Consider the following 1,153,433-nt stretch of genomic DNA (forward strand, 5'->3'; position numbering starts at 1 on the left):
TTGCTGGGTCAAATGGAATTTCCATCTCTAGATTCTTGAGGAATCGCCACACTGTCTCCCACAATGGTTGGATTAACTTACGCTCCCGGAAGCCATCATTCTCAGCAAAGTCACACAAGAACAGAAACTCAAACACCACATGTTCTCACTCATAGGCAGGTGTTGAACAATGAGAACACATAGACACAGTGAGGGGAGCATCACACACTGGGGTCAGTTGTGGGGTGCTAAGGGAGGGACAGTGGGGTGTGGGGAGGGTGGGGAGGGTTAACGTGGGCAGAAATGCCAAATACAGGTGATTGGTGGATGGAGGCAGCAAACCACCTTGCCATGTATGTACCCATGCAACAACCCTGCAAGATCTGCACATGTATCCCAGAACCTAAAGTACAATTTTTTAAAAAAAGCAGAAACAATTTTCCAGCCTCAATATCAAGTATGAAGAGCCCTTTGTGACCCTGCCCACCTGAAATCTAAAGTTCACTGAACTTTTCAACCATAGAGTTGGTGCTCTATTGAGATTTGTAATAGCCAACACCCAGTTGTATGAAGAATTTATCATATCACTGAAAGTTTTGCTTAGTTCTGCAACTGATTGAAAAGAAATGGATCCGGAACATTGCAAGTTATTTTGCTAATGTGGTATTACCAGTTTTCAGTCAATATAATTTTTTAAAATAAATGTTATACATATTCATGGAAAATTTAAATGAAGAAAAATCTAGTTCCATTTTCCATTAATTTTTAACATAATAACTATGTTTACTATGTTTTTTTATGTTAAAATATGCTTAAATTCTTGGAATAAGCCCCACATAGATGAGACATATTATTTCTCATCTATATTTCTAAATAAAATGTACCGATAATTTTTTCCAAATAAACAAATTGTTCATAAAAGTATAGAGGGAGAAAACAGATTCTGAGTAATGGATGACATAAAGAGAAAGGTTGAATGTATTTGTTGTTATCCCAGACATATTTTAATTTTATTTTTGTGTATATATATTCAAGACATTTATAATAAACATGCATGTTGGAAAAGGATATAAACGAATTAAGGTAAAGTCACTGTCCTTTTATTTATTTACTGTTTTTGAGATGGAGTCTCGCTCTGTCACCCTGGCTGGAGTGCAGTGGCACAATCTCCGCTCCCTGCAACCTTCACCTCCCGGGTTCAAGGGATTCTCCTGCCTCAGCCTCCTGAGTAGCTAGGATTACAGGTGCCTGCCACCACATCCAGCTACTTTTTTGTATTTTTAGTAGAGACAGTGTTTCACTATGTTGGCCAGGCTGGTCTGGAACTCCTGACCTCATGATCCACCCTCCTCCACTTCCCAAAGTGCTGGAATTACAGGCATCAGCCACTATGCCCAGCCTCTCTCCTTTTATAGCGTTGCTTTAGGGCTTATAGTTTATATGGAAATATTTTTTGAATATAATTAAAAGAAGGAAAAAGATAATGACAATACAGCATGCATATCTAAAATGATCTAATTTTATTTAAAGCTGTCCTGCTAACAATTAAACTCAACATTCATTGAAACATTAGAAGACATATACTATCAATTCTTTGTGTCTCCAACACCTTTTTCTTTCCCCATTTCTCACTACTCTTCCCCCGCCCACACACATAAATATTGAAAAGACAATTATATTCCTAGTACAGCTTCTTTGTAAGCTATCCCACAGAAACAGTTAATAAACAGCTATTTTCCTTCTGCCAGTGACCTGAACATGGCCCATTCATTCATCTGTTAATTTTTTTCTTTGGTAAATTTATTTTGAGCAGCCCCACAGCTCTAGAAACTATTCTAAGGACTGTGTGTACAGCAGTCAGGAGAATATGTGAAAAATCAGCTGTGACAGCCTGTAAATTGTATGTTAGTGGTAATAATTGCTACAGGAAAAAAGAAAAAGACGAAGACTGTTAGAAATGTGTAGCTGAGCCTGCAGGGTAGAGTAGAGGTGAACAGAAAAGGCCAGGAAGGCTGGCACCTGAGAAGGCCCCCAGGGAGTGAGGCCAGCCAGGCACAGGATGGGACAGGCACTGGGAGTGGCCGGCTCTGGCAGGGTGCATGTCTTGGGTGTTTTTGGAAAACACAGGGCTGTGAGACTGAGGTGGTAAATGAGGGGAGTGGTCAGAGATGAGACCTGCCGTGGACAAAGTGAGTCCTCAGATCCCTTTGTGGAAGCCCTAAGCCCATGGGAATATATTAGGAGGTGAGACCTTGGGGGGTGATTAGGTTTTGGTAAGGTTATGAGGCTGGCGCACCAGGAATGGAGTCAGCAGAGAGCTCCCTCCCTCTGCCACGTGTGACTTGACAGCCAGCAGATGGCCTTTCGCAAGCCAGGAATGGAGCCCTCCAGGGAGAGGAAAAGGTGGGAACTCGATCTTGGAATTCCACCCTCTAGAACCATGAGATCCTTAACGCCTGTTGCTTGAGCCACCCAGTCGGTAGTATTTGTCCCGCAAGCCCAAGCAGGCTAATTCTAGATCTGAGAGTTAGCGACAGCAGGTTACGTGGAGCGTAGAGTTAAGGCAATCATATTCCCAGATCATGCCTGGGAATCATTACCTTATTCAATGGTAACTATTGATAACGCTGCGTTTTTCCTCAGAAAATGAACCAGCATGAATAGAAAAGCTGTTATCTTACTTCTAGGCCATTGTAAGACTTGTCTCTTCCTTGAGGTGGGTGATGAGTGGTTTTCAGAAGCGGCATGATTTTTACTTTGAGCAGGATCATTCCCGGTGATGTGTGAAAATAGAACACGGTTGGCAAACTTTGGCTTTTTGTGCTCTATACCACAGCTGCGTAATAATCACTTCAAACTCAGCGGGCTGGCCAGATGCAGCGGCTCACTCCTGTAATCCCAGCAATTTGGGTGGGCAGATCACTTGAGGTCAGGAGTTCCAGATCAGCCTGGTCAGCATGGTGAAACCCTGTGTCTACCAAAAAACACAAAATGTAGCTGGGCGTGGTGACGCATGCCTGTAGTCCCAGCAGCTCGGGAGACTGAGGAACGGGAATTGCTTGAACCCGGGTTGCAGTGAGCTGAGATAGTGCCACTGCACGCCAGCCTGGGCGAGAGACTGAGACTCCGTCTCAAAATAAATAAATAAACAAATAAAATACAAATACATAAGTAAATAAACTCAGCAGGCTGGACCGTCTCTGTCGTAAGCGACTCAACTCTGTTTTGTAGCAGGAAATGTAGCCATAGGCCATCGTCAACAATCAGGTGTGACTGTGTTCCAAGAAAACTGTATTTTTGGATTCTAAAATTTAAATTTCATATAAAATACATGGGTCATAAAATATTCTTCTCTAAAAATACAGAAAACATTACTGCCAAGGGCTAAACACACGTAGTGAAGGCTGCGCCTGGCCCAGAGGCCAGCCTCTGTCGCCCCCAGACCAGAATGGAGGGAGCAAGGCAGAAAGGGAAGGCCGGGCAGAGGCTGTTCCAACACGGCCCTGAGGGGCTATGGCGGCTTGGGCATGGGTAATAGTGGAAATGATTCTACATTTAAAAAAAAAAATTACACATGGTTTGAAAAACTGCTGTTGGAATTTTATGAGTTTGGACGTCGAGTACGAGCAAAGGAGCAGTTCAAAGATTGAAGGGCCTGACAGGGCCGATCTTCCCAGGGTGGTGGTGGAGACTGCAGGTGGAGGGAGAGAGGAGCACAGGGCACACGGGGCTCAGCACGCCGATGGCCTGACAATTATTTGATCTCCAGGTGAAGGCGGGAAATGGGTAGCTGGACGTGTAGATCTGTAATGAATGGCAGAATCTCAGGCTGTCAGCACCAGTGGGGAAGCCGTGGACATGCAGATGATCTAGAATCAGGGGCTGAATTAGAGAGTGAATATCATGAGGAAAAAAAGTTATCTGACGACTGAGCCCTCCTGCATCCTGAGATCTCCGGCATCCCAGGGTCCGTGAGCACCAACCAGTGAGGTCCAGACCGTGGGAGGGAAGATGTCTGCGGAAACATTCTGACCCAAGAACCGGCAGATGTTCAGTGCTGCTTTTGTTTAAACGAACAAAGCGTTGAGAATTAACCCTTGAATTTAGCAGTGTGGAAATGCCCCGTAACTGTGACAAGAGGAGTTTCGATGGGTCATCGAGGAAATGGGTTTAAAGGAGGCTTCAGGAAGGACGGAAGGAGGGTGACCAAAGACACCGTGGACACGGGTCCCTTGAGAAGTCAAGTCCGGTGGTTGAAAGATGTGCTGAAGTGAAGATGTTTTAGGATTTACTTATTATGAAGTAGAGAAAAAAAGTATTAAAAACTCTAATGTGCCTCTCATATAAATTCAGCCATCATCATAATTTTGCTTTACTTGCTTATCTTGTTTTTATAATTTTTAAAGCAGTGTAAAGCCAATCTTCCATCCTTGGTCATTTTATCCACACATAGGTGTGTCTAAAGATAAGGACAGTTTATTCATCACAAGGCTTTCCTAGGCCTGAAGAAAGTAATACAGCAACCCACATATTCTCGATTTCACCTTCCACAGTTTCAGTTACCTGTAGTCAACCTCTGAAGTTCAGAAATATTAAATGCAAAATTCCAGATGTAAACAGTGCATAAGTTTAAATTGTGTTCAGTTCTGTGCAATGTGATGAAATCTCACAGCATTTCACTCAGGATGGGAATCAGCCCTCCATCAGCATCTCCACCCCGTCTATACTTCCTGCCTGTCACTCAGGATGAGAATCAGCCCTCCTTCAGCATCTCCACTCCGTCTACACCTCCTGCCCATCACTCAGGATGAGAATCAGCCCTCCTTCAGCATCTCCACTCCATCTACACCTCCTGCCCATCATTCAGGATAGAAATCAGCCCTCCTTCAGCATCTCCACCCCGTCTACACCTCCTGCCCATCACTCAGGATGGGAATCAGCCCTCCGTCCAGCATCTCCACCCCGTCTACACCTTCTGCCCATCACTCAGGATGAGAATCAGCCCTCCTTCAGCATCTCCACCCAGTCTACACCTCCTGCCCATCACTCAGGATGGGAATCAGACCTCTGTTCAGCATCTCCACCCAGTCTACACCTCCTGTCCATTACTCAGGATGAGAATCAGCCCTCCTTCAGCATCTCCACCCTGTCTACACCTCCTGCCCAATACTCACCTAGGAGTTGTCTCGGTTATTAGATGGAATGTCAAAGTACTATCGTGCATTTGTAGTGGACAACCCTTATTTTACTTCATAATGAGCTCAAAGCACAAGAGAAGTGATGCTGACATATTGTTATAGTCATTCATTTTTGTTATTTGTTGCATTGGTCAAGGTTTTCCAAGGGGCAGGACCACTAAGATCTATGCATCTATACAAGGGAGCTTAATAGGGAGAAGCGACGCATGTGATTACAAGGCAAAGTCCTACTCAAGCTGGGGAAAGAGAGAAGCCGGCAGTGGCTCAGTCCAAATCCAAAAGCCTCAAAACCAGGGAAGTCGACAGCACAGCCCTCAGTGAGGCCGACGGCCCAACAGCCCCAGGAAGCCATTGTGCAATTTCCAGAGTCCAAAGGTAGAAGAACCTGGAGGGTGAGGTCCACAGGCAGGAGGAGTGGAAGCAAGGGTCAGGCATGGGAAGAAGAAATAGCCAGAAGACCCAGCGAGCACACTGACCTCCTCCCTCCTCCTGCCTTGCTCCAGCCATGCTATTAACACCTGATGATACCCTTCACTAACTTGTTATTCTTTCACTACGCCTAATGCATAAATTTAACTTTATCTTAGACATGTACATAGAGGGGATACCATAGCATATGTGGGGTTTCCTATGAGACACAGTTTCAGGCATCCACTGGGGATCTTGGAACTCCCCCCCATGGATAATCACAACCGCACAATGTTCTCAGTGCCCTTGAACACTCGGTCATTGAAGACAGCGTCTTCACCTCCTCTGCCACCCCTCATAGTCTTACATGAATGCCTAAATATGTGGACTCTTGCAAGAGTCAACTAAGGCTTAGGATGTTTTCTGCAGGCTCCTTATTCATTCATTGATATGTTTTAGACCATCTTCCAAATTGACATTTTTCTGCTTTTAAAACATCTTTTCATTGTGGTTGCTAGGGTTTTTTGTTTGCTAAATGTGTTTGTTCCCACTTTTTTCTTCTTTAATTTTTGTAGACAGATGTAACTATTTTCTTCTGTATTTCTTATTGTACAAAATATTTAGAAAGTTGAACCTTTTGCAAAAATCATAAAAGACACCACGTGTGTCAAATTTTGGTCATTTTAATCATTACTCATCAAAATTAAAGTCTTCATTCTACCTCTAACTTCATTCAAAAAAACACTTTTTTAAAGTGCCTTAGGTTCACAGTAAAATCAAGAGGGAGCTACAGAGAGTCCCTGTATTCCCTCCACCCTCACACATGCACAGGCTCCCCAATCATCATCCCCACACAGCACGTTTGTTACAATTGATGAACCCACCCAGACAGGTCATCATTACTCAGACCATAGCGTACCTGAGGGCTCCCTCCTGGTGTCTTGCTCTGTTGCCCAGGCAGGAGAGCAGTGGTGTGATCATGGCTCACTACAAACTTAACTTTCCTGGCTCAGGTGATGCTCTCACCACCCCCCAGTGGCTGGGATGACAAACATGTACCACCACACCCAGCAAAATTATTTTCACCTAGCAAATTTTTGTATTTTTGTAGAGACATGGTTTTACCATGTTTCCCAGGCTAGTCTTGAACTCCTGGACTCAAGTGACCCACGTGCCTTGTCTCTTAAACGACTGGAATTACAGGCATGAGTCACTGTACCTGGCCAAGCAGCTTGTCTTTTCTTCTGTTAACATTGACTATTGCAGAGCAGTAAGTTTTAATTATAATGAAGTCCAACTTATCAATTATTTCTTTCATTAATCATGCCTTTGATATTATACATGAAAGGTCATCACTAAAACCAAGGTAATCTAGATTTTCTTCTATGTTATTTTCTAGGAGTTTGATAGTTCTGTGTTTTACATATGGGCCTGTGATCCATTTTGAGTTAATTTTTGTGAAGGGTGTAAGGTCTGGGTCTATAACCATTTTTTTAAGCATGTGAATGTCCAACGGTTTCAGCATCAGTTTCAGCATTTGTTGAAAATATATTTTTTTTTTCTCCATTGTGTTACCGCTGCTCTCTCACTGAAGATCATTGACTATGTTTGAGTGGTTTACTTCAGGGATATCTGTTCTGTTTCATTAACTTGCTTGTTCTTTCACTAGTACCACACTGTCTTGATTACTGTAGCTTTGTAGTTTGTTTTGAAGTTGGGTAGTGTCAGCCCTCCAACTTTGTTCTTCTTATTCCATATTGTGTTGGTCATTCTTCATCCTTTATCCTTCCATCATCTGTAACTTTTTAAATATAATAAATAGATGGAATAACTTACTTATTTTTCCCAAATTGCTAGTCAGTTATTGCAACCACATTTATTGAAAAAGCCAACTTTGTGACACTTACTTGAACAAAAAGTTACCATTCCACACATCCAGTGTGACAGTGCTTATGATCAACTCCTCTATTTCCTTCCAGGCTCTCCACCCCACACTTTCACACCTGGCTGGACATCATGCTCTTTATGACTCTTTACATTTCAGAATGACCCAGGCTATTTGTACGTGTCTTGAAAAATCATTAGAATGTATTTTAATTTCCAACTAATTCTAATAATACTAAATAAATTTAGTTAATCTGGAGTAATTTGGTATACCTGCAATATTTTACTTTTCTACATAGGGACAAGTTGTTTCTGCTTTTGTTTTACAATTCTACCTTCTATGACAATTTTTATATTTGTATTTACAGGTGAAGCATCTCAACTTTGAAAAATATGAAATCCAAAATGCTTCCAAATCTTTTTTGAGTGAAAACATAATGGTCATTGTTACATTTCAGATGTTTACATTTGGGACAATCAAAATATTACAAATATTCTAAAATTTCTAAAAATCCAAATCACAGTTTGTCCCAAGGACTTTAGATAAGAAATACTCAACATGTATACAGAAACACTATTAAATAAAAATTTTACTGATAAGAATTTTAGTTTTGTTTATTGGAATTGTAAATGGAAACACTTACTTCGTTACACTTTTAAATTTGAGATGGTGATTACAAGAATACTTGAGTGTGTGGCCTGTTTACCTTATCTCTTGCATTGTTTTAAAAGGTTTTCCAGTCATTTATGCTGGATACGACATCTATAACTTGTTTGTGTTAAAATAAGTGAATGATTGTAATATGTGTTTTCCTCTCTGATATTTCTTGTTTTTTTTTTATCTTTTTATAATGTGTTGCTGAGAATTTTTCTAAATAATATGGTCTTAGTAAGCAATATTGTATTCTTATTATAATGAGTATAATGAGATTACTCTTTAAGAATAAAGACAAATGTTGGGTTGAGATACATATATATATGATGAAGCAATTATTAATAATTAATATAAATATGTACATAAATACATTTCTATTAGTAAAGCAAATATCCACTGAGTGCCAACTAGACAAATACCATCCACCAGCTTCTTCAAGGAGAGAGAAAATAAGAATGAAGTTTTACCTGTACCACAAGTTTAAAAATAGTCCCCTACCTCATTAGGTGACACCTGCTGGAGGAACCGTGAGTACCACGGAATGCGGCTCCTACAGGATGGAGGGACCTGGGGAGACTTTGTTAAAAGAACTTTCAGGATCATGAAATCTTCATCAAACCAAAGGGCACAACAGTACTGAGAATGTTTCGGGCAGAGAGAGTGATCCGTAATCCAGAGAGGAAGTTATTCGGGACTGTGCTTGATGATGGAGCATAATTCACGTGGGTGGGAGCAGAAGTCGGATACAGGAGAGCAGCAGCAGGAGGACCAGGACACTGTACTATGGCCACGTTCCAGCATCTTGGAGACAAGAATGATCTGTTTAACTAATTTAGTCATCAGTTGGGCATTACTGACTGTTTGATAGTGTAGTCATTACCCCACGGCACTGACAGTTTTAATTCTCTCAATGACAGTTTTAGACCAGAACAGAAACAGAAATGACAAGAGATTTCCGAGAACCTCAAGCATTTCTGGAACAATCTGTCATAGGCTTTGGATACTTAGGAAAGTGAATGTAATAGGTGAGGGATTTAGGAATCTTGGGATCAAATTTGACAGTTTGATCATGCTTTAGAACTATGAAAAATACTAGATTTTTAATGCGTCGAATTATGACCTTAACATGATTCTAAAACCAAAAGTGCTCTGTTCTCTGATACTGTCTAAATCTACTCTTCTGTAAGAAAATAGCATGTTAATTTTATTATTATGTTTTTTATTACTAAACCTCTTATAGATATTTATTCAACAATGCCTTCGTGGAAGATTACAAAGAGATTTTAGTTTAAAAAAGAGAGTTTGATGTATGATGTATGTTACAGCAAAAGAGAGAGAGAGAGAAATTGACCTTCACTAAAAGAGTAGTCAAATTTTGAAATACTGAGAAGATATAAGAATAAATCTATCATCATATCAAAAGATATATTTTTCTCTCATTCACATAGGCTAATACTAATTGATAATCACAAGCATAATGATATCATTCTGAAAGTCGGCAATAAGAATTAACTGCCTGGCCAGGTACAATGGCTCATGCCTGTAATCCCAGCACATTGGGAGACCGAGATGGGTGTATCATGAGGTCAGGAGTTCAAGACCAGCTTGGCCAGTATAGTGAAACCCCATCCCCACGAAAAATATAAAAATTAGCCAGTCGTAGCAGCACGTGCCTGTAGTCCCAGCTACTCAGAAAGCTGAAGCAGAAGAATCGCTTGAACCCAAGAGAAAGAGGTTTCAGTGAGCTGAGATCATGCCACAGCACTCCAGCCTGGGCGACAGAGTGATACTCCATCTCAAAAAAAAAAAATGGAATTTGTTGTCACGAAGTGATAACCAATGATGTTAATTCCCAAAACACCTCTATAGCATATTTTGAAAATGTGTATTTTAATTCACAAGTGCTCATAGATTTTATTATTGCAAGAGAAAGGAATACTTATTGTTCATGCAAATATGAACAATGACAATGTTACGTACATTCCATTCTTGCTAGGAATTATATCTTTATAGATTTCATAATGAGTTTTCTTTTCAGTGTTTTTGTTTCTGTATCTGTCTCTTTTGACATATATCTTAATATGCCTTGAAACTTCATCACCTGAAAAAGAACCAGTGTTCATAATAATCTGGTTTTCTAAGAAGGAAGAAATAACTACTCTGAACATTTTAATCATCCATAAAATCATGCAAATCTTTAAATGACAACTTAACTTTAATATGGTTGTTAGAAATAGTTAAATATCTAAGTCAGTCGCAGTTTCAAAAACATCATGAAATAAATTCACTAACGTTTTAAATAGCACTATTCTCTGACAAATTTATTAACTTTGTATGCAACAGTGAGAAATCGCCTGGAATTCTCGGGAAAAGCCACAGCGTTGGGGTCAACTCCTGGCCAGCTGTTAGTGTGGATATATTTTCATCACAAATCTCCCAAATAATGATGCTTTTCTATGATCTTATATTCTAGGGCATTATAATAAAAGTGTGCACACACACACACAATATAGATTTAGCAGAACATTGAAAAGAAATATGATAAAGTGATCATATTATAGCTTTTCAGTTAATTAAATATAAAGATGAATGTTGAAGAACATGGATTTTTCTTATCACATTGCAACCAGCCTCCAGGTTCTTTAATTTCAGAAATTGGGCAACGCAGGATTCTCTATGATGAACAATATTTTTAGTGAGATAATAAAAACACTGTGTAATTACATACTGTTTTTAAGCTGAGCGCTTGGCAAGAAGACCTAACAGCAGACTGCTGAGTTGGCCATGCTTTTCATTTCATCTGGAAATGCTCGTTTATGAGTGCTAAAAAGAATGATAATTTTTAGAATATATGATGATAAAAGTAGGTAAGCAGAGGGTAAATATAAGTCTTGCTGATTATTTTTCTAAGGAAGAGCAAATATGCAATTATGCATTTCTTTATATAGAGAGTGGCTCCTATATCCTCTTCTGTTCATTTATTTATATGTGCATTCAGCAAACTTCAACTGAGTGTCTACCACATGCTAGAAATGTTTATTATGTGTAAGGCAGGACACGTTAGCTGCTAAAACAAACAAACAAAACAAAACAAAATGACAACAAACACATCTTAAATTCAGTCTTAATAAAACAAACAAAAAAAAGGCTTTTTTTCTCACATATTCCAGTGCCTACATGAGATATGAGGACTCACTGTTCCACATGGACGTTTCTCCCACACTGGAGGCCCCAGTCTCTCTGTCTCAAGGTTTTCTCACTGCTTGAAGAGAAGAAAGTGCATTTCTCCAATGAGACAATGCACGCTTCCATCAGGACCTGCTCCTAATGTTCTTCCTGCCCCAGGCCCCTAACCCCACTTACATCAAAACAAAACTTGGCAAGGGCCATTTCTGACAAGCTCCTGCAGCACCGAACCGTGGGCTCTGGAGGAAGGCCATGCCGTCTGCAGCAGAGAATCGTGCACCTCTCAGAAGACAGCTCCTGAGGCACTACTCGGCCTTGACCGGTCAGAGCACCTGACTGTGAGGCACCAGGCGAGCTCAGCCCTCTCCAAGCTGGCTCTATCAGATCCACCATGTTGCAAGGCCAGATGGGCCCAGCAGGAGTCCATCATAAGGGGAGAGTGGTGTGTCCAGGGCCATGTATTGATACGGCCAGAGCCACAACTGCAGGTAGGCTACCTGCTTTTCAGTCATTCAGGCTGCCCACCCCTGGAGCACCTGGCTTTGCTCAGCCCACACCTGCAGCTGCACAGAGAAGCCATGAAGCCTGGCAGACACAGGAGAAAAACACCTGAGTGTGGTTAAGGGATCGCATAATTTGGTAATTGGTGCCAGCTGAGTACAGGCTGTGGCCGCACGGTGCCCTTCCTCACAGAAAATCTTGAAATGCAACAGCGGGAAGAGTCTTCACACTGGGCAAAGGTTTTGTGCATCCAGTTTCTATGGAAAGACTCAAAGCTAGTAGGAAGAATAGATACCCACTAACTGTCCGTGGTGAATGTTTGACCAGTTAATTGAGCCAGCAAGAAGACAGACTGGAGTGTAAGATGCAAGGAAACCAGGCATGTGGATGGGCCCGGAGGGGTGGGCACTGCCCTTGGAGATCTTTGTAACAAGCTTTAACAACACAGCCAGCATCTATCTTGGAAGAGATACTAAGTAACCAAGGAGATATCGTCCAGGTGGGAGCTGCTACAACAACCGCGTGATGGAGTAGTCATGGCGACGGGGACGGAAGGAGACTGCTCATGGGTCCAAAAGCATCAGCTGCCACTCGCCAGGGACCTCCGCCTGTGTCTGCTGCCAAACATTCAAACTTCAAGCAAGGAGACCCGCGCTTAGTTCTCGCTATGGAACCGTCCTGTGAGAGACGGCCAGGTGTGAAGTTCAGCTTCCTCTGCAGAGAAGAGGCAATCACATGCATTGGACTGCAATGGGCAGATGTCCTAGAAATGGGTCTGCCTTCCTTCCACCAGGCCTCAGCCTGGTCCACTTCTCAAGAGCTTTCAGAATGTTGGAAACACCATCCCGGAAGCCCATCCGTTATTTCACTGGAGTAGGAAGCCCACTTTAGGACGAAAGAGCTACAGCAGGAGGCAGATGGGCATGGATCTCTCGGGCCCACCAGGTGCTTTCTGTCACGGGAGCACCTGGGTGTTGAAGTGATGAAGGTGTAGGAGGCACAGGAAGAGGCCAGCTGCAAGATGATGCGGGCGGACGCACAAACACGTAGAATGCACCAAAATCTGTGACCCCTAGATGCTGCCAAAGCATCCACGTCACACAAAGAGGGTGGCCCACTCACCGTAACTCCCAGAGACACATCAGGAAACATGTGCTTCCCACCCCGGACAACTCCAGGCTCCTCAAAGAAGGAGTTCTTGCCTCAGGGTGAAGAGTCCCAGTGGACTCTGAACACAACCACTGCCCCAGCCGTTCAGGTTCTCTGTGCAAAGGAAGCAGCAGGTACATGAGTCACCTGCCTGTGGCCAGGAACAATGAGGCAGCCCCTCTCTCCACCCCTATTAGCACCAGACCACCATTCCCACACACCCCAGTAACACAAGGAAGTAAAAACTACACACTTTGAGGAGTAAGAAACTAAACCGCCTTTACTCATAAGTGCCATCATTATGCTTATAGAAACTCTCAGAGAACTTACAAAAGAGCTTGTGGAACTAATCAGACAATACCGCAAATTCATAGGATACGAGGTTAACCTACGAAAGTGAATCGCTTTCCCTACATACCAGCAATAAAGGGTTAAAATTTAAAATTAAAAAATGACATTTTGCAAAAGCTCCAAACAATGAAACACTTCTGCATAATCTAACAAACCTATGTGCAGGATCTATCTGTGGAAAACCAAAAACTCTGGTTAAAAAAATCAAAGAAGACAGAAATGTTTGCTCAGGTTACTGGAACTTAAGCTGCAATTTTAAATGTTTTCTGTCACACAGAAGTGTCTAGAAATCCATCCATTCTCCTTGAGGCTGTGCATGTGAGAGGATCAAGGCAGCAGCACCGCCAACAGCCTGTACTCACGTCTCCTACCCTCACCTCACTGGACACGGTCACAGTGGCACGCTTGTCACCTCCTGATCAGGAGAAGCCTGGAGGGCTGTGGAGCTACCCACAGGGCACACAGTTCTCAGCCCATGTAGGTCGCAACCAGCATTAGGATCTTAGACAACTAAATTGATTGCTCTGTTCCTCAGCTTGTTTATCAAATAGATTACTTTTAAATGAAATCAGTGTTTTTCAACCTGCTTTCTTTCCTCTCTCAGAGATTATGCAGGAATGACTTGTGTGTATTTTCAGTTGATTTATCACAGTTGTACATATGTACATATATTGGGGGCAACTGTGATATCGTTTATACATGTAGACGATGTGTCATGACCAAATCACTGTGACTGGGATTCTCCACCACCCCAAACATGCATCTTTTCTTTGTGTTGGGAACATTAAAATTCTTCTCTTCAACCTATTTTGTAATATATGGTAAATTACAGAATATACTTTAGAAAAGAGGTGCTAACTCTTATTTATACAGAAAAATCATTAATAGGCATAAAGTTTCAGCTAAACAGAATGAATAATCTCAAGGAATTTGCTGTGTAGTGCTGCACCTTGGTCAACAATGATGTATATTTATTTCTAAAGAGGGTAGATCTCTTACTAAATGTTCCATCACAATAAAATTGAATTTAAGAAAACATGAAGACTACGTTGAAAATATGACTTATTGGGCCTAGCACTAAAGATGATGGTTCTATGTGGATTCTGATTTCAATGCAGCCTGAGTGAGGAGTCCCACGTCTTGTTAGAAAGAACAAAGTCAGGTAATGTGAGAAAGGCCGGGTCCTCCTTTTATGATTCAAGCTGTCCTGCTTTAATGATATTAGCTTTAAAAAAAAAATTAATGTTGGGGTTGGCCTAAGAATTTGTTTGAGAATGGAATTCCATTTCTCCCAAAAATAAAATACAAGTTTCAGAACCAATGAGATAATGAATGTGAATTTTCCAGCAGAGCTTGGGTTATACGAATCACTCGATTACTTAGGTATTACTTTTGGAAGACAGATGTGATTCAATGACTTAAAAGCCTCAAATTATAAAGTGCTTTGCTCAGTCTGATTCCTTTCTGTGTTATTTATTTAGGTTAGGTTCTACATGATATGTAAACGTCCTGTCACGACAAATTGCTGGAAGCATTAAAGCAATGCAGGTACATATTTGGGAATAGTTGAAGCTAACTAGAGGTGGTGTTGGGATCAGTGTGGTCACAAATACTAGTGGCATTTATATATAATGGATAAGTTCTCAAATTCTTTTTCCTCCTTGCCTGCAGTAAGGCAGGCCTGCTGAGATGAGGAGCTAACAGCAGGTGGCCAGCCCCATGTGGAGAGCAAATGGTGTAGGTCCTGGTCAGTAAGGTAAGTTGGAATGGAAAGCTTAATTCCCCGGAGTTCAGGACCCTCAGCTGTATCATCCTGGATGAATGCATTCACCTTTCTGAGTCGTTGACCTGATTATTTTTAAGGATGCTCTTTGTTCTCCTTAACTTTCAGCATTGGTGTTTGGGCCCAACATGGGATAACTAATTTGAAGGAGATTCATAAACTATAAATACATAAAGATATTAAAATATAAATATATAAGCGTCATGTAAATGTAAGATCCCAGATTTAGAACTGTTAAAAGAAAAACTTCCATCAAAGTAGATTTAAAAGAGTATAACTGAGCAATGAATGGTTGGTGAATCAGGCAGCCTTCCCAGCCATAGTAGGCTCAGAGACTCCAGCGCAGCCACAGGGTGCAAGAAGATTTATGGACAGAAAAAGGAAAGGAAAGGAACATATGGAAAATGGCAGCGAGGCACAGAGACAGCGCATGGGTTACAGCTCAGCACTTACCTTATTTGAATGGTCGCCCCCCCCAACCTTTAGTTGGCAAAAACTCCGTGATTGGTCCAAGCGTAGGCAATGGGCTGTTTACATCTCTTTAGGCTGTGGTTCACAAGGTCCAGAGAAACCTTCGGGCCAAACTTAGAACACGTATAGAGGCCCCTTTAGGCTAAGTTTGATTCAACAGAAACTTGAAAATATTTGGACGTGACACTCTCAGGCAATACATCAACTAAAGATGAGGGAGTAACTGTAATGAAATATTGAACATGTTTATTGCTACCATGAATTCCTTTCTCATCAGGTTTGGCAGGGCAGGCATTTGCCCTGGAGGAGGCTGTGTGGTATAAAGGCCGCTGTACTCAGAGCAACATAGATGTCAGTTTGCAGCAATATCAGTCACAAAGGCCAAACAGAGAGCAGGGCAGTTGGCAATCAGGGGCACATCCAAGATGTGAAAGGTCAAGAAAATGTTCTTATAATTATTTTCAAGATTTGGGCCATATATATATATATATATATATATATATATATATATATTACTAATATATATATTTACCTCCATATACATAAGTAAATAAGTTATACTTAAGTAATAAGTAACTTAGTTATACTTTAGTAAATCTATATATACTTTATATATATAAGTAAATCTATATACACACCTATATATGTGTGTATATAGATTGATTTAAGTGCCTATTCTTTGAAAACACATGTTTATTTGAGATAACCTGCTTATCTGTTAGGTCTTTCACCACCAATTTCTTAAGACTTAGATTATATTTTATTTCTTTTCTAAATGTTTTACTTTGAATCTGACAAAATGAATATCATATAGTTAATATTAAAAATACTTACTGACTTACATTGAAAGAAACCGCATTTTCATTTGTGGAAATATGTCTTCACTTTTCTATGAAAGATAAGAAAAATCACTGACAGCTTTTTCTTTTATTTCTTTATTGAGACGGAGTCTTGCTGTGTCACCCAAGCTGGAGTGCAGGGCTGTGATTTTAGCTCACTGCAGCCTCAACCTCCCAGGCTCAAGCTATCCTCCTTCCTCACCTTCCCAGGTAGCGGGGACTACAGGCTTGTGACACCATGTCCAGCTAAATTTATTTATTTATTTATTTATTTATTTAGTAGAGACATAATTTCACTATGTTGCCCAGGTTGATTTTGAACTCTTGGTCTGAAACAGTTCTCCTGCCTCAGCCTCTGAAAGTTCTAGGATTGCAGGTCTGAGCCTGGTCACTGAGAGCTGTTTAATCATAGGTAAATACATTTATCACTGTCACTCCTCAATTAAGGCAATCTTTTGCTCTTTCCTTTCATTTTCTCAAGTTAGAGGAGGAGAATTAAAACTAAAAATTAACAAGGACAACCACATTTTCAGTAGTAAGGTGAACAGATTTGAACAGAAAGAGGAATCTCAGTTTATCCACTGCCCCGGGTGATGTTATCTTAACATGACGGATATTTTTTCAAACTTTCATCACTGCCATTCAGCTGTGAGGAGAGGATGTAATGTTTTATGTGTCGGAGGCAGTAACTGCTCACTGAAGTGTCTTTTCAGAGGGCTCCTCTCTTTCTGGAAGCTGAGTGATTCCCGCTGAGGGCTCTAAAACGCATGCTTTGTCTTGGTCATTAAGCTAGAGGGCTGGGCCACCTCAGTAATTAAAACGCTCCGTCCACTTGAGTCTAGAGGGCCTCCTGCAGCCAGCGGTGCTGGCCAGACTGCTCTGAGCAGGAGGGAAGGTTCCAGCTGAGAGAGGTTTTTAAAGTTTAGCTTAAAAACATGCTTGGAGCCTCTGATCCCACCAGGTGGCTACTTGTCAAATATGCTTTGCCACCATTAGCTGATCTGGGAAATAATTTGTCTGCCCTTCAAAAAAAATTAAGTGAGAATCCATGCTTTCCCAGGCAAGGGAGAGCAGCCTGCAGGACCAGAAAGGAAAATTAGCACCTGTGGGGGCCATTGAGCCTCTCCCACACTCAAGGAAATACCGTCTTTACGATGCTGTCAAAAAACAGCATTTTTGTCTCTATATTTTAGCATAGGGGTTGATTCTTCTTGATCTCCGAAAAGGTTTCTGAGTTTTTACTTTGTGCTTAAAAATTATTGTGTTTAAAAAAGAAAGGCTGTTAATTAATTTTTTAAAAGTCACATTCTTCACCAAAGAATTATCCTAGTAACTGTTGCAAAAATATTCTTGAACATGAAATATCAAAAATCGTCATTTAATTTTCAATAACATTAAAACAAAGTTAACACAGGGAAATAGGGTATATGCCTGTAGAGTAATTAATGATATTTATTGAGTCTTGGGTTGGATATAATGGGGAAAATGAGACACGTAAAAGTTCTCTCCACAAGGTACTTACAGACAAATTTAGGGGAAAAGAAGAACACATGGACATAATCATAGAGGAGTTAAAAAGAAATGATTTAGGCGAACAGTGACGGTAAGGGACGTCCTCAGTAAGGTTTCCCTTTCAATAAAAAGTGGCCCCTAAATCATTTCTTTTCTAACCAAAGGCAACCTATAAAATCGAGCTGAAATCATAGATAAGCAAGCTGGAAGCTTGTAGGGGGAACCCCAGCAGCGATGCCAACAGGAAAGCAGCTAGCCGGGAGCCAGGCCTGTTCAGCACGGTGACCCCATCTTCCCTCTCCTTTTCCGATCAGTGTCGAGTAAGGAGAAGACAACAGGGCCCTGGCCCAGCAAAGACCCCATTTCACCATGTGCATAATAAAAGATTAGGCAGGGGCGGCCAGCTTCCTCTCACAGCATATAAACGTCACACCTGGTCCAACCAATCTTTGGCCCCTGTGTAAATCAGACACTACCTCCTCAAGCCAGTCTGTAAACACCTGTGCACTTCCCTGCTGGCTGGAAAACCCACTCAGGCACCTCTCTCTCTGCAGGAGACAACATCTATTCCTTCTCTTTCTTTTGCCTGTGAAATCTCCATTTCCAAACTCACTCCTTAGTGTGTACGTGTTCTTGAATTCCTTGGCATGAGGCAATGAACCTCGAGCATTACCCCACGCAGCGACGCCGCTTCACTAAGAGTGCAGCAAGTTCTGGGACACCACGATGATTCCTTAACCATGTACACATTTGAAGGCCAGCGCAGTTCAGCAGAGTTAGGGGATTTTCACAGAGAACATGGATACGAACATCTTTCCTTGGGTCAGTTTTCCAAAAACTTAAAGCAAACAGAAGGGTTTGTCAGTGCAAGCTACTCTGCGTAGCTACCCAGCATCCTGGGATTTTGAACCAGGCCATAAGGGGGTGCCAAATCCAGGTAGAACACCATTAGCCTGTGAACCTCAAATACCTGAGACAGATCTCGGTCAAGTTAGAAAATTTATTTTGCCAAAGTTAAGGACGCATGCCCATGACACAGCCTCAGGGGCTCCTGATGACTTGCGCCCAAGGTGGCTGGTTTTATACATTGTAGGGAAACATGAGACATCAATCAGTATGTAAGACGTACATTGGTTCCATCCAGAAAGGTGGGACAACTGAAAGTGGGGAGGGAGCTTCCAGGTCACAGGTAGGTCAGAGACAAACAGTTGCATTCTTTTGAGTTTCTGATTAGCCTTTCGAAAGGAGACAGTCAGATACACATTTATCTCAGCGTGCCGAGAGATGACTTTAAGTTCTGTCCATCCTTGTCCACAGGGAAATTCCCTGTGAGGGAGGCATGTAGCTTTTTTATCTTCGTAGCTATGTCTTTTAGGAACAGAATGGCAGGCAGGTTTTCCCTAAGCAGTTCCCAGTTTGACTTTTGCCTTTGATTTTTTGCCTGAGATTTTGAGATCCCAAAATTTATTTTCCTTTTGCAAGTCAAAACTTCCAACATTTCCAAATCAAGGCAGAAAGCTCCAAAAAGATGACCCCTAGAAATCACCCCATATTTATCCTACAATATTCTGAATCCCTTATCCCAGGCTTTGAGGAAAGACAGTTGTCTACACTATCACGCACAGAGCACTGAACACGTAAGCATGCTGACAAGACCCAGTGGGCAGGGCCAGAGAAGGAAGGTGACCCTTCCCGGCACTGCACAGCTCAGAGCTCCTCTGGGGAGCTGAGCGGGGATCCATCTTTGGCACCTAATTGGGAAAGCAGCATTTCCACAGCAGTGTGCACAAACAGAGGCAGGGGGCCTTCCCATCCCGGAGTTTCTAAAGAGCAGTAAACGTGAAGAATTGTTTTCTTAACACATGCAAATTCCCTTTCCCTCACTATACTTTGTTTACCTAGGTATGATTATTACACCTGGTGGGGTCCTATCGTTTATTCCTTCAGGGAACATTTGGGAAGCCCCAGAATGAATATTTCAGTGCTCGATGTAGGAAGACCAGCCGCCATCTGTGCCGTGAGTTAAGGCAGGCTCCCACATGGCCCCGACACCCTCAGGAGCACTTCTGCATAGCAGTTGAAGGCTGTACAGAGGTCTCATGCAGGTGAGGAGTCAGACAGTTACAAGGTGTAAAATTAAATGACCTAATTTTAAAATTCACATAATTTGCAACAGTGTATGCTTGCTGTATAACAAGATCTCAGGGGTATACAAAAACAAGCATTGATTGCTCCCAGACGTCTTGGTTGGGGTCAGGTGGATGGAGGAGGTGGATTGGCTGGGGCAGCTGAGTTCCTCAGTCTCACACGCTGGTCCTAGCATTATGGGCTAGCCTAGGCACGTTCTGCTCAGGGTTATGGGAGAGATGCCAACAGAAATGAATGAGGCTGGGCTGGAAGTGGCATGTCTGACTTTCCTCATTCTTCCCACCAAATGCAGTCAGAGAGCTGATGCAGGCCTGTGACCTAGAAATATACCCTGCTGACATGAGCAGAGGACAGGGAAATGCTGGGTGGAAGGGGGCAGCTCCCCAGGAAAGTCCCCACCCTCAAGCCTGGAGACCTGTGGCCATAAGTGGGGACAGGGATTTCCAGTTTTGTGTCCAAAAAGTTGCCTTTTGTCCCATCATACCCCCCATTGTATACTCACGTAAACACCAAACCCCAGGCTCCAGAAGCAGATGAGCAGGTGAGGAGATGAGAAGAAAAGTAGGGAGACAGCAGAACGACGCAGCAGAGAAAGAGAGAAGAGGAGGAACGTCTGAACACGGAGAGGAGTGTGACTGTAGGCAGTTGGAGAGGAGTCCAGCTGCTGCACGGTCAGACTCCAGGGGAAAATCGTCTTCCCACTCCATCCCCATTCCAGCTCCCCATTCATCCCACTGGGAGCCACCTTCACCACTCAATAAAACTCCCTCATCAGTCCTTCCAGTCCATGTGTGATCTAACTCTTCTGGGACATGGGATAAGAGCTTGGGATACAGAAGGCTGTCATACTGGCCCTCTATCTTTGCAGAGAGGCTGAAGGTCAGCTGAACTGGTTAACGCTCAAGCCATCCATGAATGCCAGGGCTAAAAGGGTAAACCATAACACACGCCCACCTACGCTCCTCCACCTGTCCGTCTGGGTGCTCCCCTCCAGCTTCAGGGGTTAGAGCAGCAGCTGCCACCAAGCAGGCAAGCCACATCCCTGTTGTGTGTCCTGTGTGGGGGATCAGGGAACTCTCCCATTTTCCCGCCCATTAGTGAGAGGAAGCAGGAATGCTCAGAAAAGGAGGAATTTAGGGAAATGGAGAAGAGGGCCCAATAATACATACAGCACATTGTGTGTGGTCAACTCCCTTTAGACACATGAAGAAAACATCAAATCGCACATGACTGCTTCAGCACATTTACAGCTTTATTTTTACAACCAGTGGCAAAGCCAGGTCGATGTCGGAAAGCCGGTCAGTCAACATCAAACAATTTGGGAAAGCTCCCTGGAGATGACTCTGTGAAGAACTCACAGCAGTGGCACGTCGGCACTGTGGAAAACTCATGTGGGCCACAGATAAGAAACCCACGGAACATGCATGCTTTAAGATTATCGTAAACAGAAGCTGCTGCTGGCTGCCGTTTGCTCTCAGCTCACGGGTCACAAAACAGGACGCTCAAGCATCTGCAGAGGTAGACAGACACTCAGTGTAGACAAACACACAGTGTAGACAGACACTCACTGTAGACAGACACACAGTGTAGAGAGACACGTGACTGAAGAATACCCACATCTCCTGAACACACAGTGTAGACAGACACTCGACTGAAGAATACCCGCATCTCCTGAACACGCAGTGTAGACAGACACTCGACTGAAGAATACCCGCATCTCCTGAACATGCAGTGTAGACAGACACTCGACTGAAGAATATACACATCTCCTGCACACACAGACTGCAGGATGCACTGCCCTCTTAAAACACAAAGAATTAAAAACGCTGGACACCATCTGCCACGTTTAAATTCCAAACGCAATGTCGTTTTTCCCATTTTTATTTGAGTTGTACTGGCTTAACGCCCAAAGTCACGTCTGCGAGAGATTGTTAAAAGTTCAGAACACCTTTAATTCACCTTTTATTTGCATCATTAGCATAACTGCTTTTACCATAGACAGAACATCTCTTTGAGATTATACACAGTGATTTGTTGAAGTATTAGGCTAAGAACATGCCCACAAGAAAACCTCCATGCTGACTGTGAAATCAAGGCGAAACCACGTCAAGTCCCCTCTCCAATTTGTAGGATAACGGACCTCCCCGCCGATGTGCAGTTTGACAGATGTGTGCAGGAGCAGGAAAAACACAGGCTCCGTGCAGACACCAATCACTCTGGCAAGGTGGGTGAATGCTTGGGACATTCATTTAGCTGAGCTAAAAATTACTCCCTTCATGTTGTCAGAGAGGTTGTTATTTCTGCTTCATGGTCCTTTGGAAAGTCACCTCTGCTTTTGAGAGATGTAGGCGGCTTTTGAAAAGCCTCCTGCAGTCAATCTGTCTCCCTAAAGCTACTGGCACCCTCCCTAAGATGCCCTGATGTGGACTGACTCTGACCATATCCAGAAGAGAAGTTCCACCGCGGGATGAAGACGCTGGCTCCAAAATTCTCCGCTCCTCGCATTAAATTTAAAGTACACACAGGGAGGGAAACCACAGGAATCTGAAACCGCAGAATACGTCTTTAACTTTCAATTTTCTGAATAGAGGACTCTAGAGTTATGAGCAGAAAGAAAACTATTCTAATCACAAATTCACTAATAACTAATTATGAGTGATCCTAAGCAAAGCCTTTTTTTCCCTCAAATCTTTCTCAAAAAAGAGCACAGACTCCTTGATTTCTTGAAAATATTTTAGCTAAGGTTAAATTATTCTGTGGCTTAGTTTAATAAGATCACTAGCAATCTCTATTCACACACAACAGTGTTTTCAAAATGCCTCTATGATTTTGGAAGATTAACCCAGAAGATGATGGCAGGGGCAGTATCCTGCTAAGGCGTATACCATCATTTTGCTACAATTACATCTTCCAACTCTCAGACTCTTTCCCTCAAAGGACATTCCTGAACTTTCAACTTCAGCAGGCTCTTGAATAGATTTTTTTTTTATTGCATTTTAGGTTTTGGGGTACATGTGATGAACATGCAAGATTGTTGCATAGGTACACACATAGCAGTGTGGTTTGCTGCCTTCCGTCCCCTCACCTGTATCTGTCATTTCTCCCCATGCTATCTCTTCCCACCTCCCCACCCCCGCCCCTCCCCCATTTCCCCCCAACGGACCCCAGTGTATAGTGCTCCCCTCCCTGTGTCCATATGTTCTCATTGTTCAAGACCCGCCTATGAGTGAGAATATACGGTGTTTGATTTTCTGCTCTTGTGTCAGTTTGCTGAGAATGATGGTTTCCAGGTTCATCCATGTCCCTACAAAGGACGTGAACTCATCGTTTTTGATGGCTGCGTAATATTCCATGGTGTATATGTACCACATTTTCCCTATCCAGTCTATTATCGTTGGGCATTTGGGTTGGTTCCAGGTCTTTGCTATTGTAAACAATGCTGCAATGAACATTCGTGTGCACGTGTCCTTGTAGTAGAATGATTTATAATCCTTTGGATATATACCCAGTATTGGGATTGCTGGGTCAAATGGGATTTCTATTTTTAGGTCCTTGAGGAATCGCCACACTGTCTTCCACAATGGTTGAATTAATTTACATTCCCACCAACAGTGTAAAAGTGTTCCTATTTCTCCACATCCTCTCCAGCATCTGTTGTTTCCCGATTTTTTAATGATCGCCATTCTAACTGGTGTGAGATGGTATCTCAATGTGGTTTTGATTTGCATTTCTCTGATGACCAGTGATGATGAGCATTTTTTCATATGTTTGTTGGCCTCCTGTATGTCTTCTTTTGTAAAGTATCTGTTCATATCCTTCGCCCATTTTTGAATGGGCTTGTTTGTTTTTTTCTTGTAGATCTGTTTTAGTTCTTTGTAAATTCTGGATATCAGCCCCTTGTCAGATGGGTAGGCTGCAAAAATTTTTTCCCATTCTGTTGGTTGCCGATTCACTCTACTGACTGTTTCTTTTGCCGTGCAGAAGCTGTGGAGTTTGATTAGGTCCCATTTGTCTATTTTGGCTTTTGTTGCCATTGCTTTTGGCGTTTTGGTCATGAAGTCCTTGCCTACACCTATGTCCTGAATGATTTTGCCTAGATTTTCTTCTAAGGTTTTTATGGTATTAGGTCTGATGTTTAAGTCTTTAATCCATCTGGAGTTAATTTTGGTGTAAGGTGTCAAGAAGGGGTCCTGTTTCTGCTTTCTGCACATGGCTAGCCAGTTTTCCCAACACCACTTATTAAACAGGAAGTCCTTTCCCGATTGCTTGTTTTTGTCAGGTTTGTCGAAGATCAGATGGTTGTAGGTATGTTGTATTTCCTCTGAGGCCTCTGTTCTGTTCCATTGGTCTATATCTCTGTTTTGGTACCAGTACCATGCTGTTTTGATTACTGTAGCCTTGTAGTATAGTTTGAAGTCCGGTAGTGTGATGCCTCCTGCTTTGTTCTTTTTGCTTAGAATTGACTTGGCTATGCGGGCTCTCTTTTGGTTCCATACGAAGTTTAAGGTGTTTTTTTCCAGTTCTGTGAAGAAGGTCATTGGTAGCTTGATGGGAATAGCATTGAATCTGTAAATTACTTTGGGCAGTATGGCCATTTTCACGATGTTGATTCTTCCTAACCATGAACATGGAATGTTTCTCCATCTGTTTGTATCCTCTCTTATTTCGTTGAGCAATGGCTTGTAGTTCTCCTTGAAGAGGTCCTTTATGTTCCTTGTTAGTTGTGTTCCTAGGTACTTTATTCTCTTTGTAGCAATTGTGAATGGCAGTTCGTTCTTGGTTTGGCTCTCTTGAAGTCTATTACTGGTGTATAGGAATGCTTGTGATTTTTGCACGTTGATTTTGTATCCTGAGACTTTGCTGAAGTTGTTTATCAGTTTCAGGAGATTTTGGGCTGAGATGATGGGGTCTTCCAGATATACAATCATGTCATCTGCAAATAGAGACAATTTGATTTCCTCCTTTCCAATTTGGATACCCTTTATTTCTTTTTCTTGCCTGATTGCTCTGGCTAGAACTTCCAGTACTATATTGAATAGGAGTGGTGAGAGAGGGCATCCTTGTCTAGTGCCAGATTTCAAAGGGAATGCTTCCAGTTTTTGCCCATTCAGTATGATATTGGCTGTTGGTTTGTCGTAAATAGCTTTTATTGTTTTGAGATACGTTCCGTCAATACCTAGTTTATTGAGGGTTTTTAGCATAAAGGGTTGTTGAATTTTGTCAAAAGCCTTCTCTGCATCAATCGAGATAATCATGTGGTTTTTGTCTTTGGTTCTGTTTATGTGGTGAATTACGTTTATGGACTTGCGTATGTTGAACCAGCCTTGCATCCCCGGGATGAATCCTACTTGATCATGGTGGATGAGCTTTTTGATATGCTGTTGCAATCGGTTTGCCAGTATTTTATTGAAGATTTTTGCATCTATGCTCAACATGGATATTGGCCTGAAATTTTCTTTTCTTGTTGAGTCTCTGCCAGGTTTTGGTATCAGGATGATGTTTGTTTCGTAAAATGATTTGGGAAGGATTCCCTCTTTTTGGATTGTCTGGAATAGTTTCAGAAGGAATGGTATCAGCTCCTCTTTGTATGTCTGGTAGAATTCGGCTGTGAACCCATCTGGACCTGGGCTTTTTTTGGGTGGTAGGCTCTTTATTGCTGCCTCGACTTCAGACCATGTTATTGGTCTATTCAGGGTTTCGGCTTCTTCCAGGTTTAGGCTTGGGAGGATGCAGGTGTCCAGGAATTTATCCATTTCTTCCAGGTTTACTAGTTAATGTGCATAGAGTTGTTTGTAATAATCTCTGATGATGGTTTGGATTTCTGTGGAATCTGTGGTGATATCCCCTTTATCATTTTTATTGCATCAATTTGGTTATTCTCTCTTTTCTTTTTTATTAATCTGGCTAGTGGTCTGTCTATTTTGTTGATCTTTTCAAAAAACCAGCTCCTGGATTTATTGATTTTTTGAAGAGTTTTTTGTGTCTCTATTTCCTTCAGTTCTGCTCTGATCTTAGTTATTTCCTGTCTTCTGCTAGGTTTTGAGTTTTTTTGATCTTGCTCCTCTAGCTCTTTCAATTTTGATGATGGGGTGTCAAATTTAGATCTCTCCTTTCTTCTCATGTGGGCACTCATTGCTATATATTTTCCTCTAGAGACTGCTTTATATGTGTCCCAGAGATTCTGGTATGTTGTGTCTTCGTTCTCATTGGTTTCAAAGAACATCTTTATTTCTGCTTTCATTTCATTGTTTATCCAGTCAACATTCAAGAGCAAGTTATTCAGTTTCCATGAAGCTGTGCAGTTCTGAGTTAGTTTCTGCATTCTGAGTTCTAACTCAATTGCACTGTGGTCTGAGAGACTGTTTGTTATGATTTCTGTTCTTGTGCATTTGCTGAGGAGTGATTTATTGCCAATTATGTGGTCAATTTTAGAGTAGGTGTGATGTGGTGCTGAGAAGAATGTATATTCTGTGGATTTGGGGTGGAGAGTTCTGTAAATGTCTATTAGGTTTGCTTGTTCCAGGTCTGTTTTCAGGTCCTGGATATCCTTGTTGATTTTCTGTCTGGTTGATCTGTCTAATATTGAAATGGGGTGTTAAAGTCTCCCACTATTATTGTGTGGGAGTCCAAGTCTCTTTGTAAGTCATTAAGAACTTGCCTTATGTGTCTGGGTGCTCCTGTATTGGGTGCGTATATATTTAGGATCGTTAGCTCTTCTTGTTGCAGTGATCCTTTTACCATTATGTAATGTCCTTCTTTGTCTCTTTTGATCTTTGTTGCTTTAAAGTCTATTTTATCAGAGATGAGAATTGCAACTCCTGCCTTTTTTTGCCCTCCATTTGCTTGGTAGATCTTCCTCCATCCCTTTATTTTGAGCCTTTGTGTATCCTTGCATGTAAGATGGGTTTCCTGGATACAGCACACTGATGGGTTTTGGCTTTTTATCCAATTTGCCAGTCTGTGTCTTTTGATTGGGGCATTTAGTCCATTGACATTTAGGGATAGTATTGTTATGTGTGAATTTGATGCTGTCATTTTGATGCTACCTGGCTGTTTTGTTGGTTAGTTGATGCAGATTCTTGATTGTGTTGATGCTCTTTTACCATTTGGTGTGTTTTTGGAGTGGCTGATACTGGTTGTTCCTTTATATGTGTAGAGCCTCTTTCAGGAGTTCTTGTAGGGCAGGTTTGGTGGTGATGAAATCTCTGAATGCTTGCTTGTTCACAAAGGATTTTATTTTTCCTTCACTTATGAAGCTTAGTTTGGCTGGATAGGAGATTCTGGGTTGAAAGTTCTTTTCTTTAAGGATGTTGAATATTGGCCCCCAATCTCTTCTGGCTTGTAGGGTTTCTGCTGAGAGATCTGCTGTGAGTCTAATGGGCTTCCCTTTGTGGGTAACCCGACGTTTCTTCTCTGGCTGCCCTTAGCATTTTCTCTTTCATTTCAACCCTGGTGAATCTGACGATTATGTGCCTTGGGGTTGCTCTTCTTGAGGAATATCTTTGTGGTGTTCTCTGTATTTCCTGGATTTGAATATTGGTCTGCCTTGCTAGGTTGGGGAAGTTTTCCTGGATAATATCCTGAAGAGTATTTTCCAGCTTGGATTCATTCTCTTCATCACATTCAGGTACACCTATCAGACATAGATTAGGTCTTTTCACATAGTCCCACATTTCTTGAAGATTTTGTTCATTCCTTTTTGCACTTTTTTCTCTGTTCTTGCCTTCTCTTTTTATTTCATTGAGTTGATCTTCAACCTCTGATATCCTTTCTTCTGCTTGGTGAATTCGGCTGTTGAAGCTTATGCATGCTTCACGAAGTTCTCGTGTTGCGTTTTTCAGCTCCATCAATTCACTTATACTCCTCTCTATGCTGTCCATTCTTGTCAGTAGTTCGTCCAATCTTTTTTCAAGGTTCCTCTTTTCTTTGCATTCGGTTAGAACATGTTCTTTTAGCTCATTGTAGTTTCTTACTACCCACCTTCTGAAGTCCGATTCTGTCATTTCAACACCCTCCTTCTCCATCCGGTCTGGTTCCCTTGCTGGTGAGGAGTTGTGATCCCTTTTAGGAGGAGAGGTGTTCTGGTTTCGGGAGTTTTCATCCTTTTTGCGTTGGTTTCTTCCCATTTTTGTGGGTTTATCCACCTGTTGTCTGTCTCTGTCCCAGGGAGTTGGAGCTTTATGAGTTTCCGTTGCACTACTGCCTTTTTTTATTTTTCTTTCAGGTCTGACCCGCCCAGCTAGCAGCAGGCCTAGCCACTGCCTGCCCGCAGGGGCTTTGCTGAGCTGCTGTGGGCTCTGCCCAGCTGCCCTGAGCTCTTCCCTGTAGTCCTTTTTATATGGGCGTAGTTAGAACTGTCTCGGCAATGGTGGCCCCGCCTCTGTTATGGCGGACTCTCTCTGTTGTGGCAGGTTGCCTCGGCAACGGCGGGTTGCCTCGGCAACGGCAGCCTGCCTCCGTAGCGGTGGAGAGTCTCAGTAATGGCGGAAGCCCCTCACCCACGGAGCCGGACCGTCCCGGTTCAGCTGTGCTTGGTTTGAAGGGCTCAACCCAGAGGGTTTCCAATTACTGTTTTTGTTTTCGTTGTTGTTGGGGGTGGAGGGGTGGGACCAACCGAGCCTGATCACCTGGCTCCCTGACTCAGAGTCTTTTCTTTTAAGTTGAACGACCCCGCGTTCCGGTCGCTTGTTGAAAAGGCGCCGGGATCTCCCGTGCTGCGACTCACGGAGTCGGCTCGAACTGCGGCGCCGGCTCCTGGCGGAGTTTTTGCCTGGGAATCTCCTGGCCTGACTCGCTATTTCAGATGAATGGGCTATTCTGCCGTCTCAGGGCTCTGCTCGCCAGCTAAGAGGGCTCCCAGACCAGTGGCTTTTGTACGGAGAACCGCAGCAACAGGGAGTGGTCACAGCAGCCGCGCGGGCGGAATCAGCCCCGCGGGGGCCAAAACAGCCACGCCGGCTGGGACTGCGACGCTGGCGACCCCTCTGCCTGGGTATCTCCTGGTCTGTGGGCAATAAGAGTTCATCTGGAAATGCGGCGTCCACTCACCCTCTGCACTTTCACTGGGAGCTGAAGTCCTGCGCTGTTCTTAGGCGGCCATCTTCCCAGCATTCCTTGAATAGATTAATTTGAAGACTTCGAATAACTCAAAATAGGTCAACCATAACTACACTACAATAAACTCCATAACGTGTACTGTCTTAAAGACAACCTTAGTGTTGCACCTGTTCTGTGTTTACCCTTTGTCATAGTGGGATGCACTGGTTTCTTGGATAACAATATAACAAAGTTCCTACATGCACTGTAATCTCTTCATTTTCTCCTGAGACCTTGCAGAATCAATTATCCTTTCTACTTAATATCAAAGTGCATCATTAGATGTAGCAAAACATTTCTTCATGATGTTTATAGCAGTTTGGTAGTGCACCCTTGAGACTTCCATGAAGCACCAGGAGTTTAGGGCAGCCTCCTATGAAACATTGACCTCCAGACCGTGTGGTATCAGTGACAGAATATTTTTGCACTTTGAGTAATTTTCACTTGGTGGCTCACTTGAATAAATAGTTACAGATGCAATGACTGGGCCCCATTGTATTGTGAGATCCTTGTCATGAATCCTGCATTTCTGCCCAGTTGGAACCTTCTGAACAGAGGCTTGTTTGAATAACAAACTTGCCCTGTAAGCTGCAGATGAAGCATTACCCTGAGAGATTTAAGAAATGTCGTCTATGGTGAGACACCCCAGGGTGATGAAGCTGGAGATACTCCCTAACCCCCAAGGAGGGGGTTGGCTTAGATTCCAGAATAGCAAGTCATCTCTCCCAGCAAAGGAAGGGTCAGGTGAATGTGACAGCAGTTAATGAAGCATTTGGAGTGTCCTAGTTTTGGGGTTCGTGTGTTTCAGTCCACAGAAGTCCTGGGTAAACATCTCACCCTAATCACACTGTCCTGTGGGAACTGGGGCACGATAAACAACGTGGGTAATTGTTCAGGCTGCTGACTTTGCTGTTAGTCATGTTCAATTTCTGTCTCTGACCCCAGGATGTTGTGTCTTCTGTCAGAATACATGTGGGGAATTGTGACGGGCCGCTTGTTAGCTTGCAAGTAGGGCAAAACCTCAGACCCTCTACAGTTTCAGACTTAACACATTTGTGCATAAATAAAACAGAAATGCATCTATAGAAAAATATAAAAGATAAGAATTATCCAGATCCAACATAGGAAAAAGTGACTTAAAGATTTGCTTTTATTTATTTGACTATAAACATCATAAACGTTATGAATATAACCAGAGGAATTTAAACATTGTTCAAAGATTCTGGTCATTTCTGTGCTAACTGTATTTATGACATTGCTTACTAAGTAATTTTTTCAAGCAATAGAAAAAACTAGTAGAAAGGACCAGGTTGCTTGGAGTTGGAAATACTGAGGTCAGGATTTGAAAGTAGCAAATACATCTAAAGAAGCAAATCTGGAAGCTGTTATATCTAAGTTAGGCTATCGAGACAAATTTCCAATCAGAGGTCAAAATCCTGAGTTGCAAAATTCAGACCTTTAAGCTGCCCTATCACAGAGCTTACAAAGGAGACTACCACAGAGCCGCGCCTAGCACCTGGGAGCGCATTCGTGGCTGGTGGAAATCCACCTGTCTCCCAGCTCTGGTTTCCCCAGTGGATTGGTCCAACACTGAAGTTAAAACCAATACTTCATGCTTATTTGCTGCCTGAAGTCAGCAGATTAGCGAATCATAGAGATGGCCTCCAAGTTGCACCTTGATAATTTTAAGAGGGCATTCAGCTTAGAATTTTTAAATCAACAAAAATTTAATCTGGCTAAGAGAAGTTACTCTATTATGAACATTACTAACATTATATAATATTGACTCAATCCAATCAAGCATTTTAAAGCACCTGAGAAAAACACTAATACCCCCTTTGATAACATGGTACACGTCTTCTTACAAACACCACTGCATGCTTCCGGGACAAGAAATTTGCACTCATTTAGAAGTTACTTCATAAAATTTGCTTATGAGATTAACTGGAAGAACCTGAATCATTTGTTTTTCTCAATTTCTGGCTTTTAAAAAAGTACTGTGTAAGGAAATGAGTTTATTCATGAAAGCAGAAGTTCCAACTCAGTGAACGTAATGGAAAAAAACCAACAATTTGTTTTCGTAGGCTTTTTCTTCAGATTTTAATATCAATATATGTCCTTAATTTACCTCTAATGCTGAGAACTTTTTACATTGTAGTTCTGCAAGAGCAGCTTTATTTTCTAGAAAATAATATGGTTTTGAAGTCTTTTTATAGAAACTGAGTCTTATATCTCTGATAGTTTTCAAATTTTATCATATTTCAAATAATTGTCTTGGAAGATAATGATAGCTAAGGTTTATTTATTGTTTATTTGCACCAGGCACTATTCCCAGTGTTTGTATTTGTTCTCTCATTTATTCTTTCCAGTAAGTCTATGAGATAAATATCCTCATTTAACAGATGAAGAATTTGAAGCAAGAGAGTTAAACTACTTGCCTAGACTAACAAAGATAGTTTTGCAAAACTAATATCTCAACCAAGGTCAGACCCTAACTCCTGGCTTGCAATTACTGCTCTAATCTGTCTTATTTATAGGAACTTCAGTAAATGCTTCTGAATATCTCTATCAATGCCCCAACAGCAGGCTAACAACAACAAAAAAAAAAACTTGAATTGTAAAAACAAAGGCTAAAACGAAATAGACATGGATAAAATATAAAAAGTAATTTCATTCCGCATTTAAGATAACTATCAGAATTGGCAACTGATTCTGTAGACCATTTTTTGAATCAGATAGAACTGCTCAAAAGACAGGCAATCTAGCCAAATAACATACTAAAAAAAATCGATACATTTGAGACTGCCTCTTGCATCTGCAAATCTTAGAGCGGGGGGAGCAAAAAAGTCAGACCATTAAAAAATGTTGGAGTACGGCAAAAGCAATATTCCGAGAATTCATAACTTCAAAGTATATCCACGTGCTTCCCCCAGCTCATTAGTTTCCAATAGTTCATGTACCAATAAAGCTGTATTCATGTAGTCAATACTAATGCAACAGTAGAAGATTGTAACGAAAACGAAAATTTTATTTAGATAACCATTTAGGAAGTTAGAAATTAGAAGTATTATCAGAGATATACATATCTAAATCCTCATTTCTGGTTATTTAAGTGACAGAATTCCCAAGGTTTCAAGGCAAAATGTTTTTTGCTCAGTGTTAAAATGCATAGGTTGAAACTGCTGTGAAAAACAAAATTCTAATTTAAGAAACTAATTTTAAAATAAATTGAAATATGGCATCATTTAAGATTATAAAATCTAAGCAAATCTAAATGTAAATATTCCACCAAAAATATGAGGTTTATTCCCATAAATGGAAAGATGTCTCCAAGGAAATAACCTAATGTTGTTAGTCTGATCAATAACCCAATTGCAGAAGGCTCTATAAACTTCCTTTAGGGAAATGTGTCCAAAGGAGTATTAAAATTTATTTTGGTAAGGATTGAACTAAAATAACAATGGCAAGAACTTTATATGAGTAGGGAATACTGGAGAAAATAATTGGATAAAGATGTATCTTTATTGCCACAGAGGAAAAAGCTGAGGTGGAAGGAAGTTCCCGGCACTATTCAGAGTACTTGGACTTTGCCGTTGGACCATCAATGAATACAGCATCTCTTTAAAGATGAATGAAAAAGGGGGCAACACAGTACCGTAGACAATTATTCTTTGAAATTATTCTTAAGCAGTCCTTTCATGTACTATGTCTACTTCTTAACAGCTTTTGTCCACCTTGCAATGACCATGGAACCACTTCAATGACTTCTGTGGGGAATCACGACATCTGTCCTCTCTCCTGATGTTATTTTTGCTGAAGGATTCAGATATTACCGCAGAATTCTTAGTGACTTGTCATTATTCCCCTTTGTAATTATTCACAATTAGGCTTCTCTTTTTTATGTATCAGATCTTGTACAGAGCTACTAGTCCTTCATGAAATTGACCCTAAACAGTACACAAGTTTAGATGTAGGCATTATCTTTAGTTTCCTTATATCAAATTATAAATATTATACAATATTCCTTGTTTGAAACCTGTGTAAGTATATTAGATGAATAGTATAATATTGTATTTGGACTGTAATAATAGGCATTCACTCTAAATACATTATCACAGCTGCCTACATACGTTTTTACAAAGTGGATAGCAAAGGTTTAATAAAATTCATTTGACAATGCATCGTCCTTTTTCTCTTACAATATAATAACTCTGGCATTTTTGTTGTCACTTTCAAATTGAGTTTCTCTGTCCCTGGAGGCATTTCATATGATGCTCTGAGAAGCTGATGTCACTGACAGGAGGTTATTTCTTCCAAGGAGGCTGAAGATCACTTTGGACAAAGTGTTCAGTGGATGCCTCCCAGGCTGGAAAGACAAGAAAAATGGGTCAAAGATGGCGGCTGAGTTTTGCTTTCCTGTATCCCTAGGAGGGACATCTAAGGTTGTGATGCTCACGGCATCTGCCTTTCCATGTCACACCTGAGCATTCAAGCATCCCAGAGCTTTTATGGCACCTCGCAGGCACCTGATGGAGTGCGATGCCAGCTTCATCACCCCTGTTTGTAACTGTCTCACCTTGCATTGGATGAAGAGTGCATTTTATATTTTTGGTATTTTCTTAAACTCAAGTTTCATAGAAAGATAAATGGAAGCAAACTGCAAAAGCGCATGAAGAAAAACAGGCACAGCCTCAGGAGACCCATTGGCTGGACAGCAATTCCAATTCAGGCTGGGTTTTTAGAGAGTACAGACTAAAGATATCTGGGAACAGCTAGTTTGCGTCATGAGAGGACAGGCACGTACAGAGGAAGCACATATTGGAGAGACTAATATTCCCGCACACGTCTTTCCGTAGTTCACCAAGATATCTGGAATATGACCTCTACTTAACAATGTGCACTTAACTGATTTGATAAAGTCCCATTTTGAGACTTTAAGTCCCAGTAAGTGTATATTATTAAATATATATTTAATATGTTAAAAATATTCATATAAAATATATTAAATGTATAAAATAATTATAAAGTCATTAAAATTTATTCTGCCTGTGAAACCATTATAAGAAAAACTTACAAAGTTTTTATATTTATTAGTTTATATATGCTGTTTCATGTTTTTGTAGTCTTTATTTGGGAGAAGTTTATTTATAAATAAAACTGGATAAAATGTGTAAAATGTAAGAAAAATAGCTTCCTTAGCTATCTCCCCTACAGCGTTATTTATAATAAATTCTTCACTCCATTTGATTCCCTAAAATTCATCCCTGCCATGAAAGGATGGGAAAAAGTTAGTCATTTTTTACCAAAGTAGCGAAGTGTTTTATTTTTAATGTATTTTTGTTGCTTATTTATTTATTTATTTAGAGATGAAGTCTCACTCCATCGCAGTCCGGAGTTCAGCGGTGTGACCTCGGCTCACTGCAACCTCCACCTCCCAGGTTCAAGCAATTCTCCTGCCTCAGCCTCCCAAGTAGCTGGGACTACAGGCATGTACCACCACACCCAGCTAATTTTTATATTTTTAGTAAAGACAGGGTTTCTCTGTGTTGGCCAGGATGGTCTCAACCTCTTGACCTCATGATCTGCCTGCCTCAGCCTCCCAAAGTGCTGGGATTATAGGCATGAGCCACCACACCTGGCCATATCATCATATTAATAATCAGTTATAATAATGTTGACTAATAATTATATTCTCTATTCTTGTGAATATTTTAAATAAATTATCAAAAAGCTTCAAATCTTTGCTATTATGATTCCAATTGTACATATCAAAATTTGAAGACAGAGAGGTTACCCAAGACCACACAATAATCCAGGCTCACTTTAACTTATTAGAAGGGAAAATGCTTCTATCAGACACTGGGCAACTCACGGTTTGACTGAAATCTGAGGAACAGGAGTGGAAAGTGCAGAGATCAAGAACCTTCCGGGGGCTTGTGAGCAAAGAAGACAAGAACCATCTTAAGACAGGAGCCACCTCCACAGCTACGATGGGGACCTGCTGATGCCACATCACTGGTGCATGCCTGGAATTCTCCTCGAAACACATAGCATTGTCCAGGTTTGGTCAGGTTTGGTCAGAAATCTCTGCTCAGAAGGGAAGATGAAAGTTCTGTTTTCTTTAGCTTTTTGAATTGGATGATTGTACTAGAAACTACACAACCACTATATTCATACACATTCTCCTCCTCACCCCCCAAAAATAGAGTTCTAGCTGACAAGGGGAATGAAAGCTGATGAACATAGGCAACAAACATTCACTAAAACGGCTCCCAACTAAGTGTTCATTTTGAAAGACATTTATTATACATACTATCTATGATTATCATAAAAATCTCCCTGACCCCCATGTTATCATCTCTATTTTGCAAATATGAAAACTATGGCTCAGAGTAAATTGGTTCAAGGGGACAAATCTAATTAACAGCAGAATAAAGATTCACTCTGGATAGCCTGAATCCTCTCCCAACTCAATGGCAGATTTGTGTTTTCTCCTCCATTAATAGTTTAAAGCAAAGTGATGCTCTTCCAAAAAAGAAAATGCAAATGTAGCACTGGCCTACGTTTGCCGTTAACTGAGAGTTACGTATCTCATACCACCACCCAGTGTAGGCTTGTAGCTACTTGTCAACAAAGGACCTGGAATTAATTTATTCCTTGAGGAGCATTCTTATTCCCTTGGCATTTGGTTCTTCTGTCTGCACCTCTGGGCACTTTCTTTGAATTCTCAGGAGCACAACTTTCTAAGTCACTCAAACTGACATCCTTCATGAGTTGCCAAAGGCAGAGAAATAAATGCTTTTGCTATCCAGGGGTTTGACAATATGCTTTTTGAAGAAAAGCAAAGCTTTTCATTGTATGGAAGTAAAAGCAAATCACTGTGTAGTAAAAAAAATTTCTCAGAAAAAAAGGAGTAAAAATGCAATGTTAAGAACTCCATTTTATGGATTTCAAACTTGACCCATTTAATCATTGTTTAGAATAAGAGCTATAACAAAGAGACCTGTTTAGCAGCAGAACTGAGTATCTAATATTTAACCCCACTTTGAAATGGAATTTTTTAAATGTTACTAAAAACAAAGGTGATTGCTAGTTGGATCAGGGTAAATACATCTTCTCAGAAACACACAATTAGTTATTTTGTGCAAAATAAAATTTTATGAAACATTATTATTCTATAATTTTAAATGTAAGTTAAATAAAAGAATTCTATACAAATTACTAACATAAAAACATGTAGCTCAAAAAGTGCAGTTATTGCATTCTTAATTTTCTAGATATTGGTGGTAGAGGATAGAGGACAGAAATGCCTGGTTCAGAATTATAAAATTATTAGTAAAATCCAAGAGTGATTCATTTTTATAACAGCCTTAGATTTACAGAGAAATTGAGAAGGTGGGACAGGCGCTCCCCCGTCTCCTGCACCTCGGCTCTCCCATGACCCGCATCTCTCCTCCTGAGTGAGGTGCATTCGTCTCAACGATCCAATATTGACCAAAGTCTACACTTTAATCATATGTATGTAAATGTCCCCTACTGTCCTTTTGTTAGAGGGGCGAATCAGACACGAACAGGGCAGAAGGAGGGTCCCCACACCCCACCAGGAAAGTCAGGCAAGCATCAGGTGGCCGTCAGGCAGCTGCCACACTGCCTCTCTAACGTAATAACAGGTCACAGCCAACGCCAGGGAATGGTGGTCTCCCTATAGCAAGGAAACACCTGAGACTGGTGGTCAGCAGCTTCCAGATCGGATCTCAGGAGTGCCACGAATGGGCTCAACCCTGCACAGTCAGAGACGAGACGACAGAGGATGAGCTTCCGCAGGTGCTCAGGGAAGGACGCCTCGAGTGAGCAAGTGCAGGATTCCAGGAAACACACTGCGCATGCGCCCCGCCGCCCCGGCAGTCATTGCGCATGCGGACAGCCATTGCGCATGCGCACAGCCCACCCCGCCGGAAGCATCCGGGAAAAGGGACCCAAGACCCCGGAAGTGCCGACATGGAAAACCCCAACGTGCAGGTGAAACGTGCACCTGTCCTTCAAGCCACCTGCTTGGGCCTCGGCTCATTCCTGCCCTAAAGCTTTTAAATAGACTCGCTGCTGCCCTAAAACGCGCGGGCCGGGTCTCTCCTTCTGCTTGCGCCCCGGGGCGAACCCTTTCCTCTGAGGAGGTGGGAATGGCGGATTTGCGCGTGACCCGTGGGCTGCTCCGGGCCCAGAGGTTCCCGCGTGGCGTTTAGCAGGCATCCCCCGAGGCTCCCGTCAGAGTTGGCTTGACCTCGGTCATCTTGGGTGGGACTGGCTGTATATGGAGTCCGATGCGCCTTTGCGGATGTGATTGACGGTTCCTCACGGAGTGATTGGGTTACGGCGTCGTGGGAACCACAGAGAAGGGCCCTTCTCCTCCCGGAGCCGAGGCCGCTGTCTGCCGACCTCCACGGCCGGTGAGCACGCCTGTTGCTGGAGCTGTGCCCGCGAGGCTGCCCTCCCCTCCCCTCCCCAACACCTCCCCTCCCCCTCCCCCTCCCCTCCCCTCCCCTCCCCTCCCCTCCCCTCCCCCTCCCCTCCCCTCCCCTCCCCTCCACCACCCTTCTCCTTCCCTCCCCCACCCGTCCCCTCCCCTCCCCACCTACCCCTTCCCTCCCCTCCCCCACCATTCACCCACTCCCCTCCCCTCCCCCAACCACCCCCTCCCCTCCCCCACCCACCCCCTCCCCTCCCCCAACCACCCCCTCCCCTCCCCCAACCACCCCCTCCCCTCCCCCACCCACCCCCTCCCCTCCCCCACCCACCCTGCACTGCGGAAGTCGAAGTCGCTGCGCAGCCCCAGGCTCCGCCCGGTCACCATTTCCCTTCTGGAGGTCAGGGCCTCCACAGAGGTAACTTGGGTGATTTTAATGCATGGCAGCTGTATCTCTGGACCACTATTTATCTATTCGATTATATCCGTGTGAACATAGAAACACCATTTTTACTTTGGGTTGTAAACCAGTACTACCTCATCCTGTTGTTCAAACTGGCCCAGCTTTTGCCATCGGAAGCTCTTCTGGCTAACTCCTTATCCTTTTGACATCGGGGGGTGTGTGTGTGGGTGTGGGTTTGCATGCTCATCTGTGCGTGTGTCAGTCCTCTCTTTCTTCCTGGCTCTACAACATGCTCTAGGGTCAGCTTGCATATTTCTTGTCTAGGTTCCCGTTCAGCCATTTCCCTAAAACTTTTCTGACTACTTTATTGGGGACTGGTATTAGAAACCAAGATCTGGGCACTGAGTGTGCCTGTCACCTGGAGTGTCTTTGCTTCTAGGCCCTCTAGGCCAACAGAACAAAGATTCATGTGTGTGTATTGATCCTATTATAAGTCACACACAGATGACTGAACATTTCTCTCTGTACCTGTGAGTGTCAGTGAGTCCAATATATATTCAGCGCAGGAAGGTCCATCTTGGTGCCTCCAGCTCCACTCCATGGATTGCTCTCCTGCCTCATCCTCCTTCCTGCAGTGAGAAACCTGCCTTTCTCACCCATTGTCCAGTCACTGAATTCCTCAGTTCCACTTAAATGCAATCTCATGATACACAACGTTATCAGCTACAGTACACTTATTCTGTGTACTTTTCACCCTTAGTTTTGCAGACGTTTTTCCAAAATTAGAGTTTTGTACTTGTTCTCCATTTTTAACTAAAAAAAATTCCTATAACTTCTAATTGAAATGTCATTCTAGGTGGATAAGCAAGGTCACTCTTTGTTCTAAACAAACATTACATAATGACATTAAAATAAACTTGTCTTAAAAAAAAGCATACATTTTGAGAGGTGAAAGAAAGTAGCCAGAGACTTTGTCAGGACCTGGGGGCTGGATCTGGAAAACCTCCATAGAGTGTGAAGTGCATTTCTAAGACCAGGTTTTCAGCTTGAACATGAGAGGCCTGAGAGATTTAAACAAAAACTGCTAGGGAAAGAAAAACACCAAAGGTAAAGCAAAGGAAGTTAGAGCAAGGGGAGAAGACGTAGAAAGAAGAGAGATAATGACACTGTGGTTACACAAATCAAGAAATAGTAATAAAGTGAATTGAAAGTTACTTTAAAAATGCTTAGCATCGTAAAATAGGTAGAACGTCTTAAACTACACAAACAGGAAATTGTAACAGAACAAAATGGCAGACATAAGCACAGAAGAGCATGAAGAGTAGTCTTTCAGAAATCTTGAAATTAAAAAGTGTAGATGGAAAAATTAACGTTAATAAATGCCATCAAAACAAAAATTACTGAATTTGAAGATATGAGGAATTCCAATGAAATAAATGCATTCCTATTGAAATATACCAACTTTTTATCCTTTTTACAATTATGTCTTTTTTCAAAAGTTTAATCATAGTTATTTTTAAGTCTTTCCCTGTTAACTGCTGCTTTCCATGTCTAGTCTGTAAACCAAAAGTAAAATTCAAAGCCCCCTGACCATCTGCTTGGACCCCTCTTCTTGGCCAAGGGCGTTCCAAGGTTAATCTAAAAAAACTATTCAGACCATGATGGAAGGGAGGGTCACACATGCCTTATTATACTTCCTTTTGAAATCCAAGAAAAGCTGACCAGCGTTAACATCAACACAGATCTTAAGTCTAATAAGAAACATTTACAACCTGTTCTCTAAAGCCTGCTACCTGGAGGCTTCATCTATCTGCATGGTAAAACCCGGGTCTCCACATCTCCTTAGTGTAATCCAGACATTCCTTTCTACTGATAATAACTCTTTCAAGCAGTTGTCAGAAAATTTTAAAATCCAACTATGAACTATGAAAATTTTAAAATCCAACTCCCCACTTCAAGTTGCTCTACCCTTCCAGAATGAAGCAGTGTACATCTTCCATGTGTTTGATTGATGTCTCACGTCGCCCCAGAATGTCTAAAATAAAACAAGGCTATACCCTGATCACTTTGGGAACATGTTCTCAGAATCTATTTGGCTCAGAAATATCCTTTCACGTTTTTTAGAGTTCAACTCTAAAAAACTACTTGTGGACAAGTCGTTTTCTAGAGTTTACTGCACAGTGTGTATAACATGTTACAGAAACTGTTAATATGTCTCTTGCCTTCCTCTAAGTCTCGTCACCTTTTTGGCAGGCACTTGCATTACTAGTGATGCATGTTGGTCCAGTTGTGTTTAGAGAGGATCACTTCTGTTTTGTTTTCTGTGGAGCAGAGCCCTAACCTTGGTGAATAATCCTAATTTCTAGAGAATGTATGCACGACCTTTCTTTTTCTCATCTGAACACTGAAGCACTAAGCAGTCTCTAGGAGCTCTCGGGTATGCCCAGCACTCTGGGACATCTTAAATCTCTGTTAACCCTCAGGTCAGAGCCTGTCCTTGCAAACCTGCCTCTCCACCCTCAGCCACTGGTGCAGCTGCAGATGATGATTTCTTCTCATCGCCTCACCCAGCACAGCTGCTGTTTGACTGGGGCTCACTTTGCCCCCACTGGGATTTGTAAACTTCCCTCTAGGAGAAAGCTGCAGTAACAGTGGGTTTTCCCTGGGGATTCCTACCTCATATGGTCTACTGTCTATCTCTGAACAGATCTTTTTCACGTTTTGTTTGCTTTTGTAGTTGTCCATGCAGAGAGGCAGAAAGCAGGTCTAATGGCATGCACTTTGTAGTACTGGAAACTGAGATTCACGTGGGTCATGATGAAGAGGAAAACACAAAGCTGGAAGGCTTACAACATTGGCTATGGAGACACGTGCCATAGCTATAATAAATATGGCAATGTGCTGTTTGCTCAAAGATAGCTAAAAAGACAGATAGACCTGAACAATAAGGTCTGTAAACAGCCTGTATGATGCCTCCTGAGTTATACAAAAAATACCAGTGTAATATAGTAGAAAAAAGATGGTCTTTTCAACAGAGTCAGGCCCACAGAAAATCCATGGTATAAAAGCATGAATTAGGCCGGGCACGGTGGCTCAAGCCTTTAATCCCAGCATTTTTGGGAGGCTGAGGCGGGTGGATCACGAGGTCAAGAGATCGAGACCATCCTGGTCAACATGGTGAAACCCTGTCTCTACTAAAAATACAAAAAATTAGCTGGGCATGGTGGCGCGTGCCTGTAATCCCAGCTACTCAGGAGGCTGAGGCAGGAGAATTGCCTGAACCCAGGAGGCAGAGGTTGCAGTGAGCCGAGATCGCACCATTGCACTTCAGCCTGGGTAACAAGAATGAAACTCCGTCTCAAAAATAAAATAAAATAAAATAAAATAAAAGCGTGAATTGACCTTTTCCTCATTCCATACTGAAAAACTTCAAATTAAATGTTATAGCAAGACAAGCAAGCTTCTAGAATAGGGGAATACATTCATGATTTCAGATTATTAATGATTTCCTAAATAGGAATAAAAAAGTACTCCTTATAAGATTAACAAACTTCATTAAAATTATGAACTTAAGTTCATCAAAAGACACAAGAGAGAAAACAATCCATAAATAGGGAAAATATTTATGAAACATTGCAAAGGACTCATATCCTGAACATAGAAAAAACTTTTGCAATTAATAATTGCTACAAAAGAAAATTTAAATCATACAATGAGAAAATAATATTCAATGGCTAAACAAAATACCTTAACTGGTTTTCAACATGGGTGTCATATTATAATGAAAATTAAAACAACAAAGACAACCATATGTTCACCAGAATTAAAATGACTGACAAAACCCGGTGTTTGTGAAGATGTGGGCTCAGACAGTTCCACTGCTGCAAAGGAACCACTTGGGAAAAATATTCATATCTATACCACCCGGCAGTCCCATTCTTGAACATATGCCCTAAAGCAGGGGCCTCTGACCCCTGGGCCATGGACTGATGCCAGTCTCCGGCCTGTTGGGAACTGGGCTGCACAGCTGGAGGTGAGCAGTGGGTAAGAGAGAAGAGCTTCATCTATGCTTACAGGTGCTCCCCATTGCTCACATTACTGCCTGAGCTCTGCCTCCTATCAGATCACCAGCAGCTTTAGATTCTTTTTTGTTTGAGACAGTCTCACTCCGTTGCCCAGGCTGGAGTGCAAGGATACAATCTTGGCTCACGCAACCTCCGCCTCCCAACTTCAAGCAATTCTCTTGCCTGAGCCTCCCAAGTAGCTGGGATTACAGGGATGCTCTACCATGTCCAGCTACTTTTTGCATTTTTAGTAGAGATAGGGTTTCACTATGTTCACCAGACTGGTCTCAAATTCCTGGCCTCAAGTGATCCACCCCTTGGCCTCCCAAAGTGCTGGGACTACAGGCATGAGCCACCGTGCCCAGGCAGGCATTAGATTCTCATAGGAGTGTGAACCCTATTGTGAAGTGCATGTGTGGGGGATCTAGATTGTGCTCCTTATGATAACCTAATGCTTGATGATCTGTCACTGTCTCCCCAGATAATCTGTCTAGTTGCGGGAAAACAAGATCATGGGTCCCACTGATTGTACATTATGGTGAGTAGTATAATTATTTCATTATATATTATAACATAACAGAAATAGAAATAAAGTGCATAATAAATGTAATGCATTTGAATCATCCCCAAACCATAAAAATCGTCTTTCATAAAACTGGTTCCCGGTGCTAAAAAAATTGAGGACTGCTGCCCTAGAGAGATGTGTGCCTCGTTACCAAAGACACACACAGTAGCACTCATGGAAGCTATGTTCCTATGACTTTGATACTGGAAACAACACCATGGGCAACTGCTCTATGGTATAGTTGTACAATGAGACATGACATAAAAATGACTTTTCGCTCTTGGAATATAATTAACCAGGTGATGCCTACTGGTTTAAGAATGAGTGACAGAAATTAGAGACAGAAGAGTGAAAGTTGTGTCACTTCGTGGAATATAAAGACCAGGCAAAGGTAATCTACAGTCCTAGCTGAGACTATAGTGTTGGGGTATCCCTGAGTGGTGTGGGGCCCAGTCACGAATGGTGACAGGTTAGAAATAACTAGATTCTTGTACATTTGTGTTTTTTCATAATGTTAGCTTTCCTTGAGGCTGGTGTAATTTCAAAAGCCAAGAGCTATGTGGAGTCTTAAAGAAAACATTTTTTTAGTACTTTTTGTTTACTTGGTAGTTAAGGTTGCAGGGATATAGGCTCAAGTCACCTTATAAGTCAGTTAATGTTGTAAACCATATGTAATTACATATTTAATCAGTACCTAAATGTTATAGGTTAAACATTTCACAATAATTAAAGTAATATTTAACATTAAGAGGAAAAAAGGTAGGAGAAAGGGTTAAGGAATCAGTCCAGTGGGAGCGAAGGAGGGAAGGAGTCCTGGTCTGGGCCAGGAGGTCTGTGGGTCTCACAGGGAAGAGTCTTTGAGGTGGCAGGCATCTTGGGAGGCAGACGCCACGTTCTTCTCACTAGTGGCTGTAAGATAGTGCCAGTTAAGATGACTATTTCGAGCTGCTGATGGCCTAATCTTTGGTAGTCATGGAGTCCTCTGGTGAGTACTAAGAGTGGAAGATGTGCTTGTTTGTGTCTTTATGGTATTCTACCATCATGCAGAATCAGTGGGACCCTTAAGCTTGTTCTCCTGCAACTAGATGGTCTTATCTAGGGTTGATGGGAGACAGTGACAGATCATCAGGCATTAGATTCCCATGAGGAACACAACCTAGATCCACTGCATGCACAACTCAGGGTAGGGTTCACACTCCTTTGAGAATCTAACGCCTGGCCAGGAGCAGTGGCTCATGCCTGTAATTCCAGCACTTTGGGAGGCCAAGATACCTTTACTTTTTTATTTGTTTATTAAACAGAACATATTATTCCTTTTGGCAAAGTGCCCCATGAAATAACATATAAAATAGAGTCTCTAAGATGGAGTTTGTTGTGTCAAGGGTGCCCTGGAGTTCTCTGGGTTGCTAGAAATTGAATGTATATTGCTGTGCCTGGTGGTTACATGATGTGCACATAAGAACGTATTTTTCTGTACTCTGAAGGTTAGTGTTCCATACTGGATATATCACACCTTATTCTAATAATAATTAATGAACAAATAAATCAGAAACAATTTGCTTAATAATTTACAATAAATTTTTCCTATTTGTCAATTGCATTCGTATCAGTAAATAATTCAATTGTAATTAGACACACAACGTGTGTATTAGGAAGACCATAAAGCAGAACAACACCTGGAAGGAATGTTTTTCAAGTCCTCAGAAAACAACAACAAAAAACATTTCAAACTGCAAATTAATTATCTGAGTTCCTACTAATGAATGATTATCAAATCAGAAGAATACAATTGCACATCCTGATACCAACAGGGTAGCTTATTTCTAAATCATTTTAATTTTTCTCCTGGAAAGTGTACATACAAATGAGAACAACGACAGCAGAAGCAGACCTGTGTATTCAGCTGGGTGAGAGAGGGAGGAAACGCAGACCTCCGGGTGTGTAGTTGTTTCCCGAGCAGCAACGCTGGCAGGACACACGCAGGACTGTGGAGGGACGCCTGGAGGAGAATGAAACCCGGGACCGGGCAGCACTGATGCAGACCAAGCTGGTGGTAGAGCAGAAAGTAGCGCAGCTTTCTTAGAGGCACTGTTACAGCTGTGGTGACCCTGTAGCTCATGACTGCTCCTGCAGGGCAGGGCTCCCCCATAGACAGAGGGCAGCAGCTCAGGGCAGGGCTGCAGTCCTGTTTATACCGTCTTCCAGTAACATGCAGATCAGGGGCTGGTTTAGGCAGAAATCTCTAGGGAAGGGGGAGTCACTTTGGGGTCCCTGGGCCGTCCCGACTGTTGACCTGGCACCCAGTGGACTGCCTTTGGAAAGCTGTTTCGTCTCAGTCCTGTGTTAGCTGATCCTCAGTTTGGTCCAGTGTCCGAGCCCCACCTCTGGAGTTGATCCCGCCTCTCCTCTCAGCATCAGCAGGTGTTCATCCCCACTTCCTTCAGGAACTGCTGTGTATGTGGTACACACTGATTGGAGAAGGGCTGATTAGAGAATGGATGTTTCCAGGATCGCAGCGGCTGAGGAGACCCTCGGCAGCCTCCTCTCCAGAACAGGGCTGAGGGCAGCAGCCACCTCAGAGGAGACACCAGGACTAGAGGCACAAACCCTCGTGAATCGGGTGTGGCCACAAGAAACAAAGTGTCCCAGGATAGAGGGATCCCATGTTACATAAATGAGTTTTTCCAACAGGAGTAAATATGTAAGGAAGCTGATGAGCCGAGAAATCTGGAAATTCTTTGCATCACCACCTCTTCTTGACTGTGCTTCTCAGAGGAAAGTTTATAAAATGAAACTTATTTATGTGTGAATTTTAAAAATAAATAAACATAAATACAAACATGGTCTAGGACAAGCTTGTTCCATCCGCAGGCCACATGCAGCCCAAGGCACTTTAAATGTGGCTCAACACAAATTCATAAATTTTCTGAAAACATTATGAGATTTTATTGTGATTTTTTATTAGCTCATCAGCTGTTGTTGGTGTTAATATATTTTATATGTGGTCCATAACAATTCTTCTTCCAATGTGCTCAGGGAAGCCAAAAGATTGGACACCTCTGAGTTAGGACAATCTGTAAGAGAGAAAAGCAATGCTCCTTTATATTACAAACATGTCAAAAATTCCACAGAGAAAATGAAAATTATAGTCTGACACTCCAACGTGAATTAAGAAACACGTTATTATAACACAGTAAAAGACATGTACAGCACAGTGTAGAAATAGAAGATCTAAACAAGGACAGTTTGAGAGCAGGATGTGATGTCTGCACAACATGGGAAGGTGAAATGCGGGCTGATGGTCTTAGGAGAAAGTGTGGATAAAGACAACGTCATCTCAGGAATGAAGGCTGAACACAGGAGCTCAGGGAAGGGGTGAACCGTCGCCACCACCGCCAACTTCAGCTGCACAGTAAGTCGGGGGCTGGGATGGGAATGATGGATGGACCCAGAAAGAAGGGGTCCCAGACAACAGATACACAAGAAAGCAAGCAGGTACAATGGACAACTAATTTAATTTATTCAAACAGACAACCAGTTCAGGGAAACAGAATAACAATGCAATGAAAAATTCAAAATATATTCTTAAAATAGAAGACTTAACTCAGCTTACTGAAAGAGCACACCATGGTCTACTGAGAATTGACCAAAATAATCGTGATCATACATCTTATGGATGTATAAGTAGAAAAATTATGTGACAACTTTGAAAAAGGCCCTTGAGGAACAGACAAAAAGGTCAAGTAGATTCAAGGGAGGGAAAATGGGTCTTTTGTCAGTTGTTGACAACCACCTTTGATGACAACGGAAGACGGGGAAGGAGCAGCTGCAAAGTGCTTGTGGAAAGGAGGTTGCATTGAGGATCTCATACACAGCTAAAGTACCTTTTAGCTCTAAAGGCCACACTTACAGAGTGATCATCAAATGGTAAACTCAACACTGCTCACAGGAATACCAAACATTCCTCATAGGAATACCAAATGTTGCTCACAGGAGTACCCAACATCGCTCACAAGAATACTGAACGTTACTCCCAGGAATACCAATTGTTGCTTACAGGATTACTGAGCATTGTTCACAGGATTACTGAACATCGCTCATGGGAATACCGAGTGTTGCTCACACAAGTATTTTTGAGAAAATTGCTAGAGAAAGAACTGAAACCACCAGGTGAGGGCAGGATTTTTTTAAGAAGCCAGAATACTGCCAGTGAGCATTAAATAGGCCTAAGGCAAGACTCAAATGAAAGCAAAGCAGAAAAAGTGAAATTATGACCATTGCTTGGTATTTTCCAACAGTACAGAGATTAGGGAACAAAAATTGGGAGAAGAGTGAGCGAGAGATTTTTAAGGATGGCTTAGCTTATGTATTTCTTAATTTGAAAATCATTATTTTCTTGGAGTAACAATGCAGTTACACAAAACAACAAATATTGTATAATAATGTAAAATTACAATGATTTTTATAATTCCTGCATGTATGTTATATTCAATCATTTTAAATTTTAAAAATATAGGTAGGACTCTAATTCATAATACAGTAATTGGCTAAACCCAAAGGTTATTTTCGTGATGTGCATCGAATCTTGTGGAAATAAATGCATGGAAAATAAAGGGGCACCTTTATAATATAAGCAGAACTGAAGTGGAATTCACTTCTGGCACTGTGTGATGGCGGGGACTCGGCAGAGGATGAGATTCAGGGGGAGAAGAGCAGATCACTCCGAATAGGCTTCAAAAGATCTTCAATGGAGAAGACTCAGATCCCACTCAAGAACAAGGGATAAAGGTGGAGAAATGTTAGCAGTCATCAACCTAGGACCAAATCAGAGGGTTCACTCGCCGGCTGGTTTATTTAGGGTTATAGAGATTGGTAACAAGGATATACGGTTATTCTGTAGATCCATCTGTTTAGGGTTATGGAGATCAGTAACGGAGATACAGGTTTATCCTACCTGTCCATCTGTTTTTTAGGGTTACGGAGATCACTAACTCAGGACTCACTTAGACAATGTGAAAAGAAAGTCCTCTTATAACCGAGCTAGTGAAAGACAACCTGTGAATGTTTTGGATTCTACACATCTGAATGTTTCCATATATATAAAGTGTGTGCATATGAAGTGTATACACATATGCCTGGGACAGTTCTAGTAATGAGATCATTGCTTGATGATTGTTCGGAAACTTACCTGGGCTTCAGATTCTAGCAGCTTATGAGCTTCTGGCATTTTAACTCAATTAACAAAACCATGAAAGGGGATCTGAAGAGAAACCCAGGAGGATGTCCCAGCTCTATATTCTGCTTGCCCCACTACTGTCTCATACAATTGGTCATGCAGAGTAAATCCTACTCCAGAAATTTCCATATGTGGCTTTATGGAGATAAATCTTGCTTCTCAAGGAAAAAGATAAAGTACTTCATTTCCTTTTTAAAGTTGCACGTTTAGTAAAATGCTTTTTCACAATGGGCCGTCAGTAAGCACTTGCTCAAGTGACCCGTGTGGCTTCTCTCAGCTGCTGAGGCCAACTCATGGCTCCCTTTCCTATTTGAGAGCTAGTCAGAGATCAAATCTTATACGTAAATGAAGTATTAGCTTCAAAAAGTCAGGGGTTAAAATACATTTAATTGGATGCTTTGTGAAATTTCAGAACCTTAATGCTATCTGTTCTTGTGAAAATAGAAGAAACAGATAATTAGAAAATAGATTAATATGTCATACTTTTAAGATGCTGAAATTACCATCAGTCAGTAATAACTATAAAGGACAAGAAAAGTCACATACATTTATAATTTTTAGCTTGCTCTGAGGTCAAAACTTCATTATTATTATTATTATTATCATCTTCATCATTATTTTGAGATGGAGTCTTGCTCTGTTGCCCAGGTTGGAGTGCAGTGGCTTGATCTTGGCTCACTGCAACCTCCGCCTCCCAGGCTCAAACAATTCTCTACCTGCCTCAACCTCCCAAGCAGTTGGGACTACAGGTGCATACCACCACACCCAGGTAATTTTTGTAGTTTTTTAGTGAAGATGGGGATTCACCATGTAGGCAAGGCCAGTCTTGAACTCCTGACCTCATGATCTGCATGCCTCAACCTCTCAAAGTGCTGGGATTATAGGCATGAGTCACCACACCTGGCCCCTAATATTATTATTGTTATTATTTTCAGACATAGTCTTGCTCTGTTGCCCAGGCTGGAGCACAGTGGTGTGATCTCAGCTCACTTCAACCTCCACCTCCAGGGTTCAAGTGATTCTCCTGCCTCAGCCTCCCAAGTAGCTGGGATTACAGGTATCCACCATCATTCCCAACTAATTTTTGTATTTCTGTAGAGATGGTGTTTATCATGTTGGCCAGGCTGGTCTTGAACTCCTGACCTCAGGTGATCTGCCTGCCTTGGCCTTCCAAAGTGCTGGGATTCCAAGAGTGAGCCATCATGCCCGTAATTAGTTATTCTTAAATGTCTCATAGACCATACATAAAATATTAAAGACAAAATTCTTTTTGAAAAGTTAAAATGTTACTATTATTACTATTATTACAAGTTAATGAAACAATTTATTGATATTAAAATGAGATCTAAGATTTGTAATGTCTAGAAATAGCTTAGGGCAATTTCCTACGATGTTTTATATATTTCCTATGATGTTTTATCTTTTTCATTATTAAGGTTTACAATGATGATTGAAAATCCTGATTTACTTTAAGAAAATTTCATGGTTGGCAAAATGTTACCCGAGAATATGTACTTCTTGAGTAAATTACAATTTAAAAACATACATATAAACTCTATACATGTATGTGTGTATTTTATTATTTCTTCTTTACATCTAAAATGAATTATATTAATTTACTCTTGTAAATTTTCTTCCTATCAATGTAGAAAGCCAAGAAAATGTACAGTACTGGGATGCAGTACTTGTTTCTCAGTGTTGCTGTAAAAAATAAATTATTCTGAAATATCACTGTTGCAAACCCAAGGTATTATTGCTTACATGGACCAAATAAGAGAGAAATGCAAAAACCTTATTTCAAAATGAACCTAATCCTCAGTAAAAACAAAATACAAAATTAAAGCCTCCATAGTAATTTTAAAAAATTGTTTTGACCAATGATTATACATTTTAATTAAAGAATTTTGAGTTTTTGCATTACAGGCACACCTGCAGGCTATGCACTCAAAGACTTATTTTGTTTCCAGTACTCACTCACTGAAAAATTCTAAAAAAGATCATAAATCTATCAATAGGTGGAAAGAAAGGGGGCTGGTTTATAGGTTTTTACTCATTCTGGTGACTTCTCAGGAGAAGATACTCACCATATGTCCAGTCTCCATTAAAAGCAAACCGTTGCTTATCTTCTGTTTTATAAAATTGTGTGTGGCAGATAGAAAGAAACAAAAGACATTCCCAAAGCAAAACCAATCCAAAAGAAAACCAAACAGAACAGGACAAAATAATACAAATCCTAGCTGCAGACCAGGTAGGAGTGCTGCATCGTAAGCCGTGGAGATGGATGGCTAGTGAACACAGAATTTGAGGGAGCTTTATTTTTTCCATGGGAAATGATTTGGGCCAAATGCACCAGATTCCAGCCAACCATCCCCAGATTCTATCGTTTTCCCAACAGCACCTGGCCCGGGATTGGCTGCTACAGCCAAAGCTTATAACTCTAAAACAGAAACAGTTTCTACAAGGACAAAGCAAGCATCCAAAGGGTGGGGAGATTGGTCGTTTAAAAGGATTTTTAATAATACTTCCCCAGCTCTTCACATAATTGTAGCCTTACTATCCATGCCCCTATAGTTAAGCAAATGTCGAATTTGTAAGGGGAGGCTTTCTAAAGCCCAGTGGGGTGTTTTATCATCCCAAATGTAGCCCCACAATCACGCCTATTCCTCATTATTGTTCATACACACAGAAAAGCGATCTTGCACCAGATCTGAAGGTGTCATTACAGAACAAATGACATTAATTATCACCTGATAAAGTGTTCTCAAATAGTACAGAATTGTATACTTTATAAACTGCCATCTCCTAAAATTGAGTTACAGACCACATATGTCCAGCCAAATGAAATGTCGTAGTGTATCTGTATTAACAGCTCAAACTTTAATTTTGTAGTTTGCTCAGCTCCTTATAAATTTCAAAAGGACATGCTGATTTTAAATAATAAAAGAATTTCACTCAAATGATTACAAGTACGTCTTGTATTTTCTCTTTCCCTCTATTTCCTCAAACTGCAATGGATAATATTCAAAAAAATTCACTGTGTGTGTAAGAATACCAGAAAAGCACTATGAACCATCAAACCAAGAGTATTTAATCTCAGTATGGGGAGGAGGGTAGAGATGCTGGAACACGCTCGGTCTTACAGCAGGAAATCCTACGCCCTGTGGTATAGTTTGGATCTATGACCCCATCCAAATCTTGTGTTGAATTGAAATTCCCAGTGTTGGAGATGGAGCCTGGTGGGAAGTGATTGGCTCACGGTGGTTTCTAATGGTTCAGCACCTTCCCCTGGTGCTGTCTCATTCTCACAAGTTCTCAAGAAATCTCGTTGTTTAAAAGTGTGTGGTACCTTCTCCTTTGTTCTCTCCCTCCTGCTGGCCATAATTGTAAGTTTCCTGAGGCTTCCCCTGCCATGCCTTCTGTATAGTCTGTGGAACTCTGAGTCAATTAAACCTCTTTTCTTCATAAGTTATCCAGTCTCAGATAGCTCTTTATAGCAATGTGAAAACAGACTGAGTCACCCAGCCATAAATATTCTCCTGGGAACAAAGAACGAAAACACCAAATTTCATTGCTTTAGCAATGCACTGGTACACCTAAGGAAATCGTCCTTAAAGGAACAGACCACAGGACACAAGCACCTTGGGAGGGCTCCAGTCTCCTGTCCTAACACACACGCCCATTTCAACACTTTCAGAATGGGAAAAAATGTCTTTAGGGCATAGTTTATATCCTTGTCAAAGACTGAGAAAGTCTGTCAAGATGGTGCATGTCCTGTGTAAGATGAGAATTTGTGAGATAGAAATTGTATGTTTGATGAGTAAAAGTCCAAATCTTCTTTTATTATATTGTGTACAGAACATTCAGTGCAAGAAAATCATCAAATCTCTAGGTTTGGGACATACACATTAACAAAAGGCACCATCTGTTCCTGAAGGAACTAATGGGATGGCTTAGTCAAGAAGTGGACATCAGCTGCAGTGACAAAAATCCCCACGTCTGAGTGGACTCATGACAGAAGTGTATTTCCCTGTCATGGTGCACGTCCAAGTGGGATGATGGAGACGTTTAGCCCATTAAAGACACTTAGGGACCGTGGCTGGGGACCATCTCAAGACATGGTTTTCATTGTCCAGCAGCAGAAAAAAAATAATATGGAAAGTCCTTCCTAGCACTTTTAAGTGACCCTTTAGAAAGGACATCTCTCATGCTTGCTCACATTTAACTGGAAAAGCAAGCCACGTGGCTGCACCCAACTTCAGAGGTGGTAGAGTAGACATGAAGTTGTCAGGAGCCCCAACAAGAAGATGTCAACATTGGTTTCTAGGCCACTGCAGAGGGCTCTCCCCTCCCCTGCTCTCCTCCCTTCCTCTCCCTTCCTCTCCCCTCCCCTGCCCTCCTCCCTTCCTCTCCCTCCCTGTCCCCTCCCCTGCCCTCCTCCCTTCCTCCCCCTCCCTGTCCCCTCCCCTGCCCTCCTCCCTTCCTCTCCCTTCCTCTCCCCTCTCTTCTGCCCTTCCTTCTCCATCTCCTCCTTCCCTTTCAAGCTACAAAGGACACATACTTTTAAAAGTCAAAATATAAAAGTTAGAACATAAATAGAAAACCTGAAATCATTTGTAATAGACAGTGTCCTGGACACAGACGCCCTCTCCTTACTGGAGTCTGTCCTGAGGGCAAGGTTTACCAACTGCATGCCTTTACTGTTTTCACAAGCTGTGATTGTGAAATCTGAATTTGAAAAGAAAAAAACATTCAAGTAGTTAGGCCTGAAAGATTATTTCAGGGACCACCTGTAAATATTTATTGCTACTGGTCTGATTCTGTAATCCATTTCTTTGGGGAGTTGATTTTGGCATCACCCTCATTTTGTTGCTCCTCTTCAGGAAGGCTCTGTGTCCGTGGCTGCCCCACACGCCCTCTGCAAGGCTGCCCGACCCACAGGCACCACCTCATATCCAATCCAGGTCTTTCCGAACCAGGTTCTCAGTCTTCTCCAAAGCCTCCACTTACTATCTGATAAGAGTATAAAAACCGTGTTTGCATTTAAATCTGCAATGGCTGTGAAAAACCATTTAACTCTGTTTAGAACATGAGGTTATGGTTTAAGACAATCTAGCCCTATAAATGTTCAAAACCATAAGTCTCACTAAGCCATTTACTCAGACACAGACTGTGGGAGGTTAATCACCAATAAACTGATGGCATCCAGTGCCTCCACTGGGAAAGAGGGAAGTGTCAGAGATGAAGAGCTGTTTTTTCAAACTCGTAGAGGAAAAAAAATGTGAAGGAACAGAGTCCTAGAAAAGAGAAGAGTACTCAGCAGAAAATAATTTATCTAAGAGTAAAAAATTGAACCTGTGACATTAAGAGTTCTGTTTCTTAGTAACAGTGACTAGGAAGGTTGTGCTAGTGTTATGTGTCAACACGGGTACTCTTTCAAAAACCACTAAGAAGAAAATGAGCTGGAAGCAAGTTAGATTCATTTGAGTGGATTGAAATGATATAATGCATGTTTCATTAATGAAGAACTTGGGGGTGAAAGTGGAGAAGAATGGAAAGGACGTTGAGTGTGTGTCCTGTAAGTATAAACACTGACTTCAGAGGTACAGGTGTGCACAGGGGAGCCATAGTCTGCAAGCCCTGACAGCAGAATGTGGGCAAGATAGAACGTAAGAGGATATAATGGACTGGTGTTAAAAAATAACCGGTAATAAGTAAATGCTGGTAATAGAATAATAAATGTGTATAGATGGCAAGCTAGGAGGAGGTGTTGCCATAGAAACAGAACTTAAGAAAAGAAAGGGTTAGTAACGCCTCTTGAAGACGGTAGAATGATTAGGCTGAAAAGTGTGCAGGTCACTAAATGCAGCCATCTTCATCTCACCACCCATATTTCCCACACCTCCCGATAGCAGCACGGACCTCCCACACATGCTGGCACAGGAGAAAGAATTAACAGCAACATAAAATAGAAGAGGAGAAGAAAGGGAAAACCATGCCACATGGATGAATGCAAAGAGAGGGAAAAATTTATACTGAAACAACTTTATGTCTGTAAACTTACCAACTGCTACCTAATTTTTAGTAGAATAATAATTTTATTATTAAATGGCATATACTCACTGTAGATATTCAAGCAAGACAGATGATAGAAGCAAGACACAATACATTATCCCCAAATCTAGTACCAGAATTTTTATTAAGTAATTTTTATTCGGTAACTATTAAGCAAATCTCTGTGTGTGTGTGTGTGTGTGTGTGTGTGTGCTTGAGTTTGTGTAAATCAAAATTTACAGGCAGGTAGATAAATGTTGTGAGAAACAAAGGAAGAGCCATTCTTCAATAACGAGGAATTGGAGTCTACATGGTATTTTAATATTTGATTTTAATTTTACTTAAATTCTACATTAGGACAGAAATTAACTTAATTGAACGTTAAGGAAGTGTTTCTTCCCAACAAACTACTTCCTGAGTGACCATTCTGAGGACAGAAGGAAGTATCAGGAAGAACAGAAAGGTGATGGCCAGGCATGGTGGGTAACTGTGACTCCAGAACTTTGGGAGGCCAAGGCAAGCAGATTACTTGAGCCCAGGAGTTCAAGGACAGCTTGGGCAACAAAGGGAGATTTCATCTGTACAAAAAAAAAAAAAAAAGCCGGGTGTGGTGGTGCACACCTGTAGTCCCAGCTACTTGGGAGGCTGTGGTGAGAGAATGGCTTGAACCCAGGAGGCTGAGGCTGAGGCTGTACTCCAGCCTTGGTGACAAGAGCAAGCCCCTGGCTCAAAAAAATAATAAATAAATAAATAAATAAAATCGTGAATTACATGCATTGTAGTTATTAGTTTCTTTACATGTGTGATTATTGTTATGGAAATTCAGGACATTCAACACCTAACCCTTTCTCCCCTTCTCTGTAATTCCTGAACTCTTGGTTCTATTATTTTGTTTACATTGTCAACAGGCATGAAATCTGTTATTTCTGTGACTAAATGCCCTTAATTATCCAGGACAGCCGTATGTTTACGAGCTCAGTATTCATCTCTTTATCACAGTTTCTCCAATCTGAACTTGAGTTATTCACTGGGTTTAATCAGCTGGGGTTTATCACTGGGTTGCAGCTTCTAGGTGTAACTGATGCGCCTTCGCCTGTGATTCTCTGCAGTGGAGAGTGGCTGCCTGCTTTGCTGACACTTCGAGCCTGGATGAAAACCTAGCTGGATGCAATGTGCCTGCACAGTCGTGTGTAGTCCTCAGAATTACGTCGGGGCCGATCCAGTCTTCTGGCATAGACTGCTTCTGGGAAACGTCAGACCTAAACCAACCCACCCCTCACATGCCAACGCTGCAGCCTAATGGAAAGTTAGACAGTTCATTCATTTGCTAGGTTAGCCAACGAAAGAGCAGCACAGTCCCAGCAGCTGAAATGGCAGAAATGTATTGTCACACAGTCCTGGAGGCTGGAAGTCTGAGATCAACGGCTGGGGAGGGCTGGATGCTCCCCAGGTGCCTCCTTGCCTTCCAGATGGCATCATGTCCCTGTGTCCTCAGAGGGTCATCCCTTTGCAAGTGTCTGTGTCCTCATCTCCTGTTCCTATAAGGACACCAGTCACTTTGGATTAGGGCCACCCCAACAGCCTTATTTTACTTCCTGTTTCAAGACCCTATCTCTGCATAGGGTCTCTGAATGAAGTCACATTCTGAGGTGCTAGAGATGAGAGCTTCAATATTTACACTTTGGGGGACACAGTTCCACCTGTAACAAGGAGTGCATGCAATTGCCAAAGGGTCCTCAATTTAGCGAGCAGAGAAGACATCTTGTGCTATGAGCTTGTCTGTCTGGAGCCTAGTCTGATCCATATACTGCAGCACGTGGTTGGGGCTTACGGAAGATTCCCCCACTCCCAGGCACCTGCTCCCCAGGGCACATTCCTCCACTCCCAGGCACCTGCTCCCCCAGGGCACACTCCCCCACTCCCAGGCACCTGCTCCCCAGGGCACACTCCCCCACTCCCAGGCACTTGCTCCCCCAGGGTTTCTGTCTTTCTCCTTGCTGGCAGCACCTCCCATTCGTTGCTATTTCATTGGTTGGATCTGCCATGGTGATCTTTAGGGCGTGCATGGGACTCTCTACGTTGTTTCATCACGTCATTTTTTAAATCTCTTGCTCACCTAACTGCATCGTAATATGTTTTTATCAGTAACTGTGCTTGTGGATTTCGTTCTAATTCTTGTTTTATTTTTTTCGGTTTTATGTAATGAATTAATTTTATTTTACCTGCTTTCGTTTTTTTTTTGTTGTTGTTGTTGTTTTTTTTTTTTTTCAATTGTGTTTCTTTTTCTACAGTACGCTCACGTAATTGACAAACCACACTTTTCATATTTCCGAGCTTGGGCAGCTGTGTTCAGACCATCTTCATCCTGCGTCAAGATTCATTTCATGTAGGCAACATTGCCTGAAGTTCCCAAGGCCTTGAGATGTGTTGCCCATGGCTTCCGCCGTCTGTTCAGTTTAGTCGGAAGCTGTGGACGCCTCAGATCAGCCAGAGCGCCCCTCCCACGAGCACTCACCTCTGGGTCCCTCTCCCTCTGTCACTGCTACCACTACAACTACCTCATCGGAGAGGGCAAGGGAGGACACTCGGGTCTTCTTCTCAGATTTGGGTCGATTTACAAAAACTCTCAAATGATTTTTACTGTCTAGGGACTACATGGGCTTTTATATTTTCTTTGGTTTACACCAGGCTTAATTTCATTAGTGAGTTTTGGAGCAAATGTCTGTTTTGTACCTTTATTTCAACTTCATTCTGGGAAACAAATAAATTACTATATTCCATCCTGTTTACATATACCATTTATTCCTCACAATGATTATATTTCATAGATATTAATTCAGCTTAGCAAATAAAAAACAGCCTTGTGGATCTTGAATAACTTACTCAGAGACAATTGTGAGGTAAATGAGAAAAAAAAAAAAACTGGGTACTGTTTTGTTCTAAAACTTCTGAACTGAACCACTACATTAAGAGCATTCTGTCTGAAAAAAACAAATTTAAATATATGGTGTTTTCTGTTGTACATTGGAAGAATTTCTAGTGGGTGCAGTAAAGTTGTTTTCTTGCTCCGGTAGTAAAGGGTACTGTTAGCAGAATACTGATACTGATGTTACTTATAATAGTAAGAGCCATACTCCATTTATTAAAATAATGATTCCATGTGGCAGAACTTGGAGTGAACTTTTTTAATATAAATAGTTGTTTCATGACTCAAATAATTACCACTAAAAATAATAAAAGCGTTATAGTCATAATGACACCAATTTAATACACGTTTTAGAATATAAAATTTCACATTGGGACAAGAAACAGATTTAATAGATATACAAAATTCCTCAATGGAGTGAGGATTTTTTTTTTACATTTTCTTAAATTACTCTAAAGATAGTAGGAAATCATTAATTTTATAATTATGAAAAACAAAATCTTACAACTTTACACAGCATGCTCAAGTTATAATTTGTATATACATTTATAAATTTTGTTTTATATTCTCTCCTTTTATTTGCTGCATAAAAATTGTACAAGTAGGTTTTAAAAAGGTTTAATTCACTAATTAATTAAAACTTGCAAATCACATTAAAACCAATCTGAGTCGTTGTGCTACACACACACACACACACACACACACACACACGATGGCTTATGAAACCACTTGTAAGTTCCTACAGACATGTTCCTGTGTTTCAAAACAGAAAAATTATAATGCACTTGCAATTTTCCTGTTACAGATTGACTAACACAGTATTCAAATCCTTTCTACTTTTTGTTCTGTGAATGTTTAGGTCTCTGGGTCAGCTGTCTTGCCCTGTTCCCCAGGCCAGGCTCAGGCACCTGCACGAGTGTTCTAGGCTGACCTCCTCTGAGTCCATCCAGCTGGGCTCCCTGTGGTCCCTCCTCCTGCAGCCAACTCTCCGGGAGGAAGGGTCACCAGCAGAGGCCAGGCCCACATGAGAGCATGAGAGCACACGAGACCTGCAAGACAGCCAGCGGAAGAGAATGTCCTCCAGAGGCTGGGTGTGGACATGACCTCGGGACACTCACAACCATTGTGTCGTCAAAGCAAGTCCAAGCCTGATTCACAGGTGAGGAAACAGAACCCCCGTGGGACTGGAGGAGCTGCCCCCATTGGAAAGGGTTCATCGATTATGGCTATCAAAGCAATTGATCTGCTATCATCCACCTCTGGCTGTAACCACTCACTTTCTGTGTTGTAGTCATATGTTTCCCAGACCTTCAAAAGTCCCATTTAATTACTGTATCAGGAGGAAGTTTTGAGATCCTGCCGTCACCATTGGCCACCTCTCTGGGGGAGAACAAGCTGATCTCAGCAGTGGCCGATTTCTGTGACGCAGCCACCTCGAACGTACAGTGGTGAGACAGAATAACTACAGTAAGGGCCTCCAAAGAAAGGAGCACTTGCAAGGATGAGGAATGGGAGCACAGAGCAGTCACTGGTCCTTAGTGATTCTGAAATCAACAGGACAAATGCTGGCACATCCCAGAGAGTACTGCCCTTTGATGAGGACCCTGCTGACCCCCAGAGCCATTCCCCAGTCCATTGGTCTGCACGGCTCCTAGGTTCACACACAGAGTGTCTGCGTTACCTTACGTGGCGTCTGGATTTCTGAGGAAAGGAGCTATGTCAGTGGCTCCATACCCCAAGATAATCTGGAAGCCTGCCGTTCTTTGTGTTTGGGGCAATTTCGGTGCCTTTCAGTCCATACTGTTGTCCCTAGAGCCTGTGCAACTCCCAAGAAAATCCTGCAGACTTCTTTGTATTTGATTCCGTTTCAATCCACCTGAAAACAGACAAACTCATCATTCGTTTCTAGACAGACTTCGCTCTCTAGTCTTATCTGTGCTGCTTTGGATGTGTCAGGCTTCTAGGGACATCCCTTTGAAGTTTTTGTGTGTGTGGCTGCAAGTGTCTATTAGGCACTGCCTCAAACCTGGCAGAGCCCGTCACACAGGGTCACGCTGCCACACCACTGATTTTGTCTGTGCCTCCAGGCTATAGATTATTTTGAGAGTCTTTTGCTTGCTGGAGAGGGATGAAAGATCAGAAACGGCTTTATTTTCCAGTCCCACAGGACCAGTCAATCTCTATCCCCTCTAAATTCTGGTACAAACTAGGCAATGTTTTACATCACTCATCTTTTTTTAACTTTTGAAACCTTATAATAAACAATAGAGATCAGGTAGCTGGCACTTTCCATGTTAGGGCTGGAGATCTCATCGGTCACATCCGAAAGTTCAGCAGGCACCTTTCTTCCTCCCAGTCTTTGCTGATGAGGGAACTGTGATCATTTCTCAGCCACCTAACGGTTCACTTTTTTTTTTTTTTTTTTTTTTTTTTTGCCTCCAGTGACAATTTCCTCGGTATTTTTCCTCAACAATTTTCAGTGATTCGTGCGCAATTTTCTCACATCCCCATCTCCAGTCCAGAGGCCAGGGCTACACAGAAAAGGGTTTTGTTATGTGAAATCCGTGTTCTTTAGAACCAACCTCTGTGTCCCTTCACCAAGGTCATGAGCCACAGGCCTTCACTAGTATAAACAATCAAGGTCCATGGTGCCTCTCAAGTTGGCTTTGTGACTGTGCCCCTCTGGGCTGGGAACAGCTGATCTTAAAGGTCATTTTTCACTTGTGAGCTTCAAAGAGCTTGAGACTTTGGACTCTGACTTGAGGTAATCAATCACCAAGAAATGCCACAGTGTCCCCCAGGTAAGCTGTGCCCACCTCCCCCCTCTCCTACCATGGTGACAAAGCAGCTCTGACTTTGCATTCCGGGTGTTGAGGACTCCAGGTGTTCTCTGTAACGGTAACCCCCACTGCGTTCTGTCTCCATTGCTCACAAACACTCAATAGTCTTCGGTTAAACAGCATGTTTCCGACGCAGTAAGCGCGAGGTAGAAATTAATGCGTGATTGGGGGCTGATGGTAGCTGATGGTTAATGAGTGAGGTGGGCTGGCTATCAGCTGGTGGAGACAATCCCCAGATGAATTTGGAAATCTGGGAATCACTCTTATTATGGGCTGAGCTGTGCACCACCAACATTCATCTGCAAGTCCCCAGGACCTCATAATGGGCCTGTATTTGGAGATACAGGCCTGATTTTTTTTATTAAGAAAAGTAGTTTTGTTAAAATGAGGTTATGCGTGTAGGCCCTAATCCGATAGGACTTGTGATCTTGCAATAAAATGAGATTAGGACACAGGCACACACAGAAGAGAGATCTTCTGAAGACACGGAAGGAAGGTGGCCATTTCTAAGCCATGGAGAGCGGCCTCAGGAGGAACCAATTCTCCCCAGACCTCGGCCCTGGACTTCCAGCCTCCAGAACTGTGAGGACATGCATTTCTGCTGTTGAAGGCTCCAGCTTATGGTATGCTCATACGGCATACGGTTCTAGGGAGAACACTAATGCACCCGTGATACTTAAGAAAGATGAGGACAGAATGTACAGCTTGTCAGGGAAGATGTATGGGTAAAGTATCAAGCATATTTACATATTTTAATATGTAAGTTGGAATACGAGTAAATTATATGTGTAAATAGTTTACATGTTAAAATAAAATAGGATGGGCCTGGTGGCTCATGCTTGCAATCCCAGCTTGAGGACAGGAGTTTCAGATCAGACTGGGCAACATAGCAAGACCCTGTCATTACTAAATAAATAAATAAATAAATAATAGACTTTGTAATCTCAATTGTGTTGTTGATTTTATAGAAATATCTGATGCTGATTAAATTTGTGCAGTTTAAATATGTATACTATAGTGGCTTTAATCAGACTTCAATAATATAGAAATAAAACAGATTTTATTTTGTATCCAAAACTAGTGATACAAAAACATATTTGTAAATTTTACATTTTTGCCTTTGAGCACACATCATGAAATAATCACATCCTTATATAATATACTTTCTTACTTTATAAATCTTCCTTTTCTTTATTTTCAAATTTTTCACTTGTATCTTTTTTAGGTTAGGTCTTGTTCATGGCATGTTTTATATTTTTCTGTTAATCATATCTTTTGTGTTCTGTTATTCTTTCCCTTGATCTAGTTGTAAAATTTCTCCATAAGTATTTTCTACTATTCCTATGTTCCTACTGGCTGGTTTTATTTATGAGAAAAGCATAATTAAACACGATTCAAGAACTATATATTAATTCAGACCAGGATCCTATCCCATCAGGAGACTTAACAAAATTTTAGCTTTTATTCTCCTATACCCATGACTCTATTAGACTTACACAGACTTTTAGCTCTAAGTAATTGCTAATTTTAATAAGATATTTATTACAAAATTTGACACTACATTTTTAATAATGTCTTTAGATTTAAATTGTTACTTTCAATCTTTTCTAAATCTGGCTCCAGAAGATGCTATCATTCTCAGGGACGTTCTTCATCCTACCACTTTAGCCCACCTCTTCCACTTACATTCCCAATTCTGTATTTAATGTCACAGATTTCAGATGCTTCTTTTGCAAGTGTCTACTGTTCTGAAAGTGTGTCTTATTCCACGTTTGTGTGAAAATGTCCTTTTTCCTGTGAAACTATGAAGGACGCTTGAACCTGTTGCAAAATTCTAAGAGTACAATCCTGCAGTCTCACGGTTGGGCAAAAACGAGTTCGCTCCTCGGTAGCAATTACTATTTCAGTCATAAAAAAACACAAAATGTGTATAGGACCTTATGTTTACAAGTCATTGAACTAAAATCTTTACGTTGATTCAAACTTCACAGAACTGTGGAGTAAATGTTGTTATCAAAGTTTGTGTTTCTGGTGCTAATGTGGCCATTTCCTTGGAGACGATTTATTTTCTCTATTTGGAACCTTGTTTAATTCTTCAATTTTAGAATTAAGACTTTTACTAGCATGTGTCCATCTCTTTACTTTTTGAATCTCTCCTAGGCTCAGTGATCCCTTTTGAGATGGAAACCTGAGTGTATTTTTATTTCAGGAGAATGTTCTTTTGTGACGTCTTTGATCACTATCTCTTTATTATTCCTTTCTCATCTGGACTTCCTACGGAGAGTGGACATGCAATAGTTCTGTTTTCTTTTATGACTCGTGGGTTTTCTCTCATAATATTCATTTTATTTAAAATATTTCTCTATGTCAGAGACCATTTTCCCAGCACAGCCTCCTGAGTCACGGCATAAAGTCTCACTAGGGTCCTTGTGTGAGTCACAATACTCAGAGACTTGGTACAGTTACTGTGCCTTTGTTTCCAGTTATTCATGTTTCAGAGTTCTCCACTTTTTCAGAATAGCTTCTTATAGTTTTAACTGTACAAATCCTTTTTATCCGATGGAAAATATGCATTCAAGGTTCCTCTTTATGGTTCGTGTCAGTGGAGGAGACAGAATCATTTGATCTCTCTCACTCTAGATGTTCACTGGCTTCTCCCCCACGTGCCAGTGCTCACGACGGAGACGGAGCAGCTTGTCTGCGCCCCGAGCAGGTGCGAGTCTGTTCACCTGTGCGTCTCTCTCTTACGGGAAGCTTGGGCAGAGGTTGGCCTGCCATCATATCCAGGAAGAAAGGACTCTTCTTTGAGCTGGATGAGTAATAAATGGACCTGCAGGCTTGCTCTTTTGATGAAATAGACGGCCACTATGTTCACCATTTTCTCCTCGGTATGGCAAGTGGCTGAGTCAGCCCTCCCTGGGATGTGCAGTGGAGGCACCTGCGGGGCTGGCTGCTCCGTGGCTGCGGGGCAGAGGACAGGGGCCCAGGCTGGAGGGTCGGGGCGTCCCTGCTGCTCAGACTGTTGCTGTTGTCATTTTCGTTGCAGGACAACGCAGGCAGCCGGGACTGTGTTAGGCTTCTCCCTGCTCTTGACAGCCCCATCTCCAAAGCTCCAGGCCCTGGGCGAAGGTGGCAGCCCCGTGTCCTTGCTGGGGTGCCCCGGGCCATGGCACTTGGAGCTGTGCATGCTAGATGTCTGTCCCGGCGCTCCCTCACTCTGGGTGCCGAGGGTCTTCCCTGAACTATGTTCTCCGGAGACTATGTTCGCTCTCACTAGGGCAACAAGCCCCGGGTGGAGGGTTTTGGAGGATATTTGTTGGAGGATGGAAGCAATGAAGAAGGTGCAAAAGAAACATTCATTTCTTCTTCACAATTTTCCAATAACTCATCTTCTCCGTTTGAACGTCCTTGACAAAGATAGAAGCCCATATTGTTAGGAGCTAAGAACGTTTTCTGTGATCATCGTTTCTTCAGGCTGGGCCACAGGAATGGACGCCCCCTTCAAAGTAGCCCTTAGCTGTCCTGGCTTCCCAAGTTCTAAACTCAAACTCCTGGGGTTGCCTTCAAGGCCCAAGGCCAGGCCCACGGGTCGGCCGTCCAGAGTCCTGAGTCCTGGACCCACTAGGGAGGTGCACAGTTTCAGGCGCGGCTTCATCGGGGTGCAGAGGAAGATGTTCCCCTCAGAGAAGTTCAGGCAGGACTTGGGGGTGCAGCGTGGGGGCTGGTGCAGGGTCGGGGCTGGTGCAGGGTGGGGGCTGGTGCAGGGTCGGGGCTGGTGCAGGGTGGGGGTTGGTGCAGCGTGGGGGCTGGTGCAGGGTGGGGGCTGGTGCAGGGTCAGGGCTGGTGCAGGGTCGGGGCTGGTGCAGGGTGGGGGTTGGTGCAGGGTGGGGACTGGTGCAGGGTCGGGGCTGGTGCAGGGTGGGTGTTGGTGCAGGGTGGGGGCTGGTGCAGGGTCGGGGCTGGTGCAGGGTGGGGGTTGGTGCAGGGTGGGGGCTGGTGCAGGGTGGGGGCTGTTGCAGCGTGGGGGCTGGTGCAGGGGTGCACTTTGCCACTGCCCCTCATCACACTGCTCCTAAGCTGCTGCCTGGATGTCACTTCCTGACTACAGGATGGGTCCGTTAATGGAGTAGTTTTTAGATTTCAGCAGGAAACAAAGTGCCTGCAAGTTATTTCTGAGTATTAAAATAGACACTAAATGTGGCAACTCATTTTGCGTACTGCATGAACATATTTTTATTTAATGTGTTGGTTCCATAATATCATAGTTCCCATTTAACTGCTAAGCACACAACCTAGAATTTCTCAAGCTTTGAGATCAATGGTGAGAATGGGACTGAGGGTCTGTTTGCCCCCCTTTAAAGCAAGATTCCGTATGTTTTAGCCTGATCAACTTTCATTCTTCCTCTGCAGAATTACATGGTACAAGACATTTGGAGATACCAGAAACCTAGGAGAAAATGTGCTTTAAACATAGATAGCAACATAACCGAGCTAGAAATGAGGAGTCGTGGTCTGCTCTATGTTGAGAAGCATGAAGGCGAGATGCATGAAGCTGGCAGAAACAGCATGATTTCAAAATGTATGCTAAATACTAATTTGTGTCATGGATATTTTATCTCTTCCTCCTCTCCCTCCCCTTAATCTTTCCTCACAGCATGCTCAGGCAGAAGAAGATAATAATTAAGCCCATCTGCATTGTCTTTCACTGTCTTTGGAAATTTATGAAATGAGACAGAAGAATAAGCCTCCAAAAAGCGCCTTTCTAAACGTGGCATGGTATTCACGTCTTCTGAATTTAAATAAAATTCACGCTGCCGACCCTGCTGCCCCAGTGCAGAGCTGTGACTTTGCAATGTCACACCAAGGTTGCAATGTCCCCAGGTGGCAGGATGGAGCTGGACGGCGACTCTGCTCAGCTGCAGGGGTGTGACCCCCAGAGCTGGCGGTGCCCACTTTTATACAACAGAAAGGGATACGGTTTCTATCCTCTCAGGGTGTTGCCGTACAGGCTGTGGAGATAAAAGGTTAGGAACTGGGAAAGTTTGGGAATCTCCATGGGGTGTGTGATCATTATGATTTGAGTAATTCTAACCCTCTGAAATTAAAGACACCCAATGCTAGGCACAGTGACTTATGCCTGTAATTCCAGCACTTTGGGAGGTCAGCCAGGAAGAATTGCTTAAGGCCAAGAGGTTGAGACTAGCCTGGGCAGCACAGCATGACCCTGTCTCTGCGAAACAAACAAACAAAAATTATGCATTAAAACAATTACATTTTATGCACAGCTACATATATCTTCCTTGATAGATTCTTTCTGCATAACAGTTCACTGTCTACGAGTGGAAATTTGCTTAGTGATGTAAGTCTTACTGAGGCAGGTCATTAGCCAATGACTGCATTGACCAAGGTTAGGCTTAGTTTGAAAATGTGAGCAAGGGCAACACAAACAGAAAGCAAACATTAAGATTCAGGATACAGGGAACCTGATGCAGGAAACCTAAGTTAAAAATACAGGATAAGATCATTGCTGCGATGATAACATTTTTTTTAACCCTGTCCCCACTGGTCTAAGGCAGTAAATACATAACAGTTCGAAACAATTTACCGTATGTGTTTAATTCTGTTGTTTCCCAAATTTGACTGAAACAAACATAAAATGCACCAAAGGGATGCAATTATTGTGATTCTAAGAGTGGGAATGTGGGCACCGGTAGACAAGCTATTGTGGCAAATTTGTATAAGATAGAAAATAGGGTTTTACTAATAGATACATCAGAGAAGAAAGGACCCTTCTCAAACACAAATTCAAAGTGAGAGGGAGTGATTCCTGAGGAAGATCCCTATGGATTGCTTGGCATTTGGAGAGGGCAGATGTGGGTATGGAGTCCGGGTGGTTACTTAATTAATTAATGGCTATTTGCAGATGACCTGTGAGGTCCTCATGCAATTTCATTACTCAAGTTCAAGACCAAGTTCCTGCACAGAGACAAATGATATTCCAAATGTGCCAGTTGATCTGCTGAGCTGGGCGATGTTCCCAGTGGGGAATGCACCTGAGCGTGGCACCTGAGGGGTCTCATCCAATTCTCCAGCCCTCGGTGCAGCCTCCTTGAGCTGAAGCTTAGCTGTTTACTTCCCAGCCCGTCATCAAAGCACTTCTCCAATGCCACCCTATAGATAATAAATGTCTGATTTACCAGACTGTGGGTAGAAAAGGAAAATACATATATAAGCATTTTATACTAACTGAAAGAGTCTTCATTTTGAGGTATGAATACACATCAGTAAAAACACGTGAGGCACTATGAAAGAAAACCGTAAATAGGAACAATTACAGCAGAAACTGCCGGCCATCGGTACCGACAGTGGAGAACCCAAAAGCACAAACCCTACAAAATCAGCACATTTGATTTTATTAAGCATCTTATAGAAAATCATTTCAATGAAACACCTTGCAGAAAACTTGACGGAAGCCACTTACAATGTAAGAATAGGCTGCTCTAATAACGGAACCATGCAGAGATTATAAAATCAGTCTTGCCATTTGAAGTATAATCATTGCCATTTGAAATTTAATTATTACAATGTAAAAAACCGACAGAATATCTGTAATACAAATCTAAAAACACTTAGAGTATTAGAATACAACAAAAAATCTAGAAAACAGATGAGCACGATGATGTCTTCAAGCACAGCCAATGATTCAAGACCAGCAATGCATACTTTATAAGAGTGGCAGAAAGAGAGTGGAGAACATGACATGGAGGATAAACTCTTATTTTAAATAAAAGCTGCATTGTTACAAGCTGAAGAAGGGTGACTTTTCATGCAGAAGGGTGTACGGAGCAACACAGTCTGACTGCAGGAGCTGCCCGTGGAATGCAGTGACGGAGGGACACTCCCAAGAGCTGCCCAGGAAGAAAGAAAGGGTGGGTTCCCTTCAAAAGCCTCAGAAGTAGACCAGCATGGGCCACGTTCATTCTTAAAGGCGGTGGAATGTCATCTCAATTTCAAAGGAAGGTAATTTTTAAGATAGAATCCCATATCAAACCAAATTATCACTCCATAATTTCAGACATAAAGCACAGTTTCAGACATAAGATAATTAAGAAAAAGTGTCTTGCTAACCATCTTTCAAGAAAAAATAAATCCAGGATGGTCCTCGGCAGAGTTGAGGCTGAATCTAATCAGGATGAAGACCTGAGGTTGAGGAGCAGCGGAGGGGCGCGCTCTCCGGTGAGGATGCCAGCAATACTCAGAGTCAGGTATGAGTCCAGGTGAAAATCACATCTGTAAAGTAAAGACAGGACACAAAGTGGGAGATTAAATGTGGATAACTGGATTGAATAAAAAAGCATAATGAATACAAATACTTTGAACTTCGACAAGAAATTTTCTTTCAATTTAGTGCCACAAGAATTTGCTACATATGTGACACATAATATTCGGATGACCATAATACTGTTAATATTGCTTATTCAATTTCCGCTTTTAGAATCATCAAATCCATACATTGAATGGTTGGAAATTGCCTATGTGCTGCCATTTTTGGTCAACAAAAGCAGTGGTGTGATCAAGTCTAACAGGAAATATAGACAGGAAAATCAAAAGGCTGATTATGAAAGAGCATTTGCGATTAAAAGGTAACAGAGATAAAACGAAAAATAAGAAAATTACAAAAAAACACTTGGGAAAGAGAAAGTGGGACAGAGAGAAAATGATACGTTGTTCTTCTCCAATCACAGCTGACTAAACAATCAGGATCAAGCTGATTTAAGGGATTCCTCTGTGATGAAGTCAACCTCAGGACAGGGCGGGTCCATGCGGACTGAAGGAGGGACACAGCCCGAGGCTTCCAACTTCCATTTAGGATCCAATTGTATTTAAAGAAGCAATTACTAAAATAAGAAAACAGCCCCAGATGCCCACAGGGCCGTAACCATGGGATTCTTCACATTCAACACCCTCTAGTGTCTTCTACATCTAGAAAGTTTCCAAGACTTAAAAGTAGGGTTGATTTTAAAAAATAGTCTCTGGGAGCTTCACTGAAAATAGTAATGAAAATGCACAGCCATGCGCTCTTCCTAAAAATCAGGAGAGGCCACAGTAGGAATAGTGGTTTGAGGACTGTGCACCCACTTCCCAGAGAAACAAAAAGTATTTTTTTAAGTGCTTTAAAGTCTTTGGAAACATCCTACGTGCATAGAGCAACAGAAAAGTGTCCACTCGAGAAAGTCTACCAGGTCTCTGCAGCGATGGGAAGGGTGTGTGGCCCTCCCAGCGCGGCTCAGCAGGACACAGCTCCACTCGGGGTGGCTGCAGGGGCAGGGGCAGGCTCCCGCTCCTCACGGTCTTCTGGGTCCGGTGATTTTCTGTGAGGAGCAGGGCACCAGCTTCCTTACTGCCCCTGGCTGGGTGTCACTGAGCTAAGTCCCAGGTGACTTCTATCGCAGGAAGCAGCTCTTTCTCTCCCCCAGCCCTGCCTTGTAGGGCAGAAGCTTCTCCCAGGCCCTGAGGGCTGAGCGTCCTGGGCAGGTGGCCCCTGGCCCAGTTCGCTGGTGGGTTTCACACTGACAGCGGCAAGACCAGAAGACCAGGGACAGCTTTGACACCAGGCACCCAGCTTTCGAGGCAGGGCCCCCCTGAGAGGCAGGTCCCCTTTGTCCCCAGCCCACCCCACGTCCGAGTTGGTGGCTCAGGTTTTGCCCAGGCAGAGGCAGACAGTAAGAACCAAGGCTCCAAGAACGCTCTGGGAGAGCTGACTCTATTTAGAACAGAGTTGGCAAGTTCAGGCCGGGCCCCATTCCCCAATGTAACGGAGATGGTGGTGGCCCGCAGTCAGGAGGGTGCAAGGAGCTCTATGAGAGCAGCAGTATCAACGCCAGGCCAGCTACCTTGCCAGGGAGGACGCGGGAAGGGCCTGAGCAGAGCTCTCCTGAGGTGGGAGCAGGTTCCGAGATTGGCTCTGAGTGGGGGATCTTTGTGCTTATGCTGCTTGGAGACCAGTGAGCTTCTTGGAAGTGTATTAGTGTTTGTAACCAAAGTTTGGAAGTCTACAGCCATTATTTCTGTGAATACATTCTCTTATACTTTTATTAATATTCTCAATAAATTATATATATTTATTTATTTAGTAACACGCACACATATAATATATACATATTAATATAGAGACAGAGAAAGAAAAAAAAATCTCCAGAAAGAAAACAGTTCCATGCTTGTTTTCAGACCAGATCCTCTGCAAAATGTGTACATTTACATAAACCAGAATAAAGCATAAAATCTAAGAAAGTTTTAACAGTGTCTAAGGAAATATAAGAAACAAGAATTCACCAGTATCATTTTGAAACAAACATCAGTACTTGTTAAACTTTTCTTAACTCAAGAATTACAGAAGACAGCTATAACAAAGAGAATTCCAAAACTATTAAGTATAAACCATTAAGAGATAATACACCAAAATAAAAGCATCATGAAATACACCAATCTGTTGTTCCATGTTTATGCTGAGAACATTTTGACCACATCTCTTTATACTCTCAGATATAAGAACGGCATTGTGGGCCTTTTTAAACAGGAAAGGGTAAGTTAGCTATAAAAATAACAAGCAGAGATGAAAAGTGAGTTGATTGTGTTAAGAAAAGAATGAGAAAAAAACATGGTACAGCATAAGTCACAGTGACAATAGACACTGAAAGGACATGAGACCCTCCTGCAGAAGCTCCTATGAGTGTACTGTGAATAATGACAGTCATACTTTTTTTCTTTTAATAGCATGAAGCAAAGAAGGAATCTTAGAAATAAAGCATACATCATGAAAGAAATCTTTTTTGAACTGGAAAAGAACCTGACTCTATAAAGCAAAAACCCTAAAAAATAGAACTCCTTCTGAATTGTGGAGCCTGCATTCATAGGAAAGTTGGCCTCTCCCCAAGGCAAAATTAATCAGAAAGAAGTATGTGTGGGCACACACCGAAACTCCCTTAAATTATGTAGGTTGTGTTTTATAAAGTTTTCAACAACAACAAAAAAATTGTTCTGTAAAAACATCAGTTTTATTGGTAAAATTGGGGTTAATTCTAGCAAATTTAAGATTCACCAAGTTATTTTGCACTACAAGAATTTCTACTAAACATGGCTTGGAGCTCACACTCTTGGCATTACTGCAGAACCTCTGTCTTTCCACACAACAAGGCTTAACTCGAGTTTCACCTCTTCTGTTCTTCTCACTACCGGATCACCAAAACGGTGCTTTTTATATTTTCTTTAAAATGTTGTACCCTTTACCAGGACACAGCACACATCTACTCAAGCCCAGCAGCTGTCCAGCGTGCCGCAGCTTTTGTGCCATGCTGACTGGGGCTGGATCCAGATGGGAGTGTTAATTACTGATTTCAATTGCAGTCTTACTAATCGCAGTTCACAAGATACAAATCTCACTCCCTAATTAACTGACGCACTGCGATATATTCAGTCCATGTTAGGAAATCTTACTCCCTCCAATAAAAACCTGTATTACCAAACCAAGAGAGAAATCTTTTTGCCCCTCTACTAATTTAAGACTGTGAGATAACTATCAAATCTCTAAAATTGGGCGGGGGGGGGGGCACAGTTCGGCTTAAAGATTTTCTACATTATTGCATGACAAGATACAGAATAAGATCTGCAGGATTATGAGGAAAATAAATTTGACCCCTAAATCATATAAGCAGCTGCATAGATCACAGCATGAATTAAAATAACATAAAATAACATCATACCCGAAATACCTTGACTTGATCATTACCCATTCTATGCATGTAAAAAAATCACATGTACCTCATAAATATGTAAGTATTATGTACACATAAAACAGAAGCAGTCCAGTAAAAATAAGACTAATTCAGATATTCTAGAGCCTAATATGTGTGCTAAGCCTAGGCTCACGCTGGCCATCTAACCTGAAGTTATATTCCAGCTACATGAAGTATAAATTGGAAGACTATCGTTCTCACTGCTTCTTTGTGAGTTGGTTGGTTGATTTTTCAGTGGCATTATTATATCAAATTATCGGTGGTGAACACTGTGAACAATTTCTATGTAAGTTTAATAATAATTCATGTCAACCTCTTTTGAGGATCTGCTGTGATCAAGTTCTTATTGAAAGCATTTGATGAAGATTAATTCATTTACTCTTCAAACTAACCTAATATGATCATATAAATGTTTAAGAAATATTTTAAAGTTAAATGCATAATACCACTATCAATTTCACAGTAAAACAATGAAGAGAAATCACATATCTGCAGGCAGTAGATATTAGGAAATATTATTATGACAGTCTCTTAATATTTTATAGAAAATAACTGCAATTTTATTATATTGAAAATTAGAGCAATATAAATGTTAACACGTATCTATGATATTTAAATGCTGAGATAGTACGCTTGCAAAATTACTGGAGGAAAACTATACAAAGGAAGACAGGATGTCAGGTAAAAAATAAGCAAAAAGGAAGATATTAAAATATGAAATAAGTTAACAAATTACAGCCAAATATTTTTAATATTACAATAAATGTAAATGGGTTGAATAGACTTGTTGAAGAAAAAGCACTCTAAGCTTACTTCTAAAAATAACATCCAACTAAATGGAGTATTGCATTTCGATATACCGCTAGCAAAGAGCGGGAACCGAATTTAAAACACACTTCACTTCCAATCACATGAAAACGAAATACTTAGGTATAAGTCTAACAAAACACAGAAACGGTTTATACGTGTTGTACAGGTCAGCTCTCAAACGCCAAGGTTAAGACGTGACTTGCTCCTCCCCGCCTTCTGCGGTGATTGCAAGGCCTCCCCAGCCGCGTGGAACTTTGAGTCCATTAAACCTCTGTCCTTTGTGAATTGTCCAGTCTCACATATGTCTTGATCAATGGCAGGGAAACAGACGCGTTACCTTAAGATGTTTTATTTTTTATTTGCTTTTCAACAGTTTTACTATTTATCTAGATATAGTTCTCTCTCACACTCTCTTTCTCTCTCTCTCTCTAGTAGCGTAGTAAATATACACAATTTGAAGGTTGAAAGTTACAATATTTCTATTGCATTATTAATATAGTAGCCCTTAGTAAGCTAAAAGAAGAACCACATGACCTTGGTTGTAGGTGACAGAGCCATAAGAATATAATAAATTATAATATAATTGAGATAGTCCATGAAAGTCAGAACAAAGCGAAGATACGCACTCCTTTTTAAATATTGTGGAGGAAGTCCTAGTCAAAAAATTACATACTAATAATTGTATGCATGCCTATTTTAAAGGAGAGATTATTTTTATTATTATAAAATACATTAATTTTCATTGATATTGTATTTCTTTCTCATTTTTTTTTTTTCTCGTTGTTGTTGTTGCTGAGACAGTCTCACTCTGTATCCTGGGCTGGAGTGCAGTGGTGTTATCTTGACTCACCGCAACTCCACCTGCCGGGTTTAAGCAGTTCTCCTGCCTCAGCCTCCAGAGTACCTGGGACTACAGTCATGCACCACCACACCTGGTTAAATTTTTTGTATTTCAGTAGAGACGGGGTTTCACCATGTTGGCCAGACCAGTCTCAAACTCCTGAGCTTAGGCTACCTGACACCTTGACCTCCCCAAGTGCTGAGATTGCAGACACCAGCCACCACGCCCAGCCAATTTCCATTCTTACTGTATTTTGTTGTTCTGCAGCAATGTCAAGGTTGTCAGCTACAAATCATTTTCAGTAGAAATTCCTGCAGTGAAAAATAATGTGGTGAGTCTTAAATTTGCTAGAATTATTCCCAATAGCGCCAGCTGCATGGTTCCTCCTTTTTAGAAGTCCAAGACCAGTCTCTGAAGTCCTCATCAGACCCCCAAGGATACCCATGGAGCTGGGCACTGGCCCTTTGCAGGTGTCTGGCCCCAGTCTTGAGGACACGACTTGAACTTTCGACATTCTAATAATCTCAGCTTTTCCCTTTTTTTTCATTCCCCGCAGCCGACTCTCTGAAGTCACTCTCTGTTTTAGCACAGTGTTTTAGTTTTGTCTTTTCAATTCCCAAAACCCATGAACTCGATTACCTAAACTGAATGTTCTCAGTTAAAATATTTCTTCCTTAACTAACAGCAATATAAAGGGCCCAGGTATATTTCTGTTTGTATTATTTCTTCTACTGCTATGAAAGCTATTTTTTCTCTAACAATTTTGAATTGAATACTGGGAAAAATATAAAACTTTTACTGCTTTTTTACTTTGCAAATTAATAGTTATTCAATATTGGTATTAAATCTAATAATTTTTCAATTATTTTACATGAATATTTTAAGCAGAAAATCAGTGTATTCTATCATAATAAAATAAAAATAATTTCTTATCAACAATAGGCATGCATATAATTATTATGAGTTTTTCTTGGCTAGAACTTTCTCCACAATATTTAAAAAAAAAAAAAAAGAAGGTGCGTATCTTTTCCTGGTTCTGACTTTAATGAACTATCTCAATCATTTTACATTTAATTATATTTTCATGGCTTTGTTTTATATAATCAAGTTAATGAAGTTCTTCTCTTAGCTTACTAAAGATCGTAATTTATTTTATTTTTAGGTTTCCTAATGTTGACCAATTATTTTCTTCCTGGCACAAGTTTTTATGTGTATGATGATTCAGTTGGCTATTATTTTACTTTGGATACTCCATGTTTTATTAGAACATTACACACACACATACACACACACACACACACACACACACACACATTTATTCATATCTGGGGGCACAGCATCCAATGTGGGTATTAGAGTTTGACAAACCGCTTTTTAAAACTTGCATTGTTTCCCTCTGCATATTGTGTACAGGTATAAATAATTTAAGAAACATTTTTTCTTGAAATTTAGTACAATTTCTACATAAAGTAATCTCAATTAAGGGCCTCTTTGGGCTACAAGATTTTAATACTTTCCAAATATTTTGATAATTGTTTGATTTATTCAACACTTACAATTATATGTGAAGTACTATGAAAATTTTTTGAAAAAAATGGTGTTCATTTTATTTAGATTTTCTAATATGCTGGTGTAAGGTTGTCCACAGTAGCCTCTTCCAGCTTGAAGTTTTAAATTTGGGGTCATATCCCCCATTACATTACTATTAATATTTATTTCCATTTTTCTATATTTCAAGATGGATTTCCAGAAAATTGTGTATTTTTCAAAGAACAATATTATTAATAGTTTTGTCCCCAAATTTGTGTATTGTTTTTCTAAGTTCTGGCCAAATACTTTTCTTATTATTTTAAATATTTTTTATCTGCCATTTCTAAGTCTCTGTATTTTTCCTATATATAAAAGTTTCTAAAAGTAATGTCATTAAAATAAAATCAGAGTATTATTTGTTTTATTCCTTTTTTTTTTTTTTTTTTTTGAGTTGAAGTCTTACTCTGTGGCCCAAGCTGAAGGGCAATGGTGAGATCTTGGCTCACTGAAGCCTCTGCTTCCTAGGCTCAAGCAATTCTCATGCCTCAGCCTTTCGATTAGCTGGAACTACAGGAGCCTGCCACCACGCCCGGCTAATTTTTTAATTTCAGTTGAGATGGAGTTTCACCATGTTGCCAAGGATGGTCTTGAACTCCTAAGCTCAGGCAATCTGCCTACCTCAGCCTCCCAAAGTACTGGGATTACAGGCATGAGCCACCACACTGGCCTTTGTTCTTAATATATAATTAACCATTAACAATGTGAGTAGAGTTTTATTTTATACATTCTCACTGACCTAGTATGTAGCATATGTATGAAAACTGAAATTGCCTTTTATTACTATGCAATGTGTTTTGACCATCAACATTGTCATTAATCTTTTTGTGTTTTGACATACACCATCCATACAATGAAAGAAAAACAAGGGAAGATGTTATAAAACCTATTGGGTTTATACATCAGAAAGTCAATTTGTCTACACATCATGATAACTGCCCTGCCAGTACTGACTCCTGTATTTTATTTTGTCTCCCATTTGCATTGCCCATGTTTTTAAATCAAAGGTAAAATTTGTACTATAGAAAACACTTTGAAAAATAATATTCCTGATTTTAACAGAAATGCTTCTAGCATAGTACTTTACAAACATTATGTCTTAAATCTCTGGTCCCTAGAGATACTGCTTAAGAAAATATTCAGCGATAAATACATTTGGATTATTTCACACCATCTTGTTTATTTATTTATTTATTTATTTATTTTTTATATATATTTTCTTCTCTTTACTCACCCATTATTTTCCCTAGGGATTAGATAAATATACATTTGGTTTTCCGTAACTCAAGTTTCACATCTCAAATGTTGATGCCTTTATCACTTGCATGAATGACTCATTCGATGCTTTGGATTTTCAATTCTGTGATCAGTTCATTTCTCCTGACGTTTTCCTTTTTCTGTCCAGCTATGATGCTGCAGAGTGCTGTTGTGAATCCGTAAGGGCGGTTCCACTGTGCACCTGCCTGAGAGCTGTCAGTGTTCGTGGTCCAGTAGAGGAACTCAGGGCAGGAGCTGTCTCTGTTCCTTTCCTCTTATGGCTCTTCTCTTTGATTGAAATCCCTTCCCTAGCCTCTCTGCTTTTGTTCTAAGGCATAGTTTATCCTCGTTTTCAAACCTGGTTCTTACTGGAGCAGCTCTGTCAATCACCCTGGGTAAGCTCTGCCATGTGTCCCGTTTTCTGAGTGTTGGAGCCACCGTGGGATCCCTCGATTCCTGGTGCTGCTGTGATTTACAGCCACATGGAGCTGTGACATCTGCCACATTCCGTCCTTTCTCAGTCTAGGAGGGTCCCTCTCTTGGTTTTCTGAACTCAGCATGACGAATGAGGACTATAAAATGCCAGGAACGGGAACAATAATCTCATGGTATATCCGTGTATCTGTTTTTACAGGTCATGTTTTACAAGTAGTTTTAAAAAATAAGTTAGATCGTTTTATCTAAAATGTCACAGGCCTGTTTGTAATATCTGACATCCCATTTTTCAGAAAGTTATCATTTCCCGTTTTTCAGAAAGTTATCCAAGTGCTGTTATGGATGATACAAGTGGCCAAACTTTAGAGTAAAATGTTCCTGTTCTTGAACTTGATAATAAACTTTAAGGAGTCTGCTTGAAATGCTTATTATATTTCTTAATAAACAGTATTTTAAATAACTTGATGTGAAATATAGTTGACAGAGGTTTTTTCACCAATGGTGACAAACAGGTGGAACTCATATTCAACCCAGCTACTCTTAATTTACTAGGACCCTAAGCTTCCATCCTACAGGAGGAAAGAAAAGTAAAATCAATGGTTTAGATGTAAATGTTTAAATTGTAACTTGATTTTGGCTTTTTACTTACCTGATGGATTTTTAAATGTTTGGGTGATTCTTTACGAGGTCTCCTAGTATAATTCCTTCAACTTGTAGTTGGGACCTCACATTTATTTGTTCTTTGCAACTTTCATTTGTTTATTTATTTTGGCTGATATTTCTTTACTGTTGACATTAATTTATTTGTTTATTTTTGGTCTGGAATGAGTTTATCCATTAGGTATAGTTTAAGTTACACAATAATATTCATAAATCAACTTTATTCCCATGGAAGGAATCAACTGTGTAGCACATAATTACCAGCTTGAGATTAACTATTTTTATCATAATTTAATCTCAGGGTCTCCTGAGAGTCTCAGTCCCTTCCCAGCTCCAATCCTTCAGCCCTTCCCCCCCCCCCCCCCCCCCCCCCCCCGCATGGCTTCAGGTTCTTATCTAGTTCATGTATTTCCAAAATGCAGTCCTCTGATCAACAACATGATAGGATTTGGGGTGTTTTAAAGGTGAGGATATATTTACCATAAAATTTCTCCCACAAAGTCACGTTTTTGATTCAAGGAATAAAAAGTCTACATATTAACAACTTCTCAGGAGATGATGACTTGCTCTGTCTAATCACAAGTCCAGAATAAACATTTGAACAAAATAAAATTGAAAATCGTTGGGATTTTGTAATTCATTTTCACTTAGGTTAGTTTACTCAGTTTTCAACACAGTCTCTGGCTATCAATAGACTCAAGTAGGCCAGATACTAGTAACAGTTCCTGAAGATAGGAAAACGAGGTCATGTAGATTAGTCGAATTGTCCAAGACCTCTCCGCCACAGTCCTTTAAGATAAAGGCACACGTAGTCTTCAAACAAAAGTGTTTCTTCTTTCCACTGTGAGGCAGTGCAGGAAACTCGGGGCCAAGTGCAAGGGAGGGGGAAAGGCACAGCAAAGGCCCCTTTCTGCCCCGCAGCGACCATCAGCACCTGCCCGGCGGCGGCCGCTGCTGACACCATCGGGGGCTCCCCAGTGCTGGGGTCCGTGCATCCTCTCTGGGCGATGATGTTAGCCCATTTTAAGATAATGAGAGGGGAGATTGGAGAAGAGGAGAACATGGTTTCAGAATCTATGTGTAGCAAATAACAGAGATAGTATCTACCCCTGGGAGTGTTTGACTCCACGGTTCTCGCTCTTGACATTTATGTTTAAACTACAGAGATTCGTAAATCAACAGGATTCCAGTTCCTGCTGCTCACCCACTAGGCAGCCACACCCTCTGCCTAAGTGTGTGGGGCTTTCCCTGGGCACTGACGGAAAAGCTCCCAGGATCACAGGTGGAGTCCCACGAGAGTCTGTCTGCAAGTTGAGGAGCAAGAAAGCCAGTAGTGGGTCAGACCGAGTCCCAGCACCTCAAAAGCAGGGAGCCGACACTGCAGCCTTGTCTGTGGTTGAAGGCGTGAGGGCCCTGGCAAGTCACTCGTGTAAGTACAAGAGTCCAAACGCCGAAGAACTTGGAGTCTGGTGTTCTAGAGCAGGAAGCATCGGGCGTGGGAGAAAGATGAAGGCCGAAGACTCCGCTGGGCTGCGCCTCCATCTTCTGCCTGCTCCATTCTAGCTGCACTGGCCGCTGAGCAGATGATGCAGCCAGCGGCAGGTGGGCCTGCCTCTCCCAGTCCACTGACTCAAAGGATAAGCTGCTTTGGACACACCCTCGCGGACACACCCAGGATCAGACTCTGCATCCTTCCATCCAATCAAGTTGACAATCGGTATTAACCATCACACATGTAATAGTAATTACAAAAATAAGACGACAGCACCACAATTTTATAACCACCCCTGATCATAATCTCAAAAAGATAAACTCTCAGTGTAGAGGTAGAGAGATTTAGGCTGAAGGTGTTGGGCAGAGCCATTCAGATGACCAAGATAAGTAAATGGAAGTCATCAACTGTTCATTTAAGACATTTTAACGTGTACAAAGCCACAAATTCTTCTGTTACAACGTTTCCAAGTTTTAGGATGATGAGTGCATTTGAGAATGTTTCCCAGCATTACAAAGGTGCAATTGTCACTAGGTATTATTGTATCTATTTAAGGTGCACATGGACCTTGTGAAATGATTGCTACAGTCAAGAAAACTAACATAGCCCTGATCGCAGTTACCTTTCACATGTGTCATGGAAGTACCTAGAATCTACTCTCAGCAAATGTTTAGACTACAGTGCTACTAACTGTGGTCCTCATCCCTAAATCATATTCATCCGAGTAGTTTAATCTTTCTATACTTTGAGATATCTCTTCTCAAACTCCAGCCCCAGCCCCTGGTATCAATTCTACTCTCTGTTTCTACATAGCTCAATTTTTTTCTTTTGTTTTAGATTTTGCACATAAGTAAAATCATGCAGTATTTTTCCTTCTGTATTTCTTTTTTATTTAGCATAATGCCTTCCTTTGGTTTACCCCAAAATCACTACCTTGGTAAGAAGATATAATAATAATAATACAATAATAAATATAATAATAAATATATCTGCACCTTCATGTTCAGTAAGCATTATTCATAATAACCAAGACATGGTGCTTATCCAAGTGTCTGTTGGCAGATGAATGGATAAATTGTGATATATATACATACACAAACATGTATGCAAGGAACACACACACACATAAACACACAATGAAATATAATTTAGCCCTAAAAAATATCACTCTGGATAGTATTTTTACCCATATCATGTGAGATGATACTACAAGAAACTAAATGAATTGCCACATTACTCATTCTACACTATCAAAGTGAGAGATTTTCTCCTGAAATCAAAATATTAAACAGAATGTCAACTAACCAATATAATTGCGTACAAGTGTTCCTGAAATCAGAGGGAATTTGGAACATGGATCTTTTGTTCTCTGACATTCTGAAATGGACAGGCATGATCCAGCATGCAGCTGAGTTGACTCAAAAATAAAATCTGGGACAGAATAAAAAGGACTAAGATAAAACTCTATAGTGATTTGATTGTTTATGGAGATTTAAATTCTGAGAAGAGCTCAGTCACTTCTAAAAGCAGATGTGATTTTAATCTAAATTCTTCTGTTCCCAAAGGAGTGCTGTTTTCTAATCTAATATTTTTTACTCTCATCACAGAAAAAAAATTAGAAGCCCATATATATTTCTTCATCAAATTAATTACATGGGCACATGTTTTGACTCTAAATGACTGTAATTTTCACTGTGATTTCTCTGAGTTTCTAAACTCTCATGGGAAGCAGTCGTTTTAGAGAAAAACTTCAAATTCCATAAATCAAGATGGAATAGCAGAATTGTTTGCTTCTGTATGTGTTTGTATATTTAATGAAGCTCTAGATAAGATCATAGAATTCACTTTTGATTCACATTCAGAGATATTTCTGGGCCTTCCACCATCAGCCTGTGATGATTAATATATCTGAAGTAGACAGAGACACACACATATAAAATCGTAAATGCTTAAATAAAAAATGTTATATATAACCATATAATTTAAATGTTCTGTTTTTTTTTGTCACCAATAAAGAGGTCTCAGAGAATGTTCTGTGGCTAAATATTGGACAGAAGGCCTTCTGAAAAATCCAGGGATTGCTGTCAGAAAGCAATTAAGCTGAAGAAATTACATTAGAGGAGAGCAGATGCCATATTCAAGCCAGTCCCCTATTTTTCATGCAGTTGGGGCTCACGGGTCTGTTATTTCCTAATAAACGAAAGATTGACAAACACCTGTCCTTTCCCTCACCAGGTAAGGTGTTTACTCGGGGGGTAAAGGCAACATCATGAACAAGTGAGCTCTCTTCTACGTTCATTTCTGATGAGCATTAAAAGAAAACCGAGGAATTTTGAATGTTTATTCCCTTTTAGATTGAACTCCACCAACAGCCTCATGCAATTTTTACATGGTCTTTTAAAGTCCATTGTCCTCGCAGAGGGGGTCCTACGCTGGCAACAAACTTTGTCTAGTAGCAGCGACCAATTTTTCTTATCTATTTGTGCTGTCTGCCAATCAAGCGAGCTGATTTTTTTCTTCTTTGGGGTGATCAAAACATGAACAAAGCACTACGCATAATTAGACAGAACCGTGTTTTAATTCATCCCAGAAATCATATTTCTCTAATTTTCTCATGCACTAAATCCACGGATGCCAAAAGTCAAGTGCGTTTTTAAATTTCAAATTTTATCATCAGCAGGGTCCTGGATGGTGTGCACGTGTGTGCTTTTTACCTTGCCATATTTTAGCTTTGCAGATTTTTTGCTCTTGCACTTCTCTATAGAAATGTCGATGACTTTATCTCCTCTTTGACACTTTAAAAATGTCTTTCTGTTTTCAATTTAAGGATTCATTTCACCATATGGTCTGTTTAGCCTGATAAACCCTCCTGCCCATTATGAAATAATTGTAGCTGTAGAGAACCATCCGTATCTCTGTAGGTGAGGTTATGCCAGGGTTTTTATGTGCACTGACCTCTTCTCCTATTCCAGAAATTTATCACTGAGCAGTCAATTTGTTTTAAATCTGCAACCTGGTGTATAGGAGCTATTTGCCATGATGTTCGTAGCCCAGCAGATCATTTTTGTTCACAAGTGTGATTGTTGTACTCAAATCCATTCTTCTGGGAAGCTGACATAAGGCAACCGTCTATGTTCCTTACGGACGGTGTCACAAGTCAATGCGATGGCGTTCTCTCAAATTAACACATAATTTAGCATAAACTGTTTTTCAAGAGGCTTCTAGCTGCATAGACATTCAGAGCAACAATGCAGAAGGCAGATTTTAATGTTGATGATGGGTAGTAACACCGTTGCATGCAAAGATTTTATATTCTTGTGTGTGTTTAGTTTCTAATAAAATTATTCTGCCTCCTACATGACTAAATTTGAAATTCTTGTTGGATTTTGCTATTACACATGTTCATTTCGATTTAGGTCATAAACACATGCCCCTAAAAAGTTGTAAAATGTTGCACATAGTGAGAAAAAGCAGAAATGCTTTTGGAAATGCTCCGTTCTGCGAGGTCCCTCACTCCGGTCCTCCCGGCATGCCTTGCATTCTTCTCTTCCCTCACAGAAGCACATGTGTCTTCCTCACCTTGCCCCACGCCATCCTCATTCTGCCACCTGGCATAGCTCCACCATCCTGTCCATCAATCCTACCTGCTTCTTAGGGCCCAACTTTCTGATGAAGATAAATAGATCCATGAATTATAATTAGCCATTTGTTCACTTGCTTATTGAATGCACATATCACACCTGATGCACAGCAAAGCTTTCTCTAGGGGATGGGGTTCCTTCCTCAGGGGTCCCATGTTCTACTGTTTGGGAAAGAAGAACATCTAAAAATATGACATAGATATATTTTATCTAAAATGTTTTCTATACTTACATCACTAAACAAAATGAGGAGACGTAAATTAGTCTTTTCCAACTGAAATAAAAGTTGGAAGAGGAAGAACACGATGTTCGGTCCCAGTTGGAGAAATAGCAACATCCTGTGCGTGTTATTGCCATTCTTGTCGTGACTGTGATTTCTTTTTTCTTGTTGTACTTTAGATCCTGGGGTACATGTGCAGATCATGCAAGATTGCTGCATAGGTGCACTCATGACCAGGTGGTTTGCTACCTCCATCCGCTCATCACCTATACCTGACATTTCTCCCCCTCCCCCGTTATCCCTTCCCACCCTCCTTTCCACTATCCTTCCCCTAACCCCCACCATGGACCCCGTGTGTGATGCTCCCCTCTCTGTGTCCGTGTGTTCTCACTGTTCAACACCCGCCTATGAGTGAGAACATGCAGTGTTTGATTTTCCGTTCTGTGTCAGTTTACGTAGAATGAAGACCTAACACCATAAAAACCCTAGAAGAAAATGTAGGCAAAACCATCCAGGACATAGGCATGGGCAAGGACTTCGTGACTAAAACACAAAAAGCAACGGCAACAAAAGCCAAAATAGACAAATGGGAACTAATTAAACTCCAGAGCTTCGGTACGGCAAAAGAAACAATCGTTAGAGTGAACCTGCAACCAGCAGAGTGGGAAAATATTTTTTGCGATGACTGTGATTTCTAATCAGTTGATTGATTGTTTGTTGTGGCATTTTATGACTTAGAATTTAGTTAACTCAATGGTTTCTGAGATTTGACCCAGAAACTCAAAATGTGCATGAAAAGGAAGCCATATTTTGCTGAGTATTTAGAATAAACATACCTGTATTTTAGTAATAAACAAGTACATGGGATTCAGAAATTCATATGTCCAGATTTGACTATTCTCAAGCAACCACAGGTCTAGGAGAGGCCATTACGTCGGTGTCTGAATGCACACACTCTTTGGTGGTTAGCCAACGCCACTCACCACCCAGTGCCTGCATTCCGCTGAGACCCCGCCACCCCAGGCCATGTCACATGGGTGTGCATGCCTACCGGATAAACAACACCTTGTTGTGTGTATAAAAAAAAATGGCACAAAGAACTCAACCTCTAGTGAGGGTGACAGGAGCAAAGACAGCATCAGAGATTTTAAGCAGTTGGTGGTCCTGTGCCAGAAAAGAGAGATGTTCCATTAATAAAACGTCAAATGACTCAGTAGCAAATACAGGTTAGTACACTATATCCTTGTAGGACAAAGGAAAATGAGTATACAAAATGGTTACTTTTGGTGACAAAAGAAGAGTCATGCAAAAAACAGGATCCTTTTGGAAGCTGAAAAGGCAGTTCAACGTGGGTTTCGAATCCATCAGAGAAACTGAGTAACAGATGGAGACACAGCCAGGGCAAACCGGAAGCATATGCAGAATTTTCCTGCAGTAAACAGCTTAAAAAAGGAGCCACGAGCAATTATTAGTTGTTTGGAAATGGCAAGAAACACTTCTCTCCCTAAAGGATTCCTGAAACAATAGAAATAATCATTGTAACCGTGTTAATAGCAAGAGTGAGAAGTGTGATAATGGCACTGCATGTAGTCTCATGTGCCAGCCACTGTTCTAAGCTCTTCATACAGAAAAAATGCATTAAATATTTCATGATTAGGAAAAGAGTTATAATTGTTGTTGCAGCTCTAAACATCCAGGCAAATTCAATTCTAATATACGCTGCTACCATCTGGCTGCAACCACCTACAATACCAGACATCACAGCTACTCTTAACTCACCTTGCCCATGACAGTCACAGGGATCGTCCTTCTCCACATCTTCCCTCACCAGATTCTTACGGCAGCACGATCTGACACAAACTGAGCAGGTAATGATGTAATGCATTACTGAACAATCACAGGAAAAACGTATATTGAACATCTATAAATAATTCATACAATTAAGCCTTTATAAAGTGATTGTGTGTACACATTGCTTACCACAAAGTCAAGTGCCCTGTTGTTAACGTTCATAACACTCTGCACCTCCATAGTTCTCATCTGAATTTTAATCACTTATTTTTCCTTTGTTCAATTTATTTCCCACTCCATGTTTCTATAAACGCCATAAAAAAGGGAACACGTTTTCCTTGCCATCTTTGTGTCACCAAAATCTATCAGAGGCATGATGCACTTTTTACCATCTAAGCATTTTTAAGTGCACAGATCAGCAGTGTGCGGCATATCCCCCTCTCTGCACAGCAGAGCTAAGATCCTTTTCATCTTGCGTAACTGAAACTTGGCTTGCAGTAAACCAAATCCCCCCTGCTTCCGCCAGGCCTTGGCAACTACCTCCCTGCTTTCCATTTCTATGATTGTGATCACTTTAGGTGCTTCGTAGAGTGGGACTATATGCTATTTGCTCTTCTGTGGCTGGCTTTATTACACTCAGCACAATATCCATCCATGTTGAAGCACATGACCAGATCATTCTTTTTTTTTTTTTTTTTTTTTTTTTTTTTTTTTTTTTTTGAGACTAAATAACATTTTGCTGTTGGGAGTCAGGGCTGGAAATATCACCAGTTCACTTAGGACTAACTATAATGGAGGGACCAGTAAGGAAATTAAGAGAAACAAGTTGGATATATAAATCTTGAGTACAGGGAAGGGTCCAGGATGAAACTATAATTTGGAGACTCATCAGCATTGCATGCTATTTAAAACCATGACAGTAGGTGACTTCTCAAAAGAATGGGAGAGAAGAGAGAAGACAGGAAGTCTCAGGGCTGGATTTTGGCACATCTTACCATTGAGGAGATGACGAGGATTTAATAAATCGGATTGAACGAGAAACCCAAGATGTCTTTAATGATGGTACAAAATGCATATAAATATGTAAATAATGTTTCTGCAACTCTCAAGATGTTCGTATGATTATACTTATTCACTGTGACAATGTGAATTATATCAACTGATTTTTAATTAATAAACCAGTCTTACACTCATGATCCAACAACTCCTGACCTTAGCCTCCTGAGTAGCTGGGATTACAGATGCCCACCACCATGTCTGGCTATATTTTGTATTTTTAGTAGAGACAGGGTTTCACCATGTTGGCCAGGCTGGTCCAAACTCCTGACCTCAGGTGATCCACCAGCCTTGGCCTCCCAAAGTGCTGGGATTACAGGTGTGAGCCTCCACACCCGGCTCAAGGGCAAGTAATTTGCACACATTTCTTTCTCATAGCACTTTCCAAATATAATTATTTACTTATGCGTAATTATTTAAGAGCCTCCTCTTCTACTAGACATGAAGTCATCAATTACTGACTTCATGAGTTCTACTCCTCCCTGTGGTTGTATTAAGTTTGTGAATTCTTTTCATCTCTCATGAGTGAGATAAATTTCCTTTCCTGTGCTCCCCTTCAGAGATCCCAGCACCAGAAAGAAACTGGCCTTGCGAAAATCTGTCCAGACACCCCTCTTGCTTTTTGTTTATTCACTGAGTGTATTTGTCTGAGACGAACTTTTTTCCCCACTGAAGTATTTGGTTCCATTGCCTGGTGAAGCCATCTGCACTTGGAAATTTGTGTGGAATTCCCCCCTCCCTTCTCATGAGATAATTTTAAATTGTGGATTTAATTTTTGAAGTTGTTTTGTAATTTTCTAGTTTTTCTGGTGTTAGTTTTGCTAAGTCATACTTTGAAATGCCTTTTGCATTGAAATTGTTTTTAATGCACTACATCTAGTTTTTCAAATGTTCCATCTGTAATCTTTTTAAAGATTCCAAGTGTTGGTATTTTTTTCTTCTTGACATTGTGATTTTGGACTTTCTCTATTTATGCTACAACTTTCTTTAAACCTAATTTTAATTGGAAATTGTTGTCTCTCCTCTTAGCAATGTAATATACAAGCTTTGTTCCATTGAAAATAAATTTTTATATCAAATGTAAAGCTTTTTCAAATGTTGCAATGTTACAAAATTTTGTTTCTCTACTACAATTTCCCACTTTCTAACCAGCACTGCTTAGTAGCAATGTTCAGGATTACAGATTATTCTACAGATGTGCTGGACGCTGAGGCAAGAACTGGCCTCACAGGACCATTGAGCCCTGGAAGTGGGTGGGTGTCATTATTTTTTTTTAATTATTTCATTTTAATTTATTTACACAAATTTAAATAACCACAAGTGACTAATGACCACTGTATTGAACTTTGCAGAATTCTCAAAAATCAAACACGTAAATAAAAGATCAAACTAATCAATAATTATTCATTTTGAATTTTAGAATATTGAGCTGACACTTGAATTAGAATAATAAAATAAATTGCATAATACAAATATGTTTAGTTAGCATGGATAGAGAGAAATTTATGCTGCCGTTTTTTAATATTTTAAATATTAATAATTTTAAAACCATTGACATAAGATTTTTGCTCCAATCTATCATTACATGAAATGATATCTCTTATTTATCAGGTGGAAACATATGTCTGAAGTGGAGACTTACAGCTGGAAAAAATCCTTATCTGCATCCTTTTGAAATTAAAATTTCTCAATCATTTTGATGAAAGTCCTTATCTCAAGTCCTGTCCATGAGAGAAATGCTTTTGTAAGACAAGTGACTCTGTGTGACTGGAGGTATACAGCTGCTGGCCTGTGAGACAGCACAGAAATCTCAGGTGCCAAGGTGCCCTCTGGGCTCGCCTGTGGACGGCTTGCAGCCGCCTTGCTTACTGCCTGGAGGATGAGAGGATGCTGTGTCCTCCCCGCCAGGCCCAGCCTTGCCCTGGTGGCCCAAGAGGTCTCCTGCTCACACCTCCTGCCACCAACACCAGGCAGATCATCCACTGGAAGGTGGTGTCTAGGTCACTCAGAGGGCAGGGTCCAGCGGGCAGGAGGCCCCCTGAAGAGTGCTGGCTCTCACACTTCACTGAGGAATTGCAATGGCCCCAGCCAGGGTCTCCAGCAAGTTACCGCATGAGCCAGATAAGGTCTGCAGGAGAGGGAGGGCAGGGACAGGCCCCTGTGCGGAGCCCCAGTGTGGAGAGGGCAGGAATGGTCGAGTCCCCTGGGGCCTCTCTGCTCCCCACGCATTAATAATATGAAGTTAGAGTTATGTGGTTTCTATAAAATCGCATCATCAGCACATAATGACGGTTTTCTCTCTCCCCGTTTCAGATCACTGCATGGCTGATCGGGAGGCTTCTCTGTCATGGCAAGCTCTCAGAGGATCTCGCCAGGTCCGGCTGAAACAGAAGCTATGGTTTTCTGTTTCTTGCTTTTCTTCTTCAAATCAGTTGCTTTCCCGTTAGTAGAAAATGTATTAACTTATTCTTGTGTCTTGCGTTGCTTTAAAAATTATTTAGGATTTCACAAGTATAAAATAATTCAATAGCTTTTCTACACACAGGAAATAATCACCTAAAGTAAAGCACATGAGAACCCATCTATGAAATAAACAAAACAAGTACCTTAGCTTGAATAACCTCCCTAAACTATGCAAATGAAACTATGGAAAATACAGTAAAATTTGGCTTTACTGAAATTTTTGACATAACACTCAAGTATTATGCAATGATTTAGTTCAGAAAGAGCAATTATTTTTAAGAGGGAAATTCTTCTCAAATCATGTGTATTTTAAAAAGAAGAACTTGTCCTGACAAGGTAGAGTAAAATAAGAAGACGGGGAAAAAAACCCTAAAATAATCCTAAAACATGCAAAAATAAATTGAATAAAAAATGTTTTAATACATACAATCTCTTCATTCTTGTTCTCTAGTGACTCACCTTTTGTATAAAACTTATGTTAAGTAGATGCTGCATTGTATATACAAAAGGAAACAACACAAAACAGGACAGGACTTGAATTATTTAATAAATGTGTCTAAAATATTTGTATGAAAAAATATGCACTTACACTATTCATCATATAATTCTAGATGAGTTAAAGAAATAAAGGAAAAATCAAACCATAAAAAGAGAAGGAAATGTTGTTTCATATTCATCTGATTCTAGACGTGGAGAGCCTGCTGATGTTAAATGAATGAAACTCGATTTCCAACATAGATTATTTCCCGTGACTTTCAGCTGCTCGGTAAAAACCCAGCTTGGGAACAGGGTGGCAGTGGGGGACCCCACCAGGAAGGAAAGGGCTGAGCAGCCCAGTTCTTTTCATTGAGGACACAGCCCTGTCTCCTTTGTGATTAAAGAGGAAAAGGAAAAGTAAAACAAGATGTCCATTAGGTACCACTTTAGCAAAGACTGGTTTTAAAAGATACACAATTCAGTGACAATAAGATTTTAGTATAAATTTTGTTAAATAAATATTGGCAAATATTACTGTGAGATTCTGTTAAGAGTTTCAAAACTGGCTGGGCACAGTGCCTCACACTGTCATCCTAACACTTTGGGAGGCTGAGGTGGGTGGATTGCCTGAGGTCAGGAGTCAAGACCAGCCCGGCCAACATGGGGAAACCCTGTCTCTACTAAAAATACAAAAAATATCTGGGCATGGTGGCATATGCCTGTAGTCCCAGATACTCAGGAGGCTGAGGTGGGACAATTGCTTGAACCCAGGAGGCGGAGCTTGCCGTGAGCTGAGACGGCATCACTGCACTCCAGCTTGGTTGACAGAGCGAGACTGCATCTCAAAAAAAAAAAAAAAACCACAGAGTTTTTAAAATTCAGTCTGCTTCTGTGTAGGACTTAGACAGGTCTTCTTGGACCTAATAAACTACTTGAGCTAAATATGCTCATCTTGGGGCAAGCCATGCTCTTTCTGTAAGTCTCTAGAGGCCTTCTACAGAATCCTTCGTTATTTCTGAAAGTGACGGATGAGAGGTCAAATACACAGCAACTTCCTTTCCACGGAAGTTGCCAAGGTAACTTTCTACCATGGGAATTTTGAGAAAGATTATTTTACTTTATGTCTTACTGTTCATAATAAGCAGATACCAAAACAACGCTATTTAAATATCTTTTCTTTGGGGGGATAACATAAAGAATAAATGTCTCTTTTGTCGAATTTCATAAAACAATGTCTACCACACTGGATATAGGTAGACAAATGAATAATTAGGAAATAATCCACGGAACCTGAGCCGTGGAACTAGAAGAGGTGGTACTTTCCCATCTTGTGCTGGAATTTTGGTGCAGGGGATCCCAAGCCACATCTCTGTGTGAGCAGCGAGGGTGAAGTCCTGGACAGTGGGGGCCACTTGTTCAATTCGGCCCTCAGGACACTTTGCATCTGAACCGCTCCCTTTTCAGATGAAGAAGAGAGGCTGAGTCTGTCTTGACTTTGGTGCCCAGGGGGCAGCTCACAGGTGAGCCCACAATTGTGGAATGCCACAGCCCCAGCCCTGCCCCTCACTGCACACCAGTCCATGGCCTGCTTTTTCCTCCTAGGCCAGACAGGTGGGAACCAGTGCCTGGCAGTCAACTGTTCCCCCTCCTGCTTTCCAGACAATGCCCAGCCTGGGCTCAGCTCGCCACTGTCCCCCGTGGACCCCATGCCAGCCTTCGTCTCTTCACCTCCCCTTGAGTTGACACAAGATCCAGAGTGGCTCCTCGCTCTCTCACTCTCCATAAAACTGTGCCCATCTGCCTCATCAGCCAGTGCCCAGGTGGCAGGAACTCGGATGACTCCTGTACGTTTTGTTAATGACTAGATTGTCTTACATCATCCCTGAATTATTCCAGGACCTTCTGTTTGTCTTGCCCTAAAAGAAAATGACTGAACTGATGCCTATTTAGAGTTATTTTGTGTACCTAACACAATGCCAAGCAAACGCTCACTGGGCAAATCACTGATGGCTGTTTCTTCCTCTGCTTTCAACCCACACATGCAGTGCCTCTGACTTCTCGTGGCCTGATTTGGCCCTGTTCCACCAACAAAGTTTATTTCTGCTGACTAAAGGTCCAGGATCTCCTGAACCCTTTACTGCTCAGATACACCTGGGCAGCTTCTGAGTCAAAACCACACTCTTCCTAATTCCCTGTGAAACCCCCACGGGTCGTATCCCTTCTTTTCCCCATTCCATTGTAACTGTCGTCAACTGCGGAGGGTTCTCCATGTCTTTATCATCTGCAAGATCTCACATTTGTGATAAGAAAAAACTAACATTTTGAATCAGGTAATGTTCGTCGATGAATGTGCTCCTGCCTCCCCGAAGTTTCCAAGGCTTCAGCCCCTTCCTGATTTCTACATGAAGAAGCACTTTGGTGCACCATTTTGGCTTCAAGGCCATTCAATGCCGCTGGAAAGTGCTGTAAAATGTTAGTGGTATAAATTTAGTAATAATGACCCAGGTTGCATGGTGAAGAATGATGATGGAATTTGGGTAAGACTAAAAAAGAAAAAAAAAAAACTGAAGTGATTTTAAAGCATTTAATGTATTCTTGATGCTCAATAAATATTTTATCTTTTCTTTGGGTGAAAGTAATGAGGACAGTGATGCATGCTGCCTGAGGACAAATATACAACACGCCTCCATAACAAACATTTACGTTTAGAACCTTTAAATAGATGCACTATGTGCTGCTAATCATACTTTTGCAGGAAATATTTGCTGGTGATGTTATTTTTGAAAACAATTGATATTATTATTGGAAAACTTAAACCAATTCAAATCTTATATCATTTATTGATTTCAAGCTCTGACTTTATGCTGTGGTATACTCTTAAATCTATCAATAAAATGCTTATGATGTTTCATTTTGACTTTCAAATATCTTTGCATAGAAGATACAGCCAAAAATCCTAAGGTAAGATTCATCCTCACCATGGGAAATATATTTTATAATTGCTTAGAATAAAGTAACTGTACAATAAATAAATAACTTAGGATTCAGAAAATTTTCAATGTATATGAAATAATAGTTATTACAGGAATATTACACATTAGTGAGTTTGCAATCGCCTATACCTCTTGCCATTAATAATTATTATTACATTCATAGCATGCCCAAAAAGATAGTGTTTATTGATGCAAAATATTAAAGATGAAACTGGTTAAAGTTAGTCTATTATATTAGATTTGATCACTTCAATCATAGCATTTTTCCCCAAATATTGAATCTACATCATATAATCTAGGCATTAACATGAACTTTGCAAGAAATCTGCTTGCTCTTATAAAGGCATACTATATATAATTGATTTTCACATTTGAGGAGATATACTTAGTGTATTTAATATATTTATATGGTTTCTGCATGTGTGTATACACCGCTACCCTTTGTATCCATGAAGAATTGGTTTCATGACTCCCAGTGGACACCAACATTCTCGAGCGCTCAAGGCTCTGATCTAGAACAGTGCGGTATTTGCGCACAACCCATGCACAGCCTTTCCTATACTTCAAATCACCTCTAGATGATTTTTCTTTTTTCTCACATGAAGAAATGGGATTTGGTAGCATCTCCAAATGAATCCACCACTTACGTCCATGGGAAAGTGTGAGCACAGGTTACATTAAGTAAAGAGGACTCAGGCTATCCCTGCTGTGAGGCTAATTTTAAAAGCCGCATTGACCATTTTGGGTTGAGCCACTGTCTTCTGCCACGCACAGGATTACTGAGTCACATTCTCTGGACTCTTAGCTTCTCAAAATGCTGGAAAGTGCTGGGTTAGGAGCAGAAAGGAGAAAATTACACTGAGCATAAAGTTGGCTATCCTCTCTGCACAAGATAACACCCCCCAAGAATGCTGACCTTTTCAGAGTCACTGTCCTCTCCTATAACTTGGTTGTAGTTGAATTATTTTTAAGAAAAATAAATTTCTTGAGCCAATGCTCTTCTTTGACCTCTCTCAGCTGTTTTAGACATGGCAGTCATGAAATAAATGTCATGGAACTCTGAGGTTAGCCTTACCAACACTTGGCCAGAGAACAGGCAGGGTGGCTGGCATTTACTTAAACATTTGCTACAGTACAAAGGGGGACTTCAGTCAGGCCATGAAAAGCCAAGTAACAATGAGAATACTTAACCGAGTACAAAAAGCAAAGACACACACAGCTATATGGCACGATTCTAATATTTAAGCATTATAATACTATTTAGAACATAAATAAATGATATATTTAATTCCAGGACTTCTATAAAGACAAATTTAATTTATACTCAGTTGTTATTCTAATGTTAAAATTCATCTGAGGAAGGAAAAGTTGCAATAATGCGGTTTACTATTATACAATTAAAATCACGGTGCAAATAAATTGGAGTGCTATTCCACTGAAAGAGTCCCAGAGATGGTTATAGGTTTCTCAGTCAATGCAGTGGCCGTCTCAGACTCCACGACACTCACGTATTAGCCAAACTGCATTTGTTATGGCTTTTTACCAACCCATGCAACTCTGGTTTAAAGTCATGCATTCTAATGTGTTTTGACAAGTAAATTGCTTGACTTCTTTCCATGATAGCCAACTGTATAAATAATGCATGCATGGTAATAGCTGCAGCAATAATGTAAAAGTCAAGCATGAAGCACATGCAGCATGTTAATGGTAAAGACGCCTCAGCCTTTGAAAAGCAAGCCACAGTCCAAAGAAAGCACACACCTGAGGCCACATATTCCTCCCACACTGTGACTAAGCTCATAGCTTTACGCTTTTCTCTCTCCTCCACACCTCCCCAGTTTAAGACCAGAATACTTTTTCTCAAGAAATATCAAGATTCATGATACTGTTCTGACTTTTATATAATAGTTGATATTACTTGGAGTTGTTTCCTGAATAATGTTCAGAAACAGAAACGATCCAGAAACAACTTCAGTTGTTTCTAAAATAGAAAACAGATTCTTGAAAATGATAATTAAGGTAATTGTACAGAAGATAATTTTATCTTGAGGTGGTTTTTCTTCCCCCTCAGCACATCTCCCACAGTGGTCCTCTTCCTAGACACCAAGCCAAAACATGAAGCAAAATGGAGTTGTCAGTAATTATTCTTCTAGATATCCTGTTGTGTAATTGATGCTGCACATTTTTTCTTCCTTGTAAACTCTACTTTTGTCTTCAGTTTCACATTCTAGGTCAAATTTGAATTAAAATAACAATACACACATGCATTCACGCCAACCATCACAATTACCACCATCATCATCATTACCATTTTCATCATCATCTTCACCACCATCCCCATCCCCATCCCCATCACTGACGCCATCATCATTCTCATCATCATGTATCATCATCCACTATCATCCTCATCACCATCACCATCGCCAGCACCATCATCATCATCATCACCCTCATCATCACCAGCCCCATCAATATCATGTCACCATTGGGATCAATACCATCACCATCGCCACCGTAATTGTGAGGATACATCGTCATCATCATCATCTTCACAATCACCACCACCATCACCATCATCACCGTCATTGCTGGCACTTAAGGCAAATCTGTGCAGAGTCCCACACTTTTATTGCTAATTTCTGGTTTTGTAATATATGTAGCTCCAAGGAAACAAATTATACTGTATTTGTCAAATCACTGTAGTTTCCCCTCTTCCCTTATTCTTTATTAATCTTAGAGTAGTCATGTAGAAATATTAATATCACCAGGTTTTTCAGTCTGTGCAGTTAAACGAGACCACATGTTTGAGCTGGTCTTAGAGCAGAAAGGATGAGTGTCATTCTTAAGATGAAGGCATCCAGTCAGTCTGACTGTTCTATAGTTACAGCATGCCCATTTAGATCTCTGAGACAAAAAGGGGCACAGTCTGAATTCTGAGTTATAGTTTAGAAAGGCACTACTGAGGAGAGCCACTGGACCTACAGGAGATTTTGTGTGAGTAAATAATAAACTCAAATGTATTAAGCTTCCAAAAGAAAAGCATTTGTGTGCCCCAGCCAAACCTCTTAAGTAAATTATGAGTAATCTTGTCACTTATGTCCCTAATAGCCAAGTGTTATTTTACCTGTAGCCAAAGCCATCTTGGTCTTGCTTTCATAAAAGAGGCCACTTACTACTACAAGTAGTGGTTTATTTGGGAAATTCTAATTATTCCCACTTAAGTTTTTATTAATACTTTCCTTTCTCTTATTGCAGTTATCACAATCATTATTATTTTTTACTCTGTCCCAAATAATATGTCAAACAAATCTAGTAAGTATTTATTTGGAAGAAGAGGAAACTGAGATGCAAATATCTTGAATGACTAAGCAAATATCTTACAGAAAGTTACATGTAAAGTCACATCTCCTGAGTTTCATTCCAATATGTTTTTCAGAGCTCCTCATGTACCCTCTATGCTACCCAAACAATGCGTTTGTCATACTTTCCAGCATTTTAGAAATCTGATTTTCCCGTGTGAAAAAGAAAACCAGGAAACTTCTGGGTTTCCTTACAGCATGTGAGGAAATGGGAAGTCATCACTGCCGTCCTCACAGAAAGAAAAAACTGGACAAGCTGAAAATTAATACCTCTTCTTAGATCTGTCAGAGAATTGATATCACAGTGCAAATAGCTGCCCCGACGCTGGAGAAAGAGACAGATACAGGGAATCCGAGCTCACTGGAGCAGAAGTCTAGGAGGAAAACTTCAGTGGGACTGAGGGAGGAAAGCTTGAACAGCAACCGACAAGTTGCTGGAAGTGGGGGACAGACATAAAAGAAAAAAAAAAGAAAAGAAAAGAAATCAAACTCCAGAAAAAGGGAGGCTCACTTTTAGGGAAGCTTGAACCTTTGTGAATTTTTCTTCCAGGAGTTCTACCATGTTCAGGCTGAAGATTGGAAAAAAATCCCTCGTGTTTCCAGGAGGAGGAGGTGAAAGTAGCCATTTTGAAATAAGCCAGAGCAGCCTCTTAACACGGTCACCCTCAGGAGAAACTATTTTACGATAGCCTGGCCTGTCAGGATGCTACCAGAGCCTCACCACCGGGGCAGAGGGAAACTCCTTACTCCGTTCCCTCAGGCTTCGTGTCACACCTTAGCATGACGGGGAGAGGCCTCTGCAAAGGTCCCATCTCAGGGGCACCAGCTCATGATTAGACAGAAATCTAATCATGGGGCTGAGGAGCTCTTCTCTCTCAACGCTCACACTTCACCACCTCATCACTAAGTGCCCACATCCAGTATGCCATACCCAGCTTTCAGGAAAAAATTACCAGGCGTGCTGAAAGGCAAAGAGTACAGTGAGAAGAAACAGCACAAGTAGCAAAACCAGTCTCAGATGCGGCAGGAACGGTGGAATTATCAGACTGGAAACTTAGAATAACCATGACTAAAATGCTAAAAGTTCTAATGGAACATTCAAAAACATAATCTAGACCTAGATTTTATACCACCATAAAAATTTAGTCAAAACAGACTGTAAGTTTAAACGTGAAACACAAAAATGTAAAACTCCCAGAAGATAACAGGAGAAAATGCGAATGACTTTGAGTTTGGTGATGACTTTTCCAATAGAACAGCACTAAAGGCACATACAGGAAAGAAAAAAAATTCCATAAACTGGATGTAATTGAAATTAAAAACTTCTGAGACACAGTTAAGAGAATGAGAAATGAAGCCACAAATTGAGAGAACGTATTTGTAAATCACATATCTGATAAAAGACTTATCCAAACAATAAAAAGAATCTTAAATCTCAACAATAAGAAAGTGAACAATTTAAAAATAGGATGGCTGGGTGTGGTGGCTCACGCCTGTGATCCCAGCGCTTTGAGAGGCTGAGGCAGATGGATCACAAGGCAAGAGACTGAGACCATCCTGGCCAACGTGGTGAAACCCTGTCTTTACTGAAAATACAAAAAATACGCATGGTGGTGCGAGCCTGCAGTCCCAGCTACTCAGGAGGCTGAGGCAGGAGAATCACTTGGACCCTGAGGCAGAACTGCACTCCAGCCTGAGCGACAGAGCAAGACTCCATCTCAAAAACAAACATACAAACAAACAAAGATACCAAAAAGGGCAAAAGGTCTGAGCAGACTCTGCAGCATGCATGATAGACAAACGATCAGCACATGAAAAGATGCTCCACGCCTAAGTCATAAGGGAATTGCAAATTAAAACGAGACACCATTATGCATCCATTAGAATGATGAAAGCCCCAAATGCTGACAAAACCAAATGCTGACAAAGATGTGGTATAACAAGAACTCTCATCCACTGTTGTCGGAAATGAAAAATGCCATAGCCACTGAGGAAGACAGCTCAGCAGTTTCCTGCAAAACTAAACATACTCCAACCACGCAATCCATACACTCTTTGCTGTTCGTCCAAATAAGTTGAAAGCATAATTTACAGAAAAACCTGTACAAAAGATGTTTATAACAGCTTTATTTGTAACTGCCAAAAGTTGTTATCAAGTAGGAGGTGCTCCAATTGGTAAATGGTAAACAAGCTGTGGTATATCCGTACAAAGCACTATGGAGTCTGGCCTAAAAAGGAAGGAGTTATGAAGCCCTGAGAAGAGGTGGAGGAACGTTACATGCATATTCCTAAGTGAAAGAAGCCAGTCTCAAAGTCTGCAAACTGTGTGATTCCAACCCTGAGACATTCTGGAAAAGGCAAAACTATAGAAACTGTAGAAAGATCCGTGGTTGCCGGAGGCTGGGGAAGGGTGGGATGGATAGATGGAATACAGGATTTTCAGGGAAGTGAAACGACTTTCTATGATACTGCAGTGACAAATACATGTCGTCATACGTTTGTTCAAACCCATAGACTGTACAACACCAGGATGAAACCCTGTTGTAAGCTATGGACTTTAGGTGATGATCCTGCATCAGTGCTGTTGCAAGGATTGTCACAACTGAACCTTCCTGGAGGGAGATGTTGATGGTGAGTGCGTGTGTATATCTGGAAATATCTGGGAGGGGGTAGGTCGGAGCTCCCTGTACTTTAGATTATTCTGTGAACCTAACCCTGCTGTGAAAAACTGAGACTATTTTAAAAAGAGAAGCTAAAGTACAAAGCTTCAGAAGTCTAGCTGTTTTTTTGAACAATGAACAAAGCACACATTTATAATTCATAATTAGACTATATTGATCTGATAGGAAAGCAGTGCATTTTGATAACAGCAGTTTTTCAGAAACTAAAATGCCATTTTGATAAGTGTCTGACTTTGATTTTTTTCTTGTTTTTTCTTGCTTTTCTCACATGAGTTATGCGTTATGAGATCTGGCTTAGGAGAGTATAGTTTGTATCACTCTCACAGCATGCCGTGCTACATTACATAATGATACTGAGGCTACATCTAGCTACAATCTGTTGTTTCAATAATAACAAAATGCATTAAGCAAATGGACTAAAATGGAATTATCACTGCAGATGCTCAGTTCTCATTTCTTTTTATTTTGCATCTTATTACAATATCAAGCTGCAGTGTTTGCCTCTGATCAGGTTGATCAACTAATAATTATAAGTCTGTATTTAAATGTTCACATCCTTCTGCAAAGCAGTAACTCTAAGTTTCTCTATTTAACTCTTTGAAACATTCAGTCAGTAAACTAATTCATTACCTTATCAGCAAAATTCCCTACTGAATAACACTGTGTTTCGACTCTTACAAAATTAGTCAAGTGCAAATTCACTTAAAATAGATCCATCATCTAATTTATTCAGCTAAAACTGTAGGCCATTTGTGCTTTATTCAAACTGATACACAGATATTTGATGATTTATTTGTCTTTGGTAAATTGTTCCAAATAAAGCTAATATGTGTTATCTGACATCCACCAACCCAAAAGATATACATACTCTGACTTAGGGATTATACGTGATAGAATCAAGACACCATGGCCAGGAGTAAAAATGTCATATGCATGCCTTTCAACAGAATTTTGAGTAAATACCAAGAAGGATGAGATATCAAGTTTTGTTAAATGATTGTTAAGTTTATTATACCAGACAATATTGAGAATTACAATAAAATTTTAGATATGTTGTTAAATGGTTTAATCTTTAATTCATTATTATTCTTTTGATTATTTTCTCAAAATTTTGTAGTACGACGACTGTCATATAATAGAAATACAGTAGAAAAAATAAATTTATTATTTCAATGCACAGACATTTGATGTATATTACCCCATACTTATTTAAAGGTACAATAAAAATTGTGTTTTTTAAACATAGAGCTATATTCTTTCATCTTATAGTTTGAAAGTACTAAATTTCAACTAGAAAATCTGCAGCTCGTGGACAATGACAGTGCCTCCCCTTTCAGCCCCTTGTGGATAATGACGACTTGGTCAGCCCTGACTATGGCTCGGCAACTTCCTGATTATTTCTGCAGGATAAATGTCTAATTTAGACTCCAGGGAGTCCATTGAGCAGGTGCAGTTTTAACACTTCAATATATATCGTTAAGTTGTTTTAGTGATTTTGTGGTGTATCAACTGGAGCAGGCAGGCAGGTGTCTTGGAACCCCTTTCCCTGTGGGCTTCTGGTTTAGGACTGGCCGCAGCAGAGGTGAAGTCATCTCTTGTGGTTACCGCAGTAACCAGAGTCTGTAAGAGGCGGGCACAGGGCTCTGGTCGGGCTGCTCTGCTCAGTGCTCAGCTTTTTTGTGGACTGGAGACCAGTTGACCAACCACCTGTCGTAGGCTCCATGCTCTCCACTGCCTGCACCCCACACAGCTCTGGCCTGGGTTCTCAGATTGTCACAAGCTCTGAATGGACCCTGCATGCCCGTGCCTCAGGAAGACTGCCTGGTGATTCTCCTCTGACCTGTGATGTCTACAGCCAAACCTTTCTTCCCCAAGCCCTCCCACCATCATCTGAGGTCTAATAATCATCTAATTGCTGTAATAAATCCTATGCTTTCCAATACTCATGATGATTCTGCATTTCCAATCAGTGAGTGTCAGACAGAGTAGCTGTCGCAACAGACACCTGACCCGTCCCATGAGCCTGGCTCTGGGGCCAGGCCAGGCAGGGTTGTGAAGGGGTAGGAACAAGAGTGCTAGAAGATTCAGGAATGGCAGCGAGAAGGGGCCCTGGGAAGGCGGAGAGAGGCAACCCCTGCAGCCAGCATGCTCACATGTGGCCGTGGGAAGCCAGAGCTGACCTAAGGCTCCCTGGATCCTGCCAAGGAGACAGCAGGGCAGATGTCGCTTCCTTTTAGCTTCTTAGGAGGAAGTGCAGGAGGAGAAAATGATTCACAAATACCACCGTTCACTTTCCAGGCAGAATTAGAGAAAAATACATTCAACCCAAGACTTCCGGGCATAAAAACTGTTTTTCATTTTTTTTTTTTTCTCATTTCCATTCTCCTTAACTTGTGTAAGAATCACATGTTAGAAACAACCTGAAGGCCAAGATCAAATCCAGATCTCCCCCAGGGCATATGGTCTTGGTGTTTAGACAGATCCAAGAACAGCTCTGAGGCCTTTGTGACGACCTTAGAAAGGTGAACCCTGGGCTGGGTACGGTGGCGCACACCTGTAATCCCAGCACTTTGAGAGGCCAAAGCAGGAAGATCACCTGAGGTCAGGAGTTCGAGACCAGCCTGACCAACAGGGTGAAACTCCTTCTCTACTAAAAATACAAAAATTAGCTGGGCATGATGGTGTGTGCCTGTAATTCCAGCTACTTGGGGAGCTGAGGTGGGAGAATTGCTTGAACTAGGGAGGCGGAGGTTGCAGTGAGCTGAGATCACTCCTCTGTACTCTAGCCTGGGCAAAAGAGGGAGACTCCATCTCAAAAAAAAAGAAGAAGAAAGAAAGAAAAAGGAAGTAAGGAAGGAAGGAAGGGAAAGAAGAATGAAAGAAAGGATAGAAAGGAAGAAAGGAAAAAAGAAAGAAAAAAAAGAAAGAAAGAAGAAAGAGAAGGAAGGAAGGAAGGAAGGAAGGAGAAAGAAAGCTGGAACCCTGTGCCTTAGGAATTCTTTAGTAGAAAGAAAGGTGCCGTCTTTAAGAGCGGGATGCATATGGTCAGAGAGACCCAGTTTAAAATGAGAGGAGTCCCGCCTCAACCTTCTATAGGCTGAGGAAGTTTCTAAGCTGCAAAAGAGGACCGTTTCCTCTGCAAAAGGAGGAACGATTCAGAGAATGACTCCACTGACTCATTTATTTCCTTAATAAACAATTCACTCTGATCTCACACTGCAGTCCAGGCTGTATGCAAGGTGTAAGAGTACAAAAATCCATGCATTTACAATGCCTACTAGCATAACGTACAGAGTATGTATGTAGGCTAAGAAAAATAGGGAGACTGCTTGAAAGAATAAAGTTTATTTCAAGTAAGAAAAAGAATAATGTTGATTCCAAGTAACAATCAAAACTCACAGAAATGTTCTAGCTCACTTTTTAAATGCCCGAGCTATTTTTGGAATGTGTATTCCCTGTGCTTTGGAACGTTGATCACACCTCCTACACATCTGGGTTGTGAGTGGCAGTGTACACTCACAGAAATAGAGGTCTTCACGCTTCATCTTTAAAAGTGCCACTGTAATTTACAATGACATCATTTTAATTTTGGCATCTTAATACCGTCTCCCTAGGTTTGCTTTGACAATGTTTTGTTGTGTTTTGACAGTATTTGTAGTTTCATTCTAAAGCCTTAGAATTTTAATTCTTTGTTTCACATCAGAGGCATGACGGAAATCAATTAAGATTTTTCCTGCTTCTGGAATGGAGAGAAGGACCCTGAGACTTGATTGATGATTTTTACTTTACTGCCATGGGAGATAAGTATAATTCACATATATGATCATAACAGATGTTTGGGATTTTTAAAAATTCCATTTACAAGTAACTAAACATTAAAGATGGAGAAAATAATATTCAGCCGTGGTTTCACTTCATGATTTAGGCTTGGAACAGGGAGGTCTCAGAAGGTGGAACGTGGTGAATAATGATTTCTCTAATTGCCCACATAGGTGTAAATGAACTCCCACTAATGGTCGAGGTACATTTTCACATGTGTTTACGTTATCATGTGCTCCAAATGGAGTAGTCCACAAATCGACCTACTCTTAGAAGCGGGTTGTCCAGCATGATGCCGGCCACCGCCTTGAGCCTCCTGGCCATGCGATGAAGATCCCTTTGTATGCATTTATGCTCACGACCCTTCAAATGAGAGCCTCTCATGGTCAAAAGGGATTGAAGGGGTAATGACCAACTCCATGTGCACTGACGACTAAGCCTTGCTTAAATCCCATCTACAAGGAACTTCCATCCTGCAAAATTGTTCAAGGAGCCACCCCTCACATTTACAGCTTTTCATGCTGTGGGCTTGTGTGTGCTGACTAGAGAGTACCCTACTCCTGTGAAACCACGGAAATAAAATCTATTGATAACTCACAATGTAGTCCATGTAACATAGCTGTTCTAGTACCCACACCTTCTCTTATCTGGGCAAAATAATCCACGCATTTTTTTTTCAGTTCTCAGTGTGATGTGAGCATCTATGTGATGCCCAGGGGTCTCCCACCATCCCAATGGATCTTCTCTGGATATGCCTTTACACCATCACATTTTTATGTTTAAAATATCTCATTGTGATGATTGCATGTGTCTGTTTGACCGGGCTGAGACACCAAGATAGCTGGCGACTCATTGTTCTGGACATATCTGTGCCAGTGTTTCCAGATGAATGAGATGAGCATGAGAATCCATATCTGGTTAGAGAGCAGATGTCTCCAGATGTGATGAGCGTTTGAACCCATAGGCTGGATAGAAAGCAGGTGTCTCCATATGAGAGAGACGAGCATTGGAATCCATAGTCTGGATAAAGAGCAGATGTCTCAAGGTGAGATGAGCATTTGAACTCTTACGCTGGGTAGAGAGCAGGTGTTTCCAGATGAGATGAGTGTTTGAACCCAATAATAATATTATTGAGGCTCGGTAGAGAGCAGGTGTCTCCAGATGAGATAAGCGTTTGAACCCATATTCTAGGTAGAAAGCAGGTATCTTCAGATGTGATGAGTGTTTGAACCCATAGCCTGGATAGAAGGCAGGTGTCTCCAGATGAGAGAGATGAGCATTGGAATCCATAGTCTGGGTAGACAGCAGGTGTGTCCAGGTTAGAGAGCATTTGAACCCATAGTCTAGGTAGAGAGCAGATGTCTCAAGGTGAGATGAGCATTTGAACCCTTACGCTGGGTAGAGAGCAGGTGTTTCCAGATGAGATGAGTGTTTGAACCCAATAATAATATTATTGAGGCTGGGTAGAGAGCAGGTGTCTCCAGATGAGATAAGCGTTTGAACCCATATTCTAGGTAGAAAGCAGGTATCTTCAGATGTGATGAGTGTTTGAACCCATAGCCTGGATAGAAGGCAGGTGTCTCCAGATGAGAGAGATGAGCATTGGAATCCATAGTCTGGGTAGACAGCAGGTGTGTCCAGGTTAGAGAGCATTTGAACCCATAGTCTAGGTAGAGAGCAGATGTCTCAAGGTGAGATGAGCATTTGAACCCTTACGCTGGGTAGAGAGCAGGTGTTTCCAGATGAGATGAGTGTTTGAACCCAATAATAATATTATTGAGGCTCGGTAGAGAGCAGGTGTCTCCAGATGAGATAAGCGTTTGAACCCATATTCTAGGTAGAAAGCAGGTATCTTCAGATGTGATGAGTGTTTGAACCCATAGCCTGGATAGAAGGCAGGTGTCTCCAGATGAGAGAGATGAGCATTGGAATCCATAGTCTGGGTAGACGGCAGGTGTGTCCAGGTTAGAGAGCATTTGAACCCATAGTCTAGGTAGAGAGCAGATGTCTCAAGATGAGGTGAACATTTGAACATTTATGCTGGGTGTACAGCAGGTATCTCCAGATGAGATAAGTGTTTGAACCCTTAGGCTGGGTAGAACAGATCCATCCTCACCCTGCACGTGGGCAGCATCCAATCCACTGAGGGCTGAGTCAAACAAATGTGGAAAAGCGGAATTCTCTCTCCCCTGGAGCTGGTGCACCTTCTCTTGCCCTGGACACCTAAGCTCCCAGTCCTTGGGCCTTGGGACTAGGTCTGGGAGTCACATTGTGAGCGCTCCTGGCTCTCAGGCCTCTGGACAGAGGCTGGATGGCAGTTTGGCTCTCTCTGGCCTCCGGCTTGGGGAAGGCAGAATAGACCGTGGGACTTCTCCATCTCCAAAACTGCTTATGTCAGTTTGCATAAGAATCTCCCGTTACTTACCTATTTATATCCTATTGGTTCTGTTTCTCTGGGGAACACTGACTAATAATGTTATTCATAATTCTTTCTAGAAAACATTGACTATACTATTCCAGCTCATGGTCCTGGGCTGTCAAAGCCGTGATGAATACTTACTCTGCCAAATATTATGTGCACTATTTTTAAAAAACATGCTGTTCTCCACAGATTAAATCAGCAGGACCCCAGTCTTCACTGAACCATGGTTGAAGAGGAGGGACCGGGCACGGAGCTGTGCAGTGTCCAGGCTGCTGTGCTGGCCCCAGTGGACCTCGTCCTGCAAGGCCTTTGCTCAGATGCTGCTGCTAAGCCACCATGAGGAGCCACCCCACCACCTGCAGTGCCCTGTTTTACACCAAGGCCTTTCTCCAGTTTCTGAATAATTAGGCTTTTTCTTGTCTTTAACTTTCATAGTACAGTACTGAATAGCTTAACTCACAGACATACACGTGTGTGCGCGTGTGTGTGCGCACACACACACACACAACGTTAGAAACATCTGAAAAACTAAGTCGTGGCTGGGCATGGTGGCTCACGCCTGCAATCCCAGCACTTAGGGAGGCTGAGGTGGGTGGATCACTTGAGGTCAGGATTTGGAGACCAGCCTGGCCAACATGGTGAAACTCCCACCTCTACCAAAAATACAAAAATTAGCCGGGCATGGTGGTGCATGCCTGTAGTCCCAGCTACTCAGGAGGCTGAGGCAGGAGAATCGCTTGAACTTGGGAGGTGGAGGTTGCCATGATCCAAGATCGTGCCACTGCATTCCAGCCTGGGTGACAGAGCAAGACTCTGTCTCAAAAAAACAAAAACTGCATTGCCCCTCTGCGCAGGAGGACATGGATGTGTCCTAGAGGCTATGGTCAAAACAAGCCCAGAGTGGACACGTAAGGCATGAGTACATTACCTGTAATTTCTCCGTCTACTGAAGCGTCACACCAAGTCTTCCACATGTGACAGGATCCCAAGGATGCATGTGTGAGCAGGCTTTGCATAGCATGTGCACTGACTGGTTTTAATTATGAAAAGCACCACACTGAGGATTCCCAGCAGACAACAATAAAAGGAATCCCAACACAGGAAGGAAATGTGGTCCCCCACACTCCCACCAGCCCCTCTAGAAGGAAGCCCTGCCGACTGGGTGACGGCTTCCCCGTCTGATCTTTCCACGCACTCACACTTCTGTGTAGTCACATGCCACCATGTAGTCTTCTTAGGGAAGCCGATTTCCAGGCCTGCCCATTTGACACTTCTTTTGTGATGAGAGGAGTGGTCATTTTACATGTTTAAAAATAAGGGCTTCCATGCTTGAAGGATTTTTTCGCAGCCAGCAGGCGGAAGTGTGACTGCAAAGCTAACCGTGATTGTGCAATCCAAGGTACTATTTTTAAAGAAATATATGCTAATTAAGAAATTTTAAAAATTGAAGACATTAATACTAATTTAAACTGATTTATAGCCTTCCCTGGGTAAGTACACACATGAAATTTGATTTGTAATTTTATACCATGCTTCCGTGTATTTGATTTCACAAAGCCTCTTCCTCATTGGGGGTCTTGCTGGCAGTGTACCGCCAAGGCCTTTCTCAAGTCAGGTTACCATTTTCGTATATGCGTCTTTGTGATCTTTTTTTATTCCAGATATTTGAATAATAATTATTCACTTTCTACCATTTACATGTTTCTTAAAAAAACATTTATGGGACATTTGGGCTAAAGCCAGCCAAGTGCTAACCCTGTGTTTTCTGAGCAGAAATATTTGCTGCACCAAAAGAGACGTATTGTGACAACATAAATAGTTCCTATTCAGAAAACCCCGATCTGTGCAGGCATAGAAAATGTGACTTCCTAGTTCTCACTTAATAAAGATGATACACACATATGTTGTTCAAGATGCGCCGATTGAGAAAGGGACCATTTCTGAAGCATTTAGACATATGGTTTCCGTTTTTTGTTGTTGTTTCCAGAATAAATAATATTGTTTAAGCTGGCAGGCAGATATACATTTCCATTGGCCGACTGACCTGGAAACATGTTTGAAAGTTGTGAAGTAGGTCCCAGGCTGGTGATTGGAGGAACACTTAGAGTCAGGTTTCAAACATACATTTTCCCACCTCTGCGTTGGGCAGCTCTAAACGTCACTTAATCCCTCAACAAAGAGGGCGACGTGACCACCTAGAGAAGCACACAGAGGTAGGAAAGGGCGTAAGAAAGAATAGACAGGTGACACGATTCCGGGAGGAAGTGACATGGCGTTTCACTGAAAAGATCGCAGCGGAACCTCCTAGTTCCGCACTCCCGGGGCTTGAAACCAGTTTTCCACTAAATTGCTGCCAGTTTCAGGCAATCGTGGTATTTTATTACCCAGCTAAATAGGTACTAAGTGTTGGCCCGAGCTCTGTTTTTGCCACTTCATGCTCCTAAATTGGGTTTTGTTTGTTTTCCTCATGGAATGTCCTACCTACCCAGGTTACACTTAAATATTTCTGAGATAACAATATTTTATTCACAATTTTCTGAAATAAAGGGTGAAGCAATCGTGTGTGTTTGTTGGGGCTTTCAGTATCACACAGCCCAGACCAGCGACCTGGAAAACAGACATTTATTCTTTCACAGTCCTGGAGCCTGGAAGCCAGAGACAAAGGTGTGGTTGGGCTGGCTCCTCCTGAGGCCTCTCTCCGTGGCCTGCAGCTGGGCCTCTTCTCTGTGTGTCCTTGCAGGGTCATCCCTCTGTACATGTCTGTGTCTTCTTATGTGGACGCCAGGCAGAATGGATTAGAGCCACTATCATAGACTCATTTGATTTGATTATCTCTTTAAAGGCCTGGTTTCCAGATGGAGTGACATGTTGCAGTATTGAACATTAGCACTTTGACATGAATTTGGGGGTCCCACGACTAAGCCTCCAGGAGCAATATACTTGGCATAGGAGCTTTGAGCTACTTTATCGTTCAACATTGACAACAATCATTTCTTCCATCCCAGTTTCTTCAACAATGAGACCTTGCCCCTTTCCGTGAAATGTGGTTCCCTCCTTGAGCCCAGGCAGGCCTGGGACCTTTCCACCATAGCACAGAGCAGAAGCAATGTGACATGACTTTTGAGGCTGGGTCACCAGAAGAATAGCAGCACTAGCAGACCTGAGCCACCATCCGGGAAGTCCCTACACTTCTTGGCCACCACAGGGTGGGCAGAGCAGGCCAGGATGTGAAGCACGCCTGGTGGACATCCCAATGGATGGTGATGGGAGGATCCCTGGGTAATGTCCTGATGGATGGTGATGGGAGGAGCCCCAGATGGACATTCCAATAGACAGAGACGGGAGGAGCCCCAGGGGACATCCTGGTGACCCATAGTCTTGCATCACCATGGCCAGGCTCCAAAAGTGCAACTAAAAAAGAAACTCAGATAATTCCAGCCCCCAAACCAAAGACAGAGGGTTTTGGCTTGGACCCAGAGCTAGAAGGACCATGAGCAGATGTTAATGAGAACCAGGGGCCAGGGAGTCCCCAAAGGCTCCAGAGAGGCCCTGGTGCCACATGCAAGGCCAGTGGTGAAGGTGGCACTGGTGCTGGAGGAGGCTGACCCTCCTGGTGCCACGTCAGGACACTGGCAGCCACTCTCAGAGGGCACAGGGGCAACAATGATCTGGGTTAGAAGACCGGGGCTGAGTGACAGTGGCCACCATGAGCTAAATAATGATCCATTCTGTTTTTAGGCAGAATTTTCTGGATATGCAAATGAGCTAAGATTTGCTTGGTCTGAAAATCAAATTATTTTTCATACCCAGTTACTCCCTCAAGGAAAAAAAAGTACCAAGGTACACAGAGAAAATCCAGGTGAAGATGTGGAGAGGGTTTGCCTGGAAATGCACCCACATTCTCCCTCATGGACACTTGCAGACAGGATCAGATCCAGCCAAGGGGCTGCATGTGCCTCTGACGCCTCCCCCAAAATTCAGGGTTTGTGGGAGTGTCAGGGCGCAGTGATGAGCTGTTCCCAGGAAGAAGGGAAGGGCTTGTCTGGAAGAGTCTCGCTCTGGCTTTTGCCCATGGCAGCCCTTGCTGCTCCTGGAAAATAGAATCTCAGGTGAAGATGTGCTGGTTAGTCCAGTAAGTCCGGGGGTGATCTGTAAGACATCAGGAACAATCAGATTGCAGCTGCTGTTTTCTTGGTAATAATTTTATGAAAATGGGTGCAAGCGACTTCTGGATCTCGCCCTGTTCTCCAGGTGGAAAGTTCAGGTACCTGCCTCAGAGGGTGTCCAGGAGGGCAGCTGGCTGAGAGGAAGGCCATGTTTACAGTCTAGTTCATCTACGAATATTTTCCCTCTTAACACACAGGCCCCTACACATGCATGGCACACACAGCACACACATACACACACCAACACATACAAACATATACCTACATGCACACAGACACACATTCATATGCATACACACACCATACTGCAAACACCCACACCCGTATGCCATGCAAACACACACATAAACATGCACATACATACACACTTGTATGTACACATGCAAACATCATACCAAACACGCCATGCACACATACAAACATATGCACGCCTGCACAATCATACACACACATACAGGTAGCACATGCATACACACAGTTCAAGATCCTGCAGGAAGAAATGCAAAATAATAAAAATGAAGGAAAAAAACACTTGGTTTTTTAAACAGCTCAATAGCAGAACATTTCTGCATTCGCAGCCCTCTGCCAATATTTCTGTCATGTCTACTAAATGTGTTGCATGAATGAATGAATGATTCTTTTTTAAAAAACGTTATCATGAGCTTTCTTAGATTCTACGCAGCACAATTTCTTCTGTAAAATGCTTTGGTGTTAAAATTACACTTTATTCTGTTTTGAGGTTTCCGTGCTGCGTAGGCCCTGTTGACCTGGGCGCTCTATGATGTGTGTGTGCTGTGAGATGACAGTGGCTGCCCTGACCATGGCAGGCTCTGTGTATGACAGGAACTCAAAGCACATCGACACCAGCCTGCCTCTGTCCGGGTTCGGTGATGGGATTATCTTTTTTGTGTCCAAAAAGATGTGCAAACAGTAATTCAGCAGTTTTAATGGGTTAATGTGACAATGCATTTATCCAGAGGCATAATTCACCACAAGTCTATATTATTATCTATTTTTGTATAATCAGTCAGCAAAACTTGACAGTTAGAATTACTGAGGGAAGTTGTGATAACTAGAATAATAATTCTTCAACATTATGCATCTTGGCATTGGTTTTGATATGTGCACCTGCCAACAATTACTTTTCAGCCCAGAGAAAAGCTTCACTCTAATTACATGATATACTGTTTAAAGAGGGCTCTTTGCCATCCCTTCATCCCCTATTAGATCAAACTACCCTCAGATTCACAGCAAAGGCCGATGGATGCATATTTGCGCACACATTCAGCTACCATTGACAGTTTGCAGAGCAAAGTAACACACAGTAGGTACCCAAGACAGAATTACTGAATTATTTCATTCCATTTTTATCCACCGTATTCTTGTTCTGCTCGGCAACGCTCTTAGTTTACGATAATGAGGGGGAAATTATTGGAATATGAAACACCTCAACATTGTAAGACCCTCCCTTTGGATGCCGGGATTTATTTTGTTCTCAGTCTCAGCATCTCTCCTCTGCATGGCATGTGGTGAACTCTGCTTCCATCAGGACATAACATGGTTTTCCCAGTTCAGGAGGGTTGTAAACAGAGAAAGAGGAAAGAGGAGCTGGGTGGAGTCACATGAATGGTTGTGGACCAGACAAAATGAGAATCCAGTTAAACAAATGCAAGAATTGTGCCTCTTAGTCCACGCAGCCTGCACCAGACCGGACAGCTTCCGAAGCACAGACATTGATTTTCGTTCGCTCTGGAGGCCGGAAGGCCAAGATGAACGGTCTCGCAGACTCCGTGCCTGAGAAGAACTGCTGTCTGGTTCGGGCTGTGCCTTCCTGCTGTGCCCTCACTTGGAGGAAGGGCCAGGGAGCTTGCTGGGGCCTCCTTTATGCAGACGGGACTCTCATTCTCAGGGGATCTGCCCTCAGGTTCTAAACACCTCCCAAAGGCCCCACCTCATATACTCATGTTGGGGATGAAAACTTCAACATGGAATTTGGGGGAGCACAAACATTTAGACCACAGTAAGCCCCAATAATAAGCTAGTGTCCACCCGAGTTTAAATTGGGTTTGTTATTAAAATGTAAAACCCAAAGGTCCTATAAACCGGAGGCTGCACTACTAAACACACACAAACGAGGTCTCATGCCTCTCCCATGCATTTCACACCAACAGGGGCCTCTGCCTATGACTCTGTCATGAAGTCCCTTATTTAGTGAGATATGAACGGACTCCTGTGATTTTACAGAGCTTAACATGATCAAAATTAGCCCTGTGGACCAAAATTGCTTAAGGAATTCTCTGTTCGTATAACCATACCAGCATATGACAAGCTGCCATTTCCTGCCATGCATTGATTTTGAAAAATCATTTTACTGTGCTAAAAATATACCTAATATAGATGTTCTAAAAAGATCTTTTTCTATGGAAAAATTGGCCAAATCATCTTGTTCATAGATTGTTGCAGCAGACCCAACTGAAGAATACACCAACCACTGTAATCAGACGCAGAAAAAGAACAGGCTCTCTTCACCGGACCACTACCCTTGACCACCAAAGGACAGTTCGAGTTCATTTGGAGTCTCAAAAATTTTAGATGTGCATCCACTTTAAAGGTGAGATTATATTAACAGCAAAGTTTAAAAGTTACATTATACACAAAATTAGTGAAATCTTTAAATATAAGCGGAAAGATCAATTCAGAGCTTTATAAACAGCTGAGGAGAAAGATGGTACCAGAATGTCTTCCTGGTTTATCTCAAGAAAGCCAAGTAAAAATTCCAAGGGGCAGGTTCAGATGTCAGAACCTCTTAATAAATCATATGATTATCTACCTCATTTTGCTTTGGTAACCACATGATTAAGTGAGCTAAAATTAAATGTTACCTTCCTCCTTATGCTGAAGTCCTTCTGATTATTCTAATAATATGCAAATTACATCACTAGAACTTAAACTGCATAATCACCTGAGTGTTCCAGTTAGAATTCAACTTATTAATTACATTAAAATATATTCAATTAATTAAAGCCAGCTCATTGCAATTATAAACCTGCAAATAAAACACACACACACACACACACACACACACACACACACACAAACGTTCCTCAGAAAAGTAAGTCTGTGATTGAAAAGAGAGACACCATGGTTGCTTTTAAGTGTATTTATCAAGCCATTAGAATTCACAGACTGCTTCGTACGGTGTCTCCCACGACCTCTTATTCTGGACGGATTTGAATCAAATGATAACGCAAAGACTCAAAGGAACTTGTTCTAGCAGCTAAGGAACAGAACTTCCACCCACAACGCTTGCAGACTGACCGTCGTCTTCCATCTGGGGTTGCGTGGGCGACAGGCCACTCAGCATCCAGAGCGGGGATCTGATGCACTCCCGCCAGGAAGAAGCCGTGTCCTCTGCCACACTCTGCTGTCCCTGGTGTTCTCGGCTTGCGGCTGCACCTGTCCAACTTCTGCCTTCATCTTCATGCGGTGTTCCCCTGCGTGTCTTCATGCCTTCTTTCCTCCACACGGCCTTTGTGTCTAAATCTCTCATTTTTATAAGGACACCAGTCACATTGAATCACACCCACCCTAATGAACCCATTTTAACCTGATCCGCCATGTAAATGCTCTCTTTCCAAATGAGGTCACATTCTTAGTTACTGGGGTTAGGACTTCAACATACTCTTTTGGGGGATTCAATTCAACGTATAAGATACCCACCAGCTCGTGCTCTTCCCGTGTGAGAAACACACGTGCCCCTCCCAGCGTCCCCAAGGCCTTCCTCATTCCAGCCTCTACTCAAAGTCTCAATTATTATTTAAATCATCCAACGTGGTTACGAGTGAGCGGCAGAGTATGATTCATGCTGGGGCAAATCTTTTCCCATCTGTGAACCTGTGAAACCTGATGTCCCATACTGACTTTTGGGACACTGGTGGGGACGTGCAGGACAGGTCCCCACCCCAAGCAGCAGAAGGAGAAAAGGGCCACAGGTTCCCAGCACATCTGAGACACAGCAGAGCAAAGCCCCTGAGATTTTAAGGCTTGAGAACAACCCTCAAGTCTGTCCCAGGGCTCTTGGTGCCCTGTCTTGAGCCCACCCCGGCTGGAAGCACAGCTTCCTGGAGCAGAGGAGGGAGTGGATTCGCCGCCGGGCTGCACCCTCTGAGCCTGAGTGGAGGCCGCAGCTTCACCAGCCTCTGAACCACCCTCGAGGTCTTCCCTGTCCGTGAAGCCTACCACACGTTTGCAACAAATTGCTCCATTCGCCCTGCCCGGGGAATCTTGGCTGTGCAAGATTCTCCCGTCTCCATCACTTCAGTGCAAGCTGGCGTCGTCTCTGCTGAACACATCGACTGGATCCATGAGTCCCACACATCATCTCTTTGCCAAACAGGTGTCCAACCACAATCTCGGTTTTCTCTCCAGAGTATATTTTCTGAGTTTTTGCTGGATGGGTAAATGGATAATTTTCCAAATCTTTAAGTTCTGGTTTCTATTTTCTTAGCAATCTTTTCTTCAATTTACTTTTTCCATCTCTCACAATTTGCTATGAGCAGCAAGAAGAAACCAGGCTCTTCCTTCAACAGTTTGCTCAGAGATCTCCCCAGCTAAATATCCAGTTTTGCCACCTGCAAGTTATACTATCCATGCAACAAGACACAATTGTGCCAAGTTCTCAACCACTTTGTGACAAACATCATCTCTCCTCCCCTCCAGTTTCCAATAGTATTTTTCTTATTTCCATCTAGGCCCTCCCCAGAATCCCCTTTAACACCCATATGTGACCAACTGTATCTTCAGAACGATCGAATACTCCTCTGACATGAATCTGAAAACTCTGCCTCTAACCATCATCCAGTTCCAAAACCACCCTGGCATTGCTAGGTGTTGGTCACAGCACTCCCTTCCTCAGAACCAAATCCTCTCTTAGCCTGCTTAGGCTTCCAGAGTACAGGAACACAGATCAGGGAACTTTAAGCCACAAAAACCCACTGTCATAGATTTGTGGGGTCTGGAAGTCCAAAATCACAGGGCTCACCTATGCCTTGTGATCTAAGAGGGACTCTCCCCTGCCTCTTCCACCTCCTGGCCGCCTGAGACATTCCTCACCCTGTTGATGGGTCCTAATTTCTGCCTCTGACTTCACGTGGATTCCTTCTACACGTCTGTCTCCAAACGTCCTTGTTTCATAAGGCACTTCATTAGGCATTTCGTTAGGGCTCGCCCTAGCAATTTCACTTTGAATTATTTGCTTAAGATCACATTTTGAGGTAGTAGGGGTTAGGCTTTCAACATAGCTTTTTTTAGATGAAAATTCAAAATTCATACAAAATTCAACCTATAAGAAAGTCATGCTATTACTCGCTATTACATACTCAACCTATAACAAAGTCACGCTACTAACTCACTACTACACACTTAGTATAGCAAAGTCACACTAGTGCTCACTACTACATACTCAACCCATAACAAAGTCATGCTATTACCACTGCATAACTCACCTATCATGAAGTCGTGCTATTGCTCACTACTACATAACCAAACTATAAGAAACTCATGCTATTGACTCACTGCTACACACTTGCTATAACAAAGTCCCACTATTACCACTGTATAACCAACCTATTACAAAGCCATGCTATTAACTATATAACCTCAGTACTACATAACCAACCTATAACAAAGTCATGCTATTGACTACATAACCTCAGTACTACATAACCAACCTGTAACAAGTCATGCTATTGACTACATAACCTCAGTACTACATAACCAGCCTATAACAAAGCCATGCTATTGACTACATAACCTCAGTACTACATAACCAACCTATAACAAAGCCATGCTATTAACTATATAACCTCAGTACTACATAACCAACCTATAACAAAGTCATGCTATTAACTATATAACCTCAGTACTACATAACCAACCCATAACAAAGTCATGCTATTACCACTGCATAACTCACCTATCATGAAGTCATGCTATTGCTCACTACTACATAACCAACCTATAAGAAACTCATGCTATTAACTCACTACTACACACTTGATATAACAAAGTCCCACTATTACCACTGTATAACCAACTGTAACAAAGTCATGCTATTAACTATATAACCTCAGTACTACATAACTAACCTATAACAAAGTCATGCTATTAACTCACTACTACACACTCAACCTATAACAAAGTCACAGTAATACTGCTGCATATCCAACCTAGAACAAAGTCAATGCTCTTACTCGTTGCTACATAACCAACCTATAACTAAGTCACGTTATTAACTACATACCCTCACTACTACATAACCAACCTATAACTAAGTCACGTTATTAACTACATACCTTCACTACTACATAACCAACCTATAACAAAGTCATGCTATTAACTCACTAGTACACACTCAACCTATAACAAAATCACGCTATTACCACTGCTACGTACTCAACCCCAGATTTACAATTGGAAGCCTCTGCTGGTGAAAATGTAAACGCTGATACTGAATGTCCCTTTCCTTGCCACAAAACTGCCATAGTACAGAGGAGAGAACTTACCAAGCAATACCAACATGTTAGTTCTTCAAGAAAATTATCAATTTCCTCATTTTGTAGATAGTCTTCATAAATCTTTTCTAAATTCCATTCCATATATATTTTATTCTCAATAAAACTCTTATTTTTAATTTTTTTCAAACCATCTCAGCACTGTTTGAAGTTTCTTACTTTCACATCAGAAAAAGTCCTTAAATGCTTCAAGTCAGAATCACGTTAGATGACACCCTAACCTAACAGCATAACAGGAATGAAGTAAAATATCACGACGCTCTAAACACCATAAACATATCAACACGTCGGACTCCTTCTGAGTAGCTCGCACCCTGCAAAGATTGGGTTTTCTCAAGGAAGAAAATGTATTTGTCAGTGACAGATTCACCTTCAGATATGATAATCTTCTTTCTCAGGAACATTTCTATCTTAATACAAGTGACATCGCCCTAGCAGCATTTCCCATTTCATTCTGAAATCACAATAACCAGTACTATTGGTTTGAGCAAAAACATTAATATTTTAACATCATAGGATCAAGAAACATTATGGTGTATATTTCAAGACTGTTCTATTTGTTTAAGGCCTGTAATTTTGGTTTCCTTACTTTTCATATGAACAAGAATCATTTTAACAGATTTTGCTTTTCAGACTGAGCTGCTGATCAGACATGCTAGTTTCTGACTCCAACAGCCACTGGTTTGTGATTTTCGAGTTCTGCCCTGATTCCACAGCCAGCCCGGGCCCTCAGCAGTCAGTGCCAAGGGCCTGCTAAGACCGGCTTCAGTCTCTTTACACTCTCCTGCCTGTGGTGAAAGACATGACGCATCTGCAAATTTTCTCTCCAGCTCCAGAACACTCCTTCCAGAGCATCTGGAAATGTTGGTGAGATGATCCTGGGCTGGGCCCTTCCCATCCTCACCTCAGCTGAAGAGAGCCAGCTCCCAGGTGGGCCCCTTCCCTGGGCAGCCCCTGTGCCAATTCTGCTGTGTGAGGCACCTGCCTGAGTCCCCTCTCCTCAGAAGATGACTTCAAGGTCCACACCAGCTTCAGAGCTCCTTGAAGGCCTTTCTTGAGACTCTGTGTCTGTTCAACTTCTCCCTCTACCCAGTCCTGCTTCCTCCGATTCCCCGAAGATGTGCGTTCATCTTGAAGACATCTCAGGCCTGATTCCCAGATACTGTTTGGTGGCAATGCCTCTAAATCCTAGACGTTTTGGTGATGAGAGTGGAGATGAATTAGTGATCGTGCATGGCCTATTTTACAGATGAGGAGTGAAAGTTACCATTTGGAGCATATTTCAGTTCTTTTAGCACTATTGATCTTGGTGACATTAATCCTTGCTGAAATAACTACTGATGAGACACTCCCATATAAGGAGGAAACAAAGCCACCTCTCATTCAACGAAGAGCATGCTGTTGGGAATAATCGTATTAAAATTGAGATTGTCTAACAGAGGATTTATGTGACCTCCTCACCCTCCAAATGGCTGCCTGCTTCTTCTACAGGTAAGAGGCAGAGAATGCTGAGATCTCCTAAATCCCTCACAGCTGTGCCATTGCAGGCAACCTTTGCCCCCTTGTCAAATAGAATCCTTTGATGTGCTTGCTCTGCAGAGATGAAGACTTTCACCTAGTAATTGTGCCAACACAAGTTCTTTGGGGTTTTTCACTGTGTTTATTGTTTTGTTATTTTGTTTTCTGTTTTGTGTTTTTTCCAACACTGAAAAAGCAGGGTGCTTTTCTCTTCCTCCATCTCATCAAATAAAGGTGCCATACCGAAATTTTCTGCAGTATGTTTGTCAAATTCAGTATTGATTGATAATGATTAAGAACAAGAGGAATAAAACATCATAAAATCTCACATAGGATGAAAACCCAAGGGAAAGAGTTTTGCAGCAACAGCGTTGTAGCGAAGTTTTATTTTTTAATACAATGCGTATTGGTCATAAAGGTGCACCTATCAGCACCAGGAGAACCTCAGCTCCGGAACACGTGAGGCCTGGCACTGCTGCTGGGAGTGGTGAGCCTCCCCCGCAGGTTCCTTGCATTCGTAATGTGGGTGCTGGGGTTGAATACAGATAGAAATCCTCCCCTGTATTTAAAGCCATCAGTTAAGCAGACAATAGTACCATTTGGGGCTATATTGCCCATATAAGTGGCTATTGAAATTTAAGTTTATTTATTAATTTTTATTTGCTTACTTTTTTGAGACTTAGTCTCGCTCTGTTGCCCAGACTGGAGTGCAATGGTGCAATCTTGGCTCACTGCTGCCTCTGACTCCCGGGTTCAAGTGATTCTCCTGCCTCAGCTTTCTGAGTAGCTGGGATTACAGGTGCCCGCCACCACACCCACATGACTAATTTTTCTTTTTCTTTTCTTTTTTTTTTTTTTTTTGTATTTTTAGTAGAGATGGGTTTTCTCCATGTTGGCCAGGCTGGACTTGAACTACTGACCTCAAGTGATCGACCTGCCTCAGCTTCCCAAAGTGCTGGGATTACAGGTGTGAGCCACCACGTCCAGCCCATCACTTTCTTTCTATGTCCTCATTAGACCTCAATAAGACACCGTGTTGACTCATACAAAAATATAATTATACTTTCTCTAAATGACATACAAAACAGCACATGCATTTATTATATATAAAGTATTAATATCAGAGAATCAAATAGACCAGGATTAATATGCTAAGATGCACACGTCCCCAGATGCTAAATTTGTGAATTACTTTTTAAAAAGCATATGTGTAGACAAGTTTATCAGCACTTTATATGTTCACGATTTTACTTCAAATCAGTGTGGATAAGGGATTATTCATTAAATAACACTGAAACTTGTAAGTAGGGATGTTGAAAATAAATATAAATTGGCAGGTATTAGGGTAATCTAATTATCATAAACAACCTCCAAATCTCAGGATGACACAACAAACAGGATATATGAGCATGCTGGTTCCACAGCCGCTCGGGGATGGAGACTGTTGGAGGTCCCACCAAGTTAGACCCCCAACATCCCCGGAAGAACAAATCCAGCCAGCAGGCTGGGAAGGTGGGATTCTACAGGAAATGTGAGATTCACTTCTGGAATTCTGATCCCTTGTCCTGTCTGTCTTCCTCTGGGGAGAACTCAATCTCATGACCCCAGTTTTACCCAAGGGCAACTTGCAAAGGCTGTTTGCTTCAGTAATGAGAAGTAAAATGTGTTAAGGGTGCTGTGGGTGTTACTTTTTCTGCTATGTGGGGGAAATATCTCACATTTTATACCAAATTACTTCCAGATGGAAAAAGGATTGCTGTAAATATAAAGTCATTAACATTATACTGCATTGATATTTGAGATTTTAAAAATGATATGAAGTTAGAAAATAATGTTTACCGACTGACAAAATATCCAAAAAGCAAGAAAGAATACTGATACATTCAACTATGCAAAAATCAAACATTTTCGCATAAAAAAAAAAAAAAACACTTTAAGCAAAGTCAAGAAACAAATGACAAACTGGGATGAACGATTTGCAGTGCACCCTAGAGGAAGGGTCAGGGTGCAGAACTTGAAGGAGACTTCTAGGCCTAAATTAGAGGTAATTTGATTTGCTAAGTTGCAGGTAAGAGAAACATACTCATATAACAATCTTTGCTCAGGTTATGGCACAGATATTTAGAGGTATGTTGTGTGGATTTTCATCTGTACTGCTGTGCTGAGCCTCATAAACATAAGAATAGCAATACAAATTTTCAGTAAAATGAACATTATTGAGAGTTTTGGGAATTATTGAATTAAAGTGAAAGATTTTTTTCTTTTTTTAAGAAATATTTTAGTGAAAAAATAATTGCTGTTTTTCCCATCACTCAGTAGAAAAAAACTGCTATTACTTTTGCATCAACCTAATATTTTTTTCATGTGGATGCAATTTTAATTATATCTAAAGGCCCTACCTAAAGCTTGAACAAGCTAAATATTTTATGTTAGCCATGTTTTACCTAGAGCTGATGATTAGCTAATTCTGCAAACTGAAATATTAAATTAAACCAAAATTGAATATTAAGCTTCAATTGAACTCAAATTTTTTACCTCTAGTATGTTTGATATTTAAATGAATAATGTATCTCACCGCTATATTTTTGTACTATATGCATATTTTGGACACACCATTCCCTCCTCCCACATTGGAAAGGGGAAAAAATTAAAATCTGTCAAAATCAAAATTTTCATACACTTTTAATAAACATAGATCAAGATAACATACTCTATTAAGACTTTTTTGCGTTATATGTCTATTAGTATCTAAAGATAAACAACTTTTTAAAAGTCCATGCTTGTTTATACCATTTCACAACCCTAATTAGAAACCTGTGATCAATGTCTCATATTTGAAGGAGTAGATGGTGAGAATTAGAGAGAACAGATCTCCGCTGATACACTGTAATCTTTATGTCTGCCTAACAATTGTGAAGCCAAAGTCCATAACCAGCACAGAATAACCTCTGACATTTTAAAGAGGTTTACATAAATATTGACAACCTCCTATGGCTGGTAACTAGAGCCATAAACTACTTCAGACAGCACCAGGACCACCGGTGTCTTGCTAATCCTTTTACTCCGAGCCTTGTACTGTCTTTAGGGTTTCAGTTTGCTTGCTGATGGGTTCATTTTGCTTCCATTCTTAAACTCCCGAAATCTTCTGTAAAAACAGGTCCTTGGTGAACCAATTTATGGAAATTCTTTCCACTAAATATACTTCTTGATATTTTTCAATGCACTGAAGTTTCTGCTGGGATTACAGGCATGAGCACCGCATCCAGCCATGTTTATTTAATTTAAGCTTAATTAACTCAGCACATTGGGAGGCTGAGGCAGGTGGATCACCTGAGATCAGGAGTTCAGATCAGCCTGGCCAATATGGTGAAACCCCGTCTCTACTAAAAATACAAACAAACAAACCAAAAAAAAAAAAAAAAAGCCGGGTGTGGTGGAAGCCGCCTGTAATCTCAGCTACATTCAATGTTCTTACAGTGTGTCCCAGACAGGTGCCAGCACAGGGCTCTGCTTTAATGCTCTGTGGATGGAGTTCGAGAGAGATGAGAAAGGAGGAGCGTGATGACTCCAGTTTCTTACAGAAAGCTGTGGGGCTGGAAAATAGGAATTACGTCTGGTCCGACCAGATCAGCAAGTGAAAAAATGTTACCGGTCCCTTAGTACCAAGTGGCCCATGTCCTGGCTATTGTTAACTGCTAAGTTTAACAAAAGATGTGAAATGGCAAGTGAGTAAAATATTGATCAACCGCTTCCAGAGAAGATGTTTCGCAGAGAATGCCAGAAAAACGCATGAGCACTCCCACTCAGCAGAGGCCTTTAAAGTCTGACTCTCATAGGAAAGCCCCATTATGATAACAAGGAAAAACAGATCATCTTCCTTGGTCCTGTAGACTATGCAGAAGGCAAAAACAGGGTGTTTGTCACTAGGGCGGAGAATGAGAAAAAAAAAATTGAGGTCAAAGAGCGTGACAATTGCTGAGTCCCTAGAGCAGCTAACACCATGGCGCGGGGACACACCACAGGCCTGGAGAATCCTAACAATACTTGAGTGAGGTGAGATAACGAGAAATCTTCAGGACCCTCGAGGATCCTGCGGATTCCCTCAGACTTCCACTTTGTATCAAGTGATCGTGGTTCCATTTTAACATTTGTTTCATCCCAAATATCAGTAAAATACAGAAGCAGGTGCTGGAAATTCCTGGGCTTCCTTATCCCTGTAGCTGCTTCTCGCTTGGGGCACTCTATGTAAAATACTATGTTGTGGAGAGAACAATCGTAAAAATAGTATTAGAGACTCTTTGCTGATGTTGGAATTTATTAAAACTGTTCTAACTACCATAATTATCAAAACTTCAATAATGGTTTTCAATTATTATCATTAGGTTGTAGCTAGCAATGATAATAATGTTTATTTAATATGATAATATTTATATAATATTATATAAATAATTAATCATATTTAATAAATTAAATAATGAGCTCCAATAACATAAAGCGATATAGTAAAAACTGATATATCCAATGCATTCCAAATAATTTCCATACTCTTAAAATTATAAAGTAGTTTCAACAACTATAATCGCTGAGACTAAATATTACTTAATTTTTAGAGTTATGTTTAAAGCAAACTTTGATGCATACAAATACCCTCTGGGCAAAAAGCTACCTTTTTAAAGTAAAACATTTCTAATATTTTTAGAAACTTAGTGATTCACATGTTTCTGTGTTAGAAAGAAGTATATTCACATCGGATAGCATATAATGAAATTGAAAGCACAAATAAAATTTAGCTAATAAGGAGGGTAAAACTTTATTAAACTCAATTCTCTTTCTCCTTAATGTATCACTCAGTGAAATACCATATTGAATTTTATAGATCAACAAGCCAACTCTTCACTACTCAAACGTTTTCATGTAATTTAACAAAATGCATTTCAACCTATCATAATTAAATGTTCCGTAATTAGCACTCCAAATAAGATGTCATTCTAAAGTGCAATGATTGCATTGCTATCAATAATAGTTCGCCGAACTAAGATTTTGTTATCTCTTTTTCTGACAGTGATTTGGGAGATTATTTTGATAAAAGTTTCTAGTGAAGGAAATACTAATACATATTTTTTCTAGTATGACTTGTGTGTGTATGATGTAAGTACCGGGCACTCAGGCTGAAAATAAATTTGCATATCTCAAAAAATTGCACTGGATGTGTATCCAAAAATCATGTATAGAAGAGATTCCTAAAACCATGGCATGCTTTTCGTTGTTTGAGATGTGGGATCATCACATACCCTGTTTCCAGTATTTTAACTTCCTATAGAGAATACACTGAAAGTGTGCCACTGATGGCTTGGAGCATTCGATGCCGTCTTTGTGGATGCTCCTGATCTCTGAAGCATCCCTCACTCCCAGCCTCTGCAGCCCTGCCTGCACACTCCTGTCTGACCTCTGCTCCCTGCAGAAAGAGCAGTGTGCAGCAGGCTCTCCTCATGACAGTGCACGACCACAGCTCCCCAGGATGCCAGTGGCAGGGAAGAGTGCTCATCGCCTGGAAGCCTGAGCCAGGCAGCCTGAATTATGAGCACTCGGGGTGGGGTGGGGGGGCGATGGGCTGGGTGGGATGTGAGAGCCTCAGGCTTTGGAAGCTAGGCCCAATCTCACCTGGGACAGGAGAAAGACCATCACCCTTCATCTCAGTGCAGTGCCTGTGAAGACCAGAGCGGGGGGCCCTGAGAAAGCCCCCATGCATCTGCAACCTCAGAGCTCCTGGTATGCTTTCAGAGAATGCACCCTTCCTGATACTGCAGTCATCATTTTCTTTGACAACATTTTTCTTTTTTTTTCCTTCTTTTTTTTTTTTTTTTGACTTGTAATCTCACTCTGCTGCTCAGGCTGGAGTACACTGGCACGATCTCGGCTCACTGTAACCTCTGCCTACCAGGTTCAAGTGATTCTCCTGCCTCAGCCTCCCGAGTAGCTGGGATTACAGGTGCCCACCACCATGCCCAGCTAATTTTTGTATTTTTAGTGGAGACATGGCTTCACCATGTTGACCAGGCTGGTCTCAAACTCCTGATCTCAAGTGATCCACCCACCTCAGCCTCCCAAAGTGCTCAGATTACAGGTATAAGCCACGTTCCCAGCCTCTTTGAAGAGATATCTATGTAAACATCCATCCAGTCTTTTAAGATGCTACCTCACGCACATAGTGCATCAAGTACACATTTGAGAAATATTTGACAAGTAGAAGAATCAGCAAAATTTCTCTTGAAGACTACTCAGAACTCAGAGTTGAGCTAAGCTTTGTGACAGTTGTAATGACTTTCAATGCAATACCCTCGAGGAGTTAACAATGTATTTAAGAAGATGATTATAACATATGACACAAAAGTGAATATAAGACGGCATGTAATTGAGTGCTAAATTGTGTGAAACATAGTCTCCGTACTGTCAAAGTTGGAAGGAGACAAATTAGTGAGAACTGAAATAGTTGGGAAAGGCATAGAAGGAATTGAGTGATGTCTTTAAAAACAGGGTTTGGACGGATGCTGTCAGAGGAAGACACCCTGAGCCCAGGAACGAAGAGGAAGACAAGCGAAGCTCACTCTTCTCACAAACTGATAAAAGGACTGCTCTGCATGAAGTGCTGGTTCAGCCCCCAGGGGAGATTCAACGGTAAGTCTAAAGCACTAAAAATAACTATCATGCGTTGGCTGGTGGCTCAGGGTGAGATGTGCTTTTTAAGTGATTCACACGGGTTTCTTCACTCAGTTCTCACAAAGCCACTTGAAGTAGGCACCATATTATCCCATTTTAGAGACAGGAATTGAAGCATGATGACATCAAACTATTCAACAACATTGTGTTAGTCCATTTTCACACCGCTGTGAAGAACTACCCAAGACTGGGTCATTTATGAAGGAAGGAGGTTTAATTGACTCAGTTTCATATGGCTGGAGCAGCCTCAAGAAACTTACAAGCAAGTGGGAGGGGAAGCGAGGCACATGTCACATGGCCCCAGGAGAGAGAGGAATCAGGAAACACTGCTGAAGCATCAAAGCCTGTGAGAATCCACTCACTACTACAAGAACAGCATGGGGGAGCCCGGCCTCAAGATCCAATCACCTCCCACCAGACCCCTCCCTCAACACATGGGATGACTGTTCCAGGTGAGATTTGGGTGGGGACAGCAGCTTGCCTCCCCGGAAACGGCCTGCCTGTGGTGACGATTATCGCCCTTCATGAGAATCGTGCCTGGGGCTGAGCAGAGGGAGCACCGGAATGCACAACTTGAAAAATGACTTGTCATTGTTGGAACGTGATGAGCCATAGCTTTCTAAAAAGTGGGAAAACAGCAAATCTGTTTAGAAATAAATGAAACACGTCATTATTCCATTTCAGAATTGCTGGTTTAGCAGTCATTATCTTTAATGGTTGCCTTGAACAGCTGAACAAAAACCTAAAGGGGCATATTTAAGAGATCTGAAATGATCACTTCTTCATCTGTCTCTTGCGTAAGATGCACGGCCTTCAAATCACAACAGAAGAGTGTGTCCTCAGTGTGCATCAGGGCGCAGCAAGCAGGCAGCCGTGGGATGGGTGTCCTGGCATCCAGCAAGGTGGAGCCGAGCATTGCATCCCCTGGTAAACACCACAGAGTGTAGTATGGGAACAGCAGAGATAAAGAAAAACCATGTTCAGATTTAATTGTTATCAAGAAATTCACTGTCCTTTTTCATTTTTAATGACTCGTTTTGTTCCAGAGATGCCGCTTCATTCTGGAGAACTTCCCTGATATCTGACACCACTCCAGTATTTCTTGAGGTGGGAGGAAAGTCTGGGCATTTTCACTGGATGGTCCCTCATCGTGAGGATGGTCCCACATACTGCAGGACTTAGACCCTTGGTTCTCATCCTAAATGCCACTGGCATTGCTCAGTAATCTAAACACACACACACACACACACACACACACACACACACACACACACAGACACACACACCCCCACACACACAGAGTCTTCAGTTTTAAGTTGAGTTGGGGGTCAGAGTTCCAGGCAGCAGAGTGTGTTAGAATGCACTGTGGAAAACGGAAGGTAAACTCAGTTCAGAATTGAAAGTGGGTCCTCTGGGTGCAGAGAAGAGCAAGAGCCAGCACTGAAGACCCCGGGCCACTGCAGCTGGGCTATGAGAGGCCTCAGGCCATGTTCAGGTGTTTGCAATTCATCCAAGCTCCTGGAGTTGCTTCCTGGCTTCCCACACTTACACTAGCTCTTTGCACTTTCAAAGCCCGCTTTTGGTCATTGCTCTGCTTTAAAAAAATCACGTGGAGCAACATGTCATGGGTGAGTTCATGAGAAACACCCATGCATGTCACAGGCGAGTTCATGTGAAACACCCATGCATGTGGGCTGAGCCCACCATGTCTCTTCACGCCATTATGCGCTGTATTAGAGATTCGCCGTTCACGACTAAGCCTATCTGGAAACAGCATTAATGTGAAAGTTAGTTTGGAAATTTATTTTTTATTTACTTATTTATTTAATTTGAGACATGGTCTCACTCTGTCTCCCAGGCTGGAGTACAGTGGTGTGTGATCATAGCTCACTGCAGCCTGGACCTTCCGGGCTCACGAGATCCTCCCACCTCAGCCTCCTTAGTAGCTAGGACAGGAGGTGCGTACCACCATGGCTGGCTAATTTTTTAAAATTTTTTGTAAAGATGGGAATTTCATTGTTTGGCCAAGGCTGGTCTCAAACTTCTGGCCTCAAGTGATCCTCCCATCTCAACCCCCAAAGCACTGGGATTACAGGGGTGAGTCACGGCACACTGCTTCAAATATTTGTATTTGTAATATCTGTAGCCTTTGAACTCAGCTCTTATTAAATATGACCTTATGATATAGTACTTAGCTCAGGATTTTTTAGGCATATATATGTTTATCTCTATCATCTCTAGTATCTATCTATCTATATTTTTCTGTAGCTATCACTCTCTACCTACCATCTGACTGTATCATCTATCCATCCATCTATCATTATTTACCTGTCACGCCATCACTAGCTCCCTATCCTGAATCTATCTATCTGTCTATCTACTGTCTATCTACCTACTTGTCACTAGTTACCTATCATCTATCTCATCCATTATCTAGCTAGCTGGCTAGCTCTGTTTACCTACCATGTATCTCTATCATCTGTCAATCTACCTCTATCTATAATCTATCACTATTTACCTATGATCTATCTCTATCATCTAACCTACTTATCAATATGTATCTATTATATACCTATATCTATCTATATCTATCTATCTATCTATCCATCTATCTAACACTATTTACCTATCTTCTATCACTATCATCTATCTAGCAAGATACTTATCACTATTTGGCTATCATCTATCTAATCTATCTCTATCTGTCATCTCTATCTATCTATCTATCATCTATAAGCCCTACATATTTCTTCTTTTCTTTTCCTCTCCCTGCTTAGCAATAGAGCTCAAGATATGGACCAGTCTAAATCTCTAAAAATAAAATAAAATGTTTTGTCCAGAGATGAGTCACTAAAAGAGCTATTGAGAAAAAGTTTAAAGTATGTTCTGATAAGATCAAAATCCCACCGCGTGGTTTGTAAACACTTTCTTCTAGTGTTATGCACAGTGATGATAAATTCTCACTTCATATTCCTACCCGAAGTTCAACTCTAAATCTTTGGGGACTTTTATCAAGACATGAATAATGATTGTAGACTTTCATTCAGAATATTCTTATGTTTTCGTCTTAACAAACTAAATTATTTTTGGTTTATGTAACAGGCATGCTTTAAAATATAACATGCTATTTTAAAAATATTAAGATAATTTGATAATTTTCAACAGGACAATGTGCTTCCCTTGGTGAGGAAAAAGTAGAGCCAATAGTAGTTACCTACTCTTACTCTGAGCACATGCTGGGAATAACCCAGCCATGAGAAGGAGGCCGCCTCTGATGAGGGGGGTTCGGAAGAGAGGCAGCGGCAGTGTTCACAGTGGATGGGTGGAGTCACCAGGCCAGGAAGGAACTGCCATGGACGCGCTCATTCCGGCTGGGACGAGCCACTGCCAGCGTGAGCCCTCGTCGTCTGTGGCGAAAATAGTCATTAATCATCAGTAACTTGCCAAGTTCTCCCTTCGCATATTTTCTAGACCCAGGTAGCAATTAACACCTCGTGACCTCCTTCTTCCAGGCAGTGAGAATCCCGTTCCTTGTTCTGTGTTTAGCACCTGGCCACCTACAGACACAGAAGCACATGCTTAGTTCAAACGTCTTGTCTATGGGCCAAGACACCAGGCAAATAATTAAATCAGTTTTTAAAAATAATTTAAAATCAAAAGGTAAGATATTTCAGACACTGAGTTATAAAATAGACTTCCTTAGAAAGAGGACATAATCCTGTTGAGATCTGCCCTTAGGTTTTCAGATATTAAATTGAAAGCTGGAATGAGAACACTCATTTGCAGGATTTCACATAGTCGTAGTGAACTAACCTCCATCCCCTTCTCCTCCGTCATGTTAGACAGAGTTAAACTTTTTATCTTTCTCATTTCCTCTTAAAAACCTCTACGTTTTGTTAATAATACCAGAAAGTCACCACTAATCAATTCTGAGAAATCTCCAGTGAGATTCGTCTGTTTCTACTCAACTTCTGAATTCTGCAGTGCTCAGCCTTCTCTCTAGAGAGTCTGACCCGGGCTTTCCTGTATGCAAGTGTTAGAGCTGGTGCCTCCAGCGGCTAGCCCTTCCCTGGACTCCCGTCTGACTTCTTCCACTTTATCTTGTTCAAAGGGCACAGCAGGCAAAGAGGGTAAAATGGACGCTTTGTAACAGACCCCTGAAATTCCAGTGACTGTCCTGCTCCTTCCCTCTTCAGCACCCTCGAGAAACTTAGCCAACCTCTTTAAAAATCCAATTTCCCCAAATGGCAAAATAGGATGATCATAGTGACAGACACACAGATATTTTATCCTGGGTTTATTTCTCCTCTTGTTTCCTAACTGTGGATTTTCCTTAAGATTCAGTTTGATATTTCTTGAACCTACCTTTTGGAACTTTATGGAGAGCTTTTTAAAAGCAAGCATGTGGGGTTTTAAAATGAACAGCTCTACTAAATGATAATTTATTTTATAGTAAAGATTAACTTTATCACTATTTATGCGCCCACATTTTCTGTGCTTAATACCTATGCAAATAATTGATAAGATGAATGAATGAGTGAACATTATTTCCAAATGAAACCCCAAAGAACAGGTTGTATGTGTCTATAATATCTTTATTAGCAAATTCATAAAAGTTGAGCACCATTACTATTTTACTCTGTTTAGCAGAATATGTATTTCAATGATGTGGCTTCACCAGGTGAATCAAAGTATTTTGCCAACTACCCGATTTACAAGGAGTCAATGAGGGGAAAGTGCAGTGGCCCTTTCACAGCCAGATTGGTGCACAGCATGGCTGAGTGCAGGCTCTGAAGCCAGACTGAGTGAGGTCAAATCCCAATTCTGCTTTTCACTAGATGTAAGAGCTTAAACTAATTTCTTACCTTCTGCTTCTTGATTTTCTCATCCACAAAAAGGGCAAATGGGTCCAACCTCATGGGGCTGTTGAGAATCTAAACACACATCTGAAGCCCCTAGGGCCAGTCTGGAATAAAGTCTGTGCTCTAGCCATTATTACTGATGTCATTACCATCATTGCATAAATGGTATTCCAGATAATCCCAAAAGCGTGATACCAGAGTATGGCACCCAGCAGGTGAGGTATAATTATTGGCGAGTAGCAATGTGTTGTAATGCAGCCTCAATGAGCAAGACCACGTTTTAGAATTATTTCTTTAAAAAAAAAACTAAGAAAAGATATATCCATTAGGAAAACTTGTGAACACACTTTATGTATTCCTTTTGTGACTGTGCAGACAAAAGAGGCCTTGCATGAAACAGATTCAAAATATTCCATTATTAAAGGCTCAGCTCCATTTCAAAGCCCTTGTTGCCACTGTCTTTGCCGTGCTGAACTTTACAGGGGTGGGTGTCCAGGGCATTCGTTGACGAGAGACCTCTCACTCTGTGTTATTCATGGTTGTCAGAATCAGGGGCTCAACAAGCCATGTAAACCAAATATCAGAGAATCTGATGTTAATGGCTACAGAAAGATGTTTTAAAAAGAGCGTATAAGTTTGGGGGTGAAAAAGACATTATTTTCTACTCCTCAGAACATTTCAGTGGACAGAAAGGAAACAAGAGTGGGGAGTAGGTGACAGAAATGTGAAACACAATAAAAAAGGTTTGATACAAGGGTAATTAGAAACTTAGAAGCAGAAAAGAGAATGGGACAGAAGAAATATTTTTTAAAAATAATTGTAGAGAACTTTTCAATGTAGATGAAAGACATTGATACACAGATTGAAGAAACATTTTGTCAGATGTATGATAAATATTGCACTTTCGAACATATTGTATGTTGGTGGGGACAGTATTTTTTCCTTAGTTCCTTTTAAGATTTTCTCTTTCTGTTTGTTCTTTGGTACTGTTCTTTTGTTCATGTGTATGTGTGTGTGTGTGTTTGTGTGTGTGTGTTTCATTTTATCCTGTTTGGGAGGGTTTTTTTTTAAATTTTTTCCTCTCCCAAACCTTTCATTGGAGTTTCTCTGTATTGACCAAGCCTCATCAATAATTCACAGTGATGCCCCTAAGGAAAAAAAAAGGATAAAAATTTATCAGTTTCCTTAGAAATACTTTATCTTTCTTTGGAGTTGTAGTTTATTTAGTTCTCCCTTCCACAGCCTTCAACTATCTGTTAGATAGGAGAAACAATAAAGAAAAACAGTGAAGGAGAAACAGTAAAGGAAAAAGGAAAAAAGAAGATAATCATTTTTCACTTATCTTCATCTATTTGTTCTTCCTTCATGGTGTAATAATTCTTCTTTGGAGATGGCAGATATAATCTAGAATAAGCTTTGTACCAGGAAACATGAACTCAGGGTGTTCACCTTCAGCATCTGTTATTCTCTGTCTGATTCTGTGTATACGTACATGAACTCCATACAACATTTGAACATGCTACATATAGGCACTTGGTTTTGTTCCAAGTTTCCTTCTCTATAAAGTGCAAATAATGTGTCTATTATTTCTCACAGGTATTATCAATATTCTTGCCCAGTCTTCCCTCAAACACATGATTTTCTTAACTTTTCAACATCAAGGTGACTCTCAGAATGCCACCAAGTTTTCTTCATTCTGTTCAGTTTGTTAGGCTACAGATATTTTAGTAAGCATCTACAAACAGAAGAGGTAAAGGGAAATCATCCCACACACTTTCCATTCAGCCCTGCTGTCAGTCTTACGGGGTTAAGCCTCACTGTTGCATTACATTTAACTCATGTATGCATTGCAGCACATCTACCTCCCAGATCTGCCTAACTGCAAAATTCAGATGGAAAACAAGAAACTAGCCTTCCATAGCCTTAGGAAGAAAATTCTGAAGCATATAGAAGTAACATGTGTGAAATGCGTAATGCTGTCACAGGCACTAAGAAAGAGGAATAATCATTTTTCTATTTTTTCTTAGCTTGAATTTGTTAAGTGACTGCTTCTACCTTATAGTGTTTATACATTGATGTAGAGAAATACTTCTAACGTGAATGGACTCGATCTCTGGGGCTTAACATGTCCACATGTATAACTATAATATCCCATGGATAATTACATTTTATTAATTTAATTATTTATCATTAAAATATTTATTGTTTAATTTCTATAACAATTTAATAAAGTAATCTCTTCTTTTTATCCTTGAGAAAACTGAGACCAAGTCTGATCAATTTTTGATCAACTTCCCCAGCTTACATCTCTAGCGTGTGACAAAACGTAGCCTGGAGCCCATGGCTGGAGATTGGAATGGTTCCAGTGCATGCGTCCATGTATCTCTATGGAAGCTAGGGGATCACACATGCTAACCGTAGCCTGGAGCCCAGGGCTGGGGACTGGAGTTCCTGTGCACACATTCATCATCTCTCCAGAATCTAGAAGATCATACATGCAAAACATATTTCAAAGATTTTTGATTGAAAAGATATATTGTTGTAATGTATTGCTATTATTGTGAAAAACAGAGGAACATCACTAAGATTCCTTTTTTCCCATTATGTTAAGGCTTCATTAGAAACATTATCAATCTTCAAAAGGTATTCACAAATAAATTGATGAATAAAGATTCTAGACTTGATCTTGATCAAGTTTAATTTATAGCTCAAAATACAGCTATTAGGTTGCTGCAAAAGTATTTGTGATTTTTGCCATTAAATATAAAATAATGGCATTAAATATAAAATAATGGTTCTTCAGCAACTATTTGCTAACTTAATTACAATTTTAAGTTAAGAAAAACATTGAAGATAAATATTTACTCTGACTAAGATAGATAAATTGGGTGGCTGGTAAAGTGTCTCATGAAAAGACAATGTTTACGTTACATAATGCAAGACATAAATTAGATAAAGTTTATGGCACTCTCTTTATTAAATGAATTCTATTTTAAAGTACTTACTAATAATTGGTTTAAAGTAATATAGTAATGGTGATGTTGATGATTGCGCTCTTAACAATGACTGTCAAGGTCTAGAAAGTGTTTGAAGTATATCTAGAATCATAAATAATTGCATTGAGTTCGTGGAGAGAAGCAGAAGAGCTTATAGATTAAATTAAAGACCTGTGTTCTAATCTTTATTTTTCCACTTAACTGGAGGAATTATTCTGAGTGAATTATTGATCTTATAAAGACTATTTTCTCATCTGTAAAAATTAGAACACCATGTAATTCTCTGGTGGAAATTAAATACTTTAATAACCATAATATGCCTAGCACAATGCCTGGCCATATACTTAGAACTCAGCACCTGCTGAAAATTAAGTATTTATGAAGGAATGCCACACACTTCTTCCTGTATTTGCTAGTTCTCCTCCTTTTCATTCTAATGGGCTAAAAAATCCATCCCCTTAATTTTTCCTAAAACAAAAATGTTTCATTAAAATAGGAGTATTTAGTGATAGATAAGTGAGTTAAGAGCTGATGGATTGACTGAAATTTTTAGCCAGGTGGACTGATGTCATGTAGAAGTATTTTCCCATTTATCCACCCACAACACATTCTATCAAAATCCACCTTCTTCTTAATAGGCAATAAATAGGAAATAGGTGTTCTGGCTTATTCTTAAAACTGTGAATTTTAGCATCCAAGAAATCTTTTAAAGTTCTGCAATCAGAAATGCATACATCTCAACAATTAACCAGAATGCATGCACAAGTTGTGTTTAATTTTATGTCTCTCTCATGAATATGGATGAATTGTTGAGGATCACCAGCCATTGGAGTCAAAGTTCCAGCAAGAAAGACTGAGATCCAAATAAAGCAACAGAATATAGCAGCACTCAGAATAAAGGGAATTAATGTAGACGGCAGAATAACACTTCAAGACTACAATCCTCTCAGATTCAGAATACTGTGATAAAGAAAGCTGGAGAACAAACAAAAGCTCTTGGATGTTACAAACATGTTACTGGGAATTTAAAGAAACTAATAAAGATTTGGAAGGTAGAGTTAGGGGTCATATCCCTAAATCAATGACAACCTAAAGATTTAGTAAGGAGATGTTAAAACTATTTTAAAGAACTGAAAAGCTTTATTTAATTAGTCTGGAAAATATAACAAATAATATTGGAGAAAAAAGAATAAAGAGTGAAAGCGAATCACCAATGAAATCAGATGAAAAATAACTAAAAAGCTGGAGTAGATGGATTTTCAGATTTAATGTATTAAGGCAAATACATTTAAAAATGACTTACACCAAGGACATTATCATTAAATCCAAGTACTAGAAATTACACTGGTAGAGAGCGAAAAGAAAATAAAAAATAAGACAATAGGCAAACATGAATTTAGAATAAGAATGGCATCCAATTTCTCAACAACACTGCAATCTAGAAAGAAAATGCAGAGAGATATTCACAATTCTCAGGGCAAATTATTCTCAAGCTAAAATTTTATACCAGCAAACTGGTAATAAATTATTAAGTTAGTATGTGTAATTAGAACAGTGCCTGGCATGAAATAAGTGCTTTTTCGTGTTTGAAAAATTAACAGAATTGATAAGCATAAGAAAGACTTTTTTATACATGAAAGGTATCAATAATTATCTTCCATTTGTTCTTCCACCAGAAGCAAATGTGGACCACAGAACAGAGGAGTAAATCCCTCAGAAGAAAGATGTTGGCTCCTTCAAGGACTGGGGCTTACACAGAGACAAAATCATCCCGGAAAGATGCAAAAGGCTGTGGGGAGTTTGCCTCGGGACACAGAATGCCGGCCACCAGGAGGCTGGGGTTAGAGTTCCCAGGAATGCCTCCTCCGGGATGAGAGACTGGGAACTCACAGATTACCTTCTTGTTTTCGTCGTATTGAAAAACATTTTAAAATATGGATTCTTCTAAAATGCTGAGAATCAATGGCAGATTTGTCTCACACATAAAATATAACGTAAAAGGAAAAAAAGAAGCAATTAAAATATGTCAGAAAAAGTGGATTGACTATGCATAGTTTTACGAAGGTAAACACCGTAAAGGATTTACGAAGGTAAACACCGTAAAGGATTTAACCAAAACTGATGACTCAACTAATTTGGGAATATGAGAAAGAAGTTACTGAAGTATGCATGTTTAGGCCAGAGGAGGCATTCCAGTCCTGTCTTCTTCCACAGAATGTATTACATAGCTGTGGTCTATGAGTGCCTCAGTATCCAGCAATAGAAGCAAACCACTGAGAAACCTGGAAGTGAGATTTTGTGCCAAAAGAGCACAAGTAAGACTTTTGAACAGCTTTGACTCTGGAGCTCAGCAAAGGGTGTGGGCATGACACACAGGCAGCATGAGCAATAATAGTTCACTTTCAAAATTTGCAATAATAGTTCACTTTCAAAACTGTATTATGTTAATAGCTACGTCATTTTTATGTTTTTCAAAAATATTTTAAATATGCATAAAATTGTGTCAAGCCTGTGAGAGACATGATTTTATATAATTCTCATCAAAACTCAATAAGATAGGTATTTTAATCACTTCATATATAGAATCCTGAATTATTTGCCCTGGGTCATTGACTATTAGTAAAAGAGGATATTATATATGAAGTTTTTAAAATCTAAGAGTTCCTGATATCTACAAAATGCTCAGCAACAATAAGTGCATTTTTAAAAATACAAAAGCTTGTGTTTGTCTATTTTGTGAAGTACTTGGTTTAGGTCTTCAGCATCTCTGCATGTAACCTCTGACCCCATGACCACGCCTGCGAAGTTAAGGTGATATAAAACTGCTCTATCAACTGCAGAAGGATAGGGTGAGTATAAGATGAGATTGCCTATATTTAAGCTAGTGCAAAAACTGAAACATTGTTCTGCCCTTGCCTGTGTGGCCAGAATGGCTCCTCCCTAAAAGCAGGGTGGGAAACCCGCGGCCATGCCCAAAACCTCCTTAATGTGGTGGAAAGAGGCTTAAAAACCACAGACAAATGTGAGGTTTCCGTTTTCATCCATTCCCTCATTTATTGAATCAGCGCTTGTGAAATGCTTGAACACTGCTGGTGTGGCATCCCTACTGCCAGCACTGACAACTCTCCCAGGTCCCTTGGAAAGCCTCCGAAATGATGGCAGCAATGATTCTGTTTGGCAGGTAGATATTGCTTCACCCGGTAAATCCCAGGAGCTCTGACGCTGGGCATTTACTGAGTAACAAATTTGCAGCCTTAGCGGTGTGCGTTTCCTCAGTGCACCCTCAAGTATCTTCACTCGTGAAGGCAAGAGGCACGGGTGCCTCTAACAGCAATGCCCTTTGCAGGCAAGTGAAGAATCCTGCAGCTGCATGGACCCCATCCACCTGGCCTCTGCTCCAAAGGACCTGCTCCTTGTGCATTTACATTTAATATCTTAGGAAGGATCTTCTCACATCTTGATGGATAATCATTATCACAGGTCATTCACTTTCATATTTTATTGTGCCAAGCACTTTTCTAAGCATTTTATGCACATTAACTCATTTATCTTCACAATGATACTCTAAGGCAAACATTATACTGTCGTGAAGGTGAGAAAATTAAGACAAAACACAGATTAAGCAATAAGCACAAGGCAAGCTAGCTAGTACCTGAAGAAAGTAAGATTCAAATGCAAGTACCAGAGCTCCAGACCCTGTGTTTCTGGATTGTATGCCTTAGAAATAAAGAAGAGTTAAATATGGTGGATCAGAGAGTCTGTAAATATACAATTAAAAACATACATTTATCATACTGAAATTTATGTGGTTCAGAAATCCAGGCACAGCTGAGCTGGACCCAGGGTTCCTCACAACTGTGGTAAGATGTGGGCCAGGGCTGGGGTCTCATCTGAAGGTTTGCCTGGGGATGGACCTGTGGATGAACACATTGGTGGTTGGCAGGAAGTAGCTGCTGCTGGCTGTGAGCTGAGGGACTTAATTCTTAGCTGCTCTTGGCTGAAGGTCATCCCCAGTGAGGATGTAAGGTGAGAGGCAGTAAAGGGGGTTGCTAGCCACACGGAAATTGCAATTTGAAGTGTTGCGATCTTACGTAACCCATCACCTTTGCCATACTTGTCAGGAGCAAGGCACAGGACTGACATGAAGGGAGGGTTGCAGAAGGGCATGAATTCCAGAGTGAGGCATCATCAGGGCCATGCAGAGACCACCTGCCACCCAGCCCGAGCACTTCGTTTTGAGGATCATATGCTGAGGACTAATAAGGGAATCTGCAGTTAGTTAATCTCAAGTAGTAGAACAAAAGTCTATGTCTCCTTGTGGGTGATGAAACTTTTATGTGCAAGCCATAAAACTAAGGTGGTAGTAGAGATGTGAGTTTAAAAATAATAGGCTGGAGAAAAGTTTTCTATAGCACTGAGGGATTTCTCACACTCACGCATGTAGACAGGACAAACGTATGATCCTGACCTTATACACAAGGGTTTTTGTTGTTGCTGTTTGTTTGTTCTGTTTTCCCCATTGCAACAGCTTTCTCAGGTGTCAGCTTCAAAGAGAATCATTGTGTCTTGACTCGCTGGCCAGGCAAAATCACTGCAGTCATACCTCACAGTGTCTCCCTTACCCCAAACTAAAATACACATATGAGCTCATATAAAGGCACTTGCTGTACACACACAGCCATACTCTTCAGCCTCACGAAAATGCAATCATGACTTCAGGAAAGAGTTCTATGCATGTCAGCCTCTCCTTATATAATATTTGACCCCAGCAGAATTATTTCAAATACACACACAGAAGCATGTATACAAAGAATTAGATGGGCTCGTTTCAAAAACAAAGACGTTAATATAACAAGCAATTGATTAGAGATGCATCTGTTTAACTGTGCTCCAAAATATTTGACCTGAAGAAGGAGTGTGTGGATTCACCATAAGGACATAACACAGCTGGTGGGCGTCTCCCTGAGATGTGATAAGTCAGCCACCCTCCGGAACAGAGAGCTATGCTTGTTGTTTTTATTAATGGTCTTGTTACTTGAAATGAAACAAAATCACAAATACATAGACTTTCTAGGCCTAAAACAGAGCTGTGAGATTGGAGTATTATGGATTAATGTGCCCTTCTGGCTTATGAGAGCACAAAACCAAATCCAGTTAAAACAGAGATAAGAGCAGTCCTCCTCTACTTGGGATAAACAAATCTGCTTCTTTTAATCTCATCCAGCTGGTGGGGCTCAGATTAACACAGATTCCACCCAACAGGCTTGGCCAATTTATTTCCAGTGATTAAGAACAGCCTCACCTGATGCAATCTGCTGGAAAACCCTCCTGATGCCTTTTGGCCAGACTCCTTCCACAGAGGAGCAGTGCATGGCACATGGTATAAAGACAGACATGCTTACAAGGGAAGAGGATGTTTAGAAGCTTACCCAGTGCGGGAGAGAATGGGAGGGACATTTCAAAAGATGTCCTATATATTTCCGATGTTTTTCTCACTCTGGGGTAAGTGGTTGGAGATTGAATTGCTTCCTAGAGAGAAAATCCCACTCTTAGCTTACTCCTCTTTTCGTCTGAATTTATATTTATAAGAGCAGTCAGAGCGCTGCGAAGAACTGAAGCATGGCTGAAAAGCTGAACAGACACCATCTCCGAATCATGGTTTCGCACACCAACAAAGTGATTATTGGATCCAGTCTCCATTCGTAAGAAGAAGCTTGAGGAGGTGAGCACATCGAGCCTGCCCTGATTTTGTCATAACGTGGACCTAGAAGACTGCAGAAAGATGGTGGAGAAACTGTGGCCTCAAGAAGCCAACCAACCCCTGCTCATGAAATTTAACTGCCTTCAAAGATTATCAAGTCTCGGCTGGGCTCATGCCTGTAATCCCGACACTTTGGGAGGCTGAGGCAGCCAGAGCACCTGAGGTCAGGAGTTCGAGACCAGCCTGACCAATATGGTGAAACTCCATATTTGCTAAAGATACAAAATTAGCCAGGGATGGTGGTGGGCACTTGTAATCCCAGCTACTCAGGAGACTGAGGCAGGAGAATCACTTGATCCTGGGAGGCAGAGGTTGCAGTGAGCCAAGATCCTGCCACTGTACTCCAGCCTGGGCGACAGAGTGAGACTCTGTCTCATCAAAAAGATTATCAAGTCTCATGGAGCATAAAAATGGCATTAATACATATATAATACATTAATACATTGAATGAGGAGTATTAGTAGATTAATATGTACAAAAAGTGAAATGCAACTGACCCCTAAATTGTAGGATGTATTAGGATAGTATTTTTTTATTGAAAAAAATCACCACCATAATCCACCTGATTTGTAAAATAAGCTGTCTTTTTTTACTATAATATACCAAAATGTAGGCTATATTAGGATATCTTTTGATTAAAAAAAAACCATGATTTGTAACATAATTTCTAATTTATTTTTCTATAATTATTGTTTGCCTACCCAATCAAATCCAGGAACAGGCATGAAGAAATGATGTATTCTTCATAATGTATAATTATATATAATCATATAATAATGATATATAATGATGTTAATTGATTAATTGATATATTAATTTATAGCATTTAGTGAATACCTGTTGTTAGACAATCACTGGTTTGATAAGAGGCTTCAAAGTCAGTAAGAGAAATTTAGGCTCTCATTTCATCCAGTTTATAGTAAAATATGGACAATAAACTATAAACTAGAAATTAGAGTATAAACTCCACTACAAGGAGAGAGAGAGAGAGAGAGAGAGAGTGTGTGTGTGTGTGTGTGTGTGTTTGGGTGTGTGTGTCTCTGCATACAAATATTTAAGTAGCCTGAATTTGTTATATACATGTGTGTGATTCTCTATTGAAATATTTGTGCACTTAATTACTTTGACCATTAAGGATCAAGAACTTATTATTGTAACAAAATAACTACAGAGATACAAAATGACTTTTAAAAACATATGAGTCTTCCAAGCTACAAACTCAAGCATGCAAAACATAATTTTTATACTAAATGTAATGTCTACATTAACTCCCATTCCCTGATCTTGCAGATTTTAATCTTAATTAATTCAGAAATGTCTGAATCACTTTGTGGTTTTCTTAGTTTGGAATTACCATTCCAACTCACTTTTCCTCAGGCATACTATCTTTCCCTCTCAAATTTCTTTCTTTTTTTCTAACCAACTCCTAATTAGTTCATCCCTAGGGTGGAAAAAAAACTGATGGTCAGCTATATCAAGCATTCGGCCCAAATTTTTGTTTTTTCGCTTATGACAAAAACTGTGATATTGATCATTAAAAACAAGGATTTTGAGGTTTTGAGACTCAATTCCCCTTTTATCTACAGCTCTCCAGAGAACTTCAAAATGCAATTCTGAATCTCAAAAGATTACAAAGAATTCTTCTTCATTTTGTTGTTCTGCTGTGGATTTCCTTTTTGCACCTGTGTGTGGAAATAGAGCCAGCTCAGAGAGCTGCAGAGAATCACAATGATCCACGCAAACTCACTGGCCAGCAACCCAAATGGTCCTTTCAACAACCTTATTTAAAGCAGTTGCCTACAAATCCCAGAGGAGGAAGAGAGTGAACGAATCATGGCATAAACAGAAAAGGGGATGCTTCTCCATTCTTAAAGTTGTGGAAGCTTATTCGGTGAGTTTAGAAATGTTCATTACACATCACGAATTATGAGAGCAATTGTGCAGCAGGGTGGGCCAGTGCATTATAACAGTTGGGGAGGCTGGGAACAGTATCTCCTGCCTGTAATCTCGGCTACCTGGGATGCTGAGGTGAGAGGACTGCTTGAGCCTGGGAGTTGGAGACTGCACTGAGCTGTGGTGGCACCACTGCCCTGCAGCCTGGGTGACAGAGTGAGACCCTGTTTAAAAATAAATAAACAAACAGTTGGGGTAAGTACTCTATCCCCAGCAATACTTGCCTCTAGGTTTTGTTAGGCAGACTTTCTGAAGTTTCTTTTTTGACTGTTTCTGTATTTTCCAAGTTAAGTACGGTCATTTTATGATACTTAGGTATTAAATACATGACACATCATTTCTTCCCCAACGTCTTATGCTACAGAGAGTTAGCATTACCTACTGATACGGTTCAGCTCCCTGTTTCCACCCAAACCTCATCTCGAATTGCAATCTCCCTATGCCAAGGAGGTACTTGGTGGGAGGTGATTAGATCATGGGGCAGCTCTCCCCATGTTATTCTTATAATAATGAGTGAGTTTTCATGAGAAATGATGCTTTCAAAGCGTGGCCTTCCGTCTCTCCTGCCGCCATGTAAGATGTGCCCTGCTTCCCCTTTGCCTTCCACCGTGATTGTAAGTTTCCTGACCTTCCCAGCCCTGTGAAACTGTAAGCCAATTAAACCTCCTTTCTTTATAAATTTCCAGTCTCAGAGAGCATCTTTACAGCAGTGTGAGAATGGACTCATAAGCTTACAATCCTACTACAAGGCATGGCGTCTGGGGAGACTTCTTAGTTGATGTGTAGAATCTGCAGCAAAGAATCAAAGTGGGATAGATTATATTCTTCATCATAACCACTTTCATTAAAAAAACAGAGAGATTATATCCTTCATCATGACCCCTTTTCATAATAATAATTTAAAAAAACACAGCTGTGGAGGATCTAAGAAAATCCACAGGAAAGCAAACTGATGAAGGTTTCACACTGATGTAAAAGACGGTTCCCATTTTATGTGACTTATTTTAGACATACCTTTTTTTTTAGCTAAACATTTCTGAACATCATCAGTTCTACATTTAGTTTAACCATGTAATTATAAAATATATTTCCACACAGAAAGCATTCACTCTGAATTGTCATGCTTTGTCATTAGTGTGGGACATTTTAAATTGCATGTGCCAAATGGTAAACTTTTTCCTTTGCTTTACCTAGAACTAGTTGTATGGCTAGCAGACTAAAGTAGCATATCAAGTAAAAAAAAAAAGTAACAGCCAACTGCGCACTGATTTTACTTGATAATCTACAAAAATATCTTATTTTAAAAATAAATATAGAAAATATATAAAAGCATATTATCGTGTATATATATGTGTGTGTGTGTGTGTGTGTATTTTTTGATGGTTGGTTTGCTTTTCCACAGGACCTTATTTTAAGTGGAAACTCAGGCATACGTAAATCTAAGGAAGGGTCACTCGATTCATGGTACTGGTGGAGGAACTCACAATAGTAAGAGACTGGTCTATGCCTTGGGCCAGGCTCTCTGCAGCAGAACCCAAGTGCTATTGACTAAGGAGATGTTTCTGTGGTTGATTAAGGAAGTGTCCACATCACTGACTGAGGAGGCAATCTCCCCCAAGAAAATGGAAGAAGGCAGGGAAGCGGGCCGAGAAGGGGAGGAACGTAAACCAGGGTGCTGTCAGAGACCAAGTTCGCTGTGGAGGAGGGCTGCCGTGGACCTCGTGCAACGCTGTGGGTAGAAACCGCCTCAGACTGTGCCTCAGCGAAAGGAAAAGTCAGGTGTTCTGTGGGCCTGCACAGTCCTTCATAAGGGGTACCCTAGAACTTGCTGGCACCCCGCTGACATCTACAGATGAGGCAGCCGTCAGGGCAGCAGGTGATGTCTGTGAGAAGTCGGAGTCACAGCAGCCTGGTGTGCACAAAAAGAAGGCCACAAGTCCGAGTCACGGGCCAGGGGCCTCAACATCTCAGGCTCACTCTTTGCCAAGAACCTGGAGTAACTCAACCACGGAAGTGGAGCCACTGGGAGATGTCAGCTCTGCGGCTCTCCTAGCCCAGGGTGCTCTCAGCACATTCTTTTCGAATGCCTGCTAAGAAAAGGAAAAAACGAAGGAAATTGTGTCGAAATGTCTTGATAGAGTACGTCTCGTGAGGGCCCGTGACCCTGCATGTTACACAAAGCCAAAGGGGGCACTGAGAATGTATCTTCCGTATTTTCTTCCTTTTTCCCCCTTTTCTATCGTTCTAATTACATTAAACTCGCCATGAAATTCTACACCACTGCTTCCAAATTATCTGAATTCTGGAGAGATAAATGTTCAGAGGTTACAAACACAAGGCAGGAATCTCAGCCAAGATGCTACGTGTTGCATAACCCCTTGAGATCACAGAAGTTGTTGTGGAACACAAATTAACCTAAAGAAAACCACAAGTTTCACAGCGTAGAAAACTATGCTTTTCAGGTAAGACCCAAAGAACCAGTGTGCCATCAACTAATCCGTTATTTTTAGTTGTAGTCAAGATAATACAAGTTGAATAACACCTACCGAGTCACACTTAATCACCACCTCAGCTCGAAGGGGTATTTACACAACGGGGTTCACAGCACTGTGAGCATTCCCCACCTGTTACATCCCTCACACACCTGACCCACTGCAGCTGACATACCAAGGCATGGACTGACCCCAAGCTGCTCTGCGTGTTTTTCCACCAACTGTGATTCAAGATGCGATTGCATGCCAAGCACACGGCTCCGACCGAGCCAGCTAACACTGAGAGACGTGTTAAATTACTCTCATCCGTGACCACTGGTGGCTCTCAGGAAGGAGAAAGGACCCTGGGGATTATTCCTGGCTCTGTTTTAATGACTCTCCTATAGCTCCACTGATGTACGGTCATTAAAATTTTTATAGGAAGTGATTAAAGTGGAAGTGGGTTTTCTGAATAGATATGGGACTTATAAAATGCTGTCTTTTCTGAAAAGATACTTTGAAAACCTTCTCAAAAATAATAATTTGACCCACAGGACCTAGAAAACGTGGCCAAGCCTCCCTCTGTAAAGCCAAGAAAAGGGATGGGAAAGGAAGGAGGAGCTGGCGAGAAGCTGAGACGGACTTCCTTTTTCTATCGCCCCAGAATAACCCAGAATTCCTCGAGGAAATAGAAGTGTCAGCAAAAGAAAGTGAAGCAGGAAAATTACCAGCTGGACATCTAATCAATTTGTAAACAAACACTGGATTGGGTTGAGAAATGTTCAACTCCTCAGCAATCGGTTTTTCAGAATTGCAGGTAGGAATTTAATTAGTAGCGCTCTGGAAACAATGCAAGTAGGTCTGGGGCAGAGATGGTGGCTTTGCTTGTCTTTGCTTTAAAAAAGCCTCACTCCTAAGTGTTGGACAACAAGAACACATGGACACAGGGAGGGGAACATCACACACTTGGGCCTGTCGGGGGTGGGGGGCTAGGGGAGGGATAGCAGGGGGTGGGGAGGGCTAACATTAGGAGAAATACCTAATGTAGATGACCGGGTGCAGCAAACCACATGGCACGTGTATGTCTATGTAACAAACCTGCACGTTCTGTACATGTACCCCAGAACTTAAAGTATAAAAAAAAAGGCTCCTAGACCTTGGGCCACTCTTCAAATTCTCTGAATGCCCTCAGTGACCTGGGAGAAGAGGTGGCTTGTGTTGATAAAGCTCCAGCCAGCCTCAGATCTGAACTCCTGTCTGTATTCCAGCTCAGGCCACCTTCCGTCTCAGCGAGCGACTTCATCTCCTGGTGCCTCCCTTTTCCTCATTTTTAAAATGAGAGTAACAGAAACACCTGCTGCACTGGGCTGTCTTCTGGACTGAATAAAGTAACATTTCCACGTATTAGCAAATGTGCTGGAAAATAGTTAATGCTCTACAAAAATGGCCAGTCAGTCTTGCTATTAATTGTGATACATACAATTATTTGTCTATAAAAGAGGAGGGTAGCTGAGGTCTCTAGGTACAATGCAATTCAGAAATGTTATGATACTGAGCAGCCAATAACTGTTACATAGCAAATCTTCTGGAAATGCCAAATTATGAGAGAAATGATATACACTGTTCCGCATGGCAGAGTAACTAGTCACTAAATATCAGACATCACTCTCCTTGAAACAAACCATTCCTCTAGTCCAAATGGAATCTCAAGCCCTGTTCTGAAATGTGCACATCTTTTGGTATCCATTAAGGAATCTATTCTGCAACCTATTATTGGATTTTTGCATTTTTATATAGTCTTATCAGTTCTGCGATGCCTGGTTTAGCTTTTGGCTATAGCCTAATGCCAAGTTCAGGCTACAGTGCCTTACTGCAAAATTTTCAATGAACTAAATAGTCCCATGCATAAAATAATTAGATTTTGCATTGTTTAGAATGTACAACTCTTTGTATCTTTTGCCCAAATGAATCTGATACTATTTTGGCACATGATTCTTATCTTTATTAAACCATTTAAAGGCCATTTGGACATCCTTGCTTCTCCTAATTCATAGCACAGAGCAGATTGTGTTCTCCATAACCCACCATGGATAAAATTTATTCCCCACTGACCCACCCGCTGAAGTAACATCCTCAGTGCAGCCGCACTCTGTTAGAATTCAATCCTTCCACCTCCTCCAAGAACATCCATCTCTTCTGATGTTGTGGACATAGGTTTATTTTCTTAGGGAGTTGCCATGAGAAAGAGATTTAATCATGAACATATAAAAATACACATTGTGAAACGCAGCAGAATGATCCCTAAAGACTAAAGCAGGCAATGTCCATGGACAGTGCTGGGGAGCGTTCTGGTGGGTCCAAGTGCCTGCTCCTTCCCGAGCAGCGGCTGCCCTGGCCACGTGAAAAGCACAACCCACATACCCCAGAGGCCCAGCTGAGAACAATGATTCAGAGATCAGGCCATGATGAGCTTTTCGATAAAATCAGCTTATGGAGTTAAAAGACTGGCTTCCGACTGATCTCCTTAGGATAAATTTAATCCCAAAGGAAAAGTCACTGGTGAGTGCCAGCAAACTACTTGCATGATAAGGAACTTTTAAAAATAGAAACACGAGATCTTACAGGGTAACAATCAGAGTCGAAGCTGGTCTAGTTTATGAGTTATTATATATTCTTAATCCAGAAAGCCATATACACATGGCTAAAGAGAATGTGAATTTCGTGTGTGCCACTGTCTTTCTTAACTTAGCAAAATCTCTGGTCACTCCCAGATTGAAGACAATTAAAGCCAACTCTTTAAAACTAAAACATGTTCAAACACTTTCCCTGACTTCCCCCTGTAGCTGAAGGGATTTTACCATTTTTCTTTCAAATGTATCTTTCCTGTATGACGTTTCCTCTTTCAAAAGTCACTTTCCTTTACAAACATATGTTCATCCATTCCTATCCTTCCTTCTTTTCCTCTTCCCTTCTTTGAATGTTTTCCAATTTTATTCAAACTATTCAGATTTTCTTTTGCATTTCATAATTCCTGCACTTCCTTGGGAACACGGGTGTCTGGGATGCGACTCAGTGAGTGATGTGTGTGTTTCCTGACATCTTCATTTATACGGTCACTGCACAGCCTCGCGGTGAGGTGCGCTTCGCCTTTGGTGATTCTCCAATCCTTCCTTCAACAGCTGCATATCCTTTTCTGTCCCATTCTTAATTGTGTTCTAATAATTATTATATCAAAGAACTGACAGAATAGCAAACTGACCATTGTGTGCTCTGTTCTATCTAGGCCTAGAGGAAAAAACAATACAGCTCTCAAATCGTCTTTTCCTAGATCAAAGCTAATTTCCTTGCATTCCGTTTTCTCAAACATCTGCTTCTCCCCATATAACAGGACGGAATAAACATGATTTGGGGGAGGGGGGGCATTTCTAAATGAAATGCAGAACGGAGCAGCTGGATTCTAGGTCTTTTCTTCACTGAGAGCCCTTGCCCTTTACCGTCCCCGTTGCGCTCCCCTCTGCTGACCTAGCACCCAGCAGGGAGACTCCGGAGCTCTCAGCACCTCTCAGCTCCCTGGGAATAGCACCAGCAGCTCCGAACCTGAGTAAAGTGAGTTTCTTCCCTGGCGCTGAGTCCTGCACCACACACCCCAGCGCCTTTGCTCAGGAGCTGTTGGAAGGAGAATCTCCAACCCTCAAGCCAGTGATAAGGGAGCTGGATGTCTTCCAAAACCCAACATCCTAGATTCACCCGTTCCAAAGAATTACCACCAAAACTGTTCAGATTCTCCCAGGAAGCAGGCAGAATGAGTCCTGTCTCCTATACTGTGCCGAAATTTCAAAGAATTTCTCCAAGTTTCATATCCATGATGTGTTCACTTAGCGCACACGTGCTCGCTTGCTCTCGCTCTCGCTCTCTCGCTCTCTCGCTCTCTCTAGTTACCCCACAGGCGGTCTGAAGCCCCCTGCATTCTTCTCTATGTTGTTTTGGGTTTCTTCCTGCCGGACATTCCATCCTGAGTTTTGCAGCTCTGGAAATCTTAAAAATTCCTACAATCTTATTATTTTATTTATTTATTTATTTATTTTTTTAACAAGATGTGTTCTTTCCTTGGTTCCTTAGCTTGATTTCTTCCCCTGGAGTACACACACGTCTTGCCCCAAGTGCATTTCAGTTGCCATGCTTGCCCTCCGTCAGGCCCAGCCCCTGGAGCTCAGGGGCAGCAGAGTGCGCCCTTAACCCCCGACGCGGCCTGCGGGCCCTTTGCTCCCGAGAGACCGAGCGGGAGACGCACCGAGGCCCCGGCACTCCTCACTGCTGCTCCTGCGTTCATGAAGGATCTATCTACTCCCCGAGCCCGTTTTCCTTTTGATGGGTGCCCTCCTCATCCATGAGGAGCTTTAGACTTCGCTGCACTCCAGGCAGCTGGCCCTGAACCAGTGTCCGCCCCCGACCCCTCTCCAGCCGCAGCCAGGTCCTGCTCCCAGGTTCCCACGGCAGCCTCCTGGGGTTTCCTTTGTGTTATTTCTGTCATTCATACATTGTCTTCACAGCCATCTGAGAACCCAAATGGTTAACGCGCTCCAGGCTGGGCAGGGGTCTCCTGGGGTGTCCTGGGTGCCACCTCCCGCACGGCTCTCACTTCAGCACTTCCTGGGTCTCCAGTCCGCGCCACCTTTATATTGAATTATGTGCGTTTTAAGAACCCACCTAGATTTTTCCTGTGGCCAATTATGCTGTCATCCTGTATTCGAGCTTTGTTTGTTAAATGAATGCATGAGTGAATGGAGGGAAAGGAAATACCCCTCAACAATTCCAAAAAGCACTGAAGATTTCTGTAGGTACACAAACATAAGGAAAATGAAGAAAACTCTACAGGGGTTTTACTGACATTCCTGCAAAAAAGACAGAGAAGCAAAATTTGTTCCACATGAAGATTACTTTTAAAGAAGAAATAACATAATTTATTCAAATATCTATCAATTTGTTAGATTTAAAAAAGGATCTTGTGTTTCAATTTACCACTGTTAATGAGGTTGTATATATTTTACATGATTAAAGATGGTTTTTACTTGCTCTGTGTGAATTATCTCCCTTTATGCATTATTCTTATTATTGAATTGGACACTTTTATATAATTTTATATGCTCCAAAATCATTTATACTGGCCAGAAAATTTTCTGCTCCTGGTAATTTCATAACAGTCTTTCCACAAATCTGCTGGAGTCTTGAAACTCAAATCAATTCTTGGTTTGTCCATTCATTCAACAGATGTCTGTAGGGCAGATATTAAAGTTCCAAGCTTAGAGTATTTAAAAAAAAAAAGCAGAGCAACTAACAACAAAAATTAATACAAGTCCCTCGTGAGGCTCACATTCCACAGCAGACAACCCCTTTGTATGTGTGACACCAAGTGGTAACATGTCACGTCATTCGTGGATCTAACAAGCAGAACATTAATAAGAATTATAGTTAATCTGAACAACAATGGAAATTAATGTGATCTATATGATAATTGAAGGCAGAAGATAGAATACTACACATAACAAATAGCAGAAAATACATTCTTCTCAAGGTCACTGGGAACATTTACCAAGACTGTGCACATTTTGGATGATGAGACACACCTTAGCAAACTTACAGGAAGAAAACAGACAAAATGCATTCTCAGACCTCAGTGGAATTAAATTACAAATTAATAGCAACAAGATAGTCAAACCATCCTCACAAATTCAAAATTAAAAAGCATACTTCTCAATGATGCATGTGTCAAAAAAAAGTCTGAAGAAAGTTTTAAAAACATTTTGAACTAAATAAAAATCAAAACACAACTTTCTAATTAAATTTTATGGGATAAGGTAAAGTGATACTACAAAGAAATACATTTATTAGAAAAGCATTATTAGAAAAAAAGATCTGAAATCTAAGCTTACATTTCAAGAAAATAGAGGAAAAAAAAAACAATTTAAGCTTAAATAAAGAGAAGAAAAGAAAAAATAAAAATCAGATTAGAAATCAATGAAACTGAAGCCAGGAAATTAATAGTAAAAATTAAGAAAACCAAAAGCAGGTTCTCTGAAATCATTTTTAAAATGATATACTTCTAGCCTGGCTAACCAAATAAAAGAAAAAAATACTCTTATTACAAATACCAGAATGAAAGAAGAGGCATTACTACCCATGAGCAATAAAAGGGAATAAAGGAATATTATGGAACGCTGTATGCCCACAAATTTAGCAACAAATGAAATGGATCAATTCCTAGAAAACACAAACTGCCAAAACTCACACAAGGAGAACTGAGTAAAATGAATAGACCTATGTCTATTTCAGAAATTGAATCAATAAGCAGTAACTTTGCAAACAGAACACTACTAAATGTTTAAGAAAAAGTAATACCAATTCTCAATGATGTGTTCTAAAAAACAGGAGTGAAAGAACACAGCTAATTCCATGAGTCCAGCATTACTCAAACGTGGAAACCAGGTAAAGACATTGAAAGTGAGGAAAAATGCAAAAAACCAAAATCTCTTATGAACATGTGTACAAATTCCTCAAATACAGTAACAGCAAATAAAATTCAGAATGTCTAAAATGAATTATACACGACAACCAAGTGAGATGCTTTTCCATGTATGCAGGGCACATTCCACACTTAAGACTCACTTAATGTGGCTGGCATGGTGGCTCACACCTGCAATACCAGTACTTTGAGAGGCCAAGGTAGGAGGATCGCTTGAGGCCAGGAGTACAAGGCAAGCCCGAGCAACATGGTGAAACCCTGTCTTGAAGGAAAAACTAGCCAGGCACTGTGGATGTGTGCCTGTAGCCCCCGTTACTCAGGATGCTGATGTGGGAGGGTTGATGTGGGAGAATTGCTTGAGCCCAGGGGGCAGAAGTTGTAGTGAGCTGAGATTGCACCACTGTACTCCAGCCTAGGAGACAGAGTAAGATTGGCTCAAAACAAACAAAGAAACAAAGCAACAAAAAATCTCACTTATTGTAATCCACCACATCAACAGGTTAAATAAGAAAAACCATACAGTCATATCAATAAATGCAGAAAAAGCATCTGACAAAACTCAACACCCTGCATGAAACAACTCTCGGCAAACTAGAAACAGAGGAATACTTCATCAGCTTGACGAACGGCTACAAACACCTACAGCCAGCATCACGTTAGGAGCTGAGAAGTGGAGGACCTTCCCCTTACAACTGGGACCCAGGCAAAGGGGTTCCTTCTGTGGTTGTTACTCAATATTCTACTGAAAGCCCTGTATAAGGCAGTTGTATATTTACAGCCTGTATATAGATTGTAAAAAAGAAAGTATACTGTGTTTGTTCCCAGATTATAGGATGGTTTATGTAGGAACTCCCAAAGAACTGACCAAAAAAACAATAATTCCTGGTCTAATAAATAATATAACAATGTTACAGGATACAAGATTAACATACATAAGTCACTTGCTTTTCTGTCTATCATCAATATAAGCATTTGTAATTTGAAATTAAAAAGATGATACCAAGTCCAATAGCAGAAAAATGAGATAGACATGCATAAATTGAATGGATTATGTACAAGATCTGCATTTAAAAACTACAAACCTCTCTGATAGAAAACAATAAAGAGAATCTAAATAAACGGAGAGATATTCTATTTTCATGAACAGGAAGATTTTTTTGGTTAAGATGTCAGTTCTTCCAAACTCGTAGATAGATTTAGTGCAATCCCAACCAAAGCCCAAGCCAGTTATTTTTTTGGAGATCCTTACATTGATTCTGAAGTTTGCATAGAGAAGCAAAAGACCCACAATGGTGAACACAATATTAAAGGAAAAGAATGAAGTTGGAGAAACAACATCATGCAATCAACTTTAAGACTTACAATAAACCTGCATTGATCAAGACGGCTTGGCATTAGTGAAGAAACAGGCAAACAGACCAACAGAACAGAACTAAGAGCACAGAAGTAAATCACCTAATATAGTCAACAGCTCTTTAACAAAACAGCATAGGCAATTCAATGGAGAATGGGTCATCTTTTAACAAAATGATGGTGGGAAAATGTGATGTTCATGTGAAAAAAATGCAAGAATAGAACATTCATATTTCAAAATAATATCAAAATGTATTACAGGTCTAAATATAAAATACAAAACAATAAAACTTTTTGAAGAAAACTTAACAGAGTATCCATAAGATCTTGCTTTGGCCATGAGTTTCTAGATCCAATACTAAAGGCGTGATCCACAAAGAGAATGAATGACTGTCCTTTTCTAAAATCATAAACTTCTGCTTGGTATAAACACTGCCAAGAGAATGAAAAGACAAGCCATTGGCTGGAAAAATATCTGTAAAACAAGTATCCGATAAAGGACTGGAATGTACTTGATGCAAATAGCATTCCAAGCTGAGCAATAAGAAGACAAACAACTCAATTAAAAATGGGCAAAAGGTCTGAACAAACACCTCACCAGGGAGGATAAACAGATGGCAAACGAGCACATAAAATGCAGTCCACGGTATTTGTTTTCATGTCATACCAAATTAAAATAAAAAAATAACTCCATACCTGCTGCCAGCTAAATCCAAAATCCTGTCAATAGGAAGTGATGGTAACGTTGTGGAACAGCAGGATGCATTAGATTTCTTCTCGCAACACCCAAAGTGCTGGTTTCTGTTTCACTGAATCATTCCCAGCTGGTACTGTGTGGATCGTATAAATTGGAGCTGCTGATCCAAGTCAGAGTTGTCCTAAAGTTACTATTTTTATTTTTGAGACGAGGTCATTCTCTGTCTCCCAGGCTGGAGTGCAGTGGTGCGATCTAAGCTCACTGTAACGTCCACCTCCCTGCCTCAGCCTCCCAAGTAGCTGGAATTACAGGTGCACGCCAGCACACCCAGCTAATTATTATTATTATTATTATTATTATTATTATTATTGTATTTTTAGTAGAGACAGGGTTTCATTGTATTGAAACCCTGTTTCTACTAAAAAAAAAAAAAATGCCAATATATTTGGCTAAGAATGTGAAATTCAGACATCATCTCCTATCAGCAAAATAGCTGCGTCTGGGTAGGTGTCTCAACCTCACATTCAAGCTGCACCACAGCTCCTCGACTGCTCATATCTGTGGCTGAGACCCCCTCTTCCTTCAGCAGCTCTGGAGTTCCAGCAATCCAGCCGCCCCCACACACACCAGGACTCAATGTTGTTCATCTAAAACTTACTTTTAATAACTCACTAGATTCCAAATTCATTGTACAAAATTATGATTGTCAGGAGATGTTTCAGGAGAATAAATTATAAAATTCAATAAATATGTATTAAGCCACAGTTTTCTATCCAATGCTCTGTTAATTGCTCTGAATACTAGAAAATAATTTCAGGGCAAGCATTGCCCTTGAAGAGCTAACAGATTTAAAGGAACATTTTAGTGCATCATTCATATGCAGTCCGTAATAGAAACTAAAAAACACATTTGGAATGTGTAATTTTCAAAGATGGTCATCCAGACGATCCAGAGAGCATGCAAGCATGGGGATTGTTCTGAAAATAAAATTCCTCACCTGGGACGACCCAGACCCTGTCCTCCTCAACTCCCAGCAGCTCTGGCTTCTCCAGCACATTGTCCAGCAATGTGCCACCTTCCACATCGACATTGCCCCCTTTGTTTCTTTTTTTTTTTTCTTTTTCTTTGTTTGTTTGTTTGTTTGAGATGGAGTCTTGCTGTCTCCCCAGCTGGAGTGCAATGGCACAATCTTGGCTCACTGAAACCTTTGCCTCCCGGGTTTAAGCAATTCTCCTGCCTCAGCTTCCCGAGTAGCTGGGATTACAGGCATGAGCCACCTTGCTTGACTCCTAACTTTTTTTTTTTTTTTTTTTTTTTTTCTGAGACGGAGTCTTGCTCTGTCACCCAGGCTGGAGTGCAGTGGCGTGGTCTCAGCTCACTGCAGTCTCTGCCTCCTGAGTTCCAGCAAGTCTCCTGCCTCAGCCTCCTGAGTAGCTGGGATTACAGGTGTGAGCCACCACACCCAGGTAATTTTGTATTTTTAGTAGAGACAGGGTTCCACCATGTTCCAACATGGTCAGGTTCAACCTGACCATGTTGATCAGGTTGGTCTCCGATTCCTGACCTCGTGATCTGCCCGCCTCGGCCTCCCAAAGTGCTGGGATTATAGGCGTGAGCCACCATGCCTGGCCTCCCCCTTTCTCCCACTCATTTACAGCAGTATGAAACTTGTGATTATTTTTCCAAAGTCTTGAACTCACTTCACCCACCACCTGTGACTGCAGTTTTTCTGTGCTGTGAGGACACTTCTCAGGGCCTCCTGCACCTGTTGTCTGCGGATTGTCCCCCGTGTCACACCTCCACCCACTCCATGAGCGTCATCTCCACCAAGCCTCTCCTGAGGTCACTCACGCTTCCCCACCGCCACATCCAAGGGCACATTCCAGCCCTGACCTCCCTGGTCATTTCAGAGCATTTTATAGACAGTCCTGACGTCCTTCAGTGCTTCCTTCCTTCCTCCGTGTTCCAAGAGGCCACACGTGGCCCTGCAGCCATGTCCACGGCGGATCCCACTCTCTTCCCACGCCCCTGGACACTGCCCAGCCCGCGTGCCCCTTCCTCTCTCTGTGAACACTCCTTGCTTCGGTGACCACATCCAGTCTCATGGCTTAAAAATCACGCCGGTGTCAGGGTCGCTGAGTGAGACAGCAGGCCAGAGTGAGGCCACAGAGCAGGCTCCATTCATTGCTACAATGATGTGAGCAGGAGTTTCGGCCTCAAGGCCTGGCTCTATTTTCCCCTCAGAACAGAGGCAGGTGAGGGTGCTGGGTGTCAGCACAGAGCAGAGAGGGCCAGTCATGAAACGGTGGACAGAGCCCTGAGGAGAGGGCCAGGTGTTATGGCTCTGGGATTCCCGGGGAAGGAGAGGAGAGGCGCTAGGAGAATCTTCTTCTTCCACCCTAGCCTCACCAGGGGGTCTTGGCAGAGGTGCTTGAGGAAAGGACCCATTGAAAAGGCCTCAGAATGGAGGTGTCAGGCCAGGGGTGGGGATAGGAGCGCAGCCGGCCTCCTCCTTACCAGCCAGCTCCATCCCTGGCGGGCCCCAGGGCTTGACTGTGCCCCCAGTCTGTGTGGAGACGGCAGCGTCTCCAAGAAGCCCTCCAGGAAAAGCTTTGTCATCACACGGGGTCAGGGCTGAAAACCACATACAGGTTTTTAACCAAGAGCCAGGATTTCATCCTGATATTCCAAGACTGCCCAGCCCAGCCCTACGTAACCAGCAGTCTGCTTGGCTCTTCATTCTGACGTGTCCTGGATATCTCAAACTGAATGTGCACAAAAGTGAGACCCCACCACCCAAATGGGGCGCCTCGCCCTCCTCCCCATTCCAGTGGCTGGTGTGTCCTTTTTCCCAGTTGTTCAAGCCAACAACTTTGATAGCTTGAGAACATTCATGAATTTTCTCTTCTTCTCCGACGCACACCCAGCCTGTCAGGACATCCAATCCACTCCATATTTAACTCTTTCCCATGACCATTCCAGTGCTCACCAACTGCGGCGCCCTGATGCAAGTCACCACCTTCTTTTAATAAAAACTTCCCACACAAATTGAACACTTCTTAAACAGGAGTCAAGGGAAACCTGTCAAACAGCCATAATTTAAAAATCATGTAGGCAAAATGTATTCGGAAAAAAAGGTGGTAAATTAAACTAACATGTATAGAGATCTTTGACTGGCATAGGGCACGTTTTGCAATCCTGCAATCGTTTGATTTCTTTCACTGTCTTGTTTTTTAAGCATCACCTAGATCATAAGTATTCCACATCTGTGCTTTCTCCAGGGGCTTTTTATGTGTCTGTTGTACAAGCATTCTAATTTTCACCCTCATCTTGAATAGCCTGCTACCATGGCTAACTGACTCATCAAGGTTAACCATTCTTCTTGCCACCTTTAAAAATTACATTCTTAGAGGAATTGCACAACCAAGTCAGACACTGTGGGCAAATTTAATTAACTAAATGTCAGAGACCGTCGTTGTTACAAATGACATAAAGGGAAAAAAACAGCAGAGGGCATAACCTTGAGAGGCGTGTTGCTGTTGCTGAGGGTTTTTAAAGGACTGTTCACTTGGGCAGAATACTTGCAGTCCCAAGAGCACTGAGGAAAACCATGAATATCTCTATAAATAACAAATAACCTCAATTCTCCTATAATTATGTTGAGACAACATAAAAGGTTAAAAAAAATAATAAGTGAGAGGCTTTCATTTTTTTTTTTTTTTTTTTTTTTTTTTTTTTTGCCTCTGCTTTTCTCTGGAATGTGAAGTTGTGCATCCAGCTGATCCCGTCTTCAGAAAGGTTGCTGGATCAGCTGCAGGCTAATCAATGGTCACATCTGGAGGCTCTGCAGACAGAGCAGCAGCTCTCAAACCAGCTACAAATCGTTTTCACCTTCCTAATCCAACACAGCCATAGACAGCAGGATTGCTCCTTGCACTAGGAGAAAATAAATATTGCCAACATCTTCCTCACTTGTGGAGCCCACTTTGACCTTGCTACTAAATATCCACGTTTGGCCCCATCTTGCTTCTGTGCCACAGCCACGCCCCTCACTTCTCAGCCTGGCCTACTGAATGCAGCCCAGGTCTCACGTCCGTCCGCTGCTACCCAAGCTCTGACTAAGAACATTTGCTGAAGGGTGTGAGCACTCCCTTCCCGACTCCTACTCTGATTGTGTTGGATTTTACCAGTCACACGAGACTTCCTCCTGGCCTTCCAAACTCTTGACCCATTCCAAACATCCAGAGCTGTCTTCAGCCTTCAGCCGGGGTGAACAACAGAGTTTCAGCCAGGACACTGGCTTATGGAATGAACACTTCTTGGCTACTGAATCTGAGTTTCTTTTTTGTCAACTATTATAAACTCAACCCTACCACATTTCCGGCATGGGACTTTATTATTTCAACTCTATTTCTACCAGAATAATACTTTAGAAACTCTCCAAATGATAAACTTTTGTCAAATTGTCACCATTTTATTTTCTCATCTGCCTGCTCTTTTTACTGCAACAACACTGCAGCAAACACGAATGCTTTTAACTAAAAATATTTAGATTGTGCATTTCCTTCTGGCTTTTTATACCCAACAATCCAACCAACATATGTCAAGAGAAATCTGTCATCATCTGTGTTATTTCTGACAGACTGCACGCCAGTGAAGGAACACTGTAAAATGAAATGTTTTTTACAAAACTCAGACTCCAAACTACTGCCTTCTACATTTGGGAAAGAGCCATTATTAACTAAGGAATTCATTTACTTCGAAAGCGTATATCTTAATTTCCTTCTGTTCAGGTGACTTCACTAATTCTTTATCAGCCAAGGTGAATAGGAATCCAGAAATGGATTGTTTCTTTTTCTCAGCTACCCTCTAACATGACTCAGTGACAGCAAATACTAGGACCTAACAATCTTGTGGCCATGTGTTACATGATATGTGTGTATCCTGATTGAATTCTCATGAAAACCTCATGAATGCACATGTCTGCAGCCTCATTTTTGGAGCAGGCAGCTGAGGCATGGAGGCTGGGGGCGTGGCTCAAAGTCCGTCCTCAAGTAAGTGTGGAACTATGATTCCACCACTCAGGAAAGTGGAGATGGCCAGTGTTGGCTCCAATGCAAAGCTAGCATCTGCCCTGGGTAAGTGGACGTCAGTCCAGGCTGGAGATCCACGGACGTCAGTTTGGACCCCTTGTCTGGGAGACGCCCACTCAGGGGCGCGTGGGAGCTGGAACCATCATGCACCAGCTCCCTTAGGGTTGTTAGTTTGTCCATTCTCAAGGGCTTCTGCGCTAGTGGGAACGGGGAACCCCAGGCTCTGGCAGTCAGGCTGCTGTACACTGTGGCCATCACTGAGGGGCCCAGGGTCTTCAGTGGACACCCCACAGCCTGCTCCAAGAGCATCAGCTGCTGCCTTTGTTGAGCAGAATTCTCCTATAAAGCTTAACTGTCAAAGCCATTGTTTAAAAATAAGTCAGGGCACAGAAGCATTAAGTTAAAAGGTAGGTTAAATTATTTTAAAACATGTGAAATCCTTAAAGAGGCAGCCCTGGGCAATTGCCATCAGGAAAAAAAAAACACAGAAAAACACGGCAGTCCAAAACGTACATGAATCCAGAGCTTGGCCTGGAATTATTTTCCATGTCAGAAGGTAACACATCAGCCCGGGGTTAGTTTTCTAAGCCCCTCCGTGTCTGTGTCGCCCCCATTTTAAAAGCTGCTTCTCTTGGAGCCCAGATCCTGGAAGCTGGCACTGGAAAAGCACCTGGTATTCATGGTTCAGCATCTATGTTTCACTATTAAATCCACAGTCAGTGTTAAAAATTGTTTGTTTGGCTGGGCGCGGTGGCCCACGCCTGTAATCCCAGCACTTTGGGAGGCCGAGGTGGACGGATCATGAGGTCAGGAGATCAAGACCATCCTGGCCAACATGGCGAAACCCCGTCTCTACTAAAAATACAAAAATTAGCTGGGTGTGGTTCCCAGCTACTCGGGAGGCTGAAGCAGGAGAATAGCTTGAACCCGGGAGAAGCAGGTTGCAGTAAGCCAGGATCTTGCCACTGCACTCCAGCCTGGCGCCTAGAGACAGAACAAGACTCTGTCCCAAAAAAAAAAAAAAAAAAAAAAAAAGGGAGGGGGTGGATTGTTTATTTATTTATTTATTTTTGAGACTGACTCTCACTACAACACCCTGGCTGGAGTGCAATGGCATGATCTTGACTCACTGCAACCTCTGCCTCCTGGGTTAAAGTGATTCTCCTGCTTCAGCCTCCTGAGTCGCTGGGATTACAGGCATGCGCCACCATGCCCAGCTAATTTTTTTGTATTTTTAGTAGAGATGAGGTTTCACCAAATTGGACAGCCTGATCTCAACCTCTTGACCTCAAGTGATCCGCCTGCCTTGGACTCCCAAAGTCCTGGGATCACAGGTGTGAACCACCGTGCCTGGCTTCAAGGTTGCTTATAAACTTCTTTTTTACCTTGTAACCATTGAACCTACTCCCAGCTCTTCCTCTTCATGCCTCAGCTTCTGGAACTGACAGCCACCTGTGTGCATCTGGGTCCTGGGCCCTAGAAACGTGCCAGGTGGGCTTTGCTTTGGCCCGAGGAGAATCCACAGGTGTCTACGGCTCCCCAATTTGCTTGGTGCTTAGGGCAAAGGAGGCTGCACCCCAGCCTCTGTCCCTCAGGGCTAAGGCCTCCCCTTCTTACCCACTTCATACTCCAGGGCCCAGTTCCTCCACATTAACCAAAAATAACTAAGTTCCATGAAATTATGTCTACAGTTTGGAACTGTAAAGAAAAAAAAAAAAGGAAGCAATTATCCCTTGAAAACTCCTTCAGAGTAGCTTTGAGAAAAGTTTGTGATAGCAGACACATGCCGAGAAAACACAGTTGTCTGTCTGTAAGTCATGTTCCTCCCCTCGACAGGCTTAGATGCAGAGTTCCAGCTCTGCATCTGTAAGACGCATCTGTTCCATACTTACTGCATCTCTGATCAGTACGTATCGACTGATTGATTAATAGATGAACAAATAAGTCAATGAATGAATTTCCCAGCCAGCCAGTGGGAAAATTTTTAAATGGTAAAAAAGGAGAGGTTAGATGTGTCCGATTTTACTACTTTCCAACAACGGTAAATGTGTGGTCGATTTGTTAATGATTCAAGAAAGAAGGAATAAAGCATGACAGAAAAATCAAAGGTTTTCAGCACAGAAAGGGCATGTTCCAGGTGACGCACTGCTGAGGAGGGGCAAGAGAAGCAGCACCGGGTGTGGGGTGTCCCCATGACGGAAGGCGTCAGGCACAGGAACAGAATCAATCACCTTGTCCTGTGGCGACTGAGATGTAGAGAGAGTTTTGTAGGTTGCTCGGGGAGGGGACTTCTGACTATTAGGGGCCACCTGCCGGGGTAAAGGGAGAAACAGAGTAAATTATATGGTTAAAAACACAGAAGTTGAGTTAAGCCCTGTTTAAAGGATCCCCGAATGATTCCTGGTCTCCTCTCAAGAGATACGAGGTCTGTGGGGTTCACCATGAAGCTGCTGGAGGTTGTAACTTGGATGGTGGCTGTAGGGACCCTTTCAGAGGGGGCACAGACACAGGCTGACTCTGGCTGGGTTCGCGCGTCACACGCCTGAAATCTCCACCTTCTTTCTACATCCTGACTTCTGCCCCATAAGCCCCTGCCCTAGGGAGGGCACTGGGGTTGTCGTCAAGTGCAATGGGAAAATGGTGTGAGGTTTAGCTGAGACAACAGCAGCAGCAGCAACGAAAACCTGGGCTAAAGAAAAAGTGCTGTCCTCCGAAAACACGCCTTACCGTCTCAGCACGCAGATGTTTTACCCATAAATTATGGATGCCGTTTTTCCTAACTCCCTTCACAGAAAACATGTGAACATTTTAGAGCTCTGTTAAAATGCGTTTGGATTTGTCAGGAAAAGTGTGATTATTCACTTTTTCTAGTCTAATAATGTTTTCAGTTTGTCTGTAGCACGTAGACCGCAGAGAAGAGGTACTTAAGCATGTCAACAAAGCAGGGTACACTTACACCCATTAAAGACCATTCGAGATACTAGCTCCTGAAACAGAAGCCGCAGCAGGATTAAAGAATTAATTAAACTTCACAAATAGAGCTTCAAGTCAACGTGGAACGGCTGCAAGCACGAAAAACAGGATCTTCAGTACTCACTGGTTTCTAAGAAAAGTGAATTAACTACTTGAAGTGAAGAAGAAGAATAATCTCGAAATGGGTAAAGAACAAAGAACTATGAGTTCTAACAAGAAATGGGTAATTGCTACCATGCAGCCCTATACGTGTCTGAATTTAGAACACAATCTTAATTGCTACATACAACCAACACTTGGAGTAATTCGGTAAAAGGAAGGTTATTTAACTAGAAAAATGGATACTGGAAATTTTAGTGAGAATGTTCTCGGATAATTGGGATACATGTGACCTAAATCCAGGAAGGAATATTTTGCATTGTTTCAATGAGGTTATGGAAATCAAATCACAATAATAAATCACTTTTGAAACAGACATTAAGGAAACGACTTACTGGTATATGACCCTATGCTTAAGAACAACCATGGGAGAAGGGAACTCAAAACATACTTCCTGTTGGTCTCAGAGTTCCTGGAGTGTGCATGCTGGGTTTCACCGACGGCTGAGGCGTCATCCTGAGAACGAATTCATGAGCAATATCCTTTCACTCCTCCTGGGAGGTGTTTTAATTACTTTGCTTTACAGATCTGTTAAGAAAGACACAGTGAAAGCAATGTTCCCCTCATCTCTGCCCTAGAGGCATGATGTCAGCAGAGTTGGCTCTGCAGCTGTGGGAGATTTTAGTTTGGATCAGCAAGCTGGAGATTAGAGACATAACCTTACACCAGGTCAAGCGCTCACAAAAGGATGCAGCAACCACTCATATAGGGAAGGGAAAAATCACCTAATTCCCATCAGAGTTGACCTACATTATGTAGTTTTATTTAAGGTCCTGTAATTATTTGATATAATTCATGCAATGCAATTATTTGATATTGCTACCCAACCTAATATACTAAACATATTGACAACATTTTTTCTGGGATAGTTCCTGCTAGGTTTAATGTTACAAGCTGTTGCCACCATGTGAGTGCAAAGATGAGCCCGGCAATGGGACCCAGCACAAAGGGAGCACCCTCGGGCACCAGCTTGTTCTCTGGAGCCCCACAGGAGAGAACCCCACTATTGACCATGCACTTCTCACACCACTTGTCTGTATTTGAACTGCTGTGAAATCTTGATCTATAGAGTATGTCGTGACATTCTTTGGCTTTCTTGTGCCCCCCAAAGAGGGCATGGTTTGCATATTCATTTCACCTCTGTTCTTTTCTTGCCTTTCCAAGACAATTAGGGTAGTACCACTCACTGGTACTAAGTCACTTTTTTTTCCTTTTTTTCTTTTTTTTATGAGATAGAGTCTAGCTCTGTCACCCAGTCTGGAGTGCAGTGACATGATCTCAACTCACTGCAACCTCCACCTCCCAGATTCAAGTGATTCTCCTGCCTCAGCCTCCCAAGTAGCTGGGATTATAGGTGCATGCCACCATGCCTGGCTAATATTTTATATTTTTAGTAGAGACGAGGTTTCACCATGTTGGTCAGGGTGGTCTTGATCGCCTGACCTCGTGATCCACGCCCCTCAGCCTCCCAAAGTGATGGGATTACAGGCGTGAGGGCATGAGCCACAGTGGCCTGGCCATCAGTTTTTTCAATAATACTGATTCAAAGTCTTAGACAACAGTCATAATGCAATGAAATACTTTTTAAAATTATAAATTACTAAAAATAGGTGTTGTACATTAATAACAGCAAGAAAAATAAAAGCTCAGCCTGGTACACACAGCAGCCACATGCATCCTCTCAGATGCTGATTCTCCCTGAGTGGAGGCTCACTGTTCCCTGCCTCTGACTTGGGGTTTGGATGAGGACCCCAAAGCCTCACCCACGCTCCTTCCCACATGTTTTACCACATTACTCTCTGATTCTCACCAGAAAAATAAAAATAGAATTAGGATTTGGGCCATCACCGATGTTCAGAGCAATAAATGCATGCCTGATGGTCAGGAATGGACCCTCCCAAGTGTAGCTTGCAGTAGAAGACCGCTTGCAGAAAATTCTCAGAGGGATTAGGGGTCGCAACTGGTTTTGATGCAACACCATGCCCTAGCGAGTCCAGGGGGGAGGGAGATTCTGTGAGTAACATAGAACCGACAGCACGGGCCAGTCCTCCCTCCCTGCCTTGACAATGTGATGCAAAGAGAACTGGGTACATACACGCTTGCTTTGCTTCACCTTTCACTCTTCAGGGCTTCGCTCTGGGTTTCTCTTGGAATAAATATCGATAGAAGACAGAACCACCCACTCCCACCTGACTTAAAAAGTGGCCTCCAGATTGCCACAGGGAAGAAGGAAATAAAGGTAAATCTTGGGCTTGATGTCGGGAACTTGATGCTGTGGTGGGAACATTAGGGACCAGTGTGAGGACTCCGAGAATATGAATTGGTGACTTCGTGTGTTCCCTGAGAACGGAAGCTACAGTGAGGTGGCAGCCAGACTCCTTCAGCAAGGATATGCCTGAGAGTCAGTTCTGAAGCCCAGCAAATGACTTTATATAAGCCCAGCAAATGACTTTAATCAAGTAGAAAGAAACTCAGAAAGAGTAATATTTGAAATATTAACATAATCGTAAACATAAAACGTGTTTATTCTCATTAGCTGGTGAAGCTTGAGACACTCCATTTACATCCCAAATATTTGTTGACTAATGGTTGTGCCATCTTCAAGCTCGAAGAAAACAAGTCCTAGAAAGAGTGGAACCGAGCTCTAGAACACAGGCCGAAGCTGGGACAGGTCCGTGTCCATTTCGTTTCACGTTTCTTTCCACTTTTCTGTATACGACATCAATCTCCCCCACTCATTGAACGTGGAGAAGTTCAGGGATACCAAGTGCAGCAGGCTTTCCCCGAGGCAGCAGTTTGATCGTGTGTTATTTTTGGTGACATAAAGGCCATGTTAATGGCACAAGTGGAAAAGCCCATGGTCAGCAGGCAGGAGCCGTCAGCACCTCCAAGACTCGCCGCTGCACAAGGCAGTGAATAAATATTTAACGAGATCCTTTTCATTAAAAATAACAGATTGCACTCAACTCTAAAGGTCATTAAATTCTATGACTCTCAAAGCACCAATTTAAAAAACATTGTGAGTCTCTTGTTCCCAGAGACAGTGATCAATAATGGATTCAAATGATTTAAATTTTATTCAAAATCATAATAATCTCAGGCTTTTAGTAGAAGAGCTCAAATGCACAATGCAATGGTGCCCAACTCTGCTTCGCACCCTTCTGTCAAGGGGCTTCTGCCCACATCACGTGCTCCTCCACGATCCTGCAACACGCTTAACCTCCTTTTCATCACTTAGTTGTGTAGTATGTACAATCTGTAGTTATAGACAAACGCAGTCTTTATTTTTTTATTATTAATTTTTGAGACAGGATCTCACTGTGTTGCCCAGGCTGGCATGCAGGCATATGGTCTCTGCTCACTGCAGCCTCAACTTCCCTATGCTCAGGCGATCCTCCCACCTCAGCCTCCCAAGTAGCTAGGACCACGGGTGTATGCCACCGCACTCAGCTAATTTTTGTATTTTTTGTAGAGATGGGGTCTTGCCATGTTGCCCAGGCTGGTCTTGGACTCCTGGGCTCAAGAGTTCCACCCACCTCAGCCTGGGATTACGGGTGTGAACCACTGCCCTGTGCCAAATGCAGTAATTTCATCCAGTGCTTTGGCATTCATCTTGATTTTTCAGGGTCCAAATTCTGTTGCTTATTTTTGCTGTGTGTTTTGAATAACTGTCTTATTAATGTCAGTGGGTCCAGCCTATCCCATGATTACACACATGGAGGTGGGTCCCGTGAACACAGAAGAGGCTTCTCAAAGCAAAGACTATTCATTAAAAATGGGCACAGGGGCCAGAATTGGTGGACCACACTTATAATCCCAGCTCTTTGGGATACCAAAGTGGGTTGATCACTTGAGTCCAAGAGTTTGAGAGCAGCCTGGATAACATGGTGAAACATCATCTGTATATACATATATACAGAAATAAAATAAAATATGCTTTAGAAAAGGGTACATGGGTCTTGGGAAGTTAGAACCCTTGCTTCTGTGTCTCCTCTTGACACACATCTGTTCTAATGGCTGCACCCCTCTGTGTCATTACCACCCTGATGAGTTCCAGCTATCATAATAGATACACCAAGATTATTTTACCTCTACTAACATTTGAATAAATAAATGTGTATTTATGGGGCAAATTCAGATGCTGTTTGCTTACAACACAAATATTCAACATGACTAGGAAATACAAAATTAAAGGCAACATATTCTAGATAGAAGACAATAATTGTCCTGTGTGTCTCTCTCTCTCTACACACACACACACACACACACACACACACACACACACACACGCATGAGAAAACAAAACGAATAAAAAAGAACAGCCATGTGCCCCGTCAGAGTTCTGCCCAGGGGGGATTTCCTTTGGCCGCTGTCCTTCAGGAATGCCTCACAGACGTTGGCACTGCCAGCGTCCACTCCTGTGTGCTGCCTGCATGCCGTGCAGAACCACCTGTCACCCAGGCCCGGGTCTTCTCTTCCTCTGTCAACAGATGCTGGGGACCTCCCCATGAAGCCCCCAGTGCAGGCTTGTGGAGAGAAGGCAGCGCGGCCGCAGCGGGGGCCCAGGCACCAGGGCCACCACTTCCTGTGACTTCCTTGTGCCTTCAGGACCTGCTCAGCGCCAGGCCTTCACTGCTGCTTCTGTTTGAGGCTGGAGCGCGGCTGTGCACACCCAGCTTTAGAGCTTGTCGGGTCAGCACCCCCGATTTATGCTGGGCAGCCCAGGTCACAGAGCAACTAGGTGGTCCCTGGTGAAGCGGCCAGCCTCTCTTAAAACCCAGTCACAGGACAACACGGAGCTGTCTCTCAACGGGAGAGCAGTCATCTGGGATGACGGCAAGGCCTTCCTCCAGCTCCTAAAGGCCTTCACTACCGTTCAGCAAGGCCCCATGCGCGTCCCTCTCCACTGCAGACAGGAACTCCAGGCTCCCCTGGGCCTGCAGAATCATGTGGCCGGGGCAGCAGAGCAGCTCACATGGAGCTAGATTGGCTACAGAGACTTTCTTATTGTTCTGGGCCCCGGAACATACACAGGCACAAACACAAACACACACCCACAGGCGGAGCGAGGTCTGGGGAGACGGCCAAGCCCTCACTTCCCAGGAGAACCCAGTCTGCACTCAAGAACTGCAACTACTTGGAGGAGGCCCACCCACACCCACCTACCCAGGCTATTCATGAAGAATAACCTGCTTTGCTCAAAGGCCACGGATGCAAATGTCAATCATACCACAAAATGTCTTCAAAGCCATGTCTAGACTGTTGTTCGACCAAATGGCTGGACACCATAGCTCAGCCCAGTTGACATATAAAATTAGCTGTCACATAACTCTAATTCAGAAATGTCAAAATTTGGCCAGGCACAGTGGCTCATGCCTGCAATCCTAGCACTTTGAGAGGCCAAGGCAGGCTGATCACTTGAGTTCAGGAGTTTGAGACCAGCCTGGTCCATCTCTACAAAAAAAAAAAAAAAAAAAATTACAATAAATTAGCAAATGGTGGTAGTTGCATGCCCTGTGGTCCAAGCTACGTGAAAGGCTGAAGCAGGAGAGTCACTTGAAGCCAAGAGGTCAAGGCTGCAGTGAACCATGATTACACTACTGCACTCCAGCCTGGGCAACAGAGTTGGACCCTATTTCAAAAAGAAAGAAAGAAAGAAAGAAAGAGAGAGAGAGAGAGAGAGGAAGAAAGGGTAAAAATTAAGGCTAATACATCAAATTCAAATTAGAATTACCTTAGCAATGCAATAATAATTCAAGCTAAAAAATACATTAGTTCAATTTCACATTAATGAACTTGAATTAAAATGGCATAGTCACATCTTTAGATCAATGGATTTAGAGAAGAAAACGAGACCCCTGGGGCACAGCCTGGTCTCTTCGGCTGTGTTTCAGTCCATCCACAAGCAGATGACGGAGAGCCTGAACCCCGGCCCGCCTCAGCCACTGACCCTCATCCGTGCATGCTGGGTACGCTCTCATTCTCTTAAGCCATTGAGCTTCATGGCAGCTCTCTATGCAGCACGATTTGGGTGGTAAATGATGGACACGCGGTGCTGTACAGAAAGAAAGGAGTCTCTTGACCTCTGACACAAAATATAACAGAAAAATAAGTAACAGGTGGTCTATATAGCTACATGTGAAAGTTGATAAAGCTAACAAAATAAAATACTTTCATGACATCAGGGTAGGTACAATTCATAAACAGAAGCCAAAGCATGCCAACACTGAAAATTGTTGATAAATTAGAGTGCATGAAAATTAAACATCTCCATTTATCAAAAGAGAATATCAAGGGAGTAAAAAGTCAAGCCACACACTAGAAGATTTTTCGAAACTTAAAATCAACAATGACTAGTATTCAAAATATACAAAGAGTTTTACAAAGCAATAAGAAGCTAAATAACCTATTGTAATGTAGGGGAAATTCATGCAGAGAGTGGCACAAAAGGCTATGTTCATGTGCCCGATAAGTGCACATAAAAGTACTCAAACACACTATCCCTCAGAAATGCAAATTAAAGCTGCAGAGACATAACAAGCACACACCTGCCTCAGTGGCTGGAAACACAAGAGCTGATAATACCAAGCGTTGCCTGGAGGTGAACACGGGAAAAGTTTCCCACCCACAAGAACACACAGCACTTGGCTGGGAAGGACCCTTCAATCTGGGAAAAAAGAAGACGCATTCTACAGCCGTGTACTTTTCCATTCTCATCCAATATTGCAGACCCGAACAAATCCATTTCGATAATTACATCATCTCATTCTTCCAGGCCCACCCCATTTTCAAGTGATTGAAGAGAGATCAGAAATCAGCGTTACGACACCGTGTTTCAAGTGTGAAAACGCAAGTGCAAGGATATGTGGTGGTTCTGACCCAGCCTGGCAAAAGAAATAAAATTGAGTGGGTGGTCTGGAGAAACACATAAAATCAACCCGCTGCGTCCGGCTGGGTGGGGGCTGGTGCCAACAGCTGATGCATCTCCGTGGGCGCTCAGGATCTGTGAAGTGCTCGGAGCTGGCAGCTTAATGAATCTGTAAAGCCCCGACCACGCATGGGACATCGGTGCCCTAGGGCTCCAGCCCCGCTTCTTTCTCTGTAATTAAAAAGTGGGGAATGCACAGCCACGTATCACGTTGGCGAGAGCCCCGAGCCCTGGTGGGTCTGCGCAGTAGCCAGTAGTCCTGGGTCCACTCAGGCCCCAACCCAGCCTCTCTGGACTCACGTCAGCCCTGGCCCATCCTCTCCCTTGGCAGCTGTCTTCCTGCTTCCATTTGGAGCAGTTGGATGAGATGTAGCCCAGACCAGGGGACCTCCAGGCCGGCCTCCCCGACACCCTAAGTTCTGCGGGCTAGAGCGCAGTACCCGGCGGGCACCTGGTTCCCCTCCCTCACCGGTTCTCCTACTCTTATTCAGTTTCATTTCCCAGCTTTAAGTCCATCCACTTTAAAAATGTTGCTGTTCTTCCCTTCCTTAAAACCAACTGCGGTTTTGTGGCCCTGGCTGATTTTTACTTCTACTCTCCTTCCTCCCTCTCTCTCTCTGGCCCCCTCCCTCCCTCCTTCGCTCTTCCTCTGTCTTCTTCCCTCCTTCTGCCTTTCTGCCCTCTCTTGCTTTCCCCGACTTTCCTTCTCTCCTTCTCTCTCTCCCTCTCTCTCTCCTTCCCTCCCTTCTTCTGTCTCTACCCTCTTTTGCTCTCTCCCTCCCTCCTTCGCTTTTTCTCCCCTCTGTCTCCCCCGTCTCTCCCTCCTTCTCTCCTTCTTTATACCTCCACCTCTCTCTCTCTCTCTCTCTCTCTCTCTCTCTCTCTCTCTCTCTCTCTCCCCCTCTGTCTCCCCCGCCCTTTCTCCAGATAGTCACTACCCACCAGGCTGTCTGGGATCCAGGGCAGTGAGGGAAGACAATGACACTGGTAACATTTCTGAAACGAGGCCAGGTGCAGTGTCCCACACCTGTAATCCCACCACTTTGTGAGGCCGAGGCAGGCTGATCACCTGAAGCCAGGAGGTGGATACCAGCCTGGCTAACATGGTGAGATCCCATCTCCATCAAAAACACAAAAATTAGCTAGGCATGGTGGCACGTGCCTCTAATCCCAGCTGCTCGGGCAGCTGAGGCACAGTCTCCTGAACCTGGGAGGCAGAGGTTGCAGTGAGCCAAGATTGCACCACTGCACTCCAGCCTGCGCAACAGAGCAAGACCTGTCTCAAAAATAAATTAATAAATAAAATTCCTTTAATGGACATTGGTATTTCATGTACTATACATCACATGGTTGCTGACTGAGTGGGTATTTTAATAAAAGAAGTAGTTAGCTTTTTTTCTGTTTAAATCATGGAGCCGAGCACAGCAGACAGTGCCCCCGGCCACGGCGGGCTTCACGTCTTTCTTCCCTCTCCATACTGCCTGCCGGCTCCTCTCACCTTTTCCTTAATGTACCGTTCATGTCTGCTTTCCTATAATCCCCAAAACTAGAGCCATATTTGAATAGTCTGCTTATATGTTGAACAGTATAGTGACACTGTTCAGACTCATCTTAAAAACTTTTTAAGTCTAAAAAGATGATCATTTTGAAAGCAGTTTAAGCCTCTGATGGCAACGTGTCCTGAAAGAACATTTGAAACGATGCCAGATATACAAGGCTGACAAGTGGAAAAGCTATCGTCACAAAAAGGCGCATCTACTGGAAACAAAAAAGATTTTACTGTAATGAAGAAAATTCATCGGCAAAAGTATGCAGCAAATGACAGCAGTGACTGACTGTTGCCAAGGCGGAAAGCAGGTACAGACACCTTCAGCCACCTCTGTGCTCATTGCACGTTTATTAAAAATGTGTAACTTTTACACTGACGAAAGGAGTAGAGATGATGAACGTTCATCCACAGATAACGAACAGAAGAGATCTCAGTCTTTCTCCCCCTCACTTTAAACACTGACGTTACTTTTTATTTATTTATTTTTTCTGAGACAGAGTCTCGCTGTGCCATCCAGCCTGGACTGCAGTGGCACAGTCTCAGCTCACTGCAACCTCTGCCTCCGGGTTCAAGCAATTCTCTTGCCCAGCCTCCAAAGTAACTGGGATCACAGGTGCCCACCAACACACCCGGCCATTTTTGTAGAGACAGGGTTTTGCCATGTTGTCCAGGCAGGTCTCAAACTCGTGACCTCAAGAGATCCACCCATCTTGGCCTCCCAAAGTGCTGGGATGATAGGAATGAGCCACCGTGCCTGGCCTGGTATTATTTTTTAAATATATTTTTGTACTAAAAGAATGTCTATTATAGTTTAAATAACATAAAGCAATGTATTTCTTTCTTTTTTTTTTTTTTTTTTTGAGATGGAGTTTCGCTCTTATTACCCAGGCTGGAGTGCAATGGCACGATCTCGGCTCACCACAACCTCCGCCTCCTGGGTTCAGGCAATTCTCCTGCCTCAGCCTCCCGAGTAGCTGGGATTACAGGCACACGCCACCATGCCCAGCTAATTTTTTGTATTTTTAGTACAGACGGGGTTTCACCATGTTGACCAGGATGGTCTTGATCTCTTGACCTCGTGATCCACCCGCCTCGGCCTCCCAAAGTGCTGGGATTACAGGCTTGAGCCACCGCACCCGACCAAAGCAATGTATTTCTACTTCAACATCTTATCACCAATCTTCAGTTTTATATCTAAAAACTTATGATTAGAAACTATGCAAGCAGAAGTGAAAAGAAAGTGACACAGGGCCTCACGGTCTGCACGTTTATGGCTACTGGCCTCTTCGGAAAATTGCATATTTTCAAAAATATTCAGAAAAAAAACTACATACAACCACATATTACTGAATTATTTTTTCCCATCAGTACAAATTTTACGTGTATTATGCTGTCTGATAGAATAGGAAATAGTGATTAATTTTACAACAACGCTCAGATTTAAATTCTTGCAAAATTTTCTACATGTTAGATGGTAATCAAGCAAACAATTCTTTTAGAACTTAGTGAACATTTGCCATATTTAACATGGGTTTTTTTTTTATTAGGAAGCATTTCCCTCACTACAGTGGAAGCATACAATTATTTTGCAGAGAAAATTGCATGCAGACTTGATTACAGTAAGTCACAATACTTCAATATTTTAACAATCGAGTCCCAGAGTCAGATAAACTCCTTATGATATGGTAAAGGCACTTCTTTTCAAATAAAATCAGTGGTTGCCAAGAGACGCTGTGCTTGCTCAAAAAGAAACTCTAATCATATCTTCAGTTTTATTAGCAGTAAATGTTTTTAGTAGTTTCGTTAGTCATTCAAATAACCTCAAACCTGCGTTCAAAGAGTCCCTCGGCTTCTCCTCTCCTCCCTGCAGGGCTGGCACTTCAGGTGTGTATGCAGGGCTTTTATTAGGTATTTAAAATGAATAGCAGGCTCTTGTCCAGAGCCACATTTGCCCTTCATTCCAACAGAAAAGGGAAAAGTAATAACTTTCAGTTCTAAGCAAGAAGCAAATGGCATAGTTCTTTTTCGAAGGGGACGATCCCCACTCCGTGTAAAGGAAGTCTGTGAGCGGCTCTCCTCACACACCCTTTAGCCCAACTTCCGCACAATATCAACATCAGCTTGGGGTGAATGTTGTTTTCCCAGAATATGAGAGAGTCACCAGCCTTCCTGGGAAATTCCACCTCACAACCTCCTTTACTGCATTTTAGTGCAAAGAGCATGAGGACAAGACAGCCTGCCCAGCCTTTTCTTCCCCACTAGCCAGATGTGGGGCAAAGCTACCTTGCGTTATAAGGTTTGATGTTCTTACCTGCAAATCAAAAATCACACCTCCAGGACCACGCTTGTTTAATTTGTGAATTAAATTATTTTGGAAATAATAGACAGTTGCCTAAACAGACGTTTGTTCACTCCACAACCCTGAATCTCCCATCCCTAGTAGATCCCAAAACACCTGTTTCAAAATGTTTAACATTTATAACCCTTTCTGTTTTAAGTTTTTCTGGAAGTTGCCTCCACCTCTCTCAGTGAGGAGGAGAAACAAGTGTCTAATTCGTGATGACCTGTTTAGCATCACAGGTGTGCTTCCTTTTGTTCACAGCCCACCACCTGTCCACCTATCCACCTTCTCTGTGCAGTTCAACACCTGTCCACTAACTTGGTGATTTTTAAGGATACAGGATATAGTTAATTATTTTTTTTTTCATCGGATTTGGAGTCCGTATTTGGATTCCACACTTGGTACGATAAGGATGTGAATGTGCCCCCACCTGCGTTCACCTCGTCTCTCTCTGCTGACTTTGTATTTTGTCATGTTAATTTCAGTAACTTTCCCTTATGCTCCGGAGCATCACTCCCTCTTATTTGATCTGCCGTTGATTCTAATTGAAGATACAGAGCTTCGTAGCATTGTGTCTCAGTGTTGCTACAGACGAAGATAATGATTCAACAGTTTCCTAAGACGAAATTCCTTTCTCCAACAACTTCCTTAAATGCTTCTTGGCTTTCACATTGACATGATATTTAGCAATGTTCTTGAATTCCTTGCTTTCGTCATATGACTAATTTCTTCCAACAGTTCATTACACTGTCTAGCCTGGAGAACTCTCCCTATACAGAGCTCTCCTTCCTGGGCCTCCTCCCTCTGCTCTGACAGAAAGCACTGGGTCTGTGCCCACAGCCCTCAGCCTGCGACCTGCCTGCCTCTTCTCCTGGCATCCCAGGGTTCCTTTCACTTGGCCTGGGCTTACACTACTTCCCAGGAGAACCACCTCAAACGGTGCTTCCAGAACATCTGCAGGGGGGGATAAACCCACCAAGGCTTGAACGTTTCAGTCTAGCATGCCTAGCTATAGTCTGCTCTTCACGTCTTATATGAGGATGTGAAAGTATCAGAAGCTCACTGTAAACTCGACCTCCTGGGCTCAAGCTGGGCTCCCACCTCAGGCTTCTGAGTGGCTGGGACCTCAGGTAAAAACCATCCCCAGCTGATTCTGAAAACTTTTATAGAGAAGGGGTCCACCTATATTGCCCAGGCTGATCTGGCACTCCAGGGCTCAAGCGATCCTCCCACCTGGGCCTCCCAAAGTGCTGGGATTACAGGCGACAGCTACCAAACCCAGCCCTAATACCTCTTTTAATATATGTATAAATAAGCAAGAAATGTGAAATGAGTTACACCATTTAAAGAAAAAGCCTTGTAATGAGACTGAAATAATAAAATTTCACTTTGACGCTTTTGTGTATACATAGGCACAAAATCATAAATAGCCAAATCATCTACAGTTGATTTCAGTACAAGTGTTTCCTGCATATCACCATTGGTTTAGTCATTTTTTTGTGTTTCAAACATGAATTAAACTCATTATTTTTATCCACTGTACTAGGAAAATGGTATTCAAAGATGACAAGAAGCTCAGATTCTAGTTAACTTGATTAACGTTTCTTCTTTTCATAAATAGCTTTAAACAAACATCAGTTGTAAAGTATTTAATTTAAATCATTCAAACATAAGCATCTGTTATGTGACACATTTTCTTCCATAGATTCATATACGGTTGACTTTACTAGACTCTGAAAGCCCATGAGCACATTTTATTAGAGATTCATTTTTTTCATTCATGTATTCATTTAATTTGCAACGCTTTGAATTTAATAAAGGCTCAATTAATGTGTGTTAGCAGAAAACACAAGCTTGGAAGGAATATAAGACTTCATAACATAATTATGTAACTCTTTACAATATTCCAGGCAATTCTTCAAAAATATTTGGCTTCTAAGGTTGTTCTTAATGTCTTCATGATCAAGTTGTTCTGTAGTTTGAGACTGGAATAGCAAATTAAAACATAAACATCTCTCCTGGTAGAAAAAAGGATGTAAAATATAGCATTCTAGTAACATAAGAGGGCAGATTAATTATAAGATTGGCTAGACATCTAAAATAGATCATGCCCCTTGACAAGGACAAACAGAAAGAGGTAAAGGAGTGCTTGCAGGCCAGAAAATGTCCAGAACGTGGGATTCTGGTCCAGAAACTGCACTGAGAGATTTTGAACAGCCACAGTGAAGTGGAGAGAGCACGCCTTCACAGGGCAGAACATTTCCTAAAACAGAATATTTTGTACCATCTAAAAGTGTGTATCTCATTCTTCCCTAGAGAATATTATTGTAGCTCTAGGTAAATGTTGGAGTTAGGTGATAATTAAATATATTTAAGTTAATCTTGACTCAACATAAATGTTGGTAAGAAAGTTACCTTGTTTTTCCTAAAGAGCTTTTTTATTCTGAAAAATTAAGTCCCTGCAAAGCTATTGTGTATGAAAAGCACAATGAGTGTCAAAGATCAAGACAAGGGAATGACTCGATGTATTTAATTTCTCAATAAATTTACTGTCTAGATACATACGAATTTGTTTTACACAGATAAGGCTAAGAGCTAAAGTATTTGATTCCTAAGTCAGTAAATTTGAACTATAGAAGATTTATGAAATCTGGCATTTTATTCTTCCATATTAACTAGCCTTACATTAAAAATGGTAACACTTATTACACATAAATACCCAATCTCCATCAATCATATTGACTTAATAGCAACTAGTTTTAAATGGAAAATGATCCTTGTTCATTTATATTTCCACTGTTTCCTTACAATTCTATTTAACTTCCATTTCAATTAAACAATATTTTTATCCTGGAAACTAATGAGTATTGCCTCAGGTTTTTATAAATAGAAACGTGACCACCTTGGAACAGGAACTCTAATGACAGAAACAAAACAGTGACGAATGTGAATCTTTAGATTTCAAACTGAAACAAACCAAAGCATTTGTGAATTAAGAAAAAACATATATCAGGGGAATTTTAGCGGAACCCCATCAGTAAACACAAGACAAAGCAGAAACTGCTTCCAAGTAGGACGGGGGGGCACGCATTCTCAAAAGGCGGTATATGGAGTTCCAGAGCCCCAAACCCCAGAAAAACGGCCACACTAGTAAAAGTTACATAAAAATTCTTAAGTGTCCAAAAAATCATCCTGAGCGTATGGCTAATAAAGAGACATCCATTCATGAAACCGGCTGAAATTTGCAAAAGCAGCGAGTCTGTGCTTCACTCCTCTGCCCAGCCCTCAGCTCAGTGAGGTGTGAGCCTCCCCAGGCCTGCGTGCAGAGGACATGGAACAGAGCACACGCCACGGAGCCCCTCAGGGGCCTGGTGCCTCCGTGGGAGGGCATGTGTCCAGCCTTTCTCACCCCCCAAAGCTCTGTGAGGAACAGGACAAGTTCCTCTGAGGCTGGGGCTGCCTCATCCCCTGCAGGGCCGTCTCAGGGGACAGGGGCTCTACTCCACGGAAGACAAGCCAGGAACATCGGACCTCAGGTCCCCTGCACCCTCGTGGACCCTGAGGTGGCACACAGAAATGCAAATTAGAAAGGTGGCAGCCATGTCCCCTGGCCCATGCTCTGCCCATACAGCAGGTGTCACTTTGAGAGAAGCGGCCTCTGTCCCTGCACTAGCTTTGGAGAAGTGGCTCAGAGATTTTCCCAGAAGTAGAGGCAGGCCCTGAGAACAGAGAGACCCACACTCTCCCCAGAGGAGCCAGACTTATTTAAACAGGGTGTGGGCATTTCCCTCTGCAGGAAGTCAGTTCAGACTCCTCCACAAAGCAGAGGTTTTGTGTGTCATTGCAAGCCTGCTCAGTCGTGTTTTTAAGAGATGAAATCCACTAATTCCCTTGGGGGCACCAGTCACTTTGGCAAGTACTAGAATTAAAACACAGAAGAAAGTCTCAGCTCTCCAGTGATTTTTTAAATCTGACTGAAAGAACAGCATCCATTAGAAAATAAATACAGTGACGAAAAGGCATCTATGTGATTGCTCCTAGGCATTCATTGAGAAATACGGTGGGTGTTAGGAAGGCTGTTGACCTGCCCCGGCTGAGTGAGGACATTTTATTTATTTTTTAAATTATACTTTAAGTTCTGGGGTACATGTGCAGAATGTGCAGGATTGTTACACAGGTGTACACGTGTGCCATGATGGTTTGCTGCACCCATCCCACAACATGGACATTAGGTATTTCTCCTAATGTTAGCCCTCTTCAATCCCCCAGCCCCCTGCTATCCCTCCCCTAGGCCCCCCACCCATGACAGGCCCCGAGGGCAGGACGGGGGAACGTGGTGAGGGAGAGAGCACATGGGCTAGAAGCCCATGAAGGATTTACGCAAAGGACTCAGCCCAACTCAGCCTGGTTTCTTCACCAGCCTGTTAAAGAGAAAGTAGTGATTTGCATGGACATGTTAGAGAAAGAATTTAAATCCCAAGAGACACAAAGGTATATACAATCAGTCAATTACATAATCTTGCTGCAATTTATAATTTTGAGTTCAGAACTATACATATTAATATATGTTATTTTTATGGTGGCCTCTCATTACACATGAAAATAAAATATTCACTAACTGACCAATTGTACTTAATTCTGAAAACTTACCATCTTTGTTTTCATAATGTAGATGACTTTTTGTATACATGCGTGGCTTTTGCAATATTCATAAATATGTTTCATGTATGTCTGTGTAAAGGTGAGAAGAACAATTTTTATTAAATGACTGTCTCAACATAATCAAAGTGGTTGTGCAGTCTATATAGATTGTTTTTATACCTTACAGTGGTGACTTAATGCTTCTTCTATTACTGTGCCACTCTCTGTAAATGAATGGGAAGACCATGTTTCCCAGCTACAGAAATTTGTTTTATCAATAGAGCAATTACATGATGATCAAATGGAAAGATTATTCAATCACGTATCTTGTGGGATTGGGAGTAGGGGAAAATGCAATTTGACAACCGAAGCACAATTTAAAAAATCATGATCTTCATGTATAATTTCACTAAACAACAATGTCAAACTGCTGAATTAAGAAGACCCAGCTGGGCACAGTGACTGGCCTGTAATCCTGCACTTTGGGAGGTGGAAGCAGGGGGATCATTTGAGGTCAGGAGATCGAGACCAGCCTGGGCAACACGGTGAAACCCATCTCTACTAAAAATACAAGTATTAGCCGGGCATGGTGGCACACTCCTGTAATCCCAGCTACTAGGGAGGCTGAGGCAGGAGAATTGCTTGAGCCCAGGAGACAGACGGAGGTTGCAGTGAACCGAGATCATGCCACTGTACTACTCCAGCCTGGCTGACAGAACTAGACTCTGTCTCACACACATGCAGAAAAAAGCGCTAATAGGTCGTGGTCTGTAAAAAGGCAATTAGCAATCAGTGGCATTTAATAAAGTTGATTTTTCAGGGTGTCTACCAGAGCCATAATTATTTTTATAATTAAAGTAGGTCACATTTTATTCACTGTATTAAGAATGATCCCAATGTTGTCAAGCTGATGAATTTTGATGAAAATATTCAATGCACATATGGATCATCAGTTTGAAGACCAATCATTAACATTTCATGCTCCCTAACATTAATTTTCCTTCAAGCAGTAACAAATTGGGGAAAGTATGCGAATATGAGCTAGGCAACAGCTTTCACACAATGCCTTACTTTTCATTTTAATTGTATTGCATTTATATTGACTGACGAAATTATTTTTTTATCTCCTTAAACATGACAACTTTATTCAACTTTAATTTTGAAAACTGCGTCGACACTGAATTCCATGATGATGTAGGCTAAGAATTTGAATATATTCATTTGGTCTTAAAATGTTGAACCTTGAGGTTTTCCTCAGTACTGGCAGCTCCCAAGGTGTGTGTCTTTAATTAGTTCAATGCTTTGCTGGTATTACCTAAGCGTCCGGAAGCACAGGACCAGTGCATTCAGCCAACCGTAATTACCCGTCGCAAATTGTCTTTTATAGAACCTGATGGAGAGATTTTGCAAAACAATTTTCAGAAATGCAATTTTTATCATCTTCTTTACTATCCATCAATATAATTCATAGCTGTCATTTTAAAGCTTTAATTTCCTGGTGGGCATTGCATTATTGCACATCCAGGATAAAGGATTAGAAAAGGCTCCATCCATTAACGTGAATGTTCCGGCAGACAGAAGTTTGCTTTTCAGAGCTTTGCTCACTAAGCTGATCTTGCTCAATCCCATGCCATCCAAAAGCTAATTTCCACACCCTCTTTCTCATGCCCATCCAGAAAGGGGTGCAGGTGCTTAAAACAAGGAATCATCTTAAGTGAATTTCCATGTCATTTAACTCTTGACTGCTTTGCTTTACTTGCCATTTTCTTAAAATTGACAGATAACTCAAATAAAATGAAAGCATATACCTAAAGTGTACATTACATGTACAATCTCAATGTGCCTTTTGAGTTTTTTATAGTCTAATTTTCCAGACAGATTTCTTTTCAAATAGTGGAACATCTTTATTTTTTCCTTGAAATTTCAAAAACATGTAACACAAAATTACACTGAGATTTGTGACAATATCTGAGGTCCCTATATGGGGAAATAAAAACAATTGAAAGAATAAGTACAACTTTGATGGGAAGACGCTGTAGGGGAAACCCTGTCAAAGGGGCCACTTGACCACTTCTTACCCAGTTATTTATCACTCCCATTTCCTGACTGCATCCAGGTAGCCTTGCCCTTATTTATGTGATATATACATAGACCCAACCCCAGTCCTGATAGAAGAAGAGTTCTATTGCCTAAAGATGGAGACCCACAGCAGGAATTTCACCATATTGGAAGTAAAACATGCAAAGAAAAGGTTCTCTTGAGATTGTGAGAGATAGCAGAAGAGCTGGATAACTCCAGAGCTGGACACAGCACCTGCGTGTGGACCCCGAACACTCAGTGAGCAGCTGGAATGCACTGAGACTTCCGGTCAGCACCTCACAGCAAGGGAGGAGGTCAGTGGAACTCATCAAGGAATAGAATTAGGGAAAAGATCAAAATGTGTTCAGCAGTCAGAAAAATTCAAACAACTGAGGCCCACACAAGCTGAGAATAAATAAATACAAAACTATGTGCCGACAACCGTACTATCAAAAGTATGGTTTTAGACGGAGAAAAACAAATCTTGGTGAAAAACATTACAGAAAATATTTTGAAGGACGTGACACTGGGGTTCGGGCTTAAAAATGGATGGGAAGCACTTTAATACATCACGAGCATGTACTTCCAAATGTAAATTTGGACTTTACATTCTCAGCCCTTCTCCTTTTCAGAAATAATTGGAGTCATGTAACAGTAAGAGACACATAAAACTAAGAAAGTTTAAAATTGTTCTGACTTTCTACCCAATAATAGAGTTATAAACATTGTTAAGGCATTGTCAAAACTAAAATTGTATTTATATTTTATGATATTCATAATGAAATAAATTGTATTATTGTGTTATTTAGCTACGGAATCAATCAAAGTGAAACAAAAAATCGTGTAGACGGTAAGAATTCAATACAGCGCTGACTTAGAAAAACCTATCCCAAATCAGTCGCTTTCCCACGTGTCGCAAATGATGAGTTACAAAATGCTACGAAGAGGGCGTTTCTCAATCTAAATGAAATGGAGTAGACATGTTTCTCGTATTTCTCCCGCTCACTATAGCTAAAACACATTATGTTAAACCAATCAGGAAAGCTCTGAGCCCATTCGACTGAGAAGAAAGTGGACTTGATGAGGAGCCGGATGCTCAAGGAATAACATGGCGACGAGGTTCTTGGGCTTCCTTTCACCTCTTACGTATCATGGATTGCATGCAGAAGATGTCTACAACCCCTAAATATTAGTAAGGCAGACTTTAAAAAATAGCCCCAAGAAAAGCCATTTCTCTTGCACCAAAACAACATAGAAGGGGCAGTCTAACGAGACAAAACATTTTTGGCAATAATTAGCCCATGGCAATCTAACATCATTAAAACACAATGCAAACATTAGCAAAAGAAAGAAGCAATGGGCATAGTCACAGCAGATAAAGTAGGATTCACAGCAAATTCCAAAAATAAATTCAACACCTGTGGGATGAAGCCAAAGCAGCTTTAAGATGGAAGTTTAGAGTGATAAATGCCTCCATCAAGAAAAATGAAATCTACTTTCATACCTCAAAGAACTAGAAAAAAAGAACAAACTAAGCCTGAAGTTTCCAGAAGGACAAAAATAATAAAGATCAGAGAAGAATTAAATAAAATAGAGATTAGGAAAACAGTAGAAAAGATCACCAAAACTAATAGGATTTTTTTTTTTTTTTTTAAGACAGAGTCTCACTGTCACCCAGGCTGGAGTGCAGTGGCGCGGACTGCAACCTCCATCTTCTGGTTCAAGCAATTCTCCTGCCTCAGCCTCCCAAGTACCTGAAATTACAGGTGCCCACCACCATGCCCAGCTAATTTTTATATTTTTAGTTGAGACGGGGTTTTACCATGTTGAACAGGCTGGTCTCACACTCCTGACCTCAGGTGATCTGCCCGCTTCAGCCTCCCAAAGTGCTGGGATATTATTCAGCCAAAAAAGGATAAGGGGGTCTACCATTTGTGACAACGTGTATTAACCTAGGCACATTATGTTAAGTGAAATAGGCCAGGTGCAGGAAGGCAAACACCCACCTATATGTGGATCTACAGAAGAACTCACAGAAGCAGAGAAGTTCCAGAAGCAGAGAGCAGAATGAAAGTTACCAGGGGCAGGGGATGGAGAGTGGGCAGTTGTTGGTGGAAAGGCATAAACTTTCACTTCTGAGATGAATAAGTTCTGGAACTCTAACCTATAGCGTGGTGACTGTAGCTAGCAATTGTGAATGATATACTTGAAATTCACTTCAATGTCCTAACCACAAGGCAATGCAAAATAAAACAAAAAGGTAACTGGGTGAGGTGATAGATGTGCTATTAAGTACAATGATGACAGTGATCTTTTCACAATATATATTACCATATAACACATATAAAGTCATCATGTCATAGTTCTTAAAATCATATAATTTTATTTCTCAGTTATACCTCAATAAGTTTGGAAATGTTTTTAATTAAGAAAATTAATGGAGATATAAAAGTTTTAAAATAATCTTTATATTTCTAATTATATTCCAATAACTGATCTGTTTTACTTTATACCTTTTACTGTATATTTTTTATTTGTAATGGTTTATCTTTGTGTTGTAAAGATGACACTTGAGTTTTAATAATGTGGTGTTACTCATACAATCTGTATAATAAAAAGTACACAGAACAAGTTACCTTCTGTCACTATATCAGAACATCTATTAGGACTAAGACCATGTCTGTGCTTCCCTCACCACCACATTCCCTGTAACTAGCACAGGTCCTGGACCCACATTTACACAGCCACCTGCTGGAGTGAAGTATTCTGAAAAGCTCTATGAAACTGTGATAATCAAGTTGTTCAACAATTTGGAGAATTACAACAAAGAAAACAGATAAAAATGTGGAGAACTTCTTCAGGGACTTGGAATTTAGAAATAAAAGTGAAATTTTAGGACTGAAAGTGCAATAACAGAAATAAAGTCACTTGTAATAATGTATTCAACAGTAGATGAGACAATTTGTGAAATGAAATTTGGAACAACAGAAAACATTTTAGTTAAACAGAAAATAAAGAATGGGTAAGAAGAAGGGAATGATCAAGATACATACACACATTTGAAAAAGATCTAACATACATGCAATTATAATACACCAGGAGAAAAACAAGTAAATGATGCAGTGTACTATTTGAAAAAAAAAAAAAAATAGCTGGCAACTTTACAAAACCAAGGGACTATACGGATTCTGCAGTGCACAATGCTCTGCAATCTCCATTATGATCAGTGCAAGGGAAACGTGGGTGTATAATAGACTGATCTTGCATGTTCATCACATGTACCCCAAAACCTAAAATGCAATAAAAAAAGCAACAGCCAGAAAAAAAAGGAATAATAAAAAATAATTTTAAGATGCTATCATTAAAACTAAAAGCTTAATACTGAACAAAATTTTGGAATAAAGAAGACAATGAAAAGGTTTCTCAAAGTCCTGAAAGACAGTAATTGCCAAAACAGAATCCATAATATCTTTCAAAAGTGAAAATGAAATAATGATTTAATGACAAAAAAACTCATAATTTTTTACCAGCAAACCTACACTAAGAAAAATATTAAAAGTAGTTCTTCAGGCAGAAAGAATATAAGCTAAGAGACTTAAGATAAAATTATAGGAAAGAATAAAAATCAACAGTGAGAATTATTATGTAACTACATAAAATTGAGAATTGGCTAAATATTGGCCTTCAAAATTAATAATATTAATGGCCCTATGGCGTTTCAGTGCATGGCAAAAAATGCAAAAGGTAGAGGGTGGTAAGTTGAGATAAAGTATCACCATCTTAAGAATATAAGTGAAATTCCAAACTCTGACACAGTAGTTCGTAACCTGAAACTGTAGAGTGCTGACAGATTCCTGATATCGTTGGACAGTCACCAGGAATGTGGGTCTGTTCAGAGAGAATGATCAAAGAGACAGAGGTTTAAGGCCTGTGTGGTAGGAGATAACAATCTCCAGTACTGCAAATGGTTTTGATTATTAGATATCAACATTCATTTCCTCTTCATGCCGAAGTTTGCATCCACATTCACTTTCGAAAAAGGAAAAAAAAAAAAAAAAAAAAAAAAAGCTGGCCTTTGTTTCACAAGCCCTTTGAAAACATACACCTGCTGTTCTACAAATACGAACTTCAGTTTGAGATAAACTGTATTGTTAATACATCATTCAAAAATAAAAGTATTCTTTGTAAGCCTAAAAAACATATTTAGCTTCTGTGTGGTGAGGTGCATGTTAAAATCTTTACTAAAATGGTAGACAGAATCCACAAGTAAAAAATTAATGGAGAGAAAAATCGAATACATATTTGACTAAAATTACCCAAAACTGTAGGAAAGAGAGAAATGCTTTGTTTTATGAAATAAACATTTTGGGGAAAAATCTACTTTAAAGTTTTGCTGAATTAAGTATTCTAGTGAAGAATCAAGCGAGTCAGATGAGAAAAGAATAATGCTATATATTATAAGGCACAAAACTTAAATATAGTACTTGGTAACGTTGACAGTAAAACCATAAGGAAAGGTGTGCTGCAAAAACACTAACAAAAGAATCCACGTTACTCATATGAACAGCATATGAAGAACAGTTCAATTAAGGAAGATGACAACTTTTAACCACACAAACTTAATAGTTAAAAATAACCATGTACTTTCAGACACTTACAATTTACTGAGGCTTAAAAGCAATATTAATATCTAGAGCTTTACCTGCTTTAAAAATAGGTGCCTATTTTTATGAGAAAATTAAATTTTAAAAATCAACAATTAAGATAGTGCACTTCCTGTAATAATCTATGAATACTTACTTCTTATAAATAAATGTGTTTAAATAATTTCCTTAAAAGGTAAAATTCAGACCTTAAGATAATTTCATTTTTCTAAACTTATGGAACTGAAGGGATCAATGTATGAAATTATATATATCGAAGGTTTGTTTGTGCTTTAAAATTTCCATTGGAAAAAACTATGAGTGAAATCATTATTTTTAATACTACCACTTTTAAAATTCAGTAAACAGTTTTACTAATGCTATAGACAGATGATAGATAAATGTGTGAACAAATGTATAGAAAGACATATAATAGATAAGATAGATAGATATATGAGAAGATAGATTAGATAGACAGATAGAGAGATAGAAGATAGATAAGATAGAGAAGATAGATTAGATGATAGATAGATAGAGAGAGATATAGGAATAATTTTGGAAAAAGGAAATATCACTTTCTGAAATGACTTTTTCTCAAAAAAATAAAGCCAAAGAGAAAAACAGATGAAACTTCAGAGTAAGAATTATATATTTGAAAAATAATCCAGGGAAGCTATTAATACTAAAAGTATATCTTGATGTATTGATTACTTTGAAAATGCTTACTTCTTTAAATTCTGCCTGTGTTCCACAGCTTTTTGGCTGCTAGAAAATGAATGGTCCTTAAAACACATGTGTGAGCTTTTGTCGGTTATGTTGTGGCTGGCTACATTGAAGTTAAATAATTATATGATGAATGTGGCTTCAAAAACTGTGTGGTCTGCAGGAAACAAAACCATGTCACGACACCGTAAATGGGCAGTATCTGGAGAAGTTTGGGACAATTTCCTTGAAGACGTGACACTGGAGCCCTTCTTTCCGTAACAGTAAAAGTTAAAAAAGAAAAATATCTTTCATGTGTCATATTTTAGCATAAACATTATAAAAGCGTATTAGTTCACTGTGGAAAACAAAGTCTTCTCAGGCAACGTTTCAGAGGAAATGTTTTTAACCGTGGATTTGTCTCTGTCTGAGTGCGGTTGATCAGGGCAGCAGCTGGTGTCCTCAGCCTCGTGTTCCCTTAATCAGCTGGACTCAGAGAGGGTGAGATGCCGGGGCCATGCTTCCAGGCAGAGTGTGGGATCGAAAACACCTGACCTAACTAGAAGGGGGGAAACTGAAAATAAATAAATAGTCCAATTTCGAATGATCTCATGTGGCTTTTGATTTGAACCCTGGAAAATGCAATGCACAAGACCGAAATAGATTCTCCAAGGAAGAAGCACGTGCCTCAGCTACCCGTTATGTAAGGTAAGATGAATCATTATTCTCATGAACAACGTACTTGTCTTGACTAATCAAATGTTAGTCTTTTAATAAATCAAAACTACGCGTGACCGTCTTTCAATTGTATGTCACCATTGAATTCCAAAGAGTCTCATGGCATCATGTGTGAATGTTTAGTAAACAAACTAAATATCTGAGCACCAGCTAATCCAAGTTTAAGACCTGCATTTCCCTGGGCACCTTTATTCAAGAAGCATCTCTCAGAGAATGTCAAAGCCAATGGGGAGGGAATTATACAAAGATCATCCTAGAAAACTGTTCCCCCGGAATCCACCTGAGTCCAGTGGAGATCGGTTTGGGACGCATTTACCCCAGTTATAGGGTTCTTTCCCATGAGAAAATGTATTCAAATACAATTTTAATAAAAGAACAAAAATTAATTAACCTATACAACAGCATAGATCCTCCAGAGTTTTGTACTTAAATATAATTAAGTATCCCAACTGAAAATAGCTCCCACTTATCTCAATTTTGAAGACTAATCTAGTTCACTATTCTGTGTCTCTGGATAGTTATTAATTATGTTATTATTACTCTCATTAACATTAGCAGTGTTCCTACAATTTGAGTTTCCTCTTGCCTTTCGTAAGAAAATGCATTTGTGCGTTTTTTCTAGATAACAATAAAAGAATTTGTAGAAAATGATTTGTGTAACACATCTTCCTTGACATTCACGACACATCACTCATGGTGGTAGCACCATGGATATCCTACTTTGGAAGCTGAAAAATAGAATCTCATGATTGAAATGGTAGAACTGTCACATTTTGTAAAATTCATGTATGTCCCCTGTGAACCACGGGCACAGTTTTCTATTACTGTCATTGTTAAACTAAACAACATCAAATATTCACCAACGTGAGAGAGAGGAGAGAAAGAGAGGGTGAGACATAGTATTACATATATAAAATATATATGACATTATATATATATGATAATGTACTAAGTTTATGTTATATGTACATATGACAATGCTCTGCAGGTCTCTGGGAATTCCTGTGTGCAATATTCCTCAGGAGGTACCATTCTCATAGATCATATAAACAAAAACACCAGAGTTTATGCAATTTCCAGCCATACGGTTGCATGAAATTGTTCCAATAATATGTAATGTAACACATATGATTTATATAATGAAAAATGCAAGGACCTCACCTTGAGGTGTACATGTGTTCATGGAAAGCTGCACCTCATATTTGAGGGGGCAAAAAGCTTTAAAAATCTTATTGACTTTAGTTAATCCAACGCTGTTCTTTTGCAAATTTATCAGCAGAAAACCTGTCGGTATAGCTAATGCTGTTCATGAATCTCATGCCTGGTGAGTGGTGCCTGTTGTCCAGTGTTCATGGCTCTGTTATGATCTGTTTAAGATGTAGTTGTAGTTTTCAGACCTAACAAATTCATGCAACTTATACTCAAAGAGTGATGCATTGGGGTATTACCCTGACCCACCCTTTATTAGATAATCTGATTGATATTCTGTTCCTCACTGTCATTGTTTTTCTATACAGAAAAAAATTGATTTTATCCTGCTGCTCAAGCTTCTGAACCAGGGTAGGTCAGAAAACAAAGTAAAAGAAGCAAATGTGATAAATGACCCAAGGCTATGGAGAAAATCTTTTAGGAGAGGCAGAACTCACTCCCCACTCTCCGGCAGAGGCCACTGGTCCTCCTGAATGAATTAATATCTGATAATATCCTCAGATTCACGGGTGAGGCCCCAAGGCATGACAGAGCAAGATATATACTCTTAAAATACTTTCTCATAGGACTTTTTAGAATCTGCTACATTACGGGATTTGGGGTTTTCCCTGAATATTCAAGGCTAACTTTCTCTTGAGAACACTTGGAATACAAATGTCGTGTGCACTAAAGAGAAAGAAGCCAGGCCACTGGCAACTGAGGAGTGATTCTGGGGACAGTTGCAGAGATGTTTAAAGAGAAAATAGCTCAAACTCTCCACGTCTTGTGCGAGGCATTTTTTGCTTCTACTTTCCCATGAAGTATTCAGTAAAATGTCCATACTCATACATACATGGCAAACATTCATGTATTTTGGGAGTTGTGGCAAAGTATTGAGTATATTCTCATGAAATAAGGGCCCAAGGATTCCAGTTAATTAGCTGAGGTTTACCACAATTAATCTGAATCTGCCAATTTTCCCCTTTTGCCATATAATCATGTCCCTTCTGACTTTTGCAAAACTTCTTAGACAAAATTTCAAAACAACAAAAACCAGAGACAATTGTTTTCCATTGTCACCTCCATTATCAGAAGCCATTTCCATACTCATCCTTGTCCACCACGTGCAAGGTCTGCTCACTGCCCTCTAAGAATTACTCCAATTCCCATTGTTCACTCCTGGGTAAGTATTCACCAGGACTAAGAGTAAAATTATATACGCAATAAAAAGTCTGCATCGAGATACCAAAGCGAGGCAGTCTCAAATTACCAGCATTCCACTTTCTGTCCGCATATTGTTTTAAACTTCATAAACTTCAGAGTTTTGTGAGATTAATAGAAAACCAGGCAAATGGTCAGGGTGAGCTTGTCAGTACACATTAGGTATGCAATAACTAGGAAATTCAATGACGATGAGAATAATTATGATCATTGAGGCATTCCTGCTGATGGGACAATCACGAATCTCACAATATTTGAAAATTTCAGCATGATGTTTGTATTTAGCGATCATTTCAAATGCTAAAATTCTTTGACATTCTAAGAATGTTGCCAGAAAACAGAGTAACAAGTGATCAGGCACACTTGGGACAGGTTGATGAATAAATCTACATTTCTTATTACACTGGGTCTTCACTTTCTTTTCAGTCTACAGAGAAAGATGCCAATAATATCAAGACTGATCCGAACAACACGTGGAGTTAAATTTACTTCTGGTAGAATCATAAGGAAATATCCTATGTTATCCAGATATTTGTATTTCTTCTCATAAAGAACAACGGCATTGGCAAATGTGGATTTGGTTTTGCCTTTTCTAATTATAGGAAAATCTTTGCTATCCTTGGACTTCATTTTTCCACTTTCCTGATGTGTCTGGAATGGAAGGATCAGTGTCTACTTTGACATTAAAAACTTAATCAAAACATAAACAGGTGTGTTCTCCAAACTCTGTGCAGCATTCCCCACACTTTTTAGAAGCATAGGTTAGCAGCTCTACTCATAAACTCAAGTGTGACGAAACATAGTGTCATCTAATTCTTAACAGTTCTTCCTCTGGTTTTTCTAGAATGAGGAAGTACACTGGGCCTTTTAATGTATTGATATTCCTTGTGTTTCTGTACTTAGAAATCTAAAGCCAACAAAAATTAGTACCAGTTTTTTTCACATGGACAAAACATTTAATTTCTCTGTTTTGCAAGGACAGCATAGAAAGACACCATTTAAAATTATGCCTCGTTTAAAGTGTATTAATTTCTGTTGTGCAATGGGGTATCATCTGTCTCTGTGACTCAGCATTTACTATTGGGAGAACATAATGCGTTCAATAATGTGTTAGCCTGAATTAGTTTTCTAAGCTTCAAGAATGTCTTCCTTCTCTGTCTTATTCTGTTAATTTCACCAGTTGGGTTTTTGTATCACATTAGAACAAATGTGTCAAAGAAAGTGTAAATAAAAAAAATAAATTTTATTTTTAATGACATGTAGAAACGAGGAAAATTGTTTCACCATGTATTTTCAACTGCTCTCCCATGCAGGATACACAGAGGTGGCGAGACCAGAATCTCATCTCCTGACGTCCATTTTCCCCCTGTTTTTCCTTCCTCTCCCTCCTTGGAGTCCTGAACTGTGGGATTCATGATCACTATCTGTCAAATTGCCTCTGACTATCACACCTTCATCCCTGCCTTCCTTAGTGCTTAGAATGGGCCAAGAATGGCCTGCTGCCTGCCACATTTCTCTAGGTGATTTATCAGGAATAAGGGATCGGTCTTGACTTTGACATAAAAAAACTTAATCAAAACATAAAAGAGTGTGTCCGCAAATCCTATGCACCCTTTCCCACACTTCTGAGAAGCATAAGATACCAGATCTACTCAGAAGACATGACCTATGTGCCCACAATGAATCCCAAGTGGTTCAGCCTTGCTTGGGTACCTACAATTTACCACAGGAAAAAAATCAGATTTCAGCTGTGGAGAAAATGTGTATACATCCCACCAGAAATTTGATGACTGTATAGCTATAAGCCATATTTTACTTTACTTCTCTTACTATGGCTTTTTTAGAGTTTTAATTGTTTAATCATGTTTTTACTTGTTTATTCCATTCCTTTAATATTCACACTCCTCACGACGTCGCTTTGTGCCCAGAGCAGGGTCCCAGGCTTGTTTCTGCTCCCGCCACGTCGCTGCTCCGGACGCTGCTATTTCGTTCTAACTTGATCAATGGCACCACAGCTGTGTAACTGATCGTACATCAGACAGCATAGGCATCTTTGATTAATCTCCTCCTGGTAGGTTTAAAAGACGAAAGCCCCTAAGGGTTCCCATTTGCTCTCCTTCTTTGCAGAGATCAGAGACAAATCGTCCCTTCCTATGTTATTCTTGTCTTGTGTAAAGACGGTTTGTACAAGAAAGCCCCTGGTGTAAACAGTACTGAAACATTGTTCTAAAAGATTAAAGCCCCTCTAATGATCCGACCCCGGAGTGTGTCTTCTTGCAGGCTGCGTTGACGGAGCTGGGCGCAGGCCGCTGCAGGAAATAAGATTCAGCACATGGAATGGAAAGTAAATAAATAAGTAAAAACCGAGACAATCACAACATTGGGTTTGCGCCAACCTTTTACCGTAAACACAAGAGAATTATAGACAGTATATTGGAATACACACACATATACCTGCGCATAAGGTTAGAATGTATGCATGTATGTCTACATTTGTATAGATATACATATATTAGAATATAGGCATGTATACCTATGTGTTTATATATTCTAATATATGTATATCTATGAACATAGATGTAAGTGTAGAAATTATACATACACTTATATCTATACACAATATTCTCATATACATGTTATAGATATACATGCATCTGTTCTAATTTTAGTTGATATATTAGGTATGTGTAATGAATCAACTAAAATTAGAAATAAAATGCATCCCTAATATATTGACGAAAATTGGAGATTTGACTAAAATAGGGTGTTTTTATGGGCTTTCAGGGCATATTGAGATAGACAAATCGGACTATTAAAAATAGGAAAAGCTAAAAGAAAAATAAATCAAAATATAGGCTCAATGAAGTAACAACACTAAAATTTGGAAACACGTCCCAGCTCTTCACTTTCGGACTTGGAGCAACAGGATGTTTTCCCGCTGCATCAGAAAGTTGTTCAATGTTAGCTTTTATTCCCCAGAAGGAAAATTTAGTCTGACTGTCACAATAATCTCTTTGGATCAGTGAATCATTTACAACTTAATTTAGCAGAGCACTGCTTTTATTTCCCACCCAAGGTTAGTAAAGAAGACAAATGTCTGAATCAGGCTGTGACCCACTGAGCTGCCTTTTAATGCAGTTACAATGGCCCAAAGATTACAAATAAAATCTAAAGATTACAAACAAATTGCTGCCCAAGACAACACACTTCGGCCCATCTGCTCTGCCCTGGAGCGCGCGGGAGGCGAGGACAGCCAATTACCGCTTTGCAGACGCGGGTTCTATCACAAGAAGGGAACACTCAGCTGACCTTTCAAACTAGACTTTCTCACGGGAAAGTTAGAGTCGAGGAAGGTTCATATGAATAATCTTTTTTAAAATGTCCTTACAGAATTCAGTGTATTCTTGACAGACTCCAACTCAGTACAGCTTAACCCAACTCACAAGTATTAATTGAGAATATTGCGAGAAGAAGATCACTCACTGCCACTCCTTGGCACTATTTGAAGTGCCACATTTTTTTCCGTAAATAAGCACACCATAAACAAGCATACCTTAAAATGTTTTCCATTTAAAATGCCACTTGAAATGGGGTCCTGTGGGTTGAAAAAAAAAAAAGCAGGAAACTTTGGATTTAAGAGGGTATGAGAGATTTCTTCACCCTGGGGGTTCCAGGATTCTGTAATATACTAATGTGCCTTATGATCTGCAGAAGGGATTACATTAATGTGTGTGTGCTATAAACTGCTCAAGTGATGCCTTTGGCTATTTCATGAGAGTATTAAGTGCTCAAACTGGATTTAATTTGGATGTCAATTATTCAAATGTTATCCAAAACATAGTATTTGATCACTGGATGTCTCACAGCAGGGTTGAAAGGTTTGGCTCGCTGGCCAGCCTTACACTGCGTCCCAATCACCACCAGTGTGGCTCAGGGTCTCAGATGACGTGAGCTGGGGATGGGGTCCTTCCTCACTTTCTACAGTGGTCCTCACCACCGCGTGGGTCGTTGCAGTCCCTGTGTCCTGTGAGTCCCTCCAGCTGCTATGTCACATCATCAGCATTTAGCGCTGATATAGATCCGCTTGCAGGTTTCCTCCAAAGTGTCCGCATGGATTTTTAAATTTCTAGAGCACATCATGATGAGGATGGTGTCCTATGGTGGGTTTGCTTTTGTTTTTGTTTTTGTTTTTCACTTAGCAATAACTTCTACCAGTAAAAAGTCACAAAGATCAAAGAGCAGTAAGGTTTTTTTTTCCAGATTTGCCTCCGTTAGGATTAAATAGAATTTTAAGATACCACTTTTTGATTCTAGAAGAGTCTTTTTCTTCACTCAGTTCCATAAACCTCAGGAATAGTATCATTATTTTTAACTGCTATTTTATTTCCCTTTTGCTGCGTGTGTGTGTGTGTGTGTGTGTGTGTGTGTGTGTGTGTGTTTTAATCTTCCCATGATGGCAACATGGGCCGGAACAGCAGTTTGTAACCCTCAAGCCCATATCAGCCATGCTTCCTGCGACTGTCTAACAAAGATCAGCGAAAACAGACTATCCCAGTCACAGGATTCCTCCAGCCACAGAGGAAATACTTATTTTTTAAAATTATTAATGTAATTAGGTATTAATTTTTATTAAGTATTCTGAAACATACAGCAGATAAGCTGTTCAGAGCTGCATCCTTACAAAACTATCTTTTCTATACTCCCCAACTCCAATTATGCAAAGTCAAGAGAAAGTAATAAGAGAAAATAATAAATTTCAGTATAAAAAAGGCTCCATTTCGACTGCTGCAGCTGAACTTTGGTTTCTGTTGCCATCAGCTCCATCGTGAGCTGCCAGCGGCGTGACCTCCCTCGTCCTCACTCACGTCCTCCAACATTAATTAGTTTGCACTTTGTGACTGGTGCCTGCTGCCTAGGAGCCCAGGAGTTAATCACGGCACGAGGGAACTTGTGTTCACTCAGAGACTTCATATCACAGCACTAATTGTACAATTAGTCTGAGGTCAGGTGGGCAGAGGCAGCCCGTGCAACCTCATGCTGGGAGAGGACCTCATGAGTATCCACTGGACCAGGCACCTGGCGGCAGAGGCTCAGGGAGGGCAGACAAAACAAGGTCTGGATGGCACTCCCCACCTGCCAACTCTGGATAGGGTGGGCAAAACATTGGTAAGGTGGGCGCTTGCTGAGTGTTCAAGGGTAGGATTTAATAAAATGTAAAATTCCAGAAAAATGTGGGGGAGAGGGCACTGTAAGCTGCCGTCTTGAATCATTCCATGCCAACGAGGCAGGCCAGGGAAGATGTGAAAAAATGCCCCTGTGTTTCTCCAAAAATTGTATGCAATGAAGTTTCAGAAGACCCTGAAGCCCACAGGACACCATATAAATGGGATGGACACACACACACACACACACGTCTATATATATTACACAAACATAATATTAGCATTTTGTATAAAATTAAGCTTGTTTAAAACAGGGAGTAGAGTGCCAAATTTAGATTAACTTTTAACGTAAAACGAAGGAGTTCTAATGCTTTTGATACGTGGTGCGATTCTGTCCACGTCATCCAGCCACAGGGGCAGCCTTTCCCAACCAACTGCCATACTTGTGGTTCAGTGGGAATTCCAAGAGAAACTACTTAATGGGTACCGTACATGTCATGTGGATGGTGGATATCATAAATGCCGTGACATCACCACTGTGCAATCTGTGCTTGTCGCAAAATTGTACCTGTACACTTAAAAATATACAAATAACAATCTTAAAAAGAATTGCATGCATTCTAATCTGTTCTCCATCTACAAACATCATGTCTGATACAAAGTTGTATCATTTACACTTCAGATAGAAATGCTTGTCAGTTCCAGTTGACCTACATTTTTGCCAAGATTTATTATTAGTATTTTTAATCATTTTAGTTTCACACTGTAGTATAAAAATGGGAATATCTCATTGTGGTTTTAATTTGCAATTTTCTGATGATTAATGATGTTGAGCACCTTTTATTATTTTATTTGTGTAATTTTATTTTGTCTGTTAGCCATTTATATGTCAACTTATGGGAGGTAACTGATTAAGTCTTTTCACCATTTTCTACTTATTTGATTATCTTTTAATTTATGATTAAAGGGATTTCTTGTTCGTTTGTTTTTTTTAAATACAGTTTCAATCTTGAGGGATTTTATTTATATATATATACATATATATACATATACATATATCATATTTATGACTTCTCTTTCCATTTCTTACAGTTTCTTTTGATAAGCAGGAATGTTCACTTGTGATGAAGCTAAATTTATCTTTCTTGCTGTATGTTCCGTGCTTTTCTTCTGTGCTGTTTGTTCAAAAAATTGTGCCAATCTAAAAGCTGTGAAAATATTGTTTAATGCTGTCTTCTACAATATTTATAGTGTTAAATGTCTTAATTCCAATTTAAATTACTTATCTATATGGCAATTTTCTTCAAAATCCATATTCTTTTATTCCAGCAACAATTGATTGTAAGAACTTCCATTTGCTAATAAATTATGGTGGAGATTTGGTTGGGAATCAAACAGGCAAATAAACCTTGGTATATTTTCAGACTCCCCATTTGCTATATTGGTCTAATTTGCTAACTGTATATGTACAATATACTCTATTATTGACTATAAATTCATACTAAGTCATGAGATTAGACAGTGTAATCCCTCCCATTCTTTTATTTTTATGCAAGCTTCTCGTGGCTATTCTGAGTGCTTTGAATATCCATATAAAATTATAGACTCTGCTTGTCAATGTCCACAAAATAAAGCATCCTGGGACTTTTGTTTGGATTGCATTAAACCTGCAGATTCATTGGTAGAGAATAACATCCTAGCAATGCTGGGTCTTCCAACTTATGAACATTGTATAACACTCAAATACTTAAGATTGTTTATGTTTCCCTTCAGCTTTATTTTCCAGTCTTTTGTGTAATATGCTCTAGCTGTTACTAAGGAGTTTTAAAGGTATTTAGTGTTTTTATGCTACTATGAATGCTTTTCTAAATGGCATTTTTCATTACTCATTGCTAATATAAGAAAATGCAATTGGTGTTTGTATAATAAATTTATATCCTGAAACTTTGCTAAATTCATATTAATTCCAGTAGATTGCATTTTTAAATTTTTTCTGCATATCCAACTAAGCGACATGCAAATAGAAATTTTAATATTTATGATCATTATTCCTTATTCTTGCCATATTGCATGGGCTAGAAACTTTGATCCTATACTGAAGCAAAATAGTGAGAAATGACATCCATGCCCTGTACCATAACTTACAAGAAATTTAACTCTGCCAAATTTTAGCTGTAAATAACTCATAGAAGTCACTTATCATATTGAAAAAGTAAGCTTCTCTTTCTTGTTTGTTGGCAGGTTTTATCATGAACAAATTTTGATTTTCTCAAATGCCCTTTTTGACTCTATTGGGAAAATCATGCAGCTCTTACTTAAAAGTCTATTTAATATGTAGATTGAGGAATTTTCAAATGTTAAATAAAAATTACATTCTTAAGATAAACTTTCTCATAATGGGTAATTTTTAATATAGCTGGATTTGCTGATCTAAATTTTTATTAAGGATTATTGTATCTATGTTCATGAAAATATTGGCATGTAGTTTGCTTTTATTGTTACATGTGTTTGCGATTTTTGTTAACAGGGTAACACTGGCCTCATTAAATGGCTCCTTCTTAAGTCTTCTGTGTTTTGGAAAAGAATATATAAAATGGTATTATGTATCCTTTATTTATTTGTGAGTGTTCACCAGTAAAGCCACTGGGACTGGGACATTTTTAAGAAAATGATTTTAGTGATTACTGTAATTTGTGATTTTGTTTATTTAATAGGTCTAGAACAAGTCATACTCCTTTTCTGAGTAATCTTTGGTGGTTTGTTTTCTTGACCAAGCATTTCACGCACTAATTGGTAAGCTTACTATATATCTGATGCAACCCAAAATATCTGGGTTTAAATCTATTATCTTGCTCTGCGGTTCTTTTTTGTCTCATGTGACCATTGCTTATTTTTCCCTGTTTGCATAGGAATCAGTTGAAGGATTTTAAGATTAAACCTGACCTCCAAGGATGGCTTAACAGGTACACCTCTTTGTTTTTCAGTGGTGGCACTTGAGTTTGCAGTATTCGCTGTAAACTATCTCAGCCGACCTTATCCAGTGTGGGTCCCTGTCAACACCGTGATTCCACTCCCCTGTTACTATTTGCTTCTTGGTTTGCTGTCATGCACTTTAAACCTAGATCTGTTATAAACTCAACAATTTTTTTATTAAAGAGTCAAAGATCAGTTAAAATGTTTAACAAATGAGAAATATGTCTTTGATATGTCTGCTTGTATTTACAATTCCTGGTGCTCTTCATTTCTTTCTGTTATACAAGTTTCCATCTGGTGTAAGTTTTCTTCTGCATGAATAACTTATTTTAACATTTCTTGCAGTGCAGGGCTGCTGGCAGTGTTTTCTCTCAGCTTCTGTTTGTCTGACATCATTTCTATAGCAGCTTTACTGAGATATGATATATTCTAACAAAATTCTTCAAGTTTATGACTTTAATTTGGGCACCCTGTCCAGCCTCGTCATCACCAAAACAGTCCTGTAGGATAAATGTTTCGGTCACCACCAAATTCTCCTGCTACTCCTTGACAGTTAATTTCTCACATCTACCTGACCTACACAATGACTTAGTTGTGTTTTACCACTATAGTGATGCATTGTATGAAATTTAAAACTTCATACACATAAATTATACAATATGTAATCTTTTATGTCTTGTCCTTTCACTCAGCAATGCGCTGTTGAGACTATCTCATGTTGCTGTATGGATTAGTAGTCTGTGTCTTTTTTTGGCTAAATGGTATTCTGTGACGTAGCTGTAACCACGATTTATTCATCTCTGTTGGTTTGATGGACTTTGGATTTCTCTGCAAATGTTGATTATTTAAATAAAGCTTTTTTATGAGCATCCAAATACAAGTCTTTTGTCAATGTACATTTTGATGTCTCTTGTTTTCATTTACTAATAAGTCATATAGTAAAAGTATATTTAAGCTGAAAAGAAACTGCTGAATTATGTTCCAAAATGGCTCTACTACTTTTCCTTCAAAATAACAGATTTCCCTTGCTGCTGCTCATGCTCCACCAGGACCCTCACACCCCGCTCTGTGTGGCACCTTGTTCTCTGGGCCAAGTGCACAGATGGAAGCCCCTCAGCTGCCGGGCTCTGAGCTCTGCCTCCTCCTCCTCCTCCTCCTCCTCCACTCTGCGGGATCACTGCACTCCACTGGGCTACACAGTTTGCCCCGAGGCAGAAAACTGTCCCCAGACCAAGAACCAGCATGAATGCAGAAGCCACCTCATGAGCTTCCTTTTTCTACAATAAATCCCTCCATCAAGTGGACAGCAGCACGGGGCTGTCTTTGTCCGAAGTCTGAAAACAATCACTCCCTATTTTTTTTTCTATTTTCTTGGTTGTTACGGGAGGAACTCATCTTGTACCAGTCATTTCTTCATAGCTAGAAGCAGAAATAAAAACCTTTATGTCTTTTAAAGTAAAGGGATGCATTCACGAGAGAGGCTGTTTTCTCCCAGTATGCATGATGCTTCTGTCTTAAGCAGTCACACACACACACACACACACACACACAAATACAACCAGCACACCATTCCCTTGCAATGCAGCTTTCACAGCTCATGTGGAGAAGACTTACAGGAACATCTGCTCCAAGGAGCCCCGTGCCACGGCTCTGACAGCTCAGGGTGGGGGCAGTGTCAGCCACTGCAAGCCTGTGAGCCGCTAAAATTACACATTTCAGGGATAGCTACAGCTGGTAATGTCAGCAACACATGAGCCCTGTTTCAAAAATGACTGTAATAACCCCAGAATGACAGCTTTCAGAGGACAGGCAACGGAGAGGCTGAGGAAAAATGAACCCACGTGGAGGAGATTGTTGGAAAAACCAGTGAAATTCCCGTTGTCAATGCTCAGTGTCAGGGTTTGCAGAATCGGGGAGTTAGATCTAGTTAAACAAGCAACAAACCAACCAACCTAGTTGTAGATATCTGGTCATAGCTATAGTTACACCAGCAATAAATGATCATACCAGCAATAAACAGCACACTTTATTCAACCATCATGATCTTATCTTCATGTAGATATGGGTAGAAAAATGTCGCATCATCAGTAAGGACTGGAAGAGAATTAAAGTGCTTGTTACATCACAAATGCTGAGCCCAACCTAGGAGCAAAACCGCAAACAAAGGCTCCTGTGAGAGTTCTGCCCCAGGGGAACAGGAGACAGTTTTCAGATTCTGAGTCTTCCATATCACCTACCTCAAAGGCATGTTTATCCAAACAAATTCTGGAATCAAAGAAAAGAAACAGTATTTCTCACCACATTACAAATTGAAAACATGACACATTTATTTCTCCGCAAGAAGCGGCAAAAAAAAAAAAAAAAAAAATAGCATACGCATGGGGATCACGAGGCAACCCAGGCCACGTTACAGCTCTGTCCTTGACACTGGACATATCTTGCTCCTGGCCATGCAGCGGCGTTTTCTCGTCTGCACGGTCCCCTCACACACGTTCACGTTGGCCAGCAGTCAGCAGGGACAAGGTGGCCCAGCCCACAGGTTGTCGGTCATCAATCAGGCTGCAGGTGGCCACACTCCGGCCGCAGGCAAGGGCAAGCCCCGTGGCATGGGCGCTGTGCACCACTGGGTTCAAACCACAAGGGCACTTGTCTCGTCAGCCGAAGCAAGCAGAAGGCCGGAGCCCTGCCTTGGGTGGGCTGCTCTGAGGTTGGTGTCTCTCCCGTGGGACCACAGTGCATTGATTGACTATCAACAATTCACTCTCCGGAGCCACTGAGCTGCACACCTCCCACGTGTCACTCACCCGCAGCCCAAGGCCTCATCCTACTGTAGACTTCAGCCCAGAGGCCAGAGTCTCCTCATTCCCATCGTGTCCAGATGCGACTCCTCAAATCCAACCCTTAGTCATCCAGACACCTTTGAATTAAAGGTTAGTTTCTGTCCTTCACACACAGGGAACACACTGGTGTTCTGGGTGCAGCACTGGTGTGACAGGCTGTCCCCTGGGGTGATAAAGGAAAGGAAGGTGTGATAGTCCCTGTTCCAGAACGCCCCTGGGATTCTGCCGAGGCAGCTGCTGTTTCCCTGTTAGCCGGGCTGGCAGTGCCCACATCGGGCCTGGCTCTGCCCCTGGCAGCCTGCCTGCAGAGCTGGCACTTCGGTCCTGCTGTTCCCTGCAGGCGGCTGCCTTCCCTTCTCTGCTCCCTCCAGCTCAGTTTCACCCACTGGGTTCTTCTTATACCTCCCCAAAACACTCTTCCTTCTCCATAGAACCTGCTGGCTTGGCAGAAGAGCCTTCGTCCCTGCTTCCTGCCTGTGCGAAACGGGGTCCTCAGCCCCTTCATCCGTCTCAGCCCTCCCAGCACAGCTTCATGTCACATCGCCATGAACAACACCCTAAACAGTATCATGAGCTCTTCATACATTACAAGTCAGCCCTCTACAGCCAACCAGAATGTCCCTGTTCTTTCTACCCACTTCCTCTTCTTGCAACACCACAGGTGAAAAAATTTGAGGAATCGACATATCAAGGTGGCAGAGCAAGAATACAAATTTGGAGCATCTGTTTCTCCCACCTAAAGCCCTAAGAAAATCTCAACTTTGCCATCTATAGAAGAATATCAGCGGGATGTGGGGGACTCTTGTCTGTAATTCCAGCCCTTTGGAGCACCAGGCAGGAGTATCATCTGAGCTCAGGAGTTTGAAACCAGCCTGGGCAACATGGCAAAACTCCATCTCTACAAAAAAAAGTAGAAAATCAGCTGAGCCTGGTGGTGCGTGCCCGTGCACAGTCCCAGCTACTCAAGGCTGCAGTGAGTCATGATTGCATCACCACGCGCCCGCCAGCCTGGAAAGCAGAGCCAGACCTGGTCTTGATAATGAATAAAAAAAGCAAAGAGTATTATGACTTGGGGCACAAGTGAATCTATTTTAAAATGGCATCTGTCCAAATACTGGAATGCTTTAAAATGTCATAGAACTTAAAGCAACACATCCTTCAGTTGAAAATCAAAACATATTGTTGACCTAAGCAAATCCCTGTGTGATGCAGGGGATCCTCCCCAAGTCAACCTCCATGAGATACTAAAACTTGGCATTCTAGCCTCTGTTTGAATGAAGAGATTAAGGAGCGTGTTGCCTGGTAACTGAGTTAGCATGCTTAATGATGGCATTGGAGACCTACACATCTTGACATATTTTTAGGAGGTAGCCCGAATCAGGTGAAAGTCTTAATTTGATGTTAAGATGGTTTTGTTTTCAATGGCTATCAAAATTATAATAATAATAGACTTTACCTGTGAGCTCACAAATAATAATGGCCTGTGGGACATGTGAAGCTTTCAGGAATGTTTTGGGCATCTCAGCTATCTAGTGAGTGCTCAGGATACAGGACAGCCAGTGACACATTCAAACATGCTGTGTGCTTTATTTCTCTTTGTTTTTCCAGTGCTCATCATCATATATATATATATATATATATATATATATATTTTTTTTCTTTTGTTTCTACAACAACATTCTCTTCAACTCAGACTTTTTAGACAAAAACGATGTTTGACTCTAGTGCATTTCCAGCTTCCCCCTGACTTCACCAAGAGCAATGCACATTCGTGGTTATTGGCAGAAGGGAGCAGCAAGCCCTAAAGGAGGCCGCTCTTTTCCCCCACACTCTTCTCTGATTCCCAGTCCACCATCACACTCATTTTTGTTACTGTTAAGGTTGCAAAACTGTCTGGCTTTTACACATGCAACGCTTTAAAAACTTGGACAGCTGAAGCCTTAAAAATACAGTGTAGCAATATGGCTTTTTTTTTTTTTTTTTTTTTGAGACATGATCTCACTTTGTCTGCCGGGCTGGAGTGCAGTGGCGCAGTCACGGCTTACTGCAGCCTCAACCTCCCAGACTCGAGCGATCCTCCTACCTCAGCCTCCCAAGTAACTGGGACTACAGGCATGAGCCACCATGCCTGGCTAATTTTTTTTTTTTTCTTTTTTTGTAGAGACAGATTTCACCATGTTTCCCAGACTGGTCTTGAATTCCTGGGCTCAAGCAATCCTCCCACCTTAGCCTCCCAAAGTGCTGGGACTACAGGCATGAGCCAGTGTGCCCAAAGGGTTTTGTTGTTGCTGTTGTTCATAACATCAAAATTACACCAGTTTGGTGGCATTAAAAGGAAAAATGTAGAATGATTATATTAAATGTGACAGAAAATAAAAAGTAAAACTTCTCCCATACATTTTACTGAATGATTTCTGCCTGGTCTTTCTAGGCATATTAATCATTTGATTTTATGTAGCAAATGGCTCAGTTTTTAAACGGCAATGAATGCTTACTGGAATCTCACCCTATGACTGAAAACACCAGATTAACTAAATCGATGACAATAAAACAAAGAAAATGAAGAGAAATAAGCCAAGCACAGAAAGACAAATGTTGCCTGATCTCAGTTATGGTAAGAACCTGTAAAAGAGGAACTCACAGAGTGGAGAGTAGAATTCCCGTTACCAGGGCCAGGGCTGCTGGAAACGTTCATCCAAGGGTGCAAAGTTTCAGTTATTTGGGAGTAATAGGTTTAGTGATTGATTGCACAGAATGGTGAATAGGATCAATAATAATACATTGTATATTTCAAAATTACTAAAACAATAGATGTTAAATGTTTTCACCACAAAGAAAAAGATAAGTATTTGCAGTGATGAATTTGCTAAATAACTTGATTTAATTATTCTACAAAGTAAACATACCAAAACATCACATCTTGTCCCATCAATATATAGTAAGTTAATATCTGCCAATTAAAAATTAAAATTTAATTTTAAAAATATGCTAAAAGACATACTTAAAAAATAAAAAAGAACAGGATTCAATAATATTAAGATAAGAAAAAATGATGACTCCCACGTTTATGTGAGTTTTACTTTGGAGAATTTGTGCTTTATTCTGCCTACATAAGGTGCTGCTTCTGTTTCTGTTTCAATTCGCAAGACTTGTGCTCTGACCTGCCATCCCCATCTCAAGGCCCAGGGATGTTTGTCAGGACCACTCCAGGCATGATCACAGTTTTTCTCTGACCATCAACCTTGCAAGACAGCTGATCATGCCTTGAGAGAGACTATGTTGGTGGCACTGAGCGTATTCACCCCGGCCTCATGGGTCCTAAGTCGTGACCTCAGCTTCATGATCACCATGCCCCAAGCTGCTGACCTCAGTAAGCATGGCATAACCTAACACAATCATCCAGAGCATCAGACCTTTCAATTCCGATGACACACAAATTACTTCCATTAAAAGATAACTGTTGTTATAATCTTCTTGCAGGTCTCTTAGAAAATAGATTTTTTTAATGTATTATTGTTATCAGGAGCCCTTTATTTTGAAAGCAGATTATTTATTTAAAAAAAAAACACTCTAGCATTGGCATGCTATCTGTGACAGTTAAATATCTGTACCTTACTTCTGTACAGAAAATACAGAATCTCATTCAATATAACACAATGCTATATTTTTCCAAGAATGAAAGGTATTTCTTAGACAATCAGTTTCACTTGATAGATTTTCCTGTTAAAAGCTCCTCTTGTATATATTTCAAACTTTCTCTGCAGAAAAATAGATGGGTGCCTAAGAACTGATGGTACAATCCATATGATTTCAGAATTAACTCCAAACATTAATTGGATATATTTCAGAAGCCAAAATAAACCTGAAGTAATCAAGTTTAAAATAATTGTATAGAATTCATGGAGGGAATTTGAAATTCTAAAACATGGAATTTCAGTTCTAAACCTCACATTTGCTTCTTCATAATTTTTTAATAGGCAGCAATCAGTATTCTCAAGATGTCAGTTTTTCCCAGATGGATGGATAGATTTGGGGCAATCTCAATTAAAATTTCAGCAAGCTATTTTATTGATATACATTCTGATTCTAAAGTTTATCTATAAATTTAAAAGACCCAGCAAAACAAACACAATACTGAAGGGAAAGGGCAAAGTCTGAGCACAGATGCTCCCCAGCATGGAGTTTTACTGTGAATCGATGGGAACCACACAGGTGCATTAGCAAGAGAGGGGCACAGAGATCAGTGGAGCAGAACAGGGAGCCCAGAAATAGACCCACGTAAATATAGTCCATTGAACTTTGACAAAGGATCAAGGCAGTTCAGAGGAGGACAGAGGATGTCTTCAGCTGACGGTGCTGGAACACATAGATATCCACCTGCAAAGATGAATTCTAGACACAGACTTTAGGCGATTTCACAAAAATTAACTCAAAGTCGATCACGGAGCTATATGCAAAACAGAAAACTATAAAACTCCTAGCAGATAACATCAGAGAAAATCTAGGTGACCTCGGATTTGGGAATGACTTTTCAGATACAAGACCAAAAATATAATCCACAAAAAAAATGGTGTTAGACTTTATTAAAATTTAAAAACTTGTTCTGCAAAAGACAATAGTAAGAGAACAAAAGGAGAATGGCCATCAGCTGACAGGATTAGTCAGATTAAGTCAGAGACTGGGAGAAAATATTCCCAAATTAAAAAAAAGTTGATAAATAACTGAGAACTCTTAAAACTCATCAATGGGGAAACAAAGTAACTCAATTAAAAAATGAACAAAATATCAGAACAGACATCTAGTACCAAAGAAAATATACAAATGGCATATAGGCATACAAAAAGGTACTCCACATCATGTGTCATTGAGGGAAATGCAAATTGAAATGGCAGTGAGATCCCTCTGCACCCCTATTAGCGTGGCCCAAATCCAAAACATTGACAACACCAAATGCTGATGAGGATGTGAAGCACTGGGAACTCTCAGCTGTCCATAGTGAGGATGCAAGATGGTGCCACCACTTTGGAGACAATTTGGCAACTTCTTTAAAAACTTTTTCTGAAAATTGTATTTTGCAAAGCTTTTACCCCATGATCAAGCCATCACTCTCCTTGGTGTTTACTCAAATACATTCAAAATGTATGTCCACACAGAAACCAGCACACACATATATACAGCAGCTTTATGCATAATTGCCCAAACTTGGAAGCCACCAAGACATCCCCGAGTGGGTGAATGAACAAGCCGTGGAGCTTCCGGACGATGGAGTGTTATTTATTTATAAAACAATGAGCTATCAAGCCATAGAAAGGCACAGATAAAAACTTAAATTCATATCACAATGGAAAGGAGGCAATCTGAAAAGGCTACAGACGTCACAATTCCCACTCTGGGATGTTCTGGAAAAGGCAAAACTTAAAAGGTCATGAGTTGGGGAGGAGCGATGAACAGGCAGAGCAAAGAGGATTTTTAGGGCAGGGAAGTGGCTTTGTGTGACGCCACAGTGTTGGGTACATGTCACCCATTTGCCAAAACCCATAGAATGTACAACACTAGGAGCAAACCTTCATGGAACTGTGGACTTCGGTGAACAGTATTGTGTGTCATCATGGTCTGACCAAGTGTAACAAACGTGCCACACTAAGGCGAGATGTGAGTAACAGCAGAGCTGGCAGGGTTCGTATGGGAACGTTCTACGTGCTTCTCTCGACTTTTCTGAAAAACAAAACTGCTATTTTTAAAAAGACAATAAAAGGAAAAAAAAAACTGGCAATGTCAATTTTTCATCTGAGCAGCTTCTGCCTCTGAATTCTGAGGCTTCTGAATAGCCAAGTGCCTCCCACTTCTCCGTTGTTACCAGGAGCACAGGCCTTGGGAGGAGGCTCCGGGGAGGACGTGGTGCAGCCCTTCCCTGGCACTGCTGGGGTCTCCCAGAGCTGATGCCAGCATCCAGCGGCCCTCTATTCTCCACCTGCTACTTCTGCTGCTGCATATGAGACCAGCACGGGAGCTGAGGGTTTCCCCAAGGCACATTTTGGTTTGAGTCACTTGTGTTCGGGTCAGTGATTATTTAATTTCTTTATTATTTCATCTTGTTCATGCAGTTGAAGTTCTATTCATCATGAAGTTTCCATCAATCTAAAGGAAGGAGTGAAGGACTTTCACTTCTTCCACAGCCATGAGCAAAGAGTTTGTTAGGTGCCTCTGTAAAGCTCTTATTTCATATTTCTGCCGTGTCCACTCTCCTGGGAACGGAAAGGGTCAGTGCTTCGTTTCAACCTGTTGAAATATCGGTAGTTATGAGGGTCCTCAGATAAACCCATGGCTGGATCTGGAGGGCTTGAAGGGGGCTCTCCGTACCTGGTCCTGCATTCAGCTACCTTCTCGATCTTCAAATCACTTCTATTTCATAAATACAGCCTGAGCAGAGGTGAGAAAAAGGCCAACGAACACAAGCACTCAAAGTTTGCTGAAAAAAAAAAAAAATTCAACGGAAGTGTCCCTCTAAAGGAGATGTCACCGCTGCTCAGACGTCAGCACCTGATGCATTGCCGTCTGGGTCCTGCTGCCTCCTCTGTCCCCGTCCTGTGGGAGGCAAAGAGACAGAAGCACCGTGTGGGCAGGAAGCGGATGGAGTCCATGAATACAGGAGCACGTTATGTTGGCTCTGTCAATGACCTCTTTAACCATCCTGGCTGCAGGGATAACTGAAGTTAAAGGTCATTTCAGCTAGACACTATTTCCTCCCTAATGGAAGCGCTGATGACCTTACACTTCTCTAGCTCTGCTCTGCATGGAACGGCCCCAAGCTTATTATGTACCTAAAGTAATGCACCTCATCTATCACTAACCCATCACTGCTTCCAGGAGGGAGCAAGTGCTGTTGCCTGAGTGTGCAAAGCCACAGGACACAGCTCGTGCAGAAAAGCAGTAAAAACAAGGGTTTTTTTTGTATTTTTTTAAAGAGGTGGCTTGTTCTGCTTTTCATTAATGTGTTTTTGATCCTTTGTTTTTTTTTTTGTTGTTGTTGTTGTTTTTGAGACGGAGTTTCGCTCTTGTTACCCAGGCTGGAGTGCAATGGTGCAATCTCGGCTCACCGCAACCTCCGCCTCCTGGGTTCAGGCAATTCTCCTGTCTCAGCCTCCTGAGTAGCTGGGATTACAGGCATGCGCCACCATGCCCAGTTAATTTTTTGTATTTTTAGTAGAGACGGGGTTTCACCATGTTGACCAGGATGGTCTCGATCTCTCGACCTTGTGATCCACCCGCCTCGGCCTCCCAAAGTGCTGGGATTACAAGCTTGAGCCACCGTGCCCGGCCCTTTTGTTTTATTTACAGTGAAAATTTACTTTTCAAGTTTAAACATGTTAAGGACTTAGCTGTCTTCCTAAGAATTCTAAATTTAGTTGTCTTCCTAAGAATTTAAGATTGAGACCTCAGTTTACAGCTCCACTAAGAAACAGGTCACTCTTCTGTACATCTAAATAAAAAGCATCTATGTTCCTCCTAGAGTACAAATTTTTGTGTTTAAAATTTGTCTACAATTTCTAAAGAAAGTGTATTTTGAAAAAAAAAAAGTTCTTAGCTACAATTTAAAGAACACAAAATGATGAACTCGGAAAAGAACCACGTGAATCTTACAGTTCTGTGCACCCAGGCTCCACTCACCTGTGCGCCCATTCCTTGGCATGCCTCACAGAGAAGATCTCTGTCTGTAGACAATCAGACTAGGAAGTGTGCTACTATTATTGAAAAAGTTCCTTTTGACGATTGTTATACCCACAGAGGTGGCCTCCCCTAGAAACACTTCTGGGAGAGAACCCCTTTTTCGCCAGCCTAACAACACCCCAGCACTGCGTCTCCCGGGCATACAGGGATCACTCGTCCAACACAGCTTCCCCTAAACCCATTCCTTTCTCCCAGAAGAAGCTTTAGTGTGGGGTTCCGCTCACCCAGCCCAGACCGGAGAATCCCACCTGTTCTGTCTTGGGTTTGTTTTCTCACCTGGACGCTGAGCTCCAAGGAGACAGAGGACCTCGCATTGACCCTACAATCCCACAGCCCCTTATTCATTTCTAGGCTAATCCTGGCAGCCCCACAAACGGCATCCCATTGGGGACACCCCCACATGACTGCAGAAATGTCACCTCAGCACGCATGGCACACAGCAGTTATCCACCTCACGAATATAGCTCGTCGTCACTTTCAGGGAAAGAGACCTGGCGAACGTTTTCCAGTGCCTGTGTGTTTCAGTGGATGTGGGAATCACTTCGCTTTTGTCACCGTGATCTAAAACAAATCAGAGTGTAGGTGGGTTTCATAATTCGCCAGTGAATATATGTTGAGTGGGCAAGTCAGTTGGAGTATTTGAAAACTTCAAATGAACATTCTTTCTTCTTCCTTTGCCGTGTCATTTTCTCCCTCCCTTCCTGACCCCCAGCCCCTCTCTCTCTCCCTTTCCCTCTGCTTCTACCTTCCTCTTCCATGCTTTTCCTCTCCTCTCTCGTCCCTGTCTCCCTCCCTCTCTTTCTGTCTCATCACTCCATGTCCTTACGTGCAGATCTAATTATTATAAATGGAGCAGCTCCAGTCCTGTTTTAGGGTCCCCGCTCCTGGAGCCCACTCTCCCTCTCCCTCTCTTTGTGTCTCTCCTCCTCTCTTTTCCTCTTCCTCCCTCTCCTCTCCCTTGTCCCTCTCTTGTCTCTCTCATCACTCCATGCCCTACAGACAGGTCTAATTATTACAGACTTGGCAGCTCGGGTTCTGTGTTAGGAGCCCCCAGTCACCCGGCAGGATGGCATGCAGGCTCAGGTGCCCACCGCCTTGAGCAGCCGAGCTCTCTCATTATTTACCCTAGTTATCAACTGCAGACTCTAGAGTGCTCTTGGCTTCTGAGCTGTAAATCGTGAAATGGAATAACATCAAGGCTGAAGGGGAGCAGCAAATTGAGACCAGTCCTACAGAAGAGTACAAACTAATAACACTCGTTGTCTCTTTAGAGAATTGGAATGAGATTTTATCACAGGACGTTGTTGACAATGTTAGGACAAAGCAATTTCCGCCCTAACCTGAGGGCACCATTCTCGTGGGACAGAACTGAGGTTTCTTGCATTTACATTCAGGTCAAACACCCAATTGATTTTTAACTGTCCATTTTATTGTTTTTCAATATAAAAGAAAAAAAAGTCCAATTTTAGGGTATTGTTCCCACAGGCAAGCTCTTCAGAGCGTAAAATCACATGGTTCAGCCCCAGTGGTGCGTTTCCTGCCGGCCCAGGCCTCTGACTCTGCTGACATGTGGGCTGTGGGCACGTGGTACAGGCCAGTGGACCAAGATGCCTGGGGAGAGCCCAGGACAGGGCTTGGCCGGGACCATCAGGGCTCTGCTACCTTCTTCACTGTGGAAAAGGCCCATGTGTTCACTCTCTGAGGCTAGGAGTGTGACATGTTTTCACAAGTCATCAGCCATTTGTACTGGAGGGAGAACTGTGTTTATTAGGGTCACACAGCTTCCCTCCAGGGTGGGATTCTCCAGCTGGGGCCGAGGGAATAAGGAGGCATCCCTTGAGAAGTGGTCCCAGCAATTCCCCCAATTCCAGAGCCACCTGGAGACGCTTGTTACAGTCACCGCAAACTTGTCAGCTCCAAACCACACAGCTTGATATTCTCACTGTCCTGTAGGTCAGAAGTCAGCGTGGGCTCCCCTGAGTCCTCCGCAGGGATCTCCTGGGCTGAGTCAATCCCCTGCAGGGCCGCATTCCTTACTGGAGATGCCAAGGAAGCAGGCTTTCCCCAGGGTGCTGGCTGAGTTCAGCTTTTGCAGTGGTCAGACTGAGTCCCTGCTTCCTGTGATGAGGGTATCTGTCTTCTCCATGTCCTCAGCCGGGGACTGCTCCCTCTCATGTGTCCCGTCCTCTGATGTGGGCACTATTTCCTCAGCCAGGGATTGGCCTTTCCCTCTAGAGGCCACCCACCTTCCCCATCATTTCCACATGGCCCCTGCTGCAATGGCAGGTCAAGGGCCTATCCCACGTGGATTCTCTCTGCCCCTTTCCCTGCCTTTGGCCCAGGGAAGCTGTCTGCTTTCAAAACCTGGGGCCTGCCAGAATAAGCCAAGACCACCTATTTTCAGGTTCCATAACCTTAAGGACACCTGCAAAGACCCTTCTGCCACACAAGACAACAGCATGTCCAGGTCACGGGGACTGGGGTGGCATCGTCGCTCATCCCACTGGCCACACCCTGCAGTGACGGATCTGATGCCAGTGAGCCATGCCTCCATCTCAGGGAGCGCCCGTGGTTGGGCCACAAGAGAGAAACATGTCCTGGTCCTTGAGATGCCACACAGCAGGATTCTGGTGGAGTCCAGGGATCTGGACAGCTGGCCTACGTGTCCATGGATTCTACAAAAGCCATTGCCCATATTTCAACATGAAGGTCGTTGAAAATATCTTGGGAGAAGTTAGCGCCTTGTGAGAATACTTGGAAATAATTGTGGAGAAGCAGAGTGAGGTAGGAAACGTTTTATGCCCGTCTGATTAAAGAGTAATGCACCAAGAAGAACCTTGTTCCCCCAAGGACTGGGTGCAGCCTGAGCGAAATTCCCGAAACGGGAAGATGCATGCTGTCAGCAGCAGTGGGTGTCTCTGCTGGTCCTGGTGAACAAAAACGAGGTGGAAGGAAGAGCGTTTTGTGGGGGGTCACGTGGCACCTTGGTTGGCATTGGGGTGAATTTTTATGAAAAGAAGAAAAGGTCATGTTCATTTACCAAAACTGGTTTTTAATAGAAAAGGTAAAAATAAACTTACGTTTTCATTAGCATCTATCTTAAATGTCAGATGGCTCAAAAATCATCCCCTGACAAGAATACATTAGTGATACATAATAATGCATGCTGGAAACTCAGGACAAAGACCTTTGATGAGAGACGTTTATGAAGCTTTTGGTCCTGCTTTTATCACATTTGCTAAATGTCTGGCATAAGAAGTTTGAGCTGACTAAACATATAAAGAAAGATCGCTCAGTACAGCAGAGAAAAATAAAATCATCCCCTTAGTATTTATGTGTATACATATATATGGGATGAACTTTAAATGAAGAGAAATTTTACCATGCTACAGTGTAATATTTATGTGCATGGTAGTATCTATGTGCTATTTCTGTACATTGCAGTATTTATATAGTATTTATGTACATTGTAGTATTTATATAGTATTAGTGTACATTGTGGTATTTATGCACATTGCAGTATTTATGTACATTATAGTATTTATGTATATTATTGTACTTATGTATACTGTAGTATTTATGAACATTGCAGAATAAATATGTAGTATTTATGTACATTGTAGTTTTTATGTAGCATATACATTGTAGTATTTATGTACATTATAGTATTTATTTATGTACATTGACACAGGCTCTCTCCTCAATCAAACTTTAGTCTGGCTCCTCTGTGTTCACTTTCCCATGTGACCTTGACCTTGAACCTTCTTGTGCGTTCTTCCTGAACCCAGTTTTGGCAAGAATTCTGCTAGGTCAGTGTAGCGAGAATCCCCCTGTTCTGGAAGCTTCCTCATGGTAACTTTTCATGCACAGAGCCCACACTCTGCTTCTTGACTATAAATCCCCACTTGTTCTTAGTGTGTTTGGAATCTAGTTTGATCTTTCCCCGCATTGCAATAGTCTAGAATAAAGTCATCCTTACCATTTTAACAGCTGCCAGAACTTTTTATTTCATTTAAAAGCAATATATGGTGTGGATTTATATGCATATATTATAGTTGGAATATTTCTCTACAAATAAAATGAAGTTGGCTGATGACAATGAATATTTATTTTCACGAAGCTGGTTTTAACTGCCTGTCCTCCACTGGAGAGCTTTCAGAATTACAGGAGATTGTTAAATAATAGCCATCAAGCACCACATCCCATTCACTTTATGATATGGACACTAAATAAAGAGAGGAGTCAAAAAGCGTTCTCTGAAATTATAGGTATATAATTTACATATGTGCATAATTGTATATATACATATATACATATGTTTGTGTGTGTGCATACATATTTATATTTAGTTATATTAGTATTCTCCTGTATCCACTGTGGAGGAATTTCAGACAAGAAATTTGGAAGGAGATGATACAGGAGAGGCACAAATCCTTTCTCATGGAACGTTTTATTTTATGCAAACATTTTTTGTTTTGTAAAAATTTATGGACTACATGTGCAATTTGTTTACATTCATAGATTGTGTAGTGGATGGACTATTTAATTAAATAAACTGTCTTCTACTAAAGTCCTAGCTAAAAGTAAAAAAGTAAAAATAGAAGAAAGCATAAATAAAATATGACAATGAAGTCAGCGGCATCAGATGACTCTTCCTTTCATGAAAAATTTCTCTGTGGCATGTGATGCTGTTGATACCATTTTACCCACTGTGGGATTCTTTCACATTGGAGTCAGTCCTCTCAGTCTCTGCTGCTGCTTTATCCACTAAGCCTGTGTAATATTCTCGATCCTTTGGTCTCATTTCAGTAATGTTTTCCGCATCTTCACCAGGGGTACATTCCAACTCAGAAAACCTCTTTCTTTTCTCATCCTTAAGAAGCAACTCCATGTCCATTCATGTTTTCTCACGAGATAGCAATTCAGTCCCATCTTCAGGCTCCACGTCTAATTTCAGGTCTCTTGCTACTCCTACCATCTGCAGTTACTCCCGCCACCAAAGTGTGAATCCCTCAAACTCACCTATGAGGGTTGAAAATTGGCTTCTTCTAAACTTCTGGTGATGTTGATATTTGGACCCCATTCTATAAATAACAGGTGCTACTAATGGCACCCAGAAGGGTGTGTCCTTTCTAGAAGGTTTTTAATTTACTTTGCCCAGATCCATCAGAGGAATCACTGTCTATGGCTACAACAGCCTTTTTAAAAAGGTGTTGTTGTTGTTGTTTTGAAATGGATCTGTCACCCAGGCTGGAGTGCAGTGGCACAGACTCAGCTCACTACAACCTCTGCCTCCCAGGTTCAAGCAATTCTTCTACCTTGGCCTCCTGAGTAGCTAGGATTACAGGTGAATACCACCACACTTGACTAATTTTTTTTATTTTTAGTAGGAACAAAGTTTCACTATATTGGCCAGGCTGGTCTTGAACTCCTGACCTCAGGTGATCCACTTACCTTGGTCTCCCAAAGTTCTGGGATTACACCCAACGGGAATACATTTCAGTGTCGGGAGCCACCATGCCCAGCCTGAAATATATTTCTTAAGCAATAAGACGTGAAAGTCGAAATGACTTCTGGACCCATGGGCTGCAGGATGGAAGTGATGTTAGCAGGCACATTAATAAAAACAGCATGCATCTCCTTGCACATCTCCATCAGAGCTCCTGGGTGACCAGGTGCATTGTCAATAAGCAGTAATAATCTGAAAGGAAGATTTTCTCTGAGCAGTAGTTCCCAACAGGGAGCTTAAAACATTGGGTAAACCATGCTGTAAACAGATGTGCCATCATCCAGGCTTTGTTGTCCATTTATAGAGCACAGGCAGAGTGGATTTAGCATCATTCCTAAGGGCCCTAAGATTTTCGGAGTGGGTGCGGGGTGGAATCTGAGAGAGTGACTTGAGCTGTAGGATACAACACACCATCAGAACAGAGGAACTTGGCCATTGAGCCAGAGAGAAATCAGAAAGGCGAGGATATGTGAGGGACAGAGGTATTAATCCTTGAGAAGAAGGAGAATAAAGTCACGTCGTTCATGGGTTTGCCCTCGGTCCCCTGTCTAAGCCAACCTGACTCTGAGCCGTGGCTGCCACAGGTGGTTTTCGTCAAGGGACAGCGCCCAGACCTGGACAGCACCTCCAATGAGAGGGCCTGGTGGACAACCCTCTCCCTCCCTCCCATGCTGAGGTCTCTCCCACAGCACAGGACTCAGCACGGGACTCTGTGGAGGCCCAGCCTCCGTGTGTCCCTGCACCTGCAACTCACAAAACCTAAGAACTGGAGATCAGCAGTTTCTTCTTACTCAGCCCAAACCTGCCTCCTTTAAATTTCACACATTAGCTTTAGCTGAATCTGGAGGTCCACCCTTCACATTCCTGGAAGGTATGCCGTGACTCCACCTCCCCGCCTCGCCGGGCTAGCATTTCAACTGTTACTCTAAGGATGTCCTATCATCCTGGCCACAGTTGTTTTTAAACCCCACTTCTCCTGTGCCCTTATTAATGTATGAGGCTCAAAACTGCACAAACGTCTTCATATATTGTCCAAAAAGTCAGAAGTAACGGGCCTATGCTTCTTGCCAAACCATGCTTCCAGAAATGCAGCTTTCTCCTTTACCTGGGGACTCAGACCACGTCATCACATCACACGCAGCAAGAAACACGGTTGGATCTTCCCACCTTTCCAAAAGAAAGCCAGAGACAACGTTTGCATGTTTCTGGAAGGTTATGTGCAAAGGAGAGGAAGAAAGTAACCCAAACAGAGAACATTTTATTTTTATACACATGTATTTGACTTTTTTAAAAAAGAAAGTTTCTTCTATTCTTAAAGAACTAGATAACAAAATAATTCTTCAGAACATCTTGGCCTAAATGCTATGACTAGATTGTCTTTTCATGATGGGAAGGACTTTTTAAACCGCACATCCAAATGCACATCTTGAGAAGTGACTGTTTTTTTATCTGCTGCACATACATATTAATAGGAACTTTCATAGAGCACCACCAAACTGCATTGTCATTAGATCTGAGAAATGTAGGAATCTAAATTCTTGAGGAGGTCATCACTTCAAGAAACATGAGTTGTGTCACATGCTGATGCTTTAAATGATACGGGCTGATGAAATCCATGCTCTTCCATTTTTCTGCGTAGCGTGTCCTCTACCACCCACCCGGCAGTTGTATCAAGATGCAGACTGCTGCAGTCGCTGGGCGACACCGGAGAGTTTTTGCGTAGCATACATTCTGACATCGCACACAACTGGCTGAGCATTGCAGCTCCACCACTCACTGGGAGTATGAAATTGGGAAAATTACTTAAGCACTCTAGGAATAGTTATCGTCAGCAGCAGGCTCAGGTCAGGGGAAGGGTGGTTGTGAGGGGGCCAAGAGGTACAGGGACCATCTCCTTCCTCATGAGCAGTTTCTCCTGTTTCCTATCATGAAGACCATAAGACAGGGAAACCTGGGACTTACGGAGGGTGGTGTGTTCATTCCTGCCTTCCTCTATTTATGTGCACAAGGCTACTGCCCTTTCCTGCATGATTACCTTTGTTAAAAACACCTTCCTCTTAAGCTAACTAGACTCTAATTTGGGGACACCAATCTAGAAGTAGAGGCCTGTGGAGCACACATGGAGTGCAGCCTCTGCTCCACCCTGGACACCGACCACGCAGCATCTGGGCGACCCAGAGCATCAGCCTCACCTGGAGCTCATCAGACGTTCTCATGCTCCAGCTCCTGCCCAGATCCCTTCTGGCAACCAGCACTTAAACAGGCTTCCCCAGGGATTCAGAGGCTCTGAGGAGCCTCACTCAATACCATCATGAGGGGAATGAGAAGGAGGTGAACTGTGTGGACCCACAGAACACAGAGCAACGTGAGTGAGACCCAGTAAACCGGAATTGCACACAAGAGGAATTTGTCAAAACACGGAAGTTATGTTCTACAATTTTTTTTTATTTTTTTGAGATGGAGTTTTGTTCTTGTTGCCCAATCTGGAGTGCAATGGCACAATCTTGGCTCACTGCAACCTCTGCTTCCCAGGTTCAAGTGATTCTCCTGCCTCAGCCTCCCGAGTAGCTGGGATTAATTACAGGCATGCGCCATCACACCCAGCTAATTTTTTATTTTTAGTAGAGATGGAGTTTCTCCATGTTGGTCAGGCTGGTCTCAAACTCCCGACCTCAGGTGATCTGTCCGCCCCAGCCTCCCAAAGTGCTGGGTTTACAGGCCTGAGCCACTGAACCCGGCCTATTTTCTCCAAATTCTAATTGTGGTGAGTTGTACAACTGTACAATTGGTAATTGTCATCCAGTCTGAACTGGATCTCAATATTGCATTATATTCACAGTGTCATTCTGTCTACCTTTTGGGCCACATGGAAGAAAGAAGATCATAGAACTGAAACTAGAGGATACGCAACTTTATTCACATCACCATTGTTGAGTTGGATGAAACGCGCACCTGCCTTGCGTGCGGCAGTCTCTGTGCTGATACTCAGGGTGTGTATAAAGAACGCTGTTGAGAGAATGAGGAAACCAGAGCCAAGTCACAGGAAATAAGGAAAGCCCACTGCATGTGCAGATGAAATATTAGGTTGTTTTCAGCTCACATGAATGATCTGGGGAAGAGTTTGCTGGTAGCAAGAACACCGAGAGATTTTCTTGCAAACTGATTAATCGAACATTTAACAGCTTGTTTTCATGTACAGTTTACCCAATTTATATAAGCAATTACTGAATTTGCATATACAAATGGATGCAGCTGCAACGCCTAAGGTATTTTTTTTTTATTAGATCTACTAAATTTGAATTGGAACATAGGTTTAAAAGTAGCATTTGACGTAACTGTTTCTGCTAATGACAAACAGAGACCAGCATCCTGTATTTGACAAAGGTTATTGGGAAGGTCAGTTTTATCAAATGAACTAATTGGATTTGAAATGCATGAAATCCTGTTTTACAGTTAAAAGGCAAGAATCACATCCTATCTTGATCCAGTCCTAACTCCTCAACTGTTTTAAGTTCATTATTTAGAAACAAGCCACTGGAGTCTAGGTAACCTATGGTGAAATGTGTTCACAGCCCTGACGTTAAAGCCTGTCTCAAATTATTACATCAAGTGGATCTTCTTTGTTTTTCAAGCATTTTTCTCGTGATTTCTCATTGGGATACAAAGGATGGATAAGACACTTTAATGCTGTGGTAGATAATTTTATCAAAATTTGGCATGGTACTTACTGAGATTATTTTTTTTAGATTGTATCTCCCTGATTTGTCTAAGTTTGTCTGATTTCTTATCTCTGGTACCTATTTTCTGAACTAAATAAAATGAGTTTCATATACAAATAAGGAAAGAATGTTATTTTAATTTCTGATTAATTCCAAGCAAAGAGAATATCATGGCACATCTGTATAGATACCTCCAAATTCTTGACAATATGTATACTGAACATATTTGAGGATTATTAGTAAATTCATGTTCTTGGGAGTTTTCTTCATGCTTTAAATAGCAAATTAATTCAAGAAGAATCTGCCAGATGATGTTTAAAATCACTTGTATACAAAAGTTACCGTTGTGATATTCATTTCAAGCTTTTCAAATCAGACAGAATTGTTTGAACATTCCTATATTTTAAACTATGTTGGTGCACAGTAAGCTAAATAACTTGCAACTCCCTAGCTATAAATCTAGCAGAGTCTTTCAATCTCAGATATGTCCAGCCTTTTTATCTTCATTAACATAAATCAAAAAGAGTTGAGGTGACAGTGAGAGATTGTTCAACCCATAAAACAAATCCAATAAATTTCAGCTTGTTCGAGGCATTGCCACAGAACCTAAAATACCCTTATGAGAATTTATAACAATAATTTGTTCCTTCAAGCTCTCATGGATGTTCCATTTATTGTTTCTCTTGATTTATAAATCGCCTTGGACATTTTTGGCCATGGAGTGCTGTTACCTTCCTTTTAGTGCTTCACGGGTTTCAAGTTTTTCTGAGATGAAAGTATTTTATATTAGCAGAATTAAATGACAATTTGTATAAATGGACTGATGACACATCTCCAGAGACAGTATCAGTCTAAAATTGACTTAATGATGAAATTACACGAATATGCTTGTAGCTCAGTTATTTACTCAGGTGTCAGGCATTAATGCAAGTTTCTCATTGACTACAGTTATTTTCCATAATAATAGTTAAATCAAGGTATGCTGGGTACTGTGCAAGCGGGTTTATGTGTGTTCCATCCACATAGCTTGCAACACAACCTGTGATGTAGGCATCATTATTACCCGTACTCAGCAAATAAGAAAATGGTGGGGCCCAGGAGAAAGAACAGAACTTGTTCCAGCTCATATTTAATCAGTGGTCAATTGAAGATCTAGTGAACGGGTTCCAGTAATTGGCACTGAAACCAATTTACCTACATGTGTAGCTGAAAATGTTCAAAGATTACAGGCAGGAGAGCAGGGTTTAAGTCCAAATACTCTCACTAAGCAGGAGTTTAGGCTTGACTTCAGTTTCTCATATCTTACTGTAAAAGCTGGGTTTTGTCATGGTTATGTTGTTGTTGTTGTTTTGTTTTGTTTTGAGACGGTGTCTCCTTCTGTTGCGCGTGCTGGAGTGCAGTGGCATGATCTCAGCTCACTGCCACCTCCATCTCCCAGGTTCAAGTGATCCTACTGCCTTAGGCCTCTAGTAGCTGGGATTACAGGCATGGGCCACCATGCTCTGCTGATTTTTGTATTTTTAGTAGAGACAGGGCTTTTGCATGGTGGCCAGGCTGGTCTGGAACTCCTGACATCAGGTGACCCACCTGCCTCGGCCTCCCAAAGTGCTGGGATTACAGGCATAAGCCACCACACCCAGCCCAAAATTTGGCTTTTTAACTGCTAAGCTGCGTTCCCACCAAAACATTACAGAGTCTAATGAAAACCATTGAATGTATTTTTCAAACTTTCTTTTTGGCCTTTAGATTATCATCCTGAATTTCAAATTCCAGTTTTAAACTATTTGGATTAAAATATGTAAGAGATCTGAAGCCCTCCAATTCCTCTGAAAACTTAGCTCCTTTCAAAATGTACGTTCTAGATTTTTTTTTTTAATCGAAATTTCCTCAGGTTCATTATTCACAGTTAAAACACTCATAAATACATTGATTTTCATCATTTAGTCAAGTACTTTAGCCTATCAAGATTTGGTATCAAATATGATCTTATAATTATCAACAGATATGCATATACATCTTCAATAATTCCTATGAAGAATTACCTAACTTAAATTTTCTTCCCTTTGTTTTGTTTTTTATTCACATAAAATTTTATTCCATCCACAATCCAGCCTCTACAGTTAGGTTCAAGGGATTCAAATACGGCTGAACCACTGGGCTCTGTGTCCCTGCAGGATTTACTTAGCAAAATCTGTGCCTCAAGCCATCCAGAAAGCCAGAGCAGTATGGTCTATCTGCATGCTTCGAATATTTAAATATAAGTGATAACAGATGATTGATAGGTAGATAGAGATGGACAGATGATAGAGACAGATAGATATAGACAGGCAGATAGATAGATGACAGATAGGTGAAGACATATTATCCTGAATTATGCCAAAGCCGTCCGTGAATATTAACTATTATTATTCTCATCATCATCGCCATCATGATCATCACTGAATTTCAGGAATTCTGAAGAACAAAAAGTTAAACTACCATGCCTTAAGTTTGAAGAATGTATCTCAGATTGACTATAGAAACATACAAAGATATAAATCACAAGAATATATATAATTTAATAGGTTTTTTTAGGCCCTTTGTTTCTAGGGAAACCTCGCCTGCACTCAGGAAGACTCCACTCATATTCCATTGGGCCACACTCACTCCCTGCCACATGGGTGATCTCTACTTAGTAAACCCTCCCAGGGCGGCATCTCAGAAACGGCGCCCTGATTAACATCATATGATGTTAATGGGAAAACCAAAGATGCGACTCCCCAGAGCTCCTGAACCTGCAAACTTGCCACACACAGACGTGGCTTTGGTGCCTGGAGCTCACACTGGACAAGGCACACTATCATCCCTCTCCGTTGCTGTCAAATGGACACCAAAGCCGATCAATATGCTCCCAGACCTCCCTGAAGATAAGAGCTCTCTATCTGCCCTAGTATCCTTTCTCCATCGGCTCTGAAAGAAAAGCAGAATGCCAACACCTGCACACAAGGTCTTCCTTGCTGAAACCAAGACTGCCATGCAGTTTCACTCCTAGAATTTCATTAATTTTATCAAATGTACTCAAAAAAATTGCATCAAAAGTATGTATCAAATTCCTAACTTAGTATCGAATCTCCATTTTTCAAACGTGGAATAGAACAGATGCTGATCTAGGTGTCTTATACATATCCCTCCAGCATCATTCATTCACTCATTCAATAAATGTTGGCAGAGTTTTAAGAAATGCCAAGTACTCGTCTAGGTAGGCACCATTCTTGGCCCGGGGACAATCATAGTGAAGACAGCAAAAGCACTACCTGTTGGTAATGGAGGGCAGTGGTGCAATCTCGGCTCACTGCCCTCTCTCCCAGGTTCAAGTGATTCTCCTGCCTCAGCCTCCCGTGTAGCTGGGATTGCAGGGGTGCAGCACCACCTCCAGCTAATTTTTGTAATTTTTCACCACATTGGCCAAGTTGATCTTGAACTCCTCCCCTCAGGTAATCCACCCACCTCGGCCCCTGGAAGTGCTGAGATTACAGGCGTGAGCCACTGCACCTGGCCTTGAACAGGATATTGAATATCCCACTTGGAGGCATGGAAAAAAAAAAAAGGCGGATAGAGTTTAATTTGTGTAAAGTGTCACCGTTTACAATCCACACACCTAAAACAGCAGCACTCAGACCAGGAAAAGTGTCTCTATCACAGAAACTAAAATGTACCTGTGTCCTACGAGAACATTGAAACGTCTTCCAGGAAATTAAAGATCTTGTTAAATTTATCAAGAGGAGATAAATGTGTTTTAAGTGGTCAGTAAGAAAAAAAAATAGCAAATTGAAACATTCCTGGATTTGTGAAAACTATTAAACCATTTTACACACACAGTTTAGCTATATAGAGTTTGAAAATTTTGACTTTTTTCTAGGAAGTCTGAATTTAGATTAGCAAATAATACAAAGACTAATAGCATTTCCCAATTTTAATGGCATACCTCTTGGATCATATATAAATTAAAATACAGGGAAAATATCAGAAAAGTAAACAGAAATATTTGTCATGAGCGTGTCCAAACGTAAAATCTAAATGCTAAAGACTTCATGTCATTGAAAAAAATCATGTTATATAAAGCAAAGAAAATGTTGACTTTTTTATTCTTAAATATAATTTTGTAATAGAGAATACATGCAAGGGGAAACTCACTTCAAAAGTGGAAATAACCATTATAACCCACTGAAGCTGGAGTTTTACTAGATTGTATACCACTGGAGAGGTACCTCATTTGCACCGTACATGTACATATGTGTATGTGTGTGTGCACGTGTGTATGTGTGCACATGTGAGTGCACATGTGTGCGTGTATGTGGGTCTTGTGTGTGTGCATGTATGGGGTCCTTGTGTGAATGTGTTCTATTCTCAGCATTCTCCTTCCTGATTCTTTCCACTTATCCACATATTTTGCTGTGCCAGTGCCTATAGACTTTCTGTGTTCTTTTTTTTTTTTTTTTTTTTTTTGAGATGGAGTCTCGCTCTGTCACCCAGGCTGGAGTGCAGTGGTGCTATCTTGGCCTACTGCAACCTCCACCTCCCCGGTTCAAGCAATTCTTTACCTCAGCCTCCCAAGTAGCTAGGATTACGGGCAGCCATTACCACTCCAACTGGTTTTCTGTTTTGTTTTGTTCTGTATTTTCAGTAGAGACGGGGTTTCAGCATATTGGCCAGGCTTGTCTTGAACTCCTGACTTCATGATCCACCAGCCTTCACCTCCCAAAGTGCTGGGATTAGAGGCGTGAGCACCGTGCTTGGCTGTATTACTCATAATTGTTACATAGTAGTTACTTATTTTAGAAATGTTTACTTAAAGCAGAGAAACTGAAATGTGTGCAAATCACGAGTGCACAGTAAGCTCACTTTACGAGGGGAGCCTCTGTCATCAGCTCCCCAGTCATCTCTGTTCACTGCAACCTCCGCCTCCCAGGTTCAAGTGATTCTCCTGCCTCAGCCTCCCAAGTAGCTGGGATTATAGGCACGTGCCACCAAGCCTGGTTAATTCTTCTTTTGTATTTTGAGTAGAGACTGGGTTTCACCATGTTGGCCAGGCTAGTCTGGAACTCCTAACCTCAGGTGATCCACCTGCCTTGGCCTCCCAAAATGCTGGGGTTACAGGCGTGACCTACTGTGTCTGGCCAGAAAATGAATTAAATCACACCTGGATCAAATGCCCACCCTCACCCTACCTACTGTGGCTATGATGAAGGGGTTCCTAAATGACAGTAGCTCCCATTTAAGTCGTATGATCAAAGCAAAGACTCACTTCCTTAGAGGAACAGTGGAGTAGCTGGTCCTTAAACAAGAAAGACATGATAGGTTAGAGAGCAATCTTAGGTGTTCATTAAACATTGTCTTTTACAATGGACAGTACTGTACCACAGATATTTAAGGGCAATTGCCTGAGTTAATTTTCGTCATTGGTTGAAAAGCTAATACCGGAGTCCAGAGGTCCCCATGCTCCAGGACAAATGCCTGTCTTCTCAAGGAAAAATATTTCCATGGGTTCTGATTTCCACGTAAGAAACCGCAAGTGTCTGATGCTTGGCGATTATATATCACATCACCTGTCATCATCTCCTCACTTTGTAGAGATGCATTAAAGAGATAGATCAAAGCCCCAAGCTCTTCACTTGCTGATGACAGGGCGCTCCTTGACCTTTCACCATCTTAGATATTCATATTAAATGGACTGGCTGTTTCTCTTTTATAAAATAATCAATAGGAAACAGTTCATTATAAGTTAGTCAACTAAGAATTTTTCGAACATCTGTAGACCTTTTGAAACTTGAGAGCTCTTTTTTAACCACAAAACATTTTGTGATCCAGCACATGAACTTCCCCTCATCATTCTTCAGCTAATAAGCCTGTAATTATCTGTTCCTTGTGTAAAGAGAACAGGAATTCATAAACTCCTAGTGAAAAATGTGTACTTTTGATGAGTTGACCCATGTCATGATCTTGTTTTTAATGAGAGCATTTTTTTTGTTTTTGCTTTTTTAAATATGGTTTTTATTACATCTATATGTATTTCTAAAAAGTGCTTTTTATTTTGCTTGCTCATAACTTTATAAAAAGTATATAATGCTTTTTTCCCACTTATTATATTGCTAAGATTCATCAGTATTGTTTCATTGTATATATTCATTTATTCATTATTGCTTATGCAGTTATTAATTGTGTGAATATGCCACTCTTTATTCATCCACCCTCCTGTGGTTCCTGTAGCAATTAGGTTATTCCCAGGATTTTGCTCTTGTGAACAGTGCTGCTGTGAATAGTCTTGAATATGATGCCATCAAATTTGTTCAAGAGTTTCTTTTTGGGTTATGAGTTTGAGAGTAGAATGCTGTATCATGGAAAATGTGAATTTCAACTTTAGGTGGTAATACAGTTTCCAAAGTGTTTGTACCAATTTATACTCCTACCATGTCTTTTCTTTTTTTTGTTTTTTGTTTTTGTTTTTGTTTTTTTTTTTTGAGACGGAGTTTCGCTCTTGTTACCCAGGCTGGAGTGCAATGGCGCGATCTCGGCTCACCGCAACCTCTGCCTCCTGGGCTCAGGCAATTCTCCTGCCTCAGCCTCCTGAGTAGCTGGGATTACAGGCACGCACCACCATGCCCAGCTAATTTTTTGTATTTTTAGTAGAGACGGGGTTTCACCATGTTGACCAGGATGGTCTCGATCTCTTGACCTCGTGATCCACCTGCCTCGGCCTCCCAAAGTGCTGGGATTACAGGCTTGAGCCACCGCGCCCGGCCTACCATGTCTTTTCTTACTCTTGTTATCATCAAACTTTAAACTTGGGCCTGCTGAATTGGTATAAAATAATATTGCATTGTGATCTGCCATGATCACTAATGATGGTGATGTTGAACATTTCTTTTTTTTTTTTTTCTATATTTTCTCATTTTCTTTTTTTTTATTGCATTTTAGGTTTTGGGGTACATGTGATGAACATGCAAGATTGTTGCATAGGTACACACATGGCAGTCTGCTTTGCTGCCTTCCATCCCCTCACCTGTATCTGTCATTTCTCCCCATGCTATCTCTTCCCACCTCCCCACCCCCCCGCCCCTCCCCCATTTCCCCCCAACGGACCCCAGTGTGTAGTGCTCCCCTCCCTGTGTCCATGTGTTCTCATTGTTCAACACCCGCCTATAAGTGAGAATATACGGTGTTTGATTTTCTGCTCTTGTGTCAGTTTGCTGAGAATGATGGTTTCCAGGTTCATCCATGTCCCTACAAAGGACGTGAACTCATCGTTTTTGATGGCTGCATAATATTCCATGGTGTATATGTACCACATTTTCCCTATCCAGTCTATCATCGTTGGGCATTTGGGTTGGTTTCAGGTCTTTGCTATTGTAAACAGTGCTGCAATGAACATTCGTGTGCACTTGTCCTTGTAGTAGAATGATTTATAATCCCTTGGATATATACCCAGTAATGGGATTGCTGGGTCAAATGGGATTTCTATTTTTAGGTCCTTGAGGAATCGCCACACTGTCTTCCACAATGGTTGAATTAATTTACATTCCCACCAACAGTGTAGAAGTGTTCCTATTTCTCCACATCCTCTCCAGCATCTGTTGTTTCCCGATTTTTTAATGATCGCCATTCTAACTGGTGTGAGATGGTATCTCAATGTGGTTTTGATTTGCATTTCTCTGATGACCAGTGATGATGAGCATTTTTTCATATGTTTGTTGGCCTCCTGTATGTCTTCTTTTGTAAAGTATCTGTTCATATCCTTCGCCCATTTTTGAATGGGCTTGTTTGTTTTTCTCTTGTAGATCTGCTTTAGTTCTTTGTAAATTCTGGATATCAGCCCCTTGTCAGATGGGTAGACTGCAAAAATTTTTTCCCATTCTGTTGGTTGCCGATTCACTCTACTGACTGTTTCTTTTGCCGTGCAGAAGCTGTGGAGTTTGATTAGGTCCCATTTGTCTATTTTGGCTTTTGTTGCCATTGCTTTTGGCGTTTTGGTCATGAAGTCCTTGCCTACACCTATGTCCTGAATGGTTTTCCCGAGATTTTCTTCTAAGGTTTTTATGGTATTAGGTCTGATGTTTAAGTCTTTAATCCATCTGGAGTTAATTTTGGTGTAAGGTGTCAGGAAGGGGTCCTGTTTCTGCTTTCTGCACATGGCTAGCCAGTTTTCCCAACACCATTTATTAAACAGGGAGTCCTTTCCCCATTGCTTGTTTTTGTCAGGTTTGTCGAAGATCAGATGGTTGTGGGTATGTTGTATTTCCTCTGAGGCCTCTGTTCTGTTCCATTGGTCTATATCTCGGTTTTGGTACCAGTACCATGCTGTTTTGATTACTGTAGCCTTGTAGTATAGTTTGAAGTCCGGTAGTGTGATGCCTCCTGCTTTGTTCTTTTTGCTTAGAATTGACTTGGCTATGCAGGCTCTCTTTTGGTTCCATATGAAGTTTAAGGTGTTTTTCTCCAGTTCTGTGAAGAAGGTCATTGGTAGCTTGATGGGAATAGTGTTGAATCTGTAAATTACTTTGGGCAGTATGGCCATTTTCACGATGTTGATTCTTCCTAACCATGAACATGGAATGTTTCTCCATCTGTTTGTATCCTCTCTTATTTCGTTGAGCAATGGCTTGTAGTTCTCCTTGAAGAGGTCCTTTACGTTCCTTGTTAGTTGTATTCCTAGGTACTTTATTCTCTTTGTAGCAATTGTGAATGGCAGTTCGTTCTTGATTTGGCTCTCTTGAAGTCTATTACTGGTGTATAGGAATGCTTGTGATTTTTGCACGTTGATTTTGTATCCTGAGACTTTGCTGAAGTTGTTTATCAGTTTCAGGAGATTTTGGGCTGAGATGATGGGGTCTTCCAGATATACAATCATGTCATCTGCAAATAGAGACAATTTGATTTCCTCCTTTCCAATTTGGATACCCTTTATTTCTTTTTCTTGCCTGATTGCTCTGGCTAGAAATTCCAGTACTATATTGAATAGGAGTGGTGAGAGAGGGCATCCTTGTCTAGTGCCAGATTTCAAAGGGAATGCTTCCAGTTTTTGCCCATTCAGTATGATATTGGCTGTTGGTTTGTCGTAAATAGCTTTTATTGTTTTGAGATACGTTCCATCAATACCTAGTTTATTGAGGGTTTTTAGCATAAAGGGTTGTTGAATTTTGTCAAAAGCCTTCTCTGCATCAATCGAGATAATCATGTGGTTTTTGTCTTTGGTTCTGTTTATGTGGTGAATTACGTTTATGGACTTGCGTGTGTTGAACCAGCCTTGCATCCCCGGGATGAATCCTACTTGATCATGGTGGATGAGCTTTTTGATATGCTGTTGCAATCTGCTTGCCAGTATTTTATTGAAGATTTTTGCATCTATGTTCATCATGGATATTGGCCTGAAATTTTCTTTTCTTGTTGAGTCTCTGCCGGGTTTTGGTATCAGGATGATGTTTGTCTCGTAAAATGATTTGGGAAGGATTCCCTCTTTTTGGATTGTCTGGAATAGTTTCAGAAGGAATGGTATCAGCTCCTCCTTGTATGTCTGGTAGAATTCAGCTGTGAACCCATCTGGACTTGGGCTTTTTTTGGGTGGTAGGCTCTTTATTGCTGCCTCGACTTCAGACCATGTTATTGCTCTATTCAGGGTTTCGGCTTCTTCCAGGTTTAGGCTTGGGAGGTTGCAGGTGTCCAGGAATTTATCCATTTCTTCCTGGTTTACTAGTTTATGTGCATAGAGTTGTTTGTAATAATCTCTGATGATGGTTTGGATTTCTGTGGAATCTGTGGTGATATCACCTTTATCATTTTTTATTGCATCAATTTGGTTATTCTCTCTTTTCTTTTTTATTAATCTGGCTAGTGGTCTGTCTATTTTGTTGATCTTTTCAAAAAACCAGCTCCTGGATTTATTGATTTTTTGAAGAGTTTTTTGTGTCTCTATTTCCTTCAGTTCTGCTCTGATCTTAGTTATTTCCTGTCTTCTGCTAGGTTTTGAGTTTTTTTGATCTTGCTCCTCTAGCTCTTTCAATTTTGATGATAGGGTGTCAATTTTAGATCTCTCCTTTCTTCTCATGTGGGCACTCATTGCTATATATTTTCCTCTAGAGACTGCTTTAAATGTGTCCCAGAGATTCTGGTATGTTGTGTCTTCGTTCTCATTGGTTTCAAAGAACATCTTTATTTCTGCCTTCATTTCATTATTTATCCAGTCAACATTCAAGAGCAAGTTGTTCAGTTTCCATGAAGCTGTGCAGTTCTGAGTTAGTTTCTGCATTCTGAGTTCTAACTCGATTGCACTGTGGTCTGAGAGACTGTTTGTTATGATTTCTGTTCTTTTGCATTTGCTGAGGAGTGATTTATTGCCAATTATGTGGTCAATTTTAGAGTAGGTGTGATGTGGTGCTGAGAAGAATGTATATTCTGTGGATTTGGGGTGGAGAGTTCTGTCAATGTCTATTAGGTTTGCTTGTTCCAGGTCTGTTTTCAGGTCCTGGATATCATTGTTGATTTTCTGTCTGGTTGATCTGTCTAATATTGACAATGGGGTGTTAAAGTCTCCCACTATTATTGTGTGGGAGTCTAAGTCTCTTTGTAAGTCATTAAGAACTTGCCTTATGTATCTGGGTGCTCCTGTATTGGGTGCGTATATATTTAGGATCGTTAGCTCTTCTTGTTGCAGTGATCCTTTTACCATTATGTAATGTCCTTCTTTGTCTCTTTTGATCTTTGTTGCTTTAAAGTCTATTTTATCAGAGATGAGAATTGCAACTCCTGCCTTTTTTTGCTCTCCATTTGCTTGGTAGATCTTCCTCCATCCCTTTATTTTGAGCCTTTGTGTATCCTTGCATGTAAGATGGGTTTCCTGGATACAGCACACTGATGGGTTTTGGCTTTTTATCCAATTTGCCAGTCTGTGTCTTTTGATTGGGGCATTTAGTCCATTTACATTTAGGGATAGTATTGTTATGTGTGAATTTGATGCTGTCATTTTGATGCTATCTGGCTGTTTTGTTGGTTAGTTGATGCAGATTCTTGATTGTGTTGATGCTTTTTTACCATTTGGTGTGTTTTTGGAGTGGCTGGTACTGGTTGTTCCTTTATATGTGTAGAGCCTCTTTCAGGAGTTCTTGTAGAGCAGGTTTGGTGGTGATGAAATCTCTGAGTGCTTGCTTGTTCACAAAGGATTTTATTTTTCCTTCACTTATGAAGCTTAGTTTGGCTGGATAGGAGATTCTGGGTTGAAAGTTCTTTTCTTTAAGGATGTTGAATATTGGCCCCCACTCTCTTCTGGCTTGTAGGGTTTCTGCTGAGAGATCTGCTGTGAGTCTAATGGGCTTCCCTTTGTGGGTAACCCGACCTTTCTCTCTGGCTGCCCTTAGCATTTTCTCTTTCATTTCAACCCTGGTGAATCTGACGATTATGTGCCTTGGCGTTGCTCTTCTTGAGGAATATCTTTGTGGTGTTCTCTGTATTTCCTGGATGTGAATATTGGTCTGCCTTGCTAGGTTAGGGAAGTTTTCCTGGATAATATCCTGAAGAGTATTTTCCAGCTTGGATTCATTCTCTTCATCACATTCAGGTACACCTATCAGACGTAGATTAGGTCTTTTCACATAGTCCCACATTTCTTGAAGATTTTGTTCATTCCTTTTTGCGCTTTTTTCTCTATTCTTGCCTTCTCGTTGTATTTCATTGAGTTGATCTTCGACCTCTGATATCCTTTCTTCTGCTTGGTCAATTCAGCTGTTGAAGCTTGTGCATGCTTCACGAAGTTCTCGTGTTGCGTTTTTCAGCTCCATCAATTCACTTATACTCCTCTCTATGCTGTCCATTCTCGTCAGCAGTTCGTCCAATCTTTTTTCAAGGTTCCTATTTTCTTTGCGATGGGTTAGAACATGTTCTTTTAGCTCATTGTAGTTTCTTACTACCCACCTTCTGAAGTCTGATTCTGTCATTTCATCACCCTCCTTCTCCATCCAGTCTGGTTCCCTTGCTGGTGAGGAGTTGTGATCACTTTTAGGAGGAGAGGTGTTCTGGTTTCGGGAGTTTTCATCCTTTTTGCGCTGGTTTCTTCCCATTTTTGTGGGTTTATCCACCTGTTGTCTGTCTATGTCCCAGGGAGTTGGAGCTTTATGAGTTTCCGTTGCACTACTGCCTTTTTTGATTTTTCTTTCAGGTCGGACCCGCCCAGCTAGCAGCACGCCTAGCCACTGCCTGCCCACAGGGGCTTTGCTGAGCTGCTGTGGGCTCTGCCCAGCTGCCCTGAGCTCTTCCCTGTAGTCCTTTTTATATGGGCGTAGTTAGAACTGTCTCGGCAATGGTGGCCCCGCCTCTGTTATGGCGGACTCTCTCTGTTGTGGCAGGTTGCCTCGGCAACGGCGGGTTGCCTCGGCAACGGGGGCCTGCCTCTGTAGTGGTGGAGAGTCTCAGTAATGGCGGAAGTCCCTCCCCCACGGAGCCGGACCGTCCCGGTTCAGCTGTGCTTGGTTTGAAGGGCTCAACCCAGAGGGTTTCCAATTACTGTTTTTGTTTTGGTTGTTGTTGGGGGTGGAGGGGTGGGACCAACCGAGCCTGATCACCTGGCTCCCTGACTCAGAGTCTTTTCTTTTAAGTTGAACGACCCTGCGTTCCGGTCGCTTGTTGAAAAGGCGCCGGGATCTCCCGTGCTGCGACTCACAGAGTCGGCTCGAACTGCGGCGCCGGCTCCTGGCGGATTTTTTGCCTAGGAATCTCCTGGCCTGACTCGCTATTTCAGATGAATGGCCCACTCTGCCGTCTCAGGGCTCTGCTCGCCAGCTAAGAGGGCTCCCAGACCAGTGGCTTTTGTACGGAGAACCGCAGCAACAGGGCGTGGTCACAGCAGCCGCGCGGGCGGAATCAGCCCCACGGGGGCCAAAACAGCCGCACTGGCTGGGACTGCGACGCTGGCGACCCCTCTGCCTGGGTATCTCCTGGTCTGTGGGCAATAAGAGTTCATCTGGAAATGCGGCGTCCACTCACCCTCTGCACTTTCACTGGGAGCTGAAGTCCTGAGCTGTTCTTAGGCGGCCATCTTCCCAGCATTCCGAGAGCATTTTTAAGCAGCTAAAAAAGGTCTCTAAATTTAGTACTACACCTCATATACATGAACACATCCATCTGGTTAATATGTAGCCCTTGTCTTTGAAATGATAATTGTTGGTTTTAAAAAGCAGTTGAAGAGAAATATACAAAACACATCCTCATGAATGAGATCTAACTGCAAAACTCAAGAATCCAAATGTCTTAAAGGATGTATATAAAGACATGTTTGTGCAGAATTGCTCGAGGGAAAGCAGGGCGGGAAAAGCTTTTTACACCTGAGTGCTCCAGGCCATACATTTCATTCTGTCTTTTCTGCCCTAAATCAATTAGGTGCTCTGATCTAATGCTCCCTAATATTCAGCCGTGCACCAAAACCTGCTTTAAAGATAGACTGTAATGTATATCTACCAATCTAAATCTATGTGTCTTTATATCTAAGTCCAGATGTAGATATGGATACATAGATATCAATATCCACTACGTATCTATAGATATATGTCTACCTATGCAGATATGTAGACATATCTAGATATAGATGTAGAGATAGATAAATAGATAGATGATGGATTGATAGATACATACACACACACACACAGATGCATAGGTACAAAGATACATAGATGCACACATAGTGTAATATTATGTGTTCACAATAATCCCTTAATACCATCAGCATCTCCTACAATCTTTGGGAAATTAATTGAAATTCCCTTCTCCAGTTCCCCCTCCCTGAAAGACAGGAACCCAGCATTCTGTACCCAGGTTGAGGATGAACACGATGAGACCTGCAGCCAAAGTGCGTTATACATATTTGAAATACATCTGGTACTTGTGTTTGACACACAGATGCAGCAAAGGAATATTGGTCTATAAATTCCTAGTATTTTTCCTGGTATTTTTCAAGTGTGCTCTAAATGATAAACACATTCTTCATGTTCTTAGTACATACTTCAGATGCCAACCTCAAAAAAGAGAAAATAGGCATGAAACGTGGAATACTTAGAGTTACTCAGGCTTCAGTGTGCATCAAACTATGAACTGGACATTGTGTCAAAACTAACAAATACCTTACCAAGTATTCTGAAAAGAGGGATCAATCTATAAAAATTAATTGGTATTGATCTTTTTAATTGCAATTGAGTTTGATAGTACTGTTCCAAATCATTTCTAGAAGTTAGTTGAAGAATATTGCATGCCAACCACATGAGCAATCATTTTCACAAACCCTGCTTTTCCTGTTGATTAGTTTTTGTCTCTCTGAAATATTCCCTCAGAACTTTCTGTGCAGCCCTCTGGAATCTTCAGCCTGGGCTGCAGGCATCTGGCTCCTGGAGGAGGCATAGCAGAGGATCCATCAGGAGCTCCGAGGGAGCCACTTTGGTTCATATTGAAACCCAAAGCTGTTTGTTAAAAGTCCCCACCCCCATATCCTACTATGTACCGTATTACAACAAATAGTCTGACCCCTCAAAGAGTAAGTGGCCGGTATCTACCAGAGTGTGTCGAAACCCATTCATTCGAGCATTTCTTGCACCTACAGTGAGAAAAGCAAGAACTCCTCACCACAATCAGAAATTCACAATTTCATTCTGTTTAGTGGTTTTGTAACCCTATTGGCATTATTTACGTTTAAAAACATTGTGAATCTTTGTTTTAATTTCTAAATTGTAGTTCTACAGTGTAGCCTGGGACTTTAATATGATGAGTTATTAACAACTGCGGATCTTTTGTACTCATACAGATATAAAAACATCTTCCATCCTGAGTGACGTGAGACGGGTACTTGCGGATCTAAAAGTCCTTGTTGATTCTAAAAGACCTTCCCTGGTGAGAAATTCCCATGCCCTTTTGTGTGTTACACAAAAAAATTGTCTGACACATAAAAATTGTCTATATTCAATCCACCATGTACAACATGTTTTGAAATTTGTTGAGCTAATTAACATACGTCACCTCATATACTTATTTTTATATGGTGAGAACTCTTAAAATTGCTCTTAGCAGTCCCACAGCAGTCTGTCTGCAAGCTCAGAAGCAAGGAGGTCAGTGGGGGATCAGTCCAAGTCCCAAAACCTCAAAAGTAGGGAAGCTGACAGGGCAGACTTCAGTCTGTGGCCAGAGACCCCAGAACCCCCAGCAAACCACTGATGTAAGCCCTTGAGTCCAAAAGCTGAAGAACCTGGAGTCTGATGTTGGAGGGCAGGAGGCCTCCAGCCTGGGAGAAAGATGAAGGCAGGAGATTCAGCCGGTCTGCTCATCCCACCTTCTGCTGCCTGCTTTATTCTAGCCGTGCTGGCAGCTGATTAGATGGTGCCCACCCAGATTGAGGGTGGGTCTGCCTCTCCCAGTCCACCCATTCAAATGTCAATCTCCTTTGGCAGCACCTTCACAGACACACCCAGGTCAATACTTTGCATCCTTCAATCGAATCAAGTTGACACTTAACATTAACCGTCACAGTCATCAACTATGTCACCATGTTGTCCGACGGCTCTTGCACCTGGAGGACATCCTGTTAAGGGCAATAAGCCAGGCACAGACGCTCGAATGCTGCACAGTCTCACGTGCATGTGGAGGCTGAAGATGTTGAACCTGCAGAAGTAAAGAGCGATTGTCAGCAGAGGCTGGGGCTGTGCGGTGGGGACGTGTTGGTCAAGGGTTACAAAATGTGTGTTTGACAGGAAGAGTAAGTTACTACATATTTCCATTCCTCCATTTCCTGGTCTCTAAAATGCATGGCAGAATCCTGCCCCGTGGCCAGCTCCCCTCAGGTGCTAGACGGACATGGGCACCTCCACTGGTCAGTTCCTCTCTTCAGGTCCCCGACCCTTGCCCCATAGGCTCAGGGGACAGCTGGTCCCACAACAGAGGTGCAGGTGGCAGAGGGGGCAGCAGGTGGGAAGCTGGGCGTTTCACACCCTGGCCTGCCCTGAGGGCCTCGGGGTGGGGGCCCAGGTCCGGGGCTGTGGTGGCACTGCCTCCTCCCTCTGCCGGGAACCTGGGTGGGCAAGTCCCAGTAACCTCCAGAATCCGGGTGCCTCATCAGCCTCTTCCATCACCTGCGTGACCGAGGTTCTGCTGAGTCCTCCCAGACTGAGTAACGCAGAGTTGTTCTGCTCTCTTGTCCTCCTCCCCCGTCCACCCACGGCCCCCTGTCCAGTACTGAGCTGTGTAAGCAGCAGTCACAGAAGGCCCCAGCTCCTTGGCTTCACCCAGGCCCGGGTCTCCTCTGCCACTGCCTCCCAGGAGGCTCTGACCTCCCGGCTCTCCTCCAGCCCTCGCTCCCGACCCCCCTTTTCCCCACCGAGTCTGGGACATGGACGACACTCTGTGCTTCCCTGACCTTTCCTTCTTTCCCTATTTGTGCCTTATCTATCAAAAGAGTTCTTAGAGGGTAAAAATTGCATCTTGCATTATTTTTCAAAATGACAACCCACACCTGAGTGCAATATCTGCACTGACCAACATTTAAAAGATGCAACAGCTTCGATTCTAATTGCTTTGTACCTCCCTATTATGGAGCAGCTACAGGGCCACACAGAGAAACGTCAGGGAAAGCATATGAGATCCTCCAGCTATAAAAGACACTACAGATAATATTTAATTTTTTAAAGATGCATATATAGAAAAATAGAAGTCAAGAAATGCTACTTTATTTATCTGACATGAAAGCTTACAGGCAGCTTTCCTGCTTTCCAGCCCAGTATGAATTTCGGTAAAAGAGGCATTCACCTAAGAATTTTGTGACAAAGGCAGCCTAGCCATTCAAACGGAATCATGTTCAGTTGTTTTTATTTTTAAAATATGTTATCTAGTGTCTTCCTTACAGAAAGAAAAAAGGCTCATTAGGATATTAAAGTCATCTTAAAATTATATATTATTTCAAAATACCTGAGTATCATACAAGCATGGATACATTATTCAGAAATAACTAGACAAATCTGGAGATAAATGATGGTGTGACCGCTCTTCTGTGATTATTTTTAATTATTATTTTTTCGGGACAGAGACTCTGCTGTCTAGCATCTATCTGGTTAATATGCTGCCGTTCTCTTTGAAGTGGCAATTGCTGGGGGAAAGTTATAAAATGAGAAATCAGAAAAATACAAAAACAAGATCATCCTCACTCCTCGGAGCACCGCTGTACGTGGGCTCAAGAGCACCCTCTGAGCAAGGGGGACACAGTCACACTGTGACCGACCAGCTGGACTGAGTGGATGGAGGGCTCATTTCCAAGGCGATTCTGCTGTTGCAGTGTCCCCAGATCAAAGCAAAATACTGACATTTCTGAAGCTATAGTGGTCTCAGAAATATTGTTGATTTGACATATCAACAATATTTGTTCAATTGGCATACAGGTATGTAAGACTCACTGTGTGCCCTGCAGACGCTGTCCTTGGCTCCAGAGAACAGCCTAGAGAGGCAGACAGGAAGAAGTGGGCAGGTTGCCTGGGATAGGGGCTGAGTGTCATGCCAGGCAGTGGGGCAGGCACATGTTACACCCACGTGTGTGCAGGTGGCCTCTTCCTCAAGAAGGAGACCAAAGCAGCTCCCAGAGCATCCTCCTCCACTGGCCAGAATCCTGTGCGGGAGAACAGCCCCTGGAGAAGCAAAGATTCACTCCAGGGGCTGCGTTTCAGCTTCAGATCCAAGAGGAAACAAAGCAGGTGGAGGGGGCTCTGGCCCCTCGGGATACCTCCTCCAGCCCATCATGGGTGCAGCCACAAGAGTCAGTGTACACAGATACCCACTGACTTGTAGAAAGAAAGAAAGGAGAGAGAGGGGGGGAGAGAGAGAGAGAGAGAGAGAGAGAGAGAGAGAGAGAGAGAAGAAGAAGAAGAAGAAGGAGGAGGAGGAGGAGGAGGAGGAGGAGGAGGAGGAAAGAAAGAAAGAGAAAAAGAAAAAGAGAAAGAAAGAAAGAAAAAGAAAGAGAAAGAAAAAGAAAGAAAGGGAAAAAAGAAAGAAAGAAAGAGGAAGGAAGGAAGGGAGGGAGGGAGGGAGGGAAATGCAGTTCCAGTCATATGGCTTCAAGTCAACAAACAAATACATGGACAGCCCCAGCTCAGGGCAGGGGGAGAGGCTGCAGCCAGCACACCCCTCATGGTGGGAAGCCCCCGAGGCACCACCCTCCTCCCTCGGCTCAGTGGCCAGTCAGGCCCTGAGAGACATGTACTTATCAGGTGAGTTTCTTTTCCCGGCTAGAAATGGGGTTGATCCCTCATGCTGCATTTTAAGATAAATGTTGAAAATATTAACTGGACAACAAGGAAAATGAGAGACAAGAGAAAACCAAACAAACAAATCCAATCATTTAATTTCTATTCAGAACACTACATGGTCATAGCAGTGTGATGTTTATAAGACATTTTTTAATGTGGATAAGGAAACCGGGATTCAGGCATTCACTACGTGCAGATATCATCACTCTGGCAGCTATGGGTCTCACTTCTTTATCAGCTGTTGCAATGAGATCTCAGTGGAAACAATGATTGTCAGTGCTCAAAATAGACTTAACAGTTTGCAGATGATAGAATGCCAGCACACCAGGGTGTGATAGAAACAATAAAAGAAATTTTCAGAAAATACCAGAGAACCGAAACAGGAAAGTAAATATATATATGTATGTATGTATACATATATATGCATATATATGTATGTGTGTTTATGCATATATATATATATACATGTATGTACATATTTCATCTGTACTGTTTGTAGGTCTACTTGATGGAAACCCTACAAAGGAAAGGCCTAAGAAAACCACTAATGGAAATATGAACTTAAACATTCTAAGGCATGGATGCTGAACACATTTGATGTGGTAAAATCCATCCCATGGTGTCTCAGTGACACAATTTGCACAAAGAAAATAAGACACGTTATGTGCTTCATATAATTGAGTGCAGCAAACAACTGGTTCTAGATTGTTCTATTCACCTCTCCCCGTGGCCACCAGGGATGTGTTACAAGTATCAGTCTTCCTTCCTTTCTCCTTGTACCGCATCTTAACTCAGAATAAAAACAAAAGGACAAGGTTCTAATTCCGTTTCAACAATTCTGAATTCCTCAAGACCAAGCAGTCAGAGCTGAAAGCCAAGCATCCAGAACGGCAGAAGGTGTTTGGTCTGAAATGAAAGCTGCCTCTCACCTTGTTCATTCCACCTTTTCTCTGCCGTTCTGTTCACATAAACAATCAAAGGGCAAAGCCCAGACACCATGGGAGATGGTGCGTTAATGGTAATACCATAATATGCAGAGAATTACCTTTTTTCTTTTTTTGAGAGGGAGTCTCACTCTGTGGCTTAGGCTGGAATGCACTGGTGCCATCTTGGCTCACTGCAACCTCTGCCTCCTGAGTTCAAGTGATTCTCCTGCCTCAGCTTCCCATGTAGCTGGGATTACAGGCACCCACCACCATACCCAGTTAATTTTTATATTTTAGTAGAGATGGGATTTCACCCATGTTGGTCAGGCTGGTCTTGAACTCCTGACCTCAGATGATCCACCCGCCTTGGCCTCCTCCCAAAGTGCAGGGATTACAAGTGTGAGCCACCACGCCAGCCTGCAAATTACCTTTTAAACATATTTCTGAATAAAATTTCTGGTTAGGAAACATCGATTTCTAATTACCTTTCTGAAAACCTAGGCAAGCTCCAGCTCTAAAACACACTTGGCGCACTGTAGGCTTGGAAGGACCTGCCATTCCAGTAGCCAGCCAAGTCATGTAGAGGGGACCCCACCTTCCCTCACCCTTCACGAGTCCGCTCCCACTACACTGGCACCCTGGTCCCTCAAGCACCACAGCCTTTCTGCCCCAGGACCTTGGCACTGCCCCATCCCTCGACTTGACAACGTCTCTCACTAGATTTCTGCATCTTTCCCTTCTTTGCCATTTTCTGGGTGACACTAAAATTCAGCTTTTCCAGGAAGGCCTCCCTGGACCTGGAACCAACCCAAATGCCCATCAATGATAGACTGGACAGGGAAAATGTGGTACATAGACACCATGGAATATTATTCAGTCATCAAAAAGGATGAGTTCGTGTCCTTTGTAGGGACATGGATGAACCCGGAAACCATCATTCTCAGCAAGCTGACACAAGAACAGAAAATCAAACACCGCGTGTTCTCACTCATAGGCGGGTGGTGAACAATGAGAACACATGGACACAGGGAGGGGAGCACTGCACACTGGGGTCTGCTTGGGGGAAATGGGGGAGGGATGGGGGATGGGGAGGTGGGGAGAGATAGCATGGGGAGAAATGCCAGATGTAGGTGAAGGGGAAGAAGGCAGCAAATCACACTGCCATGTGTGTACCTATGCAACCATCCTGCATGTTCTTCACATGTACCCCAAAACCTAAAATGCAATAAAAAAAAATAAAAAATAAAACAGTAGGTCCTCTATGCCTGGCCTGCTTGCCCACTTCCTCATTTTCTCTCACTAAAGTACTCACTGCTCCTTTACACAATGGATATTTTGCTAATATTTTGTTTATTTTTGTCTCAGAGTAAATATAAACTCCAAGAGAAAAGCAGTTCTATCATGTCTGGCCAATAGAGAAATTTAATGAATACCTAAATAAATTTCTATGTGGAATATCCCTCTGTGTGTGTGTGTGTGTGTGTGTGAGTGTGTGTGTGCGCGCGCGCGCACGTGCATGAGTGGGTGGGTGTGTTTGCCTTGAATTTCTAGCAAATACTACATATGAATACTGGTTTCAGGCATTCTCAACTGAACTTTAAAGAAAATAAGTTATTTTACAATTTTGATGAGCTAGCTAATGATGTTTCTTGCTAACTTTTTTCTTTAGAGATGAAGATTTGATTATCACATAGGATATTTACTTGCCATAAAACGGAAAGCTGTAAAATTCCTAGGGCTTTCATCTTTTGATTTTCTTTGAGGTGTTGTATATTTTAAGCTGTAAAAGGCCTTTCATTTCTAGTAGGATTAAGAACTTTCTTTTGTTTCAGCTTTTTTGAAATATACCTGACAAGTAAAAATCACATATGTTCAAGATACACTACTTGATGTGTTGCCATACTTTGTGAAACAGTTGCCACATCAAGTTAATTACCGTAACTCACATAGTTACTGTGTGTGTGTGTGTGTGTGTGCGCGTGTGTGTGTGCGCGCGCGCACGCGCGCGCGTGTTTGTGTGGTGTATGATGAGAACACTTTCAACAGGTTATTTCTCTGTTGAATCTTTCAACAGAGAATTCCTTGGGAATTTTATTGACACACAAACAAAAATGTTTGCAAAGTTCTGATTAAATATTTTAACTCCCCTCCTTTTAAAATTTTATTTTTTATTGCATTTTAGGATTTGGGGTACATGTGAAGAACATGCAGGATTGTTGCATAGGTACACACATGGTAGTGTGATTTGCTGCCTTCCTTCCCATCACCTATATCTGGCATTTCTCCCCCATGCTGTCTCTCCCCAGCTCCCTGCCCCCTGCTGTCCCTCCCCTATTTCCCCCCGGACAGACCCCAGTGTGTGACGCTCCCCTCCCTGTGTCCATGTGTTCTCATTTTTGTTATTCCAAGTGTCCCAATCCAGTCTCATGGAAAACCAAACACACATGTTCTCACTCATAAGTGGGTGTTGAACAGTGAGAATACATGGACACAGGGAGGGGAACATCACACCCCGGGGCCTGTCAGGGGGTGGGGGCTCTAGGGGAGGGATGGCAGCGGGTGGAGGGATTGGGGAGGATTCACACTGGGAGAAATACCTAATGTAGGTGAAAAGGGGATGATGGATGCAGCAAACCCCCATGGCACGTGTATACCTATGTAACAAACCTGGACGATCTGCACACAGGTACCCCAGAATTTAAAGTATCATAAAAAAAAGAAAAGCCAAATCTCCACCTTTCAGCCGTGGTGAGGCCAGTGGTTAAACGGCCGGCTGACGGGGGAGGCACACGGGCTGTGGGTCAAAGCAAAGCCATCCGAGAGCCCGCGACCTGCGTGCACCGGGTTCTGAGGCTGTGACACGCTTCGAATGCCCCAAGCGTGTGCAAATAACTATGGCTGTGCTTCGGGTAGGCTCTGCTCACACCAGAGGCAGCCTTCTGCACCCCTTGCCTAGCGACTCGCTGGATGAAAAGGCGCAGATCACACCCTATTGCGCGTCCATGAATATGTGTGTGTATGTGCAGGTGTGCATGAGTGCACGTGCTCATGAACACGCATGAGGTGTGCGTTGCATTTGTGTGCCTGCGTGTGCACCTGTGCACGTGTGTGCGTTTATTTTCTCACCGTATCTACTAACTTACGAGCTATTTGAAGCCTGTAAACGGCTTGACTCCTTTTATCTCTACACAATGCATGCGCATCATGCACTGCACCTCCGTGTTGAAAGCCACGGAAATCTCAACTCTGAGAATGGAAAAGGCGAACCCATAGCTGCAAGAAGATTTATGAAGGAAACATTGAATTGAGAAAATGTCATCTGGACCCTTGATAAGAAGTACTCAACGGGTAAAAAAAATCCCATATTAACTAGCAAAAAATAGCCAAGGTCTGAAAAAATCGGTGAGAACACTGAGTAATGAAGGATCATTAAGGAATTCAGTTCTCTGCGACCTTCTTGATATTCTAATTTTGGTGTCAGACATAAAAAAAAAAAAGATGATAGGGAAATGAGAAGTATCATGTATTTCTAAGACCATGACATAGTTGGGAGAGAATGCTAATGGCTGCGTCTGAAGTAATGCAGTCACATTTCTTGTAAACACTTACAGGTGGTAATTATCCTGCACCCTGGCTGTGAGGCTGTAATTACCGTCCTAACACAGCGAGTTACAGCAGCGCACAGCATGTCAGTCATAAAGGAGGCCATCGCCCCTCTCAAGTGCTCAAAATACCCTCTTGGGAAACAAGAGAGTTTCCAGAAAACTGTTGACATTTGTGCATATCAATTTTAACATATTTTCAGTTATTTTTAGATTTCAGATTCTTATCACTAACTGCAGAGTTAATTTTTACATATTAATCACACCTTTCCGTTAATTCATTGTACTCTTCTGATGTGTTTAAAGAAAAAATAAAATATTTTTATGGCATAAACAAAACTGTAACATAACTCCACTTAAAGTCCCTGGTCCCCACTTAGTGCCCTAATTATAATGCTTTTATCCAAATATGAAAAAATTGTCTTATTTTTTATAGCAAACTGGAGACATCACTTTCTATTCTCTATTGAATTAATAGTACATTTATTTCCTAAGAAATGTCTTCTTGTTTTCTTACGAGATTTCCAGTGGAAATCAAATCATTACAATTTAATTTAAGATGGCACAATTTACTTATTTCAAAGCTTTTCATTAATGTTAATTGTCCAGGAATTATACAATGAAATGTGCCAGTGAGTATAGGCACACTCAGATGTATGTCATATATAGCTCAGGATTATTTTAACTGAAAGAATATTTTGAACAAACTTTTCCACAAGTTGTTTAGAATAGGCAGGTCTGGCTACTGTTTCTCAAATTTCCTTTTATCAGCGGAGACCAGGTTTGGAACCATGAGATGAGTGTTCTCATACAGGAGAGATCCTTTTTTTGTTGTTGTTGTTGTAACCTTCATTTGTTCTAAAGGAGATTTCTATCATAACTTTAAATCAGTTATGAATTTAACTGACATAGCAAAGAGTCTATTAATGTGCAAGATGTGAACAACTGGGAAACACATTTCTTAATAATTATTTTCAATAACATTAATGATAAACTAATGCAATAGCCTAAACTATGTTAAAACTATTTTTATAAAACTGAAAGAAAATACACATAAATTTAATAGTTAAATAGAAAATACGTCATTTTGTGTTTTCTTTTATTTCCCAGGTATTCTAAATTAAACATGTTAGTTTCATAAAAAGAAAAAAATAATAAACTGTAATGTGTCTGAGAAATATTTACTTTTTTTACATTAATTTTGTTTAAGTCATAGAACAACAGAAAAAGCGAAAGGCCTTATTTAGAGTGTGAATAATGAAGCTAGAAAGATTCTTGGACATGTATTTCTGTACAGGTTTTTAATAGAAAATTCATTGATGTCTCATTTACTTAGAATAAAATGTTCTCAATTATAATGCACAATCTATTGATTTTGAGAGACGTATGCTCCTGTGGAGTCAGCACCACAATTAATAAGCAGACCTTTCTCATCATCCCCATAGTTTTCTTACCATCCTTCAAAGTAGGTCCCTCCTTGCAACTTCAATCTCCAGGAACAATCTGGCCATCCACTGTAGGAACAGAACAGTTTCCTCACCCATTCATTCACCAGTTGATGGGAATATATATTTGTTCCAATCTGGGAGTATTATGAATAAAATTTCTATGAATGTTCATGTACAGGTTTTTGTATAAGCTTTTAAAAAAATGGTTTTGCATAAATACCCAAGAGCTGAATTGCTGAATTTTTGTAAGTACACGTTAACTTTTTAATTTTCATGTCAAGATATTTTCCAGAGTGGCTGAGCAGTGGGGATGGGTGGCTCTATGCCCTCCCGACGCTGGCCTTGTCAGCCATTTTGCCTTCCCTTATCCTAGTAGTGCACAGTGGCAACTCATTGTGATTTTAATTTGCAATTCCAGAATGATTTCTAAGTGGGGTAATATTTATGTGCTTTTTGGCCATTTGTAGACTTTTCTGTTTTTTTAATTTTTATTTTAGGTTTGGGGGCACATGTGCAGGTTTGTTACATGGATAAATTGAGTGTCACTGGGGGGTTGGTGTACAAATGATTTTATCACCAAGTTAGTCAGCATGATAACTGAGAAGTGTTTTTCTGTCCTCGCCTTCCACCCTCCTTCCACCCTCAAGTGTGCTCTGGCATCTGGTCTTCCCTCTTTGTGTCTATGTGTACTCAATATTTAGCTCCCACTTCTAAGTGAGAATGTGTAGTATTTGGTTTTCTGTTCCTGCATTAATACACTTAGAATAACAGCCACTAGCTGCATCAGTGTTGTTGCAAAAGACATGATTTTGTTCTTTCTTATGGCTGTGTAGTATTCCATGGTGTACATGTACCACATTTTCTTTATCCAGTCCACTACTGATGGGCATCTAGGTTGATTCCATGTCTTTGCTATTCCAAATAGTGTGAAGTGTCTTGTGTAGAATTTAGGGAAATCACAACAACATTTATTTTGCTCATTAATCAGCAAATCAGTTAATTCTCAGCAGGGAGATCTTATCTCAGCTGCCTGACATCAGCTGGAGTGGAAGAGGATGTGGACTGGAATCTTCTCAAGGCTCACTGGTTGGTGTTTGTGGCAGTAGAGGCTGGCTGTAGCTGCAGGCTCTTAGTGTGGACTGTTGGCCCTGACACCTCCACACACGGCCTGAGCTTCCTTTCAATGTGGAGGCTGGAGGCAAAGGTCAGTTTTCTTGAGAGCGAAAGCCCCTAGTAGAGGCATTTTGCTTTCTATGACTCAGTCTCACTCCTACCACCTTTTATCAGTCAAGGCAGTCAAAAAAGGACAGCCATGTTTCTAAGAAAAAGGTATGAGAATCAGCCTCTTGGTGGGGGACCAACATGATTCAGGAAGAGGTCTGCAAGTACTGATGTGGGCACCCTGGAAAACAGGATCCACCCCAGGGATGTCCAAATCTGTTGCTCATTTTCATGGACTCATTCTGTGGACATGTTTTTATTTGTGGTGGAAAATAGAAGTAAAATTATCAAGCAATTGAATTAACTGTATATGAATTTTCCAAATTGCTTTCAAAATAGTGTTGCCATTTTTCAGTCCCACAAGCAGTGGACAGGGTTCCATTTTCTGAAAACATCACCAGCACTTGGTGTGGGCAGTCTTTCCATTTCAACCAGTCTAGTGGATATAAAGTGATGTCTCCTGGTGGTTTTAATTCACAGTTTTCTGATAAATGATGCTCAGGACTGTCACAGATTAAGTTCTCTGATGGAGTTTAAAAAATATAATTTTTAAGGGATCAACAATAGTTAAAGAAATGTGAAGAAGGTGAAGTAAGCAGAGGGAGAATTTGAATTGAGGTGCAAGCTTGACAAGGTCTCAGTGGACCTAGCAGGGACCTCCAAAGTAAACATGGAGAATAAGCTGTGTTCCCTTGAGCCTTGGATGGCTGTGGCCTCAGGCAGGGTGGCTCCTCATGGCTTGGCAGACCCGATGCCCAGGGTCTGCCCACTAACCACTCTCCTAGAAAGCGGTGGCACATGCTTCCTGAGGGAGTCCACGCCAGTGTCTCCACATGAGCCACACACCTGTCTCCATCACTCATGGCCATGCCAAGATCCTCTCTTATAAATTTACGTCTGCTGCCCAACGTCATTGGGTTGTTTGAATTTTTATCTCTCTCATGGGAATTCTTCACATAATCTGGATACAAATCTTGTGTCAAAGGTGTGTTTTACAAACATGTTCTCCGAATCTATGATTTGACTTTTCATATACTTATTATTGTCTCTTGAAAAAGTGATTTTTAATATTTATTTTCTTTTATGTATAATATATGAGAAATAGTTGACCCCAAAGTCTCAAAAATATTCAGATTTTTTATATGCACTTTACATTTTCAGCTTTTACATTTAGGTCTGTAATGTGGTGGTGGGCAGAATAATGACCCCAAAGATATCCTCATCTTCATCTCCAGAGTTCATGAAGATATTATGTTATCTTACATGGTAAAAGGGAATTTGCCAGTGTCATTAAGGGAGGCGTTGAGATGGGAGGCATTCCTGGATTTTCTAGGCCACTCTTCTGTAACCATGAGAGTCTTGGGTGGGAAGGAGGAAGGCAGGGGTCAGTCAGAGAGATGTGAGGAAGGAAGGGTGCAGGCTGCTGGCTTTCAAAGAACCTGTCTGCTCCCACCAGTGTGTTGATCATGAGATTACCTCGTAAGCCTTTTGATGTGGTAGAATCTGTTGTGATGTTCTGCATCTGTTTAAAGGGCAGCAGGGAAGTGAAGGCTTCAGGAGAAGATCATTGAGGAGAGAAGTCCACAGGACGCATCCCTGGAGACAATGAAGACCGGCCGTGTCAGGCCTGGAGCCCTGAGGGACGGTGCCTTTCACTTGGGCGGATCTGAGCAGAAAGTGGCATGTTCCTACATGAAGCAGATCATGCTGATGGCTGTGGAGAGAAGAGAACAGGGGGGTGCAGGGTGACAAAAGGAGGAAACAAAGCTGAAGCCAGCAGCTGCCATCAACCCAGTGAGGGATGCTCACCTCAGCGTCGGCTGGTCGCAGGGTGAATAGGCAGCCGTCAGACATTGCAGGTTTGGAGGGTTGATTCAACAGCATATGCTAACCATGGAGCATGGTAACTAAGAAAAAGAGAAAACCCAATAGTATTTGTGAGTTTTTGCTCAAAAAGTTGGAAGAATCAAATTGCCGTTTACTGACGTGAAAAATTTGCAAGATCAGGCTTGGCTCTATGGGAGGAGGAAGATGAAGATGGATTTGGTGGTGGACGTCTTCCATTCAAGAGGCCACTGATGAACCGAGCCGTACAGGTGTCCGGAGAATAGGTGACATCATCACAGAGGAGAGTGAAGAGAGATATCCGTGGGGGCTGGGGGACCAAGCCCTCCACTGAAGATGGAGAGGACGAGGGCCCACACTTGGAGAAAATGAGCACCCGTGGTGTGGAAGGAAAGCAAGAGAAGGAGGCTCCTGAGTCGGCTCAGGAATGCCGCGGGGGAGGGCAGGAAGCTCTGTCCAAGCTGCTGACGACTACGCCAGGGGGTGGTCCCAAGCAGGAACACTGGGTTTCAAACGTGGCAGACAACGGCGTTACTACTTGGGGGAAATATGTGAGCCGCGTTCCCTTTGAATTAACTGTAATCTTGAAGTGTGTAATATTCAGAGACTGTCCCTGTGGTTTTATGAGTCATCAAGCAAAGAGAAACCACGTCTCCTCCACAGTAGACTCACCCACACCAGCCCCTCCTCACTGCCAAGGTCTGGAAGCCCTAAGCCTGGATCACGTCCCACAATGACGCATAGCCGTTCTGGATTCTCGGGCGTTCCAGAATGACCTGGCAAAGATGAAGACTAAGCCAATCTTGAGTCACCAGGAGAACTTTCATACCTTAATAAAATCAGTATGCTCCGCAGGGAACAGCAAAAGAACATTGAACAGAGATGTGGAAGAAACGAGTTTTGCACTGGAAATGGAGATCTGAGAAACTTCTCAGCATGCTAAAAAGACAGTGCCTGCTCTCCATCAGAGTTCCAGAGCCGTATTTTCTCTTTTGTATTCACAAGAGAATATCTTTTGGGCACCAACACTCAAGATTTCTGGAACCGAGACCTACATATTGAAGATTTCAGGTTGTGTAACTATCATTATTCAATGATGCTTTCACAGCAGGACCAGGAGGTTGGCTTGATTTAAAAAATCATCTCTGCACATGCATGGACATTCTAAATATTATCACTAGATGAAAGGTGAGAATCTCTGAAACCCTTCCACTTGCAGAAAAGTTTATCCCACCCTATTTAAGTCTGTAAGTGTAATGTTTATGAACATAGATTGTTAAAAATCTTGTCTAGCTGACTTCCCTGGTCCAGCCTGCCTGCTTTCTTCTCTACCCTTCCAGCCTCTTAGTACCTAGGTTGCTATTCAAGTCTCAACTCAAATGCCACCTCTTCTACTGCTTGCTATGGTCACCTGAGCAAGCTGTGGTTCTGACTTAAATCTCCATCTTCAGGGCAACAGTATCACCAACATGGTAATAATCATATTTTGTTGGGTGATAAAACTGTTTATATTCATGTATACAAATGCATATCTTAACTTCCATGGCAGACAATAAATTGCTTCTGAGCAAAAATAAGTCTAACTTCTTGATAGCTACTTCACAACTCCAGGCACAGCGTCTTGCATATAGGTGTTCCGTAAAGTTATGCAAATAAAGAAATCTTACAGATATTGCTAATTGCCTGCATCTCAACTGAAGGTGAAGCTCAAGGTTGCTTATGAGAGGGAGAGAGAGATTGAAAAAGAGAAAGACTTGATGCTTAATGTTTAGCTGATGATGTGACAGAGTAACCATTTCTGCTGGAATAGAGAAATTGACACAAAGCATTAAACAGACGTGAAGATGAAATGATATGGAAGATGATGCTGATGAGAATAAAGTAAGAAATTCATTGCTGAAAGAGGCACGGTGGAGACTTTCAACTCAATTGATGGTTGGTGAGATCTAGACCATAAGCATGAACAAATGCCCTGCATGCAATAAAGAATTGGAGTTTGCAAGGCAGTACGCTAACAAGCAGAGAAAAATTATGTGCAATGCTTGAGGGGATAATAGGATTCGAAAAGAGAAACTTATAAAGAGAAAGTGAATGAGGCGGTGAAGAGCTGTATAAAAATTTTATCTGGAATAGTTTAAGAGATAACTTTTGTATTTATGCAAGGCAAAAAATAGAGCTCTATTAAGGTGAAAAGTTATAAATAACGGCAAGGATTTGGTTTAAACTTTCAAAAGCACGTTCATCTATCAAAGTGTCTCTTTGGATTTGCATTTTGGGATCTGCATACTCTGGCAGGGATGAGACATGAAATGGCTAAGCGAGAGGTGTGTATCCTGTTTAAATCATCTAACTCATCTCTTCCTGGAAAGAGGACAGAGATACCCAGGGCCGGGGTTCTAGGGCAATACGAGACAGTGGTACTAAGATCGTCATGCTAAAAGATCAGAGATTACCAATTTCCCTTGGAGTTTGGACATTTCCTGATGTTTTTGGACTTTAGGGGCTGGGTATTTCCATGTCACCCTTGACACCTAAGCGCACGCAGAGCTCACCTCCATCTCCCCATGTCCCTCCCCTGCTGAACGGCCTGGCCAATGTCCATGGGAAACTGACACCCTCATCCTACGTCATATTCCGGATGCCCACAGTTTCACACACGCCCTTGGATCTAAAGCTAAAATCTTTCTTTGCCGTGACATTCCCTTTGTTTTTCAGGTTGTGGTTCACCTTATATACACATCTGTCAGCCCCCCATGGGATATAGAAACTGGTGGCATGATTTTCTCCGTAGTGTCTGAAGAATCACCTCAGGGTCACCTTTTTCCTATACCTGCTCCCTGGTGGAGCCAGTTCCACACACAGGGGTCAGCTTTTTCTGGGTTCAGGACAGGTTCAGCTCTCAGAAGCCTCAGCTGGTTGGATGTATGTATGGTAATGGCAGAAGACGCAGCATACCACCGCGGCTCACTGGGTTGGCACCTGTTGTCAACGAGTTGTTCACAGCACACAGTAACTAGTATTCCTCTCCATGTTCCTTATGTTCTCCAATGCTGTGGGTACTGGAAGTCCTACAGAACACCTCGTCTGTGCTGCCTGGAATCTCTCACCCTCCTTCAGGACCATAAAGTTTAGAACCAGCTTGCTCCTCCTTAAAAGGCAATTACTTTCCTTTTTACTGTGAGTTTTACACATGGCAAGTCTGTTTATAAAGGGTCTGATATGGTTTGGCTGTGTCCCCACCCAAATCTTATCTTGAATTGTAGCTCCCGTAATCCCCACATGTTGCAGAAGGGATCTGGTGGGAGGTAATTGAATCACGAGGGCAGTTACCCTAGTACTGTTCTTGTGATAGTGAATTCTCATGAGATCTGAAGGTTTTATAAGGGGCTTTTCCTCCTTTCACCCTCATTCTTCTTTCTCCTGCTCACAGGTGAAGAAGGACTCTGCCAAAAAACAGAACTATTGTCTTTTGAAGAACAATAGTTTTTAATTTTGATTAAATTCAATTTATCATCTTTTGCTTAATTGCTTATGCTTTGGTATCTTATCTAAGAAACTCTTGCCTAATTCAAATGCACAATTTACTCCTGTGTTTTCTTGTAAGAGTTTAAAGTTTTATATCATATATTTAGCTCTTTGATTCATTTTGAGTTAATTTTGCATTTGGTGTGAATCGGAGGTCAAATTCATTATCTTGCATATGGATATTCAGTTCCCAGCAACATGTGTTAAAAAGGCAACTGCTTCCCCATAGGGTGGTCTTGACCCCCTTTATTTCCATCCTCTTCACGCTGTCCCATTGGTTCATATATCTATCTTGATGTTAGTTCCACATTGTCCTGATTACTATAGCTTTGTTCTAAGGTTTGAAATCAAGAAGCATAAATCCTTCAACTTTGTCTTCTTCAAAATGGTTTGGTTTATATTGAGCCACTTAAATTTTTATACAAATTTAGTATCAGTTTGTCAGTTTATGCAACAAAAACAGCTGGGATCTAAGTAGGATTATATTCAATCTGTAGATCGATTTGAAGAATGTTCCACATTAGCAACATTAAGATATCCGTTTCATGAATATGAGATATCTTTTTATTTATCTAGATTTTATAATTTCTTTCAACAATTTGTTGTAATTTCAAGAGAATAAACATTGCACTTATTTTGCTATAATTATTCCTAATTCAGTGCTATCATAAGTAATTTCTTGTTAATTTTAATTTTGAATTGTTCATGTCTAGTACACAGAAATAAAAGTAATTTTATATGTTGATTTTACATACTGTGACATTTCTGAAGTCATTTATTAGTTTTAATTATTTTAATAAACTTTTTAGAATTTACTATATACAATTATGTCATCTTCAGCTACACATGATTCACTTCTTCCTTTTCCATCTTCCTTTTCTATCTGGATGCCTGAAATTTCTTTTTCTTCCCTACTTGTCCCAGCCACATCTTCCAGTTTAATATTGAAAAGAAGTGAAAAGAGTGGAATCCTGCCTTGTTCTTTATTTTACTGAGACAACATTCAGCCTTTACCACTGAGTATGATGTTAGCTTTGAGAGTTTTATAGATGAACTTAATCAGGTCCAGGAATTCCCTTTCCATTTTTATTTTGTTAAACATTTTTTATCGTGAAGAATGTTGAACTTTATTAAAAGTTCTTTTTGTATCTATTGAGATGATTATGTATTGCTTATCCTGTATTCTACTGATATGGTATATTACGTAACTGATTTTAGATGCTAATCCAATTTTTCTTTTATAGGCTAAATCCCCCTTGGTCATGTTATATAATCCTTTTATAGGTAGATGGTTGTTTTGTTTGCTGCTACTCTATGAATAATTTTCTTATCTATGTTTTTAAGGCATATTGGTCTGTAGTTTGATTTTCTCACTATGTCTTTTGTCTGGATTTTGCTGTTAGAGTAATAGCCTCATGGAGTAAGTTACAAAATATTTCCTATTTTTTTCAAAGTTTGAGAAAAAATGATGTTGATTCTTAAATAAGTGTTTGGTAAAATGTAACAATAAAACTAACTTGGTCTTTGTTTTCTGGTGGGTAGTTTTGGGATGACTGATTTAATCCTTTAATCTGTTTACTAGGCCCATTCAGATTCTGTTTCCTCTTGAGTTAGTTTCAATAGTTTCTGTCTGGATGCCTGTCCAACTCATCTAAGCCTTCTAATTTGCTGTCATGCAGTTGTTCATAGATCAGTGAACTTCCAACTTTTACACAGCTAGCTAATTATATACCTTATAATCATTATCTTACAATAATTTTTTTTCCATGGGATTGTAAGTCCCTCTTTCTTTCCTGATTTGGGCACTGATTCTTTTTCGCTCTCTCTTTGGTCAGTCTAGCTAAAAAACCTGTCGATTTTCTTCATTTCAAACAACAAACTTTTAGGTTTATTGGCTTTCTCTGTGGCTTTTCTGGTCTGTATTTCATTTGATTTTGCTCTATTATTTGGTATGTCCTTTCTTCTCATGGCTTTAGTGCTTAGCTTGCTTTTCATTGACCTGATATCTTAGTATGAGGTTAGATTATCAATTAACCTGTTAAAGAAATCTAGATAGATCTTAGCTTTCTTTATGTAGACATTTTCAGCATAAATTTGTCTTTAAAAACTGCATGAGCTGCACCATCATAAGTTTTGTCATGCTGTGTCCTAATTTCATTAATTTTGAAGTATTTTTAAATGTATCTTGTAATTTCTATTTTACCCATTGGTTATTTAGGAATGTGTTAATATCCACATATGTGTGAATTTTTCAAATTTCTTTCTGTTATTGATTTCTCATCTAACCCCCTTGTGGTTAGAAAACATTATATTTTAAATTTTTTAAATTTTTTAAATTGATTAAGGCTTTTAAATGGTATATTATGGTCCATGCTGAAGAATGTTCCTATGCACTGGAGGATAGTACATATTCTCTATTGTTGGGTGGAATGTTCTGTAGGTATCTGTTAGGTGTAGCTCATGAGCAGTAAGTTATTATAACTAATTAATCATGAAGGTCCTATGTGTCCTGGAGGATACAATAGTTAAGACTGACCCCAAATTTTAAAGAATAAATAATCCACCTGGAGAAATACATATGAGAAATTGATGTTCAATAAAATACCATATTTATGCTATAAATTATGGGTCAGAAAATAATTATTCTGATGTGTCTGATACACCGAGAAATATTTGATTTGGAGCTGGGAAGATTCTGGGAGAAATGGGGCTTGAGTATCGGGCATGAAAGATGGGTAGGATTTGTCTGACATATAATCAAGGAAGGGATCAGGAATAAGCCATTACAATGACAGGGCTTAGAAATCATGTGGTTAGTATAAATAAAACTTGAGATTTACAGACAAGAAGAGTCGACAACTCATTGGGAATAAAACATAAAAGTAATGCAGGAAGGGTAAGCAGATAATTTGGAAATCAGGCGAGAATTATGTGAGAGTGATTGCTAATTCAATAATTTAATGAATCTGCACATCTAGTCATCACCTTTTGCTTTGTGGTACCAAATCTGTGTTCATATCTTTATTCTCATGCATTCATTTACATCTATTTGAATAATGCTCAATTTATTGCTTAATACCTCTAAAGACAAATATTACCTGCCTGACCTCCAAAGTTATCTCCTTTCAAGTAATGCTATTATGAAACCCAAATCCCAATTTTTAGTGTGAGTGAATATCTATGTGTTTTCTCAGATTCCCTTAAATTCACTGACCCTGATTGTTAAACGGCTATTTAGGTTGAAACCTGAAAAACTACAAATAATTGAGGGGTTTTGATGTGCATACACTTTAATTTCATGCAGTTCAACTGATTAGTAAATCCCTTACAGAACAATTCCAAAGCAGAAAGCCCAGAGGTGGCTTTGCTAGGCACTGATGTGGTCTCACACTATGTCAGTAACCCCCCCGGTGGGAGCCCGTGGAACTGACACCCAAGTGGACTGAGCCATGACACAAGAGCAGAAAATCAAACACCGCATATTCTCACTCATAGGCGGGTGTTGAACAATGAGAACACATGGACACAGGGAGGGGAGCACTACACACTGGGGTCCGTTGGGGGGAAATGGGGGAGGGACAGGGGGGTGGGGAGGTGGGGAGAGATAGCATGGGGAGAAATGACAGATACAGGTGAGGGGACGGAAGGCGGCAAACCACACTGCCATGTGTGTACCTAGGCAACAATCTTGCATGTTCTTCACATGTACCCCAAAGCCTAAAATGCAATAAAATAAAAAATAAAAAATAAATAAATAAATAAAAAGGAGTGCAAAAATGAAAAAAAATAAAAATAAAAAAATAAAAAAATAAAGCTCACGGAATCTCAAGCTTTCCTTTTCGTCCACATGCTCTAATTTACATAACAAATTTGTTCAAAATTGTTCCTGTTTGTCTCCTAACACAGCAGGTCCCTCATGGAGGCCTAATGAACAAGTTTAATGAACGCATTCGTAAAGGGCAAATTGGATTGTTATGTAAACAATCACTCCAAACATTTGTTTACAAAATTAGATATGCATAGGTCCATGGTTGAGTATGTAACTCTTATCTGCTTTGGACACATTCAGTGTCTCTGAATACAAATTAAAATTTTATTTTTCCCTTGATCTTGAATTTTTTACACTGCAGTAAAGAAGAAAATATGTTTTTTAAATGTTAGATTTATTACATTATATCTGCACACACCTCTATCTCTATATATGTATAGACATATACAATTTTATAAGTTCTTAGACTTCCTCCTCCTCTAGAATATAGCAAGAAATTTTCAATCTATAAATTTGAATGCATGTGTACAGCTGTATTTCAATAAATGTCATCAAAAATGGAATGCTGAGATGAAAATATGGTGTTTCAATAAATGTCATAATATAAACTCTTTTTTAAATGACAAGTTAGACAATTCACTGGGCCTAGTCTTAATTTTCTATGTATGGAAACTGACAATATCATGCTAACACACAGAATGGTTATGATTATACTAGTATTAAAGACAAAATGTGAAAATCAGATTCTAAGTCACGCAAACCAGAGAAAAAGGACTGTCCGCGTACTTTCTCAAGGTTGTCTCATGACTTAGAGGCTGTTTTCTGGCTTTATTGTGGATATAGTTTGCTTATAATTTCCTTTTCCACTCTAATTTCCATGACAAGTCCAAATATTTGTTTTGGGATATTTTTGTAATTTAGGAACTCTAACTTTGAAAGGTTAACAGACTTCTAACTTTGACACTTCTTGTCAATAGAGCTGTGACTAGAATTTGAGAGTCCTTTTGGCAGCTTCTCTCTTTTTCTCCTCTCTCCTCTGCCTCTCTCTGTCCCTCTCTGTGTGTTTCTCTCTCTGTCTCTCCCCTTCTATATAGAAATATAATTAATAGCATAAATTAATTTCATGTGTCAACTTGGCTGGGAGTGGCTTGCCAAATATTTGACCATTATTTGGGGGTATGGAGACTGAGAAAGCAGATTCCCCTGCTAAGGTGGATGGTTCTCACCAAACCATTGAGTCCTGCAGAGCATAGAAAGCCTGTGTGGTAAAGAACTCTCTCTCTCTGCCTGGGTGACTGAGCTGGGACACAGATCTCCTCCTGCCTTGGACTCAGACTGGACCTCACCACATGGCTGTCCTGGGTGTCCAGCTCAGCCTCCAGCATGGTGAGAGTCCAGTTCCTATCAACAATCTCCTATTGCTTCTGCTGCCTGGAGGATCCGGACTAAGATGCACGTGTGTGTATGTATTACCAACACACACATCTGAATATTCACAGCACGCGCACACACACGACAGAGATTCTGGGAGTGGTTTCCAACAGCACTCCCCACCCCTTGCTGGCATGAGAACCGTCCCTTGATGGCCGCTGTCTGTCAGAGGGATCTGGGATGACGGGATGGGACGTGAAATCACGTCACCCATGCCTAGAACACGAGGGATGATGCTGGTTGGTTTCAACTCTCACCTCACACAGCATACATAGCTTGGAAATTGATCTTATACTTTTTCTTAAAAGGAAACCAGCAGGTGTGACATTCAGTTATGCAGCATTCCCTCCTCACCGCTGGCATACCTCCTGCTTCTCGGCCTGATCCTGTCTCCACACCGTGTTGCTAGGTGATTCTTGACACGACTGGGTTTAGGTAAACATGTGGACACACACACACCAGCACCTCACCCACACTGGCTCCTCACGCTGAAGTGAAGCCAGGGAAGCTCCCCACTGTCCCCATGCCAGGAGCTTTGAGATAACTGAAGAAGTTATTTTAAGAAATTATGCATAGAAATGGCAATAAGTTCAAATTGTCTTAATGGGAAAATATTTATTTCTATTAAGAACTGGAATTTTGAGAATACTTATCGCTTTATCATGTTCTAAAATATGTTTAATGCTGAATCTTTTAAAAATGTACTTATGTTCTATAGAACTGATGCTTTTCCTTTTTCATTGGTATCTGTTTATTTTATTCATGTTTCATGAGAAAAAAACTTCTTATAGTGAATAATATTTAATGTCCTTAAATTTTAGAAATGATTTTTTAAAATATTTACTAAAAGCATCTGTAAATTCCCTCTGCTAGACATAGGGAATACGATGAGAGAGAAACCATCGTTCTGATGCTCCAGAAAATTACAAATCTTTTCTTATTACGAATACTCATTCTTATTCCACAGTGGACTTCATTTTGTTTGTTTTTTTCTAATTGTAGAATAACACATAGTTATTGTAAAAAGTGACAACAATAATAATAAAGCAGGAGCTCCCTTTTATCCATGGAAGATTCATTCCAAGACCCCGGTGGATGCCTGACATGGCAGCTGGCAACAAGCCTCCTGTAGAGGCTTTCCCTGTACTCACATATCTACAGTGAAGTGTTATCTATAAATTAAGCACAGGAAGAGCTTAACAACAATAACTCATAAAAAACACATCAAGGATAACAATATACTCTAATAAAAGGTATGTGAATGTGGTCTCTCTTTCAAAATATTTTTTTGTGTCATAGTTTGGATAGCGCATGGGTAACAGAGAAACTGCATAAGGAAACTGCAATAATAATAGGATAAAGCAAAACAACATAAACAAGTCATAAGGAAGAAAATATTCATCCATAAATATCCCACCCACAGCCACTGTCATCTCTGCCTGAGGTGAAGGTTAGAACTCTGTCTTCACTGGTGCCAAGATCTGGCTTTGGTGGCACGTATCTCATCTGTCAGGGAGGATTGCTTAGACCCTGGAAATGTCCCATTAGCGACAGTCACATACGTGTGCAAATGAGGAAGGCAGCCTGTAGAGAAAAGGCCAGTTCTGAAAAGGATGGTGGCCAAGTCAAGCTTGTCACCACCCCCCTGCACCTCTGTGCTACGGATACAAGAGGTCCATCATCAGTGATTAATACTTGAAACACCACTGAGGCCAGGAAGAGTCTCAGAGGCAGCTCACCACGTGAGAATCCCACTCCCAAAGCAGCATTTGCAGGCAGATGCGGTGCAGAGATTCCAGCGATGGCAGAGGCGGCAGGGTGCGCCCTCGGGGACAGTCATGGCACCCACAGGTTTCTCCCGGTCTCTGATTGTGAACCAATGTGAGAATGGATCATAGAAAGTAAGAACTTCCAGGGTGCTTTCCCCTGCGTTCACGTGATGTAAAAACGCAGCAGCGCTCTGAAGCCGAAACACTGAGTATTGGAAGCAACACCTGCAGCCGCGCTGGGGTGGACTCGGAGCCCTCTCCGGAGGTCTTGCTGGCCTGGCCTCTCTGGCTTGACTCGGCTTTGTCGTCTGTGGCAGAAATGGAGCCTGACACATGGCGACCCTTGGTGAGTGTGTGATGAAGAAGGGGCGGATTGCACGCATGGGCACAATAGGGTCAAGTTCCGCACACGCCAGCCGCGTCCTCAGCGTCCCTACCCCACCCGCCACCCCTCCTCCGGTCTCTCCCCAGACGCAGAACAGGCAGAGCCGTGGGAAAGCACTCCCGACTTCCCTACACGTGGGTGCAGTCGAGGTGAGGCTGCGGGAGCCGTGCCGTGCCCGGTTCTCCCGGGGCAGCCAAAACACAACCACAGGCGCGTGTCGTCTCAGCAGCCCTTGGAAGGGTGTGAGAAAGACCTACCTGCTGTCACTGAGCCCAGAGGAGGACCACAGGCCTGGCTGCAGCCTCCGTCAGGACGGCGAGCGTCTCCGACACCTTGAAGTCAGAAGCGTGTTCCCGTGGAAGCAGCAGGTGCCTGTCGGAGATTCTGTGACGACATCCTCCCTGAAAATAGGTATGTTCGGGGTCAGAAAGAGTTCACTAAACTTAAAAAAAAAATAAAACGCTGTGCCGCACCGACGTGGAGTAACAGAAGGTCTCAGACAAGCAAGTGGATATTGGAAGGACAGGTCCTTTTTAAAATTTAATCACAAATTGAAGTCATTTTTTTTCCCCCTCTTGGGTTTGTGGTTTCCGCAAACGAAGTGCACACGAACTTAGGAAGAAATTATGGGATATTTCCCACCTCATATTTTATGCAAATCATAACCATTCCATATGTTGTTTGGCTTCTTTATGAAGTTGAAGAGTAACTATTTAGAAAAACGCATGCCTAATGGGACCTGAGGACGCTTATACATTTACAGAGAAGCCCATATGTTTCTGCTCACAGATACATTTTTCCAAGATATCGATGCTCCCCAGGTGCCATTGCTTCCTCCGAAAATTAATTTCCTTACACACCTTGGCCTTGGTTTTTTATTAAGAATGCAAGATATTTCGTCTCTTAAAACAGGAATTTATATTGTATATTACATTTGGATATTCCATCCTGTTTGAGGTTTGTTAAGAGAAAATTCTTATTTTTACCAGTGTTCAACATTTGTAGACTAACATATGATTTTTTACAAGAAAATCCTGCATACATATGATTTCAAAAATATATATCTTGCTACGTGTGTGCTTATCCCACCCCGACTGTGCTTCGAGGGATGCTAACGAAACCACGCCTCCCTCTTCCTCCAGAGGTTCCTGCATTCCAGGGCTGTCAGCCTGGATACATGCTGAAGAAATGAAAGGAAGACCCTTTTGTTCAGATCCATCACAAACAGGACTGTGGGGCTGTGGGGGAGTCGGAGGCCTACCCAGGGCCAGGCTGGGCTGAAGTCGTGGCCCATTTAGTGGCTTCACGGCAGAGTGCTGCTGTTTCTGTAGCTGCAGAAGCAGGCGCTTTACAGGCCAAACTGTGACCTGCAAATCCACAGGAGAGCTGGTGCAGGAACGAACAGGTACAGCCTGGGAGACGGGGCTGATGCCTGGCTCACAGGTCTGGAAGCCCACGTAGCAGGGCCTTGAGAACTGAGGAGAGTGGCTGGGAGTGGTGGCTCACACCTGTAATCCCAACCAACAGTTTGGGAGACCGAGGCAGGCAGATCTGAGGTCAGAAGTTAGAGACCAGCCTGGCCAACACGACGAAAGCCTGCCTCTACTAAAAGTAGAAAACTCAGCGGAGGTAGTGGAGGGCACCTGTAACCCCAGTTGAACCCAGGAGGGTGAGGTGGGAGAATCGTTTGAACCCAGGAGGTAGAGGTTGCAATGAACCGAGATAGTGCCAGTGAACTCCAGCCTGGGTGACAGACCAAGGCTCTGTCTCAAAAAAAAAAAAAAAGAATTGAGGAGAAATGTGAATGGAGCACAGTGGTATAGAGACGGGAGCGTGGAGAGGAGGCCTCCGCGGGGTGCCGGGCATGTAGCTTTAAGGACCTTCGATGGCGGGCACTCACGGAGATCTGGTTGTCTTTGTATCTTGCGTCTCCACGGTGTGCCCACTGCAGAACTCACATGGCTTTATCTGTATACCTTCTCACCAGAAATCGAAGCACTTTCCTTCTTTTATTTTCAACCTCTGCAAAGACATCTCCACTCTCCCCTAGCTAATAGGGCCAGTCTCAAGCTGGCTCAGCCCTCCTTCCCCTTCACCTGCAAAGACATCTCCACTCTCCCCTAGCTAACGGGGCCAGTCTCAAGCTGGCTCAGCCCTCCTTCCACTTCACCTCTCATCCCTCTGCTGCCTCTTGCCCTCCTGCCTGTGGGTCTACTCTCAGGGCTGGCATCCTGCAGGGAGCATGTCACAGTGCACTTTCTATGGGAAGTGTTCCTTGGGGTGACTGAAGCCGCATGATGAGACTTGTCACTTACTGATTTATTATTTTTGAGGCAGAGTCTCACCCTGTCACCCAGGGTGGTGTATTGCTTTTGTTCACAAATACTATTTGTCTATGTAGGAATGTGCTCTACTTAGCAACATATTTATTGTGGGTTTGCAGGTTAAAAATTCTGTCACTGCTATTTATTCCCCTGGAATTGAACACCTAAGTAAACAGATGTTGGTGACTGAGTAATAAATAGGTATAAATAAATATGATCACAGCTCACCTCAGTCTTGGCTTCCCTGTGCTCAAGTGACCCTCCCACCTCTACCTCCCAAGTAGCTGGGACCACAGGTGTGCACCACCTCACCTGGCTAATATTTGTATTTTTTGTAGAGATGAGGTTTCAGCAAGTTGCTCAGGCTGGTCTTGAACTCCTGGGCTCAGGCAATTCACCCTCTTCACCCTCCCAAAGTGCTGGGATTATAGGCATGAGCCACCACACCAAGTCTGGTCACATATTTAAGCACTGGTAATATCCTTATTATTCTGTGCTGCCACAAAAAAACACCGTCTGAATTTATGTTATCCCCCACCATCTAAATAACAGCCTCCCAATCCCCCCTTTCTAGCACAGTGGAAACCCAAGCCAGGAAGCCCCAAAGCCCCAGTTTCTGCTTCTGAGCACTCTCTCCAAGGTTCCTGGTAACCAGCTATGCCTGGCGCCAATCACAAAGCCAGCTGCAGAAGCACCACCCTTGCAGAAACCCATCCCTCCCAGATGTCCCTGCTTTCCGAAGCTCATATTGACCACTCGGCGTTCTCTCTCTTTGCCTGCTCTTAGAAAATGTGACATCACCCCTGTTCCTTCTGGCCTGCTTATCTAACCTCACCTTATCTCTCTGTTCCTCTTTTCTTCTTCCTCTCTGTACAGCAATAAGTACATGCAACTTGTTTTTTCACGCAAAGAAACATCCCCTTGCTCTGACACCTTGGGAGCCACCAATGCCCAGGGTCTTACCTTGATTAGTGCTGAGAGTAGAAAATATTTTTCCAGACATGATTTTACCTCCCTAAAATGTATTCTGATACCTGTTGTAGAACAAAATGGTGCAGCCTCCCCATCACAAACAAGAGTGCAAGATGGAGGACAGCACATAGTGGCAAACAGTCGCTATAGATCTCATTTTTAAGTGCAATATAATTCCTAGTATTTGAATGGTGTCTACACTAAGCAAAAATAATAAAATTGAAAACCTCATTCTTCAGATTTTCTGCACTCAAAATTCCAAACAATTAACTTGTATGCTTGCATGATTTTTTTACTGAATTGGTAGAATTACAACAGTTGCTCAGGTATCATATAGAGACACCATAAGACATTCATCTTGATTTCCTTATTCCCTCAGGTACTATTTCCAAATAAATATATGCACTCCATAAAATCTCTGTCATAAATATAGACAGCTGACTCATAATGCTAGCTAACAGGATTTCAGCTTTTTCTCCAAAGAATGTGCAAAGCAATTCAGTTCCAATCCAAGTGGAAAAAAATCTCTAAAACTTGTATTTTTAGCAAGCCTCTTACTGCATTATATAAGAACGCTGAGAAAAAGTGTAAACCCACACCTGTCAGTGTAAATCATCCAGAGGGCATGACACCGCCATTTTCTTCTGCTGGGCCCTATGGCTGTGATCGCTCTCACCAAAGAATTCCTAAAATATCAGTCACTACCAATGGATCAATAAACAATTACTGAGAATCTGTTCTGTACAAAGACCTCCACTTGATGCCCTGTGACAAAAAATGAGATACAAAGCATGGATCTCACACAAAATCAAAAAAATGCACTGCAGTCCTACAGTGACACAGACACACTGTCACTGGGGCTCTGAGGCGGTAAATGGTGTGTAGCAGACCACCGTACAGAAACTCAGAGAACACAGGGATTTGTGTGCTTAGAGGAAGGAGGATGGGTGTGCATGTGTATGTGCAGGTGTGTGCATGTATGCATGTGTATGTATCTGCAGATGTGTGCATGCGTACATGTGTTCTGCATGCATGTGTATGTGTGTGAATATGTGTACATGTGTGTGCATGCCTGGCTGTGTATATGTCTGCTGATGTGTACATACCCGTGTGTGGCATGCATGCTTGTGCAGGTGTGTATGCATGCATGTGCATGCACGTACAGATGTGTGTGTGTGCATGCTTGCTTGTGCATGAGTGTGCAGGTGTGCATACATGCATGTGTATGTGTGTGCAGATGTATACAGTGTGCATGCATGCTTGTGCATGTGTGTACATATGTGTGTGTGCATGCATGCTTTTGCATGTGTGTGCAGGCATGTTTAATAACGATTATGTGTATAATAAAAATAACACATAATAAAAATAATGAAAACAATATCTAACCAGAAACAGCTTGTTTATAACAGGATGAACTTGTCTATGTTGCTCACATAACATTGCTCCCATAACTTCGGCCCCTTCCCACTGAAATCTACACACCTGCCTTCCACCCACTGACCACCAGAAGAGAGAATGAGCTGAAACCAGGGCCAGGGAGCAGGTCTCAGGGGAGGGGAGTCCCCAGGGCTGTGCTTGGTAAGGCTGCCCCCAAGCTGGCCACATCCCAAGTTCCTGGCATTCACTGCCTCCTGTGTCCAGTGTGAACATTTCTGCAGTGAACTCCAGTGGGGACAGAGAAGGACCTCAAAGCCTCACTTCTCCCCAAGGGGCTCTCCTTTGTGGCTGACTGCCTGCCAATACTTTGGATACAAAATCTGTTTCCTGGGAAAACACCTAATTCTGCATTGCAGGTGAGACAGGGCCCTCCACGGAACTGAAAGGAACCAGAGAGGGCTCCCAGGAAAACCATATAACGGCCTCAATCTTAACTTACTGGATATTTGCCAGTTACCTCAGACATGGACCCATGAATGTAGTTAGGTAATGGAAAAATTAGCAGCTCAAAAAACGAGAATCAAGTTTACTAAATGTACATGAAGCTGAAGCTCTTTAATATGTAATATGATTCTGACAACATAGCTACAACACATGCTTAATTATGTATGTTATTTAAACAAATAAGCAAAGCACAAGAACAAGAAACATTGAAAAGAAGAAAATACAAACCACAGGGAATCATGATAAGCATTAACTCCAATACAATTCAGAGTACAGGTCAAGGTAAGTGTTGGTGATGTGCTATATAAATGCCAATGCAGTGGTTTAAAATATTCTTAAAATTAAAAATGCTTAATGCAAAGTTGAATATACTTAATGCAAAAAACTAAAATTAAAATAAACCTAAAATTAAAGTTCATTAAAAATAAATTTCTGTGATCTGTGGGCAGTGAAAGTAGAAGTAGGAGAGATATGGAAGAATGTTCATATCAGTGGAAGACAAAGAAATTATTCAATACAAGGGAGGCTGATAAAGATGTTAAGGTTTCAATGCATGTATATAACTTTTAGAAAAATCCACTAGTACTATTAGTAATATAATATGGAAATCAATATTTAATCAATCAATATTAGCACACAATCAAAAGTAAGAAAACAACAAAATCAATAATAAAAATAAAATGTATTGTAATTAAAGTAATTTAAAGTATTTGTGTTTTGACAAAAATTGTAAATGGATTATATTCTCCTGTTAAAAGAATCGGTTTGATTTTTAAAACATTTTTCATTCATGTATATTTTCTGGGATGCATACGTTTAAAACAACACAGTGTTGTTAAAAATAATGGAAAGTTATGCTTTACTGGATTTTTTAAAATAAACTGTAATAAGAATATTGACAACTAAATTAAAAAGAGGTGTGTGTATATGGGGAGGAGATTGAGACATGTCAAAAGTAAGTCATAACAGCCCAAAAAAAGTAGAGAAAAGAAGCCATTTATCAGTAAATCTAATAGGAAATAAGAAACTACTAATTATCAAAGCTTAAATTCAATGAGTATGTCTGAGTGTATATGGTAAGCAAGAATAAAACCAAGTTTGAAAAATCAGTTCGTGAAATCTTTAGCACATTTTTATATTTTAACTAAGTATGCATTGCCAATTTTTCTGTCTCAAAACAGAAAACATTATCTCACAACAACCTACATTTAAATAATTATTTTCACCATATGCAAAATAGAATTCAAGTGATCTCTCTTCACTGGAAAATCTTCATTGTATGGTAGGAAAGAGTGGTGCAGGAATGTTTAATTATAAAGACTTAGCACTTCACCTCTGACTTCAAATATGTAAATCTAAACATTTTTATTTTATTCAGAGTAGATATAAAACCCACATATAGCCAATGTTGATACTGTAGGGTTCCATGTCACTGTGCAGTTGGAGAAAACCAACATTAAAAATGGTTTCCAGGATGCTTCTTGTATTTACAATAGGAACTTAACAATGAATCTCGAGTGAAGAAGTTATTATAATAACGACATGTTATTAGAGAAACCCGTATCCCTATTTAATCAGGGAAGAAGCTTTCTCTGACTTGCCTCTCCTCACTGCTCACATGAAGTTTCCCTCTACATGTTGCTTCTTTCTTGACTTTATTTCCATGTCACCATCTGCATCTTTTTGTTCTCTCTGCTCCCTTCTTCTTCAGGTCAGATGAGTTCCCATCCCTACTACCTTCTAAGGGATATGGCTTTTACGATGGCCTTGGACATCATCTATATACATCACATACATATATACTTCACATATATAGTACCTCATTACCAAATTATGTTAATAACAGGAATGCAAGGTTAGTTTGACATTGTCTGGGCTAAATACCATGCAATTTTTAATCCCTTCACTGTGTAGAATTTATTTCTCAACATGAGAAAAAAATTTCAATTGATGTTTATATGAAAATATATTTGTCTGGCAGGCCACAGTGGCTCATGCCTGTAATACCAGCATTTTGGGAGGCTAAAGTGAGTGGATCATGAGGTCAGGAGTTGGAGACCAACCTGGACAACATGGTGAAGCCCTGTCTTTACTAAAAATACAAAAATTAGCCAGGCATGGTGGTGCACACCTATAATCCCAGCTACTCTGGAGGCTGAAGCAGGAGAATCACTTGAACCCAGGAGGTGGAGATTGTGCCACTGTACTCCAGCCTGGGTGACAGAGCAAGACTCCATATATATATATATATATATATATATATATATACACACACACATATATATATATATAAGAAAGGTGAATATATGTATATGTGTGTGTGTATATATATATATATATATATATATATATATATATATATATTCCAATGCAGTCTTTTAATAATGCCTAGGAAATTGGGAAAGTGAATATATATATATTTCAATGCAGCCTTTTAATAATATCTAGGAAATGTATTGAATTATATTTTAAATAAATATGTAGAGAACCACAGCCATTGCAAATTATCTGAAAATCTTACTGAGTGCCTGTAAAGGGGCTGTGCATTCATATGGTTTTCTTGCTAAAAGAGGCCTTTTTCGTTCTGCTTAGAGCTCTCCACTCTGCCACTTATCCTGAAGGTGTTTCCATATTGTCTTTCATATTCATTATTCTTCCCTTGAATTTCATGAGTTCCAAAAACATGGAAAAAATGCTGAAGAAGAAAGCTTGCCCCTCCCTGACTGAGTGATCACCTCTGCACTCTGCACCTGCTGCAGGGGTGGCAGCAGCACATTCCCTGTCCTCAGCCCTCGGCCGCACCCTGTCTATTCCTCTCTAGCATAGCTTTTTGGTGATAAAACTTGTATGATCTGCTGTCTGTTGATCAGTCAGTTTGGCCTCAGTAGCTTGTCCTGGCTGAGGTTTATGCGGCAGGAAGGCATCCCATCTCTGCAGCATGCATCAGTCGTGATAAGGATAAGAGCTGTCCCTCACAGGCAAGCAGGGCCTGGTGTAATTGTCCTACAGTCTGTTGCATAGAGTGGCATCCAAGGTGCTGCACCCAGAACCCAGCACTGGACTCTGCAGCTACAATGTTGAACCTTCGGCAGCGGTGGTAGAGAGCCCATACTTTCAGAGCCACACAGATGTCATCCCTTCACAGTGGCCAAAAGAGCCATGTGTTTACCAGTCCACTGTGCAAGGGCTGTGAGCAGCTGCAGGAGAAGCAGGTGACCATCCAGGACAGAGATCGCTTTAACCAGCTCAGGCACTGACGACCCTTCATGCACGAGTTGGCATGTATTCCCGAGTATCTCCCTACAGATGAAATGGGAAACCACATGTACTATTCAACTCACCCACCTGGAGGGCTCCCCTGCACCCATGTTCTTTAGGGGCAATGCCAAGAGGGGCTGCAAAGCAGGCAAAGTCCATGTCAGTGTAGGAGCAACATATTGTATAAACTCTGTGAATGCCACTCAAGTCCCTTCGCGCTCTGCCAGCTGATGCTGGAAGCCGCCCACGAGGCGGGGTAGGAGAAGAGGATGAGGTGTATTCGGGACGAAGAGGCAGGTGGCATGGGCATCTGGTCTACCTGATGATGCAACGAACCCTTTCCTTCCTGCCTGGTTCCCAAATGTGTCATGATCACCATCAAATGATAACGCATTGCTGCCTCCAGGAGCCCTAGACCTGATGAGCCTCTAATGCTGAGAATTCAGATACATGCAGTCAGGTGCCGAGGAGGGCCCGGTAGCAGCCAGTGGGCAGTGCTTTACCTGCTAAGAACTGGGGCAGAGGAGTCACTCCCTCCAAGGGGCCGGTCCACAGACCTGCCTTGCAGGTAACTCAGAGCAGCAGCTTTCTTAATTCCCTCTGCTCCCGAGAAAATGGAGACTCTGGCAAAATATGTGTGCTGAGATTTTTATTAGGAAGTGCAATTCCAGCATAGCAAGACTAAGGCAAAAAAGGAAGTGGGGGCAGGAAATAAAAAGAAAAAACATCCAAGGTGGTAAAAGGCAGAAGTAGAGTTACCTTGGTAGTAACGGCCGGCGGCTCAGCCTCACGGGCTGTCCTCAGACAGGTCTTGCTGGCCTCCCCTGCCCAGAACAGAAACCTGGAGAGAGGAGTGGAGGGGATTTTTCTGCCATCCCCTTTCTGTTGCTCATTGGTCAAAGGACTCCCATGGGTTCCACTGGGCGGCTGCTCTCATTAACTGCAGGACAGTCCAGTCCCCCCACCATGCCACGCTGAAGGAAGAGGAGGATGAGGGAGCTCAGGGACCACTGTTGCAGCTGAGCTGGCCTGGGTGGACCCCGCAGTGGATACCACTGTGGCTGTGCCAAAGGCTGTTCTGCATCCCCAGTGGGCTGAAACAGCCAGCAGTGTAGACGGATGAGGCCGTGATCATGGCACCTCCATTAAACTAATGCCCTAGGTGCATGCCACAGTTGGGAGCCAGATGTGAAAAGACTTACAATTTAGATGCAGCAAAAATCAGAACAATTTTATGAATATTATAAACCATTTTGAACCAATGTTCAGTAGATACAGTTGCTTCCACTAGGCAAATAAATCCCTTTCAACGTTCTACCATATCTATTTCCATCTGAAATTCTATGAACAGAAAATAATGGCAGAAAGATGTAAAAAGAACGAAGAGGAGAGGAATTAAGCAGTGAATCTGCCACTGGGTGTCCACCACGTGCAGTTGTGGAGAGGATGGGACGTTTCACATACCTTGCCTCGTTTTATTCTCATGTTAACCTCCATGTTAGCATCGCTGCTGGCATTCTGAATGAAGAAGTGAGTGTTGATGAGATGAAGCCATATTCCCAAGGTGGCTTCCACAGCTGTAGCAGAAACTGTGCTCCTGGCTGCAGAGTCTATGTGTCCTGGGGTGGAGCCAACCAACTCTGAAATTTCAGCACCCCTCATCAGTACTACCCACCTTCCTTCCCCAAACCAGTTTATTGTACACTGCATTTAAGCATAGTAACATACTAAGTGATGTCTTTTTAAATTGTATTTCAAAATGGTATAAACTTATCTAGTTTTAAAAAGAAAAAGTGGCTGGGCGTGGTGGCTCAAGCCTGTAATCCCAGCACTTTGGGAGGCTGAGGCGGGTGGATCACAAGGTCAAGAGATCAAGACCATCCTGGTCAACATGGTGAAACCCCGTCTCTACTAAAAATACAAAAAATTAGCTGGGCATGGTGGCACGTGTCTGTAATCCCAGCTACTCAGAAGGCTGAGGCAGGAGAATTGCCTGAACCCAGGAGGCGGAGGTTGCGGTGAGCCGAGATCGCGCCATTGCACTCCAGCCTGGGTAACAAGAGCGAAACTCCGTTTCAAAAAAAAAAGAAAAAAAAGAAAAAAGAAAAAAAAAAAAGAAAAAGCACAGCCTGGTCATTGGCCAGAATTGGAGGAGACGTAGATAAAGCCAGCTGCAGATTTCAAGGAAGAGCTTTCTCTGGGCTGAGGAAGCAGCTGTGAAATGCCATGACGACCCCCTCTTTGAGTGGCAATAGCTTTCTTTCTAATATCATCCTAGAACTGCTTTGCTGTTTCCACCTAGAAATTGGATACCTGATTGATAAACTGCCCTTAACTCATGGCAACGCCTAATCCCAAATTAGTCCTCACTTTCACTAATCCCTCCAAAGAGCAGCCAATTCAGAACGGGTCCCTGGCTCCCCTAGGCCTGCATCTCATTCCCACGTGGTAACACGTCCTTCCCTTCACTGTGGAGGCCACGCACAGTTCGCCCCAAGCTCCCCCAAGCTGCACCAGATCAAAAAATCAGACTACAGATTTTTCCTAGAGTTCACAGGGAAATATGCTTAAGACAGATGTTCATAGTGCCTAAAACAGCCCCAGGACCAGCACACATGGTCAAACAATATTTGTTCAATTATGTCATCTCAACAGAAATTATCATATCATTTAAAACCCAGCATATGATTTGATTTAAGCTGACCATCAGAGGCAGCTCTTCCACGCAGTTAGCAGACCCCTTTGTGACAAGAGTGTGGCGGCTGCTGGACCTGGCTGCTCATCAAAATCGCTGACTTACAAGAACAAAAGGAACTAAAAAAGAAATGTGGTTACCAACAGTAATTCTTTCCTATTTGTTACCTTCTTTCTAACTCTACTATATATACCAAATAACTATAGTGTATGGACTTAAATACAATTTGCATTAAAACTATACAGCACTTCACAGAGTCCTTGAATCCGACATGCAGAGGAAAAGCTGATCATTTCCCAACGGCAAGGAATTCAAGAGATCACATGGCTGAAACACCCTCCTCACACGGGTAACATCACAGAGACTCGGAGTGGCTGAGCTGCCTGTCCCAGGACAGTCAGAGCCAGGGCTGGACTCTAAGCAGCTGACCTCCAGTCAAGATGCCTTTCCTTTAATATAACCTCATATCTGACATTTAAAGATTTCAAATGGGCCGGGCATGGTGGCTCACACCTGTAATCCCAGCACTTTGGGAGGCTGAGGTGTGCAGATCACCTGAGGTCAGGAGTTCAAGACTAGCCTGGCCAACATGGTGAAACCCTGTCTCTACTAAAAATACAAAATTAGCCAGGCGTGGTGGCACACGCCTGTAATTCCAGCTATTCGGGAGGCTGAAGCAGAAGAATTGCTTGAACCCAGGAGGGAGAGGGTGCAGTGAGCTGAGATTGCACCACTGCACTCTAGCCTGGACAACAAGAGTGAAACTCCGTCACAAAGAAAAAAAAAAAAGAAAGAAAGAAAGAAAGAAAAGAAAAAAGAAGATTTAAAATCATCATAAGGATTGTTTCAGAATTTCACAAAAGGTAAAATCATATTATCTTATTGATCATAGATTTTGAATTTAAAAAGATGAGCATGTAGTTCCTAATCATGATTTACTAAGAGCAGCATGTTTGATGAAGTTCTACACTGATAACATGTAGCTTCTGTTAAATAATTACCACGAAGCATTGTAAAAACATATGAATGATAGAGAATATTTTTGCTCTTGTTAATTGGAACTTTTTCTGCAGTCAACTTATATATTGCATTGCCTGTAATTTTTAGTGCAAGATTTTTATAACATATCTATTCCATGAATATAATGAAATCACACAACTGTAAAAACTAATATGAAGTAACAATAAAAGGTCATTTTAATTTTTGTTATTATTAGATTGCCAAACATGTGTCTGCTTTCAGTGTGATCACTATGCAAAAATGGCTGGTTCGTCCACTCAACTGTTATCTTACTGAACCCAGTTACGACTTAGTGAGGAGCTTTGTCGTTTTTCAAGACATAAATTAATTTCTGAGCACAGATTAAATATTTTTAAAAATGAAAACTTGAAACAGATTGTGAAAGCTTATCATATAAAAGAATCTCAATCGAGTATCTCTGGCTATTCACAAACTATATTAATTTATATTTTATCTGCCGAGGATTTTTCTAAGGCTTAAGAGTGAAAACTGTGGTGTGTGAACTTCTCCATAACTTCCAAAAGACCGCTGCGTTTTTTCTAAGTTCACTCTGTTCAACACTCCATTTCGGAAAGCCCCTCTGCTTCCCTCTAGAAGACGTGTGTGCGTGAAGTCATTTCTCCGTCTTCTTTATTAAACTGCCCTCCCACCAGTGAGAAGCCAACAACCTTTGAAAGGGGGCTTCACCGTCTCTGTGTGGCAAACCCATCCCACCTCTCCAGCCTTACTTCCTTGCAGTTCTCTTTAGAGCTACACACACTGCACACATGCACACATGTGCACATGCGCGCCTGGAAAAAGATGAGTGCATGGACAGACGTGCTCACACGTGCACCTGCAAACACACACATGCAGGAACTCATGTGGACACATACGTGGATGCCAGCATGTGTGTATGCGCACAGGCATGAACACACACACACACCTGGACTCGCACAGAGCCTGTCTTCACACCCATCGACACCCCGCCCCGGGAACCTGCTCACCGCTCGCCCAGCCTCCCCCCACAACCTCCGCTGACCACACAACCATTGTCTTCTTATGTTTAGCACAGAAGTTGGCTCCTCCATTAAATGTGAAATGTGTTCCAGCCCCTCAAATATGAAAAAAAAGTGGCTCTCTGTTCTGGGTTCTGTCATTTTTTTTAGATTCCTGTTACATTTATGGGATAGATCTCATCTCTTCCAGAGGAGGAATGACCATGTTGGAACAAAGTCAAGTCTATATCAAATGTTAATCATAAAAAGTGTTACATTATAGGTAGTTCCTCATATCTCCATTTTTAAATAAGGAAACTGGAACTTTGGGATATTTTAAAAACTTTTTTGTGCATTGATTGACAGGCTATATAGCCGAATGACCCCGAGTTCATCCCAGTGATTACAAAATACAGTTTGTTTTACATCTAAATAGTAGCCTCTTCAGAATATACTATCAGTTATTTCTGAAAGTTATTGGTGTTCTTACATGTGCCCGTCGCAAGGTGCCAGCCACTGGTCAGTGTCCTCTGACCCTGAATTTTTGGAAACAAGCCTCACCTCTGTCACAATTGTTTAAAAATAGGCAAACAGTCGTTTACATGCAGAGTGTCCCCTGAATGATCCCACAGCTGGCACTCTCCAGTGACAGGGCAGGGTTCATTCAGGGAGAGGAATGCAGGGGTTTCATTAACTGTTGACCACACTGTGGTGGTCACTGCAAACTCCTGTTGTCCACTCTCAAGCTCAGTAGGAATGATCCCAGAGCTGGCACTCTCCAGTGACAGGGTGGGGTTCATTCAGAGAGAGGAGAGCAGGGGCCTCATCAACTTCAGAGCACACCATGGGGGTCATCACAAACTCCTATTGTCCACTCTCAAGCTCAGCAGGTGCACAGAGGCTGATGGGCAAACACAAGAACCACGCAGATTCTTCCATCCCCCCACCCGGACCTCCTCCAGCTTAGGGCCCCAGCAGACTCAGGGAGGAGAGCAGGGGCCTCATCAATGTCGGAGCACACCGTGGTGGTCATTGCAACTCCTACCATCCACTCTCAAGCTCAGCAGGTGCACAGAGGCTGATGGGCACACACAAGAGCCACGCGGATTCTTCCATTCCCCCGTGCTCCTCCAGCTCAGGGCCCCAGAAGACTCACCTGCTCCATTCTTCATGGTGAAGCAATTATGTTGGCCAGGGTTCTCCAGAGAAACAGAGCACCCTGTTAGACACACATGTGCTCACTCTCTCTCACACACACACGTGTGTGTAGGAACCAGTTCACATGATCTTGGGAGCTGGTGAGTCCAAAACCTGAAGGGCCAGCGTCCCCCCTGAAAGGTCGCCAGGCTGGAAATGCTCTGGCTTGGGGGAGGCCAGCCTTGTTCCACGAGAAGCTTCACCATCCCATGAGGCTCGCTGGCGTTAGGGAGAGGAACTTACTCTCTTCAACCTACCGATCCAAACGTTAATCTCATCCCAAAGCACCCCCACAGAAACACCCAGAAGGATACCTGACCAAACATTTGGGCACCGTGCCGCCCACTCATGCCACACACGAAATGAACCTCACAGCACCCCATCCCCCGCCATCCACACAGGCTAAGGGCCAGGCCAGTGGGGGTGCCGGTGAGGGCAGCGTCGCAGCAGACGGACTTCTGCTTAAAATGCCCTTTTACAAAAGAAAAAAATCACCACCAGTGAAGAGACAAAAGAAGCTCAAATGAGAAAAATACCATGATGCAAACCCAAACGTCAGGCGTTTCGCCGTATTCTGACCCAGCATAGCATCGGGCTGCTAAGGTTTTGAGTGTTAGGATCTCGCTGTGTAGAAAGCACCTCTTCTTTGAACTGCTTAGATGGGTCTTCTGAGCCTGTTTCCTACCTTAGGTTCATTTCAAAGTAGAACTTCTCTGAATCTTAATTTCTGACTTGCTTTTTGTTTATTTTTTGCGTTTCTGGACATGGCAGTTACCTGGAAGGTGAGGGGTCTCCACAGTCTGTGACGACACAGCGTGTCCCCTGAGCCCCCCACCCAGGTGACTGGCTCTGTGTGTACAGCTCCTCCTTCGCCCGCAGCCAGGGCCCGCTGAGGCTCCTCAGACAGGAGCACAGGTGCCGACATGACCTCACAGGTTTACAAACTTCTGGCTAAATAAATAGATCTTCGTGACATAATGTTCCCTTCCTAAATATCTCTTTGGTAGATGCAATTTATAAACTGCTTTTGTCGGTGAATCATTCCGCACATTCAAAAAAAGGAATTGATGCTAACTTTTCCTTTTTGTAGCGTGAAGAAAAACACCTACAGTGAGTCGGAATAAATTGTCAGATACAGGTAACCACTATCAGTTATTTTACATGCAGCCATCTACAGCCCTTAATTAAACAGCCAGCATCTAAAGAACAAACTGAAACACTGAGTAAATATGGCAATATTATCCTCTCTGAATAAGATAGGCCCAACTGACCGCAATCTTAGTATAATTCTGCTAGGCAACCAAGCAAAGAAAGGAAAATTATATTACCTTCTCCCTCCTCTCCCTCTCTCTGTCTCTCCCTGTCTCTGTCTCTCTCCCCCTCTCTCTCTCTCTCTCTCCCCCTCACATCTCTCCAACCACATCTCTCAGAAACAACCTATGTTAACCCAGAAAATTATTAGCTTCAAGAATTATAGAGTTAATAATCTTAATACAAAAGGACTCACAAATAAAAAATAAAATATGAACACAAAATAGAAATAAATACAAATATCTAAAGAAAAAGCTTAATAAATACATTAAAATATGCACAATATCATGAATAAGCACTAAAATGCAAAAACATACCAGATACCAGAATTTACATACCAAAAGGCTTAAGCTATGTCTAAATAAGAACACTAAATCTTTGCAAAAGAGTAGTACAAAGAGAGCTATCACGCTTTGCCTATGGGAATGCAGGTGTTCGAATACTACAAATTGCCTTGGAATTGCCTATCAACATTTCTTTAAAATTCAGATCCTTTTACTCAATATTTCTGTGCTAAGAATCAATTTCGCCTTTACCTCCATAATCTGAAAGATTCAGATAAAAGACGCGTGTGTGAGTATGTTCATGATGCCATCATTTATGAGGGTGTAAATTAGAAACAGCCTCCATTGCTGGGTGTGGAGGCTCATGCCTGTAATGCCAGCTACTCGGGAGGTTCAGGCACAAGATCGAGCCCCTGCACTCCAGCGTGGGCAACAGAATAAGACTCTGTCTAAGCAAGAAGAAAAGAAAATATAGGCCAGGTGCAGTGGCTCAGGTCTGTAATCCCAGCACTTTGGGAGGCCAAGGCGGACAGATCACTCAGGAGTTCGAGATCAGCCCTCCTTACACAGTGAAACCCCCTTTCTACTAAAAATATAAAAATTAGCCAAGTGTGGTTGCACATGCCTGTAATTCCAGCTCATCAGGAGGCTGAGGCAGGAGAATCACTTGAATGCAGGAGGCGCAGGCTGCAGTGAGCCAAGATCATACCACTGCTCTCCAGCCTGGGTGACAGAGACTCCAACTCAAAAAAAAAAAAAAGAAAGAAAGAAAAGAAAAAAGAAAGAAACTGCCTGGCTGGCAGCAGCAGGAGGGTGCTGACTGCAGGAGGAGGAAGCCTTAGAACTCATGCCCTGGGACAAGCTTCTCAAGTTCCTCTCAGATGCCCTGATGTTCATCGTGAATTTTCTTTTTTCTGGGAAGAAGATGAAATCGACTGTGACAGTTGTCTATACATTTTGTTTCACCAAGATCTCTGCGTCGTTTCACCCACACACAGATTAGACCGGGGAAAGAAGCACCAGTGCTCCCGCCTGACTTAAAGTCAATCTGTCTGAAGACTATGTGTGCTTCATATTTATGTTGTTGGTTAAGAGTTTTTAAATCTTTCACTAAAGTTTTGATATGATGGTGAAGATAAGAGGTAGCAGGATGGACTATACCCCTTGAACCAATGATAAAAGAATTAGTATATTTTTGTTATTTTTTCTTATTATAAAGCAAAAATGGTATTTATGAATTATTGTCTTTAAGGTTTAAATGAATTTTTTAAAATGAAAGGTCTTTCTCTAGTTTTCATTAAAAATAAGCACATGGCACAGAAGCTGCTGGCTTGCATAAATGAATTAATTAATAAACACATGGTGATGAATTAATTAATAAACACATGTAACAATGAAGAAAATAAGTTCTTCCTCTGAAATACTAATGATGAAAACAAAATTTGGTCACACATGGTGGCTCACACCTGTAATCTGTTCTTTGGGAGGCTGCGGTGGGTGGATCACAAGGTCAGGAGTTCAAGACCAGCCTGGCCAACATGGTGAAACCCCATCTCTACTAAAAAAAAAAAAAAAAAAAGTTGGTTAGAGTAGTGTATTCCTGTAATCCCAGCTACTTAAGAGGTTGAGGCAAGAGAATTGCTTTAACTGGAACCCAGGAGGCAGAGGTTGCAGTGAGCCGAAATTAGGCCACTGCAGTCTAGCCTGGGCTACAGAGCAAGACTCCATCTTAAAAAAAAAAAAAAGGAAAAAAGAAAAGAAAATATTTCCCCCCTGCTAGGTAGCTTAAATATCTGTCCTTATGTCATTTGAAATAATTAGGAGAATCTCAAAGTATTTGTGAATGGGCACGTACTACAAAATTTCGTATCTTAATGTGTCTTCTCCATTTGGGGATAATATTAAGCTCCTCACTACCTACAACCAATATTTATGATTTGCCTTCTTTTCCCCAAAGTTCCACTGCTGGATCACATCCCAGTGCCTTAAGGGAGCACCATCCTTATGTGGCATCAGCAGGATTTGCCTCGATGAGAAGGAACCTGTGTTGCTGAGGCCATTTAAATCCCAAGGGACCATCCCCAATTTGGGGACCATCCTGGTCCTGGACCGCGATGTCCAAGGAGCACCTGCCCACCTGGCTGTTCAGAGCCTCCTCTGGAGTCAGTGTCTTCCCGGTGCATGAACGCGGAATTCCAAGATCATTGTCCTCTGCGGTCAGTGGCGTAGGTCCACGCGAGGGTTTTTCTGGATATGTCCTTGCACACGATGGTGCAGTTTGCTCCATTGGGAGTTGCTGGGCCAGTCTCCGGCAGTCCTGTGTCCTCACTCTGCAGGCATCACTCCCACCTTCCGGCTGGACAGGCAAGCCAGTGCTGCATGGAGCTCGTGACATTGCCCAGGTTTGCAGGTTTCTACTAGTTTAGAACTTTTTACATTATTTACATTGCTTGTGGTTTACATTGACATTGTGTACTTATAATTAACTGCACGATATAGACTGTAAATATTGTATCCCTGGTTTTAAAAAAGTGACTCGGGAACATATTCATTTGGGCCATAATCCTCCTAATAGTTATTTTCGTGACTTCTTAAAATCTCCTTTCTAGTTTGGATTACACTTGAGTTTACAGTTTCTTTCCTGGCATTTCTTCCTGTCTTCCTAACCTTCCTTCTTGGATATTTTTCTTCTTTCCAAAGCCCTTTTGCTAGAAGCTCCTCGGGTATGGGTCTGCTGCAGGAGCACCCTCAGGGTCCTTTTATCTGAAAATATCATTGTTTACCCTTCTTGAAAGATATATTTTTGCTGGGTATGAATCTAAGTTTAATTTTTTGGGTTTTTTGGGGGAGGTTAACACTTTGAAGATGTTCTTTCCTTCTGTCTTCTTTCTCTTTTGTGACTGAGAAGTTGGCTGTCAGTCAGTCCTTAGTAGATGTAAATGATCTGCCTTCTTGCCATGTGAAGATCCTTATTTTTTTCTGTATTCCATAGAATCACAGTAACATGCTGTGGTGTCTCTTTCCCTTTATTTTTCCTTTTGTTGGAGTTTGTACTTTCTGTGCATGTGACTGGTGTCCCTGTTCAGCTCAAGTGATGCTTTCATCCTCCTGGATTCAGCCCTTCCTTTAGGGACCTTTGCTAGGTTCCTGTTGCACGTTTTTGCTAAATTCTCTGAAACTGAACCTTTCTCCAACTTTCTATCTCTGTTATGGTCTGAACAATTTCTTCAGATTTATCTCGTACTTCAGAAATTCTCCCTTCATGTGGTCTGAATCAGGTAACTCAACTTATAATTTATTACTTATTACCTCTCAACTATTAATTCTTAAACTACTATGCTGTATATTATATATAAAAAGATAAATAGAAAAACAAAATTATCTCTAAGAATTCAGACAAAGTAGTTGGCAAAATGCATCACTTATTTAAGTTGAAAATAAGAAAAATGGACAGGTTACTGTTACATGTGCCATTTTTCACAAATATATATTAACATACATAAATACATATCAAATATAAACATATAAATAACATATACATCTTATTTTCAACTATCATATCTTGGTTATAGATTTGTCACTGTTAATCTGAGACAGTTGTACATTGTGCATTATATATACACATGTTAGAATAATACATTATATGTATTTGTGTATAAAAATAATTGTTATTTAAATTTGTATTTTAGTATATTTATATATATAGAATATATCGTAAATATTTTTTGAGTCTATATTCACACAAAAAAGGCCACCTTCCCACTCCCTCCCCCTTCCAGCTCCACCATGCCCTTGTCTGTGCCTCTGTTCTTCTCAATGTTCAGCCTCTTGTGTCTGTGCCCACTGTGCTCTTGGATTTTTATGGGCACAGGGGTGGGGGGAGCTTGGCAGACCAGAGTGGTCCTGGAAAATGCAAAACAAGACTGCCTGTTCTCACTTAGGTCCGTGGGCACAGGATGGAGCCCTAGCCAGGGACCTTGCCCTTCTCTACCCAGTACCTCCCTGCCCCTCACATATCAACGTCTCCCTAACATGTTCAAAACCAAGCTGTGCCCCGACCACTTTGGGTACATCCTTCAGGGTCCCCTGAGGGCTGTGTCACGGGCCATGTTGACTCGGACTCCACTCAGAATAAATCTTTACATGTGTTTGAAAGAGCTTGACTCTTTTCGTCGACACTAATATGTGCTTTTTGTGATTTGAAGCTAATCTATCTGTCGGTTATCTTTCTTTCCCTTTATTATAATTCTTATTAACACACAAGTGAAGAAAACAGTGAGATAAATCTCACACGTCTATGACCCAGCATCAATGAGGAGCAGCCATTCTGCCACAGCTGTGGAATGGAGACACTGTCAGCCACGTCATCAAGAGCAGTGGATGTGGCCGGGCACAGTGGCTCATGCCTGTAACCCCAGAACTGTGGGAGGCCAAGGCAGGCTGATCACTTGAGGTCAGGAGTTTGAGAGCAGCCCAGCCACCACGATGAAATCCCTATTTTTGCTAAAAATGCAATATGTAGGCAGGCGTAGTGGCACGCACCTGTAGTCCCAGCTACTAGGCAGGCTGAGGCAAGAGAATCAGTTGAACCTGGGAGTCAGAGGCTGCAGTGAGCCGAGATCGCACCACCACACTCCAGCCTAGGCAACAGAGCGAGACTCAGTCTCAAAATAAATAAATAATAAAAAAGCCCTGGGCAAGCTTCACTCTGGTTACCCTTCCACCCTCTGCGTGTTCCTTGCTTTGCCTTCTCTCTGTGGCTCAGCTAATGATGTGACTGTGGTGGCTGGATGCAGGCCTCGGCCACACCTTGAATCCCCGGGTACATATCTGCGTGAAGAAGCGTGTCACACTGGGGTATGGGAGAGGATTCCTTCTAACGGACGGTGGCCTCCGGGGAGCCCGTGCCTTCCCCATCATTTAATTGTCTTCCTGCCTGGGGAGAGCCAGTGCACACGGGTGCTGCGGGTGCTGCAGGCCGGGGGAACCGAAATGGAGCTTGCTCTTCTCCCCGACACCCAGCCCCTGGGAACAGCACGATGGAACTGGCCTGATTAACCACTTACGAGATGTTGGAAAATCACCCAACACGTTTTTTTTTGTGCAAGATTGCTCTATTTGAAAATGCTCAACTTCCCATTACCATGGAAACCGTAAAGATTCAACTGTGAATTACAGTCTGAGATTTTTTACTTGGCTGGTTGTGTATGATTAACTTTTGTCATATCATATATTTTGATACACCAGAGAGGGCTGCTGTAATACTAAGAAGCCCAAATGTACTCTATTTTAAAAGGCGTGAACCCCAAAGTGGTCTCCGGGAGACCTGGGTTCTTGTTCTAACTCGACTACAGCTGCATGGGTCAGAAAAGGGAGATTTTTCTTGGCCTAGCCACCCTTGGCCTCAGTGGTGGCTGTAGAGAAGTGGTTCAAGAATTATCTGAAGTCTGGCTGGGCCAGGCTCACGCCTGTAATTCCAGCAGTTTGGGAGGCCAAGGCAGGCAGATCACTTGAGGTCAGGAGTTTGAGACCAGCTTGGCCAACAATGGTGAAATCCCATCTCTGCTAAAAATACAAAAATTAGCTAGGGCTGGTGGCACGTGCCTGTAATCCCAGCTACTCTGGAGGCTGAGGTGGGAGAATCACTTGAACCCAGGAGAGAGAGGCTTCAGTGAGCCGGTATTATGCCACTGCACTCCAGGCTGGGCAACAGAGCAAGACTTTGTCTCAAAAAAAAAAAAAAAAAAAAAAAAAAAAGTTCTTTCCAATGCAAAAATTCTGTAAATCAATAATTGTTGTAATTGTCTTCTCTTTCAGATTAAGAACATAAGCAATAGTAATGTCTGAGCACTTTGAAGTAAATGATTCCATCTCAAAAGCCTAAACACTCTTCTCAAGCAGGTTGATTGATGTTGCAGGGAATACGAAAGAGGCTTTCAAGTCGTTGGACCAATAGACGAGTGAAGTCAGCAGCACTGAACCGATCACTAGCGTCATACTGGCAATAGTAATAATGGTAATGATAAAAATTGCTGCTCTAAGTGACTGCTGTGCCAGGCACTGCAGTTATTACAGTATTTGATGAAAATGACCTTTGACAGGCCATTATTAACATCTGTTCTCATAAGGAAAAGGAGTCGCAAAAAATTAAACGGCCAGCCCGTGACCTCTGAGGGAGTAGGCAGCAGATGGGGGTGAAATCCTCCTGCCTTTCACGGCCTTTGCCCTGCGATTTCCCTATCCAATCCTGCCTTATCCACTATGAGATACTCTTGTTTCTGAGAGCCACACTTTACTTCCCCTGACCTTTTCTTAAATTATTGTCTCTCAATTTTCTGATAAGTATGATTAAGTTTGGCAATTTATATTCAGATGAAAACATCACAAGTGATACTGAAAGCTCATATTTCCAACTCTTCCATTCATTGCACATGGCAAAAAATAATAATCCAAAGCAAGGTATCTCCTTCCAAAAATGAGTTTAAAATATCAAGAATTGTCTGTGAAATATGGCATGAAAACAGAGTGTTAAAGGCATCTCAGAGGATACTGGTAAAATAGCTCTATCCCCAATAGCAAATCCAAATAGCTCTGCAGCAAACCCACACCTTGCAGCCTCCCTCAGAGGAGGGAAGAATTCAGCGAAGCAGGAGAAGTAGGTTTAAGGCAGAGGGAGAGACGGGCAAGTTTTAGAACAGAAGTGAGAGTTTATTAAAAAGTTTTAGAGCAGGAACAAAAGGAAGTAAGAACACTTGGAAGAGGGCTGAGCGGGTGACTTGGGAGATCTAAGTGCTCCATGCAACCCTTGACTTGGGGTTTTCTGTGTTGGCATGGTTCTGGGGTTTGCATTCTTCTCCCCTGATTCTTCCCTGGGGGTGTGCCGTCTGCATCACAGTGGCCCACTAGCACTCAGGAAGGGCCACGGTATGGTGTGGTCACTGGAGTTGAGCACGTGCTCACTCCAGTGAGCTGCCTACTCTAAGGAGACCATCAGGGTGTTTTCATGGAGAGCTAGTGTGGAGAGAGGGATAGGATTCGGATATGCTAGACTGAAGCACGTGTCTCGGTCTGAAGGACAGGTAAGGATTAGACAGACACAAAACAGGCATCCAGGTAAAGAGGTGACCTGGACCACAGTGGTGATCACTGGCGTCCTCCCTCCCCAGGGCACCCAGCACGGGCAGGTGCCACAGCCACACACGTGCTCTCTTCCAGCGCTCACCATGCTTAGATTCCCAGGACACTCCTGCTCCATGTTGCAGACTTTCCCAATGTCACATGAACTTGCTGGGAGTGGGACCTGAGCCCAGGTCTGATTCCAAAGCCCAGGTCTGATTCCTAGGAACAGAAAAAGCAGAGAAAGCAGAACTGGGAGTGGCCCGGGGGCATGAACTGCACATCGTATTGCTTTGTAAACATTTCTACTACAGGTTTCCCGAAGGCCCAGCGCCGTCTCCATTCAGAAAACTGCCAGGTGGTGCTGACGCTTCCCGGGTTTCCTCTCTGGATCCAGCTGGGAAGGAACAACTTAATCAAGAAGAGAAGGCTGATGACTCTAAGGGCACACAGCCCGACATCACAGCCAGCAAGCTGGCCAAAGACTCAAGGATGCAGGAGCCCACCGTCTCGCTGGACAGAGCCTGCAAAGTGTCTAATCCTTACCTGTGCTGAACGCTCTCTCCACAGCCAGCCTGGACAAAACGCCGGACACCGATGTGACCAGACCACAGTAGACCCAGGCACTGTCCTCCCCTGGCCCTGGGCTTTGACAGATCCTTGGACTTAACAAGCGTCAGAGTTAGGAACAACCTCCCACAGCCCCTCAGAGGGGCCCATCTCAATAGTCAACTTCTGCACCTACCCATGACCTCAGGGTCACCCTCCACACTCACCTGTGACCTCAGGGTCACCACCTGCACTCACCTGTTACCTCAGGGTCACCCTCCGCACTTACCTGTGACCTCAGGGTCACCTTCCACACTCACCTGTGACCTCAGGGTCATCACCTGCACTCACCTGTGACCTCAGGGTCACTCTCCACACTTACCTATGACCTCTAGGGTCACCCTCCACACTCACCTGTGACCTCAGGGTCACCTTCCACACTTACCTGTGACCTCAGGGTCACCACCTGCACTCACCTGTGATCTCAGGGTCACCTTCCACACTTACCTATGACCTCTAGGGTCACCCTCCACACTCACCTGTGACCTCAGGGTCACCTTCCACACCTGTGACCTCAGGGTCACCACCTGCACTCACCTGTGATCTCAGGGTCACCTTCCACACTTACCTATGACCTCTAGGGTCACTCTTCACACTCACCTGTGACCTCAGGGTCACCACCTGCAATCACCTGTGACCTCAGGGTCACCTTCAACATTTATCTATGACCTCTAGGGTCACTCTCCACACTTGGTGATCCTGATCACTCTTCTCTCTGTAAATTACAGATTGTCAATGTCACCTCTCTCTCTTGCCCCAGACCAGACTTCTTATTTCACTGTTTCTAGCTCTGAATCCATCCATGGAACTCACAGTAAGCTTATTGCCAACTAAAAGTCCCAGCTTCATGCCTGGCTGCCTGGCCCCGACAGGCCTCCAGATCTGTACTTTGGCAGCTGATGTTTTGGCTGTTTCTTCTAAAGGTCAGACTTCATGGATGACCCTGTTAAATTTGCTTTTCTTGGCCTTGGTCCAGCATTGTATCTGGTCAAGGTGATTGAGGTAGGGTAAGAAAAGATGACAGTGCAAACCGTAAGAATGTCTATAAAAGTCCAAAAAGAGATAAATGCAAAATAGAGGCCTCAACATATTCAGGAAGAGCAGTACATTTCTGCCAGGCACGGTGGCTCATGTCTGTAGTCCCAGCACTTTGGGAGGCCGAGGTGGGCAGATCACGAGGTCAGGAGTTCGAGACCAGTCTGGCCAACATAGTGAAACCCCATCTCCACGGGTGTGATGGTGAGCAGCTGTAGTCCCAGCTACTCAGGAGGCTAAGGCAGGAGAATCACTTGAACCCAAGAGGCAGAGGTTGCAGTGAGCCGAGATCATGCCATTGCACTCCAGCCTGGGTGACAGAGTGAGACTCCATCTCAAAATAAAATAAATAAAAAATAAATTTCAGGGGGAGGGTCAAGGGTATAAGTCAGACAGCACTAGACAGTGGATAGGGCACAGGGTGCCGTTTCCTTCCGCCTCTGTCCAGAGATAAAGTGAGCTGCATTCACAGGGAAATGTGCCTTGTGAAAGGCAAAACACCGCTCATCAGAAACGAGCCCCATGAAAAGCAGGGCACCTCTCTGCAAAGCATTTGTCTCTGTCCTGTCTCCAGTATGGATCTTGCAGTAGCTTTAGAGATGCCAGTCAAGTAGACCGGAGCACAAAAGTGACCTGAACTTAACCGTGTTCCCTGTCCCATATCAGACACTAAAACTGAATTGTTTCCACGTATTCCCAGCTGTCCTATCATCACCTTTATTTATAACATGCATCTGGTAACGGAGGGCAAAATACATAAAACTCCTTAAAATAATTAAATGGACTAAAAATTATTGGATTTGTGGCATTATTATTACTATAAATTTTTACATTTCTATTTTTAAGTTTCATATAAGCCTAAGGGAATTTTACATTTAATTAATGTCCCTGTCTAATAAAAGTCGCAGGATAAATGCCATCATTCCAAGACCTGAGAGAGCCTTCCTTCCAAGAACAATGAGCATAAGCAGTGAAACATCCGGGCATGAAAACCTGTCAACACCAGGCCAGCCGGCATGGCCAGGAACAGCCCACATTCAGCTACCACGAACTCAAACCGGGTTTCTGGTTGCTTTTCCTCATTGTTCATCTGCCTCTCTTATTTGATTGTTCATTCATCTGATTTCTTTTTAAGCAGAATTTTATCTTCTAGTTCCAGATTGTCCCCAAATAGAAGAAAGTGAAGAGGTAGATAATTTCTAGCATCTCTTGTTTTGTTTTACTCTGACAGTAGCGGAGATCTTCACTGAAAAAACTGGGTTCTGCAGACTGTTAGACACACATCCTAACACATTAGCACCCAGAATTTCTTCATCTTTCATTGTAAGTCTGATGTCAATGCACTTAGCACGGCCCCTTCTAAACACAGTGCTCCGAAATGTTATGACTTATTTATGAGCAGAATGGATTTATTTGTGGCGATAACTCTAAGTTCTACGGGATTTGGATCACAATGATTGGAAAAACACCAACACCTATTTCAAGTTAATAAACATATTGCATGGATCAATATGATTTTGACATTAATACATTTGAATAAAAACAGATTTTTAAATAAAAACTACATTAAATATTCTCACGTGGCTGAGCGTGGTGGCTCACGCCTGTAATCCCAGCACTTTGGAAGTCCGAAGTGGGTAAATCACCTGAAGTCTGGAGTTTGAGACTAGCTTGACCAATATGGAGAAATCCCATCTCTACTAAAAATACAAAATTAGCCAGGCATGGTGGCGCATGCCTATAATCCCAGCTACTCGGGAGGCTGAGGCAGGAGAATCGCTTAAACCTAGGAGGCAGAGGTTGCGGTGAGCCAAGGTTGCGCCATTGCACTCCAGCCTGGGTGACAGAGAGAGACTTCATCTCAAAAAAAAAAAAAAAAAGTTATCTTATCTTTTCTTCCTTGCATGAGTAGAAGCAGAAGAATTTAAAATTCCTCCCGACAGGTATTTCTATTTAGGCCTAGAACTGGCTCTCATTCAACTTTGCCTATGAAAACACGAAGAGCTTGAGAAGATCAGTGCCTTATTTAGAAGAAATATCTAAACTATCCAGAACGTTTCTTCTAGATAAAGCACTGATCTTCTCAAGCTCTTATGTGCCAGATTTCAGTGAGAAGATGGGGTAGCTCTTGTCGGCCTGAGGAGGAGCTGGGGAGGAGCTGCTCAGAGAGCCCAGCACGCATCTGCGAAGGACAAGACCCAGTCAGACTGGCCGGGAGTGCAGAGGTCTCAGGAGTGCTCGGATCAGTGGTCACCCCCCGGCTGTCCGTGCAGGAGAACTGGCCGGGAGTGATGAGGCCTCCGACCAGTGATTACTAATCTATTAATCCATTAATTTATTGATCAATTAGTCCATCGATAGATTCATCTATTCATGAAGCCAGAGCCTTCAGGATCCAATCACCTCATAAAGGCCCGACTTTCAATATTACCATACTGGGGATTAAGTCTCCAACAGGGGAAATTGTGGGACACATTCAAACTGTAGCAATATCAAGGGTTTGGGCAGGTTTTCAGAGGGAGGAAGGGATTCGTTTGGTTTTGCCTTGCTTTGATTGGTTTTTTTTTTTTTTTTTTCCCTCAACATATTTGAAAAGGGAAGTGGGAGAGGCAAAAATTTGAGTGGTGGTTTCTGATTCATCCCAACACACATACGGCTTATTGAAGAGGCCAGAATATATACGTATGTGTGTGTATGTGTATATGCATGATGTAGTATAATGTATGTGACATATGTATATGTTTAAATATATATAATATAATGTGATACAGGCATCTGCATAAGTATACACAATCTAATATGATATATGTGACATGTATACATTTAAATACACATAATGCAATGTAATACAGATATCTGCATAAGTATACACAATCTAATATCATGTACATGACATATGTATATATTTAAATATACACAGTGCAATGTAATACAGGTACCTGCATAACTATATATATGTACATGATATATGTATACATTTAAATATACATAATGCAATGTAATACAGGTATCTGCATAAGTATATATAATATACGTGACATGTATACGTTTAAGTATACATAATGCAAGGTAACACAGGTATCTGCATAAGTATACACAACATAACATATGTACTAATGTGTATAAATGTGAATGTACACATACATTCACTCTTTTTTCCCGTGGAACTACTCCAGTGAATAGTGTGTGTGCTTGTGTGCCATGAGCCCTGAATGTCCCAAAGCCGAGACTGTCAAACCATAGCTGATGCCTTGGAAATCACCTGGGCTGTGGGGTCAGGAGGCCTGTCTTCCCTCAGGGGCGTGAGACTGAGAAGGGAAAGCAGCCTGAAGGGAGAACTGGAGGCTCTGGGGTGAGACAGGCAGGTTTCCTACACAGCTCCGTGATTCGAGCCGCGTGGCCGTGGATCTTCCTTCTCTGTACAGCCGTGGTGATGCATCCCCTCATTCTGGCTGGGTGAAGACTCCACAGGGTAATGGGTGTGTCATGTTTTGCCCAAGACAGCTCTTACTGAAATAAGTCAAGGGCCCTCCAAAGCCTCACCCTCTTAGACTTTAAAGTGATGGGAGGGACCAGCTGCCCCTGTCTACGTTAACATACTCCGAAGATTCACTGAATACACATAAGAGACACGGATCATTTTTCAGTGTGTTGTTAGAGACAAGAGAAAAAAAGAATAGTTAGAATTGGTCCCACTGGGGAAGGGGTGCTGAGAGAAACACAGCTATTTTTTCTCCAATTAAGAAATGGTATTTATTCCAGGTACTCACCAAATAAAAGCCACTCATAATAATTATTTAAAGTCTGTAATAGGTTACTGCTATACCAAAAATAAACACGTCCTAAGAGGGTCCCTGGAAACACTATCTGAGGAGACAGTCACATCCGTGAATTTACGCGAAGGCGGGCCACATTTAAAAATCGGGGCACACATTTTTCCCCAAGTTAGAATTTATTTCTTTTTTTTCAGGCCATGAGTTAGACTTCAATCTTGGCAGATTTAAGGGGTAATTTTTTATAGTCTAAGATGGCATGAAATGTATTTATTGACGTTTCAAATGACAGCATTTTCAATGAGAAAGATATCTAATTTTGAGCCACTAAAGCAGCATGGTGTAGTCATGTATTTCTTGCTGAATAGTAATCACTCAGATACAGGGTTCTTATTTACAGCAGGTATCTAAGATGGGAGTGCCACATACAAAAACTGATGTTAAACAGACAGAAAGTTACCATTGTGATTATTCACATGATTCACTCTATTTCAGAATGCTGGAGAATTCTGATAGTTCTGCATTTAATAATCGTGCCAGCTCAATACAAAATATGAAATCATTATTTCCTGACATTAATGAAGTCAACTTCTCCAGCACAATTTGAATAGGCAATTGAACAGTGAGACTCAAAAACGCATTAAAACCGGGTCAGCTGCTTCCTGCTTCCAACAATATGTCCACGGTTCCATGAAGGGTAATCTGAAGCCATTTTTCAGAGCAGTATGTACGTCTTTATCTTAAAATTCCAAATGTTTCAACAATAGACAATTGTTAGGAACTAGGCAATTATTTCTCAGCACCCATTGATTAATGACTTAGTCCATGTTGCAGGGAACCCACAGAACAAAGGGGTCCATTATAATAATGCACAGGCATTAAACCATCTTCATTAACAGGATCTTCGGAATTCAGCTCAGCATAAAGCCAAATATGTCATCAAGAAAGTGGAGAGGTGAGGATTTTAAATATATTTTGAAAACTCACTTGATAAAAATAATAATTAAATAATGGTACTGCCCTCTATTAAAATTCCCTCTCTCTCTCGTTCTGTCTCTCTCTCTCTCTCTCTCTCACACACACACAGTTAACCCAGTTAAAACTGTCATAAGACTGCATTTTTAACAGCACAAGAAATTAATTATACTTATACATTAATATATTCTCATTCATTAGCATTTGGGAGAAGGTACAGTATTTTATGTAATTACAATCTGTTAAACATAAAATAAGGCCGGACATGGGGCTCAGGCCTGTAATCCCAGCACTTTGGGAGGCTGAGGTGGGTGGATCACGAGGTCAGGAGATCAAGAACATCTTGGCCAACACAGTGAAACCCTGTCTCTACTAAAAATACAAAAATTAACCAGGCATGGTGGCAGGTGCCCATAATCTCAATACTCAGGAGGCTGAGGCAGGAGAACGGCTGAACCCAAGAGGCAGAGGTTGCAGTGAGCCAGGATAGTGCCACTGCACGCCAACAGCAGAGTAAGACTCCGTTTCAAATAACAATAATAGAGTGGTGAGAGCAGCCATCCCACGTCAGTAACCTTGCCCACTGTCCACGGGGTAATCCATGTCATCTCAGCAAGGACGATGTGGTTTCAGAAAACAAGATGGTCTTGGGGCTAAACTTCGTCATGAAAGTCCCACTCATGACAGAACTGTTGGAAAAGATACTATGATTATCATGTTTCAGCCTCTTCTAGAATCCTCATAGATCAACAGCTCAGCGCCCCATCCAGTGCCTTTATGTGTGGGTCTGTGGCTGCAAGAACCCAGCTCACAGCGAATCCAAACAGAGCAGCATCAGGCATAGCGTCCCTGACGTTTAGGGAGGTGGCCGCAGCGAGGCACGGCCTGAGTGGCACCATCTGATTTGCACCATGGCCCTCGGAAATGGGGACTCCAGACATTCCCATTTCCTGGGAGAAGAAACGGAGCCTCAGCGAAATGAAATTGTTCAATGTTGTGACTTTTTAAGGTGACTGCTAGGAAATGTAAAATCATCTCCGGGACTCACGTAAGTAGGTGACTAGTATTTCTATGAGCCGCTTTGGTCTGTGCCATCGTTTTGAAGTTTCCATTATTTCTGTGTCAAGTTAGTGTGTGTTTGTTATTGCTTCAAGCGATTTAATCTGAGTGAGCCACAGAGCATCTTCTGAGCGACACAGCAGGAAGCCTTCCAGATGGCCCTACCCACCCCACCTCCTGGTGCTCACCTGGGCCACGTGGGACTGCTGGCAAAGGTGGGAGCTATGGAATGCCACTTTCAAGGTGCTTGTGAAATACTGCTGCTCACTTCTCAGGTGCCCTCTCTCTGTCTGCCATCTCTCCTCTCTCTCTCTCTCTCTCTCTCTCTCTCTCTCTCTCTCTCTCTCTCTCCCCCTCACTCTCTGTCTCTCTCCTATCATTTGCTCTGGAGGATACCTGCTCCCCTGTTGTGGGGACACTCTGGCAGCTTATGGAGAGGTTCATATCATGAGAAACTAAAGTCTCCATCCAAAGCCAGAAAGGTCTTGGCTTCCCCCAACAACCACAGAAGTGTTTGGAAGCAGGTGCTCACCAGTCAAGCCTCAGATGAGATGGCATCCTCAGCCCACACCAGGAGCCCTCCAGCCACCTCTGGATTCCTCAGCCTCAGAAACAGTGAGATGACAATGCTGGTTAAGCTTCGGAGTTTCGGGGTGATCTGTCATTCAGGAACAGATCACTGAACAGGGAGGGAGTACTGGTGGGCGCTTTGTGAAAGTGTGGAGTGCCTGGCACTGTTTGGTACTCACCATTCCCCTTCATCTTGATAACAAGTCTTTGAAGTGAGTGTTGCCATCATCATTTCACAGGTGAGGGCACCTACGTTGACTGAGCTGGAGTTCTGATGGGGGGCTGGGCTGGGTCCCTGAGTACTAGAGTTGAAGAGACGGGGTCTTCTCGCCGACCTCTCTGACCTGCCCACCCGCCTTGCTGGCTCTCAGGGGAAGGCACGGGGTCTTGCTGTTTACTCTGTAGCCTGGAAGAAGCACATTGGTGTTTTCCAGGATGAATCAGTTAAGGTTGTACTTGGCAGGGTGCAGTGGCAATCTCAGCACTTCGGGAGGCCGAGGCGGGTGGATCACCTGAGGTCAGGAGTTCAAGACCAGCCTGGCGAACATGGTGAAACCCTGTCTCTACTAAAAACTCCCCTGTTCCAACCGGGGGAGAGTGGTAGCAGACAGACCCTAAAGCAAGGCCCCTGTGAGGCTGTAGGGCAGGGGTGGGGTTTCGGGTGGGCCAAAATGGAGGGGCGGGCTGGAGAGAAGGCTCAGAGGAGAGAGGACGACCTTTGCACCAATTTAGGATTTGGGGACTGCACATCCAATATGTACCTGTGAAACCTGGTCCAGCTGTTTATCAGAAGGATTCACGAGGCTTCCACAAAAGGACCCAAAGCATAGAATGCTCCCCTCTGCAGCAGCTGCTCCCCTCCGTGGAGACACTTTACCTTCTACAGAACAATCAGTAGAAGGAACGCAGGCCACTCCCTCTGCGATTGAAATCAGGAGAAGCGCTCACAGACCTGGACATGACCAGTCCACACTGGTCATTAGCCACAAGCAGGGCTCTATTACCAAAGCAACGCAGGGAGCCCCACTCCACAGCAAACTAACACGTGACCGCAGGCTGACAGCGACCAGGCGGGCTCACATTTTATACAAAGAATTGGCCATGGGGGGAGGATGGTGTTACAGTTTAATGGACTTTGGCAAATGTTTGTAACATACTATCATCCCACAAGAAAACAACAAAAAAAAAAACAACAACCAGCAACATCAGTAATGACAGCAAAAGGATCTGGTTGTGGCAGCAGGGTGAACTTTTGAAAGTACCTTTATGCATGCAGAGGATGGAAATGTGTTTGTGTGTTCCTGTGTGTGAGTGTGTGAGCAGAACCATACGAAAGATTTCCAAATGAATCAGGCTGTCGGACTGTTGTTTTAAAGCCTCCAGGTTTGGGACATTCGTGCTGTAAATTTTCGCCTTCGTATCCAGAACTTTCTCACCCTTTTCCATCTCTCCAGCATCAGCTTTAATTGAGGTGACCTAATCCCACCTGGGGGTTAATGGCACAGCGTGCAATTAATCTGGGAGGCTTTCTGGGCACTTAAGCCTGAAGGGCGTCTGCTGCCCATGCTGATCTGCCTAAGATGATGATCAGCTGCTGGTTTCTTTAGACGAGAGAAATTAAGACTTCAGGACAGCTTCGAAAAAGGAGAAGCCCTTCACTCTCTCCTGTGAGAGACAGACAAGGGTTCAACTGACAGGACACCGGAGCTGAAAGAAGGGGAGGGAGTAGGGATTAGGTAAATATCATCGAGGGTTGCAACCGAAGTGGGGTCTGCGCCACCCAGGAGGGCTGGCTGCAATCTGCGTGAGTGATTTCTTCTTCCTTCCCCAGTCTGGAGTCCTCTGTCCCCGGATGTGGACAGCGACGGCCCCAGCACCTGCAGCAACAGAGCCTCTAGATAAGGTGCTGCTTCTGTGGCCTCAGGCCTTTTTAAACAGAACCTTCCCCTTCTTTGGGGGACACACCTGTGCCCCCACTCACATTCACTCAGTCACAATCCCTGTGCCGTTCTCATCCCACTTACCAGTTTTTTGTGTGGAAACCTTTAAACAAAACTTTAATTTTAAGCTCAGGGTACACGTACATCTTTGTAATCTAGGTAACTTCCTGTCCCGGAGGTTTGCTGTACAGATTATTTCTTAGCCCAGGCTCAGGGACTGTGGCCCAGGAGTTATTCTTCCTGATGCCCTCCCTCCTCCCACCCTCCTGAGAGACCAGCGGCCAGGTGGGTGCTCCCGGAGCCTGCCGGCCTGTCTTGGGACCCCTCAGCTGGAGAAGCACCTGGCTGAGTGTCCTATATCAGTCTTCACTGTAAAGAAGGCAAGGACAGGGGTGTGTCTGCCCCGGTCCCGACTATAACCCATCACCCAGCACAGGGATAGTAACGAAAAAGGGCCTGGAAGGGAATACTTGAACTGAGAGGAACGTGCAGATTTAAACACAGATTCTCCTGTTCTCTAAACCAGCCTGAACCATTTCTCCCATGGGAAACACAAGGTTAGGTTCCTGAAAGCTGCTGGTCACAGCATTTTCATCAAATAGTCAATACCTAACCTCGTTTGGGGTGTGCTTCTACTTAAAGACACCGGATTTAATAACCACTGTGGACTCATTGGCATTGGACCCAGGGCCCATAGCCCACAACTCAGGCCTGACCAAAGCTTCTCTAACACAGACTCACCCGGGAAGGTACATCCCAGCTGCTGGGTTCACACACAGCAGGAAGCATCTCAGCTCTGCGCTGCGGTTTGCTGTGGACAGCGCGATTGACAGCAAAAGGCACCACATGGCAAAACGCAAGGCATGAAACACGTGTTTACAGCATGAGAGCTGCAGGAGGAACGCAGCCTGGCTTCCGCCAGGGGCACCTGCCCTCACTGCCCAAGCTTCCCACCCCGTGTTCCTCCTCTCTCATATGTATACCCTGATTCCTTTTGCATGCCTTACTGCACTAGCTAGGAATTCAAGTACAAAGTTTAATATAAATAACAAGAGTGGACACACTTGCCACGTTCCTGGCTTTGAGGAAATGTTCACTGTTGTCATCTTAACCGTGACGTTACCTGTCGGCTTTTCCAGAGGTTCACCTCATTGAATCAAGCAAGTAGCCTTGAATTCTCAGTTTGCTGCATTTTAGTATCAGCAATAGGCTATCGTTATAAATCGAGTGAGAAAATTTTCTTTTCCCCTCTATTTTCTGAAGGATTTGGGGTAAGATTGGAATTATTTGTCAATGTTTCACAAAATTTTGTGTGAAAGAGTATTTTTAATGAAGACATTTTTGATAACAAATTAGAATTACTTAATACATGTCATACTGAGATTTCATATTTCATTTCCATCCATATTGGCAAATTTTATGTTGAGGAAGATGTCCATTTAATCTAGCTATCTATTTCATTGGTATGAAACTGATCCATAATATTTCCTTATTGCCTTTCTGATGTTATCAGGATGTGTGGTGATTTTTTTCATTACTGCTATTGGAAGTGTGTCTTTTTCTCTTTTTTTCTTGATAGGTTTTTTTAGGAGCTTATCGACTTATTACTTTTTTTCAAGGAGCCAGCTTGCAGGATAAGCAGGTGTGAATGAACCACCACATTCCTGCTTTCTCATTTGCTCCTGGCTCCTTCTTCCTGGTGGCTTCATTTCCTTAAGTCTATTCTCTTTGACATACCATCTGCCATGGCTCCCATGGGCTCCCACACCACGTCTTCCCCGGTTCCTAACAGACACAAGCTCTTCCCTTCTCACACCCTCTCCCACTGCCCAAGCCCCAAGTAAAGAAGAAGAAGAAGATAAGAAAACACTGGGGAGAGATTCTGAGTCCTTTGCCTTGTGTGTCCGTGGGTCACGTGGACACACGTGGATGAAAGTGTGTCACGGCACTCCACTCCCATGATCCCAGCCCCTTCCCACGATGGCTCAGCTGCCTCATCCCACCAACTCTAGGCTGCCCATGCCACTTGCTTTGATCAGTGAGAGGAGACTGGAGGTGATGCTGACCACACCTGAGCAGGAGCATTGAACACCATCTCACGGTGCAGCCTCTCTTCTTTCCCTTCTACTTTGAGCACAGCAAAGCCCTAGATGAAGGCTGTCATCAGCCTGGATTTGAGGATGAGGAAGACCTTTTGAGCAAGGCCGCAGCTGACACACAACAGGGTCAGAAATGAGCCTTTGCTATCGTAAGCCTTTCAGAGGCCTGGAGTGTTTGTTACTGCAGCAGTGCCTGGCAGGTGATGACTAATACAGCTGGTTATGGACCTGGGCCAAGTGCACATGCTTTAAACCCTCATGGCTCCTGAGAGTGTTTCATTCAGGAGACAAACCAGAACCAGAAAAATGGAGGTGGGAAGGAATGCATTCCTTAGCATAGAAGCAGTATAAGAAAAAGCATTTCAAGGTGGATCTTGTCGTTGTATTGATAACAGCCAACCACTCTTTTACTGAAACATTTAAATGGCTTTGGTACAAAATAAAATTCAAATCTCCATGCCTCTATTAAAAGCCTTTCAATAACTCCCCCAGAATGACTTCCTCAGAACTCCTGAAACAAAGTGGACTATTCCCTTCCTTCTGCCTTTCAGCCTGAAATTTCTCCCCTGCCTCCAAACACATAAATCTGCAACATGAAGCAAAGCCGTTTTTCTATTTCAGGGTTATTACATACTCAATAATTGTTTATTGGATTAATGAAAACTCACCTGCTAAATGAAGAATTCTCAGAATGCCCCAGCCTTATCTGCTATTAATTCATATCTTTATATATATGTATACACATACACATATACACATATGTATGCATTTTCTCTATATATGAACACATATATGCATTTTCATATACATATATATGTAAATGCATGTATGTGTGTGTGCATATATATATATCAAAATTAGCAGAACTTGCTGTAAGACTATATAAATTATTACTTAACTTTTCATACCTTGGCGTTTAATCCTTTGATACTACACAGTTGAAGAATTACGATGTACACGTTTCCTGCAGAATATCTTGTGTGTGCCTTATCTGTGGCAGGCATTCAGGTATTTCTTGATGAGCTATGATTCTTTCTTTCTCTCATTCAGATTTACATGACTGATAACTCAATCTTGGTAACTGGAAAGTCTCAGAAATGTTTTTTTACTTTTCTAGCCCAAAGTGAATTTTTTTCCTCTCTTATTTTCAATCTTTATTTCTACAAACATGCGTGTATGCACATAATTTTTTAAACCACCTCAGCAATTTACTTATGAAAATATAGGTCTACCTATATTTTTGATAAGTCTACTTATCAAAGTGCTGAATGAACTCTAATCATTCATTCTGATACAGCAGGTTACACCAAAAAATAAAATAAATATTTTCCTTTATGCCTTCTATTCAGCATTTCAATTTTCAATTTATTTTTGCCAGGTAAGGCACAGTAATTATTATGGTTTTCAAACGTATTCTCTAAACATGATGGTGTTCCTTCTGTTCATTTGTGTGGACTTTTTTCCTTCCATTTTTGATCATTGACGTCCTTAGCATGTCGTAAAGCTTTCTTATCTAAGTTATTCTAAGGCCGAGTTTGCTGGCAGGTTCCACGGCTCCCTTCTGGAAGCTGAGCCTCTGGGCCCTGGGCGCCCGGCTGCCCCCACAGCAGGCTTCGCAGGGGGCCGCCTTCCCCAAGCGGTGGAGTCACCTGCACGCCGCATCCCCTTGTACCCAACACTTAGGAACAGATTTTCTCTTGCATTTTCTTGCTTCATTTTTTTTTAACGTATTCCAAATGAGATCATTCTGAAGCCCAGCAAGGACATCCTCAGAGGCCGACACCTTAGAGGAGGCTGCTGCCGACAGCAGGAGGGCGGGAGGCGGACCCCCACCCCGGCCGGGCCTGCGGGACCAGAGCGGCGCTCGGCTGCGACCCCTGGTGGCCGCGCGGACGGGCTCTGCCCCCCGGGCGTCGTTTGTTGGGGGGTGCGTGTTACGTGTCAGTTACATCGCCCTGCAAAGATGGCTCCCGAGGCTCTCGTGGTGCTGCACGTTCCTGGAACCCCGCGACAGAGCCCTGCCCGGCTGAGCCTCCGCGTCCGGGGCGGCCCCAGGCCCCAGCCTGCGTGGGTGCGGGCGTGAGCCCTGCCGGGGAAACGCATCTGTGACCACGAGAAGAAGGGACTCCCCGGCGTTATTCCAAGAACAAAGGAGAGAAAAGGAGGCTTTAAACAACGAGAACTCGTGGATCAGGAAGCGCTGCTGAAAAGGCGGGAGATTTTGCGCGCCCGTTGGCGGCAGCCGCGGGGCGATCTCTCTGCACCCGGGGGACCTGCGGTCCTGACGCCTCCCCGCGTGTTGTTTTCGGCCGTGGGCTTTGTTCTGCTCCCTGCCCGTCCTCGCACGCCGGCATCTGAGCAAACAGGAGGCCCGCGGCGTCCTCACCCCCGCCGGGGATCGAACCCGTGCAGCCGCACTTCCCCGGAGGCCCCGCGCCGAGCGTGTGGGGCGCGGGCAGCCAGAGCCCGGAGGCCGGGGCAGCGTGCGGCGGCGCTTCGCCTCTTTCCGGCCGCTCGGGGCTCCCCACGCCTCCGCGTCAGAGCTCACGATGGCTGCAGCCCCGTCTTCCAAGGGTGAGCAGCCGTGGGAACCTGGGGTAGCAGCAGCCTCGCTGCAAGGTGTCTCCGCCCCCAGCCCCCCAAGTGCGCCCTGGGGCTCCCCAAGGCAGTTCCTCAGTTTCCAGCAGGTCCTGAGCCACGTTCGGCCGGAGCTCGGCGCGGGCAGGCCCTGAACCCCGAGTTTCTGCTCCCCGCTGCACCGCAGGCCTGCCGTGCGGACCCCGGTGTCCCGCAAAACGCAGGGGGGCCGTCACTGCCGCCGCAGGCCACGCGGCCCGGGGCACCTGCCTCCTCCCGGGCTCGGCCGAGAAAACGTTAAACGGCGTCAACGCTGCTCGCGCTTCTGGAACACAGAACCGAACCCGCCTTACCCGGCGGCTGTTTTCAGCAGGGAGCGGAGCCGGGAGGCCGCACTCTCCTGCGGACAGAGACGTTCGAAACGTCCCAAAGTCGCTTACCTTCTGTCAAAGAGCCTGAGTCCTGCCAGTTTACCTTACCACTCATTCCAAGAGACACAGAGGATACAAGAAATAATTAAAAAAACAACTTCCGTCACCGTTCTTACCCAAAGCATGAGAGGGGAACATTGGAAATTATGCCAGAATCTGCTCACTCGGACACGTGTGGAAACGTACGTGGATGGGCCTTTTTGGTTTGTTACAGCCTTGGTGACTGAGACACAGAATCCTTGTGGGATGGGCGGGCTCCAGCCGGACATGTGAATTTCACTTTTTAATATTTTTTCTTTTCTGGAGAACATGTTGATGGACAATTGGCAAGGAAAAATACAACAGAAACAAACTAGAAAAAAAATTATAAACCTAACGTAAATAGGTATGAAACCCAGAGCAATTAATTTTTTAAGGTTGAAGATTTGGATTTATATTAGACCTGGAGAAATGTGAAAATTCTCTTTTCATTTGTTGTTGTTTTTTTTTCCCATGTGCGCCAAAAAACTTTTAAAGACAAAGTACATAAAAATAAAGGCATAATGTAAATATGAAAGGAATCACTTGGGTTTTGAGCACATGTACTGAGCTGTAAAAATAAGCCATCTCCTCTAAGGCATGAGGAGGATGGGAATTTGTTTTGAGTTATAGAGAAGAGTATTTAGAACCATGCGTCTAATATCCACACCCAGATGCAGTGGGCAGCAAATCCCAGGTGAGTGTTTCTCATGATTGTAGAAATTGTAATCTCTAACACTATTGACAGGAAGTATTTAGATTTACAGAGATGTGAATTTATTGTTTTTCCTCACGGCCATTTTTAGAAAGCTGCCTCCTTCCCAGGTCCTCTGGGACATCACAGTGAGCAGTATTGTGGCTGTCATCGTGAACCTTGCCATCAGAAACAGTCTTCAGCGTGTCTGAAATCACAGCCAGGAGACAGATTCAAACCACCTGCTGAGGAGAGTGAGCCACTGTGTCCCAGGGGAAGCTTAATGACACCATATCCTCCCAATTTTGCTTGATGGACAATTTAAATAAATACACAGTTGTTTCCTTTTTATATCAATCATTTGAACATTCCCCCCATGCCTCCAGACACACAAACACTTTACAGCCCAGTTGCATGGACAGGGTGTACGGAAAGAATGTCCCCATCCTGCCCTACCCTGCCTACTTCTGTGGACCATGCCGTGAACAGCACAGCTATCACTTAACACATTTCCACCAGTGCCATCACTCCCCACTTAGTCTTGAAGGCCACTGCCATATGTCAGTCGCTTCTTACCAATGTCCCCAATGCTTTGGAGAGTACCCAGCTCTAAGGCCTGTTAAGTACAGATCTGATGAGTGACTGAAGTGAGTCATCTTATGGGAGGAAGACCCCAGTGTTTTTCTGACATAACCACTGTTATTCCCCACATTTGGAAGGATAATTTCTCCTGTTCCCTGTGCTCACACCATAACTCTTGGATGAGACAGCCATTGGGAGTGTGGTCAATTCCAAAAAGCTTAAATAAGGAGAATATACTTGCAGTTGTTATCCTAGCTATTTAATAAGCAATTGAGGTTAAAGAATAGCATTATTAGGGTATTTCAGCTGACAACAAGAGAAAATAACATTAAACTGCCAGTCAGCTTTGCTTCATGAGTATGCTAAATTCCTCGTGCACTCTCCTTTCTTATTTGACAAGTACATGTCCTTCAGCTGTTGTTCAGAAGTAAATTGCCCTACCTAGATGGAGCAAAATGCTCTGCTCAACCCTCCAAGGTAAATGGTGCAGAACACTGGTCCCCAGTGTTCCCGTGTCCATAGAGCAGACCAGAGTACCCAGCCTTCCCATGTGATGGAGCAGAGTCATGTCCCCAACCCTCCTGTGTGATGGAGTGGAGCCATGTCCCCAACCCTCCTGTGTGTGTGGAGCAGAGCAATGGTGATTAAACTTGGCTGTGGGTTCATGTTGCCTGTGGAGCTTTCAAAGGTGTAAACATTTGGATTCCAGTCTCAGAGGTTCTGATCCATCAGTTAGGAGTCCTTAGAGTGCTTTTCTGTGTAACTGCTTTCCCCCAGCTTTTCTAATAAGTAAATGAGGTTGAGAATCTCTGATGATAAGATGGAATGACTCTGTACTGTCGCTATGAGCTTCTTCAAAGACTTCTTATTTTAGTAAATTTGGTACTTATTTTTTGTCATTTTTCTGTGGGTTCTCATAGCTAAGTACTGAAAATTGTTGTATCTAGCTGAAGGGCATTTTGTTTTGAGCTCTTTTAAAATGAAATTGAGATGTAATAAGTCAATGAACTGTATTACACTGTACCAAGCATCTATTTTTGAGTAGCTAATGTAATCTGCCAGCAGTCAAGATAATTAGTATTACACAACGTTTCAAAATATGTGCCTAATTTAGTGATACTTTCCTATTCAAAGAGACTATGTGTCCAGTATTATAAAATAATATGCCTTGCCTAAGCAGAATGATTCTCATTATAAGGAAAGCTTAGAGAATTTTGTTCCTTGTTGTAAAACATGAGCATGTGGTAAAATGTCCCTTTCCACCGGAATATCTACAAATCCTTACATGCACATATTTTTCCTTCTCTCTACTACCTCTAAAATCACAGATCTTTGGTCTAAATTTTAAATTTTGTAATTAGTAGCCTTTTTTTTTAATCTCTACCACTCGGTTTTTCTGTAAACCAAATTCTTGCTAAATCAATTCTTTTCTCTTCAGTTTCCCTATTAATATCTAGCATGAATGTGCTGCATTTTCAATTGATAAACCTACCTTGGGACATCATGATCACACAGAGTCTACAGTTGGCTTTAGGGTTTACTCTGGGTAAACATTTTATGGGTTTTGACAAATGTATAACAAGATGTGTCTACATCATTGGAGCATCACACAGAGCAGTTTCCCTACCCTAAAAGCCTTCCGTGCTCTTACTGTTAATCCCTTCCTCCTCCAAACTCTGACAGCCACTGATCTTTTTACTGCCTCCATTTGTGGAAAAAGTTTTTCCTTTTCCAGAATGCCATAGAGCTGGAATTGTAGAGCATGCAGCTTTCTCAGACTGGCTTTTTTCACTTGGTAAGATGTGATTAACATTCCTTCCTCCATAGCTTTTCTTGGCCTGACAGATTACTTTTTATTGCTGACGAGTACGGATTTCACTTATGGATATACCTGATTGGTTATCCATTCACCTAGTGAAAAATGTCTCAGTTACTTCCAAGTTTCAGCAACTATGAATAAAGTTCATGTAAATATTCGTGTGCAGGTTTTGTGTGGACTTACGTTTTGACTAATTTTGGTAAATATCAAGGAGCATGATTGCTTCATGTTATATTAAGAGTATGTTTAGTTTTGTAGGAAACTGCCAGATTGGCTTCCACAGTGGCTGAGCCGTTTTGCATTTCTGTCCGCAGTGAATGAGAGTTCCTGTAGCTCCACATCCTCACCAACATCTGACGATGTCAGTGTTTTGCATTTTGATCATTCTAGTAAGTTTGTAAGTGTATCTTATCATTGTTTTAGTTTGCAATTTCCTAATGACATATGATGCTGAATATCTTTATGTGTCTTTTTCTGCTATCTGTATATTTGTAAGGTGCCTGTTCAGATATTTTGCACACTTTTTAATATAGCCTTTTTAAAAAAATTGTGGAGTTTTAAGATTGCTTTGTATGTATATTTTAGATAGCAGTCCTTTATATGTCTTTTGTAAATATTTTATCTCAGTCTGGGGCTTGTCTTCTTCACTTTCAAAGGATAATTTTGCTGGACACAGAATTTTACATTGGTGTTTGTTCTTTTCTTTTCTTGTAATATTTTAAATATTTCATTTCACTCTCTTCTTGCTTGCATGGTTTTTGAAGAGAAGTCCAGTGTAATTCTTATCCTAGTTCCTCCTGAGGTAAATGTGTTTTTTTCTCTCCTCTCTCTATGTCTTTTAAAGAACTTCTTTTAAAACTGCCTTTTCTTTGGTTTTCTGCAGTCTAAACATGATATGCTTAGGTAGATTTTTTTTTTTTATTTATCCTTCATGATGTTCTCTGAGCTTCTGGGATTTATGATTTGATATCTATCATTAGTTTTGGGATAATTCTCAGTCATTTTTACTAAATATATATTTTTTGAGATGGAGTTTCACTATATTGCCAGAATGGAGTGCAGTGGATCAATCTCAGCTCACTGCAACCTCCATTTCTCAAGTTCAAGCAATTCTCCTGCCTCAGCCTCCTGAGTAGCTGGGACTACAGGCTCACACCATCATGCCCAGCTAACTTTTGTATTTTTAGTAGAGACAGGTTTTTAGTAGGTTTTTTCATAGAGACATGTTGGCCAGGATGGTCTCGATCTCTTGACCTTGTGATCCACCTGCCTTGGCCTCCCTAAGTGCTGGGATCACAGGCATGAGCCACCATGCCCGACCCTTTTAATCTATCTTCTTTCTGGCATTTCTCATCACAACTTTTATAATTGTCCCACGGGTCTCACATAGGCTGGTGTGTCTTTTTTCCTGTTTCAAAAAGACTACTTTTACCTTCTCCTCCCACTGCCAGAAGCAGGAAGAGATTTTTCTCTGACCTTCTCTGTGAGAACTGGTCAAGTTCCTAGAGGTAATACTTGGAAATGGGTGCCCACCGCCCTATGACTGAGTCCCCCAGAGCTTTTGTGTCTCTGACTCCCCTGCATGGAACGCACAGCCACTTCTCAAGCACAGCTTGGGTTTTCTGCTGGCACTTGTTCCCACAGAGGTGTCTGCTCCTGGAGAGCTGCTCTGGTAAGTGTGGTTCTCTATCCACCCACCCGTCTCCACAATGTTTAGGGTGCTTGTTTTCCCCATGACCTCACTTCTCAGAAGAATCTAGGAATAATTGTTGATTTTCAGGAATTTTCTTCAGCTTTTTCCTCTGAAGAGGGCAAAGACTTTTAAGACCCTTACACTCTGAGCTGAAAATTAAAAGTTCTATCATTCAAAGAGAAACCCAATATTGTTTGCACTGTTACCAGGGATCCAACCCTAATTCTAATTTCTGAAAACAAAGGGGTATTAAAATAATAACCACCTATGATTTTTTTCTGTTTCACATGGGTGGAGAGAGCAGAAAGCCCTGTGATCAACAAATGAAGTGAGACATCCACTGCCCATGACTGAAATGGGCAGAAGGTTGGAAAGTAAAAGAAGCTGGTAACAGAGGTGTCAATTTGATTTTGAAGGAAAAATGGATAAAACATTTGTAAACAGGATTATCAGATATAGCTTCTTAACTGACTTGCTTAGGGTTAGACGAGAAACCCTTCATGGCCCCAGACGCCATGAACAGCAGGGGTTCTCACTCAGTTCCCATATAGCAGCTCAGCCAGAGAATTAAGTCATCAGCCTTCCACATGCACCTGCTTTTGAACAGGAGCTTCTATGGCTATGAAAGCTTTGGAAATTCATTATCATAGTTAATCATTCAAGGCTTCCTTTGGTCCTAAACGTCTATAAAATCCATGCAATGCTATGAGGAAAATCAAATTATTTAGACAAAAGTTAGAGAAATAAAAACTCACTTAAGAGTCTAAATCCAAGTTCCCTTTAGAATTGCATCCAAGGTAGGCTGAGCTGAAAAATCTGGGTGATCCTCTCCCCAACTCTGGGTGGGCTTACCTGAACTTACTTACCAGGATGAACCAGAAAATCCTTTTGAGTCCTTCCTCAAGAAACTGGGGCTGACTCAGGCAGGGGGCCCCAGGTGGGCACCTGGAGGACATTTTCATCCCTCACCACCTGACCCTCCAGAGTTCAGATCCAGCAGCATCATGGGGGAAAATGACAAGTGAGCAGGAGGTGGAAGCACTCACATGTCACGTGATTCATGTGACACTCATGTACACATGACACATTTCATGTGACACACGTCACGTTTCATGTGACATTTGTGTACACATCACATGATTTATGTGAAATTTGTGTACACATCACACATTTCATTTGACATTTGTGTACACCATGCAATTTATGTAACATTTGTGTACACATCATGTGATTCATGTGACATACACACATCACACATTTCATGTGACCTCGTGTACGTCATGAGTCATGTGACATTGTGTACATCACATGAGTCATGTGACACCCACAGTGCTTATAATAATTGTGGGGCATGCCCTAGAAATTTTTATAAATCTTATAAACATAAAATTAAACGTGTTGTTTACCAAGATAAATAATTTTCATCAAAGATTTGTTTTGTGAAAAGGCATGTTCGTTTGGGCTAGAAACCCTAGAAAACATGGCTGCATGCTCACTCATGAACTTCACAACATGGACTTCACTGAAATATTTTTCTTAAATGTGGGTGTAAATCACTGAATGCATCACTGTTTGGAGAACGACAATGGATATGAGACCATCAAACGTGTGTCATTTGAAAAGCAAAGATACATTGTAGAAAACGTGGATTAAATGGGATGTCAAGGAGGAAGGACAAGTGTGAGATCAGCAATCTCCCCACGCAGCCTCACCACCATGAGGTGCCCTGCGTGAGTGTTTTCCGCTCTCTGGATTTCCGTATCCAGCCAGGGGAATGTGCACCTGATCTCCAGGCCATTCCGTTTCCAATTATACACGGAACATGTCCAACCTGAGAGCAGAGGCCCCACCAATTTATTTTGAGGTCTTAGCATTTTTTTGAATACACATATTACTATGTTAACAATTTTAAAGTGCCTTTACTTTCCAATTATAACTAAATTAAGGATTTTAAAAATCTAAAACCCACAATATTTAATTATTAATGCAGCAGTTTTCAGAGAAATAAATGGTTATTTCAGCCATAAAACTGAGTGTCTAGTAAAAGTACAATTAACAGCAGTGTTTAGCAATCCTGTACTATCAGTTAAAACTAAAGAAAACATCGCCTTTTGTCTGTTTGTTTTTGTTTCATTTTGCTTTGTTTTGGAGACAGAGGCTTGCCATGCTGCCCCAGCTGGAAAGCACTGGCACAGTCACTGCTCACCGGAGCCCGGACCTCCTGGGCTCAAGACATCCTCCTGCCTCAGCCTCCTGAGAAGCTGGGACTACAGGTGTGTCCAACTAATTTTTTTAATTTCTTGTGGAGATGGGGGTCTCACTATGTTGCCGAGGCTTGTCTTGAACTCGTGGGCTCAAGCAATTCTCCTGCCTCAGCATCCCAAAATGCCAGGCTAGAAAATATTATTTTAAGAAAACAAAAATACATTTACAAATCATATAAATCATGAAAAGCTACACATCAAAATTATTAAAATCCAATGCTAAAATTATTGAAATATGATTGTACATGTAGACTGCAGATGTAAGATTAGATGGTTTTAAACGGCATCTTTAAAATTTTCCCTTTTTAAAAAGAAAAACCATATTAGCATATTTCCTTTTATTTATCAGAAACTGTTTCCTGGATACGAAAGAAATGGAAAACATTTTAATAATAGCCCAAAGTTATTTTCCCTTCCCATCATTTTGTAGAAAAGCCTTGGATTCATTGTTGCTTTAATGACCAGCCTCTTGACTCCCAGCCAAGAGGAGGGGTGTTTTCGGGGCCTCAGATCCTCTGGGATGCGGCCACTGAAACCGTGGATCAGCCCGTGGCACCACAGCAGATTGCAGCGCAGAGCAGACGTGGCTGCAGGCCTGGCCTCACACCCAGCAGGCTCCACTGCCGCCAGCAATTACAGAAGACAACAGCACAGATCTGCGCCAGAGGCTGCACACCCACCCACACATGGCTGTCCTGCCCTGCCCCCACTGTCGTCTGTGAGCTCACACAGCCCACCTTCGTTCGGTCCAGCACTGGCCATGTGTCACGTCCACTGACTGCACTCGAGCTGCAATTCACATGGATCGCTACCACTGTCCTGCAGATCGGATCTCCCTCTGATGTGCTGTCGGCTGTGGAGGACCAGGATGGAAACCAAGATGACTTTCCGCAGCCCTGCATCCGCCCCACCCACGGCCAGGCTGCTCCAGGCTTCAGGGACGCCTCAGTGCCGTGACTCCAGGATGCCGCCTCCGACAGTTGGATTTCACCAAAGCACTGAAGCATCAGCGTGGACACTGCTGTTTACATGATAATATTAAACTAAGTATTGCTGGACAGCCAATGTCCAAGGACGACAGGCCCCTGGTGACACGCAACTGATGTTTGTGCGTGCCTGGGAACGTGGCGCTTCACAGAAGCAACCTCCCCTGATCCTCACAGCACGGTGAGGTGAAGATTTATGTGGACACCCCACAGATGCAGACAGCACAGCTGACGTCACGTAGGTAGCAGGTGACTCAACTGAGACGTGGGCTGAGAGGTCTGCTTGGCCCCCACACCTACACCCTCCCTGTGTCAGCCCCCACATACACACCCCTGCACACACGGCTCAGAGGACTTGCTTTTCTATTCCACCAGCTGCTTGTTTGCCTTGGACTTATTCATTTCTCTTGGAATGTGTTTGAATCGCCTTCTTTCTGCATTCTTTCTTCTTCAAAGACTGCCATGGTCTCTCCCATGACGTTTCCCAAATATGTTTTAGCAATATTTGTGGAGAAGCAAAGGGTCGATGAAATAGAGACGGCGTGAGAAAAGCTGGTTGTATTCTCCAACCTCCTCCCCATCCCAGTGAAAAATCTATCCACATAAAATATGTCCATTTAGTTAATATCTGTAGACAATAAAAGGAGACAAGCCCCCCACAGGCACATGTACAATACATTCCCAAGGTGCACACCAGATGAAAACAGACCCTCAGCACTGCTGTCTAAAGCATGAGTTCCCTGCATTTTGTTTTACCATGATATAACAAACATCTGCACAGCACCCTGTATGCCCAGCAGTGTTCTGAGCCTCACAAATGCTGACTTTCTTCAACCACATAACAACCCTGTGCCTTCTGTGGATCAGGGCATGAAGCCACAGCCCATGTGGCCAAGACAGGGAGGGAGCCCAGTGGCTCTGCCCTCTGGGCTCCGGCTGCACACCGAGCCCCTTCCTAGGGCTGAAGGGCATGAGCCCTCTGCTGCCTGTGGACCTGTAGGGTGCTCGGCAAGGCAACACCTGGTTCGTTATTCTCCAGTACCAGCACACACAGGTTTCCATGTTCTGGTAACTCTTACCAATGGTAACTTGCTTAAAAGCATCTCCACCAAAATGCTTGGAGGAAATACTGCTTCCCTGGCACAGAAGGCCAGGCCAGGGTCAGAGCTCAACAGCGGGAACTTCCCCCAGGGACGGGGTTTTGAAGGCACCGATGGCTATATAAATAATTTGAGCACTGAAAATATGAAAAAGGAAGCATGGACTTGGAAAAGTGGCTTCGTTTTTCATAAAATGTTAGTAGAACCCCAATGTCCCTAGGATGATTGTCAAGCTGAAAACCCAGAATTATGACCCAAATTGCTTGTGTGAGGCTGAGAAGGGCAGCTTCGCGGGCAGGAGCCACGGGTCAACTCCATTTCCCTCTTTTCCTCCTGGTGGGAGAAGGCCCCCCAAGTGCATCGGCCATGGCTGCAGGGCCCCTGCTATGCCATCCATCCTGGGGCCACAGCTGATGGCCTCTGCACGCAGGCACCGTTCTGGTGGGACACCTTCCTCTGCCTCCTGTTCACTTTGCTGATTCCTCTTGCAATTGTGGTGGAAGGTGCCGCTGTGTTTCCCAGAAGTGGGTGGGCAGGGTTTCTCTCCTAGTGTACACATTAGTCCTCAGAGCAAGGGTGCTCTGCAGGGACCCAGGGTTTGAGGAATAAGAGGCTGTAACTGCATTTCATGGGATTTGGCTGTCTGGCTGGCCTCTGAGTACTGGGTGGACACAATAGCTGCAAAGCAGTTCCTTCGTCACCTTCTGTTTGCACACGTCCCATCTAGTTCAGCGACGTTTTCTGCCAATGTGTGCGGTTACCTATCACGAAGCCCACACTCACTCATTTAAGGGATAATATTGCATGGTTTTGATTCACACGGCAACCTCACATCCCCTCGGCAATTGTCCATTTTACTCGTTTGTCGGCTCAAAAAGCCTAGATAGACAGTGGGGCCTACATCAGGGGCTTCTCCCTGACCCCCACCCGGAGCCCGGTCAGGCTGGGGTCTCCGGGAAGCAGAAACCCAAGGCCATCCAGCTCCTGAGGCTTCATCCTTGTGCAGAAACCAATAAGGGTTTCCCTGGCTCTTCCTCTCCCTGCTGGAACCAAATTTATGGAATTAAAATCCAGGGTTTTAAAATTAACGCTATCAATGGCCACAGAAGCCAGTTCAAGCATCAAAAGCACGCGACAAGCAGGTCCACTCAGGCCTCTGCACGTGGTACCCGGAGGCCAAGGCCAGGGTGAGAGCCGGGAAATGAAGAATTGGAGTTTTGAAAATGCACACCACCTGCATCTCAGATATCAGGAGCACCAAGGAAGCCGGAGGAGGAAACGAAGTGTTTAGACTCTAAACATCAGAGTGGAAAATTGAAATAAATTCATCACATCAGCCTACGCTAGTTTAAATAACAGAAATAATTCCTGACAAGCTTTCCTTTCTTCCTTTCAATTTATTACATTAACACCCCAAACCATTAATTCCTTCTGTGTTTTGTTTTCCTCTTCTCTTCCTGGGGTCACACAGCGCTCTGGGAATATGACATCGTGCATTTTGAAAATCACTGGTTCAAAGAGAAGACTTGGAAAGTGTGAAAAAAATTAGCTCTTTGAACCACACTTGTTTAAGACACAAAGAAACACCGAAGGTGGGCCGTGCGTAATGTAGCTTTAAATAATGGTAATTTCTATGATTCCATAAAATACTAAGGTTTCCCGTTTCAGAAACTAGCCACCAAGGGCATTGTCAATGCAAATGTAAGTAATTGAATCTACTAGGATATTGAAAAGGATTATTTCAGGCCATTATTTCTCATATCCTGCACAAATATTTAGTAGTAAAATACCATACTTTACTCCATCCAAAGGCCACAGACATCGTAAAACAGTGATCAGCACATTTTCCCTGCAGCTGGCAGAGCCAGCTCATGAACAACGTGGACCCTCAGGAAGAAATGGAATCAGCTGTTACAATTAGCCTTGAGGAAAGATTGATGATGGAGGTCACCTGTGCTGCATAACAGATGGGCCTGGGAGCTGCCGGGCTGTGGGCTGGAAGCCTCTATCTCCGAGTTCCCTCGATCTCAAAGACTGTCCTGATTTTCAGTGCTTTCTGCTGGTCACAGGTAAGTTAGTGATTAAAATCAATGCACTGTGTTAAAAGAAGGCACTGAACGTCTTAAATGACTTTGGCATTTCGGGATCATTCACAAAGAGCTTTGCATCCTTCTTTACCTTCATGGCTGTTCTGTGCCATCATCTTCCCTTGTTTTACAGGTGATGATTGGAGAGGGTTATGTCTTTCCCAACATATTCTATCCATAGCACCAACCTATGCAGAATTTGGAGTCTGCTTTTGTGATTATGCATGTAGGACTTAATTCACTTGTACTTTCCAAGTACTGTCTTTCTATTTTATTTGTTATTTTTTTGAGATGGAGTCTTGCTTTGTAGCCCAAGCTGGAGTGCAGTGGTGTAATCTCGGCTCACTGCAAACTCTGCCTCCTGGGTTCAAGCGATTCTTATGCCTCAGCCTCCCCAGTAGTGGGGTTTACAGGTATGCACCACCATGCCTGGCTAATTTTTGTATTTTTAGTAATGATGGGGTTTTGCCATGTTGGCCAGGCTGGACTTGAACTCCTGACCTCAGGTGATCCACCCACCTGCTCCACACCAAGTTCATTCAAGAAATTGTGAAGTGTGCATTTGGTGTTCTCAAACCATAGGTATGCCTCAGAGAAAAATGAACACAGGGAAATGCTAACTCTGGCAAAGGTGTAGTATAGAAAGCATTTCATATTCAAGATGCTCCTCTGTGTCCTGGGACTTCTCTGCTGCCCACTCCCCTTCACCAGCCTCCTTCTGTGCCCTTTGAAGAGAATGTGAATACAAATGCATTTGGCATAGCAGGCATATTGCACAATATTGCTTGGTGATACTTTTAGGTCTCATGCCCAAGTTCTTTGATGTGAGTTATTTAAATTTAAAAACAATGGCTGAAGATGAAAGAGTAAAATGTCCCCTTATGCTATTTCTTGTAAAAAGTCATAATTGTGTGTCATATGTGATGATAAAGTGAGTCATCAAATATAAATGTCTCCAGGGAATCCTCTGTTCTGCTCTTTTGGACCTGGTAAAATTGTCTGATAGAGGGAAGGGGATATTAACTAAAATTCTGATTCTAAAGAAATCATGTTTGTGTGTCAGTGTTTTTGTTTTGGGAAACCAGTAAGAAATCAAGTTAGCCAATTCTTTAAATTAACTGTCTGGAAATACACACATTGCATTGCATGAAGAACTGAAGTATTATAAGTCAGTATTGACCATCAGGGCTTTGAAGCAAAGAGTAATTGTCCCTATTTTTAGATGGGACAAGGAGTTGGGAGGAAAACGTTCAGGAATGGGCATAGGAAGACCTGATTATGGGTTAGGAGATGCCTCAGGAAGTATGCCTTAGGTCTCTCTTTTGCAGAAGTAAAAGATCAGGGCAGTTGTGTGAATCTATGAAATTTCTCATGGCTGTGATTTTGGGGATGGATTGGAACCTTATATTCAGGTAGTGGCTCTGCTGCTCTCTGACAACATGACATGGATCTAGATGTAAACACTTCACCTTTGTAACCTCAGTTGGAAAATGAGAATGGTAAGGTCTGTCTGCACTGTATGTTGGTTCCGAGGGAAGGAAAATTCTGATATTTTTCTATACATGTATAGATTATGCACACACATGGACTCATTTAAACTTTGAGTCACTATTTAATGTGTTTTCCCTTATCTCAAGAAGGCTTGCAAAAGTTCACAAAATCTACCAATTTCAGACTGCAGGGTAAAATACCAGCAGGGCAAAGTGGTTAGGAGCCCCAGGCTGTGCAGTTAGGATGTGCTGACTGTGAGTCCTGACGTGTAACCCATGTGACTTCTAGCAAGTCACCTAAGTTGTCTGAGCCTCTGCTTCCTCGCCTCTAAAATGAATATTCTTTCAGTCATGCTGCCATCGAGGTCTTGTGCGTTAAATGAGAGTCACTATAAAATGTAAGTGCAGAGCCGCACCTTGATCACAGCAAGCGCTGCCTCAGTGGCAACTATCAGCGTGTGCCATGCAAACATGCTTGTGTCTCAGTGGCAAAGCCACAGAGAGACGTGGTTTTGCTTCTTGTGGTTCTTGTGATCTGTGGAGAGACAGACATTGAAGCAAAATATCACACAGAAGACCTGAAACACTGCAGACCGATGCGAGCAACGTGGAGCCGGGGGAGCTGAGAAAGTCCGGCAGGAGGCCCCTTTCTGCCCGTGACTGAGAAGACTCCTCCTTCCGCACACACGTGCCACTCGGGCATGGGACTCACTGCGGGGGCAGTACTGTCCCTCCCATCCAGCCAAGGGCTCCTTTCTGTGCCTCGCCCGGGCTGCTGTGGCTTTGTGGCTGCCGCTTCCTCCTTGCAATCTCTCTGCCAGGGCTTTGTTCTGTGGGAAGAGCAGAGACTGAGTGTGAAGTAGCTGGAGACACCACAGCGACATCTCCTGATGGGCACAGGGTGAGACTGGCTTCTGCTCCTCTTCCAAGGCTGCTCATCCCGCACGCTGCTAAGCTGCACGGAGGCTCTGTGGGAACAGGCAGGAGGTGAGGAGGCTCGTCGGGGATGGCAGCTTCCCAGCACTGCTCACTCACAGCCCTGCCTGCAATGAGAGTGAGACGAGCTGGGACTGCGCTGCAGTTCACGTGCCTGTCACTGCCAGCCTCTGCTTGAAAGCCCCTCTGTGACGAGAAACAAATGCCTTCTCGCCCAGCCGTCACCCTACCAACATCTATTATGCATCGTCTTATGCAAAATAAATAAAATACAGAAAACAGCATGTATCTCTGTGGAAGCAGCATTTTCATAAATTATACAAAAATGAGCGAATTGGTGGAACTTCAAGAAATGTGAAGGCTTGCCAAAATTTTGCTCTTAACTAACTTTCAAATTAGGGTCCAAAGTCAGAATTCAAAGACAGGTTTCAGTTTTGTTTCCTCACTCCACCAGCATGGGAAGAAAATGTAACTGAGAAGGATTACTTTCCAGCCACCATACCTGCTCTTTGGGTGAAACAAGGGTCAGGGCATGCGAGTCTGCAGATAACGCCATTGCTCCGTGTGAGGATGGAGCTACTGGGGCCGTTCGTAAGTGCTGACTGCCTTGCGGGGGCTGTGTGTGTCTGTGAAGCTCGTCTGAAGCACCTTCCCTTGGTGACTCCACCTCCTGATGGGTTTTCTGCAGACACAGAAGTAGGGCAACTTTGGTGATGAGTGCAGGCGTATTGTGTGAAGCTCAGAAGTTTCACAGGCAGAGTCCTAGAGCTGTATTTCTGGATATAGTTTAAGCATTCAGATATTTCAGATATTGCAGAGAGGAGGTGGGAGGGCCACGTGCCTTCTCAACCCTGGCTGCAAATTATCAGCAGGGCCGAGCTATGCTGTTCTGGCAACAGGACTGTGGAACCCAGCACTGAAGAAGGATGTTGGTTTGATGGTGGTCCTCAGTCTGACTTGGGCCAGACAGTTCAACATTCTAAAAGGGAAGTGCAGAAGCCCTGTCTTTCTGAGGCCTATCTGTAACACATGCTCATTCTTTCCAAATTATTTGCTGGAAAACAACAATCATAAAGTTGTTAATATGTGCCAGTTCCTGTCTATACTGGTTGATACTGATTCACAAGTATGAATGAACTTATGAGGTGGGTGACATTGTGATCCCCAATTTACAGATGGGGAAACTGAGGCACGGTTTAACTTGCCCAAGGTCATAGCAGTGGAGTTAAGATTTGAAATCAAATGTCTTATGCTCTCTTATCGATGAAAACTGAGCTGCTATGTGTCAGCTCACCACGTAACACCACAGGAACATCCCAATTATTTCCAATGTTTCTCACAGGGATTATTTTTTCTCATAATAAAAATCATCTGGAAATGTCTGGGCCCATAAACAGCTTGAAAAGGGTGCACATGAAGCAGTGAATAACAGCAATATGTGTGCCATTTTTATATCAACATGTTCATGTGTGCTAATGAATTTTACAGTGGATTTTTAAAAAAAATCATTATTATAAGCTGATGTAACTTAAATCCAAGATACAGTGAAGATTACCAGATTTTATTCCTCTTTATATTTTACACAAGACTTCTAGGGTTCCATGGGTATAATCTTGAAACATAGGCCATTCCTGGAAAAAAAAAAATTGCTTGTAACCATTGCAATGTGCAACGCACCACTTTCTTTCATCCAAGTGTTACATTTGGCAACAAGATTCTCGGATGAGAGCCCCCTCTTCCTTTTGTGTCACTGTTTCCTAAACAAAGCAACACCTGAAATTCCTGACGGCAGAAATCAGACTCAGATCCCGAAACCTCTGTCTGTATGCAAGGTTTCTGTGCTGCAAAGGAAAAGGCCAGGGATAAGAAGGGAGAGAGGGAGAGAGGGAGAGAGGAAAGAGAAACCCGCGGCGCAGCCAGCGCAGCCCGGCCTCAGGCGGAGGCTCACACCCCTCCCGGCGGGCGCTGCCGGCCTCGGTCCCCGTCTCCGCATTTCTGAGACGGGCGCGGGGAGCACGGCCGCGAATTAACGAGGTAAAAGCTACGGGTCCCCGTGTCAGCCGAGCGGTCCCGCGGAGCCCGATGCTGCCGGGCAGGGTCCCCCCGGAGGCCGCCAGTCTCCCGCAGACGCGCCGCGCTGCGCCCCGGACCCCGGCGAGCGTTGCCTCGGGCCCAAGCCGGGTTCGCGGCCGCCGGGCGCCGCTGACGTCAGGGCCGCCGCGCGGTTGTGATTGGAGCGGATGAGACGCCGCGGCGGCAAATAGACGCGCTCCCTGCGTGTCGGCTTCAAAGTGGCTGGTGCCAAACAACTCGCAGAGGCGCAAAAGTGGCCGCCCCGCGCGCGCCCGGAGCCCAAACCAGGCGGCGGCCGCGGGAGCCGGGAGCGCTCAGGACGCCCGCGCCCTTCGCGTCCTCGGGGGCCGGGGAGCCGCCCGCTCCGCGCGCCCAGCCCGGCCCGGCCCGGCGGGAGCGGGTCGCCGAGAACCGTCCGGGAGACACCGGCACCGACGCGGCGCGCGCTCCTGCTCCGTCCTGCGAAGTGTCCGCTCCCGGTTTCCAGCCTCGGAAGCTCCGCGGCGGCGGCGGCGGCGGGAAGGAGGCGGCGGAGGCGCCCCGGGCTCCGCGACCCGGCGTCGGCCATGACCTCGGTCCTGGGCGGCGGCAGAGGCCCCGGAGGGCTGAGCAGCCAACTCAGATGCAAGCCCAAGAGGAGGAGGCGGCGGCGCTCCAAGCGCAGAGGTAAGGACCGCGCGGCGCGGGCCCTGCGTCCGCCCCGGCCTCTGCCGAGCGCCCCGGGCTTGTCTGTTCTGAGCACTTCACTTCGGGGCGCTGGCGGGACAGCCCCTCCGTGCAGGGCGCTGGGAGTTCGTATCCCCGTGTCCATGGTCTGAGGGCTCTTCGCGCGCAGATGGGACAGCGAGCAGCCTCTCAGTGACGCGTTTGGGGAGCCGGGACAGAGCGCGGCGAGGAGCCCCCCGTGGACCCCGCGGTCCCCACTCCGCACACGGGGCTGGCACCGCCTCCCACCTTCCCGGGGCCTAAGGAAATACCTACTTAAGCCAATGTCCCCAAAAGCAGGGGACGAGCCCTCGCGCGGGCTACCCCATCCCAGCCGTCCCCGAGGCAGGGGCGGGCGGAGCCCAGTGGCCGCCTCCCCAGGTGGGTTGGCAGCTTTGACTCCGTGGGACCCGTCGTTTTGTAAACACTGGGACCTACAGAGAACTTAGGGCTCGTCCTCGGAGACATAAGCAGAATCGAATCCCTGGGAACAGAAAGAAGCACCCCATTTTGTTAGTGGTGGGAGAAAAAAACCCGCAAGGCAGGAAAGGAGGAAAAGCAGCTGGCGGCAGTTGCCGCTGAGAAACTGCCAGGCTGCGCCTTTTTATGAGATCGCTGGGGCTGGGCCGCTCCGAAGTTGGCCAGGGCCGCAGCCGGCCAGGGCCACGCACACCAGGGCTGGTGCAGAACCGGCGACCGCTCCGCTGTGAGCGACGTCCGGTGCCACGGAAAGATGAAAAGATCCTTCTCGTGCCGCCTCCTCTCTCCCAGAGAGGACCCTGTGTCACTGTCAGCTCCTGGGGAGCCTGCAGGAGAAAGTTGAGCTCTTGGCATGATTTGAAATGTGCCGGTATTTTAAGGGAATGTAGAACTGTAAAGACAGTTGGAAAAACACAGCTAGCGCTGATCAGCTTTGCCAGCTGTTTGAAAGCAGGAGGCAATGTTCGCTGTGTTTGGAGTTGTCCGTGTTTCCTGGAGAATTCTCATCTTTGCATTGGCCTGAGATAAGTTTCCACCAGACCATTCTTTCTCCTGTGTGCCCTCTGTCACCAGGCCCTTTACTGCGTCCTCCAATAATAGAAATTATCCAGACAGTCTGAAGCATAAATGGCAATAGCAAACAGTCGTTGATTATGACCCAACGTCAGGACCACGGGGAGGGTATGGGGCCCCGCAACTTCCTCTAAAGGTTTCAGGAGGGGGCTGATGTTGTGATTCTCCTTTAACTCTCAAGCTGCTACGGTGTGTGCTTGCGATGCACTTTGTCATTTGAAATTATCGTTTTGAAACAGACCTGTTAGTGTGCTCTGAAGATAATGCCAGCACAAAGTGGCGTTGCTATTGAGAAAGTCGCCGGGTTGAATAATGAATGTGACTTTTAAAAGAGGGAAAAAGGAAGCGTCATCTCTATACTTCCAGTGTTCACGTCTCCCAACATTTTTTGCTTAGTCTATTTAGATATTTAGAGTTGACGAATGTGGAGTAATAGTTCACAATAAAGCAGTTGATAGAAATAGAAACTGGTGGGAAGTTCAGCCTTTCTCCAAATTCACTTACCTTGCCATGAATGTCAGTCGTGCTAGCTCAGAAAGTATTCAATTTAAGAGAAAAAGGCAAATCTGGAGAAACACTTCATTTGCTATAAACTTAACTTTAGCAATTCAAAATAAAATTCCTATACCAAATAGTACCATACCTTGGCTATTTTGAATATATCAGGTCCCTTAATTTTCATAGACAAAAATTAAAGCGGGAAAGGGCATTGAGGATTTGTACACTGATTTCTATTACGAAGAGATTTGTGGCATCGGGGAGAATTTCCCATGGCACCTGCCGGCAGCTGTCTTGATAGGAAAGTCAAATCAAATCGCTAAATATTCCATTTTTGGGGAAACGTAACCATGTAGATGCACCTGATCAAATTAAAAGGTGACACAGCCAGGTAAGAGACACGCTAAATAATTATTTGCATTTTACTGGGAATAGATCACTTCATCTATGATACCTAATTATTACAGATGTTGTTTTTTCTATTTTATCAAAAACCATGGCTAGTTTAAATTATGTCCTAATTGTCATGAATCTTAACAACCATAAATGAACAGAATAACCTCAACTTTTAAGCTTATATGGTATTAAAACTGTGTACTTGCCACAATTTAAAATCCATGTGTGTATGAGAGACTGTTAAGGAATTCTAGTGTGGCTCTATTGGGTACTGAAGACACTGATAGGGGCACAAAGTAAAGGCTCTTTTTTATAGGGGAATAAAGACAATTAAGATACATTCTGACCTTGTTGCCTGTGAGGTGTGTATTTCCACCTAGCCTAAGGGACAAGAATCATTTTTGAAGATGCATGATAACTTTTAGTTTCCCAGTGTGGTGAAATGTGGTTTCCTTGTCTATATGTGCACTCTGAGAGTGACTTTGGCATGATATGCTTCTTATCGGAATGATCCATGAGCTCTGAAAGCATGCTGTAACTACAGCTGAAGTGTGGTCATGACACAATACTTACATTAAGTACGATCCATCTTCCTGGAAATGATGTTCTTGCCTGTGGAGGGTGTATTTTAGTTACCATGCCACAAAGGAAGCTGTATGTATCTTTAAAAATAAAAAAATCTACCTTCGTCACAGAATATGACTTTCAGGTATTATTTGGCAGGAACCTGAATTTCTCTCTCAGATAAACTTTGAAGAAGATTCTCAGAATATGTCTCCCCGCACATCAATTCTACTTCTGTTATTTTACTGGGACCTAGTGTTGTACAGTTTTGCATTTTCTGTTTTATTTTTCAGTAGGGACTTTCTTTTAGAAATTATTCATAAATGGTTTAAATGTTTCATGTAAATGAAAAATGCCAAAATTTGACTCTTTTATGGGAGAAAAACAAGCTGCTAAAAAAGAAAAGCTGTAGAAAGGACAGGGAAAACCTCTGTCGTTTTTGTATCTATGGCAAAGCAATCTTCATATCCCATGACACACACGAGGCACGTCAGTATGTCCTGCGCCTGCCTCATTCAGAGCCGTTCAGAGAATAATAGCACTTGGAGTTTATGGAGACTCTTACCTGCCATCGCCAAATACCCATGGAGTTCATTTCTCACAGAGAGTACCAAGAGATTGCACGTTATTTTATAGTTCTTGGTAGAATTACACGAGGTGATTATGTACAAATCCATATTATGTGGTTATAGAGAGTAACATCTGCCTGTATTAGAAAATAACTCAATGTGTAAGTATTATAAAAGGATACATTTTAACAAAAAAATAAAGAAAAAGATTTAAAGAATTTTTTGTTAGTATCAGTTCAACCAGGTAGCGGAAGAGGCAGAACTCATCAAAACAGTATAGTATATAAAAATAAATCACTTTAAAATATGCCAACAAATCTCTGAACCCTGGGATAAATAACTTCACAGTAATATGTATTAGGAATTTCTTGAATTTTTTAGTTATTCAAACAGTGCAGATATTCTGTTTTGTATATCTTTTTCTTTGTGAATGTATTTTTTTCTAAAAGAAGCTTTCCATTGGCATAAAAGCCATTTTGCAAATGAAACATTTTTAATCTTCTGCCCATTACTCTGCATAATGTGTAAAATGACTGAAGTTTCTTTGAAAAAGGCTCTCTCAAGGCAAACGTATCTGGAAGTAGATTGAGAACCAATCCGAAATCAGCTGGTTCCACAAGGTGCATTGGAGGCTGGCGTTTTAGAAGCGGTGTGTCAATCTTCATAGACTGGAAAGGGGAAGGGGCTCTGGGAGTGACCGGCGATACGGCACCCGCTGTTGCCCGGGCCTGGGCCGGCCGCCTTCGGGCTTTGGCACAGGGCACCTCTTTGAGGCATTTGACAACAAAATAAGTTAACTTGAAATTCAGGTATTGTTCTAGCATGGTTGGTTATACAGAGTTTTAGCAACTTGAAAATGCATTTTGAGCATGAGGGAGCTCTCTAAAAGTAAAGCCGTGAGTCACAGGAAGGTGTGGAGAACGGGCAGGTTGCTGAATGTTGTGAAATGCAAATAAAAAGTTGGCAAAAGGAACAAAGTAAGTCGAGCAGATGGATGGCAGACGCCGGCTTGCTGTGAAATGAAAATCCATGAAAAATTAATGAAATAGAAAGATTGTGCTAAGGATGAGGGCAGAGCGGCCGTGGGCTCCTCCGCCCCTGCAGTGCCATGGCTGTCGGCACCGGCGTCACCCTGGCCGGCGAGGGACACAGCCCTGCGAGGCAGCCGGCGGAGCCCCACGCCCTCCGTTTATCTCGCTGGCCGACAGCTCAAGAGGATGGGCTGGATTTGGTGATAAAATCAAATTGATTCAGCCGTTAACCAGCATCTAATTGTGTGGTGCTTTTTTTCCCTTTCTCTTTTAAAAAAATTTGTATTAGTGCCTCTGGTTTCTAGTGACCCGTGTAATAACAGTAATTTGAGATTGCTTCAAGGGCATTAGAGATGATGAGTGAGTTTGAATGCAGAATAAAAATATGGGATTCATGTATCCATATCTAAACAGGGGTGACTCGCTTCCTGCGGAAGCACCCCCTCAGAAGAGCATTATGTAAGGAAACACAGAAAAGGAAATAGTCTTTATTTTTTGAGACGTGAAAAGATAACTTATGCCCTAAAGTCATTTAACGTTCAATTTCAAAACTATACATGTATATAGTATGATATATACACATACATAGTATATATATGTGTGTATATATATATACACACACATGTATATTACTGTGTATATGTATATACATGGTAAAGACAGCTGAAACATTTAAGCAATTTTTATACCTGCTTCTTTTTCCAAAATAGTAGAAAATGAGTGTCCCTAATTTTTGCAATATGAACAGTTTTGAACAACTTCTAAAACCAAAATTAACTATAATACTCTTCTTATCATTTAAGAATATTATGTCAAAATAGATATTGTAGTTATAAATTTGGTTCTTAATTACAAGCTCACAAAATTTCTAAAAGGATAATTTTCCACATTGTAAGCAAGACTTTAAAAGCACTTATTGCCGTTTTGAAAGAGAATATATGAATAAAGGTGAATGAATGCCAAGTGTACTATGAAAAGCCTGGCTGCCCTTCACAGAATATTCAAACTACTGCATGTTGACACCATCTCTGTGGTTATAGGATAGCTCAAGAAAGGCAGCATGGACCTGCACCTGCCGGGTGTGTGGCCAAGAAGCCTGATTCATGTTGCTAAGTATTTGCGAATAGAATGAAACTGAATTAACCTCTGTCTTTACAATTAAAAGTTTTCCTCTGCTCAGAGAAACAGATGCTCTTAAATACATGATTTTGCAAAGATGACTGTTTATTCCTAGCTCTTAATATATTCTAACTCAGTTAAGAATGTACCAATATCAAATAAAGACATATCACTAATACTCAAAAAGAGAAGAAACAATGCGTGTACAATTTTTGGTTCACAGGGACAGCAAAGTGCTCTGGTGAGACTTAAGAAAACAGGAAGGGAAGGGCGCATTGAGAAATTCAGAGACTTGGAACCAGAACCCCTCATCTGCTTGCATAGGTTACCAGCACAGTGTCAAGACCTCCCTGATCAGCAGTTAAAGTTGGACTTTTATTTACTCATTTATTTGATTTAAAAGGAATGGAGGATGGAGCTCTTTTATCTGATCGCTTGACTGACATTGTTTAAGCAATGCCCGGCTCTGAATCTCCATCTGCAAATTTATGAATGAATCTAATTTTCCAGAAACCACATCCAAATATTAGCAACATATAAACTGACATGTCTGTTTTTTGAGAGATCCACAGTCGCTCCCTCCAGCCCTCAAAATCTGGCCATTTGCAAAGATAGCAGACTTTTCTGAAGAATGATCTCTATTTGGAAATAAAGAGTTAATCTGAGTTTCCCAGGCCCTCCATATGCACTGGATATTTAATCACCTTTTATTCTAGTCATAGGTATTGGGTTGGAAGAGCAGCAAAATAATTACACTATATTATTTTATTAATGGCAAATGAATACAGTTAGTTCTGGTTTCTGGCAGGAAAATGGCTGGTAAATTCTCTTTGGGTTATAAAATACATGTATGTTGAAAATTAGTATCATCTGTTATAAATTTTAAAAATGATCAATAGTTACTACTCATTTTTTAAATCTCAAAACATAGACAGGTCGTCTAAATTCCATATTTACATTAAGGAGGGGATTTTATACTTAAAAAATAGTGTCCAATAAATCATGCATTCCTCTAAACAAAGAAAAGTAGCATATATGTTTAAGTTTGAAGAGAAATATGATATAAATGCTCAGGTGACTTCGATTTTAATGAAATTTCTTTCAGCTCTCTAAGAGATGAAATTTTTGAAAGCTTTTCTGAGCTGTATACACTTAAAATTGTGGAACTGAGGGTTGCTTCACCGAGCTGCTGCCAAGGCAGAGGGCAACTAGGACCCTCGTGTTTGTGTCACTGAACAGCTGATTCAGTTCTGATGCAAATATTCACACAGCTGAAGCCTCACACGGAACGGGGCCACTTTCCTCTCCACACCGTGTAGGAGCAAAACATCCCACAGACCAGAAAGAGAAACACAGTGGTGGCAATGCAAAGGTGGAAGAGGGTAGTTAGCCTGTCTAGCATTAAACACCGGCTCACTCGCACGGATCTCCAACTCAAAGCTGGCCACCTTCATTGCTGCGTGTCTTTTTAACGGTGCCAGTAACAGATCACTCGTTTGCAAAGCAGTTCCAGGTTTCTCTCTGTGGCTGTTGTTTTGCCATTTGGATCAAAAATAAAACAAATGTTGTTTACGATCTATTTGGGAGCCCTCTTTTCTAGGGTCTCTGGTAGATGGAGTGAATCTTAGGCTAGAATGATGACTCAACACCTTCAGGTGATTGGCACATAATGGACAGAATTCCTTTAAACCCCTTAACCAGGATGTGCTTTGGAGAATTTATCGATTTAATTAATCTGTGCTGCTCCATTTATTTGAGATGAAGCCTTTGATTCCTGTTTCCCGCTGCTGACAGACGGAAGCTCTGCCACACCGTTTTGTAATGTCTTACATGATTTCTCAAATACGATGTCTCAAAGGTGGTATTAAAATAGGATGGGGGACTCAGTTCTCAGACACTGGAGCCTACTCCTACCTGAAAATCCCTTTTTATGGGTGAAACCAAACAGGAGTGGAGGTCGTTGCTGTTTCTAAGAAGCATGATTGGGACCCATAGCAGGAGAGTTCAAAGCCTGTATCTAGGGCACCAATCATGATTAATCAAAAAGCGGGTTTTATTAGTTTAAGTCCACCAGAAGTACATGCCCTCTCTTTAAAATATTTCCTAAAAGTTTAATTGCATTTGAAAAAAAATACAATTTAATAAACATGACAGAAACATCAGAAGAATAGATTTTGACCTCCTCCAAACCCCAAGTCTGGCCGGGTTCACTCATCCCTGTCTGGAACAGATGCTGTGCTTGCATCGGGCTCATGGCTGTGAAAAGAGCTGCCTCCTTAAAGGAAGAACCTGCCCTCTTTGTGTTAGACTGCGTTCAGGCCTGAGGACGGAAACATAAAATATGTACAGGCCCAGACGCTATCTGATGTGTACGGTTAGAAAAGAGATCGTTTTTTTTTATAAATTTGGGGATCTACAAAAGATTTGTTTTCTTTTAGAAAAAAAAAATACCTTTTACTATTCCCTAGATAAAGAAAAACATAGCCTAATTTAACCACAGGCACAAAGATATTTTATTTATGCTTCAATTCCGGATATTAAGACTACAGAGAAACTTCTAAAGGACTATCCAGATTCTCAAAGAATTTAAACAGAGTTTTTAATCCAAACTATATGGTTCAAGGAGAAATGTTGAAAAATCAAATAATTTTATGCTAATTTTTTCTGAAGAAATAATTTTGAGATAAACATCGTTGTTGGAGTTGTAGGAAAAGTACTAGGACAAGCAGCAGCTTTTGAAAAAACTCCAAGACAGTAGCACGAGGAATACAGTAATTTTGACAGCCCTGAGTGATACTGAACGGAGGGCAAAAGCTGTTGCCTCTGCAAGCATAATAGCTTGGATGTGTAGCAAAGCGTTCTTCCAGTATCCTTACACTGTTTCCCTCTCAGAAACTGCAGACGGTGTATATTCAGCCCCGACTGAAATGCAGGAAAATATTTACTTCTTAAGTATTTAGGAAGATAAAGGTATCTGTTTTTAAGTGTAGATGTGAGAGTTCATATACTTTTATGTAATCGCCTGAGTTTTTAATCAAATTTCTGCTTCAGGGAAATTAAATCCTGACATGGGCTCTTGCATGTGGGTAATGAATAGAATGCATGTCATTAGCATGTGCACCTGTGTGTTTGTGCAGATGTCTAATATATGCATGCAATGTAGAGGGATGACAGGCTCAGGAGGTAAAGCCCAAAAGTATTTCTTCAAATAGAGAATGTTGAAATATCCAAAGATTCCCCAGCTCCAGAAGAGCAGCAGTCTAACACAAACATTACAAAGCTCACATAGAGAAAGGAAACTTAGCTATCGTTCTTTGGGAGGCAATGAAAAAGAACGTTGGTTTGTGACTGTGCTTTAGAGCATGGAGAGAAACAGTGATTGCTTGATTGTAAAAATTCCACAACATCATTGTTTAAAGTCTCCCTTTCTGTGTATTTTGCACCAAATGAAATAAATCTGTTTGTCTTTGACAGTAATAAAAAATAATCTATCTTCTTACATCATAAAACAAAAGAGAAACAGCAACAACACGGGGAGGAAGGGATTTTACAGGAAAGAGAAAGACTAATTTCTGAGTCTCTTCTTGTGCCTGATTAAAATTCATCTTTCTTACATTTTATTTTTTGTGGCTCCCAAGACAGAAAGGACACTTGATTTTAAAGTATGGTGCATGCTATCCAGTTCCGCTCTGTTTGCCATTTTGCCTTAAACATTCTATGTGTATTTAGACAAAAATTGTATTTGGCATGAGTCTTATTTATTCGTGTGTAACTCTGTCTCCAATGCCTGCTATGAGAGAGGCAAAGAGGAAGGCACCACAGTGACATGAGAAAAAGACGTGGCCGTGGCCCTTCCTCCTGAGCTCCTGTTGTTCATAGAGATACACGTGAAACCCAGACAGGGAACAAAAATAACCTTCTGTGATCTCAACACTGTATATATGCATAAATTGTCATCAGATGGCCTTACAAAAACTAGATTTCTGTTGTATTTCCTCTATTATATCAAGGGAAAGTTCTTTATAAACTAAACCGTTAAAATATAGACCCCTTTAGATTCAAACGTTACTATTCTTTCTACAATATCAAAATATAGGAGCTACTCAAAACCCACTGAGACAATTGATTGCATTTTGTAATAAGAATTTCTTAAAAGAAATCATCAGAACACTCTGAGAGAAGGGAACCTTTCCGGGGAAGATTGTGGAGAGTCGGGCTGAGCTGCAGTCATTTACACGCAGCGGCAATCAGTGTGGACTAGGGTTTGGGGTGGCTTCCATGAGCCACCTCTGGGGTGATGACACTAGCAGGAAGTGCCCCTTCCGTGGTTCCTGTTCCATGGCGATACCCGCAGGGGTGGGTGCTGGCGTTGCTTCCATCCTTGTTGGGATTTCTCAAAAATGGGCCCACAATACACAACGCGGTGCTCCCGGAAATCAGCACAGGGGCTGCCTCGCTGTGCGCCGTGAATGCACGTTTGTTGTGGAATTCATTATCAGATTTACCCTGCATTTGCTGAGGGCACTGTCTGGTTTATTTTCGAGTCTCAGTCATGTAAATTGGAGTCTGTCCATTTAGCAAACATTGACTTCACGCCTTTCATTGTCCGTCACTGTGCTACATGGTGGAGATTAAGAAGGAACAGAAGCTCTAGAACAAGTTCTTAAAAAGCCAGAGAGCACATGTGAATGTCGTTGGCCTTTTCTGGGGTCTCTGTGGAAGATGGTGCCCTTGCTTTCCTTCCCTGGCCCCTGAGGTCTCCCTGGAGAAGCACACCCCTCCCTCCTGAATGCACAGCTGCTCTCCAGTCTCCACACCTGCAAGCAAGTCCCAGCTCCCCATCTAGGGAGAGCCAGGCACTGCCCAGGTGCCCAGGCCCTTCTGGCTTCTGACAGCTGAGGGCAAGTGCTACATGCCTGTCTCATGGAAACCCCGGCAGCCAGGGAAACAGAGCATGGCACCTTCGATGACCAGACAGCACCTCTGTGCCTGGAGGTCACATGAAGTAGGATTTATACTCATCTGTCTCACACAATTTACATCGAGTCATCCTTAGAGTCACAGAAGGTGCTGGCAGTGCCACATCCATGCCATAATGCAGATATCCGGAAGGGAGCAGAAAAGGTGACAGTCACCAAATGTGAATGGCACCTCGTTTCTATGTCAACAGCATGTCTCTTGGTCTTCCTAATCTTATTATATAACTTTAGAATCACATCTATTACCTATCATCCTTTATCTACCGTCTGTCTTACTGATCTGTCATCTGTCATCTAAACTGTCACCTGTTGCCTCTTTCTCGCATACACACTAAGCAGGAGACACATGTGGAAGCCACACCCCAAGTGCACTGTAGGAAATAAATTCAATAATATGTGCCACGTGCCCGGGCCGCTCATTTTTGCCACAGGAATATTGGCTGCAGAAGCTGGGCAGATACTTATCTTTAGTAGTATTTAGTAATCTCTCAAAACTTAAACATCAGGGAAACTAAAAATGTGACTTACTAAAGTGGAAATCGGTCAGTACGTGGAATGCTACGTGCTGTGTGTACCTATTCACGCACAGCAAATGGTGAATTGTGCACAGCAGAACTCTGGTACAGGCACCTGTCCTCTTTGCTGTGAAAACGTTGTACGCGCAGTCCAGTGTGGCTGAGGAAAGACCTTCATGCCGCCCGCACTGGGACTCCCCTCCCTGGTGTCCCCAGGACAGCTTCGCGGGAACCTCTCGAAAGGTTAGTGCCTGTGTCATAAGTTCTTACCACTAACGTCAAAACACGCGTCCGGGGCCGAGGACATTCAAACCGCAGACACGAGTGCTGTGCGTTGCCTTCTGTCCTGGAGTCGGGCGTCTTTACTCCTGGCTCTTTCTGGGTGTCGCACTGGGGTGCCGTTCCTCCGCTGTGGGGTGTCGCCTGGGGTGCCGTCCCTCCTCTGCGGGGTCCTGGGTGTCTCTTTCTTTGGGCTGCAGGACCCACCCTCGAGTGTCCTTCGTGTGACCTTGAAGCAATGGCTGCGATTTACCCCAATGTATTTTTGCAGGAAGGAATGACGTTTTAGTCTGAGTTCATGTCAGAATCAGGCCCCACACTTGATAGAGAAGAAATAAGGAACCACGTGTGTGCCTCAGTCAGGTGACACCAGGAGCCCACTCTAGTTCAGGAGTCAGGACGTGGCCCCTACTCACATCCCAGGAAAACATATGTGCACAAAAAACTCATGAGACTGGATGTGTCTACATTACAGCATGTTCACCCAGCCACGGTTAGCAGGGAGGACACGTCCAGAAGGTTCCTCTGCTTGGTGGGGATTCTTCTTCTCTGTGGGGTCCCTGTGCTTAGGCATGTTCTGGAAGGTTCCCCTGGTTGGGACTCTCCTTCTCTGCGGGGTCCCTGTGCTCAGGCATGTTCTGGAAGGTTCCTCTGGTTGGGACTTTCCTCCTCTGCGGGGTCCGCATGCTCAGTGGGCTGTGCATCAGTGAAGTGCACCCATTTGGCTGAGTGTCCATTTGGCCCTCAAGCGATAAGAACTAGAGGTGAATAACTAATATTTCCTGAGCCCTCATCCTGTTCTAACCACTCCATGTGCATTGCCTCATTTAATCCTCCCAACACCACAAAAATGATGTTTATTGTCTTCATTTTACAGCGATGGTGTGGAGAGGTCACAGCAAGCGCCTGTGGCCACTCATCAAGCATCGTAGTAGCTGTCCACACTCTCACTGACCACACCCTGGCTTATTAAAGCTCGGCAGCCCCTTCTGAGGTTATATCCTCTTTCCCACCGAGGGTGGATGTGGCTAGGGTCACCATTCTGAATATGGAGCGGACCAATATCTTCTTTCCCTTGGTTCTTATTTTGTTGTTCAATGGGACCTGAAGCTCTTCCAGGACTGCGCCCTGTGAGGCTGTGGCTCACGGAGGCAGAGAGCACAGTGGGACCCTGGGCGTGGAAGTGAACAGCATCATAACTTTCTGTCAGTGACACAGGATGAGAGGCAGGTCCTCCTGGTACCATGCACGCGAGGAGCCTCCAAGGCTACTGGGGTTTGGGGGACTGGCTCTGACAGAGGTGCTTTTGGGGGCTTGATGCATCTGGCACTTGGGAACGAAGACAAACCAGGCAGGAGACGCGCCCTGGTCCCTCAGGGAGAGGGTCCTTTCACTTGGTGGTGTGAGAGGGTTCTTCAACACCACCAGGGGCACAGACAGCAAGTCTTAACAGTTAGAATAATTAATCAGGCAAGAATCGTCCACCTCAAGGTTTTCCGTGGGCCAGACACAGAGACAGGTGCACCTGAAAAGCCAGCAGCAGAAAGAGCCCCTATGCTGTAGGCACACAGGTGCATGCACACACTTTTAATCCTGGCCACAGGCTTTTCAGCTCTGTTTTCAGCTTCATTTTCCCTACACACCTCTTTAAAGACCCCATAGTCAAATGCAGTCAGGACTTAAACGCATGAATTTTGGGGGAACACCATTCAGCCTCACCTTTGGAAACATTTTCTGAAAACTAAAGCTTAAGGTTAGAGTATGAGCACCCTTTTCCCAGAAACATTATCTCAGCTTCTGTAAGGGCCAGAAAATGCATAAATCCCACCTTCATTCCATAGCGTCACTGCTAGAGAAACCTCAGTGTCTCCACAGGTAAGAAATGCTGGTAGAATTGAACTAGCCTCTGAGTGGGTTAAATAACGTCCAGAAAATGCCTCTTTCTCTCTCTCTTTTTTATAATTTTATTTACTTATTTATTTTATTTTACTTTAAGTGTATACTGTATCCAGCATTTCTCCCCATGTTATCTCTCCTCACCCTCCCCACCCCCCACTGTCCCTCCCCTAATCCCCGCAACTGCCCCCAGTGTGTGGTGCTCCTCTCCCTGAGTCTACATGTTCTCATTGTTCAGCACCTGCCTATAAGTGAGAACATGTGGTGTTTGCTTTTCTGTTCTTGTGTCTGTTTGCTGAGAATGATGGCTTCCAGATTCATCCGAGTCCCTACAAAGGACACGAACTCATCGTTTTTTTAGGTTGCATAGTATTCCATGGTGTATATGTGCCACATTTTCTTTGTCCAGTCTATCATCGCGGGCATTTGGGTTGGTTCCAGGTCTTTGCTATTGTTCACAGGGCTGCAATGAACGTACGAAAATGCCTCTTGATTTCTTTGCCACGCAGTGCCCTCTAATAGGGTCATTCAAAGCTGAGTGGTTTTATTTCATTTCGCCTTTTGATGTCTCCCTTCCTGGCCATTTGGTAGATGCTCATTTCTCATAAAAGGTGGCGAGGACTACAGTGATTCTAGGAAAGGCTGCTGTCCCTGGGGAGGTGGTAGGTGGATCGTTCTCACCTCCCACTGATGCTCTTTTGCCAGGTTGGGTAGGACCTGCTTCTTAACTCTCTTATGGGGAGGTAAAGGACCTAAAACATATGAACTAAACAGTGTCTCTCTCTCGTGGATTAGGGAAGTGGGCCCAAAGAATGTTAAGTGGCTACCCAAGAAAGCTGGATGCACCCATCAATGCTCTTTGCTTCAGAAGGGACCCAGGCCCTGGAGTGGAATGCAACAGGTGGGTTCAGAAAGGCCATGAGGAGAGCACAGGTCCCCAGAGGACAGGAGCACGAAACTCAGGAGCAGATATCCTCTGGACAATGTAGAGTTAATTGCCACTTAGAAAAGACTCTGCCAGAAGCTTTTCCATGTTGCTCTTAAGACAGAAATCTCAGGAACAGTGTGTTAACAGTGGCCACAGAAGCTATGTCACGGGACGGTGATACACAAGGGCCTTCTGAGGAGGGGCATCCACGCCTATTTCCAAGAAGCTGCTGAGCTGTGTGCAGCCCAGCTCACACCATCATGACCACGTGTGCGTTCACCTGTGTGTGCATGTGTATGTGTACACATGTGTATGGACATAGGCAAATATATGCGTCTAGAGACACAGTCCACTGTGCTTTTGCCTAAGTGGCATCAGTAACACACCTTTTTGATTTGAAGGTTAAAGGAAACCATAGAGGTCATTGAACTAAATTCAGATATGCAAACATCTTCATTTTTCAGATACACATATAATAATAAATTGAGTTCCAAAATATTAATTCCAGCACAAGGTAAAAATCTTTAAGGAGTGCAATGAATTAAGATGAGAGGTGAGGAAATTTTTAATTCTATTTCCCAAAAGAAAAAGAAAAAAAATAGGAAGCCAGTGTGCGATCAAGAATTGCAACTAAATGCACCACATGATTCATGCGGTAAAACCCTGGAACTAAATTGGAAAATTACAAAGTGTACTCATGAGGTTCATATTCATGCTTTTGGTTACTGAGTGTGTGGATTTACAATGAGGACCTATTGCATTCTCTTGTGTGTTCCTGTGTGTTTGTGTAGAGGATGCCCCCGTCCACTTGCCTGCATACACAGGAAGTCACTGTTTAGATTAACTAGTTTAGAGTCAGTGCTGGTAAAACACAGTAGAACGTGCCACAGGTTAATGTGCATGTTCTGTTTTAAACTCAGGGAGTCAATGAATGCAAAGTAGATTACAGATATAAATTTGGATGCACAATAGGAGCCGGGACATTTGAACTCACTCTAAGTGACTGATGCTGCAGGTGTCAATTTAAAGGTTAAATAAGTGCGACCCTCCTAAGAAAACACGTTGTAACATTGTGGCACTCCCACAATGTAACAAAGGGTTTACAGTGAAATAGTCTACACAATTTCATGACACGCAAGTTGACTAAAATAGCTCTTCCCATCTGTTCCCAAGCTTACTTATAAAGTTATTTTACATAAACACCTACAGGCAGGGTTTCTGGGATTTAAACATAGTAAACAAATCCCTGATTCTTGGTGGCATTTTATTTACAATGGGCTGGTATTAATCCCTGATCACCAGGAATGAGAGGTCCCCTCATGCCACTGAACTTAGAGAAGGGTGTGGATGGAGACATTTTCACTAGACCCCTCTCCAGTCAGTTCTGTGGACCCCAGGAACCCTGACCACGGGCTGGGACGAGCCAAGGCTGAGGGCAGATGAAAGCATGAACGCTGTGTCCCTGAGATTCAGAGCTCGGTCCAGAATAGACACGTCATGGAAACAATATTATATGTTACACTGAGGCCACACAAGGTTCTCTGTACATCTTGCTTAAATGGTCTTTTGTGAATTTCACTGCTGGTGCAATAATGCACACAATTCTTTATGTGTAAAATATCTTCCTATGCAAAGTCCCAACTGACTTCCAACAGAAATTGTTTGCAATCTATGTGCCTAAAACTGAGTATATCCAGTGTGTGTGTGTGTGTGTGTGTGTGTGTGTGTGTGTGTGTGTGTGTCTGCACGCCATATGATGCATGTACACACAGAAGGCACAGCTAATTTAGTATAAATAGAATCCCTGTAGAGGAAAACTACATGAGAAAGTATAGAAAGCAGGCCGATAGTAAGCTGTGCTTTTAAAGTCTGTTGGATACTTGTTCTTTCTGAATTACTTTATGTCAACATCAACTTTTGTTTGGTCTTATCTGAAAACACACAGCAAAATGTCACCTCTTGCAATACTTTGGTTCATATTCTTCTCTTTATCGCTTCATTTTTTTAAAGTGACTTGAATTATTTACGTAATTTGGTGATGATGAACAACTCCTCTGCTGGGGCTGGGGCCGGGGCCCTTCTTTCTGCTGACATCCCCGCAAGCAGAGGGAGGCCAGTCCTGAGCTGGAAATGTAGATTTGCTAAATTAATCTCTTGCTGCCTTTCCTTCAGACAAGTGCTGGCCTTGCTTTCAGCTGTGTTCATTGCATTCTTCCTTATAAAGTTCCACAGTTGGATTCTCTTTTTTGAAATCATCTTCACCGAGCAATGGGAAGATGCATGTTCAAGGTGGTTTTGTGCAGGGAGAGGTGGTGGGTGCCTTTGCTTTCAGAAAACCTTCCAGACAGAAGCATTGCAGTGAGCCAGTGCTGCGTGGACGTCAGGCACACACACGTTAATAAACGTTGTTTATACCAGTTCCTCTTCTTTTTCTATATGACACTAATTGCTGCCCCAAAAATTTGCCTTGAGTGAGCTTCCCGCTCCTCCAGATGTGCCACCACGGGGTTTCCACATGTCCACATTTGCCCGGAGGACCCATGTGTTCCTATGCTGTGGCTCAGAGTAGAAATCATGTCCCATTTCACACGTGAGGATTCCGACCAGGCTGCAGACCATACAGTCAGGTACCCCATCATCCATGAAACGATACTAAGTACTCCACTAAATATTCAAATTAAAGACCTCCCCAAGATTTCTGTTTTGGCAATTTATTTTGCCATATGCAAGTTAACTCACTTTTTCCTTTTTTCTTTTTTTTTTTAAAAAAGAGAAAGAAAAATTAAAATTAAATAAAAAAGAATGAAGGGGAGGAAGAAAGAGGAAGAGAAAGAGGGAGACAGAACGCAAGTGTTGCTTTATTGCCCAGGCTAGAATGCAGTCTAAAAATGGGTATTGAAAACCTCTTTTATACCAATAATTGTACTTAATAATGGAAACAGGAAAAAAATGAGGGAAGAAAATAACAAACAAGCAACCAACCAATATTTCATTTAAACCTGTAAGTAGGTGTGATGTGGTACTGATAAGAGTGTATATTTTGTGTATTTGAAGTGGAGAGTTCTGTAAATGTTTATTAAGTTTACTTGTTCCGGATCTGAGTTCAACTCCTGGATATCCTTGTTAATTTTCTGTCTCGTCGATCTGTCTAATATTGATGTTGAAGTCTCCCACTATTATTGTGTGGGAGTCTAAGTCTCTTTATAAGTCTTATGTAGACTTAAGTAGAAAAAAACTCACTTTTTTCTACTTCTTTTTTAGATTCAGGGGGTACTCAACTTGTATTTCAGATTCAGTTAACGTGTGTGAGTTTGTTCCCTGAATAAACTGGGTGCTGCTGAGATTCGGGGTGTGATCCTGCCAGCCAGGTAATGAGCATAGCACCTGACAGTTTTCAGCCTTGCTCCTTCTCCCGGCCCCTTCTGTGTTCCCAGCATATGTTGTTCCCATCTTTGTGACCACGAATACCCAGTGTTTAGCTCCCACTTACAGGAGGGAACATGAGGTATTTGGTTTTCTGCTCTTGTGTTAATTTTCTCAGGATAACGTCCTCTGGCTGCATCCATCTTGCTGCAAAGAACATGATTTCATTCTTGTTCGTGGCTGCGTTGTATTCCGTGCTGTCTGTGTGCCTCATTTTCTTTATCCAATCCACCGTCAATAGGCACCTTGATTGATCCCACATCTTTGCTGTTGTGAATGGTGCTGTGATGAACATGTAAGTGCATGTGTCTTTTAAGCAGGACAATTTATTGAGAGGGGCAGGTATGCACTGAGGAATGGGATTGCTGGGTTGAACGGTAGTTCCGTTTTAAGTTCTTTGAAAAATTGGCTGAGCTAATTTACATTCCCACCAACAGTGTCTAAGCGTTCTCTTTCTTCCATAGCTCTGCTAGCCTCTGTTATCGTCTGACTTTTTAGTAATACCCATTCTGACTGGTGTGAGATGGTGTTGCATGGTGGTTTTGATTTGCGTTTCTGTAATGATGAGTCGTGTTGAACGTTTTTCGTATGCTTGTTGATCTCCTGTATGTCTTCTTTAGAGAAAGTGTTTGACCATGTCCTTTGCCCATTTTTTAATAGGGTTGTTTGTCCTTTTCTGGTTGATTTGTTTAGGTTCCTTATAGATTCTGGACCTTTTGGGGATAAATGTTTTCTCCCACTCTGTAGGTTGTCTGTTACTCTGTTGGTAGTTTCTTTTGCTATGCAGAAGCTCTTTAATTAGGTCCCATTTGTCAATTTTTGGTGCTGTTTCTTTTAGCAATTTTTTAATGAAAGGCCACCATGTAAAATGCTTCTGATTCAATGGAGCTAAGGGACAAATTAGTTTATTCTGTAGTACTATATGTTATGTGTTCAATTTGGAAGGCATTTTTTTCTGAAATGCAAAGATTTGAAATGTTGCACTTAATGTGAGAAGAATCCGTGGTGTAAAATGATGGGACCCCAATTTGGAGAGCAAGAGAATACAGTACCTGAGACAAGACTCTAGTTCCCTGGGAAGTTACAGAAGGGAAAGGCGGCCCAGCACAGTGGCTCATGCCTGTAATCCCAGCACCTTGGGAGGCTGAGGTGGATGGATCGCCTGAGGTCAGGAGTTCAAGACCAGACTGCTGAACAGGGTGAAATCCCGTCTCTACTAAAAATACAAAAATTAACCTGGTGTGGTGACACACACCTGTAATCCCAGCTACTACTTGGGAGGCTGAGGTGGGATAATTGCTTGAACTCAGGAGGCAGAAGTTGCAGTGAGCCAAGATTGGGCCACTGCACTCCAGCTGTCTCAAAAAAAAAAGGAAAAGAAAAAAAAAAAAGGTAAAGGTAAACTTTTGGGTGGATTATACAGTTCAGAAAAAATAGGAAAATCCACCCACTACAATCAAGGTAAATTTCCGAAGTTTCTTAATTCGGAATCAATTGAGATTGAAAGGCAAAGTCTCCCATCTCACCAAGAGGCTCAGGAACAGTCCTGGCCACAAGAACCTCCGTCTGGGAGCTGGAAGCCAGAGCCTGAGCCCCTCCTGGGAGGACAGAGCCAGAAACACGACCAGGGGGCCAGCCTCTGCCTGTTAACCAGTTCGTGCTGCCCCCGGGTAAAGCAGCTGTGCAGACCCCGGCCCCTACCCTAAGGCTGAGAGCTGTGTTTCCTGCCACAATCTCTAAACACCCCTCCAGGCCTCATTTCTCCCACAGGGGCAATGCCCAGACATGGTGGTGGGGCAGGAGGTACAGGACAGCCCAGCCTTTGCAGAGAGACTCGACTGTGGACTCACATGGAGATATGCACACACAGACGGGCAAGGATGACATTCCGGTCAGCCCTGGGGGCCAGCATCTTCATTCCTCCAGTGTCTCCAGGGTAGTGGGGCCACAGGTGTCCAAGGACACTGGGAGGAAACAGCCTCCCTGCCACGTGGAGACCGGCCATCCACACGTGTGAGGGGGACCACCTTCTGGATGGTTCCTCCAAGTCACAGGCAAGGAACATGGAGCATGAGAAGAGCTCCAGAATAAAAAAAAGAGTGCGACCAACTGTAAGTTTCCCCCAAGTGTAGTGATTTTAGTTCCATATTTGCATTCTGCCCTGGCCATCCCCTTCCTGTGATGCGTGTTAGATTTTCTCAGCACGGTGGAAACAGGGACTTTCTGCTGCTGCTGTGTTTGCAGCTGTTGGTTTCCTCCAGCATCAGGGCCTCACTTAGTATTAGCAATCAAGCAATAAAATTAGGAAACACTCAAATAATTCACAACATCAAGAACGTTCACTGGCTGCTTCGTAATGGAGTTGGCTCCCAAGTGATGTACAATTTTAGCTTTGTCTGAGGCGTCTCTTGTCTAAGGATCATACTACTTTTACATCCTTCACATCTTCTTCATGACCGTCTCCAGCTATATCGGACAAATGTTGATCAGTTTTAACATTCATTTTCTGGTTCTTCAGAGTCTAAAGCACCTTTCTACCTGGGGTCGTCACAGGGGCTGCGCTATGTGTTTTTGGAGCTCAGCAGGTGTCATGGGTTGTTATCCAACCTACAGGGTGCGCTGAGGTGGCAGTCGGGAGAGGAGTGTGCACAGCAGTGTGCATGAGTCATTGTGGAACACTCGGCGTGCTCCCAGTTAGCAATAGGGAGAGGAGTGTGCACAGCAGCTGTGTGTGGGTCATTGTGGAACACTCAGCATGCTCCCAGTTAGCAATAGGGAGAGGAGTGTGCACAGCAGCTGTGTGTGGGTCGTTGTGGAACACTCAGCGTGTACCAGGTTAGCAGTTGGGAGAGGACCGTGCACAGCACCACCTTTGGCCAGCATTCCCTGCAGCCATGCCGCTGCTCAGAAGGGTATCTGGAGCTTGCACCAGCAGCTGGGGCAGAAGGGCGAGCAGGGGTGATGGAGGCCAAGGCCTCCCTGTGCGGCAAGACAGCTTTGGAATCTTCCGGAGCCTCCTGGCTTCCTCAGCTGCACCAGCTGGCCGCTCCAGGAGTGCTCTGTGTACTTCTAATACCTGCTCTTTTTGCTTAAAATGAAAGAGTTTAGTTTCAACTGTGTGAAAATAAGAACTAGCATATTATTTTCTTCTCAGGACCTTTGTAAGATAGTAGAATAAGGCCAGACACGGAAACACTGGCGAGAAGCAGATTTTGAGCCACTAGCTGGTTTCTGCTTCAGGATACTTAAACATTCCTGCATTTCCTAGATTTGCGGCTCTGTTTTCATCCACAATTCTTTAAAATCATGTTTAATATTAACTTTGAAAGTTCCTCAATTATTTAATAAAAATCTATTTGTATGGTTAAAAAAACAAATATTAAAAATACACTTAGTGACTTTCATTTTCAAACCCTACTTACTTCCAAAAAGAATTTCATAGGATTACCATAAAAAGCATAGATAAAGTGCTGCAAATAGAAATACACCTCCAGATAGAATGGAAAAATCTGGAGATAAGATGCCTACAGCACTGAGCATTGAATAAAGTGCTGAGCTTCCTGACAGCCAAGGCAATAAGGAAAACATAAGGATTTAGAGACTTCTTGTTTTATAATAAAAGCAATCAAGCCAGGATGTCAAACCACAAAAAGAAAAAAAATTATTTGACTTAGGAAAGAATAAGAGCAGATATCACTAATTGGCTATTATGATTATAAAAGCCCCTTGTTAAGCTTCACTGAAGCATGTGGCTTTTAAGTAGCTGCTTCCAATGGGCTGTCCAGGGAGAATGGGCTTTAAAAGACACACCTGGGTAGCTGAACTGCTCACAGTCTCCGGGCTCCGTGGAGTCACTTCCTATGGTTCAGATAGTCATGGATGTGTCAGGACTGCAAAGGCAAGTATTTATCTTCCTGCCTTCTGTGGGAGGAGGCTATGTGTCTAAAAAAAATGAAACAAAGTTACTTAAATAAGAAACATAAGAAGGGAGTTAGGACCCAGAGGTAGCTTTTCCTGCTCTTACCATTCAGGCTGAATACAGAGAAGACTTTCCACATTCTGAACATCTGCACAGATTCAAGAAGGCATTAAGTGGGTGTTGGCTGGTTTAGGTGCACGCCAGGAGCTTTGACCAATGAGTTAAAGGCTCCATGCAGATTAGACCTGCTCATTACGTGAATTATTTTAGCTTTTGTTTTTAATAAATGAGAGAGATTGGTGATTACTCTTAAAAATATATGTTTGGTCCTCACGCTGGTTCTAGATGGCAACACATGCGGTTCATTGAGGTGCTTCACGCCGCCAGCTGTGAACGCAATCTGACTCCTCCAGCCTTCCTCTGCCCCATGCACAATTCAGCCGGAACACTGACTCCAATCATCCAAATCCTGGCATCTGATTTTAAATAGAAACTGCTGAAATGTCCATTGGTTTCTGTTTGGTTGGTTTCAGATCCTGGTATCCAATTTTAAATAGAAACTGCTGAAATGCCCACTGGTTTCTGTTTGTCTTAGTACCAGTCTAGTCCAAGGAGTACCTTCCTTTCAAATTTTCTAGACATGTTTTCCCATCAAATCTTTTTTGAAGCGATGAAACATCTTTTAAGTGAACTCACACACAGAGTCTCTTTATGCAAAACCAGGAGTTAAGCAAGCTTTGCCCCCAGAGCTCCAGGAAGCATGTTTGGTACACCCTGGGTGCCTGGGCATCCGACCCTGACCCACACTTGTAGGGCAGATGTCATTTTATGTACATGTGTGGCCTGAGTTCTCCAACATAGCGCTCTGTGTCCTCAAGAGAGGACATGCACTACATTGACGATTCGCTTTAAAGTGGCAAGGGTGGCTTTGATCTCTCCATGTGCCCACGGGACGAGAGCGTGGTGCTTCACCCGGGAGGGCTCCAGGGGCTGCAGCAGGAGGAATCCTGGCCAAGGCGCTGGCTTAACAGGCTTCTGCCGCCCAGGTGCTGAGGTTCACTACAGTCTCTGCCCCAGGCGTCCCCAAACTTTTTACACGGGGCCAGTTCACTGTCCCTCAGACCGTTGGAGGGCCACCACATACTGTGCTCCTCTCACTGACCATCAGTGAAAGAGGTGCCCCTTCCTGAAGTGCGGCGGGGGCCCGGATAAATGGCCTCAGGGGGCCGCATGCGGCCTGCGGGCCGTAGTTTGGGGACGCCTGCTCTGCCCCTTGCTTTTTGGTCAAACAGAAGAGTATTGTGGCTTTGCAAATGCTCTTTGAAACCCCCTGGAACCCACGTGAGAAAGTCTTGCAGCACCCTGCTGGACCATTGACACCCACTGAGTGATGGAGGGCAGCTCTGTTTGTACTCATCAGGAGTCCCCCCTCCCTCCTTTCCCGCCTCCTTTGCCAAGCTCTGCCCCCTGCCCATCCTACTGTAATACCTGAGGGCAGCCCTGCCCCCCTGGACTCTCCACGCAGCCAGGACAGTTCTGTGGTGAGGTGGGTGGGTACCGGTCCGGGGAATAGAGGATTTCATTCCAAGCGTAGGATCCAGTTAAGCTTTTCTGGAACAGATCAGTTGCCTGGGACTTTGCAAGTTCTGCCTTCGCTCCCTGCTACCCACACCTTCCCAGGTGTGTGTGGGCCCCTCCCCATGCCCAGGTGTGAGGAATACCCTCCCTCCCGGCACCACCCAGGTGTAGGCAGTCCCTCCCATCACCCAGGTGTGAGCGATACCCTCCCTCCTGGAGCCCAGGTGTAGACGGCACCCTCCAGGTGCCCAGTGTCTGCAGTCTGGGTTCTGATGGCACAGGGTCCTCCGTCACCAGTCTCCTAACAAGTGTGCTTTTTTCTCAGACTGGCCACTATTAAAATCCGATGTCAGCTAGTTGACAAGTGGAAACAGTTTGATGGACTGTTTCACAGGGAAGTACACGTGACTGACGAAAACCAGCTGTCAGGGCTAAGGAGCTTCATGTTAGCAGGAAAAATCATTTTTGACCAATGCAGTTAGTGTAATGGTGGTTTCGGTCACTGGAAGAGCTTTCTGGGTAGGATGGCGGGGGGGGCTTTCCGAATCCTCCCAGGCTGCACCTCTGGCCACAGCCTGTCCAGCTTTGAGAACACCACGCAGAACACCTGCCCCAGCCTTCCACACAGCCTCTCCTCACACAGACGGCATACCAAAAAAAAAAAAAAAAAAAAATCCAATTCTGCAATGCATCTAGTCACCTCTTACCTTTATATAAAATGGAGGCCACCAAACGAGGTAATTTTTGCCTGCTAGAGCTCTGTGAAATCTTTCAAAAAATATTAATTTTTACATAATAAAAGCGGTTGCATTGCTGCTAGGCTAGGTTGCATAAAACACGTTCTGAGCGATTACTGTGTGTCAGGAGATAAGCACATACTGAGTCATAAAAAGAAAACAGCCATTGTCACTCAGGTCTTTGTCCTGGAGGAAGTTTCATGCATGAATTTGAGAATATCTGCTTTAAATACAGCTTCAAACATTATCAGCTGTTGTATTTTCTTAATGTGTCTTACACATATATAATTGGCAAGTTTATTTTTACTGGGCATATTTTGAGTAACTGAAATTATGAGCAGTTGGAGAAAGCTGGAAAATCCAAAGTCAACATCCATCTAACATTAAATGGATAAGCCACCCAGATAATTTAAGTTTTAATTCCTTATCAGGATGCTTTTGGGGGCATGAAAGCATGGTTCAGAGCTGTAGGAAATTCTAGGCAGCTGTGAGAATTCAACGACAACCTGGAATAACCCGGAAATGTCAGTGCTTCCTCTTATCCTCGTCCTTATAAAGGAGGAAGCTGTCCATGTGAATCTGCGGCAGCCTGGGCAGGAGGGAAACTCTTTCATCATTTACTTCCATGAGAAAGAGAAATAACTCATTAGTCTGGAGAGCGTTGGCAGTGCCTGTAACTCCTATTTGTTGGAAGCTATAAGACACAACTGTGTTCCTGAGAAGTGAGGGGCTGCTTCAGATCACACAGCTGGAAGTCAGCTCCAAAGGTCTCCAGCTCTCTCGTGATTCTCACCTTTTCTTCTTTGTCAAGTGGGGGAAAGCACCTTAGGAAGGAATCCCCTGTGAGACTATGTTCGATGTCGAAGAGCAGACGAAGAAACTTAGGGCCCATTACCAACATTCCTAGTGCTCTCATCAGCTGTGGTGGTGCTTCCAGGATCAGTGCTGGTCCTGGCCAGGGGTAGGAGTTTCCCAGGTGTGTCCTTCAGAGCAGGGCCTCAGCATGGCACCGGGTGTCCAGCGGGTTCCCCTCTAGATAGGAGACCTGAGTTTGTTCTCAGCTTCTCACGTTGCAAGTGTAAGTCAGCTCCCCACTGGCTGAACAGGAAGGCGTAACCCCTGGTATCCAGCCCTGGCTTCTAGATGGCACTGCCTGGCATCCCAGGCAGTGCTGAGGGCAGGTCCAGGTGTCCCCGGCCATCGTGAGCCTGTTTCGGGGGCCCAGAAAGCTCAGGATGGGCTGGTTCTCGGAGCAGCACAGGGCACTGGCTGATGGTGCCCTGAAAGTTTGGAAGAAGTGACTTTCAAACATGGAAATGCAGAGCACACGTGGCCGAGCCAAACATTAGGTCCTATAGCTTGGTCGTGTTTGAGCCCACAGTGCCGCCAGACAGGCCTGGGAAGCATCTGTGGAGGAGCTGAAGCCGCCCGCCTCCTCACACTGGTCTGAACAAGCTGAAAAATAAGACAAGGAATGAGGGTGACGTCCTGGGTGGCCTTTCTGGCAATAAAGACGAGGCTGAAGGCAAGAGCGTGGTGTGAAGCTGAGAGGCTACAGGAGCTTGTGGTCAGGTGCTCAAGGCAGCGCCTCGCTCCATTCCATGCTCATGCAGTGTGGTGTGAGCCCCCCCGATAAACTGATCAGCACCCCAGATTCACCAGCCAGCCTCGTCTCTCCCCTGCCCTGTGGGTGCCATGAATGAGTGTCAGAGAGAGCGGGAAGGAGGGGAAGGTGCCCCCAGCACCCACGTGCAGGCTGCATTCCCAGGCATCTCATCCTTATCCCTGCAGCACATCTTCTGGGCACCTGTGTCCCGGGGCAGGGTCAACTCAAACCCAGGGAGATTCATCAGTTGTGTTTGTGGCTCCATTGTATTTTTTCTAAATAGTAACGTTTTTGGAGACAGGATGGTAATTATCCAAGTCACACGAGGCCGCGGCCCCTGATTCAGTGCTGCAGGGCCCTGAAGATGGTTCCAATGCTTGAGATTCATTATTAAGACTCAGAGATGAAGAACGTAGACCACAACTAGGTCAGAAATTAAATACACTCTTCCGGGCTGAGGATAAAGGAGTAACTATTGCTGGCCTGTGAGAAGCTATAATAACCAGTATAAATCATTAACAGTGAGGACACAGACTCCCCTAAAGCCACCCTTTCTGCCTGGCTGTGAACCTGCCCAGGTTTGGGGTGTAGAAGTTTAGGACAAATGGTCCTCCACTGAGCACTTTGCAGGGAAGGTTATTAGCCCTGTGAGGGGCTGTGCTCTCAGGAGAGCTGCATGTAAGATGGCCAGAACGGAAAGGGCAGCAACTTCTCAAATTAGCATAATTAGTAATTATCTCTTAATAGCCCCACTTGGCTTTAGAGACTTGGCACTTGAAATTTCTGCTTAAAGTTCAGTGAGGAAAAACAAATTTCATGCTGAAATGTCTCAGTAACACAGCTGAGCTGCTAAGGTAGTTGTCTGGTTGAGGTAAGGGAAGGAGAGAGGTGTGTGGATGTAAGAGTTTCCTGTGAGGACCAGGCATGGGATCATGTATACAGAGAGACAGAAGGGCAGGGAGCATCACTGGAGCTCTCCCGGCTCGCCCTCTTTGAAGATACTTTCAGAATGTTCCTCCCTTGGAAGCTCAGTCACCGCCTATGCTTAGGGTCACTCTTTCTAATGAAACATAATCTGGCTTCCTTCATACCAAATGTCTCTCCAAACTAAAGACAATATGGAAAGGAAAAAGGGAAAAGAAAACCCAGCATCCATGTCACAGTCAGCAGCTAACGTTGCACAAACCTTGCTATTTGCTCATTGGAATTCAAATCCAAATAAGATTCACAACGAAATTAGTCTGGCAAGAAAACAGATGGATTCTTTCTAATTTTTATGAAGATATGCTTGGCAGGATGTGGAGAAGACATAACTACAGTTTTGCAAGACTAAACACCCCTCTTTAGGCAAGAAATGCTTTCCCCCTTATCAGAGCGAACTTGTGTTATTAATTAGCTGTGTATATTGTAGCAATTTGCGGAAAGTCCCCTTAAGAGATTGAGTGGAAACCACTCTGCACAGTAGCTTTGTTATAAAAGGCAACATAAGTAGGTCTCCACTTAGTGACTTGCGGAGACTCAGTCGGTACTGGAGCAGAAAATTCCTAGGAAGCAGCCACTCTTAGTTTAGGTCAGTGGTGTCAGGGTGTAGGCTGAGGTTTCTGAGGACCCGAGGTGACCTCCCCTCCTCCTTCCATATTTAAGATGCTCCCTGGGTGGCCTCCTCCGTTCCTTCCCTCAGGTGTGTCTTGTGTTCCCACCATAGTCCCCTCCTGTGGTTTCCACACCACGCCCTCCTCCCTCTGCTGACGCACAGCGGGGTTGTGTTCACCAGTGTGGCTTGCAGGCCGGCGGGTGGATTCCGCAGCGACTGCAGAGGGAAGGGAAAAGCATCTCATTTGTGGTGGTTACGTGGCGTGTGCCAGGCACCTCCGTGCGCACGTCCTCACTGAATCCTGGCTGTGACCCCAGGAGGGAGACGCTATTATTCCCATTTTACAGAAAAGGAAAGTCTTAACCCTGAAATGACACTGAATTTAGCAAAACTGAGACCCGAACCTGAAAGTCTCCCGTGACTCCCCGCTGCCCCCAAAGCCTGTCCTCCTCCTGAACGTTCTCCTCGCGGCTTCCTGCGAGTTCTCGTCGGCGTCCTGGCTGAAGGCCCGCGTGTCTTGCTGTCAGCCAGCGCAGGCCCTGGCCGAAGGATTCTGACCAGGAAAGACGTCAACATGTTCACACTCCCCTTTCCAGAGAAAATGAAGACACATTTAGTCAGGGCAGATTTTCCTGAGGAAATGCATTCTTCCGTCGTCTTTGAGAAGCAGATTGGGCTTTTCAGACCGAAGCTTGGTGTGGGGTCTGTCCTCAAGCCACAAGCAGGCAGCTGGGCTTTAGGAGCCCAGGGTCCCTTTTCTGCAGCCCCTTCCATCTTCTCACCTCTCCTCTAAAACACAAAACTCCCTGGAGTTCCTAAAATCTTCCACTTTGAACAGTCATAGAATGATAACCCATTAAACCAGAATCTCTGCTATGGAGAGACTGGAAGCCCAGCGGACAGAAGGCAGCCCGCACGGAGCGGAGCCCCAGATGGAACTGTGGCTCGCCCCTGCCTTCCTGCATCTCCGATCTGTCATTTCCACCCAAACGTGAGCACAAGCCACCAGGTTGTTTCCTAAAGAGACCTGTGTCTTAGGCCTTCACACGCTGTAGAACGTTAACCACTCTGGGTACGGGATTTTTCATGATGAGAAAGAACGGAGGCCAGGAACTCATCCTCCAGCCCTGCAGCCTCTCAGGCCGTCGAGAGCTGACTGCTGTGTGTCCCGGACTGGTCCCCCAACAAGTGCAGGCTAAGTCAAAGGTCTGAATTCCGTGCTGCCTGCGGGAGACAGAGCTTTAACCAAGCTTCAACTTCACAGTCTTCTGAGCCAAACGTCTTGTTTATAAACAAAAAAGAAGATGAAATTTCATTTTGAAAAAGTCTATGCCCAACGGAGCCCACAAAGGCATCCCTGTTGAGTGGTTAATCCACACTCTCCACACCGCCCGCGTCCGCCCATCCTCCCGTCCTCAGGTGAGACACAGCTGTGCACGTCACCTGCTCTCCACCTGACAGACCAGGCCACCGGATCGATTTCCAAACACCGCCTTCATCAAGTCACAAGATTAATTCTCCATGTCAGGATGTCTCAAAGGCTGCATTAGGAAACCAGGTTCAAAAAACAATGTGGAGAAAACACATGCTTGTGAGAAGGCTACCGGCCAGACAAGCTGCGAATCAAGGTTCGGATGCGCCGTCACTGGGAGACACACGTTCACAGGCAAGGAAATTCCAGGAAATGGGATGCATGGGGCTTTGAGGCCCCAGGGCTGGGACACACATGTCTCTTCCTTCCTCGCAGTCTTTTCCTGTGCTTCCTCTGACGACGTGGAGCTGAGGTCGAGGCCCTGAAAGGAGGCTCCTGTGGGCAGGTCCGGGCAGATCAGGGCGAGGTGCTGAGCTGTGCGACTATGCAGGAACCTGGGACACAGTGTGGAGGAAGCGTCCATAAAGGAATCCAGGGGAAAAGGTTGTATTTTCCAGAAACCATGTCTGCTATGATGGAAATAATTTTGATATCCATTTGATGAAATAAAATTCCTAAACTTTTTCTGTGGGGTGTACCTTCTCTTCACTCTGGACTGGGCACATGGAGAGGGGAACACATAAAACCATGTCAGAAGGCCCCGGGAAAACCCTTTGTCCCAATAAAAACCCGCTTCCTGCCATTTTCCCCTGTGGTGTCCCTGGAGAGGATAAGGGTGTGATTCTTCTGTTCCCCATCAGTCTCCTTCTGCTGTAAGGGCAGTGTTGTCTTTCTGATTAGCACGTCAATGTGTGTTTATTTAATGGAGTGAGAGCTTTGACCTCACACACAGGAAGAAGATAAAAATACCTGAGAAATCAGGCTTCAGATCCCTCAATTACCCCAGAAAGCAACACAGTCCTGCAGATTCTAGTCTAGGCCAGGCCCTCGGTTTGTTGAAAAGTAGGACTGTTTTCCTTTGAAATAAAAATACTTGGAGGAATCAAAAGGAACTGAAAATACTCTACTGGAACACCATTTGGATTGGTTGCCTTGAGAGGAAGAAATCACTGCAACACAAAATGTGTTACCTGAATACGTAAATACCTGTGGCCACCTTCCAGCTTCTGGGACAAAGACCAGCCCATGGGAGACGCAGCAAAGGAGATGAGATTTCGGAGCCCAGGGATGCCCGCCTCCTCTGCTCCTGGGCTGTTCCTGTTCCTCAGTTCTCTTTGTACCCATTTCTCACTGTTTTTCGTGCATGCACTGTTCTGCTTCTGAGAGGCAAGAAACGTGATGTCAGCCATGTCAATAAGCATGGCCTTGACCCTAGTCAGTAGCTCTACATAGGAGAGGAAAAGCATCACCCATGCTTCCAGGGAGGGGAGTGAAAACACCAGCATTTTAGCAAAGTGAATTTGAGCATGCGGCTGGTCTAAATGTTCTCCTCTGCTCCCTGATAAAAGCAGGTCCATATTCAATGCTGCTCATGTCACCGTCACTGACTGCAGCTCCACTAGTAACAGCTAATGGCTGGTAAAGTGTTCACCTCAGATAAAGAATAAAAAACAAGAAGATAAAACGGTAAACATAAATTTAAAATAAGGCATTAAACCACTGCAATTCACTTCCAACTGTCTGTCACTTTCTGATCCTGGAATAGCTAGGGAAGAAATACTTAAGAGAAAAAAAAGTCAATCAAAGCAAAATTTGATCTCCAAATTCAAGTAACTTCCCAAGTATATGTCTCACCGTCTTTGGTGAGTTATTATCCACAGAGGTGGACGGCGGCTAACCCTGAAACCCACAATATTGAGAGGCATTGCATGCTGCTTTGTAAGAACAGCTTTAGGTGGAGACTAAATATATCCTATCTGACGGGATATATTGGAGAGTTCCTGGTCTCTTGGTGAAGTGGGATTGTGTGTATTGAAGAGTGGCTGGTGTTTTGGTGGCGTGGGATTGTGTGTATTGGAGAGTGCCTGGTGTTTTGGTGGAGTGGGATTATGTGTGTTGAGTGCCTCGTGTCTTGGTGGAGTGGGATTGTGTGTATTGGAGAGTGCCTGGTGTTTTGGTGGCGTGGGATTGTGTGTATTGGAGAGCACCTGGTCTCTTGGTGGAGTGGGATTGCAGTATGCAGCAGCTGGCAGTGGATGCGTCTTTTATTTGATAATGTTTAAAATCACTGCAGTGTCAGCCTTTACCAAAAAAGGTTTTAAAAAAAAGTCATTTACAGCCAGGCAAATGGATTTACACTTGTAATCCCAGCACTTTGGGAGGCCAAGGCAAGTGTATAACTTGAGGTCAGCAGATTGAGACCAGCCTGGCCAACATGGTGAAAACCCCTCTCTACTGAAAATATAAAAATTAGCTGAGGTGCTGGTGGATACCTGTAATCCCAGCTACTCGCGAGGCTGAGGCAGGGAAATTGCTTGAACCCAGGAGGCGGAAGTTGCAGTGACCCAAGATCATGCCACTGCATTCTAGCCTGAGTAACACAGTGAGACTCTATCTCAAGAAAGAAAAAGTCATTTGCTCTTCAACCATTTCTACCTTCACTGTTCTCCTATAATTAAGTCTATTTTTGGATGTTCTGCTCTACCATTAAGCACCCTTTTACACAACACACAGATGTGCCTTTTTCCAGCATTAGAAATGGCATTTCCCATCAAGTTTTTACTCCCATGCATCTCTCATACCCAGCTGTAATAGCCCAGCACTGTGTATGACATGCTCTGTGCATGACATCAGAGGCCACAGAGCTCCCTCCAGTGGCTGAGGAGACTGCCTTTGTTGAAGGTGATTCTTGAAGGTCAGAGTGGCCTCCAAGCTCTCTTCTTCCTTCCAATGGCGATAGTGCCCCACATCCTGCACCTTTGCTAATGCATGGGCATCTTTAGTGTAGGGAAAACCTTGCTTAAGGATATTCATAAGAAAGAGAAAGAAGCAGGTACAATTTTAAAATAAAAAGTCTTAAGTCTTTAACATCTGATTAAACGTGTTGGTACATGGGGGCGGGGAGCCTGTAAGTAATTCCTAAAGAGGGAAGCCAGAGAGGGCCGTGGGAGAGGTAGAGATGTTGATTTATCAGTGTGTAACCATTTGGAAATCATTCTAACACAGGTGTATAGTTTTTCTGACATATTATAATTTAACATAATTTAAGAGAACTAAATAAGAAACTCTCCATTCCCAACTGCTCCTCACAGCCCAGTAACCTGACTTCTGCCTCACTGTCCTTCTTGGGAGGAATCTTCAAATAGGGATGGATTCACAGTTAGGAAATGAGCGAGTCAGAAGAGAAGTTGCAGGGAGTCAGGGGATTTGGGGAATGTCGGAAGAGAAGTTGCAGGGAGTCAGGGGATTTGGGAGATGGCAGGATCAGTTGAAGAATTCCATCAGGGCTTCATAACACTGTGCTCACGCAACACCCCCCCACACACACACAACACCTGGTTCTGGGCTGTTTCCTGAGCCTGCTGGGACTCACGCTGCAGCACCCCCCAGGAGTGTGCAGAAGAAGCCTATAGGTTTTTCTTCCCACCAGCCTTGTCTGGAGTCAGGATGGACACACAAAGCAGTGAATTCCTCATTAGAGAAGATTTCAGTATAAAGTGTGGGGTTTCTTTTGGAATTTGTTGGTCTGTGTGGATGAATCTTTTCTCGTTTTCTCAACATCTTCTTAGTTTCTGTCTCTCATCCAGTTTCTTCCTGCTGCCTTGCACAATGGGGCAGTTTTCAGCCACGTGATCTGTGTGTCCATCTCGCTCGTGTTCAGTCAATGTAGCTGGCTGGCTGGGTCTGAAACCCGAGAGGCAAGGAAGACAAGAGAGGGCCAGACCTGGATCGTGTTGCTTTCAAGGAAATTTCATCTGTTTCCCTGGATTTTGTTTGCTTTTCTCTTCCTAACAGAGGCTGATGCTCTTGCCACAGGGCTTTGGGGAATGTGTGTGTTTAGGGGTATAGAGGTGAGCAAGTAACCATACCCACAGCTGAGAGATCCTGCACAGAGGACCAAGCAGCCCCCATACAGATGATCAGGGAAGTGGATTTAAGAGAAGAAACAGAAATGAAAACCTTTAGATCTGGGGTATCCGATCTTTGGGCTTCCCTGGGCCACATCAGAAAAAGAAGAACTGTCTTGGGCCACTCATAAAATAAACTAACACTAACTAATAGCTGATAAGCTAAGAAGAAATTGCAAAATAGTCTCACAATGTTTTAAGAAAGTTTATGAATTCGGCTTGGGCATTCCGAGCCATCCTGGGCTGTGTGTATGGCTCACAGGCTGCAGGCTGTACAAGTTTGCTCTTGAAGCTGGTGGGGGCCGGGACTGAGGGAGGGAGCACCGGGTCAGGATGGCCGAGGGCTGGCTGCACCCCTCTTGTCACTGCCTCCAGTGTCTTTGCAGTTCGGCCCCAGCTCCCAGGTCCCAAGCAGAACGCCCTGTAGGAGGAGGCTGCCACCTGGGATCCAGATCCTGGGCAGGCCTGAGAAGCATCCGTTTCTCCGCGGAGGCTCAGGCCGACCAGGTGGGCAGGTCCACTGGACTCTGGGAGTTCAACAGGATGCAGGTCCCAGCCTGAATGTCCACCACCTCTGCTGACATCCTCAGAGTACAAAGCAATTGGACAGGGCCTTTCATCAGAGTCAGAAACGGGGCCTGAAGTAAAAGGCTGCTTAAAGCGTAAATATTGTCACTACCAAAGTAAAAACACAGGAGAAATCGTATATAATTTCCACCATTTTATTAGACATAAGTATGTGTGTATTTCTATGTAAAGTCTGTCGCAACCTCACCCACCGCACACACAATGCACATGAACACAAAACACGTGCACACATATAAACACAAAGCACAACACGTGCGCACACACACACATATACACAAACACAAGCATAGGCACATGCATACACAATACATGTGTGCACACATACACAAGCATGCACACATCTACATAGGCATATAAGCATGTGGCACACATACACACATGCATGTGTGCACATACACACAGACACGCAAATGTGCATGTACACACAATATACACATGTAGCATGTAAACACACTATGTGCACACATGGACATGTGTGCTGCACATATGCCCACATATACATGTGTGTGCATGCATATATACATGTATGCACACAGGCACACCCACATGCATGCACACGCATACTCCCTCACATATACATGTGCATCCCACACAGGCATGCACGTATGTAACTTTCATGATCCTTCACATCTACACGTGCCCTCATGTACATGCATGTGCACACGTACACATGCACTCACAAACATGTGCATGCATATATACACATGCACCCACTTGCATGCATCTACACATGCATACACACATACATGCACACACATTCTCACACCCCCCCCACAGGCACACATGTACACATTCACACACTTTCACATCTGCACATATGCACACTCATGCACATGCATTGCACACATGCATGCACTCACGCACATGCACAGGTGTGTATACACGCACCCACATGTATGCACATTCAGACACACATACATGAATGTTTCCATGTATACATGTGTACACACAAACGTACATGTTTCCATGTATACATGCACACGTGCTCACATGCGCATGCATGTTTCTGTATATACATATGCATGCACACACATACATGCATGCTTCCATGTATGCATGCACACACAAAACTACACATGGATCTTTGCTCCTGCTCTTTGCCTCTGCCTCTTTATCTCTATAGTACTCTCACCGTCTATATATATTTAGAGATTGTTTAATAAGTTCTTAATGAACAAATTAGTGACTGAATCAATGGTAATGACCCCTAAAGTGGATAGTTTGCAGTAGAAGGAAGAAAATAGTCACTATTGAGTATCTGATGTGAGCTCTGCTCCTTGCTGTGTGATCTTGTCAATGCTGAGAACAGCTGAGGTTTGGGGTCACTCTGCTCTTAGCTGTGCTGCTGGTGAGGGGGTGCTCAGAGTCCATGGTGGGTCAGGTCGGTTCTGCAGAGCCCATTCTTTCCAGGAGGAAGTGTATCCTCACTCACCACACAGGGCAGCTGGCATCTGTTTTTGTGGGTACAGAAACAGAGGCTACAAGAGGTGATCTGACTGTCCAGGGCTGCTGACGGCGAGGGAACCATCTGCTGAATGGACACTCTCATTGCAGACTTCTGTTCTTGCTGCACAAAACCTAGGAGGAGGCATATCTGGCACTGGGGGCCCATGACCCACACATCCCTGTTCATCCCCACTGCCCCTGGGAACTCATGGCAAGGACTCCCTCCCCATGCAGGTGTGGAGCTCTGTCACCTTCCATGCGGTGGCTTCACATGAAACAGAGCCCCAGGAGGCACGTGGCTTGGGGCCACATCCGCTTCCCACCCACAGGCCTCACCTTTGCAGTGTGTCATGAAGACCCCACCCCCACCCTGGGACATCTGCTCATCCTGAAGCCCATGGCCCTCCCTCCCTTGGCTCTGAGCTTGTCCAGCTCCTGCTGCTCACAAAACCTGGGCTAAAAGACATAAATGTTCTTGACCCATTTCTCTAATTGTCTAAAACGCACCTTACTTTTAGCTTCATTTCAGAATCTCTTCAATAGGATTGATCAATTGGGGTGTTGATTGGTAATGATTCTGGATACTGCCTGAGAATAAGGCGAGTCAGACCCACGCGTCCCCTGGAATGTGGTCGTGGCACACGTCACTCACACACTCTCTTAGTGGGAGAAAGTGCAACCGGTTATGGGCCGTGCATAAACAGTTTAAAAGGCCTGATCTGTGTTCAGTTAAAGACCAAGAGAGAAAAATCCACGTCCAGGCGTACACACTGTGTACACTCCAGTGAGCCTCAGAAGAGATTGTGTTTTCTACCTGACAGTTTGCAAGAGAATGAATTTGCTGCATAGCACTTTACCCCAATTAATATATGAAACTGTTTGCTATTTTAAAAAAGCATGAATTTCAAAAGCTTTCAATTTCAAAGCAAGACATGATGCTTAATCCATATTTCCATGTAGAGAATACATGCAGTAAAAGTGTACAGAATATCGTTCGAGAAATGCTCTTTGGAATTAAATCTGAACAAAATGATAACTGCTCTAAAAATTATCAGAAAAACAGGAAATTTATATGACATAAACCCAAACAAGATATATAACATCAGATTAAAATATTAAAGGCTCCAAGAAGTCGATTGGTAGAGGAAGGTTGAGGTTTTCCTGAGGCTTTTGGCTGAAGAATCATTTCTCTGTGCAATGCCTGCTGCCTTTCCGAGGAGCTGGTGTTCCATGGTACATACTTTGGGAAACCCTGTGGAGTGGGACAGTATTCCTGTCTGGCCACCTGCCTGTCCACAAGAGACACTATGCAGCGCCCTGATTCATTCTTTAAAGGAAATTTCAAGAAATGCATTATTTTTCTTTTATTTCCTCAATGTAACTACCATAGAAATTTAAAGTAATTTTTCATTTAATTTAACCTTTTCCCTACTTCGCTTCTGCAGTGAGTCTCAGGTTAGCATTATGAAGAAGGCACTATTACTATACGGAAGCTGACACGTTTGTAGCCACGGTTGGAAGAGCCAAACATATTAAAAATGAATGAATTTCGGTGTCTTTCATAAGAATTTTATCATCTGTGAGTTTACCATTAACTTGTTTTGGAAAACCATATCACAGGTTGTTTTGAAAAGAAGTAATTCTAAATTATATCCCGTAAGAAAAGTAATTTACTTTGTATACCAGATTATTGTTTTGAGTTATATTTTTATCCCTTTACTATATGGAGACGATGACAAAAATGAGAAAGAGATGAAAGAGCTCCAGGAAGAGGTTTGGGGTCCTGTCCTGCAGCCCCAGGCCTCCTACCCACCTTGACGGTCGTGCGATAGCCAAGTGGTTTGCCCTCAAGGCTAGACGTGGTGGCCTTGACAAGCCCTAATCTCCCCAGACTCAGCTTTTGCTCATCTGGAAAATGAAGAGCCAGGTAGGGATTGTTGCCAAGACCCCTTTCGGGTCAGAAATCCCTGGCGTTTCCGCTCCTCGGGGCCCTCCCAGCCTTCAACAGTAGACAAAGCCGTTTGTTCCGTAATTAGAGATAAAAGGCTTAGAAACACCTGAGGGAGCTGGCGCGTGTGTGCTGATGAGTTCCATCACGTGTAAGTGATGATATCAAATCCCTCTTTCTGGAGAGGGAAGAGTCTTCCAGAACTCGAGGCTTCAGGACTAGTGCCTGGAGAATGGGAAGGCCCGACCGGAGAGAGGCTGGAGGAGACCTGGGAGCTATTAAACCCAGCTCTGTGAGCCCCAAAGTTTGTGCACGAATAGCTCTGCCTGTCTTCTCAGGCATACTAACTGGAAGAGCCTAACGAACACAGAACCTGGAGATCAGAAGACTTCTATCCTGGCTGCACTTAGCTCGTATTTTGACTGTTTTTATCCTGAGAGTCCACAGTGCTGTTATCCATGACATTCATTCATTCATTTCTTTTTTGTTTTTAGAAAAAAATGTTTGTAGCCCTTCAGGAGCCAAGCAGAGAAGGTGTTTACTTTAGATAGACCTTGTTAGCCGTCCAGTTGATTGGGAACATATCAAGGGTCTGATGCGTGGATTGGACCCCCAGATCTTCTCCTTCACTGGCTGTGGAAACACCCACTCCGCAGTCTGCCAGCCTTCCCATACCATTCTACACCTTGAGCACAAAACTGTTGCTACTGAATTTGGAACAAAGGCCTCAATGCTTCGGACGCTCCTGCTTGTCGACGCAGGCTGAATCTGAAGTGGCCCGAGGACAGATGACTCCATGGACTCTGGCTCCCAGTGACATTCCCCCAGCTAAGCCTGACTGCCTCCGTGTCAAACCGCTTCCTGCCCCCTGGGTTTCCGGGGGCATTTAAACAAATACCAGGAGGAAATTCCTGCACAAATTAAACCAACGTCACAGGTTGAAGAAAGTTTTATCAGAAGGAAAGGATGCTCTGCTGAGATTTTTAAATGTCCATGTGACACTTTTACGTGAGATGTGCTGAGTGTGTCCTGGCCTGTGGCTGACATGTCGGGATTAAACGCCACAGGTAAGATGTTCCGTGCTGATCGTGGAGTGTGTCCTGGCCTGTGGCCAGTAGTCCCCGCTTGGATGGCACAGTTTTAAGCACAAAGAACAAGGACACAGACTCTGAGGCACAAGAAATGAGTGAGTTCCAAGAGTAAAGAGCCACTGTATTCATTTTCTGGGGCTGTCATAGCGAAAGGCCACAGACCAGGCAGCTTAACCCATGCAGATGCATTTTCCCACAGTCCTGGAGGCTGGAAGTCCAAGGTCAAGATGTCATCAGGATGGGTTTCTCCTGAGGCCTCTCCTGGGCTCGTAGAAGGTGTCTTCTCCCGGTGTCCTCACAGGGTCATCCCTCTGTGTGTGTCTACGCCGCAGTTGCCTCTTCTGGTCAGGACCTTGGTCCTGTGGGATGAAGGCCCACCTCAGCTTAACTGCCTCTTTGAAGGCTCGATGTCCAGATACAGTCCCTTCTGAGGTCCTGGGGCTTGGGGGTTCAACGTGGGATTTTGGGAGACACCATTCAGCCCAAACAGCAGATGGGTTGGATCACCTGCACCCAGGAGGAAAGGGCCACAGCATGGGGTTGAGAGGCAGCCAGGGGCTCACCTGCCTGGCGTCATCAGAGTGCCGGGCACAGGGATAGATGCGCTCAGATGAGACCCACGGTGGCCCTGGGAGAAAGGATTGTCAAGGTGCAAGAATAGGGAGGAGCATCTGGGAGATCTGGCTAAGCCGGATGACAGCGTGCATGCGTGCGTGCCTGCAGACTGGGGAGGGAGTGATGGGAAGGGCCGGCCCAGAGGGATCCTGGAAGACATCCAGGTGATGTGGCCAGCCGGCCTCAGGCTTCCTCCACGTGGGGCGTGTGAAGAAGGGCAGGGCTGCCTTCCTCCCTCCCGCCTGCCTCTCTCTCCTTCCGGTTATTTTTCACCAGCCCTCAAGAACTCCTTGCACCGTAGAAGGACCAGTAATGAGCACCCGCCTCTGGAATTCTGATGCCTGTCACTGCGTCATTATAAGTATTCAGAGCTCCATGGCTCCCTTCTTGGGACCCCACACTCACCACGCTGTCCGACAAAATGCAGAGTTTTTTATTTCTTAACACAAAAGCTTCGGGTCAGCAATTCCACACCCGCACACGACAACTTGTATTTAATATCCGGAAGCAGACATGTCATAAGTTGCTAATGTCCAAAACGGCTTGTTCACATTTAATTAGGTATCAAAGCAAGGCTTTCTGTTACTTACTGTGTCTTGTGCAAGAAAACATCGTTAAACTTCAGCTGAACACGCGCTCCCACAAGCTGAGGAACAGGAGCCGCACAGCCCTGTGGCATTAGCAGCAAATTCACAATGGAAACTCATCTCTCATTTCACTTGGCATTTTGATAGTGACTTTTGACCAAGAATAGCCAGCACCTTAATGTGCACTGCTCTGTTTTCTTCCCATAGCAATTTCTAGATGTTAGCAAACACTTCGGTAAACAGTCTTAAAGGAAAACCACATTTCTTTCTTTCTGAAATCATTGCTTCTTTAATAGTGAAGTCATCAGTTGTATTATTTTAAAAATCTCTGAGACACCTACGTAACTGTAGAGGCGATTGCTACTTGGTGAGCAGTCTAACACTATCGGATTCTGAAATCGATCTCGTTCTAGCCCAACAAGTCCATCTTAGCAAACAGCTCATACGTTTGCACACACATGCATATAGGCGGCAAATCGGATTTCGAACAAGGATGTTTATTGCAGCATTTCTGGAGAGCAAAACTTGCTGCGGACATCCTGAATGCCCATCAGGTTAGGTGAACTGCGGGGCACCATCGCAACGGAATACTTTGTGTCCACACAAAACCTTAGGCAGGTCTACGAGGTGGACGCTCTCTAAGATGCCTTGCTGAGGGTATTGTAGTGAGGTCTGTTGTTATTCAAACATCACGTGAATACAGATGCTCCTGTGTGTGTAAAGAACCACAGAGAGGGACACACAGACATGATTGACCTTGGGTCTGGGTTAAAGGGTACTATGGAGGCGTAATTAGGGAAAGCGAGTCAGGCCGGTGGGACCAAGGAAAAGAGAAAGAAGAAGCAGATAAACTCCAAGTCTGCCTTTCTTCTTGGTCCAGGGCACGTCGCCCTCCTGTGCAGATAACTCACGTAACTACGATCTTCCATGCCCAGTTTATCATCAGATAATTCGATGTACCATCAGATGCCTCAGCTGATAGAAAAATACAAGGTCACTCACTGCAGCGTGGCTGTCATGAGCATGGCTCTTAGCTCTCTCAGGCACAAGCACCGTCCCGTAAAGTCCCCAGCCAGCCTTCGCCTCCTGGCAGCCAGCTCCTCTCTTGCTGACCTGCCCGTTGCTTTTCCGCAACATATTTTCCTACTTTCTCTGATAAATCTGCCTTTTGTTGCTGACACCCATCCTGGGAAATTCTTCTTACCCCGCAGTGCATCACCAGCCTCAGATGGTCACTGATCACGTGCAAAAGGCGCTGAGGAGGTTACGTGACTTATTTTCCAATACAGACAGTTGTATTCTTTGTGAAAATATGTTTTAGTTTGTAATCATTACTACTTTTTTACTTTAAAATGTTTTGGAAGAGCTCTCCCTCTCTCAGCTTAGGTAGCAGGAGTAGAAAAACCAGGAAGGCGTATAAAAGGCATCGTGATGTCAGTGACGAGGCAGGGTCGGGGTTGAGTCGGTGCTAACGTGAGTCACCAAGCCCCTCAGACCGAGCCAGTACACCAATAGTTCCCTTCAGGTTAAATGGGCAATCACCCTCAGTTATTTTTTTATTTTTGGCAGGATGGGGTGGATGAGCACTGAGTGTGTGTGACACGAGGGTCAGGAGGCCGGGGGTAGCGGGTAGGAGGGACCCCACTGGGCCTCCTGCTCTCCGGATGTTTTCCAGCCCCCAGTGTACATTCTGTTTCCGTGGGTGCAGATCTCAGTGAGAAACGCACCTGCCCTCGGAGCCGTCCCTGAGTGTTGTCTGGAAGAATGGCAGTTCAGGATGTCCAGCCCTTCGCTGCCGAGCCCCAGGTCTGGAGCTCCAAGTAGGACCCACCTGAACCAGGTCAGGGAACAGCAGGAGAGGTCAGGGCCGGCAACAAGGATGTCCCTGACCCTGCCCACCCCTGTCCAAGGCCGAGGCTCCCGCTAGGGTCTCATCCCCGGCCAAGGGTACAGCCAGGCTGAGTGCGCCTGGAGGTGTGAGGCTGCTGGTGGGGCGGAGTAGTTGGAACCGCCCACAGGCTTCACGGGGACTGGACCCCCCAGGCCCCTACTGGCTGCTTGTCCACAAATCCGAATCAGCACTGACCGCAGCTCCCTTGCATCCTCCTGCCCAGACAGCAGAACAGCACGAAGATTTCCTTTTGGTTACATTGTTTTACTTAAAATAATTGTATTTTGAGGCATCCCTTTACTCTATATTGGAAGAGAAATGATATCATAAGCAAAGTGCCATCTGCTCGGAGCCTTTAAAATTAGGCTGTGAATCTAACGGCATATCTGACAAGCAAACATTTAAGCTGCTCTGTTCGGAACTGTCACTGTATATGCACTGGCAACTTTAATATTTTCCTATTTGAACTTCGTTAATCTGGAAAACAGTGGAAGCACTGGGTGGGCGGCGTTTCCCCTCAGCAAGGGTGAGACTCGTGTGGCACCTGAGCCCCCCCGCCAGCCCCTCGTCCCCATCACAACCCAGGGCTGGGCTGTCACCAGCTTTGCCCCCGCCCGTCCCACGGTTCCTTACACTCTTGGCAGGAAAATCCTGTTCTCAATTTTTTTGAGAGAAAAATACATGATTATTTAAATAATTTAATGCATTTATATTGTTGAAAATTCATTTTTGAATGAAATGCGTAACTTTAATGTCTTATAAAATCACTCGAAGATAATGATGAGGCTGTTTTGGTGGTGCCGAAGTTTAAGTCTGAGAGTTTTGGGTAGCAGCTTTATTATTCTGTTAGCTTCGGGATCCAATCAAGTCCCAAAGATAGCTGTGGAAGAATAGGCAAACAGTGGCCATATTTAAGAGATGACTCAAAACAGGAAACTCTTCCTCTACTTAGCCATGGAGGAGAAGCTGCTTCTGGAGTCTGCCAGAGCAGTGTCACAACCAGGCGCGGTGGCTCACACCTGTAAACCCAGCACTTTGGGAGGCCGAGGTGGGTGGATCACCTGAGTTCAAGAAGTTTGAGACCAGCCTCACCAAGATGGTGAAACCTCTGTCTCTACTAAACATACAAAAATCAGCCAGGTGTGGTGGCATGCACCTATAATCCCAGCTACTTGGGAGGCTGAGGCGAGGCAGGAGAATCATTTGAACCCCAGAGGCAGAGGTGGCAGGGAGCCAATCACATGACTGCACTCCAGCCTGGGTGACAGAGACTCCATCTCAAAAGAAAAAAAAAAGCCACATTGTGACCCCACAGGAGGCGAGAGGGACTCAGGCTCACACTTTCATTGTGCTGCCTGCAGCTGGGAGGTAGCCGTAGGATGCAAATAACCTGTTAGAAATGTAATTTCTTCATTTTAGACTTTGGCCGCGATTCGTTAGCTGAAACTGTCACAAGTCAAAGTTCAATATATTTATTGTTTGGAAGGATCATTTGCTAGATAAATCAACAATAAACATTGGTTAATGTTAATATGATACTTATAATGTATCCTTAATTAACGTAAGTGATATTCTATCATTCTTGTGCCCACCACGTAAAGCAGTCTAAGACAGAGCCTTTGACCTTAAAATGTGTACAACTTAATTAGCAAAATAATGCTTGCGTGGAGAGACAGGCTGGGGTGTGCCACAGCATCAGCTCGTTGTCAGTCCAGTGTGTTCACGGCCCCCTACGTTTCGCCACCCATGTGGCGAGGGAGCGTCCGGCTGCTCCTGGGAGACTGATGTGCTCCGTCAGCACCCACAGCCTTTGCTTCTTATCACCAACCACCGCTAGGCCTTCTTCCGCTTTCATGCAGATTAACTGCTCATCAGTTTCATGATTGCAAGAGCCTACAGCAGCTGTAGTTTTCAAGTTGCGCGTCCTTTAAACTTATTGGCTCCCACTCTCCCAGCACATGATCCTCTCTTTGTTCGACTCAATTGATTCATTCCACCCAGTTTATAACCAAGCCATTCATTCCACTCAACCGCCAGCCCAGGCCACAGAGAGGCCCCTCCAAGGCCTTGGGGCCTCCCTTGCCCCTGCAAATCGATGCCCCGGCTGTCAGCACCACCCTGAAATGAAAGGGCTGCTTCCCCTAACCATCCTCCATGGGTTTTTGTTTTTTAGAGACTTTTTTAAGAGGCAGGCGAAAAGCTTAACGGTCCTCAAATACCAAGATTTATTTCATTTGGAAGTGTGTATCCTCTCAGGCCTGATTCGATTAAAAAAGAAAGGAATAGGAAACAGACTAAGAGAAGCAATTCCAGGAAGCCTGAGACCCTGGAGTGGGTGTGGGAGTGTCCAAATCAGGAGGGTCCACACTGCAGACTGCCCTGTGCACACTCGGCCTCCCCTGGAGGTCTGAGGCCCCAGTCCACCAGCCCGGCCCCACGGGGCACAACTACGGGCTGCATTTTCCATGATGATCCCCGTCGGGACCCTGGCTCCAGCCAGCACAGGTCCAGGCAGGACTCTCTGGGTGTCCATTTCTTTAATAGGTGCTGATAAGCATCCGTGAGTCCCCACTGTGGCGCCTCCTCTTCCTTGCTGACTTTGTGCTGTAGGCCAAGTGAGAAGGGTCAGTCCACATTTTAATGTAGAATGCAAAAACCTAACGATCGCTTTGAGTTACTTCTTAACATTCCATTTTATGGGGGAATAAGAATTTATTGAATTTTGTTCCAGGGAAAATTCTAAATTTTCCCAGGGATTCAGCACTTTTACAAATATATGATGTCACTCGATGATGGGTTCGGAAGCTCCCTGTTATTTAGAGCTCCGTGGGTCAGGTGCAAGGCACAGGAGAGAGAAGAAAGGAGAAGGGCGAAGCTGCCACGATGGCATCACACGTACGGTTTCATCGTTGGTGTCGCTCAGCGCTGAGGGCCGACTTTGCCACCCAGGGAGTCAGGTTGATCTTGGTGTGGTCATTCAGGTGGCTGCTGTGTCTCCCTCACAGGCACACGTTCACACTAACTCACACACACACTCACGCACTCAACACACATGCTGACACGGGCTCACACCGAGGCTGCCATCTGGCAGACATGTCCTGTTCATAGAAAGAATGTTGCCGCTGGCCCTCGAGGCTAGAGATGATCCCGTCTGGTCTTCCCCCTCCTCCTCATTCTGCAGCCCCCACCCACCCGTGAGCATGGACAAGGACCCACACTTGGAACTCACACTTCCCTTGGCTTCTAGGTCCTCTCTGACCTTCCACCTGCGAGCAGGGATGAGGAAAAGGACCCACACTCAGAACTCACAATTCCCTGAGCTTCTGGGTCCACTCTGCTGCCCATTTATGAAGCATTTCCATCGCAACTTCTCAAACTGCAAAATCTTTCAGTGAAATCATCTTCTCCTGTTTGCCAGAACCTGACCTGTCTTAGCACCACTTCGTAATTAAAAATAAAACAACAGTTTAGGTTTTCTAAAGTAATCAAAATGAATGGCACAGAGTGGCTAAAAAGTAGTTAAAACACCGTTTCCATTTGGTAAGAGGTAGAAACCTTCAGTTTTGGGACAAGAGAAAAGGGAAATCCAGAACTTTCTACAATGCAGTTGGGTAGAAATATCTTAAGTGCCCCACTCATTCCTTCTGTTTGAAAAGCTCCAGGGACTATTATGTTATTCCAGATATAGAATGTGTGTGTGTGTGTGTGTGTGTGTGCGCGCGCACGTGCAAGTGTGTGTGCTTGTGTGTGTGTACAGATACGCATTTTTCAACACAGAGTTTTACTTTGAATCTTAAACATTTCTTCTCTGAGTTATGAAAAAAAAGCCTTTAGGTTTTCGTACAGGCTGAGAAGTTTGAATGCATTCAGAAAACATTTAGTAGCTAAGAAAGATGTCTTTAGTTTTTCCATCATCTTCTCAGAAAAGTCCTCTAAGAAAGAATCTCATTTTCTGTCGCGGGTTTCGGAGGAACGTTATTTTGGACCTTACATCGTGGAGTTTATGGATGCAGTTTTCTTCTGTGCTTTGGAGGATCACTCTGTAGTTCACTTCTCCTATTTAAATTTGTTAAGATGTGATTTTAAAGCACACTTCACTCCCTGAGAGGGTCTTATCGTTGTCTGGGTGTGGTCACAGCACACAGGCACCCACGCTAGCACAGGGTCCTGGCTCCTGGTCCTTCATCCTGACCGGAGCCACCCTTGGCACAATCCTTTGGAGAGGGCCCCATTGGGAGCAGTCTCCTCTGAGTCAGGGAGGCTCTGCTTACGGAGTGTGCCCCTCACATCCGGCCTGGCACGTGGCCCCACGGCCTTTTCATGCGACTGTTTACCTTGCCTGCATTTCTCTGCTCATCCAAACCAAGCTATCATTTCCAAGCTACGATTTCTTCAAAAACAGTCGTGATGTCTTTTTCTCTCTCCTTTCTGTCCTTCTTGGTATCTCAGAATCAGATCTGGGTGTAAGGCCAACCCACTAACATTTGCTGTGACCCACCCTGACTCAGCGACAGGGACGTGGTGAGTCTCGTACAGAAACACCCAGTGTTTCTCCCCCAGCGTCGGTCCTGGGCCCAAAGACCCAAGTGGATCTGAGGGGGAGCAGCCCCACCCACTCCCTGCTGAGTGGATCTGAGGGTCAGAAGCCCCACCCACTCCCTGCCGAGTGGATCTGAGGGTGAGCAGCCCCCACCCACTCCCTGCCGAGTAGATCTGAGGGTGAGCAGCCCCCACCCACTCCCTGCTGAATGGATCTGAGGGTCAGGAGCCCCACCCACTCCCTGCCGAGTGGATCTGAGGGTGAGCAGCCCCCACCCACCCCCTGCCTCTGACCCTCAGCCCTGTGCATTGCAGCCTCCAAGGAGCTCACCCAGAAACCAGAGCTTCTGAACCTTTCATCACAACAAAATCTCTCAAGCCACTCACCGGGGACGTGGCGAGCCCTGGACCCAGGTAAACGGCTCACTCCTTCTGCCTTTGAAGAAATTTAGACATTTCCTGTGAGTTTTTTTTGGTTTCCTTTTTTTCATACCTTGCTTCATCCTCACACGTGCTCAGTGGGGTCAGTTTCATTCCTTATGAAACACCATTTTAAATTCTCAGAAACGAGATTCAATTTAGAACCAAGAAAAGCCTGAATCCTCAGAAAAGCGAATTGCATCTGGGGTGAGACCCACCTTGGTGGGCATGCTAGTGCTATTTGTTTCTTTCTATGTAAACTCAAATATCCCACCTTTCTCCTCTGTGAGTGAGGAATCATGTCTATCCCATAAGAGAAGCATCGAAAGCACACAGCATGTTGTCTGTGAGGCGGAGTCATCTGCGTCTACGCAAGCAAAGCTGTGATGAATGGCAGCGTTCGATAACCACACGCTGTCTAACCCACCTCTGTGCTGGTGTCTTCACCTTGGGCCTTCGTGTGCTTGAAGAGCTGTCCCAGATGCTGGCCATGTGGGCATGGTGGCCTCTCGCTCTCCCATCTGCAGCCCTTGCCACAAGGTTCTGAGAACCCATCTGCCTCTAGGCCCTCGTCACTACGTACTGATTTGAATATTCTTCTGTTTTTGTAAATATGTGCAATTTAAATTTCTTACAGTCACTGTAATGTTCTCAGCCCCTTCCCGGAACACACCTGGCAATGGTGTTGGGGGACCCCTGTGCCCTCTGGTCTTGCTAATGGAGGCCGTGAATGACAGAACGCGTTTGAACCCTGAGAAACAGTTGAGTAGAGTTAACTGCAGTTGGAAATGGCGTTGGCATTCGCAGCGGAACCCAGCTTAATCCCAGGTTGTACAGAAAAGAATGGCCAGCCTACGGGAGAAAGCAGAGAGACCACCAATGTCCATGGTCCTTCTGGGGGTCTGGTTTGGGTCCTTTTTGTTCATTTGATTAGTTTCTGAGACCAACTTTCAGGGGATAGTGTTTTCCTTAAAATGCAAACAGCTTCCCAGGCTGCTTTCTTCATTGGGCAAGATTTGTTTGGTGCATCATCTGGTTGCCATTTCTCTCGGCAGGACCCTCAGTGGCTCTGCAGAAGCAAAGGAGGAAACCCGGGCTGGGCATGGACACTAGTCCTTCCTTTGCAACTGAGTCTCCACCCTGTGGACGCGCTGCTGGCTTCATGCTGAGGCCCCAGCCGGGTCTCCGACGCCCGGCCCCCTCTCGCTCCTCTGCGTCCGGGTCTCCGACGCCCGGCGCCCTCTCGCTCCTCTGCGTCCGGGTCTCCGACGCCCGGCGCCCTCTCGCTCCTCTGCGTCCGGGTCTCCGACGCCCGGCGCCCTCTCGCTCCTCTGCGTCCTTCCATCTTTGTGGAGCTCTCCTCCACGTGTTTGCACCTGACTGACTGCAACTGTCCCTTCTTGAGTCAAGTTAAATGATTCTCTGGGAAAATATATTTCAAATCGATTTTAAATGTCTCTGTATGGCAGCACCCAGGGTACGCATGGCACATAAGTATGTGTCTGTTGAGGAAAGAATGTTGCATTCCGGCTGAGAGCACTGAAGCTCAGGGAATTTCTTACTGCTGTTCCCCACCTGGCTACCCTGGGGTGCCCTCCCTTGCTGCATGGATGCACCCGGGAGCCTCTGCTGAGTGTGCTGCTCTCTCACCTGCAGCCCTGCGGCTGGGAGGATGGCTCGTGGAGAGCCACACCAAACACCCGGGACTTGCTGGGTGACAGTATTTGATTGCATGTAAAATGCATGTTATCAGGCACCATTGTGACATTGGGCTGCGCTGCTTGAGGGTAGCAAAAGCCCTGTGTGCAGCCACGAGGGCCCTGGGAGCTCTGCCCACCGGGGGATTGCAGAGCAGTGGCGCTCTTAGAAACGCCAGGACCATCCTCTGCGATTACCTCATTTTGCAGGTGGGAGAACCCTGACCCTGAGGCCAGGTTGCCAGAGCCACGTGGATAATTCAGTGCAGAGCACGGACTAGCCTCTTTGTGGCTTACGTCCTGGTTGAGGGTTTCTGTAAGCTATATGAGTTTGCCTCTTAAAGTTCTGGACTTTCATGTAACAGGAAGGAATGGAGTCATAACAGGCCTCATCATATTTCCTTTGAGAATTTTCCTCCACAAGTTGTAAGGAAAGGACATTAAGCAGCACCCCTGGTAACATGTGTTCTGGTTTAGAACAGACTGCTTCAAGGAAATGAATTTGAGAGAAATGCATTCTGGTCTGCATGGCTTGGACATAAAAATTATTTCATTGCTACTACAAGGTAAACTTTTTCTCCCTGAGCAAAATAAATCAGCAGAAAACAAGTCAGAGACGTGTCTGCAGGTGGAGGCAGCTTCTATAACGAGAAGACAGCGCCTCATTCCTGAGATGAGGTTGCTGCGCCCCACATTATTCCTGTCCAGGGGCTGCCTCCAGACCTGGGGGTCTCCACTTCCCTGAGGCCCATTTATGTCGTGGCCCCAGAGCAGTCCCTGACCCCTTGTTTATAGACACACAGCTGTCACTACTGCAGTGAAAATACTGTGTTTTACTACAGCGTTGCCAATTTCTGGCAAAAACAATTAAGATTATTATATGATCTGATGAGGATACAATTCCCAGTTGCAGGCTCCGTAGACTATAAAAGGAGAGATTTTATTTTTCAGGTGTGTGTGCGTGTCCTGAAAACTCACCCAGTGCCTGGCATGACCCACACCTGCTTGTTATGTTGAGTTACCTCCAGCCAGAAGCCAGCATCAGCCATCTCCTCCTGCACATTCGCAGGGATTTGTTAAAGCAAAACTGTCCTGAAGATTTGGGAGGAGGTAATAAATGGCAGATGAGCCTTTCTCTAATAAAGCAGTAAATCTCCTCACTCACTCCCTCAGTGCCGGATGCCGTTATCGGGAATGTCTGGTGGAGAACACTGTGGGGAAAATGCCATAGGCTCCATCTTCACCTCCAGAAGTACACGCACACACACACAGTGCGGCGTGTGGGAACTGCGGGCCCGGGAGTCCTGGAGGGTGGCGGGGTCCAGGCCTGGCCAAGACGATCAGCAGAGTCTTTATGGAGGACGCTGTACTGGCCCGTGTGTGTGTGTGTGTGTGTGTGTGTGTGTGTGTGGTGTGTGTGTGTCTGTGTGTGTGTGTCTGTGTGTGTGGGGGGTGTGTGTGTATGTCTGTGTGTGTGTGTGTGTGTGTGGTGTGTGTCTGTGTGTGTGTGTGTGTGTGTGTGTGTGTGGTGTGTGTATGTCTGTGTGTGGGGGGGGTGTGTGTGTGTATGTCTGTGTGTGTGTGTGTGTGTGTGGTGTGTGTCTGTGTGTGTGTGTGTGTGTGTGTGTGTGGAGGGGTGTTGATGGGGAAGCAGATGAGGGAGGAGACAAAGGTTGTTCCAAATGGGAGAGAAAAAGGAGAAGTTCAGGAACAGAGTATGGACGATGCAAGAGTGCTCTGGAGGCAACCAGAGCAGCAAGCAGTTTGTCTGAATGACGGATTTCAGGAGACCATGTGTAGGGAATGGAGAAGAGTAAGGTGGGTGACCCCGGCACTGGGGCTCTGCCTGGCCTGTAAGTGGCTCAGGCTGCTCTGGGCCTGCTGTTGTCTGAAGTCTGTGGAAGGGGAATTCCTGCCTTTGAACATTTCTAAGTGAGAGAAAGTGCAGTGTGCAAAAGAAACGTCAACAGATGTCAAGAGTGGCAAGCCACAGACTGGGGAGAAACGGGCCTGTCCGACCCTCTGGGCAGCAGGCATCCCGGTGCTCAGTTTCCGTGTTGAGCCCGAGGGGTCTGGTGGTTCCAGCGTCTCCTCATGAAGCGACAGAGCACAGCTGTGGCTTAGACGCTGTATGTGTCGGAACAGGCGGCAGCTCTAAGCTCTGGAAGCCGGAGTGCTCCCGGCGGACGTGCTCTGCATCCTGTGACTGGAGCTCTTCCCACCGCGGCCACGATGAGGTATTAACATAAAAACACCTCAATTAACCAGGTCACACGAAATGAGATTCTAAGGGCCCAAGAGTTGCACCAAGCGGCACCCAGTCACCTTGACTGAAATCAGCTGTTCGGTCCAGGACAGATTTCAAGCCAAAATAATAGCACAAGGGTGAATCTCTCATTACTAATTCCATTTATGCAAAATTCTAATTAGCTCTGCTTGGAAAGATATGCGTCTGATGATACAATACAGGGAGGGAAATAGAGACTCCTTGGCTATTGTGACTCTGGGAACAGATCTCCTCTAAATAGGGCGCCCACATAATTTATCAGCCAAACCAGGACACTGAAAAGTGAGAGAGGGAGTGATTAATAATGATGCCAGGACGGTCCCAGGCCACTGGAACGTGTGGTTGCCCCCCATGGATGAAGGAGAGGAAAGATCCTCGATGCCCTTTGTCTCACCATGGCTGGGTTATCTTCAGAAAGATGAAACAGCAGCTGCCCCATATTTGGTATTTAAAGCTGCCTCTCCAGAAGTGGAGCATGGGGCCTGGGCTGCTTATTGTGAGAATTGTCCCATATCGTGACTGACGGAAGCTAATGGGAAAAGGACGGGACTCATTCGCTCACATCCACGCCCAGTGGGCACTGGCCTGAATGCCTATGTGGGAACCAGCCCTAGCTCCAGCCGCGTGGCACCTCTGCTCTCTCTTCCTCCATGCTGGGATACTCAGTGGGTAAGACAGTCCCAGCACCAGGGTCCGGGGGGCATTCGAGATGGAACATTAGCAAGTGGTCTTGGGAAAGTGGGGAGCAGGTGCCAGGAGGTGGGGCTTGGTGGAGTAACGAAGCAGCTTCCCAGTGTTGGGACAGCTGAGATGTGGGAGGGAAGGCGCTACGCTCACTGCCCAGCCGCATGTCAGGCAAACTCCACAGAGGAATTACCTGCAAGCGAAGGTGCCCTCCTAAAAGAAACTCAGCCCCTGGCTGCTGCTTGCTGACCATACCAGGCCCATAAAAGGGACTCCAGGGAGGGTGGAGCACCCCCAAGTCTTTTCAAGCTCTGAGCTTTCAAGACACCGTAGAGGATAAAAGCAACTTGAAAAGGAGAGAGCCAGCAGGTGAGAGGGAGACGCAAGCCTAGGCTGCCCCTCTGCCCACCCCGAGGCCCTCCGTGACCTTAAGTGTGACCCTGGCTCGTTACTGTCCCAGATGCTGGAAGGGAAGGTGTGTGAGCACTCACCCTGAGGTCCTGTGGCATGGCCCTGGGCCTTTGCTGGGTGACTGCAGCCCCTCAGCCAGACCCCTGCTGTCTGCAGTCACCCATTCCTTTGGAATTTGCAGCCACAGGAGTTGGCCTCTAAAATCACGGGGCCTGTGGTGTAGTTCCAATTATCCCGTTTGTTCCCATGGTATCTCCTGGATGTTGTACTCCAAGTTTACAGGGAAGAATCGGAGGAAAAGGCATGCTTATAACCCTATGCTCGTTCTCTGCTGTCTGTGAAAAGACATACAGCCTTGTTTACTCAGTACAGCATACATGCTAAAAGAGCATCTGGCCTGGCTTTACAGGGAGAAGAAGGGAACCGTGGCCTGCTGGCTGGCCCTCAGCAAAAGAGGGGACCGAGCCTGGATCTGCTGGGGCCTGGCCAAGTTCAGCCTGTGTGTGCTGTGTACAGGGCAGGTGCAGGGGCTGTGGGCACAGCTGCTTTGCTCTGTGACAGCTGAAGCTGAGTGATACAAATACATAGCTGTGGGGGGTGGGGGTGTTAAAGGTGAAAAGTGAATCCAGCAGCAGGTAGACAGCTGCCTTCTCGAGATTCATATCCATGACACACCAGCAGGCCAGGAGGGGCTCTGCCTGGCAGGAATGCGGCTTTGGGTCCTGGCTGGGACACTCCCACCTTCTTCCCAGAGGGTCCCGTTGTGGCCCCTCCCCAGGGCTCCTGTCATCTGGGGCCCCTTCAATGTGGCTGGCAGCCCTGCATGCCCCTCCCTGGGCAGACATTCACCTCCTCCCCACCGGCAGCACCAGCCCAGCCACACCCGATTCCAGCATGTTCTGTCATTTAGGGGAGACTCCCTTTAAACATGTGAGGCAGAGACTGGTCCGTGTCGGCAACTCCCGTTCAAGGATGCTAGTGACAAACTCGTCCAAAGACACCAAACAGCTACAAACAGAAACTGAGCCTTTGGAAGGACACAGTGATTTGGGTCTGAATCTTTGTGTGCAGCTTTTCCACTCCAAGCCTGCTCTTTTTATCATCTTATTCTTTAAGTTAAAAACAAGCATGGCCCTGAGCCTTGCTCCTCAGCGCTGAGGCAAAGGGGATGCGTCGGCTGTCTGCTGAATGTACAGGGTCCTTGTTTCCCAGAACAGGCAGGTCGGGGGCTCCCCCTCAGATAGAGGGGCTCCCTGAGAACAGGATTGGTGCTGAACAAATGTGCAGGTGCTCTCCTCCAATGTAACCCATGAGGCCTGAGCTGCTGAGCGCTCGCCGGACCTCACCCACCCTCTCTCCATCCTCTCATGGCTCCCTGTGACCATCACTTCACTTCCTTGAAACACTCTTTCCATCTTAAAGAAAAATTAAAATGAGTAATAGGAGTGTCCGTGGAAGTAGGGACTTCAGACCTACTGCCTGATTTCAGAAGCAAAGGGCCTTGGCTCGGGAGGTTTGGGTTCAGTGGAGCCCCTTGTTGCCCCCGACACCAGGCTCCCCTTGTCTGGGAAACTTACATATTTCTAAGACCCTCTTGTTTGATTCCCATTAAACGTCTAAGCCATTGAGATTAAAATGACAGGGGGAGCCAGGCATGGTGGGGCCTGTAGTCTCAGCTACTCCAGAGGCTGAGTTGGGAAGGTCGCTTGGCCCAGGGTTCCCTGCCTGGAGAAGATGGCAAGACCCTATCTCAAAAATAAAAATGAAGGGGGAAATTCCAGGCCATTTAACAGACAATAGGGTTATGCTTATGTCATTCAGGTGCATCGATAAACTATTTTTCTTTTTTCTCTTCTTTTTTTTGAGATGGAGTCTCACCCTGTCACCCAGTCTGGAGTGCGGTGGTATAATCTCAGCTCACTGCAACCTCTGCCTCCTGAGTCAGAGCAATTCTCCTGCCTCAGCATCCCAAGTAGCTGGGGCTATAGGTGTGTGCCATCACTCCCAGCTAATTTTTGTATTTTTAGTTGTGGCAGGGTTTTGCCATGTTGGCCAGGTTGGTCTTGAACTCCTGACCTCAGGCAATCCACCCATCTGAGCCCCCCAAAGTGCTGGGATTACAGGTGTGAGCCACCACGCCAGGCCAAAAACTGTTTTTCTTTAAAAGGAATGTCTACATGTGCATCAAACATCATGCCTTAACATGTTCATGAACTTTAGTAAGTGTATAAACATCTAAGTCTGTAGAAGTCCATGGCTCACAAGCCAGAACTACCTAAGGAAGCCTTGACGGTGGACTCAGCAGTTCTGGGCGGAGGCGTCTCCGGACCCTTGGGTCTATTAACTGTACTCACAGAAGGCTTCAGGCAGATCTGAAAAAAGAAGGACTCTTCTTGTCTTCTTTGGCAGAATTGGGACTTTGAGCTTCTCTCATCATTCCCCAACCACCTAGTAACGGACTTAACTCGATACCGCACCTTTGCCAAGACCCGAATGGCAGTTTTGTTCTAACGTGCATGCAAACCTTCAGGGCCGGATCCCCAAACCCAGAAGCAGCTGTGCACAAGGACTCGGGTCAAGAGTTAGAGAAACCCGCCCTGACTCACAGCCTCATACCAAGGGCAGGGGTGGGTGGGTGCAGCCCTTACTCCACATCTTCATCTAACTGGGCTCCGGGTCTGAGCAGATTGAACGCCGCTCCACTGGGACCTCCGCGGTCCCTTCCTCTGAGCTGCCACTCAGAGCTGATGCCGGCCTCCACCCTCCCTCAGGGATCAGAGGCACGGCTTCCCTTCACTCCCTGCAAAGGCCTCCTTGCTGTCAGACCTGTCACTTTCCCATTTAAGGAGCCCCTACTAAGTGCATCTCATGATGTGCTGCCATGCATGGCACCGCTGGCGCTGGACAGAGTTCTTTGAAAGTGGTGCTACTTCACAGCTACCCCTGGGCCTCCAGGTTCCCAGCCAGAACATCCATACGTCCCTGAACCCAAACCTCCAAACCAAGGCTCTTTGCTTCTGAAGTCGGCAGAAAGACAGCAGAAAAGGTCTTCAGGGGGTTTTCCAACTTGAAGGACATAAACTTTCCCCGTGTTTGTCATTTAAGTTTTGGACTTCCCTGTGATGGTTTTCGCCTCTTTCACTTAGTGGCAGTTGATGAGTGAGTGGAACGTGACCTTAGGGAGACTGGTCAAGTAGAGGAGATGGATCACGCTGTGGTCTAAGGCGAGAAATCAAAACCAGGACGGACCCTGTGACCTCCCGCCTGCAACCAGCCAAAGGGCTTGGCACAAATAGCTTGAGGGTTTTGGCCAGCGATATTTGGGCAGTTTATCAAATCATGATTGCGACTATTTCATGCTAGGCTGTATAAACGTTTTATTCTGACTTTTTACTACAAGCCAGATCAGTGTTGGTCAAGCCTGTGTTATAACAAATAGCTCCTATTGAAAATCCGAAAAAAAACCTCGAAGCATCCAAAATGCTGACCAAGGATGTCCAGGAGGGCAAGCACAGCCTGGGCAGCTGTGTGCAGCCATCACTGAAATTCGGCATAAGACACACTCTCAAGGCACACACTTAGTACTTGTCGATTGGAGGTGGCTGGGGCCTCCACAGTTGCCAGTTTTCTCACAAGAGGTTTGGGGGCTTTAGAAAAATGGATCTTTCAAAGAATAACTTTTTTCTGAAGTGGAGAAGGGGCACACGTTGGGGAACATGCTCACCGCGCAGTGCTGATTCCCGGGCCCCCGGCCAGCTGGGGCGTTCCAAGCAGCCTCCTCGCAGCCCTCAGGTCTGACATGGACTTTGGGGGATCACAGCAGTAAACACTCTCCCACAGAACCTACTCTGATTCTTAACACATCATTCTTAGTTTTGCACATTTAGCACATATTTATGCTGACTGTTCTAACATCCTCCCAATAATCTTTCTTTAATACAAAGCATAGATGATCATTGCTTTTATTTTATGAATGAAAGGACGAAGGCCAGAAGTCAGTCACTGGCCTAGGATCCCATCCCAGAAGTGGCTGAACGGGGGACAGAGCCGGTGCCCTCCTGCGATGCCCAGCAAGGCCCGCCTGGCACTGCGTGGCACAGCGGGAGCACGGCCTGGGCCCCGTCAGCCCCGTCCCTGATCCCTCTCCACTGGGGGACCCGCTGTTTCTGTTCATCGTCTCTATAATCCGGTGCCCGCAGCATTTAGTGTTCATTTTTCACCCTCTCATCGTGTCACATGTCTTTCCCAGAGCAATCAAGTGTCTCCCACAGGGTCTGCTCCAGTGAGGTGTAAGACACACGTTTCTTTGTTTCTGTGACTACGACTAGGAAATAAAGAAATCATTTTGCAACATTTATCATTATAAACTTTTTGTTTCAATGAGTTGATTTCATCAATATTTCCCTGAAGAAAAAAACTATGACCATTCCTTTAGGATATTTTAAGTCCCAGACTTTGACCATAAGTTGCCCACTTACAAAGTGTCTCTGAATACACACAGACACACACACAACACGTATAAAACGAAATCAACAAATCACTTGCTATACCTCTGAAATATACGTGACCTGTTATACATATACACATACCTGTCTATTCACTGAACGATATTTCCTTTTTATTATAATAAAATTCATGTTTTCACCATGTGAGTTGGGGGGTCTTCCCAATCCCAGAATTAGACTTTTCAAGTTATCCATCAACTCTCAGGTCCGTATTGTTGGCTGTGGGAGAGGCTACACCAAAAGGAATGAGGGGAAAGTCGTCTGGTCCAGCTGTCAACTGTGTGTCTGAGGCAGGAACAGACGCCTCGCTTTGTCCCCTGGCCCCTTCTGGGCTGTTAGTATCTCTGGAAAATAAGTGTGGTGGCATTTGACAAGCCCTGGATAAAACCCAGAGGTTAAAGTGTTTCCCTCCTAGGGATTTGTGCACCACCCTGAGTAATTACTCTCCATTTCTAGCTCTTAGTTGTCTCATTTGTAAGATGATTTGTCTTCAGTAACTTACTCCATCAAGAAAACTAGACATGGAGGTTGCTGGATATGTGTTGGCGGGAGGTGGGCAGGGGAAGTGAGTGTGTGGAGGGATCCAGGAGCCTTGCGAGCCTGCAGACAGGGAGGGAAAGTACCTGGAGGGAGGAAGGGGAAGCCAGTGCCTGGAGGGCGGCTGGAGCTGTGGGAGCCTGCGGGGAGGAGAGGGCAGGCTCTTGGGAAGTGCAACCCGGAGGCCTCTGTTAGAGGCAGACCCTCCTCACAGACGAGACTTTGTTTCCTTTTCAGTATACCTGCTCAGAGATATCTCTGTAGTTCAGCCGTAGATTGTTGGTAATGTTGAGGCAATCAGCAGCCTTTGTTCAAGAAGGATTAATGAGGAGCCTGTGTGCCATTTAGGATGGCCAGGGTGCTTGAGGCCTCAGTGCCCTTCCCCAGGAGCCCACAGGACATCCCCTGGCAGCCCGAAGTCTGCAGGAGCCCTGAGCTGCAAAGCAGGCTAAAAGACGGGTGTCGGCCGTGGCTGTGGAGACACACAGGGAGAGGAGAAGGATGGCAGGCCGCCCACTGTCCACACCCACCTCACATACGGACTCTTGGGGAAGGGGTGGGGCTCGGCCCCCCGAGGTGTACACGAACAGGGGCACGTGAATCAAGACCAAGTATGTTCCAAGGGACATCCGGCGAGAAAGGCTGTCAGGTACAGGCTCCCAGTCCTCTCTTTGTCACTGGAGTAAAGGTAAGAAGGGAAGAGGGAAGCAGGGCATCTCCTCACGCACCTGACTCCCAGGTGCTTGGGCATCTTGGCGTGTCGTGATGTCAGTGTCTGTGGCAGATCCGCTGTGCATTACCTCAATGTGAACGGCGTTGCTGAGCGTCTCTTAATTGTAGGTTACTGGCTGTGGTACACAGGGCACAGGGTGGCAGCTGAGAAGGTGGCACCGATGCTCTGGGAGTGCAATGTTGCAAGCACGGAACTGAGGGAACAAATTGTCAGCCCTTCCCAGGACTGTAACAGGGAACGGAATCCAGAGAAGTGCCAGGGAGATGCCACCCCCTGGGCAAGCTGGCCCTGTCCCGATTCCACATCACACACCCTTCCATTTGCCCTCAGCCTGCCGGCAAATGCATGTGACCAGAAGGAGCGAGGCAGGTGTGATGGGTGGTGATGGGTGTCTCCTTCCGAGCAGCTCCAGGCTGATAGCAGGCTTCACCTCTGCGTCATCTGTAGTCAACCAGTAGGGTCAGCTTTGTAAACAGAAGAGCACAGCAGAACCACACAGGCACCCTCTCCTGGGGACGCATGCAGAGGTGCCCTGGTGGGAGGCACTGAATAGAAAGTCCCGAGGAGGGAGAGGAGCAGAGCGCAGGTGTCTTGGGCCCGGCGCGGGAGGGGGCGAGATCACTAGGGCAGACGCCGTGCCTTGCTGGTGCCCAGCGCCCCCACGCAGGCTCAGCCCCTGGGAAGACGAGAAGCACCAGGGAGGTGTTGGAGCAGGCAGCGAGCGGGAAGATGGTATTTGAAATGTGCGTGAGCAGCGCAAAGATGAAATTACCTGTATTTGACCTTTCCTTTTCTTTTCATATAAAGAATTTGAAATTCCATTTAAAAATCAAAATGGGGAAAAAGCTTGAGACGTGCAGCCGACCTGCTCAGCGGATGTGTAATAAGCGTGATTCACGTTTGGCTGCGGCACCGCGTGCTGCCCCCGTCCCTCCCAGACGTCTGAGTGTCCCATTGTCTGGAAGCATTCTTGCACAGCTCCTGCGCAGACGTCCTAATCACCTGCCCTGCTCCTTCCCTGACAGAGCCAGGCAGGGCGGCAGCGAGGGGTGGAAACCTGCCAGGAAGCTCAGGAAGCCGCATGCCGGCCCTGCCGTGTGCCCTGGCTTCGAGGGGGGTTAAGTCACCGCCTTCTGAGCCTGGGCTCCCTGAGCGACAGGGAGCGTAGAGCTTCAGTGGGGCTGCACGCTCGCTCTTCCAGGCACCAGGCTCCTTCCTTGGAGCGAGTCTTGCGGCAGGCCTGGTGTGGGTGGGGGCCATGGAGCCACTGGGAGAAGGTGGCAGCTGGTAAGCATCTGACAACCCTCCCTCGGGTTCAAGGGACCAGGAGCTCCTGATGTTTCAAGAGAAACCACTAGCCAAAATCTTACCTGGGAAAAACTCTCGGCTTATAAGCGGATGAATCATTTGACTGTTTTGAAACAATGTAACCTAAGAAAAACCCATCTGCGGCTGGGTGCAGCCCTCTAAGGACCCCGTTCGAACTTTGAGAAATATAACACATTTTATTTCTGAAATTCCATGTGCTACGAAGGAAATCTTGATGCAGAATCTTCCAAATACAACCTTTTTAACTTACTATGGCACAAACTCATATGAAAATTATACCCAAACATATTGGCTGCTAACAGAGCAAAATGCAAGTTTGACATGGGCTGGATTACAAAGACATCTTTCCAAATATTCAAAATGTTTAGTGCAGGTTTCCACAGGGCTCTTCATCCCCTGGGGACCTTGGAGCTTCACAGAGGCCTGAGCCTCAGACCGGAGACACCCTGTGCCCAGACATAAACGCTTCTTCCTGCAAGGGTGCCTGTGTGTGTGTGTGTCTAGGTGCGTCTATGAGTGTGTCTGTGTTTGTCTCTGGGAGTGTGTCAGTTGTGTCTGTGTGTGTCCAGGTGTGTCTCCCTGTGAGTGTGTGTGTGTGTGTGTCTCCCTGTGAGTCTTTGTGTCTGTATGTGTCTGGGTGTGTCTCTCTGTGAGTGTGTGTCTTTGTGTGTTTGAGTCTGTGTCTGGGTGTGTTTGGGTATGTCTCTCTGTGAATGTGTCTTTGTGTCTGTGTGTGTCCAGGTATGTCTCCCTGTGAGTCTGTGTGTGTGTCTGCATGTGTCTGGGTGTGTTTGTGTCTGTGTGTGTCTGGTGTCTCTGTGAATGTGTGTCCGTGTGTGTGTCTGCATGTGTCTGCGTGTGTCTCTATGTGTTATGCGTGTGTGCTACCTTCACACAAGTCAGGTGGGTGGTGGAAGCTTCCAGGGAGCCTGACTTCCCTTGGGATCAGCCGTCTCTGAGACCTCTGTTCCCTCCTAGGGGCCGACGCCCACCCTCCGGTGGAGACACGTGTAGCATCATCACCTCAAGCCTTGCTAGGCCTGCACAGCTCTTCGTGGAGCTGAGGGATCTTAGGAAAGCCCCTCATGGGGATCTGTCACCTGTAGGATGCCTGGGAGGGGCCGCCTCCCCCTGCCGGCCTGGGCACCTCAGCTTACTGTGACATTAGACGGCAGGCTAGGGCTTGGCTTGCTACATAAAGTATCCTCTCCATTCATCATTCCGCAGTGATTCTCCTCAGTCAGCCCCAGGGGCCAAGGGAGGACAGTCATGACCAAGCTGCCCAAGGTGAAGATGAACCAGCTACTGCACTGGTCCTTCCTGCAGTGCCGCTGCCACCACGCCAGGCTCTGTCACACATCATGTGACCTTGGCCACCAGGAGCTCTCAGAAGATGGCCCTCCTGAATATGACAGAAGCAGCCTGTGAGCAGCACAGCCGGGAATTGTTTTATTTAGGAAGAAATAAAAGAATTTATTTGAACGAAAGCTCTCTGAAAGATTAGAATGCCTTTTTCCTTCCATTAATAAATATGTGAAACATAAATCAGTCTTTCCTTGGGGACCAGGGCTTATCACAATGAAAATTGGTTCTCATAAAGTGCCTCAGAAAGGTGCACCGGGGCCTCTTGAGATGGTGGCAGTGTTTGTCCTTTTGGCGTTCAGCCCTAATTGCTATTTGCTGTTTGGGTTCTTGACCTGAGCGTTGGTGATTCGCACCACTTTGCCTACCTCCAGCGAGCTGCTCAGCCCCCCACAGCTTCTAAATTGGCTCATTTGCATGCTCTGGGACTTGGGAAACCACACATGAATGCACGCTTCTTAGATGCCAATCTAAAACATGGTGAGCTGCCTCTGACTTAGTATCTGAGGGGCTTTCTGCTGAACTAACGGCACACGTGTCAGCGCCTCAACTCTGAGAAGTATATTTTGACTGCCCCAATGTCCTTTGTGCCTCATTCCTGGATAAGCGGCATGTCACGTGGCTGGGTTCTAATGAGCTGTTACATGTGCAAAAAAAAAAGTCACATGAGACTGGTTAAGCAGAGAAGGAAGACTTCACTCGACTATTGCAACAGGAGAGAGAGATTGAGACAAGTCCAAATGCACCAGCGGCCAGTGGGGCAAGAGTGTGGATGGAATGACAGAGGGCCTCAGTTAATATCAGCAAGGGTGAGGGTGAACGTTCAGCCTCCCGGCTCAGCGGGATTCCTGCCAACGCCTGGTCCAGAGAGGGCTCACGGGACCCAACCAGCCTTTAGCCAAGGAGGGTGTCCTTGTCACAGAGAGAATTGACCTAATACACTCCCCCAACAGGCTCTCAACTTGGCCCCACAGGCGAGGCCCCACCTGCTCCATTTTCTTGTGTTTCAGGTTAATATCTACAGTTAGGATTGTTTTTTTCAGAGAGGTTATTAAACTTGAAAGATAATTCTCGCAAAGTTCACAAAGCGAATCAATACAAATGGAAATCAGAAATTCACCGTTGCATCCAGAAATCACTCAGGAGTCACCCAAAATGCCTCTAATTTGTGGCTCTTTGGGACAATTGAGCAGACTCTTGCTTGTTTATCTAAGGGCTTGCAACAAATAATTCAGGACCTATTTTGAAGGCTGCTGAGTGTGGGCTGCATCAACTGTGAAGCATCCTTCAATTATGGTAAAAACCCCTTTGAATATTCAGCTGTGAAAACAAGGACCGCTCAGTTCCACTGGGGATGAAAAAATTGCCTAGTTCACATCTTTTAAGCAACTGCTGTTTGTAAATGGATTTTTTTTCCCGGTATTATCTATGAAATTAAAAGGTTTTCATTAGCAAAGGTGCTTACAAAGAACCCCATTTTGCAATTTTGTATGCAATTTTAGGTATACTGTATGTGAGTTCAACTTAAATATACCACATTTGAATGTCTCTACAGTCCTTAAAAAATTAGCTAAATGAGAGGTTTGCATTTTTATAGCTCTTGTAAAACATGTGATTCAGTCCTGATGCCTAAAGAAAAGAGACAGAGGAAGAATCAGAAAGATCTTGGGTGTCAGCTCGCAATATCTGACTAATTATCATGTGACATTTAACTGAACGTCTGATTCATCATTCTGGGCTTTTCATGAGCAAGATCATAAAATCTATGGTTTAAAATTAAATTCTATTTGGGACAATTTATGCAAATAATTTCTCACACAAATGTACTCATTATAAGAGCAAAGCCATTTCCTTAAGTCAACCGCTGTTACGGGTGTTAATTACATAACAAGAACTGAAAAAAAAAAAAAAACTCTATATTTTTAGGTGACATCAGGGAGCCTTTCAGAGTCTACACGAATTCTGAAACTATGTAACATACATGTTTACCGAAAGTTCCTGCCCCACCCCTGAGCAAATGGGTCTGCAAAACCCTTGGTGGGTCTAACACATCGTGTCGAATAATTGTAACCATGCTGGTCAAAGCTGATGCCATTAAATGTTGGCCATCTTGAGTCTCCGAGTCTTTAAAACAAGAGTTTAAAATGTCGGAGCGTATGGATGGATGGCACTCCTGCGTAGGTTCCTGCATTTCCAGTGCCCAGTGCCCTCGCCACTCAAAACAGTGAAGCTGAAAATCAGGACTGGAATCAATGCTAGGAAACTGAGCGCTGATGAGATGGCCTCTAGCCCAACATTCAGAACCACCACTCAGCTGCAGGAGATGCTGGATACGCCAGATGGGGCGGACCACAGGGAAAGCTAAGGGCTGGAGGCAGTGTGTGTGAGGCGGAAATGCTCGGGCAGCTTTCCTGCAGGAACGTGATTCGGGGAACACACGCCGAGCTGTCTTGTAGCAAAGGTACACCTGGTCATGAGGGTCACCTGGCGAGAGAGGATGGGACATGCCGCCGGCCCCACTCCCCAGGCTCTGACTCGCACATGAGCTGCAGCTCAGGAGACTGTGGATTCAGGTGCTCGCCCTGGACCACGCTGTTCCTGGGACAGGCAGGGCGGGGGGTCCTCAGTGCCCTCGGGGCTGTGCTGTCTCTGAAGGCCCCTGGCCGAGGTCACCCTGGCACTTACTCCAGCAGGGTCTTCTTCTCCCTCCTGGGTCTACGCAGCCCTGAACCCTCTTGGCCTCCTCTCGTGGCATTTTATAGCAGTGCTGCCTCCTCCGCTCTTGAGTTCTTGGCACTTAAGTAATCCCTGCCCACCCCATCCAATGCTGGCTTCAGCCTGGAACCTCCACACCCGGCCCTGCCACCTGCAGGCCTCTCCGTGGGTCCCTGAATGTCGGGCTAGGCCCCTGGAGAGCTCCGTTCCTGTGCTGTCCTTGTCTGTCCTCTGACACCCCTGCACCACACCCTCATTTATTCTGGGCCTGGAGGCTTCGCTGAGCCCTGCGATGCTGCAAACCTAAGGAGCCCTGGGAGCATCCACACTACTGGCCTGAGGCCTCCTCTGGGGGACACAAAGCCCCACAGAGAGGGTCCTCTCCAGGGACTTCCCAGAGAAATGCCCCCTTCCTTCCCCTCAGCCTCTGCCTGTGCCGTCACTCCCTTCTCTCATGATTTCCTGAGGACGGAGGAGGTGGATTTCTCTGAGCTGCCTCATCGCGGCTGACGTTTACCTCCCAGTGGGCGATTGCCCCTTGGCAGGGCATACAGGCTGCAGCCCTGGGCTGGGCCGCAGTGAGCAGGGGCCGGCACTGCCCATGCACCATGGGCGTGGCGGCTGGGGATTCCCTCCCGGGGCCTCAGGTGGCCTGCGTGAAGAAGGCATTCGAGGAAGTCCTCTCGGGCTGGCCTGTGTGGGCAGTGGAGGCAGATGTGAGCTGTCCCCCAGGTGGACAAGCGTTCCCTGTGCCCAGGGCACGTCCTCCATTTCCGTGGCACCCCCCAGCCGTGCTTAGTGTCTGCTCAGGGCGCCCACTCATTTGCTTTTCCAACGAGCTGGAAAGGGTGGGGAAGGTTTCATATTAATTGTTATGCGAAGTCTTAAATATTAAGGAAGGATCTAGGGCAATAAGCCAGGGAGCCAAGGGAAATAACTAAAATTAAAGATGTTGAAGTTGGAAGTTAGCGGTGACCTAAGCTTTTTTTTTTTAATTATGGTTCCAATACTTCCTGTGGGGAAAATGAAAATACAAGAGGCTCTGGCAACTCCGGAGATTTTAACAACAAAATACGGGCTCCTTCCCACTTGTCCCTGGTCAGCGTGTCCACACGATACACCTTGAATCCCCTGGGTCCCCTGGAAATCTTTCTTCCGGTTCCGTGGCCTCCCAAGGGCTGTGTTTTCTTTACTTCCCTTCTCTACATTTCTTCTGCCATTTCACTCTAAGCAATCAAGCCCACGCAACGCAGTGGGGCATGGAAGAACCCGGCAGTCTTGAGGAGCCATTTGGGAACAGCGCGATGAGGGTGCAGCACACGGCGCCCTAGGGTGGGGACAGCAGGCCTCCGAGTCAGCCGCATGGGAGTCCCGAGATCCCCTTGCCGTCTGCTGACCGTGACCTTTGAGAAGTTATTTCACCTCCCCGGTCCTCAGCTACTTGTTGGGAAGCGAGGGAGGGCGGTGCACTCCTGGCACACAGACACGGAGGCAGTGAAATGAGATGATGGGCGTGAGAGACGCCCAGCACACGGCCTTCTCGCATAAACAGCAGCTTCTTGCAGACTCATAAAGGCCATTAGTGAAATGCAGTTCTCTGGACCATGAAGCCTTAGAGAGGTGCTGTGCCGGCGCGTCTGTGGGTCATTGGGTCAGTCTTTGAAGGATGTGGAGCAATAGGAATGCTCACTCATCACCGGTGGGAGTGCAGCCGCTGTGGAGGACGGTCTGGAAGTTTCCTGCAAAGCTGAAGACACTCTGATCATACGATCCAGCAAGTGCATGCCTTGATATTGACCCAAAGGCATGAAAACACGTGCACACAAAAACCTGCACAGAAGCAGATGTTCGCAGCCGCGTTATTCATCATTGCTGAAACTCAGGAGCAACCAGATGTCCTTCAGCGGGTGAAGGCATAAACAGTGGTACATCCAGACCACAGAATGATATTTCCTGCTAAAAAGAAATGATCTGGCCAGGCTTAGTGGCTCATTCCTGTAATCCCAGCACGTTGGGAGGCCGAGGTGTGTGGATCACCTGAGGCCAGGAGTTCGAGACCAGCCCAGTCAAGATGGTGAAACCCTGTCTCTACTAAAAAATCAAAAATTATCCAGGCGTGGTCGCACTCACCTATAATCCCAGCTACTCGGGAGGCTGAAGCAGAAGGATCACTTGAACCCGGAAGGCAGAGGTTGCAGTGAGCTGAGATCATGCCATTGCACTCCAGCCTGTGTGGCAGAGCAACACTCAGTCTCAAAAAAAAAAAAAAAAATTGATCTTTCAAGCCATGAGGAGACACAGAGGAAAGTCAAATGCACCTTATTAAGTGAAAGAAGTCCATCTGAAAAGGCTACAAACTGTGTGGTTTCAACTCTGTGACATTCTGAAAAAAGCAAAGCTATAGAGATAGTAAAAGATCCGTGGCTGGCAGGGGTTGTGGGGAAAGAGCGGGGGAGGGAGGAGCAGGCGGAGCACGGAGGGTGTTTGGGGGGTGGCAGTGCTCTGTAGGAGGCCACAGCACACGTATGCACTTGCCAAAATCCTCAAATCCTCAGAACACAGGGAGTAACCCAGATGTCAGTGTAGCCAATAACAGTGCATCAGTATCACCTCATCAATCGTAATCAATGTGTACACAGACGCAAGGTGTCCGCGGTGGCACAAACTGTGTACAGGAACGGCGTGCATGGGAAGTCTCTGTACTTCCTGCTCAAGCTTTCTGCAAACCAAAAAAGGCTCTAAAATACTTGATCACTTTAAAAATACTTTAATTGCACACTATAAAATGTGTCAATTTTATAAAATGTATTAACCAGATTTACCAAATAATTCAATGGAACATTACATAAATACATATGTTGGATTTAAATCCAGCTTTGTCCTGGACTATTCCTGAATGAAGCAGAGCAGCTGACCGTGACCCTGGCTACGCTGTGATCTGTGTCCGGTTCACTGTCAGTTCTCCGGGTCACGCCCTGGCGTTTTGCTGGTGCTCCCAGGCGCATGTGTACACATGTCTGGGTACACGTCTGGTCCATAGAAACCAGAGCAGGTGGCTGCTGCCCGTCAGGAGCCCATGCTCCTTCCCCTAGAGGGGCACCCCCGGGAGATGCCACCCGACTGCCTGCCCAGCACCCTGGACACCGGCATGGTCACCACAGGAGCAGAAATGACGTGGATGGTTGCGGCTGGAGCCTGCAGACTCCTCCCTGCTGTCCTCTGTTGTGGCCTGCTGGTAGCCATGGGTTTCAAGGAGCCATAGTTCACTGTAGATTCCAGCCTCACCCAGATTTGTCAGTTTTGGAGCAAGAAATGAACTCATCATAGTTATTAATAGCTGTGTAAAATTGCCACAAACTTAGCAGCATAAAGCAACGCCATTTATTACCTTCCAGTTCAATGGGTCGGAAGTCTGGACCCTCATGGCTGTGCCGAGTCCGCAGAACAGAGTGTTGCAAGGCCAGAGCCCAGGGCAGGCAGGCCAGGTTCTGCGGGGAAAGGGAGTTCCATGGGGCAGCTCCACAGGGGGCTCCGCATGGGGCTCCGCTGACTGCCCAGGTTCAGTCAGGTCACTGGCCAAATTCAGTTCCTGAGACCAGGGACCAAGACCCATATCCTCTCCTCTCAGCCAGAGCCAGCCTGGGCTCCCAGGGGCCGCCTGGATGAATTCCTCCTCACATCAGTGGACTGGGCTCCCCTGACCACCGAACATCTCTGATTCTAGCAGGAGAAAGTTGTGTGCTTTGACAAATGACTGGGTTGGGCCACCCAGGTGGTCCGGGGTATCTTCCTACTGCAGGGTCGGTAACCTTAATCACATCCTTCAAGCTCCTTCCACCCTGAGAAGTAGCATATCTGGGTCCCGGGCTTAGGGTGTGGACCTCCCTGGGGCCTCCTGGGCTGGCTGCCTGTGTGCTGAGAGGAGCGACCGCGGTGCCAGTTCATCCGTCAGAGCCTCTGCTGCTGCCTCAGCACCTGCCTTTCCCTCCCTTCAGCCTGGTATGTAGCTCTCAGCCTCCTTCCCTCCCAGCAGCAGTGCAGTTCCATGGAGGGAAGACAGCAAAGTCGCTGAGACTTGAGTACCTGGCTCTCCCCTGTCCTTTTGTGCTTTGGAGATTTAGGGCAAGTGTGTGAATGTTGGCACCTGAGTGTCTGTGCCATGGGAGTGACTATGACGTTGTCTGAGGCGGGTTTGGAAGAGAATCCCACACAGGTGCTGGTTTCTGTCGGCTCGGCGAATGCTGACCCTCATGCCACGCCCTCCCTGTCTCTGCTCTGGGCTGGTCCTGTACTCCCCATCCGGGCTCCGCTGCCACAGCTAAGGCTCACCCTCTGCTTAACTTCTCGGTACCCTAGGTGCTTTCAGGGGCCCTCCCCAAACCCTAGCTGCTGCTTCAGACAGGACAACTTCCAAGGTGCCCCATACAGTAAAGGCCACGGAGATAAGAAACCTGGCCCAAGGCAGTGCACCCTTCTAATTCTGTCCTCTACTGGGAGATCAAGATGAGAGGTTGTTGGAGTGCGGAAGAAAGGGATAGCCTATGAGACATGGGCCATCTGTGACTCAGGAAACAGTGGAAACCCACCCTCCCTCTTGCTAAGGTACTCAAAACCACAGGAAATGTACCTGACAGTGACCCAGAGAAAGTGACCCGGACAGGGCCTGTGGAATGTGCAAGAGTTAAGGTAAGAAGAAAGGAAACATGAAAAGTGGCTTAACAGTTAAAGATTTACTTTGGAGAATAAACCTGAGAGGGGCTTCTGGCTGATTTCGCTCAAGAGCGTTCTGTCTTACACACTAAGGGTATATAAGTGTTTAGGGAGGGTGAGCTTATCACAGAGTAGGAATGTTTCTGTGTGAGGGAAAGTTTATTGCAGGGTTGGAAAGTCTCTGGTCAGAGGGGAGGTTATCTCAGGGTTGGCATGTTTCTGGTCGGAGGTGGGTTTGTCTCAGGATAGACATGTTTCTGATCATGCTGGCATTCACCATTAGGCTGACATTTTGGGGCTAGATTTAGGTTTTTAATCAAGGGGAACTTGAAATGGTGGTGACTGTCCAAGATGGCGATGCTCCTGCTCTGTAATAATGTAGATAAACACACTGTGGAATGAAAGGCCAGATGTGTACTGACGCAGGTGCGGAGCAAAAGTTCTGAGAATTTGGGGCCAAGGATCAGGGCTTGGGGTGGGCAGGGGTCCATGGAGGCCCCATGACACCAGCTCCATTCTCACTCACCTGATACGCTGGGTCTCAACAATAGCTTCAGGACATATCACAGGGACATAATTATAAGACCAAGCCACCCTGTTTCTGGGGTCTTAGGCCTTATGTGTTCTGGTTGTCAGGGCAAAAACCCAGGGGCTCTGGAGCCACAGACACTGGAGCTCTTCGTTCCTTCTTGACCCCTCCTTACCTGTGGCTGGCATGACGGCCACCACTGCACCCCCGTTGAATCCAGCATGCATGGTCACACTAGTCTGTTAACTTCCCAAAGGCGGGACCTTACAACTGACTTTGCTTCACTCGTCTGAATATATTAATAATTCCTGGCACAGAGTGAAATGCTCAGTCTATGTTTGCTGAACCAAATTAAACAACACCCAAGTGCTGTTACTGCATCTGCAGTAGGGGTTTGGTGACTGTTCCTCCAGGAAGTAGCCAATGCTTTGTGAGCACAGGCCGGGCCACAGGGAGCTTCTGCTCTGCACCCTCCACTCCCCAGGCTGGAAGGGGGCAACAGAAGAGGAGGGTGGAAGACAGCCGCTGCCCCAGAACCTCACGGGACGCTGTGGAAGGAAGGCAGACACACGGATGAACCAGGAAGCAGTGTGATGGGTCGCCCAGGTGGGATGGGACCCAGAAGGAGTTCCCCTTGCAGATATGGGAGCTGTGGGCATAGGCGAGTTCATAGGGCTCTGAAAATCAGGCTGGGATTGCACAGATCTTAGTGACAAACATGCCATATTCCAGCTTCATCGTTCCACAGCAGGAGATGTGCTGAGAATTCAGACTAAAGCGACCAGGGCCGGCATTCGGGCTCTAGGCTGCTTCCCGGGAAGAGGGCTCACCCCACTTCCACTGTCTGCATCCGTGTTTCTGTGCATGTTTTTGTTTCTTAGATGTCGTGTGGGACATGCATGCGTAGTTGAGGTGCGGGGCCTGCACTGTATGTCTGCGTGCTGGCTCTGGCCTTCCCTCAGCTCCCAGGCAGGACCGGGATTTCAGCAGCCCGGAGCCTCAGGCAAGCCGGGAAGGACTCCCACTCCCATCTATCCAGCGGGTGCGGAACGGATCAGTCTTTCTATCTTTCTATCGTAATGCAGATTTACAGTGCAATGGCAATCTATTCTTCAGTGTGGTATACTGCCGCTGATAAACTAACAGATGTCAATTGACTTTTCCCTCCATCCCCTGTTTACACCTGACAGGCCTACTTTATAGCTGAGCAGTTATTTGAAGTTATAAACATTATAATTAGCAATTTTTTAATTAGGCTGACAATTAACAGGAGATTCGCAAAGCTGCTAATTTGACATGTCACACTCTCCGCCGTGCTTATGTTAACCACAACTTGAGTGAATTCAATTGAACAGAACCACAATGTCTGGGAAAAAATCAATCTCAGAAGAACCTTCTCTCCCCACTTGGCTGGCTTCATGGCACTTGGACAGAGAAGTGGAAATTCAGGGATTTTACAGGATAACGATACTGACAGCTGAACCCCAAACAATAGCCGCCTCCGTGAGGTTAGCTCCTAGCACACGGCACAAAGGCGGGTCCTGCTAATTGCATCTGAGTCTCGTGCTTCAAAGCCTTGCCGACCTAAGGCAGGTTGGAGGCTCCGTTCTCATGGGAGTTGCTCCTTAGACCTCATCACCAAGGAGACCTCGTGATGTAGACACCATCAAGGGCTTTGTGACAGAGGCTTGTCCTGTATGCCTGGAGCTTCCCCAGCAACATGGGGTCCTGTGCTGATGCCAATGGTTGGGAGAGAGATAGAAAGGGAGAGAGAGAGAATCAGAGAGAGAGAGAGAGAGAGAGAGAGAGAGAGAGAGAGAGAATCAGAGACAGAGAGAGACAGAAGAGATACACAGAGAGAAACAGAATCAGACAGAGAGACACGGAGAGACAGAATCAGATAGAGAGACAGAAGAGTTACACAGAGAGAGAAACAGAGAATCAGACAGAGACAGAGAGAATCAGAGAGAGAAAATCAGATAGAGACAAACAGACACAGAGACAGCTAGAGACAGAGACAGAGATACACAGAGAGAATCAGATAAAGACAGACACAGAGAGACAAGCAGAGGCAGAGAGGGAGACTGAGGCAGACGCAGGCAGACAAAGAATCAGATAAAGAGACACAGATAGGAGAATAAGATAAAACCAGAGAGAAACTGAGGGCAGGGAGAAAGAGGGAATCAGAGGCAGAGAGAGAGAGGGTGGGGGAGAGAGACTGGCCTTCCACCTGCAGAGAGTTCACCCCATCAGCGCCTCCCAGCAGAGGAAGCTCTGGCCGCTGCCCTGGCTCTGGGATTCCGGAGCCCTGCACTCAGCTTAGGGGACACCCTGCATTTCATCGGAGGCTTCTGAGGCGTGTTACTTGGTAACCGCCTTCTGTGGGAGGCCTCGAGAGACTCCAGGAGCGGGAGGTGTTCGGGAAGCCGTGGCTGCAGAGGGGAGAGGGACGGTGGGTGCCTGAGGCCAAGGGAGGAGGAAAGATGGAACTATTTGAAACTTTCCAGTAAGAAGAAGAGAACATGCTACATTTTCACTGCTTTTAAAAAGAAGGAATTTTAAACATAAAAAGTAGAGTTTTTCAAATTCCGTGAGCTATTCCTTGCCTTCTTTTCCCAAGGCTAAATCTCACTTCCTGTGTGCAATGAGCAAGCCGTTAATTAGAATTTGCAGCACTACCAGAAACAACTTACTGAAGTTGAGCTGTGCCATTGAGCTTTGATTAATAACTTTTTGCTGCTTTCATACTTTTTTGAAAATCTAGATCAGAAGAAATTGGCCACCTGGAGACACTGAATCTGAACCTCTTGAACTCCCCACAAGCCGGCTCGCTCACTATGATGTATGTTAAAAAAAAAAGCAATGTAGAATTTGGCGTGACTGAGTTAATCAGAAACCCTGAGCTTCATGAGCACTTTTGTAAATAATAATAATAGATGGGTACTGTTGCTTTAGGAAGAGAGAGTTCCTTGATTTTTCACCTTTAAAGGCATTTGCTTTGGTTTTCTGGCCCATCCTAATGCCACCACTTCATGGCATGCGAAAAAAATCCACAGCATTCTCGGGGAAACAGGATAAATAAGCCTTGAGGATAATTTTAAGATACTCTTCCACTACATAATAAGCATATTTTTAAGAAAATTATTAATTTCCATTATTATCAGTGATTTTATGACAGTGAGCACACTGGCCTAAAGAAGTCAGCTCGAGTCCACAGAGTGAAAGTCGGTGTGAATCTATCCCACATGAAGAGCAGTAAGATCCCCAAATCTCAAGTCATAACCAAGACCCCAGTGTGAAGAGAGAGGCCTTTTATGTCACAGGGGTGCATCATTCACAAGGCGACGCACTAGAGGAATACAGAATTGTACATCATTAGCAACTCGCTCGCTTACTCACTCTCTCTCTCTCTCTCTGTGTCTCTTTCCCCCAATCCCTCAACCAGTATGAAAGTCAAGCAATCTAATACCACCCAAAAGTATCAGATCTTGTAAAATAAGCACAATATTAGATTGCAAAGAAATGTTGATCTTTGGGCGAGGAGCGATGGTGGAAGAGACAAGTGGAATTTCTTGTAGAGCCTGGGAGGCTGGCAGGGGTTCCTGGTGGAGGAGGTGCCATGAATCCTTGGGTCTGAGGTGCAGGGCACCCCAGATGAGCATACATTGTTCTTTTAACACAAGGGGATTATTTCAAGGTTACTTTCCAGGGTTTAATTGATACCCATTTGGGGGAGGTATTGCCGTAAAAAGATGACATTATTATAATGTAGTTTCTGTTTTTAAAAGCCGGAGGAGTAAGCATTTTCAATTTTCAATTCTTAATAATAAAAGTGCTTACAATTTTATAGAGATTTTACTCTTAGATAGCTTTATGTCAGTTATCTGAAACACTAAATGTGAGCATTGTTTTGTCTGAATGAAGCTGGGTAATGAGATTTATGTGGTGGTCACAGCTCACACCTCACGCAAGACCCATAGCTTACTTCAAAACAGCTTGTAGTGAAATCCACTAATTTATAATGTACACATGAAAATAGATATTATTCCTCCTTCCAAGGGGTGGCTCGATATCCACAAGATTAACTTTGAACAGGGATGTGGCTGGAAATACTGGAAACCTCACTTATTCCGGTACTGACACACCCAAAGGGACTCACCACAAACTGGCTCCCGAAAGCCAGCCATGCCCGTGAATAAATGGGCATTTCCAGTTTTCTTTTTTGTCTTAATTCCACTTTTTCTCTCCAGAGTCGATAAAAATGCTGAACTTTGACCTAGAGCATACAATGCTTGAAAATGCAGAAGGTGCCAGCACTCTGATTTTGATGGTTAAACACACAGGACAGTTTTACAGCGGTTCTGTTAGAATAAATGGTTAATCAATAGCAAATTAGGTATAATTAAGTGTACGTTGCAGAGGTGTTTTTACCTCTAATAGACCCGATGAGCCTTGCAGAAAACTCAGCCTGGAAGAGGATACCTGGACAGCAGCCAGGAGCCTGGTGTCCCTTTTCTCTTCTGCATTAGGGCCAGTCTGGGAGTAAAACCTGCCTGGTCCCCTTAGACCATGGGGTGCCGAGTGGGCATCCACTTTCCACAGCCTGGGGCGTGGCTTTAGTTATCAACACCCCCACTGTTGTAGCGGCTTACTGTGCAGACAATGAAGCATCACAGTGCAAGCAGGGTCAGTAGCTGGGGGTGCAGCCTCAGAGCTCCCCAGGGACACCCTACAGAGAATCCTCAAGGAAAGGATCCAGGCAGGGCTGACCCTGCCCCTGTTGGAACCTCACCTCCCAGTCCTCACCCTGTACCCCCCACGTCTCCCCCAAGGGTCTGCAGGGGAAGTGAGATTCCTCCCGACCACATCCTCACCCTCGCACCTGCCCGCCGTGCTCTGACGGGTCCACCGTGTAACCGAGCGTGACTCTGGCATTCCAGCTCGCGTGGGCTGGCGAGCGCCTTCACACAGCTGAGCGTTTCCTCGCCGGCGCCTGGCATGGCCCAGCATGCCTCACCGTGGGCCTGGCTGCAGTGGCCAGCAGCCCTGAGCGAGGCTCACCTGAGGCACGCGGGAGCACACAGGGCCAACCTGGTAGAGGCGTCAGGAAGCAGCAACGTTGCTACCATTACCAAACAGCCCCCAGAGGCACCTCTGCGGGCCTGCACATCCGGATGCGTCCGTGCTGGGATCTGGCAGAGCCCTGCCCTGGTAGAACTTCTGTCTAAAGGGATGGGCGGGCAGTAAGTGGGAACCGGGGCCATAAGCCCTGAATTGCCACCCTGCAGGGAAGCCGGGGCACACTGCACAGGTGGGAAGAGGGGTTCTGGATGGGGGTCCACAGGGCCAACACCACCACGTGGGAAGGGGATTTCAGAGCTTAGACAGAAGCAGGTGACATTGGAGGGGCTCAGTGGTCTCCAGAAGCAGACCTGTCTCAGCACCCCAGGGCACCCAGTGCCATGGCGGTGGCCCCCAGGAAAGTGGCCCTTACACTGCTACCCTGGGCCAGCTAAGGTCCGTGAGGGTGGCGGGCAGTTCATGTCCCCATGGCCACTGGAACCTGTTGAGGCTGAGCCTGAAATGCAAGCCTCAGACAACTGGAAAAGTGTGCAGTCGTGTCAGGTTGATCTGACGGATTCAGGTACTGGTGGATTCATTCGGTCCCATTTCAAGTGAATCTGATGTGGCCCGTAACACCTGCGACGGCCACAGAGACCAGGGCGATGGGGAAGGAGCCGGCGTGGAGAGGAGACCCAGAGGTGGGCAGGAGCATCGGGTGCTGAAGGCGCCTCTGCTCCTCCGGCTCCACAGAGCCAGCCCCAGGACCCCCAGGACCTCCAGGACCCCTGGAACCCCAGAACCACCGGGACCCCCAGGACCACCAGGCCCCCAGGGGGAGTGTGGGGCGGCTCCCTGTGATTTTATGCTCATTCTGTTACTCCCCTGCCACAGCCACCCGGAGCCAGCCTCCCTCCCAAGGGTCCTGACTGACTTCCTCTTTGTCGCGGGGCAAGGCAGCCTTTCGGTCGCACGCTGCTGAAAACCCCATCAATAAAACCCTACTAGGGAGGGTTAACAGGAAAGAAACTCATCATCATCAATTACTCATCTGTTAAGGGTCTATTGTGTCTGTGGCATTGGGCCTGGTCCTGAATTCAGAAAATTCAGTGTACTTTGGGAGGAGATGAGACCACACAGGTCGCTCCTGTGGCCTGCAGGTGCAGGAGGCGTCAGATGGAGAGCACCGACCAAGGCCGAGTGTGGGGGACATCCCTGGGCCCCCGACGTTCCTGAGCCCCACAAAGAGCCGAAGCAGCCTCGAACCCCAGCCTCCTCACACCCCTGGCCTGTCATCAACACCCTCTGCCCGACACCAGCAGGGGAGCTTCCTTCCGTGTGTCAGGAGCAGCTCCAAGCAGTAGTTCCCGTTCCCTGCTGTCTACCCAAGTCCCTCTGCTGTGACTGGGACCCCAGGCCAGCCAGGACCAGGCACTGGGCAGCAGCAGCCTGTATGTACCCTGGACACTGACCCCCTCATTCTAGTCACCTCTGCAGGAAAGCTGGCCCTGGAGATGACAGCAGCCTCTCATCAGGCCCAGCCGCCCTTCGCAGGGAGGTTCCTAGAGGCCATTTCCAAGCATTCTGTGACCAGGTGCCTGAGGCAGCTGTCACTGGGATCCCAAGAGGAGGAGGTCTCTGTTGTCTGAGGGGCTCAGGGTCTCAGGAGGGCGCTGGCGTTAGGAGATGACCACAAGCTGGGTGGAGCAGAGAGGGGCCGTGTCCCCCTTTACATGCACACACCCTTCAGTCACCACTGCCATGGGTCGGCTGGTTCATCAGTCCTAGGCCACGACTAAGACCAGAGGGCGGTAAGAGGGCGTCTCTTGCTGGGGCATCACAGCACAGGGTGGAGTTCAGCACCGTGTAACTGCATTAAAAACGGGTAACGCGCCTCCCTTCTGATGCCGACCTGTGCTAAGAAGGCCCGTCAGGACGACTTGCTTTCATGAGGACTGGAAAGGTCAAAACAAAACCAGGAACAACAATGTGCTACCCGGCAGCAAAAGAAAATTAATGAGTAAGGAAAAATAATAGCCACAGTTCCATCAGGCAATGACTTTCTTTTGCACAGTGCACAAATTAGCTATTTATAATTTGCCCCGAGGAAGTTTCTCTTCCTCCCCTGAGAGCAGATGTCAGTGGCAGGAGGACAGACTGCAGCAGGCGAGCCCTGAGCTCTGGAAAGGAAGTGGGGTGCTCCCGGGGGGAGCACAGATGGCCTGGTCTTCCCGGGAGCTGGCGGCAGCCTGAGATGACACGGAATGAATTAAACCCAGTAGGGCCTCACTGCTGCATCCCCAGAAGGCCCGGGCACAGTGGGTGCTCAGGATCGTTTGCCGGACGGATGCCCCAGTTAAAAGCTGAGCTGGGTAGCCATGCTGAGCTGTCACTGGCCAGGACTGTGCCGCGGGGCGTGAGGGGCCCTTCTCAGAGAAGCAAGCAGGAGACAGAACCGCTTTGGGTGTTGTCGTGTGTGACCTCCTAGAACATCAAGGATATTGGCCAGCCAATCAGAGTTCATCCAAATTACTGGAATACAATAACCATAATCACAGAGAAAGGCGCTGTCCCATCCCCACGGATCTCAGCAGGGCTCTGTATTGAAATAATTTTATTTATAGTGTAGTTACTGACGGGTCTATAGTGATAGTTTTCAGTGGATCTTTCCCTAAGGTGGATCAGTGGAGACAGCAGCCTCTCCCAGGCAGGCTCAGCTCCCCCCGGACACCAGCCCTGGGTGGTGTGGGGTGAGAAGAGCCCCAAGTGGGCCCTGGGCCTGTGTGACTGTCACCTCCATGGGCAGAGAAAGCAGCACCCTGTGAGCAGGCAGCCCCCGTTTGCCCGGGAGTCATGCGCACCTCACGCTGGCAGCAAGGCCCACTTCGCTCTCTGCTGTCTTCATTTATTCTGCCCTGAATGTGCCCCTAGCTTGGCAGTAATCACAAACACAAGCAGTGTGAGCCTGAAGTGTCTCTGTGTAGGAGAGGCGGTAGGCAGAGCACTGGTGTGCCACGGTCAGGAGCTGGTTCCGGAAGTTCCGTCTAGTCAGGGAATGTGGCTGTCTCGGCATGCACAAGCAGACAAGCAGAGGGGTGCAGCTGGCGGAGAATGGGGTGCTGGCTGTGGCAGGCAGGGGTGCCACCCCTCTCCACATCACCCACTGCAGTGTGGCTCGCAGGACCCCAAGAACGAGGGAGGGTGGCCTGCCCCAGTCACCCCGACACCCCCCGGGCTTGCCAGGCCCAGCCACCCCCACACCCCTGGGCTCGCCAGAGCCAACTTTGCAGACCTGGCACTGAGGGGCCTTCACCGTGCCGGGGCTCAGATGGAGAGATAATTTATTCTGAGCTGTTTATTTAAGCACAGGGGTTCCTAATGGAGCCGTCAGACCTTGCTCATTGGCTAATAGTTTAATTGGGCCCATCTGGAGGACGTGGCGGTGAGAACTGTCCCCGCTCTGATATTGGCAGAGAGGCAATTTGTCATTCTGCGGCCAGTGACTGGCACGCCCGTCCCCAAAGCCATGCAGAAGCTGCGCCGTCTGCCTCACGAGGGGGAGCAGAACGTCTGAAGCGTTGTGTGTTCACCTTGGCACAGAAGGAGAAACGTGGCTCTCCAGTGTCCTTCAGGTAACCTTGGCTGGGGAAACCAAGCTTCTCAAGTCAGGCTGGTGTTGTGTGGCTCGCCAGCCCCCACGTGAGCTGGGAAAAGCTGCTCCACCAGGCCTGGACACGGTAGGGTTTCAGGGACGGACGGTGGGACATCTGTGTCTGCGTTTGCCAGTGGCCCTTGGCCCTCAGCCGGGGTATGTGTCCCGCAGCTGAGAAATGCCAGGCACACACATCTTCCTCAAGTGTCTTTAGGTGTCCAACCTCCTTACTCCCCTGTCCAGTATTGCGGTGGGTGAACAGAGAATTAAAGCTTCATGCCATGAAAGACCTTGTAGACGGTCAGGGTAGTCGTACACCCGTTTAATTTAAGATAGTGAGGGACAGATTAAATTAGACCTTTCACGGACCAGTAGCAAGGACTTCCGATGCAGTTAGATCAGTCTCTGACACTTTTCTGCGGGAGGTGCTGTGGAGTTTGCACAGACTGGCGGAGCTGCGTTTCTCGACGCCGTGGTCAGGTCTGGGCTGCACCCACCAGCCGTGCGATGTTGATGAGCTGCCTCCGTTCCCCACCTCCTTCAGTATCACAGCCCCTCGAGTGCTTCGCTTGTCAAAGGTTCTAGCAAAGTGTTTTTACCGTCTCGTAATGTGGATGCTGACCTCCTCCACACACCAGGAGGCTCCCCTTGCAAACCCAGCACTTTCTTCCCCTTTAAGTGACATCAACCAAGGGTAAGTCGCTTCTAGAAACATTGAAGGATTTCATACCCACAAAAGAACATAAACTAGCCTATAAATCTCACACTTTGTAGAGCTGTCACTGAACTCTATGCTTCAAAAAAGAATGTGTGAACAGTCATGAGCATGGCCAGTCCTGAACACACCACCATGGTATTCACGGCAGGCATTCACCGCAGGAACAAGAGAAAGAGCGAACACGGCTGAATTGTTCATGGATGTTTCACCTTGGGAAGACCTTCAGGGAGGGTAGTAGTTAGGAAAAGGTGCGACACGCAGCCCAGCCAGTTATAAAAGCAGGACCTCACAGTCCTCCTGGGTTCGTGGAATCACCACCCCTCGGGAAGCCACTCCCTCATCATTTTAGAAAGCGTCTCGGGTAATTTTAGAGGTAATCATGTGCGCACCACAGATCCAAGATCTCTCGTAAAGCTGGAAAGACCATGTCCTCTGCCTGAGGGCAGAGGTGTCCTCAGAGCTGTGTCATCTTATTGATAATACAGCTGACACCCAGAAAGTAAGTGGCTTCGTGAACTGAGGACTAGGGTGTCCAGCGCCCCATCTTGTGGCTGTCCTGCTGAGATACACCGTGGCTGGCCCAGGGACACACCCATCAACTAGAACACGCTCTGGTCCATCTGGCAATCTGGCCCAGGTTATAGGGTCATTTCTGGCAAGGCAGACATCAAATTAGAATTTTAGAATTTGCCATATGTGCCTAAACATTTGAGACACCCATATCGTGTAAAGAAGCTAGCTGTTAAAAAAAAAAAAAAAAAAAAAAAAAAAAAAAAAAAAAAAAAAAAAAAAAAAAGTGGACACAGGTTAGCTGTCAAATAAGCCATAGAGAAAATAAAAGGAGGCTTTACCATAGAGGGGAAAGGTCAGGAACAGTTCACTGTGGTGGAAGGAGAGGACAGGGGGGCAGGTCATGAGAAAAGGGTTTTCCCTGTGGAACATCGGGGAATACTCGATGCTGGAAGTTGCACATTAACAGTCATGAGAGACTTTGAAAATTCCAAAAGCGATTCCAATTTATGATACGATTTCAAACCGAGTACATGACTAAGGACGTTTCAAAGGCCATACAAATAAATCATCCTTTTTTTCTGAATTTCATTCCATACAAACAAACCAGGCTGATCCACCCCAACATACATGGAAAGATGGGCGTGAAGGTGGCTGAGCTTGCACCTGAGCCCTGCGCCTGGGCAACCCGGGTGCCCACACTGCCTCTCTGAGCTTCGCTGGAGCAGCCACTTGTTCGAGATCTCTATGCCAAATATGGTAGCACCCTCTGTAAAGAGCCTTGTTATAACCGCAGACGTTTGAAGGGTAGCCAGCCTGGTGGTGAGTGAGTCCAACACGCCTACTTGCCAGCAGTTGATGTTGCACCAGTTGCTGAATCTCAGCGACCCTCGGTTTCCCCTATAAAATTAGAGGCTCAAGACTGCCCCCCACAGAACAGTGGTGCTGACTCCATGGCCCATCCATGGAAGTAATGGAAGATACTTTCTAACGTAGATGGTGTCTGAGACACGCTCAGTCACCGGCCATCACTGCTGCTGCTAAGACTCTGCTGGCACTGTGACTTGACTTCGTTAGTCGGTGTAATGGTAGATTTATCTTCTGAACTTGCATGAAAATAGAAAGGCAGCTCCAACAGGACCAGAGCTGGATTGTGTGAAAACGTCTTTCCATGGGGGCCAGACTTTCTTGAGCGAACATACATGTGGACCAATTCTTACCCACATGTTTATTTTCTAAGTGAACAGGTTCTCAGGAGTATGCAGGGACAATTCCAAGCACAGCGTGATTTATTTTGTAAAACTGTGGAAGTAGTGAGGGGAAAGGCAGAACAAATATTTCCTAGAAAAACACACTTTTAAAGCAAGCAGTTCAGCCATTCCTAGCCTGTCCTTAGGCCAGTTCGAGTTCATTCAGTTTATGAGGGGTCCTGGGATGCTTGAGGAGGAGGTTGGAAATAAAGCCCACTGAGCTTCTGCCCCGTGTCCTGGCTCACGGTAAAGAACGTGGCTTTGTGCCTGATTGTGTGTGAGAGGGCTGGCGATAAATCCTGCTTTGAGGGAACGTTGCTATGGAAAACGAATTCTTTTAGGAAGCACAGGGAAAGAGCAGGACAGATGCAGTGTAAACTTCATGTAATCATCTGCAGAAGCTCAGAAGCCAGAGAAATGTTACAACTCAGAAAAAGGGAAACAAGTTTTTAAAAGTGTAACAATATGTTTTCAGTTTCCCACACTTTCTGCCAACGTTTCTGTGTTGCTTTAAACTGCAGTCTTCTTGGATTTCCCTACATTATTTCTCTCAGAGAAGACATGTATCCACTCAATTAGAATTTCTCACACTAGCGTAATGGCATTTCAGGCTCATAAACTGGAGCCTCCAGTTTTGGGCATATCCTAAGTTTAAAAGTTATATATATATAATACAATACACACACATAGCACACACATATACACACACCACACATACATAACATATACATATATACACATATATCCATTATATATACATTTACATATATATACATACACACCACATATACACATATACACAACATATACACACATACAACATATACACACATATACACACATATACACATACACAGATATACACACATACACATATACACACTTGTATACACACATACACATATATACACACATGCACTCACATACCCCACATATATATATATACACACATATCCCCACATATGCATACATACACGCTATACACACATACATGCAGACATATACACATGTATACTCACACATATATAAACATATGCAGGCAAATTTATACACACATATACACATGTATATGCACAGCTATACACATAAATACATGTATATACACAGGTGTATGCATGTGTATATACACACATTCACACATGTACACACACATGCACACATACACACATATACACACATGTGCACACGCATATACACGAACACACTTTTTTTCATAAGGGGCCAATGGTAGGAGAAATCACAGCTAAAGAAAATAGTGACTCATGCAATCCTGCAATTGTCTGTGTTTCTGCAAACACCCTAAAGCCCTTTCTTCTTTATAGTGTTCCTGGAAAAAGACTTTGTAGTGAAAGAGCCTCAGAGTATTTACCCATCTTGGCGAGGGTCTCTGCAGTTACGTGTCTTTTTAAATTACGCCTCAAGAGCAGCAGGCGCTGCAATGATAATGCCGGCGGCAAGGATGGAGCTCGTGAGTGTCGGTGGCAGCACACCTGCACTTTTCTCCTCTGGATTTTATCCTCCCAAAAACAGTAGGGCCCTTCCATTTTCTCACCAGCCCCCCTGACTGATAGCCGCCTTATTTCTAGGATCCAGAGGAACTCTCCCTTGCTGGTTGCAGGCACGCGGGCATTAGCAGGACTGCCCTGAGGGTGCGGCTCAGTTGCTGATGTCGTGTGGGGAGCACACAGCAGTCACACTCGGTGTGTCTCCAGGGCCTTTGCCGAGTTCATCAGCACCTCAGCCCAACAGAAGCCCCCTCCCGCACGTGAACACAAATGAACAGAAAGGGAGAGAGTTGGCTGAGATGTCACACTGGTGGAGAACGGATAATTTAGGACTAGAAGGGACTGCTGTGAGTTAGGGTTTTGATGGAAAGATCGGCATTTTGCGGCCAGTGGGGTCAGCATGACTGTCTTCTGTGACTGCATTGGCAGCAGTGTGAGTTCACTGCACAGCCACACCAGCTGCCCACCGCCAGCCAAAGGCACTGCCCTTCCCGATAGCAAGATCCACATACCATTAGGAGTTTTCCTTTCAATGTCTGAGCTTTTCTCTTCCTATTCAGTGAGACCACTGTTCATTGTCTGTAGCTTCAGAGGATGCCAAGAACATGCAGAAGGAGAGGCCAGGCTGGAAAACAGTCCCTCAAGATGCACAGCCTGGGAGTCATGGGGCTGGAGCTCACGTGCCGTTTTGCCGCTTTAGACAGCCCAATGTGACTAAGGTGGCAACAGTGGAGGGAACTGTCCTGAGCTGGGCTGGACCCCAGGACACACCATTTTCAGAGCACTTCAGCCATGCAGATAGACCTGGGTGTATCTTAATGGAAATCCCTCCAGGGTTTTAGGCATGCGTATCTTCATTCATCAGGCTTATTCATTCATAAACTCAATTGGTTGTATCTTCCCTCTGGGAGCCTTTCCTGGACCTCTGTGCACCTGGGAATGGACGCTGGGTGCTGTCCTCCTGTGTCCCTGGGACATGCCTTCTAACGCTGCTCTGGTTATGATTCATCACTGTCTGTCTCATGTCTGCAGGATGGTGAGCTCCACCACGCAGGGACAGACAGCGCCTCCCATCGCACCTTCCCTGTGCTGGAATGACTGACTGAGTTTATGAATGAATAAGCCTGATAAGTGAAGAAGAATGAGGGATGAAAGAGGCATGTCCTGAGCAAAAGAAGAGATCCCAAGCATTGGGGTGTAGGCTAACGCCGTAGCAAACTCTGGAGAGGAGAGGCAGACGGGGCAGCTCGACCCTGCAGAGCTTCATGGGGGAAATGAGGTATAGACGGCAGTGAGATGGGAGCAGGTAAGTGCCAGGTGTGGGCTCAGAGCAGGTTTGACGTGACAGAGTCTCCAGCTGGTCTGTGGAGTGCTTTGATGTATGTTTCCATACATTGCCTGGGTGAGTTTTGGTTTTGTGTGACTGAGGCATCCTTAGACCAGGTGAGGAAGCTGTCAAAATCAGAGTCGGACGTTAGGCGGATGCCGTCTTCTTGCAAACTTCAAGAACCCAAGTTAGGGGCTTTATGTGGAAGCAACGCAGTGGACACATTCCCTATACCTTTGCTCTGCGGTGGGCAATGGCCCTGCAGGGGCAGTGGGAGCTCCACAGCGGTGCAGGCTCCAGGTCAATGGGCCGGCATGCCTCTCTACCCTGGGCCATCTATCCTCCTAGTAGGGAATCACTCTCTGTGGGTTCCGCCACACCTGCGGCTTTGGAGCCCATCCAGTGGGCTGTGCCCTAGCAATGCCCGTGTAAGCAGCGCAACGGTGAGCACGGAGCAGATCGTGCTGCTGGCTGGTCTGACTGAAGCGTCTCAAGTGCTCGGAGCTTTGGTCCTTGCGTCATCCCACATGCCCTGCAAAGGGGCCACTTTCTTAATCCCCTGCCAGAGTCCCAGGACCTGCTGATTCTCCTCTCTGAAGCCAGTTTTCTGGGCATTGGTATTTTTTGCCAAATAACCTTCCTTTTATATACACCAACCCCATAAACAGCCTCTTTAACCAAGCGCTGGCATTGAACCGTCTCCCTCGACCTCTTTTCCCAGTGTTTGTGTAGAGGTGACATGCACCCTTGGAGGAGTTTGTGGAAATTAGTGTGAGAGAGTCACACTGGAAGAGCCCCTGGCCATCACTACTCGAAAGTGAAATCTCATGTCACAAATTTAAACATTAACAAAACAAAGCAAAAATCCAGAACCTCAAGTAGAGGAGTTCAGTGCCAGTGCAATCTCTCACTCGATCAGAAAAGTCATTTGAAAGGCTTCCCAGCCTCCTTACAAGTGTGAGAGGCATCCACAGCAGGAGGCTCCACGGAGCCTTTCTTGTACAGACAAGAAAAATTGCATGTGCTCTGCCAGCATCACGGCTGCCCACTCCGCGCAGGCGCCCGGCAGGACAAGACAAAGCTCCTGTGATAGCGGTGGGAACAGCCTGCATGCCTCTCTGTCACCACCGATGATGACCTGTGTCACCACCCGCACAGGCACGCACGTTCTGCTTTTTTAAAAGAATTCCCCATTCCTTTGTCCTTCTCCTTCTCTTTGCTTCCCCGACCGAGCCTTGATAGCAAAGTGAGGTGATAGATGTAAGCAGCTAAAATTAGTTGGTTTTGCATGTAACATACAAGCAAGTGAATAATTTTCCTCTGTAAGCAAGAGGCCCGAGGACAGGGAGAGCTTGGTGGCGGTGGCAGCTCGGGGACAGTGATGGAGTGCTGTTCCCAACGCAGTAAATCAGCAGTGGCATAGCTTGGCACACACAAACGTGGCTGCAGCCTGGAGGAAGAAAGTATCAAAGCCCTGGAGAAATACTTCCTGCATTTAAAAATTATCCTTGAGCTCTTTGTGGTTGACACAGGTAATTTGATCATTTATCCTCAGCTCATGTAAGTGGCATAACGAATGCCCATCTCCCTGCATTAGCTGCCTCCACTCCTGCCTTTCAGATTACCTGGAGTTTTTATTTATCCTGAGCTAAGGGGAGCCGGGAACGGCCGCATGGGCTGTGTGCGATTCAGTAATGAAGCCCTCCGTGAGGAAGGCTGGGGAGAGGACCGAACACCGCCCCTAGTCTCACATGACTGACCTAATGTAGCGTCCGCTTCTCTAGGGACCAGCCTAATCCACCAGGCACCTCGTCACTGTCACTCCCAGGCCCCAAATCATTCTCAGAATTGGACTTAGAGATCTGGGATTGGGTTTCTGCAGATACAACAAATTAGTCAGAATGTGTCTCTTTACAGGAAAAATAAATAAAATGTAAAAGGTTGATTTTGGAGCTGCATGCCGAGGCCAGAAGTGACCTTTGTGGTCAGGAAGCCCAGGCTCCCCTGAGGGCCAGGGCGCTTGGAGCTGTCCGTGGCCCTGACTCACGTCGCAGCCGGGCTTGAGTCCTTCCTGGCCTCTCCGAGGTCATGGGAGCTCCTCCTTCCACCTTATTCACCCACTTCCCCATACTGGTGAAGCTGACATCACTATTGCTTTTGTTTTTGGGGGGATGAAATCATTAACCCTAGCTACCCACCATCAGCCACCCTCCAGCTGACCCCGCTCTAAGAGTGGCCTGTAGCCTGCGAGTCTGGGAAGATGGAACAACACATCAAGTGTAACTGACAGTTGCCTCATCTGACATGAAAGTGAGCATGGGAAAATGAGTCATTCACCTTCTGTCTGCAGGTGGCTACGTTTATAGGCCCAGAGACTTGGTCCTAAAAACTGCAAAAGGGAAATTTTGGCCCTTTCACTTAAAACATCGCTAACAGCCTTTAGGCAAAAATCTGTTTTACTCTATTTCTTCTGTGTTTTATGGCATGTCTAATTTGATGTAGCACCTTAGATAGGAAAGACATAGCAGAGTCCATTAGAGATGAGTTTTCAATTCCAGCTTTCCTGCTGACCAGCCCTGTGGTCTTCGCCATGTGTAAAGTGGAGAGGCGCACCTACAATCTGTTTACTGGGTGCATTCCCCGAATAAATGCCCAGGCTTCTTGGTTCTGTGCTTGCACATGGTGAGGATCCATTTGTGCTGATGTCATTGGTATAGGAGGGGGCAGCAGGCCGTGTTGGCTAGTCTGGTCTCGAACTCCTGACTTCAGGTGACCCACCCACCTCAACCTCCCAAAGTGCTGAGATTACAGATGCGATTCACCGTGCCTGGCCGGGAGCATATTTTTAAAAAAGATTTATAGAGAAATAGTCTTAAAGATTAATTTGGAAAGCAGAGCGCTAGCAGATGTGGGCTGATCCATTAGGCGCAGATGGAGGAGGGGCCAGGTCTCCAGGCCATGCTCTCACAATAGAGACGTGATTAAACAGGTGCTCCCTACGTCCTTGGCAAATCAGCTTTCTATTGCTCTTTTAACTACAGATGATTTTTTGACTAAAGCTCCAGTGGCTTCTGTGTCCTAGAAATAAATACCTTTTCTTTCCTTAAAAAAATATGCTGTGGTTTCTACAAGAGCCTATGTGGTTTTCAGACCCGATATTGGGTTGTTCACATCATTTGTTTTTATGAAATTATAAAATAGCAGCTGACTTCAGTCATACTAGGTCAGCGTTTGGCAGGTCAAAGTGCTTTGATTGAAATATATCAGCTTTTAGACGTTTTTTGGAGATATTCCATGCATTGTCAATGCTGGATTTAGACATAAGTACCCTAAGATTTTTTACTGAATTATTTTGTATCATGTGCTAAATGATATAATGAGGTCTACCATTCGTAATGCATGGTGTTCATATGAATAACGGATATTTTAAAAATATATTTGTAGTTTATTTAAATGTTTTTTAGATTTAGCTAACCTTAACTAAGAATGAAGACAGAACAATGAATACTTTTTCTCAAGAATGTAAACTTTTCATGGTTTCACAAGTGTTAGCTAAGAGTGAATTTGGGATCTGGTGACTGCAGCCAGGTAAGAGCACAGGACAGCTTTTTCAGCCGGGATGAGTTATGTTCACCTCTCCATCTCATCCCAAGCTTTCTTCTTATTTCCTTTACTTTCTGTTACTAAAATTCATCATTTACTATTAGTCTCCTTTTCAAACATCTATCTTCTCACTAATATATTTTTCAAATGATATACAAAATATTTATTTCATAGTTTAGTAGTGTTTCAGAAGATTGTCCATAAAAATATTTATGGTGTATAAATATTTGTATGTGTGCATGTGTGTGTGTCTGCATGTGTGTCTGTGTGTGTTTGTGCATGTCTATGTGTGCATGTATGTGTGTGTCTGTATATGTGTCTGTGTGCGTGTCTGTGTGTGTGCATGTATGTGTGTCTGTATATGTGTCTGTGTGTGTGCATCTGTGTGTGTTTGTGTGTGTGCATGTGTGTATGTGTGTCTGTATATGTGTCTGTGTGTTTGTGCATGTCTGTGTGTGTCTGCATGTATGTGTGTGTGTCTGTATATGTGTCTGTGTGTGTGTGCATGTGTGTCTGTGTGTTTTTGTGTGTGTGTGTGTGTGTGCATGCGTGTGTCTCAGGCAACAACAGGATTCACCTAGGCAGGTTCGTTATCTGGAAAATGCTTAAGATGTTTGGCTTAACTTGTGGGTTTAGTTTAGAGCGCCTGCCATTTTTATGGTTTCTGTCTCAATTGTACTTTCCTCATACTTCATGTCAAAATGTAAATGGGTCACTTGAGCCCCTTTAACGGCAGCAAACTGCAAACTCTGACACTTGCCTTTAGCCAGAACTGGTTCTGTTCATGTGTCACTCTCTGTTAACAACACTAGAGATTATCACACTGGATAGAACCGTGACACCTACCTCTCCCTCTCCAGAGTATCCCTGTTAAAGAACCAGCATTTAGAAGGGGAGCTTCAACTTAACCCGTTCCACCTAAAGAGTAAGACTATAATTGTCAAACGAAAATGAAGGTGCTAAACTGAATTTTACAAAGGTACAATCTCTGACAAACTGGCTAAGGATTGTGTGAGTTTCCTTGGGAGAAACAGAAAAACACCGTTGGGAGAGTGAGTTCCCTATCACTGGAAATGTCTAAGTATAGCCGGTGTGCTCCCTCATCCATAGCACTGGGCATCTGTGGGCTGTGGGATTAAAACACACTTCAGACCTTCCACCAACACCCGATTGAAGCCTGAAGTTTTACTGAGTGGTTCCACAAGGAACCATAGTGCCTGTTAGAAGAGCAGGTCGTGACTTTGAGGCTTGGCCTGAGCCCTCTCCATGTTTTATGGGAACCGGACATGGGCAGAAGTCAGGGAGCCCAGAACTTTCTTAGGGCAGTGGATCAGCTGTGGTCATCAGGCTGCTTGTGAATGGCCTGGGATCCTGGGCCAGCGAGGGAGAAGAAACGAAGCGAAAGCTCACTTAGTTCCAAAGCTGATGGCATTGCTTGGGTCTTCTCTGATTCCTGGGACATTCCTGAAGGCTCTGGTGTCTTCTTTTCCAGGGCCACATGCTCACGGCACAGGCTCTGAGCACTGCTTTAGGAAGAACCATGCCGTCAGCCCGCGGCCCAGCTTCGGGACAGGCTTGGCAGGCGGCAGGAGAGCATCGTGTCTGTGGGACCACACCCCCCATTCTCCCAAAGTGCGCTGGCTTTAGGAGACAGCCAGGCATGCCTGCTCCCTGCTGGTGCTGCGCTGAGGGCACAAATACTTGTCCAAAAATGTGGGAGTGGCCTTGATGGTCTCAAACCAAGACTCTCACCAAGGCAGCTTCTTCCCCACTGGAAGGCCATGTGACCGCAGGTGGGCAGCCAAGTCCCCTCCACCTCCCTTAAAGAAAAAGAGCTACGTGACTGTCTTACCTGCACGGTACGAGCCTGGATGAGAAGTGTGTGAACGCCCAATACACTATTTTAAGCAAACAGAAGATGAGTGATGGGTGGTGACTTTGCCTTTTCTCCCAGCTCGCCGGGTCCAGCTGTGTCATCTTGTAGACACAGAGGACCAGCTTCAGTGGGAGCCACCTTTTACTAGACGAGCAACCTCAGAAAAAACACTTCATCCCAAATCTCATTCTACTCACCTGGAAAATGATGGTGATAAAATTATCTGCCTCATCGGCTTGTTGTAAGAAACTGTGTAATGCACACACGGCACAGAGGGTGATGTTTGGCCAGCAGTCAGCACTCAATAAATGTTCACCTGAAATATATATCCTTCGCTATAATTGGCCTGACCAAAAAAAAAAAGTCCTGGTGAAAATAGAACAATAGACCAAAGTACTATAAGGTCTCAATGGAGTCAAACTGTTTAAGAAAGCATGCCTTTAGCTACATTCATTATGGCTTTTATAAATGCCATTTCTGTATTAATGCTAAAAGATTTATTTGACATCAAGTTAGTCAAATATATGTACTTTTAGCATTTAAATTAACTTCTTGTCCCAAACTCTAAATGGAGAAATATGTCATCTTTTTTCAACAATCAAAGCTCATGGTTAATTCACGAGTTAATGACATTTTGAGACTATTTCCATATATTGAAGTGTAATATCTGCCTCTGTCCTCCATCTCTCCTGGAATGATTAAAAGTTGCTTCATTTATATTGGGTGTGGAATTTGACATGGTAATTCAGGAAATATAGCAACAATTAATGAGTACTAGAAAAGGAAGTTCCATTATTGCGAAGTTTCCTCCGCATTGAAAACAGCCTGGAGCATCTCCTCCCAGCTACCCAAGACCCATTTCCCCCACCCAAACCTCTTCCTTGTCTTCTGGTGGAAGCAGGTCCAACTGTCCATGCTCACATAAAAATATTGGCTGTTTTTTTCAAAGCCAGACAAATAAATCTTCCATTTTAATTTCCACTTTTCCATTCAGCACCGCGGATAGAAGTGTCTGTAGGTAGATAGCGGAGGAGGGATAGGAGGAAGCCTGGAGCGTAGGAGGTTTGCTCTGCTCACAGACTGGAGCCGCACAGACGCATTAACTTGGTGAGGAGGCAAATTATGGCGAGCAATTAATACATCACATGACACTGCAATTGAAAAGTGGCAACACGTTTAAGTTATTTATATTTTCTAGGGATGGGGTAGAAATCTAATCAGAAGAGTAATACTGTGGGAGGACAAGAATTCACCTTACAATATTTTCCCTACATTTTGCCATGGATTCTAACTTTTTGAATCAAAGAACAAATACATTATTTTATATAAAATTATTTGAAAACTTCAACACCCTGCAACTCTACTTTGAGGGTAATCATTTAAGAAAAAAAAAAATCATTGCCATCTTGTAAAAGAAAGCATATTTGCTTCTCAAGAGTATAATGGGTTTCATTAGAGTTGCATTTTCCACCAGTAATCAAGATTTGGGGAGCGCTGTATGATTATAGCTCTAATCAAGGAAGAATGCCATAATTAAAGAAGGAAGCTGGTGACAGGCAAGGCTGTGCCTTCCTTCCCACTCCGAGCTGGCAAGGTGTGGAACTTACAGCATCTGCAGAAACAGGATTGACATCATCATGGCAGAAAAATAAGTTGCCAGGGATCTGATGTGAGCTAGAGCACAGCCACTTGTGGTAAAAGAAGTCTCAGTAATTTAAAATGAAATAGCTCAGGCAGCAGCGTTCCTGTTCTGTTCGGTGTGTCTGCATCTGTTGTGTTGCGGACGCTTTTAATTCTGTAAGATTTAGACAACAGCCTTTCAATCATGAATGAGTATTAAATCATAAGGGCACTTTTCAGAAAGAAAAGAAAGACTTTTTTAAGTGCCAAAAGTTAAATGAAGGTGACCCAAAGTGTTAGTTGGAAATTTTACATGTATAGACAGATATTATATATATATTATATATAGATAGATTTTTTATATATCAATATTATATATTATATATTATATGCATATTATATATAATATATAATATCGACATATGATATTTTATATATCAATACTGTACATATATAAATATATATCAAGATTATATTGATATGCATATTATATATTGATTTATATTAAATATCTATGTATATTGATATATAGATATCAACATATATATACCTAAATTGAATACAAGTATTAGATTTTCAAAGCGTTCTCACCGACATTCTTGTGGCATCCCTCGTGGCATGAGCTGTGGTATCTCTCGCGACTGCTGGAGGGTGCGGGACCTCCCCCTACATTCCACAGGCACCATCTCCTTTGTTCTTTTACAGGGTTTCTCACTGTCACCCAGGCTGGAGTGCAGTGGTCCAATCACAGTTCACTGCAGCCTCAACCTCTGGAGCTGAAGTGATCCACCTGCCTCAGCAAGTGTTGGGATTACAGGTGTGAGCCACTGCACCTGGCTCTTTAGTACTTATTAAGAAACTCAGTCTGCCATTGACCAGTTTTGGTTTTTTTATCTCCCAGCCTCGCTTTGTGTCTTGTGCCTCCGTCAACTGGCTCCCTTGAGCTATTTCTTCTCTTGCATACTGGAAACCATTACCCAGTAGAAAGTCAGCCTTAAGAAAGGAGCATCCAAGCTCCAAAAGCATGCCCTGGAGCCACCCCCGGGAGCCCCGCCCTGATGCCCTGCGTGGACTTCATCGTGCTGTGTTTACCTACCCGGTGGCCTTTGCGTGTCTTCCTGTCTTTGTTTGTTTTGATGTCAGGTTTCTGCACAGTGTTCCGGAGAGCTCTGTTGCTAGATAAGAGGCCTCTGGGTCAGTGGAGGGGTTTTGACAGCCACACCAGCAAATGTCCAGGGATGGAATGAGGAGGCGGGCAGAGACAGCCAAAGCCTATTGCAAGGAAAAAATTAGTGGAGATAAAAGGGACCAACATGTGTCTGAGATAAATGAAGATAAACGAAGAGTAACTAAGTAATGATTTTAAATTTTATAAGAGAAATGTGGTCGGCAGATTCCAATTACAGGGAAGAAACAGAGATAAAGACAGTAGAAGAGCTTAGAACCCAATCCGAGGTGAGGATGCCCCAAGAGAGGGAAGCTCAGAGTGGGTGGGGCAGTCTCCCACAATCAGGGAGATTTCCTCACCACACTAGGCAAAGCCACCTCTCAGTAGGACCTGTTGGGTTTGGCCTTCTCCAAGGGAAAACTTGACACTAATGCTTTCGGCAAGTGCAGCGCTGTGGTCTCAAGGCTCACGCCCTCTTAGATGAAGATCCTGCAGATTTTTCTAAGTTACGCGGGACACGCAGCTGCCAGGACTGCTCTTGCCTGCCAAGTTCACCACTCCAGCCCCAGCACTTCGCTCAGAGAGTGACTCCAAAAGCTATATTTCATCAGTTAATATAGGAACATTTTGCCCTGAGAAATGATTTAAATAATGCAGGAAGGTGATCACTCTCAAGATAACCTCTTAAAATTGTGTGTTTTTAAACTGTGACACCTGTGGTTGATATTTTTAAAAGGGATTCGTGTATGTAAGATACATTAGAGATTGTAAAAATACCATAAACTCTTTCGGTGTACTTTATAATCTTTTCAATTTCAGAAATATACTTATTTTAGTTACTGTGTATTAGATCCTGGAGAAATGTTTAAGTTTATGCTTCCAAGGGCTGAAATGAAAATTGGCTTCTACAAATACAGACTGGTTTGCTTAACCACATCCAGCTGTGTCCGAGAATCGACCAGAATGAGAATGGATCAGAAAAATTAAAAAGTGTTTGTTTTGGAAAGTAACTACTGGTTTTATGAAGAGCTTATTAGAGCTCGTTAAAGCTGGATTATTAATGAATATTTGCACTTTTATATTGCTTTCAGTTAACCAGTGTTGGTTGTTCTGGTAATGAATTGAATTCAATTAAAATATTTTTATTACACATACATGTAACTCTTTAGAGTGCATCAACTGGAAAGATTATATGGATATTGTGTCGTTTCTAAAGTTCTGAAGTCCCGTGACATATAATAAACATGAATTCAGTGCAGAAATGTTGCCAGGTAAATGCAATATTTGGCAGGTTCATTTCCAAACACCGTATACACCTGGAGTGACCCTGACCTGCAAACTCCAGAAGAAACACATCCTTCCAGGTAGGAATGAGTGGCTGGAGGGAAGAGCCTCTGGAGCCTGGGCCAGCCCCTCCTCTCAGCTCAGATGGCCCCTGGGATTCCGCACTCCCAAGGAGTACTGAGAACGGCCAGGTCTGAGGTCACCTTGCCCCTGCCTCGGCTGGACATCTAGAGAGCCCTGGGAGAATCCCCTCTCTTGTTTTCTTCAAGAAAACATCACCTCTGTGTGCTGTTTCTGTGGCCTGATTGCAAAATCCAAATGTCCATGTCCCATGTTGTCACAGATGGATTAGGTCTTAGGCCACTGAGGGCACTTTCGGCTGAAGGACCTGCTTTTTGAGTCTGACTGTGGGGTGGGCGTGGCCCCAGGGGCCTCCCGGTGTTGAGGGAGGAGGAAACATGCCTGTGGGGACAGGTGCGGAGGGCAGGTAGGAGCAGACGGAGATGGAGAGGGGTCCAGGAGCCACGGCACAGGCAGGCAGCAGAAACACGGAGATGAGGGAAGGTGTGAGAGAGGGTGGAGAGGAGGAGCTCGGTGTCCCTCTCTGCTGGCAGGGAGCTCCATGGGGCTTGTGAGGTGCCATGCAGGACAGCCTGCCGCCTGGACACGCGGGTTCACGTGGTGCTAGCCCAGGACGCTCCCTCAGGCTTGAGGCTGTTCTGTGCTGGAGGAGAGGCCAGAGTCAGGGGCCTGCAGGATGCCCCAGATAGATAGATAGAGAGACAGACAGACAGACAGACAGACACACACACACACACACACACACACACACACACACACATACACAGAGGGAGAGAGAGAGAGAGAGAGAGAGAGAGTTGGGATTTGGGTTCTCTGGGGGGTTTTGGAATATTTGCACATTATACTCACCAGTTCAGCATCCACACTCTGAAAATCCAAGATCTGAAACGCTCGTGAGCATGTCCTTTGAACTTCCTGTTGGCGCCGAAAAAGTTCTGAACTTTGGAGCATTCTGGATTTCAGATATTAGGGACACTCCACCTGTGTAGGAGGAGATTTGTGATGGGAACTGGCTCACGTGATCGTGGAGGCAGAGAAGTCCCGCGATCTCTGCTTGGGCGCTGCTGAAATCAGGAAATCAGTGATGGAGTTCCGCCCGAGTCCGAGGGGCTCAGAACCAGGCAGCCAGCGGTGCAGCCCGAGTCCAGAGGCAGGAGAAGCAGGAGAAGCAGGGGGAGGAGGAAGAGGAGCGGGGAGCCGGGGCCCTGGGGAGAGGGAGCCCCGCTCCAGCAGAGGTGATCTGCCCTGCCCCCAGCTTCCGTGCCATGTGGGCCCTCTGTGGACTGGATGTGCCCACCCACTTGGGAAAGGGTGGAGCTTCTTGACTCAGTTTACCCTTTCGAATGCTGGTCTTTTCCAGAAACATCTTCCCAGACACACCCAGAAGTAACAGTTGACCAGCCCTCTGGGTGACCCCAAGCCCAATCAAGTAAGATGAGGCTTTACAGCCTGTCCCATGAACCGGGAAGGACTGTGCAGACGGGAGTAGTTCTCTGTGACGTCTCTGTCCATTCAATGCCACTCCATGCAGTCCCACAGTGAGTGGGAGGAGGGGCACTGGAATGACCACAGAGGATCTACCGTGATCATTCCTGGATTTCTCAGGGCTTTGGGGCAGTTATTTCACATCTGTTCCCACCAGACTTGGAGAATCGTCATAGACACCGTCTCTAGGGTGAGGGCCTCAACTCAGCCCACAGCCCCTCCGTGGGCCAGCCACATGAGCAGTTGCTGCATGCTCACAAGGCTAGTGCTGTGTGTATCCAGTATGTGTGTATGTGTGTGTGTATGTATGTGCAAACACTTGTGTGCACATGTGTAGTGTGTGCATGTGTGTGCAGATGTGTTTACAAGGAGTTTGTATGCAGATGTGTAGTGTGTGCATGTGTGCAAACACTTGTGTTCCTGAGGAGTGTGTGTTCCTGTGTGTGCATGTGCATAGTGTGTGTGCAGATGCATCATGTGTGTACTTGTTTTTGTAAGCCTATATGAGTATATGTGTACTGTGTGTGCGTGTGTGTACACATGAATAGTGTGTGCATATGTGTGTAGTGTGCGTGCATGTGGTGTGTATGCAGTGTGTGCATGTGTGTAGCGCATGTGGCATGTGTGTGTGGTGTGCACATGTATGTGCATGCCCACACAAGTGTGTTTATGCAGTTGGATGTTTAAGATCTGTGTTGTTTTTCTTCATAAGATATTCAGTATAATGATGAGTTTATCATCCAGTTTAGATTCTTTTGTGGTCCGAGGAATAGCTTATATTTATTAGCTAAAAACAAGGATGTCTCTAAGAGGTACACTTGTGAAAATCAACAGCATTTTACTAAAACGTCTGGGTCCTCCCATGGCCATGTTGTTTTTCCCTGGGCAGAGCGAAGGTGTTCTCCTAAGCCAGCGCGTGGCAAGCTCCTCTCTAAGACCCTGCTTCTCCACACCTCTGGATAGCAGTTTCAGATGAGAATTTTAACAGAGAGAAGTTGTTTGGAATTCCTGTGACAGTATACATTTCCAGAATAACGACGATAATCTGATAAAATTCTCACTATTGCTTTTACAAATTACCATTTAAAAAATGCATATCTCCCTTCACAACTGTGAAGCAAGCCCCATTTTCCTAGGACTGGCGGCAGAAGAACGGAAGCTTGGGCCTGCTGCAGCCCACACAGCCTTGTCCTTTACCCACGATCTCCAGTAGACAGACATCAAATCACCAGACCCATTCCTCTGCCGGCAGCTGTAACGGAAGTTCAAAGAGTGCCCTAGCGCTTCCTGGGGGTGCAAGTCCTTCGCAGGCAGCAGACAGTGTCGAAAGCGCGGCTGCTCCTTAGGGTTTCCTCTGAAGCCTATTGTGGAGCCTCTGACGGGGGTGTGGGAAGACGATGTGCCCTGGCGTGGTGCCAGCCGGCCCTGAGCCCAAACCTGCCCAGTCGCCAGGAACAGGACCACCCCATGGAACCCAAGGCCACTTTGTTAGGTCCCCTCGGGCAGAAGCTGGGTGAGCTGTTCCCAGCGCATCCAGCCCGTCTCAGTGCCTGGTACTGGTGGGTGCTCTACAGGCATCACTGAATGGTGGACGGAAGGAAGCCAAGAAGAAAGATGGGTAGAGAGGGTGGAGGTGGACATTCCTGGGTGGTGCCGGGACCCTGGCACACCGAGTATGTTGCACACCTGCCTTTGTTGCTCCATGGAAGCTGGAGCTCACTGTTGGGGCCCTGGTTTGCAGCCCACTCTCTCCAGCTTCACCACGGGGGTGAACCAGGGGCGCCACCAGTGCAGCCCCAGCCTGAGTCCTGAGGCAGGAGCACGAGGCCTGGGGAGAGAACGCCTCAGAAATTTAGAATTTCTGTGACACCAGTTTCTGGAATAACTATGATAATCTGAGATATAAGTACTTCCCTTATATTTCTATAACTCAGAAATCTGAAATGTATATCAAACTTTAATAAGCTGCCCTGTGGAAGCATGCACTGAAGCACCCACAGACTCAGCATTTTTCTGACTGAGAATTCAGCTTCTGGATACAGCACACAGCCCCCTCCACCCCACCCAGAGTCACTGTCCACAAGGGAGGCCCAAGAGCTGAGCGAGGGCAGAGACTGAAATATTAGGGACGGGTGGCTTCAGGTTGAGAGTTTACTGTGACTAGGGAGAGGGAAAGCTGCTGTCCTCCGTCCCCTCCCTCAGAACAGGCTGGTCCCCAGGGAAGGCATCACCACTGGGTAGGGATCCCTCCCTGCCCCTTTATGCCCTGTCTTGCTTCTGTGCAGCCTTGATTGCTACCAGAAATTATCCTGTTATCTGCACATGTGTCATCTGCCCCCATCCTCACCAGAACATAAGCGTTGGGAGGCCACGCTCCAACCTGTCCCATGCATGGACCTGGAATGGTCTCTGACCATGGTAGACCCTTCATGAATGTTTGCTACGTGTATAAAGAAACAATTATCTCCTATTTCTAAGGGGAGAAACTCAAAGCCAAACGACCTGGTGCCATTGCTATGTTATCTCAAAATCAACTGCAGCTCTAGCAAGCCAGGCTGGAGGCTCCTGTCGGTGGCCGAGAGGAGCCAAGTGGGTGTGCCTGGTGTCTGCAGGGTGGACAAGGGCCCAGCGGACGGCGCTGGGCCAGCAGATGAAGGAACGCACGGGGCTGGCTTTGGCAGTTTCCTCCCTCCTCACCCTCCCCTGCCCCTCGTTCCCTGTGTCTCACCTCCCTGTCTCTCGGTCCAGGTCCCTTTGTGTTGATGCTGTTTGCTGACTTACTTAGCGGCCATTCTCAGAGCAGCAGGTGCAAGGCTGTTGTGTAACCCTACAGAAGCCACACAAGCATCGCGGGGAAACTGCATCTTGGGTTATATGCTTGGAGGGGTTTAGCAAAGAGAGGCAGCGTGTTGGGGAGGGCAGTTTGGGGAAGTTTGCAAGGGACGCGGGTGAGCTGGGCTTGCACGATCTGCAGATGCCCAGGTGGGGCGACAGCCCCAGGGCAGAGTCACCCGGCCTTTCTGACGACCTTCGGGGCTGGGGCGCTGGGGGTTTCAGCTCCGTGGGAGCTGCAGTGAATTAGAATCTCACTGTAAAGTCGTGACCATCACGATGAGGAGGCCTCCAGCAGCCCCAGGGGACGGCATGGCTAGGAGCGAACCCACGCTTGTCTCAGGAACAGATTTTCACCAACTGCAGCATGGCAGGTAGAAACGGTCCCCTGCACACAGCTCACCAGGAAGTCCAGATGCCTGGGCCTTCGTTTTCTTCTCTGAATAAAGGAGAGAGAGTAAATCAAGTAACCATGAGTCTCTCAAAATTAAAATAATAATCTAAGCTTCCAAGGACCGTGTTTCTCTTGGCTCTGTGTTGCTTGCGGACATCTGAAAGAAGACCCTGGTGACCAGCTTGAGCCAGCGTCAGGCATGTCCTCACACGTCCTCGCCAAGGGGCTCAGCGCTCCTCTCTCTGTCTTCTCATCAGGGTCCCCAGGCCCCCCATGAGACAATCAAAACCTGGCCAGGTGCCCAGCCCTCACAGGGGCTGCAGGGAGGCCCAGGCTGACCTTGAGTCACAACCCAACGGACCCCAGAGAGGCCCCCCCGTTGGACGTGACACCGGCCACTGTGACTTGCTGGCCTGGAAGCGGAACCAGGGCCAGGCAGGAGGCAGCCATGAGCAAATGGTGGGGCCTGGTTTCATGCTTTTCTGTGGCTTCCAGAAGAAAGGCAGGCACACAAGGAAAGTCTCTATGCCCAACCCCATTCACAGAAGGGCCAGGAAGAAGCATCTCATTTAAAATGTAGAAATCCATGCTCAAATAGCTCCAAATTCAAATTCTTTTCTTTGAGCCTGACTGACTTCCACACCCATGGAGGCTTCTTGTGCAGAATGAAACAGGAACCCTGGGAGGCTGAGTCTCTAGTGACATTCAGCCAAGTGTCAGAAACACACTTTTATCTGCCAAAGCTGCAAAAGAAAAGGCCATGATTAGATTATTTTCATTTTGTTTAACATCTGTGTCGTTCTTGTGTAGAATCTTGGCTTATCAGGCTCCTCCCAGTGCCTTCAGAGTAACAGAATTCTGAAATGTTTTGAAGACATTCCTTAGAGACACACAATAACCTTAACAGCCTAGCACATGCAAGTGGTGATGGTAACGCAGCCTCACGTCGGCAGAATGCAAGTAATCACAGGCCCTGCCCCAGCGAGGAGGATTTGTGTGCACTTACAAAGCACTGATGAGGCCCCCTTGCTCCTTGATGATGCACCCAGAAGTGCTTTTTCCCCTAAGGGTTCCACGGAGGCCAGAGGATGCTCCAGGCAGGGGATCATGCCCGTTTGCTCTCAGCCCCTCAGACACCTGCTGCCAGAGTGCTCCAGGCTGGACACGTCTTTCCTGCCTCTCATCTCCCCATACACGAACAAGGGCAGAGCTCAGGTCAGTCACAGAGGGGCAGGTGAAAGCCTGTCAGCTGGTGGTTTCCCAGGATGGAGGCTGACTTCAGACTGGCTGACCTATCTGCAGTGCGAGTGAAGGAGGGGCCATGCTGGGGGAGTCGTGCTTCCTCCGTGGCTGTGCCCTCCAGCGCCACCTCGTCTGCTCTCCCCACGGGAAGCAAGATGCTGGCTGCTCTGCAGAACGTGGGCAGAGAGTCAGCAGAGTCGCCGTACACGCTGACCAGAATTCCAGCCCGCAGCGGAGCAGCACTGGTGGATAGAGTGGTTAGTGCCATGTGAGGTACAGCCTGGGAAAGCCACCCTTTCTCCACATTTCCACAGGCCAACTACTAAGTCATGGGTGTGACAGCAAATGATTGTCACAGTCCAGAACTTGTCAGCTCCAGATATCGGTCTCTTGCTCGTGTCAGGACTGGAGAAAACCCAAGACTGACCACTTACTGTCATCTATGGAGGGGGAGGAGCAATGGGTGGAGGGGCGGAGCAAAGCCTGACCACTTACTGTCATCTATGGAGGGGGAGGAGCAATGGGCGGAGGGGGGGAGCAAAGCCCAAGGCTGACCACTTACTGTCATCTGTGGAGGGGGAGGAGCAATGGGTGGAGGGGCGGAGCAAAGCTCGACCAATTACTGTCATCTATGGAGGGGAAGGAGCAATGGGCGGAGGGGCGGAGCAAAGCCCAAGACTGACCACTTACTGTCATCTATGGAGGGGGAGGAGCAATGGGTGGAGGGGCGGAGCAAAGCCCAAGGCTGACCAATTACTGTCATCTATGGAGTGGGAGGAGCAATGGGTGGAGGGGCAGAGCAAAGCCCAAGGCTGACCACTTACTGTCATCTGTGGAGGGGGAGGAGCAATGGGTGGAGGGGCGGAGCAAAGCCCAAGGCTGACCAATTACTGTCATCTATGGTGTGGGAGGAGCAATGGGTGGAGGGGCGGAGCAAAGCCCATGGCTGACCACTTACTGTCATCTATGGAGTGGGAGGAGCAATGGACGGAGGGGCGGAGCAAAGCCCGACCAATTACTGTCATCTATGGAGGGGGAGGAGCAATGGGTGGAGGGGTGGAGCAAAGCCCAAGACTGACCACTTACTGTCATCTATGGAGTGGGAGGAGCAATGGGTGGAGGGGCGGAGCAAAGCCCAAGGCTGACCAATTACTGTCATCTATGGAGGTGGAGGAACAATGGGCGGAGGGGCAGAGCAAAGCCCAAGGCTGACCAATTAGTGTCATCTACAGAGTGGGAGGAGCAATGGGTGGAGGGGCGGAGCAAAGCCCGACTGACCACTTACTGTCATCTACGGAGGGGGAGGAGCAATGGGTGGAGGGGCGGAGCCAAAATCCCGGCAGGTGGGCCCTGCCGCTAGGTGAGCTCAGTTTAGCGTCAGGAGATGGACTTGTGCCTTTTCATAAGGTGAGGTGAGGGCCCCGTGGCAGTGAGTCCGAAGAGTGAGAGGAACAGACGGGGAGAAACTCAGTGGGGCAGGAGGAAGGGAGAGACAGCCTTGGGGAAAGGACTAGAGGAGGCTGGACTGGGGAAGAGAAACATGACCAGAAAGACAGGTGGTCCCTACGAGGCTGTGTCTCCGTTTTATTTTATTGTGTATATTAGAGAACAGGTGATCCATTAAAAGGAAAGAAATCACTAGAGGAGAGAGTGGTGCAGACAGCTGCCGCAGAGAGAGAAAAGACAGAGAAACCCTTACTTCTGTTTGTGGCGTTAATTTATAAAGCAGCCGGTGCATCTGCGTGTCCATCTCTTACGACAAACCAGAAGTTAATTCCATTAGAAATCTGGGAACGTCAGACCTCATAGCCTTGGCTTTGCAGGTGTGGGCAAACTTCTACATAACGTGTTTACAGACCGTGTTTCTATTCTTTGATTACGGGTCTGTGCAGGGACTGAGATTCAAGTTTAAAGTCAAGTTGGTCTGATAGACGTTGAGCTGTGCCCTTTATCCTCCAACAGATGTCAGAAGGCGATGAGAGGGAGAAAACGACTAAGATAGAAAGGCAATCAATGAAAGCATGGAGGAGAATTTCTCTCCTTTGTGGGAGGCAGTCCTGATCGCACAGGTTGGCTCCGCTCTCGGAATGGGATCAAGTGGCCACGGTCACCACGGTGCTTCTCATGTCTCAAATTCTACCATACAATCTTCCGGGACTGTAATCTTCAGTCGCTTTGGCTAACACAGCAACCTCTAAGTCAGTCAGTCAATCCGAGGCTCGTGAAGCCCCTCCTTGTGCATGTCCCGTTATTAAAATGTGTAAGTCTCAGTCTCGGTGCTCAAGGAGCTAACGATTCCCCCAAGGGGCTGGCTCCAGTTTGAGTGGGTGACCAACGCGGGTGAGCCCGTGTGGAGAGAGAGGCGTCCAGGCCGGGGTGGGCAGAAAGTAGCAGGTGCGCCAGGGCCCAGGGAAAAGGTAGGACCTGAGTCAGGCATGGAGAGGAATTCTGAGGAGGAAGGCATAGGACGGATGCTGATGAGGGAGGGTAGGAAATGCATCACCACAGCAGAAACCTACACGCGTGTTTATGAGGTTGGTACAAAAGTCGTGGGGTTTTTGCATTTTTTAATATATAATGGACTCTGTATAATACAGCCTGTAACAATCAGGCAACTTCAGACCGTGTGGGTCACTTCATGCGTGGCATTAAGCGGGTGGTGACAGGCGCTGCTGGGATGTGTGTGGCCACCTTCCCTCTGCCCATGGCCCTGGCAAGTCATTCTTCCCTGTCCCGTGCCGGGACAGCCTGGTTCTGTCACTGAGGATGGGCAGCCGTGGGAGTTTGAAGGAGCTGGTCCACCTGGTGGATGGCGTGGGAGCTCCCAAGACATGTGGAGGGGAGTTCACAGCCGCAGGAGGAGGCCCCGGAATTCAGGATGAGCCTGCGGGGCCGGCAGATGTGGGGTGAGCGTCTGGGGTCCAGTGGACGCCTGTGTCCATGCAGAAGCGAGCCCAGGGTCAAGCAGGGGTGTGGGAAGCAGGGCAGCCAGGCGGGTGCACACAGAGGGCAGGAGCAGGAGGCGCAGCTGTGCTGGGTGAAGACCCAGGAGGGCCACAACCCATCAGTACACGGACAGGAGGGTCTGGCAGGCTTCGCTGGCGACACTTAGCAACCTGGAGCTGGGTCCCGTGGGCTGGAGCTGTGGAAGCTGGCATCCCAGGGCATGTCTGCTGTCTCATGGCCAGTTAACATGTGTCAGTCCCGTGTCAGTGTGATGGCACTCTTGACACTCACCGTGGCGTCCCCACTCCTCACAAAGCCAGTGGGGACTCCCGAGCAAGCTGTTCCGTGGCCTCCACTCATAAGCTGAGACTCCAAGCCACGCCCTGCACTCCCAGAGGTCTGCTTTTCCCTTGGAGGCACTCTCTCTGCCATCCCTTCGCTGGGATCTGGGCATCATTTCCATACAGGGCACTCAACACCCCACCAGCGCCAAGGGCAGACCTCAGCCCCTGACAGCTGTCCCAGATAGCTCCACCCTCAGCACTGCGACCAGCATTGGGATTGCACCCCACATGGATATTCAGATTGTAACCCACATGGATAGAGGACAGATTTCACCCCACATCGCCTGTCTGTCCCCCAGGTGTCCCTGGAAAGGGGTATTTTCCCTTAAAGGAGCATAAAGACGGCGACTTAGGCCTCAGGCTCCCCCCAGGGCTGGGCTCAGTGCCCGAGCTGACCGCAGCCTCTGCTCCCCACCACCCTCCTTTCTGCACCATAGAAAACAGGCTGGAAAACGTGTGCTCTCAGGACTCATCAGTAATTCTAAATAACTCGTGGAGGTGTTTTGCCAGTTCTGAACAGATGAGATAACTTCACATTTTCTCAGAGAGTTAAAAGTAAAATCTTTAGCTAACACAACAGTGGAAGAAGAACGTGTTGGAATGCCTTCTACGTATATATTTTTAAATTTATTTTTATTGAGCTATACCAGTGGTTTTCATCATTCACCTGCTTAAATAAATGCAGCATAACGTCATCTGTAATTTAACCTTTCAGTTTTTTTAATTCCAAGTCAAGAAAAATCTCAAGCACCCACAAAAGCTATCTTCTCTTTCTAGTTTACTTCCTTTCAAGTACTTTTTTACCTTTAAAGACTCTGAAGATAAAATTAGAAGTCATTTTGTTCCTGCATATTGGTAATGAATAATTATGCTGTCATGTGGTACATAACTATTAATTACATGACTGCCTTTTTATTTCAAAGACTTATTCAATAATTTTTTAATAAAGAGTTACATATGTCAGTCTCTTAAAAACATATCAATCAATGTTATTTTCGGAGGTGGGGAATTGTCATAACCTCGTGAAGAGCCGCTCGGTCTGTGATTATAGACTTCAAGATGTGTGTGTTCTGCTGTGCAGGAAATGACAGCAGCATCTGGGGCACACTACCCCGGGAGATGAGGCAGGATGGTGTGCTCACTGGAGCCCACAGTTCCATCGGACAGTATGGGTAGCACCCCAGATCATCTAGACGGGGCAGGACAGTACGCTCACTGGAGCCCATAGTTCCATCGGAAAATACGGGGAGCGCCCTAGATCATCTTTAGTGGTTTAAAATTGAGGCAGTCTGGATTCTCACTCTTTCTTTCCTTTTTTTTTTTTTTTTTTTTTTTTTTTCCAAGTCAGGATTTCATTCTGTCACCCAGGCAAGAGTGTAGTGATGCCTTCAAGGCCTACTGAGGTCTCAGCCTCCTGGACTCAGGTGATCCCCCGACCTCAGCCTCCCAAACAGCTGGGAATACAGGCGCGTGCCACCATGCCAAGCTAATTTTTTATGTTTTTAGTAGAGATCAGGTTTTGCTGTATTGCCCAGGCTGGTCTCAAACTCTTGGGCTTTAGTGATCAACCTGCCTCGGCCTCCCAAATCACAGGCATGAGCCACTGCACTGGCCTTGATTCTTATCCTGAATCCCTTTCACCAGCTGAGCTACCTTGAGCAAATCATTTCACCTTGCTGCACTCAGTGGCCTCATGCACAAAATGATGATGGTAATAGTGCCGAGGGAAGGGGCTCTTTGAGGATTCAATGCTGTGGGTCTCTAACAAGCTCTACAAACATTTGCTATTTTACTGTGATGCTCAACCCTCATACTGGGCATTCTTGAGCGTGAAGGCCCCTGGTCCTGTATGTGGGAGGGAGGTCTCCAATGTATTCAGGAAGGCAGAGAATCCATGCGTGTGCAGTCACACCAATGACAGAGAAGGGGATGAGAGACAAGGAGGTCAGAGAAGTGATGGGCGCTGTGGACCAGGTCTGGGGAGGCCAGTGGCAGGCGGGTTGGGGCACTGCCAATGGAATTCTGGGGGTAGTGACAGCAATCCTGTGGGCTGTATGAAATCTAGTTTAATAACACTTTCCCAAATCAACAGTGTATATTCTTACTCAAATGTAATAAAGTAAGCCGTTCAGGCTGCACAGTAGAAAGGACTCAGCTGCAATTCACGTGCTTGCTACAGTGTGACTGGCATATTTCCGGACCACAGACTCTACCCGTGTCCGGGGCACAATTCAGTCATTTTCACAAACCTAATGTTGAGCTGCCGTCGTTACCTGGGATGCCCCTCATGCCCTCTTGCGAACATGGGTCTCATGGGTGTGTGTGCTCTGTTGTTGCAGTAGGAGGCCTATTTTTCATTTGTTTAACGAGATTTTTGTGACAATCCAATCCCACCCCTAGGCCTGGGCAACCACTCGTGGGCTTCCCGTCCCTAAACATTTGCCTCTTTCAGAGATTTTTATACATAGAACCATGCCATCTGTGGTGTCGTTAGCTCTTGTTTGTTGTGAACAAGGCCACAGGAGTATTCCCTTACACGCCTTTGCGTGGACGTGTTTTCATTCCTCGTGGGTGGGTGCCTAGGTGCTGAGTTACTCTGTCATATGGCAGATATAAACAAGCTGTCTTCCAACGTAGCTGCCCGTTCTAAATGCCCAGCAGCCATGCTGAGGTGTCTCCTGTTTCCAGGGTTCATCCAACACTTGGAATTTTCCGTCTTTAATTAGAGCTATTCTAGTGGGTGTGCAGCTATGGCTCATTGTGGTTTCATTTGCATTTCCCAAATACTAACGGTGGTACACGTCTTTTGCATTTTTATTTGTCTTCTATATAACCTCTTTAGTGGCATGACTATTCAAAATTTTACTCCTTTTATTGGATGCTTGTCATTACTGGGTTGTAGAATTCTTTCTTTATATATTATAGATAAAAGTTCTTTATCAGATATGTAACTTGTAAATATTTTCAACTCGCGTTAAGGCTTATTTTTTCCTTTCTTTAATGATATGTTTTGAAGTGCAAAAGGTTTAATATTTGAAGTTCAATTTTTTAATATTTCCTTTAATGATTTGTGCTTTTTATGTTGTGTCTTAAGAATTATTTCCCAAATTCAAGCTAATAAAGATTTTCTCCTTTTTTCTTCTAGGAGTTTTAAAATTTTAGCTATGACCTTTAAGTCTATGGTTTATTTTGAGTTAATTTTTGTGTATGGTGTAAGAGAATGGTCTATATTCATTTCTTAGAATGTGAGTATGCAATCACACCAGAACCATTTCTTAAAAAGAGTATCCTTTCTCCATTGAAATAGCTTAGTACCTTTGTAGGAATTAGTTGCCCATAGATGTAAGCATTAATTCGTGAACCCGCAACTCTGTTCAATTTATCTAGATTACTTTACCTTGGTTGTAAAATTTGAAATCAGCTAGTATAAGTTTTCCAACTTTTTTCTTTTTTCTTTTTTGTAAAATTATTTTTACTATTATATTCTTTGTATTTTTATACATATTTTAGAAGCGGCTTTCTTAAAAAAAAAAAAAATCCAGGGATTCGAGATTTGGAAGACATTGCATTGAATCCGTAGATAATTTGGGAAGAATTGCTATCTTGACATTACTGAGTCTCTTAATCCGTAAACATGGAACTTCTCTTTACTTAGGTCTCCTTTCACTTCTTTCAGTAATATTTTGCAGTTGTCAGCACAGACGTCTTGCATTTCGTTGTTGTTGTTGTTGTTAAGCTTATTTCTAACATGGTGAAAACTCATCTCTGTAAATATTACAAAGACTAGCTGGATGTACTGTCATGTGTCTGTGGTCCCAGTGATTCCAGAGGCTGAGGCAGGAAAACCACTTGAGCCTGGGAGGTCGAGGCTGCAATGAGCTGTGATCATGCCACTGCCCTCCAGCCCAGGTGACAGAGTGAGACCCTGTCTCAAAAAAAAAAAAAAAAAAAGAAAGAAAAAGAAAGGAAAAGAAACTATTCCGACATTTATTTTTGAGGCTCTTGTAAATGTAACAATGTTCTTGTTTTTCTTTTTAGATTGTCAGTAGTATATAAAGAGACAATTGATATGTTTATACTAATCATGTGTCCTGTAATCTTGCTAAAATCACCTCTAGTCTCACATATTTTTTGTTGATGCTATCCAGTTTTCTAAATAGATCTTCATATCATCTGCAAATGAACACATGTTAATATTTCCTATGCTGGATGCCTTTATTGATCGGTATGTTCGTTTATTTTGTGTGTTTTGTTCTCACCTTTGCAAGGACCAACAGTAAACTGTTGGATTCAAGTGTGAAAGTAACCATCCTTGCCTTGATCCACAGGAAGGCGCGGCCGCTCGTGAGTGAGGATGGTGCTGGCACGAGTGATTCACAGATGCCTTTCATAGGTTGCAGACGTTCTGTTCTACTCAGAGCTGTTGAGAGATTTTGTCATGAATGAGTAGTGGATTTTTTTTAAAATAAAACTGGACTCCAAAAATAGGATCTTCAATAAGAAAAGCTCATAAGCATGCCTGCCATTCTAATTTTTTTTTTTTTTTTTTTTTTTTGAGACGGAGTTTCGCTCGTGTTACCCAGGCTGGAGTGCAATGGCGCGATCTCGGCTCACCGCAACCTCCGCCTCCTGGGTTCAGGCAATTCACCAAGTAGTTGGGATTACAGGCACGTGCCACCATGCCCAGCTGATTTTTGTATTTTTAGTAGAGACAGGGTTTCACCATGTTGACCAGGATGGTCTCGATCTCTTGACCTCGTGATCCACCTGCCTTGGCCTCCCAAAGTGCTGGGATTACAGGTGTGAGCCACCGCGCCCGGCCCCCTTCTAATTTACAGAGCAGTTCTGTGACTCACCTAAAGGCACTGTGTTAAAAGGCTGGAACTTAGGTACACCTGTTCAGGCAGGCAACAGGTGGCACACTCAGAGTGAGAAGTAAGAAATTTAATAAAGGAAGTCCTCTTAAAGGTGCAGAGGATGTCAGAGAAACTAAAGAGCATGTTGAAGCTCCCAGGGAGACGTGACTTGAGGAGCAGAAAAGTGGGAGCAATTCACTGAACTCAGGGAAATCTGTAGTGGGAGGAGCACAGTTGTCCAGAAAAGTTTTGGGTGTAGGAGGAGGAACACAGCCACTGACAAACAGACTGCAGGGAAAGCTGCCCCTAGACCCTCCCTCCCTATGGCTGAAACCGACGGTCAGCTCCCAGGATGCAGGGCACAGCAGGATTGTGCAGAGTGCGTCTGGACGGGCACACAGACATCCAGCACAACTTGCTGGTTTTGATCCTCATTTTTCTTTTCTTTCTGGATGAAACATTCAAGTTCTCAACAGCAGAGAAATACAAAGTTCTCCTAGCAGCAGTAGTGTTGAATGATTATTTCAATTCAGTTACTCTCCCACTGGGATCCTCTATAGAAATGTCAGCCATCATCAATGCCCTTCCTATGTGGTGGCAAGAAAAATGGGAGAAAAAGTGTAATAAATCAACATAAAACAGAGCTGCCATATTCTTCACTTCTAAAGGATGGTACAAAGCCTCCATGTAGAATCCCAGCCTCCCTCTGCCACCAACTTTGTAAAATGGGCATCGCCCTTTGCCAGCTCCTCTGCTGGTTTGATGGGTGGCGTGATCTGAACCTGCATTCCAGTAGGATCCAATTTCCAGTGGCTTTCTCCTTGTTTGGGGGTCAGTTTCCCATCGACAAATACGGTGAGCATCAGAGGGCTGGTGAATTCAGCAAGTTTACTACACAGCGTTGCTGTCCCCTTGGGTAGGAGCACCCACTTTCCAAAGGGAGGGACTGTGGCATTCAGGACACCAGCCCCTGCCCTGCCAAGTGGTGTCGGCACTGGAGAGGAGAAAGTATCCTGAGAACAGCCTCTGCCTCCTACGTACAGAAGCAGGGCCATGTTCTCCAGCAGAGGAGCACCTCCTTTGTCACTGCATCTATGAATCCAGCACACCCAAGTCCTGGGGATGGAAGAAACACATCCTTCCAGTGAGGATCTCGGTGGGAGGAGCCCAATTCCCATCCAGCCTGTGCGCTCTGTGCCTTCTGACTGAGGGAAATGGTGTGCGTCAGGCCTGGTGTAAGGCACGCTCACCCGGGTGGACAGTGGCCCACCCAGACAGCTGTGCACCCTGACACGTCTGTCCCACCATGCATCCCGGGCCTCTGGGTGGCGGCAACTGGCGATGGCAGTGAGTCCTGGGGTGCATCCAGGGCTGTGCTGCCTCCCCAGCATGGGCTGGAAGGGGTGCCCAGCTTCTCTGGGAAGGGGCAGGTGCGCTTGGATCTGGGAGGCTGCTGTGAGCACAGTGGGGCGGAGTGGGAAGGCAAGGCCCTGGGTGTTGGGTCCAAGGTGGGGCAGGCAGTGGAGAGGGAGCCTGGAGGCAGACAGAACAGGAAGCAGTGTACCTGCTTACCATTCTAGAACTTTCCTTCATACCCTGTTTTCACTATTGTAATTTTTGTCATTATTTTCTAATAGCAAAAAAAAAAAATTTTTTTTAAATGAGGTCTCAGGAAGAAGTACCTTTGTTTGCTGTTTTTTACCAAAACCCAACACATGCACTTCTCAGTGAACTGAGGTATACCCAGGGCTCATGAGCTCCTCCCCACCAAAGAAACAGCCATAAGCCCCTGAGACCAGTTTATTTTTCTAAACCCAAAACAAAAAGGGTATTTTTTCAAAATTCTTACTAAGTCCTGAAACAGACACATCCCCTCTCTGCTAACACACGTTGAGGGAACCTATTTTTCTGTATCACAGATGGGAGCTATCAACAAAATCTGCTTTCTATTTCCCTCATTATAAACCCTGAGAGCAACATCTCCCATGTTTTATGATCTTTCAGAAATTGATCCGTAATTTAGAAAAGAAAAATCATTGCTTTTTCTGTATTTTGTGAAATTCAAACTAAAACCCGGGCTGATTTAGCCAAATGTGTTCACTTTGCCTTGTTTAAAAGTCCCAATGAGAAATCAATGGTTTAAGGAGAAAACAATGTCTATTTTGCTTTTTAAAGCTGTAATAAACATTGTTTTGATGTTCTGTTAATGTGATCAGCTTTTTAGACTTTTGTATTTAAACAATAGATTTACCTTTTACCATGTTAAGTTGATGACTTCCATACAAAAATATACACTTTTCCTTTGGGAAAATGGAAATGCCGTATTCTCTCTAACAGCCTCGGTGGCTTTTGGGCCCGAATTAACGTAACTGTGTGTTGTATCGATGATGGACATTTAGACTTCAAGGTATAATTTCCAGTAAAGAAAAGCCATTTTATTTCCATCTGAATAAGCACTCTATCACACTAACCAAGTCAAACAAAGTTATTATCTGGCTTTTTGCCAAGGTATAAAAAAATGCAAAGGTCATATTTTTAATAGCTTTGTACTCTATAGTAATCGCATTGGAAAGCCAGGAGAAATAGGCTCCTTGAATCTCCCCGAGCTCCCAAGCGCAGTTAACCACTGGCTGGCTGCTGTTGGGTGCAGAGCGGCGGGCTTGCAGCTGGCTGCCCGGCCTTATCTCCATCATTAGCTTTGTACATGAAGGTGCCGTGTTCTAATCGTAAAGTGGCAGAAACCGGCTAATAAGAAACGTGTCTATTCAACTCCCTTTTGAAGACTCTACCGAAAGATAACTCTCAGTCAAATCCCAGCTCGTGGGTGAACACAATTATAGCGCGTAAACCTGGATACACTGAAGCCTTAAGAGACTACTCAGCTCTGCATGCACGAAAATGAGCACCTGCTGTTTACCCCCTTTTGTTTGGGTGAGTGCATGAGTTGCTGGAAACTGTGCGCCATTACTGCACCCTGCTGCCAGGGTGGATTCTCAAGTTCGCTTTGAAATCACAGATAATCCTGAGGATTGAAGAATGTCTCATGGATGTTGGCATCAAAATAGTAATAACAAGAAGTAGTAGAAAAAAATCATAAAGATAGCATGGGGAGAAATGTCAGATATCGGTGAAGGGGAGGAAGGCAGCAAATCACACTGCCATGTGTGTACCTATGCAACAATCTTGCATGTTCTTCACATGTACCCCAAAACAGAAAATGCAATTTAAAAAAAGAAATCCCATTGAAGAATCATAAAATTTGTATTTTTGCTTAAAAAAATCTTTTCATGGAATGGGTTTGAGGCCATTCAGCTGACCACACAGACACACACTTCAGGCGTGGCTCATGCTTGTTTTGCCCCAAAGACAGTCTGAGAACGAAGCAGCTGCCTGTAAGTAAACGCCTTTCCTAGCACATTTATTCTTCCACACAGCTTACTCTACAGATGTTAGGTAACAGGAAAGCTTATTTTTGTCTCCGTCAGGCACATGCCGGGGAGCTGTCTGTCAGAGCCTTTATAATTCCGAAGCTCTGGACGCCCACAAGAGTCATTTAATTCATGTGGGCGTTAACTCTAGAAGTAAACGAAAGTGTTAAGTTGTTCACAACCCATTATCAACAGCTTTCATCAAAACTTCAGACACTATAATTTAAAACCGAATTTATTTCAGCTACTAATCACCACAACCCAAGAATTTAAGACTGGGCCCTGCACACTTAGCCTTAAGATCAGATAGTGAGGATCGTAGGTTTTGCAGAGCAAGAGGCAAAACTAGGATATTATGTAGCTGCTTTTACAATGTAACCCTTAATAGATAGATAGATAGATAGATAGATAGATAGATAGATAGATAGATAGATGATAGATAGACAGACGGACAGACAGACAGACAGACAAAAATCCAGGCTGCCGTCTGGCTCCAGCTCAAGGGCCGCAGTTTGCTGACCCCTGGAGAAGAGCCTCAGGCAGGACAACACAGGCCTGCTGTGGCTGTATCACTGGCAGGTGATTTGGACTCGTTATTTAATGACTTTCAATCCTAATGTTTTCACCTATAAACAAGGACACTACTAGAGGTTGCCTCCGAGTTGGGAGGATGAGTAATATTAGGAATGCGTAATGTCTACTGAACAACTGCTAGCCGTGTCTTAGTCTCTATTTCAACATTTCACGAGCACCTGCTGCTTTTTAATAGGCCTGGCCCACGGGTGTTGTGACTGCCTCCATAGGTGCAACCCTCCCTCTGGAGTGAAGGGCTCAGGTCCTGGCTGGGGATGGGGCAGCCGTGGCTGCTCTGCTCTTGCGTCTTGGCTCCCACTGCTCTATTTGAGGAAGATGCCCAGTCCCTCCTGCAGGGAGATTCCTGCTTGATGCAGAAGTTTGGAATAAGATGAGGACTCCAGCCTCTTCTGAATTTCTCTTGAAGGCTGATAAGCTGTGGAGAGGCAGCCCACTCAGCTCAGCCAGGGGGAGGAATGGAGTCACAGGAGCCACAAGCTGGAAGGATCCACTCCAACCTCCCTGGTAGAGCTGAACAGACCTCATCATGCCCCCAGTGCTGGGAGCTGGGTTCTGCCTAATTCCTTGTGATGCTGAAGACAGGCCTCCTTGCTCACACTGGGTGAAACAAAGAAACGGATAAGGGCCTGGGGGGCGGGAAGAGGCCCTGACTGCACCCCCAGGCACCATGCATGCAGGGCTCATGGTTGGGGTGCCCAGGGTTCTGTCTCTCCATTTTTTTCACTGCTACAAGGGTTTCTTCAGAAGGGGAAGGGTGGATAAGAGAGACCCAAAAAAATCTCATCGCTGGGAAGATACATCATGTCACCTTGAGCTAAGGTCGTGTGAGATGAATCCTCTACTTCTGCGCTGTAATAACACCAAAGGCAAAAATGGTTTTTTCTCCCTTCCTTCAACCTAATGTGTCATTTTCCTGTGTTAGAAATACCAACCGGGGGACCGCGCCCTGTTCCCAAGGAGGGAGGAAGAGGCCAGGATGCATTAAGGATGAGGGTGGAGGGGGAGAGACCCAAGTCCTCATCCCACGAGAGATGCCCATCCCCCCGCCGGCATTCAGAGAATGGGGAGCTTCAGCGAGGGGAGTCTTGATGAGTGAAGCAGCAAGAAGGAGAAAATCAATTATTGGAGAGAGAATTTCATCCAGGCAGGTGCTTTCCAACGGAATGAGAGTGAATTTCCCCCTTGGATCAAATATACTGCCACTGTCTTAGTGTCTTAAATTATTTGTTCTGAGAGTAAGTTGAGAGGGGAACTGAGTATTACAGATTTCAGCAGCACATGCTGATTTATGGGCCCTGGGCACACTGAAGGTCCGGGGAAAAGAAGAAAGATTGGCCGCTGGAAGATGTGTTAACTCCATGCCTCCAAGAAGAGCCAGAGAGAGCCCCAGCCTGGGACACTCCTCAGCCTTTTAGGACAAAGCCAGATCCACAGGGAAGGTTTCCCCCTCCCCTTGCCCTGGTGTGTTTGGGAAGGTTTAGGACTCATTGCACACACATGCAGCACCAGGGGCTGGAAGGTGCAGGCTTGTAACACTGAAGTCACCATGTGGACCATACGCATCTCCTACCACCAATGTACAATTCAGTGGACACTTTATGGGTTGAATGGGCCCCCCAAAATTCACAAGTGGAAGCCTCGAACTCAGGACTTCAAAAGGTGACTGTATTTGGAGAGAAGTCCTTTAAAGAGGTGATTCGGGTCAAATGAGGTCACCAGGGTGGGCTGAAATCCAATCTGACTGGTGAACTCACCAGAAAAGGAGATTAGGACACAGAGTCGCCCTGAGGTCCCTGTGAGGACATGGGGGAAGCCATGGAGAGAGGCCTCAGAAGGACCCAGCTCTGCGCACACCCTTGCCTCGGGTTTCCAGGCTCCAGGGCTGTGGGGAGATTTGAGTTGTCTAAACTCTCCGTCTGTGGCCTTTGTTCTGGTAACACCAGCAAAGCAATGCCCGCCAGGATTGGCAGGTGCACATTTGAGTGAGGGAGAGCCTCAGAGCTCCTGCAAGGAGACTTGGTTGGGAGGCAGTGGCAGGCAGGGCTGGCTGAGGGGTGCCCTGAGCCGGTGCCAAGGGGCTCCATGCAGGCTGCCATCCCAGCTGAGGAAGGAGGGTCCTGGCAGCACAGAAGCTCCCCGTGTGGGGCTGATATAGGGCACACTGCCTGCCACTCAGGTGTGGGAGCCTGGGGGCCTGTGCTGGGGTCAGTCCCCAGACACACCAGGGACACCCCCATCACTGGACAGGCCATGGAAGGGCAAGTCCAGCTAAACCCTGGCAGAGTGACGCTGCCTGGGAAACACTGGCCCTGCTGAGGCACGGCATCCTCCCAGACCCACGGAGAGGAGGTGGAGTGGAATCACACTGGCCCCTGACCCACGGAACCAGGAATAGTGGCTGGTGGGCAGTCTGCTGCCCTTTCTTGGATTTTACCATCTAGAATGCCTGCAGGGCACCAAGGAGCTTCTGCATTAGAGGAAGCCCCCAGATGAGGCTCCGATGATCTGTTGCGTGTGGGTGCCCACCCTCAGGAGCCTGCACCATAAAGCCGGTGCTGCACCCACTCCAGGCCCCCCAGTTTGGCCTCCCGCACTCAGCCTTGACGCTCTGCCATCGTGGCTGGTTAGCTCTGGCCCTGAGGCTGCCCCACTCTTCATTGGAAATTGAATGTGTGTGTGTATGTGTGTGTGTGTGTGTGTGTGTGTGTGTGTGTGTGTGCATGTGATGTATGTACATGTGTGGGTCTCTGTACATGTCTGCATGTTTGTATCTCTGTGTGTCTGTATGTATGTGTGTCTGAGTGGGTGCATTTGCACATCTATGTGTGTATGTGTGTAATATGCATATATGTGTATCTGCAAATCGATGTGTGGATATCTGTGTGCCTGTATGTGTCTGCAGGTGTGTGTGTTTTGTGTGTGTGTGCATGTGTGTGTATGTGCGTGTGTGCCTGTTCACATGTGTTTGTGCGTGTATGTGACTGCACATGTGTGCCTGTGCATGTGTGCATGTCTGTGTATGTGTGTGCACATGGGGGGTGTGCTTGTGCACATGTGTGTGTCTGTGTGCCTGTGCACGTGTGTCTGTGCATATGTGTGTGTGCCTTTGCACGTGTGTCTGTGCATGTGTCTGTGTGTGTGTGCACATGTGTCTGTGCATGTGTGTGTCTGTGCATGTGTGTGCGCACCTGCCCATCTCCACGAACAGTCCTGCTTAAAGAATTCTTGCTTGGCGTTATGACTTTGTGAAATGCTGGGACACAAACTGAAAGACCCCTGACCGTGGGGCACCCATGGCCCAGGAAGCCCCCAGATGAGGCCCTGATGGGGAAGCCTCCAGTGCCCGGCTCAGCAGCTGCTGCTGGATGAGGACCCCAGCAGGCACCTGTCCTGACCCCTGAGTAAATGACTCAGGTTTGCAGGCCCCAGTGCCTGATGCTTTTCTCACTGTCCACTTGTTTTACTCAGAAAAGTGGCACCAGTTACTGAAAATGATCCCATTTTTCACCTTTGCAAAGATGTAGACTCAATCAGTGTACATTGCTGAGTGTAAGGACAGCAGGGAACAAAGCCTGTTTCTGGCCCTCATCTTTGGGTCTGAGCGAGGAGACAGGGGCCTGTATCACATCACTGAGACTGCACCCAGTTCCCAGTGAGCGCCTTGCACAGAGGCTGGAGCTGGGCATTAGAACTGCCCACGTGGGGGCCCTGGGGCTGCAGGGAGGCAGGGAGTCCACGGTGATTCAGGAAGGATCCTGAGAACAGGCTGGAGGGGGCTGAGGAGCCTGCAGTCTCCCCACATCATCTCTCCATTCAAAGCTCTCCTGAGCAGAACTGAAGGGCCTGCCTAGCTAGGGGCTCCGGGGCTGGTCTTCTGTTAATGCATCCAGAACCATGAGGTGTCCCTGGCACTAGAACCTCTGCAGAGGTGGGTGATGGTGAAGCCACTCGTGGGTCCTGCTCATTCTAGCTCGAGTGGCCAGAAAGCATGGTGCTAAATTAAAGTCGGGGGCCTCCGTTAGGATTTCTTTTGAGAAGCCTCCATGGACCCGCCCTCACCCAAGGGACGCCAGCACCTGCCACAGCTTTGCCTCAGGGACACACAGGAAATGAGAGTCACAGCACTGTCCCATGTCCCAAGCTCCCCACACACACGTGCCAGCCGGGCCGCAGAAGGCCACACACAGCCTGTGTGCAGCTCAGTCACCTGCCCGTTAGGACGCGCGCTGTCATTCACTCCCCCACGTTACGGTTTATCACTGTGCAATTGAACGTCTCTGACCTATTGGGCCTCTCATAATAAAACAATCTTAAAAAGGAAAACAGTAATAATAAAAATATGCAGCAATCCAATTCAGCAGGTGGCTGCCCAAGCTTGAAGGTCTCTGGGCATCTTTGCCTAAATAGTTTAAAACAAAATTACACTAAACGGAAGCATCTGAAGTCGGCCTTCTGCAGTCCTCACGAGGAGGGCAGACGGGGGCTGCCAGCACCCTGCTGTTCATCCCCTGCCCTCTGACGCCAGAGAAGGGTGTTGAAACCAGACACCCGGAGAGGCGATTGCTAACGCCACGTGTGGTCGTGACCACAGACACATGGAGGACACACTGTAGCCACGCAGCTCTCCTGGCCCATTAGAGCCCAGCGTGTGGTTAAAGCCACGCCCATGTGCTGCCTGTGTTGGCAACAGAGCGTCCCCAAGCGAAGCGTCTTCCTAGGGCTTTCTCTCGGGATTGCAGACAACAACTAGTAGATGTGTCTCTTAAGCACACCATTTAGAGGGCATGCATCCCTCACATTAAATGTGAATATTGAATCACCCTCTGTGCGGCCGGTCAGCTGACGCCCTGGCTTAGGACCAAAGGTTTCTTGTAAGGAAAGAGAAGACAGCCATTGGATGTATGCAGGAAAGCAGATCCGTGGGTCCTTAGGCAGGGGGGTTCTTGGCCCTGAGAACCTGAAAGGAGGAGAAGCGGGGCAGACAGGGCTGGCAGGTGGGGGTGCTGCCTCCCCAGGCACGCCGCCTCCCCAGGCATGCTGCCTCCTGGCACCGGGGCAGCAAAGAGTTAACCAGGGAGACAAACCCGCTGTGACCAGCAGGTCTCTGTGCAATCATCAGGAGAACTAGCTATTAGAGCCCGTTTAATAGCTTGAAAATGAACTCATTAGTGGTCTTTTATCAGTGGAAAAAAGTCTATTAAACCCGGACGTGTGAAGCAGCAGCCCCGAGGCACATTTCCATACCGCCTGTGACCCGAGCAAATCCGAGGAGCGTTTCTGGGAGCAGGGTCAGTCTCCCTGCAAGGGGAGCCAAGGCCAGGCCACCGGGCGCCAGGTGGGCACATGGCTCCTGGAGGTCTTTGCCTTAATTTATAGTGTGGTGGGCGTTTCGGGTCCTTTCTAGCCTTCTGCGTGAGCTGTGCAATCTGCAGGGGCAGCAAGAGGATGCCAGGATTTAATGTGGTGTTGCTGTTGAGAGGGACACAATGGGGCAGGGCCAGAGGGAACCCTACAGGAGGGGTCTCAAGACAAAGGGCCAGAAACGCAGAGGGAAACCTGTCCCAACTACCCTTGCCTTCCCTCCGGCCTTCCTCCCCTCTCCTTCCCTCCTTCCCTCCTTCCTTCCTCCCTCCTTCCCTCCTTCCTTCCTTCCTTCCCTCCTTCCTTCCTTCTTCCTTCCTTCCTTCCCTCCTTCCTTCCTTCTTCCTTCCTTCCCTCCTTCCCTCCTTCCCTCCTTCCTTCCTTCCTTCCCTCCCTCCTTCCTTCCCTCCTTCCTTCCCTCCTTCCTTTCCTTCCTTCCTTTCTTCCTTTCTTCTTTTCTTCCTTTCTCCCTTCCTTTCTTTTTCTTCTCCTTTCATTTTTTCTTCCTTTTCCTTCCTTCTCTCTTTCCCTCCCTCCTCTCATTTCCCCTTTTTCTTCCTTTCTTCCTTCCTCATTCCTTCCTTTTCTCTCTCTCCTTCCTTTTTTCCTTCCTTTCCCTTTCCCTTCTTCCTTTCTTTCTCTTTCTTCCCTCTTTCCTTCCTTCATTCTCCTGCCTTCTCTTTCTCCCTCCTCTTCTCCTTTTTCTTCCTTTTTTCCCTTCTCTCCCTCCTCTCACCCCTTCCCTCCTCCTCACTGGAGATGGGTAGACTTCCTTCGTACGCTTCACACTCACTATTTCCTGCTGCTGGTGACAGTTGAAACCCTCCTGGACAAACACCTCAGCCGCAGCACAGGCACACTGCATCTCCATGACCCCTGGGACTGAAGGACCCGGTTAGCATAAATCCAGGAAATAAACTGTCAGGCAAATACAAAAGGTCTTCTCAAAATACCTCTTCCTCCTTTAATATCTTACGGACTTTCCAAACGCTGCCCCGGACGTTCAGAGTTTCACCCTATGTCAAATCACTTTTCATTTGCGTGGATCTTTGTCTCATCAACAAGATGACCAATAGATGATGTCAGAGGCTGGGTTTTACTCCTCCTTCAGAACTCCCCTGCATCCCAGATCTGTTTCCAGTGGATGCTGTGGTCTTGGCCCCCACGGGACAGGGCTATGTTGCATTGCCCTTGCATGTTGTGTGGGATGTGATGGGTGGATGGCCGTCTCTGCAATTGTCAAGCTGGGGGCAGTGTTAAAAGCAGCCACCACTTACCGTTAGAAGCCCCTTTCCCACTCCGAGCTCATGCAGCACCTGGAGGAGCATGCCCTTAGTGCCCAGGGATCAGCTGCGTGGCGTCCAGCCCTTAGTGCCCAGGGATCAGCTGCGTGGCGTCCAGCGTGGGTGACGGCCGAAGCCCTGAGGCAGGTCCAGAGGCACTGGGCAGACACTCCCTGGAGTCAGAGGTCAGCCATGTGACGTCCCCTCCCTGAAGTCACGATTCTGTGTGCACCTCGTTGTGGGCTCGGTCCCTGGAGTTGCCATCATGCTGGCCTCAAGGGGCTCTCCTACTTTGCTGGAGGAGCGAATGCCGCAGACGCAGAGCTCCTGGGCCAGGAGTCCCTCTGGGTCCACAGGCGAATAAGGCTCCCAGGTGTCTGGAACATGGTCGCTATTATTTCTCAAGCGGGAAAGCAGCCTGTGGCTCAAACGTGTGCCTCAGCGGCAGATCGCAGCGTTAGGTGATGAGAAACCAGAGCTGAGGTCAGGTCGGGGAGCAGAGCGTGGGCTGTGTTTCTGTGACTCCAGAGCTTCAGGGTCCTTTCGACTTCTGTCCCAGCCTAAATGCCCAGCACTACTAACAGGTGACAGGGACCCGGGTCCTCTCTGACCTCCGATGGGCGGGGCAAAATTGTCGATGATTGGTGGAAGAGGGGAGGCTCAGCCCTTGGGACACCCAGCCAGGAGGAGCCGAACTTTCGCCCACCAGAGTTAGGGATCAGGCACTTGAAAGAAGAAAATTAAAAGTTTTATGCTTATTTATGTAAGTTGAAGGCCCAGGTGAAATAAATTATTTCATAGCTGTTGTTGGATTATAGACATTTCAAAAAGGGTCTGTTGTGTAGTGTTTTGCTTTGTGATTTTTTTCTTTCATTGTTGTTAAAAATCCTTACTCCCTTTAGAAGTTTCTTTAAGTAGACGGCGGAATTCTTCATTCTTTGCCTTAATTACTGGTCTATTTGCCCCACGTTTTGTCACGGATAGACAAAATCGGTGCAGAATGGCACAGCAGCACAGACCATTTCGATGGGATAATGGGAACCTCAGGTGTCATCTGCCCGACACACACCTGTTGTTGACTAAATGTGTCCTGGCTTCATTGGCCTCTGTCCCCACGCAGGAAGCAGGTACCAGCCTGCTGTGTCTCCTGTTGAGTCTGCACAGAAACTCATCAGCTCTCCAAGTGCCCCAACCTACGCTCCATGAGGTCCCTCCTACCACCGCTAAACCTGCTGGGTTAGAGGAGAAAGAATTCCTGCCAGAAAGAAATCATCCCTTCCCTGCACCTTCTCTTCCCTCGTGACCGCTGTGGGTCTCTAGCTGGCTCTCTCATGGTCTCTTTCTGACTTGGTGTGGACACGTGCGGTGGGATCATCTTAGTGTGTATTTTCCCAATCAGCCTCTCTCTAAAAGGCTAATTATCTCTTGCAGGCCCTAAACCTCCCCCGCATCCCTCCCCGGGGCTGTGAAGCAGAGCTCTCACCTGCCTGTGTAGACGGTGTTCTTTCACACCCCTCACCAGGTGTGGCCAGGGTTGCCTGGGGCCCCTGTGCCTGGAGGCCCCTCCCTCTGGTATTCAGCTCAGAGGGTCTGGGCTGGGGCTTGACTTTGCACCTCTAAGCCCCAGGTGAGGAGACCTTGGAGAACCAGTGTCATAGGGTGAAGACCGTGAGCCCCTAGAAGGTGCTGGGATGCCAGGTGATCCCCAAACCTGGGCAGCAGGAAAGGAAGGGTGGGGAAAGAGACAGAGAGAACCTGGCACCTGCCCCAGAATCACCAACAGGGATGATCTTGAATTGTGTGTGATTTTCACGGGAAAGAAATAAACATATTGCAAATGTCATCCTTTATAACTAAATCACTGATAAATTGGTTGGTAAACTTCATGACCACTAGACTCTTTGTTTAAATTCCAAAACTGTGCAGCTATTCACCCAAACGGATTGTTCTCTATGGACATTTTGTCATGAAAATCAATATTTTATTTCATTGTTATCATTGACTTTGGACATCATTTGCCAGATAATGGGCTGCTATTCCTCTCACCTTCTCTAAGTTGTCCATAAATTCATATTCTAAGCCAGTATATGAAGCCCTTATGCATCACTCTCCTGTTATTGAGACATCTAGAGCAGAAATTCCATTTCTTTTCAAAGATAAGGGCCCTCTTTAAATATGCAAAATGTCTTGGCTTCTCATTTACTAGTAGGTATAGGTTGGATACTTACTTTTTAAGAAAATATTTACAGAACATAAGTTACTAGAACTTTAATAAATAAGTACATTTTCCTCACCTGAATGGAAACTACATATATTAAAAATAAATTGCAGTTCTAAGCACAGCTGCGGCAGGAAATGGTCACCCTGGACTTTTTACTGAACCCTAAATCCGGGCTTCTCAGAGGAGACTGCTCACACCCCATTCAATCCAGAATCAGAGTTGGCATGGAAGGAGGGACCCCAATGGCCTCCAGGCCCACCTCACTCGCAGGCAGTGCCTCTGAGAGAGGGACAGTGACATTGTGACAGTGACAGCTTCGTGGAGATGAAAGAACCTGATTAAATTAGTGGCCAGCAAACCCCAAAGGTTCCCTGTCAACTCCAGGCTGAAGGAATCAGGTGTTCGGGGACCCCCTGAGACTACAAAGATAACATATGACTTGCCAGCCAGAATGAGAGGCAGGAAGGGAGGACTGTCCTGAACCATGGATTCTGCCCCGGCATTCTGTTTGGAAACAGCTTTTTCAGTCTGGCTTTATCTAGATGACATTTCATCATCCCTAAGTTATTTTCCCAACAGAAAAATGTAATATACCATTTATTACTATAACTCTATTAGATAAATGGGTTCATTCTGCTGTTACAAAGATAATTGCATGGAGAATGAGCCTTTTGAGTTCTCTGACCATAACTGCCCTTTTTCTTATCTCCTTTCTGACTTTTGGCTGTAGTACGCATCTTCGTCATAGCAGAAGTGATAAAACTGGGAGACACTTGTAGTATTACTCAGAGCTTCATGCACACAGACATCCTCGCCAAACCTATGAGGAGAAGTGAGTGTATGCCCTTTGAGTCAAGAACCAAATAAAACACCCCAGACACTCCTGTTGATTCATGGATTCATTGTAGCAGTCTCGGGCATTGAGGAGGAACAGGCTTACAGGAGAGCAGGATGGGCTACAGGTCATAGATTCCCAGCAGTGGTTTCCTTTTGATGTTAACAGTCGAGAGAATATGTAGCAGACGTAAGATCCAAAAAACAACAAAACCAGTATCTCTGTATTTTACCCCTAAATTGCGCTACAGCGTTTCTGGTTGTGGTGTGAACACATGAACGGTGACAGTGCAAACAGAACGGCACGGGGCGTCCGCCTGAAGCCATTCTCCCTCCACTCCCTCTCTGGTTCCAGGAAGTTCTGAGCTCAGGGATCCGGGTCAAATCTTCCTGCCTGTTACCAGCCTGGAGATCACAGGGGAGCCACCCACAGCTTTGACATCCGTTTTTTCTGGAAACAGTCAACCTCAGGTCTACATCAAATAATTCCTGTAAAGATTAAAATGAGGTAATAGAAAAAAAGTCTCTGCCATTTACGGACTCTGGAGAAAATACTGTTTATTGTTGACAGTTTATAAGGCCATTCCTTGGGAGCTGGAATTTATCTGGGTTCTGTCGTAGCTGAAACAAATACATTTTTTCAAAAACTTTCTAGTAAATGCTGATTGATGACTGAGTATTGACTGGATAGGTAAAATATGGGCCAGGCACAGTGGCTTATGCCCATAATCCCAGTACCTTGAGAGGCCAAGGTGGGTAGATCCCTTGAGATCAGGAGTTTGAGACCAGCCAATGTGGTGACACCCCGTGTCTAGTAAAAATACAAAAATTAGCTAGGCATGGTGGCAGGCACCTGTAATCCCAGCTACTTGGGAGGTTGAGGCAGGAGAATCGCTTGAACCCGGGAGCCAAAGCAGTTGCAGTGAGCTGAGATCGTGCCACAGCACTCCAGCCTGGGTGACAGTGAAACTCTGTCTCCAAATAAATAAATAAATAAATAAATAAGATAATATAGTATGTCACTAAGCAAATTATCAAATATTTAGGACTCAATTTTTTACTACAAAATTTGGAAATGATAAAAAATGATCACAGCTCTAAAACTGTATGTGACTGTGACACTTCCGACCACCGAAGGTATTTGTGAGCCGTCTCCTGAGCCGAACAAGTGCAGGCAGCAGCGCAGGGAGAACCCGGCGCTCCCGGCGGCCCAGGCTTCCTTCAGCCAGGGAAAGCCTTCTAGTCGGCATGGTTTCCGACCTTACGGGTGGAAGGCTAGGGGCGTTGCTACTTCAGCCCTGCGATCCTCATCTCCGGTGAGATCCCCAGCTGTCCGGATGGCAGGAATGGTTCTACTTCGGGCCTCGAGGTGTGAGGGTCCTTGGAGCAGAGCAACTGCCGGGGTCAGGCTCAAAGCCAGAACTGCTTCCAAGCCCTGGCCAGTGCGGCACCAGGAAGAGCCACTGCCGTGGGCGCCCTGAGGCAGCCCCGTGTCCTCCCGGGGTGCTGCCTGCCGGTTTACCCGAGAACCCATCTTCCTCATCCCAGCTCCACTCCGGCTACACGTGTGCATGTGTGTACAGGTTGTGTGTGTACGTGTGTGCGCACATGTGCATGTGTGTACAGGTGTGTGTGCACGTGTGTACAGGTTGTGTGTGCACGCGTGTGCGCGCATGTGCATGTGTGTACAGGCGTGTGTGCGTGCGTGTGTGCATGTGTGTACAGGTTGTGTGTGCACATGTGTGCGTGCATGTGCATGTGTGTACAGGTGTGTGTGTGCACGCATGTGCATGTGTGTACAGGCGTGTGTGCACGTGTGTGTGCACACGTGCATGTGTGTACAGGTTGTATGTGCACGTGTGTGCGCACATATGCATGTGTGTACAGGTGTTTGTGCACGTGTGTACAGGTTGTGTGTGCACGTGTGTTCGCGCATGTGCATGTGTGTACAGGCGTGTGTGTGCGCGTGTGTGCATGTGTGTACAGGTTGTGTGTGCACATGTGTGTGTGCATGTGCATGTGTGTACAGGTGTGTGCGCGCACGTGTGTGTGCACGCATGTGCATGTGTGTACATGTGTGTGCACGTGTGTGCGCATGTGCATGTGTGTACAGGCACGTGTGTGCGCGTGTGTGCATGTGTGTACAGGTGTGTGCGCGTGCGTGTGTGTGTGCGTGCACACAGCCACCACTCAGGTGCATTCTTGAGGAGATAGCTGGGACTGCCTCTCCCTGGCTGTGCATTGTGGAGTCAGTGTCTCCAGTGACAGAAGAGGCCGTGCCATCCTCATTTATCATGAAGAGCCAATGGCTGCCAGGTGGATGTGGAAAGGAGAAAAATCACAGCTTCTCCTCCTCTGTTCCTCGGGAGGGCTGTCGTCAGGAGCCGATCTTCCCTCCGTGCGTTGTGAGGAATTGCTGATTTGGGGAGAGGGACGAAGGGAAAACACAATGGCATTGAAAGCCGAGTGGACCTGGCTCTCAGGCCTCCTGGGGCGCAGAAGGAACCTCAGGGAGCGGCTCCCCCACCTGAGTGACCTGGCCGCCCATGGAGTGCATTCAGTAGGTGCCAGTTAGAAATTCCTCTTCAGCGTCTCTGGGAGTCAGTCCCCCATGTGGAGTCAGCAGACCCCGCCAAGGACAGCCGGCCATCGCCGGGTAGGGCAACGACTTCCCTGCCACCATTCACACGCAGCACCCAACGCCGTGGGTTCCCACGAACCCTCCTGCAGAGGCTTCCAGGAGTTTTCCGAGGGAGAGCCTGCCATAGTGATCGTGGACTCCGCTACGAATGCTCATAGTTTCTGCCGAGTCCTGGGTTTCCACGAAGGGAATGAGGCCACACTCACATTAGTTGTGTTTGCTTTTGTTTTGTTTTATCTTTGGCTAAGTTTTCTTTTGAAACTGAATTCTTCTCACTGTGACCCACAAGGATTGCAGTAACTGTCCCTAGGCTTTCTTTGAACAATGCATGGAAGTACCCCAGAACACAGAGCAGCGGCTGACGCTGGTGTTCAGGGTGCAGATGGCCGTCGCTATGAGCACATCATCTCTTTCCCACCCATGTTCCTTGGATACCAATCAGCTTTTTGGTTCTTTTTGGTGAGTTGCTCATTAGCTCAGCACATGTCCCTAATGTGTGTACAGCATGCCAAGTTTCACGCAAAAGGAACAGACGTGAGCCTTTTTCCTATGAGGCCAGCTCTCTGGCTAAGACACAATAGCTAAGATCGGTGTTTATTTTTTAAAGTAGGCTTTAAATCATGTTGTTACAGGAAAATTGAATGTGTTTGGCAAGGCTGACATGGAGAAATTCCTTCAGGGCACAGGAAACAGCTTAGTGCAAGAAGGGCATGCTGGCAAGGAAACGGGGAAAATTAGCTGAGACTCACGACCCTGGGCTCTGCCCAATGGCCACGTGGCAGCCACCCTCTTCCACTTGATCACTGACGCCTGGGCTCCGGTGCCCACTCACAGGCATAACGAAAATCTAGGGAAGCTCCCTCTGAGTCTCTGAGCCACACGTGGCGTTGCTGAGGCGTTAGGAGTTGGGTGTTCCGAGGAGGACGGGAACAGGCGACTGACTTTCTGCTCTGTGCAACCTGTCTGAAGGTGTGTCTGAGTACGCAGGCTCTTCACACTCGAGCTCACTTCCTCCCATGAAGTGGCCATAGCATCAGCCTCCGAGACCGAGGAAGGCCCTGCTCAGGCGTCGGGGCTGCTGCGGCCGCCATCGTCATCACTACCACCAGCTAACCCACCGGCTAACCCACCGGCTAACCCACTGGCTAATCCACTGGCTAATCCACCGGCTAACCCACCGGCTAACCCACCGGCTAATCCACCAGCTAATCCACCAGCTAACCCACCGGCTAACCCACCGGCTAACCCACCGGCTAACCCACCAGCTAACCCACCGGCTAATCTGCATTGAGGAAGCTGCATGCCAGTGCTGGCCTCTTCCTCTCCAGCAAGGAGTGTGTCTTCACACTCACCGGGAGGAAGGACTTGGCATCACCATTTTATGGAGCAGGGGCCTCGGATTTGCCCAAATGCGTGCAGTTGTTAAGTTCCCTGCCGACAGGAAGAATGGGACAGTGGAAACCAACTTGACTCCAAGGCGGAGCAGCTGTTAGGACATTACAAATTTAGTGTCCTTGCTGGTACTGTTGAATCTTTTGGTTTTTTGTGTTGTTGGATTTTGAGATAGAAGCTCACTCTGTCACCCAGGTTGGGGTGCAGTGGGGCAGTTTCAGCTCACTGCAGCCTCCGCCCCCTGCTTTCAAGTGATTCTCATGCCTCAGACTCTGGAGTAGCTGGGACCACAGGCACAGCCCCCACGCCTGGCTACTTTTTTGTATTTTTAGTAGAGATGGGTTTTTACCATGTTGGCCAGGCTGGTCTCGAACTCTTGACCTCAGGTGATCTCCCCACCTCAGCCTCCCAAAATGTTGGGATTATAGGCATGAGTCACCACACAGAGCCTCCTGCTTGAACCTTAATCTCCATCCTCTACCAGGTGTTTACACCAGGACTGGACCCTGGGCATAAAGACCAGCCGTTGCTGGGCTGAAGCATTGGCAATGCCAGTTTCCCTCAGTGTAGTCTGAGCACCTAATCCCAGCAGACACCCAGGCGGCCTGTCGTGGCTGCAGCCTCTCTGCAGGAAGATGTGCTTTTCCTGCCACTCCCATTTCTTCACTGTTTATGCCACATGGGACCTGCCCTCAGGTGAACCTGGCATTGTCACGTGGAGTCCTCATGACATTTTAAAAAGTAGAACTAATTTTCATAATCAAATTGTTTTTCAGGCCGGGTGCGGTGGCTCATGTCTGTAATCCCAGCACTTTGGGAGGCCTAGATAGTCGGATCCCTGGAACCCAGGTGTTTGAGACCAGCCTGGGCAATGTAGTGAAACTCCATTTCTAGAAAAAATACAGAAATTAGGTGTGGTGATACATGCCTGGAGTCCTAGCTACTCGGGAGGCTGAGGTGGGAAAATCGCTTGAGCTGGGAGGCAGGGGCTGCAGTGAGCTGTGATCACACCACTGTACTCCAGCCTGGGAGCCCAGGGAGACAGAGGCTGCAGTGAGCTGTGATATCACCACTGTACTCCAGCCTGGGAGCCCAGGGAGACAGAGGCTGCAGTGAGCTGTGATATCACCACTGTACTCCAGCCTGGGAGCCCAGGGAGACAGAGGCTGCAGTGAGCTGTGATCACACCACTGTACTCCAGCCTGGGAGCCCAGGGAGACAGAGGCTGCAGTGAGCTGTGATATCACCACTGTACTCCAGCCTGGGCAACAGAGCAACACCCTGTCTTCTCAAAAATGAAAAATAAGAAGTTTCACAAAGGCTTCCAGGAGAGGAAGGGACACTTAAGAAGCGAGGTGCAAATTTTTTCCTGCATTCTCTCACTGACAGGCTCCACAGTCTGTCTTTCCGCTGTGATTTAAAGTCCACCTGGGAGGGTTGCATCTTCCAAATAAATTTAGTGTTGTATCCTTTCTGGTACCGTGAAAGTGCACTAAAATATTAATTAAAGGCTGTTCAGGATCAGCCCCTCCCAAACCCATATTTCCAGTACCTCCTTCCCCGTACACAGGATTGCACGCGAGGCAGTCATGGAGAGGACTACAGTGATGGCAGTGGCGGTATTCACAGCTGTCGGTGCCCACTGATGCTCCTCACTTAACCTCTCAGTGCCTGTATGAAATTCACCCATCATCATTCCCATTTTGCAGCTCAGCAAACACAAGCCCACTGGCCAGTCTCCCTAGTGAGCTTATCCACGCCCTTTCCATCTGTTTCTACCATGCCTAGCCCCTGAAACTCTTTGTCAAGCGAGTCAAAGCTGGAGGGAGGATGGCCCGTGCCAATCATAAACTGGGAAGCTGGAATTTTATTTCTAAGTTACACTATTAGTTCACAAAACACACAAAAGAAAATTAAGATTTCTTTTGAGTCCTTCTGTTACCATCACACTCCTGGGTTGTGAGCTGCGATATTGGACTGCATGCTAACGGCTGATGGCCTGGGGCTGCCACACACCCGCAGCTGTGCCTCTGTCCAGCCACACAGCAGGTGCCCACCGAGGGCCAAGGCTCTGGGCTTCCCTCTGGGAACCCTGTGGGCTCCGCCCCCCTCGCTGGGGCTTCACTCCTTCCTGCCTGGGTGCCACAGGCTATGTCTGACCTGAAAGACCCTTTCGCTTCTGTCTGCAGATCCTCGTCTCCCTCCTGACCAGAGGCCCGTGACTCTCCCTGGTTTGCTTAGGCTTTGACCCAGAGCTCCCGGACGGCCAGCTCTCCAGGGGCCTTCCCTGTCCTCTGTTTGCTCCTCCCACCCAGGGATGCGTCCTCCCGTCCTCGCAGGGGCTTGCTGTCAGGATCTCCTGGAACTGTGTGTAACTCAGCATCAGGGCTCCAGGCAATGGGCCATGTCTACTGCAGGCTTCTGAGCAAGGCTGGTGGTAGGAATTGCTTTTGTTATTTTAAGTAATGATCTTCATTTATTTTAGTTTTATAGATTTAGGGGGTCCAGCTGCAGATTTCTTCAGTACACATATTGGATAGTGGTGGAGTCTGGGTTTAGTGCACCTACCACCAGAATTGTGAGCAGGGCACCCACCACCGGAATTGTGGGCAGGGCACCCAGCAGGTGACGTTTCCGCTCACACCCCCGCCTCCGCCCTCCTGCCTTGTGGAGTCTCCAGTGTCTACTTTTCCACTCACTGTATCCATGAGTCCCCACTGTTCAGCTCCTACTTACAAGTGGGGACATGTGGCATTTGATACATGCTCTGAGTTATTTGACTTAGGACGGTGGTCCCCAACTCTGTTCATGTTGCTGTAAAAGACATGAGTTCCTTCTTTTTTATGGCTGCATAGTATTCCACAGCATGTATGCAGTCCACCATTGATGGACACTTAGGTTAATCCCATGCTTTGCTGTTATAAGTAGTGCTGCAATTAACAAAGGAAGGCGAGCATCATTTTTATACACTGACTTCTTTCCCTCAGGTAGAATCCAGTAGTGGGATTGCTGGATTGGATGGTAGCTCTATTCTCAGTTCTTTGAGACATCTCCACGCCGTTTTCAATAGAGGCTGTAGTAATTCCCATTCTCAGCAAGCGTGTGGTCATGATGCCCTTTCCTCACGGGCTCGCCCATAGCTGTTGTTCTTTGACTTTTATTAACAGCCATTCTGACTGGCGTGGGATGGTGTCCCACTGTGGTTTTAATTGCGTTTCTCTGGTGGTTGGTGATGTTAAGCATTTTTCATACGTTTCTTGGCCCCTCGAATGTCTCCTGTCTCCTTTTGAAAATGGCTGCTCATGTCCTGGGCCCACTTTTTAATGAGGCTATTTTTTTTTCCTGTTGAGTTGTTTGAGCTCCTTATAGATTCTGCATACTGGCCCTGTGTCCGACGCAAGGTTTGCAAATATTTTTCCCATTCTGTAGGTTGTCTGTTTACTCCGTCGATTGGGAATTGCCTTAAAGATGATAAAAATCATAGTCACCTAAATATCTGCTTCATTTTTGCTGTATACACATATCCCCCTCCCCTAATAAAAGAAAAGAAAAACACCCAGAGGGCTTCACTTGAAAGGCTTTATTTTCATTTCATTACTGTCATTTGCAAGATTTTAATGAAGGCTTACAACTCTTCAAAAGAAAGACACCATCAGCATAATGTATAATTATTCCACACTCTGTGCCTATGTAATCATAATTCCAAAACAGTGCGGTCGGTAGTTCTAGTGAACTCTCTTGAGTCTTGTGGCTCCTGGGCAGGAGACTTGGTTTCTCTTTAACATCACACACCACCACCACCCTGGAGAGCCGTTGGTGACAAAGGCCCCTATCCTTGTGAAGTAACGTTTCTGTCCTGGTGCCGGACTTTCTTCTCCTAGCTGCCAATGTCATTACTAGTGTGATTAAATCATTGGTAGAGCATTAATGCCTGCAGGGAAAGGATCCAAAAAGGATCCCTGCTCACAGAGGGCATTCTCTTGATACTTGAGCCATTTTATTCCTCAACAGGATAGACTTGATGGTGGTTTCTTCCCCCCAAGTAAACGAGGCAGAAGAAACCAGTCATGCTGCAATCCGTGGCTGTCACTATTTTCCTTGTCTAGGAATGTCTTTGCCATTGAGTGCCACTTCAAACCACGTTATTGTCGTTTTTGAATGTGAGTTCTTAGAAGACAATAATCCTAAAAATCCGTGCGACCCAGCAGTCCACAAAATGCAGCCATCCAGCTCTCATGCACCTGGCTGGCTACCAGCGTGAAGAAAACCCCCTCCACTCTCTCTGAGAACAGGTCGTGAAGGGGCATCCGTGAGACACGGTTGTGCTTGGAAACAGACGGCACAGCCGTAGGCAGAACAGCCTGTCCGTGAAGCACACCCTGCCGACTTCAGAAGACACGAACGAGGGCAGTCGGCCGTGGGGCACAGACTGACCCTCCCAGAAGTGAGCTCACTCTCCCCGCAGGCTCCAAAACGCAGACTTCCAGTGCTGCGGGGCGAGGGCTGGTCTGACCTCTGATTCCCACAAACCAACTTTGAAGTCCGTGAAGACCAGCACCAAATGTTTTTAAAATGGTTCACATGGGAGGGTGTTCTCTTTCAGGGGAATGGTAGAAATGGTGAGGACAGGCACACGCGGAATGCGTCTCTCTGGTCTCTCTGGGGTCTGTGCGGAGCAAGCAGTGCCTGGGTGGAGCTCTGAGGGAAAGGCACTGGCCGGGGAGGACAGGGAAGGGTCCCAGAGCCTGGCCTCGTGGGGACAGCTGAGCTGCGGCCCTCAGCCCTGACTGCAGCCACTGTTCCCACCAGCAGATGCCCTACCATGCCCGCCTCCACACTGTTCTTTCTAATCAAAATCTGACTGTGTTGGTCCCTCCGAACGTTCTTAGCTAGTGCCCTGGGAGGAAGCCCGGCCTCCGGATGGTGCTGTCTGAAGCCGCTGTGGGTGCCCAGGTGGTCTTGATGGTCCCTGCTGCTCTTCTCTGAGACCCTCTCCTCCCAACACGGGAATTTCGTGCCAGCAAACTGTCCTCTGAGGGCAAAGCTTTTATCTTTTTCTGTGCCTTGCAAATGTCTACGTATTTTCCAAAAGCCAGCTCAAAGATTATCCACCCGGAGGAATCTCAACTGTGTTATAAGTGCACCATTTCCAAGCCGCAGCTTCTGTGTGATGCCCAGACCCCACCTGGCTCCCTGCATGGTCCGCGCTGGGTGGGCGGGTCTAGGACTGAGTCACCACAGCGCCAGGTCCCTGAGGAGACACAGCCTCCTGCACATCCTCCGATCCTGCAGCACATTCCCGGCCCCACGGTGGGTGTTCGGCGGGTGCGTGCTGGCAGCATGGACGGCTACCCTGCCGCGGGTGTGCCACACATCTTCAGCCTTGCTCTACACCAATACCACGAAGGCATGGAAGGAAGGGAGCCCTAATTGTGCAGCATCTGCAAGTCGCCGCTTACAGGACCTGATGTCACGCCGCTGGCTGGAAAGCTGGAGGCTCCTTAAGCATCCTCCAGCACAGGCCCTTGATCTTGCTCCAACTGCTTTAAATGTTGAAGCCTAAGCTGCTTTAAATGTTAATTCTGAAAAGGACCTCCTGCTCAGCCAAGGAAACGGTGAGCGGGGGTTTCTCTCAGCACGAAGATCACCGCGAAGGGTCTGTCCAAGGCCCTGTGCTGTAACCACGGTGTTTGCTCGGCCCACTCAGAGAACGCAGGCCTCTTAATGGTGAATTAGCAGCGTCTGCTCATGGCAAACACCCACGCCAAAATCCTTTCCAACAGACGTGGTGGAAAGATTCTGGTCTTGGAGAGTGAGATGAAAATGGCCCCCTCCATGGAAGACCTGAACAGAAAAATGAAGACAGAAACCTATGGCTACCTAGACAGGTGGCACGCTACCTCACCCCAGGAGGCAGTTGTGCGGACTTGGTTTTTTGTGGTTTTTGTTTTTGTTTTTGTTTTGAGACAGAATCTCACTCTGTCGCCCAGGCTGGAGTGCAGTGGCTCAATTTCAGCTCACTGCAACCTCCACCTCCCAGGTTCAAGGGATTCTCCTACCTCAACCTTCTGAGTAACTGGGATTACAGGCATGTGCCACCATACTCAGCTAATTTCTGTATTTTTATTAGAGATGAAGTTTTGGCATGTTGGCCAGGCTGGTCTTAAACTTCTGACCTCAGGTGATCCACCCACCTCAGCCTCCCAAAGTGCTGGGACTACAGGCGTGAGCCACCATGCCCAGCCTCGCAGATGCGTTTTGAGTCAATGCATCAGGAGGACCAGCTGTTATGTGTCCTGTGGCCGTCTGAGCCCCATGAGATGGGCCGGGTGTAGGATGTCATGCAGAAGCACTTGGTGTATTATCAAATTCTACTCTCAAGGGCTCATTCTTACGGAATTCCCCCAAGCCATTCCAGCAAGCACTGTATTAGGAAAAAAGAGAGAAGGGTGGAAGTCAAATAAACTTGGAAAAAATTGCCCATCATCAGCCTTGTACATGCAGTCATGATTGCAGGCTAATATTGCTGAGGAGCCTCAGTAATAAGCAAAAAAAAAAAAAAAAAAAAAAAAAAGTTAATTAATTAACTCAAAGAAGGCTTTTCCAAAACTCTTGAAATTACAGAACTCTCTGCTTTTTTAAGCCCTCACTTATTACTATTCTGCAGAAATGACGCACAATGGAACAAACTTGAGAAATTTGAATTTTAGAAATTGTCATTGCTTGAATTTCTAATTACCAGTTACCCAAAGGATGTTTAATGTGATTCAATTGAACTCAGGAGTACTGAGCGCTCGTGGTGCCCTGACACTGTTGAGCCACAGAGGACACCTGTGGAGTATGTCTTGGTGGGGGGTGGGGGAATCTAGGTGTTGGACAGGACCATGCCGCCTGGAGGAGCCGGGCTCTGTTTATATTCGTGAGTGTGTCTGAGCTGATTCTTGTCATCGAAAGGATTTCCTCCCTTCCTCGGTGTCTGGTGCTCTCAGCATCTTCTTCCAAACCTTCCTAAACAAGATCTCAAATCCACCATAAATGGATCCCACCCTGACAGGAGAGTCCAGGGAAAACCAGGGGTGTAAAACCCCCATGTGCCAGGGTCAGCCATTGAGGGGGACCCCCGTCCAGGAGGACCTGAGAGCCGCCGTCCCCAGGCTGGTGGGTGAGGCGGGGGATGCCAGCCAGAGGAATTTGATCTTGTGTTTTCCAAGATGAACTGGCGAGCAGATTTTCTTTCATTATAATAATTTATCACTTACAAGATACCAGCGCTACACAGAGATTGCTGAATAATGGATGAAATTGTGCTGAACCAAGTCTCTGCCCTAAGGACGTTCCATGTCGAGGCATAAGTGGAATCATGTCAGACAAGCGTAGCACAATCTGCCGCCTCACCCAACCAGATGAGGCGGGGGTGTCCTGGTGAGCATGTGCGTGTGTGTGTGCGTGCATATGTGTGCATGTGTGTGTGCATGTGTGCATGTGTGTGTGCATGTGTGTGTGCATGCATGTGTGCGTGCATGTGAGTGCATGTATGTGTGTGAGCGTGTGTGTGTGCATGTGCATGTGCATATGTGTGCGTGTGTGTGTGTGCGTGTGCGTGTGAGGCAGATTCACAGACAGGGAAACGGGAGATCCGTTTAATGTGGAGGGAACGGCAGCCAGGCAGCGCTTTCTGAATGACACAGACTCTAAGGATGGGGAGCAGCCCCCCAGCCCCCGATACAGCACAGAATGAACTCAGGGGCTCCCCTGAAGACCCCTACCCCCAGGTGCAGCCCCGCTGTCTCGATGCCTTCGGGTCCAGGCATTCACCAATAATGCAGCTGTAACCATCCCCACCAGCAGAACCCTTCAACTGCGCTTAGTGGGAATGAGTATCAGCGGGGGTAAAGGGGCATTTTTGAGAGGGAAGAAAGAAGGGAAGGGGTTCCACGCCCTCAGTGGGCCCTCTGCGCGAGGGAGCAGGCCTGCAGTGTGGCCGAGGCAGGGACAGCAGCAGCCCTTCCTCTTGGGTCGCCTCTGGATTCAGAGCGCTTCTCCCGCCCACACCCACCAAACTCAGGCAGAGTCCAGGACCCAGAGACCAGGCTCCCTCCATGGCCCCAGCCAGGCAAGGTTGAGGAATCCTCTTCCGAGGAACCACAAAGCATGAATTTAAAAGGCTTCCGACACAGATTCTTAGAACAGCTTTACTGAAGTATAATTGACATGTGGAAATTGCACCTATTTACAGAGCCCAGCATGGTGTTTACATGCACACATACATCGTGAAATGATTTCCACGACTGTGCTCAGTACCACGCCTGTAGCCTCACATGGTCAGTCCGTCTTACTGTGTGAGCTGAGCATCCTAGGGTCCCTCTCATCACAGCTCCCGCAGCAGATGATGCACAGTTTCTGACTGTGGTCTCCACGCTGAGTCTGGGATCTCCAGAACATACTCCTACCATCCCTGAAACCACCCATCTCACACCAGCAACCCCCTGCACCCCTCACTGCCCCTGGCAACCACCCTTCTGCTCTCTGCTTTTATGAGCTTGACTACAGTTTTTACAGTCTCTTTATAAAAAGACTGCCGTGAATCTCCAGCCTGAGCAAAGCACGTGGGTGTCCCGGGAAACACCAAGAGCCTCTCACTTAATGTCCAGAGGGAGCCAACAGTGACGGACCCAAGTGCTGCCTCCCGAGGAACCAGGTCCAGAGAAAATGCCTCTGGATGGGAGGGGAGACTGCTGCCTTGTTTTCATGTGTTTTCCCCTTTTTACTTAACCATGCGGATGTATTATTCATAAAAATAAAATTTAGAATAAAAACCACCGAGAGCCCATTCACATGAGAAGCAGCGACATTATGGAATGAGCTTCGTGGTGTGCAACTGTTAGCTTGAGCCTGTTTCTCCCGCTTAATGAAAACCTGAATTCCTGGTCTTAGCAGCCGACCCCAGCCTGGCCAAGCATTCTGGGGCTCCTAATGGTCTAGGTGCCAAAACCAAAATGTGAAAATGACACAGCTGGAAGTCGCCAAGGCCACCAACCTGCACAGGCTCCATGACACTAGCCCTCGAGATGATAGCACATGGGTGCCGAAGACACAGAGCTGCTGGGAGCAGTATGGAGGCGATGCTGCCAGCAAGCCGGGCCAACCTCACGCAGCCCACCTGGGCCTGGACACTCTCTGAGGCCCATTCCCCAAATCAGCAAGGCTGGCCCACAGCTCATAGCCTGGATCCCAGAGGAGCACCCACTGAAGCCAGAAGGATCCTTTAAAAACCACCTGACACTTTGGGAGGCTGAGGCAGGTGGATCACCTGAGGTCAGGAGAGTTCGAGACCAGCCTGGCCAACCTGGTGAGACCCTGTCTCTACTACAAATACAAAAATCAGCCAGGCATGGTGGCACACACCTGTAATCCCAGCTACTCAGGAGGATGAGGCAGGAGAATCCCTTGAACCCAGGAGGCAGAAGTTGTAGTGAGCCAAGATCATGCCACTGCACTCCAGCCTGAGCAACAGAGTGAGACTCTGCCTCAAAATGAATAAATAAGTAAAAAACCCTGAACCACGGGATGGGGGACAAGCAGCAGAGGTTAGAAGTCATCAGGCTTCTAACTCAGGGGTGGCCATGGACGGGCGTGGACCAAAGAGGTGGGGGCCCTTGGATTAATGGAGCCCGGCCCTTTCCACCACACGTTCTCCCCTGGAGGCCAGTGGTCAGGCTGAAGGTGGGTAGGTTCCCATATGGCGGGTATCAATCCTAAGAATGCCCACCATCCCTGCGCCACACATGTGGCAGAATTCAGACCCAGGCGGCCTTCAGATGTGAAAGCAGGGAATTTGGTGCACATCAGATCATAACCAGTGGCTTGACGGAGCCACGCCAGTAACGTGTGCATTAAGGCACAGGAATATTCAGAAGAGGGGCACGAGAGGAAGACAAACAGCCTCGTGTCGCCTCACGTCACATCTCCCAGCCACAGGGTTTTGGGTCTGGGAGCTTTTTAAAATGTGGATGAGGGTGCCGGCCTGTGGTTCTGGGCTGGCTGGGAACACAGCCGGCCAGGCCTCAAGCCGACGCCTCCAAGGTATTGGAGACCACGCTGCCCATCAGGGGCTCTGTCTTGGTCTGTACTGATCTTGTCATCTGCGAAGCACTCCACATCTTTTTCTCATGAATTCGTGTCTAAGCAGGTCCCTCACCCCATTGCCTCCATAATTGAGTGTGAACCCCGATGCAGGGCTTGGCATCCACCCAGGGCAGGGCTGTGTGAACCCCAATACAGGGCTTGGCGTCCGCCCAGGGCAGGACTGTGTGAACCCCGATGCAGGGCTTGGCCTCCATCCGGGGCAGGGCTGTGTGAACCCCGATGCAGGGCTTAGCATCCATCCAGGGCAGGGCTGTGTGAACTCCGATGCAGGACTTGGCGTCTGTCCGGGACAGGGCTGTGTGAACCCCAATGCAAGGCTTGGCATCCATCGAGGGCAGGGCTGTGTGAACCCCGATGCAGGGCTTGGCATCCATCCGGGGCAGGGCTGTGTGAACCCCGATGCAGGGCTTGGCGTCCACCCAGGGCAGGGCTGTGTGAACCTCGATGCAGGGCTTGGCGTCCGCCCAGGGCAGGACTGTGTGAACCCCGATGCAGGGCTTGGCGTCCGTCCGGGGCAGGGCTGTGTGAACCCCGATGCAGGGCTTGGCGTCTGTCCAGGGCAGGGCTGTGTGAACCCCGATGCAGGGCTTGGCGTCCGTCCGGGGCAGGGCTGTGTGAACCCCGATGCAAGGCTTGGCGTCCGTCCGGGGCAGGGCTGTGTGAACCCCGATGCAGGGCTTGGCGTCCGTCCGGGGCAGGGCTGTGTGAACCCTGATGCAGGGCTTGGCGTCCGTCCGGGGCAGGGCTGTCTACTGCCTTCATTCTCTGGTTCCGGGTGGTCAAACCCACTTTCTCCTCCTTAGGCCAGGATTCTGAGCGCAGAACCAGGCATAGGAAGGTTTTCCCTGTGTTTATCCAGGAGCAGTCCCCCCGAGGAGGGGTGGATCTTGGTGCTGCCATCTGCGTCTGGTTGTTCACCAGCAAATCCTCCTGACAGCAGCACCCTCCAGCCTACCTACCTCCGTCTACCAAAGAGGAATCTGTTTAAGACAGTCTGCACATTAAATTCCCATCATGTGGCCTATCAAGCCCCTTATATTTGTTGTTCATGCACCAAAAACCCAAGGAAGGGCTTTGCTGACCGACAAATGCAGGCTTATTGGATCTGCTGCAGGTCAAAAACCACTGTGACATAGCATCCGGGAATCTCAACATGGGAAGAGAGGAAGATCTAGTCAGGTTTTCCAGCCTGGGCTAGGTGGCTTTAAAGTCTTACAAGGCAGACACTGGAGGGATTGGGTAGAGGGTGTGACCCATGAGCTTGGAACCGCTTGTCCTGCGAGGTGGGTCTTGAAGTGCGTCTTGAGCCAGGGTGGCCTGGGCCTGTAGCCTGCAACGGGGTCAGGCAAGGATTTGCTGGTCCGAGTGATTTTCTCCCTCGTCATAGTATTGTTGTATTAGTCGTGCTGCTGATAAAGACACACCACGACTGGGTAATTGATGAAGAAAAAGATGCTTAGTGGACTCACAGTTCCATGAGGCTGGGGAGGCCTCACAATCATGGTGGAAGGGGAAGGGCACATCCCACATGGCAGCAGGCAAGAGAGAATGAGAGGCAGGTGAAAGGGAACACTCCTTAAAAAACTGTCAGACCTCGTGAGACTTACTACCGTGGGAACAGTACAGGGAACCGCCTGCATGATTCAGTTACCTCCCACCAGTCCCCTCCTGCAACGTGTGGGAATTACAGGAGCTACAACCCGAGGTGAGATTTGGGTGGGGGCACAGACGAACCATATCAGTTGTTCTGCACAGAAAAAAAAATGCTTGGTTTCAAACTGTTCAGCTGAAGCACAAGAAAGAGGCCAGTATTATTTCTCATGGGAACCCACGCTCTCTCCCCACACTTACCTGTATTGCTTTGTAAGTGCTTATGAAAAAAAAAATCAAAACAACAAATAGACCAAATGCATAACCGTATTCACATGGACCCACCTTCTTCTGTCTGAAACCTAATCTGGGTGACGATCATTCCCCCTGCTGAAGCAGTGGTTTTCAAACGTCTTTTCATTTATTTTCCAAGGGAAGCAAGACAGTCATATTTAAAGCAAAGCTGAGTTCTTCCATCTGGATGAGGACTGGAGCCTCAGCAGATCCTGTCTGCCAGAGCGAACCCTGACGGTCTCTAAGGGGCCCCAGGAACCCCAGAACCCAGTTACATCCCTGGAGCCTTCATGTCAGAAATCATTGTTCTTTTTTTCTTCTTTTTTGAGGTCAAAATTATTGTTTACGGACAAATCAATTTTATGGTCAAACTATGTGTACACAAGAAAGGAGACAAGCACCTTTAGTAAAGGAAATGAGTATACAAGGAGTTATATTAATTTTAGCCATAAATGGAAAAAAAAAATTCTTGAATGCCAGAGGACAGAAAATTTGCCATTCCCCAATGTAATTGAGTATACTGTTACAGACTTCATTTTTGTTTTGGAAATAAATTGTTCCACAATGGAGATACCGTGGTTAATTTAAGTTATAATTAAAAACAATCCTAACTTGTATATTGATTTTATTACATTGTATTTCATTTCTGTTTATTGTTTCAGATTTTAACAAGTTAATAAAGGATGCTTTTTATATATTTCTTTATGCTACTTACAAACCCAAACGACGTTCTGAATAAAAATCACACTTCTGCAACACATTTTTTTCTCCCCAACTACAGTAATGAGAATGCTGTTCAACTGACATTAAATAACCACAGAGAAGCCAGGAATCCATTCTGTGTTTAGGAGGGAGTAAGTTTTCCTGGTTTTCTGGGCAAAGCAACTGGAGATTTTCTTGAAAGAAAAAGGCATTGAGAAAGTTCTGACCATCACCTGACTGAGTAAGGTGAACAGATCTCCTCCAGGCAGAGGTACAGGTAATGACCTAGGAAAGTGTGGTCCTGACGGTGGCACCATGTTGAAACGCCAGCCCGCATTGCTCTCCCCACACGAAAGGCTTCACTCTGTTCTTGAAGTGAAATCAAATGCATCAGAAAATGTGGGCTGAGCCATCCCCGACCGTCCCGCCAGCTGCTCTGAGGTGTCTCATCTTCTGGTTTTGGCTGGATTTGGTGGCTTTCAGATCAAGTGCTCCGGGTCCTTCAGCCAATGTCCTTTGCTGCCTGATAATTCTTGTAGTTGCTGCAGGAGTAGAAAGCTGAAGACTAGGGGATGGAAGAACTGGTTGGACGACTTTTTGTGGCTGTTTGTTGTTAAGAGACTTTAATAATTTGGAGCTTGTGACAGCAAAATATCTGAGACAGATCTCAATTAGTTTAGAAAGTTTATTTTGTTACGGTTAAGGACACACCCACAACACAGCCTCAGCGGGTCCTGATGACGTGTGCCTAAGGTGGTCAGGGCACAGCTTGGTTTTAGATTTCAGGGAGACGTGAGACATGCACCAATATCAATAAACATAAAATGTACATCGGTCAGGTCTAGTCAGTAGGGGGCTTCCAGGTCATAGGTAGCTTTTCATTGAATACACAGTTTACATGTGAGAGGAGGGTGGAGAAGGATACATTTGTCTCAGGTGTATCCTTCACCAGTTCTGTCTGTCCTTTGCCAACAAGGAATTTCCCTGTGGGCAAATCATGAGGAAAGCATGTAGCTTTTTTATCTTCATAGCAATCTTATTTAGGGATGAAATGGAAGGCAGGTTTGTCCACTGCACCTCCCAGCTAGACTTTTCCCTTTGGCTTAGCGATTCTGGGGTCCCACCGTTTATTTACCTTTCATGGGGTTCACAGCATAATTGAGAGGTAAGTACAGAGTTCCCCTATGCCCCCGGCCCCAACACAGACACAGCCTCCCCCACTGTCAGCACTGCCTAGCAAAGAGTGCTTTTGTTACAGTTGATGAACCTACATTGACAATCATTGCCACCCACCCAGAGCTCACAGTTTACATTGGGGTTCACTATAGCCGAATGTATTGTACATTCCGTGGGTATAGACAGATGTACAACGACCTGTATCCACCATTACAGTCTACAGTCCCATACAGGGCAGTTTCGCTGCCCTAAAAATCACCCTCCTCCAACGCTGTCAACCCCTGATCTTTTCACTGCCTGCACAGTTCCACCTTTTCCGGAATGTCCTAGAGATGGACGCCTGCAGGATGCAGCCCTTTCAGATCGTCTTGCTTCTTTCCGTCAGCGGTGTGGCTTTCCGTGTCCCCCATGCCCACCTGCGGCTTCCCAGCCCGTTTCTTTCTAGTGCTGAATAGCCGGGTAACATGCCATGACCCGGATGGACTGCGGGTGATGTCTCCGTTCACTCACCGAAGGGCATCTTGGTCGCTCCAGGTTTTGACAATTACGGATAAAGCTCCTATAACCATCCCAGTGCAGGTTTTTGTGTGGACATACGTTTTAAGCTCCTTTGAGTAAATGCCAAGAAGAACGATTGCTGGATCATAGGACAAAAGAACGTTTACTTTTGTTAGAAACCATCAAACTGTCTTCCACAGAGGCTGTGCCATTTTGCACCCTCACCAGCAGTGATGGGAATTCTGCTGCCCACATCCTCACCAGCTCTGGGGTGTCAGTGCTCTGGATTTCAGCCACGCCCCTAGGGGTATAGTGGCATCTCACTGTTGTTTCTATTTGCGTTCTCTAGTGGCATATGACACGTGGCGTCTTTTCACAGGGTGATCTGCCATATCTCCTCTTTGGTGCAGTGTCAGTTAAGGTCTTTGGTGCATTTTTTAATTGGGTTGTTTGTTTTTCTATTGTTGAGTTTTAAGAGTTCTTTATGCATTTTCTCCTCATCTATGGCATGCTTTCTCATTTTCTTGATGTTGGCTTCTACCATGCAGAAGTTTTTAAATTAAATCCCATTTATCCATTTTGTTTTCATGGATTGTTTCTTTGTTGTGGTCTCTGAAAAGTCATCACCATACCAAAGGTCATCTAGATTTTCTCCTATGTCACCTTAAAGGAGTTTTATAGTTGTGCATTTTACATTGAGGTCTGTGATTCATTTTGAATTAATTTTACAAACGCTATTAGCTTTGTGTCTGGATTCATTTTTTGGCTTGTGGATGTCTGTTTATTATTGCACCTTTGCTGCTTTGTCAAAGGTCAACCCTAATCCTAACCCTAACCCTGTATTTGTGTGGGTCCATTTCTGGGTTCTCTGTTCTGTTTCACGTATCTATTTGTCCATTCTTTCACCAATTTGTGCTTCTGCTTCAGCATTGTGTTGGCCACTCTGGGCCTTTTGCTTCTCCATATAAGCTTCAGAATGATATCCACAACATCACTTGCTAAGATTTTGATTGAGAATGTACTGAATCTACAAGTCAAGTGGGGAAGAACTGACATATTAAAAACATTGAGCCATCCTATCCATGAACATGGAATTTCTCTCATTTGATTCTTCTTGAATTCTTTCATCAGACTTTTGTAGTTTTCCTCATACCTTGTACATGTTTTGTTAAATTTATACCTAAGCATCTGATCTGGGGAGTGGACTGAGTTCTTTTTTGACCTAATTATTTATTTTAGTAAGCTATTCATTTCCTTTAGGCCTGCATAACTTCGTCTTAAAAATTCTGCTTTATCCACTGCACAGGGCTATTGCAAAGACCAAATAATAAATCAAACTTGAAAATTATCTATAAAATGCAGAGCTCTGTAGATTATCCAGATCATATTTATATTAAGGGCCCTGTCAGTGTACGAAATTCTATAGCTGTTTTTATGACAGCCACTCCTCGCCATCCTCCTACTGTGTGGCATGTTTTGCTTTTCTCTGGGAAGGTGAAATTTTGAAACATTTAATGTTGAAATGTGACCTCTGTGGAGGTAGAACAGGTCAAGTGTTGATCTATGGCATGAAGTCCCAATGGCTGAAATCCTGAACAATCGTTCATCCTTAATCCAACAATTACTTCGTGATGATAGATGAAACCCCAGCCACTGGGAGAAAGAGCAGTATTGGTGACCAGAAATGCAAAGCGGATGCCTCTGGGAACACAGAGCCACAAGTGGCTCAGCCCATTCACCGGGAGAGCGTTTTTAAAGGTGAGCCTGAGACTGCCCCTTAGTGTCACTAACAGGCTCAGCAGAGCTGGGGTTCTTACAGCCCTGGGTCTGAGCAGAGGCATCATGGTGATGAAGTCAGTGCTGAGGGGGCTGCACGGAGGCTGCTGAGTGGGGTCTGGCTGACGCTGACCCTTCCGGCCACCCTGCTTCCCTGTGACGTGGAACGCATGGTAGGTTATCGAGGTGAGAGGAGCCCAGGCAGCCTGAGGACAGTAGCGTCTGCGCTCGGGTTAGGGTCGGGCCGCAGACACCAGCGGGTGTGGCTTGAGTTCACGCACCGGCGCTCACTGGCTGTGTGGCTGAGGGTGCTGCTCGGGTCTCCCACGGCACCCAAACATGACGGCAGTTACAGAGGAAGTGGTCATCGCTGTGTAGCCACAACTGTCATTCATCTCCAGTAGAGGCGGAAAACATATTAAGAAAAAAAATGCATGGATGTGTTCTTTGAAGGCCTTTCTGGTCTTCTGATCTTGCCGGGGCAACCAGGGCAGGAGGAGGGTGGCTTTTGCTTCCTCAGGTGTGAAATGTGGAGTCACGTGCAGGGATATCCTGGCTGCAGGTCAGCGCTGGGTGGACCCCAATGAGGGCTCCTACTGATCAGGGCCCTGAGACAGCGTGGGAGGCGGCGAGGCCCTCCCTCGGCCACCAGCAGATAATTCGGGGCGCGTCCTTTCCCATCGCCACTGAAGTAGCTGGGTCTGAGACAACTCGAACTCCAAATGGCCTCCTGCGTCCCAAGGTGCTCATCTACCACTTAATCCATTTCTGCATCTCATCCATCATGTAAATGAAACGTGGAACGGTCCCAAGTTCCTTCAAGAGGCTGTTAGCTCTCGACAGCAAGTATTTGAGAGCTGATTAGATTAAGGAAGTCTGCTTGGACCTCGACTCAAGGGCTGTTTGTGCAGCTCAAGTGTCAACCAAGTGCAGTGGACCACGGTGGGTGGGGAAGCCGCCTTGGGGTTGGAGGGGAGGTGGTTTCCTGCTTCAGGGTGAAGGAAATGACTACTGTGTGCTTAGCATGTGTGGGCATCATGCTGAGATTGTGAGCCCTCCACACACACACACACACACACACACACACACACACAACTTCTAAATCATCTCTATGCCTATCTGGGTGCGTCTGTGTCTCTGGGTCTGTGCATGCATATATGACTCTGAGTGTGTCCTCTCATCTATATGTGCTGATATACATTCTCCATCTATACCTAGCTCTATATAAATGTGTATCTATACACACAGGCCTGTATATATGTATACACAGACACTTAGTTCTCAGAAAATTACCCACAAGGTGGGAACTGTGGTACTACTGTTCCCCTCTGCAGGTTTATGAGCAGCCACATGTTCTCACTTATTAAGTGGGAGCCAGACCCTGAGTGTTCATGGACACGAAGAAGGGAACGATACATACGGGGCCTGCTTGAGGGTGGAGGGTGGGAGGAGGGTGAGGATTGGAAAACTACCTGTCAGGCACTATGCTTGTGACCTGGGTGGTGAAATAATCTGTACACAAAACCTTGTCAACAGAGATTGCCAGGAGATTGGGGAGAGAATGCCACCTGGGTGATTTACCTGTATCACGAACTTGTATATGTTTTTCTGAAACCCTGAAAAGTTTTTCAAAAATTAAAATTAAAAAAAAATTAAAATAGGAAACAAATATGGCACACAACATAGATTATTTGGGGACACTGTTTGCCAATAGGTTTTCTGCCTCACCAAGTTGTACATTCCTGGGGAGTGGAGACTGTTTTCGTAAACAGGGATAGTTCATGTTTACTGGGTGAACAGAGAGGACTTTAAGAGGGAGTCCCTGAGTCCTGAAAGGTTGAGCAGCTGCCAGGGACACCAGGCCTATCTGGGGAGATTGGGGACAGGATGCTGCCTGGGCACCCATGGCCTTGTCTCAGGAGATTGAGGAGAGGATGCTGCCTGGGCACCCATGGCCATGTCTGGGGAGATTGGGGAGAGGATGCCGCCTGGGCACCCATGGCCTTGTCTCGGGAGACTGGGGAGAGGTTGCTGCCTGGGCACCCATGGCCATGTCTGGGGAGATTGAGGAGAGGATGCCAGCTGGGCACCCATGGCCATGTCTGGGGAGATTGAGGAGAGGATGCCAGCTGGGCACCCATGGCCATGTCTTGGAAGATTGAGGAGAGGATGCCAGCTGGGCACCCATGGCCATGTCTGGGGAGATTGGGGAGAGGATGCTGCCTGGGGGCCCATGGCCATGTCTGGGGAGATTGAGGAGAGGATGCCAGCTGGGCACCCATGGCCGTGTCTGAGGAGACTGGGGAGAGGATGCCGCCTGGGTGCCCATGGCCAGCCTGTGCGGGGCATCTGGGCTGCTTGGAAGTCAGACCAAGTGTGACGAGGGTTTGGAGTGAGAAATTATGGGTGGTAACCTCAGAGGTGTCAGTTGGGACCAAGCAATTCGCCTTCTGTTGAGAGAACACACTTTGTCCCTCCTCTTTCTCACGTGATGAACTAGCATATTTAAATCGATGGGCTCAGATTTGGAGCCTTTTATTTAATTTTTTAGGAAGTATTTCAGCTTCACGTAGGAAAGCGAGATGCTCTGCGTCTGTGGCAGGCCGCCTCACTGGAGAGCTTTGTGAAGTCCCTTCCACCCGTGACCGTCCATTCCCTGCGTACTCTTTACGGCTGAGTCGCAGTCTCTCAAACCACAGCAACAATTCTCTTGATTCCAACCGAAGATTAACTTGCTGTTATGAGCATACTGTAATTTCCCCATTTTCATCTTTTAAAACATGCAGAAATTACTGAATTCAGCAGCAAACATAGTGTGCGGCTGGGCCCGACACAGGCAATCCTGAAAGGATGTAGATCGTGCCTTCTGTTCCTTGTGTGGCTTCACCAGTGTGGTTTCCCAGGGCTCCAAGCCTCATGGGAAACAGCCTATTTTCCCTCAGACCGGTGACCACCGTTCCCAGATGACAGGCCTGTGGCAGGTGAGGATCTTCACCTGCCTGGCCCTGAGTACTTGAAATAAAGGGCTGTGCTAAGAGGACCGCAGTTTCCTATTGGAGCTGGAAGGCAGGGTAAACTGAGGCAGCATGGGCACCTGGGGCTCTCTCACCTCGTGGTGCCCTGGTCCAGCCCGCTCCCTGCCCAGCTGCCTCCTGCCCTGATGTGCCAGGCTCACGTACCCCGTCGCCTCTGCCCCTGCCTGTGGTGTCCTCCATCTGTGTCCCATCCCAGACCCCAGCGCCCAGCTTCAGGCACATGGGAAAGCTCTCCCAGAGCCCTCAGGAGAGTGTGTGAGTGCGGGCCTGCGGTGTGATGGTGTGTAGATGTGTGTATATGCATGTGTGTGCGTATGTGGGGGTGGTGTGGCTGTGTATACGAACGTCTGTGTGTCTGTGTGTATAAACACAGGTGTCCCTGTGTGCAGTGTGAATGTCTTGTTCCTAAGTTTGTGAGAGTGCATGAGCATGTGTGTGCGTGTTTGGGGTAACATGGTATGCAGCGTGAGTGCTTGGAGAACAGTGGTTCAGTCGAGGATTTGGGCACCCGGCCTGAGCACCCACAGCCACCAGAAGAGCCTTCAGACACGCGCCAAGGCCCCCAGGAAGCCGAGCACTCACAGGCTGGGGCTGCCTTTTCACCGCCACAGCTCCCAGCTCGCTACTGCCAGCAACTTGTTCGACTTCAAGGCTGTCCTAGAAATAAAACCTCAGGCAGGTTTCAGAGTCACTCACTGTGATAAAATGAAACAAAGTCATTTATATGTTTTAACCTAAGAATGTCACAATTAATATGAACTCATTAAAGAAAAATAAGAAGAATTTATTAACAAAACATTTTTATATGTGTATTCAAAACGGGGATAAACAGGAGTGACTTCGTGCGTTGTCACCTGCTCCTTTCCACTGCCTGGCCCTCCCGCCTGTGCACGTACCCTCTGTTCTGCCGCAGGAAGTGCTGGGAACCCCTAAAGTTCACCTCGTTCCATTCCCTCCTGCAGGGTGCTGACGTTCACTTTTCCTTTCTACGGGGTGGTGACGAGGCGTAAGGAGATAGAGCACTCACCACCTTGCTTTGCTGGGTCTGCAGATGGGGCGGCTGCAGCCACAGACTTTCCTGCTCCCACAGTCCTGGAGGCTGGAGTCTGAGGTGAGGGTGTCCCCAGGGCTGGCTCCGCCAGAGGAGGCCTCTCTTCTCCCTGTGTCCTCACACGTTGTCCCTCTGTTGAGTCTGTGTCTGTCTCCTCATTTTATAAGGGCACGAGGCAGACTGGGTTTGTGCCCGCCCCAATGACTCATTTTATCTTAATTGCCTGTTTGAAGACCCCGATCTCCAAATACACCCACCGTCTGAGGTCCTGGGGGTTAGGGCTTCAGCACGGGACTTTGGAGGACATGCTAGAGTGAAGCACATTGCGCTGCTCCGTCAGGCGAGCGCAGTAGGGCTGGTGGGGGTGCACTTCGCTCTACCGGCCGCCCTCTCCCACCGTCCCCTGGGCACCACCCTCACCAGCCACAGCCACAAGGCCTTCCGATGGCATGGCACATTTGCAGGTGCCAGCTCTGGTCGGAGGCCCTGGTCCCAATAACTGTCAGTGCTAGTCTGGGGACAAGCATCATTGCTTTTGGATGGACTCACCAAACCAAATAAAGGAGACTTGATCAGACTCTAACTTCAACAAACGACATCCACCTCCTGTTCATGAGCGCATCTGGAACAGCGTTGCACCAGGACGCACCTGGGCTCCTAGCCGTGCTGTGTCTGTGTCTCCAAGGTGGGGAAAGTTGGGGAGCACTTCGTGAGAACTGCAGTGAATCTGTTAAATCAGTCACAGGGACCCAAGGGGACAGCAACTGCTGTACCGGCTGAGCCTCCCTGGGCCAGCGTCCTCCCAGAGCCTGAGGCCTGCCCTCACCCAGCCCCAGCTCCTCGGAGACACCTCACTGCCTCCAAAGCCAGAGGGGGAACTGAGGCTTGGAGAGGGCAGGCTGCTGAGGCCTGGGGTTGCACAGCAGAGTGGGGCCTGAACCACACTTGCTGGAGTCCACACGCCCCTCTCCTCATCCTCCACCTTCCACATGTGATGCAGCCATTGTCCCCAAGGGTCTTTCCCTGAGAGACACTGGGGGCACGGGTTTCAGGGCTCAAAGCTTCAGGAAATAGCTGCTTCATCTCCAACTGAGGGGGTACACAGTGCCCCTCAGCCCACTGGAGACTGAGGATCACCAGACAGAGACACAGACCTACCACTACATATCCCATGGGTCCCACTTGTAGTTCACAGGACCCTCGGTCCCCTCAGCTCCTGCTAGCATCTACAGAACCATGGCATGAACTCCTGACATATTTCCAGGAGGGACAGCAGGAGGAGCCCTCCTGCAACAGGCCCTGAGCCCTCCACCTGGGACCCTGAGCCCCCTCCTCTGACCCTGATCCCCCCTCCTGTGACCCTGATCCCCTCATATGACCCTGATCCCCCCTCCAGTGACCCTGAACCCCCTCCTATGACCCTGAGTCCCCTCCTGTTACCCTGAACCCCATCCCATGAACCCTGAGCTACCCTCCCATGGATCCCAAACCCCCTCCAATAGAGGGAGGCCCTGAGCCCCTTCCCACAGATCCTGAACCCCCTCCTGTGGCCCTGAGCCCCCTCCCATGGATCCTGAGCCCCCTATCCCGTGGGCTGTGTGCTCTGCAGCTATAGGTGCCCCTCTCTGACTTGAGGGAGCTTCACATGCTCTGAATAGGAAGGGTCGCTGAGCAATGTGTGATGGAGGAGGGATGAAGGCGGACTGGGTTGAGCTGACTCAGGACGATCCTGGCTCTGCCCCAAGACCAGAGCCACACCGCCACCCTTTCTGGGGCTCTGTGACCCCATGTGGAAACCGTGAAGCCTGGCCACGGGGAGGCCCCACAGGGTCCTCCAGCTGAGCTGCCCATCCGCCTCCATCCCAGGGCCACAGAGGCACAGGAGCAGGTGGGGAGGAGGCTGAGGACTGAGGTGAGAGAGCCCAGGTGCAGAGCCCCTCCGAGCAGCGTCCGCACGCATGTGTCTCCAGGGTGTGCAGGCAGGAAGGGGCTCCATGGCCCCGTGACCCGGCGGTGCCAACACCAAGCGCTGCATGCCCATCTGCTCAGTTTCACCAGAGTCTCTGCTGTGAAATGAGCTGCTTCGGCATCTTTAAGACCCATTATTCTCCACCATCACCACCTGTGAGGTGGCACAACGGGCATGAGTTTCCCTCCCAGAAAAAATAATCAGCAGTGAGAATACAGAATCCAGCCGCTACCTTTTTAATGAGCTGAACAGCCTGGCCTTTAATTTATAGCAGCGTCTTAAGCAGCCAGGGGAATATATTAGTTTTAATTTTTTTTAAGAAACAAAAACAGCAGAATTGCTCTGCTAGTAAAATCCAATCACAAGCAAGCCCTTCTGTGAGGGGTGAATTAATTAGCACTACTTACTAAGGTTTTACTGCTATTGATTCATTCTGCTCCGTCAATAATCTTAATTCACTCACAAAACCAATTCAGCTTAATAACCTGTACAAGGGAGTCAGGAAGTTGAGTTACCTGTTCGCAGTGTTGCAGCTCAGTTACCCTCACAGTGTCGCTGCCCAGAGTTTCTCTTTTGGCTTCTGTTTTTCTGTCAGCTCAGCCCCTGAGTCATTCCCCTGGATCTCCTATCAGTGCTGCTCAACGCCCTGAAATCACCCCTCAAATCCTCTTTTTCTCTCCGCTCTGCCCTCATAACCCCTCCTGTCTCATGTCAGGTAACTGAAATAGCTGCCTCTTCCAGGCTGTCTGTGTCCCCCAGATTCACAGGTTGAAGTCTGACCCCCAAGGCCTCAGGTGACTGGGTTTGGAGGTGGGTATTTACAGAGATGATTAAGGTAAAATGAGGTCTTTAGGGTGCAGTCTGCATGGTGTTCTTAATAATTCAGTCTGCATGGTGTTCTTATAAAAGCAGAGATTCCGACACAGACACACGTAGAGGCAGGACCCCATGGCACACAGGGAGACCACAGCATCTATAAGGGCAGGGACCTTAGGAACCAGCCCTGCCCACCTTGACCTTGGACACCCAGCCTCCAGGATGGTGGGAACAGGAGTGTCTGTTCTCTGTGGCTCTTTCTGGGAAAGTCCGAGAAGCCTCGTGCCACTTCTAACCCGTCCTGGCTCCTGTCGACTGCCCCATTCTCTTTCCTAAAACTCCACCTTTCATAACGTACTCCCAGCTCCCGGCACCAGATTCTCCATCTCAGACTCAAAGCCCTTGTCCCCGCCTGACGTCCCATCATCCGTGCAGTTTCGACTCCCGTCCTCCGGGAAAATGCCCTCAAACCTGACGTGTTCTTCATGCTGCACAGGTGTGAGAGGCTGTTTGTTCCGTGCTCTCGGCCCACGTCACGTGTCGTTCTTCCTGCTCAGCAGAAGGCTCAGCTGGGAGCGGGAGGGAAGGATGCCACCTTCCATGATGTGCAGCCTCAGAGTTCCCTGTGTGGGAATCTTGTTTCTTTCCTAAAGACCTTTCTGATACAAGACATTTTGATTTTCAAAACCTGCCAGATCCATCACGGAGTGTTGTCACTTACCTGCCTACTCACCTGTCCACGCACCTGTTCACCCTGCTGCACACGCACCTTCCTGCTGTTTGTCGTTCACAACTCCCACAATTCCAAATCTCCTCTGAAGTCGAAACTAAAGAGAATACAATTAAGAATTCTTAGCCAGGCGCAGTGGCTCATACCTGTAATCCCAGCACTTTGGGAGGCTGAGGCGGGTGGATCACCTGAGGTCAAGAGTTCAAAACCAGCCTGGCTAACACACTGAAACCCTGTCTCTACTAAAAATACAAAAAATTTAGCGAGGCATGATGGTGGGTGCCTGTAATCCCAGCTACTCAGGAGGCTGAGGCAGGAGGATCACTTGAACCCAGGAGGTGGAGGTTGCAGTGAGCCAACATTTTGCCCCATTGCACTCCAACCTGGGTGACAGAGTGAGACTCCATCTCAAAAAAAAAAAAGAATTCTTAATTGCCTTGTTTTTCTAAAACCCCAGGGTTTTAATTTTCTCTCCTGATTATTTTAAGTCAATTATAGTGACATTATTTTCTGTTCACAAAAAATTGCTTTAGCCAGATGTTAGAATTTAAAAGAATGTAGTTATATGGAAGCAAATGTTTAAGAACATATACACGCATGGAATTTTGCAGTTAAAATGGTTGTCTGTAGATACACAGAATACATAGAAGAGCTAAAATCGGTGATGTACAAGTCAACAGTGTGTCATTCAACCTCCAGTTTAGAATGCGATCACCACATCTAACAAAGTGACACTAATTTTTTAACTAATGATTCGAGTTGCTATTTCTCTCATTGAATCTGCCATCTGCTATTAGAAAATAGACATCACTCAATCACATACAATTGTTCTACTAAAAAATGAATGCACTTTCTTTTCCCCGCAGTAACCACTAAAACTCTGTCCATTATTTCCAAATCACTTTCTCACGTGCACAGCTATTGAGGGAAAGCAATTAGGATTTCATGGTACCTGGACTTTGGAGTAGCAACTTGGGAAAACAAATTAGAATTGCTAACAAAAGAGAAAAAAGAACAATGTCTTAGTACTGTTCTTTAAAGGAGACACATGTTTGGACTGAAAATGGGAATCTTTTTCTAAACCAGAACCCTGTTAGCTAGGCAAGGTGGTGCTAGCAGAAGTTACACACACGGAGAACAAAAGCTGGGTCTGTCCCTGGCAAATCCAGCGACTGCTGACCCTGTGTATGCGAAATGAGAGTGAAAGCTTCACAGGAAGTAAACCACCATATTTTCTACACACACACTCACTGTACACAGAGGAGTTTTGTTTTGTTTGCTAGACCGAGCTCAACCTAGAGGAGAAGTAACGATGAGAAAAGTATCGTCATCTCTTAACTGTCCTTCTTGGACCAGCCTACCTGGAGGCACTGCGGTCCTGGATTCCTTTGCTTGCAGAGTTAAGCTGAGACGGTGGTGACTGACAGAGTGGGGCGCAGAGCCACAGGCAGGGCCACAGCAGGCAAGGGTGCCCCGCCATGGAGAAGTGCGTGAACATGCCAAGCCTCCAACATGCAGGGCCGAATGTCCCTTCTCTCCAGGAATCTTGTTCGGATAAGATACTCATTCCTAGTACTTTGATGAAATAAGCATCTTTGGCACACCACAAATACCGTGTATAGTCAGCCTAGACAAATGGAAAACAGGAGGAAAAAAACAAAGCTGCTTGTACTCACTGGACAAAGTAAGGCAGATTATTCTAAGTGGCCAGATTATAGTATTCAAATTCTCTCTTGTCCTGGGTAGTAGAAGTCAGACGCCCTTCAAAAATGCCCCCTAATTGCTTCTAAGGCCCCCAGGAGATTAGCCCGGGTCCCTGTTCCCTCCCCTCGGCCCCTCTCCTCTTGTAGACACTTGCAGTTATATTTCAGAAATTCCAAGTATGTCCGTGGATCTAGAAAGATAGAAGGCACCGGAGAAGAGGCTGTGCCTAGAGCGGGGCGGGGCGGGGGGGAGGGCATAACATTGCACGCATACCCATGTGTTTATTCAATCTGTATGGCAGACAGTGATTATTCCTGGAATTAGATTAAAACAGAAAAAGACACAAGAGGAGGTTTCATATGAAGAACCAGAATAATGCACATAGATAGATCCAAAGTCATAGATTGAGAGACATATAAATGCTAATGGGCAAATAATAGCCCAAGCAGAGTTCATAGAAGACCTGGTGCCAGTGTATTGGGAAGGACAGGCCTGGCATCACTGTGGATGAGGAGGGTGGAGAGCCCAGCACGGGGGGGAGAGAAGGCCCCAGTGCTGCCTGCAGGTTGGACCCCAGCCCAGGTGGGAGCAGGTCTAGGGCCAAGGGCAGGCCAGAAACGCTGAAGGAGCCATTGCCCAAATTCTCTAGAAATTCGATGAATTGAGATCACGGGAATCTGGAATTCACCCTGTGGCCCACAAAGAGCTGTTAAAGCAAAAGGGATTGCCACTATTACAAAGCTCTGGGGTTTTTTTAAAGGCAGAAATAAAAAACCAAAGATAGTAAAAGTCAAATCTAATGTCCTATAGAGACAGGTCTCTCTCTTCCTCATGCCAGTGTTCTGTTTGTTCCATAAACTGGCACAATTATATTAGTGACCTTATATTCATTCAACAAAGTTTCATCAATAGCCTCTTAATATTTAAGTGGCCAAGGAGGATAAGATGAGTAAGCTAAGCTACAGCCAACAGAAAGCATCTGATGTGAGAGATGGATGCTGGAGGTCACATGGGGAGATGCAGGAACTCACATCAGCATCTTAGGGAGACCACTTTCTCACCATGGACAGCTTGACAGGGTGCAGGAGGTCACGTGGGGAGACGCAGGGACACACATGAGCACCTTAGAAAGACCGTGTTCTCACCATGGACGGTTCCATGGGGTGTGGGAGGTCACGTGGGGAGACACAGGGACACAGGTGAGCATCTTAGAGAGAGAGAGAGAGAGAGAGAGACCACGTTCTTACCATGGACAGCTCCACAGGGTGTGGGAGGTCACGTGGGGAGACGCAGGCACTCACGTCAGCATCTTAGACCACGTTCTCACCATGGACAGCTCCACAGGGTGTGAGACGTCACACGGGGAGACACAGGGACACGCGTGAGCACGGTAGGAAGACCACGTTCTCTCCAAAAACAGCTCTAAAGGATGCAGGAGGTCACGGGGGAGTTGCAGGGACACATGTCAACATCTTAAGTTAACGACATTCTCACCATAGCTCCACAGGGTGCGGGAGCTCAGCGGGAAGGTGCTTCTTTCTGGCAGAGATTAAGGAAACACTTGTTGAAGGAGAAATGGAAAAAGAGGAAGAACAGTAATCACAACTTCAATCATATGTCTTGAGTCTGTGCACTGAACAGAGACACCCTGTTGCCGGCATCCCTTACGGCCCCCGCAGCGGCCTCCCCACACCCCTGCAAGGGCAGGTGCCTGACCTCGGCTGCCCTATTGAAGAACATGAGGCAAAGAGAAGTTAAGCCGCCGGCTCGTCATGACAGGCTGGTAACGGGCAGAACCATGACTAGAATTCAGGTCTAGCCCAATGCGAAGGGCCAGGCTCCAGGAAGTATTCCAACTAGGGGAGCATCGTTCACCTTTTTAGACTATTCATTAGCACCTACTATGTGCTGCACCTTATCATAGGTGCTGGAGATGAATGAGCAATTGCAGATCAGAACTGATGCGTTCTGAGCCAGTTCTAGGGAGACAGCTCATGAGCACACTGCATGCACCCGACTTGTGAGATTTTGTCATCTCACCCTTGAGGAGCAGGTTCAGAAATGCTGGGACCCTTTTCCCCTGTCCCAGTGATGGAGTGAGACTTGTAACTAGGTGGGTCAGATGGCAGAGCCCTGGTCCTAACCTCTGCATCCTGCGGCTTTCTGAGAGAGGAGAGCGTCGTGGAGGAGGGCTGGGAGGGGACGTGGGTTGGCAACACGAGCAGAGCACACTTGCAGGGGAATGGCCAGATCTAGGGGTCCTGAGATGAGTTCTCAAGGTGAACAAAAGCTGACTGGGCCTGGGAGGGGGTCGGGCTGGGTGAGAGAGGCTGCTCCAGGCAGAAGAACCGAGGGTCCCTGAGAAGAGAAGATGCATGGTGGGTGCCCCTGAGAACCACGGTGCCAATGGCCAGAGGGAGACGGGCTCGGCTGAGGCAGGACCAATCCGGGAGGCGGTGAGCTCGGGAGCCAGGAAACTCGGGAGTGGGGGCTGCATCCAGAGGCCACCGAAATTCACAGAAGCATTTTAGCAGGATCTGATTTGCATATTTCCGGGACTTCTAGGCATCAGGAGCCAAGACAAGATGTGGCAATCCCGGTGGTATGGGCAAGAGAGAGAGGGGAAATGGAGTGAGCGTGGAGAGGGTGGCGAGGGAGCGGCGGAGCTGGGGAAAGCAGGAGGGTCCCGAGTGCCCAAGACCCTGAAGGCCTCTGGGCACGAGGAGCCTCACAGACTTCCCTGTGGGGGCAGTTCTAGGGCAGGGTGCAGGAGATTGATTTAGGAAGCTCTTATCAGCATCCAGGATCAGGCCCAGCAGCTGCGTGGGGACTGGGTAGAAAGGTCCCCATGCTGGCAGGTTCTGGCAACTCCCCCTAATCTGGGATTAAGAAAAGTCTCTGGAATGATGGTTCAGTTCTCAGCCTGGGCAATCAGAGAAGGGGTCTCATTTGGTCTTTTGTTTATTTTGTTTTGTCTTGTTGAATCTTCAGTACTTACGAGGGTGGTCAGCCCACAGTAAGCACTCAGGAAATATCTGCTGAAGAATGCATTGAATGCGGTATGAAGTCAGTTCCAAAAAATTAGACAGTCAAGGAAATCAGCAAGCTTGGAACCAATGAAAATAAATTCATTTCCCTGTACTTGGGTTTGAAACACAAGTCTGGGTCTGTGGCAGCCAGTCCCACAGCCAGGGCCCAGGTATCAATTACACCCTCAGATGTGGGCAGGTCTGGAGAGAGAGAGGCCACCAGTGACCAACACACAACACATTTCAAAGATTTCATAGAAAAAAATGAATTTCAAGTATCTCCTTGATGTCTTTGTACCGATTACAAGTTGATACGGTAAAGTTTTGGACATACTGGTATGATAATATGTGTTACTAAAATTAGTTTCACTTGTGGCTTTTACCGAGCTTCTAGAAAATGTAATGGCGCCTACATGGCTCACATTCCATTTCTGTTGGACGGTGAGTGTGGATCTGAAACTCCAGGTCAGGCATTTGGAAACACAGTTCTGTAGCACACGAGGCCCTCCCTGGAGAAAGAGAGGTGAGGTTCCCCTGCGTTCTGGCAAGAGGCATTAGGAAGAGAGGACCGTTTTCTGTCTGTGTGCCTTACTCAGAGCCACCAGTCTCCTGCGGATCTTCGCACTTGCTGCCACAGCCAGCTGCCCGGTCTGGGGCCTCGGTGTAGACAGATGACCCCGCAGTCCCTGGGGGGCTGTGTCTGCTCCGACATCCTCAGCCCATGACCCCGCTGTCCTGCGTGGGCGGGAGCGTGGCTTTTTCTTCCTTTCCTGACTTCCCTGACTTCAGTCGTATAATTGCCTGGACTTTCCAGGACTGCCAGCCTCTCCAGCTTTGCTAGAGGGGAGCTCTTCAACCCAACCTGCCCCTCATGTGTTCACAAGTGCGAGATGACCCAGGGTGCCCTAAGGTCATTGAAATGCGTCCTTCCCATCTGCTTTTCTGCTGGGTATGACAGGTCAAAGAAGCTGTTTAACTCTTTTTGCTCTGCTAAAAGGATTGTGGTTTTGATCAGATAACGTTTCTAATTAATCACTCCTGACCTCTTGGAAGAAACAACGGAGAAAGCAGAGCCCATTCTTTTCAAGGCTGCGCTTCGGAAACAGGTTTCAGTTGGGGGTCCAGAAAAACGCAAACATTTGGCTCTCTTTCCTTTTAAACAATTTTTATAGAAATGCGTTAGGGAGCTGACTAGTCTGGGAATCTTACAATTTGTGAGATAAGTAATCCAAGTTGGCCTTGGAAGGAGAAAGTCTCCTGTCTTCACCTTTATCCTGGATATGAAAATGGGTTGTTTACACTGCAGTTTTCACCTGCCGCCCACCACGCGGTGGGATTCCTCACCTGCAGAGATCTGTTGGGAGCCCAGGGTCCTTTAGCCAGCAGGAGCCCTGCTGCTCCCCTGAGGACAAGGACGCACCTCTGAGAAGCCGCCGTCTCGCTATGACGAGAATGTCACTGCGACATGGGTACCTTTTAATAAACTGTTTTTCCGTGCTTAGTCCTATCATTTCTACTTCCTGCTTCAAGGTAAAAAGACCTGTCGAATCTGCAGAAAACCCTATGAAATGTCTTAAAATGTCTAAAATCATCAGTCAACCGGGACAGGACTGTGGAGTCACTGAGCATGGTGTTTGTTTTCCTGGTCTGATTCTCACCCTGTTCCTCCACTGCTGACCTCAGCACCAGCCCCAGGCCCAGTCTCCTCCTGACCTTCTTGTGTCAAAATCTGAACTAGGATCTGCCAGTCAGCACCTGTCCCTCATCACAGTCAGCATAACTGCCACATCTCCAGAGGGCGTCTGTCCTTTGAGGCAGCCAGTGGTGGAACAGAAGCCCCCTATCTCGGGGACCCAGGGCTCTACCCAGGGGACCGGCCTCTGGAGGACCCTCCCCAGGGGAGGTGACCCAAGTCACTTGCAGGATCATAGAGAGACTCTCACCTCACCACTGATGTTAGCGTCTCGGGACCATTGACATGTTGTTGGGGACAGGTCCAAGAGCCAGCATCCACAGCCCTGATCAGCCAGATCCCATGTCTATGATTGCAGCCCTGATCAGCCAGAACCCACGTCCACGACCACAGTCCCGATCAGCCAGAGCCCACATCCACAACCATAGCCCTGATCAGCCAGAACCCCCATCCACGATTGCAGCCCTGATCAGCCAGAACCCACGTCCACGACCGCAGCCCTGATCAGCCAGAACCCACGTCCACGACCACAGCCCTGATCAGCCAGAACCCACGTCCACGACCGCAGCCCTGATCAGCCAGAACCCACGTCGACGACCACAGCTCTGATCAGCCAGAACCCACGTCCACGACCACAGCCCTGATCAGCCAGAACCCACGTCCACGACCGCAGCCCTGATCAGCCAGAACCCACGTCGACGACCACAGCCCTGATCAGCCAGAACCCACGTCCACACTGCAGCATGATCTGTTCAGCTCTTTCCTCTCACACAGCAATGTACATTTCCATAGAAGCAGTAGAGTCCTGGGTGGGGACGGCAAGGATCCAGCATTTATCTTGGAAACCGCATCTTTCTCTCCCGAGCTTGGGTTTGACAGTCCTTGCAGCTGGAGGGCATCCGTGTCTTAAAGCCTCACATGGACGTGGGCATGGATCGTCTCAGCACTGGGGCTGCGATTGAGTGACTTTACCCAACTTTCCCAAGCCTCAAAGCAGTGCCAGACACAGACATCAGGTGCACACGTGCCAGGCTCTGAGTCCAAACGTGAACAAACCAGCCAAGTGTTGGTTCCCATGGAACATAAACATCCTTGGATGAAACATAACACATGCATATGAGGCTGGGAGGTGGTGATGGCTGTGAAGGAAAATACGGCAAGATGAGCACCCACCGAGGGGGACAGAGGTGGGATGCAAATTAGGGGGGCCTGTTGGGGTCTCCAGGGAGAGGGCACCCGGCATAGCCTGGGGTAGGGAGCCATGGGGGTTCCTGAGGCAGGGGGTTCAGGCAGCACCTCTCTTCTTCGCTCCGTGCCCACTGGTGCTGGGACGTCACGCTCACTGCTGGGCCTGGGGTGAAGCCCCTGGGGCTGGGAACTAGGCTGCTGACAGCTGCTTTCAAAGGAGGGCGGGGAATGTGGCAGCCACAGGTACTGGAAGAACAGGGATTTTTTTTTTTTTTTTTTTTTTTTTTTTTTTTTTTTTTTTTAGATAGGGTCTCCCTCTGCTGTACAGGCTCGAGTGCTGTGGTGCGATCTCAGTTCACTGCAGCCTCCACCTCCCAGGTTCAAATAAATACTGTATGTTCTGACCCATAAATGGGAGGTAAACTTTGGATATTCGTGGACATAAAGGCGGGAACGATAGACCTGGAACTACTAGAGGCACGGGGGGATGAGGGCTGAAAAACTATTCAGCTCCGTGCTCAGGACCTGGGGCACAAGGTCATTCATATCCCAAACCTCAGCCTCACACAGCACACGGTGGTAACAACCTGCACACGTGCCTCCTGAACCCACAATCAAAGTTGAAATTAAAAGTTTAAAAATACCTTGTCAGTAGTGCAAACCAAAGTATCCTAGAAATAAGAGGCAAGGCAGCCCAGGATACACGTGCTGCTGGAAATCTGAAAGGACCTCCTGGTGCCCTGACCCAGTGAGGTGCCATCCTCGGGTGAGCGCAGGAGGATGACAGGTACTGTCTGTGCCCTGAAGCCGCCTCCCCCAGGGAAAGAAAGCTGGACTCCAGCGTCACAGTCGGAACTCAGGGGGATGCTGGTTGTGGGGTGGTGGAGACAGGGGCAGAGGTTCCTGTGTGTTTCTAAGTGAAGTTTTAATCTCCAGCATATACAGGAAAGAGGCAGCATTCTTTGATGGTTCTGTGAGCGCGCCACCGACAGAATAAAATGACTCTGTGCATTTAAACCAGAGGGAATTTAGTCCTAGGAGGGAATTGATTCTGTGGGCCAGGGGAGGGCTGGGAAGCCCCAAGCAAACAACTGGGAATGGGGAAGCCACAACCCCCCCAGGCTGGGTGGATGCTGGAGAGCTGAAGAGCTGAGTGGGGAGCCCAGAGCCTAGCCCAGGCCACGGGGGGCGGAACCAGGACCCTACCCTACAGGTGGGTGAAGGGAAAGAGACACAGGGCCCTGAGATGAGCCTGGGGGACCCAACAGGGGACCCAGACCCCAGCTACTGTCTCTGCCAGAGGCTGCAGGACCCAGGCCCCCTGAGAGGACAGAGCAGAGCTGAGCCCTGGCTGCAGGCTCCGAGCCTGGCTGCCTCCACCAGCCGACCTTCCAGCAGCCAGTTACAGGCCTCCTCTGTTGATTTGTATAGTTTTAGAATTGCACTGGTTCTGAGCGAACCTGGACTTCATTTACAAGCGAGGGGCAGAGGCCTGGTGTTTGGGGCAGCGCGGAAGCGTTTCCCTGCGGGCAAGTGTGGGTGTGGTTTCTGCAGTGTGTTATTCCTGCCACCGCCGCTGTGCTTAGGAGCAAGCAAGTCTTCTCTGCCTGTGCTCGAAATGCCTTCTTTATTCTTAACCTACTCTGGCAGTGCTCTCAGAAGCATGTATTTTTAGGCTTCTGGGTAGAAAGGACTGTGGTTCCTCTGGGAATAACCTGTTGGAAATCAAACAGAGAAGGAGCCAGGGTGTTTCTGAACAATGCCAAGCCGGAGCTGCCTCCCCTCGTCCATCGGAGCACGGTTTTCCTTTGATCTCCGTTTTCAGCGGCGCAAACTGCACCCTTCCTTTGAGACCTGCCAGAATCTTCTCTGATTAAAGGGTCCTCTTGCTTTCCATGGAAGCCTCTTCCTGGGAGTGGGCCGAACGTTTCTGTGAGAGATCAGGTGCCTCTGGCACTGCCGAAGCCAGCAGGACCCACTGTCTGCCTCGTCCATGCCGGTTCCCAGAAGGCGCCTGGTGCCAGAGAAGTTTGAACGGGGTCCAAAATGTGTGCGCTGTGTGGCTTTGAAAACCCAGCAATTAAAAGCAGCTAAAAACTAAGCAATTTATGACTTACAGATGTCAATTTATAACAGAAATCACTGCATATATTGTACCAGCAAAGTGACATTTATTTGGTAATTAATGATTAAAACAGTCATTTCCCAATGTTAGGAGCCACCTGGTGTCTGGTGGCGTTCGGAGATGGCGGTGCTCCCCCATGTCCCAAAACGTTTCCACCATGACTTGGCACAGACCTTGGGGTGACACGCAGTTTCTGCCTCAAAAATCCTGACAACTGTTTGCTGAGTAACTAAACAAATGAATTAATTAAGGCTTCCATTCCATAGGAGTGAAAAACCAAAACATGCAGAAAATATAGGTCAATAAAATACCTGCCAAGACCACAAGGACCCATTCCGCTTCTGCCGGGGGTGAGGGTTGGGCAGGACCCAGCCGAAGAAGGCAGTCCCTGACCCCAGGCAGCCCTTCCGGCCCTTCTCTCCCCTTCCCTCCCTCCTGGCCCTGATAGATGTGTTGACTGACTGTTCCCTGAAGCCAACCTAGGCAGCCCCTCGCTGAGTGCTGCACAGGACAGCACCCAGGTTCTCTGGGCCACCGTGGGACAGACATACCAATCCTGCTCCCTCTGGCCCCCTGGGTGAGCACTGGGGCTTTGCCTCCCACTTCTCTTCACCCACTCTCAAGAGGGCATCACCCGTGGGTCTGCAGGCATCCCATGCCCCTCACGCCCCAAGGACAGGGACCCAAACTGGCCACAGAGGAGGGAGGATGCTATGAGAGCCCGGGGCTGTGCCCACTTACGTGGCGCGGCCACAGCTGTCCTGGAGTGCAACTGTGAGCTGTGAAGGAAAGGCTCCTGGCCACAGGCCAGCTCTTCCCACAGGCATCCTGGGGACTGCAGAGCCACCTGCTCAGAGGGGGTGTGGCCAGGAGCAGCCTTTAACCCCTGATTGGTAAAGACTTGCTGGCACGATTGGGACTGGGTGCTTCCATGATTGGCTTCGAGGGGCCGTGTGCAGAAAGACGGCTTGGCCAGAGCCCGCGTGCCCCACACTGGAGGCCACCCAGAGTCCCTCAGCCTCACTCTGCCCCCGGGTGGCCACGCTGCCCCTCCTGCACCCAGGACTCCATGTGGGCAGCGTCAGGGTGGGGCTGTCCCATCCTCTCTGCCTTTCCCAGCATGTTCTGAGGAGCCAAGCTCAGCCCTCCCTTCTCAGAGCTCCTGTCTACTTGGTACCTTTTGTCCCATTCACACTCACAGCCAGAGGCCCAGCAGGCTCCTCCGATTTGGCCATCGCTGGACCTGGGGCCCATCCCCACCAGAGGCACAGGAAGGGAGGCTTGCGGGAGCCAATTCCCAGGCCCTGGCGCCTCAGGGAGCTTCCTCCGTTTCGTTTGTATTTCTGGGCTACCATGTAAGGTGTCATTGGAAGAAAGACCTTAACATTCTTTTACTTTTGCTTTTAAAAATAATAATAAAAGTTTTACAAGTTCTACAGTGGAGGGATGGCAGGAAGGGCGGGAGGAGGGACAGCCGCCTGGGAAGAGGAGGTGCGAGGCCGGCTCCCGGCGCCGTCCTGTTAGACGCCAGCCCGCCTCCTTTGTGTCTTCTGCGCCGTTGAGACGTTGTCTGGCTGCAGGTGAGAAGGACTTTACCACTGTGACAGCCTGAACGACACATTTTCTTCTCTTAAGAAGTGGAGAATAATTTAGTTGGTCCCTATAAGGCTTTCCTGGGGCTGTCATAATACCACAGCCCAGATGGCTTCAATAATGGACATTCATGTTGTCACAGTCGTTAGAGGCTGGAAACTGGAGATCAAGATGTCCAGGGGCCTGGTTCCTTCTGGGCCTCTCCGTGGCTTGTGGACAGTGACTTCTTCCTGTGTCCTCAGAGGCCTCCCTCTATGTGTGTCTGTGTGTCTGTGTGTGTGTGTGTCTGTGTGTCTTTTTGTGTCTGTATGTGTGTGTCTATGTGCCTGTGTGTGTCTGTGTATAGTCTGTGTGTCTTTGTGTGTCTGTGTGTCTGTGTATGTCTGTGTGTGTATGTGTCTTCGTGTCTGTGTGTATGTCTGTGTGTCTGTGTGTCTGTGTGTGTGTGTCTGTATGTGTGTCTGTGTGTCTTGTGTCTGTGTGTGTCTGTGTCTGTGTCTGTGTTTGTATATCTGTGTGTGTGTCTGTATGTGTGTCTGTGTGTCTTGTGTCTGTGTGTTTGTGTCTGTGTGTGTCTGTGTTCTCGTCCCCTCTTCTCATAAGGACACAGGCAGATTGGACCAGGATCCAACTATGTGGCTTCATTCATCTTCACCACCTCTGTAAAGACACCATTTTTTGGGGGGGTTGCTATATGACTTTATTTATTTATTCTACAGATATTTACTAGATACCTACTGTAGGTTGGTTCTGTGGCATTCTATAGGATAAAATGTTGGATGAGATCAAGTCATCATCCTTAAGAAGCTTACATTTAAAAGAGCTTCCCACCTAATAAAGACGTTGACAGGGGTACTTTTTCTCTGCCCTGGTTAAGGCCTGCTGGAGTTGGTAGGCAGCCCTGGAACGTGGCCTGTGTGAAGGACACGTGGTGTCCTCCGGTCTGAGGAGTGGATCACCTTCCCAAGAAGTCTGGGCACCATGTAAAATGAGATAACATGTGAGAACCCTCTGGAAGCTGTGGCAGTAGCAGGTTCAATGCGGAAGGCGTCGTGTAAAATGAGCTAATGTGAGAATCCTCTGGAAGCTGTGGCATTAACAGGTTCAATGCGGAAGACAAATTACTGGCTGTAGTGATGCCAAAGGAATCCTGCATAGCTTCAATGAGGAGAAAGTCAAATAAGGCTGACAAAACCCAGGCACCCAGCAGAAAGGATGATTTCCCACTTCCACATCTTCTTTCAAATATCCTAAAATGATAAATAAGCAGACTACTGCAGAAGTCTGGGGTCCTGGGAGTCAGGCTCCCACGTGTGAATTTCAGCAGGGCAGAATCCAAGCCGGAGCAGCCACTTCTCTGCCCTTTTTATTTTAAAAGCACGGTGCACTTTGAGTCTCTGAATTCCGCACGATTCATCGTGTCACGGCACAAACAGCCCCACGCCCACACGGTGGCTTGGGAAGCGCAGACGGCAAGGCGCCGACTCGGTGTTCCAGACGTGTCGTGTCTTCACCTTCAAATGATAGGGCGCTCGGGGTTGCAGTTTTTTGTCTGTACAGCCGAGGCAACTACTGGTCCCCAAATCCCTTCCAGCGCCCAGGACTCTAACAAATTCCAAAATCAGCTCGTTTCATTACAGAGCCACGTAGCTGCTTCAAGTGCAATAAAACCTCCCCAGTGTCCGTCTGTGTGTCTGCGACCTCCCTGAAGGGACCTGAGGTCCATGCCTTTTATATCTCCAGTAAATAGTGGCAAATTGGGCCATGTGGGCCATCGGCTTTAATCAACTGGAGAGCACCATTAGCTGTGAAAATGTGTTGACTCATTTTTCCTTGGTTTTCAAAGACCTGTGGTGGCTCAGGGGTTTCAGGAGCTGGCACAATCAGTGCAATTACACCGACACTCTCCAAAGAATGAGCTTTCTCAGAAAATAGCTGCTGTTCGCCTTGTCAGGCCAAAGGTACTGTAGGAAGGCATTTTCCATGGTACTTTGAGGTTAGCACTTCCAGAAAATTCAGGGAGAACAAAGCAACAAAGAGGTGCTTAAGAATTTGATCAGAAGCCCAGAGAGGAAAACAAACCAAATGCAGTGTGTGTTTGCCGAGTACAGGGGAGCAGGTGGCCGGGCAGCCTGCAGGGACAGGGGTTCCAGATGTGGCTGAGGTGCGGGCGGCAGGCACTCCGTTTCTCAGAGTCTATTGGAGAGGGAAAAATCTCTCGAGCCCTGCTGGGTGCGGGAAGACTTTGTCTCTCTGTGTGTTTGTCTGTATGTGTGTGTCTTACTTTTCGGGCCCTGGTAGCCTCTTATGAACAATATGGTGGGTTGTGTTTTCAAGGGGATCCCTCTATTGTAAGCTTGTATCGCATATTATTAAGAGGAACTCAGGGCTTCCTGGATGGGTACAGAGGGCTAATCTCATGCTGTAGACCCAGCACCCAGGAGAGGAGAGGAGAGGCTCTACCAGCAGCCATTTCTCCAGGGTCTCAGTTGGCTGGGAGGAGGGGTCTGGGGTTGTTCCCGTGCGTGAGCAGGGACTGGGCCATCCCGCTGTGCACCCTGTGATCGTTCCTGCTTTTCCAGGGCATCGGTCTTGGTGTCTAGAGAATGGGGACAGTGGGTTTGGCCAACTCTGACAATGAGGAGGAAGAGTGAGGAGCCATGCTTTGCATTCACCTTCCTTATTTAAGCTGTTTGACCATCGGTGGGTCTCTGAGGAAGAACAGAAGTCAGCGTCTTCTCTTAGCACCACCAGGACAAATCCATGCCACTGGGCAGAATACCAGGCCCAGGCACCCTGCTGGCCCCTGCGCCTCCTCCCACCTCCTGGCTCCCTCCGTCCTTCCGACATTTCTACTACAAATATGCCTTTGGAAGAATCAAATGAACAAATAATATGGACGAATCACAACCTACCTACTCCTAGTGCTTTTGAAAAAAACGCCTTGTGTCCCTGCTAAGCAGAAACAGTAGAATGTTTTCGAGGAAACCTGTTTGTCTGCTGAGTCCTAACTTATGCACTCGGCCTGTCTGCTGCACGCCCCACCCCGTGTGCCTTTCAGTGGGAGGAGGAGACTCCCCAGCTAACGTGGTTTCCCCCTAGTGATTCGGACTCAATGTACCGGACCCCAGCCTCACCTCCTGCCCCATACTGAAACCCGACTGCAGAATCAGACGTCTTCAGATTTCCCCACTCTTTCAGCATCTTCTGGTCGGCAACTCGACAAGCTGAATTCAAGAACAACCATGACAAACCAATGCCTGTCCCCTGAGGGGAGATGTGTGGCCCAGCCAGACCCCTCCACAGCCCACCCTCACTCCTGCCAGGCCCCCCTCGGCCCCTCACACTCTGGCCACTCACTTGTCCCTTTTAATAAAACTGTCGGCCGGGCGCGGTGGCTCAAGCCTGTAATCCCAGCACTTTGGGAGGCCGAGGTGGGTGGATCATGAGGTCAAGATATCGAGACCATCCTGATCAACATGGTGAAACCCCGTCTCTACTAAAAAATCCAAAAAAATTAGCTGGGCATGGTGGCGTGTGCCTGTAATCCCAGCTACTCAGGAGGCTGAGGCAGGAGAATTGCCTGAACCCAGGAGGCGGAGGTTGCGGTGAGCCGAAATCGCGCCGTTGCACTCCAGCCTGGGTAACAAGAGCAAAACTCTGTCTCAAAAATAAATAAATAAATAAATAAAACAAAATAAACTGTCAGCCCAGGTCACAAAATAACTCTTCCTAGGTTCCTAACTTGCCTGGTGTCCTGTGATACCACCCGCCAGCCTCCCTTGAGTGTCTGTGTGACAGAGCACAGGAGCTCAGACTCCAGCCTCCCAGAGAGAAAACAGAAATTCTCTATCCTTCCATCATTAAGACAAACTATCTGGTCAAGCAAGTACATGTCCCAGATCCTCAGCACACAAAACACTGTGACGAAGCAAGGCTTTCCCAGGCCAGCCAGGGTCCTCCCCAACAGCCCCGAGTCTTGGCTCCAGCCTCCAAAGGTCAGTCCCGTATACACCTGTGCAGCCTCCCTCCCAGTTTCCCTAGGTGCAGTGCTGTGGCCTGCACTGCCTCTGCATACACAGTGGTGACTGACACACCGCGGTATCTTATCTTCAGGTCCTGTGTCTGCACAGCCAAGGCCTCCCACCCAGGTCCCGCTCTGGACAAATGGCTTCTCTCTGTTCTTTCTCTGCCTGCTGGGCTGTGTTTCCCAGGTCTGCTCTTAGCATGCAGTGCTCACTGGGTGGTTCACCCTTTCCTCAGCACCAGCAGGTGTGTTCGTACGTCACAGACCCTCCCTTCCTGGCAGCTCTGCCTCCAACCAGCCCTCTCTGTGTTCCCGCCTTGCCCAGCATTAGCTGATGGACGCAGAGGGCTTATCTGGCTTTGCAGGGAGTCATTTGTCAGGGCCTTCTGTCGGAATGGCTATCGGGGGACGGGTAATGGGTTCTGCAGCCTTTTGACCTCCCAGCGTCGTTTTCACCCTTCGCCCAGCTGTGATCTCCTAAACATCATTAACATCCTCCAGCAGGGACCTGGCCTTTCTGCAAAGGTGTTAACATCTGCCTTAATGGGCAAGGGATGCATGGTACAGGATGGCAGTCTTGTCTCGGAAGAGACAGGACACAGGGAGAGTTGCTGCCCCTTCTCCAGTGGCTTGGGGCAAGAGCATTGTGGTTGGAGAGCTACTGTGTCCCCATGTGTCCCCAGCTCCTCAGCTTTTCTCATCCAAGTCAGGAGAAGGACAGACAGGCAGACTTTTCACTGCAAGTTGCAGGTGGTAATTTTAGAGCTGGTCAACAGTAGTAACAGAAGAGCAGGAGAGCCTTCCCACCCAGCAGAGGCCGGTCTGTAAGTGTGGGAGTCTGTTACTGAAACACCAGGGTTTGACCTACATCCTGCTGCTCTCTGCACAGAAAGCCAATCCCTGAGACAACGAGAGCTGCCAATGCAGAGGAGAGGGGAGCTCAGTCTCAAATCCATTTCCTGACCAACTAGAGTTTACGTAGCAGGGAAGAGGTGTAACCATGTATGGGGAAGCAGGAACCAGGGAGGGTTAGAAGGAGCCATCGGTCAACAGGCAGCTGGTGGTCACAAAGGCAGTCAAGGCAGGTGAGGGTCTGGTATCTTGTCCTGATGTGGTGATCTGGTGAGTTTCAGCTCCTTGGTGCTTTATTGTAAAGGACCGAGAGTCATTTCCTGAGGAAGAAACTCAGATAAGACAAATGTAATTTTCAGGCTTTAAGACCAGAATGGTCCATTTCTCTGTTCATCCCAAAAAGCCGTCTATGGGACTGTGGGGTCTGTTTCACATCTGCACTCCCTGTGGCCTCCCGCATCCTGTCCCTTGCACCGGCCACTCTGCTGTCTGCTCTGAACTCTGGAGTGTGCAGGGCACTGGCTACACGCCCTGTTCACCCTCGCTGGGGCCTGTGGTGTCTGTGCTTCTGCCTCTGCTGACCTTGGGGTGTCCTTGCTGCTTTCCATGGGGTTCAGTGCAGTCAGCACAGGCCCCTCCGCCACACCTGCCAAGGCCACCCACACCCACCACCAGGTAACATCCCTCAGCTGCTAAGACCACAGCATTCCCAGGGCCCCATGAGGACCCACCCTGGCTAACAGAGGCCATCGTCCTTACAGGAAGGGGAGGAAGGGGAAGAGAAAGTCAGGGAAGACCCAGAATGAGCACCATGTCGAGGTCACTGCCCACGGGAGCTTGCGGAAACTCTCTTCTGACTTTGCGTACAAGGAACTCTGTTCTCGCTTCTCTCCTACTTGTTCTTCTTCATCTCATATTCCAAAGAATCTGTTGTTTACTGTTACAAACATCCCCCAAATGTCCAGATCACATTGATTTTAATTATCTTGAGCTATCTTTAAACATAAGAACGATGGAAAATGGAAGTCAAGTGCAATATGTAGCTAGACTTCCAGAGCAGGACTGGTGTGAATTGCACCCTCTGTGTCTTGTTCTGAAAATATTCCCTGGTGAGATCAACACTCGTCAGGAAGTGTGGAGCCATGGCCACACCATACTACACACCCTTCAGAATGAAGTGACACCACATGACACAGATGCTTAGAGTGCCACGGCCAACAGCCACGAGACAGTTGGAGAGACAAAGCTGGTATTTCAACTCCCATTACTGGGTGTTCAGCAGAAGTCAGTTCACCAAGGCTCCCAGACTTCCCAGGGACCACCCACATGCCTGCTGCAAGGGACATATGGGGGGGGTTGTGTGTGTGTGTGTGTGTGTGTGTGTGTGTGTGTGTGTTCACCCACATACCTGCTGCAAGGGACATATACATATGTGTGTGTGGTTGTGTGTGCTGTGCAGTTATAGACGTCACATGTTATGTGGACTTTACCTAATATGTAGACTTTACATATTATATAGACACTTTGCATTATTAGACCAGATGTATTTAGTATACTTGATGTATGACATACTCTGTACATATGTACACCCCACATGTTATATAGATGTTATGTGGTATGTACACCTGACATACATTTGTCCTTTACATATTACATAAACTTTACTGTGTATACTTTACACACCACATACATTTCACACCCTCTGTACACTTGGCACATCACACAGGCTGCACCTGCCTCCTAGACGTAAAAGCAGGGTCTGCACCTGCCCATCCATTCCCACTTCCCTGCACTCCCTCCCCGGCCCAGGCCCCGGCATTATCCACCTGACACCACTGGCTGTGCCCAGCCCCACAGAGCCTTCTCCAACCCTGCAGACCCCGCTCTTTCCTGCCCTGACCACTCTGGCTGGTCCCTCAGGTGAGCAGCCAATCCATGTCCCGTGTGAAGAGCTACAGGCCCCCAAGCCTGCTCCTGAGAAGCCCGTCCTGGGCCAACGAGTGGAGCTGCCCATCAGAGCCCCCCCGACACTCCACACCCCTGGGGGCTTCACGCTGCTGCCCACCAGACAGTGACCGACGGGAGGGGCTGTGGCCACTCACCAGCCAATGCCCCTGGAAACTCAGCAGCCCTGGTGCTACCTGCCCCAGGCCAGGCTCACCCCACTGCCCCCTCAGGCCCTGGCGTTGCTTTCAGTATTCAGGTAACAACAGCATGGGTTTTCATGACCGTCGTCCTGAGCAGGACCAGAGAGTCCACCCGGACGGCCCTACTCCACGGTCGGGAAAACGCACAGTGAGCCACCACCGCCCGTGCCTCGCGTCCCTGTGGTCACCATGCTGTGTTTCACTGTCACCTGCAAATCTCTCTTTCAGTAAGAGCTACCTGTGGGCCATCACAAACACGGTCGGGTCCCATTTTGCAAGAGATAAGTTTGTAAAATACAGACAAAACTGACTTGACGAGATGAACTTGAGATTTCTGACCACAGCCGCCTCCCGTGACGGGGGAGCTGTCAGCTTCACGCGTCTTCACTCACTGCTGCGCGAACAAGCGGGCCCTGCACTGCCCTTCCCGGGGAGGCAGCAGGAGTGCAGTCCTGGCTGCTCGGGAGAGCACGGGAGCAGGTGTTTTCACCACATCATTGTTCGGGTCTGTTTTTTATTTCAAAAGCTCCCTTCATCCATTGAAGAATAAAGTTGGTGACAATTTATCTTTCCTCTGATGTTAGCGTTTCTTTTCCAGTTGAAATCTCTTCATCGGCGAGGGTGTGTGGGAGATGTGAATAGCTCGAGCTGGAATAAATGCAACAATGGCCGCAGAGCTGCTGTTGCTGTGATGTCTAAATTGTCCTTCAATTAAGCTGGAGAGGTTTGTGAGAGCTTTAATTGATCTCTTTTTTAGATACGATGAGCTATCAAAAAATGTAATACTAAATAACAGGCTTGTTGTCAGCATCTGCTATTCGAGGGAGAAGGGGGCAATTTGAAGTGTGTTCCCGGCATACTGACTGCGCCACAGACCCACCCGGAGGACGCCCTTCACAGGCAACTCTTTAAAGCTGGAAGGACCTGGCACAGCCCTCCAGAGAGGCCGGCCGAGGAGGGCAGGCAGGACGCCCAGCTTCTGCTTCTCCCTCAGGGTTTCATTTCTGGCTCTCAACACTGTCCCCCTGCGGCGTGGAGATGCAGGGAGCAGGGAGCGCGGGGAATAGCACCCCACACCATCCCGGGGTGAAACCCACTTGCTCCAACAACCCAGGCAGGGAAGCTGCAACGTCACTGTAACAGGCCCGAGGCTGTCCAGCAGCGGAGCTGCACGTGGAAAAACACACCTTGGATAAAAACCTGCTAATGCAGCTGTGATCACAGGGTCTGAACTGCATCTGAGTGGGGTGTGGACGGCTGTGGTCACAGGGTCTGAACCACATCCGAGTGGGGTGTGGACGGCGTCCGAGTGGGGTGTGGACGGCTGTAATCACAGGGTCTGAACCGCGTCTGAGTGGGGTGTGGACGGCTGTGATCGCAGGGTCTGAACCACGTCCGAGTGGGGTGTGGACGGCGTCCGAGTGGGGTGTGGACGGCTGTAATCACAGGGTCTGAACTGTGTCTGAGTGGGGTGTGGACAGCTTTGATCGCAGGGTCTGAACTGCGTCCAAGTGGGGTGTGGACAGCATCCAAGTGGGGTGTGGACAGCTGTGATCATGGGGTCTGAACTGCATCTGTGTGGGGTGTGGATGGCTGTGATCACAGGGTCTGAACCGTGTCTGTGTGGGGTGTGGACAGCTGTGATCGCAGGGTCTGAACCGCGTCCGAGTGGGGTGTGGACGGCTGTGGTCGCAGGGTCTGAACCGCGTCCGAGTGGGGTGTGGACGGCTGTGGTCGCAGGGTCTGAACCACGTCCGAGTGGGGTGTGGACGGCTGTGGTCGCAGGGTCTGAACCGCGTCCGAGTGGGGTGTGGACGGCTGTGGTCGCAGGGTCTGAACCGCGTCCGAGTGGGGTGTGGACGGCTGTGGTCGCAGGGTCTGAACCGCGTTCGAGTGGGGTGTGGACGGCTGTGGTCACAGAGTCTGAACCGCGTCCGAGTGGGGTGTGGATGGCTGTGGTCGCAGGGTCTGAACCGCGTCCAAGTGGGGTGTGGACGGCTGTGGTCGTAGAGTCTGAACCGCGTCCAAGTGGGGCGCTGCCTTCCAGGGCAAGGTGAGGCTCAGGTGTCCTGTCTCGCTCCCTGAGGCAGCCGTGCCAGGAGGCAGGGGCTGTTGCTTGGCGTACCCTCAGTGGCACAGACAGTTTCTTTGCATTCTCCTCCTGACCGTGTTGGCCACCAAGAAACCCTCTTCATTTCCCAAGTCAGATGTGGACGTGCTCGGCTCGGGAACCCCAGGCTGCCCTTTAGGGACCAGAGCACACGTGTCAGCCAAGAACAAGGAACTGCAAATAAATCCTGCTTTCTTCTGGTAGTGCTGAGAGTCAGGGCCTCGACTTGGTTCCCAGATTTTAGAAACAAGTCAGAGCCGCCACTATTCAGACAAAACCCACACTGTCTGTTACACCTCTAATTATCAGCTTGCCTTCTGGGTAAAACGGTACTATTCAATTATTGGTTTTTGTTCACCTGTCAGCCACCAAAATAATTATCGCTGCTTTCAAACCACTAAAGGAACAGAAATTCTGCAAATTGCTTTCTAAGCGTAGCTACTTCCGACCCAATACCTCTCTGCAGAGTGTCAAAAATTGTATAATGTTATGTTGCATGCAAATCATACTTAATGGGGGCTGTTTCTGTGATTTTGTTGTACATTATGTAATTTTATTGAAATGATTTCTTTTGTCACCACTTTATGTGTGGCTCATTTTGACACTTCCCACTTATCACGTAAAATATACGTTTGATCCAGCCCCTGTAAACAAAAGCGGAATTGTCAAACAGGAGTGTGGCACTTTAAATTCCCTCAAGAAGCGGAGGCAGTAACTCGCTCTCCTGGGCAATGTCAGGGTTCCGGGCACCGCAGGGGGCCTCCCTCGTTTCCGGCGCACCCTCTGCCTTGCCACTTGTGTTTCGTTTCCTATTTTAGGGACACGAGGGTGCCCTAGCTAGCCTAGTCCTGCAGAGGTGACTTACACTTCAGTGCGCACAGGCCCAGTGTCCCATTTCTGTAGCCTCAGGAGCCGGCCACACAGCAGAGGCCGATGGGTTTGCTTCAGGCCAGACCATGGCGTAGGGAAACAGCACCAGCTGCTGCGGAGTGAGCGCTCAACATCCACAAGGCTTAGGCGGAGAAGGACCCTGTGCCCCTTCATGCTTGTGAGGAAGTGGGTGGCATCCCTGTTGCACTGTTGGACAAAAAAATTAAAAACATTAAAAGACAAAGAGTTCAGGAAATGTTAAGTGAGGTGCATAGTCCCAGAGCAGCTACATCCTGAGGTCGGCTTTGAACCCGGAGTGCTGCCCCTGGAGTTTCTGTTACACCCGCTCTGCCCTTGCCTCCCCCCAGCTCCAGTCTCCTAGAGGAAACTCTGGCTTCAGGACGCAGAGACTCACATCCCAGGGCTGACGTTCATGCTGCGTGGAACAGGCAGGTCTCTGCCCCCTCTGGCCTAGGACTCCTCGTCTGTCGTGAGAATGGCATCTGCACCCTCTGAGACACGCAGCGTGGCAGAGGCCTCGGTGAGGGCGGGTAGGGCACGCCGTGCAGTGCAAACTTTGGCAGGCAGAGCCGCTCATGCTCCCTCCAGGCGCAGAGCCAGTGTCTACTGCGTATAGCAGCCGGGGCGGGCGGCGTGGGCAGCAGAGGCTTGTCCTGCCCTGATTTCTTCTGAGTTCCCGGCTTCAACTCCCACGGCCCCAATGTTGTGTGACATGCTCCGGTGGCACTAAAGGACCTGGAGCCCCCCAGCATGCCTGGCCTCAGTCTCCTATGCCCTCACCCAGCCCACGTCCGCGGGCAGAGCACTCCCCATCCACCAACGATGCCCGTCCTCCAAGTGCCCTGCGGCCTCCACTCCTCTCACTCTTCCTGCAGGTCAGAGCCAGGCGTGCATCCGGCATGTCCTCCGGGGCCGCGTGGTCCTCTGAGATAACTCACGCTGGGCTGTGCCGCAGCTGCCTGCTCCTCTCTCCTCTATCCGATGCTCGGGGACGTCCTGTTTCACGCCTGGGTCCCCTGCGTCTAATGCAAATTGAGGAGAGGGCGAAGGAGGGATCAGAGGAGACCCCTCCAGCTTGGGCTCTGGAAGGGGCTTCACAGTCTGGCCAGTCCCAGATCAAGCCCCCTGTGGGACACCCACCAGTCGGCACAGACCTGCGGGCTCCCTCCTTCCCAGAGGCCTGTGACCCCCGTGGCCACAGCCACAAACGCAGAGACTGCCAGGCTCCTTGGACGCACGCAAGAACATGGCGTTGGCCTCGAGAGGCGAAAGGAAGTGAGGCGGCCGGGGGCTCAGGACACGTGCAGCACATCCAGCCCTGCAGGAGCGCTCCTGGGACTGGAGCCCGTAACCACCCTGCTCTAGAAGGAGCTACTGCTTAGAGTTCCAATCTTTCCCTTTTAAAAAAAAAAAAAAAAAAAGCTTTTTTTTTTTTCTTTTTTACTTTAAGTTCGAGGATACATGTGCAGAAGGTGCAGGTGTGTTACACAGGTGTGCGTGTGCCGTGAGGCTTTCCTGCACCTGTCAACCTGTCGTCTAGGTTTTAAGCCCTGCACGCATTAAGTATTTGTCCTAATGCTCTCCCTCCCCTAGCCCCCTACCCGAGACAGGCCTGTATGTGATGTTTCCCTCCCTGTGTCCATTTGTTCTCATTGTTCAGCTCCCACTTATGAGTGAGGACATGCGGTATTTGGTTTTCTGTTCCCGAATTAGTTTGCTGAGGATACGTGATCTCATTCATGTCCCCACAAAGGGCATGATCTTCTTCCTTTTCATGGCTGCATAGTATTCCATGGTACACATGTACCATGTTCTCTTTATGTAGCCTATCAGAGATGGGCATTTGGGTAGGTTCTATGTATTTGCTATTGTAAACAGTGCTGAAAGAAACATACATGTGCATGTGTCTTTATAGCAGAATGATTTAAATTCTTTGGGTATATACCCAGTAATGGGATTGCTGGGTCAAATGGAATTTCTGGTTCTAGATCCTCGAGGAATCACCACACTGTCTTGCACAATGGTTGAACTAATTTACACTCCCACCAACAGTGTAAAAGTGTTCCTATTTCTCCACATCCTCTCCAGCATCTGTTGTTCCCTGACTTTTTAATAATTGCCATTCTAGCCAGTATGAGATGGTATCTCATTATGGTTTTGATTTTCATTTCTAATGACCAGTGATGATGAGCTTTTTTTCAAATGTTTGTTGGTTCATATCCTTTGTCCAGTTTTTGATGAGGTTGTTTGTCTTTTTTCTTGTAAATTTGTTTAAGTTCTTTGTAGATTCTGGATATTAGCCCTTTGTCTGAAGGATAGACTGCAAAAGTTTTCTCCCATTCTGTTGGTTGCTGGCTCACTCTAATGACTGTTTCTTTTGCTGTACAGAAGTGCTTTAGTTTAATTAGATCCCACTTGTCAATTTCAGCTTTTGTTGTCATTGCTTTTGGTGTTTTAGTCATGAAGCCTTTGCCTATGCTGATGTCCTGAATGGTGTTGTCTAGGTCCTCTTCTAGGACTTTTATGGTTTTAGGTCTTATGTTGTAGTCTTAAATCCATCTTGAGTTAATTTTTGCATAAGGTGTAAGGAAGGGGTCCAGGTTCAGTTTCTGCGTATGGCTAGCCAGTTTTCCCAACACCATTTATTAAATAGGGAACATTTCTCCATTGAAAAAAAGCAATTTTTATCTTCTCATTTTGCTTGGGACCATTTTGCTTGTCTAGAGCCAGAGTCACACTTACAGCATTTAGAACATAAACCCATAAGCTAGGTTCTAGAGCGGTGAGGAATCTGCGAGGAGGCGGCCACTGTCCGGGGCTGGATGCCACAGGTGAGGTGAGCAGTGGAGGCGTCGGTGCAGACCCCCCCACCCCCCGGTCGTCAGTGTCGTCGGGGGGTGCCACCTTGGAGGCGCCTCAGGTGTTTGGGCGACGTGGTGCCAGGAGTCAGGCGTCGTGGCGCACTCAGCTGCTATCACAAAATACGATCGATTTGGTGGTTCAAACAGTAAATGTTTATTTCTCAGTTCTGATGGCTGGAAATTGACGACCAAGGTGTGTCCATGAGAACTGCTGTGAGGACCCTTCCAGGCTTGTAGATGGCGCTTCCTGTGTCCCCACGTGGCAGAGAGCGAGAGGGGGGCCTGGTCTCTTTCTCTTCTCATTGTGAGGGACCCCGGGCACTCTCCAGCCACTGCTCATGTTTCTGGGGGGCTGGTTGCTGGGCCAGGATCTCCGTGTTCTCTGTCTACCCTAAAAGGCCAGGATTCCAAGTCATCTGTGAAACCATGGAAGAGAGGTTTGACGCTCGCCTCCCTTTCAAATGAAAGGAAAAGACTGGGGCGGGAGAGAGCTGCACTCCCAGACAGGCCCTGACCACACCCCAGCCTGCACCTCAGCAGAACAACTCTCAACTTCTGTGAACTTTCAGGGGCAGAGTTGAGGCCAGGAGGCCCAGGGCCTGCACAGCTCCTCCGGCGGCCGCTGAGAAGTCCCAGTTCCACAGGAGGCCGCAGGTAAGCGGAGGTGCCAGGCACTGGGACGGCGTGAGTTATGTCGGCAGAGCCCCCCAAGGGAACCCCGAGCCTCAGCAGCAGATGAAGCATGTGTCACTGTCAGCTTCCACCCAGGATAAATGGATGGCCCCGAATCTCGCCATCAGCGACATTGCCGTCTGGGGGAAAATGGGAGTTGAGTTTGATGTTATAAATCACCATAATTTGTTACAATTTCCAAAGACAAATATGACAGCGTGGAATTACTTTGCAGCGCTGAGGCTGTCATTCACAGAAGCCATTAAGTACCCAAGCACATCTAAGAACGAGATACATTTAATCTGGGGAAGCAGAGCTCAGTATCTCCTCGGAATATTGTGTTGACCAAGAACGTAGCTGCACCAGCACGAAGGTTTGCCAGATGCTCATTTTATTTCTCTGTGAATCACACTGACTCTGGCCTGAAGATTTTGTGAGCGGCTGCGATGGATTCTCCAGGACTTCTCACACTTGATCAGCGGGAGGAGACAAGCTCTGAGGTCCGCGTCAACAGAATCCCAGCACGCGTAACCACGGGAACCCCCTCGCCACGATGGATGACAGCAGGAGCCAGAGGGTGTCGCCTGTTACTGAGATCCTGTTCGGGCGCCCCGGGCTGGGGAGACGTGCCCTGCGGGGTGGTGTCTGGTGCTGGCTCGGTCAGTCTTTCCAGATCCGGATGCCTCTTCCACCACTTCCCTCTCAGTGATGGGGCTGACGCGTGGGCAGGGAGCCTGGACACGGGCATCGGTAGCAGCATCTGGAAATGAGGCCACGTGGTAAAATGTGCAATGCCATCAGCTCTGCCAACTAACACGGGGCTCATCTGCTGAGGAGGTGGCTTCAGGAGCATCCGGGAAGGACGCGTAGTAGGAGGAAGCAAAAATGTGGACTGCTCAGCCGGGAATGGACATCGGAACGCAAATGTGGAAATGCAGAAAGCCTCTGGGTTGTTCTGGCCTTTAGATTTCAGGGCAGGAGGCCGCACACGGTGGCTCACACCTGTGATCCCAGCACTTTGGGAGGCCGAGGCGGGCAGATCACCTGAGGTCAGGAGTTTCAGACCATCCTGGCCAACATGGTGAAACCATGGTGAAACTAAAAACACAAAAATTAGCCAGGCATGTGACGGGCACCTGTAGTCCCAGCTGCTCAGGAGGTTGAGGCAGGAGAATCGCTTGAACCTCAGAGGCAGAGGTTGCAGTGAGCCAAGATCGTGCCACTGCACTCCAGCCTGGGCAACAGAGCAAAACTCTATTTCCAAAAAAGAAAAAAAGATTTCAGTGCAGGAAAATTGCCTTCTAATCCTTCTTAACACTAGTGTCTGTCCCCTTAGAAACTAAATCAGTCTCTTTCCCTCTCTCTCTCCCATCAAAGTCATCAAAACTCAGTCTCTTCATCCTGTGTATCCATCAGATAATTAAAATCCTTTAGTCATGGTTTTGGTCATCAGAACGTTATTTACAAAAATACTCATAAACAATTGTGTTAAAAATCACTTCTCAGACTGCGTGTGTGGTGGACACGGACTGGCCTTCCTTGGAGCCATGAGGGTCCCATGCCCTGATGGAGGCAGAGGGCGGATGCTTCTCTTAGGCACAGGACTTGCTGGGCATTTCACACACTGATGTTATTCGGGCAGGAAATGGAATATGCATGAGGTCTTTCCTAAACTCCTTCTAAACCTCTAACTGTAGTGTCCTTTAGAACGTAGTTTTGGAAATATTATGCTCAGACATCGTTACTCATCTTGGTGTTCCTGAGGGCAGCATATTTTGTGGCAAAGGCAAGAACCCACCGCTCAGCTGTGGGAGGCATCCCGGAGTCAGGAACTGGCGTGACCTTGAGGCCCTAAACAGCCCCACGGTGGTGGCATCGTGGCCCTGCATTCCCAGGGGCACTCACAGGAGGCGATGCTGGAGTCACAGCTCGCAGGCTGGTGATTGAAAGGTGATGCTTACACTAGAGACAGTAATTGGCTGGCTTGTTACTCTCCAAGACCAAGCAGGAACATCTAATGAGAGTTTGGTTGAGGAGGGTGGAGGCCGCCCCTGCCCTGCCCTTCCCCTGGGGTGACACACAGGATGCGGTTCCTCCCTTCATTTCAGAGCAGGCTCATCACAGACCCCGCTGGGTGCCCGCAGGTGAGGCAGGGCTCCTGGGGCAGCCTCAGGGGTGGAGATGTGCTTCATTATCAAGATTTAAGTTCCGGGAGAATGCCCCATTCTCTGGCCTGGGTGCACCTGCACATTCAGGCTCCTGCCTGTGCCCCCACCTGCCCAAAGTGAAGGTGCTGTTGACCAACCGAGAGAAGAGGCCTGGCTCCATTCACAGTGGTCACATCCCCTGAGGAAATGTATCATTCTTGATCACGGCTGGCACTGAGATGAGAAGAGACCGATGCTGACCTCTTGGCATCTCAGTGGCCCTGCACACAGTGGATAGCTGCCATACCACGTGCTGGGGCAGCACCCAATGCCTGAGCCCTGGGAGCCACTTCCCAATCCCACAGGGGATTGCACCTTCCCCTGGTCAACCAGGGGGTGAATTTCCCAGCTACAGGCCCACAGCAGATGGACAGGGGTGCAGACCACTGAGAGTCTGCAAACAGGAGCCCATCCCGAAGGCCCCATCAGCGATCATCAAGGTCCAAGCAGGAAATCATGGCAGAGAGTTGGTTCCCAGGCTTTCGGAAGATGAGGGTGAAGAGCTGTTTTTGATACTGGTTTTGTTGGTTTCTTAAAAGAAAGAAAATCGGTATAGGAATTAGAGACAGACATTTTGACTTGGAGGGAGAAAGCAACATCAAGGAAGCATCACAGGACGGTCTGTCTTCAGGGAATGGTGCCCGCCAATATGGAAAAATGCCTGCAGACCGCACGCGGTGGGGACCCCAATAATTAACTCTTCGGGGACAGTGCCCAGGGATATTTTGCTCTGATTCAGATCACAGGCATGAAAGCATTTGATGCAAGTTTCCAGCCTACAATACTAAATGGTGTTTTTTTGAAAACAACACACAGAAAATGCACTGAATGCTAGAGGAAACCACAGTGGGGCTGGGAATTGGACAGGGGACGTGACCACGTGTGTTCTGTGAGGGAGAAAGCTGGGATTCTAGACCACTACTTTTTTGAGACTTTTTTTTTTTAATAACATGAGATTCTGTACCATGGTTTACCTCTATAAAACAGAAGTAAAGATGTGCTCGTCACACCATTATCGTCACCAGTACTTTGGCATGTCCGTAAGTCCTTCCCAAGAGCCTCACGTACAGCAGGGACTCCGTAAGTGACTGCTCATAGATTCACCTGCACTGCCTATGGGATCAGTTACATAAATATGAAACGCCACCAGGCGTTCCAAGCATCAATTCCAGTGCAGCTTGAAAGGAACAAGAAATGGGGGAACAGTATTTGATATGTCACTTTAAAGATCTGGGTGGAGGTGAACACAGGCACTCGTGGGAGGTGCAGAGTCGCTGTATCGCACAGTAGCTTCAGTGCAGTAAACTCGGGTGTGCTGGCAAAGACGCAGTCACTGGCAAGAACGCATCCCACAGCCACGGGCAGGAGCTTGGCAAGAGGCCGTGCATGCGTTCAGGTTATTCACAGCCAGCTCCAAGCGTGGAGTCCGTAAAGGGCGGGGCTGTGATCGATGGAGGCAGGGTTATATGTCTCTTAGTGCACAGATATATCAGCCTGGCATTTTTCTACTGACTCCAGGAATTGTATAAGGTACAGTTCAACGGCATTCTTGCTTAGTGAATAATTTTAATCTGTGCATCCAGAATGATAGATTTGTGAATGTTAGCGACAGCAAAGACCCATCCCTCATCCGCTTCTGACCACGCGGCTGGCCCACTCTCCTCCCCGTCATCCATCTGATGTTCTTGCCAACACCCCTTCAAACATCTCACGCTGGACGGCTCTCCTGCTCCTCTGACGGGATGTGTGAAAAAAACTGAAGAAAATTATTCTAATAAACTATCTTACCCCATCTTAGCAAACCAAATAGCCTCACATAATATAATATTTTTAACTTTCTAATCATCCTGTTATGTATATCAAATCTTTTCACAGCAGAAATAGCATCCTTCTTGCCAGATGTGTTAAGGGCATTGATTTTAATTTGGGTTTTGTGGATTATTGTGTTTGTTTGATTTAAAATGAAAATCAAGAAGGAAGAAGTTTTTAAATATCGTCAGGCAGTTTGCTGAGTTGCTACTGTAAGCAAACCCCGTAAAATCATCAAAACAGAATCCTAGACACTAGGAGATAAAACCACCGATCTATGTAGGAATGGGAATGTCTTTATAAGGGAAGTTAGACATGTATTTAAAATACTGGCAGAGTCATATCATAAATGAGATTGCCATAAGCACAAGAAGTAGGTCTCCACGAAGAATTGAAAGTGAGATTCTGTGGTGAGCACTGTATTTTTTTCTTCTTTTTTTGAGACAAAATCTCGCTCTGTCACCAGGCTGGAGTGCAGCGGTGTGATCTCGGCTCACTGCAACCTCGGCCTCCTGGGTTCAGCGATTCTCCTTCCTCAGCCTCCTGAGTAGCTGGGGCTACAGACACTCACCACCACGCCCAGCTAATTTTTGTATTTTTAGTAGAGACAAGGTTTCATTATGTTAGCCAGAGTGGTCTTGAACTCCTGACCTCATGATCTGCCCACCTCAGCCTCCCAAAGTGCTGGGGTTACGGAGGTGAGCCACTGTGCCCGGCCCAGCACTGTATTTTTAAACTGAGGAAAGTAGGGGGTGATGTTGCTGTAGGAATTTTTTCCCTTTGTCACTCCTCAGGCTCCTGACCAGTGTCTAGGTGAAAGAGAAGGACAGGGCCTCACTCGTCTGTGGTCACTTGGTTAATATCATCCCCAAATGCGGAAGCTTCCAAAAAGCTGGAGTAGGTTTTGTTTGGAAGTCGGAGCTGTGCACAAATAAGTTATTTTCTACATTTCACATAATTATAAACAAATGCAAATGAAGGTGCAGGGGACGTGTCTGTGCCAGGACCCGCCTGCGGGACCTGCGGGCTGATGATGCCAACAGTGGGTGGTTGCCTGTGCCCACTCACGACCCTCCACACACCACACGCGGGAGGAGCTGGGAACAGCTGCTTTGTGTCACCCGGCTCAGTCCGTGTGTGCTGCTAGAAAGAAACTCCCGAGGTTGGGCGATTTATAAAGGAGAAGGGTTTGCTCAGCCATGACTCTGCGGGCCATACAGGGAGTGTGGCACCAGCATCTGCACCTGGCGAGGCCTCAGGAAGCTTCAGTCGTGGCTGAGGCGAAGCTGCCTGTGCAGAGATCACGTGGAGGGAGAGGCAGTGGGAGGGGCCAGGCTCTTCCTAACAATCAGCTGTCACTTGTAAGACACAGAGCAAGAACTCATTCATGACCAGGAGGACCGTACCAAGACATTCATGACGGGTCTCCCCTCGACCCCAGCATCCCCCACCAGGCCCCACCTCCAACACTGGGGATCACGTTTCAACATGAGATTTGGAGGGGACAAACCTCAAACCATAGCAGTGTCTGTGCCATTACTTAGGAGACAGTAGACAGCTCCTGGCCTCCTCTGCCAGGCAAGGGATGGAGTCCCAGGCATGCTCATTAACACCTGCCCCACCTGCCCCAGGCCAGCTCCCCAATTTCCCATCTGTGTCCTTTCCAGATCCCAGGAGCAGCTGCGCAGCTGCGAGACTGCCCTGCTGCCTTAGAACAAGGCTTTCCCCTAAAAAGCTGTCTCTACCCAGGACCTGCCCTGGCCCTGGCTTCCTGAGCAGTAGCCCCTCAACACACATGCATACATGTGCACACACACACGCACACACAAGCATGTGCACACGTACACTCACATGAACATACACATGCACACACACCCATACATGCACACACAGACACACATGCACATGAGCATACACACACATGCACATGCACCTACATGCACATAAACACACACAAGAGCATACATGCATGCACACACCCATACATGCTCATACATGCACGTACATGCACATAAACACACATGCACATGAGCATACACACATGTACATACACGCACATAAACATGCACACATGCGTGCACACACATGCTCATACACACATGCACCTGCATGCACATAAACACGCACAAGAGCATACATGCATGCACACACCCATACATGCTCTCACACACATGCATATATATACATGCACATGTTCACCCATACATGTGCACACATACACATGCACACTCACGCAGGCCAGCTGCCTCAGCTAGCTCTGTGCAAATGGCAGGTATCTTCTGCAAGCCACCCTGGCTTCCCAGGCTGCCTCCCTCTCAGACGCACACACAACCCCTCCGAGGTAGCTGGACACACATGCATCCCACAGAGCTGTTGGGAAAATGTGGACCACCAGGTTCAGGCTGCTGATGTACTTTGAACTGAAAGGCCCCCAAGATACCCTCAGAACTGCACAGCTGAGGGGAAGAGAGACCACGAGAAACAGAGACGTGAATGTTTCAGTCAAAGAAAAAAACTAGAGAAGAATGTAGAGTAAAAAGGATTGTTGTTAAGTGAAATAAGTATTTTCAGATTTTAGATTTCAGATCCTCTCCCCTAGATGAAATTATGAGATTTCTGAAGATAATAATTGTATCAGCATTTGATCGTTTTACACAACACTTTTGATTATGTTTATTTCTAATTTTCCAGGAAAGACATCTGTTTATAACCTCACAGGCATGTGTTGAAAGGAGAATCAGAAATACCTCTTCCCCAAAATATACACAAAGGAAAGAAATTATTTAAGTCAGGTTTCTGACTTTTTTTTAATAGCTATTATTACATAAGTGTTTTCTGAGGTGGTTTCCTGGTGTGAAACTCAGGATTTATAGAATCTCTTTTTGTTTATGAAGTTATTATTATTTCATTGCTAAAGCCCTTAACTAAAGCAAGGAGGCTTACTTAAATTGGCAGCTCGCTGTGAAAATGGAAAGGTAAAAAGACATAGCAGTATGTATTTGTGGATACAAATTATCTTTAAATCTTGAGGCTCAGACAGATTTGGCTATCCTGACTATTTTCTATATATTTCATTCCAGCTAGACTGCAAGTTCTAGGCTGGAAAAATTATTTTAAAGATAGAATTACAGGCTTTAGTGTCGCTGCTCGCTGTGACCGCCAGCAGTTCCTGGAGCCCCACAGCATATGTACACGTGGACACATGCGTGTGTGGACTCTGACCCGGCCCACCACCTCCCCCTGGGCAGCCACCGGGCTACACTGTTCTCGTAATCACAGGTGGAGGTGAGGAAAGCATCTGCCTACAGCAAACACTCAGAAATAGATTCCCATGAAAAACAAACAAAAAGGCAATAGAAGGGAGAAGTGGGAGATATTAAATTTTTCATTAGGGCCGTAGCTGTGGAGCTTTTAGACTTTGGGATCAGGATAAGTGCTTCTCGCTGAATGACCCATTATCCAGTCTAGTTGGAGAAACTTGTGATGCCAGTGGTTCTGAAAATTGCCTTGAAGACCACAAAAATGGATGCATGCTGGTGGACAAAAGAGATATTAAGGAGTCTAGTTATTTTCTTTTATATCTTTACTACTGAATATTGGATGTTAGGCATGAATGGCGATTGAATTAGGGGGACCCATATTTGGTGATTACATACGCATCCAAATACCTGCTAGGCTTGAGTGCTTAGTAGTCATAAATCCCTGACCCTATTTTTGCTTGATAGCACCAAATAATTCATTGTATTATAAGAAGTCAGTACATCTCAGACTCGGCTACAAAATTTTTTGTACCTTAGTGACCATGAATTATCTACCTATCACCTATTCTCTCTCTCTCTATCTAATCCATCTGTCTGTCTGTCTGTCATCTCTCTTCATATCCCCAGGACACTGTCTGGAACATAGTAAGTGTGGAATAAATGAATGAAATGCTTAATTAAAGAATGAACAGATGAATGAGTGGAGTGGGTGGGTGAATGGATGGATGTTAAGTAGACAAATCATGTTGATTAGAAAATGAAACAAGATATTCAATACTGCTTATAAGATGCAGGTCATTTATACAGAACAGGGCATTTATAAAATAGAATAAAAGGATGACAGATTAGAAAATGAAATATTCAAGATTTGTGTTGATATGATGAAACCAGGATATACAGCATCTGACTAGATTTTAAAGAGAATTAAACCTCAAGGTAAAACATTTTGATTTTATTTCAGTGATACTCAAAATGATTGCTTGTTTCTGATAGTGGCAAGGTTGGAATAAAGTTATTTAAATGGTAAGTGGAGAACCTGAAATGTTGGAACAGGCTCATGGTCAAAATGCAGAACCTCGTGATAGAGATGAATGAGACTGAGGTGCTGTTCCAGATGGAGCCTCTGGCAGGTTCTTTAAACAAATCTAACCTGAGCAGGTGGAACAGGCCATTAAGCCTAGGGCCTGTGTTTCTGGTTTCCCTAGCTCAGGGCTGTGTGATGTGCGTGTAACGTAACCCCATAACCATGCCACCTCTAACTTCCTGATCTGCAGCACAGTGGGGTCAGTGGGGTGAAGACTATGTCCTCCTTGTGCTTACACAAAACCGTGGTTCTCATGTTATGATAAAATATTCCTTTCAATGCCTATGTTACATATCTGAGCAGATAACCATTGCTTATCATTGTTAATTAATTTGTCATCAGATTAAACAGAAATTCATAGATATTTGCCATACTAATTTCTCTGTGAAGAAACATAAAACCTAAAACTAAGGAATAGTTGTTGCTGATTTAGGATTTGTTGTGCGAGTTATGGATTTGCTAGTAGAAACGTTAGTGGTGCTTTTCTAACAAGAGGATATCACCAAGCAGCTGACTCTCTCATCTGTCTGGCTGCTGTGAGGAGATACCCATTAGAAACACACCTGAAAGAGAGCTTAAGGGCTTTAGAAGCAATAACATGGTGATCCTCATGCCTGTGAGAGAGCAGAGTCGCTACTGCCATGCAGACCGGAGCGGCAAGGACGAGGCGTCTGCTTAGGAGCTGTGGTGAGTTTGGGGCCGGCACAAAGGGGCCTGGCCAAGCTGCAGGTTGGCCTCCGAGGACCCCGGAAGTGTTCTGAGGAGCAGAACTGAAACAGTCTTTAGAGGCTCCTGAAAAACAGGGCTGAGATACACTAGTTTAATAACTAACATATCAGAGGGCAAAGGAAGAGGAAGAGGAATGATTGCTGAGAAGAGGGACATGTGTGGGGTCAGCACGTGTGTGTCAGAGTCCCTAGGACACGCTGGACCACCTGGCATACACACTAAGTGACAGAAGGAGCGGACGAGAATGCAGAAGTGGAGACATCCCCATCACAGAGAGGAGGAGGCGCCTGGCCTGGACACTCCTGGGAGCCCAGGTTTGCCCCATGGCTAGCTGGAGGCACAGGCTTCTGCTTTGCAGGAAAGGCCTTCAGCCACCTTTGTTTTACTGCTCTCTGACTCCTAGGCATCAGACACCCCACAGCGAATTTTCCTGCCATCCACCGTCCCTCTTAGAGGCAGTGTCCTGTGGCTTTCTCTCGTAGATTCTTGTAGGCCAGATTTCTGAGGCCAGAGATCAGTTGTCCCCCATCCCTGTCTATCTGGTTGTACGAAGGCAACCTCTGTTACCAGCAGCTACTTCAAATGTGAGGCTGTCTGAGAACTGAGAGGTACCTGTGTGTTTTACCAAGCAACTCTGACAATATCACAAAGGCAGCAGCTCAACACTAAAATGATGATGATAATTACTATTCACTGAATGTTTCTCTCGCTCCAGACAATTGTGTGGTTGTCAAATTCCTTTCATTTTTCTCAACAATCTCGTGGGGTAGACATTTTTAACTAAGCATCAATGAAAAGAGTCAAACTCTGTAACATATTTTGAAGAGATTTATTCTGAGCCAAATATGGGTGACCATGGCCCCTGACACAGCCCTCAGGAGATCCTGAGAACGTGTTTCCAAGGTGGTTGGGGCGCAGCTTGGTTTTATATATGTTAGACATAGAATGCTCAGTGCCGCAAAGTGAAAATAGCACTCTGGCAAAAGTTTTCTCAGTAAGGCAATTTACTTCTATAGAAGGGTGCGTCTTGCGGATGGAGCAATGGTGAGAGCGCATTGGACAAGGGAGGGGAAGGGGTTTTTATCCCTAATGCAGGTAGTCCCTACTGTTCCCCTATTGTCTAGGGTTGGACTGCACAGTCTAAGCTAATTCCCACTGGCTATTTTGAAGAGCAGGGATATGAGCCAAAGTGGTGGGGTGAGCAGTTTCCGTGGGAAAGACGGTTGCAGAGCAGGTGACTGAGGATGACTAAGGACTCTAAATGTGTGAGTGTAAAGGCTAGAAGGGGTTGTTTACTGAAACTCAGGGCAAGAGGACATAAAGAATGAGGAAGTTAAACTTTAAAACGGAGAACAAAGAACAGGGAAGCTGAGCATACTGACATATTGGTTCTTTGAAGAGGAACTCAGAACTCATTATACTTAACAATTTTCCCCTCTTGAATTTTAAAGGAAGTTAACAGGCTAAACTTTGAAGAGGAATTTACTGTATCCTACATATATTTTAGGGAGGTGTGAGACTTCAATCAAATACATTTAAGAAATATATTGGTTTGGTCCAGAAAAGTGGGAGAACTTGAAGCAGGAAAGGGGCTGGGGGTGGGGGAGGAGGGTGGTGATGGGGATGGGGTGCCCTTCCAGCTTCTAGGTAGATTCAGATATTTTCTGGTTGATAATTGGTAGAGTTTATCCAGAGTCCTGGAATCAATAGAAAGGCACATCTGGGTTGTGATAAGAGGTTGTAGAGACCAAAGTTTTATCATGCAGATGAAGCCTCCAGGTAACAGGCTTCAGAGAGAATAGGTCATAAATGTTTCTTATCAGACATAAGGTCTGTGTTGATGTTAATGCAGAGAGGTATCATGAGGCATGTCCAACCCCCACTTCCCATCGTGGCCTGAAACAGTCTCTCAGGTTATTTCAAAAGAGCCCCGGCTGGGGAGGAAGTCCATTCAGAAGCTTGCGGGGGTGGGGGAGGCCTGAGAATGTTATTTTTGGTTTATATAGGGAATATGTTTATAAAAGACTGAGATTTACAGAGAGGTTTTAAATGTCCAGGACTGTACAGGTGGTTAGGAGCTGAGTCAGAATTCACACTTGAGTCCGTTGGACTTCAAAGACTTGCTTTTAGCCACTGCACTCCATTGTCACCTGGGACACCTGGGACCCAACTCCTGTATGATGGGGGAATAGTGCCATGCCATCACAAACAGAACTTGAGGCAGCTTTTAAACACACAGTTTCTATGATCACTATGGAGTTTATACGCCACCTCACCCAACCTGCCCCGTACTTGCTGAGCACATGGGAATATTAATTCCAAGCCCCTGAAGGGCAGTCTTGGGGTCTATTCCAAGGAGTAGTCTTGAACTCAAAGAATAAAACCTCAGGATGATGGGGGGCTAGACCTAGACTAACCCATTTGATGTTTCTGAAATATATTATGTCAAATTAAACATTTTGGTGTAAATCAAGGTCTTATTCTCAGAAATGGAAGTGGTCAAGGAACTGTCTGAAAAGCTTGCATCTTAATGCTATGTATGTAGTAAATATTCAAAAATCATTTGATATGAACACTGTGTAGAAAATGGTATCCTTCTCTGAGAAACTTCAGTGTCCCCACTCAGAAAATGAGTGAAGTAATTTTTCCATAGTTTTCTTCTCATGGGGGGTGATATATATTAGCCAAAAATGCATGCAGAATGACATTAACTCAGTTTTTTAGTCTAGCCATTTGGGCCAAACAGCAGACACACTAAGCAATGTGGTTCTTACCACTTTGTATTAAAATGTCAAAAAGTAGGTGTAAGTTTAGTGATTAGCAAATGCTCACTACATCTATTAATTAATCAGCCTGAATGATGTAGCTATCATCAGATGTCAGATGGGAAAGTCTGACCCATTGCTCTTTCTTCCCTAAGTTTAGCTTTTCATTTGTGTGTTTTAAGAAATATAAAGTATGGCTATGGTGAAAGTCTAGAGAGTTCAGACAGATATTAAAAATGAAAGTGAAAAGTCACTCGTAACCCCACCAGCCAGGTATAAGTGCTTTTACAATTTTGGTTTGTGTCTTTTCAGATATATTTTTATACACATACATACATATGTTTATTTATTTATTTATTTATTTATAAACTGTAAATATGTATGCAGTTTTATTACAAAAACAGGGCCATGTGATGCATGAAGTTCAGAAACTGGATTTTTAACCTAACAATATGTTATATGAAAGTCTCTAAGCAAATGTGCTACCAAGTTAAAACTGCATATGCTCCTGTGTATGGATACACTTAATTTAGTTTTTGTTGGATATTTATTCTATGTAAATGTTTTGGTTTATGAAAATCACTAGCACAGATGCCAATATGACCTCTCTCCAAGTGCTCTGTGGAGCCTCTTCTGAAGCGGAATTCCTGGGTAAAGACAGCAAGGGACTCATTCTAGAGGAAAGGATTTGTCCAGGGTGTGTGAGCTTCTGAAAAAACATTTCCAGTTGGCAGAAGGCAGCCTACATGGCAACTATTTGGCTACTCTATGGTTACTGTTTGAAGGCATCAGAGAGAGGAAAGAGTTACAAAATCCCTGCAGGGTAAAAAATCCTCAGGCCAGTGGTTTTGCTTACTGTGCTGCGGCCAGTCACAAATCCTGAGTGGCATGAATTTTTCGTGTTCTGATAATATGCACATCACAGCAACAGAGAAGTCAAACGGACCCAAAGGTAGGGCCCTGAGCTGACAGAGTGCACCACACCTCCATTCCACATCACCTGGACCACAGTAGGGCCCCAGGGGTGATGGTTCTCTGCTGGCCCAGCTGTGGGGTCCTCCAGGGAGCTCCTCAGACACAAAAGTAGGACCCTATGATGCCTGCATATAACACCACCTGCAGAGGTCACACAGAATGCATGCATATGGCAATGCCACATGGAGAAACTACATGGAGTGCATGCATATAACCACACCACGTTCAGACATTACACAGAATACATGCATATGACCACTCCATGTTCAGATGGTATGTGAAATACATGCATATGACCACACCATGTGCAGATGTTACATGGAATACATGCATATGAACACGCCATGTGCAGAAGTTACACAGAAATACATATGACCACGCCATATTCAGATGTTACACAAAATGCGTGCATATGACCACACCGTGTTCAGATGTTACACAAATGCGTGATATGACCGCACTGCACGCAGATGTTACACTGAATGCATGCGTATGACCACACCACATGTGGACGTTACATGGAAGGCTCCATCCGGCACCCCTCAGGGGAGGTCCAGGGGTGTTTCTTGTCTCCAGGAGCTAGGACGTGCAGAGTTCCATCTTCACGGGCGACGTGTCCACAGATGAAGCAGACACATTCCAAGGCGAACAGACACAGATGTGAAGTGAAATTGGGAGCACTCACCTAGAAACTCTAGAAGTCATCACTTGTGTGGGAACTGAGCAGGTGATACAGGGAGTTCTGGAGTAAGAACATGGCTGAGCGGACCAACCTTGTGAGTTCGCCTTGTCTAACTTCCCTGCTTCTACTCAGAGGGCTGAGGCCAAAGCTTGTGTGGCCAACACAGCATCTTCTGATCTGATCGGGGAGTTCCATATCCACCACTCTTGCTGTACAAAAAAAGTAATAAATAGTGCCTGTTTTGTTTCATCTGTCTTTCTATCCTTGAGTTATTTTTACCTTCCCACTAAAAAGGCCTGTTTCAGAGTGACTTGGGATGGATAGGAATGTGAATTTTATCTCCTTTCATTCACTCAAGAAATATTTAGTGAGTGCCTGCTATGCAAAGATTTTCTAAAGGAAAACCTCCCTCCCTGTCCGGTGCTTCTGGCCTGAGCTGCAGAGAAACGGTGGCACAGTAACCTCTTTCCTCAGCGAGCGGCTGTCCTGGTGATTCACATGAGGAAGCAGAGACCAGGAAAATTAAGTAACTTCCCGGCTAGCCAATCGTACACCGGAAAACAAACTCCTGCCTCGGGATTCTCAGGGGATGCTCCGTGCAGGATTCTTCATGAAAATGGGCTCCCGCAGTCGCTGGGTCCACCCTGCCTTGGGAAGCTATCCCAGAAAGCTGCATGTGCAGCTATCCTAACAAAATGCTCATTATTAAAGTGAGACATGTGGCGTTAGCAAATTCACTTGGTGGACATTGGTGGGGGCAGACCAGGAAAGTGAGAAAAGGAAAGAAGAAATTTAAAAACTTAAATTCCAATATAGGAAAGAATGCAAGCTTCCCCATCCTTTCCCAGCCCTATCAAGAGCTGATTTACTAAACCTCCAAGTGGAATTCTAGGCTTACTACCTACTAGAGCTTGTTTCCTGATAACACCGGTTTCCTTCATTGCTTTTCCCCAGCGGAGATTACAGCATTCCAGGATGTCTCTACCTTGCTTGGCTTTTAGTGAAAATATAAAAAAGGACAAGAAAAATGTGCTTTTGGGTGTTCATTCGCCTAAATGATCTGAAGGAGAAAAAATGAATTATAATCACTTCCTGTCCAAGTTACCATCGAAGTACTTATGGCAGTGCCCTTTTCCAATACAGGAGTTCCTTCCAGGGCCGCATCAGACTGACATTCTCTCTCACACACTCGGTGCAGCTGCCTCAAACTTTGAATTTGAAATTTTCTAATGGAAATCCTCCCTCCAGTGAGCAGGTGGCCTGGCGCCAGGACCGCTGGAATCAAATGTTCCTCCTGCAGCAAGTTCTTAGATGAAAAACCAGGAAAGGACCGGCCAGCGTGGGGGAAAAGCCAGCTCTCTTCTGCTACTTCAGATAAAGAATGACTCCTAAAACCCAGCCATGGAGGCTGAGTCACAAATGCTCGAGTCTAGAGTAAGCTCCCCAGCAAGCGTCCCACGCACTGTCATTGCCTGAGACCTTTAAAATACAAACACGTCAGGTGAGGCCGTCTGCCGCCTTTCTGTGCCACCTTACAGATGAGTCTCATACTTCACCTCATTTTCCCCCATGCCTGCAGCGTCACAATCAGACGTGTGCACAAGGCCTCGGCGGGGAGCTGCACTTTGGGGGACATTCGCACGCAGCTCCAGGAAGATGTTTCCTTTCTAGTCCTTATTTACGCACGAAACGGGATGGCATTGCCATAGGAATCACTCCAAACTTCATTTTCCCAAGCACAGAGCAGCCTGCATGGTGAACAAGCAGACAGACGTTCAGTATATAGTGTGTACGTCCAGAGTGCGTGCTTGTCACGGCAGGCTGTAAGCTCTGAATCTGGCTCCACCTCGGGAAAGCAGGAGGGAAAAGCGGGCAGGCAGCCTCTTTGCACCTGTGGCCGTTAAACACTCCTGTCAGTCAGAGCCCTCCCGCCGGCCTCCATCACCCCCAGAGAGGAGAGAATAATTTTTTATTACGTACTATTATTGTATATATCTAGGGTGTACAGCACCATGTTTTGATATACTTATAAATAGTGAAATGAACACTACCGTCAAACAAATCGGCATACCCATCCCCGTCCACAGTTGCGGTTCTGTGTGTCTGTGGCAGGAGTCGACTCCCTTGGCGGATTTTCGGTATGCAGCCTCATCAGCTGTAGCCTTCTTTCCTCACGTCACTCTCCAGACCTCCTCACTCTCCTGAGTGCACATGTGTCCGGGGAACTTTAGAGCAAGCAGCTTAGCAGAGGCCATTCTCTTTACTGAGTCCTTGTTGATTGCCTGCTGAGTGAAAGGCTGGTGGCAGACACAGGTGAGCCCAGCACGGACTCCGGGTGTGTCCCTGGCGTGACGAGGTCAGCACGGTCGCGCTGGAACACGTAAGAGCCCCTGCTCCACCTCCCTGTGGACAAACAACTATTCCAGTGTTCACGCGCCCTGCTGATTGCGAAGCTCTGACCCCCGAGAGGGTGCTGTCTGGCAGTGAGAGCAGAACGTGGAGGGCAAATAATCTGCTTCAGAACCACATGCTCTGACATCCCAGCTCTTCTCCATGTCATGCGACCTGGATTTATTTGGAAATAGCTTCCACTCTTTGGACTTCAGGCTTCTCATCTATGAAATAGATATGATGATACTGACCTCATTTTGTTGCTTTGATGATTACATGGCCAACATGAAACACCCGTCTTGGTATCCAGTGCAAACGGCACTGAAGTCTTGGCATACAGTGTAGACAGAATCAACACCTTGATATCCAATGTAGCAGCCTCCACCTCTTGGTATCCCGTGCAGACAGTATCCATCTCTTGGTATCCAGTGTAGACAGTATCCACATCTTCATATCCAGTGTAGACAGTATCCACGTCTTCGCATCCAGTGTAGACAGCATCAATGTCTTGGTATCCAGTGTGGACAGCATCAACATCTTGGTATCCAGTGTAGACAGTATCCACATTTTGGTGTCCAGTATAGACAGTATCCACATCTTGGTATGCAGTGTAGACAGCATCAACATCTTGGTATCCAGTGTGGACAGCATCAACGTCTTGGTATCCAGTGTAGACAGCATCAACATCTTGGTATCCAGTGTAGACAGCATCGACATCTTAGTATGCAGTATAGACAGCATCCACGTTGTGGTATCCAGTGTAGACAGTATCGACGTCTTAGTATCCAGTGTAGACAGTATCCACATCTTCATATCCAGTGTAGACAGTATCCACGTCTTTATATCCAGTGTAGACAGCATCGACATCTTGGTATCCAGTGTAGACAGCATCGACATCTTGGTATGCAGTATAGACAGCATCCATGTGGTATCCAGTGTAATGGCATCAGGGGCTCATCTGTGTGCTCAGCCAATCCTTCCTGGGCTGATTCTTCATGCCTTTCATGCCTCTTTCACAGATGTAGCATCAGATGTTGACGTCCACACCCCACCATGCTGCAAGAATCCCTACATCACTGACTTGGCTTTTCGGCTCTCCATGCAGCTTCTCACCCCTGGGCGAATCATACACATGTGTCTCCTCCACGTGGAGCAGGAGTCACCTGCAGAAATAGTCCCCTGTTCTGGTTACTGTTGAATTCCAGTCATGAGGCCAAAGCCCACCATGGGTAGGTGCTGACTAAACATGTATTGCTTTAACAAAAAGGCATTCTGATACATAATCCATCCCTTGAACACAGAGCTTCACCCTAGCTTTTACCAATATTATAAGTGTATCCAGCCAATATGCCCACCCACCCCAGCAGCACACAAACAAATGGATTGAAATAAGCAATAGAACAAGAACTAGGTGCAGTGGTTCACATCTGTAATCCCAGCATTTGGGGAGGCCAAGGCTTGAGCACAGGAGTTCAAGGCCAGCCTGGGCAATGTGGCAAAACCCATCTCTGCAAAATAATAAAAAAATTAACTGGGTCTATAAAAAAAATTAACATGCCCCTATAGTCCCAGCTACTCATGAGGCTGAGGTGGTAGGGTCACCTGAGCCAGAGAGTTGAGGCTGCAGTGAGCCATGATCATTCCAGTCCACTCCAGCCTGGGTGACATTCTCAAGAGAGAAAGCTTTGGAATTGAGAATTCCATCTGTAATGATATTTGATTAGTGCTGATTTTGTGGAAAAAACTTTCAATTTTCTAGCCTGGCTTCAGGTTAGATCCCAGTGGAGAAGGGACAGTATAGGGGTGGGGGAGCTATTGGTCTAAGATTAACAGTAATTATGAGAGAATCACAAAGGACTATAAGGTCATTGATTCTACCTTCATCTCCAAGGCCTCCAGATAGACGTATGCATGTGAAATTCAACCAAGAAATGATTCCCACAGTTAGTTTAAGACAGCTTTCAAATTTGAGCTTTGGTTTGAAAATAACATTTGGCAATAGGTGTCCTCAGTGGTTGAAAGCAATAGCCAGAAATCTGTTTCGGTGCCGGGCGCCATGGCTCACGCTGTAATCCCAACACTTTGGGAGGCTAAGGAAGGAAGATTGCTTGAGCCTGGGAATTCAAGAGCAGCCTGGGCAACACAGTGCGACCCCATATCTAGAAAAATATCAGAAAATTTTCTGGGTATCAGGGCAGACACCTGTCATTTCAGCTATTCATGAAACTGTGGCCGGAGAGTCACTTGAGCCCAGGAGCTCTAGGCTGCAGTGAGCCGAGACTGTGCCACTGCACTCTGGCCTGGGTAACAGGGCAAGATCCTGTCTCAAAAAAGAAAGAAAGAAAGAAATTGCTTCTGCAAATGGGATTTTAGGGCAGTGGAACCTCAGAAACAATGCAAGTGTTAAAGCACAATTTTAAGAAGCTCCCTCCTTGACAAGAAAATAGCCAGGTCTGTGGTTTTGTGCCACAGATGTGGCTTTGGCTGATGCCCGTTTAAGATAAGCTCCCTTGCCAGGCTCTTGTCTGAATTCCCCTTTCCATTTCACAGCTGTTCCAGTGTTTTCCAAAAAGGCTCTGGAGCTTAATTTGGATTTGAGCACTTTTGAGCCTGTGTGGACCTAATGAGAAAGTGCGTATCAGCAGCCTGGTGCCGCTTACACATCCTTTCCTCAAACAAATAATCTAATACCTCTTCTGTGAGTCAATGAATTTATTAAAGACAAATAATCAGGCCTATCTGGAAATCCTGCAGAATCCAGCATTTTGACTAAATGACATTTAGCCAAGTTGTAACTCTAATGGCAAAGGAAACAGTAGCAGCTCGGGCTTAAACCTCTGTCCCAGGGTGAATATCATTTCCAATATCCTGCACAAATTCTTTAAAGGATTTGTGCCTGACGAACCCCCGAGGGCTTCTTCAGAATTAGTTAATAGTGAGAAAGCATCAAGCTAAATTTATTGGTTATAGTCCCCCATGATTGCATAAAAAATAAAATTAAAAGCAAGGCTCTGAAGAACAGTTTATCAAGCTTGGGAATGGTATGGTCTCCGACAGTGAGGTCATAAAAGCATATTAGTGACCCCCCGATGGAACGTGTTTACTGCAGAAGTCAAAGAGATTGATCATTTTACCCAGGAGGTGGCATTTAGCTCAACACACTGTTGCTTTTGGTCTGGAAAACACACTAATGACTGAATGCATGCTATGCAGTGAAAGCGGAAACGAGCCACAATTATGGAGGTTTTTACAGACCGCCTGGCTCCTCCCGGATGCTACAAAATAGGGCCTGTTTATAGACTGGTTTTCTAGAAAAGCCCAAAGTCCTCGTTCAGCTCCCCTAGGCTTCCTGGTGAGGCTCAGGGACAGCTCGGCCAGACGGCTTCTCACCTGAAGCCGGAGGAGAAGGAATGGCCTCAGCAGAGCCAGGGCTCAGGGCTGGGCTTTCAGGCGCTCTCCAGCCTTCCAGTGTCTGCCGAGATGTCTTAGGGACTGACGGAATAACCACAGCTGCTTTCCCCTCGGCGGGTCTGGTCTGGCTTCCTCCTGACCCCCGCACCTGCTGAGTTTCTGTCACCTCCGACGCGCCCCTCCTCCGCAGCCAGCACCTCTGAGCCCACTGCTTCCTTCCTCCGTAGCAGCTTTGCCTCCTGTCCTCCCGTTCCCGTACTTATTTACGGCAGCCCTGCCCCTCCTATGGGAAGTCACTCAGCAGCCACTGGAAGAACCACTGAGTAACCCCCTGGAACACAGAAGCACTTCCGTCCCGGCCACCTTCTTGGGCAGCTGCAGCAGCGGGGCACAGGCTGGGTGGCTTAGGCAGTGGACAGTGGTCCCTGAGTGCCACAGGTTGGGAGCCCACCATCCAGGCAGCAGATGCAGATTCTGGGGAGGACCTGCCTCCTGACATCCTGACCTCCAGCCGGCAGCTGGCCACCAGCTCACTGTGTCCTCACACAGCATGGATCACAGAGGGACGAAGCCAGGGCCCTCCTGTCTTCTCTTAGAAGGGCACGGATCCCATCACCGGGCCGCATCCTCATGACACAATTGCCTCCCAAAGGCTCACCTCCTAATACCATCCCTTTGGGGTTTGGGTATCAACACAGGAATTTAGGGGACCCCACAGCCAGTCCACAGCAGATACTTACAGCAAGTATCACCCAACATTTAATTTTCCTCTTTTATGAGATGAACACAGTAAGAATCTCCATCTCCCAGGGCTGTGTGAACAGCCACACAAGACTGTGCACAGTGGGTCACCCGGAGCCCAGATGGTCCTCAGTAGATGGAGCTGCCATTATTAGCATTATTCTGGTCTTCCTTCTAGAAAGGCATGCCTAGACAGTTGCCAAAACTGACAGAAGAGCATGAGGCAATGTCCTGCAGAGGTCTACAGGCATCTGGTGTTTTGGAAAGTGAGCCTCAAACACGAAATACCATAGTGGGGGAACTAAATGGCCTGTAGGCTTCCTGCTAGACCTGAGGCTTTGATCATCTGGAAACTTCCATCAGGCATTCTAGCATTTCCCCCCAGAAATAATACATCTCATGGGCAGCATTTCTCTATTTCAGAAGGGTTGCAGGAGACGTTGCAATGAGTCGCATGACCAAACTGAAACTTTCATAAAGAAATTCACGTGTCGTTAAATTTCCTCCTGACCAATACAACAGTATTATTCATTTCTACCTGAAAACCATTCCAAAGGATCCTCATGACAGAGAGTAGACACATCCAGTAGGTGAGGTGCACGTCGTCTCCACAAAGACACCGTCATATGCGCTGTTTCTCTTAAAATCTGGTAATAGATTATCAGACAAAATAATAACCAAATAATAAATTATGAGATTTGTTTTTATTATGAGATTTTAAGAGAAACACCAGAAATGATTAGGCGATTATTAACGTGTGCTCTGATTTTGATACCAAGAATGGAAAAAGTCGTGGAAAAGGATAAGTTGAAAGATTATTTATTACCTTTTCTGTAAGATCTCACACACACACACACACACACACACACACACACACACACACAGGAATGAACACAGAAGGTGGGTCTGGGAACGGCAGAACCGCGGGTGTGGGGAGTAGCTGCCGTGCCCGGCCGGGGCATGGTGAGGGCACAGGCTCAGGGCTGGGCGCACTAGGGTTTCAATTCAGGCAGAACCAGTCTTTTCTGAGGGAAGGTGTGTGTGGCTGTGAGTCAGACAGTGCCTTAGGGAAATCATTTCGCCTCCCTGAGACTCAGCTAACTCAACCATAAAACTTCCCTGGAAAGGAGAATTGGCATCTAAGTTATTTGTTGCTACAAAAAAAAAAAAAAAGGTAAAAAAAAGGCCCACTTTCCGTCTTCTTCAGCCTCATCATCACATACACATTTTCCAGGACGCAGGATGCGGGTTCAATGGGGCAACACGATGCATGCAGTCAGGTTCATTTGTTGTTGGTGTGTGCCTCTGTGTGTGTGTGTGTGTCATATGTGTGTGTGTGTCTGTGTTGTGCGCATGGTGTGTGTCCATGTGTGTTGTGTGTCCGTGTGTGTCTGTGTGTATGTGTGTGTCTGGGGGCGTCTGTGCATCATGTGTGCATGTATGTGTGTGTCGTGTGTGTGTGTCTATGTGTCTGGGGGTGTCTGTGCATCATGTGTGCATGTGTGTGTGTGTGCGTGTAGTGTGTGTGTGTGTGTGTTTGCATTCCTAGAACCTGGGTCCCAGATTCAGGCAGGGATTTCAGCCCAGTGCACTTTCAAAAAAGAGTGCACATGTGTGTATATGTGTGTGTGTCTCTCTGCATGTGTGCCTGTGTGTCTCTGCATGTGTGCCTGTGTGTGTGTGTGTGTGTGTGTGTGTGAGCGCGTTTGCATTTCTAGAACCTGGGTCCTAGAAATTTCAGATTTCAGGCAGGGATTTCAGTCCAGTGCACTTTCAAAAAAGAGTTCCAGGCACAGCATGAAGCCAGCAACAACTACCCCTTTCTATATTAATAGCAAAAAATGAATACTAAGAGTACTTCTAAAGAATGTTTTAAATATTGAAAAAAATATAGTTTTATAAAAATTCTACCTCAAGATCACTGTTTTTCTCCTTTTGTCATGGAGACTGTCCTGGACTGACCCACCTGCAGACTGGCATTTCATAACAGCTGGCCAGTGTAGTCAGGGAAGCAGTCCATAATATTTCCCCACCACGGTAAGAGCTCCATGCGAACGTTGAGGTCCACGCACATGGGGCCCCACACAGGGCACAGCCAGCTGAGTCAGGGGTTTCCAGCAAGATTCCCCAACAGGGCCCATTTGGGTACATAACACACATGGGTACACATCTGCAGTGAGATGTGCACTCAGACATGCTCAGAATTTCCAGAGCCAGATGCAGCATTTCCCATTAAGGAGAGGAAAAAGTAAGGGGTGGGCTGAGTTTGGGAGAAACAAAAGGACTGGCTTCTTCATGGGAGAAAACGGTGTGTGCCGGCGTTGCCTGGGGCAGAGCACGCCCGCTCGCAGTGTGAGGGCCGCTCTGGACGCAGTGGGCTCCGTGTTGAGGAATTTAAAGCGGGTGGAGCTTCAGATCCAGGACCTCAGCATGGAAGGGAAGGAACCAGTTCAGGCAATAGAATCCCAGTTCACTGAACATGGCCACCTGCATGCCATTTGTACCTGCTTCGTGAAACACTGGCAGAGTGGAGAGTTGGGACAGAGTCAAAAACTCCTACTCTCTGGTGTGTATTAGGCCATTCTTGCATTGCTATAAAGAAATGCCTGAGACTCGGCCATGTATAAAGAAAAGAGGCTTAACTGGCTCACCATCCTGCAGGCTGTACAAGAAGCATGATGCTGGCATCTGCTTGGCTTCTGGGGAGGCCTCAGGAAGCTTCCAATCATGGCAGAAGCTGAAGGGGCAGCAGGCATGTCACATGGCAGAGCAGGAGCAAGGGGTGGGGGCGGGGCTACACTTTTAGGGACCAGAGCTCACAAGAACTCACGATCACGAGGTCAGCACCAAGAGGGTGGAACCAAACCATTCCTGAGAAATCCACCTCCATGATCCAGTCACCTCTGCCCAGGCCCCACCTCCACACTGGGGATTACAGTTCAACATGAGATGGGAACACAGATCTGAACTGTTTCACAGCCCTTTACGGAAAATGTTTGCCTACCAAGATCTAAACTGTACTGTATAAAGGAAGTGATACAATGAATGTGAAGGGCTGGCAGGTGCTGGAAGTGGGACTGGAAGGGAATCATCTGCTTCTGTGCTTTCCTGTGACTTACCAAGGCCTTCAAGAGCACAGGGAGGTCTCTGGAGTCCAGGAGTTTGAGACCAGCCTGGGCAACATGGCAAAACCCTGTCTCTACAAACAACAACAAAAAAATTAGCTGGACATGGTGGCGTGTGCCTGTTGTCCCAGCTACTCAGGAAGCTGAGCCAGGCGGATTGCCTGAGCCTGGGAGGCAGAAGGTGCAGTGAGCTGCACTCCAGCCTGGGCTGCAGAGTGAGACCCTGTCTCAAAAAAAAAACAAAAACAAAAACAGAAGCCTTTCTCATGAAAGCCTGATATTGCATAATGTATGATTTTCTTCCTAAAAATTAAATGTGTATGTGTTATCTTGGGGAAAATAATTTAATGACTCAACTCTAAATAGTGTAGACAGCTGCTGTATTCTTTTAGATTTTTCCTTGAATGTGCATACGATACATGTGTTTAGGATTAATCTCATTTCTATTCCTTAATGCTTTCTCCAAAAGTTATTTAAAACATAATTAAGATAATATACTAGATTGCCACAAAAAATAAGGAAATGCATAAAACGATGACAGAAAAGAAACAGCACCACATGCTCCTGCTATTACAGAGATCTTTCCGAAATGCAGCTGTCTTGCCAAAATTCATTGAAAAATCATTCTTCCTTGCATGCTTAAAGATTTTTAATGCAGTAACCAGGCCACCTGATCCCGTTTCTTTTTCTAAGTGTTGTGAGAAAATAAATAAAGGTTAAAGTAACACAGGTGAGAATATGGATGCTTGAAACTCCGCAAGCTGGACTGCACCCTGAGGCCCAGCTCCTGCACCCGGTGACACCACACAGACTTCCACCCACAGGCCAGAGGCCCTGACAGAGGCAAGACCGAGGTCCCTGCGAGCGGGTGGCTGGTTCTTAATTGCAGCTTAACTCCTCTTTAAGTACAAATTTAGTAGACTTGCTTCTAACATGGGATGCTGTGTCACTGATTCAAGCCTCGGAGGGGTGACACAAAACCTTGCCGGGAATCTCAGGATTTGAAGGAGGCCTGCGGTTTGCAAAAGCACCATTTATCGCTCTTAAGAGACCATGGGTGCGTGGGTTGCTTGTGTGCACACATTCATACACTTCTCCAGAGTACAAAACTAAGCCTTCTTTCCTGGGGTGTGCGTACGAAATTTAAAATTAGAAATGCCCCAGGAAGGGAAGGGTCTTTAGCACGACTGGCTGGACAGCTGTGGGATATGCCACAGCACAGACACCCCGCCAGGGCAGCAGGTGCAGGAGGGGCCGGCCCTCCGCTGGGGCGGGAGAACGGGAAGCCTACTTTCTCTGTGGAAACAACGGCTGTTGGGTCAGTTCTCGACGGACCCAGGTGGGCACCATGTAGCATCCTTCCTTGCCAGTTTACCTGGTGGTCAGGTAATTTCCTCATGACTGCAGCTTTCATTTCAGATCTCTCCAGGCTATTCCCAAAGCAGTATTACCTACTTTGACCTACTTTGGTACCAGGTGCAGGGGTGACCCTTCAGTGAGGCAGAGTTCTTACAAAGAAGAGAATAAAGCCTTAATCCTGTCCTCTGCCCAGTTGATTAGCAAATCAAATGGCTTTGTTCTTAGTTGAGACACTGAATTTCTGCCCTCCAGGTTCTTGTCAGTGAAGAAAAAAGAATTCTGTTTTCTAATCCTCCTGATATGCCCAGTGGGGAGAAATGATAAATATGGCGGATTGGCTGAAGGACATGAAGTCCATAAATTTCCCCGGCTAGTTTACATTTTACCCTTGGATCAAAACAGGCTACTGGTGAGCAATGTATTTGAGCTGTCTTGATTGGGCCTCTCTGGAATTGCTTTCTGTTAAGCTGATTTTTGCTTTTTTTCATTTTTAATTGAGTTAAATATAATGTTGATAGACACATGAATTGGTTTGTGTACATGCTGGGGGATAAGAGCGAGAAAGCGACATTCTAACACAGATTCCTGAGCTCCACCCCCAGTGACTCTGATTCAGGTGGGGCTCAGGACTCTGCATTTTAGCACGCTCCCTGAGTGCCTCTGATGCTACTGGGCTGTGGGGCACACTGAGGAGAAGGCTGCCTTTGAGAACCTGCAGAAAGCGCTGGATAGTTAACTCTAGAAAAAGCATGCGTACATGCAGGCCAAATTCTGTGTCTAATTCCAGGAGACTGAAAACTATTTCCCTACACAGCTAGCAAGCTAAACTCCCCCTTTTACTGCAGGAATGTTTAAGCTGCCCAAACATACCACCATCACTTCTTTAAAAAGATGCACTAGAGAATATGTCTCTAGGTTTCAGAGACAGCACAAAAGTGCTTTTCCAGAACAGGTGGTTTGTTTTTATCCCATGATTATTGTGAATCTTGCAAAAGTCAGAATAATTTCTTTGCATTGGCAGCTAGGAAGCTCCTCTCTAAATATACAGCCCACCTGTAACAGCTGGACGAGATTAAATGTTTTTGCTGTGCACCTATTTTACTCCTCTTTTATTGGCCTAATCAAAATTTTTTTTGCTACAACTCACCCCGAAAATATTTTTACCTTTCTGTGTTATAGGTATTTAGGAAAACCTAAAAATGTAACTAACTATATTATTTTATGTTCGTAAATAAGTTAACATTTAGAATCAAGCTAGAAGTATCAAGATGCATTTGGGAATTGCCACTGTTTTTGTCACGCAGTGCTTTTTGGTAGCTATGAAAACAGAATTTCTACTGGAATAATTGCTTCAAAGTCATGCCGATTCCACTTCTAAAACTTTCCAAAGTCAGAGAAAAACACACCAGCACTTTGATTCTGTAACACTAAGGTTACAAAGTCCTTAGAGCTCAGGGAGAAAACTGAAATAGCAACAGAGAACAGACAGGTCACTGCACAGGGGTGAGACGAGAGGTGTGTAGGCAAGAACACGGTGGGATGATGGGAACAGGGCTCTTTAGTGCTGGGCCCAGGGGAGGCACTGCTCAGAAGCAGGGACCCAGGCCTGACAAACAACCCCAGCTCTTCCGAGGAACTCTTGAGTCTAGCTTTTCTGTGTAGAACTATACAAAAAACTCAAAAAGCAAATGATGCCTAATAAAATATGTTGTGCAGTCCATGTATGACCTATATGCTATCATTTTATAGTATCAGCTGATTCAGAGTTAAACAATATCAAAATCATTTATTCATGTAGTCAGAGAGGAACCTATATTGGTGACTGCGTGTTGAGTGGGTGATGAGTAATGAAGGAGTGTTGAGTGATGTGTGAGTAACAAGGGAATGATGATGAGTAATGAGTGGGTAATGAGTAATAAGTGAATGATGAGTAAGTAATGAGTGATGAGTATGAGTGACGAATGAATTACAAGGGAGTAATGAGTGGATGATGGGTAATGGGTGAGTGATGAGTAATGAGTACTGAGTGATGAGTGAGTGATGTGTGAGTAACAAGGGAATGATGATGATGATGAGTGAGTGATGAGTGGATAGTAATATGTGAGTGATGAGTAATGAGTGATAAGTATGAGTGACGAATGAATTATGAGTCATGAGTGAATGCTGGGTAGTGGGTGAGTGTTGAGTGATAATGAGTGAGTGGTGAGTGATGAGTAAGTGGTGGGTGATGAATGATGAGTGAGTGATGACTCATGAGTGAGACATGAGTGATGAATGAGTTTGAGAGTAATGAGTGAATGCTGAATTATGAGTTTGGGTGAGTAATGAGTGAGTAATGAGTGAATGCTGAATTGTGAGTTTGGGTGAGTAATGAGTGAATAATGAGTGAATGTGGGATAGTGGGTGAGTGTTGAGTGATAATGAGTAAGTGGTGAGTGATAAGTGAGTGGTGGGTGATGAGTGAGTGGTGAGCGATGAGTGAGACATGAGTGGATGATGAATGAGTTTGAATGATAGGTGAGTGATGAGTGTCTGATGTCTGAATCATGAGTGAGTAATGAGTGAGTGATTAGTGTGTAATAAGTAGTAGAGTGTTGAGTGAATGAGTGAGTGATGACTGATACATAAGTAATAAGTGAGTGATTAGTGAATGATGGGTAATGAGTGAGTAATGACTGAACAATTAATGATGAGTGAGTGATGAGTATGAATGAGTACTGAGTGATGAGTGAATGATGAATGATGAGTAATGAATGAGTAATGAGTTAGTGATGAGTGATGAATGAGTTTTGAGTGATGAATGAGTGTTGAGTGAGGAGTGAATGATGAATGGTGAGTAACAGGTGAGTAATGAGTGAATGAATTGATGGTGAGTGAGTGATGAGTAATGAGTGAATGATGAGTAATAAATGAGTGTTGAGTGATGAGTGAGTCATCAGTGAATGATGAATGATGAGTGAGTAACAGGTGAGTAATGAGTGGTGAGTGAATAACGAATGAATGATGAGGGAATGATAAGTCAGTGATGTATTTCTAAACAACATCTTTTGATTTTGGTCGTTTCTGAAATTTATACAAAAGCATATGTACGTAACTTACTGTGTTTTACTTCTTTCATTCAACGTTGTTTTAGTGACATTTATTCATGTTATTGCATGTGTCATGTTCTATTTGAGTGGAATTTGAATGTTTTGAACACATTAAAATTTTGAACATTTATTCATTCTAACATAGATGGATGATTTTCACTTTTGGTTTTCATGAACAATACGTATTTTTTGTATCCTGGGAGTATCTCTTGTTTATAAATGCATGAATGAGATTATCTTGTCATAGGCCATGTGTATTTTCACACATATGAGATCACTCCAGTTTTTTTTTGTTTTGTTTTTTGTTTTTTGTTTTTTGTTTTCTTGAGACAGATTTTCACTCTTGTTGCCCAGGCTAGAGTACACTGGTACAATCTCGGCTCACTACAACCTCTGCCTCCTAGGTTCAAGCAAGTCTCCAGCTTCAGCCTCCCAGGTAGCTGGGATTACAGGGGCCTGCCACCACACCCAGCCAATTTTTGTGTATTTTTAGGAAAGATGGGTTTCACCATGTTGGCCAGGCTGGTCTCGAACTCCTGACCTCAGGTGATCCACCTGCCTCAGCCTCCCAAAGTGCTGGAATTACAGGAGTGAGCCAGCACACCTGCCCAAAGAGTTTTCCAACAGATCTGCTGACTTATACCACCACAAGCACTGACTGAGAGTTTGTTTTTCCACATACACACAAACAATTTGATTTAATGAGATTTTTTATTTTTGCCAACCTGGAAATGTTCCTTTTCTCTACCTCTAAAACTGAGTTATCCTCTCCCATCCTATCCAGACACATTCTCTTTCATGCCTCAACTTCCATGCCCTCCAGGAAGCCATCTCCACCTCATCAACCAACATTAAACTCCATTCCCCTTCAAATCCTATGGAATTTATACTTTAAAGTGGTTACTTCTACAGGTATCTCAGGAATGTATGTGGGATCCCGTCAGCTAACTTAAAAATGATTGGAGAGTAGAAGTGACATTTATATATAATTTTATTTCCCCAGAACAAGTTGTTTATGAAATCTAATTTCAGATTGAAGACAGATTTAGGATTAGTGTCTAAAAAGTATAACTGGTGCTTGTGTCTGTGTGTCTGTGTGTACATATATTTGTCATTTATAAAAGTTTTGAATCAATTATTTATAAGAGAAATAACAATAAGTATTTAGTACAACTGAGAGGAACTAATGAATTAGAAATGATTTGTAAATTGGCCTTTATTTCAAAAAGCTCTTTCTCTAAAATTTGTCTCAATGAACAAGTGTTTTCTGCATATTTCCACAAACTTATTTAGGAATTTTTGATGAGTCTCCAAAAATCAAGAGGAACATTATTAAATGTGCAACATTTTATATGATGAAAGCAGTATAGATAAGTGGTTTGGGGCACGAATTCCCTAATCAGAAACACCCTAGTTGATACTCAGACTCCGTCAGTTAGCATCTGTGCTTCCTTGTATATTAAGAGGTCTGGATAGGTATTTATGGCACCTGGAATGCAGACTCAGAGGACCTTAGTCCAGCCCTGCCTCTAGCTGCACCTGTGACAGTGACAGTGACCCTGTCACTGGCTTTTGGATCTCAGGTATGCTCCTTAAGTTCTATAAGCCTAAGTTGTCACATCAATGAAATGGGATGATAATAATACTTGACTAAGAAGTTGTTGTGAATGTCACACAATATCCTTATTAACATCCTCATTTTGCAAGGAGAAAACAAAGCTCATGGTGATTAAGTAACGTATACAGTGTATCACCATGACCATCATCATTGCTTTCATCACCATCATAGTTATCATAATGTCTCAGCCTAACAAGTCAAAGTACACAGTGATTTCCCCATTGTTCATAACCCCGTGTGCATTGCTCTCCATATGAGGAAAGTTAGGTTTCATGATGACAATGGTGGTAGTGATGATGATGATGATGGTGATGATGATGATGCTAATGATATTGATACTAATTATGGTGATGATGACTATGATGATGATGATGGTGATGATAATTATGTTGATAATGAAGGTGATTATGATTACTATGATGATGACAATAATGATGATGGTGATGACAGTGATGATACTGACTGATTAGTATCATCAATGTTGATACTAATGATGGTTATGATGATAACTATGATGGTGAGGATAGTGATGATGATGGTCATGGTGATAATGGTGATCATGAAAATGACAACGATGATGGTGGCGGTGTTGATACTAATGATGATGTTGATACGAATGATGATCATGGTGATGATAATTATGTTGATAATGAAGATGATTATGATTACTATGAGGATGGCAATAATGATGATATGATGATAATGATTGATTAGTATCATCAATGTTGATACTAATGATAGTTATGATAACAATGATGGTGATGATAGCGATGATGATGGTCCTGGTGATAATGGTGATGATGACAATGGTGATTGTGGTGACGATGTTGATACTAAATGATGATGAAGATGGTGGTGATGATCATGTTGGTAATGATGATGGTGGTGATGATGCTGATACTGGTGATGGTGATGATGATGGTGACTATGATGATGAAGATGATGATGGTGATGACGATGATGATAGTGATTATGTTTATTCTAATTATGGTGATGATGACTATCATGACTATGATGATGGTGATGATGATGACGATAATAATGATCCTGTTGATGTGATGGTGATCATGATGATGACAGTTATAATAGTGATGGTGATGATGAAGATGATGGTGTTGATATGATGGTGATGATGACTATGCAATGATCATGGCAGTGATGGTGATGACAGTGATGATGATGATGGTGATGATAATAATGTTGCTAATGATGGTGATGATGATGACAGAAATGTTGATGACAATGAGAATGGTGATGATGACCGTGATGATGATGGTGAGGATGTTGACAACGATGTTGATGATAACAGTGTGATGGTGACGATAATATTAATAAGTATGATGACAATCACGTTAATAATGACAACCATGATCAAAGTTTGTACTTTTCACCTTATTCCAACTAATGGCATGGAACATTTCTAAAGCTCACTGAAAGCTTACACATCTTTTTTTTTTTTTTTGAGACTGAGTTTCGCTCTTGTTACCCAGGCTGGAGTGCAATGGCACAATCTCGGCTCACCGCAACCTCCGCCTCCTGGGTTCAAGCAATTCTCCTGCCTCAGCCTCCTGAGTAGCTGGGATTACAGGCACGCACCACCATGCCCAGCTAATTTTTTGTGTTTTTAGTAGAGATGGGGTTTCAACATATTGACCAGGATGGTCTCGATCTCTTGACCTCGTGATCCACCCGCCTCAGCCTCCCAAAGTGCTGGGATTACAGGCTTGAGCCACCGCGCCCGGCGAAAACTTACACATCTTAAAGACTGACACCTGCTCCAAATCTTTTCTAAGACTATGTTCTGCCAAAATGTAGCATTGTGCTGGAATTCTATTTGTCAACTGGGTATAAATGTTTAAACCCATTGCATAGTAGTGTTGTATTGGATTTATTTTCTTTTGGCAAAATAACCTCTATGATACTTTTTATTAAATTTAGAAACTATGAGCTCTCCTTTTGTACTTAGCACAGTAGAAATCCTCTGAGGAGTTCTGTTAATAAATGTAAAAGTGAACTACTTGATATACATTGCATATATTTGATATACAACTTGAATGTTTCCTCTGGTGTCAATCTTCTCACTGGTTACTTTTTATTGGTAATTATCTTAAAGCCATGTGCTTTAATGGAAGAAGTATTCTTGCAAGGTTGATTTTGTAGCAGACTTAAAGGAGTTCAGATCAGCAATTTCTACTAATAATGATAAAAAGCAATTTTCAAATCAGCCAAATCATGTAAACTGTGGTCTAAATGTTATTTTAACCAGAATCAAACTATTTAAAATTAGGGGATAATCCAAGACTTCCTACTAAAACATATACATAAATTATGCCTCTGTTTTGGTTGAGAATTTAAAGTAGAAAAAAGGAGAAAACCCAAAAAATCTTTAAATCTGTTATATTTTTAGCAAGAGATAACTCCAGATTTTCAAAATAGGACAGACTGTAGTTTGGAGAATGGGAGATGGTTTATCTTGACACTGCACTAATCCACCAGGTATAGTTCTACTAGATTGTTTATCGAGGGAGGTTTGGAGCACATGGTAGGCATTTGGGAGGTCAAACCCCCCACACACACACACAACTCACCCCTTTGGCAGAGCCTGAACTTTGTATTTAGGAATCAGACAGTAAGACTAATTCCATTTGTTTGTACAATTATTCAATCACTCTAAAATGACACGTTACTGTTGTCACCTGGATATAGTAAGTTTGCCATACTTCAAAACAAAATGTAGCTAAAGGGTACTCAGCAGCTGGTGTTCTGCCAGGCTGAAAATAACATTTAACGGGCTTTTAATCTATTGTGCGGGTTATTGTCCCCAAGAGGGCTGTTGCAGTCCACAGGTTTGAAAAATTAGAACAAAGGGTCATTTTTGCTTAGCATTCAGAGCTGGTGGTGTTATTATTGCAGCTTTAGTAACCAAGCAGAGGTTCACCAAAAGTATAGCATTTCCATTTACCATCTATGCAAATATTTACATATTTCAACGTAAATAAAAAGCAGAAATCTAGACAGGACACTATTCAGTCGAAAGTAGCTGATTGACCTCAGACCCACAGCTGCTTTTCAGAAGGAGACAAGGGCATTGTCTGTGGGCTCATTCCTTCAAGATTTTAAAGTCTATGTATAGGATAAAAAAAAAATAGAAGAAAATATACTTAACATTTATTCCTGTTTGTGGTTTTGCTGACTTTTCTACTGAATACCTAAAATTAGTGTCCTGGGTAAGAAACCATGGAAATGGGTCATTCTTGTCTCTTGTAAAGCAGCTACTATGCTTGGCATAAGAATGCCATATTATAGCCGGGTGCGGTGGCTCAAGCCTGTAATCCCAGCACTTTGGGCGGCTGAGGCGGGCGGATCACAAGGTCGAGAGATCGAGACCATCCTGGTCAACATGGTGAAACCCCGACTCTACTAAAAATACAAAACATTAGCTGGGCATGGTAGCGCGTGCCTGTAATCCCAGCTACTCAGGAGGCTGAGGCAGAATTGCTTGTACCCAGGAGGCGGAGGTTGCAGTGAGCTGAGATTGTGCCATTGCACTCCAGCCTGGGTAACAAGAGTGAAACTCCGTCTAAAAAAAAAAAAAAAAAAAAAGAATGCCATATTATGCCATGCCTAGAATAAGAATCCTTGGATTCCATGTCTCCTTTGCAGATTAAAGATAGGATCACACCGGTGTTACAGTATGGTACTCTCAGCACTGAATGACAAACAAACACTTGGTAAATTCAGGAAAGAATTAATGAATTGAGGAAATAGGCTTAGAGAGACCAGCAAGAGGACCGTGAATCAAGTGTGAACATGTACTCTCCGATTTCTTAGTTCACTCTTTGTAGCTCACAGAGGAACAGACCATTTTGCCATCATTTCGTCCTCTGAATCTTTATGTATTCATTACTGTGACCTGAATCTAACAAGGTCTAAAACTAGACTATGTCTACTTAATACAAAAATAAACCCAAAGAAACAAACAAAAAGATGGAACAGAGCTACTGGCTGTGAATTCACACTTAAAATTAGGAATTTAAATGTTTTTGTAACCTGCACCACCTAGTACTTTATAAATAGAGTAAATACTTCTATTATCCAATAGCAGAAATAAATACTGTGATAGATACTATGTTGCCAGAAATTGGAATTCCGATTTGATTTCTGAGTCTGGAGCCAATGTTCCTCATTTAATCACTGTGTGCATTAGGTGGTGACCATTCCGTGGTTTCAAAGTTCTGATGAAGCATTTTTACAAGTATTGAATAGCAACAGGAAATGTCATGTCACAAACTTTAAAAATGTGCTGTGACCTGTCCCTTTCAGGGTTTTGAAGTCACAGTCCTTCTTGGGAGCATTTCGCGTGGCCCTGCTCAGCAGGTGTGTGGAGACGAGTCGCTCCCATGGAGGCCTGAGCTCCGTGTCAGTAGCGGCCTGTGTTTCAAGCTCTCCCGGGCTTCTCATGGCACTTGGCATGAAGTCCAAGCACATCACCTCAGCCGACAAGGCCCTGCTCTCCCTCCCGGCCTCACTTCCCACCTCCTTCCCTACCTGCTCCCCTTGAGCTGTCTTGCCTACCTTCTGACTGTGGAGCACAGAGGGCCGGGTCCCCAGCACCCGGGCCACGCCCTGACTTGCATCCCTGCCTCCATCCGTGGTTCTGTGGTGTAGTCCCAGGAGACGTGCTGCACCTGTACATGGGTGCTCTTGGACCAGCCACTACTCTTCTAGGGCTGCCAACACGAAGTCCTGCAAACCTGAGGGCCTGAAACAATTGGAATTCATCCTGTTATCATTCTGGAAGCCAGAAGTCCAGAATCAAGGTGCCAGCAGGGCTGCACTCCCCTGAAGGCTCCAGGGGAGACCCTCCTGCCCTCCACTCTCTGCCTTAGCGTCATGCGGTGCTCTTCCGGGTCCCTTCATGACCCTCTTTGATAAGGACACCAGCCATATGGATCATGGGCCCACTCTACCGCAGTAGGGACTCATCTTAACCAACGAGAACCCAATATCCAAACAAACTCACATCCCGAGGTCCTGTGGGTTAGGCCATCAACATGTCTTTTCAGGGTGGGATACCGCTGAACCCATAACCATGGCTATCTCTGAAGCCCCTCCCAGCCACTCATTCTCGTTCTCATCCCATTACTTGGTTTTACTTCTCTGTGTGGGGCTTACTGTTCACTTATTATTGATGGTTCACTCTGTCTTCTGCAACTATACCCTTTCCTGTATTACCCACTACTCAGTTCCCTAAATCTAAAAGCAGAGACTGGGTGAAGAGTTGTAGGACAAATGAATGATGCTTATGTCACAAAATGATCTCATCAACAACTATTAAAGGCCAAGAGAGATACCCAACAATAATTCTAATTTCGTAGCAATTTATAAATTAGAAGTAGCTTTCTGCTGTCTGATCTTTGCTTTTTAAACAATCCAGTTAGACAAGCAGGGGAAATGTATCTACTTTTTAACACAAGAGACTGCAGCTCAAAGAGGCAAGTCACTCAGCCACAAACAGTGGAGACAGAAAGGTCTTTCCATTGCGATTTCTTTTTCTTTTTTTCTGAAATCTTGCTACAAACAAGCTACTTGCCTTGTTGAGGAGTAGTATGTGTGCATAAAAAGATAAAGAAACATAGGTGATGAGGGCTCAAGGCCAAGTCTAGGGACAGGGACTTCTCCAGACTGTGGGGCTCATTAAATCTGACTTTGTTTATGCCGTTTTTACTTTCCACAGAAACAGTGTGCCTTCGTTTGCGACTCCTTAGGAATTGGCCCTGCTAATTGTCAGGCAGGATGGCTGCGGAGCTGACAAGATGGTCAACCAAAGAATGGGCCTTTTTGAGTCGTTATCAGGATTTTCTTAACAATTCAAGGGCAGCAAGGACATTCTGTAGGCACATAAATGCTGGTGTCAGTAAGACTGTAAAACTCTGGTTAAATAAAAGGATCCAAAATGGTTCCTAAAAAGAAATAATAGGCCAGGCACTGTGGCTCACACCTGTAATCCTAGCACTTTGGGAGGCCGAGATGGGAGGACCGCTTGAGCCCAGGAGTTCCAGACCAGCCTGGGCAACGTGCTGCAACCCTGTCTCCACAAAGAATAAAAACAAATAGCTAGGTGTGGTGGCTCATGCCTGTAATCCCAGCTGCTCGGGAGGCGGAGGTGCGAGGATCACTTGAATCTGGTCGACGCTGTGGTGAGCCATGATCATGCCACTGCACTTCAACCTGAGCCACAGAGCAAGAGCCTGTCTCTTAAATAATAGATAGACAGATAGACAGACAGACAGACAGACAGACAGGTAGATAGATAGATAGATAGATAGATAGATAGATAGATAGATATGTCTATACAATTGTGAAGACTACAGAAGGCAATTCCTCCGACCAGTTATTTTTCGATTGTTCCTAATAGATATTAAGTACTCTACCATAAAGTTAACTTCAAGCTCCTATTCCCTCAGCATTGCAAACCTGTAGGGTTTAAATGTGGCATCCTGTCTGCTGATGTGTATAGTTCAGGAGATAACAGGGGTATTGAGGTTGGAAACAAAGAACGAAGTTCAGCTCTGATTCTTACTTTAATGTGTATATTGCCTTGGGTGAGCCATTTAATCGCTTATTTAAATAACAATAGCAGGCTGGGCACAGTGGCTCAGGCCTGTAAGCCCAGCACTTTGGGAGGCCAAAGAGGGCAGATCACTTGAGGTCAGGAGTTTGAGACCAGCCTGGACAACATGGAGAAACCCATCTTTACTAAAAATACAAAAATTAGCTGGGCTAGGTGGTGCACGTCTATAATCTCAGCTACTCGGGGGGCTGAGGCAGGAGAATCGTTTGAACCCAGGAGTCAGAGGTTGCAATAAGCCAAGATTGTGCCACTGCCCTCCAGCCTGGACCACAGAGCAAGACTCTGTCTCAGAAAAATTAAATTAAATTTAAATTTAAATTAAAAACAGTAGGAAAAGGGACCTCAGAGGATTTTTTAGAGGTCATTTGAACTTACCTTGTTAACAGTTAAGTGCTTACAGACATAAGATTATTCTATCATTTAACATACCACTCTTAATTATGATTTCCATATAATTTATGGTGTACTATTGCCTGCTATTACTGTCCCATTATTGCCTTTCTGAGTGATGGAATCCTGTTCTTCCTCCAGGGCAGGTTCCCAAGGCATGTCCTGGGTGAAGCCTTCCACTCACGGGGCTGGCGTTAGGCTCGCTTCTCCTCCTAGGCCTTCGCCAGTTCTGCTTCTCTTCTTAGGAGCTCCTGGTTCTTCATGTATTCTCTGATGACAGCACCTTGCTGCAAGTGTGCATGGTTGTCACTATGCGTGGTCAGGTGCATGGCAGCAGGTGCAAGGTTGTCCATGCACCTGTAGCAGCAGCGTGCGTCGGCAGGCCCTCATGATGTGACATCATGTGGTGTATAGAGACTTTTTAATTTAAATGTCCCACAGCGTTTTATCTCCCTCTCATTCAGGCTCACCAGATGTTTCACCCAAGAAAGACACCAAGAGAAAGTGTGTTTCATCCTAACACGCTAAACTCATCCAGTGTTTCTTGCATACGATTGTGTTGGAGTCTCTTCTTCCTTACATATTCTTATTCTAGGCTGCAGAAAGTGCTGGTTTGAGTTCGTCTTACCTGGAGACCAGGCAGGTCGAAATAAGTGTGGTGTCTTTTGCCTGAGAATGGTTACTCAAAAGCGTTTTCCATCTTTATCGTTTCCCTCATGATTTAAAAAACTCTGAGATTGATATTGTTGTTTTTCTTCTGCTAATGCAAACAGAAAACTCGAAACTTGTGGATCCACTACCAATGGGCGAGCATGTTAGGTCGCGGTGGTGAAGGTATTTATTCCTCTGTTAGATCAGAGGATTCTGAGAAATGTGGCCGGTTGACCGGGGCAGATCCACTGCCCTGAGTGCACAAGCTCCCAGAGACATCTGGTCATACCTTCCCAAAAGAGAAGATCAGACGCATCCGGGGCCTCCATGAGTGCATGAGAAGCCGATCAGTGTCTTACGGTTAAAATATCGAGAAATGAGCAAGTTGAGAGACACTTGGCTGCAATGCTTCACACAGCCCCGAGAACTCTGGCAGCGCAAGCCTCACTGATCTGAAGTGTGCAGTGGCACCTGCTGGCACCTGGCCAGGAGCCTGTGCCCCCTGAAGCGGCACAATCCATCTTCACCTCAGTGGAGGACGCCTTCCAATTTCTCTCAAAAAGGAGGGCAAACACTACGGTAAGCTCTCCCAGACCAGATGGGAATGTGTTCCCGTCTCATCCCGATTTGCTGACCAGGAAGAAACCACCTCCTTCTAAAACCAGGCGCTGTCACACAGCATCGTCAAGGACCACAGATATGGGGGCGTTTTCCCACAAGGAAACACAGACACCCTAGGGAGCATGGCTCTTCAGACCATGCAGGCCCAGAATTCACAGAGAAGACGTGCGTGCGGGGGAGGTACACAACATTCCAGCGTGAGGAGTGAACGTGCATTCGCTAAAAAGAAGAGTCCTCCCTTTCACATCTCCCCACTGTTCAGCTCTTTCGTGGGGTGCGGGGCTCGTTCATCACGGCTCAGTGGTCCTGTAGCCCAGCCATCCCCAGCACAGCCATCCTTTGGTGGGAGGGGCTGTTCCAGTGCTCCAGCGTCCCACCGGGGCCATGCGGCCACTTTATTTTCACGCCAATCCAGTAACGCCCTCCCTGAAGGTCACTCTTTAGGAACGGCCTTAATTAAGATTTCTGCCTGCAGCAAATTGTAGGAACGGTAATACATCACACCAGCAACCTAGACACAGGCCACTACCCACTCAGACCTGCTCATGAGGAGTGAGCAAACATTTCCGTGTTCAGTTTGCTGGGGGCCATTGTTGAATATACTTAAAAAGGCAGTGCCAACTCTGGGATGCTTGTACGACCTTTTTAAACCAAATCTGAGATAATTTCTGTATCTTTTCAAAGAAAATGCTTGCCTTAAAAGTCTACACTAGCTTATACATCATGAAATAGTCAGATGTTTAAGATTTTAATATATAAAAAGTAATAGAACGGATTCTTTACATTGACTGCTTTCACAAAGCAAACCAAGAAGCAGATATATGACCTTCTCTGGAAATTTCCACAATTTTTGAAAAATTAAAAGCTGTTATATTACTTTTTAAATTAGTACAAGGGAAAGACTTCTGTAAATTCAACGAATTCCCTTCTATCTGTTTTTCCCCCCTTTTCTTCCTGCTCTCTGGAATCATGCCAAGCTCTTCTCACAGCCGGGCACTTGTTTTAACTCTCAGTAGGTGAGGAGCTGCCACGATGCTTTTGTTTTTCTCACCGCTCTCGGCTCTTCAGAGCTGTCGATCTGTATTTAGTTCACACCAGCCTGAAAACGTAAATTGCAAAACAAACTTCCTTTTGCACATTTTGTAATACTTAAAACTTTTCCCTAAACCATGTCCATTGCAGAAAATATGTATTCTTTTTTCCTGCTTTATTTCAACTACACTTTAGGAATAAGTCAGATGTCCCAAGCGGTGTTCTAGGACCTTGTCCTCACCTGACCCTTGGCCCAAAATGAAGTATGAGGTTACGGCTTTGCCCAGAGCCCAGGGCCAGGAGCAGGTCAGGGCAGGGCATGGGTGAGCCCAGCGTCTCCACTCACCAGTGGGCACTTCCTCTCCTTCCCCTTGAGAGCTACGAGGAAGTCCAGCTCCCAGACCAGCAAGGGTCAAATCATATTTATGAGAGGTGCGAGTGTATGTGTGGAGAATGTTTAGTCTTTTGTTTTTGCTTGTTTTAAATAACTTGCAACCAAAGAGCTCAAGTAATTTAGATGTTACTGGGGTTACCACCCTTATGTTGCATCAGAATCACCGGCTAACCTGATAAACCTTCACCTGAGTCTCACCCACTCAGAGATGGATTTGAACCCTTATGTTCCATCAGAATCACCAGGCACCTGAGTCTCACGCAGTCATAGATGGATTTGGTTTGATTTTCCAGGTTTGCTATCCAAGGCCTTGGCCAAGGGGAGTGGGGCTAAAATCCAGCCTCCCCAGCGTCTGGGCACCCATGGCACCCATGCACGCAGCTAATGAGCCTCTCCGGTGGGGCCCAGGGCTTGGCGACTTTCTAGAGTTCTTGCAGATAATTCTGATGCACAATGAGCTGAGAGCACAGAGGTCTGAGTGGGAGGTGACTTAGAACAGAGATTCATGTGTTCGCTGTTCTTTTCTCTTCCAACCTAAACCAGTTACATGTACTTCATCTATCTAAATTCCAGTGATGTTCCATCTTTTCTTGGCATTTTAAATTTGGGGATCACTCGCACAGGTAAATCTAGATTTCTGTCTCCTCCTGGAATTTCTGCCAGTCCTGAATGCCTTTCCACGTGGTAACAATGAGCCGGGGTGTCTCTGGTCAGTCCGCACCTGCCCTGTCACCGAGTTCTGAGCCGATGCCTATGGCTGGCCATCATGGCCGTCTTTACCGTGCTCAATCCCCACCAGCCCTGGTCCCCTGCAATTCTCAGCCGATGCTAATGGCTAGCCATCATGGCCGTCATTGCTCTGGTCAGTCCCCACCGGCCCTGGTCCCCCCAGTTCTGAGCCAATGCCGATTGTTGGCTGTCATGACCGTCATTACTTTTGCACGGCTGCTTTTTCTTCTGTAATGATGTCTGTATACCCATATTTCCATCAAAAATAAAACACAGACCAAGGAAAACACAGTAGAATATATTTGTATAAGAGCAGCCCTAACTGCTTACTACACAGCCAGAGCAAATCAGCTTGCTGAACTCTGGCCAGACTCAGCCAGACCCTAAAGACCTTGGTGTTTTTAATAGCTTGACCTGAAATGTGCAGACTTTTTGTCTATATTGTTCGACTCTCTAGATTATTTACTTAATTATCCATCTAGAGTTACCCATGTAGAATATATTAATGATCTGGAATTTAGAGAGAGTAATGCAATAATTAAGAATTCTATTTATCATCTACTAAACAGATAAACCTGGAATAGAGGTCGTCAGAAAGCTTCTCTGAAATATGCTTAACAACACACACACAGGCATCCACACACATACACATGCACACACACACAGTCTCATCGTTTCCTCTAACGAGGTTTACCGTACAGCTTGAGGAAATTGGCCCAACCACAACACTCAAAGATAAATGAGTAGCCGATGTGGCACCTCTAGGAACTGTGCCTCTCCTCCCTTCAATACGGCCGTACACAGGCCAGAAATACAGCACCTCAGAGCTTCCACCAGCTGAAATAGATTTTAGTTCGCTGCCAGGCCTTCACAAACATTCAATTGCTGGAATCCAATGATGCAGTCAGAAGAGGGAGGGAGAGTCATATATTTTATTTCTCACTGGATGAAACGTGAGTACTCCAAGCCAAGGCCAACATTTTGTCAATTAGAATCACATCGCAAGCCTGAATTAGAATCGTTTCTGGTTTCAAACACGCAAAGTGGGTGAGACAGAGGAATGAACACAGGGATCAGGACTGCCTCATTCTGGCCTCACACAATTCTGCAAAGCCTAAGCCTTCGCTGTGGATGGAGCATTATTATTCCATCCACCAGGCACGTGTCACGACCAGGTGACAGGACAGCAATGGACGGGTTAGTGGTTCAGCCTTGTGGATCAGACCAGGGGACTCATCGGCTGCGCCAATGGGGCCTGGGACATATGGTGGACTCCTTTGCTCCCGCCCACTGCAAGCGGGCAGCGGCCGGAGACTGGCGGTGAGTCCTTGATGCAGGCTGCATTGGAGCTGCGTGGTGCCTGCATATCCTCCGCATGCTGACGTAGGTACACACCTACATGTATACCTGCATCCACAGTATATCCGTGCCTCCTACGTAGGTACCTATCTACAACTACAAGTGCACCTACAAATCCACCTACACACCTACATAGGTACCTACACACACACCTACCTACGAGTGCACCTACAAATCCACCTACATAACTACATAGGTACCTCCATGCACACCTACCTACGGGTGCACCTACAAATCCACTACATACCTACATAGGTATCCACATGCATAGTTACCTACAAATGCACTTACATACCTACAAATGTACCTACATAGGTACCTACCTACAAGTTCACCTACATATCCACCTACATACCTACCTAGGTACCTACATGCACACCTACCTACAAGTACACCTACAAATCCACCTACATGCTTACATGTGGACCTCTGTATATACTTGAATGCCAGCAGAGGCACATACCTACATGCACACCTGCATCTGTACCCACATCCATACCTACCTGTATAGATGCCTGCGTACCTACCTACAAGTGCACCTACAAATCCACCTACATAGCTACATACGTACCTATCTATGCACACACCTACCTACATAACGTACTACACACACACCTAGATAGGTGCCTACATATGCACCTGCACGCCAACACAGGTGGATGCCTGCATGCATACCTGCATCTGTACCTACATCCATCCCTGCCGGCACACCTGCACACACAGCTCCCCACCCACAGACATACGCACTGACACACGCACCTCCTCAGCTACGTACCTGCATGCATACTACCGAGACATAAAGGCAGTTAGTGCAGCTGCGCAGAGCATTTCTCAGAGGTCCCCATCAGATGAGTGGTCTGGAGAAGAATCACCATGTGGATGCCCAAGACTGTAAGAGGAGTGGCTCGGGCTTCTTCCCATTCCTTAGGCTCCACTCAACGTTTCCATGGAAATGTGACTTGGACAGAACAGACGTGGAGCCACAGGAAGGGGCAGCAACGTGGACGGAGCTCGAGCTCTGAGCTTGAGCCGCGGGCGGCAGCCAGAGGCGGCGGTGGCACAGGGACGCTCGGCTGTCCGGCGATTTCTCATTCTGTTTCTCACACACGAGTGTTTAACGTGAGGGTGCATCATGAACATGTGAGCGTTTAAAGAAAATTGTGTGCCCAAGAAATGTTTGCCCTTTTTTTGCACGCCACTTTTGAAACCAATTTTCAAGGATTTTTCTCCTTCTCAGTCAAATGAGAGAAATGAAGTCTGCACGGGAGAGATAGTATTGTCCTGGGAAATATCGAGAGGATTAATGTATCTTAACTGAAGCTAGCAGGAAATTGTGTTTCAGTTGTGCTTATGGGCTTATTGTGAAGACGTCACATCAAGAACAATTCGTTAAACAAGAAATATAGGATGTAGAAAGAGGAAGGCGAAGTAAATGGGGAGAGACAGATTCAATAGCGGCTTTGATGTGTATCAGGATTGTTATTAAATGAGACGATGATGCCCTCATTCAGGGGAAGAAAAATCCCCTGGTGCACCGGGGAGCAGGAAAGGGCGTTTTCATTTAAGTTGCTCTGCGTCATAGTGGAGACTGGAAGGGTAGTTCTAGCACTGTTGATCTGTAAATACTTTGAAAGTCAAAACAGTTATAACAAGCTCAACACTAACTTGATTAAACAACATCGTATTACAGTCTCTCCTGTAGGTGCTGTCTTCTTAAACCTGTAAATGCTAAATCTCTCAAGAGAGTCATTAAAGGGTGGCCCTGGCCCTGGGACATCAGTGACAAGAGGGGAATCAAGCGTCACCAAGAAGTCAAAAACAACGCAGCTAGACTCCATCAGTTCCAGGGTGGCTTTTGTCACTATTTTTTTTTTGTATGTTTGTTCGTTTTCATTAGTTGCTCCATCATTTTCAAACGCTTTTGTCGGCCTCACATAATAAACTGAGTTTCTGGGTATTATCAGGTAAAGAGCACCACTGAGAGACCAGGAAAAATAGTACTGTAGGATGGAAAGGACAAAGAGATTTCTAACTCGCCACAGAAGGCTGTGTTTCTTCTCAAGGAAAAAAGGCTCTTGAAAAGTATTCACTCTCTAGCGAGCTAAGTATTGTTTTCCGTGAACATTGGTATAGCTAGGACCAAGCGACTGTACTATTGTCTTGGAATTACCATCGAATTGTAAAGTTGTTCAGGATTCTGTCACTTCTTATGCCATTAGAACAGTGTGGTTTCAATAACGGGGTTTCCTAGATCCCAAAAGACCTTGAGCTCACAGTGTCCAGAAAAATGACTAACAAAATAACTACTGTGTTTGAAACAGAAACATGTTGAAATATGCCATTTTGAAATATACTATTATTCTCAGGTTTTACTTTTAGCATCATTAGAATCTGTCATTTAAATCCTATAGGACTTTTAGTAAAAAAAGGAAAACCAAGGAGAAATAAAAAGGTGTGCCATAGGTTCAAAGCTCAATTTAGTTATAATAATTAGCACAACACAGTTTACAGGAAAATTGGATTCCGTTATTAGGATGCTTTTAGTGTAACAAAATTGGAAATGAAATACACTAAAATCATGTCCAGAAACAGGAAAAAATAGAAACGTAATTTCATTGGAAAGTTAAAACACACACATGGGCAATTTACAAGTTGAGCTGCACATTTAGCATGGGGCTTCCTTGCAGCCTGAGCATAAAGAAAATTTTGACAGTTTCACGGTTTTGTCAACTTGCTCTTCATAGTGAGCAGTGTCTGCCCATGGCTGCTGAGAAACCCAGAACACAGAGGGAGAAGGAGTCATGCCTGAGCGTTCACATAAGCAGTCCTGACAGGGGATGTCGTCCTCACTGCACTCCAATGCAGGCAACAAGAATGTCACAAGATAGCTTTGTTGGGTGTGAGGGTGTTTAATCTTCTTTGTGGTAAAATACACATAATACAAAACTTACCATGTTTAGGTATACAGTTCCGTGGTGTTAAGAACCTTCTCACAGTTGTGCCATCCCACCATCCACCCACAGAACCATTTCATCTTCCAAACCGAACCTCTGTCCCCATTAAACACCAACTCCCCCTTCTCCTCCTGGTAACCTCTATTTTGCTTTCAGTCTTTATGAATTTGACAACTCTCAGTCCCTCATGTGAGGGGAATCACATAGGATTTGTCCTTTAGTGACCGGTTCATCTCATTTAGCCTGATACCTCCACTGTGCACAAATTGGAATTCCAGTCCACCGTGTGAATGAACCACACTGTGTTTATCCATTCTTCCATTGATGGACCTTGGGTTGCTTCTACTTTTTGGCTGTAGTGACTAATGCTGCTGTGAACATGGGTGTTAAACATTCCAGCCCCACTTTCAGTTATTTTGACATATACCCACAAGAGGAAGTTATGAATCATGCTTATTTTCCAAGGAACCACCACAGTGTTCTCCACGTGGCTGCACCCCTTGCATTCACACTGGCAATTTTCGAGTTTCCGTGTCTCCACATCTGCACCAATACTTATACTTCCTGTGGGTTTTCTCAGTAACAGCCCTCCTCATGGGTAGGAAGTGGTCTCCCATGGTTTTGATGTTGATTTCTCTAATAATTTGTCACGTTGAGCATCTTTTCACGTGTTTAGTGGCCATTTGTACATCTTCTTCAGATGTCTGTTGAAATCTTTTGCCAGTTTATAAATTGGGTGGTTTAAGTGTTGTTGACTTGTCTTTCCTTCTCTCTCTCTCTCTCTCTCTCCCCCACCCCCTTCCTTTCTTTTCTTTCTTTCTTTCTTTCCTTTTCTTTTCTTTTTTGAGATAGAGTCTCACTCCATCATCCAGGCTGGAGTGCAGTGGCCTAATCTCAGCTCACTGAAACCTCCACCTCCTGGGTTCAAGTGATTCTCCTGCCTCAGCCTCCCGAGTAGCTGGGTTTACCACCACCCACCACCACGCCCAGCCAATCTTTGTATTTTTAGTAGAGATGGGGTTTCACCATGTTGGCCAGGCTGGTCTCAAACTCCTGACCTCAGGTGATCCGCCCACCTTGGCCTCCCAAAGTGCTGGGATTACAGGTGTGAGCCACTGTGCCCAGCCCATATCTCTTTATATGTTCTGGATATTAATCCCTCATCAAATATATGATTTGCAAATATCTTCTCCCATTCTGTGAGTTTCTATTTCACTCTCTTGATGGTGTCCTCTGGGAACAAAAGATTTAAAATTTGAAGTACAATTTATCTGTTTCTTCTTTCATCACCTGTGCTTTTGATGTCATTCCAAGAAATCGGTGCCAAACCCAGTGTCGTGAGGCTGTTCCCTCCTGTGCGTTCATACGAGCTGCGTCGTTTTAAGTCACATGTTTAGGTCTCTGATCCATTTTGAGTTTGTTTTTGCAGATGGTGTTTGGTAAGGGTCCAACTTCATTCTTTTGCCTGTGAATATTCAGTTTTCCAAACACCACTGTTGAAAAGACTATCCTTTCTGCATCGACTGGTTGCAGCACCTTTGTTCAAATTCGCCTGACTACATATGCAAAGGTTGACTTCTGAGCCCGGTGTCCTATTCCATTGGTCTATGTGTGGTATGCTAACACCACTCTGTTTTGACTTGTAGCTTTGCAGTGCGTTTTGAAGTCAGGAAGTGAAGTCAGGAGTTCTCCAACTTTGTTCTTCTTTTCTTAAAGATTATTTCGACCATTCAAGGCCCCTTGAGATTCCATGAATTTTAGAATGGGTTTTTCTATTTCTGGGGAAAAAAATGTCCTTGGGATGTTGATAGAGATTGCATTGAATCTGTGAATTGCATTGGGTCATGTTATCAACTTAATAACATCAAGCCTTCCAATCCATGAACATGTCTTTCCGTCTATTTATGTCTTTTATTTTTTCAACAATGTTTTGTAGTTTTCAGTATACAAGTCTTTCACCTCCTTAGTTAAGTTTATCCCTAAGTATTTTGTTATTTTAGATGAGACCATAAATATAACTTTTTCTTAATTTCCTTTTCAGATTGATCATTGTACATAGAAATGCAACTAATTTTAAGTGTTGATATTATATTCTGCAACTTTGTTGAATTCATTTATTAGTTCTAACAGTGATTTTTGTTTCTCTACATATGATATCATGCCTTTTCTACATATGATATAGTGTTATATGTTATGATACCATTTCACCTCCAAACAGATCATTTAATTCTCTTTTTCCAACTTGGATGCCTTCTACCTCTTTTATCTTGCCTAATTGCTCTGGCCAAAATTTCCGGTGCTGTATTAAATAGAAGTGGTAAAAGTGAGTATCTTTCTCTTTTTGCCGTTCTAGAGGAAAGCATTCCGTCTTTCACTATTGAGTAATTATTTTTGCTGTGGGTTTTTATATGGTCTTTATCATGTTGAGAGCATTTCTTTCTATTTCTAGTTTGTTGAGTTTTTAAAGACAGCTCCTTGCATCTCGTCTGTGTGTCATTTGGGTGCATAATCCCAAACGTAATGGAGTGAAGCATGTCTAAGGAGGGCCGAGGAACCTGGCTTCAGCACAGAGTCCTCCAACATTTTGTCTTGATATTGAGAGAAGCTAAATCTTCTGTTGACGAATGAAGTGTGTGTCCTTCAAACACTCTTCTCTGTAAATCACTGCTCTCAGCTTTGATCAACATAAATCAATAGTAAAATGCATCCCTCAAGTAACTAAGAAAATTGACCTCCTGCCTGGTGTCATTGGTGGAAACCAGTTACATGTTGGAGCTGCCACCTCTCCTCTGCCTCCCCTCCCTGTAGGGCTCTGCCCTCCATATGCCCAAATCCCACCCATGTTTAGGAGGCACAAGCTGACCCCGGATTTCCTGCTCTTTTCAGCAGGCTGTGCTGGGCTCTTCTCAGGAACAGGTTTTCTATCAAAATCTAGGTTGTGAGGTGCCACCTATTCTATTCCTCCAATCAGCGACACCAAACGCTCCACCCCAGCCTCTGCTGTCCGGACCCTGAAGCCACACAAACCCTACGTGTGAGGCCGAGGGTCTGAAAGGAATGTGCTGTCCCTCACTTGCCATTCCACGTGTCATGGGTGGGCGGCTACTGCCTGGGCCCCAGCAAACCTGTCACACATCAGGGCTTCTCCCTGGTCCACGCGGCCGGTGCCTTGCCTGGATTCTAGTCTGTTCCCCGGGTCCTTACTCCACACCCAGGCCCTCTGAATGGCATCCCAGCCTCCGGCCTAACAACTCCTGCCTAAAGAATTGGACTCTGTACTGCAGCTACTACCTGGGATCCCAGCTAACCCAGACAGGTCACCGTGTGGCTGAGAGGCTGAGATGCAGTCACACATGCACAGCCAATGTCCAAGACAGCTGCAGCCCCCCCCCCAAAAAACAGAACTAACCACCCCTCTTGGCTGCTATGCCATAGACTGCTGGCCTACCTTCCAGGGACGGTGCTAAAAGCTATTGGATCTGTTGGTGAAGACCCAGCTATTTGCAGGCCCCTCCTCCTCCCAGGGTCTCCATTTTGGTGCTGTCCTGATGGTCAGCAGCTAGTGACGGTGCTCATCCTCATGTGGAGAAGCTGAAGTCTTCCAAATAATAATGTCAGTGTCTAGAATTGGGATATTTTACCCAGAAAATTTAAGAGTTGGAGTCAGGGTACTAAGTTACTTAAACAGAGATACTAAGAAAGTGTAGAGCAGATGACAGAGGGATTCTTGTGACTCTATTTACATCCAGTCATGGAAACCTCCACGCCCTGTGCCAGTGCCAGGGTGAGACACAGAATAACCACACCCCTGACGTTCGTGGCACTGTTCCCACGGCTTCCACCCATCTGTGCAGCTCCAGCTTTTACTGAGAGCACGAAAAAGAACAGCATCGCTCCTGAGTGCTGAGCACTTCCTAAGACCCTGCACGCTGTTTCAGGGCTGGAGAGGCCAGCAGGGCTCCCATGACCAGAGTCTCTGCCTGTTAGGGCGGCACTGGGGTCTTCTTTCGCTTTTTGGGCCCAGATCCTCACTCACAGCTCAGTAAAGGCTCCGGAAGGTTTGCTGCACTCAGGTTTTTCACAGGCAGAGAACCTGAGCACAGACACACAGCGGGACAGTTCACCTGGGCATGACAGGATCCCACACCAACCCTCTGAGCCCCGAGCACAGACACGCAGTAGGACAGTTCACCTGGGCATGACGGATCCCACACCGACCCTCTAAGTCCTGATCATAGACACACAGCGGGACAGTTCACCTGGGTGTGACAGAGTCCCACATGGACTCCCTAAGTCCCCCAGCAGAGGGTCTCTTCCCCAGGATGCGTGCCAGGGCAGGAGGGAGCCTCCCAGTGTGCAGCGAAGGCCCTGCCCGAGCACCTGCGAGAAGTTTTCGGCAGAGGCGTGTGCCCACCACAGGACTGTCAAAGACGTTTGTGGCCTGCAGAAGTCCCAAGTTAGCTTTAAATATAGCATGAAATAACATATGGCTATAGTCTCTATTCATGTTGAAGGGAAATCATCACAGAAGCGTTCTCTGAAAATTAAACACCGCATCCATCATCCAAAAGAGGCACGCAGGTTGGTGCTTCATGTTGGTCCCCACGGTTTTATCCATGCGCGATGGCTTTTCATTGTTTCTGCCACATCACCGTGTTGTTGTGGGTGCACTTGGCTGGGGCTAGTGTCACAGAGGGTAGGAGAATTTACCAAGACAGTCGTGGGTGAAGAAGGCAAATTTATTAGAGAAAGTACGAAGACGCGTTGCAAGAAAGCAATGGGCAGCGCAGCAGAGAAGGAGCCATCTGCGGAGAGGCAGGGGCTGAAGGGAAGCTGGGCAGGGTCATGCTGGAGGGAAGCTGGGCAGGGCCATGCTGGAGGGAAGCTGGGCAGGGCCATGCTGGAGGGAAGCTGGCAGGGTCATGCTGGAGGGCCACGGGCAGATACGGTCGTGCTGCTGGGCTACCGTGGAGGTAGGTCTTTGGGAACAGGATGTCAGGCCAGCCGTTGCCTGTGATGGGCCGTGTCTCAGAACAACTGTTCTCCCTGACCTGTGGCTCCTCCTCAATGTTGCTGACTAATCTTATCAGGACTCTACACCTGTCATCATGGCAGTCGCCTCTCCAGTAAGGAAGCCATTAGCCATGGTCAGAGGAGAAAGCCAGGATTTGCAGGATTGAGCATCCCAAGTTTCGCAGCCGTGAGAGGCCGCACTGCACGGGGGGTGGGTGCCCTTGCCTGGTTCTGGTCTGTGCCCCAGTCCTCACGCCAAACCCAGCCCCTCTGAATGGAGTCCCACCCAGCCTCCCGCCTAACTCCTGCCTTGAAGTTGGCCGTGAAGGTGCCCCAGGGATTGGATCAGAGTCCAGGCAGGGATCCGGGGAGAGTCGCCATGATCTGCCACAAGGCCACCCAGCACTTGTGTCTCTGATTGTTAAGAAAGGAAGTTCCTGTGGGCCGAGACTGGCCCCGAGCGTGTGAACTTTACGTGGCCACCCTCATTCGTGGCGCCCAGGCTAGCTCAGCAGTTAGAGCTCCCTCCACACCCTAGAGGGCCCTGGCACCGCAACCTCACGCCCGTTTCGTCCAGCCACCCTCAGGCGACTTGGATGCACCCTCGCCTCTGCCTCCCTGGATGTGCCGCCGCGCCTGGCACTTGGCGAATCCACCGTGCAAATCAGAGTTTGCGTGGCCGATGGCCTTTCTGATCTGGTTGCCATGGGAACGGTGGTCAGATGGAAGAGGATAAGGTAGGGAAGTTATAAAAAGAAGGCTGTCTTTAAAACCTCACCTCAGCTCCCCCGTCCTGCGTGCGTTTCCATGGAAGCAGAGCAACCACCCGGCGATGCGTTCAGGCCTCAGCTTCCTGGCTGTCAATCAGGCAACCCAAGCATCTTCAGGAGCCTGGAATTCATCCCCCAAGAACGGGGCTTATGCCAGCACGGTCACCACGCAGGACACTGAAAGCCACCGCCGGAGCCCCAGGTGTGGCCTTCTCCCCACTCAGCCTGGCTCTGTCCCTCGAGGTCTAGGGCGCCTCCCTGCCAAGGGCCCTTGCTAGAGACCTGGGCTGGGCCTCCACACTGGCCCTCACGAGAGGCAGGCCCACCTGGCTCCCCTCCAGGCTCTGTCCGGCAGCCCCCCTCTCTCCCTTGCCTCTCCCTCCCTCTCCCTCGCCTCTCTCTCTCCCTCTTCCTTTTTCCTTTCCTTGTCCTTCTCTCACCCCTTCAGAGGGCATTTGACTTCTGCAGAGCCGTCTCTTTAATCACTAGAGACAATTTCCCACCTTCAAAATGCATTTCTCTTGTTAAAAATGCAATGAGTTTTCACCGTTTCCAAAGCAGCTGAGAATCTTCTCACAGGAGCATTTAACTGCCTCTAAGACAAAATACTGCCACCTAGACTTGGCTGAGACAAAAATGTCCGTGTTTTATAGTGAAGAAAGCATCGTCTGTTGCCTAGAAAATGCACAGTTGTCTCTGGCTCTGGAGGCCTTTCCCTCCTCCCCACTGGTGGCCTTCACATCCCAAGGAAAGGTGCAGCCAAAGGGTAATTGATTTCACACGTTCTTTCCATGGGCCGCCCTCTCTCTCTCCAAACTTCAGTTCCAAATTTATGCAAAATATCCATCAAATGTTCATAGAATTCCCATAATAAGGTCTGACTCAAATGGCTCAACTTTAAAAAATATGCCAGAATGTGCCAGGGGAAAAAACAAGGTGTCACAGTCTCTTGTTTTTCTTCTTGGCATGTGTCTCCTCCTCTTCCAATTTTCAAATTGCTTTGGGGCAATCCCGAGGGTATTTCAAGGACCTCCCGTCCACCCAGCACAGCTCTGGAGACTCCAGGCCCCCCCTCCCCACAGAGGAAGCTGTTGAGATCGGGGATGGATAATTTGCTGCTGGGAGACAGAAAGCAGGAGGTGACAGTGAAAACCTCTGCCTTCCCTCACAGCACCTGAAATAGACTCGGAACATTAAACCGGGAAGTCCAGGAGGGAAACTGCCCAGATACACCATCAAACCCAGGCTGGGGGTAAAGTTTCCCTTCTCCACCGTAATTGTTCAAAACCACCTCAGCCCTCAGCGCAGCAGAGGGGGCCTGCCTCTGGCTTCTGTCTGGGAGGAAAGGCCCCTCCTGCCCTGGGGGGATCCTGAGTGCTGGCCCCTCCCCAGGGGTCTTCCTGCTGATTTCTCCTCAACCCTTCCTGAGCACCTGACCTCCTGGCACCCGCTGCTCTGTAGCAGCGGCCCATGGGGTGTCCCCCGGGGGTCCCACTGGTGTTGCACCGTTAGACCAGGATTCCACCCGCAGTGCGATAGATTTACAGGCAGCACTCCCTCGGGGTGACCCACAGCCACCTCGGTCATGGAGGCCCCCGGGCTCAGCCCAGCGGTGTGGCACGGGACACCCTGTGACATGCAGCCCTGTGAGCGTCCTGGCCGTCCTGAAGCCGCCTCCTCCCGGTGCCCTGCTCAGCACTCAACACACACGTTTCCATCCCGACTCTCTGCACATGCAAAGCTCATCTTCCCAAGGCCTGGCTCCCTGTCCCAGTTGACCCACACCCAGCCTGAGGCTCATTCACTCCCACTCATTCTCTCCCCTGTATCTCAGCCACAGGTGACCCAGGTCTCCCTCCTGGAGGGCAGATGACCTCACTCAGCAGATGGAGCTCAGAGCCTCTTCCGGGTGCCTGGGACGTGGCCTGTGTCATGTTGGCGTGTGTGGGCACAGCATGGCCTTGCCCATCCACTCTGGCTGCATCACTCAGTCCGAAGTCCCTCCTGGGGTGCACCCCCCTCCTCCTGGCCCCTAGAAGAGGCCTATGTGTCCATCAGCCTCTCTAGAGACACACTGACTCCCAGTGTAGACCAAGCTGCCCCTGCTCTGAGCCCAGGAGCTTCCATCGTGGAAGCCCAGCCCCGCCCTGCAGCTGTTAGCCGCTGGTGACCTCTCTCCCGCCCCAGGGTCATCCCTGCCCAGAGGGCCAGGAACGAGTTTTACACTCTTGATTTCCCTGGAATTTACACAATGATGCTGGGAGCTCAGGAGGAAAGAGCAGGGTGTCCATGGAGAAGGTGCCTTTTAATTGACGGAAGACACGTGGGCAGTGAGATACACAGGAAGGCATGCAGGAAATCAAGCCTGAGGCATTCACACAAAGTGGAGAGGGCAGCAGAACTGAATAGCAGGTGCTCGGATGGACGGGCTCCGCAAGCAAAGGCATGTCTCCCGCGCCTAGGATATCTGTCGGGGGCTCCCCATGATCTCCACACTTCAGCTCTAGGGTGGAACTTGCCACTTGTCCCCACCACAAAGATTTGTTCTCTCCTTATAATTTTCCTCCTGGTGAATACCCCAGAAGCCACCCAAATTGCCCAATCCAAAAACCCTTCTCTCCTTATCCCAGATTTCCAGTCCAGGAGTCCGATCAATTTCACTGCTATCTATAGGCAGCTGTGGCTCTGGGGACAGAGTGATTCTTTAAAATGCAGATCCAAGGGCAGGTGCAGTGGCTCACACCTGTAATATCCCAACAGTTTTTGAGGTCGAGGTGGATGGATAGCTTGAGCCCAGGAGTTCAAGAGCAGCCTGGGTAACATGGTGAGACCCCCATCTCTACAAAAAATACCAAAACAATTAGCCAGGAGTGGTGGTACATGTCTGTAGTCCCAGCTACTCAGGAGGCTGAGAAAGGAGGATTCCCATGAGCCTGGGAAGTGGAGGTTTCAGTGAGACAGGTCACACCACTGCACTCCAGCCTGGGCAACAGAGCAAGACCCTGTCTCAAAAACATATATATATGAATCCAATTATCCCATCAGCAAATTTGTATCCATTGGAGTCTGCAGCAACCTCAGTCTTTGCCTCCTCAGAAGAAAGAATTCGCCTGAGGGGCAGAGGCAGAAGGAGAGACTGAGGCAAGTTTTAGAGCAGGAGTTGAGAGTTGATTTAAAAGCTTTAGAGCAGGAATAACGGGAAGGAAAGAACACTTGGAAGAGGCCCAGGCAGGCAGCTGGAAGGATGGGTGCGTGGTTCGACGTGTGACGGGTTTTACACGTGGGCGTGCTTCCGGGGCCCACGGTTCCTTCCCCCTGATGCGTCCTCGGGGTGGGCTGCCCACATGTGCCCGCCTGAGCCCACATGCCCAGCTCCTGAAATCCTATCGGGAAGCTGCTGATCAGCTTTCAGGTGTTTTCTTTCTACTGGGATTCTGCCTTTCCTTGGTGCTGCTGTGACCAACTATTCTTGTAGAGAGACAGTGTGACCGCCGCCTGACGGCCGTCTGATGGCCACGCCACACTCCTGGTGTATGGGGAGCCCCGCCCTGCCCTGCTCATGCCGTGCCAGCTGCCAGCGGTAACACATGTTGGCATGAAGAGCGCGGCTTTCCCCACCCTGCAGAGCCCTGGATCGCCTCCCCACCGTCGTTCACTCCAAAATTACTTAATACATCATTTATTCATACGTAAAAGAGGCAGAAAGTGACTGCAGAGTGGCTGAGAGGTTATGCTGGGCCGGTTTCCTTTTCAGATGTTTCTAGATTGTGAGACCAGGAGGCTGCTGGGCCGTGGTCACCACATTCTCTAAGGCGTGACGTTTCTGTCCTCTAACTGGTCCTTCTCCCAGCACAGCCCCAAGCCCCTGGGATGGTGAGGAGGCCTCTGCTGGCCCGGTGCCCACCCATGCATGCCCCACGGCCCGGAGCTCCTCAGGCCCGGCCAACCGCCTCGCTGTGTGGCCCTCGGTCTCTGCTCGGGCAGCTCCTCCTGTGGCCGCCCTTGCCCCTCATGAGTCCTGGACAAGAGGGTTCCCTGGGTGATGCTACGGCCACAGCACCTCCTGTGAGACCCTATGGATTCTGCCAGTGCCCTTGCCACCGAGACCCATTTGCTGTAAAGAAGCAGCAAGCGAAGCTCTTCCCACGTAGACGCTGCGTCTCTCTCATCGCCGCCGTCTCGCTGGTGCTCAGCAGAGGCTCCATGTGCTTGCTGAACTCTTAGACTGCAGGGTTTGCTCTGAGGACAAGGGGAGGTCATGTGTATTTACAACATAAATGAACTTGATGTGGGATTAGTTAAATGACCACAACCAAAAATTCAAGGACTTTTTGTTCAAATGGGCATGTGCAGAGACCACTGTTCCCAGGAAGGGGGTCATACAAGCTTCTGTCTTGCTCGATGTCTAACACGTGTACAACATCTAACAGAAATTCATGAAGGCACAGGACCTGGGACACGTGCGTAATGCAGCCAATATTAGAACTGGAATGCAAAAGGATTTCACCAGCCACAATAATGTAAGCAACTAAGCAACATAAAGTTTAACAAGAAATTATACGAAGGTCTGCTCTTCGTTTCACTCCTAACTCCCACCCCCAACCAAATAAAATTGAAGAAGAGCAATTAGCTGTCTTCCCATAGTGGAGGACACGCAGAGACAGAGTTCTACTCAGTCTGTGGAGCTTCAGGAGAACGGTGGGCAGGCTTTCCAAGGAGAATGCTCGTACTAACAGAAGAAACCCTTTCTGGAGGGTTCTGCGGAGTGAAATTCTTTGTGGAATCATGAGTTTTCATTCTTTTGAGGCTGAAAAACCACTCCTTTGGGATCATTCCCCTGTAGGCTGCCAGGCTGTTAAGAAATGTGAGGTGTTTTTATAGGTTCTCTTTTCTCTGGTTCTTAGAAGAAATTGATGCCATAGATTTTCATCTATTTTTACATCTAATGATCATTTACACATGATACACTCCATGAGTCATAAAATTTACTAAAAATTAGTGTTCTTGAGTTAATAAAGACTGAAATTATGCATTTACAATAAGTCCTGGCTGTGAAGGGCTCCAGGAATTCCTGCAGTCAGGAGTGGCGCCTGGGTTAGAAACACAGCTTTCCCACTGTTTTGACTTAGCCATGGTTTTGAGTTGCTTTTCATGTTGCTAAGTATCAAGTTCTGTTAACCTGACATTTTCAGCAACCTCGTGGGATGCCACTGTGAGCCCCACAGGGTGGAGCCATGCATGTCTGCAATAGCAGCGTCTCAGCCAGTGGCATGCCAAACGTGGATTGGAAAGAGGCGTGTGCTGCCTTGAACCAGGAGTAGGAGACACACATTTTGATAAAGCACATACAGAAGCCCATATGACCTCGAGGCACTTGATGAAAACAGTTGTTTTTTCATCTGAGTAGTTTTGCTGCAGATGAGCAGAAATGGGTGTGTTAAGTGGCTCAGAGTGTCATTTACCCAGGACCACGGCTGGGAAGGCGTGAGATGGGATGGATGCAGCTGGGAGAGGGTCAGGCCGGATGGCCTTGGAAGGTCACTCCAGGGCTGAGAGTCTACAGTTCTCTGTTGTTCCCTTGACAAGGTCCAGCCTACCAGGGCTCCCGGGCACGCCGGCCTCATGCCCACTGAAAGAACACTTCGTTTGATCCAAAATGAGCTCCCATCATTCCCTAGGAGAGCCCGGTTTATTCCTGTCTCCAAGACCTGATTGTTTTTTTTTTTTTTCATCTGGTTGGATTCATTCTATGGTTTCCAAATCCTCTCCACCCGTTCGTTGCACCTGCCACGGAGTCCTTTACCATCTCTCTAGCAGGTGTCATCCTTTCGTGAACATTCGTAGCACCTACAGCTTCCTCCTGTGTTACCTTTGTCCAGCATCACAGCTCTGGGTGTTACCCACTCCTCTTGGCCCACAGGCACCCTGAGGATAAAGCACTAATTTCTTTTTCTTTCTCTCCTCGGAAAGCACCCACTGTCAATTAAGACAACTAACCTCAAACCAACCAATTCAATAAACTGATTCCTGGATGGCTGAGACAATTACTCTCTCCCCAATCTATCCTAGAGGTTTTCATAATTTGGGGCTTCTCAAGAATTTGTGTAAAAAGGTGTGGTATTAAAAATGTGGTAATTATCATCAGATAGCTCCAGTGAAATCTGGAGAATCTAGTGGTTTTCAATTTTTTTTATCATTTTTTCAGAACAAATTCTACAGAATACTGAAGAAAAAAATCAGAATAGGGAAGAGAAAAAAGATGGTAGACTTAGGGATGTGATTTCTAAATGTCCTCTGACAGCTTTGCGTTTTGTCAATAAAGGGAAGGCCGTGACCTCCCCCAGCCATGTGCAGGCCACAGCGATTTGCAGGGTGCACCGGGGAGCATTGCTCTGTTAGTTCTGCTGTAGAAACATCCACATTAAACCCAGCCCAACGTTCCCTTCTCTAATAGAAACGACTCTCCCAGTGTCTGTGATCAGCACTTTATGTAGAAAGAGAAGAAATGGATGCATCTGGGGCCCATTTCCAATTCCTGGAGGGCAATCTGAACAGGCTGAGTATCGAGAAAGTGTCGCTGTGGTAGAAAGAGTACGCGACAGCAATCAGGGACCCCATCAGCCCAGCTGGGCCACTTGGGCAAGACGCCCCGACTTTCTGAGCCCACAGTGTTCTCGTGTGCCAAATAACAGAAGTCTCGGTGTGGGTCCTGCAGGCTCCTTCAAGGTTTCAAATTCAATCATTCAAGAAAGTACAAGCTGTGCCCCACTTGGGCACGAAGCTTTGTCACTTACCATCACCTCTGCACCTGTTCTGGGTCTGCTTTGCCACACACAGGGCTGTCACTTCCATGGGTAAAAGAGAAATGTGGCCGGGGGTCTGCGTGAGGAGAAGGGAGGCACCCTTGTCCTTGGCCAGAATGGATCGGGCAGCGCTGTGGCTTGCTGAGGCAGCCCCCGGCCCCGACTGCCCAAATTACGCTTTGGCAGACCTGGAGGCTCCCCCAGCGCGAGCAGCCGCCTGCCACCTGCTCCGTTGGAGAGCGTGTGGAGAGCAGAGCTGGGGGATTCGGATGCCAGAATAACACTGTGTCCCATGAGACATCCACGCAGCAGCAACTGCACCCCGGTTTGTGGGTGGGAAGCGTTGGAGAAAGCCACACCTTGGGCCACACTAGGTAGCGTTTCCCCGTTGACCACACCACCAGGGAGCAGGAGTGTTTCCTGGAGAGAGAAGGCCACCCTCATCAGAGACCTGGACTAAGAGCCCCAGCGCACGGGGCGTGCTTTCCCAGAGAGCCAGTGCCCTTCACCTCAGGCAGCCAGCGACAGCCCATCCTGGGTCTCCGTCCCGAAGAGTCCTTCTGTGGCAAACCGAAGAGGCGACGGGGCTGGCTCAACCGGTTTTACGTGTTCGGGTGTTTTTCTTTTCCTTTTTAGTTTCGCAAACATTAAAATTTTTAAGTAATAGTATTATTTTAGGGGAGAAAAACAGAAAATAAGGGCAGGTTGATCCTGACATCCTCATACAGATGACATGTTAAAAACAGCATATTGGCCGAAAAGCACCTCTTACAAATAGCTGGCACAGAAGCTCAGCGCATTAGCGTGCTAGCCTTTTGATTCCCCTGTAATTATAGGAAGAACGTTTCAATCCCTGCGGTGGGGGAGCATTTAGAATTGCAGCAGAGGTAGTAAATTACTGGTCCTCCGTGTCCGCGTCGGACAGACTGCCTTCGTTTCAGGAAGAGGGACATATACCGTGTCTCAGCCAGCCGACCCTGGTGAGCGTGATGTGCTCCATGCAAAGGCGCGGGTGGAAGAAGGGAAGTGGTGGGAGATTTTACAATCTGCCAGCATCAACATTTATCTTTATTTTCCCAGAGCGGGGCGTGCCAGTGCTGTCTCGGGAATGCTTAGGTTACTCACTTTGATTCTGCCTTCCATGCCCCTGGGGGCAAGGCCTGCCACTTAGTAGTTGGTGAATGCTGGTTTTGCCCGGCACAGTGGCAGCAGTGGCTCCGGTCCTCACTTGACGCTGGGAGTCTTTGGATTTGTCACCTCGCCCAGACCCTGAGTCTCCATCCTGAGCCAGTGCCAGTGGCAGAAGCAACCTGGCTTCATGCGTCAACACAGCCCAGAAAAAGCGCGGTTGGAGCAGCTCTCGGATCTGCTTTCCAGCCTCAGCCTAATCTTGAAGAAACTGAGAAGGAGGTGGAGAGGGAGCAGGCTCTCACATGAAGCTGTGCACAGCTGTGCAGTGCCTTGATTAGCTCTTGAAAACCCGACTGGAATTTTTCTTGGGTTCTGCCAGAGAGATGTTTGCTCTGAAGATCTTACAGAGCGATGCCTTTTCTCACAAATGAGCTTCCTGAATCTTGCCCATCTCTGCAATGGGTAGCGAAGAGCTAAATGGATGAACAGTTACAGTATTAAAGACGGGTACAGGGAGACTGCCACGCTCACACAGAAAGCATCACAATGTTTACACGCCGGCTGTAAACCACCATGTTTCTCTCCTGGCTTACGAGATGGATCAAAGTGTGGCAGAAAAGGGGAGAGAAAGCGAGAGAGATTCTGTCAATAGATTGGAAACCAGAATCCGGAGTTCCCGGTGAAGGCTGGTCCTTCAGAATGGCGCCCTGAGTCCAGAGTGGCACCATTCGCCCCGTTCCTTCCTCTGCAGTCAACACAAGGTGCTGGGCCTCAGCTTGCCTTCCCTGGGCTCCGGTTTACGTTAAAGTAGAGTCTGTACCAAAGACCTGGGCAGCTGCTGACAGGCAGCCTCACACCCAGCATCCCGGGGAACACGCTCTGTGCTTCCAGGTGCTAGTCTTCCATAGAGAAATTGGAACTTTATCTGGGGCCTTCCAGGGATCCGACCTCAGAAAAATCTAATGAATTCTAACGGTGGGAATTAGGCCCCACGGCTGAGCCTTGAGGAAAGTACTTTTGTAGCAATCAACCCCTCCTGAGTTCCCTGAGAGTGGCTGCTCTGCTCTCTTAGACTGGGGCTGCCTGAAGCACCCTGGGCTGTGTGTCTGCCTAGCCACCAGGTGAGGCTCCCACCCCAGGGATTCCGAGAGAAATAAACGTGTTCATCCCCCGACCATGCGTGCAGCTGGCACAAGGACCTCTGTGCTCAGAGAGCCGCCCACATCCTGGAGACAGACCCCTGGCTAGGCCCCGTGAAGACCCTCAGTGAGGGCGTCTCTCTGTGCTACTCAAATTTCCCTGAATTGCCTGGGACGGGAGGGAGGAGAAGAACCGTCTTAGCCTCCTTTTTCATTCGTCAGAAGCCATTAGCAAACGGTTGTCATGAGGAGCCTGAATTTCGGCTGTGGCTGAGGTCCGGGAAACAACTGACCAGAGGCCGGGGATCCCGGGAGATGAGGTGTCCAAGGCCAGCCTCGGGCCACCCGTGGGCTTTCTCGAGGGAGCTGTGGTGTAAGAACAAGGCAGCATTGTGGGGTCAGCAGTGGATGATGTGTTTAACTCGAGGACAGGAGGTCTTGCCTGGGTCACATTTAGCTCTTCCCATTGTGGGTGGCAATGGAGAGTCTTTGGTTCTTGTCTTCTTAGTGTAAAAGAATTTAAAGAGACACACAGCAGTAGAAAGCAGTTTATTGCAACAGAGAAAGAACCCTCTGAAAACTAAGTGCAGGAGGAACACTACACTCTGGAATTTCAGAGCAGTCAGCGCAGCTGACGGGGAGTGAGTCAGCCAGGACGGCCCGAGGGAGGCTCCCGCTGTGGGAGTCCCACACCACTGTTCACCTGGGGCTGGGAGAGGTGTTGCTGGCAAGCACATTCTGGGTGCATCTGCAGTAGCTGCCCGTGCTAGTTCATACGTCACATGTCCCAATAGCATCTTAAATCTCCACCCAGCCTGTGCTTTTTCCTATTCTCAAGAGCAAAGGGTCAGTCTGAGGATAGGTGGAGTCAAAGGCACCCGCTCCCTACAGGGGACATTCTCTGCTGGAGGTGGCTTTGCCTAAGAGAGGTGGTTACAGTGTGATTCTGGGACTCATGGTGTCAACACTGTGGTCGTCACGGCCCCCGAGGGCAGAGTCACACCCCCGACCCGATCTTGCCTCACCATGGTGGGAACACCGGTGTGCCTCAGAGGGGCAGGCAGCCCCAAGCACTTCTTTGAAGCTTTCCAACTAAGAGAAGCCCCTGGCTGCTTCCTTCAGCTCAGCTGAAGTTTGACTGATGTACTATTAGCACACAGGAAAATTCGCTCTTTTCGGTACCCCGTGCTGAGTCTGACAAGCACATACGATGGAAAAGCACCATCGAATGTGAAATAGCTCCACCGCCCAAAACCCTCTCGCACCCTCTGTGGCCCGTTCCCGCTCCAGCCGCCACCTCTCAGCCCACGGCTCTGCCTCCTCTCCCCCGTCACTTTGCCATTTTGAGAAGGACGCATAACCGGAGCGGTCCTCAGGTGCCTGCGAGCCGCTGCCTGTCACCGAGCAGGATGTGTCTGCGTCCGCTGTCGGCAGCTCTTTCCTGGGCTTGGCTGGGTCATATTCTGTCCCCAGGAGGGGCCGCTTTTACTTCTCCATTCTCCCTGATATGAAAACGTCCCCGTTTCCAGTTCGGGCTTATGATGAACTGAACCAAGCCACCGTGGGCAGTCACGTGCGGGTCTTGGAGGGAGTGTGAGCATCTGCTCCCTGCAGGAGGTGACCAAGCTGGTGTCACCAGGGCCTCGGGGAGTGTGTGTCCACCCTCTTCTCCAGAACACGGGTGTGATGGTCCCGGCTCTTCCTCGTCAGCATTCCGTGCCGTCAAGTCTCTGTGGTCGTTTTAATTGTAGCCACCCTCGCAGGTGTGTCCAGGCGTCTCAGGAGGGTTTGCCTGTGCGCTTTCCTAACGATGTGGTGCCGGCTTGCTTCTGTGTTCTTGTGCAGCCCGTCCCTCTTCTTCAGCAAAGTGTCTGCTCGAATCCCTTTACCATTTTTTGTTGAGTTATTTATCCTCTTAATTTTGAATTTTGAGAGTGCTTTACACATTCTGCATACTGGTTCGCTATCGGCTATGTGATTTGCAAATATTTTCTCCCTGTCTGTGGCTTTTCTTTTCATTCTTAGTACATTTCAAAGAGCACAAGTTCTTAATAAGGCCCAAACTGTTTACATTGAATCTTAAGCTAGGTTTGTGCCAAAAATCCTTTCAGTAGCACAGAATCGTGTTTCAGTCTATTATGAAAAATAAAATAGTTCCGTTCAGACAGAATCATGTTATGGTCTATTATGAAAATTAAAATAGAACTTTCGTTGCTTGTACACATGAGAAAAAGTGAAGGCATTTTATTTGTCAGAGGTAAATAGATTCTCATACAGAGATGAATATGCACACTCTGAAGCCTGGGTTAACCACTTTCGCAGAAGAGCTGGTGGCATCCAGCCTGCTGCCACTTCCATCCATGTCTGCATCCGCGTTGCTCACCAGGACACGCTCCCCTTCGCCAATGCCACACGGAGGTTTCTGAGCAGGGACCAGGGACACAGAGGAGTGGGGAGGCAGCTTCATCAGCAGGTGGCACATGTGGGGATTCCGTGCGACAAGTGCTGGAATAATGGCCTCCACCAAATGCTGTGAACACCCCAGAGAGGAAACACCACAGACCCTCACAGTGCCTGCACCCACACACCACCCATCCCCTGACTTCCCCTGTCCCTGCTGCGACCCCCAATCCCACTCATCACCCTGGGTGGAGATCACATCCCTCTCAATGGCCCACACACCCACTGTGACCCCCGGTTATGGTGCTCAGCTCACTCAGGCCTGCCTGAATGGACACACACCCTCCCCCGGCCTTCCCCACCAGCTGCATTCCACCCCACCCAGCCCCGGAAATGTACTTTCCCTATTGCGTCCGGAGTGGAAGACACGTTGTGAGGCTGTTTTTTGTTTTAAATACATTTGTATTTATCAGTTACATCCTTCACAATGGTATATAAATGCATATGCATACACTCATGCACATACACACATGCACACTATACTGATGTACACCACACACATGCAGATATGCACTCATGCATATACACACATGCACACATACACACATGCACGCATACACTCATGCACACCACATACATGCACATATACCCTCATGCATATACACACCTGCACACGTACACACATGCATGCATACACTCATGCACACCACACGCCTGCACATGTACACACCTGCATGCACACTCATGCATACCACACGCATGCACATATACACTCATGCATATACACACTCATGCATATACATACCTGCACACACACACATGCATGCTACACTCATGCACACCACACACATGCACATACACACTCATGCATATACACATCTGCACACACACATGCACACATGCACTCATGCACACCACACATGTGTACATATACACTCATGCATATATACATCTGCACACACACATGCATGCATACACATGCACACCACACACATGCACATATACACTCATGCATATACACATCTGCACACACATGCACACATACACTCATGCACACCACACACATGTACATATACACTCATGCATATATACATCTGCACACACACATGCATGCATACACTCATGCACACCACACACATGCACATATACACTCATGCATATACACACCTGCACATGTACACGCCTGCATGCACACTCATGCACACCACACGCATGCACATATACACTCATGCACATACATGCATATGCACACCTGCACACACACACATGCATGTTACACTCATGCACACCACACACGCACACATATACTCATGCATATACACATCTGCACACGTACACACATGCACACATACACTCATGCACACTACACACATGCACATACATACTCATCCACATGCACACATACACACATGTGCACATACACTCATGCATGCTATACACATGCACACTACATTCACTGACATACACACATGCACATGCCTAGCTCTCCTCAGTTAGGACACAGCTCTGGCAGCAGGTAGAGGCTTGGGCAGAGTAGCTTCTGTCACAGGCTGTAATAATTTGCATTTTGCCACTACTTTTGCCTCTCCCCTTGAAGCTCTCTTTCACTAAAAGGCTTGCTGGAAACACCTGGCCAAGAGAACACACGCACAGGTGACATAAGGACTTCAACAGCTGAGCTGGCAGAGCCCTGAGCCCAGGGCTGCTGCCGGGTGCTCAGGGGGAAGGGGAGTGGTAGGAAGTGGGCAGGCAGAGGTGGGGAGAATGGTTATGTCCTACCAAGAGGGGCAGAGAAGCTCAACACACACTGTGATCATTTTGCTTGGGAAAGTAGAAACCTGATAGCAAAGTAATTATTAAAACAACTTTTTTTGTTCTTGAGACTGATTCTCTGTCATCCAGGCTGGAGTGCAGTGGTGTGATCTCAGCTCAGTGCAACCTCCGCCTCCTCGGCTCCAGCTATTCTCCTGCCTCAGCCTCCCCAGTGGCTGAAACTACAGGTGCATGCTACCACACCCAGCTAATGTTTTTATATTTTTAGTAGAGATGGGGTTTCACCATGTTGGCTAGGCTGGTCTTGAACTCCTGGCCTCAAGTGATCTTCTCACCTCAGCCTCTCAAAGTGCTGGGATTTCAGGTGTGAGCCACTGCATCTGGCCTAAAAATAACTTTAAAATCATCTATGATGCTTCGAGAAAAAAAAAACGATTAAGAAACTCACCTGGTAGATTAATTGGGACAATTATTTAAGGTCTATCCGAGGCTAGGTAATGCACAAGAGATCAATAATATCATTAAAGAATCCCTCTGGAAAATGTCCTTTTTCTGATCAGGGCAAATTTCTTTTTAAAAAAATTATGCACAGGGAAAGAATTAGATAAATTGCCCTTGAAATTTCTCCATTCTCATTTGGTGAGAAATAAATCATCCAAGTCAATGGTAAAAGGATTACGAGTCGGATTCTCATTTCCTCAGCCGGGAAGAGCTATAATTACAGTGACCATATTTTCTGAACCAAACATCAGGACTGCAGGCCTGACAAGCACACGTGTTCTTATAAAGACAATAGGACAAGTTATCCTAAACGGAAAATGACCTGCCAGAGCCAGAGCTGTAATGAGTGACTGACACAGAAATAATTTGATCTGGGGGCATTTGTCTTGATGTTATTGATATGGTGCTTCTTTTGGAGGTTTGAAGTGTCCCGTTGCTGCTGAAACGACTTCTCCTGCTGCCATCCCTGGCGTGCGGCAGGCACCGATTTTAAGGATGTTAATTCAGTTGACTACTTTTCTCATCTGAGTGTATCTGTGCACTGCACGTGCAGGTTTCAGAAGATCCTGTTTTGCAGAAGGGAAGTACTTGCAAGAAATTTAAATGTGGGCGCACAGAGGTCTTCCTACAGCGACCTGCAGAGATTCAGACAGATGGACGCGTGCCTAGAGAGGGGTTCACCGCAGTGACTGCGGCAGGCCTCTCCACTGAGAGAGCTTTGTTTGGCCTGAGTGTGGAAAAAGAACCAAAAGTCACATGAACGTCCATCACCTGTGCCTTTTCCAGAGTGTTTATTTAAAGGGGAAAGAGAGACCAGGAGAGAAAGAAGGAGGGAGGGTCAGCAGTGAGGCAAATGGTCACGTTCTTGGAGGCTCTAATCATGGTCAGTGAATCTACATGTTAAGTGCAAACAGAAGGGGTGCGGGAAAAGGTCAATGGTGCATTTGTCTCGGGTTCGTGGAGGGATGGTTTTGGGTCAGGTCTTTGTCCTGTACCTGTGAAGATGAGCTGGTCCTTGACATTGCCAGGGTGAGATTCCACAGAACTTGGTTTTAGGGCTAGAGACAGGGGGTGTCTATCCTGAAAGGTCTAGGGTCTCACCAGGAGTTTCCTCGTGAGCAGTTTGTGAGGGAGGCCATTGGGGGACTATGTGGCCTCTGTCACTGTGGGAATCTGGCTCAGGAATGAGGTTGTGAAATTGCAGCTCCAAGTTCGGGAACAAAAGGGAAGTGGAATCACAGGGCTCCACTCTGAAGCGTAACTTTCTCATTGGCAGAGTGAGTGTGGGGTCCCGAGATTCCATTTTCTTTCCCAGAGGCATAGCAGAGAGCCCTAAGCTACAGCAAGATGCTTTCATGCATATGGATGAAGGGGGTGCACCTTCCACCCACAGCTGCGAGAAGCCTGGCCCGGGAGCATCAGAAGACAAAGACACACCCCAAAGTGAGAAGCCACCTTAAAGCTAGGACATCTTGTCCCAGCTAACTTGGAACCCTCCTAGAATCAGGGTTAGAGGTGGACCCTGGCTGTGTCTCAATGGTCGTGTCCACCACCTTGGCCAGCAGTCGTGGTCCTCACTGCAGCAAGCTGAGCCTTACATCTAACTTTATTTCCCATTCCAGTTGCCCAGAAAATTATTCTCTGAAGATTTCCTTTGTAGTTTTGAGTGGTTTTATTTTGTTCAGGCAAAATGTGTTGTTTAGGATGAAAACCTGTCCCAGGAGATATGCCATGTCATCTCTTTCCAAGAAAAGAAATTGATCTTTCAGACAGACATGGTGGCTCACACCTGTAATTTGGGAGGCCAAGGTGGGTGAATCACAAGGTCAGGAGGTTGAGACCAGCCTGGCCAACATAGTGAAACCTCGTCTCTCCTAAAAATACAAAAAAATTGGCTGGGCATGTTGGCTGACGCCTGTAGTCCCAGCTCCTTGGGAGGCTGAGACAGGAGAATCACTTGAACGCAAAAGACAGAGGTTGCAATGAGCTGAGATCGTACCACTGCGCTCCGGCCCGGGCGAGAGTGCAAGACTCCATCTCAAGAAAAAAAGAAGAAGAAAGAAATTGATCTTTCTCAGTCAGAAGATCCTATTTTCTTAAAGAAGTCTCAATTGTTCATTTTACCCAAAGTAAAAGAGAAATATGTTTAAAGGGAAAGGGCAAGAGGAGCTGCTGGTGATCCTCTGAGCACTCCCCAGCCTCTCGAGCACACCTTGATGATTGACTGCATCTACCATCAAGTCCCCAGCAAAGCTGCCTTCAGGAGACCACTGCAGTGAGGTGAGGGTTGCAGCCTGGCTGGAGCTAAAGGGAGAAAATTAGGGTATGCTGTTTATAGGTGTTTTGGGCCTGGGACGGAAGCACGAGAGCCGAGAACTGGCTTGTGCAGGACAGAGTTTATGAGGAAACTGGGGGTTGGTAGGAAGGGCAGACATCCTCTGGGCAGGAGCCTCCAGGAGCCGCTGCTGGTGTTGAGAAGGAAGTGACCTGGTTGATTGATTCCCAGGCTTAGCTCTCAGGGGCAGGTATTTCCTTGAGAATACAGGGAAGTTTGTTTTGCTGGTCCCAGAATTGTTTAACACAGAGACAAGGAATTACAGAGGTTTCCATCCTTACTAGCAGATAACGTCTAAAAGTATTCTAAGCTTTCTCCATCACAGGTCCCTAGGTGAAATCAGATAAAGAGTATAAGTTTCATTGATCTTAAATCTTTAATTACGCATGAAGTGATATATTTAGTTTATCTCAGTTAATGTGCCTGGAAAAGCATACAAATAATTATAACCATATGATTTATTCTGAATGTGCTATTATAAGTGAAACTTTTCAACCACTCTTATCCATGAGTTCACCAAGTTATAAACTAGCACAATCCTTTAAGTGACATACATTAAAGAAAAAGAAGTGCTTTTATTGAACATCGTGTTATTTTGCTTGCGTTCTTTCATTTATGTAAGACATATTTGTGTGGTGAGAGGTGAGAAACAGAAGGGGGAATGGTTTCTATTTATAAAAATTGCTTTCTTTTGGTCAGTTCTTCCTTACAAAAATATGTCTGCAGGCCAGGTGCAGTGGCTCACACCCGTAATCCCAGCACTTTGGAAGACCAAGGCAGATGGATCACCTGAGGTCAGGAGTTCAAGACCAGCCTGACCAACATGGAGAAACCCCATCTCTACTAAAAATATAAAATTAGCTGACCATGGTGGCGTGTGCCTGTACACCCAGCTATTTGGGAGGCTGAGGCAGCAGAATCACTTGAACCCAGGAGGCAGAGGTTGCAGTGAGCCAAGATCACACCACTACACTCCAGCCTGGGCAACAAGAGTGAAACTCTGTCTCAAAAAAAAAAAAAAGTCTGCAGTTGAATGAATCAGAAATTAATTTGTATCCATGAAGAAATTTGGAAATTGACAATCATACATGGCTCAGTTCCCTCAAAAATAGTACTAGTAGAATATTAAGTTTTTTTAAAGTAATAATCCCCAAAAAAGAGCTTTTCTAATGCTACAAAAAAGCTAGATCCAACATTAAACCTTTTTAGAGAAAGAAACAGCAATACCTCCAGCTTAGCTCTGGTCAGAGCCTAACTTTCCATAAAGACACATCAAATTGTTGTGTGTGTTTTTTTTTAATCCAGGCATTATTCTTCAATTATTGCTTCTGTTTTCTTTAATTTTTTTTTATTTTTGCTTACTTAGATATAGCTGCTTAATCCATGATACATAAGTAATTCAATATTGTCATAGTCTGAATTCCCTGGCACCCTAACTTAGGAAATCTGTATTTCCTAATTATTTTGCTCATCAGAATTGTTTTAAATTAACACTTTAAATTCAGGAAGTGATTATTTTTAAAGACATCTCAAATGAGTACGTTTCTTCCAGGTGCTGCTTGATTTGCACCTGGCACAAAAACAGGGAAGCATCTGGTCCTTAACAAAGTGTCTCCTCTCACCTGCAATCCGTCCTCCCTAAAGCCAGCTGCCGACTACTTATGTGTGTAAGCAGGACGCGGCATTGCTGTAAATAAACTGTACCTGGGAACTGCTTTGAGGGGGAAAGCCCTAAAGGAGTTTGAGTCCAGTCTCGGGTTTTGTAAGCAAATTTCTACATTGTGACTAAACTTATTTAGAATTTCCTTCTTCACTTATCAGTATTAAACAGCGATCTGGCACCACTCAGTTCATGAATATTTGAAGACAAGAAGGAACCGCTTGTAAAGCTCAGCAAGGGTCTTCTTTTTTCTTTTTTTTTAATTGTGGTAAAATATATATAATGTAGAATTTACCCTCTGATCCATTTTTGAGTGTATAGTTCAGTGGCATTAAGTACGTTCACATGGTTGTGCAGCAACCACCACCATCCATCTACAGAAAGTTTTGTCTTCTCGAACTGAAACTCTGTCCCCATAAACACTAAACCCATTACCCTCCCCGGCCCCAGCAACCACCCTCTACTTTCTGTCTGTGGGTGTGAGGACTCTAGGGACCTCATGCAGGGGGCGTTATGCATTGTTTGTCCTTTTGTGACTGGCTTGTTTTCCATTGCAGACGGTCCCTGTGGTTCATCCATGCTGTAGCATGTGTCAGAATGTTCTTCCTCTTCAGGCCGAATAGTGGATATTTCACATTTTCTTTACACATTCATCTGTGTAGATGGATAGGTGCTTCCAAATCTTGTGCATCATAAATTGTGCTGCCATGATCATGGATGAATGAATTCTCTTCAAGTCCCTGCTTTCAATTCCACTGGGTCTATGATATGGTTTGGCTGTGTCCCCACCCATATCTCATCTTGAATTGTAGCTCCCGTAATCCCCACGTGTCATGGGAGGGCCTGGTGGGAGGTAAGTGAATCACAGAGGCAGGTCTTGCAATAGAGAATAAGTCTCATGAGATCTGATGGTTTAGTAAAGGGCAGTTCCCTGCACACAGTCTCTGACTTCCTGCCATGTAAGACGTGACTTTCCTCCTCATTCACCTTTCGCCATGATTGTGAGGCCTCCCCAGCCATGTGGAACTGGGAGTCCATTAAACCTCTTATTTTCATAAATTACCCCATCTCAGGTATGTCTTTATTAGCAGCATGAAAACAGAGCAATATACCGTATAACTAGAAGTAGAATCGCTCAATTATGTGGCAATTGTGTTTGTAGTTTTTTGGAAACAGCCATACCATTTTCTGGAGCAGCTGCACCATTTTACATCCCCCAGCAGTGGGCAGGGTTCCACTTCTTCCCACATTCTCACTCACCCTTGCAGGAGCCTTTCCCACGGGGATGAGGTGGTATCTTGTATCTTTGGTTTGCATTTCCTTAATGATGAGTGATGCGGAGCTTCTTTCCATGTGTGTACTGGACATTCTTCTTTGGAGAAATGTCTGTTCAAGTCCTGTGCCTATTTTTTAATTAGATTTTTTGTTTTGTGTGTGTTCAGTAGCAGGAATTTTTAATATAGTCTAGAAATCAATTCTCAGCAGATCTCTGATTTACAGGTATTTTCTGCCATTCTGTGGGTTGTCTTTTTGAAAAGGGTACCGAGACCATTCAGTGGAGAGAGGACAGCGTTCTCCACAAATAGTGCTGGGAAACCTGGATATTCACGTTGAAAGAACGAAGATAAACCCCACATTACACCACATACAAAAACTAATGCAGCCTGGATCAAAGAGCGAAAACTCTTTCTTAGAAGAAAACACGGCAAGCATCACGACATTGGATTTGGCAATGAAATTTTTGGATGTGATGCCAAAAACTCAAGAAACAAAAGACAGAAAGAAATTGGACATCATCGAATTAAAAATCTCTTGAGCATCAAAGGGCACAATCAACAAAGGGAAGAGCTCACTATTTACTTGGTTTTTCCACAGGGAGACAGGGAATGCAGATTCTCAGGCCCAACCCAGCCCCACTGAGGCCTCACACAAATCACTGTGTGTCTCTGGCTTGCACACAGCAGACACATTCAGCTCCCTCTGCTTTTCTCAAGGCTGCCGTGCCTGTGCCCAGGACCTCCCCACCGGCGCATCTGACCATGCACTCTGCCCGACCATGGTGAGGGCCAGTGAAGGCACCCAAAAGTCACCACTTTCCCACCCCTCAGCAGCAGCCTCCAGCCCATGGAGGGTTGGGTGGCAGATAATGGCCCAAATTCTGGGTCTTCGGGCCAGAACCATGCTGAGATGTGCTCTGTGCAGCCCCCAGAGCCCCAGGGGCCCCATGCATGCCGGGGCTTCCGTCTCCCCTCACCTCCCTTCCTCACCACTCACCCATGTTCCTGCCGTGACCTCCAGAATAATCCACCTGTACCCAGATCCTCGTCACATGGCTTTAGGCAGCCTGTTCTTCTTCAGTCCCCTCCGTGATCAGTTTCCCCTGGGGAAGAACCAGATGTTCCCAAGAAAAGGAGCTGGCAAAGGGTAGGTTTGAGCCTAATGAGTGACAGATCCAGGGGGGCGAGGGAGGCATTCGCAGGTGCAGGAGGCATCAGTGTGAGAGTCCGGTGCTGGGTGCTGAATCACCGCCTGAGCTGTGAGAGCAGGAGACAGGGGCGGCTCCAGGTCCCTCCTACAGCAACCGAAATGCAGCCCCAGCGGCCACAGCAGCTAACGAAAACAGCACCCTTCTGGCCACAGGAAACGAAGGGGACAGGCACCTCCATAATGATTTTCCAAGGACTGTGAATGTCTTTTACATAAGGGACAGCAATTGCATAAAGTGAGTTGTCCCCATTTTCAAAGGGCAGGAAAAGCAGACTTGTCACTGAAGACCTGGGCTATGCAGAAGGAATTCCTCCCTCTCGAAGGGAGCGTGGGGGTCCCTTCTACCTATGTTCTCGGTGTGGACACTCTCAGGAAGCTCTTCCCAGTAGGGCAGGGCAGCCACTTTGCAGCGTCATGCAGGCCACAGCCTCCTTCTGTCCAGCCAGCACCTCCGTCAGGGCCAGCAAGACGCGATTAGCATGCAGAGGCGCGGTGCCAGCCTCTCCTCCACGCCCTTGGCTAATTGAACTCACCCAGATGTTTTCTTTTCTACTCAGTGAAATGATGACATTATTGGAGGTTAATAGTTAAGGGTTTATCTAAATTAGGTATCCGTAAAGTCCTTAATTTAGCCATTGAGTGCCTAATAGAGATTAAATTGGACCTGGAGTTACTGCCTATATTTCAATCTTGGGGGAGCCACTTTGCACAAAGCACTGAGGGTGAGCCTCACCGCATCCCCTCCTTTAAAGGAATACCTTGAATTTCTTCCCCTGAGGTCCTGACTCTCCGAGATCTGCATGAGGTTTCACATGTCTTCTCTTCGGCTTCTCCTCTGGGAATCCTCTCCTTTTGAGCGTCTCTAATTTCTGCTCCAGGAGCCTTTATGGAGCTGTCTGGTGTGCTAGTGTAGAGGGTCCTGAAAGGAATTAGGGGAGAGGAAACAGAAGTCACACAAGACTTCTGGGATGAAAGGGGAGAAAATAGTCAGGGTCCCTGGATAAGGGACTTCTGAAGAAGTCATGCACATACATGCAGGCACACCCAGCTGTGTGATCAAGGTGCAATTGACCTACCAGAGGCAGCACGCCTTTGGCCTATGCTGTGCTCGCATGAAGTCATCACCACAACCCAGGTAACAGCCACATCCAAGCTTCCTGCACCTGCTTGTGGTGGCTCCTCCTTCAATTGGTCTGAAACACTTCCTGAGTGCCCTGCTGACCTCCCTGGTCTGTGGGTTGTTTAAGAGCACGTTATTCCATTCCTAAATAGCTGGAGATTTTTCCAGAGGCCCACCTGTTATTGATTACAATTTGACTCCCTTGTTATGAGAGAATGTGCTTTGTATCATGTGAGTGTTTTTAAGTTTATTGCTACTCCTCTGGCCCAGACTCCAGTCTGTCTTGGTAACTGCCCCAGGTACACCAAGAAGGGTTCTGCATTGTGCTGTTGTTGGATGAAGTGTTCTAGAAACATCTCTTGGATTAAGCGGTACTAGTTGTTCCATGAATGATTAAGAGATCGATGTTGAAATTTCAACCATATTTGTGTATTTGTTTACTTCTCCTTGAAGTACTGTAACTTTGTGCTTTCTGTAATTTTGAGCTATGCTAGTTGCATAAACATTCAGAATTGCTGTGACTTCTTAATGCACTGACATTTGTATCATCAGAAAATTACTCTATCCATGGTAACTTGACATCTACTTCATCTGATAGTAATATAGAAATGTCAGCTTTACTTTTCTTAGTTTTCTTTTTCTTCCTTTAACTTTTAACCTAAGTGTGTCTTTATATTTAAAGTGCTTTTTTTTACACAATATATAGCTGGGACTTGCTTTTTTTTTACCCAACTGCCCATTTCTGCCTTTTAGTGGAGGTGTTTAGATAATTTACATTTAATATGATTGTTTATGTTATTAGGAATAAACCCATCATTTTTTTATTTTATTTTATTTTTACTTGTGCTATCTGTTTTCACTTCTTATGCGTTCTTCTGAATTAACTGAATACTTCTTTTATTTATATATATGTATATATATAAATTGCACTTTAGGTTCTGGGGTACATGTGCAGAACATGCAGGATTGTTGCATAGGTACCTACATGGCAATGTGGTTTGCTGCCTCCATCCCCCCATCATCTATAATTGGCATTTCTCCCCATGTCATCCCTCCCCAACTCCCTCCTTCTGCTGTCCCTCCCCTAGTCCCCCCCAACAGACCTCAGTGTGTGATGCTCCTCTCCCTGCTTCCATGTGTTCTCACTGTTCAACACCTGCCTGTGAGTGAGAACAAGTGGTGTTTGATTTTCTGTTCTTGTGTCAGTTTGTTGAGAATGATAGTTTCCAGATTCATCCATGTCCCCACAAAGGACACAAACTCATCATTTTTTATGGCTGCATAGCATTTCATGGTGTGTATGTACCACATTTTCCTTGTCCAGTCTATCATCAATTGGCATTTGGGTTGGTTCCAGGTCTTTGCTGTTGTAAACAGTGCCGCAATGAACATACGTGTGCATGTGTCTTTATAGTAGAATGATTTATAATCCTTTGGATATATACCCTGTAATGGGATTGCTGGGTCAAATGGAATTTCTATTTCTAGGTCTTGAGGAATCGCCACACTGTCTTCCACAATATTTGAACTAATTTACACTCCCACCAACAGTGTAAAAGTGTTCCTATTTCTCCACATCCTCTCCAGCATCTGTTGTCTCCAGATTTTTTAATGATCGCCATTCTAACTGGCATGAGATGATATCTCAATATTGCATATATCTCCCTTGTGGGCTTATTGGCTATACCATTAGGTATTGGCTATACCTTTATATTGTTATTCTCATCATTGTTTTATGTTTTATTTTTTTTTTAATTTATCACAATCTATCTTCAAGAGATAGTATACCTCTTCATCTTCCCTATGTTTTGATACATTTTGTTTTTACATATATTATAATTCCCATTCTACATTGTTATTTGTGTTTAAACAGTCAATATATTTTATGAAATATAAATATGAAGAAAAGTTATACAAACACACACACACACTCACACACACACACACACACACATCTCCATGCAGTGACCATTTCTGGTGCTTTCTATTCCTTTTTGTGGATCAGTATTTCCATATACTATCATTTTTCTCCCACCTACCTAAAGAACTTTCTTCAACATTTATTGTACTAAAGGTTTGCTGGTAATTTTTTCAGCTTTTTTATATGTGAAAATGTCTTTATTTTGCCATTCTTGCAAGATTTTTGCTGGATATAGACTTGCAGATTTACACTTGTTTTCTTTCAAGACATTTTTGCTGGGTATAGAACTGCAGATTTACAGTTGTTTTGTTTTGTTTCAAGTCCTTTCAAGTCCTTCTTATTTGTATTTTTTCTGATAAGAAATCTGCTATTTTCCTTATGTTTGTTTTTCTGTTGTTAATTTAAGAAAATAATATCTATAAATTTGGAAAGGAGAGGAGACTTTATTTCTTGTAAAGGGTTATAGCCTGCAAAGTGGCCGTCTCACAGACTGGGAAGAACAGCTTCCTGCCAAGACCAGAAACAAGCACTTCCAAGGAGGAGGGATTTGGGCAGCAGCTCTATGCTGAATGTGTTGGCTAAACATACATATTCAACAGGTGACAGGAAAAGCTGTGGCTACTCATGAAGAGGGTCCTGATGCATGCATATGAAACAAACATGCACATATATAAAACCTGTGTTCACTGCAGAGTGGAGACTTAACATTTAAATATATTACAATTAGGCTCTGTATGTCAAAGGTCTTTTCAGGACATGAAGGCACTCAATTGCTCAATCTCTGTAAATCAGCCAGAATCAGTCCATGGTCTGTGGTCTTACCTGGAGAAAGTTACTGAAATCAATCTCTGGTCCAATCAAAGCTAGACTCATGGCTGGTGCAACGGGAGTTCAGTTAGGCATCATTTGGCTGCAAATTGTTTCACTAGTGCTTATCTTGAGGCCCGTGCTGGTTTAGCTGCTAGAGAAAAAGAAAAACCTTGTGTCAGTGAGAACACAGTTGATTATTCAGTGTGGGGTGTGTGACTTCACCCTTGCCTGTCTTGGCCTTAGGTCCTATTTATAATTTGGTATCTTATTTCCACAAAGAGTCTGTTCTGTCATTCTTATGATCTGTATTTTAATATTAATGCTGGTCAGCTGTTGTGTCTATACCATAAAAGGGAGTCTCTGACCTCCCATCTCATTATGGCTGGGAACTCAGTTTTGGGTTTTCCTGGGGTCTCCTTGGCAGGAGGATCCATTCAGTTGGTAGGGGTAGGAGTCTGTTTTTAGTTTAAACTGTACTTAATATGTCTTATTTCTATGTCAGCTTTCATTATTTCTCTCTTTTTATTAATTTTGAAATTTTTTCTTATAGACAGACTTGGTATAAGTTTCTTTTTTATTAATTTTGTTTTGAAGTTTATTGAGTCCTTGGAACTGTGGGTTTATAATTTTCATCAAATAAGGAAAATATTTACATATTATACCTTCAAATATCTCTTCTCTCCCACCCCTCCAGGAACTTTAAAATTCTTTTTTCTCACTGTTTCATTTTTTAAAGTTCAATTTTTTTCAAGCTCATTAATCTTTACATCTGCAATGTCTAATCTGCGGTTAATTCCATCTAGTATATTTTTTATTTCATATATTGTCATTTTTATCCTTAGAAAATTGATTTGGGTCTTTTTTTATACCTTCCATGTCCCTGCTTAACTTTTTGAACATGTGAAATGCAATTTAAAAACAGTTATTGTTCTTGTCTGCTAATTCTAATATCTGTCTGGGTGGGTTTTGATTGATTGGTCTTCTCACTATGAGTTATATTTATCTGTTTATTTGCAATCCTATTAATTATTAATAATTACTAATTGGATACCAAACATTATACCTTTTACCGTGTTGCCTGATGGGTAATTTTGTCTTCTATAAATAAATTTGACTTTGTTCCAAGATGCCTTTAAGTTACTTTGAAACAGTTTTAATTATTTGGGGTCTTAAGGTTTGCTAGGTGGAGCCATAGTAATGCTCTGTCTACGGGTAATTACTCCCCAGGGCTGAGACAGACCCCTCTGTGTATGCCGTGCAATCCCTCGTAAATGATCAGGTTTTCCAGCTGCTGGGGGAAACAGGTGCTATTTCCAGCCCTGTGTGAGAACTTAGCATTATTTCCCTTAGTGAATGGTGGTTCTTTCCCCAACCTGTTGTAGTTTCCAGTCACCCGTGATAAGTAGCCTGCTGGTTATTCCAGGGGGCTCGTGGTGCATGTCTGGGGGTCTCTCTGTGCACTTCTCTCTGGGTACACTCTCTTGTAAACTCTAACTGCCTGGGGCTCCCTGGACTTTGAGCCTAATCTTTTCAGCTAGGTTCTGCCTCAGTTCACCTCCCTGTGTGGCCACCTAGAAACTATCTCAGGGAATTAAGCTGAGGCAATCACAGGGCACACCTTATTTATCTACCATCTCCCAAGGACCAACTCCAGCTTGGCCATCAGGAGAAGTTTTGTTATTTTGTTCTATTTCATTTTGCATTTCATTGATGCCTCATGATGTTGTGAATCTTGTCGTTTACATATTTCTCTTTTTATTTTTATATAAAATGCCTGTCCATGTTTTTACCTATTTTTAATTAGGTTGTCTTTTTTTTATTGCATATTGTGGATAGCATTTTTTGTCAGTTGTGTGCATTTTAAGGTACTATTTCCAGCTTGTAGCTTTCTTTATATTCTCATTTATATTATCTTTTTACATTATCATGTATATCCTTAGTTTTGATTAGGTCAAATTTATCAAATTTTCTTTTCATCGTTTTTCTTCTTTTGATTCTTTATTAAATGATATAGACATTTTTAAGTCTCTTAAAATTTGTATTGTTTTTATTTTAAATTTAAGTAGTTTATCTTTTTAGAATTGACTTTGTGTTCAGTGGGAAGTAGAAAACCAATTTTATTTTCCCATACTGATAACAAGTTTTTTTCTAGAGTTTAATAAAAAATCAATATTTCCCCACTAATTTAGGATGCACTGTCTTCCATATATGTGTGCATTTATTTCAGGGCCCACATTTTTGTTTCATTAGTCTATTTTTCTATGTTTATTCTTGTTTTCTAATATATTCTCTATTTTAATATAAGAAGGTAAACAAGTTTCAGCAAATTACCAAGAATAATATTAAAATTATCTAGAACCTACCTAGGTTCATTGCCGCTTTCCACAAATCACTTTCATGACTATTACAGCTATGTCATCTTAATGAGCTAAACTTCTGCTTCAACATGTAAACTATGGCCCCATTTTCATCTTGCCCATGCTTCTCCCAGGAGTTTTCTTCTGAAAGTTTTCACAGATCACTTGCGTGGTAATAGGATGCATGGACAAGCCAATCTCACAAAGCTTCTTATATTAACATCTTTATTCCCTGCAGATTGAAACTAGAAAGACTGGTTGGCCCAGACATGTATGTTTCCCTCAGTCCAGCAGCTAAGCAGGAACTTTGTGCCTTATATGGCCTCAGAAAGGAAACCATGCTTGGTCTAAATCAACAGTTTTCCTTTGCCGACCTATCCCTGCTGGGCTGCAATACTAACTTGAAATCAAAAGGAGCCATACCCTGTGTCTCATTCACATTTGTTTTGTGGAGGTGGAGAGAGCCTGTCAGCCCAAAACCTAATCTTCCCCTCACCTCTTCATAGACATTGTCTTATATGTTTTCCAACACCAATAACATATTTCTTTCAAACATCTGTATTATACAAATCAAACACCACCAAGAATATAATTATCTTTCCCCTTTGATAACTAAAGAACATCAATTTAGTCTATAGGTTTGTAATACTGTTTTTCTAGCCCATAAAGGCACATGCACCCATATGTTCATTGCAGCACTACTCACAACAGCAAATACATTGAATCAACCTGAATGCCTATCAATGGTAGATTGGATAAAGAAAATGTGTTACATACGCACCATGGAATACTATGCAGCTATAAAAAAGAACAAGATCGTGTCTTTCGCAAGAGTGGATGGAGCTGGAGGCCATGATCCTAAGCAAACTAGCACAGCAACAGAAAACCAAATACCACATGTTCTCACTTATGAACAGGAGCTACATGACAAAAACACAGGAACACGAAGAAGGAAACTACAGACACCAGGGCCTATTTGAGGATGGAGGTGAAAGGAGGGTGGAGATCAAAAAACTATCAATCGGGTACTATGCTTATTACCTGGTGCCAAAACAGTCTACAACAACCCCGGTAACACAAATTTGCCTGTATAAAAAACCTGCACATGTACCCCTGAACCTGCAATAGCATTTTAAAAAGAAACAACCAAACAAAACAAAAACAAAACAAAAAAATTCTATATGATCTCTCTTCACTCAAAAATGCTGTGTGGCCGGACTTCTGAACTCTCTTCGCATTTTGTTCTTCCTGATGGAATTGGAGTGACATCCTTTACGGCCATCTGCTTTCTCCCCACACCTGAAAGCCAGGTTGGTTGTTAACCTGCCATGAGCCACAAGGGAAATAACTTGATCCTCACAATATCTTTTGGAAAGAGGTATAAAAATCCCATTTTACAGATGAGAAAACTGAAGCCTAAAGAGGTTAAATGATTTTTCCAGGATAATCTCAGCTATCTGTGGAGCCAGAAGCTGTGTCCTCTCTGAGCTCCTGTTGTAAAGTGCTTCTGCCTCGGCTGCTCCAAGTCATTCCACGCTGTGCTCTAGGTAGAATCCCACTGACCTGTGCATCCAAAGGCTCCTAATTTAATCCTCATCCTTAAGATACTTTGGGCAAATCTGGCATATAAGGTTATAATTAAATTCTTATCCACAGCTTTAATTAACTAAGAAGTTCCATTCGTGTTTTACAATTAAGTGATTAAATAATCAATTTTCAAGTATTTTCTAAATGAAGTCATAAGTGTCAAGAAGCCAAGTGCTATAATTCAATTAAGGAGAAAAATGAAATAAACACTTGACAATTGCATAGGTTGAAACCTTCTGAGACCATCAGCCCTCCCTGGGTCTAAGTCAGGCACTTTGAAAGGAGTATCAATACGTGAAACATGGTTGAATATGTTCACAAGAAAGCAAAACTTCCCTAAGTCTACACTGAAACAAGCACTGTAATGAGTGAACTTGCCTATGTGAACATTTTAACTGTCACAAGAACACTGTAAGAGAGATAAAAATTATTTCTTTAAAAATCGTGCAAACTGGCAGAGGGAGTTCAAGTGACTGCCCTGAGGAGCACAGTATTCACTGAGGAGCAGGAACGGGAGCCCGGGTTTTCCACCTCCATGCCCAGTGTGGATCCTGCTACACACCACCTCCCTGCACACCTCCACCCCCACCTAAGCCCTGACCTCAGTGCTCATACTTATGGGCTGTGCCACTGAAAATCTCTGCCTCAGTTTACCCATTTGTAAAGTGGGAAAAATAGTGACACCTACGTCATAAAGACATTGTGAGGATTAAATAAATTGGTACACGTAACGTGGCTTATAAATTTGTGCAAGTGTCCAGAAAGATGGGCTGTTATTTTTACTGCTATGACAATTCATGTAATGAGGTACCATTTGGGTAGTTCACAAAATTCTTTCCTATTTTCACAATAATCATCTGAGGTAGTTGTAGTTGTAATAATATTTCCATTCCAGAAATGGAGAAGCACAGATTCAAAAAGACTAAATGACCTTCCCAAAGAATTCTGTCCAGAAAGTGGAAGAACAAGGACACAGCCTTATTTCTGCCTTCTTGTCCCGGCCTGACAACATAAAGCGTTAACTTAATGACCTCATGTTTTCTTCACCCCTCCCTTCCACTCCCTGTTCTACTGTGTTAAAGGTAGAACCTTACCCAAGGGAGTATGAGCTTTACGTGGTGAGAGAGAGTTTATGCAGTCTCATTTTGGACTATAATATCAAAAGTAAAGCTATGGATTTTTCACTTGCTTTTCCTTCCCCTAAATGTTGAATGGCACACTATAGTGTTTTGTTGGTTACATTGCATAACTGTCCCATCCAAATCATCAACGTTATGTCTCACTCTTAACAAACTGCCTTCCATCACACAGGTCAGCTTATTTGCCTATTAGCTCATTTCCTGGACTCTCCAGTTACCTTTTAACTTCCTTTTCTTTGACCACTGCTGTTCTCATTTGTATCACTGAAAGTGTATTCTCTTACATTATTGGCAACTTTTAATTTTCTCAACTAAAGAATAAGCTTTTTAAAAACATGGATCTATATTAAATTTCTGATTTCCTCACAGCATGTGATTTACTAGTGAGCACATGCAACATGTAAATAATGGAAGGACAGATGGATGGATGAGTTTAGATGTATGGACAGAAGGATTAGTAGACAGATGGATGGATATAGATGGATGAATGAGTGGATGGATGGATAGATGCATGGATAGATGGAAGGATGGGTGAATGTAGAAGGATGGTGGGAAGAATGGATATAGATGGATGGTGAATACGGATGGGTGGATGGATGGATGAATGAATGAAAACATGAATGTCGATGGATAGATGGTGAGTGAGTGGATGGGCAGGTGGATGGATAGATGGCTGGATGCAGATGGATGATGGATGGATGGGTGGATGGGTGGGTAGATGTAGATGGATGGTGGATGGATGGATGGATGGATGGATGGATGGATGGATGGATGGGTGGATGAGTGGGTAGATGGATGGATGGATGGATGGATGGATGGATGGGTAGGTGGATGAGTGGGTAGATGGATGAATGGATGGATGGATGAATGGATGGAAGGATGGATGTAGATGGATGAATAGTGAATGAATGGATGTGTGGATGAATGGATGGACATATGTAGATGGATGGTGAATGAATGTGTGGATGGGTGGTGGATGGATGGATGGATGGATGAGTGCTTGGGTGAATGGAAGGATGAATGGCTGGATGGATATAGACAGATGGGTGGTGAATGGATGGATGGGTGGGTGGATGGATGGATGGATGAAAAGATGGATGTAAGAATGGGTATAGATAGATGGATGGTGAATGGATAGAGCAGTGGGTGGTGGGTGGATGGATGGACAGATGAATGAATGGGTGGATGGATGTAGATGGATGAATAGTGAATGAATGGATGTGTGGATGAATGGATGGACATATGTAGATGGATGGTGAATGGATGTGTGGATGGGTGGTGGATGGATGGATGGATGGATGAGTGGTTGGGTGAATGGAAGGATGAATGGCTGGATGGATATAGACAGATGGGTGGTGAATGGATGGATGGGTGGGTGGATGGATGGATGGATGAAAAGATGGATGTAAGAATGGGTATAGATAGATGGATGGTGAATGGATAGAGCAGTGGGTGGTGGGTGGATGGATGGACAGATGAATGAATGGGTGGATGGATGGATAAATGAATGAATGGATGGAAGAATGGACAGATGAATAGATGGACAGACAGAGAGATAGATGAGTGAATGGGAGAATAGAACTTGTGTTAACCTGCAGTAGTGGTAGATTTCTACTCCCCCATGCTGAATAGGGAACCATTTCTTTACCTTCCCTGTTTTTCTGATAGTCTCCAGAAAAAGGTAGTCCATTGACTTCAAATCCTCATTCTATTTAGTTTTTATCGTCTCTTGCAATGAATGACTTTTTCAATATTCTTAGGTAACTCTCATTTAATAGAGTTTTATTCTTGAACCTTTGATTCTCACTTAAGTCCAAGCTATTAGGAATTAGCTCTGAAATCAGCTAAATTCATACTGATATCTGAAAAAGGGGGTTTCTTGCTATTTGTAATAATAGTTTTAAGAAGTGACTTGAAAGGTGTTGAATTTTCATTGTCCTCTGGTCCCACACACAGAAGCAATTCCTTCGATAGGGAGCTGAAGGACTTGAAAACTGAAGGACACAGTTAAATACAAACACTAGTTCAGTTTGCAAGGGGAATCAATTCAGTTGTTATACATGATAGACCAAAAGCCATATAATATTTAACAAATGAAATATATTATTAACATTAAAGAATTAATTAGCCTGCATAACAGGAAAGGAAACTGAAGACAGCATCAAGGGGGCATAAATGGCAAAGAAAGGTCTTTAGCATGAACAAGGTGTGGGTTCCAGGTTTCTCACTTTCTCTCACATGAAATGGGGCAAAAGCTCTTCTAAGGAAAAATGAGTCCCAAGCAGAGGACAGAAAAATAAGCTTTAAATTTGAGTGTTTTTCCCCCTTGGTCTATGCCTACGTGGAGGAAAAATGTAAATTAGTTTGTACTTGGTCTAATCCTAAAAGGTTCCGTTGCTTGCTTGCTCGCTTTTTTTCATTCTCTTCTCCAGGCCTTTGCAACCCATGGTAGGTGTTATTTCAGTTTGGTCTTTTGTGCTGAAGCAGTTTTCATCCCTTTTTGCTCCTGTCCCATCTTGTTTACTTCACTGTCTTCTGTCTTCGTTTAAGTACAGTCACCTCACTTTTCAGACTGGCTCATTGCATTACCCCATCTTCCTTGTTTTTGCTTTTCCTCTTGTCCATTCAGCTCAGGTGGTCATACCCCTCGAACATCGCTTGGTCTGTTTATTTTATACTAGGTCAGAATTCTCTGCTTTTCCCCCAAGTTTTGTAAGAAAAAAAGCAAAAAGGCCAAGTGTTAAGCTGAACCTTTCTATTTTCTGTGTTTTTTATCATATACAGTATAACGTGTAGCCAGGTTCTTATTGATCTTTTCATTTAATTTTGTAAGAAGAGAGTTTCTCACTCTCAAGAGTATGGCTGCTGGTCCCTTCATTTTATAAAAATGTTTATTGTCGGGGTAGCACCAGGGTGAGCCTGGAATAACACTGTCATTATTTGAACCGACAGAGTAGCTATTAAGTGAAAATGTCTGGTTTCCTATTTTGTGTGTGTATGTTTTTGTTTTCCAGTTCAGCTTCAAGCACAGCATGGCCATCTCTAGCAGGCCTGTGATTTGAGCTCCACACTGAAAACATGAAACATTAACACATACTAATGCAGAGAAAACTTAAAATTTAGATTAAAATGTGAAAACATAAATTCCACTGGGTGATACTTAGTGATGGGGACACGTACAAGACCTAACCAGAGAGAAATTAGACAAAGACATCAGGACACCTCACCTTCCCAGGAGGGAAGCCCAAACTGTCTTCTGATCTTCCCAAGAAGGGGTTCTTAGAAAAGTGAAAGTATTTCTTGGGTCAGGGTAATAAGGAGAAAAGCTGTTGCAGAAATTCTGAATAAGCCAGATCTTACAAGGTTTAAATTTTATTAGCTTAATATACCCCATGGGGTATTTAGCTTTATAGTTATGAGCAAGTTAGAGAAAGATCCTATTTCAAGGATGTTTTAGCATGCATTGGTTAAAAATCAAACTGAAACTGAATTTTGTTTTGTTTTGTTTTTTTTCACTGTGAATTGGGACCAGGGTGTCGAATATCCACACATTTACTTGGGAATTGGCTTGCAATATAAAATCAAATTAGTATTTATTTCCACAGTATAAGAAGAGAATTCAGAATAACAGAATTAGCACAAGTCTCTTGATTTCTCTAAGCTCGATTCCCTCATCTGTGTAAAGTACAGAGATACATATCTTATTATCAACATTGATTTTGAAAATTAAAGGAGATTGTATAAATTATTGAGCACTGGAAGCATCAACATTCCACCAAACATTAGGATTTCTTTTGATTATTGTATTAATAGATTGTCACAGAAAAAAAAGACAAATACTTCATGAGAATAAATTAAAACGATTGATTTACTTCCTATGTGATTTTGTGTAAGTAAAGAGTAATACCTAATTCATAGGTAGGATTGAATGTGAGTTTAATGAGATAGTATGTGTAAAGGACTTGGAAAATGTCTTTAGCCATTATTATTTATTTCTGAGTGCCTTCCAAAACTAAGAATCATATGTAAACAATGGATTTTCTGCATCAAATCTTCTTTCCTCTGAAAAGTTGCCTCTTTATTCTGAAAGATTAACCACACGAACTCATCTTCCTTTCAGATATTAAAAAGCTTATGTTAAAAACAGTGCATATGAAGCAAAAACAATAAAAAAAACAGCAGACAGGAATATTGCTTTTCCAGAAAACAATATTTTAGACAAGTTGGAGGAAAAAGATTTTGCTAGAAATATCCTTTTTCTTTTTCCCCCCCACAAGAAATCTAGGATATTCTTCTCTAAATGCATAATGAGAGGCAATTCAGGGGGCAGATGTTATTAACTACCCAACAGCAAGTGAATACTGCACACATGCAAAAGCCAACATCTGGTCTACCTGACAATCCCACTTACGGAAGTGATTCAGCTACCAAGTGAGCTGAAAAACTGGTCCGCCATTGAACCCATCAAGTACAATCACAAAATATCCCGCAGTGTGCTGGTTATTCATCCCGCTAGGTCTGGCAAAGGCTGGGGTGAGGCTTAAACACATGAGTTTTCATTGTCATGTCTGTGAGCACCTACCTTGGCTAAGGTACAAAAACAGCTGTAAAACTCCCCTGAAGTTTGTGCTCATGTTCTCCTGAGGACCCCATTTCATGATTTAAAACAGTTTCACCTCCTGGCATTTCATGCATTTCTTCTGTTGGACTTTAGAAAACACACTAGGAAGTAGTTTACAATTCATACTTGGATCATAGCTTACCTTGGACCAGAGCATTGAAAGATCTTGATTGATTTATGTTAGAATGTAGACATTTTATAGGAAATCAGTTCAGAGCTGCCCCCAGGACAGGCTACAGATAAATAAGGTTGTGCAAAGCAAAGGATTAAAGTTGAGAATATGATGTGTCATTCGTTATCATGACACTGAAATTATGTCACAGTGTGAGGGTATGTTGTGGGCTCTGGCTCCAAAACGCAATCTCTGAGCCACGCGCTATGAGTTTTAAATATGCTAACCTAAAAAAAAAAAAAAAAAAAAAAAAGGCTGTTGTTGCAAAGGTGTTGAATGTTAAGGACAGGAGACATAGTATTAGATTTAATATTAGACACGGTCCACTTAATATTAGACACGGTACCATGAGGATCAGAATGACTGTCCCACAATCACCTAGATGATCAATGGCCGTGTTCTGTTTGGAATCCATGCTGTCTCTGAGCCCAGGTGCTGCTCAGCTCATCAGGCTAATGTACGGTGGAGACTTAGGAACCCCATAGTAAAGGACCTACCTCCATCTACTGAGGAGACTCAGGACCCCCATAGTGAAGGACCTGCCTCCATCTACTGAGGAGACTCAGGACCCCCATAGTGAAGGACCTGCCTCCATCTACTGAGGAGACTCAGGACCCTATAGTGAAGGATCTGCCTCCATCTACTGAGGAGACTCAGGACCCCACAGTGAAGGACCTGCCTCCATCTACTGAGGAGACTCAGGACCCCCATAGTGAAGGACCTGCCTCCATCTACTGAGGAGACTCAAGACCCCACAGTGAAGGACCTGCCTCCATCTACTGAGGAGAATCAGGACCTATAGTGAAGGACCTGCCTCCATCTACTGAGGAGACTCAGGACCCCATAGTGAAGGACCTGCCTCCGTCTACTGAGGAGACTCAGGACCCCTTAGTGAAGGACCTGCCTCCATCTACTGAGGAGACTCAGGACCCCATAGTGAAGGACCTGCCTCCGTCTACTGAGGAGACTCAGGACCCCATAGTGAAGGACCTGCCTCCGTCTACTGAGGAGAATCAGGACCCCCATAGTGAAGGACCTGCCTCCATCTACTGAGGAGACTCAGGACCCCCATAGTGAAGGACCTGCCTTTGTCCACTGAGGAGACTCAGGACCCCCATAGTGAAGGACCTGCCTCCGTCTACTGAGGAGAATCAGGACCCCCACAGTGAAGGATCTGCCTCCATCTACTGAGGAGACTCAGGACCCCCATAGTAAAGGACGTGCTTCCGTCCACTGAGGAAACTCAGGACCCCCATAGTGAAGAACCTGCCTCTGTCCACTGAGGAGACTCAGGACCCCCATAGTGAAGGACCTGCCTCCATCTACTGAGAAGACTCAGGACCCCCACAGTGAAGGACCTGCCTCCATCTACTGAGAAGACTCAGGACCCCCACAGTGAAGGACCTGCCTCCATCTACTGAGAAGACTCAGGACCCCCACAGTGAAGGACCTGCCTCTGTCCACTGAGGAGACTCAGGACCCCCATAGTGAAGGACCTGCCTCCCTTTTCTCATGGGAACCGCGTCAACCCCTTCCCTTCCTGCGTCCTCTCACTCCCGGTAACTGGAGTTACTTCCACTCCTGCTGATCTCACGTGCCCCACAGGTCCCATCCTCGGCTCACTTTAAGTTTTACTGTTTCCTGCACGTTCCGCGTCACTCTTTACCCCCACAGCTTCGCTCCAGCCTGAAACACTGGCTTCCTTCCCCACAGAAGACACCGTCACCGTCCAAACCCCACTCCCCACAAGGCTGCCCTTCGAAGGCCAGGATCCTCATCAGGGCTCAGATGCCCTCGGATCCCTCCTTTCTTCCCACAGTTCTTTTTATTAATAATTTCCCAGTCGGCTCAAGTGAGTGACTCAACTCTCTTAAGGCAGGAGATGCCGTTTAGATCAGCACAGAACCCGGCTCACAACTGCTGTGCAGAGACTTGACTCAGGTTCCTAAGAGTCTACTGTAAGCCTCCTGGCTGGAGTCACTTCTTAGTCTGTGTACCGTAACTATGTGAGTCCTGTGACTCTATGGATATATACTATAAATATGCATTAGCTGCAACTATTTATAGACAGAAATTATATAAAAAGCTACAGCTAACTTTACATTCATCCACATATATACATACATACACACATATGTAAAGTTAGCTATATATATGAATGTACATGTGTGTGTATATATGTGTGTCCATATATATACATATATACCAAATTATTTCTGGAAAACAAATTCATATAAAATGTTTTTCCCTATTTACATCTTTTACAAAAACAATTTCTAACATTTAGTTTAATGAAGTTTGTACTTTGGGATTTTTTTTGAGACGGAGTCTTGCTCTGTCACCAGGCTGGAGTGCAATGGTGCGATCTTGACTCACTGCAACCTCCACCTCCCAGGTTCACGTGATTCTCCTGCATCAGCCTCCCAAGTAGGTGGGACTACAGGCATGCACCACCATGCCCAGCTAATATTTGTATTTTTTAGTAGAGACAGGGTTTCACCAAGTTGGCCAGGCTGGTCTCGATCTCCTGACCTTGTGATCCAACTGCCTCAGCCTCCTAAAGTGCTGGAGTTACAGGCGTGAGCCACCGCACCCAGCCAATTTGTACATTTTTTACCAAAGAATTGAAGAAAACCTTTGCCCTATTGAAAATATTTTTTAAATTTCTATGAGTTCCTTAATGCAACTAACAGCACACAGTAGACAGGCTCTTTCAGGGGGACTGAATGCACTAATTCTTGTGATTGTATTTATCAAAATCTGTAACTACTATACTTTTCTGATTTTTTATCCAAATACCATGAATACAGATCTGGTGAGATTAACAGAAAATGCCAAACGATAAGAAATATAAGAATTCCTGCATAATGTCTTTGAGAAGAATATTCTCCTTGAAAGAGGATATAGTCAATAATAAATCAAGATGCTTCAGGGTTACAAGGAGCAGCTCAATTTTCATCACAGAAAATAAGACTTTTTTATTTAAATGAAATCACTCGTTTAAAGGAAAAATGTAAAACTTGAAACTGCAGTAAAGGTAGCTTCTCCCCAAGGAGAATTTAGCTGTACCATATGCGTTAACATCTTTTAGTGTTCTTCTCTAAAAGCTTTGAGAGGTGGGAAATTTTAGAAAACAAAAATTAAGTGTTCATCATATAAATGCCTTTTTATTATTACAAAGGTGTTTATAATGCTACAAAGTTATCATATAAAGAACAACCCAGTTCCAATGGTAACATTAATATTATTATTTTGAAATATCAGAGTGGCTGTTGGATGAAAAGTCCGGCATAATTGCCTTTGAAACTGCAGACATTATCAGCTTTTGCTCTCAAAAGTAAGTGCGATTGCTAAAAATCAGTGAAGACTTTCTTTAAAACAAAAAGACACCTGGACTAATCACAGAAAGAATTTTTTAGAAGTAGCTGCTGGTGTAGTATAAGTTTCCCTTGTGATGATTCTCCATAGGGTAAAATTCTAGAAAATGAACAGATCAATCCTAAAGCCTTCTGAAGAGCTGCTCTACGTGAACAGAAGTGTTCATTGTATACTACACAAGTGTGCACACATGCACACGCATACTCACACCACGCACACACACAGCCTCACAAGAGCTGCTTCTATTACAAAATGAAGTTAGATTACAAAAGGTGGTGATGGGGGCTCCAACCTAAGACATCCACCTGAGTTCTCTAGTTTGTACATAATTTCATTCCACTCGGCCAACATTTGCTTAGTTAATAAGACAAACATCGTCAGGAACAGAGGTGATGCTGACACAGGCAGCAGGCTCCAGCGAAGCGGTTTTATCATAGAGGTTGCCCCTCGCTTTCTATAAAATCATTTTCCCTTTGAAACGTTTTAACACATGTTGCTGAATGTCATATCATGAGTGACATGTGGACTAAAACCTTCCCCGTGGCCACGTCCTTCCAGCCTCACGTGGCCCCCTGGGGTGGCCGGCAGTGAGCTGGGTGGCAGCCAGGGACAGGACCGGACCTGTGCCGGACACAGGCAGACCCGAGGTTAAGTTCTCCCGCACAGGCTTTCGAACAACGCTATGAACTCTGATTCAGTCTCGCCCAGAAAGTGGAAGGAGAGACAGGGGCCTGGCAGGACGGCCACAGTGTGGATGAGGAGAGGACGCTGCAGGACAGTGCAGACAGCGGCTCAGCCTGGGGTGGCAAAAGCTCGGCCCTCCAGCAGAAGGAACACAGGCCCCCCGAGTTAATGGTCCTGGCTTTCACCGCAGCAGAGATTAGATCACGGAGGCCTGGGGACTTCCTTCAGACCCCCCATAAAATCGTTTGGTCCCAAATGGGTCCTGTCAAGAATTTCTTCGTTATCTTGTCATGCTTTGAGGCCTAGGAAAGGCCTGGGCACAACTTGTGGTGGGCTTTTGTCACATCCTAGCCTTTGTATAAGGGCAGTGGCCTTTAGTACTTAACTTCACCACGCAGTTGGTACTGAAACACTTGTGATGGAGGCCTGTGTTAGTGAGACCTGGCCTGCTATACCGTCACATCTGAGTCCCCAGCGTGGGCCAAAGCCTATATAAAGACTGCAGGTCTCGGAGAGTGAGATATCTCCATTTAAAAAGCAAAAAGGCAGAGAGAGGCAAAACGTTTTCAAATTACAGCTGATGTGAGTCTCTCATCCCAGTCTCTGTGTATGTTACCTCTTCATGTCATTTTAGATGTCTCGTTATCAAGCTACTCTGAACCTAATAGCTTCATCCAAAACTCAAACCCCTATTTAACATATACTTGAAGATATAATTTTCTTTCCGATTACATAAAAAATCAGTACCTAAATACTAAAATAGCCACATTGTTCTATAGTATGTGTTCAATATGCACCATTTGTCAAATGATACCATAATTACATATTCAGGTACACTGACAGTTAACAGTGTAATGGTAATGTCACCATATAATGTCCACTGAGATGTATCTTATGGGAAAATTTTAGACCTATATTTACAGAATTATTAAATTTCTGAAGGAATCATTTAAATTGTTCAGATAGTCAACACACATAAATAAAACTTCTTGTTCCTGGTCCTTTAAATTATGCTGTATTTCAAACTTTATATATTCTCCTTCTCCCCAAAATTTCCTGTCAGTGGGGCAGGGCAGCAGTCCTCGTTCCAACTCAGGGTTGATAGGAGGTGGTCCTGGGAGAGACACTCAGGCTCAGGGTTGGACCAAGTGGGTTCAAATCCCTGCTCCACCCCTCCGTCACCTACGGATGTGATCTTGGCCAAATGACAACCTCACCACCTGAACGTTGGCATCTGGGAGGGAGGACTCATTCCTTTCATGAGGAGGTGATACAGGAGACTTAGATGCAGCAGCCTTTCCACAGTTTTAATCCACTTCCCTGGTGGCGATCCTCCCTGCCTTTTCCTCATCTTCCCTGAGATCGATTTAAACTCAGTCATAGAGCAAACCATACGTCCTCCCTGTAGGCTCATGGGGCAGTGGGAATATGACATTGGCGAATGCAGCACTTCCATGCATGCAAGACATCCTGGCGTGCATGAGACCCCAGCCCTAATTTCACACCAGCCGCAACAATTCAGAGAATGCTGTGGCCCTGGCTGTCCCATCCTGCTCTTTCTCAGAGTTCACCTTTCCTTGCATGACTCCTCTTCTTACTTAACTTCATTTTCTCTTTGATTATGATAATTCCATTCTCAAAGCTTATATCAGAGTTGAAATGGCTTGAACTCTTTCCAGACCAGGATGTTTTTAGAAAACTGGAGATTCTTTTGGCCTGTTAGTTTTTTTTTTTTTTTTTTTTTTAAGGATGTGTGTCAGCCAGGCTCGTTGTCACCTGGGATTTCCTTTAAAACTAAGGATCCACTGAACCCCTTCTTCATTGTTCAGGAGATATTTAGGAAGAGGCTATGGCTGTGCGAGATTCTGGCCTCCAGCTGAGCAGAGACACCCTTGCCCTTGGGGGATGCCTGGGCAGCCCCAGGCTTCCCTGCCCCGAGGTGACTGTCAACCCAAGGACAATAATCAATAACAACGCAGAGCAAAGGAAAAAGTGGAGCCCTGGGGACCTTTGCATTGATTCTTTGAATATGCATATTTTAAATCTGTACCACCACCAGACAGCAAGGTCATGTTCCCAGACAAAGGAAATAAGTCAGAATTGCAACCTCCATTAAAGAGATTTGCAACTTGGGACGTTTCACTTAGATAAGTGAACGAGCATCCTAGATTAAAATACCCTCATGAAAAAATATTCCTAGCAAAAGTAAAGAGGTAAAGGTCACAGTCACTGGCTAAGACTTCATGAAATGTAAGACAAACTCTATTGCGTAAAACTGAAGAGGAGTTGGGACCTGCACTTCCCTCATACCTCTAAGTACTTTCTCCTCTAGCCAGCCAGCCCTTGACTGACTTCATGAACTAATATTTGTCAATGACGAAGACATTGCCAAGCTAAATAAATTCCATCTTGATAGTATAGGGCAGTTTCTCAATATATCAGAAGTTAAATAAGCCACCCAAACAGTTATGTTTCTGTCACTCAACTTTATCATTCATTCAGTTAATATCTGTATTTGCCATGAAGTATCAGGCTTTATGCTGGAGACACATAAAACAAGTAACATAGTCATGGAATTTATAGGATTCTCGGAGAGGGGCTTAATCAGATAATCATATGAATATATATGAACTGTGATGTGTGGTGTGAAGGAAAAGAACAGGAACTAAAGCAGAAGTGGGTGCTTGACCTAATCTGAAGTGTGACGGGGAGCTGAGCCTGAAAACTTCTGTCTTGGGAGATTTTAAATTATGAGTTCACTTAATGGTTATAAGACTACTCATGTTATCTAGTTCATCTGAGTTGAGCTTTTGTGGTTTATAGTTTTTTACAGGCCATTTCTTCTAAGTGTGGAATTTGTGAAGTTAAAGTTGTTCATAGTATTCCCTTATTCTTTTAATAACTACATGCTCTGTGGTAATAGAACCTATTTCATTCCTGATACTAGAGATTTGTGTTTTCTCTCTTTGCATATCTTTCTCAGTCTTGCAAGATGTTTTTCAGTTTCACAGTTTTGTTTTGTTTTTTTTGTTTTTTTTGTTTTTTTGAAGAGCTAGCCAGCACCACACCTGGCTACTGATTTTTTAATTACTATTTAGATAGCATATATTTTCCCATCCTTTTAATTTCAATCCACACATGTCATTGTAATTTAAGTGAGTTTTACATAGACAGCATATTGTTGAATCATGTTTTCATGGGTTTTTAAAAATCCACTCAGCCAGTCTCTATCTTTTAATTAGTGTTATAGGCCATTTACAATTAACGTAATTATTGACATATTGAGGCTTAAATCTCCCATTTTATTGTATGTTTTGCTTGTTCCTTTGCCTCTTATTCTGCTTATTTCCTTTTTACATTACTATGGCTTATTTGAACATCCTTAAGGGTTCTACCTTGATTTATTTATAATTTTTTAGTATTTGCCTTTTACAGTTTTTTTTAGCAGTCATTCTTTGTGTCTCAGTATGCATCTACACCTCACCATGATCTACTGATATCAGTGCCTTGTCACTTTGAGTAAAGCATAAAAAGTTCACTTTCACTTAGTTCTCTTACACTCCATACTTTCTAAATACCATTGTCTTAAGTGTCTTCTACATATACAGAGCACCACATGAGGAAAAGGATGGTCTATCATACTTAGCACTATTTTTACTTATTTTATCATTGCTTTTCCCATTTTGAAGCCCCAAGCCTTCTTCTGTTATTATTTCATTTCTGTTTAGAAAAGTACCCTTAGCCATTCTGTAAGAGTGGATTTGCTAGCAGCAAGGAAAGGAGATGAGGGGAGAAGAGAGAAGAGAAGAGTAAGAGAGGGGAGGGAAAAGGAGGGGAGAGGAGGGAAAGAGAAAATGAAGAGCAAAAATAGCAGGTATAGTAAAAGCAGTAAGATAAGGAAGAGAAAGCTTGTATCTAATCTTTAGCAGGATTCCTAGAGTGAAGTATTCAAAATGACTGTCTCTGTAAGCATGGTACCGACCAGCCCAGCAGGATTCATATCGAATGCATCTTCATTTAAGCAAACATATCAGCAGAATATAGAAGCTGAATAATGCTTTTTGCAAGGCCTAGAGCACACAGAGGTTGCTGCTCACAGAAAGAGTCCTCATGTGTGTGCCAGACAGAGCAGTAACCTCTGCCCTGCATTCATGTGTACAGCATCCACGTGAGTTGGGCCCAAATCTATAGACTGATATTTTACCATATTCTCTTTACAGAGGTGTCTTACTGAGAACTAGAATTTCCATCTGCATACTGAAGGCTCAGACCTGAGGTTTCAGTTTATGTTGTGTGCAGGCTGTTGGGTACACTTTTGAGTGATGAGTGTTTTGTCCTGCGGAAAGCAGGTTAATGAAATTTCATCAGCTAAAACAACACCAGAGGCACCACTGCAGTTCATGATCATGATTTAAGGCACCGTTTTGATTATGATATTTATGCAAACAGAAAACCCATATAACACTGTAAGCATTTAACAATTTTTAATTAGACTTTTAAGTTTATGGATATGCCATTGTAAGAAGCATTACAGAAGTGCCCAGAATACCTCATACCCAGCTTTCCTCCATGATAACAACTAGCAAAACTACGGCACACCACCACAGTCAGAATATAGACACCGGTGTCATCCACCCATCTTATTCAGATTTCCCCTTTTACTTGTTTCCTTATCTGTGTGTGTGTGTGTGTGTGTGTGTGTGTGTGTGTACATGCATGTTTTAATTCTATGTAATTTTATCACAGGCATAGGCTTGTACCTCCAACATCCTTGTGAAGAACACAATGTCCCATCACCACAAGGCCTCCATGTTGTCCTCTCATAAGCACACCCACCTCCCTCCCGTCCCCAGACCCCAGTCTCTAACCCATGGCAACCACTAATCTGTTCTCCATTTCTATAGTTTAGTCATTTCAAAAATATTATGTAAAAGGAATAAAAACATTTTGGAGTGGGACACAGTGGCTCACACCTGAAATCCTAACACTTTGGGAGGCTGGGGCAGGCAGATCTCTTGAGTTCAGCAGTTCGAGACCAGTCTGGCCAATATGGTGAAACCTCATCTCTACTAAAAATACAAATAAATTAGCCAGGTGTGGTGGTGTGTGCCTGTAATCCTAGCTACTTTGGAGGCTGAGGCATGAGAATCGCTTGAACTTGGGAGGCAGAGGTTGCAGTGAGCAGAGATCATGCCACTGCACTCCACCCTGGGCCACAGAGCCAAACTCTCTCTCAAAAAAAAAAAAAAAAATGGGACTGGCTTTTTTCATTCAGCGTAATTCCTAGGACATTTATCTAAGTTGTTTGTTGTGTATACAAATAGTTCATTTCCTCTTACTATTGAGTGGTATGTATGACCATGGTGTGTTGACCCATTCACTACCGATGAGCATCTGGTCTAGGCTAATTCCAGTGTGGCACTATTACAAATAAACTTGCTGTAAACATCCATGTAAAGGTTTTTATGCAAACATAAATTTCCATTCCTTCAGGATTCATGCCCAAAGATGTGACTTCTGGGTCATATGTTAGTTGCAGGTTTAGTTTTATAAGAAACTGCCAAACTATTTTTCAGAGTGGCTATAACATTTCACTTTCCCACCAGCAACATGTGAATGACGCAGGTTCCCTATGTCTTCACCAGCCTTTGATGTGGTCGCTGCTTTTCGATTTAGCCATTCTGCTGGGTATACGGTAACGTCTCACTGTACTTTTAATTTGTGTCTCCTTAGTGGCTGATGATGTTGACATCTTTTCATATGCTTATTTGCCATGTGTATCTCCTCTTCAGTGACATATCTTTTCTTGTCTTTTGCCCATTTCTAATGATATAGCCTGTTTTGTTACTAAGTTTTGGGAGTTCTTTTGAGATATGTGGTTTGCAAATACTTATCCTAATCTTGAGCTTGTCTTACCCTCTTAACAGAGCCTTCTGCAGAACTGAACAGTGTTTAATTCTGATGAGGGCTGATGTCTGCATTTTCTCTTTTATGAATTGTAGTTGGTGTCACATCTAAGAACTCCCACACCATGTTCTAAAAAGGCTACCTGTCCTCCGTCAAATTCCTTTTTCACCTTTATCAGAAATCAGTTGGGAGTCTGTGTGAGTCTATTTATGGGGGATCTAAATTTTATAACTCAATCTCAGAGACAGGTTAGAAAATCAGGCCCCTGGAACCCAGGGGAGTGTGTGTGGGCCTGCAGCGGTCTGCCTAAGCATGAGACCCTGCAGCCTCTTCCTGATGGGCCGGGTTTGGGGACGGGAGTCCTCCGGCTCTTTCACAGCTGCCTTGGGTTCCTGGCCCCACTGCATTTTGTCCAACACAAAGCTGCCTCCTTAGGAGTCTGCCCCTTGTTTGATGGGAGAAGCAGGGTATAGAAGGGATGCAGTGGTGGAGTAGGTGCCATCAGGAGTCAACCAGGGGCAAAGTGTTCTGCACATGGCCTCACTGCCTCTCCTGGGCTGGCCGCCAGGCTCCCTTGCCCAGCGTTGCAAGCAGGTGCACTGTTCTCCCAGTGTCAGAAGCTCAGCTCCATCCCTTCACGCTCCTCACCTTATCAAATGGAAGAACCTCCACCCGCCTCCTCAGGCAGCAGACTCAGGGCTGGGTGCCTTTCCTTGCAAGCCCACGGCAGGGGAGAAAGGCAGAACTAAGGCCTCCCAGGCGTGGGGATGAGACAGGACCGTCCTTCCATCATAACTGTCCCTGAAGAATGATATGTGTGCACGCTGACCGTGTTCGTTCTCCAAATCGCCACACAGAAGAGGTCTTCGGTGTTACAGCAACAATGACAAGGGAACATGACATTTAAAAGGAAAAAGAAAAGATTTTAAAAGGTCATTGCCCGTGAATAAGGCACTCCTTGTTCTGTTTACACACAGTGAAGGCGACAGAACTGTCCGTTTCAGAGAACCATGCCGGCAGACTTAATGGGGCTGGTGCTGCAGAGCTGACCTGTGTGCTGCCTCTCTCGGCCTCACAGTGACCGGGGAGCCCAAAACACCTCCCTGTTTTAAACCACAGGTTCTTTTCCATGTCGGATCTTGATTCCCCTTTCCTGTATGAGTTTGTTGTGTCATTATAGATCAAGAATAAAACATAAACACAACCTTCTGACAAATGCCACACTAGTCAAAATGATTGCCTGAGTTGCGGAAGGAAACTCTAACCTGAAAAAAACCTGTTTCCTCATTTTTGAGTAACACCCCTCCGTGAGATTAGCTGTCACCTGCTCAGCTCCACTTCGGGTCATTCTGGCTCCTCCACTTTTGCTCATCCTCCTCTGACAACTGAGTCACAGTTACAAGCCTGTGGCTTTCGGCAGGAGTCAGTGTTTCCTAATCTGTTCCAGCATGCCTGCTCCCTGCCAAGATGTTTTCATGGTGATTAAAATAGTTCCACCTCAATCTCGAACATACAATTCAGGCTACAAACTAACCTGCTGACAGGAAGAGAAGTCGGAGAAAGGCAGGGGCTGAAGGGTCAGCAAGCCAGGAGCACAGCTGATTTTTATGGGCAGGCAACTTGAGAGGCCGTAGATGGAAGGCTCTGCTTCGATCCAGCTGTCTTCTACAAGATCTAAGTGGAGTGAGTGACCCAGGCTCCCACACCGCAGTGCTCCACAGAGACCTGCCCAGGGACAGGGGACTGAGAGTATGCAAGGGAATCTCTGGAATCCTGGACAGCAACACATTCAGTATAAAAGATCAGATATTCAGGTATTGCTTGAAAGATACAAAGTTGAATTGATTCCATCAAAATAAGATTTGTTGAGCATCTATTGTGTTCTAGGACAAAGCATAGTCTCTATGCTCTGGGAAGATTAAAATGCATTCAGGGAAACAAACACCCAAATAAATGAGTGCCATTCAGCATAAAGTGTTCTGAGTATGGGGCAAGAGAGCCATGACCAGATCGCAGCATTTGATCAGGAATTCAAATGCAGCAGCACAATGAAATCTCAATTCTTGTTCCTGCAATCCCTGTCAAATTACAGGATAATGCTTGTTACCTTTGACCAGAAAGACTTTAAATACCAAGAAGCAAAGCAGAGGTCCCAGGCTCACTGAATTCTGGCCCCTCTTTCCCTTGTTTTTCCAGCTGTAATAAGGCTTGGATGCACGCACCCTGGACGTGCGTTAGAAGAGTCTCACTCTTCTGTTACAGTGATTAGCTTTTTTCATGCAGCTGCTAAATGCTTGTGGAGATCTCAGGTTGAAATTTCAGCTTTACAAAAAAGTCACAGTTGATGTTCCTTAGAACAGCTGGTGTTTCCCACCACGTACTCCCCGGTGGCCACAGCTCCAATTGTGGCTAGCCTTGTCTTCAAACATCTCGGAGCAACCAAAATGGGACAGGATGACAGATCGTCCTCTCAATGGACACTGACAAACAAATTAGCGCAAAGATGCTTTTCGTGGCGGAGCAGATGTGTTGAGCTCTATCACATGGAACAAGCAAGGAGAAGCTGTCCATGCCCCATCTGTGCCTCTTACTTTTTATTTATCTCTCACTCTGTTTTTTTTTTTTTTTTTTTTTTTTTTTTTTTTGCAATCTCCTGATGCGCCATCATGACACACAAAGCAAAGCACCAAGCTTCCATGGGCACTAAATGAGCACTTTTTGGGGCTGGCGGCAGTGCCCTGTCCTAAACTTTCTTGGGATATAATCCAGGAAATCAGACCACTCAGCAATAGAACTCTCCAGGGGTAAACAGAAGTCATTTGTAATTATCTGCGAGAATCCAAACTTTGCATCAGTAAACACAAAGAGGCCTCGGAGCACGCCACCCCGCACAGTTTTGGGAGCCGTGGCTCTGACGTGGGGTCCCAGAGGGGTGTTCAGCCTTTCATCTTGCTGTCACATAGGCCCACAGAGCGTCCATTAGGCCAGGTCAGGTGTGTACCCTAAATGCCTCTTACCTAAATGCCTCTGTGCCTAAAAGCCACAGGAAAAACATTCATATCCTCCTATCCTCCCTGAGATCAGATCAATCAGCAAAGTCTTTGCAGACCTACTGCATATATACTGGACCTACTGCACACATGTTGGACCTACTGTATATATAGTGGACCTACTGCATACATGGTGGTCCTACTGCACACATGGTGGACCTACTGCACACAGGGTGGACCTACTGCACACATGGTTGTCCTACTGCACACAGGGTGGTCCTACTGCACACATGGTGGACCTACTGCACACATGGTGGGCCTACTGCATACGTGGTGGACTTACTGCACACAGGGTGGACCTACTGCACACGTGGTGGTCCTACTGCACATGTGGTGGACCTACTGCACATACCGTGGACCTACTGCATACAGGGTGGTCCTACTGCACACATGGTTGTACTACTGCACACAGGGTGGACCTACTGCACACAGGGTGGACCTACTGCACACATGGTGGGCCTACTGCATACAGGGTGGTCCTACTGCACACGTGGTGGACCTACTGCACACATGGTCGACCTACTACTGCATACATAGTAGCATGGGACTCCACTAGGCCCTAGGAAGGTGGCAAAGACAACTGAAGGGTAGGCAGAGCCTTGGAGTCCCCAGGCACCATGAACACACAGCAGCCATGGTTCCAGGACCAAGCAGCGCTGGGCAAGGTGGCTGCAGGCTCAAGGCCAGGTGCTCAGGAGGCTGGAGGGGTTTCTAGGAGTTCTGTAAAATCCCTCAGAGAGGACAGGGGGCTTTTGCTGAGTTTTAAGGAATAAATGGGACTCAGATTAGAGGAGAAAATAATGGCAGTGATTTCAGGAAGGGAGGCAGCCAAGGGCGTGAGCAATGCTTGAAGCTGGGGCAAGCGCCTGGGCTGGACTCTATCTTAGGGAGGGCTGGAGGTGATGGCAAGGGTGAGAGCTGAGCTGGAACCTGATGGCCACGGGCACCAGCAGAGACTCAGGACTCCGAGCAGAGAGACTGCTGGCCTAGGGCCCCCTTCCATGGCGTAGGCTTCAGGAAAAACGCACAAGGCAAGTGCCTCCCTGAGTCTCCGTGAAATGGGAAAACAGGCTCACAGACCGTCTAGCTGCAGGGCTCTCCGGCCATAAAAACCAGGCAGGTGGGTGCTGCCTCTCCCAGGATCCCAGCCATCATTTCTAGGGAGACTCAGTGGGCTCCATTTGCAGAATGGAGTGGGGGGCGATGGGGCAAACCGCAGGCGGGGTTTGCATGTGGCCATAACAGGTACGCTGGTGCCCTTCACAGCTGTGTGCCACAGGCCGAAAGCCCAGTGGGTCCTGACTGTCTGCAGAGTGTAGACAGCCTGTGCATGGTGACACATCAATAGACTGGTGGTCACTGTCACAGCAGTTCATCAGAGTTCACTGGTCAGCCTTCTCCAAATAACCGGGGCACTGTGTCAATGCTGCGCAGATGTGTAGGTATCTGTGGTTTCTAGAGTAGACGGCTCCCAGGTAAGGGACGTGTGACCTGTGGGCTCCTCTCCCTGCCCCAAGACCAGCGCCGTCAGCTCAGTCACAAGCACCACCTCTCACTGCGCCTTCCCCTCTGGTGGAGTGTCCAGGTGAGTTGAGGTCTGAGGTCCACCTGTGCCCTCCTGCAGCTCCGGTCCCCCAAGCATGAGCTGCCGGTCTGCCCTGAAAGTGTTGACCCTGCCTCCCTCTCACTCATGAGCTCTCATTCCACCCTAGGACAGCTGTCTCTGTAAATAAATTTACAGGATTGGAGCACTGAAAACTCCAAGTCTTACAGGATTTATCAGAAAAGCATAAAGCTATGAAACATCCCTTGTGGCCTGATGGATTCCATACATTTTGGGTCTTTCCTTTGACGTACCTTGACGTCTCCATTCTATTCCTCCTGACCACCTTGGCTTAAAAACTCGTGGAGGTCAGGAATGGAGTCTGTTGCCAGGGACAGGTCCAGGGCCTTGATGGGGACATGGCCCACTGTTGGGCCTTTTGAGTGGGGGCTTCCTGAACTCAGAGCAGCTTTCAGATGCAGGCGCCTCAGACCTGACACTCTGCCACCAGAGTGTGGTGCCTGGGGCTGCTTCTCCTCCTCATTCTCTTCAAAGAACCTCAGATGGAAAAAGCGCACGCAGTGAGTGCATACCTCGGCTCCCTCAGCAGAGCCATCAAGGAACAAACGCACTTGTGGAAAATGTGTTTCCTCCTCCCTTCTTCAGCCTAGGGCCCTCCGAGTGTTCCAGATGGAACTGGGTTACGCCATCTCCCCGTCAACACGTTCCCTGCCCTGGGTTCACTTTAGGGGACGATGGGGTGAATCTTGCCATGGAAAGAACAAAACAAGCGGCCAACACTAACTACCAGCGGGACTCTCCTGAGTTCAGCCCCCGCAGCCCCATCTGAGCATCGCGTCTTCACGCTCAGCACGCGCATTTTATAAAGCCAGGACTTTTGTCTGCCTCGTTCACTTCTACAGCCACAGGGCCCAGGATAGTGTCTGTCCCACAGTACGTATAAATACATGTTTATTCAATGTCAATAAGATTCTGTAATGAAAGAGATTCTAGAAAAGAATAAATTCAAATTGCTCCCTGACCCTCAACCTCCCACTGCTTTTAGGAGTAAGCCAGTTGTTACCCAAAAAGATTGAGTGGCTTCTGTGAAATCGTGAGAAGACACCCTGGAACCTGAACCAGAGACTGTGAGACCCTTTAATCTTCTAACAGCTGAGTGTGGTGGAGTTAAGTCCTGTGGATCCTGACCTGACCAGCCACCTGGCCCCAAACCAAGCAGGAGGCGTTACAGAACCGACGGGCAGGGTACGGGCTCTGTGTTCACTGCAGCGCTCAGGGTGCAGGAGACCCTTTGGTCCGGGTTAACCAAGGCGGGTCTGAAGGAGCCACAACCGCCTCCGGCCTGTTCTGCAGCCATCCTGGGGACCTGGCTGTCATCGGAGCCATGAGTCACATCAGCGCTGTGATCAGAGGTAGAGGGCGGGAGGGCTTCAGGCTCCTCCTGGAGGCGAGTGTTTCACAAACAGGATGGATGGAGAAGAGTGGAGGTGCCATCCCACCTTGCGACAGCAGAGAGAGGAGAACTGAGCAGCACAAGCGGGACATCCCACTTTCACTGGGAAGCGGCCGTCTTCTTCACTTGCAGGGTTGCCTCAGGCTGTGCACAGGGCAAGCTCCTTCGGAAGCATGCCTAAAAGACACTGGCACTGGTTCTTTCAGGACAGGCTGGACTCTGTGGCTGGCCCTGGGCGGACATTAATCAACGTGGCCCTGGAGAATGGCATCGCCTCCCTCCTCTGTGCCCTGGGTGCAGGGCGTGTGTTCTGAGCAGAGGGCGGCGGCTCCCTCTCTGCCTGCTCCGAGCTCACTCCTCTCTCCCTCTGCCTCTCAGCCACGCTGTTCCTTTTCCTCTGCCTTTTTTTTTTTTTTTTAATTCCTCTTTCTGGAAGATGGGGACCTGCCATCTTTCATCAGGGATTTGATTCTTCGTCGTGAAAGCCATGTCCTGAGTCTATTTGGTAGATGGAGACAGATCAGCTTCAACTCTAAATTTTATAAACCTCTTACACTAAAATCCCTCAGATGTGAATGTGCTGTCTTAATAATTAGATGAATACACCCAACCACTGTTAGCAGCATGATGAAGGATCTAATTACATTACTTTACATGGCTGCGCTGGCCTGACAGTCCCCCATCACACATCTGTCTGTGCTGCTCTTTGTCAGCCTTACACATAGCCATCCATGTAAAAATACTTATAAAGTAACTGCTCAAACATGAAAATCACAAGGCAGGAGCTCGTTAAACAAAGAAACGGCATGAACTGTGCTGTGTACTAGATTAGAACTTTGAATATTTCCTGTTAGCAGGTAAGGTATGGGGCCTTTAAATACATATTATTATTCACATTTAATCATACACCGAATGTTCCTGCCTAATTGCTAAATGTTTTCTCTTGTGCTTAAATTTCATGCCACAGATTATTAAAAATTGACTTTACAATATTTATTTTACTTATCTTCTCAAGCCAGACTGGGCTTAGCTGATAGATTTGGTAAATTATTAATTTTTAAAGGCAATTTGTGCTACATTTTACACTCGGATGATGTCCAGAGAGACCCTGATTTCCAGTCCAAAACTTACAGAACTGAATCGCTTTGATTCATCTTTAATCTAAAGACTCTTAAAGCACATACGCAGAGATGTGAGAGCTAATGAATCCCTCTGATGTGATGTGAAAAGCTAACAAGCACTTAGTTAACATTTAGATTCATGTGATGAAGGAAGAAAACTATCATTTCCAGTAGGTTATCTGAGCAGTAGCCTTGGACTACATAATTCATTCTGTTCTATAACAAGAACTGCTTGGAGGCATCATGAGACATTAATAAAATGCACAAATATCTCTATATCAGGCTTAATTTACTGCAGTGCCAACCTTCTAGGCTCACTGTCCCACTGGGTGCTGGCTCCATCCACTGAGGCCGTGCCCTCCAAAAAGTAGTGCCTGATCTTGCTATAACTCGGTCTACATAGGGGAGCATATGGGTGAGCCAAGATAAACCTCTCAGATGGATTCTGCTGGATTTCTTTAAAGTGTATAACAGTAAGTTTCCACTGTCTATGTATCGAATTCTAGACTAAAATTATATATTAAATTGGAAGTAGATTCTTAGACACCAAAAATGTAAAATGATTAATAAAACGAGGTCAGGAGTTTGAGACCGGCCTGACCAACATGGTGAAACCCTGTTTCTACTTTTAAAAATACAAAAATTAGCCAGGTGTGGTGGCAGACACCTGTAATCCCAGCTACTTGGGAGGCCAAGGAAGAAGAAGCACTTGAACCCAGGAGACGGAGGTTGCAGTGAGCCAAGATGACACCATTGCACTGAAGCCTGGCAACAAGAACGAAACTCCATCTCAAAAAAAAAAAAAAAAAAGACATGCACATTTTTGTGTCTATTTAAGCTCCTACTTTAGTTTCATTTTTCTGGAAACGAGCATTGTCTCAATGTCCGTTTTCTTACCCACACTGTTCTTCCTCAGCCGCGCAGCCTACATACCAAACGTCCGCTCCAAAGTTATCCCGCAGAAACTTCGAAAGGCTCGAAATATTTGCTGAACTTTGGAATGCTCATTGAGTTTAAAATCACTGAGTGTTGCTCACCCTAAAACCAGCAAGGGTGCTGGGGAGGAAACAGTCTGGACGAGTCGCATCATAGGACCGGACTGCTCTGGCCCGTCTAGAGTCCTGCGTCAAGGATAATAGAGGGAATAATTTCCACAAGACCGGAGGCTTCAGAGAGCTGCTTTTTACTGCAGGCTTTTTTTTTTTTTTTCCTTGTTGATGCCATTTTAATCGTTTGGTTGGTGAGGAAACGGAGGCCTGCATGAGAACAATTAGACGCCAGTTTATTCAGCTCAGGGGCGAGATTCCATGCCCGGGGGAAAGAGGCCAGGGAAGTCACACCTGACACCTCTCAGGCCTGGCTTTATATAGGGAGGGAAGGCGCTCTGATTGGCTGTGGGGAAACGGGACGTGGATGTGGCAAGCTGCTATAGGCAGGTAGGCAGGATTTCCTGTGAGCGGTGGACGGGGCAATGCGCTATTGGGCAGGTTTGGGCAGGGCTTCTTTTAAATTTTGGCGGGGTTTTCCAATGGCTGGCTAGGTGCCGGGTGCAGAGCTGAGTGTCGAGTGCAGAGGTGGGCGTGGCAAAGCTAGATGCTGAGTGCAGATTCTGGTGACGTCATTTCAGGCGAGGAGGACGATCCCGGGTGCGCGTCGCTGTCCCTCCGCCATGCCGGGTGCGGGTGTAGCCGTGAACCTCCCTGCCTGGGCCGTCCGCTCCAGAGTCAAGTCTCCCAGACATCTTGGCGAAGGGTGTGGAATGACCTTCGTCAGTCTCTTAACGTACTGCAAGTGGCTTATTCTTTAAGACTTCTAGAGATTTTGATCTGCAAAGAAATATGCAGCCCCTATCCTCCATTTACCCTGTTCACCCTGGTGTCTGCTCTTCCTGCAGACTCGCCATGCTAGTGGTCTACACTTCCTGACCATCTGGTCTGCACTTTCTGGGCAGTAAGACAGGCATCGTGACAAGTAATGTCTACTTAGATCTTCACGGGTGACAGTGATGTCACATGTGCTACTCGTTACGACCCATGCTGGGTCTTGAGTTTGATCCTATTGTTATTTCCCATTTTATGGAGTGAGAAACTGAGGCCTAGAAATATTCACTCTGAAGGCTGTGATCACGTGGCTGGTGAGTGATAGAATCAGCCTTGTATCCAGGCTCTGTGACATGACCACCCTAGGAGTTCCATCAGTGCTGCATGCACCTCAGTGGTCATTTATGGTATTCCATTGCACAAGCCATCGTGACACTGGCTGGTCACCGCGGGGACCCACGTGACGAAATAGACCTTTCCTGCTCTGGAACTCACCTCCGTTCTGCAAGACCGTGCACCTTTTCTATCTCAGAGTACCCACTTCCCCAACCCTGTGTCTGTGTCAGGATTGGGGCTGAGATGTGATTGGGGTTGAGACGTTAGGTAGGGACCCCCTTCCTGCACCATCTTCCACCCACGTTCTCACCGGGACCCCTGCTGCCCTGGCTGGGCCCCGCACCCTCACCATACAACAGCCGTCCAAGCAGTTCCTAGGCTGTCAGCCACCTGGTGGACTCTAACACCCACATGGTGCCTGTAGACCCTGGTCTCTGAGGCTTCTACACCATTCTAGACCATTCTAGAGTATGCGTGGCTGGGCTCTCCCAAACTCCCATGGCTCCTCCGCTGAAAAGCAGCTGTGCCCAAATCCTGTGGAGCCTATAACCCGAGGGCCTATCCACCCTCCCACCAGGCCTGAGGCAGTGGGCAAGACCCCTCTCCACTGGGGTGGGCCGCTGCAGACAGACAGGGAAATAAACAGAGGAAAAGGAACCCACATTAGTGTCACAAAAACACCGTACATGATTTTCTTACTTGATATGCAAGACAACTCTATGAGGTAGCTGCTATTTTTACAGGAAAGAGGAGAAAATTGAGACATGGAGAAGTGACAGCGCTCCCCACAGGTGGTGGGGGAGGCTGAGCCCTGAAGCTGCGCCCCCCACACCCACCTGCCCCGCCCAGGTCTGAGCAGGGACGCGCCCGGCAACCACAAATTGACTCATTACATGGTCCATTACCCTCAGAAGCCTCTGTTGCTCCTGAGACGATTACCTGAAATGCGGTCCGGCCCATCCTCTGGCAGATACGAGGATTATTTTTGTGCTTTATGCATTGGCTCAAAAGAAATATTTTCTGCTATTTCGGACTTCTTTGAATGTATGGATATAATTGCTTTAAAATAAAATAGCTATTTTAAAAGAAAAAAACAGTCACAACCTCACGTAGCTAAAGCCTGGGTTTTATTTAAACATGGATTTATAGATTTTCCAAATTATTTGTTCAAAAAATGTATCTTTTAGTCAACTGTTCAGTAAAGGCTTCAAGGTGATACAGAAAACAGACAAAGCGAGTCCAGCTCTTCGGCAGGGTGTGCGACTTCCTTTTGAAGGCCCGAGTGTTGCCTGGGAACCCAGCTGTTCTGTGACCAGCCCTGAGGTCTCCTGGCTGGCAGGATGCTGCACGCTCTGAGCCCATGCGGGACCCTCCAGAGCCTCGGCTCAGCGGAAAACAGGCCCCTTGACAAGGCACAGACATCTCGACCTTGTCCTTCCCAGCACACACCCTGGAGCCCGAGAGTTTCTCAGAAGACAAGCACCCTCCTCACATTCTGGTAACCTGACCAGGGCAAGAAAGAAACGAACACACAGGCAGGCCTCTCTGCGCCTCTCAGCCCGATGCGTCATTTCTAAGTCCACTCTGCGTAAAGTTGTTTTAAATAGCGGCTTTCAGGCCTTTATGTACAGAAATCTACACTGCTAGCTGAAAGCAATGGCTTTCAAATTTTGATTGAAAATGCAGAGAAACAAAATGGCTTTTGCTACAGAGCCGCGTGTGTGTATCAAGCTCTGGGAGCACCTGCTGTATGCCGGAGCAGACACGCGTCTAAGACCTTCGTCAACCGCACCTCCCGAAGTACTCACAGCAGCAGCCTTGCAATGACTACTCTATCCGCTTCTTGCAGACGGAGCTTGCACCAGATGCCCTGTGGGGCCTCTGTGGTGTTGCTGCAATGTATCCACTCAGCACTGACCGCCCATCCCCACCACTCTCCCAGGACCACATCTGGGGTGGCTGTTGATTTAGGAAAGCCAGCCTGGCTTCAGGGATACTGCCAGAAAATCACCTGAGGAGGGAAAAGGGTCAAATTCTTGGCTTGTGGTTTACAGGGTCCAGCCATAACTTGGGTCAGAGTTAGGAGAACATTGCTTCTGGGAGCCCCAGTTTCTCCTGAACCTCCCACTGGCAGCCTGGAGAGGACGAGGTGCTGTGGGCTGGTCCCACCCCAGGCAGGTGGGGCAGGTGGGCCAACAGCAGAGTCCGCAGTGCGCTTGAAGGAGAAGCACTATGTTCCCCCGGAAAACGTTCCCGTGTAGCCTCACAGACGCATCTGTGCCTCAGCCACCATGCAGCCTGGAGCAGACAGGGGCAGAAGGCCCGAACCAGACCACTGAGATTCATTCTCCAGACGGGGGCAGAAGGCCCGAACCAGGCCACTGAGATTCTCCAGACGGGGGCAGAAGGCCCGAACCAGGCCACTGAGATTCTCCAGGCCCACAGAGGCTGGGACATAGCTCAACCCCCACCTGGCCCAGAAGAGACAAGGAAGCCAAGGGTGTGTCTGGATGGCCATGCCCTGGCCCCAAAGGCGGCAGAGAGCAAAGCGGGGTGCAGTTTCCTTGCAGATGTTGGCACCACATGGAGCAGTCCAAAGACGGGCCTTCCTGCTCTGCACCAACGCCTGGGATCTGAGACCCGGCCCCTCGCCTCCGGGAGGACAAGGTGCAGCTCGTGGAGAGGGAGAGGCCCTCACTGACTGGACTCTCCCTCTACCCAGGCAGCTGAAACGGCTGCTCACCAAGCGACCAGGTGGCACCACAGACGTCCCAAGGCAGAAGTTTAGTTGAAGAAGGTTCGCTTCTGCAAACCTGAGTTTACATGGGTAAAACTGCACCGATGATTCCTGCCTATCCCTGTGGTGAATCAAAGCACAGGCCGGCTGACCCCGAAAATGAAGGAGGGTGGGCCTTCAGACGGGAAGACCAGCGCAGCCGCCGCAGCAGACCCGAGCAGAGGCCGTCGGTCTCCAAGGCTGCACCGTCCACAGTTACTCAGACCTCAGCGATCTCCTCAGCGGGAGCAGCAGCTATTTTCAGCATAACAGGAGCGTGCCTTTAGATTTAACTGGCATCTCTGTGGTCTGCCCGCCTGGAGAAGGGAATACATCACTCCTTGTTTTATTATTTTGCTCTCAGGAAATAAGAGTACATGATCTCAGCCTGAGAAGACCCCGGGCCCAAACCTTTCCATCCCCGATACTGCGCAGGTGCGTGGAGGGCAGGGCCGAGGAGGGTCCTTCACCATGAGCAGGGCCAGGCCTCAGCACCACTGGGAACCTGTCGCCACCACCACGGCCAGGCCACACGCCCCACGCAGAGGGCGCTCAGGTGGCCACAGGGATGAAACATCTGAAAAGAGAAAAACTCTCTGTGTAGCTGCAGGTCAAGTCGAGGTTTCAGAACACGCGGACGGAGGTGGGAGCAGCTATCAGGCAGGGCTGGGCGAGGAATGTGGCGATGCCTGCCCCAGTCTGGATGCTGTGGCTCCAGGGGCCACGCAGGCGTGTGTCTGGTGTGAACAGAGCATGTCCAAGCTTCCAGAATAGACTGAGACAGGGGTGTCAGCCTGAGGAGGGAGCAGGGGCTCACTAGGTCTCCCCAGAGTGCAGCCAGGCCGGCCCAGCCTCCTCCACATGTGAGTTCATGTCTACAAAACATCCAGAAACACTGGATGCTCCCTGTATATCCAGCAATCCGGGAATGGTCAGCCATACCGCAGGATATGTTTTCATTAGAATATGTCATGTAGACATCTTAACTTGTGTTTTAAAGAATATTTTAGATAATGAAGAATGTTCACAATGTACTATTTAATGGGAAAGGGAATTACCAAACCATGTACAGCATGATCTCATTTCATTAAGAGGGATACATGCACTCATATTTACAAATTAAATCCAATCTCTATTCATCTACTATCTTACCTCTCAAGATAAGACAGTATAAAATAGTCTGCAAAGTAATTAACAGTGTGAGCCCTCGGAAGGTGGGGTTGGAGGCAATGCAATTTCCTTTTAAAATGATACATTTTTTATATTTTCTGTAATACTGAGATAATTCATTTCAGAGTCAAAGAAAGCATTGGCCTCCGGCCTCCTCACTTTTCTCTTCTGCTGGGAGGGCCTGGGATCTGTCCGCCAAGTTGCCCCCACAGAACAGAGGTGCAGAGGGGAAGGGGGGCCTGGGGACGGAGGCTGGGCGAGAGCAGCCCCCAGAACGTGCCTGGGATAATCGGCCATCCGGGAGGCAGGAGAGGGCACCACCCTGGGGAGCGGGTTGAGTGCTCTCAAAACACCATCACTCATCTGATGCCAGAATCTTGAATTCTCAGAAGCCCCATGGAGATCTTCTCTGCTGGTGCTGGGCTAGGATTCTGCTCCAAGGAAAGGCAGCCGGGACTCCTGGACTGAGGCATAATCCAGCAGGACGCAGGCTGAGGCCGCAGAAGGCAGTGGCCCCTGCGCCTTAGAGTCCACTTCCCCAGGCCTCCAAGTCTCTCCGAACCTGGAACAGTTGTTTAAGGGCAGCCGAGCCCTGCAGAGAAAAGGCCAATGGGTCACCAGTGGGGCCAGAGACCCCCCAGCCCGGCCGCTGTGTGGTCCTCAGGAGTAGCCGTGGCTCAGAAGGAAGCCGGAGACGTCAGACCCGGGACCACTTGCATCGGTACTTGTAGATGACAGAGGCCATCACAGGCGACCACATTGTCCTGCTTCCCAGGAGTCAGCAGTGCTGCCGGCTGTTCCCTCCTGTCCCGGAAACAGCAAATCAGTGGGGGGTCGGCTCAGTCAGTGCCAGTCCTGCTGCTGTGTCAGGGAACCAGGGAGCCAGCAGAGGATACTCAGTGGACTTTGTAAGCACCTGCGTAAAATAACACATTTAATTTAATGCAAGGTCGTAAAAATAAGTGGGCTTTATGGATGCTGGCTTTATGCAGCCGCACAGCCAAAGGAGGAGACGCCGTCCCACAGGGCCCAGGTCGCCGGCATTCCTCAGCCATCCTGAGGAGGGGGGCAGGGGTGGGCTGCTTCTGTCGGGGGCACAAGCTCCTCCTCTTGTCCTGCAGGCTGACGCCACTCTCCCCCTCCCCCACTCATCATCTGTGAAGCAGGGAAGCCGGCAATTCCTCGTGCAGGAATCAGGGTCCCAGCTGCAGGGCTAGTGGGATGATGGGGTGGGAAAGGGTGTCGGTGCCATCCAGACCCAATGGGCAGACCCAGATCCCCTGATACTCACCCTCTCAACAGTCACAAGGGTGTCAGGGTGCTCCCCCACCCGCCGCTGCACAAACCTTCTTTATTTCAGACAACTTGGGAAAAGAGAACATCCCTAGAAAACACAGCCCAAAATTAAATTGTCTGAGAGTTCCACCAAAGTTTGAAAGACCCATCAACCTGTGGGACGAAGAGTCAAGGCCAAGCTGATTTCTAGTGACCAGTGGCCCCCAGGTAGGGAAGCCACAAAGATTAAGGAGAAGAAAGGAGACACCTTAGGAGATGATCCTCTGTGGGTTTCATCCACCCCTCCAGCCTGCCGGGAGGTGCCCCAGGCTGCTTTCTCCTTCCCAGGTACCGAGCCCACGTGGCTTTAGAACTGGATGGAAAGCAGGTACCATGGCAAGGTGATTCATGGGCAGCACATGTCCTGAGAGTGAGGTGTGTCTTTCAGCTCCCTACCTGAGCCCCTGGGGAGGGCCCAACACACAGAAGGAAGCAGGCCCCGGGCTAACCAGTCCTTCGAGGAGGGCAGCCGGGTGAGGTCCAGAGTAATGTCCCAATCCACAGACCCAGCAGCAGGCTCACAGCAGTGAAAATTCACTCCTCCACCACGGCCGACGATTTTGAAAAGAACAACTTGTAGCCCAAATCCGCAGGCGGAGGGTTTAATAAACAGGTGTATCTAGGCGGAGGGTTTAATAAATTGGTGTACCTAGGTGAAGGGTTTAATGAACCAGTGTATCTTGGTGTACAACTTTCAGAGGCTTCAATATGTGTTGTCAAGATGTGGGTGGATTCTGGTACGTTTCTCAAGAGACACATTGATTCCTTTTTTTTTTTTTTTTTTTTTTTTTTTTTTTTTTTTGACACTGTGTCTCACTCTGTCACCAGGCTCGATCTCAGCTCACCACAACCTCTGCAGCCCGGGTTCAGCATTCCTCAGCCTCCCCACCTGCCACCACACCCGGCTAATTTTTTATTTTGAGTAGAGACAGGTTTTGCCATGCTGGCCAGGCTAGTCTCAAACTCCTGACTATATTGAATCTTGAACTCTTATTTCTGGAAATCTTTCATTTTGTGGAGGTGCTAGAGTGAGCCAGCCTGAGTTTCAGCAAATTGAAGCTCAAAATCAGAAGCACAGTAGTAACTGTAGGTAGCTCAGAAGACCTCACGAGCAGTGGTGGAGGGGACATGTGTAAGTGAATGCTTCACGCGTTTTTGAAAGTAGTCAGGATTTGGTAAATGTGAGCTCTCATTAGCGCTGAGCCTCTTCTGCATCTGGCACAGGAGCAACGCGCAGAATGGGGGCCTGGGAGGCAGAGCTGCCCCATTACCTCTGTGGTTTCTCAGCTGGGCCCTGCACAACCCCACAGGGCCTGGGAGCCCTCAGAGCAGGGAGCAGTTTCTGAGGACGGAAGAGAGCTGGGGAGCAGCCCTCCACACAGGCACCAGAAAATGTGCATGGGAGGCTTCGACCTGAGATTTAATTTATGCGTGAAAGGACACAGGGCCCTATTGCTTCACCAAGTTGTGTGTCCTCAAACACTCTAATAGAAAGGACCAATGTAGAAAGCACGAGCTCCCGGGGAACTCACCCATGTCTCCCTGGGGTGGGAAAGATGGTCCCAATATATTCTGTTCCAGCTCCCTTTTTGGGATTTCAAAACAATTGCCCATCACTTTCCCTCGGGGGCTGTCCAGGGTCCTTTGAGTCCACAAATGCCACTGCTGGCCGGTCACGTGGAAGGACCTTGCCCCGAAGCTGGCGAGCTTGTGGGTCTCCGAGCAGCTTTAAGAGACTTGCCGGGCACCGGAGAGGAGGGGGCTTTGCTGATTTGGGGTTCAGCTCTGCTCAGTGCCTGGTACGAGTGGTCACTTTGCTACCTGCAGAGCCCCACGTGGTTGTCATTGAGAAAGTCGAGTGACACAACGACACGTTTTTTCCAGGGCGCAGGCAGGGGAGTGGAGCCCGCTCAGGCTCCCGCACCCCCATCAGCACGAAGCATCTCTCTGACGGCAGCCTCTCCGCAGAGTTATTTCCGCTGGGCACTGAAAGGCAGCTCACACCTGCCGAGGGGAGACGCTCAGCCGCGTCAGCCCCCGATGGTGGGGCCTGCGAGAGCAGCCTGGGCGTGTCCCGAAGTCCCACATGAGCCTCTCCGCGCCCTTCCCTGTGTCCGGCTCTCCCTGCAGCAGCTACTCCTGCTCCTTCTGGGCCAGAAGGCTTGTGTTTTAACTAAGTCAGCAGCTTGGCCTCTAGAGCTCGTCTTTAGGAAACCACAGAGGAAGCAGGAACCTTGCGCTGGGAGCTGTTTCTCATCCTCGCTGGCCCAGAGCTTTCCAGCTGCAGGGACGCAGAATCCCCTGCCCCATAGGAAGCCCCTGACTCTAGCTTGCTGAGGGTGGCTGGGGGGTGGCTGGTGACCCTGGGGTCCAGTGTCGCTCCCTACGACTGCTGGTCTGGTTGATATTCACAGGCCAGCGCCCTGCAGACACACCCAGGTGACAGAGGTGTGCTCTGACTGCCTCCAGCTGGGGGGGCAGGATCGGAATAGTAGGAGCACTGCAGTGATGAATGAAGGCAGATTGGGGGGCTGCAGGAGACCGGGAGGGACGTGGGGCCAGTACCGCGTGCGTGAGAAAGCCTGCGGGGCTGCAGAGGGGCTTGTCCTTGCTGTGGGCTGAGCGGGTCCCAGGCTGCAGCTCTGAGAATGACAGCTTGAGGGTCCCCAGATCAGCTGTATCTGGGGCCACGGTGCCCTCCCTCAGAGGGGCAGCTTACTTAGTTTCTGTTTTACCCTGGACAGTGCAAATTCTGGAGTCCCTTCTTAACAGGAGAGTAGGATTATGCTGATGAGGTCAATCAGAGCCCCCTTTGGAGCTGAGGGGTCAGCCTCACCCACTCAGGAAGCTGGGAGGCAGGAGGGGTGGTCCCAGGCAGGACGCTTCCGCCGACCAGGAGAGGGGAGCTGATGGGAGGAAGGCAGGCTGACTCTCCACTGAAGCGGGGCCACCCCCGCCTCCATGAGAATGTGCGCCATTGTCAGCGCATCCCATCAGCCGCCTTTGGTTGATTCACACATTCGGTAATTCACAGTTTGATGTAAATGATGTAATGCACTAGCACGCATTTCCAGGCATGTGTGAGCTGAGCGGCTGCGTCTGTGCTAACCATGCCCAAAGTCCACACGGCGTTTTTTTCTCAGTGAAAATCCCTCTGTTCTGTTCTCCACCGATCCCACCACGCAGAGCAGAGTGGGCACCTGGCAGGCTACCCACGTGTGTGTGTAGAACAAATCGCTCAGAAGTAGATGAGCAAATCGCTCGGAAGTAGATTTTAGACTGTGCCCTACCCCTGACCAGACCGACATGTGCACACGTAGACACCGACTTTGGACCAAACGCAGAGTGAGAACGCCTTCCTTCCCTGCCCCTCATCCTGGAGCTCAGCCCGAGACCAAACGAGGTCTGTCTGTGCTTCACTCAGGAAATGTCTGCGGGGCAGTCCCGAGACATCACCAGGCCTCGTGACAGCCAGATGTCAGCACTTCTCCAGTCTGTCTTCTGGATCAGAAGTTCATGAGATGCCCATGAAAACCGAGTTCCAAGGTCAGGAGAGAGGCTGCTTGCTTACTCCATTTTGGAGATTGTCAAACTGTATCAGCACAATGCACATTACAAGCCCCGGGAAGCCCTTCCATGGCGAGAGCTGCTGAATTCTGTGGAGCTCAGCCCTCCACGCCTACATGCTCACGAGGTTGCTCTTGGCACCGGCACCTGCCTGCGTTTGGCAGAACAGACACTGGGAACTGCTCCCCAGGCCTTGCTGCAGTTCCCTAAAGACGAGCAAGAAACTCTGCTTGCTCAGTGGCTCATTCCTCTCTAGAGAGGGTGAGGTTCACAGAAAAACATGGACTCTGCAGAACAGAGCCTTGACCCAACTCCCAAACCGCCGTGGAGCCTCCGGTGTTAGTTGGAAATGGGGACACAGAACTAGAGTGCAGCCTCCTTGCCGGTGCCGTTTAATACACGGCGCTCAAGCTCCCAACACTGGCACAGACCAGAGGGATCTGAGTGGTGAGAGGATTCCAGGGCTGCACCCGGCCTTTGTGGGAAGGGAGCTGGGATGATGGTGATGGGCCCAGAACAGTGCTGGCACCTGCCCTCCACAGCCCATCCTGGAACTGGGGGTTCCTGAGTGCTGTGAAACCCCAGAACCCAGCCATTCTCTCTGACATGGAAAGGACCCAGACTTCCCGCCATGTGACTGAAAGGCAGGGTGTTGCAAAATCCCGGTCCCTACACAGCTCTGCAACACTTACCATCGCAGCTAACGCCTCCTTCCCATGCACCACACCTTGTGGGAAAGTCACAACCAGACCACACACAGCGGCCCTGGCCCTGGCCCAGCTGCCTCCACGGTGGGTCCCTCGGCCACTCTGGAGGCTCCTTCTCATCCAGGAGGCGGGGAGGGCAACGCTTGCCCTTACAGTGTCTGGGGCTGCCGGGACACACAATGGAAGGTGTGTGACTGTGGGGGTGCCCACCCAGGCTGGGGCCCTGTCGAGGGGTCCTGGGACTCTCTGACCATACACTTGCTCTTTCCAATTTTCCAATTATGGTCAGGGGCCCCAGCATGGGTAAGATTCTGGTGGAGAAGTGATGGTTCTCAGTCCTTCTTCACTCCTGCACTGAGGTCGTTCCCCGCCCTCGCTGAGGCCTCATCTGCAAAACAGCTGCTCCTAGAGCATTCGGCTGTGCCAAGGATCCAGCTCCAAAACCGTAAACCCTCCCACGCAGGCAGATGAAAGACATCCACATGCCACACCTTTTCACAGACTGTGCGGAATGCAAAGTAACAGCGTGGAAAGGAGGCCGTCCGTGGCGGATGGGTAGGGGAGCGGCACCATCTCACTCCTGGCACCAGCCCCTCAGTGCCACAGAGCACGGCAGCATCCCCACCCAGAGGAGGAGCGTGGGGTGGGCCGTCGCTCAGGGTGCTTTGCCGCCCGCGTCTTCGGCGCCGCGTCAGGAGGGAAAACACTCCTGAAACAAAACTAACCAGGTTTAGATGTAATTTTACCTGGCTGGAGCGGGCTGCAGATTGATTTTCAGGGCATCTAATGGAGAGCACTGCAGGCTGCCTCTCTCCAGAAAGTGTGCTGCCGTGACTTGTTTTGCTGGGAGCAGTGAGGGGCCAGCGTTTCACCGCGATGGGTCTCACTCTGTGCACTTCAGGCCGCTGTGACACGCAGTCCAGGCCCTGAGGCATGTTTGCTAAATGCACCTTTTATGGTGAAACCACTGCCGAGACTTGGGGAGACCCAGGGCTCAGCCCTGTGGTGGAATTGGCCTGGGGGAGCCCATGCCGCTATGCCAACGGATGCAGGAGAGACGGACGCAGGGAGCTGCAGGTGCTGGCTCCACATGGCAGGCAGAGCCCGGAGCCTGTCCCCTCCCTCCCACGCTCCGTACCCCTCACCACGGGGCCTCCAACCCTCCCCACCACACGCCCCAGGCCACATGCGGTTCATGCCTTTCCTCTGATCTGAACCTGCCAGTTCTCACTCCTCATATGCATCCTCATCCCTCAAAGCCAACCTCCAAAACAAGAGATGGAAATGGAAAGGCGGCTACACTGGCACCTCCCACCACAGGCCAGTGGAGGCTGTGAGGTCCCAGAAAGCACGGTCCCCGCCAGGGCCTCCTGTGTGTCCCTCAGCCAGGGCGCTCTCGAGGCAGGCCCCTGCCGGGTTTTCTTCCCTTCGTTTTATCATTATTGTTATTATCACTCCCAGTCCTAATGACGTGGCACGGATAAACTCCTCTGGTCAGTGGTCCCCCGGCACTCTCAATGATAAGCTGGTTACCCGCTCCAAATCATATTACGGAAACCCTGAACGTAGGAAAGCCCGCATTTACGAATCTGTCTCAGGGTGTAGGACGACAGAGTGTCTGTCACAGGCCCTCCTGTATCTGAGCACTCTTTAGCCACTTCCCAGGAAGCTGGGAGGCAGAGGGACCCCAGGCGTCCAGTGGGAGACCCTGCTAATTGACTTAACTTCAATCGGAAAGGCAGGAAATGCTGAATGGTAATGAAAACCAGGAGCAAAAAAAGAGATATTGTCAGCCAGATTATTTATAAACGCCATTTGACCAGTACCCACCTGTCCCATAAAACGGTCTCACCTGCAGATCTGGGATGGTGTCATCTCTCAGATCCAAATGCCATCCCCCTTCATTCAAATAGTTGCAAAGGTTTCTCAGCAAGGACGGAGCTCTCGAGAGGTGGTTCCTCCTTGCTGCCACCCTTCGACTTCTTAGAAAACAGCCAGTACTTCAGCACAGCTGCCCCAGTGCAGCTGGCCCCGGCAGGCCATTGGCGAGAAGTCAGGGCATTTCCTGCACGTCTGGATGTGGGCAGGATGACCAATCCTGGCGAATTGTCTCCATTCATTTTACTTCCTGTTTCCGATGCCCCATGTTATTCGTGTTTCATTCAGTGCACGTTTGCTGTGGTCCCGCCGAAACCAAAGCCTATGCGAGTTCTGAGGAGAGACTTCCCAGGGGCGAAGTAAGTGCTCGCTCTTGGAAGCTGCTAGAAGGCTCTTCTGTGGTTCTCTGGCAAACCTCTCTACCCGTCAAGACACCACAGGCAGAGCGGTCTCTTTCCCCCAGAGGCCTCGTGCAGGCGGCCCTGCTGCTGCGGGAGAAAATCTCTTCTCCCCAAATGTGAACCTGGCCTCTCAGGTGCCGCAGCCAACGCGGAGCCCACAGTTGGGTAATTGGAGGGTCAGAGGCACGAAAGGCTCTTCTCCATCTATGCTGACACCCAAAATTCCGCCATTAAAACTTAATCTATATTAATCCTTTGTTCCTTAGTCTATTGCAGTTTTAGGAAAAGCAGAAGGTTTATCTGGAACTGGGGTTGGGGCTCCTGGATGGGGGTCCTCACTGGAGGTCTACAGGGAGAGGGTGGGGAGGGCTTCATGTGGAGAGGAACAGGAGCAAGTGGGAGGCCCAAGGAGCGAATCCCATCCCTCCCAACCATGCGCACTTGGAAGGCCAGATCTCCCAAGCAACACTCATTCTTTCACACTGTGGCTGAGCTGTCCCCTGCTGTCCTGGGCAGCTTCCATGCCCTGGACACAACTGCAACAAGCACGAGAAGGAAGCCCTGCCCAGGGACACCCGCACTCCGGGGGTCCAGCTGGGGGATTAGCAGGTCGCCGGGGCACTGGAGGCAGTGATAGCAGGAGGAGATGGAGCAGGACACGAGCTCAGGCTGGACTCTTAGGTCCTGGTCACAGCACGTGCCTGGGAAGTCTTTGTCAAACACACGAATGACGGAAGGAATGAACGACCGGCTTTTCCAGCCTTTGTTCAAACAGCCCAAACTCACCAGACACGGGCATGAAGGAGGGTCGGCCGAGGCATGGGTGGAACCGTGCAGCTGCGATGGGTCACGAGGGCGTGGGGACAGGGACGGGAAGTTCACTTCAGCAGCACCCACACCACTGCAGAGAGTCGCATGAGGAGAGGAGTCGGCAGGCTCAAAATAACGAAACCCATCCAGTGCGCCGGCCAGGAGCTCAGTGCTGAGGAAGTAATTAGATTTAGACTTGCAAGCTCTGCTATTAACTCTCTGACCTGCTCTCTAAACAATTACTTACAACATCATAGCTCACTTTCCAGTTACTAGAACGTCTAATTCATAGAAGAGGTGAGAAATGGGCTGCATTTGGACCAGTGCTGAAGAAACACGGACTCAGAGCTGACCACGTGGCTCAGTCCGGTCAGCAGAGGACAGGGCGCCGTGCTGGGAGGGTTCACAATGCCACACTTCCAGTTTCAAAGGAGCTCAGTTGAAAATAAAGCAAAGTGCTGGTCGTGACTGGCTTCAGAAGGGCAAGCATCAGCAAGGCCTGGGAAAGCCGGGGGCGCCGATGGCAGCACCTGTGAGATGCGCTGAGTCTGGCCCGGCCTGGCCGTCACAGGAGGGCAGCCCCCACCCTGCTGTGCTCCCGGTCCTTGTTCTTGTCTCATTGGATTCCCGCAGCTCCCCAGGACACAGATGGGGATGGCCTGCATTGCAGGGATGAGGACACCAGAGTGTAGGGAGGTCCAGCACTCAGCAGGGACTCGCAGCCCCTGCACTGGAACCTGGAGCTGCCGAGGAGGCAGCCTGGGCCCTCAGGAAGCCGATGCCTCGCTGGGGAGAAGCACCTGGCAGCCCATCACAAACCCCTGGGCTCCCAGTAATACCAAGTCTGAGGCTGGGGTCGCCAGGGCTGGGGCAGTTAGAGGAGGGCAGGAAGAACCCTGCTGTTCTCTTATCAAGCAACTGCCAGGACCTTTGTGCAGCGGAGGCCTTTACTGAGCTCCGCCCAGGACTGTGGAGAGTCCGGGTAGGAAACAGGAGGGAGGTGGTCAAGGTCCCTCGCTCACCCACGCACCATGGGGCTTAAAGCCTGGCTTCTGCATTAGGCTTTGATTCAAGATGGTGTCATCAGCTGTCAGGCAGGAGCTCTGAGCAGTGAGTTCAGAAAGAACGTCTTAGGCTTGGAGAACAGCAGATCTTGGCCAGGCATGCTGGCTCACGCTCGTAATCCCAATGCTTTGGGAGGCCAAGACCCCAGGCAATATAGCAAGCCCTGGTCTCTAATGAATATAAAACAAAGAGTGAGATGTGGTGGCATGCATCTGTAGTCCTGGCTACTTGGGAGGCTGAGGCAGGATCAACTGAGCCCAGGAGTCTCAGGCTGCAGGTTGCTGTGATCGCACCCCTGCACTTTAGCCTGGGGACAGAGCAAGACAAGGAAGGAAGGAAGAGAAGGAGGGAGAGAGGGAGGGAGGGAAGGAAGGAGAGAGAGACAGAACGAGAAAGAAAGAAAGAGAGAGAGAGAGAGAGGAAGGAAGGAAGAAAGGAAAGAAAGAAAAGAAAGAGAAAAGAAAGAAATAAAGAGAAAGAAAGAAAGAAAGAGAAAGAGGAAAGAAAGGAGGGAGGGACGGAGGGAGGCAGGGAGGAAGAGCAAATGACCTGTGCACAGTAAGTCCCGGTGTCTGGGGGCATCCTTCTTCCTTAGCAGGGAGAGGAAGTGGCTCCTCCCCTTAGATGCTCCTGTGGGGTTTGCAGAATGCAAGTCTCATTTCTGGCCCTGGCTTCAAACCCTCTGATGCTCCTGAGGACCCAGGCTGGTTGTCAGTGGCATCATGCAGTGCAGGGAGCCCAGTGGAGCCTGACCTGCTCCTCTCCAACTCGTGGCCCACCTTTGATGCCCCCAGCACTGGCCATGCAAACCTACATGAAATTCCATGAGGTCATTCCCTCTCCCCTCCTGGGCCTTTGCACAACGTTCACTCAAGAAAAGTGACTTTGGCAACCAGTTAACGACCAGATCGGTGAACGAGATGAATAGGAGATTATTGCAAAGCCCAGATGAGAGCTGAAGTGGCAGGAGCAGGCTATGGAGCAGAGAAACAGCAGGAGGGACCCTCTAGAGAAGCCGGGCATTGAGCAGGTGCAGTGAGGACGATGGGCAGGCAGAGGTGACCCTTGAGCCTTGAGGCTGGACCCCGGGAGGATGGCGCCAAACGGGTCAGAGGAACAAGGACACACTGCTTCTTCACAGGACGTACTAGTCCGGTTTTGAGCAGATGGACTCAGAAATCCTGCAGAACAATCAGGCGAGCTTCCAGCTGGACGTGAGGGATTTGGCCTTGGAATCAGAAGCTGATCGGGGATGTGGCTGCCTTCAGGCCACCCGCCTCCCAAGGGAGCTTCATTCACAAGTGGGATGGCCCTGCACTTTCTCTTCTAAACCTGGGATGAGTGATTGAAAGCAAGTTCTATTGATTATTGCACCCTGAGGCAAAGCTCACTGAGGTGAGGACGCCACTCCCAGGCACAGCAAGTGTCTAGACCAGGCGTCCCCAAACTACGGCCTGTGGGCCGCGTGCAGCCCCCTGAGGCCATTTATCCGGCCCCCTGCCACACTACAGGAAGGGGCACCTCTTTCATTGGTGGTCAGTGAGAGGAGCACAGTATGTGGCGGCCCTCCAGCCGTCTGAGGGACAGTGAACTGGCCCCCTGTGTAAAAAGTTTGGGGACGCCTGGTCTAGAACTTCGCAAAGTTGGCTCAGCCTGGGCCAGTCATCGGGAAAGCTGTGAGTTTCTCCTTTGGAAGTGTGAACACACACCTTTACACTATTTTCCTAATTTAAGTACACCTTCTGGCAAAAAGCCACTTTTTCTCATCAGTCATCTGAGGGACCATCTGTGTCCGTGCCCACTGCTCACACCTGGAAGGGCACATAGAACAATCCGGTGTGTGTCCGCGTTGGTGCTTCCGCTTTTTCCAAGGTCAGCTGCAGTGCGCAGCAGATAGCTGGGTGGTCTGGGTGCTCTTTGAGGCTGTGCACAGCACCACGGTCATTGTCAAAACTCTGCCCTGTCATGAGTCCCAGCGTCAACACGGGAATGTCCCTGGCTTTGAGGAAAGCTAGCTGGGAAGAGAACAAAATGTCCTAGAAATTAAACCATGAGATGCGGAAGGTGCTGATGGCTCGTGGGTATCAAAATAATAGCTGGGAAGAGTGAAGAAGACCTAGTTTTTGATAGCACAACAGGGTGAGTATAGCCAATAATAATTTAGTTGTACATTTTTAAATAGCTAAGAGTAGAATTGGATTATTTGTAACACAAAGGATAATGCTTGAGGGTGTGGAAACCACATTTTCCAGGATGTTATTATTACACATCACATGCCTGTATCTAAGCATCTCATGTGCCCCAGAAATAGATGCACATACTATGTACCACAAAGATTAAAATTAAAAAACACAAGACATGTTTTAATCAACCAAGAGAAAAAGAAATTACACCATGAAAAAAGGACACATTCCACACAACAGTTCAAATTTGCCCATACAACTCGTTGAGAGCTCTGCTGTGAACCCTGGGACGGGAAGTCATGTTTTCACGTGCGCAGCTGCTAGGCGCTCTCATCACTGCCAGAGGCTCACTGCCACTTTCACAGAGAGATTACTTCCTGCAAATCTGGGGGCTTTGAGAAGGAAATTAGAAGTTGTATATTTTCCTTTCACACAATCACCTCTTTAAAGAAACTCTCTCCAAATACGGTCACATTCTGAGGGACCAGGGGTTAGACTTCAGCATGAATTCTCGGAGGACACCGTTTGGCTCATGGCGTCGGCATGTGGCTGACACCACAGGCCGCCTCGTTTTTAACTGGATGCTTTCAGGACCAGACCCATGAATTGTGTCCATCTCTGAAATTGCCAGAAGAGATTCACCAAAAGAATCAAACCTTCTTGTGTCTTACAAAACTCAGTGCAGACCCAGAATCTCTTTAAAAACTGCCTGAGCTCCCTGTGCTGGCCACAGGACGAGAGCTTGGAAATGGCGTTTTAAAACCCATGTCCCTGAAAACCTGTGAGATGAGCCCTTGCCTTCCCCCCGCGACGGTCCTCCTTCCTCCTGCCTGCACGGAGGTTAATTATCCTCTTGCTTCCCAGGGCCTCCCACCTGTCCACACTGGTTTGCGTTTGTGTTTAGACAGAAGTGCATCCATTGAAGACGTACCTGTACTCTGTTAGAATCTACAGCTACGAAGAAAGTGGGTCAGGCCTGAGGGAGGCCATCTGTCAGAGTGTGTTTTGGCAAAAGGAAAACATAAGAAGGGAACTTGTAAGAGAGACTGAAGTATCATAGCCCAAGGGCGCCGAGTGAGTTCTGTGGACTCCAACTGTCAGCCCCATTCCCAGTTATGTAACTGTTCAGGAGCGCAGAGCTTTGCGAAATGTGGAATGGACGTGGCCCACAAAAGGGAAAGCAGAAATGCAAACCTCACTTTCAACTTTTGAAATAAGGACAGACCTAAAGTGCTCGATTTATGTATTTTTAATACCCTAGCCTATGAAATATTTAGTGCTTTTTAGAAAGCAGAGTGTAAGATCAAATTCTGACCAGGCACGGTGGCTCATCCCCATAATCCCAGCACTTGGAGAGGCTGAGGAAGGCAGATTGCTTGAGCCCAGGAGTTCGAGACCAGCCTGGGCAGCATCTCAAAACTCCATCTCTACAAAAAATATAAAAATTGGCTGGGCATGGTGGTGGGCACCTGTAGTCCCAGCTATTCAGGAGGCTGAGGTAGGAGGATTGCTTGAGTCAAGGAGAGGGAGGCTGCAGTGAGCCAGGATCACACCACTGCACTCCAGCCTGGGTGACAGAGTGAGACCCTGTCTCAAAAAAAAGATCGAAGTCTTAGACATCCTGGAAATTATCAGTTTTATTGAAATTTCCAGCCAGTATGTCATTTCACATGAATGAGTTTCCAGAGAACTCACATATCATCATACACCAAAAGATTTTTTTTAATTTTCATCATACTTGCTAAAAATTGTTGTATAAATTATTTATAAACAAAACAGGGTTTCCATCCACAAAGTGGACTCCAAAAACACTGATCTTTTCAGTTCTCAAATCATCGTGGGTAAACTGAAGCTTCAGAGACCACCTAGGCATGTGTGGTTGGGCCTGTGAAAAACAAACTCACCCATCTAAACCAAAGAATGGACTCAGGACCTGGACAACAGCGAAAGTGAGACTGTTAATGACGGTCTTGTGAGGTCGGACGTCTGATGGGCAGGCACATTCGGCACAGTTTCAACAAGCCATTTATCCCCTGGTGTGCGGGTTCCTCCCGATTCCTCAAAGGCTGAGTACTGTGGAGTCACGGTCTTCCCAAGCATTGCCCATTGATTGTTGGTCAGGGGCTTCAGGTGTCTTTTTTTAGGGCTGTCTTGCTGCGTTTTTTGCAGCCCACAATGCATTGCAATCCTAGTCAGCTCAGGGGCTCTTCAAGTATTTGACTTATGAGCTAAGTAGCGGGGCAGGCTGATAAGAACAGACAAAATGAGCTATTTTGCAGGCTAGTCAACTTTCACCTTAGACTAAACTTCTTTGGTTTGGGTGAGGACAACTAAGGGGGTGGGAGGTTGGGCCAGCGAGCAGGCATCGGCGATCCAAGCAGGGGCCTAGGATATACTGTGTTTTCTGTAGTTTGCTAACCTAAGCTGATTTAAGGCATTTTGTCTTGGAAATGGACCACTGTATACATTATTTCCTTCAGGGCTGAGGCTCACAGTTCTGATCGCGGCTTGCAGCTTTCTGGAGCTCTTGCTCGGCCCTCGCTGGCTGTTTCCCCTTCACTTTATGTAGATTCAGTGCCTCAGTGCAAATCCAAGTTGGCTCCAAAGGACTTCGTCTTTGAGACTGTAATTCTTCTTATTGCAATGTCTAAGGCTCTTTTAATATATTTGCGCTTTCACGTCTATAAAATAGGGGGAATAAAGAGAAAATGAAAATTCTAAGTCCTGATAAGTAGAGGCACAAGCAGATATGCTTTCCTAGTGGAGATCTTCATTTAATATCTGTCATCCTCATTTCTTGTTTATAGATTCAACAATTATTTGAGGCTTGCTTTACATCATTTATTTCTTGTCCAGTCATGATTTTTGGTTTTTAAGATTTTTTTTAAATAATGGAAGTGTAATTTACATACAGCAAAATATACAAACCGCACATGTTACAGTCCAATGACAAATGCATGCACATATGTAGCACATGCCCAGTCTAAACATAGCATCTTCTCATTTCACCAGCAGAAGCCCCCTCCCCTCTTCCCCACAATCTGCAAGCACCCCTCAGAGGTGCCTGTGCTCCGCTTTCTCCAGAGAGTGCTGACAGCCTCCTGGAACTTTCTGTGAATGCAACCACACTGCACATTCCATTTTGTGCCCGGATTGTTTTGCTCAACATAATGCTTTTGAAATCCATCTATATCATAATGTAAAATTTTAATATTTTACTCATTTTATTTTGTTTTGCTGAAGAGTATTCATTGTATAAATGCACCACAATTAATTTATCCATTCTTCTGTTGATGGGCGTTTGGGGTTTCTGCCATTTTAAGCTGTGATGAATAAAGTTTCTATAAACATCCTCACACAATTCTTTTTGTGAACATATACATTTCATTTATCTGGGGTAAATATCTAGAAGGTGGAGTTTGTGTGTGTGTGTGTGTGTGTGTGTGTGTGTGTGTGTGTGAAAGAGAGAGAGAGAGAGAGAGAGAGAGTCGGAGTCTCAGCCCAGGCTGGAGTACAGCAGCACAATCTCAGTTCACTGCAACTCCCAGTTCAAGTGATTCTCGAGTCTTAGCCTGCGAAGTAGCTGGGATTACAGGTACCCACCACCACACGAGCTAATTTTTGTATTTTTTGTAGACATCGGGTTTCACCATGTGGCCTAGGCTGGTCTCCAACTCCTGGGCTCAAGTGATCTGCCTGCCTTGGCCTCCCAAAGTGTTGGGATTACAGGTGTGAGCCACCACATCTGGGCAGTCTTTTTAGTTTTAGCCATTCCAAGAATGTATATTGATATCTCGTTGTGGTTTTAACTTGTATTTCTAATTGCAATGTTGTTGAACATTTTTGGAAGTATTTATTGGCTATTTGTGTGGTTTCTGTAGTGTAGTTTCTGTTCAAGCAGGTTGCCCATTTTTTATAAGAGGATTTATTATCCTTTATTATTAAGTTGCAGGAGTTTTTATATTCTGGATACAAAACAGTCATCTTGATTGTAAATATATCATCCCAGTCTATGCATTCCTTTTAACTTAATCAACAGTATATTTCATCGAAATGAATTTTTCAAATTTGATGAAAACTAATTTGTCATTTTTTTATTTTGTGGTTAATGCTTTATATCTCCTAACTAAGAAATCCTTGCCTACATGAAAACCATGAAAGTAGTCTCCTCAATTTTCTCCTTAAAAAATTATAGTTTTAGCTTTTACATTTAGGTCTGTGATCCATTTTGTGATCATTTTCATGTACGATGTGAGGTAGGGCTCAGAATCATTTTTTTCAATATGTTGTCTAGTTTTCCTAGCATCATTTGTTTAAAAGACTTTTTCTTTCCTTCATCAACTTGCTTTGGTACTTTTGTTGAAAATCAATTGATCATGCAGACTTGACTCTATTCCTGTACTTCCCCTTGAGTTCCACTGGTACTTGTCTAGACTTACACCGTTACTACATTGCATTTGTATTTGCTCTACATTATCAATATTGTTTCTACTATTCTGGGACTTTTGCATTTCCGTGTAAACTTTAAAATTATCTTTCAATTTCAACAAGGGTACTGATTGAGCTTGAATCCTATCGATAGATAAATTAAGGGACAGCTGATATTGTAACAATATTGAATCTTGGATTCTGTGAAAATGGCATATATTTCTATTTATTTAGGTCTACTTTAACTTATTTTAGCAATAGTTTGTAAATGTGAGTGTGGAGGTTTGGCATGTCTTTTTTTTTTTTTTTCTTGGAATGATACCTAGGTATTTTATACCTTTTTGTCCTAAGAGTATTATTTTTTAATTTAATTTTCCAATTTTTCATTACTACTACATAGAAGCACATAGACTTTTGTATATTGGAGTTCTGTCCTGTGACCTTGCCGAATTCACTTATTAGTTCTGGTAGTGGTTTTAATCTCTCCTTAGGAAATCTATGTATATGATCATGCCATGAGGAGAAAGTCAGTTCTACTTCCTTTCCAAAATCTATAACTTTTATTTTCTTGCCTTATGACACTAACTAGGCACCTCCCATGCAATGTTGAATAGGAAGGGTGAAGGCAGACTTCCCTGCCTTGTTCCCAGTCCCACAAGGAAATCATTTAATCTTTCATCATTAAATATAACACTGGCTATAAGTTTTGGATATGTCCTTTATCAATTTGAGGAAATTTTCCTCTAGTCCTTTATGTGTTGAGAATTTTCACAAAGAGTGGCTTTTGTATCTATAGATAAATTAGAGGACAATTGATATTATAACAATATTGAATCTTGGATTCTGTAAAATGGTGTATCTTTCTATTTATTTAGGTCTTCTTTAACTTATTTTAGCAATAGTTTGTAAATATGAGTGTGGAGGTTTGGCATGTCTTTTTTCCAGTTTTTTTCTGCATCTATTGAGATAGTATGATTTTTCCCACTTTATTATGTTAGGGTTGTGAATTACGTTGATTGATTTTCAAACTGTAAATCAATCTGGCATTCCAGGATAAGTCACACTGGTTCATGAAACGTTAACCTTTTTACATAGGGCTGAACTTGATTTGCTAATATTTTGTTAGAAACTCATCTGCTCGTGAGGACCATGGGTCTGCAATTTGTTTGTGTGTTTGTTTTTTCTCTTATAACATCATTGATTTGTTTTGGCTTTAGATTAACATTGGCCTTATTAAATAATTTTGATGGTCGTCCCCCCTCTTCCATTTTTCTAGAAAATTTTGCATAGAATTGATGCAATTTCTTTTTTAATATTTCTTGCTATTCACCAGAGGGAGCTATCTGAGCCCAGGTGATATGTGAGGTGGTTTTTACTATGAATTAAATTTACTTAATATATATTGCACTCTCCTGGTTTTCTGCTTCTTCGTCAGTGAACTTCGATAGTGTGTGCCTTACAAAGAATTGTCCTGTTGCATCTATGCTTTGCACTGACCGGCATACAATAGTTTACATTGTTCCCATATTCTTATCTAATGACTGCAGGAACTGTAGGAAGCTTCCCTGATTTATTTCTAATTTGATAACATGGAAGTTTTTTCCTCCTTACTGTGATTAATCTAACTTGAGATTTATCAAACCTGTTCAAAGAGCCAATGTGTTTGTTTCATTAGGGTTTTTCCCCCTTTTGTTTTCCACTTCCTGTTTTGACTCCTACTCTTAATTTTAGGATTTTCTTCCACTAATATCTTTGGATTTGATGTACTCTCTTTTTTTCCTTTTTAGCTTCTGACAGTAGAAGCTTAAATAATGTTGGACATTTTTTCTTTTCCAACATAAGCATAAATTTAGAGCTAAAATGTGTCTCTCAGCATTGCTTTAACTTTGTTTCACAAATGGTAATATGTTATAATTTATCACTGAGAATAAAGAGGCTTTAATTTTCCTGTGATTTCCCTTTTAACTCTTGGGTCACTTGCAATGATGATACTGAATTTCTGAGTATATAGAGATTTTCCATATATCTTTTGGTTACATACATTTAACATAATTATATTGCGACCAGAAAATACACTTTTATGATTTCAAACCTATAAAATTTATTGAGACCCTTTTTATTTTGTAGTATATAGTCCATCTCAGTAAATACTCTATACAGATCATTGAGTCTTCTATAAATGTTATTTAGGTCAAGTTAGCTGTTAGCATTCTTTTAATTTTTTGTTCTGTACAGCTTTTTTCTCACTACTTGTTTTATCAGTAACTAAGGGAGGAATGTTAAAATCTCAAACTATGATTCTATATGTATCTACCCACTTTCACTTTGTTAGTTTTTTATTCATGTTGTTTAAAACTCTGTTGAATGCATAAACACCAAAGATTATATTATCTTGATGACTTGATCATCATGATATGTCTTTCTTAATCCCTGGCAATACTTCATATTTTGAAAACTACTGCATCTAGCCATTCTATCTTTCTTAAAACAAGCATTTGCATGGTGTATCTTTTTCAATCATTTAACTTTTAACCCATCTAAATTTTTATATGTGAAGTAGGTTTTTTGTAGCAATCAAAAATATGTTTTGTTTTTAAAATGCAATTTTAATATCTCTGCAATTTAATTGGAGTACTTAGTCCATTTACATTTAATGTAATTACTAACATATTTGGATTTAAGTGTACCATATTGCTAATTTGTTTTCTGTTTATTCCGTTTTTTGTTTCTCCTTCTCTGCCTTTTTCAATGAATCAATCATTTTTAGATTTTATCTTCTTTGTTGATGTTTTACTATACCTCTTTGCATTATTTTTGGTGACTAATCTAGAGGTTAAACATGCATGTTTAACTTATCATAGCCAACTACCTCATGATCAAAGGAAGAAACTCACAACAGAATAATCGTATTTACCCATCCCAAAGTATGCACTACTCTTTTCATATATTTTCTAAATATACAATATTTACAATAAACATTACAGCACATTGTCACTATAATATAATGTCATTATTTTGTATTTAAAGATTTGATAGTCTTTCCTTTCGACAGAATTTAAATTTGTATTCTCTCATTCTCATTGCAGTTGCTCTGTATGTAAGATGTCTTGTTTCTCTGGTGACTTTGAAAATATTTTCTCTATCGTTGTTTCCAGAAATTTGGCTTGGCTGTACATTGGTACAGTCTTCTTCATATTTATTCTACGTAAGTTTGATTGAAATACTTGGATCCGTGATCGGATGTCTAAAAAATTAAAAACTTTTAAACTATTATTTAAAGTATATTTTGTATCTTCATAGTTTTTCCACTTTTTATTGAATTCCAATTATACATAAGTTAGACTGCTTTATGCTGTCCAACAGATCGTTGAGTCTCTGTTCACTTTTTTCACCTTTTCTGTTACTCCCTGTGCTTCAGTTTTGATAGTTTATATTGATCTGCCTTCAGATTTACTGATATTTTTTGTGAAGTGACATATATAATGTTAATCTCATCTGGTTAATTTTTTCATTTCAAATATTCTGTTTCTGAGCTTGAGAATTTTTGTTATATTTATATAGTTTCCATTTCTCTACGGAGATTCCCCATCTATTTACTTTTCATGTCCACATTTTTTTTAATTCTTAAAAATATTTCTAACATCTATTTAACATCCTTATCTGCTGATTTCAGCATCACTAGGTCTTTTCACTTTGGCTGTATGCTTTTCTGATGATAGGTCATATTCTCCTGTTACTTCTCACATCTGGCAATGTCATTACTATATCATTATTTGCTGGGCTTTGTGGACATCGTTAGTGAGAATATGGATTTTGTGATGTTCCTTGAGTTTTCTTTTTGCGGGTAGCTTATTACTGACCATGGACAGTTTATTACTGACCAATTTCTAGTTTAAATGATCAACTAGATCATTTCAAAGTTTGTTTGAAGTCCTTGTTAGCATACGTTCACAGTAGTTTTTAATTTAGGACTATTCCTAGTCCTAGATTAAGTCCTCAATTAAACATGACCTTTTTGCCATCCCAAGTGAATCCTAGCTCTTCAGTGATCTATAATTCTGCCTGATCAGAATGCCAGACTTTTGGTATTGTGCCGTCACCTGAATTTTCATTCACCTCACAGGTCCCCAGCTGCTGCTATCAGTGAGAGCTGTGTCTCCCCTTCTCTTGTGGGGCAGAGTCTCAACTGAATCCTGCAATGGCCCCACCAGGGCTCTGAAGCAGCTTCCTTCTGCCCTCAAATTCTGGTTGCCTCTGCAGCACAAACTTTGGTTTCTGACTTCTCAACTTATCAGTGATGCTGTGTTCTTCTTAAGGCCTACTTTTTTTACCTCTGAAAAGAGCTTCCAGGTGGGAAGCATGTGGAGTTGTTGGGCGCACTTACATGCTTTCCTTTTCTTGGGAACAATGGTCATGCACTGAGTGGCATTCAAACTCTGAAAATGGTTGTTTTGCAGACTTTGTCCAGTTTGGCTGGTTGTTTATAAGGAGAAAGCTGGTGAGCTGCAGCTCCCTCATCCTGGCCAGAGGCTTGTCCACTCATGGCCAGTGAGCCTGCCTTCCTGCTCTTTCTAGGACTGTGATGTGGGCTCAGGATCACTGAACACACTTATGTCTTCTCTAGGCTCACTTTGGAGGAGACTGTGATGCACTCACCATTTCCCTTCTTGGTTTCAAGAGTCAGAAAGAATTTGCTAAGACAGAACTGAAAACCCCACTGTCCCTCACTCTGCTAATGGTGTTGAGCCATGGTCCTTGGATTGGGAAGGGCAGGGAACCGGCTCTCCCTCTTCACGATGAGAGAACGTTCCTCGGCACCATCTCTTCCTGGGGCATACAGTCAACCCTGGCAACTTGTTTATGAATACATTGTATGTGATTACTTCTACAGAGAGGAGAGTCCATCTGATTTTTCTATAAAATATTAACCAGGCCCTAAATTTAAATGCTTTTTGCACTTGAATTAAAAGCTATTTATTGCACTAGTCTTCTTTTTGTGGCCCTAGAAACAAAGATGCTATTCTGATTGTAAAGATATGACAAATAAAACACAGAAGGTTAAATAAAATTTACCAAAGGCAAGTCAAGGAGGAAAAATCCAGAAAACTCAGCAGCCACTACAAGCATAAACTTCTACTCTGGTAGAAAAAGATAAGAAGATGAGGATCTCCTTAAGCAGCCTTTGCTCAGTATGGAAGACAACTGCAGACTGGAAGCCTGGGACATGCTCAGGACCTTATAGATAGTCCTGGGCACACCAGTCAGCTTCTCAGTGTCTCAGATTCTTTACCTAGAACATTATAGATAGTCCTGGGCACACCAGTCAGCTTCTCAGTGTCTCAGATTCTTTACCTAGAATGTTATAGATAATCCTGGGCACACCAGTTAACTTCTCAATGTCTCAGATTCTTTAGCTAGAATAAATACATGAAGAAAGCTGAGACATGTCCCCAGTGATCATGCAGTGTGACTAATAACCAAGTAACCAGGTATCCTCAATATGTGCAGTTACTTTGATTTAGCAAAGTACACTAACACCTAATACTTCAACCACATGTTCTTAAAGCCTGATGATTCATATCAGGCATTCTGGGGAAGACCTTCAGGGGACTCAGGAATTCCCGATATAGCATGCAAAACTGTTGGCATAGCCACATGTGCCTTTCAGGGAAAATAAGCCAGTGCTTTTTTTTTTTTTTTTTTTTTTAATCATGCTCAAGGATAGTCCTCATCCCAAGATGTTAACAATAAACAATCAGTAAACCATTAACTCAGGACATTTTATTTCTAAACAAGATGATTAGGAAATCTTAAAATCCCTAAAAGTTATTCCAGTTATTGTCTGTCTCCCTCAGCCCTCAAACAGGGTAGTAGTTCTCCCAAACTGTTTCAATATCAAAAATGGGTAATAACTTCAGAACCTCAGTGCTGCAGACACCAGCTGCACTTTATGTCTGCACGTGGTTCCAGGAAAGGGCTTCTGTGCTCTGCAGATGCCCCCTAAAATACGTAAAATTGCTTCAAATAAATGCCATTGATTCCAGAGTGGGTAACAAGGTTTATATAGCAAGCGTCCTGGAACTGTCAAGTAATACATTAAAAACAGCAATCAGACCTTTCCTGAAGGTGACTCTTAACTCTTAGACCAGGGCTGGCCCAGGGCCGCTGCGGCCGCCAGGTCAGTTTCCAGCTGGCCCACATCCGATGATGGGAGGCTGAGCTGAAGAACCCAGGATGTGAGCAGCTGAGGGGTGGAGTGCCCAGCTGACCTCTGGCATTTCTACCACCCGGCCAGCCTGGCCCCCTCCTCTAGGCGTGGAGGCGGTGGTGGCATGGGGGTCCCTGTGATGCGGCTTCTCCCAGCACACCTTAAAGGTCCAGAATAGAGGCAAAACAACAAAGTATGGTTTCCTTTTTTCATCAGAAACTTGAGTAAAACCAGATTTTCAAAAGACTACAATGAGAGATATGCAAAAAATAGAATTAGTTGAATACCGGCATTCCACTCCTATTGAACTAATAGAATTTAGATCCCAATGGACAGTGGGTTCCGAGGAAACCGCAGAGGCCCTGATGTCCAAGAGCTTCTGCTCTACTTTTTTATGTTAAAAAATGTAATTCTTCCCCTCCTTTTCTAAGAACACTCTAAAGATGCAGTCTGCCCTTTCTTAGAAATGATTGCTTCTCTTCCAGAGCTTACGTGTCTTCACAGTGATTGCAGACCACAGGTGGCATTTCAGGTGTACTTGTTAGCAATGAATGAGTGCTGGCAGTTCTGCTGCCTTTCTGTTTCCTTGGGTTTGGTTTGGTTGCTCAAGCTGTCCCATGTACTAGAGGAAAGAGAATTTGGTCAGGCAGAGCTAGGAGTGCCAGATGAAATTCAGGGTGCCCGAGTACATTTGATTTTGTTTTGCCATTCATAAAACCAATGAATACATTGTTTTTTATGTATTCATTTTAATTTTAAAATGTTTAATCAACAAACAAGAGTTGAATATATTCAAGGTGTGCAAGGTGATGGTTTGATATATGCATTGCGTAGTGATCACCACAAATTAATTAACACATCTGTCACCAGCCATAATCACCACTGTGGGGGGTGAGGATGCTGAAAATCTGCTGTCTCATCCCATTTGCAGTGGACAATACATGTTATTAGCTAGAGTTCCCACGCTGCACATTAAGACTCATTCAACCTGCCACTGAAAGTTTGTACCTTAGAGCGACATCTCCTCACTCCCTCCCTTCTCCCCTCACCCCGTGGATCCTGGCAGCCACCATTCTACTCTCTGCTTCTGTGAATTCCACTTTTCTAGATTCCACAGATGAGTGAGGCAGGCATTAGTATTCGTCTTTCCATGCCTGACTTATTTCACTTAGGGGTCCTCCAGTTTCACGCAGTCTTGTTGCAAATGGCAGGATTTCCCTCTTTTTTTTTTTTCCTTTCCCTTTTTTTTTTGTTTTTTTTTTTTTTTTTTTTTTTTTTTCTTTGAGACAGAGTCTCTTTCTGTTGCCAGGCTGGAGTGCAATGGTGAGATCTGGGCTCACTGCAACCTCCACCTCCCAGGTTCAAACAATTATCCTGCCTCAGCCTCCCAAGTAGCTGGGACTACAGGCACGCGCCACCATGCCCAGCTAATTTTTGTATTTTTTAGTAAAGAGGGGGTTTCACCATGTTGACCAGGATGGTCTCGATCTCTTGACCTCATGATCCACCCACCCCAGCCTCCCAAAGTGCTGGGATTACAGGCGTGAGCCACCGCGCCCGGCTGATTTCCCTCTTTTTCAAAGCTGCCTAATCTTCTGCTTCATGGCTGTACTGCATTTCACTTCTCATCCACTGAAGGACCCTTGAGGTGCTTCACCCCAGGCTCTGGCACACGGTGCTTCCATGGATGTGAGGATGTGAGGGCACCGGTATCTCTATGAGTTTCAGTTGTCTGGGCATTGACCTGCTGTCAGGCAGAACTGCCAGTTCCCCAATTTTACATTCCCAGAGGGCTCATTTCTCCAGGTCCCCACCAACACGGTATTTTCTGGTTTTGCTTTGTTTTGCTTTTCTAATAGCCGTCCTAATGAGTGTGCGATGATATTTCATTGTGGTTTGGGTTCGCATTCCCCTAATGATTAGTGATGTTGATTCCATTTCCATGTGCTTATTGGCATTAGCACATCTTCCTTGGAGAAATGTCTATTGAAGTCCTCTGTCTTCCACTGAATTTCAGATAAACCATGAATAAGGTCTTTTAAGTATATATGTGTGTATGTGTATGTGTATACTTACACATATATACTTAAAAGGCCTATCTATCTATATATGGTGTGTATGTATATGTATATAAATATTATATATATATAAACACACACAATATTAGAAATGTGTATATACTAAAAAATTATCTATTGTTTATCTAAAACTCAATTTTAACAGATGTCCTGAAGTTTTATTTGATAAATTTAGCAACATCAGAAAGTAAAAACTTTCATAGATCTAGAACAGTCCTTAAATATCTTATAATTCTGCTAAGGTAAAGTTTGAAATAGTTTAGTGCATTTTTGTGAGTGTTTGGCTGGTAGCCCTACTTTATTAAAAAATGTAATTTCATTTTAAGATCCTCCAGACTAAATCATTTGAGCTTCACACTCTTTGTGTAACATTATTGGACTCCCTTAATGAAATTATAACTCGAGCAAGATATTTCATTCTCTTGTAGTAAATTAGCTTGGGCTGCGAGGGTTTAGGAGGGCAAACCCTTCCCTGGTTTATTTTTGTTTGGTGGAACAAAGAAGGTGCAGGCATTTTATATTTGAGTTATTTCTTGTTCTCTCTGTTGCCCATCCCTACTGAAAACAACAGCTGTTAACGGGCTCCTGAATGAATTTCACTGTGGACTCTCCTGGCCTCTGGAAATCTTGGCTAAGGAGAAAACAGGCTCGGGCTCAAAAGACAAAGAGCCAGTCTCAGGCTGGGTCTGGACACCTGAAGGCAAAGAATCCAGCAGTTCATGTTTCGCACTTGAGGCAGGTACACAGTGCCACAGTGAGGCACCTGCAGAGAGCTGTCCTTATTACAGTCTGATGTAAACTCAGTGACCTCCTGGGAGATCCCACCCACGGGTGTCCACAGCTTCCAAAGGAGAGGGAAGGATCCTGCATAGCAAAGCAGCCAATCCCACAGCCAGTGCCCTGGCAGCTTAGGCAGCAGGGACCCCAGGAAATGGTTCTGCGGCACTCTGCACTGTGTTGGATGAGTAACTATTTCCACCTGCGGCGTCGTAACCAGTGTGGTCCAGGTTCCTAACGGCACACACAAACCGCGCACTGGAGGGTGCCTGGGAGCCAGGGGCTGTCTTCGCAGTGTCTCTGTTGGAGTCTTCTCTGCAGGGCAGTGAGTTCTGCATGTGAACAAATACTCCTGAGTGTAGCCGTTTAATTTAGGGGGTGGAAATCTCCAAGATAAGGAACTTTTCTTTTGAATTCCTTTATTAGTCATTTTTATTTCTCTCGATCATACCTCAAATGCACCGTTTCTTAATCTCCCTGTTGATGAAGTAAATCGCTGAGACCGTGAGAGTGGAAAAGCACACTTGTTAGTGAGGAGCAGCAGTCCCGGTGGGATCTGCTTCCACAGCCACGCTGCACTGAGTGGTGGGGACCCAGGAGGCGGGGCCTGCTTGGCCTTTGCTCACCGGCCACAGGCTTCAGGCAGAAGCCGTCCTGGAATTCCAGCCACCGCATCAAGGACGCTTGGCCGTTTCCGGAATTACTGTGCATGCTCTGCCCGCACCTCCTCCCCTCCTCTACTTCTACCAAACGCCCACTAAGTGACAAGTCCTTTATTTTTAAGGCATGTCAAGCCCAGAAAGCAAATTCTGCACTAACCGGGGAGGACAGTCTTGGCTTTATTTGCGCCATTGTCTTTTAATTGTGAGATGGTTTAACGTGTCTTAGTTCATCTCTGTGACATGATCTTGACAGAAGGCTCTGCCCTACCCAGGATCTTGTAAACAGATGCAAGGTCGTCACCCTGGAGACAGCTGCTTAAAGTTTTAATGGATGTGGGCAAGATGAAGGGAGATGGCAAAATAAGAGGAGGAAGAAGGAAATCGTAGAGTTTTAAATTAAGTGGAGAGAGGAATTTGATAAAACGCTGTCAGATAGTCAGTACAAGACTGAACCAGAATGAAATGGCTGAAACCGAAGTGACCTCTCCACCTCCCTTGTCCAGCCTCCAGTAATAAGAATTTATAAAATCATTGAGTTTTCTGAAGCTCCATGTCAAAGGTGCATTTCCTGTTCTTTTCTTTCCAGATAAAGTGAGCCTACTGTCAGCCTTCCTCGCTCCCTTCAAGCACCCGAGTCCTGGCACCACAAACACAGAGGATGAAGACACCCTGAGTAAGCGGCTTCCCTTCCCCAAAGTAGATAAAGGCCCCTGGGTCATGTGTGCAGGGATTCCCCTGCTGTCCCCAAAACCTGAGATACCTGGAGTTATCTGGGGCTGGGGGTCCGTTTGGCCTTACCCGGAGAGACAGTAGACAGTTATCTGCTCTCATTCTGCCAGAGCCCGATCTTCTCCTGCAGCCCCACCCACACCTGCAGTTCCATCCTCACCTGGAATCCTCTTCTCATTCGAGGTCCTGTCTCACCCAGAATCCTATCTCCACCTACAATCCTGTCTTCGTCTGAGATCCTATCCTTACCTGGAGTCCTGCTGTAACCTGCAATCCCATTCTCCCCAGCAGTCCCATCCTCGCCTGTAATCTTAGCCTCTCCTGCAGCTCCGTCCTCACCTGCTGTCTCATTCTCACCTGGCATCCCTTCCTTACCTAAAGGGCAGGAAAATGTCAGTGAAGTCTGTGGGACTGAGAACCCCAGGGATTCCAAGAAATTAACCGGTTTTCTTGGGCTATTTTCTCCTCTCCTTCCTTTGTTTTTCCCTCCAAACCAGAAAGAACAATAGTCAGTGTCTTAGAACACAGATCGTACATGTATTTAACAAACAAAAGGCTGGCTAGGAGCCTTCCTGTGCAGACATTTCTGGTGCATGAAACTGGAAAGGGCCCAGGCAGTGTCCTCAGGATGGCACAGGTTGGTTTAGGAAAGGGATCTGAGTGGTGTCTCAGAGGCAGACTCCCGGGGTGGGAATCCAGGAGTGTGTGGCTGCAGAGCGAGCTGGCCTCTGGTTCACAGCAAATTGTGTGGCATTTAACAGAGAGGACGAGACATTCCACATCATGTGGACAGCTCCTCAGATTTTAACACCACCTGGCAGTTGGCTCCTTTTTCAACCAGAAAGAGGTCAGCACACACCTGTTGCCATGGGACAGGAGGAGGCGAGGTGCCCCTGGGTGGCTGCAGTGGGAGGGTCTGCAGGAGATGCTGGGCACTTTGCCATCCGCCTGGGAAACAGCCCCTTCCCAGCCCACATAATCATGAACCGCATTGGAAATAGAGGACGTTCCGTAAAAGCACACCACAGCCTTTGAGTGTCAGGACCAGAGTGAAGGTCAGTGTCTTCTCTTGGACTCCTTCTCTTCTAGACATGGAAGGAGGGAATTAGGAGGAAGGTGTGCCAGCTCTAGAGAGGGCTCAGCCCAGACTCGGTACTCCCTCCCCAGCTCACCCCCTCCTCCTTCACTTGAGTCGAGACTCAAGTGAAGCTTTGACACAGGTCACTTCTGTTCTCTGGTGAGCCAAAATGGAAAATTTCCAGACGAGTCCATTTATTGATCGCTACTTCTGAAATATGGGATAGAGAAAGTAAAAGCACACAACAGACCTGTACATGTGTGCATATGCACACACTCCAAGAGCACACACAGACATGTGTGCATATACAAACATACATCAGGAGCGCACACACACACATGCACACACACACCGGGGCACACATGCACACACACGCACATGCCAGGAGTGCACAAATACACATGCAAACACACATCCCAGGAGCACACACACACACACATACACACACATCCCAGGAGTGCACACACACATGCACACACACCCCAGGAGCACACAGGAACACACACCCCAGGAGCACGCACATACACACCCCCCGCAAGCTGAGCCTGAATGTGGACAGACGTACCTGGAAACATGTGGAAGGGGAAGTCACTGTTTCCTCCTCCCCACACCTGGAGCTGCTGGGATCCCGGCTGGAGCTGGTCTCCCTCAGGAGAAAAAGAAATGAAGCCTCAGCAAGGGCCAGAGGATGTTTGGGGCACAGAGTGAATGGTTTATAACTTACAGAGCACAGCAGCTGCCTTTCTGTAGCAGCCAGAGGCCAAGACCTGGAGAAATAAACTGCCTGGCTGCATGGGGAAGTTACTGAGATTCCTGAGAGACAGACGGACCCACCCCACATAGGCGCTTCTCCCCTCCTCCCCTGCCCCTTCCTTAAGAACCCCCACACTGGGCGGTTAGGAGAAGAGGGGGCCTGAGGAGGCCAAGACTTTCTGGAAGACTCTCATGCTCTGTCCTGGCAGCCAAGCTGCCTTGGGCTGTGAGCATTAGCTCTCAGAGCCTTCCGCTAATGGGTAGAAACGTAGAGCTAACAATAACTTTACATTATTTACAATAGTTACAACGATAGCTACAATGCTCTTGAGATGCTTGAGAAGCCTCATTTTCAACCAGTGAACTAGTTGCCCCCCGTTGTGCAGATGCAGTTTATTTATTTTCATAGATTGTTCAAAGACAAATCTACAAATGAATCTGCCCTCCCTTCACAGCTCCCCGCAGCATTCACTGCCAGTGCTGCCTTGTCCATTTGCAATCCAGATGCACTGGAAGGTAGAAAAAGGTGTGTGTGTGTGTGTGTGTGTGTGTGTGTGTGTGTCTGTGTGTCTGTGTGGTGTGTGTACATGTGTGTGCCATATGTGTGTTCATGTATCCATGTGTCATGGGTGTATGTGTGCATGTGTGGTGTGTGTGTGCTGTGTGCACAGGTAGGTGTGTGTGTGGCATGTGTGGTGTGTACACATGTGTGGCATGTGTGGGTTCACGTGTATATGTATCATGTATGTGTGCCTGTCTGGTGTTTGTATATGTGTGCATGTGGGGGGGGCGCATGTATATGGTGTGTGTCTGTGCACGTGTGCATACACATACATGAGGAGCAAGGGGTATAGTAGGAGAACACAAGACCTTGCCCTGCCACCTCCAGTCTCCGTGTTTCACACCCTATGAGTCTGTGTGTCTGGGGCCCCCAACATGAGCACAGTTCCCATCCCACCATGGCATGGATTCCACCTTTGGGGAATCCCACGGGCTTCCCTGTGGATGCCAGAACCATGGCTTTTGTCTGTGGCCGAGCACCCTCATTTATGGGCACTTGGTGGGGGACAGGCTTGCTGGGCACACACCATGCCCTGTACCTGCAGCAACTGGGCCAGGAGCCACAGGGGAAGCCCGTCACCCAGAGGCTGGTCTGGGTTGAGTTGACCAAGCAACTCCATGTTTCTAAGTCACGTCTGCCTGGGGCAGTTCACACTGAGGAGCTTTCTCTTCCAACACTGAGAAGCCATGAGTGCCTGCCATCTGTCCTCTGTCACCTCTCTGATGACCACTGCTCAGAGGTTGGGATCCAACCCAATTCTTTGGGGAACAGCTGAGCCCATGGCTGCCCAGAACAAAGGCAGCCCTGGGCCCTGGAGTTGTGCTGGAAAGGCATCTCCTGACAGCCACACCTGCTCCTTCCTGAGTCCCAACACCCCAGGGCCCAACCCCGTAGGGTCCCGTGTGACGAGTCTTTGAAGGAGGCCGTTCTGCAGCTACCCAGCCTGCTAGTGACAACTCTGCAAATGCCAGGAGCCACTGCCTCCCACCCCCGGCCCCAGCCTCCCTCCTGCTGCTTCCAGACCCTCTGCCGTGCCCTGGAGAACCCAGGCACCTGCCTTCCCATCGCTAAGCCAGGCTTCATGCAGGGAAAGGACTGCTGGGCCACAGAATAACCTTCACCAGGAACAACATTATCTCTTCCAATGTAGCGTGGCATGCTGCCTGGCTGGCTCCCAGGAGCCCGTCTGACCCACAGACACGCAGCATCATTATTAGTGATGCGTGCGGTCCCAATGATGCCGTGCAGGGGAAGCCGGGCGTGCATAACGGCCCAGCAGAGGACGAGCAGCAGGAGCCAGAGGAGAGGACGCCTGAGCTCTGGAGCCAACGCAGCCCTGCACACGGCGGGCAGAGGGCGGCCAGACCCACCAGCCCCGGCCCCACCTGCTCTCCACCAGCTAGGACATCCGGCTTTGCGCAGCCAAAAGGATGGCTTTCGCTTGGAAAGCAAGTTTCACCACAGTCATGACAATGTAAAATGCTGGCCTTCCTCCCTAAATTGCTGTCCTTCGGTGCATTAAAACTTGAAAGTTAGCAACACATTTATAGACACTTTTTATCAACCTGGCACCACGCTTACAGACACTTCGTATCAACCCGGCACCACACTTACAGACACTTTGTATCAAACAAGGTCACATGTATTTGAAGCTTAGGAGGACGCCCATGAGAGAAGCAGATGGAAATCATTTCATTTTGCATTTTCCCATGCAGATGCCTCCCTGAGTTTTCAGATTGCTCATGATCATCCTATTACTGTGGCTTGTGGTATTTATCTAATAGTTCCAAATTATTTGCCTGCTTTTCTCTGATTTCTACAGTGGAAGGACACGTGCAGCTCTCTGAAAACCTGGTGCTGCCCACAAAGACCTCAGGGAAGCCACAGTTCACAGATGCCTCATATTCTAAGAGGTCTCTAGGATGAGGCGCTTGGCTGGGGTGCAGAGGCAGGAGGACATGCCAGGGTGTGGGCAGCCACCCACAGAGTCTCACTGGGAGTAGGTTTCAATAGGAAAAGTGCTTGGAGTCCACATCAGGAATTTTCCAGGGAGAGGAAGTGTGGTGTGAGCCCCATTGATGGGCAACAGGTCAGGGAGCTACCCTGTTCCCCCAGGGCCACAATGCCATTTTGCTCTCTGCCCAGCTCCCCTAGCATTCCCCACAGGGTTGATGTATGTGTACACATCAACACACACATGCACACACACATGCACACAGGCATGTGCACACGCACACACGTGCACACGTTCAGGCACACACTGGTATGTTACACACTCAGGCACTGTTTACCAGCTGGAGCCCTCCAGGGGTTGGTAACAATCAGTTTCCAGTCTGCGTGACTCTGAGGAGCCTTACCCAACAAGGTGTGTGTGTGTGCATGCATGCATGTGTGTGTGCGTGTGTGTGTGTGTCAGAGACAGAGACAGACACAGAGGGACAGAGACTGAGAGAGACACAGAGGGAGGCCCAGAGACAGAGGGTGGTACTCTCCTCTTTTCTGCTCTTTTTCTCAGAACTGCTTTGGCTAGGCAGGGTCTGCGTTGGTTTCATATGAACTTTAGGATTATTTTTTCTAATTCTGTGAAAAATAACGTTGGCAATTTGATAGGGGGTTGTGTTGAATCTGCTGAGTGTTTGGGGCAATATGGACATTTCAGCAATATTGACTCTTCCAATCATGAACGGGATGGTTTTCCATCTGTTGTGTCTACAATTTCTTGTGTCCGTGTTTTGCAGCTCTCCTTGCAGCTATCTTTCATCTCCTTGGTTAAATGCTAAACCTTTCTAAGACTCCTGGTGTGAAGCTGACATAGCAAGTGGCTCCCCGGTGCCCTGGTGTAAGCACGTGAGCTCCTTGCAGAGCTAATCCCAGCTCTAATATACCATGAGTGTGTGATTATGACTGGCTAGAATAATAATTATTTGGGATAATAAACTTCAGAGTGGACTAAAGGAATCACCAATGCTTATATTCTATTGTGAACTGTCCATTTGAATTGTTCCAAATGTAAACAAATGCATTTTCTGAATCACACTGTTTTTATAATGCAAGCCCCTCAAACCTCATGATCCCAAATTCCTGGCACCAGCCTGGGAGTGGGCCCCACACCTCCCTCTTCGCACCCTCAGAAGGTGTTGGAGGCCAACAGTGTCTTTTGTGGTCACGATTAACTGTCATCACAAAAACAAAGGATGTGTTCTGAGGGCCTGCAACATTTGATTGGTCATGCCAAAACTTTTTTAAAATTTCATTTCATTTTATTTTAGGCTTAGGGATACACGTGCATGTTTGTCCCATGGGTATACTGCACCCTGGTGGGGATTCAGCTGCTAGTGTACCCATTGTACTGACAGCTTATTTTTCAAACCTTACCCCCCTCCTACTCCCCCTGCTTCTCAGGTGCTCGGTGTCTGCTGATTTCCTCTTATGTCCGTGTGTACCCATTGTTTAGCTCCCACTCATAAGTGAAAACATGCAGCTGCTTTTCTGTTTCTGAGTTCATTCATTTAGGATAATGGCCTCCAGCTCCATTCACATTGCTGCAAAGGACATAACTGTACTCTTTTTCTTGGATACATAGTACTCCATGGCATATATGTACCACATTTCTTTATCCATCCACTGTTGATGGACATTTAGGTTGCTTCCATGTCCTTGCTATTGTCAGTAGCGCTGCAGTAAACAGTTGTCCTTTCAACACAATGATTTCTTCCTTTGGGTAGACGCCCAGCAATACAATTGCTGGGCCAAATAGTGATTCCATTCTTAGTTCCTTGAGAAATCTGTACACTATTTTCCATAGAAGTTTAATTAATTTACCTTTCCACAAACAATGCACAAGCATCCCCTTTTCTCTGCATCCACACAAACATCTTGGGGTTTTTTGACTTTAGTAATAGCTATTCTGACTGGGGTAAGATGACATCTCAATGTGATTTTAATTTGCATTTCTCTGATGATGTTGAGCATTTTTTTTCATACGCTTGTTGGCTGCTTGCAGTTTTTCTTTTGAGAAATGTCTGTTCATGCCCTTTGCCCAATTTTTTCTGGAGTTGTTTGGTTTTTTTCTTGCTAAGTTGTTTGAATTCCATGTAGATTCTGGATATTAGTCCTTTGTCAGAGGCATAATTTGCAAATATTTTGTCCCACTTTGTAGGTCGTCTGCCGTGTGTGTGTGTGTGTGTGTGTGTGTGTGTGTGTGCTACAGAGAAGCTTGTTAGTTTAATTAAGTAGACTTTGTCTATTTCTGGGTTTGTGCATTTCCTTTTGGATTCTTCATCACCAATCTTTCACCTGGGTCAATGTCCAGAAGTTTTTCCTAGGTTTTCTTCCACGATTTTTATAGTTTCAGGCCTTGCGTTTAAGTCTTTAATCCATCCTTGAATTAATCTTGGCATATGGTGATAGATAGGGGTCCAGTTTCATTCTTCCACACATGGATAACCAATTTTCCCAGCACCATTTATTGACGAGGATGTCCTTTTCTCACTGTCAGCTTTGTTGAGAATCAGATGGCTACAGGTGTGCCACTTTCTTTGTGGGCTCTCTACTCCGTTCCATTGGTCTATGTGTTTGTCTTTGTATCAATACCATCCTATTGTTACAATAGACTTGTAGTATAATCTAAAGTCAGGCAATGGGATGCACCTGGATCTGTTCTTTTTCTCAGGACTGCTTGGCTATTCAGGCTCCTTTTTGATTCCATCTGAACTTCAGGATTGTTTTTCGTAATTCTGTGAAAGATGATGTTGGAATTTGATAGAGATTGCATTGAATCTGCTGAGTGTTTGGGGCAATATGGACGTTTTAGAAATATTGATTCCTCCAATCCATGAGCATGGATGGTTTTCTGTTTATTTGTGTCTTCTACGATTTCTTTCATCCATGTATTCTGTAGCTTTCCTTGCGGCTTTCCTCTCCTTGGTTAAATGTATTCCTAGGTATTTTATTTGTGTGTGTGTGTGTGTGGCTATTGTAAATGGGACTGAGTTATTCATGTAGTTCTCAGCTGAAACATTATTAATGGATAGAAATGCTACTAATTTTTGTACATTTATTTTGTATCCTGAAACTTTACCAAAGCCACTTATCAAGTCTAGGAGTCTTTTAGAGGAGTCTTCAGGGTTTCCTAGGTATACATACATTTATGTCATCAGGCAGCAGAGATAGTTTCACTTCCTCTTTTCCAGTTTGGATGTCTTTTATTTCTTTCTCTTGCCTGATTGCTCTGGTTAGGACTTCCAATACTATTTTAAGCGGAAGTGGTGAGAATGGACATCGTCTTGTTCCAGCTCTTAGGGAAATGCTTCCAACTTTTCCCCATTGAGTACGACGTTGGCTGTGGGTTTGTTATAGATGACTCATTATTTTGAGGTATGTGTCTTCAGTGCCTAGTCTGTTTTATGGTTTTTATCGTGAAGGAATGTTGAATTTTATCGAACGCCTTTTATACGTCTATTGAGATGATCATGTGGTTTTTGTTCTTAGTTTCTGTTTGTGTGGTAAATCGCACTTACGGATTTGTAGATGCTGAATCATCCTTGCATCTCTAGAATAAAACCCCCTTGGTCATGATGAATCATCTTTTTGATGTGTTGCTGAAATCCCGCATGCTGAGTGTCTGCCACGTCTGACAAATCGTGCTGAAACTTCTACACGCACTGTCTCCATTGATCCAACGAGGCCCATGTGGTAGTTTCCATTTCTGAACTGCGTGATGGCCCAGGTCATACTGCCAGCACCCGGCCACTGGAATCCACCTCTGTGCCCCAGAGACAATGAGCCCATTCACCAATCTGTGTCATGAGCTTTGGAGACAGCTTCCCGAGAGAAGACAGAGACAAAATACAGAAGCAGGAACCAGGGGAAAGCCCTGGGGATCACAGGCAGAGGGATGACTCAGAAGGCAGCAAGGACCGAGCTGCCCATCCAGTGAGCTAATCAGGCTTTAGGAGCCTAACCAAAGTCGGACTGACTTTTTAAAATGTATTTTATTGTGTATGTTTCAGGTGTACATCCTGATGTTTTGTTACACTTATGCTTAGTAAAGTAGTTACCACAGTCAAGCAAATGAACACCCACACGTTCCACTGCCTTTCGTGTGGGAACAGTCACTGCCATCTTCCCTGCTGGCCGGTGGAAACACCTAGACTCGGGGTGCACAGAGAAAGAGTGGGGGTTTGGGTCACAACCCAGAGGCTAGCTTCCACGAGGCAGCCCGAAGAGCCAGTTGAGTAGAGACCCTGGTGAGTGCAGGAATTGGGCTCTGAGACCAACGGTAGCTTTGCGTCAACAGTAGCTTTCCAAGTCTTGACTTAGAGGCGGGGGCTTTTCTGGTCTCCGGGCTTTTTATCTGTAAGTTGTTATATATGACAACTGAGCATGAGAAAGCTGTTAATTACATGGAGAAAAAAATGAGAACAATTTCCTGGGTCAGGGAGGGGAGTGAAACATATTTAATACCTTCGATGTAGAAGGAAAAAAACGTTAATTTGTAAAATCAGCGTTAAAGCCATGAGTGGTTCACATGCAGTCGCTACAGCGAGAGGCCAGCAGGGGCCAGGATGTGGGCCCGAGCACCTCCATTTTCCAGCAGCCTCAGAGCCCAGAGTACCATTCCCCGAGGGCCAGCTCCCGCCCCTGCCCAGCCTGGCCCCATGACTGTCATGCCACAGGGTCACAGGGCGAGCTCAGCTCCCACCCTCACCCAGCCCAGCCCCATGACTGTCACAGGGTCACAGGTCACAGGGCGAGCTCAGCTCCCACCCTCACCCAGCCCAGCCCCATGACTGTCACAGGGTCACAGGTCACAGGGCAAGCTCACCTCCCACCCTCACCCAGCCCAGCCCCATGACTGTCACAGGGCCACAGGGTCATCGCAGGGAGAGCTCAGCTCCCACCCTCACCCAGCCCAGGTGCCACGATTATCACAGGATCACAGGTCACAGGGCGAGACCGTACCCACAACTGTCACAGGGTCATGGTGTCAAGATTTCTCCCACTGGGCCCGAGGCATCAAGAAGGTGAAGCCTGTTTTTCCCTTCGTCTGCCTCAGGCACCTGCACCGTTCCCTGACTTGGTAGGTTCTGGAGGGTTTTGTGAGAACGAACACTTGCCTTGCCAACCAGAGAGAGGGAGGCATTGCTGTGTGTGGAGGGGCTCGTGCTGCTCTCAGCCCTTCTGAGGGAGCAAAACACACTCAAGGGGGGAGACACGACCCCCAGCCACAGCTTGAGACTCACAGACATGAGGCCCTGGAAACCCTTCTTCCAGGTGCCCTGGAATTCCTGCAAAGTGCACGGAGAAGCACAGGGAAAAAGATGAGCAGGGAGAGAAGCTGTGCCCAGACAGAGAGAAGCAAGCGGGTGAGGCACGGGTGGAGGGGGGTGAGAAGTGTCTGTCTCGCCATTTCCCTGCTGGGTTTTAAAAATGCATCCTATGTTCACCCACGGCTGACTCTCGCTTTGCCCATTAGATGTACTGCCTCCGTTTGTCCCTTTAAGAACTTTACAAGGCAAATATTTTTAAAATCTTCATTTTCTATCTTAAAAAATCAGTTGGCCAGACTGAGTGACATGCCCAAGGTCACACACCCTGGACGATGGAGCAGAGCCCGGAGCAGCCACTGTGCCCCCAGACCCCACAGCTCCATGCAGAGGCCACTGCTGGGAAATGGGAATCGGGGCCTGTGGAGAGGAGTCCAAACCCTAACTGGGTGATATCACCCCCAGAGGGCCCAGCTGGTGTGTCCAGGGCAGCAGGGCCCTGAAGTTTGCCCTTATTATCAATTATTGATTATTATGAAAGAGGCCCTCACACCACCGTCTGACATTCATGGTTTATGCCAGGGAAAGCTTTAATTCTGACAGTCATAGGACATTGAGTCAGGTAGAGGCGAAGTGTTGCTCTGTGCGTTCTGCTCTGAGATCCAGCAGCCACTGTAATCACACTGACAGGCTTGTCCATCCCCACCTTGAGAGAAATCAATAAGAAATTACAGAGTACCAAGCAAATTTCTACGCAATCTGGTATGGGGTGAGGGGGTCGATCATGTTGGTTTTTTGCTCCATCTTTAAATTCAGTTTGGAAAATCACATGTTTAATCGCATTTGCTACCCCTCGGCCTGAAACACACTACACAGCAGAGCTCAGTGCTGCATGTATACCCAAAGTGCATAATGATTAACAAAAGCATTTGCACTCAGCACTTTCTCTTTGGAAAGCAACTGTTTCTACTGCAATTGACTGTAAGAGAATGTCACGCACCTGTAACTTATCGAGCTCTCAGATTCACATTTTGAACAAAACTATCTCCCCAGACCTAATAACTTTTTTAGCCGCAATTACCAGAGAAAACAACAGAACCACCTCACAATTCAGAAAATTCAAATGAGAAATAGAGATTTTAGCAAACAGAGCACTTTCAAAGCAGAGCCCGCAGCCTTCTTGCAGCGGCACCCCCGTGCGGTGATAGTTGAGGCCAAGAGACAGATGTTTTCACTCCGAGCCGAACAGGCAGGCAGCGTGCAACCTGAAAAGAACATTCTCCCATGTCAGGATACCTCATGAAGATACCTGATTTTGAAAGGCATCTTTTGTGCCTTTGAAATTGTATCTTTTTGTTATTCTCCAACAACAGCGTCATAAGCTGTGAGGCGGGGAGCATGGGGCTGGGCCAGCCAGGTCTCGTTCCTGCTTGGTTCTCGGGCCACGTGGAAAGCAGGTCCGCATGTCAACATCCAGCCACAGTCAACCTCTATTTCCAAGCTGTAAAAATTGCCTCAAGTTTCCACTTAATGAGAAAAAACTCATCCACACCCAAGAGCCTCTCCCCACAGACAAGGCTGATGATCAAGGGGAAGCCTCTATGTTCTCGCCAGGGACAGGTCACCCTCCGGTCAGGGGCAGCCTGTGGGCTCAGCTTTATCTTCCTCTTCCAGAGAGCCCAGAAAAGGGTGTTATCATATAGAGGCCAAGACAGTGATAGAACTAATCCATTTCCATAGAATCAGCTTTACAGCAAGAACACAGACGAGGCCAATCTGAGATGCCTGGGACCGAGCTGCACCTCGACCAACTAACAAACTCTGCAACCTCAGTAAAGGAACCTCCTTACCGAGCAAATTGGACACTAATACCCTCCCCAGGGCAATGAGAAGCAGCAAAGTCCAGGTTATGCATGAGCCAGACCTCAGGGAGGAGCAAGGGCACAGCTCACTACCATAATTCGCAGAGTATTTTGTAGTAAACCTGCATGAAACCTTCCAGAAGCACATTCACCATGAGGGCAGTATGGACCTGGCAGGTCATGGGGCCATCCATGGCTGAGGTTCCCTAATGGAACAGCTTTTCCAGAAAACAGTGGTCCATGATGGTCAGTCCAGAAAAATTAAATCATCATCAAATGCATCCATCACCCCAGCTAGCAGATGATGATTTTGCTCAATTGACTTCACAGCATTTTCTGCCAAAGAAATAAGCAGTGCAGACGCAGGTGAAGCCGCCCCCAGCCCCTCACTGCACTTCCCTCCTGCACTCCCTGGGGAGGCCGGACTGGATCTTCATCAGCACCCTTGTCACAGATGGATGATTGCGTGAAGAATATAGAATGTTGATGTTCTTATAACTTATACTAATAATATCCCACCCTATGGGTTATTTTGCAAGTCAATTTTATTATCTAGCATGCTACTTCTTGAGATTCATCTACACTGAAGCATGTAGATATAGTCCATTAGATGCAGCTGCTGTGTAGTATTCTGTAGTGTGGTTATTTCACTGATGAGTCCCCATTCCTCTAACCATAGGAACTTGCGCACTTTTAAACTTTTCAGTTTTGTGAAAGCATGCTGCAGAGAACATCTTGTTCAGCTCTGCCTCAGTGTATGAAGGTTTCTCTGGGATACATCTCCAAGGGCAGAATTGCTGAGTAACGTGTATGTTTGTTTATTCATACCCGATGCTCCCAAAATGCTTTCCAAAGGAGCTGTGCTTGTGCTCATGACCACCAACCTGCGGTACATACCCTGAAAACACTGGGACATTACAGGCCTTTTAAAAGTGTTTGCCTGTCTGATGAAGGTGGCAAGACTCCCAGGGCAGAAACTAAGCAAGTGGCCTGGGTACCTGCCAGGGACCAGCTTCCAGCCCATCCGGGCTACCATCATGCCTTCCTCCCTACGTCTGATTTAAAATGAGAGAAAAGTGACTCCTCCTTTCACTTGACACTTCAGGGCCATTGCAGCGGTATTAAGTGGCCTAGTTTTACTACCGGGGCTTCTCAGGGAGGCCTGAGCAGAGGGAGAGAGATGGGGGACTGGCCGGTCGGTGGAGCAGTCAGAACACACACAACACTTACTAAGTTTGCCATCTTAAATAGGTGCGGTTCATGACACCCCAAGACAGTAGTAACATCAAAGATCACTCATCAGAGGGCACCATAATGGGTATCATAATGGGAAAGTTCAAAATATTTTGAGAATTACCAAAATGTGGCCAGGCTCAGTAGCTCACACCTGTAATCCTGACACTTTGGGAAACTGAGGCAGGTACATCAGCTGAGGTCAGGAGTTCAAGACCAACCTGGCCAACTTGGCAAAACCCCATCTCTACAAAAATACAAAAATTATCCGGGCATGGTGGCATGTACCTGTAATTCTAGCTACTCAGGAGGCTGAGGCAGGAGAATCACTTGAACCTGGAAGGCAGAGGTTGCAGTGAGCCAAGACTGCACCACTGCACTCCAGCCTGGGCAAAAGATTGAGATTATGTCTCAAAAAAAAAAAAAAAATTACCAAAATGTGACACTGAGGCATAAGGTGAGCACGTGGTGGTGGGTAAGTGGTGCCGATAGAGCACGTGGTGGTGGGTAAGTGGTGCCGATAGAGCACGTGGTGGTGGGTAAGTGGTGCCGATAGAGTTACTCAACTCAGGGTTACCACAAACCTTCCATGTGTAAATAACACCATACCTGGGAAGCAAAACAACCAGTGTGCCTGTATTTAAATCATCTCTGGATTACTCATAGTGCCACATGCAATGTCAGCACTAAACCATTTGTTATACTGTATTGTTTAGGGAATAATAGCAAGAAAAAGTCTATACGTTCCATAGTGATTCATCCATTTTTTCCCAAATATTTTCTCTCCTCAGTTAGTTGAATCCGCAGGTGGGGAACTCAGGAATACAGAGGACCAACCATATTTACCAAATAGGTGTGCCCAGCCTCTGGGGGAAAGGCCAGGGACTCACCCAAGGCCGCAGTGCCTCACCCGGGCGGGCTCCCACTGTCCCCTCCTGGGAGGTTTCAGGAGACAGCACCAGTCTCGCCTCTGGTTGTGAATGAGGAAGTAGAGTTTTGGGGCTGGATGCCGAGAAGCATGGACCCCGGGCGCCTCAGTACTGGGGGCGGAGGCGGGGGAGGATTGGGTACCGGGCCTGGAGGTCCCGGTAGCAAGTGGGAAGGGGGACACTCGACCACACCACCTCAGGAAAGGCCTCTCTGACTTTTGACCTTGCCCAAAACACATAAAAAGTCAGGGCCACTTGTGTGTTGGGGGCCAGCACAGCCGCACTGAGAACAGGGAGCAGGACAGCTCCGCGCCGCAGGGACACCACACCGCTCCTCCGCGTGGGCCGTCGGCGCCCAGGGGCTCGCTCCCTCCTACCCTCCTCCCTCTGGCGGCCACGGTCATTTCTCAGGCCTGGCCCGGGGGCGCTGGGGGCGATGCCCGCTCTGCCGCGCAGTCCCTAGGCCAGTGTCTGCCGGCCCCGGGTCTGACCGCTCTGTTCTTCCTCCAGGTACCAGCAGCGCCGAGGTGAAGGAGAACCGCAACGTGGGCAACCTGGCGGCGCGGCCGCTGCCCCCCGGGGACCGGGCCCGGGCGGGCGCACCTGGCGCGAAGAGGAAGCGGCCGCTGGAGGAGGGGAACGGGGGCCGCGTGTGCAAACTGCAGCTGGTTTGGAAGAAGCTGTCGTGGTCGGTGGCGCCCAAGAACGCGCTGGTGCAGCTGCACGAGCTAAGGCCGGGCCTGCAGTACCGGACGGTGTCGCAGACGGGCCCGGTGCACGCCCCGGTCTTCGCAGTGGCCGTGGAGGTCAACGGGCTCACGTTCGAGGGCACCGGGCCCACCAAGAAGAAGGCCAAGATGCGCGCGGCCGAGCTGGCGCTCCGGTCCTTCGTCCAGTTTCCCAACGCCTGCCAGGCGCACCTGGCCATGGGCGGCGGCCCCGGCCCCGGCACGGACTTCACCTCCGACCAGGCCGACTTCCCCGACACGCTCTTCCACGAGTTCGAGCCCCCGGCGCCGCGCCCCGGCCTCGTGGGAGGCCGCCCTGGGGACGCCGCGCTGCTCTCCGCAGCCTACGGGCGGCGGCGGCTGCTGTGCCGCGCGCTAGACCTGGTGGGCCCGGCCCCGGCGGCCCCCGCGACCCCCGCGGCCCCGGGCGAGCGCAACCCGGTGGTGTTGCTGAACCGCCTGCGCGCGGGGCTGCGCTACGTGTGTCTGGCGGAACCGGCCGAGCGGCCGCGTGCGCGGAGCTTCGTGATGGCCGTGAGCGTGGACGGCAGGACGTTCGAGGGCTCGGGGCGCAGCAAGAAGCTGGCCCGGGGTCAGGCCGCGCAGGCCGCGCTGCAGGCGCTGTTCGACATACGGCTGCCGGGACACGCGCCCAGCAGGGCCAGGAGGATGCCGCTGCCGCAGGTGAGGGGCGCTCGGGATGTGGGGGCCGCGGGGGTCGCGGGGGCCGCGGGGGACGTGGGGGGCGCGGGGAGCCCGGCCTTTCCCTGGGAGGAGCAGGTGTCCAGGCTTCTCGCGGAAGGAGCGGTCGCACGGGACGGAGGGGAGAGAATGTCCCCCCTGCCCTGGCCTGGGCAAGGGGACGGAAAAGCTCGTGGCACCGGCGGTTTTTAGGGTGATGGTGCAGCCCCCCGGGAGGAGACGGCGAGGCCGGGTGCAGGCGAGGCTGGTGCAGCTGCTCAAGGTGGGAGCGGCCGGGGCGCGTCTGTCCACACCTAGGCGCGCTCTGCGGGGAAGGCGGATCCGTGCCAGGCCCGGTCAGGGACTGGGTCTCTACGCAGTGGGGTCGGATGGTCGCGCCGGGTAAGATTGGGGTCGCGTTTCCAACCAGGTAGGCTGGAGAAGGCCGAGCAACAGCGAAGCGTCCCGCTGGGGCCGGCGGCCTGTGCCTGGGTGCAGCGGGGGAGGCCACCCAGCCCCGCAGGACCCAGACTGGTTTCCTGTTCCAAGAGAGAATCGCGCTGGGAGGCAGAGGAAGCCAGAGCGCGAGTGGGGGCCTGAGCCTCGCTCTGCCCGGCAGGACCCCCGTCCCTTCATGCACAGCTGCGGGTCCTTCTTCCCTGCGTTTACCTTCACTCCTTCCAGAACGTTCTTAGTTCTGTGCGTTACCTGTTGAAGGTGTCCAGGTTCTTGGTGTCTTGAACAAAGAATTGGACAAACGCACAAAGCAAGGAAAGAATGAAGCAACGAAAGCAGAAAATGAAAGCCCTCCACAGGGCGGGAACTCAGAGTCCCTTACCGAAGTTTCTGGGGTTTAAATACTCTCTAGAGGTTTCCACTGGTTACTGGGGGTCGGCCCTGTGTAAATGGCGAGGACGTTTCCTGTCACCGCTGAAGTTTTTCTATTTGATTTAGTTCTGAGAAATCACTGTGAACCGGCCTCCAGACCCTACTCTCCTGCCTTATATCTGTCAGAAGCTATTCTGATGCCATTTAAAACAATCTTATCCTGCCAAGTCTTGCAATGGCTGATTTATGCAAATTATCTTTTCTCTTATCATTTTCAGAATTATTTGTGGGCATCACTAATGTAGCAGATACAGAAAATTATCTTTATTCATTTTGGCATCAATCAAGGAAAGAAACATTTCACATAGTTAAAAAGCACTTAGCCCAATGCGGGGGCCGTTGTAAGTGTGCAGTAATTGTAAGTTACGGCTGTGGTCGCTACCAGCCTTACATGGCAACACCTAGGATAGAGCCCGTTATTTAGCCTTGGGAGATCATAAATCTCTTCATGAACGCAGGGTCTTATCAAACCTCAGATGCCACTCGGGGAGACTCCAGGGTGACACAGACCACGTGTGGTGTGGCCCAGCCCCCACCTTGAGTCGCGGCTGGGTTCCAGTGCTCACTTATTCACCTGTCGGCCAATGCTTGGTGGACTCCTGGCCAGCGTAGGGTAATGCACACCTCTGCCTTCTGCCTCTCAGGGAACCGTTCGTTCATTCTCAAGTACTTATGGAACATCCGGTGGTCATTTTAAGGAGTGGTCTGGAGGGATTTAGACCACAGTCTCTACCAGTCCTGCCATCCAAACTCACCCTCAAATAAAAACACAACCCAAATAAAAACAAGTTGGCAAACAGCAAGGACAGCTTCCACGTAAGTCCCTGGCACAATGTCCTCAAGGGCGCTGGGGCCTGCCTTGGTGCTCCTTACACCTCCTTCTTCTTTATTGCCCTCTCTCTCCTTTCACCATTTCTCCACTCTCTGTAGCTTAAACTTGCCAGCGACCCTCCTGGAAGCCACTTCATCCCTGCAGCCCCAGGTGGGGGGTGGGGGGAGGGCTGGGAGAGAGCCCTCCTGAAGCTGCCCATGACCTTGGCAGGCTCGGGTCTCCTGCCCCCTTCTCTGAGAAGCCCCAGCACCCATGGTCTGGGGTGTGGCCCCGTTGCTAGGATACCTTGCTTGCCCAGCTGGACCTGGCACTCTTCTGTTGAATCTGTTAAGCAGGAAGCATCCCTCCGCCCCTCCCTTGCCCTCTCCTGCGTCCTACTCATGTGAAATGTGAAGGATGTCAGTGAATTCTGGCTGCAATGCCTTTTTCTTTCATGTTGTCAGCCCTGAGCGCTCACGATGGAGAAACCAGGCAGTGCTACTACTTTGTAATAGTCATTTGACCCAGAATGCAGCACATCAGTTAGAGCCATGGCCGCTAAATTATTTTTCTCTGACAGTCCCTAACCACCCCGACTGGATGATGAAGGGCACAGAGCAGCGCGAGGGTTTCGGGCCATTCATCACTGCTCTGCACGCTGCGTCCCAGGAAACCATTCCCCTCCCTCACACCCCTCCTCACATGCACCCACGGCTGAGCGGGGGCTGGGAGGACAGTGGGACTCAGGGCCAGGCACCTTCAGCAGTTTATTAAATTCAAATCCTATTCTGGATGTGATTCAGGGAAATGAAATGAAAAGATTTCAGAAATTGCTGTGAATGTGGCTTTTCCTCCTTGCTCTGCCCCAACTCCCTCCCAGCCCCCATCTCTACTTCATGGACCCCCGTCTACACAACTTGCTTCCTGTTCACGAAGACCCTTGGTCCCACCACATGGTGGCTCTGGAGCTGAAGTTCCTAAAGGCCCTGAGCCCCTGGCCCTCGTCTGATGGCCCTATTAGCACCTGTGTCTCGAGGGCAAGCTGTGCATTTTCCTGGGCTGTGTCCCACACTCGGAAAAGCACAGGCCTACCTCTCGGGGGAGAGACTGCCCTGCTGGAGTCCATCCAGGTAGCCTGGAAGCAGCACCGTCTGCAGGAATGAGGCAGTTTCTACACTTGGGGGCCGGCCCCATGCATGGGTTCTCTGCCTACAGTCCCAGCTCACCCCGCGCAGGGCTGGCTTCCACGTGCAGGACAATAAACCCACCTCTGGATCCACATGGTGTTTCCAGAGAAGCCAGCAAAGGCGCGGCGCGTCTGCTCAGTGCTCTCCACCAGAGGCCAACTCCTTCTAGCGAAGCTTCGAACCATCCTGGAGGGAATTCTTTCCTTTAAGTAACAGTCAACAAAAAGAGTTTCCACTGTGATGATAGTGCATGTGAATCATTTGGATTACAGGTCATTTGAGTAGTGTGCTTAGACACCACTGAGGAGCCTACTGCAAAGACCCAATGGGTTCTGGAGGGAGGTCAGCAGTCTCCACTTCCAGCTCATCGGGTGGTCAAAGCCCCACGCTGCTGAGAACCAGTGTGGCCGGAGCCTGTCATGGTGACACTCACAGCCGCAGCCTGGAATGACGGGGCCTGCCGGGACAGCTCTCAGGAAGCAGAGCCTCCCAAAAGTCCCTCAGAGGCCCGAGTAGTGTTCCTTTAAGGGTGATCGTTGTGCTGCTCCTTGGGATTCCCAATATCAGCTTCCTCATAAACACGTGAAGTCACTCTCCGGTGATAAAGATGGCGTACTACAGACTCGGGTGCCATCTGGATTTTGAAAGAGGAAGTTCAGAAGCAGGATATTCTCATAAAGATTAAAATCACAGGTGTGGCTTCTCCGTATCTAATTTTCACTATTTCCTGCACCCAGGCGTGTTTCTCAGAATCAGACTCATCTAATCCTTCAGAGCTAGCCAGAGACAAAGTAGGCATTTATCAGATTCCTTAGAACTCATACCAGATCTAAATAGGGAGGGTTTACATTGCTGGCAGAGGGTTTGCAGGCCAGGCTTCATCAGTATCAGCTGCTAGGGTGCACCTGCCTGGCCCAGTGCAAACCTTCCTCATCTGCAGCTCACTCCAGGATCCTCTAGGTTAACTGGGTACTCGGAAGTTAGAACAAGACTGTGTCAGGATATAAATATGCGCTCTCTGGAGGCATCATCATAAAAAATGATAAAATCACAAAACCTACATCTCTCTTCAGTCACCTGCTTTGAAGCAGGAATGATCCCAGTAGCTACTTTCTCTCAGCACCTCCCCTTCTGGGTTTTGTGGCCACACACACCATCCTGTGGTCCACGCAGGAAGGCAAGCTGCTCTTTTAGGGAAGGAAAAACACTGTCCTGCAGATCCAGCCATCCCCAAACCTTCTGGCTTTCTTCACGTCCTGGGTCTGTGAAAGAGGTGCTGACAGCCAGATCAAGAGCGAGAGGTCACTAATTGCCCTTACACATTAAAAAAACTTTCAGAAAATCCCTCCTTAATGAGGCACTAGAGGTTTTTTAGATGCTTAACAATACATCTATGCATTTATACAATATAAATACAATGTATGTTACATATTTCCACAATATCCATATGTACAATGTATATGCAATGTATGCCATATATTTCCATATGTGTACAATGTATATGCAGTTGTGATTATGTTTACACAATGTCTATACAATGTACAGCATGCCTTATGCAATGTACATGCAACTACAATATATGTTTATACAATGTATGCAATGTGCAAGACACATTTATATAACAGCTTCTGCCACCCTACTTTCTACTGAGACATGTTAGGTGAAATTGTATACATGCATAATTCTAAGAGGTAACTGATATGTATTTAAGCCTGTAGGCTCCCAATGCCATGTTTGGAATTTTCAGATATGGTTAATATGACTGTTCCCTAGTTAAGCAGGGCCTGTGAGCCAAGCTTCACCGTTTGTCTGCATTTCACGGGCATGATTGCTGATAATGACAGTAGTACCGTTCGCAGCTAATATTGCCAGGCACTTAATCTGGGTCACGCATTAATCTAAGTGCTTCACATGCAGTAACCCTCATTTAAAAATTTTAGGTCCACCTTACAGAGGAAGACGTTGCGTTTCCAGAGACCTGAGTCCCGTGCCCAAAGTCTAGCCGCTGAGGGTGGATCAAGGGGAACAGCTGCAGACAGGCGGGCTCAGCTTCATGGGCCTGGGGCTCATCCTCAGGACTCCGGTCTGCCCCATCCTCCCAGCCCCCAAGGGCTTTAGGCTGATGCAGGACACAGAACACTGTTAATTAAAATAGAGGTCTGAGATTTAGCACAGCACGAATGACACAAAAAGTGTTTGTTATTCCAAACAGGGAGAAACCACAGTGGGCTGACTGGCAGGGAAGAGTTGATGGGCTTTGAAAGACTGCAGAGTTTTCTGTGTTGGGGAGGTGGGCAGTCACAGGAGGGACACCCACCTGGGCATCGTGTCCCAGTGGTCAGAGACCCCTGAACGCACAGGAGCCTCGTGGGAGCCCTCAGGGAGGTGCAAGCTGGAGCGGGTCAGGCTGCAGGGGCTTCACCACCCTCCTGGGCTGCTGCTGCCTCGGGCACCTCCATGGAGCTCAGACGCCACAGGGGCCTTGCTCCCCGTGGGAAGGTGGCTCCGTAAACAGAGAAACCTCAGCATCCCTAGGGTGGACATCAGGATTAGGAGCCCCCTTCCTTTGGGATTCATTGTTACACCAAAAAGGACAGAGGCAGCTCAAGGAGACAGTAACTGGGAAAAGCCGACGTTTAAATGAGCTAGAGAAAGAAGAGAGTGCATCCAAGAGAGGGGAGAGGATGCGAGAGAGCATACGGGGCGCTGCCTCCCACCCCAAGGACACCCAGGAAAGCCCTGTCCCCTGAGACCTTTCTAGGAGAGAGGACGTGAGAGAGCACATGGGGTGCTGCCTCCCACCCAAGGGACACCCAGGAAAACCCCATCCCCTGAGCCCTTTCTCTTTGGCCTGTTCTCACACAGGCCTCTTTCTCTTGTTCTCACAGCACCTGGGTGACTTCCTGGGCCACTGTCGCTTGCACACCTACCTGTGCCTCCCGTGGGCCCCCAGAGCTGATGCAGATGGGTGCTAGGCTCTCTGAGGGGACAGCCCTGGGGTGCATGGGCACTCAGCTCCCAGCGTTGGCCTCAGGAGCAGCCCGGCCACCTTCATGCAGTCTCAGGGTTCTCAGATGGAGTCTGAAGCCAGCATTTGGGACCCGGACCCCCTCTTGGGGCCTTCACAGCCCTGAATTCTGCTTCTCCTATGTCAGCTCAGGTTCCCTTGGAAACTGACAGCAGACAGAGCAGAGGGGGTGGGAGGAGGAGAGCAGGGCACAGGGGGTGGGGGAGGCAGAGAGCAGGGCACAGGGGTTGGGGACAGAGCTGCAGGGCACAGGGGGTGGGGCACAGCTGCAGGGAAGGCCTCAGATGGAGGCTGTGGCAGGGAGGCACCATGCAGCTGAGGGCCCCGGAACACCACCCTCTCTGGACAGTCTGGACCAACCCCGCAGGGAGAAAGCACTGCCCAGGCCAGCAACAGTCACAGGCACCAGGGCCTGGGCATCACATGGCAGGCCAGGAGTGGCAGCAGCAGCGAGACCTGCAGGCTCAGAGGCACCACAGAGGCGCCCGACCTCTCACCCTGGAAACCACACCCCAGGGTCAGATGGTAGTTCTGTTTAAGTTCTTTGAGAATTTGCCAAATTGCTTTCCACAGTGGCTGAGCTAATTTACATGCCCACTCGCTCATTCCCACTGAGCTAATTTACATTCTGTTCTTCTTTCTCCACAGCCTCGCCAGCATCTGTTATTTTTTTACTTTTTAGTACTAGCCATTATGAGTGGTGTCAAATGGTATCTCGTTGTGGTTTTGATTTGTATTTCTCTAATGATCAGGGATGTTAACCTTTTTTTCATGTGCTTATTGGCTACATGGATGTCTTCTTTTGAGAAGTGTCTGTTCATGTCCTTTGCCCACTTTTTTATGGGGTTGTTTGAAAACCTGGTTTTCATGTACAGGCTTCCTATGACTTCCTATGTAAGAAAAGCCCTGACTAACTTCAGAGAGATCTCATTTCTCTTCACCCTAGATCTGTCTTGCATGCACCGTTCTTTCTCCTTGTGTTGTTGGGAACCAGCAGGTCATGACCACACCCTGTTCTTGTGTCTGCAAAAGCATTTTTTATCATTCAATCCTCTTAAGTTGAAGTTCCAATATTTTTCTCACATTTTTTCTCCAACTCGTAGTTTTGGCTGTTCTCCGATTTGGAGCTCACTTTCTTGTGTGTTTCACAAACGAGGCTCTTATTTTTGAGACATAGGGAGGAGACCTTTGGTTTGTTCCAAACAAGGACTAAAAAGAGTAATACATGTGAAAGATGAGATGAGGACTGATGATGGCAAAACACCTCTTTTTCTAACCAGCTTGTCACTCCAGTGAGAGACAGTCAGGTGGACAAAGATGTAGGGGAGGCGGCTGAACGGTCGGGGCAATAGGCTTCCGAACTCAGAGAGCCAGGGTGCCACCAGCGTCAGGGCTAGCTCCTCAAAGGCAGGGCCAGATGAGACGGGAGACTTTCCACCCCCACCCCGCCCATGTCCCAGAACGTCCGAGGGTACTCGCCACCTGTGAGTCTGCAATCTCCAAGAGGAGGAAACAGGGAAAGACCAGCTTCCCAAACTCCTCCTCCTCCCTAGGAGTGGCCCACCTGGAGAAGACTGCAGAGGTGGGGAGTCACCGTTCCCCAAATGCTTTTTGATGCCAGGATGTTTAATGTGAGCAGACAGCCAAGCGGCACGCACTGTGATAGGGTAGGGGCCTTGGAGTCAAGACATGCGGGCCTCAGTCCTGGTTCTGCAGGGTCATGTGTATGTTTGAGGGGCTTATATCAGCTTCCTCCGTGGCGTGGGGAAGCTGAGGGGGTACATAGCAGGGTTGTTTTAATGATGAAATGGGACATCCAAGCAGAGGGTTAAAAAATCTGAAAAGCCAGATTTGACTCTCACTGTCTTCACCTTAACTCCGCATCTTTGAGAGGGAGCAAGAGGACGGGACACCCCCAGATGTGGGACCTGCCAGTCAACCACACTTACCAGCACAGCTGCAGCCTAGCCCTGACTAAATTCAGGACAAAACCTGGCTGAACGAAACACATAGCAATACCAGGATCAATGAGCCTGGGGTGCACACATCAGAAAGAACAGTGAGAGGGAGAAAGCAGCTCAGGAAAAAGACATGATCACAAAGGAGCCCCATTCTGCCTGGAGGAAATCACTGCTTCGGGGCAGGCGGTTCTCTGGTGAATGCTGATTGAATTCCAGACCCACGTGGCTCTCTGCTGTCTGGAGTCACAGCACACGGGAAGGTTGATAATCACAGGTGTGATGTGTTCCCTCTCCACGACCCACCCCCAGCTTTGAGCCCAGCCCTGCCGCTCTGGAGACACCAAGCCAGAATGCCGGAGTTCTGCTTTGAGAGTAACTTCGAAACCGTCAAAACTTCTATCAAAAGCAGTTATTCCAAACCTTCTGCATTGTACTGTTGGGAATGCATTCCTTGTTGAAAATCGGCACTTGGTCACAGGTGGGCTGGTACCTGCCGTTGCTGGATGTTTCTTCATCCTCTGAGCTCCCAGTAGGGCTTCAGAGAGCAGGGGCCAGAGCAGCCCCACACCTGCTCCCTCTGTGGATCACCGCTGCTCAACTTTTCATGGCCAGAAAATCTCTTTTCTAATGGAAGTGTTGACTTGGAGAATTTTCAGAGTTTGGCAAGAATCCACTGCAGCCTGGATGGGTTGATATTTCTGCTGTGTTTGGTGTTGTTTGATTTTGTTTGTCTGTTTTTAATCCCTTTGGTAATCAGAGCAAATGTAGGGATGTGAGAGGCAAGATGAAAGTGAAAACAGTAAAAATATAGCCAGGGTTTGTCTCCACCTCCTCACAACCTGTTACATGAATGAATCAAAGGCTCTGAGTGACTCCTCCATGTAAAAGTGCAGTCAGCAGAAATGGGACCCAAAAAAATATGACTTCTCCTTAGTCCCATAGACTTGGGGTCAATGCAGGATGCAGGATGAGTTTAGCCATGTGTGAATCATGGTCACCATGCTGCCAGCTCCAAAAACTGCAGATTTAACTCACCTTTTCAGTGGGGCAGGGTTAACCTGAGGAGAGGCTCTGCTGGGCTGTGAGGTCCGTGCTCAGCTGCAGGAGTGGTGGGAAGACATCTCCACTAAGCCCAGGGCTTGGCCGTGCAACCCAGCTAGTGGGGGTCCAGAGAGGAGAAACCCAACAGACAGGAAATGCCAGCGGAAACTTAGAAAGGTACATCCTATGCAACCAAAATGAAGAAAGTGTCTCAAGAGAAGTGATGCTTTCAGTGCAGAGTATAAGACCCAGCAGAGACTGCTGGTGTTGGAATGTGGAGATCAGCTGGGAAGATCATCCTCCAAGGTCCAAGCTGCTGGGAATGAAACAGACATTGGAGTGAGTGAGCTCACAGCTACCCTGACCTCCAGCCCATTCAAGGAAGCAGGCAGCCTGCCCTCCGTCCTGTTTCCAGAGCCTGGAACCTGGTGGCTGGTGGAGAAGAGGGGACAGATTTGTCTTCTTTCAGCCTAGAAATCCTTCCTCCACCTCTCTATCCACCATGCCAAAATGGCAGGGGCAACCTAAAGCTGGGGCTGTGAGCTGGCTCTGGTAGGAGCCACCATTGCCGTTCGTGTTTTAGATTCATTTACAAGACAGACAGAAATGGCCTAATTGAGAGCTAGCTGGTCCTTGCTCGAGGCCATCCTAAATAAAGGAAGCATGCCATTTGAAAACCCTGCATCATTCTAGACAACACTTCACTTGACCAGGAGACCAGGTTTTCTTGTTTCAGCATTTTGCCAATACAGGATCGTTTTTGCTTTTGTGGGTTTTTTTGTTTGTTTTTTGAGGAAATAATTAAAACTGAGCATTTTATATGGCAGAGATTTGAAGAAGAGAAATTGAAAATGGGGAAAAATGGTTTCAAAAATGAAGTTTATCTGCAATGTAGTTATTAGGGACCAGAAGCAGTGGACTGGGAACATCCACTGAAACTGTGAGCCCAACTCAACTGAGCTTTTGACTGAGTGAATTTAGGCATTTGGGCTGAAGCTCTGATGCCCTGGTTGGTTAAGCACTTATCAGTCAGCAGCATGAAGAAAAGGAGAAACGCCTGCCGCATTCCTTAAGACACTCTATTTTTAATGAAATGTCTGTAGAGTTTGGGCAATGTGGTTCTTCCTCAAAGTTCCTTCCACGGGGACTTGCTTCAGTGAATGCTTCTCATGTAAAATAGACGCTTTTGTTTCAAGCCATGGTGATTCACTCCAATGATTCTACTCCTTTTTGCAAAGTACCATGGCCGTATTAAATGATGCCAAGACAAGCGTGTGTTAGTCCCAGGTGACGACACAAGTTTGGCAGAGCGTCCGGCGAGTGCGGGATGTGAAGAGGGCTGGGCTGGGCCAAGACCTGGGAAGCAAATACTATCACTTCTCTTTCGGAATTGAGGACACTCCCTTTTTATAGTCTGACCAATTAGCTTAAAGACTTTACGACGCAGACGCACTGCCTTAACTTCTCCTGGTACTTGAAATGGGAATTAAATGCAATAAAATCAATATAGTAAAATCGTTTCAATAATTGGAGTGGCCTAAATGAAACAACGGGTATCAGAAATTTCATTCTAATCCCTGTGCTGCAGCTCCAGGATAAAGTTGAGGGGATAATGAAGCCTGGTGGGAAGGGATGGACAATCCCGGTGCACGCTCCTCCTCACCCTCAGAAGACCCCAAAACTTCTGTACAGAAAAAAGTAAACTTTCTCAGTCTGCTGAGGACTCCCTGTGTCAAGTGAAGTTTGATTATACTCCTGACCATGGAAGAATTGTTCACAGGATGTTTCAGCTCATTTCTTGAGCATTTCAATGGCGTCACTGAAACCAACAGCTCAGAGAAGCCGGACTACTCTGCGGGATGCCCAGCGCTCGGGGCCGCTGAGCCCAGCCTGCCACCTAAGGCAAGCGTGCACCTTCTCGGTTGCTGTCCAAGCAGGTGTGCCACCACAGCTTGCATTAGAGTCTAAATCCTAAGTGAGAATCACTCTGGGTATTTTGCCTTTCCTAATCCTCGATTATTTGGCCTAAAAATTTAATTTGGAGACTAGTACACACAAACACCACATGCTTATTATAAACACACACTATCTGGACCACTTTCTGGTTTTTTCCCCCTAGTAATTAAGTGACCTTTGGAAAAGTTCATTCTTGGTTATATCTAAAACACGCACACAAATCCTTAAATTAAAAATGGAAAAATAATTATTTGGATTAGTTATAAAATAACCCAGTCCATTGATCTCCTGTCTGTTGATTTTTCGCTGTCTGGAGTCATTATCTGTGGCAGGGCAGTGTAGTCTGTTTAGATGGGAATGCAGAGGAGACACAGGAATCGCAGCGGAGGGGGAGACCACACACGCACCTTAAAGGTTACGGCCGCTGAGAATCACAGATGAAGACAGAAAGAAATGAGCTGAAACATCCTGTGAGCAATTCTTTCCATGCTAAGGACAATAATAAAACTTCACCTGACACAGGGAGTCCTCAGCGGACTGAGAAAGTGTAATACTTTCTGCAGAGAAGTTCTGTGGTCTTCTGAGGGTGAGGAGGCTCTAAGAAATGTCTGTTCCTTGAGGAACCCCTCGTAATTCACAAGCAGCCAAACCTAGGTAGAGTTGCAAAGGTCATTCTTATTTTATAATATGAAGAAATATCCAAGGAGCCTTTAAACCCTTCATTGTCCTCCCTTGGCTATGCAGTACTCGTTCATCAGAATACAGGATGATCTGCCTACCTGTAAGGATGTTCATTTCATAAATATGGGGGGTGGGCTTCCCATGATGCTTCCTTTAGAAGTGTTGAGAGATATGGAGATGTGTGAGAATATCCTTTAAATGCTTAAAGCATTAAGTAGGCACCGGATATATAAGACACTGAGGAAACAAAGATAAACAGGAGAAAATGTATTAAGAAACAGTGAACCAGAGAAACAGACATGAAAATAGCCACACAATAACGAGATAATTGCTTTAATGGAGGTGCTACTACATTTCTTAAAGAGTCATCCAATTATTGCCAAGTGGGTAACATCTTAAACGCATTACAGGATCCCATTGTCTGTAGGCCTCCCGCAGTGAAGCCCAAAGCCAAGAATCACCGTGAGAAGAATAGACGCTGAATTTATGCACTCCATGAATTCGAATGTTTGCATTTTAAGGTTTCTTAAAATGGAGGACATGTTTAGAAATCACTGCATTCTACAACAAATTATTTTTGAATAAGAGCTAATTATGTTTACATTTGTCATGAAGAAATATGAAAACATGCTATGAATGGTCAAATTAAGCACCAAAGCCAAACGTGAAGACCCATTTAGCACTATTCAAATCCAAATTCAGTGTGAAGACACGGGAACGCAGGCGTCTCTAATTTGCATGTGCCAAGCAGGATACGCCCGGCAGTGAGCTGGTGCAGAAACAATGAGGTAATTGTGATGTGTGCATTCTGCTTTGATGACTTTTGAAATCGGAGAAAAGTAACAGAGCATCTCCTACTCGGGATAGGAATCACTTACTCTTATTTAAGACATATCAAAACGTTTCTCAGGTTTTAGAAAAGACATAAATGACTGCCAACGTTTTTAATAGCTCAACCAGTGGCTTGCGAGCAGCCAGTCCTACCTGCAAGGAGGTAGGACTGTCTTTTCACCCTCATCTGTCTTTTCATTCCTCCAACCTCCGTCCATCCATCTGTCCATCTACCCTTACCCCATTCTTTCACCCCCATCCTCCTTCCCTGTTTACCCATCCCTCTCTCTCTCTCTTGTTTCTCCATCCATCCTTCCCTCCATCACTTCCTTCATCCACCCCTCTATCCTATTTCCCTTCATTCCTCCTTCTATCCCTCCCTTCATCCCTCCTTCCATCCCTCCTTCTATCCCTCCCTTCATCCCTCCTTCCATCCCTTCTTCATCCCTCCCTTCATCACTCCTTCCAACCCTCCTTCCATCCCTGCATATCTCCCTTCATTCCTTCTTCCATCCCTTCCTCCACTCCTTCCTCCATCCTTCTATCCATCCCTCCTTCCATCCTTCCTTTCCTCCATCCATTCATCTCGCAGACATCTTCCATGAGTAATATCTATGCCAGGTAGTGCCCAGGTGGCTGAAGCACACAGAGACAAGGAAGACAAAGCCCGTGCCACTGAGAAGACCTCTCAGTCTGAATTGTAACCCAGCCACACATGAAACTTGGCTGGGTGTCATGTTTAAAATGTAGCTCCTGGGCACTTACCCCAGAGCTACCACACCACACTATCTCGGGCTGCACATTTTTTTTGTATTATACTTTTAAGTTCTGCACTTTTAATAACAGCCCCAAATGATTTTTAGGCATGATAAAATGTTAGAATTAAGCTCTGAAAAGAGTTTTAAGTGAGGACAAATAATGGCAATCCGTCTTCTGGAGCTACTCTGGAGATGCGCTGAGGGTTTTGTCAAAGCGCTGAGGAGTGAGGACCGCCTCCAGACCCAGAAATGAGGACGCTTTGCAGCAACGGCACAGCTACACAGAGGTGCTTCACAAGAAAGTTACACACCCTTTAAAAAATCAAACGTTAAAATAAGAGGCTAATTTTAACTCTATACAAATATTGTTGACTTCTTGAAAAAGCTTTATTTATAAAAGGAAAGCTTCCAATAACACAGAAAATAATTGACCTTGCAATCTTAAAGATTCATCTATTAAGGTTATAAATCTTGACCAAGGAACCTATATGTGAGTAGCCAGATTTGCAGATATGAATGATAATAAATGCATTTATATATACACATATGTAAAGATGCAAAGCTATAAATGTATTACACACACACACACATGCACCTGTGTGTTCACCCACGTGCAGAGAAATAGTCCTACTCTCTGGAAGCACATTTCTCTTTGGGAAGGGCAGTGATGGATCCATGAGGCTCGCAAAGGCAGCTTTAGACATCGCTGTTCATGGCACTTGACAGTCACAGCAAGCACGGCATTTGATAAAATATTTTCAAATGCATTTGACCAAAAGCCATGGCCTCTTCCATATGACATGTCATTATTTAACAAATTAATTATTCCCCTTTCTGGAACTCACTAAACGCCCACCTTGGCCACCTGCCCCTTCTTCCACGTTTCCTGCTGCACTGTTGCTCTGCCAGGCAGCCTCCAGCTTCTGCAATTGAGCCTGCATCCTGCCATGGCCCCTGCCTACCCAAAACGTTAAAGACACACCTTGGCAGAAATAACCTTCATTCTGTGTCCAGTCTAATCGTTCCAGCCTGTCTGAGTAACCTGCAGTGTGAGCGTTTCTATAATGGGGCTATGGGCATTTGTAAAAAGACCATTGGAGTGCTTGAGGTCTGTTTTCTTTGAGAGGTTTTTATTTCATCCATCTGGATAGCAAAGAAAGCAGGAATTGTGTTTTAGGTCTGTGCTACCTTTTCGTCACTAGGAATTAGCATCCCCATGGCATTACAGGTGAGCAGGATGGGGTAGAACTGAGGGCAGAGGCAGGCCCACCTGACACAGCTCCTCCTCACCGTTGGCCCCACGGATAGTAGCTCATGGGCTGCTGCTTCCCTTTCACTTTATTGGGCCTTGAGGTCTGTGAGTGATCAATCTTCATCATCTTTCCCCAGCCTCCTTTCTGCATGCTTTTTTTCCTGTACACAATTTTCTGTTACACAGACACATTTTACATATTACAAGTATTATGTATTAATATGATGAGAAAGAAAATTTGCTGAAGTGCAAGGAAAATTATCTTTAGAGACTTAAAAAGACCCTCAAAACTAAGCAGGGCCCATAAGAGCACAGAGAGGCAGTTTCACACAGCGGTTGAGGCTCTCAGCCCGGGAGCCCAACTCAGGATCTGAACCCTGGCTTTCCCTTTGAGGCCTTCTTTCAGCACGTGGCCCACTCTGCTCCATAAAATTTAGATGGTAAGGGTGCCCAGCTCACAGGGCCATGAAGACAAATGTGCCAGGCCTGGCACACGTTGACCACAATTTCTTCCCAGCAAAGCATCACTAGGTGCCTAAAGATTGTATAACATCAGATGACTCCAAACTAAGCAATTACGGGATCAAAGTTAATCAAAACCAGGAGAAAAGATAGAAGAAATCGAGTCAACTCAGCCAAGTCTGGGGCACTTGTAATGAGCTTGGCAATTGAATAAGAAACGGATCAAGCACTTTTCTCTGATGAGCTGAGGGATGTGTGTTCTGAGATGGCCACTTGCAATTGGAATCAAAAATCAACAGCAGGAGCGGGCCGGAGCCAGGAATCCAGGCTAACAGATGAAGGCTGTTGGATCACTGGATCTGCCACCATCAACATAAGTGTCCTTCGCATTGATTGCAGGGATGGAAAAAAGTGAACAACTCAAAATCTAGAGAAAGGGAAAACAGTCACTCTGTTTCCAATGTAATCGGAGAAATTCTTAAAACTTAGTGAAGCAGACAATTTTGTTAAACAAATCACATGAAGCTTTGGGGATTTTTCTCAAATATAGTGATATATCTTTTCTAAATTAACCAAATTAACCAGTAGTTGTGTCTGCATTGGACAGACGTCATCACAGAACCAGAATTACAACTTAGAGTGGGGATGTTGGAAGTCTCCAGCCCTGCACGTGGGGAATTCTCTTTGATGTGTCTCTCCTCTGCAGTCAGGGGGCCAACATGCTGTACTGTCTGGAATTCCTTTGAATTCTCAAGTCAAAATATCAAAAATATGCCGTTCTTTATTGTAATATTTTTAATCAACAAAAGATATTTAACTAACACCTGTCAAATGGCAAAAAAAAAAAAAAAAAAAAAAAGTAATGCTAGTCAGTGTATCCACTCTTTTCTTTCTTTCTTTTTTTTTTTTTTTTTTCCTGAGACAAAGTCTCACTCTGTCACCCAGACCGGAAAGGCAGTGGTACAATCACAGCTCAGCCTCCCAGGCACAAGCAAACCTCCCAGTTCAGCCCCCCAGGTAGCTGGGACTGCAGATGTACACCACCGTACCTGGCTAATTTTTTAATTTTTTGTGGAGATGAGGTTTCATTAGATTGCCCAGGCCACTCTCAAATTCCTGGACTCAGGCAATCCACCTGCTTCAGCTTCCCAAAGTGCTGGGATTACAGGCGTGAGCCACCCCACCCAGCAAGTGGGTCCATTCTTGCCTGCTCTGCAGACTTAAGATTTTGACTTCTTCCAATGAATATGACTAGAGAAAATGGCAGATGGCATACTGAGCCCTGTCAACCAAAGCCAAGTGTTGTAGCCAATCTGAGAACTGCAGAAGTATCTTTTCTGAAAATTTCCCCAGCTGCTCAAAGAACCACCACGATACCATGGGAAAGGAAATCTCTGAAAAACCTTCAAAGCTCTCTGAATAATTCCAAATGCATGGGACCAGAATTTGCTAGTGTAGTGTGTTAAAGTCTTCAAAATGTGGGGTATGTAGATGATTCATTGAGGTAAAGGAAGGAAGTCTAGAACTTTTACTTATACTTTGATCTCAGTATTTTTATAACAACTTTATTGAGATATAAATCAGATACCATGAAATTCATCCTATAAAACATACAATTCAAAGTTCTTTACTGTATTCACAGTGTTCTGAAACCATCATTCTTATCTTTGGATAGGAATTTTGGAACACTTTTCTGACCTCAGAACAAACTTGTTAACATTTTCCCCTCCCCTGGCCCCTGGCAACCACTGATCTTTCTGTCTCTATGATTTGCCTATTCTGGACATTTCATGTAAATCGAGTCACACGTAAGTGAACATTTGTGTCTGGCTTCTCTCACTGAGTTTGGTGTCTTCAGGGTGTGGCCTATGTCAGAACTTCATTTCTTTTTATGGCTGAGTAATATTCCATTGTATGGGTGTCCAGAATCTCGTTGATCCATTTGTCAGTTGATCCATCCAACATTTGGGTCATTTCTACTTTCTGTCTATTATGCATAATGCCTCTATGAACATTTGAATGCGTGGTTTTATGTGGACATATGTTTTTATTTCTCTTGTGTATATACTCGGCAGCAGATTTGCTTAGTTAAAATGTATTTAACATTTTGAGAAATTTCTAAGCTGGTTGCATTATTTTTAATCCCACCAGAAATGTATGAGGGTGCCCATTTCCCCACATTATTTTCAACACTTGTTATTATCTGTCTTTCTGATTGTAGCCATCCTAGTGGGTGTGAAATGGTGTCTCATTGTAGTTTTGATTTTAATTTCTTTAGGTATTAATGATACTGAGCATCTGCTAATGTACCATTTGCCATTTCTGTATCTTCTTTGGAGAAATATCTCTTCTAATCCTCGGCCTGTTTTTATTTGGGCCTACTTATTGCTGAGTTATAATGTGTTAGTATGTATTCACATATATCATACCCTTGTCAGATACAGGAGAATGTCTTATCAGTGTCTCATCAGATATATGATTTACAAACATTTTCTCCAATTCTGTGGGTTGTCTTTTCATTTTCTTAATGGTGTCCTTTGAAGTACAAAACTTTTTGATTCTGATAAAGCCCAATTTATCTATTTTCTCCTTTTGTGACGTGCTTTTGGTGTCCTAGCTAATGAATCATTGCCTAAAGCAAGAGCACAAAGATTTTCTTCTGCACTTTATTCTAAGGGGTTAATCATTTTATCTGGAACCTTCACTGCAAGGTTGAGTAAAACCATCAGCCCTGGTGAGAGCCAGCCTCCTTGCCCCGGTCCTGGTCTCAGCCTTTCCCCATTTCATGTGGTGTTGGCTTTGGGACTTTTGTAGATACTGTTTATTGGGTTGAAGAAATTCATTTTTATTCCTGTCTGAGCATATGTCACCATTTTAAATTTATGTTTTTGTATATGTTTTATAAATTACATGAATAGGGTGATTTATAGATGATCTATAAATGAGCATGCAGATGTGGAGAGAATGCTCCAAAGTACTTGGGGTGCATATCATGCAATTGAAGGTCACCAGCCCCAAGCACGGTGCCCTGAGGACAAGACCATGGCCAGCCTGAGCCAGGAGAGGCTCACAGCTGCACATCCTTCACCCACTGCCTCTCAGAGACCTGCAAGCACCCTGGGCCAACCCATGGCTAAGTCAACCCTGACTCAGCCCTCCTTGCTGAAGAAGTCTTTTTTACCATCATTACAGACAAAAGAACATGGGTAAAATGCACTGATTATCCAGGTATTCCCTACTTTCATAGAAATATCCAAAACCATAAAGTACCATGCAGGGGAAGGGATAATACATCATTGAACATGTCATCCAGCTCTGGAGAACATTCTCATCCTATCTAAACGTGTTTAAGAAAAGAAAAAACAAAGTATTTATTGTACCTGTGTTAGTTCTGAGGCCCTGATTCATAGCCCCTGGTCTGGAGCCTTCCTGAGAAGCGTCAGCAAATCAGGGTAACCACCCTCCAGCCGTCCCCACCCACTCTCTTACAAACGCTTCCGTTCCATCCTGTTTCCCAGAGTAAGCCACGCCCCCAGCTGGTGTGGGCTCCAGAATCGGGGGCCAGTGCCTGATGGGGATGTTGTTTGTCCCACACCACTGAATATGGACCTTAAAAGGAGCCATCAGAAAGGCAGAGGGATAAATGAACCCTCTAGGCCAGTGCCCTCTGGAAGACCGAGGTGGGGCTGATGGGGCAGAAACCGCACCTGAATCCAGCAAGGGTCAGGAGCCCAAGACACTCAGCCTAAGACCATTTTCTACAGAACCCAGGCACCCTGGATGTGGCTGGAGTACCCAGCCAGGCCAGGCCACAGCCTTCCCACATGGACAGTCGGTTCCGAATTTTGAAAAGTCAGGGCATTCTGCTTCCAGTCTGAAAGATCTTAAACAAGTGATACATTTTTAGAGATTTGATTATTTAAACTCTTAAGAATCACTGGAACAAATTTAATAGCAGAGGTTTTTCTTATTCTTTTATTCACACATTCATTACTGTGAATGCCTAGATTTCCATTTAGAAATAAATAGTCTGGCAATTTTCACATCTCAACTGGCAGCAGATGCAGAATACAGGCAGCTGCTGAGACGCTCTCTGTAGGGCTGAGATGTGATATCACAGTTTGTTAAACCCTTTATCTGCATACCTGCCACAGGCTGCCCAGATGTGTCATAAATTAGCAGAGTGAGTGAGTAACTTCTGCAATCCTCCTTTTTTTTTTTTTTTTTCTTTGAGACAGGATCTTGTTCTGTCGCCCAAACTGGAGTGCAGTGGTGTGCTCACTCCTCTCCTCACTGCAGCCTGGACCTCCCCGCCTGGGTACAGGTGATCCTTCCACCTCAGCCTCCCAAGTGGCTGGGACCACAAACACGCACCACCGTGACCAGTAAATTTTTCTACTTTTTGTAGAGTCGGGGGTCTCACCGTGTTGCTGCCTGGTCTCAAACCCCTGGGCTCAAGCAATCTGCCTCCTGCATCTCTAAGTGCTGGGATTGCAGACATGAGCCACTATGCTCAGCCTTAACACTGCTTCTTGGTAAGCAAAATGAAATCAAAGTTTTACATGCCAAGCTCTGGAGGGGGATTTTTACGCTGGCATAATCCCATCCGCTCTGTTCTGTAAACACTCCTGGGAGGCCGTGTCCCACTCCAGGAATGCCTGCAAAATATGATGATAAGATTAATTGAGGTAGTAATAATGTTTGCACTGTTCAAGAAGAAAAACACGCCATGGGTTTGAATGGAATAGCTGAACGTTACTTGGTTGATTTTCAGGTAGTGTCTGCTCATTTCGTCACGTTGGCACAGTGTCCGCCAGTTCCCCAAGACAACGTGCAAGCCTGTTTCTCCTTCCTTGCTAAGAGCCTTTCTTCCAGCCCCCACTGCTGTTGACCACCAATCTCCTGGATGCTGTCCCTCACTGACTAAAGCCAGGGCCTCCAGAATCCCTCTTTGCCTCCCATATAGGGGTCTCCGTGTTGCCGCAATCACTCATCTTCGTCGTGGGTCTGGTCCTTCCAACACACGTTGGCGCCTCTGTTTCAACATCTCCGTGCCTGCTGACCATTCTCCGTGTGGGCCCCACCGTTTTCCCGACTGGCCTATTGTGAGGCTTCCTTGCCTGTCACTTCCTTCGGTGCAACTTTCCTGCAATCCGTGCCTCGGAATGAGGAGGCGCCCTGCTGTGGGGAGGCTGTGTGTGAGGAGGCTGTGCCGTGGGGAGGCTGTGCCGTGGGGAGGCTCTGTTCTGTGGGGAGGCTGTGCCGTGAGGAGGCTCTGTGCCGTGGGGAGGCTGTGCCATGAGGAGGATCTGTGCCGTGGGGAGGCTGTGCCGTGGGGAGGCTCTGTGCCGTGGGGAGGCTGTGCCATGGGGAGGCTCTGTGCCGCGTGGAGGCTGTGCCGTGGGGAGGCTCTGTGCCGTGTGGAGGCTGTGCCATGGGGAGGCTCTGTGCCGTGGGGAGGCTGTGCCGTGGGGAGGCTCTGTGCCGTGGGGAGGCTGTGCCGTGGGGAGGCTCTGTGCCGTGAGGAGGCTGTGCCATGAGGAGGCTCTGTGCCGTGGGGAGGCTGTGCCATGAGGAGGCTCTGTGCCCTGAGGAGGCTGTGCCGTGGGGAGGCTCTGTGCCGTGGGGATGCTGTGCCATGAGGAGGCTCTATGTCGTGGGGAGGCTGTGCCTTGAGGAGGCTCTGTGCTGTGGGGAGGCTGTGCCGTGGGGAGGCTCTGTCGTGGGGAGGCTGTGCCTTGAAGAGGCTCTGTGCCGGGGGGAGGCTGTGCCATGAGGAGGCTCTGTGCCATGAGGAGGCTGTGCCATGGGGAGGCTGTGCCTTGAGGCGGCTCTGTGCCTTGAGGAGGCTGTGCCATGGGGATGCTGTGCCTTGAGGAGGCTCTGTGCCGGGGGGAGGCTGTGCCATGAGGAGGCTGTGCCATAGGGAGGCTGTGCCGTGGGGAGGCTGTGCCGTGGGGAGGCACGCTGTGGGTTTCATGTTCTTGAGCTTCGTGTTTTTCTTCTCTTTCTTCTGCTCCTTGTCCTCCTCCACCTTCCTCCACCTTTGTAAAGATGGTCAAATTTCATGTCTGGATCGAGAGAAAAGTTGCTTTCCCCAGTTCATAGAAAAACAATGACAGAAACGGAATTAGCGTGGGGTCATCTCCCTCGTGGGTCTCGCCTTCCTGCTGGATCACCCTTCTCAGTCTGCCCACGTCACAGAATGGTTCGAATAGTTCAGTAATTACACTTTTGCCCCTCCGTGGGTGCCCACCTGGAGTTATGGGATAGTTCTGATGTTTTCCTGGTGAGGGACCGAGTCAGTTACCAAGGAACTTCCCCAGAGCATCATAATTAATGTGTTAAAATCGGCTCAGCCTTGTGTGGTGCAGAGCTCCTAGGAGCACAGTGAAGCTGAAGATAGTGCCTTACTGTTGTCTGTGTGTTTCACTCTGTGAACAAGACACCAAAATAGATCAGTTTACCAAGTATGTGGGGAATGGTCAAATGCACTTGTGTTCAGTTCTCCAAGATGAGAATATCTTACTGCCTACGTATCTACTGCTTTAACTTTTTATTGCCTTCTCTCTTCAACTGGTTTCCTGGGAGAGGGTTGATTAGTAAATGATTTCATCAAAGCAAATGTAAACTTACAGAAACTACATTCTGAAGCATTCTCCATTTCTATAATTTTAATATTTCATAAATATTACATAAATGCAATCATGCAGTATGTATTTGGAATCATGTCTTTCCACTCAGCATAATTCTTCACAGACTCATCCAGGTATTGCATTCATCCATATTTCGTTCCTTTTCTTTGCTGAGTAGTATTCCACAATAAGCCACACTGGAATTCATCTAAGCAGTAATCTGTGGAAGAGTATGGGGCAGATTCCAGCTTGGGGCTCATATGAACACAGCTGCTATAAACATCACTACAGATTGTCTGTGTGTGAATATAAACTTCCATCTCCTCTGGGGTAAATGCCCAAGAGTTCAGTCGGTGGTTTGCATGATAATCACGTTTAGTTTAATAAGAGACATCCATCCAGAGTGGTTGCACTGTTCCCAGACAAGGCATGAGGGACCCCGTCTCTTCTCAGCCTTTAATACAGCCACTGCTTTTCACAACAGCCATTCCATGAAGTGTGGACTCATCTGGTATCTCGTGTGGTTTTCACTGGGATTTCCTGAATGACTAGTGCAATTTAGCGTCTTACCGTGTGCTTGTTCATATATCCGTGTATCCTCTTCACTGAAATGTCTTTGAGTCTTTTGCCCATTCCTGATTTAATTGTTTGGTTTTGCTGATGAGTTTTGAGAGTTCTTTGTGTAGTCTAGACACCAGTTCTTTGTCAGGCAAGTGAGTTGCAGTTATTTCCTCACAGTTGAATCTTGTTGTTCATCCCTTTAAGGCAGTCTTTCACAGAATAAAGGCTTTCCATTTTGATGAAATCAGTTTCTTCCATTTTTCCTTTCATGGGTGGTGCCTTTGGTATTGAGTCTAAGATATCTTCACCTTGGTCTAGATCCCAAAGATTTTCTCCTGGCTTTTCCCTAAAAGTTTTACCGTTTATGTCTGTGATCTACTTTTAGTTACTTTTTAAATAAGATTTTGTGTAAGACATAGAGATGTGGGATTTACAGTTTACTTTTTTCTTTTAAGCTGTGTTTCCTCAGCTGAATTGCCTTTGTACCTTCACTGGGTTCTCTGTTCTGCTCTGTGGACTCATGCATTCACCCGTCCACCAACATCACATGATCAATTACTGTAGCTATAGAGTAAGCCTCAGTATTGAGTAGAGTGATTCCTTCCACTTTATTCTCCTTTTTCATAAAGTTGCCATTTCAGTTATTCCAGGACTTCTACATTTATATACATGTTTTGAAATAAGCTTGTCTATGTCTACAAAATGTTTGCTTGTATTTTGTTAGGAATTGCACCAAACTATAGGTCAATTTTGGGAGAATTGACATTTTTTCTGTTTGACTGTTACAATCCATGAATATGGCATGTCTCTCTATTAACATAGGTCTTATTTGATTTCTTTTGTCAGCATTTTCTAATTTTCATCAGACAGATCCTAACTGTATTTTTACAACTTTAAAGTATCCCATAAATATGTGAAGTATGATGAGATGATGATAATATTAACTAAAATTTAGATAGCCTTCCTCAGATTCAGACACAGTTCCAAAATGTATTACTGAGTTAATTCATTTCACAAAATAAAAGGGCTTTCCTCCTTTATTAACCTTCGATACTATTTGAAATTCTCGTATACTTTTTAAAAACTTCCTACTAACTGACCAAAGAAGAATATTGTTTTCCTGACCCTGACAACACTGTTGTAGTAAGTGCAGCAAATTGATGTCACCTTTCTCCTCGTGCCAAATGTGGTACAGAAAGTTGAAGCAAATCTGTTCCAAGCATGGGCTATTGATGCCATCTTACTTATGTATATTATGAAAAAGAGAGCAGTTACACTAACTTGAATTTTGAAATAATTTAAAATTATACCCTTTAATGCCAAATTATTTAAGTAACTTAGGTAGAAATAATTATAAATGGCATACCTTTTCTTCTTGAATAGACTGTATCAAGTATAACATTTTTTCCTAGACCTTTCATTCTTCTGGACATAGAAGATAGCATTCTATTACAGTGGGTGATCCTGCCAATGGCTGCTATGATCTGTTTATTTTCTATGTTTCCTTCACTTAATGGCCCCAAATGGCCAAATGGCTTAAATTTCCTTGCCTGTTTTGATAATATTGTATTCTCCTTCCTCAATATTAGCCTCATAGGTATTGTCTGTTCCTTTCTCATCATTCGCCAATCTGGTAAATCTCCCTGAACTACCTAGATTAATCGTCACATTGCCTAAACCAAAGACCTCTGTAGTAAGTCATGAAGAAATATAACTCAAATACTCAGTTTGGAGAAGTGGCAAAAGTACAATTTGAGAGACAGACAGAAAGTGACAGCCACATTTAGGTTTAAACTAGAGTCCACCTTGCTCTGAAGCCTGGGATTTTTCGTCCATCCTATACTGAGTTTTTTTTAAAAAAGACAAAACAATTTCCAAGACAAGGTTCTTAGCAAATGGATTGAGTCGTTTCTACTAACAGGAAGTGCCCATCTGCAATTATTTTCATCTATCCCATCACGTCTCACTAAGCTTCCAGGGCTTCATTAAAAAGACAGCGAGGAATGTTGAGTCCTGCAGTTTCTCTGCACTGAGTTATTTAGAAATATCACCAGGAACCAATTGGTGTCTCCTGAGTCCAGGGCTGGGTGCTCGGAGGAGGAAGGAGAAGGCAGGATGGAAACAATGCAGAGGGAGCATCTCTGCGTCTTCCATGGCTCTCATCCCTCACCAAGAGCCCAGAGTCCTCCCCAGAGCCTCTCTCCTCTCCTCGTCCGTGCTGCCTCCCTCTTTATTCCCAGTCAGCTGTGGGACACAGATGCCCACAGGTAGGAACAGTGTCCGTGGAGCCTACGTGGCCTCCTTCCTTCTATATCAGAGTATAAGACTTACCAGCCCATGCTGTTTTGAACCTAAACAAAAGCCCCTGTAACTGGGAAATTCTCCCTGGAACAGAGTATGATGATTTGTTTAAGAGGAGGAGGATATTAAATAGTAGCATTAGTAACATGGTGGCTCACACCTATAATCCCAGCGCTTTGGGAGGCCAAGCCAAGAGGATTAAGGCAAGGAATCTGAGACCAGCTTGGGCAACATAGTGAGACACTCATCTTTACAAAAAAAAAATTGAAAAAAAATTAGCAGAGCGCAGTGGTGAGCACTTTTCATCCCAGCTCCTCAGGAGGCTGAGGCAGGAGGATCACTCGAGCTCAGGAGTTCAAGGCCTCCGTGAGCTAGGATTGCACCACGGCACTCCATCCTGGAAGACAGCAAGACCCTGTCTCTGAAAAATACAAATTACAAGTTAGCAGCATACTTCTGTGACTGACAACGGCAGGCAGTGCAGTGACCTTTGCTCTCAGTGGGCCGTCTTCAGGCAGGCCAGGCTGGGATCTTTTGGACGAGGCCAGTATCACAGGCTTGCTTTCCACAGGATCACTCTGGCTGCAGTGCAGGGAAGCGATTGCCATGATGCAAGATTTGGACAGTGCTTCTGCAAAGTGGGCAGGAGTAGAGATCTCTGCCACTATCACATGGGGAGAACTGTAAAGAGCCAGTGGGATGGATGTGGATTCCAAATTATTTATATTGGTTTTTAACTGCAGAGTCATATGGCACCTCAGTATGACAGATGGAAGTTGGAGTGAAACCTGTTGTTTAGGTTGTGGGAACTTGACATGCTAATGTCGTGAGAACATTTCATAGTAAAATATGTTCCCACTGAACAATGAATCCCAATGACCGTGTGCTGCCACAGGCTCTGATGCGGGGCCAGTTCAGTTCTGTTTACAATTGCAGTGCTGCACTGCACATCCACAGTGTCCCACCTCCAAAATGTTCTATTACAGTGCTTAGAGAACAGGAAAGAGGCATTCTATCTTTTGCCTGCCAGCCTGTTGTGTTCTAATATTTTTTTTCTTAAGGAATTGTTTTGTCATCTCTCTCTTCTTTTGTACCTCACCACATCATCTCTCATTATAGGAAAATAGGACCCAACAGACTGACAGCAAATCTCATCACCGCTGTTCTCTGGCAGAAGGACAGCTATAAAGTCAACACCAAAGCTACCAAATAATTCATTGTGAAAAATTCCCACTTTGCAGAGAGTTGTTAGATTGTGTATATTATGACTAAGAACTATCTGTTACACCACAGTCTGGTGGTTTTTCTTAGCCTGAAAGGAGGCACTGTGCCTTCACCAAGGGCATATGCTAAGATGTGCAATTGAGGGCTTACGTGAGCTCAGATCCTGGCCTTCTCACTAAGGCCAACTCCCCTAAAATCAAAGTGACATCTACGTGGTGTCATTTGAGAGATGTTAGATTCCAGACCCTGCATCCGGACAATCTGTTATTTGGACAAATCATTGCCTTTTCTCTTTTAAAATTCAAATACCTTTAGGAGTCCCACTTTGCTATGTTCAAGGCAGTGATGTTTGTTGGTCTCATATGTTCTCCATAGCATGTCACGGGACACCAGAATGACACCCTAGCCTTATGGGAGGGACTCAATTTCAGTGCATGCTTTCCATCTGGCCGGGAGCGGTTGGGCGGCTGGAAGCCACTGTGAGTCTAAGGATGGAGACAAGACGTGAAGATGCTGGAATGAGGAACGGGACGGGGTAACAAGAGGTGAGCTGAGGCCAGGTCTACATGAGCATAGTCCCAATGCTGCAGAGGGTGAGGGTGGTGGTAATGAACACACACTGCTGGTGGGCTGCACCTTACACAAAACAATCTGGCAATACACACCAATAACTTCAGAAACATTCATGCACGTCAGTCCAGTAGTCCCTCTGCTGGGAATCCATACAAAGGAAATCTCTATATTGGTAAGGAAAAGACAAGGTGGTGACTGTCTCACTAGCCAGGCACTCAGCTGCATCATTATATTTCTAGGTCTAATTCCCAGGGAAAGTCAGGTCCCAGAAAGTAAGTACAACAAGCTAAGGTAGGTGCTCAGATGGGGCACAGAATGCCTTGGCCTTCAAGACAAAGAGGGAAACATGTATTGCATAGTCTCCAAAACTCTGTAGAAAGAGAAATGCCAGCTATCCATTAATCATGGAATATACTCTTTTCAAGTTCTGATATAAGAGGAACTTGTGCAATGAGTTCTTATCAACCAAGATCTTGTGATTATAATCATTTTGTTTGAGGTCTTGCTAATCCATCATTATTATCTGACTATGTCTTTTATCTTGCTTTTTATTTTGATTATGATGGAGGGTTTTTGATAAAGACAAAATTTTAATTCCTAGGTAATCTACCTGTCAGCTCTATGACTTATCCTTCTGCTTTTATGATTTGAAAGATCTCCAACCCACCCCCAGGAAGTTTGGTAAACATTCATGTGTGCTTTTCTGTGCTGTTTTTTCTGTTTTTTTCTACCTACCTGTGATGCATCTTGAGGTATGATCCACAGGCGAGACCATGCTTGCTTGTGACAATTGGCCTAGAAGCCTGTACTGAACTTACTTCCTCACTGTTTTAGGGTGTTCCCGCTCTCATACCACATGCTGCATCTCTGTGTGCAAGGACGTCTGTCCCCAGGACACCGGCCCCATCCTATAGATCTGGCCTTATTCTTCACTTGGTTTTCATCACTCTCACAATGTGGTGTAGGTCCACATGTGAGCAGGTCACACGTCCCTCTTGACTCTGAGCTCCTCGACCCTTTTATCATCTCCAGCCAGGATTTTGTATGCAGTTGTAAGCAGACAACAGAAGTTAAGGCTGCTGGCCACACTCATAAGCCATCGGAGCACAGTCCACCTACCCTGGGTAATTTTCCATCGGGACAAATGCCTTTCTGGAGGCTAGCCCCTTTACCTACCACAGGAATTTTCAGGGTGTGGTCTGAGAGATGCTTTCTCCAGTCGGGGGTGGGAACTGAATTATTCCGACTGTGGCCAACACAGTAACGAGACATTCCCACACTCCCAGATATTTCTTCTGACAGGGACAAATTACACTTTGACAGCACTTTAGAGCTCACAGAGGCCTTTCCAAACACAGTCTCCCAAGACCTTTGTATCAATCCTGAGTTGAATGAGCAAGTATTGTCACCCCTGCTTGTAAATGAGGGCAGCAATGCCCAGAAAGATCAGGCAGAATCTGAACTCCGGCACCCAGCAATTATATGTGCTCTGAAAAATCCGCAAAGGCATGGATGAATAATAAATAAATGAATCCAAGCCACTCCCTACACCAGGAACACAAATGGTTCTGCTTGTTTCTAGTGAACAGTCTGGCTTTCCCACATCCTTCTGGCCCAGCCCATGACCTCTCTCACTCCTGTGGGGTTCTCAGGTTCTACAGGGAGCTGACAGTGTTTGAATTTAAAGGGAAATTCTGGTACCTTACAGGCTGTAAGAGGTTGCAAAAATAAACAGCACCGAATCGTCCTATGACAGGCTTTACCACATTCCTGTCACAGGATCCGTCACCTGTGACTGCATGCTTCTTTGTGGGTGGATTTCTCTTTTATTTGATTGATTGTGTTACTATGAAACTGACTAATAATAAATACTAGAAATTGACATAGATTTTACACTGTCTAACAAAAGCATAGTATATTCTTCATCATTCTAAATTACCCAGCTATTCAGAATGCAGGTTTACAAGTGGCCAACACTTCACACTCAGAGGGGACAGGGCATGCTCCTAATGTTAATGTTTTTATAGATCAGGGTCCAGCAGGACACCAGAACTCCTACCAGGTATTGAGGGAGAGGGCATTGGCAAGGAGTGGGCAGGCTTCAGGGAGGTGATGGGATGGGTACCAAGCCTGAGACGGGAAGGCTGAGGTGCAGAGACAGCCATGTGTCCAGCCAACCTTCCAAGCTGGAACCCCAGTGGAGGGGCATGGCCGGCCCACAGAGACCAGAGCCACACAAACTGACCCACCACACCCCGAGGCCTACCCCTGCCGGCGTCCCCTGCTGATAGGCTTTTAGGAAAACCGGGGACATGGAGGCCTCAGTGCTGCCCAAGTGAGAGGGGCAGAGGGACGCACCAGCAACACCAGGAATTGGACTTACCCCCACATTGCCAACTCTGACACCCAAACTAAACCAGAAGACAACGCCTGAGAAAGAGACAGCTTCCCAGAAGACAGCTTGCTTAGACTCCCCTAGAACCATAAAACGAAATCATGTTGACTTAGATGTTTAATGATTTCCCTTCAGCAAAAATTAAAAAATTATATGAAACCCTCAGTGTTCTAGAAAAATCCGTATGATCACTTACGAAGCCAATCAGCTATGCCTGTCAGGCTCATGGAGATTATGGGATGTTTTGTCATTATGCTTGGGATTATGCCTGATTATGTAAGTGATATTCAGTGATTAAGTCTCAAGAAACATTATCTGGTGCAAGGTATAGAAGATATGACATCATAATTATTTTGAAATCATGTCTGCCTGCCTCCATTCATTCTTTTTCTAATGTAAGTAAGACTTTAAGCACAAGTGAAGAAAATGAAAAACATAAAAATTGGCTAAACTAAAAAGTGAAGCAGAGCTAGGCTGTCAGCAAAAATATGCAGAAAGGGAGGGGTCTATACCACAGCCTTTCTGAAAATGGAATTATTTTATTTTGCCACGGCAGTGCCCATAAAAATGATTTTTCCTTCCAGCCTGAGCAGTGGCAGCTCAAGAGGAAATGGACCAGATCTTAGACCGGGGGTTTAACTGGGAGAAAAATGTCCAGGCTGCGTTTTGCACACAAGCGTGCACACGCAAGCACAGACACGCGCACACAGAACTGCAAGCCTGTGCCTCCAGAGTGAAGAGCTAAGCACATTACTCATTCGCAGAAAAATGATGGGAAAATCTATCATTTTAGTATTTCCTTCTCAGGGCAAAATTCAATGAAAATCTAGTTAAGTTTTAGCCAAATGGCATTTTCATTAATGCAAAATAAAGACTTTGAAAGCAGCCTCGTCACTTTATCACCAGGCCAGTGCCCACGGCGTGGGGCAGGGCCCGGCAGAGGGCCCTGCTTCTGCGAGCTTCCCAGGGCTTCATGCTGCTTTGTAATCCAGTAAGTACTGCTCTGAATACAAAGGATTTACAGGTTGTACCATTTTTTAAACAATCCTATTCCTGGTAGGAGGAAAATCAATAACTCCTGGAATGGCTGGGATTATTTTACATCAAAACAAAAGGGGACTCCGGAAAATAATGAGGCCATCACGGGGCGTGTGCCGTGGCCGACACTGCTGTCAGCACCGTGCACATTGCACTCACAGGAGTCCTGCAGCAACTCCACCAGGCAAAGGCTGCTGCGAGTCCACATTGTGGGTGAGGAAGCCAGGGTGAGGCAAGCCTGGGCTCAGGGAAGCTGTCATTGCCAAGGCAGAGCAGGGCCCGCGCCCAGCAGCCTGGCACCATCCACTCCCTTCCCCACTGTGCGACGCCGCCTGTCACGGATGTGGAGCTGACTTGGGGGAAAATGAACTCACTTCAGAAATTAAACAAGTGGGAGCATCTCTGCTGCCCCATCTGAGCAAGAAGGAAATTAAGAACAGCAAAGTTCACACTCAGTCTTTAAAAAAATTAAACTTTTAACATTAATTGCTCCTGAACATTTGTGAGAGCCCAAAATCCTGACATAAAAGCTTTAATTTCTATGCAAAGCAGATAGGATGATTGAGTTATAATTAAAATGGTAATTATACCCTTAATGCTCCATATTTGACTTTTCAAAAAACTGTTATGCTCCAAGAAAAGCTATTTAAAGATCAGAAGAAAATGTTTGAAAATGAATGTATTCAAGACATTTTAAATCTTTTAAAATCCAGTTATTGATTTTTACATGCTTTCAACTGTAGTCTAAAACATTTTCTTCATTTATTTTGGTCGATGGAAATAATAAAAAATCATTGGAACGTGAAAAGCTTAAATGAAGGCAATATTCTGGAGGCTGATATTTAACATGGTAAATATTTGAGATGTTGGGGTGTAGGAAAGGGGCGTCTCCACCTGCAGAGGGGCCCCTCAAAGCCCCTCCCTGGGAGGCCAGGGAACGGCCCGTTGTGGGAGGCAGGGCACCTCCCTGCCTGGCTTTCGAGGAGCCCCTCTGAGCTTGAGCCCTACAAATATGACATTTCCTTTGATCCCTCATTGACTGTTTAGAATTAAAAAAGAACACCTAAAGCTATAAATCAAATGTCAGGTGCAGCAGTCTAGTGGAACCATATCAATATTTCATGATGTATGGCTTGCTGGGAGGCTTAGAAACATCAGCCATGCCAAACACCGCACTCAGGACGCTTTGCGCTCACTCGGCCTTGCCGGGTGCTCCAGCAGCAGTCAATGAAGGCGGAAACTGTGGAGGCCATGTGCGCTGGCTGGGGCTGATGCGGGCCCAGGAGCCTCTGCAGACCCTCACCCTGTCACCTACAGCACCGGCTGCCTGGCTCAGCTGTTCCTGAGCTGCCTCCTGACCACCTGCAAAGCCCCCACCCCGCTGAAGGGAAGAAGGGTCTACACCAGTTCAAATCATCCCTGGCCTCCCCTCCGGAACCCTTTCACAAACTCCCAGGGAGACTTAATGGGGAGAGGAACTTGGGGCTTCCTGTCCAGGACCCCTTAACTGTACCCCACTTCCTCATGGTGGAACATCGGAGAGGCTTCTCTCCGTGAGAAGGGTGCTGATCAGAAAGCGGGTGTGAGGCTGGCTGCAGAACCAGTATCCTGAGGACACCCGCTGCGTCTTTCTTAGGTGAACTTCTCTGTTTCCGTTAGGACAATAAAATATATTCTAGGGAATTTTGCATAAACGTGAAATATCCAAGGCCAGAGAGGCCTCGAGTTCACTGCGAACACCACGGCGCTCGGAGCAGCCCAGGCCGTGCTCCTCCAGGAGAGCCGCTGATGCTTTCGGACAGCCAGGGGCACGTTCGTGTTGCTTCTGTTTGGGTCGTGTCTAAGAGGTGCTCTCCGGGGCCCCTCTCCCCTCAGTTGGTCAGCAGGTTATTGTCACATCTCAGGAACCCTGAGTTTCCTGAGCTCTGCGCCTTACCATGCAGTACTTGAGACCCTCCTGTGAAATCCCAAGCTCAGGCCTGTCAAGTGGGTCAGAGGTGGCCGGACAGCCAGGGTGGGTGTGGGAAGAGGTCTCCATGGAGACTGGGCCGTGGGGAGGATGGAGGGGCACTGGCCATGGAAAGGCTGATGTGGGAATGAGGAGGTTGACCAGGAGGAGGAGGAGGAGGAAGGACTGGCTTTGGGGACAGACCCGGGAGGGCAGGGCCTGTCTGCTGAGTTAGGGCCCCTAGCCACAGTCTGCTTGGCTTTTCTTCTCATAAGGGACTTCCTAGGAAGACAGGGCAAGTAGATCCCAGCTGTGCGCAGGGCTGGTTACCTGCAAGGGGAGATGTCATTGCTGGAAGGGAGGAGGTCGCAGAGAAACCTGCTCAGCTCCGCTGGGGAGCAGGCGTCGATGGCTGGCAGCTCTCCTGTTAGTGTGATTTGCAAAATGACGGTGATGGTTCCCAGATCAACAGGAAGACAGGGCCCAAAATAAGAATCCCGAATGTCAGATTCCTAAGATAGTAAGTCCTAAGGCCAAGGCCAGCCTCACTGAGCCTCAGGTCTGCGGGGCTCCTGGGCAGCTGCACGGGCTGTGTGGTTTCCACAGCTGCCTTTCCTTCCTCAAGAGTGAAGGCTGGAGATCGCCCTGCAGAACGTTCCAGGTGACTGGTGGTCAGACATAGTGAGTTTCAGAAATATTACCAGTTAGCAAAGGACACGTCGTGGGTGCTTGGCATTGCCGCCTGGCCGCGGGAGCACGCTGGAAGGCAGCACCGACAGCCACGGGCGTTTGGGAGCCCCCGAAGCCTCAGAAGCAAGGTCGATGCTAGCACGTTTCCGTGGCACCTGCGCAGTGGAAGTGTGCGGTGTGCAGGCGAGGCCCCTGGATTGACTCGGACGGGTGTGCGGGTGGCTTCCCTGCAGTGCTCTCACCCTCCCTCTGACCGGGACAGGACGCCATGCGTCCCGCCCGGGCAGAGGTGACCCTGTGCCCCGTTTTAGCTGTGTTTCTCCCGTTATCCCAGGAGGCACTGGCTCACGGTGGCGAGCTCTGCTGTGGAAGCGGTGCTTTCTGCGAGCAGGGACTCTTGTCACTACAATCGCCCCACATCTGAAAGGGACGATCACTCCTGAGTGGCAGAGACATGTTTTGGAATGGGCAGACTCAGTTCTACCACTTAGTGCCCAGAGCCTGGCCCTCAGTGAGGCCTCATGAACATTCTGCCATCTGTATCCACTGCCAAGGCCCCCTGGCAGGCAGCAGGACACCCCCAGCTGTGGAATGCCAGAGAAAGGGCATTGGGGGACAGGTGGAAGGGGTCTCTTTCAGAAGTTCAGACCCCAGCTCTGAGTCCCTTCACAGGCACTCAGGGTCCATGCCCCTTCGTCCTTCTCCCCAAAGCTGTCCCCCGTGGCCCTCCCCCACACAGGTAAGACTCTGAGGCCCCTGGACTCACCTGGGTACACCCACCCCACTCCACAGCCAGTTCCTGGCTCTCACCAGGCCTTTTAGCAGGTGCTTGTTGAGGCAATTGGTGAAGGGCCCTGACTGTATCATTGGATGTAAAGGTTGAAGAATTCCAAATGAAATTCCAGCCTCTGGTCAGGTGAAATGGTGAGAAAACCCAAGATCATGTCTCCTGCCACCCTCCTGTGTCGACTTCATCCCCCACCATCTATGCACAGACGGTGAAACACAGAAGCTCAACAAGTGGCTGTGCCCAGCCTCACGGGCAGATGGGGCAAGGCACCGACACCTGGGATGTGCCCAGCCTCACGGGCAGACAGGGGCACAGACACCTGGGACGGGGCACCGCATGGCAGTGTGTGCAGCATGGCAGTGACACCTCAGAGAGGAGAGGCAGGCAGGAAAGGAAGGCCAGGTTTGGACCCTGGTGCCCACCTGCCTGTGTAGGTTGCGCAGGCTCCTCACCTCCCTGCATCCTTTCCTTCCTCTCTAAATGGGACATGGCAGCGCCTACCACACAGGGTTACTGTGACCACCAAAGGAGAGATGGGCATGCTCGCCACCACGCCTGGAGTAAAATTCTAAACAACTGGTATGCCTGGCTCTCTTCACAACCACTCCAGAAATGAGAACTCAGGAGAGATGTCCGGGAGACAGGGGACTTTGGGTGAGCTTTGAAATCTGTTCAGTGTTGAAGCCAAAATGTGACGAAGTGCAGAGAAACTCACATTCAGGCCACAGCACAATAACTGGACCTGCCGCGTCAGCCTCGGAGCCAGCACGGCGCCTGCCAGGGGCTCACTGGGACCCAGAGGTGGCTGCAGGGGCTCCTGGAAGAAGGTATGGCTGTTGCCCTTGTTTCCAGAAAGCGCAGCCCCCACAGCCCCCTGCAGAAGCTGCATGCCCCCTGCGTCTGTGGTGCTCCGGCCAGCACCCACCGGGTTCAGGTGCTTCAAGGAGAGGGAGGGGCAGGAGTCAGCAAAACTGGCCACCCGCAAATCCGGAACATGGCCAGCAGGAAAGTTATTTTTCTGTTCCATTTCACTTCCAAGTTGAATTATTGATTTTAATACTTTATTTTCACCTGAGTTTATTTGAGCGACAGCTGCTACTCAGGTCGTGCTAGTGAAGCAGGAATGAGACTCTGGTAATTAAGGATTCCATCCTGAGGCCTCAGGTAGCAGGAGGATTAGGCTGCTCACTTGAGTGAGTACAGACTCTCAGGGATTAGGACACAGACTCAATCATTCCTTCTACTTTCCTAAATTGCACTTACGTTCTCAGGGAGGCTTAAGATCCAGCCCGTTGCCTCCAGAAAGAGCTTCATTTAACTACGCTTCCATCGTCACAGGGCAGAGATGGTAGCTTGGGTGCCAGCTTGAGGAAAAAGCATCCAGTGACGGGAGTCCGGTGGGAGGCAGAAGAGCAAGGTCTTCGCTGGGACCTGGGGCTGACAGAGCCCAGGGGAAGCTTGAGGAGCCTCGCAGGCTGTGTTCTCCCTCAGGGTCTTCACCTGCATTGTGGGGTCTCTATGGAGCAAGGAGGGGGTGCTCCAGGCACCTTGGCCAGCTCTTCACGTCTCCTCTGAGTTCAGAGAGTCTGAACATGAAAGATGCAGGTATGTTTAGATGTTAAACAACAAGAACGTTGGGTGTCATGTTTTTTTCATTTCCCAGAAGAACCCGCTAAGCATTTATTGGAGATGTTTGGGAATTTTTTTGAAGGATCACACCTGTTACCAAGACAAGAGATGGCTCACGTGGGCCCCACCCATTCCCTGCTCCTGGAAAGCCTTCTGTTAGGCTTTTTTCCCCCCAAAGGCCCAAACAAAACTGACACCAGAAACAGAAGTAATGCCATCAGTAGCAACACAACTGCCTGGTGTGGGCACTCAGTATGTGGCAGGGGACAGGGCTGGCACCAGCATGAGGCTGGTGTGCCCACCACCCCCCACTGAAGGAGAAACGAGGTTTGCTGGAGATCACACAACTGTGTAAAGGCAATGCTTGGATCTACACTCAGGCCTCCTGGGTGACCCCCAGGAGCACTGGTCTTCACCGCTCCATGCTGCCCAGCTCTGGAGCTGCTGAGGCTGTCTCACTCTCCACCTGCTTATAGCCAGATCTAGAGGCAGAGCAGTGGCAACTTCACGTGAGTGATTGAGATCCACATTTACTCCAAAACACGCATTTTAGCTGTTAAGTTGAAATATATGAGATTTGCATTCTTGTAGCTCAAAATATTGTCGGTGTCATTTGGTTCAATTTGATACTAAGTTCAACCTTTAACCTCGATTTGCTTTTAATCCAAGTTACTAGAAACTTCTTGTCTTTACAATCCTGTCTCCTCTTTCCCCTCCTCTTTCTTGGGGAAGTGAGAGTCAGAGTGAAGCAAGACAAGAGACTGAGCTGCTGGGGGCCTGGGGAGCCTCCTCCCCTCTCCACTGATCCCAGTTCAACCACAGAGATCCCCCCCAAGGGGTGCGTGAGTACCTAGACCCAGCTGGAGCGCAGCAGCCTCCGCCATCACTGCATCATTACCCCTGTGCCTGGAACAGCAGCCAGCACAGAAAGGGCCCTCAGAAATGTCTGCCCAGTAAATTAGCAAAACAATTTGTGGGTGAGGATTCTCAATTCTGTGGCCTCTAGGGTTTGGATCGTAGGTTTAGATGGATTCTTGTCTTTTCTTCCTCTGTTTTTCTTTTTTATCCAAGGAACATTATTTGGAGTCAATGATGTTTTCCTCATTGATTCCAACATCACGATAGGTTAGCAGGAGTGCCAGGGGCTTCTCCAGGACTGGCGAACATTTTAACATCTGGGCGTGTCTCTCAGCACCAGGTGTGGTGGAAATCAGAAGTTGTCCCACTGCATAAACACAAACACCTTCAGATGGCTCACCCAGCATGACAGCAGCACCTGGCACAGAGCCCCGTCCAAAACAGACCCAGTTCAACATTTGATGAGTGAATTAATAAACAAAGCAGCAGGAAATTATAGAGTCTCTGGTAAAATCAAGCACTGACAAACAGGAAGAATCGGAGAATGAAGGACAGAAGTTAAAGGAAACACATGAAGACCCAGAGAGCTTGGAAACAAAGGATGAAATTAAAATAAAATCTTGGGAATGGAAGACACTGGAGACGGAGATTCCGGGCAGAATGATGCGGCCCCAGCTGTGCCCACAGGTGCCAGTCCACACAGCTGCAGAGACTGGGAACTGAAGGGAGCCTCAGGAATGTCCCGAATCAAAACAGGGGCTGGGAGAGCAGCAGGTGGGAAGCGGAGAGGTTGCAGTACTTCGTGAGGGAAATGGTTGCACCCCAGACAGCTTCTCCCTCCTGCTGAAATCCAGAACTGACTTGTCCAGCACCACCAGCCCGGAGACTGGGGTCTCGACACCAGAGCCTGTGGCTCATCCTGCCTTGCCAGGCCCTGGACCTGGGAGGCTTGTGCTTGGCGGAAATGTTAACATGTAATTCTGCTGAAATCCCTCTTATTGAAGTGATAATCATCCATCCTGGCACATTTCACAAAGCTTTTCAAATATTAAACCTAAGCCAGAAACAAACAACAAAACACCACTCCTAGTGCTAGTGAGTTTTGCCACCACACCACCCAGGTCCACCCACAAGTCTTACAGAATCCCCAGTCGAGGAGCTGGCCCTGGCCCACTGTACAGGCCTGGTGCGTCCCAGGGCCTGCTGCCAGCGCATGCCCATCTGAAAAGGCACTTTCCAAGATGACAAGCCCACGATCAGCGTGGAAGATGCCAGTCTATGGGCATGGGGCGAGACCGAGACTCAAGAGTCAGGATCCACTGAGAGGCAACCTCGCACCCGCCAGCAATGGCACATTTCTTTCCAGATCAAGTTCGGTGCTCAATACCCACCATGGCAGGCAATGATTATCAGTCACCCTCTGGGTATGGAGCCCTGCACCCCCTAGAGGCAAACTCAGACACGTCCCAAATATTCCTTCAAGTGCAAATTCCTACAACCCAACACACAAAAATTTCCGTAGGGTTTGCTGTCAGAGGCATGGACTTAGGTTAGTCTAAATATCCATCCATTAAATAACTGAATTTTATCAAAAAATTATTGCCTTTCGGGGACTTTTTCCCTGTAGGAAATCTTAGTCATGGATCTGATGGAATTTGATCATTGCCAAAACCAAGTTATAAGAAACCGCCTCTGTTTGTCCTAGAAAACCACTTCTCCAACACTTTTGCAGCTGAGAAAATAAAGTGCTAGAAAAAATTGCCTTCCATGCTCTGTCTATCCTGTCCTTTCCAAAGAAAAATAGAAATAAAGGTGGTCCATGTTAAAGAGCTCCCTGGCCTGCCAATCATTCACAAAAATAAATCATATGATGGAAAATCAGCTTCCTGGAAATGCAAAGTAAAACAACGCTAAGACACAGTACCAAAATCCAGAACACTGATGCTGTCAGATGCCGCTGAGGGTATAAAGCAGCAGGAACCTCCATCCCTGCTGGTAGGAGGTGCAAAACAGTACAGCCGCCGTGGGAGACATGGTGCCAGCTTCTTACTAAACCAAACCAACTCTGACCATATGGTTCAGCAGTCTCACTCCTTGGTTTTTACCCAAATGAATTGAAAACTTGTGTCCACACAGAAAAAGGCACATGGATGTTTATAGTAGCTTTTTCATAGCTTTGCCAAAACATAGAAGCAACCAAAATGCCCTTCAGTAAGCCAGTAGGTAAACAAACTCTCCTCCATCCAGACAGTGGAATAGGATTCAGCACTAAAAAGAAATAAGACAGGGAAGAAACGTAAATGCATATTGCTGAGTGGAGTAAGCCCGTCTGGAAAGGATACGTGTTGTATGAGTCCATCTATAGGACACTGTGGAAAAGGCAAGACCATGGAGACAGTGAGGTGATCAGTGGCTACCGGGGGCTGGAGGAAGGGAGGTGAGGAGGTGGAGCACAGGGGATTTTAGGGCAGGGAAACTGTGGGTGTCCTGCAGTGGTAGATGCATTTTATACATTTGTCAGACCCATGCAGTGCACGACAGCAGAGTGAGAGTGAGCCCTCTTGTGAACTGTAGACTCCGGGCGGTGGCGACGTGTCACTGTAGGGCCATCAATTGTGGGGACTTTGATAATAGAGGAGGGGGTGCATGTGTGGGGTCAGGGGGTATAGGAAACATCTCTGTAGCTTCTGCCCAGTTTTGCTTTGAACCTAAAACTGCTTTAAAATGTAAAGTCTATTTGTTAAAAATTAGCTACCTGACAGGATTATACCAGAGCTGTCAGCACAAAATTCAATGACAGGAAATAAACCACAAAAATCCATAATGATTTCTCGGGGATGCCTGGTCTTCACTCTAAATTCTAAGCAGTCACCCTAGTATTTAATCAGCCAAACTAATGAACCCTGAGGAGAGAGGGAGGGAGAAAGATAGAGAGGAAAGCCGCATCAAGAAAAGAAGGAGTTTTCTGTTTAAGGTTGATCTTCTTAATGGTTTTATATTGGGCATTGATACCCAATATTCTGATGGGTTTCATTGTCAATAATATATGTAAGCTCTTCTGTTTATCATCCATTTAGGTTCTAAAATTCACCTGTTCCAGTCTATCCCCATATCAAAGACTGCTATCACCCTCTGTTGGTGGTAACCAGAGTTGATAACATTTGCTTGGCCACTTAATTTTTCTCATCCTATAAGCATTCAGCAGCTAAGTCACCTCTGTATTCTATTTTTAATGCAATTAAATAAATAACTATTTTATCTTGTTATCTTTAAAATTAGCACACACAGAGTCCATAACTGTCTGGACCTGTTAAATCCCTGCGCCATGACGTCATCATCAGTACCACAACCAAAGAGACAAGGAAGCATTTTGTGATTCCTCCGTATTTCACCAGCAGGAGGGGCCTTTCTGACCAGGGCTTATGTGCCCCATATTTGGTCAGCCAGAGAGCACACAGCGGCAGGCTTGCATCTGCATGTTTTGATTTCAAATCCAAATGCCTTTTCAGTGAATATTTACTGAGCATCTATGAAGCCACGAGGAATTTAAAAATGAGGAAGATACAATTGCTGCACACAAGGAGGCACCTAAAAAGCGTTTTGAACGGGTCTTCAGTAAATATTCATTGAACAAATGAACAAATTGTGTCACATAATCAGTAACACAGGAAAGATGTTTTTAAGTGTTATAGGAGCACACGTGGGGCGAATTGATTCATAGAGAAGGTGGTGTTTGTGTGAGCCCACAATGTCAGGAGGAGAGGCCTGGGGGTGCCCCAGGGAGAGGTAGCGTGGGGGGTGTGGAGCTGGCATCAGCCTGGCTGTGGGGTGTGGTGTGAGAGGCTGGGAGTGGCCATCACTGTAGGAAGAGGAGGGGAGTGGAAGAAGCATCCATGGTTCGAGGGCAGCCTTCAATGGGCGTTCATCTGTAGACTCCATTATACCTTGCCACCAGCAAGGCTAAAAGGGTTTGGAAGTAAGACAGATAAGAAGCAGAGAGACCACTTAATAGGCCACTATGATAGTTTTTATTTTTAAAAAATTCCAAAAGCACCAAAAAAGGGAAGCATCTTTAAACAGCTGGAAGGCAGAGGGGAAAAATCAACAAGCCGTTGTCCGTCCCGCCCTGCGAGATGGGACAGGTGCAGTGGATGTGGCCAGGACGGGGGGAACCCAGGAAAAGGACCCCTCCCTCAAGGATCCTCCCACCTGGCCCCCCTCCCCGGTTGAGTAGGTAACTTCAGCAGGTGGTTGATGGCCAGGCATGAAGCAGCCATTAGGACAACGAGCCACATTCAAAGTAGCAACTGCACCTTATTCACTTGAAGACACGGAGCAGGGAAGAGGCCAGGGCGACTGCATAGCCCCCTGGAGCACAGGGGGACCAGAACGTGGGACCTGCTCATGGCCCAGGAGCCCAAACCAAAGACTGCTGCTGCTTCATTGACCCAGGAAGCAGGACAGCACCGAGCGTCTTAGCGAGGAGCCAGGCTGGGAACAGAGAAGGAGCACATTTTTCTGGCAGTAAGGAAGGAGGAAGGAATGAGTGAAAAGAAATTTTGCAGTAGAAGACTTGAAGTTCACTTGAGCAGTTGGACTTGGACACTGGCACATCTGCCAGCATGATGAGAAGAAGGGATCTCGGGAGGGGCTGATCCAAGGGGGATGAGGTGCACATAGAATGGGCCAGACCCCACAGCACAGCTGGAAGCCAAGCTGCATGGGCCAGTCTATATCACCCCACCGCAGCCCAACCACAGACTCCTGAGTGAGGAGCAAACGCTTGCTGACTGAGCCATTGGGCTTGGGGATGGTTGTTACACAGCAGCAGCAAGCTGCTGCACCACACATAGGCCACCTTTTCCTACTAAAGTATGTGAATTAACAGGTTCTTAAAGATATTCTACTTCTCCCATATTCAATGATACTAGAGATTATTTCTCTGAAAAATATTTTGAAAGAATAAAATAAAACCATTTATCATTATTCTGTATTTTAGACTTAGGTAACTCTAAAAAGCAAAAATTCTTAATGAGCCACCCTTTCATGCATTCTGCTATTTCTGATCTCTAAATAAATCAAGATTCTAGAGGCAGATCCAAAATCTTATCAAGACAGGTCATTGAAGAAACAGAGGCACACATGTCAGCTCGGGGCCCAGACTCCCACAGCCAGGGGAGAGCAGCACTCAGGGCCCTCTCACCCTCCCTGTCTATTGAACTCTTCTTTGTCCTAAATTGCATCAGATGTCTCTGATGTTGTCCCAAACATTTTCTGGTGGAATCGTGACGGTCTATCTGATCATACCTACAAGGCTTAAAGAGGTCAAAAGTGCACAGCAATCCACTTCAACACATTCTGCCTGGGGTGCAAATACCTGTACCCCCAGCATATCTTCCTACACCCAACTCTCAAATCCCTCCCAAGATTTTGCAACACCACGAAGGTCATTTCTTGGTTTTTAGCTCCTCTGATGTTTCTTTCCCATGTCCCATGTCATGTTCACACTCCCCAGCCCCCATCGATCAGCCAGCCAAGAGTGACAAACGTTGTGTGTCCAGCTCTGCACCGGACATGACAGCATGACCTCAAACAGAATAGACCTTGTCCCGGCCTTCCAGGGACACTTGCGTTTCCACAGCTGAAGTGAGAGAACACATGTAATGAAGACGTTCAACACGTTTCACTAGGAAAGGGCGTGGGCTGTTCCCGCAGAAGCCAGCTGCCTACCGGCTGCCGGTGACTCCACTCTCCGGCTGCATGCAGAAAACTGCTTTGACAGACAGAGACGTCCTGGCCCCAGCCCAGGCATCCTATCACAGTTGGTCTAGGTTGGGGCCTTGGCAGAGGGCAGGTTTTAAATCTCCCCGGGAGAATACAATTTGCAGGCAGGGCTGAGCGCCACCGCTCCATGCTGTGGGCACATGGGTCGTCAGAACTGGGTAGTGCTAATTAGGGCTGGCATCAGGGGAGAGGCGATTTTCAGCTCAGAGAAGGTTTGACTGGAATGCCATCACAGGTGTGATAATGAGCTCAGCAAGACTTTGAAGCTGGGGACCAGAGAACAGGAAGGAAGGCAGTGAGACCCAGAGGTTATCATTGCTGGGTGGGGAAGCAAGACATTCGTGTCAGAGTGGAGCACAAGAGCTGGAGGAATCTTCGGGACGGCGTCACCGGGCCCCTCCGCCTGGCCATCGGTGGAACAGCGCAAGGGAGTGCCGCCTTCTTCGAGTCTCAGTTTCCCCGGCTGTAAGGTGGAACATCATCAGATGAGGCGAGGGCCCACGGGCTGGTTTGTGAGGGACCCACACTTGGAGTGTGCAGCTGTGGCCGACAAAGACGAGGAATTCCTCCTCTCACTGAAGATGGGTCAGGGAGGAGCCGCATCACGGGTCGTCCTGGGCCCCTGTTCCTGCACATGCCCTGCTCACGTGAGCCTCGGCATATCCACATATGGTTGGCGTTGGAAATGAAATTTCTCATAACAGAACTGCAAACACACCCGGCAGAGAGATGAGGCCGCCACGGCGCTGATCCTGCCACAGTCGTTCGTCTTTAACGGGGGGAAAGCTATTTCTTCCTCTTCTCAAGTGACCTGCTCTCGTCCCCACTGCAGCTGAGTTTCAGCCGTCTCCTCCTCGCCCTGCAGCCCACCTGATGGAGTGCTCATTGGTGGGAGGTTCTCTTCTGAGCCTGCTCTAAGTTTTTCTTTGTTTGCATTCCCAGATGACCCTCAGCGCCCCACGCCCCACCTCTCCCTAAACCACAGATGCTGTCTTTTGTTTTGCATTTCTGCTTCTAGAAAGACATTGCCCTGCCGACACTGAGAGGCATCAGTGACTGAAGTCTGTTACGCAGGCTGCAAAGCCATCTGGACTTTCTGCTGAAAAGGTTGGACATGGTTTTAGGCAAGATTTTTATCACATCTGTGAGGGAAAAAAAAAGTCTTGAACACATTACCATCTTCCGAGCTTGTGTCAGATTGTTTTCCCCTTGTCAGTTGCAAAACAAAACAAAGAGCGATGACATAGAAAGGAGTGAGAAATGAAGATACACATCTCCCGAGGAAGCTTTGTCAAAGGTAGTGGAGGATAAACAAAAAATAAATTAGTTCTGGCTTTATCAGAAACTGGACAGACTTCCACTGGTATAATAGTCTGTCCAGGATGCCTAAGCCTTTCCAGTGAGAATGCCCTTAAAATGCAAAAGAAAAATCGGAGATGCTCACAACAGAGGCAGAGATTTGCTTTCCAAAACTGATTAATAGCTTTTAAAACACATACAAGAAGAAAGGCAGAGGAGGAAGGGGCTAAAGCAGACCACATGAAGAGTAAAACTGCTTTGAAATCTGTCTCCCTCCCTCCTTCCCTCCCTGCCTCCCTCCATTCTTTTTCTCCCTCTCTCTCCCCTCTTCCCCCACCTCCCTCTCCTCTCTCTTCCCCCTTTTCTCTCCCCGCTCTTTCTTTCCCTCCCTCCCTCCCTCCCTCCCTGCATCTCTCTCTCTCCCCCTCCCCTCTCTCCTTCCCTCCCTCTCCCTTTTTCTCTCCCTCTCTCTCCATGGAAGGATGTTAGGTATCTTAGCAACAAAGGCTTTGGATTTTCCCCTCCAGTTACTGACAAGAAACCAAAATGAGTTCTGGTGTCAGAAAACTTCCTCAAACAGGGAGCTTTCTCTGGAGAACAGGCTCCAAGCAGCCATGCGCCCCTCGACCTGTTTCCCCGCTGGGGTGCTGAAGCTGGGACATCCTGACGAGGGGCCAACAGTGGGCAGTGGCCTCGCAGCCTCAGCCGGGAGACCCGAGTCCGTCCTTGAAGCGCAGCACCCGAGCCACCTCTGTTCCTCACATTTTGTCCCGTGGAGCACTGACAGGACCCATCAAGGTTTCACGGCCACAGAACTTGAGAGTGACACAGACAGTTCTGATTCCTGGGGCAGGAGGGTATGAAGAAAACGCCTACCTAATTGTGTCAGAAAAGATAGACTGAGTGTCTATGCGTGTTGCAATTTGAAAGAAAATCCCTTAATAGAGAAGAGTCTCAGGTCAAAAGCCTTTTGCCTAAGTAAGGGGGATAAAAAGGCTTCACAGTAGAGTGGCGATTACTATCCTGTGACAGTAATTTACCTAACTTTTTAATTTTTTTCTGAACATTGACTTCAACAAATATTTGTTTTGTGACTGCCCTGGGAGTTAAGAGCAAGATTCTGGCCAGGTGTGGTGGCTGACGCCTGTAATCTCAGCGCTGTGGGAGGCCGAGGCAGGAGGATCGTTTGGAGCCAGTTTGAGACCAGCTGAGACAGAAGGATTGCTTGAGACCAGGAGTTCGGAACCAGCCTGGGTCACAGAGTGAGGCGTCCTCTCCTGCGCCTTCCCAGACCCTCTGGAGATGCCCAGTGCAGATGTGGTTGAGCATGTCGAGCGTGGCGAATGCTGCTTTCTGAGCAGCTGGCGAGGTCAGAGTCTCAGGAGAGTTGGCGGCAGACGCGAAGAATGCCCGTGGCAATTGGTGTTCTTTGGATTGGTGACACAGAGGGCTGAGCTGCACTGACGTGGCCACGGCATTCCTTCTGCCACCACACAGCCCCTGACCTGCCGCAGCGCCCGGCACAAAACCTCTGCCCGGCCAGGCCTCGGGGCCCTCTCGAGGGAAACACGGGCTCCTTCTCCTCTCCCGGCTTTCACCAGACAGACATCTACCGGAACCCACACACCAGGCCCTCTGCAGGGCTGAGCTCGGCATCCCCCAGGACACCCTCCAGGAGCCGTCGCGGCTGCTCCTTCGTCCACATTCAAAGCTTCACTGGGCCAAGGTGGGCCGTCTGTGGTTTCGCCTGAGGGGTTACTTTTCTCAGGATTTTCCTGGAGCTCTGGGACCTGGCGGGGCTGTCACTCCACCAGAGGCACTGGGGATGTAAATAAAAATTAAAATGCCGCAGGATGGTGCAGGGAGACAGTGCCACAAAGGGCTGGCTGTTTTGGTGTGAGGAGGGAACATGGACCAGAGGACCGCGTTTTCTGCACACACTGAGCTCCGAGGGAGCTCCAACCCTCTCCTCCGGGAGCCCTCAGGACAGCAGCAGCACCCAATCTACCTTGGGGACCCAGGTGCATTGGGAACCACGTAGCAAATTTCATCCACTGATTTCTCTTCTCCAGATCCTGCTTTCAGGGCAGAGAAAGACTCGGGGGCAAAGTCATGGGAGAAAGGGGTCTGAGGGTCCCACCTCTGCAGCACTGGAAGCCCGCGTGACGTCTGCCTCCCTTGTGCTTCTGCAGAAGAGGGGTTGGTGTACTGTAGTATTTAGATGCTCCCTTAAAGGCTTTTCTTGAATTTAACAGAAGCTGGGAAGTAAATATTACTTTCTTGTTGGAACAACTGCTTTCTCTAGGGGAATGTTTTTCTCTAGATGGGCTGAAACGATTCTTCTTGTTTTTATCTTTTTAAATCCAGATGAATGCAAACAATCATCAATCAGCCCCAAACGGAGGACCTCATCTGTTAGCACCCTCATGTCGCACAAAAATGAGAATTTAAAGATCCTAATTAAACCCGGGCTCAAAATAGCTTCCTGAGTAGACCAGAAAGCACCAGTTTCACAAAAACAAATACTGCATCTTTCCAATGTGGTTTTTAGTTTATTTCTGTGTTTTAATAGTATTTCCATTTGAAGTTGATTGCTAAGGCAGTGACTACGGTTAATGTGTGTAAACAGATTTGAGTCTATGTAACGACTTAGGAAACCGTGGGCAACCACAACTTGACATAATCAACAGGTAGACAGACAGATATCTGAACACATAACCCTCACCCCTCAACTGTTCAAGACTGAACGTGGGATCTCTTATCTCAGGCTTGTCTGAAATCCTTGATTAGTAAAAAGCCCTTAGAAGACACTTACAACATTGTGGTCAAGAGCCCAGATTTTGGAGCTTGAATTCAAGCATCGGGATTTGATTCTGTGTCTCCCACTGACTGCCTGAGCAGTGTCAGTGAGTCAGCCCCAACTCTGTGCTGACTGTCTCATCCGTGCAATGCAGGTGTATGTACCTGGTCCCGGGGAGCCCAGCATCTGGCTTCAGCGTCCATGTCCTGCCGCCTAGCAGGAGAAAGGCCCTTCATGGCTCTGCTGCAGGTGTGGGTCACCTGCCAGTCCCTGCAGGCCTCCCCTCTCCACTGGGGGTGCCCACAAGCTGGACAGTGGCTGGGGCTGATTCACAAAATAAACAGCAAAAACGCAGAGGACAGAATCCGCTTGTCAGACACAGTCGGGGGAAAGGTAGTCAGCTCCCAACCGTGGAAAGCCTCAGGCATCAGGAGAGCCTCAGCCTCTTAGGACTCTGCTGTGTGCAGTCCTTCATTTTAAAGCCACATTTTCTTCATTTTCCCTGGATAGATTCTTTACTGTAACGAATTATGTTGGATTAAAACATGTTAACAACACAAGACCGAAATGCCTCGATGTCTGTTACCCTAGAAGCTGAAGATGTGCCCACCCAGCAGCCTATGCCAAGCCTGCTCTAATCCACCTCGGCGCACCTGTGGGAGATGCTGGGCACTCTTATTCAGCAAACACCCACCTGCCCCTCCCTGCTGTGGAGCCTGGCCAGCTCGTGCGTCCTAGCCGTGGTACACCCACCGTGGAGTGAGGGCCGGGGGTCCTCCCAGGGTCTGGATCCTGTGGGCTCTTGTCACCCAGCAGCACTGCATGGAGTGAGGCCTGTATAGACCGAAGGCAGAGGCAGAGAGAAGGGGTCCTGGCCACTGAGCCAGCGAGAGGAAGCAGGAGGCCGGCAGAGGGGGCCCTGGTCTGGTTTTCCGCCCCAGGAGGTGGCGTTGCTCGGCCCATCAGAAGCACCCTGGTCTGCCCCACACAGCAGCCGTGGCAGACTCAGGCGTCCTGACTTGGTGCCGCGGACAGAAGCCTCTCCACAAAAGTATGCCCCTTGGCCTTCCAGGCCCCCAGTGTAAACCCAAAAGTATCTGAGATAAGTCTCAATCAATAGAAAGTATACTTTGCTGTGGTTGAGGGCGCACCTGTGACGCAGCCTCGGGAGGTCCCGACACCATGTGCACGGTATGGTCAGGGCGCGGCTTGGTTTTGTGCGTTTTAGTGAGAATTGAGACATCACTCAATGTGTGTAGGATTGACATTGTTCAGTCTGGAAAGACAGGACAACTCAAAGCGGTGGCTTCCAGGTCATAAAATTTTCTGATCGGCAGTTGGTTGAAAGTTATGATCAGTAGAAAGGAAGGTCTGGGTTACCATGAGGGATGTGGAGACCAGGGTTTGGCCACACAGACCTCCGGGCAGCAGGCTTCGGAGAGAGCAGGTGGTCAGTGTTTCTCGTCAGACTCAGGTCCGTGTTATATTGATGCTGGTCAGCTTTTCCTGAATTCCGAAATGGAGGAGGGTGTCATCAGGCATGTCCAACCCTCTCTTCAATCAGCCTGAACCAGTTTTTCAGGTTAACTCTGGAATGCCCTTGGCTGAGACGAGGGATCCCTGTGGATGCCTGGGGGCCCTTAGAATTTTGGTTTTGGTTTACACCAATGTTTAGACAACCACGTCGCATGTCAGAGTGCCTGAGCTCCCTCTGTCAGAAGCCCCTATTCAGGGAGTGGCGAAGTGGCTTAGGGCCTGCAGAGGCACCATGGTCTTGATACAGGTGGCTGCCTGCCTGCTCCAGGAGGTCGGGGGTCATTTGCTCCCCTAAGCTCCTACCCCCAATTCGTCTAAGAGGCAGCATTTGCCATGGCAGGCCACCTCCCTCACTACCTGTATGCTGGGCAAGGAATTGTATTTTTCTCAGCCTTGGCTTGTTCATCTGTAAAACAGGATAATAATTGTTACTGCCTCTTAGGATTACATTGTGGATGCACAAAAGTGACACTCGCTGTTACTTAGAAGGGCACCTGATATGCAGTCAGCCCTTGGGAAATGTCAGCTGCCATTTATCACATGACGTTTTGTGTTTCCTGATTTGTATTCTAGGCTGCTTTATGTACAGGACCTTGTCTCATTTAGCCCTGTATTTCATCAGTGCCTTACACAATAAATTCTGATCGATTCTTTTCCCTGGGGGAAAGCGATAGGGGTGAAATAAAAGCAGGAATGCTTGAGAACTGGTGTCTGAGATGGCTGCTCCAGGCCGTTCTGGGCATGGCCGAGCCCAGCTGCAGTCAGGGCTCGTTGAGGGAGACTGAGTGCTCCGAGGGACACTGAGTTCTTGCCCTTGGGCATCCAGTCTGATGAGGACAATGTTTGTGTCAGCAGTCACAAAATAACACACCCAAGCTGTGAAATCAGAGAGGAAGGAAGGCTTCGGTCAGAAGGTCAGAGAGCAAAGCTTAGAGGGGCCACGCGGCCGGCAGCGTAACTCCAAATCACACGGATGCAACCTTTGAATGTGCTGTTGCCCAGGATGGTAGCTTTCCATTTAAACAGAAATAAAGGCACATGTAATTAAAGAGCGAGCAGGCAGTTTCACTTATGAGCGTTTCCTCACCAAAAATAGACTGACGTTTTCACTAAAAGTGACTACATGGCACAGCTGATATATGTGTAATTTCCTCTTAAGGTTGGCTTTGGGTCCAAAATCTACCTGGCATCTATATGCAGGGCTACAGAACTTTCATGGAAATGGAGGGGGGAAAGGCAGTTACCAGGGGCTAGGACATTGGTCAGAGGGCACAAGACTTCAGGTAGGTAAGGACAGGTTCTGGGGATCTGTCACACAGCACAGTGACCATAGTTAACATATCATATATTTCAGAACAGCTGAAAGAAAGGACTGTAAAGATTCTCAGCACAGTAAGCCTTTGAGGTGGCGGATATGTCGGCTAGCCTCATAAGATCATCCCGCAATGTGTATACGTACCAAGACATCACATTGCACCCCCTACATATACGCAATTATTATTTGTGAATTAAAAATAAAACTCTAAAAAGCTAAATATGTAGCTTGGATTTCCTTGCGATTCAACTCCTTATCCAGGTTCTTTTAAGGGGACCATCCTGTGAGCACAGTCGTGGGGGACAGCCCTCACCAGCAGCAGCAAAGTCAGAGAGTTAACCAAGACAGACAGGCAGAGCTCAGGCAGTTTGCAGGAAAGGTCACCCCAACATATGCCTCCTCTAAACTGTGTGCGCCTACATACTTCGTTATATCAAAATGTACCCTTTCAACAGGTTACTACTGAGAACACTTTAATTTTAAGGACGAGGCATGTGGGTGTGAGTTATTCCTGTAGTTTTGCTAAGAAATCTTATCTGTGCACACAGTTGGACAGTAATGGCAATAACAACAGCAGCTGGTATTTGAGTGCTGGGTGCTGAGCTCGGCAGTGCTGGGCACCAGGCTAAGCACCCACATCCACGGCCCTCCAACCTCACAGCACCCCTGACACCAGCACTGTTCCTCCTAAAGAGGCAAGTGCAGGTTCTGCGGTCGTAGGTCTCAGATGTGCCAAGACGCAGGGCCTTGGCCTTGAGGGGTGATCATGATGATGCCTCTAGGAGAGGAGGAACTGATGGCTCAGAGACCCTAACTGCCCCACGGTGGTCGTGCCGCTGGGGAAGGCAGTGGCAGAACTCAACTCCAGTTCTTCTGATCCCGAGTTTAGGGCTTTCCCACCATACAATGGCTACAATAAGGGATTTTCCTTTTCATGCCTTCATTCAAATTTGCCATCCGCCTTTAGGTAATGTAAGATTTAGAATAATCGAATTGTCAGATAATTTGAGCTGTTTGGTTGGACATTGGTTACCAGTCCCTGATTTTGAAATTAATGAGACTTTATCGTAATTGTCAGAAAACAGGGCTCATTGCGTGACACGGAGACTGCCTCTTCCACAGAAGCACAAAGGGGTATAAAGATGGAAGTAAGGGAAGATCCTCTTCCATTTTCTCCGATTCTTCTGAGGCTTCGGTTTGTGTCCGGCTGCACTTTTCTGGCACTGTTTCTCTTGCCTCCTGGGTCTAGACGGGGTGGGTTGCTTCAGAGGGGGCTCCGAGGCATGTCCCACCTCCACACAGACTCTGGCCCTGCCTCCTCCTGCCACCCACACTCCCAGGCCCCCTGTCACCTCTCCCTAGTGACGCACCACCCGCCCCCATGAAGAACAAAGTTCAAAGGGGAAAGGAGCCTGGGACATGGGGGCATCGGTCCTGGGTTTCGTGTTGCCGCACCCACATACAAATCTAACCTTTCTGATTTTTCAGCGGCATAAACCCAAAGACAGCATTTCAACAGGAAAATATTTACTAAAGGCTCTTTCCTTTATAATCTATTGATTTTAGTATCCCACCACTTTGGCTGAATGTCAATTTTACCCTGAGGACTCCTGCTGCAAATTCGAGCACATTTTATTTATTCATGCCAGTCAAAATATTAGTGTTGGGAATGAGTAACGTTTGAGTATTGCAATGTTCCCATTTGAAGTTCATTTTCCAATGTGAATATTGCTGGTAATTTCCAGGCAAAATGTGGGCAACAAGCAGTGGAAGCTAACGGAGCAGCCTCTTGCTGTGCGTTTCCGCTAAGCACAGTAACGCACAGCTCATCAAATAGGGGGACAACTCCCCGCTAACTCTGAGGCTAGAAGCACCTGAGTTCCACTATCATGTGAAATCACACTCCGTCTTCTCTGACCATGTCTGGTCCGATGTGCGGCCAGTGACCATTTGTATGTTTGTAGCTTCAAGGCTGGGTATCTCAGACCTCTGCTCTGAGGACTCCAGGCAGAGCCTAAGGGCATCACCAAAGATTCTGCAGATCCCCCACCCACCCAGTCCCACCTACCACTATCGTCCCTGTGAGAAGCCAAGCTGCCTTGGGAGGGCTCACAGCTGGGGCGCCTTTCCCCACGGTGTGAGCTCTTTCCTGGGAGGCATGAGTGACTCGTGGAAGACACATTAACCCTCCCCTGCTGCCAAGAGACCCTTCAGCAGGCATTGTCTAAATGGCTAAATCATCAACAATAATGAGTACAGCGGGATGTCTCTCTTTTTCATATGTAAAAAAGAATTTAGGCTGCAAATGACTCTTCTATTGATTACTCAGGCTTTTTGACAGGTTTTAGTCTCCCTGTGCAAGGCTTTCTATATTGCAAAGCACCATCTCACTTGCCTCCAGTCCAGCCTCTCTCTCGGGCCCTCCCTAGCCACTCACCTGTCCCCTGTAGGAGCTGGGGCATCTGGACGGCAGCCTCTGCCTTCCTGACTGCCTGGAGGGGGAGTCACTGCTGGGACCCTCACGGTGCCTCTTCTCAAGGACTGAAGGTGAACCAGACCATGAGGGTCTCTAAGGCCCACCTTCCTCTCCCACTCAGCGACTGGACTTGGACCCCACAGATGTGCTGAGTTCTTCATGTCGAGGATTTACAGCATATGGTTGGATTCGTTTTCTGAAACCTTCTGGGAACTCACCACAAAAGAGCAGCAGACAGCGCCCATGGAGATCGGCCACCACTCAGACTCAGACCTGAAACAACTCCACTTCTGCCTCAACTACGTGCTTGCTTTAGAACTTTGGCCGAGTTACCAAATCTCCCGAAACCTCTTTCTCTGAAATTATAAAACAGGACAGTTCTTCACACAGTTGTTGGGTGGATTAAATAGTGTCAGCAGCTCCCAGCGGGGATCTCCATCAAGAGTCTCGCGGCGTAGCAGCCCCAAGACGTCCTCAGAATCAGCTTACATCTCGGGTGCTTGAAGCAAAGCAAAACAACCAGCTGCTGACCCCGCCGTGACTTAGACATGCCCTCGGCGCCAGGCCTGGATCAGTGTCCTCACCAGGGAAGGCGGCTCTTCACACGGCTGCAGACCCCAGCCCTGTCGCCCTGCCGGTCGTGTGCCCGGGTGACGTCTGAGCTTCATGCAGGAGCGATTTCTGCTTGTTTCTTGTGCTGATGTATCCCTGGCAGGTATAATTGTGCGTGACCCTGAGAAGGATTCCATAAATATTTCATGAATTAACAGATGAACTCCTTGGCCGGGCATCAAGATCCTACACTCTCCTATAGTGAGTGGCCCTTTCAGTTTTTCTCATAGCTACTCTGTGTGACTCTTAGGCCAGACTGATCTACTCTTTGTTCTTATCCCAGAAACAAATGTTTCCACCTCAAAATTTCTTTAGGCTATGGCTTCTCCTAATATTTTATGGTCCTCTAATCCCTGACAATTTAGATTATGTGATTCCTTCAAAGCCCAGAAATTAACTCTCTTCCAGGGAGCCTTCCCTAATTACCCCACTCCTGGTCTCTACCCAGAATTGGCCTCTTCCTCCTGCAAGTATCTGTACAAGTCCAGTGAGCCACATGAAGGGCACAGACCCTAGGCTGTCTACACTGGTCATTCTCATGATCGTCAACATTCCACCAATGAGCCACATGGAGGACACAGCCATAGGCTGTCTGCACTGGTTAGTCACATGATGGGCAACACTCCACCTTTGAGCCACCTGTAGGACATGTATCCTAAGCTGTGCACTCTACCATTAATTCACAGGATTGTGAATAAAGATAGAGATAATTGCAGCCCCTTTACCATAAAGTGGTTTATGAGGACTAATTGAAAAAAAAAATTGCGTGCTTGCTTCGGCAGCACATATACTAAAATTGAAACGATACAGAGAAGATTAGCACGGCCCCTGCACAAGGATGACACGCAAATTCGTGAAGCATTCCATATTTTTAGAAGACATACAGGAGGCCAACAAACATATGAAAAAATGCTCATCATCACTGGTCATCAGAGAAATGCAAATCAAAACCACATTGAGATACCATCTCACACCAGTTAGAATGGCGATCATTAAAAAATCGGGAAACAACAGATGCTGGAGAGGATGTGGAGAAATAGGAACACTTTTACACTGTTGGTGGGAATGTAAATTAATTCAACCATTGTGGAAGACAGTGTGGCGATTCCTCAAGGACCTAAAAATAGAAATCCCATTTGACCCAGCAATCCCATTACTGGGTATATATCCAAAGGATTATAAATCATTCTACTACAAGGACATGTGCACACGAATGTTCATTGCAGCACTGTTTACAATAGCAAAGACCTGGAACCAACCCAAATGCCCAACGATGATAGACTGGATAGGGAAAATGTGGTACATATACACCATGGAATATTACGCAGCCATCAAAAACGATGAGTTCACGTCCTTTGTAGAGACATGGATGAACCTGGAAACCATCATTCTCAGCAAACTGACACAAGAGCAGAAAATCAAACACCGTATATTCTCACTCATAGGAGGGTGTTGAACAATGAGAACGTATGGACACAGGGAGGGGAGCACTACACACTGGGGTCCGTTGGGGGGAAATGGGGGAGGGGCGGGGGGGAGGTGGGAAGAGATAGCATGGGGAGAAATGACAGATATAGGTGAGGGGACGGAAGGCAGCAAACCACACTGCCATGTGTGTACCTATGCAACAATCTTGCATGTTCGTCACATGTACCCCAAAACCTAAAATGCAATTAAAAAAAAATTGCAACTAAAGCCTTTAGAAAGTGCCTGACAAGTATATAGTTTCAATGATCTTGGCTAGAATTCCTGTTAACCGATAGAAAGTCAGTAGAAAGAGTAACCACCTGTCCACAAGGTCTGTGGTATGCTACACAAGTATGATATGTATAGGAAAAGGAAAGACGAGCATAGCATTTATGCCAGGAAAGGACACAGCTTCAAAGCGCTGCAGGACACCAAGGGTTCCCATGCTTGGGAAGCCTTTATAAAGGAGCTGACATTCGACCTCCGCAGAGAAGCATAGGTTTGTCTGCCTTCCATGATGCAAGTTAAAGTGGACAGAATTAGTAAGCGCATGGGTTTTGAGCACCCCAGGAGCCTCCGTCGAGCCTCTGACATAGTCACTGAACCGAAAGATACCACAGGAAGGTGTAGACTGGTCATAATACACAGTGAGGTAATTGAGTCCTCCGGGTCATGGGAAAGTGTCTTCCCTCATTTTAGAAAGGGATCATGCAATATAACCTGGCCGATGTGCTCAAAACACTAAATCTGAATGAATTTATCCATCCTGTGAGACGGAATGAACCCCTCCCAGGCTCACGAGCATACTCTGCAATTTGCATGCCTGAAACTAATCAAGCACAAGCTTATTTCTGAGCACTTCAGCTGCTTCTCCTGTAAACCAAGTGCCGGCCAGGGAAGAAAACCACATTATTGCAAGGTCTGATCAGATGGGTTTGCAGTGACCAAAGCTGACTGTATATATTAAATCCCAAGTGATTCAACATTAAAAATTCCTAGTGTTAAAGAAGTATGTCTCGCTACATGCATTCTAAGCTGCTGTCTAGCTTCTAACACCCTATGTCATCAATGACAATGTCATTTACAGAAATTCAACTATAGAAAACTACATAGAGCTGCACTCATGTATGCGATTTAATTAAAAACCAATCACTTAAAATACCTGTGGTGCAGTAGACACAGTTCTGTGGAAAGACCCGGAAAGGGCTTCACTGGGGAGATGGAAGGATGCAGTGCACAAAAGCAACATCTATGTTTAAAGCCACGGCGGTTTTCAGTGAGACATGTCTGTGTGGCCAAGCACAGAGGGATCTCAGGCCTCTGAGCACCATGTAGACACCAAGGTGTTCTCAAAAGGACGGGAAGGGGAGGAAGATCTGCAATAAGGAAAAGGAACCCTAACACAACCCGTTCTAACTCCACTTCCCAGAAAAAGAGATTAATTAGGCAGTGAGGTTATCACTGCAGATGAGCTGTGCCTACCTGTGGGGACTCCAGCCAGAGGTGAGACTTGCTGAAGCCATCATGGGAAATCACACTGGTTAAATATCGAAGAGAGAAAATCTAACCAGCTCACTACAAATCTCTCTACCTTTTAATTAGTTCACCACCCAAAGTAAGGAAAGTTTTTCAATTTTTGCTTTTCTCTTTTTACATTCACCTTTGTAAAATGTTACTTGAAAAATATGCTCAATATAAATGTCAAGCGCCCCTCGATTTAAAACAAAAAGTATAAAGAGAAAAGGATTATAGAGAAGGAGATGGGGTTGGCTTTTTAAAAGAAAAAGAAAGAGTCCTCATGGAAGCTTCCTGGGCTTAGGAGTGGAGCGAGAGCAGTCACCCAGGAACCTGGTGCCACATCATCCCCGTGCAGTCCCGAGGTCCCTGAAGGGCAGGGCTGGGGCGCTCTGGGGTGACAGTCTGGGCACCCATCAGTGCTGCTCCTGATCCCTGCTGGCACCGTGCTGAGAAATCACTCAAATTGTCTTTGATCGAGGCCAGACTCACACAAGAGCCAGACAGATTCTCGGAAACAAGTGCTGAAACAATCCAATCCATGTCTTTCCACTCAACCAGGACCAACCAGCGCAAAGCTCATAGGCACCTGTTGCTTCATCTGTGCTTTCTGTTGTGTATCTGAATCCACAAACCACCAATACACAGAAATCTAACATCCCATAGGGGAGGCCCTAATAATGGCTACTTTCATAACAAAAATGTTTTCTACCGGCCAGCAGACAGTGAGGAGGAGCTAATCCCTGGAAACTGGGGACCCCCAACACATTCTCAAGACCTGCCTGAAGAGCCCCTAATTGGAGATGAGGTCATCATCTGGACCCACCAAACGTGTGACATCAGCAATAGACCAGTTCACCATGGATCCACCACACGGCAAATCAATCATGAGTTACGATGCAGAGACATTTGCTATTCATAAGCTGTAAGACATTGTACACTATCTGCATAAGTCTTCAATACGATTGCCGGGTTTCCTTTGTCTTTTTCTGATGGATTTCTCTCCTCTGTGACTCAGAGTAAATAATGCTGTTGCTGTAACCCACAACCCCCCAAAACCAATGGTGCACTATAAATAAGCCATGCAATGCTCAGCTCGTAGGTAACTCCCTCACCCTGGGCCATCCCTCTGTGGCTCCATCCTGGGGTTCTCTGAATCCAGCTTTTAGGGAGGAAAGAGAGAAACGGGGAATTGAGGAAGAAAAGGAAAAGAGAGGGGGAACACGGAGCTTCGCTTTGGAGTTTCAGGACCTAAAAATGGCAAACAGAGTTTCCTCCAACGCTCAACAGGGAACCCCGGTCACACACCCCTCCTCAACACTAGAAGCAATGAGGTGTTGTCATGTGCAGAGGAAGGAGAGGGACAGTCCGCACCCGCATGACACATGACACAGCTTCAGAAAGGGAGCTGCTCAGGTGACATCATATTTTGTTTGATGGAACTAATGTTGGTGTCCCCTGAAATTCATATGTTGAAGCCCTAATTCCCAGTGTGGCTGTATTTGGAGAAGGGGCCTCTAAGAAAGTAGCTGAGGCTACGTAAGGCCACGAGAGTGGGGCCCTGATCCAATGAGATTAGTGTCCTTGTAAGAGCTGACACCAGAGACTGAGCTCACTCACTCTGAGCCAATCAGGGGACACTGCCACAGACATTCAGTTGAGAACATCGTGTCCCTGACCTTCCCCAAATGCACATCCTTCTTGCATGGCAAATGCACTCATCCCATCCCAATAGACCCAGAAGTCTTACTTCGGCATCAGCACTGAGGTATGAAGTCCTGAGTCTCAACAAAACATCACCTGAATCAGGAGTGGGTGGGACTCGGGGTGCTACTCGCCCATCCTGAAGCTGAGCTCGCCTCCAGCTGTGAACCACAAAACCCAAACAATTTCCATGTTCCCAAAATACAACAGTGAGCCAGGCATGGAGCCAGATGCTCCCTTTCCAAGAGAGAGAAGAGGCCATAGGGAAAGGGTGGTGGGGCCTACGCAAATCCAAAACCCTGAGGAAGCAATTAAGGAAAATGAGGTCACGGAGTTGAGGCAGCCAACCCAGTGGATTAGTGTCCTTATTAAAGATGACCCCACAGGCCAGGCACAGTGGCTCACACCTGTAATCCAGCACTTTGGGAGGCCAAGGCAGGAGGACTGCTTGAGCCCAGGAGTTTGAGACCAGCCTGAGCAACATAGTGAGACCCTGTCGCTACAAAATATTTGCAAATTAGCCAAATGTGATGCCCTGTCCCTGTGGTCCCAACTACTTGGGAGGCTGAGCTAAGAGGATTACTGGGCCCAGGAAACTGAGGCTGCGGTGAGCTGTGATCATGCCACTGTGCTCTAGCCTAAGGGACAGAGTGAGACCATGTCTTTAAAAAAAATGATCCCATAGAGTCTGGTCTTGCTCTCTCTCCATCGCACAAAAGGAGAGGTCACGGAGCACACAAGATAGCGGCATCCACGTACCAGAAGAAAAGGCCTCAGAAGGAGACAGACCTGGCTGACACCTTGATCTTGGACTTCCAGCTTTCAGAACTCTAAGAAAATTAATTTCTATTGCTTAAACTGCCTAGTCTACAGAATACTTTTATGGCAGCCCAAGCAGATGAAGACAGTGTGATAAGGTGGGGGAAAAAATGCTGAGAATAACTGGTGGGGAAAATAATAAACAACTTTTCTCTGAAACTTTTACTTTTTAAACAATTCGTCCCTAGGAGTTTCACTTATCCACACACACAGTCATTCATTCGAGAGGTGCACCACTGTTGACACTGTGATCACACACAGTGCTATGGCAAGACCATGATAATCCCAAACACATCGCGCCATGCTCCCAGCCACAGAGGCAGCATCGCGTTGGAGTCACATCGTAACACGTGAACTATTAGGTGACCGTGCAGGAAAAAACAGGAATCAGCCCTACATGCATGTTGCTGGAGTTCTAAAGGCAGTGGATTGCAGGTGAGGGTAAGGACCTTCAAACAGGTACAACAAGAAACCTTTCTGGCCTACGAAGGAGTTTTGGAGACTGAGTCAGGGCAGGACAAAATGGATTGAGAAACAGGCTCTGCCATTACGAAAAAGAATGAAATCATGTTCTTTGTAGCTACATGAATGTAGCTAGAGGCCGTCATCCTAAACGAATGAACAGAAGCAGAAAGCCAAAGACCACATGTTCTCACTTAGGAGTGGGAGCTAAACACGGGGTACTCACAGACATGAAGATTGGAGCAGACACTGGGGAACACTGGTGGGCGGAGCAGGAGGGAGGGGCTGAGAAACTAACCGCTGGGTACTGTGCTCACTACCTGGGTCACTCATACACCCGGCCTCAGCATCACTCAAACCTGCACTTGTACCCACTGAATCCAAAACGTACGTTTAAAAAAAAAAAAGAACCCAGAAAAAAGAGCTGGGTGCAGTGACTCACGCCTGTAATATCAGCATTTTTAGGAGGCCAAGACTGGCAGATCCCCTGAGGTCAGAAGTTCTAGACCAACCTGCCCAACATGGCAAAAGCCATCTCTGCTAAAAACTACAGAAGAAAGATTAGCCGAGTGCAGTGGTGTGCACCTGTAGTCCCAGCTACTTGGGAGGCTGAGGCACTAGAACTATTTGAACCTGGGAGGTGGAGGTTGCAGTGAGCCGAGATTGTGCCACTGCGCTCCAGCCTGGGTGACAGAACTAGACTGTGTCTCAAAAAAAAAAAAAGAAAGAAAGAAAGAAACCGGCTGTGGATCTGGGGAGAGGAAGTGCCCTCCCTTGAGGGCACCGTGGCCACTGCCTGGAGCCGCCCTGCAGGACTGAACATGTGCACGTGGGTGCCGTGGCCTCCTGGCTGGCAGCCGTGGCCTCCCGCCTCCTCCAGCTGGGGTGGGTGGAACCTCCCAGCCAGCAGTGTCTCCACTCTGCCCTGTCTGGTCGGGGCCCTTGTCACTCTGGAAGAAGACTGAGCATCACTGTCCACCTGGCATCCGCTGGCCATGCAAACCCTGCCTAGGGAGTCGAAGAGGCCTTCATCTGCGGAAACGTGATTCTGTCCAAACGTGATTCATTCCACCCCAGCTGTTCCTCAAATGACCCCACGATGGGGCAGCCGGGGCTCAGGTCGCTCCGTTCATAGTGGGAGCCAAGGGCGGGGATCCAGGCCTGCAGGGTGTGGAGAGCAGGCAGTCAGGCTCCACCACGGGCCCCTCTCTAGGGCCACTGCCTTGTCAGGGTGCCGTCCGCCTTCACTCGGGTTCTGTCCCAGCTGCAGCTGCTCCAGCCTACACCCACAGGATGCAAAGTCTGCGGCTGTCCTTGAGTTCAGATCCTGCTTTTCCTCGGAGCAATCTGGTCACCAGTTCAGTGCAAGGGTCAGGGTCAAGACGGCTGGGCGGTGTCCCGGCTCTGCTGCCCCCTGCCATGTGACTTTGTCACATTCCTTCCATAGCTAAAAAGGAAAATCTTCTCACCTTCCTGGGCTGGCAGGGGAGACGGTACCGGGCCTGCACTTCCACCTTTACTGCAGAAGAATTAGGAGGGAGAGGGGCTAGCTTGTTCTGAGGCAGGTTTTTCACTCCTGGCAGGCAGCGCTGTTTTCATACAAACATGTTTTATTGCCTACAAGTGGGATTTGTGAAGACTAGCTTTCTTACCTTTATTAATCAGAGAACTGTGCTTATCAGCAGCAATGCCTGGACAGCATCAGCGTCCACACACTGGAAATGTGGAAGCCCAGCCCAGTGCCTGCACAGCACCCCCACATGCCTGGTGGAAACGTGGAAACCCCAGTGCCTGCACAGCATTAGCACACGCCTGGTGGAAACAGAAACCCAGTCCATCAGTAAAAGAAACCGTTTCCTGCCTCACGGATGAGCTGATTTATTGATTTGGCTGCTCAGAGGCTGGGGCAATGCCTGCAGCCACTGGGAGAAATGATGATAATGATGAAAACAGTAAGCGTTAATAGTCACGGCCATCATCTCTGAGCACTTCTACCACGTGTGGGTACTGTGCCGAGCACTTAAGAGGCTGTATTGTGTTTAATCCTTACAAAAACACCAGGTGGAAATGAAGATGATTTGCTTGTACATTAGGAAAATGGCCTCCCCAGGCTCCTGAGTGACAGAACTCAGGGTCCAACCAGGCTTCCCTACTCCAAGGCCTGCAACGGCTATGCCAGCCGCACTGCCCCTGATGAAAAGGTTAGGGCCCCAAGTCCAGGAAAAGGCAGTGATGCAACCATGGGCCCAAAGGAGCCAGGGAAGGGCGGCCGCAGAGCCACACTCTGGCTGCACCCTCATGCTACTGGGGTGTGCTGCCTTCCCAGAGACCAGGAGTCGCCTTATCACTAACCACATGTGACGGGGTGTGCAGGGCACACATGTATGTGTCTGTGTGCATGTGTATTACACATATATACATGTGTGCCTGTGCCTGTGTGTGTGCGCGAGTGTGTGCTTGTGTGTGTGTGCACGTGTGTGCCTGTGTACCTATGTGTGCGTATCTGTGTGTGCACATGTGTGCCTGTGTACCTATGTGTGCATATTCATGTGTGCACATGTGCCCTAGATGCATTTTGTGTGATGCTGTTTGCATATATGCAAATGTGTGCATCTGTGTGCATGTGCAGGAAGGTGAGAAGACGCTGTGGAGTGAGCCATAACTGGCCGTTTAGCCAGGAGACCCTGAGACTGCTGGCTGCATAGACACTGGCTCTGAGATACTCAGAAGACGATGGTGGCCCATCATCCCTGTAAAAATCTGCTTCTCCCCAAAAGACTCCTCCAGCCACTTCTCTGAGAGGCCAGGAGCGGGGAGTGAACGCTGTTTCCATGGGGAGGTCGGCAGAGGTCAGGGTTTCTGCTGAGAGCAACGCTGGGGTTAACCACTCACAAACCACTCAATATGATTCTGAGCTCTTGGAGCATACCTGGAGACAGGCCATGTGTGGCCACACAGGGACAAGGCTGTGAGGCGGGGAAGAGAGAAGGCCCACGTGTGGCCACATAGAGATGAGGCTGTGAGGAGGGGGAGGACAGTGCCCATCATCCTCTGCTGCTCCTGCTCAGCCCAACGTGGAGGCCTGTGCTTATGTCTTTCAGGAATTCGCAGACTCCATATCCCAGCTGGTCACAGAGAAGTTCCGAGAGGTGACGATGGACCTCACACCCGTGCATGCCCGCCACAAAGCACTGGCAGGAATCGTCATGACCAAAGGTAGCCTCCTCTTTTTCTGTGGGCGTTTTCATCTGTAAAGAGAGGAGCGTTAACATCTACCTGATCTCGGAGACCAAACGGTTCTCTCTTCCATACCAAGCTGTGGCAAAGAAAGACAAAATACCACACAGAGATCAGTAGCCAGAGTGTATTAGCAGGAAGAGCCATCCTGACCATGGTGCCGTAGTTAGGCTGCCAGGGCCTGGCTCTGCACAGGCGTCCCCCATCTCTGGGAGGCCTGGCCAGCCCTTCCGGAGAACCCGAGTCTCCTGAGAGCCCTGAGTCCCCTTCGCTGGGGTGTAACCTGCCCCAGAACATCCTCCTTCCTGCCGAGATTCCCCATCCCAAACTCATAGGGAAGGAATTCCACTCTGAGAAACAAGAGTGACCCAGACATAGGGGGACGCTGAGAGCCAAGGAGGCAGCCTCCCCAGTCAGCCAGGATCGGGGGACAAACAAGGGCTAAATCTGAGCGGTGGGCACTGTGGAAAAGACAAGCCACCAGCCCATTCATAACAAGCCAGCTGGTTGTCTGAATTCAACTATTTCCCTCTCCAAAGTGTTGCACGAGTGTGTAGTGACCTCCTCATTACACTCATGACACTCACACACCAGAGAGCCACTACTATGAAACAGTAACTGACTTTTGGGTTAAGTTTCACATACACGCTTGCTCTGCATGTGCCGGCAAAATCTAAGGCAGAAAAAGACCATCAACCTGATACACAACATATTTATGTTAAATAATGGTGGCTCACACCTGTAATCCTAGCACTTTGGGAGGCCGAGGTGGGCAGATCATGAGGTCAGGAGTTCAAGACCAGCCTAACCAACAGAAAGAGGCACAGCCCCCACTCAGGGTACAGCAATCTCACTGAGGAAGCAGTAAGTTTGGTGGGCCAAAACATCATCCTAGCACAGAATCCAGCCCTACCTGCACAGAGCTCTGTGACCCATGGACAGCCACTGAGCCTTCTGGGACTCTGTTCTCTCACCTTTAAAACGGGGGTAATAGTAACACCTGCCTGACCAGATTATTTTGCAGGTTAAACATGTTCATGTATTTCCAGCTCTTCGAAAGTTACCCGGCCCACAGTTAGTACTACGTGTTAGTTAATGATTGGTAATGGCACTGTTTTATTAAAAAGTACTTAGTGCCTGGCATACAATGTTCTGGGGAAACAAAAGAGACCAAGTGCCTACCCTTGTGACTCTTAGATTCCAGTGGGGAATGGTTCATAAAGAGCAATTTAAATCCAAAATAAAAAGAACTATAAAAGAATTACAGGCCGGGTGCGGTGGCTCAAGCCTGTAATCCCAGCACTTTGGGAGGCCGAGGCGGGTGGATCACAAGGTCAAAAGATCGAGACCATCCTGATCAACATGGTGAAACCCCATCTCTACTAAAAATACAAAAAATTAGCTGGGCATGGTGGCACGTGCCTGTAATCCCAGCTACTCAGGAGGCTGAGACAGGAGAATTGCCTGAACCCGGGAGGCGGAGGTTGCGGTGAGCCGAGATCGCGCCATTGCACTCCAGCCTGGGCAACAAGAGCGAAACTCCGTCTCAAAAAAAAAAAAAAAAAAAAGAATTACATACACACAGAGCTGTTGGTCCACATAAAACTTCGGTAAATTTTCAAATGTTGAGTGTTATACAGATTTCTGCTACAGATTTCTGAAAAACTCACTTTAAATTAATGTCTTGGTCTGAAAAGAAAAGGAGGGTAGGTAGTAGAAGAGGGAGGGGAAGCAGAGGGGAGAGGCACAGCCACTCTGGCTTCCTTATTGTGCAGTCCCAGAGACGTCAGTCAGTATGACCTGGAAAGTAATTTGTTTAGCATTTCTCGGCTCCGGAACTGATTGTCCAATATCTTTCCATTTCTGGGGTAACAAATCCAGCGAGTTTTAGAAACTACTCTCAAACTTCACGTGGAAAAGAGTAATGTTTTACAGAGGCTTGTGGGGAAATAATACTTCTAGGTTGCCAGAGAATACTTATGTGTACGTAATTTATCTATATGAATTGAACTTATTATATGAAAATGAGACTTCACAAGGTAGAGCTTCACTAATTAGTGACTTCTGAACATTAAAGAACTTGCCAAAATTTACTTTCCTATTGCAAAGAGATAAACATTGGTTTTTAAAAATTAGAAACGTACAAAATAACTAATACAAACACTTTCAGATACTCATTTACTTAAAGTTGATGTGCCATTTACTCTTAATTCTAGTTCAGTTACTCAAGCAAATGCCTAAGAAATTCTCAGAGTAATGCATCTTGTTCTAGTTGCTGTATATATCACGATGTTTTAAAACTAAACTTATTTTTAAATACACAATTTGATTTGCCCCTCCAGTTTTTGGTGGAATGCCAACTCACATTAATTAGCTCCTGAAAGTTCTGTTTATGAATCAGAGACCATTTCTTAGCCATTATGAGAAATATGATCACGGAAATATGTACTTGTTAACAGAATAGTTTCTATTTTTTAACAAAGTAATGCAGTCATATGGTAAAGATTCTAAAGGAGAGAACTTCTGAAAGAAAAGCCATCTTCTCCCACTTTATCCACTTCCCTTCACTCAGAAGCCACCCTAACCATTTTCAATTTGGTTCTTGTGACTCTAAGTACCATATTGCTTCTATATGTCTAGATTTTCAGTTTTAGATACCATCTATTGACTCATGCTATTAAAATTTGATACTTTTTCATTTTCCATTATTATGTTTGTAATGCACAATTATAGATAATAAATCTTATTGCATCAAATTTAGAAGATATGATTTCACTCCCTGTTCTGTGAGTTGAGGATGGCAGCCCTCAGCCTCTCCTCCACTAGCCAGCTTCTCCCAGTTATAAATGTTACATCTTTACACCACCATAACTGGTATTTATATCCTTTCTTATGTCCATAAGTCTTCTCTATTTTGTCTTTTGAGTGATTCTAAGAGCTGAACAGCATCTACCTGATGAGAGATATTCCCAGCACAGAGCCAAGCAGAACCCTGTTCAACCCTCCCAGCAGAGTCCCCCCCAGAAAGGGAGCCTGGCTACCTAGCATCAGGGCCACACAGATGCTGCCTGCTTCCACCCCAAGCTCCAAGTCATGCTGTTTAAGTTTGATTCACCTGCATTTCTAGACTTATAGTTCGCTTTTGAACTATTGTGTAGTTTTTTTTTTTTTTTTTTCTGGAATGTCTTTTTTCTTACTGAAAAAGAAAAAAAAAAAAAAAGGAAGATTGTGCCTTTACCATACATGCTAAGTCATGTGGCCTCTAGGGCAGATCTCACAGAGAGCACCTGCCTCCGTCCTGGAGAACTACCCTGCCAGGCCAACGAGGTGCGTGCTCTGCAGAGCCTGCATCCTGCTCTCCCGGTTGGACACTATCTCTGAGATCACTGTCGTCTTCCCGCTTTTTCTCCATTCATAAAAAGCTTCTTCCAGAAGCATCATCTAAAAGGATGGTAGATCAACTTTGTGAATATTCCCACATCTCAAAATGCCGTGATTTGCTTCTCATCCGTCTCAACAGGTTGTCTCAATAGGGTCATAGGTGGGGAATTCTAAACTTTCAATCATTTTCCCTTAGTATTTTGGAGGAATGTTTCCATTATCTTTTATCCAATATTTCTGATGAGAAATGTTGTGCCTGCCTCATGTTTTCTCTGCAGTGACCAGCACTCACCCCTACCTGGGAGGGGGAAAGGCTTTTTTTTTTTTTTTACCTCGGATATAAATAGATGTTTAGGTGGTAGCCATTCACCTTTCTTGGCATAGGTAAGCTATTTGTATATTTCTCTTTATATCCTGTGTCTCATGAATTCCTTCATTTACACACATTTTTCTTAAATTTTGAATGCTCTGTGTTAATCTACTTTTACTTTTTAAATTTTAGTCTCTTCGTTCTTTCAATGTTTTTGGAGATTTCTTCAATGTATCCGACAGCTCTTCAACTGCCTTTCCCTCCTAATTTTTGCCGCCTGTTTTCATTCTTTCGGTCTCTCCCTTATCCTCATTCTTCCTCTCGGGGGAGCCTCTTGTTCTGCAGCTTCGACTTCTGCTCAGCTCCTCGGAGGAGGCGCCCGGGCCCGTGTCCTGCAGGCCCGGGGAGTGGCTTTCTGTTTCGCGTGGTTTTCCTCCCGCGTCCTGCGGACGGTTCCCGTCTGTTCACAGAGCGCGCGCGTGTGCACAGGCCGTCAGACTGGCGTGTGTCCTCCGGGGCGGTGGCATGTGTCCTCCGTGGCGTGTGTCCTCCGTGGCGGTGGCATGTGTCCTCCGAGGCGGTGGCCGGCCGGTCCTTCTCCCACAGGCTCCCGCCCGGGTGGGAAGACGGCCTGGGGCCGGTTTCCATCAGCGCAGATCTTGGGGTTCGCGGGCACCGCCCCCCGGCGCCATGAGGTCGGGCCCCAGCCGCGCCCCTCTCAGGCGGTCCCTCCCTCCCTGCAGCTGGGACTCCATCTTCCGTGCTGAGCAAAGGCTTCCAGCCTCAGACGTTCTCCCCACGAAGCAGAGGCTTGGCCAACTGCTGCAGCCATTTATGAAAAGTAATCCCGGGAGCCCCACGCCAGGAGCGCCCGCTGCTGCCCCGAGACCTCCCGGTCCGCCCCCTCCGCCGCGTGGAGGCTCCGCGCTCCTTCTCCCCGTCACCCGCCGAGCCCGGCTCACCTGCCGTCTTCCCGGAGGGCGTGGACCTCGCTCGGGCCGAGTTCTGGAAGAGTCTGGCCGGACTCGGGGGTGTCCTGGGCCGTGGGCCCAGCTCAGGTCATCCTGGTCGTGGGCCCGGCGTGGGCCCGGCTCAGAGCGTCTTCCCGGGGAGCCTCACCCCCCGCCCAGGCCCGTCTTCCCGGGGAGCCTCGCCCCCCCCAGGCCCGTCTTCCCAGGGAGCCTCACCGCCCCCCCGGGGAGCCTCACCGCCCCCCCAGGCCCGTCTTCCCGGGGAGCCTCGCCCCGCCCCAGCCCCGTCTTCCAGGGGAGCCTCGCCCCCCCTCAGGCCTGTCTTCCCGGGGAGCCTCGCCCCCACCCCCAGGCCCGTCTTCCTGGGGAGCCTGGACCCCCCCAAGGCTGTCTTCAGGGGAGCGTGGACCCCTCTCAGGCCGTGCCCCGGGGAGCCTCGCCCCTGCTCCGCCGTCTTCTGGGAGGGCGGGTCCCACTCCATCACGCCGTCGTTCGTCTTTGTTCCCTTCCAGATCTCTCATTTCCCTGGAAAAGGAGAAGCAAGTGTTCTCCCCGTCCCCTTGAACCCCGGACAGCACCTATTAGCCAAGCTGTCGGAAAACTGCTCTATTTAGAAACACCACTGTTTCCTGAGAGTGATTCTTAAAGGGGCTGTTGATAGTGATGCCTTGCATGTGATATGCAGAGTTACAATTTTGACAGCATTTTTACATACACTCATCAGTTTGACGTAACCCGAGAAGTGGGGAAGGCCAGAATTTATTGATGCTTTAGGAAACGCAGACCCCAAGATCGAGAGACCAAGTGGCTTTCCCGACGTCCTGAGGGCAGGACAGTGGCGCTGCTGGTCCTTTATCCTTCCTGGCCCCAGGTTCCCTGTGGAAGCATCAAGGCATCAAGCCTAGTGGTGACCATGCACTACTTCTTTATGGGAATTACTTGTCTAAGTTTATTAAGTAAACAACTTTTAAAAAAAGGAGTTTTCTAGAGTACATTTTTAGGATTTCATGTTTAAACTTTTGCTTGTCTAGTCTACAAGACATATTTTGAAACTATGGCTTTTATAAATATTATTTCCCATTTAAGCTAAGGTGCACCTTTAATCAATCCACAAGTTTCTTGGACTTATAACTGCCCTGGAAAAATGCACATTTCTTGAAAACAGCCTGGTAAAGTTGAACTTTGTAAAAACAGCCCAGAACAACAAGGAAACCCTTCTGAGTGAAGTGATCTGGCCTGTATTATTAGGGGAAATACCAAAGTGCCAATTAATTCCACGATGGAGCATAAGTTTTCCAGGTTTTGAGATGTAGAATATGTTTTGCTGCATATGTTAGCTTTTGAACCTAAAATGAGCACATAAGGTAAAGAAATATGTCTGTATTGTGCATGCCACACTTTTGGCTTGAATCAAGAGTCGTGTAATTGTATTGTACTCGATAAAGCTGGTAATCAAACATAATTTTCCTGTTTGCACTTTAGAAAGCAGGACAATTTAAATACTGTTAAAGCTTCTCTTTTCATCATAAAAAGAACATTTGTATAAGTTCATCTTCACAAGGACCTAGGAGAAGCAGAGTTTATTCCCCCAAGTTTTCAAAACTCTTTCCTTCCGTTTTCTCCCCTGAATGACTGGCAGTCACTTGGATCTTAAAATTAAAAGCAAGGTCTTTTTATTTGCATCCAGTCGGGCATGAGGAAGATAAGCTGAAACAAATGAACTGGACGAAAAAAAAAAAAAACCCTAAACAGAAACATGCTGCCATAAGAGATGGCAAATTATCATCTGGATTTCAAGGAATTGATCTTAGTGATTGCTAAGTGGATACGGAGAAATGTGAAGCCGATGCTGTGTCTCTGTGGGTCTGTTCAGGCACATTAAGATTCATGGAGGCCAACGGCTGAGTACAATAAGGAACACTGATGGGCAATTGATTTTAAATCTTTGGTTTAAACTGTTAGGTTTAAACTATAAGATACAGGACAGATTTCACTACACCGATGCTGACCCTCGTGTAGCGTAAATGCTGACACATTTATACTAACCATCCCTCCTCAAAATGGAGAGGAAAAGAAAATCAGTCACTGACTAGACATTTGTTCCACCCGAATCCCACTCACGGCTCATTTCAATAGGTTAGCCTGGAATAATTCACAGGGTACCAGTGAAAACGCTCAAAGCTGAATTAACTAAGGAGAGGACTGGCTGCTCTGGCCTCAGCAGATGCCTTCATTTATCCCAAGTAAGGAAATGTGTAGCTGGAAATTCATGAGAAAGGGAAGGAGATTAGGCCAGGCGCGGTGGCTCAAGCCTGTAATCCCAGCACTTTGGGAGGCCGAGGCGGGTGGATCACGAGGTCGAGAGATCGAGACCATCCTGGTCAACATGGTGAAACCCCGTCTCTACTAAAAATACAAAAAACTAGCTGGGCGTGGTGGCGCGTGCCTGTAATCCCAGCTACTTAGGAGGCTGAGGCAGGAGAATTGCCTGAGCCCAGGAGGCGGAGGTTGCGGTGAGCCGAGATCACGCCATTGCACTCCAGCCTGGGCAACAAGAGTGAAACTCCGTCTCAAAAAATAAAAATAAAAATAAAAATAAAAAGAAAGGGAAGGAGAAATATTTTTGCTATGCTTTCTCAAGGTCCAATCAAAGCGGTTCACATACTTCTGCAATTTTCTGATTATTAACTCATAACTGAGCATTCAATTCTATCTTCAAGCTAATTGTCCAAAAGGCTTCACCGAGAAAAGAAAATCCAACACTAGATTATATCTCAAGGCAACACAACTAGACTCATGTTTATTCTGGTCTCTTCAACTATGAGTCTTTTTTTAATGGAAACATACCACTAAGTTTGTTGGTGAAAAAATAAAGAACGCTAGCATCCAGTGTTTACCTGCGTGCCAGGCACCGTTTGGGGGTGTGTAAAGCCACATTATCCTATTATTCAACAAGCCTAAATACTCTTATGTTTACCCTAACCACACTCTGGTTAAGCACACTTAGGAAAGAGAGCAAGAAAGAAAGAGTTAGGGAGGGAGAGAGAGAAAAAAAAAGAGAAACAGAAAGAGAAAAGGGAGGAAGAAGGAAGAAAGAAGCTTCAGGAAATGACTGTGCATTATTTGTGAGCCGGAGTTAGTCATCGTCGACAGGGCCCCCACTATGTGGCTGAAGATATAATAAAGATATTCTGAAGGGTTTGGGCTAATTAGTGAACAAATGTGAAACTAAGTGAAGCTGTAACCCTCTGAAGTATGTGTGGGCTTTCAAATGCATGTACTTGGAGGCATGGTTTACACTCCCTCGTTCCCCAGTGGACCCCATATTTACATTTTCAAGATGTGTCTGTCTGCATTAGGTGATACTGAAAAGGCTGCCCTGTGGAAACACTGGAAGCGTCTGTGGTGCTGTTCCAGACATATCCGCATTGGAATCTGGGGTAATTCACACCAAAGAAACCCGGGGTCTCATGACTTGACATAGCGAAATCGAGGACTCCTGGCTTCCTGCCCTATGCCATTGGAACCAAACTTTCCTCTCCCACCCACCTCTCCTTCACACGTACCGTCATTGCACACCCTGTGTTGCGTTGGACTTTTGAAGTCCTCCCTGCCCAGCACTCTGGACCAGCCCCTGCAGCAGCTTCACCACACTGATGACAGGAAGACGTGTGCGTGGAGGCAGGCTCCTAGGTTAGAGAGGGGTGGGCATGTGATTCCTAGGGGCTGACAATGAAGAGGAAGGGAGGCAGCGTCAGGCTGAGGAGGAGCTCCCCATGGAGGAAAGCACTCTCAGCTTGGGGGCCATCCTGGTGTCCAGTGGCTCAGGGAGGAGCCAGTCATTGACAAGGTCTGTGGAGGGCAGAGAAGGGGAGGAGAGCATGAAGCTATGAGTGATGGTGGGTTTGGTGTGGCTTCCCCACCTTAAGTCACTGCCCACCTATGTCACTGGGTCATTACTCCAGGATGAGTGCTCTAACTAGCCAGCCACATTTGAGTCCAGGGGAACTCACACCAGTCAAGAAAAGAATAAAAGTGTGGAAGGTCAGCAGAGAGGGTGTGGAGCTCACAGGGCCTGAACAAAGCTCCCCTCTAAGCTGATTCAAATATGATCGTTTTAAAAACAGAACAAAAATGAGCATATCAAGTGGTTGCTTACAGATGAAGAAAGCACTGTCACTTACGATATTTAGGCCATGAATTATTTATGAGCACTGGCTTTACGCTCTCATTATTTCTGGTTTTAGCACCAGTGAGGAGACCTTGTCAGCCATCCTCGGTGGGAAAAGGAAGAGACCGTTCATCGATCAGACCAGGTGTTTCCTATTTGTTCCTTTGATATAAAAGAATGAGTTACTAATGGGGCGAAGAGCTCGCTCGGCCCAATGCAAATGAGGAGATAAATAGGCTTTTCAATCTATTAATTGCAAAGTGTTGGTTGTCATTCTGCCTCTTTCTTGGGGGTAGGAGGAAGGCATTGAATATATTTACTAAATGTGAAATTACCATAATTATGTCCAGTGAAACCCTTGCAGTGCTGATGTTGAGGAGCGTAACTAATAACCTTCTCAGAAGCTCGCCTGGCTCCATCTTTTGATGTATGTGGTGTCCTACCAATAGTTCTAGGCATTTTGAGTTTTATCCACTAGGAACACCGCTGACTGCAGGAAGTGAGAGAGCTGATAGCAGTGTTCCAAACCACCACCTTTTTATTGTCTTGATAACCAGCAGTAGCCCACGTGCCAGACAGTGGTGGCAGGCGCCACTCAGGCCCCTGTGGTTTCAGGATCTGTAGTCCCTTGGCCTCCCCTCATCCTGTCCACTGCTGCAGGTCACACTCCCAGACCCCATCAGGGCAGGAGGAGGACATGTTCCATCCCTCAGACTTCTTTTGGCCAGTATTTTGCTACTGGCCACTCAGCTGTGTAGGAAGTAGCAGGGAGAGTTGGAAAGAGAGAGTTTTGCATCTTAGTCTCCACAGCAGAGCCAGTGAGGGAGGATGGCTTGGAGCTGGATACTCAAGAACCAACATTGGTTCAGGCATCCACAATGCCTGCTCATGTCTCCTGGAGCCTCAAGTCCCTCTTCATTACTGAGCAGTAATATTGGGCAGTACTCCAAGTTGAGCACTGTGCTGGGACAAGTGTAGAGAGGTCTGTGCAGCAGCAAATACTGCTGCATCTGCCGGTCCATTCTCATGCCCCAAAAGTATGCTTTGGAGAAGTCAAGTTAATTCAGTAGGAGAATGTGCCAGATGTGCCATTGTGATGTAAACACAATTAAGTCCCAGGGCTGACCATGGTTGTCAATGTGCTTGCTTGCCTGGACGCCGCCTGTGTCAATATCCACCTGCTTCTGCCCTCTGATGGGGCTGTAGTGTGTTTGACCCACCATGAGTCACAGACACATGTGTGACATATTGCAGGATGGATCCCTTCACTCTCACCAGGTCGCTCTGTCTAGCGAAACATGCAGCCGGCTCCCCACCCGAGGCCCACAGGAAGGTCACTGGCATCTCCTGAGTTTCCTCCCTCTCACCTCTAACCTCACCTGCAGCCCATCGGGTTTAGAGAAGTTCCATTCCCTGTGGTGGAACAACAGAGAGTGTTGACCAGCTGACTTGAGGTCTTTCGTATGTGGACATCTGTCCATGGGCTGACTCTCTTTGGGTTGTAGTGTGGGCCACAGCATGGGAGGCTGGTGCCACATCCGTGATTTTAACAGTGACCAAAAGATTCCTCTAATCACACAGTATAAGAAAGAACAGCCAAAACTTGCTTGACATCTTTTATATGTGGACATCTGTCCACAGGCTGACCCCCTTTGGGTTGTAGTGGGGGCCACAGCACCCAAGGCCGTCACAGGTGGATAGCAGCCGGCATCAGCCTGGTATAGTTTCTGAGCTCTCTCAGTGCCTTTGCCATGTTGTATTTTATGTGGAGTAAGCAGCATGTTTGATTAGTGTATAGACCCAGTGCTCACATGTGCTGGCACAGAAGGCTCAACGAGCATCAACCACACTGAGGAGGACAAGCTATGTGACATGGCACCCGGGTCCAGTGACTGCCTCATTTCCCATCAGAGCAACATGTGAATCTGTGTCTGCAAAGCAAGCACCACCCATTTTAAAAGGAAAAAGAATGAGTGTTAAAACAACAGACTTATTCATTTCTGACATTCCTGGGTCCAAACACCCGCTCATGTTTTGGCCCCATGAGGAGCTCAGAGCATTGACCCTGCTTACTTCATCACCGGGACTGAGGCCCAGCGTGACTGGCAGTCTCAGCACCTGAAAGGGAAGCTGGCATGCCCTCTGGGAGCATTTTTTAAGGAAATTAATGAGTATGTGATTACTGTGCTTATCCTGACAACTAAGTGCTGAGGTTAGGAAACCCTGGCTTTCATGGTGCGTTCACACAGTTGGACAGAGTTAGCATTTGGGGTTTACTAATCAGTTGCCCAGCATCCTTTGAAGCTCAGGTACAGCAAATGGGGACCACTCATCTGTGGATGCCCACAGAGTGAGTTTTCTTTGTAGATGCCTCTGAATCTACTGCGCACCATATGTGTGCAACTCTCAAGAGAAACTGCCCCCTGATTCAATGGTTTCTCATTCAGATTGCAAAACCAAAGCATCTGCTTCAATTAAGAGTACCTGTTCCCAAACTGCATCCGATGACATCACATAGCCAGGTGAGAAAATTAATATTCTGCATCTGCTTTTTTCCACATATTTGTGCTCCCCAAATTCACCTGGCCATAAGAATAGCCTGAAAACACTGTCTAAATACAGATTTTCAGGATCCTCACAAGGAGATTCTCATTCAATCGTTTTGGGGTTCTTGGTTGGTAGGAGGCTGGAGCCACATCTGTAATTTTTACAGTGACCAAAAGATTCCTCTAATCACACAGTATAAGAAAGAATGGCTAAAACTTGCTTGACATCTTTTATACGGAGAGTGATTCTCCCAATTCTGGTGAAGGCAACTTGGTGGACAAGGCTTCTACCCATCATCTCCACACAGGAGTACCTGGGAAGAGGGGAGACAATTTGGGTGATGCCACCCAGACAATAGAATGCCCTCCAGAAACTACTACTGCCCCACAGGCACTGGAGTTCTACACTGGTAATCACACAGGTCCACCACATCCTACCCACAGAGCCCACCTCATCCTATCCACAGATCTCACCTCATCCTATCCACAGAGCCCACCACATCCTGACCACAGAGCGCACTGTATCCTGACCACAGAGCCACCACACCCTAACTGCAGAGCCCACCCCATTCTACCCACAGAGCCCACCTCATCCTATTCACAGAGCCCACCACATCCTAACCACAGATCCCACCTCATCCTATCCACAGAGCCCACCACATCCTAACCACAGATCACACCTCATCCTAACCACAGAGCTCACCTCATCCTATCCACAGAGCCCACCACATCCTATCCACAGAGCCCACCACATCCTAACCACAGAGCCCACCTCATCCTATCCACAGAGCCCACCACATCCTAACCACAGATCCACTGCATCCTAACCACAGAGCTTCCCTCCCATGCTGCATGTTTTCATGCAGGCTGCTCCCACTCTTCAGCCACTCTGCCTTCATTACCTGGCCAGTGGCTACACACCTTCTAGTGCAGGACACAGGTCCCTTCTTTCTCCATCTTATAACACTGGCTTTGACATCCATGGTTGCTCCGTCCTCTGAGAAGGCATCCTCACAGCTGATGTAGCCCAGTCACAGTGGGTTTCTGCCATCCTGCCATGCTGCCTTCTCCCTGTCTCTGAGTATGTGCTGTGAAAGGGGCTTTGGGACTGCACGGTTTTTCATCCCCATTCCCTCCAATAAGTTAGGTGTTTAATGCCCATTGAATGAATAGTTGGGTAAACAAATTGAAATAGATTAAAATATGCCCTCGATACTTTAAGGCAAGTGAGTACTCATCCTGGAATTGTTACTTGGTCCATGGCCCAGTGCTGTGGTCAGATTTAGTGGTAAGGTGTTCTTGAGTGTGTCTTGTCTTTCAGCTGTCCCACACCAGTCCTCTTGTTCTCACTGGAAGAACATGTACATCATAGTCAATAGAAGTAATAATGGAACACGTGGTTTTTTCTGTCATTCTAGCAAGGGAAGTCACAGAAACATCCTGGTTGCAGATGGAGAAACAAATATTATTACGGGAAAATAGAAATATATGCATCATAATTGCTAGAGATGGTGGCATTTTTGCTGTGCATCAGGCACATGTTAAGAACTTCACATTATTTTCTTTAATCTTTAAAAACGTTTTCCAAACAAGACAACTGAACACAGTTAAATTCTTGCCCAAAGTCTTCAGTAAGCAGAGAAACAGGGCTACCTGTGCTCTAGAGCCTGTTAAACTCTGCCTACAATGCTTTGTCATCTGATATTCCCCAGATGTGTTGTCATTCGTAGAGCAGTGCACAAAACATTTACACATAACTTATTTTCATCCTAAAATCAGTGCCTTTGAAATGCTTCAGGAATAAAAGCCCAGGGGACACTGGTGTTTTCTGATTCCTGAAGAAAGCCATAAATCAAGACCCTAGTGGAAGAAAAATCTCCCATTAAATGCAAAACTTTCCTTTCAGTCTCAGTCCAATAATGTCCCTAACAGACAAGACATACCTAAGCCAGACATTTAAAAATCTACCTGATTTTGAACTAATTAAAGGAAATATCGAGAATGGGAGCAGAAACACCAGAAGAGAAGAAAATTGGCTTGCAGAAAAAGATTGAAAATGAAACATAGACTTTGGCCAAATCATGACTAGAAGTGGGGTTGCAGGCAGGTCATGATATTCCCTGTGAGTATTCAGAGAATGCCAACCACAAGGAGCCTGGGAGCCTTAAATATAAAGCCAGGGAGGTGGACTGAATTTGTACAGTTAGGCTGGACATTGAAGAAGCTTTCCTAACACTGAGCACTGATAAACTGTGGAAGGGTCTTTCTCAAGGGAAGATGTGGAAACCCTGTTACTGAGTCATTAAATCCAGTGGGCACAGTTCTAGGAAATGGGGAGTCAGAATTAATTACACACAACACCCTTGGGACAGTACAAATTATTCCTCTCTCTCTCAATTTTCCATGATTTTGAAATGCATTTCTTTGATGCTATTTGGTATATTTTACTTTCAATTTTCTTCTTAGAAATTTAGTGATCCTTTTCCTTTAAAAGCAGATGTAGTATAAGAAATGTACCTTCAAAATGTTGGAACAAGCCAAGAATGACTTAGTCCCAATTAAATAAATAAAAGCCCATTCTCAGAGATTGTCTAGAGATGGGTGATGTGCTGGGGCATCCATTTGTGCTGCTGCAACAAAATACCTCAGATGGAGCAATTTATAAACAACAGAAGTTCCTTGCTCACAGTTCTGGGGGCTGGGAAGTCCGAGATCCAGACATCAACAGGTTTGGTGTCTGGAGAAGGCTGTACTCTCCCTCCAGGATGGTGCCTTGTTGTGGCATCATCTGGAGGGAACACTGCATTCTCACATTGCAGATGGGATGGAGGGCAAAAAAGGGCTGGACTCTCTCTGAAGCCTCTTTTATAGGGGCATTAATCCATTTGTGAAGGTGGAGCCCTCATCACCTGATCACCTCCTAAATGCACAACCTTTTAATACCACCATTTATATTGATTAAGTTTCAATATAAATGTTGGAGAAAACACCACATTTAAGCCATATGACCCACCAAGTTTATACATTATGTCTTATTTTCTTTATGATATATACATCTTTATTTCTTCAATCAACCAAAATCCATTGTTTATGTTAGGGTTCACTCATGATGTTGTACATTCTAACTCAGGCGTCCCCAAACTTTCTACACAGGGGGCCAGTTCACTGTCCCTCAGACTGTTGGAGGGCCACCACATACTGTGCTCCTCTCACTGACCACCAATGAAAGAGGTGCTCCATCCTGAAGTGCGGCGGGGGGTGGGGGGCAGATAAATGGCCTCAGGGGGCCACATGCGGCCCACGGGCCATAGTTTGGGGGCGCCTGTTAACTCCTCTTTATCTATCTCTTCTTCCCTTCCTCCCCTCAACCCCTTGCAACCACTTACCTTCTTACTCTCTCCGTAGTTTCACAGAATGGACATTTTCCAGAATGTCCTATAGTTGGAATCATACAATATGTAGCCTTTTCAGGTTGGCTTTTTTTACTTAACTTTTATTTAACTTTCCTCTATGTCTTTTTATGGCTTGATAACTGATTTATTTTTAGTGCCAAGTAGTATTGCGTTGTCTGGATGTACCATGGCTTATCCGTTCACGTGCTCAAAGGTATCTTGGTTGTTTCCAAGTTTTGGCAATTACGGATAAAGATGCTGCAAATATTCAAACATAGTTCTTCATTTTTTACATCTAAATATTGATCAATTTGGAATTTATTCTGGTACATGGTGTCAGATAAAGATGCAATTTTATTTCTCAGATGATGTTTCCGTTGTTAGATACCATTAATTGGATAGTCTCTCTTTGCCACAGTGGTTTGAGATATGATTATTTTTGTCTTATACCAGATTCCTATAGATGTTGGGTCAATCTATGGGCTTCCCACTTTGTTCCACCTGCTTCACTTCACACCCCATCCCCACAGTGACCTGGCATGGAGCCTCTAGAACCTGCCGGATATACACTAAGTGTGTCTGCAGCATTAGTCTTCTGTTTCAGAATTTTCTGGGTTTCCTTTTAGAATCAGCTTGCCCAGTTAAAAACAAATAACTATCTTAGTTCATTTTGTGTTGCTATAACAGAATACATGAGACTGGGTACTTTATTTAAAAAAAATAGTGGTTTATTTCGCTCACGGTTCTGCAGGCTGGGAAGTTTAAGGGCACAGAAGTGGCTTCTGGTGAGGGCTTTTTTTCTGCATCAAACCATGACAGAGAAGGTTAAGGGGAAAGCAGACACTTGCAAAGAGAAAACAAGAGGGGCATCCTGGCTTCATAACAGCCCAGTCTCATGGGAACTAACCCATTTTCTTGAAGACTAATCCATCTTTCTAGAGCAAGAACTCACTGCTTTGAGAACAGCACCAAGCCCTTCATAAGGAATTCACCCCATGACCCAAACACCTCCCACTAGGTTCCATCCCCCACACCACCACCACACCAAAGACCAAATCTCAACATGAGTTTTGGCTACAAATAAACCATACCCAGACCATAGCAATGACAAAACAAAACAAAATTGTACTTCTAATCAGGTGTCTTGTCCAAAATAAAGCACTATTGCTGTTTTTTGGGGAATTCTGTTAACTTTATAAATTAATTTAGAAGGATTCATTATGTTAAACCTCCCTATCCGAAAATGTGGCATGTCTTTCTGTTTGTTTAAATTTTGTTGTGTGTCCTCCAATAGTATTCTGAAGTTTTATTCACTAAAGTCCTTGGTCATTTCTTGTTAAGCTTATTCCTATTACCTGTTTGCTGCCATTATAAATGGAGTCATTTTTCCTTTACAGTGTCTCTCTAGTTGTTGTGTGTCTATATGAAAGTTACTGATTTCTGTATATTAATTTGGAACCCTTTCACCATACTGAACGCCCTTATCATTTCTAGCAGCATGTCAACTGGATTCTCTGGAGGTTTCCAGACACAGAATTATAGTACATTCAGACAGTGCTGTGTGACCTGCCCCTCTCCAATTACCACAGTGCTAATTTCTTTCTCTTGTTGTGCTGGTCAATGGCTTCAGCAGATGTTCCCGAGTGGCTGTAGAAATGCCTGTAACGCTTTCCCATAGAGCGTGATACTGTGTCTGTGTGTGTGTGTGTGTGTGTGTGTGTGTGTGTGTGCACGTGTGTGCATAAAATCATATTGGGGGGAAATCCCTGTGTTCCACTCGATAGAGTTGAGTTTTGATAAAAACTCAATGTTTTATCAAAAGCAATTGTTGTATTTTGTCAGATGCCTTATCAGTGTCTGTGATAGTAATTATTTTTATATTGCATTTAAATTCCTTTTTGAGACAGGGTTTTGCTCTGTTACTCAGGCTGGAGAGGAGTGGCACAATCTTGGCTCACTGCAAGCTCCGGCCAGGGCCCACGTGATCCTCCCACTAGTCTCTGGAGTAGCTGGGACTACAGCCATATGCCTCCATGCCCAGCTACCTTCTGTATTTTTTGTAGACTTGGGGTCTGGTTATGTTGCCCAGACTGATCTCAGACTCCTGGGCATAAGCAATCCACTGGCCTCAGCTTCCCAAAATGCTGGGATTACAGCTGTGAACCACTGTGCCTGGCCTTAATTTTTTAATGTAATAAATTTTGACATTTCAGAAATAAGCCCACCTTGCAGCAATGTACTGTAGTGTTCTTTTCCTGTGCTACTTGATGGTTAGTATTTTGCAGAGAATTTTTGAACATTTGTAACTGAGGGCCCTCTGCTGTTTTCTTTGTCGTGTAGCCTCAGTCAGGTGGAAGTGGCAATAATGTAGGCATTCCATGATTACAACAGCCTTAAAAGACAAAGATAAAGACAAGGCTTCTCGTCTTTATATGCTCTGAACACCCAAAATAACCTTGAAACTGTCTGCTATTAAAAGGTTCTGTCGAATTCTACAAAACTAACTGTGTGTGGTGCTTTGGCAAGAGTGTAGTAACCCTGCTCTTTTGTGGGGTTTTCTTTTTTTAAAAAAATTTATTTTATTGTGTTTTAGGTTTTGGGGTACATGTGAAGAACATGCAAGATTGTTGCATAGGTACACACATGGCAGTGTGATTTGCTGCCTTCCTCCCCATCACCTATATCTGGCATTTCTCCCCATGTTATCTCTCCCCAACTCCCCACCCCCCACTGTCCCTCCCCTGGTTCTCCCCCACAGACCCCAATGTGTGATGCTCCCCTCCCTGTGTCCATGTGTTCTCATTGTTCAACACCTGCCTATGAGTGAAAACATGCGGTGTTTGATTTTCTGCTCTTGTGGTCAGTTTGCTGAGAATGATGGTTTCCAGGTTCATCCATGTCCCTACAAAGGACACAAACTCATCGTTTTTGATGGCTGCATAATATTCCATGGTTATTCTACAGAAATTAGTAGGCTTATATTTCCTGTGACTACTTCTCATGTTGTCTTACAGAGTAGTAGTTTTGCTCTCAACAGCCATTTATAAGAAAAGAGATCACCAATAGTCACTCTGTATGGAGTGATGCTTCTATAGAAGCCTGCATTTTATTAGCTTAACGGCATCACTGGAAGGATTGGAGTAATTGTTGTTGGCACCACAGCTGCCCTGTCCTGGGCTCCTGACTGTCCCCAGCTACACCAAGTGCTGGCCAAGAGCAGCCCACGGCTGCGGACTCCTCCTGAGAATGGCCCTGGCCAGTGGAAGCCTGCACATTTGGAGCACGCACAGCTTGTAATTGACACACCACACAGCCTTGCCTTATACTCTAGGGCTTCCTGCTGGGTCAGCCAGAGACTGGACCTCAGCACAGCCTCCCCTCACCCCATCCTGTCTTCCTGATTCAATAAGCCCCTGCCGGAGCATCCCCAACCCCACCTCTGCAGCAGAATGGCCTGGCTTCAGGCACGTTTTTATGCAAAGCATTGCTCATTAAGTGCAGAGCATTTTTTGTGTCCATACAGCTTGGCATGGCCTCACCCCGACCCCAGCAATCAAGGGTCTCCGTGTGGGGAACCAGAGCACTGGAAAAGGAGAACATCAGACACTTCCGTGCAGGGTCCACGCTGCCCCAAATGCCACCAGTCTGTACCTGGAGGGTGATGCCCATAAACTAAAGACCCCATTCCTCTCCATAGATTTCAGCGGCCTCGACCTGCCTATGGCCCCGCCGTGGCGACGTCACCCTCACGCTGGCTGGCCCCTGTTAAGGGGCGTTAAGGAAAGCGTGTTTATCTGAATGCTGCCTGGCGCAGTTTCTGTTTTTGACGCCTTTTGCTTGCCGTGTTTGACGGCTGCCAAGCTCTGTTTTCCGCCTCAGTGTGCTGCCTGGTGCAGATGGCCCTCGCGGCTCGAGGGGAGAGATGACGATGTCCGTCCTCTCCTTTCCCCCATATTAAATTGGTCAGCCTTGAATTCGGTCGTTCTTCATTAAAATCTTCTTATTTCTCATTTGAACTATATGATACTCAAGCACATCGTCTGGCTTCTGCCTCCCCCTCGTCCTCTGTGTAAATTTCCCGAATCCTGTGGATTCAGTGCTTGCTTTGCTCTCTGGGTCCCTCCCGCCGGGCCACTCCCAAGGGCGCTTCCTGAGTCCTCCCACGCAGTGTCCAGGCCCGGCCTCCTGCCCAGTGTCCTGGCCCCTTCTCTCCTCCTGTGCAACTCAACACTCAATCATGGGCGACAGGACTGCTGGCCCTTTCACTGATCCCATTGTCTGTTAGTGAAGAGCTGGTATCTTCAGGGTTGTACTCCAGGCCTCTGTGACTACTTTCCACTTGCCTTTGAAGCTTAGCCCACCACTGTCTCACACATCTCCGATGGGTTTCAAAGTAAGTTCATTGTCCCACAGAATGCACCTGTGCCCTTTCCCATCGCTGCCTCTGGCCGCCATGCCCATTCTGCCTAGGACGCCTCTTTCCACCACCTGTGCAGAAGCTCCCGGTTGAGTCCATCCCTCTCCCTCTCTTCCCTCCCTCTCCCTCTCTCATGCTGGTGACATTGTGTGTGCAGCACTTCGGGGACATTTACCACACAATGTATCCTGTTGTGGGCGTTTCTGACTGCCTCACCTCCCTAAGTCCAGACTTCATGTCTGCCATGTGAGGAGCATGGTGCTGGCCACAGGAGTGGGATTAATGAAAGCTGAATACGCAAACAATGCATTTCTTGGGCCTCATAATTGTGCTGAGTGTGGCAGAGCCTGGAGCCAAACAGAGCTGGGAATTAATGAGGGGTGAAGGGAAAGCAGTTGCTTTTTTCTACAGCTCCAATTTCCACAGAACCCGAAGAGGAGGAGCAGGCCAGGGCCTCACAGGCCACAGCACCTATTCCCGAAGAGTTGTGTGTTTCCACCAGAGACTGTATGCACAGGGGCCATGAACACTGAAACTCATTAGGAAATCATTATCAGCTTGTTTCCTGTTTCTCTGAATACCTGCTTCCAAGAAGCTGGAACTGCAGAGGGATTTCTCCATCATGATGGCGTCCTCATGAGCCATTTCTCCACAGTCCGCATGTCACTGACTGCCTGAGTGACACGCAGACCCTCCCCTGGCAGGGTCAGTGGCAGCCGCCCACCCCGCCTCCCTGTAGCCTTAGATCCTGGTCCCATCTGCTCCTGAGACCCCCGCTGGGAGGTAGCACCCGCCCCCAGAATGGCTGAGAGAGGAGGATGCCTGGGCCTGGGATGGGCAGCTGCTCATGAACTTTCCTAGGGAAGGAATTCAGGGGGCTGGTTGTGTCCTACTTTGATGAAAGCAGCCGGGGTGGGGAAGTCCCGTCACTTCCTGAGCTGACGGGCAGTCCAGTCCCACCAGGAGAGGGTAGTGCCTAGACAACAGGACCAGGACCACGGCCTTCTCTTTGGGCACAGAAATGGGGGAGAAGCCAGAAGCTGGGACGAGTGGGGACAGTGCTGGACAGCTTTGCCTGCAAGGAAGGAAACTGGACAGACAGAGCCTGGCTGCAAAGCCAGGGTACAGGGGTGCCGCTCGGCCTCTGCGGGGCCCTTCTCCAGCACTGGCTCCCGCCGACTCCGCCCCACGTTCTCCCTGGCGCTCACTGACAGCTGCTGACGCCTCCCTTTTTTTATCCTTCAAAGAAATATCCACGGTGGGGGCTGGAGAGGGCACATGCCCTCGAGGCTGAAAAACTAAGTGCTCACAGGAGAAAAAGTCACAGCAGAGGAAAAAGCGTGAGTAAAGTGCTCACGACATGCCCAGCGCTGTTTGTGGTGGAAAAGTCGGTTTTATCTAAAATGGGAGGTCTGCTTCTGGCGGGACATGAATTTGCCTGTCACCTCTTCCACGAAATGGTCCAGGGAACTCCGCGGCGCTGACTGCAGTCCTCAGCGTGGGAGCCTCTGTGCCGCCCTCACATGACACGGGATCGGGCCCGGTGGGCAGCTGGCCCACTCCAAGGCCCCGGGGCGCCCACAGCACACCCGCCGCCTCCAGCCAAACGGCCCGGACGACGGATTTGTTACTGGATCCACAACACTGACCCGCCTGATGACGCGGACTCCCCAGGGAGCCCCGGCTCGGGGCGTTGGGTGGAAATTCTGGCTCGTGTCCTCAGGGAATTCGCCAGCTAAGTGAAGAGCAAGTCCACATCCACACAGATACGCCGGAGCGGCTCGTGGGCTCGCAGCTTCTCCTCAAACAGAAGGATGGATGCTACACTTTAGGGACGTCACGTTGGGGATTGTTTTTGGGGTTTGTTTCCTTTTCCGTCCTTGAAGGGAGAATCATTTCGTGGGTTCCTCTGACTACGGTTAAAACGAACATCACCCTGTGAAAAGCAAATCGTGACACAGCCAGCCTCCTTTCGGTGTCAGCGAAGGGTTCGTCAGCTCCTGTCCTTCGACGATCCTGTTGGCGGGACAGGGAACAGGGCAGAGGCCGTGACAGGCGGGCGGGAAGCCGGGGCCGCAGGGGCGTGAGGCGAGGCCGGAAGCCGGGCCACGGGCGGTGAAGCGAGGCCGGAAGCCGGGCCGCAGGTGTGTGAGGCGAGGCCGGAAGCCGGGTCACGGGCGGTGAGGCGAGGCCGGAAGCCGGGGCCGCAGGGGCGTGAGGCGAGGCTGGAAGCCGGGTCACGGGCGGTGAGGCGAGGCCGGAAGCCGGGCCGCAGGGGCGTGAGGCGAGGCCGGAAGCCCGGGCCGCGGGCCGTCAGAGGCGGGCGGGAAGCCGGGGCCGGCACGGCTCCCGCTCACAGGGGCCTGGGGCCTAGAGGTGAAGGAAGCGCCTGGCACCGAGTCTGACCTCCAGACCCTGCTCCTGCGGTGCGGAAGGAGCGTGCACAGGCGTCGGGGCCACGGGAGGCCTGAGCGCTGCCTCGGCCCGCCGTGGAGCAGGCGGGAATCCCGCGGGCGGGCCTGGGGCGCGCGGAAGCCTGGCTTCCCGGCTCTCGGGACGCAGTGTTTCTGGGGGTTCCTGACCCGGAGAGACCGAGGAGGAGGGAGAGGCCCGCGGGCCCCACTCTGACGCTGTCTGTGTCCCCAGGCCTGGACGCGCGGCAGGCGCAGGTGGTGGTCCTGTCCTCGGGGACCAAGTGCATCAGCGGCGAGCACCTCAGCGACCAGGGGCTGGTGGTGAACGACTGCCACGCGGAGGTCGTGGCCCGGCGGGCGTTCCTGCACTTCCTCTACACGCAGCTGGAGCTGCACCTGAGGTGAGCGGCCGGGCCGGGCTGGGGCGGGCAGACACCGCGTGCCCAGCTCAGAACACGCTCCCCGCCGTCCCAGCGCAGGCTGAGCCGGGAAGCGACCCTTAATTCAGACCGGGGACATCCCTGGCACGGCGGCAGAGCCACCGTGCGGGCTGCGGAGATGCTGAGATTCCAGGCTTCCTCCTTACCCCGAGAGCCGGGACGCACGCCAAGATCCTTCTCCTGTTTGTGTCAGCGAAGGCGGCGGGGCCCGTGTTTACCGGGAGCTGGTTACAGGCCTGGCGCTGTGCCGCCAGCTGGGGGGGTCCACAGACAGGTGCGCCTGTCACCTGCCCTGCGTGGGAACCGGCACGGGGGAGCGGGTCCAGGGCGTCCGGGGAGCTGACAGGCTCCGCGCCGGGGCCCGGGCTTGCGGCACGTTTGCCGGGGGTCCTGGGGGAGGCGGCTGGGCCGTGCGGGGCACAGAGGTCGGAAGGCTGCTGGACGCTTCAAGCGCTTCCTGCAGAGATGTCTGTTCCGTTTCCTGCGTGATCGCAGGGTCCTACAGAACACAGTCCATCACCCACCGGGTAGAACGTGCAAATCCGGCAAGACCGGCAGAAAGCAGCCAGCCAGGAGGCAGGGGAGCAAACACCGAGAGGAAACGCAGGCGCCTTGTTCAGGGCCCGCTCGGTTGAACTTTGTGGCTGTTGGGGGTTTTGCAACAGGCCAAATCCTTCCCCATCAGAGACAGGCTGGGGCTTCTCCTGCCCCACCTGGGTCATGGCCGGATGAAGAAGGAAAGCCGTTTCCGCATGGCTCTCTATGTCCACCTGTGCTAGTAACTGAGCCCGGGCTTCCTAAAGCTCCTTTCCTCCTAATCAAACACGAACTGCCCACCTACGCCACATCAAACCCGTAGTCCACTGTGAGGTATGGCCATGAGCAGCACTGGCAAATCCCCAGAATCACACTTCTATGGACAGACAAATGTGGTTAACAGCAATGGAAAAAAATGGCTTGGGAAAAGATCATGGTGGGACCAGGCGCGGTGGCTCATGCCTGTAATCCCAGGTCTTTGCAAGGCCAAGGCGGTAGATCGCCTGTGCACTTCAGCCTGGGCAGCAACAGAGCAAGACCTATCTTTAAAAAATAATAATAATAAGTCTGACAGGTGAATGTCGAGAGGGGGCAAGAAGGCAAGGTTTCTGCCAGTCATGTGCGCATTCATGTGGTTTCATTGCTGGTGCAGAGAAAAGACCCTATGGGGTATGAAGAAGAAAAAACTTGGGGACCGGGCGCAGTGGTTCGCACCTGCAATCCTGGCACTTTGGGAGGCTGAGGTGGGCAGATCACTTGAGGTCGGGAGTTCGAGACCAGCCTGGCCAACATGGTGAAACCCCATCTCCACTAAAAATACAAATATTAGCCAGGTGTGGTGGTGCACTCCTGTAATTCCAGCTACTAGGGAGGCTGAGTATTGCTTGATGCTTAAGGCAGAAGAATTGCTTGAACTCAGGAGGTGGAGTTGCAGTGAGCCAAGATCATGCCACTACACTCCAGCCTGGGCAACAGAACAAGACTTCATCTCAAAAAAAGGCAAAAAAAAAAAAAAAAAAAAGAAAAAAACAGTAAAACTTGGGGGAAAACTCTACAAAATAGGACCCAAGCGTTCAGTAGGTTGAAACGTTTCTGGTTTGGTTTGTAATAAATGACCCCAAACCTCTTTGTGACCCTAGCACGCGGCGCGAGGACTCCGAGCGATCAATCTTTGTGCGGTTAAAAGAAGGCGGCTACAGGCTGCGGGAAAACATCCTCTTCCATCTCTACGTGAGCACCTCCCCCTGCGGAGACGCGAGACTCCACTCCCCCTACGAGATCACCACAGACCGTAAGAGACAACACTTTTACCTCCTGTAGGCCGACAGGCCCAGGCTCACTCTACCAGGGACTCTGTCCTGGGCTTTCCCAGGCCACTGTGGGGGCACCGTGTGCCCCAGCCTTTCGGTGCTGGAAGGATTGCGTCTGCAATTGGTGGAATAACCATGCCTTCAAAATCTTAGTCTGAAATGCTCAGGTGATTGGCAGAAAAGTAGTCTGAGGCCTAAAATTAGCTACCTAATTGCCGTAGTTCTTTGCTTTGTTTTAATAACTCATAAAATCCCTGCGTCCCAGGCTGGGAAAATGGAATGAAGAGAAGGCCAGTGAGAGTTAGGCAGACTGGGAACAAATTCAGACTGGCTCTGCTTGCCTTCGCTCACAGTGTTGGGGAGAAAAAGCTCAGCTTTTGTAACCAAACCAGGGATGAGTGATTCCCTGCAAAGGGGTCTTCCCAGGTAAACTATGAAGTTCCATTGCAAACCCACCCTGTGAGTGTTTATCAGTGGATGTGGGACAGAAAGCATCCACACGGCCTCCACCCCTCTGTCCTCTCCATCAGCAAAGGGCAGTGATACTGTGAATGCCAGGGTCAGAGGGCAGGGTGTGGCTCTGCCTTGATGCCACCCTTGACATCAGCATTTCCATGAGAGAAAAGGTGCTGCAGGCGAACTCCTCTCATTTTAATGATGAAATCCTATTGCTTAGTGCTGTCTGCATATGTCATACATGCATATGTATATGCCACATACACCAGACCTGTGCCACATACACTGTACACACATGCCACACACACCACACACGCCACACACACCACACATACCACATACAACACACACACCACACATACAACACACACACCACACATATACCACATACACCTGACACATACCACATACTGTACACACATACCCCACACACCACATACGCCACACACATATCACATATACTACATATCCACACCACACACTGCCTGTCCCAGGCAGGTCTTTCAGTGCAGGCAATGAAGTTAAATCTATGTGTATGATTCGGGGTCCAATCCTGATACAGGAGGAAATCTCTGGTGGGCATACATGGACAGCACACTACTACTAAGGCTTGGCTTTGACCTGACTTTCCCCCAGTGAAAAGCTACATGGTATTTTAATTACCAAGGTAAAGAAAAATAAGTGTTTTTTTAGAGCCCTTCTGTGTCCCAGGCTTGTCATGCAGCCTCCACCAAAGATAAGAACATGCGTGGGGTAAAGGTGTTTTTAATCCCACGTGAGCTTAGCCTGATTCTCCACCCCTCAGATCGGATGCTGGCCCAGAAAAACTTCTCCTATTTGCAGGCTTCCCTCCAGCCCCACTACTTTCTCCTTGGGGAATGGCTGGAAAGCGTTCTCTGTAAGTGGATTCAGGTGGCATTTCCACACCCTTTGGAAATGAGATGGGAGAATCCTGTCAAACTAGGAATGAAGAAAAGGAAGCTGGTTCCACTCAACGACTTTTACAGGAACAGCCTGCAGGAGGGAGAGAGGCAGGGGCAGCCTGTGCACCTGAGGAGTGGACACAGCCCTCCCCAAAGGGAAGTGGGCCCAGTGCGGCCCCACAAGATGACACAGAGCATCCCCCACCACCAGGCCAGCTCAGGAGCAGAGACAGAAAAACTGCCAGGAGTAGCTTCTCACCGGACAGATTCAGTGAGCCAGAGCTACATGATACGGACTCACCCTATAAAACTGAAATCTGGTCCGTTGGACAGCTACTGGGAATTCTCTTTCCATTCCTCTTGAAAGGGTTGGCATCATAAAGACCCAGCTAGGGGCCCTTAGACTCGAGAGGAGAAGTCTCGCCAAATGTTTGGGGCCAGCACTAATTCATCCAGCTTCTTCCTTGGCTAATGTGTCCCTAGTGGGAGTTGGGAGAGGGCCAAGTGAGAACAGCAGGAGCCTTGTCCATGCCAGAGACCCCGTGGTCTCCCCAGGGGACAGTTCTAGCTCATTGGGCCTCCCACGTCTCTGTACATCGATCACCAACTGCAGCCTCTCCAGCCAGCCCTCAGTTCCAACTGCAGTGTCTGTGGTTTAGAAAAACAAATACATTCTCTGAGGCACCCTGGGGTTCACTTCCAGACACAGATGTCTTTTATTTCATGTTGCTTTTAAGAAGTGACAGGTGCTGGTAGGAGAAAAAAATAAAACATTTTTGTTTCATTTTTGCAGCAAATATGCCAGGCAAAATTGAGAAACTCCTGCCTGTGCTTGCCTCTATGTTGGGCTGGTGCCGCTTTTCCGCTCTCCTATCAGGGGAGCTTGGAGAAGGAAGGCACTTGGTGACTTTCTAACAGGGACTCGTCTGCCAGAGTCACTCAGTAAAGGCAGGAGAGCCCAAGTGCCTGCTGTTCTCTGCTTGGAAAGGAGCCTTCAGAGAGCTGGCTCTGCATCCTTCGAACCCCCTGCAAAAGGCAGAGACGCTCAGGAACAACTCCTGCCATTTCCCCTGCAGAGAGTTGCATTAAGCTCCTTTATGATAAGGGGCAGGGGTCTCCACGTTGCTAACTCAGGCAGTATGTTTCCTTGTTATCCTTTAAAGAGGGTTGGGCCATGGATAAGGGGATGCAAGTGGCGAGGATCTTGCTGTGAGGGGCTCCTCCAGGGCTAGCCAAAAGCAGAGTCAATGGTGACAAGCCCCCGAAAGAAAGGCTGGCGGCGGGAGCTATATGCCTCCAGTTATCACTGTTCACAGAGGCCTGTGGCTGGCACCACCTCCCTCCTATGGGTTAACCCTGCAGAAACCCAGCAGCACTGCCCCTCCAATTCAGAGGCCAACACCCCCAAAAGAAGCCCAGGGAACCAGGAAAGCCCTGAAGGCCGTGGTGTCATTCTCACAAATGCAGAGGCCACAGAGTGCAGAGCACTTAGTCCCTTCACCAAGACATTCACTCGGGGCCAGAGGAGTTCATCTGAAACAGATGGAGCAGGTTTCAGTCTTCTCAAGTGCTCTCTGCCTCTGGCCCCTTCTGGACCTGTCCTGTGTCCTCTCACCAGCATGATGCTTGGTCCTGGTCACTTCAGCTCACTGCTTCCTCACTCCTCCATTGCATTGAACTGTGGCATCTCCACAGGGGCCACGCTTGTTAACCTCTCTCACAACTGTGCCAGATTTCTTCTCTCTCTCTCACACATACGTACCCACATATAACACAAATACACATGCATAAGCACATTTGTACATGTAAACACATAGAAAAGCACATGCACACACGCATAAGCACGTGCACACAGACGTACATAAGCACGTGCATAAACATGCATAATCACGTGTTCACACATGCAAAAGCACATGCACACACTAACATGCATGAGCACATGTGCACATGCAAACGTACGTAAGCACGTGTATGCATGCATAATCACGTACATGCATGCAAAAGCACATATACACAAACATGCATAAGCACATGTACACAAGCACACAACAGGTATCCAGTGCATCAGGATCTGTCAACATAACTATGATGTGACTAAGTCAAAGAGAAGTTTGGTGCCCTAGATTGTTCCCCCTTCCTTCAAAAATGAACACAAGAGTAGAGCATAAGAAAACATTTCTGTAGATAAGTTTAAATAATCGTTACAGTAAGTGTCATGTAACCAAAGGCCAAGGAGAGAAGCAAGTCTGATGTGGAGTTTCTAGGCGCACACTTCTGATTCCCCAGTGGCTGTTGAGCGGCTGCCTCCCAGCAGCAACCTGCTCCGACAGCTTAGCAGGACCAGGAGTTTCCGGAGCCCCAACCACCTGAGGCCTAGGCTCAGGGGCTTCAAGTCTTAGACACAACACAAGGGCCCTGGAGTTGCCATCAAGCCCTACTTCCCTAGGGTGCATGTGGCTTGAGAAATTCTAGATGTCCCCATTTTATTTTTCCCCTCAAAAACATTTGTCTAGCTAGATCATAAATTCCCCATTCCTGGAGGCCTTAGACATGGTATCAGTGCCAATTGGTCTCAGGTATTTTGGGAGCTGTGTTGCCTGTGAGCTTTGGAAGGCATTAGAGTTTGCTGTTTCCATCCCTGGCTTATCTGTCAGGGTGCCAGGGCAGTGTTTACCAATGCAGCTACCGCCATGCACTCTAGCGGAGATTCTGATGCATACAGGGGAGAGAGGGGTCCAAGGCTCTGCAGTTTTCTGAGCACAGGTCGGGTTTTGAGCCACCAGATTTGAACTCCTTAAATCGTCTCCTCAGACTGGGCATTTGTTGCCTTGCTGGCTTCATAGAAAGGGGTTGGAGGCATGGACGGCCTGGTAGCCTGTCTATCTGCAGAGGCCAGGCAGAGCCGGCTCTGTGGCATCATGGACAGGAAAGAAACTTGTCTATGGTGTATCGTATGCAGAAGAGGGGAAGCTCTACAGACTTGGTCTTCAATGTCCTGAGACCCAGGCCTACTCTGTTCATCTCAGGTGACTCAAAACTATCATATGTGTGGCTTTTCCCTGGACCTAGAAAGGCCAGGTCAGTTAAGGTAGGGACAAATGCCTGAAAGACATTTCTTCCCACAGCCAGGAGAACATGCTGTGTGTTTATGTCAGAGTCAGGTTTCCAATGACTGCTCTCAGCCCAAACTCAGAGAGGGTAACCGGTTCCTTTGTGGCCTGAGCAAGAACTCAGGCAGTTCTGAAAGGGCCCAAATGGAGCAGAAGATGCGGACCTCAGCACTTCACTGTGGTTGAGCAGCTCTTCTCCTCCCAGCCCACCAACAACCTGCCTGCAGATTCTTCCTTCTTGGCATGGTTTTTAAATAGCCTGGCAAATTCAGTTCTTACAGCCATTTTCTGAGAACTTATCCGCTTAAATTCTCCAGTCTGTATCCAGAAAATGCCAAGAAAAATAAATTATATCATATATTTACCTGCAGGTTCATGCTAAAAGCCTAGTACGTTTGTTCTAACCCAGTTCCATTCATCGAATAGAAAGGCAGTTAGAGATTTAACCAAAATCTCATAAGAAGTCAGGGAATATAAAATACAGTACCTTAAATTCCTGTCTTCAGATTTTCCTATTGAGTGACAGAAATATAGAAAATATAATATCCGTGCATTGTAGGATAATGAATTTTAATGGCCTTATAATCCAGCATCATCACTATCATCATCAATCAAATAAGGCAAAGTGCACCCACATGGCCACATGGTAACTACTGTGAATATTATTACAGTGGATACCAGCTTGCTTCACAGGCAGACTTCCTGGATAAACCTTTTGAAGACAGGTAAATCTAAAATGTACTTGGTGCTGACAAATATTTTCTTCTTTTCTCATGCCTGTGGTTTGTTTCATTTCTGGCACTCTCTCTCTCCCCCTTGTCATTGTAGCAACAATGCATCTCTCTTTAGATAAATCTTTAGCTACCCAGAGGACAATCTCTTGTTGTTTCTCTCCAGCTCCTTTTGATTCTCCCCTAAAAATAAAACATTCACTGGAATAATTTTTTAAAGCACATCCTCATTTAGAAATGAGGATCTAAAAACTAACCTTATCATTAACCAATGTTAACTAACCTTAACATTGATCTCAAAAGGTAAGGATTTTATCTAGAGTTTTATCTAGGCTAATAAACACCGTAGTGAAGAGTCTAATGACTTGCACTGTCAGAATTGGACCAGAATGTTTGGATGGCTTTTGGAGCATCTATGTATACACAGCAGGCAGGATTTTGAGATTTGACACTTCTACTGTCTCAGGCACACTCTAAATCCACAGATCATTTGAGGCCTACTCCCTGCAATTGCTAGTTGGATTGGCATTTTGTCCAGCCTTAAGTGGCATCTTCAGCTCCTTCCCGCCTCTCACAATTAGCCAGGAAGGAGCCAGAGGAAATGAGCTCTGCAAGATCCCCGACATTCAGGCCACCCTGGGGCTGCTCAAATTCATCAGGGAGCCTGCAGAGAAGGCAGCCCATGACTGAACACCTCCGAAAATAAACAGGAGTATCTCATGCACCTGGCTCTTCAGGCAGAATTAGTCTAACCCGAAAGCTTTGGGTTAACTCCTAGGAACCAGTTGTTAATTAAAGCTGGGCCTCCCTGTTATCATGGCATTAACAGGCTATGAAGTCTACTTCATGGAAAGTTAGTTGTGCAGTAGCAATTGGTAAGAATTTAGAAAGGCCTTGCAATAAAACAGGCAACATTCAAGATCTCAGAAAAGACCTCAATAGTTGAAATATTGGGAGGATATAACAATACTGTAATTAACAGAAATGAAAGGACAGCAACAGCCATATTCCCTAAGAAAATATCCCCCAAATGGAAGTGTAAAGTCCCTAATATTGTGGTAATGTGGAAAGTGTTAGGTGTGATGGCTCCTCCATGCTTTCAGTGTTACCTTCCACAGAAACTTAATGTTCATAAAGACCCCACCTGCAAAAAGTCAGTTTAAACCAAGTGTTGAGAGTTATATGAACTATTTTGTGTTCAATTTATCACCACCACCACCATCATCATCACCATCACCTTGTCATCACTATCACATCACCATCCCCATCACCACCGCCATTATCACCGTCATGATCATCATCACCATCATCACCACCACCATCACCATTGCCATTACCTTCACCATCACTCATTATTATCACCATCACCATTATCTTCACCATCACTTTCATTATCATCGCCATGACGATCATCATCACCACCACCACCATCATCTTCATCACTTTAATTATCATCACCACCATCATCATTAAAGCTGCAAAGAAGAGATTTGTGCTTTATCTGGGGAAGGGTTGGGCATTCATATCCTGTGCCTACCCCAGCTCAATCCCTCTCCTTGGCTCTTTTTTCCATGGATGACTTAAAGACCAGTCCAAATTTTATCTCATCAAGTTACTAGTAGGTTACAAAGCAAAAAGCCATCTGAAGCCTCTCAAAAGTTTATTTTCTCCAAAGAATACAGTGATCTTTCTTCCCAAGGCATAGCCTTTAGGTACTGTGAATGTAGAGTGAAAGAATGTCAGCTCTTAGAAACAATTAGGAAATACACTGCAAATTACTTGGGATCTGTAGGAGAAAGTTCCTGTATAAACCCAAGTAATAGTTAACCATTCAGCACCATATTAGTCCATTCTCACATTGCTCTAGAGAAATACCTGAGACTGGGTAATTTATAAAGAAAGGAGACTTAATGGACTCAAGGTTCTGGTGGCTGTACAGGAAGTCTGATCCTGGCATCTGCTTGGCATCTGGGGAGGCCTCAGGAAGCTCACAATCATGGCAGAAGGTGACATGGCCAGAGCAGGAGCAAGAAGTCGGGGAGATGAGCAAGAGAGGGGGAAGATGAGCAAGGTGGGGAGATGAGAGGGGGGCCATGAGCAAGGGGGGAGTGAGAGAGAAGGGGGAGATCAGCAAGACAGGAGGGAGGTGAACAAGAAGCAGGGAGATGAGTGAGGGAGGGAGATGGGAGTGAGAGAGAGGGGAGATGAGCAAGAGTCGGCGGGGGGGATAAGTGAGAGAGAGAGGTGGGGGAGATGCCACACAATTGTAAATGACCAGATCTCATGACAACCATTCACTAGCACGAGGACAGCACCAAGGGGATGGTACTAACTCTGCATGAGAAATCCACCCCATGATCAAATCATCTCCACCTCCTACACTGGGGATTACATGTCACTATGGATTTCGGTAGGGACCCAGATCCTAGTTATATCCAGTACCGTCAGTGAGAGAAAATAGGGAAATACCATTTCCACAGCTTCTTAAGGAACTTTCTAAAGAAAACTTATGTCATATGTGTGTAAATGATGGATTCACTATATGATTTTACTTATTCATATGCAAAGCACTGGGCCATTTTTTAAATATATATTTTATTGCATTTTAGGTTGTGGGGTACATGTGAAGAACATGCAAGATTGTTGCATAGGTACATATATGGCAATGTGGTTTGCTGCCTTTCTCTCCATCACCTATATCTGGCATTTCTCCCCATGTTATCCCTCCCCAAATCCCCACCCCCCACTGTCCCTCCCCACAGACCCCAGTGTGTGATGCTCCCCTCTCTGTGTCCATGTGTTCTCATTTTTCAACACCCGCCTATGAGTGAGAACATGCAGTGTTTGATTTTCTGTTCTTGTGTCAGTTTGCTGAGAATGATGGTTTCCAGGTTCATTCATGTCCCTACAAAGGACACAAACTCATTGTTTTTTACGGCTGCATAGTATTCCATGGTGTATATATACCACATTTTCCCTGTCCAGTCTATCATTGATGGGCATTTGGGTTGGTCCCAGGTCTTTGCTATTGTAAACAGTGCTGCAGTGAACATTCGTGTGCATATGTCCTTACAATAGAACAATTTATAATCCTTTGGATATATACTCCATAATGGGATTGCTGGGTCAAATGGAATTTCTATTTCTAGGTCCTTGAGGAATCACCACACTATCTGCCACAGTAGTTGAACGAATTTACACTCCCACAGTGTAAAAGTGTTCCTATTTCTCCACATCCTCTCCAGCACGTTGTCTCCATATTTTTTAATGATTGCCATTCTAGCTGGCGTGAGAGGGTATCTCAATGTAGTTTTGATTTGCATTTCTCTAATGACCAGTGATGATGAGCATGTTTTCATATGTTTGTTGGCCTCAGATACGTCTTCTTTTGTAAAGTGTCTGTTCATATCCTTCACCCACTTTGGAATGGGCTTGTTTTTTTCTTGTAAGTCTGTTTAGTTCTTTGTAGATTCTGGATATTAGTCCTTGGTCAGATGGGTAAACTGCAAAAATTTTTTCCCATTCTGTTGGTTGCCAAGTCACTCTAATGACTGTTTCTTTTGCTGTGCAGAAGCTCTGGAGTTTAATTAGGTCCCATTTGTTTATTTTGGCTTTTGTTGCCAATGCTTTTGGTGTTTTTGTCATGGAGTCCTCGGCTATGCCTATGTCCTGAATGGTTTTGCCTAGATTTTCTTCTAGGGTTTTTATGGTGGTAGGTCTTATGTTTAAGTCTTTAATCCTTCTGGACTTAATTTTAGTGTAAGGTGTCAGGAAGGGGTCCAGTTTCTGCTTTCTGCACATGGCTGGCCAGTTTTCCCAACACCATTTATTAAAAGGAATCCTTTCCCCAATGCTTGTTTTTGTCAGGTTTGTCAAAGATCAGGTGGTTGTAGATGTGTGGTGTTGCCTTCGAGGCCTCTGTTCTGTTCCGTTGGTCTATATCTCTGTTTTGGTACCAGTACCATGCTGTTCTGATTACTATAGACTTGTAGTATAGTTTGAAGTCAGGTACTTGATCCCTCCAGCTTTGTTCTTTTTGCTTAGAATTAATTTGACTGCGTGGGCTCTCTTTTGGTTCCATATGAAGTTTAAGGTGGTTTTTTCCAGTTCTGTGGAAAAGGTCATTGGTGGCTTGATGGGGATAGCATCAAATCTGCAAACTACTTTGGACAGTATGGCCATTTTCACGATATTGATTCTTCTAACTATGAGCATGGAATGTTTCTCCATCTGTTTGTGTCCTCTCTTCTTTTCTTGAGAAGTGGTATGTAGTTCTCCTAGAAGAGGTTCTTTACGTTCTTTGTTAGTTGTATTCCTAGGTATTTTATTTTCTTTGTAGCAATTGTGAATGACAATTCGTTCTTGATTCGGCTCTCTTTAACTCTGTTATTGGTGTATAGGAATACTTGTGATTTCTGCACACTGATTCTGTATCCTGAGACTTTGCTGAAGTTCTTTATCAGCTTAAGGAGATTTTGGGCTGAGACGTTGGGGTTTTCTAAATATACAACCACATCATCTGCAAATACAAATAGTTTGACTTCCTCCTTTCCTAATTGAATATCCTTTATTTCTTTTTCTTGCCTGATTGCTCTGGCTAGAACTTCCAATACTATATTAAATAAGAGTGGTGAGAGAGGGCATCCTTGTCTAGTGCCAGGTTTCAAAGGGAAAGCTTCCAGTTTTTGTCTATTCAGTATGATATTGGCCATGGGTTTGTCATAAATAGCTGTTATTATTTTAAGATGCGTTCCGTCAATACCTAGTTTATTGAGTTTTTAGTATAAAGGCTGTTGAATTTTGTCAAAGACCTTCTCTGCATCTACTGAGATAATCATGTGGTTGTTGTCTTTGATTTCGTTTATGTGGTGAATTACGTTTATAGACTTGTGTCCGTTGAACCAGCCTTACCTCCCCAGGATGAAGCCTACTTGATTGTGATGGATAAGCTTTTCGATGTGCTGTTGCAATCAGTTTGCCAGTATTTTATTGAAGATTTGTGCATCTATGTTCATCATGGACATTGGCCTGAAGTGTTCTTTTCTTGTTTAGTCTCTGCCAGGTTTTGGTATCAGGATGATGTTGGTCTCATAAAATGATTTGGGAAGGATTCCCTCTTTTTGTATTGTTTGGAATAGCTTCAGAAGGAGTAGTATCAGCTCCTCTTTGTATGTCTGGTAGAATCTGGCTGTGAACCCATCTGGACCTGGGCTTTTTTTAGTTGGTAGGCTATTAATTGCTGCCTCAACTTCAGTCCTTGTTATTAGTCCATTCAGTGTTTCAACTTCTTCCTGGTTTAGGCTTGGGAGGATGCAAGTGTCCAGGAATTTATCCATTTCTTCCAGGTTTACTGGTTTATATGCATAGAGTTGTTTGTAGTAATCTCTGATGGTGGTTTGTATTTCTTTGGAATCTGTGGTGATATCCCCTTTATTGTTTTTTATTGCATCTATTTGATTATTCTCTCTTTTATTTTTATTAATCTGGGTAGTGGTCTATTTTGTTGATCTTTTCAAAGAACCAGCTGCTGGACTGATGATTTTTTCAAGGGTTTTTTGTGTGTCTATCTCCTTCAGTTCTGCTCTGATCTTAGTTATTTCTTCTCTTCTGCTAGGTTTTGAGTTTTTTTGATCTTGCTCCTCTAGCTCTTTCAATTTTGACAATAGGCTTTCAATTTTAGATCTTTCCTTGCTTCTCATATGGGCACTTATTGCTATATATTTTCATCTAGACACTGCTTTAAATGTGTCCCAGAGATTCTGGTACGCTGTGTCTTCATTCTTGTTGGTTTTGAAGAACATCTTTATATCTGCCTTCATTTCATTGTGTATCCAGTCAAGATTCAAGAGCCAGTTCAGTTTCCATGGAGTTGTGCAGTTCGGAGTTAGTTTCTGAAATCTGAGTTCTAACTTGATTGCACTGTTGTCTGAGAAACTGTTTGTTATGATTTCCATTCTTTTGCATTTGCTGAGGACTGATTTACTTCTGATTATGTGGTCAGTTTTAGAGTAGGTGTGATGTGGTGCTGAGAAGAATCTATATTCTGTGGATTTGGAATGGAGAGTTCTGTAAATGTCTGTTAGGTTTGCTTGGTCCTGGTCTGAATTCTAGTCCTGTATATCCCTGTTAATTTTCTGTCTTGTTAATCTGTCTAATATTGACAGTGGAGCATTAAAGTCTCCCACTGTTATTGTGTGGGAGTCTAAGTCTCTTTGGAAGTCATTAAAAACTTGCTTTATGTATCTGGGTGCTCCTCTATTGGGTGTATGTATATTTAGGATCGTTAGCTCTTCTTGTTGCATTGATCCTTTTACCATTATGTAATGTTCTTTTTTGTCTCTTTTGATCTTTGCTGGATTAAAGTCTATTTTATCAGAGACTAGGATTGCAACTCCTGTTGCTTTTTGCCCTCCATTTGCTTGGTAAATCTTCCTCCATCTCTTTATTTTGAGCCTATGTGTATCCTTGCATATGAGAAGGGTTTCCTGGATACAGCACAACATTGGGTTTTGGCTTTTTATCCAGTTTGCCAGTCTGTATCTTTTGATTGGGGCTTTTAGCTCATTTACATTTAAGGTTAATATCGTTATGTATGAATTTGATCCTGCCATTTTGATGCCAAGCTGCTAGTTTTGCCTGTTATTTGATGCAGTTTCTTCATTGTGTCGATGCTCTTTACCATTTGGTATGTTTTTGGAGTGGCTGGTACTGGTTGTTCCTTTCTGTGTTTAGTGCTTCTTTCAGGAGCTCTTGTAAAGCAGGCCTGGTGGTGGTGCGATCTCTCAGTACTGGCTTGTTCGTAAAGGATTTTATTTCTCCTTCGTTTATGAAACAGTTTGGCTGGATATGAAATTCTAGGTTGAAAGTTCATTTCTTTAAGGATATTTAATATTGGCCCCCACTCTCTTCTGGCTTATAGGGTTTCTGCGGGGAGATCCGCCGTGTATGATGGGCTTCCCTTTGTGGGTAACTCGACCTTTCCCTCTGGCTGCCCTTAGCATTTTCTCCTTCATTTCAACCCTGGTGAATCTGATGGTTGTGTGCCTTGGGGTTGCTCTTCTTGAGGAATATCTTTGTCATGTTCTCTATATTTCCTGGACTTGAATATTGGCCTGCCTTGCTAGGTTGGGGAAGTTTTCCGGGATAATATCCTGAAGAGTGTTTTCCAGCTTGGATTCATTCTCTCTGTCATATTCAGGTACACCTGTCAAACCTAGATTAGGTCTTTTCACACATAATCCCATATTTCCTGGAGGCTTTGTTTGTTTCTTTTTACACTTTTTTTCTCTAATCTTGCCTTCTTGTTTTATTTCATTGAGATGGTCTTCAAATGATATCCTTTCTTCCGCTTGGTCAGTCCTGCTGCTGAAACGTGCGTATGCTTTGTGACGTTCTCGTGTTATTTTTTTCAGTTCCACTGATTCATTTATGTTCCCGTCTAAGCTGTTTATTCTCGTTAGCATTTCGTCAAACCTTTTTTTAAGGTTGTTAGTTTCTTTGCATTGGGTTAGGATGTGTTCCTTTAGCTCAGAGGATTTCTTATTTCCCACCTTCTGAAGCCTGTTTCTGTCAATTCATCAGACTCATTCTCCATCCAGCCTTGATCCTTTGCTGATGAGGAGTTGTGATCCCTTGCAGGAGGAAAGGCATTCTGGTTTTGGGTGTTTTCATCCTTTTTGCACTGGTTTCTTCCCATCTTTGTGGATTTATTTAGCTGTGGCCTTTGTAGTTGGTGACTTTCAGATTGTGTCTCTGAAAGTCACCAACTACAAAGACCACAGGTAAATAAATCCTGCAGATATCCAGTTTGTTGATCATTTCTTAGTTTTACTTCTAACACTCAGGCCCCTCTGCTGTAGGACTGCTGGAGGTCTACTCCAGACCCTGCTTGCCTGGGGATCACCTGCAGCAGCTGCAGAACAGTAAGGGTTGCTGCCAGTTTCTTCTTCTGCTATCTTTGTCCTGGAAGGATACCTGCCAGATGTCAGTCCGAGCTCTCCTTTATCAGGTGACTCTTTGGATATATTGGGGTTGAGGAGCTGCTTGAGGAGACAGTCTGTCCTTTATAGGAGCTCAGGTGCTGAGCTGTGAGCTCCATTGTTCCATTCAGAGCTGCTGGGCAGGTACGTTTACATCTGCTGTAGCAGAACTCATAACCACCTTTTTTTCTCCAGGTGCTCTATCCCAGGATGGTAGGGCTTTATTTGTAAGTTTCTGTTGTGTTGCTGCCTTTTTTCAGGGCTGTCCTGCCCAGCAAGGAGGCAGCCTAGTCACAGTCTGTCAGCAGAGGCGTTGCTGATCTGCTCTGGGCTCTGCCCAGCTACCGTGTGAATTTCCCTACAGTCCTGTTTATAGGGTTATAGTTAGAACTGCCTCAGCAGTTGTGACCCACCTCTGTAATGGCAGACTCTCTCTGTAATGATGGACTGCCTCAGCAATGTCAGGCTGCCTCTGTAATGGCAGACCACCTCAATAGGGGTGGACTGCCCAGTAATCGCAGATGCCCCTCCCCCAGAGCTGGACTGTCCCAGGTTCAGATGTACTTGCTGTGAAACTCTCAATCCAGAGTGTTTCCGATTGCTGGTTTTTGTCGGGGTGGGACTGGCTGAGCCTGATGACCTGGCTCCCTGCCTCAGACCCCCTTTTTGTTTTTCAGTTGAACAGGTGACTCTGTCTCCCAGGCATTCCAGTCACCAGTTGAAATGGTGCCCAGATTTGTGCGATTTCTTGTGCAGAGATCTGCTGTGCCGGCTGAAACAGCCATGCTGGGGGCTCATGGCACTTTTTCGCCCAGGAATCTCCTGGCCTGGCTCCGTTTCAGTCCCCCTTTTTTCCAGTTGAATGGGCGGCAACTCTGTCTCCCTGGTGTTCCAGTCACCAGTTGAAAACGCACCCGGATTTGTGAGATTTTGTGCAGAGACCCACTGTACCAGCTGTGCTGGAGACTTGTGGCACTTTTCCATCTGGGAATCTCCTGGCCTGGCTCCCTGTTTCGGGCCCCTTTTTATCAGTTGAATGGGCAGCTCTGTCTCCCAGGTTTTTCCAGTCACCTGTTCAAAAGGCGCCCAGATCTGTGAGATTTCCTGTGTGGAGACCCACTGTGCCAACTGAAACAGCCACACTGGAGATTCATGGTGCTTTTTCACTTTGGAATCTCCTGGACTGGCTCCGTTTCAGTCCCCTTTTTATCAGTTGAATGGGTGACTTTGTCTCCTGCGTGCTCCAGTCGCCAGCTGAAATGGCACCTGGACCCATGTGAGTTTTTTGTGCAGAGACACACCATGCCGGCCAAAACAGCAGCGCTGGCAACCCAGGGTGCTCCTCTGCCCAGGAATCTCCTGGTCTGTGAGCAATAAAAATCTGTCTGGAAATGCAGTGTCCACTCACCCTCCATGCTCTTGCTTGGAGCTGCAATCCAGAGCTGCTCCTAATCAGCCATCTTGGACCCCTCCTCAGGGCCATTTCTATATTATAATATAATCCAGATTTAACATACACAATTTTGGCTGGGTGCTGTGGCTCACCCTTATAATCCCAGCACTTCAGGAGACTGGGGTGGCAGAATCATTTAAACCTGGGAGGCAGAGGTTGCGTGAGCCAAGATCATGCCACTGCATTCCAGCTAGGGTGACAAAGTGAGACTCCATCTAAAAAAAAAAAAATTGTCAAAGAAAAGAAAACATAAATTTAAGCTTTTAATCTTTCTCTTGCTCATGCTCGTTCTCCAAGTAATTGTGGGGTATGGGGTCTAGGGGGCAGGAGTGTCGAGGGGACCCTGGAAAGTAGAACATGGAACACCTGAGAGAGCCAGCAGAGGCTCCATCACTTCTGGGCCTGGCAGGGCTCCTGCCTGTGGAGACCTTCAGTAATTGGGGGACGCAGCAAGAGCAGAGGCGCCCAGGCTATCCCTGTACCTTCACAGGAGCTGCCTCACCAACTCCTCACAGCTGGGGTGGCCAGCACTCCTATTACCCCTTAGTCAGAGGAAGAACCAGGTCACAGTGACTCTGAGAAACTCTCTCCAGGTTCCCATGGGGCCAGAATTGACATCTAGACAAGGATAAGAGCTGAGCTCCAGTCACCACCTATTTCTGCACAGCCCTCCTGCTGAGCATATTTACATTTTTAATGGCTGCAAAAGTGAGAAAATGGTATTTCGTGACACCTGAAAACTACACATCCAACTTCAGGTTCAAGTCTGTGTCTGTAATGAAGTACCTGGGGAGGTAGCGGCCCATGCTCACCTGAGCATGGTTTAGGCTGCAGCCGTGCTTACACAGCAGAGGTGGGTGAGAAGAGACTTTGGCCCATGAAGCCAGGGGTTTTACTCCCAGCCCAGGCCAGATGCTGTGGCTCTGGAGCCTACCCCCACACAGCACTTGCTTCTGAAGCCCCTTCCCCATGCCACATGCCCAGCCATGGCATGGGGCCCTTTGACCTCTATTGCAGCCCTTCCTCCCCTCCCACCCCCCAAAACCAAGGCAGCTTCCCTCTTCTCACTTCTCCACCCTCTTCTCTCCTAGTGCACAGCAGCAAACACCTGGTCAGGAAGTTCCGCGGGCACCTGCGCACCAAGATCGAGTCTGGGGAAGGGACAGTCCCCGTGCGCGGTTCCAGCACAGTGCAGACCTGGGACGGCGTCCTGCTGGGGGAGCAGCTGGTCACCATGTCCTGCACTGACAAGATCGCCAGGTGAGGCCCACAGCTTCCTCTTGAGGATGAGCGCTCAGCCCCCCCGGTTCCCTGAGTCCCACTTCTGGCAAGGTCAGAGATCAAGGGCGCATGCAGTCAGGGCCCTGTGCCTGAGCTGTGGACTCCACAGCCGTTCTGTGTGTTCAGTCCCACACCCTGAGCCCAAGGCACCCCAAGTGAGCAAGGCCTGGCCACCCCAGGCTGCCACTACAGAGGCAAACAGCCCTGGCCTGAGGCTGCCAGACAGTCAGGGTGGCCAAAGGCCAACGAAAAGCCAGGGCCTCCCCTCCCAGCTGCGCTTTCCAACAAAACCTTACTAACATCCCAGGATGGCCACAGGCCTTCATGTCAGCTGCATGGAACACTCTCCCACTGCCCCAAGACGTTGTCTTCTTGGAAGGAGTTTTCAGAGCCTCTGTTTGGAGGTCTCGGGATGAGCCACTTTAGCCGAGCTCTGTGCAGAGGAGCAGGGAGGTGCAGAATGGGCACCCAGCTCCTGCAGTCCCTGCCACGCCCTGAGCTCCCGAGCCCCTCTGCCTGAGATCTGCCTCTACCTTGGTCTGATGCCCCAAGACCTCCCCCACCTCGTTCTGATGCCCCAAGACCTCCCCCACGTTGATGTGACACCCTGAGAGTGCCATCCCCACTGTAGGGCATTTCTCTCACATTGGTCTGGAAAATAGGGGTGGTGTGGGGCCAGCATGAGTTTCCCTAAAAGAGCCATGAACTTCCCCCGAGCCTGATAAAAAACCTAATTACAATGTGGTCCGGAAGTCTGAGTTAAAAGTGACCCCAAACGCCCTCTGGACACGCTGGTCGTCCAGTTACTCTGTCATCTGCAAATGGGGTGAAAGCAGTGCATTCCATGCAAATGGGGTCTCTGGGCCCATGCCACCCCCAACTCCTAACCAGTGAGGCCCCTGAGACCCTCTGTAAGGACGTTTCTGTGGTTAAACCAGGCAGGAGGTGCACAGGGCTGTCCCTAGGACATGAAGAAAGGAGGCTGAGTAAGGGAGAGAGGTAGGAAGCCTGAAGCCCATGGAGGACAGGGAGCATCACCTCCGACCCTTGCATGGAGCCTTTTGTGCCATGGGATCCTGGGCTCCCGACCACCCAGCAGGATCTGGGGAGAGAAGGGAGACGGTAGGCCCAATCGGCCCCTGTAATTCTCGTCAAAACAGCTATCCTGGGATAGCTGCCTCATGAGGGCAGGCTGTGGCTCCAGTGCCCAGGCAGGACAGGGACCTCCCATGTGCCCAGCAGATCACAACCCATCCTAAGCCCAAGCACTGGGCCCTGGCCCATCCTGAAAACCCAAAGGACTGGAGGTCAAGGGGGTGACATCAGGTGGTACAGAGTGCACGAAGACGGGAGACCCGAGCCACACCTGTGCTTTGCCCCCCCCACCCTTGGATCCACACCGAGTGGCTTTGGGGGCCCCAGGCAGATGGAACCCCAGCCGCTGAGAGCAGTGGTTCCACTTTGTCATGGAAATCACAGGAGGGCTGTGAGAAAATGGTGCCTGTTCCAGGCTCTGGGCACTCCTGGCCAGGGAGCCATAGGGTCGGCTAATGAGAGTGGACCAAAGCCATAGTTTCCACATCAAAGGGAACAGGCCACTGTCAACAAATAGCTCATTTTTCAGGAGAAAATGTATTCCTTGTTATTCTCATCTCTGCATGACGGGGGAAAAGCAGTTATTTTCACCTCAACTGAAATTCTCTTGGTACCCTATGATAGCATTGGGTTTCTAAATTCACTCTCTGAGGCCCCAGAAAAACAAAGTAAATTAACACTACAGAATTGAAACTCTGCTGTCCTTAGGATCTTAACCATCCAGATGGTGGACTAAACATGGTGCAGACCCATGCAACACTGGCAGGTCTGGGCGCTCAGCGGCCACCCGAGGGGCAGGGTTTTCTCTCTGTAACAAAAATCTCCTTGAAAAGCAAATGTCCATACTGCTTCATGGCCAGGGGTTTTCAGTGTCTGGGATTTGGGGGTGATTCTAGATTCTTTTTGAAAAGAGATTAAAAGTTTGTGGAAATTGTCACACCTGTGACTGGATGGCTGGAATGAGAACTCCCAAATTTGTCCAGGAATTAATCCTAAGCACTCAAAGTATAGAACAGTGTGTGTCCATCCTCTCCATTCATGAATGCTTCATCCACAAGTCTGGTGACAGGACAGGGGCACAGTGGAAGCGGGGAGGTGCGTGCCCGGGATTAGGGGTGTGGGCAGGGCTTGAAATGCCTCCAGCCCCTGGCCTGGCCCCTCAAACCCAATCCCACCTTCTGATTTTGTGGCAGGTTCTCTCCTGTCTTAGAATTCTCCTTTTCCCTGTCCCATCATTTCTTCTTCCTTCTCTAGCTCTCATCTTCTCTGTATCTCTCTTCCTCTGTCTCTTTATCTCTGTCCTGGTCTCTGTTTCTCTGCCTCTGTCTTTGTCTCTTCATCTGTGTCCTTGCCTCTCTGTGTGCATCTGTCTCTCCCTTTCCATCTCATCCTTCTCCCTGGTTGTGCACATCTCATCTCTTCATCTCTGCCCCACTCACCTGATGAGCTCCCTGCACCTCTCCTTCTGCCTGCTCTCTCTGTGCTGATGCCTTTGCCTCCTCGGGTCCTGCCCCATGCCGTTCCCTGAACGGAGACTGCAGGAGTTCGGATCCAGGTATCATCTACTTCTGCATCTGAACACTGACCTCCAATGGCTTGCCAGTGCTGCTTGGCTGCAGAGTGCCTTCCATGGTAGGGTGCCCTCAGGGCCACTGGGCTGCAGGGTGCCTACCATGGTGAGGTGCATTCAGTAGTTCTCGATGGTCCTCAGGGGCCCTGAGTCAGTGGCCCTTGCTGGTGAGCAGGAAGGGGTGGAGGGGTGACAGTGGCCCTGATGACGACAGAAGTAGTACCACCACTCAGAGCCTCTCCTCTGGGCCAGGCACAAGCAGCAGCATTGGGACACAGCCTTTGGCATGAAGGTACCTGTGGATCTGCCAAAATCAGACTGAGCATAAGACAAGCGTGTCAGTGCTAAGGCAGGAGCTGTTTCAGAATGGAGCCACGCTTACCATTTCTGAGTGGAAGCATATGTTATGCTAACGACTCCAGACCATAAGCATCTGGACTATGCGTTATTTGTACAGAAAGACCATCTGACGATGTATATGTTCATCTGTTTTCTATCCTGTACAAAAACAAAAATTAAACCTACAGCTTAAATAACATTCAGCATAAAGGACCCTCATTCACAAAGACACATGAAATATTCTAAATCAGGGAGTTAATGGCAGTCAATGGCAGTCTCTCACTCTGGAGAGTGGCATCTGAGGACACAGAGGCAGAAGTTGCCATATGTGAAGTGGCAAGAGGATGCACGTGGCCACAGAAACAACCTCACATGAGGCACTGTGCCCACCGCAGGAGCCAGCCACGTCCTGAGGGCCACAATGAGATGTGCAGGCAGTTGCAAAAATAGGTTGTCAGAGGGGATCCAAGATGGCCAAGCAGGAGCAGCTCTGGATTGCAGCTCCCAGCGAGTGTGCACAGGGTGAGTGGTCACCACATTTCCAGACAGATTTTTATTGCCCTCACACCAGGAGATTGCCAGGTGGAGGAGCACCACAGGTCTCCCATGGCTGTTTCAACTGGTGTGATGGCTCTACGCTCAGAAATTTTACACAGGTCCAGGGGCCATTTCAGCTGGTGACGGTAGCGCCAGGAAGACAGAGTCACCAGTTCAACTGATTAAAAAGGGGACTGAAACAGGGAGCCAGGCCAGGAGATTCCCGGGCAGAAAAGCACCTCCAGCACAGCCGGCACAGTGGGTCTCTGCACAAAATCTCACACAAATCCGGGTGCCTATTCAACTTGCAACCGGAATGCCCAGGGGACAGAGTCACCCATTCAACTGAAAAAAAGGGTACTGAAACAGAGTCAGGTCAGGAGATTCCTGGACGAAAAAGCACCATGAGCCCCCAGCGCGACTTTTTCAGGTGGCACAGCAGGTCTTCGCACAAGAACTCACACAAATCTGGGCGCCATTTCCGAGGTACTCCACCACTACCGAGGTGGTCCGCCATCAAAGAGGCAGCCTGCTGTTGCCGAGGCAGTCCATTATTACAGAGAGAGTCTGACATTACAGAGGCGGGCCGCCATTGTCAAGGCAGTTATAACTATACCCCTATAAACAGGACTGCAGGGAAGTTCATACAGCAACTGGGTAGAACCCACAGCAGACCAACAATGCCTCTGCTGGCAGACTGACTAGGCTGCCTCCTTGCTGGGAAGGGCATCCCTGAAAAAAGGCAGCACCATGGCAAACTTAGAAATAAAGCCCTAACTTCCTGAGACAGAGCAACTGTGGGAAAAAAGGCAGTTATGAGTTCTACTGCAGCAGACTTAAACGTACCTGCCCAGCAGCTCTGAAGGAAAGAAACTAAGAACCTTAAAGAAAGGTTTGACGAAATGCTAACGAGAATAAACAGCTTAGACGGGAACATAAATGAATCAGTGGAACTGAAAAAAATAACACGAGAACGTCACAAAGCATACGCACGTTTCAGCAGCAGGACTGACCAAGCGGAAGAAAGGATATCATTTGAAGACCATCTCAATGAAATAAAACAAGAAGGCAAGATTAGAGAAAAAAAGTGTAAAAAGAAACAAACAAAGCCTCCAGGAAATATGGGATTATGTGTGAAAAGACCTAATCTAGGTTTGACAGGTGTACCTGAATATGACAGAGAGAATGAATCCAAGCTGGAAAACACTCTTCAGGATATTATCCCGGAAAACTTCCCCAACCTAGCAAGGCAGGCCAATATTCAAGTCCAGGAAATATAGAGAACATGACAAAGATATTCCTCAAGAAGAGCAACCCCAAGGCACACAACCATCAGATTCACCAGGGTTGAAATGAAGGAGAAAATGCTAAGGGCAGCCAGAGGGAAAGGTCGAGTTACCCACAAAGGGAAGCCCATCATACACGGCGGATCTCCCCGCAGAAACCCTATAAGCCAGAAGAGAGTGGGGGCCAATATTAAATATCCTTAAAGAAATGAACTTTCAACCTAGAATTTCATATCCAGCCAAACTGTTTCATAAACGAAGGAGAAATAAAATCCTTTACGAACAAGCCAGTACTGAGAGATCGCACCACCACCAGGCCTGCTTTACAAGAGCTCCTGAAAGAAGCACTAAACACAGAAAGGAACAACCAGTACCAGCCACTCCAAAAACATACCAAATGGTAAAGAGCATCGACACAATGAAGAAACTGCATCAAATAACAGGCAAAACTAGCAGCTTGGCATCAAAATGGCAGGATCAAATTCATACATAACGATATTAACTTTAAATGTAAATGAGCTAAAAGCCCCAGTCAAAAAGACACAGACTGGCAAACTGGATAAAAAGCCAAAACCCAATGTTGTGCTGTATCCAGGAAACCCTTCTCATATGCAAGGATACACATAGGCTCAAAATAAAGAGATGGAGGAAGATTTACCAAGCAAATGGAGGGCAAAAAGCAACAGGAGTTGCAATCCTAGTCTCTGATAAAATAGACTTTAATCCAGCAAAGATCAAAAGAGACAAAGAAGAACATTACATAATGGTAAAAGGATCAATGCAACAAGAAGAGCTAATGATCCTAAATACACATACACCCAATAGAGGAGCACCCAGATACATAAAGCAAGTTTTTAATGACTTCCAAAGAGACCTAGACTCCCACACAATAATAGTGGGAGACTTTAACACTCCACTCTCGATATTAGACAGATCAATGAGACAGAAAATTAACAGGGATATACAGGACTGGAATTCAGACCAGGACCAAGCAAACCTAACAGACATTTACAGAACTCTCCATTCCAAATCCACAGAATATAGATTCTTCTCAGCACCACATCACACCTACTCTAAAACTGACCACATAATCAGAAGTAAATCACTCCTCAGCAAATGCAAAAGAATGGAAATCATAACAGTCTCTCAGACCACAGTGCAATCAAGTTAGAACTCAGAATTCAGAAACTAACTGCGAACCTCACAGCTTCATGGAAACTGAACTGGCTCTTAAATCTTGACTGGATAAACAATGAAATGAAGGTATATATAAAGATCTTCGAAACCAACGAGAACGAAGACACAGCGTACCAGGATCTCTGGGACACATTTAAAGCAGTGTCTAGAGGAAAATATATAGCAATAAGTGCCCACAAGAGAAGCAAGGAAAGATCTAAAATTGAAACCCTATTGTCAAAGTTGCAAATGCTAGAGGAGCAAGATCAAAAAACTCAAAACCTAGCAGAAGAGAAGAAATAACTAAGATCAGAGCAGAACTGAGGGAGACAGACACACAAAAAACCCTTGAAAAAAAATCATCAGTCCAGCAGCTGGTTCTTTGAAAAGATCAACAAAATAGACCACTAGCCAGATTAATAAAAATAAAAGAATAATCAAATAGATGCAATAAAAAACAATAAAGGGGATATCACCACAGATTCCAAAGAAATACAAACCACCATCAGAGATTACTACAAACAACTCTATGCACATAAACCAGTAAACCTGGAAGAAATGGATAAATTCCTGGACACTTGCATCCTCCCAAGCCTCCAAACCAGGAAGAAGTTGAAACCCTGAATGGACCAATAACAAGGACTGAAGTTGAGGCAGCAATTAATAGCCTACCAACTAAAAAAAGCCCAGGTTCAGATGGGTTCACAGCCAGATTCTACCAGACATACAAAGAGGAGCTGATACTACTCCTTCTGAAGCTATTCCAAACAATACAAAAAGAGGGAATCCTTCCCAAATCATTTTATGAGACCAACACCATCCTGATACCAAAACCTGGCAGAGACTAAACAAGAAAAGAACACTTCAGGCCAATGTCCATGATGAACATAGATGCACAAATCTTCAATAATATACTGGCAAACTGATTGCAACAGCACATCAAAAAGCTTATCCATCACAATCAAGTAGGCTTCATCCTGGGGAGGCAAGGCTGGTTCAACGTACAAAGTCTATAAACGTAATTCACCACATAAACGAAACCAAAGACAACAACCACATGATTATCTCAATAGATGCAGAGAAGGTCTTTGACAAAATTCAACAGCCTTTATACTAAAAACTCTCAATAAACTAGGTATTGACGGAACGCATCTCAAAATAATAACGGCTATTTGTGACAAAGCCACAGCCAATATATACTGAATGGACAAAAACTGGAAGCTTTCCCTTTGAAACCTGGCACTAGACAAGGATGCCCTCTCTCACCACTCCTATTCAATATAGTATTGGAAGTTCTAGCCAGAGCAGTCAGGCAAGAAAAAGAAATAAAGGGTATTCAATTAGGAAAGGAGGAAGTCAAACTATTTCTGTTTGCAGATGATGTGGTTGTATATTTAGAAAACCCCAACGTCTCAGCCCAAAATCTCCTTAAGCTGATAAAGAACTTCAGCAAAGTCTCAGGATACAAAATCAGTGTGTGGAAAATACAGGCATTTCTATACACCAATAACAGACTTAAAGAGAGCTGAATCAAGAACGAACTGCCATTCACAATTGCTACAAAGAGAATAAAATACCTAGGAATACAACTAGCAAAGAATGTAAAGGACCTCTTCTAGGAGAACTACAAACCACTGCTCAGCGAAGTAAGAGAGGACACAAACAGATGGAGAAACATTCCATGCTCATGGTTAGAAGAATCAATATCGTGAAAATGGCCATACTGCCCAAAGTAAATGCAGATTTGATGCTATCCCCATCAAGCCACCAATGATCTTTTTCACAGAACTGGAAAAAAACACCTTAAACTTCATATGGAATCAAAAGAGAGCCTGCACAGCCAAATTAATTATAAGCAAAAAGAACAAAGCTCGAGTGATCACACTACCTGACTTCAAACTATAGCATGAGGCTACAGTAATCAGAACAGCATGGTACTGGTATCAAAACAGCGATATAGACCAGTGGAACAGAACAGAGGCCTCGGAGGCAATACCACACATTTACAACCATCTGATCTTTGACAAACCTGACAAAAACAAGCAATGGGGAAAGGATTCCTTTTAATAAATGGTGTTGGGAAAACTGGCCAGCCATGTGCAGAAAGCAGAAACTGGACCCCTTCCTGACACCTTACACTAAAATTAAGTCCAGAAGGATTAAAGACTTAAACATAAGACCTACCACCATAAAAACCCTAGAAGAAAATCTAGCAAAACCATTCAGGACATAGGCATAGGCAAGGACTCCATGACGAAAACACCAAAAGCATTGGCAACAAAAGCCAAAATAGACAAATGAATGGGACCTACTCAAACTCCAGAGCTTCTGCACAACAAAAGAAAGTCATTAGAGTGACTCTGCAACCAACAGAATGGGAAAAAAATATTTGCAGTTTACCCATCTGACCAAGGACTAATATCCAGAATCTATAAAGAACTATAACAGACTTACAAGAAAAAAACAAGCCCATTCAAAAGTGGGCGAAGGATATAAACACTTTTCAAGAGAAGACATATATGAGGCCAATAAACATATGAAAACATGCTCATCATCACTGGTCATTAGAGAAATGCAAATCAAAACCACATTGAGATACCATCTCACGCCAGTTAGAATGGCAATCATTAAAAAATCTGGAGACAACGTACTGGAGAGGATGTGGAGAAATAGGAACACTTTTACACTGTTTGTGGGAGTGTAAATTAGTTCAACTATTGTGGAAAACAGTGTGGCGATTCCTTAGGGACCTAGAAATAGAAAATGCCATTTGACACAGCAATCCCACTACAGAGTATCCAAAGGATTATAAATTTTTCTATTCTAAGGACACATGCACACGAATGTTCATTGCAGCACTGTTTACAATAGCAAAGACCTGGAACCAAGCCAAATGCCCATCGATGATAGACTGGACAGGGAAAATGTGGCACATATACACCATGGAATATTACACAGCCATGAGAAACAATGAGTTTTTGTCCTTTGTAGGAACATGAACCTGGAAACCATCATTCTCAGCAAACTGACACAAGAACAGCAAATCAAACACCACATGTTCTCACTCGTAGGCAGGTGTTGAACAATGAGAACACATGGACACAGGGAGGGGAGCATCACACACTGGGGTCTGTGGGGGAGAACCAGGGGAGGGACAGCGGGGGTTGGGGATTTGGGGAGGGATAACATGGGGAGAAATGCCAGATATAGGTGATGGGAAGGAAGGCAGCAAACCACATTGCCATATATGTACCTGTGCAACAATCTTGTATGTTCTTCACATGTACCCCAAAACCTAAAAAGCAATAAAATGTATTTTTTTAAAAAAGCAGGTTGTCAGGTTATTATTAAAAACTAAATTACATCAACTTAGAACTAAATGTTATATTAAAACAAACATATAGTACTCAAAACTCACCACTTTAAATTATTTTGCTGTTATCTCTGCTCTTGAAATTATTTACATCTCTCATATATGTGTGGTGGTTCATGACCACCCAAGCTGGCTAAGTGACCTCACACTGGGGCCTTGAAATTGGCCTTAGTGATGGTGCTTACACCATGCAAATTGGGAAGCTACACACGCGTCCTGTTTTTTTGGTTTTTGGTTTTTTTTGAGAGCTGATTGTTAGCAACATACCACTGTCTCGTCCAGAAATAACACACTTGAGGCTGCTGAGTGTCCACTGTCTCAACAAGGGGGCCCTCATCCTCCTTAGAATCCATCCTTCCCACCCAACTCTGAGCTTCTGGCAGGCAGGGACCCTATCTCATTCCACCTTATTCATTAAGTGTCTTGCACAGTGGGTGTGGGCAAGTAGCAGGCATAGATAGATCGATAATAGACGGATAGAGATGACAAGTGATACATATAGATAATAGATGACAGATGATAGGGAGATAGGTGGTAGATGTAGATAGATAGATTAGATAGATGATACAGATCATAAAAGATGATAGAAGAAAGATGGATAGATCAGATGATTGGTAGATGATAGATTATAGATTAGGTGGTTCATAGCTAATAAAAGATAGGACAGAGGGAAGGAGAAAGGAGCAATTAGAGGCTGAGCTACAGCAGGAGGGGACAAGAGCTTAAAACCCCTCACAGCATGTTGGCTACACCTAGGTGGGCTGGTAGGGAATGTGATGGAGCCTCATTGGCCCAGGCTGGCGAGTGCAACCTCTGAGTTGCCCTGGTGCTGGTTACAGCAACCCTGAAGCATTGGCTCACTTGGCTGTGACGGCTCCACTGAGACCCATCCCGAGGAGACGTCTACACCATGGGGAGCCCCAGTGCAGGAAGGGGCTGCCTCCGACTGTCCCCGCCTTTCCATCCACCTGAGCACCACACGCCAGGCATCGTTACACCCCCACAAGGTACAAAGTGCTGTACATGGTCAGCTTCCAGGAGCTGCTCACCGTGCTCTTGAATGAAGGAAACCTGCTTTGTTAGAACGGCCACGATGTGAACAAGGAATCACTGCGGCGTGATTGATGACACCGTGGGAACGGGAATGTCAGAAGACTGCGGCCTTCTGATGTGCCATGCAACAACTTCACAGAGCTGCAGCACACGCCTTCTGTCCTCCCACTAACTTCAGCCAGGGCTACAAAAGTATCCATGCTGCTCATAAATTTTAGGGATGTGCTAAAACCAGTGAAACCTGCGGATTTTCTCTCCTAGAGAGCACAAGTCTCATCCCACACGTGGCCGGGAACCCGTGGTCATGTCGGCTTCCTCGTTTCGAAATTTCTCTGTGAAGAGGCGCAGTTCTGTTTGGACAGCCATGAGAGAAATTTCTGGCTGGCTTTTGATCCCCGACTTTGTATGGCTTTCATGTAATAAAATGGGACTAAATGGATAGAACTGTATATATAATTAAGGCACAGAAAGCGTATCCATTAGACAAATTGGTAATTCTTTTTGCAATTTCCCTTTGATATCAATGAAAAAAGATCTTTTGTATAAGAGATCTAAACAAACAACACAGTGACATTACTTCCCACCTACAGATCAAAAGTAATGCATAGGTATCACCTTTCAGATCAATAGTACCCTGTAATAATATTCCTAGGTAACAGCAGGCGTTCTTCTGGGTACAGAACTCCATGAATAATAATAGATTTCATTTCAGAATGTCAGTGGTAAGATCATTTTACAGCAAAATCTGAAAGTGTGTTATAGAAACCTTGAAGTTTTTGCAGTGGCTTAAAATGGGCCATAAAACATCGTGGAGAAAACTTTTTTTTCACATTTCCTGACACATCACCTGATGTCCCCTCCATCCTCTTGAGTGTAGGCTTCTGGCGTTCTGTGGCCACAATTGTTCAGTGCACTGGGGCCTGCAAGAGCACTCAAGTGGATGTGGGCATGTGGGTGTGAGTGACTGGATGTAGGTGTGTGGGTGACTGGGTATGGGTGTGTTAGTGGGTGTGGGTGACAGTGGGTAACTGTGGGTGTCAGTGTGTGGGTGGGTGTGGGTGACTGTGACAGTGTGGGTGTGTGGGGTGGGGTGAGTGTGACACTGGGTGACAGCATGGATGTGGACGTGTGCATCTGTGTGGGCATGGGTGTGGGTGTTGCTGCGGGTGATGGTGATGGTGCTGCTATCTCCACTCCTAAGGGCCGAGGGCCTCCCTGGAAGGTAGATCACCCCATGCTGATAGGGTTGCAGTTCTTTTTTATACAGCCTCAGCATTGCTCTGGGGGTCACTGAAAGTCGTTTGTCTCTATCTTGCGTATGAGTCAGTGCCCCGTAGGGCTTCAGAGCCTCCTGAGACCCACACCTAATGTTCTCCACCATTCAGACGGATCTGGGGCTGTTGCCAGGCTGAATGCCCCTTACTGCATCTGAAATCCACTGTGGTCTCTGGGGACCCACGACTGAGCCATAGGAGTATGTCTTGAGCCCGTTTGCTGGGCAGGACCCCCACCCTGCCTACGTGTGTGCCCGACAGCACCGACAGCTCATCAGGCTCCGGGTGCCCCAGCAGAGAAAGCTGAGAGCCAGGCCCCTGCTCAGAAGCTGCTCTTTCTGGGCCAAGGGCTTGTGGCCATCTTGTCTCCCCTGACAGATCAGGCCCTCCCTGTGGTGCCCAGAACTGTGTCCTTGCATCTCAGGGCCTCAGCAGACACCACTGATGTGATGATATGTGACCACTTAGAGCCTGCACGTGAGTGCTGGGGCCAGGGACAGATGCGCCCAGGTGTCCTTGGCCTCTGTGACCTCAGAGGCAGCAGGTACTCAGAGGATGGGGAGTCTGGAGGTGGCACCAGCCACATGCCCCCAGGGGAAGCACAACCCTGTGGACGCCTTTTCAGAGCCCATGAGTGCTGCCTGGTCCCCAAAACCAGCCCCAAGGAAATGGCCTGATGTGCAGCCGGTCCCACAGGGGTCTAGGCCGAGAGAGGACACTCTACAGTCCCAGGTCCCTGAGGCTCCTCAGTCTACTGAGGGCCTAGTGCTGAATGCAAAGGGGCTGGGGAAGCGGGGAGGTGAGAGGGTAGGAGGAAGAGGCAGGGACCAGCACAGGGCCGCTGCCTGCACATGAGTGCTGGGGCCAGGGACAGATGTCCCCAGGTGTCCTCGGCCTCTTCTGTGACCTTAGAGGCAGCGGGTGCTCAGAGAACAGGGACTCTGGAGGTGGCAGCAGCCACATGCCCCCCGGGAAACACAACCCTGTGGGCGCCCTTTCAGAGCTCTGGCCTGGGAGAACATCCCTGTTTGAAGCTGCCCCACTGTGGTTGTCGCCACAGCCGCCCTAGGAGGCTGACACTGGAGGGCAAGAGAAATCACCCAGTCAGTTTTCGGGAAATCAGAGGACGTATAAAGTCACAGCAAACTCTATTCCTAAAATCCTACCACCACCACAGCCCTGGGAAGACGGAATGAACTGCAGAAAATGGGTTGTTTCACGGGTTCATGAGGATTGACCAGCAAAGACGCAAGTTAAGGTTGAGGAGCATCCTGGCAACCAAACCCTGCCCCTGTGTGGGACGAGAGTCGGACACGGCAGACATGACAACCCCGTGCTGAGGGCCCGCAGACATAGCCTGTTTCTCCAGCTCCATGGAGTCAGGCTTCACTCTCACTAACGGCAAACCCCAGGCTCCTGGAAGAACAGGGAAAACTGCAGAGGTGCTTTTAGCTTTTGTCTCAAAGTATCAAATACTGAGTGGCATATAAAACATCTAAATCTTCTGGAACTAATGTTCCCTCAGATACGGTTTCTAATTTTAAGTACCTGAGCTTGATTATTGATCACAATGTGTCATTAGATAAACAGATTAAAACTTTCTCCAAGAAAATGAACTGTAAGAAATTATAGCTGCTCTCTGGGGAATACGGCACTGGCTGATTTCTGAACTTAAATTTCAGACTGTGTAGAGCTCCGTCTCCCTCTGCCTAGACAGGGGCTGCTCAGCATTCTTCGACAAGAGCCTCTCGAGCCTCCTCCTTGTTGCCAGCCTGCCAGGGAACAATCCTGATGCCTTCCTCTGTGATTTGTTGCTGGACTTCTTGTTTTTAAAATGTTATCAACACCACTGAGGTCAAATGAGTGTTGCTCATGGTTCTAACATTAAATTGTAGATCTTCGTAACATAACTGCTCTTATTCCCCGTCTGGTTTAAAAAATATTTTTACTGATTTTAATATTATATAGATTGTGTGGTGATTTCATTATAGGTTTTAAGTGACCTCTTTTTTCTTCCCCCCCCCCCCCCCCGAGATGAAGTCTTGCTCTTGTCACCCAGGCTGGAGTGCAGTGGCACAATATCAGCTCACTGTAGCCTCCGCCTCCCAGGTTCAAGCAATTCTCTGCCTCAACCTCCCGAGTAGCTGGGATTACAAGCATGAGCCACCACACCAGGCTAATTTTTGTATTTTTAGCAGAGACGGGTTTCACCATGTTGGCTACGCTGGTCTCAAACCCCTGATCTCAAGGGATCTGCCCACCTCAGCCTCCCAAAGTGCTGGGATTACAGGCGTGAGCCACCATGCTCAGCCTAAAGTGACATTTTATAACAACTCTAGTGAGGAAAGAGGTAGTGATCAATTCACTGACACTTAACAAATATAAAAAGGAATAATGAAAACATCAGCAGCCCCTCTGCCTCCGAAGCTCTGCCCTCCTGCACCAGCACCACCGACCTTGGCCAAGGCTCCTGCGACCAGAGCCCAGTTCCTGGGGGCACCCGCCCAGATGTTGTGGAGATGACCAAGGGTGACAAGCTGGCATCAACAATGTAAGAACTGGGACTCCAGTCTGGGGGACAAGAGAAAACATGAGGCCAGCTGAGTGGGGACCTGGGATGCTCAGCAATGACTCAGTGTGAACGCCGCAAAGCCAACAGAGATGCAGAGACGGAGGCACAGGGCTGAGGCCCTTAAGTCACCAGGTGTCATCTCACAGCCGCTATCCTCATAGAAGGAACCAAAGGTCCTCGGGCTGAGTGAAACCTGTCCTTAGTCTCCAGAACCAAGAGGCCAACCAGAGTACTCTTAAGACTCTGGGAGATAAAGGTTCCACGTGAATTTTCAGGAACACGAGCATTTGGATGGCAGAGCCTGGGGTGTACACTGCGCTCCTTTCCCTGTGCCCTGACCTATGTGAGCTCCCAGGCAGAGACGACTCAGGCTGTGCCACAGCTCTGGTCGGTTGTCTCCTGCTGTGAAGCGAACCACCCCAGAACCACCCCAAAAACTTGGTGGCCCTGAAACAGCAAGCCCGTGTACTCCCAGGCCCTCCCTACAAGTTCAGGAGTTGCTCACTTCCTCCCTACATGGTGCCGACAAGGCAGCCCCCGGGCGGCAGGTCACCTTTACTGGCAGGTCAGCTGGGGTGGGTGGAGGCCCTGGCGCTGCTTCACAGACTCAGGAGTCTCTGCAGAATGGCAGATGGGGCCTAAGCGAGCACCAGGAGGTCAGGGGACCCATTCTACGCGGCATCACTCCAACCCTCGGGCTGAGACGTCCCAAGCCACAGAGGTTCAAGGCAGGTGCAGGCCCCCCTGGGGGTGTCACAGTCACATGGAGGAAGAGCCTGTGGGATGTTGCCCGGCATTGTTTCCATCTCTGAACAAAACACAGCTGCTGAAGGGACACACCATCCATCAGCTTCCTCCTACGCATCAGGCACCTCCCTCTGCACACCAGACCCGTGCTCAGCAATGCCAGGAGATTTAAACCACAGGCACCCAAGGTCTGGGGCAGGGGCAGCCCAGCAGGAGGCAGCCACGATGCCACTGGACACAAGGCAGGGACCTCAAGAGGGGACAGCCTGGGAGTCTGGTGTTTATAGAGCAATCACAAAAGCGTCCCACATGATGTGATGGGCGAAGCTGGCAGGAGCCATGAGGGGCGGAGTCTCCACGCAGCAGAAGGCATAGGTCAGGCAGCTGTGGCCTCCTGACCCCAAGGGCGTCCCAGCAAGCAAGGCTCACCTCAGAGGCACTGGAGGTGTGGGACACATGGTCAAGGCAGGCCAGAGCATCACGAACGCACCACCCTTTATTTAACCCATTCCCTGCTAAGACGGACATAGGTGATTTCCAGTTTCTGCTTTGCTGTGCTTTGTCTGCTTTGCAATTACAAACAACCTCTGCAGGACTGGCCCCATCTGTACATCAGGTGTCCATTGAGAATGCAGATGCTGGGTGAATTCCTAGCAGGCGTGTTATTGAGTCAAAAGGCTGTTGGCTTCTCTTTCGCTTAGGCCCCAGAATAGATCTGAGTTGCCTGGAAATGGGATGAGGCATTTATGCAGAGACATCTTGGACTTATTACCTGTGTTGCCAAAATGTGGAAGGAAGAAGGTGCGAGGTGGGGGTTTGAGAGTGGGGTGTGACAGAAGGGAAATGTCACCCCCCAACCAGCCAGAGATTAAATCATCTCCTGTGCTCTTGCAATGCCATTAGAGGTAGGTACGGCTATTGTGACCACAAAACCAACATGGAGACAGTGGTTCTTGAACTGAGCAGCCTCAGGGCCACCTGGAGGCTGCTGCTTAGAATCTGTGCCACCGGGCCCCATCCCAGAGTTCATGAGCCAGCAGTTCCAGGGTGTAGCCTGGGAATTTACATTTCTTTTTTATTTTATTTTTTTTTAAGATGGGGTTTCACCATGTTGGTCAGGCTGGTCTTGAACTCCCGACCTCAGGTGATCAGCCCACCTTGGTCTCCAAAGTGCTTGGATTACAGGCATGAGCCACCACGCCCAGCTGGGAATTTACATTTCTATCAAGTTCTCAGGTGATGCTGGGTGGCTAGCCCAGGCACCCCACTTTGGGGACCACTGAGAAGAGAGTTGATAAGAACAGCAAGAGACGGGTCAAATGAGGCCCCTCTGCCCAGCATCTTGACCTACATGGTTACTTGACGGTGTTGGCTCCAGAATCTGCCACTTTGCTGCGGAAGTCCTCAACCCTGGCTCACTTGAGAGTCACATGGGTGGCACCGAGAAAGTTGATGGCCACACTGACCCCCCAGTCACACCAGAACCCTTGGGGAAACCAGGCCTCAGGAGGTCCTCACAGCTCCCAGACGATCCAGCAGCAGGCTTAAGAGCCACGCCAGGTGGTGGCTGAGTACTTTGCTGCAGGCTTCATGTAACTTTAGAGTTACATCTCCTCAGAGGGCCACGTCACGGCGGAAAACCAAAGCATCCAAACAGGCGAGGGCGGTCCCTGTTCCCTGCCTGACAATGGCGCACCTACAGGGACAGCCTGAGGCATTGTCAACCCACCGCAGACCCATCTTTCCTTCTAGGAGACTGCGGCCTGGGCTGAGTGAGCAGGTTGCCGCTCCTGGCTAAAGATCAGCAGCCTTTTTCCAAGATCTTCCCGCACTTATCTCTGGTATTTCAGTGATTGACACACAGACAAAAATGCATTTATTTAGGGATTATCTGTATTGAAAACTAGACATGGGATTTTTTTTCTCTGTCAACAGTGCGGTAATATCAGCTGTTTGAACAAAAGAAGAGGTATTTTTCCATTCAATCCTGAATGCTAAAAATTCTCCAGCTCATATTCAGAAAGACATTTGGTTTTATTGATCATGTTAGCTGAATAAGTTTAACTCTGATAGCCAGGCAAGGAGAAGGTTGATTTCCTCTTTATTGTAAACGTTATCAGATGGGAACCTGATATTGAAGTTATTAGTTTTCCCAGTGTCCTGCAGCATCACAGACACTCATGTACATTCCAGAAGTCTTGTTCAACACCGGTGCTCCAATAACCTCTAACAGCACGGCATCTCTTCCAGGAATCCTGATTTTACTTTTTAACTCATGGTTTATTTCAAGAAGGTGCTTTGTTACTGATGGTGGAAACATACCTTTCCCTACTTTAATTTGTAAGACATTTTAAGACTGCACTAACAGTCTGAGAATTAACAGGCACACTAGGACCACGTAACCAGAGCCCTGGGCCCCACACGGGGTCCTTTTCAGGGCCTTGTTTTCCAGCATCTCACAACCTAAGGAGGGCCATGCTGCTGAATTTTCCCCCAGCTTTTGATCTGTCCTCTGGTCTCAGATTCAAGGGAACAAGCCAAATCCCTGAACCTCTCCTCAAAAACATTGGCATTGGCTGGACACGGTGGTGACTCAAGCCTGTGATCCCAGCACTGTGGGAGGCCAAGGTGGGTGGATCGCTTGAGCCCAGGAGTTTGAGACCAGCCTGAGCAACATAGCAAGACTCTGCCTCTATGAAAAATACAAAATAATTAGGCTGCAGTGAGCTATGATTGCACCACTTGCCCAGCATACTCCAGTCTGGATGACAGAGTGAGACCCTGTCTAAAAAACAAACCAAAAAAGACTGGGTGCAGTGGCTCACTCTTGTAATCCCAGCACTTAAGGAGGCTGAGGCAGGAGGATCACTTAAGCCCAGAAGTTCAAGATCAACCTGGGCAATACAGCAAAACCATGTCTCTATTTAAAAAACAAAACAAAACAAAAACATAAAACACCAAAGGAAAAGCTCAGTTACAAAAAGTCTCCTTTCCCAGGTTTTGTTGACATGCTCTGACTTAACAGTGAACATCAAAGAAAAAATTGACTCTGAAGAGCCACCGTTGGAGATCCAGGCAGACACGCTGTGGAATGAAGGCTTCTCAGTGGCAGGTGCTCTGTGGCCTCCGTCTCATCCTACCCTTCAGAACTCCTGAGCTCGTCCCTCAGGGAGAACCTCACATATCCAGAGGCCAGCCCTTCCCTTGCTTTCTGGGAGAAACGCTGTGACTTGTAGAAATGACCACAATATTTTTTTAAGTGAACTTATGCAAATCTGATAGACTGAAGTAAATGTTTCATAAAACCAATGACTGTTTAAATTGTAGGACTAAATTGTTTGTATATAAATATTACCTTTTATATTCCATTTGAGTTTTATGTAGATGAGCACATTACTTTAATGACCTGCATTTGCAGAGGGAGAGAGGGAGAGCTGCTCCCCGAAATCCCCACCAGCCAGATGGCTGCCTTTTCTTGCATGAGATTAAAAGATGTTTCTCATTCACAGAGATGCTTCTGAGGCAAATTAATATCACTGGCTAAATTGCCTGTGTTTTTGGAATAAAATTTAAAGAGAACTTTTTAAAGCAATTGGTGTCACAGGTTCTCCGAGAAGATTACTCTCCAGGTAGATTCGGTAATTAATGGAAAGAATTCTGTGTTAATTGACTGCTTCAGGAAGGGAAATATAATGACTCCTTATTAATCATGAAAAAAGGCGCTGCATGCAGGGACTGCAGTAATTGCTCTAACAGTGGAGAAATGTTAATTAATGAAAAGAATAATGATGTAAGAAATTAGCTGCAGAACGCTTGATACTGGTGGAGGTGGGATTTTAAGCACATTAGAGTGGAAACCACAGAACGTCGCCTTGAATAACACACGCATGGAACCTCTTGCCACCCAACTTTAACGGGGAAAAATCCCAGTGCTCTTAGTATTTTTGCTTGAAGAAGCAAAAACATTCACCCAGAGCTATATTTATTTCAAACAAAATGGCCTTGTCGTTCATCTGCAATCCGGGCTTCTAAAACCAAATCATCCCCAGACCAAAGCAAGGTCATTTATTCATGTCATTTAATTTCAACACAATAGGTCATTTTGACTGCTAAGGACAAAGGGAGTAGAAAGTATTTTTCCCTAAACTAAAATAAATTCAATTTCTAATATTTCCCAGCTAATATAAAGAAAACTTCAGATTCACTTTCGGGACAGAGCATCTTTCTTAAAACATCTAATTCTACCTCCCAGAGAGAACATAATAGCTTCCACTCTGCCTAATGACTCATTTTCAGAAAAGGGAGTGGTGTTTGTTAGCACACAGGGGCCCTCAGATCCCCATCCCAGGCGACAGTGGGTTGAGTCTGGGCCCCCCAGGTCCACACGATGGGAAGCGTGACAGGTCCTCAAGACCAGGCCGCAGAGGGGCAGAAAGGACCCAGCTCCCTGGGCTCCGGGTGGGCCCTGCTGACCTCTGGCTCTCCCCACAGCTGTAACTGTCCTGGGCTCCAGGGTGGACCCCACTAACCACTGGCTCTGCCCACAGGTGGAACGTCCTGGGGCTGCAGGGTGCGCTCCTGTCCCACTTCGTGGAGCCTGTATACCTGCAGAGCATCGTGGTGGGCAGCCTGCACCACACGGGCCACCTGGCACGCGTCATGAGCCACCGCATGGAGGACGTCGGCCAGCTGCCCACCTCCTACCGGCACAACCGGCCTCTCCTCAGTGGTAAGAACCCCCGTCCCGGGGGCCCTCGGGCTCCTTCTCACCACCAGGCCAGACGCAGGTGTGCCCGGCAGTGCCATCCCCAGGAGATTGCATCCATGTTGGCTGGTGGCAATTTAAGATTTAATGGGCAAATCCCAACAATTTTAAAAAGGAAAAACGGCAAAAGGTTTCAGCACATACCTGAATATAGGAATAACCCAGGTCTTGGTATGAATTCACAATTGTGTTGTGATGCTGTTTTCAGAATGTGTCATGATGCTGTTTTCAAAGCAATGTCTGAAGTAGCCCCCAAAACAGAATCGCTAGTGCTAGGCTCATCCGAGAGGCCCCACCTGCTCTCCTGGCCACCCACTGGAGGCAACGCTGAGGAAGAGCCAGGTGGGCGACGAGGGGCAGGGAGAGGGGGACACCAGGGCCACGTGGCTGGAGCGGATCTTTGGGACCCAGGGCCCTCTGCACTCTCCACAGGCTGCAAGCTGACTCTGCAAGTGCTGGGCCAGCTCAGCACCAAGGCTCCCCACAGCTCAGATGTCCTCAGAGACCCAAGCCTGCCTGAGCCTCCACTGCCCCATGTTACCTGGGGCCTGCCCGGGCTGCCTGGCATGAAGCCAGTTGCAAGGATGAAGAGTCCCTTGGCGGTTGTGAGGTGCCCTAGAAAGCAGGAAGTGGTCTCGGGAGGGTTTCGTGAGGGATACACTGACCTGTGGCGACTCCCAGCCTTTCACGGTGAGGCACCTTGGCGGGTTCCCGGGAACAATGAGAAGGGATAGGGTTTCCTCTTCGCTGGCAGCCTCGTGCTGGGGCATGCAGAACACCCGGCCTTGGAGTCAGCCCCCGCTGAGTGGGAGCACTCTCGGGAGGGCCTTTCTGTGCAGAATCAGGCAGAGATGTCGGGAAACAGAGAAAAGCCTTGCCCGTGACGCCACGGGCTTTGCAGGGTTAGGGCTTAAACCACATCACCTGGAAGAGAAAGCAGGAAGATAAAAGAGCTGTTTGCTGTTGCAGCTGAGAGTCGTTGGTCCTAGGATTTCTTCCCGGGATCCTAAAACTGCTCTGAATTGTGAGATCAGGGACAAAACAGGGCCTCGGGATGGGGGCAGGAGTGAGAGCTGGAAGAAATAATTTGTGCAAAGTACCTGACTACGCTGCTCGGTTCTCACACAAGCCAGTGACAAAGTTATTATCTCTATTGTTTATTCGTTTATTTATTGAGACAGGGTGTCTCTCTGTCGCCCAGGCTGGAGTGCAGGGGCTCAGTCTCAGCTCACCGCAACCTCCTCCTGCCAGGTTCAAGCAATTCTCCTGCCTCAGCCTTCCGAGTAGCTGGGACCACAGGCATGCACCACCACGCCCAGCTAATTTTTGTATTTTTAGTAGAGACAGGGTTTCACCATGTTTGCTAGGATGGTCTCATCTCTTGACCTCATAATCCACCTGCCTCGGCCTCCCCAAGTGCGGGGAGTACAGGTGTGAGCCACCACGCCCAGGCGTGCAGTACGGTTTCTTAGGGCAGGTGTCCGTGTTTCTAATCACACAGAAGCTAACAATGCAAGGCAGGACTCGACAGAGGCAGCAGCAGCTAAGTGAGGAGCAGCCACTGCTCCCACGCCGTCACCGAGACACCCACTGGCCGTCATCTCCCCCTGGCGAGGGCCTAAAGGTGTGCTTCCAATCACAGCCCACACAATTCCATGCATCGTTTAAATGGTCAATCATTGCAGTGGTTCTGGTAAAATATCACTTTGGACCCAGATTCAACCTCTTTCTTGATTTCCTGTTTCCTTTTGCTCTTTCCTCTATGTTTTCGTAAAACGGTGACTACTCCTTACTCACTGCAGTTGAACAGAAAAGACGGCTCTGGAGTGAGCCCCAAAAAGACCTGGAATCACGGGTTTGGAACTCAACGCACATGTTCCCGCACTGGGTGCCCCAAAGGCCTCCGTGCAGTTCTGAGATTTCTGAGTTAAACCTGAGAGGATCCTCACCTGTCCGGCAAGTGGCCCGTGGGCTCGCCCTTTCTCTGGGCGTTTTCCTTAGGGCATCCTCGTCCCATGTCCAGCACCTACTGAAGTGCATATTCAAGCTTGCTAAGCACTGTGACCACATCCTCCCAAGCCACCGTCCACGGAGCGGGTTTTGCCCTCCTTGGGCACTGGTGTGTCCCTGCCTCGGCAGCCAGTCTCCCAGTGCAGATTTTCGACCATGTGTCCATCTGGGAACACATCAACATAAATAAAAACAGGAATTTCCAACCATAAGTGTGAACACAGTGAATTTTAGAAAGCACAATTAGAGAAATTTGAATCCCCCTGACATCGTTTCGCAGCACAAATAATGGCCAAGCCTGCGAGACATCTGTCTGCTTCCCATCCTGGGTGGCACCTGTCCACTCCCCAGCCCAGGAGGCACCTGCCACACCGCAGCCAGCGCAGTCTGACTAAATATTTCAGCCTCCATTTACATGCTTATTGAGAACCCGGGTTTTATTATTTTAGAGATGCAAATGAGCCTAAGTCTTGGTATCTTGCCTGCATGCAACCCCTAAGCAGCCCCTGCATTGTTCTTGATGGACATTTAAAAACCAATCATGCAAATTTTGAAAAGAAATCATCAGAATCTCTTGCACCAAAAGACAGAGCAAGATCTTGCATAGGGATAATAATAAAAAGCACCTCAAATAAGCAAATGAAGTTTGCTTGAAGCTTCCCTCAAGGTCAGCTTGCAGTACTGCCTTAGAAGATGAAGCTCATGTATTAGCAGAATGAAGCCTTGCAATTTAGATATGGCCAAACCAGCTCTGAGTTAAAAAGAAGCAGCCAAGCTGAAAAAGATACCCTAGTCCACACAGTCATCGGATGCATAGTGATGTATCCTTGAAGGATATACTTGAAAAATTCTGCACTGGCCAGTCTGAACCTATGGCAAAACTTCAGGACCAGAAGCTCATTTTGAGGCTGTCTTGAACTCTGAATGCTTCAACAAAAGTTGCGTTATTTCCTGAGCACAGATAACCTAAAGGAGTTTGTCCTTGGTCTTTCTCAGTGAATTCAGTAAGATGAAAAAAATGATGGGCATAATAATTAATAAAAAGCTATGTGCTGAATAATCATCCCTTTAGAAAAAAGTGAGATGAAATAGCCATTTTGACAGCCTTGTCCTACCAAGCTGAGGATATATGCTTCTTCGAGCTTTCAACATCAAGGATAAATTTTTATTTCTCTTCATCAAGAAAAAAAAAACCAACAACAAAGGGGAAAAAATCTGGGTAGGATAAATTCATTGTTTGTGTTACCAGCATATTTAACAGATATGCTTGTCAATGATTCACTTCTTAGTCCACACTGAGGATGAAATTGATTATTTTTACAGCCCACCTCAAGGTCTTGGCAATGAACATGAAATCTGAGAGATGAACCCAGAGAACTGATTGTTGGAACCATGAGTTAAGTTTATGTTCATGTGATGAAGTACCACTGCGGTGCTGGTGATGAAATAGAGGCGAGCGCGGGCTGGCTTCCCGAAGCACACACTTCCCCGCGGTGGTGAGAATGGGCAGCTTCTTCGTCAGAAGCCCTTCAGGTGCCTGAGTTTCACAGCAACCCCATTTGTCAGAAAGAAGTGTGATACTTACTGAAATGTGTACAGACTAGCTTATACATTTTGTCCAATGCTACCTATTTTTGGCTTTCAAAGTATCTGTGGCCATTTATGTCCATATTTTTTATGTGTCCAGATTTTCAAAATATTGTCACACTAAGTTGAAGAAACTTCTATGGAGCATCCATTCTTTAATTCAGGAGAAATTTCTGAAATTAATGATCATTAAGATCAAGACAAACAAAAAGCATCCAAATGCAAATTTGAAAAGCACATTATACGCCAAGATTTTTTTTTTTTTAATTTCTCATCTCAGTGGTTAAATTGCTGAAAAATGGAGACAAAAAAAATCTTAAAAGCAGTCAGGAAATGAAAGACAAATTCACTTCAAAAGAGCTAAATCAGACTGATAATTGATTCTCAGAAGACAAAAAAAAAACAATGAAATGACATCTTTAAAATGCCAATAGAAAAACATCTCAACTTATGATCTGATATCAAGAAAAAGTATCCTTCAAAAACGAAGGCGCGATAGCATTTGCAGACAAACACGGAGATAATCTAACTCCGATGGACTCACTCAACACTCACTGTGTTATCTGGGCTTAAGAAAAATGATCTCAAATGAGTCATATGGACTGAAGAGCAATAAAAACCACATTCTTATCCAGTTTGAAACCTCAGGAGGTCACTTTGATTCGGTCAGCTTTATGATCTGTGCATGGCCAGATGCATGCTGTTTCATTCACTCTGCAAAAGTAATTTGCCTCAGTTCTTGTAAAAGTTATATTCCTCAAATGTTTTGTATAAATTTAATTTTGGGAAAGTGAGTTACATTGTAAATATAGTAGGCTCACTATGTAAAGAAATGCTGTAAGGTCTCACAGAATGCCTTTTTTAAAAGGTAAATAAGTCAGGCATCTTTTCACAGCTCTGTGAGCCACAGTAAAACTCATTTTCATAGATGAATTGTAGAGTCACCCCACAATGGTGTCGTGGTGATCACAGTGGTAGTTGAACCAGTCGTGGTAGCTGTGGTGGCAGTAGTAGGTTAATTAGCTTGTCAGAGGCCACACTGCTGGTAACGTCACAGAAGTGAGTCCAGCCTCGCTCTGCCGCCAGAGCCCACCGTTAACAGGATTGTGTGCATTTCGGCAAAAGTCGCGCCGTCTCATCAAGCTGATCTCTGTATACCAGACAACCTGGCAGAGTATTCGTGTCAAAGTGTCCGAGAGACCAGCTTCTTCCCATACAGATAAGCTCTGAAATAAGACAGCTCCCTAAATACTTTATCAAAGATGAATGGCCCATATGCTGCGTGGTATGTTTGCAAATTAATAAATGCCAACACATCCCTGAGTTACATGCCAGGTTCAACAAGCGCCTGTGAGGGTGGTTCCATTAGAGACAGCTCAGGGAGAAGCTGCTCAAGTAGCGAGGCCACTATTCCCAAGGCCACTCAGGGGCAATTACTAAAGAAAACGTGGGGCCAGACCCTGCTCACCACCAGGCTATACCATGTTTCAGGGACGTCTTTCTTCCTCACCCTTCACTTGGACTTCCTACACAAAGTTTCAAATCCAAGGTCCTCTCCGAGGCTGCCCGCACTCAGCTGGCACAGGTGCCGGGCACCCATGCATCCCAAGGTCACTCTGCACGGCCAGCCAAGGGCATGGAACTGCTCTCCGGGCAGCCCCAGGACCCCTGCCCTCCTGTACTGTGAGCCCCACCAGGTCTCATCACACACCAAAGACACAGAGGGAAAGAAACAGATGCGGCGGGAAACAACCCATGGGCTGTGGTCACCTGCAAACCCCTGTTCTGTGGTGTGGGGGGCCCAGTGGCAAGGCTGCCCCACCAGGAAGAGCACTCACTCCCTTCTTAGACCAGTCCCAAAATTCGGAGTTACCGCTCCTCGTGGGCTGGATAACAGCCCCCAGCGATGCCAAATCCTAATCCCTGACCCTGTAAATTACCTTATCTGGAAAAAGAGTCTTTGGAGATGTGAGCAAATTCAGGGTCATGAGGTGGAAGTTGATCTGAATTATCTCAGTGGTCCTGCCTGCAACCACCTGTGTCCTTAGAAGAGGAGGTGGGGAAATCTGGCACATGCAGAGAAGCCAGTGAAGATGCAGCCAGAGACCGGAGCGAAGTGGCCACAAGCCAGGGAGCCCAGGAGCTACCAGAGGCTGGGAGAGGCAAGGAGGGTCTCCCCGGAGCCTCTGGAGGGGTCACGGCCCCACCTGCACCCTCAGACTTCAGCCTACAGAGCTATGAGACAACAGACTGCTGCTGCTTTAAGCCACCACACGTCACGATGTGTTACAGCATCACCTCAGACAAACACAGCCTACAAAAGTATGACTTCTGTGTGCATGGAAACCGCGTCAGAATATACAGTACAGTTCCTGCACTGCGAGTCACTGAGGCAGAAGGTGCCCAGTGTTCCATGGGGTTCATTTTACTTGGATTTGTTGTAGCTTCTGGATGCCAGAGGTTCGCAGGAATTGTGGTCTCACAGGGCAGCCTGCAGAGCAGGAAGCACAAGACCCCCTGTGCAGGTGTGTGTACGTTTGTCCACAGCACTGAGGTTCCTTCACGCGATTTCTCGGGAGGACACTTTTCTCGTCCTAGGATCCCCACAGGTCTGTTAGTACCTTTCACTGCTGGAGATTCCCTGAATCAGCTCCAGGAGGCATCGAGTGCTGTGAACTGGGAAAAGGAGGTGGTGCCATGTGTCCTGAGTAGACCAGGTCACTAGGCATGTGCTGCGTGCTATCTTCAGGAACAGGGTGGGACAGGCCTGGGCGAGGGCACCTGCAGCTGCAGATACCCTCTGTCTCTGGGACTCAAGATCCGTCTTAAATCAGCCGATGCTCACTTCAGGAGGAATGAGCCAGGAGTTCACGCATTTTCGTATTTCCAGCCACAGGAGTTAAAATTAAACTCAGCCACGCTTTCGTTTCTAGGCCTGAGCACTCGCGTCTTCACTTTGTCCGGCTCCACCTACGACTACCATTAGCTGTGCAATCCAGCTCTGAGTTAAGAGTTTAGCCCTAACACCCTTTAACCCACTTCTCCGTGGCGGAGAGGGTGCTCAACAGGAACGCCGTGAGCCAGCAGCTGGACCAGCTCCCAGAAGACTCGCTGCATGTCTTCGTGAAGCACCTGGGAAATTGGTGGAAAATTATAAAATCAGTGCACCGTGAGTGAGATCATTCATGTATAAGCAGAAGGTTCCTGAGAAACCAGGTGGCTCCCCAGGCAAAAATAAATAAAACAAAGAAAGATCCTGGAGTGACCTGATATCCTGATGTTCAAGCATCCTCAGAAGACATCCAGGACGGGGAGTTACCTACGTGCATGTGATTTGGGCCATGGGGAATTGGAAAGAGAGTGAAAGGACACAGGAGGCCACGGCCCTTCCATGTCCATGAGGCGGAGAGGACCTTCCTGGAGCCTGGACACCCGCCGCAGGAGGACTGGGCCCATCGTGGGAAGAGGCCTGGCTGCCCGCCATGCTGGAGAAGTCAACGCCTGGTTCCCTCTGGCCACACAGGACACTCCTAACCACACTTCCTCTGACCGTGAGGGATTTGTCCACAGTAAGATTCATTAATGGCAAAACCTAATAGTTTAGGCAGACGTAAGCATTCTGTGTCTCTTTGCTCATTAGACTTGAGGGATCTGGGCCGTGGTTCCCACTCCTTGGGCTCACGTGATCAGCTGCAGTTAGTTACTGCGATGCCAGAAACAGTACTGACAGTGCGAATGTTCAGGAAACATCCCAACGCTATCTCTATATGAAAGGTTTATTTTTTAAAAAGACAAGGCAGAAGAAAAAGAAAAAGGACTGCTATTCTTCCAGGTTGCCTTGGGAAGTTTTTCCTCTTGCAAGCGAACAGAGGGTTGAGACCCTTCCTAGAAGCTCCGTTCCCTGCGGAGGGCAAACAAAGGGAACAGAACGTGTTGCCGTGAAAGGAATTCTGACCTCTGCTTGTTGGTTGCTTCCTCCGTTCCCTGGGCACAATTAGGTGATTGTAACTAAGTTGGAAACACCCGCTGTGATCTAACTAGAAACACTTTTGATCTGTGTGACTTGGAGAGCCCTAACGAACCGCAGCTGACCTTCCAATCTCCTTCAGATGAAAACAGCAGTACTCAGAGCCTGGGTGCTCCCAGCACGCTCTCATCTGTCTGCTCTAATCTTCACATTACCTCCTGAAGCAGAGAAGTCACCTGTCTTGAGCGGGTAAGTGGATGATGACCTCAAGCCACTTGGAACTCCAGCCACCTGGTTCCCAGTCAAGGGGAGAGGCCCCAGGGGTATATTCTCCACCTCCTGGGTCAGGGACAGGCTCGGATACTGAAGATTGCTCCTGGGTTTACACCACTTTCTACCTTAAATAGTAATTTATGGGGCTGTTGTACTTAGAATTGAATGATTTGCAGTGTGATTCGGGTTGTCACACGTGAGCTGAGATGTTGCTTACAGCATATGCTGTCTTCCCTATGCACACACGGACAAACAGGACCACACCCTGGCGAGCAGAAGCCCTCTGCACGGTGGGACCCTGCAGCCCACCCGCCATCACCTCCCCTGCAGCCCAGCCACACTTCTTCCTCCCGTCTCCTGCGTGTGGAGCAGCACATGCTGGGTTCATACCTGAGTCCTCACAGCCGCCTTCCTGGTGGTGTTTGGGCCTCATCGTAGCTGGCAGCCATGACCGCCGGGAGGAAGCCCCAACAGACTGCAGTTAGCAAGGGCCAGCAGCAACCTGGCCACACTGTCCTCCGCAAAGAGAAGTGAGAGGGGCCTGGGCCAGAGCCAGGACATCCTGACAAGAGACCAGGAGGTTCTGGGTAGACCTCAGGCCCCCAAGGCTTTCCTCTGAGTTCAGAGTTTGCAGCTCAGGGCCTCCGTGGTCAGTCCTGTCATGGACCTGGGAGGAGGAGGAGGAGAGGCGGCCACCTCACCCGGTATGCGCAGATCAGGGGAGCGACTGCCTCTCCCTGTGCCTGGTCACCCCTGCCCAGGCGGCCCCCACCCTGCAGGACGGCTGCAGCAGCCAGCTGGCCAGATTGTCCCTCCTGCTCTCTGGGTGGCAGCTGCTGCCAAGAATCACTTGAAGGAAAAAGGAAGAGCTGACATGAATGGGATTCGCTTGGGCATCCCACATTGCCCGTCGTGGCCAGCAGAAGGTCACCAGTGCAGCAGATGGGCCATGTGCTTGGTGTGTCCACAGAGCCAGGCTGGTAGGTGAAGCTGGGGACAGCAGAAAATCTGGGGTCTGTGGCTGTGCAGCTCCGTGGTGAGTGGGTCTCCCTTGAATTTCAACGACTTCTGCTTCCAGGAAGCCATCATGAGCTGTGCTGCCATGTGACATGGGGACAGCTCCCTCCTGGAGTCTGCTACAGCCAGAGCCCCCTCCCACCATGCCCAGCCACCAGGCCTTTGCTCTCAGACCAATCCTGACATCCCGGCATCTCCACCAATAGCCGGAGGCATCCCAGGGACCTAAGCAGCATTCGGTGGCCTGGATACAATGCCCCGGTCAGGACGCCAGGTTCTTCTCTGCAGGTGCTGGCCGTCTTGGGTGATGCGTGACACGCCCCTGAGAGCTCAGGGGCCCCGCACCCCTCCCAGCACTGCAGGACAACTGGCTGGGAAGGCAGGCAGGGCTGGAGAGGTGGAGCTGACCTGCGAGGAGGTGTGAACCAGCGGGAGAGGATGGCCAGCCTGCTGGGCGTGGGGAACAAGCGGAGTAGGAGGCTCAGCAGGTGCTGCAGGGGGTGGGAGGTTCCGGAGGCACCAACAGGTCACGGGCTCCTGGGTTATAGACCAAGCGTCTCAACGCCACTGTTATGAGCGAGAGCCTGGACTCCCAGACTACTCACTTTTGTGACATCCACAGGTAGGGAGGGAGGCACGTGCTGTTTGGCCCTGTCTCTGCTCAGAGTCTCATAGGAGGATCACCAGACTATTAAAATCTTTTCAATTAGACAGTTGACTCAGGCACAGCAACACCATGGACCTGAGGTGGCCACCAGGTCCTGGCAATTTGCAGCCTCCACCCTGCGGGTGACATGTGACCACCACGGGAACTGACCAGCCCTGAGGATGAAAAGGGAGGACGATGCACATGGGAATACCTTCTCCCTCTCAGGTGCCCTCAGGGAGCCCCGTGTGGGGCCAGGAATATTAACCCCTGCCTTTCCCCATCTCCCCTGACAGGCGTGAGTGATGCCGAGGCGCGCCAGCCAGGGAAGTCGCCCCCCTTCAGTGTGAACTGGGTGACAGGCAGCACAGACCTGGAGATGATCAACGCCACCACCGGGCGGAGGAGCTGTGGGGGCCCATCCCGGCTCTGCAAGCACCTGTTCTCTGTGCGGTGGGCGAGGCTGTACAGCAGGGTAGGTTGCACCATCCTTGGAGGGAAACTGGGCCCAGCCAGACCCTGGCTCAAGCTCTGAGCAAGCTCTCGGGAGAGGCCACCACTTGGTCTGCAGGGAGAGGGACACAGGACACAAATCCCAGTGCCTGTGATGTGTCCTTTTCCCCGCTGCCCAGGCCGGCAGCATTTCTTCTGTAGACCTGAGACCCTGCTACCCCAGGCATAATTCCCCAAACCAACCCAGAACTGCCCAGGCCAGCAGCGTTTCCCCTGTAAACCTGAGACCCCGCTACCCCAGGCACCACCCAGAGACCAGCCTGGAACCACCCAGGCCAGCCACGTTTCTCCCATTGACCTGAGACTCTGCTGTCCCAGGCACCACCCCGAGACCAGCCCGGAGCTGCGGAAGCTCCACCTGCTTCACTTGGGGTGTCACAGAAGCAGCTCCTGGGGACTCTTGAAGTCAATACTATTCCCAGTTAAGATACCAGGAAACCAACACTCAGAAAAATTAGATAATTTCCCCAAAATTTCACAGGTAATGAATTTGAGGATTAAAATTTCTCCCCAACCACAAAGCCCATGCATTTCCACAACATCAAGGATCAGGAGCAAACTTTCTCCTTCACAAGTAGGGATAACAGTGACATTTCTGGATTTCAAATCAAAATACATATTTGTATGTGTTTCCAAAGCATAGAGACTGTAGCCAAAAAGAACAAATAACAGAAAAAAAAAGCCAACAAATAAAAAATGTCTTGCTCATTTTCCTATACTTTTAATCCAAGCAATGACTCCAAGCAGGAATAATCGTGTTGTTGACGTGTCAACTGGTAGAGCAGGACAGACATACTGACACCTAAAATAAACATTTTGCCAACTTAAGGGACACGAAAAATTGCACATATTAGCTCTGAGCTCGGCCAAGACTTCCATCTTCCTCAGCTTTCAGCCTCTGTCCCACCCACTCGAGGGCACTTCCCGAGTCCCCCTCTCCTGGAGACTTGGAAGGTCAGGGAGGCATCAGTGCTGTCTTGATGAGCAACAGGGCCCTCTCTTTTTGCACGTGCTGGGGGTGACACCCCCCGCCCCCGGCAAGTGCCTCCCAGGAAGACCCGAGGTGGGATTCTGAGCTCCCCCCACTCCATCCTCCTCTCTCTGGCCTCCCACCTGCGGTGGGGGGATCCAAACTGCCTTTATTCCCTGTCTTGTGTTGCTGCAAAGCTTTGCCTGGCGCCCCTCAGATACCTAAAGAGGAAGTGTCCCGGCCACATGGCCCTCCTGCTCCCTGCCCGCTGTGACACAGCTCCCACGTCCCCATCTGCCCCCACCCCACTTGCGGCCCCTGTACAGTGTTTGTATTTTTAACAGCAGTCAGGCTTATCTGCTCACTGGTCACTTACACCTTGGATGAAGTGGGTTTCCCTGATGACTGGGTTTCTGTGGGATGGCCGGAGGGCCTGGTACGGTTGCCCTCTCTCATGTTGGAAGAAAGAAAAGCAAAAGGCCGAGGCCATGAGCTGATGTCTGGCTCGCAAAACATCAGGAGGGAGGGGCTCCATTCAGGCAAAGGGGGCTCAGCTGCAGCCTTGGAAGGAGGCGCCAGCGTGTGTCAGGCAGGAGGGAGCCTCGGCCTGTCCCTGCACCCCACCCCTGTGTGCACCTCTCAGCCACGTTCAGGTCTCACTAGCACAGGTTTATGGGGCACATGAAGATAAGCCACAAACAGAGAGAAAAGCCATGCCCATCCAGCCCCAGAGAAACCAATAAGAATCCTCCGCCTGGCGGAGGCTCCTTCCCTGCTGGTGTCTGACTGGCTCTTCTCCTTGCCTGCAGCTGAGCACACGGACACCCAGCCCCAGAGACACGCCATCCATGTACTGTGAGGCCAAGCTGGGGGCGCACACCTACCAGGCGGTGAAACAGCAGCTGTTCCGGGCCTTTCAGAAGGCTGGCCTGGGCACCTGGGTGCAGAAGCCTCCGGAGCAGCAGCAGTTTCTACTGACTCTCTAGGCTGTGGGCTCCTGGCCACTGGAGCTGACCCAGATGCTGGAGGGACAGGCCGTGTCTGTGGGGCGACGTGGCAGGTCGGCCGGTTCCCTGCATTCGTTTTTCTTTGGTGTTCCAGAAACATACGAGTGTGCAATGTGTGGAGGAGCAATGAGACTGGAATTCAGAACACACCTCTTCCCAGATAGCTGGCCCCAGACCCTGTCCCCACACCCAGGGACACACGCTGTGGAGTTGGCGCCGAGGCTCCTGTGGCATCCGAGGGAGGGGCTCCATTCAGGCGAAGGGGGCTCAGCTGCAGCCTTGGAAGGAGGCGCCAGCGTGTGTCAGGCAGGAGGGAGCCTCGGCCTGTCCCTGCACCCCACCCCTGTGTGCACCTCTCAGCCACGTTCAGGTCTCACTAGCACAGGTTTATGGGGCACATGAAGATAAGCCACAAACAGAGAGAAAAGCCATGCCCATCCAGCCCCAGAGAAACCAATAAGAATCCTCAATTATTTTCATTATTCATTTCGTTTTTTTTTACTCCACCTCCTTTCAAAAAAGATTTAAGATGCATATCATTAAAGAACACCTAGAATAGAACCCGAGAAATGAAAGCCGTTCCTGCACAGCGAAGGAACGGTTCCCAAAGCGCTCACAAGCCCTCGTGAAGACCTGTGATGTGGGGAGCCCTCTAAGCACCTGCCCACTGCGCCCTGCAGAGCCGCCCATGCCTGTTGAGCCCGTCAGAGCATGTGGTTTATTTTGGCAGACACGGAGCACCACTGAGGCTCAGCTGTGAGAGGGTTAGCTACCACCCTGTAACCTCCCTACCAGGTAATAAGCAGACTTAACTAAATTTTTATTAGAAAGCAAGCACAAAATAAAATTCAAAACAACCTTTACCTTCAGCTTGAGAGGCTACAGCTCTGCTCTTGCAGATTCTCCAATCGGCACCTTGCAGGACAAGATCCCCAAAAAGTTCAGCTGTCAAAAAATGTAAGAGGCAGGGTCTGTCACCCTGAGAGCAGGCATCCAACCCCAGAGAACCTTCAGCTCACAGTTGAGATGGGACACTGGGGCTTTAGCCCACAGCGTCATCACTGAGAGTTGAGGCGCTGTCTTCACACAGGAGTCTGGCCCTTTTCCAAGTATCTTTAGGCAATCTGCGTGCCTCAGTTGCTGTAATCTCACCACCGAGAACTCTCTTCTAACATTCATCCTGCTATGTAGCCAGTCTATCATTTCTCCAATTAAAAAAAAAAAAATACATCTCTGAAGTTCATTGTGGTGAAGTGTCCGCCTCTGGGGTGTGGCCTTCCCAGAAAGAATCCCGGCTGACCACCCCCAGGAAGTGCAGGAATAACATTGTGCTGTACGTACCCAAGTACTGTCAATTACAGTTATCATGGTGAGAAGGTAGAAATGGAACAAACTGAGTTGTAGCTATTTGTTACAAGATAGTAAGAATTAGAGATATTAGTATGGAAATAGAAACTTTTCCTGAGATTTAAAATATGGCCAAATTTGTCTCACAAGTTCTTTTAGAAAAGAATGGGCACTGGAGTAGACAACTGCTCCCAGAGAAAGTTTCAAAAGATATGAGAACATTTTTGCAAATAAAGGACTCATATTACTTTTACAAAAATCGCAAAAAAAAAAATGAAATCTTAATTCAGTGCAAAAGCTAAGCTCAAATGGCCAGTTTCGATGAATTTCTGGTAGCTTGACATCACTAGGACGAAGCCTGGAGAACTGAGAGCGTGGAGAGGCGATGGGTGGCTCAGGCGTTCACAGCCGCAGACGCAGGCACTCCCCGAACTTGTGGGGCACAGCCAGCTCCCGGCTTCGCTCTGAGATGTTGGCTAGAGAAGCTCACGATGCTTTCTCCCAGGGGGCTCCAAATCACACTGGGTCTGCAGTGAGCGACCTGCCTTGTAAGCAGCCAAGACGCAGGGTCCGATTCGCCAGACTCGGAAAACACTCGCCCACCCAGTGGCCGGCAGCGGCAGGGTTGGGATTCATATTGTCTCAGGCACTGACCTTCCAGAAACAACTCAGACTTGACTGAAATATCTACATCCACTTCTGAAGAAAGCCACACATTCATTCCACACTACCCCATTAGAACAAGTGTATGGATTTGTTTATCAAATCCAGAGGAGACTCCGTGGAGGGAGAGATTAAAGCTCTTCCAAGAAGGTTGATAGAGAAGGGTGAGCCAGAATTGAGTTTGAGGTGCTGGAGCTTTTTCCCCGGAGGCGTCTGGCAGAGGGCACGTGGGCTGCAGAAGGGACCCCATGAAAGGAGAGGGGGGTCCCAGGCCCTGGGCAGTGAAAGGAGAAGGCAGCTGAGGCAGGCAGGGGTGACTCACACACAGGGAGGCCAGCAGCCGGCGGGAAACAGAGGCGTCAAGCAGGGAGGGTGGAAGACAAGGCGCTTCCCTTCCACGAAGCACATGGAGGGCCAAATTCGAACTGCACACCGCGCCAGATCACGCCACACGCAGGCTGCTCCCAACTGGCAGGGGCTGATCCAGCCAGGAGGGGCCAGGTCCCAGGAGTCCCACAGCCCAGGTGTTGCCGGAAAAGCCGGTCACCTCTGCAGAGATAGAAGGCTGCTGGTGAAGCCTGAAGATTTCGCCCTTGGGCCAGTCAGAACATCCCACTTTCACTTTCAGGCCAGGCCTGCCCTGCGCTTCCACCGCTGACTTAGTCTTGGGAGTGGCCATGTGCCCCTCCCCAAGTGAGGGGCAAGACATGAGTAGGGGACGGGCCACTTTCTGCCACCTTGAAAACACGCTGGGCACAGCACAAGGGAGGATGAAGAAGTCAGGGCCCGCGCCTCAGAGCCCACCTTGAAATCTTTGCCCCAGCTTCCCTGCCTCTCGCTGCAGATTGTCTGCGGTCTGTGTTCACGCCTGCTTAGGCCCCTACGAAAGTCTTCACAAAACCAACACCACCTTTATCTGCCTCCAAAATACACACTGCTTTCCCATCGGGAAGATCAGCAATGTGGTTTCCTGCCTGGTTTGTAGTCAGCAGGTCAGTGTCTGGTGGTTTCCAGACTTTTTGCAGGACAGAGAGAAGGGAACGGTCACACAGCCAGGCAGCCTCCGCCGGCCACCTCCAGCCCGGGTTCTGCAGCCATGTGTGATGTCAGGGGACAGAGTCGGGGTTTCTGTGGGTTTTATCTTTGCCGAGGAAAGGATCTGCGGGTCGACAGCTATGGTTTCCCTTCCGTTCCTGCGATTCTCTTTACCACTATACATATCTATCACATCGTGCTGACTTTGTCATGAGTCCTGTTCCTCAGAAATGTCAAGTGGGGTTCCTTTTCAAACAAACAGCTCCACTTTTCCACCTAATTTTTCACAGGAAGCTTTTCTTATCCATAAAGTTACATGCTTTTATTTGGTACAGTGCTGACCACGTCTGGAGAGCCATAAACCGTAAATACATAGGATAGCAATGCCCAGAATAGTTAAGAGTATTTTGATGAAATCCTATTTTTAGATGATAAATTTTAAGAGGTGTCTATAGTATCTTTAAAACAAAGACATTTGAGGCGTACATAAAGTAGACATTTTTAACTTAGGGAAATATCTATGCCCATTTTAAGAAGCCATTCTAATAAAATAATCTGACAAATTGGCCCAAAATACAGTAAGTCTCACTTTCTGATGGAGACCAGAAGGAAGTGGGAGCCTTCCTTTTTATGTACTGCTGTTGGATCACTGGGCCGCCCCTCGTCATGACCTTCCCGCGGCCCTCAGGGAGCCTGCAGAGTCCCTAATCCCCATCAGGGAGCCGCCAGCCCACACACGCCAAAGCCTGTCCTCACCTGGGGTTTTTGCAGAGCTCACGATTCGAGGTGGAAATTTAGAAGCTCTGTGTTGCAGGAGAGGCCGTAGCACTCCCAGGCAGCTCTTGGCAGGGACAGACTGCCCCCCACCCCACCTCGCTGGTGTTTTAGGGCCTCGGGCAGACTCGCCACCGTGTGGAGCTAGGCGGGTGGCCGGAGGACACGGTGTGGGCCTTGCCACCACCTGGGTCCGTCACCGCCACCCGGGTCCCTCACCACCGCAGGTGCAGGGCTGTTTCTGGAAACACTGGCTGCTGGAGGCACCTGTCAAACTTCTCCCACAAATTCTGAATCTGGTAAAGTGAAGGAAGGATGGTGGGGAGGTAAGGCGGCAGGAGCAGAGGTGACAGGGGCAGGGACCAGAGATGGGGTGAGGACACAGCAAGCTTCCTTCTCATGCCACCCGCGGAAAGAGGCGGCCAGCACCATCCTCTTCACTCTGCCCGCAGCACCCTCTTTTCCTTCCCTTCTCGCCTCCTTCTTTCCTCCCCGCCTCTTCCCTTTCTTGCTGTCTTGTGTCCCGAACGCTGTTGTGGCCCCCAGGGAGGAGGTCGTCTCAGGCACCATCCCCCCGGGGAGCCGGCAGCAGGTTCATGCTTGGGGCGGGGGGAGCCCTGCTGGGTTCCTGGCGCCTTGTGCACAGGGCGTCGCTGCAGTCATTTTGGGACTCTCCTGGGTGTGTCCACACAGTCTGACCTTCCACCAAAAGGAACATTGGTGGCCACATCTCTCGAGAGGTATTTAATTTTTTGAGACCGGGTTATTTTTGTATTTTTGGTAGAGACAGGGTCTCACCATGTTGCCCAGGCTGGTCTCAAACTCCTGGCCTCAGGTGATCCACCCGCCTGAGCTTCCCAGAGAGCTGGGATTATGGGCGTGAGCCACCGCGCTGGCCTCTAGAGATTCACACCAAACAATGTCACCCCTGCAGGGAACCATAGACAGATAAACCCTGGTGAGAGAAACACCTTATTTCCCAGCTCATCATCCTAAAGACGAGATGGAAGGGATGAGTATCCCCTAAACATGAAGATGAGATCACCTGGGTCCCAGTGCCTCTTTTCACACAGGGCCTAGCTTTCTATCACTCTGCAGTTTATGCATCGTTAAAAGAATCTCTCCCAGCACGCCCTGTTAGTTTTCAGCATTTTGTAAGCAAAATGAACTTAATACATAGTAATTCTAATTGAAAGTATGTACATAAAAAGCATGATTGAATGGCAATACTGTATCAATGGATGTACATTTGTAATATTTGTAAAAAAATCTAAAACCTCAAAATATGAATTTACATATGTTAATTTGCCTCTAAGTTCTGTAAATTGCACTTCAGTGATATCTGCTAAGTGAATGTTTCTGTTAAGTGAATAAAAATATTAGGTAAAATTGTTCTTTCCTGGGTTGTTGGGTTTTCTTCATCAATCGAAGTTCTGGGGGTCTCAAGACTATATAATGTGTCCACCCACTCCAAAGAAGGGACATACTCAGCCCTAGAACCTTTTCCTTTTTATAATAGTTGCAGCAATTAGTGGCTTCTGCCTGAGTAGCAGTTACAAGCCCCGACATTACCTTACAGATTTAATCGAAATGAACTCATTATAATAGCACAGTTGTAAGTGAAAAGACCTCCCATCGAGCCTTGAAGCCGCCTCGCCCCGCATTAGTGCATAAAACGAATTAATCACTGCGTGCATGACTTCGCGCCTCGGTTTTCTCACCGGTGTGTGAACGCAGCCTTCGCTCCTACTGATGGAGGCTTGAGGAGCTTAAGGGTCATGAAATGTGAGATGCCGAGTCCTTTCCCAGATTTGCCGTCACACATGCACATGGGTGTGGCTGGTAGGGGAATACTAAGCCAGGTGGGAACTGGGGTGTAAGGGACTCCTAAACATCTCGGGCTCGTGCCACGGCTCCATGTAAGTCTGCTGGTCTGAGCACCCAAGTAGAGTGTTTTCCCTGTGACACATTTTGCTGCTTTCCAGGGACCTAACGATGGGCACGGCAGGCCTGTGCTGACTGAAGGAACTTTGGTTTCTCACTGTCACCCAGGAAATAAGCTGGCATCACAGCCGTGTTGAGCATCAGGCCCCAGTGCCACAGCCAGAGGAGCCTGGGTTAGACGTGTCTGGAGATGTTGCTCTGTCCCACCACACCTCCCTCCAGACAAGCTGTGGCTGTCTGCATTGTTAACCACAGTGATTTTCCACTCAAGGGGCAGTGCGAGAGGTCTCAGGTGGGGCAGAGGTGGCGGTAGGGGGCTCTGAAAACACCCCAGGAGATCCTGATGCCTCCTATTCATCCATGGGTGGGGACATTCCTCCAGGTGGGGTGTCGGTACCCTAAAGAGCATCTCATTTTTTGAGCCTTATGATAAATTACCCCATAGAGAGTAAAATGAGGAGTCAGGTTGTGAGCAGGGAATGAAGGAACCTGCAGGCATAAAGTGGGTTCAAGATGAACCTCAAAGGCGTCCAAGTTGCAAGGTGGGGCAGCGGTCCCCAACCAGGACCACCTACCATGGAGAATCGGAATGTCAGGAGGGACGGATTAATGGCCCAAAGTCAGAAAGATCTCCAGCCTTATCTCTTCGTGGGCCCCAGAAGTGTCTCCTGTGGTTGGTCCTCATTGTCACTCACAGAGGAGCCCCTCCTGCCTGAAAAGGCGCTCCTTCTTGGCAATGGGGGGTCTGCTTATTGGTAACTCCTCCAAGCATGGCGACTCCACACATTTGCTCAATCTGTCTTCAAGCCTGTCCTCACCTGCTCTCACCCCAGATGGCCTCATCTCCTATGTCATTTTTCTTTAAGCATGAAACCTGAAGTTTATGACAGATCGTCTTAGTAAGAGGTTTCAGCTAAGTGCATACTCCCAAAGAAAGTAACCGCGGTCCACTCTGATTCTCCAAATCCGACAGGTGGGCAGAGGGCTGAAGGACAGAGTGGCCAAAGCAGCGGTCCTTCTACTCTGTGATCGACACACCTGCATCTGCTTTGACGCTATTAAGTCAGGCTCTGTGAGTTGGTTTCACTTGATGACAGAAATGCACTCTCCCTGTGGGTTTCAGAAAGCCACTGCCCTTAAAGGGCCAGATTTCCCAAAAGAAAACCTTAAATCAGCAGAGATGAAGTGGGAGGAGACCAAGGATGATAATGAACACAAACACAGATGACTCCATCCGCTGCCTGTCAGGCTGACACATTGCTTCACGAAAGCCAAAACTGAGGTGACTGAAAACCTTGGTGTAGAAAGGGGTTCCAAGTACTCAGAGCTCAGGATCACAGGAGAATTTCCTTACGCACCAAAGGAAACAAATTCATGAATCTTCACACATGGATAATCTGGCTCTGTCACCAAGTAGGCTTGGTATGGAGTGATGGGAACGGGGATGCTTGTGGAATCAGGGGACCGGAGTATGGAGTGGTGGGAAGAGCACCACGGGCACACAGCTGTCCTGAGAACATGGCCCCTCCAGAGACCACGAGCACACAGCTCTGCCCTGAGGACGTGGCCCCTCCAGAGACCACGAGCACACAGCTCTGCCCTGAGGACGTGGCCCCTCCAGAGACCACGAGCACACAGCTCTGCCCTGAGGACGTGGCCCCTCCAGAGACCACGAGCACACAGCTCTGTCCTGAGGACGTGGCCCCTCCAGAGACCACGAGCACACAGCTCTGCCCTGAGGACGTGGCCCCTCCAGAGACCATTATTACTGTCCCTGAGAAAGAAAAGTTTTTATCCCTTCTCTTCTTTCTTGCAAAGAGAAGACCCCAGCAAGCTCTCGCCACTGGTGGGCAGTGGGCAGTATGGACACAGATGTCTGGGCTGGGGGCAGCACGTGGCTCCGAGTGAGAGAAGAAGGAAGAGACCCCAGGGATATGAGGGTGGGCTGGTGAGTCTCACAGGGGAGGAGGAGGGCGTGAGAGACCCCACAGGGCAGGGGCACTGCACTTCCAAGGGCCATAGCCAGGGGTAGAGGACTGATGGTGTTCTGGGCTAGTGTGGGTTGTTACGTCCTGTCTCTGTGCCTGCCAGGAGCCTCCTTCCAATACTGCATTCCCAGTCAGAGCTCTGTGGGGAGTGTGTACATGTGAGTGTGCATGTGTGTGCACTGCACATGTGTACTTGCGTAAGCATATGCTGTGTGCACTGGACATGTATGTGCATGTGTACTTTGCACTCATGTACATGTGCTGTGTGCACGTGTTCCTGAGTATGTGTGTGCATGTGTGTGCTTTGTGCACATGGACATGTCTTGCATTATGTGTGTGTATGCGCTGTGTGCATGTATGCATGTGCACTGTGTGGTGTGCATCTATGTGTTTGTGCCGTGTGTGTGGCACATGCATGTGTGTGTGCATGTGCTGGATTTAGCAAATGAGAGACTCAGAAGGGAGCAGGGGCAGGAGCTGTGTGATCAGACACAGGTCCCAGCCCCCTCCGTGCCAGCCTCCCGGACATACCCTGGGCCAGTGGCTCTCCAGGCTCTGAGTGCTCTTTGCTCTTCAGGCCTCTCCTGCCCACTCAGCCCTCCATGCGCTGGCAATGCCCAGGATCTGGGCCTTTCATCACGTGGCGTAATCACCACTCACGTGTGCTTGTCCATCCCTCCAGGGGCCTCCTGACCCAACCTCCATCAGCCCTGGCCCTGCTACTTTTTTTGGAGATGCCCTGAACTGTGTCCCCCAAACCACACAGAGTGCACGAGGTGACACGCCACCTGACTGTGCTGGTAGCTTCCCGTGCTGAGACTTTAATGCTGAGCGCGAGTTTTTTTTTTTCCAAATGAAGATGCTGGTGCCTCCTCCCTGTCTCTGGGAACCTCCAACCCCACATGCAGCCAGCTCCATGTGGAGTGAGGGGAGAGGGCTTTGGAATTAAACAGCCCTGCCTCTTTCTGGCTGTCATTTCAGAAAATCATTAGACTCCCTCAAGTTCTCTAGTTGGTCTGTGGATGATGGCAGCCCCAGTGGTGCCTGCCACCTAGACGCATTGTGAGGCAAGAGACCTCAGGGCCCCTGCGCTTTTGAGGAAGGGGCAAGCTTGGTCGCTGGGGGAGGAGTGCGGGCATCAAACCCACTTCTCCTGGGAGCCCCTTGCCGCCGGCTCAGAATGAAACAGAGGATCCGAACTCTACTGCTCTCTTTCGGAGCTGCAGGAAGCTGCCTGGGTCACGTGGGCATTATGTATCATTAAATGAAGGACAGTGAAGACTACGGCTTCTTCCAACAAATTTCAGTGGATAGAATCCCCCAAAATAACATGTGCACTTGGACACCCTGAGCTAATCTCAGCATTGCTGGTGTGAACTGTCCTCACGCAGTTCAGAGCCCAAGGACAGGGGTGTGGCTGCTTACAACCCACCCTGACCTTACAGCCAGCTCAATTCCAGGTGTCTTCAGAGATTGGGGGTATAGGAGGGACAGGAATTCCTCAGCAAAGCACATTTAGCCAAGTGCTCTCTGCCTCTATTTGGGAAACCATTTCAGCTGCTGCAGCAGACGATGAAATAGCAGTTGTCCAGCTAACACAAGAAAATATGACTCCCCCAACAGAAACACCGGAGACGGCCCTGGCACTGTGGGATGCAGATGGTCTCAGAGCCCCCTCTTCCTGCTCAGGCGCCCACTCGGCCTCCCGAGGTTGTGCTGGGAGTGCAGTGGGCTGTGGGGTTGTGGTGGTGAAGGCAGAAGTGGCACAGAGTGGCCCCAGGGACCCTGGCCAGGTACCAAGGGCTGCCCAGATGCATCCAGGGGCCGCCCCCGCCTGCAACCCACCGTGGGTCACTCAGGCTCAAATCTGCACAACTTTGTTTCCCCTGCTGCCCCGGCCCTTCTGAGCCAGGAGATGTTGTGATTTGTCTACCAAAAAGTAAGCCCTCATGTTCTATTTCTGGGCTCATAAATGAATGAGGAAAGCACTACAAGCAACACAAACTTTACCTCCAGCCCCCCACCCCAGTGCTGCTATGGGTATCAAAGGAGGTCACAGCAGGGAGCCCAGATACAGGCATGGCCCAGCCTGCAGCCTGCAGCCCAGGGGAGGCTGAGGACATGCCAAGGCCACCTGCGCCCACCTCCACCCCACTGGGACCCTGCGAGCCAGCCCTATGCTGGCGGGAACCAGCGAGAACCTCACTCGCCTGGTCCTGCCATGGCGGCACGTCAGCCACGCTGCAGATGAAAACATGTAGACCCACTAGGTGTCAGAACCTGCCTCACTTTCCTACCACATCCAGTGACACCTCTTATTAGTTTAACTAAAACCGAATGCTTAATTTGGCCATATGGAGACAGAGCACAGCAAGCTGCACCTGAAAGCACTCATTAGCACCTGGACAGTGCGTTCAATCCTCCTCTGGGAGGTGCTGCTGGTGGTGGGATTCTTATGCCCTCGAAGAGAAAAGCTGACCTGGACCCACAGCCTGGCACCCATGACCAGCCGGTCGATGCCTCTAATGCACTTTCCTGTCTATCACACAAGGACAGCAGCAGCTCAGGCTGGACGCGGTGGCTCATGCCTGTAATCCCAGTACTTTGGGAAGCCGAGGCGGCTAGATCACCTGAGCTCAGGAGTTCGAGAAAGGCCTGATCAACATGGTGAAACCCCGTCTCCATTAAAAATACAAAATTAGCTGGGTGTGGCGGCACCTGCAATCCCAGCTACTTGGGAGGCTGAGTCAGGAGAATCGCTTGAACCTGGGAGGCAGGGATGGCAGTGAGCCAAGATGGTGCCATTGCACTCCAGCCTGGGCAACAAGAAACGCCTCAAAAGAAAAAATAGAGCAGCTCTCACACAGAGTGTTCGGGAGACTGGAAATAAAGTGTGTACAATGTCTGGTATGTAATAGTCACTAATAAAAAATGGTTGTTATGATTAGCTAAATATTGTGTCAATGGCTCTTCATTGATAGTGGTGTGGATTAAGGAGAAGCCCTTGTTTCAAAGGAAACAAAACACACCAGAACACAATTTGATGTAATTTTATACATGATTATCTTACTTGCAGACAGTGATTTACCTGAAAGCAGGGAGATATTTATCTCAGGGATTCAATCTGTAATTTTCAAGTCAGTGGTCATACCCTTTGTCTATATGATCAGATTCTATCATATGCTTCTTGAGAGAAAAGATTTTTAAATTATTTTTTCTTCTTAAAGGAAAAAAAAAAAAAACCCTGAGAATATCAGTTGTGCCCTTCCTGGTTCATTGTAATTAGGTAAGGTGTCTGTGACATTAGATTATTATCAACACACCCACCTCACTGTGGCCATCAGACACTTACGGAGGATGTACCTGCCTGAAGACACACACGTGGCCTAGGCCAGGGAACCGGAAGCCCTACCATCAAGAGAGTTAGGCGCGTGTGTACCCCGCCAGGAAGTCCTAACACACCAAATATCTAAAAGCACAAAGTTTTGGAACTAAACCTAATCTAATGAAACATCTTTGCTGGTTTAATAAGGGGGCGAATTTGTTTTACCCTTAGAAGGAATTTTCCTCAGCAGTTTCATACATTGTTCTTAGGGTATGTGAATGCATTTAAGACAACCTTTGGTTTCGCATAATGGCAGATAGAAACCTTCTATTATGACATTTTCTAGTGTATGAAGTGAGACTTAGTTGTGTTTTCAATAGTCCAATGACTGCTAGAGAAATTCCTCTCTTAAGAAAACAGAAAAACCAAGAAAACTCAGGAGAAATCTCATGCCCAGAGAGATTACAGAGCAATTCTTCTGTGATCCTGAAGAGAAACACGCAGCACAGATATGCAAGCATTGAGGAGTGAGAGGAGGGTGATCACGGTGCATGTCTGAGATGGAATTCTGTCTCACGTTCTGTCAGAGCGGTTCATGACGGAGGAAAGCACAGGGCACACGGTGCAGTGAAGAAGCAAGGGGAAGTGCAATGTACTCCATGGAAAGAAACAGTCATCAGTGGCTCTCTCTGAGTGAGAGGCTTGTGGATGACATTTCTATAATGAATATATTTTACATTTATAATTAGGAAAAATCATTATTTTCAAAATACTGCTGCCAATTGCATAAGGCACAGGAGTGATGGAGCCTAAAATCCTGATGCGATGTGATGACAGACACTCGTGCAGACGCTTCATTTCCTTTAAGATGAAAGGAATTTTCTTGGAAGATACTTTTTCTCTCCTACTCAGGTGTCTTTTTAAGTCCCTTTCACTTGGAAGGACAATTACAGTGGAAGTAACCCTCAAAGCTGCCCCTGGAAACAGCTCCCACGGCCACCATGGGCACTGGACCTAGTGTGGCCACTTCTGATTCTGGGGTTTGCTGGAAAGGCCTGCCAGAACGTCACCTCCCCAGGCTCCTCCCTGGGACAAAGCTTCAGACAGAGGGTTTCCTGGAGTTGCAAACAGCACAGAGCCTCCTGAGTGCTGGCCCAGTGAGTTCCTCCACCCTGCAATCAGGTGGCTGGAGAACCAGTCCCAGGGGTTTCAGCCAAGTCCCAGCTCAAGGAAGCCACCAATGGCCATGAGCTGCTGGCCAGGAAGAGAGCAGTCAGCTTGGAGTCTCTCAGGGAAGAGGCAGGGTACCCTTCCTTGGGTCTGAACTGTCCAGGTGGCCACCCCATCCTTGGCCTTTGCAAGCTCCTGATGGTCAAAGAAAGGTGACACGGAGCCGTGCGTCACACAGAGGGAAGCCAGCCCCACACCAGCCCAATCCAGCTCCAGCTGAGACCTCCAACAAGACACTTTCTGATCTTAGTTTGTCTTTGTCTGAAAGTGAGGCCTCTACACCTACAGGTTACATGAAATGTGTGGCGTGGGCAAAGTTCTGGCAGGTGGTGAAAACCCAATAAATATCTGTGAGATGAGCAGCCACTGTCCCATGGTCCCTGGGGAGGGGAACGCAGGCCCCCAGGAGTCCCCTCAATCTGCGCATCCAGCATGGGGCTTGGCTTCCCACCATGGCTATAGAATCTCCACAAACTTAGGACCCTCTGAGCCTCCAAAATGGGTCTCCTGGCTAAAGCCAAGGTGGCCAGTGGCTTGCCTCCCCTCCTCCCCTCTCCGAGGGCCCAACATCCCCGCTGTCTTCTCAGCCAACAAGGTCCTCGTGCCCTACTCTCCTGCCCACCCCCAGTGCTCTTCCTGCACCCCGTCCTCCCCCTGCTCCCTCTGGTTCTCTCCCTCCTCACCCCCATCCTTCCCCAGCTTCCCCCAGGTGAGCTGCGAGGCTTCTGCTCCAGGCCAGTTCTTTGAGCGATGCTCCCTGCGCTGTCCCAAATTCCTTCCTGTGGACCTTGTAAGTTCTTTGAAGCTGCCAGGTCCCAGCTCTCAGATGACAGGATCCAGTGCATCATACTGATATACAATACACAGTGCCTGTTTGCAGTGCCTGCTATTTACAACCGAATCTTAATGTATGGCACACAGCACCTACTACATAATGCAGAGTGCCTCCTATATGACTTTAGCATCCAGTCTTCACAAAAAAGGCTGGAGAGGCCACAGTGCGGCCCTATGCTGCCTCTTTCTCACTGTGCCTGCCTTGATCAAGGCACCTGACCTTCCTGGGTTCCAGTTTCCCCTTCTGTAAATGGCACGTGTCCTGGAGGGCTTATCTCTCACAGTCCTAAAATTCTACAGTTCTGTACAGCCACTCAGAAAAACAGCAGAGAGGTTCCTCAAAAAACCACAAATAGAACTACCATGGGATTCAGCAACCTACTGCTGGGCACTGACCCAGAGGACAGGAAATCCGTGGACTGCAGGGACATCAACATCCCAACTTCTCATGGCGTGGTTCACGATCGCCAAGGAATGGACTCGCTCTTGGTGCCCAACAACGGATGAATGAATGAAGAAAATGTGGTGTAGATACACAGTGCAATACTAGTCTCCCATAAAGAATGAAATTCTGGCATTTGTGACAATATGGATGAACTTGGAGGACATCATATTAACTGAAATAAGCCAGGTATAGAAAGACAAATACTGGGTGATCTCGCTTGTTAAGTTCTATCTAAAAAAAAAAACAAAAAAATCTTTTAAGTTGATCTCCCAGGAGCAGAGAGTAAACAGTGGTTATGGAAGCTTGGGAGGGGAGGACAGGGACAGGGGATGGGAGAGATTGTTCTATTGCACAGTAGGCTGACTTTGGTTAATAATAAAATAGTGTCTATGCCAAGACAGGGAGAAGAGAAGCTTCCAAGTGTTCTCACCACAAAGAAATGATACACGCGTGAGTGATGGATGACGATACATGCATGATACATGGTGATACCTGCATGATGAATGATGCTGATAAATGCATGATACTTGCATGAGGTGATACATGATACATGCATGCCACATGGTGGTACATGTGTGCTACATTATGATACATACATGATGATGCATGAGAGACATGCACATGAGGTGATCATGATACATGCATGGTGATACATGCATGGTGATGCAGGCATGATAGCACATACATGATGGTACACATAATGATCCATGCTTGAGGCAATGGGCACACACACTACCCTGACTGGATCATTACACAACGCAGATATGTATGGAAAGAACAAATCGTATCCCATAAACACATACAATTACAATGAGTCCATTAAAAGTAATTACGTAAACTTTTTAAGCCTTCTATAACCCAGCTCTGTCTCATTTGTCTTCTAAGTTTTTCATGCACCTGTTAGTGTGTCATTCATGGCACCCAACACAGTGCTCTGTGTGTAGATGGTTTATGGCAGGTAGTCAGAGTGAATGAAAATAAATTCCATGCTTTCTTGTGCTGAGAGAAGCAGCAAAGGAGAAAGGACTTACAAAGTGCCTACATAAATTGGTTATGAGTAACATATAAACCAGGAATAACAAACCATGGCAAACTGCGGGAGGCCTCTGGGGAGGCAAACTTCTCCATGCCTCATGTTCCATTGCAGGGTGAGCTAGCCTCTGTTACCATAAACATTGTGCTCAAGGACGTAAAACCCCTTCATAGCACTAAGACAACCAGACTTGTAGGCTCCTTGTAAGGCCCACATTCCACCAGGTGCACACAGATAATAGGCTAAATAAAGATAACCACATGTTCTTGGTTTGTGAAACTCCCAAACCACCACTGTTACCAAGCTTTAGAACGACACACCAGTTCCGGCTCCCTGATTCAGTTCTGGCTCTCTGACTGATCCCACCATCCCATCACCCTCTCCCCACCATCACTCCACCTCTACCCTATAGATCAAAGTGATTGGAAGCAACACATACTGTGGTGAACCTAAGCTCAGGGCCTTCACTGCCTCCAGCGTAATAAATGATGGCCCCCAGTCACACTCTTTGCTCTCTTAATGGGTCTCTTTCTCATTCCTTTGTCGCCACCAAACTCAAGATCCCATGGGTGGGGTGCGGGGCTGGTTCCCTACATTCTTGCTACTTACCTTCCACTAAAAATATCAGCTACTTGACTATGTACTAGGCACTTGATACTCACTTTTCATTACTGTTTTTAATCCTCACAACTTTAGGGAATGGGTATTTTTGGACCCACACAATACATGAGGAAACAGTGTTAGAGAGCTGAGGCAACCTGCCCGATATATCAAAGCGACACGGTTTGAGCTCTTAACCTCCATCCAGATGGCTTTCAGCTGCTCTCCAGAAACCTGAGAATGTGGGGAGATGGATGGTTTCTCTAGTACGAGGCTCTTCCTTTTATCCGGTGCCATTAGCTACCATACAACACAGATGTCTCCATGGTGAGACTGGTTTGCCCACATGGAACTTCCCCGTGTGGCCCCATCATTGGTCACGAAAGCCACATGTCACGGTCCATGTGCCCTTAAGAAAGTATGTCTTTTCTGTCATGTGTGTTTCTAGTTCCCCACTACCATCTGCTCAGGGTCTGAGCTGCCGTGAGAAATGCTACCCTGTTGTACCTGCCAGCACATATTACCCCACAGAATCCAAAACTCCTCCAGAGAAAACAAAGCAAGACTCCCAACTCCTTTCCTTGCCAGCCACCCCTGCCCCCAGAATTCACTGCAGCCAACACAATGCCAGGCTTCAAAATTGGCCTGTGAGACATTGGTCTAATTGTGTCTGAAACATTTGCATAGAACTAAGGCTCTGGTATTTTCTAATTATAGGAACCACGAACAATCATGGTGCTGCCAAAGTTGAGGAGGCGTTTTATAGGTGCAAATCTTCACAGTTTCTTCTGCCAGAGACACAGAGAAGGCTCACTGGATTTTCTGTTCTACCTCAAAAGCATTGCATGTTTTTCCTTATTTCTTGTTATTTAATTTTTTTTTAAACAAGCCAACCAATTAAAATAACAAATTAATTTTTAAACAGGCAGCTCCCAGAACATACTGGCTGGACCCCAATAACTCCCACACTGTGGAATGTCAAGGGCCTCATCTTTAAAGCAGGCCTTATCGCTCATCAGCTATCCTGCCAGATGCAACTGCTCTGGAAGCAAGTGCCCAAAGATACAGGACCTTCTGGAAAGGAGACTTCAGGCGCTGAAAAGTGTCTTGGGAGAGCAGCCTGCTCTATTCCCAGCTGGCAACTAAGTTGGTGGTAGTGTTGATTTCACTGTCTGTCTGGGCTTGGGTTCTCCCAGAAATAGTCTCTGAGTCAAAGATTTGAGTGATTTATTAGGCACCTGCTCCCAGGCAAAAAAAAAAAAAAAGGTCAGGAATGGGAGGATGAAAGGTAAGACACCAAAATGTGTGTACGCATCGCCCTCACAGCTGACATGGCCATGTGCCAATGTGTCAGCCAGCAGGATGGTGGCATGGTGCTGAGCACCCTCCACCCTCCAGGAACTGTCCCTACCTGGAATACAGGTGTGATGTACAGAGCACATGCAGCCACCCTGCAGCATGAGATGAGTGTGAGTAGACACACAGAATGAAGCTGGAAGATGAAAAAAAAAATTCTGGCTTGTTGACTTCATGGGGCACACAATGAGCCTTAGTAGATCATTTTCAGATATAAATATGCAAGAGAAGAAAACCCCCACTTTATTTCAAAGCTTATTATGTCTACAACTCACCTGCAGATATTGTCAAAATGCAGGTTCTGACCAGAGACTTGGGCTTGCAACTGAGATTATCTGCAGCTGAAATGCAGATAGCACTCTGAATAGCAAGGGTTTCAGCCCCGAACTAATCCTAACTGCTTGAAACAGATAGTTTCAGATTGGGGAGGAAAATACTCTCACCTTCTTTAAACTACTATGATTTGGGGGCCTGTTAAAATCTCAAAAAAAAAAAAACACACAATAAACATTTCACTCTATTTCATTTAGGAAACAAATGAAGACCCGAATCACAAGTCTCTTTGGAAACTGTTCTCAGCCTTCCTAGCTCAGTGGAAACGGCGTTTTTCAGGGACACTGGGCCCAGTGGGGTCGGGTGGGATCTGTACTGGCTCCCCAGGCATTCACACCTTGGAAAGAGGGTCAGGTGGGGTCTGTGCTGGCTCCCGGGAGTTCACACCTTGGAAAGCAGGTCGGGTGGGGTCTGTGCTGGCTCCCGGGAGTTCACACCTTGGAAAGCTGCAGAGCTGACTCTGAGTTGTGCCCTTTCCAGTCCCCGCATCATCCCTCATCTACATAAAGCATACGGGTGCAGGCTACATGTTGGAAAGCAGCACTTTGACACTGTCCCCTGGATTCTCACGGCCTCCCTCTCACAGGAGGGCATACATGGACCCTGGCCCTGAGAACGTCTGAGCTCTCTCTCCTGCGTGTGCTCCTGTGGGAGAAATTCGGCCTCCGACTGCCCTCGGGAAAATGGAGATGCCCCAGTGCCGAGGCCAGAGCCAGTGCAAGAGGCCACGGAGGCCCCGTGACTCCTCCAGCGGGTTCCTGAAGCCATCCTGAAGCCATGTCCTTGCCCGTGGGGGAAGAAAGCTGAACTCCCACCTCCACAGCCAGGCTGCCGTGCAGCTCAGGAAAAGGTGTGGTGCGCTGGCCTGGCTGGCGGCCTCTGAATGTGCAGAGCCTTGTGGTGTCAGCTGGATGTTTAGAAACTCACCTGCTTTGGGATAATGCAGTGAGACCTTGGGGGCTGCGCTGCCTGAGATGATAATCTCGGGTTTGCAGGGGAGGTTTAAAGGCCTGCTGGGGTCAGCGGCTGCCTCTCTACCCTAGGAGAAGAGCAGCATGCCCCACGCTGGCTTCCTGCGGGATGCAACCTGCATTTTCACCCTAAACAGAAACAGTCTTGTACATCTGCTCGCTAGCATAGAAATGAGTTGTTTCCCCCAGGTTTATTTTAGTTAATGGATCCAACTTTTTTTTTTTTTTAACTGCATTGTTTTGAAACATCGCTGGAGTTTCTCAGTCTTCATGTTACTACATTTTTGACGTATTGTGATTGAAATGCTGTTTTAACGATGGTCAAAGCAGCTTCCAAACCCTCCTTCCCTGGCGAAGCGGTGAGGAAGGTGTGCGTGGGCCCCTCTCCCCGTTGAGAGACATGAAGGGAAGGAAACCTTTCGCTGTACAGGTCACCGGCATTGAGCTGCTGTCCTCTGTCCTGCTGGGCATGGCCCACACCGTGCCAGCCCAGGTGCCCCAGCTTTCCATGACTGGGAAGAAACGTCGCCCCACCCCACACAGACTTGAAATCTGCAATTTGGAAAACTGAAATCATCTTTGTTTTTTCCTTTTTTACTTTTCAATTCCTTCTTCTTCTTCAGTCAGACACTCTCAAAATTTTGGAGTCATCATTGATTCTTTCTCTCCCCAGTTCAGTCCAAGGCCAAGTTCTGCCGTACCCAGAGCATCTCCTCAGTGCCTTGGCGTGACAGCTGCTCCTCTGCCATCCACCCTGGATGAGCCGAAAATGGTCCTTCCTCAGAGATGCCCGCAACGCACCGCTCCGGCCTGAGAAATACCCTTAACAGTCGCTCCTGCCTCAGAGACGCCCGCGATGCACCTGTCCTGCCTCAGAAATACCTGCAACGCGCCCGTCCTGCCTCGGAAATACCTGCAACGCGCCCGTCCTGCCTCAGAAATACCTGTAACGTGCCCGTCCTTCCTGGAAATACCTGCAACGCGCCCGTCCCTCCTGGAAATACCTGCAACGCGCCCGTCCTTCCTGGAAATACCTGCAACGCGCCCATCCTTCCTCAGAAATACCTGCAACGCGCCAGTCCTGCCTCGGAAATATGTCTCACCATCACGCGATCTCGTGTTTATTGAAGGAAATCAGATGCAGCAGTAAACATGCTTCTCAGGCTCAGAAACGAACCCCTGGCCACTGTTCCAGTAAGTCCGCTCTGTGCTTCCGAACCGTGTGGAAAAGGTTCATGAAGGAGGCACAGGCAGCCCTGCGGCTCCTTCCATCGGGGCATCCAAAGCCTGGGCAGCTCCAGGCAGTTTTAAGAGAGGCTGTTGATAGGCTTATTCCAAAGCAAACAGCACTATGCCCCTGACAGGCCAATGATAGCACTGTGCAGTGCCTGCAGGCCCCGGGGACACAGCCAGAAACTAGCTTGCTCCAGGACAGGGGGCCCTGGAGACACATCCACAGAGCCAGCCTGCCCTGAGGACGGGGGCCTGGGGAGCACAGCCACAGAGCCCAGCCTGCCCCAGGATGTGGGACTTGGGGGGGGGGGGGGCACAGCCACAAAGCCAGCCTGCCCTGGAGACACGGGGCCTGAGGACACAGCCACAGAGACAGCCTGTATGAACACAGCAGAACTTCCAATCAACCAGATAACCACGCAGCTGCACAGCAATGTATGAACACAGCGAAACTCCCAACCAACCAGATAACCAGGCAGCCGCTGCAGCAATGTATGAACACAGCAGGGTGGCAGCCCCACCGTTCCCCACACTCCCTGACCCACACTGACACGCACTCCAGTGACAGCTCAGGCCTTCCTAGAAAGGGTAGGTCCTGTAACATTTGTAGGTGAATTCTTGGATGTGAACCACGTGTCCTTAGACATTGATATTTCCATAAAGAGAGAGTCAAATAGAAAATATAAGGAACCTTGCAAAAGTTCTCAACATGCGGAGAGATCTCTTATCTCCCCTTAAATATCACAAATTTCTTTGCAACAGAGACCATATTTTATCTCTCGATGTTAAGGACAAATTGGCAGGTAGTCTAAAAATCTCATTTTAGAGACATGGAAATTGAGACCCAGAGAACGGCTGTTGTCTGGTTTGGAGAGAAAAAGAGAGCTAATACAGTCTGAAAAATGCATTTTAGAGAATGGTTGAAGATAAAAGAATATTACAAAACCTGGCAGATGTTAACGTGTTATAAGCACACAAAAGAATTTAAAACTACAGTGATCTTTTCAAACATCGTATGATTAATTTAATTCATATGGTGGTCATGAAAAGGAGATTATTTCAGAGTAATCCAAGATTTATACCAGCTGTGGGAGGCAGAATCCTCATCCCCATCCCAGGCCCTGTGACTGTGTGATGCTCCATGGTGAGGGATTAAAGCTTCAGAGAGAGGAGGCAGCTACTTGGCCGACCTGGAAACCTAGAAATAGGGAGGGTGTCCTGGGTCATCTGGGTGCAACCCATGTAATCTCAAGGGCCCTTACATGGAAGCTGGCAGAAGAGAGAGGCCAAGGGACACTGGATAAGGGAGGGACAGGGCAGGCAGGGCCATCTGTGGCCTTAAGGATGGGGAGGGACCCACAGGGGGGTCCCAGAAGCTGGAAGGTAGGGAATGGCATCTCCCCAAAGCTGTTGGAAGGAGCCCAGCTCTCGCTGAGTGGACGCCACGTCGGACTCCTAACCCGCAGACTGTGAAATAACCAACCTGTGTTCATTTGTGACAGCAGCCCCAGAAGACTAACGCAGCCACTTATGCCAATATATACATTTTCCTATTTCTCAGAAAATTCTATAATTTCTATAATTTCCTGTATACAGATTTTCCTGTACTGCTCAGGACACTGTCCTGATATGAATATGAAGCTACTGATAGATAGAAAATCAACAAATAGAAAGTTAAAATACTGGATTGACTACTTCGGTGCATAACATCAAAGTAGGGGTGAGGGGGCTTCGCAGCCTGAGCAGGAAGCAGGACCAAGGGAGCCTCTGTCCTTTGTGTGTGCACATGCATGTGCTAACACATGCATATATGTGTGGCGTCACACATGTGCATGTATGTATGTGGTGTGTAGGCTCCTCTGTGCACGCTAACACGTGCATTTGTGTGTGTGGTGTGTGGGCTCATTTGTGCACAGTTACATGTGTGTATGTGTGTGGTGTGCGGACACTTGCTCACACGTCCATTTGTATATGGTATGTGGGCTCATCTGTGCACTGTGTGGTGTGTGGATGCCTCTGTGTGCAGTCACAAGTGCATTTGTGTATGTGGTATGTGGGCTCCTCTGTGTGCAGTCACACATATGCATATATGAATGTGGTATGTGATGTCTTTGCTGACATGTGCATGCTCAGATGGGTGTGTGTGTGGTGCCTTTGTACATATGTGCATTTGTGTGATGTGTGCGTGCATGTGCATGTGTGTGTCCTCACGTGTGTGCATGTTTGTGTGTGATGTTGGGAAGTCAGGAGGGTGCTGCCTGTCTGAGGATGGATCAGGAGGGAAGTGGCCCTGGGAAAGGAGCCTGAGGACAAAGCCATCCATGACTGAGCATCCTGTGTCCCCCGTGTGCACTGCCTGTGATTGAGTGTCCTGTATCCCCGCATGTACCGCCCATGACAGTATCCTGTGTTCCCGTGTGCACCGCCCGTGACTGAGTGTCCTGTGCCCCCACGTGTACCACCCATGACTGAGCGTCCTGTGCCCCCACATGCACCACCCATGACTGTCCTGTGCCCCCACATGCACTGCCCATGACTGAGCGTCCTGTGCCCCCACATGCACCGCCTGTGACTGCCCTGTGCTCCCACATGCACCACCCGTAACTGTCCTGTGCCTCCACGTGCACCGCCCATGACTGAGCGTCCTGTGTTCCCACGTGCACCGCCCAAGACTGAGTGTCCTGTGCCCCCCGTGTGCACTGCCCGTGACTGTCCTGTGTCCCCCGCATGCACCACCCATGACTGAGTGTCCTGTGCCCCCACATGCATCGCTCATGACTGATACAGAACTACCAGAAATTCATCAAATATGTAAAAGAAGTAAGCAGCACTGACCAGTGAGATCTATTGAATTTTACAGAATACTCTATCCAGTAACAGCAGAATATAGATTCTTTGTATGCACTCACAGAACTTGTAACAAAGTAGAACATATATCCTGGGCATAAAAGCAAACCTTGGGAAATGTTAAATAATTGAAATCATGCAGTATGTTCTCTGACCACAATTATTTAAATGTTAAATAACTGAAATCATGCAGTATATTCTCTGACCACAATGGAACAACTGAATAGCAGAATTAGAATCAACAGCAGAAAGAATGGGAAAACATCCAAGCACTTGAAATTAATAACGTACTTCTAAATAACCTATAGGTCAAATGGAAAGTTTTAAAAGAAATATGAAATGCATAGAACTGAATAAAAATTAAACACACCAAAGTGTGTGGGATATCACTAAAGCAATTCCAACAGGGAAATTTATAACACATAAAATTTACATTAGAAAAAAATAAAGATCTCAAATCAATCATTTAGGTTCTTACCTCAAGAAATTAGAAAAGGCAAAGTAAATCCAAAGCAAGTAGAAAGGGGAAATAATAAATATTAAAATAGAAATTAATTAAAAGGAAAACAAGAGAAAAAAAATCAATGAGACAAAAAGTTAGGTCTTCACCCCCACAGCCCCAAAAGAAAACCAATAAAACTGATAGACCTCTGACTAGGCTGAAAAAGATAAAGAGAAGGTACAAATCACCAAAATTAGGAATAAAACAGAGGATACTGCTACAGATCCTGGACCCAGCCACAGACTAGGAGACAGTACTTGCAGACGTCACATTTGATAAAGGACTGTTATCCAAAATACACAAAGAACTCTTAAAACTCAATAATAAAAAAAAAATCCAATTTAAAAATGGGCAAAAGGTCTCAATAGACACTTCACCAGATAAGATATACAGATGGCAAGTAAGCACATGAAAAGATACTCATCATCACATGTCACTAAAGAATCACAACTTAAAAAAAAAAAATGAGATAATGAGATACTACCACACCTATTGCAATGGCCAAAATCCAAAATACTGACAATACCAAATGCTGGCAGGGATATGGTGCAACAGGATCCTTCATTCACTGATGGTGGGAGAGGAAAAGGTTGCTGCTACTTTGAAAAGTAGTGTATTAGTCCATTTGCACACTGTTGATAAAGACATATTCAAGACTGGGAAGAAAAAGAGGTTTAATGGACTTACAGTTCCACACAGCTGGGGAGACCTCACAATCATGGTGAAAGGCAAGAAGGAGCAAGTCACATCTTACATGGATGGCGGTGGGCAAAGAGAGAGTTTGTGCAGGGGGATTTCCTCTTTTTAAAACCATGAGATCTCTTGAAACTCATTCACTATCATAAGAACAGTGCAGGAAAGACCCACCCCCATAATTCAATCACCTACCACCGGGTTCCTCCCACAACACATGGGAATTGTGGGAGTTACAATTCAAGATGACATACAGGTGGGGACATAGCCAAACCATTATCATGTAGTTTGGCAATTTCTTACAAAACTAAACATACTCTTACGGTATGATCCAAAAACTGCAGTTCGTGGTATTTACCCAAAGAAGTTGAAAATTTGTCTACACAAAAATTTGTACACAGATGTTTGTAACATTTTTATTCATAACTGCCAAAACTTGGAAGTAACCAACGTCCTTCAGTGGGCAAATGGACAAATAAACTGTGGGATATCCAGGCAGTGGAACATGATTCAGCAGTAAAAAGAAATGAGTTATCAACTCATGAAAAGACATGGAAGAACCTGAAATGCATATTGCTAAGTGAAAGATGCCAATCTGAAAAGGCTACATGCTGTAGGATTCCAACTACAGAACATTCTGGAGAAGGCAAAACTATGAGTGAAGGTAAGTTTTTTAAAAGTCAGGGATAGACTGGATAAAGAAAACGTGGCACATATACATCATGGAATACTATGCAGCCATAAAAAAAAAAAAAGATGAGTTCAGGTACTTTGCAGAGACATGGATGAAGCTGGAAACCATTCTCGGCAAACCGACACAAGAACAGAAAACCAAACACTGCATGTTCTCACTCATAAGTGGAAGTTGAACAATGAGAACACATGGACACAGAAAGGGGAACATCACACGCTGGGTCCTGTTGGGGGTAGGGGGCTAGGATAGGGATAGCAAGGAGGTGGGGGGTTAGGGGAGGGATAGCATTAGGAGAAATACCTCATGTAGATGATGGGGTGATGGATGCAGTGCAGCAAACCACCATGGCATGTGTATGCCTATGTAACAAACCTGCATGTTCTACACATGTACCCCAGAACTTAAAAACCAGTGCTTGCCAAGGCTGAGATGAGGGAGGGCTTAATCAGTGGAGCACAGGTTTTCTGGAGCAGTGGCACTACTGTGCATGATCCTAAAATGATGGATCCATGGCATTATACATTTGCCCAAACCCATAGAATGTCCAAAACCAAGAGTGAACCCTAATGTAAACTGTGGATTTGGAGTGATAATGATGTGAAATAATGAAAATTTTCATAATAAAATGCTGTGGAAAAATAAATGTTGATATCATGACATCCAGGTGGCAGAATCTGGAGCTCTGCATAGAAGTTGGCTCGGAGAGAAAATTCAGAAAGTGGCCAGCATGCGTTTCATAGGATGCAAATTCAAATTTCTGCAGGAACCCGGTGGTTACGGTGCTGACCGGGTCCTGACAGGCATCTAGACAGGGCAGCCCCTCCTCAGCTCCACTGGTGGCAATGGGGAGATGCTGGCCCAGTTTTGTCTGGTATGCTAATATTTACAAGAAAAGTGAAAATTTTGAATCTTAAATTTTTTGCTTCATAAATGTTGATAATATTTAAATATTAGTTTTAAAAAACAGACTGTCTGAAGGTATTCTTGGGAGTGGTCTTTGGGGTTGACAAGCCTCTTTCCTTACAAAATCTGCAGGGATGATCACGCCGCTAGCCACTTGGCTGAGGAGAGATGCCTGGGTCCCAGCAGCTCCTCACTCAGGAGAGCCGCCCGGGTCCAACAGGTACCTCATACTGTTTTCTGACAGCGTTGAACCCACTCTCCAGGACATCCAGTCATTTACAGAGTTGCTGGAAGATACAGCATTTTAAATGGATTCTTCATCCCACAGGCAGTCATTACTAGGATGGAATATTGTGGGATTCCTCTTTCCTGGCATATCTGGAAATCTTTGAAATACAGAACATAACCACCAACTAGAAAATTACCAGGAAATACATACTGCTTCCCAAATAGTTCAAACACTGAGTGAGTTCCTCGCAGTGGATACTGATGATTCCTAGACAGTCTCTAACCGCAGGCGACTCCCCGGGGCAGTCTCTAACCACAGGCGACTCCCGAGCAGTCTCTACTGCAGGTGACTCCTGGGCAGTCTCTACTGCAGGCCTGCTGTGTCACCATGTTGGCATTTCACCCTTTTCTGAAGTAGCCATGCAAGAACTGGAGAGGTCTTCAGGAACTGCTGGAGGGGCCTAACCAAGGAAGGGTGACAATGTGGTCCTCCCTTGTTCAGAGTGTACTCAAGTCCACACGTGACTTCAAAAGATGCTGCAAAGCCATGGACTGAAGCTAAAACTAACAACGCAAGCCCAAGACTTCAGCCAAAAATGAAAAGAAAGAAAGAAATGGAAGCACAATGCTGCTTCAGTCTATTTTAGTTTGGGCTAGGAAAATCATTCATCAATCCCTCAAGACAATTTTATCTGTGGGTTAGAAAATAACACCTTTCATAAACAAACTCATTTACAAGGAGAGAAGTGTAAAGCCAGAAGGTGGAAGCATCGTTAAACGATTCCATTGCTGAGGGCAGCATGTAATCTGGGATAGACACAGCAGCAGAAAGGCAGGAAACAGAAGAAAATCTGTTGTGGCTGGGAGGAGAGGTTTGTTCAGAACCTTGCCATCAGGACACCCTGGCCTCGTGGAAAGGTATCAAGCCCTGCACCACCCAGCCCCGTTCTCTTTTCTCAGATGGTCTAGAAAAGGGAAGCCTGACAGGAGCAGTCTCTGAGCACTCACGGATATATCTGAAGGCGCTGAATTAGCATAATCATCCTGTGCATTTTCCAAACAGAGACAGATTTCAACCACTCCAGATTATGATGTTCTAAATCTAAGTTCAATTTTATATCTGAAAAATATACATTCCATTCTTGAGAAAAAAAGAAAGTAACTGCAATTAAACACTACTGTGCAATGTTTCCTAAAGGGCTATGAAATGTGGTTTCATTCTGGTAAAGACAACTTTTATGTTTTTGTGACTTTACTTTTCCTAATAAAATGTTTTCACTTAAAAACAATAGCAGCAATAACAACCACCAAAAATAAAAACCACAATGTGTCACCTATTTTAAAAGTTCTCATCTACACAGTTAGATACTATGGAAATATAATTTTCTCACTTCTATTTAAATCAAAGACCACAGCTTCCCACCTTAAGTGAAAAAAGAACAAAGTAAACTCAAAAGTAATGAGAAGAAAGGAAATAATAAAAATCAGAGCAGAAAACAATAAAATACCAAATGAAATAGAAAAATCAATGAACCAAAATCTTGTTCATTAAAAGTATCAATAAAATTGATAGACCTTCAGCCATATTAATCAGAAAAGACAGGAAAGGAAGACATAGTTACCAATATCAGGAATGAGAGAGGTGACATTATTACAGATTCCACAGATACTAAAACATGAGAAGTGAATAATGTGAACAACTTTATGACAATAAATTCAATAGCTTAGATGAAATGAAGGAATTCCTTGAAAAATATAAGCTATCAATGTTTAACTCAAGTAGAAACCGATAACTTGAATTATCCTCATATCAAATATATTTAACTTACCGTTTAAAACCTTTTCACAAAGAAAATTCCATATCCACATTGCTTCGCTCATGAACTCTACCAAACATCTGAGGCAAAAATAATACCAATTCCACATCAACTTTTTCAGAAAATTGAAGAATAGGGAAATCTTTCCAATTCTATGAGGCCTGCATTACACTGATACTAAAATCAGACAGACATTTCAGAAGAAAACTGCAGCCTAGTCTCTTATTAACATATATAAAAGTCCTTAGCAAAATAATTGTAAATCAAATGTAGAAATATAAAAAAGAATAGTACAGGATGACAAAACTGAGCTTATCTTCAAAAACGCAAGGTTGGTTTAACATTCATAAATCCATTAATATAAATCATCATATTAACAAAATATGGCTATCTCAATAAGCACCAAAAAAATTGAAAAAAAAAATCCTGCATGCATTTCTGGTAATTCTTCAGCAACCAATAAATGGAACTCCTCCAACTTGATGAAGAACATCTGTTGAAAACATAAGCTAATATCCTAATTAATGGTGAAATACCGAGTGCCTTCTTTTTCAGATCAGGAACAAGATGGAGTTCACCTTCCCCACTTTGGTCCCACATTGTATTAAGGGTTCTCACCATCACAATACATCAAAGTAAAAAAATAAACCAACTGCTATTATCACAAGGTAGAAAATCCGACAGAACCTATTCTAAAAGTGATTATAATTAACTGGTAAAATTTTTTAAAACTGCAGGATACAGATAAATGCACGTTTCCTCTGTTTTTGTCCTGGAAACTATTTCTCTCTCACTTTTGCAGGATAATTCTCTAGACACAAAATTCTTTACTGATAGTCTTTTCTTTCAGACTTTTAACATTTCACTCTATTCTCTTCTTAGTTGCATGGTTCCTGATGTCTGATGTCATTATTAATATCGTTCCTCCACAGATAAAAGTGTTTTTTCCCTAACTCCTTTCAAGATTCTCTTTTTATCTTTGGTTTTCTGCAGTTTGAATATAACATGCCTAAGTGTTGACCAAGTCTCTTGGTATTTATCCACTTGGTATTTCTTCCTTAAGCTTCCTTGATTTGTAGTCTTGTGTTTCCTATTAATTTTGCAAAGTTTTCAAACTTTCCAAATTACTTTACATCTTTCTCCTCATCCTTTCTTTCTCCTCCTGGTATTCCCAAACATGCATATTACATCTTTTGTAATTTTGCCACAAATCTTTGATACCATTCTGCCTTTTTCATTCTTTTTTTTACTTTGCTTTTCAAGTGGTTTCTATTGAAGTTCACTGATGCTTTTCTCAGCCATGTGTAGTCTGCTAAAAGCCAATCAAAGGCATTCTCCACTTCTGTTACGGTGTTATTTCTTTCTTTTATTCTTAGAATTTCCATTTGTCTACCTACATTACCCAACTGTTCTTGCCCGTTGTTCACTTTTTCCACTTGAGTCCTTAGCATACTCATCATAGTTATTTTTAAATTCGTGTCTGCCAATTCCAAAGTCTCTGAGTCTGGTCTGATGCTTTGTCTCTTCAGATCGTGTTTTGACTTTTGGTGCACCTTCTCATCTTCAACTGAAAGCTAAACGCGGCGTATTAAGCAGAAGGCACTAAGGTAAGCAGGCTTTTGGTGTGAGGTTTTAGCCTCTGTCTAGGAGGGATGCTGGGCTTGTTGTCTGCTGCAGCTGCAGCAATCAAAGGCTTCAATATACTCTGGTGTCTTTGCTTTTGTCTCCCCTGTTGTCTTGGATTTCCCTTGAAATTCCTTCTTAAGTTGAGACGGAGCTCTGGCCCCTTGGCTGTCCTTATTCAGGAGCTCTGTGGTTGTGAGGCCAGGTGGAAGAAGGATAGGGAGGAAAGAGAAGAGGAGGAAAGGGGAGAGGAAGGGATCGGACTGTAATGCCATGATTTGGTCTCATGTTTTCAGGGGGCCTGCACACTGTGGCTGTAACCTCCACAAGTGATTCTCAAGGTATTGCCCCCTGAGACAGGAAGGCTGAGAGGCTAGAGCTGAGTGATTTCTCCCAACTCAGTCATGCTGGTGAAGGCCTTGCCCTTGCAGAGTGGGGTCTGTAGTGAGAAAGCTCTGGCTGGCTTCACAGTCACCTTCCCGCCCCCACCCCACCACCACCACCATACTGGAGGGGATCTTTCTCCCATCTTCACCATGGGAACTTGGTGGTGCTCCTGGAAGTAGAATCCATGAAATTGAGGCAACCAGCAGACCAGACATCTGGGAGCCTTCACTCCACAGTCAGCTCCAGCCTCCATCAATGCCTCCATGACCCCATTTGGGGCCCCTAGCCATTTCAGGCTCCAGCAGCTGCTCTTCCAGAAGCCATCATTCTCTGTATCTGCCTGTTTCTCCAGTTTTGGGGTCAGCAGTTTGCCCTGTAACCACAACTCTCTGCTGTGATCTAAGAAAAATCACTGTTTTCTGTTTTTCACCTTTTTATGGTGAGGGTGGGAGAGACTACTTCCAAGCTCTTTTACATGTTGGAATGGAAACCACAGGTCTCCAGAACAGCCACATTGGAAAATGGTATGGCAGGTTCTCGGAGTTAAAAATCAGCATTTACAGAAATTCACCCAGGAGAATGAAAATATGTCAACACAGAGACTTGTGCACAAATGTGCATTATCAGCTTTATTTGAAACAGCCAAAAACTGGAAACAATCTAAATGTCCATCAGCAGATAAACAGATAAATGTGGTATGTCCATACAAAATCCTACTCAGCAATGAGAAGAAATATATTGGTATACACAATAAAATTGATCTTTCAAAATAATGTTTCTGAGTGAAAGAAACCAAAACATACATACCATATAATTGCATTTATATAAAATTATAGAAAATGAAAATTAATCCCTAGTGACAGAAGGTAGACCAATGTTGGAGTGGGGGGTTGGAGTGGGGGGTAAGGAGGGGCAGTATGGGGAACATGGAGGGGCCCAAGTGACTTCCTTGGGGGATTGTGCATGATTTCGGTTGTGGGGATGATTTCATGATAAATGCCTGTCAAAGGAAATCACGTTTTATACCTTAAATATGTCTGGTGTGTCTCTTAAACCAGAATAAAGCTGTTTCTAAAGACAGGAAAACTAAAATTAGCTCCTTCTGACAGGAAGTGGTTAGAGAACATATACAATTAATTTTATTACTGAAAAAGAAGGAAAATAAAGTTTATCAGTAGAACATTTTTATATTATGGAGCTAGAAAACTCTTTAATACTTCAGGAGCTAGAAAACTTCTGTAATACATATGCATTACAGAAAATGATTACATGTTTAGCCATTATTCTAGAACTTATCCACCTATGCAATGAAATGCTGTTTTCCCAAAACACAGACCAAGAATAAAAATTCTTATTCCAGTATGTGGTCATTGCTCAATAACCATTTTTGGACTGTCTCATGGATTTGAAATGATTTTCAGTCCCAGTTTATGAGCAACATTAGAAAACTGCTCTTATTGTTTCATGCTCAAACCTGGCAAATGAAATCCTTATTACATTTCCTTCTTTAAAGCTGAGATTTCCAAAATGTATTTGAAAGCAGACCAGTTTTGACACAGTGTAACTCACTGCCTTTCAACAACTTCCTTAGCGACCATTTTCTGAAGAACATTATCTTGGAACAAAATTGGCTTTGAGTTTCCTCCTATAAAATGTGCACAGTGCCTGAAAATCAGACAGTATAGAATAATAAAACTACATGTTTGTAAATGGAAAAAGTACTAATATGTGAAGCGAATAAAATATGGCCCTTCAAATGATGACTTTAAAACTGATGCTGTCAAAAAATATTGGTATAAATCCCTGCATCTTATCGGCATTCACTTTATCCATCTTTGGAATAACACATGCTTTCTCTTTAGAATATCTTATAATACTTTTTAAATTATATATTAGGTACATTGAAGAAATAGTGTTAAAAAATTCCTTCAAATTATAAAGTATTATAAAGTGTGAATACTCAGATTGCTTGAGCCCAGGAGTTCAAGACCAGCCTGGGCAACACAGCAAAACCCTGTCTCTACAAAAACATACAAAAATTAGCCAAGTATAGTGGCACACATCTGTAGTCCTAGCTACTAGGGAGGCTGATATGGGGGCTGATATGGGAGGATCGATTGAGCCCAGGAGATCGAGGCTTCAGTGAGCTGTAATTGGGTCAATGCACTCCAGCCTGGGTGACAGAGTGAGACACTATCTCCAAAAAAAAAAAAAAGAAAAAAGAAAAAAAAAACACATCTGACTTAAGAACCAAACACTGCCAATTCTCCTCTTCCCAATCCCACCCTTTGACCCCAAAATATGTGAACACAGATTAGAGAGATGCACAGGCAGACGTGGTTTGGTTTTCCTTGTTTTTATACTTTATGAAAAGTTTCATATGTCCGTGGTCTTCAGTGCCTATGCTTTCATTCCACATTATGTTCCTAAGACCAAGAGTTGCATGCAGCATGTATGTTCCTAAGATCAAGGGTTGCGTGCAGCATGCTGCTCTCCAATTTTACCGCTCTGTGCCATTTCTCTGTGTTAAATATAACCGTTTGTCTACCCCCATCGATACGTTTGGGTTGTTTCTAGTTTGGTGCTGTTACCCTGCACAGTCCCCTAGCACATGTGGGGACTTTAGAAGAGTAGTTCTCAAACTGGACAGTAGAATTCCGTGTGAGAGCATGTTTATCACAAAAGGCAGTTCACCCTTCCCCAGATATTCTGAGTCAGTAGCTTCTGGAGACCCAGAAGTCTCCATTTTAACAAACACTCAAGACAATTCTAATGCAAATGCTCTACACATTCCAGCGTAATCAACCATGTTCTAAACACACACCTAGTGTGCTGGGCACGGATGAATGCACAACAGCCAGACTGTTTCCAAGATGCAGAGTTCTAGTAGTCTATATACGCTCCACAGATTTTCCCTTCAATCTAATGACTGCAAAATGGTATTTCATTTTGGCCTTAATTTTCCTATTCCTGATTTCTGTATTTTGGTATTGGCTCTTATTTTCTCTTTTGTGACATACCTATTCAGGTCTGCTGTTCAATTTCCAATTATCCTATGGACATATAAAATTTTATTTTGTTTGCTATCCTGGATAGCAGTCCTTTGTGATATATATATGTTGCAACTACCACTTGCAGTTTATCATTTCACCCTAAAGGTGTCTTAGAATTAACAGAACCTTTTAACTTTTGAATTCATCCACCTTTTCTCGTATGCCTAATGGATTTTTTTTAGATGGAGTCTTGCTCTGTCGCCCAGGCTGGAGTGCAGTGGCTTGTTCTTGGCTCACTGCAACCTCCGTCTCCTGGGTTCAAGTGATTCTCCTGCCTCAGCCTCATGAGTGGCTGGGACTACAGGTGTGTGCCATCACACCTGGCTAATTTTGGTACTTTTAGTAGAGATGGGGTTTCACCATTGACCACGCTGATCTCAAACTCCTGACCTCAGGCAATCCGCCCACCTCAGCCTCTCAAGGTGCTGGGATCACAGGAGTGAGTCACCTTGCCTGGCCTGCTTAATGCATTTTTAAAGAACTGTTTAATAAACCTAATGTTATTTTAAAAATTTAATTTTGATGATTCTCCTTTAAAATTTCTTTTAACAGCTAATGCTGGAATTTTTTGTTTGGTGTGAGGTTGGGATCCAAATTGATCATTTAATTTCATATGCATAACAAACAGTACTAGAACAATTAATTAAATAGGTTACTGTATTACAGTTCTCCAGAAAAACAGAACCAACAGGATGTATACAGATACACAAAGACTTGTGATAGGGATTGGCTCATGCAGTTACGGAGGCTGAGAAGTCCTGCTGTCTGTCATCCACAAACCACAGGCCCAAGAGAGCTGGTGTTTTTGTTCCAGGTCAAGCCCGAAGGCCTGAGACCCTCCTACCCCCAATCAATCATGCCTAGACAAGGTGTCACGTGCTAAGGCATGACCACTCCGATAGCATCCACGGTGAGAGGCAGACATGGTGCCAGGTGAGAGGGAGGCAGAGTCTGTGGCGTGGTGGGGGCAAGATGCTCATGAGCACAAGTGACAGATGAACTTAGCTAAGATAATAATGTCTCTAAGCTGTAGCTGACATTTCCTAACCTATCATCAACCTTTTAAGGTGAAAATCCTGATCATATATTTATATATTTTAGGCTGTTGGTGCATGAAACATCTTGAGTACATTAAGAAATGCCTGCACAGTCAATACCTTTCCTAGATGTTTTCTGAACTTTCAAATGAAGAACACTTCTTTCCAGCAAGAACTGCCTGTTCTAACCCCGAGATATAACTCAATTCATCCTCTTTCTCCATCCCTACTGCCACCAACATAGCCCAGCAGCTAACATCCTCCACCTGGATGACTGGGCAGTCTCTCCACTTCTGATCTTCACCCTCTCAGGTGCAGAGGATGAAAGCTCTTCCCCAGAGCTTCCTAGCAAGACAGTGCCTGCGTGTCATCCCAGCTACCCCATGCATGCCACTACCTTTCACCTGCACTCTGGTCACACTGTGACCTCAGCACCTGAAGTGTGCCAAGCTCACCTAGCTTTTGCATATGGCACTCTGCTCACTGGAAACTCTCCCTGCCACTGCCTGGTGCCTTGACTCACCTCAGAGAAGCCTCCTTGACCAGATACCCAAGGTAGCTCCTCACTATTCTCCACTCAGTGCACAAACCAAGAGACCCCAGGAAATTCTTGGTTGTCTTCCACACAGAGCTCCTGCAGCTCCAAAGACCTGCTTAGTTCATTTTCATTTTGGCCAAAAGCTGCTTAATAAAAGATATTCTACTAAAATTAATTTAAAATTACACAAGACTTTTGGCCAGGCGTGGTGGCTCAAGCCTGTAATTCTAGCACTTTGGGAGGCCAAGGCAAGCAATTAGCCTAGGCAACACAGTGAGGCCACGTCTCAAAAAAAAAAAAAAAAAAATTTTTTTTTAATCAATAAAAAAATCATAAAAGACTTTTAGCTAATTTCATTTTCAGCTTCTTCCCACTGTAATATAAATTGCATATGTTGCATATAATAAGTTCAGGTGTTCCCAAATTTTAGCATAATTTTTTAAATTCTAAGTTATTAAGGAAAAACAGATGGTAAAACTATAGCTAGTAAGGGAGACCAGTGTCCTGGCGTTTTGGTGAAATCACGGCAATGTATAAGCATTTCCTTCTGAATTCTTGATACTAATAGAGCATGAACTTTTATATTCACTGAAGATGTAACATTATAAAATTTAGACAATAATCACAGGCTATCTAAGGAGGAAGATTGAGAAAGTTAAGTAACCAGTGGAGAAATGGTCTGCCTTTCTGGGTGAAGATGCTCCCAGCGCCAACACAGCTTAAGCAGTGGTCTCGCCAGTGTGAAGGAGGCACTGTCTGCACAAGCAAGAACCCTCCCAGACTCTCCACCTGCTGACACCATAACAACCTCAGCCTCAGCCACAGTTCGGGCCATAGCCACAGCCACAGCCACAGCCACGTCCTCAGCCACCGCCAAGGTCCCAGCCACAGCCCCGGCCCCAGCCCTGGTGTCAGCCTCAGCCACAGCCTCAGACGAGGCCACAACCGTAGCCCCAGCCCCAACGCCAGCCTCAGTCTCAGCAACAGCCACAGCCACAACCACAGCCAAAGCCACAGCCACAGCCACAGCACCGGCCATGGTCTCAGCCTTGGCCTCAGCTTTAGTCATGGCCTCAACCACAGCCTCAGCCACAGTCTCAGCGCTTGGGTGAGACACGGCCATGCACCAGGAGCCCATGCCAATCTGGTTTGCATTCCCCCACAGAAAGTGGCACCTACTTTCTGTAACTGTATTTTTTTTTTAACTTTCAAACAAGGTTACTGCAATGAGAACAGTACAAGCATTTTATTATACTGAGGAACTTTACCAAAAATTATATTAAACGGTTAATCCTTATAGAAGTTGTTGAGGTCCTGATGGGAATGAAGAAGCATAATTATGTATTGTTTAATGTTAGCATAAGAGATGGATAGAAAACACAACTGATTTTTTTAAGTCCAAAAATTTTTCGAATGACCAGTATTATATTTGTTCAACTTCTGGGTCATCGTGATGTTTCTACAGTCATTCCCAATGTTTCACCAAAACAAAACATGAAAAATGATAAAAATAATAAAATAAGAGACTCCCAATAACACAAAGCTTTTATAATAGTAATTATGGAACACGGACATTTTAATGAATTTCATATTGCAATGAAGACACTGAACACTTAGAGACAATTATATCGATACAATAAAAACTGATTCCACAGAACACTTATAAATGCATACTTTCCTCCAAAGAAACATGTTTTTCACAGATTTAAGTAACAAATGATTTACATAGGATTCTTCAGATTCCAAAATATGTACAGAATTTTTGTCTCTACAGAAACTGATGAGCAGTGGTTGAAAAAGAGAGTTGCTTTGCCCAACAACACGGCTCTTATGAAATTCTGTATTGATACACACTTTATAGCAACCACACATTTTCCATCTATTATTAAATGAAATTCTGGACACATCAGCATAAAGAACAAAACTGTTCCCATTTCCAAATACTGTTTCAGACGACATCACATGTGGCTGACAGCATGACTTAACTTAGCCACACACATGTGCACATGCCCATGCGCGTGTGCACACACACACACCATCCCCATCTTGTATGTGACTCCTGATTAACACACTGCAGTAGCAGTGATGAGTTCACGTTAGAAGATGACACAGCGGCAAACAGCACGGCGCCTCCACTCCCGAGAGCTCTCCCTCGGCATGACAGGGCTGCGTCCCGAGGATGTGCAGGAGGAGCCATTTCTGAGGTACCTCCAGTTTGCTGGAGAAGGTGAGCAGGTGTGGCAGTGAAGGTCACCAGCATACCTGGGTCTCAATGGCCACTCTGACTATGGATTTTTAAAAGCTTCAAAAATGTTTTAATCTGGTTCCTAAGTTTGATTTAGCTATCTGCAGCCATCTTTCAATGTTCCTAACCAACATCCTAAGATACCCAGACTTTCAAATTAAACTCCGAGGAACCTAAGCCGGCACTGTGCAGTGGCCCCGGAAGCCGCCCTGGGCTCAGGCCTTTGCATGTGCACTGCAGGAGGCTCTAGCAATCGGACCTCCAGCCATGAGAAAAAGCAGGGCCCAGCAACATCCAGACACAGCACAGCTGTACATGAGGCAAGTTCACTCAGGACAGTAGGAGTCAAAACCTGAGATTCTCATCAACCGGAGGGCCCAGGAGGACTCTGGACAGTGGACTCTCTGAACAGTGCAGTCAAGAAACAATGTCAGACAAAAACACAACACATTTTTTATCTTTAACATCAAAATAACTGAAATATTTGCTGTTTGTCCCTTAGCCACATCAGATCCAAATGAGGTCACTGTCGATTATTCTTCGGCCTCAGGCTGTCAGTCATTTCAGAATCATTCTGGAGGATTTAGATCTGAAGCTCGCAGGACCAGCCCCTGAAGACCCAAGTAAGGAGGTGCCTCTCACCCTTGGTGAGCTGCACAGAAGGACAGGTCTGAAAGTCCCACGTCCTACTGCACCTACATCTACCAGTCCTCAGATGGGTTCCCTCCCACATCACCGTTAAACGGGGCAAGACACAAAGACCTGGGGTGTCACACGACAACTGTAAAGATCACCTTCCTGTGTCTCTCCAAGTGGTAAGCCTCCAGGTGGACGTATTCAAAGGACTGAAAATACGAGAGGCAGGAACTGAGAGCCTCTTTATCAAAACTATAACTCAACAAGAAACACTAACATACAGATACCAGGTGAGCAATAATTCCCAAGAAGGCAAGAACACCAGGCTCCCTCAGCAGGAACGGGACTGGCACTGAAAGGCGTCCCCCTGTCGGAGCTGAAGCGTCCCATCACAGGGCCTGGTGGCTGCGGCCATCAGCATGTGCGCCTAAGTGGCGAGCCTATACCTTCAGGACACGTCGGTGTGACTGTCTCTCTTGCCTTTTGAACTGAACTCAGTATTCCAGCTATAAACCAAAGTGCTCCAGTCAGGCACCAGTGAGACCCAAAGTTTCCCAGAGACCCGTCTCTGAGGTAGTGTTGTTGGCTCTCAAACACCACCATGGGAGTGAGCCCATTCGGAAGCACATGACTGAGGTGCGGAGAATTCACTGGGCTCTGTGTGCAGGCAGCAGGGTCTCTGATCAAGGTCAAGTCACATTCAATGGACAAGTCATTTGAAACATCTAAAAACTGTTTATAACCACAGCTATAAACTAAAGTGCTTTACATTCATTTTGCTTAATACTTGAAATCAGTGACAAGAATCCTATTTCAAAATTTGCTAGCATGAGACCTTGAGAGATTGAAATGATTTTCTACAAAAAAAGCAGAACCCTTTTCTTTCCTAAAGAAACTCCAAATGGCACAAGTCCAACATCCCATGCTTCTTTTTAACTTCTAAACTCCAGGTTACCTTTGCAGAACTGTAACAGAAATGACAGTGGAAGCGGACTACATAACAGCACGTGCTGAACCTCACACAGAGGTGAACACAAATCCCGGAGTGATCCTGCTGGTCACCAGCCAGCACAGGCAGATAAGCACAGTTACTCCAAGGGACGCAGGACTGCCAACGCCGCCACATAATGCACAGGTTCACATTTAATTCACACAAATGTAATGCCCTACTGTTCACCTGTCCAACGTCAACAACTCACAACCATTTCGTGTGCTACATGGGCGGTGAGCTTCGCCTCTATGGCCTAAAGGACCCAATACACATACACAAGACAAAAGTAAAAAATACGACCACACGTGTCTCTGTACACTTCATGCAAGCTGGGCACTATGTGAAAAGAACACATACAAAGCACCCTTCCCAGGGTCAGACTCTCACAAAAATGGCTGATTAATATGCAAAAGAGCCTGCACCCATCAAAGGTCCGTGCTGGCAAACAGGGACACTAAGGACTGCCGGTGACCTTATTTTTCTTGCAGCAATGCAGGGATGTTGATGTTCCAACCAATGGCTTGCCGGTCAAACCCACAGGTGAACAGATTGCACACAGGGTGGTCTTCGCTCCACGCCGAGCAGCACACCATTCTCCTGTGGCCCTAGTGACATCAAACAAACCACGATCAGTGCATTATTCCTGATAGTAAGATGTATAAGACCTCAGCCAAATGAATAACTCCATCACTCAAAGTAAGTATGTTAAACGACACGGTGCACAGGATCAGTCCCCAAGAGCCAAGACCACCGAGCAGGGCAGAGCCATCGAACGTGTGGCCAGCCCAGGACGAGTGAGGCGGGGGCCCCAGTGAGTTCAAGGGTTGGTGAGACTTGCCCCAAAAGCACTGTATGACTCCTTCTTTAAGAAAATGAGTAAGATTCCAGTCAGACAAAACAAATAAATGATCAGTGTGAGATTTTTGAAGTCAGACAAAACAAATAAATGATCAGTGTGAAATTTTTTAATAAATGAGGCTAGGAGATATTTAGGGGTAAATTTTAACTCAAAGACTTCAAATTCCATTTTAACAAATAATTGGCTTCAGTAATAAAAGAATTAGAAAAATACATTTGATGTCATATAAAACAAGCATAAATAAATGGCCTTTTAGGTAGATTCCTGCCATCTTCAGGAATTCCAGTTAAATATCAGCATGCTGGAAAAGTTACTGCAAAATATTTAACAGAGCTTACAGCATATCAGTGTGAATGTATGTGGCAGACGCAGGCTCTCAGACAACACTTGGAATATCTGTGAGCAATGCCTTAGGACCCATCTGCATTTTCTAAACTACACAACAGCTCTCATGGGCTGCTATTACAGCATAAGGTACAAGAGTCAGTATTAAGTAAAGCTGACAGATTAAGAAACACTCAAAGAATGGCCTAACATTTTCCTGCAAAATAGTCACATATAAATATCATATTTATGCATTTGGAGAGAGAATCACAATAGGCCACAAAAATGAAACTGTTAAGACAGACCACATAACAAAGAATTACAAAAGGCACAAGAAAGGAAGCAGCAATGCATCCATTAACTGGCGGAAAAACCAAGGCTGTGGACGAGAGCTCTTTAAGGTGAAACTCATGGCATTCACTGCAGAAGTGCCAAGGACAAAGAGCTTCCAGGAGAGAGTCAGCCAGCACTTTTACCTCAGGCAGAGCTCTCACGGGATTTCTATCTCATGCGCCCCAGGAGCCTCTACTTCACAGGGACCCTCGCACACCAAGAGCCTCCACGTCACAGTGACCCTCACGCACCAGGAGCCTCCACTTCACAGGGACCCTCACGCACCAGGAGCCTCCACGTCACAGGGACCCTCGCGCACCAGGAGCGTCCACGTCACAGGGACCCTCGCGCGCCAGAAGCCTCCACGTCACAGGGACCCTCGCGCACCAGGAGCCTCCACGTCACAGTGACCCTCGCGCACCAGGAGCCTCCACGTCACAGGGACCCTCGCGCACCAGGAGCCTCCACGTCACAGGGACCCTCGCGCACCAAGAGCCTCCACTTCACAGGGACCCTCGCGCACCAGGAGCCTCCACTTCACAGGGACCCTCGCGCACCAGGAGCCTCCACTTCACAGGGACCCTCGCGCCCCAGGGGCCTCCACAGGGTTCTGTGACACTGAAAACCACATTTCTCTGAAGAGGTGTTACAAGTTCTAAATAAAGTCACATTTATTCATCTTAAAAATAAATCCATTTCACATACCACTTTAGGAGGAAATAAACTCAGGCACAGAATCCTACAATGCCAGCAAAACTGAATGTTCACAGATAACTGAAAATAAAACTGTCTACATGGAATTAGGACCACAAAGAACCATTTAAAATTCCATTTTTCCAAGGGAAAATACTCTCAAAGTAATACAGTCCTATTCATTCTCATGAATTTGTGCTTCAAAATGCAAACTTTACATGCTGCACAGCAATTTTATAATTCACATGGGCACCTTGAAAAGAGAACATTCTAGTGTGTTTAAGATGCAGCTTAGGGTACACATGATACTCGGCTGTTAACAAAATATAGAAAGATTCCCCAGGACAAGAAATTTATGGCTTTGTTAGGGTTGTGAGGTGTATTTTAGTCACTTTAATTTCACCAAATTTTTCTACTCCACTATTTTTATTTGTATCAAGGAGTAAAAACATCAATAGTTAACTTTGAATAGCACATGCTGGCACCGTGAAGGGGAACTGAAAAGACACCCAGTCTCAGGGAATGTCACTTCCAGAAAGTCTGTGCCATGGGAAGAAAAGGTGCTGCCATGCTGGGAGCCCCCACTTTCGCACTCGCCTCCCTGACCGCCCACCCTGCCTGCCGTTTCTGAGGCTCACACCCCAAGCAGAGCAGCTGTGGCCCATGAGCCACAAGCCACTGTCCACAGAATGAGCCACAGAGGCACTGAGGGGGCCACCCGTGCTGCCTGTGAGCGTGTGTGGCCCTGTGTACCCACAGGGGGTCTCAGGGAGCAAATCCATCTACTTACACAGTTATCAAGACAGTACTCCAACAAGATCAAAAGAAGACAGGAAAGAAGGAGACTTGGGAGCGAATTCTGGTTTTTTTGGTTTTTTTTTTTTTTTTTTTTTTTTTTTGAGACGGAGTTTCACTCTTGTTACCCAGGCTGGAGTGCAATGGCGCGATCTCGGCTCACCGCAACCTCCGCCTCCTGGGTTCAGGCAATTCTCCTGCCTCAGCCTCCTGAGTAGCTGGGATTACAGGCACGCGCCACCATGCCCAGCTATTTTTTTTTGTATTTTTAGTAGAGACGGGGTTTCACCATGTTGACCAGGATGGTCTCGATCTCTTGGCCTCGTGATCCACCCTCCTCGGCCTCCCAAAGTGCTGGGATTACAGGCTTGAGCCACCGCGCCCGGCCGCCCGAATTCTGTCAAGCACAAGGCTGGGGAGATGCTGCTTCGACCGGGGGTGGGTTTCTGTGCATCGCAGCTGTCCTGGTGACCTCCTGGGGGAGATCCAACAGCGAACACCACCCACACTATGGCCCAGGCCCAACTCAGAGCACGTCAGAATCACCAGGAAATGTGAACAGTGGCCCCAGGTCCTCCAGGGCCTCTGCATCTGTGCAGGTGCCGTAGTCTCAATTCTCTTTGTGCCTTCCAGGCAACCAGGACGGGTGGGCTGAACAGCACATACTGAGAAACTCCCTCCGCCATCTTCCGGAGTTAGCAAGGAGCAAGCTCTCACCTTACAAGAAACTAACATTTAAATAGATTTCTTCTGGTCTCAACAACCTGCCATAGAAATGGGTTTTTCTGGCTGGAGGTGGAGGTCCCACCTTAAAGACCCCTCTCAGTCTACAACCCAGCCAGCTTCTGCCTGGCCACAGTGCCCATGAAGCCTCTCAACACTTCCAGTCTGTACCGCCTCAACCGCAGACACCTAAGCCTGCTTCCCTACAGAGCAGCCACTAACACGTACACGACAGAGCTTGTTCCTCATGGCTGTGAAACAGAGGAAGTGCATGTTTTATCTTATTTATTTTTAAACTTAAAAACTGATCATGGTATTAAGAACACTGAAGTAAGTCTGGAATAACTTGGGTATATGACTCTACTTTTTCAACTCTAAACTTTATGAACTCTAATATAGCTCAAGTATTTCCAATGAAAATTTAGCAGGCAAAGACTCAGTAAGAAAATAAGAATGTAAAATAGCTCCAATAATTTTATATTGATTACATGTTGAAATTATATTATTTTTGCATATTTGATTAAATAACGCTAACTCTATCGTTCAAGTTAATTTCTGTCATTTCTCTCTGCTAACGTGGTTATTAGAAAATGTGAAATCAAACGTGCAGCTCACATTCCGTTTCTACTGGCAGCAATGGGCATGCTGTGTAGCCCATCCTCCTCCACCGTGCCCTGTGTGTGCACAGTGACCATGCCATTACCTGTCGGCTGCTCCGGGGAAGTCGTGCCAGGCGCACTCCTGACATATCAAACAGTCTCACTTGTCGGTTGTCATGGGGGAGGGCTATGATTTTCTGGCCAACACATACGTTGATCCTGCAAAGCAGAGATGAAAGTGGATTGTGTATGAAAGAGTGACACTGTAAGTTTTTGAGTTTACAGATAATGATGCAGGAGATTCCTTATTATTCACAATTCAAAGCAGACTACATTAACAAAATACGTGTACCACCTGCTTACACGCAGTATTAAAAGGAGACCAAATTACTCACATACCCAACGAGATCACACAGACCCCATGTGCATATACACACAATACAGACACACACACACACACACACTGCTCAATGGTAGAAACAGACCCACCCAGACACAAGACCAACCCCTCACGGTGAGTAAAGGGATGTCCTCAACATCTGGCCACAAACAGGTCATTCTTATTCTCACAAATCTCACTAATCCAGCCTGGTTTTAGACTAACTTAGTTTAAGTTTTCATGGAATACTGAGACTGTGCTAGAGGCTGAAGGAGCCCAGGTCATTCTTATTCTGACCAATCTCACTAACCCAACCTGATGTTAGACTAAGTTAGTTTGTTTTCATGGAATACTGAGACTGTGCTAGAGGATGAAGGAGCCCAAACCATTTTCCCGGAGGCTCTATCAGTGAAACCTCTATGAATAAAACATGCAATCACAATCAACCCTTTCACATCAAACTAAGCCACTTACTTAACCAACAGATTTAGTTTACCTGTTAATGGCAGAGTCTGTGCGAATAGTTGCAATGGGGGATCTCATGTTTTTCAAGTCCCAGACTTTCACCGTACGGTCATCACTGCCTGAAACCACATTGTCTCCCACGGTGAACACAGCAGAGGTCACAGTGCTACGAGGAAGGGGGACAGGGTCAGACACAACAACAAAGACGCAGAGGCGACACCACACACTACACACACAGCCCTGACTGGGGGCGGGAAGGAGGTCGGAGATGCACAAGCTCCCAGCTGTCTCCTCTGCAAACTGCGTCTGCCTCCCAAAGCCTCTCCGCCGGTGCAAAACAAGGACGGCTGATTCCTTCACAGTAGATGAGGAATACACAGTCCATTCTACTCTACATCCCCAGGCAACGGAACAAAGAGAAGTGACAGAAAGTAGGGCTGGACAGAACACGCCCAAATGTCTACATATCTGGGTCTACAGCAGAGAATGAAAAAAAAAAAAAAAAAACACCCATTCCAACAACTCTCAATCAATTCAATCATGGCACAGGAGTTCGAAAAAAATACTCTGACAACTCAACAATTCAAACATGGACAAAGGACTTGGACAGACATTTTCCCAAAGAAGATACACAAACAGCCAAGAAGCCCTGCACACCAGCGTCCACAGCGGCATTACTGACAATGGCCAGAGGTGCAAACCCACATCCATCAGCAGATGGACCGAATGCAGCATGTGCACACGTTGGAATATTATTCAAACATAAAAAACAAATTCTAACACATGCAACAACATGAATGACTTTCAAGAAACACCTCATCTAAGATCCCTGAACAGGTAAATTCATAGACACAGAAGTAGAACAGAGGTTTCTCAGGGCCTGGGGAAGGGCAGGAATGGGGCATTTAACAGGCACAGAGTTTCTGTTTGAGATAATGAAAAAGCATGAGAAATAGTGCTGGCAGTTGTACAACAATGTGATTTCATTAAATGCCACTGAAATACATATATAAAATAGTTAAAATAGTAAATGTTATGTATATTTAACCACAAGTTTTATCTTAAAAAGTATGAGGAAAAAATTCAACATCAGAACCACTCTTGGAACCTGCTTATATAAATCCAACACAATAATTAATAATTTTCTTTTTAATTCAAATGTGTTGACGTATGTGGCCCTCAGGGAGAGGGGTTCAAGGAACTGAAGAGGCCCTAAAATGGTTAAGATGGAACTCAAGGCCGGGCGCGGTGGCTCAAGCCTGTAATCCCAGCACTCTGGGAGGCCGAGGTGGGTGGATCACGAGGTCGAGAGATCGAGACCAACCTGGTCAACATGGTGAAACCCCGTCTCTACTAAAAATACAAAAAATTAGCTGGGCATGGTGGCGCATGCCTGTAATCCCAGCTACTCAGGAGGCTGAGGCGGGAGAATTGCCTGAACCCAGGAGGCGGAGGTTGCGGTGAGCCGAGATCGCGCCATTGCACTCCAGCCTGGGTAACAAGAGCGAAACTCCATCTCAAAAAAAAAAAAAAAAAAAAAATGATGGAACTCAAAAGGTAGCAGAAGACAAGAAATAAATAAGATCAGAGCAGAACTGAAGGAGATAGAGACACAAAAAATCGTTCAAAATAAATCAATCTAGGAGCTGGTTTTTTGAAAAGATCAACAAATAGACCACTAGCCAGATTAATAAAAAAGAAAAGAGAGAAGAATTAAATAGATACAATAAAGAATGATAAAGGGGATATCACCACCAATCCCACAGAAATACAAACCATCAGAGATTACTACAAACAACTCTATGCACATAAACCAGTAACCTGGAAGAAATGGATAAATTCCTGGACAATTGCACCTTCCCAAGACTAAATCAGAAATAAGTTGAAACCCTGATTGACCAATAACAAGGGCTGAAGTTGAGGCAGCAATTAATAGTCTACCCACCAAAAAAAGTCCAGGTCCAGACGGGTTCAAAGCCGAATTCTACCAGACGTACAATGAGGAGCTGGTACCATTCCTTCTGAAACTATTCCAAACAATATAAAAAGAGGGAATCCTCCCCAACTTATTTTATGAGACCAACATCATCCTGATACCAAAACCCAGCAGAGACTCAACAAAAAAAGAAAACTTCAGGCCAATCTCCATGATGAACACAGATGTAAAACTCTTCAATAAAATGCTGGCAAACCAACTGCAACCGTACATCAAAATGCTTATCCATCATGATCAAGTAGGCTTCATCCCAGGGATGTAAGGCTGGTTCAACATACACAAGTCTATAAATGCAATCCATCACGTAAATAGAACCAAAGACAAAAACCACATGACTATCTCAATAGACGCAGAGAAGGCCTTTGACAAAATTCAACAGCCCTTTATGCTAAAAACTCCCAATAAAATAGGTATCAATGGAATGTATCACAAAATAATAAAAGCTATTTACAACAAACCCACTGTCAATAACATACTGAACAGGCAAAAACCGGAACCATTCCCTTTGAAATCTGGCACTAGACAAGGATGCCCTCTCTCACCACTATTATTCAATATAGTATTGCAAGTTTTAGCCAGAGCAATCAGGCAAGAAAAAGAAATAAAGAGCAATCAGGCAAGAAAAAGAAATAAAGGGCATTCAATTAGGAAAGGAGGAAGTCAAATTGTCTCTATTTGTAGATGACATGACTGTATATTTACAAGACCCCATCGTCTCAGCCCAAAATCTCCTTAAGCTGATAAACAACTTCAGCAAAGTCTCAGGATACAAAATCAATGTGCAGAAATCATAAGCATTCCTATACACCAGTAACAGACAAACAGAAAGCCAAATGAAGAGCAAACTCCCATTCACAATTGCTACAAAGAGAATAAAATACCTAGGAATACAATTAACAAAGGTGGTAAAGGACCTTTTCAAGAACTACAAACCACTGCTCAAGGAAATAAGAGAGGACACAAACAGATGGAAAAACATTCCATGTTCATGGTTAGGAAGAATCAATATCATGAAAATGGCCATACTGCCCGAAGTAATTTATAGATTCAATGCTATCCCCATCAAACTACCAATGACCTTAACAGAACTGCAAAAAAAAAAAAAAAACACTTTAAACTTAATATGGAAACAAAAGACAGCCTGCATAGCCAAGACAATCCTAAGCAAAAGGAACAAAGCTAAAGGCATCACGCTGACGGACTTAAAACTATACTACAAGGAAACAGTACAACAGAGACAGACCAACAGAACAGAACACAGGCCTCCGGAGCAACAACATACATCTACAACAGGCGTCCCCAAACTTTTTACACAGGGGCCAGTTCACTGTCCCTCAGACAGTTGGAGGACCACCACATACTGTGCTCCTCTCACTGACCACCAATGAAAGAGTTGCCCCTTCCTGAAGTGCGGCGGGGGGCCGGATAAATGACCTCAGGGGGCCACATGCGGCCCGTGGGCCGTAGCTTGGGGATGCCTCATCTACAACTATCTAATCTTTGGCAAACCTGACAAAAACAGGCAATGGGGAAAGGATCCCCTGTTAAATAAATGGTGTTGGGAAAACTGGCTAGCCATATGCAGAAAGCAAAAACTGGACCCCTTCCTGACACCTTACACTAAAATTAACTCCAATGGATTAAGGATTTAACGTAAGACCTAACACCATAAAAACCCTAGAAGAAAACCCAGGCAAAACCATCCAGGACATAGGTACAGGCAAGGATTTCATGAATAAAACACCAAAAGCACAGCAACAAAATCTAAATTAGAAAATCGGATCTAATTAAAATTCAGAGCTTCCATACAGCAAAAGAAACAATCATAAAAGCAAACTGGCAACAAAAATGGGAGAAAATTTTTGCAATCTACCCATCTGACAAAGGGCTAATATCCAGAATCTATGGAGAACTAAAGAAGATTTATAAGAAAAAAACAAACCCATCCAAAAGTGGGAGAAGAATATGAACAGACACTTTTCAAAAGAAGACATATATGAGGCCAATGAACATATGAAAAAATGTTCATTATCACTGGTCATTAGAGAAATGCAAATCAAAACCACACACTGAGATACCATCTCATGCCAGTTAGAATGGCGATCATTAAAAAATCTGGAGACAACAGATGCTGGAGAGGATGTGGAGAAATAAGAACACTTTTACACTGTTGGTGGGAGTGTCAATTAGTTCAACCATTGTGGAAGACAGTGTGGTGATTCCTCAAGGATCTAGAAACAGAAATTCCATTTGACCCAGCAATCCCATTACTGGGTATATATCCAAAGGATTATAAATCATTCTATTATAAAGACATATGCACACGTATGTTCATTACGGCACTGTTTACCATAGAAAAGACCTGGAACCAATCCAAATGCCCATCAATGATAGCCTGGATAAAGAAAACATGGCACATATACAACATGGAATACTATGCCACCATAAAAAATGATGAGTTCATATCCCTTGTAGGGACATGGATGAACCTGGAAACCATCATTCTCAGCAAACTGACGCAAGAGCAGAAAATCAAACACCACTTGTTCTCACTCATAGGCAGGTGCTGAACAAGTGGACACAGAGAGGGGAGCATCACACATTGGGGTCTACTGGGGGAGGGACAGTGGAAGGGAAGGTGGGGAGGAATAATGGGGAAAAATGTCAGGTATAGGTGATGGGGGACGGGGAATGGAGGCAGCAAACCGCCTTGCCAGGAATGCAGCTAGGCAGCAATCTTGCATGACTTGCACATGCACCCCAGAATCTAAAGCACAATTAAAAAAAAAAAAAGTTTTAAGACAGCAAAAAAAAAAAAAAAAAGATGAGAGAACCACACCCTGAAGATGAGAAGTACCATAAAGACAAGAAAAGAGGGGTAAGAAAGGTTTCATCAGTTTGTGTTATTTAAACTATTTTCATAAACTTTGCTCTTGAAATGTAAAAAACACTGTTTGACATGGTGCTAAGTATATTAAATACTCTTGCTGGTGGTAAAATTGTATTAAACATATAAACAAAGGATGTTATCACTTCAATTGCACTGAGGATCACTGAAGAAACCAGTCAAAATCTGCAGAGGAAACCGTGTCCTCACCGGCTGAGGCTGGGCTGGCGGGGGTCTGGGGTGACCCCCTTAACCAGCCAGCAAAAGAAAGTCACCAGCACCTGCCAGAAGGTATTTAGGACTCAAATAATAAAATGGCTTTTGAAGGAGAAAATTCAATCACCTCTTTGCTTGCTGGCAAAGTTCAGTAAAAAGAATGTGATAAAAACCTTACTTTTCCTGTCAGCTGAGGACACCTCATCCAGGCATGATCACAGCTCTCTTCAGCTGTGGCCATGGGGGCTGCTCATCCTGCCTGGCACAGGGCTGGGGTCAGTCCATGTGCTCCCCAGTCCCCCATGACTGGCCCATCCAGGAAGACATGTCCTGACTTCAGGGCACAATGGGCAGAGCCTGAGACAGGGGGCAGTGGCTTCTCAGAGAGACACAGGCTTGACCCCTACACTGTCTCCCAGGGGACAAAAACCGGGGTCGCTCACTCTGTTCAGAGGCACGAAACCCATCTCATCCCTCACTGAAGCTTCTGGGATACCTATGAGATGATACCATGTGAATTTCCACCTTTCCACGAAGGAAGTGTCCTCTTGTCATCACAAATCACTAATTTACGTGGACAAAGCTTGGTTTTGACATCTGCCCTCACCATCAAAGGTCCGTCCATCCAAATTGCCTGGAACTTCAGAGTCCAACTGAAATGCCAGTTGTCCCAGCCACTGAGGCTGTATCATGAGATGAGATTTCACGCTCTATGCAGCCCTGGATGAGAGAAGCACTATCCAGTCACCAAGCCCACTTATGAAAATCCCCCTCATGTAAGTGGACACGAGCTAAGTTCTAATTAAGTCTAAGCTCCACTGCATTATGACAAGGTTTTTAAACACACAACACTGAAGCACAGCAAAGCTACTAAGAAAAGAGCCACGGAGATTCGGCGGCACCTGGGAACACGCTCTGACACTGAGGCCCCAGAGCACAGCCAATATGCGGCGGCGGCGACAGCGCTTTCACATCTGCCTCCTCAGAGGCCTGGCCATGGCGCCCACAGCTGCAGAGTGGATTTGCTGATGCTGATCCCCCTGCCAGGACCTGACGTCTGGTCAGGGCCCTCTCCTGTGCTGGGGCATCCTGGCCCATGGATGCAGCAGCCGCCCTGCCCAGACACATCAGAAACTAGAGCAGGCCCTTCCCCAGGGGTGACAACCAACACAGTCTCCTGAGGAAACTGCCCAGCTAGAAACCACGGCATCATCATGGGGCAGGACACGAGCAGACGCTTAACACAGTTGGGTAACGGGAGCAACACGGGCAGAGGAGAGACTCTGCAAAACCAACCCAGTGACTCCTCCAGATCTTCATCTAAAAAAATAAAGAACAACGTGAGGGCCTGGCTGCAAATCAGGTGCTGCCACGCTTCAGTGAGAAGGTGACCACGAGGCTCCACGGGCCCCAGCTGCTGGGGGAGCCTGGAAGGGCGAGGACAGGCTGCCCCGACTTCTCTTTGAACTGTAGTCCTCAGGATATTTGGCCAAGTTAAGTTTCAGTGAACATTCTGCTAAATTAATGGGAAAAAAGACTCAACAAAAGATCGCCTAACCCCATGTTAATGAAATGCTCTAAGACATTAGGTTTTTAATAAATCACAATCCTGACAAGTATTGTCGGACATCAAAAGAAAAAGGAACTGGTAAAGAGGCAGCAGTTTCCAAGGCACCCTCAGCCCACAGGTCCCACGGGGAAGCCGGCGCACACGGCCACTCACTGGAAACGCTTCCGATGCTGCCAAACTCCAGCAAACTCATTTATCTTGTCGTGCAGGGCAGCCGAGCATGCTCCTCCAGCTGACAGTGCGGCACCTCCTCGCCGCACACCACTGCCTGGTCTGGAACATTCCGCTCCCTCTGCGAGTCTCCATCAGCGGAAATGTCGTGAAGCTGGCATCCTCATTAGGACGAACAGCTGTCTCCCAGTCACACAGAGACACAGAACTGCTTCTGCATAACAATCTGCTGAAATTTCATGGCGACGGAAAAGAAGACATGACGCGGAAAACACTGGGCCACAAAGCGCTGATGGGAGTGCTTTCCTGGCACATCGAACACTGACGATCATTCCCTTTCCTATTTTTAAAACGCAGCCTCAGGTAATGTGTTTCCATCTGAGGAGCAGACCTGCGTGTCCAGAGAGAGCCAGCATGCACCAGAGGAGGCCCACGGATGGCAGCCCCATCCTAGAAACACAGGCTTCTCAGCCAAGGTACCAAGAAGAGAGCTTTGAAAGGAATGGCTGTGAAAGCACCACTGCGGCTTCACTGCCTTGGCGGGTCAACTGTTCTGTTACAGCACTTGCATAAAGCGCGAGTGCAACATCTGCATTGCCCAGCAGCCCTGACTTTAAAAAGTGCTCTAAGTAACCAAAGGACGCCGCAACAAGCCCGCCCGGGACCCCTGGTGCCCTCAGAATCGGCGCTTCACAGCGCAAGGGAAGACATGGGTAGCTGCGTTGTGTTCAGGGTAATCAGAGCTCTTCCCACAATTTTCCAAACTATCTGCGCGAAATTCAAGTTAACACATGAATCGGGTCTTCCCTTCAGATCCAGACCACCCACATGCATACTCCGGAGTCTCCCAGCCTCTCTCATACCCACGTCTTTCGGAATTCAAGAACTCACGCAAGCCTTCATTCAATGAACTCAGAGGACTCACCGAGAAACAGAAAGTCACATTCGAATAAAAAGCATTTCTAAATACTCCTTGATGGCTACCTCTCAAAAAAGTGAACCTTAAGATAAAACAATCACAGCAAATATCAAATATGTATCACATGTGATCTTTCTCAGAATTTAAAATTCAACTGTTCCCTGGAGAAAAGAGGTCAGTTCTCCTAACACATAGTTCTACCTCAGTAGTCTCATGGAGCCAAGCTACTCTTCAAACCACCTCGTCAGAAATAGTGAGACATTTCCCAACTAAGTCACTGATAAGGGCTGCACTACAGAACTGTTCATGCAACAAATACTTATTCATCACTGGCTGTGTGCAGGCCCCGCTCCCTGTGAGACAGCGTGCAGCAGAGTGGAAGGTAAAGTTGCTCCAGTGACACCTCCCTCTTCCCAGGGAAGGGGGCAAGTGACTGGCCACTTTTAGAAGGTCAGCAGTGTTAGGCACACAATAGCACCCTAATGGCTGGAAGTGCTGCCGACAGGCACCACAGCAAAGCTACAGGAAGCCTCTGCAATATTGTGTTACCACTGCCCACAAAAACGAGCTTCTAAAGTGACTTCAGACCAGGCTAAAGCCTCCCTAAGATATGACAACTGAATTAGTAAGAACCTTTCCACACGCTATTCAAAGAAAACGTTTAGTTCAATATAACCTGACCACCTCATCCGGCCAAAGATCAGGTCCATGAGTTATGTGGAGGCACAGAGAGAACACTCTTCTGCTAGCTCAAGAGCTTCATCTTGGCTATGACACAAAGAAAGAAGACCCATTAAAGACACACTGAGTTGTGTTACCTGGACTCAGTTACAGCACTCAGCTCTGTGATCTCCAGACTAAGCACACAGCACTCACCTATATGATCTCTGGAGTAAGCACACAGCACTCAGCTCTGCGATATCTGGTCTAAGCCTAACACAGCACTCAGCTCTGTGATCTCTGGACTAAGCACACAGTGCACAGCTCTGTGATATTGGACGAAGCACACAGCACTCAGCTCTGGGATCTCTGGACTAAGCACACAGCACTCAGCCCTGTGATCTCTGGACTAAGCACACAGTGCTCAGCTCTGTGATCCTGGACTAAGCACACAGCATTCAGCTCTGTGATCTCCGGATTAAGCACACAGCACTCAGCTCTGTGATCTCTGGACTAAGTACACAGCACTCACCCATGTGATCTCTAGAGTAAGCACACAGCATTCAGCTCTGTGTTCTCTTGATCAGCTCTGTCTCATGTACTGATCTTATAATTCTAGAACGTCAAGGCTACTAAGGACACAGACCATCTCTTATAACTACTGCATCTGCAGGAGCCTATACAGACATATTTTCCAAATATATGCTCTTAACTTGTTTGCAACACGGCCTTCTGGAATATAGAAGAAATTCCTAACACCCATGCACTCATGTTCTTTCTTCATAGGAATGGCCCTTAGTCTTTTATTTGGGTTTTTATTTCTACATATCCATTTTAGAATGTTCAGCAGCAATAAGTAAGAGAAATCAGTGAGACTGAGAGAGAAACAGCATTAGAAACCAGCACAAAAACAACAAAAAGCGACAACTGACTTCCAGAGAAGCCAAAACAAAACACAACAGAGACAACATAGTGACACCCGGGCTGTGAGGCCGTCCAGGCAGGGAGGCAGTGTGGCAGTGTGGTGTACACTCCTGAAGCACTGGTATGTCCCTCTCTCACACACACACATGAAATAAAGTCTTTTTTCGCAAAGTGTTGGTTCTTGAGGGATCAATGGAGAAATCACTTCTGGGAAACATCATGCTCTCCAAAGACGGTGTTAAATGAAGTGTTTCTCTGCTCTGCTGCTGAGCACTGGAAACCCTGCAGCTCAGAGGCGTGCAGGGACTTCGAGTGACGCTGGCTGCGGGTGGCTGAGCACACGCAGCAGCAGGTGCTGATCAGAAGCTGCCAGGCAACCCTCACCTGCCACCCGGGCCCTGGCTCTACAGTGGCCACGCAAACAGCATGGCCACCACAATCCTTTCCAAACGTTAGCCTCCCTCCCAACGCTGCCCGCTCTGCACAGATGCTGGTTTCTGCCATGTGGATTCTGACTCAGACACCCGCACCTGTCTCCACAGTCTGTCCTAAAGTCCCTCACAGTTAGGAAGTTTCTAGTATGTATCAATAGCCTGATGGCTGCTTTATGGTCATCTCAATGAAAAGTGACAGAATCCGATCAGTCAAAACAAAGCTTCAGGTAGAGCAATTCAAATGCAATAATTTCCTTAAGTCCTTATTTTATTAGTTCCCGAGTAGCCCTTCTTAAATGAGGAACTTTAAAAGCATAAAATAGAGCTATACTAAATCTCTTCTCACTTTTAAAAACAGTATTCTAACTTGGAAGCAACTTTAAAATGCATCAACAGGCAGCCAGGCACAGTGGCTCATGCCTGTAATCCCAGCATTTTGGAGGCTAAGGTGGGAGGATCACTTGAGGCCAGGATTTTGAGAGCAGCCTAAGCAACATAGTGAGACTCTATCTCTACAAAAAATGCACAAGTTAGCAGGCAGTGGTGGCACAGCCATAGTCCCAGCTACTCAGGAGGCTGACAAGGGAGGATCCCTTGAGCCCGGGAGCTCCAGATTGCAGTGAGCCATGATCATGCCACTGCAGTCCAGCCTGGGCGAGAGAGTGAGGCCTTGTCTCAAAAATAAATAAATAAAAATTTTAAAACATGCCCAGAGACTGGCTCAGGAAGTGTGTTAGGTTCACACCACCGGACACTGAGAGAGGAGGCTGGGACAGCAGCCCTGCAGGCGGTGATATGGAGAGTGCTGCTCTGCTGGTGAGAGGCAAGGATTCTCCTCTGCACAGAAGGCACCATGGGCCTATGTGTGCCCAGCCACGCACTGCATCTGCTAACGTCTCCTTGAAACACCCAAAACCACCCCCAACACGACGGCTGCAGTGAGATCCTGTTCCTGTCAACTGCTGACCACTACAGTTCTCTGGAATCTGTGTATCCTACTCAAGGCAAGCAGCAAAGCTCAGAAAACCTGACACAGGCGACAGAGGGAGTCCTCAGTGACCCTAGCCTCAGTCTTACAATAACCTTATTGTAAGGTTATTACTAAGAATTGTATTTATATAAATACATACACTTCCTCAAAATAAAATGAATTACCTTTATTTATGCATCAACAAGGATAGAACTAGGTGCCAGTATCTTAAGTGAAACAATGCAAACACCAAAAGACAAAGAGTGCGTGTCCTCACTGGCAGGTGGGAGCAAAATAACATACACACAAGGACAGCGGAGGACTGACGGACAGTGCAGGGACCCCGGGGTGGAGTGGACACAGGACTGATGGACAGTGCAGGGACCCCGGGGTGGAGTGGACAACAGGACTGATGGACAGGGCGAAGACCCAGGGTGGAGTGGACACAGGACTGATGGACAGGGCGGAGACCCAGAGCAGGGTGGACACAGGACTGATGGACAGGGCGGAGACACAGGGTGGAGTGGACATAGGACTGATGGACAGGGCGGAGACCCAGGGCGGCGTGGACAACAGGACTGATGGACAGGGCGGAGACCCAGGGCGGGGTGGACACAGGACTGATGGACAGGGCAGAAACCCAAGGCAGGGTGGACACAGGACTGATGGACAGGGCGGAGACCCAGGGCGGGGTGGACAACAGGACTGATGGACAGGGCGGAGACCCAGGGTGGGGTGGACACAGGACTGATGGACAGGGCGAAGACCCAGGGTGGGATGGACACAGGACTGATGGACAGGGTGGAGACCCAGGGCGCGGTGAATGATGAATGACTGATGGACAGGGCGAAGACCCAGGGTGGGGTGAATGATGGATGACTGATGGACAGAGCGGAGACCCCGGGCAGGGTGAATGATGGGAGGACTGATGGACAGGGCGGGAACCTGGGGCAGGGTAGACACAGGAGTGACTAATGGACAGGGAGCAGAGGACGTATGGCAGGGTGGGTAACAGGAGGTTGCCTGGTACGTGCAACGAGCGTCACTGCCGTGAGGGGTACACTGAAGGCCCTGGCTTCACCTCAGTGGAGTACATCAAGGTGGCAAAACTGCACTTACACCCAAGGAATACCTATAACATTTTGTTAAATTATCCTAATTTAATCTAATCTAACTAAAAAGACAACCACCAACCTTTCAAGCATATGGGTGGGGCTGTAACCCTGAGGGGAGACACAGGTGCAAGCTTCCAAGATCCCGCAGCAGCCTGCAGGCTGTCCTCATCCCCATGCCACATCCACCCCGGAGGCCCTGCCACAGGCCCAGCCATCCTTGAAGTCACCACCTGGTAGACAGCTGGCTCTCCAGCTTCCCACAGACAACAACTCAAAGGCCATCACCAAAAGGAAAGCAGATCTGAAAGCGGAAAGCAAACCGATCCACAGACCACAAGTGGCCTTTCCAATACCCACCTCCCAGGCAGCCAACCAGACGGTGCCCAGGGGCCCAGCCCCGAGCTGACGCCTGCATGCTGACTATGACCAAGCACCAAGCTCAGGTGCAATTCAAACTGCCCGTCCTCCAGCTAAAAATGCCGCTTTCCAAACATCGTTTCCCTTTAAAAGCATAAAGAAAACTCATGACACAGAGTGCCAAACTATGCTTACCTTTCCAAGCACACGATCTAGAATTCAGTGTTTAGGACCAACTAGCTCCCCTAGGTGTTTGGGAATAAAAGCATACAAAAAATGTCATCACTTCAAAGTCATCATTATAATTTTTCAACTGATTTCTTAAAGTTCTCTTTGGTTAGATGTGTTTTTTGTTCTCTTTAGAAAAAAGTACCAAAGGCCACATTTTGGGAAGGAAGTTACAATCGTCTGTAAATAATTAAAGCATCCTCAAATATCGCATCCATGTTGAGATGATCTCCTGTTTTTTCACTGCTGAAGTTTATCCACACTGCAAACACTGCCAGCCCAGCACGAGGCAGAGCCACTGCCACCCACGGAGGAGGCTTAATGGCCAGTGACGCCTCACCCGTCAGCAACTTTTTATAGCAACCAAAATAACAAAACAAACCAACAAACAAAAAATGGGGATGGAGGCAATAAGAAAATTCCACAGGGGTTGGGGGTGCACTGGCGGGGGGCGGGGGTCTGAGGGCTGAGGCTGGGATCTAAGGAGGCAAATGTCATGACAGTGAAAGCTTCTCCCAGGCACATCTATCCAACCACGGTCTGCAAGGAGGGCCCACGCTGGAATGGCCATCTGTGGGCTCAGCTCCCTGGGTGTGTGCAAGGGAATGCAGCAGCCAGGAGACAGCCAGGCTATGAAGTTGCTGGGCTCACAGAATTACACTGCCAGGTGAAAAACACACAAACAGAAAAGAACTTAGTTCAGATGAAAAGCACTAACTTCCAGCTGCAGCTCCTGGTGGTTAGGACAAACACAGGCACTCTTGGGAGTTTCTGCGCGTTCTGTTCATTCCAGATCACACTGTAAGGCGAAGATCGCTTTAAGGTGAAGATCGTAGTACGGCGGACACACGAGCTGTCTGGTTTCCCAGTACATACAGAAGTCAGATCCATACCATCCTGTAGTCTGTTAAGTGAGCAACTGCATTACCTCTAAAAACACAACATGCATTTCTTAAGAAATTTTGCCGTTAAAAACACTAATAGTCATCTGAGCCTTCAGTGAGACATAATCTTTTTGCTGGCGGAGGGTCCTGCCTCAATGTTGATGGCTGCTGACTGATCAGGGTGGTGGCTGCTGAAGGCTGGGGCAATTTCTTAAAATGAGACAGCAATGAAATTTGCTAAAGCAACTGATTCTTCCTTTTACAAAAGATTTCTCTATTCCATGTGATGCTGTTTAAAAGCATTTTACCCACAATTGAACTTCAAAACAGGAGTCAGTCCTCTCAAACCCTACCACTGCTTTACCACTGAAGTTCATGGAATATTCAAAATCCTTTGCTGTCATTTCAGCAATGTTCACAGCATCCTCATCAGGAGTACATTCCCACTCAAGAAACTACTTTCTCTGCTCATCCATAAGAAGCAACTCCCCATCCATTCAAGTTAATCATGAGATTGCAGCAATTCAGTCCCATCTTCAGGATCCACGGCTAATCCTACTTCTCTTCCTACTTCCACCACATCTGCAGTTACTTTCTCCACTGAAATCTTGAACCCCTGGAAGTCACCCATGAGGACTAGAATCAATGTCTTTCAAATTCCTGTTAATGTTGACATTCTGACCTCCCATGAATCACAAATGTTCTTAATGGCATCTAGAATGATAAATCCTTTCTAGAAGGTACTCAGTTGACATTGTCCAGATCCATCAGAGGAACCACTATCTATGGCAGCTATAGCATTATGAAGTGTATTTTTTTAAACAATAAGACTCAAAAGTCAAAACGACTCCTTGATCCACAGGCTGCAGAATAAGGGTTGTGTTACCAGGCATGAAAACATTTACCTACTTTCATCTCCATCAGAGCCCTCAGGTGCACTGTCAATAAGCAGTACAACTTTGAAAAAAACTTTTTTCCTGAGCAGTATGTCTCAACAGTGGGCTTTAAAAATATTCGGTAAAACCACAGTGTAAACAGGTGTGCTGTCATCCAGTCTTTGGTGATCCATTATAGAGCATAGGCAGACCTAATCACTCCAGACCACTGAGTAGGTTTCACAAAATACTGGAAGGCCCTTGGACTTAGCTGCACTGGCCCCTCACAAGAGCATCAGGCTGTCCTTTGAAGCCAGGCATTGACGTCTCTTCTCTAGCTGTGGAAGTTCTAGACGGCATCTTCTTTAACAGAAGGCTGTTTTGTCTACACTGAAACTCTGTTGTTCAACACAGCCATCTTCATCGATGATCTCAGCTGGGTCTTCTGGAGAACTTGCTGCAGCTTCTGCTTCACCCTGCACTCTCATGTTACGGAGATGGCTTCCTTCCTTAAACCTCATGAACCAACCTCTGCCAGCTTCTAGCTTTTCTTCCGCAGCTCCCTCACCTTTCTCAGACCTCATGGAACTGAAGAGAGTCAGGGCCTTGCTCTGGATTAGGCTTCGGCTAAAGGGAATGTTGTGGCTGGTTTAATCACTCCAGACCACTGACACTTCCCTCAGATCAGCATTAAGATTGTGTTCTTATCATTTGTGTGTTCACTGGAGTAGCAGTTTTCCTTTCCTTTCCTTCAGAACTGTTCCTTTGCATTCAGAACTGGCTGTCCAGTGTAGGACGCCCAGCTTTCAGCCCCTCTGCCTTCAACATGTCTTCCTCACTAAGCTTCAGCATTTCCAGCTTTTAAGTGAGGGACATGCAACTCTTCATTTGAACACTGAGAAGCTACTGTAGGGATGTTAATTGGCCTAATTTCAATGGGGTTATGTCTCAGGGAGGAGGGAGGCCTTAGGAGAAGGTGAGAGACAAGGGAATGGCCAGCTAGAGGAGCGGTCGAAACATATACGATTTATCAACTAAGTTCACTGTCTTCTATGGGCAAGGCTCCTGGGGCCTCAAAACCGTTACAACAGTTATAGCAAAAGCACTGCCCACTCTCACATAACCATGACAAAACTGTGAAATACTGTGAGAATGACCAAAATGTCACAGACAGGAAGTGAGCATGTGCTGCTGGAAAATGGCACCAACAGATCTGCTCAGCCAGGGCTGGGCTGCCACAGACATGCATTCGTAAAAAACATCAATCTACGGAGTGCAATCAAACCATGGGTAAGAAACAGCCACCGACAACTGAATTCCTGTGACACACTGAAATTTTCAAATTAAGCCTTTTTCTTTCCAAGAACAACACACACTACAACATTGTATTCCTGCCACATGAAGTATCTAAAATTGTTTTTCATATAAGTCAGTACACATTGGGTCACTAACAATGAAATAATAACAGCCACACAGTTATGCCAACTAAGCAGTACCATGGTAAAACTCCTGCTATAACAGAGATGCCATAACACACAGTGAAAAGAAATCAGACACATCAAAAGGAAAAGGCAACCAGTCCTTCTAAACGCATACGATCAAAGCCTTCAGCAGCTTGCAGCACAGAGCTCCATCCCCATCCAGCAAAGATAACGACCACACATTTCAGGAGACCCATTTGGCTACGGTTTTCTTTCTTACAGTGAAGCACTAGAACTCAAAGTCCAGGCTTTCAAAAGGCACAAAATTCAAGTCAAAGTACAGGGATTACAGTGAGAAAAAAACAATGAAAAAGAAGAAAAATCTCTCCTAGAAACTGGATTACAAAACCGGGACAGTTACCCTTAAGCCTTTAGAACTACTTCTTGCCTTGGGGCCGGGCACGGTGGCTCAAGCCTGTAATCCCAGCACTTTGGGAGGCCGAGGCGGGTGGATCACAAGGTCAAGAGATCGAGAACATCCTGGTCAACATGGTGAAACCCCGTCTCTACTAAAAATACAAAAAAGTAGCTGGGCATGGTGGCATACGCCTGTAATCCAAGCTACTCAGGAGGCTGAGGCAGGAGAATTGCCTGAACCCAGGAGGCGGAGGTTGCGGTGAGCCAAGATCGCGCCATTGCACTCCAGCCTGGGTAACAAGAATGAAACTCCGTCTCAAAAAAAAAAAAAAAAAAAAAAAGAACTACTTCTTGCCTTAAGAAAACCCAATATACAGCAATTCAAATTAACTAGACAGTTAAGTGAATTATGAAAGACTATTAGATTCTAATACACTGTACTAAATAATTGATGCTGGATTCCTACAAATGAAAATACACCCTAAGATAAAATTTTGGAAAGCACATTCCACATCATGCTAATATAAATTCTGCGTGAAACGGTATTTTTAGTCACATATGCTAAAGAAATACTGTCTCTGTTTAAGTGATCACTAAAAACACCCTGCAGACAACTTTTCAGGGCTACATCACAAGAACAGCACACTTCCGAAGACCTGCATGTCTGAGTTTTACTTTCAATGCTCAGGAAAAGAACTGGTGAGGAGGACTCGGATCAACCTGGAAAACCGACAGAACGCCTTCCTAGATGAGGAAGCAGTACTGCAGGCCCACGCCAGGCTGCGGGAGAACATTCCCACCCGTCAGGGTGGCAGATACCGAGTTCGGTCCCAGGCCCCTCAGGTCTGGGCACTAACAGGCTGGACACACACTGGAAGCTCACAGATGTCCTTAGCGATGCCGTGACTGCTGCAGAGAAGCCCCCCAAGGAGAGGGTCCCTCAGAATGACACGGTGGCAGCGAAGGCAGGAGGCCCAGGGTGTGCTCTTACAAGTCAAGAATGTCCCAGACTAGTACAGAACACACACACAACCTGGCCATTCCTCTGCTCTTAAATCAGGAATTAAACCCGCACCCTGGACTTAATCCAGGTGTGCTATGGTGCAGATGCAAACCTCTACACATCTGTAAGGATCATGCACTCTGAAGGTTTGATTTGTCGTATGTGCTCGAACCTACAAAACCCATGCCAGGCAAGCATTATTGACTAAGAATACTCCTCAGATAAAACATTTTTGTAAAATGTCTCATTTCCTGCTTTTCTCATTATGAGGCATGTCTAGAGGCTTACGGCTGATCTGATGTCGGGAAGGAAGAGTTTCTGTTCAATAAAGGCGTCCATGGCTCCACCTGCTGACCAAGCCCTCAGCCTTCATGAGCACAGCGGAGGAAGCACCAGGCCAGTGAGGGGAAGCTGGATGCCCAGGAGCCCAGTGGACCCACCCAACATAGCAATAAAATTAGCACGAAAGAGGGATCTTTTCAAAACTAATTTCTGGATGTACACATCAACAAAATATGCTAGAGTTCATGATCATTTGAGTAAGAAAAGAGAAAGCATAAAGGATCTGAGTAAGCCTAGCCCAGGCAGGTCTGGTCCATTTTCACCTCAACGCCCACTCCCAATTCTCAAAGCTCTGACAGATTTTTGTGCTCCATACAGGTGACCAGAGTCAATGTAGTGAGAGCTGCTGGGTCCTCCCAGCCTGGGGCAGGGAGCCACTCAGGGCCCAGGCAGCACTCCGGGCCCTGCAGGTCCCACGGGGGTGGGGGCGGTGCACTCAGCAGCCAAAACCAAACCACCGCAGGATCACAACCAAAAACACCAACAAAGTGCTGTGTCCAGACCAACAAAACCACCACAGGATCACAACCGCCAACTAAGTACACATGTCTACACTAACAAAACACCACAGGATCACGACCACCAACACCAACAAAGTACACCCGTCTATACTAACAAAACACCCCAGGGATCATAACCACCAACACAAAGAAAGTGCACGTCTACACTAACAAAACCACTGCAGGGATCCGCCAACACCAAGAAAGTACAGGTATCTATGCTAGCTAACACACAGAACACAGTGCCAACCAAACAGTATAGACAGAATTACAAGGATCCCCTTCTGCAGGACTCAACTTAACAATGAGCTGAGGCCCTGGGCCAAGGCAAGGTCACTAGGGAAGTCAACATGCACAGATAGTGAAGTGTCCCTTCACTATCTGAAACAGGAGAGCACCTCTGACAGGAAGATCTGTGGACACCACCTTAACCACAGGAGCGCCTCAGCACACCATCAGCGCAGCAGAGAGGCACCATCAGCAACAAAGGAAAGCATGAGAAAAATGCAGAAAGAGGGATGTACAAAAGAGCGGGTGTGGATTCTTCACCAAAAACTCAACGTCCTAAAAGGTAACAAAAAATGGGGGACAGACCATTCTAGATTAAAAGAAACCAAAGGATTTAATATCTAAATGTGATGAGAGAATCCTGATAAAATCCTAGATGTGAAAAAAGTATCAAAGACATTTTGGAGAGAAATGAGTAGATTTAAATATGGGCCAGATAAAGGATGCTATAGAATTTTTGCTAATTTTCCTATTCGGACAATGGTACTATATTAGGAGAACATCCTTTTTCTTAGGAAATGCATGCTGAAGTTTTCCTTTTAAAGGGCTCAGCCAAAGAAAACACACAAGCATGTGTTAGAGAGTGAGGTGCACACACGTATGTAAAGAGACAGCAGTGATGCGGTACAGCAGGTGAGCCCAGGTGGATTGTTAGTGGGTGTGTGTTAGAGACAGATGTGTACTAGGTGGAGGGTCAGTGGGCGTGTGTGTTACAGAGAGGTGTGTACATGCATGTAAAGAGCCCTGTGGCAATACAACAGGCAGGCCTAGGTAGAGGGTTAGTGGGCACACCGTACCACTCTGTTGGTTTTTATGTAGCCTTGAAACTTTTCTAAGCAAAAAGCTGAGGAAAGCCTTGCAGGCGCAGGAGTAAGACCATCTTGCTCTGCCCGTCCTCTGGACCCCAAATGCCCGTCTGATAACTCTCATGCAGAGCAGCATGCAGCCATGTGGCCCCCCGCCACACCCTGCACAGTGTTGCCAGGTGGCGAATCCAGGACCAGACAGGGCTTTGCCGCTCAGCGTCTGGTAGACATCAGGGAGCACCCCATCCAAGCTAACACGCATGGGAAGCAGCACTCCCCAAGCCGTGACGTCTCCCTCACCTACGAGCTGGCCTGCAGCAGGGTCTGGCACACGGTGGAGTCACGGGAGCCCAGTTTGGCGCCCGCTGCACACTGGTGCGGCAACAGCACAGTGCTGTGTTCAGCCACTGACTGCCAGGAGGCCTACATTACTGTGGCTATCACTGCCCACGCTGGCAGAATAAATGCCAACCTCATGTCAGAACGGAGCCTTTGAATGCGTGTGACGCCCCCGGAACAGACCCAGGCTGACAAAAAGATATCCACGCATGGTCGTGACTGCTGCTTGCTCCTGTTCCAGCCTCACAGTCAAAGTATCAGCTCCAGCCTCGAAGTCAAGGTATCAGCTTTCCAATCTCAAGCTTCTCTTTAAAAACATTGTTCTGGGCCGGGCGCAGTGGCTCAAGCCTGTAATCCCAGCACTTTGGGAGGCCGAGGCGGGTGGATCACGAGGTCGAGAGATCGAGACCATCCCGGTCAACATAGTGAAACCCTGTCTCTACTAAAAATACAAAAAATTAGCTGGGCATAGTGGCATGTGCCTGTAATCCCAGCTACTCGGGAGGCTGAGGCAGGAGAATTGCCTGAACCCAGGAGGCGGAGGTTGCGGTGAGCCGAGATCGCGCCATTGCACTCCAGCCTGGGTAACAAGAGCGAAACTCTGTCTCAAAAAAAAAAAAAAAAAAAAAAAAAAACATTGTTCTGGCCGGGTGCAGTGGCTCATACCTGTAGTCCCAGCACTTTGGGAGGCTGAGGGGGCAGATCACCTGAGGGCAGGAGTTCGAGACCAGCTTGGCCAACATGGTGAAAACCCATCTCTACTAAAAATATAAAAACGAACCGGGCATGATAGAGGTGCCTGTAATCCCAGCTACTCGGGAGGCTGAGGCAGGATAATCGCTTGAACCCGGGAGGCAGAGGGTGCAGTGAGCTGAAATCACGCCACTGTACTCCAGCCTGGGCAACAGAGTGAGACTCCACCTCAGAATATAAATAACTAAATAAAAATTTTTAAAATAAAAAAAGTCCTATTTTCCTAACATCTTACTAACATTTTGAACATTAAATCTAAAATTTAGTAAATAACGTTAAACAGATGAAACCAAATTTCATATTTAGAGTAGCCAAATACACAAATGTTCATTTATAAACCACTCCTGAATGCACTTATGCAGAGGCTGGAGTGTGGAGCAGCAGTGGTGAGAAGTCTGGGGGGCTTGGAGGAGCGAGGAGCAGCCGGGACAGACCCCACAAGCACGGCTGGCAGGAGACTGACCAGTGGGCCACATGTGGCATGATGGGGTAATGGGGAGCGGAGGTTAAAAGAGAAGAACCAGGAACACTCTGAGTAGACAGCCTCCGTGACTGGGCAGACGGTCTCATCAATGACTGAGCAGGGCCAGACTCAGGGAAGGAGGCAGTCATGGAAAGAACTGAAGAGTCCTGTTAAGACTTTACTCTTATGAGTTGCTAGAGAAAACCACAAGCAGACAGGGACACACTGGATCGAGGGTCTATATCTGCATGCATGTCTGTGTGTGTACCTTCTCCCAGAATATACCATGAAGACACATGTAATAACAAAAACTAAATGGAAAAGATTCAGGAAACGCCCTGTGGGTGGCAGTAACAGCTGCAGCAGCCCCCATGGTGGCATGGCCAGCCCTGTGCTCAGCCACAAGCCCTGTGGATGGTGGTAAACAGCTCCAGCAGCCCCCATGGTACCTGGCCGCCCCAGTCCTCAGCCACAGGCTCTGGCAGCCCTGCTCTTCTCTAACCCTCTCCGCCCACTGCCCCATGATGTCCTCATTAAACTTCTTGAGAGAACACTGGAGGGTGCCTTCTCTTAATCTCCTAGATCCTTTGAAACAGCCAAAATGGAGCTAAATGGTTAGAAAAAGAATAGTAGAGTCTGAAAGACAGTCATTCTCTGAAAGATACTAGAGTTGGAAACATTGAAAATTAAGGCTGGAATTAAGTTTTCATGTCAACCCACAGAACGTTTTTCCATGACTAGAGAGAGACGTTGAAACTACCACAACTCACTCCGTGTGTCCCTGGAAAACATTCACCGAGTGGATGGAGGGGTCCCTGAAATCCCAGAGGCGGAAAGTCGTGTCACGGGAGGAGGTCACCACGAGCCGCTGGGTGGGGTGTGTGCAGCAGTGCGTCAGCTCCTGGTCATGCCCTGCAACCAAGATGGCAAAACGCAAGGTCATTCCCCGCAGGTGCACTGAGAGTGAAGCTTTTCAACAGCACGAGAACCCAAGCAGCCATCTGAGAAGGTGAACCTGACCTAACGGACTCACTCAGCAGCATGTGGGTCACGGTGGGGCCAGTTTTTCCTCAAAAGCTGAAGTCGTTTCAGCCATCCACATCAAAGGAACAGGGAACTAAGCAGGTGCATAATCCATTTTCTGACCCTAACAGTTAGAAGGTCAGGAGAATTAACAGGCTGAACATGAGAACCCCTTAAATCTTAATTCTTTGCTTCCAGAATATCTTCTAATGATAGAATGCTGTGGGTTCTCAGTCAAATATAATCTTTAAGCTCCTGCAGGAAATGCACTTACAGACAGATTCACAGAAGCAACTTCAGCAGACAGAACCCCAAGACGGCTCCAGGCCACCCTGCCCTGTACATGCCCTGCCTAAACCACCACCCCCATAACCCTGCATACGCCCTAAGCCACCCCTGCCCCATACACACCCTAAGCCACCCCGCCCCGTACACGCCCTGCCTTAGTCACCTCCCCAACCACCCCGCACATACTCTAAGCCACCCTGTCCTGTACACACCCCAAGTCACCTGGCTCGTACCCACCCTGCCTAACGCCCTTCCCTTCAGAGCCTGCGAACAGGGTGAGATTATCTTTCTGGTAATTATGATACATTATAAAGCAAAAAGGATTTTGCAGATGTAATTAAGGTCCCTAAATCGGTTGACCTTGAGTTAAAGGGAGATTGTCCTGGGTGGCCTGGCCTAACCCAATGGGCCCTTAGAAAGGGTCCCAGAAGTCGGAGAGTTTGGAGCAGCACGGGAGGAGCTCCAGCCGAGGAGGAAAGCAGCTGCTGTGTGAGGAAAGGCATGCCCTGTGCAGGGGCTCCCAGGGCCAGGCACAGCCTCTAGATGCCCAGAGGAGCCCCAGCAAGCAGCCGGCAAGACGGGGCCTCAGGCACCAGCGCAGGAAGGGGCTTCTCTAACGACAGCAGGCTAGGAAGAAGATCGCAGCCTCAGGGAGGCCCCGCCCAGGCCACACCCTGGGGTCTTCAAGCCCCAGGGAGATGAGCAGCTGCCACAGACCCAGAATCCCTGACCTGGGAAACCATGAGGTAGTAATTCCTGTCGTTTTAAGACACTAAGTTTGTGGAAATTTGTTATAGAGCAATGAGAAACTAATCAACCACCCCATTTCCAATATCTACATACTACATGCTACATTTAAAATCACCTGAAGATAAAATACATTTAGCTATCAATAGTTCTATTATTAATACAAAGAATCTCCAAAAATTACCACAGAGGAGCCAAAAGGACTGAGCCTCATTCTGGTCAAGAAGTAACTGGCAAGGTCAGACATAACACATGGACATAAACTAACGTGCACAGCCAGGAGGCTGAGGACGCAAAGAACTCAGGCACCTGTCAGAGAATGAACGAGCTCAGACGTCTCCACATCATACAGGTTTGCCGTCCGGTCCCATGAGGCAGTCACAGCCTGCTTCCCCCCGACCAGCCAGTCTGCGGCGATGACCACGCCTTGGTGGCTCTTGAGGGATGTCAGCGGGACGCGGATGGTGGGGCAGTCGCTGGACACGTCCCCGTCAAGGTCGGGCTCATCCTTGTCGGAGCACTCTACTTCATCTTCCCCAGATATCTGCTGCCAAAGAGAAGACCAGAAAAGAAAGACATTTCCTGGGAATCTTGAGTTTCTTCCAACACAGCGACAAAACAGACTGCTCTCATTCGTCTCCTGAGGACGTACCACGACAGCCACAACCAGGAGCCCGGTGTGGCCACTGTGACGAGTGTGTCCTCCTCCAACCCATAACTGCTGCCCGCTGAAAACCCACCAACTCTCTCACTATCGCATACAAAAAAAAGTGGAATGTACCATGTTGTCAACTGAACTGCCATTTATTTCCACTAACCAACAGAATGGCAAATAAAGTGACTTCAATATTTACGGTTTCATCACTTATTAGTAGAAATACAATATGAAACTAAACAAATACAAGTGAAAGTCAGTAATGTATCATATTACAAAAAAGAAGCATGTTCATGCTCAAAAGCCTATTTAAAATACACTTAGAATTCTATTGCTACAATTATTAGAGTCTACTTTCCTTTGTAACATCAAGTCTCCTGTCAAAGGCCAAGGGTAAATAAACACATTAGAGCCAGCTCTGTAAGAAAATCTGTATATCCATCCAACAAATATTTATCAGGGGCTAACAGAGTGCCACCCCTCACTCCCAGAGCCCAGGTGCTGCTTACACAGTGCAGAAGAGGACAGACGGCTTCTGACATGCACACAAGCAAAACTGCGCTCAATCTAGCAGGTAAGAACTCTGGAGTGAAGACCGCTGGCAAAGCCCCTGCCCTCAGAGAACTTACATTCTAGCAAAAGAAAGAGACCAGACACACATACACACACACACACTCTCACACACACGCTAGTATAGGGACGTATGTCATATGTACACAAGCTGGAACCGACAGTTTCGAAATCCGTCCCGGCCCAAATCTCAGGCTGAACTGGAATCTCCTGTGTTGGAGGGAAGACCTGGTGGGGGTGTCTGGCTCATGGGGGAGGATTCCTCCTAGCCTGGGGCTGACCTCGCAACAGGGAGTGAGCTCTCACGAGATCCGGCTGTTCGGATGTGTGGCACCCCTGCCTTGCTCCTGCTTCCACCATGGGACACACCTCTTGTTTCGTCTTCTGCTGTGACTGAAAGCTCCAAGTTCCCTGAGGCCTCCCCAGAAGCCAAAGAGATGCTGGCGCCACACTTCCCATATGGCCTGCAGAACCAGCCAATTAAACCTCTTCAATTCTTTATAAATCACCCAGTTTCAGGTATTTTTTAATAGCAATGCAAGAATGGCCTAGCACACAAATGTCACGAGCAAATACACATTACTCGGGAACACACGTCACAGGGACACATGGCAGGACAGGGACACATGGCAGGATGGGAACACACATCACAGAGACATAGAGCAGGACAGGAACACACGTCACAGGGACGCACATCACAGGGACACACAGCAGGACGGGAACACGTCACAGGGACACATGGCAGGACGGGGGACACATGGCAGGATGGGAACACACGTCACGGAGACATAGAGCAGGACAGGAACACACGTCACAGGGACGCACATCACAGGGACACATGGCAGGACAGGAACACACGTCACGGGGACACATGGCAGGACGGGAACACGTCACAGGGACACACATCACAGGGATACACGGCAGGACGGGAACACACGTAACAGAGACATAGAGCAGGACAGGAACACACGTCACAGGGACGCACGTCACAGGGACACATGGCAGGACAGGAACACATGTCACGGGGACACATGGCAGGACGGGAACACGTCACAGGGACACACATCACAGGGATACACGGCAGGATGGGAACATGTGTCACAGAGACACAGAGCATCACAGGAACACACGTCACAGGGACACACAGCAGGACAGGGACACACAGCAGGACGGGAACACACGTCACAGGGACAGAGCAGGACAGGAACACACATCACAGAGACACACAGGACGGGAACACACATCACAGGGACACACAGCAGGACGGGAACACACGTCACAGAGACAGAGCAGGACAGGAACACACATCACAGGGACACACAGCAGGACGGGAACACACGTCACAGAGACAGAGCAGGACAGGAACACACATCACAGAGACACACAGGACGGGAACACACATCACAGGGACACATAGCAGGACGGGAACACACGTCACAGGGACACAGAGCAGGACGGGAACACACGTCACAGGGACACACAGCAGGACAGGAACACACGTCACAGGGACAGAGCAGGACAGGAACACACATCACAGAGACACACAGGACGGGAACACACATCACAGGGACACATAGCAGGACGGGAACACACGTCACAGGGACACAGAGCAGGACGGGAACACACGTCACAGGGACACACAGCAGGACAGGAACACACGTCACAGGGACAGAGCAGGACAGGAACACACATCACAGAGACAGAGCAGGATGGGAACACACATCACAGAGACACACAGGACGGGAACACACGTCACAGAGACAGAGCAGGACAAGAACACACATCACAGAGACACACAGCAGGACGGGAACACGCGTCACAGAGACAGAGCAGGACAGGAACACACGTCACAGAGACACACAGCAGGACAGGAACACACATCACAGAGACACACAGCAGGACGGGAACACGCGTCACAGAGACAGAGCAGGACAGGAACACACGTCACAGAGACACACAGGACGGGAACACACATCACAGGGACACACAGCAGGACGGGAACACGCGTCACAGAGACAGAGCAGGACGGGAACACACGTCAACAGGGACGCACGTCACAGGGACACACGGCAGGACAGGAACACACGTCACATAAACACACACAGAGTAAGGTGGCAGTAAGCTCTGTGGAGTAAAACAAAACAGGACAAGGGGCAGATTGGTCGGGGGCTGCTATTTACCATGGAATGACTGAGGAGGGCTCTGTGATGAGGTGACACTTGAGTCGGGCATGAGGAGAGGAACGTTAGGGCCCGCCTGTGCTGAGGAGCATTTCCACATGCGCGGAACAGCTACAGGAGGCAAAGTCAGAGGCCGCATCAAGAACAGCTCGTGTCATCCCAGGAGACTGTGGAAAGGACGCTGGCCTTTATTCCACGTGTGATGCCAAACCACCAGGCGGCTGTGTGTGGGACGTGGTGCCTGGCATGTGCTGCGTGAACACGGGGCTGCTATGGACATGGCTGTAGACCCACATTCCTGTGCTCAAGTCCTCACCCAGGACCTCAGAATGTGGCTCTTTAGAGAAAGGGAATTGAAAGGGGTGATTAAGGTAAGATGGGGCCAGGAGAGTGGACCCTAATCCAAGAGGCCTAACGTCCTCCTAAGAAGGGATGAGGACACAAGACACTCCCAGAGGGATGAAGGACCCAGGGTGAAAACACCATCTCGGAGCCATGGAGAGGCCTCAGCAGGAAGCGGCCCTGCTCACATCCTGGTCTCGGCTCCATCCTCTGGGACTGCAGGAACGTGGGCCTGTTGTTTAGAAGCCACCGGCCTATGGCACTTTGTTACGACAGCCCCAGAAAACAACGTGGGGAGATCAATGGAGATGAGAGAAGCACTGGGGACAGAGAGCAGCCTGGAGCAGGGTGGGAGGAGAGAACCGAAGCCCCCTCTGCTTCAGGAGCTGCTGACAGGCTGATTTCTACACGCAGTAAGAGAACAATACAGACCATGTAAAGGTGTTTGGTCTAAAGCACCGGGTGACAGATGGTGACGTTTCCAGAGGGGGTGGCACAAAGAAACCAGACAGCAAGTTCAGGGTGGCATGTGCAGCTCAGTCGGGACAGGGGGTCAGGGACACGAGGGGCGTGAGGCTCACAAGGCTGGCAGAGGGCCCCCAGACAGGCTGCAGCGGGGGGAAGGGACTCGGATGCCACCTTGAAGGCTGGCGGTGACAGGTGACAGCACTACCTACGGCTGGGAAAACGGCTCCAAAGGGAGCACAGCAAAGAGCCAGGAGCCGCGACGGGGCAGACTCCTTCCGAGGAGAAAAAGAAGCCCAATGAAGTTAGACTAGTAACTCGGCGTGACCTCACTTGGGTGCAACAGTCATTCTGCTGGTGACCTAACTCTGTTTCCACCGTGCCACCCAAACACTTCCTCATCAACATTGTAGATGTCAAGCAAAACTCACAGATGGAAATTTTAAAAAACAAGATGTCTGTCCAAAAGCTATGATTCAAGATGAACACAGATTTCAACAGATTATAGTTTGTATTGAAATTCAAAATTAGAACTGCTAAGCAAATCAGAGTCAAGACTGGCCGGCAAAAGCTTCAGAAAACAAGGCGGCTTTCGACCTAAGGAGGCTCATTTCATCCAGCAATGCTGGAAGGAGCCTACCATGCTGTTTATGCACGGACTTGGGCATCCACAGGCTCTGGCATCTGTGGGCATACAGTCCTAGAAACATCCCCTGCCGACACCCGGTTATGCAGGGACCTGGGTGGGTGTCCATGCGCTCTGGCATCTGCAGGTCCTGGAATGACTCCCCTGCCGATACCAGGAGGCGGCTGTATTATCTACTCTTCACTAGAGAGGGCCCCACACAACTGTGCCTGCTCGGGACAGCTCAAGTCATGGCACACCACAGAGGTTCATCTTTAACTTAGACCCCCATAACACCAGCCCCAAATCTTGAGGTGGCAACTAGCAACATGAGACATGCACTAACCCAACACAAGCCAAGTAGTAAAGAAGAAAATAAAATTAGGGGAACATTCTAAGTAAACTATTAGGTGTTTTTAATGAAAGTACTGTACATGAATCTTCCCTCTGAGAAAACCAGTATTTTTCTTATTTTACGTGGAAAACAATCCGTACGTTAAGTCCTCTGAATTTCCCGAGCATCAAGGCTCGCCCTCCTCACCTTTCCACCGCACCTACCATCAATGCACATTTCACTGGTTTCATCACCAAACGTGCGTGTTAATGGACAGCAATCTGAGCTACAGAATGAATAGTCTGGTAATTCCACTAAGAACAAAAATGTGTTAAAATACATAATACATTCAGTTAAAAATGAACTATTAGGACCTCTCAACTAAAGAAAACTCATTTATCACTGGAATTCATTAACTGCTAACTATCTCCACATAGAACAGTGTTTAGAATTTCACGAAGCTGTAAAGTCAAGGAATATTCCAAGATGAAAATATCAAAACAAGATTACTTTCGTCCTTGCAACGACCACAGCCCAATGCAAACTGAAACTTCTAGACATGCGCATCATTCACACCGTCTGCCTGGCGTCGTTCCCACCTGCTCCGGCGCACAGGGAGGGCTGAGCATGCAGGAAGACCACGCCACCAACGTTCATCCTGTCACTGAAAGCAGGAAGGCAACTGCACTCAGAGGAACATTCAGGCCTCTGTGATCATAAACACAGGGGCTGGGCTACAGCAGCAGTGCGAGGCAAACAGTAAGTGAAGAATTTTATGAATTTATGGGATAAGTACATGAATTCGTTCCTCTCAATAGGCAACATCTTTCATTACCTACGTTTAAATTTGAACCACATAAAAATGATGTCATACAAGCCATTAACCGGAGTGATGAAAGTCCATGGAATACACACCAGATGTCTAATATCACACAGATGAAACCGTTCATACAAGCCATTAACTGGTATGATCAAAGTTCACGAAGATACCCCAGATGTCTAATATTAAACAGGAAACAGTAAGAAACAGCATCCAAACATAAAATATGAGATTGGATGGTAAATGTTCCCTGTCTGTAGAAAGGAAGGCTGAAGCCGACATGCGCACACACAAGTGAAGGAGCACCTTTCTAGGTGCTGACTCAGTCAGTGCAGGCCGCCAAAACACACGACTACAGGCCAAGCAGCTTAAACAACAGAAATTAGTTTTTTCCCAGTTCTGGAGACTCCAAGTCCACGACGAAGGTGCCAACCAGTGCAGCTTCTCTTCCAGTGCATGGCACTGCCATCCTGCCATGCACCCACAGGGGGCTTTCATTAATATTAGCATGGAGAGAGGGCGACAGGGAGAAGTGGGGAGGAAAGGGGAGAAAGAGGGAAAGAGGGAGAGAGAGGGAGAAGCAAGCGCATGTGTAAAGACCACTCATCCTGTGGGATCAGGGCAGCCCCTCCATTTTGCTTCAACCTCATTTTGCTTCAACCTCATTTTACTTCAACCACTTCCTTAGAGATCCCATCTCCAAAGACAGCCACACTGGGGATTAGGGCTTCAACACAAAATTCAAGGGGACAGAGACATTTAGTTGAGAACATCGTGTCCCGCTCCCCACCCCCACCAAAATTAACATCTTTCTTGCAGGGCAAATGCACTCCTCCCATCCCAAAAGCCCCAGAAGTCTTATTCCAGCCATCTGCACTGAGGTGTGAGATGTGAAATCCCGAGTGTCAACAAAACATCATCTGAATCAGGAATGGGTGGGACTCAGGGTGCAACTCGCCCATCCTGAAGCTGAGCTCCCCTCCAGCCATGAACCACTGAAGCCGAACAAGTTACGGGTTCCCAAAATACAACAGTCGGGCATAGATGGGACAGACACTCCTTTCCAAGAGAGAAAGAGATAAAAGGGAAAGGGTGGTGGGGCCCAAGCAAGTCCAAAACCCCACAGGGCAAACTCCACAAGCTCTTCGGGCTCCAGAGAGCTCCTCCTGGGCTGGATGCCACCCTCCAGGGAAGCTGGGGTGAGGGCATCACCCCCTTGGCTCGGCCTGGCAGCTCCACCCCCCAACACTGGACCATGGCAGCCAGGCCCTGAAACCATGGAGGCCCCATGCTTTGAAACCAAGGAAGAAACAGGCCCTCATCCTGAGCCTGCGGTGAGACCTGCAGCCCTGCCAAACTCAGAATCACCTTCGGGGGCGTTCTTCCCTTGTCTTGAAGGGTGCTAAAGGTTCTTGGCCAGGCAGTGCTGGTTTCTGTGCTGTGGAATCCCAGCAGTCTGATGCCTTCCTTCATTCTGTCCCCATGGTGTCCCCTCTGGTTGGAGCTGGCGGGGTCTCTGGCTGGGGTCTCTGGGTCTTCTCTCATGTCCCCTCCGTGTCCCCTCTAGTTGGAGCTGGCAGGGTCTCTAGGTGTAATTCCATGTTCCAGTGTGTCCCCTCTTGTTGGAGCTGGCAGGGTCTCTGGGTGTAATCCCATCTCCACTCCTGGTTCCTGCTGTGGTGTGTGCTTAAAGCTGTGGCTCCCACCCACACTCACCTCCCTGTCAACTGGCTGTTCAGACAAACCCTGCATGTTCTCTTCGGAACTGGCTTTCTCATTTTTTTGTAACAGGCATAGGCTGGGAATGTCCCTAATCTCACAAGTTCTCGTCCCCTTTCCCTTAACAACTCCTTTGGCGTGTCTCCATCCTTTCACACTTTATTATATGCGAGGAGAGAAGCCAGGCTGCACCTTTAACATTTCACTCACGAGATCTCGGCTCAGTCAAGTCCTCTGCCATTTTTTAACAAGCATCACTTTCCTCTGGTTCCCGTAACCTGTCCCTCGCCTCCTCTGAGGCCTCACCACAAGGGCCTTCAACATCCACTTTCCACAACATTCTGTCTATGATACCTGCGTTCTCCAGGACGCTAGAAGCTTTCCCTACAGCTCTCCCCTTTCTTCTCTGAGCTTTCACCAGAGTCATCATTAATGTCCATATTTCTACCAACAAACCCTTAACAGCCATCGAGGCTTTCTCCAGCAGATACCTGAAAACTCCTCCAGCAACTACCCATTCCCGATTCCAAAGCCACGTCCTCATTTTTAGGCATTTCTTAAGCAGCACCCCTACTTGTGGTACTAAAATCTGTCTTAGTTTGCTCTGGCTGCCATAACAAAATACCATAGACTGGGTGACTTACAAAAACAGGAATGTATTTTCTCACAGTTCTGGAGGCTGGAAGTCCAAGATTAAGGTTCCTGCCAATTCAGGTTCTGACGTGGTCTCTCCTTACGGCGTACAGATGGCCGCCCTCTGGCTCTGCCCGTACGTGACACAGACAGTGACAGAGAGACGGAGGACACATGCGAGCTCTCCACTGTCTCCTCATGGGAGGACACTAATCCCAGTGGACCTCATGCAACCTCACTGAACCTCAACTACCTCCTTAGAGGCCCAGCTCCAAAGTCAGCCACACCGGGCGTGAAGGCCTCAACGCTGAATCTGGGGGGACACAAACATTCAGCCCATGGCAGATATTATAAACGGATCTCAGATTTGCAGACATCAGCATCCTACGCGCTCGCAGGTAAGGAAAGGTGCTTACACTAGTGTCAGCGACAGGCTGGGGTGTCGGCAGCTGCACCGCGTATCTCCAGATATGAGCAGTCTGATCTCCAGAAGCTGAAGAGAGAAATCGGGGACAATTACCCAAGGCACAGACCATGGTAAAACGTGCTCGTCACTGCACGCCAGCTGAGCAGCAGCAGTCAGACCTTTCCGGCTTAGTGACCACTTAGTGAAATGAATGTACTTTTCACTTAAGTAACTCTTTTCTGAGACTGCACAATGCTATTAAGAACAGAGTATATGTGCAAAATTGATGAGATAATGATGACTTATAAAACTACTTCACTTTTCATTTTAGCATAGAAAGCCCCAGAGGTTCAGAGAAAATGGACCAACAGTAGACTTTACTCTCCATCTGTCTAACCTAAGAAGCCCTATTATACCGGAACCTAGAGCTGTGATCAACTCTGAGACGCAGGGGAAAGGGACGCTCATCTCCATCCATTCAACCCTGAGGCAACCTCTCAATGGGCTGCACCTATCAGCACTCCTCACCTGTGCGGCTCCAGCCGAGGAAACACTTTGACTGAGGACTGGAAAGACAAAGGACAACACTGCAGGCACAGAACACGCCTCCGACACCGGAACGGTCACGTCTCCCCAACACGGGGCAGGCTGGCTTCCACCTTCTCTTCACTGCACCAAACTTCCCTAAAGGAGCTGCCCTGACTTGCAATGGCTCCTCACATCAACGTCATGCCCAATCCAGTCTAATTCTCCTTTCTCTACGCCCATTACCACATGCTTCCAAGTCTTCATCAGTTCCTGGATGTGTCTGGCTTCACCCTCTTTCCCAGCCCTTTGGTTTGAATCTGGACACGTCTAACTGCCCCAGTCTCCTTTGTCCCCTTTTCCCATCATCCAACAAACCACCAACTTCAGAAGATTCAAACTCCTTGCTTGCTTTAGTCTTCACATACGTATTAAGGTGAAAATTAGCTATGTGGTCTAGACTGCTCAAAATGACTCTCAGTCTAACCCTCCCACATTTCTCTCTGACATAAAAACTCCGACCAAACCGCGTGACTCACTGTATCACACACAGTGGAAGTACTTGTCACTGGGGCTCCTTCTCACACAACTTCACCTGCACAAAGCGGCCAGTCATCTCAACCTCGGTGTTCTATCCCTGGTCAGCACAATCTGGCCCGTAGGCAAAACTCAGGCAGCCACCCATTTTTGTGAATAAAGCTGCCGAACACAGCCATGTCCACTCATCAGTGTACCGTCCACTGCTTTCATGCTACAACAGGAGAATTGGAGACAGCCTGAATGTCCCACAGAGATGAAAATATTCACTCACTATTCCTTTACAGAAAAAGCGTAGGGACCTCTGGTCTATAGAAACCCAAACACAGCCTTCAAGATGATTGCCAATGTCCGTGGACTACCACAGGCAACTGTGGGAGTCTGAGAATCTCACAGGAAAAGCCCTCAGGACTGTTAAGCTACCCTCCAAAAGCAACCAAGGAAGGCACGTTTTTACAACTACCCTATCCAAGCTATTACAGTGTAGGTAAATTATCCAGAAAGAAGTAAAAATGCTGTCTCTGTGCTGCTTTTCTACTTTTCTCCTTTCTCCGTATCAGATGCATAGAAGATAAGGGAACACAATGACAGCCACAGGCCCTCACGGAGCTGCCCGTCTACAGGAACCACAGGTAAACAACAAACATGCTGTACGAAAGATTTCGGGATGACCATGAATCACCTTCATCTCACCATCACTCTAACTGCGATCCACCACTGTCTCCAGAAAGCACTGCTCAATGTACTTCCCCGTATCCACGTCTCATTTAATTCATAAAATATTAACTAATAACTTTCATGAACGCCATGGATTATTCTGCTACTGATAAGAAAGGAATATTTATAGCTGTTTTAAGACCATCTATCATTTTGTTCAATAAAGAAAAAAATCAACATACCAGTGAGAGCCAACTGCTCTGAGGGATGAAATTTTATAGAATTTACTGCAAAATAAAAATATGATAAAAGGTTTAAAGTGACAAAAACATGTTATCAACATTCATTAGCTATAGCATATATTTCAAAGTCAACATTAAAAGAACTATGGGAGTTCAATATTAGATCCTCCACTCAATTAAACTATCAACAAATGCGAGAATTAGAACTGAGCCGCAGTAAACAACAGCTAAGGTATGAACCCCCAAATCGCTACAGTATAGGACCCAGGAAAAGGAAATTAACCATCTCTTTCCTTTTATAGACAGGGATGTCATTTTTATCTTAAAATAAATCAGGATTTTAAAAAGGAAAATATAATAACAGGTGAAGGCAAATTAGAGTGTGGCAGACACAACTGATAAGTCCCAATCCCCGCCCCACCTTCCTTCTCAGCCTAAGGACCCCAATCTGTTCTGTGACTAGTAGAGACCCCAGGATCCCAGAGAATATCACCTCTGCCGGCCTCAGCGGATGAATGAGGACTGGGTTACGCCAGTTATGATGTCCTCCTGCTCTCCTTACAAAAGGGGTATTTGGTAGAGGTCTCACTCCGGTTGCCTAGGCTGGAGTGCAGTGGCACCATCTAGGCTTGCTGCAGCTTTGACCTTCCAGACTCAGTGATCCTCCCACCTTAGCCTCCCAAGTAGCTGCAACTACAAGAAGATACCACCACGCCTGGCTGTTTGGGTGTTTTTTGGTTTTTTTTGTATTTTCAGTAGAGGCAGGGTCTTGCCATGTTACCCAAACTGGTTTCAAACTCCTGCTGGCCTCAGCCTCAGCCTCTCAAAGTGTTGGGATTCTAGGTGTGTGCCACCGCGCCCAGCCAGAAGTCTTCTGAGGAAGCTATCATTTTCTTGAAAAAGGAGCGTGAGACCCTGGTACTTCACCTTCCCCCTTGCTTCTGTCCTGACTGTAGACGGGATACCTTGGCATGTGGACAGCAAGACACCAAGCATGCGAACAAACGCCAGCACTGAACACAGAGCCCGGCTCCACAGGCCTAGCCCAATCTGGAGACCACCCTGCCCACCTGGAACCTTCCAAAGCAAACAACAGGGCTTGGGACAGGGTGAGCTACCCTCAGTCAGCACCAGTCAGCAGAACAATGAGCTGACTTGTGTCACTCTGGGGATACCAACCCGTATTTCCACCCCTTGTACAGAAAATGCATGTCCCCAACACAGAACATATTGGAAATTTTACCAACTCTGAATACATGATCTCTTAACAAAATGTTAGCTATACCATTAGAATTATACTTTTCTAAGGAACTACATGAAAAATGCTAGAAGATAGTCTCATTATTAATATTAAAATACAGATAACTGTGGGAAAAGCTGGTAGCAACCATGTACACTTAAAAGTAATAAACCTAAGCACTCAATAGAGCTAAAACCAAATTATCACCATAACCACTAACAAATAGTACTAATGCTTCCAACTTCAATTAGAAATTTTGGTAAGATCAGCGATCAATTTTCACTTTTTTATGTCTATCCCAACCTTCAGCTAATCACAAATGAAGCTGGGCCACTGTGAGGTGTGCTGGAAGGCACCGTGCCAACTGTGGCCAAGAAGGCAGTGGAAGGCGGGCATGTGGTGACGGGAGCTGAGCTGGAAGACACCGCACCAACTGTGGCCAAGAAGGCAGTGGAAGGCGGGCACGTGGTGACGCGAGCTGAGCTGGAAGGCACCGCGCCAACTGTGGCCGAGAAGGCAGTGGAAGGCGGGCACATGGTGATAGGAGCTGGGCTTGAAGGCACCGGGCCAACTGTGGCCAAGAAGGCAGTGGAAGGCGGGCATGTGGTGATAGAAGCTGAGCTGGAAGGCACCATGCCAACTGTGGCCGAGAAGGCAGTGGAAGGCGGGCATGTGGTGATAGGAGCTGGGCTGGAAGGCACCGTGCCAACTGTGGCCAAGAAGACAGTGGAAGGCGGGCACGTGGTGACGGGAGCTGAGCTGGAAGACACCGCGCCAACTGTGGCCGAGAAGGCAGTGGAAGGCGGGCACATGGTGATAGGAGCTGAGCTGGAAGGCACCGTGCCAACTGTGGCCAAGAAGGCAGTGGAAGGTGGGCACGTGGTGATGGGAGCTGCGGAGGAAGCTTCTTTGTAGCACTACTCATTCAGGCATAATGATGTGAACACTGACCACAGATCTTACCAAAATCAGCACAGAATCATGATAGAGTAAGGATGGAAAACACACCTGGTATAATGAGGGCCTTGAGAGAGCTCGATCACCCCTGGTCACCTTCCACAGTGGACGGTCAACAGACAGCCTGGTCGGGGCAGCACCGTGAGCCATGATTTAAAGGTGCAGTAGCAGAACCCACTGGCACCTGACCCAATCCACAGTGGCCACAAGAGGAGCAGAAAAAGGGGTGCCAGCCACAGCTACCCTTCATCAAGTGTCAGAGGTAATATGGCTTTTTCCATCACATGCACATTTAACTGTCATAAAATTTAAGCTGCAATCTAAAGAGAGAAGAACAATGGGGACAACCACCTCTGCCACCAGCGTCGCCTCTGCCTCTGAGAGGTGCAGACACAGCAACACTGGGACCCTCACACATTTCACCTCCTGAAGGCCAGACGAGGGACCTGTGGCTGGGCATTTTGCTCAGAGGACCCAAGAGGAAAGAGGCAGAGTGTGATTTGTGGTCAGATCACCTCCTTGTAGAGTTGTACCGATTAAATTCCCACCGGCCTCACCACTCCCTTCAGCTAGGTCAACTGAGAGATCAAAACATCCCTAGTGGAAAAACGCAAACACAAGTCCTCAGGAGGAAGAGAAGACACACACGCAACACAGGAGCGAGCCAGAAACACGCATCTTCTCCACTCTCCGACACCTCGCTAAACGCAGGAGGCATCCTAGAAGAAACAGGCACAGACCTACAAAGAACTAAAGAGATGATGAACGAAGAGACAGACACCAAATACTGGAAGCCAGAAAAGCAGATGGTGATGGTGGGTGGGTGGACACGGGAAGGTTAAATTAACCTGCGTGAAGAACGGAAAGCCAACAAAAAAGCCGGGCTCAAGAACAGGCAGAGACAACTTTTTGCTGGGACAAGGCAGCCTCTATCAGATCCACTCAAACCCCCTTACTGGGATTAATTATAAAAGCTGTAGATAAACAGCAAAAAATTAACAAAAGGCTTGACGTCACCCAAGCTTCCAACTTCAATGAGAAATTTTGCTAGGATCAGAGAGGCACCCAGGCCCAGAGGCCCCAGAGAGAAGCACTGGAAGCCCCACAACCTGATGCACTCCCTCAAGGCACGGAGACGGGCAGGAGCAAGGGTGCAGTTCAGAAGTGAGGGGCAACAACAGGAGCTGAGGCAGCCAGGAAGGAGCGAGAGAGCACTCGCATGCCCCCAGGCACTGACAGCACCTCAGTTGGGCATGAGGCCAGACACCAAGCAGAAAGCCTCTAAGAGTTAAAGCAGAGAGTAATGGCAGATGAAACTAAAGCTGGGGCCTGTGAGGGCACCCCCTTGAAGGACAACTCCCTTAGAACAAGGGAAAGAAGCCAGAGGAACAGCAGTGCCCCAAAAGCCTAAAAGCCACCAACCCCTAACTCTTCAGTGAATCAAGGCTTGCCGTCCACTCTATCTGCTGGCCAGGGAAAAATTAAACCCTCTCTAGTGAAGAGATGACTCTGCATCTGTGTGTGCGTCTGTGTGTGGATGCAGGCATACCCGTTTTATTACCCTTCACTTTACTGTGTGCTTTGTAGGTATTGGATTTTTTATAAATTGAGGGTTTGTGACAAGCCTGCGTCAAACACCTAATTCCCACCATTTTTCCAACAGCACATTTTCACTTCATGTCTCTGTTCCCTTCTTACAGTATTTCAAACTTTTTCTTTTCTTGTTTTGTTTTTGTTTTTTTATTTTTTTTAGTTTCTTTTTGCCAGCACCTTGACCTTAGACTTTTTCATTAATATAATATCTGTTAAGAGTGACCTGCAATCTCTGATGCTACCACTGTCATTTTTGGGGGAGGTACAAACCACATCCACATAAGACCAAACACTTACTCTATAAATGCTGTGGGGGTTTGACTGCTCCAACAACCAGCCTTTCTCTCATCTTTCTCTGCTCAGGCCTCTCTACTCCCTGAGACAAAACATGACTAAAACTAGGCCAACTAATAACCCTACAATGGCCTCGATGTATTCCAATGAAAGGAAGGGTTGCACATGGCTCCCTTTCAATCCAAAGCTAGAAATGATTAAGCTTAGTGAGGAGGACCTGTCAAAAGCTGAGACAGGCTGAAAGCTGGGTGTCTTGTACCAAACAGAGAAGTTCTGAATGCAAAAGAAAAGTTCTTGGAGAAAAGTAAAAGTGCTATTCCAGTGAACACACCAACAGTAAGAATGCAAAACAGCCTTCATGTTGATGCACAGGAGGCTTGAGCAGTCTGGATTAACTAAACCAGCCACAACATTCCCTTCAGCCAAAGCCTAATGCAGAGCAAAGTCCTGACTCTCTTCAATTCTGTGAGGGCTGAGAGAGGTGAGGGAACTGCAGAAGAGAAGCTGGAAGTGAGCAGACAGTTGTTCATGAGGTTTAAGAAGCCATCTCCACAAAACAAAAGTACAAGGTGAAGCAGCAAGTGCTGATGGAGAAGCTGCAGCAAGTTCTCCAGAAGATCCAGCTGAGATCATTAGTGAAGATGGCTACTCTAAACAACGGGTTTTGAATGCAAACAAACAGCCTTATATTGGAAGAATATGCCGTCCAGTTCTCCCACAGGTAGACAGAAGACATCAGTGCCTTCAAAACTTCAAGGCACAGGCTGACTCTTATTAAGAGCTAATGCAGCTGGTGACTTTCAGTGGAAGTCAATGCTCACTTGCCATTCTAAAAACCCTAGAACCCTTAGGAATTATGCTACAACTCCTCTGCCTATAAATGGAACAATAAGGCACAGATGACAGCACATCTGATTATAGCATTGTTGACTGAATATTTTAAGTCTACCATTGAGACCTACACCTTTCAAACTATTACTGCTCATTGACAATGCACCTGGTCACCCGCGAACTCTGATGAAAATGTACAAGATGAATGTTGATTTCATGCCTGCTGACACAACATCCATTCTGCAGCCCATGGAGCAAGGAGTCATTTTGACTTTCAAGTCTTATTATTTAAGAAACACACTTCAGGAGCCGGGCGCGGTGGCTCACGCCTGTAATCCTAGCACTTTGGTGGATCACCTGAGGTCAGGAGTTGAAGACCAGCCTGGCTATCACGGTGAAATCCCATCTTTAAAAAAAAAAAAAAAAGACACTTCAAAAGGCCATAGCTGCTATAGACAGTGATTTCTCTGATGGATCTGGACAAACTCAACTGAAAACCTTCCAGCAACGATTCATCTTTCTAAATGCCTGTAACAACAATTGTGATTGCCGGGCGCGGTGGCTCAAGCCTGTAATCCCAGCACTTTGGGAGGCCGAGGTGGGTGGATCACGAGGTCGAGAGATCGAGACCATCCTGGTCAACATGGTGAAACCCCGTCTCTACTAAAAAATACAAAAAATTAGCTGGGCATGGTGGCGCGTGCCTGTAATCCCAGCTACTCAGGAGGCTGAGGCAGGAGAATTGCCTGAACCCAGGAGGCGGAGGTTGCGGTGAGCCGAGATCGCGCCATTGCACTCCAGCCTGGGTAACAAAAGCGAAACTCTGTCTCAAAAAAAAAAAAAGAACAATTGTGATTCGTGGCAGAAGGTGAATATATCATTAACAAGAGTTTGGAATAAGTTGACTCCAACCCTCATGGATAACTTTGAGAGCTGCAACACTTCAGCGAAGAAAGTAACTGCTGACGTGGTAGAAATAACAAGAGAACTAGAATTAGAAGTGGAGCCTGAAGATGGGACCGAACTGCTGCAATCTCAGATCAAACTTGAATCGACGAGGAGTTGCTTCTTAAGGATGAGCAAAGGAAGTGATCTCTTGAGATGGCATCTACTCCTGGTGAAGATGTTGTAAACATTATTGAAATGACAACAAACGGTTTAGAATGTTGCATAAACTTAACTGATAAAGCAGCAGCAAAGTTTGAGAGGACTGACTCCAATTTTGAAACTGCATAAATGTTATTAAATAGTATCACGTGATAGAGAAATCTCATGTGAAAGATTCAGTCAATGCAGCAAACTTCATTGCTGTCTTATTTTAAGAAACTGCCACAGACATCCCAACCTTCAGCAGCTGCCACCCTGATCAGTCAGCAGCCATCAACATCAAGGCAAGACCCTTCACCAGGAAGATTATGACTCACTGAAGACTCTGATGATCATTAGCATTTTTAAACAATAATTTTTTAAATTAAGGTAGGTACATTGGACCCTTGAGCAACATGGGTTTAAACAACATGGCTCCAAACAACATGGGTCCATTTATTTTTGGATGTTCTTCCACCTCTGCCACTCTTGAGACAGCAAGACTAACTCTTCCTCTTCCTCATCAACCCACTCAGTGTGAAGACAAAGAGAATGAAGAACTTATTCCACTTAACACGTAATAAATATATTACACATTTTCTCTTCCTTACAATTTTCTAAATAACATATCCCTTTCTCTAGCTTCCTTTATCATAAAAATCTCACCCTTAATGGTAAGTATGTAATACATAGAACAGGTAAAATGTGTTAGCTGTTGATGTTATTGGTAAGGCTTACAGTTAACAGTGGGCTCTCAGTCACTTAGTCTTTGAAGAGTCAAAAGTGATGCACAAATTTCAACTGCAGGGCAGCAGGGAGGTGTAACTGTACACTGGTGTTTTAGACATGATGCTATTACACACCTAACAGACTCCAGCACAATGCCAACGTAACTTTAATACACACTTGTACTGGGAAACCAGAAAATTCACGTGAGTCACGTTGCTGCAAAACTTGACTTTCTGGAACCAAACCAGCAACATCTCCTGTGTTTGTGTGTATAGCATGCCTATAAAACAGGGCCACACAACAATGCAACAACACAGCAAAAAGAATCTCACAGTTAACACCTTAATCTTGAAGGTGGTTTTACACTTCTTGTAAAAATTCACACTGCCCACTTATGATTTGTATACTTTCCAGTGTGTAAGTCACACTGTAGTAAAAAGTTCAGAAAGTAAAAGAGAATGAAAGGTTCCAAGTACCCAAGGCAGGGGCCAGGCATTTGAGAGAGGAGAATGCACTGAGACTTGAGTAAGCAGCAGCTGGAATCCCAGGAAGCACCCCTAGTGTCCCCAAGACAGGTTCACTCACCCAATGGGCTAACTAAAAGAGAAGACTTTGCAGAATGTTATGGTAAAAAGGAACCTTCAGAGAACAAAGAACCATAGGAAATCAAAATCATCATGGAAAGAATCTCTTTTTCAACAAAAGGCTGATGGATAACGTTTGGGAAATATCCTAGAAATAAACAAAAGTAAGGTAGAAAATGAAAGAGAGAAGATAAAGGAACAATCTAGCAGGTCCAACATCCTATTAACATGAATTCTAAAATACATGAATTATTTCTCAGAACATACACTTCTAGACTGGGAAGTCCCACTGAATGTCCAGCATATTTTTTTAAAAGACCACAAGCCAAACCCAAAAAGAAATCCCAAGACAATTTTAGACAGAAACATCAGATTACCTACATGTGATCAGATTCAAAATAGTGTCAGACTTACTATAAATCCTAGAAGTTATAAAAATAGCCCAACAATATAATATCTTCAAATTTTTTGAATGAAAATTATTTCCTACGTAGAAGAAAATACTCAGCCAAATTACCAATGAAGTGTAAAGATGAAATCCGTTTTGCAGACATTTAAGGTCCCAAAGCTTTTACCTCTAAGATGCCTTTGTAAGAAAGCTACTGAAATATGAACCTCCATGAAGAAAAAAAGATTTGGGTTCCAGAAAGAAAGGCTGTGACAGAGGAGAGAGGTTGAGAGAAATCCCTGATGCTGCTAAAGGGAAATTCCAAGGGCAACGGCTTTGAAGAACTCAGACATCAACCCAGCCCCAAGAGTGGAGGACCCCAGCAAGGGAATGAGAACAGCACAAAGAACAAAGACTCACCTGAGGAGTCTGATCACACTGAGAAAAACTTTACGAATACAACTGAGATTAAGGATCATTAGGGACATATATAGAAAATAGACAAGAGGGAAAAATATGGCAACTACCAACTCCTGAGAAAACAAAACTGGGGAGAAAATTCAGGCTCAATACATGAGTAGGGGTAGTCATAATTTCTAAAATTTGTACATCTCAATAAAAACCATGGGCCGGGCGTATGGTGGCTCAAGCCTGTAATCCCAGCGCTTTGGGAGGCCGAGGCGGGTGGATCACGAGGTCAAGAGATTGAGACCATCCTGGTCAACATGGTGAAAGCCCATCTCTACTAAAATTACAAAAAATTAGCTGGGCATGGTGGTGCGTGCCTGTAATCCCAGCTACTCAGGAAGCTGAGGCAGGAGAATTGCCTGAACCCGGGAGGCGGAGGTTGCAGTGAGCTGAGATCGCGCCATTGCACTACAGCCTGGGTAACAAGAGTGAAACTCCGTCTCAAAAAGAAAAAAAAAGTCATGACGTAGGCCTGGTACAATGGCTCACGCCTATAATCTTAGCATTTTGGAGGAAGCCAAGTTGGTCAGATTGCCTGAGCTCAGGAATTTGAGACCAGCCTTGGCAACATGGTGACACCCCATCTCTACCAAAATACAAAAAAACTAGCAGGATGTGGTGGCCCACATCTGCAATCTCAGCTACTGAGGAGGCTGCGGGACAAGAATCACTTGAACCTGGAGACGGAGGTTACAGGATCATACCACTGTACTCCAGCCTGGGCGATGGAACAAGACTTTGTCTCAAAAAAAGAAAAGGTGCAAAAGAATTAGCCAGGTATGGTGGCATGCACCAGTAGTTCCAGCTATTCAGGAGGCTGAGATGGGAATCTCACTTGAAGCCTGGGTGGTAGAGGCTGCAGTGAGCCGTGACTGTACCAAAGCACTCCAACATGGGTGACAGAGTAAGATCCTATCTCAAAAAAAAAAAAATCCTGATGTATCTCTTTGGGATGGTAAGGCCAGATCTCCATCTCCCTTAATAAGTCACTTTTGGCCAGGCGCAGTGGCTCAAGCCTGTAAGCCCAGCACTTTGGAAGGCTGAGGGGGGTGGATCACGAGGTCAAGAGATCGAGACCATCCTGGTCAACATGGTGAAACCCCGTCTCTACTAAAAATACAAAAACTTAGCTGGGCATGGTGGCACGTGCCTGTAATCCCAGCTACTCAGGAGGCTGAGGCAGGAGAATTGCCTGAACCCAGGAGGCGGAGGTTGCGGTGAGCCGAGATGACGCCATTGCACTCCAGCCTGGGTAACAAGAGCGAAACTCCGTCTCAAAAAAAAAGTCACTTTTTTGTCTAACACTGAAAATTTATGACATAATATGTTGTGTAGAAAAGGGGAAGAAAAAGCAGAATACTTAAAATAGTCACTGTCTTTTAAAAGGGGAGAATAAGGAGTAAGGAAGAATGAGGCAGGCGACTGCCAGTGATTTCTTCAGGGTATGTAACACTTTTCAGTTTTTTAGCCTATGCACATATATTTAATTTTTTAATGTTTTTTAAAGAGGAAATTCGAATGAGGAAACAGAATACAGTGCTCGTTCCCGTACCAACGTTTTGCTCTGCATTTGAGCACTGATCGCACACATGCCAGGCACTGGAAACTGCAGGTGGCACTGTGGCACCCCAGTCAGTGTGTGGGATGCCAGGGGAAGGCAGGTAAGAAAGCAACACAGGGGAGGGTATCTAACACGGGAAGGCACTATCCTGTCTACACACTAAGGGGAAAAATCAGAGCAAGAAAGAGAAGACAGGACAAGAAGAATGGCCGAAGGAGACGGGGTCCTGGGAAAGGGGAGGTGAGGAGAGGGGTCCTGGGAAAGGGAAGATGAGGAGAGGGGTCCTGGGAAAGGGGAGGTGAGGAGAGGGGTCCTGGGAAAGGGGAGGGCGGAGAGGGGTCTGCAGCTCATCAGGGCCCTGGGGACAAGACAGGCACTCAGAGCCACAGGCCCCAATCACACCTGTCCCTCCATGCACACAGGCGATGCCACCTCTCAGCCTGGCAGCATGGAGGGCATAAGGAAAGGTGAGTGAGCAGCTGAGAAGCACTGCAGGGGAAGGAACCACATAGCACATGTGAGAGGAAACAGAAACAAAATCTGGTCAGGAAACTGGTACACACACAGATCTATGTGAAAAGGCAGAAAAGAGCTACGGTGGACAGCATTAACTACAGGCACGCAGGCACATTCATGGAGGATCCTTTATTCAGCCTGCATACATCTGAACTACCACTACAACAAAAGTAAATCTCTGAAACAGATATGTATTTTGTGATAATGTATGCATTTCAGTTACAAAATTTCCGACATATGGTTTATATACATTAAATAAAATGCAGACTAATACAATATGTGCATTGTACAGGAGTTAAGCTTTTCCCTGTTATCAAGCCCATACAAGCCCAAGACACAGAGTTTATCCCAGACTCTGAATAGACCAGACTGTCCCCTAACAACCCAAATGGTAAAACCCACTACCGAGTTACAAAGCTGACTTTATCATGCACAATTTTAGAAACAGTGGAGGAGGCGATGGCCTCTGGGGACAGCATGCCCCTCAAGCAGCGCTTACCTGAGCCCACGTGGCCTGCATACTTGACAAGGCACTTCCCCATTTCTATGCTCCACAGCAAAGCCGTGTGGTCTGCAAGTTGGAAATGAACAAGTCAGAACTTACCTGCCATCAGTTTATAGTTTTTTAAATGAAAGAATAAGACAAAGACCCTAACAATGGGAAGTTACTCTACCACTGATATCTCTTGCACCTTTGATTCTATTATTCTGCACACTTCAACTGATCAAAGAAAACATTTCCCAGATAGGAGAAGCTGTGACTTGTCTGAGGCCATGACATTGGCTGACAGACAACCAGAGACTCCGTTTCCTCCTTTACTATGAGGTTGGCTGCATCATGCTGGAAGCTGACAGACAGGGGTCATTCACATCACAGTTTCATGATTTCATTAAAGTATTAAAATGTTGCAGAACATCTTACAGCTTCATATTCAAACAGCATCCAAATCTAGTTACAACTGTTGAGGTAAGTTTTTGTTTGGGCATTTCTCTTTTTTTTTTTGAGACGGAGTTTCGCTCTTGTTACCCAGGCTGGAGTGCAATGGCACTATCTCGGCTCACCGAAACCTCCGCCTCCTGGGTTCAGGCAATTCTCCTGCCTCAGCCTACTGAGTAGCTGGGATTATAGGCATGCGCTACCATGTCCAGCTAATTTTTTGTATTTTTAGTAGAGACGGGGTTTCACCATGTTGATCAGGATGGTCTCGATCTCTTGACCTCGTGATCCACCCGCCTCGGCCTCCCAAAGTGCTGGGATTACAGGCTTGAGCCACCGCGCCCGGCCGGGCATTTCTCTTACAGCCATTATTTTTTTAAGTAGACTTAACAGTTTCAAAGAGAAGGAATAACTTTCCTCACTGTTCAAGTGATTTATCACATTCACTTCTGCCTCTAAAAAGCAGAATCCAGTGAGTGATTAATGTCTCACAAGCAGGGACAGCACGTACAATGAGCACCATTTTTAATTTAAGCAATTTTTATCTGAAGGGCAATTAGGCCACCTTAGATAGCTTTCATAAAATATCTTTTTTCAGAGAAAACAAAGGGTCATTTTCCACACTCTGCCCCTGTGAGTCTGTGGGCAAACCCTGGCTTGGGGAGGCCATCAGGCTGCACTGCTGGCTATGTGCCCAGGTAGTATTCACTTTCAGTGTGGGCAAACCCTGGCTGGGGAAGGCCATCAGACTCCACTGCTGGCTACGTGCCCGGGTTGTATTCACTTTCAGTGAGTATCACAGTACTGTCCCTCAGCTACTCCGCTTATGGGAAAAAGTCAAACATCTACAAATCAGAAGCATACTTGGCTGTGGATAAGGAGAAAAAGAATAACTCGAACACCAATTCCTCAACACATTTAAGTTAAATCCATCCCAAACAAGTATTTCCTTCCTCAGATATTTTGTTGACTGTGAGTTGCAACACCCTACCCACGGGGACCTGGAAAAGGCAGGGAGCAGCTGCACACCTATCCCTGGGACCACGGAATGCAGGATGCAGCTGAACACCCGTCCACAGGACCACGGAATGCAGGGAGCAGCTGGACACCCACCCATGGGACCATGAAATGCTGGCTACAGCTAGACACTCACGGGACCACAGAATGCTGGGTGTGGTTTGATACCCACCCATGGAACCACAGAATGCTAGGTGCAGTTGGACACCCACCCATGGGGCTACAAAATTCAGGGAGCAGCTGGACACCCACCCACAGGACCACGGAATGTAGGACTGCAAGCCACAGCACTAAGCATCACCAAGGGCTAATGTGCTGGTTCCACTGACTCCTCCATGACACTTCTGCATCTAAGGTTCCTCTGTCACAGACGAGGTGAATGTCCGTCACTCAGAGACAGCCATGCTTCCATAGGCTGGCCAGGTCTGTGTGCAACTCACCAGCTGACGCAGTCCCGAGCACCACTGGCTGTGTCCTGGCCACACTGACATCCCAAATGCCATCCCGGTGACCAATGTACTCCTTCACAAGCTGGCAGGCAGCCCGCGACGTCGTGGTCTTAAAGCTGGAGACAATCTGAAACCGTGATGGGCAGTCTTGTGAAACAATTTACTCAAGTGAATTTTTCTAAGTCAAGAAAGATAAAACCAAAACGATGTCTTGAAAAATGCATAAATCACTGACCAGGACAGTTTAAGCACTAAAGGAACACAGCACATGCATGAGCTGAAGCGCCCTGTGTGGGAAGGGTGGCAGGTTCAGCTCGCATCACAGAGAATGCATGGAGCCCTTGTGATGACTTGTGAAGGCTCCTCCACCTCAGTCTCACCCATGGAACCACAGCCAGACATGGAAGGTCTCACTGCAGAAGGCAGATTTTGGTATTCCAAGTCACTCTTTCCCAAACCCAAATTATCAGACAAAATTTCCAAATTCTTTAAAAAACCAAATAGCTAACTAGCCACCCAGACACGAAAAAGGAAGGACACCCCAAACCCTTAACTTTAGCTAATGACACTGATTGCTAAACATGTTCACATTTTGCTGTTTTTGGGTAATTTACACAACCTCATATCATCGAGTAGAAAAAAGCCTGTGGTGGGGAGGAATCTAAAGGCGACACTAACAGGTGTGCCAGTTCATCCAGGGCTGCTCACTGGGTGCTTGCTCAGGACAGGCACCAGCCACAAGGGCACAGGACAGCACCGCCACGGGCCCCTTGCCTTTCAGACATGTTCAGCCTAGCAGGACACAACGCAAAAACAGCTTGGACCACAGAAAGGTACTGTCTCAAATGATGACACACACAGCAGATAGTTTTCGTGTTCTCATATCAGGAAAAATACGAAGTGAGTGAGGAAGAAACTAATTTAACACGATTTCTGCAGAGTTTGCTTTTTACATTTTTCTTAGGTAAGAAAACAGCTGTCCAGCTTTTAAGTAAATCAGAAAAATGTAGACTTTTCAGAATAATAAAGCAAAAAGATTAAGTGAAAAAAATCAGTGGCACTACACAACTTGTTTTAAACACAGATTTGGTAAAGCCCTGAAAAACGAGATCTCAATTCATTCTTCCATAAGTACATGAAAGCACAATCCACTGTCACATCAGTTCAGGTATGCACACTCAAGTTATTTTCCCCCGATACCGTGCCAAAAAGACTGAGGAAGACACCAACATTTTCACCAGTAACAGAAAGAACTTTCACTGGAATTGGTCACAGGAATTATATAAGCACTTGTTCAACCTCAAACCCACTATTATCCTCTTTCCTTTCTGAACGCTAATAACCTATTCAACCCAGCGAAATTTGCCTCCAAAACATGGGAAATGTGCCATTCAGATGTTAAATAATATTGTAACATTTTAGGAAGGAGTGAAACTAAAGAACACACACAACCTCCAACCATAATAAGCTATAGTAAATTTTATCTTCCAAGTCTCTCACCATTTCTAACATAAATAACAGTATCATAAGAAACAAACACTAGCGTTCCATTCTTCACCTGCTCCCTTCGCAGGCTGAGAAGAGAGTGGTTCCTTCCCTGAGGCTCCAACTGTGCTTCTGGTGGAGCTGTGCAGGAGATAACGTGCCGTTTTCAAGTATTTTCTCATGTGTGTTGCTTCCAAAATGCCCACTACATTTTGACCATCTATTACTTTAACTCTTTGACATCATTACAAAGAGGCCCAACAAAACAGACTGAATTACTTAGAGGTAATGTTTATAACAGAATAGCAGCAGAATGAAGCAGCAAACTGATGCTTACACCCATCATCCCAGATCATTTTAACTGAGCCGCAATCTAAAGCACTGCTGTTAAAATGTTTGCAAATATTTTTGTAAATCTAAGTATCTTTCTTTGTGGAAAACGCCCTTTCTGATTTTTACAAGTTTCTTTAAAGTGGGCTACAGGTTAAACTGCCTTACTTCCCTCCCACGTAGGCATCAGAAATGTCATTAAGCCACGAGGAAGGAGAAAAATCTCTTCTGCATTCATGCAACACACTTCTGTGTTCCCACTATCCCACCAAACACGCTACTTGCTTTTCATGGCTCTGAGTCAGAAGGAGGGAAAGTAATAAATCTAGACTGTGGCCTTTCTCTTGTTGCATTCATGCTTAGCTTTGGCACCAAGAATCCACACTGTAGTACAAATCAGAATATATTCTGTTACCAAATAATTTCTTCAATCTTCAGATGTCTTATATTTTGTTTTTTTTTTTTACAGTGGGTACAGACATTGTGCAAAAGCTATAAAGATCATTAGTAATATGCTTCTTATAAATTCAGACTTCTAGTACCTAAAATGACAGGGCTTTAAATATCTCTAATACATTTTTTAAAGCAATACATTACTATACATATCCTTACCCGTGTCCAAATCTTTTTTTTTTTTTTTTGAGACACAGTTTCCCTCTTGTTACCCAGGCTGGACTGCAGTGGCGCGATCTCGGCTCACCACAATCTCCACCTCCTGGGTTCAGGCAATTCTCCTGCCTCAGCCTCCTGAGTAGCTGGATGCCCAGCTAATTTTTTGTATTTTTAGTAGAGACGAGGTTTCACCATGTTGACCAGGATGGTCTCGATCTCTTGACCTCGTGATCCACCCACCTCGGCCTCCCAAAGTGCTGGGATTACAGGCGTGAGCCACCGCGCCCAGCCTCCAAATCTTATTTTTTACTGCTCATAGTAAAGGACAAATTTATATAATCATTTCTTCCTCTACTTCAGAAATAATCAGAAAGTTTTGGAACTCCAAGACCATACACTGTAAACATACAACTGTACACACCACAGAAAGCAAAATAATCCAAGATAATGTAACAAGAACTTAATGAGGAGAACATAATTTCACATTTCATTATGAAGAAAATGCTTCAAGTTAATTTATTAAGAAGTTCAAAACTGTAAGTGTAACCTATGGTATTACAAGGCCAAAAAAATCAAATAAATTAGCAACTTACATTCTAGATGTTATCAAAGGAAAGTATAGTAGAAAATACCAGCAATTTCAGACTTTCTTTTGAATAACAAAGAATTAGCAAAGGCTATCAAATGAGGAGAAATAGCAGGACTGAATTTACTTTATTAATTGAAGTTAATCTTACTATAGATGTCATGCTAAATAACTTTAAACCCAAGGAAACAAATCGGAAAGATAAAAAGCTAACAAGAACTAGTTAACACCATCATAGCAGACTCACTGAAAATTTCAACATTTTCCCCCAAGCTTAGCAAAAGGAATGTGTATTCACTAAAGTTAGGTAATAAATTTATCTTTTGTATCCTTGAAATATGCCAAAGTACAGACACATACAAAATTACCTCCAAATATCCCTTGATAGTAGTACTCCACCATAGACAAATGAATCCCCAAACAATTAAACCCTTGCCACTTTCAGAAGGTCAACACGAGAAACTTTACGAAAACACAAAATGCCGTGAACGTCCCTATTCACCTCAGAGACAGACCTTCACCTCCTGATCACACTTAGAAAACTGAGGAAAATAACATAATGAACTAAATGTAACTTTAGCTCAGAACGTAATTTCCACTAATTTATACATATTTATTAGCTTCCTCTAAATTCAGAGCCTTTATATTAAGCCGATTAACAATAGAATATATTCCCTCTACAGACAATGTTACTAATACATCATGGATAAATTCCAGTGGGTACTACGGTAAGCTACTACATAAGGGTATCATACTGACACAGAGTCTCGCTCTGCTGCCCAGACTAGGGTGCAGTGATGCAATCTCGGCTCACTGCAACCACCACCTCCCAGGCTTAAGCAATTCTCATGCCTCAGCCTCTCAAGGAGCTGAGATTACAGGCACCCACCACCTCACCTGGCTAATTTTTGTATTTTTAGTAGAGACAGGGTTTCGCTATGTTGGCCTAGCTAGCCTCACAAACTCATCACCTCCAGCAATCTGCCTGCTGCAGCCTCCCAAAGTGCTGGGATCACAGGTGTGAGCCACCACGCCTGGCCAAGACATTCCTTTTACAAACTAAATTTTCCTGTAAACCATTTATCTTTTTCTACTGTGCCCTTCTAATTGGAAAACGTGCAACCTGAAGTACACATCTGCACACCTTAACCACCACATGATGGCTCGAGAGCAGGGGCCTGCGTACCTTGCTGGTGGAAGCCTTGTACGTGGTCTTCAGTTTCTGGGAGAGCTGGCTGGTGCTGTGACTGGCTGCAGGGACAGAGAGTGACATCAAACACAATCACACAACCAAAGACCCCAGCCTCACAGATGGGTCTTGTGTCTCACACAGGAAGAAAGGGGGCCCAGAGGGCTCGTCTGGCCCAAGCAACAGGAGCCATGGCAGGGCGGGAACAAGAACTGAGCTCCTTATTCTCCCAGACCCACACCTGAATTAGAGTCTCCTAGACCCACACCTGAATTAGATAGCTCAAGGTCTGCCGATAGCAAAACACAAACCAGCCAGCATCCTTCACTAAATTCCACATTTCCTGCATAGATAACCCGCAGGACAAAACCTTCATGGGAATTCACCTTTACCTTTTGTTTTGAGTTGGCCCTTGCTCAGCTCTGCTCCGTCAATCGCTTGTCCTTCAGCAGCTAAACGTTCGTTAAGAGTGTCGATTTCTCTACGTACTGGTAATAAAAAAAAGTTTTCAAAAATGTAAAGTATGTTTTTATGTTTAAATGTACTCACCACTTCCAAAACTTGCACACAGAAAAATGTTACAGTGTTATATAAAGACATAAATCATAGTCTAATAAGCAAGATCACAATTCAGAGTTCTCAAAAAACTAAAGAAATCATTCGAGATATCGTTCCAAAAATAAAAGCTCATATACATTTGCTACACTGTGGAAGACACTGCTATCAGGGTCTCAAGAACAGCACCTGCACTTCAACACAGTTTCCATAGTGCTTGATTGTGTGCAATTAAAAACATTATTCTGGGCTGGGCATGGTGGCTCATGCCTGTAATTCCAACACTTTGGGAAGCCGAGGCGGACAGATCACTTGGGGTCAGGAGTTCAAGACCAGCATGGCCAACATGGTGAAACCCCCTTCTCTGCTAAAAATACACAAAAAAGCTGGGCATGATTGTAACCCCAGCTACATGGGAGGCTGAGGCATGAGAATCACTTGAACCTGTGAGGCGGAGGCTGCAGTGAGCCCAGATTGTACCAGTGAACTCCAGCCTGGGCGACAGAGCAAGACTCTGTATTTAAAAAAAAAAAAAAAAGATTGAAGTAATTTTTTCCTCTACGAATTGTCAAGAAAGTTTAAATGGGCCGGGCGCGGTGGCTCAAGCCTGTAATCCCAGCGCTTTGGGAGGCCGAGGTGGGTGGATCACAAGGTCGAGAGATCGAGACCATCCTGGTCGACATGGTGAAACCCCGTCTCTGCTAAAAATACAAAAAAACTAGCTGGGCATGGTGGCGCGTGCCTGTAATCCCAGCTACCCAGGAGGCTGAGGCAGGAGAATTGCCTGAGCCCAGGAGGCTGAGGTTGCGGTGAGCCGAGATCGCGCCATTGCACTCCAGCCTGGGTAACAAGAGCGAAACTGTCTCAAAAAAAAAAAAAGTTTAAATGACATAGGATTATATTCTCTTTACATTACTGATCCAACCACACCACTTAGTTATAGAGTAAAAAATAGCTTAACAACGGTAATGTTCTTTGTTAGCATTCAACATTTAGAATCAATGTGTAGATAAAGCATGAAAGACTTGATTATAGTTACATCTGTCTAATACAAATTTTACAGATTTGTATGGTTATGGTGGTTCACACCTGTAATCTCAGAACTTTGGGAAGCCAAGATGGGAAGATCACTTAAGCCCAGGGGTTTGAGACCAGCCTGGGCAACACAGTGAGACCCTGTCTTTATAAGTATAAATTTTACAAACACAAACCCTAGGAAAAGAAAACTCATAAGTAACGGAGCAGCAAAAAGGACCTGTTTATTTCACTGTGAAGCATTAACACTAAAGCAGATCCACCCAAAACCAGAAGCAGCTTCCTTGCATTTACAAGACTAACCACCAAAAGAACCAAAAGCAAAAACATGCAGAAAATGCATTCCTTTAAAGTGTGATGGGATTGAGGGGTAATGGTAGCTTTCTTTTTATACTGTTTGATAAAATTTTAACCATATATAGGCATTACTTCCAAAATTAAAAATGAAAATAAAGTTAAAGCCAAGCTAATTCAAAAAACTGTTTTGATTTGCCTTTAATAAGTCAGATAGTACATGCATCACTTTTCAAATGATGGTATAAGATTAACAAAGTAAATCAATGTTTTCTCAATTTATGGTGTAAAGGGAAAATTGTAAGATTCATGTAACTTGGTAAAGGGAAAATTGTAAGATTCATGTATTTTTTATGAAATCACAATTTGGACCAGTTGTGGCAGTAAGCAGGATAATGAACCCTCAAATATGCCCATGCCTTAAGCCCATAACCTGTGAATAGAACAGGACACAGGCACAAGGTCTCCCCCTGACTATCCTGGGGCCCAATCCAATCACACACATTCTTCAGAGGTCAGGAGAGGTGGGGGTGGGTCAGAGAGCAAGCAGGAGGACTTGAGCAAGAAGGAGGGGGCCAAAAGCCAAGGAGTGCAGCAACAGACCTCTGTTCTAAAACTGCAAAGAACTGAATTCTGTCACAATCCCAACACGCAGGAACATTCCTCCCCAGAGCCTCCAGAGGGAGCAGAGCTTGGCCAACACCTGACTATGGCCTCATGGGAATCACATCAGACCCACAGAACTGCAAGACGACAAATCTGCGTTTCTTTTCTTTTTTATTATTATTTCTTTTTTGAGACAGAGTCTCACTCTGTCACCCAGGCTGTAGTGCAATGGTGCAATCTCAGCTCACTGCAACCTCCACCTCCCAGGTTCAAGCAATTCCCGCCTCAGCCTCCTGAGTAGCTGGGATTACAGGTACGCGCCACCACGCCCAGCTAATCTTTGTATTTTTTTTTTTTTTTTTTTTTGAGACGGAGTTTCACTCTTGTTACCCAGGCTGGAGTGCAATGGCACGATCTTGGCTCACCACAACCTCCGCCTCCTGGGTTCAGGCAATTCTCCTGTCTCAGCCTCCTGAGTAGCTGGGATTACAGGCACGTGCCACCATGCCCAGCTGATTTTTTGTATTTTTAGTAGAGACGGGGTTTCACCATGTTGACCGGGATGGTCTCGATCTCTCGACCTCGTGATCCACCCGCCTCGGCCTCCCAAAGTGCTGGGATTACAGGTTTGAGCCACCGCGCCCGGCCTAATCTTTGTATTTTTAATAGAGACAGGGTTTCACCATGTTGGTCAGGCTGGTCTCGAACTCCTGACTTCATGATCCACCACCCTTGGCCTCCCAACATGCTGAGATTACAGGCGTGAGCGACCACGCACAACCAATATCTGTGTTATGTTAAGCCACTAAAATAAGTTTAAGTTTGCTACAGCAGAACAGAAAACTAATATAGTGATGAATGTCTATTCATAAATTTGACTCTCAAAGATTTCTGTGAATACGTAAAAAGCTATAAAAATATATTAAAATGGGAGATACTCACATTCTAAGTTTTCAATATAAAGGTTTTCAAATTCTCTTTCTATTTGCCCAAACAGTTCCAGAAGTGTACTGCGAACGGAGGAAGGCAGTTTAGAATCCTGCAGAAGAAGACTCTGCTTAGAATGAATGAATGAATGAAAGAACAACTCTTAAGACCAAGTACAAATATGCTTTTTCCAAAGTGAATTATCTTTTATTTGAAACTCTTATTTTGTATCATTACATATTTTTATACATAAAATGCTTAGCGAGTTTAAAGTTCCAAATTTCTGCCAAGGAAACTATAAATCAAATTGAATAAATGGCTACCTAGTATGATACGTGATTTAAAAACAAACACTCCTTCAAAATAACATAATTTTCCCCTTTGTAAGAGAGGACATAGCATACTTTAAAACTTTGAAATCTGTAGAGAAAGAAGGCAGCTCCCATAAATGAACTATTATAAGCAGCCTCTGAGCACCATCATGCTATTCTACAAGTATTTTTTTTTTTTTTGAGGCGGAGTTTCGCTCGTTACCCAGGCTGGAGTGCAATGGCGCGATCTCGGCTCACCGCAACCTCCGCCTCCTGGGTTCAGGCAATTCTCCTGCCTCAGCCTCCTGAGTAGCTGGGATTACAGGCACGCACCACCATGCCCAGCTAATTTTTTTTGTATTTTTAGTAGAGATGGGGTTTCACCATGTTGACCAGGATGGTCTCGATCTCTCGACCTCGTGATCCACCCGCCTCGGCCTCCCAAAGTGCTGGGATTACAGGCTTGAGCCACCGCGCCCGGCTACTCTACAAGTATTTTAACCTACTAGACACTCACGGAAGAGGTGCCTTACAGTGGTCCCACCACGCCCACTGCACTTCAGTCAAAGGCACACTCTTCTCGTCATTTTACGTTAACACCTAAAAGAGTGTGATGAAGAGGAAAAAGAGAAACATCTCGCCAAAAAGAGCCAAATGTCTATTTAGTTGAGTGAAAACATTAACTTTTAAGTTCCCGCCTGGGCCACGTTCTTCACGCCTGTGTGTTTCCCGTACTTCTGGGAAGGTGAAGGGATGGGGCTACACTGTCAAGTGCAGGCCAGCAAGTGAGCAGGTCCTGAGCACCGAACATATCACAGGCACTCACTGCTCGGCCCGCTAACCAACAGGAGCCTGCCAGACACAGCCACGTGCCATCCAACCTCCCTAAGGGCATGGTCTATGTACTATTTGGGTATGTGTCCCCTACCCTTAACACCCTGATGATTTTCATAAAAGTCCTCATCAAACATTTCTAAAATGGTTTTTGATACTTAACCTTTCTATAGGACCTTTCAGATTTACATATAGCATAAACCTTTTTTATTCTGATGAGTTGTAAACTTTAAAACAAGATACACATTTATTAAATCTTAAGAAGATAAATTTTAAGCAAAAATGACAGCACTTTAGCAATGTGAGTTTTATCATAGATTTCTGACATAAATTTTATAAACACACACACATACACACACACACACACACACACACACACACACACACACACTTTAAACACTGAATTGGTACTATAGTACTACAGAATTGATACTATAGCCTCTAAACACACTTCTAAAACCAATGAAGAACATGAAATAAAAAAAGAAAGAAAGAAAGAAAAATGTAACAACAAAAAATAAAACCAAGCCATCAAAAAGGATGTTCCAGCCAGGCGCGGTGGCTCATGCCTGTAATTACAGCACTTTGGGAGGCCAAGGCAGGTGCATCACCTGAGGTCAGGAGTTCGAGACCAGCCTGGCCAACATGGAGAAACTCCATCTCTACTAAAAATACAAAAGTGGCACACACCTGTCATCCCAGCTACTTGGGAGGCTGAGGTAGAAGAACCGCTTGAACCTGGGAGGCAGAGGTTGCAGTGAGTGGAGATAGCACCACTGCACCTCAGCCTGGGTGACAGAGCAAGGCTCTGTCTCGAAAAAAAAAAAAAAAAGGTTCCAATAGCTATAAAACATAAGCTTGCACCGAACTGAGAATCATTATTATCATCTTCCCTGCCCTGTGGCCTCTGCACACCCCATTCCCTCTCTGTGAACATCCCTCCCTGCAAGTGCCGCCTCCTCAGAAGCCCTTCCGATTCCTACATGAGGCCAACCTCCTCCCACAGGCAGCAGTTCCTACTCATCTACACCCATAATATTTTAAGGCTCTTACTGTTCAGCAACTAATGACATAATGCCATATGTACTTGAACATTAAGTGCATATTAATATAAAAGTAATTGCTACGGAAAAGAAAGCTGAGAAGTCAGCATTAACCTTACTTTGTAATCAAGAAACTAAATGCACAGTGAAATGAGGACTTTTCCGCCAGAGGGCAACTTTAGCCCAGGAAGAGCAGGCTTACAAAATGACTTTCAACCTTTTCCATCAGTTCTTCTTTTCTGTGCCATTCAATTTCAGACTCTAAACTCAGAGTTATTGACTGAACTTTTGGTACTACTTGAGAAAACTCAAAACATAACTGCTATGACTCAGTAAGGCTTTTAAATGAATTTGTTTCATCGCATTGACACTGACACACACTTGAAAGCTGCAGCACACACATGCAGGGAGCAGCCAGCTCTTCTGGCCACAGCTGGCACTGTGCTTGCCAATGACAGACCTCTGGTGCCTGCACGAACCTGGCTTTCTAAACAACCCTAGACTGGCACATCTGAGACATATAAAGTTAAACCTAACACCATGTTTCCCTCAGGCTCATCTGCCCTCCCTTCTCTATTGCTGCTCCTCAACAAATGAAAGGGCACCATCAGACACTGTCTACGAGACTACTCCTATGTTTATCAACCCTCCGTGTTCTAAGATTGCCCCTCACACCTACCATGCCAAACGTAAGCACGGACACCACCGCTCTCTCCCGCCAACCACAGGGGAAAGGCAGAGCACCTCACACTGGCCACTCGCAGAACATGCCGGTTGGTCCTACTCCAAATCACTGGTCATTCAACAAATGAGCTCCATCTAGGGAGCCAGTGTGGGAGACACGGAGACCAGGGACCAACGGTGGTGCAGCACGAGGACAAGGCCGGGCGGCTTGGAGACCTCTGAGCGACATTCCTAGGGTTACCACAAGATGCAGTTACCGCCCGTGCCGCATCACAAAGGAGAGCAGGCCTTCAGGGCCCAGCGGGGAACACATTCACCCCATGAGGGAGACAACTGCAGAACATGCCAGCAGAGGAGGCTGTAGGATTTCCACTAGAAATTAAGTGAATCTATAAATTAGGAAAACCTATCTTAGACTACCGCACTGTCCAATAGGGTAGCCACTTGCCACATCTGACTGTAAATTTACATGTAATTACAAGTTTTAAAAATTAAAATTTCATGTCCCAGGGACACTGGCTACATTTCAAGTGCTCGGCAGCCACGTGTGACTGGTGGTTCCCACATCAGACAGCACAGATACAGACACTGCTGCCACCACAGGAGTCCTGCCCCACAGCTCTGCTCTCTCCTAAGTGCTATGTTGGACGGTGTCCCCTAAAAGTCCCATGTGGAAGTCCAAAGGCTGAGGACCTCAGCATGTGATTGCCTGGAGTCAGGGCCTTGAAAGAGGGGGTCAGGGTAAAATTAGGTCATAAAGGAAGGCCCGCCAGTATGACTGGGGTCCTTTTAAGAAGAGATTAGGACACAGACACACACAGAGGGACAACCCTGTGAGGACACAGGGAGAAGATGGTGTCTGCAAGCCATGGAGAGAGACCCTGGGAGGAACCAGCCCTGCCCACACCTTGATCTAGGGCTTCCAGCCACAGAAGGGACCATGAGAAAATCTACTGGTTAAGCTGCCCAGTCTGTGGCATTTTGTTATGGAAGTCCTAGCAAAGTAATACTAACTTTGTATTGTTAGTAACACTAACAATACTAAAGCTATTTTTATAATTTTATTTTGAACACTAAGTTAAAATGTAATCATTTTTTACAGAAATGAGAACCAGGTATTAGTTTACTTATTCGATGCATAACCATCTAATTTGAGTTGAAGATCCTCTTTGTGGCAGCAATCATGTCGGGTTCTGGGTTCACACTGTTGTATTCAGTAAAGAGGTCACAGCCTCGAAGTCCTGGGCATAAAGTTACTCACATGGTCCTAACAAGATCCAATATTCACATAAGCCAATTTCTTATTTAAGCATTATCTTCCTACAGCATTATGGCTGATAAATTTGTTCTAATTGTGAAGGAATTGTTATAAATTTATATATACACACATATATATCTATAAGCATATGTTAGATATATCTAGAGCTTATTTTAATATAACATATACTTTGTCTAGGCTTTACAATAATTTTTTTTTTTTTTTGAGATAGAGTCTCACCCTGACACCAGGCTAGAGTACAAGGGTGTAATCTTGGCTCACTGTAACCTTTGCTTCCCGGTTCAAGTGATTCTTCCACCTCAGCGTCCCGAGTAGCTGGAACTACAAGCACACACCACCACAACTAGCTAATTTTTGTATTTTTAGTAGAGATGGGGTTTTACCATGTTGGCCAGGATGGTCTTGATCTCTTGACCTTGTGATCTGCCGGCCTTGGCCTCCCAAAGTGCTGGGATTACAGGCGTGAGCCACTGTGCTCGGCCCCACAACAATATTATTTTAAAATTCTAGCACAAGCCGGGCGCGGTGGCTCACACCAGCACTTTGGGAGGCTGAGGCAGGCAGATCACCCGAAGTCAGGAGTTCGAGACCACCCTGACCAACATGGAGAAACCCCGTCTCTACCAAAAACCCAAAGTTAGCCAGGCATGACAGCACACGCCTGTAGTCCCAGCTACTCGGGAGGCTGAGGCAGGAGAACTGCTTGAACCCAGGAGGCAGAGGTTGCGATGAGCCGAGATCGCGCCATTGCTCTCCAGCCTGGGCAACAAGAGTGAAACTCCATCTCAAAAAAAAAAAAGTTATTTCATTTTAATCAAAGGATGACATACTCACTGCAGCAGAGATAAGGATAAAGCCAAATAAAGTCACGAAAAGATCTGATTCCAAAAACTCTTCAGAGAACACAAAGAGATCATTAAAGAGTATATGATACTCTTCTATTCCTGAGACTATGAGACAGAAAACCCAGAATTGTATTGTCAACAAACCTGTACAAATAAAACTCATCCAAACTGTCATACCTACTTTGATTTGTTATTACATATTATACATATGCTAACCCATGTGTGTATGCTGTTGCATTTGACAGAAGTTTTAATGAGTTTATTTTGGGGGAGTTCGGGAGGGGTGATCCTTGTTAAGTAACCCAAACATTTTTTTCTACTTTGGAGACTTTTCTACATTTGGCCGCTTTTATAACATCACAGACACAATCGCTATCTTTGAAATCAGGCCCTGATCAATACTAGCTTACTTGTCCTTCTAACATGTCTCTCGGCAGCCCCGTCCTCTCCTGCTCCGAGCTGTTAGTTCTTCGTATAGAAAGGCTATGTGATTTGCGCTTCTGTTTTGCTTGGCGAGCAGTCGAGCAGCTTGCGCTTTCTGTGGGCATCACTTCTAGAAGGTATTGTCCTGGTCACTCCTGCAATAAGCTAAAAACAGCAAGAAAAAACAGTATTCTGAGATAGCGAATTGAAACAAAAGAAAAACACTGAGCAAGGTAATGATTACAAGCTTTCTTACTATGGTTAACATTTACTATATAATTGAGAACATGACAAATTAAAATATTTTAAGGTAGAGACCACAGCCTTTGTTAAAGACATAATTTCTTTATCAAATTTCAGTAACATCTTAACTATCAAATAGCAAAAAAGAAATTTCTAAAAAAAAAAAAAAAAAAAAAAAACAGCTCTCCCTTAACCCAACTTTCCCCAGGTGTGATCTACTCCCCTGGGAGAACCATTTTTTTTTTGCATATACTAGACTATAGATTCGAATCCAAGCCATGGACATATTCAACACTACAGATTCCAGATTCCAGACTCATGCTGTCCAGTAGGAATATAATACAAGCCATGGACATATTCAACACAACAGATTCCAGATTCCAGACTCATGTTGCCCAATAGGAATATAATACAAGCCATGCACATATTCTAGACTACAGATTCTAGACTCATGCTGTCCAACAGGAATATAATGCAAGCCATGGACATATTCTACACTACAAATTTCAGACTCATACTGTCCGATAGGAATATAATGCAAGCCATGAGCATATGCCACACTACAGACTCCAGCATCATGCTGTCTAACAGGAATATAGTGCAAGCCATGGACATATCCTAGACTACAGATTCCAGACTCATGCTGTCCAACAGGAATATAATACGAGCCATGGACATATTCTAGACTACAGATTCCAGACGCATGCTGTCCAAAAGGAATATAATACGAGCCATGGGCATATTCTAGACTACAGATTCCAGACTCATGCTGTCCAGTAGGAATATAATACGAGCTATGGATGTATTCTAGACTACAGATTCCAGACTCACACTGTCAAACAGGACTATACTACAAGCCATGGGCATATTCTACACTATAGATTCCAGACTCATGCTGTCCAATAGGAATATAGCGCAAGCCATGGATGTAAACTTTCCAGTGCCCACATTTTCAAAAATAAAAGCACATGAAATTACTTTTAATGATTTACTTAACCCAATGTGTTTAAAATATTTTATTGTCAACATAAAAAATAATGGGATATTTTATGATCACCTCTTTGAAATTCAGTGTGCATATTTATAGCATATCTCAATTCAAACTAACCACATGTAATTAAGTTATTCAAATCTCTAAACATTATGATTTACCCACTTCAGGCATTTTCGACTCATTTCCCATTAGCCATCCTTCCTCCCAATTCTATCACTACTTTACTTACTATAATCTTAGGTAACAGATTTACACACACATCTGTCTTTGACACAGATTTAGCTGTTTTGAACATTACCTGCTGATTTTTGGCTATTACTGATCCCTCCTCCAATGAACACAATCCTATTGTCAGAGGAGCTCAGTACTTCACTCACAGAATGTCTGCCCCCACCTGCAGCCGAACGCAAAGAAGGACACACCTGTGACCTCCCAGAAGCCAACATGCCTCCATGATCTTCATTTAGAGAAAACACTGGCCCAAGTTCCACCAGCAGCGGATGGTTCTATTAAATGAATATATCAACATAATGGGAAAATATACTAACCTTTCAAATAAACATAAGGAGACTACGTAAACATGTAAATTCCAAGTAGACAGTTACAATGGTGACTTAGGCAACTGCATAGTAAGTCTGTGCCTCAAGGCAAGACCTTATTTCTGGTGTGTCCAACGCTCTTCCTTATCAACGTCCTAGACATCACCTGGTGCCGACACACATCCCTGAAATGCTACTCCTTTCCTTCCAAATGGCTCTCACTTCCTGAATAGCCCTAACACCTCCTTACTTTTTTACAGAATGATTCCTTTTCTACAATATTTCAAAATCACTAGCATTCCCTTTTCTTTTTAAACATGTCAGCCTGTTTGGAAAACTAAGTTTATCCAAACATAAAGGAGAGGATTCATAACAAAGATTAAATGTATTCACAAAAAATTTAGGGTGTCTTCCATAAAGGTTACTAATAACATGATAAACAACATCTTTCCTATTCAGCTTAAGTATTCTAATTATAATCCTAAATACCAAGGATGAAAATATTTCTTTTCATAAGAGAAAATACTGTCACTTTAAAAATTCACTTCATTTAGATGTTTTAGTATTATAAATAAAATAGAAATCAACCTATTTCACCTTAGAATACAAGGAAGTTGTAGCATTTTTCTACGTTATTTCTTCTAAATATCTAAATATGAATGTATGTACAGTTTAGCTTTTTTCCTATTCATTATATACTATGCAGAACTTTCAAATACAAATTTTGTTATTAATACTTTAAAAGCCAAGCATAGGGGCCGGGCGCGGTGGCTCAAGCCTGTAATCCCAGCACTTTGGGAGGCCGAGGCGGGTGGATCACAAGGTCGAGAGATCGAGACCATCCTGGTCAACATGGTGAAACCCCGTCTCTACTAAAAATACAAAAAATTAGCTGGGCATGGTGGTGCGTGCCTGTAATCCCAGCTACTCAGGAGGCTGGGGCAGGAGAATTGCCTGAACCTGGGAGGCGGAGGTTGCGGTGAGCCGAGATCGCGCCATTGCACTCCAGCCTGGGTAACAAGAGCGAAACTCCGTCTCAAAAAAAAAAAAAAAAAAAAAAAAAAAGCCAAGCATAAGCCAAAAATGTTAGAAACCTGGAAGACAGTTTGCCTATTATTTAGGACAGTTTTCTAAAGCTTTAACTTAATCACAAGCTTCTAGTAACTCTCAACCAAAACAGCTGCGTGAGTTATGAAGTTCCCACTTTTTTTTTTTTTTTTTGAGACAGAGTCTTACTCTGTCACCCAGGCTGGAGTGCAGTGGCGTGATCTAGGCTCACTGCAACCTCCAACCCCCAGGTTCAAACAAGAATCTCGTGTCTCAGCCTCCCAAGTAACTGGGACTACAGGCTAATTTTTGTTATTTTTAGTAAAGATGGGGTTTTGCCATGTTGGCCAGGCTGGTCTCGAACTCCTGACCTCAGGTGATCCACCCACCTCGGCCTCCCAGAGTGCTGCGATTACAGATGTGAGCCATTGCGCCCGGCTTCAACTTTTTATTTTGAAATAACTGCAGATTCACAGGAAGTTGTAAAATATGGTCCATATTTCCCCAGTGGTTACATCTTACGTCATTACAGTACAATTTGTTAATCTGCTAATTAGTTTGTTAATTTCATTAAACCAGCAAACTGACATTGGTATAATGTGTGTATAGTTGTCACTGTTACATATATAAATGCCTTTAGGTGCCACATGTTCAAGATGCAAAACGCTCCCCTCACCACACAGATCACCCACACTACCCATCAGTCACCCCAACTCCCTGGCACCATCCTTCAACTCCTGATAACCATTAATCTGTAACCATTTCTACATTTGGTCATGTTGAGAATTTATGTAAATATGATCAAAGAGCATGCGTCCTTTTGAGATTCTTTTTTCTATGCAATTTAATGGTCACGATCCAACCAATTTTCTGCATGTTATCAATGGTTATTTTCTTTTTATTACTAGCTAGTGTCCACAGTATGGACATAATAAAGTTGTCATGAACAACAATATACAGGGTTTTAAATAAACGTAAGTTCTCATTTCCTTTGGATAAACAGCCCAGGGATAAGACTTCTCAGTCACAGGGTAAAATGTATATTTAGCTTTAAAAGAAATCTTATTAATATATGATTCACACACCATGTAAGGCACCTATTTAAAGTGCACAATTCAATGACTCTCAGGAGATTCAGGAAATTGTGCAATCATTACCATAATCAACTGTACACTTCTATCACCCCAAAAGACACACCACACCCATCTGCCCTCGCTCCTTTATCCCATCCACTTTCCAGCTAGCCTTAGGCAACCACAAATTTACTTTCTCTCCATATGAATCTGCCTGTTCTGGCCATTTCATAAAAATGGAATGCTACAATATACACTCTGGTCTGTTACAACTGGCTTCTTTAACTTAGCACAATGATTTCAAAGCCTATCTATGCTGTAGCATAGTGATAGTTTATTCCCTTTTATTGCAAAATACAACTGATATTTGGTTGTTTCCATTTTTTAGGTTATTATGAATGTTAATGTGTAAGTTTCTTCCATGTGTTTGCTTCTACTTCTCTTGGGCAAACCTAGAAACAGAACTGCTTCTAGTTTAATCACGCTTAGTTTTTGCGAGGTTTTTTTTTTTTAATAAAGTGTCAAACTATTAGTATTTTCCAGAGTGACCATTTTTTCTACGTTCCCATCAGCAACATGAGACTCAGTTATACACATCCTCACCAGCATTTGGCATTGTCACTACTTTTATTCTTTATGCAAATCTGTCACACGTGAGAAACTTTGTGACACATATACAACACATAGTGATCAAGACAGGCTATTTAGGGTATTCATCACCCCCGTAAAATACCATTTTCTTAGGGATAGTCACCCTACTCTGCTGTCACTCCATGTATTCCTCCTATCTTACTGTATGTTTGTACCTTTTAACTCTCCTCATTCCCCTCTTCCCAGCACTCACCCTTCCCAGTCTCTATTATCTATTTTTCCAGTGTTTACCTCCACGTCTTCAAATTTTCAGGTCCCACATATAAGTAAGAACACGAGACATGACTTTTTGGGCCTGGTTTATTTCACTTAAAATAATGCCCTCTGGTTCCATCCATGTTGCTGCGAATGGCATTTCATTCTTTATATGGCTGAATGGGTAATCGAGACAGAGAGACAGAGACAGAGAGAGTGTGTGTGTGTGTGTACGCATGCCTCAATGGTAATCCAGTGTGTGTGTGTACATGCCTGAATGGCAATCCAGTGTGTGTGTGTGTGTGTGTGTGTGTGTGTGTGTCCAAGCGCGCGCGCACGCGCATGCATGTGTGTGTACATGTGCGCCACACACACACCTGTTGTCTTTAGTCATCCATTGATGGGCACTTAGGCCGATTCCATACCTTTGCTATCATGAATAGTGCTGTGTAAACCTGCTAGTGCAGGTATCCCTTTGTCACTATTTTTTTATTTAGCTGTTCCATTAGGTATGTAATATCTCACTGTGGTCTTAATTTGCATTTCCCCAATGGCCAGTGACAATGAGTGTATTTGTCATCCACATATCCTTTTCAGTGAGCTGTCTCTTCATGCCCATTTTCTAATAGTACTGCTTTGGTTTTTACTGTTGAGAGTTAAGAGTTCTTTATAGAGCCGGGCACGGTGGCTCAAGCCTGTAATCCCAGCACTTTGGGAGGCCGAGGCGGGTGGATCCCAAGGTCAAAAGATCGAGACCATTCTGGTCAACATGGTGAAACCCCATCTCTACTAAAAATACAAAAAAAAACTAGCTGGGCATGGTGGCACGTGCCTGTAATCCCAGCTGCTTAGGAGGCTGAGGCAGGAGAATTGCCTGAGCCCAGGAGGCGGAGGTTGCGGTGAGCCGAGATCGCGCCATTGCACTCAAGCCTGGGTAAGAAGAAGGAAACTCTGTCTCAAAAAAAAAAAAAGAGTTCTTTATATACTCTATAGTATCAGTTATGTGTCACATTATTTGAGTTACAAATCACTTCTCCCAATCTGATTGTCTTTTCATTCTAATAGTTTTTCACGCCGGGCGCGGTGGCTCAAGCCTGTAATCCCAGCACTTTGGGAGGCCGAGGCGGGTGGATCACGAGGTCGAGAGATCGAGACCATCCTGGTCAACATGGTGAAACCCCGTCTCTACTAAAAGCGCATAAAATTAGCTGGGCATGGTGGCACGTGCCTGTAATCCCGGCTACTCAGGAGGCTGAGGCAGAAGAATTGCCTGAGCCCAGGAGGCGGAGGTCGCGGTGAGCCGAGATCGCACCATTGCACTCCAGCCTGGGTAACAAGGGCGAAACTCTGTGTCAAAAAAAAAAAAAAAAAAAAAAAAAATAGTTTTTCACAAAGCAAAACTTTTCAATTTTGATAATTTTTTCTATGCATCACACTTTTTTTTTTTTTTTTTTTTTTTGAGACGGAGTTTCGCTCTTGTTGCCCAGGCTGGAGTGCAATGGCACGATCTCGGCTCACAGCAACCTCCGCCTCCTGGGTTCAGGCAGTTCTCCTGCCTCAGCCTCCTGAGTAGCTGGGATTACAGGCACACGCCACCATGCCCAGCTAATTTTTAGTATTTTTAGTAGAGACAGGGTTTCACCATGTTGACCAGGATGGTCTCGATCTCTTGACCTGGTGATCCACCCGCCTCGGCCTCCCAAAGTGATGCTGGGATTACAGGCTTGAGCCACCGCGCCCGGCCTATGCATCACACTTTTAAAGTCATGGCAAGAACTCTTCATGAATCCCTAAGGCCCAAAAATTTTCTAAAATTTTCATAATTTTCTGTTTCATATCTAAATTTATTACCTATATGGTGATGACCTTTTTATAAGCTGTAAAATTTAAGTCAAGGTTTGTTTTTTTGTTTTCACCTGTGTATCCGATTATCCCAGCCACATCTGTAGAAGATGATCCAGCCTAAATTGAACTATTTTGGTATCTTTGTCAAAAAATCAACTCTCTGTACTCGGATGGGATTATTTCTTGGTTCTGTTCTGTTCCACTGATACATGTTTATCCTTCCACCAACAGCAGTGATATGGTTTCACTGTGTCCCCACCTAAGGCTCATCTTGAATTCCCACATGTTGTGGAAAGAACCCAGTGGGAGGTAACTGAATCACGGTGGGGAGGGCAGGTCTTTCCCATGCTGTTCTTGTAAGTCTCAGGAGATCCTATGGTTCTATAAGGGAGTTTCGCTGCACCAGCTCTCCCTCTTTGCCTGCCGCCATCCACGTAAAATGTGACTTGCTCCTCCTTGCTTTCCACCATGATTGTGAGGCCTCCCCAGCCATGTGGAACTCTAAGTCCAATAAACCTCTTTCCTTTATAAATCGCCCAGTCTCGGGTATGTCTTTATCAGCAGGGTGAAAACGGACTCATAGAAGCAGTTTCTATTACTGTACTGTATGGTAAGTCTTAAAATCACTTAGGGATTCCTATTAAATCTTCCTCCATTTTGTTTCAGCTATTCGAGTGCTTTGTCCTTCCTTTTACATTTTAGAATAATCTTTTACATATCTACCAAAATCTTGCTGGGATTTTCATAGGAACCGTGTTATATCGGTACATCAATTTGGGGAGAAATGGTATCTTCCTTATGTTAAGTCTTTTAATCTATGAATACAGTATTTACTTAGATCTTCTTTCCTCAGTGTTAAGGTTTTCTGCATAAAACTCCCACATATGAGCCAGGCGCGGAGGCTCATGCCTATAATCCCAGCACTTTGGGAGACTGAGGCAGATTATGAGGTCAGGGGTTTGAGACCAGCCTGACCAACACGGTTTAACTCTGTCTCTACTTAAATATACAAAAATTAGCTGGGCATAGTGGTGTGCAGCTGTAATCCCACCTACTTGGGAGGCCGAGGCAGCAAAATCACTTGAACTCGGGAGGCAGAGGTTGTGGCGAGCCAAAAGCGCACCACTGCACTCCAGCCTGGGTGAAAGAGCAAGACTCAGTCTCAAAAAAAAAAAAAAAAGTCCAATATATATTTTCTCAATTTTACACTGACGTCTCTATTTTTTGCATAATTTTAAATATTATATTTTATTTTGGTTTCCACGTTAATTGCTAGTATAAATACAACTGGATTTTGTGTATTAAACATGTACAATCCTGCTGAACTTAAAGTTCAAGATTTTTTGTAGATTCCTTGGGATTTTCTATGTAGCCTATTATGTCATCTAAAGAAAAAAGACAGTTTTATTTATTCCTTTCTGTTTTTAAGACTTCTATTTCCTTTCATTACGTTATTGATTTGGCTAGAAATTCCAGTACTATCTTAAATTACAATTGTGACAGCAAACATCCTTGCTTTGCCCTGAATATTGGGGTGAAAATACTGTTTTTCACCATTAAGTTTGATGCTAGCTGTAGATTTTTTTGTAGATGCTGTTTATCAAATTGAAAACATTTCCTCTATCATTCATTTTCTGAGAGTTTCTTTCATGAATGAGTGCTGAATTCTGTCATGGTTCTTTGGAGTAGGTTTCTTTTTCTGACCTACTGACAGAATTACACTGATGACTTTCAAACATCGATCCAACCTTGCAGCCATTAAATAAACTGCACTTGGTCATGGTGTATAATTCATTCTCTTTCCCTCTATTCTTTTTTGCTTTCTTTTTCCTGCCTTCTTGTGGGGTTAACATTTTTTATAATTTCATATTTATTTACCAATAGTATTTCTGAGTTTCTCTCTTTTGCATAACTTTAGTGATTGCTCTAGGTTTTACATTATACATTTACAACTTATTGCAGTCTACCAATTATCAACATTTTACCAGTTTGCATAAAGTATAAAAATCTTACTTTCCTCTATGCTTCTTTACCTTTCCCCATTTATAATGTGATCACTGTATTTCCTCCACATACACTGAGAACCGTAACCACAGTTATGTTTCAAATTGCAAACATAATTAAGATAAACAAATATTGAATCTGACATTTTTGCTGTCCATTGTTTGCTCTTCCCTCCTGATGTTCCCACATTTCTTTTATCATTTCCTTTCCGTTTAGAGAATTTCCTTTACTTGTTATTTTAAGAGAGTAGGTCAGCTGGAGATAAATCATGTGAAGCATGTTTTCACTAGATATAAAATTCTAAGTTGACAGTCCTTTTCCTTCAGCACCTGAAAAATGTCCTGCCACTTCCTTCTGGCCTCCACAAGTTCTGATAAAATCAACTGTCGGGCCGGGCACGGTGGCTCAAGCCTGTAATCCCAGCACTTTGGGAGGCCGAGGTGGGTGGATCATGAGGTCGAGAGTTCGAGACCATCACGGTCGACATGGTGAAACCCCATCTCTACTAAAAATACAAAAAATCAGCTGGGCATGGTGGCGTGTGCCTGTAATTCCAGCTACTCAGGAGGCTGAGGCAGGAGAATTGCCTGAACCCAGGAGGCAGAGGTTGCGGTGAGCCGAGATCGCGCCATTGCACTCCAGCCTGGGTAACAAGAGCGAAACTCCGTCTCAAAAAAAAAAATCAACTGTCAGGCCAGGTGCAGTTGCTCCCACATGTAATCCCAGGTGTGACTTGGGAGGCCGAGGCAGGCAGATCACCTGAGGTCAGGAGTTCGAAACCAGCCTGGCTAACATGGTGAAACCCGTCTCTACAAAAAATACAAAATTAGTAGGGTGTGGTGGTGCATGCCTGTAGTCCCAGCTACATGGGAGGCTGGGACAGGAGAACTGCTTGAACCTGGGAGGCAGAGGTTGCAGTGAGCCGAGATCACACCACTGCGTTCCAGTTGGGTTACAGAGCGAGACTCCATCTCAAAACAAAGATCCATTGTCACTCAAATTACTTTCCACTACAGGTAAAGTGTTATCTCTCTTACTACTCTTTCATTTTCAGAAGTTTACCCAGGATGTGTCTTAGCATCTTTGTTTATCTTCTCTGGGCTTACTCTGCTTCTTGAAATCTGTAGATGTATGGCTTGCCAAATGTAGGAAACATGTAGCAATTATTTCTTCAAACACATTCCCCGCCCCCCCTTCTCTCTTTCTACACCTCTGACAACAAAGCTGTTGCATTTTCTGTTAAAGTCCCATGGGCCCCTGAGGCTCTGCTCACTTTTTTACAGTCTATTTTATCTCTGCTCTTCAGATTGGGTAACTTCCACTGTTCTATCTCCAAACTGACGGGCTTCTTTTCTCTGTTCTCTCCTTTCTGTTACTGAGCCATCCACTGAATTTATTTCATGTATTCTATTTTTCACTTCTAAAATTTCCATGTTTCTCTTTTACATCCTGCATTCTCTTCCTGGAGCTATTTTTCATTTAAGTGTTAATTGGTTATTGAAGCATTTTTACGGTGGCTGCTTTAAGGTAGTTGTCAAACAATTCTAAAATCTGTGTCATCTCTACATTGGCATCAGTGGTCTTTTCTTGTTTAGGTTGAGTTTTTTATTTTTAATTTTTTTTTTTGAGACGGAGTTTCGCTCTTGTTACCCAGGCTGGAGTGCAATGGAGCGACCTCGGCTCACCACAAACTCCGCCTCCTGGGTTCAGGCAATTCTCCTGTCTCAGCCTCCTGAGTAGCTGGGATTACAGGAAGGCACCACCATGCCCAGTTAAGTTTTTGTATTTTTAGTAGAGACGGGGTTTCACCATGTTGACCAGGATGGTCTTGATCTCTTGACCTCGTGATCCACCCGCCTCAGCCTCCCAAAGTGCTGGGATTACAGGCTTGAGCCACCGCGCCCAGCCTGGGTTGAGATTTTCCTGTTCTTCCTGTAAGTGATTTTCCACTAAAATCCTGACATTTGGAGTTTGACATCATCAGACTGAGGATCTGATGTAAATCTTCTGTTACAGCAGGCTTCTGCCAGGTGGAGGTGGAAGGTGAGGTGGAAGTTAAGATTTTCACTCAGCCTCCACAGACCCCTGCATGAGGAGGTCCTCATTGCTGCTGGTTAAGGGGAAAGTTCAGCCCCCTCCTGAACCTCCACCCCCACCACCAAGGCCAAATTAGAGCTGCCTCCTTGCTGCTTCCTACACAGTCTCCTCCGTACCACAGAGGGGTGCCCTCATTACCACCAGGCAGCAGTAAAGTCCCTGAGTTTTTGTGAGGTCACTCTTATGATACCCTAGCAGGAAAGGGAAGTTGTGCTTTGTAACCACCCAACAGAAGTAAAACCCCAACTCCTCAGCCAGCCTTCTCTGACAGCAGCCCTGCAGCCTGTCATGGGTGGAAATCCAGAGCACCTACCCGGCCTCTAATCACCAGGGTGAGGGTGCTGCTGCAGTGTTTCCTGTGATATTCAGCTGGAGTAAAGCACTTACTGTCTAAAAGTTCTGTACCAGGCAGGCTGCCCCTTTCCTGGTCTCCCAGCCACAGAGAGCAGGCTTTTCTTGGGCCTTGTTTTGTCTGAGCCCTTTTATACCTGTGCTGCTAGCACCTCCAGCACAACATGTGGGATAACATGAGACAAAAAGAAAACTCACAGAATTAAGTTTTATGTCATTTCTGAGATTCCCCATGAACGAAGCAAGTATACTCTCTTTTCTCCATCTTTCAGTCTTACATTTGTTTTATACATGTCCAGTGTTATCAGATGTACTTAGTGGAAGGAATAAAGAAAAATAAGTCTACTCCATCTTTACGCAAGCACAAAGCCAAGAATCCTCTTTTATTCTCAAACTGCATATGTGTAGGCCTATTTTTAAAGGAGAAAAAAGTGTTGCTTTACAACATAAAACACATTCAGTTACTCTGTAGTTTATAGAGTGTTTTTTTTTTTTTTGAGACAGAGCATCACTCTTGTTACCCAGGCTGGAGTGCAATGGTGCGATCTTGGCTCACCGCAACCTCCGCCTCCTGAGTTCAGGCAATTCTCCTGTCTCAGCCTCCTGAGTAGCTGGGATTATAGGCACGCGCCACCATGCCCAGCTAATTTTTTTTATTTTTTTATTTTTTTATTTTTTTTATTTTATTTTATTTTTTTTTTTGAGACGGAGTTTCGCTCTTGTTACCCAGGCTGGAGTGCAATGGCGCGATCTCGGCTCACCGCAACCTCCGCCTCCTGGGTTCAAGCAATTCTCCTGCCTCAGCCTCCTGAGTAGCTGGGATTACAGGCATGCGCCACCATGCCCAGCTACTTTTTTGTGTTTTTAGTAGAGACGGGGTTTCACCATGTTGACCAGGATGGTCTCGATCTCTCGACCTCGTGATCCACCTGCCTCGGCCTCCCAAAGTGCTGGGATTACAGGCTTGAGCCACCGCGCCCCGCCTTAGAGTATGTTTTTTTAAAAGAAAAAAAGAAACCATATCAAAAGCCTGTGAAAGCTGTCCTGGCATGGCCTCAGAGAAAACGGGAGACTTTATCTTCAGTTAAACGAAGCAAGTAACACCAGCAAAGGGCTTCCCTTCCCTCTCTTAAGAACTTTATCTGTAGAAATACTCTGATACGTTCCAGACATTCTACAAGCTGGTTACCAAAAAATGCAAAAATTAGAATGTCAACTTTCCTTTCTCATCAAAATTATAAGTTTTGGATCACCAATTTTATCTTAAGAATCACATCATTGGCTTTTCCAGCCTCTCCCTAAGTTACACGGTGCCCTCTTTGATTTAGTTTGCTTTCTTCGCCACTTCACAAAATAGTCAACACTGATCAACTTCAACCAAATGTATGCATTTCCTACAATCACCTCCCTGGAACTTGGCACCAAATAAACAATTTTTCATACTGGAGTCATCTTATCGTCTCTGCATTCAGACCTTCGACATTCTTCCCAGCAGTCCACATTGGTCCCATCACCACTTCCTTCCTTTCACACCAGATCCTCCTTGGCCAAAAAAAAAAAAAAAGCTCAAGACCAGAAGTGTTTCAGATTTCAGATACTTTCAGATTTTGGAATATCTACATATACATAATGAGATATCCTGGAGATGGGACCCAAGGCTAAACACAACGTTCATTTATGTTTCACATATACCTCATGCATATAGCCTGAAAGTAATTTTTCTTTTTTGAGATGGAGTCTCGTTCTGTCACCCAGGCTGGACTGCAGTGGCACAATCTCAGTTCACTGCAACCTCCGTCTCCTGGGTTCAAGCAATTCTCCTTACTCAGCCTCCCAAGTAGGTGGAATTACAGGAACCCACCACCAGGCCCAGCTAATTTTTGTATTTTTAGGAGAGACGAGTTTTGCCATGTTGGTCAGCTGGTCTCAAAATCCTGACCTCAAGTGATCCGCCCACCTTGGCCTCCCAAAGTGCTGGGATTACAAGCATAGGCCACCACGCCCGGCCACCTGAAGGTAATTTATTTTTCCCTTGGGGACTCTGAATAAACTATGTTGTGTATCCACATTTTGACTACAACCTGTCTCAAGGTAAGGTATGGAAATTTCCATTTGTGCCATGTTAGCACTCAAAAAGTTTTGGATTTTGGAGCACACTGGATTTTGAATTTTTGGATTAGGATGCTCAACCAGTATTAGCATAAATCTTATTTAAATGTTTAATAACCAGTTTAGGGGAGTTTCAGGTTGTTATCACGGGAAGAGGGTAAAGGAAGTGGCAGGTGTTTATAAAAGAACTACTGAAATGGTATCCTATGGAACCTAAAATAGACAAGAAGGGAAGTGAAAACGGAATTAATGGAGAGATACTGGAAGAAAGTTGGTGGACTGCCATGTCTACCAGAAGCTGAAGAGCTACTACAAAGAATTACTGTAAGGCTTAAAGAGATCAATAAATACAAAGAGTCAGGAATCCTCATGACATCCTTATAAGACAGAGTTCCCAAATCCAATTAAGAGCCTTTCAACAGTCATACATTGCGTAAGGATGGGGATAGGTTCTGAGAAATGTGTTGTCAGGTGATTTCATCACTGTGGGACCATCACAGAGTACGCTTACACAAAGCTGGTGCAAAGCCTACTACACACCAAGGCTAGATGGCAGAGGTTGCTGCTCCTAGGCTACAGCCCTGCACAGCATGTTACTGTACAGAAAACTACAGACAACTGTAACACAATGCTATATTGTATATTTGTGTATCTAAACATATCTACACATAGAAAAGGTACAGTAAAAATACAGTATTATAATCTTATGGGACCACCAACTTAACACGAGGTGTGTTGAACTGTGTTGAACAAACATCATTCATAATGTGGCACCTAATTGTATTTAACAGACTAAACACTAATAAACTGATTACAGAACTGTAAAGAGAAAAAAGAAACTTCTTCACTCCAAAAATAAAATCTCTATGCACCTAAATCTCTTCTTCACTCCAAAAATAAAATCTCTATGTTTTACCTAAATACAAAATGAAACTTGAGATTTCAAAACATAATTATTTTCCTTCAAAATATTCCGATGGCTCAAGCCTGTAATCCCAGCACTTTGGGAGGCCAAGGCGGGTGGATCACGAGGTCGAGAGATCGAGACCATCCTGGTCAACATGGTGAAACCCCGTCTCTACTAAAAATACAAAAAAATTAGCTGGACATGGTGGCGCGTGCCTGCAATCCCAGCTACTCAGGAGGCTGAGGCAGGAGAATTGCCTGAACCCAGGAGGCAGAGGTTGCGGTGAGCCGAGATCGTGCCATTGCACTCCAGCCTGGGTAACAAGAGCGAAACTCTGTCTCAAAAAAAAAAAAAAAAAAATTCACATTTACCCAATATTGTTGGACAAATTACCATATTGAACAGAAGGCCTGGCCGGGCGCGGTGGCTCAAGCCTGTAATCCCAGCACTTTGGGAGGCCGAGGCGGGTGGATCACGAGGTCGAGAGATCGAGACCATCCTGGTCAACATGGTGAAACCCCGTCTCTACTATAAATACAAAAAATTAGCTGGGCATGGTGGCGCGTGCCTGCAATCCCAGCTACTCAGGAGGCTGAGGCGGGAGAATTGCCTGAACCCAGGAGGCGGAGGTTGCGGTGAGCCGAGATCGCGCCATTGCACTCCAGCCTGGGTAACAAGAGCAAAACTCCGTCTCAAAAAAAAAAAAGCTCTTGGCCGGGCGCGGTGGCTCAAGCCTGTAATCCCAGCACTTTGGGTGGCTGAGGCGGGTGGATCACGAGGTCAAGAGATCGAGACCATCCTGGTGAACATGGTGAAACCCCGTCTCTACTAAAATTACAAAAAATTAGCTGGGCATGGTGGTGCATGCCTGTAATCCCAGCTAGTCAGGAGGCTGAGGCAGGAGAATTGCCTGAACCCAGGAGGTGGAGGTTGCGGTGAGCCAAGATCGTGCCATTGCACTCCAGCCTGGGTAACAAGAGCAAAACTCCGTCTCAAAAAAAAATAAAAAAAATAAAAAAAAAAGCTCTTCAGCTTTTGGTTTTTAATAAACATATTAAAACATCCTTCTTGTTTTTAATAAACATATTTTCAAGAAACTATAAATAGTCCGCTCTAAAAATACAATCTCTCTCTCCTACCATAGATTTAATAAACTCCCCTTCTGAACTCCTGACTGATTTATACAGTCTGTCCAATTCATCCATCCTCAGTATATGTTGCCATGCACATAGTATACCCCTATTTTTTTTTTTTTGAGACCAAGTTTCACTCTTGTTACCCAGGCTGGAGTGCAATGGCGCGATCTCGGCTCACCGCGACCTCTGCCTCCTGAGTTCAGGTAATTCTCCTGCCTCAGCCTCCTGAGTAGCTGGGATTACAGGCACGCGCCACCATGCCCAGCTAATGTTTTGTATTTTTAGCAGAGACGAGGTTTCACCATGTTGACCAGGATGGTCTCGATCTCTTGACCTCGTGATGCACCCGCCTCAGCCTCCCAAAATGCTGGGATTACAGGCGTGAGCCACCACGCCTGGCCTACCCCTATTGTTTGCAAGCAGTCAGAAACAGGCACACAGCTTTGATGCAGCAAAGTGCTCTGCATACAGCAGGCACTGGCCAAATACTCAATAAATTAATGAAACCCATAAACACACTTTGTGTTAGCAAGCTAAATTCCTCATCTTTAGAAATACTGTAATATTGAGTCAGGCGCAGTGACTCACACCTGTAATCCCAGCATTTTGGGAGGCTGAGGTGGGCGAGGTCAGGAGTTCAAGACCAGCCTAGCCAACACGGTGAAACCCTGTCTCTATTAAAACACAAAAATTAGCTGGGTGTGATGATGCACGCCTGTAGTCCCAACTACCCAGAAGGCTGAGGCACAAGAACTGCTCGATCCTGGGAGGTAGAGGTTGCAGCGAGCCAAGATCATGTCACTGCACTCCAGCCTGGACAACAGATTGAGACTCCACCTCAAAAAAAAATAAAAGAAGAAGAAATGCTGTAACATTAAATAGCATCAATGAACACTTAGCTTCCTGCTCTTTTACAAAAGATTCTTTCCAATATTAATTAAACTGTAGCTATAGAAATTATCATTTTCCTAAGTGCATATAATTTGAGGAAGGAAGATAACCAAAGTAGCTTTAAACAGCAATACAACAAATTCTTTATTTTGTTATTGTTTTGTTTTGTTTTTGAGATGGAGTCTCACTCTCTCACCCAGGCTGGAGTACAGTAGCATGATCTTGGCTCACTGTCACTGCAACTACTGCCTCCTAAGTTCAAGCAATTCTCCTGTCTCAGCCTCCCAAGTAGCTGGGATTACAGATGCCCTCCACTAGGCCCAGCTAATTTTTGTATTTTTAGTAGAGACGGGGTTTCACCATGTTGGCCAGGTTGGTCTTGAACTCCTGACTTAGGTGATCCACCCACCTTGGCCTCCCAAAGTGCTGGGATTATAGGTGTGAGCCATCCCTCCTGGCCAACAAATTCTTAATTTACACTTTCATTTGAAACAAAAAATACAAAACATTACTTTCAGTTTGATATACAGTAGGATTTTAAACACTTTTCATCGAAGCAAAAACACTTGCTTAAATGGTTAATGTCATAAATGCTAATCATATGCAAAAGAATGGTTAAGGAATATAATTTCCATGTGACATTAAAAATGGAGAAATAAATTGAAAATGGAATAAAACGTGATGAAATTTCCACCAGAAGTTTAATAAAGTTTGCAGTAACATTTTATCACAACAGCACTGTTAGATGAATTCCTAGAGGGCTGAAACACCACACTCAACTTCTGAACAATCCTGAGGAACAGAGTGGTCTCTACAGACCTCAGAGCTCTATCATCAATATTAACCTGCTTAAAACGTTTTGTCATTAATGAGATGAAGGCATGGAATACATACACCATCAATTCCATGGAAGACATTGAATCAGAAAAACATCATTGGCCGGGCACTGTAGCTCACGCCTGTAATCCTAGCACTTTCGGAGGACGAGATGGGTGGATCATCTGAGGTCAGGAGTTCAAAACCAGCCTGGCCATCATGTTGAAACCCCACCTTTAAAAAAAATAAAAAATAAAAAAATACAGAAAAACATAATTAATTGGATAAATAACAATCAAGATCTTCAAAAGATCTCAGTAGTTAAAAGAATAAGTTTAAACCAAGGATGAAATTCAACAGATGTAAAACCTTTTCCCTGAAAAAATAAGACAGGATAAGTAAGAAAACTCCATCTTAGTTTCAACTCGGGGAAAGAGACTTAGAAATTTTAGTTGAGGGCAAAAGCGCAAAGTGAACAGTCCTAATAAAGCTACCCAAAAGGAGGAGGGGGGAAAACACACTCAAGATCTCCTGTATACAGCACTTCGCAAGAATGGCTGACATATATTACATAACATAACCTTTTCAATAACAAAATGAGGCTGATATGAACACCATGTGAGAGGACAGCAAGTAGGGAGTTAGGAAGGCCTTGCCCAAGGTCACACTGCTGTTATGAGATGCGGCCAGTGTCCACTCCCCTACGCTGTCTCCAGTGAACAGTATTAATAGAAAGGTAGCATTCAAACCCAGGGGATAACAGATCACTCCATTTGTTCCTCATTGTTCAGTTCATATTTAGATACCGTTCAACCCCTGGGATCACATTTCAAAAGCGATTTTGAAAGACTCGAATTTGATCAGGAAAGTAACCAGAACTGTGGCGGAGGGGGGGTGGTGCGCGCACCCGCTGCGATCTCGGGAAGTTCAGAGGAGAAAGAAAAATACTGAAGAAATATAATAACTATCTTGAGCTATCTCATTTAGAGATAAACAATTCCTGGAATACTTTTATGACCATAACTCACAGGCCAACATACCGAGAAAAATGCTCGAACTTTAATAAATGAAACTGCCAAGCAATTAACACTTTCCTATAATGGTATCAACTTCAAGTGACCTGGCCAAGCACAAGCAACGTTTTACCGTTTAAGCTAAACGACAAAACCTTTAAAAACCTGGCAGACCTTCGATATTTTTGCTTACAATCTGGAAAAAAAATGCATTTATTCAACTTTCTTTAGTAAATGAGTACATTATTACTGTTGCTCTTGTGTTATTCCGATGAACAGCTATCTTAATGTTTCCCTCCAGCGGTGGCTGCTTACCCGGGAAGGGAAAGAAAAGGAAGTACTAAAAGCGAAACAGTATCATGGCGCGGTGTTAATCACTTCAGCATCCGTCACCCCGCACTCACCATCTTCCTTGAAGCCGGCCATCCCCACTTTTTGGCTAGAAGGAAGGCCACCCTTCTCTCCGAAAGGCCTCCAAAGTGCTTCCCCGGAGACGCACTTCCCCGGGCTGCCCAGGCCGAAGCCTATGGGGCGAACAGAGACCCCCGGGGAGAACCCTTCTGCCCCGGACCTCTCCGGTGCCGCGACTCCAGCGCCCCGACTCCTCCTAGACTACGACCCCGGCTGCACCGCCCCGGGCCCGGATCCCTCCTACACCCCGGTCCCTCTGGCACTGCCACGGACTCCTCCTGCGCCCCGACTTCTCTTGCACCCTGAACCCTTCCGCACCACGGCCCTTACAGCACCGCCACCGGCCCTCCTGGGCCCCGACCCCTGCCGCACCACCCTGGGTCCTCTGCCTTCCGAGCCCACCTGCATCCCATCCCCCACCACGCCCCAACGGCCACTGCACCCCGCTAGAGCCCGGTAGCGTCCCGACTCCTTTTCCGGGCAGCCGGGAAGGACTCGGCGCTCAAGAGATAGGAAGATGGCGGCACTCACCTGTCACAGCCGCCGTGCCCGCCACCCCCGGAGCCAGCGCGGGTCGCGCACCGCCCGTGACTCCCTAGGACGCAGTCCCCCGTACCGACCCCACGACGCGCAGGACGCCGGCTGCCTCCACACTGACGCGACCCCACGACCCCGACCCGCGCTTCCACACTTCCGGCGCCGCCGGAAGTCCCGCCCCACTCCCGCGCCTCTGGGGCCGCCGGAAGCCGCCCACGGCGTCGGAAGTCCCGCCTCGGCTTCCGCCCCGCCTCCCAGTGGGGTCCGGGCGCCTCTGCTCCGTCGCCGACGCCCCCGCCCCGGTCGCCCACGCCGGCCGCACCCCGGGGCGGTACCTACTCACCGGCTGGGCGCTGCGAGTCCATCTGCCCCGCGGCCCGGCAGCCGGGGCGGGAGGACGGCGAGCCCGGGGTGGGGTCCGCCCGAGGCCCGAGACCCCCGGCCGCCTGCGCTCGTGGCCGCGCTGCCTGCGGCGCGGGAGGCTGGCGGGGACGGCGCGGTCAGCGTTCGGCTCCTCCGCAGTGACTCACCCGCATCCCGAGGCTTCTGATCACCATTGGCTGGGAAGGAAAAACAGAATCAGCTGTTCACTGCGAAGGTGGGACTTGAGCCGCTTTTTTCCTAGAATCTGGGTTGGCACCGCCGCGGGATGGTCTTGACGTCAAAGCCGTCTCCGCTCTGCAGAAGGCCCTGACTGCGCCCTTGAAGCCCGTCTGGAGGAAACCCACAGCGGGAAAGCGTTTTTCTCCTGTGTAGGTCAACATTCCTGCAACTTCTTTAAACATGAAGCTCAAGGCCGGGCGCGGTGTCTCAACTCTTGTAATCCCAGCACTTTGGGAGGCCGAGGCCGGCGGATCACGAGGTCACGAGTTCGAGACTAGCCTGGCCAACATGGTGAAACCCCGTCTCCACTAAAAATACAAAAATTAGTGAGGCGTGGTGGCGCGCGCCTGTAGTCCCAGCTACTCGGAAGGCTGAAGCAGGAGAGTCTCTTGAACCCGGGAAGCGGAGGTTGCCGTGAGCCGAGATCACACCACTGCACTGCAGCCTGTCAACAGAGTGAGACTCCGTCTCAAAAAAAAAAAAAAAAAGAAAAAAAAACAATTAAGCTCAAGATGAAGAGTCAGAAGCGGTAACTTGTTTGTTGCACGAGAATTAAATTTAACATATTTAGGGGATCCAAATAACCAAAAAAAAAAAAGTGTATTTCTGCATTGAGTATATGAATAAAACTTTATCGCTAAAAACAGTTCTCTAAGAGGAACGCCAAAGAAAAAATATTTGACATTTTAGAGAAGTCATTTTTTAAACTTTTAGCGGTTGTGACATTTAAGTAACAAATGTTTATTTAGCACCCAGTATGCAGACATTCTGCTGGGCATGGCAGCAAAGAGAAAGCTTTGCAAGTCGCAGTGTGTCATCTAACCCACATTCTAATAGATGGTTTTATTTTGCAGGCAGATAACGCTTCGGATATCATTAATGTAATGTTTTAATTTGATATATTTAGGATTCCACGAAAGTCACTGAAAATAACAATGCATGACAGGTCACAAAACCAAGGGAAAGCAACAATTTTTTGAGAGCCAGTCACTTTCCATCTTTTGTAACTAATGTAATCCCCAAAAGAATCCAGTAAAGTAGAAGTTATTATTCTAAATTGAATTTTAGGTATGAGAATGTTGAAATAACTTGTCAAAAGTCAAAAAGGTAATCGTGCAGTCGGGCAAAGTCTAAAGGCTGATGTCAGAGCCCATGTTCTTTTCACTACCCATGCTAGGGCTGCGGTAACAAAATACTGCAAACTAGGCAGCTTGAACAAATTTATTGTCAGAGGTCTGACTGGAAGTCCAAGGTGAAGGTGTTGGCAGGGTCGATTCCTTCTGAGAGCTGTGATCAGAGCCTGTAAAGCTTGTCAGCTTCCGGGCATTCCTTGGCTTGTGGCAGCATACCCAGTCTTCACATGATGTTTTGCGTGTCCATATCTGTCTGCACACTTTGTGTTCTTTTTATGAGGACATCAATCATATTGGAGTAGGAGAGGCCCTACTCTGACCTCAGGTTAACTAATCATAGCCACAACAACCGTATTTCCAAATAAGGTCACATTCTGAAATACTGGAAGTGAGTTCTTCAACACATGAACTGAAGAGGGGGACACAGTTTAACCTGTAACACACTGTTTCCTGAAATAATTGTCCAGTGTAATTTTTTTGAAAGATACAAAACTAGCCAAAATTATAAAAGGTTATGATTGCAATCCTAGTATCCAATTACATACTTCCTCCTACAGAAGCTGCAGAGAATCCTGTCTGACAAAACCAGTTTCTATCTTGTTACATGTCCACCTATGCAAAATACATGTAATTTATTTGTCCCTGCCATAGGGCAACAACGCTGAATTTAGTAAGATTCATTTACGAGCATGGTTTGATAGAAATTTAAGATTTACTAGGTATTCTCTCATTGTCCTGATTACCGATTATTTTAACTGTGCCTCAAACACTTGGGTAGTTAGTACACTCTAGTGTTATAAGCTGATTGCCATGTTGCTTCATAATCATTCTCGTGTGTGTGTGTGTGTGTATACGTGTGTGTGCATATACATGTGTGTATGTCATAACAGGCAGACCTCTTTTAGTGTGCATCACTTTATTGCACTTCAGCGTATCATGTTTCTTACAAAGTGGAGATTTGTGGCAGCCCTGCACAGAGCAAGTCTGTCAGCCCCATTTTTCCAACAGTACGTGCTCACTTCATGTTCTGTGTCACATCTTGGTGATTCTTGGAATGTTTCAAATGTTTTCTTTATTATATCAGTTATGGTGATCTGTGATTAGTGATCTTTGATATTACTGTTGAAATTATCTTGGGGGGCACCAAGAACCACCCCTATATAAAACAGCAAACTGAGTCAGTAAATGTTAGATGTGTTCTGACCATTCCACTGACCAGTTGCCTCCCTATCTTGCCCCATGTATTCAGACCTCCCTATCCTTGAGACACAGCAATACTGAAATTAGGGGCCCGCCCTGCTGGGGGTTCATGCCTGTAGTCCCAGCTACCTGGGAGACTAAAGCAGGAGGATTGCTTGAGCCCAGGAGTTCGAGGTTGCAGTGACCCATGATCACACCACTGCACTCCAGCATAGGCAGTAAAGCAAGACCCCGACTCAAAAAAATTAGGGCAATTAATAGCCCTAAAATGGCCAATAATTGTTTTGTAAAAGAATGAGTTGCACATCTCTTACTTTAAATCAAAAGCTAGAAATGATTAAACAGTGAGGAAGGCATGTTGAAACAGCCAAATTGTGAATGCAAACGAAAAGTTCTTTAAGGAAATTTGAAGTGCTCCTCCAGTGAACACACAAATGATTTTAAAAAATGAAACAGCTTTATTGCTGATATGCAGAAAGTTTGAGTGGTCTGTAAAGATTAAAGCGACCATACTGTTTCCTTAAACCGAAGCCTGATCCAGAGCAAGGCCCTAACTCTCCAGTTCTGTGAAGGCTGAGAGAGATGAGGAAGCTACATAAGAAAAATCTGAAGCTATCAGAGGTTGGTTCATGAGATTGAAGGAAAGAAGCTGTCTCTATAATGCAAAAGTACAAGATAGGCCAGGTACGGTGGCTTATGCATGTAGGCCCAGCATTTTAGGAGGCCGATGCAGGTGGATCCTTTGAGGTCAGGAGTTCAAGACATGCCTGGCCAACATGGTGAAACCCTGTCTCCACTAAAAATACAAAAATTAGCTGGGTGTGGTGGCGCACCCTGCAGTCCCAGCTACTCAGAAGGCTAAGGCAGGAGAATCACTTGAACCCAGGAAGTGGAGGTTGCAGTAAGCTGAGATCACACCATTGCACTCCAGCCTGGGCAACCAAGTGAGACTCCTACTCAAAAAAAAAAAAAAAAAGTGCAAGTGTAAGTTAAAGCAGCAAGTCATCTCAGATCATCTAGATCTACCTAAGATCACTGATGAAAGTGGCTATGCTAAACAACAGGTTTTCTTTGGAGTTCAAACAACCTTATTTTGGGAAAAGATGCCACCTAGGACACCCATAGCTAAAAAGAAGTCAAAGGCAGGCTTCAGAGCTGCAACAGACAGGCTGACCCTTGCTAGGGGGCTAGTGCAGCTGGTGACTATGTTGATGCCAATGCTCATTACCATTCTGAAAATCGCAGGGCCCTTAAGAGTTATGCTCATATTTTCAGCCCACTGTTGAGACCTACTGCTCAGGAAAAAAAAAATTTTTTTTTAATATTACTGCTGATTTTACAGCACTCCTGTTCACCCAAGAGCCCTGATGGAGATGTACAAGGAGATTCATGTTGATTTCATTCCTGCTAAAACAACATCCTTTCTGCAGCCCAAGGATCAAGGAGTCATTTTGATGTTCAAGTCTCATTATTTAAGAAATACATTTTGTAAGGCTATTGCTGCCTGAAGATGTAACTGAATCAGTGCAATAGCATAATAAAACTTGAATGGATAAGCAGTTGCTTCTTGTGGATGAGCAGCAAAAGTAGTTTCTTGAGATGGAACCTAATTCTGGTGAAGATGTGAACACTGTTGAAATGACAACAAAGGAGTTAGAATACTCCATAGACTTAGTTTATGAAGGCAGCAGCAGGGTTTGAGAAGATTGACTCCAATTCTGAAAGTTTTCCTTTGGGTTAAATGAAATCTTTCATGAAAAGAGTCCATCAATGTGAGAAATTTCATTATTGTCTTATTTTAAAGCTGCACAGCCACCCCAACTTTCAAGCACCAACTTGTTCAACAGCCATCAACATCAAGGCAAAACCCTCTGCCAGCAAAAAGATTATGACTCACTGAAGGCTCAGCTGATTGTTAGCAATGAAAAAAAAATTAATTTTAATAATCTCAACCATTCAGAACTCATCTTTTTAATATTCTCTATGGCAAAATGGGAAATACACAAAGCACTTCTGCTACATACTGAATTATGATGGTTGTCTCCAGTAAAAAAACTTGTGGGAACGTTTGAGTTGTAAGCTGAACTAGCTAGCTGCATTTTTCATGAAATACCACTTTTAATGGAAATAACTGACAGATAAACAGGTATTCAAATCTAGATTTTTGGTGGACATTTTCATGAAAATATGTTCATGCCACTTCAAGGAACATAATTCTCAGTACTTGTTGACAATGTTTGAATTTTCATGCAAAAATTCAAATTTTAAGAACTTGGCATCTTCCGAATACTTAAACACTTTTCTGATGAGATTACTAGTGATATTAACAAACGTGATTGATATTGAATAATGAAATGTGTTAGCATGTGGAAGATTTAATTCAGTAAATCACCATTTTCCAAATGACCAATGCATGACATTGCAACATCATGCATAGGAAAATAAGCATTCGAAGTAGTCAAAAATCAACGAATTTTAATGTAACAAGAGTATAAAATGTCCACTTAAGTGGTTTCCCATTCCAAATAGTAACTGGAAAATCCACCGCTTGTTTGGTGTAGTAGTATCAAAAAAGAATAACGAAGATCATTTGAAAATGCAATTAAAAAATACACCTCAATTTTCAAACTGCATACAGCAGGCACTCATTCGTTTCTTTGTAACACTGGGGAGAAAAGACTCCCTTGGAGGGGTGCTGTCTGTGTGCTGTTGACGTGTTCTCCCCACACCTGCATAGGTTTTCTCTGGGTACTGCAGTTCTTGCCACGTGCAAACGGTGTGCGCGGGAGGTGAACTGGTCGTCCGCACCGTCCCGGTCTGAGTGTGCGCGTGAGTGGCCCTGTGATGGAACGGCGTCCTGCCCTGAGCTGCTGGAACAGGCATCAGACACACACGACCCGGGGCTGGAATCATTAAGTAAATGATTACCTTGTTTTTTAGTAATCTTTCTTAAATGCATGTATAGCTCACATTACAATGTTTAATATTAGAACAGTTTGGTCTTTAGAAGCTTACTGATTTTTTTTTTTCTTGGCGGAGGTTGCAGTCAGCCGAGATCGTACTACGGCTCTCCAGCCTGGGCGACAGAGCGAGACTCCGTCTCAAAAAAAATAAAAATACTACGAAATTAGCCCGGCGTGGTGGCGAATGCCAGAAGTCCCAGCGACGTGGGACGCTGATCGGGAGCATCGCTTGGACCCGGGAGGCGCAGGGTGCCGCGAGCTGAGACCGCACGACCGCACTCCAGCCTGGGCAGCAGGAGCGACGCTCTCAAAAAAAGAATGTAGAATGCCTCCTCCGGCACCCCGAAGGCAAACACTCCCAACACGACGTGGAATGCCCCCCCTCCCGCGTTTCTGCCCCGCCTTCGTCCCTCTCTCGGACGCTTCCGCGCGGTCACCATTCTGGACGCGCAGGGCCCAGCCCTGCAGACCAACGCGGCGGAACTGGGATGCGGACGCACAACCCGCCCGTCAGCAGTGATGTCCCGCCTCTCCTCCGCTCCCATTGGTCCAGCCGCGCAGGGGCTCCGCCCATGGGACGCCGAGCTTCCGGGTACTGGCTCCGCGCGCCGGTGATTTCCGACTTGGAGGCGCAGCTGCAGAGAGCGTGCGCGTCGGGACGCCCGCCGTTGGCACGCACCCTTCACAGCGCCTCCGGCTCGCCGGACTGGATCGAAAGGTTGATTGGCTGGCGACTGAGGTGGCTTCGGGCACCGTCTAGTCGCAGGACGCTGCCCCCGCGGAGCGGGGCGGAGCGCGTTGACCCCCTCGCGGGTGGCCAGGGCCCACGCGCGCGGCTCACCGCCCCGCTGCTTCGCTCGTCTGGGGACGCCGCAGGCCGGGGAGGTGGTGCCATCGCGCGACGGCCTGGCGAGATTGTGACGTCAGGCACGTCGGGGCGCCGATTGGCCGGGCGATGTGGTGCGGACTGGCGCCGGCGAGGGCGATTGGCTGCGTGGCCCGGGGGTGGGGCCAGTGGGCGGTGCGCGCCGCGGACAACGCTGGAAGTCGGCGCGCTAGGGAGTCGGTGGTTGTCCGTGTCCGGAGAACGCTCAGGTACTGGGGGCCGGGGCGAGGCGGGGAGGAGGCCCGAGGTCTGGGCCGCCCGGGAGGTCTCGGCGCGGCGGCATGGACGGCTGGGGGCGGCGGCGCGGGTCACCGGAGCCGGAGCGAGGCGGGGCCGTCCCGGGCTGTGGTGGGCGCCCGCTCCCTGTGGAAGGCGGGGACGTTGCCGTTCTTTGTCCCTGGAAAAGATCGTCGTGTACGCAGTCAGCTGAGGTTTAGGAACGCGCGGAATTGGAAACCAAGTCTCAGGAGACTACGAATTGCGAGTTTCCTCTTAGAGAATTCAGAAACAGGCGTAGACAGCGTCGTCGGAAACACGGGCGTGACGGCGCCGGTGTCCTGTGCCGAGTGCACGTGGGTCGGTGCGAGGGGGTGACGGGGACACGCTCAGGGCGCTGCTCCTGGGAACGGGACGGGAGAAGAGGCGGGGAACATGCAGAGATGGAACCAGAGCTTTTTCTTGGGTTGGGGGATGTGTTCCCGCGTCTGCTACACGGCGTTGCCTTTAAACGCATGAGAAGACGTGTTCGTTTTATCTTGTGATTAAGAAGTTTAGTCTTAAAATCTGAATTCTGAAAATTCTGAAAGCAACTGTTATTGCAGCGGGGCGGTGGTGCACACCTGTAATCCCAGCACTTTGGGATGCGGGGACTGGAGGATCCCTTGACCCTGGGAGGCGGAGGCGGAGGCGGAGGCTGCAGCGAGCCTGGATCACGCCACTGCACTTTAGCCTGGGCGACAGACATAGCAAGACCCAGCCCTATCCCCCCCCCCAAAAAAAGTCACGTCAAAAAAGTCTAGTAATTAATAGTAACGAAGTCTATCTTAGTGGTCACCTAATATACATTTGGCCCACTGTATCTTTGGAGTCCATATCTATGTATATAACCAACTGCACATTATAAAATATTTGGAAAATAATTTATCTGTACTGAATATATACAGACTTACTCTGTAAACGATACAGCACAACTACTTAGGTAGCACTGACATGTTGTAGATATTATCTAGAGATGATCATGTAACGTTCAGCCCGTATCACTTAACAGATACTTTGGAGAAATTCATTGGTTGATAGTTTCACCATTGTGGAAACGGAGTGCACTGACACAGAACTAGACAGTGGTGCAGCTGGGCTTTCTGGTGTATCCAGTTGCTCGTAGGCTATTGCTCCTGTTGCTTCAGGCCTAAACCTGGACAGGGTGTTACTGTGCAGAATAATCTGGGCAGTTGTAACACAGCAGCAAGTATTTGTGTGTCTAAACGTAGAAAAGGTGATGTGCTAGGATGTTTCAATGGTTACAACATCATTAGGCAACAGGAATTTGTCAGTTCTGATTTTATGGAACCACCATAGTATATGCAGTCCTTTACTTTACAGAAACACCATCATATGACGCGTCTGTATACAATAGGATATACACAGGTGGTACGCAAATATTCCATTTTATATCTGGAACTTCAGCATCCTCAAATTTTGGTTCCTGTGGGAGATCCTGCAACCAACCCCCACAGATACGAAAAGATGACTGTATATGAAACTAGCCTATAAAGTTGGAAATAGGCCAGGCATAGTGGTTCACACCTGTAATCCCAGCACTTTGGAGGCTGAGGGAGGCAGATCACCTGAGGTCAGGAATTCAAGTCCAGCCTGCCCAACACAGTGAAACCCCATCTCTACTAAAAATACAATTAGCTAGGCATGGTGACAGGCATCTGTAATCCCAGCTACTCGGGAGGCTGAGGCAGGAGAATCGCTTGAACCTGGGAGGCGGAGGTTGCAGTGAGCTGACATTGCGCCATTGCACTCTAGCTTGGGCAACAAGAGTGAAAACTACTTCTGAAAAAAAATAAATAATTTTTTTTTAATTGAGGCTAACTCTGAAGTGAACTTCCTTTTCACATTACTTTCTCTTTTGATTTGTGGTAATCATTAACCCTATTTCAGATTTTTTTATATTAGATATCAATATCTCCATCATCACTGACTCCTGACACATGCATGCATACACACACACCCCAGATCCTATGTGAGTTTAGAACTTTGTATTAAGTAGCTGTTTAAACACTTTGTGTACATTCTGCAGTATGCTTGAACTCTGCTGAAAGTATTTCAGTAGGCTGGACGTAATGGCTCACACCTATATGCCCACACTTTGGGAGGCCAAAGCAGGCAGATCACCTGAGGTTAGGAATTGGAGATCAGCCTGGCCAGCATGGTGAAACCTCATCTCTGCCCAAAACACACAGATTAGCCAGGCATGGTGGCGCAAGCCTGTAGTCCTAGCTACTCAGGAGGTCGAGGCAGGAGAATCAATTGAACCCAGGAGGTGGATGTTGTAGTGAGCCAAGATTGCGCCATTGCACTCCAGCCTGGGCGACAGAACAAAAAAGTATTTCAGTAAAATCTATATATTTTTAATAGAGTCACATAGAAAGCACGTGGGATCTTCAAAATATATTGTGTAGAAAAATCAAGAAACAAAAAAATTATAATTCAGAAATAAAGGGGAGGAAAATAGAGAAAATTAAAATCTTCAAAGTTGTGCTGTGTAAAGGTGCTCTGAAGGATACAAAAGTTAGAGAGCTTAGAAGCTGCCGGATATAGATGTGTAAGTGTGTGAGTCACAATACAGAAATACTCTAGTAAGTGCTTTATGTTTAAATCACATGGGAGGGATTAATTGGGGCTCAGAAAATTAATGCTTGGTACACTAAGTTAGAGGTGGGCTAACTATGGCCCACAGGCCAAATCTGGCCTGCTGCCTGTCGTCAAACCCTATGAGCTGAGGGGTTTTCTCATTTTTAAATGGCTGGAGAAAAACTAAAATATGGGAGGAAGTGTCAGCCGCTATGTGCTGGATGCCGATTTGACAAGATCAAAGCTGCAGGAAAATGGACAGTGAGGTTCAGAGAGACGGAAGGATCTTGGATTTGATTGATGATGCTTGGCGAGAAGACAAGCTGCCTTATGAGGATGTCGCAATACCACTGAATGAGCTTCCTGAACCTGAACAAGACAATGGTGGCACCACAGAATCTGTCAGAGAACAAGAAATGAAGTGGACAGACTTAGCTTTACAGTACCTCCATTAGAACGTGCCCCCCATTGGAAACCGACACTTGGCTCCTTTCTTGCTGGCGAATTTTCTAAAAGTGCACAGAGAAAAAATGTTTTGTTTCAGTCTCCTACTTCAAATCTCTGAGTAATAAATCACTCAAAAATGTACACCCTTGCCGGGCACGGTGGCTCAAGCCTGTAATCCCAGCACTTTGGGAGGCCGAGGCGGGTGGATCACGAGGTCGAGAGATCGAGACCATCCTGGTCAACATGGTGAAACCCCGTCTCTACTAAAAATACAAAAAAACTAGCTGGGCGTGGTGGCGCGTGCCTGTAATCCCAGCTACTTAGGAGGCTGAGGCAGGAGAATTGCCTGAGCCCAGGAGGCGGAGGTCGCGGTGAGCCGAGATCGCGCCATTGCACTCCAGCCTGGGTAACGAGCAAAACTCCGTCTCAAAAAAAAAAAAAGTACACCCTTTTAGTTTGCGGTAGCAGAGTGCAATGTGAAAATATTCACCAGAATGAGAAATAGATTTCTCAGTAATGCTGAATATTTGGCTCTTTAAAAGTTCTTCGTTAAGTAGCTTGTATTTGAACATGATTGGTTAAACATTAAAAAAAAAGAAAAGAAAAACTATAAAATATTTTGTGACACATGAAAATTAAATGTAATTCAGATTTCAATGTCCATAAAAACTGGCATGCACCCACACTCAGTTTACATATTACCCGGTTTGCCCATTGCTTATGACTGTTTTATTGTAAGGCAGAGTTGATACTACCGGGCCCTTTATGGAGGAAAACTTGCCAAGCACTGCTTTAAAGCATCTGTTGAATATAATGAATTAAGTTTTCTCCTGTTTAACTAGAATTGTATTAGCTAAGTACTGTCCTGGGGGAAATTTACAAAACTCATGCAAATCATTTTTCTGTTCAGGAGCTTGGGTTGAGAAAAACTGGATTAAATCTTACTGTGATATTGGTAGGAGGGTTACTGACTGTGTGACACATGAACTGTGCCTTGAAAAAATGGATTTCGACCAAGATTGGCCTGTGGCATTCTTGAGCAACTGTGCAGAGACAAGCAGTGGGGATTCCGTTCAGGATAGTGATGGGAGCACATTATAGAGATGACAGAAGCTGGTGTGGAAAAACAGGATGGAAAGTTAGGTTGGGGACAAACCAGAGAAGAAAAGTACACTGGAGAAAGGATTGAGTATCAAGTGCTGCAGAGCATCTCGAATGTAGAGTAGAATGTTGAGCCTGGCGTTTAGGAGCACGGCTATGGTAAAAGGCCAGCCGTGAAGCCTATAGGAGCAATGATGACTGAGACAGCGCTGTGCAGCCGGCTAGCAATGTTCTTGGGGTCCCTATGAGGATGCAGAGTGGTACAGCTACAGATGGGGAAGCTGCGTAATTATTTTTCTGAATGTCAGAAAAATACATGATGGCCTTTCTGTTTTCTTTCAATATTAGTGTTCTAGGACAGATCAGACATTTTGTAATGATGCCTGAAATAAACACTGACCACCTCGACGAGCAACAGGTTCAACTCCTGGCAGAGATGTGTATACTTATTGATGAAAATGACAATAAAATTGGGGCTGAGACCAAGAAGAATTGTCACCTGAATGAGAACATTGACAAAGGTACTGCTTTGAAATATTCTTTGTTGTAAAGCAGTTTGTGTAGGCATACCTGATTTGCTGAGAAGAGCACTCTGTTCAAGGCACTGCAGTCTTTAATAATACCGTATCAAATAGGCCGGGCGCGGTGGCTCAAGCCTGTAATCCCAGCACTTTGGGAGGCCGAGGCGGGTGGATCATGAGGTCGAGAGATCGAGACCATCCTGGTCAACATGGTGAAACCTCGTCTCTACTAAAAATACAAAAAATTAGCTGGGCATGGTGGTGCTTGCCTGTAATCCCAGCTACTCAGGAGGCTGAGGCAGGAGAATTGCGTGAACCCAGGAGGTGGAGGTTGCGGTGAGCCGAGATCGCGCCATTGCACTCCAGCCTGGGTAACAAGAGCGAAACTCCGTCTCAAAAAAAAAAAAAATACCGTATCTTCTCTTTGGTTCCAGTTTGTTAAATAGTGTAGTCATAGCATCATCTTTGCTGTTCTTGTTAACGGTGATTTCTCTTCACATTATGCCTTTTACTCGGCTTCTTCAGAGTTTTATTCTAGATTCATAAAAGAAGAAGCAGACTAACCCTGATTAGAGCCTAGCCTCTAATCTTTCTAAAGAACTGAGAGGGGCAGGCACCGTGCAGGGAAGGGTTTGCCTTCGCCACTTTCTGAGAATTGAATGTCCTTGATAGGGAACTTGACTGCAGGAAAGGGACCACCAGCATCATCCTTTCCTTCACTTGACGGCCAGCTTCCTAGCCCAGTGCAGCGCGCTTTCTCACCATAGCCATGCAGGGACTATGCATCCACATAAACTGTGTGAAAAAGCAAAAGCAACAGCAAGTTACTAATGTTATTCTGAACTGCAAGGAGAGAGTTGGGCAAATAACTGATACTTAAAGCTAAATTAATTATTTATTTTGCTTTCAGGATTATTGCATCGAGCTTTTAGTGTCTTCTTATTCAACACTGAAAATAAGCTTCTGCTACAGCAAAGATCAGATGCTAAGATTACCTTTCCAGGTTCGTACACTTAGTGTACAGTATTTTGTTTGTACAATAATTTGACTTTTTATCATTCTGAATTCCTGGAGCCAAGGTCAAAAAGGGAAATCCTGTGAATGGCATATTTTATATTCTACGTAAAGTAAGTTTATACAGTAAGTGCAACCTAATACAACAGCAATAAAGAATAAGCTAGTGAGCAGTTGAGCAATGTGTATATATTTATATATTTTATCTTTAATCTGTATTCTCTACACACTGTGATCTTTTTTGGTTAAAGGAGCATTAATAAGGAACTTACCAGGCCGGGCGCGGTGGCTCAAGCCTGTAATCCCAGCACTTTGGGAGGCCGAGGCGGGTGGATCACAAGGTCAAGAGATCGAGACCATCTTGGTCAACATGGTGAAACCCCGTCTCTACTAAAAATACAAAAAAAATAGCCAGGCATGGTGGTGCGTGCCTGTAATCCCAGCTACTCAGGAGGCTGAGGCAGGAGAATTGCCTGAACCCGGGAGGCGGAGGTTGCGGTGAGCCGAGATCGCGCCATTGCACTCCAGCCTGGGTAACAAGAGCGAAACTCCGTCTCAAAAAAAAAAAAAAAAAATAAGGAACTTACCTACAAATGAAGTCTGTCTCACAAAACAATTACTGATAGCCCATTATAACTGATTTTAGAATCCCTTTTTTTTTTTTTTTTTTTTTTTGAAATGCAGTCTTGCTCTGTTACGCAGGATAGAGTGCAATGGCACCATCTCGGCTCACTGCAACCTCTCCCTCCTAGGTTCAAGCGATTCTCCTGCCACAGCCTCCCAGCTAGTAGCTGGAATTACAGGCGCGTGCCACCATGCCCATCTAATTTTTTGTATTTTAGTAGAGACAGGGTTTCACCATGTTGGTCAGGCTGGTCTCGAACTCCTTACCTTGTGATCTGCTTGCCTTGGCCTCCCAAAGTGCAGGGATTACAGGCATGAGCCACCGCACCTGGCCTGATTTTAAAATTGTTAAAAATCATTTTATTTGGCCGGGCAAGGTGGCTTATGTCTGTAATCCCAGTACTTTGAGAGGCCAAGGCAGGCAGATCACAGGTAAGGAGTTTGAGACCAGCCTGGCCAACATGGTGAAACCCCATCTCTACTAAAATACAAAAAATTAGCCAGATGTGGTGGTGCACACCTGTAGTCCCAGCTACTCTGGAGGCTGAGCCAGGGGAATCATTTGAACCCGAAGCTGGAGGTTGTGCCACTGCACTCCAGCCCGGGCAACAGAGCTAGACTCCATCTCAAAAAAAAAATATTTTATTTTTCTGCTACTTATAAACTTTCCTGATCTTTCAGGCCTACTTTGAAGAAGAGTTGATCTGTCTCTATTAACATTTTCCAGGTTGTTTCACTAATACTTGTTGTAGTCATCCATTAAGTAATCCAGATGAGCTTGAGGAAAATGACGCCCTTGGAGTGAAGCGAGCAGCGCAGAGGCGGCTGAAAGCTGAGCTGGGAATTCCCTTGGAACAGGTAACTGGCTGTACTACACAACCATACGAACTGAAACCTAAACATACTCTAAAACGTTTCTTAATAAAATTTTTAAGTAGCTCTCTGCTTGGTAACCTCCTGAATTATGAGTTACTCCCACAAGCCATCTGGAGTAAAGATTATTTAAATTTAAATTTCTTAATGTAGCTTCTCAAAACTTAGCTCAGTACTGGGATGGATTGATCTGTTAACCACTGTATAAGGTTGAATATTTCTGTAATTGATCAAATCAAAGATGAATATTTTCTTTTTTTTTTTTTTTATTTTTTTTTTGAGACGGAGTTTCGCCCTTGTTACCCAGACTGGAGTGCAATGGCACGATCTCGGCTCACCGCAACCTCCGCCTCCTGGGCTCAGGCAATTCTCCTGCCTCAGCCTCCTGAGTAGCTGGGATTACAGGCACGTGCCACCATGCCCAGCTAATTTTTTGCACTTTTAGTAGAGACGGGGTTTCACCATGTTGACCAGGATGGTCTCGATCTCTCGACCTCATGATCCACCCGCCTCGGCCTCCCAAAGTGCTGGGATTACAGGCTTGAGCCACCGCGCCCGGCTAAAGATGAATATTTTCAAGTGAGTGTTACAGCTCTGGTAGAATTTGACTGGCAGGTTTTCCAGTTTTCACCTGAATCCTTCTCTCCCCATCAAAATAAAGGTGAATATTTTCATTTGGAAATTCTTAGGAATGTGAACGATAAATCTTTTTTTTTTTTTTTTTTTTTTTTTTCTTTTTTCTGAGACGGAGTTTCACTCTAGTTACCCAGGCTGGAGTGCAATGGCGCGATCTCGGCTCACCGCAACCTCCGCCTCCCGGGTTCAGGTAATTCTCCTGCCTCAGCCTCCTGAATAGCTGGGATTATAGGCACGCGCCACCATGCCCAGCTAATTTTTTGTATTTTTAGTAGAGACGGGGTTTTACCATGTTGACCAGGTTGGTCTCGATCTCTTGACCTTGTGATCCACCCGCCTCGGCCTCCCAAAGTGCTGGGTTACAGGCTTGAGCCACCGCGCCCGGCCCAGAAAGTACTTCTTATCTATAATCTCCAAAAAGCGGTCATATTTTAATGAAAAAGAAGAAAGTCACATTTTTAGTTTGAGTCACTGCCCCTTTTTTTAATATTCAAAAAAAATAAAAAACAACTTACCTGTTTGGTCCTACAGGGAAAAACATAGACACTTGAAAGTAATAATGTAATCATTTCCCACATTAATATTAAGCTTACCATATATTGTTGATAGGAAAGTAACACTTTAAAAGTTGTAATTCTAAAGTTATACTCCTGTTCAAGATACCGCTGTAATATGGTAAGCTAATTTTAGATTTTTTTGTTGTTGTTGTTATTGTGGCTGATGTTTGTTTATTTTTTAATGTCTTAGGTTCCTCCAGAAGAAATTAATTATTTAACACGAATTTACTACAAAGCTCAGTCAGATGGTATCTGGGGTGAACATGAAATTGATTACATTTTGTTTGTGAGAAAGAATGTAACTTTGAATCCTGATCCCAATGAGATTAAAAGCTATTGTTATGTGTCTAAGGAAGAACTAAAGGAACTTCTGAAAAAAGCAGCCAATGGTGAAATCAAGATAACGCCATGGTTTCAAATTATTGCAGAGACTTTTCTCTTCAAATGGTGGGATAACTTAAATCATTTGAATCAGTTTGTTGACCGTGAGAAAATACACAGAATGTGAACATGTAGGTGAATGAATACTGAAAAATTTCTCTATTTAACAAACTTAGAATTACTTTTTCAGTTCAAATTTAGTTCACTATCATCAGTGTAATATATACGCTGACACTTTATAACTTGTGTAGAAAAAAACTAACAATTTTGTATCACACACCCTGGATATGTGTTCTGTTTCTAAATGACATTTGTGAGAGATTATTGTAAAATGAGAGAGATCAAATAAAAATTTAATCTGGGCCGGGCACGGTGGCTCAAGCCTGTAATCCCAGCACTTTGGGAGGCCGAGGCGGGTGGATCACGAGGTCAAGAGATTGAGACCATCCCGGTCAACATGGTGAAACCCCGTCTCTACTAAAAATACAAAAAAATTAGCTGGGCATGGTGGCACGTGCCTGTAATCCCAGCTACTCAGGAGGCTGAGGCAGGAGAATTGCCTGAACCCGGGAGGCGGAGGTTGCGGTGAGCCAAGATCGCGCCATTGCACTCCATCCTGGGTAACGAGCAAAACTCCGTCTAAAAAAAAAAAATTTTAATCTGTGCAGACACAAGCTGATGGCAAATTGGAACAAATGAGTGAAGCCCTGTGTTTTTGGTAAGCTGGGATAACGTTTCTGGAGCACTTACCATTTGCCAGATACTTTGTGTCGCTAAATTTTTCTCATAGTTCAGAAAAATGTGCAAAAGAAACTATTGCTTAGCTCCTTCAAAACAGTCCTGATTAACTTTCTTATTAACAGATCAAACTAGCAGGGCAGGTTCAAGGGGAATTAAATGATGTGGACCCTAATTTGTGTCATTCTGAGTTGATTGTGTGGTTTATTCATTCTGGAAATATGTTGATACTTAAAGTCAGCCATGGCTTTTGATAAGTGATATTGATTAGGTTAAGCCTTCTTTTAAATAGTATTTGCCAGTTAGCAAAGTCTGTATTCTCAGAATTACAGTGGGCACAGAGGTGTTCATAAAATGGGAATTGAGTCCCACTCAACAAAGGTTGTTTAATCTTGACTTGGTGACATTTGGGCTGGATACAATCTTTGTGGTAGGGGTCCATCCTGTGCATTATAGGACGGTGAGTAGCATCCCTGGACAGCACAGCAGATGCTGTTAGCGTCCCTCTCTCATGACACCCAGAATTATACCAGATGTTGCCAGATGCTCCTGGGGGCCAGAGTCAATGCCCAACTGAGAACCACTGTCCTACAGAGTCTGGCGATATTGTAGAGGGAAACAACAATGACAAAAGTCAGTGTTCCTGTTAAATAGATTTAGAGTATGGAATGTGTACAGTAATGTTAAAAATTATACCGTGATCAATGTACTTTTATAAACTTGCCATAGGTATCAAAATTGAAATCTCAAGACAGCTTTATTATTCTTAAATGCTGTATAATAAAAAATGAAAATTTATTTCTTACAAAGTTAAATGTTTGTTAAGTTTAATAGAATGATTCATTTATGGTTAACTTTGGACAATTTATAATTTCAGACAAGACTGTAGCACCTATTTTATTGAAAAGTAAAAAAATTGCATTTAATACTGTGTCTAGTTTGTTGAAATTTTAATACACTAATAGGATATTGCCTATATAGTTTGTTGCATTTATAATATTTTTTCTAATTTTTTTAGTTTTATTTTCTAGGAAGTTTTAGGCCAAAAGCCACATATAATTAGTTACATAATAACTATGAGTTGCCAGTGGTTACTGAATTGGACATCGGAGCCTTAGACTCTTACTGACACCTTCTAAGTAGAGTTAGATATTACTGTTGCTGCATTACTAGGATGCCATCCAGAAAATCAAAGTAGGAATGTTTTTTGACCTGACTCCTTAGAACTCTTTTATCTTTTATAAAGAGGAATATCCCTCTCTTAGACATAGCTGCTTCTGACCCCAAAGGCAAAATGTGTTGGTTTTGAACTTGAAAGCTAAATGATACCTAGAATTTTTTTTTTCTTAATGTTTTAAATTCTTAGTCTTCAAAATATATACTTGTTTAATTCTGGTCAAACCATTGTGAACTCCTTTAAGGACAAAGTAGAGATGACTTTCTATAAAATTGCTAATTCTGTTTCCCTGCCTCTATTATCAAGCGAACAAAACCAAAACAGAAAATGGTATAGTTGGAAGGAAGACACATTTTCTTCTTGTTTGGCCCTGGCACCTGGGGCAAGTCCGGGTTGTTCCTCTAGTGGGTCTCTGTGGTGTAGAAGCTGCCCTGCACCTGCGCCCTGGTGGGTGATTGTGCAGTGCTTCCATCATCCCACTTGGATCTGTCTGTTGGGAATTCTTCATGGGATGAGGAACTTTAGATCCCAGCTTGACCAATGGGATTGTCTTTTTATTATTTCAGATACACCTCTCCTTCACCCTTCTTCTCTGGGTGCTTTTTCAGCCCTAAGTATGTACGTACACATTTTACAGTATTTTATAGCATGAACTGAAGTATTTGTGTGCATTCAGATATCCTGACAACTTTCTACTTTATAATTTTGATACATGCTTTATACTTATTTATCATATACATGCTTAAGACTCCCAAATGTAAATCTCCAACACAGCATTCTCTGCTTTATATGCATATAGGTGAATGCATAACTGATATATCCAGAAAGTAGAATGTTATTCGGCACTAAAAAGAAATGAGCTCTCAAACCACGAAAAGACAGGGAGGAAAGTTAGATGCATGTTGCTGAAAGAAGTGTGAAAAGGCTACATATCCTGAAAGAGTCCGGTTCTCCAACACTGCAGTAAAGGGAAAACTGGAAACAGTAAAAAGCCAGGGGCCAGAGGGGAGGGAGAAGTGATTGGGTAGGGCACAGGATTTTTAGCACAGTGAAACTCTTCTGCATGATACTCCACTGGTGGATATATGTCACTATGCATTCATCAGACTTGTAGAATGTCCAAGTGCAAGCCTCATGTAAACTGCACGCCAGGTGATAATGATGTGTCGATGCACGTCTATTGGCTGTAAGAAATGGACCACTCTGGCCGGGCGCGGTGGCTCAAGCCTGTAATCCCAGCACTTTGGGAGGCCGAGGCGGGTGGATCACAAGGTCAAGAGATCGAGACCATCCTGGTCAACATGGTGAAACCCCATCTCTACTAAAAATACAAAAAATTAGCTGGGCATGGTGGCACATGCCTGTAATCCCAGCTACTCAGGAGGCTGAGGCAGGAGAATTGCCTGAACCCAGGAGGCGGAGGTTGCGGTGAGCCGAGATCGCGCCATTGCACTCCAGCCTGGGTAACAAGAGTGAAACTCAGCCTCAAAAAAAAGAAATGGACCACTCTGATGGGGATGTTGATAGTGGGGGCACCTGGGTGTGTGGAGGGGCAGTGGGTCTATGGAAACTGTACCACTCAATTTTGCTGTGAGCCTGAACTGGTTTAAAGAATAAAATATATTAAAATTTGGGCGTTAAACACAAAAAGGAGCTTAACCTCGTTAATCTCTGGGTAAATGCAAATTGGAACCCAAATTTAAAGGACCAACATCACCAAGTGTTGACAGGATATAAAGTAACTGCTAAGTATGTATGCTACTGTGGAGCTGATGGACACTGTCTACTAAAGTCAAACGAGTCGGACCTGGTGGGAGACAAATATGGATGGTTCTACCTTCTGTGGTTTCCGTTTTACTAACTTAGCAGAGAAGTAATTCAGCATTATTCTTGAGCTGGGAAATCACTGACATATTCATTGTTGCTTGCAGAAACTAGGTGTTTCCTAGATGTTGATGTGCTGCCCTATAAGGTGGTGTGGTGTGGGTTCAGGGTGATGCTTGCTCATGGAGCTCTTTACTACATTCCCAGTCTCTAGCCTGAGGACGCCCCTGCTAAAACAACCACAATGAGTACGTCAGCCCTGGTGTTCACGCAGTCGGATGCTGTCATGCTGCGGGAGCAATCCTGATGTACACAGCAGTGTGAATAAATCCACAGAGCCAGTCTTGATTCAAAAGGCACATGTGATTCCAGTGAAAAGTCAAAAGCAGACAAAACCAATTAAGATGTAGGCCAGAATAGAGGCTACTTCCAGGGGGCACAGGGAGCTTTTTTTTTTTTTTTTTTTTTTTTTTTTTTTTTTTTTTGAGACGGAGTTTCGCTCTTGTTACCCAGGCTGGAGTGCAATGGCGCGATCTCGGCTCACCGCAACCTCCGCCTCCTGGGCTCAGGCAATTCTCCTGCCTCAGCCTCCTAAGTAGCTGGGATTACAGGCACGTGCCACCACGCCCAGCTAGTTTTTTGTATTTTTAGTAGAGACGGGGTTTCACCATGTTGACCAGGATGGTCTCGATCTCTTGACCTCGTGATCCACCCGCCTCAGCCTCCCAAAGTGCTGGGATTACAGGCTTGAGCCACCGCGCCCGGCTTTTTTTTTTTTTTTTTTTTTTTTTTGAGACGGAGTTTCGCTCTTGTTACCCAGGCTGGAGTGCAATGGCACGATCTCGGCTCACCGCAACCTCCGCCCCCTGGGTTCAGGCAATTCTCCTGCCTCAGCCTCCTGAGTAGCTGGGATTACAGGCACGAGCCACCATGCCCAGCTAAAGGGCACAGGGAGCTTTGTGAGATTGTAAAAGTATTCCCTGTGTTGATGGGGTGTTAATTGCATGGTGAATATGTTAGGCTTGATCGAAACAATTTGTGTGCTTTTAAGTGACAGCTTAACACGATATAGAATCAGTGAGCTCTATAGAATACAGCTCAGCACTGAGAGAATCAGTGGAGGCCAAGTGGCAACTCACCTTGACAGGATTGGAAATGGAGGCACTTCTGGCCACTGCATCTTGGTATCAGAGTGGCACGGAAAAGCAATGAAGACGCACCCTGCATGGGTTGGGGCTCCACTCAGAGAAGACAGCAAGGTCAGCTCCCACAGTGTGCATTGGTCCCTATGCCTGTGGGCCACTCCTGTGCCATAGGAAAAGAACTCTGTCCCCACCTCACGGGGGACAAAAGTGGCAGCTGGGTTAGTCGTGTGCTGCTTGTGATCACATGCCCTTACACAGATTAAAAGGAACACACACAGTCTGGGCAGGAAAGGTGTTCCCAGGCCAGGTGACAGACCAGCTCCGGCTGTGAGGCCTTGCTTGCATCTCAGCACATCCACGTGCTTTCCCTTCACCTGGAACTTGCATTCCCTTAGTCTGCACCTGGCTGAATATGACTTGTTCTTAAACCCTTGGCTTAAATGTCATCTCATATAGTCCTCCCAGGACTCAAATCTGAATCACAAGCATGAAGTGGGAGCTCAGTGACTTTGAGTAAAATATGAATGAAAACAAGCATATATTCAAGGATCCCACAAAGCTACATCACTTGTGCACAGACAGTGCCCTCTCAGCAGCCGTAACTCCCACATCAAAGGCCGTTCATGCTTCCCTTCAGTTAATGGCAGGCCACGTGGGCCAGGCAGTGGCACAACCCACCTCCCAAGTGCATCAGAAAAAGAAAATCTAGGAGATGAAAGCTGCTTTTCCCAAGGGGCTTTGCCCAGTTCCGGTAAAGGAGCAGCAGAGAGGCTGAGAAACAGGCACTTCCAATAGTGCCTCTACTGGACAGGAATTGGGGAACAGAGACAGGTGTGAGGGCTGCCGAGGGCAAGGCCCAGCAGAACTCCACAGGCTTCACATGCTGGGAAGAGGAATTGAGGGCCAGCCTCAAACTGGCTCAAAACCTATTTTTATTAGGAAAGTCTGAGATAGTTATTTCTCTAGTTATTTCTCTAGTTCTTTGCAGAAAACCATTATCTGGAGAACAGTAGCACATCGCAGACTCCAAACAACCCCTATGGCTTTGTCATACACAGCATCCAGAGCTTGCTGGGGTCCAGCCGGTGGCAGACAGGCCAGCGCAACCAAGTGGCCAGCATACAAGAGCCAGCGGCAAGTGACTTCAGGGCCCAGAGTACGTCGTCAGAAGCCAGAAACCGACATGAAGCTTAACATCAAGGAGATAAAATCATGACAATTTTGAGAGGAACTGGAAATTAATTTATTTTTTTTTCTTTTTGAGACAGAGTTTCACTCTTGTTACCCAGGCTGGAGTGCAATGGCGCGATCTCAGCTCACTGCAACCTCCGCCTCCTGGGTTCAGGCAATTCTCCTGCCTCAGCCTCCTGAGTAGCTGGGATTACAGGCACGCGCCACCATGGCCAGCTAATTTTTTGTATTTTTAGTAGAGTTCGGGTTTCACCATGTTGACCAGGATGGTCTCGATCTCTTGACCTCATGATCCACCTGCCTCGGCCTCCCAAAGTGTTGGGATTACAGGCTTGAGCCACCGCGCCCGGCGCCATCCTGTATTTTTATTTGCTCAATCTGGCAATGCTAACCATTAGGTGTGAGCTGTGTGGTATGATAATGTCATTGTTGAAAAACAATCATTTAGGTAAATAAGGTAACAGTGGAAATAATACGATGAAGGAAAATTTATCTAAATGGAGGATCAAATCGAGGGAGTCTCCCAGAATATGGGAGGGAAAACAGGGTTTCAGAAAACACAGAAGAGGAGTTGAAGATGGTGGCAGAAGACGGGGCGGGGGAGGTTCGGGGAGGGGGCAGAAGTGCGCTGGGGATGCTCAGCAGCCAGCCCTCGGGTCAGGGTCCCTGATTGGTAGCCATTGACAGTTGACTTGGAGTAAACGCTCCCATGACATTTATATTTGTTCATACATATTTTTCATCCTTATTTTTGTCTGAGAAAAAGTTACTGTCCTATTGAATACTTCCACTACGCACCTGTCTTCTTCTTTTGAATAGGTATCTGTCCAGGGCCCTGGCATGTGGCCCTCACCCCCACTTCATGGGACTTTGAGCTTCTGTGTCTGGTGCTGTGTTGGGAAAGCTGAAGGCCAAGGCCAAGCTCTTGCTGGTTGGCCTGGAGAATGAGAGGCAGGCAGCGAGGGAGAAGCCAGAGGCCCAAAGCCTAGGCATCCCGGTCCTCTGCCATCAGCTCAGGCATAGTTGGACAGGTCAGCCGTGCCCCTTGCTAGTGTGCCCGGCCTGTGTTGTGGGTCTCACTGTCTGCAGGCATGACTGCTCCTTCACACCATGGCTGAGGCTGCTCTGACACTGAAGCTGCCGAGTGGAGCCACCGCAGATGGTGTGGGCCTGTGAGGATGGAAATGTGTGCTCTCTGGCTCCCCACAGAGGAATTGAAACCCTCAGGGGGAATCCCCCTGCCCAGGGGTGGGAGCAGACTGCCTCGGGACCCCCTTACCTGTGGGGAGGACTTTGCTGCCATCCGTTCAGATCTGGAGAAAGAGAAAGGGATCAAAGGACAAGGCTGGGCAGCCATCAGGTCCAGTGGCCACACGCTAACACACCTTTGTGTCCACGGCTCCCAAAGCAAGTGCACTAAGTGGCACCACCGGGCTTTTTCTCAGCCTGTTTCTTGCACAGTTACGGCAGCAGTCCATGAGTGCAGGGTGTTTGGTGGTTCTGAGCTGTTGATTCTGTTTAGGGTCGTTCTGGTCTGGGACAATTAGAGTGAGATTTTCAAGTTCTGTATGTGTTGGTTTTGGAGAAAGGCTGAGATTAAGTTTGTAAGAAATGGATCCCTGAGACCAGTGTGTCTGGATTGGGAGAGGATATTCCTGGATCAAGAGAGAGTCTGGTAAGGTTAGTGGAATTCATTTGGATTTGTGATGCTTTTCCAGCCGCACTGTGGAAAGGTAAATATCCAAAGATGCAAGAATAGTGGACTACTGGTGGGGAAACCATGAACTCTGTCTTTTCTTTGTAGAGCAGTTCCCAAGCCCTCAGTGGGGCCACCTCCATTTCTTGAACATCGCTGCTCATCTGCTTGTGCTTGGACACAGCTCAGACAGGCCCAAACGAGCCAGCATCACTCCATCTTCTCCTGGTGGACTGAGGATCGTCATCACTGTGGTTTGAACATGTCCCCAGAGTTCCTATGTTGGAAATTAATTCCCAGTGCAACAGTGCTCAGAGGTGGAGTACCTGTATTTAAGAACTGTTTAGGTCAAGAGGCCTCCACCCTTGTGAATGGATTGATGCTGATTATAAACCAGCTTGAGGTTATTCATCCTCTTGCTCTCTCTCATCCTCTTTGCCCTTCCGCGCCACACAGTGACACAGCAGGAAGGCCCTCACCAGACGCTGGCCCCTCGATTTGGACTTCCCAGCCTCCAAAGCAGAGAAATCCATTTCTTTTCTTTGTAAAATACCCAGACTACGGCATTCTGTTACCAAAATGGACTAAGAAAACCTACGGAACAGGAGACAGGTTTAGAGACAAGGCTGGACTCAGAACAGTTTTAGTGAGAGACTGTGAAGTATCTTCATCTACCTTCATTTTTGAGCTGTGAATAGTAAGAAGATGGGAAAGACCACAGAGAGTGTCAATGTTTTATTTTGTTTTTCTGTCAGAAATGTGACAAGAAAAAAGCTTGAAATTTAAAAGAACCAACCAGCCAGGACTGTGACTGCATTCATCATGAATTACGTAGATTGACAGGCTATTCCATGCAACTCTGCTCCAGATTGGCTGAGGCCCTAAGACAATAGGTAAGACACATTCTAGGATAAGAAGCCAACTTGGGGGTTCTCTTGTGACTTTCTGGGGAAGGAGGGGTTTGTAGCCTCCTTGCAGTTTTCTGGGGTCCCCCAGAGTATAAGAAGCCATTCAAACTGCTGCTATCTCTTCAAAGTTTGTATTTTTTTGTTTTTTTTGAGTACGTGTCCTTCCCTGGAAATGTGCAGTGACTTTCTAAATTTTCCTGGACATGCAGCTGCTTTTGAAAATTCTTATCTTTAAATGTCTGGCCCCACATGGCAGGGGGAAGGAAAATTACAGGAGAAAAAAAGAATAACAAACAGGCATTGGCCCTCTATATTCCCTTAAGCCTCTTCAGGTGATGAAGGTTTGCAGCCATGGTGGTCTAGCTCTGGGACTGCACCCCACCATCAGAAACAGCAGTGGACATCAGAACATACAATCCCCAAATTTGGAGGACAAGGTCCTTAATGGTCATTGTAAGCAGCTGTCTGCCAGAGGGTTGAGAGATGGGGGACAGGTAGGTACTAATCTGCTAAGGGCTGAAAATACCTAAAAATTAGCTACGATTTGCTAACTAAGCCTTTCCCTGTAAGCTGCATCTTTGAACAGACTCATGTTCCAAAACAGTTACATCACTCAGGTTTGAGTATCTCTTAAAACAACCCTTTCCAGCATAAATACTTATATGAAATTTTTCATATACTTACATGTATATAAAACTTGCATGTCCCCAAAGTGCTATACAACATTATAAAAACATCTGTGTGAAGAAAAGCCTTGAATTATATTTATATTGCAAAAGTTACAGAAGACAGGCACATGGGGGTACACTTTGAAAATACACCAGGTGGCTTGCTAGGTGAAGTATCTCTGGAGTGCAGTGGCACAATCCTGGCTCACTGCAACCTCTGCCTCCCAGATTCAAGTGATTCTTGTGCCCCAGCCTCCTGAGTAGCTGGAACTACAGTGTGCCACCATGCCCAGCTAATTCTTATATTTTTAGTAGAGACAAGGGTTTCACCATGTTACCCAGGCTGACCTGCCTCGGCCTCTCAAAATGTTGGAATTACAGGCGTGAGGCACCTGCACCTGGCCCCTGTTTCTTTTAATTACATACAAAGGCAGAAGTAACAATGCTGTTAGTTCTGTGGTCAAGTGATGTTCTAGCATATTCAACTATGACATTTTATCATGCCTGGGAGTTCTGAGTTTACATGTACTTCACAATTTCACCCAATGAAAACAGGCTTAAGTAATCCACCCAACTCAGCCTCCCAAAATGCTGGGATTACAGGCAGGAGCCACTGCTCCCAAATCTTTATAGTCAGCACCCCAAGTCAGAACTCTAGATACACAAAACATGATAATTTAAATAACTTAAAATAAGCCTTCTGTATGTCAGCAAAGCCTTGATCAAAGAAAAATGGTAAAATGAAATGTTTTATCTTGATAAATTAGAGGAATATTTAATATCCTTAAGAGTTCTAATTTTATAATTAAAATCATGTCATTATCTTTTTTTTTTGAGACGGAGTTTCGCTCTTGTTACCCAGGCTGGAGTGCAATGGCGCGATCTTGGCTCACCGCAACCTCCGCCTCCCGGGTTCAGGCAATTCTCCTGCCTCAGCCTCCTGAGTAGCTGGGATCACAGGCACGTGCCACCACGCCCAGCTAAGTTTTTGTATTTTTACTAGAGACGGGGTTTCACCATGTTGACCGGGATGGTCTCGATCTCTCGACCTCGTGATCCACCCGCCTCAGCCTCCCAAAGTGCTGGGATTACATGCATGAGCCACCGCGCCCGGCGTAAAAAATCATGTCATTATAATAGAAATTCATGTAAGAGCATCAGTGTACAACTCAAAAATGAGGGAGACTGTTGTGTAAAGATGTCACCGTTTGATTAAATCTACTCTTGAGATGGATTTGACTTGTAACTGTTTGGTTGTTATCATGAAAGATGGTGTACATGGGCTAGTTTCTTCAGTCTTTTTTTTTTTTTTTTTGAGACGGAGTTTCGCTCTTGTTACCCAGGCTGGAGTGCAATGGCACTATCTCGGCTCACCACAACCTCCGCCTCCTGGGTTCAGGCAATCCTCCTGCCTCAGCCTCCTGAGTAGCTGGAATTACAGGCACGCGCCACCATGCCCAGGTAATTTTTTTTATTTTAGTAGAGACGGAGTTTCACCATGTTGACCAGGATGGTCTCGATCTCTTGACCTCGTGATCCACCCGCCTCAGCCTCCCAAAGTGCTGGGATTACAGGCTTGAGCCACCGCGCCCGGCCCTTCTTCAGTCTTAATTTAAATATGTAATTAGGCCAGGCTTGGTGGCTCACACCTGTAAGCCCAGCACTTTGGGAGGCTGAAGTGAGCAGATTACTTGAGGTTTGGAGTTCCAGACCAGCCTGGCCAACATGGTAAAACCCTGTCTCTACTAAAAATACAAAAAAGAATTTAGCCGGACATGGTGGTGGGTGCCTGTAATCCCAGCTTCTTGGGAGGCTGAGGCAGGACGATCACTTGAACCCAGGAGGCAGAGGTTGCAGTGAGCCAAGATTGCACCACTGTATTCCAGCCTGGGCGACAGAGTCAGACTCTGTACCCATCCCCCGCAAAAAAGTAAATATGTAACTGACCTTACCTGACTGGTTTTCAACAATACGCACTCGCTCTTCCTCCACTGTTTGGCCTACCTAACATCAATTCCAGGAAAGCCTATTGTTCTTTCTGAGTAAGACGGCTGGGATGCCTTAGCTTTATTTAATCTATCTTGAGGGAGGGACAGTTCTTCCCTCAAGCATATTTTTATTTAGAAATTGTTTCATTTGGACATCTCTTAGATCATGGAGGTGCTTTTGAGGTGGTATGTGAGGTGTTTTTATGTTTTTCTGAACATACAATTTCAGGGACGGGCCACGGAATTAGGAGAATATCCACATTTAATTGCCTAATGCTTCCCCAAAAAGTATTTTTGCTTTAAAACAAAGTAGAAATGTCGTATGTTTTTTGCCCTTTTATTTGGCCAAATCAACAGTTGACTATAAACCAAAAAATGAGCTAAATAAATCAAAGCTACTTTCTTCTGGAGGTTTATTTTGGATACAATAGTTGAAGACAGATTACAATGATACATTATACAAAAAGACTAGAAAATAATTTAAGAGGGTATTTTAAGCATGGGATTCTGACACACTCATAAACATGTTTGCTCCCAAGCTCTTACTACAGAAAATAAGGTTTTTCTCCATCAAAAATAACCCAGTTTCACCAGTAAATCTTCCCAGTTCTGAAAATCTGAAGCAACTGACAGATACTTCATTAAATGTAGAAACATTATCTACTCAAGATATTTGTAATATTACCCAGTGACAAACATTTTCCACATTTATACAGGATTAACCACAGTTTTCACAGCAAAGCAACAAGTGCTTTACTGATTCTCTTTTTCATTTTTTTTTTTTTTTTTTTTTGAGACGGAGTTTCGCTCTTGTTACCCAGGCTGGAGTGCAATGGCGCGATCTCGGCTCACCGCAACCTCCGCCTCCTGGGTTCAGGCAATTCTCCTGCCTCAGCCTCCTGAGTAGCTGGGATTACAGGCACGCGCCACCATGCCCAGCTAATTTTTTTTGTATTTTTAGTAGAGACGGGGTTTCACCATGTTGACCAGGATGGTCTCGATCTCTCGACCTCGTGATCCACCCGCCTCGGCCTCCCAAAGTGCTGGGATTACAGGCTTGAGTCACCGCGCCCGGCCTCTTTTTCAGTTTATAGATAACTCCAATTTCATGAAATCATACTGTACCAAGCCAGCAAATCAACAGCCGCAGCCTCGCCAAGCCACACCAACGGCAGGGACCCTATCTCCTGTCCTTTTTGCCAGCTTTCCTCTTTCCAGAGAGTAAGTGCTTGGGCTTCATATCAAACACATGTCTGTCTGCCTCCCCTTTCTTCCCCAACCGATTCATCTTCTTCTGAGCATTCTTCATCATGGTCTTGGCTTTCTTCACCATCTAAAAAGATGAGAAAAGTTATGTTCATTACTTAAAACCAATTTTCCATTCTGAATTTTAACTACTGGTGAGAAGGTTTCAATGGCTCAGGCCTGCCCCGTGAAGAGACCCTGTTACATCTCTTTTCTCTTAGGCCCAGCACAGTATCTGCAGGAACTCAATATTTTTGTATGAAGACTGGATGAAAACCATACCTAGGACAGGTTTTATAGCCAGGACATTTTAGACCTAGAAGTTTAGAACACATCTGTCTAACTCCCGCTTACACAGGCCAGGTTTCACGATGGAAATGGCACGGGGGAGTGAAACTCAGCCTTCCATGAAAGAGACCTCAGCAGTTTTATACAGAGACTTTCTCTGGCACCTATGTTTCCACAATGCTGAAACCACAAGTTTTTTTGTTTAATAAAAGGACATTTCAGCAAGAGAGACTGTACATCTAAAGTGTCTTTGCCGAAAGACACTACAAATGAACTAAATGTGACTCAAGAAACAATGCTGCAACCTAAGAAGAGCATGATCCGCCAGTCCACCCAGCAGTTCCTGCCGGCTCTTCCTCCCATGGGCTTGCTGGGACTGGAGGCCTCCTGGTGCTTAGCAGTGGCCACTTGCTGGCCCTCTTCAGACAGCAGGGCCTGATCCCAGACTGCAGGTCCTGTCGACCATGCTCTGCCCCCTATTCCGAGGAAGGAAAGCACCAGGGACTGGTCCATCCAGGGCAACTGTCCAGAGGCATCTGCCTGCACCCTGGCCCAAGCTCTTCCCCCAAAGGATGCCACAGAATGAGAGCACACAGGGCACACAAGCCCTGCTGTAGCCCCTGCAAATGACAGCTGCTGGTGTCTGCCCTGAACCTTGTGCAGTAAACAGCACGCAGTGCACACAACCCCTGCCATAGCTCCTGCAAATGATAACTGCTGATGTTTGCCCTGAACCCTGTTCAATCAACAGTAGAGACTGTTATTTTATTCCATAAGATGACACAGAAACTGACCTTGACATCCCGAAGACCAGAAACGTCACGTGGAGCTCGAGAGCAACTCCGACTGTGACTCCGGGCCACAGAGGAGCGGGGAGCAGAGTCTTCCCGCTTTCTTTTCCTAGTGACGCTCCGGGATCTTCTTGCCTGGACTGCGTAGTGGGCCTGCAAAGCAGGGTAAACAATGCTCAGTGCTCAAGACCCCAGCACCGCCTCTAGGTTCAGCGACAGACACGAGGTCACTCCAGCAAGAGGGGAGGAGAGAAGTGTTTGAACCGTTACCATATGGGCTAACGATCTTGAAAATACAGTATTTTCGGCCGGGCGTGGTGGCTCAAGCCTGTAATCCCAGCACTTTGGGAGGCCGAGGCGGGTAGATCACGAGGTCGAGAGATCGATACCAACCTGGTCAACATGGTGAAACCCCGTCTCTACTAAAAATACAAAAAATTAGCTGGGCATGGTGGTGCGTGCCTATAATCCCAGCTACTCAGGAGGCTGAGGCAGGAGAATTGCCTGAACCCAGGAGGCGGAGGTTGCAGTGAGCCGAGATCGCGCCATTGCACTCCAGCCTGGGTAACGAGAGCGAAACTCCGTCTCAAAAAAAAAAAAAAAAAGAAAATACAGTATTTTCATATTAGTGACATTTTCCATGTCAATTTCACATTAGTAACAATTTCACATTAGTTATTGGTCAAATATTCTTATTTGCTTAACAGAGGCTGCTTTATGTAAGAAAGCTGATTTTAACTCCACTTAAAGAAACTCAGAACTCTCATTTTAAAATGCTTATTAGAGTATCACATCACGATTTGTATTTCAGACATAAAGCTCTCTCCCTAATCACCCCATTTTTGGGGTTACTGATATGAACACAAAGGGACAATCATCAGACAGAAACTGCAGACTACACATCTGGAGGACAGGGTCTGCAGCCACACCCAGGCACATCATGGCACTGCCTCACACTGCCTGTGGAATTTTTTTTTTTTTTTGAGACAGAGTCTTGCTCTGTCACCCAGGCTGGAGTGCAGCCTCAACCCACCACTTCAACCCAGACTCAGGGTCAGGGGGAATCCTCAACCCACCAATTCAAACCAGCTCCAGGGCCAGTGAATTTTCAACCCAGACTGAGGGTCAGGAAATCCTCAAGCCACCACTTCAGCCCACACCCAGAGCCAGCAGAAATCTCAAGAGAAAAACTGGAAGCTCTCATTGCTTTTTGCTGTAATTTCTCACGGCTTTCCAGGACATTGGTTTTCTCTTTTTTCCTTTTGAGACAGAGTCTCTGTCGCCCAGGCTGGAGTACAGTGGCACAATCTCAGCTCGCTGCAACCTCCACCGCCCGGGTTCAAGCAATTCTCCTGCCTCAGCCTCCTGAGTAGCTGGGATTATGGGGGCACACCACCATGTCCTGCTAATTTTTTGTATTTTTTTAGTGGAGATGGAGTTTCACCATACTGGCCAGGCTGGTCTCAAACTCCTCACCTGATGATCCACCTGCCTCAGCCTCCTAAAGTATTGGGATTACAGGCGTGAACCATGGCGCCCAGCTGGTTTTCTTTATTAAAAAGGTGTATCCAGCCACATGAACACGTGAACCGCCCCCCACACTCACGTTGTCTTTATTGTCCATGTCAACACCAAGACTACGCATCTCATTCTCCAAAACTGTCCTCTGAACCTAAGAAGAAAAAAATGACAGGTTTGCTTTAAGAAAATTAGTTTGATGAAATGTTGAAAAAAACTTCACAGGAAAAAAAAATATATATATTCCAACAATCATTTTAGAAGTTGCAATTTTTACTGGGCCTTGCTTTCATGTTTTTGGATAGCTCAATTAAATCCCACGAAAACTGACATTTACAGAGCAGTTGCTGTGCTAAGACATGGCATCTCCTCCACGTCTGTCTACTCTCACCACAGCATGGGAGAGAGGGACCGTCTCCATCACAGGCGAGACACTAAAGCTGAGGTTGGCGAGGTGGCCTAAGACAAAGGCAGTGTGCCAACCTCTCTACTCCCAGAGATGGCAGAGCCCCACCGAGAAAAACACAAAAATGTCCAAGTCCACCATAACCAGTCACTTGCCACCATGTGAAAACAACGTATCCTGAATGTCACGTTACTTCCCCTCCAGTTACGTGTTAACTGCCCCACCCCACCCTGCCACAGAGCCAATGAACTGCCTTCTGTAGACTGGGTCAGGTTCCTGTAAATTGCTAGAGTCCAGATTTAATGCAGCAATTAAAGAGCAAGAAAACCAGCCAGTCGCGGTGGCTCACGCCTGTAATCCCAGCACTTTGGGAGGCCAAGGCGGGCAAATCACTTGAGGTCAGGAGTTTGAAACCAGCCTGGCCAACATGCTGAAACCCCATCTCTACTAAAAATACAAAAATTAGCCAGGCGTGGTGGCAGGTGCCTGTAATTCCAGCTACTCAGGAGGCTGAGACAGAAGAATCACTTGAACCTGGGAAGTGGAGGTTGCAGTGTCAAGACTGCACCACTGCACTCCACCTGGCCGACAGAGAAAGGCTCCATCTCAAAAAAAAAAAAAAAAGAAAGAAGTAAGAACAGGAGGCCGGGCGTAGTGGCTCATGCCTGTAATCCAAGCACTTTGTAGGCCAAGACGGGCAGATCACCTGAGGTCGGGCGTTCAAGACCTGCCTGACCAACATGGTGAAACCCCATCTTAAAAAAAAAAAAAAAAAAAAAGAAATAAGAACAGGAAAATGTTAACTGATTGCCTTAAACATCGATGAACCGTAAGTTACAATTTTAATCTGTACAACTGCAAAATGGCTGGATCCATAATAGTGGTAAACTCAAAGCTGAAAGTCACCAAGAAAGGACACAGTAACTAGAATATAAAAGATCAGGATGTGAGCAATACTGCAAACACACCAACAAAAGAAAAATGTGCAATCTTATGGCCATAAATGGGTTGAAAAGTTGTTATTTAGCAATGATTACACGGGAATCCAGTTTGCAAAAAATAGATCACACCTCTTTGGAAAGACTCAAACTTGCCTTCTTAGCAGTTCGAGGCATCCTGGGTCCCTGTGTATTCTTTTCTTTGGACTCCAGAATTTTCAACTTCTTCTTCTCTCTAATCTGCTTTGCCAGCTGTCGGATTTCCAGCATCTCCTCATCTTCACTCTCAGAGTCACTGTCATACTCTCCAGCAGCTGTTCTCAGCTCTTCTTCTTTTTCTAATTCTTCCAATTTCTTTTAAAATAGAGTTGTAATGAAGCAAAATTAACAGTGCACAAAGTCCTAAGTGAGTGAGTGTGGCAGCGTGTGCAGGAGAGCCGTGTTTCCCTGCCTCGGAGGGCGGCGCGAATGCCCTGGTCAGGTCCCACCTGGCCCTGCCTACCTATGTGCAGTCTATCTCACAGGGTGGGTTCCATGATGAAAATGGAGACCACGTGAACACCAGCTGCCAGCAAGTCAGTAACTTTCCTTCTTTGAGGAAAACCATTTTCCTTCTTTAAAACAATGAAACTCCAAGGCTTAAACTGTGCAGAGACCAACCCCCTCACTTCCAGTGCTCCCAGCAGACACACAAAAGGCGCTTAGTCCTAAGAAATGGAATTCGTGCCACATCCCATGTATCTATTCTAACGTCACCCCAAATACTGCCTCACTGGCTACTTTTTCACATGACAAAAATGAAAACGAAATACATGCAGGTTCATCATACCCTAATGAAGCAACCCGGTCAGGAGCCCAACAGGCAGATATGCCTGGGTGTGAGACTCTGGCCAGGAGCACAGAGGGTGAGGCTGGGGGGCCAGGCCTCACAGAAGGGGATGGCATGGGCACAGCTGGATCAGAGGAGGGGAGTCCCAAGGTTTCTCTCGCCCAGGAGCGTGGACGGCAGAGGCAAGAGGCTGGCAAGGCAGGTGGCCACTGCGTGGTCAGTGAGGGCGCAGGCTGGACAAAGGCCCCAGCAGTGGCAAGAGCAGATGCCCTGAGGCCACTCCTCTGGCACCAACGGAATGGAGATACTGCCCCAGAATCTGCTATGCAGGTGCAAGGAGCACAGAGACACGAGACTGAAAACGTGAACTAGATTATGGAGCGCCGATGGGAACCACGGAGTGGAAACAGGACACGCAGCCAGCAAGTACTGTACATAGCATTTTCCAAAAAGCTCAACTGAGAGAAAAAGACAGGACAGCAACTAACGGGGGACACGGTTTAAGTATGTTTTTGTTTTTTAAAAAGATGAGTAAAACTTGTGAACATTTATATGCTAAGAAAAAGCAAGGAGGAAGGGGAGTGAGGCAGGAAAAAGATGTGACAGAGCAGAGCTCCCGAGGAAGAGAGCCCAGCACAGCAGAGCCCAGCCAGGGCCGAGTGTTTCCACCAGAGTCTCGGGGTGGGGCAGAGGTGCAGGAGAATGACGGGGACGGGCACAGCAGTACTCTGCCAGGGCGGAGTGTCTCCACCAGACTCAGGGTAGGGAAAGTGCTGCGGGGGCAGAGTCAGGGTGGAGGCAGTGGGTGCAGGAGAATGAAGGGGACGGGCCCGGTGAGCCAAAGCTGTGCTGCTATTTTCCAGCAGTAACATAATAAAAAGGAAAAAAACCCACAATTTAAAAAGTGACACAAACCTTCATAATGGCTGGATCAATATAATCAGCGATATTATGGCCTTCCCAGATTTCTGGTATCTTATCATGTTTTTCAGACGAATTCATTAAATCCCAGTACTCTAAAGTTAGAAAAAAGTGGTCACATTTATAGTAAATTTTTTTTTTTTTTAAATGAGACAGAGTTTCGCTCTTGTTACCCAGGCTGGAGTGCAATGGCGCGATCTCGGCTCACCGCAACCTCCGCCTCCTGGGTTCAGGCAATTCTCCTGCCTCAGCCTCCTGAGTAGCTGGGATTACAGGCACGCGCCACCATGCCCAGCTAATTTTTTTTATTTTTAGTAGAGACGGGGTTTCACCACGTTGACCAGGATGGTCTCGATCTCTCGACCTCGTGATCCACCCGCCTCGGCCTCCCAAAGTGCTGGGATTACAGGCTTGAGCCACCGCGCCCGGCTATAGTAACTTTTAATGTCTTCAAGTACTATGTGCGTAAAATGAGTTGCGACTGACAGCAAGTTGTGACTCCACCGCATGAGAGCACAGCATGCAATTCCACATGCGAGCAGCACCACCCTCATTCAACACCCACACGTGCAAAAGCCACAGAAACCACCCTACCATCCCAAAACAACAGAAAATAATGGAAGAACTCCGAGTGCTGTGAACTTTTTTCTTGGGACAGAGTCTCGGCTCTTTTATCCAGGCTGGAGGGCAGTAGTGTGCTTTCTGCTCACTGCAGCCTCAACCTCCCCGGCTCAAGTGATCCTCCCATCTCAGCCTCCCGTGTAGCTGGGATTGTAGGTGCACGCCACCATGCTAGGCTGATCTTTGTATTTTTTGTAGAAACAGAGTTTTGCCATGTTGCCCAGGTTGGTCTCAAACTCCTGGGCACAGGTGATCAAAGTGCTGTGATTACAGGTATCAGCCCCTGCACCTGGCCCTCAGGATACAACTTTCACTCTTCCAAGAAACTACAAGTTGATAAACAGGCTATATACCACTTTTACTCATTCAAGTCTCTTCCCACTATTCTGAAATACTTCACATGTAATCGGCATTTTAAAATAATGATCACACTCTGGCCCTTACTCTGAAGATCCAAAATGTAATCATCTCCCATTTCCAGCTCAAGATCTCGTTCCTGCAATGGAAAGAGAAATTATCATCAGCTTCATTTTGCCTTTCAGTGCTCTGCCCCTTTCTTGCCATATGAAACCCTCTCTCTCCAGCCCTGTCAGTACCAGTAGGCTCACCTTCCGTGCCTTTCAGTGCTCTGCCCCTGTCTTGCCATATGAAACCCTCTCTCTCCAGCCCTGTCAGTACCAGTAAGCTCAGCTTCCGTGTCTAGTAGGGAGGCTGTTTCTGGCCATCTGTGGACTGCCTGTCCTACTCATTCATTTTGTTCTTCCCTCAAGCCAAAGAGCTCCACGAGAGGAGGGGCTTCTGCGGGGGGTTCACTGCTGTGTCCACAGTCTGACGCCTGGACACCCACAGCTCCACTCCGATACCCCAGGCCCCTGCCCGCCCCCATGAGAACTCCGGCAGCATACCCTCTTCTTCTTGGGCTCCTCTATTTCCATCCTCTTCCTGCGTGCCACCACTCCTTCAGGGATGAAAGGGGGCCTCTCCTGAGAAGATATCATATAAAGTATTCACGTGGAATGCCTGCTGAATGAGAAACTTACAAAACCAAAAAAGTAGAAGCAAATTCCCTATACGCAAGGGGAACAGAAAACCACACCCAGACCAATTAATACCAACAAATTATTTTAGGGGAGAGGAGTCAGTTACAAGGTCAGTTTGAGCACAGAGACCAGGAGGACTCCACAAATTGATTCCAAAATTTATTCAGGAAAAAATGAAATCATGATTATCGTGAAAAATTATGGAAGAAAGTGATAATAACGGTGGATCAACAAATTAAAGAAATTTAGACATAAACTCAAGTGCATATAAGAATTCAACAGAAAGGTAAGATAAATATTCAATACTCAGGTCAGAATGACTTTGCAACGAATGATAAGTCTTTCTATGCATGATGCCAACCTCAACAGCCAGAAATAAAATATTAATGTATGTTAATAGTTCAAAAATGTACAACACATTTGAGGTTAAAAAGGCAAATGACAAAAAGAGAAAAAAATATAATGTATCTGACAAGCATCCAACCTTTTTAATATAAAAATAACAAACCAGTGGCCAGGCGCGGTGGCTCACGCCTGTAATCCCAGCACTTTGGGAGGCCGAGGTGGGTGGATCACGAGGTCAAGAGATCGAGACTGTCCTGGTCAACATGGTGAAACCCCATCTCTACTAAAAATACAAAAAATTAGCTGGGCATGGTGGCGCGTGCCTGTAATCCCAGCTACTCAGGAGGCTGAGGCAGGAGAATTGCCTGAACCCAGGAGGCGGAGGTTGCGGTGAGCCGAGATCGCGCCATTGTACTCCAGCCTGGGTAACCAGAGCGAAACTCAGTCTCAAAAAAAAATAAAAAATATAAAAATAACAAACCAGTGAGAAAAAGATAAACCACCTAAAGAACTGAAAAGGCCAATGAGCAGACAAAAGCACTCACCCACACCCATCGTTACAGAAACACACAACAATAAAACCATTTTTACACCACAAGACGGACAGTTAGCACCCAGCCACATCCAGGACGTAACGAAAGACACAGCCTCCAATGTCAGTGAAGCACAAACAGGAGGGAGTTTGTGGGACAGCAACATTGTCGACACCACATCGTGAAGTCCAGACACATTTGCAATAAAACACGAAGACACAGCATAACGATGTGTACCCATCCACAATGGACAAATAATTAAAATTTATTATTTACTTTTTTTTTAAATAGACAGGATCCCACTACGTTGCCCAGGCTGGTCTTGAACTCCTGGGCTTAAGTGGTCCTCCCACCTTGGCCTCCCAAGTGCTGAGATCACAGGCATGAGCCACCTCAATCGGCCAAAGAAATGAAAATTTAAAGAATAAAACAGGCCGGGCGCGGTGGCTCAAGCCTGTAATCCCAGCACTTTGGGAGGCCGAGGCGGGTGGATCACGAGGTCGAGAGATGGAGACCGTCCTGGTCAACATAGTGAAACCCCATCTCTACTAAAAATACTAAAAAAAAAATAGCTGGGCATGGTGGTGCGTGCCTGTAATCCCAGCTACTCAGGAGGCTGAGGCAGGAGAATTGCCTGAACCCAGGAGGCGGAGGTTGCGGTGAGCCGAGATCGCGCCATTGCACTCCAGCCTGGGTAACAAGAGGGAAACTCTGTCTCAAAAAAAAAAAAAAAAAAGAATAAAACAGATTTCCACCTGTGTTTAAAGAACTTTTTAAAAATTAAGCTTCTCTATCAGAAACATTTTTAGAATGATCAACTAGACTAACAGTGTGCGTCATGCAGTGAGAAGTGGGTGCCACATGGCGCTTTGCACTTTTCTGCACCTTCTTGATTCTTTACACAAGAAGGTGAAACTGAGGCCCACCCACAATATCCACCAGTATGCGTGTGAAACCGGATCCAAGGCTTCTGGAAAAGGCCCAAGGATGGCATCTGTCCCAGGGTAAGCCGTCTTACCTTATCGTCCCTCCTGGTTGGGACAGCCAGATGCAGTCTATTCAGCACCTCATTCACTTTATTTCCCTTCATTTTGGTTTCCACTCGATGAGCTAAAAGCCTATCACAAGCCTAATAACGTAAAAAACAAAGTCACAGACACATCCTGGAGCAGGTGCTTTAGGCTAAAACTGTCTGGGGTAGGAACAGCAAAGCATCCCCTCAAACCACACGGTCCACTGGGGAAAGTGGGTCTTGGAGGGGTCTCTCTTCATGCCCCTCAGCTCACTGCTGCGAGGGCTCCAAGTGTTAATGTCTAAAAAGAAAACTCTTTCATTGCGACGACTGACTTTAATCAAACGAGAAAGACAGTAAAAAGACTGATACCTGACTTAAGGCAGCACTGACCTCTGTTTTAACTTTAATAACACCTTCCTCAGTCAGGGTGCTGGTCTCTATTACAGGGAACCCTTCAGCCTGCAAATCTGTAAATATTTTCTGGGAATGCAAAGAAAAAATGAGAGATGTATTATTGATTTCCAGTTCCCTACAGAACAAACTGTATAGTTCTGCAGATGGAGGTTGCAAATATCAACTGTTCAACATCTGTGGCTGTTTCAAACTCTTAAAAAACAGACATATCCTAAAAAGTTACTTTCCTCATATTCTTCAATGATTAAGAAAATACAAATGACATCAACAAGATGGCCAACTAGTAGCCCCTCACATCTGTCCCCACAACAGAGGTAGTCAGAATAACGAACAACTACATGTGAATAACTGAGGGAGAGCTCCAGAGGGCATCACAGACCCTGGTGAGCACAGAAACGCAAGACAGTGAAATACAGCCCAAAGAAAACGCTGGGCTGCCAGCAACCCACCCCACAGCTGTGACACAATGGGACCCAGGAGGAAGGGGTGGGCAAGAGGATGCCAGCAACCCCCCCCTGCCCACCCCTATGGACATCCAGAGCCCTCACCACTGGCGTCCCCTGGCATCCTCACAGCTGCACGCCCTCGACAGAGGAGCTGACACTGGGCCCTGTCTGTTGGGCCCACGTGGCGACTATGCTCTACCATCTTGGGGTTGGAACTGCAGTTGGAGTGTGTCTTGTTCAGGGTACAGTAGCCACAGATTCCCTTCATCTCTGAGGCTAAGCTGCCTCGAAGTCACCCAAACCTGGTGGCCCACCATCCCTGAGCCAGCTGCAAGCAGCTGCTACACCCTTCCCAGCAGGGCTGGGTGAAGGTAAAGCCAGTCGACGCCCCCGTTGCTCCAGCATCCAACAGTACCCTGCCTTCTGGAAAACAGCACCTGGCCTCTCACAGCATCTCTGTCTCCCTGCTGCCTAAGCTGAAGCAGTGCCCTGCCTCCTGGAAAACGCCCAGAATGGTCACATAGCCCAGCACCTACACGGAAGAGGTACCATGTATCCCAGGGAAACGGTGCCTGGGCCGCCCAGAAAAGTCACATCCCACAGGCCCACACTGACCAGCCATGCACCATGGGGAGGAGCTGACATCATACTCTACATCCCAGGGAAACAGAGCAGAGGCACCTGCCCCACCATGCAAACAGCTCCAGCACCTGCTCTAACCCCGGAGCTGGAGTAACCCTACAGTCTGAGCTGTGGAGACACCACTCTTTCCAGGAAGTGGAGTCACTGCTGTTCTCCTCCCTGTCCTCCAGGGACCAAATGACAGCTGGACTGGTCCATTCTGGGGTCCTTGCTGCCACCTCACAGAGTCTGGGATACTGCTGGGCCCTTCCGTCCCAGGGTCCAGAGTTACTACTACACAGTGCCTCATCCCCTTGAGTTGACACTAAGCCCTCCCTACTGGCTCAGGTTTCTGAAGTGCAGCTGTACCTGGCTTCCCAGGCTCAAACTTCCAGAGTGCTTCTTCCCAGGAGTCAGGCTAGGACTCCTTACCCCATGGGTAGAGTCACAGCTACAACCTGGCCCTAGGCCTAAGCTGCTCGGGGTGCTTCAGAGTCACAGATCCGCTACAGGGAACAAACGTGCACCCCAAGGTCAGGTACCATGACAGGTACACAAGGCCCTAAGGCTGGAACCCCAGTCCCACAGCAATCTGGGTACCTGCAGCTAGAACCCAGTACTGTGGCAGCTACTTGCAGACCATGTCAGACAAGACACCAAGAGAGATACCCTCAGCTAAGTCCGCCATTGCGGGGAAAACAAGAATAGCAGGACCCCAAAAGCCCTTCACACCCAGGATATTAAAAACATACACCGCCACTGGCACAGACTTCCAGAGCTGAGGTGACTGAGCCACCCAGTTATTGCTGTCATTTCATGGAGGTGAGGAAGCTGCACAGAAATGATGTCACTGCTCCTATCCAGAATGAGTCACAGTTCCCTTCCAAAATGGCACCAAACCCCAAATGAGGTGAAAATCTTTCTCCATGAAAACCACACCAGAAGAAAGTATAAAAGAGGCCATTGTTCTACTAGATGCAGTGAGATCAATGCAGGGACACAAGAAACATGAAAAAGCAAAGAAATAACAAATCTTGAAAGGAATACAACTCTCTAGAACAGACCCTAATGAAAAGGAAACCAATGAATTGTCAGAAAGAGAATTCAAAATAATAATTATTTTTTGAAGGAAACTCAATAAGAAACAAGAAAATATAGACAGACAATTCAACAGAATCAGGAAAACGATTTCATGATATGAACAAGAAATTAAATTGAGAAAGAAATTGTAAAGAAAAGAGCCAAACAGAAATCCTGTAGCTGAAGAATTTAATGAATGAGATGAAAATACAATAGACAGTTCTGTTTTTGTTTCTTAATTTCGTTTTCTTTGAGACAGAGTCTCGCCCTGTTGCCCAGGCTGGAGTACAATGGCACGCTCTCAGCTCACTGCAACCTCCTCCTCCTGGGTTCAAGCGATTCTCCTGCCTCAGCTTCCTCAGTAGCTGGGGTTACAGGTGCCTGCCACCATGCCCGCCTAATTTTTGTATTTTTAGTAAAGACAGGGTTTCACCATGCTGGCCAGGCCGGTCTTGAACTCCCGACCTCAGGCAATCCGCCTGCTTCGGCCTCCCAAAGTGCTAGGATTACAGACATGAGCCACCATGCCCGGCCCAATAGACAGTTTTAACAGCAGACTGGATAAACAAGAAGAAAAAAATCTCTGTCATTTGAAACTACCTAGTCAGAAAGAAAAAAAGGAGTAAGAACAAAAAAGGATGAAGGAAGCCTAAGAGATTTACGGGATAACGTTAAGTGAATACATGTTAGTATTATGGGAGTTCAAGGAGAAGGGAAGGGAAAAGGCTTAGTAACGTATTTCATGAAATAGGTGAAAACTTTCCAAGACTGGGGAGAGGCATGGACATCTAAAACTAGGAACTTCAAACTTTCCCAAATAGAGTCAACCTAGAAAAGTCTTCCCCAAGGCACATTGTAGTCAAACTGTCAAAAGTCAAATACAAAGCAAATTCTAAAAACAGCAAGAGAAAAGCTTAAAGTCACATATAAGATCCCCATTAGACTAACAGTAGATTTCTCTGCAGAAACCTTACAGGCCAGGAGAGAAGAAGATGATACATATTCAAAGTGTTGGGAAAAAAAAAAAGACTGCCAGCCAACTATACTATATCCGGCAAAGCTATCCTTCAGAAATGAAGGAGAAACAAATTATTTCCCAGAAAAGCAAAAACTGAGAGAATTCATCACTACTAGACCAGCCTTACAAGAAATGCTTCAGAAAGTCCTACACCTGGAAGTGAAGACAATAATCACTATCATGAAAACATGTAAAACCATACGAGAAATCCACTTAACCTGTAAAGACATACATAGACTGAAAACGAAGAAGAGATGCAAAAAGATACTCTACAGGAAAGCAAAGGCAAGTAGGAGTAGCTATACTTGTATCAGATAAAGCAGATTGTAAGTCAAAAACAGTCAAAGAGACAAGAAGGTCATTATATAATAATAAAGGAGTCAATAATACTTGGGGACATCAACACCCGACTCTCAGCTTTAGACAGATCCTAGGCAAAGAAGAATCAACTAATACTGGATGTAAAGTGCACTGTAGGCCAAGCATGGTGGCTCACGCCTGTAATCCTAGCACTTTGGGAGTTCGAGGCAGGTGGATCACTTGAGATCAGAAGTTCAGGACCAGCCTGGCCCACATGGTGAAACCCCATCTCTACTAAAAATACAAATAAATTAGCCGAGTGTGGTGGCATGCACCTGTAATCTCACCTACTCTATAGGCTGAGGAAGGAGAATCACTTGAACCCGGGAGGCGGAGGCTGCAGTGAGCTGAGATCATGCCACTGCACTCCAGCCTGGGTGACAGAGCAAGACTCTGTCTCAAAAATAAACAAACAGGGCCGGGCGCGGTGGCTCAAGCCTGTAATCCCAGCACTTTGGGAGGCCGAGGCGAGTGGATCACGAGGTTGAGAGATCAAGACCATCCTGGTCAACATGGTGAAACCCCGTCTCTACTAAAAACACAAAAAAGTAGCTAGGCATGGTGGCGCTTGCCTGTAATCCCACTAGTCAGGAGGCTGAGGCAGGAGAATTGCTTGAACCCAGGAGGCGGAGGTTGCGGTGAGCCGAGATCGCGCCATTGCACTCTAGCCTGGGTAACAAGAGTGAAACTCCGTCTCAAAAAAAAAAATAAAAAATAAAAAATAAAAAAAATTAACAAACAAATAAATAAAGTGCACTGTAGACCAAACATCTATAGAACATGTCATCCAACTGCTGCATAATACACATTCTTCTTAGTCCATGGAACATTCTCCAGGATAGACCATATGTTAGGCCACAAAACAAATCTCATCAATTTTTAAAACATAAAATCATTTCAAGTATCTTTTCAGATTACAATGGAATAAAACTAGAAATCAATAACAAGAGAAACTTTCAAAACTGTAAAGAAAAAGGTGGGGGGAGAATTATACACACATCCCAGAATGACCAATGGGATAATGAAGAAATTAAGAAGAGACAAGTGACGCTGACATTGCTGGTCCAGGACAATTTGAAAGCCACTCCACCAGTGCACACCTCTAAAAGCATTTATCATGAAGGTGCCTATTGAAAAGATTTGTAGAATGCACTTAGTTTGAAAAATCATGTCCAACAATCACTGCCCGCCTCTTGGAGAAAGCTAGCAGACACTTATCATTTACAGATCCAGGAAGCCCCACATTGCAAAAAACTTCTTCATGCAGTCATTCGCTTCCCAAGCTTATTTAATCACAGAACCTGTTTTACGAAGTAGCACCTGTGAGCACCCTTCTCAAACAGCTCTCTCACAAGTAATCACATTTCCCAGAAGTCCAACCATCAAATACAGGTTTCCCCACACTCAAGAACAAAGTAGGAATCCAGAAGCCTATGTTTTTACTTTAGTTTGCCACTAACTAGGTTTTTACTATGTCACATCACTAAACCACTGAGGATCCTGTCTCAACTATAAAATACAATTGTGGACTAAATATTCCTAAAATCCCTTCTTATAAACTTTGGCTGTCTGAGATGAGAATTCAAAATTGGTAGGTAAGAAATATTCAAAATATTAACATGATTTACCTGATCGTCTTCAGGAAGTTCAGCTATTCTCTTCACATCACATTTGTTGGCTACAACTATAAGAGGCTAGGCAAGGAAGAAAAATAATGAAATCATTATTCTCATACTGCAGGATATGAAGGAAAACATGAGTGACCACACTCACCTTGTTGATGAAGAGAGGTCTGATGTTCTGGAAGAGTTCCAGCTGCTCCCTCAGCCCGTGCCCACACTGCTCGGACACGTCCATCACGTACAGCACGGCAGCACGGAGGTGGGCCAGGGCGGTGATGGCCTGCATCTCGATCGTGTTCCTGTCCTCCAGAGGGTGGTCCAGGATCCCAGGAGTGTCTACAACCTAACACGGCCAGACCATGTCACTGAGAGCACACTCACCCACGAGCTTCTTGCCCAGCACATCCCAGAAGTCACTCACACACCCAACCAGGCCTAATAATCTTAACGGGAGAATTTATTCAAAAAAAAAAAGTAGTCTCCCAAACTGAACATGATAAAATAAACAAAGCAGTGAGAGAAGAGTATACACTATTTAAACATCAAAAAAGGGGGAGGAACCTTGTGGAGCTCAATGACATGCTAGCCACACCCTTTCAAGAAATGACTTCCCTTTTTACCAGTGACATCATAAAATACAAAAACTGGGATAACTCAGAACCCTCCCATGTCTTAGGTATTACTTTCTTCACGATTTAAAAAATTACGGTGTGGAAACATTGCTTTGTGCTTCTTACTATTTTTTTTTTGAGACAGAGTTTCGTTCCTATCTCCCGGGCTGGAGGTCAATGCTGCAATCTTGGCTCACTGCAACCTCCACCTCCCGGGTTCAAGCGATTCTTCTGCCTCAGCCTCCCGAGTAGCTACAACTACAAGCACTCGCCACCACACCTGGGTAATGTATTTTTAGTAGAGACAGGGTTTCACTATGTTGGCCAGGCTGGTTTCAAACTACTGACCTCAGGAGATCCACCTGCCTCAGCCTCCCAAAGTGCTGGGATTACAGGTGTGAGCCACTGCCCCACCTGCTTCATGCTTTTAAACTGTATACATGCCATTTCTAATAACAGAGTTAGAAATGACACAAAGAGAATTTCATTTTACGTTAACAAAATGCAGAAATCCACACTGGCGGCTGGCTGCTTCCCCTGAATTATTTCAGAGACATGTGATCTATTCTTATGCATCCCCAGAGCTCAGATGAGTTTTCTTTACCATGATGGAGAAATTTCAAGTTCTTGATAACCCTAGATAAACCAAGATATTTGTTCTGTTTAAAGACAAGAATCTCGTCAGGCAAGGTGGCTCACACCTGTAATCCTAGCACTTTGGGAGGCTGAGGTGGGTGGATCACTTGAGATCAGAAGTTCAAGATGGGCCTGGCCAACATGGTGAAACACTTTCTCTACTAAAGAAAATATAAAAATTAGCCCAGCATAGTGGTGCGCGCCTGTAATCCCTGCTACTTGGGTGGCTGAGGCAGGAGAATTGCTTGAACCCAGGAGGCAGAGGTTGCAGTGAGCTGAGATTGTGCTACTTTGCTTCAGCCTGGGCAACAAGAGTGAGACTTCATCTCAAAAGAAATAAAATAAAAGTTAAGACTCTCACCTGCCAACGTAGATACTTATAATCCATATGCCCAACAAACAGAGACTTGGTTGTGAACGCATAGGGCTGGACATCCACATCTGCTCTTGTCACCTGAAACAACAGTGAGAACTTTCAGGATCACCTCACTTCCTCTCTCTGTAAACATGGCATCTCTGTGTTAACAAGACTAATTGTTAGGAAAAAACCAGAGAAGAACCACCTAGAGAACTAGTTACAATTCAAATTCTGTTTCAGTTGATGTGGCTGAGGCCTAAAATAAAATAGAAAGGAAAAAAACGCAGAAGAAACCTCACATGATACAATTGCATCAGAACAGGAGTTACCAACTTTGATAAATGGCCTGGTACCTCTCCCTTCACACCACCAGGCCAAGGACTGGGGCATGAGGACAGCATGAGGGCTGGCATTCGGAGGCCAGCCACCGCCTCCCTCACCCTTCCATGTCCTGCTCCACCACCTTCAATGCCCACAGAGTTCTCAGTGATGACAGATGTTCTGTCTGTGCTGACAAACAGGGCCCCCCCATCACATGCTGCCCGCAAACTTTCAGTATGTAGCTCATGTGACTGAGGAGTTGAAATTTTCATTTTGCTGAATTAAACTACAATTTAACAAGCCACCTGGACCAGTGGCCACCACATCAGCCCCACAGCACTGGTTCACTGTGGCAGGTTCAGGGCTGACAAGCATTGGAAACATCAGGAGAAGAACATCAAAGGAGAGCTTTGCTTGTCACCACGTCATAGCAACCTGTGGACAAAATAAACTTACAAATCTATTTCAAAGTAAAAGTGACCCTGAGGCTGGGTGTGGTGGTCCATGCTTATAATCCCAGCACTTTGGGAGGCTGAGGCACGGATGGCTTGAGCTCAGGAGTTTGAGATCAGCCCGGGGAATATAGTAACACTCTGCCTCCACAAAAAAATTAAAAAATTAGACAGGTGTGGTGACATGCACCTGTGGTCCCAGCTAGATGGGTAGCTGGGGTGGGAGGATTGTTTGGGCCCAGGAGGTTGAGGCTGCAGTGAGCCATGACTGCACCACTGCACTTCAGCCTGGGAAAGAGAGCAAGACCCCATCTCAAAAAGAGGAAAAAAGAAAAAATTTAAACAAAAGGAAAGACAAAAATGTTTTTAAATTAAAAATATAGTGATCTTGGCACAGAGTAAGCCATAAAATTTGACAATTTTCTTGGCACATGAGCTGTGGCTGGTTGTAAATTCACATTTTAAAGTTGCTTTGCCTCTTCCTGGGTCCCTCAAACTCAGCCAAATTTTCCTGAAGCACTAAATGACTGAGTCCCTTAAATGTGACACTTGAATCCTGGTCAGTGAGATACACCCAAGGGAAAAGAGACATGGCACCTTGCCCCTCTGCTGGACCACATACTATTTCATGTGAAAGCTGACACAGAAACCAAGGTGTGTCAAGGCCACCCAGAGGCAGCTGCAGATGGGCAGACCCCAGCTCGGTGAGTGTCACCTGCCACTGGAGCCCATCTGGCATCGCCATTCCAGGGCAGGTCAACAACACCCACGAAAACTCTCCAGTTGTCAACAAAAATGCACTTACCCATCTCAAATTCCTTAGAAATTATAGAACACACAAGAACCAAAAGTAATGGTTTCTGTAATAGTAATATCAAACTAGACACAGGCGAAGTCCATCCTCTCCAAGAGGAACTCAGATGTACTTAGGCACTGGGGCCTCCTGCAGACCAGGGCAGTATTTACGAAAGGACCAACTGGGAGGCAAAAATTATGACCGAGGCCACTGTGAATCCCACGCAGCCAGGATACAGTAACAATGACGTAAAACGGCCAAAGGATTTGCTTTACAATAAAAACAAGACCAACCTTATTGATGAAGCTGGACTTGCCAACATTTGGGTACCCACACAGAAGCAGAGTCCTGGTATTTGGATCAATGGTTGGTAAACGGGATAAATGCTGACGCACTATGAAAAGTTCAGATAGAAAAATTAAGACACTCAAAGTTTAAGATTTGCTTCAAATTTTCTTTTCAACTTAGTTACAGTCCAGGCCTGTGGTGATATTAATCTTACCCCAATTTTTATAATGCAACAGTGATGGAGAAAATAGCTGCAGAGAGTATAGCATATACACAGTACATTCAACAGTTATTTCCCAAGTTTGGCTGTACTAAGAATCCTAGTTCGCAGCCCTTCCAAGCCCATATTTTAACTTATTAGGTGAAAGGTAGGGCCAATGGCATGTCTGGAAGTGTCCAGATGACATTAGGGAAACAGGGTACTTTGAAGCCTGCATGCCATGACGTTCTGGCTGAAACATGGGTTACTGCCATTCAGCCCCCTCAGCTGCAACAAACATGGCTCCAAGGTGGCACCCTGGGCCATCATGAAGGCCACAGAGATCTGTGGGAAAGCACCTACAAAGCATCCAAGTATCATACATTTTGTTAAAAATTACTTGCAAGATGCAGGAGGGAGAACAAAACCAAATGAGGCCAAATAATTTGTCATGTAAGAATACACACAAATAAATAGGCAAGTAATTGTTTCAATAGAATCCTACTATAGTAATTCAGAAAGTCCTACTGAATAAAAGTATTTTTTAAAATAAAAATGTGAACAATAAACTACAAGCCACCTTATTTTTGCTTATTTTTTGTCTATATCTTATCTATTAAATATGAAGTATATAAACTTTGTTTTTTTTTTTTTTTTTTTTTTTTTTTTTTTTTTTTTTTGAGACAGAGTTTCGCTCTTGTTACCCAGGCTGGAGTGCAATGGCGCGATCTCAGCTCACCGCAACCTCCGCCTCCTGGGCTCAGGCAATTCTCCTGCCTCAGCCTCCTAAGTAGCTGGGATTACAGGCACGCGCCACCATGCCCAGCTAGTTTTTTTTTGTATTTTTTTTAGTAGAGATGGGGTTTCACTATGTTGACCAGGATGGTCTCGATCTCTCGACCTCGTGATCCACCCGCCTCGGCCTCCCAAAGTGCTGGGATTACAGGCTTGAGCCACCGCGCCCGGCTAAGTATATAAACTTTCTTATCGGCACTATTAATTTGTACGTATTTTAAGTGCTAGCACTTTTTCTTTTTTTTTTTTTTTGAGACGGAGTTTCGCTCCTGTTATCCAGGCTGGAGTGCAATGGCGCGATCTCGGCTCACCGCAACCTCCGCCTCCTGGGTTCAGGCAATTCTCCTGCCTCAGCCTCCTGAGTAGCTGGGATTACAGGCACGTGCCACCATGCCCAGCTAATTTTTTGTATTTTTAGTAGAGATGGGGTTTCACTTTGTTGACCAGGATGGTCTCGATCTCTTGACCTTGTGATCCACCCGCCTCGGCCTCCCAAAGTGCTGAGATTACAGGCTTGAGCCACCGCGCCCGGCAGCTAGCACTTTTTCAATAAAAACCAGCCTATCACTGTTTCTCACAGGTAAAGCTAGGAAAAATAACTGACCCTGTCATCTCCAAACTATGACAAAACAAACATCTCAAGAGTAAGTCCTCAACAAGGACGCATCCTGTCAGCAGGATGCCAACACGGTTCCCGCGGATGCGTGACAAGCACCTTGCTCCAGATACTCCAAACTCTGCTTCTGCCTCTTGATCACGGTGCACATCCGCCCCAGGGCCGCACGCTTCAGCTGCTTGCAGCGGTAGAGAGAGTCGCCATACTTCATCAACCGCACATAATCTTTAGCAACACTTAAAAAAGTCAAAAATGTTAGGTTTCTTTTCACTTTTGATAATAACTTAAAAGACACCACAGTAAAAAAAGTACCTTACTTGTCCACTAAATTTTTGGCAATATTTATTTGCCCCAGAGCCAACTTGTAGTGATCTTTGTCGTACAGAATATTCATCAAATCAGCGTAGAACGGATGAATGTCCTGTAACAAACACACAAAAGCACACCATGGTCACTTTGAGCCAGCAGTTTCTCATCCCTCACAGAAGGAACACTTGAAGAACAATTTCCTGCCCTCTCTCTTCAAGCCTGCCATGTCTCTTGCCCAGTTCTCTCTCCAGCCCAGGGGCTCTGTCTATTTAGCCCTCGGGGAAAACAAGCATCAGAAGGGATACAGGCGCAGTGGTGGCTGCTGCCACCCACCTCCCTCCCCGTATGGTGGTGCAGCTGTGGGACCCAGCATGACCAGCCCACCCTGCAGGCACCCTTCCTGCTGCTCAGGAACTCTGCACCAGAAATCCTTCCCTCCGCCTGACTATTCCCATCAGCCTAAAAATCTGCCGTGATTTCCCAAACTTTAGGAAAAAAAATTTAAACTCCCGTGACCCCCAAATCCTTCTAATTCCTTCTCTTTGTTCCCAAGAGGCACTGTCTCTCTCCTCTCCTATCTTGAAGCCACTCTCACCAGAATTCTGTGTCCACCACTCCATCTAAACAGCCTGCAAACTCACAAGGACCTCCCAACGACCAACTCTCACATCGTATCTCACAGACCTCTTGAAGCGATGGGGGCTGGCCCCACATCCTGCCTGCATCATCTTCCTCACAGCTTCCAGGGAGACCGTCTGCCCTCTCTGAGTCCTGTGCTGGCTCCTGCTCACAGCTCCACCCGAACATCCATGCTCCCCACAGAACCCTTCTTCTCAGAGATTTAAATGTCACCTGTTTTACTAGTGCACTTTACGTCACCAGGCCAGCAGCGTCTGGTATCTTACCAGCGCATATAAACTCAACCCGTGACTACCATCTCCTCCAATCCCATCTCCCCCTGTTCTCCACCTCCTCTGCCCTCCAGGGTCTGCGGGACCTCAGACCCCTGCACCTGCGGCTGCTTTGACTACAGGCCTGATTCCCTCTCCCGGAGCAGATATTCCCCACGCCCCTTCCAGGGCTTCCCTGCATCCATCCGACACGCTATGTATTTTCATGTTCACCATCTTTCCCCCAACAGAATGAGAATAGGAGCCTTTACCACTTTTTTATTCCAAGTGCTCAGAACATACCAGACAGACAATAAGCATTCAATGAATGACAAGTTAATCTAACTCTCCACCCTGAAACTGTCCTCAGATAACTAGTACTGGCTTTAAAAGAGATAATAGATAATACATCTGAACTCTCCTACCTCTGATATAAATACTGAGGATAAAAACGATAAAACTTCTAAAACTTCTTGAAAAGAACCACGAACATCTGATACTAAGTAGATCAAAGTGTTTCCCAATACCAAATCAGTTTAGAATCATCTCTTTCTTAATCACTGTCTTTACCCCCAGGTACTCTCTACCTTTCCCAAGAAACCATCCAATCATTCAAGAAGCATCTACTGAACAACTGCGTCAAACCCTGGATAGATACAACCTCAGTGTCTGTCTTCTACCAGGAATTTTTGTCTTTTATTTTAAGCACTTCCGTCTTTTAGTAAGCCATTATTACTTGTTTTATTTAAACAAGTACTGTCACAGTACTTGTTTTTTTATATAAAAAAAGTACTGTCACAGAAGACAAGTGTTTCTCTCTGCCTACATCTACCTTCAGGGACTATTCCGGGGCAATGGTAGATTTAGGCTGTCAGACTGTAGTGCTGATCCCCACACCCTTCACAACCTCAAGTAACCCTCCAACCGCACTGCTCTATACGTGGTGTCAAGGCTTTGTCAGCAGTGCCTGCCAAGCAGTTTCTGCTCTTGCTTTTCTATAGCTAAACAGGCAGGCTGGGTATGGTGGCTCATGCCTGTAATCCCAGCACTTTAAGATGCAGATACAGGAGGATCACCTGAAGTCAGGAGTTTAAGACCAGCCTGGCCATCACAGTGAAACCCCGTCTCTATTAAAATTACCAAAAATTAGGCAGGCATGGTGGTGTGCACCTATAAACCCAGCTACACAGGAGGCGGAGGCACACAAATCACCTGAACCCAGGAGGTGGAGGTTGCAGCGAGCCGACACCACGTCACTACACTCCAGCCTGGGCAACAAAGTGAGGCTCAGTCTCAAAGAAAAAAAAAACAAAACAGGCAAACTGCAATGTGTGGCAGAGAAGGGAGCTCAAGGTTTCTGGCTTAATGAAAAAGGCACAGCTCCCCACGTGATCTCATCTTGCCACAGAAGAAAACAGAGAGTACTGAACTGACTGTCATCTGCGAATGAAGCAATGAGCTCACAGTGGTGGACTTTACGCCGCTGACCCAAGCTGAGTCCAGAGGGAAAAAAACCCTTGAAAAGAGGGTGGAGGGCCCGGCGCGGTGGCTCAAGCCTGTAATCCCAGCACTTTGGGAGGCTGAGGCGGGTGGCTCACGAGGTCAAGAGATCGAGACCATCCTGGTCAACATGGTGAAACCCCGTCTCTACTAAAAATACAAAAAATTAGCTGGGCATGGTGGTGCGTGCCTGTAATCCCAGCTACTCAGGAGGCTGAGGCAGGAGAATTGCCTGAACCCAGGAGGCGGAGGTTGCGGTGAGCCGAGATCGCGCCATTGCACTCCAGCCTGGGTAACAAGAGCGAAACTCCATCTCAAAAAAAAAAAAAAAACAAAAAAAAGAGGGTGGAGGAGACACACCAGTGAGCTGTCAGCTTCTGCGTTCCTAACCCACAGCTACCATTACCATTTGGGTTCGCCCCTGCAAGCCCAGGGATTACACAGAAAGCCTTAGAAGCAGCTTTGGGCCTCCTTAGACAGGGCTTGGTTGGAGGAAAGAGAGAATATTAGAGAATCAAAAAATCCATATTCTGTTCCCACTTTTATTAATTCAACAAGATAGTTCTTTGCCACTAATTTACTGAGCAGTCTAAGTCAATTATCTTGTCTCCCTTTCTGTCAAATGAGTACACAAAACTGGTGAAACACTGGTTCTCCGAAGGCTCATATTTACATAAACATAGAAGTCCCCAAGTCACTTACATCCAACTTAGGGAAATCTGTTAGAATTTGTGAAAGTCTATCATGATAATTCTGTTGAGTAAATTTGACTTTTCTCATGTAAAAATGTCTAATGCGATGAATTTGGTAATGTTTATGAATAACGGTCGGAGTCTTTCGTTGAGTCTTCGACAACGTCAGGTCAATAAAGTCCTGCAATTAAAGAAAATAAGATGTAATTATATCAAAGGTGTCTACTTCTGATCCATTTATTTGAAACCATCTTAAAACACTAACATCTTACAGTACTATGTATTTTAAATTACAAAACTTTCAACTAAATGCTTTATATACAACCTTGTTCATCTTAATAGTTTGTAGCCTTTAAGAAACACATGGCTGCTAAGATAAATTTTACCCCATACTTTCTCGATACTATCTTAATTTCCAAATAGCTAAGAACCTTTGAAGCTTAAGTAGTCAGAGAACTCAACCATAAACTGGAAAAAACAGTTGAGAAGAAACAATCCTCCCATTTCTTTATACATATCTTTGGCTTTGAAAATACATAAAGTAGCCAGGCGCGGTGGCTCAAGCCTGTAATCCCAGCACTTTGGGAGGCCGAGGCGGGTGGATCACGAGGTCGAGAGATCGAGACCATCCTGGTCAACATGGTGAAACCCCGTCTCTACTAAAAATACAAAAAAAATTAGCTGGGCATGGTGGCGCGTGCCTGTAATCCCAGCTACTCAGGAGGCTGAGGCAGGAGAATTGCCCGAACCCAGGAGGCGGAGGTTGCGGTGAGCCGAGATCGCGCCATTGCACTCCAGCCTGGGTAACAAGAGTGAAACTCTGTCTCAAAAAAAAAAAAAAAAAGAAAATATATAAAGTAACAGGTAAAACTAAAACCTACTGTTTAGAATTTCTTAAGAGCATGGAAGGGGAATATTTGAGGAGATGAAGGATTTCTGCATGAGTTTCCCAGTGCAAAGAGTCAGCACTTCTCCTTAATGAGGATCCGATCCCAAGGATTCCTCAATCCGATGTATCTAGCCACTATCTAGGCACACAAAATTATTTGATCTTTTTTCTTGAACACTTTGATTAATTCAACAATTTGATTAACTCAATATTATTTCATACAAAGGTTGTTAGGGATACTCAGGTGCTGAACATAATGAACAAGATACTGTCCCTTCAAGGAAATCAGGGTCCAGTGACAGAAGTAAACAGGTGGCTACAATCATCTGCCAAGTATCCTACTACGAGGGGCATGCACATCCTCCCCTCTGGGCCTACACAAGATCTCCCCTACATTATTCTTCACCTAATGGTGTTCACACATCCTGAAGGAGGCCCAGTTCAAATGTTACCTACTTCATGAGGCTGCCCCTGACTCTACTACTAACCACAGCTACTTACACTCTTATCCTCTCCCAATCCATGTATGTCTTCCATGATAACCATGTTTTATTTCTATTATGGTCAAAAGTGATTCTGCTTACCCCTCTTGAAAGTGACTTCCAAAGAGGCAGGTATTCCATGCATTTTTGTAACACAGTACCTGATGCACAGGACAGGCGTTCACTTAACAGCTTCTAGAAGGAACTGAATCCCACTTTCCTGATGTGATTTTTTTTTTAACTTCGTTACCAAACAATTACCATCACCCTTTTCAGACAGGTAAAGTCATCTGTTCTCTAAAAACACAAATCTCTCCACAAAACAGAAAACGGGTGGTGTACTAACATATTCCAAAGTTCTCCATATAAGTCGATTACATTACCAAAGTTCACATAATCCAAAAAGCAAATTCCATCAACAAACTTGAGAGATGGTTGATCAAAAATACAAATAAGATATGATTCCTGCACTCGAAAATACTACAGTCTGGCTCGGAGTGGTGGCTCACGCCTGTAATCCCAGCACTTTGGGAGGCTGAGGCAAGTGGATTACTTGAGATCAGGAGTTCAAGACCAGCCTAGCCAACACGGTGAAACTCCGTCTCTACTGATAACACAAAAATTAGCCAGACCTGGTGGCGTGCGCCTGTAATCCCAGGTACTTGGGAGGCGGAGGCAGGAGAGTCACTTGAACCTCGGAGGCAGAGCTGCAGTGAGCCGAGATCTGGCCATTGCACTCCACCCTGGGCAACAAGAGCGAAAAGCTCAGTCTCAAAAAAAAAAAAAAAAAAAGTACTGGCCAGGCGTGGTGGCTCAGACCTGTAATCCAAGCACTTTGGAGGCCAAGGCGGGCGGATCACCTGAGGTCGGGTGTTCAAAACCAGCCTGACCAACATGGTGAAACCCCATCTTTAAAAAAATAAAAATAAAAATAATAAAAAATAAAATATTAAGTCCCAATGCTCAACACTTTTTGACTCATTCTTGCCACACCAACCAACGCTGTACAAATTTAGTCTGGGCCTGCTATAGTCCGAAAAAGAACTGGGATTCCCAAATCCAACAGTGAAAGAGAATGACTTAAAAATTAAGAAATGTTAAATCACGAGAGCAACGAACCGAGGCTTCCAGAGAGGGGAGGGCGCTACGCCAAACCCAGGACCCGAAGGCGCATCACTAACCACCGAGGGCTTCTCCCTGACATGTCGGGGTCCCCCTCCACTCGCCCACCTCGTCATCTTTGGGGCCCCCCCAGAGAACCCTTCCGTAGGCGGACCTCCACCTCTGGGGGCCCTCAGGCTTTGGGTGGACCCTGGTCTCCTCTGGCGGATCCCGGATTCGTTAGGAGGAGGGGAAATGATCACGAGTACGCGACCAGGAGGTCGGGCCCGGGAGCGCTCTCCCACGGCTACAGGCCCGGACACTCGCCGGAGACCCCGCTAAGGACCTGGCGAAAGTCGGGGTGACCCTCCCGCAGCCGCCTACCTTGGCGGACGGCACCACCGTAATTTTCTTGAAGTTGTAGTGCGCCATGCCGGCAGCCGTCAGCACGCGGGGACTGGGCACTCCCGGAACTTCCGCCGTCGGGCGCAGGCGGGACTTCCGCCGTCGGGCGCAGGCGGTGCGTCACTTCCGGGAGCTCAGCCAAACGTGTCCTGCGTCGCCAGTGGCGCTTTCCGCGTGGCACAGCGCACCCACCCGGCCTGGAGGTCAGCCGCGGAGGGCGTGTGGGGGGCCCCGGGAGTGAGGGCGGCGGGGAGAGGGCGCCCGGATTTTAGGGGGCGCGGAGAATGAATTCCTGGTGGGTAAAGCGGGGACTCCCGACAGACTGCCCTGCGGGTTTTTGGACTCGGGTTCAGGCCCGCAGCCACCGCCCTGGGCCATGATTGGGCAGTCCGGGGTCTTGGGAATTGGGGGATGCATGGGGGTTTAGGGGTTCAGAGGCTCGGGTCCAGGAGTCTAGGGGTCCCGGGTCGCGGCGAGACACGCAGAGGAGGAGGGAAGCGCGCGTGCGGGGCGTGCCCTGGCTCTGGGTGTGGAGCAGGTGGCGCGTCCTCTCCCCGACCCCGACCTCGCGCGCGCGGTGTTGAGGAGGCCCTTGGGGCTCCCTGCAGCCCTTTCTCGTGCCCTTGGGTCTCCCCGCAGCCCTTTCTCGTGCCCTCGGGGCTCCCTGCAGCCCTTTCTCGTGCTCTTGGGGCTCCCCGCAGTCCTTTCTCGTGCTTGTTAAATTCCAAAACGGGCAGAGAAGGTACAGCCTGATCTAAGGCAGAAGAGGGGGAGCTGGAGAGCCGGGGAGCAGCGGGGAGACAGTTCTGTGGGGTCCAGCTGAGGAGGTCGGTGAGGACAGAGCCTTTCTTTGTGCGCTTAGTGCGTTCCTGTTTGTGCATAGTGCGGCCACTCCCTTAGGGAACCCAGGGCCACATCCCGTAAGTTAAATCTCAGGTAGGGCTGACTCAGTCAGGCACTGTTAAGAGCTGCTGACTATTAACTCATTTAATTCCTGCAAGAGCCTCATGAAGTGCGTGGGGAAACCAAGGCACAGCAAGGCTCCAAAGCAGCCCATGGTGGTGCAGCTAGCAGGCAGCAGAGGTGAACTTTGAACCCAGGAGCCTGGCTCCAGCAAACCTGCTTCTGATCACTAGCTGTACTGCTTCTCACGCATCTGGGATGCCCCCAACTCTCCAATCCTTTTAAACAAGTCCTGTTATTCTTAATACCTCCCATAGATTCCCAACGTTCTAATAATGAAAAGCATTCTGAGTCATGCATTTCTCATCCATTATATTAACTATGCTTCCATTTTTGTGTCACAAGCAATGCAGATAAGCATACCTCCTACAGCTTTGTGGCACTTCTAAAGGAAGCTTCTAGGGTAATTAGGATTAGCTGGCTATCATCATTTGCTAAACCGCAGACAATTCTGGCCACCATTTCCAAGATGAGCAAAGCTATGCTGGTATTTACTGTCCTTTTTTTTTAGAATCTCTTGTTTCCTCAACCTCTCCCACTTTCTCTCACTCTGACATGCCCAGTTCCTCTTTCTTTTTCTTTTAATCTGGTATTTACATAAGTCCAGTCAATACTTTGCTTGAGATGGGCAAACATCCTTTCTTTAATTCTTTTCTTTTCTTTTTTTTTTTTTTTTTTTTTTGAGACGGAGTTTCGCTCTTGTTACCCAGGCTGGAGTGCAATGACGCGATCTCGGCTCACCGCAACCTCCGCCTCCTGGGTTCAGGCAATTCTCCTGCCTCAGCCTCCTGAGTAGCTGGGATTACAGGCACGTGCCACCATGCCCAGCTAATTTTTTGTATTTTTAGTAGAGACGGGGTTTCACCATGTTGACCAGGTTGGTCTTGATCTCTTGACCTCGTGATCCACCCGCCTCAGCCTCCCAAAGTGCTGGGATTACAGGCTTGAGCCATCGCGCCCGGCTAATATTTTGTATTTTTAGTGGAGATGGAGTTTCACCATATTAGCCAGGCCGGTCTTGAACCCTGACCTAAGTGATCCACCGCCTTGGCCTCCCAGAGTACTGGGATTACAGGCATGAGCCACCTGCTTTTAACTTGTTCAGCCACAAAGGCATGTCTGTGAATGCACAACCATAATGACTCATCATGGGCCCAGAGCTGTAACAACAATGGTGAAGTACCAAGCATCCTACACTATGTTTGTGTGTTGATGAAAATCAGCATCCTTGCCTGTTGTTGTGATTTTCTGGCTGAGTGTAGCTTCTTGGGGACAGGTGTGTGTTCTACACCACTAGGAGCAAGCTTCTCTGTGAAAACACTTCCGGGCTTCTCTGGGGAATCAAAACTGTAAAGCCCATTTCTGAGGATAGTCAGAAACACTGCCTGCAGCATGAAGCACATTGCCAGTTCTTGACTGTGTTAATGGAGGTATCCAGCTACCAAATGCCTTAGAGTGTGTACCTTGTGACAGGGAAAGGTATGTCTAAGCTGTAGTGAAGGATGCTCTCAAGGGCACTCTGCAAAACTTCTTACTGCAAGCATTTCTTAGTAAAACACTTTGTTTTTCAGACTTCTTTATTTTGTGAGCTCGATCTTTTTTGATGTTTTCTATCTTCGCGTTGCTGTAATTCTTATGGATGAAAGGTACATCTGGCAGAACTGAACTTCCTGCCTGAAAGGAGACTTTGCAGGGGGATTAGCCATCAGTGGCCATCCAGTCTTAGAGGGTGCTTGGAGTGTTCCATCAGGCCCGTTGGCCACTTCCCTGGATCCCCACATGAATTCACTCGGAACGAGTCACATGCTGCTTTGTACCTAGATGCTTCCTTGTGTACATTTTATTTTCAAAAGAAGTAGGCAGCCCATTGTGGACAGGAACTATGTCTTACTCTTTTGCCATCCCTCTCCTCGGGCAGCACTGCCAAGAGCATTTGCAGTGACCGTGGAACTCTGGATTGAACGTCAGCTTGAGTAAGTTCCTGATACAGTTGGGGCTGTAGCAGTTGGAATCTGGCTTCTGCAATACTCAAGTAGTCCTAGTGAATTACACTACTGTCGAATCCCCTGTGTACAACTCTGAAATGGGTCAGAACTCCACAGTGTGCCATAAAGAGGAAAGCTGTTCCAGACCTCCAGCTTCTTGACAGCCAGGGCCTTTTCCAGGGCAGGTTCCTCCAGCCTGAGGCACTTGGACTCTGATCCCCTGGAATGATGAGAGATGCTGAGGGCCTCAGATTCTGAGGCTGTGGATTCTGTGAGGGCAGACGCCTCAGAGGAGCCAGCAGCCAGCAAACCAGCTGCCAGTCTGGCATATTTCATGACGAAGTAAAGCTGCAGCCGAGGAGCCCTTGGAGCAGGCAGGGTGACACCTCATGAACCTACCAGGCTTGCACACCTCCATAGCCAATTTCTGCCTGAACCACCGCCTCCTGGCACTAATGGAGAGTGCTTCCATTGCAGGGCAAGGGGGAGTACATGGAGTTCACACGACATAGGTCTGTGTGTGTGTTTCTTCCAGTTGTTGAAATGATTGGTTATAAATAGAATTCACTGAAGGATGAAGAGGTGAAAGGTTTACTTATTGGTTTTCCTTTAATATGACACTGGAAACTCAAGAGAAGGGGAATTTCACCTTCACTTAGTAAGTGAATTTTCTCTAACCACTGGATTTATACAGTGTCTGTCAACCCAATCCTGTGAGTCTTGTGGAGTCTTAAAAGTGGCTAGGGGACAGATGTTATTTTAACTTCATAGAGGTATGAATTCAACAGGGAAGTCTAAGGAAACACCCTCCTTTGTGGAAGGCAACAATGGCATGGGAGCCACCCTCTGGGGCAAAGGTGCAGCCTGACATTCCCTGCAGAATTACACAATGAGTTAAAAGTGTGAGCTTCATGTCTAAGATATAGCTCCACCCCATGTGATCCTGGGAAAATTTCTCAACTTCATCAAGCCTCTGTTTCTTCACCTTTAGATTGAAGGTAATAATAATGCGTGTGGAATAGGGTTAGTGAAATAAAGTACTTTTAACATGCCTCTCACATAGTAAGTGAGCAAAGAGATTCTGTACTGTTATGCATTATGTATTATTTATGTTCTTAGCTGCTTAGTTACATAATATTTGCTAAACTTTGTTCTATTCATTAAATTCTCATTGAACCTTAACAACTGCAAAGCAGGGAGCCTCCACCACATGCCAGGTAACTTGTTTTCCTTCTCAGGACAGCATAATGAGGTGGGCGTGGTTGTCTCTGTTTCGCAGAGAGGAGTGCTTGCTCACAGTCACACAGCTGGAGGGACACCACTGGAGGTGGTTCCAGGGCCCATGGAAGTCCAAAGCCACTCTCCTTTTGCACTGCCGTCTAAGAGTGGCTTTGTTCTTGACCTCTTTAGAGTTATTACCTTGTTTGGTATTTATTTATTTGTTTATTTATGAGACAAGGTCTCACTCTCTTGCTCAGGCTGGAGTGCAGTGGTGTGATCTTGGCTCACTGCAACCTCCATCTCTCAGGTTTAAGCAGTTCTTGTGCCTCAGCCTCCCATGTAGCTGAGACTACAGGTGCGCACCACAACACCAGGCTAATTTTTGTATTTTTTAGTAGAGGTGAGATTTTGCCATGTTGTCCAAGCTGGTCATGAAATGTTTGGTATTTAAATGGAGGTACATGATAGATCACACTTGGAATCATCGGCTGTAAATAATCCCCCAGCATCAGTGTTTCATTAAAGCACTGTTTGCATATGCAGACAGGTTGTGTTTCTTCTGCGAGAATTCCATGTTCCTGTGCTTGGATCATGACAAGCAGGTGGCTTCACTGCTACCTGTGCCAATGAACTTCTGCCCTTGCTCACGTCCGAGCTTCTGATAAGGGGTGTTTTCATGGGTTGATTATGAATTACTTCATTGACACACAGTTAAAAACATTCTTTGCGGCCGGGCACGGTGGCTCAAGCCTGTAATCCCAGCACTTTGGGAGGCCGAGGCGGGTGGATCACGAGGTCCAGAGATCGAGACCATCCTGGTCAACGAGGTGAAACACCGTCTCTACTAAAAATACAAAAAATTAGCTGGGCATGGTGGTGTGTGCCTGTAATCCCAGCTACTCAGGAGGCTGAGGCAGGAGAATTGCCTGAACCCAGGAGGCGGAGGTTGCGGTGAGCCGAGATCGCGCCATTGCACTCCAGCCTGCGTAACGAGCGAAACTCCACCTCAAAAAAAAAAAAAAAAAAAAAAATTCTTTGCATTCTGTAGTTCCCTAAAGGACTTTTAGGTATAATGCAAATCTTGCAGTCTCTTTTCCTAGGGAAGATTTGTGATAATAAATGTACACATATTAGGAATGCATGTACTTATTCTTGTATGATCAATTTCCAAATGATTCTAAACATCTGCAGGCGGAATTTCTTAAGATTAGCTTTCTGTGCTGTACCGAAAAAAACCTCAAGATAAGCAAAGACGAGTTTCATGTTGCCGCAGCCATGTGAATCCTTGGTGTTTATGGAAGCTGGTTAAGCAGGTGGTTGTGATGTCTGACCCTCAGGCTAAAAACAGCAATAACAACAAAAATTCACTTTGATAAAGTGACATTATTGTCACAAGTTTAATAACTGACTTTGAAGGTCTGCACAAGGAAACCATGACGTTTAAGCAATTTCAATTTTCCAGGGAGAGGAGGCTTAAAGTTTCAATTCCAGCCCTGCCACCAACATTTAGGATAGTAGTAAGCCAAGTGCTTCTCCTGCTATTATTTTTAATTAAAAACATATTATTTCCTCACAAAAGCATAGAGGTATAAAAATAATAATATTCACTATCAGAATGTATCTGTCTGGATAGTCGTAAGTTATCCTGTGATAACAAATAGTCTCCATATCTCAGCATCAGTTATTTCTCTCTGATGTTCCATGCTCACTGCTGTGGACTAAATTGAGTCCCCACCAAATGCATGCATTAAAGGCCTTACTCCCAGTCTTATGGTATTTGGAGATAGAGCCTTTGGGAGGTAATTGGGTTTTGTAAAGGTCATAAGGCTGGAGCCCTCTTGATGGAGTTAGCACACTTGTGAGAAAAGACCCAGAGAGCTGTTCCCTGGCTTCCCTGGCCTCACACATGCACCAAGGAGACATGATGTGAGCACAGAGAGAAGGCAGCTTTTGTCAAGCCAGGAAGAGGATGAACCAGAACCCAACTATGCTGGTGCCCTGATCTTGACCTTCCAGTCTCCAAAACTGTGAAAAGAAAATTTTCTGTCATTTAAGCCACTCAGTCTGTGGTATTTTGTTATGGCAGCCCAAGCTGGTTAAGATAGTCATCATAGGTCAGCAGGGGGCTCTGCTCAGAATGGTCACTGAGGGATCAGACTCCTGGAGTAAAGGTTGTTGACAATAGCTATGCTGAGGAAAGGGGAATGAATTTGACAATGAAATGTTTCAGTCTCAGCTCCCATGTGCCTATTTCTGGACAGTGAGTTGAGAATAACAGAGTTATTTGTAAACAGTACTGATGCCTACTGCATTGGCATCTAAAGCAGATGCTCTTTAAATCTATGTTCAATTGGTAATCCAAATATGGCACAACATATATCAAAATACTTATGTTTAACTAGAAAATCTGAACCTGTGGCCCTTATATAAAGAGATAGGTAATAAGCCCTCTTCGATTTCTCTATCCCAGGCTAAAATTGGCTAATACAGGTACAGTCTTTCTTCATAAATGTTCATTCACTTAAAAACTCTGTGAAAGCATCAGTATACCTGGAGACTGACAGAGTAGGAATTCTAAACTCTTAAGAAGACATGAAAGGACTCTCATGAATGATTCCTCCCCAGCAAATAACTCCTATCCTGTTTTCTTTCTCCTGATGTACCATTTCTTTTACATGATTAGCTAGGGATAAAGGACAGTGTCATCTTGAAAACAGTACAAAATGCCTAAAATATGTTTTAAAATCCTTTTTTTTTTTTTGGAGACAGAGATTCGCTCTTGTTACCCAGGCTGGAGTGCAATGGCTCGATCTCAGCTCACCGCAACCTCCGTCTCCTGGGTTCAGGCAATTCTCCTGCCTCAGCCTCCTGAGTAGCTGGGATTACAGGCACACACCACCATGCCCAGCTAATTTTTTGTATTTTTAGTAGAGACGGGGTTTCACCTTGTTGACCAGGATGATCTCAATCTCTCCACCTCGTGATCCACCCTCCTCGGCCTCCCAAAGTGCTGGGATTACAGGCTTGAGCCACCGCGCCCGGCCCTTAAAATCCTTTAAAGTTATCTAAATATTACTTAGTGATACAGTTTGGATATTTTTCCCCACCCAAATCTCATATTGAATTGTAATCCACAGTGCTGGAGATGGGGCCTCATGTGAGGTGTTTGGATCACAGAAAATTGGTACCAAGAAGTGGAGCATTGCTAGAAAGATACTGAAAATGTAAAACTAACCCTGAACTTGGTAACAGGCAGAGGTTGGAAGACGTTGGAGGGCTCAGAAGAAGACAGGATGATGAGGGAAAGCTTAGAATGTCTTAGAGGCAGTTCAGTGGTTGTGACCAAAATGCTAATAGTGATATGGACAGTGAAGCCCAGGATTCTGAGGCCTCAGATAGAAATGAAGAACTTACTGGGAACTAGAGCAAAAGTCACCCTTGTTATGATTAGCAAAGAGCTTGGCCGTATTCTGGTCATGCTCTAGGGATCTGTGGAAGTTTGAACTAAAAAGTGATGATTTAGGGCATCTGGCAGGAGAAATTTCTAAGCAGGAAAGTGTTCAAGGGATAGCCTGGCTAATTCTAACAGCCTACCTCAGATGGAGGAGCAAAGAAATGACCTAAGGTTGGAACTTATATTTCTTTTTTTTTTTTTTTTTTTTTTTGAGACGGAGTTTCGCTCTTGTTACCCAGGCTGGAGTGCAATGGCGCGATCTCGGCTCACCGCAACCTCCGCCTCCCAGGTTCAGGCAATTCTCCTGCCTCAGCCTCCTGAGTAGCTGGGATTACAGGCACGAGCCACCATGCCCAGCTAATTTTTTTTATTTTTAGTAGAGACGGGGTTTCACCATGTTGACCAGGATGGTCTCGATCTCTCAATCTCTCGACCTCGTGATCCACCCGCCTCAGCCTCCCAAAGTGCTGGGATTACAGGCTTGAGCCACCACGCCCGTCTGGAACTTATATTTTAATAGGAAGCAAAGTGTAAAAGTTTGGAAAATCTGCAGCCTGGCCCTGTGGCACAGAAAGAAAAAGCTTTTTAAGGACAGGAATTTAAGCAGGCTGCAGAAGGACCACTTGCTAGAGATATTTGCATAACTAAAAGGGAGCCAAGTGCTACTATCCAAGACAATGAGGAAAAAGGCTTGGAGACATTTCAGAGACCTTCCAAGGAGCCCCTCCCATCATAGGCCCAGAGGCCTAGGAGGGCAGAATGGTTTCCCGGGTCAGGCCCAGAGTATCCATTGCCCTGTACAGCCTTGGGACACTGCTTCCCATATTGCACCTGTTTCAGCTCCAGCCATGGCTCAAAGGGGCCCAGGTACAGCTTGGGCTGCCACTTTGGAAAACATAAGCCTTGGGAGCTCCTACATGGTGTTAAACATGCAGGTGCACAGAATGCAAAAATGAAGAACTCTTGGTGGTCTCCACCTAGATTTCAGAGGATGTATGAGAAAGTCTAGGTGCACAGACAAAAACTTGCTGCAGGGGCAGAGCCCTCACAGAGAACCTCTGCCAAGGGAAATGCAAGGTTGGAGTCCCCACACAGAGTCCCCAGTGAGGCACTGCCTAGTGAAGCTGTGAGAATGGGGCCATCGTCCTCCAGAAACCAGAATGGTAGATCCACCACCAGCTTGCACTGTACATCTGGAAAAGCCACAGGCATTCAACTCCAACTGGTGAGAGTAGCCTTGGGGGCTGAACCCTGCAAAGCCAGAGGGGCAGAGCTGCCCAAGGCCTTGGGAGACCACCCCTTGCAGCAGTGAGCCCTGGATGTGAGACATGGAGTCAAAGGAGGTTATTTTGGAGCATTAAGATTTAAAGACTGCCCTGCTAGGTTTTGCTTGCATTGGGTCTGTAGTGTCTTTCTTTTGGCCAGCCTATCCCTTTCGGAATGGGAATGTTTACCCAATGCTGCCTGTATATCCACTGTGTCTTGGAAGTAAATAACTTGTTTTTTTTTTATTTTACAGGCTTATTTGTAAAGGTACTTTACTGTCTCAGACTTTGGACTTTTGAGTTAGTGCTGGAATGAGTTAAGACTTTAGCTGGGCGCGGTGGCTCAAGCCTGTAATCCCAGCACTTTGGGAGGCCGAGGCGGGTGGATCACGAGGTCGAGAGATCGAGACCATCCTGGTCAACATGGTGAAACCCCGTCTCTACTAAAAATACAAAAAACTAGCTGGGCTTGGTGGTGCGTGCCTGTGATCCCAGCTACTCAGGAGGCTGAGGCAGGAGAATTGCCTGAGCCCAGGAGGCGGAGGTTGCGGTGAGCCGAGATCGAGCCATTGCACTCCAGCCTGGGTAACAAGAGCGAAACTCCGTCTAAAAAAAAAAAAGACTTTAGGGGACTATTGGGAAGGCATGATCGTGTTTTATAATGTGAGAGGGACATGAAATTTAGGGGAGGGGAGCTAGGAGTAGAATGATAGAGTTTGGATATTTGTCCCTGCTCAAATATGATGTTGAATGGCAATCCCCAGTACTGAAAGTGGGGCCTGGTGGGAGGTATTTAGGTCACGGGGCTGGAGCCCTCATAGCTCAGTGATGTCTTTGCAATGGTGAGTGAGTACTCATGAGATCTGGCCATTTAAAAGTATGTGGCACCTCCCCCACCTCTTCAGCTTTCACCATGTGACATGCCTACTCCCTTTTCACCTTCCACCATGATTGTAATCTTCCTGAGGCCGCCCTGGAAGCCGAGCAGATGTCAGCACGATGCTTCCTGTTCAGCCTGAAGAACCGTGAGCCAATTAAGCCTCTTTTCTTTATAAATTTCCTAGTGTTAAGTATTTCTTTATAGTAATGCAAGAATGGCATAATACACTTGGAAAAAACATGTCCGTGAAAGCGGATGCTCAGATGGAGCTCTCCATTGGTTTTCACTCTCAGAACATTTGCTGAACTGAGTGAACTCCAGTTTTGGTGTTGATAGCCTTGTGGGGATGAGGCACTGGAAATAAAGCCTAGAGCTACTGAAAGCGAATGAAGTATTCACTCTAAAGCTGGGTCCAAAAGGATACACACTCAGCACTAAGAAAACGGGTAAAGAAGGCCCCTGAGAAGTTGTAGCCAGAACCCTAGGCCTCATAATGGTCTTAGAGTGAACTTGGCAAAGCAAACGCAATCTTTTCTGAAGAAACTTATTTTCATGCCAGGTTCCAAAGAGTACCTACAAATAATTTTCCATGGCAAATGAACAACTCATAATAAAGAATTATTAAATCTGAACGAAAGCAAGGCATTAAGAACAAGAACCGCCGGGCGCGGCGGCTCACGCCTGTAATCCCAGCACTTTGGGAGGCTGAGGCGGGTGGATCACGAGGTCGAGAGATCGAAACCATCCTGGTCAACATGGTGAAACCCCGTCTCTACTAAAAATACAAAAAAATAGCTGGGCTTGGTGGCACGTGCCTGTAGTCCCAGCTACTCAGGAGGCTGAGGCAGGAGAATTGCCTGAACCCAGGAGGCAGAGGTTGCAGTGAGCCGAGATCGCGCCATTGCACTCTAGCCTGGGTAACAAGAGCGAAACTCCGTCTCAACAAAAAAAAAAAAGAACAAGAACCAGCAGAAACAACAAATAAGATAAATGGAATCACAAAGACTTCAGATACTGTATATTGGACACAAAATACAAAATAATGTTTCTTATGTTTAATAAACAAACTTTGAATATATGCAGAAAAAAAAGTCTATAAAACTCAACCAAGAAGACTTGGAAAAAAACTGAAATTTCCTGATTAAAAGAAAAAAAAAACAACTAATCACTGAAAATGAAAACTTAATAGACAGGGTTTTTGTTTTGTTTTGTTTTGTTTTGTTTTTGACAGTCTAACAGTGTCACCAGGCTGAAGTGCAGTGACAATCTCAACTCACTGCAACCTCCACCTCCTGGGTTCAAGTGATTCTCCTGCCTCAGCCTCCCAAGTAGCTGAGACTACAGGCACGTGCAACCACACCTAGCTAATTTTTTGTATTTTTAGTGGAAATGGTGTTTCACCATGTTGACCAGGATGATCTCGAACACTTGACTTTTTGATCCATCCGCCTCAGTCTCCCAAAGTGCTGGGATTACAGGCGTGAGCTACTGTGCCCAGCCTAATAGATGGTTTTAACAGCAGAATAGAGATAAATGAAGAAAAGTAGAGAACTGGCCTGGCATGGTGGCTCATGCCTGTAATCCCAGCACTTTGAAAGGACAAGGTGGGGCCGGGCGCGGTGGCTCAAGCCTGTAATCCTAGCAGTTTGGGAGGCCAAGGCGGGTGGATCACAAGGTCGAGAGATCGAGACCATCCTGGTCAACATGGTGAAACCCCGTCTCTTCTAAAAATACAAAAGATTAGCTGGGCATGGTGGCGCGTGCCTGTAATCCCAGCTACTCAGGAGGCTGAGGCAGGAAAATTGCTTGAACCCAGGAGGCAGAGGTTGCGGTGAGCCGAGGTTGCGCCATTGCATTCCAGCCTGGGTAACAAGAGCGAAACTCTGTCTCAAAAAAAAAAAAAAAAAAAAGAAAGGACAAGGTGGGCAGATTACCTGATGTCACGAGTTCAAGACCAGCCTGGCCAGCATGGTGAAACCCTGTCTCTACAAAAAACAAAATTAGCCAGGCATGGTGGCACACGCCTGTAATCCCAGCTACTTGGGAGGCTGAGGTAGGACAATTGCTTGAACCCAGGAGGCAGAGGTTACAGTGAGCAGAGACTGTGCCATTGCACTCCAGCCTGGGCAACAAGAGCAAAACTCCGTCTCAAAAAAAAAAAAAAAAAAAAAAAAAGGGCCGGGCGCGGTGGCTCAAGCCTGTAATCCCAGCACTTTAGGAGGCCGAGGCGGGCGGATCACAAGGTCAAGAGATTGAGACCATCCTGGTCAACATGGTGAAACCCCGTCTCTACTAAAAATACAAAAAATTAGCTGGGCATGGTGGCGCATGCCTGTAATCCCAGCTACTCAGGAGGCTGAGGCAGGAGAATTGCCTGAACCCAGGGGGCAGAGGTTGCGGTGAGCCGAGATCACGCCATTGCACTCCAGCCTGGGTAACGAGCGAAACTCCGTCTCACAAAAAAAAAAAAAAAAAAAAGAAGGAGAAGAGAAAAGAACTGAAATGTAGGTGGGAAGTTGTCCAGATCACAAAAAAGTGGTGGGCAATATAAATTTAGATTATATTAAGTTCCTGTTTCTTTTTTTTTTTTGAGACGGAGTTTCGCTCTTGTTACCCAGGCTGGAGTGCAATGGCGCGAACTCAGCTCACCGCAACCTCCACATCCTGGGTTCAGGCAATTCTCCTGCCTCAGCCTCCTGAGTAGCTGGGATTACAGGCACACGCCACTGTGCCCAGCTAATTATTTGTATTTTTAGTAGAGACGGGGTTTCACTATGTTGGCCAGGATGGTCTCGATCTCTTGACCTCATGATCCACCCACCTCGGCCTCCCAAAGTGCTGGGATTACAGGCTTGAGCCACCGTGCCCGGCCCCAAGTTCCTGTTTCAGACAGGAAAGAGATGGCACACTCAAAGAATTTAAATGAATATAATTTTTTAGAAGAGATTGTTAACAGAAGTGTGAGCTGGGCTAAAAGAACTAGCAAAGGGTGACAGAGGACCCAGTTAACTGGCAACTGTGGGAAGCCATCACAATTCATAGGACTGAGGGGCAAGGCAGTGACAGAACCTAGCAAATGCTAAAGCCGTGTAGAAGGGTGTGCAGATGGGAGTCACAGCCTTAGAGGAATACAATGACACCAAGCCTCAGCCTGGTAGAAAGGGAGTGAGAGAAATTAATAACCAGAGCAGTCTCACCACCTCATTTCTGCTGGGGCCTCCCTTTGACTAACCCAACAGCCAGAATGCAAGAGAGCCTGGACATCCGGTCTGTAGAAGTCAACTTCCAGGGACATAGAGCAGGGCAGAGGGAAACCCAATCGGGGCAGGGGGGAGCGGGGAGGAGAGGAGAGGGGCACAAATGGAAAACACACAACCCTGAGGTCAAGCAGATTGAAATAGATTGAGAAGACCAGTAGGATTGAGAGCCAATGTTTTCCAATAAGTATTCTGGAAGGATGGGAGAAGGAGCAAGGGAAGGAGGCAGTAGTTGAAGATGCAACAACTAAGATTTTTCAAGGAAGGATAAAGTACCAGGAAGATAAATTAAAAATCATAGTCAGGCTGGGCACAGTGGCTCACGCTTGTAATCCTAGCACTTTGGGAGGCTGAGGTGGGTGGATCACCTGAGGTCAGGAGTTCAAGAGCAGCCTGGCCATCATGGTGAAACCCCATCTTTAAAAAAAAAAAAAAAAAAAAAAAAAATCATAGATTGCAGAATACCAAAGAGGAGAACAATTTGTTAAAAGCAACTGAAAGTAAAAGCCAGATTGCCATCAGAAGAGCAACAGTGAGTCTGACAGCTGACTGCTCAACAGTAGCATTCGGAGACAGGAGACAGTGGAATATCTTCAATATGATGAGGGAGGAAAAAAAGCGAACAGTGCTGCCAAACTAGACTTCAGTGTCCAGAGAAAAAATCCGTTAAGGACTAGGAGAAAAACATTTACAGACAAAGGGACACTGAGAAATCTTACCATAAGCCAGCGCTTTCTAAAAGAAAGTCTAAACAATATCCTTGAGGTACAAGCAAAGTGATAAGAATGAGGAGCAAATAAAGTACATAAAAACAATATCTTATTGCATTTTAACACACAATAAACCCTATAAATCAAGAAAGGAATAGAGTAAGACTTCTAGGTCCTACTTTCAGAACTAGGGTAAAAAGTACTGATGAACTTTAGACATAGTAAATTAAGTATCCCTGTTATAATTCCCATGTTACTGATTATAGTTACACAAGCAGAATGTGTAACTTCCAAATTAGTAGAAAGAAACCTAAAATGGTTATCAAAAGCTCATTGAAATGAAAGCAAAAAAAAAGTGAAAAGAAAAAAACGACAAATGGAAAAATCACAAATAATATGGTAGCTATAAATCCAAACGTGTTAATAATTACAATAACTATTTAATTCATAAAGATAACTTGATTGTAAACCAGTAACATAATCTTGAAATATAGAATGCAAAAACTGACTTACAAAGAAAAACTCATCTCTCTCTACATGAGTACAAAATACTACATGAACATAAACAAGGTAAACATCCATTTTAAATTTAAAAAGAACAGCAAAGTAAAGTAAAAGAACAAATAAAATGAAGGAATGAGCAGAAATTAATGCTGTATAAAACAAAAGTTAATAATGAAAAGACTAAATTGTCAAACCTGGGGCAAGACTAATCAAGAAAAATGAAGAGTGGAAATACTGTTTCCAGTCTAGAGGCAGCTTCTGAGTGTGTGGCCTCATCCTTCACCCCCATACTTCTGTTTGTGACCCTATAGAAATAGCCTATGGGATAGGGTAATTCATCCAGCACACCCTAGGGCATGGCTCACTTTTAAAAGTTTGGCAGTGTGGGTCGAGCTGCCTCACCTACTCCCACACTCGGTGACCTCAGTCTACCCTTGCCTTTCACCAGGGTCTTTGTATGTAGTCATCCCTTGGTATAGGTGGACCATTGGTTCCAGGAGTCCCTGTGGACTCCAAAATCGATGGATGCTCAAGTCCCTGGTATAAAATGTCATAGTATTTGCATATAACCTATGCAGTTCTCCTGTGTATTTTGTCACCTCTAGGTGACTTAACAATACCTAATACAATGTAAACATTGTATAAATAGTTGTACTATATTGTTTAGGGAATAATGATAAGAAGTCTAGGACAGCACGTTGGCTCATGCCTATAATCTCAGCATCTCAGGAAGCTGAACTGGGAGGATTTTTTTTTTTTTTTTTTTTTTTGAGATGGGGTCTTGCTTTGTAGCCCAGATCCAGGCTGGAGTGCAGTGGCACAAACTTGGCTCACTGCAGCCTCAGCATCCCAGGCTCAAGTGATTCTTGTGCCTCAGTCCTGAGTAGCTAGGACTACAGGCGTGCACCACTGCCCAGCTGGGAGGATCTCTTGATCCCAGGAGCTCAAGACTAGCCTGGGCAACAGTGAGATCCAATCTCTACAAAAAATAATAAAATAATTTTGGATGGTGGCAAAGTTCCCATAGTCCCAGGTACTCAGGAGGCTGAGGCAGGAGGATCACTTGAACCCAGAAAGTGGAGGCTACAGTGAGCTACGATCACACCACTGCATTCCAGCCTGGGCAACAGCCAGACCCTTTCTCTAAAAGTAGATAAATGAATGAATGCATAAAATCAGCATTATTTAAATACCTTACTGTAGATTTACTGAACCAAACTCATGCGACTGATTCCTCTTTGTGAAGTGCATGGGCAGTAGCCTGCGTTCACACGTTAAAGATCTGTTCCTCAAGTGTCTCTTTTTGCAGACAAGAAAGCAAGTTCCGCGATTAAGTGACAGGCCCATATTCTGCTAGGCGCAGGCCACATGGCTTGCATTCCTGTTATTTTTCCTATTTCGTAATCCCTTGGTTCTGTTAAATCCACCCCAAGAGATCTGTGTGCGTTCAGACAATTTGTCACTCAGTGGAGGTCCCTTGGAAGTCATTTCTTGATTGCACATAAGAAAATAGCGTTTCTTTTTTTTTTCTTTTTTTCTTTTTTTTTTTTTTTGAGACCGAGTTTCGCTCTTGTTACCCAGGCTGGAGTGCAATGGCACAGTCTCCGCTCACCGCAACCTCAGCCTCCTGAGTAGCTGGGATTACAGGCACGTGCCACCATGCCCAGCTAATTTTTTGTATTTTTTGTAGAGACGGGGTTTCACCATGTTGACCAGGATGGTCTCGAACACCTGACCTGGTGATCCACTCGCCTCGGCCTCCCAAAGTGCTAGGATTACAGGCTTGAGCCACCGCACCCGGCCGAAAATAGCATTTCTTCCATGTCTTCAAGCCTAATGCTTTGTATGTGAAAATCTAGGCAGGGTCTGTGTGCCAGTGGCTGGGAGAACAAGAAGAAATTCTAGTAGTACACCTTAGAGGGTTTAGTACATCATCTAATTCAACAGACACCGAGCTTCAGCTGTGTGGCAGACCCTGTACTAAACACATCAGGGACATCAGTAAATAAACAACGGGAAACCATTGCTTCCTTGGAGCATGTGGGCTCAGGACACCACGGGTGGATGCTGCTGGGAGAATTAATTCACACAAGTACATAATCTAAGAACTGTATTGTAGACTATTTCTAATTAATAGATTTGCTACCTTTTCTGACTGCTGAGAACCTATAAAATCATAAAAGTAACTTGCATGTATTTCCCATTTAAACATCAAATATTTTACCTAAGTGACTTCCTCTGAAGTGCAGACATTCCTGTGTGCTGGTTTGGTCCAGTCTGTTGTGGCAGTGACCAGTGGACACAGAAGGAGCCAGTCAGGACCTGCAGAGTCCAGACCCCATCCCAGCCACAGAACAGTACTGGGTCTTTTTTTTTTTTTTTTTTGGAGACAGAGTCTTGCTCTGTGGTCCAGGGTGGAGTGGGGTGGCGCAATCTCGGCTCACTGCAACCTCTGCCTCCTGGGTTACAGCAATTCTCCTGCCTCAGCCTCCTGAGTAGCTGGGATTACAAGCGCATACCACCACATCCAGCTAATTTGTTTGTATTTTTTTAGTAGTGATGGGATTTCACCATGTTGGCCAGGCTGGTCTCGAATGCTTGATCCATTGATTCACCCGTCTCAGCCTTCCAAAGTGCTGGGATTACAGGCGTGAGCCACTGCCTGGTCATAGTGCCGGATCTTGAACGTCCTGAGCCTGCTCTGGCTTCCACCCCCATCACTACTTTTCCAATCCCACTATCATCTTGTGCCTGTACTCAGACTCTTGAATGACAGGTGGGAGGGTCGAGTATCTGGGCAGCAGTGACAGCTGACATTTACTGAATATATGCTGTAAGCCACGTGGAGTTCCAAGCTTTCAATGAGCGTTAACCTGTTTAATCTTCACAGCACCTTTGAGGTCTGTATTAGCAGGTGTTTCATGGCTGAGGTAAACTACACTTTGTTGAGCTTCTGTAAACACAGAACAAATTACAGCCTACCCTAATAGCCAAGGGAGCTCTGACCAGTGCCCTGGCCCCATTTCCGTGTTCTGAGACAAGCAGCCAGGGTGAGAGCCGTGGTTACTAGTGACAGTGTGCATGCCAGGCCCCTTGCTGTATGTGAATTATTTCTAGGTCTAGCAGTAACACTTCAAGACAGCCTTTAACATTCCTAATTGATAGATAAGGAAACTGAGGCCAGGAACAATGAAGGAAGCTGAGGCCATCCAGGCTGTATGGGGTTAAGGCCATGAGCGCCCAGGCCTCTCTGAGAAATGACTAGACACACTTCCCAAAGCAAGTCTCCCTAGGAAGGTGGGGTTTTAGAAGCTCAGCATTGGAGAAACAGCTAATGGGCGAAAGAGGAAAACTCCCCAGGGAACACTCCCCAAGGGGAAAACCCCATCCCCCACTGCCCTGGGTCTCTGTGGGAGCCAGCCTTGTAGATAGAGCACCTGCTGAGTCACTCTACATGGGACCTTGACCACTGCCCCTCCTGGTTACCCTATGCTGTTTGGAGGATGAATTGAGTGTTTGACACTCCAAACCAGCTCTTCCAGACCTCGCACAAAAGGTGTGAATGTTTGATAAGCAGCCTCATTCCCCAGGTTCTCTGACTTTTCACCTTTTGGATGTGGGGAGCTTGTGTGATGTTTGGGTCCATCTTTGGGAGTTCTGAAGGTTGTAAACGCCCAACCACTGAAGGGCCTCATGGGAAAGTGCACTCCTAAGGTTATTCCCACCTAAGGTGACAGACGGGTGGGGGCTGGAAATACACTATTACAGCTCAGCACGAAAATAGGGCAGAACTCCTGGGAGACTGCACTTTTCTAGCTCCACAATATCACTGCTTCTCTGAGATGGTGGAAGATAATGTTATTCATGAGAGCTGAGCTGTTAAAATCTAGCGCATGTAACCTCTGGAAGCTCTTAGCTATGGCATGCAAATGACAATACTATATGGTTAAAAATTTAGCTAACAGAAACCAAGGTGGCTGTGGCTAGAGCATGGGGAAGTGTGTTAAAAGTTCACCAGATGCACAGCATGTTCACACTTTTCAGTGAGAACTGAATGGTGGTTGTACAGGAGTGGGGCCGTGCTGTCTCAGCCATCCCGTGAGGCCCCCGCCCCCGCCCCAGTGAGTCGTTCCTGATGCACTCGCCAGCAGTCTGGGCCCATTTCCATCGGGGCTCTGGCAGGTGGGACTCTCATAGCACATCCACCTCCGTCACCAGACCAGAGTCCTTTAACCTCTGCAAGAAAGGCAGCCCACAGCATATGGTCAGCAGCTGAGTGGGCGCTGAGTGGACACTTGCCCTTTGACTTCTCCCATCCGCCTCCTTGCCTGCTTGTCCCACCCACAGAATCACGGTAGTAATGCCTACTGCATGGCGAGGAACTAAGCATGGTCTCAGTAGTTTAGCAGCTGCGTCACCAGAATACTCCATGTGGCTCAGCAGTGAGCCCTCCAAACTGCAGACAGAGCTGCCGGCATTCTCTGTAACCCGAGACCTGCTGGGCAGCATGTATGGCCTTGGAGAGGGGAAAGAAGCAGCTATCCAGGGCTGTGTCTTCCTTATTTTCCAGCTACTTTTCTCTGCCTTTTATCACTTACTTGCCAAGATCAGATTTCAAGGTAGAATACTTGATATTCTCAATGTTTGATTCTCAGCAAGTGCATACTTCATGTCAGTCAACCAGCTTACTTAGAAATGGAATGTTTCATGATTGCTTGGAAGTCTCTTAAACACTCCTCTCTCGGTCTAACTCTGATGCTGTGGCTGTGTGATCTGTCTTCCTCTGGCTTCTACGTGAGTGGACACTAACCCCTTTGGAGCCCCTCACCCCCCTGAGAACAGAATGAAAGCTGTGATCTGTCTTCCTCTGGCTTCTACGTGAGTGGACATTAACCCCTTTGGAACCCCTCACCCCTCTGAGAATAGAATGAAAGCTGTGGACTGTCTTCCTCTGGCTTCTACGTGAGTGGACATTAAGCCTTTGGAACCCTTCACCCCTCTGAGAATAGAATGAAAGCTGTGGACTGTCTTCCTCTGGCTTCTACGTGAGTGGACACTAACCCCTTTGGAACCCCTCACCCACCTGAGAATAGAATGAAAGCTGTCATCTGTCTTATTCTGGCTTCTACATGAGTGGACATTAATCCCTTTGGAACCCCTCACCCACCTGAGAATAGAATGAAAGCTGTGGACTGTCTTCCTCTGGCTTCTACATGAGTGGACATTAACCCCTTTGGAACCCCTCACCCCCCTGAGAATAGAATGAAAGCTGTGATCTGTCTTATTCTGGCTTCTACGTGAATGGACATTAACCCCTTTGGAACCCTCACCCCCCTGAGAATAGAATGAAAGCTGTGATCTGTCTTATTCTGGCTTCAACGTGAGTGGACATTAACCCCTTTGGAACCCTCACCCCCCTGAGAATAGAATGAAAGCTGTGATCTGTCTTATTCTGGCTTCTACGTGAGTGGACACTAACCCCTTTGGAACCCTTCACCCCCCTGAGAATAGAATGAAAGCTGTGATCTGTCTTATTCTGGCTTCTACATGAGTGGACATTAACCCCTTTGGAACCCTTCACCCCGCTGAGAATAGAATGAAAGCTGTGGACTGTCTTCCTCTGGCTTCTACACGAGTGGATACTAACCCCTTTGGAACCCTCACCCCCCGGAGAATAGAATGAGAGCTGTGGACTGTCCAGGCACAATGCATTTGAGCTATGCCCACATATTTTTGCAGATAATCTTGGGAGGTCACACATACCACACCTCTGATTTGCCCTTTCTCCACTACAAATAAAAACTCTCATTTTGTGTGTTCAAGACCCCAGACTTTACCTGGCCTGCCTGGACAGTGGCTGTGCATGGTTCTGTGGCAGCCAGGATCCACTGTTTAGCCGGGGGCAAGTGGCCCGACCTCTCTGAGCAGCCTTTCTTCATATGTGAATTGTCTTTCTTTCTTTCTTTTTTTTTTTTTTTCTGAGACGGAGTTTTCGCTCTTGTTACCCAGGCTGGAGTGCAATGGCGCGATCTCGGCTCACCGCAACCTCCGCCTCCTGGGTTCAGGCAATTCTCCTGCCTCAGCCTCCTGAGTAGCTGGGATTACAGGCACGTGCCACCATGCCCAGCTAATTTTTTGTATTTTTAGTAGAGATGGGGTTTCACCATGTTGACCAGGATGGTCTCGATCTCTCGACCTCGTGATCCACCCGCCTCGGCCTCCCAAAGTGCTGGGATTACAAGCTTGAGCCACCGCGCCCGGCCGTGAATTGTCTTTCTTAATTGTTGAGTTATTACTGGGATCACGGTGACCTGATGAACCACATAAAGCAGTTGCACGGTCCCTGGCGAGTGGAAGGCGCTGTGGGAAGCGCCTCTCGTGCCCCGGGCCCATGCAGGTTCCTTGTTTCCTTGTGCCAGGCTGCTGCTAAGGATGCCGGACACATCCCCATGGTATGGGAAGCCATATATTTGGAAACTTCAGTAACTGTTACAACTATTTAATTTAGATGAGGAAAAAGCAATGGCTGAAACACAGAGAGAAAGTGACAGTTATTAAGAAGACAATGTGATAAAAGTTAGATTGTGTCAAGCCGGGCGCGGTGGCTCACACCTGTAATCCCAGCACTTTGGGAGGCCGAGGCGGGCGGATCACAAGCTCAAGAGATCGAGACCATCCTGGTCAACATGGTGAAACCCCGTCTCTACTAAAAATACAAAAAATTAGCTGGGCATGGTGGCGCATGCCTGTCATCCCAGCTACTCAGGAGGCTGAGGCAGGAGAATTGCTTGAACCCAGGAGGCGGAGGTTGCGGTGAGCCGAGATCGCCCCATTGCACTCCAGCCTGGGTAACGAGCGAAACTCTGTCTCAAAAAAAAAAAAAAGTTAGATTGTGTCAACCAAGTGTGAACACAGAAAGGACCAAGCAAAATGAGGCCTTAGAAGTAAAGTTGTGTGTGTTTATTTATACTTTTTAAGAAATGCACTGCATGCCTACAACATACCAGCCTCCTGTGGGGAGCCACGCAGAGGAACAGCATCTCCGAACGACACTCATGTCCTAACCCTGAAGCCTGTGGCTTTGTCATCTGACTGGCGGGGGCCTTATGGCTCCCAGTCAGCTGAGTGTCAGGTAGGGAGATGATCCTGCATTACTCATGGGCCAGTGTCACCATGGGCCCCTTGCTGTGGAAGAGGGAGCTGGGAGGGCCAGCGTCAGTGACGTCAGGTGAGAGGGACCCAGCCGCCATCGCTGGCTTTGAGCTGGAGTAGCCAGGAGCCAAGGGTGCAGGCAGCCTCTGGCCACTGCAAACGCAGGAAGTGGACTCTTCCTTCACCCTCCAGAAGGAATGTGGCCCTGCCAGCCCCTGGGGAGCTCATTTTGGGTCTCCAGTTGAAGAGCTTTAGGATAAACACACATTGTTTCAACCCAAGGTTGTGGTCTTCTGTTACAGCAGCAATTGGAAACTCGTAAACTCACTGACTTACAGTTTAGCCAAACTCAGCCAGCGCTTATCCTGCTAAAGAAAAAGCAGAAGAGATTCACGACCTGGAGAGACAACCATGTTAACAGCCAGCCACACAGATAAGTGGCAGATGCACACCTACACACACAGGTTCATAAATGGAAGGACCAAACACAAAAGGAAAAGGAGTAAAAGCTGCTGTCTGAGTCCGGATTTTTTCTTCATTGTGAGTCCTACTGGGACCATAGATGGTCTCTATGAGGGTTTTAGAAAGTGAATGGTTACGGGTCGCTGTCAGCCGCATGCCAGGGCGGCATCCAGCCCGTCTCCCCTTGGTCCACCCCCAGGGACCTCCTCACTGACCAGCAGATCCACAGGACAGTCCTTGCCGCAGAAGCCATGCACGCTCCCGGCGAGTTGTCTGGGAGGTGTGGGAGTTAGGTCTACAGACGCTGCCCGGGAAGCCCAGCGCCGCTCACTGAACGCACCAGTGAGGGCTTGGCTGTCACCCTGGGACTTCCAGGAAGTCCCGCCTTCGCTTCGTTAACCTCTGCCAGGTTAGACAATGCCAGGCTGCAGCATTGCTGAAAACGTAAAACTTGTCATCACGGAAATTTGTCCCATACACTTTCAACTTCAAACAACTCCGTTTTCAAACCTGGTTTTGAAAATATGAATGAATATGGGGGACCCTCCTGGATTCAGAAAGAATCCACAAATTGGTCAGATCCGGCTGGTTGCCCAGCTGGTTACCATCGCATCCAAATTCCACCTGGGGTCTTTTCTTCCACCTGTCACCTAAGACTCTGCTTGCAGTTTCTGGACATCCATGGACTGTTCCGGAACATCCTGTCTGCGAGATGCTGGGCATTTGTGATTTCACTCCTTGCTCATTCTAAGAAAGCCAGACTTCAGAACCAGCTAGTGTCTTCAGAGGCTCTGAGGACAGGAGCCTCCACGTGGCTGGGGAGGCCTCACAATTATGGTGGAAAGTGAAAGGCACGTCTCACATGGTGGCAGACAAGAAGAGAATGAGGAGGAAGTAAAAGGGAAACACCTTATAAAACCATCAGATCTTATGAGTCTTATTCACTACCACTAGAACAGTATGGAGGAAACCACCCCCATGATTCAATTATCTCCCACCGAGTCCCTCCCATGATGTGAGGATTATGGGAGTGCAATTCAAGATGAGACGTATGTGGACACAGCCAAACCAGATTAGAGGCCCAGCCGCTCCCAGCACCTGGGGTGCAGTTCACCCTCAGGGCCTCAGCCGCTTCCCAGCAGAGCTGCAGCTGGAGCCAGTGCAGCACCTGGCCTGGAAAAGACAGGAAACTGAGACCGTCTCCCACAGAGCTACTCGTGGGGAGCTGGAAGGAACTCGCCACTGTAGGCAGAGGTGCTTTTCAGGAGGTGGAAGTGGTGGAGGCCAGAGCAGAGGACCGAAATCCCTACCTGTGGGGGCCCTGCCAGGGTGGGCCGGAGCATTCCTGCCTGTGGGTTTAGAGGCGGGGACAGGCAGTAAACAGTCCCTGCGAGTGTGGGGGCTCCCTGCCCAGCACAGTCGCTCAGTGTGCCTCACATTCCCCGCAGGCTCTTTCTCTCTGCACTCCTAGAATGTCCTCAGCAAAAGCATGTTAGGGCCACAGGGTGAAGACCCTCTGCTATGAGACTCCCCATTGTTCCACACCCAAAACCCGTTCATACCTGGAAATAAAAATAAATAAAATGAAACATGGTGTGCCCACCTGTGCGTCTGACACCCGTTCATGCCTGTGTGTAGAAATGATACGTAGCAATGTTTGAAACAAAAACAAAAATGTGTCCTGGGGTAAGCTGTGCACCTAAAAAGAAAATAAGAGAAAAACTATGAGTTAAATAAGAATGTTCTGGACAAAGCATGAGGGGGCTCAGCAGAACAGGAGGCGTAGGTTGGGGAGATGGGAGAGGGAGCCCCGCTGTGCCCTGAGAAGGCTCCGTGATGCAGACACAGCCACAGCCCTGATGCCCAGCCCATGCCCACCTGATGGTTGAGGTTCCATTTCCAGGGGACAGTGCTGGTTATTCCTGACCCAGGCTAGAGCCGTCATCTCTGAGGCAGGTTTCTGCCTGCCTCCCCACTCTCTGTTCCCACCCACATCCACTCCTCACACATCTGCCCGCCTCCGTCACCTGCAGGTTACCATCTCGTCACACCCAGCCGTGGAGTGCCACCTGCCTGCTGTCGCCTCCCCCGTCTCAGCCTGGTGCACTGGCGGCCTGCCTTTCCCTCCAATGGATTCCTCAAGATGGAATCCATCTTGAGGACCCTGCCTTGCCCGATGGCACCCATCTCCCAGCCCACAGAGGCAGGCGCTTTTCTCCCCACTGTGCCTCTGAGCCAGGCTCCTGCGTGCACCCTCCTGGTTTGGTCATCCCCAGTGGCGCAGTGGCTGGGCAGCCTCTTCCCTCTACACATTTTGCTCCTTGAGGGCAAGACTGTGGCTGATGACAGCGTCGTGCTGTGTGCTTTGTAGCTGTCAGGAATGTTACTGATGGAGGCGGCAAATGATGACCGATGCGTAGACCATGTGGCGGGGACTCCCTACTCTACAGGATTTACCGGCGTCGTGGGGGCTCCCTACTCTGCAGGATTTACCGGCATCGCTCTGCTGTGGCTGTGCCAGCCAGGTCAGGCACGTGCAGTCGGCGTTCTCACTAGGTGTGTCTTACACGGCTGTCTTCTCCCAGGGGCCCCACACTCACCCATCACCAAGAGGTGACGTCACTGATGCTGTCTGTTGCGGTGAGAGACTCCCCTTGCAGGGTTTGCAGCCCACGTGCTTGCTCAGGTGAGATAATCCTGTGCTGGGAAAGCAGAGCCGGAGATCCGGCATCTGTCGGGCATTAAGGGGAAAGGCAATGAGGGGACAGAGGCAAAGCCACCTTCTCCTCACCCCACACCCTCTCCTGGAAGTCACACCCACACCTGCCTAGAGGAAGTTTACCCGCAGGCCCGGCCTTCAGCTCATCATGCCGCAGCCGCCACTACCCCACGCCCATCACTCAGGAAACAGCCCTTCTCGTGATGCTACTAACACGTCTGCTGTGACACGTTTTACCTGCCGATGAACTGAAATCACAGGACAGTGGATCCCTGAGGACCACAAGGTGTGGGGGGCACCTGCGAGTGGCAGGCAGAGGCAGAAGGCAGGGCTGGAGGCATGAAGGTCAGATTTGGAGGCGTTCTGTGAATGACCCCAGGCTGTAGTCTCCTAGATTCTGTATGACCCGAGCCTGTAGTCTCTCCACCTCCTCTCTCCTGCCCGCCGCCAACTACATAACTTCTATTTCTACCCAGGAATCACTCAGCAGATTCCAGCAGAGGAAGCTCCTAGAACTGGGTCTGGTCTCACTCCACCCATTTGGTAGCTGCAGAGCCTGGGCTGAGCTCTTTGCCTCTGCTGGAGGCGATGATAACAGCTCCTGTGGTGGGGAAGATAATGGCCCCAAGATGTCCACATCACAATCCTCAGACCCTGTGAATGTGACCTTGGTGGGGAAAGGGCTTAGATGCAATGAAGGTTACAGGCCCTCAAGATGTGGAGATCCTTCCGGATTACCTGACCCCAATCTATTTCCATGAGTCCTTGAAAGTGGAGACTCTTTCTCAGCTGTGGTCAGAGAGAGATGTGACCATGGCAGATGCAAAGGGCAGGAGCCGAGGGATACAGGTGGAGGAGGCAGGAAACGGATTCTCCCCATGAGCCCCCCAGAAAGAGCCAGCCCTGCTGAGCCTAGAAGTTAGCTCTGTGAGACCTGTTTTGGACACTGGACCTGCAGAAGTGTAAGATAATAAATCTGTGTTCTGTTAAGCTATGAAGTTTCTGGTAATTTCTTCAGCAGTGACAGGAAATGTATCCACTTACAATAGGATTGTTGCATTATATGAGATAAATGTGCACAAAGTGCTTAGAATAGTGCTTGGTAAATAGTGTTTGACACACACATACGCACAAAAATATATGCACACACATACATGCACATGGGCTCCCCACCCTTGGGCTCTGACGGGGAAAACGCGGTGGTGGGGAAATAAAGAGCAGGTCTGGTGTCCTGTGTCAGTGAGGCACGAAGTGCCTTTGCAAAGAGGCGAGCAAACGTTGGCAACTTTCAACAAAATGGTATAATTCAAGAAAGCAAAGTAAAATCTTCTCTTTATTTCTGTGATAGCTACATTCTGGCAAAATTTGGGATGTACTAAAACTCTGCAAAAACACTATGTTTCTAAGTAAAATGAAGTTGGGTTCTGGACCCAGATGCCTATAATTTAAATCAGATTTTTCACCTATTATGTATCCTCTTGTGGCTGTACCTGACTGACCATCACCTAAAAGACCCAGGCTACCCTTATTCTTGAAATGTGCTGTACCTGTCTAACTTGATGGAACTTGAATTTCAAACTGTGTCTCCAGCCCTGGGCAGCTGCTGCAGTGGCTACTGAGCTCTTCACCTTTCCAGCTGCTGGTTTCTGCGGGTCCCTCGGAGTCTCATTCTGCACATGTGTGAGACATGTTTTTATGCAAATTTAGGAGATCCCATTTTGTGGATCTTTCCCTTATAGGATTTTCTCTTCAGTTTCCAGCCAGTCTGGCAGCCTCAATAGCTTACTTTGTTTTCTGCTACTATAACAGAATTCCACTGACTGGGTAATACATAAGCAATAGAAGTTTTTTTTTGGCTCTTGATTCTGGAGACTGGGAAGTCCAAAGCATGGCGCCAGCATCTGGTGAGGGCCTTCCCATGGTAGAAGTGGGTGCAAGAGACAGAGGCCGGGTGCGGTGACTCACGCCTGTAATCCCAGCACTTTGGGAGCCTGAGGTGGGCAGATCACCTGAGGTCAGGAGTTCAAGACCAGCCTGGCCAACATAGCAAAACCCCATCTCTACTAAGAATACAAAAATTAGGGCTGGGTGTGGTGGCTTATGCCTATAATCCCAGCACTTTGGGAGGCTGAGGTGGGCAGATCACCTGAGGTCAGGAGTTTGAGACCACCGTGGCCAACATGGTGAAAACCCCATCTCTACTAAAAATACAAAAAAATTAGCCAGGTGTGGTGGTGGGCACCTGTAACCCCAGCTACTCAGGAGGCTGAGGCAGAATTGCTTGAACCTGGGAGGCAGAGGTTTCAGTGAAACAAGGTCATGCCATTGCACCCCAGTCTGAGTGACAAGAGCAAAACTCCATCTCTCTCTCTCTCTCTCTCTCTCTCTCTATATATATATATATATATATATATATAAATAAATGTAAGTTAGCCAGGCGTGGTGACACATGCCTGTAGTCCCAGCTACTCAGGAGGCTGAGGCAGAAGAATCTCTTGAATCTGGGAGGCGGAGGTTGCAGTGAGCTGAAATTGCATCACTGCACTCCAGCCTGGGTGACAAGAACAAAACTCCATCTCCAAAAAAAAGGAGAGAGAAATGGGGACAAACTTACCGGAAGCGACGTCCTTAGAAAACAAATCCACTCCCAGCATATTCCATCTGCAGGGACAGAGCCTCAGGCCTAACCACCTCTGAAAGGCCCTGTCTCCCAGCACTGTTACAAGAGCAACTCAGCTTCCAGCACATGAACTCTAGGGACACATGCAAACCACCACGTTCAGAACACTGCCACTTCTTGTTCAGACTCTGGCTTCACACACCCTGCATGAACTAACTGGAAAGTGCCCTCAGCAGGTGGTCAGATTCATGTAGCTGCACTAAGTTTGTTCAGTTTGCTTCCCTTATTTGAATGGTCTTGTCCTTCCAGTTTCTGTTAGCTTCTGGGTGATCTCTAGTGCCTTCAAACTGTTGTTTTAATATCTTATACAGAAGTTATCATAGTTATTAGCAGGAGAGTTCCTCCAATAAAGGCAACTCTGCCGTGGCCTAAAACAGATTATGCAAAACAGTTTCACCACGTGGATGTACATTCAGATTATGGAATGATACATTATCAAAATCAGAAATCTTTACAAATTGAGAAAAATATATTTTCCTGCTATTGTTTTAAAATAGTCTGGGCCACTTCTACTTCCTAGTATCCCTGGATCACATAGCACTAACAGCTGCGACCCAGCTCCACAGTCTGCTCTAAGGAGCGAGGGGTTGGAGCCACGCCTTCCTCCCCTGCATCTCCCCATCCTTGTGCCTAACCTTTGCAGTATTATGTCATACTTGCTAATAATTCACCCAAGGGTGACAAAAATAATTTTCATAAGCATGTCAAAAAAGGAAGGAAAAGTTTCTTTTCCACGCTTTGATATTTGAACCAAATGGAACTCTGGAAACTTTCAATAAAATAAAAAAAATGATTCAAATTGGAGAAAAAAATTCTGTTCCGAAGCTTACCCAAATGACTCTTTTCTAAAACTGCGGCTGGGCTTGCACAACTGCCAGAGGGACTGGGCATGAAGCGCACTGGCGGCTCAGCGTGCCCGTGTGCACTAATGCCGATTTAATTGGATTTTGCAACACGGACGATGTCCTCTGACACGCAGCAGAGCAATCTCAGGGCGGTCGAGCCAAGGCCAACACTGGAGCCCTGACACATCCTGTCATAAAACACTCAGCTGGGCTGGGAAGGACCCATGCAATGTTTCCACCTGCTCTTCCCAGGCTCTGCCTTCCATTTCCTTTGCCACTAATCCCTCCGGCGGAACCTGCAGCGTGTACTTCAAATGCCTTCTCTCTTTATGCTGAGTCCAGTCTTACAGTTACCATACGAAAAAAACACATTCGTTACACTTCAAGAAAGGAAGAAAACATCTCTGACTTTGAGAACAATCCAAGCTGACACAGCTGTCTTTTCCCTGTTTGCTGAGTCCAGTCACCCATTCGAGGAGCCAGAGTAAAATAAACACTCAGCCGTCACTCAGTGCACAGTGTTACGGCACAGAAGTCGCAATGAGTGCTTTCAAAGGACGGCTGTGCAAATATTTACAAGCTCTTAGAACCTCAGTCCAGTCCCACCTGTGAGCCAGGGATTCTGATAATTCATGGAACGACAGAACCCCAAATTTGGGAGGGATGGAAGATGCTACTTAGTCTAGTGTGTAACACTCGTCATGGAATTTTCCCTTGAAATACCCCTGAACGATGGATGTCAGTTTTCTGCCCTGTGGCTGGTGCTCTTGCTTCCAAAAGCACTCTCCTACTGCTACTAGCAGCAATGGATAGAAATTCTTTTTGCACTAAATCTTCCTTCCAGAACCTTCTGCTCATTGGTCCTTGATCTGCCCTTAAGCTGTATACATGTAAAGTCATCTAATCTGTAAATATAGGCATGCAAGAAACTAATTTCTTCAGTTAAGTCAGTTTATATTCATGTCCAAGCCTCCTTCCATCAGTGCTGTGGTGACGCTTCATCTCTGTCATCATGAGTTCCCGCTCAGTGCCCAGTGGCCTCGGGACAACAAAGAGGTCCCGGATGCAGAGCCAGGCACTCAGGGACCGCCTGCAGGCATCAGTCCGGGATCATGGCTGCTGACGTGCGCGCGGTCCTTACCTTCCACGTGGGTGTGCAGGTCACGGACTCCTGCTCAGCCGCACCTGAGGTCTTCAGTTCTGGACATCTCCATACGATGGGGGTCACCCTTCTTCTAGTCTTGGGGCAGTTCCATTCCCTTCTTCCCAGAATGGTTCTTTTTCTCCTAATTTTTTTTTGAGATGGAGTTCTACTCTATCACCCGGGATGGAGTGCAACGGCTCAATGTCAGCTTGCTGCAGCTTCCACCTCCTAGTTCAAGCAATTCTCATGCCTCAGCCTTTTGAGTAACTGGTACAGGCGTGCACCACCGTGCCTGGCTAATGTCTGTATGTTTAGTAGATACAGGATTTTGCCATATTGGCCAAGCTGGTCTTGAACTCCTGGCCTCAAGTGATCCACTCACCTCTGCCTCCCAAAATGCTGGGACTACAGGTGTGAACCACCACACCCAGCCTTTTCTCCTAATTCTTAAAATCGTCACTCCTCTCTCTATTCTATGCTAAATTCTTCCAAGCTTTTTTAAAAGTCAGGAGGAGCCCTTGTCATCAAGCTGCCTAGAAAACACCCACAGCAGCTGAACTCAGAGTCTGAACCGACACCTGGAGTGGAGTTGAGGTGGGGGAACAAACCAGAAAGGGACATGGAGGGAGACAGATGCAGGCAGATTGTAACTATCTACCTCCTAAAAGAAACCATTTTTTTCCTCCCAAATATTTGAAAAGATCTTTCATGTTTGCCTGAAAACTTATCCAAACCAGAAATTATTCCTGTTTCCTTCCACTGTTGCTCGTAAGACAGAGTTCCTGGTGTTTTCCCCTGTCTCAGTCTGCACTTTGCTGCCCAAGTCTCTCTTAAAACATGGTGCCAAGGCCAACGCACAGCAGCAAAGGTGAGTTCTGTTGGGGCAGAGGGCCACAGGCTTACAGAATAGTCATTGTTCCGGGGAATGCACAATTAATAAAGCGTAAGAGCCTACAGTTTTCTCCCCAGACACAGCCTTCTGATGGCTTATATTGAATGAGCAGGCAGATAGAACTGCCTGTTCTCTTTCTAGCCCTTTCTCCATGCTGTGTGTTCACTGTCACGCAGGAAGCCGTCATACACGAGGGAGCTCAGGCCCACAGCTACCAGACTCTGAGAAAACGATGTTCCCATCACTTCATTCCGTCAGCCAAGTCCTTTGTGGCTCAAGGAATTTTAGCTCTTTGAGATATCATCAACGAAGCACATGAAATTGTCAGAGGCTGAGCGCTCGGGAAAACCCTGTTTACAACAGCCAAGTGGAAGCCAGTCTTCGTCCTCGGTGACCACATTTGTGTTCATGAATGTCGTCTTCTTTCTGCAGCTGTGGTCAAGATGCCCGTGTGGGGTAAAACCCTATCAATTTAGGCTAATTGGCAGAAAGGCCATGGAATGAGTGAAAGTCAAGTAGATTCAGTAACCAAAAATATGCTAATACAGGGTTGCTAAGTAGAAAAACATTCTTTGGAAACTATCTCTAAGAATTATTTTAATCATCACGCAAACTGCTTGTATGGTACATTTATGAAGTTTGACCTCAGTTTGCTCTTCAGCGGCATTACTTGCTGAGAAAGCCTTTTTATTAGCGCAGTGCTGCAGTCCAACTTGAGCTCAGTATGATTAGTACAAATTACAAATTACCAGATTTCATGTTAATGAAGTTTTCATGCCATAAGGATTATAGGGTCTTGGAGACAGAAGGAATCTTAGTGGGAATTGAATCCAATCTTTTATCCATCTCTAGAAGCCTCTGCTTGACTATTTCCTGAGCCAGAGGCACAGACATGAGGGGATAACACCGTCCATCAGAAACACTGCTCTAGAAAATAACAAGCTGCCTGTCAAGAAACAAAGTTCATGTCATAAATACATGTTAAAAAGATGTGTGATTTAACACAAACAAAAATGTTTAATTTGGCAAAACTGCTCAAATGGAAACTCTGCGTAATATTTGAGCTGATGGACCCTTTCACATACAAAGGAAGTGAAATATAAGTGTTATTATCTTCATACCCCCTACAGCCATGTTCACTGTTCCTGTGTTCATGACGGACACCGTGTGGACTCCAGCTGATGAAACGGGCATTTTCACTGAGGGTTGTGAATAGAGCATTGTCTGATTCACAGCATTTCACAAAAATGCTGTTCAGACAGAAACACAGACGAAGCAGAAAGCAGTCACACAGAATGTCCTGGGAGCATCCCCAGAGATGGCCGACCCGTTGTTTCTATCCCATTAGGGCAGGGAGAAGAGGCCCGGAGAGGGCAGAGGTCACAGGTGCAGAAGACTGGGACTCCAGGGAAGCAACAGCAGCACCTAGTGCCACCCACACCTGCCGCATGGAGTGCTGAGGCCAGAGCCAGACACCCGGGGGGCAGAATAGAGACAGACCCCCTTGGGCACCCAGGCACATAGCCGAGCCCCCTTGCTCCTCTCCCCCTGGCTGGAGGCAAGTGTCTCATTGCTGCATGCAGAGGGTTTGTGGGATGGCCTAAGGCAGGTGCACACACAGGTGGGCAGAGGCCAGCACACCCTCAGCAGGCAGACGCTTCTCCTCGTCATGCCAAGCCTGACCTGGGTCCGTTTATGAACCAGCATCCAGGCACTTTCTCTGGGAACACCTGTGGCCACTCAGGTGAGCAGCAGCAGCAGTGCAGAACCCCGACCCTTCCCAGGTCCCTGATGCAAACACCAAACTGCCTTTCCCCTTACCCACTTAACTTTGTTTTACCATGAGCCACACATGCACACTTTGCTCCATGCCTATTAGGACAAACACTGGTTTTGATAACAAACTTGTTTAAAGGAGACCACACATGTGTGAGTGAAGATGGCGAGACATGGTTCAGGTACCTCAATTAGCCTGATTCTCAGACATGGTGAAACACCATCTCCACTAAAAATACAAAACTTAGCCAGATGTGGTGGCACATGCCTGTAATCCCAGCGACTCAGGAGGTGGAGCAGGAGAATAGCCTGAACCCGGAGGCGGAGGTTACAGTGAGCCGAGATCACACCATTGCACTCCAGCCTGGGAGACAGAGCGAGACTCAAAAAAATCCGAATCAGATCACTCTCAACTCATATCCTTACCACATTCTCCCTGCTGTGGTTTCAATGTTTCCCCCGGAAAATATGTGTTGGAGACTTAATCCCCAAGGCAACAGCACTGGGAAGTGGGGCCGTACAGGAAGTGTTTGGGTCGTGAGGGCTCTACCCTTGTGAAGCGGTTAATGCTGATGACAAAAGGCCTGGAGACGGCAGGCAGCATTGAGCCTGTGCCCTCTGCTCTTTCCTGCCTGTGTGATGACGCCTTCCCCCACATGATGACGTGGCAGGAGGGACCCTCAGCCTTGGACTTCCCAGCCTCTGGAACCATGAGCCAGGCAAACATCTACTGTTTCTTAATTACCCGGCCTGTGGTGTTCTGCTAGTGTTGCAAACAAACTTGGACACTCCCCTGTATTGTCATTGAAGGCTTCTTTTCCTCTTTATTAGGTTGAATCTGTAAGTTCCTGGAAGATGAGGACCATGACCCACTCATCTTTCTATTTCCCACACTCGTGTTGAGACCCCAGAGGAATGAGGATGTTTTAATACATCCCAAAGCTCCCAGGAGAACAGGCAACGCTAGGACCTGTGCTGATCATTCGGTTCTGCACGTTAGACACAGGGCCCCATCTTCCCAAGCCATGTGAGACAGGTGGTCCTCAGAGCACATGTCAGGAAATAGCAACCTGGTGGATAAGAAGCATGTGGTGAAAATGAACCAAGAAGGAAAATGATGGGTAAGAAAGATCCACAATCACTCACCTGTGAAGTCAGGGTGATTTTGGAATCAAGCTTCATGAACTTGATCCTACCCCATTTTAAACATATGGTTAAAAACAGCAGGTGCCTGTGGTGCTCCTGGCATTGGGAGGATCAAGGCCTGGACTGCCGTGGAGTGTGGAGTGCAGAGAGCAGGCACCTGGGCATAGGCCAGAGGAAGGACTGGAAGAAAGGAAGGCCATGGCGAGCGTGGAAGATGCGACTGCTGCAGGATTTCGCACAAGCTTAGAGTGGAAAACAACAGCAGCGATCTGTAGGCTGGTCATCTCGGCTTCTGTAGGTCAGAATTCTGTGCACGTGAAACTCAGCCTTCTTCTCAGGCTCTTGGGAGGCTGCAGTCTCATCTGGAACTCAGCTGCTCTTCTGAGCTCACGAAGGCTGTGGCGGAAGTCAGACCCTGTGGCTGTATGAAGGTGGTCCCTGGCTTCGGCTGGCTGTTGGCCAGTGGGAGTTCAAAGCCTAGGTCTCTGCATTCTTTCTTGAGGCCAGCCAGAGGAGAATTTTGCTTTTCAAGAGCTCACCTGATTGGGTCAGTCCTACTCGATATTATTTTTCTTTTGATTAACTGGATCAACTGGCTTGGGATCTTGATTCCATCTATAAGCCCCTTTGCCACATGACATAGCATAATCACAGGACTTGTATCACACCAAGCTAACAGGGCCGTCCCATACTCAACAAGAGAAGGGTCACTCAGTACAGTCATCTCTGTGTCAAGGTAGCCAAATTCTCATTTTAACCCCTGACCTCTCCCTTGGACTCTTACGGACTGAGATGTGTGCTGAAGTCCTGACTCCCCAAGTGACCGTAATTGCAAACAGGGCCTCCATAAGGGTAATTAGGTTAAATGAAGTCATATGGTTGGACCCTAATCCAAAAGGATTGTCATTCTTTTTTTTTTTTTTTCTTTTTTGAGACTGAGTTTCACTCCTGTTGCCGTGACTGGAGTGCATTGGCACGATCTCAGCTCACTACAACCTCGGCTTCCTGGGTTCAAGTGATTCTCATGCCTCAGCCTCCTGAGTAGCTGGGATTCTAGGCATGAGCTACCACACCTGGCTAATTTTTTTTTGTATTTTTAGTAGAGATGGGTTTCACCATGTTGGCCAGGCTGGTCTCTAACTTCTAACCTCAGGTGATCCACCCGCCTCAGCCTCCCAAAGTGCTGGGATTACAGGCATGAGCCACCGCACCCAGCCTGGGATTAATATTCTTGTAAGAAGTGGGGATTAGGACACAGACATGCACAGAGGGAAGATGAAGACACAGGGAGAAGTCACCTGCTGCGATTTGGATATTTGTCTCCCCAAACCTCATGTTGAAATGTGATCCCCAGTGTTGGAGGTGGAGCCTAGTGGGAGGTGTTGAGGTTATGGGGTTGGGTCCCTTGTGAATGGCTTGCTGCTGACCTGGCAGGAATGAGAGAGTTCTTGCTCTGTGAGTTCCCCCACGAGCTGGTTGTTAAAAAGAGCCTGGGACTTCCCCCCTCTTGTCTCTTCTCTGGCCACATGATCTCTGCACAAGCAGCTCCCCTTCACCTTCCGCCATGAGTGGAAGCTTCCTGAGGTCTCACCAGACGCAGATGCTGGCACCATGCTCCTCGTACAACCTGCAGAACCGTGAGCCAAAATTGTCCACCACGTTGGACAAGCTGGTCTCAAACTCCTGACCTCAAACGCTCTGCCCTCCTGAAGTGCTGGCATGACAGGAGCTGCAGCACCCGGCCCCTCTCTTCCATTCCTAGTCCACAGTGGACACTGAGGTTCCATCTTGCTCGTGTACATTCCATGGGTTTGGACAAATGGGTGATGACATGGATCCATCACTACGGTTTCCTAGAGAATCATGTTACTGGCCTGGTAATCCACCCTCTATGCTCCTCCTCAACCCTCCTGCTCTGCCAAGCCCAGGCAGTCACTCATCTTATTGTCCACAGTTTTGCCTTTTCCAAAATGTCCTGTTATTGGACTCACAGAGAAATGTGGCCTTTTTCGATTGGCTTCTTCCACCCAGTGGCATGTGTTCAAGGTTCCTCCGGGCTTTTTCCTGGCTTGACAGCTCATCCACTTTATCGTTGAACAATATTGTTTCCAATAACTGCAATGCATTTTCACAATGAAGAGTGCACACGTGTGGATGATTCGTGCGGGTGCACAAGGAGGTGGGATTGCTGATCAGCAGGAATGCCTGCTTTACGTCTTTCATCAACAAATGCTGCAAATCTCCCCTCCTCACAGTCAAATCATGAGGGGAGACCACGCCCATTTCCACATCCCAGCAGCCCAGCACATTGCACAGTCTCTTTTTTTTTTTTTTTTTTTTTTTAAGACGGGGTTTCACCATGTTGGTCAGGCTGGTCTTGAACTCCCGACCTCAGGTGATCCACCTGCCTTGGCCTCCAAAGTGCTTGGATTACAGCCATGAGCCACCACGCCCAGCCACGTTGCACATTCTCAAGAATGAAGTTTCCAAACTTCTCTGAGGCTATCCTGGGACCACACACTCTATATTTTAACTCAGCCAGCACCCACTGTCAACCACACCTTGTCCACCTCCCCTGCCTTGCCATCTCCAGGGACTCAGCAGCCACCAGCCCAGGGCTGTCACCTGCAGGGACCTCAGGCGGAGCGCCCTTCCTCTGCCCAGACACTCCACTCTTCCCAATGCCACCCCTCCTGGCTGAGGTCACTCCTCCCGGGCTCTTTGTCCTTCTGGTCTAATGTATTTTGTTTCTTTGTGTTCTTTCAGAATTAATGTTTCATGTTCAACCTGAAGTCTCTGATAAGTCCTTAAGTGCAAGCTGGTGTAGTGGCTATGTGGGCGGCAGGCCTGTGACTCAGTGTGGCCCCCCGGAACGTTGTCAGTAGGCTACACGAAGCTGTGCCATTTACAGGAGAAACACTGGGTGGTGAGACTCAGATGAGGTCAGCAGAGAAAGCAGCTAAACGGATTCACCTGCTCCCTCAGGTGACTGTGGAGTAATGAAGACCTGACGCAGGTATTTCTGGGCTAACAAGGAAGGATGTTTATGATGTAATTTTAGGAGAAGACATAAATTACATATGCACAAAATCACAGCTGTGGGGTGTACAGAGGCCCCTGCCTTCCCAGGGCAGGGACAGCACCTGCACCGGCCTCCCTAGCGAGGCTGCACAGGTGCTTTTCTTGGAGGCCGTCAAGAGACAGGTATCTGCCTTAGGCTGCAGGGTGTGCAAATATTTCAAAGGTCAATTGAAGGAAGAAGCAGAAAGGACACTCAGTAGAGGCAGTGGCGCGCACCAAGGTACTGGGCGTGAGGAACAAGGTACTTTCATGGGTGTCTGCAGCCAGGTGCAGCCAGCGTCCCTGGGCCTGATAGTGGCTAAATAGGCAGGTCCCAGGAGGGGCCTATTGGCAAGCACCAGCTGAGCAAGGAGCGGTTGACCAGCAAGATGGGCCAGTTCCAGGGGCCCTTCAGCCCGAGGGCTCTGGGGAGCACTGCTTGGATTTTCAGCAGATCCAAGTAACAAAACCAGTGGGCATTTTAGAAATATCACCCATCACCGGGCGCGGTGGCTCAAGCCTGTAATCCCAGCACTTTGGGAGGCCGAGGCGGGTGGATCACGAGGTCGAGAGATCGAGACCATCCTGGTCAACATGGTGAAACCCCGTCTCTACTAAAAATATAAAAATTAGCTGGGCATGGTGGCGCGTGCCTGTAATCCCAGCTACTCAGGAGGCTGAGGCAGGAGAATTGCCTGAACCCAGGAGGCGGAGGTTGCGGTGAGCCGAGATCGTGCCATTGCACTCCAGCTTGGGTAACAAGAGTGAAACTCCATCTTGAAAAAAAAAAAAAAAAAAAAGAAATATCACCCATCTCGGTCAACATAGTGAAACCCCGTCTCTACTAAAAATACAAAAAATTAGCTGGGCATGGTGGCACGTGCCTGTAATCCCAGCTACTCAGGAGGCTGAGGCAGGAGAATTGCCTGAACCCAGGAGGCGGAGGTTGCGGTGAGCCAAGATCGCGCCATTGCACTGCAGCCTGGGTAACGAGAGTGAAACTCCGTCTCAAAAAAAAAAAAAAAAAAAAAAAAAAAAGAAATATCACGCAGTCTCTTCCGAGCAGAAGGGACCTCAGTGATGCTTTGAGGCTTTCTCAGGGAGTTCACCACTGCAGCTTCTGTCTCTGGGGAGGAAGAGAAGGCCCCTGCTTGACGTGGGCTAAGGAGCAGGGCTGCCCGTGGGTTCCCATAGAGAAACGGGTCCTGCTGTCTGTGACCCAGCCCCGTAGGAACACCTGGCAGGCAGGCAATGCTGATTTCTTTCTTTTTTTGGAGACGGAGTTTTGCTCTTGTTGCCCAGACTGGAGTGCAGTGGCACAATCTCAGCTCACTGCAACCTCCGCCTCCCAGGTTCAAACGATTCACCTGCCTCAGCCTCCCAAGTAGCTGGGATTACAGACATGCACCACCACACCTGGCTAATTTTTGTATTTTTAGTAGAGACGGGGTTTCACCGTGTTGGCCAGCTTCGTCTTGAACTCCTGACCTCAGGTGACCTACCTGCCTCGGCCTCCCAAAATGTTGGGATTACAGGCGTGAGCCACTGTGTCCGACCAGCAATGCTGATACCTAACAAAGCCTAGTGAGGTGCTGTGGTAAACAGAGGCCCACGTTCTCTAAATTCAGCCATAGGAGGTTGTGATGAGAGAGGGTGGTTTCCATCCCTGCCCTCGGAACCCCTACAGCCTCTTGGAGCAGGACGGTGCTGGCAGCTGCCTTGTGGCTGTTCTCTGTGGTGGTCTCTGTCCCGCCCTCAGCTGCTGCTGGTGTCCTCAGTAGGTATGTCACGTGGCCCTGGGATCACTTGCTTCTTTACCATGAATTTCTGTTGTGATGAAAGAGTATGAGGTGTTTACAGCCAGTATGTAAAAACCAACAAGATAAAACCGTGTGTCCATGTAGGCTGTTTCTGTGCACAGTTACTCAGTATCAGTGCTCTCACACTGCAACCCGGGCAAATTAAACCCACTACCCGTCCGATTTCTGCAGTGCCACAGGTGCAGAGCAGCAAGACCCTCGGCAAGTGTGGAGCCCCCGGGGCTGCTGTTCAGAGTCCACACCAGGTGGTATTGGGCCCAGACGCACCCCAACCAGGCTGGCCTCACTGCCTGGCCCACACCCACCAGTACCTTGAGTCTGAGAGGCCACACAGCCCTTTATCCTGATAACAAACCAGGCAGGGCACTGTGGCTCACGCCTTTAATCCCAGCACTTTGGGAGGCCAAGGCAGACAGATCACCTGAGGTGAGGAGTTTGAGACCAGCCTGACCAACATGGTGAAACCCCGTCCCTACTAAAAATACAAAATTAGCCAGGCATGTGGTGCATGCCTGTAATCCCAGCTGCTCAGGAGACTAAGACAGGAGAATCGCTTGAACTCTGGAGGTGGAGGTTGCTTTGAGCCGAGATTGCACCATTGCACTCCAACCTGGGCAACAAGAGCAAACCTCTGTCTCAAAAAAAAAAAAAAAAAAGTACAATGCCAGCACTCCCAATGTTAGAAATTTTGTAGGGCTGGTCTTGGCTGAGCTCTTAAGCATTTACAACTAGTGTTCCATTATTGGAATGCTAAACACATGGGAGTTATTTATATCTTACTGCTCAAGGTCATCACCAAGATCTGATTGCAAAAATTCAAAAAATTGCAATCTCAGATATAAATGGGTTAAAAAGAAGGCTTATATTTTAAAATAAAAGATTCTGCCGGGCGTGGTGGCTCAAGCCTGTAATCCCAGCACTTTGGGAGGCCGAGGCGGATGGATCACGAGGTCAAGAGATCGAGACCATCCTGGTCAACAAGGTGAAACCCCGTCTCTACTAAAAATACAAAAAGTTAGCTGGGCATGGTGGTGCGTGCCTGTAATCCCAGCTACTCAGGAGGCTGAGGCAGGAGAATTGCCTGAACCCAGGAGGCGGAGGTTGCGGTGAGCCGAGATCGCGCCATTGCACTCCAGCCTGGGTAACAAGAGCGAAACTCCGTCTCAAAAAAAAAAATAAAAGATTCTATTGTAATGCAATAAAAATCATTTTTGGTCAACTTTAAGGGGAGAGCTGGGGAAGGTGAGGGCTTGATGTGTGTCCTCATGTGTACATCTGTGTGGAGAGGAAGGCATCTATGTGTGTGACTGGCTGTGTCAGATGTGTGTCCTCGTGTGCGTGTGTGTGTGGAGAGGAGATCTGTGTGTGACTAGGCTGTCTGTGTCCTCATGCTCTAAGATGCAAATTACCACAATTTTTCCAAATCTTTCTGTCTAAATTCACTCCACAACAATTGTCACTTACTTCGATCATATTCGTACATTCATTCAGTAAATCCAGAAAGAGGACGGGCAATGCTGTATAGACAGTGTCTATCAGAGACGCTATGGGTGAAATGAAGCCTGTAAGAGTCTCTGTGTCACTCAGAGATTAAAATGCAGAAACAAAAATGCTATTTGAGGTAACAATACAAACAGAACAGAGGCCATGTTAATGATATGTAGATGAACTTGGAGAAATGGGATGGTTTTTACTCTCCATCGCAGTGCATGCTGGCTCCATTTCTGCAGGAGTTGTGGTGGTGAGGAGGTAAACAAGGGGAAGTCAGGGTAGAGGAGGAGAGAACTGACCCAGACAATAGGATTGACCCCTTGGGGAGTGTCCCACAGTTCGATGTGCAGTGCTCAGACCTAATTTCAACAGAAATTCACTTCCTGGAAGAAGGCACAAGAAGGCGACTCACAGTGGCAAAAGTGTACAGCAGGTGGCCTTTGAAGCTGCAGGAAGCAACAGTGCAGCTCCAGGAAGAGCATGAGGAGAGGAAGGCCCCGGGCCAGGGAGGGTGGGAGACAGGCTGGCATGAGTGTGCAGGCATTAGCCAAAGAAGCCAGGCTTCTGTGCAAGCCTGGGCTCTTCAGGAAGCCTCACCAGCACACAGGGTTCGGGTGGAGCGCAGCCCGGCAGGACACGATGCCCGCCATCCCCTGCACAGCCTCCCGACAGCGCCGCACCTGCACGCGGGAGCTCCGCTAGTTGTGCCCATCCCAGCCCTTCCGTTCATGCTGCTTTTCTTGTTTGTTTTTTGAGACAGTCTTGCTCCATCACCCAGGCTGGAGTGCAGTGGCACAATCTCAGCTCACTGTAACCTCCGCCTCCTGGGTTCAAGTGATTCTCCTGCCTCAGCGTCCTGAGTAACTGGGATTATAGGCACGAGCCACCACACCTGGCTAATTTTTGCATTTTTAGTAGTGACAAGGTTTCACCATGTTGGCCAGGCTGGTCTCAAACTCCTGACCTCAGCTGATCCCCCCACCTCAGCCTCCCAAAGTGCTGGGATTACAGGTGTGAGCCACCGCGCCCAGCCTAAACTGTCAAAAAATATAATAAAGGGGAGCTTCCTCAACTTAATAAAGAACATCTATAAAACGCCTGCACCTAACAGGATACTTAATAGACAGGACTGAAAGCCCCACGCTAAGATCAGGAACAAGGCAAGGATGTCAATTATCTCCAGTCTATTCAACGTGGTGCTGGGAGTCCTAGCTATTGCAATAAAGCAAAAAAAGAAAATCAGCCAGGCGCGGTGGCGAGGCAGGCAGGAAGGAAGGAAGAAGGGAAGGAAGGAGGGAGGGAAGGAAGGAAGGAAGGGGGGAAGGAAGGAAGAAAGGTGTTCCTCTTTGCAGATGACATGATTTTCCACACAAAAAATCCCAAGGAATCTCCAAAAAAACTCCTACAACTAACAAGTGAGTTCATCAGGATCACAGAATACATGACAAACATACAAAATTCAATAATATTTCTATATACTAGTAATGAATACAAAGACACCAAAAGTAATAGTACAATATTATTTGCAGTCACTCAAAAAGTACTTAGGTATAAATCTAAGACATGTACAGGATCTATATGCTGAACACTACAAAATGCCAATGAAAGAAATCAAGGAAAACCTAAATAAATAGAAAGATGCAGATTCATGGATTGGAAGATTCACTGTAGCAAAAATATCAATTTCCCCAACTGATATATAGATTTAATGCAATTCTATTGAAATGCCAGCAAATATCATGCAGATATAGAGATTATTCTAAAATCTATATGTACAGACAAAGGAACTAGTGTAGCTAAAGCAATTTTGAAGAAGAATAAAATGATGGACTCAATATACTTAATTTCAAAATGGATCACAGACTTAAATGTGAAATGCAAAACTATAAACCTTTAAGAAATAAACAGAAAATATCTGGGATTGAAGACTAAGAAAAGATTTCTTAGATTTCATACCAGCATCATAATATATGAAAGGAAAAAAACTGAAAAATTGGACTTCACAAAAAACAAAAACCGTGTCTCTGCAAAAGACTATGTTAAGAAGATGAGCCGGGCGCGGTGGCTCAAGCCTATAATCCCAGCACTATGGGAGGCCGAGGCGGGTGGATCACAAGGTCAAGAGATCGAGACCATCTTGGTCAACAAGGTGAAACCCCGTCTCTACTAAAAATACAAAAAATTAGCTGGGCATGGTGGCTCGTGCCTGTAATCACAGCTACTCAGGAGGCTGAGGCAGGAGAATTGCCCGAACCCAGGAGGCGGAGGTTGCGGTGAGCCGAGATCGTGCCATTGCACTCCAGCCTGGATAACAAGAGCGAAACTCCATCTCAAAAAAAAAAAAAAAAAGAAAGAAAGAAGATGAAAAGACAAGCTACGGAGAGAAAATATTCTGAATATGTTCAAACTACAGATCCAGCAAAGACTAGTGCCCCAAATATACAAATAACTCTCAAAACTTAATGGAAAAAAAAAAAAAAAAGCAAAGACCAGGCACAGTGGCTCATGCCTGTCATCCCAGCACTTTGGAAGGCTGAGGTGGGTGAATCACCTGAGGTCAGGAGTTCAAGACCAGCCTGGCCAATATGGTGAAACTCTGTCTCTACTAAAAATACAAAAATTAGCTAGGCATGGTGGTACACGCCTATAATCCCAGCTACTCAGAAGGCTGAGGCAGGAGAATTGCTGAACCCAGGAGGTGGAGGTTGCAGAGAGTCAAGATCATGTCACTGCACTCCAGCCTGGGTGACAGAGTGAGACTGTCTTTCATCAGGCAACCAAGAAAATCAGAGTGTCCTCAGCCTCCTCCTTCCAGGGCCACAGGATGTTTTGTTCTGTTGTAGCAGGCTGTCCCTTCTTTCGTCCTTCCTGGTACTGCGTGGTGTGTCCTGACTGCCTCGGGGAAGGCTGTGATGGCCTCAGAATATGTGAGTCACTCACTGGCCATCCTGCCCCGAGGTCCGCAGCATGTTTTCTGTTTGTCTTTCTGAATGGAACTGTGCTTTATATCTTCCATGGCTGAAAGAAGCAGAACAGAACTTTTGTTTGTTTGTTGGCAAGAACTGGCCAGGCACACAGATGATGAAATGCTGCCTTGCTTCCTTGTCACCCTGAAATAGGTTTACTTCTGGAGATCAGCAGATAAAAGCGCTTCTGGCTGGGCACAGTGGCTCACGCTTGCTAAAACAAAAAACAAAAAACAAAAAAAAAAACAGTGTTTCAGAGTGAAAAGTTTGAAACTTCTCATGGCTAGGCACCTTTGATTCCAGTTCTCATCACTGAATGTTTTCTATAAAGAAGAGGGGGAGTGGCAAGGAGGAAGAGGGAGATGAACTTTTAAGATTAAAAAAATATATATAACTGCTCTGTTAGTCACAGAACAGTTTCTAGTTCAGTATTTCATTCAACAGATGGAAGAAACAAGCCCCAAGGAGGTTAAATACTCGCCAAAAGTTAAAGAGAGAGATGGCCCCCCCCAGCCCCAATCATGTTACCATACTAAATTAGAATAAAAAGTTTAAAGGAAAGGCCTATTTCCCCAACCTTATGAGATTCTTTCATAACTGGAGAATAAGTGGAGAAACTGCTGCTCTAATTGCCCTAAAAGTTAATCAGGAAAGTAACCTGCTTACCTTTCGACATCCTTTTGGACAAATGCCACTTTAAAAATCACAATTATTCCCTAATCAGACAATTTAAGAATCTTTGTATTTTCACTTTACAGCCAGCTGATGGAATGAAGAGCTGACACAGAACGTGCAGCCCCTAGAAAGTGTTTCCATAGACAGGAAAGGGGGGCAAAGGCCTCCCCAGACATTTTCAGACAGAATGCTTAATGTTTAAAAGCCCCTTTTTTTTTTTTTTTTTTTGAGACGGAGTTTCGCTCTTGTTACCCAGGCTGGAGTGCAATGGCGCGATCTCGGCTCACCACAACCTCTGCCTCCTGGGTTCAGGCAATTCTCCTGCCTCAGCCTCCTGAGTAGCTGGGATTACAGACACGTGCCACCATGCCCAGCTAATTTTTTGTATTTTTAGTAGAGACAGGGTTTCACCATGTTGACCAGGATGGTCTGAATCTCTTGACCTCGTGATCCACCCGCCTTGGCCTCCCAAAGTGCTGGGATTACAGGCCTGAGCCACGGCGCCCGGCCCTAAAAGCCGATTTTAATGTTTACTAGTTGATTTTCAGTATTCTGTGATGTGGTATCAACCAGGAAACGATAAATGTGAAGAAGTGGCAGCAAACAATATCCATAGAGAGAGCTTCCTTCCGGGATTCAGCCTGCTGTAACAGAGTTTTTCTCGGCTGTAAGTTAACTTCAATTCAAGATGTTCAGAAGGCTCATGGACACAACACCTCGTGGGATATTCGTCTACTCCGCCTGCCCTAACAAAACACCACAGGCTGGGCTTATGTTCTTGCGGCTCTGGAGGCTGGGAGTCTGAGACCAGGGGGCCATCAAGGCTGTTCCTGCTGAGGGCCTTTTCCTGGCATACAGATGACAGCTTCTTGCTGTGTCTTCTGACGACAGAGGGCTCTGCTGTCTCTTCTTATAAGGACACAATCCCATTGGATCAGGGCCTCACCCTCATGACCTTAACTAACTATAATTACTTCCTTATTCGAGGGAGAGCCATGGTGGGGGTTAGGGCATGAACAAAGGAATTTGCGGAGGGACACATACATTCAGTTCATAGCAGATAGTAATGCTAAAATGCCTCTTTTTTTGCGACAGAGTCTCTCTCTGTCACCCAGGCTGGAGTGCAGTGGTGTGATCTCGGCTCACTGCAACCTCTGCCTCCCGGGTTCAAGCGATTCTCCTGCCTCAGCCTCCTGAGTAGCTCGGATTACAGGTGCCTGCCACCACACCCAGCTAATATTTGTAGTTTTAGTATAGATGGGCTTTCACCATGTTGGCCAGGCTGGTCTCGAACTCCTGACCTCAAGTGATCTGCCCACCTTGACCTCCCAAAGTGCTGGGATTACATGTGTGAGCCACCGTGCCCAGCCTTAAAATGTCTTTGTGTTTAAAAATGTTTATAAAATATGTATTGTAAACATGGTTATAATGTATAATTATATTTTTTGCAATATATTAAAAAAGGAGACATTGTAAAATCCATAAATGTAAGTATCAACAAACATTGCTTGGATTCCAAATTGCTCACATTTATTAAAGACTATCAGCAGTTTACTGTCCATTAATTGTATGTACAGCTTGGACTGCAGTGCACTCCCTAGCTTCAGAGTGTCAGAGAATCAGCCTTTAGATGCTGACTTTGACCACCCATTTATGGACGGGACTTAATTAGAAATCAAAGAACACCAGAAATGGAAACTGGAACTTGGGGCCAGGACTTGGAGATGGAAACAGGGACTCAAAACTGAAGGCAGCAGGAAAAGTGAGTCACAGGTGGAGACCAGGATGGGGCGGGGGCAGCACCCCTACTTGCGTGGGGCCGAGAGCAGATGCCCGTGGCCAGGATTTGCCTGGCACCGGCACTGGCGGAGAAGGAGCGCTGCTTCCTCAGCGCCGGCTGGGTGGCAGGCACGCCGGGTCTGTCCCGTGCAGACGGGGAAAGAGAGACCTGGGGTGAGCAGGGCAAGGGCGAGCTCGGGGTTGAGACACAAACCCAAATCTGCCAGTTCCAAGACCCCCCCCCACCAACCTTTACTAAGAGCCATGCCCCAGGCTGATGATGTTGAACAAAGACGTCCGGGTTCTCCTTGTGGTGGAAACCAGGAGACAGGCCTCACCAGCCAGGCCTTGCAGACATGTCTTTAACGGGAATATTGAGACTTCCCCACCTACAGTTTAGGTAACTATAGATACAAACATAGCCACTGTTCAGAGGTTGGTAGCAGGTGAATGGTGAAGTTTTAAAAAGTCCTTGGCTGCATAGTAACAAGTGAGTAAATAATTAGTGCAGCCGGGCCTGGCGCGGTGGCTCCCGCCTGTAATCCCAGCACTTTGGGAGGCGGAGGCAGACGATCTCCTGAGGTCGGGAGTTCGAGGACCAGCCTGACCAACATGGAGAAACCCCATCTCTACTAATAATATAAAAGCTAGCTGGGCATGGTGGTGCATGCCTGTAATCCCAGCTATTCCGGAGGCTGAGGCACGAGAATCGCTTGAACCCGGGAGGCGGAGGCTGCAGTGAGCCGAGATGGCGCCATTGCCCTCCAGCCTGGGCAACAAGAGCGAGACTCCTTCTCAAAAAATAATTAGTGCAGCCAACCTTCAGTACTTTACTGAGAATTCTAAAGAAACAGACAAGTCTGACCTCAAAATTCAATGTGTCTTTGGTTCATTTCTTCCTAATTCCCTTTGTTCTACACCAGTAAGACCTCTTTTTCTTTTTGAATCATGCTATTCGTGTTTGTCCGTATTTTCTGTGGCCCTGTAGGACTGAGGGTACCTGTCCCACTGAGACTGCAGTGAACTTTGATGGTGCCTGTATCAGGTGCAGGGGATAAAGCAGCGGCTCTGATGTCATGGAGCTTACAAGAACATCAGGAAGAAGGCCGTGAAGTAGAAACAATTACCCCAGAAATGCCACTGTGCTCCCAGGGCCCTCCTGACCAGACCCTCCTGCCCCAGATACTCCTGCCCTGGCCCCTCCTGCCCCAGCCCTCCTGAACCCGGCCCTCCTGACCCAGACCCTCCTGAACCATCCCTCCACTCCACCACCCTCGCCGCCCACTGCCTTCTTCACAATCTGGCTTTAAAAATTCTTTGTAGCTGGGCGCGGTGGCTCAAGCCTGTAATCCCAGCACTTTGGGAGGCCGAGGCGGGTGGATCACGAGGTCGAGAGATCGAGACCGTCCTGGTCCACGTGGTGAAACCCCGTCTCTACTAAAAAATACAAAAATTAGCTGGGCATGGTGACATGTGCCTGTAATCCCAGCTACTCAGGAGGCTGAGGCAGGAGAATTGCTTGAACCCAGGAGGCAGAGGTTGCGGTGAGCCGAGATTGCGCCATTACACTCCAGCCTGGGTAACAAGAGCGAAACTCTGTCTCAAAAAAAAAATAAATAATAAATAAAAATTCTTTGTAATGTCAATCTCAGTTCACCCAATCACCTCTTGGGAAAAGAGTTCAACAGAAATCATAACCATTCAGAATGGAGGCCAAAAACTAGCCCCATGTGGTGGCACATGCCTGTGGTCCCAGCTACTCAGAAGGCTGAGGTGGGAGGATCATCTGAACCCAGGAGGTCAAGGCTGCAGTGAGCCATGATGGCACTGCTGCACTCCGGCCTGGGTGACAGTGAGACCCTGTCTTCAAAAGACAAAATGAAACAATCCCTGGCCCCAGGTCATCCTCTTGCATATGTTCAAATGCTTGCCGTCCTGTAAAGATGCTCCACATGCATCAGGAGGAGGGAGGCTGGCTGAGTCCCAGAATAACACACAGCAGGCAAAGTGCCCATTTGTGGTTTCAGAAAGGACTCTCGAGGCCAGGCACAGTGGCTCACACCTGTAATCCCAGCACTTTGGGAGGCCAAGGCAGGCAGATCACCTGAGGTCAGGAGTTTGTGACCAGTCTGGCCAACATGGTGAAATCCCATCTCTACTAAAAATACAAAAATTAGCTGGGCATGGTGGTGGGTGCCAGTAATCCCAGCTACCAGGGAGGCTGAGGCAGGAGAATCGCTTGAACCCAGGAGGCGGAGGTTGCAGTGAGCCAAGGATCACACCATTGCACTCCAGTCTGGGCAATAAGAGCAAAACTCCATCTCAAAATTAATTAATTAATCAATTAATTAAATGACCTGCAGAGTTGGGAGCGGCAAGACTGGGCAGTTCTGACTCAGCACGTATCCTGAGGCTTCCATCAAAAAGTCAGCTTGGCACTGGGCACATGGCTCACACCTGTGATCGCAGCACTTTGACATTAGATAGGCCAAGCAGCAGGGGAAGAGGGGCACATATTGTTGAAGAGCAGTCAAATAAGGCAAAGGTCAATTACATATTTCCTTTCTTTTATTTTGAGACAGAGTCTAACTCTGTCACCCAGGCTGGAGTGCAGTGGTGTGATCTCGGCTCACTGCAGCCTCCACTTCCTGGGTTCAAGAGATTCTCCTGCCTCGGCCTCACAAGTAGCTGGGACTACAGGCGCATACCACCATGCCTGGCTAATTTTTGTTTTTTTAGTAGAGACAGGGTTTCACCATGTTGCCCAGACTGTTCTTGAACTCCTGACCCCAAGCAATCTGCCCAGCTCAGACACTGGGGCCTCCTCTGGGTAGGCACCCCTGTCCCCACATCCCTGGCCCCCCAGGCCCCGGACACACACACACACACACACACACACACACACGCTGTCTGGACAGGTGCCCCCCGCAACACACACACCTAGCCCCCCAGGTGGGCCAGGCACCCTGTACACACACATACCCACAGCCTCTGGGCAGGCACTCCCCCCTACGTACACACCCCTGGCCTCAGCATGCACGTGCACTCACACATACACACAGACACACACACACACACACACACACACACACACACACAACCCCCAGCCTCTGGGCAGGTGCCCTGTGCATATACACATGCCCAGTCCCCTCTTCTTTGTGCTCCTTCGTTACAGGCCCCGCTGCCCTGCAGACAAGCCTGGGTTTACGTCTTGCTTTAGCTCCTGCCTCATCACACTCTCTGAAGGCTGAAACTTTACCTTGATGAGGAGTTTGTATCCTCATCACCTTTCACAGTGACCGATGGCCTCCCAAAGAGTTAGGATGACAGACGTGAGCCACTGCGCCCCGCCACTCATTTTTTAAGAAGTCAAGGACAGGTGTGATGGCCCACATCTGTAATTCCAACACTTTGGGAGGCTGAGGTGGGCTGATCACTTAAGGCCAGGAGTTCAAGATGAGCCTGGCTAACATGACAAAACCCTTTCTTTACTAAAAATACAAAAATTAGCTGGGCACAGTGGCTCACGCCTGTAATCCCAGCATTTTGGGAGGCCAAGGTGGGTGAATCACTTGAGGTCAGGAGCTAGAGACCAGCCTGGTCAACATGGTGAAACCCCATCTCTGCTAAAAATACAAAAATTGGCTGGGCGTGGTGTCATGTGCCTATAATTCCAGCTACTCAGGAGGCTGAGGCAACTAGAACCCCTTGAACCTGGGAGGTGGTGGTTGCAATGAACCGAGATCATGCCACGGCACTCCAGCCTGGGCGACAGAGCAATACTCTGTCTCAAAAAAAAAAAAAAAAAAAAAAAGGTGCAGTCTCTGGAGATGTTGAGTTAAAGTCCACTTTGCTAGTTCTCCAGGAGCTTATGGAGCCTGGTTCTCTCTTCTTCCTGAAACATCCAATCCTCAACTGGGGAGTCTTTCCCAAATCTTATGTCTCATCAACTGATTCCTCCTCTTTATGAGGGCTATGGCCAGGCAGGTCATCAAGGTGCAGGTGCAGTCTCTCCTCAGACCTAGAAGATAATTTTATGGCTATGTGCAGACAGGTGCTATGTAAACACCCCAGCAGATTTCTGTGAGAAATCACATGAATATAAGCTGCAGCCTCAGACATCTTAGGCCAGAGTGGTGTTAGTTTCAAGGGAAACACACATCCAGCTGCAAGAAGCTGTTTCAGGACAGCCTAGGTCTTTAATGTGAGTTTCTGCAAAGGCTGTAGCCCCAGAGAGTTACAAAGCACTTCTCGGCAAAGTTTCTCAGCTCCCCCTAGACAGGGTCTTTCCAAAATTCCACATTCATGTAGAACCCATGGGGTATGTGGTTCTTTCGTCGCTGGTTGCTCCTTCCGGTGCCATCCCCTCCCACCGAGCCTGCACCTTCCTGATCTGGGCTGGACTCACCCACTCAACTCCAATGTAGCCTCCCTGGCTTCCCAGACTGGGAGACTCAGAGCTCTTTCCTCCAGCCAGAAGAGTGGCGTCTTCTCCGACTGCTTTTTCAGCCATACGCTGTCATGGAATGTCTATGATGAATTAAAATCCTCCATCTCTTACTATATTTTTATTGTCATGGGGAATTTAAAACATGAAAAATCAGGAAAAACAATTTCAGGAACCCTGCCTGTATCCATTATACCTAGCTTCAACAATTTTCACCATACCAGCTTGTCCATTATTTTTAACCTGTCTCTACCAACTGCTTCCTCTTTAGATTATTTTGAAGAAAACCCTAAACATAATATCATGTCATTCTGCAGTATGTGTCTCTACAAGATAACTTTCTATTTTGAAGAAGTACAAATTTACAGACAAATTGCAACCACTTATATATCCTACCCATGGATTTACCAATTAAAGTTTTGCTATGTTCTCTCAGAGAGAGACAGAGATGTATATACACACACATATATACAGACACACACATTCATATGTGTGTGTATATTTCACTAAACTTTTTGACAGAAACTTGCAGATATCTTAATCCCTCAGTCCTAAATAATTAATTGATATCTCCTAAGTTCAAAGGCATTCTCCTACATAGCCATAAAACAACAAACCAATTGAAGAAATTTAGCCTTGGTTAGAAGACCGACATACACTTCATATTCAAATCCCAAACCGGGCATAGTGTCTTACACCTGTAATCCCATCACTTTGGGAGGCTGAGACAGGTGGATCACTTGAGGCCAGGAGTTCAAGAGCAGCCTGGACAACATGAAGAAACCCTGTCTCTACTAAAAATATAAGTTAGCCAGGTGTGGTAGTGTGTGCCTGTAGTCCCAGCTACTCTGGAGGCTGAGGCATGAGAATCGCTTGAACCCGAGAAGCAAAGGTTGCAGTGAGCTGAGATCACACCAGTGCACTCCAGCCTGGGCGACAGAGCAAGACTCTGTCTCAAAAAAAAAAAAAAAGAAAAGAAAAGAGAAAACTCCAGTAATGTTAATCACAGCAAACATGGACTCTGATCTCACAGCTGATCTGGGATTGCATTTGCCACGCTTTGAGTTGTCACTTTACTCTCCTATAATTTGGAAAACTTCCTCAACTATTCATTGTCTTTTATGGCCTTGACATTTTTAAAGATTATGGGCCATTTGTTTTGCAGAATGTCCTTCAATTTGAGTTTGTCTGATTGTTCCTCATAAGTTTGTGAATTTTAGCTGGAATACTGCATAACAGAGGCAGGCACATAGCGATTGTGGGGAGGAGGGGTCAGGCCGCCATTATTAGTGATGCTAACTTTGATTACTTGATTCAGAGGGGGGCCAAACATACTTTTTCACTGTAAAAATGCTCCTTTCCCTTTGAAATTAATAAGCCACAAGAAATTAATAAGCTTTGAGGTGGTGTACAGAACCTATATCCTCCACAGAATCTCACCCAGTGATTTTAGCACTCATTTTGTGACTCCTGCCAGAATTCTGATAATTCTGGCCAGGTGTGGTGACTCATGCCTGTAATCCCAGCATTTTGGGAGGCTGAAGTAAGCTGATTGCCTCAGCCCAGGAGTTCGAGACCAGCCTGAGCAACATGATGAAATCTCATCTCTACAAAAAATGCAAAAGTTAGCTGGGCATGGTGGTGCATGCCATAGCCCTAGCTACTTGGGAAGCTGAGGCAGGAGGACCACTTGAGCTCAGGAGGCTGAGACTACAGTGAGCTTGGATTGCACCACTGCACTCCAGCCTGGGTGAGAGAGCAAGACTCCAAAAATAAAAATTAAAAAATCTCTTCTTCATATATTAGTCAGCATTTCACTATAAAGAAGAGCTTTCCTCTTCCCTTCCTCACTGCTATTTTTTTTACTTACCCACTCATGCATATTTCTTAGTATCTGTAAAAGCTCATGCATTCTTTTTTTATGCAAAGTACTCAAACGTATTACCATCGTTCCTCATTTTAATACTTCCACCTAATTTGCCTAGGCCAGTTCCTTATTGTGTTTCTATTTGAGTGGCTTTTGTGGCCGGAGATACTCTACAGCAAAACCTTCTGGGGGCCTCTCTTGCCTCATATTAAATCTTTTTTCCCTTTTTTTTGGAGACAGAGTTTCACTTTGGTTGCCTAGGCTGGAGTGCAATGGTGCGATCTTGGCTCACTGCAACCTCCACTTCCCAAGTTCAAGTGATTCTCCTGCCTCAGCCTCACAATTGGCTGGGATTATAGGCACCCATCACCACGCCCAGCTAATGTTTTTGTATTTTTAGGAGAGACAGGGGTTTCGCCATGTTGCCCAGGCTGGTCCTGAACTCCTGACCTAAGGTGATTCACCAGCCTTGGCCTCCCAAAGTGCTGGGATTACACGTGTTAGCCACCGCGTCTGCCCTGCCTTACAGTCAATCTTGACTTGAGGCCTGTTTCTTCCCACCTGTGTTCCTTGTCATGCATGGTTTGTCTCTGGCCCTGGCTTAGTCATCATTTTTTGGTTCCTTCCCAAGTTGGCTTGGACCCCGCTTCTGAGCCGCCCAAGGACTCTGCATCCACCCACCCTCCCTCCCTCATAGTCTGGTTACCTGCTTCTCATCTGTGACTCTCCCCTGGTCTTTGCAGCATTAGCAGTCCCTGAGACCACATAGGTGCTCAGTGAAAATTTGTTTAATTAATGGGCAAAGGAATCCTCCTAAATCATTAGAAATAAATTTTTGAGCAGTGTGGTTACACAATGGAGAAGTAGTGTTTATTTTTTCACAGAAAATGGTTGGGGATAAAAGAAAAGAATGTTCGCCTGTAATCCCAGTACTTTGGGAAGCCGAGGTGGGTGGATCATTTGAGGTTAGGAGTTCGAGACCAGCCTGACCAACATGGTAAAACTCTGTCTCTAATAAAACAAACAAACAAAAATTACAAAAATTAGCTGGGCATCGTGGTGCATGCCTGTAATCCCAACTACTCAGGAGGCTGAGTCAGGAGAATTGCTTGAACCTGGTAGGTGCAGGCTGCAGTGAGCTGAGATTGCGCCACTGCACTCCAGCCTGACGACAGAGGGAGACTCAGAAAAACAGAGAAAAGAATGTTCTCGGATACCGGTTGAAACGTAGGCCTTTGCTAGAGAAATATTCATGCTGTATTCATTAGGCAGAGACTTTGTCCCAAGATCACTGCGCTCACCGTCTCTGCCCTTGGGGCCCCGACCATTTATTTGAGAAGATGGTCAGCTGAAAATCATATGACGTGATGACGTTCAACAGAGCTACAAACAGAGTGCTAATAACAGGACCCAGAAGGGAAATCAACTGCCTACAAGTCCGCTTTCGACTTCCAGTGCAGCGTCTGGAGCTGGGGCACCTCTTCATTTCTTTTGTATGGGACTTTCCACATGATGAACTGTGGACTTACCTTTCTGTCACTGTGCAGTCTAGAGTGTAAAGTCTGTCTTTTCTTCAAGTGTACACTCATCTACTCCCTCAATGCCTCCAAAAATGCTCTGAAAGTGTGATTGGAAGGTAAGGGTGTCTTAGGATAAGGCAAAAAAAGAAATGGGCTGGGGTGAAGACAGGCCGGGGCCAGCGTGTGAAGAAGGGCTGAGGACAGGCCGGGGCCAGCGTGTGAAGGGCCTTCTTTCCACAGGCAGATCTTGGACTTGATCTTCTAGAGCAGGCAGCAGGGAGCTGGTGAAGGTCGCATTGCAGGATGGTAAGGAGGCTTTTTAAGGAAACGTGTGTTGGCCCTGTGAATGATGAACTGTAGCAGAGACCAACCTCAATGCTACCGAAACAAAGCAGGTGAACGGTAATAACAGGCAAAACCACTGGGGGGAGGGGGAGAAGAAAAGAGATTTTAGGTAGGATTGATAGAATCTAACTGCCTGACATGGGAAATGAGGGAGTATCTGACCATAGTTTGAGAAATTTTGACTAAAATGCTTTTTAAAAATTGATCTTGTCTAAGTAGAAATGAACATGTATATCATGTTCTAACCTCACATCCCAAGGTGAAAAATGGATGTTGCTTCTGAAACACAGGTTTGGAAAAAAAAAAAAAAAAAAAAAAAAAAAAAAAGATCATGAGGGAACAAAAAGCCCAGTGGTGATTGTTGCAAAGGATCACATGATATGAAGACAAAGCAAAATGTAGTAGTCATTTTAGATTTTGGTTTTTTTATTTTTCTGCTTTTGAGAAAGGGTCTTGCTCTGTCATCCAGGCTGGAGTGCAGTGGCATAATCACAGCTCACTGTAGCCTCCTTCCACCTCAGCCTCCTGAGTAGCTGGGACCACAGCCATGCACCACCATGCCCAGTTAATTTTTTGTACTTTTTTTTTTTTTTTTGGAGAAATGGGGCTTGAACAAATTTCCCAGGCTGCTTTGGCCATCTGCCTGCCTTGGCCTCCTAAAGTGCTGGGATTACAGGCATGGGCCAAGGGTCCCATTACTTTCTTTTGTAATAGACATGTATGTCTGCCGGAATGTAGACACAGACGAAAAAGAAGTTTAATAGAAGTTTAACCTACCAATTTTTGGGCAGAATTCCTAGACTTATACCACATCAATGGGCCTAGTAATGTTACGGACCAAGAGTAAGCTCTCTGCAGGTTACCTGTAGAGGTAAAGGAACCAGGCACCTAAGCTGGAACACTATGGCCATATGGGCAGGGCAGGTTGTCCAGGTAAGCAAGATTTCCGAAGTATGTACATACTTTTAATATTAAAGGAAATTTCAATCTTATGTGGTTAAATCTTTAAAAACATTGCAATGAATATAGTTATTTAACTTGCAAATTCCCTTAAAGCTAGGATGCAACAAGGTTTCACAAAGAAGGCACCTAACCTTGATGGCAATACATAGTCTAACGACTATGGGAAGTCGGAAAGGCTTTCTTCCAAAATTTAGAATTGTCCGCATTTGAACACTGTCAGTAGGAAAAATTATAAGCACAGGCTGGTTAGGGTGGCTCCCGTCTATAATCCCAGGCTTGGGGATCCCAGGAGTTGGGAGGATGCAGTATGCTGATTGTGCCAAACATGCATAGAGCTAGACCCTGTATCAAAAATAAAATAAAATAAAAGGTAGTTGTAAGCACAGGTACACAGTTAACCATGAACATAGTATCCCTGCAAACGCTTTTTAATGGGAGAAGAAACCTAAACTTTGAAATGACTGACATATGTGCACATGTAGTCAGTCAAGAGCAAGAATCAGGAAATCAGGCAGCAAGCTTAAGGGAAATGCCAAGACTTTGCTTTCCTTTTCTTGGGTAAAATTGATCAGGGCAGGGAAAGTGTACAGCTAGAGCTCGGAGTCGTCACCATCCACAGGGAATGGCAGGGAGTGTGAACACCTCCCTGAGAATCTGACTCGTTCCAGCGCGTGCCCGACCCTCCGACCTCAGTGCCCCTGGGAAATGTAAGGCGGGGTCCCCGGGTTGGGGGTCCGGGACAGGGCCGGGGCCTTGGTCCCGGGTGTGGGGTGGGGGTCCGGGGCAGGGCCGGGGCCTTGGTCCCGGGTGTGGGGTGGGGGGTCCGGGGCAGGGCCGAGGTCTGGGTCCCGGGTGTAGGGTGGGGGTCCGGGGCAAGGCTGGGGCCTTGGTCCCGGGTGTGGGGTGTGGGGTCCGGGGCAGGGCCGGGGCCTTGGTCACGGGTGTGGAGTGGGGGGTCCGGGGCAGGGCCGAGGTCTTGGTCCCGGGTGTGGGGTGGGTGGGGGTCCGGGGCAGGGCCGAGATCTGGGTCCCGGGTGTGGGGTGGGGGGTCCGGGGCAGGGCCGAGGTCTGGGTCCCGGGTGTAGGGTGGGGGTCCGGGGCCTTGGTCACGGGTGTGGGGTGGGGGGTCCGGGGCAGGGCCGGGGCCTTGGTCACGGGTGTGGGGTGGGGGGTCCGGGGCAGGGCCGGGGCCTTGGTCATGGGTGTGGAGTGGGGGTCCGGGGCAGGGCCGGGGCCTTGGTCCCGGGTGTGGGGTGGGTGGGGGGTCCGGAGCAGGGCCGAGGTCTGGGTCCCGGGTGTGGGGTGGGGGGTCCGGGGCAGGGCCGGGGCCTTGGTCCCGGCTCTGAGGGCGGGGCAGGGCTGGGGTCGCGTCCGTCCTGGGCGGCGAGCAGCGGTCCTTTAAGGGAGCACGCGGTGGCGGAGGGCCAGGACCCAGCTCCCCGGAAGTCAGGACCCAGCTCCCCGGAAGTCAGGGCCGACGGCCCCGCAGCGTCAGGCACTGGTCACGCCGGGGACGGCGGGCGGGGCGGGACGTGCGGCGTGCGCGGGGCGGGGCGACGTGCGTGCACGCGCCAATCGCCGGGCCGCGAGCAGGGTGTGCGCGCGGAGAGGCCGGGAAGGCGTAGGGGCGGGCCGGGCGTTGGGCGCGTCCAATCAGCGCGCCGCAACCCCGTGACGCGCGGCTCTCCCGGGTGCCGAGCGCCAGTCCGCGGTCCCGTAGGGTGAGAGCGCTGGGGCGGGGCGCGGGGCGCGGGTCCGCGCGGGGGCGGGACTTCCGTGGGGCCCCGGAAGTGGGATCTGTGTGTTCTCATGCGAACGGGAAGGAGCGTTGGGGATCCGGAGTCCCGAGGTTGAGACATTTTCAGGCCCGAAAGGGGAAGGATCTGCCGCCGCCGCCGTCGGCCCGCGCCCGTCCTTTCCCCGACCTCCGGCCCGGCCCGGCCGCGCCGCCTCTCCCCGCCGTCTCCTTCCTCGCCGTCCCCGCGTGTGGCGCGGCCGCCGGGCCCCGGGGCTTAGGCGAGGAGCCCGCGGGCGGCCGGTCGGGCGGGGCGGCGGCGCTGACAGGTGAGGCGCCCCGCGCCGCGGTGGGCGGCCCCTCCCGGCCCCGCTCGGACCCGCGCCCTGCCGCCTGTCACCGCGCCGCCATCTTCCCGCAGGACGCGGCCGCGGCGGGCAGGGCCGGGCCTGGGTCGGGGCAGGGGAAGGCCGGGGCCGGGGCCGGGGCCGAGGAGGGCCGGGTCTGGGGCGCGGGAAGGGCGAGGCCGGGGAGGCCCGGGCCGGGGTAGGGGATGGCGGCTGCGAGGGAGGACCGGGGCCGGGGAAGGCGGGGGCCGGGGCTGAGGATCGGCCGAGGCGGGGCGGCAGGCGACGGGGCCGGGTGCCCGGGTGCCCGGAAGCCCGGGCCGGGGTCGGGGTCGGGCGGCCGGGGCAGAGCCCAGGCGGCGAGCGCTGGGGTTGGGAAGGGCCTGGGCGGGGCTGGGGGCGCGGGCCGCGAGCGCCCCCAGGCCGGGCGGGCGCCGGCACCCGCAGTGCGGAGCCAGCCTCGCTGCTCGCCTCGGGCCCGGGTAGGCGGCCGTGCGGGCGGGACGGGTCACCGGGGCATCGCGTTCTTTTAGAACCAGGAAGTGGGGATCCTGCTGCTCCGGGTGTGCGTGGAACGCTCCTGTCTTTCTCTTGATGGGCTTGAGCAGAGGGAGATTCTGAAGGAGTTAAAGCCGGCGGATGCAAAGAGTGCTGGTGCTGGGCTTGGGGCTGGGATACGCGGGCGGCGGCGGAGCGGCTCGGGAGGCTGCTGCACCTGCCTCTCGGGGTGCGCTTGCGAGCGTCGGGAGTCATTCCGCCTCAGTGCCGTTGTGTGTTGAAACTTGCGAATATCATCTCCTTATTTTAACGTAAAACGGTCTTCAAACTTGTCTGAGATGAAACTTGAGAAAGCTAACTGTAGAAAACTACCTCTTATCCGGCGTTCGTTCTCGAGATTCTCTAAGTGTATGCGCAATAACTTGTCTTAATCGAAAATTGGAAGTTTGAGGTTTTGAATAACTGAGAAAACAGGAAGCTTTTCCTTGACAGGACAGCGGAGTTAGTCTGTAAAGTATAAACAGTATGCATGAGGCCTTTTTTAGAGATAAGAGCTACTCCAAGGTGAACACTGAAGTGAACATTCAAGTTAGTTTCCCTTTCAAAAGTTTTTTCCTCTTAGTTTCAGTTGTTTGAATATTTAAAGGCACTTGAAATAGGCGCTGAGTTGTAGTTTCTGAAGACCACAGTGGGGAAGACTGGTGTCCTCTTTTTTCCTTGGTGGTCAGGTGGTGTGTGCAGTGTGCAATTTCCATACTTCCCCAACCTGCCTGGCGCCCCTCATTACAGTCAGGGTAATTTACAGAAGTTGAAATGGTTGTGGCTTTTCAGTTTTTTTCCCCTGTATTTAATATGCTGAAAAGCAGTTTTGTAATCAAACCTTGTAAGAAATAGGTTGAAGTTTGCTAAGTGAAATACGTTCTGAAAGGCATCAGATTAACAAGCTTATTATTTAACCATTAATTTATATACTTCTCTTTGAAACTGGCATTGGATAGAAACAAATTTTATCCCATATTTTGAAAAGTTAGTGTAAGTTGAGTTGACTTATTTACATGAAACAGAGGCTTATTCATTAGAAGTTATCCTTGTGTTGCTTGCATTTTCTCAACTGTAAAAAAAGCGGGATGATGATAACCTTTTTTTGAGACGGAGTTTCGATCTTGTTGCTCAGGCTGGAGTGCAATGGCGCGATCTCGGCTCACCGCAACCTCCGCCTCCTGGGTTCAGGCAATTTTCCTGCCTCAGCCTCCTGAGTAGCTGGGATTACAGGCACGCACCACCATGCCCAGCTAATTTTTTTGTATTTTTAGTAGAGATGGGGTTTCACCATGTTGACCAGGATGGTCTCGATCTCTTGACCTCGTGATCCACCCGCCTCAGCCTCCCAAAGTGCTGGGGTTATAGGCGTGAGCCACCACGCCCCGCCCGATAATCTTGTTTTCTTAGGACTGTTGTAACACATGAAAATGTTGGCTCTGTCTTGCTCAGTCGCCCAGGCTGGAGTGTAGTGATGTGATCTCCACTCACTGCAGCCTCCACCTCCTAGGTTCAAGCGATTCTACTGCCTCAGCCTCCCGAGTAGCAGGGATTACAGGCACGTGCCAACCACACCCTGCTAATTTTTGTATTTTTAGTAGAGACAGGATTTCACCCTGTTGCCCAGGCTGGTCTCAGACTTCTGGCCTCCAGTGAGCCACCTTGCCCAGTTTACTGAATTTTTAAAATGCTCTACCTTGTAGCTGTCAATTTATTAGCAGAAAGTTTTATGTTTGTTTTTTTTTGTTTTTGGCCTGTTTACGTGTATCGCACAGAATGTGTATTTGGAGAAAGCAGTTCCACTATTTTTGAGTAGGAACCAGAGAGAAAAAAGATAACATGAGTACAGTTCTGTAGATAGTTGAAGTTAAGTGGCAGCAAATTCAGAGAGAAATGCAATTGGATTTAATATTTGGGAAGATTGCCCTTTTTATTTATTTATTTTTTTTTAAGACAGGGCCTCACCATGTTGGCCAGGCTGGTCTTGAATTCCTCACCTCAGGTGATCCGCCTGCCTGGCCTCCCCAAGTGCTGAGATTACAGGCGTGAGCCACCACACCCGGCCAAGATTGCCCTTTTTAAAAGACTTAAAGAAGCAGCCTTCAATTTATCTTAAAATGTTGTTCTAAAATACATGCAGGCTGGGTGGGGTGGCTCATCCCTGTAATCCCAGCACTTTGGGAGGCCTAGGTGAGTTTATCTGGGAGACCAGGAGTTCACCAGCCTGGGCAACAGGGAGAGATCTCATCTCTACAAAAAAATCAAAGTATTAGCCAGGCATGGTGGCTCATGCCTGTAGTCCCAGCTATTGGAGATGCTGAGGTGTGAGGATCACTTGAGCCTGGGAGGATGAGGCTGCAGCGATCCTGTCACTGCACTGCAGCCTGGACAAAAGGGAAACCTTGTCTCCCCCCACCCCGAAAATACTCAAATTAGAACATTGAATTGTTAATAGTGTTTACTATGAATTGTGCCTTCAGGTGGCTGCAGCTACTCTACATAGATTTGCAAATTTTTGTAGTGAGGTGATTGTAGATGTTACCAGCCAAGGAGTGGCTGACAAACTCCTTTCGCTGTTATTTCATTGTCATGTTAAAATTCTTATTTTCCATCAAAATAGTGATAACTAGGATTATAATCTAGGTCTTCAATTTTGCTAATGTGTTGTCTATGTTTTGGTCTCTTGAGGTTGTAAAAAAGCTGTATAGCTGTGTTACCATCAATTCCATATGCTTTTATCCTAGTGTTAAAGGTACAAGTTTTTTTTTTTTTTTGAAACTGAGTTTCACTCTTGTCACCCAGGCCGGAGTGCAATGGGGTGTTCTCGGCTCACTGCAACTTCTGCCTCTTGGGTTCAAGTGATTCTCCTGCTTCAGCCTCTGGGAGTAGCTGGGATTATGGGCCCCTCCCACCATGCCTGGCTCTGTGTGTGTGTGTGTGTGTGTGTGTGTGTGTGTGTGTGTGTGTGTATGTTTTTTTTTGTAGAGACAGGGTTTAACCATATTGGTCAGGCTGGTCTCAAATTCCTGACCTCAAGTGATCCACCTGCCTTGGCCTCCCAAAGTGCTGGGATTATATCCTGAGCGCACTGGCCAAAGGTACAAGTTTTAAATATGCTTTTATCTTTCATGTAGTAGTCTTACAGATTCTCTCAGATTTAGGGATATTCTTTTTAGATGGATAAATTGCACAAAAATCTTGTAGTATATTGTAATTTCTTCTACAAAATTCTCAAAACCTTTTCCTAATGGAGAGAAGACACGAACACTGAAGTAATGTTTTTGGAAAATACCTTGTTAAAAACAGACACCACTGTAATGGTGTGCTTGCTTATACTCTTGTAAAACTTAAAGAATTCTCCTTTTTCCTTAAAAGCTAATTTTAGGCCAGGCGCAGTGGCTCACGCCTGTAATTCCAGCACTTTGGGAGGCCGAGGCGGGCGGATCACGAGGTCGAGAGATCGAGACCATCCTGGCCAACATGGTGAAGCCCTGTCTCTACTAAAAATACAAAAAAAAAAAAAAAAAAAAAAAAAATTAGCTGGGCATGGTGGTGCATGCCTGTAGTCCCAGCTACTCAGGAGGCTGAGGCAGGAGAATTGCTTCAACCCAGGAGGTGGAGGTTGCAGTGAGCAGAGGCCGTGCCACTGCACTCCAGCCTGGTGCCTGGTGACGGAGTAAGACTCTGTCTCAAAAAAAAAAAAAGCTAATTTTAGAGAACGAAGTAAATGAAGCACTCAGGGTTAACCTCGTCAGGTCTAAGTTTAGTTCAGTTTAAACTTTTTGCTCATACTTGTTGATATCTTTGGAACTACTCTACTTCTAGAGTCATTTTGATTAGCAAATGAATTCCTTTTTTAGAACGTGGAATTGCAAGGTAGAAAACTGCTAGGTTCTCAAAAGAAGGAAGATAAATTCCAACTTAGAAGTTTTTTCTCCTAACATTCTAATGCTTTGTTTTTCCTGTGTGTAAATGTCTTCCTTAGGAACAGGGAAAATTATTAACTCAGCTGGTTTTCCTTTCCTCTTCTTTCTCATTGCCCCCGCCACCCCATTAACCTCATATCTAATGTCTTTTGTCCCCTCAATGCCTTTATAAACTCTGTCTTTCCACAGTTTTTCTGGTGAAGTTGTCATGGCTCCTATTTCAACCATAAAGGATTTGCAGTTCAGTGGTGCTACTGGTTTTACATCTTCTTTCGTAGTCTTGTTCTTTATTTCCCATCAGCCCCATTGCCCGGTTAGGAGACCTAAGCCATGAAGTATGTTGTAATATTGAAAGAATTTCATGTTTAACACAATTTTTTTGAGACCAAGTCTTGCTCGTTTGCCCAGGCTGGAACGCTCTGGCGTGATCTTGGCTCACTGCAATCTCTGCCTCCCGAGTTTAAGCGATTCCCCTGCTTCAGCCTCCTGAGTAACTGGGACCACAGGTGTGCGCCACCATGCCTGACTAATTTTTGTATTTTTAGTATGGATGGGGTTTCACCATGTTGGCCAGGCTGGTCTTGAATCCCTGACCTCAAGTGATGGACCTGCCTTGGCTTCCCAGAGTGCTGGGATTACAGGTTTGAGCTACGGCACCTGGCCATGTTTAACACAAATTTGAAAGTATACTACTTAATTTTTTAGGGGGAGTATGAGAATCATAGAGATGAGACTTGATCTTTGCCAGAAATGTTCTTTATGAAGTCTGATGTGCGTACATTTGCCTGATAAAATACCTTTATTTACACAAATCATTTTAGTCACACTGTAGCCAGAGGTTGCTTTAAGGGCATAGCCTGATGGCTGGCCTCTTTTCAGAAACTCATCAGAACTGCCCTGGGTCTTGCCCTGTGTGTGGTTCTACTTCTGCATCTTCCTTCTTGCCCTGCCCCACCTTTCAGGCAGGACCATCCCTCCCTGTCTTCCTACCTTGGTGTTGCAAACATTGTAGCCATTGCTGTTGGTAGAGTCTTTGCCTGAGATTGAATGTCCTCTTCCTTTAAAAAAAATTTTAAAAATATTTACTTAGCTCCTTAACTAACCCATCCTTAAAAAGATATTTGAGGAGTCCTCCAGGCTTCTTTGCCTTAACTTCTGAGGTTATACTTCTCTGTTTCTGTAGCAACGTAAGTGTATCTTTGTGTTATTTAGCACATAATCTCACTCATTCCTTGTGAGTGAGATTCTCTTTTTATACTTGTAACCTCTGCCCAGCCCATGGCCTGGTAACCTATAGATACTTAGTGAAATTAATTCAAGTGAAGGGATAAGAATGCTTAAAGACAAGGCCGGGCGCGGTGGCTCAAGCCTGTAATCCCAGCACTTTGGGAGGCTGAGGCGGGTGGATCACGAGGTCTAGAGATCGAGACCATCCTGGTCAACATGGTGAAACCCCGTCTCTACTAATGGTGCAAAAAATTAGCTGAGCATGCCGGGCGCGGTGGCTCAAGCCTGTAATCCCAGCACTTTGGGAGGCCGAGGCGGGTGGATCACAAGGTCGAGAGATCGAGACCAACCTGGTCAACATGGTGAAACCCCGTCTCTACTAAAAATACAAAAAATTAGCTGGGCATGGTGGCACGTGCCTGTAATCCCAGCTCCTCAGGAGGCTGAGGCAGGAGAATTGCCTGAACCCAGGAGGCAGAGGTTGCGGTGAGCCGAGATCGCACCATTGCACTCCAGCCTGGGTAACAAGAGCGAAACTCCTTCTCAAAAAAAAATAAAAAAATAAAAAAAAATAAAAAATAAAAAATTAGCTGAGCATGGTGGCGCGTGCCTGTAATCCCAGCTACTCCGGAGGCTGAGGCAGGAGAATTGCCTGAACCCAGGAGGTGGAGGTTGCGGTGAGCCAAGATCGCGCCATTGCACTGCAGCCTGGGTAACAAGAGCGAAACTCCGTCTCAAAAAAAAAAAAAAAAAAGAATGCTTAAAGACATCTTCCACCCGTGTTTCAGAGAAATTGTTTGCTGATCGTATACTTGGATGGTTCTGTAAACAAATAGGAAATCTTTACTCTGAAAGGATACATTGAAAGTTGCTTATAAGAAAGCATAAAAGCTATATTTGCAAATTTTCAACTGACTTTTCATAGCTACATACGGTGCATGAAGTATTTTAAGATAGAGTAATTTAACCATGTGACCTCTAGATTATACTGTTTCTCAGTCTTTAAAAACATGTCCGCTTTGGCTCATACCTGTAATCCCAGCACTCTGAGAGGCCGGGGCGTGTGGATCACCTGAGGTCCGGAGTTGGAAACCAGCTTGGCCAACATGGTGAAACCCTGTCTTTACTAAAAATACAAAAATTAGCCATGTGTGGTGGTGCATGCCTGTAATCCCAGCTGCTTGGGAGGCTGAGGCAGGTGAATTGCTTGAACCCAGGCGGTGGAGGTTGCAGTGACCCGAGATCGCGCCAGTGCACTCCAGTCTGGGTGACAGAGCAAGACTGTCTCAAAAAAAAAAATCCCCTTCTGATAGCCATAAGGTTTCCTTACGTTTATTTTGCTTTAAGGTGAAAACATTATATTAACCCAAAATAAAAAAATTGCAATATTGAAAATGTATCTCTTAAATGTTAGTGGATGTTTCTCTGTTTTAAAATTTTCTGTTAAGTATTGCTACAGGGCTTGGCAATAAAGGAGGGCCACTGGGAGGTAAGAAAAGGGTTTATTTTCTTCCCGTGGCAAGTGTTTCTGACCAGTTGAACATCAGGGATGCAAAGATGAAAGGCAACAGGATTTTTCTGTAAGATCCATCATCCGGAAGGAATAGAAAAGTGCACTGTTCTGTGTAAAGCCATAGAGGCTGGCTTTTGCAGGCGGGTGGCTCTCGGCTCTTTGCTTCTTTGGATAGTCTGCTACAACCGTCACATATATTACAGTGTATTCTCCATGTCTCCCTTCCTTGCCGTGTTTTTCTTTTTTCTTGTTTTTTTTTTTTGAGACGTAGTTTCGCTCTTAGTACCCAGGCTGGAGTGCAATGGCGCGATCTCAGCTCACCACAACCTCCGCCTCCTGGGTTCAGGCAATTCTCCTGCCTCAGCCTCCTGAGTAGCTGGGATTACAGGCACGAGCCACCATGCCCAGCTAATTTTTTGTATTTTTAGTAGAGACGGGGTTTCACCATGTTGACGAGGATGGTCTCGATCTCTTGACCTTGTGATCCACCCGCCTCGGCCTCCCAAAGTGCTGGGATTACAGGCTTGAGCCACTGCGCCCGGCCTGTATTTTTCTTCATAGTACTTATGATACTGTATAACATGCCATATAATTTACTTATTTTATGTATGACCCATCTTCTGATGCTTGATATGAAATAAAGGTTTGTATTTTGCTCCTCAATATGAGCGTAGGCCTTACAACAATATCTGGTATACATAGCATCCACTAAATAGTTGATGAGTAAATCCAGGTTTATGGTGAACAAAAGGGATAAATTGCTCTCTTCTGGAGTTTGCTGTCCATTGAGACAGGTGGACAATCACATAATCCAGTAGGAAAGTGCAGTGCACTAAGAGCCAGCCTGGAGGGATCAGGAGGCTTTTCTAAGGACATGGTGGTCGCACTGAGGTTGGAGGGATGGTGGTGGAGTGAGAGGTCAGCAGAGAGAGTTGGCTGTGTAGTGCCCCAGGTGGGAAGGTGCAGAGTGTTCTGAAGGAACTAGTGTGAATAAGGCTGAAGGTGGGAGGTAGGTGGAGAGCTTTATTTTACAGGGGCTGGGAGGTCCCCATGTAGGTTGATTATTTTGCCCTTTATCCTAAGACCAGGGGAAGCAGTTGGCGGGTTTTACAGGATAGAATTGTCTTTTTTTTTTTTTGAGACGGAGTTTTGCTCTTGTTACCCAGGCTGGAGTGCAATGGTGTGATCTCGGCTCACCGCAACCTCCGCCTCCTGGATTCAGGCAATTCTCCTGCCTCAGCCTCCTGAGTAGCTGGGATTACAGGCACGCGCCACCATGCCCAGCAATTTTTTGTATTTTTAGTAGAGACGGGGTTTCACCTTGTTGACCAGGATGGTCTCGATCTTTTGACCTTGTGATCCACCCGCCTCGGCCTCCCAAAGTGCTGGGATTACAGGCATGAGCCACCGCGCCTGGCCAAAATTGTCTTTTTAAAATTATTCTGCTTTGTAGAGAGTGGTATGGAAGCAGGGAGTGGTGTACGTGGTGGGTGTTACTGTGCGGCAAGGTAGGGAACCTCTTTCTTCTTGTGTATTATCTCTCTTCATAGTTGAAAAGGCCAAGCCCTAGTCTAAATGAGACCAGCTGCCTTAAAATCCCTTCAATTTGTATTACATGTAATGGTGTATGTTTAAAAAATATTTTTTGAGACAGTTTGTACCACCTAGGCTGGAGTGCAGTGGCACACTCTTAGCTCTCTGCAGCCTCGACCTGCTGGGCTGAGCGATCTTGCCACCTCAGCCTCCCTAGTAGCTGGGACCCACAGTTGCATGCCACCACACCTGGCTAATTAAAAAAAAAATTTTTTTTATAGAGGTGGGGGTCATACTATATTGTCCAGGCTAGTCTCAAATTCTTGGGTTCAAACAATTCCAGAGTATTGAAATTACAGGTGTCAGCCATTACAACTGGCCTAAAAATACTTTAAAAATTGTTTAGAAAATATGTCTTAAATTTGCTAATATTTGCCATTTGTTTAAAGTATATTTGTTATTTCAGATAATTTCTTTTTTTTTTTTGAGACAGAGTTTCACTCTTGTTGCCCAGGCTGGAGTGCAATGGCGCAATCTCGGCTCACCGCAACCTCCGCCTCCTGGGTTCAGGCAATTCTCCTGCCTCAGCCTCCAGAGTAGCTGGGATTACAGGCACGCACCACCATTCCCAGCTAATTTTTTGTATTTTTAGTAGAGACGGGGTTTCACCATGTTGACCAGGATGGTCTTGATCTCTTGACCTCGTGATCCACCCGCCTCGGCTTCCCAAAGTGCTGGGATTACAGGCTTGAGCCACCGCACCCGGCCCTGTTTCAGATAATTTCAAACTAACATTCCTTTTTTAGGAATGTCTCTAAAAAAGGAGAACATTTTGTTTTCACGTTTCAGAGAACTTTTATTGTCAGTGCTCAAAATATGGAGATAAAACCTAGTGACCAATTTGGTATAGATTCACAAAGTGCTTCAATGATTGTTCTCTCTCTCTTTTTTTTTAAGAGATGGGGTTTCACCATGTTGGCCAGGATGGTCTCGATCTCTTGACCTCGTGATCCGCCTGTGTTAGCCTCCCAAAGTGCTGGGATTATGAGACGGGCCTGTTACCTCTCTTAACATCTGAAACATTCTCTTTTTTGAAAAATTAAGTCCTTTAACATTTTCTTTAAAGGCTTCATGCTTTTCTTAACATTCTTTTTTTTCTCTTTGTTGATTACATTACATCTTTGTATATAATGGTTGAGATTGTCTTCTGTGTAATTTTTGCCTGTCAGAGAATGCAAGTATCCTTTAGGAGGCAATTACAGGCTTTTTTTTTTTAACTGGGTCCATAAAGAGGGAAAGGTTAGTCAGGTTAGGGAGCATTTACACTTCTTCCTGAGAGGTAAGGTTCTCCATCTGGTGGGATGGGAGCAGTCAGTAGATCACCTTTGCAAAGGAAAAGACGCCATAGTTGGTAGGATTCAGAGGTGTGCTGGGAAATCCCAATGGATTTCTAGTTTATTGCCTTAACTACTCAGCCCTGACTTTAAAGGAAGTTACCTTCTAAAAATCTAGACATTTGGAAGGATGAAAGCATTGTTTTTTGTGCTTTTAGAAGGTTAAAAACAGTCAAACCATTGATAGAGCACTGGTTGGCATTTAGTGTTTCTTGAGTACCTTAAATGCAGTAGCTTATTGTGAAAGTCTTTTGGGGTTGATTTTTGCCTGGCATGATTGTAAGTTTTGTGTTCCATATTCCTCTGTGGTTGAATTCATACCTCCAGTGATACTTGTTATTTATTTATTTGGGAGACAGGATCTCACTCCGTTGCCCAGGCTACAAAAGTGGAGTGCAGTGGCATGACCATTGCTTACTGCAGCTTCCAATTTCTGAGCTCCAGCAATCCTCTTGGCTATTTAAAATTTTTTTTGAGACATGAGGTCTTGCCATGTACCCCAGGCTGGTCTCCCATCTCCTGGCCTCAAGTGATCCTCCAGCTTCATCCTCCCAAGTTGCTGGGAGTATGAGTGTGAGCCTCTGTGCCTTGCTCCAATGACAGTTATTACCAGGCTAAAGTGCTAGTTCAGGTTGCCTTTCTGTGGGTCCCTTGGAGCAGGGGTCCCCAACTCCCAGGCCATGGAACCATACCCATCCATGGCCTATTAGGAACTGGGCTGCACAGCAGGAGGTGGAGCAGCACAGTCAGTGAGCATTCCTGCCTGAGCTCCACCTCCTCTCAGATCAGCAGTTGCACTAGATTCTCGTAGGAACACGAACCCTATTGTGCACTGCACATGTGAGGAATCTAGGTTGCGTGCTCCTTATGAGAAAGCCTGATGATCTGAGGTGGAACAGTTTCATCCTGAAACCATCCTCCTCACCATCCCCCACCACCTGACCTTTGCTCCGTGAAAAAATTGTCCTCCATGAAACCAGTTAGTCTCTGATACCAAAAAGGTTAGGTACTGCTGACCTGGAGTACTGACCATTGTGAAAATGAGTAACTGATGAATCGGCAATAGTTGCTTCTTCACACTGTCAGTGAAGACTAAAGGTGGGAAGCAGTATTACCAGTGGTGCTGTATGTGTACATGGTCTTCAGTTTTTCACACCTCTTCCCATTTCTTTATATAAGCTGATGAATTTAATCTCTTCTGCTGAAATCATTATCTTTTAGGACTCAGTGCAGGAAGGTTAAACCTAAGCATGAAAGGACTGGAAATGGGACATAGAACTGCCAAATAAACTGTAGAAGCATTCAGGCACTTAAAAATCTCCATGACCTGGCAAAATTCCAGTTAAGAGTAAACTTTGGCAGTGTGCCTTGGGATTCTGAGTGACCACAAGTTTTAGTATCTTTCAGGCAAGGCCACACAGACTCTTCTCGGTATCCTGTTTCCTCTAAGTTCAGAATGTTGGAAGTGTGTTTGTCACTGTGGTAGTCCCCCCAACCCCCTGCCAACCTTAAGGGAAAGAAACAAGTGGTAGTTTTAATCTGTTATTGAGAATAGGTTTTTCATGAAATCACATGAAGTTACAGCTCAACATAAATAGCTGTAGATCAGATGTTTTCCCACAGTCATTATATGGCCACAAATTGTATTAGATAATTATATGATCAAGGCAAATAAATGCTCGATCATTAACTTCCAGTTTTCAGTTTGATCTTGGGAGGTGTGGTTAGGTAAATTTATTGTAAAAGCATATATTTACAAAATAGTGAACATAACATTTAATCAGCCTTAACCCAGTTGCATGGAGTATTTTTTTTTTTTAATATATATGTATCAGGGCCATTGTTATCAGTCTGGAATTACAAGACTGGAGGAACCTTTAATTCTTCTTCTTCTTTTTTTTTTCTTTTCCCCTGGACACAGGAGTCTCACTCTGTCACCCAGGCTGAAGTGCAGTGGCTGGATCTTGGCTTACTGCAACCTCTGCCTCCTGGGTTCAAGTGATTCTTGTGCTTCAACCTCCAGGGTAGCTGGGACTACAGGCATACTACCACACCCAGCTAATTTTTGTATTTTTAGTAGAGACAGGATTTCTCCATGTTGGCCAGGCTGGTCTCGAACTCCTGGCCTCAAGTGATCCACCTGCCTCGCTCGACCTCCCAAGGCGCTGGGATTACAGGTCTGAGCCACTGTACCTGGACTGATTTTCTTAATTCATACAGTATTAGGTATGAATTAAGTAGTACTTTTGAAGTACGACGTTTATATTCTAAGACTTTGAGTTTTGTTCTCCATTATTTTGTCAACTGAGATTTGGCAACTAGTTTCTGAAAATAATTGTCAGAAAAGCAGTGGAATATTGCAGTTGCAGTATTAGGATTTTAGATCTCTAAAGACTCTGAAACTGAAGCCCGTGAGGTAAAATTAGAGATACGGCTGGCTAGTTGGTGACAGAGCTAGGACTGTAATGGGTTTCCATTCTAAGTCCAGCATCCCTTTGCGCTGTAATTTTAGAGCTTACTGTGGTCACTATGAAGGCGTATCCTCCACTGTGGTTATATCAAAATAAATCGGTGAAAGCATTAACTTTATGTGAGAGAATTTAAATAAGTGTTTCAATTTTTTGAGGTCGATTTATTAAAGTAGTTATTAGACTATACATTTTTTGTTTTTTTTGAGATGGAGTTTTGCTCTTGTTACCCAGGCTGGAGTGCAATGGCGCGATCTCGGCTCACTGCAACCTCCGCCTCCTGGGTTTAGGCAATTCTCCTGCCTCAGCCTCCTGAGTAGCTGGGATTACAGGCACGTGCCACCACGCCCAGCTAATTTTTTGTATTTTTAGTAGAGACGGGGTTTCACCATGTTGACCAGGATTGTCTCGATCTCTTGACCTCGTGATCCACCCTCCTCGGCCTCCCAAAGTGCTGGGATTACAGGCTTGAGCCACCGCGCCCGGCCTACTAATTACTATTAAAGTATTAATAGTAATTTTTATGGTGGTTATATTTGAAGCCAAAGTTATCCTATACTTCAGGATTGAGAAAAGTTATCTACCTTTCTGAACAGTAATACAGAATCATTGGAACTGATTGGAATTTTCAATGGCTGATTCTGATAGCTTGCCTGAAACTTTTTTTGTTTTTGTTTTCTAGACAGGGTATCACTCTTGCCCAGGCTGGAGTGCAGTGGCGTGATCTTGGCTTATTGGGGCCTTGACCTCCCAGGCTCAAGTGATCCTCCCACCTCAGCCTCCTGAGTAGCTGGGACTACAGGCACGTGCCACCACACCTGGCTAGGTTTTGTATTTTTTTTGTAGAGATCGGTTTTCGTCTTGTTGCCCAGGTTTGTCTCGAACTCCTGGGCTCAAGCAGTCCTCTTGCCTTGGCCTCCAAAAGCACTGGCTTTACAGGCATGCACCATCATGCCTGGCTTGTCTGAAACATTTTTTGTGATGTTAGTGTTGACCTAAAATGAAGAAGCTGAATAGAGAGTTTATTTGGGTCAAGCTTGACGACCGTGGCCCAGGAGTGTAGATTCAAGGTGCTCTGAATGTGTGTACGTCTTGATCAGTGGCAGTTACAGCTGGATTTTTATGGTGGAATGGTGTGTGACTGTGCTGGGGAAGGCTCATTTTCAGATAGTCCTCAGTCAAGTCACTGATTTTTTTTTCTTTTTTTTTTTTGAGACGGAGTTTTACTCTGTCACCCAGGCTGGAGGGCAGTGTCTCAATCTTGGCTCACTACAACCTCCCCATCCTGGGTTCAAGTGATTCTCCTACCTCAGCCTCCTGAGTAGCTGGGATTACAGGCACACGCCACCATGCCCAGCTAATTTTTTGTATTTTTAGTAGAGACGGGGTTTCACCATGTTGACCAGGATGGTCTCGATCTCTTGACCTCGTGATCCACCCGCCTCGGCCTCCCAAAGTGCTGGGATTACAGGCTTGAGCCACCGTGCCCAGCCCAAGTCACTGCTTTATGAAACTGTCATTGCTTATTAAATCATCTGTAGTCTTCAAATTTCATGATTTTGGTTTTCTTAGAGGTAAAACAAGAAGTTCCATAGTTAAAAACCTATTGGATTGCGAATTCAGTCTAAATCGTGGGAAAACAATAAAAACTCATAAAACAATGGCCAAGTCTGGAATCTGATAACGTGGGTACTATAGTTTTCTTATGAAGCATACTTTTTTCTCTCTCCAGTCCCCATTTTTGCCAAAGATAAAAATCTTAGGAGGACCAGCTTACTTACAAAGTAAGTTTTAATATTATACTTGGGCTGATTATTTGCATAAAATACAACAATAGTAATGATTAGCAATATAGGTTAAGTTGTTCTTTGCTGGAACTTTCATAAGAAATTTTGGATTGAACTATAAAGCCTCAAGGCTGGGAAGCCAAGCCAAGGTCTGTGCAGGTAATATTTACATGTATTGGGTGAATTCCTTTCTTGAGGTTCCAAAATATCTTGAGGTTCCTGGGCATGTCAAAAAGTAAAATTCTTTTACTTGTTACACATCAGGAACCTACAGGAGCTATGTAAACAAGTTACCAGGCCAGTCTTTACGACTGGCTTTTTATTGGCTCTACATAGTCAACTTCAGTTCTTTAAATCCGTCTGGTCATACCTTAAAATACACCATTCCAGTCAAGAGTGTTGGTAGAATAATCAGCATCTTCAATTGTGTCCTGTTAAAATGAACAGATTCTTATTGAACTTATGCATATAATTAGACTGTCATAAAATAAGAATATTCATGAATAGTTTACACATTTTGGAGAAATCAGGTAGAGAGGCAAATGTTTCTGTTTTGCCCATAAAGGTTTATTTTACCCATTTTCTCTAAGCTATAAAAAGCTTTTTCTTGACTCCAGAAAACAAAACATGAAAAGAATCAGCAATGTTTCAAACGAAAAGTCATAAAAATCATTTCAGTCTTCTGTAATTTCAGTCCCATGTAATTAAGTTTTGTTCTGCTTGATGTACAGTTAGCAATCTTCATGAACACAGAAATTTACTAGAGTTCTGAAAGACATTTTTTTTTTTTGAGACGGAGTTTTGCATTTGTTACCCAGGCTAGAGTGCAGTGGCGCGATCTTGGCTCACTGCAAGCTCTGCCTCCTGGGTTCAGGCAATTCTCCTGCCTCAGCCTCCTGAGTAGCTGGGATTACAGGCATGCGCCACCATGCCCAGCTAATTTTTTGTATTTTTAGTAGAGACGGGGTTTCACTGTGTTGACCAGGATGGTCTCGATCTCTTGACCTCGTGATCCACCCGCCTCAGCCTCCCAAAGTGCTGGGATTACAGGCTTGAGCCATTGCACCCGGCCTTCTTTTTTTTTTTTTTTTTTTTTTGAGACAGAGTTTCACTCTTGTTACCCAGGGTGGAGTGCAATGGCGTGATCTCGGCTCACCGCAACCTCCGCTTCCTGGGTTCAGGCAATTCCCCTGCCTCAGCCTCCTGAGTATCTGGGATTACAGGCACGCGCCACCATGCCCAGCTATTTTTTGTATTTTTAGTAGAGACAGGGTTTCACCATGTTGACCAGGATGGTTTCGATCTTTTGACCTCGTGATCCACCCACCTCGGCCTCCCAAAGTGCTGGGATTACAGGCTTGAGCCACTGTGCTCGGCCTGAAAGGTTTTTTTTTACTAAGTCCAATGATACGATCTCCAAAATTATCAGAAACTTGTATTCAGGAATACTTAGTATTTACCACCAAGAGCAGTGGCTCATGGTTGTAATCTTAGCACTTTAGGAGGCCAAGAAGAAAGGATCGCTTGAGGCCATGAGTTCAAGACCAACCTGGCCAAGACAGCAAGACTCCTATCTCTACAAAAAATGGAAAAATTAGCCAGTTGTGGTGGTGCCTGCTTATCGTTTTAGCTACTCTGGAGACTGAGGTGGGAGGATCACTTAAGCCGAGGAGTTTGAGGCTGTGGTGAGCTAGAAGGTGCCACTGCACTCAAGTCTCCACAATAGGGCGAGACTTTCTCTTTAAAAAAAAAATTTTTTTTCCCCTGAATTTCCTTGAAGGAAAAGCAAACTTTCAACTGTAGCCAATTGTAAACTACTATTTCAGAAGAGTTAAAGTAGAACAATAATTGTTAATGCCAAAAGACTTAGAGTAGCTACAGTTAAAGACACAATTTACAAGGAAATTTGGTTATTTTTGTGGCACGCAACAATTTAACATAATAACTGTAATTATGTCTGACAGAGGAAGACATACCAGGATTTCAGAAATCGCTTGTAATTTTAGAACACACATTAATAACATTCATACAGGGCCGGGTGCGGTGGCTCAAGCTTGTCATCCCAGCACTTTGGGAGTCCGAGGTGGGTGGATCATGAGGTCAAGAGATCGAGACCATCCTGGCCAACATGGTGAAACCCCGTCTCTACTAAAAATACAAAAAATTAGCTGGGCATGGTGGCGCGTGCCTGTAATCCCAGCTACTCAGGAGGCTGAGGCAGAATTGCCTGAACCCAGGAGGCGGAGGTTGCGGTGAGCCGAGATCGCGCCATTGCACTCCAGCCTGAGTAACAAGAGCGAAACTCTGTCTCAAAAAAAAAAAAAAAAAAAAAGAAAAAATTCATACAAATATAACCCAAAGTTAAACACTGTTTCTTATCTGACAAAGCTTCACATGTGATTTTAACATGCCAATTAAGCCTAATAGGTCTCTTGGACTTCCAGGGGGTTTCTTTTAGAAAAGACTTAATTTTAGAATTTGAAAGTTGATTTTGGAAAATATGTCAGATATTAAAGGTTTAAAACACTTGCTCAAAATAGGATTACAGGCCACTATAAAATGAAAGTCATTTATTAGCTAGATAATTGAAAGATTTCAAAAAATGAAAACCTTTACTCTTTGATACTCAGTTTTCTAAACAGTCAAAAGACCTAACAAAGACAGCATGAGACCAACATTTTGCAGCTTATTCAAAAAGTGAACAAAAGTGTTTTGTTATCCTCGTTAATATTAGATGAACATCTTGTTCAAAAGAGAAAAATAAATTTTACCATTTCATCCTGTGTTATCAGTGCTAGAGCCTTTTTTGTTGTTGTTGGAGATGGGGTCTGCTCTGTCACCCAGGCTGGAGTGTATTGGCGTGATCATAGCTTGCTGCAGCCTCAAGCTCCTGGGCTCAAGTGATCTTTCCACCTCAGCCTCCTAAGTATAAAGCTGTTTTTAATAAAACTGTCTGTCACATCTCAGTCAGCTTGGTCCATGCAAGATAAAATTTCCCTAAACTTCTTACAACTACTTAAAATTTTTTATTAAAGAGCAGATCAATGCTTGGGGCCCAGACTCTGGCCCTGCATTAGTGTGCATTGTATATTAATGTTCAATTTTAGCAAAACTAAATAATTCTCTTCTAATTTAGCCAACTTGATTACACACAACATTTTTTCCACAAGATTAATCTTCCACAAATGTTCTACAACTTGCTAAGCCTTTGGTTTTGACCTATACCTTTCTTTTTTATATTGACATTTTGCCTTAAGAGAAAAACTTACTTTCCCTTCCCCCTTATCATTTTTACCACATAAAGATCTATCATGTAAAAGGCAAAAACAATTACTTTCTCTTTTCAATTTTCCTGACATCTTTTAAAATATGCTCTGTATATAACATTGTTTCTTATACCTAATAGTTTCAATTACATATAATAACTAAGTTTTAACTCTTAGTAACTCTAATTTTTAGTGAAAAACCGAGGAAGTAACTTTGAACTGTTTTATTCCAGACGAAAACAATTTCTTAATTTTTCCTCTTTTTTTTTTTTTTTTGAGACGGAGTTTCGCTCTTGTTACCTAGGCTGGAGTGCAATGGCGCGATCTCGGCTCACCGCAACCTCCGCCTCCTGGGTTCAGGCAATTCTCCTGTCTCAGCCTCCTGAGTAGCTGGGATTACAGGCACGCACCACCATGCCCAGCTAACTTTTTGTATTTTTAGTAGAGACAGGGTTTCACCTTGCTGACCAGGGTGGTCTTGATCTCTTGACCTCGTGTTCCACCCGCCTCGGCCTCCCAAAGTGCTGGGATTACAGGCTTGAGCCACCGCGCCTGGCCTTTCCTCAATTTTTTAATTTTAATTTTTAATTTTTTTTTTTTTTTTTTTTTTTTTTTTTTAGAGACAGGGTTTCACCATATTGATCAGTCTGGTCTCGATCTCTGAACCTCACTCAGGTGACTGCCCACCTCGGCCTCCCAAAGTGCTGGGATTACAGGTGTGAGCCACCTCGCCTGGCAATGTTTCCTCTATTTTCGTTTGTTAACAGACCTAAATATATTTAACTTTTCTCCTGTACCATATAAATGACATATTTTATGATTATCTATTAATTAACATGACTTTAAGATTAAATTTTTGAAAAGCATTTGTGAAACTATGAAAAGTTTGTTTATAAATATCTCATTTACATTAATGTAATTTATTCATTCTTTTTTTTTTTTCTTTTTTGCTTTTGAGATGCAGCCTCACTCTTGCTCAGGCTGGTGTGCAGTGGCATCTTGGCTCACTGCAATGTCTGCCTCCTGGGTTCAAGCTGTCCTCCCACCTCAGCCTCCTTAGTAGCTGGGACTACATGCATGCTATCATGCCCAATTAATTTTTGTATTTTCAGTGGAGAGGGGTTTCACTGTATTGGCCAGGCTGGTCTCAAACTCCTGACCTCAAGTGATCAGCATGCCTTGGCCTCCCAAAGTGCTGGGATTACAGGTGTGAGCCACTGTACCTGGCCCTAATTTATTCATTCTTAACAGTTATACTTGAATAGTTCATTAAACAAAGCTACCCGGCATAGTTATTTCTTTGTTTACCGTTTCTAGAGCCTTTGAAACGCTAGAGTTAAATGAATATTTGTTGATGAGAAGACAGCTGCTTTCATTAAACCGACAAACTAGTCTTTATTTACCAAAGCTTTACCCAAGTCATAAACTAAAAGACATTTGAGTTTCTATTTGATAAAATATTTGATTTAAGCACTTTTTTCTTTAAGTCAGTTAATTATAGCTCTTTCATATATTTTGGTAGTGAAATATTACATAAGCATGATACATAAAAGTAAAGACATGTAGATACACTCACAGAGCAGATCTTAAAGTTTTTTAAATAAGATTTTTCATTTGCTAATGTTAAAATAATCCCCCCCCCCCCCATTTAGACTGTCAGTCTCTTGATTATCTGTTCCATGGCTCTAAACAATTTAGGTTGCTAGGCAACCCTAAATTTTCACTTCCAAAGACATGAAACTCAGGTGAAAACTTGCATCCCAAAGGCACAGAACTTAGATCTAAATACGATTACTTTTTTTTTTTTTTTTTTTTTTTGAGACGGAGTTTTTGCTCTTGTTACCCAGGCTGGAGTGCAATGGCGCCATCTCGGCTCACCGCAACCTCCGCCTCCTGGGTTCAGGCAATTCTCCTGCCTCAGCCTCCTGAGTATCTGGGATTACAGGCACGCGCCACCATGCCCAGCTAATTTTTTGTATTTTTAGTAGAGACGGGGTTTCACTATGTTGACCGGGATGGTCTCGATCTCTCAACCTCGTGATCCACCCGCCTCGGCCTCCCAAAGTGCTGGGATTACAGGCTTGAGCCACCGCGCCCGGCCACGATTACTTGTTGAATCAAAAAGGGATAGTTAGGAATTGCCAGGGAAAGCATTAAACAAATATAAGTTTGGTTCTATAAACTTTGAGGCAGTGTTTTTCCCATTGTAGAAGTTTATAGTGGCTTGAGTGCAGGGAGGGAGATGCTCTTACAAAGGGACCTTTCCTCTACACATGTAAATTTTTATAAAGATGTTCAGGATAGTTAGCTAAATGTCTGAAAGTTATATTTTGTGTTTTTGTTTTTGAGGGCGTCTCACACTCAGCCAGGTTGGAGTGCAGTGGTGTGACCTCTGCAACCTCTCCCTCCCAGGCTCAAGTAATCCTTCCATTTTTGCCTCCGTAGTCGCTGGGACCACAGGCGTGCACCACAATGCCCCGCTAATTTTTTTTTTTTTTTAAGTTTTTTTGTTGTTGTTGAGTGGAGGTTTCTCCATGTTGCCCAGGCTGGTCTTGACCTCTCAAGCTGAAGGAATCTGCCCACCTCAGCCTCCGAAAGTGCTAAGATTACAGACGTGAGGCAGTGCGCTTGGTCATAGAAAGTGGTATACTGTGGAGCGGTCTGGTTAGGCAGGTGGTCTTCCAACCTACGTTGCTTCCTGATTAGATAACTGACTTTAATGAGTGGAAAAAGAAAGCATTTGCAGTTTCCAGGGGCCTAATATTTAAATTTGAAACAGGAACAGAAGAAAGACAGAGCATCTAGATCAAGCTTGTCCTACCCTCAGCCTAGGAGGGCTTTGAATGTGGCCCAACACGAGTTGGTAAATATTCTTTTTTTTTTGAGACGGAGTTTCGCTCTTGTTACCCAGGCTGGAGTGCAATGGCGCGATCTCGGCTCACCGCAACCTCCGCCTCCTGGGCTCAGGCAATTCTCCTGCCTCAGCCTCCTAAGTAGCTGGGATTACAGGCATGCACCACCATGCCCAGCTAGTTTTCTGTATTTTTAGTAGAGACGGGGTTTCACCATGTTGACCAGGATGGTCTCGATCTTTCGACCTCGTGATCCACCCGCCTCGGCCTCCCAAAGTGCTGGGATTACAGGCTTGAGCCACCGCGCCCGGCCAAATATTCTTAAAACATTTTCTTACGTGAGATATGAGAGTTGTTTTTTTGTTTTTTTTTGGTGATTTCTTTCTTTTCCGTTTTTTTTTTCCTCTTTTTTTTTTTTAAGCATCTCATCAGTTGTTGTTAGTGTTAGTGTATTTTATCAGTGGTCCAAGGTAATTCTTCTTCCAATGTGGCCCAGGGAAGCCAAAGATTGGACACTCCTGATCTAGATCTTTAAAAATCAGGGACTCTACTTTTTTTTTTTTTGAGACGGAGTTTTGCTCTTGTTATCCAGGCTGGAGTGCAATGGCGCGATCTTGGCTCAACGCAACCTCCACCTCCTGGGTTCAGGCAATTCTCCTGCCTCAGCCTCCTGAGTAGCTGGGATTACAGGCACGCACCACCATGCCCAGCTGATTTTTTGTATTTTTAGTAGAGACGGGGTTTCATCACATTGACCAGGATGGTCTCGATCTCTCGACCTCGTGATCCACCCGCCTCGGCCTCCCAAAGTGCTGGGATTACAGGCTTGAGCCACCGCGCCCGGCCTCTACTTTTATTAATACACTGAATCTTGTGTCCCCCACAAAGGAGGGAAACGCTGTTACACCCGCCACGCAGAGCTTCCACGGTGCCCCTTACTGCAGGGATGTTACCTCAAGGCTGACGAGAGACCAGTCAGCCCACTCTGACCAGCCCATCCCACGTGAATGGGAATCTTATCATTTGGTGGTGAGCACTTTTTTTTTTTAATTTAAATTTTAATTTTTTATATTACCCCTCCATTACTTGAAGCAGGTGAGCACTCTTATAGCTGCCAGGTGTTAAAACTGCATTTATCTAGGCCGGGCGCGGTGGCTCAAGCTTGTAATCCCAGCACTTTGGGAGGCCGAGGCGGGTGGATCACGAGGTCGAGAGATCGAGACCATCCTGGTCAACATGGTGAAACCCCGTCTCTACTAAAAATACAAAAAAATCAGCTGGGCATGGTGGTGCGTGCCTGTAATCCCAGCTACTCAGGAGGCTGAGGCAGGAGAATTGCCTGAACCCAGGAGGCGGAGGTTGCGGTGAGCCGAGATCGCGCCATTGCACTCCAGCCTGGGTAACAAGAGCGAAACTCCGTCTCAAAAAACAAACAAACAAACAAAAAACAAAAAAAACCTGCATTTATCTAAATGTATAAAGAAACAGTAGACATCCTGCAATAACACCCATTCACTGTCAGCCACTTCCCAAACTGCAGCTTTCACTAGTGAGCTGTCCACCGTCTCACACACAAAAAGTCAGGTTCTCTCCCATAAAGTAATCCCTAAAGCCTGCCAAAACCAATGAAATTGGACAGTGCAATGCAAAAGGGGACAGAGTGCTTTAGACCTGAGAGGAAACTACTCACAGCTCTTCAGACTTGGCAAGGAAAACAGAAGACCCCTCCTCCTGCCTCAAAAGGGAGTGAGTGTTGCCTCTTTCTGTGTTCCTAAGGGGGGTCTCAGAATCATTAGAAGTCCCTTCTAGATTTCTTCATGTATCAAATATGGCAAAAGGAAGAAGGAATAGAAGTGGAAAGAAACAGAACAAGTCTTAGAGGAGCCATTTTGGGGAGATACAAAGCTTTCTGAAAGGCGCTAATGAGGTTTTGTATTTTCCTCAGCAAAAATCATGCCAACAAGATAGAGAGCAAATAGAGATCAATCACATTTTAAGAAGAGTTTCAGTTGACTGAAAAAAATTCCCAGAAACAGGATCCAGAAGAGGAAAAAGCAGAAAGGCTTTTCTTCTTCCGAAAAAAACAATAGCCAAAATATCAGGTTTTTATACTTCTGAACATAGAACTCTGAAAAAGAATCTTTTCACATCTTACTGTCAGATTTGAGCACAAACATAAAGTCCATCTCCCATTTAGTTTCCCAATTAGGTATGCAAATGATTTTAGACACTTCAGAGGATCCTCATTTTGGCTACTGCTGCTTACAACTGACCTGTGTTAGGTGGGTCCACTTTCTAGGTATCTATAAGAGAGTGCCTCATAAGTGCACATAAATCCAGCTGATGTTTCTGCAAAGAGTGCTCAAATTGTAAAGTCTTGATTTTTTATAATTTTGTAACTTTTGAAAAGTGACAAAGGCTGGGAATGTGTTTAGGGTTTAAGTGTGATGTATCTTGAATTGTCCTTAACTGGCAGATGGCAGGAAATTGCTCAAGCAAGGTGCAGGGGACCAGACCCTCATACCCGTCTGGAGGACCAAAAAGACAGCACTTTTCAGTTGGGAACTAACAGGAATTGGTCACAAATGAAAGGCTAAGTCAAGATTTTCAAACGATGGAAAACAGCTGCAGTCTTAAAAGCATGCTATGTAAAACATAACCACCAGTAAGTATCTAACTGCCAGTCCTTCATCCCAAACCTCTGCTGTGAGACAGAGGTGGAAAAAGCTTGGCTCAAAATCCTGGCCCTGAAGCAATGGCAGAAAGAAGGCAGTTGTCTGTGGAATTTTTTACCCAAATCTCTTGTCCAAAAACAGCAAAGCCCTCACCCTTAAATGAAAGAGGGAGTTTGAAAAACAGTTCAAGTGCAGCCTAGACATTCAGCCAAAATTGGGAGTTCCAGTTTTGGGAGACCTCACATACAACACCACATGAGACCTATGAAGACGGAGTTTCACACTGGCTCCCAGTGCTGTTCTCAGAAAAACCAAGTGATTGAGGGGAGACATTCTGAATCCTGCTGTCTTACATCACATATGTTACTCTAAAAGGAAGAAGCTGAGGCAGAGTTCATATAAGTAGAAAGCTGATTTGGGCCAAGCCTGAGGATTGCAGCCCAGGTGTGTGGATTCAGGTTGCTCTAAGTATACACTCCATTAGCAGAAGTTGCGAGTAGATTTTTAAAGGAAGAAAAGGCAGTTCCTGAGTTGTTTACAAAAAATTTACATCAGAATAACATAGGCTGTTGATTGGCTGTACGTTGTTTGTTACCTATTTCAGGAACATGAAGAAAATGGTAAGGCAGCCAGTCGAGAGCACAGTGACGTTAAACAATTAGTCCAGCATGGATCTGGGGCAGAGGCATGACAGAAGTCCCACACTCATGTCTCTCTGGGCCTGCATACCTCATGTAGCTCAACTGCTCTCAGTTATTTTTCTTTTCACATTGTCTATTGAAGTAGGTATGTAACCATAACTGGCCTATAGTTGTAATTCAGTTTGTTTATAGAATGGAGATGATACTGTTATGTCTCAGATAACTTATCATTTGGAATAGTAAACCAAAGTAAGATTTTAAAAAGTTCTTAATCTTGGAATTTAAATTCTTTTTTTCCCCTTTTTTCTTTTTTTTTTTGAGATGGAGTTTTGTTCTTGTTGCCCAGGCTGGAGTGCAGTGGTGTGATCTCAGCTCACTGTAACCTCCACCTACCGGGTTCAAGCAATTCTCCAGCCTCAGCCTCTCAAGTAGCTGGTGTTACAGGCACCAGCCACCACGTCTGGCTAATTTTTGTACTTTTAATAGAGGCGGGGTTTCACCATATTGTCCAGGCTAGTCTTGAACTCCTGACCTCAGATGAGAAGTTCTACATCTACTGAAAGCTATGATGTAGAATAAAATCTTCAAATATAAATTCAGAAGTTCCAGGACTACTACAAGTCCATCTACAAACAAGAAACGGAAACGTCAGGAATGCAGGATGCAATATGGGGGGCCTCCCTTGCCAGGTAGTGATGGCGCCATCCCACCTCTCCTCCTTCCGGGGACACCTGAGGCAGATGGCACAATGCCTGCATACACCTCAGTTTCCCAGAGTGCTGGGACTACAAGCATGAGCCAGTACATGCTCAGCCTGTTTTTAAAAAAGTAGTATCACTTTTGTAAGGGGACATTCATTTTATTTTAATGTTTAACAGTTTGCTCTGTTGTCTGGGAAACAATTATTGTCTGCAGGTGTAATGCCTAATATTTGAAGATTCTGTGCTTCGAATCAGTGACTTTGACTATCTTAGCAACCTGGAATTTCATAGCTTTCATGCCTGCCATTTGGCTCTGGTAGTACCTGTGAGTAGGTGTTGTAACACGTGCTGTATGCCAGGCATTGTGCTTTTGGAGGAGAGGTGGGTTGGCACCATCACCACCTGGCATGGGAGGCCACCCTTATTGCATCCGGCGTTCCTGACGTTTCCGTGTCTTGTTTGTAGATGGACTTGGAGGAGTCCTGGAACTTCTGAATTTATATTTGAAGATTTTAGTCTATAGCGTAGCTTTCAGTAGATTTCGAAAATAATTTTTTGATCTTTCCCTCCTGAGGAAAAACAGTTTTTTCTCTGCTCTCACATCACAACGGACCGCTAGTCACCAAGAAGTGTTCAGGGATTTCTCCCCATGAGCAACTAATCATTTTCTACAGCAGACACCAGTGGGGCATACTCCCCTCAATCTCAGCCCTACCTGGAGGTAGTGTCAGGTCCCACAGGTTGAGGGCTCAGTCCTACAAGTTGCCCCTTCTGATGCCACTCCCACGCCACAAGTGGTTTACTCATGCTTCTAAGTGATCAGCTATACATCAGAATCTCCATGGCCGCCCCCTCTTTGGGTTCCATTACTTCGTTTGAGCGGCTCACAGAAGTAAGGAAAACACGTTTCCTGGTTTATTTGAAGGATATTACAAAGGAGCAGATGACGAAATGCGTAGGGCAAGGTGTGGGGGAAGGGCAAGGAGTTCCCATGCCCTCTTTGGGCTGCTACTCTTTTTTTTTTTTGAGACGGAGTTTCGCTCTTGTTACCCAGGCTGGAGTGCAATGGTGCGATCTCGGCTCACCACAACCTCCGCCTCCTGGGTTCAGGCAATTCTCCTGCCTCAGCCTCCTGAGTAGCTGGGATTACAGGCACGTGCCACCATGCCCAGCTAATTTTTTGTATTTTTAGTAGAGACGGGGTTTCACCATGTTGACCAGGATGGTCTTGATCTCTCGACCTCGTGATCCACCCGCCTTGGCCTCCCAAAGTGCTGGGATTACAAGTTTGAGCCACCGCGCCCGGCCGGGCTGCTACTCTTTAGGAACTTCCTTGTGTTCAGCTATCTTGAAGCTCCCTAAACCCATTCCTTTTGAGTTTTTATGGAAACTCCATTACATAGACATGTAAATCATTGGCCATTGGTGATCGATGTAACCTTCTGCCACTTACCCCTACTTGGAGGTTGGGAGTGGGCTGCAAGTCCCAACTGTCTAATTGTGCCTTGGTCTTCATGGTGTGACTAGTCCCCATCCTGAAGCTACCTTAGGACTACTAGCCTGTCATCTCATTAGTGTACAGAAAGATGTTTATTACTTTGGAGATTCCGAGGAATTTAGGAATTGTATGCTATGAAATGGGAGGAAGACCAAATATATATTTCACAATCTCACATCCCCCAATACAAATAATTTTTTTTTTTTTGTACCAACTGAGATGTGTTTTGTATTCATGTGTTTAGTATGTTTTTGCCACTTAGGAACTTCTTTAGTGATTTGTTTTAAAAATCAAATTAAAAATTTTAGTGTCATCAGTTTGTATTTAACTCTTGTATGTTTACAGTGCTGAGTGCCAGTTTAAAAGTGTAATTAAACAGCTACTCTGAGATTAGACTCATTTCTTTTATCCATCAGTATTTTTGAGTGACACATTTACTATAAGAACATGAAATGAAAAGAATGGACTATATAGAGATACTGATTCTTGAAAAAACAAAAGCCTAAAATCACAGCTTTGTTGGAAACAGCAGTCTGTTGTTTTGTAAATGTCCTCACTATTCAAGCATACAGATTCACTTGAGTATATAATCTATATAAGGTACATAATCTGCCTTAAGGTACTCTTGAATTATTCTGTTGTAAGTTAAGAATGTGCATTTTAGGCCGGGCGCGGTGGCTCAAGCCTATAATCCTAGCACTTTGGGAGGCCGAGGCGGGTGGATCACGAGGTCGAGAGATCGAGACCATCCTGGTCAACATGGTGAAACCCCGTCTCTACTAAAAATACAAAAAATTAGCTGGGCATGGTGGCGTGTGCCTGTAATCCCAGCTACTCAGGAGGCTGAGGCAGGAGAATTGCTTGAACCCAGGAGGCGGAGGTTGCGGTGAGCCGAGATCGCGCCATTGCACTCCAGCCTGGGTAACAAGAGCGAAACTCCGTCTCAAAAAAAAAAAAAAAAAAAAGAATGTGCATTTTAAAAATTATAGAGTGGTGCTGGCAGCTGTGAGATAAACCATACCATCCAACCAACAGCACAGGGCAGATGAATGAGGAACTGTAATTTCCTTTTTTTTTTTTTTTTGAGACGGAGTTTCGTTCTTGTTACCCAGGCTGGAGTGCAATGGCGCAATCTCGGCTCACCGCAACCTCTGCCTCCTGGGTTCAGGCAATTCTCCTGCCTCAGCCTCCTGAGTAGCTGGGATTACAGGCACGAGCCACCATGCCCAGCTAATTTTTTGTATTTTTAATAGAGACAGGGATTCACCATGTCGACCAGGATGGTCTCGAACTCTCGACCTCGTGATCCACCCGCCTCGGCCTCCCAAAGTGCTGGGATTACAGGCTTGAGCCACCGCGCCCGGCCGGAACTGTAATTTCTATTCTATTTTATTTTCTGTATTTCTGTATTTAGAGATGGACATGTGGGAATCATAACAAATGTTTCTTTTTTTTTGAGACGGAGTTTCGCTCTTGTTACCCAGGCTGGAGTGCAATGGCGCGATCTCGGCTCACCGCAACCTCTGCCTCCTGGGTTCAAGCAATTCTCCTGCCTCAGCCTCCCTAGTAGCTGGGACTACAGGCGGGTGCCACCATGCCCAGCTAATTTTTGTATTTTTTTTTTTTTTTTTTTTTTTTTTTGAGACGGAGTTTTGCTCTTGTTACCCAGGCTGGAGTGCAATGGCGCGATCTCGGCTCACCGCAACCTCCGCCCCCTGGGTTCAGGCAATTCTCCTGTCTCAGCCTCCTGAGTAGCTGGGATTACAGGCACGAGCCACCATGCCCAGCTAATTTTTTTTTTTTGTATTTTTAGTAGAGACGGGGTTTCACCATGTTGACCAGGATGGTCTTGATCTCTTGACCTCGTGATCCACCCACCTCGGCCTCCCAAAGTGCTGGGATTACAGGCTTGAGCCACCGCGCCCGGCCTTAATTTTTGTATTTTTAGTAGAGACGGGGTTTCACCATGTTGACCAGGATGGTCTCGATCTCTTGACCTCGTGATCCACTCACCTAGGCCTCCCAAAGTGTTGGGATTACAGGCGTGAGCCACCGCGCCCGGCCAACAAATGTTTCTATTGAGAAATATATCCTCCTTTTTAGCCAGGCTTTGCGACGTGCACCTGGAGTTCTAGCTATCTGGGGAGCTTAGGCAGGAAGATCACTTGGACCCAGAAGGCTGAGACTGCAGTGAGCTGAGATAGTGAGATTGTGCCACTGCACTCCAGCATGGGCAACAAGAGTGAAACTCTGTCTCAAAAAAAAAAAAAAAAAAAAAAAAAAAGTTTTGTATTTTTTACTAGAGATGGGGTTTTACCATGTTGGCCAGGGTGGTCCCAGACTCCTGACCTCAGATGATATGCCCGCCTCAACTTCCCGGAGCGATCGGGTTGTAAGCATGAGCCACTCTGCCCAGCCATGATTGTACTTTTAATGATTTGATTTAGCTTCGCTGATTTTTTTTTTTTTTCTGATGAATTTATGTAGCTTCAAAGGGATCAAAGTCTGGATGGTAAACTGTCTTTTCTACAAATTATATTTGGACATTGAAAGTAAGGCATTTTGACTTTATCTAATTGATTCCTAAGGAGATTATATAGTACTTAATTACAGCAATTCTTAACAGCCTTTTTTCCTTATTTGGGATGATCTCTGTTTACTTATCTAGTTGATTATTTGCTGATACTTATAAAATGGCCTTAATTATGTTGGAGTTCTTGGAACACATGTCTGTCTAGGAGCGTCTTGTGCTATCTCTGCTCATGCTCCATCCCTTAACTCATTTCTCCTAATCACAGACAATTAGAGTTAGAAGAGAACTTAGCAAACTTTACAAATAAAGAAATGGAGTACTTAGACAATACTGTAGTAAAACTGTATGTATTTGGATATTACGAACAAAAGGAGGATCACTTAAGTAAGTTGTAATATGCCATTGGTAGGATATGTGTATCAGTCCTGTTCTCAGTATCACTATGCGCTATAGATAAGAAGATGAAACCCAGGGATACCTGTGTTCCAGGAAAGGGGAACAGAATGTGCAGAACATGGCAAATGGAACTGGAAGTAATCTATTGCGAGTAGGGAGTTCCTGATTTCAGAATAATGTTTTTAGATTCAGGAGAAAGGTTTTGTATTTGGCTCTCATATAGTGCATTCTCATGTGAAATGTATATTCTAAGGTTAAGCCATAATGTAAAAATTACCAATATACTTGAAGATCCCCAAGTAGGGTACAATATATTTAACATTATCAGTGATACAATTGATCCAATACCAGTTTTATTCTGTCATTGAATCACATCAGTGTTTTGTATAAAAAGGTAAGTATGTAGCTTATATTTAAGTACCATATTGTAAGAAAAAGGATGCTTTACGTGCCAGATCTGTACATTGGTGCAGTGAATATCACAGTAAAAGGGAAGGAGTGAAGACCAGCTAAGGAAACTATAGGAATCCTCTGAGATCATGTTATCATAGAACATATACCTACACAAAGGAAATCATAGTGAATTGCCTATAGTACTTAATTGATAACCAAACGTATATAGTTGAATAATAGCAAAATTACGTGCATTGATTTACTCACTGAACTTACTAGCTTTGTGACCTTAAGTCCTCTCTGATTTTAGTTGCCTGCTCTGCCAAATGGGCATGGAACCTAACTAACAGAATATAAATTTATTTGCTAACATGTAAAGAAAGCACTTAGAATAATCCTTATCAAATCCTTACCAAATTCTTTTTCTTTGCAGATTTCTGATTCAGATACAAATAATTTGTGTTTCCACATTACCCTTTCATACTAAGAAAAGAATTATATGCTGTTTAGGAAAATCCTCTCTTTGATTTTCTTAGAAATTATCAAGGTCTGAAATTAAGACTTTGCTGTTTGAAAATCCAATGAGTTATGATAGACACACATACAAAAGGGAGGCTCTTAACCTAATAGTTTACTGTTTGGGTGTTTCTACTTTTTGGCTGTTATGAATAATGTTGCTTTGAAAATTCACTTACAGGTTTTTGGGCAGATACGTGTTTTCAGTTCTCTGGGATATATTCCTAGAAGTAGAATTACTGGGTTATTTGGTAACTTGGTGTGATATAGAAACTGCCAGACTTCTTCCCATAGCGGCTGCTCTATTTTACATTTGCACCAGCAGTGCATGTGTGGAGATTGCACCTTCTGCATGTACTTGCCACTCTTGCTATTACCTGTCTTATGATTGTCATCCAAGTGGATGCAAAGTGGTATTTTTTTTAAATTTTCTGTATTTACTTCATTTTATTTAATTTCATTTCAAAGTGGTATTTTGTGTTTTGATCTGTATTTCTCTCATGACGAATGATGTGGAAGATCTTTTCATGTGCTTGCTGGGCCTTTGTATATCTTTGGGAAAATGTTCATTCGGATCATTTACCAATTTTTTTTTTTTTTTTTTTTTTGAGACTTTTTCTTGCTCTGTTGCTCAGGCTAGAGTGCAGTGGTGTGATCTTGTCTTACTGCAGTATCTGTGTCCTGGGTGCAAGTAATTCTCTTGCCTCAGCTTCCCAAGTAGCTGGGATTACAGGCCCCCACTACCATGCTGGGCTAATTTTTGTATATTTAGTAGAGAGAAGGTCTCGCCATGTTGGCTAGGCTAGTCTTGAACTTCTGATCTTAAATCTGCCCACCTTGGCCTCCCAAAACGCTGGGATTACAAGTGTGAGCCACCGTGCCTGGCCCTCATTTGCCAATTTTTAAGTTGGGTTATTGGTCTCACTGTTAACTGAGTTTTAGGAATTGTTTATATATTCTAGATATATGTCCCTTATTGGATATATGATTTGCAAATGTTTTTTCCTGTTCTTTGGGTTATCTTTTCACTTTCTTGATAGTGTACTTTGAAAGGCAAACCCTATCTCCACGAAAATAAATAAAAAATTCCCAGCTGCTAGGGAGGCTGAGGCATGAGAATCGCTTGAACCCAGGAGGTACAGGTTGTGGTGAGCTGAGATCGCACTAGGTTTTAAGAGTTTATATTACAGGAGTGGTTCTCAAGATTTTAGTCTAAGGACCGGTTAGACACCTAAAAGCTTGAGTTCATGTGATTTGTCTCCATCTATGGTTTATCTTTATCTATATTTACTGTTAGATATCAATAATCAATAATATTAGAAATACACATTTTTAATAATAACAAACCCATTAGACAAGGTAGATCACATTATTTATGAAAGGTAGCGGTAATTTTCCACAACAAAAAATAATTTAGTGGGAAGAGTGGCATTGTTTTTTCATGTTTTGTAAAACCTTAATGTTTGACTTAATAGAATCTTGGCTGAATTCTTACCTGCTTTTGCATTTCATCTTTTAGTAGAGTGTTATTTTGGTTGAAGTGTGTGAAGGAAATCTGGCCTCACATAGGTAATTTATTTTATTTTAGTAGTAATTTTATATAAATGAATATTGAGTATTCTTTGATGCTATCCCAAAACTCCACTGTGCTTTTGTCAGGAGAGAACGAGAGTGAAAAAAGCAAAGAACATCTTTGGATTATTTTGAGAATAGTTTGACTTTGTCGCCCCACTGGAAGGGCTTCTGGGACTCTGAACTATGCCTAGACCACATGTTGAGAACCATTGTCTTACTGAACAGGACTGAGCAGTGTAGTTTAACAGGAAAATTTGCCCACTGAATTGCACTTGATTTATCTATTTTGGAAAACAACTGCAAATTGACTTAGATGCTTCTGCATTGGGCAGCAGTGCCCTTTCTGTAGGAAAGATGGCAGGGGACTCAGTGACTGGTGGAATCAGCAAGCTGGATGTTTTATTAAAATGTGTAATAAGAATAATATGTTATTTAAAAAACTGATACTGCGCCGGGCGCGGTGGCTCACACCTGTAATCCCAGCACTTTGGGAGGCTGAGGCAGGTGGATCACGAGGTCAAGAGATCGAGATCATCCTGGTCAACATGGTGAAACCCCGTCTCTACTTTAAAAATACAAAAAAATTTAGCTGGACATGGTTGCGCGCGCCTGTAGTCCCAGCTACTCGGGAGGCTGAGGCAGAATTGCTTGAACCCAGGAGACGGAGGTTGCGGTGAGCCGAGATCGTGCCATGGCACTCCAGCCTGGGTAACAAGAGTGAAACTCCATCTCAAAAAAAAAAAAAACCTGATACTGTGGGAGATGAAGTAAAAAACTTATAACACATTGTTAGTCTTTTGGTATATTTTCTTCTAGTTTCTTTTGTTTTTAAGTACTTGCGAAGTTTGTTGTGTGAATTTTTTATAAATATATTACAACTTATTATCTACAGGTTTATGTCTTTTTAAAAAATCTTTATGCAGTCTTTGTGAATATTTCCACCATTTTTTTTTTTTTTTTGCTAAGCTGGCATTAACATTGTTGATAAATTTCTTTGCACATTTAGTATTATTTCATTAATACAAATTTTAAATAGAAATAAGCATATGAAGTCTTAAGTGTGTACTGATAATATATCCAAGTTAGGTTTTCTTTTACTTATTATTGTGGACAATTTTAAACACATAGAAGTAGAGCAGATGTTGTAGTGATCCTCAATTTATCGGTTATCTAGTTTTAGCTACCATCAACTTGCCATTATTCATGTTTTTTTTGTTTCTTCTCTCCCCTTAAATTAAAAAAAAATTATTGGCATATTCTAAAGCAAATTCCAGATGTATATCTTTATTCATGAGTCTTTTAGTTTCTATCTTTTTTTTAAAATGCACATTTTTTTTTAATTGCATTTTAGGTTTTGGGGTACATGTGAAGAACATGCAGGATTGTTGCATAGGTACATACATGGCAACGTGATTTGCTGCCTTCCTCCCTTTCACCTATATCTGGCATTTCTCCCCATGCTAACTCTCCCCAACTCCCCACTCCCTGCTGTCCCTCCCCTGTTTTCCCCAAGCAGACCCCAGTGTGTGATGTTCCCCTCCCTGTGTCCATGTGTTCTCATTGCTCAACACCTGCCTATGAGTTAGAACATGTGGTGTTTGATTTTCTGTTCTTGTGTCAGCTTGCTGAGGATTATGGTTTCCAGGTTCATCCATGTCCCTACAAAGGACATGAACTCATTGTTTTTGATGGCTGCATAATATTCCATGATGTGTATGTGCCACATTTTCCCTGTCCAGTCTATCATCGATGGGCATTTGGGTTGGTTCCAGGTCTTTGCCATTGTAAACAGTGCTGCAGTGAACATTCGTGTGCATGTGTCTTTATAATAGAACGATTTATAATCCTTTGGATATATACTCAGTAATGGGATTGCTGGGTCAAATGGAATTTCTGTTTCTAGGTCCTTGAGGAATCACCACACTGTCTTCCACAATGGTTGAACTAGTTTACACTCCCACCAGCAGTGTAAAAGTGTTCCTGTTTCTCCACATCCTCTCCAGCATCTGTTGTCTCCAGATTTTTTAATGATTGCCGTTCTAACTGGTGTGAAATGGTATCTCAATGTAGTTTTGATTTGCATTTCTCTAATGACCAGTGATGATGAGCATTTTTTCATATGTTTGTTGGCCTCATGTATGTCTTCTGTAAAGTGTCTGTCTGTTCATATCCTTTGCCCACTTTTGAATGGGCTTGTTTTTTTTCTTGTAAATCTGTTTTAGTTCTTTCTAAATGCTGGATATCAGCCCCTTGTCAGATGGGTGGACTGCAAAAATTTTTTCCCATTCTGTTGGTTGCCGATTCACTCTACTGACTGTTTCTTTTGCTGTGCAGAAGCTATGGAGTTTGATTAGGTCCCATTTGTCTATTTTGGCTTTTGTTGCCAATGCTTTTGGTGTTTTGGTCATGAAGTCCTTGCCTACGCCTAGTCCTGAATGGTTTTGCCTAGATTTTCTTCTAGGGTTTTTATGGTGTTAGGTCTTATGTTTAAGTCTTTAATCCATCTGGAGTTCATTTTAGTGTAAGGTGTCAGGAAGGAGTCCAGTTTCTGCTTTCTGCACATGCTAGCCAGTTTTCCCAACACCATTTATTAAACGGGGAATCCTTTCCCCATTGCTTGTTTTTGTCAGGTTTATCAAATATCAGATGGTTGTAGATGTGTGGCATTGCCTCCAAGGCCTCTATTCTGTTACGTTGGTCTGTGTTTCTGTTTTGGTACCAGTACCATGCTGTTTTGATTACTGTAGCCTTGTAGTATAGTTTGAAGTCCGGTAGTGTGATGCCTCCTGCTTTGTTCTTTTTGCTTAGAATTGACTTGGCTATGCGGGCTCTCTTTTGGTTCCATATGAAGTTTAAGGTGTTTTTTTCCCAGTTCCGTGAAGAAGGTCATTGGTAGCTTGATGGGGATAGCGTTGAATCTGTACATTACTTTGGGCAGTATGGCCATTTTCACAATATTGATTCTTCCTAACCATGAACATGGAATGTTTCTCCATCTGTTTGTGTCCTCTCTTACTTTGTCAAGCAGTGGCTTGTAGTTCTCCTTGAAGAGGTCCTTTACATTCCTTGTTAGTTGTATTCCTATGTATTTTATTCTCATTATAGCAATTGTGAATGGCAGTTCGTTCTTGATGTGGCTTTCTTTAAGTCTGTTATTGGTGTATAGGAATGCTTGTGATTTTTCCACATCGATTTTGTATCCTGAGACTTTGCTGAAATTACTTATCAGTTTCAGGAGATTTTGGGCTGAGACAATGGGGTCGTCTGGATATACAGTTGTGTCGTCTGCGAATAGAGACAATTTGAATTCCTCCTTTCCTAATTGAATACCCTTTATTTCTTTTTCTTGCCTGATTGCTCTGGCTAGAACTTCCAGTACTATATTGAATAGGAGTGGTGAGAGAGGACATCCTTGTCTAGTGCCAGATTTCAAAGGGAATGCTTCCAGTTTTTGCCATTCAGTATGATATTCACTGTTGGTTTGTCGTAAATAGCTTTTATTATTTTGAGATAGGTTCCATCAATACCTAGTTTATTGAGGGTTTTTAGCATAAAGGGCTGTTAAATTTTGTCAGAGGCCTTCTCCGCATCAATTGAGATAATCATGTAGTTTTTGTCTTTGGTTCTGTTTATGTGGTGAATTACGTATGTTGAACCAGCCTTGCATCCCCGGGATGAATCCTACTCGATCATGGTGGATAAGCTTTTTGATGTGCTGTTGCAATCGGCTTGCCAGTATTTTATTGAAGATTTTTACGTCTATGTTCATCATGGATATTGGCCTCAAGTTTTCTTTTCTTGCTGAGTCTCTGCCGAGTTCTGGTATCAGGATGATGTTGGTCTCATAAAATGATGTGGGAAGGATTCCCTCTTTTTGGATTATTTGGAATAGTTTCAGAAGAAATGGTACCAGCTCCTCTTTGTATGTCTGGTAGAATTCGGCCGTGAACCCATCTGCACCTGGGCCTTTTTTGGGTGGTGGGCTAATTGCTGCCTCAACTTCAGACCTTGTTATTGGTCTATTCAGGGTTTCGACTTCTGCCTGGTTTAGGCTTGGGAGGATGCAAGTGTCCAGGAATTTGTACATTTCTTCCAGGTTTACTAGTTTATGTGCATAGAGTTATTTGTAATAATCTCTGATGATGGTTTGAATTTCTGTGGAATCTGTGGTGATGTTTCCTTTATCATTTTTTATTGCATCAATTTGATTATTCTCTCTTTTCTTTTTTATTAATCTGGCTAGTGGTCTATTTTGTTGATCTTTTTGAAAAACCAGCTCCTGGATTTATTGATTTTTTTTTGAGGGGTTTTTTGTGTCTCTGTCTCCTTCAGGTCTGCTTTGATCTTAGTTATTTCTTGTCTTCTGCTAGGTTTTGAGTTTTCTTGATCCTGCTCCTCTATCGCTTTCAATTTTGCCGATAGGGTGTCCATTTTAGATCTCTTCTTGATTCTCATGTAGTCATTTATTGCTACACATTTGCCTCTAGAGACTGCTTTAAATGTGTCCCAGAGATTCTGGTATGTTGTGTCTTCATTCTTGTTGGTTTTGAAGAACATCTTTATTTCTGCCTTCATTTCATTGTTTATCCAGTCAACATTCAAAAGCCAGTTGTTCAGTTTCCATGAAGCTGTGTGGTTCTGAGTTAGTTTCTGAATTCTGAGTTCCAACTTGATTGCACTGTGGCCTGAGAGACTGTTTGTTATGATTTCCGTTTTTGCATTTGCCGAGGAGTGATTTACTTCCAATTATATGGTCTATTTTAGAGTAGGTGTGATGTGGTGCTGAGAAGAATGTATATTCTGTGAATTTGGGGTGGAGAGTTCTGTAATCGTCTATTAGGTTTGCCTGGTCCAGGTCTGAGTTCAAGTCCTTGATATCCTTGTTAATATTCTGTCTTACTGATCTGTCTAACATTGACAATGGGGTCTTAAAGTCTCCCACTATTATTGTGTGGGAGTCTAAGTCTCTTTGTAAGTCATTAAGAATTTGCCCTATGTATGTGGGTGCTTCTGTATTGGGTGCATATATATTTAGGATCATTAGCTCTTCTTGTTGCATTGATCCTTTTACCATTATATAGCGTCCTTCTTTGTCTCTTTTGATCTTTGTTAGTTTAAAGTTTCTTTTATCAGAAGCCTGACTGAATCAGGCTTCAGAAGGTGGGTAATAAGAAACTTCTGTGAGCTAAAAGAACATATTCCAACCTAATGCAAAGAAACTAAGAACTTTGAAGAAAGATTTGATGAAATGCTAACGAGAATGGACAACTTAGAGAGGAATATAAATGAATTGATTGAGCTGAAAAACACAATATGAGAACTTTGTGAAGCATGCACAAGTTTCAATAGCCGAATTGACCAAGCAGAAGAAAGGGTATTAGAGGTCGAAGATCAACTCAATGAAATAAAATGAGAAGGCAAGATTAGAGAAAAAAGGTTAAAAAGGAATGATCCAAGTCTCCAAGAAATACGGGACTATGTGAAAAGACCTAATCTACGTATGATAGGCGTACCTGAATGTGACGGAGAGAATGAATCCAAGCTGGAAAATATGCTTCAGGATATTATCCAGGAAAACTTCCCCAACCTAGGAACGCAGGCCAATATTCGAGTGCAGGAAATACAGAGAACCCCACAACGATATTCCTCACGAAGAGCAACCCCAAGGCACATAATCGTTAGATTCACCAGGATTGAAATGAAGGAGAAAATGCTAAGGGCAGCCGGAAAGGTTGGGTTACCCACAAAGGGAAGCCTATCAGACTCACAGCAGATCTCTCAGCAGAAACCCTACAAGCCAGAAGAGAGTGGGGGCCAATATTCAACATCCTTAAAGAAAAGAACTTTCAACCCAGAATTTCATATCCAGCCAAACTAAGCTTGATAAGTGAAGGAAAATTAAAATCCTTTGCGAACAAGCAAGTACTCAGAGATTTCATCACCACCAGGCCTGCCTTACAAGAGCTCCTGAAGGAGGCACTGAACATAGAAAGGAGCAACCAGTACCAGCCACTCCAAAAACATACCAAATGGTAAAGAACATCAACACAATGAAGAAACTGCATCAACTAATGGGCAAAACAGCCAGCTAGCATCAAAATGGCAGGATCAAATTCACACATAACAATATTAACCCTAAATGTAAATGGGCTAAATGCGCCAATCAAAAGACACAGACTGGCAAATTGGATAAAATGTCAAAACCCATTGGTGTGCTGTATCCAGGAAACCCATCCTTACATGCAAGGATACACAAATGATCAAAATAAAGGGATGGAGGAAGATTTACCCAGCAAATGGAGAGCAAAAAAAAGCAAGAGTTGCAATTCTTGTCTCTGATAAAATAGTTTCTATCTCTTAAAGACAATATCTTTTAAAATAAATATCATAATACAATGATTACAGCTTAATAAAATTAATAGTAATTTTATCATGTCTTTATTACCTAGGCAACCTTCAAGTTTTCCTATGTAAAAAATGGCATTTTAAAACTCGTTTATTTCACTCAGGATCCAAACACAGTTCTTAATTACATTGGGTTATTTTGGTTAAAGCTTTTCAATTCTGTGGCAATAAAAAGAACTCCTGCTAAATATCTTTTATTTGGTATAGAAATAAGGTTATCTCTCTTGCCCACATTCTAGATTTAGATGATGGCTTTGTGCTGGTATGATTTAACGTGTATTTCCCTAGAATTCCCTTTAAATTGGGAGTAAGATGTAGAGATGTGATTAAATACAGCCTCCTTTTTTGGCATAAGTGCTTCGTGGATGGTAGTCTTTGATCACGTCAAAAATACAATGCCTGGTGGCCCAGGTTTAATGATAATACTGAAAAATATCTTCAGTCTGTGTCTCATTTAACCATTTGATAACCTTTCATCAGTTCTTTACTTGATTAATTTTAGCAGACATCAATGATTATTGACTTCATTATTGTATTTGATATTGGGATATTTTGATTTTCTGATGCTGTCATTCACTCCGCATTGACTGTGGTTCTTGCCCTGATCAGCTTTTTGGTTATTTGGAAATGCAGGTCATCCAGGAACAGCAGTTTGAATGATCGTTTTCGTTTAGTGATCTTTGGAATAATGAGTGGGTGTCCTAGAATCCCAAGGTGAGCACTGTGGTGGTGCTGGTAGCTCTCATGATTGCTGCTGACTTGTTTTCTGTTCGTATTTCTTGATCCTGATGTCCCTTGCATGGCTTTTGGGAACCCCTACCTTACTTTGCTGTGGCCTCCATGTCTTCCTGAAGGGATCAGTTGTCTTCATGGCTTCCTTGCTTCACGTTAAGATGTCCTAGGTTCATCTCAAATTGAGGTACGTTCTACAAAGTAATTAACTAGTACTCTGGAAAAGTGTAGATGAATAAGGCAGAACTGAGGAACTTTTACAGTATGAAGGAGACTCAGCGGAAGGACAGCTAAGTGCACCATGAGGTCCAAGATGAGAGCCTAGAATAGGAAAAAGGACATCAGTGGTAACAGTGGCGTATGTGTGATCATTACGCTAAGTCTTATTACGGACTAAATCTGAAGGGATAACTTTCAGATTAGTTTTATTACAAACTAAACGCAAATACAAGAGCCAGAGGACTTTACAGTTTGGTTGCTAATCTATTAATATGTCTTTAGTTTCTAGATTTGATGGTTGTGTGAGAATTGACGTTTAATGACATGTAGGTTTCTTTTACAATGCAATCCATTTGTTGTCTTCTAGAAAACCACCTCAGGGATTAGGGGCTACTCTCCCTCTGTGTTACTTCAACATTGCCTGGAAGTATTTGCTCAGGTGTTTCAGAATCATCTGCATAGTTAAAAAAAAAAAAAAATACAAACGTCTGAACTATAAAACTGCAAAATTACAATTTTCTCCAGGGATTCTTCAGTGCATCTGAGGACTGAGAACCAAGCACCTAGAATCTCCGTCCAGATTTTCCCTAAATCTGTGTCTTCTAAAATTTAGTTACATTCTGTTTTCAAGATTGTTTTGAGTCCTGATAGCATTTATACTAGTACTTAATATATTTCTTTAAATTGATTCGCTTTTTTCGTAGTTTAATAAGAAGACGTTGGTACCCCACAGACTTAAAAAAAAGATACATGTACGTTAAAATTAAGATGTATCTGTTAAAATTTAACATTTGTCATACATCCCATATTTTGGAAAACAGCAACCTCTGTGAAACCTTTACTTCAACCATTTCTTCTCTGGTAGCTTACATTTCCAGCTCTGTTTTATAGCATTTAGATGTTTTTGTGATCGATGATACGTATTACAGAATTGGATGAGATTGCCTTTGATCATCAGATTATTTCATTAACAAGGTTTTTGAGAATTTATCAAAAGCAGATTATTGAAAATAGGGAGCACCACTATACTGTGAGGCACCTGTATGGTTACCTAGAAAGAGAAAAATAGTTTCACTTTTAAAGGTATTTTTCTGACAGTCTGATGTTTTCAGATGTTCCTAAAAAGATAATCTGGGTTAAATAAAAATATTTATCTTGTTTATGAAGCAGCGTAGCTTGCAGTGAAAAGAAGAAATGCCTTGAAGTCAGATCTAGATGTCTAAGAATCCTCATGATACGGAATTGTGAGAGTTACTCCCTACTGATTCAGTTACTTCTTTTTAGTGAGACAGAGTCTCACTCTGTCTCTTAGGCTAGAGTATAATTAGGCGTGATCTTAGCTCACTGCAACCTCCGCCTCCCGGGTTCAAGTGATTCTCCTGCCTCAGCCTCACGAGTGGCTGGGATTACAGGTGTGCGCCACCATGCCTGACTAATTTTTGTGTTTTTAGTAGATAATGGGGTTTTACCACGTTGGCCAGGCTGGTCTTGAACTCCTGACCTCAGGTAATCTGCCGCTTTGGCATCCCAAAGTGCTGCTGATCCAGTTACTTCTTAGGTTGTTTGGGAAAATTGAATGAAATGTTATATGTGAAGTGTAGTGGCTAGACATTGGGTTGAGTAAATGCTTCATGAAGAACCACTTTGAAAAACATGATTTCTTTCAATGTCATTTCAACATTGTGAGAAAGAAGTCAATTCCTGGCCAGGACTACTGTCTGTTTGGAGTTTGCACCTTCTCCTCATGTCTATATGTTTTTTTTTTTGGGTATTGCAGTTTCCTCCCACATTGCAAAGGTGTGTATGTTGGGTGGATTTGTGTGTCTGCCTGGTTGCAGTCTGAGTGTGGGTGTGTATGTGAGTGACCCTGTGTTGGGATGGCATCCTGTCGGGGCTGGTTCCCATCTTGCTCCTTGGGCTGCTGAGATAGTCTCTGGCCACCTGTCACACTGAGCTGGAATAAGCAGATTGGGAAATGAATGAATGCATATAAATTATTGTGAAACAAAAATTCATAAAGTCTACTGTAATAATATAAATGCACAACAAATAAGTTGCTTAGCAAGCCTGGCCTATTTGTTATCATTAGTTTGTTTTTTAACTTCTTAAGGGTGGGAATATTCTTTTTTTTTTTTATTTTTTTGAGACAGGGTCTTGTTCTGTCCCCCAGGCTTGGAGTGCAGTGGTGTGATCTTGGCTTACTGCAACTTCCACCGCCTGGCTTTAGGGAATCCTCGTATCCCACCCTCCCAAGTAGCTGGGACTACAGGTGCATGCCACCACACCCAGCTAATATTTGTGTTTTGTATACAGATGGGTGTTGTTATGTTGCCCAGGCAGGTCTCCAACTCTTGGGTTCAAGCATTCCATCTGCCTTAGCCTCCCAAAGTGCTGGGATTATAGGTGTGAGCCACTGCGCTCTACTGTAATATTCTTAGAATTTTTACTTTGCAAACATTTATTCCTTGATTGGTTAAATCCAGTGGTGCTTACACCACCACTATAACCACTGTTAGTTTCCGACTCACCAGAAATTACTTACATAATTGTCTTTCTTGTTAATCTCTTAAAAATGTGTATGGCTCACACAACAGAAATCAAAGCTTTCAGAAAACAATTACCTGCTCTGACAATGTAACACATTCCAAATTTTTGTGTTTGATTATATTCCATCCAATTCTATTTTATTTTTTAAAAATTCTGGTTAATCTACGAAATCAATCCCATGACCCACTAATGGATCTTGAACTCCTGACCTCAGGTGATCCGCTCGCCTCAGCCTCCCAAAATTCTGGTTAATCTACGAAATCAATCTCATGACCCACTAATGGATCTTGACCTGTAGCTTGGAAAACTCTTTTTTTTTTTTTTTTTGAGACAGAGTTTTGCTCTTGTTACCCAGGCTGGAGTGCAGTGGCACGATCTCGGCTCACCGCAACCTCTGCCTCCTGGGTTCAGGCAATTCTCCTGTCTCAGCCTCCTGAGTAGCTGGGATTACAGGCATGCACCACCATGCCCAGCTAATGTTTTGTATTTTTAGTAGAGACGGGGTTTCACCTTGTTGACCAAGGTTGGTCTCGATATCTTGACCTCGTGATCCACCCGCCTCGGCCTCCCAAAGTGCTGGGATTACAGGCTTGAGCCACTGCGCCCAGCCGGAAAACTCTTTTAAAACTAATTTAGGCTGGGGCCGTGGCTCACGCCTGTAATTCAAGCACTTGGGAGGCCAAGGCAGGCAGATCATGAGAGACCATCCTGGTCAACATGGTGAAACCCTGTCTCTAATAAAAATACAAAAAAATTAGCTGTGCATGGTGGTGTGTGCCTGTAGTCCCCGTTACTCAGGAGGCTGAGGCAGGAGAACCACTTGAATCCAGGAGGCAGAGGCTGCAGTGAGCAGAGATCATGCCACACTGTACTCCAGCCTCGGGGACAGAGCAAGACTTTGTCTCAAAAAACAAACAAAACCTAATTTAATACATGTACACACAGACTAATACAAACCCCTATGAGATAAGAACTATTATTGCACCTTAGTAGAGGAAATTCTGGCACAAAGAGGTTAAATAACTTGCCTAAGCACACACTGCTAAGGATGAGGTAGGAGAAACAGGTTCTAACCCAGGGAGCTAGCTCCAAAATCTGTTCTTTGAACCATTCTCTCACAGGGGGTCTCTCAACCCATCAGTCACATGGTGATAAATAAATATCTGTTTGAGCCGGGTGGGGTGGCTCACGCCTTTAATCCCAGCATTCTGGGAGGCTGAGGCAGGTGGATTGCTTGAGGTCAGGAGTTTGAGACCAGCCTGGTCAACATAGTGAAACCCCATTTCTACTAAAAATACAAGAAATTAGCTGGGCGTAGTGGCAGGCACCTGTAATCCCAGCACTTTGGGAGGCCAAAGCAGGTGAATCACCTGAGGCAGGAGTTTGAGACCAACCTGGCCAACAAGGTGAAACTCCATCTCTACTAAAAATATAAAAATTGGCTGGGCATGGTGGCTCATGCCTATAATCCCAGCACTTTGTGTGGCCAAGATGGGTGGATCACCTGAGGTCAGGAGTTCAAGACCAGCCTGGCCAATATTGGTGACACTCCATCTCTATTTTTTTTTTTTTTTGGAGACAGAGTTTCGCTCTTGTTACCCAGGCTGGAGTGCAATGGCGCAATCTCGGCTCACCGCAACCTCCACCTCCCAGGTTCAGGCAATTCTTCTGCCTCAGCCTCCTGAGTAGCTGGGATCACAGGCACCCACTGCCATGTCCAGCTAATTTTTTGTATTTTTAGTAGAGACGGTGTTTCACCATGTTGACCAGGATGGTCTTGATCTCTTGACCTCGTGATCCACCGGCCTCGGCCTCCCTAAGTGCTGGGATTACAGGCGTGAGCCACCGCGCCCGGTCCTATTTGTTTTTAAAAGATAAAAAAAAAGATATTAAAATAAAAAATGAAAATGAACATAATATGGAAAAAATGTGTATGGCTCATATTTATTGCCATTTTAAATATTAGAAGGAGTTTTGGGTCTTTAGAAGTTTGGTGATGTTTTTGTGACTGGAAATATGCTCTAAGAACTTAACTTTTGTTTGTGCATATACAAAAATTGATTTTGTATATGATTTTGTATATACACATCTTTCATTTGAAGTCAGTTTCCAAGAACCTATTGATGATTTTAAGTGAGGACAGTTAAATATATGTAAATTTGGCATTCATCAACAACTTTTTATTTCTAGAGTTCTATTAACTTTGGGGTGTGTGTGTGTGTGTATGTTTCAGATGGAGTCTTGCTCTGTCACCCAGGCTAGAGTGCAGTGGCATGATCTTCTGCTCACTGCAACCTCTGCCTCTCAAGTTCAAACAGTTCTGCTGTCTCAGCCTCCTGAGTAGCTGGGACTACAGGCATGTGCCACCAGGCCCAGCTCATTTTTGTATTTTTAGTAGAGATGGGGTTTCGCCATGTTGGCCAGCTGGTCTTGAACTCCTGGTCTCAGGTGATCTGCCTGCCTTGGCCTCCCAGAGTGCTGGGATTATAGGCATGGGCCAACTGCGCGTGGCCTGTTTTTTGTTAAGACAGAGTTTTGTTGCCAAGGCAGGAGTGCAGTGACGTGAGCTCAGCTCACTGCAACCTCTCTGCTTCCTGGTTCATGCGATTCTAGTTTCTTAGCCTTCCGAGTAGCTGGGATTATATAGTCATCTGCTACCATGCCTGGCTAATTTTTGTATTTTTAGTAGAGGCTGGGTTTCACAATGTTGACCAGGCTGGTCTCGGACTCCTGGTCTCAAAGGACTGGGATTACAGATGTGAGCCGCCATGCCTGGCCAGTTTTCTGTTTGTTTGTTTTTTGGAAGGAGTTTATGTTGCCCAGGTTGGAGTGCCGTGGTGTGATTTCAGCTCACTGCAGTCTCTGAGTTCAAGTGATTCTCCTGCCTCAGCCTCCTGAGTAGCTGGGACTACAGGTGCCTGCCACCATTTCCAGCTAATATTGAAATGTTTTGTAGAGACAGGATTTCACCACGTTGGCTCTTGACCTCAGGTGATCTGTCTGCTTTGGCCTCTCAAGGTCCTGGGATTACAGGTGTGAGCCACTGTTCCCAGCTTTGTATATATGTAAGTCGTATAGCATGATGTTTTGATGTACATAATGAAGTGGTTACTGGAGTCCAGCCCATTAATATAGCCATCATTTCATATAGTTACCCTACTTTTGTGTTGGTAAGAGCCCCTAAAATACATTCTCTGCAAGTTTCTGGTGTATAATGCAGTATTACAACTCTAGGCCTCACGTTGTACATTAGGTCTCTAGACTTACTCATCCAAAATATCTATAAATTGGTAACCTTTGACATTGATCTCATTTCCTCCCTACCTTCTAGCCTCCTGGTAGTCACCATTTTATTCTCTGTTTCTATGTATTTGAGTGAGAACATGCAGTATTTGTTTCTGTACTGGCTTGTTTCACTTGGCATAATGTCCTTCAGGTTCTCCCATGTTATAGTGTACAATGGGGTTTTCTTCTTTTTAAAGACTGAATAATATTTCGTTGCAAAGTATATACAGACATATACACATCACAATTTCGATATCCATTTGTCCATTGATGGACAAATAGGTGGTTTATAAATCTTGACTATTGTGAATAATACTGCAATCAGCATGGGAGTGCAAATATTCTTATGAGGTAGCGATTTCATTGCCTTTGAATATATACTCAGAAAGGATCATATGGTAGTTCTATTTTTAAATTTTTGAGCAACCTCCGTACCATTTTTATAATGGCTGTACCAGTATATATCCCCACCAATAGTGCACAAAGATTCTGTTTCTTTGATGACCTTGTTACCTCTTGTCTTACTGGTAATAACCATGCTGACAGTTGTGAGGTGAAATATCATTGTGGTTTAGTTCTGCATTGTCCCAGTAATTAGTGATGCTGGGCACCTTTTTTGTATTTCTATTGCCATTTTTATGTCGTCTTGGGAAAAATGCCTCTTCATGCTTTTGGCCATCTTTTAATCAGGCTATTTTTTTTTTTTTGCTATCAAGTGGTGTGAGCTCCTTATAAATCTTAGATATTAATCCCTTAATTTTCTGTGTTTTAAAAGAATTGAGTTTCCAGGCACAGACGGGTTTTTTTGTGTTACTGTACGGTTTTCAAGTTTTCCAGTGTGGTCTCACCAAAATGGTGTGAGGAAGAAACTTGTTTATTTAAAAAATTAAATGTCACTTCTTGGTGAGTAAGGTTTACATAACGACAGATTTCTTTAAACTTTTTTTAATTAAGAGGGATAAACATATGTCCTGGGAGACTTGAGGATTTTAATTTTGTTTAAAGAATTAATCATACTGTGCCCATCAAATGACTAATGTGTTTGCCATTTTACAGCATCCTGAGGTTAGCTTTAAACTTGTCCCAGTGGAGCCCATGACTTCTGATCAGGACGCTAAGGTTGTGGCTGAACCGCAGACGCAGAGAGTCCAGGAGGGCAAGGACAGCGCTCATCTGGTGGGTGCTGTCGAACGGGGTGATGGGGAGTCCATTGCTTTTTTTGATAAAGGATTTTATACTGGATTTAGTAAGAGGCTCTAAACAGAAACACTGGCACATCTTAGGATCTGCATATGGATATTAGAGTCTGTAGGGGAGAACAGATTTCTTACCCATCTGAGGATCATGGCTGAGACCCCTGTAACAAAACATAGATGAACAAGAGAAAAGCACACACATTTATTTAATAATAAGTTGTATATGACATGGGAACCTCCAGAAAGGAAGAACCAGAGAAATAGGGAAAACTGTTATGTTTTTTTTGCTAAGTCTGTTGCAGATGTTAGTTGTTGAGAAGCATGATTGGACAAAAGGGATGTGACCTAGAAGTAATGAACTGGAGGAACTTAGCAAGCCTATGTGCTCAGGTCTTTCTTGACATCCCTGTGTGTTATTCCTCCTGGTACAAAGCAAAGCCCCTCCGGAAGGGTCTTCAGGGGAATCTCAGCTGTGTTTTGTGGCCTGCTTTAAGGAGAAAGGGTGAGGAGAATTCTTTCTAGTTTCCATGGCCTGATTCTGCTGTTTCCTCAAATGTCAGTGTGCCGTATTTTTGGGGGGCAAGTCCTGAGCTCCATCAGTCTGAAACATGTATAGGTAGCTTAGTAGAAGAAACTGTAAGTAGTAGGTGATAACAACAACAAATTTGTTACAGCTGTAGATGGCTTAAAGCCTTTTATTTTTTATATCAAACAAATGCAATGATTTGTAAATACTTTAATAACATTACAGTTGTTATGGTAGAATGTATTTAGAGTTTGGTTTTAATGTAAATTTTTTTGACTACTTTCGTTGATTTAAAAATTTTATGTCAAGGAGTCATATTTAAAGTTCCAAAACAGCTTTGAGAAAAGTAGCTTTTCTTAGTTTTCCCCATTGAAACTGCAAAGAACTTTACCTGTGATGTTCATTCAGAATTTAAAATTTTAAGGCTCCTACATTCTGAATACCTTATGAATTCATGAATTTTCATGTAAAATGTGCATTTCTTGGTGGGTTTAGTTTTGCCTAATTACTGTGGGTTGAAAATGTTTGTTTGTTTTTTAAACATTGTACTGATGTTGTGTTTGTTTTCAATTTTACAGATGAATGGTCCTATATCTCAAACCACTTCTCAGACAAGTTCCATCCCACCTTTGAGTCAGGTAATTCAGTTTTGAGATTAATCAAAGATTGTTTAATCACAGTCAAAGCTCAGGGATAACTTCCTTAAGAAAAATGTGTATTGTAACAAAAATTAGAAAATGTAGATATTTCTCAAAAAGTTGTGGTAAGGGATCCATTCATCACCACACCCCCTGGGTACAGTGACTGTCAACACCGTGTGTCTTTTCTAAATGCTGTGTGTGCCTGTTTGGTGTGCAGTTCTGCAAACAACGGTGTGCCACATAGATTAATTTGTTGTCAAATATTCATCACAAAATTTTCATGTGTCATTGATAATCTGTTATATGTATATGGTTAGCTTTACATTTTGGCAGCTTGTGTTCCTTAAACCACATAAATTGAATAGTAAGTTTTTTTTTTTGAGACAGAGTCTTGCTCTTTCTGTCACCCAGGCTGGAGTGCAGTGGCACAGTCTCGGCTCACTGCTACCTCCGCCTCCTGGGTTCATACGATTCTCCTATCTCAGCCTCCTGAGTAGCTGGGATTACAGGTGCACACCATACACCCGGCTTATTTTTTTGTATTTTTGGTAGAGATGGGGTTTCTTTTTTTTTTTTTTAGACGGAGTTTCACTCTTGTTACCCAGGCTGGAGTGCAATGGCGCAATCTCGGCTCACCGCAACCTCCGCCTCCTGGGTTCAAGCAATTCTGCCTGCCTCAGCCTCCTGAGCAGCTGGGATTACAGGCACGCGCCACCATGCCCAGCTAATTTTTTTGTATTTTTAGTAGAGACGGGGTTTCACCATGTTGACCAGGATGATCTTGATCTCTTGACCTCGTGATCCGCCTCGGCCTCCCAAAGTGCTGGGATTACAGGCGTTAGCCACTGCACCCAGAGATGGGGTTTCAGCCTGTTGGCCACGATGGTCTCCATCTCCTGACTGTGATCTGCCCACTTCAGCCTCCCCTCTTGCTGGGATTACAGGCGTGAGCCACAGCACCCAGCCTGAATAGTAAGCTTTTACTCAGAAAATTTGTTTCACATTTTAGCTGTGATGAATAAAGAAGTAGAAATTCGCTGGGCGCGGTGGCTGAAGCCTGTAATTCCAGCACTTTGGGAGGCCGAGGCGGGTGGATCACAAGGTCAAGAGATCGAGACCATCCTGGTCAACATGGTAAAACCCCGTCTCTACTAAAAATACAAAAAATTAGCTGGGCATGGTGGCGCGTGCCTGTAATCCCAGCTACTCAGGAGGCTAAGGCAGGAGAATTGCCTGAACCCAGGAGGCGGAGGTTGCGGTGAGCCGAGATTGTGCCATTGCACTCCAGCCTGGGTAACAAGAGCGAAACTCCATCTCAAAAAAAAAAAAAAAAAAAAAAAAAGGTAGAAATTCATTGGTTTTTAAATCCTGCCTTTCATCATTTCCATATGTAGAGTTCTTCAGAGAACTACTACTTGAAATTCAGTTTGATCTAAGGATCTTATAAATTGTATAAAATTTAAAAAGTAAAAAATTTTTAAGTAAAAAAATTAAAATTACAATAAATCTCATTTATTCCCCCCATTATAGCAGTTCATCTAGGAATTAAAGGGGTAGTTGGATTGTTTATCTGATTTTGTTTTTTAAATAGAATTTTGGTCTCACTATTTTGCCCAGGCTCGTTTCCCTCTCCTGAGCTCAAGTGATATTCCCGCCTTTGCCTCCAAAAGTGCTAGGGTGGCAGCGTGAGCCACTCTGTCCAGCCAGCTTTTAACAGAGAAGAATGTTTAAAAACAAAAGATACCTTCTAAATGATTATATTTTATAATTTTATTATCTATGTAGAGTTGTTGTGTATTCTGTTTTACATTGATTTAAAAAAAATGAATTTTATAATTTTTTTTTTTTTTTTTTTTTTTTTTGAGACGGAGTTTTGCTCTTGTTACCCAGGCTGGAGTGCAATGGCGCGATCTCGGCTCACCGCAACCTCCGCCTCCCGGGTTCAGGCAATTCTCCTGCCTCAGCCTCCTGAGTTGCTGGGATTACAGGCACGTGCCACCATGCCCAACCAATATTTTGCATTTTTAGTAGAGACGGGGTTTCACCATGTTGACCAGGATGGTCTTGATCTCTTGACCTCGTGATCTACCCGCCTCGGCCTCCCAAAGTGCTGGGATTACAGGCTTGAGCCGCCGCGCCCGGCAAATTTTACAATATTTTAAAGTCATTTTAAATCCAAATATGAGACCTTTGGTAGTCTAAGCTGCAAATTAGGTAAGACATAAATTAGATATCCCTTGACTATAAATCCTTAAGAGATTTTATTTGTTTCAACAAGTTCTTTTTTTTTTTTTTTTTGAGACGGAGTTTTGCTCTTGTTACCCAGGCTGGAGTGCAATGGCGCCATCTCGGCTCACCGCAACCTCCGCCTCTTGGGTTCAGGCAATTCTCCTGTCTCAGCCTCCTGAGTAGCTGGGATTACAGGCATGCACCACCATGCCCACCTAATTTTTTTGTATTTTTAGTAGAGACGGGGTTTCACCATGTTGACCAGGATGGTCTCGATCTCTTGACCTTGTGATCCACCCGCCTCGGCCTCCCAAAGTGCTGGGATTACAGGCTTGAGCCACCGCGCCCAGCTTGTTTCAACAAGTTCTGTCCTCCCCATGGTTGACTTGCAGCACAATATAATATTCAGACATCTTAAACCTGTTGCAGGCATTGCTGTGAGTGTTTTCTAATTAGCATTGTTTGTAGTGCACCTAAAGGTGGGGACAGTTACATGCTTCATAGTTGACCAGGAGTTTGCACTGGCTTAGTAATTAGGTGTCAGTGCTCAGTAGTCTCCAGTTGTTATGATGGGCAGGGGAATATATTTAGCAGTCAGGATTGAGGAACCAGGCTGTTTACAGTTTAGCCTTTCCATTAGAGTTGAGTAGAAAGAGACTTGCAAGAGAGATACCCAAAGAAATACCTGAATAATTCAGGAGCAGGTTTGCATTTATCCATTGGTGCTATTTAGTTGTATTTATTATACAGCTTCCTGCCCCCTTCACAAAAATTCATTGAGCTAGTAACTATTTACAGGGTTAGCCAAAGAACACAAAAAAGCAATCTTTATTAGACTATAAGAATATGGTTTCCCTGTTTAGTATTAGAACAATATATTATAATGAGTGATGGTGATTGTCAGAATTACTTAAATTTGGCCGGGCGTGGTGGATCAAGCTTGTAATCCCAGTACTTTAGGAGGCCGAGGTGGGTGGATCACGAGGTCGAGAGATCGAGACCATCCTGGTCAACGTGGTGAAACCCCGTCTCTACTAAAAATATAAAAAATTAGCTGGGCATGGTGGCACGTGCCTGTAATCCCAGCTACTCCGGAGGCTGAGGCGGGAGAATTGCCTGAACCCAGGAGGCGGAGGTTGCAGTGAGCCGAGATCGCGCCATTGCACTCCAGCCTGGGTAACGAGCGAAACTCCGTCTCAAAAAAAAAAAAAAAAGGCCGGGCGCGGGGGCTCAAGCCTGTAATCCCAGCACTTTGGGAGGCCGAGGTGGGTGGATCACGGGGTCGAGAGATCGAGACCATCCTGGTCAACATGGTGAAACCCCGTCTCTACTAAAAATACTAAAAATTAGCTGGGCATGGTGGTGCGTGCCTGTAATCCCAGCTACTCAGGAGGCTGAGGCAGGAGAATTGCCTGAACCCAGGAGGCGGAGGTTGCAGTGAGCCGAGATCGCGCCATTGCACTCCAGCCTGGGTAACAAGAGCAAAACTCCGTCTCAAAAAAAAAAAAAAAAAGAATTACTTAAAATTATGTACATATGTTTTCTCCACTAAACTTCTGGTTCTGTGTTTTGTTCATTAAAAGTAAAACTTTATTAAAGTGTAACTTGTATTCTGTAAAATTCACGCATTTAAAGTATGCTGTTGAATTATTTTTAGTAGATTTATTGAGTTGCGCAACCATCACCAGAAGGTAGTCTTAGAACTTTTCCCCCAGCCTTGGGCAGCCACAGACATGCTCTGTGCCTCCGAGTCTCTTCCCTTCTGTGGCCGGCTCAATGCATTCTGTCTGGTAGGCAGGCAGCTAGCATTGCCTGCATAAAATTTGAGTAGCAATTCAACAAAACTGATTGCAAGTGATAATGGTGTGATCACTAAGACATTTTCTGTGGCGAGGTTGTTGAGATGAGTGTGGGATACACATGTCCTCCAGGAGCCCTAACATAGCATGACCACGCTGTGTGTGAGCCTTAGGTAGAGGCTGAGCATACACCTGGCGGTGGGAGGTACTGAGACCCAGGTGAGTTTGGAAGACGCAGTCTTTACCTTGCCCCTAGTCAGGGAAGGTCTTTTTTGAATGTTCTCACTTTGATGTAATAAAGGATCTACTGATTTTGAAGTATATTTCACTAATAGTTATGATCACAGTACTTTGCATTAAGTTTCCCTGAGTTCTAGGCAGGGACAGTGATGAAACTCTGTAGTCCCTCAATATTTCAGAAACTGGAAGGAAACTAGTACTGGAGTGTCAGAGGGATGGGAGGAAAGCCAGAGGACAGTGTGGGGTGGAGGCAGAAAGGCTGACTCACATGAAGTGTAGTAAGGTGGATTCGGTACAAAGTGAGGGGTCAGTTGGGACCTTAGCAAGAATATTTCCTGGGACTGATATGAGCAAAAGCCAGATTGCAGTGGGCAAGAGACAGCACTGGTAGACACAACTTGGACAATGACATGCCTCCTAAGAACTTTGCTTTGAAGGTAAGATGATGGATAGTGAGAGAGGATTGGGTTTCGAGGGTGTGTATGATGAAGAGTGACTATTGGCAGTGGGCCACTGTGATGAGTTCTTCTTGAGGAAGAAAAAATATCTGACCACTAGCATTCAGCAACAGTGTTGCTTGATTAAAGGTTCTTTACCTTCCCTGTTAGGGCCACAAACTTCATCTATAGCAAACCTCATTCTTGGTGGTTTTTTGCCCCTCTTGAAGCCCACTCAGGGACTCCAGTTCTTACTTCTGCATATGACCAGCCAAGCAGCTGCTTTTCCCTTGGAGACACTGCATCATCCTTGAATTCATTTTCTATCGGAATGATCCTGTTGTGTATTTTTATAAATCGGCAGCAGGTTTAAGAGAGGAATGTGAATGAATGATGATGTTTAAGGGACAGGTAATATTAGGTAGAAGTGTTTATGTTAAATTACCTCCTCGGAAGAAAGATGTGAAGTCATATCAAGTCTTTCCTACAGGAAAGCTGAGATTGGAACTCTAACTCGTCCTCATACTAAGCTCTATATACAGTTCAGCAAAACATCTGTGTCAGAATGATTTTTTTTTTTTTTTTTTTTTTGAGATAGTCTCACTCCATCAACCAGGCTGCCTGTAGTGCAGTGGCGCGATCTCTGTTCACTGCAACCTCCACCTCCCGGGTTCAAGCGATTCTTGTGCCTCAGCCTCCTGAGTAGCTGGAATTATAGGCATGCACCACCATACTTGGCTAATTTTTGTATATTTAGTAGAGATGGGGTTTCGCCATGTTGCCCAGACTAGCTTCAAACTCTGGCCTCAAGTGATCCGCCTGCTTCAGCCTTCCGAAGTGCTGGGATTATAGGCGTGAGCCACTGTGCCCATCCCAGAATTGTTTTTTTTTTTTTAAACTCCTTTACTGCCTCAACTGCCTCCTCTTCAGTTGCCTTTGCCTGAAAATCACCGTTGCCTTTTGATGAGACAGCTTCTGAATGAATAATTATTAGCAATTCAAATTAATTATAGCAGGCCTATATTTTGAATAAGAGAAGGCTAGCAATCAGAAAACTTGAATTTCTATAAAAATATCCAACTCTTATGTTTGTATGCAAATGACACGTGGCTGCTCTTAGCATGTTATCTTGCAGGTTAAGGCTTTTGGCAGATCGATGCCACCTCGTCAGTCTGTTTTAAGAAAAGACTTGGCTGGGTGCAGTGGCTCACACCTATAAATCCCAGCTCTTTGGGAAGCCAAGGTGGGAGGATTTCTTGAGCCCAGGAGTTCAAGACCTTGTATTTATAAAAAAAAAAAAAAAAAAAACCCAAAAAACAAAACAAAACAAAAAACAGGCATGGTGGTACTTGCCTGTTGTCTCGGCTCCTCAGACAGTTGACAGGGAAGGATTGCATGAGCTTAGGAGGTCAAGGCTGCAGTGAGCTGTGATTGCAACACTGCACTCCAGCCTGGGTGACAGAGGGAGACCCTGTCTCTAAAAATAAATAAATAAAAACTAAAGACCTAAGAACTTTCCTTAAGGATGTTGTTACATTTTCCTGTCTTAGAAATATGTTTGTTACTATACCAGGAAGTGTAAAGCTGCCTTTACATCAGAATGATTTAGTTACAAAACAATCCGATTCTTCTCTAGTTACCCCCAGAGTGTTTGCACGGTTCTTGGTCTCCTGGTAACTTCTTAGCACTTTCCCCAGGATGAAGGATACTCTTTGACCAGATGCCATCTTTTCCTCTTAGAATATATTCCTGCTGAAAAGGCTAGTAGATCCTTTTTAATGTAGAAAATTTCTTTTTGATGAGATAGCATTTTAGCATTTTGATTGTAGCGTTTTGGTCATTGGCAGAAGGAATGCTTTCTATAACACATAACCCTGATCTTTTTAGTTCCAAGGCATATTTAAAAATAGAGGGATTTCTTCATTCCCTGTTTGGCTTACTATTCTTAGTTTTATCCTTGTGTAAATGAGTTACATGCTGCTAAAACTTCTCGTTGTGGATGTATTATAATAGCAGTCTTTTAAGGCACAGGGATCAGTAAAAACATCTTTCAACTTAGAACATTTTGTAATTTCTTTAAAAAAATTAGTAATTTTACTGCTTAGTATTTGCATCATTTAGAATATGACAAACTGTTTTGCAAATGCTTTCATTTTAGGATTCCGTTTAATTTCTGTTAAGGCATTTTGTTCAATAGTAGGTTTACAAATCAACTTTATGTGGCAGTACTGTGTAAACTGTTGTACTGAGAGAATAGTCAAATCACTGGGAGGAAGTGACAGATGTGTCAGAGTTCTCTGCCTGGCACCTGGCTACCTTCATAGGCACCAGTATTCTTACATACACAAATAGCTACATGCACAGATCATAAAAGTACAACTCAGTGTTTTTCTGCAAAATAAACACATGTAGGCAATCCACTGCCAAGATCCTGAAACAGTCCTGTGAGTTTTTGGCAGCAATTTGAAGACATGTCACAATTATAGAAATTGTGAAAATAACGGAAATGTGAATCTTCAAATTGTAGATAAGATACTTGAGGCCGGGTGCGGTGGCTCATACCTGTAATCTCAGCACTTTGGGAGGCCGAGGAGGGTAGATCACAAGGTCAGGAGATCAAGACTGTCTTGGACAACGTGGTGAAAGCCCGTCACTACTAAAAATACAACAAAATTAGCTGGACGTGGTGGCATGTGCCTGTAATTGCAGCTCAGGAGGCTGAGGCAGGAGAATTGCTGGAACCAGGGAGTTGGAGGTTGCAGTGAGCCAATATCCCATTGTACTCCAGCCTGGAGACAGAGTGAGACTCCATCTCCCTCCCCCCACAAAAGAAAAAGAGATACTTGAGAGAGTCATGCAGTGGTATCAAAGCTTCTGAGATGATTGGGCTGTTGGATTCTTTGTTGGGAGTTCTGATCTCATGAAACCAGTGCTTCTCACCTAGACAGCTGCAGTCACTCCTCCCTGGTGTCCCCAACCCACCCTTCTGTTCTAACACAGTGGCCAGAGGATTCCCTTCAAGAAGACCAACTCAGAACCTGCACTCCTGTGCTCAACGTCAGAGTCAGCCTGAGTCCTGGCAGGGCCCTACCTGTCCTCTCTGACACTGCCGCCTGCTGGCTGTCCCCTGGCACGCTGCCAGCCCCTGTGGGCTCTTGACCCTTGCATCATTCCAGCATCATCTCACCGCAGGGCTCCTTGGTTGGTCCTGGTGTGCCCCTTTCCCAGAAGTCTTCGAGGCTTGTTCTCTTACCTCTCTGTCTCGGCCTCATCTCAGTGAGCCCTGTCTATCCACATGCACCTCCTTCTGGCTTGCCTTGGACCCCTTACGTGTAGCAGTTAGCATCTTCTAACAACGTTAGCTATTTGTTAGGTTTAGTGTTTATCTCTCTGGACTAGAATGCAAGGGTTTTGTTTTGTTTATTGATTTATCCCAGTGTCTTCCTGACAGATAGGTGCTTCATACATGTCTCCGGTATAAAAGAATATATCACACATGGTGGTTATCACTGCAGACTGTCATGGCTCTTACTATGCACTCTTCTAACACTTAAGTTTACTCATGAAATCCTGTGAGCCCTACACCTGTCTTACCCCTAGGTACTGTTATCCTGTTTTGCAAAGGAGGAAACTGAGGCACAAAGAGGCTTAAGTAATTTATCCCCAAGATTACTGAACTAAAAAGTGGTAGAACCAGGATTTGAACCCAGGCAGTCTGGCTTCAGAATCCAAACTCAAGAGGAACTACTTTCTATTTGGCACTGTTATTTCATTTAAAAAGAGAAACAAGAAGGAAATAATTAAAAACACCCAGCTGTTTGTTTTGTTTTGTTTGTCTATTTTAAGAGACAGGGTCTTGCTCTGTCACCGAGGCTGGAGTGCAGTGGAACAATAATAGCACATGGCAGCCTCAAACATCTGGACTCAAGTGATCCTCCTACCTCAGCCTCCCAAGTAGCTAGGACTACAGAGAAGTGCTCCCACACCCTGCTAACTTTTTATTTGTAGAGATGGGGTCTTGCTGTGTTGGCGAGGCCATTTCAGAGATCTTTAAGGCTGTCCCCTCATCACAGGCACATCACATTTGCCCTCTAGAAGGGCAAATGGCTTTGGTAGCTGAGTACTGGGGGCCTTCCACAGGCTTGCTGCCCAGAGCTGCCTTGGACCTCTGCTCCCCCCATCTGGTACATTGCTTCTCAGTCACCCAGCTGTGGCTCAAGTGGGCCCAGTGGTGGCTCAGGGTGCAGCTGCAGAAGGTACAAATCATAAACCTTGGTGGCATCCATGTGATGCTAATTTTCAGGCAAGAAGAATGCCAGAGCTGTGGAACAGCCTTCACCTAAATTTCAAAAGATGTCATGGACGGCCTGGGGGCCCAGGCAGAGACTTGTCACAGGAGCAGAACAAGTGCAAAGAGCCTGTACTCGGGTAATGGCAAGCAGAAATTTGGGGTTGAACCTGCTGCAGAGAAATCCCAATAGGGCAGGCCTAGTGGAGTTGTGGGAGTGGCCTGAGAGCCTTCAGTGGTGGAGCTGCCAGCTTGCACCATCAGCCTGAGAGAGCTGTGGGCAGGAGACTCCAGCCCCTGACAGCTGAACTCCAGTGCCTATGAAAGCAGCCAGTTGCCAGACAGAGAACTCTGACACATCTGTCACTTCCTCCCAGTGATTTGACTGTTCTCTCAGTACAACAGTTTGCACAGTACTGCCACACAGAGTTGATTTGTAAACCTACTATTGAACAAAATGCCTTCATAGAAATTAAACTGAGTAGCAGAGGCATGAGGTAGGCCTGCCTGAGGCCCTTGGGACCCAGTGTACTCAGAGGGTTGGGACATGGAGTCAACGGAGATGATTCTACAGAGAGGGTTAATATTTAATATTGTCTGCTGTGTTGGGTCTTGGACTTACCTGGAGCCTCTTGCCTCTTCTTGCCTATTTATCCCTTTTGGAAAGCAAATTTTTTTTGTGTGTGCCTGTCCCACCATTGTATTTTGGATACACATAACTTGTTAATTTCCATGCTCAGGGCTGTACAGGAGTTGATCTTGGGGTGAATTGTGCCTTGAGTCTCACCGATATCTGATTCAGATGAGACTTTGGACTTTTAAGTTGATGCTGAAATGAGTTAAGACAATTGGACTCTTGGAGGTATTGTGATGGAATGAGTGTGCTTTGCATTGTAGAAGGACATGAATTGTGGGAGCTGGGGTGGAATGCTGTGGTTTGCATGTGTCCCCCAAAGTTCATGTGTTGGAAACTCAGTCCACTGTGCAGCAGCATTGGGAGGTAGGGCTTTCAAAGGGGTGATAAGGTCACCAGACTCTGCCCTCGAAAGTGGATGAGTGGATAAGTGCCATCGTGGTGGGAATGACTCCATATCCTCACGTGTGCGTATGATGGTGCAGCACGAAGGCCTCTCCAGATGCAGCCTCTCAACTTGAGACTCTCAGCCTACAGAACCGTGCAAAATAATCTCGGTTCTTTATAAATTGCTCCAGCTCAGATATTCTGTTAAAGCAGCACAGAATGGTTTCACAAAGGACTGTATGGCTTGAAAAGTGCAGAGAGGAGATTGGAGAATAAAACAGCATTGAGGCCGCGTACTGGTGTTGGTTAGCTCATCTTTTTGCATGAGATAGAGGAGGTTGGGGGAATGGTATTGTAGAAGCTGAGATCATAGAGGTAGGCTGGGGCCAGATTATGGGGACTTTGAAGTGATACTGGGATTCTATTCTGGGTACTTAAAGTCTGCACAAGAGCACTTTGAAATAAGTGTCAATGTTGGCTCCATTTTACGAATGAGGAAACTGAGACAAAGAGAGGTTATGTAATTTGCCAGAGATGACACATGTAGTAAAAATGGAGCTGAGACTCAAGCCCAGGCAGGTGATCTCATGAGCTTTTCTACTTTACTGTACCCTTTCACCGTACAGCTGGTATGAATTGTTTGTATCCTTAGTGCAGAATGTTTTTCCCATGTAGATATTTAATTCTCTTTGAGTAGCATAACACTATGATCAGTGTATGGTCTTGAGTTTTGCTTTGTCATCCGAAACTGCTAGTGAATCTCCTGGTGCCTCATTTCCCTTATTGTACAGTGGATTAGTAGTATCTACCTTGGGGGTTGTTAGGAGTACAAATTAACACTTGCAGCAAAGTGGATGCATATATGTAATTAATATTTTGTGGCATATAGTGCTATATAAAGTGTCCACTACCATTATCATAATCATTATTATTGTGATTTCAGTACCTGAATTTAAGTATATTCAGAAGTGTTCCTGTTATCTTTATGTTTAAGTATAATTCCTAAACTTTTTATGATAAAATGTAAAAATATTTTAATGATAAAATTTATTTTTTTATTTATTTAGACAAGGAGTCATGCTTTGTCTCCCAGGCTGGAGGGCAGTGGCACAATCTCTGCTCTCTGCTACCTCTGCCTCTTGGGTCAAGCAATTCTCCTGCCTCAGCCTCTGAGCAGCTGGGATTATAGGTGCCTGCCACCACGCCCAGCTAATTTTTTTTGTATTCTTAGTAGAGACAAGGTTTCACCATCTTGGCCAGGCTGGTCTTGAAATCCTGACCTTGTGATCCACTCGCCTCACCCTCCGAAAGTGCTGGGATTACAGGTGTGAGCCACTGTGCCCAGCCAAAATGTTATTATTAAAAAAAAAAACAACACAACATTAATCGGACGCTAGTTATAACTCATAGGTTAAATAGCAAAATCTCTCTTGCAGAGCAATTAAAAGAATTACTTTGTTTTTCAGATAGCATGTCAGAAACATAATAAGAAAAAGAATTACTTCTACTAAGAGCAAAACATTACAGATGTCAACATAAGACATAAGGTCTTGTCTTATGTTTCTTATTATGACATCTGGACCCATTATGTGAGTCCGGAGTCAGGGCCCAGACCATGTAGTGCAGTAGCAGCTTGTTTAGTTGTAGACACCTGTTTTTCACCAGACGGCAGACTGTATGTTCCTGCATCAAGTGCTTTCAAGAGACTTTCTGGTTTTGATACCAGAGCTTGAGATCTATTTTCCTTTTTTCTTTTCATTCTTTCCTTTTTCTTAATTGGAGTGCTCAGACATCTGCGGAAGTGGAGAGAATAATCTGATGAACCGAATGTACCATCATGAACTTGAACAATTACCCATCCCCACATAGACTGCTGTTTGTTTTTGTTTTTTGATATGGGGTCTGAGCACTCTTGTTGCCCAGGCTGGAGTGCAGTGGTGCGATCTTGGCTCCCTGCAATCTCTGCCTCCCAGGTTCAGGTGATTCTCTTGCCTCAGCCTCCCGAGTAGCTGGAACTACAGGCATGCACCCCTATGGCTGGCTAATTTTTTATATTTTTAGTAGAGACAGGGTTTCACCGTGTTGGCCAGGCTTGAACTCCCGACCTCTGGTGATCCACCTGCCTTGGCCTCCCAAAGTCTTGGGATTACGGCCATATGCTATCATGTCTGGTGTGAACTACTGTTTTTAAGCCTTTTGCTCCCCCATGCACACAACTGTTTTAACTTTTTTATGTGTGTGTATATATTTACTATATGTGCTAGGTTATTTTAAAGCAAATTGTAGATAATGTGTCACTTTATCCCAAATACTTCAGCATGTATCTCTGACATCATTCCATTTTCACACCTGACACACTTATCTACAGACATTTTTTTATTTTATTTATTTATTTTTTTGAGACGGAGTTTCGCTCTTGTTACCCAGGCTGGAGTGCAATGGCGCGATCTCGGCTCACCGCAACCTCCGTCTCCTGGGTTCAGGCAATTCTCCTGCCTCAGCCTCCTGAGTAGCTGGGATTACAGGCACACGCCACCATGCCCAGCTAATTTTTTGTATTTTTAGTAGAGACGGGGTTTCACCATGTTGACCAGGATGGTCTCGATCTCTTGACCTCGTGATCCACCCGCCTCGGCCTCCCGAAGTGCTGGGATTACAGGCTTGAGCCACCACACCCGGCCTCAGACATTTTTTAAATAGCTTTTTTTTGGGGTTGTCTCCTTTGTTTTTTTCAGTTTTTAATTGCTGTTTATTTCAGACATCATTTCTTAAAGCTAGAAAATTAGATACAACTGTAAGTACCTAGATATTTTAAGGAACAAAATTCCGATACTGTTTTCCTTTGGGGGAATTTGTGAACTATTTAGTTACCACCATCCCATGAATTGTAATTTGGGAAATACTGAAACACTATAGAAAAACCAGAATCCTGAAATCTTTCTGACTGGAATAATATTTTAAGTTACATTTTACTTAGTTTATGAGAAGAGGAAAAAATATAGTGCAGCATTCTTCTGTTACTGATCTGAGTTTTTGGATTCCCGGTCCTGTTTGGAATTGAGCACATGGAGTGTGCTAGTTGTCAGGTCAGGCTCTGTTGTCTTCAGGGTTTGGGTTTGAGTGGCAGGAACATGTGACCGCTGTGCAAGGGTTTATTTTTGGTCTCTGGGTGTTGGCTTCTCCTCAGAAACCACAGCAAGTTAGTGTGAGGTGCGTCTGTGGAGGCTTGGGATTGGCACCCGTGTTGTGTGCTTGTGAGCTCTCAAACATGGGCTGTTGCTTCAGCAAAGGACTAAGTAGTGACAATGACAGTGAAAAAATTGGCCTGTTACAAAAATCTGTGGAGGAGAAGGAACCAGAAAACAAGATAAGTAAAACTTTATCTTCATTATTCGGTACCTCTGAAGGTGAGGAGCTTCACAGTGTTGGCGTCGGAGCCAGCAGTGCAGCTGCTGGCCTTAGTGCGTGGACAAGTATTTTTGCAGAGTCTGAGCACAAACAGGGTCACAGACCTACGCAGTTGTTGAACCCTATTTCCTCTCTTGCATATACATTTTTAACAAGGTATGAAAACTTGGATGAGAGTCACAAGAATTCAGATACTGTCGTTAATGAGCAGAATTCTGAGGGAGTCTCTGATCCACCGTGCGTGGGTAGTGGCAGCCGAGGCTGTTGTGAAGAGGAACCTTTCTCATGTGTGCCGGTGCCTTCTCACCGAGGCCTGCAGGAGGACACCTTTGTGAGTGGCCATCTGCACTGTTACCCAGCTATTTGTAAAAACTCTTTAGTAGAGAAGGAAATGGTGGTCAGCATTCACCTCAGTAGCGGTGATGAGAGTAAGTCTTTAGACATATCCAACAGGGAGAAGAAAGATGGAAACCCTGTGTGTGTTGATCATCAGCAATGTCAAGATTTAAGAGAGTGTGAGTTTCACAGCATTTGTGTTGCAGACTCTGCCTTCCCGAGTGTAGGAGAGGAGCTGGGCACCTGGGCAGGCAGAGTAACTGTAAGAGGAGAGTGTTGCTCTGCTGTGCCTTCAGCCCTGCGTTCCATGTCAGGGGCTGGTGAGCCGGAGCCATGGCGGGAAGAGCTCTTGCCCCGGGATGCACTGGGTCCAGGTGAAAGGACAGGGAAATGCAGTGGGAAGACCCAGCTTTGCCCTGAGCCTGTGGCATTCAGCCATGCACCTTGTGAAGCAAATGCTGATAACACACAGGTGGAGTCTTTACAGGCGGAAGCTTGCACTGAATTCCCTAAAAGTTACACAGAAAGTAGTCCATTACATAATGTTGACCTACTCCCTGAAGTAAATAACAACATGAACAGTGATTCACTGAGACGCGAGTGTGTCCTTCTGGAAGAAGGTGAGAGCCGTGACTCAGGAGTAGGAAGTGAGATGGATCATTCACCTGTTAGCTTCCTTACCAACACTGTGTGTCTTGCAGGGAGTGATGACCAGGAGGCTGGTGTCGACCAGAATTTACATTCTAAAAAGAAGGGAGAAAATAACTCTATCAAACTACTAAGAGACAATGATTGTTTCTATCTGGATGTTAGCAAATCAGATAGTATCCTTCCCGTTGGTCTAGATAGCATTGATTTAAGTCCCAAGAGGCCTGTCACTGCAGTGAGATTTGGAAGTGGGTGTCTCTCAGGTCACACTAATTCAAAAGAAGCAGCCCCAAGCCAGCTTGATGACTGCTGGGAGCCAGAATCTGTCCCTGGGCCAGTGAGGAAGGCACAGCACAGAGGAGACTGTGGCCTGGAGGCCAGAATTCCCTTGCTGGCAGACAGAGGAGAGCTGTCTCTGCAATCTGAAAATAGTGCCTTTTACCAAGAAGAGGACAGAATTGGCGTTTTGGGGGCTAAGGGTCATGGTATAAGGGCTTTTGAGTTGAAATCTTGGTGTCAAGCAGATGAGGCTTCGACACAGACTTGTGACCTAACTTGTGTGGAGCGTGTGGTGGACATGGAGGGGACGGTGCAGAGGACAGACAGCTCGAAGCTTAGCGTGGCACAAGGAGTGCCCCCCAATGGCAAGTCTCATCACCACTCGAGATCTCTTCAGAGTAACTGTGTTTCCTCCACATTGATTTTCACCTGCACAGAGGAAGAAGAGAGGGAAACAAGCCACCCAAGTGACAAAACAGAGGGTGAAATACGTGTGAAGAGTTCAGTCAGTGTGTCAGGAGACCAGCTGAGTGACCCCCAAAGGTTAGAAAGTGGTGAAAAAGAATCACAGAAAGCAGAGTATAGAGAGATAAGTGAAGATGACACAGAAACTGTCAAGTCAGATTCTGAAGCAACCTGTGAATGGGAAACAGGTACACAAAGATGTGAGGCAGTGCCAAGTCAGGATGCACTCTCCTGCATTAGTTTTAGTACAACAGAGAACCCTGACTTTGAGACTAATCAAATAGAAAAAAATTATGAAACACACCGAGTATATGCCAGCAAATGCAATGGTCTTAATGTGTTACCACCTTTAAGTCAAAGTTTTAATCCAGTTATACAGAAGTCAGAAATAGTAGAGAAATCTGTTAGTAGTGGTGAAAGCCCAAAATGGAAGGGAATTCACTCTGAATCAATTGAAGAAGCTTCTGTTGTCTTTGGTACTAATACATCAGGGTTGAGTAAACCAAAACTAACATGTAAAGAAGAGGAAGACAGACTTTATTTGGATAAAGATAGTATTGACCCCAGAATTATGGACTGCCTCAGTCCGTGCGGGACAAATGAATGTGCATACCATTTCAAAGAAGGAAGTGCCAAGTCTACTCTTAAACAATCTACTGTAAACGGTGAAATGGGTTTTATGGGAAAAGCTAAGGTGATTTTTGAAAAAATAGAGTCACGTGACACTTCCAATGGGCACTTCTTTTTGGTTGATGTTGATCCCACCCTAGTGGACAGATACACAGCTTCCTCCTGTGATGCAGCCCAGAGGATTCCTGCTGTCCCCATGGACAGCAAAGATGCTATCGTATCAAGTAGTGACCACATTTTATCACTCACAAAAGGTGTCCTAAATAGATCAGAACATCCCTCAAAAATGGATTGGCAGAGTTTCCCAGAAGGAGCCTCCCATTTTTTGGGTGAATTTTCCTATTACCCAATGGGAGGGCTAGCAAATCCAGTATTTTCTGAAAGACTGGCCCGTGGTTGTGGTGGATATCAAGTGGGCTATCTCTGGATTGATACAGTCACAAAAGATGCACTAGAAGTTGAAAAAATATTTAGTGAGGATCTATACCATCAGCCACAGGACTTGGAAATTGCTTCGTTTTCAGAAAACACTCTTCAGCTACCGGTGTCAGAGGACGGTGTTATTTGGGGATGGCATGATAGAGATGGACAGTTCGTAAGTATGTTTTATCTGTGTTTACTGTTGTGCTATGGTATGCTAGGCTATACATTTTAATTCTTTTTATTTTTTTATTTTTATTTACTTATTTTTTGAGACGGAGTCTCTGTCGCACAGACTGCAGTGGCATAATCTTGGCTCACTGCAACCTCTGCCTCCTGGGTTCAAGTGATACCGGGTTCAATTAATTCTCTTGCCACAGCCTCCCAAGGAGTTGGGATTACAGGCATGTACTACTACACCCGGCTAATTTTTGTATTTTTAAAAGAGATGAGATTTTGCCATGTTGGCCAGGCTGGTTTTGAACTCCTGGCCTCAGGAGATCCACCCGCCTCGGTCTCCCTAGGTGCTGGGATTACGGGCCTGAGCTACTGGGCCTGGCCCATTTTAATTGTTTTTAACTTAAAACTAATACAGGTTTATTCTAAATACTGGGCAGTTGTTTGAATGCTTACATATAGCTGTGAATTACTATACCATTAATGATTTCCAAATTGGAGAATATGAATTCCTTGTTTGGTGTATTTAAGCCAGAGTTTGGGTACAAACTCTTGTTAGCACTAAGGCATGCCCTTCTAGTTGTCCTGCGAAGCTCTGTGTTGAGTTTTTTCTGTCTGAATTTTGCCAGCTGTCTGTCCTCCTGGCCGCAGTATGGACCAGAGCCCTTTGAGGGCATCTTATCGCGTGGGCAGTGTAGTTGATTCAGTAAGCATGTGAGCCCATTGAAGGTATAAGTCACACTGCAGAAGACAAACTTATATAAAAATCAGTGCTTCCTGATATCTTTGTATCTGAGGCAGATAGAATTTGCTGATTTTAACTGGCTATAAAATGTTGGTTCTGTCTTCTTGCACTTAGAATCACCATGGAGCTTTTTTAGAACCCCGAGATGGGGCTGCCCCTCTGGTTTGGAAGAAGCTTAGCAAATGATTCTATGGGTAGCTAGTTTGATCATCTTTCCAGAAATTCTGTAATAAATGCCACCATGATTCAACAACAGGGAATTAGTTTTGCTCACAAAACAGTTATCACAGCAGTGTGATTAGAAGCACATACCCAGAGTACCAAGATCTCATTATTCAACTGATGGTTTATTAGTAATTTTTTTTGGCAGCGAAGCAAGAAAAAGGAGATAGAGATGACTCAAGTGTCAACACTTCTGTATGAGAATAAACAAGCAGAAATCTCATTCTACAGTGTAAGGAATGATCCGTCAACCTCTTTTATTTCCATGCCCACATTGGGAGTTTTTCCAGAAAGAGTTATGTTCAAATTCATGAGTTTTGCTCCTTAAATAGTTGTGGAGGCACAGCAGTATAAAACTAGATCTTTAAGATAATCTGCAGTTAATCTTTTACAGAAGTGATGTAATTTGCAGTTGTCTACCGGTGTCATCAACTGCCTAGCCATCAACACAGAGCCTAAGTGAGAGGTCACTTGCAGTTTTCAGTTAGCTTTTCCATTATGAGGTGTTCCCAAAACAGTATTCTACTGTGAGGCATTACCACATTTAACAGTGGTGCTTTGCCTTTCAGAACTTCAATTTTCAAAGTGCTGTTACAGGTGTTTTTTTTTAAATACTAAATCTTAATATAGCAGCTGTTACTCCATTTCCTAAAGAACGAACTAGGGGGAGAGCCTTGTATGGTTCTGAAGTCAGCAAATTGCCTTGAATTTCTAAGCTTTTTAGTGCAACTTGAGTGATTTGTGCTTGCATGGCATGTGTCTTTCCCTAGTCTCTCTCCTCCTTACTGTTGCCTCACCTGCCAGTACCCCTTTGCTGGCATCAGTCACTCCTGTTCCTACTCAGTAACTTGTCACAGAGACCCTATCTCATGTCCATAACGTACACACTTACTAACTGATATGTTATTTTTCAAAGTGGAGCATAGTGTTTTACCCGGGGTGGGGTGGGGTAGAAGAATTTATTTAAGGCATCAGGACTCAGGGATGTTCACTTAGGAATGTGGCTGCTAAGGTCAGCTTGCCTCCGGTTTTAATAACCATTGCTTAGCCATACATTTTTAGTGGAAAAATAAGACATAGCCAAGCAGACACACTGCAGTTCTTCTTGTTTGTTTGTTTTTTTGCAGGGGGGGCGGGAGGATGGAGTCTTGATCTGTTGCCCAGGCTGGCGTGTATTGGTGCCATCTTGGCTTACTGCATCCTCTGCCTCCTGTGTTCAAATAATTTTCCTGCTTCAGTCTCCCAAGTAGCTAGGATTTCAGGTGTGCGCCACCACATCCAGCTAATTTTTGTATTTAGGAGAGATGGGGTTTCACCATGATGGCCAGGCTTGTCTTGAATTCCTGACCTCAAGTGATCTGCCCGTCTTGGCCTCCCAGAGTGCTGGAATTACAGGCGTGCCCGCACCTGGCCGACGCTGGCGTTCTTGATGATCATTTAGAGTTCCATATGACTGCAAGAGAATTACCATATTTTATAGAAATAGTAGGAGATCCAGATCTTTGTTTAATACAAACTGTTTCTCTTGTAAATTATAAGTTTAACGAACTCTTGATGAATGTTACATTTTGCTGAACACAATTACCATTATTTTTATGGGCAAGTTACTTAACGTTTCTCTGCCTTGGTTTTTTTATTTGTGAAATGAGTTTAGTTAATAACTACCTCCAAGACTTGTTCTGATTGAGTACAGGTAAGTGCATAGAATGTGCTCAGTACCTGGTAAATCCTTGTATGTTATTAAGCCTCAAAAGACATCTTCATTCTTTCATTCCTGGTCATATCTCTTCTGTCACAGAATTTATTGAACATTTGCTAACTGCATACACTTGATTTGGACTTCTTCACTAAGAGGTAGTCATTGTTTAAGGGTAGAGTCCTATTAATTTGTGGCTTAAAACCTTGCAGAAGTTGTCAAATAGTGGAAAATTCCTGTTACTTATTAAACATCGATTCATTCGTGATATATATATCTTGAGCACCTCCCTCCTGAATTCAGGACTGTGCTAGCTATCAGCAGTGCTGCAGTCAGCAAAGTGCCCATGGTGACCACCACCCTGGAATGGAAGGAACATAGACACTATTCTATGGAACATAGACACTAGCCACAAGAGCTGTGGGAGCTCAGCAGCCTTGCTGCCACTGCTTTCAAAGTGCTGTTCGTCTGTATTAATAAACTACAAAATGTATTTTGGTACTATAGGGCAGTCAACTGCAAAAGATACTAATAATAGAGAAGGTTACTGTTAGTAAGTGTTGGGAATTTAAAGCATGTGTAGTATGTGCATGAGCTGAGGGGAGCCAGCTAAGTGAATGAAATGGAACCAAGGCCGGAAAACTGCATTGGGTGGTGGTGGTGAAAAGAAACTGGGTCTAATTAGGAAAGGCCATGTGTGGAAGAGTTAGAGTAGGAAACAGAATAGAGAAATGAATTTACGAAGACAACAGAACAGGCAGAAAGGCAGAAATGCTGCCAGAGGGAGTGTCGTGGGTGACTTGTGGCCGTCATCTGCACCCTCACGCAGCTCCATTAGCTCCTGTCTGCTTCGTTCACCATCACACCTGCCTGCTCAGCATCATGCCTGTCACAGCCATGCTGGTGCAAGTGTCGAGGCACTTGTTGGACAGATGGGTGGATGAGAGAAAAGAGAGCAAGAGACACTGCAGAACCAGAGGCCAAACACAAAGTTTAGATGTCGTGCAAGAGGGAAAATTGAAGAATTGGTGTTTGTTGATTATAACATTCTTGAAGGAACCCAATTGTTTGCCCTATCATCAGTACTTAACAAAAATGAAAAGAATTTCAGATAGATCCTCATTTAGACATTAAGAAAGCCCAGCTTGTGTCAGAAAAATCAGGGGTTTAGGGAGTTTCCACATGATGGGGGACTGTTGTGGGTTTATATAATGTGTCAGGAAGGACTACCAGTCCCGGGTCTCTGGTCAGGATGTTCTGGACAGACGGGAAGAGCACAAGTACCATTGTGCTTAGAGACAGCAGGGAGGTCAGTGTGCCTGGAAGTGGATGAGGCCAGGGAGCAGTGAGCACAGGAGGGTGCTGTGGCCACAGTGGGAACTTTGTCTTATACTCCAAATGAGCCAAGCCAATGGGGGAGGGTTTTGGGTAGAGGGCTGCCTTGTTAGACTAACTTAGCATGCCTGACTGTCACGATGGCTGATTAGCTCAGGATGTAACGAGTGCTTGGTATGTGCCAGCCATCAGGTTGATGGTGAAAGGTGGTGCTGTCAGCAACCCCATTAGAGGGGAACCAGGAATTTTGTCTTCCAGGTGAGGTTGAACCCAGGTTACACAGCTGTCCATGGCAGCTTTGGCGTCAGCCCCAGCGATCTGAGAGCCCATGTCCAGAATGCTGGACTGGCAGCCTCCTGGTCACCTGTGGATTCTCTTTCAAGGTGATACTGAAGCTCTATCGGGAATGGGAACAGATAGTTCTGTGAAAAATGTGAGATATTTTATCTTCTTTTTCAAAGGATGCTTGAGCTTTCTTATTCTATAAGTACCCTTGACAGACCTATTAGAACACCTTTGTTCTTAGGAGCAGTTTTCATTTTCTACACCTTTTGTTTGTGACTTTTTGAAGTTCTCTCTCTCTCTCTTTCTCTCTGTCTCTGTCTCTGTCTCTGTCTCTGTTTGTCTGTCTCTCTCTCTGTCTCTCTCTCTCTCTCTCTGTCTCTCTCTCCCTCTCTCCCCCCGCCCCCCCCTTTGGAGATGGAGTTTTGCTCTGTCACCCAGGCTGGAGTACAATGGTGTGATCTTGGCTCACTGCAACCCCAACCTCCTGGTTTCAAGTGATTCTCCTGACTCAATTGCTGGGATTACCGGCGCACGCTACTGCACCTGGCTAATTCTGTATTAGTAGAGATGGGGTTTCACCATGTTGGCCAGGCTGGTCTTGAATTCCTGACCTCAGGTGATTTGCCAGCCTTGACTTCCCAGAGTACTGGAATTACAGGTGTTAACCACCATGTCCGGCTGACTTTTTGAAGCTTTCTGATTAGAACTGTGTTCATCCACATTGTATTCAAGTTTGTAAAACCGTGAATTGTGATTTTATTAGGTAGAATAGGAAGTCACCAGCTCTTCCTCAGGTACACAGTTTGTGAAACACTGAATCTTTCTGATGGCAGGCCTGTCCTTCCCCATCTCTGCAAGTCTTGGTGTTGGGAGGAGGAACTTAAACCTTGGGGGTAATTTAAAGGAATTTTGACTGCATTTTTTTTTTTTAATTCTGAACCTGATTTTACCCTGAAGGTGTGTAAACAGATTGGCTTAGCCTTTGGAGCCTAAATCAGATGTCTCTTTACTCTGCATTAATGAGTGAAATTGTATTTGGTTGACATTTGGATACAAATGTTTATCTCATATTTCTTCCTAGGTACCAGCAACTAAGGTTTCAGAGCTGAACCCTAATGCAGAAGTGTGGGGGGCTCCTGTGTTACATCTGGAAGCAAGCAGTGCAAATGTGAGTGCCGCGTGGGAGGAGGCGCGTGGCCACCACTCAGACTGTGGCCAGCAGGGTGAGTTGAGTGTGGCTGTGGGGCACAGTGGCCCTGCTTTCAGGCCTGTGCTTTTGTTTCCACTTCAATCTGTCTTTAAGATGTTCATTCACAACTGTGTCATAGTTGACAGTGCTTAACAAAAGCCCTCAGGTCTTTTATAATCCAGTTAAAGAAGTTGAGTAACTGCTAGAGTAAGCTTTGTTTTAAGAGAAAGTTATTCTTCTTACCCTGCCCTTTTGGGGTAAACTCCTAACTATAGGATCGGATGCCAGTGGTGATGGTGACCAGAACCATGGGAATGCAGCATTGCCAGAAACACAGGAGTCGGACCCAGCAGACATGAACGCTCTCACTCTGGGTCCTGCGGAATATGACTCTCTTCCTGAAAGTAGCGAAACAGGTAAACATGTTTTATGGATTCATTTTCACAGAGAATGTGGGCTGCTTTTTGTTTTTTATTTAGCTTATTAACTTTCTCTAAACAATATATCTTTCTTTGCCTCCTTTTAATGCTACTTTAAACTCACTCTTACGTGGATGCAGAGAGGTTGAGAGGCCCTGGTTAGGGAGGGTGCCATGGAGAATGTAAGGTCTCAAAAAATGAATCCTATTTAATTTAGTAGTGCGAAGTGTCAGAAAAATGCAGAGATGGAACTTTAATGTTGGATTTGAGAGTAAGACAGTTTAGGTAAAGCCAGGGCGATAGAGAGGGAAGCTGTGGTATTGTAGGTCAGGGCAATTGAGGCCGTATTTGCGAGTCTTAGAAGCCATTCACATTTGAACATGTTGATGAGGGAGTGAGTGACATGAAGAAAAGAAGATACTTGGGGAAGACAAATTTTGCAAGAGTGTGAGACAATGACTTGGAGGAAAAGCAAAGCTAAGATCAGCTGGATAGAAGCTGTTATTCTTGTGCGGGGTTGTAAGGACCTCAGTATGGAGTGGTGGCTATAAAAATGGGAAGGAAGAGAGTAGGTGGGAAGAGGAGATGTTCGGGCCCAGTTATGCAGCGTACCACACATTACCGGAAATGCGATTGTCAGAACAAACCTCTTAGGGAATTTTTTCATGTTTTCATTTTTACTACCAGAATTGTGTAATGGTCTCAGTGGTTCTTAACCAGTCCCTGTCCCCTCCCCCACCCCACTTGCCTCGGTCATTTCGTTATCCCAGTGACCAGGGAATGCACTGGGCAGGGCCAGAGAGGCCAGGCCTTGGTGTTATGATGTACAGCCATGTAGAATAACGTCACTGGCTTAAGGCTGTCAAAATCAGACACTGTCAATTGAGAGGGAAAATGTGCAGGGGTTCTTTAACAGTTTTTTTTTTTTTTTTTTTTTTTTTTTGACTTCAGTGAAACTTAACTGCTTTAAATAATGAGTAAAATGAATCAAGTATTTATAAAGGCACAAAAATTAAGTCATGTTTGTTCCTTGTAAATATAAATTTGCAATCTTGAATTTGCTTAAAGTGTATTACCCATCTACATGAGCAGTTTTCTAAATCTGAGGAAGTGCCAGTATTGAGCAATGTAATTTGGTTACATCTCCCTTGTGTTCACCAATAACTGGTTAATGACTTGGGAATGGCAGAACATTGGGATAAATTGGAGTCATGTTAGAGTCCATTGGAATTTAAGATGGCAAAGGAAAGGAATGCTAGTCATTAAAACAGATTTTTACAAAAGATAAAAAGGCATTATACATTGAGGGAGTGAGAATCTAATGGTGGGAAGTAAAATGGGTTCAGAATAAACAGTTTAAGTTTCAGACTAAATTGAAATGGCCTAACCTTGAACTGGGGTCACAGTGTATTCAGAAGATGGAAGATAGATAAGCGGTAGATAGATGTGAAGATTTGTCTTGAGGATGGAAGATGTTATCAACAGGGAAAGAGCAAGGGAAAATCTGCCCGAAGATAGGTGATAGATAACGTTACCAAAAGTGAAATAACGTGTGAGAATCTGTCTGAAGATACAAGATAGGGAACGTTATCAAAAGTGAAATAGCAACATGTTCAAGTATATTCTAGAAAGTTTAATTTCAAAAGAAGGTAATTCTTTTTAACAGCGGTATTTAAAAATATTTTCAGAAGAAGAAAAAGAATGCCTTCTGCTCTGTCTTCCTCCTTCATCTGCCTCCTTCTACTCTTTCCCCCGTTCCTGTAAAGCATGAGGGAGGCATAACCGATGTATAATAAACATCATATAGTTCAGGTGTACTCCAGATTTTCCATAGCTTAAAGAGAATTGAGGAAATATTCAATACATTATTGATTTATTGCCTCTTTCATTCCTCATTGCTTTGTCCACCCAGTTTGATAAGTTTTTCTGCACCTGTAAAATCCTCGTCACAATTGAGATCACAAACATCCCAGTCACCAGTAAGAGCTTCCTGTGCCCTCTCCTTTCTCCAGGGAACCAGTGGTCTGCTTTCTATCAGTATACGTCAGTTTGCATTTGTAGATTTTTTTCTCTTTAAAAAAAAAAAAAAATTGAACTCCTGGGCTCAAGTGATCCTCCTGCCTCAGACCCCAATTTGCTGGACAATGACATGTGATGGAATTTGACAGTGTGTATTGTTTTTGTTTGACTTAGGCTAGTGATTCGTGTTGTAACATACATTACTCATTTTTATTGCTGAGAAATATTTAATGGTATCGATGTACCACAGTTTGTTTCTCCACTTACCTATTCATGGATTTTGGGATTGTTTTCAAAATGTGGCTTTACCAATAAATAAAGTATTTACAAAAGTGAACATTTATAAGCAAGATTTCATATAAACATGTTTTCATTCCTCTTGGGTAAATACCTTGGAATGGAGTAGCTTGATCTGCTGGTAGGCATGTTTATCCTTTTAAGAAACGGTAAAGTGGTTTTCCAAAGTGGTGGTACCATTTTCTGTTCTCAACCAGTGATGGATTAAAGCACCACATCCTTATCAACACTTAGGGTCAGTCTTTAATTTTAGCTGTTGTAAAATGCAGACAGTAGAATCCTATTATGGCTTTAACTTAATGTTTCCCTAAGGCAGGCGTCCCCAGACTTTTTACACAGGGGGCCAGTTCACTGTCCCTCAGACCGTTGGAGGGCCGCCACATACTGTGCTCCTCTCACTGACCACCAATGAAAGAGGTGCCCCTTCCTGAAGTGCGGCTGGGGGCCGGATAAATGGCCTCAAGGGGCTGCATGCGGCCCGCGGGTGTAGTTTGGGGACGCCTGCCCTAAGGACTAATGATGTCAAACATCTTTTTTAAGAAAATCATTTTTTTTTTGACACTTTCAGATTCACAGCAAATTTTAGTGGAAGGTATAGAGATCTTCCATATACTCCCCTCTGCCTAACCCCACACATGCATGGCCTCCTCCACTATCCACATCCCCCCACCCAAGGGTGGATTTGTTATAATTGATGATCCTGTATTGGCACATCGTTATCACCTGGAGTCCACTGTTTACATGAAGGCTCACTCTGGGTGTTGTACATTCTGTGGGTTTGAAGAAATGTGTAATGGCATGTACCCTCCATTGTAGTATCATGGAAAGTAGTTTCCCTGCCCTAAAAATAATCTGTGTTCTGCCTACTCACCCCTCCCTCCCCCAACCCCTGGCAGCCATTGGTGTTTTCACTGTCTCCATAGTTTTACCTTTTCCAGAATGTCATAGGGTTGGAATCCTGCAGGATGTAGCCTTTGCAGGTTGGTTTCTTTCATTTAGTAGTATACATTTAAGTTTGCTCCGTCTTTTCATGACTTGATAGCTCATTTCTTGTTAGCACTCAGTAGCATTCCATTGTCTGGATATACTACAGATTATCCATTCACCCACTGAAGGACATCTTGGTTGTTTTCAGATTTTGACAATTACAAATAAAGATGCTGTTAACATTCATGTGCAGGTTTTTGTACGGATGGAAGGTTTTAATTTTCTTGGGTAAATACCCAGGAGTGTAATTGCTGGATCATATGGTCAGAGTATGTTTAGTTCTGTAGGAAACTGCCAAACTGCCTTCCAGAAGTAGAACTTGTGGATCATATGGCGATTCTTATGTTTAACTTTTTTACCATACTGTTTTCCACTCAGGCCATACTATTTTACATTCCCTTCATCAGGGTGCAAGGGTTTCAGTTTTACTTAATCCTTACCAGTACTTGTTATTTTCTGATTTCTTTTTTTTTTTTTGAGATGGCGTCTCATTCTGTTGCCCAGGCTGGAGTGCAGTGGCATGATCTCAGCTCACTTCAACCTCTACCTCCCAGGGTCGAGCGATTCTTCTGCCTCAGCCTCCCAAGTAGCTGGGATTACAGGCGTGTGCCACCACACTGAGCTAAGTTTTGTATTTTTTGTAGAGGCGGTTTCGTCATGTAGGTCAGGCTGGTCTTGAACTCCTGACTTCAAGTGATTTGCCCACCTCAGCCTCCTAGAGTGCTGGGATTACAGGCGTGAGCCACCACATCCAGCTAACTTTTGCATTTTTTGTAGAGACGGGGTTCAACCATGTTGACCAGGCTGGTCTTAAACTCTTGATCTCAGGTTATCTGCCCGCCTTGGCCTACCAAGGTGCTGTGATTACAGGCAAGAACCACCATACCCAGCCTATTTTCTGATTTTTTTTTTTTTTAATATATATAATAGCCATTTTATTGGGTATGTTTTTGTAGTTTTGGCTTGTATTTCCCTAATGGTTAATGATGCCAAGCACCCTTTCATGTTCTTATTGGCTATTTGTATGTTTTCTTTGGATAAATGTATTGATTCAAGTCCTTTGCCCTATTTTTGAATCAGGTTTTTGGTAATATCTTTAGTTCTCAATATATTCTGTATGTTAATTCCTGATCAGATATATCAGTCGCAGATATCTTTTTCCATTATATGGGTTACCATTTTATTTTGTTCAAATAATTATCTTTTGATGTACAAAATTTAAAATTTTGTGTTTGTTCAGTTTATTTTTTGTTTGGTTGTCCATGCCTTTGGTGTCATAGCTAAGATAACATTGTTGAATCCAATATCATGAAGGTTTTGTCTGTGCTTTCATCTAAGTTTTATAGTTTTCTGTCTTACATTTAGATCTTTGATCCATTTTGAGCTAATTTTTGTCTGTGGTAAAAGTATGGATCCAGTTGGTTTTTCCATGTCAATATCTGGTTGTCCTTGCACCATGTATTGAAGACCGTCCTTTCCCTATAGAACAATTGTGGTACTCCTATTAAAAAAAATTGCCCATATATTCAATGATTTGTCTCTGGGCTCTCTTTCTATTCCGTTGCTCTCTGTCTAACCAGGCCACCATAGGGAAAGCCTAATATTTTAACTGTCAGCCTACAAGAAGCTAGAGCAGCCTTCACTGTTAACCAAAAGGGGATTCAAAGTTGGCAGTTTAAGCCTTAAAAAATAAAAGGGCTGGGCGCGGTGGCTCACACCTGTAATCCCAGCATTTTGGGAGTCCAAGGCAGGCAGATCACAAGGTCAAGAGATCAAGACCATCCTGGCCAACATGGTGAAACCCCATCTCTACTAAAAATACAAAAATTAGTTGAGTGCGGTGGTGGGTGCCTGTAATCCCAGCTACCTGGGAGGCTGAGGCAGGAGAATCACTTAAACCCAGGAGGTGGAGGTTGCAGTGAGCCGAGATAATGCCACTGTACTCCATCTTGGCAATAAAGTGAGACTCTGTCTCCAAAAAAAAAAAAATTAATTTTGTCGTAGGTTAGATTTTTGCTCTTTAATTTTAAAGAGAATTTTTAAGGCTAACCATAGCACACTATTGGGTCTTTCTAGAAATTTGATGTTTTTATCAGTTGTTTAGGATGAGATCCCTAAAATCCTTTTTTAAATTTAGAATTCTCATTTAAAGGATCCATCTTTTTGCCATTGACAATTAGGCAGTTTGGCAGTTTCCTACAGAACGAAACATACTCTGACCATATGATCCAGCAATTCCACTCCTGGGTATTTACCCAAGAAAGTTAAAACCTTCCATCCATACAAAAACCTGCACATGAATGTTAACAGCATTTGGTCACACAGTTCAAGCTCCCAAGGACATAAGACCCAAAACACTTTTGTTTCCAAGGCCTTCATTTTGGGGTATGGTTTTCTGGGTCCCAACAGAGGTTCCTGTTGATAGTTCCTCAAGCTGATTGTTTTCCTCATCCATATCCAGTCTCCTGATAAGCTCATCAGAGACAGTCTATGTATCTGTTAGAGTAGTTTGGATCTTGCACCCCTCTTTTTTTTTCTCCTGGGATTTCCATCTCTCTGCTTGCATTGCCCATCTGCTCTTACCTGCTGTCTCTGTTATCCATGTGAGCCCTTAGCATCTTATCCTAGTTGATTAAAATTCCCTGCCTCATAGTTCTAACATCCCTGTCATGCCTGGTTCTGATGCTTGCTCTACCTCTACTCTTGACACTGTGTTTTTTTGCTTTTGTGTACGCCTGTGTCTTTCTTCAGAGCCAGCTGTGGCGTGCTGGTGAAAGGCACTGTTGTGGTGACTAGGCTTTCAGTGCTGTGGGGTGAGGTGTGGGCAGGGGATACCTCCTACAGGAGGCCTGGGAGTCTCAGCCTGCAGTGAGCCAGGGCCCTGGACTGTGAAGCTCACAGGAGCTTCTCTCTTTTCCTCCGTTCTTAGGTGGGGCGGGATGGCTAGAGGAGGCAGGAGCTGTGTATTTCCCTTCCTCTAAGTTTGTTTTGCTCTGATTAGACCCCAGCAAGTTGGACTGGTTAAACTGCCTTTCCTGAGAGCAGACCTTGTCAAGAAGAACGAGCACTCTGGTATTTTTCAGAATGGTTACTTTTCCCTACTATTGCCAGAAGCATAAGGGGATTTTTCTCTAATATGCACTGTGAGGACCCGATTGAGCTCCGGAAAGTATAACTCTCAGAAGTGCACGGCCCCCTTGTCCCCAATGACTAGGACTCCCTGCAGTTGTTAACTCTCAGACTTGTCCACCGTGAACCTCCAGGAATTCATCAGTTACAGTGCAGTGTTTTCTATCCTGGCTCTGGTTCCTGCAATGGTTTCTGCTCCGTACGTGACATTGTGATCGCTTCTCTGTTCATGTGTTTGTCTGTTCAATTTGGCACCAGTTGTTTGCCTTGTGACCTTACTTCTTTTAGGACCTAAGAAGAGTTGTTAATTTTTCTGTTTTTGAGATTTTTTTGCTTGTCAGACTAGAGTGCTGACTTCCAAGCCTCTCACATACAGAACCTGAAGTTGCAGCATCTTTGTGTAATGCATATGTCTTCTTTGGTGTTGTGTGTGTTTGTTTGTTTTCTTATTGGGTTGTTTTATTACTCAGTTTTGAGAGTTATTTATATGTTTTGGATGTAAGTCCTTATCAGATAACGTGATCTACAGATACGTTCTTGTCTTTTGTTCTCCTAAGAGTATTTTAAGAGCAGTTTAAATTATAACCAAGTTTATCATTTTTTTCTTTAATGAATCTTCCTTTTGGTTTATACCTATGAAATCTTTGTCATGGTTACAAAAGTCTCCTCCTATAAGTTTAATTGCTTTAGATTTTACTTTTTGAGGTCCATTTTAGGTTAGTTTTTGTAAAAGTTATGAAATAAGGATCAAAGTTAGTTTCATTTCGTGCATATGAATCTGCAGCTATTCCAGCACCATGTGTTGAAAGTCTTCTCTCCACCGTGTTGCCTTTGCACCTTTGTCAGAAGTCATTTGTCTGTGTAAGTCTGGATTTATTTTTGGACTGTCTCTTCTGTTTCATTGATCCGCTAGCCTGCTTTGACTCCAATAGTGCACTTCTTGGATTATCGGTGTAGCTTGCTTTATTGTGCTAGTCTTCATTGTGCTTTGCAGCTACCACGTTTTTTATAAACTCAAGGTTTGTGGCAACCCTGCATCAAGCAAGTAATTGGCACCATTTTTCCAATACATTTTTCCGTGTATTCACTTCATGTCTCTGTGTCACATTTTCGTAATTCTCAAAATAGTTTAAGCCTTTTCGTAATTACTCATGCTAATGGTGATCTGTGATCTTCGGTGTTTTGGGGCTCCAGGAGCTATGCCATTTAAGACGACAAACTTAATCTATAAATGGTGTGTGTGTTGTTACTTCTCCACTGACGAGCTGTTCCCTGTCTCTCTCTCTTTGCTTGGGCCTTCCTATTCCCTGAGACGTGACAGTATTGAAATTAGGCCAACTAATAACCCTACATTCCCTCCTCTAAGCGTTCCAGGAAGAGTTGCTTGTATCTCACTTTTAATCAAAAAACTAGAAATGATTAAGCTTAATGAGCAAGCCATGTTAAAGCCCGAGATAGGCCAAAAGCTAGGTCTCTGGAGCCAGTTAGCCAAGTTGTAAATGCAAAGGAAGAGTTATTGTAGGAAATTAAGTGCTCTTCCAGTGAACCCAGAGATGATAAGAAAGCGAAACAGCCTTTTCGCAGAGGTGGAGAAAATTTGATCTGGATAGAAAAACCAGTCATAACATTCCCCTAAGCCAAAGCCCAATCCAGAGCAAGACCCTAACTCTCTTAAGTTCTGTGAAGGCTGAGAGGTGAGGAAGCTGCAGAAGGAAAGTTTGAAGCTCACAGTGGTAAGTTCATGAGGTTAAAGAAAATAAGCAGTCTCCATAACATAAAAATGCAAGGTGAAACAGCAAATTATCCATTAGATTTGGGTAAGATCACTATGAAAAAGGAAACTGTAGTTGAAAGCTTTTCCGCAAAGAAAACTCCTGCCCAGGCAGGACGCAGTGGTTCACAGTTGTAATCTCAGCACTTGAGAGGCTGAGATGAGTGGACCCCTTAAGCTCAGGAGTTCAACAGCCTGGGAAACTCTGTGTCTACAGAAAGTACAAAAATTAGCCAGGTGTGGTGGTGTGCTCCTGTAGTCCCAGCAACTTGGAAGGATAAGGCAGGAGAATTGCTTGAGACTGGGAGGTTGAGACTGAATGAGCCATGATCATACTACTGCACTCCAGCCACAGTGACAGAGCAAGACCCAAGAAAAGAAAAGAAAAACCTCTATCCAGATTGATTGGGGTTATAAAGAAGACACAAATTACCAATTAACAGGGATGAGTGATGTAACAGGACTACAGATTCCACAGGTGGTAACAGAGCATTATGTTGGCAACTCTGTGCTTAAATCCCACGACTTAGATGAAACAGACCAAATCTTTGGATAGAGGTTTTTCAGTTTTATTGACCTTATCAAAAAGTGTTTTTGGCCAGGCACAGTTGCTTATGCCTGTAATCCCAGCACTTGGAGAGGCTGAGGCTGGTGGATCACCTGAGGTCAAGAGTTCAAGACCCCTTCACCAACATGGTGAAACTCCATTTCTACTAAAAATACAAAAATTAGCTGGGCATGGTCGCGGGCACCTGTAGTCCCCACTACTCAGGAGGCTGAGGCAAGAGAATTGCTTGAACCCGAGAGGTGGAGGTTGCAGTGAGCCTAGATGGCACCATTGCACTCCAGCATGGGGGACAGAGGAAAACTCCATCTCAAAAAGAAAACCAAAAAAAAGTTAGTGTTTTCATTTTATTGATTTTTCTCATTTGTTTTACTCTTTCCTATTTCATTGTTTTTCTTCTGATCTTTGTAATATACTTTCTTCTGATTTCTTTGGGTTTACTTTACCCTTTTTCTTGTGTACTAAGTTGGAAACAGAGCTCATTAATATCAGGCCTTTTTTATTTTCCGATATAGCCATTTAGTTTTATTATTTTCCCCATAAATAGTGCTTAAGCAGAATCTCTCAAATTTTGATACATTGTTTTCATTTTCATTTACTTCCAAATACTTTATTTCCTTGATTCTTAGGTAACTTAGAGATATTTAATATAGTATACAAATATTTTGGGATTTTCCAGGGATCTAGTTTTTATTAATTTCTAGTTTAATTTCATTGTAGTCAAAGTACATACTTTGTATGACTTGAATTTCTTTAAATGTATTAGTTCTTGCTTTATGGCTCCAAATAGAATCTGTCTTGTTAAATATTTCATTTGCCCTTGAGAAGAATGTGTGTTTTGCTATTGCTATGGGGGATATTTTGTCAGTGTTAATGAGGTCAAGTTGAGTGATAGTGTTCAAGATTACTGTACTCCTTCTGATTTCTGCATACTTGTTCTGTCAACCATTGAAACAAGGGTTCTATTAATTTTTGCATTTGTCTGTCCTTTTAGTTTTATCAGTTTTTCCTTCATGTGTTTTGAAGCCTTGTTAAGATTTTTGGCCTCTTGATTAATTGACTCCTCTCTGTCTTTAGTAATTGTTTTTGCTCTTAGTTTACTTTGTCTCACATTAATATAATCACTCCAGGTTTCTTTTGACTAATCTTAACATGGTATATCTTCTTCTTTCCTTTGGCTTTTAACCTGTTTGTTTATTTAATAAAGTGTGTTTAAAAATTTTTTTTAATGGATGAGAGATTTCTATGTTGCCCAGGCTGGCCTCAAACACATAGTCTTGCCTTCTCATGCGCCAGGACAAGTGGCCTGAGCTACCGTGGCTCCCACATTTTTTATGGATAACATTTGGGCTTTGCTTTTTTGTCTCCTAATTCAAGTGTTTAGCATGTTAACATTTGGTGTGGTAATTGCTTTGGTTAGGGTTAGATCTCTCATCTTGCTATTTGTTTTAGAATAGTTTTAGACTTACAGAAGAACTGAGACGATTGAACACACAGTGTTCCCCTATAGCTGGCACTCAGTTTTTCCTACTCTTAACATCTTTTATTAATATGGTACATTTGTCCCAATCACTGAACCAGTAGTGATACATTTTAACCTAAATGTCCTTTTTCTATTGCAGGATCCCAGCTAGGAACCACATTTTATTTAATCTTATGTTTCCTTAGGCTCCTCTTGGCTTTAACAGTTTCCCAGGCTTTCCTTTTTTTTGGTAATTTTGATATCATAGTTCTGAAGAGTACTAGTCAAGTATTTTGTAACATTCTCTTCTGTTAGGATATGTTTTTCTCGTTATGATATTACAGTGTTAATGGGTTTAAGAAGGTGAAACACCGTTTTTATCACATATATCAAGGGTGCACACTGTCAGTGTGACTTATCACTGTTGGTATGATCTTGATCACTTGGCTGTTTCCTGGGTTTCTCACTCTGAAGTTACCCTTTCCCTCCCTGTTTCCATGTTGTACTGTCTGGAAAGAAGTCTCTGCATACAGTCCAAACATAAGGAATGGGGATTTATGGTCTCCCTCCATGAGGACACAAATATCTGTAAATTATTTAAAATTCTTATGTATGGGAGATTTGTCCCTTCTCCTTTATTTATTTACTATTTATAGCAGTATGGGTTCAAGAATGTTTGTTTTATACTTTTGGTTATAATCCAATACTGCTTTATTTTTTTGTTCAAATTATTGTTCTTGCTTTGGCCATCAGGAGTTCTTCTGTTCGGCTCCCTTTGACATACCCCATCAACGTAGGGTTTTTGTGGTTATTTTGTTTGGTTTGGTTTTTTTTCTCCTCGCTTCAGCCCTAGATTCAGCCATTTCTCCGAGGAGTGCTGGCTCCTTCATTGGAGAGTGATATCGGAACTCAAGATTGAGTACGAGGTGTGTTGTTTATTTTTGTCCCATCTGTTCTTTGTTCCTCTTTCGCTCTTTCTCTGTTTTTCTTTGGAGTAGGCTTCTTTTTCCTTGTTTTGCTGTTTTAATGGTTTCTTTGCGTTTTACTCCACTTCTTTCGGTTAACACAGTCTACCTTCAGATGGCTGCGTGCTGCTTCACATAGAGCTCAGCATCAGGGCAGTCTGCTGTCTTTTCTCGTGGCCTGGATGCTTTCTTTGGTCATCATGTATTATGCAGTTACATTATAAACTGACAATATGTTGTTTTCATTTTTATTTAAGTCAGTTATTTTTAAAAGAGATACAAGTTATAACAAGCCAAAAAAGCGTACATATTTATACATGTCCTGGTAGTTTCTGGTGCTCTCTGTTCCTGTGTGTAGATTTTCTCTGTGTTGGGGGCTGACTGTGGCAGGGTCTCCTGTTACACTTGAGCTGAGCTGCTTGATGTTGTCCGAAGCTTACGGATCCTCTGTGCTGGTTGGTCATACTTCTCATTTCTGTGTTTCGTTTTGGGAAGTTTCTGTTACTGTATCTTTAGGTTCCGAGTCTGCCATAATGCCTACCCTGTTAATCTCATCAAGTATTTTTCGCACCAGACATTGGAGTTTCATCTCTAGCAGTTTTTTCTTTTATTTTCTTTTCTTTCGGTAAGTTTCATGTCCTTACCGGACTTTAAACATATGGAATACAGTTATGGTAACTTTCAGTGTGTCATTATCAGTTAATTTTAACCTCTGTGTCAATTCTGGATTGATTTCTGTTGGTTGACATTTCTCAATGTCATGTGTCAGATATTCTTGCTTCTTTCTTTGCATGCATGCTAATTTTTAGTTAGATCGAATTTTACTTTATTCAGGGCTTAGTATTTTTGTAGTTCTTTAAATGTTTGATTTTTGTTCTGGGATGCAGCTAAGTTTCTTGGAAACAGTGTGATCCTTTCATATCTTGTTTTTAAAGATGTGTTAGGCGTGAGTGGAGCCGTGCTGTGTGGGACCTGTTTTCTACCACGGAGGCAGGGCTCGGGAATCACAAGATTTTCTTTTGGGAACAGTTACATTTCAGGCCCTGCACGTGAATGACATAAATTGTTATACTTCTGATCCTCTCAGGTGATTCTTCCATGAGCATGGGGTGGTTTCATCACATCCTTGCTTTGCAAAAACCCTGTCTGACTACCTGGTGGGGCCTGGGCCCCTGTGGTTCTCCGGAGCTCCTCTTCCTGTCCTGTACACTCAGCCTCTCCGTCTCCTGCATTCTGTTGATCTCTTCATCACAGCCATACGCTGGGTTCCCACCTGCCTTCCCACTCCCTGGGCACAGCCTGGGACTTCCCCCAAGGGAGTGGGCTGGACGTGTCGGGGTTACTTTAGTGTCTCATGTTACATAGGAATCCATGTCCTTTGTTGCCCTATGTCCCACATCTGGAAAACCATCGTTTCATCTATCTTACTTGGTTTCTTGGTGATTTTAAAGAGAACGTTAACCTAGTTCCTGTGATCCTATCTTGCCTGGAGGCAGATTGCCTGTGTCTTACTGACAACACATGCCCAGCATCCAGTCTCCCTGAGAGCCCGCCTCACTTCCTTGCCACTGACTTTGCTTCCCGTTTTCCTCTGCGGTGCCAGGCATCACTTGCATGGTTGGGGCATTCCCCACCTTTCTAAGGTTGTATTATCACCCATCTTAAGTGAAACTGCCCTGGGCAGCCTGTCTTTCACAGCAGAACACTGAAGCTATTTTCTTGCTGTCCCCATCTCCTTGCCTCCAGTCTCTCTTGAATCCAGTCCAGGTAGACAGTTGACCTAAGTGGCATTTATTGAGCTCTTTAATGACGCTGGTGCAGCAAGATCTAGATCTAGTACTTAGTTCCAACTTCTTAACGTACCTACCTTTACTGTGTTATTTTATTGCGGATGATTCTCTTGGCTCCTAACTACACAGTATCCTAATGGTGTTCACAGTCAGTGTGACCCCATTTCTTACGTGTCCATCACCCCTCTTCTCAGCTGTGCCGGGCTCCTACTGTTGGACGTGACCCCTGTGCTTGAAGCACCCCACTTAGAACACACTTCCCACTTTCCTGCACGTCCCACCCCTCCTCCATCAGGTCACATGGCACTTCCTGTCGAGAGGGCACCAGGCCTTGTCTCCCCTCATTCTGGGTTGTTTCCTCAGTGTCAGTTTCTCTCTGACATGGTGTGTATAGTTGCTGATTAACTGTCATATGCCTCTCCCATCAGAGTGTTGGCTTCATGAGAGCAGAGGCTTTGCCTTATGCAGGCTGAATTCACAGAGCCTGCAATAGTGCCTGGCACATAGAAATATTTAGTAAATACCTATTAAACATGGGGGCGTGGAGTGTGAATTTAAATGAGTGATCCGGAGACGCCTTCTAGATGGACAGTGGCATCAGGTTGTGTTTTCAGTTTTCGGTCTCATTAAGACTGATGGTTTGGTTTTGTGTTACGGTTGCTTTAGCAGTTTTTTTTTTGTTTGTTTTTGCTGATGGGGTGGATTTTACTAAGCTCATTGTATAACACTATGCAAACTCTCTGTCCCTCTTATTTGTCCTGAACTCTCCACTTTGACTTTGCCTTTTCATGGTCTTTAACTTTGCCTTTTAAGATACAAGTCTGTCTTGTGTTAGAATGGCTCATGTATGATTGTACCATGTTAATTGGTATAGGAACATAGGAAAAAACTTAGTTCTTAGCATTTCAATGCCTGTCATCTCAACATTATTAAAATACCTGTTTACTCAGTGTCCAGAGTTCAGCTCCATCTTCTAGATCTCCTACATCCACAGCCCTGTGCTTCCCGTGACCACACACACCATGCCCTCTGGCATCCTCTCAGAAATTTCTTCCAGGATTTAGAACCAGCTTTTGTTTCCTCTTGAAGATCTGGTTTATTTATCATTTTGCTTTAAGAACTCTATAACACAACAATTTCTCAGTTGTTCCTTTGACTATCTGAAAGTTTTAAAGGCAAATTTAAGCCTCTGTTGTAGAAACTGTCTAATCCTAGGGACTGTGTGTTTGTGATCTCCAGCCTTGGGTTTTTGTTGTTGTTGTTGTTTGTTTGTTTGTTTTTGCCTGTTACCTTTTTTGTTGTTTCAATTTTTCCCTCTGTATTTTATTATTGTTCAGTGTCTGTGTTTGTATAGGTTACTTGAAAATTCCTTTTGAGACAAGACATTAACTAAGCTTACACTTGTGATTTCTGGTTTAAAAAAAAAGCCCTTGTTAAACTGCTTATGAGACTTAGATTATTTTTCTAAACTGTGCTGTTTTTGTTTTGGGGAATAAAGGAATAGATTTTTTTTTTTTTTAAATGTGATTTACTCTTTGAAAGGTAAAATAGCATTTTTCATACTCAGTATGCACTTACGTAGTTGTGTCAGAAGTTGAAAGCATTAGAACTGCTGTGCTGAATTGTCTGCTTCCTAAATTTTAAGCCATTTTTCCTAAGTTGATCATTGTTTTTCTGTAGGAGGAAATGAGTCTCAGCCAGAAAGCCAGGAAGACCCCCGAGAAGTACTTAAAAAAACATTGGAATTCTGCTTATCTAGGTGAGGCTGGTTATGGTTTTTCTAGTACCTGATATTTCTGATATTGTACAAATAGTTAAGTTATATACAAATATAAGATTTTGTGAAAGAGTATGTATCTACTCATATCCATATAAAAGTGTGTGTGTGTGTGTATATATATATATATATATGATGTGGAGTATTGAGTAATAACTATCTTTTGACATTTGAGAATGGAAAGTAACCCTCATGTCAGTGGTCCCCAGAGTTGAGGCCACAGTGATCTTGGCGGTCAGTGTCTGAAGTGCCGTGTCTTACCTGGCCTGGCCTGGCCCGTGCTGCTGAATCAGACTCTTCATCACACTGAAGTCTGAGAACAAATGTGCTACGATGTTTCTGAAAACACACCTCATACTAAGATAGCAAGTTGTTTTACTTATGTAACACTCAATTTTAATAATTTTTCCCTCAAATAATACCTTTTTCTTAATAAAACCTTTAAAGTTCCAATGACAGAACTGGACATAAAGATAAACGGGATTGGGTTTGATGTAATTTCTCCAAGTATGACGATAAACCAGTTTGCCATGTGTAAGGTTTTCTGTCAGTGATGATGATTTTCCACGTGTTTTCTCTGGAACCCTGAGGATTCCACACAGGTGTCTGCTAGGAGCTCCTTGAAGCTGGTGTGGCTGTGTGAGGGGCTTTGCTGGCCTCCTCCCCAGGCCCATGCTGTTCCACATTTGGGGCCTGAGTGAACCCGCACCATGACACAGTAGACACAAAAGGTGCTGGGGCACCAGTTGAGCACCCTAGTGGAGCACAAGTGTGAGCTCTCTGCCACTCACGCCTGTCTGTAGTCCCACGGGGCCACAATCAGCTACATCTGGAAGGCCCTGGCGATGAGGGTGGAGTAGGGCCTGTTTCTGCATGTCCTCTGTTTGATTGGCAGTCATGGGCCTTCACCAAGGGACACTGATCAGAGGCCCCAGGAACACAGCACTATGTTTAGTTTTGAAATGTTTTTTGGTCCTTGTTCACTACATTACACAATGTCTTTTCTTGAGAAATCACAGGAAACATTGATCTTTGGCCAAAACACCAGAAAATAGCTCATCTTGGCCCAAACTGCTGATTATTTGTGGCTCACCTTTGGATTTTGTGGGTAAAGTTACTGATTCTGTTTCCTTCTTTTGAATTCTGGCTGCTAGGAAGCCAGGGCTGGATATAACCTCTCTAGTGAGTGCTCCAGAGTCTACAGGAAGAATTTTGGGAATGACCTTATCCTGGTCTATGCTGTTCCACATGGCTTTTTATGTTTTCCCTTCTTGTTCATTCAGCTGGATTTCTTTACTTAAAAAAAAGTTGGTGTGTGTGTGTGTGTTTTTTTTTTTTTCTGAGACAGAGTTTCACTCTTGTCTCCCGAGCTGGAGTGCAATGGCATAGTCTTGGCTCATTGCAACCTCCACCTCCCGGGTTCAAGCAATTCTCCTGCCTCAGCCTCCCGAGTAGCTGGGATTATAGTTGCCTGCCACCCCGCCTGGCTAATTTTTATATTTTTAGTAGAGACGGGGTTTCACCACGTTGGCCAGGCTAATCTCAAACTCCTGGCTCCAGGTGATCTGCCTGCCTTGGCTTCCCAAGTGCTGGGATTACAGGCATGGGCCACCATGCCTGGCCTAACAAAATTGTATGTGTTTTTAGTAAACTCCTCAAATACTGTTTCGGACAAAAACGAGAGCTATCAATAGTTACATCTTATTTAAGAATAATCATCATCTCATGAATTTTGATTGTAGAAAGTGCAGTATACTTTTACTTTTGCCCTCCTAGCCACTCCAAGGCAGAGATTTTGAAAAAATTTACCTGAGGCCAGAGAGACAGCAAATAACAGGTGGAGCCTGGGCTCAGATTTACCTCCGTGCCACACTCACGTCTCTTGTGAAAATGGAATTGCTGTAGGTTAAACTTCCTTTTAAAGAAATATTGATTAAAGGAGATTGTTTTCTTTCAACAGGGAGAACCTTGCTAGTGACATGTATCTTATATCACAGATGGATAGTGACCAGTATGTGCCAATCACAACGGTGGCTAACCTCGACCACATCAAGAAGCTCAGCACTGATGTGGACTTGATTGTGGAAGTGCTAAGATGTAAGTAAATGACAGCGTTAAATTAATAATACTTATCTTTAGATTATTTGTCTTATCAGTATGAACCTTTAAACCTATAGCCATCAAATCCTTCTCTGGACTTTAATTCCTTCCTGCCCGGGTCCAATAATTCTGGAATAGTGCCATATAGTCCCGGGGAGTGCCAACTGAATCCATCATGAAACGTCAAACAGGTTTTTGGTCATATGAAGTAGAAAAGGAATATTTTTAATGGGGATTTTAAAGACAGATGTTTCATTCCTAAAAAACAAAATAAAAATAACATTTAGAGTTAAAGTAAAATACATTTTAATTAATTACAGTTTTGCCACTAAAGGAGTTTCTTTCAAACTGCAACTTCCTGTTAATGTTTTGATGAAATATTTTTGCATTTTTCTTAAGATTATGTTGTGGATGAAGTTGTTTGTTTGAAGTTTGGCAATATCAGTGTTTCAGCATTAAGTGCAGATGGTGCCCACTACTTAGTTTTGAGTGATTGGATATCGCTAAGCCTGACTTACAGTCATTTAAGTCCACTGCCTACACTAACACAGAAGATTTTCACATTGTCCCTGGCTTAGCAGCTCTACTGAAGGCTGCAGATTTTTTTTTTCTTGTGTGGATATGACTTGACAAGTAGTATAAAAAATGAGCATCTTACCTTAGAACTTAGTTGGATTTTTTTTCACAAATAAAAGTCTTCTATTTTTCTGTTTTTAGACAAATATCATGGGTTATTAAATTATTGGAGACTGAGGAAACTGGCAAACATAATTACCATTGACTGTGAATTCTGAGAGTGGCACTGCCATCTGCCAGGATGGCGCTGTTCTCCCTGGTGTCACCATGCAGAACAGAAGCTGTTGTCTATGCCAGCTGAATTTGGCTCCGTCTTTGGAAGGCCAGCAGCATTTTTGTCCCTGTTTATACTCTGAAGTCTTTTTGGTTATGATTAGGAGTTCCAGGTTTAGTTATTCCTTTTAGGACAGACCTTGCAAACGCTGCTCCCCTGCTGGAATGATTTCTCAGTTGTTACTGGCAAGGGGTGTTTCTACCAACCATGAAGATGTTACATTGCTCTCTCTGGTGGCTTACGAGAGCCCACCTTCCCATGGGTATTCCAGAGCAGCCTCATCCCCTATTTTACCCCAGCTGCTCCCACCTTCTTTATGACTGTTAACCTTTTATCCATTTGTACTCAGCCCTTTAGTTTCTCATTTTGTCTTTTTTCACTCAATTTTTGGACAGAAATGTACATGCCTTTGTAAGAACCTGAGTGATAAGAATTATAGTTAGCAAGTTTACCGCATTAGTTATAGTTCTGAAGAGGATGAAGATGTCATCGGTAGGTCCACAGAAGCAAAGTTCTCAGCATATTTTTTAAAAAATAAATTAAATTAATGAATTTATTTATTTTTGAGATGGAATCACACTCTGTCACCCAGGTTGGAGTACAGTGGTGCCGTCTCAGTTCACTGCAACCTCTGCCCTCCTGTGTTTAAGTGATTCTCGTGCCTCAGCCTCCCAAGTAGCTGGGGATTACAAGCGTGCCCTAGCATGCCCAGCTAATTTTTTGTATTTTTAGTAGAGACAACGTTTCACCGTGTAGTATGGCCAGTCTCAAACTCCTGACCTCAAGTGATCTGCCCGTCTCAGTCTCCCAAAGTGCTGAGAGCCACTGTGCCTGATCTCATCTTAGTTTAAATCTTGTGCCCAAAATACCTAACAAAGACTCAGACACGTAGCAGATACTTGATGAGTATTTAATTTTATCTTTTTAAAAATTAAACTCGATTGTCTGAATGATTTTACTTTAATTTGAATACTGCAGCTCTTGTATTAAGTTGTGTAAGTTACGTTTCTAGATTATTTTTAATCTCATAATGCACACAGTGTGTGCGTCCAATATGTCTGATTCAAGTACTGTTTTTACCCTTAATATAACTGAAACTGCCAATTAAAAAGACATGCTAAAATATTTGTCACCAGAATAAAGACATTGCTTTGCATTCACACAGTGAGTACCAGAGCTGTTACAGTGAGCTACAACTACATATTCCAACAAGAATAAATTTTAAAATGAGAATGTTTATAAAAGCCTATTTCCAAATTTGTGCGAGGTGATACCATATATATAAAGCTTGGGGATGTGCAAAGCTGAAGCACAGGGATTTTTGTGGGTTCAGAGGAGCACAGAGGGGGTGTGAAAGCATGAATGGGATTCATTGTCGCATCATGGGGGGAGGTGAGTTGGGCAAGGAGTGAAGTGCAGAGGGTATCACCCCTGCTGTATGGAGGTAGAATTTACATACCATAAACTATACGTTCTGAGTGTACATTGGATAATTTTTACATATTTATACACCCATGAAACTACCACAATCACAAGACCAAACATAGCCACCACAGCCTGCCCCCGCCAAGCTTCCTCTACTCCCTCTCCTGGCAACCACTGATTTGCTTCCTGTCACTAGAGATTAGTTTGTAGTGTTTACAAATTTGATGTGAATGGAGTTGATTATGCAATATCGCTTTCTTTTGGTCAGGCATAACTATTTTTTTGTTTACTGGATTAGTAGGTGATTACTTCTTTTTGCTGGGAAGTATTCTCTTGAATGGATATTCCCAGTTGGTTTATGCACCTACTAGTTGCAGACATTTAGGTTATTGCCAGGTTTTGACCACTACAAATTGCTGTGAACACTTGTGTAAAAGTCTTTGTGTGACCATGTGCTTCCCTCTGTCTCGGGTAAATAACCAGAAGCGGAATGTCTGGATTGTGTGGTTAGGTGTATGATTAACTTTGAAACTGCCCATCTGTTTTCCAAAGTGGTTGGACCATTTTACAGTTGGCCACCACCAGCAGGGATGAGAGCTCCAGTTGCCCCAAATCCTTCTGACGCTTGGTATGTAGTCATGTTAATTTTATGTTTTCTAATAACGGGATAGTGGTATCTTATTGAGGTTTTAACTTCTGTTTCTCTAATGGTTAATGAAGGTAAGCATTTATTAAATGTGCTTATTTGCCTTCCTTTTTCTTCTTTGCAGAAGTGTCTGTTTAGAAGTCCCACACATACTTTATTAGTTTTACTAACAATTGAGTCCTTTCTTTAGAAGTTGACTTTTTTTTTTTTTTTTTTTTTTTTTTTGAGACAGAGTTTCACTCTTGTTACCCAGGCTGGAGTGCGATGGCGCGATCTCGGCTCGCCGCAACCTCCGCCTCCTGGGTTCAGGCAATTCTCCTGCCTCAGCCTCCTGAGTAGCTGGGATTACAGGCACGCGCCACCATGCCCAGCTACTTTTTTTGTATTTTTAGTAGAGACGGGGTTTCACCATGTTGACCAGGATGGTCTCGATCTCTTGACCTCGTGATCCACCCGCCTCGGCCTCCCAAAGCGCTGGGATTACAGGCTTGAGCCACCGCACCCCGCCGACTTTATTTTTTAAAACAGTTTTAGACTCACAGCAAAACTGAGCAAAGTAGAGACCTCTCCCATATAGTACCTGCACACATGTATGGCCTCTTCCCTTATGAACATTCCCCATCAGAGGAACATTTAGAATTGATGAAACTACACTGACACATCATTATCACCTGGAGTCCGCAGTTTACATAAGGGTTCACTTCGTATTGTATATTCTGTAGATCTGGACTACTGTATTGTGACATGTGTCTACCATTACAGTGTTGTATAGATAATTTTGCTGACCTAAACATCCTCTGAACACCACCTGTTCAGCCCTCCCTCCCCCTAAATCGCTGGAAGCCACTGATCCTATAGTTTGACCTCTTCCAGAATGTCATAGAGTTGGAATCCTATAGGACATAGCCTTTTCAGATTGGCTTCTTTCACTTAGCAATATATGTTGAAGGTTCCTCCATGTCTTCATGGCTTGATAGATCATTTCTTTTAGTGTTAAATAATAGTTAATTGTCTGGATGTCCCACAATTTGTTTATCTACCCACTGAAGGACATCTTGATTACTTCCAAGTTTTGGCAGTTATGAGTAAAGTTGCTATAAACTCTGTGTGCAGAGTTTTGCATGGACATAATTTTTTAGCACCTTTGGATAAATACCAAGGGGCACAATTGCCAGATCATATGCTAAAAATATGATTTGTTTAATAAGAAACCACCAAATTGTCTTCCAAAGTGGATGTACCACTTTGCATTCCCATCGGCAGTGAATGGGAGTTCCTGTTGCTCTACATCCTTGCCAGCATTTGTTGGTATCATTGATTTGGATTTTTGCCGTGCTAATAGTTATGCAGTGGCATCTCATTGATGTTTTAATTTGCATATTCTCTCTCTCTCTCTCTCTCTCTCTCTCTTTCTCTCTCTCTCTCTCTCTCTCTCTCTCTCTCTCTAAGTTTTGCTCTTCTTACCCAGGCTGGAGTACAATGACGCCATCTCAGCTCACGTCAACCTCTACCCCCCGAGTTCAAGCGCTTCTCCTGCCTCAGCCTCCTGAGTAGCTGGGACTACAGTTGTGTTCTACCACGCCCAGCTAATTTTTGTGTTTTTAGTAGAGACGGGGTTTCATCATGTTGGCTAGGATGGTCTCAGTCTCTTGACCTCGTGATCTGCCCACCTTGGCCTTCTAAAGTGCTGGGATTACAGGCGTGAGCCACCACGCCCAGCCAAGTTTGTTCATTTTCTTATTGTTGAGGTTTTTAGATTTTTTTTGTATTTCGATGTTAACAGTTCTTTATCAGATGTATCTTTTGCAACTATCCATCTGTCAATGGCTTGTCTTCTCATCCAGTTGACATTGCCTTTCACAGAGCAGAAGTATTAAATGTTAATGAAGTTTTTCATGGATGAATCCTTTGGTGTTGTATCTAAAAAGTTATTGTCAGACCCAAGGTCTTCTAGATTTTCTCCTATGTTTTCTACGACTTACGGTTTTGCATTTTACACTGAGGTCCATGATTCATTTTGTGTTAATTTTTATGAATGGTGGCGCCAGGTCTGCATCTAGACTAATGTTCTGCACATGGATGTCGAGTAGTTCAGCACCACTTACTGAAAAAGATGCTGCTTTGCTCCTTGATCACATTGTCAACGACGCATGTGTGTGCACGTTAATATGTATTTCAGGTATTCTGGATACAAGTCCTTATCACACACGTGTTTAACAAATATGCTCTCTCAGTCTACAACTGGTTTTTTTTGTTGTTCTATCAGTGTTTTTCAAGAAGCAGAAGTAGTAATTCTTTATATAGTCTAATTTGTTAATTTTTTTCCTGTTACAGATCTTGATTTTGGTGTTGCACATAAGAAATCTTTGCTTGGCCCAAGGTTATGATAGTTTTCCTTATATCAGTTTTATGTTTTACATTTGAACATTGGAGTCTGTGATCTGTGTTGTGCTGATGTTTGTACATGGTGTGGGATGTGGATCCTGAGTGCATCTGTTACAGCACCACGCGTGTCTGGGCCCTTGAATTGACTGCCCATGCACCGGTGTGTTGATCTCTGGAACATGTGTTCTATTCCCTTGATTACTTGTCTGATTTAGTAAAGACACTGTAGTATCTTGATCACTGTAATGTTATAAGTCTTAAAGTAGGTACGGATCCTCCAGCTTTGTTGTGGTTTTCCTAAATGTTTTGCTTTTGTGTATAAATTTTAGAATAATTGTGACAGTTTTTCAAAAAGTTCTGTTTGTGTTTCTATTGGGATTGCATTGATTCTGTAAATTTACTTGAGAAGAAGTTACCGATTCTACCAATGTTAAGTTTTTTAACCCATAAGCACAGAGTATGTCGATATTTTGGTCTTTAAAATGTTCTCTTGGCAGTGTTTTGCACTTTTCAGCATACAAGTCTTTGATATCTTTTGTCAGATTAAGATATAAAAACTAAGTTATAGTCATGCACCAGTTACCTTTATTGTAGAGTAACCTTTGGTGTTTTATGTCTTTAAAGAAATGTTTCTATTTCATGTAATTTATTAGTGTGAACTTTTTCATAATATTCCATTGTTATCTTTTTCCTGTTGATAGAACCTGTAATGATGTTGCCCACTTCCATTCCTGATGCGGGTAGTTTGTGTCTTTGCAATAGTGGGCACCTCTGAGCCCTAATTATGATCATTACGTGTCGTGACTCGAATCTGTGCATTGCATAATTTCATAGATGTGATACCAGAACACAATAAAAGTTTATGTAAAAACTGGCAAAATCTAAACTAGGCCTATTGCTGCAGCCACGTGAGCATCCTAGTGAGAACAATGCATGGCTGTTAGGTAAGAGATTATCATCAGGGAGCCAGCAAAAGGCTTTCTGAATCGGTTATAATAAGACAAGATTATTTCGTTTTAGGTACTTGTGGAAAGGAGAAAGCCATTAACCCTGTATTTTAATCTGCCTTTAGTACTTGACCTGTTTAGAACCTTTGCTTCATACTGTTGCATACATTATAGCTCTTGTAGGATTTTAAAATGTCCATAGTTTTGAAAAATTTAACAGGTGAGATTGGTTTAAACCTTTTGTGTTAGGCTAGCAAAATTTTTGACAGTTTGCCCAGTATTTGCAGATTTCTTTAGCTTATTTAGTAATACAGTATAACACATTTCACTGGCAAATCACGTTTCATTATTTTTGTTTTACCATTGATTTTTCTTTTCTTTATAGCTTTACCTTTAGTCCAAGTGGATGAAAAGGGAGAAAAAGTAAGGCCAAATCAAAATCGCTGCATAGTAATATTGCGTGAAATATCTGAATCTACCCCTGTGGAAGTAAGTAATTTCTCCTCTGAAGGTTACTTGGATATTTTCCTGACAGTCTTTGTTGGTTTTTATTTTTATTTTTACTTTTATGTTTTATTGGGGCTGTGTATTTTGTAGACTGAATTCTTACATTAATATTGTTTGCCCAGGATTTATACCACTGAGAGTTACAGAGTAGGAGGGAACAATTTCCAAACCTTTTGATCTCAGGACTCCTTTATACTAAAAATAGTGAGGGTTTATCCATTACTATAGCAATTAAAAATAACACATTTAATTTTTTTTTTTTTTTCAGACCGAGTTTCGCTGTTGTTACCCAGGCTGGAGTGCAATGGCGCGATCTCGGCTCACCACAACCTCCGCCTCCTGGGTTCGGGCAATTCTTCTGCCTCAGCCTCCTGAGTAGCTGGGATTACAGGCACACGCCACCATGCCCAGCTAATTTTTTGTATTTTTAGTAGAGTCCGGATTTCACCATGTTGATCAGGATGGTCTCGATCTCTTGACCTCATGATCCACCCGCCTCGGCCTCCCGAAGTGCTGAGATTACAGGCTTGAGCCACAGCGCCCAGCCGTCACATTTAAATATTTTACAAATAAGATTAGTAAACGCACAAATCACGATAAAGAGCACTTTTGTGATGAATAACTTTTCAAAACAAGTATTTTTATGACAGAGGGGCATTGTGAATAACTCTCTGAGCCACCAGTGTGGCCTAGTCCAAGCCAGCCCAGCCACTCTTAGAGAACCAGTAACTTGGGCAGTAATTTTAGGGAATCATGGTATTTGATAGCTTAAAAGTAATGAAAAGCAATCTACTTCTATATGTTGCTGTAAAATCTGCTATTTGCCCAAATGCCTAAACTAAGTTGCTTTGTGTAGTAAATGATGGTTATGCTTGAGATCATGAAGTCTTCATGTAAGGTGCTGGGAACGTAGTTTATTCTGCCTCAGAAAACAGAATCTGCCTTCTCTGGGGACTCGCAGAACACAGGAATCCTGGTTTGTTATTCGTCTTACATCTCACATGATTTCAGCCTCAGTCGTTCATGCTACATCTTCCCACACACCTTCTCTGTAGAGCAAATAGACGTTGCTGCTCAGGCTTCCAAGATTTAGTTTTTCGGTACAAGTGGGTTAGTGTGTATGAGGGTATTTTTAAGGAAAACAATTCTCGCATGTGACAAAGGTTAGGATTCCAACCACGTTGTCTGCCTAGCATAAGAAATTCTATTACTCTCATATAAGTAATTCTATTACTCTCATATAAGTATGGTCTTATTCTAGCAAGTTTTACCTTCCTTTCAACACAAGCTGTCTTTACTAGTTCTAATATGTGGAGAAAAAGAATTTAGTATTATATACATATATATTTTATTAAGGGTCTCAATATGAAGGACCAGTATATTTCTTATGACTAATTTGGACATCTGTATTAATTCAAAGTAATATTTAAAACATAGATCCTAATTTTTTAAGACTTGAAATGTTTATAAAACTTTAACCAGGAAGAATTTTCTGCATTTAACAGTAGACATTGATTTTGGAGTTCTGTTATTCAAAACTGCTGACCTTATGTCTGTTGCAAAACTTGAGCAATGAAAGTCTTGAGAAGGCTTAAAGTAAACTCTTTGATACAAATTAAAAGTTGTGGAAAAAAGGGAAGGAAAATAAATAGGCTAAAACAATCCACATAAGAAAATAAATTCCCAAAGATTCTATAACACCTTTCTACTGGGTCTTAGAAGTGTAGGCTAGGAGTTTCCAGAAAATCCTTCCTTAGATGTAACTAGGTGCTCGTCAGTGATTAGTACATTTTAAATACTGATTCTGATTTTCTTAAAAGTAGGATTTTCCCAGAGGCAGAGGAGTAAACCATTTTTGCCACCAGCAGACTGATAGTCTAGTGGCCTTAAAGTGTTACTGGTTGAGTTTAAAAGTCATCATCCTAATTTACCATTATTCAAGTATGACTTTTGCATTGATGTGTGTGTGTGTGTGTGTGTTTTATCTTTTAACAAGTAAGCATTTGCCAGAGATGAGACAACAACATAAGGTATTAGAATCCCTGGAAATCATTTTTGTAGTTCATTTGGTCGTTCAGTTCCTTTTGTACTTTTTGAAGTGTACCTGGCTAGTAATTTTTTTATGGAATGACCCTTTTTTCCTGGTGCTGTTTTTCTTCTGGAATCTGGTATGAATATAGCCACTCTCGCTCCTTTTGTTTGGGATTAAATGTGTATTTTTATCTTTTTTTTTTTTTTTTTTTTTTTTTTTTTTTGGGCTTATTAGGTATAACTCTTTGTTTTTGTTTTTTAATGGTGCTTTGGGGCATGCTTCTCCAACCCTATGCGGCCCAACACAACTCATCAGCTTTCTTAAAACATTATGAGATTTTTATTTTTTTAAAGCTCATCAGCTATTATTAATGTATTTTATGTGTGGCCCAAGACAGTTCTTCTGCTTACAATGTGGCCTAGGGAAGCCAAAAGATTGGACGCCCCTGCTTCAGGGTTTTTAGCTGACCCCCTAACTGGACTAGAGTCTGTGTAATTCACAGAGCACCTTGCCTCTTTACCGTCCAGCCATGCATTCCCATTCTCCACTTCTGACCTGTGCTGTTGTCATACATTCTAATTCTGTGTAGTCATAAGCCTCACAGTACATCGTTGTTATGTTTGCTTTAAACAAGTCATTTCTTAAAAGAGATTAAAAATAAGAAAAATGTGTTTCATATTTATTCAATATTTACCATTTACAGTGCTTTATGTCCATCTGGACTTTCCGTCTGCCTGGTTATTCCTTTAGCATGTCTTGTACAGGTCTGCCAGTGATGAATTTCTTTTTCAGCTTTAGTATGTTTGGAAAATCTTTATTTAACCCTTATTTATGAAAGATATTTTTGCTGCATATGGATTTCTGGATTGATGGGGTCTTTCCTCCCTTTCTGTGTGTTAAAGATACTCTCTATTCTGGTATAAGTTTCCTGTGGTGGTTGTAATCTCCATCCTTCTGTATGTAATAAGTCTTTCTCTGGCTGCTGTGAAGATTTTATTACTGGTTTTAAGCAAATTGATTGCAATACGCTTTGGTATAGTTTTCAAGCTTCTGATACTTGAAATTTATCGAGCCATTATTTTGTTAAATGTTTTTTTCTCCCTTTTGTCTTTTCTTCAGAAAGTATCTAGTCAGCTGTTGATCTTATTTAGTGTAGTTTTAATTTCAGACATTGTATTTTTCATCTCCAGTGAAGTTATTTTGGGTCTTTTATAAAAAAATCTTTCATATATATTTAATATGCTTAGTCTTTCCTTTTATGAACTATGGAATGTATATATAGCAAGCGTTTTACTTTATTGAATATTTTGCATTTGAATAAACATTCTTGAGGTTTGTTTTGAAATGCAGTTAAGTTACTTGGAACCAACATGTTAGTTCAGAGCAGCCTTTTCTCTAGGGCTCATTTTCCCCACTGCTGAAACAGTGCCTTTCTGAGTACTGTCCCTGCTATCCTGTGGGTTTAGGAGAGTTTTCCATTGTGGCTACTGGGAAAACAAGCCATTCCTCTCTAGGTGAGCCTGCTCTGGGCTTGCTCCCTCTCATCCTCCAGGCTGAAGATGTGGGGAAGGCCATCTGCAGGCTCACCCTGCCGTCTCTGCAGCCCAGGCACCGAGGGCCACCTGCCTTGTTCTTGTTCATATCCCTCTCAGGGATCACACTCAGGTACTGCCTGGGGTTCAGGGCCTGAAACCGTTACTTCATGTATTTTTTCTTTAGTTTTTAAATTGAGTCATCTGGGAGAGTAAATCTAGCTCATTATGGTCAGAAACCAAAGTCCAAGCAATTTTTTTTTTCTTTTCTTTTTTTTTTTTTTTTTGAGACGGAGTTTCACTTTTGTTACCCAGGCTGGAGTGCAATGGCGCGATCTCGGCTCACCGCAACCTCTGCCTCCTGGGTTCAGGCAATTCTCCTGCCTCAGCCTCCTGAGTAGCTGGGATTACAGGCATGCGCCACCATGCCCAGCTAATTTTTTTGTATTTTTAATAGAGACGGGGTTTCACCATGTTGACCAGGATGGTCTCGATCTCTTGACCTCGTGATCCACCCGCCTCGGCCTCCCAAAGTGCTGGGATTACAAGCTTGAGCCACCGCGCCCGGCCGTATTTTTTTTTTTTCTTAAATTACCTTTTATTTTTTTAACGTCATGCAATTAGCCCAGAAAATGATGTGATAGTTTTCACATTAATTTGCTCAGTGGTGTCTAGGGAGTAGGAGAAGCTGTAAGTTGTGTAACTGTTTTTCTCTGTGGCATTGTGATTCTGATTCTGGAAGCCCCACTGACTCCTCATCCTTTTTGTAAGACAGATTTATTAGGCATCATGGTATGCTAGATTTTGTTTAAGGATAGCTCCTTAAGAGAAAGCATTTGTTAAAAAAATTTTTGTTGAGGACAAAAAGTTGCATTGTTGAAAATTAATTTCTAACATCTCTATTTCCCGTAGGAAGTAGAAGCACTATTTAAAGGAGATAATTTACCGAAATTTATAAACTGTGAATTTTCCTATAATGATAATTGGTTTATTACATTTGAAACAGAAGCTGATGCACAACAGGTAAGTTCTGTCTGCCATCACCGCATGAAGTGCATAGTTCACCTGTCTTTGGTATTGGTACCTGTGGGGACTACACTTGGGCATTGAGTTGACTTGTGATGGGAAGTTGGAATACAATAGGCAGAGGAAACCAAGTTGTAGAAACTTAAATGAATGTCTTTATATAGACTTTTTTTTTTTTTTTTTTTTTTGAGGCGGAGTTTCACTCTTGTTACCCAGGCTAGAGTGCAATGGCGCGATCTTGGCTCACCGCAACCTCCGCCTCTTGGGTTCAGGCAATTTTCCTGCCTCAGCCTCCTGAGTAGCTGGGATTACAGGCACACGCCACCATGCCCAGCTAATTTTTTGTATTTTTAGTAGAGACGGGGTTTCACCATGTTGACCAGGATGGTCTCGATCTCTTGACCTTGTGATCCACCTGCCTCGGCCTCCCAAAGTGCTGGGATTACAGGTGTGAGCCACCACACCCGGCCTTGTATAGACAGTTTTTATAGCAATATAAAAAGCATGTGACTTTCTAAGGACATTGTAAGCAAAGCAACCTTGGAAAATCAGTTTTGTTCTTCTGTCTGGGCAGAGAAAAGTTTTACTATTGCAGAGTGTTTGGTGGGGGGGAATTTGAACTTAATTTTCGTCTTCCAGCGGACATCGTTGTATGCTGGAAAACGCTTTTAATGGTATTGAGAAGTAAGCTCTGTAAGGAGATGTAAGGGGTTAGTAGTTTTCCTCCCCTTAAGGAAAATATCTTATTTGTGGGGAAACTAACACATATATTATAAAGTGTTAAATGGTATAAACAATGTCTGGGGTTCCGAAAAGAAAACACAGAAACCTGAAAGATGGATTTTAATTGGATGGAAGGGGAAAAGGGGAATGGAAGATAACCATGTTTGTGGAGCTCTGGAGTGTGAGCTCTGCTAGCCTGCATGGCGAATGTGGTCAGATGGGATTGCATCAGAGATGCAGCACCTTCACAGGTTTAATGTAGAATTAATGTGGAAAAGAACAAGGAGACATGTAAAGAACGACTTCTGAATGTCATCATCGTAGTCCTTTTCCTTCCTGTCTAGTATCTCCTGAACTGCATACTCCTAACCTGAAAGTGGGATTCATGCTAGGAACTAAGTATTTATCATTTTCCGCCAGGTCAAGATTCTTAGCCAGTGGTTTTTGGGAGACTTCTGTGGTATCCATTAATACTTAGAAAATTGTATACCATCTTGTTTGTGAGAATTTGGGGTATACATTACATAGCTCTTGTACTGTTATTTTAAGGGATCTGTGACCCAGGAAGTGTCAAGAATCGTTATTCTAGGTTCTGTTCACCGTAATTTAATTATGTATTTCCCTGTTTGAGCTACTGAGTGAATTATTGGTGCATCTTATTCATACGGTTAATTGAATGGAACTTTGCACTTAATTTTGCCCTTAGGCTTATAAATACCTTCGAGAAGAAGTCAAAACTTTTCAAGGAAAACCAATTAAGGTAAGCAAGACCATTGATTATATTGGTTTATTTGCAAATTGGTGTTCTTAAGTATTCGAATAGAAACTTGCGTATTTTCAAACAGGCGCGGATAAAAGCAAAGGCGATAGCTATAAACACATTTTTGCCAAAGAATGGATTTAGACCCCTGGACGTGAGCCTTTATGCCCAGCAGCGCTACGCGACATCATTCTACTTCCCTCCCATGTACAGCCCCCAGCAGCAGTTCCCTCTGTACAGCCTGATCACGCCCCAGACGTGGTCAGCAACGCACAGCTATCTCGACCCACCCTTGGTATGTCTTTTCTTTACTTGGAATTTATGTTGTAGACACTATGCTAGACACTTGAATCCTTATCTAATAGGAAGCCAGACATGTGTGCAGTCTGACATAGTGAAACAGACCTTCAAGTTATGTGAGGGATTTTAAATTTAGCTGAGAACAGAGCTGTGCATAAAGAATGCTGGATTGCTGGGATCACAGTCCTTGCCCAGCCCTTCTCCCCTCTTGACATCTAGCTCTTAGCAAGACACGGAATTCGATAAGAGCTGTAATGTACCTGGTGTCCGCTACACGGAGGACAGTGCAAGGGTGATTGACTGAGGAGGAAGAGGGGATGAACAGGCTTTTGACATCAAGGACGAGAAGGCCTGCTGTCTTGCCAGCCTTATTTTACTCACTTCTCAACAGCCTTAGAGTTGGTTGACATGATTAATTTTTATAGATTTTGGCCTTTGTGAAGGCCTATGGTTGGAATTCCTGAGTCTGTACTTGGTCTAGACATTTTCTCTGTGTGTGCTGCTGTAGATGCTTGATAGATCAGGCAGGTCTTGGGTGGGAATTAGCATGAGTTTGGTGGCCCTGGATGTATGAGAGTCAGCAATACACTGATAAGCATGTCCTTGAAACTGAAGTCTAGGTTAAGAAGTGAAGATGGTTTATGGACTAGAGGTTTGCATGAGGTAGCAATGCAGGTTAGTTTGAATTAGAGAGATTGAAGGGTAGAATACATACAAGGTTATGATCAGAAAGCAGAAATTGAGTTACTAACTCTGAAAAGAGTTTGTGTCCAGGGTTTTGCTGTGGACTAAGTCAGGGAAAGACTGGGTGGTCCCTCAGGATCGGATGGCTGGGAGTCAGGCACCCTGATGTGCAGGGACATCACTGCTGACAGGCAGAAAAGGAGGGTGGGTTCAGAGCAGAGAACCTGAGAAAACAGTGCCTGTATACACTGGAAAGTAAAAATAAGGTTCCATGAAACAACTCAGGCTGGAAAATCAAGCATGCCAGGGAGACACATATACAGAATGCCAGAAACTGACAGTGTCATCGGGGATCGTGTTATAATCTAAGTCGAGATTTCAGGTTGAGTTTTTTCAGAAGGAATCAAAGAGAAGTTGCATGAACAGAAGATGGTCATGGATTTGTGGGCATCTGAGCTGAAGCGTAGACCGGTGGCAGAGAGTTGGGGAGCCAGCTGGATGTTTCCAAGTCTAACTGTGCAGGTGCTTAGCTATCCTGAGGCATGTGTGCTTTGGCCTGGTGCTGTGGGAAGTTGTCTAAGGTTTCTAAGCAGAGAAATGAAACCATACTCCATTTAGAAAATAGGTCCTGGCCTGGCGCAGTGGCTCACACCTGTAATCTCAACACTTTGGGAGGCTAATGTGGGTGGATCACCTGAGGTCAGGAGTTCAAGACCAGCCTGGCCAACATGGTGAAACAATGCCTCTTAAAAAATAAAAGAAATAAAAAAGGTAGAAAATAGGTCCTAAGGCCGTGTGAAGGGCAGACAGGGACAGGATGTCAAGAGAGATTTTCAGAGGTTCCCTGTCTTCCTCCTGAGTCTAGAACAACTGTAGTAGTAGAACCTTTGGCAAAGTTCCTTCTGTCTCTTTTGAGTAAATCCTAATGGTAAGGAAAGTTTCTGGTGTTTTGAAGTAGTACATTCTGTAAAAGTGAACACACAGCTGAATACTTCTTTTTCCCGAAACATATCACGAGAGAACTTCAGAGGGCCTTGAGTCCGTAGGCTCTGGCTGTTGAAGAATCATCCCTGCATGTGGCTTGCCATGCTTGTCCTGTTCCGTTCTTCCTGTAGCAGTTGCTTCTCTCATTTCTTTAATCATAGTTGACCCTGACTGGGATTTCGTGGGGTCCTGGGTCAGTTTACGGCCTTGTCTCTGTTGTGCGTTCTGCTTGTGGTACGTGACGGCCGCCTGGTCCTGCCCCGGGTCTGTGGACCTGGGTTCTCCATCACAGCCTTTTACTTGCTCTAAAACGTGTGTCCCTTGTTCTGCAGCTGAAGAGATCATGCCTGTGAATCCCTAACAAGTTGTAATAGGAAGTTATTGTGTTAATAATCAACTTTATTTTTTTATATATGACCAATTGTATTTTTTAGCTTGAGCAAAATTACTTGAATATCAGGGCTCTGCCTGTAAATTGCCTTTCATGAAATGATTAGTCTTCACTGCTCTTGCCATGATTTACAGCCTGATATCTAAGTCTGCATTAATGACTCTTCTTGTGTGATTTATTTTTAAATAATTTGATTCTTACAGAATATACAGTTTCTCAATTAGCAAACTGGAGATTCTAACTAAGTTTTAAGTGTTTCCCTTTGCATGATTTTATTTTGGTCCTAAACTATCTCTAATATTCTTTTTCTGTTCTATCTTCTAGTTAGCTCTAATTAAGGAGAATTACTTGCTTTTTTCCTTTTGTATTTCTTTTTCTTTTTTTTCCCATACAAGAAGGAGTCTATGCGTATCTCTCACTTTAGTGACATGAAAGGTGTGTACTGGAAGGCCCTCAGCAACCAAGTGCCCTGTGTCTGGCGCATTAGGAGCAAAATGTCAATGATTCAGAATGTACTGGAAACCATGGGTCCAGAAGCAAGAGAATTAGAGTGATTGATCTCCTTTTTTTTTTATTTTTATTTTTTTGAGGAACTGTTTTAACACTTTTATTTCATTTTTGTATGTGTCTGGATTTTAGAAATAGTTTGCCAATACTTAAAATTCTATGCTTAATATTTTTAACCACTTAAGATCTTTTAGAGGTTCTGTGATCCTTATTAACGTTCTTCTGAATCTTATGTCAGTATATTTGCGTGTCATACTTCCCTTGTGACTTAGGGAGTAGTGATGATCTGAAAATACCCTGATCTGCAGAGCAGGACTTGTTTCGAGGTAAAGGTAAAAGTGCTGTCCAAGGCTGTGGGTATATAAAGCTGAATGAGCAGCAGTAAGTGTGCAGCTGTTCCTGAGCTTCAGGACATTAATGAGTTGTATTAAAGCCATCAGGAATCAAGAACCGTTGACTTCCTGCCAGTCATGGAGATAGTACAGCCTTTGAACTTTTTCAGACTGATGTGTTAAAGGTCACAACACCTGCTGGAGCCCACGCAGTCTTGACGTCTTTCCTCTCAGTGCCAGCGTCTGTGTGTGTCGCTCCTCTCCTCACTGGATTGTTGCAAGGATTGGCTGAAAGGATGCAGAAAAGCCCTAGCCTACTTCTAAACAACACCCATTGGTTGTTCTAAACCACATCCATTAAAATTGTAAGATACGTGTCTCAACGTGGGTCATGACCCTGACAAGATCAAGAAATGTACTCGGTTTCCACAGATTTGTTGGTATTAATCAAATTGAAGTCTGTTTTATAGTTTATTTACTTGTTTGTTTTCAAATGAATCTAGGTAGCTCCATTTCCAAATACTGGATTTATAAATGGGTTTACGTCTCCAACGTTCAAGCCTGCCGCGTCTCCTCTGACTTCTCTCAGACAGTACCCTCCTCGAAGCAGGCAAGTTCCGAGGTAGTCCTAGCGGTTTTGGGCTTTACCCTACTGCACTTCCAGAGCTGGGATGAGAGAGCTTCGATCACTAGTCCTGCTCCTTGCAGACAGAGCCGCCGAAAGCACAGAGCTGCATTCTGTAAAGACTGAGCACCACAGTCTGCCATGGGTGCCTGCTCAAAGGATAGATTGTCTCAGAGGAGGCTTTGGGGCAACTTGTACGCATTAGATGTGCCTGCTTTTAGTTTGGGCCTGGACTGAAAATCAGCTAAGCAGGATGGTGGCACATTGTTAATAGATTTGCATTATCCTATACGTTATGAGTTAACCATTTCAAAGCCTATTTTTATTAAACAGCAGATTTCAGCTTAAATATTCCATGTCAGTATGCATGTTATATAATAACCTTGATCGTTTTATAACTGAACACATGAAACCATTTTTATTTACAGGAATCCTAGTAAATCTCATCTGCGCCATGCGATTCCTAGTGCAGAGAGAGGACCTGGGTTATTAGAAAGTCCTTCAATATTTAACTTCACTGCAGATCGATTAATTAATGGAGTCCGGAGTCCACAAACAAGGCAAGCAGGTCAAACTAGAACACGGATACAAAACCCTTCAGCGTATGCCAAGAGAGAGGCTGCGCCTGGGCGTGCGGAGCCAAGCAGTCTTGAATCCTCTCCTGGTTTAGGGAGGGGAAGGTGAGTCGTTGAGCAGCTACTGTGTACCATCATAAACTAATATTTTAGAAATTCTTTTTTTTTTTTTGAGACGGAGTTCTGCTCTTGTTACCCAGGCTGGAGTGCAATGGCGCGATCTCGGCTCACCGCAACCTCCGCCTCCTGGGCTCAGGCAATTCTCCTGCCTCAGCCTCCTAAGTAGCTGGGATTACAGGCACGCGCCATCACGCCCAGCTAGTTTTTTGTATTTTTAGTAGAGACGGGGTTTCACCATGTTGACCAGAATGGTCTCGATCTCTCGACCTCGTGATCCACCCGCCTCGGCCTCCCAAAGTGCTGGGATTACAGGCTTGAGCCACCGCGCCTGGCCAGAAATTCTTTAATTTAGATATGTTTTATAATTCTTTAAATATCGCTAAATCTAATAGAAGGCTGTAAACATAAAGGGATTTATGTAATTGCTGAGACTTAAATGGCTTCATCTTTTTTGTAATATAAAACAGCTCGGTGAGAACTGTAGATATTTTAGATCATTATTTGTAGAAACGTGGCAGCTCAGCAGTCGTAGACTCCACCCTGTGTGCCTGCAGTCTTCTCTTGGCACTGTCCCTGGCTCACCAGGCCCCTCTGTGAGGGCGGTGTCCAGGCTCTGCCCCATGGCTCCTGGCCTGGCACCCTCCAGGTGAGTGTGCAGCAGCACTGCAGGCGGAGACTGGAGCAGGTAACCAGGCAGATCAGTATTTAAGTCCCATCTCATCCACGTTGAGACCAGCCAGGATGGGTCGTGGCTGTGCTCTCTGCCCACTGTTTTTGGTTTTGTTTAATTTTGGGGGGCATCAAGACTGTAGGAGGTTTTTGATTTTGTTTTTTTTTTGACAGGGTCTTGCTCTGTTGCCCAGACTGGGGTACAGTGGTGTGATCATGACTCACTGCAGCCTTGAACTCCTGGGTTCAAGCAATCCTGTTGCCTCAGCATGCTGAGTAGCTAGGACTTCAGATCCACAACACCATGCCTGGCTAGTTTTGTTTGTTTGTTTGACGCCCCCCCCCCCCCCCACACGCACACACCACCCTGAGTCTTTTTTATTTTTTTATCTTATTTTTTTGCCTGGCTATTTTTAAAGTTCTTTGTAGAGGCAGGGTCTCACTGTGTTGCCCAGGCTGGTCTTGAACTCCTGGCCTAGAGCCATTCTCCTGCCTTAGTCTTCCATAGTGCTGGCATAACAGGTGTGAGCCACTTCACATGACCATTGTTGATCAGGCCAGTTAGTCTTCTCAGTCCTTGCCTTGATAGGGAACGTCAGGAGTTTCCTCTCATAAGTGACAAGCAAGTGACTCGACCTCTTGAGCTTTGCTAAGTTTTCTGTACACAAAGTGCACAGCGCCATGCCTCATGCACAAGCTCCTCTTCCCACCTGCCACAGTGCACATGCTCTGTGCAGTGAGAATTCAACATAAAGAGGCATCAGAAGCATCTCATTTCCTGCCTGTGATGATTAAATGAGCACATGGGAGGCCCTGCGGGGACTGCGCAGTGGCATAGGAAGGCACCATGGTCGGGGAGAGCCGGCACTTGGCTGTGTCTCACAGGAAACACGGCGTCAGATTGGCTTAACTGGCCTTGGGGATGCAAGCCAAAAGGGGCCCACTGTGTCATGCAGAGTCAGTGACTTCAGGGAGCAGCTCTTATCCCTGGGGCTTAGTTTGGGGTTCTTAGGGCCCAGAAGCTTGGAGGAAGGGGGCCTGTAGAGCTGGGCTCAGACTTGGGGCAGAGCCCCACTTATCAAAGCCATCTAGCTCCCTCTGAGGGGCATCAGTTGTGGGCATAGTGTAGAAGGAAGCAGACCGGACGGACAAGGTCCTTGGCCTCAGCCTCCTGCGCCCTTCAGCACACCCTGTTCATAAGAGCATCACTAGGAACTTCCTGGCAAATGAGAGTGGGGTTTGTTGAATTCCAGCCACCTCGCAAAGTGTATACAGGTGGCTTTGAAGGTGAGGGTCCAAACTTGCTAACGAATGTGGTCTGCTTCTCAATAACACTTGAACTTCCAAATGCAACTGTAACAGGTTTATGCTTTTGCCTAACAGATGCAGATTCTGTACCAGTGGAGACTCTTGTCTCCCCACCAAATGAGGATGACTCTTCTCCCACCCAAAACCTAAGCACTGCAGCAGGGAGTGGTTTAGGAAGCATACATCACACGGACACAATGGGCGGGAAGAGTACATGCGGCTCCCACAGCCTGTTTCTGCAGTGGGTCGTGAAGCCAGAGCTGACCTTTGTAACCTCCTCCTTCCCACTGTCTTTAGAAAGAGCTTGTGTTGCTTTGCAGGGAGGTGCTCCGGGCCTTGCTTCCCCTGAGAAACCTGATCCACTGTAGCCGTGCCTCAACCTCCCCTTTTTGGGAGGTTTTGTTTTGTTTCCATTAACTTCCTCTATTGGACCAAAGTGCTAAGATGCCCTGGTGAACCCCTTAGAGCAGGCGTCCCCAAACTTTTTACACAGGGGGCCAGTTCACTGTCCCTCAGACTGTTGGAGGGCCACCACATTCTGTGCTCCTCTCACTGACCACCAATGGAAGAGGTGCCCCTTCCTGAAGTGTGGTGAGGTGGGGGTGCTGGAAAAATGGCCTTAGGGGGCCGCATGCAACCCGCGGGCCGTAGTTTGGGGACGCCTGCCTTAGAGTCCAGGCACACTTCCCTACCCTTGTGTGGGAGCTGGATTGAATGGCATGAGGAGCCCCAGGTGCAAGGTGTCTTGTTTCCTTGGTGGAGCTACTGTTAGCTTCAGCTGGGGGAAGCATGCCTCTTCAGGGTCTCAGGCCTTCACAGCACCACGTTCAGAGTCGCGGGTGTCACAGTCACGTTTCCTCTGTGGTGCCAGGTCCACCCTGGGTCCCTTGCTGCCCCTTATGAGCTGGAACCCCCTATGGCCCTGTTGCTGAGTCTTGGCTCGGCCAGCCTGCTCTCTGCGTGAACGGGCCCTGACAGCTGACAGTGTTTTGAGGCCCAAGGTGGGCTTGTGGGTCTGACACAGGTTACGTGGAGCCCAGTGAGGGTGTGGGAGTGTTGGCTGGGCCCACTGATGGTGACTGGGATAGAACCCCATGGCAGGCAGGTGTGTGTCCTGGACATCACTGCGTTGCAAGGGGCGGTGTTCCTGCATTCCAGCCAGTAGTGATGAGCGCTCGGCTGCCCTTGGCAGAGGGATGCCCTGTGCCGAGCCCTGCAGGACATCTTTCTCCCATGTGACTGATATCCTTCCATTTGGCACTCAGGACGATGATTCTGGGCAAGCAGGTGCTGGCACCATTCATCTCACACCCTCCCAGGTCCCCGTGGCCAACTGAGTCCTGTCCCACTCAAGACTCTCATCCGGCTATTACCCTAGTTCTGGTCACGAGCCAGTGTTGCCCCACCTTCCCACCACTTCTGCGTCCTGGCACAGCGGAGTGGGCGTTCAGCTCCCTGGGTTTTGGGAGCACCTTCAATTAGGGAGTGCTGCTGAGCTAGGTGTGTACTGTGGTAGCTGACCATAATGCAGGCCAGGACAAGGAGCACCAAGCTGCCTATTCCTACAGGAGGGAGGGTTGCCAGGATTTGTGACCCACCTGTGGCTCAGTGCCCATCCATATCCAATACTCTAGCCTGCAGTCTCCTTGGGCCCAGTAGAAAGCCAGGAGCTATGTGTATAATGTTTTCTGTAGGAGAAAACATTGGTTTGCTCTAGAATCCTAAAGGTTTGTGCTTCCTTCCCCCAGAGGTGCTGGCCTGAGGGTCCACGGAGTATTCCAATGTTTGGCCATCTTAGGCAAGACTACTTTTTGGTTTTCTGTAAATGAAGGAATTAAGACTGTTTCTTAACTCCTTTCCAGGTTATGTAATACAAGACCTTTGGGGGAGTCTTTGCATTCTATTAAATTATAAAATGAAATTAATGTGTGTCATGTGACTTGTTAGATTACATAAGCCTGTCCAGGGAAATGAGAATGTCTTGGCCATGCTAGTGTCTCAGGGCTCCACGTGAAGTCACCACTTAGTCAGTGTCTGTCCATGTGGTTATCAACTGTGTGTGTGGTGCGGCCTTGTTCCCTGCAGGGGCAAGTCCAGAACATGATTGCTGAGGCCGGCAGGTGGGACAGGAAGTCTTTGGGGCACAGAAGTCCTTGCGTGCTTTTCGTGGACGGGATCAGCCATTGAGGTAGTGGTGGAGGAAGCTGAGAGGGCAAAGGAAGGGATGGGACAGGGTGTTTGGGGTATTTTAAATTCTGATGTAAAGCAAATCTGCATTGGAGAAATTCTCACCACCATTTTAAACAACTCACTGATAGTGCTCAGGCTCGTATTTTATGTGTCTTTGTCATTTCGACCCAGTAGATCTTCAGTACTCATGTCTTGACAGACATCCCAAAGAGGCACAAAAGGGAGATGGCTTCAGTCAGTGTTTTCCTTTCTTTGTTACTTGCCTGGACTCCTGTGTTATCCCGTTGCTGTAAACTTTGTGTTCTGCTTACGCTTCTTAAAGTTGGGATTTTAGAATCAAGAGTCATCTTTGTTGTGTGTGTTTTTTTTTTTTTTTTTTTTTTTTTTTTTTTTTTTTTTAGGCGGAGTTTTGCTCTTGTTACCCAGGCTGGAGTGCAATGGCGCGATCTCGGCTCACCGCAACCTCCACCTCCCGGGTTCAGGCAATTCTCCTGCCTCAGCCTCCTGAGTAGCTGGAATTACAGGCACGCGCCACCATGCCCAGCTACTTTTTTTGTATTTTTAGTAGAGACGGGGTTTCACCATGTTGACCAGGATGGTCTCGATCTGTTGACCTCGTGATCCACCTGCCTCAGCCTCCCAAAGTGCTGGGATTACAGGCTTGAGCCACTGCGCCCGGCTCAAGAGTCATCTTTGATAGTGTTAAAGACTGAATTAATGTTTACTTTGGTTATGTGAGCACAAACGTGCTCAACAATAAATTCTCCAAATGGGGAAAAGAAAATAACAGTCTTTCACTTTTCACTCCACTAGGAAGAATTCCTTTGGCTACCGGAAGAAAAGGGAGGAGAAGTTTACAGTGAGTACATAAAGCATATGTCTCTTTATAAGATATTTAAATCTAATTTATACCAAACAAACCTGGTACGGTAGTTTTTATAAGTTAATTCCAGTTGGAATTAGTGAATTCCTGTAACCATTTGGACTAACAAGGTGAGCATCTAAACGTTGGTTATGACATGCAGGGGCACTGTGGTTCCTGAAGTGATGTTTTCCTACAGTCGTTTCTGTTCTGTTTTGTTTTGCTTTGCTTTGCTGATGGATCTGTTCATGACTGTGACCTGCTTAGAAGCTTCACCGTGTGGCTCCGTGTTGTACTGATGACAGAGCGTATGCTCGTTGTCTTCAGTACGTGTGTTCAGGACCTCAGAAAGGTACAGATGCTGAAAAGTGTGTGAGCCTCGGGTCTAACCACGCTCATGGGACCTGAGCAGTACTCTGACCTCACCTGGAGGTGCTAAGATCCTAGAGAATTTTAACACTGCTTTCCAAGTGAGGCCCCATCTGCAGACGATGGCATTTTGTAACTCCAACATCAGGGCAACAGTTGTTGCCTGCCCATTTTGCTTCTACGAGTTGAGATTTAAATACATTTTTGAGGAAGATTGTCTCTAACAATGCTTATCTTCTGAAAAACTATGTTCACCTCAGCATCATGCAGATGTTGAAAACTGCTTTGCCATCATAGTGGCCATGTGTAACCTACAGCTTTGCAGGATGACTTTGAGCATCGTGTTCACAATACTAGGTTCTAGAGAGCCATTTGCCAGCTGCTTAGTAGGTACAAGCTTGCCTCCAAGGGCACCTAACTGGGAAAAGCTCAGTTAAAATTAGGCCCCTGTACCATGGAGCAGAGAAACAAGAGGAATGCCTAGCACAGACTGGGGTTCGGATCAGCCCGAATTCATTTTCATACTTTGACCTGCTTTCGCTTAAGTTCTGGCATGCATATTTTCTCTAGAATCTACTGATGTAGGGAATCACCCTTCTGAGGTATAAATTGTGGAAAAATACTGACACTCTCAAGTTAGGCAAATTCTAAGAGAGCTTTGCATCCTAGTCGAAGTAGCTCATTGTTCCAGCCAAAAATACTTGTATTCTTTAGTTAACATAAACTCGTTTCTCAACTAAATAGAAACTCATTTCCGCTTTCTGTGCCATGTGTCCTTCAGCCAAGGAACTATTTACTCACAAAATGACTGCCAGCTTGTTAAAGCAGGTTGATAGATCATTTTCCAATAAAAAGGTATCATTGCCTTTCTCCTGAGATTTGGGCTTACAAAGTATACTCACTTCTTATACTGAGTTTGCTTTCTTGAAGTCAGAGAATCTGACCAGAATTTGTTATCAAACACTGTGTTTTTAATTATTTAAAAATAAAACCTTTAAGTTGATTTTCAGAGAATTCAAACTCCCCTTTTGTTAAACCACTTTTTGGATACAAATGTGTGTAACATATCTTACACAGGTTGTGGAGAGTGGAGAAAGTGTCATATTTTGTTTTTACAGTTATCTTTGTGACTTACAAGAAAAACTATGCTGTAATAACAGTACTTGTCTGGAAATGGGAAAGTTTTACTGTCTAGACTCAGGCTGTCCTGCTTTCCATCTGGTGGGCTGGAGTCACTCCAGAGCGTCTCTCTTGCCTTCAGCTGCCCTGCTGTTCGTGAGTGCTGGTAGCCATGGGTGGATGGCTCTTTGGACGGCACCTTAGCCTTACTGTGTCCTTTTTGGCATGTTTTTTGGGCGGCGGCGGCAGCCTTGAGATTTCAGTTTCACAGCTCTGCTCTAGATGGTAGGTCCTCCGGGAGAGGACCTTCGGTTGGGTGAGGAAGCCCTTGTCTGGGTTGAATGATCTGTGCGTTGTTTTTACAGATACTGCTTGGCCTTCTATTTCCATACCATGACCCTGGGGTGTCATTCTGTTGCAGAGCAGCCAGACACAGTCTCCAACGCCACCAAAGCCTCCGTCGCCAAGCTTCGAGCTGGGGCTATCCAACTTCCCTCCATTACCTGGAGCTGCGGGCAATTTGAAGACAGAGGACTTGTTTGAAAACAGGCTATCTAGCTTGATAATAGGATCATCCAAAGAAAGGGTAAGGGATCCGTTACATGTGTAATGGTTGTCAGCAGTGTCTAGATACGGGTTCCATGTCAGGCTCTTTACCGAGCTCTTTATACATGTTTGTTTTTTTAAAACTCAGGAGAGGTTCGGAGGCCAGGTGATTACAGAGGTCACACAGATTTGGAGTAAGGCCAGCCTTGAACCCAGGGCTGAACCTTGCTGTCTGATGAAGTCCGAGGTAGAAAGCTGTGCCATGATACGCCGTAGAGACTGTTTCTCTCACCCGGAAACTTAGATTGCATTGTTGTCGTTTTTGTTTAGACTTGCCTTTATTGAATGAAATAGAAAAATCTGAATTACATTGGAAATCATTAAAATGTGTAGTGATCCATGTGAGGCAGGAGCAAGAAGCCTGGGAGGACCTCACTGTAGCGTTGGTGGTTTCTGGTAAGGCCTGGGCTGCCCCACGGGGCGCTCTCTCCATGGCAGTGAGCATCGTCCCAGGAGCCATTCCGAGCTGCAGATGCCAGAGGACACTCAGCCCAGTGCTCCTGGTCTCTAATGTGCTTAGCGAGGTGAAGGTGGGGCTGGTCCAGCTGTTTGAAGGCTCTGGAAGGTGCAGAGAAAGTTTTCTGCCCAGTTACTTGCTGTGCACAGGAAGAGCCTGCTATGCACTCATGGTTGCCTTCATCTCCTGTCCCAGGGGCCCTTTCCCCAGCTGTGCCTCAGAGTCCCTGCAGGTCTATTCCATGCCACATGACCATGCCACCTGCTACCCCACCCAGGTCTGCAGAGTCAGCATCTCTTCCTCCCCAGGCTTTCGGGAAGGCACTGTAGTAGGTAGAACGGTTCCTCAGTTTCTAGGGCAGAATTTAAGGTGGATTTTGAGGTAGTATCTTTAGGCTAACGCGAGGTAACGTGTCTCTTCCTTTTCATATTGGTCGATGGTCACAGTCCTGTTTTCAACTTTGGAGGTTGAGTGCACTACAGAATTCTGTCACATAGCCTTAAATTTCCACCCTGTAATTTCTGAGGTGTTTGTGCCCTGAGAAGAAATGCACTTGAAAGACCATGAATTCCAGTTTTCAAACTGTGGCCGATTCCCCTTGGTACTGAGTGGAGGAGAAGAGGCAGGCCTCCACCCCTGCTTCAGAAACAGCAGCTACTGCTATGCCCATTCTGAGTTTCTGTGTAAGGTTTCTCTTGAAAAAAGAATTTCTACTTTGAAAAGCCTGACCCTGAACCTCATGCCACCAGCCAGGTGCAGCAGGCTCCATTGCTGCTGCTGCTTGTCAACAGCATGGCCCCTGAGTTTCAAAGTAGGGTGGAGACTCCAGAAATAATGGGGTTCAGCCCTTCCCCTATTGACATGGAGCTTTCACTCTGACTTGCTTCATGAGTGCAGTTGTGGATCTGCATTTCAGTTGCACTGGGACGGAACATAGCCTGAATTTTTTTATTTTTATTTTTTGAGGTGGAATCTTGCTCTGTCACCCAAGCTGGAGTCCAGTGGCGTGACCTTGGCTCACTGCAACCTCTGCCTGCCAGATTTAAGGAATTCTGCCTCACCTCAGCCTCCTGAGTGGCTGGGATTATAGGCAGACACCACCACGCTGGGCTAATTTTTGTGTTGTTAATAGAGAGTGGGTTTCACCTTGTTGGACAGGCTGGTCTGGAACCTCTAACCTCAGGTGATCCGCCTATCTTGGCCTCCCAAAGTGTGAGGATTATAGGTATGAACCACCGCGCCACGCGGCCCTTACCCTGAGTTTAAAATGGGCTTTCACAAAAGGAGTCCTTTGCCATCCTGTTTCCACCAAGCTGGATTCCTGCTGCTCAAGCCCAGGAGTTGCAGCAGATTCTGGTTCTCGGGCTGGAAGGGCTCTCAGTCCGTTGTCCGCCTTCATCTAAGGGCAGGAGTTTGAAGATCACGTGCCCTCCTGCCTTTTTTAAGTTGCATGACAAGTGTGTTATTATGTCCCATGTGAATAAGATCAAACACAGATAAAATAGCCACTGCACAGGGGCTTGCTGGCTGGAGTAAGGAGGAAATAAGTTTCACTCAGTCCTTTGCTAACTGACCTTGGACGGATTAACTTAGATGTATCGGGCCTCAGTTTCCTGATCTGTTGAGATGGGGGCATTGGCCCACCTGCTTCCTGGGGTTTTTGTGAATTCAGGGACAGCTGCTGTCAGTGCCTGCCACCTGCCTCAGGGAGCCCACATTTATATGGATGTGGAGGCACCGATCGTTTTTTATCAGCTGTGTGAATGAGTCATGTTGAACTGTGTTAGGACTCAACACCCAGGAGATGTGTGTGTGTGGTTTTGTGCCACACCATGCTGGGCCCAGAGTGCCAGGTGGGTTAGATGTGTTTGATGACTGTTCAGTTAAGAAATAAGCCATAAAAAAACAATGAGTTCATGTCATTTGTAGGGATACGGATGAATCTGGAAACCATCATTCTCAGCAACCTGACACAAGAACAGAAAATGAAACACCACATGTTCTCAGTCATAGGCGGGTGTTGAACAGTGAGAACACGTGGACACAGGGAGGGGAGCATCACACACTGGGGTCTGTTGAGGGGGACTAGGAGAGGGACAGTGGGGCGTAGGGAGGCTGGGGAGGGGAAATGCCAGATACAGGTGATAGGGGGATGGAGGCAGCAAACCACATTACCATGTATGTACCCATGCAACAATCCTGCATGTTCTGCATGTGTACACCAGAACCTAAAGTGCAATTATATATATATATATGTAAGAAATAAGCTTGTAGATCATCATTGCAGGAGAGCAGATAAGGGCCCGTGACGGAAGAACAATGGGGCATTTGCCAAGAAAGAAAAGGCTGAGTGCTCTGTGGGGCAGAGGACAGTCCTGAGCTCTTTGTGACATTTTTGCTGTAGAAGACTCTATCTTTCCCTGTGTCCTCGTGTCTCTCTCCCAAGGCTGTTCTTAGGTGGGGTGAACAGGCACTGGTACCAGCTCCACTTAGTGCCGGCAGGACTCTGATGAACACTCTCAACCCTGTTTCAGACCCTCAGTGCAGATTCGAGCATGAATACCCTTCCTGTAGTGGTCTCCAGAGAGCCCTCGGTGCCGGCTTCTTGTGCTGTATCAGCAACATACGAGCGATCCCCCTCCCCAGCTCATTTACCCGAGTGAGTATTGGTGTTCTACCAGCGCCTTGGTGCTTACTGATGAGTGGCCTGTGATGTTGCATGAGATTCAAATATTGGGTGGCATTTTTACAGTGATCCCAAGGTGGCGGAGAAACAGAGGGAAGCCCACAGTGTGGACAGAGTTCCTCCTGCCCTCACTGCGACAGCATGTAAATCGGTGCAGGTGAACGGAGCCGCCACGGTACGTACCTCGTGCCCGCCTTCCTGCGCGACAGCTGCGAGGCTCTGGTGTGAACAGACGCTGCGCACTCCTGCACCTGCTCGTTTTTTAATCACGTCTAATTTGGTGGGTTTTTATTTGCATCTGTCTGTGTTGTGTTTCCTGTACAAAATACCTTTAATACTTGCTAATAATTTCCCACTAATCCAGCTCTTTCTTGGACCACGACACAGTCTTTAATTTCACTGTTGGTCAGTAGAGGTTTCTTGAGTAGTCACAAACCCCAGCTCCTGTTTCTTCTTAGACTTTAGGATTATTTCAGCATTTCATGTGTCTGTGTGTGTGTGTGTCTGTCTGTGTGTGTGCGTGCACACACGTTGTGTGTCTGATGAAGAGAAAGGAAGAGTAAGATGGTGCCCTGACCACCCTCTGATCCCTGTGGGCCCTGCAGGCCTGAACCCCAGCGACTTCCTTTCTGCTGGTTTCCCTACTGGGCGAACCATGGCCTCACTTACTCTGAATTGTGTCTCTGTAGTTTGACCCTGGGTGAGCTTTTTCCTTGATTTGGTAGAATAATTCATTACTGTCCCCTGGGCTGAGTCTTAAAAAGGATTTTTTAATAAGGTAAAGTTATTAAAGGCTGGGCCAGGTGTGGTGGTTCAGGCCTGTAATCTCAGCACTTTGGGAGGCTGAGGCAACGGGATCACAAGGTCAGGAGATCAAGACTATCCTGGCTAACACGGTGAAACCCCATCTCTACTAAAAATATGAAAAATTAGCCAGTCGTGGTGGTATGCATCTGTAGTCCCAGCTACTTGGGAGGGCAAGGCAGGAGAATCGCTTGAACCTGGGAGGCAGTGAGCTGAGATCATGCCGCTGCACTCCAGCCTGGGCGACAGAGTGAGACTCTGTTGTTCTGCGCCCTTGCAGGGAACAACAATTATTAAATATTATTAAAGGCAATTAAAATATATTATTAAGGCAATAGTTTTTGTAGGTGAATGAAATATTTTACTTTAGCCTTTATGCTTCCACTTACCTGAAAACCCTATTACACATTTCTGTGAAGATTTTAGCTGCCTTCATCATTCTTACACACTTCTAGTTCTTTGTAGTTTGAGATGTGCAGACCATTTTTATTTAAAGACTGTTTTTGGAGTTTACCTTTCAAGGTTGGGTACCATATGAGAGTCCATTGCCTGCTGTGGGCACCCGGGACACCCCTCTGTTGTCCTGAGTTGGGGGTGGCAAGCGCAGGCAGCATCAGGACTTCTCCTAGGCTTCCACATTGCCCAGGCAGGCATAAGACTGGACAGGGCATGGTGTTCAGTCAGCCCTTTTCTTCTCATGCTTTTTCTAATTTTATCAATTTTTTAAGGCATTGTTAGAGTGGCACAGAGGTGGAATGTTATACTGCAGAGAAAACCAAATCATTGAATTTTATGAACTTTCTAGAAGTTAAAAACACTAGAGAAGATGGAAACTTAGTTACAATTGAAAACTCTTTTATCTTAAGTGAACTTTATTCCCTGTCTTGTCCGTTGAGGCACGGTTTCACACAGGTAACCAAGAATTGTCTGTTTTCAGGAATTGCGAAAGCCCAGCTACGCAGAGATTTGTCAGAGAACGAGTAAAGAGCCTCCTTCTTCCCCATTGCAACCCCAAAAAGAACAAAAGCCAAACACTGCTGGTTGTGGGAAGGAGGAAAAGAAGCTGGCAGACCCCATGGAGAGATACCGGGAGCCCCCAGCCCTCAAGTCCACACCTGGAGCCCCCAGAGACCAGAGGCGGCCGGCAGGGGGCCGACCCTCGCCCTCAGCCACGGGGAAGCGTCTCAGCCGAGAGCAGAGCACTCCCCCCAAGTCTCCTCAGTGAAAACCGTACGTCTGGGAGGGGTCGCGGAGCGCTGCGTTAACCACAAATGAGACACTCTTCCCATTCAGTGCGAGGGCGAGCCGCTGGTTAGGAGCTTGCAGTGTCTGAGGCCCGTGGGATCCTCTAGTTGGCTTTCTTCTGTGAGTTGGATTCTCCCCCTCTTGAAAAAAAAATCAATTTTTCAGGATTTAATTAATACAAACCTTATTTTAGGTTGGTGCTTAACTGGAGGTGATGTGTAAGTCTGATTTTTTTTTTTCCAAGATAGAAAATGCATTTATCCTAACAAATTGGTATTTTTTATTAAGCCTCCATGTGGCCCTGAACTTCAGCAAGCTATATATAGTGAGTTTTTCCAAATTAAGGGAACTGTGCTACTTTTTTTTTTTTTTTTTTTTTTTTTTGGTAACTAGTCTTCAAGTGCGTATCTCTAGAACGTCCCCACAGATGAATGAGGGCCAGTGGCCCTGGCAGAGGCAGGTGTGGCCTCACGGAGGCAGTGCTGGCCACGCCAGGGCATCAGTGCTGATGTGGGAGCTGTGCTTCCACCTAAGCCGTTAGTAGGGGACTCTGGCATTTAAGAACGTAGAGAGCGCGTCCGTTTTGATCTTGTGGGCAGAGTGAACCTGAGGGGCCACCCCAGGGAGATGCGGAACCTTGGTTCTGACGCACTGCAAGCAAGTAACCAGCTTCTCACTCCAGTTTCCAGTGGTTATTATGTAATATAAATTCAAAGCACATTGTGAATAGAACCTAAATGAAAATATAAACTGTTGCCCACTGACATGTTACCGGAAGTTGCACCATGATGTTGTTTTGACCCCTGTGAGCTGACGGCTCCGGCTCTGCTCTGTGCACATTTCTGTCCGTGTTCCCCAGCACTCTGGTTGGAGAGAGTCCACATCTTGCTCAGCTCCATGTGGATGTCTTCCTATACTTCTGCATCAGCACATGGATTTAAGAGTTCTGTAATTGTGAGAGAATGGTGTTTGTGGTTTTTCCCCCTCTTTGGCTGGTGGAGGTTAAAGTTCCTGCTCTTTTACCTCCGAGACGAGGGCCTCATTGATTCACTTACAGAAGTGCTGCACTTCTGAAGAACAAGGATGCACTAAAGTTAGCAAGTTTATAATAAAGTTAAATATAAATTATTTTGTTTTAAAATGCCTAAAATTTTTCTTTAAGTATTCTAAGCAGCAAACATTAAAATAAGAATATTTCCTGCTAAATGTAACCATACACTTTATTCCACAAAATGTTATTTAACAAGACTGAGGGTTTTTTTTAAGAAAAAATTATTTCCATCCAATATTTAAAGACTTGAATTTTATTTAAACTTGAAAATGACTTTGCCTTAACTTTTGTATAAGACAGCTTAGAGTCCATGGAGCCCGGCCCTGGGTTGGCGTGAGTGGGTCAGAGTTACTCAGTTACTGTGTGGATCTCCTGTCGCTAGTTTTACTGAGTTAGTACAAGAACTAGCAGTAGTTTTTGTAATATACCTTAAAGATCTTAAACAGTTGATCTCTTTTTCAGAATGTTGGAAAATCCTGTAAATGCAAATAGTCAATACTGTATTAAATACGTGCACTTGGGAGTGTGCTTGTACAGTTGTAAATAATCAGAACATATTAAAAAGGTTCCCTACAGAGAAAATTCTGATAAAAATTATTGATATATTATAAATGTTGCTGTTGAGCTGGATGTAGATAAACTAAATGTTGTGGTTTGAATATTGTTTTGATTTGTTGAGATTTTCTTTTTTCTCTTACATCGGTGTGTTGAACTGATTCTGCCTCTTTGCTGCAAAAGGGAATTGGAAAGTCTTATTAAAAGCCTCCAGATGTTTTCATACTCTTTTAAAAAATATGAAATGCATACTAATATCTAATGTGAAAGAGTTTTAAAGTATAATATAGAGAACAAAACCTGGCAGGATCATAAGTGAAGGTAAAAAGTAATCTAGTTAAGATCACCTGCAGCTAAGCATGATTTACCTGCCAGAGGAAAACATGCCTGACATATTTGACCATTTCCTTTAAAGTAATTGCCATTATTCATGAATGATACAGAGAAATAGCCACAGGGCTAGTGCTTTTCAAATGCATTTTAAAGAAACACAGGGATTTATTTTTTTGTAGTTGTCTGTTCACTGACCGTCCCCCCCCCCCCCCCCCCCCAGAAAAACAAAAAAAATCGGAAATGATTAATCTCTGAAACCCAAACTCAGTGCTCTAAAAGCTGGGAGGCAACCCTGAGGCCTGGGCCTTTGAGGTGCATCTTTGCTAGGGAAGGGCCAGGGCACCATCAGCCATTCCCAGATGACACCCCCCCCTCACCACCCCCAGTGAGTCCTTGGTTTTTAATAATGAGAAGTCCTTTCCCCCAAGGTGTGAGCATTGCAGCACAGTGTGTGTGGTTAGAGCCAGCTTAGTCCTTCACTTTGTCTGTCAGCTCAAGTGTGAGCTCACCAGCTGCGGGAGGAGGGCAGCGGGTGCAACAGCCAGTCACCGCTGGAGGGCTCTGCTGCCATCTGGTCAATACACCGTAGTTACTGCCCAGCCAGCAACAGTCTCTGCATCAAGAACTGAAACCTTGCTCGGGTGTGATTTTTATAGCATCCTTTTTAATCAAGCAAAGGTGAAATACCAGATAGCTATATAATGTCCAAAAAAATCTGATATTACTTTGAGCGTTTCCGCTCAGAAGAAAACAGGAATTACAGCAGGAAGCTGTGATGGTGCATGCAGGCTGTGCTGTGCTGCACAAAGCGATGAGAGTGTCTTTTATACTTTTTCTTCTTTTTTTAAGTTAACGCCTTCTTTTATCCCTAGTGTTATCTCAGGTTATAGAATCAGAGATGCAGCAGTGACAAATGGCATTTTAACTTGTAAAATCGTGTGATGATGCTTATCATTTTGAAATAGAAGAATAAAAACCTGGCCGTTTCACCAAACATGAATTTCAAGTGGAGTAGTTGTTCTCTGAGAGTTAGTGTCTTGACATTTCCACCCAGGCTGTCTGTCATCACATCACTGCTGTCACTGGCGGTGGCAGTAAACGTCTTGCATTGCTGTGTTAGTCAGGATCTCTGCAGTTAAGGCTTAAAACCAGTTCATTGTACCTGGGCGATGGGTGGTGGTGGTGCATGCCTGTCAGCGTGCCCCGCTGGTGAGCTGCAGTTGCGGCTTGCATGCCTCACGGCCCGCTACAGGGCTGCAGACAATCCAGGCAAGGGCGCTGGCCGCTGGCAGCTCACAGCACAGGGGTGCCGCGAAGACACTCTTTGAGGGTTTTGTTTTTGTTCTGCTTCTTTTCATTAAGACTGGAATCAAGCTTACATGTAAACTATTGGTAATTTAAGTTTCCTTTTGTGTCATTCAGTGTAAAACTGTCTAATTTGAAAAAAAAAAATGTAGGTTATGAAAATAAAGATTTAGGCACTGTTCAATTTTTCTTTTGATTTTTTTTTTTTAATTAAAATTTCTTCAAGAATGCATCTTTACTAAATATAGTTTTTTGTCTTTTCCAGTAAGTGTGCATGAGAAAGAAAGACGGGCCTCATATATTATTGGATCCTAAAGGCTTCTCACCCACGTTGGGGCTCCTGTGGCACATGGGGCTCACCCTTTGTGTTTTAGGGGTTCAGAGTTGGCATTAACATCAAGTGCTCATGGGGAGACAGTCATTACCCTGACCGCCAAGATTTACCACAAAAATAGATGTTCCTGTATCAGGGCTTTCATTTGTTTTGTGAAAATGGCACTCTCTCCAAAGCTGTGTCCCTGAAGCTGTTTGGAACTGACGTTGGGTCCTCGTGGTGACAGACTCATCCTCAGGCAGCAGTGATGCCTGCACTAGGAAGAGGCTGGCGGGAGGCGGGCCCCTCCTGTGCCAGGCGCTGAGTGGAGGGGGTCTGATGAAGATGTTGGTGGACTGACCGTCCTCCTGTGCATTGCCTTTTCATGTCATCTTCCCATTTTCACTGTCTTTTTGTGATAGAATTGATTATCTGTTCAGGCTATTAATCCTTTATTATATATGTTACAAATAGTTTCTTTCAACCTACCAGTAGTCTTGACTCTTAACATTATATAGAATAATATCTTTAATGGTGTTTAATTGTTTTTTTCTTTTTTCTTTTTTATTGAGATGGAGTTTCACTCTTGTTACCCAGGCTGGAGTGCAATGGTGCAATGTCAGCTCACCGCAGCCTCCGCCTCCTGGGTTCAAGCAATTCTCCTGCCTCAGCCTCCCGAGTAGCTGGGACTACAGACGTGCGCCACCATGCCCAGCTAATTTTTGTACTTTTTAGTAGAGACGGGGTTTTACCATGTTGACCAGGATGGTCTTGATCTCTCGACCTTGTGATCCACCTGCCTCGGCCTCCCAAAGTGCTGGGATTACAGGCATGAGCCACTGCGCCCGCCCCTATGGTGTTTAATTATTATGTAGTAAAATTTATCAGTCTTCTCCTTTATTGTTTGAGTGTGTTGGACTTGCTTAAGAAGGCATTCCCTACTCCAGAATCATAAAGATAATTTGTGTGTGTGTGTGTGTGTGTGTGTGTGTGTGTGTGTGTGTATAGTGTGTGCCTTTAATTCAGCTGGGCTTGATCATGTATGTGTGGTGTGTGTGCTTAGACAGGAACCCAGTTTTATTTTCTGCCATGTGGGAATATTCTTTCTCCAGTATCACTTACCAGTGAGCTCACTTCTCTCCACTGGTCTGCGGTGCTGCTCTTGTTACTTACAGACTTCCCATGTGTGCGTGGGTCTCTGCCTGGGCTCTCTGTTCTACGTTGCCTCTCGCTTTCCCGTTCTGTCCTAGCACCATAGCATTTAACTCACCTGTTATCCTGTGTTGCAGAGAAATTCCTTCATAGAACTCATCACAGTGTGATTAATTGTGCTCCCTGAGGGCAGGAATTACGCCATCTGGATCACCAGCCTCCCCTGCCCTTAGCACACTATCTGAAAATCAGCAGATACACGGTAAATGTGTGTTAACTCAATGAAGTATACTTTGTGTCTTCTCTGTGCACAGCACTGCCCTGGGAAGAAATAGGATGAGGCATTGATTCAGTATTACCACATAACAGACCCCACCCCTCACCCCGAACTCCCTGGCTGGTAGTGCTCAGCATGTGTCTGTGGATTGGCTGCAGGGCTCTGCTGGAGTCAGCAGGTCCCACAAAAGGACCAGGGCTTAGTCTCCTCATGGCTGTCAGAGATGAGTAAGACCCAAACCCTAAAGGTTTACATACTTCAGGCCACCCCTCTTCACCAAAAGTTTGGAATTGTATTCCATTCCTTGCTCTAGCCACATCTTTTAATAGTGCTAAAATCCTGTGTTCCTCTAAAGCAGTGGATTGAACTAACAATAAGGACCATGTGTGTTGCTGGACGTGCTTGGGCACAGGCCATTTCTGATCCGAGTAAACTGCTGGTCTCTTAGACAAAGGTGTGTGTGGGTGTTTCCACCATGGAGAGGAGGGATAGTAGGTGAAGCCGAAGGCCAGGAAGGAAGGACACAGCCTAAGCTGCAGTGGCTTAGCCAGAGGCCCTTCAGGTGTGTATGGAACTTACAGCACAGGCCATAGCCAAGCTTGTGATGCCTTGGAGCATATACCTGGCCAGAGAAGCTAAGCCCTGCCCTGGTGGAGCTGGAGGGCCGCAGGGCCCAGGATGGGGTAGGAGATTTTGAAGACGATCCTGATGCTGAGTCACCCTCTAGGCTTGAGCCCAAGAGCAAGGGATAAGCAGCTCCACCCAGAGGGGCTTTCGGGACCAAGTGGGGACGGGCTGTCTGGTGGGGACAGAGGAGCTACCAGGCCCCTGGGCAGATGAGTTAGCTTCCAGAAGATGGAGCTGCAGAAGAGAGCCGGTTTCCCCTCTGTCTTTCATCTGAGACCAGGATTTCCTCGGCTGGAGCAGCCGCTTTTCCCAGCTGAGGCTCACTGTGTGTTTCCTACACAGGATGAGAGTGTAAAGACCCGTTCCGTGTAGGAAAGGCTCTGACGTTAGAGGTGAGTGCAGAAACCGGGCGTTTACAGGTACAGCTGGCGACCTCCAAGGGCCGCCCCAGTCTTCCTCACCCCCGTCCTAACGGGACATGTTCCATGCATGCGCACTGAGGACCACGTGTCGTCTTGGACTGATCTGTCATTAGGACCCTGGACCCTAGTTAATGTCTTTGCTCTGAAGTGTTACTTTGATACTAACAAAGCCCAGCTCTTTTTCCCTAATGTCTGTGTGACATGCCGTCTTTTATCCTTCTACTTTGAGCCCGCCTGTGTCCTATCTGAAGGGAGCCGCTTGTGGGCAGCACGGAGTGGCAGGTGTTTGTGATCCCCTCTGCCAGCCTCAGTCTTGTAACTGTTGCTTACGGACCAATTACACTGCCCCTTTTGCTGTTTCCTGCTGCTCCATTTCTTTTTTCCCTTGTCTTCCTGGGGATTATAATTTGCCATTTCTCAGTTGTCTCAGGCTGTCAGCTCCTAGCTGACCTCCTGCTGTTTCGTCTACCCTTTCCTGAGGCCAGCGGGGGCAGTGCCCTCTTCAGTGTCTGCGCTTTCCTACTGGGCGTTTCTTCCAGGCCCACAGCTTTCTCCCTGCAATGCCGTGCCTTTCATACCAGCTGAATTGCATCAGCCTGGAAGCACAGAGGCCCCAGCCTGGGCCCGGGGGGCAGGTGTGATGCGGGCAGGTGCGATGCGTTGTCCCCTGTGGAGGAAGGCAGGGCTCCAGGCTGCTGTCAGGCCAGGCCACCGTGGCGGCAGCGTCCTCAGCAGGAGTTTTCGGCAGTTTGGGGTATTGCAGCCAGACATCTTAACCTCGGGGTTGGGGGTGGGAAGGGAAGAGTTCCTTGTGTGGCTTTGGGAATAAGGAAAACGTTGCCGGTAAATTTTACATCTTATTGGCCAGATTTAGGACGCAAACACCATCACAGGGAAGGGGCTTTCATGCAAGCAAAGTCCATCCTGGGCTCTGGGGTGGGGCCAGGTCCCCCCAGGTGCATGGTGACGTAGAGGTGGGTCCCTGAACAAAATTGGGGCCATTAAGAAAGAAGGGGTAACTGAGAGTCTACTAACAGTCCACTCCGTACATTCGAGCTCCTCAGCACTGGTCTGCTCAGCCTCCTGCATCCTTGCTGTGGCCACCTGCATGCAGTCAGTCCGTGTCTCTGATGGGACCACCCACTGTCCGGCCTCGATCTTCCTGCTCCTCACAGGAGCCCCATCTCCACGGGCAGCCCCAACACAGACAGGCAACCCAAATCTTTTGCCAGCCTTGGTTTCTCCCTGTATCCCTCCAAGAGTCCCACCCACTCCTGCCTTTGCCTTGCCCAGCCATCTCGTCGCCAGTCTGTACTCCACCCAGCCCGAGGGTTCCTTTATGGTAGTGACCGTGCCCTGCTCCCTTGCTCTGAACGCTCCGATGGTTTCCCGCAGGAAGGAATAAGGTTTAGACACACACACCTTCAGGTCCCTCCCGGCAGCCCTCCCTAACCCACCTGCAACTTCATCTCTGAGCACACACCCTCCGCCCACACTGCCAGGGGCCTACTGGCCCCTTCCCTCGGAATTTCTCCCACTTTTCGCAGGATATTCGCCCTTCTCAGATATGCCTGGCGCCATCTCCAACAGCAGCCTGTCACCTGCCTCTGTCCCTGTCTTCCTCTGCAGCACTCAGCACTGTTTTTAGTCTGCTGATGAGTCTGCTTCTGGCGTGAGCCCCGAGCGCCTGGCAGCCGTGAAGGCTCTTCCCTGGGTACCTGCAGCACCTGTGCAGGGGATGCTCCTGGGTCCATCCCTAGCCTGGTGTCCAGATGCTGTGGACAGGCTCCAGAGGTAGCTCTGCAGAGGCCGCACGGACCTGCACGGACTCCAGAGGCCGCGTCCACGACTCGGCCCGTGCAGGTACACACCTCGGCTTGCACGCTGCTCCCCTCCCTGCACAGGGCGGCCTCGGCACGCACACCTGCCACATCTGTGCCCGCCTCTTCCTCGGTCCCTGCTTGCGTTCTGGATCCCTGTCCACCCTTCTCCGTGCAGCGGCCTAGGAGTCCTTCCATCCCAGCTCAAAAGCCCAGAGGCACCCACGTGCCTTGTTCAGAGCAGAGACCAGAGGCCAAGGGGCTGGCCAGAGGCTATGCCCTGCACCCTCAGCATCCCCTGCACCCTCCGGGCCCCCTGCATGCCTTCCGGCCTCCAGATGCCCCTGCGAGGCCCAGAAGCTGCCTGGTAGGAAGTTACCTGGAGGGAGAGGTCAGGAGGGAGGGGAGGAGCCCGGGCCACCTGCTGCTAGATGGGGGAGGGCTAGAAAGAAACCATCAGCACAGTGAGCCCAGGGTGGAGCTCACATGGGTTCGTGGTATAGACACTAAGCTGGGGAAGTGGGGAGAGAGGAGCCCCAGAGAGGAGAGGCAGGCACCCTCTTTTAGCCAGAGGAGCCCAGAGTGACAGGAGGACGTGGCCTCAGCCTTGGCTCGGGCTCCAGCCGCGCCACACGCTGGGGATGTCACCAGCACCCACTTAGGGCGTGGGAAGCCATCAGCCCTCCCAGAGCCCTTGACAAGAACAGTTGTAAAGCAGCATTTAAATAAGCATTTTCCCCAGGTGAGGAGAATCGGCACAGCTTGAGGTGTGAGGCACTCATACTCCCGTGCAAAACCCACCCTGTGGACAGCGGGTTTGTGGTATCCCAAGTCTGGGAAGATATCTTGGAGTTTTCGCCTTGCAGTTGCAAAAATGCCTTGCCACTGTCCAGGATGCATATTTTGGCCTCATCCCTCCTACTAGAAACTCAGGTGGTCCCATCTCATTGGCAGCCAGAGACCTCAGGGTGGTGCCCGATGGAGGGGCCTGCCAGGGAGGCCACCATCCCCAGCACAGGTCTCCAAGGCCCTCCCTGAGGAGCCAGGGCCAGGCTCATCGGCATCACATTGCCCCTGCTGTGCTGCTGGCACACAGGAGTGGCACAGGCAGAGCCCGCCCAGCCCTGGCAGCTCTGTGGGACCTTGGCTGTGCCCTCCCAGGCGGGTGGTCCTGCCACAGGAGAGCCCTGAGTGACCGCCACCAGCTCGTCCTGCAGAGCTTCGTCTTGCTCCCCCTGTGGCTGGGAGAGCCCGGTCAGCTTTGCCTGTAAACATGTATGTTACTTAGAGTCGTATTTTTAGAGGTCAAAGTGATCAAGTAACAACTTTAAATGGTTCCAGCTAATATTTATGTTACATTTATGTTCTGATGAAACAGTTTTATGCTAATGACCCATGTTTGTGGATGACTGCAGAAAGTGTACTGAAACTTACTGGTGATAACGAAAACTTCAAACCTAAATGTAAGATTAAAACAAAATATGAAAAAATGTTGGCAGAGCTCACCCAAAGAAAACAGCCGACCCAGTTATTGTCATAGAGGCACAATGTTTAAGGTAAAATGCTTGAACAGTATTTCTGTAAAAATCACAATTTTTACATTTCAAGTTTGTTGAATTTTTTGCTTTTTTCTCTTAAACTGTAGTTCAGCTCACCCACCCACCCCACGTTCCCTCCCACTGGCCACAAATGGTTGGGAATGTGGCGTGGCCCCTCAGCACAGGACTGGCCAGGGCTGAGACTGCAGAGGGCACAGAGTGAGCTGAGAGGTTCCCTGCCAGTGACTCAAGTCGGGAGGGCCCTGAGTGGCACAGAGTCTAAGGGGCCACCTCTCCTAGGAACACAGGCCTCTCGCCTATGCTGTCAGTGGGGGGGTCCCGAGGAGCCTGTCCAGGGAGCGATGCTTCAAGGTGAGAAAGGCCAGAGCGTCACCCAGTCCAGGACCGCCTCGAGGTGCCCACACCTCCCATCTGTGCACAGCCAGGACTGGGCAGGACCACAGATGGGAAGTGTGGAGAGGCGGGGCTCGTGGGCCCTGTCTGGCCAGACAGCAGGAACCCAGGTGGCACGAGTGTGGACCCTCATGCCTCCAGGAGAAGCCACCTTCCTTTCCTGAAACAGATGGCCCCACCCTCATGTCATTGGCCCGCCTGACATCTGGTTTGGCAGGAAAGAGGCATTTCCCACCCTGTTTAGGATGCCATTTGAGCCTGAAGACCGGACTTGGAGAGACAGGGCTCTGGGAAGGCTGGGTTGGGGTGGGGACGGAGGGACAAGCTGCACTGTGTCCTGGTCATTCCATGGGAGGAAAACTGCTAACCCCCCTCTGGAACGGCTATATGGGCTGCAAAATGGCTGCAGCCTGGACGCCAAGCTGGGCCTGTGGGAGCCAGCCTCACCCGGGTCAGTGACCCGGCCAGTGAGTGCCAGGCAGACACCCCCACAGGCAAGAACTGCAGGACGCTTCTCAGTCAACCCAGAGAAGCTTCCAGCCCTGCTCTGAGGGGCTCCTGCAGTGTGAATGGGAGCATCCTGAGACCCCCAGAAAAGCCCAACAGGAGACGGGGGAAGTTATTTTTGAAATGTTTTATTTGACTATGCCCAGAATAGGACCATTTCAGCACAATCTACAGATACACGATGAAGTAGACAGTTTGTGTTGTGTGGCCGTGACTGTCACATGGCACAGGGCAGAAGGGTGGCCCTGGCTGCTGCAGCCAGAGCTCTATCCTGGGGTCTCCTGAGACCTGGGACAGCACACGGGGGTCATGCCCCTTGAGGCCTGAAGCTCATTGTCCTCGTCCTTGGCTTGCAGGCAGGAGGGTTGAGTGGCTACGTAGCGGTGATTCCACGCTTCTGTCCTGGGGACGTCGGAGCATTGCTGGCTTTGCACAGCTGTTCCAAAGGATCCTGATGCGTGCAGCCATGTGGGACAGGCGGGGGGACCAGGACTGCAGGGCCCACATTTCCACCAACATGTATCAGCATTCTCTTTTTTCTGCAGCTTCACCAGCATCTGTTATTTTTTGACTTTAGTAATAGCCATTCTGGCTGGGCACAATGGCTCACATCTGTAATCCTGGCACTTTGGGAGGCTAAGGCAGGAGGATTGCTTGAGCCCAGGAGTTTGAGACCAACCTAGGCAACACAGCAAGACCTTGTCTCTGCACAAAATAATAATAGCTGGGTGTGGTGGCACACACCTGTAGTCCCAGCCATTTTGCGGGGGGGGCTGAGGTGAAAGGATCCTTTAAGCCCAGGAGTTGAAGGCTGCAGTGTGCTATGATCATGCCACTGCACTCCAGCCTGGTCAACAGACCAACACCCTGTCCTAAAAAAACCCAAAAATCCTAAATAATAATAGCTATTCTGACTGGAGTGAGATAGTGTCTAATTGTGGTTTTGACTTGCATTTCTCTGATGTTTAGTGATATGGAGCATTTTTTTCACATTTGTTGGTCACTTGTGTTTTCTTTCTTTTTTTTTTTTTTTTTGAGGTGGAGTTTCGCTCTTGTTACCCAGGCTGGAGTGCAATGGCGCGATTTCGGCTCACTGCAACCTCCGCCTCCTGGGTTCAGGCAATTCTCCTGCCTCAGCCTCCTTGAGTAGTTAGGATTACAGGCACGCGCCACCATGCCCAGCTAATTTTTTGTATTTTTAATAGAGACGGGGTTTCACCATGTTGACCAGGATGGTCTCGATCTGTTGACCTCGTGATCCACCCACCCGCCTCAGCCTCCCAAAGTGCTGGGATTACAGGCTTGAGCCACCACGCCTGGCACTTGTGTTTTCTTTTGAGAAGTGTCTGTTCATGTCTTTTGCCTGATTTAAAATTGGGTTATGTGTTTTTTGCTTGTTGATTTCTTTAAGTTTTTTATAGATTCTGGATATTACATCCTGGTAGAATGCATAGTTTACAAATATTTTCCCCTAGTCTGTAGTTCATCTGTTTACTCTGTTGATAGTCTCTTTTGCTGTTCAGAAGCTTTTTAGTTTAGGTCTGTGTCAAGTTTTGTTTTTTGTTGTGATTGCTTCTGAGGATTTAGTCATAAATTCTTTGCCAAGGCTGATTTCAGCTTGAGTGTTATTGGTGCATAGAAAAGCCACTGATTTGTATATATTGATTTTGTACTCTGAAATTTTACTGAAGTCATTTGTCAGATCTAAGAGCATTTTTGGCAATCTTTAGAGTTCTCTAGGTACAGATTCATGATCATCTGCAAAGAAAGATAATTTGACTTCTTTTCCAATTTGAATGCCTTTTTCTTTCTTTTCCATTACTGCTCTGGCTATTACTTCCAGTACTATGTGGACTAGGAGTGGTGAGAATGGGCATCCTTGTCTTTTTCAGTTTTCAAGGAGACTGCTTCCAGTTTTTACCATTCAGGTTGATGTTGGCTGTTGGTTTGTCATAGATGGCTCTTATTATTTTGAGGTTTGTTCCTTTGATGATTTTCATGTTCCTTCGGTAGTTCCTTGAGGAGTTTTTCATTAAGGGATGTGGAATTTTATCAAAAGCTTTTTTCTGCCTTTATTAAGATGATTATGTCTGGCCCCAGTGGCTTACACCTGTAATCCCAGCATGTTGGGAGGCCAAGGCAGGCAGATCACTTTTGAACTCCTGATGAGTTCAAAAACCAGCCTGGCCAACGTGGTGAAAGCCCATCTCTACTAAAACTACAGAAATTAGCTGGGCATGGTGGTGGGCGCCTGTAATCCCAGCTACTCAGGAGACAGACAGGAGAATTGCTTGAGCCTAGGAGGTGGAGGTTGCAGTGAGCAGAGATTGTGCCATTGCACTCTAGCCTGGGCAACCTAGTTAGACTCTGCTTCAAAAACAACAACAACAACATCAACAACAACAACAACAACAAAGATATTATATGGTTTTTGTGTTTAATTTTGTTTAAGTGGTAAATCATGTTTATTGATTTGTGTCTGTTAAACCAACCTTATATCCCAGGAATGAAGCCTACTTGATCCTGGTGAATTCTTCTTGATGTGCTGTTGAATTCAGTTTGCTAGTATTTTGTTGAGGATTTTTTTATCTGTGTTCATCAGGGATATTGGCTTGTTGTTTGCTTTTTTCATCTTGTTTTTGCCAAGTTTTGGTAAAAGGATGATGCTAACTTCGTAGAATGAGTTAGAATTCTCAATATTTTTGGAATGAGTCTGTGGAATTGGTACCAGCTCTTCTTGATAAATCTGGTAGACTTTGGCTGTGAATCCATCTATTCCATGGTTTTTTGATTGGTAGGTTTATTACTGCTTCAATTTCATAACTCAATATTGGTCTGTTCAAGGTTTGTTTCTTTGCTTGTTTCCTGCACAATCTTGGGAGATTCTGTGTTTCCTTTGTTAATCTAGCTAGCAGTATATCAATCTTGTCTAGTCTTTCAAATAACCAACTATTAGTTTCATTGATCTTGTGTGGATTTTTGCATTTCAGTTTCATTCAGTTCTGCTCTGATTTTGGTTATTTATTCTACTAGATTTGGGGTTTGTTCTTGTTTTTCTAGTTTCACTAGGTGTGATGTTAGATTGCTAATTTGAGATCTTCATAACTTTTTGAGATAGGTGTTTATCACTACAAACTTTGCTCTTATTACTGCTTTTGTTGCATCCCAGATATTTTGGTATATTGTGTCTCTGTTTTCATTTCTTCTAAAGAAATTTTTGATTTCTGCCTTAATTTTGTTGTTTGCTCAAAAGTTATTCAGGAGCAAAGTTGTTGAATTTTCATGTAGCTGTGTGGTTTTCAGAGATTTTCTTGGTACTGATTTCTATTTTTATTCCACTGTGGTCTAAGAGTATAGTTGGTATGATTTCAATTTTGTTTGAATTTATTGAGACTTACTTTATGGCCAAGCATATGGCTACTCTTGGAGTATATTCCATGTGCAGATGAGAAGACTGTATGTTCTGTGGTTGATAGGTGAAGGGTTCTGTAGGTATCTGTTAGGTCCAATTGGTCAAGTGTTAAATTTAAGTCCAGAATTTCTTATTCTTTGATGATCTGTCTAATGCTGTCAGTGGCATATTGGAGTCCACTACTATTATTGTGTGGTCATCTCAGTCTTTTTGTAGGTGTAGAAGTACTTGTTTTATGAATCTGGTGGTCCAATGTTGGATGCATATATATTTAGTATAGTTTTCTTGTTGAATTGAAGCCTTATCATTATGTAATACCCTTCTTTGTCCTTTTTAAAAATTTTTTAACTGTTGTTGGTTTAACATCTAAGAATAGTAACCCCTGCTTTTTTTTGTTTTCCATTTCTCTAACCCTTTACTTTGAGCCTATGGGTGTTGTTACATGTGAGGTGGGTCTCTTGAAGATAGCAGACAGATGAGTTTTGCTTTTTTATTCAACTTGCCACTCTGTACCTTTTAAGTGGGGTGTTTAGACCATTTACATTCAAGGTTAATATTGAGATGTGAGGTGTTGATCCTATTGTGAAGTTAGCTGGTTGCTTAGTTTCTATTGTATGAATGCTTTATAAGGTCTGTGGGCTATGTACTGCGCTTATGTGTATTTTTGTGGCAGTAGGTATCATTATTTTGTTTCCATGTTCAGAGTTCTCTTAAGGGTCTCTTGTAAGGCTGGTCTAGCAGCAATCAATTCCCTTAGCACTTGCTTGTCTGAAAAAGATTTTATTTCTCTATTACTTACGAAGCTTAGTTCAGCGAGATATGAAATTCTTGGTTGGAATTTTTTTCCTTAAGGATGCTGATAAAAGGCCCCCAGTCTCTCCTGGCTTGTGAGGTTTCTGCTGAGACGTCTCCTGTTAGCCTGATCGGGTTCCCTTTGTACATAATATGACATTTTTCTCTAGCAGCTGTTACAATTTTTTTTTTTTAAGTGTTGACTTTGGACTGTCTGGTGACGCTATGCCTTGGTGATACTCCTTTTGAATAGATCTCAAAGGCTGATATGGTTTGGCTGTGTCCCTACCCAAATCTCATCTTGAATTGTAGCTTCCAAAATCCCCATGTGTCATAGGAGTGACCCAGTGGAGGTAATTAAATCACAGGGATGGCCTTTTTCTGTGCTGTTCTGGTGAAGCAAAGAAGTCTCATGAGATCTGATGGTTTTATAAAGGGCCCCTGCATACGCTCTCTTGCTGCCATGTAAGATATGCCTTTGCTCCTCCTTTGTCTTCTGCTATGATTGTGAGGCCTCCCCAGCCATGTGGAACTGTGAGTCCATTAAACCTCTTTTTAAAATTTTTTTAAGTAAATTTGTCTTGGATTTTTTTTTTTTTTTTAATACTTTAACATGGAAAGGAGAACATGGGTATTTCTTTATAGCGGTGTGAAAATGGACTAATACAGTAAATTGGTACTGGTAGAGTGAGGCTGTACCTCACTCTGTAATCCCAGCACTTTGGGAGGTTAAGGCAGGCAGATCACCTGAGGTCAGGAGTTTGAGACCAGCCTGGCCATCATGGCAAAACCCTGTCTCTACTAAAAATACAAAAATTGCCAGGCACTGTGGCTCACGCCTGTAATCCCAGCTCTTAGGGAGGCAGAGGCGGGAGGATAGCTTGAGTCCAGGAGTTCAAGACCTTCCTGGGCAATATAGCGAGACCCCATTCTCCACAAAAAGGAAAAAAACAAAAAGACAAAAAAAAAGCGTAAAAAAATACAAAAATTAGCTGGGCGTGGTAGTGAGCACCTGCAATCCCTGCTACTTGGGAGGCTGAAGAAGGAGAATCACTTGAACCCAGGAGGCAGAGGTTGCAGTGAGCTGAGATCATGCCAATGCACTCCAGCCTGAGTGAAAAGAGTGAGACTCTGTCTCCAAAAAAAAAAAAAAAAAAAAAAGATAACCGAAAATGTGGAAGCAACTTTGTAACTGGGTAACAGGCAGAGGTTGGAACAGTTTGGAGTACTCAGAAGGAGACAAGAAGGTATGGGAAAGTTTGGAACTTCCTAGAGACTTGTTGAATGGTTTTCACCAAAAAGTCCAGGTTGAGGTAGTCTCAGATGAAGATGAGGAACTTATTGGGAACTGGAGCAAAGGTGATTCTTGTTATGCTTTAGCAGAGACTGGCAGCCTTTTGCCCCTACCCTGGAGATCTGTGAAACTTTGAACTTGAGAGAGATAATTTGGAGCATCTGGTGTAAGAAATTTCTAAGCAGCAAAGTGTTCAAGAAGTGACTTGGGTGCTCTTAAAAGCATTCAGTTTTATTCTTTCATACAGATACGGTTTGGAAATGGAGCTTTTGTTTAAAAGGGAAGCACAGCATCAAAGTTCAGAAAGTTTGCAGCCTGACAGTGCAGTAGAAAAGAAAAACCAATTTTCTGACAAGAAATTCAAGCCAGATGCAGAAATTTGCCTAAGTAACAAGGAGCCAAATGTTAATTCTCAAGACAATCGGCAAAATGTCTCCAGGGCATGTCAGAGGTCTTCACAGCAGCTCCTTACATCACAAGTTGGGAGGCCTGGGAGGAAAAAATGGTTTCGTGGGCTGGGCTCAGGGTCTTGCTGCTTTGTGCAGTCTAAGGACTTGGTGCCCTCTGCACCTGCAGCCACACCTGTGTATGGACATCCAGGCATTTCCATACATCCTCTGAAATCTAGGTGGAGGTTCCCAAACCTCAGTTCTTGTATTCTGTGCACCTGCAGGACCAACACCATGTGGAAGCTGGCAAGCCTTGAGGCTTTCACTCTCTGAAATCATGGCCAGAGCTGTACCTCGGCCCCTTTTAGTCATGGCTGGAGTGGCTAGGACACAGGACATCAAGTTCCTAGGCTGTACACAGCAGTTGGGCCCTGGATCCAGCCCACAAAACGATTTTTTCCTCCTAAGCTCTCTTGAAGGTCTCTGATATGCTCTAGAGACATTTTCCCCATTGGCTTGGTGATTAACATTTGGCTCCTTGTTACTTATGCAAATTTCTGCAGCAGGCTTGAATTTCTCTCCAGAAAATGGGTTTTTCTTGTCTATTGCATTGTCTGGCTGCAAATTTTCCAAACTTTTATCCTCTGCTTCCTCTTGAACACTTTGCCGCTTAGAAATTTCTTCTGCCAGGTACCCTAAATCATCTCTCTCAAGTTCAACGTTCCACAGATGTCTAGGGCAGGGGCAAAATGCTGCCAGTTTCTTTGCTAAAGCATAACAAGAGTCACCTTTGCTCCAGTTTCCAACAAGCTCCTCATCTCCATATGAGACCACATCAGCCTGCACTTTATTATCCATTTCACTGTCAGCATTTTGGTCAAAGCCATTCAGCAAATCTCTAGGAAGTTCCAAACTTTCCCACGTCTTTCTGTCTCCTGAGCCCTCCCAGTCTCTAGTAAGTTCCAAACTTTCCCACATTTTCCTATCTTATTCTGAGTCCTCCAAACTGTTTCAGCCTCTGCCTGTTGCCCAGTTCCAAAGTTGCTTTCACATTTTGGGGATCTTTACTCACTCCCAGTACCAATTTACTGTATTAGTCTGTTCTACACTGCTAATAAAGACATACCCATGACTAGGTAATTTATAAAGGAAAGGAGTTTTAATGGACTCACGGTTCTACATGGCTGGGGAGGCCTCACAATCATGGCAGAAGGCAAAGGAGGAGCAAAGGCATGTTTTACATGGCGGCAGGCAAGAGAGCATGTGCAGCGGAACTGCCCTTTAGAAAAACATCAGATCCCATGAGATGTACTCACTATCATGAGAACAGCATGGAAAAACCTACCCCCATGATTCAGTTACCTCCCACCAGGTCACTCCCACAACACGTGGGGATTATGGGAGCTAAAATTCAAGATGAGATGTAGGTAGGGACACAGCCAACCATATCAGAGGTGTTTCTTCTATCTGGTGGATTTCTTCTATCTGGATGTCTACCTCTCTAGCAAGATTAGGAAAATTTTCTGGAGCTATTTCCTCAAATATATTTTTCAGGTTTTAAAATTTTCCTCCTTTTTTCTCAGGAATGCCAGTAATATATAGGTTTGATCACTTTACATAGTTCTGTATTTCTTGAAGATTTTGTTCATTTAAAACTTTTTTTCTATATTTTTGTCTGGGTTAATTCAAAAGACTGGTCTTCAAGCTCTGTAATTCTTTCTTCTATTTGGCCCAGTCTATTGGTAAAGTTGCCATTGTAGTTTGAAATTCCATGAGTTTTTCAATTCCAGAAGCTCAGATTGATTCATTTTTAATATGTTTATCTCTTTCTTCATTTTCTGAGTGGCTTTAGAAGTTTCTCTGTGCAGATTTTCAACCCTGTCTTGCATCTTGTTGATCTTCCTTGAAATCCATGCCTGCATTTCTTATCTGTCATTTCTGAGTTTCCGTTTGGGTCAGGGACCATTGCTGGAGAGCTACTGGGATCCTTTGGCAGTGTCAGTACATTCCAATTTTTCATGGCACCAAAATTCTTCTGCTGGCTCCTTCTCATCTGGAGACACAGGCACTTCTAATTTTTATAATCATTTTCTTGCAGGTAGGATTTTTCTCTTTATTTCTCTGTATCATTATCTTTTAGCTCCTCCCCCACCACCCCCAGACGCAGGCGTGTGACTATAGTGAGTACTGCTAGGGTCTTTTGGCTTTGCCTCTAGAGCCCTAGGCACTTCTGTTGGCAGGTTTTACATAGAGCTGTGCAGTTTGACCCATGAACCAGTAGATGGTGTGTGTGGGTAGGAGTGGCTGTGGCCAGTGGGGCTGGGTATATCCTGGATCCTGGTTTACTCGGAGAAGCTTTCTGTTGCCTTAGGCAGTGGGCTGATACTTAGTGAACAGAGGTCTGAGCTCCCTGCTAAGCCCGAGGTGGGGTAGGGAGGAGGGTGCTGGAGGGGTACAGGGTGGGCCCGGCGGGTCCACCCACAGGTCCCCTGATGGCAGGCACAAGCACCAGGACCAAGGAAGAACCCAGGGGGCGGCTACCAGGTGCACAGAGGTGGGCCCAGGTGAGGAGCTGGGAAACCTTGGCCCCAAGCGCAACTGTGCTCTTAATTTTCAAGGTAATTTTGGCTATTCTAGGTCTTTCTTATTTCCATGTTTTAGTGGCAGCTTGTCATTTCTACAAGAAAGCCTGCCAGGATTTTACTGAGATTGCATGGAATCTGCACATCCATTGGGTGGGTCTGACATCTTGACAGTATGGGGTCCTCCGAGCCTCTATTTAGGTCTTAATGCCACTGTCTGACTCAATTCCAGTGTTTGGTAGTCAGCATACTCGGTCGGGTCTTACACATCTTTTGTTAAATTGATCTGTGGAGATTTCATATTTTGATGTGATTTTTTTCTGTTGCTTACTGTTCATTGCAAGCATATGGAAACACAGTGTTGTTGTTGTTTTTTTAGTATTGAATTTATTTTCCTTCAACTCTCAGAGCTGGCTCCAAGCCTGACTTTTACTCACTCTGAACACCTGGGGTGAGTTTTCTTATCTCTGTATTCTTTGAACTTGTCTTTAAAACGTGCATGAGCAGTTCTCTCCTGCCCATTTTACGGTGTAGTAAGGGTCAACGGAGCCCTTTGAAAAGGAAGAACCCTAGGCCTGGTGCACGAAATTGTCTGCATGAATGTCACAGATCCCACTCTGCCCAGGCTCTAGTGCTGGGCCAGCATTCGGTCCCGTGATGGAGCTGAGCACCAGGGGAAAGTTGGGAGGACTGTTTAAAAATCCCAGCACTTGGCCGGGCGCGGTGGCTGAAGCCTGTAATCCCAGCACTTTGGGAGGCCGAGGCGGGGGGATCACGAGGTCGAGAGATCGAGACCATCCTGGTCAACATGGTGAAACCCCGTCTCTACTAAAAATACAAAAAATTAGCTGGGCATGGTGGCGCGTGCCTGTAATCCCAGCTACTCAGGAGGCTGAGGGAGGAGAATTGCCTGAACCCAGGAGACGGAGGTTGCGGTGAGCCGAGATCGTGCCATTGCACTCCAGCCTGGGTAATAAGAGAGAAACTCCGTCTCAACAAAAAAAAAAAAAAAAAAAAAAAAATCCCAGCACTTTGGGAAGCTGAAGTGGGCAGATCACGAGGTCAGGAGGTCGAGACCAGCCTGGCCACCATAGTGAAACCCGGTCTCTACTGAAAAAAAATACATAAAATTAGCCAGGCGTAGTGGAGGATGCCTGAAATCCCAGCTGCTCAGGAGGCTGAAGCAGCGGAATTGCTTGAACCCAAAAAGCAGAGGTTGCAGTGAGCAGAGATCGTACCACTGCACTCCAGCCTGGGCGACAGTGTGAGATTCCATCTTTAAAAAAACATTGCTCAATAGCGTGGTCCAATGTCTTGTACCATTTTTTCCTCAGACTCGTTTACGTTAAGGAGGCAAAGCTACAGAGAGTGAGTGATGCCAAACAGAAGCACCAAGTCGGAAAACCACGGCTGTAGCTCCATTTGGAATGTCTGCAGCACATTGCACCATTTCTCCTGGTTTCCAGGTGCATCTCATCCCATTTATGTTTTATTTGGAGTGTTTTTGATACACCTGAAATGGGTGACAGCAATAGACAGCTGTCATCCGCAGCTCTGACTTAATTTGACACAGCAGTGACTTAGAGTGAGGTATTTTGATGCAGCTGTCTCCAACAATAAGCATGAAAAGAAACAGTAGAGAACTTTAAAAAACTATCATTTTTAAGTTGTTGTTGTTGTTTTTTTTTTTTTTTTTAAGACGGGTCTTGTTCCATTGCCCAGGCTGGAGTGCAGTGGCGCCATCACAGCTCACTGCAGTCTCCATCTCCTGGGCTCAGTGGATCCTCCCACCTTAGCCTTCCAAGTAGCTGGGACTAGAGGGGTGCAGCATTACACCTGGCTAAAAAATTTTCCTATTTTGGGAGTATCCTGTTTTCTTTTCTTTTCTTTTTTTTTTTTGAGACGGAGTTTCGCTCTTGTTACCCAGGCTGGAGTGCAATGGCACGATCTCGGCTCACTGCAACCTCCGCCTCCTGGGTTCAGGCAATTCTCCTGCCTCAGCCTCCTGAGTAGCTGGGATTATAGGCACGTGCCACCATGCCCAGCTAATTTTTTGTATTTTTAGTAGAGACGGGGTTTCACCATGTTGACCAGGATGGTCTCGATCTCTCGACCTCGTGATCCCCCCGCCTCGGCCTCCCAAAGTGCTGGGATTACAGGCTTGAGCCACCGCGCCCGGCCACGGGAGTATCCTGTTTTCTAATCCATGTTATTCCTGTGTGTAGCCCAGCCCTGAGGGCCACCCTGCCCAGGCAGCTCAAGGCTTCACCAGACCAGGCCCTTCCCCAGTGAACGCTGACCATGCTGGGGGTGAGCGTTCAACTGTAACACAGCCTGTTCACATGTGGTGAGCAGCCTGCGACCTATGCCTACAAGGGAAGACTGGGCCACTAGGTCTCTAATCAGGGGAACACCTGTAGAGGCACACACAACCCATGTGAGCGGACGTCCTGGTGGGAGAGGAGGGGGCCTCACACAGCCGACCTGCGCCCACAACCCTGAGGGGCAAGCCGTGTCCACCTTTTCGGGAGGACCGATGCCCTGCAGTCTCATCAACACCTGTGACTCTTGACCGTTAGTCTGAGTCAGAGTTGCCGGGAGGCCTGGCCCCTAGATTTCTGATGAAGAACTGGCTTTAAGAACCACTGCTCTATGAAGATGACGGTCCAGTTTTGTTGTTGGCAAGTCACTGTCTAGTGAGTTGGCATGATCTGTTTGGCAACTGACTGCCTGCACACAGGCTCAGATACATATGTGCACACCCAGGTAGATGCACACACAGGCACAGACATGTACACACAGGCACACGTGCACACCCAGGTAGATGTGCACACAGGCTCAGACGTACACACAGGCACAGATATGTACACAGACGCACAGACATGTACACACCCAGGTAGGTGTGCACACAGGCACAGACGTACACACAGGCATACGTGCACACCCAGGTAGCTGTGCACACAGGCTCAGACATGTACACACAGGCATGGTCATGTACACACAGGCACACATGTGCACACTCAGGTAGATGTGCACACAGGCACAGATATGTACACATAGGCACACGTGCACACCCAGGTAGCTGTGCACACAGGCACAGTCATGTACACACCCAGGTAGATACGCACACAGGCTCAGACATGTACACACAGGCACATGTGCACACCCAGGTAGATGTGCGCACAGGCTCAGACATACATGCACACAGGCACACACTCATATACACAGGTAAACGTGCACACATAGGCACAGACATACTCACAGGCATACATGTGCACACCCAGGTAAAGATGTGCACAGACATGTACACACATGCATGCACACAGGCATGCATGCACACTCATACATGTACACATGTGCACACACATGTGAACACTCACCAGGCCTGGCTGGGGAGCTGGTATGGACTTCAGTGCAGCGGCTTCTGGCTCCAGACTTGCCTGTGGCTCAGTGACTCACCACCACCTGGGACAACTGTAAAGTTGGTGCTCGGCCCCGCTCCCAGGGGGTCTGGCCTAGCTGGTCTGGTGGTGGGGCCGGCTTGCACTGGAAGCTCTGCGGCAGACCCCAGACGACTCCGTGACTTGCTGGTGACAGGCTTGCCTTGCCTTGACTCCTCCCTGTTCTTCCTCTCTCTGTGAAATGCACGTCAGAGTCCGGTCCTCCTCAAAGTGTGGCCCAATCCACATGCCTTGGGCGCTGTCAGAGCCACAGACCAGGCCCGGCCCTGTGCTCTGGCAAGCCCCCAGACAGGAATGTGCAGTTGAGAGGCTGACAGATGTATCTCTTGGAGCATCTCTTTTGAGAGCCAATGGCCGTGGGGGCAGAGGAGAGGAAATGCAGCTGGGTCTGCTCAGGGATGCCTGCTGTAGGCCACCTTTCCTAGGAGCTCCACCTGAAAGATTTCTTTTTAGACGGGCTCTGTTGCCCAGGCTGGAGTGCAGTAGCATGATCTTGGCTCACTGCAGCCTCAAACTCCTGGGCTCAAGCGATCCTCCCATCTCAGCCTCCCAAGTTGCTGGGACCACAGGTGCACGCCACCATGCCTGGCTAATTATTTTTTTTAGTACAGGGTCTCCTGTGTTTCCCAGACTGGCCTTGAACTTCTAGCCTCCCAAAGCACTGGGATTACAGGTGTGAGCCACCATGCCCAGCCCTGAACAGTTTTTAAAGACTGCACACACAGGGTCTAAGAGCCGGATTTTCCAAAGCTGGCCGTTTCCACCCTGCCTCACGGGCTTCTGAGTCAGCTCCCTTGGACTAGGGGTCTGTGGCTGCCAGAAACAGGTTTGGAGGCTGGGACGTGACCTCCTGCTGAGGGCTGAGCAGCTTGCTTGGGAGAGGCAGGCGGGGAGAGAGACTCACTGGGCCTGCAGCTTTCCCTGCAGCTGGGCTTGGTGCAAAACAGCCGAGACTTTGGCCTCACAGCCCACATCCCCGCCCCCTCTGTAACTGCTGCCCGGAATGGGGCCGACACACGGCCTCCTCCTGCCTCACCAGTGCCTGCTGGAGGTTGGGGGCCTGGCTGGGGACCTGGGCGCATGAGAGGCAGAGTGGCTGTGCCCATTTGGGTGTGTGCCCGTTGGGAGTGGGCAGCGCAGGGCCCCAGCGGGCAAGGAGCGTGGGGCTGGCATTTGGACTGGGAGGCGAGGCCCGTCTTCCTCTGCCTGCCTTCTGCGCCTCTGCTCTGTTCCCTAGCCATGTTGTGCTTCAGGATAAACTGAGGACATTTTGGGAAATTCTTGGTGTCACGTATTGGAAAGGCAAAGGGGTCCCAGGCTCCATCCTCAGATTCTGAACTGTGGAGCTCAGACCTCCCTTCACCCCAGTTGCATTGTGCAGACAATTGGGCCAGGAGGGGGTTCTGTCTGCCACAGGTCCAGCCATAGCCAGGGCACCCAGGACCATGCCGGGCGGCCAATGTCAGTGACAGAGAAGCCTGGCCCAGCCATCTCCATCCTGCGGGTGTGGCTTCAGCAGACCTTCCAGTGGCCAGTGTGGCCTAATAAGGGCGTCTTTGGCCAGGCTTATCAGAGACTGGAAAGTTCCCAGAGGACAGACACCACACCAGCTGGGGGTGGTCTTCCTATGATGAGGGGCCTCCACCATCTAGCCGCAGCTCCTTGATTTACTGTCATCATCCCCAAATCCCAAGAGAAGTCCACATCAGGGACAAAAAGGAAATACACACCCATGGCAAAGGCCCTGGCTCCACACGTCCCAGATAGGCGACCATCAGTGTGGAACAGAGACCCCGGAGGTGCCCCCTTGCCACCTGCGTCCACACTGGGTAAACCTGCAGTGCTGGGCAGAATGCCATGGACAGGGTCTGAACCCAGAACCCCTGGCCAGGAAACGCAGTAGCAGCATCTCCCTGTGCGGCCTGTGGTAGGTGCTGGTGCCGCAGGGTGCGTGGACCTTGCAGAGGAGCCCCAGCCAGCCCCCCGTGGCGCCGGAGCAGAGCTCTGCGAGGTGGGACTTCCCTGCAGCCTCCCGTGGCCACGTTTGGTTTTGATGCTATTTTGGGACAGCTGTGTGCCTTGTAGTTGCCCTCTGGGCTGAGTTTGTCTTCCTGACCCGTCACAGCAGCCACAGCACTTTAATTCAGTCCACCGTGGCAACATCAACACACGTCCACCAGGAGGGCCACCTGAGCCCCGCAGGGCCAAACATCTTCCTAGCCGGAGCGCAGAGAGGACAACCAGGAGGGCGTGCCCCTCCACAGAGCACCCCCGCTGGGTTATGTTCATGTCGGTTTTTAATTACATCTGTTTTATTTGTGGCCATTTGGCTTTACGGTGGAATAGAAGTTAGCAAGAGCTTGTGCCCGTTTAAAGCTGTTTGTACCTGTTTAAGTGGCCATTAAATCAAAACCCTGGAATCGGGAAGACCTTGTTTCTGTTAAGGAGGCTCTTGTGTTATTTTAGACTGAGAAACACTAGGTCCCCTGCTCCACGGCAGCCACCTACCACATGTGGGTGGTTTGGCGAGAAGCCACGTGGGCGCCCCAGGCCCAGCGACTCAGTGAGCACGCCTCCATGGCCTTTCCACCTAGTCCACACCGGGATGACGGCGTGTTAGCAATACGCGGTGAAAGGATGCGTCCCTGTCAGAATTAACAGTGCCCACCTCATGCTGCTTTCTAACGTGACTGCTGGGAAACCTGGGACCCCCCTGCAGCGCATTCTGTGGGGCAGCAGCAGGGGCTGAGGCTCTGCTTCTGGTGCTTCCCCGGCCTCCCTGCAGCCCTGCGGCCCTGGGCACTGACCCTCCAGCCAGGGGTCTCGGCTTGTGCCCTGTCACCAGCAGGCCCCTGCGTCCGGCCGCAGCAGCTCCTTTAGCCACACCCTCCGAGGACGGCGAGGGGCTGTGGGCAGCTCCAGGCCGGCTTCTGCCATGTACCTGGTTGCTAACCCAGCTGGAGCTGTCCCTCGCGCTAAGCTCTGTCCAGCGCTCAATGTCTGGCCCAGCCTGGGATGAGGAATTCGACAGGGACGTGAGGTCAGTGTGAGGTGAGTGAGGGGCCGCCTGTCCTGGCATGCAGCCTCGCTGCCTGGGCTCCTGCAGAGCGAGTCTGAGTTTGGGCACACACCTCTGCCTGCTTCCTCCCCTTTATCTTTCTACCCCAGGCGTCTGTGAAAAACAAAACTAAAACCCAGCTCTCACCAGACGTGGTGGCACATACCTGTAATCTCAGCTAGTTGGGAGGCTGAGGCAGGAGAATTGCTTGAACCCAGGAGGTGGAGGTGGCAGTGAGCTGAGATCAGGCCACTGCACTCCAGCCTGGGCAACAGAGCGAGACTCCATCTCAAAAATAAATAAATAAATAAATAAATAAGATAAAACTCAACTCTCTCAGCAGCTTCAGTCTGTCTGGAAGTGTCACTTGACATGCTCCATTTCAAAGACCATCGGTAAAATCAAGAGCAGTGGGGTTGGTGGGGGGGCCACTGCTGTCATTAGCTGAGTTCACTGCTGTCCCAGGGGTTTTGTTAAATTAGCCTGAGCAGGGAGCAGCACAGTGAAGACATGGCATAGAAGCACTTCACACAAACCATCATTCTCAGCAAACTGACACAAGAACAGAAAACCAAGCTCCACATGTTTTCGCTCATAGGCGGATGATGAACAGTGAGAACCCTTGGGCAAAGGGAAGGGAAAGACACTCAGGGCTAGGTGGGGAGGTGGAGGGGAGGGGAGGGGAGGGACAGCAGGGGGCGGGGCGGATAGGGAGGGGTAACACCAGGAGAAAGGCTTGTTGTAGGTGATGGGGGTGGGGGCGGGGGGATAGAGGCAGCAAACCACCACAGCGTGTATGTACCTACGCAACAGTCTTGCACGATGGAGGACGTGCACATGTACCCCAGAGCCCAAACACAATAAAAAAAAAGAAAAAAGAAAGTGTGACTAAATGTTAACAGTTGTGATAATGGCTGTTAGTGGGTATATGGAAGTTCAATATATTGTGCTTTCTATTTTTCTGTATGTTTTAAATTTGCCATAATAAAACTCTAAAAATAAAAAAAAAATTTTTTTTTAAAGAAGCACTTGGACACAGGGACAAGACCTGGACCCGAGATGCTCGCTCCCCTGCTGGCTGGTGGCCAGGGACCCAGGGCTGGCATCCAAAGAGCCTGCAGGATGGGCAGAGGCAGCTGAGGTCCAACCCCAGCTATGGGCCACCCGGCTCGGGGGCCTGCTGAGTGACTCATTCATTGTGCCTGCATGTCTTGAACAGGCAGGAAAAAGCCTGAAGGAACAGCCTCACCAGCTGCTGACAGTAGGCCACTCCGTTCCTCGAGCTGAAGCAGGGAAGTCCCCCCTCCACCCCGTTTCCCCCACGCTTGGAGCCCAGGGCCCCTGCAGCCCCTCGGCACCAGCCTGGCATGGCCTGCCTGAGGGCCCCCACTCACTGTGCAGAGGGCAGCCCGCACACCCTCATGCCCTGGAGCCAGGAGAATGCCCCAAAGGCCAGTCTTGTCTCAGGGACTGGTCCTGCCTTGAAGCTTTAGCTTGGCCTGAGCTCTGTCTGGCCAAAGACGGTCAGGACTCCAGGTTAGAAGCAGAAGATTCTCAAGGCAAGTTCACTCAATGTCTCGTAATTTAAAAAGCAGTGGTAGCAGCTGCTGCCAGAGGCTCATATTCAGTTCTCAAAGGACCCGAGACCTTTGCAGCAATGGCCGTGATTTCCTGTGTGGCTGCAGGTCAGCCGGAGTTGGACACTGCCACGGTGCCTGAAGCCGGGCTCGCAAGCTGCTTTCCCTGCAGTCTGTGCTGCTCCCCAGGATCTGGGAATGGCCGGCACCATCCCTGCCTGCAGAGGACCCTGGCAGAGTGTGTGTCCGCCCCAATGCCACAGACACGGGCATGTACGTCTCAGGGTCTGGAGGCTGGAAGTTCTGCAGATCTGGCTTCCGGAGCCACCTGGTGCCTTCCCTCTGCACAGGTGGAGAACGTTCGGTGTCTCTTCTCCCGGAGGCCATGGCCCTGGGATCCGGACCCCACACTCACGGCCTCAGCTATTCTAACTACCTCTGGAAAGCTGCGTCTCCAGATATCACGCATCGAAGCTGAGGCTTCAGCGACTGGATCTGGGGGATGTGGTTCTGCCCACAGCAGCGCCTGTGATGACCAAGGACGATACAGGTCTGGGGACTGAGAGGAGGGTAGCGGCCCTGCAGAAACTGGGGAGGAAAAGGCAGTGCGTTCAGCTGGGTTTCGAGGAGTGGGTGGAATCGGCCGTGGACGTGGTGAAGTCATCAGCAAACATGGAACGGTGTCACATGTGACGAAGGGGCCCTGGGAGCCCGAGGCCTGAGAGCCAGCTGGGGGCGGCCGTGGGGCGTCCACTCCAAGGGCTGCACTGAGGGTCTGAGCTGAGCCTGAGGGCAGTGATGTCAGATTTACATTCAAGGGTGCTCACCTGAGAGAAGGGAAAGCCCCACCCTGTGCTGGCCACCCCTTACCCTAGACCAGGACCCCTGGGAGTCCACAGAGACGACAGTTACGGTTGTCTTTGAGCAGGGGGAGGGGGCTGGGTTCTTGGTGCTGGGTACAGTTTTTGCCCATGAAAACGGTAAAATTAGTTAGCTGGGTGCAGTGGCTCACACCTGTAATCCCAGCACCCTGGGAGGCGGAGGCGGGTAAGCCCGTAAGGCTGAGGCTGCAGAGGGCCGTGATCACGCCACTGCATTGCAGCCTGGGTCACAGAGCAAGACCCCATCTCAAAAACAAACTTTTTTCCAGAAAAGTAAAACAAATAAATTGCATTTCTTTGTTTTTAAAAAAGAAGAGTCTGCGCTCGAGAAACGGCATCCGGTGGTGAGGACTGAGCCTGCCCCTCCGAGGGGCTCCAGCGGCTCTGTAGTTGGGAAAGCTCTTGGAAGGCGGCCTCAGAAGCCCCGTGGAGGCCGGCACCCTCCCTGTCTGTGTGGCTGGAGGCCTCGCCCCCCGACGCCTTCCCCAGCCCTCCCTCAGTCCTGTCCTGACCTCAGAGACCAGGCGTGTCTGCACTCCGGAGTTTCTCCCCAAGTCAGCTCCGTCCTGCAGGACGCTCATGTATTTAAACCTGGGGGCTGGTCTTCAGGGTCCTTCTTACCTCTGGGCCATTCTGTAGCTTAACATGCGTGGTTGGCTGTAAATACCCCACCCCAAGGACCTCCCCCGAACACTGAAAGCTGGTCTCGAGGTTGGCATCCTGGCTTCACAGTGTGTTCTCTGTGGTGAACTGCCCCCCGCAGCAGCCTCCTCTGCCTCACGTTTTTATCACCTACACCCCCCACCCCCCACAGTCACTTGCACACTGTTAAGGGGCACCTCTGGGCCAGAGACCCCATTTGCTCACGCAGCTGCCACGTGGTGTGGGGCGGGGCCAGGCATCTTGCTCAAACAATAAAACCGGGCAGAAGTGACTGTGTCACCTGTGGGAGCACCTCAGAGTCAGCACTGACCCTCCGGGCTCCTCCCAGGGCTGAGACAGGAAGGAGGGCAGTGCCCTGGGGGCCGAGGTGCTTTTGCCTGCCACGGCCCAGCCTTGGGGGGTGCCAGTTCCACAGCCCGCCCTGGCCTGTGCTGACACCCAGCAGCTTTCTTTGCAGCCCCCCGCAGTGCCAGATGCTGACCGGCCAGGAGAGGGGGCTGGAGGGGCAGGGGAGGAAGCAACAGCCGCTCTTCCGAGCAGGAGACCCCGGGCAGGGGGTCATGAACTGGGGGCACTGCTCTCTGGAGGCTTCCTGGAGCAGTCCTCGGAGGCTCTGGCCTGCCAGCTTCGAGGGCACCAAGCTGCCCTGCAGGCAGTACACGCTGTTCGGGGCCGGGCGTCAGGTGTGTTTCTGGGGAAAACGTGCTCAGGTGCCAGCAGCCTCGGCCCGTGTTGTTCAGGCACGAGCTCCGAGCTCCTCTCGTGCTCATCAGGGCTCCTCAGTGGAGTAAATACAGAAAGGGGAACCAAGGGCCTGGCCGGGAGGTGTTGGAGCACAGCCGCCAGGGTGCCTGGCTGCGACGGAGTCACCCTCGCCAGCTCTCAGAGGAAAGCACCCAGTGAGTCTGGGATGACTCAGGCCCGATTCACAGAGGGTGAGAGAAGCCTGATGCGGTGACGCTCAGGGACACCGGTGTTGCTCAGAGCACTGCAGGGGACAGAGGAAGGAAGACGCATCCCCCAGTGCCGCTCAGACACGGCTTCTGAGACTCAGGAGGCTGAGGTCAAACGCACAGAGAGGGGCCCGCGGGGAGCCGTCGGGGGGTTCTCGTCGTGCCCGGCTTCTCACTGCTGTGTGCAGAGGCCAGGCTTGGCTGGGAGTTCAGACCCCAGGGTGGCCAGGGTAGGGGGACGTGGAGTGGCGTCGGCTGCTGGGGATGGGAGGGAGGCTCCCGGAATTCCAGACGTAGAGGTGGTGACAGCTCTGTCCGCATCTGGCCTGTGAGGCTCCGCACGCCTGTTCCGTAGGCCGGTGGCCAATCTTGCCTCATCAGCCCTGCCTCTGCCTTGGCCCCCGTCACCAGGTGCTGGCCAGCCTGGGAGGTGGACAGAGGGTTGGGGCCTTTCGGTCACTCCTTAGCCAGTCTAGTCCTGGCTGCTGTGCACGGTGGGGTGGCTTAAGAGACAGAGTCACTTAGGACCTCACAGGTTCCTTGCAGCTTCAGCACACAGCAGCCTTCTGTGCAGAAAGCAGATTGATGTCTGTGGCAGAGATTGGTGAGGGCACTCTGTGGAAGAGGATGAAGGCCGCTTCTGGGCCAGAGTGGCGGTCGCATTGAAGACTGGGGCCAGTTGGGGGCCGGAGGGGCGCTGGCCACTGGGTGGGAGAGGCTGGGGCCCTCTGGTCATGGCTGCCTGGCCCTGGTGGAGGATGGCGCTGGTGCCCAGCCCCACTGCCCAGCACAAGCACTCCCCCCGGAGGAACAGGCAGGGCCTCCGCCCAGGGCCACACTCTGGTTCAGGAATCCTGTGTCTTCTTGTGGAGAGGAGGAACCCTGTGTTTCCTAGAGGTCTCCGAAGTGTGGTCTGATGGAAGCGGGATGCCATCCACATTCAAAAAAGGAGAAACAGGCCAAGCTCATGTTAGTTCATTCACCCAGTGTGTCCAGAATGCTGCCACTGCATGCCATCAGCATCAGAGATTGCAACGTGGTCTTCGTGCCATTTTCCACACTGGACCTTTGGCTTCTCATATCACATCGGCTGCGTCTCAGGAGCCCAGCTGTGCAGGGCCAGGCCCACTCCCGACTGTGCGGGTCTCCACTGGGCACCCCCCGACTGTGCGGGTCTCCACTGGGCACCCCCCGACTGTGCGGGTCTCCACTGGGCACCCCCCCGACTGTGCGGGTCTCCACTGGGCACGCCCCGACTGTGCGGGTCTCCACTGGGCAACCCCCGACTGTGCGGCTCTCCACTGGGCACCCCCCCCGACTGTGCGGGTCTCCACTGGGCACCCACCCCCGACTGTGCGGGTCTCCACTGGTCACCCCCCCACCGACTGTGCGGGTCTCCACTGGGCACCCCTCCGACTGTGCGGGTCTCCACTGGGCACCCCCCACCGTGTGGGAAGCCTTGGTCTTACCACACAGGCACCATCCCTCCAGGTTCTGCCTGCTGGAAATGAGGGCTTCTCTGAATTCTCACTCAGTGTCAGAAATTCTGATTCCCGGACTGTGAGACTTAGCAAGCTTCTGAAATGTGCTTCCCAGCACTCCTCTGTGGAGCTTTAGCTCCACGGTTAATGGTTCATGGAACCTCATGTTATGCTCAGTCTCGGGGAGTGGGAAGGAGTGACTCACTCTCCTGCCTGAGTTGAAGGTCCTTGGACAACAACTCAGGCACCTGAGGCCAGGTCCTGCTGTCCTCACTGGGGGGTCTTTGACTCTGGATGGAGGGTTGCTGCCTCCCCAGGATGGGACCCCCTTGCCTCTCCCCAGGTAGGAGCTGGTCCCGTGGCCAAGGGCTAGAGAAGCCTCTGGGCCAGCTCCCACAGGTCCCTCTGTCCCGTCGCGAAGCCAACGCCCTCACCTGCCCCTCGCTCACGGGCAGGGTGGCCTCTGGACACTGGTGCCTTCCACCAAACTGCCAGGCCAGGTCCTCGGGCCCAGCACAAAACACGCTTAGGCTTTGCGGCTGCCCTTATCTCTGCTGCTTCTTCCTGGTTGGACTCCAGCATCTCCCCAGAGGGCCGAGTTCAGATGAAGACCCTCCCCCCTCCCTCCCTCCTGCCCACCAATCCATCCCAGATAACACTTCAGCTCCCAGAGCTGGCCTCGTCCCTGCAGGCCAGGGAATCGGGGAGTCAGGTAGAGGCCCCCACCGCAGGAAGCACTGAGGGTGGCATTTGTGAACAAGTGGTTTATTTGGTACGTGGCCCCAAGAAGGGGAAGGTGCCTTGCCCTGCAGTTTGACCTCGTGGGCAGCTGGTGCTGGTCCTGTGGGGCCTCCAGGGATGTGATTATCCCCGAGCGAGGAATCTGCTCCGGCTTGGTGGGGCCGGAGGGTTTCTACTCCCAAGGGGCCCCGGCAGGTGGATGAGGGGTCTGGTTGGCACCTTCCAACCCCTGCATGGCTCCGGGGCGGCCCTCAGCTATTCTTCCCATCCTGGCAACAAGACGGGGACGTGGGAGAAAACACCCTGCCCGGCCATCAGCCCCACGTCAATGTGGACGGTGCCAGGGCTGACTGCGGCAGGGATCAGTGTCGGAGCCCACGCTGGAAAAGGAGGTTCTGGAGTCAGGGTTTCCCACGGACACGCCCACATCACAGATTCGCCCACACACACGTGCTGGGCGTCCTGGTTCCACCTTTCTAAAATGGGAGTGGTTTTCCTGGCCTCTCACCCACTCCGAGTGGCGGGTGGAGGACAGAGGGTCTCTCAGTGCATCCCTGGCTGCCTGCCAGGCCTCAAAAGGGGCACAGATGGCTCAGATGGGCTGGACTGGACCCGACTTACAAATAATCCAGGAGCTGTGAGCTGCCTCCCAGGCTGGGGCTGCAGCGGCCTTGCCCACGGAATATCTGCGAGAGGCTTGGCCAAGTGAGATTGCTTTGGTTTCCTGGGGAATCAGATGGGCCTCTTGGGCCTCAGGACCCCTGGAGAGAGCTCGTGAAGGTGTCCTGAACTGATCGCTGCTGCCTCAGAATCAAATCGGGGGCAGAAAAGCCAAATCCAGGCCAGGGGTGACCCGGAAAACTTGTTAAAATGGAGGTTCCTGGGCCCCTTCCAGAAAGCCAGTCCACAGGTGAAGCTGCCCAGGCCACTGGACTGGGCCACGGCCACGCCCTGAGACACAAAGTGCCACGGCGCCTTTAGAACCGACAGGCTGCGCTGAGGGGGAGAACGCCTTTCACAGGGCGGCACCTAGAAAGCTTGTGTGCCAGGCACGGCGGCTCACACCTGTCATCCCAGCACTTTGGGAGGCCACGGAGGGCGGATCACCTAAGGTCAGGAGATTGAGACCAGTCTGGCCAATGAAGAGAAACCCCTATCTCTACTGAAAATACAAAAATTAGCCAGGCATGGCAGTGCATGCCATGCCTGTCACCCCAGCTGCTCGGGATGCTGAGGCAGGAGAATCGCTTGAACCCGGGAGGCGGAGGTTGCAGTGAGCCGCGATAACACCATTGCACTCCAGCCTGGGCGACAGGAGCAAAACTTCATCTCAAGAAAGTACGGCCTGTGGGGAGATCTTGACAGAGGCGCCTTCTGCTCCGGCCTCTCCTCGGGCTGGCCTTGCCCTGTGGAGTTCAGGGGCCTCATCCGGCCACGCAGGGCCTGCTGCCAGGATCAGGTCTCAGCCGAATGCACAGGTGTCGAGGCCTAAGAATGGACACACCCTGTGGCGTTAGAGACCCAAGCCATCCACCAGGTGACCAGAAGGGCCTCTGATCTGACGGAGAATGATTACCTGAGGCCAGAGCGGCACTGAGGCCAGGGCCACAGCTTTAGACCTAGATATGGAGGCCTGGGCACTCACAGGATGTCTGTGCACACGGCACGTACACCAGCTGCCGGCCCCCAGTGACGCCCCTCGCTGCACTGACCCTGGCCCCCACGCGCCCGCCCTCCTGCTGCTCCTTCTTGGTTTTGCTCCTCACTTCCTCTCTGGCTGCCGGCCCCCTCTGAGACTCATGACTCATCTGACATTTCTCGGGAGGCTTCTCTGTGCCAGGCAAGCACACCAAGGCTCTTTTCCAATAATATCTCGGAGGGCTTTTGGTACCGGTCCTGCCAGTGGCTGGTGCCTCCAAACACAGCGTGGGATCCGTCTCCACAGCCAGCAGCCCTCACACCGGACACGGGGGCCAACGCCAGGCATTGAAGGCATGTGGAAAGTTGGCCACGGGCCCCTAAGGACACTCGGACTTCCTCTCCTCCTCTCTGTGGGCGGCGATGGCGGTCCAGAGCTGGAGACTTCGGAAGCATGGGACCCTGGCAGGCGGTGCTGGGGCTTCCGGGGTGAAGGTGTGTCCAGCACGGCTGACCGCTCCTGTCGGTTCCAGAGTCGGTCACTGAGGCTGCGGCAGGAGCCCTGCCTGTTGGGGGATGGGAGGGCCTGAGTGTATCTTCATCCCTGGCTTAGAGGAACTGCTCAGTGCACTTCTCCCAGGTGAACGCCATGACTCAGTTTCTACTGGTTCTTTTGTGAACGGACGTCAGCAAGTTCAAAAGACTAAATAGCTTAGTGTCTGTGACACCCATGTCTTACCATTGTCTTTAACCACACAGGGAGCACTGTTCCTGCCCACCGGCTGGTCTCGGCCATCTGGGGAGGCCGCTGGTTAGGACAGGGAGCGGGTGATGGCGTGCATGCTGGTGGCCCTGAGCGGGTGACCCTAACGCAGTGCTGTGGACTGTCTCCAGAGCTGGCTGCACCTGCCGAGGCGGCGACAGAGTGTATGTCGGGGTCTCAAGCAAACCTTTCAGAAAGAGCTCCCATGTTAGACTCTACTCCCAACCTCCAGTCGGGGCCACAATTAAGGCCAGTGCCTAGAGTTTGCCCTGGGACACAAAAGCATTTGGGGGGAAAAATAAGGCAAAACTTCCAGCCCCCTCACTCTTCAGCAAACCTGGCTGCAACCTCCAGCATCTTAGCCCCCAACGGTCCCCTAGCGGGGAACCTGTACTCAGCGAGCTCTCAAGTGATTTGCCACACTGGGTGGTGTGGGGCTTGGCCCTGCGTGGGGCGGGGCTCACCACTGACCCCTTTCTGAGCGGGTGCGCAGCGCAGGCCTCTGCCTCCTGCTAGGGGCAAAGGACGCCTGCCGGCCGGGGGTGATACCTACACTTGCATTTCTGGGGTACAGCTCCACGCACTCATCTTCCAAACTCCAACTCGCATACCTGGTATTTTCAGCGCTGACGCTGCCTGCAGCCCCGGTTCTACTTTGCTAAAATGAGTGGGACTGGAGGAAAAAGCAGTTTTCTGAAACTCGGGGACTCAGCCAGGCTTTGTCCATAGAAGAATGCTCCCGAATCACTGGGGCACACCTTGCAGCCACCCTGACATCAGGCAGGCCCTGCTGCCTCAGGGGCACGGGGACACGGCCATCACCTGGAGCGTGTGTACCTAGCTTCTCAACCCCCTGCGCTGGGCTGGGCGGGGTGACCCGTCTGGCCTCACCTCGACTCTGTGCCTCCTGCACCCCTGCAGCAGCCAGAGGCTGCTTTCCCTGCAGAATGAGTGACCCCATCATGTCGCTGCTCACGTGCCCCAGCTAATGCCTGCCCCTCTCAGAACAAACCCAGAGTTCTCAGGGCGCCCGGCTTTTCCTGCCAGGGAAAGCGCCTCTGAGTCGGCTCCTGGCTTAGTCTCCACGCGGCCCGCCCCTCCCTGTGAGTCATCTGTTCCAGGGCTAGGCACAGAGGCACACTGGGGTCACTTGAGAAATGTGTGAATATTAAATATCCCACTTCAGTGACTGAAAAAGTAACCGGACTCCGGATTCCACGTGATCTCCCTCCCCCAACAACCCTGAGGGTTGCGTCTGCCCCCAGGTGCTGTGTCTTCCTCCCCATGTTTGTGAAGTCTGGTGTTAGTTCAGTGCAAAAACTTATTTACCAATAAAATAAAATCTCACCAGCCTGCGTGCTCTGGCACACGCCTGTAATCCCAGCACTTTTGGAGGCCAGGATGGGCAGATCACCTGAGGTCAGGAGTTCGAGACCAGCCTGGCCAACATGGTGAAATCCTGTCTCTACTAAAAATACAAAAATTAGCCGGGCATGGTGGTGCGTGCCTGTAATCCCACCTACTCGGAAGGCTGAGGCAGGAGAATCACTTGAACCTGGAGGTGGATGTTGTGGTGAGCCGAGACTGCACTATTGCATTCCAGCCTGAGCAACAGAGTGAAACTCCATCTCAAAAAAAAAACATCTCGCCAGAGTTGGTGGCTCTACCTTGTCAGGAGCTTTTCAGAGACCGAGTCACAAAAAGCAGATGGTCCTGCCTAGAGTGCCTGTGGGAATTTGATGGGGTATCTTCACCCCATCCACTGAGTCACTGTGCCATGAACGCCACGGAGCAGGCGTCCGAATGACCCCGGCCTTAAATCCATGGCGGAGAGCAGGTGTCCGAGTGACCCCCTTAAATCCACAGCGGCTCTGTTAAACTGGTCCTCCCATCTGGCCACCACCGTCCAGGACAAACGGAACAAGAAGACACACACCTGTGTCACTTTAAACTCCTAGCAGCCGTGGTTAAGAAGAAAAGAGAAGCAGATAAACCGCTTAAACCGCTATATCTGTAATATTAGATCAGCATGCAACCAATATAAAGATCATTAGCGGGGGTTTTGGTGCAAAGCCTTGGAAATCTGATGTGTTTTATGCTGACAGCCTGGTGTGGATCCAGCCCCTGTCCATCTCACCCACCCCCCCAGCCCCCATCTGCACGGCAAGCTGAGTGTCTGCCACCCCCAGGGCCCCACCAGGCCTGGCTGTCCTCTTCCCTCCCAATCGCACCTTCGGGGCCTCAGGGCTGTTTCCGTGACTCTGGCCTGGAACCCAGGTGGGCCGGGGAAGTTCCCCTCTGGAGGTGGAGCAGAGGCCAAGCCCTAGCCAACCCGTTTGCCTCAGGCAGCCCCAGCAGGGAGAGAGGCGGAGTCTGAGGGTGGCCTGGGCCTGCAGGAGGTGAGCAGGTGACCCTCCCCAGCAAGCAGCCCAGCACCTGGGCGGCCCTTCCTCCATTTCCCCACCTCCCAAGCACCTTCCCTTTGCAGTGGATGGCTTCCGTAGCAGCAGTATTGCCAGTGATGCCTTCATCATTATCCTGAAAACCGTCAAAGGTAAAGGTTTGATTGGTCTCCGGCATGACGGGAAACCCAGACCGTAGAGGAATGTCTCTAGTTGCTTCAGAACTAGGGAAGTGCGTGTGTGTGTGTGCTCAAGTCAGGATCCCATCAAGAACCGTTTGCTCTGTTTGGTGTTGTCTCTGAAGTCCCTTTTATTTCGTTCTGGGATGTGTGCAGGATGTGTAGGTTCCTTACACAGGTAAACGTGTGCCATGGTGGGTTGCTGCATCCATCAACCCATCACCTGGTATTAAGCCCCGTGTGCATTCAATATTTCTCCTGATACTCTGCCTCCCCCGACCCCACCGCTGCCATCGCCTGGTGTGTGGTGTTGCCCTCCGTGTCCACGTGTTCTCGTTGTTCAGCCACCACTTGTAAGTGAGGACATGCGGTGTTTGGTTTTCTGTTCATGTGTTAGTTGGCTGAGGATAACGGTGTCTGGCTTCATCTATGTCCCTGGAGTCTCTTTTCACTGGGAGTCGTCTTAGCCGTCTCTCCTCTGCTCCACAGTTGGTTTCTGGTCTTTGACTTGAAGGAACTTGGTAGATTGTCCTGCAGAATGTTCCACTTTCTGGATTCATCACCTGATGAGGTATGCAGGATGTTTTTTAGCAAGTAGTTCTCTCCCTGCCCTCAGGCTCTGTAGGAGAAGGACGGCCCCAGCATGGCTGGTCGGGTGGTGACTCCCATTGGCCTAGGGTGAGCGGGGGTCCTTCCCTCCCTGTTGCCCCTGCCCTCCATAGCGTGGCTCAGAACTGACACAGTGCCATGGGGCCCACCTCCCTCCTGCGGGGCTGAGAGCTGAGAATCGCCACCAGAGCCATTTGTTACGCAGCGTGACTGTGTCCACAGCTAGCTAACACTGGGGACTGGGCCATGCTGGGCCGGCTTCCACACGCCCCTGTCTCCTCTAAGCTGGACGGCAGTGTGAAGGTTTGGTCAGACTCAAATGCAGTGCAGCTGGAGGAGTGTCTCACAGGCGGTGCAGTGTTCTTTCCCTCGCTTCACGTGAGGATGCACAGACATCACGGATGTCGGCCAGCTTCAGCGGTGATTCTAAGATTGACTAGTGAGAAAACGCTCCTGTGACGCAGCATTTCACAGCTCCCGTTCTGGCATTCGTTTCCTTACTCTGTGCTGATGATGTCTGCACAGATCACTTCTTTCATTAGGGGTTGCAAACCGGTGATGTTCTCATTCTCCAGTCTTTCTATATTTATTAGCTGGAATTCTTCTTTAAAAAGAATATTCTCTTAATGTTAAATTAGGATTGTTCAGAAAGTTTGGTGTTTTTGTTTTTGTTTTTGAGACAGTCTCTCTCTGTAGCCCAGGCTGGAGTGCACAGGTGTGATCTCGGCTTACTGCAACCTCCTGCTCCCAGGTTCAAGCGATTCTCCTGCCTCAGCCTCCAGAGTAGCTGGGATTACAGGTGCGCGCCATCATGCCCAGCTAATTTTTCTTTTCTTTTTTTTTTTTTTGAGACGGAGTTTCGCTCTTGTTACCCAGGCAGGAGTGCAATGGCGCGATCTCGGCTCACCGCAACCTCCGCCTCCTGGATTCAGGCAATTCTCCTGCCTTGGCCTCCTGAGTAGCTGGGATTACAGGCACGCGCCACCATGCCCAGCTAATTTTTAGTATTTTTAGTAGAGACGGGGTTTCACCATGTTGACCAGGATGGTCTCGATCTCTTGACCTCGTGATCCACCTGCCTCAGTCTCCCAAAGTGCTGGGATTACAGGCTTGAGCCACCGCAACCGGCTTAATTTTTGTATTTTTAGTAGTCATGGGGTTTCACCATATTGGTCAGGCTGGTCCCAAACTCCTGACCTTGTGATCCACCTGCTTCAGCCTCCCAAAGTGCTGGGATTACCAGTGTGAGCCACCATGCCTGGCTTACAAAGTATTAACATTTTTCCTTTTAATTGCCAATTTTGTGAGTATAATAATTGGTGTCCAGCTTACCTCCAATGGTAACAAATGAGATTTTTTCATCTTTGTGTTTTGCTTTTTATTTTTAAACTAATGTCGTGAACTCATGTTTTTTCATATTAAATATGTCTCAGTGAATACATTCATGATTCCTTTTGACCTGAACTCTCCCATCATTGGCTTCGGAGCCCACGTCCTGGAGGTGCCTCTGTTCTTCGTCTTGCTGGTCTTTGCAGCTTCTTTGATTTCCAGGACACAAAGGTGTCTTTGGGCTCATATTGCGTCTCTCCTGCCCCAGTCCTGGGCTGGCCTTCCCGCTCTGAGCTCTGGCTCCTTCCGAGGGGTTGGTGTCAGCAATTGGAGCCTGAGTGTGGGGCGGCCGCCTCTGCCCTGTCACTGCTTCTAGGCCTTTCACTGGCCAGAATTAGGAAAAAGGATGGTATGTGTATGCTGATATTTCTAACCCAAACTTAACATTCTAGGGTGTTTACTTTTTAAATGTTATATTTACATCTTTGTGTGAGTCCATTCTGGCCACTAAGGTAGACTGGCTGACTTGTAAACAACAGACATTGACTTCCCACAGTGCTGGAGGCTGGAAGCCAAGGCACCTGCAGAATCAGTGTCTGGTGGGGACCCATTCCTGGTACATAGACAACATTTCCTTGAGTCACGCATCCTCACATGGTGGAAGCGGAGAGGGAGATCTCTGGGGCGTCTTTTGTAAGGGCACTAATCCCATTCACAAGGGCTCCACCTTCATGACCTAATTACTTCCCAAAGGACCCACCTTCAAACACCACCCCCTTGGGGGTGAGGATTTCAGTGTATGCATTTTGGGGAGACACAAACATTCTGTCTGCAGCTGTCTCTTTTTTTTTTTTTTTTAAGACAGAGTCTTGCTGTCACCCAGGCATGATCTTGGCTCACTGCAACCTCTGCCTCCCATGTTCAAGTGATTCTTGTGCCTCAGCCTCCTGATTTGGTGGGATTATAGGTGCCTACCACCACACCTGGCTAATTTTTGCATTTTTGGTAAAGATGGGGTTTTGCCATGTTGGTGAGGCTGGTCTTGAACTCATGACCTCAGGTGATCCACCTGTCTCAGCCTCCCAAAGTGCTGGGATTACAGGCATGAGCCACCATGCCCGGCCGTCCTTTTTTCTTACAATAAAATATTCATTCGTTGTGTGGATTCCCTTCATGACCTGCTCTCCCAGTTCACCAAGTCTTGGATACTCAATCCCAGATGTGAGTATCACTGTTCCATTTGCTGATTTTAATGAAAGGGCTCAACAACATACAAGCATTCTGGTGGCTCAACATACTCACCAGTGCTTGGCGTTGTCAGCCTTTTAAACTGTAGCCATTTAATAGGTACACAGTAGTCTCTCATCTGGTTTTCATTTGCATGTGATTAATCTGCATAATGTTAAGCACATTTTCTGGTGTTTTTTGGCAATTTGTGTATTTTATGAAGTGTCTGTTCAAATATTTTTCCCATAAAAAATGACTTTTTCGTCTTATTGAGTTGTAAGAGTTGTTTATGTATTGCAGGTACAAGTCCTGTGTCAGAAACTTTCTCCCAGTCTGGGGCTTGCTTTTTCATTTTCTTAATGGAGATTTTCAAAGTGCAGAAGTTTGCATGTTAAAGTTCAATTTATCTTTAAAAAAAACTGATTTGTGCTTTCTGTGTCTTTATTCTTTGGCTACTTTTTTTTTTTTTTTTAAGATAGATTCTTACCCTGTCACCCAGGCTGCAGTGCAGTGGTGTGATTTTGGCTCACTGCAGCCTTTGCCTCCTGGGTTCAAGCAATTCTTGTGCCTCAGCCTCCCGAGTAGCTGGGATTATAGGCACACGCCACCACACCTGGCTACGTTTTGTATTTTTAATAGAGATGGGGTTTTGCCATATTGGCCAGACTGGTCTGGAACTCCTGACCTCAAGTGATACACCCACCTTGGCCTCCCAAAGTGCTGGAATTACAGGCATGAGCCACCATTTCTAGCCCTTTGGCTACTTTTAAAATTTTGTTTTTTTATTATGAGCTTTGAGTATCTTCATTATAATATGTCCTGGTATGATTTTCTTTGTATTTATCATTGAGGGTTCATTGAGTTTTTTTGCCCTAGGTTTATATGCATTTTTTGAATTTAGAAAATTGCACCATTAAATTTCTTTTTGCCCCATTCCCACACTGGGCTTCCAATTACATACATTTAGATCATGTGACATGGCCTTTGGTATGTGAGGCCTCTGCTCACCTTTTCAGTTTTTTTCTCTCTGTGCTTTATTTTGGATAGGTTCTTTTGCTGTGCCTTCAAGTTCATTGATCTTTTCTTCATAATGTCTAATTAGCTGTTAATACCATTTAATAGAATTTTTGTTTTAGCTATTGTAATTTTCATCTCTGGAACTTACATTTAGTTCTTTTTCTGTCTTTTTTTTTTTTTTTTTTTTTTTAAGATGTGTTTCACCATATTGGTCAGGCTGGTCTCAAGCTCCTGACCTCAGGCGATCTGCCGACCTCAGCCTCCCAAAACACTGGGATTACAGGCGTGAACCACCGCACCTGGCTCTTTTTTTCCTGTCTTTTATATCCTGCATTTCTCTCTTCATTATATTCTTGAGCTATTGAACAAATTTATAATAACTATTTTAGATCTTTGTGTGATAACTCCATAATCTCTGTCACTTCTAGGCCTGTTTCTATTGACTGATTAGGTTTCACATCTTGCTTTGTTGCGTGTCTAGTAATTTTGTTTTAGATGCCAGCCAATGTGAATTTTAGATTTTAAAACTCTAGATTTTCTTGTATTTCTTTAAAAAGTATTAAAGTGATTTTCAGTCCAGCGTGATCCTTTCAAGTCTTGTTTTTAAGCTGTTTTAAGGTGGGTCTCAGTTAGTCTTTCCCATAGAACTAGCTTAGGCTCACTACTGAGGCAGCTTACTGGCAGCCAATGGACTCAACACAGCCTTTCTCTCTCCTAGCTGTGGAGGACATAAACCATTCCTCACCCGAGGGCTCTGGATGTTGCTTCCCCTGTAGCTCCCCAGGGCTTTTTCTTTCCCTGGAATTTGCTGTTTGCAAACTAAGGAGTTTTGCCTTGGTCATGAGCAAATAGTTTCTAGCTGAAGACTCAGGAGAACCCTTATGAATATTTCTGAACTCTTTGCCTGAGTGATTTTCTCCTCTCCAGTACTCTGCCTCCTCTACTCAATGAAACCACCTGGCATTGTTTCCCTCACCTTTGCCAAGATCACAATCAGCGCTCAGGAGCCAATCTAGGCTGCTTGGAGGATTGACATCTCTACTGTTTGCCACTTCCTAAGGATGACAGTCCTGCACCGTCTGTTGTCTAGTGCCTGTAAACAGTGTTATGTACTGGGGTTATTTTGCAGATAGATTGTTAAATACATGTTGCTTAATTTTCTAGCTGTTTTACTTAGAAGTGGAAGCCTCGATTTTATGTTTAATGAGATCTATTTCTTAATTATAAAAATATGTGTTCATTTTAGAACACTTGGAAATCCCACATAGACATAAAAAAAAAAGAAAAGAAAAATCACACACAACACAAAAAGTAACCACTAACCTTTTGGTGTGTATCTTTCTGGTAGAGTCCCTATGAGTATGTGTATGGGTGTAAATGTGTATATATACATACACTGCTTTTTTATTTTATTTTTTTATTTTTTATTTTTTTTTGAGATGGAGTTTCGCTCTTGTTACCCAGGCTGGAGTGCAATGGTGCGATCTCGGCTCACCGCAACCTCCACCTCCTGGGTTCAGGCAATTCTCCTGCCTCAGCCTCCTAAGTAGCTGGGATTACAGGCACGTGCCACCATGCCCAGCTAGTTTTTTGTATTTTTAGTAGAGACGGTGTTTCACCGTGTTGACCAGGATGGTCTCGATCTCTCGACCTCGTGATCCACCCGCCTCAGCCTCCCAAAGTGCTGGGATTACAGGCTTGAGCCACCGCGCCCGGCGCTTTTTTATTTTTTAAATTCTTTTTGATACATTATAGTTGTACCTATTTATGGGGTAGTACATGTAAAATTTTGTTACACTCATAAAACTTTCTGGTATGGTCCCTATGAGTATATGTGCATATATAATGATCAAGTTGGGTTATTTAGAGTATCAGTCACTTGAGTATTTATCATTTCTATATGTAGAATACATCTGAGGTCCTCTCCTCTAGCTATTTAAAATATACAATACATAAGGCCAGGTGCAGTGGCTCATGCCTATAATCCCAGCCCTTTGGGAGGCTGAGGCGGGTGGATCACCTGAGGTGAGGAGTTCGAGACCAGCCTGACCAACATGGTGAAACCCCATCTCTACTAAAATACAAAAATTAGCTGGGCATGGTGGTATGCACCTATAATCCCAAGTACCAGGGAGGCTAACATAGGAGAATCACTTGAACCTGAGTGGCGGAGGTTGCAGTGAGCTGAGATCACACCACTGCACTCCAGCCTGGGCAACAGAGCAAGACTCTGTCTCAAAAAAAAAAAAAAAATACAATACATAATTGTTACCTATAGTCTCCCTACTCTGCTATTGAACATTAGACCGTATATTTTTTAATTGTGCATTTGTACTGTCTTCCTTTGTATGATTAACTTTTTTAGTTTCCACATATGAGAATATATCATGTTTGTTGTTCTGTGTTTGACTTATTTTACTTAATGACTTTCCATTTCATCATGTTTGCTGCAAATTACATGATTTTATTCTTTTGTATGGACAAATAGTTTTCCATTTGTGTGTGTGTGTGTGTGTGTGTGTGTGTGTGCGTATCACATTTTCTTTATCCATTTATCTGTTGATGAATACTTAGACTGGTTCCATGTCTTTGCTACCGTGAATAGTGATGCAATAAACCTGGGGGTGCCATGTATTTCTTTGATATATTGATTTCTTTCCACTTTGGATAACTACCCAGAAGTGGGACTGCTGGATCGTATGGTAGTTCTATTTTTAGGTGTTTTAGAAATCACCATGCTGTTCTCTGTAGTTCCTAAACTAACTTACATTCCCATTAACAGTGTGCAAGAGTTCCCCTTTCTCCATATACTCACTAACATAGGCTATTGTTTTTTGTTTTTTGTTTTTTCTTTTTTCAGATTAAGTCTCACTCTTGTCACCCAGGCTGGAGTGCAGTGGTGCAATCTCGGTTCACTGTAACTTCCGCCTCTTGGGTTCAAGTGATTCTCCTGCCTTAGCCTCCCAAGTAGCTGGTATTACAGGTGCCTGCCACCAGGTCTGGCTAATTTTTGTATTTTTAGTAGAGATGGGGTTTCACCATGTTGGCCAGACTGGTCTTGAACTCCTGACCTCAGGCGATTCACCCACCTTGGCCTCCCAAAGTGCTGGGATTACAGGTGTGAGCCACTGTGCCTGGCCATTTTTTTCTTTTTAGTAATAGTCATTATAAGTGAGGTAAGATGATATCTTATTGTGGATTTGATCTACATTTCCCTGGTAGTAAGTGATGTGGAACATTTTTTTTCATATATGTGCTGGCCATTTGTATGTCTTCTTTCGAGAAATGTCTTTTCTTCTTTGAGCTTTATTTATTTATTTTTAATGGAATTACTTGTGCTTTTACTGTTGAGTTGTTTGAATTCCTTCCTTGTATATTCTGGATGTTAGTCCCCTGTTGGATGAGTAATTTGCTAATATTTTCTCCCATTCAACAGGTTGTCTCTTTACTCTGTTGATTGTTTCCTTTGCTGTGCAGAAGCTTTGTATTTAATACAGTCCTATTTGTCTATTTTTGGTTTTGTTGCCTGTGCTTTAAGGTCTTCACCATAAAATCTGTGCCTAGATCAATGTCCTGAAGTGTTTTCCCTGTGTTTTCTTCTGGTAGTTTTATAGTTTCAGATCTTATGTTTAAATCTTTAATTTATCTTGAGTTGATTTTTGTATATGGTGAGAGATAGAGGTCCAGTGTCATTCTTCATATGGTCATCCAGTTTTCCCAGGACCATTTATTGGAGAGGGCATTCTTTCCCCAGTGTATCTTCTTGATAACGTTGTCAAAGATCAGTTGGTTGTAAGTAGGTGCCTTTATTTCTGAATTCTCTATTCTGTTTCATTGGTCTACATATCTACTTTTATACCAGTACCATCCTGTTTTGGTTACCAATATTCTTATAATATATTTTGAAGTCAGGTAATGTGATGCCTCCAGCTTTGCTCCTTTCACTAGGATTACCTTAGCAATTCTGGATCTTTTTTAGTTTCATATAAATTTTAGGATTGTTTTTTCTATTTCTGTGAAAAATGACATTGGTATTTTAACAGGGATTATGTGGAATCTGTAGATCAGGGAATCCTGGTTATTTTAATAATCTTTCAATTCATGAGCATGGGATGGCTTTCCAATTTTTGTGTCTTCTTCAATTTCTTTCATCAGTATTTAGTAGCTTTCCTTAGAGAGATCTTTTACCTCCTTGATTAAATGTCCTACGTGTTTTATTATTTTTTGTAGCTGTCATAAATGGTATTGCCTTCTGGATTTCTTGTTTGGCTATATTGTTATTGGTATATAGAAATGCTACCGATTTTTTATGTTGATTTTTGTATGCTACAACTTAACTTCATTTGTTCATCAGTTCTAAGAGTGTTTTTGGTGGAGTCTCTTGGTTTTTATAGATATGGGGTCATGTCTACAGAAAGGGGCAATTTGATTTCCTCCTTTCCAATTTGGATTTTTTTTTTTTTTTTTTTTTTTTTTTTTTTTTTTTGAGATGGAAGCTCAGTCTATTGCCCAGGCTGGAGTGCAGTGGCACGATCTCAGCTCACTGCAACCACTACCTCCTGGGTTCAAGTGATTCTCCTGTCTAAGCACCCTGTGTAGCTGGGATTACAGGTGCTTATCATCATGACTGGCTAATTTTTGTATTTTTAGTAGAGACGGGGTTTCACCATGCTGGCCAGGATGGTCTCAAACTCCTGACCTCAAGTGACTCACCCACCTTGGCCTCCCAAAGTGCTGGGATTATAGGCATGAGCCACTGCACCTGGCCACTCAATTGGGATATCTTTTATTTCTTTCTCTTGCCTGATTGCTCTAGCTAGGAATTCCAGTACTATATTGAATAGGAGTGATAAAAGTGGGCATCCTTGTCTCGTTCCAGTTCTAGAGGAAAGGCTTTTATTTTTTCCCATTCAGTATGATGTTAGCTGTGAGCTGGTCATATATGGCCTTTTAATGTTGAGATATGTTCCTTCTATGCCTAATTGCTAACAGTTTTTATTATAAAGGAATGTTGAATTTTATCAAATACTTTTTTTGCATCTGTTGAGATGATCATGTGTTTTTTATCTTCCATTCTTTTGATTTGATGCATCACATTTTATTGACTTGTGTATGTTGAACCATCCTTGCATCCCTGGGTTAAATCCTACTTGATGATTGTGTATAATCTTTTTGATGTACTGATGAATTCAGTTTGATAGTATTTAGTGGTGGATTTTTACATCTATGTTCATCAGGAATATTGGCCTATATTTTTCTTTTTTTAATTGTGTCCTTGTCTGTTTTGTTACCAGGGTAATGCTAGCCTTGTAGAATAAGTTAGGGAGAATTCCCTTCTCTTCAATTTTTTGGAATTATTTGAGGAGTATTGGCATTAGTTCTTCTTTACACATTTGGTAGATCTGGCAGAGAATCCATGTGGTGTGGTCCTGGGCTTTTCAATGTTGGTAGACCTTTTATTACTGATTCAATCTCACTCCTCATTATTGATCTGTTCAAGTTTTTTTTTTTTTCTTGATTCAATCTTTGTAGGTTGTACGTGTCCATGAATTTATTCTTCTAGATTTTTCAGTTTGTTCATATAGTTGTTCACAATAGTCTCTGATCTTTTGTATATCTGTGGTATATAAGTTGTAATGTTGCCTTTTTTACTTCTGATTTTGCTTACTTTGGTCTTCTGTCTTTTTTTTTGGTTAGTCTGGCTAGTAGTATATCAATTTTGTTTATCTTTTTGAAGAAACAACTTTTCATTTTATTTATCCTTAATATTACTTTTCTCTATTTTGTGAAGTTCTGCTCTGATCTTTATTATTTTTCCTTCTGCTAATTTGGGGTTTGGAATGTTTTTGCCTTTCCACTTGCTTGCGGTTCGTTGTTAGATTGTTTATTTGAAATCTTTCTACTTTTCTAATGTTGGAGTTTATTGCATTGAACTTCCCTGAGCACTGATTTTGCTGTATCCCACAGATTTGGGTAGGTCGTATTTCCATTTCCATGTGTTTCAATAAGTTATTTAAATGTTCATCTTAACTTCTTTATTGGCCCAGTGGTTGTTCAGAAGCATGTTGCTTAATTTCTCTGTATTTTTACAGTTTCTAAACTTCCTCTTTGTATTGAGTTTTAATTTTATTCCATTTTGGTCTAAGAAATTACTTGATACTATTTTAATTTTTTAAACAATTCGTTGATACTTGTTTTGTAGCCTAACATATGGTCTGTCCTGAAAAATGTTCTATGTGCTGGTGAGAAGAATTAGTATTGTAGTTGCCAAATAAAATGTTCTGTAGATGTTTCTTAGGTCCCATTTAATCACAAGTCCAGCTTAAATCCAATGCTTCTTTGTTGACTTTCTGTCTAGAGGGTCTGTCTAATGCTGACTAAAGTACTGAAGTTCCCCACTATTACTGTATTGGATTCTCTCTAGATCTAGTAATATTTGCTTTAGAAATTTGGGTGCTCCAGTGTTGCGTGCTCATGTATTTAGCCTTATTATAGCCTCTTGCTGGACTGATTTTTTTTTTTATCATTGTATAATGACCTTCTTTATCCTTTTTTTTAAAAACTGTTTTTGAACTAAAGTCTTCTGTTTTATATGACATAAGTGTAGCTATTCCTGCTTCTTTTGGGTTTCTGTTTGCATAGAATATCTTTTACATTCCTTTACTTTCAGTCTATCTGTTTAAAGCACTGTCTAGTCCAGATGTGGTGGCTCACATCTGTAATCCCAACACTTTGGGAAGACAGGGTGGTGGATCACAAGGTCAGGAGTTAGAGACCAGTCTGACTAACATGTTGAAAGCCCGTCTCTACTAAAAATACAAAATATTAGCCAGGTGTGGTGGTGCATGCCTGTAATCCCAGCTACTCGAGAGGCTGAAGCAGGGGAATTGCTTGAACCTGGGAAGCACAGATTGTGGTGAGATTGCACCATTGCACTCTAGCCTGGGCAGCAAGAGCAAAACCTTGTCTCAAAAAAAAAAAAAACAAAAAGTGCAGTCTATATGTGCAATATCTGTAAAGTGCATTTCTTTTATTTATTTATTTATTTATTTATTTTTGAGACAGAGTCTCACTCTGTTGCCCAGGCTGGAACGCTATGGTGCAATTTGGCTCACTACAGCCTCCACCTCCTGGGTTCAAGTGATTCTCCTGCTTCAGCCTCCTGAGTAGCTGGGACTACAGAGCTACCACACTCAACTAACTTTTTGTATTTTTAGTAGAGACAGGGTTTTACCATGTTGGCCAGGATGGTCTCCAACTCCTGACCTTGTGATCCACCTGCCTCAGCCTCCCAAAGTACTGGGATTACAGGAGTGAGCCACCACACCAGGCCAAAGTGCATTTCTTATAAATAACATATAGTTGGATCAAGCTTTTTATCCATTCAACCAGTCTATGACTATTAAACGGAGAATTTAATCCATTTAGGCTGGTCCGAAGGTAGTGAGTTATCTCAATTGATTATTCACAGTCAGTTACAGATTGAACTCCTTGTTCTACTCTTTCCCCCATTCTCACTACTGCACTTGATTAGTCTTAACAAGAAAAAAAGAGAATTTAATCCATTTATTATTTATATGTGATGTTTTGTTCCTGTCCTATTGTTCATTGTTTTATGGTTTGTATTCATTTTTTCCTTTCTTTTTATCTCAGGGGTTGTCATCGTTTGGTGGTTTTCTGTAGCGGTACCACTTGAGTTCTTTCTCTTCCTCATTTATGTGTTTGCTTTACCAGTAAGTCTTATATTTTTCCTGTGTTTTTATGATGGTAAATGTCCTCTTTTCACTTCTAGGTAGGACTCCCTTGAACATTTCTTGTAGGGCCATTCTAGTGGTGATGAATTCCCTCAGCTTTTGTTTTTCTAGGGAAGACTTTATTTCTCTTTTACTTATTGAGGATAATTTTGCTGGGTATACTATCCTTAGATAGCAGGGTTTTTTTTTTTTTTTTTTTTTTTGTACTTTGAATATGAATATAGACTCTCATTCTCTCCCGGCCTGTAAAGTTTCTACTGAGAAACCCACTGCTAGTCTGCTGGGGGTTCCTTTGTAGGTGACTAGTTTCCATTCTCTTGTTCTTTTAGAGTTTTCACTTTGTCTTTGGACAATTTGACTATAATGTACCACAGAGAAGACCTTTATGCATTGTGTCTATTTGGGGATGTCTGAGCTTCCTATATCTGGATGTCTAAACTCTTGCTAGGCTTGGGAAGTTCTCATTTTCTATTTCATTAAATAGGTTTTCTAAACCTTTTGTTCTCTCTTTGCCGCTGGGATACTGATAAATATTTGGTCACTTCCTGTGTCCATATGTCACAAAGTCTCCGCTCATTCTTTTAAAATCTTTTTTCTTTATTTTTGTCTACCTGGGTTATTTCAAAAGACTTGTCTTCAACTTCTGAGATTCTATTGCTTTATCTAGTTAATTGTTGAAGCTTTCAAATGTGTTTTGTATTTCATTCAGTATGCTCTTCACTTTCGTAATTTCTGTTTGGTTCTTTTTCATGATGTTATCTCTTTGGGAAATTTCTCATTCATATACTGGATTGTTTTTCTGATGTCTTTGCATTATTTGTCAGCATTCTCTTGTATCTCACTGAGCTATTTAAAAAAACTATATTTTAAATTATTTTTCCAGGATTTTATAAATTGGATTTTTATTGAGGTCTATTGCTGGAGAATTATTACATTCCTTTGGAGGTGTCATATTTCCTTCCTTTATTATGTTTCATGTTACCTTATGTTGATATCTGCAAATCTAGTGTAATAGTCACTTCTTCCAATTCTTTGAATTTGCTTTCAAAAATTCAAAGGGGAAGATTTTTTTCCTGAAAATGCATCTATAGTGCTGGTTGGGTAGCACCCTTTGGCTTTGATTCTGGGTGCATGTGGTAGTTTAGTCTCCATCTTTCCTCTTAGTTGCAAACAATGTCAGTGGTATCTGTGATTTCTTTGTGGCTTAGGGTGTGGTTATTAATTAGGGCTGTGGTGAGGCTTTGCTGGGGACAGGAATGCCAGTTGGTCCAGTCTTCAGGCCCAGTGGTGGCAGCGAGGGACTGAACATGCCTGTCCTTGAGCCCCAAGGTGGTACATCCTGACACTGATATTGGCAGATCTGGGTGGGCAATTTTGGGGCTTCTAGGTAGTTTACTTGGATGCCAGTGGTGGTGGTAGTGGGCCAGGTGAGTGGGTGTTTGTTGGACCGCTGGTCAGCCAGCATGGCATGGGTGATTACAGTGGCAAGACAGCCCTCTGGGGTGCTGGTGGTGGCTGCAATGGGCTGGGAAAGCCAGTCTCTAGGCCCACAGGTGGTACCTGCAGGTAGGTGCCAGCTATGGTGGTAGCAGCAGGGTGGATGGGCCCATTCTTAGGACCCCAGGAGAAGTATTCAGGTGCTGACAGTGATGGACTGGGATGGGCAATCACCTGGCACCCAGGCTGCATGCTATGGCATGGGGTGGCATAGCCGGCCAGGCAGGCTTGTGCTCAGCTCCCCCGTGATGTGTGCAGGTGCAGCTGTGGTCGGCTGGGGCAGGGCAATCTCCAGGCCCCCAGCAGAATGCTTGGATAGGGGTCAGTGGCGACCATGCTGTGGCCTTCCAGGGGGAGAGAAGGCCCATCTTCAGTGCTAGGCAAGTGGGTGGAGAATGCGCAAGCCATGGACACCTCAGCCCTGGCAGCGCCTGCACCTCAGCCCAAGCGGTGGCAGCACGTGCCATACTCATGCCTTGGCCCTGGCACGGTTTAGCCCCAGGACACTGCCTGTAACTGGGGGCAGGACTCCAGCATGATGCCTTGCTGTAGCTGCTTAGGTCTCAGGAGGCATGTGGGACCTCGAGACTCCCTTCCTCGGGCAGTGCCATCACACAACCTCCCGGCAGCACCCCCTGTTAGGTCAGGACCTGCGTGGCCAAGGGGCCTCTCATGGCTGAAACCACAATGGGCTGCTAAGGATCCCTCCCTTACCCTTTCTCTGCACAGTCTCAGGGCAGCAGGTGGCCTTTCTACCTCTCTTCCTCTCTCCCTTACCCTTTCCCTGCATTACCAGGGGGTCTGTCCCAGCCCCCACAGTCCCAGGGCAGCAGGTGGCCTTTCTCCCTCTCTTCCTTGCTTTAGGAGTTTCCTGCCACTTTTCTGTTGACTTCCAGCATTCTCTCTTAGATGATCTACTCAAAATGTGATTATTTCCTATTTTGGTTCTTCTTAGTGAAGGAGGCAAGTAACTAGTGCCTCTAGCTAGCCCTCTTGAAGCCCTCTCCCCGTACGATTTTTTTTAAAAATAAAAATAAGATGATATTGCTCATACTATCTTCTTAGTTTCCACATCACTGATTTTTCTTTTATCAGTTTCCACATCACTCAAGTCTGAGACAACCTCTCTCAGCTCTTCACCAATGAACCCCTTCATTTGCTGTCCCTCCCGCTTCGGTCTTTCCTACCCTAATTCTTTTGCAAAGCTTCTCTGTAGAGTCAATTCCACTGCTAAACCCCGCCAGACATTGCCATGTACGCAAAGGAAAGAGAGGCCATGACCTGTGTGCTTGAGGAGTTTGGGATCTCACTGGGAGAAGACAGGAGCACATGGCTCCCTGGAGGGCAGCAGCAGTGTGCAGGTGGGCACCTGACTGGTGGGGATTAGCCAAAGACACAGAATGGGCACCAGAGTGGGAAGAGCTGTTTAAAAAAAAAAAAGATGGAGCCAGGCACGGTGGCTCAAGCCTGTAATCCTAGCACTTTGGGAGGCCGAGGTGGGGGGATCACGAGGTCAAGAGATCGAGACCATCCTGGTCAACATGGTGAAACCCCGTCTCTACTAAAAATACAAAAAATTAGCTGGGCATGGTGGTGTGTGCCTGTAATCCCAGCTACTTAGGAGGCTGAAGAAGGAGAATTGCCTGAACCCAGGAGGTGGAGGCTGTGGTTAGCCGAGATTGCGCCATTGCACTCCAGCCTGGGT

At 45.7% G+C, this 1,153,433-nt stretch overlaps 6 protein-coding genes, 1 long non-coding RNA gene, 1 other non-coding gene and 1 pseudogene across 26 annotated transcripts; 7 read left to right on the top strand and 2 right to left on the bottom strand.

The window, feature by feature from the left end:
• The first annotated feature begins 302,560 nt into the window (after positions 1 to 302,560).
• On the top strand, positions 302,561 to 754,994 carry ADARB2 (adenosine deaminase RNA specific B2 (inactive)). The gene is made up of 10 exons (XM_074405130.1): positions 302,561 to 302,994; positions 607,656 to 607,742; positions 621,994 to 622,895; positions 683,281 to 683,395; positions 705,251 to 705,419; positions 707,135 to 707,286; positions 723,049 to 723,217; positions 742,808 to 742,989; positions 752,822 to 753,000; positions 754,818 to 754,994. Exons 1-10 carry the CDS (start codon positions 302,895 to 302,897, stop codon positions 754,992 to 754,994), a joined length of 2,232 nt encoding a protein of 743 aa, XP_074261231.1. The 5' UTR covers positions 302,561 to 302,894.
• On the top strand, positions 489,515 to 525,633 carry LOC141585299 (uncharacterized). The gene is made up of 2 exons (XM_074403514.1): positions 489,515 to 489,612; positions 490,193 to 525,633. Exons 1-2 carry the CDS (start codon positions 489,515 to 489,517, stop codon positions 491,061 to 491,063), a joined length of 969 nt encoding a protein of 322 aa, XP_074259615.1. The 3' UTR covers positions 491,064 to 525,633.
• LOC120367698 (U6 spliceosomal RNA) lies at positions 674,979 to 675,085 on the top strand. Its single transcript, XR_005582016.1, has one exon. It is a non-coding gene; the product is annotated as a U6 spliceosomal RNA (small nuclear RNA).
• On the bottom strand, positions 723,217 to 875,502 carry WDR37 (WD repeat domain 37). 9 transcript variants are annotated; one of them, XR_012519009.1, is made up of 17 exons: positions 875,338 to 875,502; positions 856,472 to 856,649; positions 851,081 to 851,177; positions 848,041 to 848,136; positions 847,646 to 847,710; positions 843,438 to 843,573; positions 841,543 to 841,614; positions 830,797 to 830,841; positions 828,846 to 828,922; positions 820,396 to 820,633; positions 818,799 to 818,940; positions 797,522 to 797,656; positions 796,751 to 796,865; positions 744,975 to 745,201; positions 743,691 to 743,949; positions 732,495 to 732,536; positions 723,217 to 726,401 (listed from the first exon to the last, which is right to left on the bottom strand). XR_012519009.1 is itself a non-coding variant. In XM_074405131.1 (14 exons), exons 2-14 carry the CDS (start codon positions 856,607 to 856,609, stop codon positions 745,052 to 745,054), a joined length of 1,506 nt encoding a protein of 501 aa, XP_074261232.1. In that variant the 5' UTR covers positions 856,610 to 856,649; positions 875,338 to 875,502; the 3' UTR covers positions 743,956 to 745,051. The 9 variants fall into 9 exon arrangements, 5 of the variants coding, with proteins under 5 accessions (XP_074261232.1, XP_074261234.1, XP_039334870.1 ...); XR_012519010.1 differs by having other exon boundaries at positions 723,217 to 726,207; positions 726,286 to 732,536; XR_012519008.1 differs by having other exon boundaries at positions 723,217 to 732,536.
• Positions 875,503 to 882,113: 6,611 nt separating this feature from the next.
• IDI1 (isopentenyl-diphosphate delta isomerase 1) lies at positions 882,114 to 901,722 on the top strand. 5 transcript variants are annotated; one of them, XR_012519012.1, is made up of 6 exons: positions 882,114 to 882,337; positions 886,884 to 887,056; positions 887,967 to 888,059; positions 889,422 to 889,552; positions 899,021 to 899,805; positions 900,144 to 901,722. XR_012519012.1 is itself a non-coding variant. In XM_074405135.1 (5 exons), the coding sequence occupies exons 1-5, from the start codon at positions 882,198 to 882,200 to the stop codon at positions 899,060 to 899,062; spliced, it is 579 nt and encodes a 192-aa protein (XP_074261236.1). In that variant the 5' UTR covers positions 882,114 to 882,197; the 3' UTR covers positions 899,063 to 901,722. The 5 variants fall into 5 exon arrangements, 4 of the variants coding, with proteins under 4 accessions (XP_074261236.1, XP_039334871.1, XP_074261235.1 ...); XM_074405135.1 differs by having other exon boundaries at positions 899,021 to 901,722; XM_039478937.2 differs by lacking the exons at positions 899,021 to 899,805; positions 900,144 to 901,722 and adding an exon at positions 890,951 to 892,805.
• On the top strand, positions 882,891 to 886,049 carry LOC120367600 (anaphase-promoting complex subunit 13 pseudogene; annotated as a pseudogene).
• A 53-nt stretch (positions 901,723 to 901,775) lies between the features above and the next one.
• GTPBP4 (GTP binding protein 4) lies at positions 901,776 to 929,948 on the bottom strand. 2 transcript variants are annotated; one of them, XM_010349709.3, is made up of 17 exons: positions 929,847 to 929,948; positions 927,001 to 927,171; positions 923,917 to 924,020; positions 923,699 to 923,835; positions 921,995 to 922,095; positions 920,136 to 920,228; positions 918,679 to 918,870; positions 918,534 to 918,599; positions 913,357 to 913,446; positions 912,970 to 913,080; positions 910,939 to 911,016; positions 910,478 to 910,529; positions 909,407 to 909,507; positions 907,819 to 908,016; positions 906,407 to 906,472; positions 904,804 to 904,953; positions 901,776 to 903,809 (listed from the first exon to the last, which is right to left on the bottom strand). In XM_010349709.3, the coding sequence occupies exons 1-17, from the start codon at positions 929,892 to 929,894 to the stop codon at positions 903,657 to 903,659; spliced, it is 1,911 nt and encodes a 636-aa protein (XP_010348011.1). In that variant the 5' UTR covers positions 929,895 to 929,948; the 3' UTR covers positions 901,776 to 903,656. The 2 variants fall into 2 exon arrangements, with proteins under 2 accessions (XP_010348011.1, XP_010348012.1); XM_010349710.3 differs by lacking the exons at positions 927,001 to 927,171; positions 929,847 to 929,948 and having other exon boundaries at positions 923,912 to 923,995.
• A 62-nt stretch (positions 929,949 to 930,010) lies between these two features.
• On the top strand, positions 930,011 to 953,309 carry LOC141585468 (uncharacterized). The gene is made up of 2 exons (XR_012519013.1): positions 930,011 to 930,070; positions 951,085 to 953,309. It is a non-coding gene; the product is annotated as an uncharacterized LOC141585468 (long non-coding RNA).
• Positions 953,310 to 984,446: 31,137 nt separating this feature from the next.
• Positions 984,447 to 1,105,143, top strand: LARP4B (La ribonucleoprotein 4B). Of its 6 annotated transcripts, none has more exons than XM_074405137.1 (18): positions 984,447 to 984,562; positions 1,031,613 to 1,031,732; positions 1,032,857 to 1,032,916; positions 1,054,661 to 1,054,802; positions 1,055,044 to 1,055,184; positions 1,069,853 to 1,069,931; positions 1,071,910 to 1,072,046; positions 1,078,688 to 1,078,791; positions 1,083,286 to 1,083,396; positions 1,084,829 to 1,084,882; positions 1,084,968 to 1,085,177; positions 1,088,584 to 1,088,690; positions 1,089,134 to 1,089,385; positions 1,094,381 to 1,094,426; positions 1,096,339 to 1,096,503; positions 1,099,515 to 1,099,639; positions 1,099,733 to 1,099,946; positions 1,101,408 to 1,102,599. In XM_074405137.1, exons 2-18 carry the CDS (start codon positions 1,031,652 to 1,031,654, stop codon positions 1,101,693 to 1,101,695), a joined length of 2,316 nt encoding a protein of 771 aa, XP_074261238.1. In that variant the 5' UTR covers positions 984,447 to 984,562; positions 1,031,613 to 1,031,651; the 3' UTR covers positions 1,101,696 to 1,102,599. The 6 variants fall into 6 exon arrangements, with proteins under 6 accessions (XP_074261238.1, XP_039334613.1, XP_039334614.1 ...); XM_039478679.2 differs by lacking the exon at positions 984,447 to 984,562 and adding an exon at positions 985,630 to 985,919; XM_039478680.2 differs by lacking the exon at positions 984,447 to 984,562 and adding an exon at positions 985,631 to 985,919 and having other exon boundaries at positions 1,099,733 to 1,099,841; positions 1,101,408 to 1,105,143.
• The last annotated feature ends 48,290 nt before the right edge of the window (positions 1,105,144 to 1,153,433 follow it).

Source organism: Saimiri boliviensis, chromosome 8 (genome assembly GCF_048565385.1).
Source record: "Saimiri boliviensis isolate mSaiBol1 chromosome 8, mSaiBol1.pri, whole genome shotgun sequence".
Taxonomy (NCBI): domain Eukaryota; kingdom Metazoa; phylum Chordata; class Mammalia; order Primates; family Cebidae; genus Saimiri; species Saimiri boliviensis.

Excerpts from the sequence above, each read along its gene's own strand:
- ADARB2 (XM_074405130.1), top strand. The coding sequence starts at position 302,895 with ATGACCTCGGTCCTGGGCGGCGGCAGAGGCCCCGGAGGGCTGAGCAGC. Across the intron at positions 622,896-683,280 it reads GGAGGATGCCGCTGCCGCAG|GAATTCGCAGACTCCATATC; the intron begins GTGAGGGGCGCT and ends TATGTCTTTCAG. Across the intron at positions 723,218-742,807 it reads TGCACTGACAAGATCGCCAG|GTGGAACGTCCTGGGGCTGC; the intron begins GTGAGGCCCACA and ends CTCTGCCCACAG.
- LOC141585299 (XM_074403514.1), top strand. The coding sequence starts at position 489,515 with ATGAACACTACCGTCAAACAAATCGGCATACCCATCCCCGTCCACAGT. Across the intron at positions 489,613-490,192 it reads ACTCCCTTGGCGGATTTTCG|TCTTGGCATACAGTGTAGAC; the intron begins GTATGCAGCCTC and ends ACGGCACTGAAG.
- WDR37 (XM_074405131.1), bottom strand. The coding sequence starts at position 856,609 with ATGCCCACAGAAAGCGCAAGCTGCTCGACTGCTCGCCAAGCAAAACAG. Across the intron at positions 847,711-848,040 it reads GGGCCAACTCAAAACAAAAG|CCAGTCACAGCACCAGCCAG; the intron begins GTAAAGGTGAAT and ends CTGTCCCTGCAG. Across the intron at positions 830,842-841,542 it reads TGCAGGCCACGTGGGCTCAG|TAAATTCTATAAAATTTCAT; the intron begins GTAAGCGCTGCT and ends TTTATTTTGCAG.
- IDI1 (XM_039478937.2), top strand. The coding sequence starts at position 882,198 with ATGTGGTGCGGACTGGCGCCGGCGAGGGCGATTGGCTGCGTGGCCCGG. Across the intron at positions 882,338-886,883 it reads CGTGTCCGGAGAACGCTCAG|TGTTCTAGGACAGATCAGAC; the intron begins GTACTGGGGGCC and ends TTTCAATATTAG. Across the intron at positions 887,057-887,966 it reads GAATGAGAACATTGACAAAG|GATTATTGCATCGAGCTTTT; the intron begins GTACTGCTTTGA and ends TTTTGCTTTCAG.
- GTPBP4 (XM_010349709.3), bottom strand. The coding sequence starts at position 929,894 with ATGGCGCACTACAACTTCAAGAAAATTACGGTGGTGCCGTCCGCCAAG. Across the intron at positions 913,447-918,533 it reads AACTTCCTGAAGACGATCAG|AAAATATTTACAGATTTGCA; the intron begins GTAAATCATGTT and ends TTGCATTCCCAG. Across the intron at positions 908,017-909,406 it reads TTGATCCAGCCATTATGAAG|AAATTGGAAGAATTAGAAAA; the intron begins GTTTGTGTCACT and ends CTATTTTAAAAG.
- LARP4B (XM_074405136.1), top strand. The coding sequence starts at position 1,031,586 with ATGACTAATGTGTTTGCCATTTTACAGCATCCTGAGGTTAGCTTTAAA. Across the intron at positions 1,054,803-1,055,043 it reads CTCAGACTGTGGCCAGCAGG|GATCGGATGCCAGTGGTGAT; the intron begins GTGAGTTGAGTG and ends TCCTAACTATAG. Across the intron at positions 1,089,386-1,094,380 it reads CCTGGTTTAGGGAGGGGAAG|GAAGAATTCCTTTGGCTACC; the intron begins GTGAGTCGTTGA and ends TCACTCCACTAG.